This window comes from Talpa occidentalis, unplaced genomic scaffold (assembly GCF_014898055.3).
Source record: "Talpa occidentalis isolate TD23 unplaced genomic scaffold, MPIMG_talOcc4v2.1 talOcc4.14, whole genome shotgun sequence".
NCBI lineage: Eukaryota > Metazoa > Chordata > Mammalia > Eulipotyphla > Talpidae > Talpa > Talpa occidentalis.
In genome coordinates this window covers 59,336,927-60,309,538 of record NW_023601433.1, presented here as the reverse complement: position 1 = coordinate 60,309,538, position 972,612 = coordinate 59,336,927, and the positions used below count along the sequence as shown (strand labels likewise).

General features: G+C 39.0%; 1 protein-coding gene and 3 long non-coding RNA genes across 18 annotated transcripts; 2 read left to right on the top strand and 2 right to left on the bottom strand.

Annotated features, from left to right (window-relative positions):
* Positions 1-50,399: 50,399 nt before the first annotated feature.
* Positions 50,400-72,022, top strand: LOC119244678 (uncharacterized). Its single transcript, XR_005125105.2, has 5 exons — positions 50,400-50,525; positions 67,426-67,525; positions 69,271-69,390; positions 69,554-69,661; positions 71,989-72,022. It is a non-coding gene; the product is annotated as an uncharacterized LOC119244678 (long non-coding RNA).
* Positions 61,695-653,319, bottom strand: CELF2 (CUGBP Elav-like family member 2). 15 transcript variants are annotated; one of them, XM_054695080.1, is made up of 15 exons: positions 653,282-653,319; positions 446,342-446,377; positions 220,480-220,676; positions 170,832-170,914; positions 141,346-141,394; positions 132,070-132,204; positions 123,573-123,652; positions 119,403-119,561; positions 115,852-115,915; positions 105,326-105,460; positions 82,333-82,452; positions 75,158-75,355; positions 71,040-71,183; positions 67,680-67,851; positions 61,695-66,314 (listed from the first exon to the last, which is right to left on the bottom strand). In XM_054695080.1, exons 3-14 carry the CDS (start codon positions 220,655-220,657, stop codon positions 67,724-67,726), a joined length of 1,473 nt encoding a protein of 490 aa, XP_054551055.1. In that variant the 5' UTR covers positions 220,658-220,676; positions 446,342-446,377; positions 653,282-653,319; the 3' UTR covers positions 61,695-66,314; positions 67,680-67,723. The 15 variants fall into 15 exon arrangements, with proteins under 15 accessions (XP_054551055.1, XP_054551052.1, XP_054551054.1 ...); XM_054695077.1 differs by lacking the exon at positions 653,282-653,319 and adding an exon at positions 565,501-565,715; XM_054695079.1 differs by lacking the exon at positions 653,282-653,319 and adding an exon at positions 563,577-564,565.
* Positions 653,320-834,806: 181,487 nt separating this feature from the next.
* On the top strand, positions 834,807-954,098 carry LOC129145772 (uncharacterized). Its single transcript, XR_008551801.1, has 3 exons — positions 834,807-834,991; positions 936,061-936,218; positions 954,068-954,098. It is a non-coding gene; the product is annotated as an uncharacterized LOC129145772 (long non-coding RNA).
* On the bottom strand, positions 861,401-971,740 carry LOC129145771 (uncharacterized). Its single transcript, XR_008551800.1, has 4 exons — positions 971,649-971,740; positions 896,003-896,123; positions 888,544-888,628; positions 861,401-861,476 (listed from the first exon to the last, which is right to left on the bottom strand). It is a non-coding gene; the product is annotated as an uncharacterized LOC129145771 (long non-coding RNA).
* Positions 971,741-972,612: the final 872 nt, after the last annotated feature.

The following is a 972,612-nucleotide window of genomic DNA, read 5'->3' as shown; positions in this document are numbered from 1 at the left end:
CTTAACGACTCAAACCAACTTAACAACTCAAAAATTTCCGTGGGTCAGAAATTCAAGAGTATTTTAGTAGAATGATCTAATTTGGGTCGTCTTAAGAGGTTACAGTGAAAATCTCAGTGAAGGTGGCAGCTTTCTGAAGGAGCTGGAGGTTTGCTCCCTAAGAATATTTACTTACATGGTTGGTAAGTCAGTGCTCACTGTTAGCAGGAGGCCTCCATTTCTCTCGACAGACCTGCTTGAGTATCCTTATAATATGGCAGCTGGCTTATCCCAGGACAGGTGATAAGGGGAAGCTGCAATGTCTGCGAAAACCTCACCTTATAAGTCACATACTTAAGATCTGCAGTATCTATTGGTTACATGAATCAGTCCCATTCATTATGGAAGGCATTACACGCAGGCAAGCACACCAGAGTAAGGGTCACCGGGAGCCATCTGAGATGCTGGTTACCACAAACCTCCTTTGTCACCCAGTGATTCATGTCTTTCCCATACCCAAAATGTACTTAGTATCTCCCAAGTCCTCCCTCCTGCCAAATCTCATCCTGATATAGTATCAGTTTGAAGTTCAGAATCCAAACTTCATCCATATTGATGACACTCCTTGAGTGTGGTTCCTTGAGTCCTAAAATCCAGTCCTTTTTTATCTGAAATCTATGAACTAGAGAGACAACTTAGCTGCTTCCATTTCCACCCACCAATATGCAATGGCACAACAATGGCACAGGGTAATTGCTGTAGACCTTCTTGTTAAAAATTGTTGGAGATTGGGAATGCACAGAAGTCACTGGTTCATTGCAATTCTGAAATCTGGTTGAGTTCAAATGGACATTTCCCAGGAATAATTTTCCACAGCTCTTGGCTTCACTTTCTGGGCTTTTGGCTCCACCCCCTAAGCGATCTCTCTTTTCTTTTGTTTACATGGTTTTCTGAGACTGATTATCACCTGTAGGAATTTCAGGGTTTGAAAGTATCTTTTCAATTTGTGTTTTCTTTTCCTTCTGCCTAAGAAGGAAATTTTTCTTTCAATACAGAAAGAAAGCAATATTTCTTTCAATACAGTTGTCTTAAAAACTTAATTGGTACCCTATGATTCTTATGGGGGCTCACTCCTTTAGCTTCGGCTACAAATATCTTTAATATAAACCCTGAAAAGGACAGGGTTGTACAAGCCACCTTGTCTATGGTATTTGTTATTTGTCGTGGCAGCTCAAGCTGACTAAGACATAGTCACATTCATCTGTGGGCAGGTTTTCTTGGGAGTGCCCTGTGCTTGAATTTTGCCTGGGAACCCACTCTCAATTTTAGAATCATTTGCCATGTGGAAAGATTGAGAATTTTAAAAACTTGGGAGTTCCAACTTCCAATTATTTAACAAGACTTCCTTTAGCTCACCATTCTTGTTTCACTATTTACTAGAAGCAGCAAGAAAAAAATCAGATGGTACCTTCAACACTCCTGGACCATCTCCTAAGTGGGAATAACCCCATGAACAAGGTATATTTTCTCCTTTCCATATTATTTCAGACAACAATGTTAACTTTCTCTCACTATGAGCTGACTACTTCTAATAAGGTTTTTCCTCTTTTCTGGTAATACCGTACTTGGGGCCTCCTCAAAGAGGCATGCTTTTAAAATGATTTTTCGAAGATTTTCATGTTTAGGCTGACACTTTCCTCAAAGTCCTTCCAGTTTCTGCTCACCACCAGGTTCCAAAACTGCAAGGAAACTTTCCTGTAGTATCTGCAAACTTTGGGTACTTGTGTACAAAGAGGCAAGGGTCCCTTCTCGCAAAAGCCCCTCCTACTCTTTCTCTACAGCTTTATTCTTTCTATTTCTTTTCTGTCTCTTGCCCTACCTCCTACCCCCCATGAATATGTCAGGTACACTTTAGTTTTACCTTTGGAGAAATCATGGCTATGGAACTTTTGGCCAAGAATTGAAGTCACTGAGGATCCATATATGATGGAAGAGGTGGGAGCCTGGCCTCTGGTCATGCAGGAGCATTCATATCGCTGGTTACATCACACCATCATTTAGAGCCTGACTGTGCTACCTGCCATTCTAGTTGCTATTCTACTTCATTCCTTCAGTAGATTACCGGAAGTAGAAATTTCTGTTGGCCAAGCTCTGCTTCCTTCCAGTAGCTTCTGTCCATCCTCCTCTCAGTCCTGGTTTGCATGCATTTTTTTCAGCCCTGATAAATGTGTGTTTGGGCACTTGATTGGAAAGGTGTGCTTAAGGTGAAAAGAAGATAGAAAAAGGAAGACTCCCCCACTCCCCAACACCCACCCCCCCAAAAAAGCCCCTCAATGCCAATTCAATTGCAAATTATCCCCATAGCCTTGACTCTCAGTCCTGGGAAAGGAGCTAAGTGGATGCCAGCTGGGTTTCAAGTGTCCCGTGGAGATCCAGCAGGAAGAACGAGTCATTAATTCTGTCCGACTTCAAGCGCCTGGTTGTAATTCTTTATAGGACCTGCTCAGAGGTCTGCAGGGAAAAGAATGTTTTTTAATCTGAACAAAACTTGGTGCAAACAGGCTGTGGGGGCTCTGCAGCCAACACTCAATAGGAAAATCCGACGTTCAGCATCATGGAAAAGTCTTCTCCACACACATCACTCAACGCAGAGCCCAATAAGAACTTTGCTTGGTGGCTGAGTGTGAACTTGGTAACTCGGGATACTCTGCATCCCCAGACACCAATCCCTGAAAGAGGACTTTCGGCTTGGAAATCACTCTGTGAGGTCTCTGGTTGATCTATTAATGGCATCCGTTCGTGTTGCCCCCAATCCAGCTGGGTGGGAGCTGCTGACTTGGCTCAGTGCTTGTGGGGCCCTGGGTGTCCATGGGCAGTTGCCTGAGGCTCCTCTGAAATGCTGTCATCTGTGTTTCTTTCCCCTAAAAGCCTGTTGATCTCTGTCCTTCCAGACGCAGCTATGTCTCAGCGGCAACTTTGGGTTTTTATTTATTCATGTGTGTGTTCTCAGAGTCTTGTGCCATTGCCAAAGGGTTTACGGCCTCTTAAAGTTTCAGAGTTTCTGCTTTTATAGCCACTGTTTGTCGAACAGAAGTGCTGTTTGGGGAAATGATCGGTTTGCCTTCTGACTGGATGATGGATGAAGGATTAGCTTTTTCCTCTTTTAGTTAGAGCTCTAACACAACCTGGGCAAAGGCTTTTCAGCACTACCAGCTCTCTTGAATGTTCTATTATTTCTGCATGCTTTCTGCAGAAGCTGCTCTGTGCCAAATTCAGTGCTAGACACGTGCAAAATTCATATGAGCTTCCATGCTGAATCCAGGGGATCAGAAGTTACTCGGAGCTCCACTGCTGCACCGATGCACTTGGATGCAAATATGTTTTCTCTCCAAGCTTGATGCAGGCACTCTCAGCCTGGCCTCCTCGAAGGAGTGTTAGTCTCGAGGCTGGGTCTGTTGAAGGTGATTCTACTGAATGGCTGTGAGAGATATCAGGGCGATGAGCACCAGTGTCCTTAAGTGAAGGGAACTGCAGTCCCATCTCGGCCCTGCCCTCCTGCCCACTGAGTTGCGTTCACAAGAAGCAGGAGCAAATGGGAAAGCAAGTACCAAGTTCACATTAGTTGATCTAGTGGGTGCTCTCACAAAGCTAATTGGATGCTCTCTTCCTTGCAACCTCAATATCAAAATATAGGATGTTATTACCTTCTAACTTGGCACCAGTAAACCTGATCCAATCAGCGTCCTAGAACCTGGCTGCATAGGTGAGCCCCCCATTCCAGTAGCAGGAGTCTGAATGAATATGCAGATGAAGAAGACAGGCTTGGAAATAGGTGCCTTCCAGGGTGCGTGACACCCAGCAGACTCAGCTGAAAAAAGTCAGCATGCCCCTTCCACAGGTTATTATTTCAAAAACCATAATATTCACATATTATTGTGCTAAATAAATTCTAGGTCCTCACCTCTTAAAACTCTAAACATTGGTGAGAACTGGTGACAGGGAATTTCTTTCAAATAAATTGGCAGCCCCATTCAAATGTGTTCTATTACACAAAGCACCTTCTGACCTGTGAGAGCACCAAATAGATGCAGCAGGGGGTAGCTGAATGGCCTGACCATCCCTGTGAGGTGGATAATTGATGAGGAATACATTTCTGGGCCCTGGAGTTGGGGAGAGAGTCTGTCCCACCCAGGAGGCAGATGCCTTGGCCTTGGAATGGGCTGGTCTTTACATCTGTGATATGAAATCCAATGATTTTTCTTTGGGTATCAGCTGGCACCCACTTAACCTGTTAACAACGAAAACATCCAGGTAAAATTGGAGAAGTTCACATTCTCATGTATCCAGCTTGGGTTTTGTGCATTTGTCCTACACAGCAGAGGTGTGGAGAGTGAGGTGGGTGGGAATTCTGCTTCTGCTTTCGATCCCTTCAGAGACAGCAGAAGTAATGGAAGGGTGTTATGTCTCGCCTAGATTTATGTGAAGCTGCAAGTCATGAAATGCCGACTTAAATAGCTTGAACACATCCTGGGCGATTTCGCTTATATAACCAGATGTTCTCACAGCCATTTGGTGCCACTGATTTGGATCATCCATGACACTTACCCAAACTCTTTCTTTGCCTCATGGTTGCATTATAGCTGTATTCATGGCAGGAATAGAACCAGCCATATCTATTCCTTTAATAGGACAAGTAAAAGTTTTCCTAAAAGTGTTGTCATCCTACATTCATTTCGGTCCTATTGGTCAGAGTGGGTCACAAGGCCAGAGTGGTTCATGAGGCCACCCTATGTGCAAAAAACGATGAACTGAGGAACATGATTATCAGGATTCATTATCTGGTGCTGGACATGTGGCCACGACAGATAAGGAAGAAGAAAGGAAGGAAGAATGTAGTATAGGCAACTTATTTCTGAGAGTCCTGTCACCTTGCAGGATATTTTAGATTGAGTTATGATACCATCTTTAGAACAAACAGGGTCTCTTCACCAGCTGTCTTGTTTAGACAAAGCTGTTTCTATAAGTGAAATTATTAACATCCCAACTGAGTAGCCCTGTGGTTTGACCTTTGTTTGCTGGTTTAGAGGACACTGCTGCGTCCTGTATACCCTGCGTAGTTACTAGCTGTTTTGTTCAAAATGTTTGAGTATTTGGAAAGGAAAAAAAAAAACAGATTGATCTGAGATGTGAGGATGAGGATGAAGGTATGAAGGAGGGAAGTTCTTCTTTACAAAGAAAATCTTTCCAATCCCAGTGAAGCCTTTGAGAGAAAACTTTAGAGGAGAGGGAGGTCGTGGATGCCCATGATTACTACCGAGAACTTTGTTCCTAATTGGGTGGCAGTCAAGTAGAGGCTATGGAATTCTGCCTTCCATCCTTTTTCTTTTCTTTTGTTTTCTCTTTTCTTTTCCTTCCCTTCCCTTCCCTTCCCTTCCCTTCCCTTCCCTTCCCTTCCCTTCCCTTCCCTTCCCTTCCCTTCCCTTCCCTTCCCTTCCCTTCCCTTCCCTTCCCTTCCCTTTCCTTTCCTTTCCTTTCCTTTCCTTTCCTTAGATTTATTTATGCATCCAAGAACTGGGGTAAAGACCAGAGGTGTGGGGTGGGGGTGAGAGGATTCACCAGAGACGGAGTGGGGAACAGAACAGGCAGATGGACTGAAATACACTGCTGAGGGGAGCAGCGGGAGTGACAGGAGAGGTCTGCTGCGCCATGTGGGTAGCTTTCTGGCCAGCGATGGAACTCGTGCTGCAGTGGCTGCGGTCAGCTTCATAGGTTGCGTCTTAACCCCTTGTGCCACCAGAGAGGCCCTGGCTTCCATCCTTCTATGTAGATTTTTAAAAAATTATTACAGATAAAGAAAAAACAAAGGATGGGGATAAGAGCCCACTACAGAGGGGCTATTGGTTTCCTCTCAGGAAAGAGACTTAGAAAGTCTCCAGAGCAGTTCTGCTATTACTTGGGGAGGTAAGGAGGTGGTGGGGTCTTTCCCAGAAGGTTAGTGGAGGCGGCATCTAGTACAAAGTGACCTTGTTCCTGATATTTCTACCTCTAAATAATATTCAGATTTTTCAAACCAAGACAAAGTTAGCAGGTAATTTATAAGAGGTAGCATTTTTAGTGAATTGCCACTACATTGTTCTTCTAAATAAAACCTAGGGTAAGTTTAAAATAATATACAACTATATTTATATTGAAAATAAAAACATCAGGGCCTCCCCAGTGGTGCAGCAGTTGAGCGCTGGGTTGTGAAGCTGCCCGCAGCCGTTGCAGCGCCAGTTCGATCCCCGGCCCCTGGGCGAGGGTCCCACATGGCGCGCAGACCTCTCCTGCCATGCCCGCTGCTCCCCTCAGCAGTGTACTTCGTCAATCTGCCTGTTCTGCTCCCCGCCCTGGCTCTGGTGAATTATCTCACCCTCCCATGCTTCTGACTATACCCAGTGCTTATATGCATAAATAAATAAATCTTAAAAAAAAAAAAAAGAAAAGAAAAACATCAGCTGTTCATGGTTTTTCTGACAGAAGAGGCATGTTCTCTCAGGCGCCATGGGCCACCTAGCGGCCACTCCATGCACTGCAGGGTCCAGAGAACTAGTTGGTCCCCAGGGTGTGCTGGCTACATCCTGGGTTTTAAACTTTTTTGTGATAGAAAGACATGGAGGTTGACTTGCACCTAGGATTCTAACTTTTGTCTTTCTGATTTCATCCTCCTATCTTGACTGAGACTTTGATTTGCTCCTTCATAATCACTCAGCAGGAAGGATTTAAGCTTCTCTCTGTCAGTTGAGGTAATGGCGCTTCAGAAGATTGCTGGTAATTTGTAGTACCTGAAGCACCACTCACTTCCTCTAAGGGCTGGTGGAAAATGATTCTGAAGAAGGTAAAGCAAATTCCAGGAGTAACACATATGGGGCTGGATCAACATGAAAAACTCAGGAGCTACCGATAGCAGTTTGTAAAATGGCCGTGGGATAAACAAATCAGGTGTCACAGTGTGTAGGGTGGTGGGGAAGGGCTTGGTTGGGGAGCTCCAGTCCTTCTCCCAGAAAGGGGCAGGGACGCTGGAAGGGATCATGCTCAGCGAAATAAGCCAGAAAGAAAAAGAACAATACCGGATGGTCTCACTCATAGGAGTTTAGAAAACCTAAATAGGGGACCAGGAAAAAGACTAATTGCAATAAAGTAAAAATCAAAATCAACAAGCAACTATAGACCGGACACACACTACAGTGGGGAGTGGGGAAGAGGGATTAGGGTCAGAAAAAGGGGGTGGGAATTGTATGGGGAATATAACCAAGATGAAGGTGCATACATTGGGCAAAAATGAAAAATGATTTAAGAATTATATAAAATAAAATTTAAAAAAAGGCAGGGGCAGAGCCTTTTTTACGTATTTGTAAAGGAAAGAGAAGTTGGTCAGCATTTATTTCAAGGTAGTGGTGCTGGTATTTCAATAACCTGCATTGGATTTGTTTCTCTTACACCCAATTGGCCTTATTTTAGTACATAAGAAGAATCTCTGTTTTTACTGATGAATGTGAATGAAGTTGGATTTGCTTCCTTTGGCAGAATCACCTCAAAGTGACTGGAAGCTCTTCTAGGGTTCCACTGTCTGTTGTTTGGTTCATCCTGTTGCTGACTCAGGCCTACACCTCATCAGCTGTTAGGAGGCTGTGTGTGGTAGTGTTTCCTGTACTGCCCACTGAGCAGTGTGTGAATGTATTGTTACATCTATATAGAGTGTTTGCTGATATTAATAAAAAAGGAATCATAAGCAGGAGAGGGGAGAGAAGCTGGTTCTGTTAGGGCTGTCTGTGGGCAAGGTAAGAGCATTCCAGCCCCAGGCTGCCCCCAACAACCTTCCCTGGAGGGGAGGGAGCATAGGGCCAAGTGACATGGTGCCAAAACCCTCTATTCTAGATCATGGGAGTCTGGAATTTCCTACCCAGCTAGCCCCAAGCTCACATCGAGGGCCCGTGCAGCTCCATCTTTGGGTGCTTCTACCTGAGGGAGAGTGGTGCCCCAGGTGTGCGTTACCCCCGACCTGAGGGCTGACCAGGGCCTGGCACATCTCCATGTGTGTGGAGAAGAGGCATGCTCTCCCCATGACATTCTAGTTCCCCAGTGTGGAGCTCTGTGGAGCCCTGTGCCATGGTTCTCTAGTACAGAACACTCGGAAGCCTGATTCTAGAGGAGAACTGGCCTTCCATGTTGATGTGATGAAGTGTTTGACTAAGGCCAGGACATACTCTGACCTATTGAATTCACTTGCTCAACTTATGACTTCTAAATATATGTATATATCAAACAAACAAACAAAAACAAAAAACAAATAAATATATATTTGAGTTATGGGCCTCTGTGACTCTGTCCCAAAATGTTAGTGGCATTTTGGGTTTTCTAATTTTGATTTTGACACCATGTAAATACCTAATTTGAAATAAATAAAATTATAAGATATAATACCTCAATGTTAAGAGCAAAAGGAAACAAGTGAACTGAACTGGGCCATTTTTTTTCCCCCTCTTGAGAATAAACAGTTCATGGCTGGCAATGTAGGGTAGATTCTGCACTAGGTTTCTTTGCTACAGGGTTCTCAGGGAGTCTGTGAATCCCAGGTATCTCTATGTGGTCTGCTGCATACCCCAGATTTTATTTTAATTCATCTTTGAATTTTGTGGAAGTTGGTTTGGAAAATGCTGCTAGAGAGTAAATGAAAGATGTTGACATAATCTTTCAACACTTCAAGTATTAAAATGCCCTAGATCTCATAACATCTTTTCCTATACTGGTGGATGACTTGTGTTACAAACACAAATGTCTTCTCACTAAAATATCACTGCGTATGTGTACACAGGTACACGAGCTCCCAACATGCATGACACAATGACATACGTGTGCATGCAGACAGCGTTGACAAAGGCTGGAGAGCTCCATACCACAATGGCTGTAGCTCGTTAGCTCTTTGGGGTGAAATGAAGAACGATTTATTCCATCTGTGTATTTTTCTGAAATCTCCAAAATTTCTGAGGTTATTTAGTCCTTTTATATTAATGCAAAAATAACCGTGAAACGCCTCCGATTGTTCTCTTATTATGGCATTTAAAGCCATCTGCTGGTGCCACTCTCAAGACACATCACCCCCCCCCCTCAAGGTGACTGCACAGAGGATGTCAAATTTCTTGATAAGGCAGCAGTGACGAAAATGTCAGCTGGGGAAGGTTCTCTGACCCACTAATGGGCTGTGTCCTGATTCGGCAGGACCCGCTTGCCTTTCAAGGGTCTCTCTTGTGTTTTCTCAGCTGGTGAAGCCCTGACCCTCTCTGACAATTATTACTTCATGTCAAAAGGCTGCCGAGCTGAGCTGTCCAAATCTGACAGGAGAAGATAGAGCGGCCCTCATCAAACTGTGGGCCACAAGGCTCCAGCAGAAGGTTAAAGGTCCCGGAGTTTCTGTGGAAAGACATAACAGCCTCTTTCCTGTGCTCTCTCCTGGCGAGTCTCCTAAACAGCATCTCACAGGCCTGCAGTTTCTTTCTGTGTTGGAGGGAGACCCTCAGACGCGGGCACCATCTTGGGGGCTGGGTCTGCGCCAATGAAGTGTGACAGGAAAGATGGTCCCTGGGATGAGGGGGTGCTATCAATTGGGCCAGACAGCCTGAGGCTCCTTGTACACACAAACCTCCAACCCACCACTGGCAGAGTGCAAAGGGACCCCAGGGCCCTCCTTGCCCTCCCCCCTTCCAGCCACTGAAGGTCTCTGTGGCTCCCTCTGGCTCCCTGCAGGCCTGTACCTGTGTGCACACTGCAGGGTGCAGGGCTCCTCCCTGGGAGCACCACATCCCTCTACTCCTTTTGGTCACAAGGATGGGCCTGGGGCAGACAGACTCACCATGCAGATTTGGGGTACCCTCAGGAACCAGATCATAATCACCAGCTCTCCCTCTATCCCTTCTGACCACCCTGCCTTCTTCGACCTTCTGAGGCCCAGACATAGCTCTGGCAAAAAACACTGGAGAGAAGGCCAGGAATGGGGCCCTGAGGCACTGGGCCCAGGCCCCCACCCACCGCCCTTGGGATCACCCCAAGCTTTAAAATCCCTGATGCACAGCCCCGCCTCCCTGGGGTTAAAAAAAAAAAAAAAAACGCAGGAAATTATGCAGGTCTGCTGGGGCTGAGACCTCTGAGTCACAGCCTTGACCACAAATGTAACCAACTGGGGAGCTTTCAATACTGATGTCTGCACCATTATTTTAGTGTCCTTGGGCACTAGGGTTTCTGAAAGTTTCAGGATATCCCACAGTGCAGCCAGACTGTCAGCTCCCGCCACTGGCACGTCTGCCATGCCTGGAGCATCCGTTCCGCACAGCGATCTTTTCTGGGCCCCAGGACAATGACAATTCATTTTCACCTCTTTTAAAATCCAAAGAAAATTGAAATTTTAGGTTGAAGAAAATGTTGTCAATCATACTCTTTATATTCACCTTTGAACCAACACAGTCATAAAACATAATCTTTAAATATTTTGAAGGGAGGAAGAACCCCTGGAGGTCATCCCACCATCAGGTCCCTTCTGTGCCCAGCGCCCCATCTAGGGCTCTGCACCCAGTGAAAGCTGAGTAGATGAGGGGAGGGACCCACAGGCTTAAACAGCAATAAAGGAGACAAGATGAATTAGGATGGGGGTGCTAGTGGGCAGATTCATGGAGCTCATACCACCAGCAGAACTTGAAAGTTGTGGAGAGATCGGGCTAAAAAAAAGAAGGGAAGCTGAATTTAAGGAGACCACTGACTATGAAAAATAGTGTCAGGAAGAGTCTCTCTGTCTCAGTAAGTCTATCTCTGTCTTCCTTGTTGTCTCTCTCAACCTTACTCAATTTGAAGCAGAAGGATTGAACGTGGATGTTAGGGAAAACTTCCAGAACCTACGAATTATGTGACACGAGACAGGATTCTTTGCCAGCAGGGCGTGGTCTCTGGTGAGGCAGGCAAAGTGCTGTCTCAGACTAGGTACCTAAGGGTTTTGTCCCTCTAAGTTTGGCACTAGAGGCCTCACCTGCCTCAGGGAAGTCACTGCCTGGCCGCCAGGGGTCAGTGTGGCCCGTGGTGGTCAAGTGAGGTTTCAGACAAGTGATGTTCAGCCTGCTCTGGGGTGGAAGCTGGGAGCAGATGGGCAAGCAAGCTAGGCCTACCTGAGCCAGCAGAGAAGGTCCTGGCCTTTAGCTCATTTAAAGACAACCGAAATAAAAAGCAAGCTGACAATAAAGAGTTTCCTGGGAGCCCAGCAGGAGTGCCCTAAGCCTGAGCCAGGATTTCTGGGGCTCATGGTAGGGAGTGCAGCTTCAAGAATTGTGCGGTCAGAGAGTCCAGGAGGCCTCGCCCAGGGGCAGCCTGACGCTTTTAAGTGGCTGCAATGTCAGCTGGAAGAGCCTGTGTAAGGCCAGCATGGAGGAGAGCCTCACACGTGACCTGCTCCAAAAAGATGCACAAAGCACTTTCTATTTATACATCAGGAACAGAGAGCGGGGCTCGGGCTGTTTTAAAGGCACATGCAGTGGCTTCTGTTCAATCAGACTGTCCCTGGAGGAGGATCAGCGCAAACCTCCCGGTCCCAGGGGCTAGGGGCTGGGTGTGGGGCTCCATGAGGGCGCTGCAGGGGTGCTGGCAACAGGGGCAGGGCCGCATGTTCCCGCCCCCAGATGTTCCTGTGACAAGCCTGTGAAGGAAGTGGGGCTGGCATTTACAAGCTGCTGTTCGCATGCAACCTGGGGCTTTGTGCGCTGCTATTAGATGTTATTATGTGATGGCACGTGGTGATTAGCTGAGCTGCGTCCCTGGATGGAACCTCCTCCTCCTGCTTTCCACCCCCACAAAGCCCTGGAAGTGGGCTGAGATGAGAGGGGGCCACGCATCAGCTGTTCCACTGAGCCTTCACCCCAGGCAGCCTCCTTTAATCATTGCACCTGCAGCCCACACGTCTGCGCAGGGGTGTCCCCAGGGCCTCCAGGGTGACACCATTCCTTTACTGCTCTGTAAAATAACTTGAGATCCCACTTGCGCTCCTGGTAGAAAGGGTGCACTCTAACCCCACTCGTGCTACATTCCACGTTCCTGAATAATTGGGGGTTGTCTCACTTCTGCCCCAGTGACCCCATGCAGCCGCAGCCTGCTTTTTTGATGTCCCAGGGTGCAGGGCTGCCAGCTGGGGTTGCTCCCCCCTAATTGCCTCCCCTGCTGCACATTGGCCACATGGCACACAGCCATCCCTGTCCTGACGGGTCCTTGCCGGACCTCCTGGAGCTTCCTCCCTGGCCATCGGCCTTTGGGCGAGCATCGTAACCCCTCTCTTCATGCAGGGGCTACCCCTGAGCTCCAATCCCCAAGAGAAATTCCACTTTTATTGAATCAGTTATTCTGAACTCTGAACCCTTTGATTAAACCCCTTTTATCTGAGTGAGGCTTTTGAAAGAAGAAGCAGGTATTTCTTTTAAACCACAAAGACCCAAGAAAGCCCAACTAGGGAAATTCCCCCCCAAACCACAGATCCCCTACCTTGCTCACCTGTACAGCAGCCCCTCCCTTCCATACAGCAGTGCTGGAGACTGCTTGAGGACTCAGTCTTGAGGTGGCCTCTGGGATCCAGGGTGGGGCTGGGGTAGATATTGCTGTTATAGCTGCCTCTCTGACTTCGGGGCACTTTGCTGAGTTGCCATGCGGGATTCTCCTGTCCTGGGGAGCAGAGGCCATCCTACTGAGTGTTCTTCCTCATCGTGACTCGGTGTGGGGGTGCCTCTGTGGAAAAGTTCTGCGCTGACTTCATCTTTGTTTTCAGATTCAGCCACCAAATCTGGAGAGGAAGTCTTCCCTTGTCACGTAGGGCTCTCCTCTTTGTTCCAAACGGCAGTCACATCTACTTTATAAAACTGAGACCCTGCAAAGAGACTGTCCTCAGATCTCTGTGAAGATCAGGGTCAAGTTTTCCTCCCACAATCTAACTGAAACCTGAGGCTCAGGGGTCTCCTCTGTGATTCTGAGTCAGAGGGGACAGTTGGGAGACTAGCTTCCCACAGGGCCTGGTCACATATGCACAGACACACATGCATGCACGTGAAACACTCCTGCACACACACAGATAGATGCATACCCAAGTATGCATGTGTAAGTACAGCTAGCTGGCCCTGCTATCGTCGGTCACAGCTGAGGTGGGGTACCCACCAGCCCAGACTCTGAAATAGCAGATCCTGAAGTGTTTTCTATCTAAGTTGGTAGGTAGTAGGTGGCAATGACTATAATAGTGTGTAGCCCCTCAAACTGGCTGTTGTGGGCAGGTTTTATGGGGTGGGAAGAAAATGAGCTCTGAAGGGATGAGGGAAACACAAGGTCTGAGCTAGGTCTTCATGGATAGGTAGGATTTGAATAAAAGGAAGTGGGGCATTTCAGATAAAGGGGCAATGTAAGTACAGGTTGGGGAGGAAGTTAGTAACTTTGGTGAGGGCAGGCTGGTGGGTCCAGGGTGACAGGTGGATGAGGAGAAGAGTCACAGAAACAAAAGTGGGCGAATAAGGCATTAGACTAGGGGGGATTTGAAAGTTTGCTCAATGGGAGGGGTTCTGGGAGCCACCGATGTGCTTTGAGAAGATGAAGAAAAGGCATGGATGTTGATGTACACTCACTGTTGGCCGGATTCTAATCAAGGTGTATTACATTTATTTAATCTTTACTATGCTCTTTAAAACAAGATGTCAGCTTTATTCCTCGTTGTATAAATGAGGCAGCTTAAACTCAAAGAGATGGTCTAACCCACCCAGGGATTTTGCACAACTTATAATGGAAGCAGCCAGTTTCAAACTCATCTCTCCCCAGTTCCAAGGCTCCTGTTTGAGCCCTGTACCACTCTGCCTCCCAAGAAGAGAAACAGAGCTAAAATTAATTTAAAGATAGATTAATCAAGCTGCAGTGAAGACGCAGACAGATTGGAAGTTGGGATCAGGGGACTTGCTATTGAAATAAACAAGATTGAGATGAATGTCCAAGATGAGACTGGAACATCTTGTCACACCAGAAAGCAAGGAAACCGTGAGTGCAGGCACAAGAACCACAGTGATTCCTACTGGCCAAAAGCAAGGTCATTCCGCCATCAATTAAGATAATAACTATAAGGGATGGACAGCAATGGATTAAATACATCCAATCTGTTGAAATTCAAACCTTTATAATGATGCTTAAGAATAAAATGCTCACTGATCACTTTTTTTTTTAAATTTTATTTTTATATTCCCCATATGCAACCCCCTTATTTTGACCCCAATCCCTCCTTTCCCCGCCCTCCACCCACCATAGAGTGTCTCTGGTTCATAGTTGTTTGTTGATTTTGATTTTTTCTTTCTTATAGTTATTCTTTTTCCTGGTCCCTTATTTAGGTTTTCTAGATTCCTGCTATGAGTGAGACCATCTGGTATTTTTCTTTTTCTTTCTGGCTTATTTCGCTGAGCATGATCCCTTCCAGCTCCATCCATGTTGCTGCAAACTACATTTGTTTATCTTTTTTGAATGCTGAGTAATATTCCGTGGTGTATATGTACCACATCTTCTTGATCCAGTCATCTATTTTTGGGCATTTAGGTTGTTTCCAAAGCTTAGCTATTGTAAACAGTGCTGCTATAAACATAGGGGTGCAGGTGTTCTTTGGAATTAATGTTTCTGTGTCCTTTGGGAAAATACCTAGGGGTGGAATTGCTGGATCATATGGAAGCTCTATGTTTAGTAGGTCCAGAAATCTCCACACAGCTCTCCATAGTGGTTGGACCAGTTTGCACTCCCGCCAACAGTGCAGAAGAGTTCCTTTTTCTCCACACCCTCGCCAACATTTGCTGTTGCTAGTTTTTTTAATATGTGCCATTCTCACTGGTGTGAGATGGTATCTCATGGTAGTTTTGATTTGCATTTCCCTGATTGCAAGTGATGTTGAACATTCACTGATCACTTTTGAGAGTGTTAGAGTAGCAATTCATTGTTTGGAAAACTGGTGTAAGAAGCGACAGAATCACATTGGTTCTACTTTTTCCCCTGTGAAGTTTCTCTTTTTAAGAAGCAGTCTAGCTAACTCATGAAGAAGAAGCTACAGAATGAGAACATCTCCATGTGACAGCCTCTAAGATGGGAATGGATACGGCACTGCACACCAATGCCTACAAATGTCACTAAAGGAGCACACCAGAGGGCCTCCCTGGTGGCCTAGGGGTTAAGTCTCAGTGCTATCACCACTATGGCCTGAGTTCGATCCCCAGCCAGGGAGGTGACCCACATGGCACAGCAGACCTCTGCTGTCTCTGCTGCTCCCCTCAGTAGTGTATTTCAGAAAATCCACCTGTTCGGGTCCCCACTCTGTCTCTGGTAAATCCTCTCACTCCCCATACCTCCGGCCTGCACCCCAGTTCCTCTACGAAATAAATATTTTTTTAAAAAATGAAGTTTTTTTTTTTTAAAAAAGGAGCCCCACCAACACTATGTACCTCCTGTGGGGGGTCTCTGCCACCTCTGAAGCTTCCCTTGTCAAAAATAATCGTCCTTGAATTGTCTCTAGATCTAAGTATCATTATATAAGAAATCTAAGAGGAAAATATTACATTTCCTTGGGGATGCATGCAGCAAAATCTAGACTAGGATCACTGTCTGGATAGTTGGTAATATTCAGAAATTACTATTTTTTTTTTAAAGGAAGGATAAGGTGTTATGGATGTGTGTGAAGAAAATGCTGATATTTTTGAGATATTTTCTAAAATATTTTATAGATGGGATGTTATGATGTCTGGTAGAAGTTGGCATGGGAGAGGTTGTGGATGAAACAAGCTCAGTTAGCACTTGAAAACTGTTGAATTTAGGTGAAGGAGGGGCATTAAATAATCGTCTCTCCTTTTGTATCTGTTTAAAATGTGCCTCAGGTGGAATGATAATGATTGGCAGTGAGTTTGGAAAGGTAGTGCACGGAGAAAGCATTTTTAGAAGGAAAGACTAAAGAACCAAAGCTGGATCTGAGCATGAGGAACCTGAAATAATCTGGTTCAGTCTAAGCCCTTGACCCCTCATCAGTGTGCTGCCGAGGACGTGTCCCAGGCTCCAGGAGTCCGGTCCTGTCCTCAGACAAGTTCTTCTGCCTTGCAGGGCCTTGGGGAGGATGAGAAATACTCCCAGCCAGCTGGGAAAACTGTCTGCCAATTCTTAATGATCTGCTTAATATTCCCAGTTCTCATGTCATCTTTTCTGTGAAGATAACATCTGGGCATAAGCAGCCCTAGCCTCCTCTGGGCAACCCAAGCTCCAAACTTACACCTCCTGCCTGGATCAGAGTCCAGCTTGCACTTCAGTCTGTTGTGCTTGGTCTCTTCGTGCGCTGCCATGTGTGCACCCCACAGCAGGCTACACTGGGAGGCCAGATCCTTCACACGAGAGGCTTTAGAAACCTGCCTACCAGTGAGGAAGCAGAGGCCCTTCTTTCCTGGGCAGGCGGGGGTGGTCATGCATACACCATAAACTAAGAGCAGAGGGCAAAGGCTGCACAAGAAGAGAGAGCCTTGATCTTCACAATGTCAAACATTGCCTTCCTAACCATGACTGGGAAAGGCTGGGTGGGATCCAGACCCTCAGCTGCTGCACTGAGAACTTAAGACCAAAATGATCCAAGGAATTCCCATCAGTCATACTCTGGGTGGAGGGAGCCCATGAATCCCACACTCCAGTCTGTGGGTTCAGAACATGAGCACCTCCCTGACCTCCAAGAAGGGCAGCTGGCCAGGCTGTCTTGTCCTGGGATCCAAGAAGGTCCAGTAGTGGAGGGAGCTCTGGCTGACCTGGTGCAACCTGGAGGGGAGCATGAGAAAGAAAGCCCAGTGGCCCCCCTATCGCCTCTCTGCTTTGATTTTAGGGAGCTGGACTGTGGGCAGTGCCACCTGTGCTACTGTTGCCAAGGCCTACAGGCTCCGCGGAAACACCGATGTCTTGGATCCATTCCAGATTGTGTAATTACAATCCGCCCGTTAAACTCCCTCTGCAGTCTCAATTGGATACTGTTGTCATTGGATTTGCATTTTTAAATTAACTTTTAGAGTGACGTCTGCAGACAGCATGCTACTAGAAGCTGTCTCACCAGGTGGAGACACAGAGCAGAGCCCCAGGTCTCTGACAGCAACTCCAAGAGCTCTTAGCCATGTCTCTACTGCTGAGCAGTAGAGTCAACCTGTGTGGCTGTGGAATAATGGGCATGTTGGGGAGTCCACATCCCTATGCTCACGCATGTAACACTGTGCTCACCTAGAGAAAGAAGGCATCTGAATCCAGACCCACCAGGAGACAAGCAGGAAGAAGCTGGCTTAGCTGGAGCAATTCTCTGGAGTATCTCTGATGCCTGCAGGCACTTGGGACAGTGTCTGGAACTGAGGACAGCTAGTTCCTACTCACCCAGTGGGACTGTCATTTTCCTAGAAGGAATCCTAAACATCCCCTCCACCTTGTGTGTGCCAGGCCCTTGACAACACTTCCTGACTGTGGCAATACATTAAGCTGCTGTCCTTTATGGAAGCCTGCGGCCCACATGCAACAGGAGCTGCTCTTAGCTTTCTTGTTCCCAGAACCCCAGATCCCTTTATTACATATCACTTTTTTTTTAAAAAAAAAAGATTTATTTATTTATGCATAGAAGAACTGGGGTATAGGCCAGAGGTGCAGGGGGTGAGAAGATTCACCAGAGACAGAGTGGGGAGCAGAACAGGTAGATTGACTGAAATACTCTGCTTAGGGGAGCAGCGGGCAAGACAGGAGAGGTCTGCTGAGCCATGTGGGTAGCTCTCTGGCTGGGGATCGAACTCATGCCATGCTGCAGTGGCTGCAGATAGCTTCATAGTGCTGTGACTTAACCGCTTGTACCACCAGGGAGGCCCCACATATCGTTTTCTTCAGGTGATCTGATTCCTAAGTAAGTGGTTGTTATTGGAGGCAGGTGAGAGCTGAGGTTCAAACGGAATGGCAATAAGGGACACCCCCTTTTTTCCATGGTCCCTCCTGTGGCCCCTGAGGACTATGAGTTGCAGCCCAGGCCCAGGTAGTGCTCTGAGCCAGGATGTTTCCTGCTTTCCAGCAGCTGCATTTCCATGGGGGCCAGGCCTGCACAATGGCAGGGGGCTGGGAGTGTCTTGATAAATTTCAATATTTCTAGGTTTCTAGTCAGTCAAATTGCTCATGGGCACTGGTGGGGGTGTCCTTAGTTAGACCGTGTAATTCATGTGGGACACGTCAACACAAAGTGGGCTGCTCTCAGCAGATGCCTTGTTTCCAGACAAGCAGTCGCTATAGCCTCTAAAATCCTCCTCTGGCTCCAATGATCTCATACACCCCCTCCTACCAGTGAGATGAGCCATGGAAGTTTCTGGAATGAAAAGTTCCAGGCCTATGGACTTTAGGGTACACAAATGAATGTCTATTCTGTTTATTGCCACTGAATCCTGGTAAATTCATTCTTCATGCTCCAGATCTGCTGGTCAGGAAAAAGTTCTTCCAAAACACTAAAAACTTTGGGCTATAGAGTGACCTTTCCCTCTTGTTCCTCTTTAGTGAAGTAGCAAAGGGCTGGTTTCCCGCCTTCACTTGCTCATGGGCTGTTAGCTAGAGGAGACGTTCCATTATCTGAGCTCTAATGAGTGCAGTAACTGGAGAGGAAGGGCCTGTGGGGGTGATTTAATTTGAAATTCAATGGCCCAGTTACTCTAGTGGGCTTTATTTTGACCTCCACAGCCCACAGTGGGGGTGTCCTGTCACAGGCAGCTCCAGCACCCACAGTGGTGCGGAAGCCGGAGACCGGGAGGGAGGATGAGAAGAATCCCAGCTCACTGGATTCTGCCCCTTGTTTTTGCTCATAACAAGGACTTTGCAATTAGCCAGGCCCAGACAATAGTTCTTACATGCTCTGTGGTTTGCAGCGTTGGGGACTTAATCACACTCCTCCAGCTTTTACAGTCAATTCAGAATGTCCTGGCTTGCCTGTGGGCAGCTCAGTGGCCTATTTCGGTCTGGTAAAGGCAGACCTTCTCTCTGCTTCTTTAGATACCAAATGGCCCAGGGCAAAGGTGGGGCTATGAGGACAAAGCTTATGAAAAAGCAGCAGGCCTGATCAGGGTGTTTGTTGCCAAATGCATTGGGTATTCATTCTTCGGATCCTTCTTTATTCATCTACTCAACCTATGTCTTGAGCACCATGAAATCTCCCCCCACTGCAGACACTGCCCCACTGTCTCCACCTACCATGGTCTCCACTGCTCTGATGCTTGCTCTTCTTTCCTTGAATCATTTGTTAAGTGCAAAGGTTGTCCCTTTTCTTCTCAAGGCCAAGATTCTCTCTGCTTCCTCAGGCTCCCACAGTCCCTCTATTGCTCTTTTCCAACAACATTTGTGTTCAGAACTTTTCCCTCTCAAAAGTTCCCTTGGGACCCCTAACCTCGCTGGTGGTGACTCCTTCCCTCTCCTTCCATCCCCAGCCCCAGTGTGCCAGGAATGCCGCCCCCATTCTTCCTGTGGAGATACATTATCCACCCTATAGTCCTCTGGACTGCTCTAGATAGATGAATCCAGCAGCCGCTCTCCATGTTCCCTTGCTGGAATGCTCTGTCTGGTTGGTGCTCCCTCTGGGAACTTGTGGAACCAAGCATAAGTATTCTTAGCCATTGCTTTGTCATTTTGTGTGTAACTGCCATTTTAGAATTTCAGGTCTTGCTGTCTGGGGAACAGACTGTATTCCAGAGTTCGACCCCCGCCCCACTCTGGTCTTATCTCAGTCGGCTAGCCACAGCCGAGCCGAGCAATTCAGGCCACTAATAGGGTCAAACTAGCCATAAAATAGAGCTGCATCTTGATGGGACCAATCAGCTCAAAAACTGAAACTGTGCACCCACCGTGGTTAGGAAATGCACCTGTGTAACCAATGAATGTTTGCCAACATGATTTAATTTTTAGAGATCTGCTTGTAACCCTATATAAGATCCCTGTTCCCTTTGTTCAGGGCTCCCGACCTCCACCGTTACATCGGTGCGTGTCGTGGGCCCGGACTCGAGCCCGTAATAAACTCCTTTATGTTCTTGCAGCGGCTGTCTGTGTGTCCTTGGGGGCTGCACTGGTTGACTCTGGGCACAACAAACTCTGGTCCCAACTCTGGTGACCACACGGTCTTGGTTTCCTCTTGCCTCTCCGGTGGCTCTTTCCTGACTTGGCTTCTTAGTCTTTAGCACAGCTTCCCGAGGCTCTGCTCTGCCTCCCCACTGTGTCCACTCACATCCCAGGGACTCCCCATGCAGAGGGTCCTGGGAGTCACCTTCATCTGCTAGCTGGACTGCACTGGGTCCAGGCTTAACCAGGCCCACCCTCATGCCTCCAGTTCCTTTCCCACAGAAACCAGAGTGAACTTTCTGCCTTGCAGTTGCTCATGCTGCTCTTCTGGAGCCCTTTGGTGATCTCAGGCCTGTCTCTAAGAAAAAGACTCAGTATTTAGCCCAGCTTAGGAGACTTTTCAGGCTTGAGCTTGCTCTTCTTCAGCTTCGTTTTCTTCCTAAAATGCCCTCTCCAGGCCTGGGCACTAACTAGCAACTAATAGACTCATAGGCTGAGTTGTGGTGCCTCCCCCCAAGTTCATGTGTTGAAGTCTGAACCTCCAGTTCTTCAGACTATGCCTGTATTTGGAGATAGGGTCTTTAAAGAGATCGAGCTAAGACGAGATGGTTATAGTGTCTTTATAAGAAAAGGAGATGAGAACCCCCCCCCCCACCACACACACACGCACACACTCACACACACACACACAGCTATGTGAAAACACGGGGGAAAGGCGACTGACTATCTGCTAGTCAAGGAGAGAGACCTCAGAAGAAGCCAACTCTTCTGACATCCTGATCTCAAACTTCCAGGCTCCAGAACTGGGAGAGAAGTGGTTCTGATAGGGGGAAAAGGATGTCCTAAAGCTAATTCCATACAGGCTTCGCGACTCCACCCCCACCCCAGGCAAAAGCCAAAGACACTGGGAACTCCAAATCCCATCCCCACCAAAGGGAAGGTGGCTGGGACCTGAGGGTGGGGTTAAGCAGCCAGGTTGGTATAAAGCCAGACACGTGGGGCTTTGGAGGATCCCCATTTTGGCTCTCTGCCAGCTCGCAGCGTCTGGCCAGCTCGGAGAGTGACTTTGGGTTTCCAGGTCGGCGGGTCGGGTAGGACGCATTAAAGACTTTATTTCCCTATTTTCTCCCTGAGTTGTACATTTTCCTTATTTCCTTTTCCCTTGTAAATAAACCTTTTATTAACCTTTTGTGTGTGCCTGTAGTGGAGTATTAATAAGTCCCTTTCAAGCGCGCGGGTGAGGACCCACAGCCAGGCACCCCGTTCAATATCGGGGCTGCCCTATAACAGTTCAGTCACCCAGTCAGTGGTGCTTTGTTATAGCAGCCTGGTGAGCGGAACACAGCCTTTCAATGTTTAAATTTCTTTTATTATTTAAAAAAATTATTACCCTATATCGTTGTTCATTTTGGTACAGTATTTGGTAAATACTGTATTGACTCGCCCTCCTTAAATTCTTCTCATAGGCTTGCTTTCCCCTTTGTAGCACATCTCATGTGTTCTTGGCAAGTCCTTAGTTTCTAACAGAGCAGAAACTGTGTTTGTCTTGCTGATGCCTGCATGCAGTGCCCAGCACATCGTCTGGGCTCTAGAAGACATAGCAGTAAGCACTGGTTGCTTGACTGACTGAATAAGCAAGTGAACAAATTTTAATGTCTGTCTAGGAAAATCTTCTGAGTTGAAGACGACTTCATGCGAGCTGCCCTGACCACAGTTCAGAGTGTAGCTGTTGGATGCAAGGAGTACTATGGGAAGGCTTGATTCCTTGGTCTTGTCTATATCCTTTGCACTATTTAGGAATAAAGCGAAATGAAAGCAAAATTTGAAGATGCACTGACAGGGGAGAGTAGAATTGAAGGGAACAGCAGGGCCATAAAGGAAGGGAGGTTGTTGCAAGGAAGACTGTCTTCACCTGTGATTCATTTCCCCAGGGTCTTCCTAAAATGAGCAGGGGTCCAGCAGGCTGCTCCTGTAGCTATGGAGCGAGGCAAAGACATGGCAGGGAGGATTCCCGAAGGTTTCGTGGTGCACATCTCAGTGTATGTCTGTTAGGGTTTTCCTAGTTGTTGTCTTTTTCAGAGTTGGTGGGTTTGGAGTGTGGGGTCCCTGGGTTTACTCTGGGGAAGGTTTCACCAGAACTCCTGTTTCAGTGACTCATCGTGCATTTCCCCAACGAGTTTCTCCATGGACAGAGACGTTAGTTATATTTAAAGGGCAGGTTTATTAGGGAAGGGATAAAACAGTTAAAGACAGTTGCACAGACACAAGCGGGCAGGATGAGCTGCCCCAGAAGGGACAGGTTTGCTGAGAGAGGTCTGCATGGTTGCAGGTGGGCGGCCTTGACAGGGCACGGACAGGCAGGAGGCTGCTGCCCTGCAGAGGGTGAGTTGGTGAAAAGAGGCACCTGCATAGTCACAGGTGGGCAGTGGCAGTGCTGCCCCAGCCTGTGCAGAGACTGCACTGATATAGTCTTCTTCTGTTTGGGAGGGGTCACTCCTTGCGAGCTGTCAGTTGGTTGCTAATTTTGGATAACTATGTAGAATTTGAAAGGGAGGGAGATTCTACAATGGGCTCAATCTCCGTATCTTTACCTTTGGATGTGCCCTGGCCCTCGATACCTGATGTTATGCTTTGTAATCTAGGCCTCCAGGCCTAAGGATACTAGTCTGTGCCTAAGGATACTAGTTTCTACAACTATGTTGTCTGCGCCTAAGGATCTTGGTTTCCATAGTTGTGTCAATGGCTATGCTAATCTAGTCTACCCCCACCTCCTTGGGAGCCAGGTTTCTGATATTGTGGCCCACCTCTTTTTCAGTTTTTTCTTAAAGATTTATTTATTTATGCATACAAGGGCTGGGGCACAGTCCAGAGATGTAGGGGGAATGGAGGGGTAAGAGGATTCACCAGAGACAGAGTGATGGTGCAAGGAGTTAAGCACAACACTATGAAGCAATCCGCAGCCTCTGCAGCACGAGTTCGATCCCCAGCCGGCCAGGGAACAACCCACATGGCGCAGCAGACCTCTCCTGGCTCACCTTTTCAGTTTTTTTTCTATTCTTGTCCTCCATCACTAGTGACCACTGAGGGAGCCCAAACTTCTCAGAACAGGAAGATAGAGAGTCTCTCTGTTCCTCCCTCCTCCTCACCACACGTCCCCTTCCCCAAACCTCGTTGAGTGTCACAAGACCCTTCCTGCTGGTACTGGACTGGGGTGGGCATGTGGGTCAACCAGACTCTCACTTTGGAGAAATTGCTCTTGGGATGCAGAGAGAGCCTGCTGGCTTCTCTCCCTGGCTGGATGGTGGATGTAAGTGAAAGCTCTGAAGACCCATGGAGACTTCCTGTGCAGTTGCATGGCTGAGAAATGAGGGTGCTGGACTGCAAAGAGGAATGCAGCAGAGACAGTGTGCAGGGAGGTTTGGGGAGGGAGCAGGAAGAGACTGGGTGTGACCTGTTTTTCTGATTTCCTAGTTCCTTGTACCAGAACTTTCCTGAGACCCATCTGAGTGGATGTTCATGAATCACCTGCTCTGTCCTTACAGTACATTCCCCTTTTTCTCTTAAGCTGGTTTCTCTTATTTGTGACCAAAGTCACCCCACAAACTTTCCCTTCTCTCTTTACATTTCCTCTTTTTCTCTCTTGCCTCCCTCTAAATTTCCTCCTACTCTTCTCCCTCCCCTTGCTTTCCAGACATTGAGCTTCCAGGAGGGGGAAGTGTTGGAAATGGAAGGTTCTAGGTTGCAAAAAAAAAAAACAAAAACAAAAACAAAAAACCCACCAACTGTCCTTCTCTCCAGGTTTCTGCTAAGCTCTTGGGTCTACTTCCTTTCAGCTTCAGACATTTAAGAGACACCTCCCCTCCCATCCCCTGAATTGCCAGGGCTGATAAGGCTCTTTTCCCTGTCTTCCATAAGGAAGTCACATTCCAAAGGTGGCTCTGCTTCTTTGAGCTAGTACATATATTCTTCTTGTGTTCAAAGCAAGTTCAAAGCAATCACCTTTGCGATGGAAATAAGCATTTATTTCTATATGTATGTTTGTATATGAGGCCATTTAACATACATACATACATATACACTCACATGCATGCATACATGCACACATAGGACTTCCCCCGATAGATCCTAAAAGAGATATTAGTTTCTATGGCAGATCCTATTGTCCTCATTGGATAGAAGCAACACAGCATGCAAGTATGTATCTATATCATCTATAGAATAGAGTCACAGTAGCGCAATTTTAATGAAAGGAGGAAATGAAACCCTTTAAAATACTTTGCTTGATCAAAATTTCTAGACCCTCTACTTCATATTTGTTAATCCTCCTGCAAGAAAGTGCTACAGTAATGACTAAAGCCTGCTGAGTGTAGCCTCTCTTTATTGAAAATGTTTTTTTTAAGGAGTTTAATTTGAACATCAGCACCAGCCAGCCTCACTTTAATTACAGTCTTCCATTTCTGTGGCTAGCTGGATCAAGCTCGAGAGAGTCATAGGGTGAAGTGATGGCTGGGTACAAGCAGGGGAAGCCTTCTCTCTGGGAGGATTTGAATTGCTTTTATCTAGTTTGTTTTTTCTTTTTTAGCAAACGTACACTTAAAATACAGGGTGAACAGTTGGATTTCCAGAGCGGTGCTTGCTTGAAAACCTATAATTATTTATTTTTTTCCACAACAAAACTTCCTTTGAGTTTTTGTTGTGTTTGTTTCCTGCCTTCCCCTGCTGCCCTGTTGGACTGCTGAGGGGTGAGAATTCAAAAATCATTCCACAAACAGAAAGCAGGGATCCAAGCAGATGCTGGCTTGGGTGGGTCACACATCAACGTGTCCTTGGATTCTACCACTTGGCCACCAGGGATGCCCTCGTCCATCTCTACCTCTCCTGGCTCTGTCACGTCCTGAGGAATGGCTCTGGATCCCTGACACTATGTCCAAACTGATAACTCCATGGTTCACCTGGTGGGGCCGGATGTCAACTTTCCCTGCATCTGTGGAAAGAGGCTCTATTTCTATCCTCAGAAACCTGGAAACAGACCTCTAAAAGAATTCCCCAACACAATAGCTATAGTAAATGTGGGGAAGAGGGGAAAATGTCCCATCACCCTTCTTGGGGCCAGTGAAGTCCCAAGATAGGTTGGTAGGAAAAAAAAGAACAAATTTAATTATGTACTATCAAGTATCTACATAGATGTGAATCCTAAAGCCAATGTGGCAAAATGGGGCTATATATCCTGAGCTGAGGAATGGGATAGAGAGCTGGGACTTCAAGAAGAGAGGAGGGGACTCACATGATGAGGCAAGGGCGATCCATATGACAAGGACCAGATGTAATTAGATATAATTAGTTGTTAACCCTGCCATGTAGATAGGTTTCTCCCCTAGGAAGGTTGATCTCAGCTCAAAGTAATCCACATAGCAACGTGAAATGTCTTGGGAAGGCCTGTTCTGGGTATCTTGGGGACCTTATCTGAACATCTTGGGGAGACTTACCTATCATCCATCATGAGCAAAGTAAGATTTACAAAATATTTCATGGGGGAAGCAGATGTAGTAGTTTGTTACAGCAAACTTTTAAGGATCTATTTTAGACATTTTGTTTCTCTAAAATCTTTTCTTCAAATGTTTTTTTATCCACCCATTCCCAAGAGTGCTTGGCCTGGGTAGATGTGCACTCCCCTATTATACAGAGCAAAAGAGCTTGCCTTAACTTTCCCCAAACTTGCACAAAAACCCCACAAATCTTGCACAAAAACTTTTCTCAAACTTGCAGCAAAAAAAAGAGATAGGGTATTAACTAGACCCACTTTCCAAAGAGTTGGTTTTAGGATCATCTCCCTGGTAGTTATGTCACTCACCGTAAATGACTTATCAAAATATTTATTTCAAAGAGATTTCTCTGCCTAAGGGAAATAATTGCTTTTTTTTTCATTACTGAGTTTTTAATTGGCGGTTATAAATGTTATATCATATTTAGCACTCATTAGGTTGCCTCCTTTTGGATTTGCACAAATATTAGACAGTCCATTTATTTCCTCGGGAAATTCTTTTTATTACCCTTTCTGTACCAAGCACTGATCTGGGGAGTTGATTAGGGCAAGAACTAGGATGCAGATAAAGAATGGAAGAGAGGCCACTGGAGGAGTAAGAGGTAGCTACTGGCATACATCAGACTATAAATAATCCAACTGGCTCTGGTCTAATTTCTAAGTCTTCCATTGCTTACAAAAAATGTCCATGCGTCTCGGTGTACAAGACCTTCCATAGTCAAATGGAACTTTCAAATTGCACCTCCTACTCCTTTTTGCCAAGAAGCAAGAAATCAAGCATAGAGTTTCACAGAACTTTTTCCTACCACTGACCTGCTTCTTCATCCCAGAAGATATCTTTGCTTGAAAATTTTTGGGCAGAAGAGTGGAGCCACCTCTCCCAGGAGATTCCAGAACCAAGATTCCAATGGCCCACCCCAAGTCTTCTCACGCTGAGAAGCAATTCCAGTCTCCCTAACCCTCAGATACTCTAACAGTTCAGTAACATGGCAGAATCCGCCTCTGGCTCTGTGGGACCCCAGAAGTGTTTCAAGCACAGTCAGATTTTACATTAAAGTTCAGAATCCTTATATTTTCCCCAAGATTTGAGCTAAAAGTGTTAGGCAAGAGTTCAAAGAACTCTATGTTGTTTCTTCAGTCATTGAAAGTGACTCTAATTGCCTACCCTAAAGATGATGCTTGCCTAGGTTGATGGAGCTGGGGGTTGGGACACCACACCCTAGTTGCCAACCAATTTCAACACTACCCCGCTAAAGCAAACACTGGTGTGATCATAGGAGAGACAGATGTTCAGATAGGTACTGGTCAGAAATCTGAAACTCATAGGTGGAAACAGAGGAAAATTCAGGCAGTAGACATGCTGCCCCTCCAGTCATGGGCTAGCTATCATGAGTCCTTATGTCATCCCAAAGTGTCATTTTTAAATCAGATTTTGATTTACCATTCATTTACAAACTATATGATTTTAGGACTAGAGCTTCACACCTTGACATGTGCACAAAATGAGTGTCATCTGAAGTCCTTTGGGTGACCCCAAGTGGATGTCCCCTAGCCTGCTATTTGGCACTTCTCTGCTTTCCTAGAGATTTCTTTCCTTCCCACATAATTACTAGACACTTTAAACTTTTCCTACTTTCTCCAAGACTACTTCTCCACTTTCTCCATTCCCCTTCCCCAACCTCCAGCAAAACTAGAGAAGTTTCCATTTCTTCCCCTGTCTGTGAGGCTGCACTGCCTGTGGACACAGTAGTAAGTCAGTCCCACCATCCACACTGGTGCTTTGTGGAGCAAAAGAAGTAAAGGGAGGGGCTTATGATTTTCTGTTCTCATCTACTTACTACATTAGCAGCATGTTATAAAAGGTTATAACTCAGGAAGAGTCAGATGAACTCAAACATTTCCATGTGAATTAATGGGAATAGCATTCTCAGAGCCTAAAATTAACCTACCAAATCATACCCAATAAAAACACTCTACTTTTGGGCCTCCCTGATGGCCTGGGGGTTAAGTGTCAGTGCTATCACCACTACAGCCAGTTTGATCCCCGGCAAGGGAGCTAACCCACATGGCGCAGCAGACCTCGCCTTTCTCACCTGCTGCTCCCCTCAGCAGTGTTTTTCAATAAACCCACCTATTCTGCTCCCCACTCTGTCTCCAGTGAGTCCTCTCACCCCCTGCACCTCTGGCATACACTCCAGTTCTTTGCAAAAAAACAAAAAGCCCTCTACTTTTGGATGGTACAGGAAGCCTGCGTTGATCTTAATGTACAATCACATCACCCCCCTCCCACACCTCCACCCACACAGCTTCCTCACATTTATTTCTTTGCAAAGTCTTGTTTTGTTAATTTGTCTTGCAAGGGCCTGGTGCCCAGGCTCTATCTAGCAGCTAGATCACACTTAACATTGGAAATAATTCCGAGGTGTTCTATGCTGACCCCTGCCATTTAACAGACAGAAGCCTGAGGCTCAGAGAGGTCAGGCGACTTGCCAAATCCCCGTGTCAAAAGTTAGTGGCAGAATTAGGTGTGTTCCCTCTGAGTCTCTAGTGAATGCCCTTTGTACCTCTCCACACTGCAGACAGATATGCTTCCAAGGCCGGGCAGCACACAAAGGTGTCTGCAAGTAAGTTGGAATCAACCTTCCAGCCCCTCATTACTGTGGCTGGCCCCCTCTTTAACACCTTTGTCGGAGACATGCCATTCCAAGGGGTGGCCCACACATTCCTGTGCTGAACATTTTCTTCTCTGTATTGAGATGAAATTTGTCTTTCTGTTGTTTCCATGCGGAAGTCCTGGTTCTGCCTCTTGGGCTGGATATAGAATCATTGTGTTCCCTCCTACAGTTCTCCTGGGAAGCCGGTGTGGTCTGTGTCCCTTCTGTTTCCTCTTCTCCTGCTTCCTCCTAGGACACTGACAATTGTGATGTAGGTTTCTTTCCCCCACACCACCAATAACTCAATCCTGACACATCCACCTGGAGATGGTGACGGATCCCACAGGATCCCACAGGGCAATTCTCCTTCTTCCCATCCTCCCCGTGTGCCTGTCTCAAGTCCACGTTGTCACTTAAGCTTCTGAGCCACCAGCTATAGAGGAGACTGTGGCCCCTTCCTTAAAGTTCTATTCACTGAGCAGAGAAGCTCACAGAACTCAGTTTACCTACTAGACTAGCAGTGCATTCTAAAAGGATATAACTCAGGAAGAGTGGGATGGAAGAGATGTATAGGGTGAGGCAGGGGGGGAGTGGAGCACAAGACTCTTCCTAAATCTCCATGTATTTTCTTTTTTTTTAAATTGATTTATTTATTTATACAAGTACTGGGTACAGTCAGAAGCGCAGGAGGGTGAGAGAATTCACCAGAGCCAGAGCGGGGAACAGAACAGGCAGACTGACAAAGTACACTGCTGAGGGGAGCAGCGGGTGCGGCAGGAGAGGTCTGTGCGCCTTGTGGGACCCTCGCCGGTGGCCGGGGATTGAACCAGCGCTGCAGAGGCTGTGGGCAGCTTCACAGAGCAGCTCTCGACCACTGTGCCACCAGGGGAGGGCCATCCATGTATTTTCAAACCCAGAATCTCTCTGAACCCTGCCCGTATGGTGTATGGAGGTTTCACTACTTGTCACAATCGATTAAAGTGTTGACTGTTGATGATTGAGCCCAGTCTCAAGCCCTTCTCCCCTCCCAGGAGGTCTGGGAGTGGGGCTGAAGGCTCTAACCCTTCAATCACAAGGTCAATTCCTTTGGCAACCAGCCCCCATAATTAGGTGACCTGTGGACATTCCAAAAGTCACCTCATCAATGTTACATCACTTAGGGGATTGCAAGGTTCTGGGATCTTTGTGTCAAAGCTAGAAAAGAAGACCAGGTTTCTCTTTGTTACTATAAATACGAATGTCACCATCCTCTATTGCAGGATGCTTTGGCTCCAAGCTTCCCTTTCCCTGTCCCTGCGAGGCTAAGATCCAGCTGTTGTCTGGTGCGCCCAGAGTACCCAGGATCACATGGGTTCCCTGGTGGCCACACTGCTCTGCTTGCTCTCTGCTTTCAGACCACCCAAGTGCAGATGAGGGGGAGAGGAGGCCACTGCCTGGGGGGCAACTCCAGGAGCTGCCACTGCTGCTCCCCAAGCTGTTCCTCTGCTCTGCATGGCCAGGAGTGGAGCCAGCCAAGGAGGGGGACAGGAGCCAGACAGAGATCCAGATGCCACTGCTGGAAGCGGGAGAGGAGCTGAGGCCAGCACTTGGCATTTGGGATGGCAGTTCAGCCAGCCAGGCACCCGGGAGGCACACCGCGGAAGGGCTGCTCCTGAGGCAGGCAGAGAAAGAGGTCAAGAGTAGACACTCTCCACACGGCAATCACAGGCGGAGTGGACATTTCAGTCGCGTAGACGGGGGCACTTTGCCATCCAGGCCTTGGGCTCCATGGGGGCCCACAGCACAGTTCCCCAAAAAGGTTGAGCAGTTGGCATTTCTGGTTGAAAAGCCAGTTTTTGAAGGGTGATTTCTCGGTTCCTTTAATTACAAGGAGCTGAGATTTCAGATTGGCAAATCATGCTCCCTCTCACCAGTGTACATTTTCATGCCCTCTTGTTCCCTTGCTTTTCATGCCTTTAAAAGAGACCAAAATAACAACAATAACAATAAAAATAAGCCTTTGGCTAGGCTCAAATGTTGACACTTAATGGGAATGATGGGGCTGAATAAAAGCGTCTAAGAGGCCCCCGGACCCCATCCTTTGCCTTTGAAAAACACTGAGCCCACATCTGCTCCCCTGATTTCTCTGCGTACAATCATCAAGAAACACAGGGTGGATAGTTTTGGTGCTGTCAAAAATTCCTAAACAGTCCCTGGTTCCCTAGAGAGCAGAACTCACACTGGCACATGTGGAGCCCCCGCCCTCCTGCCCACCTCCTGGCCACTGGCCCATCTACTTTGGTCCTGGCTTATTCTTTGCCGTGGGCCCCAGAGTCACTGAATGTCACAACTAGAGCTAATGGCTCACTTTATAAAGGAGGAAGTGAGATCCAGAGAGGGCAAGGGATGCTCTCCAGGTCCCACAGCCACTTACTGCCTGAGCAGAGACTTGCAGGAATCAGAGCAGGGCCACAAGTCAACCTTTGCCTCTTAAATTCCTCTGGGCTTGCCTGCAAGGGAGCAGAGTGGTTACTCCTGGAAGTGCAACTTGGTTGATTAATTTCCTGTCCTCCTACCCCTTTGTCTCTTATAAGGAAAACGATCGAATCTTATTGGAAGAGAGACCCATGGAATGGGAAACAGTGGTTTTTTTCTCCATTTCCTGGTGGCCTTTGCCTGGGTTTTGATTCCAGAGTCCTTCCCATCACAGCCTGTCATGGTTGGATTGTGCGGGGCTGGCTGGGGAGGGCCAGTCTCCTCACCTCCATGCTCAACTACCATTCCTGGTGATCATAGGTGATTAACTAACCATAATCATGATGGACGGTAACCCAAAGCTGAGCACTTTGCACTCATTTGCAGCTCAGCTTTTCTCTGTGCTGTGATGCCGAGGAGAGGATCTTGGGGTGGGGGGGGTGGCATGCAGCCGGCCGTTTCTGGGATTCATGACTTTAATTACTTGTCTGCCAGGGGCTGAGTTTATTGTGTGCAGGACCAGTGGCTTCTATCTGCCCTTTCATGTGCTCACCCCAGAGGAGTTCTAATCAGCTGCTGATTTTCCAATCTTATTTCAAGCAGTACATGAGTGTTAACAGAACTGGGGATCAGGGACATCCTCAGCTCGGGTTTCTGGGTGAAAGCCCACAGACTGCATGGGGTCCCTAGGTGTGTGTGTTCTAATCCCAGATGGGTCCTGGTTGGATGTGATCTTGGGTGAGTCATTTGGCTTCTCTGAGTTTCAACTTTCTCCTTAACGAAGAGTCTGTGATCCTAGTGCAGGCTGCCCAGGACCTGGCGAAGTGAATGGGGGAGCACTTGGTCATAGCAGACTCTATACAGTCAGTGCTTGTGATGGGCCAGGCCCTTTAATGCTCACGAGACTTACTATTCCTTACTGAATGAAGCTCAGAGAAGTTCAGCAATCTGCCTGAGATCACACAGCAGCTATTGCAGAACCAGCACCAAGAACAGGCCTATCAGAGCCCACAGTCAACATTCCTAACCATTGAACTACCTTGCCTCCTAGAACTTCAACTTTAAGGCTTTAGTTGTCCAGATTGGTAAAATGGGGCTTGAATGGCACTCTCTCCTCCTGTGCCTCCCACATTATACAATGGCCTGAGACCAACAGGACTAGAAGACTCTGTGGAGGAAAATTCAAAAAGCCTCAGTTTTACCAACCTTCTGTAGCAATTATTTCTTTACTCCCATTTGTCTGACCTGGATGGAGCATGGCACTGAGTGAAGGTCACTGCATTGGATTCCTGGGTCGTCCTTATGACAATGGAGGAAAAATCCCTCAAAATCTCTAGCACTGATTCCTCATCTATAAAACCAGGAGCTTTTAAAATATGTCAATGTCCAGGACACTCCAGATCAATCAATTCAGCTCATGGAGTTTTCAGTCCCTGGGTGATTCTAATGGGCAGAGTGACTAAGACCCACATGCTCAAGTAACCTAGGATCCTATCCAGCTCTAAATGTCTGTGTTTTGATAATTTATGAAGTGCCTGCTATCATTTCACAGTCAAATTAATTTGATATATGATCTCGAATGGAATTAGCACCAGCATCTAGAGTGGGTGAATGGCAGGCGTAACCGTAGATGAGTCTGGGGCTTGGAATCAGGGCTGGTTGATTTTAATCTGGCCTGTGTTGGTTTGCTTTCTGTGAACACAGACATCAATTTCCCTTCATCACTCCTTTTCCTGTTCTGTCAAATTGGGTATTGCTCCTCAACAAAGTTTTCATGGATGTAAAACCTGAGTGGAACACTACCCGGGCCACCGGCTCTGGCTTAAACCTGCGAGGTTAGAGCTACCTCCTGGGCCCAGAACCTTCCTCACTCTCAGTTTCTTTAGCACTCAGGGTGCTATTATTTCAGTTTGAAATGTATGTCAACTGGGCATGAACATTTTTATTTATTTAAAGATTTATTTATTTATGCATACTGGGGTGTAAGCCAGAGGTCCAGGAAGGGAGTGAAAGGATTCACCAGAGACAGAGTGGGGCACAGAACAGGCAGATTCACTGAAATACACTGCTGAGGGGAGCAGAGGGTGAGACAAAAGAGGTCTGCTGCATCATGTGGGTTGCTCCCTGGCTGGCCAGGGATCAAACTCGTGCTGCAGTGGCTGGTGATAGCTTGATAACGCTGTCTTTAACCCCTGTGCCACCAGGGAGGCCCATGAGAATTTTTAAGAAGTAATTTGTGACACCTCATGAAGAGATTGCTGTGTCCCTGTCATGTCACCCATCCCTCTGTGTCTTTCCAAGAGCAGGGGGCCCTGGGCACATGCACACTAGCACGACGAGCATTTCACAGGTGGCAGAGCTGGGACAGATGAGAGCTGGGACAGACCAGGGCTCTCTGACTCATTAAGGTGACTCAAGGAAATAGCAATGCAGGCTCAGTGCGAGCACTAGGGGAACAAAACAGTGCTGCCTGTGGGCTTCCTTTCTCAGCGCCCAGAGACCATCAGAGCAGCTTCCTCTCTGTCCCAGAGAGTCCACAAGAAGGGAACGCAGGTGTCATGTCCCAGGCTCACCTTTCAGGCCAGCAAGATGGGTGGCATCTTGCTCTTTTAGCAGAATGGTAGGATTGTGGGGGGAAGCAGGATTAGAGGCAAAATGTCTCCATGTTGAATTTCCATGTGATATTCATTCATTCATAGATCCTTTTATTTATTCAGCGGATATTTAGTGAGAACCTACTTTGTGCCAACACACCTCTAAGTCTAGGGCAGTAAGCTTTTTCTATAAAGGGCTGTATAGTAAATATTTGTGGTCTCTGTCACAACACTTAACTCTGAGTTGTAATTTGAATGCAGCCACTGACAATAGGTAAACAAAAGAGTGTGGCTTTGCTCAATGAAACTTTGTTTACAAAAACAAATTTGTGTGTCAGCTTTGACCGGAGGAAAGTAATTTGCTGACTCCTGCTCAAGGTGCTTGGGGTATAGAAGAATATAAAAGAGAAAAAAAACAAAGGAACAAAGAACCCCTCTGCTGTGAAGTTTATATTCTGGGGGGGGGGGCAGATAGGCACAGTGAATATGATAAATGAATAGATTTTTAAAATATCTTAGAAGGTGAAATTGTGTTACCAAGAAACAAAGCTGGGTCCTGCCTGACGCCCTTGTCTCTCCCCAATGCTGCTTTCAGGGAACCACATGGGTCGCTGGAAAATGGCCGTGATGAGGGTTTGGCACCGTGGAAATCAGCTCTGCCTACAAATCAGGGCTCCCCCTTGGGAAATGGTTGTTAAACTTATACCAGCCACCACTTGGTGTGAGGGGATAGCACCACCACTTGGTGTGCTGGGCTTCAGTTTCTAAGCACTGAGTCTTCTTTGAGAAAGTAGCATCTAAGACAAGACACTAGAAGGAGGATAGGAATGAGGCTTGTGGCTTTCAGGAGAAAGTTCTACCATTTCCAGGCAGCAGTGATGAGGGGAGCATGTGACATATTGGAGGATCTGCAAGAGGGCAGATGAAGGGAGGGAGACCCAGTCCAGGGAGGGTGGAGGGTGGGGGCGGGGTGCACCGTGCAGAGCACTGTGAGGAGAGGAGGCGTGGAGACTGGCTACAGCCAAGGACTGAGCTGTACAAGCGGGAAGATGGCGGTGCTTCTCATGGGACTGGCAGTGTATTGTGGTAGAAATGGTCACACCAACATGATGTGCTCACTACTAGATGCTCAATGTAAGAAAAAGAAAGAAGGGACTTTAGTAGTCAGACTCTTGGGATGAATAACTGGAAGAATGAACTGTTCTTAACTGAAGGGAAGATCAGCAAGAGACTTTTGACCAAAGCTCTACTTGAATTCCTAGTGAAGACGTCAATGAGACAGTTGGATATTTGAGTGTGGAGTTCAGAAGGGAGAGCTTGGCAGAAGTTACGGAGCCAAGAGTTGTCGACATGCAGATGGTATTTAACTTGAGGTCATCAAAGGAATGTGTATGCAAGGAATATAGATGAGGTTCAGCAACCAAGCCTAGGGGCATAGCAATATGGGCAAGTTGAGGAGATACAACTCCTTTGAGTTGGCAAAGAAGACAGAATATGGGTGACCATTGAAGCAGAAAGGAATGCTTTCCTTTTCCTAATAAAAAACACTGAAAATCATAATTCAAAGTCCAGCTCTAATTCTCCCTGCTCTGGGCACTCTCCAGAACCTATACACACCACTCATCTGGCACCCATCACATTCCACCTTGCCATCTACCTGAAGTCTAAGTCCCTTGAGGACAATGACAATGAGGACAATGACCTTGAGGACAATGACCCTGCGCTGGACTTTCTGTGTCCCTACACAAACTGACAGGCAGCTTTGCAACCACACACATGCACACTGAATGATTGGCAAGTGGATTGAAGCTGGAGACAGTGTCTGGATTCATAGAGTCACTCATCGACATTTACTGAGTGTCTAACACCTGCAAGCCAATTGGCATGAACTCCTTAGAGCAGTTCTTGGAGAACAAAATTCTTTTGAAAGAGCCATCATATGTCAGATAACAGAAGGGTTCTAGAAGAAAAAGATCAAAAAAGAATGTCTTTGGATTCTAGAGGGGAGCCCCCTTCTCAGGAAGACACCCTAGGTTGACTTGCCCCAACTCTACCCAATACCTGAGTTACCTCTCAGATTCATGGAACTCACATTCATGGCTGTTTACTTGCTGGGCAAGCTCTTTCCCTCCCTTGGCTTCACTTTGTCCTTGGGAAATGAGGGAGTGGTGTCTGGCCCCCTCAAGACTCCTTGGCACTTTAGAAACGAAACTCAAAGAAAGGTCCTGCCTGGTGGCCCAGCCTGGTCTCTGTTGGAGGCCCTTCCCACTGGCTGCAATCTGGTGCTGCTTGGGCACCCCTCACATCCTTTCAGCTCTTCCCAGACCCATAACCCCTCATGACTCGGCCTCCAGATCAGTCATTTACAGGAACATTCTCTCTCCAGGCTGCAGTCATTGTGAGCCGCCTTGAAATCTTCCTTCCAGGAATGTGGGACTCCCCTTCAGAGCAAAACTTGGGGATTCAGATGAAGAAGAGAAGTACTTAAAAGCTGTCTGACACCTGCTACCAGATTTTTCTCTTGACCAGTTATGTCATTCCCACTTGTCCTTGAGTATTCACTCACATGGAGAGTTCTGGCCCAGTTTCACTGTTCTTCTGTCTGGTCACTGCAGCCAAGAGGCTCCCCCAGAATGGCCACTGCATGTTCATGGAGCATTTCCTTGTCAGTATCTCTGCAGGGGTTCTTAGAGGGCAGGATCAGTGTCTTCTATTTCTTTGTAAATCTGTGCTCTCTGCATGGCCACCAGATGACTGACACCCCCTCCCCTTTTAAAGCTCAAAGGGCCATGTGCTTAAAGCTTTTTCTGAAAACCAGGACTCAAAACAGCGCCCTGCATATGATTGAGTTCAATGATTGTTCCAATGAAGAGAAGAAATCTTTGAAAGTGCCCTTTGCCCACCTCTAGCTTCTACAGAGAAACAGACCTTTCTGACCACAGCCTTTCCCATGGATTTTATCCTACACTGGTAGCCAAGGACGTCTGACGTTTTGAGCTAGTTTCTGTGTGCTCGCTGCCTCTCCTTTATGCAGAAGTTTAAATGATATTCAGCAGGCGAGGCTGTGAGCCAGCCTGTTCCCCCCTCCGGCCGCCTCCAAATCACAGACCTGGGGAAGGTCCATGGCTGACAAAGTCAGGCAGAGATGGGCGATTTCCCCAGCTGGACCCTCTCCTGGGAAGAACGACATTTTCGGTACTGGTGTCAGCATAGGTGGCCTGGGGCCACTACTCAGACTCTGTCTCAGTTTTCTTATTGAATGTTGAGGATAAGAACTATGGCTCATCATCAGTGAGGTAATGGAGATGAACACCACCAAGATATCGACCCAACACTGCCATTATGGGCTGAGGAGTGTCCCCCTTAATTCATGTCCCCAGTTCTCCTTATTTGGCAGGAGTCTCTGCAGAGGTAACTAAGGTCAGGACAGAGATGCAATCATCTTGGAGTAGGGTGGGTCCTTGGTCCAAAGAGCGTGTCCTTAGAAGAGACAGGAAGGGATACGTGAGCACGGAGAAGAAGGCAGTGCGAAGACAGGGGGGAGGAGTCTGGGTGATGCGCCACAGCCCAAGGAGCACTGGGAGCCGCCTGAGGCTGGAAGAGGCAAGAGAAGATTTTTCTCTAGAGTCTTCAGAGACAGTGGCCCTGCTGTCCGCTTGATTGAGGATTTCTGGCCCCTACAACTACAAGAGTAGTTTTCTGGTGTTTTTGGCCACAGGATTGTAATGATTGCTAGCAGCAGCCCTAGGAAATGAATACGGTGTATTCTCCATCAGCTTCGTGTATTACCTTCTTTCATTCAAACAGAAGACTTGACTGTGTCTGTCGATTTCGGGGAGAGGGTGGAGGACAGGAGAGCCCAGAAAGCTAGATGGTAACTGGAGGGAGGAAGCGCCGGGAAGAGCCCCTGCGGTGGACAGGCTGAGCAGCCTGCGTGGGGTGTGCAGGGTGGGGGTGCGGGCATGAATGCTGCGGCAGAGTGAAGGTGCCCCTTCCTATCTTTTCCATGCCTACGCGCGCCACCGTATTACTTGGGGGTGGGGGACACCGAGTGGATTCCATGCACTCAGAAGCCAGTGGGCTTCCCAGACACTTCAGGCCCGCCAGAGGCAGGACGGAAAGACTTAGAGGTGCTTCCCTCAGTGTGGACCCGTCGCTCCTCAGGAACGGGAGAAAGCACCTGCAGGCTAGGAGGGGTGCGGCTGCCTCGTCTTGTGTAACGGGAGGTTGCAATGTGCATGTCCAGCCAGGAGTAACCTGCTTGACTGAACCCATAACCTTGGTCTATTTCATGAGCCCCCCAACTCAGGGCCAGAGATGGGGAGGGCTGGGGGGAAGCCAGTTGCTATGGGAATTGGGACTCAGAGTGGGAGAAGGCCTGGGGCGATGCGGCACTTGGCAAGAGCCTCCTACGTGTCTGAGCACCAGCTCTAGGCTCCTTGCTTGCTTAGCATGTGCGCAGCCTGCTGCCACCTGGGGGCTGGCAGTTTTCTCACCGACACCCTCACCAGAAGGGAGGCGGAGCTTTCCTCCTTCCTGCCATGTCGTGGATGCTGCCATGCTTGTCTCCTTCCTGCCATGTCGCAGATGCTCTATAAATAGTTGCTGAATGACTGACTGGACTCAGGCTGGTCTGTGGAGGGTCTGCGGGGGGTGGGGGGTGGGGGGTGTACCTGAGTGTGCTGGTGGTCGGGCAATGCCAGAAGAGTGAGCAATTTACTCCATCACTGCCTGTTCCTTGAACCCTCGGATCAAGATGCTTTGTGATCTTAGGACAACAAAGAAGGCAAGAGGGGGCAAGAAGAAGAGGAGAAGAGGAAGGAAAAGAGAATTGTGCTTGAAGCCTTGAATCATGTAGGGTGAGAACAGGGGGTGCGTGTTCCAGGCAGCATCTTGATCCAGTTCAAGGGGCTCGTAGGGCGGAGGCAGAGGATGTAGCCGTCAGTCCCTGGCGCGCAGCTGAGCAGGGCTTTTTAGGAAGTCCTGATTGCTGCAGCTGAAGGCTTGACGGCTGGGATAGGGGTGCAGGACTGGTCAGGACGGGGTGCTCAGTGGGCCCTGACTCCCTCTGCTGCCCTGGGCAACATGCCAACAGAGCAGACATTGATAGAAGTCTCGATGCAGTTTGCAGGGCTACCTAGATGTGGAGATCGCAAGTTACAGTCAACAGACAGGCAGCGTCACGTACCTGGCATTGCTCAGTGGTGCCCTTGGAGACTAACTTACTGACCTTCGGTTCTTTTCAATGGTGAAGACTTGCACTCTGATTTGGTCACAGCAGGAAAGCAGGTGTGTTCCCCCTTCCATCACTGCGGGGCCAGTTACATGCAGTTCATTCGTGCCAGTGTTTACAGGTCTCCGAAGCCTGTAATCCCTGTTACTCTCTCCATCTGCAAGAGTTTGGTTCTCAAACGCTTAGCCCGCCTGGAACAGAGGAGGCAGGAAGGCCGAGGTCTCCAGCCCCGGCTCTGCATCCTGTACCGTTCCTGTGGCCGCCAGGGGGCGAGACAGCGCCCTGGTGCAGGGGCGGTGATGGGCCACCAGGACCAGGGCCCAACCCAGCAGGCCCTCACCCGATGTACCCCAAGTCAGGAGGAGCCCGAGGGGCAGCAAGGCGCCCTGGCACTCCATAGAGGGCTCCACGTTTTCTTCTGAAGCCAGTAAGTCAGTGAAATTGGGCAGGGTTGAGTGGCATCGGATTTGCCTTTTTAAAAAGCTGTTGGAGTTGTGTGGTGAGTGGGGTGTCAGGGGAGGGGGTGGGGATGCAGGATTCAGATGGGACTGAGCAGACAGTGACCTCAGAGATGAAGATAAGTCTGGCATCTGGAGCGCCCCCACCCCCACCAAGTCAGCTCCCTCTAAGGCATTTTCCCCCACTTGAAAATACTGCAGATGTCATTGGTCTCCGCACAAGAACTGTGACTCTGTAACTCCACGTAATGTGTAATTACAGCAACACAAGCCTCAAATTACCAAGGACAAGTAGCTGTAAAGTAATTATATGATGCTTTGTTACTTGGAGGGTTGGGCTCCCCCCTTTAGACTGATTCCTTTAAAAGCACCAGTTTGCTGAGTGGGCGGGGAAAGCAGGTGGCAGATGGGCCAAAGGCCGAGAGAGAGCCAGTGAGGAAGGTCAGCATCCTCGGGTCTGCAAGGCAGGGGGAAGTGGTCTAGTTGAAGGGAGGAGACAAGTGCACCCCCTTTTGGTTGCTCCCTCCTCCAAGCCTGAGTGAATGGTATCACCACCCTTGCTGGGAGAAGGAACTGACCAGGGCTGGAGGTGCCCAAGGTGAGGACAACTCAGAGAGATGGGATAAGAGTTGGGACAGAGGAAAGAATGGGGTGATTATTTCTGGGGGCTCTGGAACTACCCTGAGGTAGTGCAGTACAGTGGCACCTTACACTATGTCCTCAACATATGCAACCTCAACCCCCAGACCACCCCGTCACATGCCTCCACGCACCTTTCAACCTCTATGAAAGTCCCACAAACTGACATGAGGAGGGGCCCCTGGTCTTGTCATCCGGCCTTAGCAACAGATGGGAGGATGTGCAGTCCTGCCTGGCCCATCTCCCCTCACCCCATGGGCACCTGCAGGAAAATAGGGCCGGTTCTATGCATAACCTTCTGCAGAGCCTAACAGTGTCATGCCTGTGCCATTCACATCCTCCTAACTCCCTAGCCTGGAAGCTGCTCTGCCAGGGAAAGCCCTTCCTGTGCTCCTGTGGGCCTCAGTGGTGCCCCTGCTGTGTGTTTCCCCAACCCCCACTGTGCTTCAAGCTGTCCTCTGCATATGCCCAGCTCGGGGCTGACTGATCCATGTGGAATGGCTGGAGCATTAGACTAAATAGGCCTCGTGGGGCTGTGAGAAACCCACTGGGGGAGGACCATAGGGTCCCCCTCGTTCTCCAGGTGGTGTCACGGGATGTTCACGGGAGACTGGCCCCAGGCCTCTGAATCCCACACAGGAGCCAAAGCCCTTGAATCTCATGCTCCTCCTGCAAGTCCTTGAGCCACCTTTGAAATGCAATGGTCGGCTCCACATCTCTCATTCACCTATTTGCATCATTATTAATTGGCTTTCACTTGACACATGCTTCTGAAGGGTTTGTTCGGCTCTCTGCATGAGTGTGCGTGTGGATCTTTCTCCTCACCCGACCCCGTGGTGTGCTCGCCGCCGTGGGACCTCCGTGCCCAGCGCTCTTCGCAGGAACTCATGTCCCGTGACCATCCTCAGACATGCAGTGCCGTCACTGTCGAGAAGGCTCTCTCCCTCATACCCATTATGGTTTAGATTACAGAGCAATTATCCCTATGAGCAGTTGTGTGATTCACAGGTCACATCCATTCAGCCTGCTAATGGCTTCAGGCGAACCCACACTTAGTGGAGCCCAGAAAGCCAGAGAAAGGCTAATGGCTTCGCACCAGGACAGTACTTGGGGCTGCAGAGAAGCGCTGGGCATCTGCTTGATTCAGACTCCCACGTCATTGAGAGGGGGTAGACTGGGGTTCAAGGAGAGGTTTCCTCCAGCCTCGTGGAGAAGCAGGCTGTGGGGGCCGGATTAACTTAGGCTTCAGAGGGTCCCCGGCCAGAAGGGCATTTTGGCTGGACTCAAGGCGGTGATTGAGGTGGAAGATTTCTATTTCTAGCTTTCTGGGGCACAGAAGCCCAGGGGTGATACCAGTCACCCGGCAATACAAGCGGGCTCCCGGTCCATGGAGCCGCCCCTCTCTCAGTGGTGGGAGGGCGAAGGGTGAGAAACGAACACTGTCTCCTCTTGAGAATTTGCCTGTGTCTGTGGGGGATTGGGGAGCAGGTATGGACGAGAACCTCTCTGCAGGCGTGCACGCCCATCTAACAGCCAGCTTGTGTCAGGTGATTCTGTCAGGTAACCTTACAGGAAGCTAGAAATTGGTTTCTTTTATAGGCTCAATTGCAGAGGAAGGCGAGGATTCGTGGCTGGAATGGCGTGTGAGCTGGTCTCGGGGTACATCTGCCCCAGGATATGCCTGTCTAGCTGCCTAGTCTTAGGCGAGAGTCCTTAAACTGCATGTTTTGTTTTAACTTCAAGCTGTTTCAGCAGGTGTTTACATCTCAAATCTGGTGCCTTATTTCATATTCTCTCCTCTCTGTCCCTCTGACAGTGCACTCATTGTCAGCTTCCAAATCCTAGAGTATCGTGTACTCTGTTGCACCCCTGTCTTGGACCCCAGTCTCCTGGAAGGGCTGCACTGCCCTGCTCCAGGTCCCATGCTCCTCTGAGGCTCAGTTCCATCGTCCGTCTTCCCTGAAGCATGCCCTGGCCAGCTCAGCTGGTCAAAGGCCTCCCTTTTCCCAAATGGAAAGTCTCTCTGTTTTTGCTCGGAGCCCTATGTTCCCAAGGGGCCTGTTTTCCTGCGGAATTAAGGAGAGAAAAGGATACAAAAGACCCGAGAGTCACCGCCAGGGGCTTGATTAGGAGACAGTGGCCACCACTTGAGGCCAGAGGGGTCTATTTTCAGTCAGTCTCATGGATTTGTACCCAAATTTTGGAGGATCGGGCTCCATGTGAAATGTGGGAGAGCAATTTCTTTGAGGTCTCTGCAGCATGCAGGGAGGCAAGCTAGCCCTTGAGGACCACAGGCTGCTTGTACCCCATGGACTCACTGCTCGGGGTCTGGGCATCGCCAGGGCAGTGAAGTGGCCGGGAATCGCCTGTGAGAGCCCTCGCCCCAGCACCAGTGGAGTGACGTGAGAGATATCGTGGGCAGAAGTGACCTTGGCGCATACTTTGGGACCCTTGGCAGGGACTGGAGCCCGCACAGGAGCCGGGAAGCGACCTGTGTATGGTGGCAGGAGGGTGGTGCTCATAACCATGCGTGAGAGGTCCGAGGGAGATTGGGGTGGCAACGTGTGTCAAGAGTTGCTAGGACAGGGCATCTCTGGTGGCGAGAGGGGTTAAGATGCAACCTATGAAGCTAACTGCAGCCGCTGCAGCACGAGTTTGATCCCTGGCCTGGGAGCTACCCACATGGCTCAGCAGACCTCTCCTGACTCGCCCGCTGCTCCCCTCAGCAGTGTATTTCAGTCAGTCTGCCTGTTCTGTTCCCCACTCTGTCTCTGGTGAATCCTTCACCCCCCCTACACCTCTTGCCTGTACCCCTGTTCTTGTATGCATAAATAAACAAATCTTTAAAAAAAAAAAGTTGCTAGGACCCTGGAATAGCAGATGGGGCTGGAGCCAGAAGAGCTCTGTTTTAAAACAGGTATGTTAATTCTTTCTTTTATAGCAGGAAACCTCAGTTCCATATGCAGATGTCCTTAGCTCCAGGTGGGGAGTCCCCAGTGGGCAGGCTCTCACCACCTTACCAACGCCTCCTCATGACGTGACTGCCTTCTTCCTTAACTTCAGCTACCTTTCACAGCAGCATTATTTGGGAAGGACAAATTTTAAAGGGTATGGTGGTAGCATTTCCCATGGCCAGCCAGCCTGCGGTGTTTGGATTTGCTATTTTGGAAGCTCTTTGATAATCTTTTGAGTAAATGTGATAATCTTTTGAGTAAATGTGCCAGCAAGATTTTCCAGGTTAACATTATTGTATTCCTGCTCTCTGGAGTGAGATTTTGGTTTTCCATGTTATATAAGATTCCACATTCTTTTCTAAGGAGAGTTGGCCTCTTTTTTTTCTCTTCCTGATAATTTTTCTTCCTTCTTGCCGTTGGCTGTGCTGTCTTCCTTCCACAGATAGCTGCTGAAGTTATAATCATTAAGATGGAACATGTCAGACTGGAATCAAATCCAGACTTCATCATTTATAATGACAATATGGAAAATCTCTTGCCTTCTCTGGTCCTTGGCTGTCTCTTCTGTTAGAGAGAGGGTGTAGGGGTCAGGAATGGTCACTGAGCAGGTTTTCTAGGATCCAGCAGACCAGGTAAAGGAGGAGTCAGAGTCCTCAGTGGTTTTTGCAGGTCTTTTATTGGGATTACCAGGTATATGGCAGGCAGGGGTGCTGGGGAGCCGGGAGGCTGGTAGGCCTCCCAGCCCCCAGCAAGTCTTTACTCTTTCTGGGCTCTCCGGCCTTCTCTCGGCTTCTGCTTCTCTAGTTTCTCTCTCAGCTTCTCTTTTGCCTTCTACTGGTGTCCCCGTGACACCGCCTAAAAAGCCCAGTCTCAGCCCAGGTGAATCCCATCTACCTATGCCCACACCCTATTCCAGGTGCCTGCCATCAGGCATGCATTCAGGACTGCAAGGATCCATCATCTGTCCTGATGGTGGGAGGGCAGAAAAGCCTGACATTTTTCTTACCCTACAGAGGGTAACAGTAGTATCTATGTGGATATTGTTAGGATCAAATGACAAATACATGTAAAATGCTTACAAAAGATGGACTGGCACAGAGTAAGACAAGTAAGAGATAAATAATAACAGCAGTTTATTTCAGTCACTCTGCCTGTTCTGTTCCCCACTCTGTCTCTGGTGTCATTAGCTATTATTATTCTTTGTGGCAGGCATTATTATTAGCAGGATTAGTATTCATTGTGGTCAGGGCTAAGTGAACATAATGGCCGTGATCCATCAGATGCTACAAGGCCCATCTTCCTCCTCCTCAGCTGATTGTGAAAATGAAAATTCCTGCTCTGCTGGGTATGGCACGTAGCTGAATCCTAGGAACTGTGATATAATTGACCATTGTTAAAGCGTCCACTAGTCCATTTCCATCCTACTCTCCTCCCTACTACTTTTTATTCTCTTTACTATTTCCTCCCCATTTAATACCACCTAACTAAATCAAGTATTCTGTATTGTGATTCTGCAGGTTTGTGGAAGATAAGTTACTTTCTTCTACCTGTTTTTTTCCCCTATCTTCCCATTATAATTAAATCACATTTTTTATTAGATCATTTTTCCATCTTTTCTATTGTGACTCTATGAATCTTTTTCAGTAGTGAGTCAAGTAATGTCCCATAACAATGTTTTATTTCAACTTCTATATTTCTTGGAGTTAATAACTGCATTACTTTGTCACATGTATAGATTTTTTTTTTTTAAATCTAGCCAAGAATATAATTTATAGTTTCCCTCCTAAGTTTTATTCTATTCCTTGAAATTTCTGTTTTCTGTAACTTTCATTTTTCTGTTCTGGTATCAAGTTGAAAACATTGCTTCAACACCTGTTGATCCTTCACCATTCATTCATATTTTCAAGTGAAAGATAAGTTGACTCTCAGTAGGTACAGGTGGGGCTTATTGGCTTGGGAGCTGTGCTGGGGGGAAATGGATGGTCAGCAGGCATTTTCCTTGGGGATCCTCAAGTGTCATTAACTGTGGGTTTTCTTGGGGGTGTTTCGGTTTCTCTAGAGAAGGATCCTGCTCTCCCCCTACTGGGTTATAAACTTGCTTGCTGGTGTTCTGGAGCTGGGAATGATCAAGGACTCACAGTCTCCCTGTCTTAACACGCAAGCCTTCACCTGCATTCCCCTGTGTTCAGTCTCGGCCCCCCCTCCCTCATCATTCTCAGCTGTGAGCAACTGTGAGCTTCCCTCTCTAGTTTCAGGTCTTACCTTGGGGGTGGGTGGGGAGGGATTGAATTGGTGTTCAGACTGGGTGGGGTTACAGCTGGGAATTTAAGCTTCTCTGACCCAAACCTGCCCTGATCTTTGGTCTCCCAGTCTTGGAGTTTACTCACTTTGAGATACAGAGTCCAGCATTTTCAAAGCTTTGGAGTCTATGGATTTTCATCATACTCTAAGTGTTGGTTTTCCACTTCCCAGACATCAACTCTGCCTTTCGATCCAATCTGGGCACATATATGGGATAAAGACCATATATATGGTCCCTGTAATAAAGAGGGGCCACAGGAAGATAGGATTCTCTTCCTATAGATGAGCACACCGAGATGTACCCAACCAGTGGCCATTCCCTGAATCCTACCCATGTGCTCAGCAACTAAAATGCACTGCAATACAAAATGCTGTTCTTGTAATGGAAGAAATCTTTGGAAACTGCTTTTCAAGGAATGCTGAGGGAGCTCAGATAGCAGCTCCCTAAATAAAGCAAAGCTTTTCTCTGGCCATCCAGGGAGTAGAAGGGCCTAGGGCCTTTTTACCATGAGCCATAGTTGGAGCAATTAGATCTGTGAGGTCTGAAAGGGTGTGATTGCCCCAATTTTCCAGGTGGTTTCAGTTCCTATGTTTTTCCCTAAGGGATGTCTGTACTGCTTTCATGTTGTCTGGTGTTGATAGTGTTTGCAGTGGGGTGAGGTTAGCCTCAGATTTGTAATTCACTGGCAATTTGGAGTTATCTTTGATTCCTTTCCCATCCGTCTGGTCCTCTCTTTCTCACAGAGACTTGTACCTTCAGCCGGGTACATCCCAAGCCTGCTCATCTTATTACCCATTAATACTCATTTGTATTGTATTTGGAGTCATTTGGATTATATTTATTTCCTGTTGCTACTGTAACAAATTACTGCAAACTTAGTGGCTTACACAACACAAAGATATTACTCAGTTTGGGAGGTGAAAATTCGTAAATAGGACTCACTGGGCTAAAATCAAGGTATTTACAGGGTTGCAATTCTTTTGTGAAGACTTTAAGGAGGTCTGCTTTCTTGCCTTTTTTTATTTTACAATGCACCTTTAAAATTTTTTTATATGATTAAACATTTTCTCATTTTGTCTTGTTTTGCCATTAAAAACTTTTTCCTTTAAAAAAAAAACTTTTTTCTTTTATATTTAAATAGTAAATAATAAGTACAGTACACCACCATCCCCACACCCACTCTGCGTCCCTTCCCCAGACCCTCCACTCTCTCCTCTATTTCTTCTGATAACCATTTTTTTGTCAAGGTCAAATTTTTATTTCTTCCATTGTTTGCATGTAATTGTTTTCTAGGTATTTATATTTCACAAATGAGTAAATATCTGAAATGTGTATTTTATCTTTTGGCTGATTTCACTCAACATAATTACCTCAATGTCCATCCATATTGTGTTTTCTTGCCTTTTCCAGCTTTCTGGAGGCTGTCTACATTTCTTGCCCACATACCATATGTTGCGTGGTATTTAAAAAATATTTAAACTCTATGTAAATAGTATCATGATGTATTTATCATGCTGCAGCTAGTGTTGATGCTCATGGTGTTTTTTAAATTTGTTTGTGTTGAAGATTTGTTTGTGTCTCCAGTTCATTTATTTTAAACATTAAATGGGAAGAGTATCCCATTTTATGATTCTATATGCATAATTCATCAGTTCTCTTGTGGATGGACATTTAGATTGGTTCTGATTTTTTTTTTTGTATAAGCAATCCTGGAATAAACAGTCTTATTAGACATGTGTCCATGAAGACATGGGAAAAAGCATCTTTAAGTTCCATACTCAAGAAGAGAATGCCTTCTTGAGTCCCAGGTGAGGAGAATAATCAGCTTTACTAGAAGTTGTCAAGTGTCTATCCAAGGAAGTTTCTACCAGTTTATTCTTCCACCTTAAATTTATAAGAGTCCTTTTTTCCCTCCACATAAAAGAATCAGAGCTTTGTTCGGAAAAGATCACTCTGGTTGCAAAGTAAAAAGTGACTTGAGTAGAAGGGAGCAAAGTAAAAAGTGAGTTGGGTAAAAGGGAGCAAAATTCTCATCAGCCAGGTTTCCTCAGCACCAAGCTCGTGCTAAAGAACTTTCCACACATCACCACGCTGTATCCTCAAGCCAGCAACAACAGAATTCGCTGATTCTCAGGTGTTACCAGTCAACCAGCAAATCCTGTGGGCAATTGAACTACTGTCCTTTGTAGAAAATTTATATTTCTCTTTTTAACAAGACTCAAGCCTGGGAGTGTGCTCCATGGTGCTCTTCTGCAGTTTTAGTGTTTTCGCAGCTTTGGCAAAGCCTGGGTTGTTTATTATGCATGTGTTGTATTGCAAATGTGGAACAAATGAAGCCGAGATATCAAATTAATACTGTGATCTGTTTTTCTGTTTTGTTGCCATAACAATCTGTGACTCTTGAAGCAAAGAGAAAATTAGAATTGTATTAAAGGTGTTTACACCATGTAACTCCATCCTGCATTATTATTTATTGCTATAATAAGTGTATTTAACATTTCCTTCAGGAGGGTTAAGTTTGGCTACTTTTTTGCCTTATGGTTTTCCCCCTCCACCTTTCAACCTGACTTTGCTTTTGACCTTTGCTTTGGTCAGATGCCTCAACACTCTCTGATTCCTTCTATTTATCCTTCCTCTTCACTCCCCAACCCTTGGAGCTCTTTAGAATCAAGAGTCTTGGTTAGAAACCCAAACAGGATGGAGTGAGTTTTCTTTTTTCTTGGTCCCATTTCTCCCCTCTAAATCTGAATAGGAAACCAACATCCTTTGGAAGAGCTGAAGAGGTGCTGGGCGGTGGGACAAAAGAGAATTGGAGAAATTGATGCCGCAGAAGAAGTGGTGTGGAAGTCGATATGGAAATAGAGAGACAGGGGGCGGGTACCTTGAGATGGAGATCATGTTATTCTATTTCCGATGTCAAATATTTAACTGCTCAGAGTCTTCTTTGAGTGAGACCCTTAATTCCCCCACCGTCATAGATTATTGTTCTATGTAGGCACCCAGGTGGTTGAAATGTGGGGCTGGTATGGCAGAAATCCTATCACTAGCTAGATATATGTGGATGTCTGTTTCTGATGGTCTATTGTTCTCAGCCTACATTTTCTAGAATTACACTGGGCACACATGAGGAACTCAAGAAGACTTAATTTGCTGATTATTTGAGTCACAGTGATGACAATCTTTGGTGAATTACACACACTTTAGAATATCTGTAGCTCCAGAGATAATAGAATGTGAAGAGGTATTTCTGATCCCTCTTATAAGAGTCATCCCAGTGTCTTCTTTTTATCAGAGAAGAACATGGTTGGGGGGTGGGATTGGGGAATCTGCATATTAATGACTATGCAAAAATATCAGGGTCACAGGGACCTTAAGTAAATAAATTAAAATGATGTCCTGCTATTGTTCTTTATTACCCAAGGGACCATGAGTCAAATTTAAAGCCCAGGGCTGGACTCTTGTGTTGAGTTTCTTTTTGAGCATAACAGACTCAAACCTGGGATGGTCCCTGGTCATGTCAGCAATAGAGATGAAAGAAAACCCATTGGTGCTAAGAAAAATCAACCTTCCTCTCAAGGCCAGACTTAGAGTCTTTCTCAAATTCCTACATGAGTGCACGCGTGCACACACATACACACACACCCCCGCCCCTGCGCTCACAAGTATGTGTGTGAGTGGTCATCGTATTGTCACACAGGAGGAAGATGCTTGTGACTATGGCAACTTCAGTCCCGATGGAGAGGTGTGAATTGGAAGGAATATTAATCAGGTTGTGGAGGGAAATACTGGGAGGCAGGATGAGAGTGGTAGAGGATGTAAGACTGTTGGGTAAGGCTGGCCCTCATTATATCTTTTAGATCTTGCTTACAGCTTCTCTTTTCTGAAGGGATACCCATCCCAAGTCTAAGGGAGAGGCCCCTTTCAAACCAGGGAAGTGGTAGGCAAAAGACAAATGGAGACCCAGTGTGGTCACCCCCAAACTCTGTCTTTTTATTTTTGTGAATAACCTATTTGAAATGTTCCCTCTCGGTGGTCACATTTTTCTCTCACTGAGCCAGTTCTGATCAAACTCCTTTGTCCATTGGATCTAAATTGCATGTAAAGTATCATATCCACTACTTATGTTCAGACACCAATTCCTACTCTAAGGGTTAATGTTATAGTGTGTTTATTGTCATGCCAGATCCTTACTGAGGTTTAGTGACATGAAGTAATTTGTTCAGGTTCACACAAAGCTTAAATACCTGGTTTCTGAGTATCTTGCAATTTTGTTTGCTTTAACAAGCCTCATTGTGTATGTATGTGATGAGAGACCTGGGGACTTTGTGGAATTTCGTTTGGTTCAAGTCCCTTGTGTTTACATGGTCTGAATGTCAGTGACTGACACATAGTTACAAGAGGACATGCTGCAGTACTTGCAGAAATATGTGCTTCTTACTTCACATAATATATGACAGTTTTATTTGTTTGAAATGAATTCCTGACAGTAGCTCCAACTCTGGATTCTGCAGATAAAAGACCCCTAGTAATGCTTCCCTTAAGACATTCATGAAATGTGTGCATTTTCATTTGTGTGGGAAGAAATGTTACATCATCTCCCAACTCACAGGGATACATATACCTTTTAAACCGATACACTATCCTGACTGAGGGTACCAGAAAAGAGGGCTTCATTCTTCCAAAGTAGGTTGCCAGATTTTGCAATTAAACATTCAGGATGCCCACTTAAATCCAAATGAGAAACACAAGAAATTTTTAGTACAGGTATATCCCATACAATATTTGGAATATACTATTAGTGAAAAGTTATTTGCTGCTTATATGAAGTTCAAATGTAACTACCTTCTGGTATTTTCTCTAGCAACCATTCCTAAAGGGAGTGTGAAATTCAAGAATAATAATAAATACTTCGTTTTTAAGTTTAAAAAATGTGGTTTAGTATAAAATAGAAATATAATAACACATTAGAAATGTGTCATTAGGTGTAAGGTGCTAATATCATAGAGTGTCCTTACATGAACTTAGCAGGTGTAGCCTATTGGGACCATTATGATATAGGCTGTTTGCCCTTCACTGAAATGTTCTAACTGAAGCACGCGGGACTGTGGGAAGATACTTGCTTAGTTTTTTTCTGCCTTTGGAGGGTGGGTGGGGAAACCCTCTGGCACCTAGAAGGGGTAGCGGGCTGGAGCCAAGGAAGAAAGAGACAATGATGCTGTAGCTGTCTCCCAAACCTCTCTTTGCTCCCCTGGTAGCGAGAGATTCCTGGGGCACCTCTCAAGACCCAGGAGCCTTCCCTGAGTGGGAACCAGGCTGCAGGTGTGGCCTGCAGCAGCCACCCCTACCCGCAGCCACGCCCACTCTCCTAGCCAGTCGGGTCCTCTGGCAGCCGGATGGCCTTGGGTTCCTGGAGGCCTCGCAGGTCTGCGGCGCTGCCTGGAGGTGCACACTGCCTCCAAGGGTCCCCCAGGTGTGGCGGCACTAGTACCGCTGTGCCCCTGCCTGGAGCCAAGCCAGGACACTGTCTCCACCCAGCGCACCTGAGAGTGGAACGTCCCTTCGGGCTCCCCCCAGGTAAGCCCGCGCGACAGTAGAGCCTGAGGAAAGCCATACAAAACCTAATATCGACCTTTACTCAGAAAACCTTAAATGGACTCGATTAAAGGAGGCTCAAATGAGTGGAAAAATACTGTTTTTGGAAACGTCAGGTCATGCTTAGAGACATCAGTGGCTGCTGCTTGAGACAGCTGTGCCAACCAGGCTGGGGTGAGGCCCCGGCATGTTCATGCAGGTCACCAAGGTTTCCTGTCTCAGGGGTGTTGCTGGCAGTGGTCAAGACTGGGGTCTAGTGACCCGGAGGCCAGGCCTAGCGGACACCTGGCCATGACCGGGGCCCTTGGCTTGCGCCCATGCAGGAGAGCGCGTCCTCTCCGCCCCCAAATGCGTGTGCACTCTCTTCCCATGGCCCTTCTCAGTGGGCTGTGCCCAAGGAGCATACCGGCCTCATCCGTGGGGAGTAGGAATGAACCCCACTTGACCTCCTGACCCAAGTTCTTAGCATCCATGGGCCAAGATGGTTACTAGGGAAACCACTGAACATTAACTGCTGTGCTTTTTATTGGTGGTTTGGCTTTAAATGCTTGACGTCTGAAATAGTTTGCTCACTTATAAAATGTAAAAAAGCGCCTGCATCCGTGCGTCTCTCAGAATTAAATGAGATAGTGTGTATAGAGCCAATATCGAACTATGCCTGGCACGAAGCAGAAGTATGGTTGTTGGGCACTGTTGGGTAGAAGCAGTTTGTTTTTGGGCAGCCTCCTGACCACAGTTCCCCTCCCCCCTGTCTGGCTTGTTGTGCTATCTTGTTTTATTGAAATCACCTTGCAAAGGAGGACCATTCAAGCTCCAGGTGGAACCTTTGTCGTTAAACTTCAGTATTATTGCGCTTTTGATCTCATTGTGAAATGCAAGGCTGTGATTTCTATGTGGCGCTTGTTAGGAAGGAATTATTTGGAGTAGGGAGATTCTGGGAATTATAGCACAGATGGCAGGTGCAGCCTGAGTGGAGTGAGGTGGCACAGCGCTAGGCATTGGTCTGGGCTCTGCCCCTGGCACATGGTAATCTTTGAGTTTCTCCAGTGGTTGGTGCAGGAGATGCCTGGGTGCTAGGAGCTAGTGGGCACAACTCCAAACTGTGACCCTCTGGATTTTGAGGGTAACACTGCAGCAGATGTCTGTTCTTGGATCCGGGAATTAGCCTCAAAGAGGAAAGTCAGCAGAATGAGACTAGGGCCTTCATGCACACAGGGCCATGACTAATGTGCGTTTACTGTAGTTTCCAACTGCAAGAGAGGAAAGGCTGCTAATTAGAGGAACTAATACTACCTGGAGAGTTTGGCTGATCCAGGTGGGGATAGAAAGAGTCTGATGCAGAAAATGTGGTGGCAGCCATTTTGATATGGCCATGACAAAGGAGAAAATAACAGGTGTGCTTTTTTTAACCAAGTAATGTGCACGTTAGATGATGCTGACCCTTAACCTGTTTGGACTTCATACTCACCCTGCTCTTAAGCCAAGGATGGGATAAGGGTGTGTAGGGTGTCTGGGGTAGGGTGAGTTTTTGAGCAATACAGGTAGTAATAAATGGTGAAAGTTTTTATAAGGTTAGCTCTGCCAATGCTTTCTTGTGTCAAGTGGCTATTTCATTCATAGAGTTTCATGGGTGAGCGTGGAGCTTGGCAATCCTCTGATCAGCATGGAAGAAGGAACTAAAACGTGATCTACCCGATAGAAACCCTAGGCTTCTGTTCCCAAGTGGGGGCAGTAGGAGAACCTCTGGGGCAAAGTGAACTCTTTTTTTTTTTTTTAACAATTTTTTTTTTAAGATTTATTTATTTTTATGCAAGAGCTGGGGTACAGGCAGGAGGCATGGGAGGGTGAGAGGCTTCACCAGAGACAGAGCGGGGAGCAGAACAGGCAGGCGGACCGAAAACACTGCTGAGGGGAGCAGTGGGTGAGACAGGAGAGGTCTGCTGTGCCATGTGGGTATCTCCCTGGCAGACCAGGAATCGAACCCGTGCTGCAGAGGCTGCAGACAGTGTCACAGCGCTGCGCTCAACCTGCTGTGCTGCTAGGGAGGCCCGCAACGTGGACTCTTGAATGGAATGTTACACCCCAGTGTCCCACAGTGCCTGTGCTCATGTCCTTTTGGGAAGGGGAGAAATAAAACTGCACCCTGCATCTTATTCAGTAAAGAACCTTTCTGTTGACACATTTGCAAGGTGAGCCCAACCATTCCCAGAACTTTAATGATGGTCCCTAACAGGTTTTCCACATCTCTTCTTGGCCCTGACCTCCTGAGATGGAGACCAGGAAAGAGTTGAACTTGACATGAACTCATGCCATTACCCACAACCCTCCCACTCCTTTGGCATCCATCTCAAGGATATTTACTACCACCTTTGGCTTTATCCACACCACACCTGCAGCTTTCCCCTGCTATCTGAAAGTAGACTGTTTTCTTTTCGGTATGAATTGATAGGTTATTTTAGGGAATCTGGGAATGTTATTAACTTACATGGAAAATATTTTGAGTACGCCCAGACACCCAAAATAACCTACCAGATCATACCAAATAGAAACATTGTACTTTAGGATAGGGGGTGGAGGAGACCTGTAATTCTTTGTACTTTTTTTCCCCCATGTCTGAATTTTCTATAAAATTGCTCTAATGCTTTAGAAGTATTTTGGAAATACCTCTAAACTTGTTTTGCCCTTCTCTGGTCTAATTGCACTTTTCTTCTTTGCTTACCTGAACTATTAAAATATCTTTGGGTCTGGTCTTTTGTTTATAATGTTTGTGCTCCTTAATTCCTGTAGGAAAAAAATCTCAGATCCCTGGTTTGGAATAGGTCTTGTAACAGCCTAATATCAACCTTGGTGTTCCCAGTAGTCACCCCCTCTTCCAACTTGCATTGCCTCCCAACCAAATCAGTTTTGCTGTGAATTCTTTCCTGAAAGCTTCACCTTTTTCTAGGTTCTAAAATCCTCACTCGCTTCGTGTTCAGGATTAACATATTGTGTCATAATTATTTATCCCTCTATCCAAGTAATCTTTTTTTTTTTAAAGTTTATTTATGCATATAAGAGCTGGGGTACAGGCCAGAGATGCAGGGGGTGACAGAATTCACCAGAGACAGAGTGGGGAACAGAACAGGTGGATCTACTGAAATACACTACTGAGGGGAGCAGTAGGGGAGACAGGAGAGGCCTACTGCACCATGTGAGTTGCTCCCTGGCCGGCTGGGGATTGAACTGGTGCTGTAGATGCTGCAGATTGCTTCATAGTGCTGTGCTTAACCCCTTGCGCCACCAGGGAGGCCCTATCCAAGTAATTTTATGCAGATAAAGAATCCCCAGAATTCTAAAGGGCTAGATTTTCCACCAGTATTTTCTAAAGTGTGTCTTAGAACACTGGTTCTGCTGGATGTTTATCCATACTTAATATAGTGCTTAAGGTATTATTACACTTATATGTAGGTATGTGTTGTTATTATTATCATATCCATTTTACAAATGAAGAAACAAATAGCTAATAAGTGGCAGACCAGACAGGATTCAAATGCAGGCAATATTGTTCCCAAGGCCATGCTTTTAACTGTCACACTATATTATCCTTCACTTAATAGCCATTACAGGTTTTCCCCCCAATTTTCAAAGTTCGTGGTTTGGAGAGAATGCAATACAATGCGGGACGGCGGCAGAGGAGCTGGCCCTGAGGTCTTCCCCAGTCCTGTATCTCTACCAAAGGCAGAGCTGAGCAAAGTGGCACTCTGTGTGCTCATGCTTCCCATCTGGGCAGCTATGGCACCCCCTATCAGCTCTACTTTGCTTTCATGAAAGGCCTGCATTAGCACCTGTTTTTGCTAACAGAAGGAAATCCAAAGAGGGTTTTCGCTTTTACAACTAAAGGCTATAAAGCAAAAATAGCATTCAGAGTTGGTTTTGTTGCAACCATTCTAGAGCAGCAAGAGTGGCACCTACGTTTCTTCCCCTGGAACTATTTCCCATATAGGTTCACATACGTTCCCATCTATCATTCCTGCTTTTACAGTATACTAGTGTACTTTAGGTTTTATGTAGTATTTGTGTGCGTATGTATCTCATTCTGTATATGACTTGGTTGTTTTTGGGTCTGGGAAGCTAGCTATTTTTTTCATATAAATTAATGCTAATTGCTTCTTTGCCATATGCCATTCTGGCTTATAGAAAGTCTTTATGGGAATATGCTACTTTTAGATAGCAGATAATGGGGAAAGGTGTATTTGATATAGAGTTTCAAGAACGAATGCCCTATTTAACCAACACTGGGTTCAATGGATCTTATTGACTGGGTGCAGAGACTTTGCAGAACTTTTCATGTTAGTACACGTTGTGAATTTCTAGAAGGATGATATAGCTAACATTTCTCACACTTTCTTGGCTACCAAGGCCTTTTCTCCCCCCATAGATTATCTCTCAGGTTAATTTTCTATGGACTATAATTTGGAAATACTGCTTTATATCAGTGTTTCTGAGTTCATATCAAATTGTAAGTTAATAAATCATCCAAAATTTAAAGTGGACAATAGTCCTTACATAGGTGTGTAATATATATTTATATTTGTCATATTTTTAAATGAGTCCCCAGTATTTCCTTTTTTGTTTATCCTAGCCTATCAGAGGAGGCTGCCTTCCTCATTTTAATCAAAGGAACAGGGACGTTGAATTGGGACTCTCCCCTGTTCTGCAGGGGGTGGGATACAGGTGAAAGCCAATAGGCGTCACCAACATTTTATGCAACTGTGCTGAAGTTGATGTTAGGAATATGGGTATGTCTAGGTCTGTCGGAGAAACTGAACAGGGTGCCTGGATGGTGGAACGTGTACTCACAGTAGGATGGGAACTGGACAGAGTGGGCTGGGTAGAGAGCAAGCTTGTGGGCTCTGGAGCCTGCAGTTGCAGGGGGATTGTGATGGTCCTATCAGCTCTGCTTCTCACGCCGGACCCCCATCTGTCATTCTGCCTCCTTTTACCCTGTTCCTTCCCTCTTGTTGTTCTCAATCAGAAGACTTCACTTTGCTTCAGATCATAGTTTTTTTTTTTAAATATACTATATGTTTTATTTCTTTTTTTTTTTATAGAGGCATGTTATTTATTTATTTATTTGTTTGTTTGTTTTGTTTATACATGCACTGGGTACAGTCAGAAGCGCAGGAGGGTGAGAGAATTCACCAGAGCCAGAGCGGGGAGCAGAGCAGGCAGAAGGACCGAAGTACACTGCTGAGGGGAGCAGCGGGCGGCAGGAGAGGTCTGCGCGCCACGTGGGACCCTCCTCTGGTGGCCGGGGAGCAGCTGGGGATCAAACCAGAGCCGAAGAGGCCGCAGGCAGCTTCGCAACCCAGTGCTCAACCACTGCGCCACCGGGGAGGCCCGCTTCAGATCATAGTTTTTAAAGAGTTGAAGTTGTTGGCTGGAACACATTTTGTAGCCTGGTAAGAATGTGCCATAGCTGCCCAGATGGGAAGCATGAGTACACAGAGTGCCACTTTGCTCAGCTCTGCCTTTGGTAGAGATAACAGGACTGGGGAAGACCTCAGGGCCAGCTCCTCTGCCGCCGTCCCGCATTGTATTGCATTCTCTCCAGCACCAGATCTTTAAGCTCTAGCCAGGGAGATACTGTTTCTGAGTAGCACTGAGCTTTGCCAGAGACTGGAAAGAGCTGCTATCTCTTTGTAACTCTTCAGGCCATAATCCTGTGTGGGCACCATGGTGATACAGTGCTTGTTGTGGGGAGCGTTTTGTCTGGATTCTCCACTCTTACAGGTTTGAGCGGTTTATATTCTAATTATGGCAGCCCCTTCGAGGCAGGGTATGTATTACCTCTCTTTGCACTCCCAGCGCCTACAGAGTGCCTTGCATGGGGAGGCTGCTTAATATATGTGTTTTGGACAAATGAATGGCTAGTGGTTCTTACATCATCCCCATGGTAACTATTGACAAGTTGGGGCACATTACATGCATTCAAGTACTTTTCCTGGAGGCCTGCCGCTAAATGGCATCCCAGCAGCAGCATGGACGTTTTGCCTTTTCAAGGCTGTTATGTTATACTGCTTATGTTCTACGGCTTATATTCTACTGCTTCGTGGCCTGGTTTGGGCCCCATCTTCCTCCAGATGCTAACCCGGCAGGTTGAACAGTAACTGCAACTGGGTGAGAAGGCAAAAGAGCGTTAACCTGATTTTCAGAAATGCCTTAGAAATCTGGAATCTGTTCATAAGTTTATATTGATTTGTGCTTAGGTCTGTGGCTTTTCTGGTCTCTTAGATGTTAAAATTTTATCTAAGGATATCTCTAGATAGAAAATATTCCTGAGAAGTTGCAAAATTTAGCCTGAAAGAGATGACAAATACACTCAAGGTAGCTTGACCCAATTGTAGGAATGTCCTTCATTCAGGACCCAGAAGCTGCTTAACTGTGGCAACAAGGCAGAACCTGAATATTTGGGACTCACCAACAGAGTGTCCGCTCTCAGCCCTATGTCCCAGGCCTCCCACCGTGACTCCGATTTATGCCAAGAGGCTTGTAGTTTTTATCCTCAACCCATATCATAATCAGGCCTCTCTCTACAGACCAGATATTTCCTGAATGATTGCCCATTTAATAAAGAATGCTTTTCTCCAGCCCCAGCAAGGTCATCTGCCACATTCATACATTCATCCATCTGCTCACCCATCCATCCATCCATTTTACTTTCCTGCTTTCCACCCACCCATCTATCCACCTATTTGCCCAGCATTTTTGAACACAGGCACTGTGTGAGATACTGGGGAATCAGTGATGAATGAGCACACAGTCAAGCTTGGGAGACACACATAAGCAACATGTAAACAAAACATGAGAGAGAGTGAATGTTATGATACATTACAGACAAAGAACTACGGGAATACGAAGGGAGAGAGAGAGTAGGAAAGAAGAGGGAAGGGCAGCATGACTCCAAAGACAGTATTTGTCACAGGTTCAGGTAATGGTGAGCTTCTCTGAGTTACTTTCTTCTTAAAGCAGTGGTTTTTAATGTTTGCGCTTCTAGTAGCAAAATGCTGCATAGAGTAGCAATAAATAAAACAAACAAAAGCAGAGTGTCTTTGGTTAAATTGGGGGTGGAGCAAGGTGGGGTGGTCTAGGGACAGCTCTGCTTTCTGAGCCAGTTACCTCTACTCTTCCAACGTGGTCAAAGATGTAGAGCCTCTGCTTGCTGCTGCGAACACAGTTCTGCCTCAGAAGGGCATAGAACCTCCACACTTAATTACAGCAACATTTCAGGTGATTTTGTCATTCCCACTGGGGATCCAAACTGGACAGCTAGGCTCTTCTTTGGGCAAAGAGATACTTAAAATGCTTTGAGGTAGGAAGATGGGAATGGAAGTGGGGTGGGAGGTGGACTAGAGTGAGGAATCAGTTCCCTTTCTGAGAATGGAGTCAGTTGTTGGTCGTCATAGTGTTGGGCAGGACTGGGTGGTCCTGCTCACCTATCGGTGGGGATGCCTTTAGTGGGAAATTTCTCAGGAGGGGAAAAAATCTGTCCAGAAACTTCTTAGTGCATAGATCTCTGCTGGAGGAGTTACAGTTTCTGGTCAGACCTTGTGCAGGGTTGCCTGAGAAACACAGGGAGAGCGGTGGGACTCTCTGGGGGCTGTAGTTTTTCTCCCATCTGGTGGGAAAAAGAGATTGTTTCCACAGACCACCATGGCGGTAGACTCACACTCCTGCTGACTGGGTCACCTTCCTGAGTGCTTATGGGATATCCCTGATCTCAGTGGTTTTGTATGCATTATTTTAGTTAATCCTCCTAACAGTGCCATGCGGCAGGTATTATTTTTATCTCCATTTTGCCAATGAGGTTACACGGGTAATTAGAGGTATAGCTAGTGTTCCCTGACTCCCCAGAGAACATTCTTAAGTGCTTTCTCTTTCATCCGCTTCGTGATAGGATCATTAAGTGTCTTAAAATTGGGAATTCTTATTTGGCGCTGTAACTGTAATTGACCAGCTACGAAACACAGGATATATACTTTATATATTTAATATATATGGTATGTTATGTATATCATTTTATTAATGATATACTAAATACTGTATCATTTTATATGATATACTAAATGTATATCATTTTATATATATATATATATATATATATATATATATATATGGTATGTGTTTTTAAAAACCTTGAATGTAGGCAGGTAGAAGTTGGTGTCAGACTGCTTTGCTGACATAGGAGGAAAGTTATAAGAAATGTATCATCCCGCCTAAAGCAACTCCTGTCTGCCAGGCCCTCAAGCCTTGACTCCTAGCTGGGTCTCCCAGCTAGTCAGTTCATTGAGTAGTGGGGGACTACTGAATTGGGGCTGCAGAGTTTGAGGGGACTATGTTGGTTTTTGTTCTTCCCTGACAGAAGCTCAGGGTTCAACTAACCATTATTGCCTAGATGTGTTCTTTATATAAAAGAGGATGCTTTCTGGCTATGTTTGAGCAAATGACTGTGATGCTCAAGGCAGAACTATAAAAAGCACACTTCCCAAGGCACCTGAATGTGCAACCAACTCTTCAACACTGGAGCCGGGTGCCTACAGGCTGATGCTTTCAAGAAGTTACTTAAAAAAAAAAAAAGACCAGAACATCTTCCCCCAACCCTAAACTACAAGGGTCCAGCAAGTATTGTCAATGTAGACCCTTTAATGTTGCTATCCTTGGCTACTTCTCTGATCTCTCACTTTCGCTGTAAGTTTTTGTTTGGGGTGACAGATTTAAGAGGAGGTGGTTTGGGATGAGAGAGGGCAGTGACTAGAATAAGAATTTTAGAAGGTTTTTGGAGTTTTATTAACTGTGCTCTTTCTGTCTGTCATTATCAGGGATCACTAAGATTTATAGAGGATTAGAATGCCTGTACCATTTTTGCAAATAGAAGTTTAGTTTTCCTTAGAATCAAACATTAAGAAAACCAAATCTAACATAAAACCCCAAAGCAAAAAAAAAAAAAAAAAAATCCAACAGAAAATACCGTTCTGTTCAGACATTATGGCCTGTAGGAAAAATTTCAAAAATATTTCTTCAAAGGGCCAAGCAGGAGGCTTCCCATTTAAGCCTTGTGACTGTTACAGGATGTTGTTGCGCTCACATGTTGCTTTGAAATTTGACCCTTCTCATCCTGAGTGATCAAATGCCTTCTCTTGCTTCCTCTCAGCCCTGAATAGAACCTCCATTGCTCTCCAGCCAGGTACAGCTTTAGGGTCACATCATTTTGGAAAAGCATTGATGCAAGCCAGCATTATTCTTGGATCTGCCCTTTTTTTTTGGTCCCCTTTCTTTGAGCCTAAAGAGATCACATTCAGAATGGCAGTTGGTTTTCTGGGTTAGAACAGAATCTGCACGCTTCCCAGTGGTCTTTTGGTGGTGAAGGGATTGCTTGCTTCTGCTACCCACAGCACCCTGGGGAGAGATTTGCCATAGTCATCATTGAGGGAATGGCTTTCCAGATGTCTCTTGCTAAAATGCACTCGGAAGAACTTCCCCCCACTCCATTTTGTTTCCAAAGTCAATTTATTGAATATTTAGTCATAAAGCCAGTGATATAATTTAATGAAAAATATCCTGTATCACTCAAGACTTAAAACAAAAATACCCCTTAGAAACACTGCTTTGAAAAATAATCACATTAACTTTACACACAACAGTCCTTTCTTAAGCTTTATTTAAGAAATCGAGTACTATATAGTTCAATATATATAAGACACATCCAGTATTGTGTTCCTGATAGCAAGTGCATAGATTTTGTTAAGATACCATTTTCACTCGATATAAACGTTTCATGGTCACATGAAGATAATATTCCCAGTGATTTTGCCCAAGCATGAGAGGAGAAAACAGAACACAGCAAAAATAGTGAACTACAACAGAGATGAAAAACAGAAACAGCGAATTAGCAGAACAGTCGATTCCTGATAAGTGAATAAGCTGATTGTTTGGTCACAATGTTTTATTCACTTATCAGGAACGATTCACATTTATGTTCACTGTGTTTCCTAGTCTGCCAGCTAAGAGTCCTGGCCCATGGATTCACCTGTGGCTTCTGTCAACAAGGTAAATGTTGACGGTTCTGTTATTTCCCAAGGTGGTCCGTGCGTGGCAAACCGAGAGGCCTTACTAACACTGCAACGGTCTATCACAGATCAAAATGATAAGGATGAATTTAAGCAGGGACCAACTTTACTCATAAGTGCTTAAGGGAACTAGCATTTTTGTCCCCTTCTTTGGAGAGTTGTTTTTGTTGTCTTCCCAGAATGAAAACAAAATACTGGCTCTCTTTCCCTTTTATTTAGCATGAGTCTTTTGCATTGTGCCTAATGGAGGATAGATATACTTAATGTTACTTACAGATTTAAAAAATAAACACATGCATCTTGGAAAGAATTGATCACCCTCTTTCCCCGCTTTGCCCCTCCCTCACACCCCCCCACCAAGAAGAAAAAAAAAGGCAAAGAAATCACACCCTTAGTCCTCTATTTCCACTAACATATGCTGTGGGTTTTCAGAGGTAAGCTGATGGCGGCTATGATGTTTTTAAAGCAGGAGTATTAGCAGGAAGTCAGCTCCTGTTTGCAGGGTGGAGCTGGTAGAAGTCACTTCACTGATGTGTATGGCCTGTGAGAGAAAGAACCTCCTTTCCTCCACCTTAGCAGGCCCCTCTGTTGTAGAACAGACTAGAAAATAGTCTAGGGGGTGAGTGAGGCTGCTGAAACCAGAGGGTGAAGGGCGTGAGCACCTGCAGGAAGATCTCATTGGCAGCCAGAGGAAGGTAGCCAGGTGCTGGGGGGGCCTGAGTCAGACAGAGCTTGTGCATCTGCAAAGTTGGAAGGAGAGAGAAGACACAGGGAGCAAACAGTAATGGAATCTTTTAAGAGCACTTGGAGAGCAATCAGATTCCTGAGCGTAAGAGATGGGCAGAAGTTAGGAGGGCCTGTGGCTTCAGTTTTAGAGGGCATATAAGAAATCATTTTTTCTTTATTCTTTTTGGTAAAGGATGTTGGGGACAAGCCTTTTAAAAATTTATTTGTTCATTCAGGAGGGCGCATGGATGCATATGGCACTCTCAGGTTTTTTTTGGAATGAAGATTTGAACATGAGAAACTTTATCTCTTCCCCTCCCAACCCACCCTATTGAGTGGGATTCCATTTGAGCACTTGGAAATTTCTTTTCTCTTCCATTAGTTTTAATAATTAAAGCTGCTCCTGGATTCAATTAGCTCTTAAAAATAAATAATTTAAATTACTTTCCTATACATATCTATTGATCGATGTCAACACATAGACGTCTATTCACCAGTAAGTTTAGTTTTTCTTCCCTCAAGAGCTCACCTCTTTTAAAAATGTGATTAGTTTCTAGGAAGTGTTTGTTATGCTAGGCCTTTGGACTTGTGGGTAGATAGAAGAAACCCTAGCTCTGCTGCTTCTCAAGTTTCCTAAGATTATGTAGCAAGGCAGCAGCAGTTTCTATTGAATGATAACAGGTAGCATACATACAGCATGAAGGGGGTGCCGGAGGAGAAGAGGTCAGAAGAGAAGGTGAAATTTACCATTATGGTCAAAGGATCACAAAATGTCCTGGTAAACCCAGCTCTGTAGGCGGTTATTTTGGTGACCCATCAGAAAAAAAGTGTCAATTTTGGAAGCAGTGGTTAAAATGGGTTGTGTACATAAATCAAAGGTGGCTGGTGTGCAGTTTTCCCTTTCCCCAAATCAGATATTCACTTAGGTGGAATCGACTGTATCTTTTTACACAACATAGAGAAAAAAACAGATACGTGAAACAGTGAGGTGTGTAGATGCATCACCAACATATAATGACTACCAACAATACAACACGCAGAGAGAGAAACAAGTATTAGGAAAATGGTTTAATATTGGAGACAGAAGCAAAAAATCGCATCACACAATAACATACGTTACAAAAATAAGTTTGACTGTTTCAACTACACGGTTATGTTCACAATGAGGACAGAAGAATCAGAAAAAACTTTGATCTAAACAGCAAAAAAGCAAACCTCTAAAGTTTTAACTAATACATTTATCCACTTAAAGTGACTGAGTACTTCTAAATCTAATTACCTTATTGTGTAACTGCACAATACAGAATAAAAAGTGAAACTTACCGCTGTATTTTTAAGACAAAATTCTAATGCTAGATATAAGCAAAGGGAAAAAAGAAATCAAGCCAAAGTTTTTAATTCTCAAAAGAAAAGCAACTTTCTTCCTGTCAACCAGAAATCAAACTTGAAATCAGTCATTGTCAGGGGGCCCACTTAGAGTAAGCCACAAAAATTTCCATTTTTTTTTAATCTCCAGTATAAAAAGTTCCACTGGTACAAAATGCATAAGTACAATCAGTTGTAGAAATAGGAAAGCCTGCGTATTTTTTTTTTTTTGGCTCAAATTCCATCAAACAACAAAATCCAAATGCATCAATAAAACAGAAACAATACTCAAATGGTCTTACAGTTTCCACTAGGTTGCATTAACTTTGGCTTTTCTCAGACAATATTTAAAAACTATTTTGTAATACTCTAAACAAAATGGTATTATTAATCTACAAACAACAATTCTCACAGCACAAAAAAACACAAATACATTTTTTGTATGACATTATTCAAAAAGGTAATGAAACTACAGGTTTTTTTAAAATTTTATTTCTTCTTGTTAATTAGCACTTAAGATAATAAAAACAGAAACAGTAAAATGATTCCAGAGTAGCACAAGCCAAAGAACTATAACCCCTATGGTGAAAGAAAGATGAACTTGTCACACCTTTGAGGACTGCCATTTTATCGCAATTCTCTAATTTAGTTTAAAAATGACTATTTTCTACACTTGATTTTAAAAAAAAAAAGCAGTTTCCCTGTGTGTTTTTCTTCTGGCACACGCCCCTTGCACCCTTGCAGCTTTTTCCTTTTGAGATTAAAGTGAATAAAAGGACAGCTTTCTTATCAATGAAACATGCAAAGAAAAAAAAAAATAAAAGGACTTTCCCCCTAAATGTATGGTCTTGGTTGCCTGTAAAATAAACACTCAGTTCAAAGTACCCACCCTTAGCCTCTGGTCAGCTGCATTCAGGTTCCTGGGGGGAGATATAGGTCGGGGAAAGGAAAAGAGGGGAGGGCAGTTTGCTTCAGTGAAGAAAGAGGAAACATTTTATTTGAGATTTATATGTAATTGGATAAATGAAGAGATTCTGAATGAAACTGAGATTCAAATGGTGCTCTCCTGTGTCTGTATGTATCTACACACCACCATGTAATATATATGAGAGACATGTGCGATAACTTTTGTTGCTAGGCTGATTGCTGCAGGAAGTACAAAATAGCCCTCAAAGGATGAAGGAAGGCCCCAGCAGTAGTAAACACTTGTGAGGATAATACAAATCATTTCATTTTAAGTGCATGTGCTATAAGAAGGAAACTTTTTTTTTTTTTTTTTTGCATCAGAGGCTAGTCCTTTCCATCCCAGGGCTATCACATCTAAATGCACATTAAACCAAACAGGGTGGTATACGGGGGGGAAAAGAGGAAGGAAAGGGAACCAGCAGTTTCTGAACTGCAGTGAAGTCAGGCTTCTGTCCAGGAAAGCAGGCAGGACTTGTGTTGTGGGAATGACATTGGGTTTTGTCAAGACAGCAAGAGATCTGTTTACATAAAGTGAAAGTCAAAGAATATGGCACTTTAAAAAGTGGCAGCAGGAACTGGTGGTAGATATTTGGTCAGTAATTGTGGTTAAGAACTGAATTTTACTTCTGTGGTCCGTTCTGTTTAAATGTGTTCTCAATTAAAACAACAACAACAACAACCAGGAAAGGACTATCAGCAATTAAACCTGGTGTTTGCTGGGATCAGAAAGTCCCCAGCACAGTGGCTGATTAGAAATATGATTTAGGAGTATTTTAAGAAATGAATGCAAAAAATCCTCAAGACTACCCAGTCGCAGTGTTGTTTAACTGGAAGTTATAGGCTGAATCTATCTACCATCCCCTCAGAAGGTTCATCCAGTAAACAGTTTTTCTTTAAAACTGAAGAAGGAATTCCAGCAGCATATTAAGAATTCTTAAAAAAGAATGATCAGAAAGAACCAAAAGTGAAAATAATAGTGTAGGAAAAAAAATGAGAGTTAAAGTATGTTTTTTCCTTCAGGTTTGCCTTGTGGAGATTTTTTGTTTTGGATTTCAGTCAAAGAATAAAAAGTAGTGAAAACAAAACTTATAGAGAAGAAAGATGTGGGGACAAGGAAGGGGGGCTTCCAAATGAGAAACGTCTCAAAACAAACTAAAATGATGACAATATATAAAAAGTTATCAACATTTCAGATAGCTCTGGGTAGAAAGGGTTAAAAGTTCAAAACTTTCTCACCTTAGAGGTTTCCATATATTATGAAGAAAATACATTGTGAGGTTGCTGTCACAGCATTGATGTGCAGAGTGGTTAAAAAAGTGAGACATGGGCACTTATACAATGTCTTACAAAAAACATTATAGAGAAATAACAAACAATAACAATTTCAGGCAACAAGACCACAGGATAGCAAGTTAACAAACTTTTTAACCTCTTTTTTTTTGTTTTTTAAATATTAGGGATTTATACAAAACACATAATAAAATACCCATGTTATCAAATTACTTCTCACAAGAAACACACTGAAGCTCTAGGAAGGAAGTACCTTTGGAATTTGGCACTATATATTTTCACTTTTTTTCTTTAAAAGAAAAAAAATCACATTTTGCTGAACACAAACACATCTAAATAGTCCACAATAATAAAAAAAAATGACATCAATGCTTTACAAGCCAACACAAAACTTATTCTGGAATAGGTTTTTTTTTTCCCTCACATGAAATTTTTTTAAGCAAACAACTTTTTTTTGAAATTCTTTTTTTTTGTTTTAAGTAAACCAATTCTAAACTTGTCTTATCAACAGTGAACATTAAGACCATAGACTCATGATGAAACCACAACTTAATTCACAGAAGCACCAACGTAACAGTTTACAGTAACCTTTCTCCTGTACATTGAAACAGTATAAAATATAGGTAATTTCATGTGCATTAAACCATGGATTGTCTAACTGTGAGTCAGTTCAGCAAAAGGTGACACAAATAGGTAGCATTTGCCCCAAAACAGGGTAAATATTTTTCTTATACTAATCTACAAAAAGTGGTTCTATATATATATCTTAATGAGAAAGTGAGCCACCTAAAATGGCCTTATCAAAAAACTTTACACTGCCTGAAAAATGTAAAAACTATTACAGACCTCTAGAGACTTAAAATCAGACAGTTTTTTTCTCAAACTGTTTTTGGAAGTAGTCTGTTAGAAACCAACATTCTGTGTCCCTGGACACATATTGCTATTGTTACCAGTGACCGGGAAGAATGCCAATCCCTGTATAATACTTTCAAGTCTGTTTTATGAAAAGAAAGAAAAAAAATAAGAAACGAAACATTTTTTTGCCACAGGTTGTTTTTCTATAATTAATTTGTCTAATAATAAATTTCAGTCTTGCATGAATGCAGCAATGTTTTTCACATTGACTTCCCAGAATTCATAGCTAGATGAGGTCACATGCAAATTTCAAAGGTCAAACTAGATCAAAGGTCAGTAGGAGAACCAAATATGATGTGAGGTCAGAAAGACATCAGAAACAATGACGGGACGATGAAACTTTTTTTTTGAGACGCCACAGGGACATGCTAGGCAAACGGTGAACTAACGGGCATGAAGATGTCTAGGGAAGAAAACAAGGGAGAGTAAAAAGTTACACAGAATCTACGCAGCAGCAACAAAATCACTCTTAAGGGTGCAGGAGAAAAAACTAATGCAAATCTTAGGTCATTAGGGAGTCTACGAGCCATCCATGTAATTTGCATTTCTTACAGTCTTTATCCACAGCACAATGGAACCCCAAGAGAATCCATCCAGAGAGGGAGAGGGGATGGATTCTGGGCATTTTGGGGTGAGGAGCTGGCAAGGGACAGGGGGTAGGATCCAGTTTCAACAAATGTAACATAAGGGGAAAGTCAGACGACTGAACTGTATACTAGATAATGGAAGTTACAACAAAATAATCAGACAGATACAAACAACAAGAGGATAAAGCATGAACTTTAGGCCTAGGGTTCAACGGTGGAAAAAAAGCCCATTCCTAGAACTATTCCTCTAGAGACTACTTCAAAAGGATCTAGCTAGCACAGAGAACTGCTCTTTAGGTACCCAATAAGTTAACAGTAGGCAATAAATAACTTCCATTATTTCTGAGGCAGTAAAAATTTTGTACAAAAATAGAAATGCTTTTTTTACAAATAAAATTTACAGGCCTGTGGCTTTCTTTTTTATTTATGTATTATTTATGTATTATTTATTTATTATTAAATTTATCTTTCAAGAAACATCAAGTATTTTCACTCATTTTTATTTTATTTTTAAACCCTGTAGCTTTAAGAAACAGATCTCTAAATCATTTTTACATTAATCCTTTCTAAAAACTAAAATAAAACAATAACAAAATAGACAACCAGTGTAATAATAATCTGACCAATAAATGTATGTTTCTTTGAACCCTTAAATAAAATCCTACTTATTTAAAACAAACCAAATGTAGTGGAAAGACTTTTTTTGTATTGTTTTAAGTGCTTCTCCTGGCTTTTCTCTTGCACTAGGCCCCCGCCTTAACCTCTTAAGGAGCTGGCATCCTCCTAGGGGTAGGTACCAGCAGGAGGGGTGGATTCTCCAGGCAGTGCTCTGGGACACCAAGGGTCTTAGAGTTAGAATTGCACATTAGCCTTTGTTTTCCTTTTATGTTCTCAAGATGTCATTTGTGTTTGCGTGTTTTTCCTTAGGAAAAGCAAAAAACGAAAACAAAACAAAAAGGAGATTCAAATTGCAAAACAAAGGAGATTACAGTGGCACAACTGGAGGAGTTTACTCGATAAAAACAAGGTAGCCCAAGTTTTAATTATGGCGAACTGGGTGTGGGACGGGGAGGGGGGAATGGAGGCCTTATTGTAAAAATAACTGTCTCTCTTGGTAAAAGTTGGCAATGTGGTCCTCCTCTGCCTCTCCTGTTGAGAACAGGCTGGCTCGTGGGACTTACCCTAAGAAAGCTAAAATAAGAGCAGGGAGCCTCTGGGGTTAGGATCAGTAAGGTTTGCTGTCGTTTTTGGAGCGCTTCAGCTGGACCTTCAAGCGTTTCATGCCAATCTGAAAGCCATTCATAGCCTGGATAGCAGCTTGTGCAGATACTGGATTGTCGTAGCTAACAAAACCTGCAAAACACAAGGGGAAGGAAGGCGGGAATCAAGATGGAGAGGCAGCAGAATAGAGAAGAGGACCAAGCCTTCATGGCGTAACTGGAGAGAGTGATTGCGCGGAGCCCATGGTCTCAGTTCGTCTCAATTCATTGTGTGGCTACCACAGACCTCCAGGACATGTTTTAAGAACAACACTGGAAATGTTCACTGAGAAACAGGGAAAAACTACCTGGACTGTAATTTGGCCTGAGAACAAAACCTCTCCCCCAAAAGCCAATATCCCAGACTCAGTTGTTGGTGTGAATTTAGCCTTTTTGTGTTAGTGATTTCCGTCAAATTTACTGGCGTTTAAAGTCCTTTTGAATCCCTCTAAAAGAACCCTAGGTATATAAGTCCTAAGTAAGTGCTACTCATATAAGCAGGGGTATAAATATTCCAGGGCAGGAAGTACCTCCAGAGCTCACTTCCCAACCAGGTGAGCTTTAAAGGCAGGTTAATTACGGGAATAGGTAACAGGTATAATGCTAAAGCCCCATTTATAGTCTCCGTTTATATTCCCAGAGCCTATACCTCCTTGGCTATTGGATGGAGTCAGCTTGAATTATAGTAGATAATTTATACTTGATTTTCAACATTTTGGAGTTATTTCTGAAAGAAAGCTAGGGACCCAGGGGGAAATGCTGGAAGTTTCTCCTTATCTTCCATTTTCAAAGTGCCACTGAATTAAACAGAATAGAAATTGCTACCTTGTATGCCCAGGAGTATTGGGGAATAAACAGTTCAAAACAGCTCAGGGCCTAGCAACTATTTTAACAGTTTCCAGTATTTTTCCTTGGACCAACACTCACCACCACAAAAGCAGAGAGGGCATGTTTTTTGAAAAAGAACTAATGGTAATCTCTTGGGCTGTTGGAAAAGTCATGACTTTTCCGACAACCCAATATAATGGACCCAGAAATAGAATTCTGATCCTCTAGTGTTCTAATACAAGGTGTCCAGGGGTTGGGATGGGGTGGAGGGATGATGGGGGTACACATCATAAACCTTTCTGTAGTTAATCCTGATCCAGAAGTGTTACACTTGTATAGTCCCTACTTTGGTTTTGAAAGGAAGTTATAATAGTGAATGAATTTCACTTCTGAAAATCAGCTATTCAGAAGGTTTTATTCTAAACTATTAATCCACGTTTAAAGCTAAAGAGAAAATTTCTTTACAAACTAGAGAGGCAGAAAAGGACATAAATGTACCTCTAGCAGAGTTCTCACTGCTGAGTTCTCAGCTGATAAAAATGAGCACATGGTAAAAGGCAGAAAAGCATCTCACAGACAGACAGTATTATAGAAATGGTGTCTTACATTTTTATTAAATCTAATTCCCTATATAAATATGATATTAAATTCAAGATTTTTACTATGATTTCTCCTTTCCTTTTAGGTCTTTATCCAGAAATATCAAGATGATTAAAAAATGGGTTAAGGGTGAAATGGATAACGAGACCTGGCCCAGAGGTTAGGATGAAAGAATGATGTACCACCTTCAGGCCAGGAAACCAAGGTAGGAGATGCTATAACTTTTATAAAAGTTAAAGACAATCCATAATGCTAGTACAGTTGTCAGCTGATACAACTAAAGCTTGCATTATTATGAACACACCGGATAAGTAGTTTGTGGGCTGATGCTATTTTTCCCAAGGCAGTAAATATTTTCTCAAAATCAGATCTCCGAGCACAATCCCATTCCAGTCTCCAAATGAGCCCAGGACATTGTTTAGCAATGAAGAATACAGAAGTCTGGCTCAAAACCTTGCCCAGGGATGCTCCCGAAGGTAAGTGTTTGGTGACCCGCACATACACTTTGCATCTTCTCTCTCGAATCATTATGAGGGGTTTTATATACTTGCAGCAATAGCGTTCCGTGTTCAGGGTGACAGTCTTTCCAATTGGGTAAAAACAGTGACTTTAAGTGGCTGACATACTAATTGCCCTAACAACAGATGCTTCAGACCTTCCTGGGTGATGGCACAGAAATTAGAAGGATGTTAGGATAATGGAAGTTTAGGAGCCAAAACATTCTTTGTAGATTGGTTATTTGAGAACCATTTTGATGTTTTTCTTTGCACTAAACAATTCTGTTTATATTCCCACTTAATCTTGTTTTGCACTATTCTTATTACCTAATAACAATATGAATTATTAATTTGGAGGAGTGGTTAAAGCAAGTGTTTATCTCAAAATGGGTCAGAATCTGCCAAGTAAGTAATGGATAGTCTGAACAGTCTTGCCTCTAAACTACTTTGAGACTAAAAGGGCTGAAAACTAAATATGAAATAGATTTAATGAATGCTGTTCCACTGGTGTCCAACATTTGTGCACACAGTGGGCTCGCCTTAGAGAGTGAGGTTCACCCTGGGAGGCAGTGTCAGCAGCTTGAGGAAGGAAGCTGTGAGAACTCCAGCCACTGCAAAGCTGGGTTTGCTGATGTTCTGAGAATACCTGCAAATACCTGTGCTCTCCATCTGCCCTCTACTACAGGGCAGCCCCTGGAGTCCTCTCATCCCAAGATCTGGCTCCTGAGTCCCAGCAGAATGCATTGCTTTATGGAAAATGTGATATATCAAGTAGCTATTCTGTGCTGTGGCACTGCAGGGTGATGGGCAGCCTGACCTCATCCTTACTGTGAAGGTACAGGCATCAAGATGCTGAATAGTAAGCTCCTGATACAGTGTGTTCTGAGTCATACTGAACCTGCAAGGATAAGGAATTAGTGGCACAGGGTTTGCAGTGCCATCCTGTATCAGGACAGCCTAAACTACACCTCAGTCTGTAAACTCTGTAGTCCCATCTGGTAAAGGTTGGGGTACAATCTATGAGACTTAAAGAAGCTGCTATTGCTCTACAATGACAGGTTATAAGATATCTGTAAAAAGATACTTGTAATGATACAGTATTAGGAGTGCAGTATACATTATTGAACATATGGGCATTTCAGTCCTCAGTCTGTCCTTTTGATAGAACCCTCTCCTTTGGTTTTTTTGAATGAAGCGACTCTGCCCAATCTGCTTTATGGATTCAGAGAACCAAAAAACACCACCACACAGGGAGGGTCCTATCCTGACTCCTGAATATCTGTCATTTACACTTTTCTTCCCATGACTCCTCATTGGGAATGCACTGTAAGACTCTAGCTTGGCTTCTTTTGCATACCAAAGCACTTGCTCAGATTGGTCTGTTTGTCAATGAAGACTTTAGCAGAGATAACATTTCCAAAAGGCATGAACATCTGTAGAATGTCCTGGTCTCCAAACTCCTGTGGAAGGTGGTAAATAAAGAGGTTTGCACCCTCTGGACCTAAAGAGGAAAAAAAAATCAGAGTAAGGTATTCTTCGCTTCTTAGTTCCCGAAGTCTCTTCTTAGGAATGCTTAAACAACAGATAGGCTAAGCATTTGGCTTTTTGTCCGACTAAAAGAGAATAAAATAGATGGAAAAATGGCAAGTGCTGGTATGTCTTTTAGGAAAGCAATCATCTTTCAGATTTTCCTGATTTCCAAAGAGACACAGGTTAGAAACAGCTCCCTTTTCACTGGTAACCTTCTGCAGACTGCATTTGCTTATTGCACTTAACATGGTGTCAGTTTCCTGTTCAGGGAGGTTGTGGTCATTTTGGAGCAGGAGAGTCAGGTGTGGATTTTTTCCTGGGCAGCTATGTTTTGTAGTCTTATGTATACGATCTCTTAGAGGAGAGTGGCCTGTGCCTTCTAAGCAAATTACAGCAATTTAGAATGGATACAGCAGTGATACTGCTTGGATTTCTCAATCATTTAGCTAATTATCCATCCAGTTTTGATTTGCCAAATCTCTTAATACACATTCTAACAATCATTTTTATTAGAAATGAGTCAATGCAGGAAAAAATAGGTTGCCAGCATTTCACAGCTATGATAGGAACTATACCACTGGGGTTTTGCTTTGGAAATGAATGGATGAGGTGTAGCTGCTAAACAAAGACTAAGCCAAGTTTTTCAGTCTTACGCATCACTTTCCAGAAAATACAAGGAACAAAGGCACAACAGGGAAGATATGCTCTGCTATATTCGAGAGAAAGCTCTCATGTTCCTGTACTTTTCATTCTCCCGTATCTCTACCCACCTGCAGGTGAAAAGAAGGGAATCCAGTGACTTGACAGAAGGTAATCATCTTCTAATAGTTAACAGGCAAGAATGCATTCCAGGTCAAAGGGTGCTAGGGGTAGGTGCGGATCCTTCCCCCAGATGGTTCCGGGTGGGAAGGGAGGTCATAAAAGTGAAGTAGCCTTTATAGGTGGTTCATGGACCCTTAATTGGCATTTGGGGGGGGGGGTGGGTAATATGTGCTTGGGTCAAAGTAAAGGCAAACCAAGTTTCTCCCCACAAAAACAACCCATAAAAGAAAAGTGTTGTAGTGACTGGGACTTTTCCCAAGGGAGTTTTCTTGGGGCAACTTTCTGAACCCGTAGAAATGAAGCATTCCTTCCTTAGTTAACTGTCAGTAGGACCATTTTAACTTTATCACTCACAATTTCCATGGACTTATCCACATTCCAAGTGTAAAGGAGGCATTCTGTATGTAAAGGGGCAGAGTTCAAGTCCCCAAGTATTTCCTGGTTTTTAAAAGAAACCTCTTAAGACATCAAAACACTATGAATACATGCAAAACCTGAGCACTAGAAAAGGATGTTCCGCATGCTCCCATGCCCTGTGCATCATTTGCAGTAAGTATATTGGTCAGATCTGGCACTACCCAGATTAAAATTCCTTCTAAATAAGAGATCTAAATGCACAAATAAGGATTATGTGCTATGAATTGTGAAGTACATCTCACCTCTTGAAGCCTGAGGAGAAAATGCAGTTTTAATGCACTTTGATAGGTTACTGACTATGTCTGGATAATCCTGGCATTCTAGAATGCCAGGATTATCCAGACATAGCCAGCCACAGGGGATCAAGAAAACAAGGAAGACAGGGAAACCCACAGAGGCTTGTCTTTCTATTCTTCCTTTTCACCAGAAAAAAATGCCACCAACATCTTCTCTTGTAGACCTCTCAGCCTTTTCATTAAGAAAGTTTGATTTTGTAAACCGCCAAAATTTACCAAAAAATTGGTTCTATCTGCATTTTCTCTTCACTTCTCCCTTTAGCAGAAGCCTGTTAACAGGTCACAGATTCCTCAATTTCTCTTACTACATGTTAACTTGTTAACATTTTATGTTATACTGCTGGCCCCAGCTGGAGGTGTGGGGGGGTCCATATTTTGTTTTTTCTCACAGGCATAAAGCACTGTGGGTGCCTGCTTCACACCACCTGTGCCTTCCAGCTTCTTTTTAGGTATCTGGAGGTTCTACCTACTGTTGTGTATAGAACTTGCCTCCTGCAAATAAAGGAAGATGAGAAGGTGGAGGAAGAGAACAAAGAATATTTAGGAATGGTGGCCAGTTTTTCTGGATTCTTCACAAGACTTAGCTGGGGAGAAGTTAAAACCACTTTCTTGACAAACCCAGACTGGCTCATTTTCCTGTGTGAAAATGGACACCAGGGTTATGACTAAATACATCAAGGTGACTTCCAACTCTTGAGTAGAAGAACTAAAAATCTAATCGAGTTCATGATTTTTTTCTTTCCTTCCCAGTATAACTTGCTTTCGTAAATTCTCTTGATCTATCTTCTCACACAGTTAACATGCACTCAAAAGAGAAATATGAGAAGGGAGGAGATGATTAAAAAAAACTAAACCATCCTACAGGTTTCCCACATCCCAAAATATGAATACTCAGGAGTTGGCAAGCCATTTTAAACTATTTTACATTATTAAAAAGTGCTATTATATAAATAATCCCTAAAACTAAAGGCATGGGAAGTGTGGGCTGGGGTGAAACAACTGAGAGATTTTGTTTCAGGGCTCAGACTGCCATTAAATCACTAAATGTCAAGTCTTTCAGTGCCTGGTGTTTTCTCAATGACATAGGCTAACTAGTTTGCTATAAGGCCTGCCAGATAATGAAGAATTGGGCCAACAGTCTCTAAAAGGCCTAAGGAGGGACCAGCTTTTAGTCTCTCCTGAGGACATTGCTATCTTATAGAGCCCCTCCAAGATACCCTTACTTGTCACCACAGTAGCCAGATCCCAGAAAGAAACCTCAGTAGAGGCTTTTCTTTGGAAGTCACAATGTTATGATACAGGTGTCCACACATCTGGGGAGATATAGTTGTCTGAGTAGTGGTATGTTTTATGAGAACCTATGTGACTATGTAATAGTCACAGCTAAGAGTAGGGAAACTTGAGATAATGAAAGATGATGTATTCCAACATAGCCTTCATTTTTCATGATTTATAAAGATGAATCTTTTTTTTTAAACACCTGGGTTTCTCTTAAGCTATGTCCCCTTTAAAATTTACAACTTCATGAAGTATATCTATTCTATTTCTTACAGCATGCCATGTTTAAAGTCAGTATTCAGACAAAAACAATTTAGAACTACGAGGTGAAGCTAAGGAAGGGCAGGACATTTTATAAACTTCAAATCCTCCCCTATTCTAGTTGCATCTCCCATATTCTAAACAAGTCAGAAAGAGATTAACATTTTGCAGATTTTGGTTTAAAGCAAGTTCAATAAAGAGGAAGAAACCAACAGAAGAGACCAGCTCTCCTTATTTGAACTAGCCCATTAACTGTTTTATAATTAGCTTCAATTTATTCCCAGCATTAACTTCCTGAAGTTTATTTTGCTTTATTGGCAGAGAAGCAAGGCAATCAATCATTTATTTGCTTCCCCTGAAGACCCCCAATTAAACAAAGATTGAGTCAATCTGAACCGTGGATTTTATCATTAACCTGGAAACCATCACCTACTAAGAGGCAAACTACACAATCACAGGGTGTATGCATTCTAGAAACCTGGGGAGTGCAGGAATGAGGGCTTCACCCGCAGATGCAGCCATTCGCCCCTTTCACTAACAAGCTGCTTATGTGTAAGGGGAGAATAGATAGCCCGTGCTTATTGGGGAGAGGGGTTCCTGGCAATAATGACAGCGATGATTAAGTAATTGTGTATAAGCACACAGAGGGTCAGAAATGCATTTTAAGAGGTAGACAAAAAAAATATATATAATACTGAACAGAGAAGATGAAACAAATGATTTAGGCTTGCCAGGCTTTAAAAATATTAGTAGAAAGGAAATATTTCTGTTATGATACTGGCTTCATCTAGTTTCTTTAAAAACATGCTTTAAAGGCAAATGTTGCCCTCTGGGCTGGCCACGCCAGGCCGTGCCCTGGGCAGGCACATACCTTCCTTCTGGCTGCCTGCAGCGCTCTGCTGTTGCAGCAAGCTCTGGCTGTACAGCGTGGGCAGTGCCGCTGCCGCGTACTGCTGAATCCCTGAGTAGGCCTGGGTGAGGGCGTCCATGGTGCCCGCCGTGCCATTCGTCAAGCCCGTGGCGCCAAGTCCTCCATTCAGAGCCGCCATACCTGAGAGCATTTGAGCAACTTTACAAAAAACCCAACAATAGAGAAGAGAAATAGCACTTTTCATTAGTGCTTTCCAAAGGAAGTTAGAGAATCATTTGACACAAGTACAACAGCAAGTGCATGCAGTTCACACACCAGTCAAACCAACATGAAATTGAAAACAAAACGATGAAGTGATAAATCACAATAATGGTGAAAATACAAATAACAACCAAAACACTCCTACACAGTGATAATCCTCACTCGCTAGGCCAGTGATCAGAATTCACTGAGAATTCACTGAGTTATATAAAAGACCTTAGTGCCACAGTGTGCTTCTGGCAAGTACTGTTGTTACTGTTTTGAAATAAAAGCCTGCTGCTTGGAGCTTACAAGCGTGCAGAAAAATAAAAAACAACCCACCATTAGTGGTAGAGGCCTATAACATCTGTACACTTAAATCCATTTACCAGGCTCTTTGAGGAGCTGTGGGATGGCTCAAGGGGTTGAGGAGGAAAGGATAAAACAAAACTTTTCTCCCTTAAGCTGTCTGATGAGGAAGTGGCAGAGCCAAGCTCTGAACTCAATAATAGGCAAATCGGCAGTCCCATTAACTGGCTTTCCTGAAGAGCTGAAGATGTTGGCAGGAAGTAGGACCTTAGGAATAGCCTAGCTGATTAAAAATTAAGGCATAGGATAAAATGGGGACCCTTCTCTTAATTGCAGAGAATTGAAGTTGCTTATTCAGTATGAAATGCTAGAAACAGATTTGGACAGTTTTCAACAGCAGGTAGACATAGACACATAGACACACACACACACACACACACATAAACACACAAACACAAATATTAATCAGGGTCCCTGTAACTGGGGTTTCTGCCAATGGAAGAGCTCCATGTAGTGTTTTTCAGTCAACTGAGGTGACACCCATGTCTGTAAGCTGGATCTTGGCTATTAATTGATGTGAACTGGATGCTGGCCAGTATACTTTGCTGCTTTTTTCCCTTGTACCCTGGCTGCTCTTTTGCCCTATTATTGTTGCTGACTGTGTCACATTTTCCCTGAATACTGAGTCAAAACAAGCAATACTTTATAGAGTGTTAACTTCCATATGAACTCAGGAAATGGAAGAGGTGATGTCATAATCACCTTTAGTTCCCTTTGTGATTGAAACATTTTTTTACAAATACCTGTTTCTGGGAAGAACTTACTGAAACATGAAAATATTGAAGGGATTAGGGCTATTGATTAGGGTTATTAAAAGAGCAAAGATGAGTAAGTGAAAAAAATCTGTGGGAAGTCTCATGAGAACAGAGGTTACTCAGAAATTATATAGAGAAATCAAATACCAGAATCACCTCAAGGCTCCCACCCATGCTTTTACTTGTCACTCATAGGAACTAGAGCTGGGAATGTTCTGTTTATTCCACATATGTACCTGTTATTTTGACAGTGTCCTCTTGTAGATTACAAGAACTTCTTAAAAGATACAAGTAGACTATAGCTTACCAGTTTCAGGCCTGGTATTCTTTCTGGGGGGCTTGAGGAGACAGAATTGAGCCTTGGGTGACACTACCAAATTTGATCTCCTTAGTACAGATACAGAGGGGTTGGGTGAAGTGGTGAGGAGAGTGAAGTACTGAGAATAGGATAAAAACTTACTGAAAAAGGAAATGATTTCAAGCAGATCTAGCAAATACAAAGCTGAAAAGGTGTTGGCCAGCAGAGGTCCTGCTCACTCTGTTTCTTATTACAAAGGAGTTCATTTTCTATACTTTTTTTCCCCCGGTCATGCAAATAAGTGCTGTTAAAGAGCTTGGAAATAGTTTGTCCTCCTAATTACTCTAAACAATCCCTCAGACACTAATTAATCACATTTACCTCACTGCCTTTTTCCTTTTCCATCCCTGTTATTCTTAGGGCTGCTGCAAGGGCGGGCATTTTTCCTTTCTCCTCTTGGTCTTATTTTATCCTCACCTCCCAGTCTTTGTGTGAATGCAAAGACACATCAGTGTTTCTTTTCTGAGAGAGGTGATAGGTGGGTGTAAAACAACTCAGGGAGCAGCTGGGCACAGTTGGTTAGGTGCCCTTGCTTTGCTAGGGATACAGACGATCAAGTCATGGGGCTCAGCTCTTTCTTTGGAAAGTAGATTCCTCTGTGGGAAGCAGCTCTAGTAGGAAAGTGACTTGTGACTTGCCACTCAGACCATTTTCAGGCCTTCCATTCAAGACCCTTAGGAATTTCTTCCTGTGACTTCTGACTTCCATGACCTGGCTCCTTTGGGGGTGGAGGATTCCTCTGTGCAAAAATACATATTAAAACGGTAATTTCACAATTCAAACAAAGGGTGACAAGCCACAGAAGTGATCTGGATACAGAGCTAGCTATTTAATTGCAGGGTGCCTCTGAAAGTCCCTTCTCTTCTGCTATATGACTTTTTTTTAAATTGTCTAGGTCTTTCCCTCTTTTTGCCATTTTTTTTCCCCTGCTCTTTAAGCATAGGAACAGAGTGAACTTCATGCTCCTGAAAGCTGTATGTCTTAGGACTAGAATTGTGAGGCTTGCAGCTCTGGCAATCGATATTTCAGCCACAATCCCCACACCATGCCTGCACTTTACAGTGACTGGCTGTGTTTTGTACTATATCTCAGGACAACTCTGCTGTGTGAAGGGGTCTGCTTGCTTCCCCTGATTCCATGCCTTTGAGAGACAGTCATGGCTGGCCTTCCTTGCATGCGATGGACAGGCAGATGGCAGAGACTGCACCAACTGAAAGGGGTGTTGATGCTAAGAGGGAACCAGTCAGACCCTCTCCAGCCCAGGCTTCTGGCCATTGTACAACCATCCTTTTGAACAAAAAGGGGAAGCATTCTAAGAAGTACCAGGGCAGTGAGAATATTTAAAAAAACAAATTATCTTGGAAAGCCACGACTGAATTGATAACCTAGTAGAATTTGAAGAACCATCAAATGATGATTTCAACTTTTGAGAATTACTCCTGTCAATTATCTAATGTTATTTGTATTAAATAATCATTACAATGAAGATAATATTTGTCAACTCAGCTGCTGGTTTTTGATGACATCTGAAAATTTTTGACAATAGAAACAGATTTGAAGGTTGAGTTGAAAAAAATGCTGTCCCTTTCTTTGAAAAGACCAAATGGATGGATCATTTCATCCTATTTAATCTAGATTCCCATGCGAGCTATTTGAATGAGGAAGGCTGGGACAAAGGAGCAGGTGTGACCGGCTGCAATGAGGGGAGGTCTTTGCAAATGGTCTATCAAAAAGTTAGTGGATATCCTGACTACTAAATGCTTAAACTGTAACTGTTCTCGAAAGTTCCTCAATTGGAGACTTGAGGACCTGTGAGATAACCAAGTAAATTTGTGAAAATGACAGTGAAGAACCCACCTATAAATACAAGCATCTTTTTGTGTCCACTATGAAGAGGGTACTGAAAATTAGAATCAAAAGCAGAATACCCTAAGCAAACTCAATTTATTTGCAAGTCACTCTGCTAGGCTTTATATCAAAAACAGAACAGAGTGAGAACTGTACTAATCTCACAGATTCGTAATCTATTTACTGGATAAATTTTTCTGGGTATAGATGAGGTATATCCTTCTAAGCTGCAAGTTGATAACGAGAACTTAAGTACAAAATTTTTAGAACTAGAATAGATGAATATGATTAAGTGCAATTAGTGTAATTTATAACTCTGCCTATGGTAATATGGTCACAAATGTATGTGAGGTTGTGTATCTAAAAAAATGTTCTCAAAATACATATTAAAATAGTAATTTCACAGTTCAAATAAAGGGCTGGCCAAACTACAGTAACATGCCCAAGGTATCTTCTCATTTCTCTCTCTTACGTAAAATATTTCCATAAATGCTTCACTGGATATTTATGGCTGGTTATAATTGGTCATCATTTCAAGCACTACAGGTAAGTCATTTGAAAGGATTAGGTCATTTAAATGAGAAAAACTAAGGATGCTATTTGACAGACATTTAAACACAAAATCAGATACAGACTCTTGGGTGGACATAGCTTCAAAAAATATTTTCTTCCTCTTAGTTCAGATAGTAATATACAGAACATGCCTGGAGGACCCTCCAATAATCCAGAGGTAAAAGCCTTGTTGGTGAATTACACACGTTCTTTATTTCTGATCTTGTCAATTTCTGCTTTTTCTCTAGGGCACTATACTTATTTTTAGCCCCTCAACTCATGAATGTATTAAGGAAAAAAAAGATTGAATGCAAACAATTTTAGCTACTTGTCTATTAACTAAAACTTTATCTTCTGGGGGAGGCAAGTGACTCTTCTGGTAGAGAGAGGGGTAAAATTTATAAGAAGATAAATTTGGGAATTTTGTATTCCTTTTACCCACTTTCTCCCCAGCTCCTCTGTCTATGGAAAAGAGGATCCATTCAGAAAACCAGAAAACTCTCCTCATTGTAGAAAGAAGCAGCAGAGATATGGAAGCTGTGGCCAGTTATTTGAGAAGCTATCTCTGTTTAGGTAACTCTTTCTTGGCTACCTTTGAGAATTACCCACTAGGGACAGGCAGTTTTATCAGGTCTATTGAGAAAGACTGGGTTGAAAAAGGACACTACATGAGAAGGTTTTCTTTTGGTACTTAAGAAGCAAATATTGGGCCTCCCCGGTGGTGCAGCGGGTTGAGCGCGGCACTATGAAGCTGTCCACAGCCTCTGCAGCATGGGTCCATTCCCGGCTGGCCAAGGAGCAACCCACATGGCAGAGCAGACCTCTGTTGTCTTGCCCGCTGCTTCCCTCAGCGGTGTACTTCAGTTGGTTTGCCTGTCCTGCTCCCCACTCTGGTGAATCCTCTCAGCCTCCCGTGCCTCTGGCCCATACCCCAGCTATTGTATAAGTAAAAAAAAAAAAAAAATCCTTAAATTAAAAAAAAAAAAGCAGCAAATATTAGCTCCAAGCCAGTGTTGGGATTATTACATAGCTTTGTGCCGGGAACATTCACTAAGTCAGAGGGAATGCATTTTTGTTTGTGCATGATTTCATTAAACATTTTCCTGGTTTGGGTTATTTCAAAGTAGAAACAGTCTTAATTTCCTATGAACTATACATACTATATTAACCCAGTTGCAAAAAACTTAAAAAACAAAAAAACTAACACAGTTTAAACCCATTATCCTTGCCAGAAGAAAAGTGTGTATGACAGACCCCACACAAGAACAAGTCATGGTTTGTCTGCCATTCGCCAAACTCCCTCCTTTGTCCCTCATGAAATGATGGGGAAATCCCAGCATAGTACAACAGACTAGGATGGACAGACACAGGACTACAAAGACAAGAGGACACAACACACAGCAGTCATGAGCACGTGCCGAGGAGGACAGCCATTCCCACTGGCCTGTTACTTTGAGATCAAGGACAGGCAGGTGATCAAATCAGAGTCCTTGTTTTAGGGGAACTAGGTCCTGGGGCAAGAGAAGCAGCATGAAGCAGTGTGTGCAAATACACACTTCTGCAGCCGAGGGGAGGGACAACAGGTGGATTGGCGTGTCTGCAGAACAAGGTCAGAAACAGGAGTCAAAGCAATGTGGGTTTCTCCCGCCTCTGGAAGGGGCGCTGAGGCAGTTTTAGCTGGGAGAAAACTAGGACTGTCACATGGTTCACACTTCATCCATTACTTGCTAATCAAGAGCCATCACCTCTGGAAGGGAAAATCTGTCTCTTATTTTGTCTATGGTGAGATAAAACTCAGTTCAAGTGTTTGCTTATTTTTTCCCCCATAGCATCTGAATATAAGGACGTAATAAAACCTGCAAACCACCTACCTCTAAATACGTGATTTATTTTCTTATTAGGATTATAAATCTTCACCTACACCTAAATAAGTTCTAAGTTCTATTTTATCAAATAAACTGCGAGGCATTCTTTTGGAGCTTTTAAAGTATAGAATTTTAGGGATTTTTGCCTAAAAACTGCATGTAAGTGATGACCCTTAAAAACAGTTCACTTATTGAATCATGGCTCAAAATAGGATAGCTTGTCTCGGGGCCCCTTCTTAAAACTTAAAAGCTTGCCTGGGCTGCATGGTGGGTAACTGGGCCACCAAATCAGAATCTTTTTGGCTGTCATGATCCTACTGGGCAGGCAATCAAGGGTACCAACGGAAGGAAAAGACAAATGAAGTCCCTTCTGGGCTGAGGATCAATTCCCCCTAGTGCAGGACCAGCACCAAACCATGAGTCCAAAATATGGCATCCTCTGGCCAGCTACCATTCTCCTCCCCATGAATGGAAATGGAAGGCTCATAGGACAGAACCTGGAGCTCTCTGTTGTCCATGTTTCAGAGCTAAGTAATTTTGTAAACTATTTGCTTTACTCTGCTCAGCCTGCTATGGAAACAGACTGTAGTGGAATGACCCCTGCCTACAGGGTCCTAGTCATGACTCCATGTCACAGCTCCACAGCAGCTCCTTTGAACTCAACATTATTTCATTCTTCTGAAGACCTCACTTTTCTCTTATATAACTGACATCATTCTTTGGGTTTTAGAGTTGGAGAGCACCTTTAAGATCATCTGATGCAGAACTTTCAATTTTCAAACAGGGACTCCCACAGGAGACTGATTTGCCTAAAATCCTGCAGATGCTAGTAGCAAACTCAGAGATGGACCCATGGTTTCTAGCCCATGTCTTTTTCTATTATAACACTGCCTCTAAGAATAGAATAAAAATCAAACCAAAACCAAACCCCTCCACACCTACAAGTATCTGTGTAGCACATAAATCAATGGATGAATACACATCCTACATATTAGGAAAACACCAAGGTAAGTAGTTGGGGTAATTTTTGACCCAAGAATTACCTATCAAACCATGTGCTCCTCCATCCCAAGTGTTAGTTCTCCTGTTTTGTACCCCTTTTAAAGTCATTTGTGGCTAAGCATTTTCTGTGGAAAATTTGGGGGAAGGCTGTCCACCAGAGCAGCAAATACTCACTGTTTATGGTACCTGCTAGTGCATTAATATTATTCAATCCAACAGTGGCTCCCGCCAATCCTTGCAGAGTCCCAAGAGAGGTCAAAGAATTCATAGCCGCACCAGCAGTGGAGTTGGGGGTTGAAGCAGCCACTAAAACAAAAAGAAGACAGGAAAACAGAAAAAGCACTAGATGAGTGTAAGTCCACTGGCTGGAAAAGGAATCTGTCCTCAACGCTGGACCTGGGGGTTTGCCTAACTGGCAGGAGTCAGTCTATCAGCCACACTTACTTTTTGGTGTAAAAAGACATGGGATTGTACAGTGGGGAGGCAGTTTGGCAGTCAGGCATGGTGATTTAAAAAAAAAATAGGGCCTCCCCTGGTGGCACAGCGGTTGAGCGCTGGGCTGCGAAGCTGCCCGCAGCCTCTGCAGCACCAGTTCGATCCCCGGCCACCGGCGAGGGTCCCACATGGTGCGACAGACCTCTCCTGCCGTGCCTGCTGCTCCCCTCAGCAGTGTATTTCGTCAGTCTGCCTGTTCTGTTCCCTGCTCTGGCTCTGGTGTATTCTCTCGCCCTCCTGCGCTTCTGACTGTACCCAGTGCTTGTATAAATAAATAAATAAATCTTAAAAAAAAAATCATCATAGCTCTATTTTGCCAGGATGGTGAATATGTACACTGCTGGTCAGTCAGGGGAAATTTGCAAATAGCCTCATGTTAGGAGAACCTCTGCCCTCTAAGCTGCCTCATCCAATTTAAAAAATTACCAACACAAAAAGGGTAGGTATGGGGGAATAAAATGACAATTCTTGGCTTTTTTACTGTTGCTGCTTCAGATGTGGCATTTCTCATTGAAGTTTGAAAAAAAAAAAGTCATACAGCTTCCTGAATGTGACAGATGCTGGGACCCAGGTGGTGGTGATAATAGAGGGGGTGAGTGATGAAGAGAAAACCATTTTGGTTCAAAAATCTCCTTATACTTTCATACTTCTCCCCATAAAAAAAAAATAGCAGCTTTGTCTACAAATCACATACCATAAAACTTGCCCCATTAAAATGTACAATTCAGTGGTTTTTAGTATATTCCCAGAGTTGTTTGATGGTCAGCACCACAATCTAATTTTAAAACATTTCTATTATCCTCTAAAAAAACCCATACCCATTAGTACTCATTTCACATTCTCTCCTTCCCTTTGACATTAGCAACCACCAATTTACTTTCTGTCACTATGAATTTGCCTAGTCTGGATAGTTCATATAAAACACAAATCATAAAATATAGGATCTTTTGTGACTGTGACTGCTTTTCACTTAGCAAAATGTTTTCAAGGTTCATTCATGTTGCAATATGTGCCAGTATTTTATTCCTTTCAATGGCTGAATATTACCCCATTGGCTAGAACACCACATTTTGTTTATCCATTCATCAGTTGTTGATTGTTCCCACTTTTGGGTGATTATGAGTAACGATGCTATGAACATTTGTGTACACAGTTTTGTGTAGACATGTTTTCAATTTTCTTGCATATACACCCAGGACTGGGACTGCTGGACCATGTCCTAAATCCACATGTACCATTTTGAAGAAATGAGAGACTGTTTTCCAAAGTACTATGCTCCCTATCCCTTTTACCCTTAAAGTTGCTTCTGTAATTAATATTTTAAGAACCTTACATTTGTAAGGTTTACAGTCTGCTTTTTTCCACATATACCATCTTTATCCTAGTGATGGAGAAAAGGCTTCACTAAACTCCACTGCTAAAGGCAGCAATTGATCCATTTCTATCTGTGAAGTCACTGTGAGTACACAAACTTCCAAGTAGCAATGGCCAGGAAGTTCGCCGTCTTCCTGGACTGTTCCCGCCCAGCTGGAGTTCATCCCTCTCTGCCTTCGGAGACCACATAGCATTGCTTGCAAAGTGCCTTGTGTGGATTCCATTTGGAAGAAGCCAAATCAAATCCAAAAAATAATGTTCCCACCTTGTCACATTTTTGTGACGTGTATGACCTTACCTTCTGATACCGATAAATATTTTCTTGTTTTAATAGAGAAGCATATACAATCAAAGCAATGTTTCTAGTCCTTTATGCATTATGAAACGTTTCAAGTTATGCAAAAGCAGAGACAATAATATGAACTCCCATAAATTATTGCCCAAATTTGAAAATAGCTGAGAACATTTTTCTAATGTATTTTCAAGTGAATCTTATACTTGATGTCATTTCCTACATACATGATTATATTTGGTGGTGGTTTACCAAAGGAGACTGATAGTTCTACAATAGTAGAAATGGTGGATCAACTAGAAGTTAACAGAGAAAACTAGAAAAATATACAGAATTGCCCTTCTGGACCCAAAACAAACTTCAAGAACTGGCCAAAAAGACTTCCTCTGCAAAGGGGTTTGATATTAACTGAATCCGATGCTCTGGACAGTTTATGACCCATAGCCAAAAACAATAGATCAAACAATTAGAAATTAGTGAAGGAATTAGACCAGCCAGAAACTTAATAGTGAGATGAGGCAGAGGCAAAGAAACATTTTGAAGAATTATGCCATTTGAAAAAGAAAATAGAAGGATTTATTTATGGCCTAAAGCAATGACATCAGAAGCATACTAGGAGAATAGACTTCACTGAATTATTCCAGCATGTCACTAAACAAATAAGCAAACAAGAAGTGGGTGTGGGGAGTAGAGTAGGTGAAGGGGGTCAGAATTGCCATGATGTATTATCTAAAATGTCCAGTTCAGTGGTCAAAAAACTTAGGAGATGTGCAAAGAAACAGTGTGAGCCACCTACAGCAAAAATGCAGGTAACAGATACTGCACTGGAGAGGGTCCAGAAATCGGACTTAGCACACAAAGACAGCAAAACCACAATTATAAGTATAGCCAAAGGATGAAAGGAAATTATACTTTAAAAACTAAGGGGAGGTGATAATGTTTCTTCAAATGAAGACTATCAATAGATAGAAACTATAACAATGAACAAAATGGAAGTTCTAGAGTTGAACAGTAAATTAACAAATGAAAAATTCACTCTAGGGGCTCAAATGTAGATTCCAGCAGGCAGAATGAGTAAACTTGAAGTAAACTGATAGAGATGATGCAATGTGAAGAACACAGAAGAATCAAAGAGTGAGTAAAAATGAATAGAACCTTAAAGAAACAGGAGACACCATTTAAGCATATCAACATATATCTAAAGTGAACAAGACTGGAGAGAGAAAAGAATATTCAAAGAGATGATGAATGAAAACCCCTAAGTTAATGACAAAAATGTAATCATTCAATAAAATCAACAACTTCAAAAGTATGACACCACAAAGAGACCCATATCCAGGCACATGATAGCGAAAATGTTGAAAGACGATTCTGAAAGAGGAACAAAAAATGACTCATGTGCTAGGGGATCCGCATAAGATTAACAGCTGACTTCTCTGGAGAAACAGTGGGCCAGAAGGCAGTGGGTTGACACAAAGTACTGAAAACAAAACTATGAACTAAGAATCTTGCATAAAAGGAAGGTGCAGTAATAACATTCTTAGATGAACAAAAATTGAATTTGTTGCTAATAGAGGTGCCTTATAAGAAATACTAAAGGATGTTCTTCAGGCTGAGAGCATGTGACCCTATCTCCCCATCCCTCAACACACACACAGAGTACCAATATTGGTCATTATAAAAGGCAATATAGTCACATGCTTTCCGCTTAACTGATTTAAAAATCACTTGCCTAAAACAGTATGTATGATGGTATTGACTCTGTAACATAAAGAAATGTGATATATTTGACAATAAAGCACAAAAGGAATTAGGGGGAGGTGGCAAGAAAAGTACACCAAATGGTAACCACTGAAAGAAATTAAGGTAACCAGAAATGGTAAATGTGAAGCTGTGTTACACACAAACACTGGAGATATATGCTTGTATTCTTTTCAGCTTCTTTAAAAGACATGACTGAATAAATAAGCACAGCAATATACTGTTTGGTTTGTAACATATAGAGAAAAGTGCTTATATCATCACAATGATGACAGAGATTAAAAAAAGGCATCATTAAATGAAGCATGACTATAAATTCAGACACACAAATAAGTTACATGTAAAGGGATGGAATAATACATATCAATAACAAACACAGGAGCTAGACAGGCTATGTTAATATGAGATAATATGCAACAATTTTAGAGACAAAGAAAATTGGGTCACCTTGCATTGCTGTACCCCAAGATGGGGACAGGGTGGAGAGTAGGAGGAAGAGCAATCAAACATGAAACTAAGAAAAGCAAACTAAGTTACTTGCCTTACTCCATGTATTCCATCTCTTTGGACAAAACTTTGAAAATTCACCTAAATTTGAGCCTCAGCTGGGAAAGAGACCTTGACTGCGTATCTAACTGGTCTTAAAAAATCTTTTCAATTCTAGCAAATAATCTAAAGCAAAAGAAAAACTGAAATCTGTCACACAGCCAATCTCAATCAAATACTTTGAAACTAAATATTCAACAGATGCACAAAAGAGAAAGAGACCCTAGATACAATAGACAGAGACAAATGCCACCGACACACATATTTTCCTATTTCTGTGTTGGCAGATTGGCAAGATGCTGCCTTGGGTAATTGCATTCTGCCCACCTAAAATTCCCTTCAGTCTCCATGAGAACTATATCCTTTGCTTTCTCAATTAAACTGTTTACAAAATGCCAAAGACACATTACAGGGAAAGGGTGGTGTAGAGACGTGGGATCATTATCGCCCACAGCAGCTCTCTTGTGCAAGGCTGCTCCATGGGAACCTGAGGCTGCACGGCAGAGCCCAGAGGGACACGAGGGGCAGACGACACTTGTCATAGGTTACACTGACCACTGCCCAACCAGCCCAAAGGTGTTATGAGCTGCTGCTGACCAGGACATAAAATGGTCATGCAATAAACGAAAGCCATGTTTCTATCATCTCGCATGGCAACACAGTTCTGTGCCTGGTTATGAAAACATGGAGGGGGGCAACAGTGGGGAGTGTTAAAGGGTGAGGGGAACTGGGGTTGGTGGTGGTAAAGGGCAACTGAAACTGGTGGTGAGGATGTGCCTGCTGTGGCCTGGTCATAAAATGTTTTTCTCATCTGATCAGCCTAGTTCATTGTGTGTATTTTTTTATATATATACATTTTTCTCTTTTTAAATTTATTTATTTATACAAGCACTGGGTACAGTCAGAAGCGCGGGAGGGTGAGAGAATTCACCAGAGCCAGAGCGGGGAACAGAACAGGCAGACTGATGAAGTACACTGCTGAGGGGAGCAGCGGGCGGCAGGAGAGGTCTGCGCGCCATGTGGGACCTTCGCCTGGTGGCCGGGGATCGAACAGGCACTGCAGAGGCTGCGGGCAGCTTCGCAACCCAGTGCTCAACCGCTGTGCCACTGGGGAGGCCCAGTTCATTGTTGAAATAAACTAAGCAGCGTGAACCCAAACACCTATCCCAATCCAGGGGATAAAATGGGTTCTTCCTCCTCACAGCTGTCAAGAATTTCATGACCCAGGTGGAAACTGCTGGTCACAGGAGGAGCACCTAAGTCATGAGGCAGGCAGGCCACGCAGGAAGGAAAGAGAATAGTGACAGAAGAGCCCTTGCAATAACTGTTGTCAAGTAGCTCAAACAACTGGACTTGCCCGCCCAACTTAAGGATTTGCTTCTTTTCCTTAAACCCCATGAACAGTAAGATTCTCACACAGTCTTTCATTACAGGATGGATCCTCCCCGGCCACACTTGTACTAGACAGGGAGTGTCTTCTCCACTTTGACAAAGAGCAAGTGGGGGATCAGCATGAAGGTTGTGCCCATGCACTCGGGGAGTGGGGGTTCAGGAGGGACCTGCACTTTTGCTGTGTGGGAGTCCCTGATGCAGAGGCCAACCCACCTCTGCTGTCTAGGCAGCTAGGTTGTGGAGAGAAGGGCCATTTAGAAAACATTCAAATTCCCTTATGGAAGGAACAGCGACTAATTTGATGGGGGAGACTGGGGAGTAGCTGACATCCATTGGGCAGGGCGAGGGACCACTGAGGTTAAGTCCCAGATACCAATGGGTGCTTGTGGAAGGTCTTCCTGTTCTAACATCTGTATTACTGGGTAGATAAATAAATTTATTTGGCTCCCTAGGGCCATGTTGTGAGAGGGAGGTAAGATTGTTACTGTATTCTCTCTGACAGGCAGAATGATGGCCCCCCTCTAAATATGTCCATGTCCTAACTCCTGGAACCTGTGAATGCCTTAGGTTACAAGACAGGAGAAATTAACAGCTCTTCTTCAGATGACCTAGAAACGAGGACTTTCCTGCATTACGAGGGTGGGCTGAATGGAACCACAACTGTTCTTATCAGAGGAAGAGGGAAGCTAAGACCAGAGAGAGGCAGCCCAAGGAGGTGACCAGACATTGCTGGGTGAGGGTGGAAGAAATAAGGGGGCATGAATCAAGGAAAGTCAGTGACCTCTAGAAACTGGGAAGCAAGGAAAATGCTTCTTTCTTAGAATTTCCAGGGAGGAACGTACCTTCCTGATGCCTTGCTCGTAGCCTAGTGAGGGTGCTGGACTTCTGACCTACAGAACTGTAAGATAATACATGTGTGCGGATTGATAGTCTGTCACAGCAGCAAACAAAACGGATCTGTTCTCCACTTTACTAGGAATAAGGTTAACAGTGATGGTAGAGTTTTAGCCCCTAGCACAGAGGAGGAGCTGGACTCTGTCCCGGGACATCTGGACACTGCCCAGGCAGGAGGGCTCGAGCCTCCATAGTGCCCTGGCCTGAACTCCACTCAGTATGTCTGAGTGCAGGGACTGTTGAGAAGGAGGTGAAGCTGAGCAGCCATATTGTAAGCCTTTAAAAAGAAGCAATGCATGTGGGCTTGCTCTTTTTCATCAGAGCCACTGTGGAAGGCAGCTGCCCCTGCAGCTGGCTGGGTGTGGACCTTCACCCTGCCCCCTGGTGGGAGCCAGTCTGCCAGCCCTCTGCAGCGCAGGCCTCTGCCACACCCTGCGGGTTGCTGTGGCTCCTTCTCCACCTGTCACCACTGACCCACAGCTGGACCTGCTGCTTCCTCCACCTTGCCCACTTCTTCCTTTCCTTCTGATCTGTTGTTTAGAACAAACTGTTCGTTTTCCCTTTTCTTCTGCTGCACCAAAGGCCCTTTTGTTTGCATTTGTGGTAGCAGGAGGCTGGAGCCAGAACCCAAACCAGTCAGGGAACTTCTGACCTGGTGATTTGTAGACCTGCTTTCTAGTAACCGCAGTTGGTATTTATTAAGTGGTTTTCACGTGCCAGTTTTTGTTCTAAGTGCTGTGGGTATATTAGCTCACTTAATTCTTGGTAATTATCCTGTGAGGTAAAGTAAAATGTGGATGGTCATACAACTGTCAGTGGATTTAACCGCGCTCTGCCACACCCTGCGGGTTGCTGTGGCTCTCCTATGCTGTCACAGGTGGCTCTCATGTCTGATACATACTGATGACTGATAAATATTTGTTCACTCTCTCTGAAGGATGAGAATCTGGTTATTCTGTCCTTGCAACACAGGAGATGAAGACTCAGCACTTCCCTAGAGAGACACAGCACGTGTGAGGACCAGTCGGTGGCCTTTCTCACCAGACTGGTCACGAGCAAGCAGTGCATGTATAGTGTGTCTGGAAAAGTCAAGGTGAATGAGAAATAGATGATAAAGTAAAATCTAGCCCAGAGAAGAAGACTAAGGGAAGAAAGCATCTTAGTTTGGGCATCACAGATATTCGTTTTGAGACCAATATTAGAATGAGGGCTGCAGGAGGCAGTCACTACAGAGGAGATCTTCGGATGAGAGCCTTCCAAAGTGAGCGGAGGGGCCTCAGAAGCACACTGCTCCCTGCTGGTGGGCATATGAAAGCAGCGACTGATACGGGGCCACATTATTGGGGGAGCTCTGCAGACTCAGGCTGGGTGTGATGGCCTCAGAGGGCCAAACCAACTAACCTTTGAAAGGCTCTTATTGTTTCTACTGATGCCAAACACACATTGACTACATCGCCTGGCAGTGAAAACGAGGACCCTTAGAAGGCAGAATTCTACAAGTGTAAGGCGGAACTTTGGTGATGGTGCCATTTTTCATTGCCCGCATACCACTGCAGAACGTGAAAACCCGGGGTCTCTAGAGACTGCAGGCCAAAGAGATCTCCGTGGACACAAGCCCATCTCGCTGAAGATACCATGTAGCGTTCGCCTCTGTTTCCCAGGAACATAAACAGTCCCTGCCCTGCTGCATACCCACCTCAATCCTAATGACTAAAGCATGGAGGGTCAGCGAAAGATGGGTCAGACTTCAGTGGTATAAACTCCCCTGACCCATGGTCCCCGGGGTGCTCTGCTGGCCATTTGGTTGTGACTGGTTGGCTGGGGGCAGAGACCACATGGGGGCATGGTAACCATGCACACTGACTGGAGAGAGCTTGCGTTTTAAGTTATAATTTAGGAACACCTAGATCAAAATCACCTGCAACCTATCTCAGATGTGTCCGCCTTCCCCTCACCCCCTACCTCAACCAAAACCTCAGGACTCTGATTTAACTTGCCCTCTTGGCGCACCTTTTGCTCACTGAAGTTTGAGGCATGAGAAAGTGAAAGGTGGTAGAGAGAGATGGTTTAGTTTGTGACAAGAACGGGGAACAGATGCTGGGAGGCAGGATACCAGAGTAAAAAACCAGGTAAGGATAGTAAGTTACAGTTCTGTTGTCTTCTACATGAAAACAAAATCCTACCAGGAGATAAGCCCATTACAGAGCAGGAGTTCTACTGTCTTATTTCTAGAACTTACAAGAGCAACTGACACATGGCAGGCTCTCAGAATCTGCTGAGGGAACAAATAGCTGAAAACTCTACTGGAGGCTGCAGCAGGTACACAGGACACCAGATCCAGTTGCTGTTGGCACGGGGCCAATCTGCAGGCTTTAATGAGCTGGAAAAAGGGCATCTCAGTCCACCTCAGCTGCATCCTCACGGGGGGTTTCCTCATGACATGAGGGGGCCTGCGGCTCAGTGCAAACTCCTGTCAAACCATTCCTTTATGCTTATATGCCACAGAAAGAGTGTGGGTAGTTTTAAAAATAGAATCAACCCAGCTGATTGTTGTCTTGTTGTCACCGCCAAGGCAGGACCAGAGGAAGCCTTCACTCTGGTGAATCGGATGCCCCCTCTCCGGTTCCCAAGTGCCGCTCTTGTGGCCTTCCTCCCTAGAGGCTGGACGCGCACAGGGTCAGCTTCCTAGTGAGCCTTGACAGCCTCACCCTCCCTTTCACTTTAGGCAGAATCAGGGACACGTAAAGGAAACGCCAGTGAGTAATGAGTAAACTTTTTCAGTCTTTATGGAATGAGATCCCCAGTCTGGGTGAGGCTTGACTACTGAAGGTGGGGCCTTGGCTATGGCTCCATCCTTTTATAGATTCCATATCCGCCAAGAAAAGTAGAGGAATAGCCATTCGGGGCTCTTGAGCCTCTCCCATTGAACTTTTCTCCATTTAAAACATTCTAACATGAATGTTGCCCCTGTCCTCCTGGGCTCTTGTCAATGTATTTGCAGGTCACGTCTAGCATAGGAATATCCCAGAATCTACCAGCTTTCTGGGAGCCAAATGCATTCCTTCTTGTTATACATCCTTCCTCCCACTTTCCTGGACAGCAAGAATTTTTTTTTTGGAGGGGGGGAAGCTACAGTGAAACAGCTTTAACAGAAGACAAGACTCTGCCTTCAGTGCATTTGCTAAACTTTATACAGAACAATTAGGTGGTGAAAGCATAGTGGCTTTGTGGCTTAGGAAATAAAAGAATTATAAACATAGAGAAAACTGCCTCCATTGACCAAACATACACAGGACCGTGGAGCCTGCGGTTGCCGATTTACCTCAAACAAGCCTGGGTGTTGTATTCCAGCGGCGCAGGGAAGACTGTAAGGAGACAGAATAACTGAGCAATGGCACAGGCACTATCGCCATTAGCCAATCACAACCCTAAGGCATTAACAAAATACAGTTTCTTCTCCTATGGGGTCTAATTATTCCACAATAACCACACCTCTCATTTTAACTTGTTACCTAAAAGATTTTTTGGGGGGGCTAGGAGGGGAGAGGAGGGATGATAGGATAGGAGGAGGTTGTTTATAATAGAAAATATTAAAAGATTCAGAGGTGTTGATCTCACCAGACAACAATCTATAACAGGCATATCTTCGGAATCTGGAAGCATTTATATTACTTCCCTCTTTCACTGAAATACTTCCAACTCACGAGGGCCCTGGTAAGCAGCCTGGCTTTGCTACAACACCACTGGCAAGCCCATTCTTGGTTTTCTAGAAGATGTGTAAGAGGAAGAGTCAGTCTACAAGAATAGGTAAAGAAAGTCCCTTGTTTGAACTCTGAATTACTTCTGAGGAATTATTTTCTGCTATAAATAATTTGGAAGGCGAGAAAGTGGTGTGGGCAACTTCTAATACCCAAAAGTCTGCTGTTTTCCTTAATATTCACTTCCAAAAGCTGTTGGAGCTCTCACTAGTTGGTATTTCTAAGAAAGAAACCACTTCATTTTTTCTCAGTAAACCTGGGCACCCTTTAGATCATCTTATTTTTTAGGATCCTCCCACCTGAAGACAGACTTAAAGAATGAAGTTGTCATTTGGGGCCATATCGGTTTTAAAAAGTCTCTATATATGGATTTAACAAGAATGCAGCTAAGGAAAGTGAAAACTGAACCTATTTTTTCCCTTCCGCTGATTAATTTGCTTATGATTTACCAAAATAAAACTACATATCTCCCCTTAGCTGACCCCAGGTGTTTGTTTATACAGATGGTCATGGACACAGATTGAGAAAAATGTTGGTGATTTCCTCACAAGGGTGAGAACATGTAAATGGAAAAATCCAGAAATAGAATATCAGCTCCCTAAGAATTCCTGACTTTTGAATGTTTCATAGTGTGGTACACCCAACTATCATCTCTTCTGTTGCTAATGACCTGTGTTCCCTTGGACAGCCCATTTCACCTTGCAGGCCTCTGTTGCCTCTTCTGGATCAGGAATGATTCAGAATGAGCCCCAGGAAATACTGTCTTGAAGACTCCTTGCCACTATAAAATTTGATTTGACCAACCTTTGGACTCTATAAAGAGTGAGGAAAAGGATCTTCTGCAGAAAGCAGGTGTGTGTCATTGAGAGATCATTAAACACCTGTCTGCACCTTAGTTTTAGAATGCCCTAGAAAGGGGGTAGTTTGACCAGATGGATAAAAAGCTTATTTCTAATTTTCTTTGAAGAATATGATGCCAAGGTTGCTAAGTGTCACAAGATCATCCAATTTAGTTCTACGTTTGGAAAGTTGTGAGCTGCATCCAAGCATGCCCTTTGGCAGGGCTATTTCCTTTGCAAGAGGCTGACCACAGAGCACAGATCCAGCATGTTGCCAGGAATAAAAGCAAATAGCTCTTCAAGGGTTTCAGTTTGTGCTTGACTCTAAGTGGTGATAGCTATAATGAAATCCTGCCTGGCCGTGCATGGGTGCTCTTGATCTAGTTAATCTAATAGAGCCATTTTGTTTTTTTTTTTTTTTTTTTTTTGTACTCAAGCAGTTTTTTTTTTTTTTTTTTTTTTATAATTTTATTGTTATATTCCCCATACAATTGCAGCCCCCCATTCTGACCCCAATCCCTCCCCTCCCGCCCCCGCCCCCCTAAAAGTGTCTCTGGTTCATAGTTTTTTGTTGATTTTGATTTTCACTTTCTTATAGTTTTTCATTTTCCTGGTCCATTATTTAAGTTTTCTAGATTCCTGCTATGAGTGAGACCATCCGGTATTTTTCTTTTTCTTTTTGGCTTATTTCGCTGAGCATGATCCCTTCCAGCGTCATCCATGTTGCAGCAAATTGCATGTGTTTATCTTTTTTGAATGCTGAGTAATATTCCATGGTATATATGTACCACATCTTCTTGATCCAGTCATCTATTTTTGGGCATTTGGGTTGTTTCCAAAGCTTAGCTATTGTAAACAGTGCTGCTATAAACATAGGGGTGCAGGTGTTCTTTGGAATTGATGTTTCTGTGTCCTTTGGGTAAATACCTAGGAGTGGAATTGCTGGGTCATATGGAAGCTCTATGTTTAGTAGGTCCAGAAATCTCCACACAGCTTTCCACAGTGGTTGGACCAGTTTGCACTCCCACCAACAGTGCAGAAGAGTTCCTTTTTCTCCACACCCTCGCCAACATTTGTTGTTGCTAGTTTTTTTAATATGTGCCATTCTCACTGGTGTAAGATGGTATCTCATGGTAGTTTTGATTTGCATTTCCCTGATGACAAGTGATGTTGAACATTTTTTCATATGCCTGTTGGCCATTTGCATTTCCTCTTCAGAGAAGTTTCTTTTAAGCTTAATAGAGCCATTTTGACTTTGGAAAGTAGGGTAGGTGGTTTCTATAACCTTAAGTCAAATTTGAGGTAGTGTGGGAAGTTCCCTGTCAACTTGGGCAATTAAGCCCCAAAGCAGAAAAAAGTGAGAAAAGGGTCTATTCTCTGTCTATTCTTTATTCTTCTGATATTTTCAGGAAATGTGGAAGATAGTCATTTTCCAAAGGCATGAGGTTGGGTGAAAAATATCACTCAAAAATATCAGCTTATTCTAGTTAAAACCTTAGTTTCCTGTTGTCTAGAGGAGAATTCAGTATCACTCTGAGATAATGAAATAAACTTTCCTATATAACGCTCACATGTTGTCTTAAAAAAAAGCAACTGTATACATTATATACACATGACCTCTGTATTTCAATTAGAAAGGCCAAAGTGAATAATTACATTTCACAACTGAGGAAAATAAAGAACTAAAGATTAAGTGACTTGTTTCAAAATCATAGTCTTTCAACTCTTGGCTAAGATCTTCTAGAAAGATCCACATACTCTAGAAAGAAAAGGAAACTGCAATTCCTCTATTACATTCCTCAGATTAACTATTTTTTAAATCTTTCCCCTTGGTATGAACTTTTTGTTTCTAGCCCTGGATATTTAAATTATTAACTTATATGTGATATAAATACCTTGTCTTAAATTCTTTACATCTACCAAATCTGACCTTGTTTGGCTCATGTCTCAGAACTAAACATGTTTTCTCTCTCTCTCAAGGCTACACTCTGTTTACATAGTATTTACTATGGGTTTATGTTCCATCACATACATTTCATGCTTATCTGGTGCTGAGGGAGAGGGGAAATAGTAAGGCAAGGGGTTTGCTGTTCGGGGAGCTCAGTGGCTGAGCCCTCCTCCCAGTGCTGGGCGTCAAGAGACAGACTGCCAGAAGAGGCCATCTGTGAAGGCTGGATTCCATTCCTTTCACCTCCTTCTGACTTTAGCCCATCAATTTCACCTCCTGTTGGTCTCTTTTGTCCTTTGTTCTGATTCCCTCTCTTTAGCCTAAGAATATGCTCAAGTTTTCTTCCTCTTAAACTTTCTTTTCCCTATTGACCCTGCTACTTTATACATTTTTTTAAACTAAGTTTCATTAAATATTACATATGTGATTCTCCAGTCTTCGGAGAACTTGCCTACAGAATTTCGACAATTACTCCATCATTGTAGCGAACTGGCCAGTCAAGGGGGAGCTATCTCACTGCTAAACTCAATACCTCTTTTCTGCTCATATGTCCTTTATCACCCTTCTGCTTGAAACACTTGTTTGGGTTCCCTGACACCGTACTATTTTGGCAGCTCTCTTCAACCTCCTAATTCTCCCATCTATCCCACCAATACAGTGATTGGCTAAAAATCTGCATCCAGTGCCCTTCTCTGCTTTGTTTGGTGACTTGAGGTTATGGATCTCATCAACCTCCATCTTAAAATAGCTTCCTCGCCTCTGTAGTTGGGTCTAATCAACTATTTTATCTCCAATCTCTGTGATAAACGTATCAAACAGTCAACTGTGTGTTGAACATATCTTAATGAAAGGCCTGTTCCCGTGTGCTTCAGCTCAATATATGCAAAATCAGATCACCTTCTACAATAAGCTTTTCCTTCCCTGACTCCCCTCTCTCTAATGGAAGCACTGCTCCACTGGTCCCCCAAACAAAATATTTTTCCATCTTCTGCCCTTTCTTTTTGTTTTCCCTCACCTCCAATAGGTATCCAAGTCCCATTATTGAAATTCTTGTGCTCAGAGCCCTTAAATAGCTCTTAACTGCCTGCAAGAGAAAGGCCTGGCTCCTGCCTGCCACTTTCAGGGCCCTCCATGGTTGCTATTTTCCATGTCTCCTGCTTGAGAAAATGAGATGACTTACAACTGCTGACTAAATTTTTTTTCTGTATTTTTTTCATATTTGACATGTCTACTATTGCTTCCCTTCCATTTCTACCTTTTAAGATCATACTTAAATTTTGGCTCAAATGTTGCCTCGTCTATTAAAAATTTACCCCTTTCCACAAGACAAAATCTCTCCTGTTACTTACCCCTAGTACCTTATTTGACTTTCTACTCTCCAACTAGATTGTCCAAGTTAGGGCGTTAGAAGTGCGTGCATGCATGCATGCATGTGTGTTTGTGTTTGTGCTCTGCATCTAGTCTATAACAGTACATGGGATTAAACCATCTATGAAAAAAATTTCTATTTTGTTGCTATCAAGTCTTACAACATGGACCTCAGATCATACATCTATGGAAAGTTGTGACTAGAATAAAATTGTGTTGCTTTTCCCATCTAATATGAAACATGCCTATGCAATGCATACATGCTTTGTGCCAGTGCTAGCAGTGAGAATATCGATAGCAACATCGATAGCTTAGTGGGGGAAAATTCTTGTGTGGTTGTGTTGTATAGAAAACATACTTCTGCGCCCTATGAACATCGCAAGTGTTCATGAGGATCTGGCCACATAATGTAGGAGTGTGCAGAGCGGTATGTAACCGTCATTCATCCTTGGCACAGCGCAGACTCCAAAGCCACTAAAAGCAAACGCATGAAGAACGAGAGGCGGTATCTCCAGGTATTAAGATGTGTACTCGAAACAAAACAAGAACAAAGTGCTCAGTGAATGACATCTCTGACAATGCGTGACAGGAGCCGCCTACCCAGGGGATGGGGGAGTCAGCTGGCATAAATCAGAGTGTGGGCTCTGCGGCGAAGTGGTCAACCACATATACCTCTACCTATACCAGCCAGGCAGCTATATTCAGTTTTAAATTATTTTCAGGACTATAAAGAGACCCCAGGGTACTCTAGGTCAGGGGCCTCTCCTCAACCACGTGGCTGTTCAGATCACATAACATTTGATGGCAGGGGCGAGAATCCCCAGACAGACCAGAAAACTAGAAGGGATTAGATAATCAACAGCAGCTCTGACTCTTTGGGTCACCAGACTTCTCATTTTCTTGACAATAAATGAAATTCAAAATGCCCAGCACATGCAGGGCCATCAAAACTACTCTGGTTGAGAAGTATTTGCACACTTTAGAGGCAGGGTGACCAATGCCAAATAAAGAACATACACATAAACATAAACACACACACACATATAAAATATGACCACTCACCCCCAATTTTTTTTTCAAAAATAGAATTTTTAAATGTGTAAGAACTTTTGAAATATTTGGTTTTCACAAGCTGTTGCTGTTAAAAAACCACTGAGCAGAAGTGTCAAGTATATTTTTTCTTTCTGTTCTTACCATTTACCAATCTCCTCTAATGGTGAAAACTATTCTCAAAGCTCTTTGTTGCATTTAATGCACAGAAATATTGTACGGTTTATGAAGAGGAAGGAGGAAAGAATATTCCCTTCTCTCCCAACTTTGGCCTAATTCACATTTTAAAGTAAGATACACTAAATACCGGCTATAAAACTTTTTATTAAGGGTGTAGAAGTTTAGTTTGTACTTAAAGGCTAACCAAATCATTTTACTACAGTGGAAATTTAATAATCCTTTTTAGAAAGCTAGAAATGCTAGAATATAAACTACAGGAGGACAGGCATTTCTGCCAACTTTGTATACTGATATGTTTCATATATGCCTAGGATGGTCCCAGTACTATAGTAGATGCAGTACATAGTAGATGCTCAATAAATATTTGTTGAATGGATGAAAAAATGTATCAGGAAATTATAATCACCATAATGAATTTTTTAATGGAACATTTTACATAATGTCTGACCCCATTCAAATTGCTGGTCCCATTCCAAAGAAAGCCAGCCCTGTGATGTCAAGAGCAAGTTATCATGTGGAAACCTTCTAGAGAGAGAGCACACAATGTTGAAACATGCAGGAAATGAGCAAAGAATGGAAATAAGTTCTTTCTGTAGCAATAAGGATGTAGAGTTGTTTGACTGATTTAACCCCACAAAAAAATGGCCAATGTTAATAACCAATTTGACTCTGTCTGATGAAAACAAAGAATAGCTAATAGAGGCGACTGCTCTGAAATTTACTTCTTTTCCCTGATAGTAAGCAATGGAAAAGATAGTAAGCAGAAAAATGAGAAGAACCAAGTAACCTTCATTTTTTTCTCCCTAGTAACCTTCAAATGAACACTGAATTAATAAAATGCTGAAGTACAGTGTAAGTACTTCAAAATATCTTTAAGGGTGTAGAAATTTAGTTTATACTTAAAGGCTAACCAAATCATTTTACAAAGTTAAATGGCTCTTGCTATATCTAAGTAGGTAGGCGTGTGGAGTGCGTGAACTCATGAATTAAGGAGTGTTTTTTTTTTTTTTTTTTAAGATTTATTTATTTATACAGTCAGAAGCATGGGAGGGTGAGAGAATTCACCAGAGTCAGAGTGGGGATCGGAACAGGCAGACCAATGAAATACACTGCTGAGGGGAGCGGCAGGAGAGGTCTGCGTGCCACGTGGGATCCTTGCCGGCAGACTGGGATCCAACTGGCACTGGCACTGCAGAGGCTGTGGGCAGCTTCGCAGCCCAGAGCTCAACTGCTGTGGCACGAGGGGAGGCCCTTAAGGAGTGCTTTTTAAAGATGATCTTTCAGAAGCCCACAACAGTGGATTAGATGTTTCTTTGGAAACACCAGAACATTGTGAAAGCCAATCTTCATAAAATGAATGGGAATAACCCCTGCCTTATATGAATCTGTTCTAATGTAAATTAGTATTGAATCATTCTTCAGAAATCTGCCAGACTTAAACATTCACCTCTGAGTTGTGGCTAATTTTGACCACTCAAGAATCAAATCATGATCTAAGTTGGGCTACTGACTGTCAAACGTCCTTGTTTGACTCTGGCTGGGCACTTTTCGAGGGTGAACAATTGTCTTGTACATATTCACCTTAGAACATTTCCACTTCAACCCCATTTGAGGGGTTCAGTGTGATGTCTTGTTCTAAATGCAAGGAGGGGTTGTAAGTAAATAAACTGTTCTTACTTTGTAAGAACTTCCTATTTAGGTGAGAGACAAGGCATACGCCAAAAAAACTATCTTGCAAAAAAACATATGTATGTTAAGTGTTTTAGCAGGTGTATGAAGGACATATTTCACAGTAGAGAAGGGTAGATATATGGCATTTATAGAGCGCCTTGTCCCTGCTCAGTATTTCAGTGTTCCCTCAGTCTCTGCCCTCAAGGAGTTCCCAACATACCTCCTTATAAAGGAGTCTGCATTTGATCCAGATTTAAAATTAATCAAGTATTTGAGTTAGAAATAAAATGTGGAAGTAATTCTTTTTCCTGGAAGGCTTCCTGGTGGAGGTGGTATTTGCATTCATTCTTGAAAGATGAGTATTAGAGTATTAACAACAATGCTTATGAATGACTATAAAACAGTTTTCACAGTGGCTTATTTTACAGATGTATTAAAAACTATACTTTATACATCAATTTTCCTAAGGTCCCACACTAGTAAATTAGTGGTGTAGAGGTTTTCATAGGAGGAAATGGGAGAAGGCATTTTAGGCGAAGATACGAGCAAGAATAAAGGCATAAAGACCACTGCAGGGGGGCTTAGAGTTTACCTGATTTGGCCACAGTGTGGGCTGCTAGAGGGGGCCAGTGATGGCATGAAAGAGGGGAGCAGATCAGGGAAGACCCTGAATGCCACAGTAAGGTGTTTGCTTTACTTTAGTCCAGACCACAGTGAGCCACATGGAAAGTACCTGAACAGAGCTGTTTTGTTTTGCCAACAATGTGCAAAATGGGCAGAGGGCAGGAGTGAACTGGAGGCAGTTCTGGTAGTACAAAAGAAATGAACACAAGGGCCTCATTCAGGGGACTGTTAAGTGGAAGGGGAAAAAGAACTGTTGCAGAAAGAGGACTGAATGGATGTGGTGACTGAGCTGTGCAGCTGAATTGGAAGCTGCTGTCAAATTCTTGAGGATGGCAGAGGAAAGGTAAGTGAGATGATGGTGACAGTGATGATGTGGTGATGGTGATGATGACACACTTAATAGGGGGCAGAAGGTGGGGAAGAACAGGTTAATGGAAGAAACGGTTTTAGATTTCCTGAGATGGAGTATCACCGCAGCAACCTCAGGGAGATGGCGTCTCCCTGAACCCTCTGTCTGTCCCTCTCTCTTGGCCACATCAGACTCTTCATGTTATAGTCGCTTGCAGGGATGGCCTGAAAGTGGCAGATCAGGGTCCAATTCATTTTCACATAGTTGTCCTGCACTGAGAAGGCTCTAGAATGTGGGTTAACTCTGCCTTTCAGCTATTGTGCTCACAAGATTTGAGTTCTCGTGGGATATACCTGCAGACCTACTTAGAGTGGGGACAAAACCCTCCTGTAATTCTGAAAGGCTCTGAGATGACTCTGGGATAATACCTGAGCTTCCACTGCCCATCCAGCTGTTCGCTTACTGTTCTCCATCACTGCCCTGGTGACATAGTGCGTGACATGGTGTCACGGTGGGGACATATTGGTCATTATATGAGGAGTACAGGAAAGGTCTGTGTATGTGAAAGCAGTGTCTGTTCCCCTTAATTAGTCCACAAGGAAGCTTCATCTTTTCCTTGGAACCCTGTGTCTGCCACAGCCTTCAAGGAGGCAGTGACCATCTTGAATATGGTGAAAAGTATTATCTGGAAGGTAAAGTGAAAATTCTTCGAAAAGCCAATGGTGGGAATGGAAACATTCCTAGCACTTTAGAAAATCTAACATTGTTGAAAGAAATTATCTATTATCCTGAAGTATGCACTTGACTGAGTACACTTTCAGAACAGTTGGAGAATTTTAATATATCTTTTTTAAAAAGGAAATAGAAGGTCAGTGGAATGATGTGGTACATGAACACAAATTTGTTTTATACAGAAAATGTCAAGGAAATGTTCCTATGTGGTAGTACTAATACTCTCTCGCAGACTCTCAAAACTACCAGACAAAAACAACAAATCAACAAGTTGGGTAGAAGATAAATAATATCATCCTTCTTTAAGACCTAGCTGCACGCCTTATAGACAGTTTGCCTCTCTGTAACAACACACACACAAACATGCCTCAAAAACAGGTTCAAAACTGGGTAAGAAGAACTGACCCAAGAATCAATTAACTAAATAGGAGAATGAAGTAAACAAAGGAAAAATTATCATATCAAAATAAAAGACAAGAAACACAATTAAATTAGGCTCCAAAAGACCCATGAGAAACTCATAAAAGGCATAATATGCATTTACCTGGTTTTTATTCTTTCATGATTTAATTTCTAATTTTATTCACTACCATCTGATAATTGCATGAAACCCTTATTCTAACCATGGGCAATTTAAACTATTTTAATTTTTATTTCAAGGCCATGAGACAAAGGAACCTATTTATTGCCTGAGGGGATTTTTTTTTTAACAAAAATTAAAGCTTAATCTTTCATGTTCTAAAGCATAGACTGTTTAAAATCATTTATAATAATGCTGTAGGGAGAGTGTTCCTGGGTATGCAAAATTGGAATGATAAATTTACAATTATTAAAAAAAATTAATAGTTTGGGGGATTGAGTTGTCCCTTTCCTTTCTAGATGGATTTGTCTGAAGCATAAGAGGTGAATGTAAAAACAGGGTACAACCAAGGCCTGAGCGGAGTGGTGGGAAGTTTGACAGGACTTGTCAATGACATGATAGTAAGCCCCGTTCTTACTATTTAAAAATAAATGATGGCATTGGTCCTGGGAACTGCTACCTATTGCTTGACTTTCATAGGAAATTTGTTCTGATGAACTAGAAAGCCATGAAATTCCACTACCCACATTTTCTGACTTTGAAAATGTCCCTGATGGAAATTAGACAAATACCTTTCATTTAAATGCCAGATTTTTTAGTTACACTTAAGAAAAATAATTGAAATGTAGATTTAAATCATTTCTGCTGCCACACTTCAGGATTCTAATGAAATACTTTCAGCTATTATGAGAAGCAGTCCTCAATAGAGAAGAGAAAAATCACTATCAATGATACCTCAGCTAGCAGGACTTACAAACAGGCAGAATGCTGTTCCCTTGGCTTAAGAGCCAAGGGAAGGACACTTTGCTAGAGATGGGTTTTGATGCGAGCATGAAGAAGAAAATCCATCATGGACCACATATTCCCTTTCAGTAAGGTCTTAGGAAAAACCTGAAAATGGCTAAATACATCTCAGGTTCCTTAAATGCTCTGATCATCTTCCTAGGCTGGTTGAGTCCTCTCATTTTAAGAAGGCCACCACACATTCACTGGATGGAATGAATGTGGCGCCATGGACACGGACCTCACCTCTCTTCTCACCTCTGCCAAGCACTCTGGCTTCCCCGGGTGGCCTGGCATCATGCCAAGCCCTCACACTTGCCTGTCCTCTGCCCAGGTGCCCTTTCTCTTTTCTCACTCCACCTTATTTTGTGCGATCCCTCCTCACAGCACTACCCGTCCATGTGTGGTACACACTCATTTGCTCGTTGTCTGAATTCCCTGCCAGGCTACAAGACTCCTGAGGGCAGGAGTATGTCGGCGACTTACCTGTGTGCCCAGCACCTGGGCTGCACATAACAAGAGCCAGCCACTAGTAACTATTGCTACCATTGTGTTATCCACACTGATCTGTGTGTATTTTCTTCTGCACTTGGCTTCTTAAACTGGCAATTTCTCTTTTAAAGAAGAATCAAATGTTCAAATATTAATTCTGATTCCCTAGAACCAAGACACAGTTTAGCCCAAATATCAATGGAATAATATAAATAATAAAGTCAGATAGTCACAGTCACATGCCCTTCATCGTAATATCCACTGATGATAATAGTCTGCCTTTGGAAGAGTAATTTTAGCCTATTGAGATATATATATATATATATATTAAATATATCAAAGTTAAATTCTTCAAGGCAAGGTCTAATAGCCCAAAACTACTGGCTACATGACTGCTTTTTTCTAGCTCGTTACGGATAATTTGGCTGTTTTCTGTTGATTGCTCTCAATAAGGGGAACAAAGATGAAGGCCAAGGCTGGAAAAGTTACAAGTTACTTTTGCCAAAATAGAGTTAACATTGATTTTGCTTTTAAAAAAAAAGCTAATCTTCTTCATTTTCATATAAGCAAAAAAGCATTCTGATTTTAAGTGATCTTTAGTTTTTTCTCCTTAATGAAAATATCAGCTTCTGACCAAACATACAATAAAATGTGTGTATAATGAATGCTCTGTGTGTGATCATTTCACAATCCTCATTGGGAGACAGAAAATCTTATTTAAGAGATTACTTCATAATCTACCTTATAAAACATATACATTAGAGAGGTGAAAATTTTAATTTGTATTTAAGAAATTATTTTTAAAAAGGGGAAATTTATGTTAAAATGTTATTTAAAAGGATCACCAGAGGATTTATTTAAATAACAACTCTTTAGACTGCATTAGAGCTATAACTTAATTTGTTGGAAAAAAATGAATTAAAGTTCAGTTTTCAGCAGCCCTATTATTGCATAAAATGTGGCCCACAAAGAGTTGGGGTGCATTTTAAAAGACATTTTAGAAAATGCAGTCAAGACACCTACGTGCCGTTGCTATGAGATTACAGCACATTAAGGATAAATTCCCAGTCTCATAAACATCTTTTAGGTTTCTCCCTCAAAACTGTACTCAGAGGCAAATGAATTAGATACACAATGTGTTAAAAACAGAACAGGGGCTACTGTTTGTGAGTGTGCCACAGGCTCAAGGAGCATATTTCCTTCCTCCCACAAGTCAAAAGCCATTAGAAAGTGGGTCTGTGGTGCACGGTAGATTTCATTTTGTGTTTTTCTGAACGAAAATACCCATATGATTACATAAGAGTTTTCTCAACACTTAGCTAATCTTTGGGCCTAGTTGGTAGAAAGTCATGGGATTTTTCAACGTTAGGAGGAAGCTTGGAGATGGCCCAGACTCACTCCTTCATGAACCAGAACAGGAGGTGAGATCATCTATCAAGGTCTAGAAGATTCTGAGAGGAAGGAAAAAAAAAAACCAACAAATCATGGTATCTAAGCAACCATGTTATATCTGGCTTGTATAAAAAAAAAAGTGGCACCTGCTTCTGAATAAGGCAACACAATTTCTGAGGAGAGACTTTAAATCACAAAGCCCAGAACGTGAACATGAAGGGACAACAAAGGTGCTCTACTCCAGGTCATGGATTTTAAAATCAAATGTGAAAGATGTAGATGGTATGAAATCTGACAATGGGATGGAAAGGAATGCTGAGATTTAACAGGAGATTCTGAAAGAACAGGAGAATAAAGAACAGGAGAATAAAGGCTGATTAAGAGACTGAGGTGCTTCACAATGGTGAAGACTTCATGAGGACTGAATGGACAACACTTTTTTACTGCCAGATGAAGGTATGAGAAACACCAGCATGGTGGGCTCTCTGGCAGAAAAGTTTTTCATTTACCCTTGGAAAATAAGACATACACACTCAAACTTAAAAAAATGAAATTAATAAGATCCCCTTGATATCCAGTGCAAGTTCCCTGGCTTTGTCCAGACATGCCAACCTTGCCCTGGGCACCGGACACAGGCCTTTCTCTTGTCACCCCCTTACCGGGACTTGTGAGGGCTCCCAGAGCGCTGCTCGTGGTGGAGAGAGGATTTGCATTGGTGGTGGTGGCTGAGGTTTGGGCTGCGGCTGCAGCTGCTGCCAGCGTTGCCAGGTTCTGTAACTGCAAAGCATTCATGCCTGTGGAGGAAAGAGAAGAGCCGCTTCAGCCATAGGCCTGCCTTGTGGGTTTCCATTCAGGAGAGGGCAGCAGGCCCTTTGTGCAACCTTGACCCAAGCTGCCTTGGGACACCTGTGCCTGTCCTCAGACAGGCTACTCTTCCCCACTGTCTCCTCTCAGGCCTGCAGTGCTAATTAGAAAGAGAAGTGATTTCTCTCTGTGCCCTTCTACCACGCAGCCATCAAGGAATGACGAGGGCCAGGCTTGGATAAAGGGAGGAAGCAATTCCAGGTCAACTGTCAACCCCTGAACTTGATAGGTAGAGACAGAAGTGATCATAGAGCAAATGGTAGTTTATTGGCTAAAAGCTCTTGCTCTGAAGTCGAACTGGTAAGTGCTGCCCTTTTCCCAGAAGTGTGACTGGGCAAATGACATCACCTATCCATTTCATGTCAGTTGAGGGGTCACAGTCATGGTACCTGACCTCAAAGGATTGTCGGGAGCCCTCAAAGATGAAGATCTCAGATTCTTAGTATTGTGCCTGGCACCCAATAAATGTTAGCGATTACTGCCATTGAGCTTCTCTCTCCAGATTTTAAATGTAAACACAAATATTTAATTAAAAAATGAATAAAAATGGGGTGTCATACACTTTCATTTGTAAAACATTTGTATTTTCAGTTCGAAAGTATAGAGGGACTACTTTGAACTAGAATGAATCTCTGGTTAATGAAAATTAACATTAAGAGAGAAAAATGAAACTTTGTGAGAACGTGAAGTTAGGATCATTTGGGCAGTTGGAGGGTGCTCAGTCACAGGGAGGCTGGCCAAGCCTGGGATGGGCCAGATTTGGTGCCTGTGCTATATATACACTTTTCTTCCTCCTTTCTTCTTCCATTTCTTAACCCAAAGGTGCTCTGAACAGCCAGCCAGCCTCTTGCCATGATTTATTTTGCACTGAAGTACATTTGAGAAGCTGGAACAACAGTTCTCTCTTTATATAGAGGGATTTTATATAGAAAGATATTGGAGTTAAGTCATGGACTTAATTTTACCTTCTCATGCCTCAATTACAGGTACCGAATAAATGGCTACTGAGCAAATTTAATTTCCAAATTTAAATTTTGGAAAAGGGTGGTAGATGGAAGGGTGAGAAAAAGTTATAGCAATGTATCTGTGAAAACTCCTAATCATTGGTGTGGATCTAAAAACAGCTCCGGGCATGGATGCTGAGTCTATCGAGGCCCTTACCTGCAACTCTGTCCTGACCACATCCATCAGGACTCACTGCATAAAAGAGTTCCTGGAGGCTTTGCTGGAAAATGGGCGCTTGCTTTGCTCAGAATGATCATTTCTCTTCTTCTATGAGGTGTCCATATCAGTTGGCTTAAGGTGAAAGCCAAACGCCTATTCTTCAAAACCCACTTACTTCCTGGGGCTGCTTAAAAGGAGAACGTTTGTGGAACCCTATGAATTTCTGCAAGGAAGCTGCCGACTTCTAGCAACTCTGCTCCATCAAGTTAACACAACAGGTACAGAGCACCCTTTTCTTCTGAAGAAGGGTAAGAGAGAGCCACATTTATGAGAATGTGGGAGCTGAGAAAACTCTGTTCTTATTCCAGGATCACTTGAGGAAAACAGAACTGGGGAACATTGGGAGCTTCCTGGCCACCATGCAGAGCCCCCTGGGCCTGGCAAGGGGCTCTGTTCCTGGCAGCAGCAGCAACGTACATCACACGTAGCAGGATGGGTGTGCAGGAGGGGGAGCAGCTGTATGATTCTCTGTTCTCTTACATTTTCATCATGCAAACCAGATGACGTGACCATATCACCAACAGGCGCTGTGCAGACAAGAGAGGGCTTAGCACAGACTCAAAACCCAGAAGGCACATCTGGCACCAATTAATGATAAGCAGAGCCGCTCTCCTAAGCCCAGGTCAGAAGGTCTCTTCTGGGAAATCTCTGACACGTAAGTGGGAACTGAGTTCCATGGCTGTAAGGGGATTAGCCCCTCATTTGGGTCAGAGATTCAGGTGCTTGGTCAAAGCCTCAGATCCCACGGCAGTAGAAACTCAAGTCCAGGACAGCACTCTCTGTCCACCTCCCAGCCTCCTTCTGAAGACTCATAGTTTGCATTTAATTCAAGCACTTTGCACGTGCTACCTGCAAACTCCCTTATCTTACAGTCTAACACTTGTGGGATTCATCATATCCTACTTTGACATTATTTGCATGTATTTCTTATCTTTACAATGAGACACTATGTTTCCTGAGGACAGAGATTTTGCCATTCATTTTCAAGTTCACGTCAACACACACAGCTGTAAGCATACTAGGTGGTGGACAAATCTACGTAGAATGACTGAGCAAGGTAACAGTGTGAAGTTTTCTTAAACTACTACAGACCTAACCAACCTTTTAGTTTTTTTCTCTACTCTCTGTTAGTTCTGCAGTATGCACAACATCATCAAATACTGACTGTGTCCCCAAACCATTTGTCAATCCATTCTGCAAACAGATAATAGAACCCCGTGTATTCCTCTCACCCACCGACACATGGCATAGGTCCTGCGGGCGAGCCACCAGCTCTCAGTTTCTCTGTTCCACTGCCCTCTCCCACAGGAAGTGGGGGGCTGAGGCCTTGTGTGTGCTCCTCAGTGGCCCCTCTACATTTCTCCTTCCTAAACTTTGCCACCTGAGAGCTTGTCATCCTGTCTGGCCTTACCCTGCCTCCATCTAAAAAGGCCAAAGGGACGGAAGCCCTGGAGTTGGGGGCTCACTCTGTTCCACCCCACACTGCAAGGAAAGGAAGAACGTGGGCCAGAGGAAGCAGAAAGGGAGCGTGGAAAGGAGAAGCCACAATGATCCTCAGCATCTGAGAGATTTATAGGGCAAGGAAGACAGGAAGGGGAAGGAGTAGACAGGAGGCAGGGGGCCCCACAGGTGCCTGTGTGCCCAATCCATTCATCCATCCGCCTGCCCAACCATTTGCCAACCCTTCCATTACTGGGTGGCCATGATGGGCCAGACCCTGGGCACCACTTTGAGGATTCAGCAGGAAATAGTCCCTGGCCTCCTGGAGGCTGCTATACATTGGAGCAGGGAAAAGACTTCTACTTCAGTTCCTGGAAACAGGCCCAGACTCAGAAACTCACTTTCACTAGTGCTTGGTTTGAGGGGGAGAGAGGGCAGCTCAGGGGAGTTCTGGGCAGCTGAAGCACCTGAAGGGGTGGGGGCTGCACCGTGGGGGATGATGCCTGCCTGGATCTGGTTCTTGAGCTGGAAGCTGCCAGCCCTGCTCCCAGACACCTGGGTCTGCCTCGCCTCCTGTCAACATGTGTCACCCTAAGCAGGCTGCCTTCACTTCCGATTTCTCAACTGTGGCTGAAAATGTGGGCCAAAGGAAGCAGAGAGACTGAAAGAACTTACCTAGAGGGTTAAGAAAGTAACTGTTCCGATGCACACAAGCTCTAAGAACATCAGTGCCTAGTGCCAAGGAAGCTCTATTAGCTGGATAATAACTGCAATAAAAGTAACTTAGATAATGACAGTGTTGCTCAGAGTAGAGTGTGCCAGGCATACCTCCCTCTCACACCCTGCACACAGTACACTACTCAGTATTGCTAACAAACCCACGTGACATAGGTGATGTTATTGCGCTGGTTGCAAACAGGATACTGAGGTATGGAGAGGCCCACCTTCTGGGTAACCGTCAGGGGAGTCTGCTTTCTCTCCCCTCCCAGCTGGCCTCCCTATTGTGCCCCTCTGTCTTTTTATTTGGAGTTCTCATCCCTCTTCCTCCTCACTGTCTTTGGGGGTGATGGGAGAGGGACTGACAGGGGAGGGACTGGCAGGACATAGTGTTTCAAAAAATATGCGGCTGGGGCCTCAGGGAACTTTCACCACTTTGGCTGCTTGTGAATGTCCAACAGGGGTTTGTGTCCAGCTGGCCCAGTGTTGGTCCTGCTTGTTGGAAACACTTGCCAGAGATCGCATCCACACTGGTGCTTTCTGCTTGGTTTATGGGCACCAGGCCCCATCATGGAGGGAACTGAATCCGCTACCTTGTCACAACCACATACTCCATGTTATAATTGTGGATTATGTAGTTGAGTCACTGAAATAATCCTTTAAGTTATTAAGGTGACTTCCTTTCCCATCAATTACCAGGATCCCAGACGTCCCAGATCACAGGGTTTGCTTCTTCAGTGAACAAACAGGTCTCTTTTTGACACTTTGCATCTATGTGGCTATTTCCCTTGGTTGTCACCTTAATTCAGGGATTCAGGGGGAACCCCCTATAATTTTGTGAAAAATCATGTGTGCAATGTGAACAAATACTTTTGGTGGTAGACCCTAAAATGTTTAAGAGCCTCTGATTTCTCTAGATAAGCTGAATGAGATTCAAATTCTCTCATCAGTGAGGCTTGGGTTGGGGCAGAGAAGTGACAAAAGGGAGGATTCAGATGAAAATAGAGCTGGACACAGATAGTCAGAGAAAAGAGAAAAAGAATTAAAGGAAACAGCTTTCTCCAGTTCAGAACGAAGCTGTGCTAACCAATAAGCCAACAAAAGACAAACGGCCAGGGAGTCTCCAAGAACATCTGAGCTACAGGTTGAAACTGAGGGAGGCTCCATGGCAGGGCCAGGAAACTGAGGCAGCAGAAACGTGGAGTCCCCAGGACAGCCTCCCTATGCCCCTTGCAGGTCTGTGCAAGGAGCTTCAGGCAACCAAGGCAAGAGTCCCCCTCAGAGTGCCTGGCTTGGCGGAGGCCTAAAGCTCCTTCAGACAGTCTCTCCCATGAGCAGCAAAGCCAGGCCTGGGCTGCTCTTGGGTTCTCTACATGCTGCTCCACTGTATCACAGGAATAACCCTGGGAAGCTTCCACAGGGCAGAAGGCCTCTGCACCTTCAGGGGAACAGTAGACACTTGGGGATTGAGGGCTTTTCTCCTGTCCCCCGTAACCCCACAGTAGGGAGTCCTTATCACTGAGGTTGGCCTCTTAGCACCACCTCTACCTACTGAGGGAGTATGGGGGACTCGATGCTTCTGGAAAATGCCCCAAGTAAGGAAACCACCTGGGAAGCTCTGTGAGGATGGATCTCTAGTTTTACCCCCAACCTGCTAACTGGACCACCCTTTCCCAGAACCCTATGCTGCTACTTCAGACCCAGCCTGCTCCCCAGGAATTCATTGCCTTCATTTTACCTCACTGGGGTCCACCAGGGCAGAGGACTCACAGGCTGGCTGAATGGGGGTGGGGTGGGGTGTCTCTGCTCCTGCTCACTTTGAAATCATATTTTAGGTTCTCTCTGTGTGTGTGTGTGTGTGTGTGTGTGTGTGTATGCACACGCCTGTCCTTTCCTGTTTCTCAACCCCCTCCTTTTCCACCCACCAGCTCCTCTTTCTCCTTCTCTCGACTCCCACTCGACAATCCTGAAAGGGCACCAGACGGAGAGCGGGCGGCGCCACCAGGGAGCTGGCTTGGGCTTGGCAAACAGGCTCTTTTCTGAGAAGAAAAACAATCACTTTGAAAGCCATAAGGGCTCTGCCTGGATGAGCCTCCCCCACCCAAAAAAAAACCAGGGGTGACGATCTGGGTGACCGGAAATTCAAAACATTTAACTAAGTTCTGTGAAATCCCACGGTGTGCCGAGATGAAGATGGGAAATGAAAGTTGGGAATTCAGGGATTCAACTTTTCATTCGTTACTCAGGAAGGGAAAATCTATCTCAAAACGAAGACGTATTTTGTACAAGACAGATGCACACGATGCCTACTGGAAACTTAAGATTTAAAAAAATTATTTATAAGGAGAAGGGCATGAAAATTTAATTTAATGTTCACCTTAGGTAATTTTGTGTCTTATTGTTCATAGCAATTACCATAAATCTGCATATCAATAAGCGAGAACAGATGTCAGTTGTTACAAGTGCTTGCCAATCAGGTCTGTTAAAAAGTGACAGATGGGAGGTTATAGAACATTCTCATAAGGCCTATTAGCACATTCGCAGGAAGTGTCTGTAGTACTGAGGGTGGGAGACTCAGCTCTGGGAAGAACTCGGGGTCTTTGTGGGTCCACTGTGCACACACCTCACAATTCTGGGAGGGTCTCTGATGTGACCCTCTCGGCCCACCAATGTGCTGTCTTTGCAAATAAATGTCTTCAGCCCCAGCCCTCTTCTCTGCTTGTCACCAACATTCTAACAGTCTTGAAAAGGGTTTCTAAGTGATGACAGGGTAGTTGTTTTGTTGTTTTCAGCAAATATTTGTAATCTACTGCTTTATTGCTACTTTCAAAATTGAGAGCAGATATTCTGAAAGGGAATTACTACCAACTGCACTGCATCCCAGAAGCAGCTTTATCACAGATACTTCTTTTCAGTCATCGCTTCATAACTTCCATAATTTCTTTAATAAAACCACCCCTCTGCGAAGAAGAAAAAAATGACCTTAACAAAAAGCAAACCATTCAATAAATTTGAAACGTTGTCCAGGGTGACAGGAGGCAGCGATGCCATTACTGAGTTTCCGATTAGTCTGAGCTGCTTCTTTTTGAACAGCGTTGGGGCTCACTCTGCATTGTTTATCTACTGCCAGAGCCTCCGTGTTATCTGGCCTGTTTGTATATAGCCGTGTCTTTGCAACGGGTGTTTACGAAAACAAATCTGAATCTGTCCACATGGGCAGCGCTGTTTTACAAGCTGGGGAGCCATTAAGAGCTCAGGGTTTGGCCCTGTTTGAGCTGGATCTGCCTTTTACTAGCTTAGAGATGGTGGGCCAGTTTGTTAACCTCTTTGAGTCTCAGTTGCCCCACCTGTAAAAATGGATTGCTTAACTCCTGAGATAGTGTGGTATTTGGGAACTCTGTGTCCTGATCCATATCATGCTACTTAGTTGTTTAATTTCTTCATACTTCAGTTTCTCAAATTGTAACATAGGAACAAAATGATGGTTTTGGCCTTGGCAGGCTGTGAGGATAAATAGCATGATTCCTTCTAGGGGCTCTGTTAAAGACAAAATGGAACTACTCTTGTTTTTTGAAATGTGATGCTCTTTTGAGATGACAATTGTTATAAAGAATTAATAGAAAAAGAGTCACTTTTCCCTTCTTCAGGAAATTCAGACTCTTAGTCTCAACTCATGCCCCAGCTTTCTAAGATTTCAGAAATTCATGGAAGAAATATCACAGCTGAATGAGATACAGACATGCTTTCATCAGAAGTTTTAAGAAGGAAAATAAAATCAATGAACTTCAAGGATGTGCAAAATATACACATAAAGGCATCCAGATTATAAAGATTCGGATCTTAATCTATTTCCTGCTTTTAAATTCCATGTTTAGTAAAGGTTTCCTTTTTATAAAATCATGAAATACATTTGAAGTTTGGTTTGAAAAGAAAATGGCAAGACTTTTTTCTGGGAAAAATACAGATGTCTCATTTGATTTTATTGATGTAAGTACTTAGCAACTTGTCATCTAGAATTTTTCTGTTTCTTTTTTGCTTTATTTTATTTTCTCCTCAAGCAGAAAGTGTTTTACTCATTGAAATGAGCCATTTTAGATGCTGGTAATAAACCTCAATCTCCTGAAGGGACAGACCATTATGTTTTGAGAGGTGCTCACAACAAAATATTATTGTTTCCGAAATGATATTTCACTCTGTTTGGTGGTAGAGTTCCAAGCTGGAGTGCTTGAATTTTATATGTGGAGTTATTATGTGGCACAGTGAGACGTAAAAGCTGGATTTGAATTGTGTAGGTGCCTACTCTCACCAGGCCACAATCTCAATCACTCAACAAGCAAGCCAACCTCAGGTGGAGCTGGGATGGATGACTGCTTAGTTCCTGCACATCACTTCCCTTGGATGTGTTATATGCCACATGCTCCATAACATGTTTGATACTGTACAAGTTCTTCATTTCCAAATCTTCCACAACTCACTTGTGAAGATAGTTGACTTGTTATGGGGCTTATAAGTAAGGCTAATGCCAAATTTCTTAATTTAATCACTGAGGATTCCATGTACAGTCCATTAGGAATGACTCCAAAACATAAATTTGCAGTCAAAAACAGTCACGAACACCGGTTAGAAACAGGAGGGCTGAGTCTATCAGTCCAGGCCAGGTCCTCTCAGAGCTCAGAGTATAGCAAGGAGCAGGAAGATTAAGGAATATTCAGAAGTAAAGGAAGAAGTTAAGATTAGAGAGCTTCAGGGGAACCTGGAAGAGGCACATCCTTCCCATATTGGAGGAGCTGGAGACACTTTCTGTAGGAAGAGACCTCTATTACCAACCTACCTTGTTTATTTGAAAATACTGGCTTAGCTTTCAGGCAGAGACAAAAGGCAGGCACTACTTTGAGGAGAAGACTAGTGCACAGGAGGCCAAATAGTTTTACTGAAGAAATAAATACCGAAACCATAATGCTTCCAATTTTCTGGAAGATGAGACTTGTTTATCTATAGGAATGAAAGTCAACCTTTCTAGAAACTGCCAAGCAGAGACTTGACATCTACCTCGTTATACTCTATTCAAGGTAATGGTAGATAAAAGACTGCTCCTCACTGGAACTTATAGCCTGTGCAGACTGGCGTGCTCAATTTAACATGTTGAAGGTTTGAGAAAGGGCCGTTTTGGAAAGCCCAGAGCATTTTGCAGAATGCCATCTGCTCCATGCACCCACTAAGGTGACTCCCGAATACCCATGGTTTCTCCGTACGCAGAGCATGTAAATACGAACACCCCGACCTGAAGCTGGTCAAGCAGAGGAACAGAGTCTAATGAAAACTGACAGGGTGCTCTGTCCATCAGGGAAGACACACTTGACAGTAGCCTCAAAACTCAGTGATCTTCTTTGCATAATTCCAATGTGGGAATGGGAAAGCCTAGGGCCTTCTCTCAGAAAAGAGCCTAATTTTGAATCTGTGTGGGCCCAGGCTCTTAGAAGAAAAAAAATTCCTGCCTTGGCTGAAAATGTGATAAACCTCAGCATTTATTTTAGTGCTTGCAATCTGGAGGCTTTTTCTTTTAAAAACACAGAAAACTCCCTGAATATTTTACTTATGTCTCCCAATTCCCTTCACAAAACTAAAAATAAACTAACCATCCAATGTGATTCTTAGCTTCAAGGCCAGCTTCCCAAACTGTATTCATAAAGGCAGCATGGATTGATTGAACTACTATCATTTGGAAATCTATTTTTTTCTAGTAACCCCCAACACACTATAACAGAACAAGCTGACAGAACCAGCAGATTTAAAGTGCAACGAATAATTCAGCAATATTTTTACTGCAGGCTGATGTGTCCAGTGAGACAAGTTACCATTAGCCTGTGAGGCCACACTGAAGGGCAGGCTGGCAAGCAGAGAACATGCGCAGAGAAACCTATGTTCGCTCATCAGAAGTCTTTCTGGATCCATTCAAAGTGAAACAAGGAAAAAAAAATCCAAAGATATGTATTTGGGGGAGAAAAGAAATGAGAATAATGGAGTTTTCATAAGGAGAGAAAGAGACGTCTTCCTTTAATTCCGCACATTCAGGTTTCCTTGCATTGACTCAGGGCGTCCTTGAATAAGACAAACTGCTTGATTCTAATATGCCTCAAATCTCTTCCTCCTCCTTGCCCTGTCTCTCCCATCTTTTTTGGATCAAACAAGGGAAAGGCTTCCTCCTGGCTCCTCGTAGCAGGCTGGCAGTACCTATGTTCTGTTTTATGGGACAGGCTGCTTCCCAGCCCATGGTAAGTTGGGGTACCAAGCAGTCTGGAAGGTGACACCCTATGAGTGACCTCTCACTAGATGCTGCACCTCAGCTACTGTGCACCCAGCTCATTATGAAAAGGACTCTTTCATGAGCCTGCTTTCAAATATAGTCACACTTTGATTTTTTCCAGAACAAAGATTTTACTTTCCCATGAAAGCTTCTGATGCACAATTCTCTCAACTGGGCTTCTAAAGTAAAAACGGAACCCTGTTAATTGTCTGTGGCTATCAAGGGAATACGAACGGTATCAAAGATAGGCCTGCAATCTTGGCTTTCATTACGGAGGTCAGAACATTTTTATTGACTTGCCATTATTAAAATTTTCGAAGGATGTCAATCATTTTAGCTGCCCTGGATAGAGTCTTGTTGGAAATTCCCTAGTAAATCAATCCCCCCCCCCTTTTTTTTAAGTAAACAACTCAAGTACACTGAATAGGAATTCAGATATAATTGCTGGGATGCCAAAGGTATAGGAGAGCAACTTCTGAGCTGCTGATTCTAATTTTAACACCTAAGACAGAAAGTGAAGGGGGCTGGTAATTACTTTCCTTCTTTTATTTCTGTGCTTCCTTTCTTTGCCCTCTGAGCCCACCCAACATGCAGACACCAGCAGGGTCAGAAGGGAAGGCATGTCTGAGGACTTACCTGCCATTTGCTGAATACCGCTGAATGCACCCAGGTTGCTGGAGGAGGTGGCCTGCTGGAGGAGCTGCAAACGGAAGGTAAAGGTATACCATCAAAACAAAGTGGAGAAGATGACAAAGTCACTTCCAGATGACACTGGGGGCACAACCAGTTTCCTTTACATTTCTATAGTTGGTCACTTTTGCCTATTAAAGGATTGAAGTTTGCTAGAGTTGGCTCTGTGATCCATATTAATGCCTAATTGCTATTAAGAAACACAGACACCGGGGAAACTCAATAACATTGCTGCCTTAAAACAATTAATCAATTTAGTCTCTTTAACAGCCAGGTGTTAAATCTATTGAAACCAACATGGCGTGACTAATGCTCGCTCTCCGCAGTCTAGCAGTTACCGTAACTCATCTCTGTCAATCAAAGTCTATCCCTTGGTCTCTTCTGCTTTCCTTTATAAGATCACATGGATTCACTGAGAGACATCAGGATAACTCCAGACATAAATGGACCGATTCACAGGCATGTTCTTTATGTCCAAGATAATGCTCACCCTCTTCATGGTGGTCTCAACTGGCACAGAGAAACATACAACCTGCCAAAACTCACAAGGCTCGCTGCTATTCTTCTGTATATCACAAGTCTTTATGTGTAGTAAGTATTATAAATATGTCAGTATCTTCTTCCAAAGAAATGAACATAGCTGTGAAGAGGTCTCTGCATTTTCCCCTAGAGCTTTGAAAAATACACTTCCCCCAATGTAGAAATAGTTGATGCCACAAGGTAAAGGCATGTCCTATAATGGTCCTGTATTTGTCCCGTTCACTTGAATTACAGGTCAACTCAGATGCTATAATAAAGGTTTATCTAGATTTACTGGTATTCTCTTTTTGGGAAAGCCCATCAATATGGGACATAGCTGGCATATGGGAGTAGGCATACAGTTCTCTCCTACAATGAGAGGTACAAAGAGACACAAAAGCATAGATTTACCTAACTTGCTACTGAAACAATGATGTGATACTATATGCTTAGGAGAATCAAGATGCATTTTGAAAACAGTTCTCAGAATGTATCTGGAGCTCTGCAAAACATTGTGTAGAACACACTGTCATTCCTCTGGTTACGTTGTAGACATCTTCAGTTTAATAAGAAGAAAATTCTACAATTGGATATGACTTAAAATGGACATTAATTAATTAACTTCAAAGCATTGAGTGGAGCAGAGTATCAGCGGCTGGTTAAACCTGAGTCTTAGGTACAAAGACATTATGGGGATTAACCTTGCCAGAAAAATGTCTGTAAGATTCACTCGCACCCTTGACTTGTAAGATTGTGTTACCTAGGTATTACCCACAGTTCTGAAGAGAGTGAGGAAGAGGGAGAGACAGAAGCTAGAGATTATCCAAATTTGATAGAGAGAAATCCCTTATTTTGATTTCTTGAGTTTCCCATTTCTGTGGCTGCAAATCCTTACTCCCTCCTATTAGATACTTTGCAAAATTAAAATTGAGATTGACATAGAGGATATATGTCCTAAAAATGAGGTAAGTGGAACCACAGGGAGTGTCATTAAACTGTTGCCAAGGATTCTTTACACTGATAACCATTCGCTGGTGAGCCAGGGTCAGAGGCCACCCCTCAACTGGGAGGGAGGAAAGGCTTTAAGGCCCAGGGTCCTTTCAGAGAGATAAGACTTTTAATTGAAGGGGGCAGAACTAACATGGCTGGGAAGGAATGAAAGCCCCTGTAGGAGAAAGCACCGCTAGGAGTGCATGAAAACCTGCTTTAATAAATGAGGCTGAGATAAATTCTCTTTCAGGGTAGAGAAATAATTTGCAGATGTGATCAAAGAAACATGTGGCAGGAATTTTTGTAAGCTGAGGGGCATGGGACATATGCCAGAAGACCGGGGACAGACATCTGTGTCTTGGTTTGCAGGAATGGGGGAGTGGGGAGCTGCATCCTTAGAAACTATGAAAGGTGTGTTTTACATCATCTCTGATATACATTCTGGCATGTGTGATTAAACAGATGCTCTTTGAGCCACTGGAAAACACAAGTGTGTGGGAAAAAATTTGTTAGACAAGACTCGTTTCTTTTTTCATAAAGTTTCTAGGTGGATAGAGCAAAACAAAGATAGGCTGAAACATACAGAGATTTTAGCAAGACATCTCAGGAAATCCTCTGTGCTGTCTTTGTGGAGATGAGAAGTGGTGAGATGACAGGAAACTCGGTCAGTGCTTTGAAGGATTCAGGTGGAGGTGGGAGAAGTGTGCTCCTCATTTCTTGAGTAAACGTGTAATGAACAGCTTTAGTAATAAGCCAGACCCCACTGGGCATGGGGTGGTGAAAAAGGAACAAGAGCCTTTTCTGCTCTCAGAGAAGCAGCGAGACAGGACAGTGAGAACAGGCAAGGTGGGAATCCCTGACTAGCAGTGGCAGCACAGTCCTGGGCAGACTCCTGCAACCTCCTTGAACCTTTCCTCACCTGTACAACCAGCCAGGTGAATGCCTCTTTCAAGGTCACAGGCAGGGCTATCTGACAGAACAGATAGGTTCTGCTACGTAAGGCTAATGGATGACTGGCTCCTCGGAGGGACAGTTACAGTGACAAAGAACAGGATTAGGGTCCCCTCTTGACCAACACACACATACAGTGATAGAGGTTGGAATAAAAGCCCAGTCCCACAATATAAAATTTTATTAATTTGTGTGAAGTCTAGCACTTAGGTTCCAAATTAGAAATATGGTTCTGCTTGTAGCATGGTTCAAATAAAAATCAGTGCTAACTTGGAATACTGGCTAGTCAGCTGCTTTCTAGTTCATGTCTGACATGGGGCTCACAGATGCAGCTCTATTCAATCTACAGTCAGATATTTTAAAGCTCACACTAGGGTGTGACTACTCTGCTGTTTCGATCTTAATAGGGAGTTATCTTAATTCTGGTCACTGTATTTTAATGAAGATGCTGACAGAGTGAACGAAATTGGTATCACAAAGGAAAAACTAGAAAATGAAAGCTTGGAAGTAATAAAATGTAAGGGATGGCTGAAAGAAAAAACTGGGTATATTAGGATTGAAAGAGGAACTATGGTTTGGGTTTCAAATAGATAAGGTGAGAAACACTTGATTTAGTTGACAAAGTCTCACAGGAGAGCTGAGGCTCATGGGATGGAAGTTCCCAGGGGATTTCATCCAAGGTCTCTCTCTGGATTGGAATCACCTGTGAGGTGGTACGTTCCCTACCATGGCTATCTCAGAATCCTTCAACAGTCACCTATAATAAGGCATGCTGCACCCCTTCAAATGCAGGATGTCGTGTCATTTTTGAAACTCAGGTTAGAAATTTGGCCTTGTGGGACTCAGCGCAGCCCACATTAGGCAAGAATTCAATTAGTCATGTCCTTCTGCTAATCAAGGTGACTCGGAAAATACTCTGCATCCATGCTGATCCCAATACTTTCCTGAGGTTCAAAATGTCCTGCAAGTGAATTCCTTAGCACACTGAGGGGGCAAGTCAATGCCTCTGCGTCCTGACTGGCTTGTCCAGCACTTACCGCCAGGTACTGCGGGGTGAGGCCGCCCAGGCCTGTCAGGTTCCCCCAGGTGGCAGTGTTGAGCTGTTGCATCTGCTGCGCGAGCTGCTGTTGCAGGCGCCTTTGCTCTTTGTCCTTCTGAGTGTCAGCGAACTTCACCACGATGGGTGAAGAGCAGCCCTGTGGTCAGACACATCGGAAAGTGAAGAAGGAGTTACAGCCTGGTTGAGTCCTCACGACACTCAGCATGGGATCTAGCTTTCTAAACTATCTTGGAGCACATGGAATAGTCTGGAATGTTTTTAAAGTGATTTGATAGTCCTTCTTCTTCTCTGAATAGTACCACCAACAGAATATTCCAGATACTGTCATTGATTTTGGGGGGATCTGGTGGTCAGTGAAGCCATTTGCTTTGTTGCTCTGATTATGAAACTGCCTTTCCTCCTCTTTCATGTGTTCCTTCAACCTTCCCAGCACTGTCAGAAAGACGAGAGGCCTTAGCAATGTCCCTTCACTAAGCTTCAGGGTTGCCCTGTCTGAAAGACTTGTCATTGCATGTGTGCCTGTCGCCACGTGTGATCAGGGGACAAAGGGGCAGAGCTGTAATGGGACTGGAAACCTCTCACATTTGTGTATTTTTGCTCATTCGTTCCAATTTACAGTTACGCATTTTGGAACCGTGAGAATTCAACAGATCCAGCAATATAACAGGGGGAAGTAGGTTTGTTTTTGGAACCTGGATGAAGGAGGGAGATATTTGGAGAACATGGGCATTGACCAACAGAAAGGTTGCCAGGTTTTCTGAAACTTTCCCTTCTGTGTGGCATCTACTCAATTGCCAGGGTAATTGCAAATGCAAAAAATCTGAAGTCTATTGTAGCCAAAGGAGCTAGACCTTACATGGCAGGGGGATGCCACTGGGCTCCTGTTCCTAATGAATCTCACTATTCTAGCAGCTTCTTCCAGGACCGATGGTGAGAAATGGCCAAGGGTTAGAAACGAGGCTGGATTTGTGTTTGAGAGAGTAAAATCATTAGGGAAAATAAGGCCTCAGACCTCAAGCATGAAAAGTCCCTTTCAAAAGCACCTTTAAGCATTTGCCTCTCGGTAAGCAGTCAGCAGAAACCTCTCTCCTCCCTTCCCACTCATTCTCTCTTAGCCTGTCTTGCCTACACATTTCAACACAATTATAACTGTTAAATTTTGCTGAGGTAATAAGAAGTAATTCTAGCCAAGCGATTAAAAAAAAAAAAAAACTTTTATTGAAACTCAGCGTGAGAATAGAACTCTCTCCTCTCAGAAATTTTGTATTTCTATTTAATGAATTTTCCTCTTCCCTTCCTTTTGGCTCATTTTTCCTTTTCCTGGAAAAGAAACTTACATTTTTTTTTCTTATCACCCTGGGTAGTTAGAGGGGTTGTAGCCATGAATATGTGAGGCCATCATGTGTGTTATTAGCAAAAAAATATGAGAAAAATGAGGAGGCCGCTGCAATGTTGAACTCCCAGCATACGGGTCTTCAGCTCTGGTAGCCAGTACAGTGCTGAATATTAGAATGTCAGTAAACTGCATAAAAAGAATATCTCCACCATTTAAAAAGGTCTATCATTCATTTTTCTTCATAGGCTCCATATTTCAGTAGTTTATCACTTGAAAAAAATGCAACCTACTCTGACGATGGAAATTTCTATGTTGTATGGAAAAGGGTGGTTGCATAAAATTTGCTCCATACCAAATCAGAGCATCTCCTCCTAACAGTACACGTACTGTGCTTGCTTCCTTCCTTAAATACCAAAAAGTGAAGTCAAAGCAGAAAATTAGGCCAATGACTCTAGTTCAAAAATGACTCGTTTTCAACCATGGAAGGGAAAAAGAAGAAGGGAAAAGATTGGAGAAATGGAAAGTACAATGTAAAAATTAGTTATTTTTAAAACATATTATCTTAAACTTTAACATCCCCTCATTTTCAATTCGAATCTCTTAGATAGTACATCTTGGTTAAAGATGTGAGACAGAGTCCTGAAAATAATGTAATTAATAAAAAAAAAACAACTTTAGTTGCACAGCTATCATGTGACCACATAATATATAATTTTTCATTTAGATGTCAATATTTTTGAAACAAGAAGTTTAAGTGATGGAGGACCCCTTTGCTAAAGCATGGATGTCCTGATTTAAAAACAAGTACACCAAATTTGATTTTTTATAAGAGATATTAATAACAAAGGACCAAGGATTTCTTAAGAATAAATATAACTCTTTCTCTCTAAGCAGATTCTTTTCATTATGAGAGCCTATTATTTTCTTGGTTGCGTTCATCCCTTGTTCTGCTTTATACACTTGATCTTTCCTTCCGTAGTAACACAGAAGAACACGGGCCCCCATCTCATTATTCTCTGTGGCTTTCCTGGGGTGGGTGGTGGTGAGTGAACGAATTAGGTGGCAGTGTTTCTAATGGAGCTAAAGAATTCAGGTTAAAAAATGATCTAAGCTGAGACCAGTTTAGGGAGAAATTACTAACTTATAGGAAATAAAAATAAGGATGAAACATATATGTGGAAGAAAATAAATACAGGTAAAATTTTTTTTTTCTAATGATGATTCCCTTTTAATCTCCAAACTGAAATGTGGCTGGAAATCAGACTGATCTGTCTTAACAGAGCAACCTCACAGAAGGTAGGGGTGGGAGGACAAAATCATCACATGTGTAATTGCAGGTTGTTGGAGATTCGACTCCTAGATATTTCAAATCCTGCTAAGTATCTCCTATCATGGCAGATTTTCACCTGAGCTTGCCTTCAGGTGGGGGTGTGAGTGTCTTAAAAATGCATTGCACTGAAAGGAAAAGACAGTGATTATATAAGATATGTTAAGAATATCAAAGTCAAAATGAAGTTCGAAAAAGACAATAGGCTTTGCAATGCTGATACCAAAACTCAGAAGAGTTACAGTAAACACTGAATGACAACGCCATGCACACTCCTCTCCCCCCTTTCCACCCACCTTTTTGGCTCACTATAAAAAAGTTGCCCACAAAACATGACGCGTAATGATCACTTAGCCCCCAGCATGCTTTGGGAGATGCAGCATTGCAAAAAACAAACAAAACAAACGAACAAAAAAATAAGCCCTCCCCCCAAATGGAGGTTAAAAAAAGCTCAAACAATCAAGAAAGAAATGTTTGCACATTAAATAAAATTGAAAATATTTTCTTTTTTTTTCAAAAGGTGAAAACGTAACTTCAGATAACACCACAAGGCCACCTCCAGAAAAGATCACCCATACACAAAGATACAGTGTACATAATACAGCAGAACATGCACTCCCAATGGCTCTATTAGACAATACAGAATAAGTAACAGCATATCACTCTTGGAATGCTTTTGTGCAAAATTCTGAAAGGCCATGACCCAAATCACAGACTAAAAGTACACAGCCATCTATCTACATCTGTGGGCGAACACCCACACCAGCAAATTCATCTTCCCCTAAAGCCACTATCTCTCATTAGGAGATCAAATTTGAGCCTTTATTGTTCTTTGTTGTTCATTTTTTTAGTAAGGAGACAAATCAAGGGATTCTCATACATGAACATTTTCACTGGGTGAATGAAGTGGGAGAAATCGGAACTTTCTCCAACATTCTTGATGCACAAACACAATTCTGTTTGACTAAAGATAACTTTACCCCACTTGGAAAAAAAAAAAAAGCGCCCTGTGATTTAGCACAGGGCAAGCTGCAATTTGGAGTGGGGGCTGTTTAATCTGTACCACACTGGGGCTGGGGATGGACTGGACCCTCTGGGTACAGAACGATGCTTGGCTTCAATTGCATCATGACTTTACATTGCAGGACCCGTGCCGCTGCAATCAAAGGCTCAAAAAATAATGCAGAGCAAGTGCAAGGTCTTACTAAATGCATTTCAAGTCATTAGGGGAAAAATTCAGAGAGAGAAGGAGAGAGAGGAGGAGAGAAGAGGAGGGTGAGAGAGGAGAGGGAGAAAAGAGGGCAGAGGGGAGGGAGAATGGGAGGGGCGGAGAGAGAGAATGAATATGGACAAATGAAAAAAAGAGAGATGGTGAAAGTTGAAATCTGTGATTGTCATGTGAACAATCCACACAGGAGAGAATTGCTTTACCATTCCCCATCATTTGCACAAAGAAAACAAAGAAAGGGCAGATGATACAGTACCTCCATGGTCTGAGACTGATGCATGGCTTTGATTGCATTCTGTGCCATTGCCCTTGTAGAAAATGTGACAAACGCACAGCCTGTGGGAAACAAGGGGACAGGGAGCAGGAAAGACAAAAAACAACAAGACAAAAGGGTTGGACGCTTGTTAAACCAACACAGTCTACGAGAACTGCCACAGGACGACACTGTTCTCAGTAGTACATAAAAATAAACAACTTCTCTCTTTGGTTTTATCTTATTTTGCTTTTTACTCACAGTGCTGACTTGCTAATCTGACCAAAGCAGAAAGATTTATTTATTTATTAGTTTATTTTTTAAAATGGAGACTAGGGGAAGGAAGTTGAGTACTTTTTTTTTTTTTTTAGCCACAGGGTTTGAAATTAGCAAGATCTAGTTTGCATTTTCTAAAATAAAAAGTTGCTCTTTTACATTTTCTCCTTGGCTGACTGTCTTTACTTCGGGCATCCATACATTAGGGCTTTATATTTCCAATCTCAGCGTTGATTTTTAGGCAGCACATAATAAAATTCTCACACCAAGGGCAAATTAGCAAATAAATTCCACAAGCTCAATATGTCAGCATATAAATATACCTACTCTCTTCTGGGTAGTTAAAAATATATATGTTTGTACAAATACACATCAATGCTATTCAAAGGCAAACAAAGGTACCCAAATCCTGTACAAACTATTTAATAATTACGATTTATGAACAAAAACAGTGCTGTTATTCTGAGAATATTCATAGGGCCTATAAAATCTAAAAATCTGCACTGGACTTTCTATTTGCATGAATTCTGCTTGACTTTTCAAAGTTGTGACTTTCTGGTACGGATCAGAGATCTGATCTGAAATCCAACATACACAAGACAATGCACATGTCTCTGGATGTCTCTCGTGACACCCACCGTGCTCCCCAGGGCTGTCCTGTTCTTGTGCTGTGAAATTACTGGACTCCCCCTGCCTGTCCCTGCTCCCGGAGCAGTGTCGCCACCATGCAGGTCACTGCTTCAACTACACGACTCACTGCCCTTTTCACTAATAAAAACACTGCCTTCTGAAATTTACATTTTATTCATCACACACCCTTGGGCTCCTCAGAGAAAAAGACTGTGAAATTAATGCAGATTTGGGCTGATTTTATAATAATACCACAGTGCACTAAAAGCTGAGCTAAAGCAACGCAGGCTTATTTCATTTATGATCTCTAATGACTTTAAAAGTGCATTGATTTTCAGCTTCTTTAGCCTTGCACAGTTTGAACTTAGGTATCAGAGAATAATTTAGTGTTCCACTCAATTTCCTCAAAACATTATTATTATTACTACTTAAAAGATTTCCAAATGAAGCAGATCTAAACACTGAGGGGCTGAAGCCTGTTGTCATCTCGGAGTGAGTTCAGGAAAACGGAATTCCGGCATCAACAATGTGATACTCGGGCCCCTGTGGCCACAAAACAGAACGTTCTATACCCAAATAACCAGCAGACTGCTTGGCTGGTGGAGATCAATAGATGAGGCATAAAATGTATTTTCTTCTTTTGCTCTGCATGTGTACCTGGTGAGATTATCAAGTCAATACTGTCTTAGCATTTTTTAATCAAACAGCAGTAAGAAAAGCAACGTCTACCCCTTTCCCCCAAAGCACACCAACATCCAGTCATGAAAATAAGTCAATGCATTTTTTTTTTGCATCATGCTATAATTTTTAATACGCAAAATCTCTCCACACGTGGGAGACTTATCTCACATTCACCTCCCAGGTGAGCTGGCCTCACGGGGTCTGAAGGCCAGCTTGCTGGGAAGGCTGGGCTGCCTTGTGGTTCCCTGACATTCTAGCAGCGGTGAGACTTACTATTTAAACATGACGCCTGTCTCTGTCCTGGCTACAGCTCTTGCCATCAATAACAGCAATTTAGCAGCCTTCTCTAAGGCATTTAGATGATGTGTGTGATAGAGTGTGAGGCAGATGACAGCCCCTCTACAGTTTCCATACTGGTGCTCAGCTCCAAAATGAGAGAGCCCCAAATTTATCATCTGTTACAAAGTAATATCTCTTCAGAAACATTGGGATTATTACCAACATCATTAACAGAGGAAATCACACTAAGATTTCTCTTTTCCCATTTCTTATCTTGAGACTATAATGGAAGCAAAGGCAAATACTCTAATGGAGATATATTTGAAAGCATGTGCAGCCTGGACTAACTCTGCTTTTAATAGTCAAGAAGATTGCTTCATTCACTTCATTTGCTCTTATTATCCAGGAACATGTGCCAAACTGACAGTTTCCAAATGGAGGGTAGGAATGCATAAAAAACATGTAAAATGTCAACAGAAATCAATAAGGCACAGTTTATGCATTTACCACAATTTCATAAGAAGCAGAACTTTGTAACTTCGTGAGAAAGATATAGCAATTAACAGGTCTCCAAAGAAAAGCATTAGCAATAGAACAATAAAATTCGCTATCAACTCCAACCACTGCCCTGTTGTCAATGAAGCCTGCAAGGAAAAGCTCACCTGTTGCTTCCAATTATATAATCCTGATCCCATCCCCCAAAATGACCTGACAGATCTGATGACTTCTTTAACCTTTTTATACAGCTGGCAGTGGTGCAGAGACGGCGTCTCCTTAGGGGCTCTGTCAAGTTCTGTCTTGTGTGTTGTGTTCACTTATTTAAGAGAGGAAATTATTGAGTCATTTATAAAGGGAGAGTTCATGTCGAAGTATTTCGCTAAGGCACTCTGCAGGAAGTTAAGCAACTTCAGAACCCAAAGTTTCTTGGATCAGTTAACCTTTGTAATTTCTCCAAATCGGGAGGTCATGGCAGTCCTAGGGCTAGATTTAACTTTTCTTCTCAACACCTCTGAGGATATTATTGTGGCTTTACGATTTAGGCTTCAAATCTTTGGCTTTACACTAACCCGGTCACATAAACTCCTGCCACTAAGACTGACTGCTGGCTTCTGCTACAAGTCAACAATGTGATTTGCCATTGGGCAGCAACAATTAGGTCTTAATTGTCCTCTTATTCTGTTAAAAGCTCTGGCTACAGAGGAGCTCAGAGTCTTCACAGGACAACTGTGCTGACTAGGGTCAGTCACGAGGGTCAACCCTAGTTTTGAGAACTAGGGTCGGTCCCTCACTGTTCTAAAATGCTGTATGTGCTGTGTCTGCAGTTAGTTCTTTGGCTACTCACCACAATGCAGGAGAAATCAGAATGGGGACAAAAGATACAGGTGACCAAATAATGAAGGAACTTAGTTGTCGTTAGACAAGGGAGCCTATGTATTACTGTCTTACAGCCTCCAAATACATAATAGCCCCACCCCCCACACACAAACACACAATCCACCTGTAAATGTGGCCAATTTGTAATTTACCTTGCAATTATTTTTAGGCTTCACTTTCAGAATGTCAGAGATTGCTAACAGAAATGAAAGGACTTGGATTTCTCTTATTTCGGTGAGGTTGCCTTCTTGCTGCTAAAACAGATAAATGATTGACTGGGGAAAGGTTTCTCAAAGTAATTTCCTCCTACAGACAGGATCTAAGGAAAGCACGTAGGCCTGTCACTGAGAAGATTTCGGAACACATCTATTACACTTGTCATTTCAATTGAAAGGATATCTTAACTCAGGTGTTCTACCTTTGCTGTTGGCTGCAGAATTTTGAGAACTAATGAATTCTTGCTCTGAACACCACCAACGAGAAAAAGTACAGGCATGTGTGAAAGCACGTACAATGCCAGGGCCTTTGCTTTCCTGCTACTTCTTGGAGAGAGCAAGGGCAACCTGCTATATTTCAACGGAAGGAGCATAATTTCATATAATTTGTGCAGCAGGAAGGAGATGTCAACCTATGGAAAACTTGTTGATAAATTCTTGATCCGCTCAAGAAAGCTCTAAATGCGGCCAGGTTTCCTCACTATCTTTTCAGCAGTGCCGGGGTTTATTAAACACAGGCTATCGAGGTAATATCAGGACATCAAACTCAACATTCTAATGTACCACCCCCGATGTCGGGTTAGTGAATTTAAAATTGGCCTAGAGACATCATTTGTGTACACTACCTGAGGTTGAGTGCATACTGGAACTTAATAGCTGGCAAAATCCCCGAGAGATTAGACTATTGTATTCGGAGCAAGATGGCAAAACACAGTTAATAACCCAGTGGGCATTTGACAAGCGTCTCCACAAATCTGAATGTTTAGGTACTATGTGGGCGAGACTGAAATGTCATGGTCAAAACTGAGTCCTCTCTGTGGACATATTATAAAAGTGAAAGCCCTATCCTAATACACTGATCAGATAAAACAAAACAAACGAGGATTTAATGACTAAATCCAGTCTGTCCTCGGCCAACATCCCTGAAAATATTGCCAGTTCATTTGTCAAAAGTTTTGGCAGGAGAATGTTGGTACATCATAAACACAGCTGGAATATTCTTAAACAAGCAGAAAGTTACCTTAAATGGCAGTGAGCATTTGACTACAGTTTATGGAAAAGAAAAATGAAATAAACTGCTTCACTGTCTCCCAGTTACAGATAATCTGTTGCCATAGTGCAGAAAACCCTGTAGACTGCACCCAATTCTGACTGTGGGACGGTCCATTCTGACTGTGGGATTTATGAGTAAGTGAGAATGTGTGTGTATTTTAGGAAATAATATGCTAAGGTCACCTAAACGCCCTTGCTAAGAATCCTCAGGCTTTGATTTGGAGAGAGAATGGCTCACTGGACTTGCCATGTGTGGGCTCATGGTGTCCTGTCTGCTTCTTAACAGAGGCACTGGCAGCACTTGAGCCTCAATGGAGGTCGTTCTGCCGCTGCAGAAGGGGCTAAAATCATGACGTGCTGGAGAGCATCTCAAACCAGGTTTACCAAATTAGAAAAGATGGAAGAATGGGTTTCCCCTTTAGGGAAATGCATGTTGGGATGTGGGCACAGAGCCTAAAGCGAGGCCGAGTCTGCTCAGCTGCTGAGGCTCAACATGCTTGGCCAGCGCAGGGTGTGCCAGGAAGGTCAGGGCATTTCTGGGGGGGGGGTGGGGGGGGGTGTGTGTATGTGTATGTGTGTGTGTGTGTGTGTGTTTGTGTCTCTCTCTCTCTCTCTCAGAACAGTGCAGAGCTGGCTGCTGGTGAGTAACGATGGGTAACAGAGTCTTTCTTCCCAATATGCAGAGCATGATGTTCTTTTTTAAAGGACAGTGATTCTAACTGCACTCACAGCAGGGCTGGATTGGTGCAAATGTAGGGCCCCGACAGCCCACTGCTCTGATTCAAGAGGGGGTGGGAAGGACTAAGTCAACAGGCCTGGAGAAACCTCAGCTTTGTACCTGTCAGAGAGGAATTCAAACTACTGAAGAGGCAGAGAAGAAATGATACTAAGAATCTGCGCAGGAGCCGGTGACATCAGCCCTGTCCTCAGTCTTCATCCTGTAGCAGCGCTGGGCAGAAGCAAGCAGGGAAACAGGCCCTCAACATACCTCTCCCTCAGCAGCATCAACTGGTTTGATTTTTGACCTTTTGATTCATTAGTTGATACCCTGCTTTGGTATTACAAGGTATTTTTCAGAACATCAAGCTTTCAATTCCCCTAATTTTTATTTACTTTTAAACGGCTGAGCCAGCAATAGGCACTGAGACCAGAAATGCTGAGCACCCTTTATCTGCAGTGCCACTAATGGGAGACACTTATTAATATTTGATTGGAAACTACAATTCTTTAATGAAAGCAAAATAGTAGCATGCAAGGGAATTGTTCTTTTAACAAATGCACTGATTCTGGAGCAGTCCCCTGTACCCAGGAGTCCCTGGGTCCCTACTAATTGAAAAACGTACCACTGTCTGTCTTTATATTTTAGAACAAATGGTTATAAATGAGCATTTTCCTTTTTTGCCATAGGGAATTCTCATCAGTTCACCAGAAATTACTTTTCCATTTTTAAAAAAAAAAAAGGTGGGCGGGGGGCAAGGAGAACTATTCTGCTCTTTTCATGGAGGCAGCCTTTGCATCAAGTACTGATGAGCACAAGCCCATAGCATGTTTCAGGAATGGGCTGCACCTGAAGTCCAAAGCTGGTCAGGGCCAAATGGTAGATCAAATTAGCCATGTTGTCTGTTAAGCACCATGTCTGGCTCTTTTCTATGAGAGTCTGGCTGCTTTAAAGCCTCACTTGAAGACAGAAGCAAGGTATGCTCAAGGACCTCAGGCTACGGCGGATACCACTGCTGTTCCTCTGCCCACCCTGGGCAGGTGGGGAAAGTGAGATGAAGAGATGGCACAGGAAGGCTGCCCAGCAGAGGGAGGAAGAAGCCAAGCACTCACACTTCACAGTCAAGATTGCTACTAAACCCGGTGGAGGGTTTGCTTCTACAGAAAACCCACCACTTCATTAACTAATGATGCCAATGGGACTAACAGGGCAGAGACTGACTCCTGCCCTTTACAGCTGGGAAAACTGAGGGATAGAGGGGACCATGAACTGACGATGGTGGCATTTCATCTCAGGATAAGTTTTGCGGTTGGAACTTGGGGTCACTGACCTAAAATCACTGTAAGTATGGTTGAGTAATTTGAGGGCCTTCTTTCCTGCCTCGTCTCCATGCTGTGGTGTGTCTTACCAAATGAAAAAAATGCAACGATAACGCAGAAATGGGGCTGAGAATAACATCAGGAATGTACAGTGGTTCTGATGACCAAGTTGGCAGCTAAGTTGACAGCAGGGAAGGGACTGCAAGCATGCATCCTGTTCTTCCCTCACTTGGCTATACTGCCTTTTCACGGAGTGTTGTCCTTACTGATTTGCTGCCTAAGTGGACACACGTCCATTCTGACTGCAGCAGAGCCCAATGGACAGATGTGACTTGGAGCTCTCGTGGCATGAATGTGCTACGTTGACAGAGGGAACCGGAATTCAAGTCCTAGCTTTCTCTGCTTGTGAAGCTGTATAGGAGCCAGAGATTGTGCAGATCACCAGCACAATGGGCTATCTAGTTGACAGCAGAAATGGTTTAGGGCTAAGCCACAGCTGAGTCTGAGGCACCTGTTGTTTGGGGATCACACTCAACATCATTCATGTCTTGTTCAACTTTTAGAGAATCACATCTTTCCGGGTGAGTGTTAATAGCAAGAGTTTCAGAATTGTTAGAGAATGCATAAACTGTGCTTTTCATGCCTCCTCCCCTCTTTTTTTTTCTTAAACCACCTTCAGAAGAAAATACAGGGATCAGAAGCTTGGAGTTGTTCCACCTCCTCCCAGCTTCCCTCTCAACTCCCTCCATTTTGGGGCTCCGGGGGTGGATGTAGGCGGAACTCTTTTGTTCTCTCTGTCTTCAATTCTAACAGCTGACGTTGTGAAGCGTTATGTCTAAAAGTCAAAAGAACAAATGTTCTTCCTCGGGTGGTGCTGAATTTAGGTGAAACTAGTGAGATGGGTGAAAATTAGTGCCTCAAGACTAAAGGCCCAGCCTTTGCTTTCCACATGTGGTTTGGGACAGCAGGGCTGCCTTGGAACCAGAAACTGGGTACCCTGGGGATGGAAAGCACTTTAATTGGCCTTGTGGAAACTGTGCTGATAAATACATTGACAGGATAAACTCTTCATGTTGCAAAATACAACTTCTTATGAGGACTGAACATTATCTTTTGCCTGTACACTTCCACTTTGGCCTCCTTGCATGTGACTCAGGAAGGTGTATTCGGATAAGATGACACACAGGGAAGACCCTTCTAGGTGGTTTAGGAAGGGGGTGTGTGACATTGTCAAAGTGGGAGGCAAACACGGCCAGGCAATGGTTATTTCCGATGACTTTTGTATAGCTGCATGCAAAAGTACTTGTTTTTATCACTGCTCTGAGCCACAGCTTCTGCTTCTATCAGGGTGACAAAGAAGAGCCTACAATCTTATTCTGGAAGAAGTCATTTCTCTGTCACTTAATGGACTCCTTGCAATCAGGACTCCAAGAGGTTTGCTCTTTGAAACCAAGCCCGATCTTCCAGGACGGGCCCAGCTAACTAAGTCCATCTAAGTCCATTGCTAGACTGCATGCTGTGGGAACTAGAATGTCTTCTCCTGGTTTGCATCACTGTCAAGAGGCCTGTGCGTTTCTCTCAGGCACAGGAGGAAAGCCAGAAGACTAAGATGAAAACAACAAATATTCTCTCATCCTCTGCACCGCTCCCTCACCCCCCAACATATCGACTTCAATTTGAGATAGAAAAGGGATGTGTAATGACAGGGCAGCCCATCGGCCTCCTGTCTGACAGTGATAACCTGAGCTAATATGTTGGCACCAAGACCTTCTCGACTTGAGAAATAAAAGGTGATCATTTCAGCTACGGTGAAAAGTTCAGGTTGGATAACTTTATCGCACGGGACATATTATTGGGTAACCTCTTGCTGTGCAGAGTGGCTACATCTACCTTGACTGTGACACAGGCTTCCAATTAGCACTTAAGGAAAGAGACTTTATAGACAGCACACTCACCTCGACTCAGCCCGTCGGGTCCCCGGAGGATCCGGCATTCTTCTATCTGGCCAAATGGAGAAAACATCACCCTGATATCGTTCTCATTACATTTCTTCGAAACCATTCCTATGAACAATTTTCTGTCTTCCACAGCTAGGAGATAAAAATAATGAATGAGCAAAGGCCATTTCATCTTTTTTCTTGTAATCAATGCTTCATTACCACATCAAACCCAATCCCAATCATGTGAGGCTGAGCTGGGGGTCCCAAGGCTTCCTCCTCAGACTCCCAGTCTGTCTGTCTCCCTTCCTCCCGAGTGAGCAGTCTTGCCTCTGCTCTTTCACCCTGACCTTCCTGAACATTCCATCTCTTTGTGAGCTTGTTCTTATTAATAAAACATCTTAATAGGAGATGAAACACTGTTGTTAAGTCCTTTCCTCCTTTTGGAAACTAACAGTAATGTGTTTACTGAAATGTTAAAGTGCTGTGTAATTGCTAAACACTACCATTCCATAGAGATATATTTGGATACTGATTTTAATATGGTCTTTTTTCGGGGGTGGTGGTGCCAATGTTTTTTTTTTTTAACTTGAGTGACAGGGAAAGGAAAAGGTCAGGAGAGGAAAAACCAGGAACGGATACAGTGGAATAGTAAGCAAAACTTTTAACATAGCATTCAATGGAAGAAAATAATTTTTCTCCCCCTGCTTCACAAACCTCCATTCCCCTCCTCCCCCACCATCCAGATAAAAAAGAGACGAGAGAGACGCTCACTTCTCTGGATAGCCAGTCAGTGACCTCCTCGCGGCAGCACAGGTCATGCACTCTAACTAGGGCACACACCTGGTCTGTAGGTAATGACCAAAGAGAAAGGCAATTCTAGTTAAAAGAATGAGTACAGGGCCTCCCTGGTGGCACAAGGGGTTAAGCACAGCATTGTGAAGCCGTCTGCAGTCTCTGCAGCAAGAGTTCGATCCCTGGCCAGCTGGGGAACTACCCACATGGCGCAGTAGACCTCTCCTGACTCGCCCGCTGCTCCCCTCAGCAGTGTATTTCAGTCAGTCTGCCTGTTCTGTTCCCCACTCTGTCTTGGTGAATCCTCTCGCCCCCCATACCTCTGGCCTGTACCCCACCTCTTGTATGCATAAATAAATCTTCAACAAAAAAAAGAGAACGGGTAGAGCTACTTGAGAATCACATAGGAGAGGGCCCTTGTTCAGGTGAAACCAGTAATAAATAAAGAGCAAGGAGGAAACAATATTATTCTCCCCACTTGGGGATAGGATTCATGATGAAAAGAGATATATTTGAGTCACGACACCAAAATGCTTGGAAATTCAAGAGGTAGAGAGAAGAGTCACCTGAGTTGACTTGGGAGATTTTCTTCGCCTGAGCTCAGGATAACTAGCCTAAACTCAGCCCCTAGGGCATGATTATATCTGATTTCAGGACAGTGCTTGCAGTCCTTTTTAGGAGAGAGCAAAATATTGTCACAGAAGCCCAAAGGGAGAAGTCTGGCTGATTTCCCACTGTTTCATTTCAATCCATTTCTTAGAATTAAAAAAGAGAATCAGAGTGCTGGCGCAACACTCTGGCTGGAACAGGGTCCTGCCAGGCATCACTTGTATGTGACTCTTCTTTTCCTACCTGTCTTGTAGTCCTGCCATCAATATCTAAATGGCTTTTATTTCTGTTTCTCATATTCTTTCCCTGGACAGTAAGTGTCTCATTTTCAGTTAGCCAACAAGAACATATTCTAGACTTTTTGGGGCTGGTTGTTTTTAGTTCCTAAGTGAAAATCCATGTCTCATGTCCCCCTGGACCTGGGACAGAATATCTGTTCATGAAGCAGAGATGTGACACAGGCAATTTACTCTGGAGCTGACCAATGCACTTTCGGCAGGCAGAGAAACTGTGATGTCCACTATGGTAGCTAAAGCCACACATAGCTACTAAGTCCTTAAAAAGTAGCTAGTGAGGTTGAGGAAGTGAATTTTTAATGTGATTTAATTAAACTAATTTGAATTTTAAAAGCCACATGTGAATGCTATCTGGAAAGTGCAGCTCTGAAGGGTCAAAATGAGACAGCTAAATACTCCGACTCAAAGAGTGCCAGATTGGAAGTGAGGGACACCAAAGATCTTCTACCTAACTCTAAGAGGGGGCCCTGAAGTCTGGCAGAGGGAAGGATTCGCTGGGGCCATTTAAGAGTAGGTGATAATCTGGACTAGGACCTGGTGGCTTCCTTTCCTGGCCCAGGGTTCTGCTGCATTAGCAGAAGAGGCAGGTGAGGCCTTCAGGGGAGAGCAATGGTGGTCCCATCCATCTCCAGTGTGGCACTGAGAGATGTGTGACCTTGGTGAATGAGCTCATCTGTGGACTTCACAATTGTCATTCCTGAAACGAAGGTTTAAATTCTCCTTCTGCTCCTCTTTTTCCTTTCTCCTTCCTTTCTCTGTAGTGGGGAGAGGGCTGCCCAGGCCACATGCTTGGATTAACTGAAGCTCATGGGTTACAGGATGTTTTCTTTTCTTTTTTTTTTTTTTTTAAAGATTTATTTTTATTTATTTATTTATACAAGCACTGGGTACAGTCAGAAGCGCGGGAGGGTGAGAGAATTCACCAGAGCCAGAGCGGGGAGCAGAGCAGGCAGAAGGACCGAAGTACACTGCTGAGGGGAGCAGCGGGCGGCAGGAGAGGTCTGCGCGCCATGTGGGACCCTCCTCCGGTGGAGGCCGGGGAGCAGCCGGGGATCGAACTGGCACTGCAGAGGCTGCGGGCAGCTTCGCAACCCAGCGCTCAACCGCTGCGCCACCGGGGAGGCCCGGTTACAGGATGTTTTCTACCCAACCTCTCTCCATACTTGTCACAGCTCCAAAGACAACACAGAGAAACTTGGGGTCCAAGGAAGACAGGTTGAAACCACAAGCCCTTGGAAAAACCCTTGGAAAAGTATGAGTGGTGCCCTGAAGGAGAAAGGCTTAGGGGAAGATGTAGGACTAAACGCTGGACTTTAGGAAGCATGGGCCAGTCCGGATAGATTGGTATTGGGGTGGGGGAGCAATGCACTAAGTGGACAGGAACCGTCAGGAGTTAGGGCCGGCTGTGGGGTGATGGAATAAGCAGCCTGACTTTAGCACAATCTACACCATTTTCTGCTTCATCTGTAGGGAAGGGTTCAAGGTAGAAAACAGATGGTGTAAACCACGACCTATGTCGAGACTCATCTAAATAGACGTGGCCAATGGGTGTTCTTGGCTTTGACTTCTGGGGGGAGGCTGCTGAGGATCTGACTTTATTTATGTAGATGGAAAATTTTACATTTAAGAAACCCTTCTTTCTCCCATCAGAGTAAGTGGACTACCAATGATCTACTACAGGGCAGTGGGGAAAGCAGAGTAAGTCAAGGCAGTGCTGGTGCAACAGAGATCTAAGCTTAGGAAGGGATCCCAGATGACCCGGGGAAGGAAGCTCCTTTTCCTATCGGCATCTCTTGTATTTGACACTGTGATGGGTGACTCCTAAAGGCAGCATCCCTGCGACCTTCCTTGTGTGGAAGGAGAAGGAATAATACATGATGGGGTAGAGGGGAGGACTTGCAGCTTACAGTTCTTGTCCGCTTCTTCCCTCATCTCTCAGACTCCCACCCCAAGGAAGCTTGGGTGATATGCTTATGAGAGTAAAAATAAACAAACAAAAAACAAGAATCAAAAAAACCTGCCTTACTTCTAGTGTTCGGAACAATCTGTTTTTATTTCTTTTAAGCAAAAGCAAATGATAAAGTCCCTGTCGATCCTTGGTTCTGCTGGTAAACCTGTAACTGTGGTATTTAGCTAAAATGATTTTCAGGTTTTGAGCTCCAGGATGATGCTGGAGTAAAGTCAACATGCAGCTCTAGTGTAAGCTCACAACTGATTTTTCCCCCTAAGATGCATATTAAGAAAATTGAGCACTTATGAAGAAATCCTGACTTCCTAGGCATCGTGAAGGGTGAACTCAGATGGGCAGAGAGATAAAAGACAATTCACATTTTTCACTAACAAGTATCACCTAAGGGGAAAAAGAAGGGACACTTAAACCAGCCATTTCCGTCTGTTTGTCTGTCTGTCTGTCTGTCTCTCTGTGTGTGTGTGTGTGTGCGCGCGCACGAGCGCTCGTGCACACATGTAAAGGCCACTGGATATTCACAATTTTTTGGAAGCCGAAGTTGCTTTGGTTTTAACAGTTGGCCCATGTTTGCTTTAATGGCAAAAGGGGGCTGACCACACACACCCAGCTTTCCTCTGCCTTGAGGTTTCCTGATTTTCCAGTGAAAATTTATTCATAAAATCTACTCCTAGGATATTCCCATCCTAGGGGTCCCTAAACAGCTTTGTTGGTGTTTTCAATAAATGTAGTTATCTTGAATTCATTAACTTTCTATCCATTTTTGATGAATTTCTTGGTGTATTTTCCTAGTACTCATAGGCATTAAGTAGTTTACTGATTCTTTCAATCCATAAGAAAGCTGATTGCTTTAATAAACCTATTATGTTCATAATATCATACTAGGTATTTTAAGAGAATTCAAAAAAATGAAAAGATAAGGACCCTGCATTATAGGGAAAAAGTCTGTTTTCCTTTAGGATAATAAGCAAATGAGGGAAAATACTTTCATATACAGAGAACTTCACAGATAGGTGTTCACCGCCACCAGCAAGGATAGCAGAGAGGCCTCCCTGGTGGCGCAAGGGATTAAGTCTCAGCACTATGAAGCTGTCCACAGCCACTGAAGCATGAGTTCAATCCCCGGCCAGGGAGCTAATCACATGGCACAGCAGACCTCTCCTGTCTTGCCCACTGCTCCCCTCAGCAGTATATTTCAGTCAGTCTGCCTGTTCTGCTCCCCTCTCTGTCTCTGGTGAATCCTCTCACCACCACCCCCTCCCCCCATACCTCTGACCTGTACTCTAGTTCTTGTGTGCATAAATAAACAAATCTTAAAAAAAAAAAAAAAAAGGATAGCAGAACTGAAAGGGCTTCCCTGTCAAAGTCCATTTAAAGTTCTCCTTCTATGGTATAAATGAGAAAGGGTTAACATTTTAAGTGTAAGTGGGACTTTTTTTAAGTTTGGGGAATAGAAACTTCATTTTTAAAAAATCCCTAATTGTAAGTCTTTGCTAACACCCTGGTGTACAATCTGTCAAAGTCACACCTGGATCCGGGGCAGCCTGAATTAATTAACAACTTTTCAATGTGTTAGTGCTAACATATGGCATTTAATTACTGCCTCCAAATCCGTGAGTCTCTCCACTTTGAATTTCAAAATTATTTCTTCATCTTCCATTAAATGAGAAAGTAAGCGGGTAGAACTCCCTGCGATTCCTGTGTCCACAGGAGGCTGGCAGGTCTTCACCCACCCGGACAATATTTAGTTATCTTGACTCTTGCTAGCTCTGAACTTGACGCATGGACACCAGAGGTTTCGAAGGCCTTGAGAAAAGAGACAGAGGCTTAAATGGCATTTCTGGATTTGAGGCCTTAAGGACCCAGACAACTTCTGAGGTCGGAGAGATAAAGCAGGATGGATTTATGTTCTGTCTACAGAGTAAAAAACAATCCCCCTCTCAACCCAGAGCACAACACAGAGTGAGTACTGGCTACAGCCGCTGAGACCCACCCACAAAACCGAAGGGAACTGCTATGCTGTTCTCGCTCCCTGCGAGACAACTTCAGATTCAGCAACTGTGCTTAAGTTTCAGCCCTGCACAGCTGGTGCATTTTCCTGCATCGCGGCAGAAGATTACAAGCTGGAAAACTGGCCTTTCGATGGCAGAAAGCAAAAAAGACAGTAACCATGTCTGTACCAGTTTATACTGATACCTCCAATCCACAGCTCCTCAAATGCCCTTCCTGTACTGTCGCCCAAACACATGCAATGGGAAAACAACAACAAAAAAGCTGGAATTTGTTGAAATCTGGGTATTTAATTCAGTGTGTTCTTCCTAAAGACTCTAACACGTTTTGCTAATCCTGAGTTGGATTTTTTTTTTTTTTTTTGGACCCCTTGCATAGTAGAAACAAGAGATAAGGAGCAAGATGTGATGAGCTTATATAAATTTGCTACAGGCTGCAGCTTAAATCAGAGCAGACTGAGAGGGCAAGACTCCAGGAAGCCTGGGAGATTCTGGAAGCATGTTCAGAACCAGGATGGACCTAAGAGCTGCCCAGCATTTCGAGGCTCACCACAGAAGGCTCCCTTTGATCAGAATCTCTAGATGGACGAAAGTTTAAAAGAATGATTGCTTTTCTGGAAATCTTTTGCCCATCACTAATTAATTTATGATTAGTAGTCCTTTCTTGCTCAACAAATACAAAGTTTTGGAAATCTGAACATACTGATAATGAAGACAGTAACTGTCTAACTCTGATGAGTCCTTTGTGTCATGCATAAATGTCAGCAAACTCAATAAAAGTGCAATTAGAGCTCGTTATACTTCTTTCACAACTATAGGAGCTATTTAGAGCATCTGAGTCGAAGAAATCTTTGTGCTCTTTGAGCTTTGGAAACTCTGCTTACCTGTCAAAAAATGCCATGTGAAATCAGAACAGGCTTGCAGCTTTTATCACTTGCTTTCAAAAATCATGCATTTCTCCTGATTCCTCAATCAGGTCCAAGGAGAATCTTGAAACCTGTTCCTGTCTAAGCAAGGTGAGGTTCCATTTTAGCCTCTGTAAAGAAGAGCGCTGTAAAAGCAGCTTTTAGTCCATTTACATTTTTTGACTTTTTTTAAAAAGTGAAAATTGGAAATAAAAAGGAAGGTCAATCCACAAAGTAAAGGGAGAACTGGCTCAAGAAGAAGGTCTGGGGTTTTCCTTTGGATCTAGGCTTTGGGACAGAGAGGTCAAGGCTGAAAGTGGCAGCCTCTGTTGCTCGGGATGCACTAGCCAGCAGCTGGCAAAGCACAGAGCTGAGACATACCAGGTATGATACCAGGTTCTTTATAGGTGTTCACTTACGTGCTCCTTGAATGGCTTGGTAAGGAAGGTGTTACAAGAAGAGCTCAGACTACACTACTGTCCCCTCTTCTTACGGTTAGCCACACAGAGGTGGGTGAGGTTGGAATGTGCCCAAGGACACAGCAAACAAGTGCAAGGTCCGGGGTTAGTATGGACTCCTCAGAATTGCACTGAACTGCGACCCCAAGTTGTTTCTTGAAAATAGCACTTTTAGGTATTCTCTCATCTTAGTAAAACAGTGCCCAGTGCTGTGGGGATGTGGAAAACGAGGTGCATCCACGGCAGATTTCTTCTCTTGTTGAGGTACTAGGCCCAAAGTCAATATAACTCTTCATGTCCAGAGTAGACGTGGGGCAGAAAGGGCACTGAACCTTCCTGAGAGCTCCCGGCAGCTCTCCTGCGGATAGGACCCCAAGCCAGGGGTCTCCCTGCACTGGAGAAAATGCAGAAGAAGAAATCCCTTCCTAGCAATATCATTTGGGGATTTTAGGTCAAACATTCCAAGTCAGTGCTCGAATTCATCTTGTTTTTATAACTTTCACCTAAGGCTCAAAACAGAAACAAACCTTTTCCTACAGATTTGATTCCCTGTTTCTCATCCTGACAGAGTTAACAGAATTATAGGGCCAAAGGACAGGGGGCATCTTGTGGTGGCTAAAGCTCCAAGATGACCTTCACAGGATCTACTCCCTCCTCCCCCAAATCTCTGATTCACCTCTCCTCTCTCCCACGAGGGACAGAACAGGCTGGAAGTCTCCACCCTGGGCTCCAGGCCTTGGCATGGGGATGCAGCCTCTGAGCGGGCGTGTTCAGAGCAGAACCACGTAAGGCCAGGGAAATGCAGGTAGTGGTTATAATCAACATTTTGGAGAAGCGATCTGACACTTACAAAATACTGTTACAAACATCTTTATGTATCAAAAAAAAACCCAAAAGCTATATACAGTAGCTACCATTAACCTGTTTTTATGACTGTGGAGATTAAATTTCAGTCTTTGTGACTATTGGACACTGAAGTCAGTAGACTGAATGTAAGGTCTATGGGGTCGGGGACAGTGTCTTCTGGAGACTGCTTTTAAAATTCACCTCTGTGGCCCCAGCCCCTGGCCATGTGCCTAGCGCACAGTGAGTTATCAACAAATAACCAGAGAACAAGGGATGAAGTGACTTGATAAAGGTCCTGCAACAAAACGGGACCAGATCTTAGACCCACTGGGACTGCCACATTCATGGTAGTGACATAAGAAGCAGAAGTTTAACTCTCAGAAAAGCATGTGGCTGATGACAGGATGGTGGCAGAAGCCCCAACATCTACTCCCTGACAGACAAGTCAAGTCCTGGCCTCACCATGATGGACTTAGAATATTCTTAAAACTTTCTAGTCTGTGAAGAAGCTAGAAAATGGGATGCACTACAATTAGCAAAAAAATACCTTGTGGAGAGATTTAGAGCCCAATCATAATTTACATTTGCAGATATGCAGATCTCTAAGTGCGTGGCTTCTGCCCTGATTACTAATTAATGAGGAGCAGAACTGCCTGTGGAAGGAAACAGTGCTGATTATGTCAGTCTAGTGGGACAGGGAAGCGCTAAGGTCTCAGAAGGTAGAAGATTCCTTTACCATCCATTTTAGTAAATTCAAAGAACAAAACAGAGACAGCAGGTCTGTATAAATGGAAGCAGAAACTTGAGAGAGAAAAATGTGGCCGTCAACCCTCTCATGTCTTGGAGAGGCAAATCTCCATTATTTCATGGACTTGATCAAATGCATATTTTTGCAGCGAGTGTACATTTATTTAATCAGCAGGCTGAATTCTGAATGAATTCGGATGCAAATGCATCTGTACAATTTAGAGAAGAGTGCAACGAGAGTCTCCAAGCCAAAAAGGAACAAATGGAAAAGAGAAAGGCAATAGCCTAATTCTTAGTGTGCACTTCCTCTCCATTCATCTTCTCTGCACAGTGTAAGGTCATCCCCCCCACCAGGTGTCTTGGGTAGCTCTGTAGGAAGAGATAAATAAGAGCCAAAGGCCACGGGGTCACCACACAGAGCAAGTCCCGAACAGAGGGACACAGAAAACCATTTTCCTAACATCTCCACAGAACTCCACAGCACATATAGATGAGGCAGGAGATTGAAGTGGCATTTCTCCAGACATACCAAGTGCAGTGGAAGTCTCCTGGTGTTTGCTCTGCCCATTTGGAGAGAAAAAGCCACTGGGGTTGGGCCTCCCTCCCCCACCTGACCTCTTAATTTAAAGAAACAAGACATTAAATGAGACAGTTACCACCTACCGTTTGACTTTTCACTATCTGCAGGTTTCATCTGAATGGGATGATGCATCTAAAAATACAAAAGTGAGAAAGTAAAGGCAGATTGAACAGCTGTAAAAACAGTCTCAGAAATTCCATGCTATTAAACTCCAGTACCGATAATATTATAAGGGCACATTCATAATAACAAGACCTCTCCCAGCTAAAATTACATTGAAATGCAACTCTGTGTTTGATCTTTAAGAATGGGTCCTTTTCAGTAAAAGACTCTGTGACACAGTATTTAAAAACTTGGGCTTTACACTCAGACTTGAGTTCAAAACCTGGTGGAACCAGGTTTGAGACAGTTTCTGCCTCTATCTGTTAGGTAATTCTGATCTGCCATTCATCATCACTACGGAATCTTGAGCAAGTGTTTTAACTTCTCTGGGTTTCAGTTTCTTCATCTGTGAAATGGAGGCGACACCTGCATAGTGGAGTTGTGACATTTTATATGAAGGACATAGGATGAGCTGAAGAAACAGCCCCTGTTATTTTGTGTTGTTACGAAATTAAGTGCAGATTGTCTGTTTTTCTTCTGGCCTTTCTGTGTCAGTTGCATGAATTTTTCTTAGGTTTCATAGTTAGGAGTAATTTGAAGGTCCAGCGGTTGACAGATTTAGGAGCCATTATCTAATTTGTATTAAACACAAAGGATGGAATAAAAATGCAGAGTCACTGAAATAATGGAAGAAGGAGACTCTTACTATCCAGTTCAGTGTGTATATAGGAGGAGAAAGAACCAGAGACAAAATGGTATCAAGATCCTGAATTGTGGCAAAACTGGGCCCTCTTTATAAATGCCCATCACACCACTGAGCACGATCGGCAGAGTTTAGTCCCAGGGCAGAATGCCACCACCATTTCCAATTAAAATAAATTCCTCAAACTCCTTTCAAAGGTCCTGTTGCTTCATATTTCATCATACCCTAAGGAACATTGAAGCCACAGGGTAGATGGAATCACTGACTGTGCAAATGCTTTTATTATAATGGGTCCCGTTCTCTCTGAACCTCTAATTTCCCCAGTGGACTTCCATCACCTGCAAGCCACAGCTCTGGGTTTTATCTAATTTAAATAAAAGGGGAATGGTACTTGGCTCTGGCACTCGAATGATGGGAAATTATTATCAGGCAGCCAGGACCATGTGCACCTAGTACCTGCGTGATCTTCCAAACACAAGAGGAAAGGGAAAGATGGAGCACAATCAAGGGGAAAAGAGGCTAAATAATTCAGAGCTGCTGCTTGATTCTAAAAGGCAAGAAGCTCCTACGCACAGGACATAGGCCTTGAGATGTGGGGTCTATCCCTACCCCCACTCCATTAATAGATTCAATTTGGGGTAGGAGAATGGAATGTTGTATGGGTGGGTCAGCAGGTAGATCAGTCTTTTTGGAAAAGCCTGAAATATATACCTAAAAAAGCAGGCAGACATAAACTGTGGAATCCCCTGATTTGGGCTAGAAAAAGTAGCCTCCATCCATAGACAATGGTGAGAACAACAATGTTTGGGGAAGATGGACTGAGTCTTTGATTAAGCTACCAGTATGCCTTTACCCTCTTGCTCAGCAAATATTTATGAAGTACCTCCCTAATGTGTCCCAGGCTGTGGGGTAAGATGTGGGGGAACAAAATTTAAGTGACAAAGTTTAGACCCTTCAGTAGCTCATGGGGTGGTGGTAGAGAGTGCCATGTAAACAATCCTCTAAGCAACACGGTCAGTGCTACCATGGGAATGGAAGCAAGGTATTATGGGAGCCCAGGGGAGAGGGCACTTTAGTCTGCTTGGCAAGGGGAGTGAAGCCTTTGTAGCAAAGGTGTTACTTGAGTCCTAAAGGCCAAGTCTTAAAGTCAGCAGAAGCGGGGGGCGGGGGGAAGTACCTTGGGAACCACTGGAATATCCCATGCCAGGATACAGTGATAAGAACACAGTCCTGCCCGAGCATATGTGGTAAGAGCACAGAAGGGATGCAAAGGTAGTCAGCTTCCATGTCCTAGGAGATCTGGCATGCAAAGGAATTAAGATTTTGTCTAGAGTCTATAGTCAGATAAAGAAGTAACAGAGGCAACAAGATCAAATTTGAATTCTAGAAGTTATATTTGGTCAAAGAATGGAGAAGGGATTGTGGGAGAGAGACACAGGAGGAGGCAGGAAGACAAATATCCAAGAAGAAGCTACTGCAAACATTCATGTGAAATTGATGGTCAAACCTTCAGAAGCATCTGGCCGGATGTGAGGATGAGACAGAGAGAGATGCCCAGATCTGAAACAAAGAGGAGTCCATGGAGGACAGAGCAAAGGGCCGTGAGAGGAGCAGGAGCAGGAATCCCCAGTCCCACAAGGGCCACACAGGGAAGGTTTCATGAACAAGACAGCAGTCAGAGCAAGCACTGCTAGAGGCTATGATGAAAATGCTTAAGAATCCTTTTGAGTTTGGCAAAAAAAAAAAACAAAACAAAACTATTTAGGAAATTTTTCTAAAGCAGTTTCTCTAAGTGGTGAGGGCCAGAGCACCAGAATGTAGGGAGTTGGGGAGTCACAAGGAAGACAAGAATGCATGTGACACATGTTGACAACTATTTTAAGAAGTTTAATGAAGGCAGAGGGCTGTTGGAGTGGGGAAAACAGGAAGCTTGGAGGAATATGGGTGGGGGATGGGAGGGGGAATCTTTCCTTTCCAGATAGGAGAGACTTGTACAGGTTAACATGCTGGCAAGACACAGTTGAGAGTCACAGGTTAAGGAAACAGGAGAGAGGAGGTAAGTGTGCCTACATTCCCCATGGAACTCAGAAACGAAATGAATGTAACTCTTGCCCTTGGGGAGCAGTGATATGCAAATACATAATGAAGAAAACATGGTGGCCAACATCAGAACGAGAGCACAGAGTGTTGTGAGCATTCAGATCAATCTGTGCCACATGTGGTGGTCTGGAAAAGGAAAGCTGGGTACTCTAGGACAGAATCATTCCACTCTAGAGCAGTAAAGGGTCCTGGGACTCATATAGTCCAAAATTCTTGATTTATAGGTCTGAGGGAATAAGCAGCTTCACTAGGGACACACAACTGGAAAAGACAAGTTGGGATCAGAAATCTAAGCTACCTACGCTTAATCCAGGCTGATGTTCCCATACGATGTGGCTTCTCCATAAAATGGCCAATATGGACCTTGGATATATGAGCCTATGATGAAGAACATAGGCTCCGTTCACTGAACACACCCCAGGTAGAAGGAGCCTGCAATATCCCTTCAGGTGAAAGTAATCTTCCCTTGGTCTAAAGTCCCAGAATGCTTTACCTAGTAGCTTTATGACTTATACCAAGACTTGATTCTTGTTTTTTTTTTTTTTTTCAGCTGTGAGAGAATTCATTCAGTTTCTAACCTAAGACTACCCAGAAGGCTCTAGAATACAATGGCGATAGTAATAAAGAAGCGCCTGCCACCTCAGACTTCAAGTTTCTTATGGTGTTTTCCAAGCCCCAAGGTGGGGCAGAAGAGAACTTTGCAGAGATCTAGAATGTGAAACCCTGGTGAATTCTAACTGGTGGTCGCCCTACTTCGGTATCTTCTGAAGACAATTTAGATTAATGTATGTAAAGCACTGTGACCTTCTTGGAGAGAGGTATTCAATCAAGACTGTATTAAGAATGGCTCATTATCATGAACAGTTCATTTGAGTTACAAATTTCTGATAAGATACAGGATGTAAATGTCAAGGAAGACAAAAAAATGGTTTGGAGGAGTCCTTCTTATAATGTTTTACTTCCTCAAATCCCATGACTCCATGAGAATTCTGAGTGGAGTCAGAAAGCTCCTGTAAAGGAGAAGGCACCCTATTTTAAAGTTTCCAGCTGTAATAAAGGGGTTCTGAGGGACTGGTTCCAAAGACTTGACCCAGCACCATGATGCTACAACAACTACCCATTCACCCACTCATTTCTGCTGTTACCAGAACCTCTAACATGCTGGGGCTACACAGAGAAGAGGCCCCTGATGGAGTTCGTCACGCAGTGGAACGTCCTCACATCCGGCCAGATGCTTCTGAAGGTTTGACCATCAATTTCACATGAATGTTTGCAGTAGCTTCTTCTTGGATATTTGTCTTCCACCAGTCACTTCTCACAGGAAGACCCAGGCCACACTAACACATGCAGTGGAGTAACTCGGAAGAGATGCCGACACAGAAAAGGAAGGGGTAGCTGGAGAAGGCTTCTCAGCGGCTAACCAGTAATGAGTGAAGGACATTTCAGGGAAGAGGACAACAGAATGGGAAGCCCAAAGAGAAAACAGCTCATGTTGTTACTAAAGAATAGCAATGTGACATTCTAACCAGTAGAGGAAGCAATGGAAGTTGCTAAAGCAGATCATTCACCACAAAATACCTAAAGCACAAGGCTAACAGTGAGGGACATGCTGGTGGGTAGGAAAATTTCACGTATGACGCAAACAATGCACATCTACTCAACCCTGAATTAAAACTGGCCTCGGGATTAAAATTGGCAGTCAGAAGTTACACCCTTACCACCTTCCTCAAGAACTCAAGATGAAGCACAAGGTATCACAATTGTAGCTTCTCAATACTGCTTCTTTATGACCCCAGAAGTGGAACATATCCACTGTGAGGGTTGGAGAGTGGCATTCCATGCTGTGCTTGGCACGGGGAGGTCCCAACTGACAGCATCAGACCAGGGGAAGGGCCAGGGAGGTTGGCAGTCACTCATCCAATCTCCTAACATCTGACCAGTTGTAAGGGAATCTCAGAGTCAAGGTTGTGGCTAGTTCCCCAGGGGGCTCCTTCATCCTCGTGTCTATGACAAATGAGCACATGATTGTCAGTCAGTTTTGTGAGGCATCTCCTAAGAGACAGGTGCTAATTAAATTGAAGCTCTGTCTCCATAACCACACTGGACTGCTTGTCTGAAGAAATCTTCAGTGGTCTGTATTGTCATGATTTGTCTAGAAAGCTGAAAGAATCTAGGGAGGTTATAACCTACAGCCTGTGACATGCATGGGGTAGCCTTCCTGAGGTAAGAGGAAACAGGAGAAGCAAGTCTATGACTTGGGTTCAAGTCAGCTGTTCTTGAAGCAAGCGCAGCAAGTAGGAGGTCTCCCTGTTGGCCCACGGCTTGTCCCACAGAAAAATGCAAGATCCATCCATTTGGAAATAGATCCTGGCTCATGGCAGTAAATTTGATTTCACATATTTCATCAAGTTTATGTTTCTATGAAGACAGCCTTCTAAATCCATTTCCTTGAAGATTTCTTCAACTGCATATGAATTGCTTTTTCGCTTTATGGTGGAACAACATTTTGCCTCAAGTCACACATTAAGGCACTGGTTACCTTCTCGGTCTCTATTTAGCCCTACCTGTTTAAAAACAAATGAAATCTAATGAAAGGGGAGATTTTAAGAGCTCCCTCCTCAGGGGGTGGGAAGGAGAAGGAGACTGGAGCCAAACATGTTTCTTAGAAACGGGAGGATTAATTTTGGGGACATCTGTGTATTAAGCATCGCATCAAGTGCACAGAAGGCACGCCTCTCACACAAGAGCTGTCTCCGCAGCTCATTCAAGGGCCATTTCCTCGGGGTCTGATTAGGCTTTCAGCGAGTTGGAGCTTCTTGAGGATAAGGGCTGCACCTCCCCATGTTTTTTGTGTCACAGCTAAGCACAGCATCCGTGACTGCATGCAGGTTGCTCCCCCTGGACACAGCATCCCTACCTCCCCTCCTGCCACCCGGCTGGACCTCTGCTGCGGGCGGCACATCCACCTTCCCACACGAAGCCTCCGCCTTTATCCTGTCTCCTAATGAGCAAGCGGGCTTGGCCTGCCTCCCTCTACCTCGCACATACAGAGCAGGGCTTTCCAGAACCCTGTTCCTCTGCACGACAGCTCTCTGATCGGACCCAATGCTCCTCCCTTCTGAAATGTGCTGACCTTCAATTTGTCACAGAAGAGCCCAGCTGCGGCTCATGAAAATGAAAATGAGGATTCAACTTTGGAGCAAAGCCATCACCCAACGTCTACAGGGGCAACTGCCTGGACTGGGAGCTGTACCCAACCCTGGCAGCAGCTGTCACCGCCTCCACAACGGGTCTCGGCATGTCATGGTGACAGCGATGAGGCTGGCCACAAACACCAGTGTCCACTGACTGCTCTCCAGACTTGCCATTATAAGCCACATCTGTCGGGGTGACTTCTCCAAACCTCCCTGCCTCAGTCCTGGGAGGAACAGGGGAGGCTCCTGAGTTTAAATAGCCAGCGATGACACAGGCCAGAGTCTGGGAGCGACAGGGCCCAGGAGAAGGCCGTGGGTCGAGCGGAAGGTGACGCCGCTGGCTTCTCACACACAGAGGAACTCATGTTGAAAGTTGTTTAACCCCAGCCATCACCAATGGATGAGTTAACCACCTTTAACACGAGATTCAATAAAACATGCCATTTTTTAACCTGAAATGGGTTTTACAGAGTCACTGTGATGCATCTCATTATTAAACCCATCCTGACCCTTGGAGAGAGCAGCCGTGATGGCACATATTATAAGCTTACTGCCCATAAAATATTTAAAGGTAGAAAGAGAGGGGATAGGAATTCACAAGAGAGCTACGCACCAAATGAGAAAATGGAAGGATTCCAACCAGCAGAGACAAGTTGGATTCTCCTTGCTCTCTGGCAACACAAACACAGCTCATGCAGAATTCTCCACATTCTGTTGTATAATGGATTGAGAAATGCCAGAACCCCTACACTTCCCGAGTTTCTCTCAGGAAGTTCAGTACCCCGAAAGCTCTGTGGGGATCCCTATCTCTCTGGGAAGGCATTTTTGCCATTTCAGTCACTGTTGCATTATGTTCTGCATAAGGGAAGTTGGGCAAACCCAGAAACTTTAAGAATGTTGACTAGTGAGTATTGGACAAGAACGTTTCAGTTTCTTCCCATTTTTGAATGGTAACTTTTGAATTTCTTCAATTTTTTGAATGGTAAACTTGCAAAGAGGTGGTCAATAGAATGACACCCCTGCCAGTAACTACAGGACAAGAAAATGTGCTGGGTCATTCACACCCAGATTTTCCCACTGAGCAAAAGCCCAAGTTGGACGTGCAGTGGTGAATTTTGGCTCCTTTTGTGGGGACTGAGGAAATCTTTCCTTCTTTCAATTTTCCTTCATCAAGCATTGCTGTAGGTTCTTTGTGTGTGTGTGTATATATATATATTTTTAAGGTTGATTTTATTTTTTTTTATACAAGACCGGGGTACAGGCCAGATGTGAGGGAGGGTGAGAGGATTCACCAAAGATGGAGTGGGGCACGGAACAGGCAGATTGACTGAAATGCATTGCTGAGGGGTGTGGCGGGCGAGACTGGAGAGGTCTGCCGTGCCATGCAGGTATCTCCACAGCCGGCCATGATCGAACCCACACTTCAGCGGCTGCGGACAGCTTCACAGTGCTGCGCTCAACTGCCTGTGCTACCAGGGAGGCCCAGTTCTTTGTATATTTTAACTAGTTTAATTCTCACTATAATCCTGAGATGGGCATGCATGGGGAACCAAGGGACAGAGGGGTTCACTTACTCAGCTAAGTCACATCAAGGTCAGCCACAGAGCAGGGGCCATGCTCAGGGTCCTGGGGGAAGTGGGGTGAGGTAGAAGCTCCCAACTACTCCTCCATATTGCCTTCAGCATATATCCTAACATGGACTGCAAGTGAGTTTGGGGTTTCTAAGAATATATAAAATTACCATCACTTTCCTCTTCCATACTAGACATGAAGACTGTTTCAATATGCAGGGTTTTCCCCAATTAGAAATCCACCGGGATTGTGCAGGCCTATGTGTGTGTATGTATGTATACGTGTGCATTTACCTCATATGCGCAGATAAAATAACCTGGTAGCCTCAGAATAATACTCACTGTATATGAGATTTTGCCATGAAATAGGTAGGAAAGAAAACTTTAAAAGCTATAATAAATGAAAGAATCCACCATGGCCTGTCAGCCACAATAGGAGTGTGTAGTCCCATCAATGTGCCACCGGCTGGTAGGAACTGCATGCTGTCATACAGAGCCTCGATGCTAGCTCAGCCCCCACGACCCCTGCAGGCCTTTCTAAATAAGACACACAACGGGATTAGTCTCAGGTTTGTTTCATGGGACAAGTGATCTGAAATGTTCTCTATGTTGATAAGAAGGAAACTGATAATCAGCAAGGTGAGCTTATCAATGGCTCTGTGAGAGGAAACTAATTTTGAATCACTGATACAAAGTGATCCTACGTTTTGTGGTTTCTTCACAAACTAAGAGCATAAGAAAGTAGACAGCAATCTAGAAAATGAATCAAAATGTGGCATACTTGTTCGATAAACCATCATTTCATCCAGAATGCTCTGGTATTTGGCTTTATGTTGACTGACTGGATGATACAATGCTTGTTTATTTCAACGCTGCTTTGGAAATTCTGGAGAACAGAGAGTACATAGTTAACCCCTGGGAGGAAAATCCTTGGTGGAAGCAGAGTGCATGGGGATCGTCTGTGTTGTGAGTCACGAGCTATTCCAAACCACTCCTTTGTGCCATGCCATTAACTGAGTTAACAGTAGGTGCATAGAAAACTCTGAACCAGTATTTACTGACATATATATTCTATACAGTGACCTAAGTTAAGGAAAGAAAAAAGTGACTTTGAGCACGATGACCACGAAGAAGCATAAACCATCCTCTCTCTTCTGATGGCAAATCACCACATTGGTGGTGGGGGAGGGAGAGGCAGAGTGGAAATAAATTACTACTTCTTCCTAGAAGCCATTGATACACATGAAGAGCTCAAAGCACTGGCTGCGGTCACAAGTGCTCAATGAAGTCATCATTGTCTTTGTCATTAAGACTGTATATAGTATGAGGGTTTCCCTGAGGGCAAAAGGCAAAGGTCCCGTGTGAAAGCTAAGAGAATATACTGGAAGAAATGGCTTTCTTAGTGCCCTAAGAAGCATACAGCTAGAGTTGCTCAACTCCCAGCTTTTTTCATATAGACTAATAATCCAGTGATGGAGAAAAACCTATAGAACCCAGGGTGTTATCAGCTTTTGGCTTATCAGGCTCCAAGGCAGTCTTTAGCTATCACAACACCACCTATTTATGTTTTGGTTACAACTATGTGGGATATTAGAGGAGAAAAAATATAAGCAGAGAAACCATTTAATATTGCCAAAGTAAAATAAAATAAAATACGTTAAATAAAATATTGCAGGAAAATTAGATTACTCTGGGAGGAATTCTATGAGGGGATTTGGAATCTGTTATGGTGATTAAGTCATCATTTCTGACAGATTACTCTAATCGGCTGTCAAATAACATTCCACAACCCCATCTGTAACTTGGCATCCTAGTGACTCAGGCTGTTACCTTCTGTATATAAAACACATACAAACAAGGGCAGCTACAGCCCAGCATTTATTATACTCATTAGCTATGATTAGGTTCTGTGTTTTCACACTAAATAATAACACAAGCTTCCATTTTGCTTTATTTATTCTTAAAATTAGAAGAAAAATGAATAGACTTAAAACAGGAGGTATGAAATGTGGATGAAAAATAATCGTTAGAACACAGTACAAGCGTGAGGCTTTTAGGAATGCTGTTATTTAAGAGCTACTATTACTTTGAGGTCAACCTATGACCTTTTTTCTGATCAGATTTGGTACCTGTTAGCTGTTATTTAAGATATTGTTGTTGTGTTTAGCATTGTTATTATGAACAGAAAGTGATTTCTTTGATGATTTTTTGTCCTTTTTTCTGAATCACTTCATCTTTGTGATGTAATAAGCAATTGGGCCATTCTGGTGAGGTCCCAATAAATGTGGTTAAAAGCAAAGCAAAAGTAGCTTAAACTATTAAAGGAATGTTTGTCTAGAATCCTCTGTTTATATCTATAAGTTTTAATGACAAAAAATGGGGGGTATAAAATAATTTTGGAAATGGAGATAAATGGAAAGAATTTAATCTTTTTTTTAAGATTTATTTATTTATGCATACAAGAGTTGGGGTACAGGCCAGAGATGCGGGGTGTGTGTGTGTGTGTGTGTGTGTGTGTGTGTGTGTGTGTTGTGTGTGAGAGGATTCACCAGAGACAGAGTAGGGAACAGAACAGACTGATTGAAATACACTGCCGAGGGGAGCAGCGGGCGAGAGAGGAGAGGTCTGCTGCACCATGTGGGTTGCTCCCTGGCTAGCCAGGGATCAAACTCATGCTGCAGAGGCTGAGGATTGCTTCATAGTGCAGTGCTTAACCCCTTGCGCCACCAGGGAGGCCTGAAAGATTTAATCTTAGGGAAAGGCTTATACCAAGCTTGTGTTATTATTTAGTGGGATTATAGTCCTGCTCAGGTAATACTATGACAGCTAAGTACAACAGAAGGCCAAGTACAGCAGAAGACTGCATGGGGATTTATGTGACGGTCACTGCTTAATGAGCCAAAATAAAGAGAGAGGTGATAATTTGCCCTTATCACTAAGCGGGAAGTATACAGATAGCCTTTCTAAATATGATTTCTTTTTGATTGTGGAATTGTCTTCCAAAATCAACGATGGATGCTCCAAGAGTCAATCTTCCAGATGTTACCCAGATGCTAAATTAGACACGCTGCCTAATTGAGCCATGCAAAATACACATTGAAATAATAATGCCTGACCAGGCCATTAAGGAGAAGTTTAACAGCCCAGCATTTCATTTACATTTCCAATAATACTCTGACTCTACATGCCACAAACTTGGTATAATTTTATATTATAAGACAATGAGCCTGGTTTAAAAATAAATTGTGCTTTTGATAGCCTCTGCCTATAATGACCACCTCTGGGCTGAGTTCTTGACACCCAGGGACCTGGAATGAACCCAACTGGGAGGTGGGGAACCACTGGCCCTTAGCTAACCTTCACTCAGTTTTGGGAGACTCTTTGTGTTGAATCTGTTACCTTGAGGCTGGGTCCACAGTGCCAGTTCATCCTGCTACCCACTTTGGAGTCCTAGCCACATCAGGAGCTGTGTCCTCACCTGGAACTTCTGGTAACCCCGGACACTACTATTAGGTGTGCTTTACTTAGACTTCATTAGCTTTGTCCCCATAAGAAATGTCTTAGAGACACAAAACCCATCCAGGTTGTGCTTGACATTTGGTCACTCACTGGCAACACACAGTGCCGGGCTGAGACTAGTTCTATGAAGATCATTTTGGGGTACAGGGTCACTGCTTGCTTTGTTTTCCCATAGCCTTCACATAACACTCTGACTTGGCTTGAAATTTGCTTGCTTTTCTTCCCTTTGGAATTCAGTTTGTACCCCTCTTTGCTAAGTTTCTCTTTAGTCTTATGTTCCTTTCCATTTCCACAGCTGCTACGCCAGGTAGTCCTCATCACTGCTCACTTAGATGGACTCTTCGCCACTTCTGGGCCTTGCCTTCCAAACCATCTTATCCACCACTATCTTTTAACAGGTCAAAAACTCAGTTCTAATCATTTCTCTCCCTGCTCAAAAATGTTCAATTATCTACCAAATTAAATTCCAATGCCTTGGCCTGTCTCTCAAGGAACTTCATGCTTTTACCCCACATCACTTTTATAGTTTTATTTCTCATGATTGATCTATATTCCTATTCCAGTCAAATGGGACAGCTCCCTATCACCAGAACTTCTGCCATAGATTAAACCCCCAAAAGGCATAAATACCCTTCCATCCATGTAACCACAGTATTTCCTTTGCCATTATAGATGTTGTATGTTTGCTACATTAGAAACATCTACAGGGCCTCCCCGGTGGCGCAACGGTTCAGCGCTGGGTTGCGAAGCTGCCCGCATCCTCTGCAGCACCAGTTCGATTCCCGGCCGCTGGGCGAGGGTCCCACATGGCGCACAGACCTCTCCTGACGCCCGCTGCTCCCCTCGGCAGTGTACTTTTTCGTCAGTCTGCCTGTTCTGCTCCCCGCTCTGGTGAATTCTCTCACCCTCCCGCGCTTCTGACTATGCCCAGTGCTTGTATAAATAAATAAATTAAAAAAAAAAGAAACATCTACACGTCAAGTTATTAGATTGAATCATATGAAAATGCCATTTTGTAGATCAAAAAATGGCTGAATAGTGACAATTTCAGATAGTACAAACTCATATACTGCATTCTTTTCAGAGACTCATAAAACACCCAATGTTGAATTCATATAGGCTGTCTCCATTGTGAGGTTTGGAAAGTTCTCTAGTCATTTATCCACAATATTTACAAGTTGCACGAGTTAAATTAAACATGAACTTGATGATGTAAAACACCACCACCTCTTCACCAACTGTGGAATCGATAGTGTTTTGGGTGCAACCCAAGCTACCCTTCATCTAGTCTTAGAGCTTCAATGCTGTTAAGTTTAGTGATGCTTTATCCAGTAATCTCCAGTTCCCTTTCAACTTTAAGGCAAACAAACGCCACCACAAGAATATTCCTCTAACAAGCAAATCTTTAAAACCTCCAGTTCAAAAAGAGCTTGGAAAATTTAAGCCAAATGCTTTTTTATCTTGAACCTTCTGACAGGACACAGGCATTTTATCAAATCAAAAAAAGCACCAGAAAAGCACCACTGTATTGTGAATCCTAATGATCTTTCTATAGCTTAGTTCTGAGTCCTAAGATATTTGAGTTGCTTTGCCAGCCACGTTAATTAATTAGTGTCTAACATTTCCATCTCTCTGCAAGTTGCAACCTCTCATAAAAAATGCATGATTTGATTGGCTTAGGAATGACAACTTCATTTACAACAGACAAACAAATACCATACCTCTACTCAACAGTCTTTTTTCATTTATTTATTTAACTACTTCCATGGCTTTTGGGATATTAACTAAATGAATGAAAGCAGATAACTAGCATAATTTTCCTTTTCTAATCATATTTAAGCAAAAATGATTAAGTACCTAGCTTTTTTTTTTTTTTTTTTAAACAAATGAGATTGGGTTAAAAAAATTACTCCCCACTAAAAATAGATGGCAAGTTTGAAAAAAAGGCTTAAGGGCTATTTCATATTACCCATGTTTAAAATGCAAATCCATTAAACATCTGAGCAAGACATCTGATATTGTTTTCAGCAGCTATATTTATTCATCTCATCTTCTCAGTAGTACTAAACTTTGGTTGATATTTTGCCAAATGAAGATCTCTTCTCTAGTGCTGCTAATTCTTTATGAGTTTGAGTTTAATTTCACTGTCTCATTTTGATTTCCACCTTCTACTCTAATGTGTGAGATAGTTTACCAACTTTGGAAATTACTTGTTGGCAGAGCTTAGGGAAATTATGATGATGGTTCAATTGTTTTATAAATACCCTATCCTGAAGTTTGGTCTTCTAAAGATCAAACTCCAGGCTTAGCCTCTAAATATATGGCATATAACCAAAATTCAAATGGTAAAGGTAAACTTAGAAAAGGACTCTATAAGATGAGCATATGGGAGAAATTTTATAGTCACAAAAAAGAGCCCTTCACTCTGCAATGGCAGAGCTTCTTAATTCTCTGGACATGCAGTACTGACTGAGGTCTTGGCAAACCTGTTTGTTTTGTATTGGAAAGGTTGTCACAGTTAGACGCATAAGGTCTATGTCTGAATCTTAACTCTGCCAATTGTACGTACCTGCAGTCAAGTCACTTGACCTCTCTAAGTTTTTATCGGTCTGAGAGCAAGGCTCATCTCAGAAAACTCACCGCAAGGTTGTGAGGATTAAATCAGAGAGTCAGTAAATGGTCAAGTACTATGTGATCATAGCTCCTATTTTCTTAATTCATTTAAGGGTTACAATTAGAGTAAAAAATACTTTGTAACTATACATGTCCAAGTCTCCCTTGTGCTTGTAGAGTAGGAATGCCACCTCACCAAAAGGATTGTGATGGAGAAAAAGTACTGAGACCACCTTCCCACCTTCCACTTCTGGTCCACCAGTTTCTAAAGAACTTTTGAGACTTTTTTTTTTTAATTGAGAGAGTATTTGTGAATAAAGGTTCCCCCTGAAAGTTCACTTATTTAGTAAGACTGGTTAAGCAGTTCTTAAAGGCTCTGAGAACAATTTCCTCAAGGAACTTGGGACTTAAAATATAGGAGAGACAGAGATGTACACAATCAGGGAGAATAAACTCCAGCAGGTGACAGAATGAATTTAAGCACAGGCTACAGTGGATTACAAGGAAGGACTATTATATTTTATCTTCCTAGAAGCATGAGGTGTCCTATGGCTGGAAAACTGTGTGTGAGCAAGAGTGTCTGAGAAGCTGAAGACAAGGGAAGGGACACAGAATGGAGTTTGCGTTTCACCCTGTGAACTTGGCAGTTGCATCCATTTTTTCCTATGATAAGACACAGCCCCACCATGTTCACACACTCCCACAGTGTGCTGAGAGTGATTGTAACTCCTGTGTCCTGACTGTGATTCTACCCATCCTCTTAAGAAAGCATTTGGAAGACTAATTAAATCCTTTAAACCTATCTATGCTTTTATTAGCTGTGATGACAAGTGATAAGTCCCAAATGATAGAGGTGGCAAAATTCTAAAGATGCTTCTGAGGTACAAAATAGGACTTCCTCACTAATTAAGGGTGGTATATCGAAAGGACAGGTACAGGAAGAGAAGCTGAGGATGATTTCTAGCTTTCTATCATGGTTGCCATACCCCCTGCGCCCCCTACCCCAATCCACTCAAACAGGCGTGTTTGTGGTGGGAAGATGACTTTAGGATTGCAATTTACTTGAATCACTTGATGGAACTTTTCAGTAACAGATACTGGATATTTGGGTTTGGGCTTTGACAGAAATATTTGATTTCAGGAGAATGATCTGGGAGTCAGCTGTGTACAGGAGGTCACGAGAGCCATTAGAACAAATGATAGAGACCTAGGAAATCTTACTGTATGAGAACGGGTAAAAACAGAACCCTAGGGCATATCAACTTTTTTAAGTGCTTTGCTTGAATCCTTATGAAAAGCATCAAATTCCTTTTTAATGGGACAAAGTGTGTTGTGTAACAGCAAAGAAGACACATGGCTGAGATGTCTTTATCTGTTCTCTTTTATACTCAGTTCTGATCCCACCCAGCTTCTTCAACCTTCCAAACTCAAGGCCAAATCTAGCTCTCCCTTTCACAAATCAATGTTGGGTCTAGCCAGCTACTGAATTTATTGTTTCATTGTTTAGAGTTTTATTTAAAGCATGAGCTAAATCTTCCCTTTTCCAATATAACTTCTAAAATTTATCATGGGAAGATTTAATATCTGCATTACCATAAAATTTGAAGAGCACATTATGTTTAGAGAAGAAAATCAAGATAAAAAATGTCTACAAACACATCCGAAGAACTCAAATGATAACATCTGTCCAACCAAATGCTGTCAAAGAGACTGAAGGTCACTGTTAGCATCTAAGATTCTGGAATGCTATTTTTGGAACAGGTACTGGGCACAGTTGACTTTGAGAGTCCTGGCTCCTGCTAGAGCCCTGACTTGTAGGCAAAGTATTCTTCCATATTCCTTTCCCATTGATGGATATGAGTAGCTATTTCACAGACAAGGACAGGGATGTGTCCTTATAGTCAGGACAGCCCACTTTCATTTGGTCACCATCATCAAGGCACCTTTTAGGTGGTGTTATCTAAAATCACTACGAGGACTAAAATTTCCTTAGCATCACACTTTCCATGGGGTAAGAAGAGCTGATGGCTAGTCAACTGGTTTGAGAGTCTAGAGCTAATTTTCACTAATGAGCTGACGTGATGACTGAGGTCACCAGCTCCTGTTGCCCATGTGAGTTACTGACTTTTGATTCTTCCCCAGATCAAGGGAGTGGGAACTTACCTCATGAATTCAGAGGTACAGTAAAGACTGATGAGAAAAACAGTAAGGTTTATACATCTCCAAAAATGCACAATTAAGGAGTAGAAGCTATTTTTTTTCAGCCCAAATCTATTAATTCTGCTTTTGTCTGATAGTGTAATATAGACATGGGTAGTAGAATGTGAGGATGAAAGATATTAAGTATATACAAACCCAGGAGACAGGATTCATTCCTCAAGAGTCAGTCATTAGATTGGTGATATGCAGAACACATACAAGGTGCTTGTGTCTGCAGGAAGCCTGCTGCTTTCCCTGATTCAATGGCCTTCTCTTTCTGTTTGGGCCTGATCAGCAGACCTTACTCCCCAAATTTTTTCTCTTCTTCAGATACACACTTTGGTCCTGTCCCACTTCACTTTCCTTTCTTGTCTGACTTCTCTGTTCACTTTCTGCTTATATGGTCAACTAGCTGCAGTTCATGCTTTGATGCTGGTGTGATAAGTAACAGCTGTGACTTGGCAAATGCTGCTGCATTTTAGGGTTATGTGGCAGCAAATGACTCTGCTACCAAGGACTTCTGCTGTGCTTTCAGTAATCAGGAACAACCCCAAATGTGGAAAGTGTCTTCAGAGATATGAGAAGGAAGGATGGAAGACAAGAGGGAAACACAATGGTGATGTAGGGTAGACAACATGCCTGTGAGCCTCCCAGATGGTGGACACACAGACACAGAGACACACACACAGCTTCCTTTACTAGCTAGTAGGTTCTAATCTAATATCCATGTTGATTTCTTTGATCATCAAGTGTCTCAACATGGCATAATATGTACATGGTTTCCCTGGCAAGGAATTTCAAATCCATGAATAGAGAAACATCAGGGACTTTACACGCCTATGGCTTCTGCAAGGTGCGACCAGGGCTGCCGAGCATTGCAGATTAACTCTTTGTGGCAGAAAAGTGCTCCGTATGCTTTCTAATGGTTATTTTGGCCAGAAAAACTGAGCTGAATACAGCACCCACTCCACCACTTTCTGATAGCCTGAGGTCTACTGCTTCTCTGTAAGTCTCCTTCATTTGAGATTTCTGGCAGGTCTCAGAGTATAGGCGGGAAAATAAGGTTGCCATTAGAAGGATGCTAGGAAACACAAGACCTTCTCATCTGCCCATTTCCCTCTTCACCCCCTTGCTGACCTGACTAGGATGAGCAGGTCACCCCAGTGCACCTTCAGAGTGTCTGTGAGGAAATCAGGGATGATGACAGGTACTCGGTTGAGGGAACATATCAACTTGATGGCTGCAAGAGGTATGCACACACATACCTTTACAGCCGTCTGACAGTGAACTGTGCTAGATCTCTAAATAACAGCACCGATTAGGCCAGTTCCTGAAGAACAATGCTTTTCTTTTTTTTTTTTTAATAATAAATTTTATTTTTATATTCCCCCATACAATTGCAAACGCCCCATTCTGTACAGATACATCATCCAGAGCACTAGTTTAAAGGAGCTCTAGGGCAGAGCCTGCAATTCAAGCACATTTCCAGGTGATGCCAATACTTCAGGTCCATGGAACACACTTTGAGTAGCAAGGCTATGCCTTCTTGTGGGGAGGTAATCAGCAGGAAAGAGGATGTCCCAGGCATTCAAATAAACAAACAGTGGAAGAAGAAAATAAGTTAATTCCCATCATTTAACTTTTGGGGCTGAGAATGACTCATCTTTGCAAAAATGGTTCTCAAACTTGCCTGAATTGGAATCACTTGGGCGCATTAAGATACAGTTGCTAGACTCACAACCTAATACACTCTTATTCAATTTGCCTGTGGTATGGCCTGGGCACATGCTGTTTCAAAACCACCCAAGGTGAGTCGACTGCGTAGCCAGAAGCAGTGCCCTAGGTGTAGATGCAAATGGACTTAAATATTAAGGGCCACTTTCCTTTCTCTTTATCCATTCTTTATACTGTCATCTAGTTCACATATCATTTAAGTAAATGACTAGAAAAAATATGATTCTCTCTCTCAGTCTTTCTCAGAGAATGGAAATGAGGAAAAGAACCACCATTTCACCCGCCTCACATCAGGGAGTGTAATGCCAGGAACAGATTGGTAAATCGGCTCTGAATTTCTGATTCTTTAAAATGACTTATTTGGCATAATCTTGGAGAGAGACCATGGAGGCATGATGCGCTGAAAAGAGCAAAGGGCTGATTGAGGAGACACAAGCTGACCCGCCTCCACTGCTGTGTGGCCATGACCCGCAGGTGCTACCCGGCCTATCTGGGCTTCAGTCCTGGGCCTTCTTTCCAGTCTCTGAAGTGCGAGGGTCAGACAGTATCATTTCTAAAAACAACTTCAGCTCCTATTGTCTGTGGTCCATGATGAGATCTGGCCTATTTTCCTCTCTGTGGCCTCTTTCCTTCTGGAGACCCAGAGAACTTTCAAACAAACAGAGAGCTACTAAAATTAGCCACAGGTTGCCTCTGCCTTTGACGCTTATTTTTACTTTCCTTTCTGATATTTAGATTTTATTAGTGACCTCCAGAGGTTTTATATCTGGCTCACTCTGACTCAGGAGTGATTTATGTAACTGAGTGATTGAGATCCTCCAATAAATGACTCCGTGGTACTTGTGAGTTCCTTTAGGAGTTGTGCTTATCGTCAGTGCCTCCCCGAGCTGCCAAAGAAATGGAACTGATAAAAATTTAGGCCACGGCAGCTCCTCCAATTTAAGTGATAGCTTGTAAATATTAGTAAGTCCTAAATCAGGTATGAGTGAAGGGGGAGGAAGGAAGGGCAAAGGCATTAACTGGAATTAACTGACAGTTGTCTTTCACATCCTATGTACATCTAGTTGGGAGTAGCTCAAGCATTAACTCCAAGAGACATTCCTTGATTTGTCAGAGAAATGTCCTCTAGTAGTTACAGCCACTTTAACTTTCTTGGGTTTAGAATAACAGACATCAAGTTGAAAAGGCAGCCAGAGGGGGAAAACAAATTCTCACTTAAAAACATTTGATTATTTACATGAGATCTGATATGCAGAAGCTCTTGGCACAGTGCCCGAGACCTAGTAAGCACTCAGTAATCACTATTACTGTTATTTTTATTAACGGAACACTTATTGTTATTTGCTTAAAATTATCTAAATTCTGAAAGCCTCTGAATAATATATCTTGTTGACAAGATGTTTGTAGAAGCAAAATTTGTTAGAAACATATTTTTGGACTTCTACAAATACTGGGCTGACCTTACAGTCAGCATTTAATGCACATACAAAAGCAACATTAATTTTATATTTCCTAATCTCTTTGACTTGATAATTCATCTACTGTACACTGGACCCCATATATCACTTCATACAAAACATTTGGCATAGGGTCCTGGTATATATTTAAATATATGCTATGCTAATATAGTGTAAGTGTGGGCAATCCTATAAAGCAGACTTTTATAGTCTAAAGTACACTCTCCTGATCTGCAGTCAGTTTAATCTTCCAGGGGTGGAGGTGAGTTTCCAGGGAACCTATTCTTTGCTCTCACCCATCTGTCCTGTCTCTGGTGGAGGACGGTGACACAGAGGCCACAGCACTCCTGGTCTAAGTCCATGCAGCAATAGACCTGAGGATCCAGCTCCTGCTCCCTCACCAGACAGTGGTGGAGGTGACATGTGACATAAGTCTAAACCCCACACAAAACATTCACTTACTGTCAGAATGCAGAAGTGACAACATGAGGATTAGACAGATTGAACCACATGACCTGTGATACTATCTCAGTCAATACTTTGGCCTGGAATCCACACACACCTCCTGATGGAAGGGGAAAGAGAGCAGATGACCAGAAGAGGTCAGAGAGAGAAGCACTTGCAGGAAGGCTCCTGACTTTGCTGTGGCAAGAGCGCAGCAGGGCTGTTTTGAGTGGCTGTGGGGGTGGTATATGAACCTGCTGTGGGGTTTGCTGTTTCCTTTGCCTTCCTTTGTGGTGGGGAGTCTGGTCTTGTTTTCAGAAGCAGAGGATTCAGACACTGTGATGGTTACACAGACATCACTGCCCGGGCCCAAATTCCTGGACCTTCTCACGGGCCAGGCCTCTTTAGGGCAGGCGGGAGAGATGATGGAGGGTGGGCTGGTACTCCCTACTTTTCCACAGCTACTGCCTGTTTTGAGTCCTGCTGCTTCAGGTTTCAGGTGATAAGTGATGGGGTTTATGTCTGAACATCCTAGATGAGCCTCAGTTCCCACTCTGCCCTTCCCCTGTGGCCATGGAGCCCAGAGAAGGGGGGCGGGGTGGAGGAGGCCAGCTGGATGCAGACAGGACATTAGAATGCAGATTGTGGATTGGGACTGAAAGCCTGTGGAGGCAGATAAAGAAAAGCATCCTAATAACATGAATGTTAATGAGACGATGTTGGTAAAGCTACACTCCTCTGAAGAAAGGTGTTGCATTTATAATCACTTTTGCGAAGAGTTCCCCTTACAGTAATGATGGCCTCTGATCTGTGGCTCCCTCTTAGAGGGCGCCGTGTCAGTAACCTCCTGTGCAGAGTTTGCACAAACCCCTTGCCTCACCCACCCATCACTTGTGCATGAGATCAGGAGTTCACATCTCTGGTGAAGCTGCAGCCCACAGTGCCCCATAGTGCCTCTCCTCCTGTGGGGTCCAGGCTGACTGGTGGGGTGCTGACTGGTGGATTGCCATGTACATGCAGGCCTACTTAGCAAAGCACCAGGGCCTGGATGCTTGGTCCCTTGGGTGAGCTCACTGAGAGGCACCGCTAGCCATAGTAGGTGGAGAGCTAAGGGCTTAGATTTGTTTTAGGATAGCTTCAAGGGAGTAAACATGGCCATTCTGAGTTTATCAGGAAAGCAGTGGAAGTACAAGGGAGCTACCTCCTGCTGGAGGAGACCTGAAACCGTGGGGCCTGGTGTGACCTAGGATGCGGAAGCCCCCACCCTGTGAGCAGTGGTGTGGACATTCTCAGAGGCCAGAGACACTGGCTTGAATCCTACTTTTGTCAATTCACAGATACCACCTGGTAACCTGGACATTTTCTTCAGTTTCAGCTTCCTCATCTGTGAATGAGGGGCTGTATGACACAGGCCTTGCTGAGTTGTTGTGACAATTCCAAGTAACATAGTCACAGGGTCTCACTAAGGGGCCTGAGACTCGAGCAATGAATAATAGTCTCTTTTACAGTGATCTTCATTGTTGTGCTGTTTGGCCTCTTCAATCACAGACCCTACTCCCCAAAATGTGGTGAACACGCAGAAATCCACCTTTCAGGGGGCCAAGCTATTGGGGAGTTTTAGCAACAGTGACTTCTAATTCTAGTTCTGTCACTGTTTTGCTAGGGGAGGTCAGAGAAGTTAATTTAATCTTCCAGAGCCTTAGTGTCCTCAGTATAACAAGGTGAATGTTATCAATACATCACCTGAAATATTTTTAGAAAGGATAACAAACAACAACTTAAAGCCATCTACAAACACAGGCAACTCACTTATCCATGTTAACTGGGGACAGGTATAAAACAGATAAAAGAAATCCACTGATAATCCTGAAACCTCATTAGGTTAAACACTCTTACTTGTCAAACCAATGCTGTAAGTGAGGAATTAAACTGACTTTGTAAATTTCACTATCTCTTTATTCTTTTCCTGTGTCCTAGTGGAAAGATTAGTAATGCTAGGCACCCTGCTGGTTCCATCCAGAGAGGAGAGGAAAAAAGATGCCCAGAGAATCTCAACATGGATAGTCAAACCTTCAATGATCCAGATTTGTCTACATAGAGGACTCTCGAATTACTAACAACTGAACCAAGAAAAGTCAATGCATGGACCTATCTAGAAGGGTCTACAGAGATCGATCTATCTAGATCTATTTACCCACCAACCCACCCACCTACCTGTCTAGATGCATTGCTCTCATTAACTAGGACATTACTATAGACAATGCATGGGAAGCAAACATTTGCAAGATCGGAAAGGGCTCTTAATCATTTAGTCCACCTACTTTGCTCTGTAGATGAAAGAAAGACGGGTTTCAAGTGCTGGTGGAGGAGGAGAAGACAGTGTGAGTATGTATTTTGAGTACTGATGGGAAGTAATGACAGTCAGGAACAATAAAGAGTATGAAAGAGAACATTTGTTACTGTGTCCCTATCCGCAATCTCCCACAGGTATTGTCTCTTGTTTATCCTTTCATCTCGATGACTTGTGGGTAGTGAGAGCAATGATGATTTGGCCCTGAAATATTGCTTTATTATCAAAACAACTTTAACAGTTTATGTCACAATATTAATGAGATGTTCTGAGCACCTGGGAACAATGACAGTGTATAGTCAAAATAATCAGAGAATGAGGAAGCTTCTGTGCCTGCATCCCTCCTTTCTAGTCTGCTTCCCCTGTACTCAACAGCTCCAACTGGGCCCAGTGGTGGGGTCTGAAGACTCCTTCTGATTCTGTCCTTAGCTTCCCTGACTCAGCCAATCTCTATTTCTCAGTAGATGGGGAAGAAAATTGGGGATCCTGAGACAACTCTCTCCATGCCTACCATGTCATTTACATCTTGTGGCTGACAGATGAGTGTCTGAACTGGCCAGTGCCTGGCAATTGGACATAGAGGTCCTGCGAGCCATGCCCAGTGCACATGTGAAAGACTCATCTCCTGTCCTGCACAACAGGGATTTTTACAGGTGATGAATTCTCACAGAGCCCATCCACTTGAAAGAATTTGGACAATTCTCAAGCTTTACCACTTAAAATTTCCCCTTTAATTTGACTGTCATAGTCCCTTCCTCTGCAATTCCATTCATATCTTTAATCAAATTCATGTTTTATTTTCCTCCACCATCTTCTTTGGAAATCTCATCAAACTCTTGGATCTGAGGTCTATTTAATCCCAGTTTAATCTTGAGATATCAAAGAGAAAGGAGAAATGGTTATTTCTGAAATCTGACTCATTTTTTCATTGTTCTACCTCACTATTGCTCACATGTTAACAAGGAGATACCAATATCCTGCCAATAATGACCCAAGGCAATTCTGCACATCTGTTTAGACACAGGGCCAGGTCATTGCACCTGGGCTCTCATAATCCCTCGCAACTGTCCTACTGCTTAGGTGTGTAATTGAGACTATGCTGTTTGCAAAACAAAACAGAAAGGGCCTCCACTGAGTTCTGTTTCCAGTTAGTGGTGTCGCTGTCTTCACCCTGTGCTGGCTGGGCTGCTCAGCACAATCATGTTCAATGTTTCTCCCCCAAGGACCCATCATTAATTTTCTCCAATGGACTTCCTTGTATTGAGTGGGCCATATTTAAAATATAATTAGTTTTTCATTTAATTAATGAGACACACATGAATAATTATCAATCGAAAATACTGAATCATGGTCAGCATAAAAGAACCCATACAACTTTATGGTGGGTGCATGGGTGAAAGAGAGAATGTTCTATGGCCTTTTATGAAGCAGTAAAATATAGTTCTGAGATGCCTTGGAATTGGCCTGCTGACTGGGAATCAGGGCCAAGGATTCTTACTGTCCCTAACTTTCTCTGAGGTCTAGTCCAAGTTGCTGGGCACAATCCTGCCACACTGGGGCTGGTTTGCACCTTGTGCTCATCTCCTTCCACTGGCAAGGCTCTGGAGTGGGCAGGGGCTTCTGAACTCCTCCCCCACCATGACAATCTACCTCAGGGTCCTTAAAAAAGTCATATTCACAAAGTCCATACCTCTTGTTAGCTTTTATTTCTAAAGGATTTACTGCCACAGTAAAATAGTGGAGAAGTCGCAGACCTATAGCTCAGAGACAGTCCTAAATAGTTCAGCCCAGGCCAAATTCTACAAATATAAACCTGAAGAACAGCCATCTGATGATGTAGGTACTGATTTATACTTTCCACATCAAATGTATTTGATGTGTAGAGTTGCTGCCCAAGAAAAATTCACACCTACAGAAGCTATCAAAGCAAAACAATGTCTTAAAGCACATTTCTTCAGGGGCTCAAAAAGCTTAACATACATTAGCTCATTCAGTCCCTACTCTTCTGCTAAGAAGGTGGAAGGCAGGATTATCATCATTAATGGCAGTTCTCAAGTACCTTCGCACATGTGCCATGAATTAGCCATGATCCTGATTCAAAGCAAAAGACTAACGGACAAACAAGCCTAAGAATTACAAAGCCCATGAATCCTAAAGTAAGAAAGTTGACTACAGAGTAAGAGTATGTTGGCAGATCAAAAAGGAAAGGGATTTTAAGCTATTATCTTCCTGTATTTACTTGGTTGAACTGATATCTACATGTGGATGTGTGTGATTGTGTATCTACAGCTGTAGAGACAGTCATAAATACCTCGTTCTGTGTATATGAAACCAATCATATAACTGTACATACATGTAATCACAAATCCATGTTCATCTTATATTTTGGAGCACTTGGAATACTGAGCGAAAGTATACTTTCTGGAAAAAAAACTTGACTTCTTGGGAAATATCTGATAAAACTAATCCATCCATGCACTAACTATCCAAGACTATGCGTTACACATTAACCATGTCTAGGCGCCATGGGTGACTGTATGTTTTGGTGATTTTGTGACAAACGGTACAATTGCTACTGTGTTCCCTTCCTGAAACAGTGCCTGGCAAATAAGGAAAATTCAATACTAGGGTGATATGTCTATGAACCTTCGGGAATCATGCATCTACGTGATATATGATTTTAAAGACTCAAACCTATTCAGAGAGATGTTTTGATGATTTTTTCTTTGCCAAAAAAAATTTTAAATAAAAAGAATTTGTGAAAAAAACCTTTAAACTGGCCTCGCTAGGTTTTGCAATGCGATGTTTTTCTGGAGAAATTTCCTTGATATGATGAGATGGGCTTGAGATTTTATGACAGATATAATAATGATAATAATGATGGTGATAATGATAAAATAATCATCGTGGCTCTGAGAACAAAGGCATTAAATACAAATTAATAATTAGAAAAGGTGGTTCAAAGAAAATGAGCACCTCCAACCGCATTACAATGGGCAAATTGAATTTGGTCCCAGGGAGAACCACACTGTTCCACTGAAAGAATATTAAACCCTAACATTCCAGTATGAAAGGACATAAAGGGACGAGTCTACGGAGAGCTGAGTTAAAGGTCATCTGGGAGGACAGTGCTACCCACACAGGAAAGCTCCCTGTTCCCGGGCAAGCCAGGGAGGGGCTCATTCACTTCATGAGGGTGAACACACTTGTCCTAAGAGGCCATTTTATCTACAGCTTCTTCCCACTGGATCAGGATCATTTGTTTTTATGTCTCAAGCCTATGTGTAGCCCTTGGTCACATGGCAGATGTTATTACAAACACCTTTTGGGATGCCACCACTAAAATGGAGTGCTCCACACAAATGTTCTCTCAGGGCAATAACTCCTTAATATAAACTGCATTTAATAAAACTGGTAGTGATTCTGAAAAAGAAAGGAGTAAGGCATATTCAGAGAAAATGTCTGGAAGAAATTTGCAATTAATATTTTACAAGACATTTAGATTCCACCAATTCCTCCTTGCTGTTAAAATTTAAGAGCTTTTTCAAAACTGTATTCCTCTCTGTTATTACATCCTTAATTAAATTAATTTATACAGTGAACGCTCTGATGATACTGCTGTAGATTTTCAATCTGAAAGCCTTCTTGCTAGAGACAATATGTAAGCCCTTGAAAGAAGAATGACATAAGGCCCAGGGATATTTGGCCCTGACATCTGATTACTGAAAAGACTGTAGTAGTTTTTCTGTGTCTCAATTAAGGTCTTTATTTTATTTTTTAATTAAGCTAAATTAGGTCCGTGAAAACAACATAAATCTTTTGAGTTGCGTTTACAAGGATTTCTTGCTGAGAAATAGAAAGGCAGATGACATTTCTATTAAATAATTCTATCAGCAAGGTTATGTCTACCTGAAACCCTAAACAAAGGAAGCTCTGCTAAGCCTGATTTGCCAGATCTTCAAAGCAGAAGTGACGAAAATTTGTTCAAGAGCATGATGGTTCAGCTGTGGAAAATGTCAGTCTAACAATTGTGTACTAAGCCTGGAGGCTTATTCCATGACCCTGCCTGTGCAGAGTCATGGGGGTTGCAAAGGGGGCAGTGCATGTGCGTGCTGCAGGTGTGTGTGTGCGTGTGCATGTGTGTGCGCATGTGTATGTGAAAGAGAGAGAGTGAGCTAGCATGAGAGAACGAGAGAGGCATAGCTTATTGCGTGCCTCCCACACAGTAGGGCACTCAACAATCATGTATGATTTGTTAATCTAATGCAAGGTTAGTCATTAGAAGGCACCATACCTAAGATTTGATCTGTTGCCTAAAAGCAAGCCACAATTTCTAGATGAGAACATCATCAAACCAGAGATGGATAATTGGCTCTCATTCCTTGCTCTCCGAGGTAAGCTGTTGAATTTGCTCCCTTTACTTCTAATAGTGTATTTCTAGGATGTATGTCGAACATTTCAGAGGATGTGACCCTGTGTCTTTCTAACATGCTGAGGTTGGAGAATTGTGTCCTTAATGACTTTACATTGTTTAGTGTTATCCTGACCTTTGACCCCAACCCACCACCAATGTAAGGGTCTCTATAATCAATACAAGACAGGAAAGGAAGGTTGTCTTTACATTAAAGTCTAAGAGTAGACATGTTCAGCTGCATAGCAGGCAGTCCCATACCAACTCGTCCTTGCTTCCTTCAAAAACAAAGATGGTCCCTAAACATTAATCGAGTTTGGTTGCATGATAAAAAAGTTTTGTATTGGTATAAAACATCAATTGCAAAGGGAAATAAATAGGAAAAAGCCCAAACAGGCAGCACTATTTGATCTTGTTTTAAATTGAAAGTTTTGGACACTTAAAAAAAAAAAAAAAGACAGCAAGTGCCTTTATAATGGATTTTATCTGCAGGAAAATGATTACAACCCGAAAAGCTTTAAAGTGTCAGCTGGTGATGCATTTTTCTTGATCCCTTTTATTTTTATTCAGAAGGAAATTGAAGGCATATGGCAAAGTGCATCATTAATTTCTTATTAATTTCATAATATGAAGGCAGCCAGTTAAAATAGTAGTGCTACAACTTTAAATTACCGAACTCACTTGGTATTTAATGAGAGATTTAGCACAGCAGGGTTTCTGTTAAATTAAGTTGTGCCTTCACATCACAGTGGGAAAACAGGTGTATATTGGTTTAGAATTATGGAAATGTTGACTAATTCCAAGGCTTGTAATCAAACAGCAAGGCACCCTGTAATATTTTTTCCCAAGAATATGCATTAATCTTTTATGTCTGGTCCCACTTCTTCCTGTCCACCAAAAGCTCACAGCTGAAAGGAAACTACTTTCATGTTCCTCCTGTAGCTGTTAAAGGTGATCTTTCTCAGATAAAGCTATACATAAATGTAAGCTATGGAACTCGGTTCCTATTCACCTAATTTGAAAAGGAAACTGTAGCAAAAGTGTGAGCACTGTGAAGGCTATGAGGCTACAAATCAAATCTGAATTCTTGATATGTTCATTTAACCTGCCTCAAGTAATTGGCATGTGAAATTGAACTGGATGAAAAGAAAACCAAAAACAATCCACAAACCATCTTTTCAACTCTAGAGTTATTGTCTTCAATAATGGGTCACTAAGATCACCATCCCTACCTATTGTTCTCAGAATTTTTAAGGGAAAGAAAAAAAGGGACGTGAAACTTTTTTTTTTTAATACATAAGATACTGTTTGTTTGTTAAGAAAAGGGTCACAGTAAGATGTCCCAATCAGAAGCATATTCATCAGTCACTTGTATATTTTCCAACATGGCCATTCATCATATTAACTTTGGGCTCCTTGAGAATGTTTTCACCTAGGAAGACTGTTTATTGGGAGCTGAGCTTCCGATGGAGAGAAAGAACCCAAATCAGCCATTCTTTGCATTAATTTAAGATAGAATGTAATGTGGCATCTTTACACTGTAAATGCAAAAAAATATGTAAACATATATAAGTGGAAAAACAAATTCATCATCTCAAATAAATATTGCAACATACCTGGAAGAATTTTGTGTGCTAATTTCTTTTTCAGAGAAGGAATAATAAAATGGATCTTTAGGTTTGATTAGGAAATGGGAAATAAAAACAATTTTATTCTATCATTGTTGGAACCAGGAAATATCTGCCCTGTTGCTTCACTTGAGAATGTCACCCTAACATTGTAGTCTCCTGGAATTCACATTGGAAAAATTTCATTTATATGGAGAATTGAAAAGCTGAAATGCTACTTTTTTAAGTTTCTGAGCAAAGCACTTATACCTATTAAAAGGAACCACCTTACTAAAAACCACCCCAGAAGTTTCTGGGAGACAGAGTTAAAGTGAATCGGGAGAGAAAATTCTGGCAGCACACTTGCTTTCGGAACCTCTTTGATTTGCTCACACAAAAAGGCAATAAAAAAGTTGTGTGATTCCAGATCAAGGTTCATATTAATTACTTTTGGGTGATTAAGATGTCCTAAGTGCTTTGAAAACCTTGGTTGAATTATCCTCCCACTACAAATACTGTAACATTTTTAATGGATCTAAGGTGAATTAAACAAATGCTGTCTTATCTGGATGGGGGTTGATGGGTTATAAAATGCATATATTAGTATGTACACACGGGGTTGGGGGGAGAGGTGGGTATGATTACAGACAGAGCTAAATGACACAAAGTTAGAATTAGACCCTGAACATATTAGGGACATTACGTTATCTTTCTTTTATTCTTCTCAAACCAGATTTCAATAAAATCATTATCACTGCACTGCTTACCCCAGGTTCTTCATTATAACCAATGCACATTGTTATGACATTAAATTAACTCATCACTGAGATTCAGGTCAATGGGGGAAATATCCAAACAGCATAAGAAAATTTATACTAGCAGGCACTATATAAAATTGCCACAAAACCCTTTAGAAATAATGTATTCTGATGAAGCAGCTATATGCAACCATCAGTTCATTTCCAGTGAATTGCACTAATCATCAAATATAACTGGGAAGGAAATGGGGGAAAAAATGGTAAGCTTTGTATTTGCTGTTCTATATCAACATGAAGTCACAAATTGGGCATTAAAACATTGCTTTTGTTAACCACCATTGACTGTTTAGAAACCATTAGGAGGTTTAATATTATGGCTGTACAGGGTACATTTTGTCCTTTCAAAAGAGAATCTAAAGACGAAATTTGAAAGGGGGCTCCTGGTGAGTAAAAGCTTTTCCTTTTCCATTTGCTACCCTCATGTGTGTTGCGTCCCCCCACCCCCACCCTTTTAAAATCTTAGCCCACCCAATACTCTGGCAGCCGCTGTTACCCAGTGGGGTCACTCTGATTCTCTAACCAGGGCACATGCTATTCTGGAGCTCTTTCCGTCTGCGTTAATGCCAGGGCTTCTTTATAGGCCTGCCAGCTGGTCTGGCTGCTGCAGGGGAAGTGAGGGGTCAGCATCATACTCCTCAAAAGACCAAAGTCATGTTTGGCACTAAGAGCCCATAACTAGAACTTTCAGATGAAAGGACCCATTTTCAAGCAATAAAGTGATTTTGGTACAAAAGTAAACCGACTCACCCCAGGTAAAGTTTTAATATTGTGCAGTGCATTCTGGGCCTCAAGTGCAGCTTTTCTTGTATAAAATGTTACGAAACAACAACCTACAGAGAGAAATGAAAAGGTTTTAGAAATTTCTGTGAATGCTTTGCTTAGATATAATGGAGACTGTGGCGAACAAATAATCTACTTAAAAAGGATGCACAATTTAAAAATAACAAAGTGTATGAGAACGGTAATAACAACATCTCAAACATTTACACAGTACCTTTCATCCTAAATCATATTTATTAGCTTTGCCTGCATTGGAAATCCATTCCTAACTTTGCACACCAACTACCTGGAATACAGCTCTTCAGGATGGTCACGAGGGGAGGGATGGGGGCGAGTTGTTAATGCAACTGATGGTGTAGCAACCACATAAAGAGTTTAATCACAATAACAACAGCAGAAACTTACATCAACTATAATTTTCTTAGAGAGCATCTCCAGAACAAGACACTTTTAGAACACTTCTAAACTCAAAGGTTTAAACAATCATAAAATGCTTAAGAGCTGGGAAGTGCTTTATTCTATCTCCACCATAGTGCATAATGCATTTTCATATAGGAGATACTCAATATTTGTTTGCCAAATGAACGACCATATTTAACCAGTTTAGAAATGAAGTGAATGTGGTGGGCACATGCCTACAATGCTGTCTACAGACTCTGTCTCACATATGAAACATACTGGTGGCACATCAATTGGCAAACTCTTGATCCCTTATTTCCAAGAGCCAATGGGAGCTCACAGTGGCTGGGCCTTGGAGATACCAGAGATCCTCTTTCCAACCAACTCCCTTCACCCAAGACAATGGGGTTGAGACCTTAGCCCATTCCCTTCTTTGTTCTGAAGGATGGGTGACCCCTTCTTCAACCTGTAGCTAAAGATACATCTGGTTAAACTGAATAAAGATACCAGCTAAAAATTTGTTAACTACATTACAGTTTCTTAGCACAACCAGGCTTGTGAAAAGAGGGTAGACAAAACTTTAGAAATTTATAGAAGAAAAATGGTGTGTCTGATCTGGGCTGTCTTAGAACAGAAGTGGAGAGATGTACCCACATGGTTATATGTACTGCACATAGTTCACCTTGACTATATTAAAGGACCCTAAAGCCTGGAGCCAGAGAAATGGAAAGGGTTTTGAGAAGCACTCAGTTGCTAAGAACAGCAAGTAGGATGAGTGAAATGCACAGCACTCAGACATCAACATAAGTTCTATTTAGGAGAATGATGTAAATAAGACCAGAGCTGGGAGACAGGAAGTTGGTAGCACATCATCAAAGGTTTAGAACCTTTGGAGTTCTTGAGCAAGAGGTTTTCTGGCCTTTCGAACACAGTAACTCATTCCAGTGAGTGGGGGGAAAGAAAGGACAGTACCTTCACAAAGCATTCCTAAATATATCTGAAATGCTTCCTCTCATCTGGAAGGGAAATTTGGAATCTTACTGCCATATACTTGATTTCATAGGAGTCTACCAAGATTAAATATGCAAGTGGACCAAGTGGAATATGACCATAGCTTCTTGGTATTAAAAAACTCCACACATCCAAAGATTAGAAACTCTTAAAATAAAGATTTGAATGGAGGGAACTAAAAATTATGAAATTGAGCTTTTCACTTCACTCATTTGACTTCTTTGACCAGAGTTCATTTGCCCATGCTGCCTGTTGGTAGAATTTTTTTATCCAAGCTGATCAAATGAAGTAGTGATCTTTATAAAAACCTCATTGGCATAACATAAGCTCTCTAAAAAGCTGTAGGAGTTTATTTAAAGCAAGCAATAATTGTTAACAGAAAAGGAAAGTCCCAGCTTCCAGTACCCTATGATAATCGCTCTACAAAGAAGATAAATACCAACCATGTTTCGCTAGGCTTGGTATAGAAAGAAAACCAGGAAGAGACATGATATTTGCCTTTAAAAGAGTTTTACAGATAGAGTAAATTTTTCCATCCCTCTCCTGGGCTTATGGGGTTTGCTTTAGATATGGAAGTAATGGGGGAACTTCTGAACTTCCACCTCAATGATCAAAGCTTCAAAACAGAGGCAGGGCCTGAGATTTTTAAACAGGTAGATTTGGGGGGCTATGACTTAAAGTAGTTTTGGCAATGGAGTAGAAGTTCTAAGGCAGTATGCCTGCCTGGGAAAAAGGTAAGCAGGGAAGAATAAGTTTGGTAGATGGAATGAAATGCCAGTATAACCATGTTCAGAGCTAGGAATGAACTATTTAGGTTGATCTAAAGAACCAAAAATGAAAAACTAAACACAGTAATAGATAATAGCAGCAAGGAACAAAGATGATGTCAACTTGACAGACAAGCATGAGTCTCAGGAATGAAGGAAACTCTCAGGAGTTTTTCCTCAGGACAAAATAAACTTTTTTGCCTTAAACACTCAAACATCCCCCGACTGCCCAACATGTGCTGAGAAGGTGCAGATGCTGTTCATTTCCTGGTTAGTGTTGAAGGGTCACCCTTGGAGAATGTAACTGTTCTAATTATTTATATATTAGTATGAATTTGATGACAAAACATTTTCCTCTTGAACAAGGGTGTTAGTAAACAGGTGGTTTTGCTTTGTCTTAGCAAGGGGAAGTTTGAAGCTGGTGTCTGAGCCATGTGGTGAATGGGGTGAAAGGGGACAAGAATCAAGAGAGGACTCTTTTGTAGAGAAAGGGAATATGAAGAGGGCTCAAATCCAAACTCTTCTTAATTTCATCCAGGGTCCCCTCTGTCTACACAAGTTATACAGTGAAATAAGCTGGAATTTCTCACTACAGCTCCTCTTCAAACTATGCAGAACTTGTAATGTGTACTCTTCTCCCATTGAAACAAAGATTTTTAAAGGTCATGCCGATGTAAGCTCCAGTTCCAGTCGTGTGACACAGCAGACTGTCCTGGACAACCTCAATGCTGTGCTTTCCTCCCTGAGTCTGACCCCCACCAACAGCTCAGTTCATGGTGTCAAGCTTGGCAAGAGAACCAGGAATCTTTCACCAGGTCTGACCTGCAGATGGCACAGTCCATGGCGTGGTGAGCAGGACTCAGGCTGAGTTTCTGCCCCTCTCTGTGGTTTCAACTGAGCAGTCTGCACAACCATGGGGTTCTGGGACTGCAGGCATGATCAGGAATATCACCCCAAACTCTTCTTTTGGTGTCATTCATTTGATTCTGACATGGGTATTCAGCCGAAGTGTTTTTGTCCGGGGTAGATTTCTTTAAAGTCACATTGTTCTTTACCTTTTTTGGGCTAAAAATGTCTTATGCTTTATTCAACATGTAAAGTAGTTCACTTACTAAATACAGGGTTTAATTAAGTTAGCTTAAAATTTGCAGGATACAGAAGCACCTTAGATTCAGCAACAAATGTTTTACCTCTTTGAGAGTTTGGTCTGCTCACTTTTGTAATAAGAGTGTTGGAGAGAATGTGGCTTGTGACTGCTCTCCCAGCTACCTCCCAGTCTTTCTTATCCAGCTACCCCTTGGTATGTTCATGTAAAACCTTACAGTCATTGACTTGCACAGATTATTTTGACAAAGGAGAAGGAAATATTGTTTGTCCTGACCTGGTTATTATCATGGAAAGGTCAGGGAGCTACTATGCATCCCAGAAAAACACTTGAAGGTTTAACAAGGATGAAATTTTCTTTCGTGCCTACCCTAACTGAACGTACATCTGTTAAGGGAACCACCTGTCTCTTAGATTTCCCCACGCCAGCTGCAGCTCAGGTCTGAAATGTACTGGATTCATTTTCAGGTCAGCTGCAACACCAGATGGCCCAGCAATCTGATTCGGGGGACAGACTCCCTGCTCTAGCAAGTTCTATTTCAAACATCATCATAAGGTGGGTGGTTAAGCATCGACAATATCCACAGGTGCTCTTCATTGGGCTGTGGTAGCAACATGCACCAGAGGAGACAGCCCCTTAGGTGCTGCTTTATTCCTGGAAAACCCCTTTCCTTGCCATTAATGGAGCGGAGAAAATGGGTCCGCTCCATCAAAGGTGGGCAGTGACTGGCCATGGGTCTCGGGGGAATTAGCAGAGGCCTGGAAAGTCAGGTGCCTCAACAAGGCTCAATCCTCTACTTTATGCTGAATTTTTGCTGCTTCACACTTTCCTGCTTTGCTCAAGTGACCCTGCATCATAAGCACTGACACAGCACAGTTCTGGTCACTGTCACACATTCAGGAGTTCAGGCTGGGGCACCAGCCAGCTCAGGAGAGGTGATAGGGACATGCCCCACCCAGATTACTTTATGGGCCCCACTTTCCAACAGCTTCAACAATTCATTGTATCAGTAAGAGTTTTGGACTTTGGAGTCAAACAAAAAATAAATCCATCTTTCCTGTGCCTATATCTCAACCTCACCCCCTTAGTCTTCTCCAGGGCTTTTTCAGTTCCCGGATGAAACAGGTTTGTTGGTAAAACTTGAGCGATGATCCCAGAGCCAAATAGTAAGTCTTAGGCCCACAGAGAGGCTAAGAGGTGCTCTACTGACCACCACTCACTGACCACCAAGAGTGACTCTGATGAGGCTGGAGCTACCTCGGGGAAGGGGGGCGGGAGACACAGTAAAGCTTCCTGGCTATTAATATCTCCTTGAGAATTAATTTTGATGCTTAACTATAAACATCTAACAGAATCCCTAAGAAGGCACAGCTGACCAGAGGCATATGCATTTCTTGATGATAGAAGAGGCTTGAAGAGAAACATTTTGGGGGCAGTATATTGGCCCCGAGGGAGCACAGAGGTCCAGACAGGCTTGTCTGCTTCCAGGTTGCCCTGTCTGTCACCCCTGTATCTGCTCCTCAAGCCCTTCACTGCCTAGATCTCCAAAAGTTGACACGCTGAGCAATCTAGTTGCATGTATTCATCCTGTAAGGCCATGTGTAATCAATATTACAACTGTGCAATATGATTAGATCCCCTTGTATCAGTAGTTGAGAGTGCCGATTCCCAGACAGGCTGAGAGCAACATACACCAACAGGATGGTGGGTATCTGGCTACATCTCTCACAAATAGTTTCTGCTGTCACAAAGTGTTCCCTCAGGTATTTCACTAGCTTGAATGCTGAATAATTTTCTACCCTGATATGAGGTTTTGTGCTGTTTCTAAAGAGAAAGCCCCCAAACATGAGGCCAATGGCATCAACACACACACACTCACTCTCTGTCTCTCTCTCTTTCTCTCCTATACACACACACACCCCCCAGTAGTGTATTTAAAATCATAAAGACTCTCAATGTCACTGAAAGACTTTAATTTTAAATGATCAAGTAGATTTATCCTCAAAGAAACCATCTGGATTATCACAACTCTTTTCAAACTACAGCTGTTTCTCTTGAAAAACTTTACTTGGAAACTCTTGGTAATAATATGCACAGAAAAAAAATTCAACAGTGCGTATATAAGTTTATATCATGGCTTGCCCTAGGCCAAAAAGCAATTTATTTATATTCTTCAGTTGGGAGGGCAGCGCAGCTACAACCTTGGAGAACAATACCAAAGATATGATTTTAAAATTAGTTCTTCTCTTAAGAAAACCAATACTGAGCTCATTAAAGAAACTTCCTGTGAGCTTTTCAAGCCTCATCATGTTGGGGCAAAGAGAAAGAAGGTTTGATGATCTTGAGACAACATTTTTAAAAGGTGGTTGTTTTTAAGGCTTTGACTCAACTCTGGACAACCCAGCAGCTTTTATTATATGTGTGGTTAAAGAATCCAGATGTAAAGAAGATCAGTGACTTGAGTGGTTTTCAACGATTGAGACAGTCAGTGGTAGAGTAGAAATTTCAGAGGCCAAACCACTAATTTACAGCACAGGAAGTCAGCTGTCTGGTGAAATACTCCTCATGGCTCCTGGAGCCACCAACCTGGATGGAGTTAAATTCTCCTGTGAAAGGGGCTCTCATATATGGCAGATAGGTCTTTGGGGAATGTTCTAGCTATAATGGCTAATTTTGTTTTCTGACACTACTGTCCGGTAATAATTTAATATGGAAAGTTGCAGAACAGCCTCTAAAATACAAATAAATTAACAATATAATTTGAGACTGGAGGTAAGAAGGGGACAACTTGATTTCCCACAACTCTGTGGCTAAGTTGGTAAAACAGTCTTTCAAGTTCAGACTGTGCGGCATTATACATGTGAACACCTGTCTCCCCAGTGGAGTCTGTCTGTAGGAAGGAGAGGGGGGCTGTCTGTGCTCCAGGCCAGTCAACATTTTCAACACTAGAAATCTATATTTCTTTCTAAATCTGAGCAAATAAACACTTGAAAACAGCCATCGTATGATCATCTGATGATTGGACCCTGTACTTATTTCTTTTAAAAACAAAGTGATAATCCTAACAGACAAATTCAAGTTATATTTGCATTCAGGACAGCCACAAAGTCATCATGTTGTGAATTGAAAATTCCTTTAAAGCCTGCCTCTGAATTCTAAGGGGCTGACAGATCAAGGGACCAAGGCCCTGGAAGGCTAAATTAGTGAACCAGCCACAGTTTTTTTCTTTCTGTGAATGAAGCTCTCTTTTGTATGCACATTTGCAAGCAAAGCAGGTGCCGGCTTTACACAAGTCGAATGGCAATCGGGATCTTGGCTTCTTGTCAAGTCAGTGGCACACAAGCCAGTTTAACTCAAAGGAGGACATACCCCTCATGCTCGATTCCCCTTGGAATCTATTTTCTCTCCCTCAATCGTAGCCACTATATAGAGAATTTAATACTTTTTCCCGAGTCCAAAGGTTGTTGATCTAAGTGGTACATTTTTGCTCAAGTGAATCTCCCCACTGCTAAGGTTCCGACTATCAATCATTGGCCTTTCCCCTGCCAAGACCCTCCACTTTCAGTTTCTACAAGGCAGTTAAAGGTTCAAAAACCCCCATCAAAAATCCCCTGAATCAAATTTTTAAAGAAAACCTAGCATTGACCTTAAACATAAGGAGCAGTTTTCCAGTGGTTAAGAAGGTGACACTCAGTATCTTGAGGAAAAAGACAATGACAAAATGCCATTCTTTGAGAGTACACAGATGCTTCAGGAGGCGAGCTGGTGGCCTGGAGCATCATGTGGCTGTCCCTTTCCTCAGCCCATGTCCACCCACTCACCCACCAAGAACAGACACTGCCAATTAAAAAACACATCGAATACACTGATAATTCCTGGGTCTCCTTCCTTCTACTTTGTCCTCAAGATATGCCTTGAGAGGAGCCAAGATAGGAGCCAAAAATGACATGACTTGTTTCACAGCTACACCTCTACTCACACCCCTTGCTGCTACCCCCTCACTGCATCTCTGTGTGTCCTTTCTTGCTGTGGCTCCCCTGAATGTGGCTGCTCTGTCAAGATGGCTGCAGAGCCAGGAGTAGTGAGCACAGCAGTGATTAGTTAGCTATGGGAAGAACCTGCAAGATGACAATTTTGGCCATGCGCCTCTCTCTCTCTCTTTTTTTTTTTCCTTTAAACTCAAAACTAAGAAAAGAAAATGAAGTTAATACGCCATTGCTTTCTTTTGGCTTCTGGGCTCCTTCCACAGGATTACAGAATTTTACAGCTGGCTAACTATCCCAACCTAACTCTTCCACCTCCCACAGGGAAGCAGACTGCCCACAACCACACAGTAGCTAAGCACTTGACAGTAACTTTTCAACATCATTGCCGGTCACAGGATGCTAGCCCATGCACCTGCCCGATATGGTCCACCTTACTCTCAAAGATCCTGAGAACTGCTTTAGCTCCCTTCATGTTACCCTCATTTGTCTTTTATGACCCACTCTCTCTTGTGTTAAATTTCTCTCCAACAGTCTCTTACGACCAACCTATTTTTCCCCCTCCTTCAAAAAGTGGACTTCCGGGGCCTCCCCAGTGGTGCAGCAGTTGAGCGCTGGACTGTGAAGCTGCCCGCAGCCTCTGCAGTGCCGGTTCCATCCCCGGCCGTCTGGTGAGGGTCCCACATGGCGTGCAGACCTCTCCTGCCACGCCCACTGCCCCCCTCAGCAGTGTATTTCGTCAGTCTGCCTGTTCTGCTCTCTGCTCTGGCTCTGGTGAATTCTCTCACCCTCCTGCGCTTCTGACTGTACCCAGTGCTTGCATAAATAAGTAATAAATAAATAAATAAATATCTTTAAAAAAAAAGTGGACTTCCATAGCTAGGATAATAACTGCCCATGACAAACACCACATCCTGTAGAAATCAACTTCTAATGAAACTGCATCTCATTAGCTTAGTTTTATAGAGTTTGCTATCACTGGCACCCTGATGTAATAAGTATTACCATCTGGCCACTAGCTGGGAAGCAGAGGCACACGGCTGCCACTCTGCTCACAGGGCTTGAATGATGTGGCCACCACATTTGCATGACCAAAATGTAACCCCAAAGGAATCCCCTGGGAATTTCTCTGCCAAAGCAGGAGCTGAATTTCTCACCTCTGGCTGCCTGGGCAGGGATCCTATGTTCTTCCCAGAATGCTGACTCACCTCCTGGCAGGATGACCCCGTACAGTGAATCTGTACCAATAGTCCCAGCCTGGAGGAAGCCATTCTCACCTGGTTCTCAGCAACCCCTTTCCTCAAACCAGCACCCTACATGTTCTGCGGTGACCACATTCTATTAATTGGCCATAGGGGCTAGGCCACTGCTGGCCTCCTGCTGCCCAGAGGATTGAGGATTTCCCATGGAGGAAACATCTCCTGTTACACCCATGGCCCTACAAAGACAGGCATTCTCTCTGCATCTTCTGCCAGAAAAATTGCCATTTTTTTTCTTTTTGACCTAGATTAAACCTATTGCTTTCAAGCCTTTTGGGAAAGCAACTGAGGACAAATGCGCATGGGCAAAGGGAGGTATGTGCCCTGCAACACTTCCTCACCCAAGATTATGTAAATCCAGTGAAAGTACAACACAGATAAAAAAGATATCAAGGGCCAAGTGGCTGGGATCTGTATTTCCCTTCCCGGGAACTCTGAAATAAGCCACTTATGTGAAACCATTTCCAACATCTAATAACTGCAAAGTGTCTGGAGAATTTTAATGTCACCTTTCCCCCCTAATAGGACAATTGCTGCATTTAGTTGTTTCTAGGACACTCTGACTCTGCTGTAAGGATGGAAAGGTGAGTTTATAGTGATGCACATTTTGTCAAGGAGCATGGAGGACAAGATGAAGCAAGCAGGCTCCTGCATCACAGAAAATGTCATTTGACTTTTAGAATGCAAGGTAATAAGCAAACTGGATTTGATTACATTTTTGTTTCTTAAATACTAATTCAAGAGTAGGAAGGACTACATTATTTTTTTCCCTATAACAGTAAGAAAAAAAAGAACTTTAAGTTGAACATGATTAGCTACTAGCAGCAGCCAACTGAGCAGTCTCCCTGAAGTGGGCGTGACTGGCCCAACGCCCTGGGCAGGAGTCCTGCAGGGGCACAGGTGGTGCCAGTGTGCCTGTTCCAGCACCCAGCAGCTTGAGCTGGTCTGAAATAACCGAGGGAAAGTCACGGTGTTCTAGGAAGGCACACTAGGGTTAAATGTGGTAGAGGAAGTCTTGTCTTGAATGCAATTAAAAAGGATTTAGTTTCGAGAGCACTGAGGGACCTCATTAAAAGAAGTTTCTAATATAAGGTTATTTCATAGGATGGATTCTCTTGAGGACAGTGTGGTATTATAATTAGAAGTCTAGTGGCAATGGGAGTAAGTTAAAATCGTGTCTGTCTTCTTAGGGTGCTCTTTAGCACGTGGGGCTGTGAGATGCATCCCAGCAGACCAGTCTCTCAAGAGTCAACTTTACCACCTTGCTTCATGTGATGAGGCAGCTTCTATTTCTTGAGACTGGAGTCACAGGGGCCTTCCTGTCAGCCGGATGAAAGGGCCACTCAGCTCCCTCAGCATCTACAGAGGCTTTACTGGGGTTATGACTTTTTACTGTTCCATGAGTGGCTGAATGATCCCAAGAACCATTTCCATCCAGAGTAGAACCACGGTACTTTTCTGGAAGTTGGGGTGAGGAAAGTCCTGTCTACTTCCCCCTTCCCCCACCCCCGCCCTGGTCTTTAGAGTCAAAGTGGAATGGAGAGGGAAATTCTGGCTACCAAAACCACATGCTAGATCCAAGTGAAGATGTGCAGTTGTTTTGGACTCTGCTGTGGTATTGTTAGGGGAAAAGGCTGCCCCAAAGCAAATTCCATACAGGCTTTGTGGACTCCACCCCCACCCCAGGTCAAAGCCAAAGACACTGGGAACTCCAAATCCCATCACCACCCAAGGGAAGGTGGCTGGGACCTGAGGGTGGGGTTAAGCAGACAGGTGGATACAAAAGGCAGACATGTGGGCTTTGGGGCTCTCTCTCCATTTTGGGGCCCTCGGCCAGCTCGCGGCGTCCGTCTAGCTCTGAGAGTGACTTTGGGTTTCCAGGTCGTCGGATCGGGTAGGACGCATTAAAGACTTTATTTCCCTATTTTCTCCCTGAGTTGTACATTTTCCTTATTTCTTTTTCTCTTGTAAATAAACCTTTTATTAACCCTTTTGCGTGTGTCTGTAGTGGAGTATTCATAAGTCCCTTTAAAGCGCGCGGGTGAGGACCCACAGCCAGGAACCCGTTTAATATCGGGGTTGCTCTATAACAGTATGTGATTGGAGAGAGCAGATATTATGACCATGGTACCTGCCTCAGCCACTCCCCTGATATCAGAGCTGTGCAGATGTCTGAAGGAGATGTTTTTTACAAACAGCTTGGAATGGCAGAATTCAGAGAAGAAAGGCACATTGGTAGCCAAGCACAAAGTGATGTTCCAGTGATAAGAGGTACATTTCCTTGGAGCCAGAGGCAGAGACTAGGAGAGTTTTCAGAATGACACTGGCTATTTCTTTCCTCCTTCATTCATGGAACTTCATAGTGAGTGAAGTTGTCACTCCTCATTAGTGCTTCAGATTGACCAGGTATTTGATAAATTTCTCAACCTCTTTAAGCCTCTGCTTCCTTGGAAATGAAATAAGGTTAGTATGAGCAGTTGTATCACAGGGTTATTGTATCAAACAAGATCATTCAGGAAAACATGTAATATAGCTCTTAGCATGTAAACCAATGGTAGAGGTTACTGTCCATTTTATTTTTTATTTTTATTTTTTAAGATTTATTTATTTGTGCATACAAGAACTGGGGTACAGGCCAGAGGTGTGGCAGGTGAGAGGATTCACCAGAGACAGAGTGGGGAACAGAACAGGCAGACTGACTGAAATACACTGCTGAGGGGAGCAGCAGGCGAGTCAGGAGAGGTCTGCTGTGCCATGTGGGTCTCCTCCCTGGCTGGGGATCGAACTTGTGCTGCAGTGGCTGCTGATAGCTTCATAGGTTGTGTCTTAACCCCTTGCGCCACCAGGGAGGCCCTACTGTCCATTTTTAATGAGGTCTGTTTCTCCATGAAGCCCTGTACCTGAGCATACCTATGTGGGCTCCCCAGGAGGCAGGTAAGGGACAGGCAGCTTGGCCCCCATGTTGTAGAGGTACACAGTGGCAGCTTCAACACACCTGCCATGACGCCGCACCATCCCCACCAGTCCCTGGATGGAGGGGGCCTCTTTTGTAAGTGATGACCACATGCTCTTTAATAGGGTTTGGAATTGATTTTGTTGTCTTGCTTTCGGGAGTAATTACTTAGAAGTAGCCAAGTTCACCCATTTGCATGGCCTTCAAGTCTCTGAACATCTATTTACATGGCCTCTAAACAGTCAATCAATTTTAATGGAATCATTTTGATGACTTTCCTAGTCAGGGTACGACGAAATTTTCCCCAACTGTGCACTTGATGGTCCTCCCCCAAGAGGCAAAAATTCCCTAAAACAGTTTGTTAACATATAAAAACCTGTTGCTATCTAATGAGCATACCCAGGTTTTACTACCATAAAAGGAGTCTAACCACAGCTTTGTCTGTCACTTCTTATTTCAGCAAATGCAGAGGTGGGGGAGACGCCACAGTGCTGAGCCTTGCATGCAGAGGCAATGCCCTAAACATCTGGATCAGGAGGGGAGAGGAAGGAAAACACATCAGCAGGAGGGCTGAGCACCAAGGTGTATTTAGGTGTCTCCTGAAAAAAAGAGGTTCCAAGCACCTGGATGTCACTTTCAGAGTCACAGGCACATAAGACACAGGGAAAGCATCACAGGCTGAGAAGTTGCTGTGTCTTAAGAGTTCTGTTGCTGTGTTATGTTATGACGACCTCAGATGCTCTTTGAGGGCACGGAACTCTGTTCAAAGGCACTGCCTGGTGGGGGCATCTAGGTGCTTTTTAAATACTTAAAGACTGACTATCCTGTGGGCATTTCCCCATCTACTCGCCCATGGCAACACTGTTTTGTTTTAAACTTCATGTTCCAGGAGACTTTCAGATTTGAACTACAAGTGGTAAAACAGTCTACGTGACACTCTTTATTCAGTGCCTGAATAATTACTGTGGTACAGTTGACCAATTTCTGACCTAAGATGGAAGTGGCTGATGGCTTGAGGAAGGCGATTTTGTTCCATCCATTTAGTAAGATACTGCACACGCAGAGCAAAGCTCGGAACCTGGCCACAGAGAACACTAAGGCTGGCGTCTGTTTTTCCTTCTGCTCTATGGCATAATTTGGGGGGAGGGGGCCATGAAGGCTTCCTCTATATCTAGGATGATAAATAACTCACCCAAGTAGGGGCCCTTTGGATATTAGGATTTATTCTGGAACAGTAGATGAAATCCAGGGCTCTCATAGACAAACCTGACATTTACACCCTTTTTCCTCATTTTCTTCCCCAGTCCTTTTTCTCCTCTGCTAAACATCATCTTTCTTTGTTTGGAGTTCAGATTTGTATTAAAATAAAAATTCCTCAGAAGAAACAACCTGATGATCTGTTTTTCCAATGACTTATACTTTGGTATAAATAGATTGATGACTACAGGCTTTGATTAGAGTTTATACAGTGGGAACAGGGGTGGGGGTGCTAAGGCCTTAAGCAATGTCATAAAAGAGGAAAAAGATCCCAAGGTGGAGTCACTAGGGATAAACAAATTTCATTCATACTGTAATTCTGGCAAGGGTTGGTCCAGATTCGGTGGTGACCCACTTTAAATGAAGAGAGTAAAGGAAATGCAGCAGCCATTTGATTTAAGTCCTATTTCCAGTTAAGGAAACTGAGGCACAGAGAGGCTGTATCTTGGCAGTCAACTGCCTGGCTGGGGACAAAGTCTGGGCCTGAATTTGATTACATAGACTACTCTCACCAAAGACTGTCCTGTGTCTTCATTCTAAACATCACTCCAGATATATATTGAGCATGGCTTCCATTTTTCAGGAAGCTAAGTATAACTGATCACCGATACAAGAAAAATATGATGCACGGCCCTTGTACTTGATGTGCTTAATATTTAGCTACAGAGTTAACTGTTCTTTCTTTAACAGGTGGAGACAAGATTCATCTTCTTTGCTACAGAAACTCTTCCTAGAAAACCTCAGAGGGGAAAGTGAAATATTTCCTTGATATCAAGATTACAGAAAACTCTACATGCCACACACTGATTAGCGGCCATTTGGTTTCACTCTGGGAAGAAGATGCCATCTATCAGCCTTCCCCACACCACACACAGACTGAAGCTGTATTTGATCTAAAAACTTTCATTTTTCTCAATCATTGCCAATGACACTTATTCTTCTGTTAAGCCCTCAAAAAAAAGAGAGAGAGAGAGAAAAGAAATATCCCACAGGCTCCTATTTTGCCCTCAGATGACTGGATGAAGATGGATTTCCAAGTCTTTAGCCCCTTTGGACTTAAAGAGCCACAGCTTGTTTGGATTTCAAACCAACATACGCACAATTATTGAGATGGGGGTAGGAAGAAAGGCATATTGTAAAACTCTCCACAATGAGTTTAAAAAGGCTGTAGGCAACAAAGATCACCTATAAGGCAAAGCCTCGGTTGTACACTATTGCTTCCTAATTGTGCAGATAACAAATGATAATAATACTTCTTTGTAGTTAAAAGAGATGTCCTCCTGTCTCTGAAGGTTTTACATTTAGTTCTAAATTATATTCTATCATAAGAGGATCAAAAGCTCAGGCAATCCCAAACAGTGGTTATTCCAAGTATCTTTTCAATATGTACTGGAATACTTTTTATGTTAATAAGAAGACTTACCTTCCTAAATATAATGATCTTAGGCTAACATTTAAGTTGGTTTGAATTCCCTGAACACACTGCAATCTGTTGGAAGAGATATGGTCCATGGACTCTGGGTAGCAGGGAGAACATAATCTAGGATCAAATGTGCTACTAAGAGCACACCCAAAAGAATTGTACACATATCATGTCATACTTCTGGAATGTTCAGAAAGTTTTATAGAATAGCTTTCTAGCCCTTGCTTTCTGAACAGAGATCACTAATAAATAATTCAACCACTACTTGTAGAAAATATTTATGCTTTTGAATTTCCTTGATGGTAGGTTTCTAAAAGATTCAATATTATGACAGATAGGAAAACTTCCTATGATTTCATTACTAGTCAGTCTTATACAATGACTTACATGTTAAAGAGCTGTCATAAAGTGATATATTCCAAGTACTGGATATAACTATACAACCACCACATGCGAGACAACCGCTGAACTCCATCAACTGAATGAAGCAATTGGTTAATCAAAGAAAAGTTCCAGTTGAAACAGCAATATTCATGTCATGTGGAAGAGTTGCAGGATCATCTTGTCTACACAATGAGGACAGTAGCCCAATTCTAAGGCTAAAGATAGCTAAACAGGGGTGCTAAGAGTTTGGTTTCATCTAGCTAGTCTCCTACAATTCTTTACAACACAGGATTCACAGCCTGAGATTGAAACAAATGTGCAAAATACCTTTCTACAATCCAACTACAGCTTAACTAGGTTTTTCAAACATTCCTGAATATAACTATCACCTGGAATGTTTACAATGTTTGTATCTTTCTGCCCAGCTCTCCACCCTGTCTGGGCCCCAGTCTCATTTGAGAACACTTAACAGGTAGGAGATGCAGTGGAGGAAGGACTGGGTGGGGGTAAGCCTGACTACTGCAAATCTTTAGGTCAGGATTTTCAAGGGGGAAGGCTGAGTAATCTATAAATATGTAATTCATAGAGATTCTTATCCTTTAGAAGTCTGAGAAACAGACAAAAAAGACCTCTGTGGCAGAGGCAATGCTGCCCACCCCAACCCACTCTCTTCTTCCTCAGAGCCAGGGCGGCAGCAGAGTTCATGGTGAAGTCACATTTGCTGGTTTCCTCCACAAGACTATACATGTTCTAAGAGAATCTGGTGTTAGTACCATTTGCTGCTTCAGGGTCGGGGTTTTAAACAGAGCAGCTGTGACTTTCATATTTCCTTTCCGTTTCTTCTAGTTGGATGCAAATGACAAAAAAGGACCCAGAGGATGGCAGAGTCTCAAGATGAAGAAGCTGGGTCCCTGTATCATCCTGTGGAATCAAGCCTACCAACCAGGACACCCAGAGAGGATACTGACAGGAGAAAGAAACTTCTACTAGATTTGAAGTCTGAAAACATTTTTGGGTCTGTTTGTTACATTTAGCCTACCCTGACTCCCCTAACACCTTGTGGTAAAATCTACACTAACTCTGAGCATGTCAGGGCTCCCTGCCTCACCATGCTAGATTAAAAACACACCTGAAAGATTGAAATGTGTTCTAGAACCTGGTTTCAGACAACTATAAATTGGCGAATGGCTATATAGGTAGATCGAGTGCTGCATTTAAATCTTAATTAACAGTTCAGTGGTAAAAAAAAAAAAAATTCTTTTTTTTTTTAAATCCTCTTTTTTGAACAAATCCTTGTAAAACTCACTAGATTGAAAGCAGGACTGATAAACGATTCCTAATTGCACTTGTTTGTACAATGAGATTTAGTCTGCAAACACAGAAGTTCCTTTGCTCCTCCTATTTGTCAGCATGTTTCAAAGCACAAATCCAGTATTTATTTCAGGCTTAAACCGCACCCCCTCTTCCTTCCTCTTCTGTTACTCCAACGTGTTAAGTGTTCTCAAATGAAACTGGGCCCAGACAGGGTATGGCCCTGGACAGATGGTATGAATAGCTGACCTAGAGAGGTCTCAGGGGTGTGGAGGTGGCAAAGGAGAGCAGTAGAATCCTGGACCATTTTCCTGGGTGAGTTAGGAGCTGCCAAGAAGTATTTTTTATGCCTTCTTGCTATACCTAGGTAGTTCTGCAATTGCTTTAACTCTCATCTCAAAATTCATGAAAATAATTGCCAAATATGACAGAGTATTCACCTATCAAGGTGTATGCTATGAAAATCTAGGGAATAGGTGGTTAAAAAATAAATTCACCTCTTTTCTTCATCCCCCTTGGTTGAAATTTCATGTAAATCTAAACAAGTGTAAAAAATACTATGTATCTATAAGAAGATACTGATAGTCTTTTAGTATTTAGTCTTTCAGAGGAACAAAGAAAGTGTAATATTTGGGGTAGAGGCAAGTGCGAGATTGACCCAGAGATATCTATATATAAGTGCGTCCCCTGAATGGTCTGCAAGCAGAATGGAAATCACATAGGCTGGCTGGCTCTTGCAAACTATTTATAAATCTCTCTAGAGGCTCCAAGAGTTAATATCCTTCCCTGGAGAACTCATTGGGTGAGTGAAGTGGTATTTGGAAAGTTTGGGTGAATTTTAACATTATTCATTCTCTTCAACCACAACTAGGAATCTGGTTGAACTGGATGACCTGCTTGAAGTTTCTCTCTGGAGCACACCTTCCCTCTCCCAGTTTTTTGACATCAGTGTTGGGGCATCTCTGAGCACTGGCTGCTCTGAAAAGCTCCCAGATGAGAAATTTAGGCCACACAACCAGGACACATCTAGGTTGTCTGAAGCCTGATATCTCATTGTTTTTCTCTCATTAGTCTTCATCATATTCCCTATTTGATGCTAAGCCTCTCCTCAGTACTTCTTTAGAGAAGCAATGAATAGACTGTGTAAAGAGTTAAAAAAAATTCTAAATTTCTAGCCATCAAGCCTAACTTCTTGCCTGTCAGTAGCTTTTAAAATATTGATGGGTTTTTCCTCATAACAGACAAGCAGAGTGTAGTCTGAAGAGCCTGCTCTTAACTGAGACTAGAAATGGACTCCATGTAATTAAATATATTTTTCAAGAGAAGGGAGACTCAGGAAGGAGGGGCAACATTCATCAAATTTCCCTCCCCCCCCCTCCAACTCCAGGTCCCGTCTATTGAATCCAGACTCTGGACAAGCACAATAATACATGGACTTGCTCTCCAGTGGGCTCGGCATCTCCTTCTGACACTTGAACTTGGGTAGGAATAGCAGGGCCCACATTCAAGTGGGTTAGGAGTCTATGTATTCAAGAGAGAAAGAAGGGGCAAAGCGATGACTGGCAACTGAATTAAGGAGAGCAAAATATTACAGAAAAAATAGAGAGTAGTTGGTACTATCATCTTAACCAAATGGCTTCCCACTAAGTCTCCAGTTAAAGTTGGTGGTGTCACATGAAAAAATGCTCATCATCACTTACCAGGGAAATGCAAATCAAAACCACAATGAGATATCACCTCACATATGTGAGAACTGTTCACATCAAAAGACCAAAAACAAGTGGGGGTGCGGGTGTAGAGAAAAAGATACACTTTTACATTGTTGTTGGGAACGTAGACTGGTCTAGTCCCGTAGAAAACAGTATGGAGTTTTTTCAAAAGACTAAAAAAGGGTCTGCCCTACAAGCCAGTAATTCCACTCCTGGGTATCTATCCAAAGAATATAAAAACACTAATTTGAGGGCCTCCCCGGTGGCGCGGCGGTTGAGCGCTGGGTTGCGAAGCTGCCTGCACCCTCTGCAGTGCCGATTCAATCCCCGGCCACCGGGCGAGGGTCCCACATGGCGCACAGACCTCTCCTGCCGCCCGCTGCTCCCCTCAGCAGTGTACTTTGTCAGTCTGCCTGCTCTGCTCTCCCCTCTGGCTCCGGTGAATTCTCTCACCCTCCCACACTTCTGACTGTACCCAGTGCTTGTATAAATAAATAAATCTTTTAAAAAAAAACAAAACACTAATTTGAAAGGAAACCTGCACTCCCATGTTTATAGCAGCACTATTTATAATAGCCAAGATATGGAAACACCCTAATTGCCCCAAAAGAGATGAGTGGCTCGAGAAGATATGGCATGTATATATAATTGAATGCTATTCAGCTATTAAAAAAAGATAAACTCATGCAATTTGTGGCATGGATGGAGCTGAACGGATTAGACTAAGTGAAGTAAGTCAGAAGGAGAAAGACAAGGACCAGATGGTGTCTGTTATATGTGGAATACAGAGGAACCAAACAAAGGGTCAGATAAGTCAAACTTAAAATCTAGCCCTTGAAAGCCAACCAGAGAACTGAGGGATGGGGGATGGGGCATGGCGAGAATGAGGAAGGAAGTGAGCACAGTGGACTATGGCTGCTTTGGTGGTGGGTGAGCTGTGGTGACTGCACCTGGGTTCGGGGGAGAGCCTATGCTTATACAACATATCAGCTATGGAAACCAATGTTATTTCAATAAAAAAAAAGTTTGTAGTGCTAGACATAATATTTTGGGGTTCTAATAAAACTATCATTTTATTGGTGATAATCTCTCACCTGAAGGCACTAACCAAACAGCTGTGCATCTTTCTACCCCCAGCTCAACCCTTCCGTGTCTCTGGTTTACCCGACAGGTAAACTACTCTCGATCCATGAGATGAGCATTGCCCCATAATACAATTTATTGTATTTTTCCCCCTCTGAACTGAAAAACTCACGCTCTACTTCCAGTTCAAAGACAGGCTATGTGATTTGATCAGCAGACTTTTATATAAAAGATTTTATTCTGGGTCTTGGGGCTTCCTTGAAACATCAATAAGTCATCCATGGATTACTGCTAACATCTTTGTAAACAGGAATAACTATCCTTAGAGACTACATAGTTTATGGGCGGGGGTGGGGGAGAAGAGAGATGTATGATGTTTTTCTTTCAAAGAGCTTTGCAGAAAATGCACATCTGAAGCAGACCAAATGCCCTCTCCCTTCCACGTCTCTTTCAATAACTGGCTGTGAAAGTAGAATGTTAAAAAGTAGATGCTGGTCTAGAGTTTGATTAAAAAGTTCCCATAACGTTAAATATCTGATTGCTTTCCACACGAGAGAAAACTCTTAACATCAGCATCCTTATGTCCAAGGGGCCTATGTCTAGGGAGTGAATGGAAGTCTAGTCTAATCGAGTTTATCTAAAAACAAAAGATCAAAGGTAGGAAAAGACATTGGCAATAGATTAATAAGTGTTCTGCCTCCCAAGGCCTTGCCCGATGTTTTCCAGTTCCTAGAGGTCTGACCATCACAGCCCATGTTTCCCTTGAAGAAGATAACAAAACACAACTATCCAATTCAGGAAAGGACTTGCTGATGCAGTTTTTATCAGTTGCTGCATTTGGCTCCCATGTTTTAACCACAGCAGAATAATTATTTTTGAGATTGTACCCTGCCATACAGAATGAGCTGTAACACTGAGAGATAACTGACTGATTACACCACCATCTTTTAAGCATTTCATCAGTCTTAGAACAGCAGATAAAACAACTATTTCATGTGTACCAGCAGGTTCCAGATTAACCCTGCAAAGTTAAAAACTGTGGAATCAAATATCAGCTGATTCCAATTTAAAGCAGTAAGTCACTAGTGAATGCTGACATAGTTATATGGGGTCTGGTTACCAGGTGACAGTTACTGTATGTTTTAATCCAACACTGGTATTAAAAAAAAAAAAGGGAATATTGCGACTACCTCAAAACTGTCACAATGACACATTTTCAAAAATGGTAATACCAACAAAAATAAATACCCTTCATAAACCTGTCTGCATCACAAAAGAGAGGAAATTCCTCATAAAGATATGAATTAAAATCAGCAGTAAATATACATCAGCAAATGGAGCATGAGAATGGGAACAGAATTTGTCTGCCTGTACCTACATACCAGATACGTATCTGGGAATAAAGATTTCCAAGTTGCTCCCCCACCCTGTGCCACTGACCTTGCAACAGAAGTGCACTTTCTCCAGTCCACAGGCCTGTCTGCACTATTCCCACTGAGGATTGTTGAACTGAAAAGTGGCTCACTGAGTGTCAGCCAGTAAATGCTGTGCTGCTTTCCTAGTCCTGTGTTCTGGAGACGACAGAAATGATTTTTGTTTTTGGTTTCATTTGTGACTTTGATAAGGGACCCTTTGCTACCTGAATGCTTGTTTATTTATTGGGAACTGAAACTTATGAAAATGGAGGACACAGGCCTTTTTGACACATGGGAATGACAGGAAAGGGGGTGTCCTCTGTGGCAATGGCAGGACCCTGGATCAAACGATCCACAGGGTGTAACAGAGAGAGTGCCCGCCTGTGACAGAGATGGTATCTTCAGTCCCAAGTGCCCCAGCTTAGGCATGGCACCCATCTCTGGATAGATACTGTGTAAAAGGAAGATGCCGACCCTGCCCTTCATACAGGGTTGCCTTGGGGAATACACGAGAGGAGAAGAGAAAAAGTTGCATAAACAGATGGCATCTGTACAGATGGAAGTTACTCGCAAACAGGGTATCCAAACTCTCTACTTCTTTATGAACCTGGATTGGCTGCAGCAAAGCTGAGCAGCTTTCAGCAAATTACTCTCCATTTCTTCTTGTCCTTTAAAAAGAGGCTCGCTCGGCTCACGTGCTTCCCAGGGTTACTGTGGGATGATTGGGCTAAATGACTCTAAATTACATATTCATGCATTTATATGATAATACAGCTGCTAGCCAATAAAAATAGCCCAATTATGAATTCAAACTATATGAAAATGTGAAGGATAAAGTCATTCTCAAGGGGCTAATCTTTTTCCCATGAGGTGCTGGTGCACCACAGACGTGGACGAGGGGGTTTAAGTGAAGAACGTTCTGCCATGTTGAAGAAAACTGTTAATATCATGTGTGACTGCATCTGTGAATGGAGACTTTCAAGAAGCCATTACGTCTTCAATGTAGGTTAATAATACGGCTATCTTTCCAGCCTTGCTTAGAGGCACAGCTGTTATGTTCTTGGCCTCAAGTGGAAGACAATGTGGAATAAGGAATATGAAGATAAATAGTAGAGGGCACACTTTCTAATAATATCAAGTATGGCCAGCTTGGAAATGGTTGCCTGTTGTCTCAGTGTCTGTGCCTCATTTTCCTTCTTTTCTAGCAAGTATGGAGGTGTGGTGCCCAGGTCTGCCGGCAGAGCTTGGCCAATAGTACCAAGGTAATGGCAGATTAAATATGTGCCCTAATTCCAATCAGGTGCCAGCCAGAACTTAAAACACAATTTATCTCCTCCTTGATTTCTTTGGTGACAGTGCTTTCCACAAACAAGGCCGTTTGGCTGCATGGACGTGGCAGGTGTGGAACCAGGTCAGAGGCTTTGGGAAGAATAATGGATACAAATAATTGATCCCCAAGGGTGGCGATCAGGACCTTGAGACCTGACATAGAAAAGGCACAGAAGCAAGGCTCAAGGAACGTCTAGCTTTACTCACTGCCTTTTGGAACAACCCACAGCACACTCAATCTCCTCGAGATGCCTGGTGTGTTTCTGTTCTCTGCTGCAGAAAAATGAGCCAAATAACAGTTAATACTCTCAGAAAGCACTTTGGGGCTATTCTAGGAAAAGGACAGTAGAAGTACCAAGTGTGACATTACTCTGTTGTAACAGAATGAGAAATATTATCACACCTAGAGGTGTGATAGGAGGTGAGTTTAAGTTCATAGTGGAACACTGACAATAAATATCATAGATTTCTAAGGCTTCCAAAAGGGCCCTTCCAAAGCTCCTTCTGAACTATGCAGGGAAAAGCATTACTATCCTCATTACATTGAGATGGGCCCAGTGCCACAAAATGCCTAAAAGTAGCCCACTGATGTTTATAATTCAGAGCAGAAGCCATTGAGCCCTAAACTCATCTCCACTCCTTCCAGAGATTATGGTTTGTCCAGAAAAGGGCCATGAATATTTCTGTAACCCAAATGGCACTGTAAAATAGGAGGGTTTATTGTTTTCTGTGAAATAGACAGCAAATAAAAACTGAGCTGAACTATGGTAAATCATAGCTATGAGTGTTTGCAAGATATGTCACTTTCTTCCAGATTCAGAAACTGCTATCTGACTCTGCATCTACGACAATTTAACATTCTATGCCTAGTAAAATAGCAGAACCTATTAACATGTTATTGGTCTTTGCTAACAACAACAAAAGAGGGAAGGTTAGAAAAGAGATTATTTCAAAGATCCAGGCAATTTTGCTAACTGCAGTTGCCTTACTTTTCTTCATTGATCAATACTCAGACCCTGATTGTTTCTGAGGATAAGGGTTAGATGAATACGAAGGTGTAAATGTATTTGGGTCACTAAGCAAAGGTCAATTTTTCATTTCAAAATTTTCTTTTTTTCATTTCAAACTGAAACCTCAATTTATAAGAAAAAAAAATAACCTACCACAGGAAAAAAAAAAATAACCCACCACTGCCAAAATGAGAGTTTTAAGATCTTGAGTCCAGTCTCCAAATGACCAAATTCCTAGCAATGAAACTTAAGCTGGGCAGGTAAGTCTCGGTTTTCATTCACAAAATAATGTCCAGACCCATCAGTGTCCTCAGAATTACACGAAGAATACAAATCTGTTCATGTGAAGCACATACAAGCACACGTGTTTCAAAATTTCTTAGAAAAATGATTCCATTACCCAAAGGATATAAACATGCATAAAATCAAATAGAATCTAAAAAGATCACATTCTTTCAGTGACACCTGCATTATTATTTTTTTCACAGCAAAAACCATATGGGACCCACAGAAGGTATATTCTCTTTTACTAAGAGTCCACCTCTGGGTAAGTTTGATTCCGTACCCCCAAGTCCTCGATGGAACAGACAGGAGTGATTTGCTCAAAGCTGCGCCAGCCCAGACAGAACTGGCAGGACACCGAACACAGATTCCAACGCTAATTCAATTACAGCCCATTGTAGAGAACCTTTTTTAGTTAATGCAGTTTGTGGTGAAATTTTCTTCCATGCTCATTTAAATATAATTACTGCACTTATCTTGTCACTGTGAAACTTTTGAATTGTTCTCTTCACATTCACATAAACCTGTGATTTCCAGGAGATCCTGGAGGTAAGATCTTCCGACTGAAATTGACTACCTTATCCATCAAGACTATTCTTTCTACTACCCTCCCATTTAGCACCTGTCTCACTGAAGGGAAAACCACCGGGGTTTTCCAACTAGGAAGCAATTGCTGCTGCTGAAGTCCAAACCCTAGTTTCTCACAGTCTATAAGAAAACCACCTTCTCCCAGGGAAAGGCTATGACGATATCTCACAGATACCATCAGCCAGAGGCTCCAGAATGGGGGAGGGAGGTGTGTGTCCTACGCCTAATTCTCACTAAAATGGCCTGGGGTAGGTGTTATAAGCAATGTTAAACACAAAACAAAGTCACAAATGATTACAAAATGTCATCCTGTTAGTAGGGTGAAAAGTCTTAGACATTATTTAGTGCCTTACACTTTCTCAAAGCATTCTTGCTGTGCCTGTCTGGGTCCTTCTGAACTCTGTCTGCATGTTAGAATTCCCTGAAATTCTTGAGAGGCTATCTGGGAGAAATGAAATCAGAGTTCCTGAGGGGGAGTCCAGGCACCAGTGGTTTTGTTTTCCAATTTCTCTAGGTGATTCTAAAGTACAGACATGGCTGCAAACCACTCTGTCTCATCTGAACCCGGGTCACATGGGAGATTAAGTCTAAGTCTGAAACAGAGCTGAAAGTCCCAGGGGCCTTGCCAAAATACCACTGCTGACATCCAACTGTTGTAAGAGGTTGTCTTTTGGGGGCGGCTGGGATGGGAACAGGGGGTGGTGTTAGAGTGGCGAACTTCCATGGGTTTCTGGCTCCCCCACAACCTAGTTGTTTGGCACATTAGTGGCTGACAGTCTCCCCTCTGTCAATGCACAGTGGCAGAGCCAGGCAGGACTATGGTGACATATTTTGCCTCAAGGCTACCAAGTACATGGTAAATGGTGTGCTGGGCAGCAAGGCCAGCTACTGCTACTGGAATAGGCATGCAGCTGGCACCCCTAACTGCCCTGCATTCTCTCACTGGCACCCTTGCTAGGCTGAAGGGGTGGTGTGTGCTCAGAGCCTAGAACGGGGGCATTTAGGAATCAAGATGCTAGAGCCCCATCCAAACCCAACTAGACTCTAGGCCCCCACTTAGTACGCCACGAGTCTGACAATATTACAGTCTGAGGCTGCACAGCTATATACACGGTGGCTCCTTAAAACTGATGGACATGCTTACATGAAGGCACATAGGGCCATGATGAGCCCTGCCCATCCCTCACTGCAAGTTGGCTCTTCAGGGCAAGCTGCAGTAGAATGATGCCAACGTGATACCTTCCCAGGAAGACTCCTGGACTGTTAAGTTTCTGAGGAGTCATGGGAATGACACATGGCCTGGGAATATGTATGTGAAGCAGCGAGTGAGTGCAACATAAGCCAGAGAAATAGAATCTACATGCAAATCCCCCATACCCTACAATATTTCTCTACACTCCAACTTGGATAATGGCTTTGCTCAGAAAGCATAACACTAAGAAATAACCATGAATGAATTTTTAGTCATCAAAGTATGATGATTTGGAAAAGACCTAGGCTTTGAAAATGGGCATGCTTAGGGGAGTGTGTATCATGGTGCATCCAGACTCTTAGTTTCCCCAATTGCTCAGTGACTTCAGAGGTTGAGACGACATCCCCATTTAGTGCCTCCTGATGGCTCACTTTCCTGAGACCACCAGGTTGGCAGCTGGTACTATGGCTGGTCCTGCTCCAGACACGTCTCCCCCACAGCGATACTAGGAGCAGCATGGCTTAAGGTGTCATCTTGTCCTGGGACACCCCCTCTGATTAGAGCCTCAGGGTTCTTACAGAGTGGGTCATCCTCTTACAAGCATGAGGGAAGTCTGTGATTAACTCACTCTGTCCTTTCCCAAGTCACCAAGCTTTGCCCTCTTCACTCCCTAAACCCACACCTGGGCAGAATTTTTAAGGAGGACGTTCACTGTAAAAGTGAAATGGAAAAGAACAAGATGAGACCTTGTGAGTGATCACTATGTCTTTGGCACTGGGGACCAGGAGCTTTTAAATATTTAGGTCCCACCTTATAAATGAGAAAAGATTCAGAAAGGATTAGCAGCTTATCCGACTTCACACAGCTAGTAAGTAATGGAACTGGAATTTGAACCTAGATTTAACTCAATCTCCCCAGAAACATGGCTAGGACGGTAATACATAAAAATCATAAATTTTACCATTTTGACTATAGGCTTCAGAGGCACTAGTGCATTCCTATTGTTATACAACCATCACCACCATCCAATCCTCTTTTCTTCATTCCCAAACTGAAACTCCTTCCCTGTCATATAACAACTTCCCTTTTTCCTAGCCCCGGGCAACCATGGTTTTGCTTTCTCTCCCTCAGAATCTGACTACCCGAGGTACCTATAAGCTCAATCGTTTCAATGGGTTTTTAAAAAGAGAAAAGCCGGGTGTCAAATTTTGTTTTGTGCTTTCTCTTCCCTTGAAAGCTCTTAGTATTTCAGACGGATTTTGGAAGATAAAAGCTCTTCCTACCACCTCCACGGTCCAGTCTAATTTGTGAATTTTTTTATTTTAAAGACATCTTTTGTGAGCACCTCCCATTGAGAGTTACTGCTGTGATTAAACAGCAATTTCTTGAACCAGGTATAGTATTGGGTTGTAGGAATACAAAGATAGCAATATAAAAATCCCTGCCTTCAGAGTCTTTCCTTCAAAAGGAAAAAGGCAATTTTTGTTTGCAGACCAGCACACACAGAGAAAGAGGAGATAGATCTAATAAGCTAGGTTAGGAGCACGATTGAAGTGTTCTCCAGACATCTGAATCTCCTGGGATACTTTTACCCTAAGACATTTATTATCATTGGGCTACGTTTTCATCACATTCAATGTTGACTCCCAATAAATGTGTGTTAAATGGACACATATATTTTACTTTAATATGTACACATTGTATGTTTGTAAGAGTAACTGAATGAGACATGAATACTGCCCTTGAGGGATTTACAGATGGAGGAGCTATGATGTGGTTGTGAGTAAGTTAATACATGCTAGAAGGTGTCAGGTACTGTTAAAGAGGTCCAGGCAAATCTTTATAGGAGTGTGGAGAAAGAAGAGATTATTTTCAACAACTCTATAGGAAATGGTGGGTCCTAAAGAGAGGCAGACTGTTGAAAGAGATGGGGAATAAGGATCCCAGCTTACAAAGAACACATTCATAGAATGGTGATTATGAGGGGAATCAGAAAAAAATACAGACTGTTTATGGAAGACTTGGATAACATGGTCAAGAAATATGGCTATTATTTATGAGGAAAAGTGGTGCCACTAAAGGTCCATGAACCACAGTAGCATGACTCCTCTGGGTAAATGGGAAGTTGCTATGAAAAAGGAACCAAAGGTAAGAAATATAATCCAGAAGAGCAGAATTCTGCTTCTGGGGTAAATGAATAATCTTCCAGATTGAAAACAGTTGATTTGCCTGAGTAGTTTCTAACCCACATTACAGAGAGGGGAAAGTCAGGTGGAACCTGAGAGACTCCCTAACTTGAGGATTTGAAATAGAGAATCTGGGAAGGTGAGACAGAATTGTAGGAACAAGTGCCAAAGAGAAGAAAGACATAGAGTAAACCCCAAAGATCTGGAAAGGATCCCCCTCAAGTATTCAGCAGAGTACTAATCAGTGCACATGAGTAAAAAAACTGAATTCCTGGGAAGGAGGGAATCCAAAAGGATTAGTGGCTAATAATAGCTCTGTATCCATCAATCAAAATAGAAAAACTCATAATTCATAGCACATTGAATAGAGAACTCAGGAAGACTTTGTCTTCATAGTAGGAAATTATTAGTCCCAGGCTGGGTACTGTTCCAGACCAACCTAATATATCAGAAGGCAAGACTCGAATGATCAAATCTGCAAGCAAGTAACTTAATTGCACTGCAGGATAGAGTTTAAACATTGTAGAGGGATAAAAAAATATCCAGTACTCAACAATACAAAAATTCATAATCTGTGCTCTCTCAGTAATTAAAAATTTCTAGGCACACACAGAAGCAAGAAAACATGATCTGTGAGAAAAATCAACTAACTGAAACCAACATAGAACTAATACCAAAGATAAAATTGGCATTGAAATAGTTGTTATCCCTGTATTTGGTATGTTTAAAAAGGTAAGGAGAAACTTGGAAGACATTAAAAAGAAAAGACCCAACAGATTAAAAACCATAATTTCTGAGATGAAATAGATACTGGGTAGGATTACTGACATACTAAACATTGCAGAAGATTAGTGAAGAGTGTTTCTAACAGAAACAGAAATAAATACAAATTCAAAAACAAGGAAAGCTTATGAGTGAGCCATAGGACAACTTCAAGTGACCAAATACATGCATAACTGGAGTCCTTAAAGGGGAGGTAAGAAAAGGGGGACTGAAAAAAATATATATCAGAACAAAGTAAGGACTGAAAAATTTCCAATTTTCATGAAAACTATAAGCTTACAGATCAATGACTATCAATGAAGCCCAAGTATAAAAAATATGAAAAAAAAAAAAAAACGGAGTCAAGACACTAAGACACTTTATAAAATATTCACACTCAGTAGTAAACAGAAAATCTTAAAAGCAGACAGGAAAAAATAGACTCACAAATGGAGAAACAAAGATAAGGATGACATCAAATTTCTCATTAGGAACACTACAAATGAGAAAGAGTGGATCTTTAAAATACTGAGAGAAATAAATACACGGATACAGAGAACAGATTGGTGGCTGCCAGTGGTGGGGGAAATGGGAAAAACGAAAATGTAAGCCTTAAAGTGCAAAAGTTTAGAAATAGAACAACTAAGTTTAGGAGACAAAATGCACAGTGCGAGGACTAAAGTTAACTATTGCATCATACATTTGACAGATGCTGGAAGAGTAAATCTTAGAAGTTCTTATCACAAGAAAAAATTGAACGATGTGAGGTAATAGATGTTAACATTATGGTCATCATTTTGTAATATATGCATATATTATACCATGTTGTACACCTAACACTATTGCAGTGTTACATGTAAAGTATACCTCAATAAATGTGGGGGAATATATACGTAAAGAAAAAACCTGTCAATTTAGAATTTATAAAAAGTCAGAATATATATTAAAAGCAAAGGCAAAATAAATGTTTTCAGACATATAAAAGGTAAAAGAATTTGCCAACAGATGATATGCCCTATATGAAATGTCAATGGAAGTCCTTCAAAGCAGAAAGAAAATGATACAAGAAAGAAATAGTAACGCTGTTGTAAACATGTAAGATAGTTTTCTTATCAAGTCTGTTCTTTAAATATTTAGTTATTTATACATGCAAGAACTGGGGTACAGGACAGAGGTGCGGGGGGTGGGAGGATTCACCAGAGACAGAGTGGGGAACACAACAGGCGGATCAATGGAAATACACTGCTGAGGGGAGCAGCGGGTGAGTCAGGAGAGGTCTGCTGTGCCATGTGGGTTGCTCCCTGGCTGGGGACCAAACTGGTGCTGCAGTGGCTGTGGATAGCTTCATAGGTTGTGCCTTAACCCCTTGCACCACCAGGTAGGCCCTTAAGTCTCTTTAAAAGAAATTTGACTACCTCAAAAAAAGGTTAATGATGTACTGTGGGGATTATAACATAGGTAATAGTAAAATGTATGACAATAGCACAGAGGTTAGGAGGAAAACATGGAATGACACTATCAGAAGATTCTTAAGCTACACATGAAATTGGGTACTATCATTTGGAGGTGTATACAGATATAAGATATAAACCATAAGGAAGTCCTAAAATAACATGCAAAGATTTATAGCTACTAAGTCAATAAAAGAGCTCAAAGGAAGTGCACAAAAGGTGGAGAGAGGAAAAGAGGGAAAATAAAACAACAAATGGGAGAAATAAAAAGCAAACAAAAATGAAATGATAGACCTAATTCAATTTTATCAACAATTATATAAAATGTTAATTATATAAATACTGCAATATAAAGATCGATCTTGTCAGAGAGATTAAAAAAGGATCTATGTATTTACTATATATAAGACATGCATTTTAAATAAAAAAATACAAATAGGCTAAAAGTGAAAGAATAGGAAGAAATATATCATTATAGCCCTAGCTAAAAGAAAACTGGAGTGGCTATATTAACATCAGTTAACAGATTTCAAAACAAAAGATAATACTGGAAATAAAGAAGACTATTTTGAAATAATAAAGGGGTGAACTCATCAAGAGCATACAAAAATTCTAAACACTTAGGCACTGGATAAAAGAACTTCAAAATACATAAAGTAAAAACATAAAACTGCAAAATAAATAGAAAAACCCACAATAGTATTTGAAGATTTCAATAGCCTTTTCCAATAATCAATAGAATATAGAAAATCAGTAAGACTGCATGAGATATGTACAACACTATTAACCAAATTTACATTTGTAGAACATTCATTCCAAGAACAGAAGTGTACATATTCTTTTCAAGCACATATAGAACATTTATCAAGATAGGTCATATTATAGGGCATCTAACAAGTTTCATTCAAGCCATTTAAGGTATTTGATGGTCCCTAATTATAATGAAATTAAATTAGAAATCAGTAATAGATTAATCTCTGAAATATCCTCAAGTATTTGGAAACTAAATGACAACTTTGAATAACCATGGGTCAAAGAAGAAGTCAAATGAGAAATTAGGAAGTATTTTGAATTGAATGAAAATGAAACCATAAGACATGAGAATTTATAGGATGTAGGTAAAAAGTACTCAGGGGGAGGTGCATAGGATTAAATACTCTTATTAGAGAAGGCAGATTTCAAATCAATGACCTCAGTCTCTACCTTAAAAAAAAACCTGGAATAATGAGGGCAAATGAAAACCAAAGTAAAAGAAAAGTAACAAAAATGAAAGTGGATATTAAATAAAAATAAATTAATAAAACCAAGCCTATTTCTTTAAGCAGACAAATAAAATTGAGAAAACATCTAGCCAGATTAAAAAAAAAAAGAGAAAATACAAATTATCAAGCACACATCAATGATAAGAGATAACATTATAGATTCTACAGATACTGAAGGGATAAAAGAGTATTATACATAGCTCTAGGCCAATAAATTTGACAACTTAGATGAAACAACATATTTATTCTCTGAAAGTGAGCACTCAAGAAGAAATGTATAATCTGAAGAGCCCTGTTATACTCAAGAAATTGAATTTGTATTTAAAAAGCATCCCACAAAGAAAACCCGATTCCCAGATGACTTCTGTGATGAATTCCACCAAATATTTAAGAAAATAATAGTACACTTCAATACAAACTTTTCTGGGAAAATAAAGAGGAGTGAATGCTTCATGAGCTCAATTATGCTAAACTAAAATCAAAGAAATTAGCAGAAAACTACATAATAATATTTCTCCTGAACACAGATGGAAAAATTCTGAATAAAATTTAATGTGATAAAGTGGGGTTTATCACCCAACAATGCAAGGGTGGTTCAACATAGACAATCAATGTAATTCACCAAATTTACAAACTAAAAAGAAAACCAAAAGATCATTGGAATAGATGCAGAAAAGGCATTTGACAAAATCCAACATCATTCCTGATAGTAATTCTCAGCAAAGCAGGAAAAGAAGGGACTATGCCCTCAATACTCTCAAAATGGCATCTCTCAGAAACCAACAGCTTGTCTCAGACTTTACAGCAAAAGACAGAACGATTTTCTTCTAAGATCAAGGGCATGATAATGAGATCCGCTCTCACCACTTCTATTCAACTCTATACTGGAGGTTTTAGTCAGTGTAAGCAAGAAGGAAAAATAAGGGTCTGTTTTGGAAAGGAAGTAAAACTGTCTCTTTTTATTGTGACTGTGAGTTAGGTTTCCTTTGATAACCAAAAGCATAATCATTAAAGGAACAAATGACATTTCATGTAAATTAAAAATTTCTGCTTTTTAAAAGACACTGTTCAGAGAATGATAAGAAAATATACAGACTGGCAACAAATATTTGTGAAACATAACTAATAAAGGACTTGCTTATATAGTATTATTAAAGAAACCTCAACATTGGGCCTCCCCTGGTGGCTCAGCGGTTGAGCGCTGGGCTGCGAGGCTGCCCACAGCCTCTGTGGTGCCAGTTCATTCCCTGGCTGCCGGCACGGGTCCCACCAAAAAAAAAAAAAAAGAAAAAGAAACCTCAACATTAAGAAAACAACCCAATTTAAAAAATAGCAGAGATTTGAACAGACATGGTCAAGATGATATGCAATTGTCAAATAAGCACACAAAAAGACTCTTGGAATCTTTTGTCATGTGAAAATTAAAGCCACAAAATCATACACCACTGCACACCTATTAGATTGGTTAAAATTAGAAATGCTTATTTTAACAAGTGTTGGTGAGGAAAAAAAATTCTACACTGTGTGCTGGTGGGAATGCAAAATGTTATAATCAATTAATGAGATAGTTTGGCCTTTTTGGGCAATCTTATACTTCAAAATCACATACAATCTTGCAACCAATGTTACCTCTTTAACTTTACAAAAGTTAAATATATACCTACTATATGATTCAGCCATTTCACTCTGAGATGTTTGGCCAAGAGAAAGAAAGGCATACAAATACTTGTACATGAATGCACATAGCAGCTTTGGTACGAGTCAAAAAACTGACAACTACTCAAATGCTCAGGAACAGGAGAATTGATAAACTGTGGTATATTTATTCAATGGAATGCCACCTAGCCATCAAAAGAAATGAATTGTTGCTACATAAGAATTATTCATACTGAATCTTAAAGTAATAATGCCGGATGAAAGAAGCCAGACTCCCTCCCACATATACCCGCAAAAGCACACACTATAAATTCTTAAAATTCTAGCGAACAGAAACTTACATACTGTGGCAGATGGTTGGCACAGTATGTAAGTTTCCATTCCCGAAGAAGGGGTTCCAAAGGAAGATGAGGAAGTTTTTAGGGATGATGGATATATTTGTTATTTTGATAGTGGTGGTGACTTCAGAGGTAGATACACATGTTAAAACTTAACAAATTTCACACTTCAAGCACATGAAGTTGACTGTCTATTCTGACATCTCAATATGGTGTTAAGAAGAAAAGACCAGTTGAAGGGCTACTAAATATATTCGAGGAAATAGGTAGAAACAGTAATGGTAGTAGGAATGGATTGTAAGAAGACAGAAGCCTCAAAGTCACAAGATTTGAATGTGAAAGTGAGGAGAGGCAGGGGTCAGGTGTAACTCCAAGATTTTTGAGACTGAGTAATAGGAAGGAAGGTGGCACCATTAAAAGCAGTAGGGATGAGCACAGGAAGAGCACAGGAAGTTCATGGACATGCTGTTCTGGCAGAGCACCTCATCCCAAGGGGACGAGAAACAAGAGACAGGGCCTTTGGAATATCCACACTTTCTTTGGCTCCACACCCTCATTCCCTTTGGGGATATAAATTTTCCTCTGTTATAATTTGAGTTCTTGAGGGAAGAAAAGCCAAGTCTGGAACAGTTCCATTCACCTACATGTGACCTTCAGGAAATTTCTAGGATCACAACCAGAGGTAAATTCTTTCAGGTCTTCATTTCACAGAGTTTCAAAAGTACACTCAGCTAAGTAGGGCTTTCATAGCCTCATAAAAAGGTTGCGTGTGTTGGCACCAAATGAACAAAGTGATGTATGAAGGCTCAAAGGGAAAAGCCAACACGCACCACAGGTTCTAAGAAACTAGAAATGGATAAGACCTATGAAGTCATTTCTCTGTTTGCTGCCCACTCCCTGTTACATCCGTCCCTGCCAGAATGGAATTCTTCCTGAGAACCGCAGTGTGGTTCTTCGCGCCAGAGCCAAAGGAAACATATGTAAGTCTGGCGGGGTTTCAGGTGAGCGCCTGCTGAGAGGGCGGGGAGCCTTTGCTGGCAAGAGATGCCAACTACAGAGTCAACTGTTTTTCTCCTTCCTTATTTCATTTTAAATGTCACATCTTTCACACTACATGGACACCTAAAATGATTCTCTTACTTCCGTTGCTTTAGTTGAAACAATATTTTTTCATGCTCCATGGAGCTCCCACCAGCTGATTCAAAACCAGCAGTGCAATGGGATGCTCTATTTCAACATGTCATGAAAAGAAACCAAAGGAAGAAAAAGTAGAATAAGCTGGTGGGAGAAAATAACCCTTTCTCTTGAAGGTTTGGCAATCACTCAAACAATGCTTCTTACAGTTTTTTATTAAGTTCTAGGAGGTTCTGTGAGGTAAACCGATTGACTGAAATAACCCTTGATTGTAAGAAACTTCCATTTTAATAAGACAAGCACAAACCTAACTGCAGCAGGACACAGAAGGCCTGTGTAGATGCAGGGGTGGTGGGGGTGGGAGGTGGGGTACAGACCAGGCAGTTGGAATTTCTATGAGTGACATTTCTCCGTGATGATAAGTGCAGAGGAGCCTTTATGGATGAAAAGGTAGACTTTCAAAGACCTGGATGTAACAATCAGGAGTGAAAAGGGGAAGGAGGCACTACCTCTAGTATTTCTAAGAAGAGGTATTTCTAGGTGGAGGTAATGGGTAGAATTCAAAAGGCAAGAGAACCAAAGTCCAAGGAGTGCTGAGGGAATAATTCAGTTCTACTTGACAAACTTTAGCAACTGGTGACCACACGTTTGCCACACACAGGGTGGGCTCACAGAGAGGTCAAGGATGACACATGCTTGGGAGTTTACATTCTGGAATGAAAGGTATAACTTCAGGGTAGTCATCACAGATACACGAATAGAGACAGATCCAGAAGCAGAACAGCTGTGGTCAGGGGCAGGAATTCCACACACAAGCTAGTTATTCAGATATGTCCACGTCATAAGCCTCAGTTGCTGGAGCTGTCCGATGGATGCAGTAAAGAGTATGTGCCCGAGAGGACAGCTGTGAGTGTGCGCCTTATCATGAGGTAATTGTCTTGGTATATATAGGTATAGGGCCTGGCACATAGCAAGTCATTCACACAGATATTAGGTGCTGCTAGCATCATCATTGTCAGTACTACTGAGCACTGATTCTGCTTTTACTGTTAGGCCAGCTTGTTTAGGGTGCAGGTGAGCACAGCAGTGTTGCTGGGAGACAATATTAGATTGCAAAGACCCACCTGACCCCCCTGTGCTGCAATTTTACATCTGGAGTAGACTCGGAACAATAACAGCTTCCAAGGACCTGATGCCATTCTGAGGGCTCTCCTCAGAATCTATATGATAACCCTACCCTTTTGCAGATGAGGAAACTGAGGCATGGAGGCAGCAGGTCACACAGAGTTGTTGGTAGGGGCGATCAGAAGCAGGGTGGCACATGTAGGGCCAAGGCCTTTTCACACAGTCTTTGGTTCTACCACTGTCCAATTCCACCAGTGTTTTGTTGGAAGGCATTTCATTAGGCAAAGAGAAAATTAAGCTAATCATGGCATGGAGATGAACCCAAACCAGGAGAAGCACACACCTGACTATCATACCCCATGCTTAGGTGGAGTTTCAAAATTGATAAAATGCTTGTATTCACTTGACCTATTTTTTTTTCCTTCCAGGCCTAAATTTGTGAGGCCCACAGACTGGCTGGTCACAAGGTCTCATGGAAGCAACACCTCAGTCCTGTATATTTGGGGATGCTGACAGAGATGACTTAGGGACTGGGGGACAGAGGGAAACTGGTTTTGGAGCAGTTCTGAGAGCTAAGGTGAATACAGCTTTTCTCAGTACTTCAAGCTTTTCTAGCTAAAGGCTTGATTTTTTTAGCAGGTGCCTGGTAGGACCCTGTGCACAGCTCAGATGTTCTTTTCCCCTACTTGTATTTTGCCATTGTTTTGAGACTTCAGTGTGTCAGAGAGCTTTCAGGGGAAAAAGGGAGAATGTTACAGATTGTCTCCCCAGCATACACTTACAACCCCAACAGACAATGAGTGCCTTGAGGCCCTGGACCACACCGTCTGGCTTTGTATCCCTGGCACACTGCACACTGCTTGAAGGCACAGGAGGTTCTCAAAACGTGTTCTAGGAATGAATAACATCCTCTCTCTGCTTCTCAGCAGTCACTGCAGAAACATCTAGTTTGGTGTTGGGTCTCACAGAGGTGGTATTCACTTCATTCAATCTGCAGCTAATTCTGAATGTCGCGTCCATGCCAGACACTGGGCTAGGCACAGGAGTTTCAGAGATGCAAAAACCACCACCTTCTTGCAAGACACTTAAGCCAGTTGCAGGATAGACACTTCTGCAAAGAAGTGTCATAAATTCAAAAAGATTTTCAATGTGTGCCTGGAGCTTTGATTTTTACAGTATGGTATTATGTGACTATTTTTATTTGAATGAAGGCCAGGAAAGAAAATGGGAGACTTAGTTGTCTTTTGAACTCCATCTACAATATAAAGGCTTAGATTTAAGGTCACATGGAACACACATGATTTAGGCAAAAGCGGCAGAAATATTAAAAACTACTCCAAAGGACGTCTTGGATCTCAGGCTAGATCAGCAATTTTCCCTGGCATTATCAGCCTTGCTTAAAATATTGCTTAATATTTGCCTCAGGTTCCTCTTCTTTAAAATGGGGGCAATCTTCCTGGGGTGTGAGGGAAGTGGCCAGAGGGCAAGGGAGGATGTGCTATGGCTTAACGGTTTCCTCACTTTGAAGTGTTCTAAAAATACTGCATTTTCATTGCAAACACGTGATGGAATATGTGTCAACACAGCACTTTGTGCTGCCAGGGCAGCCCGACCAATCGCTTTACATATCTTCATGCAGCTCCTCAGCAAATGCAGAGAAAGAGAAACCCATGGAGAGGCAGGCTCCTCTCTTATCTTCTGAGCGCTTTTGGCATGGTATCCTGAACATACCGATTAGTCTAGGTTCAGGCAACCCAAATCTCCATTTGACAGAGACTCTTCCTTTCGTCTCTTAAAGCATCACAACTATATTTGCCCTGGAATTTAATCTGTGGTGTAAAAGCCTGACATGCCCCACTTAAAAACTGTGCTCCGAGGTACAGATTAGAACACAACTGGGTAGCCAGGAAGACCCAGGCAACCTGATTAAAAATATTATTTTTTTAAGTTATATATTCATTTATTCATTACCTTTTCTTAAGTCTCTTTCTTCCTTCAAAGAGATCAGAGTAAAGGCCCTGGCTCTGGGAGGCATTTCCTTTGCAGGGATGTGGGCTTGGTGGAGGGACCCCAACAGTGTCCCAGGTCCCACCTCCAGTGGGAACACATCCCATATTGGACTTGCCAAGTAGCTGCAACCCATCACCATCCGGCAGCTGTATGGCTGCCTGTGTAAAATGAACTGGTGGTACAATCCAGTTCCTATTAGACAGATGTCCACTTCACAAAGAGAGCATCGCACTCAGCAGTCTGCTTGGCACAGAGCAGAGAGGACTGGACTTGGAAACTGCTCTCACTTGTTTTGGAACCTGGCTGCTTCCTCAATCAGGGTGATGGCAGGTAGTGTGGCAGCAGATCTGAGATTAGTATTTTGTGCTGACTGATCTAAGCCTTTAAAAAAAAAAAAAAAACACGACAAAGGACTTTGTAGATGTCGTGTCACTTATCCTACTGAGAAGCAATGTTTTTCAAAATTAGGTTTGGCTTATTGATGGAGACCTTAGGAGACCTAAGACCACCACCAGTTCATATTGACATTACTCAGGCCCGGATGAGGAGTTAGACGCTCGAGAGACTCGCCAAACAGCTTCTGTTACAGTACATGGGGGATGTTTGGGGCAAAGAAGACCTGGAAAGGTCCCCCTTAAACTTTACTGTGATAAGTAAATCAACATTTTCACCCAAAATTAACAAGTTGCTGTTGAATCCTAAAGAAAAAGGGCAGGAACAGTGGTCCTTGACTACAAAATAGCCTGTCCTCCTGGATACGTCATGTACGTGTGATACAGGATCTCAAAAATGAAATCCCTACTTACTGTCTGGCTGTGGAAGGACCTGACTCAGTCTAGAGAGTGAATGTACAAGAGTCTGCTTGCTCTCTGCCTAAGGGAGGTAGCAGGAAAGGTAGGTCTCCTGCACAGCAGGGGGATGGACAAATGAAACAGTGCTTTTTCACTAATTTTTCTTAACTCATGCAAATGTTTTGGTTCACATCCTTTTTGTAAACCTAAAAGCAAATTCATACACATAAACATAAGCCAAAAACAAACACTCAACTAAATAAACACCAATGAACCTGACATGAAGGAGAAATCTTGGGATGTGAAAAATAAGAATTTTACGTCCTTTACTAGTTGCATTCGCTATGTTAATTGCTAAGAAAACCTACTGAGAACTGGTATTGATTACAGCATGCTTCTCCTAAACAGGATATAAGTCCCATGTAGGGGATGCCTTAGTAATATGATGTTTTTTAGAGAGGGATGTTAATATCTATGAAAGTTGATGTTAAATGCTTATTTTTTTTTCAGAGTTGTGATTCTGCTACTAATTATCTTGATGAGACTGAGTCCAAACTGAGCTGTCCTGTATAAGCTTCTGAAATGAACAGTGCTTCTGGGTTGGGCATAAGGATAGGTTAAGAGCTACTTCTGTGTGAAAATGAGCTTCTTTTGGACAGTCTCAAGGAAGCCTAAAGACTCCTGCCGTGGAAGTCAGTAAACTTCACTCCCCTCCTGGTCACAGAAAGCTGTTCTTTTGCCCATCAATCAACCATATGCAAAATTGAGCGCAGCTGGCAACAAAAGCTGTCTGTGTAGAAGTATGAAGGAATTGGGATGAAAGGTGAAAAACAACCCAAAAGTAACAACTTGTGGATTGGAGGTTAGTCTCAGTATCAACTTTGCACAAATTGTACAAAAAAAGGTCTGCTTGCCAAAGACAAAACCAAACCAAACCTGAAAGCCCTCCAACAGAAAGCTCAGTGCAATATTAAACAGTGCAACGTGCCAAGCAATGTGGCGTAAGGCCTACGATTGTTATAGAATGTCCATGGCAGTCTGGGCCAAGATAATCAGACATACAATTATTCTGAAAGAGTCTTGGGCCAGGGGACATCAGAATCAAGAATTCTGAGTATTACTCAGGTTTGGAATCCAGAGAAGGTTCTCTGTACCCCCTGATTCTGAGTTTTAAATATTTGCTTTGCCAACTTAAATACGCTGTCCCTAGAGAGCTCTGTGTTTTTATGGACTACTCCTCTCTGCCTTTTTCCTCCCCCAAAATGGGATATATGTATATATATATATATACACATATAAGCTAACACATGCCTACCTATCTACATACATATATATGACACTGTACCAAACAGTGTCACCCTCGAAAGGGTAGCGAGGTGCTGGCCAGCACGTTGCCAATGTCTCAGCTATGCCAACAGGAGGGCAGCCAAGTGCATATTCTTAGATTTAATAGTGAACCATCAGAAAGTTACATTTAATAAAACTTTAGCCTCTTCTTGTCTTAAAAATCCTATACAGAGAAAGGAGAAGGAAAACCAAAAATGAAGAAAAAGAGGAAGAGGACATAACAGCAAGCTGACAAAACGTCATTCTCCTTCTATCACATGACTGCGGGTTCCTCTAACTCTTTCACTTCACCTTCATTTTACAAACAGCGCAGACTCTCTCTGCACACAGCTTCTTGAGCGTATTTGCCACATGAGAAGACACACACGCACACACAAAGTGTACGCTACTAAGCTGGGTCTACATTTTAAAAGGACTTGGGGCAACTCAGTCTTTCATACAATTCAATTTTCTGCTCCCTGTTGGTGCAAAGAACATGGTCATTCAACTTTATATTCTCAGTACTAAGTATAATATTTGGCACACAGTAGGTGCTAATACATATTTATACTACCATTTGACTGGCACTTTGGTAAATACTTTGAGTTTTCTGGGCCATGTCTTTCATCTTTTCTAACCTATATTAATTTCTATATAAAATTCAACATTAAATCGGGCCCAGGATCCTAAGCTCTGTTACAAAAGAGCTATGCACTAGATCTTGGGAGACCACTGGCAGAGGTCCCCCTGGGGCTGTGAGTTAGCTTCCCCAACTACCTCCTGAACTTTCATAATCTCTATAAGTTCACCACTTCTTCTGTATAAAAAGTTTTGCTCAAACTCTATACTTTCCCCTGCTGTTCCAACATTTTTAAGTATAAGCACCAGAAACCTGGGGTTTAGCATTAATTGAAAGAGCTTATCTATATATAGCCTCACTCTGCACTTTAGCATTCTTCAAAACTTCAATCATATTTTCTTCTAACTTTTTTTTTGAGAGCACAATTCCTCTTTTTATGTTTGCTTCAGCTTTTCCCCTTTTTCATTCTTGTGACTCAATGCTCTCAGGCCTTTTAAGTTAACCTTCTAGACCTTTCCATATGGGCTCACCTTCCTAGACCTTTCTGATTCATGCTGCTCTCCTTTGGAACACCTCCATCTCCTTGATATATCTTCAATAACATTTCCTAATATTGGGCACAGTGGCCTACATAGGAGCAAAAAAAGTTCTTCGTGAAAAGCAGCAGACCACCTGTTCCTTAATATTTGGTGTCTGGCATCTTCATTGATAATGTTTAGCATTTTGGGGACTGTTTTGACCATTAACTTGTGGGAGGCCTTGTTTCTTTATGCTCCTGCTCCTTCCTAATGTTATCACATCTCTGTATATGTCTATGACGAAATTTCCATTAATGATATTAGTTTGGGAAGCTTTTTTTTTTTCACCTACAACTAAAAAGAAAGCACCAAAAAAATAGCAAAACTCATGGACCTGACTGGTTAAAAACTTTGAACACTACAGATGACACCGAAGATGACCATGAAGAGACAGGTCTTGACCCCCTTGTGGGTTAGGATGCAGAGCTTGTCCTACAGTGACTAAGTAGGTCTAAAAAACCCCAAAATACTTCATAATGATCAGTCTCTGGATCAATGAAAGGGAGTGGTGAGTGAATACTCTCTTTCAACCCTTTAATTCATTTCTCTAATTTCAATTTATGATCTTCTGATGGAAATACAGAAATTATAGTCCTTTATTCTTCAAACTGATCATTGTCTGAAATATTCTCTAATTGGATCTCTCCAATTTGAATTAATGCCAGAATGTGGATACTGGATTAGGGACATCTTTCTCAGTCATTTACATAGAGAGTGAAAAAATATTGATCCTAATACCAATTGCTGTGGTTTTTCAATTGCCATCTCCATTCTCTCCAACCCATTAGTTTTTACCATTATAATCCGTCCCTGTTAGCTAACCAGCTCCCTCTACTATTTAGAGCAAAACGTACTTTTTTGATTGCTACCTATGTTTGTCTATGTGACTCAGTGAAAAAGAGGTCATTTGAAATCCATGTCCATCTTAATTTGGTCATTCCACACAAGTTCCTTCACAACATGTATTCTTCAAACCAGATATGAAAATATTGAGAAAGATGAAGTCTCTGATTCCTTAATATATTTAACTGGTCAAGTTGCCATGTACTTCTCTACTGTGAATCCCAAATGTACCTGATTTTCCATTAAATCTCACAATATGGGTTAAACATTTTCAATTCTCTTGACCAACTGTCCCGAAGGCCAAGGTATAGCATCAACTAGAACTCATCAACCCGTATCAATCTGTTGCTAAATCATATTTTTTTTTTAGCTTTGTTTCTACTTTTTCCCATCTGGCGGATTATCTTTTCATTCCTTCTCAGTTTCCAATGGTTTTGAAGGTCATAATGCTTGTTTTGCATTATTCATGGTGGTACATCCTGGCATGCTTATTTTTAACAGGAGGGAGAACAATATTTTAGTAAGTGGTTCTGGTGTTAAAAAACAATGCATGAGAATGGATGGTCTCAGGATTAGTGAAATTTGGACAAGGAACAAAGAACCTGACACCTCATGCCTAAATCTTGTTAGCATCTGCAGCCATATGTCCAACAATAAAAATTCTGTTTTTTTTTCCACAGTCTATAAACATAAGAAAACAACATTTTACATTTTACTACAGATAATAAACTACTTCATGAGGTGTGTTATATTTTTAATTTTAGGATTCTGAACATTTCTAACCTATAACTTAACTATGATTAAATTTTAATTAGAGAAAAGAAAGAGTAAGAAAGTAAATCTTGCTGTACCTGGGATCTTTGGTGTGAAAGTGAGTAAGGGAAGGTAGGCCTTGTTAAGCCAAGTCCCAGGTCATTGTGTTTCAGAGCAACTAACAGCATTGCCCTAGACAGCACTTACTTCTCCTTTGGGCTAAAAAACAGGATTTCTCATTTCTAAAGACTGGTTTCATAATGACCCACAGTATGGTAACTGATGGGACAATTGTGTAACTGATGGAAGAGCACCTCTAATGTGGAGAAATCTCACTGGCTACAACTAATAATTTTAAAAAAGCAAATAAGACCTCTAGGCAGGAAACTATAATTGTACTGGGAAATTCAAATTGAAAGATCACCCAGACATTCTTTTTTTCAATCAGCCTGGAACTTAGGGAGGGATTCAAACAGATAGAGGCCAAGAAGCCCTGGGTTTACTTTTCATGTCAAATTGCTACCAAAAAAAAAAAAAAATCTGTTCTTTTGATAAAAGCCTGCTTTCTACATCTTTTGCTATTCTCATTTTAGCAACACAAACCCACTGGGGACAACTGGGGACCAGTTCATCTCCCAGACAAAGGAGAAGAACACAAAATGGTTAGAAGGAGTCTAAAGTAATATCTTTTCTTCATTGGCACGGACTCTCTTTCACCTTCCCTTTCTTGCTCTTTTTCTCTCCAGAGATATAAAAATCAAGTTGTACCCAGGTTAGATGTTATCTTCTGGGGTAGAAGTTGCTGTCTGACAGATGTACTGGGAATTCAGTGCTGTGTGGGACAGACGTAAAAACTCCAGTCCCTCAGCATCAAATACAGGGCATTGGAAGGGATTCCTTCTAACTATGACTTAAAGGAGGTTTATTGAACATTTCTCTCATTTATCTCAATCAGTCTCGTGGGCTCAGAGTGTCTAAGTCAAAATAATTTAGAACTGCATTTCAAAAAAATGAACTATGAAATCTTTTGCTATAACCCCATGATGTAATTAGTGACCGACCTCTCGTGAGGATGTGCTAGGACCCCTGCCTGCATGAATATAACAATTCTGATGGCTTTTTATTTTTATCCCATAGGACTGTGGCTAGCCAAAAATGAAAGGATGTCACAATAAGTTACACTGCAATTTCTGTTAACATAACATTAATTCAGGATGAAAGCATCCTTCCTGTGGGCCATTGGGGCAGGGCTCATAAAAGTGGGCTGTCCCAGAAAATCTAGGGCAGCAACCCTGGTTTTCAAGAAATTTGGGGCAGAAGTCCTATCCCTTACCTGCATATATTAAAATGTAAAATTGGTTCATCTTCCTGCGTTCTGAATTCTTTCTCAATTACTGATTTTGAGGTGACATTGCTTAAATAAACTGGCTCCAAGTCCATTTCTATTACCTGAGGGAAGTTTCTGACAGTTTTTTTTAAGGCAGAAAGGCAAGGCACGAAATATAAAAATGAACCTTTCTGCTCCCACCCCAGTCCTCCAATATAATTCCTTTAATTAAAAGGTTGAAGTTGTTCTTCACAAACCTTTCACATTTTAAAGAAGGCAAGATTCAAGTTTATAAGACTATCAACTCTTTAGACTATGCTGGCAGCATTCACATTTGTTTTCTCACTGAATATGCAAAACCACCCTGAGGTAGGTATTACTGCTATGTAAGGATAAGGAAATTGAGGCCCTTCTTTCACCTAGGAAAGACTGTTTACTGTAGCAATAAATAGCAGTTACAGGTCTCCTCACTGACTGGAGGGTCTGCTCTCATTCTGTCACCACCCAGAAGAACCTTCTGGACTCAGAGTTGTCCTACCAAATTCTGAAATGAGTATAATTTGACCTTGGCCCTTCTTGTCATTGCTCCCTGTTCATTCCCTGGCCATCTAATCTCACTCTCTAGACCTTTTCATTGTGCTCAACTGGGAGGAGATTCAGACAAACTCATAATGGGCTCTTGAAGAATGAAGAAAAGGCTGTAACATGGAAACAAGGGACATCTATCATAGGCCGAGACGGTCTATTCTGTCATAGGCTACGATCAGCAGAGGAGGGAAGAAGGAGCCAATTACCCCAGGGGAGCTGCTGTCTAGACTAGTTCCCAGTATCACTCTAACTGCAGCTTGACCAGCAGGGAAGAGGAAATGGCCACAGCACCAGAACCACTCTACAAGCTGCTCTTCTGAAACCCAAAGGGAATGACCCTTCTCAGCGGAGGTCCGAGTTTCATTTCCCCACCCAGCACACACTGGGCTGGAAGCGCTGCAGCTGCAGCCAGTTACACCATGACCTCCCAACACATTTCAAGAAAAAAGGAAGTTTTGTTCTTCAGGCCTGTGGCACACACTGATAGTCAACACAAACCACTTCCTATTTCTAGTTCTCTTTTGCTGAGAAGTTAGCAAGAGAGAGGTAAAATATGATCACGGAGGCAATGGGTTTCTATGGACGGAAGGTCTGGTCCCACACCCCAGTCTCCAAAGCTAAATGATTTGATTCTAGTCACTTAGCACAGGCACCTCAGTGTTCCAGCTTGTTAGCTCAGAATAATAATACCTAATTATTTGGGCTTAGAAAGATGCACCTAGCATTCACTACACAGCATTCTTTCTCAGAGTGCTATAATTTTGATGACCAGGATTATCGTTCTGATAAAAACTGAAATATCCCCAAATTGATGATCCAAAACATACAATTCGCCCACTACTTGGAGGTTCCAAGTCCAGTTTCACAGAACCATTTCCATGCCTGCTGCCTCTTCCACGGTGATAACTCACACATGGTCTTCACCTTCAGTCCTTCCTTCTTCTCCCAGACCGAGAGACTCTTGTCCTTACCAGCTTCCCTACTTCAGACCTCAGAGAACATTCTTTCACTTCACTATCCTCCCTGACCTCCCACCATATCTGTCTCTGTCATCTCCAGCTCTGGTTCCCTCTGCTCACTCACTGCCACCAAACCACAGCCATCATGACTCCTCTGTGGGGACATCTACGAGCAACCTGACGCTCGTCCCTGCTCCATGGTCCTGAGGGCCTCTCCCCTTCAGAGTTTCCACCACAGTCATTTTATTTTATTTTTTTCTTTATTTATTTTTCAAAGATTTATTTATTTATGCATACAAAAGCTGGGGTACAGGCCAGAGATGAGAGGATTCACCAGAGACAGAGTAAGGAACAGAACAGGCAGACTGACTGAAATACACTGCTGAGGGGAGCAGTGGGCAAGACAGGAGAGGTCTGCTGCACCATGTGGGTTTCTTCCCGGCCTGTCAGGATTGAACCCGTGCTGCAGAGGCTGCGGAGAGCTTCACAGTGTGGCGCTCAACTGCCTGAGCCACCAGGGAGGCCCACACAGCAGTCATTTTAAACCGTTCCCTTAAGTCTTCAGTTCCACCCAACCTTCTCAGAAATGTACTATACGAGAAGACCCAGGGCCACAGTAATGAAGGTCTACTTCTCGCCATCAGACTAAAATGTCTGTGTTGTCACTTCCTCCTAACTGCCCTGCTGTCTCAAATGAAGAACATGTGCTCCCACTGGCAGTCCTTCTGTCTCTTTCAGGACCTGAATCCTGTCTTCCATACATCTTCACTATCATTTATTTCAAACAACTATATCTAAGCTTTCTTTTCTTTCATGACCGGACCACAAGAAAGGGTAGTCTCCACATGTAAACCCATATAATCCCTCTCCCGACCCTAACCTCCTTCCTTCTGAAGCACTTTCGAGTCCTTCCAACTACCAAGTCCAGCGGCTTTTCTTGGCCCAAAACCTCTTTGGCTCTCCTGAGAGCAGGTCAGAGTCAATGCAATCAAAACGAAACTTAATATTCTTCTCTTTCCCCATTCTCACCATGGCTGACTGCTTTCCTACTTCTCCTGGTTAAGCCAAAACCTCCGGGTCGCCACTGCCCCAATTTAGTTAGCAAATCCACTTCCTGCCATCACTGTCACGTCTGCAACACCCAACTCTTCCCTTTCTACTCCCCTGGCAGGCAGTGCAGGCGCCACGAACTTCAGTTAACACATTGTACCAGCCTGCAAACCATATTTTCCCTGTCTAAATATCCTTTACACACCCTGGATTGTCTAACAAATCAAAGTCAACTATTTTTGTCAGAGAATTAAGAAACTCTTAGGACTGACTGCCACCTACATTTCTAGGCATTGTGACCTTCCTCTCTTACATTTTCATTTCATATATTTCACAATTCCTCTGAACTCTGGGAAAGTTCATAGTTCCCAGAAGCCACCCCACATTTTCTCCCCTCTACGCCTGAATCAGGTCGGCCTATTTACCGGTAGTGTTCACACTGTCTTCACTTACTGAAAGTTTATTACTATTATTTTTTTAAAGATTTATTTATTTATTTATACAAGCACTGGGTACGGTCAGAAGCTCAGGAGGGTAAGAAGATTCACCAGAGCCAGAGCGGGAAACAGAACAGGCAGACCAACAAAATACACTACTGAGGGGAGCAGCAGGCGTGGCAGGAGAGGTCTGAGCACCATGTGGGACCCTTGCCGGCAGCTGGGGATGGAACCGGTGCTGCAGGGGCCGCGGGCAGCTTCTCAGCGCAGCGCTCAACCGCTGAGCCACCAGGGGAGGCCCTGAAAAGTTTATTAATTTTGGCAAGGATATCATCTTTCCCTATCTCCATAGCTGCAAGTTCTTCATTCTTTCTCTCATCTTCCAGAGTTCAGATATGCCCATCTTTTATTCTGATGTACATTTATATTATGTTACCTATGTACTTGCCTCATTGTCCCAATTAGATGTCAAGTTCGTAAGAACAGTGACGTTAAGAGCTACTATAATAACGACCACCACCATAAACAGCTCCTACCATATTTTAGGTCTGTTCAAAGCACACAACATCATCATCTCAGCAGTCCTGTGAGGGCTGTTTCTACTTTCAGATGTAGTTAGGTAACATGCCTATGGCCAACAGCTAGATTGCGGTAGAAGTTGAATTTACACTTGTTTGACTTCGAAAGCCATGCTCTTAACGACTGTGTGGTATTTCTCACCATCCACAGACTCTATCAACACTGCTGCATAAAACATCCTCTCCTTATGTCCTAGTAGGTGGGATAATTTATTCAGGTTCCCTAGGGTTGCTGAGTCTGCATGATCAATACACACATTTATAGGGAGAGGAAATGGATTGCTTAGATTAATTCCTAAAGGATGATTTCAAAAATACAAAAAAGTTTTCATAACTCAAGAGTAAACAGAATAGCAAATGCAAAGTGAGGGAAATACTGAATTCACCGGGATTAGGTAATACCCTGATTTTGTCTCTTTGGAACCATTATGTCAACGCCAATAAATCAGGGCCACTCCAAAGTCTTACTTAGATCATTTAAACCATGTTTAGAGACAACCTCCCAAATTCTCATTTCCGAGGCTCTGCCACCATCCTGGGAAAACAGAATATTGTGCTTTGGTGACAGCCAGCACCAAAGTAAATGTGTGGGCCTCCTTTCCATATGAACAGCCTAACAACATATGGCACATACAGGTATCCATGTAAAGAAGGGAGGTGCTTGTTTCTCACTGTAAGTAAGCAGCTGAGGGCTGTAATCCTTTGAGAAAAATGTCATCATACAGCTCAAATCCCATCACAACAAACACCGTTACAGCAGAGATGTCTGTATAACAAAAACCCTTTCAAGCTTTGGCTGACAGCCCATGTACTTTGAGAAATATTTGATGTGAGACTTGGAGTTCACAGTAATGGGAATTGACCTATATCTCCAAAGGTAAGATTTGAATGATTTCATCTGTAACTTCCATCCCATGATACCATGAGTTGGAGTGATGTACAATCTAAACCCAGGAGTAAAAAACTAAGCACAAAGACAGAAACAAAATCAGCCTGGCTCTTCAAGGACATATTGCTTCTTTTCACTTGGGGTGCACTCAGGTAATGGGGGCTTCTGACCAAGGCCTGAAAAGGAGCAGACCAAGGCTGTGGTCCATCTCACTAAGAAGTGGTGTGTTCAAATCTGTGCTGCTTATTAGCTGGGTAGACTGGGCTACATGTCTTAGCTTTTTCTGTACCTCAATTTCCTCATCTGTCAAATGTGACTAATACTCCTACTGTCAGGATTTCAGTAAGAATTAAATGAGATAATATGTAAAGCTCCTAACATGGGACCTGGTATACAGGCTGTGCTCAAAAATGTTAGCTCCCTTGTGGGGCCTTCCTTCTCCCTCCACAACTCCAGGCTAACACACTATTTTAATGAAGTCACACATGAGACCTAGTACAAGAAGTTAGCATAGACGTGTAGTCTCAAAGATAGCCTGGTAAAGACATTGCTCATAAGAACACCAGGAAAAAGAGAGAAAATGGAAGAAGAGCTAGGCCATGCACAAGTACTTACTTGCCTGAGAGGAAGGGCTTGTGGCTAAGGCAAGACACATGTCATCAAAAGTTAAAATGTAAGTAACCAAGCCTCATATTAACAAGGAGCTCTGATCATTACATCAGGAATCATTTTGCAGATGCTGAGCAAACTGAAATTTGGAGGCATGTTTTCTTAGTTAAGAATGTACTGTAGTCACTATTCTAAAGCACGAGCTAGCACCTCTGACCAAGTTTTCTGTGGATGTCACCCTATATGGTGGCAGAGCCAGGTCCAGTCCAAAGTATTGTGCTGTCTTTCTTTAGTACAACATTGTGAAATTTAAGTAGTAAAGCAAATTCTATTCTTCTCCATTTGGGAAATCTGTAGGTAAATTGTTTAGCAATGGGATCAATGAGGGTTCTCTAATTGTTCTAACTCATGATGTTTCCTACTGATTTTTAGGTATCTTATTTTGTATTTGTCAAATTAGAAGACAATCGAGTCTGTGGTGTCAAATTCTATATATGTTCCTTTGAAAATTCTCCTGGTGTTTTAGATAGATAGATAGATAGATAGATAGATAGATAGATAGATAGATAGATAGATCGATAGACAGACAGACAGAGAGACAGAAAGACAAGAGATATGATACAAGTATTATGAACATAATCTGAAAGCATGCCTGTTCCCTTTATAAAGTAATTATTGGTGGGGTCTTTTAAAATCCTTAAAAGGTTCCAAAAAGTCCTATCAGACCTCAGCAACTATGGGGGACAAAAGATGGCTCAACATATCCCAGAGTCTCAGAACATCAGTGTCCTATATTATTATCAATTATTTAGTCCTATCCCTTCACCTTGAAGGTAAGGAAATGTCTCAGAGACAAGGATGTGTTGATGTTCACATGCTAACTAAAGCCTATGTACATGCCAGACAATGAGCTTTTAGGCACTCTTCTGAGAAGCCGGAGCAAAATAAAAACCACAGGCTGGACAAAAATAACAAGGTCCGGAGAAAAAGAAGCCGAGAGAGCAACAGAAAGACAGAGGTACCCTGGGTAGAAAGACTAAGAGATCAAGAACAGAGAAAGAACAAAAGTACTAAATAAAGATGCCCTGATCACGTCTGACGAAGGTTAACTCATCGACAGAGACCAGGTAGCAGCAGAGGAGATATTTTAACTTCAGACTGTACAGGCTCACAAAGGATGATTCTCATACACAGAAGCTTTCACATGGCACAGAGGTTTCTGGTCTCTATTTTAATAACTGCAACCTCCCTCCCCCCAACCCCCCACCCCTCTCATCTGAAAATGGAAGCAGTAAATAGCACCGGATTGCACACTTGAAGCACAAGCATTTCTGAAGGTGTGCTAACTATTTCAGGCCACTAGGGTGACACTCCCACCACCCCCCAAGGCACACTTCACTTAATGATCCCCATCTAGACCCCAAGAATGGATGTCCCTCCTAAAAGTGTCCCCTTATTCCCATCTCAGTGGTATCACACGAACTGTTTATAACAGCCTTTCAGTGTCCCCACAGGCTACAGAAAAGTGAAATGCAATTCTAATTACATGGGCAAAAAATGTAAAGGCAGGCGTAGAGTTAGCTCCTGAAATGCAAGGCTGAGAAACACTATTCCACAGAGAGGCAGGCATTCCACCTAGAAAATCCTGCGCTGCTCAGAAAGTGACCTCAGGAGAACAATCACGCGCCTGGACAGAGGCGCGGCTGGCTCCCCCTCCGCGGCTCCTCCCTCCCGCGTGTCCCAGGCCTGCTGGTCCACCTGTCTGGGAAGCTGCTGGGGGCACGGGGAGGAGCCGGGCTTCCGGCTGGGGTGCAGGGCCAGCGGGCAGGCTCCCTCTCCAAGTCCTAGCTCCCCGCGGGCGGGCGCCAGGCAGCGCGCAATGCTCGGATGCCCACCACCCCGCGCCATCCCCGCGGTGCGCACCTTTACTCTGGGGAGGGTTCTGACTCCGGTCCCGGAGGACATTGATCTGGTAGACGGCTCCGTAAGGCTCAAAAAGTTCTTTCAGCTCCTTTTCCGACCAGGACCGGGGGATCTGTCCGACAAACATCTTAATGGCATCTGGGTCTGGTTGGTCTGAGTGATCCAAAGCGCCGTTCATCTTGTTGGCTGTGCCGTTACTGTCAAAAAAGGAACCGGGAGCCAGAGTTAGGGCTGCACGAGAGGGACAGGAAGAAAAAAAATAGGAGGGGTGGGGGGCGGGGAGGCGGAAGGAGGAGGAATCGGGGCACGGGGCAAAGTGCCTAATGAGTCGTGGAAATTTGATGAACTAAAACAAAGCACAGGCACCATTAGGTTGCTTCTCCGAGGCAGCGGCGGCTCTCACTGCAGGCTGCGGTTCAGCACCGCCGCCCGAGCACAGGGCAGCGCCCCGCCGGCTGTCACCCGGGGCGTGGACATCTTGAAACCCCGGCTCTGGAGGCAGCTGCAAGTTAAGTGCAGGTCTTGCTCTGCAAGGCTGCCATCAACACATCCGCAGCGTTATCAGCCCCACACTGGCTTTCGTGTGCAAAGAAAGGCAGGGCTGGATTTCTGCTGGATTTCCCCCCTCCCACCCCTACCCCTCTTGGAGGTTTTTGGAAGCGAGGAGAGAGGTGGTAATAATAAAGTCACATGAAAAGAAAATGAAACACTTGGCAGTTCGTCAGATGACTAATGCAAGATGCTGGTGATGAATTTGCAGAGTGCGCGAGGCATCCATGTGTGCATCAAATTAGTACGTTGTTGCTGCTCAGAATGGAAAGTGCTCCGGCAATGCGGATCGTGCAGCCCGATTGGCTGCCCACGACAGAGAAAAGGGCCAGGGCCGGGAGGGGGCTCCCGCTTAAAAAGCACATTGTTTATGGGACCCAGGCACAAAGGGTTTAATTCAGAGAGGCAAAGGCGATCTCAGAATTGCCTGCTTTGTGCTGGGGGGAAAAAAAATGCAGCCCTAGAAAGTTGAGTTCCCACTAAAGGACACTGAATATTTCAAATCTTTCACACTCCATAAATTGCTCTCTGTATATCTGACTTCCAGATGTTGCACTTGAGTTCTAAACAATCACACGTTTGGGAGAGAAAAGAGGCAAGTCTGCCTTCTCCTAGCTTCAGTAAATATTTGGAGCTGATACAAAGAACAAGAACATAAGCTTTTGCATATCACCCTCCCTTAATGTTGTTTTCCAAAAGCCTGGTTTGGAGGAGCGAATGCTTGCTGAGAGCATGCCTTCCTTTCTAGTCACTAGCATGTAATGTGATGATGAAGGTGTTCACTTTTAACTTGTAGACCATCTATTTGAGCTGTGGTAAATAGGAAAGCAAAATCACATAAGTTCTTCATTTATCTCCCCACCCCCCCTCCCAGGCATCCTGAATCCACCTATTCTGCCAAGTGACAAGGCTGAATGGCCCGAGAAACATTCATTTGCAGTATTGTGCTCTTAGCCTTAGCATCTCAGCCTGTGAAAATAAAATGCACCTAAATAAATGCAAACCTGGCTGTCATCATCTACAAGGCCATGTCTGCTACCACCCCTCGGCACCCAGTCATCAGCCCAGAAGCAGAAACATCAGAATGGGACACATGGATTAAATCTTTGCTATAAATGGCAGGTGTGTGATTTCACTGTAGACTTGGAGTTGTAGTAAGGAGGTATTCAAAGACCAAAGACCTTATGCAGGTTTCCTTATTTGGTTAAACAATCAATCAAAAAAACCCCAGAGTACATTAAACCTGCCGTGGACCTACCTAGGCTAGTCCTGAGCCCTGGAAAGGAAAGACTAGACAGGGATGGCTAGAAAACAAAGAAACTTAAGGAAAGGAGAAATTTTGAATTCAATTAAATCCAAAGAGGAAAATGATGGTAAATACTCTCCACTGGGTCCTGGCTTCAATTTCTGCTGCTTCTTATTCCCTATTTTACCACTTTATTTTTTTTAACCTTGAGATAAACAATCAGATGATCTAACTTGAAGCACTTTCAAAGCTTTCTCTAATCAACCTTATTGTTATAAAAATGTTCTGCTGAATAAAATATTGAGCACAAATTCTGCTTTCAACAATTTAGGTGTAATGTAATGCTTGTTTGTATTAGTGCTCCTTCGCGTGTCTGGTTCTTATGCACCTATACTCCCTTTCAAATCGTCCTTTGAGATTTAATAAACACTTTAACCCTCTGGAGCTGACTTAGCGGGTGGAGGTGGCAGAGCCCCACACAGAACAGAATGTGGTGTTCACAGCATGTTGATAGCTAAGAGTGTGGCAAGACTCATTTCTGGGACAGGAAAGACTTGTGGTTACTGCTGTTGACAATCAGCTAGAACGAAAAGAGGAAGGCATTGCACCAGGTCTCAGAGGCTCACAGAGAACGGAAGTTCAAAAAAATGGGGCTACTGCATCTTGTCTGAACAGAGCACAATTAACACAGTGGAGGAGTTACATGACAATCTATTAGTCCTAACATCTACACTTAGACTTCTAGAGCAAATGTCCCTGAATGTCTCTGCATATCTGGGGCCATTTTTTACTCCCCCCCTCCAAAAAAAATATTCACTGAGGGTACCAAAAGGAGAAACTGACAAGAGGACCTCAATCTTATACCTCTGGTCTTCACGTTGGTGAGTGCATATTTATAATCCCTCTCCCATCAATCATCTTTTATAGATGTTTGGAGACTTCATTCATCTCATTCTGAGGTGGTGGGATGTTTTGGGGCTAAGGGTTCTGAACCTGCCATCACCTCACTGCATCTTAGAGCCACATGTTTAGTACAGGACATGGCAGAGTGTCTACAAGTCTTACATGTCTACTGTTAATCCCTTCTACGCATTTGTGATGCAATCGAACTGAGTGACTGTCATGAGTCTACTTTTCAATCAAAATTTTTTTCACAGTGTAGACTTCAACACAATTCATATCCTAAAATAAAAATAATATTTATTTTAGTGAGCACTGTGGTAGGTACTTCACATACATTATTTTTCATTTGTAATACCACCCAATGAGAAAGTACTATTTCTAGATGCACATATCTGGTAAATAAACTCCTCTCCTGAGATTACCAACTTATAAAATGATAGGAGCAGAATTCAAACCCAGGCCCAGTGGGCTCCAAGGTAGAAAATGCTTATAATCTATCTTGTGGCTATATATTGTATCTGATTTGCCTTGGGCTGAGAGAACAGTTCTTTATGCACCAATCTATAAACAGACAAGGGTAAGAGCAAGACCTACTGTGTCCCCAGAATCCTACTGTCAAATCAAAGGCAGCACTAAAAGAAATATACACCTTTTCTCTTTCTATCTGGTGGAAGGAAAAGGCAAAATGTTCAATTTAATAACCTGTTAAGACTACTCTAAACCCCACATTTTCTCAATAGTCATATAAAGGTGTCTCCAACTCCACAGCTTTCCTTCCTTTCCAGTCCACATGGCCACATCCACGAGTGCCTCTCCTTCAGTATAACCTTTCTCGAGCACTTGTCACTAGAGAAATGACTGTTCCAAACATTTGCATCAAATGCTATGGACATGAAAATCCTTTAAGTGCATCCAACAATGTATAGTTGTGATACAAATCATCAACACAAAAGCACAGCTTCCCCATAAAGCTTCTGTGCAGGGCAGGTGGTCCCACCCCACTGACAGCCCTATGTCGTGGTATGGCCACAGTCCGTTTAACCCCAAACTAATGTGTAAAAGTTCCTCTTCCTCTGGACTCTCAACTTTATTCCTGGCTGATGCTCTTTTTTGAGTGGAGAATGGGACTGAGGTGCTGACACTTTTAAGGAAATCAGAAATATGCACCTATCAGTTAAACCTTTCGAAGTACTTGCCAGAAGCCAGAGAGCGAGCCAATGTGCTCTTCTCAGAGGAGTATTTATGGGGTATTACCCCAAATTTCAGAAAGACCGTCTATTTACTAGAATCTGATTGTGGGCTGAGAAAATGAGACAAGGTCACTTGTCTCCAGGGCACCTGCACTCTCCAGCCATTCTCAGCACCCACAGTGCAGGAATTAGATTCAAATGCTAATATTTATTGAGGCCCTACTCTTTGCCAGAAAACTTTGCCAGGAACTTGACGTACATAATCACAACAGCTCCAAAACAGTCCTGGGGACTCATGGTCTTTTGAGGCCTTAGGCACAAGCACATACATCTCTGCTGGAACCTCACCTACAAATGGCAACAAGATCCTCAGCGCCAGTTGTGCTTTGACTCTTGACAAGACGCCAGCTATAAGACTCCTCCAGGACAGATGCCACGTGGAATTGAACCACAAGTTAGAGAGCACCAAGCCAGCAGACGTTGGTGGCATCAATCTCTGAGCCAGATGAAAATATAATGACATTTGGGGGGGAAAAAAAAGAGTACTGACCTACTTCCCTACTCTATTTTCTAGTACAGAGAACTAGATCAAGAGAGGATATGCAAAATCTTCTGAGGCTCCTGTGAGCAGTACCGTATTATGAAAATTAAGAACTGATTTGATGCATTTGTATTATCATTATTAATTCTAGGGCAACAGCTTTTATAAAGCCCAGTGAATTGTAGCTTTCTTTTGGAGAATGGAAACAAGAATTGATGTTTTTATCCTTTCATTTTCTTCCTTGGATATCAACTTCTTGCACTATATTTCCTTTATATGAAAAGAATAATAAACTTACAAAATGGGTATGAGGAATGCCGAGTGGCTGTGAAACTTATATTAATGCTTAGAAAAAAAGACATAAAATGCCACCTTTTCAGCAGATATACCAATCAATGGCAGAATTACATAAAAAGATGCCTTGGCTTGGAAAAATTTTGTGTAAAGATAGGTAATCTCCCTGATAATTATCAGTAATTTTATTATTCTCACTTCTTTTCCATCTTACTTTTTTGGGTTCCTTTGAATATCCCATGTGAGTGCTAACAAACTTTGTTCAATGAGTGCAAATCTCTGTATAACCTGCCCCGTCCATTATGGTAGCCAACATCTGGCCACTGAACTCTTGAAGTGTGGCTTGTACAACTGAGAACTGAATTTTTTAACAATTTAAATAGCCCTAAATAAAACTCTCCTTGTCCTTTTCTTCTTTTTTTTTTTTATTAGAGTTGAGATTCATCAAAACAAATGATTTCATCAAGACTCTGTTTTGGAAAAATAGGAATGAGTGACCAGAAACTCAACAGCAAGTCAGTAGGACAGTGGGGCCACTGAGTCCTTACCTTGGGTAGACATAAACTTACTGGGATCCCAGGTCAATCAGGTACCCCTCTGCACCTCAGTTTCTGTACTCGTAAAACAAAGAGAAGAGTTTCCATCTGGCTCTTAATTTCTATAATTCTGCAGTTCTGGTTTGGATGAGGATGATGTATGGGGGAGGTGATTTAAACAATATAACCAGCTGCCTGAAGCCTTGGGGTGATTCCTGTCTATGTCCAGTGCAGTCCCCTGGGGCTCCCCAGTGATTAAGGCACGGGGCCTGAGAAGGTGTCACCTAGGCTCTGGAGAGCAGCCTGCAGACTCAGATGAAACAGCTGAGTGGCTGGTGGCTTGTTGCTGCCAGAGCATCATCTCTCTCAATTTGTGCCAATGCTCTTCCTAATGTCCTAAATGCAGTCCCATCATTTCAGTCAGCTGACAGGCCACTCTTTCAAAGGGCCCCAGAATCGTTTTTTAATATCACTTGTACTTAAGTAATAGCACATGAAGAAACAGGCTTTGTTGGTTATCACAGGAAACGGGCCAAGACTGAGCTGTGCGAGGCAAAGGCAGAAAGAACCTGGCTATGGGCCTGGTCCCTTCTGGCGGGCAACGGGATGGGCATGAAATTCATTAATATTAACAATCTCCTGCATTGTTCGTGTTGTTGTTGCTCATTATTTAAGAACATAATTCTCTCCTCGATGGACTGGCAGTGTGGCACCTGGAGCATGGCACCCGCTCCTTCCCACACGTCAGCGGACTAGCCCCGCTCGGGAGGTGCGCCCTTCCTCCCCACCCCATCCTCCCAACTCACCAGTCATCAGCTTAGGAAGGGGCATCAGTTATCACCTGACCTCAAGCTCCCAGGGAACTGCATCTCCTTTTGAAAATATGCCCCTTCATGCTCAGCGAAATAAGCCAGAAAGAAAAAGAAAAATAGCGGATGGTCTCACTCATAGCAGGAATTTAGAAAACTTAAATAAGGGACCAGGAAAATGAATAATTAATACAAAGTAAAAATCAAAATCAACAAGCAACTATAAACCAGAGACACACTACCGGGGGGGGGGGGGCGGCGAGGGGTGGAAGAGGAAGGATTAGGGTCAAAATAAGGGTGGGGTGCAATTGTATGGGGAATATAACCAAAATGAAAATGCATACATTGTGCAAAAATGAAAAATGATGTAAGAATTATATAAAATAAAATATTAAAAAAAAAAAGAAAGAAAATATGCCCCTTCAGGGTTTCCATGCAGAAAACCTCCACTTACTGTGACTGCCTTTACAGGGAACTGAACTAACACAGCTATGTCTTACTATTGCTGAATGATTTTGGTAAACTTAGGAACTCTCTACATGTCATTTTCCTCACCCAGAAGATGGTGATGCTAATGGCCTTCTTGTGTTTCCCTGGAAGCTCTTGTTACTGTAAATCATGTGTAGCCAGAGCTTTGTGAGTCATGGCCACACCAATTATGGAACAGGACCCCAAACCTGAGGTGAGATGTCTGGAGGTCAGCTGGTGAATCCTCACCGAAGATTAACTGGAGCAAAAAATACCCTTAGCAGCTAGAGGAGGCAAAGCCTTTCTCCCTACAGTTAAATTGAATATATATCAGCTTCCTCTCCTCTGAAGAAAAGATTCAAGTTTCCTGTAAGTGCCATATTTGTAGTATGTTCATCCTGTTGAGTTTGAAAAAGTCTGATTTATTTTTTTTAAAGATTTATTTATTTTTATTTTATACAATAACCGGGGTACAGGCCAGATGCACAAGAGAGTGAGAGGATTCACCAGAGACAGAGCAGGGAACAGAACAGGCAGACTGACTGAAATGCACTGCTGAGGGGAGCAGCCGGCGCGACAGGAGAGGTCTGCCGCAGCATGTGGGACCCTCGCCGGCCAGCCAGGATCGAACTGGCACTGCAGAGGCCGCAGACAGCTTCACAGCACTGTGCTTAACTGCCTGCGCCACCAGGGGAGGCCCAAGTCTATGATTTATTAAGGATGTACAGGACATGGATTCAGTCATGGATGGCTAGGGAAGAACACATTTGGAATGGGTGTTCTGCTGGGTTGCTGGAATTAACGATGGATTATGTTTGTTACAGGTCCAGAAATTACACATTTGCTTACCAGGGATGAGTTGGAAACTGTCCCTCCAAAAGAGGCCGCACAAACACAGATGTTTGGACTCTCCCAGTAAATGGAAAACCTTATTACCTTATCTCAACTTGACTGCTAGTAAAAAGCAGAAAGCTGGAAAACCCCTACAAAGAAGTCAATTTGGAGGCATCCAGGGGTACCTGGAGACTGAACATACAACAACCCTCGCTGGGCAGGCACTGAGGCATCTGTGCAGGATAGCCCTGCCCAGGGAACTCATTTCATTCAGTGATTTATCAGAAATAGTCCAGTGGACTTCAGAGCAGAGAGGAGGCATTTTCACAGGGAGAGGGATTTTAGATGAACTTTTAGAAATGGCAACAGGGAAATAATCATCACACAGAAAATTTATACTGGGCTTCACATTTTCAAAGTGCTCTAGGAGCTCACAGTGATTAATCTAGCACCCCCACCCCCTGCAAGGAGGAGTCGGTAGTACCCCACCTCCACCTTACAGTGGGAGGGGGCAGCCTGGCTCTGCAGGGACACCCTCCCCACCCCTGGTCTGATTTAACTGCCCATGGCTACAGGCTGCAGAATTCACCTGTTTGGCATGAATTTCCCCAACTGAACACTGACTTTTAACCAAAATTGTCTTCTGTATTCATGTGCTAGCAATGGATGATGAAAATTAGAGTCATAATTTAGAGAAGCAGACAACATGGACAGTGTCTGCTCTGCTGTGTCCTGGGTTTAGCAGCTGTGCTTCTCAAGGCAAATAACCCCTTTTTTCATGGCCGGTTAAAAAATTTTGCAGGACCTGTTTATGGAAAACAAGCAGGCTGGATTCACAGCAGTCTCCACTCACTGAAGAAATATTGGTGGTGAAAGCAGATGGTCCATCATTGTGGAAATTCAAACCCACCTAAGGTTTATTCTTACACAAAGTCCTTTTCTTTCCTTTGTATTACAAAAGGTATTATAGAGGTGCTGTATGTCAGGCACAGAACTAGATTTGAAGGGCAGATAGTTGAAATATATGTAATTTATATATACGCTTAAGCCTCTCAGAGTCAATTAGAAAAGATGTACAGACACAACACAGAACCCAAGTACAAGGTGATAAACAAAATAAAACAGCCTAAGGACCCACAATAAACCAGCAGTGAATGACTAATTTGGTCACTGGGATTAGGGATCCAGACTCCTAAGCCACGTCACAGAGCCACGGTCAATTTTTTAAATAGAATCTGAAAAAAATTAGAGGCAAAGGAGGATAAGCAGTGCTATTTCATGGAGCTGTAATGAGACAGGAAAAAGTGGCTCTAATGAGGGCACAGGGGCTTGAGGGGCAGCATTCTGAGGTGCCCTGTGCCCACGAATGAGCATCTGAGGCTGCACTGAAGTGGAGAGGTGTCGAGCACAGGCCCATGCACTGTGTGCATGCCTCAGTCCCCACCGATGCTCATGATGTCACCTTCTAGGAGCTTCCTGCAGGCGTGCAGTCCCTGCCAACCCCACTCTTCCCGCTGGCATCTGGTACCCTGGACTAATTTTCAAGGAGGTCACACACTCCTTAATGTCCCTGTCACATTATTTGTGTGAAAATAGATTCTGGTCTTGACTGTTCGACCCTCCAGTCTGATCTATGGTTACAGCTGAAAGGATGCTCTAGCACCACTAAAACTTAGCATGTTTAAAAATAATCTTTCCCTGTCTTCTTTTCCTCTAGTTAGGTTTCATGTTCAATTTCTCTGTTATTCTTACTGGCTCCAATTGTAACGCGACTCCAAATCCGAGAACAGGATGTATTGCACAGAAAACTGTATTGCACAGAAAACACACCTCTCTCTCTCTCTCTCTCTCTCTCTCTCTCTCTCTCCAGATTTACTGTAGTTTGGAACACTCCTTCCTCTGATATCTGAACCTACAGAAACAATGAACTGACCCCCCCAATCAGGTACAGAAACAATAATTCATGGAACTCCCCCACTCCCAATCACATATGTGGCAAGAATGCGAAATTCTGTATGCTAGGGATGTCTTTCTCAATCATTAATTCAGTAAATATTTATATGAAGTGACCTCTCGATGCAGGCATTGGTCAAGGTACAGCAGATATAGCAATGAATAAAATGGGTAAAAACTGCCTATATGTTCTAGAGGAGGGCATAAAATAAGTAAAATGAGTAAATCTTCTGGCACATTAGGGGGAGATCATTTCAATGGAAGAAAACTGAACAGGCAGGGGATCCAGGGAGCGTGGGATGCAGGGTTGCAATCTAAATAAGGAGCTTAGGGCAGGCTTCATCAGGATGGTGAGCTTGCCCCTTCAGTTCAGTCTCAGCATATTTGTATTTTCTGAATGAATGGATTTAATATACTGAGAAGTCTTAAAAGTTGTAGTCATAAAATCTCATGTTATGCAATTTGTCACCATGATTATAAGGAACCATGTTACTCCATCTGGAACTCTTCTACTGAATCTGAGGGTCAGTGCATCTATTACAAATGAGTTACTGAGTCATGTCTATTTTTCTGTAAATGCCTGCTGGGCACACTCGTCCCGGCACAGCCACTGTCCTAATTCTGGCGATCATCTTGTGCTGGAATCATTGCAAAACCATTCAGTGGGCAATCCTGCTTTGGACTAAAGGACAAAGACTTCACTGACCTTTGTGCTCGCCTGGCATTCAGAACTCTATCTACCCTTCTGTTAAATATTGATTATCTGTCCATTCATTATTCATTTTATCATTTATCAATGGGAAAATTTAATATCAGGCTGGTCATTCCTCAACCTGATTTTGGCCTACCTTTCTCAGCCATAAATGACATGTCATCAAGGAATACAACTTAAATTGAATGCCAGTCTGAGGGAGGCAGCCACCAGTATAAGGCTTGGCATAAAAGCATCTGAGATTAGGAATGCCACTGTTTCCTTCCACTGATCTGGAAAGTAAAAGGGAACTAATGACATCATATTAACAATAGTTGTTTAGCTCAGAAATAGAATTTGTATGCAAGGAAGATGTTCTTCTGTAGACTAACAAATGACTTTTTAGGTTTAGGTGTATTTCTTTTTTTCTGGTAATGCTATTAACTCATACATTTGGGAAATGCCAGCAACAGAATTAAATTAAAAAGGACCCTGGAATAGTCAAAATGCAGGTCACAAGGTTCCTGCCCTGAAGTCCCTGGCTTTCAAACCCTTTGGTGACTCCCTCAGAATCTATTCCTCAAAGATTTCTTATTTTATGTTGCTTTGTGATGGCCCTGATGAACTGCATTTCAAATCCACACAATATGAAAAATAGCAAATAGGAGAACGGGGTTGGGATAGTTGAGCCCATGGAGAGATGGCCGGCAGATATGAACACACTCAAGGGTCCAGCAGTAGAAAGCCCACGTGTGATGGGGAGCTGACTTATATTTGCCAGGAGTTCCAAGGACAGCCATGCAACAGAGTAATTATTCTGCATAGACAATCTTGTCTCATCTAAAGGTTCACATTATGTTCAATAAATTTTAAGAAGGCAGGGAAATATATAATTTATTGTTAGAATTCCTTCGAAATGAGACAATTAAGGGAACTGGTGCCTTAAAGGATAAGCTTCCAGTTCTCTTGCAAACTTAGCCAATTAGACTGACTCAGTCCCCAGGGGCTCCAGGTATTTGAGATTTGACTTTCTCATTCTAACACTACAGGGAGCATCACAATTCAAGATTTGTGTACTAGCTACTATGTTCTGCCAAGATGTTTCAGCTTTGGGGGTTAATTTCTACTAAATAAGCTACTCCATTTTTGCTTGCCTGCTATTATTTTTGTTGTGTGGTTTGGCTTGAAGAAGCGAAGGAGGTACATGGGTACCTGGGGAGGAATGAATTGTTCCCACTGGGAAATTGTTTTCCTAAAGCAAATAATTTAACATTGATCAAGAAGTAAACTTTATTCTTTCCTTTCAAGATATCATAAAAGATGACATTTGAGGTATGAAAAATGGAAATAAAAGGTCCATAATAGATAACAGTGATACCATTCAAGGAACTAATCATGAATTTTCTAGATTCTTTCTGTCCCAACATAAGAAAAGGCAATAGATATTTTACAGTGATTGCACTAAATTCCTAGACAGCAATCTAAAATATTTGCCTCTCTGATGGTCCGCTTAAAGAAATTGCTAAAGTAATGGAAAAAGAACACTACCAAGTTTGTATGAGTACTAAATGACTTTTAGAATTCTACACGTCAGCTTACCTTGTATATTTCCCCATGACGCATACAAACGTGCTAGTCTGTCATGCTAAAAACTACTATCAACAGGGAAAGTCCAAATGACATTAAACTTTGCTAGTTTTTAAATCCCTAAACCACATCTTAAGATGAAATCACTACCAAACACCATGTTTTGATTTGGAAACCTACAACCCTCCCCCCATCACCACCACATTCCCACACACAGGATGTCAAATTCCATTTAGCATCTTAAATCACCAATTAGGATAGATTTCAAAATTTAATTTACTTACTTCTTTCAAAACACACCAGTAGCTATAACCTTCTAAACAAATAAGAATAAAAATAAGATGATGTGCAAAATTATAATGGCTATTATTCTAAGAAGCAGAATATCATTATATCAAAATTCCCCATAGCTGATTTTTTTAAAGCCATTTCTTCATTTTTTGACACTACATCTGGCACAATGAATACAGATGATCATTTGTTTATATATCTGTCTAACTGCCTTTCCCAAACACAGCCAGATGGAGTCTTTCAGAATCAAATTAATTTCAGATTAATTCACTCTGGACCGACTCCAGTTTCATGACTCTTCACTTTGAGGCACCAACCAAATTGATGTGAAGTCCTGAGCTTAAAAGAGTACAGGTTCCTCGATATCAGGGGGAAAAGGTACAAGTCTGTGGCTGCTCCCCTTGCTTAGAAAGAAATTTATTCGGAACCCACAAGTTGCCAGTTTAAGGCCTGAACATTTCACACTGTGGAGATCACTCAGGAAGAATTTCCTTTTCGATCTAAATAGGATCACAGTTAATTTTACACCCAATATGCATAACTTCAGATCATTCCAGTAAAAATGAGTGACCTAATTACTAACATTAGAACCAATGAAGCTATGATAAACTTGGCTTGCATGCGGAGTCAGTGAGGATCTGTGAGGCGAGAGAGTTAATTCTAAACACCCAAAGTGCATATTCTCTCTCTCTAGCTGTAGCTACTGAAGGAACTATAAACAAATGTAACCAGGCTTTGCATGCTGTCAATCTCGGTGGATGCCTTTATTATCGTACTTGTTTCAATTGCAATTTGGGTTTCCATGGAGACACAACAGTCAGCTCTAGAAAATTATAAGATAAATGTCAGGCAGTGATAACGGTGTTAATGAAGCTTCGGTGACAAGCAGCTCTGTGCTTCAAATAATAAGCTTATTTCTATTAGCATATGTATAACCTGTCCAAAAAAAAAACTGAAAAAGAGTGTTAAAAATTAAATATCTTTGTATCTATATTTAAGAGAGAGGGGGAAGAGACCCCTTTACAGTGGCTTAAATTTGGAAGGTCAACCTGAATCAGAGAAATAAAAAAGCAATCACTGGTTTCTTGGGAAAAATTAGACACCAGCCATGGCTCTCAATGATGCCTTAGCTGTCTATTACTTCACTCAGTAGTAGACAGAATTTTTTCTTATAATGTGGCTAAGGTAACCACTTTCATTTCTGGAAGCAAAGAACCCAACGCACCAAGTCTGATCATGGCTGATTGGGAGCCTCAGAGAAATAAATGCCACAACCATCCTCATTGTAACTGCACTGATCCAACTCATGTCCTACAATCTCTAGATTGCTAGATAACTACAATTGGATTGCTAGAATCCAGAACCCACAACCACTCTTGACAAGTCTCCATATAACCTAGTAGCTACACGCATGCCACTGAAATTTTACCATGAAGTATCTGTCAGGTCAAAAAAATTGACAATGATAGGTGTGGATATGTTTGCTGTATTCCTAATATACAGGTTGAGAATTGGAATTGTGAACTACAACACAGTTCAAGGGAAGATTCTGCAAAAAGAAACTCAAGGAAAGGTAAGTTTCCTTCCGTTAGGAAAAGCTGATTTAGGAATGGAACAAAAACATTTTCTTCATGAACCACCTCTTAAGGATCCTGAAAAGTTAAAAGATGATAGTTCTGCAAATCAGTCTTTCCACAGAGGCTTGTACACACTGACTTCTCCTTCACAGACCAACCTATTTGACCTTGCCATGAGGTCCCTCATTAATCATTCTGCCATATTTTTTCTTCATTTAACTGTTTATTGAGTACCTACTCTGTGCCAGGCTCTGTGTTTAGAACACAGTGATGAATAAGACATTGTCACTGCTCTTCAATTTCTCATTGTTTAGTATCTTGTACAGCTGAATATTCAAGGTCGTAAATAAGGGGCCACATGTTCTTTTGTTTCTGTCCAAAGTTTGGCTCAGTTTTCTTCTGATGTGGTAGTGCTGACTGCAGCCATCATGTTGTAAGTTACCTCCCCAGCATCTACTTATCTTATAACGGAAGTTTGTATCTTTCGATCACCTTCCTCCAAGCCCTCTTCCCCATGCTCCTGCTTCTGATAACCACAAATATGATCTCTTTTTCTGTGAGTTTTAAGTGAAATCCTACAGTATTTGCCTTTGTCTGACTTAGCATGTCTCCAAGGTCCATCAGTGCTGTCACAAATGACAGGATTTTTTTTTTTTATGGCTGAATCGGTCCATTGTAAAGTGACTACATGATAGTGTTTTACTGGGGCGAGGGAGTTCTATTTTGCTGCAGCTCTACACTGGGTGCAGCTTGCTGCTTGGGTTCTCCTCTGCCCACCTTGTCTTAGTCAGCCTGGGCTGCTGTAAGAATACTATAAGCTGGGGGATGAACAAACAACAAACATTTATTTCTCACATTTCTGGAGCTGGGAACTCTAAGATCAAGGTGCTGGCAGATCTGGTATTTGGTGAGGTGGCTTCCTACATTTTTCTCTCTGTGTTATCAGGTGGCAGAAGGGGGAAGGGGGTGTTCTGGTGTCCCTTTCATAAAGGCACTAATCTATTCAAGAGGGCTCCACCCTCATGGCCTAATCACTCCCTAAGGCCCTACCTCCAAACATCAAACTGGGGATTAGCTGTCAATATATGAATTGGGGTTGGGGGTAGGGATACAAACATCCAGCTCACAGCACACCTGTTCTGCTCTTGACTCCATCTGTCCCCCCCACTCCACTCTTAAGCTGGAAAACCAAAGGAGTCAAACTCAAGGTGTAAGATTTAAGTGAGTCATGGTGCAGGGTAGGAAAATTTAAAAACAAAGCTCTCATTTTCCCCACAAAGTGTTTCTCTTTGGAATGCTCCACATCCATGTGGCTGGCACAATATTCTAGGGCTGCCTCCCACTCTGAGTGGTAGATGCCGCTCCAATGTCTGCAAGATCTGCCATGAGCAGAGGGAGATCCAGGGGGAGGTGGGAGAAGGATGATGACTTCTACCTGAGGCTTTGGTTCTGAAGAGCAAGGCTATACAACTTCCCCTCACATCCCTGATCTATATTCTTTCTTCCCTGGCTCAATTCACATGAATGTAAAGACCCAGGGATCCAAGTCAGGGTTTTATCCAGAAGAAACCCCCTTAGATATCCTTTGAGTCCTTTTAGTTGAAGGCCTAGCTCACCAGGCACAAAGATCTCCGGCTCTCTTGTGCCCCATCTGATTCTCCAGAGCCAGGAGCTGTACACCATGCTCAGCCACATACAGGGTCCCCGTATGTACACTGTAACTCCTACACAAAAGGGTAAAGCTGAGGAGGAAGGACTCCAGAGACCAAAATCCAATCCACCTCACTCAATTGCAAGGACTTAAAAAGATCCTTAAGGCAAAATAAAACAATAACAAACAACCAAGCAACCCCAAAACTATCGACAAAAGCAGCCTAGAATATGGTCACAACCCTCAAGCTCTCCGGTCTCTTTTCCTGTTATCAACCTATGGCAAAGACAAAGAAGGAAAGCATTCTTTGTGCAAAAATGAAAAATGATGTAAAAATATATAAAATTAAAAAAATAATAATAAAAACAAATTTTAAAAAATTTTAAAAAATTAAAAAAAATAAAAAGAAGGAAAAGCAATTCAAGAGCACGTACAGAATGTAAGGTACTAGCAATGTGGTTCTTTGCTAGGGCCTAACAGGTCATCTGAATCCAGGGGATACAAAGGAGAAGTTATGAGGTTTAAATTTAATCACACTGTTGGGACTTACACACTTGAGGTTAAGAACTTTCCAGCTGTAAATCAAGTCCGAATGCTATGTTACTAAAAACCAGGGGAGGAAACATGTGTGGTCATGGAACCAGAACAGCATGCCTTTGTCTAAGCAGTTAAATATCCCCATTTTAGGAGATTCTTTTTGATTACTACTCATTTACTTTTGTTCCCATTAAAACCTTCACGATTTCACATCATTCTTAAGAGGAGTGAGGACATCAAATATTAAAACTGGAAAATGCACCTGCAATTATTACCACTGGTATTTTTAAATTATTGAAATAATTACTGTTATCTTTAATAACAACACCACCACAAAGTATATTACGATAGTTCTTCAATTTTAAAATGACAGCTCTAAACTGGGGCAACCAAAATTACAATCATAATTTTCCTGAATTGACAATATTTGCTAAATAGACTCCTTGAAGAGAGGGGAGTTATACATGTGGGAAATAAATAGGAGATTATAATTTAAGTGTGGCACAGCTTTAATAGTGATTTCAAAACTGAAAGCTGAAAAAACAAATTGCTGCCTGGTTTTCTTGTTGTTGTTGTTTAATGTTGAGAGGTTTGACTACATTTAGACAGCACAGTTTTTGCTGATCTGAAAGCAGGGATAAGTGCAGACTAGGTTGTACAGAAATATAGAGACACCTCCTGCTCTGCAAGGTGTCAGAAGTGATCTTTTAGATTTTAGGTTTGTGTGCTAAAAGGGTAATCTAATTCAGTAATTTGAGAAGGAATTCCCATATCCAGGGAGTTGCTGAAATATTATGAAAGGAGCCAATCTGAATCAATGTGGAATAGACAGTAAGGACAGTAAGTGCCTCTAAGGCTTGGGATACCAGGGTTTACATTTGTGTAACAGTGGACATGCTAGCTATGCTGGAAAAAGTATCACAAACTTAGTGACTATGCCCATACCATAAAGTGTGGCACCAGCAATTTTGCCTTCAGCTCAGTGTTAATTTTGAAAATCATGATCTGTTTGTGTGTTTGTCTATACGACTGAGAGAAAGCAAGGCTACCCCGAAAGGCTTATGTTTCATGTTCCTGAAAATAACAACGAAACATACACTACCAAGGCAAACCCCCAACACTGAGCAAGGACAGGATGATACAGAAATGTGAAAAACAGTCAACCAAATCACTAGGAAAACTACTTCAATTCCCTTCCCAGGTCATAAGGCATCAATTCTGCAAACCCCATTCCCCTAGGAAATATAACTGTGTTAGGTTTTTCTGTGTCCACATTAATAGATTTTTGGAGATAAGCAGACCAGAGATACAACTGAGTAAAGGAAGACTTAGGAGAGAGCGTACTCATATCGGGGAACTCACGACGAGGAGATGACCTATAACTGTATCCCTATAACCACACACATGCCTTGATGTCATCTGGTTTTGAGATTCCCACACAGAGGTTTCATTAGCAACCCGCAGCACTGCGATCTCCATGGACAACTTGGCAACGTTCCACATCAGCACACAGGGACCAAGAGAGCAGAGCAGAACCTGGACAGATGTGGAAATAACAGGAGCACCAGATGTGTCCTGAAGCCACACTCGAAAGTGCAAAGCCTTGGCTATTTCGGATACTGCTTCTGGAAATCCCATGTCCTTTGGCCAAGGGATTCACATTCCTGCATATGTATTTATAGAGAGGATTTGTTCTTCAGGAATAATGATATAAAATCAAAGGCTGTGGCTTTAGCTGTGTGGTAAAATAAAATTGCATTACCTGATGAAGGCAAGGGATCTCCTTAATATTCAGGTTAATAATTTAGGTTCAGGAGGGAGGCACTGGGCACAATCAGAAGGCCCCTCTGATAGATGGGTTCCTCGTGATAAATGCATTCTAGCTAGGAGGAAGCTCATTCGTGAATCCAGTGATGAGATTTACTGAGGCAATTTTTAACTCACCAACTGACCGCTATTGACAGGTGAGTAGGGTTGTTTGGGGGCTTGTTTTTAAACACAACGATCAATAAACAACAAGGGCAACCGGCCTTCCTGGCTAGAGGGAGATACTGCTCTTTTTCCCCTTCTTAATTAACAATAACATTCAAAACCCTGACAGAGAATAATGGCGAAATAAATTATGGAACCACTTATGTATGAAACCATACATTATTAAAACTCCTCTAAATGGGTCCTTATCTAAATAAAGATGGCCACGTTAGGAAGCCAAGCATCTCAAGAATTAGAAAGGACACAATGTTATTCTGACCCAAGCTACAGAAGGTGTGTGACTCTGCCAGCCAGCCAAAGGATCAACTGTCCTTGACTTGTATTAAAATTCATATATGTCTCTCCTGCTGGATGAATCTCAGCTTCAATTATTTACAGCAGTATATTTCTGTTGGTTAAAGATAGGAGAAAGAAGCACACTGGGCAAAATTTGCTTCTAATATTTACACTTTGCCTATTCTTATCCACCAGCGAAAGCAATTCCATCCGTTCTGTACTGTGCAAATGAGGGCAGGATCACCTTTGGCAAAATCTGAATGTTGCAAGATGCATCACAGCTGAGGGTTCTCTCTGTCACTAAAAATATCCATTTTAATACAGTTGGGATACCTTTTACTCTGCTGGTTTTAATACAAGGAATCTTAATGAACAGTTAGCAAAAACACAGGCGTCCCTTCCTAATTAAACCAATGCTTAATCGCTTCCACTTTCACTACTATTAAACTTTTGCAAATAAACAAGAACATGGCTTTTGGTTTTGGGCAGCTGTGATGGTGCTAAATGCTAATCTGTCTTGATTGTTAAAATTTATTTTAACCTAATCTATCAGGCTGATCATCACCCTGAGGTGTGGCTTTCCACCAAGGTACAGTATCCTCTTTGCTGCCACTGTGACCAGTACCCTGTGGGGAGGAAGGAAATCTCACCACATGCATGAGCTGACATGGCTCTGCTTGGCAGTTTTACAATGCTTGTGCTCAGGTGTTCAAAAGAGTAAGTTTTCAAGTGACATAGTAACTTGAAATCTCCACTTTCTGCCATGGTGAAAATTATAATCAGAGCAATTTCCTTCTAATACAATCAGTAAACAATGATTATGTTTCTGTAACTTAGTCTATATTCAGTACAAGAGAAACCCACTTGTGTCACATCTCATGCCCTGCAATTAGAAAACCATGGAGCCAGATCATTCTAGCAGGTTTACCCCACTCAACAAAGCCATCCTGGTTTGTATGCATGGGGGGCCACACTCAAAAAGGCTTATGGGACAAGTTTGCCTCAAACATTTTTTAATGACTGCAGAAACTCTTGGGGCTCATCATATTAAAAGAAACAAAAAGGGAGGAAAGGAGCTTCGGTTTTTAATTACTCCTGTCTCTGAATCTAAAAATCTTAAAAGGAAGCTCTTTAAATATCAAGAAACAAATAAAAATTTGCTCGTGTTGACTTGGCCAGCCATTGGTTTTTGACGGTTCGACTATGCAGGCATCACAATGGCTTCTCAATGAGTGGACAAAGGCAGAGGTTACAGAAAAGTTATGAATCCTTTCCCCAAGGTATCATCCTTCACAAAAACACAAACTGAAAATCCCAAGTATTCAAGGAGCATCTTGAATGATCACCTCCTGTTCAGTTCTGTGTCATCATCCTAGAGTACCTTTGCACCAAAGCAAAGAAACGGGCACATACAAGAGGTGGGGGTGGGTGGGATGGATGGTTGGACTGATTAGGTAAGTAAATAGGATATATTAATCTGTCTCAGTTCAGGCACTGATCTAAATTCTAATAACGTCTAATAACTTTTATTAAGTCACCATTCAATCTGAATACTGATCTAGAAAATTACATTTATCTCTTGGCTCCATCTTTTTCAATAAACACATTTATTCTTTAGTTCTGTCTTCATGTGCCATAGCCTTGGGCGGGCTGCCAAACTCCCCTATTTTCCACCTCTGAGATAACAAGGAGATCAGGCAAAGATAACAGTATATGGGTAAACACAGAGATGTGGCTGTGGGTTGTAAATGGAAGATGGACTATCTGATAACAAGAGAGTCAAGGTGCCTCCGGCCTTGGAGAGAATCCTGGAAAGACCTTTTAGATTAAAGGAAAGATTCCATATTTAGGAATGTGACTGGCACCAATTCACAGAAAGAGCACGTGAGCAAGCAGACATCAGAGAATGATGGAATGTGGTTCAGTGATCCAATGATATTCTTCTCCAATCCACTTAGGGATTTCCTTCAGTCAGCTGAGAAGGATCAGGGGAGACACAGACCACACAGGGGCTAGATAAAGCATAAGGGGGAAACAAAGTACCCTGTTTAGATTGTAAGAGAAATGTTTCCTCTCACTCAATTGTGTGAGTAAAGTTGGAGAAAAAATAAAATTCAAATTAAAAAAGTCTGATATTCAGACCTGACAGTTACGTTTGTTCTTAATTGAGTTTTTTTTTTTTTTCTTCTTCTATAAGATGTGTAAAGCTACACTCATCTCTTATATTAAAGAAGATGCCCTGGTAAGAAGAGCTTGATCAATTATACTTTGAGTCCTTTTGGAAAACTTCATATGAATTTATGTAAAATACTACTGGTAAGGGTATTATTATTTAAATCATCCATCCTTTCATCCATTCAGTAGTTACTGAGTACCTGTAACATACTACAAAATACTTCTAAGAAATATAATCAAGGGAAAACAGGGTGGATTTTGATGTTAGCCACACCAATCTCAAGCCCACCCCTGCAGCTTTCTTGCTCTAACATCCTGGCCAGGTGATGCAGAGTCCCACATCCTCCTGCTAGAGAATGAACACAAAGAGGGAGGCCTATCTCTGGGTGCTTTGAGGATTAAATGAGTTATTTCACAATGTCTGACAGCACTAGGTAAAGTATAGAGGTTCTCACAATATTCTCTGATTTCTGTCAAGTATATCTGATAAATGGGAAAAATGCACAATTAAGGAGTAATTGTTTCTTGTACAAGGTAGGCAGAGTGCATAAAATCCATCTCTATGACCTAGCATGATGATCCCAGAATCCTAAATAAAGCTTAGCTTATATTAATAAAGATGCTAAAGGGGAAAAAAAAAATCAAGCAACTTCTATACCTTAGGAGCCTGGCTGGATTTTCTAACCTCTACTGGGTTGATCTGTGGTCATTCCACCTTGAGTTTCAAAGGAGTTTACTGTCAACCAATCTCTCTGTCTAGTCACCAAACATCTACCCACAGCTCACTTCCTCTCTCTACTTCCAGCCTCAGCAGCCCTACCCTCCTCAGTCGTTGATTTGAGAATATAGATTTCCCAGCACAATTCTACCCGTTAATATCTCCACCCCACCAATTGGTTCTGTGCGAACAATTTTACCTGATTCTCATATTAAATGTAATCACTCACCAGGCAATCATGTCTCCAAACGTGGGAGTTCTACATTCAACCTGCTATTATTTGCTTGGTCAGCACAAAACGCATTTCAGAGCAGCTTATGAATCCCGATGCCCCGAAAAACCCATCTGAAGCGCAGCCAGCTCTTTCAATGATACATAAAAGTATCTCTGCCACACAGATGCCTGAGACTCATTTATGGAGCAATTACAAGACCGGAGCAGCAGCAATGTTTTACATTTGTTCTGTTTTGTATTTTTAGCCCTGGCTTTTTCCTTTCGTGGATTATGGTAAATACAACATTTGCTTCCAGAATGTGGAACTTGCTGGGATCATAAAGGAAAGTGCCTAACAAGCAGATTACCTTTGGCTATTGCATTTTAGGGAGGCAGACAGTTACACTAAGTGGCTGGATTTAGTCATATTCAAATTCTATTAAGCTGCCTTGCCTTCAACATAGAAATAAACAAGGGCTCCTCCGAGCAGCGTATTTTCAACACTCTGGTCCTCGTCACTACATCCCTGTGCAGGTTTCCACTGTGGGGCAAAGCAGGTTAGGCTCTTGGTTAAAAACACACACAAATGTAATGTTTCTGTCAATGTGTTCTGAAGTTTGCTAGCTGTGTCACACAATGTAATCTGCTTTCTCAACATCAAACTAACAAAGGAGTCTGGAGAACAAAGTAAAATAATCACTGTAATTGCACCGGGAACTACCTACTACTGCCCATTTTTACAGAACCAAATATTAGAAATTCTGCATGTAGCACTCTGTTTTGTCCTGAGCAGATGACATAGCTTATGACTTTATATCCCAAGGCAAAAAATCTATTAATCCGGCATCAAACTACATTTTGTATATTTTACCTAATTGCCCAACACCACCAGTCATTGTGAGCAGGAGACACAGATTTTTTTCTTCCTCTCTTACTGGCAAGCCTGCTGCTTTTTTGACCTCGCCATAAATTAGCAAGATACTCAGTTGTAAACTTAGAGCTGTGAATGTCTTTCACAGGCAATTACAGTGAAACTTTGTTCCAACATTAGGAAATGTGGCATTTTCACTAGATAATGTCCATATTAAACACACCAACCAGAGGCCTTCAGAGTGAATCTGAAAATGAAAATGTATCATGCGCCGGGCACTAACTGCAGAAATGCTGTGAGTCACTCTCCCAGTCCTTACAGCCATGGCACTGACATTTGGCAGAACTATGGATACATTGTATAATTTAAAGAGCTCTCGTCTGCCATTCTGTGCATTTTATTTAATAAATTTTCTTTCTTTCTTTCTTTTTTTTTTGAAGAATAAAGATGTTACCATACTGTGAAAAAAATTTTTAACTCAGGCATAGCCTTTGAAATGTTTTAATAATAGATGATAATAAATGCAAAAATACATCTAGAGATGTCCTAATGTGAAGAGATGTTTGGTAGATCATTGAAAAAGTTAATGCAAGACCTACACTAAGACGGGTGCCCTCAGATAGGGATTCTGAAATGGGAATAAATAGCATGAAATAGTGAAGGGCATGTTGAACTGTGTGTGTGGGACTGAAGTAAGTGATGTGAGGTATACAGAGATCAGAAATAAGGAAGAAGAGGAAAACATGACATGCCTATTAGAATATTTCCAACAGATTCATCTAGGGTAAAAATCATTCAGAATGCATATATCTGAAGGGCTGACAAAGGCAGGAAGAAATAACAGCAAGACATGTCTAGTAAGACAGTTTTAAGTGAGATAGGCTAAAATACAACGTGCACTAAACAGAAAAGCAAGTACAGTTGACCCTTGACTAGCATGTGTTTGAACTTTGCAGGTCCAATTATTTTTTTTTTAATCTGTGAGTACTGCCTTCATAGATGCAACCAATTATAGAAGTCTGTTGGGTGAATCCATAGATAAGGAACCAGCAGATACTTATGTCGGCTATAAACTGCATTTAGAAATTTGATCAGGGGCAGGAGTGAGTCAACTGTTGTTCAAGCATCAACTCTACTGAGATTTAAGCTGCAGTGGTGGAGTCCTAGGATGTGGAGAGAAGTGGAAGTGTCCTTCTGAAAGTCTATAGCATTTCAAGGATTTGAAGATCTTCAACATTCCAGAATCATGATTATTAAAAAACAGCGAAAACATTTCACTGAACTGGATGTCAGGATCATGAAAAGGTGACCAAAGAAGACACCGAGGATTGGGTGGGTTAGATTGGGTGGGTTAGATTGGGTGGGTTTTACTATCTCAAATACCTGATGGGATGTGGAATGGAAGAGTAACACTTAGATGGAGGGTTGCAGAACAGGAAGACCTGAGGATGCACCAAGGGAAGGTGTTCCCAGTGGAGTGAGGTCATACCTGGGATTCACTATAATCTCTTAGTAACTGACTTGAACTTGTAGCTCAGCTGTCCATTCATTCCATGCACCAGTCCTGAGGTTTTGTGTTTGTTTTTTTTTTTTTCTCTAATTATGTATTTCTAAGCCTCTGTGGTCACCACTCTCTTCAGGATAACCTACATTCTTTTCACCTAATCATTTAAAGTTCTTTGCCACTGCATCCAAATGGTCATTCCAGTTCTTTCCCTATTTCCCCATCAAGAATCCTACCAGCTTTTATATCCCGTGTCTGCCTCTGCACATTTCTTCATTTACTTCCATACCCTAGAATTAGCTTCCTCCTTCATCAAGAAACAAATTACCATTCAAGATACAGAGAGTGATTAATTCCTCTCCAAACTCACCACATAGTTCTTGTCGATATAAGCCATCTGATGAGTAATCATACTTTATGTAATCTCATACAGTTTCATCTTATTCAGTTACATAATTGTTGTGTTATTGTTCAACATGTGCAACAGTTATGCTATAGTCATAAGAGCTCAAGCCTAAGAGTCTAAAGACTTTGGTTGGAGTCACAGCTCTATTACTTACAATAATTACAATAGGGCCACAGCCAAAAAAAATGGCTAAATTCAGCTATAATCTTTCATACATGAAATGTCAGCTGTGATGAAAAGACATATCATAGTTGTTTTAAGGATCATAACAGACATTATGTTTCATATACCTCTTTCACTCTGCAAACTATTAAAACACTATACTATACATTATGTTTTTATCTTTCTTTACAACTAGACTCTAAATGCCTTGAAGGCAGGAACCAGGTTCAACAGTTCTTTGAATTCCTGAGGAGCCAAGGCCTGTTGTTTTTCTATCCTACCACAGTCTGGGGTTGTCTGTCTAGAACACACTAATTCATTTTCCATATGGCTCCCACGGGAATCTTTCAAGAGCATAAATTTGCCTCTGTGATTCCAACTCCTTAATTTGTTTTTTAATTGAGGTAACATTGGTTTAAAATGTTGTTTGTGATATACCTCTAAGGTATATGATCTCTCCCTGGATCATCTTCAAAACCTTCAGAATGGGAATTGGTCTATGGCTAATTCCACAGTCTCCTTTCACCACTCAAACCTTCAAGTCTCTGTTGTGGACCCATGGGGCCCAGAATGGATGGAAGCCACCCCTTTATGGTCCTCCAGGGCGGGGCTGCCTCTCAGCATCACTGGTTTGGCCAAATCCTATTTGACTTTAAAACACTCCCCAGAAAATTCCTCTCCCAGCCCAGTCCTGAACCCCAGCACACTCAGGAAGTACAGCCACGTGCCATAGTACCGTTACACACTCAGATGGCAGGTTCCTGACAAAGGGGTCTTGCATGTAGTCATTCCAAAGGCTAGACAGAGCCTGACACAGAGTGAGTGTTTAAAACTTGTATTGAGGGCCTCCCTGGTGGCGCAGCAGTTGAGCACTGGGTTGCGAAGCTGCCCACAGCCTCTGCAGCGCCGGTTCGATCCCCGGCCACGGGGTGAGGGTCCCACACGGTGCGCAGACCTCTCCTGCCACCCGCTGCTCCCCTCAGCAGCGTACTTCCATCCCTCTGCCTGCTCTGTTCCCAGTTCTGGCTCTGGGGAATTCTCTCACACTCCCGCGCTTCTGACTGTACCCAGTGCTTGTATAAATAAATAAATCTTTAATAAATAAATAAATAAATAAATAAATAAAATTAATAAAACTTGTATTGAATGACTATGGATGAATTAAAGAAAATATCAATAGTTAGCAACTCTCAATGCAAATAAGTAATGGATGTTAAATCAGAAAATTAATATAATTTGACAAATGTGAAGGCATTAAATTTCAGGAAGATAAATGGATGTGCCAACACAAATAAACCCAGTATTCTGTACATTTTCCCAATACATCAAATTTTTTTTCATGATTGAAAATACGTTTTCATAAAATGAAGACTTGTCAAAGAGAACATAACCACTGAAAAAAGAGCTGCCTGAGGCTAAAAGGTGGACCAGGCAGAAAGGGAGACTATTCTATGTCCACAGTGTTTCATTCAGAAGCAAATTAGATCATTGAAATGAGCCACTTAAACACCAAAAGATGAAGCTGAAAATATAATCCCTGTTCTGTCCAGTACCTGTAACTGAGGAAGAGTAAAACCTATCAGTCAGATTTCTTTTATGGCCAGTTTAGTTACTGTTACGTATTTCTGATTAACTGAGAAAGCACTGAGGCAGTTTTCCAAGACAATGTTGGGCTCACTATCCCTCAAAAATTAGAAATATCCATTTTCAGCTGTTATATTTAGTGAAACTCCAGGAAATGGATTTTGACTTTAACCTCCTAGAAAATAATGCAGATGACAAATTGAAGGTAGCTGAGCATAGAGTGGTAACAGGGGCAATGAAGAGAAGTAAACTAATTAGAAAGGCAGAGTGGAAGGATTTACTGAATGACTGGTACATATGACTTGAGGGGGTGTTTGCTGAATGAAATGTTGAGGCCTAATTCAGAATGCTGAGTGGAAACAAGGGCTGGAGAATAGAACAAAAATTTACAGGATAAGGTAAATAACTGAATTGGAGGGGAGAGGTAAGTATTTGATAGGTTTCATGATTTAGAAGACTCAAGAGGATTCCTCTTAGCTCCCTCAGAGTTGTAGTACCTTAAAGAAACTACAAGAATAGTAATAGGAATGCATTTATATTAATCACACTGAAATAACTCAAAAGCTGGGGTGATAACTTCTTCCCTGAAGGTTTCAATTTTACATAAAAATCAGAAGCTGCATGTTTCATCCCAAAAAAATAACTGGAATATTTATAAGGAAATGTTAATATGGCCCCTTTTAGCACATAATGCCATTAATATTAATGCAAGATTTTGTAGTCATTTAAAAATATTACTCAAAAAGTAGATCAAGCGTTCAAAAATAATCCTGAATTTTAACAGTATTTTTTCTCTCTTTTAAAACTATTTTAAACTATGTTTTTGCAAAGATAATATTTCTTTGAAATGTGACTTTATAGCATTTTAAAATTATAACTAATGTTTGAAGATTAAAATATATAAAGGGATTTCATGGTAACAGCTAGCTATAAAATTTTGGTAACTTTTTTCATTTTTTAACAGCATAAACTCAGCATTTCTTGATTTCCTTTAAGAAGTAATATTCTCAGAAGCATTATTTTTTCTACAGATACTCTGTATGTGATGGTTGAAAAATCCTCAATGTGATGATGGTAATTCATTTTGATGACTTAAGTAATTGAGCCTATCTTTAAAGTTATTAATTATAATTACATTATACTGTGTTTCCAAAGGAAAATAGAACAAATAGGATATAATCACTATAGCCGTAGTGTAAAAAACAATAATTACATATTAACTCCCATCAGTTCAGCCACATACCATTGCGCTTAACGCTTTCAATATGTTCCAGGCTCGAGTTAAATGATAAGCACTGACTTTCTCTTATACTTGATAATTTATGTCCTTTTTCAATCACAGCACCCAAGGCTCCATCTGAAGCATTATAAATTATTTAGGAGGGAGATCATTGCTGTTTAACACTCTCAAGAGATAGTTTCCACCTGAACATTTTAGTATCTTGGTTTCCTCAAGGACAAAAACCAGGTTTGATATACATTAAACAAAGGCAGCTTGTGACACCTGCTCAAATGTTTATAAATTAGAAACCTCATGCATCTTTTCCATTAGATTATATATTCTTGGAGGGCTAGGCTGGTTTTGGTCACTGCCCAGTAAAAACCTGCATTTTATGTCTCGGAATGTGTACTTGGGGAGTGAACAAAATAATGCCTGCAAAGGAAGAGACACACAACTAACATGTGAGAGCAACGCTGCTTTTAGCAGCTTGGCTTCTGGGAAGTTCCCTGTGCTTCAGCCGACAGCTGGCGGTGGCTGAGAGCTCCAGGGGCTATGCCGAGGAAAAGTCCAGCACAGCCAGATGCCCCTGGGGCGCAGGCCTTAGTCTCAGGCAAAGGTAATTCTATTTTGTGTCTCAGATTATTTTTTAGAAATGTCCTAATAAATATAAACAGCTCTAAAATGCAGCAGCTGCTGGGAAGTGAAAATTTCATAATCATCACTGTCAAGATATCAAGGCCTCTTTTATGGGAAGGTTCCTCTTCTGCCGTGCTGTAGCTTCACATTGCGCTGACTTGGTTCAAATGACTTTACCACCCTGAGCTTATACTGGTTGGTGTCTGCCGCATGAGTTACTAAATACTACACCTGTAAAATCCATATCCTCCTATGGGTGTGTATTAATAAGGAAACACTTTGAACCTTGGTTCCTCAATTCCAGGATTTTGGATAACTAAAAGCATATGATTTATTTTAAAGAAGCTTATCTACTTGCTGAAATACAGGTAGAATGGGTTGTTTAAAGTCAGTAATTTTGTAGTAATTAATTTGTCTTACTTTTTAGGGGAAGGCCAATAAAAATACAGTGAACTCTCAATAATATATAATAATCAGTCCATACTTATTGAGAGTTTATTTTTTGCTCAACATCTTTTAACTTCCTTAGTAGCGTCTATATCCCTATTAGATAAGTACCAGCATTCAGTTCATATTATAGATGAGAAAACCGAGTTTAAAATTAAGTAACATGGCCACAAAAAGTGAATAGTCCCACAAGAACACAGGGTTGCCTGGTTCTGTGACATTGCTGCACTGATAAGTATCCAACTCTCTAAGAATGTGCCTTGAACTTGGAATACTTTGATCACAGACAGCAATCCTAGGAGATCTATTAAAGAGCATTACATAGAACATTTCTAATTCATTCTAATCTACTGACCTCTTTAAATTTCCCAAGAGAAGATATTCTAGTCCCTCCTGGAATGTCAACCTGTAGCAATTTCTGATGTCTCAAATGATTAAAGAAGTCTAAATATGGTAACTTTTAGTTGAATTAATGGTATGCTCGGGTTATATTGTATGTTCCAGGTATGCCTTCTTTCTCTGAATTTTCCACGTATGTAGTGTGTGTATATATATAGATATACATATATCTATACAGATATATACATATACAGGTATGTACAGGTATAGACCACATACCCTCTCATACACATATGCCATTATATATGTATCTATACACACACCAACACATATTCAAACTAGGGAGCATTTTGAGGACAAAAAAATGGTTTTATATGAATAGACCTCATCAGATATAACCTTTAATTAACCTTTGCTTTATGATTGGACAATGTTAAGTCAGCAAGAGGACATCCTATCTGAAGCAGAGGAGGTGACAGTTTCAAAATTTCCAAGCATTCTCTAGTGCAACATGGACTATTTTGTAATAGTGTATATTGTAAAAATTAAAAATACTAGAAGTAGGATGGACTTAGGGTGGGGAAAAATCTAGATGGAAGGACATGGACCAGGAGAAGAAAAACAAAAACCATGACACTGAGCTGATGTTAGTAGCATTCATTAAATTAATCACGCATTACATAGTGGTTTGTCTTATACTGAACCGTTCAACTCTGCTACTGTTGAACTTTTCATATGCTGTTTTCCCATCCAGACTATCAGATCCTCAGAGCTTAGGAACCATGTTACATTCTCTATCATCTCAAGTGCTTAACACGGTGTCTTTCTCTTAGGAACTGAGTAAATATTTGTTAACCGAGTGACTGATTGAAAGTGTCAGCTACAGGCTTCCAGGCATCCCTCTGAATCTCACCATCCAAGGCTGAGGCATATTTCTGCACAGCAGTAAGGTGGCACATTCAGCTCCACATTTTTTGTGTGTGTATCTCTACTCCCAGCATCTAGTGAAGTGCTTGGGACATTACAGACCATGATAAATATTGGCTGAATGAATGTGCTCTCAAAGAGCCAGGAATCACCTGCGAGCTTGGCAGAAGTGCAAAATCCCAGACCCCACCCCTGAAAGTCTGATTCTCTAACATAAGTCTTAGGAGAGATCCTGGGAGCTCACCACTGCCCCAAGAGAAGCTGGCACTTATGACCTCAAACCACACTTGGACAAGAACCAACCTTCTCTAGCTGTTCTGGGGAAGGCCTTTGGTCAGGGCAGCTCATGCTCTCTGACCACAATGCAAGGGAGCAGTAATGCAGAATTTAATGTTCTAAGCACACAATTGCTGGGAACTCCTCCCTCTGTTACCCAACATTTTATTACCTCTGAAAAAGGAGCACCAAATGACTGTGGATATTTAGAAAATTTCTTAGAAAGGCAAGGGTCTTTTTTTTTTGTATTATATTTCATGGGAATTGATAAAATTATTTTCCTTTTTAGAAAATATGTTTGCAAAACTGGGAGCTACAGTGCAGTGAAGAGGAAGAAATGCATTTTTAATAGCTGAGAGCAATTTTTTTTTGACGAACCAAAGGAAACATAATGTACAAGCCATGCCCTTGGTCTGGGCTTCTGACCTGCACTATTTCATGTCATGTTCAAAAAAGGAGACATGTCAGGGAAGGGAAAAATTACTAAAAAGAGGTGTACAGGTTAATATAAAAGCTGCACATAAATTTTTTTTTAAAACAAGTACTGAGACATCAGCAGCACTGTTGGAGAAAAATCAGGCAGTATTTTAAATTAAGAGAGGGCATCAAATAATGCACAGCATACTGGGCCCAAACTGGTTAGTGCAGGTGACCAGGACCAGGGAACCTAGTCTTCCCCTTGGTATCATCACCATCACTCAAAAGCATAACTCAATATAAATGCCTAACCTTTCAGTGAAGCTGCAGAAATTGGCATTTAAGGTCACGTGAGCACCTAAGATTACAAACAGTATTTAAGCCAAGCACTATGATCTGGGTTGGATTCTCTTGAGCCACTGGCCAGAGCTGCAATGTACAATTCTTCAAATCACAGACAAATGTCCTTCATAGTTTGACCAGCTCTTCCCCACCACCCTTTGACCACCCATTGCTGCAGTCAGGGTGGAGGCAGTGAGGAAGGTCTAGTCACTCAAGTATTCCTAATTGCCTCCTCTTGTCCTGCTTTCTAGACTCTACCCCAATGGTCCACTAATATTTAAGTAACAAGTGTTCATCCGTCAATCCTCAGCAGGTCCTGATGGACAGTCAGTGAGTTAGGGCCATGAGATACTTGTCTTCACAGAACAGCCCCGGCATGAGGCACTGTATGCCCACAGAGGAGGATGGCAGAAAGGAAAAGCAGTGATACCTTGGAAGTCCTACAGATATGCACCACCAGTCATACCCCTTGGCTCCTCTCAGGGAAGGACGAGCTGTAAAGCCTTCCTTGTGGAGATCTCAAATTCCCAGGGGGATGCATTTTCTGAGGAGACCCTTTACTGTCTGCTCTTTCATCACAGGTGATTCCAGGTACCCAACAGCATACCCCTTCACTACAAATAAGAAGGATCATGGGGCACAAACACAGCCCTCTGAATAGGAACATGAGTCACAGGAGAGGTAAATGCTGTCCGGACAGTGAAGCAGCTTTTCTTTAAATCTGATTGCATAGCTTCACTATATATTCCTTCAGTCTGGAGAGAGGGAAGGACAGGAGTGCCCATCTCTTTAGAAAAGAGTCATGAGGGCCTCCCTGGCTCTATGAAGCTATCTACAGCCCTGCATCATGAGTTCAATTCCTGGACTGCCAGGGAGCTACCCGCATGGCACAGCAGACAGCTCCTATCTCGCCTGCTGCTCCCCTCAGCAGTGTATTTCAGTCAGTCTGCCTGTTCTGTTCCCCACTCTGTCTCTGGTGAATCCTCTCACCCTCCCATACCTCTGGCCTGTACCCCAGTTCTTGTATGCATAAATAAATAAATCTTTTAAAAAATAATGACATCCATAATTAAGATAGATGCAAAGATTGCCATACTTCTAAATTCAACAGAAAATATCCATGGTAGAAAATTCTAACCAAAAAACACACTGAGAGCCTTTGTGACAGAGGAAAGACAACAGTGAAATGACTACAAAAGTTGTTACATAAGCATTGAGTTTTTTAGGCTCTGCTTGACACTTGCTGACTCAGGGAGGGGGCATTCTTTCAAGAGGTCAAAGTCCTTTGCAGGTTCAGTCCTAAGGAATTCTTCTTCTGTGGGTGAGAAAGTCAGACAAAAGATTTGACAGGTGTGACAGGTGCAACAGAATGGGGAAGAGTATCCAGCACAGAACTCATGTGGCCCTTTTAAGAATCAGAATTCCTCTACAAAGAAGGCTGATGATATTCACTGGACTGTTGTAAGGAAAAAGTGAAATGATATAGATGTATCTAGTGTAGCATAATATACATTATTTCTATTTTGTTTTTAATGGAAATGATGTCCCTTTGTTTAGACCTTCATAACATTCCATATCTTATACCTATACAACTTGTGCTGCACAGCAATCATTGGTACCATAAATAGCGATATACTGCAGAAAACTCTAAATTGTTAAATATGAAGAGTCCTGGATTTTTACTGTTCTTCTTAGTTGCCAAACAAAGAGACAGTAGCAAAAACAAAGAGAAACCCCAATGACTGGGAGAACATTTTTGCACACATTAATGATAAAGGACTGATCACAAAAATCTACAAAGAGCTGATGAGACTCAACAAAAACAAAGAAAATAATCCAGTCCAAAAATGGGCAGAAGAACTAAAAAGAAACTTCTCTGAAGAGGAAATGCAAATGGCCAACAGGCATATGAAAAAATGTTCAACATCACTTGTAATCAGGGAAATGCAAATCAAAACTACAATGAGGTACCATCTTACACCAGTGAGAATGGCACATATTTAAAAAACTAGCAACAACAAATGTTGGCGAGGTTGTGGAGAAAAACGAACTCTTCTGCACTGTTGGTGGGAGTGCAAACTGGTCCAACTACTATGGAGAGCTGTGTGGAGATTTCTTGACCTACTAAAGATAGAGCTTCCATATGATCCAGCAATTCTACTCCTAGGTATTTACCCAAAGGACACAGAAACATCCATTCTAAAGAGCACCTGCACCCCTATGTTTATAGCAGCACTATTTGCAATAGCTAAGCTTTGGAAACAACCCAAATGCCCAAAAATAGATGTCTGGATCAAGAAGATGTGGTACATATACACCATGGAATATTACTCAGCATTCAAAAAAGATAAACACATGCAATTTGCAGCAACATGGATGGCGCTGGAAGGGATCATGCTCAGCGAAATAAGCTAGAAAGAAAAAGAAAAATACCGGATGGTCTCACTCATAGCAGGAATCTAGAAAACTTAAATAAGGGACCAGGAAAAAGAATAACTATAAGAAAGAAAATAGCAAAATCAACAAACAACTATGAACCAGAGACACTCTATGGGGGGGGCGGGGAAAGGAGGGATTGGGGTCAAAAGAAGGGGGTTGTAATTGTATGGGGAATATAAAAATAAAATTTAAATTAAAAAAAACTCAATAATAAAAGAAAAAAACCAGAAACTGTCAGATCAAAGAATCAGTATTTTACGGGAGAAAGAGATTAACATTTAAATGGAGTATCAATAAAAGAATCAGGATAAACTTAATGGCTCTAGCTTTCTAGATTTTAATTGTTTGAAGAAGTCTGATCTTAAGAAAGAAATCTAGGTTCTTGACTAATGTCAACTTAGTCAAGAGTCCCAAAACCTATTATTCTAATAGGCCTCCTTTTTAATGATTCCTTCTACACTCATGGATCTCTTTAGGAGAAACTAGATGTGTTTGCCTTCTTCCCCAGATTTTACAAATAGGTTTTCTCACTTAATAATAGAGCCTCTCTGGAATTCCAGAGTAGAGGACACATATAGCCCAGCTATCGTCTTTAAGTTCCATACAGTTGTATACCTTCAAACACAACAGTACTGTTCAATTAGTATACCATATGTCATTTTTATCACCCATATTTGGTCCAGCATTTTTGCCATCCATTTCATAATATTTTAGTTTTTGGTATAAATAACCACCAGTACCATCTTGTAACTCATTCAGAATCCTTATTTGTCCTGTTTTGAGGCTCAAAAAACTCTAGCGGTGCTGGAGAAAAGCTAATTTCACAGCACAAATGACCAATATTCTGATGCATGATTAACGAAGGTCTAGGGGTCCATTTGGTTGCCCTGTTCTTCTGTGTTCTATGATACCCTTTGGACATGTGATTAGATAACACTGTGTCACTTTTTCTCCTAGGCAGGCATTTAGCATTGCTTTTCATTTAAGTTTTTTGCCGGTGGAGTGATTTTGCTGCTGTCAGACTACATTATGGATATTAGATCTTGAATGAGCGGTAACTTTCTGCAATTGAAAATTTATAACACAAAGACAATTTCACTGGGCCCTGTCAGTGTTTAATGCACAGTCCTTTGAGGATTCAGGATCACAAGGGTTTCTAAGAAGCCATACTTCGGCCTGCACTTGCTGAACTGGGGTGGGGGTGGGGGGCATTTTCATTCCTTGGCTGTGTTCTTGAACACACTCAGCCTTCATTGAGAGGACAGTATGTCTGTGTGTCCTTCTCTTGACAGTATACTGTCTTGTATATCAGGTTTGCCCTTTTAAAAACACAGCCTGCTTGTGAAAACTGATAGAGATGAAGAAATAAGATAAAAATTAAAATTGACTTGGAAGCCCATTATATTAGATCTTTAGCAAGATGTAAATCCTTTGCAAAAAGTGCCATGGAAGATCTTTTTTCTTTCTTCTTGACTATACAACCAGCGGACATGTATAATTTGCAGTGAAATTCTTAAAAACAAAGTAGGAAGATGTCAAGCATGGGACCTGGATAAAACAGGATAACCTGAGGATGACCGAGATGGACAAACATTAGTAAACATGTGAACTGAACCTTCTGCTGAGAAATGTCTCATTATAAGTGTTCTACTTTCTAAAAAATTATTTGAGCTTTATGCATGAATGTAAGACTTAAAACTCAGTATCAACCCAAAATATTATTCAAAATCTGTGGTGAGTTTTATTGTGAATTAGCAAAAAAAAAAAAAAAAAAAAAATCAAAACAACCAAACAACTCTTTGATTAAGAGCTGTAATTCAGGAGTGCTGGTTTTTATGCCAAACCAGGTGCAAAATTAGATCCTGGGCCAACCCTTGGAAATGATTGTCTCTGATTCACAGTGGAGCCCTCTCTTTTCCTGAAGAAATCAGCAGAGCCAAGTTACCAATGAGCCACCACTAGCGGTAAAGTACATCGTACACATACCATTTTTGTCACTTGTTTCCCCAACCCCTAGGGCTGCCACCATGACATGCCTGAAAACAGCTGTTCATGGCTCCACATCAACATCGCACATAGATGGTGTCGTGGAGGAGGCCTGAACCTGGAGAGTGGTAAAAGAATCAATTTCCACAAAATTGGTGGTGGTTATTATTTGACATCTTTGAACTTTACAAATCAGTGATGAAAACTGAGGTCAAAATCAGCTTAATAGGTCTGATAAGTCCAAGTTAACTCCCAGCCAACTATCTGGAATATCTTTCAGCTGGAATGGTGACTCTCACAGCCTAGAATTGGGAAGCAGATGATCTGCAAAAACATTATGGTCCTTTTTCTTTAGTTACTAAGTATACAAGGTCTATAATAAGCCCCAGGGGTTCCCACACTTCTTGGTATAGAGTACCCCCATGACAGTGCACACAGAAGAGCTAGTTTTCTTCAGGACACACTCAAAGGGACACACTGCGACCTCTGACAGTGTCTTCCTATCATTAGTCTCCTAGGACATCATGTCAACATTTCCTGTCACAATTACTCAATTACTGTCCTGCCATGTTTTTGAAGCAAAAAAATTTGTATTTTCAAGCTATTTTATTGCAAAATGTTTTCACTAGAATGCCACGTGGATGCAAGTTATTTAAATTTAGTTTACATTACTTTTTGGTTGAAAACCATGACTTAAAGGTAACAATAGCTGATTTCTTCTTGACTGTTCAAGGAATGTTTCTTTGTTAATGAGTAAAATGCACTAACATTTACTTTTGGGGTTCCTCATATTTCTAACATCAGGTGGGTCACCTTTCTCTGAGTTTCAACATCTAGTTGTGTATAAAGTAGTAGTGAAAAAGTCAAGCAGAAAAAGAAATCTGATATTTCGGGAATTAATAATAGAGTGGGTTTCAGTACATTCATTCATCCACCAATGACTTCATCAGCATTAAAAATACAAACATACACACAGAAAGGTAAAATATTAGGTGAGTGGTTTTACAGGGAATGAAAAACAAACCGAACAGATGACTGTCTCAACAATATGTTATCTGGTTCGAAATATAGAACACATTTATATTATTTCTTAATTTTTTTTTACATCATTGTTCATTTTTAAACAATATTTGCTTCCCCTCCACCCCTCAGGCGTAGTCCCCATAGAATTTCCTTCCCCAAGGCACCCGTGCACCATCACCTCAGTCCCCTGTGTTCCTCCCTCCCTCCCTCTGATCCCTCTCCCTCCTCCTCCCCTGCAGGATGTCTCTGATTTATAATTGTCCATTTTTGCTTTGTAGTATTTTGTACTGTTATTTTTTTCACACTGATGTCTTATTTGGTTCCTCTATATTCCTGCTATAAGTGAAACCATCTGATATTTTACTTTTTTCTTCTGGCTTAAGAAATATAGAAAACATTTATGCTTTAGAATTTAGGGCCAGCCTGTAATACAAATACATGGTACATGTATACATCTATACATACACACAGGCACATTTCAGATCTCAGTAGTGGTAACACAAAGTAGAGACTGATCAGTACCTGAGAATTATAAAGTACCTGGGGGATCAGAGTAAGAAAACAAAACTTGATTAATGCAAGCAAGAGAGGAGGGAGAGAGTCTATGCATCTGGATAAGAGAGGTGTGGCTCCTACCTCCTCAGTAGTCTCTTGAGACAATTTGACCCCTACTGCTTTCCTTCCAGCAAAACTTCAAGCTCTTACAATGCTGTCATAAAGCAAGCATTTGTTGAATGAATGGTTGGAAGTATGAATGAGCACAGATAAATAAAGAACAAGAATGCTCTTTGGGGTATGTAAGAAAGTATAAATTAAGTTGCCAAGGAAGACATCAAAAACAAGAATGCTCTTTGGGGTATGTAAGAAAGTGTGAAGGTTGCAGCAAATATAAAAGGCTAACCTAATAATAATGTGTACTTTGTAAAATTTGTCAAACCTTAAAAACTCACTCGGTGTGCACAGTTATAGACTGTTTTCTTCTATTCTCTTATAATACATTACATTTTGTGTCTCAACATCATTGATTTAGACAAAGCTCTCTGAATAGCAGCAACCGGTTGGCCAAGGGAAAAGCAATTTTTCAGTATAAACTTATGCAATATTTGCCTTTTCACAAAGTTGCTGAAAAGATGCTCCCTGATTCTGATCTTCTGCTATAACTACAAATATTTATATACACGCATCTATGTCTACTTGTAGGTACAATGCTATCCTGGACATTTCTGGAGACATGCCAAGCTCCTCTCTTACACCTAGTTGGCTTAACATTAGAACCCACTCTGCAAGGGCTGTACTGATATTTCTGTAAGTGTGCTGGTCCACTGCTGACATCTCGAACCGTCATAGTTGTCATGTATGAGAGAAAAAGCAAGCGTTTACCAGCTGCAGGGGTCACAGAAAAAGTTACGAGGGATGACGGAAGTAAACACAGAATGGAGAGCCGGAAACTTGGGGAGAGGCACAGTCCATCATCTTACACAGGCACTGTTTCCTAGACAGGACATCTGGCTACTGGGAGGAGGTGTAAAGTAGCTCATCCTCCAGAGTCACAGGATTGAATATTTTCTGTCAAGTGGACAGAAAGAGCTTATTCTGAGTGATGGAAAGAAAATTTGAGGAAATCCACTGAAAATTATAAGCGGGTGTTGACAGAGGGATGAGATGAATGGTTTACATTGGTAGAAGCCATACAAACCCAAAGGCTGTGATTTTAAAAACAGGAAATTAGAGTAAGCGCAGAGTATTACTCCGTTTGAAAAATAGCAGACATATAAATTAAGTTGCCAGGGAAGACATCAAAAACAAACAGTATAAATGAGTTTTAGGAGACAAGTCGACACTTTAATGGGGGCAGCAGGGATTTAAGGCTATGGTGACAAAGTAAGAAGGAGGGAAAGACAGACTGAGAGGTGACAGGGAGTGTGACAAAAACGTTACCCTCACTCTCTTAACAGCATCAACTCTGGGCCACTGTGCCATTTCAGAGTAACTTAAAATGAAGAAAGCACGTTATTACATAATAGATCACTGATTTATTAAAAAAAAAAAAAAGAAGAAGAAGAAGAAGGGAGTGACCGGAGGAACTCAATCTCTCCTAGGAGGAGCACTTTCAAAATTTAGTTGTGAAGGTTGAGCTATCCTCTTGGAGTTATTTGGTTGCTGTGTGGAACTCAAATGTTTTTTTAAACCAGATTTACCATCCTAAACCTGCCTGTCTCTATCCATGTATTATGCTCAGGGACCTGTCCCCTGTTTGCATTATGTACACCAGAGGTCACTGCATAATTCTGATTCCTGGCTCACAGAAGTTTAGATTTATGTGCAAACAAATTAATTTTACAGGCAACTGGAGAAATGACTATTCTTGCCCTCCCTGCGCCCTGTGGGTGCGGCTGCTCAGAGGCTGGTTCACCGGGCACCTGCTGTTTAACGATCTGCTCTCAGCTGGGGCCAGGAGGTCTGCATGCTGCATTTGTATATGTTCTTGACCATTTCCACCACTGATCAGGTCAATTTCAAGAGGGAGCCTGTTGAACCTGAAACCATCATCCTTAATGGTCCAGCTAAGTGGTTCCCATTAGAATGAAAATATTTAGAGTGAAGTAACTTGTTCAACAGTAGTATGTGCTAAGGGGGAAATTCTGCCCTATGCCTATTTGTGATCTATCCATTGTTAGGAGAATTTCACTCAGCATTTTCTTCTCTCCAATCTGGTCTACAGGAAACAACCTCATGCTTTTCTTTAAACTAGGCAAATCAGGGGAAAGTGTTATGATGTCTACAAATTACAGGAAATAATAATGGCAGAAGTGGTGAATTAATATCAAAGGGATTTTAAATCTGTTGAACATCTTTTGAAATTTCATAGAGGATGATAGACTGTAAGAGCTAGGAGAGGGTCAGGGACCAAGAATATCATATGAATCACTGTATTTCCACAACTTAGCTAGTGTCCAGCACACAGTACGCATAAACAAATACATGTTGAAGAGTTGAAGGAGTAAAATGAGTGACAATGAAATATTAGATTTCCTATTTACCTGACATGAATGATGACTAATTTTTTAGAAATCTTATATAGTATCATTCAACATTACATTTTCAAATGCTGAATCAGTTTCTGTGTTAGATACAAAAAAAAAAAGCGAATTACTCCACATTTGTAATGTAATATATTTTCAAAGGAGAGAACTTTATTCCAACCCATTTCCATCTTTATAGGAATAAAGAAGTTAAGTGATATTATCCTTTTCTCAAACAGGCATAAAAACAGTTGGAACCAATCTCATTTCACAGAAAAGTCATCAAGCATAACAAGCAGGACCACATTGTGTGTAGGTATGTGTGTGCTCATAAACCCATCATCTTTCAGTATTGGGGTGGGGGGAGCAAAAAAGAGGGAAGTGGACAGGAGAGAGAAAGGAGGGAGAGAAAACCCTGTCCTCATGTCTTTGTACCTACTAGTTTTGCCATGGTTCCTATGTTTTTCAGCTTTGTGAGAAATACATCACCAACAGTCCAAGCCAGGCAGATGCACCAGACTGTGATCTTCCAATGTCATCATTGAAGAAGGCTGGCCACAGGGCAAGACAGGAGTAGCCAGTTCTTCTCCCTATTAGGCACTGGTTTTCAGCACCAGAGACTCTACTATAGAGTAACATCACCAAGCCTCAATCCTTGTCTGCCTCAGAATGGGCCCTCCCAAACTTTCCTGGGTGTCTTTAAAAATTATGACTGAGTTTTTTCAGGCTCATTACTCTTAACTCTGTTTGCTTTTGCTTCTGAAGTATGCTGAATTTTACAGTGACTGTATGATAGGAAGAGGAACAGCATCAGCAATGATAATCAGAAAATGCTCGATGATAGAAAACACGGTTCCAGAAGCCTCAGCAACTTGTACAGCAGTGCTGGCCTTAGAAACTGCCTGCTTCATGGACCTGGAGGTGGCTGATAGACAGGAACACTTCTGAGACCAGGAGGTCTTCCTGGCTATGGGAGATGCCTCCTCTCTTTACATCTACGACTTACTGGAGATGGACTGAGAAGACCTGGGAAATTTCCAGAGGTCACATATTCTGCCCTGGCTTTCTTCCTTTTCTCTGCCACTTTAGGGAGCCTGATATTCAAAGCTATAATTTTCTGCCCCAGACACTGTACCTGTGCTGCTGAGGGCCAGATGCTGCCCCTCCCCAGTCCCCTCCAAATGTTGGCATCAGAGCCCTGCTCCCAGCTCCTAAAGATCAGTTACTTCCACACTAGTGACTGCAGACTCCAACATAACATCTTATATAGATGTTCCAGACTGGAACATTCCTGAGGACAAAAATTATATTTTGTTTGCCACGGAGATTGGGTTACTGATTATTACTGATTAGGCGCAAATAAAGCTGCCCCACCACTGCAGGGGATGAGGCCCAGTCCCCCTGGTTTTAAAGGATCACGTCTAAAAGGAAAGGAAAAGGGGCGCGCCATTCCCACCTACAAGTTCTAAGTGACAAAGGTTTGGGGAACACTATATGTTAAGGGATTACCTTCCAAGACATTTTGAATTACCACAAATCGGTGGCTTTCCGCAGTCACTGAAGGGTACAGCTGGTTGGAAACCAACACAAAGAGTCAATTGCTTTTACCATTAGGTTTTTTGACTTTGTCTAACAGGCAATTTCTGAACATCATAAAAGCCTTCCTAATTTGGCTCCGTATTGTGTAAAGCAGATGTCCTTGGTTACTAAACTGATTAGTAAGTGGTTTATATTATTCTAATGGTTGCCATCATTATTGCAAAAAAAAAAAAATAGTTGAGTCAGGCTGCAAAGCAAGGCAGCTTTGCACAGTATTGGGGATGACAGGATGTCATATTCAGAAAGGGTCAGGTATCCAAGATTGTGCTGCAGAGATCCGTTTTAAACTATCACTGTTCCATAGACTGAATCACGCTGTGTATTTAAAAAAATGAGTGTTCCGTTCAGTGGCTTCGTAAAAAGATGATGGAAGGAAGCTTCCTGCGGTGCCTTAAGCACCTGCAGTCTAGACCTGAGGTACACCCCATCTTTCAAAATGGACTCGTTCTGCCATTGTTCAGGGCGATTCCATTAGCAGGGAAATACGAAGAAGTTAAGCCCCCTCAGCAGTCTGGATGAGCCCTTCCTTGAGGAGTCAATTTCCCTAGTCAAAGACATAATGATTTCTATGAAATAAATCTATAAAGATTTATTTATTTATTTACACAAGAGCTGGGGCACAGGCCAGAGATGTGGGGGTGAGAAGATTCACCAGAGACAGAGTGGGAAGCAGAACAGGCAGATCGACTGAAATACACTGCTGAGGGGAGCAGCAGGCAAGACAGGAGAGGTCTGCTGAGCCTTGTGGGTAGCTTTCTGGCTGGCCAGGGATCGAACTCATGCTGCAGATTGCTTCATAGTGCGGTACTTAACCCCATTGTGCCACCAGGGAGGCCCTAGAGTTTGTAATTTTATGCTCATCTATGTCATGCTCTGGTTGGTGTCTGTCTCCAATTGACTATAAGTTTCATGAGTGTGTGAACCATTTTTGCTTTTGTTCATTATGTCCCCAACATAACACGGAGCCTGGCACTTACTAGGGCCTCAATATACATATCAAGAAAGGAAGAGATAAAGGAAAGGTGGGGGGGGAGAGAGGGAGAGAGGGAGAGAGGGAGAGAGAGAGAGAGAGAGAGAGAGAGAGAGAGAGAGAGAGAGAGATGGCAGTCGTGGTTTTGGCACAAGAAAAATTGGCTTAATGTCTTTCAGGCTTATGGTCCAAACCTATAAATACTCAAATATCTTACATGTGCTATATATATTCACAGGCCCCCAGAGAGTGGCTAGCCTCAGAAAACACTAAGATGGGTCTTAAAATTTTACATCAACCATGTAATTGGACCCATCAAGGGGGAAATTGGTTTTCTAGGCTTGGAAATTGGGGGGAATTGTATTATTTCTGAATTTGCAAAATAGTAGTTAGTTGAAAAATCCAATTGTGTGAACTTATCAACTTCTCAGGCCAGAGCTGAGTCTAAGTTGGTGATTTCCGTACTGGATAGGAATGTGCCTTGAGTTTAAGTCCTGGAAACTGAGCTCATTTACAAGCGACACATCAACCTGCAAGTTCTCGGCATGTCTGCAAGTGGACACGCTGAAAAGCTGTTGATTTGAGAGGCCCTGGTTAGCCAATCCCTGCACTGCTGGATCTGCACCTGCAGTAATTTTGCACTTCAAGGACTTCGGGCTTCAGATAGGAGCGCCAGTGAAGTATTTGTTAAGAGCCTCCGCGCTATCTCTAGTGCTACGGTGGGTCTCGCTATGGCCCTTCGCCTTTCCCAGACAGTAATCGAGGAAATCAAGGGCCCACACCACCAGAGTGGATAGAGGGGCTGGAAGAGATGGAGACAGGTGGGGGACTGGAGGGTGAATCAAGAGGGCCCAGATACAGGAGGGGTGAGTGCACAGTTTCTTGGCTCAGTGGATCGTTCCCCTTTCTCCAGGAATTTTTGAACAGCCAGCATGTTCCCTGTCTGGAGGCTGGTACTTGGAGGTGGTCTTTGGAGAAGCTTAGTATCTGCAGGAATTTCAATTTCAAAGATTTTGGTGATTAGGGTATGTCTTTTTGTAATGGGAAACAAACTTGAAGTCTGATTTTTTCCCTGGCAATTTCCCCCCTTTTCAACAATGATGGCAGTAGCAGAAATGACCTGTTAAAACACTGAAAACTTCAGAGAAAGACCCAAAGTTTTTCTTTATGCTTCTTGAAGGGAAGAAGCGTACAGTCTGCTGCATGACTCTACAGGACTCTTTACCCCCTGGCACTAATAAGTAGGTATCTTTTCCTTTAGCAATGTGGCAGTTAATAGCTAAATCTGCACACTGCTTATCCTTGCCTGCCTTTTGCCTGCACCTGCCTGTCCTTGCTGGTACTGAAACTTGCAGTCTACATCCATTGTATCTAACAAAGGAGCTGGACACCAAACAGGTACTTGGGAGTGTTTGCTGATTTGAAGGAACCTCTCCCTTCACCTGTACCTGCCCCCAAGCAAATTCAGCAGATGTCAGGAAAATTAACTGCTGGGAAACTGAAGCATGAAAAAAGGAATGGAGTGGACTGTCATGAGGTTATATGATTATATACATTGTCAAGATTCATCAAACTGCACACATAAAATGCTCAACTCTGCAGCATGTAATTAATACCCAATAAACAAGAAAGGGTGGGCGGAATCCAAGAGGCAAGGGTGGTGTGATCAGGATCTGAACCCACCCTCCTGACTATTCCAGCATCCCAGCTTCTGAGCACTGAAGAGTGAGGCCGACAATATTTGCATATATATACTAGTAGCAACTTGTATTTCTCCTTTTCTGAAAAGTCCATTTATATCCCTTACCCACTTTTATTAGGGTTTTGTATTTTCAAAAGTAATCTAGAAAAGATTTTAAAATAGTAAAACCTATTAACTTTGTGAATAAAAGGAAACCAAAGATTTATAGTACAAACATGACATTTTTGAACAAGACATTTCTCCTGAAATTGATGGAATAAGGTATTAATGGGTAGACTATGCTAGAGGGAACCATAAACTTGATAGGTGTAATAAAATAACTTTTTTCTCTTAAAAACTTTTTTTACAACACTATGAAAAGGTCCATGAGGAGAGTGCCCATCACACGCTTTCACAAGAAGTTATGTTTGCGATCTTGAGTCGGAGGAAATTCCTTAGCTTGTTCTGAGTTGACATCAACTCTTCCTCAAGAAAGATGGATGGTAGCAAAGTAAAATCTGACTTTTAGGAAGCAGAGTCTACTGAATTTCACCGACCTAATTTATTGCTCTATTTTATCAAACCCTCCAAAATTGACCTGTTCAAATTTACTGAAGAAATCTCCAGTTTCAGGGTGGAAAAATCATACCTCCGGAACATCACACCTTCATTAATACAGAGACAGAAGGTGACCAAGTCACCCTGCTTTCCCGGCACGTATTCTTGTTGAAAATTCATTTGTCCTCATCTAGCTTCAGCCTGTGAATATACTTGGTCCTTGGGAGGATGGCCCAGGAATGAGCTTCCAGCAGCCCGTTTTGGCTGAGCCTCTTGCTCACCTTTCCTTATGAAGTCATCCTCTGAGACAGGCAGGGGCCCAGAGCTCCTCCATCCTCATTCCAGAGAGTGACAGAGAGTTAAGTGACTTGGGAAAGGTCAAACAACCAGTCATTGGTCAAGCCCAAAATAGAATCGGGGTTTGGTGACCTCCCTGTCTGCTGTTCAAATGATTCAAGGACAAGAGAAGGGACTTCTGAGCTGTAAAATAACACTACAAGCATCTCGATTTCTTATCCTTGAACAGGACCAGCTCAGGCATTAATCTGCTTTAACATTTCTCTTGGACATACAAATGAAAGGCTGCTGAATTAGTGAGGAAAATCAAAGGCCAAGAATGCAGAAGTTAATAACTTCAGCATTTCTGCTGACCAGCTATAATATTATGCAAAAATCTCAGGCTGCTGTGCCTCAGTTTTTCACTCAATGAAATGGGGATTTTATGAACTATGTATTGAATGTACTACCCTTTAACAGAAGAACCCTATCTTCAAGTACTGTTATTCAAAGCTTTGGGAATGGAAGATAGGAGTATAATTTTTGAGCGTGCCATTTATGATGAAAACATGACATGGCGCCTGCAATGAAATGGCTTTACATATTATGCAATTGGGCAATGAGCCCTCAGCTTTGGCACTACTAAAGTATATCACCTTCACTGTGAAAATCAGGCTTGACATAGGGCCTTATTTAATTCACAGACATGCTTATACTTCTGAAAAACTGAACAAAAAAATAGCTTTTAATTACTATTTGTAGAGCATCTAAGACAATTAAATGCTTCTGATTACCCTTTTGTTTTTTAAAAACATAGAAGCAGAGAGTAAACATTTCCACACAGCCATTAGAGCAAAATGCCTTTTGAGACAGAATGCTTTGAATACATTCCGCCTTATAAAAAATGTATAAAAGGATAGCATAGAACAAGGCTGTGAGGCGTGACATGGCCTAGCGTGTTGTGCATGCATGAGTTGTTTGTATAAGATCAGAACCAGAAGCTAAGATGAATACTGTTTAACTTCAGCCTGAGTCGCAAGTTAGGTATTCCAGGGCCCAGGATAAGTGGCAGGGCCTCTCAAAGGTTACCCTTTGTGGAGAGCCACTCTTTCAGAAAATTCCTGAGCAAACGTGTTGTCATCTAGAACAGACTCTGTTTTCCATCACAGTGTGAACAGAAATCGTGTTCAAGTCATGGCTGCATCACATCGGTAGTCTTGTTTTATTGTGAATACTAAACCCCCATGCTGACGATGCAAATCTAAGGGTGGCCTCCAGAGCTACTGCAGGAATACCAGAGAAGCTGGAACTGCAGATAAAGGATCACCTTTGGGCTCTGTCCTCACTGGAGAAGCATTGGTCTTTGACTCCTAACCACCTTCTTCCACGTGCTTTACATTTTACAGAGCAATTTGATTTCCATGGTATCAAAAGGGTGATATCATTTCGCCCATTTGGGAAGTGAAGAAAGTGACTCAGGAAGGTGACTATATCACAGTCACACAGTGAATAAATATCAGATTTCAAAAGCAGGTCTTCTAAACCAATGTCCCTGACATTCAACAAAATCTTTGAAGGTTTTAAACAAAAGATGTCAGTGGAGAGAGATGATAAGCAGAATAAAATACTTGAGGCTAGATGGACTCTCTCCCTGGTGGTGAGTGGGATTTACAAAGCATATCTGGTATGGCTGCTTGGAGGACACATGCCACAGCAGTTTGAGCAGTGTCTTGAGTGAGGTGACCCAGGGTCTGGTCCAAGTTCTTCTAATACTAGCTGTGTGACTGTGTACCAGTTACTTAACTCTCTGTGCCTGAGTCTCCTTTCCTTTAAAATAAGGGTGACCATAGAACTCCTCTTGTGTGACTTCTAGGCAATTAAATGCATTAACATTTGTAAAGCAATTAGCATATGTTTCCAGACAATAAATGCTGAGAGATGAAAGAAAGAATGAATAAACCACTTCTTCTCCAGAAGAAGTGGAACTTTCTTTCTGATGACGGTTTACTAACTCTCACCTCACTGACAATGTGCTGTTTCTTTTGACTAATCCTGTTGCTTTTCTTAAACACCTGCTTCTTTCTTTTATCACTGATTTCAAAAACCAAAGCAACCACTACTCAACATTCAACCTATTTCCCAAACTCATCAGAGTCCTCCTTCTCTCCACACCTTGGAAAAACCACGGAGTGATTTTGCCAAATAGTTACATGATTGACCAAAGAAACTTGTTTAGCCAAAGTGCTCACACTCCCAGCTGCAGTGCACTGTGGCATGAGATTGGCAGCAACGTGGGCCAGGTGAATTCCTGGTTAGTCCCCAAACCTCTGAGGCCCTACATGTATGGTGTGTATTAAACAAGTCTTAATAGATTCATCAGAGGAATCTCGGCATCTTTAAGATCATTAGGTCTTAAAAATTAAGTCAAACAACAGAGTGCCAGCCAAGAGCTCCTTTGGATAAGACCTGGCCATTTACTGAAGGTTAAATTGCATGTGGCTTGGTCTTTTGATCTTCTAAAGGATGAGCAATAAACTCTGTGGTCAAGAGTTCTTACAGAGAAGCAATTCAATTACTTTATAGTATTAAATTAAAAGGATTTTATCTTAGAAATAACTAAGACCATCCACAGGAGTACAGCCGTTCAAAAAATTATTTGCTATTTTCCTGCATTTATCAAGATATACCAGCACCGTGCTGGCTGCTGCAGGGGGAAAGAGCCTTCCTGCTTTGTATTCACACACCAATTGTCAAAGCATAAATGTCAGATCTATTTCAAAGGAGGATGGAATAAGATGTGAAAAACTAACCTATTTTTCACTCAAGGATAGAATGAAGAGTCATACGTAAAATCAATTCTTGTGAAAATTATACTTTTAATACCACTGACAACTAACAGCACCAAACTGGATTAACAGTAGTGGTGAATAACTTGAATCTACCTATATTTTCATCACACATTTCAGTGTTTTGTTTCTTAGGTCTATTGTTTTATCTCTGCAGCTCAGTCAAGTGTCAGCTATGACTTTTTGAGTAGCTTTGAGTAATGGGACCAGCTAATGTTCTGTACATGAAGAAATTCCATAGCATTCGCTTCTCTAAAAATACTACTGCATGCCACCAGAGCCAATCAACAGTGATGAATAGCTAAAGGGACAAGTAGGTCTCTAAATTTACTTCCTATCTGACAGCCCTTCAGCAGATATGGATAATGGATCCCTATGACTCACAAATGCAACTCCCTCCTACTACAAGTCAGGCCTTTCTTTCCCACAAGAGAAAGGGCAAGGATTCTTAATGACCCAGCACATTCTTCCTTTCCTCTTTTCAACAACCCAACAAATATTAGTTAAATGCCGGTAGTATCAGGTTCTATGCAAAGGCTGAACTGTGTATAGCAAGCTGAATATGACTAATATCCTCTGAACCCATTAGAAATCTGTTAGTATGCAGCTTATGATTCTGTATTATTGTTCATTCAAAATGAAGCTGAAAAAACCTGATTTTGTGTGTCTTTATACACACACACACACACACACACGTTCTAGTTCACTGGCCTCCAGATAGTCAATATGTATAGGACCAATTTTATTCTCTGGGTGTGTAATTTGGATTCATCCATTCAAATATTTGGACTAAGTCCCTACTATGTACCAGACACTATATGCTATGTATTGAGAACCCAGTGGTGATAGAAAGTGAAAAGAAATACACACAAAAAGTCAGTTACCTACCAATTTTTTTTTGACCCACATACTGTTTCCTGCATTGGTTGCATGTTCTGGTCAATCAGAGCTTAAAATTTATGAAGTTCAGTAATAATCTTACTACTGAGGTTATTGCATTTTCTACAGCAAATGTTTGGATAAAGTATAAACATCTTTCTGAGGTCCAAGACTTTAAGATACAATTTCTCAAATCCAAAGAATTAAGGGGCCTTTGCTAACCCAATACAACTAGACAATCACCTAATAGGAACCTTTCCCTTCCAAAAGCCCCACCCACAGGTACTCACTCAACTTCACAAAAGAGCAAGGAGTGCATATAAACTCTATCCACGGGCTCTCCAAGTCCTCTTTAAATTTAGGAGTCTATGAGAGTATGGCCAAGTAAGTGTGTTGCCTAATTTTTAAATAGTCATGAGGGGTTATTGAAGGAATTGATATAACATCTACAATGTCAATTTTTTTCCAAAATGTTGTATATTCATTGATACTATCCATTTTTCTCACTGGTATCCCTTCATAGCTGTTTAATCCTGGCATTCTGCATAACATTACTGGCTTACTATGATTGTAAATATTAAAAAATATATATTTTGTGTTGACAACAATTTTAAAGGTTTTTCTGATCATTATTCACGCTTAATTTACTGTCTTTAACATTCAATATGTTCTGAGCACCAAGCCCTTTGCTAGGCACTAGAACTAGAAAGATAAATGAGAAGTGGGGAAACCTTAATTGAGCTATTATATCGCATTTTAAAAAATTAACCAGGAGAAATAGGGAGGAACATAATAATCAAAGCATAGAAGCATTTCCCAGAATTGGATTTGTTATGAGCTGTTTTTGCCCAATTACTACTTTAATTGAACCATCTATAATTCCTTCTACTTATATTCTTAGTCTAGAGAAAGCCAGACATAAGATGTTATACACAAAGCCAGAAGTCTATACATTTTCCCACACATTTTCTGACAGCATAGACTCTCTGAAGTCTAGCAAAGCCTTAGAAGAAAGAAGAAATCAAGCTCCCCCTACCCCGGTGGCACAGCAGGTTGAGTGCAGCACTGTGAAGATGTCTGCAGCCTCTGCAGCATGGGTTCGATTCCCAGCCGGCCAGGAAGCAACCCAGATGGCGCGGCAGGCCTCTCCTGTCTTGCACGCTGCTCTCCTCAGCAATGTATTTCAGTCAGTCTGCCTGTTCTGTTCCCCGCTCTGCCTCTGGTGAATCCTCTCACCCTCCCGTGTCTCTGGCCTGTAACCCTGTTCTTGTATAAATAAATATTTTTTTTTTTTAAAAAGAAGAAATCCTAGTCCTGAAAGTTGACATCTGTCAAATTCTGAACCCTGATATTGCTTCTCATGCTCCTGGGGGTGGCTGCTTGCCACGACCCTGGTGCAGGCAACTCTGTATACCGGGACCTGTGCAGGAGCCAGGTCAAGACAGGACAGACAAACATGTTTAATAAGCACTCTCAAGAACCCAGCACCATTGGAAAAGCAGGGACCCTTTCCAGTTTTAATCTAAGGAATACCTTCTCTGATATAGGGCATTCAGAACATCTAATCATCATTTATCTACTTTGTATTTCATGTATATTTACAGGTACAAACATGGAAGGCAGCCCCTCCTGCCGTGCCTGGCTCCAGCATAACTGTTTAATGAGTAAAGTCCATCGAATGTTATCATCCCCTTTCCTCTGCCTACTGATAATTTCTATATTCCCTTAACAGCCAATTAGTGATAGCATATAGGAGAGCGAATCCTATAACAGTCAGTGCCCCTAATTCCCCATGCACCATCTAGTGGTGATGATAATTATATTAATAGTAATGATGATGCTGATGATGGTATCCTCAATGAATATAAAACACCTAAAAAGGCCATTTTTAACAGTGAGTGAAAGAGAACCATGATTTTCCTTTTGGAAACATTTTCCAAGATCCATAAAGTGCTAATATTACCTTGACAAGAATCACCACGGCCTCTATGTTAGAATGCAAGTTAAAGCTATCTACATTATAAAATAAGAAGATATTGATTTACTGAGCAATTGAAAATTGCATTTCCCTGTTCATTAGCTTTCCAAATGCTGGTGGTAAGACAAAGTATTTCTGTAGTCGGGGCACAGGCTTCAGATAAGGGCTACACATGTGGAAATACAATGCTTTTACTTGTTATGACTCCACTTCAAAACTCTCTCCATCCTAATTTCATTTTCATTCACATCTTTGTTAATCATTTTTTGTTGCACACAATCCCCTTACCATTCATAGATACTTACATTGGAATTTATAGTCACCATTGCTTTCCCCAAATAAATATTGCTGCCCCATAGTGTATTTCAACTTCAGTTTCTTTCCCCTTAAAAATAAAAGCATCTCTGTGGCAATCCACAAAACCTACTTCTTCCTTTGCTATTAAAAGCATAAAATGCCACAAACATAGTCCATTTTGAATCCTACACTTCCATTGCAAGTTGAAAAATTGATGATCCAGTATTAACTCAACCTGCAGCTCTCGGCCCTTTCTTGTAAGTATGTAAAAAACCAGAGTTAGGGATACACACGTGTGCATGTGCATTATATGTCTATGTATAGCTCTAACGCTTCACTGGAAATGTCAATTTGGCTCATCCTTCTTCAACTCAGTTTCTGATTCTTTCCCATGTCATATAACTCATAATCTCAAATTTGTATTCATCCCTAGTTAATGAGCTCTTACTGATGCTTTCTACCTCCTGCTATACATCTTAAAAAGAACCTAAAATGCTTTCTATGCCTTTTCCCCATGATAGCTTTGTAGAATAATACAGAAGAACCTACAAAGCAAGATTCTCTTGAAAAGACGTTAGCATCCAACAAGTCACACAACAGGGAGTGTCAGCTAGAATCTGCACTGATGCAGGGATTTCTAAAATTCTGCTTTAGTAGTCCATATGCATTACAAGGTGCAAATAGGGAAAAGGTGTCCTTGAAGGCCAAAAATGAATACAGGAAATAATCAGGTAAGTAGACTTGAAAAAGGCTACTCTGAGATATGCCCAAGATACTTTTTACATTTGCTGTACAAAACCACGCCTGCCACATGGCTGCAATGTCCCTTCTTGTCAAAGAACAGGTCTCTCCTTGCCAAAACCTTTGATGATTCTAAGTTATCCAAATTCACATAATGCAACTTCCACTGCTTTATATGAGAAGACACTAAAATGTGCTACTGTCTGAGGAATTGATTTGCTCTCAATTGCTTGTAGAAACACACTGAGTTTCTACGTAGCCACAGTAAACTCAGGGCATTTTGCTGTTACTCCAGGCACAGCACAGGAAGATTCATTCAAAGGATTTTAATCATTTCTTCATCTATAACCTCTATGACATAAGGGCAAGTTGCTTAGTGAAAGAAAGAATGCTGTCACACCAGACAGACAAGCATTTAAAATCCTCTTCAATCCATAAACCAAAAAGTTTCCCATTTTAAAAAAAAATAAATCCTCTTTATAATTGAAAATAGTGTTTCTCTACAACTCTGTGAGGCTTTGTTGGGAAGAAAAAATTTCTTAGTTTATGCAGCAGATTTCATTGAATGCGATCAAAGAAAAACTAAGCTTATACTTCTGATGAATCAGTCTTGAGAACACTGACAAACATTCATCATTAATAAAAGCATCAAAATGCTGCCTCTCCTTTCAGTGGCTATTTTCTTTGTAAAGATCACTTGCTGATCTACCTAGCGGATAGGTAAGTTGTTCTGTGGTTTTCTGTGGTCATTTTGCTCATGTTTCACATGAAAATGTAAGAAATAAAGAAAACGCTCAGCAGGAAGATGAAGATTAACATTTTAGGAGGCCCAGAAGGCTTCTGAGACTGAGTAAAAAAAGTCATTCTATTAATAAATGTGACGTATTATTATTTCATCAAAGAAATTCAAATTACTTCCGAAAGACAGTGTCTGTATCAGATACAGACTACAGAAGAGGCATCTTCTCCAAATGTTACCCAGCGTGGGCACAGGTGGAGCCAAGGCCTTCTAAAGTGATAACCCCCCTCCCAGCATGCCCTGCCACACCCCCAGGTAATGACTCAATTTGAGAATAAGGATGGATTAACTCATGCAGTGTTTTTCTGCATCTGCCCTGGGTGTGTACGTGTTGTTGGGGGTGGGGGGCACAGAAGTCAATAGCTCAGACCTTAAACTACAAGGCACTTAAAGGTTAGGTTTGTGGATCCCAGTGGAAACGGCCATGAGACGGGACTGTCCCTTTGGCATGGCTTGCTCTGGTATTCTAGAAGTAGCCCTTTGTGGGTGCCCTGCTGAGAACAGCAATGACTTCAGAGAGCACCACCAATATCAGACAGCCTTCTCCTCCCTCACCTAATAGCAAAAAAAAGTCACCATGCCTCCTGCCCTCCTTCGCATCTGATTCTTTGCCTAATGATTCAAGGTTTTCTGGTTAACTCTTTTCCATGACACATTTTTTTCCTGAAAGAAAGAGAAAGTACATAATCCTTTGTTCACCGTTAGAGATGGCAAACATGTTCTGTCAATTTTTTCTATATATAGAAAAATTTGTATCTACTGAGATATACAGACAACTACATAGATATAGTAGCTATATATAGTATATATATCAATGTATGTGCATTGTGTGCATATATGATATATATATTGAATGTATCTATCATTATATATATATATATATATATATATATATATATATATATATATATATCTTTGCCTTATACCTAGGGGCAGCATGACTTTCTATTAGAGTGAAACCTGGATAAAGTGAAAAATCTTTCAAGAACAAAGTTTACAAGCTGGTGGATCAAGGGTCATATCCAACTTAGAACATGTTATTGAATTACCTTTGATATTTAGGTTCCACGTTAAATCTAATTCCTGACTTTCTTTTTTTTTTTAAAAAAAAATGATTTCTTTATTTATACAAGAACTGGGGACCAGGCCAGATGTGCGGGAGGGTGAGAAGATTCACTAGAGACAGAGTGAGGAACAGAATAGGCAGGAGGACTGAAAACACTGCTGAGGGGAGCAGGAGGCAAGACAGAAGAGGTCTGCCACACCATGCGGGTATCTCCCTGGCCAGCTGGGATCGAACCCGTGCTGCAGAGGCTGTAGACAGCTTCACAGGGCTGCGCTCAAGCTGCTATGCCACCAGGGAGGCCTAATTCCTTGCTTTCTTGGAAAACTGTAAAAATCTGGGGCAAGGGGCCAAATGTGTTTTTTGCCTGGAACTGCTTGAGAATTGTACCCTTGGGTTTGCCCTAGACCCTACCCATCCCTTGGTCACCTACCCCTCCTTTGTTCACACTGCCTGCCAGGCCTTATGGGCACCCTGAGCTGGCAATGTCACCTGTCACTCATTGCTGGCGGGACAACTTGCTTTAGCCTCAGCCACAAAAGAAACTGGTTGATGTAGCAGTCTTGGTCACTAATGAAAACTATTTGAGTCTTAGCCTAACACAGACATAAGTCCATCAAGTGGGACCTCTGGATGCAATTTACTCCCTCTGGAATCCACCAGAATTTGCAGGGGAAATGTGGCCGGCAAAGACAAGCACTCCAGTTATCCTTTATTAGGAAAAACTCAAACAGATGAGACTGTAGAACATCCCTTCTGCAGGGAGTTTTCAACAGGAAGCCAGAATTGCAAAGCAGCCTGCATGCTGGGTAATCACAATCCCCCAAGACTATTACCCCTTGTAAGCGATTATAACTATATCCGCAAATCCCAGTCCTGCTCCACTGAGATGATAAAAACACAAGCAATAGTTGTTTGCTCCATTCAGTATCCATTGTGTAATTTATATTAATTTTCTCATCCTTGCTTAAAACATTTTCAGATGCTCTGAGGATGTCAGGCACCTATCCCCAATTCCACAGTTCTAGGGAGTGAAGGTATTGTTCAAGGCCTAAGATTACTATTAAAAGTTCCAAGATGAGAAGTCTTGAGTTTAAATGTTCTTTTTTTTTTGGGGGGGGGGAGCTAATCTATCTTTAAAGTAGTCAGTGCCTTCTCAAAATTGTCAGGGCTTACCTGAGAAGGCATACATAATGGGATTGACAAGGACCTTATCTTAATTCTTTGAAATATGAAGGCCTGGTATCCAGTAACTATGTTCCAGCAAAAAACAGTTGAGGTAACGCATATGATTTGCTTAGATTTTCTTTCCATTAAAAAGAATCTATAAGTGATCAATAAACTGTACTGTCAGGTAATGGTAAGGGCTATGATGAAAACTCAAAAAGCGCAGAGTCTAGAGAGGGACTGGAGTGTAAGATTGAAGAGAGTTGTCATGAAAATGCCTCTGAGAAGAGAACATTAGAGCTTATGTCCAGGGGGGCATGTCCCTGCTCTGTGTACACCTGGAGAAGACCATGGTAGACAGTAGAAGCAAGTGCAAAGGTCCCGAGCCAGTGCTCCATTGTAGGTTTGAAGAACATACAGGTACCAGAGTGCTCAAGCAGAAAGGACTGGAGAGTGAGTAAACCGCCCACAAGGACGTGGGCAAGGAAGAACATGCAGAGTAGTCGGGGAATGACAAGATGGATCAGGACATGGACACACAGATGTTTGCAGAGACAAAGGAAGTAAAATGTCACCTTCTAGTGGGTAGCCGACCAAGACAAGTAGGTGTCAAAAAGAGCAGGGGCTCTAGAATCTTCAGGAGTCGTTGTTGCCTTGGAGGTACACAAAGTCAGGGCTGACTTATCCAGAAATGACAGCAACAGCACTCACGCTTCTTCCTCGGCACCAGGAACTGCTGTGCAGTTTTACTAGCAAATCAACTCACTTACATTCCACAATGGCTCTTTGAGACAGGTACATATTCCATTTTACTGATAAGGAAGCTGAGCCCCCAGGAGTGACCCAACTATTTCAAGTTACAACTAGGAAGTGGCAAAGCCAGACTATGTGGTTTTGGAAACTGTGTTCCTAATCACTATAGCTGATTATGAAAAAGCCTACTTTTATTGTTTCATCCAGTGGAAATTAGATGCCTGGATTTAAGAAAAGTTTTAATTCTCATCAAATACCCAACTAGGTATTAGGACCACTATTGTAACTATGGTAATTGTGAAAGCATATGGTTGGAAAGAGGATGTTTGACTCAATTACTTCTCAGTTGAAACCAGGGGTTTCATTCTTCAATTGTGGGTTTTCTGAGAAGGGGATAACACAACTGTAATTGGCAGTCAGTTCCAGTGCCTCCAATTCCACATTCCTCCCAGGTCACCTGAGCCTGCCACATCATCTGAGCCAGTCCACATGCAAGTTACATGCACTGATGTTGAGGCTCTGAACAGTCTCTGAACACTGATGTTGAGGTTTTCCCAGTACACTTAGAAAATGTTTTTCTTAATTCAAGGATATTTCTTTTTTTTTTTTTTTAAGATTTATTTATTTATACAAGAACTGGAGTACAGGCCAGATGTGTGGGAGGGTGAGAGGATTCACCAGAGACAGAGCAGGGGACAGGACAGGCAGATCTATCAAAACACACTGCTGAGGGGAGCAATGGGTGAGACAGCAGAGGTCTGCTGCACCATGTGGGCATCTCCCTGGCCAGTTGGGATAGAACCTGCACTGCAGAGGCTGTGGACAGCTTCACAGCGCTGCGCTCAACCGCCTGCGCCACCAGGGAGGCCCAAAGATATTTCTTATTTTTCTCTGTTGCCAGTAAATATGTTAAGCTCACAGGTAAACATCATCAAACCATTTTCCATGGTGTTTCCTAAAAGTGGAACCCCAATTTTTTTAATCTGAAAATTATGGAGCTTGATCATTTGACATGGTTGTAATAGTTTACAGCACATAAGAAAATGAAAGCAAATAAGCTAGAAATACTAGAAGAATGAAATCCTTTAAAAATACTTTCCTCCAAATCTGTGGAACTGTAGCTCTTGACATCATATGTGGCATATTAAGCATGGTATAACAGGGACCACAGTCAACATCAGTGATAATCAGACTAAATGTTTCAGACCAAATGCTAAGGGCCAGGGGGTGATACCAGTCTATGTCTCTGTTTAAATATTCCTCGGACTTCACTGAATGAAAAGAGAACGTCTGACCATAAATATAATAACAAATTTCAGGAAAAGATAAATTTAGGGGTGACAAAATTTCACCCTCTGAATTTTAAAATACTCAGTGATTTTAGCCTTTTCCTTTTTTTTAAATTTTATTTATTTTATACAAGAACTGGGGTATAGGCCAGATGTGCAGGAGGGTGAGAGGACTCACCAGAGACAGAGCAGGGGACAGAACAGGCAGACTGACTGAAATACACTGCTGAGGGGAGCAGTGGGAGAGACAGGAAAGGTCTGCTGTGCCATGTGGGTATCTCCCTGCCCAGGCAGGAATCAAACCAGCACTACCGAGGCTGTGGACAGCTTCACAGCACTGCACTCAACCTGCTGTGCCACTGGGGAGGCCTCGATTTTAGCCTTCTCATTCTAACAAAATCATATCTTAGAATGACTTTTAATTTGGAGAACTGCCAAACTACATTCAGAAGTGAATTCACCCATTTGTTATCTATTCATTTTATTTTGGGCTTTATACTTTAGAATTATTGAACTCTATAGTCTTGAAGGAAAGATAAACCTAGCTACCAGGTCTCTGACACAGTATTTAACTTAACATGCTTTATAGAGTTTATCTTGGTAACTATGATGATGCCTGGAGAAAGGTTCTGCTATGAAATCCATTTTCTAGGTAAGGAAAATGATCTTCAGAGTTAGTGCATGGTGAAATCAGTTTCAAACTCAGTCTGTGTTTTTTTAAGACTTACTAGGTTGTAAGGTTTCTTGTAACATGTTGATAAAAATACACACAAAAAATGTACTGACTCTAATTTAAGTTTATATAGAATCATGAGAATAGAGAAAAGGAAACATCTGACTTTGAATGTACAGGAAGTCACCAAGGCAACATTACATCTGATGGGCAGAAGCTCAGTGATGGACTTATGATATGGAGTTGGCCGTGACAAACCATGGATTTTTGTCAATGATAAATGTTTTTTTATAGTGGTGTGAAGAGTGGATTTAAGTTGCTATCTTGAAGGTTGGAAAGGGCAGCCACTTAGTGAGGTGCCCTTGGAACATGCTAAGAAGTTGAAACTTCAACAGTAGGCAAAGGGGAGGTAATGGAGAATCTTAAGTAAGGAATGACATGATTGGACCTGTAGAAAATCAGTGGCCTGCGTGTAGAGGCAGGGAGGGTGGTTGAAGCGATAACCACAATTGTCACAGGGACATATGGTCTACGCATGATGAAGGAAAGGGTACTACTTGTAAAAATGCATTTAGGTAGGAAAAAAACATGACCAAGGATTTATGAGTCATGGGGAGTGAGGGTAGAAAGGAACCTTGAACCAAAAGAATTATTTTGATGCGTTGCTGGGGTGACTTTTGTAAGATTTTTAGTGGAGTTGAATTTAGAGGGAGTTGTTATAAGTTCCATTTTACAAGGGATTTGGCTGCCTATGGGACACATAGAGGTTTCCATTAGAAAATCATTGGAATTTAAGAAAAAAAGTAGGGCTTGAGCTAAAGATCAGAAGTCACTCTGTAAAAACGATGTCTGAAATCACGAGTATGGCTGAACGTGGTTTGAGGGATAAGTGGGCCCAGAGTTTGAGACAACATGTCCTACACAAATCACAGACAACCACCTGCTGCTGACACTAGAGGAGAAGCCTGATTTTTAAGCTTGAAAACTGGTAAGAAGAGTCTGAAGACTCAGGGAGCAAGAGAAAGTCTCACTGGTTGAAAGACTCAACAAATGGCTTTGTTCTATCATCTTCAGTTACAGTAGAAATTGTTTTTAGGGAAAGTGAAGTTACTTCATGAACTGTTTAGATACTTAATTTCACTTTCTTACCACATAGCCTAAAAAAAAAAAACCAGTTATTGTTTCAATTGATGATTTTAAAACTGGTATACTGGGAAAAAATATCTTGCAGCCTAGCAAAGGCCTATTTTTGTCATGGACAGAAAAGCTTAAGTAAGCAGCAACTGCTATTTTTATGAAATAATTTCTGCTATACAACAGACCCACTAGATTACAGTGTTATCTAATGGTAAGTGTCAAACTTCGTAACTCTTAATTTTCAGTGTAATAAGTAACATTGAGGAGGACAAGTTCTCTGCTCCTCGACCCAACCACACTGAGCATTGCATTGAGCACTCTGCCATTATAATTAGTCTAAAAAAGGGCCGCCTCCCCACCCCCCGCTTCCATGCCACAGAAAAAAACACTTTTAAAAAAATATTGATTAAATTGGGACTATAACTTTATTATTGGAGTTTGTTATTTTCTCCTAGAACACAGCTTTAAAACAGGATACCTCAGCAATAATATTTTCCCATCATAACCCAGGTTGTCAACAAAGGGGCAATCATTATGATCCCACATAAGATAGAAAGAATGGAGCAATAAACTAGATATATTTCCCACAGGATGATATTAAAGCAAAATCATTCCCAACAACAATGATGCTTGGTGTGTAGCATATGGAAGTTTTTCTGTTGTGTCACATTTGTGAAAATACACCTGTTAGCCAATCAGAAAGCGTGGATCCTCCCTGTTTAGAAAGTGCAGCTGATTTTCCACAAAGAAGTTTAGATGGGGCCTTCCTGGTGGTACAAAGGTTAAGATGCAACCTATGCAGCTATCCGCAGCCACTGCAGCATGAGTTCGATCCCCGGCCAAGGAGATACTCACATGGCACAGCAGACCTCTCCTGACTTGTCTTCTGCTCCCCTCTGCAGTGTATTTCAGTCGATCTGCCTGTTCTGTTCCCCACTCTGTCTCTGGTGAATCCCCTCACCTCTCTGGCCTGTATCCCAGTTCTTGTATGCATAAATAAAAAAATCTTAAAAAAAAAAAAGTTTAGATGATGATGTTGTTAGCATCTTATGCCTTAATTAGTGGAGAAAGCCACACTTTTTATTTTCCAAGTTGTCCATTTCTCCCACTTTGCAATGCTCTGTGTCCTGGGTTCTATGAATCACGTGGTTCTGAAATTCTCCATGTCTTGGGCCGCTGCTCTACCCCTGTGCAGGCTCATCTTCCTCTGACCGGCTCATGGGCCATTAAGCGATCTCATCCACACTCATCAAGGACCCTACTCCTACATATACACAGTCATAGCTGACAAGGTTACCCAGCACTCCCCTGTATGGTCCACACCTGCACATCCAATTTCCTATGTGGCATCTCCACTTAGATATCTCAATATATCACAATTTGTTCCTCTCTCTAAATCCTTACCTTCTGATATTCCTCCAAGTCTGGTCTCCTCCCCATGACCAGTTCTCTAGCTACCAACCATCACCTTCACTCACAAATACACAAGAAAGCCTGGAGCATTCACAGATGCCTCTCTCTCACCCTCCGTGTATAACCCAACACAATATCCTATTGATTCCTTTTCTAAGTATCTCAAATGCCCACTTAAAAGAAATGAAGAACTGAGAAACAAACTATTTTAGGGACAATCCTCAATCCCAGTGTAATGAGGTACCACCAGGGATATTTACTGTAGTAAGTGTCCTCTTTGCCTGGTATTTCCACACTCATACCTGGCCCTCCACAAAGAAGGTTCCCTGTCACTTATGAGTAATATGAACTGACCTCCTGAGAAAGGAAAAGAGGACAGAAGCTCTACAGCAGCATCACCCTCAGCTGGTATTTCACACTGAACCTAGGCAATAATGCATTATAAATACAAACTGTGTTTTCTAAAAAAGTAGGAACAGGTTTCCAACTGATGCAGTTTTAATAACTGTGTGACATGGAATGAACTCAGAATTCTACCACTTCATAAGAAAGACAGTAATTTATATGGAGTGAGTAGAAGATACTCCACCCAAAAAAAGTCAAACACACAGGGACAATGACACAGGATTGTGTTAAGAAACCATTTTACCAGGTCATAAATAACAGTGACTACAAAATTTCTGTAGAATTTAATTGATTTCATCAGTGTTAATTCTATCAGTACTAATCAAGAGTGGAAACAAAAGTAAACCCAGAATTCTATGTCCATGCACTCATCACTTTTTAATCCGCCTCTAAGATGTCTTCGTCTTGGGCAGAAACCTAGTAAAAAGCCAAAGAACACACACACACACACACACACACACACACACACACACAAATCGACCCCAAGATAATTTTAAATGAGAAATAAAATCTAGAGGGAAGCCATGCCAGAATTTATTGAAAAACAGATTTTTCTCCTTCAAAAATGTTATTAAAAAATACGAATGTTTTTGTGACTTATTGCCAAGTATATTTTATAAGCTCCCTGCTACTCAGATGCACCACATTGTACAAGGTGATGGATGGGAGCTATTAATCATTTTTACTGAAGAGCAGAGCAGCCCATGCAACATACTGCCATTAGAATGGTGAGGGTATCTGAGAGTGTGTTCACTTCCTCGTAAGGTCACACTGCACAGAGTCCTTGGTCCTAACATGGTCCCTTCTGCCTGCCTCATATCACATGGATCCTGAAAGATGGGCTGGCCTGCAGTGAAGGATGGTAACATTGCCCTGGGAGGACCATTCACATCCTCTGGCCAAAGTTCCATTTAATGTCATCTCTGTGCTTCCTATAATACAACCTTATTTGTATTTCTGTCTGTTATCTGCATTTAAAGCAAATACAGCTCTTTACATGTTCTCTTCCTGGACTGTACTCAAACTGAGGAGCTGAAAGAAGTAGGGAGGACTTGTCTGCTTTCCCCTGGCCAACTGCCCAGCTAGTATTATCACCCTGGGCTGAGTCCAGCCTCAGTCAAATCAGCCACTGATCAGTTCAAAGAAATTAACCATACTGATCAGTACAGAGAGGCCATGAACAAGAGAAAAAAGAAAACGGATAGACACAGCAGGTTCTCAAATAACATTGTTTGGTTTCCTTACAATGTTGATGAGAAAAAAAATAATTCTAGTACAACACTGAAAAAAAAAAATGTTACTGTTGAATTTCCCGCTTTTGTTATTTACCATTTCACTTAAAGTTGCAATTTCTAAGAACCTACCAATGGGGTTAAATGAGCACTTACTCTACTTGAAGTAGGGCCTTTGTTATTTTTCGGAGAAAACTATATGTTCATATATATTTGCACATGGTGTGGATTATTTGTCTTAAGTATGAAAAAAATGAGAGGGACTCTATTATAAAGAATTACCTTCATTTAAGGAGAGAGGTGATAACTTCAGTATTTATAACATCTCCTTCTATATCCTCTTCCTTGCCCATTTCTCTCTCTTCTCCCTTATATTCCCCCTTTATAATTCCATCATTTCTCTCTAGTATGCTGCAGGTTGAGCACATATCTAGCTGCCCCAGGGAGAATGGGTCAAAGCAGAAATGAGAACCAGACTTATCTCCCTACTCACTAAGGCATGTCCACTGAGTCTGCTGCTCTTGGCTGAATCAGAGCCCACTGCGCACTGGATCCTGACCCTTTGCAGGAGTAAAGGGCACAGCTCCTAAGCCCCTATCTCTGTCTACGGAGAGAATATTCTACCAACCAGCTTCTTTATTCTAGTCTTAATCGGAAATTTGGACACAGATAAAAACACTGCATCCTTCAAAAAGACAAAACTCAAAACTTTCACCAATTATCTGACTTTCCTGGGAAAATAATCATGATTTGGCATTTATGATTAGTTCTTGGGATATGTGTGGTTCACTGACAGGGCTTCATTGCCTCAGTGAGCTTCCCTGCCTGGCAGCTTAAGACTGGATCACAGCACCAGCCTCATGTGACTCTCATCCCAGGAGGCCAGAGCTCAAGGCAGAGCCCAACCTCTGGCCAATCTGGGAAGACCCTGCTTATGGGTGGTTATAGAGCTTAGCAGTTAATGAGAGAGACCCAACATCTGGGGTGGGGTGGTCCTTATGAGTCCGAACAAAGTATTAGAAAACCCCATGGTAAACTGAGGTGCCCTGCAGGATCCTAACAGCAGGAATGGAAAAGCAGGACATGTCACATGGACATCTGATCACAAAGCAGAGCAAAGCAGTGATTTTAGAACTTAAGTGAAGGACAGGCTTCCCCTCCATGTTCACATAGGTCTTCCCAAGAACTGTTGCTTAGGCATGCAGGTTATTTTGAGCTTAAGGTCCACTCAAGCCTTCAGGCTCAAAAGAAACATCTACTATTCCCTTACCAAGCTAGAAGAAAGGAAATTGGGGGTATTGCCAAGAATAAGGGTTTTTACCCCAAATAAGATTTTTATTAAAGAAATCTATCTAAATGGCAGGGTAACCCTCTAACTACACAATGCCTGGTCTTCATCACCTGAGTCACGCTCTCTACACCATGTGTATCCCCCTTTCGTTCCTCCTCAAATTCTGGGCCCCTACCCCATTCCTTAAGTCTGGATATAAATCCCCTCATTTTGTCCCATTGGCTCTACTATCTATATAGTTATCCATACATTTGTAGCTAAATTTGTTCTTTTCTTCTACTATTCTCATGTTAATCTGATTGCTAGACCAGCCTGAGAAGAACCCAGAGGGGTAGGGAGACATTTCCTCTCTATGTCTATAGAAGTGGAAGTCCAAGGTGCAAGACAGAAAGTGAAGGTTGACTTGAAACCCATTTCCAAATCAGAACACTGGACTCCTTCAAAACTCCTGGCCCCAGAGTTCATGTAGACTGGAACTGTTTCAGTGGGAGTCAAGTGTTTCTAGATAAAGGAATAGAACTGAGATTTTTTTTTTTTTTTAGCACTTGAATTTTCCAAGACCAGATTTCCATCTTCAATCCACGGCTCTTCACCTAAACCTTCCCAACTCAGAATTTACTTTAAACCTTTCTTCATATATACCAAGATTAGACAGAGCACTTGAAAACAAATGGAAATACCTTGTGGATCTCTAGCCAAAGGGAAGGTATATAAACATGTTTAAAGACAAGTTTCTTGTATTAACAGCTCAATGAAATAATTCTTTGCTCTCTTAATTTTTACTATAATATGCACAGACCCACTGAGAAATGAATGGGAAGGTCAGCCCTACTGTTGTTGGGACACTTATGGGGAATATAAAATAAAAAAAGTGGACATTGCCAACCAAGTTCAGACAGGATTAGGAGAATTTTGTGAGGACAATGTATTCCTCAGACCACATGTTTTGAATCAATGATTAGAAACTTCATTCCATTGTTGCTTTTAACATTGAGCAGACCAGCCTGCTTTTGAAGACATAAGGAACTAGTAATAAAGAAATGTGAGCGGAGGAGGAGGATTTGGAGAGTAATAAGCTTATTTCAGACCTCTTCAGATTAAGGTCAAGTATAAAATTCTTATTAGTTTCCAGTTTATTTAAAGGACGGCTGCAGTGATTTGAAAGTCACTGCCATCAGCCTGGGCTAAGAAGGAAAAAGAGTGTGTGAGCAGGTCCAGAGTCCAAAAGAAAGGGTCAGCCGCCTATGGCTTCATCGCTTACCACAGACACAGCATTGTTAAGATGTAGGTTTCCTATTTGTGGAGGATTTTTAAAAATCGTTCTGGGTGAATTCTTTGAAAAGGGGTTCCATGGAGAAAAAACGTTGTCAACCCCCTTTTGACCAGCCTTCCAAACTTAGGTTGCCTTCAATTAGCACATGAAGTAGACTTAAGCTATGACAGCATTTTCCCTCTTTGATTGTTAACTGCTTTTATTTTCCATTTTATTTAAGATACTTAATTTGTTTTTAGTGATTTACTCTTCTTTGTAATTAGATGTAGAGATTAGCGAGCATCTTTTCCTTGGCAAAGCACTTTTCCTTGAACAGAAACGAGCTTAAGTCAACATTACTGTTGCCTCCACTAAGTACTAGGATTTGTGAAGGGGAAAACAACCAACTGGGTTGCCTCTCTTCCGCTTAAGTAATGCAAATTAGAGGTAAGACAAAGGAAGAAGTAATTAGCAGGAGGGAGGCAACAAAATGGATATTTGAAATGCAGAAACCATTCATAACATAACACTTCTCAAGAGGGCTGTTCTAATAGATTACCTTACTGAAATGCATTATTTAAGCCATCCTTGTTTAGAGCTAGAAGTAGATGCATCTCCTCTGCATTTGGTGCATAATGCCTTTCAAATAAATGCAGGTCAAGATGAGGTTACTTATTTGTCTTCGCAAAATCAGATCAGCTATCAGGACAAAAGCAGGTATTAAAAGGGGCTATTCATACCTAAGAATGTAAGGTTGATGTCCAAACACACTTTCATGACACCACGGGATAAATGCGATGAAAATGTTCAAACAAATTATGAACATTAAGGAAATTCTTCAAGAACAGGTTTACTCTAAAAGCCGGCTAAAATAAATGCACTCTTTTTCATAAGGGAGTTTCAAAAGTGGTGTTAGCACTTTCTTCCAGATTCTCAGAGTCAGTTTCAAATTTTGTAAGAATTACATTTCAAAGTGTTTCCCGTCACAATGGATGCTACTGCCCTACTTCTCCTCTTGGGAAGGATCGCCTGTCTGCTTCTGTCACGCTCTTGTTCTGGTCTCTAAACAAAAATTCTACCACCACCTCTTTCAAGTTGAAAGAAAATAAGGCATTTTCCCAAGCTAAGAGTCTATTTCCAAGTGACAACTTCTTGTCACAGTTAAAATGTAAGCAAAAGACATGGAGTTTACATGCCTCTGGTAAACCTCAGCTGCCCAGACCCTCTGCAGGTCATGGATTGAAATGTCCCTCAGTGCCATCCTCCTTATGTTAGGGGGGAAAGGATGTCCTAAAGCTAATTCCATACAGGCTTTGTGGACTCCACCCCCACCCCAGGCCAAAGCCAAAGACACTGGGAACTCCAAATCCCATCACCACCAAAGGGAAGGTGGCTGGGACCTGAGGGTGGGGTTAAGCAGCCAGGTTGATATAAGGCAGACACGTGGGCTTTGGAGGGGTCCCCCATTTTGGCTCTCCGCCAGCTCGCAGCATCCGGCCAGCTCAGAGAGTGCTTTTTGGGTTTCCAGGTCGGCGGATCGGGTAGGACACATTAAAGACTTTATTTCCCTATTTTCTCCCTGAGTTGTACATTTTCCTTATTTCCTTTTCCCTTGTAAATAAACCTTTTATTAACCTTTTGTGTGTGCCTGTAGTGGAGTATTAGTAAGTCCTTTTTAAGCGCGCGGGTGAGGACCCACAGCCAGGCACCCCGCTCAATATCGGGGCTGCCCTATAACACTTACAGGTAAACCCTTCCAAGCAAATGGAGAAAGTAAGCCAGATACTGGGAGCATGCAATCACAGACGGCAGCCCTGAGACTGGATCCAAATGGCATATTCTGGAATCATGCCACAAACAACCAGTTTGCTACTTTTACACAAAAGCAAGGATCCTTATTTGCATTAAATCACAAACTCAGTTGAAAGAAGTCTGTGTGTGTGAGTACAGCTGTGTGCACATGCACGCTTCTGTTATCGAAGAGACTCTCAAAGTATTTTACTAACAAGCACAGAAAGAAACTCCATTTTGTAAATCTTCTGTACAAAGTATCACAGGGCAATGTTTTAGGCTGGTGCTGATCTCCGTGCTTAATCAAAAATAAAAACAGAAAATGAACAGAAATACAATTAAAAAGGTTGAATGATTGATAGGAATAATAAATAACTTCCAAGATCAAAAACAAATCGAATTCAGTCATTACCAAAAATATCAAAATGTAATTATACTGTTTTCACACATCATTATTTGTCATTTGGGGAAATCAGAATGGACATATTAATTAATGTACAAAATGATATTCAATTAAAACAAGTGCAGTGTATCCTTCAAGGTTTCACATTCAAATTCTTGCCAATGACCCTACTCTCAGAGTTGAGACTAGAAAGTCTCACATATGTTTATCTGATGCTTGAGGTTTATCTGCCAGGGACATAGTCTTTCTCCTGAAGATTCAAAAACCAAATGACACTCTGGCATGGACACATCGTGGGCAGTTCTTTCTCATGGTGCTGGAAATGCTCTTATTTTTAGCTTTAAAAACAAATCAGCAAATGCATTTAACATAGAGACATGGCCCTTACTTTCCTCTTGCTTTTTTCCCCATCCAGAGAAAATGTTTTCAGGGACAAGCCGGTTGCTATGGAAGCTTTATTGTCAATCACTTCAGTATTAAAAGGTTGGAAAACATTCAACCATTTCAAGTCACCTGATCTACTGAACATTCCCAAGTTCATTATAATGAGGATGAAGAAGAGACAGACAAGGTGATTTCAAAAGCAACGTAGCTTTCTGCCCTCAAATGGACTACATAGCCTAGTAACTAGAATCTCAGTAACCACTGCTGATTCTGACACTTTCCTTGCAAAGCTATTGTTACAAATGATGGCATTTCAGAAAAATAACACAGATCTCAGATCTCTAAATAACACACAGTTCTCATCAGTGTTCTGTACTTAGTGTAAAGTTAATGCTCTGAAATTCAATTCAGTCAGGCAGTTAGGCCTCCAGCAAGTTAATTTTCTATAAAGACACATTTCCATAAACAAGAATACAAATAAAGCACTGGAATCCACAATAAGAAGTTTTCTAAACTGGCCTGAAAAAAGGGAATGGCTGTTCCAGTCTACTATTTGGATGGTCAGTCTCTGAGAACTCATGTGGACTGTCATGTGGTCGATAGGATCTCATCCTAATACCATTAGCAGAAATGAACTGTAACCAATTGTAAGTGGCTACTAATTGCCCGTGACAATGATGGAAAATACTGACTCAACCTCAGAAGAGTTAATTTAGCTTGAGTGGTGGAGATACAGTCTGAGGCTATCACAATCATGCCACAAGTTGACCTTATTAATTAGCCATTCTGGGGTTCTAGATATAAAACAGAGTTGAAGAAATGAGTGGTGGGCTGTGATCACACTGACAGTTTGAGCCATGTGAGCCAAATTGGCTGGTTCTGTTGAGTAAAGGGCAACAATATAGGAAGTAAAAAAAGAGTTGTTGGCCTGGTAAATTCAAAACTGCTCAAGTGTTTTGTGTATATAGATAATGATGATGATGATGATTATATTATCAAATTATAAAAGTTTGTTTGATCTATAGGAACAGTTTCACTAGGAAGCCCAATTTGATGACATTAAGATAGTGTTGTCCCATATTTATAAAGCTGGGATGTGTGTTGTGACTGCTGGCTTGATTTTGTAATATCTCATACTCTTCTTCCTCCTGTCTATTCTCGCTCCTCATCATGCTCCTAGTTTGTGGGGAATATATTTACTTGAAATACTGATCCTAGATGGAATTTCACAGCACCCCCTTTGTGAGGACAGGTACCTGGAGGTGCAAACAATGTCACTTGTCTGGACTTCAAGAGTGAGTTCCAAACCTCAGAACAGTTCCAAACTTTACCATATCATCAGTACCCTCTGTAGAAGAAATAGGCCAGCAAGTGCCCCATAAAAATTGTCCCATAAAATGAATGCCAGCAGCATTAACTCCTTCTTCAGCCCAGGAAATCAACATACTAAGGGATGCAAAAGAAAAAGGAAAAAAAGCTAGAGGAGACAGTTATAAGTGACCCTGCCATTTTGCATCTATTGGAATGCTAATTCCCTGACAGAATAGGAAATTAAGACTGATGCCAATCAGGAAGCCAGGCCTCCTGTCATACAAGCTGGAAGGAAAGGAACCACCCTGGACAGTATCCAACAAGCCAGGAAATGTATCTCTTTAATTGAGAAAGGCAAAGGCAAGTGAAGATGCAAAATCAGATAGTTACAAAATAAGAAATGTGGGTCCCACAAAGGGATGATAGGGGTGGATATTCCTTCAGTTGTGAGGGTGGGAATTTACTGATCATGAACTGCTATGCCTGAAATAAGGATGCAAGCCATATCCACCAGACCTTCAAGCAAGAGTCTGACTCTACTTTGGTCACCATTACCATTCTAATGAAGGGAGCTGAAAGTTATATTAAATTTTTTAACACTTGTTGAAAAGTTAAAATAAAAACCTTGAAAACTGTGTGGTGTTAACAAAAATTACCTAAAATTTACAAAGAAGTTAGATGGGGTAGCACAGTATGACCTCAGGTTTGGCCTTTCCAAGGATTGCTTAATTCTCTACAAAGTACCTTTGTCTGATTTGCTATTTAGTAGTTGATTAAAAGCTACAAACAGGTCAACTTCTAGATTTATATCAGTTGACAGGAGTATCCCAAAAGTCATGGTTGTGTTACTCTAGGACATCTATCAAGTTTACACATAACCAAGAAATTTTATTCTAATATTCTTTTCTAAATGCCAGATTCCTCAAATGCTCTTAAACCCACATCACTTAAGATGCCAATGAGACCACACCAGAGAGCCTCAGAACTGGTCTTCTCAAGACACCCCTCTCTGACATTCAGAGTATTCTGAACGAGGACCAATAAAATCCCTCGAAGCTGAGAAGAAGCTTCTGTTCTTGCCTAAATCATTCACCTTACACTCATTCATCTAAGAAGGGGTAATCACATTAAGCTTCTAACATTTACCTAATCAGAAAAGCAATCACTGCTCCCCTTGAATGTTGAAGAATGCAGTTGTGTGTGTTTGGGGGTGGTGTTTCTCACCCAGTTGTATGTTTATCAGTAAACATGTCCTAAAAATTTCATCTTGACAATCAGAGTAAGGATGAGGTAACCCCCGCTTATCTGTCATGTAAACTTCTCCCCCAGACCCCACCCCCCAGGTCCCTAAATGTAGGACAAATATCCCCGGTCTAGTCCAGTGTTGTTTAAATTTACAACATGTGAATTCTCCACACACATTATCAAATTGAGTGCTTTACCCTTCCTAACCCATCTGATACTCTTTTAATTACTTGTCTAGTCAGAAAAGAATGCAGGGGGGTATGGAGTGGGGGTAGGGGTTCACCCTGTGTCCCAACATCAAAGGGTTTCTCCACTGATAAGTTAAATAAACTTTTAACTTGTGTTCATTTTACATTTGTTTGAGGCTTACATTTTTAAGTGTTGCCAGTGGTCGGCTCACTTATAATAATTTCGGAGAATTATGGTGCTTCTTTTACCCTGAATTAAATTTTTCTACACAGTTCAGAAACTGATAGGCCGGAGGAAAAACATCTTTTGGGGGGCTCTGCTCCATCCTGATATAACCTTTCTTTTATTGTTTCCAAATCTGTAGAGAACATGCTCATTTCACTAGAGAAAGCTGCATTTTCTCCACAGTATTTTCTTACAACTATAGTTTAGCTATTTAAAAAAAAAAAACTGGGAAAGGCTTACAAGAAAAGATAGAGCGCATTAATTTTCTCTGAGGGGCTGTCTCACATGTCCATGGCCTCATTTCTTTTAGGTCCTAAGGATGTGGGTCAGTATTCTCTCAAGTCCGAAGGAGGCTGATTAACTTCCATAAAGGAGGCCATGTTTCTCACAAAAGTCTTTGTTTCTTTGTTGAAGTGTCCCCCAGGGACAACTGCCTTCCCTACCACCATCTCCTGAGAGGCAAGTGATTTCACGTAAATGCCCTCAATGAGCTGGCTCCACAGTAGCTTGCTCAAACGATGGAATTGGAATTGGGGTGGGTAGGGAGGGGAAGGCAAGTATCCTACTGTAATGTTATTTTAGGAAGCTAGTGGGACAAAAAGTAGAATCAAATGTTCATGCTGTAGGCTTATTGCTTTATATTTTTTTCCTTGAAATTTTCCTATTCAAAAGAAATTAAGTTTTACAAGGTGACTCAGATAATTCTTAAAAGCGTACATACGACCTTACACAGAACTAAGGTTATAAAACTAAGAATGATTAGGTGCAACAATAACGTCTTTTAAAGAAATACAACATTACAGAAAATTTCAGTAATAAAAGAAAACATACAGCCTCATTGTTCTAATATAACTACCATTAGTGATTTGATATATTTCCAGCATGTGTTTCATTAAAGTCTTTTTACACATACACACGCAACTTTTCACTTACAGACTATCTCAATTTCTCATCTGTATCTTCGTGATGGTGAAGTCTAACCCTCTGAGAACCTACTAGATTGCTTATACACACTAGCCAAGTTCTGGCAAAGAGAATATAGCCAAAAATATTAGCCATTTATCCTTAATTTTTATTTAATTTTCAAATGGTGGTAAAATATTCCATAAGCCGAGATGCCATAACTTCTTTAGTTGTTCTCTTATTGCTGAATAGCTAGGCTGTTTTTAATTTTTCACAATCACATATAACCTGTAACTTCATTACTTATATTTCTAAATTATAAATCAATCTCTCAGTAGTCTGTCAGATGATAAAATATCTAAATATCTAAACTATAAAAGATTCCATAGCAATTGATTTTTTTAATTGGGAGGAGGAGGATAAATAAATGACGGAAAATTTAGAACAGAACAAGCTCTAAGTCTACACACCAGAGATGGGGGATAACAATTCACTCTGGAATGAAATACTATTTATTATTTTAAATATATACATATAAAAAGTCTCTTGAATTTAAGGAATTTCTGAACTATCATTTGTCCTATTTTTCCTGACTTCATCAGTTAAAATGCTCCACAGGCCTAGATTCAACTGCTTTTCCTCTTCCACCACCCACTTACACCTAAGCTTTTGCCCTCTGGCTTCTGTCACCAAAAAATGCTCTTTTCTTTTTTTTTTAAGATTTATTTTTATTTATACAAGAGCTAGGGTACAGGCCAGAGGCACAGGAGGGTGAGAGGATTCACCAGAGACAGAGCGGGGAACAGAACAGGTAGACGGACCAAGCACACTAATGAGGGGAGCAGCAGGTGAGACAGGAGAGGTCTGCTGCGCCATGTAGGTATCTCCGTGGCCGGCCGGGGAATCGAATCCGCACTGCAGAGGCTGTGGATAGCTTCACAGCTCTGTGTTCAACCCTCTGCGCCACTGGGGAGGCCCCCAAAAACACTCTTTTCAAGATGACATATTACTACTCCATTACAAAACTTCCTTTGTTCATCTGTTACAACTATGTTATCAGGGTCCCTTGCTGCCCTCTGGCTCCTACTCCTGTCTGTCCAATGTTGTCCAATTTGGGGATGCATGAAGGGGTGATGCTTACCCTCAACCTTCTCCATACCTGCCCTCTTCCTTGAGACACTGCACTGGAGTCTAATTCCTGTATTTTCCATGACTCCAACCTTTCTGCCTCCAAAGTTCTGCAGGTACCTCAAACTCACCAAGCTTTGCTGCCGTCAATGGCCAACTTCACTGTTGGCAGACGGTGTTTCTCAGAGGTGGGTGTAATCTTCATCCTCATTCCACATTTGATTCCACAACGTGAACTTGACCTCCCACCCCTCTTTTGAAAGCAGGAGTCCAATTTTTTCCCCATGAATCTGGGCTGATCTTGATGTCTCCTTTGTAATCCATGGAATATGGCAGACGTGGCCCTGGAAGTTTCTCCAGGCAAAGTTGGAAAAGACAGAACTGCTCTTAGCCATCGACAGACTACTCCTACCACAGAAGTGCTCTGAAAACCAGCACAGGTTGTGAAAAATCCACTCATGGGCAAGTCCTGGATGTGCCAGCTGCTGAGTCATCCCACTCTCTGCATCAAAGATTCTTCCATTGACCATTCTATCCAGGCCCCTCTGAGCCTACATCTGTACAGGCCTTCCCTTGGGCCGGTGCAGACTTCCACAATTACTAACATGGTTTCTAGCCACTCCACCCATCGCTAGGATGAGCCTCCTCCTTTACCACCCTCATTAAAGCTCCTTCCAGAGAAAACTCGACGCTGTAAAAGAATTTACCATTTGTTCTAGACAATACCTGAAGATAGCATGTCTGTCTCACAGCCTCAGTGGGAGGGAAGGGGCCTAACTTCCACTAGTGCCACATACAAACCCAGAACCCAGACAGGCTTCCCATGGACCGAAACCTCCTTCCTGATCTTTGTAATTTTTCACTCCTCTGAGCCTCATTCAGTCCCTGCCAATTCCACTATCCTCCCTTTAAAATGCTCAGTTACCTCTGCACCAATCAGAGTTGAGTTCAGCTGGACTCTCTTCCTTATTACAATAATACATTACTGATTAGAACCTGTTCTGACCGCTTCAACCAGCATCTGGCATGATTCATCTCTGACACAGACCTGTGAGTGAAGAAGCTGCAGGTGGCATAGTCCTCAGCCTGTTGAGTCAATGCCAGTCATCTGAATCTTCCTAGGTGAGGCCCCAAACATCATGGAGCAGAGAGACAAGCGATCATAGTTGTACCCTGTCCAGGTGCCTGACTCATGGGGCCCATGGTGATGCAGTGGCTGTTTTATGCTATCAAGCATGGGATGATTCATTATGCAGCGATAGATAATCACCATTCCCAACAAAACCATCACTTCTGCCTTACTCTCCTGATGAGCAAGGCATTGTCATCCAAAGCCATTTATGAAGCTGAGGCATGATCATTTTAAGAGTCTAGGTGAGGGCTTCCCCGGTGGCGCAGCGGTTGAGCGCTGGGTTGCGAAGCTGCCCGCGGCCTCTGCAGCGCCGGTTGGATCCCCGGCCACCGGCAAGGGTCCCACATGGCGCGCAGACCTCTCCTGCCGCCCGCTGCTCCCCTCAGCAGTGTACTTCGGTCCTTCTGCCTGCTCTGCTCCCCGCTCTGGCTCTGGTGAATTCTCTCACCCTCCCGCGCTTCTGACTGTACCCAGTGCTTGTATAAAATAAATAAATAAATCTTTAAAAAAAAAAAAAGAGTCTAGGTGAGCAGCCAGATACACTCCAGCTCCACCTGACACTCTCCCTCTCTAATCCATCCAGTATATTGCTGAATTCATCCTTTTAAAACCACATCATTCCCCTGCTATAAAACCCTTTTCAATATGTACAGAGAAAAGCCCAAAGTTTACACTCTTTGCCTCATCTTTTTTTTGAAATGCATGTTCCAACCCAGCTGGATTCACCACTCTTCACTAGAGATGTCCAATTTTTTCCCCTGGCTTTGGCCTGTTCATGCTGTTAACTCTGCCTCAAGTGTCTTCTCTTAATGACCATGGTAGAAAGGTCTGCTCGGACACACAGCTCTGCATCACCCCAGTGGCCTCAGGCCTTCATCTGGTGGGCTTCCCCTTTGGTCTTATACAGATATTTGTTCTTGCATCCTTGTCTCCTGTTGCCCTGAAAATCTCCTGAAGAGTATACACCACGACTTACATGTCTCTCTACCTCAGTGCCTAACTTACTGCCAAGCACAAAAAGGACTTTCAGCTTTGCTGTCATTGCTAGGAATTTATCAGAGAGATGAACTTCATGGGCAGGAAAAATGTTTAATCATTTGGTTCTGCCTTCACATTTTATAAATATGAACAGAGGACACGCCAGAGGGATGACCATCCCACCTTCCTCCTTTGAAAGTTTGGAGGAGGCAAAACTACTTTAGGTAAAAAGAAATTTAGAGTGACATTTAAAGTTCAGGTGTCTGGAAAAGAGGTCTGTGGAAGGACAGACTCTCGCTTACTATACTGCCCTGTAATGGAGTTGATTTAAAAGGGACGTGTGGGGAGACCCCGTTTCTGTGAGTATGTGGTGTTATGATAGGCCAATTATTCCCACTGACTGAATAATATGGAGTCAAATCCCGTCATAAATGTGATGCATCTCATTCCAGGCCCTGCTGAAATGCACTGGCATTTTATAATAAAATGACGGACAGGTGCAGCTTGCTGTTGTATGATAACAAAACCATTCCCCATGTCAATCGCAATGTCTTCGAAAAGGCATCCTTCTGGAGGAGAAGCCTAATTTCCTTCACCTGGGCAACATTAGCTTATAGTTTTTCCAGAATTCATTTAGAGCCACATTTTTGCCTCTCTGAAAGAAGCTGGGGCTATTTAGGTTTACAAGAAGAAAAAAAAAAAACAAAAAAAAAAACAGGCTATCACCTACACACTCTCCAGATTTGTAGGAAACAGCTCCCATCACCTAGAGACTCTTTCACTGTTGTTGATTCAGCTTGGAAGCTGGTGTTTGAAGAGCATTCCTAAGGTAAACCACATTCCCCATGAAGATAATGAGTGCCCCAAATGCAGCAAAAATTCTGAAATCCAAAGACCACCTTTATAGATGCAAGATATCCCTGACATCCCAGGGCTTTCTATTTTCTCGTGGGGAACCTTCTTAAACTCCCAGAGAGTCGAACTGCACAATTCTGCTGTCTCCTGCAGCCCCAAAGTCTCCCAAACCCACCTCAAAGTGACACAGTGATACAAGCCAGTGAATGTCTCTGAGAAAATTAAAAATACCTAATTCTTTTTAAAAACCCAATCCTTGAGGACCAACGTCTCCTTCAGGGTTTGCTCCTGCACCTCTTCCTGCCCCTTTAAGGAAGCAGAAAACACCTTTCCCTGGAATTTGCAGGAATATATTCTTATATGAAATTTTATTTTGGTCATGCCATGCAGGAAGCTATTACCCATCCCCTTATCTTTATGTGTGTGATTAGGAATAATAGCTGATTGTGAAGTTATCTATTACGGGAAATAATCAAGATTAATGAGCCCTGTGGCACTTGCTGAATGCCTTGGGAGATTTATTGCTCAGGCTGTGCATTTCTCTTGTTGTGTTGTTGATGCTGTCAGGAGTTTTTTTACAAATGCAAATGGAGACATGGATTAATTGTGGAAGAGGAAAAAAGCTCTTTCAATGTTATCAAACATTTTGGATGACTCAGCCCCACCTCTCCCAATGACACTGCTTTATTTCATACAATGATGTTGGAGTCCAGCCCCATTCTGCTTTAGACCCAAGCAGGAGCTTGTAGCTCAGAGTCTCCATGGCACACGGACTTAAGAGTTCTCTCCCAGAAAAAGATTTAGCTTAGAGAGAAAGATAAATAGGATTGCTATTGCTGTAAATGCCAGGGGAGTTTCAATCACTGGCTCAAACAGTGCTGGTTTCTCCTCAGTGGGACTGTCCTATAGCTGGGAGGCCACTGCAGCTGGAAAAACAAAACAAAAAACCCACTGCTGCCATGCAGGTGTATCTTGGTTCTGAAGGTCTAGATTGATCTAGGACAGCTATGTACCTTCAGCATTTCTGGAAATGGAACAGTGATCCAGAATGTAAATGAAATTTCAGTAGTACTATCTGGTATTTTACCAACTGTATATTAATAGAACATGACAAAATTTGCTCTGACACAGGCAGATCGAGAGGTAGGGACAGAAAAATTCCTCAATGAGCAGATCCCAATTTGGGGAAGAAAAGAAGGCACTCAGTAAGGGCAAGAACGTCGAGCCAGACTGTCTGCGTCTGAGTCCCACGCTACGACATACTTTTTGCCTGTCCATAAGTATCATAGGAACTTTTGTCAAATTTTTGAGCCTCAATAGTCCATCTATAAACTGGGAAAATAACTACCAACACAACTATCGTTGTGGTGGATTAAACAAAGGAATATATGTACCAGAACTTACAAGAATGTCATAAATGTTATTATCATTATTTTGCAATAACCATTTGTCAGTAGAAACATACTTGGAATCTTCTGGACTCTTAACCCATGATGTTATAATGCAGTGGTTCAAATCTTAAGTTCCCCTTTTTTTAAATGAACAGAATGATAGTGGAATGGATGAACCCCAAATTAAGAGTTAGTCTGGTTTCCAGACTAGGTTAGTAACTAACCAAGGATATAATATTGGTCAAGACACTTTATATTGTTCAGAAAGTTCTCCCCAAGATGTCCAGAACAGGCGTCTACTAATGTGTTACCTTGATATGTATCACATAAACCTTTAAGATTTTACTGGTTCTTTTTGATAACTGAGAAGGAATAACAGTGTGAGGAAAAAATGCTAAAATCAATGCAATACTCCTGAAATTTTATATAAAGGGAAGGAAACCCTAACACGGGTACATCTGAATATTAAGAAGTTCACTGCATTACCAACTAATAAAGCCACAGGGTGTTTATTTGTAGAGATTTTAAAAAGTCAAACTCTCTAAAAACGTACTTTGTGAAATACAGGGATAGCAAAATTTCCCAATAGGATACTTTTAATGTGCTAGAGCCTGCATTTCCATAATGATATTACCAGGATCATTGGTTTTATTTAAAAGCATATATACTGATGACCTTAGCAGTTAGATGATAATGGCCTTTTTTGTTAAAGGGGTTTATACTCTTTAGACCATAATTTTCACATTCTCTTAGCAGAACTTAGAAAACAGTGCAGTTGTTTTTTTTTTTTTTTTTCTTTTCTCCCTTTTCCAAGGACCTGTTAATTATCAGGTAGAGCCTGAGAGTTCTACTCCAAATTGGATAGTTTTTATTAATTTAAAAGGAGAAATTACTGCTTGTGATTATGCCAACTGTGAATTCAAGAATGTGATTTCTTCATCTCCTTCTCCCAAACCTACCCTTGACTGATAAGGTACAATCCTCCTTTTTTAGGTCCATGTCAAATTACAATCAGTCATCTTCAGCCTTTCCAAATGACACTCACTGCTTCCTTCCTTGTGCTCCAGAGCCTTTTACACTAATGTAGCATTTTGCACATCACATTTAATTGTGAACTGACACATAGTGACATTCAGTCCAATAAGACCCTAAGCATAGGACCCCCACTGGGGTCTCTAGCACATACCATCAAGAAAAAGCTGCTGCTCAATAGAAGTGGAAAAACTACATAATTTCACTTTTGCTTTTCCTCAACTAGAAAAGTACAGAGTAGATTCTTTTGGATTTTCCCCCAGAGGGAAATGAATATACCAAGTGGCAGTTTCTTTTCTTTGCCAAAAAATTATTTCTAAGACCACGGACTATCAGCAGAGGCAGGATCTGCACTGTGGCTGGTTGGTAACTGCTCTAAATTACATGTCATGGTGTTCGCCCCCGGGACTGAAAGAGTAGTAGACAAAGCCTAGAGCAGTCTACATTTTGGTTGGTGAGACTGGTAATGGGAAACGTGACATGAAGATGTGGTTACTAAGTGATAGAATCTGTTTCAAAGTCTTCTCAATCCATTCTCTGAATCTTCCCTGTCTCTACATCAGAAGGGCAATGTTGCTCCCTTTTAGAGATAAAAACAAAACAAGAAAGACAGAGGGGCAGACGTTAGATGACTTACTCAAGTGATGGGAACCACAATTCCATTCCAAGCTATCGGACTCCAGAGTCCCTGCTCCTGACCATTAAACTTTGCTGGTGGGGTCAGCTGAGAAATGCATTTCTCACCCACCACAGGAAAAGGGGAATCTGGAATTTGGAAAGGAGACCATCAAAAATAGAAGGCTGAGGCCCTCCCCGGTGGCGCAGCGGTTGAGTGCTGGGTTGCGAGGCTGCCCACAGCCTCTGCAGCGCAGGTTCGATCCCTGGCCACCAGGCGACGGTTCCACATGGTGCGCAGACCTCTCCTGCCGCCCGCTGCTCCCCTCAGCAGTGTACTTCGTCAGTCTGCCTGCTCTGCTCTCTGCTCTGACTCTGGTGAATTCTCTCACCCTCCCACGCTTCTGACTGTACCCAGTGCTTGTATAAATAAATAAATATTTTTTAAAAAATAGAAGGCTGATCTGGGATTTCAGGGAGAGAGAGTGAGAGAGGTACAGAGAGAAGGTATTGATAATTACCTTTGTAAATGCTTTCAAGCGAAACTCAAGTCATTTTCCATCATTCTCAGAAAGGTTATTTGGCACATTCTCATTCATGTAGATGACAGAAAGAAACGCAGTTACCAAACTCCCTTGGGCACCAGTCTCCGCTGACTTCTCCATCCCCCTATTACCTAAATTCAATTACACTTTAGTTCAAGGGTTCCTATGAGCCATTCACAAAGCAGTCAAGATGTTGAACTGCACACTTGCTCTCCAATTATTAGGAATTTGCCAGTTGGCATAGCCCCCAATAATGGGCGTCTGTCAAAATGAAGCAGTACTTTCACCAGTTCCTTTTATTTTCCCAACAGAGGTGTCAACTGTCAACAGATTCTGTAGCATGAACAGAAGGGTCATTATGACCTATGACCTCACTGCCAGTCAGGACAGAATGAAAACCACAGTAAAGGAAATGATTCGTATTGGGATGGAACCATGAGTTAGGATGCATCCTCATAGGTGACTCTTCTATGCAGGGAGAACAGGAATACTTTTTCTTATTTATGTAGAATTTTTTATTTGGAGACATGAGTGTAGAATGCAAAACCTCAGCCTGTTCTACATAGTATTAAGACACTATGATTTCATAACCACTGGTTATCAAATGCAGAGAAGCTGATCAACACACACTATCTAAAGGATGGCAAAGCTTGTATTATAGTGAGTCTTCATTTAACTTCAGCGAGAGGACATGGAAATTTCCACTTTGAGCAAAACAAGGAAAAATGAAAGAAGGTACTCAAATAATATCATTTCATTCAACATTAGCTGAGGCTGGATTTTTTCTCATCAATGTTGTAAAGACATTGCATAAAGCAAAGTCATTCAAGGATCTGCTACATTGGCTTGAAGGTCTGGCTTCCTTCACCATCTACCACAACAATCTTCAGCTTGGTAGGTTTATTCTATCATGGATGAAACAACCAAGTCACAAACCAGGGAACTATTAATATCTTACCAATGCGTTTCATGCCAAGAGTGGAATTATTTTTCAGTGAAACACTGGTTGTAGAGATTTGTCATCAAAAAATCAAAGCAATTTTAGAACTGGAAGTTATCTCAGAGCTAATTGAAACAATCCCTTGATTTTACATATGAAAGAAGAGAGAGGCAGGAGTGACTTACACGTAGTTATTCAGTTATTCGTAGTTATACTTATAGCAAAGTGGAATCAGGAGCCCACACTTCACAATTCTTAGGCCACCATATTTTTCACTTTACAGAGAAACCTAAGCACATGCCTGCCCAAATCATCACCAAGCCAAACAGTGAACTAAACAGCAAAGTGACCTGGAAAACATAGAAAACCTGGTGGGAACAGAGCTTAGAGAGGGACAACACTACCTGGGCCAGATTATAGGCTCACCTCTCCCATTATGTCAGCAAAAGGCAAGAGCTTACCCACTAGTTGCAACTGGGCAGATTTTCTTAGGAACTTCTACAAGGAGAGGCTGGATCTCATTTTTTTTGGTGTGCTTTTGGAGAAGTAATTAGTTTTTAACCTTTGGAGGGTTAGTGGGGTAGGGGTGGGTAAAGGGACGGAGTCCCCAAACTGTGTTTCCATCTTTACTCCTCTACGCCACAGAACCCTGGTTCCAAACAGAAACATATAACCAGAGACCCAGACCTCTGTCCACTGTAATACTGACCATTCTGTGATAAACCAGCCAAATGACAAGGCAAATTATAAAGTCCTTCGAGAACTAAATCAGAGTGTTATGTTATTTTCCTCAGAATAAAGCCTGTTTTATTTTGCTTGCCCATGAGAGAAAAATGAATAGAAGACAGCAGTAATATAACAGGAAAATCAAAAAGCAGGAAAAACATATTTGTGAATGACTGATGTGCTCAGAAATTATTTCTTTCCTAAGAGGAGAATTTCAAGGGTACATAGCCAAGACACACAAAAACTCTTCAGCCATACTCATTTACCAGGATGGACAAGAGAATGTGTCAAATGCTTCAGAGAAAATCAATCCAAATAATCTTCCCAAATTTTCAACTGTTTATAAATGAATCCCCCATGAGGATGTTTTTAGAGGTTCTAACTTGTTTGGTTTTTTTTTTTTTTTTTTTTTTTTGTGGGACCCTTGCCAGCGGCCTGGGAACAAACTTGCAGCCCAGCACTCAACTGCTGTGCCACCAGGGGAAGCCCGCTAACTTGTCTGTTTAATGAGTTTTCTTATTTTTTTTTTTCCTACCTCAACCTTGCCATGTTGTAGCTGGCATTTGAATCTACAGTGCCCAAATAAGGAAGCAGGGTTCTCAAGTAGAATGTCCATCTCTGCTGGGAACAAATTCTATTAGGAATATAAATGCTCTTATCCTAACATAATTTACCCAAGTTTTCAAACTCAGATGGTCCCAGGTGTGACTTAAATTTAATGTAAATATGATAGTAAATTTGGATGACAACTGAATTTGAACTTGGAATTTTAAGAGGTACCCTTTCAATCATGAGCCCGAGGCTCCTATCCTCAAGATGTCTCCTTCCTTGCCCCTGTTGGTCTCCCTGCCAATTGAGTAAACAGGAAATCATTTGGTTAAGATGGCTTTTTGAGAGCATCTGACTTTCAACTGATGCTATTAACATGAGACCATGCCCTGCACATGAAAAACCTATTAAAAGAAATAAGAGAAGAAAAAAAGTTAATCCTTCACTTCACTAAAGAATTTATTACAAGGTTGAGGTTGCCTTCTCCTCCAACATAAATACCTTTAATTTAAAGATTTCTTTTGGAAAGCTTGATTTCTATGAAATGGATACTCGAGCAACCATTTCAGAAATTCAACAAACACCTATGTTTTCAAATGAATACTGCACTAACTCATCTAACAAAGCCAACTTAAAAAACTAAACCCAGAAGCACATTGAATCACAAAGATATAGCCCATCTTCAGGAGTTGGCAGCTGGCTAGACTTCATTCTAATGGATCAAATCACAGTTCACACAATTTTCCTTTCATCAAGTAAATGTTAGTATTCAGATTCAAATTCAAGACTATTCCAGCATGCTCCACCATGCTTCTCTACCTCCAGAACAGTACCTTCTCTTTAGCACATGCTTTAAATTAAGCATATAGAGGTTACCTCAAAGCATAATGAAAAGGTCCTTCAGTATCTGACACAGTGCCATGCAGAAATTATATTCTTAAAAAATATTTGAGAGATGAATGTAGTGGCATATATATATATATATATATATATACATATATATATATACACACACACACACACTTTCAAGGGTAGTACTGGTTCTGCCTGAAATTTACAAAGTCTCTACATTTCTAGACAAACGCATTTTCTGGGGAATCTTGTGAAAACTGCAAATGCTATATTCCTTGTCTAACAGAGAAAATAATAATAACCACATCCCACTAAATATATGCAATCATCCACTTGTTCCATGAACAGAGTTATGAGCAATAAAGATGGTAACAAACTTGTAAATATACATATTTATTTAAACCAAGAAAGGAAAAAACAAAGGGAACATTCATGCTGGAAACTTTTATATATTACTCCACTTAATTCTTATGAGCCGATACTATTTTCATTTTCTAGATGGACTCTCAAAAATTAAGATTGTGAATGGTTAAATGAGTTGCTTAACATGACACTCAGCAGAAAGTCAGGATATGAACTACAGTCTGACATGTTCAAAATTCTGTCCACTCTACCTTACAAGAGTTCCTAAAGCTAAAAGATGTAGAAATCAGGAAGAAATGAGAGCTAGCTTTTAATCTTGATTCTTCAGATTCATTTCTTTTTAGTGTTGTATGTCTTACAAATGGGTAGCAGCTAACAGATCCCAAGGTAATCTGTTTTTTATTACTAAATGCTATTGCTGTTTGCACTGCATTGTGGTAATTCTGATCACACACAATGATACCTTCAGGTGACAGCAACAGCTGACCCCAGGGAGAAGGGTGAGTGACAGCTTCTTCTTCTATTTTAAATAACTGAATTTCCATTGATCTGCATTTCCCCCATATTTTTGTTCAAGTAATAAGCTGAACATCAATCCCCAAAGCTGAGAATACGCTAAAACCAAGACCTACAGATGAAATATAAAGAAATCATGAAATAAGAGATCATTTAGGGAGCAGGATTTTACTTCAAGTATACCCTAAAAAAAATTCATGAAATTTACATGTTTTTCAGATGCCCTCCCCTTCCTGAGTCACTCTGAACAAGGATAAGAATGTTATCATTTTTGTATGAGGTCCAATAAATGCCAAAGAGTATTCTTAAAACCACAGAGCCAGCAAGAAGGCAAATAGAGGAGAGCTATGACTGGCACATGAAGACATGTACTGCCATCAATCACATCCCCACTTATGCAGGCAACACAAATCTCAGTGGAAAAGAGCAAGCAATCTGCTCAAGAGAATTAACCAATTAGGAAATAAAATCTCTTTTGGTTCAAAAGTATTTGCTCATTTAATTCTTTAATCCTGAAAGAAATGGACATGGCTAAGGGTATCATCACTCCCACACCTTATCTATTGAGCACACAAGGGGTTTCCAGTCTTTCCTGCCTAGGTCCAGAATACAGAATCGTGATTATGTAAGATGATGGGTAGTAATTAGATTTATTATGGTGATCGCTTTGCAATAAACATAAAACTATCCAGTCATTATGTTGAACACTTGAAACTGAAATAATGTTTATATCAATTACACTTCAAATAAGAGAATGCAGAATGGCTACCTTGAACTATTTTTATATCTTGTGTAGGCAGTGCAAAAAGAGAACCCCTCACACCTTTGTGATCTGCTATAATTACTCACTCATCCGGTTTTTCAGGGACATATAACATTGCAGTGTGACGGTACACTTTCTGAGTAGTCAAAATTAGCCAGTGATATGAAAGATGATCCATTTGAAAGATGGAGGATTTGGAAAGGAAGACAGTTTGGGATAAATGAAATGACTCTAGAAATGAGTGAAGCCCTAAAGTGAGATCAGCAAAAAATACATTTAGGGACTCTCGCTCCTCCAGTCTTCGGATGAGGTTATTCTCCACAGACACCTTTATTATGGGTAGAACTTGTTCAACTCTGAAAAAGCAATGAATTCATTCCCTTTATGGTCATTTTCTCTGAGCAAAGCATAAGTTTATGAAAGGTGAAATTTGCAGCACTCAAGAGAGAAATATTGTTCAACTGTTTCCCATTGTATACATTCCCTACAAACTCCTTTTAGGATAATATAAGGAAGAGCAATTGCACAGAAACTGGAAGAGGAAATTAAAAGAAAAACTAGGCTGAATGTCTTAAAGAAGCTCTCAAGTACCTGTACCTATTAGACTATGGAACTGCCCTCCAAGGGAATGCATTCAAAACTTAAATGAATGAATCATAAAATACTATGAGAGGGAATTTACCTTGAACTCACAAAAAATGGGCTGCTCTCGTCTACCCAAGAGGTCATTTCCCAAGACTGATTTCTGTTTTTCATTCCCTTTGGTACACTTTACTCAAGGATTATTTTGGGCTTTAGTGGCAAAACTCCTAATATGCTTTTATAAGTTTTATTTATGTGTGAATTCTAATGCAATGGTTTGAAAAGCAGATTCTTCCTCCTACAGATTTTTTTCCTACTCGCACAACAATTTCTGGAGCTATGGGGATAGAGTCCATAAAAGTGAAATTAATTTTGTTCATGTGTATTGTATGGTTAAGACTTTGGGTGAAATGCTCACAATTCATCCATCAAGAGGTTCACCCTTGTACATTAATTTATCTCAGAGGGCATCAAAATATTTAACACACTCAGCAATAAATAACTAGCTTGGAAACTAATGAATTTCTGGTTTCAGCTTTATATTTTACTTAATAGAATTAATACATATTTTAATATGGCTCAGAGGACTCGCATCATTTTCCATGAGACAAAAGAATACCTAATTTGGAAGAGAGAAGTTTCTGGGTGACCCAATTACTTTTGATATTTTGCTCACATTTATGGTTATAAGTCTCTACTTCCACAAGTCTTAAAAGAACATGTTAAAAAACTAGACTGGTCAGAAGCGACCCACTTGCAAGTAAGATTTTTTTCTAGTGTGGTATTTACTTACTTCTTCTGAGCTTAGCATTGAGCAGAAAGAAGGGATTAGCAAGCATAGTCATTACAAAACTTTTGGTCAAAACAAGCAAATGAAAAGCCTTGGCTGTGGTCTGTCATCTCCTCTTTTCATACAGTTTCGCTGCTACATTGCACACTGAAAATATGATACAATGATCATTTACAGTGATAACTCTAGGCATTGGATGAACTACAAAAGGTGGAGACATTAACTTGTTTCAATATTAATGGTTTTTAAAACTGCAAACGACTTGGGAAATTACCATTTTTAAGTGAGGAAACTGAGGGCCAGAAAAAATAAAGTGACTTGACTACGATTACTGAGCATTACATGACAGAGCTAGGATTCCAAGCCAGATTTTAACTACAAGTCCAATACTTCTTTCTCATGCCCTCTTGTTTACTATAACCCATTTTCTGTGAAACTACAGGCTATCAAAAAACAGGTTAGATTTGCAAGGCAAGTTCTCCTATGGGCCACTCCCCTTTGAGCCTGAAATTCTATGATCGACTACCAATATCTTGATTTGTAGAACTCAAATCAGTTCATTTAAATTTTCCTTGGGCTTAGGAAGCTGGAAACAGATAACGCCTTAAGAGCCAAGCACTGTTTCTTTCCCATCAACTTTTACTTAATGAAGCCACATCATTTTGGTCTACACTAAAAAAGTGGCTAGCTACTTTTCCAAGTAATGCCAGAGTTTGTTAAAAGAGAAAGCTATTGTAGGTGCTCTGTGTCACACTGCTAACTCAACTTCCTCGTTATCAATCACATTACTTAACTCTGGGTTGTAAAACACATTCCTAAAGCTCTCACCTAGGAAAACATCCAAGCAGTAAAAAGTAGCTGTGGATTAAGATCTGTCCACAGATATTAAAGCAAACAGTGCACATTGCAAGCCCTGAGGGCACATTTAGCCAGCCCCGGCTTTCTAATATATCAAGCCTACCTCCCTGCAAAGTAAATACACCCTCACAGCATCTGCCTTTTCTTTTCACTGTCCATAGGGAATTTTCTGTCCCCTTTTGCTTGTTGCTAAATTTAGGCTTGCCATCACTTAGGATTCTAAGATAAAGACCCAATTTAGCATTCTGTTTGTCCACCAATATTCCTCAAGCAGGCATCAAGTTTCCTTTTGTTAAGCTGGGACAATACTGCCAACAAACTTCCCCTCTCTCTTAAAATAAATATTCCATCCATTTAAAAAAAAAAAAAAACTTCTATCTGCTTTTTAACATCTACCAGCAATCTAACTTGACTTTTTTAGAACAAGGGATCATGACTTTTCTTTCTGAATAATTCAAGAGATTAAAAAAAACCCCTAATATTCTAAAACATCAATGTTTTCACCCGTGAAAAAAGTATGCTGACACATCATTTAAAAAATGCTTTTAGCAGATAAACTCATGCAATTTGCAGCAACATGGATGGAGCTGGAAGGGATCATGGTCAATGAAATAAGCCAGAAAGAAAAAGAAAAATATCAGATGGTCTCACTCATAGCAGGAATTTGGAAAACCTCAATAAGGGACCAGGGAAAAGACTAATTATAATAAAGTGAAAATCAAAATCAACAAGCAACTATAAACAAGAGACACACTATGGGGGTGGGGAGAGGAGAAAAGAGTAGGCTCAAAAACAAGGGTGGTGAGAATTGTATGGAAACTATAACCAAGATGAAAATGCATGCATTGTGCAAAAATGAAAAATGATGTAAAAAAATATAAAATAAAAATAAAAATGCTTGCAGCAAAAGAGGGAAGGATAATTTTTTTGTTTTGTTCATTCTGAGATGTTAACATGTAGCAGTACATTAAAGATTTGCAGTTAATTGAGATTTTGCTCTAGGTACTAGTAATTTTTCACTCCACTAAAATGTTTCCAGCCATCATTTTCCAGCATTAGTTTGCCCAGGTCCTTCACGTACACCACTCTTTGTTCCTAAAAACTGCTTACAGTTTCTTATTCCTTGTTGAATCCCTGTCAATGGATGCAAATATTTTATACCTCCAAAGACAGTCTGTAGTAAATGCTAAACCAAACTGAAACAAAGGAGAAAGAACACATATTCAAGCTCTATTCCATGGACATTTGAATCAATTCTGATATTCGTAGCATTAAGCTACTTTATTTACACAGCAACCTTCTTCTGAGGTTCTAAAAGGTCTTTGCAGGTTGACAAAATACCAATAGACTGGTTTGGAGAATCAAGGTACCATCCTCCACAGAAATTTCTTTTTTTTTTTTATAAGATTTATTTATTTTTGCATACAAGTGCTGGAGTACAGGCCAGAGATGCTGAGGGTGAGAGGACTCACCAGAGACAGAGTGAGGAACAGAACAGGCAGACTGACTGAAATACACTTCTGAGGGGAGCAGGGGGTGAGACAGGACAGATCTACTGTACCATGTGGGTTTCTCCCTGGCTGGCCGGGGATCGAACTCTGTGCTGCAGAGGCTGTGGATTGTTTCACAGAGCGGTGCTTAACCCCTTGCGCCACCAGGGAGGCCCCTCCACAGAAATTTCTTGATCACAGTTCTCATTTGTTCACACACTGGTACTCCGCACTCTTACTGCATCTTCGATCCTTGAATAAGGTGCTATATAATATAATCCATCTACTGGCCAATTACCACACTAACCTTCACTCGCATTTTTCAAGGTAGAGTAGGCATTATGCTTTCTTTTACCATTTTGTAAAAGCCAAATAAGCATGACTTCAGATGACTTATGAACATCCCAGATGAATGGAGTTCTACATGGTGAGGGCCCCTCCATGCCTCTGCCATGCAGAAGCAGATGCAAATACTTGCATTGTTGTACTCCTGGGGTGGGGGGTGGGAGAGATCCCTCTTTTAGGGTCAGCTGATTAAGACAAAGGAAAAGTTCTCCTGCTGCAATAGCAGCATAGCAGATTATTACCAAATATGCCTTTCAGTTTCCTTCTAAGCCAAAAAGTGTTGTTTGAAACCTACATGTAGACCACATCTGTGAGAAAATAATTTCCAAAGTTCAAATATATGACTTGAAATAAACTTTTGACTGATCGCTTTAGATATCCGAATACAAGAATCATCCATTGATCCTATAAGGAAATCAGTGCATCTACAGAAGTGGATGTTTCATTAGGCGTAGGTTCAAATAGAACTATGTGCATTTGATCATTCAGGTCTGTAATGCAAGATTTACAACTTTGGTGGCGTTGAGAACTGCCACCGTCCCACCAGCATTTGATGCATTTCTGTGCCACATGCTTTGTCTCTGCTTACACAAGTGTTGCCAATAACACTGGCTCATAGTGATTGCGGGGAACAGAGGGCATCTTTTTTGCTTGTTTCAAAGAATAGCAGGTAATTTATTTCACACTGAATATTAATTAGGAAAACCAAAGAACAGCAAGTAGACATGGGCTGGAAATCATTCCCGTTAATTCCACATTGCTTACAAGGCAGTGCTGAGATGTTTTGAGAATGGCGGTATTCATTTCAAATGATGAAATTTTACTTCAGAATAACTGACATACTTTCCAAGAATGAAGAACTAGGCTAGAGGCCAAAGCCACTAAGTAATTCCCACTTTTTGGCTATTTTTTTAAGCCTTCCTTGCACAGTAATTCCTACACTTTTCAAATACATTTTTAGAAATTTTTTAGCCCCACACAGTAACAGTTGAACTTTTGGTACCAAATGAGGGAGATTACATCAAAGATACAAAGTTACTTTGAATGTATGCTTCAAAATGATTTCTTTATTTTACTGATCAAAATAGCAGAAAAATAGACTGGACAAAATTTTATAACTCATACATACATACACTTCAGTCTACAGACAAGGCTTAATGTGTTCAGAGATTTTAGAACTTCTGGTAGTGACTCCAGCCCCCTTGGGGACTAGGGCACAGAGGCTGGAAATAATTTTGCTAAAATAATCTTTCAAATCCTAAGCATCCAAGTTCTATGACTCTTGGAAAATTATTCGCTCACTGATTTTACAATGAATTGCATAGTGATAATTTTAGTATTTTTAAATTAATCACCAAAATTCTGACTGTAAAGAAATTCTGAATTAGATCATAACCTGGCAAAATAAAACCACATAAAACACCAGAACCCTCTCATGGGTCTCCCTGTCACCACTCTGATTTATCATCCTCCCTTGCCACATACGGAAGAAAGCCTGTCTCTTCTGCAAGGTGGCTGTTACTAAGAGTAGCATGCTGGAGAGGCTCAAGGCCATTTTAATGCCATGATAATCCCTAACCAGAGAATCCCAGCTGAGTCAGATATAAAAACCATTCCACAAGAAACCAAATAGTCCACATATTAAAAAAAAGCATTTGGGCACCATACCTGCGATAGAGTAGGTATCAGCAAATTGGGCTATTGTAACCATGCGAACTAGTAACTCATTGGACCTGGATATATACTAACTGCTGGAGAATCTACTGTGCCAAAACATGTTGCAGAGCTTTCTAAAAGTTTACTGGAATACTTATTTCAGGTCCTAGGTAGTACTGCCATCCCTCTATTTTAAGTAGAAGTATAAATATTACTGAAAAAGTTATCTAAGACAAAATCCTGAGAATAGGAGGGGGCTAGGCTGCCCCCCTCCCTGAAAGAAACAAAGTCTCCCTAAAGGAAAATGCTACAGTAATTTGAGAGCAAATTATTGAAGTTTAAGGAAGGAATGGTTCCATCCACAGGGAGAGCATTCTTTGAGTCACATGACTGGGGGACATTATACTATATTCTAAGTTTTGAGATTTTAAAATGTTTTATAAAGTATGATTTTTGCATATTAATATTTCAGGGTAATTATATTATATTTATTAGATGAGATGAAGTAATTATATTTATGTACTTTGCATAATATATAATGTTAAATTACATTAATGTAATTATCACAGTAATATTAATGCTTTCCTCATTACTTTCAATATTTTCATTTTATCTACAGCTTTAAATGAATTTTTTTGCATTTCAGGGATATTCTTCCATCCTCAGTTAATCTACCTCTGATTTATAATGGTGAAAAAAAACTGGGAAAACAGAATTCACCTAAAAGATATTATATACCCAAAATGAGAATGAAATTTACTAATCCAAAGTGCTTTTTTTTTTTTTTTAAATTGAGGTAACACTAGTTTACAACACTGTGTGTGATTTAGGGGAACAGAGTCACATCTCCTCAGATGTATGTCACCACCCTACCTGCACCACCAAAGCACCCACAGTCCTTTATAAAAGCCCCTTGGGCCCCTGCTCACTTTGTTGCCACCACCACCCTCCCCTCTATTTTGCTCATATCCTTCTAGAGTTTGTTTTGGCTTAGTATTGCCATTTCCTCTGTTTTTCTATACTCCACTTATGGGTGAAATCATCCATTATTTGTACTTGTCTTTCTCCTGACTTATTTTGCTTAGCATAATCCCCTCCAGTTTTATCTGTGTTGTCATAAATGGCAAAAGATCATCTTTTTTTCACTTAGTAGTTATCATCTGTGAACTCTGTAGGGTAGAAAACTACTCTTGCGTATCTGTGGCAGGGGCCCTTTCTTTGCATACCTTGGTTTGTCACACAGCATGCAGCTCTGGCTCAGAGAATTAAATCAACATCATTGGGCCCAGGGCCCCCGAGTCTGAAATGTCACCCCATGGAGGTTCTCAATGCTCACATGTGTGTGCCTGAATGGGAGAGGACAGGAAGGAGGAAGTGGTCAAAGTCCAGCCTCTTCCAGTCAAGTGAGAGAAGGTATCGGAAGTTCACGCTGTGGTCACAGTCTGGGCAACCTGGGGAACAAATGTCTATGTCCTTCACACCATGATCTCAATCTAGTTAAAATAAAAGCAAACTTCAAAGACTTGATTCCGACAGTGTGACTCCTAACTCTTTCCCTCCCTGTAAAGGGACACCTTGTCATGTGCACTTAAGAGAGATGCTGGGAGTTAACTACTTGAGAGACTCAGAGAAGCACTGTAGTTCTAGGAAAGAAAAACTTATGATTCTTTCAAATTAGTGCCTTCGGTAGGCTAAGAATGTGTACTAAGCAGGGTCTGTGTTCCTGAAGTAAAACTGGTGAAAGAACAGAAAATATTATCACTGCACCTTGCCTCTGTCAACTTGCTTCTGTCCTACTAGGTAGTAGCGTTCCCCCTATCCAAAAACAATCTGCCAAATGGTATCAAAAGCAGTGCCCGATTTTCAGATGGCAAAGGAGACCGCAAATGCAGCAATCTTTGTAACGTGAGAGTGACAAAACTCTTAAAATTCTCGGTAGGCATCTGTCCTCTTAGGATCAAGACAAACATCCTTAGCAGTCCTGCAAAGCCAGCCTTACGAGTCCTCATTCCTCTCTCCAGGCTCATTTCAATGTCTGCTCTCCTGCCCTCTCTGCCTGAGAGCACCTTCCTTTGTGTCCTCAATGAATCATTCTCTCTCCTACCTCAGGGCAGTGGCATGTGCTTTTCCCTGTACCTTAAATTCTCATTCTTCACATTTGCCTGCTGAGTCCTCCAGTCCAAGAAAAAGAGTCATCACCATCTATCATCTGTGCCCAACAGGCCCTTTTAATTTTCTTAAGATATTTTTTGAATGAATTTAATGAATAATTTATTTAAGAGTAAAGAAGAGTAGAGACAAGTTTATTAGAAATGTTAATAAGGACTTGAACAGCAACCTTCCATCTTTATTTCTTATTTTCCTGGCTTTGAAGGTGCAGATACCCAAAAGGGCTACAGTCTTTGAGCACAACTAGCTGCTCATCATTTGTGTTCCATTAATCTGGAACAGACCCATTTTGCAAATGATGAAGCCAAGTTTCAAACACATCACTAATACATTCTAGCTTATCATTATTTCTGGGTCTTTCTCTTGCAGTGGCATCATGGAACAGTGGTATCTTTGGGTGTTTTAATGACTCACAATTTTACTGAAGAAAAGATGGCAATCTGCTTGGTTTCATAATTGCTAAACACATTTTTAGCAATAGTAATACCAATTAGAATGTCAATTCACTCATCCCCCCCCCCATTTCTACATCATCTATTTTGTCCAACTACCTTCATATCCACACCTACATTCATCCACTTATGAGTCATATGAAGGACATTTATGTTTAGGTGCATAAACATCTTAAAAGCTGAAAGAAAATTGTCACACATGTTTTTAGCTAAAGATGATGATCCAGGCTTTTGTTGCAAAATATACAATGAAGTACTTTCCACTGAATGACTGACTGGATAAGAATACCATGTTTCCTTCCTGTCCTATGATGTGTATTGTTGACTCATCCCTTCCTAAGTTGGGGAAAACTCATCTAGGCTCTCTTTATCTGAAGAATCAGTCTGAGAATTCACTTATTCACTCACTTTCACCATCATCATTAGAGGCTTAAGTGCTTCTATGTGTCATTTTTGCATTTATCTTCCAAATTGAGTTCTAGAAGTCTTCCTCTGTCAATTTTCTTCTCTTTGCTATCATCGTAGAAAATGTCAAAATCAGAACACTCAGAGATGTTCAGTTAAAGATTTTTTTTTTAATTGGTACAAAGAATGTCTCTAGACTTCTTGCACACCTCCTTGAAAGATGATGTAGAATTGTATTAATAAAGTAAGAAAAATCAAGGGCAATTTAATAGAGAACATTTATGTCATTACTGTGTCATCTTTACATATGATTCTATATCACTGTTTGCATTTGTTACTATTTTTACTTAGTCCTTTTTTAAAGCATGTTTGGGAATAGTTGATGAATAAGGATAAACCCATTCTTAGGTGAGGAAATAGCAAAATATTTTAACATAAGACTCTATGATCCCTCAAAGTATCTTAGATTTACAAGAGTCGTTGGGACCAGAGGTCGTGGTAAGGTAGAATGAGTTGTTTTACTCTTTGAAAGAAGAAATTTTCTCTTTGTTCCTTGAAAGAACGCTAAAAAAGATAAAATTTAGATATAGCAATCTGTAAAAATAACCAGTTAATACTGCTAAAAAAAAAAAAAAAAAAGACTCCAAAACTAAAATAGGGTTGAACTACTGAGGGTTAAAGACCCCATCTCACATTTAAGATACCAGTATTTTTTTTTCTCAAGGAAGGTTTGCTGGATCTCCCTAAATATGTCAAGTGTCCCTATCATGCATTTTTATATATTTTCTCTCTTTCATAGCACTAAGCAAAATTCAAATTTGACATTAGTCTGATTAGTATGAATATTTAATCAATGTCTGCTCTTTCACAAAACTGCAAAGATTATGAGGGCAGAGACATATATGTTTATATTTTTGATTTCAGTATATTCTCAGCACCCAAAATTAAGCATGACATATAGTAGGTTCTCAAGAAGGATCTAAAGGAACTGAATCCAAATTCAACTGTTTTTCAATCTCCACACTATGTGAAATTACTGTAATTGCTTGTTATTGCTTCATAATTTTCCTCTTTAAGGTTGTTTCCCAAGGTCACCAAACCAAAAAATAAGAAAAAAAAAAGATTCAAATTCATGGCTGATCTAACTTCTGTCCTCTCCATTCTACCCACTGAATCAGACACCAGGGGGGCCTGTCCTGTCTTTTTTGCAACCCTCCCCAAGGTAAGTTTCTAGTTTGGGGAAAAAAACTAGAACTAGGGCCTCCCCGGTGGCGCAGTGGTTGAGCGCTGGGTTGCGAAGCTGCCCGCAGCCTCTGCAGTGCCGGTTCGATCCCCGGCTGCTCCCCGGCCACCAGAGGAGGGTCCCACATGGCGCACAGACCTCTCCTGCCGCCCGCTGCTCCCCTCAGCAGTGTACTTCGGTCCTTCTGCCTGCTCTGCTCCCCGCTCTGGCTCTGGTGAATTCTCTCACCCTCCCGCACTTCTGACTGTACCCAGTGCTTGTATAAATAAATAATAAATAAATAAATAAATCTTTAAAATATATATATATATATTTCCACTGGCTATCATAACACTTGTTCTTATAAAATATAATGACTTCATGTTTTAAAATCTGTCAAATATGTACATATTTACACACTTTTGAATGGGGCTATAAAGGCTTCCGGCTCAGAACTGATTTCACTCTGCCATGTTTCTATTACACACTTAGGTGCCTCCTTCCCAAATACAGAAGCAAATTCACGAGACGACATCATCAATAGCCATAAAGAGGTTAGAGTGACATTAAGTGACTAATAACTGGATGTAGGAGGGAATTGAGGGTGAAGTCCAAGTCGTAAATTCAACTCCCTCATTATATGTTACACCTGTAGGCAAGAGGATCTATCACTCCACCTGCTAGTTACACAGCCCCCAGAAGAGTGACACCCTGACTGTTCTGTCTACAGCCCAGCAATAGCCTGGCAACAGTCTCAATGGGGGAAAGGGTTGCCTGAATTAGCTGGCGTTCTCTGTACACAATATATAACCACCAGGCTCTGCCCCCCACCCCTACTTTCTGACACATGGCAAACTGTTACAATTGGGATATTGTAACTTGATAAAATCCCACAGATGATTGTGACAAACAACTCTGGACCCCTGGCAGGACCCCTGGCAGGACCCCTGCAGGCACAGGTTGATCCCAACTCACAGCACGCCCAGGTTGATTTGAGAGCATCCCTTTGTCAACCACACATGGGAGTAGAAAGGTTAGGGAGCCTGAGGCAGATGAATCTGTGGTTGCTCAACAGGAGGAATAACTGGGGGGTGGGGGAGGGGACGGGAGGGGAGGCAGTTTTCTGTCACTGTGGTTAAGAGCCATGAATCTGGAGAAAACTGCCTGGGCTTGAATGTTGACTCTGCTACTTGTGTGGCCCAAGGTCCTTGGGAAGTCATTTATGCAATCTGAGCCTCAGTTTCCTCGCCTGTGAAACGGAGATGAGTAATAATTAACTGCTTAAACATGTTGTAAATGTCCCAGGGGTGGTTTAACACCATACAGTGATTGGCAGCAAACACGAGCCATTGTTTTCATTTTTTGGACAGAGAAAATGAAGGATGGAGTGTGTGGTTCTAGAAAAGAGATGAAATTTATGGGCAGGGGAAGTAGTTACCAAACATCTGATGGAGCCAAGATACAAAGTGAAACCAGATCAGTCATCCCCCTGTGCAAGCACTTCCAAGGGTTTTTTTTTTCCCCCACGTCACTGGGAGTAAAGACAAAGTCCTTACAAGGTCTGTGGGACCCTATGTGGCGTGGCGCCTCTCTGCCTGTGTGACCTGACCCCACCCTCCGCCCCGCCTGCCTCCTTACTCCAGGCCTCTGGTCACCTTGGCCTCTGGGTTTTCCTCCACCCTACAGGTCACACTCCTGGTTATTGTGTTGCTTTTACTTTCTGCCTGGATTGCTCAACCTAGGACCACAGGGCTAAATCCCTTATCTCCTTACTGGTTTTATTCCAATACTTCTTCCTTGATGAAGCCCACCCTGACATCTTATTTAAAATTGGACCCATTCCCTGACCCGATCAGCACTCCCCTCCCAATTCTCTCTATTCTGCTATATTTCCCCTTCATGGAACTTCTCACTTTCTAATGTAATTTGTTATACTTAACATCATTTTCTATTTCCCCTGCTGGCACTAGCTTGTAGGCTTCAAAAGGGTGAGTGTTGGGGGTATCTTGTCTTGTTGACTGAAGCCACATCAACATTGGTGGAGTGAATAAAGTGCAAGCTTAACATAGATTTCCTTTAAGGGTTTCTCTAGTGATTTGAAGAGAGAAACATCATCCTTGTTGTTTTTCCATTTTGACCTGGATACATCGGAAACAACTATCAAAACCCCTGATGATTCAAATGACCCAGGAAAACCTCTAAGCATCACATTAGACTATTCATCAGGTGTAAATAAACTTGTGTGTTAAATTTATTTTCCACTCATCTCTTTCCAAAAACAATCGGAGAATTTCCATGGTAAGGAATTTCCTGCCAGCAATAGAGATTCACAGTACTGGATTCTAGAACACTGAAGGGAACAAGTGAAAATCTCACATCTTTGCAAAAGGAATCATTATGATTAAGGAATAAATACTTGCATACACAGTACAGAGCATGAGGCATAGATGCCCCAGTAATGGCTGCCCAACTAGTGGGTACCCCAAATCCCAACATGCAAAAGTTCCTTCAAAGAGGAAACCCTCTTTAATGGAAGTTGCAATTCCAAAGTTTTGAAGAGAAAACCTTAAAATAAATTAATTGCTTAATTGCTCAATTCCTTAAGGCACTTCACACTAATAAAGATGTGCTTTAAAGGATTACCAGGGATAGTAAATGGTGACAAATTATACACACAACATGAGAAAGAAATATTCCTGGAATTGAGACCAGGTCTGCAATGCTTTTGCAGTGTTTTTCTGCCTCATATAATTTTAGATGATCCTCTGACCACAGAAGAAGAGCTTGCACTGTGCCAGGTTCACCCCAGCTCAAGCAACAGATTTCCATGTCTATGACTGCAGGTCACATTATCTCATGAATGAACTGCTATTTAGGTCAGTTAAGTGTCTCTGCCTAATTGAATGTACATTTTATCTCTGGTGTCCATGTTCTATAAATCAAGATTTTAGATAGGTATTGGGAGGTGGAAAGAGATAAGTATTAGTATCAAGATGCAGAAGGATCCATATACTTGGTTTGAAGAACAATTCAAAAACACCTCAATAATTTAGTTCTTTCATTCTTGCATGATGGGTTTTGTTTTAAACTGAATCATTATCATTTGATATTAACTGTTTACCTACTACTTCTTCCACAAGGTTAAACAATTTTTTAACCTAGAAATATTGCTGGATTTTACTTTGAAGCTGAGAAGTCTGGAAAAAGGAAAACATAATATTATTTTTTTCTTTATAACAAACAATGCCTCCTTAGTTAAATGGCCACAGAGCACTACAAGAGGCACACAGGAGAGAGCAACTTGCTGAAAACAATGAATTAGTCCAAATACTGAATGTGGTTGAGGAGAAATAAAATTCAAAAGTCAGAAAATGTCAAGCACTATGAAGGGATTGTGAACACCTACCCTCGACCCAAGCATTGGGTTAACTCTATTAATGGAATGAGATGATCTTGTTGCTCAATTATTTTTTGCCAAAACCAAGAAATGTAAACTCCAGAAGGAGGGGATAGAGTCTTTTCTCAACAGGTGCTGAAACAATGCCTGATACACAGTAGACCTTAAATTGTTTATTGAACAGACATGTGAAGTGCTCCCTATAGTTTAATCGGGTGAACACACATCTTGGATCTTTCAGAGCTACATTCGCTTATCTACACAAAATGCAAACAACAGCAGCAACAGCAAAGACATTCAGGCTCCACCTTTGAAGAGAGTGACAACCATTCAGAGTGGGACTCAAATCTCCATCCCAGTTTTCCAACAATCACTCAAGTGAATCCAATGTATGGCCAAAATTAAAAATCACTATATAACACTGAATTCTTAAATCAAAGTAATTGAAAATCACTAACCTATATAACACTGAATTCTTTAAGCATTTTTATATTATAATAATTAATCCACACTGATTAGCAAAAGAAGCAGTATCCTTTTCAGTTAAAGACATGTCACACTTATGAGACACTTTAAAAGAATCTGAATATTCTAGCTCTCTCTCTCTCTCTCTCTCTCTATATATATATATATATATATTCTATATATATATTCTAAGATCCTTTAATTTCATATCAAGGAATAAACCCTCTATGATGTTTTTACATAATATGAGATCCAAATTACTCTGAACAAGAAACACCATGCCCAGTGCCTACCACTGTGACGCTTTCAAATAAAAATTGATAAATCTCATAGTTTAAATGTTGCCTTTACATGTTTCTGTGGCTAGATTTTGTAGATAAGTCACAAGCATCGAAGCAGTTGCCTTAGCATCTCAAATCAGCATTTCACATTTAACACTTTGAAGAAATCAAATGGGGAACAGATTTCTAAAAGGCAGCCCCCTCTTTTATAATTGGAAAGTTCCTAGATATTCTCTCTCAAAGTACAAAGGAGGTTGACACTGGGAGTGTGAGAGAGACAGAAGAGAGCTAAGGGCAGTGGGTTTGGGCTATGACATGCAGGAATAGTATAACACCAAGAAATGCCATCATGGAAAATACTTCCAAGTTATACTTTTCCTGAGTGCATTTGATTTCACTGTCCAAATCTGCCCAAGCACACCTCAGGCGGGGCAAAACCCTTTTGGGTGTTGACAACACTATTTACTGTGGGAGGAACGTGGCACCAAAGGCTCCCCTACCTAGGAAGTTTTAATTGAGGTTCACTCAGAACTACTTAGGGGCTGAATTCAATTACAAGGTGTTGTTGGAGTTATCTTAGGTACTGGAAGAAAATAAAACTACTACAGGCACCTCTGAGGTCACAAAGCTATTCAGAGACTTGATGAGACAAACTGGAATTTGACTCTTCAATTACAGTGCTCTCCGTTCACAGGCAGCCAACACAACCAGCTTCAGAACTTGGCTAGATTTCTCCTCTTCCTCTTCCATTCTGAACACAAGCCTCTAATTTCAAAGATGAGAGTTTCAGATAAGCGTTTAAAGGAAGGGAATCCAACTATGGCCCATTCAACAGGCTCTGAGCATCTTCTCTGTGCCAAGCTTCTTGCATCTGAAAGCTGGAACCCCTACTTAATCAGATAAACTCAACTGAAGGCCACAGTTCTCTGGTTCTCTGCTCTGGCTCAGGCAGTCAAAAGATGGGAGCAATGAATATTTGAGGGGTTTCAGATGCACAGAAAATGGACTTGGGAGGCCTGAAAGAGTTAAATTTCCTTAAGTGAATGGACCACTCAGCTATGAGATCTCACAGGGCCTGAGGCCAAGCTTCCCTCTGGCTGCTCCAATTCGCTGCTTTTTCCCTCCTCAGCTCTGACAGCTGTTAAGCTGGAGTGTGTGGCTACATGCCCCTGAGGGTGCAGCTGCACAACTCTTTTCTTTGGACTCGAAGCCTTTCTCTCAAGGTCTGAAATCCTTGAAGCAGAGAAATGGAAGCAGGCCTATGGGATATGTTTTCACCATCTCACCTGAGTTCTTCAAAAGATCCCAGTATGAAAACAAAAAGGCTCCCCTCAAGTGGGGAAAGAGTCTACTTTCCAGCACTTTTTTTGTAAGACCCTTTAGTAATTTGCTTTCTCTTCTAGTAAAGTGGCTCAAATCTCTCCAAATTCCTGTCAAACCAGCCAAATTATAAATCCCACCATAAAGACAAATGAATCAGAATCTCCATTCTAAAATAGGCATTCGATTCAATAAAAATGTCAGGGAATAAGGCTCAGATTACATATTATTCTAGCTGCTTGTTAAAACAGCCTCATCAAAGAGTGAAGTCCTGTAATGTAACAGAAGCAGCAGCAGAGGATAGGGAGGAACAACTGTGTTCGCCAGGCTTTCCTGTTCACTAGTGCAGGGCCCTGAAGGAGTCCCTAAGCCTGTCTGGAACTCAGTTTCCCACCTAGGAAATACAGCAAGCAATGTTTCAACCAACTGGCTCATATGGGTTAATTTAAAAAATAATGCTTTACACTTTAATACAAAAAATTAAAGCAGAGCTCTTCAAGCAGTAGCAGAAAAGTGGGAAGGAAATAATTTTCCATCAACAGGAGAACAGTGGCAGCAGAATACATTCTACTTGTAAGACAACTTGCAGATAGGGTGTAGGCCAGAGATGTGGGGGGTGAGGGGATTCACCAGAGACACAGTGGGGAGCAGAACGTGTGGGTTTACTGCAATATACTGCTAAAGGGAGCAGCAGGTGAGACAGGAAAGGTCTGTTGAGCCATATGTGGTTTAGCTCCTTGGCCAGGGATCAAACTCAGGCTGTGGTGTGATAGCACTGAGACTTAACCCTTAGGGGGGTCCCAGACAGTTCTTAAGATGTGCTTACACAGCTGAGCTCAGGCTAAACTGGCCTCCTGATGTAGTTACCCCCTTCAGCATTGCATTTAAATACTCATGTGACTTCTCCAGAATACTTAATGTTAACATTAAATATTTTCCCTCTTGCTCATTTAAAACGCAAACCAAACATTTTTTACCCATCCAATTAATGTGTCTTTAGACAGTAAAAAGTAGAGTTAGTTTTGTTATACCTGGTTGTTCTTTGTGGTGGACTGCTAGGAAATGTCAGAATCTTGTGGGATGCAGCATCTCAAAATGCATCCTTTCAGATAATAAGGGTTAAAAAGTGCTGCTGGGTTTAGGGAACAGACTGTTAAGCTAAAACATTTTGTGGCTCCTGTATTCCTCCAAGAAATACTCTGATAATCATCTTCCCCAGTTAGTTCCTGTCACTTAAAAGCCTGCTTGAAGGACATCATCGGGGGGAAAAAAAGAGGAATAATATTTCAGCAGCGTTGAGTGTACCATCAGTGTTTGACTCCATAAAACCTAGCATTCTTGGATGAACACTTTTTCAGATGAAATCCACCCCCACAAGGCTCTGCTCTCTGGGGCAGGAGTTCCAAGGTGAGTAACCATTAACTTGCTTTTCCATTTTCTTCATTCTCTATATAGATTAACATTTAGCCACATGAAAATTTCCTTCAGATAATTACATGTCTGTATTTCAAGGCATTCATTAAAAAAAAAACAAAAAACAAAAAACTGTTCCCTCACGCAAGGGACAGGGCTCACAGAACACTAGAATGGGGGCCATGTCTTTGGGGGCTCCCTGGCTTCTCCCTTCCTAGACCTCCCCCACAGCCTGGCAGCCAGGACTGCTCTCACTGCTGCCCGCGTGACCCACAGGCTCATTAGTGCTGGTGGCATCTCACCAAAGTCAGGTCTGGGACCACTTATTCTTGCAGGGGCTGCCTTGCAAGATCGATTTTTCATCACAGCAGACTGCTTCCTTGTTCTACAGATGTACCTGAGCCTCCTGGCAGGGCTGCTTACTCATGGCGGGAGCACAGCCTCCCTGGGCAGCCGCCGTCTGAGTGCAGGTGACTGGACTTCTCACTTAGCTATTTGCCACCTCTCCTCCTCCCCCACAGAGGCACCTCCAGAATGCGTAGTTAGGGCCTTAGGGCCCCATTTTCCAGTTATGGGTCTTGCCCTCCTCTGTCTATAAACTCTTCCCCCCAACCCCCACCGACTTCTGGGGGGTTTGGGCATAAGTTTACAGAGTCATTTTTAATGTGTGTGCCCTTTCAGACTTTTTTTTTTTTTTTTTTTTTTTTTTTAGAGCAGATGCCCTGATCAATCAAAATGATTCACTTCTAGCACTGGCTTCTTAATGTCTTTCTCACCTCTCTTGAGATTAGCAGGCTACGAATTTAATGAAAATGAATCCTCCAACTTCGATTCCTCTTAGACATCTTGTGATGCTTCTATCTAGAAATAAATCAGTGCTCTTGAGAAACATTTCATTCTCACTGGTAAAAAGTATAACCCTTGACTCCCTTCCTGCTCAGCACTGTCCCTCCCGAGTAAGGGCTCCCCAAAGATCCAACTACATCCACTCTTTCTTGATCCTCTGTAGCTTGTCTCTCCCTTTCTTCCTCATTCCCTTCCTCCCTCCCTCCTACTCTCATTTTGCATCATGAGTGTATTCTATGGAATCTGTGCTTATAATCACATCTTGCACTTCTATTTATCTTATATAGAGACTGTCACAGTATTGGGAAGTTTGTACAAGTGCAATAAATCATTATTACCTGATAGGTTCCACACTACAGAGCATGCTATTAGTTCCTCTTCCAGCTATGCATTTTAGAAAAAAACAGAAGATCTAGCTATTCATTCTAATTGTTTAGATCCTATAGGAACAACCCAGCCCCATTTACAGAATAACCTTAAAATAACATGGAGTGTGTAAGGGCCTATGTGCCATATGCAAATGAATTATTGGTGTGATAATAAAATGCATTTTAAATGGTTTTAAGAACCATAGACTATAAGGTATTACGGTACACGTGGACTTCTACCTGTATCAAAAATCTCCAGTTCCTTTCAGAGATTTTTTTTTTTTAATCTACACAGGAGCTCAGTATTCTTCATTTTCAATGGACAAACATGCTGAAACCAATTCTGCTTAAAACAAACAAAAACTCTTTCTAAATGCATTTCTTGGATTTAGGCCATTGTCACAAAATCACTACTCTTCTGTGTGGCTCCCCTGGCTGCTTTTAAAGCTTTGTTTTCAAATACAAAAGCAGATTTGAGTATTGCTTGTAGTGAGTGCTGTAGATGGGATTTAAATAATACAGCAGTTGGGACTGAAAAGGAACCTTTAGAAATGGCCAGATAGGGGATACTCCAGATATGGAGAAGAAGAGGGAGAGGAAGCAAAAATTCACATGCAAGAGCTTTCAAGATGGCAGTTGGCTTGTGCATAGGGCTTATGAATCCACTGAGCTTTCTAAATGCTTTCAGGAGTGTGGGTGAGCAAGTGGGATCAAAACTAGGTCGCGCTTAGCAAAAAAGTTTTTTGTTTTTCCTCTTCAGAACCCATTCCACAGAATACTGAAGGTTAGAGAAGATCTTAAAAATTGCAAGACCAGCATACCTATCCCACTCACCCACTTAGGAGCAAATGGAATATGAGCAAATAGGGATGAAAATTTCTGAAAGGAGAAAATAATCTGTATGAATTTGTATTATCTGAATCTCTGCTAAAACTATTCCACAGAAAATGATATTTTGTCAGACAAATAATTTCCTTCATTTTTTTTCCAGATATTCCAATCCAGAAACAGGAATTTGTCCTACTTATAAAGTACCCTGATTATGATAACACTGAAATACTAACTATAGTAGAATAAAAATATGTATCAAGTTGGACATTTAAAGGCACTCTACACATGCAGTCTCCCTGCCTGTTTTGTGTGAATGTGTGTGAATCTGTCCTTCAGCTAGTGAAATATACAGAGAGAAAAGACAGATGAGATGAAAGGTAAACCTTTCCAATTAACATGCTTTTTCAGTTATTCATGGCAACTAGAAATTTACATAAATGACATGTAAATACAAGGAATATGGGGTTATGACCACTATGCTAGTATATATAATTCCATCATTTTCACCATCTACAAAAGCTAATGGATTTATATCTCATAGAACACATTTAAAAAAAAAAGGCAGCTATAGTCTTCTCTTGAGATATCTTAACTGTCTTGTCCTGACCTCCATTTGACCTTCATGTGTCACCTAATCTCAGACAATCCACACTTTCCTCCAGTCCATTGTGAAATAGAATCAATAAGGACAATGTAGTTGCATTTTCATAAATATAATCCTATTAACACACATTGAGACTGTTTCCTACTTATTTTAAGAATGATAAAAGCGTATGATAAATTGTTTTTAATGTCCTTTCTTGTCAAAATAAAATCCTAGCTCCTTATGCACGTCCCTCCCCACCTAAGTACCACTGCCCTGAATAAATATCAACCCCTTTTCCTAATGACACCGCAGTAACTGTGGATGGTAATGCATGAAAAGGGAAGATGAAAGATCAGGGCTCTGGGGGAGGAGAGACATGATGGACTGAAAGGGACAGCTGTGATCACCACCATGGAAATGTGCACCAGCATTTACAGGCACGGATCATCTCAGAGAGCACTTGCTGTGCACTTCCTATAGGCATGCTCTGTACTGTCTGATGTACATAATCTTAATACTCCTGACAACTAGTGCTGAGTTCAAGAACCTTTGGCTTTCTAAAGATATTAGCAATTATACCTGCAAATTAATTGCGGTGGTTTGGGCAGTATCAAAATGAGGTATTTAGTTTTCTTTATTTTGTATATTATCTAAATGTAGTTACATTATTACTATCACTAATGAAATCTATAAAGAAAATTGCCAAAAATATATTGAAGATGAGCTAACAGAGAAATCAGAGTATGTCTGTGAGATAAATCAGCTCAGTCTTTTTTACACATTTTCTTTTCTGAGTGAAAATGACAGAAATTTATTGATGCAAAAAAAAATTTATATTCTTCTAGCAAAAAGTAGGGAAGAAAAAAAGAAAATGATGACAACATATTTCCTCCAAATCCAGTCAACACAGAGCTGAAATTGATTTTTTAACGTGTTTGAATGCATTTTGTTCCTTGGATGCCTCTCAGGTAAAAGGACCAGTGGTGATTTTAAAGGAATACCCAGCAAAAATTGCTGAATAACACCAAATCATCTATTCATCTAACTGAAGAGATTGTCTACTATGGAAAAAGTAATTAGCAGTTGACCCAAGGAACAAAAGAATGCTCTTGTGTGATATTTTGTTGGAAAGTGACTACATAAATAATAATAAATGTCCAGAGAATGTGTCCCATAATTACAGTATTTATGTTGAGAATTTAAATGCATAGATGAATTGAATTCTTCTGAAGACCTTCAATCTGTGAGGACACAATTTACTGTTATGACCTTGGTTTTCCAAATATCTTTGAAACAAGAAATGCAGTGCACAATATTATAATGGAGATATTTTTATAAAAATACCTGGAGCACCAATAGGAAGAAAATTAAATAAAACATGGAATTCTGTGATTCAAAGGTATATCTTGAACCTAGAATATATCTGTTACATGACTTACTAGTTGAAATGCCTGAATCCACTTATTTCATCTTCCTGGCTAGTTTCCACCTGCAAATCCCACCGCAAGAACAGGACTATCTAATTCAAGGAGCTTTTGCTTGGATCAAAAAAGATACTATGTCTAAAAAAGCACCCTTTGTAAAGACTAACATCCTATCCTGTTGTCAGAGAAATTCATAAGGAGCTAGAAAAATGCCAACAAGACAATTAAACCATAAAGTGAATATTTTATCTACCAGCAGTTAGTTTTTCATTTTCAAATATACCAGTGCTGGGTTCTGAGTAGGGCTCTATTTGATAAACCCACAGGACAGCACCCAAGGCCTCACAGCAACAATCACCACCTAATGAAATGTCCATCAGCACTTTCCAGTCTGGTGATTTCCAAAATGAAACAACATAAGAGTTTTATAATAACATAAAGAAATAGCTATGGTGTCTGGATCAATCAAGGTCGGATCACGGCAACAAAAAACTGGATTATCTAAACTAAAATTTGCTATGTCCTTGCAAAAAGGTAACAGTCTCTACTGCTCAAGTTTCAGACTTCCCCTCAATGATCTACAGACCCAATTTACCCAAACATGGAACAACAAGTACACACAAACATACATAAATAGACTCAAGACACGAAAACAGAAAAACTGAAATTCCAGGATACGGTTAAGGTCATTAAATTGTACAGTAATCCTGTACTTTATGATAGACAACATGAAGATCTTTTATCTGAAGGTTAAACTTTTCATTCTGTTAATCAAATTCCTCATTTGTAACATTTTAAACAAGCTGATAATTATACACTTTGTGTGATTATTTGATCAATGTCTGTCTTTCTTTCACATGCAAAGTTTCATGAATCCTCTCACTCTCTCTGTCCTGAAACCCTAGCACACAGTGTGGCACCTTTCACTGAGTGGGTCATCAAAGAACAATAAGTCAAACGCATTATCTTGTTTGGGGAGGCATTGAGTTGAGTTTCATAAATGTGCATTGCTTTCTTAGGTGGTTACGTTTATCTAAGCTGGCTGAGCCAGGGAAGCAAACCTAAAAGAACAGCAGCTAGGACTATGTGGATTTAATATTTTTCCATAAATACATAAATGGATAATCAAAAGAGACCTGCATACGCTTCAGTTATTTGCAATATTCAAAATGTAAGTAAGCATTTCATGTGAAATGAAGTAGAAAGGATGTTTTCAAGATAGCATTCATATCACTATATGCCCCTATTCAACCCAATATAAGACGACTTCTAAAAGGTTATCCCTTTCAAGAGTTGTCTAAGAAATACTAGGAACCAAAGAGTAGAGAATGAGAATTAGTAGAGAATGAGAAGACCTCCTGCATTAAGAATGTCCCGTGCTTTAAAGAGAGTGACCCTTGGTACATGGTCAGCCCATTCCACTTCCACAGATCTAGATCTGGCCCTGAAAGCAGACAAGTCCTGGAAAACAGGGGCATTTCTCTCAGGGGTTGATTTTTTCAGCTCTCCTTCCCTCACAAATGGGAGCTTTACTCAGACGGTGGCAGGGCTGGGGCAGGGAGGAAAGCCAAGGGATGTGAGAGATGAGCTCACTGGCTCAGTTAGTAAGGTTGTCGCTGAGAGATAGGGTGATGGGTAGGGTGCTGGGCAGGGTGAGGATCACCACTGGAGTTGAGGATGGGCTTGGCCTTCAGATCACTGATCTGGACATGCTGGATGATAGAACTGGAGTTGGGCATAACAGTCAGGGGGGACAGACTGGGGATGCTGGGATGGAAGGCAAGAATGGGTAGGATATAGGCTGTACAGATTAAAATGCTCAACCCTGAAAAAAGGGAAAAAACCCAGTGGAATAAGAATATATCTGAAAAGTTTGCAGGTAGGTGTGTGTCCATGAGGACTGTTCCCCACCCCCAATCCAGCAGAAACAAGTCAGACCCACTGCCCAAAGCTCAAAAAAGGCCAAGTTCTGATAACATCAACGTCTCCTACCCATTACAATTTCTGCCTATTCCTAGCGTCAAGCATCTCATACATGTTCCAGAATTATCTGAAATCCAAGACTATTGTGATGCCTGAACAATGTGGTATAATGATCGTTACACGTGGCGTCTTCTTTTACCCTTCAAAACAAGCAGGTTGTTTTTAAGCCCCATTCACTGGATTTCTCTGAAAACTGCAGGCACAAAGAGTTTGGGACACAGACAACATTCTGTTCTTAGGGCTACATTTTCTGCTCCTATTGCCATCCATTCCCTGCCCTTAGCATGAGCCCAGTCAGGAAACAGGAAGAGAGTAAGAGCCACAATGCAACAGCTGTGTTGGGCCAGGGCCCCATGAGGCCATGGGTGTACAGCCTGCCTTTGTAGGCCCTGAGTGTCTGCCTGACAGCCACAGGTGGCAGACTGAGCCAGACAATGTTGAGCATACTTCTGAAGGAGGCCCTCTGCCCCTGGGGCGCAAAAGGACAGCAGCAGACCTTCACACTGGTCATGTCCTCCTGAGATTCCAGTGAGGATGTGCTGCTCACTCCTCCCAACTGTGAAAAGACATTCCGTGAAGGTTGCACATTTAGCTTGTTCTTCCCCATAATACCCAGATGGCATACACAACCCATTCAAAGAGAAATAACAATCACTCCAAAGAGACAGGCAAGACATCACAAGTAACAGGATCTCTTGGAGCTTTCTATTCAAAATTCTCTAAGTATGTACTAGAAGTGTGGGGTGGTGCATAAAATGAGATACAGAAACATGATAAAGAAGCTTTATTGTGAGGGCCTCCCCGGTAGCACAGCGGTTGAGCGCTGGGTTGCGAAGCTGCCCGCAACCTCTGCAGCGCTGGTTCGATCCCCGGCTGCTCCCCGGCCACCGGTGAGGGTCCCACATGGCGCGCAGACCTCTCCTGCTGCCCGCTGCTCCCCTCAGCAGTGTACTTCGGTCCTTCTGCCTGCTCTGCTCCCCGCTCTGGCTCTGGTGAATTCTCTCACCCTCCTGCGCTTCTGACTGTACTCAGTGCTTGTATAAATAAATAAATAAACCTTAAAAAAAAAAAAAGAAGCTTTATTGTTTTGGAAAGGAAGAAATAATGATGAGATCAGAACTCAAGCAAAGGACAGGCGAGATAAAGAAAAAAACAGGAAAAACAGGAAGGGGAATGAAAAGCACCAAATAAAGACACTTTATTGAGTGATTCAGACTAGGAACAATCAGAGGTAGTGTGTTCGCAGGCCATGTTCTTAACCTCTCCCCAGCTATTTTTGCCCTAAGATGATGAGACACAAGCAGAGCATCTAGATTAGCATAATCCTGTTGACATCAGAATGCAGCAGTAAAGCGATGATGGAATCCAGCACACACTGGCATCTTCCAAGTAATTCAGATGTTGCTAAAAGTCAAGCTGCTGGGGCTTTTGGTCCAGGCTCACACTTGCAATCCAACACTTGGAAAGTTGTGGGGTGAGGGAGCACACACAGAGGTGTGTGTGCATGCATGTGTGTTTAAAGACATACAAACTATAGCAAAAATAAGGCTGAAGTTTCATTTTTTTCACCAAGGGGAAAGAAAGACTTTTTTTTAACAGAACAGTCTGTTCAAGGTTACGTAAGAACATGCAGAAAACAAGAAGTGATTTGCTTCTTGCCAATTTTTTCATGGTAATAGGTTACACCCAAGATTTCACTCACTTCTGTCCATATTTTGAAGCTCCTCTGGCTTCTAATACATGAAGGCTGCATGCAGAGACAAAGAAAGGGTTGTAAAATACCTAATTTCTGTTTTCCTGACAATTTCAATGATGTTGTGCTCCCTGTCACTCATTTAAATTAGATATTCTGTACTGAGAACATTTACATGCAGCACGTTTACGTGTGTGTGCATTTTGGAGTTTTTAACCAACTAATTCATATACCTACACTTGTAATTACAGTCAGTGAATAAGACCCAGATTGGCTGAAACAGAAAATGACAGTGCTCTGCATTATGTCATGTTAAAAAGTTTGGATTGCCCCTGAAAAAGAGAGAGGAAGAAAGCCATGTTCTTCAAATTCTACCTTAGATGTTTTATGGATGTGTTTTTCACAGCTCAGCGGATCTTAACAAGCATAATATTGCTGTCAAATGAGGGTGATCTAACTCTTTCCAGATGCCAATATTCCTTACTCAGGGGGAGGGAGGGAGAGGCGGGGGGGGGGGGGGGGGGGGGGAGGGGGCATGAGAGCAAACAAAGATTGGGGGCACTGAAACATTCCCTGCCACACACAACCAACCACCCAAAATGTAAAGTTCAACAGCACAAAGCAACTAAGGATGCCCAGGGCTCTGCAATCCAGCCACCTCATCACAAAGGGCACACTTGGTGTCATCTCTCACCACGTTCATCCTTGCGCTACTGAAACAGCTGAAAATGCATATTATGACCATCGCCAATTTAAAAAAAGGAGAGCGCAAATGCAAGAGGGAAAAAAGTCTACTTTTCTATCATCAGCAGTGTTAATAACCTGCAGCTGCAAAACCCCACTCTTTTCCTTTGACAGTGTCTCAGAGATTAATAGCCCCCACAGTTCACACTCTACTTCCCTGACATTTTCGAGTGACTGAGAGACGCGCAGAATGTCACTAACTGGAACGCAGCCTTGGCGGGGGCGGGGTAGGGGGCGGTGCTGTGGGGCGCACAACGAAACTGAAGGAGTACATACAGGCAAGTAACGCGTCTTGCATTAAGATATATGGCTTGGCGGGCTTGTTTAATTCATGAACGATGAGCTTTCAATGAATATTAAGTTGAATTTTCCATAATCTTGAAAGTTGACATCTGAGCAGGGGAGAACACCAAAAGTAAACCTATGACTTCCCTGCTAGTTCACCCTGGAACTAACTACATCTGACAATAAACCCCGAGTAAACCAGGCAGTGAGAATTTGTCTGACTATAAACAGGAGAGAATGAAAATTTCTCTATCCCAGAAAAATTTAACTGGAAATCAGCATTCAGTACAGCCACTGTGGTCTTAGGTAGCATGGACTTACTGACAAACAGGATCTCTTTAGTACTTTAAATTTGCTAAAAAGAATTGATTTTTTGCTTCCAAAAGAAACCAAAATTGTGTCTACCATATCTGCTACATAGAAAAGAACAGCTTTCTATATACCTGAGTCTTCTTGAGGAATCAAAGATGAGTATATTATGCAGCTATTTCTCACAAAGGACTTCCCAGAGGCTGCCCTGCACCATGCCACAAGATGCTAAAACATCAGCAGCCTCCAGCTCATATGATGATGCCTCAGAGCCATAATGAAGACTTAGAGTCCTGAATTAAAGAATCAAAGATGACTGTTTAACTTACTTTAACCTGCATTTACTTTTCAATATTTTTGCTACAGAATCCTTTCCATTCATGTAACATCCTCCTGTGTTCCAAGGAACCTACTTTGGAAAATACCAATCTGAAAACTGAAATGTGTTGGTTGAGAGCAAAAAGTGAAAATGATACTCAGAACTTCAGTGGAAAAAAAGAATATTTAAAAAGACTTTAAAATCACTGCATAGAAGCCTTCCTTGGTAAGCAGGAATGGGTCGGTAGAAACAGAATACTTTTCTACTATAATGAAGGAAAATATCACTTTCCTTTAAAATGTGTTGATGCTTAATTACATAGGAAGAGTTCAAAGGATGTACTAAACAAACCCCTACAATTCTTTTCTGGTAAAGAAATACCCAAGTGCTCACACTCAGAAATACATGTGTGGAATAACTGAACGTGGCAATTGAATAATTCTAAACAATCCCTCCTCTACAAGTCCAATTTGTTTTTTATAACTTCACTGTAAATCTTTTTCTTCTCCCCAGTGACTCAATCAAATGTTAGCTTAATGGAGGCAATTCCAACCAAACTTAAAATTTTAGAAAATGAAGCAGCACACCAAGAGTTTACACTTTATATTAACAGGGTGGAGAGACAGTGAAATGAGATTAATGATAAGGGATTGATGAAAACTCTTTGGGAGGTGCAAGAGTTCTCATTCAGATATTCTTCCTTGGAGTTCTGTTGGCTATTATTCGTGTTTTATCTAAAATGAGTCTAGAAAGGAAAGGGTAAATGAGGAGAACCTAGGAGTAGATGGAAATGATAGTACATCAGGGACACAGAAGCCATGAAAATTAGTACCGAGCCCACATGCCCAGGACATAAAAGAAATCAGGACAGTCTTAATGAGAATCAGGCAGTGCGCCTAATGAGAACCTTAATATACTTTATCTTCCTTTTATATTTCATTTTGGTGTCATTAGACGCAGCCAACCAACAAGTATTTATTGAGTGCATACTCTGTGCGGGACTCAAGGGCCCAGTGCTCTGGGGACAACTCAAATTGCATGCAGCAGTGGTTCCTGATGTCTGATTTCCTGACCAGCAGCATTGGTATCACCTGGGAACTAATTAGAAATGCAAATTCTCAGCCCCACCTCATATCCACTGATTCAGAAAGTCTGGAGAAGGGCTGGGCAGTCAGCACTTCATACAAGCCCTGCAGTGTCTGTGATGTGCAGTAATGTTGGAGAACCGCTGGCTTAGGCCCTAGCAGAGGAGGCATGCAAACATTAAGCAGCAGCAGATAACCAAACAGAGCTGAAAGTTTAGGCACTCAAAGCCAGTTTCACTGAGCACACAAACATTTTATCATCAAGTCATGGCCTTTAAGAAACAAACCAAAGGCATTTTAAATTCTATTTTCTTTCTCTCACCTTCACCCCCAGAGGCTGAGATTAAAAAAAAAAAAAAAAAGGAAAAAATGTGAGCGCCCATAATAGCAACTAAATGTACACACAAGCTAATGGGTATTTTGAGTGTCTGGGCCAGATTCAGTGCTACAGCAAGATCAATTTTTGTTCTTTAAATAGGCTATAAACACATATATAGATGATACCTTAAGGGGGAGTCTATCACTGCTATATTTGTTATTTTCAACAAGCTGAATGAGATACAGTTCTGCAGGAAAAAAGGCAAAGGGAATACATTTGCATTTTACTGCTTTACTTAAAGCCCATTTACTACTTTTTACCTGACAGTCATTCTGGCATCACTTTGCTAAAGAGTATTTCATCGCGCATAGTGGGCAAATGTTTTAAGACAGTAATAGTAATAATAATTGCAGTCAACATTTATTGAGCATTTTATTATGTGCCAGGTACTTGATATGGATCCTCTCACTTAATTCATATACACTGGTATAAGGTAGTTACTGTTATTCATCCCATTTTGCAGGCAAAGAAACTAAAGATTAGAAAGATAGTGTCACTGGCACATAGTGCATTAAAGTATACAGATAAGACTCACACTTAGGTAAATCTGACTGCAGAGAGTAGATTCCTAACCAGTGCATCATATTCTCCTGAATTATTTAGTGTGCTGGAAGGCACTGGAACATTATCTTCCCCAAAGTTATTATTAGCCTCACTTATTTTTGGCAATTGTGTGAAATGGAATAAACAGACAACAGGAAAGCTGGAAGGCACTTGAACAATCTGGAGTTATAGGAACAACGTGCAACACAGCAAGAAGAAAGAAAGAAACTACAATGTACAACATAAATACGAGAGACTATACTTTGTCCATCTCTCTTGGTATTATGGTAGCTTATGCTTTAGATAAGAATCTTGATAAAAGAATCTTATACTTGGATATTTATTATAGAACTATTAGAGCTCCATGTGTATATAAGTGAGATCCTTATTAGTAGAACCACAGTAATAAGATAGTGAGTATTACGTTACGATATTATATCCTAGGGTATTATAATACAGGTCTATTATCATGTACTTGGCTAATAGGGTCCACAGTGTTACAATGTATTAAAACCAGATTGAGTAATAAAAATGACAATAATAGAATCATAATCTTTGGTACTTGGGGGAAAAGCCATTCTTCAGATGAGGGCTCAAAGCACCTGCCTGGCATTACTGCAAAATTATTTATGAAGGAATTGTGCTACAAAAAGGCTTACACAAATTTATACATAAGTATCTGGAAGTCTTTTGCAGATGTATAAAGACTAAAAGCTCACCCAATGGAGGGTGACAGCAAAAAACAAACAAAAACTGAGTGATGCCACGAGGTAGAATAAAAGAACCTACACAGTCACTCACCGAGTGCCCAGCAGCGGCTAAGTACTAGTCCAGGTTCCAAGGAGACAGAGCCAAGTGAAGACACAGCCCCTCTGCTGTCTTGGAGCTCACACTCCAGAAGATGAGAGAGAGCATAACCAAATAAGCAAATAAGTATATACTATTTTGTCAAATACTGAGAAATGCCATGTAGGGTGAGAGGCAGAAATGGGTGAGCTGCTGTTTTTAATAATGGGGTTCAGGGATAGACTTCTGATGAGGTGAAATTTTAAGTAGACACTTAAAGTGAGGGTGCAAACCAGTGGGTTCTGGAGGAGGGTCCGGGACATAGAGGCCAAGTACAAAGAACTTGTGTGGAGAGCATCTTCAGGGGAGGATAAATAAGCCAACGTGGCGAGGTCAAGTAAGCAGCAGCAGCAGGAATTGAGAGTAATCAGGAGTATTAGGACAGTGTAAGGACTTAAGATTTCTCCGTTGGTTTGAAAGGAAGCCCCTGGAGGGCTGGGAAAGGGCCTGACACTATCTTAAGTCCAGTTCAGAGATGAGACCAGTGTGGCTTGGTCGGTGCAGCGAGGAAGCAGCAGTGTGAACAGCAGGGGCTAGGTTATGAACTCAGGATGGTCAGCATTTGTTGATGAAGTGGATGTGGAAGATGAGAAAAAATGAAGATGACTCATGGGCTTTCACCTGAGTTACAGGGTACCCCTTTAGTGAGATGTGGACAGGAAGGAAGAGAGAAGAGATTGGACAAGTTTGAGCTGCCTGATACACATCCAAGGGAAGAATGTCAAGGAAGCAGTGAGCTATTCAAGTCTGGTCTTTAGGGAAGCTAGAGGGTAGAGAACTGGATGTCATCACAGGTTATTAAGAAAGAAAAGGTTCTGTTTTTATGATGGGAAGATAAAAATAGATCATTCCCAGAACAATGCATTTTTTTTTTCCTTACCTGGTTTTCCTACAACACACAGAGACAGAAAAAGCAGTGAAAATGAGTCAGGAGACAAGGACTCTAGCACTGGCCTTGCCTGTGACTGCTGAGGGCTCACTTCTTACCTTCCATAACCCACCCTTTTCATCTACAAAGCCAGCGTAAGAACGATGCTGCTGTTTCATTACGTGAGGATGTGAGACATGGGAACCTCACCCACTGCTGGTGGGATGGCAAAATTCACTCTGGAGACCAGTTTGGCAACTCCTCAAAAAGTTCAACATAGAATTACCATGGGGTCCAGCAATTCCACTCTTAAGCATGCACCTGGGAAACTAAAAACAAGTACTCACACAAAAACTTGTATACCATGTTCAAAGCACCATTATTCATAACAGCCAAAGAAACCTGAAGGTTTATCAACTAATGAACAAACAAACGGTGGCAGAGAGGCTAGAATAATATTCAGCCATAATAAGAAAGTACTGACACATGTTACAACACGAAGAATCTTGAAATCATTGAAAGTGAAGGAAGCCAGTGACAAAAGTTCACATATTTTAAGATTGCATTTATGTGAAGTGTGCAGAATAGGCAAATCCACAGACACAGAAAGCAGATGAGCAGTTGCCTAGGGCGAGGGGCATGGAAGGGGTGACGACTCAGGAGAGGTGTGTGGGGTTTCTTTTGGGGGTGATGAAAGCATCCTGAAAATAGTGATGGTGGTTGCACAATTTCCTGAATATGTGAAAAATGACTGAATTGTACACTTTCGAAGGATGACTATTATGATATGTAAATTGTATCTCGATTAAATAAAAAAAATAAACTGGAACGATATGGTAGAAAAAAGATGGCTAGGTACAGTTTCTCAGATAAAAAGAAAAGAAAACCCGGCTGAGTCTGTGGTAAAGAGAAGCATGACAGTGACTCCTGCAAGTCAAGGGGGACTGTCAGATCATTTGTATGCTGGGATGGCCAGGATGCCTGCCAGCTGTGTTCTCATTTCCACCTTGACTATGACCCCTGCTTCCAAGGAACCTGAACCCTCGAGTACCCAGTTTAAAGTCACTCAACTTAAAGCAATGCTGTCACGCTTTAAAAAATTCTGAATTAAACAGTGTCTGCTGTGGAATAGTAACAGAAAAATGAAAGGAATGGGTTTGAATATAAAATTTACTGTTTCCCCCTACAGATAACCAATCTCTTGGTAACTCCCTGATAGAGTGACACAGAGTTGAGGCCCCAGATTGCCTTTTCATTTCATTTTATTAATGAAATTCTGATCACGCAAAAACAGTTCAGCAAAATCCTTCTGGTCTCTCTTCACTCTACCCATTGCTATCCATGTATCCATCGTTGTACTCCCCACTATGAGTAAACCATACTGTAATTTTAGGAAAATCCAGCTACAGGTTAATGGAACTAATCACCCAAAGCTAGAGCTAGATGAGTACCAAATATAAGAAAACCCAAATAACCTTGATGGAATTCTTTTTATATGTAGTAACAGGACTGTGAACATCCAAACTATCAGTTTACAGACTGCAAACTCCCCAGGAAGCATTTAATTCCAAAGGGATTACAGTTGTGTCCTGATGGACGGGTGACAGAGTTCCCACCGAGTAAACATCACAGAAAAGGGGCCCAGAGAGATTGCTTTCCATCAGGTAATTTTCTCAAGAAAATGATCTGAAAAACCAGATGAGAAAAGTTCATGATTTGATGAGCAGAAATTAAATGTGTTCTAGTAACTAGGAAATACAAGTTGTATTTTTAATACGGTCCTCATCAGCCTGACCTAAAACTTAGTATCTCAACCTCATGAAATAAGAGAGCTTGGGACATTTCTCTGATATGGCTTTCCCAGTGCTCCTGCTCTAAGTTGGAAAGGGAAATCCCTAAGAATAAGTGTTTATAACAAACCACTATTCAGAGCTAGTGGGCCGTGATGATGCATTACCATGTTCCTAATTCAATCCCACCTGCAAGTGTAGACCGCAGTTCCTCCATCTCCTTCTTGGTGGGGGGAAAAGGTGGGTGTCTGCATCTATATCTTAGTAGTATTAGTATTTGTTATGGATAGATGTTTGTGCCCCCACCCCAAATTCTTATGTTGCAGCCTTAATTTCCATTGCAATGAGAGCTGGAGATGGGACTTTTGGCAAGTGATGAGGCATGAGCCCCAATGTCCTCATAGAAGAGGAAGAGTCATCAGAGTGTCTCTCTTTGCCAAGTAAGGACACACACAATTACTAAAGGTGCCCGCACCTTGACCTTAAACTTTCTGGCCTCCAGAAGTATGTACTATTATTGTCTGCCATATAAGCCACGCACCCCATGGTATTTTCAATAACAGCCTAAATAGACTTAAGATGCTATTAATGGCAGGAGGCCAGAAGAACAACAACTAAAACAATCTTTCATAGAGATTGGAGATGGTGGGGGATTCTGCTGGATCATAGAAAACCCTAAAAGGCAGTAGGTGAAACAGTTGGAAGAGAATTCACAACATGGGGGTGGGGGTGCATGGGGAGTAAAAAACTATCTTTTCTGTGAAGAGTGATACAGCTGAGGATGCAGGATTTCCCCCCACCTAAAATGGTAATTGGCACATAGATGGCATTGGGTGAATATTTGCTGAACCGGACATAACTAAAACTATCAAAAGGGAATGATCAACCACCCAGAACCACAGACAACTTCAATGACCAAAAAAATTACTACACAGGAAATACACAAAATAGGCATTTCCTGGTGACTCAGTTTTATTGCTCCATAATTAAAATTCCATACAAATTACATCTTTAAAGTTTTTATGAACTATTGTTACTTTTATTGTGTGATGCAGGTTATCAGATGTGAAAGTGTTAGTATAGCAGATTAAGAGCTTATCAAGCATTAAACCTAAGTCAGTGTGTTTACATTAACAGAGAACCTCTCTTATTTCTTCTCCACAACACTGTGTCTTAGTCTTGTGAATGCCTGTTTTGAATTATCTCCCTGTTGTCGGAGTCCATGAACACCCCCCTTCCTGCCCTGCACTGGCCTGGAACTCCTTGCACTGCCTTCTGTCCCGGCAGGACCAGGTGATCCCACTGTCAATGACGTGAAAATTAAAACTTTTTTTTTTTTTTTCAAAATTTACCATTTTCCTGAGAGACACTGGACTCCCTAAAAATGGGAAACTTCTATTACAAATCAATTTATAATAACCTCAGTACAGAATATCAGGCTGAGACCCATTTTTTTCTTCTCAATACCTGCAATGTTTTTGAAAATTCTTTCCACAGAGGTGACATCACAATATTAGGCAAAACATGAGAATACTGCTATCATTTCTACCCCAGCCTTCCAAAATACACTGTGTTCCAAACCACCTGGAAGTAAAAACTAGATCTATATACATATATGAATTGTTTGGGCCCATAGCCTCCTCCAAGAGGGCTGGTATGAATGTGTAAGATATAAAGTATATATAATTATCTTTTATCTTATAAGGAAAGTAGCCTGGAAAGCTGACATGTGAGTTCCAATGGCAAAAGTTATGAAGCACGCTTAATATTTAAAGCTTTAAGTAAAGCTTTAAAAATAAACTTGCGACTCAAAATATTTTTCAATTTTTTCCTGTATTTCAAAGGGTAGATACCCTAGGCAAGGAATAAAATGTGTAGGTAGGCAAATCTGGAACAAAACAGTAGTGCCTTTTGAAATAAGAAATCAAGAACTGAACTCCAGTTTTAAGGTCCTTTCCAGTCCACTCTGACGACAGAACTCCCTGTCCTAAGGGTGGGAATTTGACTTAAAACAGTGGTACTGGTGTTGGCGTCAATGGCTTCAATGCCAGGCAGAATTCTGTTGCAAGGTTCTACATGTGAGCATACCACAGATGCTCCAAGAGTCTTTGCTGGGTTCAGTTTAATACCAGCACTGTTCTCATGTCCCCCCACCCCCCACTTTGATCTGATGTGTTTGCACATCCTCTGTGCCTTACGGAGTGCTAGATGTTGGAGTTCTTAGGCTCACTGAGTCTTAGTTTCTGTGCTCAGGGTCCTCAGGTCTAATGGGAGCCACTGAACAGGATTCAAGCTGCCATTAGGTGGTACCTGCCTTGGAGAGTGGTGTGGTGCACACATACACCCATACAAGCTATCTGGGAGCACATGGGGCCCAGCTTAGAGTGCTGGGGAGGCTGAGCGGCAGAACTGCAATGAGAAGGCAAGTCTTCCCACCCCTCCCCCACTGCAAGAAATTTGTAAAGGTTTCCATTTTTAATTCCAAAATCATGTTTAATAAGTGAGTTTTATTGCTGCCAGAAATGTTTTAATAAAAATGAACCTAACCAGTATAATTTAAACTAATTATCATGATTTCAAGCCCATATATGGGGTTTGAAATATTAAAATCACTTTATGTGGGCTATTTATACAGTGGCTAGAGCACATTTTAAACCCATAATCCTTAAAAGAATATTATCCCCCTCCATTTGTGATTTATGTATGATATATACATTTATATGTGCAATATGTACAAAATCAGAACTGCAATGGACTTCCAAGTTTCACTCCAGAATTCATTTTTTATAGCTGTGTATGGCATAATATTTGATTGATCACAGAAACCTTGTCAGAATGCCTAGTGTCCCAGCACCATAACTACTACTCTTTTAATGCATTTTGGTAGAAGAGTAATCACTTTATAATAGGATTATCTTCACACCTGGCCTAAGTCGACAACCATCCTGTATCAATAACTTAATAAGCACTACAGTTTGAAAGACCATTCAATTTCACACACCACATACCTCCGCCAGCACAACTTGGCAATGTAATACAGTGGCAAGCACCCTAGATACCTTCTTTCTAAAAAGAGACGAATTTTTCTCTTAAGAATATAGGCAGAAGGCTGCATAAGACGACTCTACAGAGAGAAGCCTGGCTGCAGGCAGGAAAGAGGGAAGTGATTTCTCAAGTGAGGCTGAAGTGCTCCCTGCCTCCAATCTCCACAACCCTGATTAGTCATCCCTGCTGGTATGGCTTGGTCCTCCCAGGGGCAGCTACCTCCAGGGACAGACAGACACATAGTCCTCCTGAGGCAAGCTTTGTGCCTCTATTATTGTTATCAGACATGGTAGATCAACTGCCTACCTGGAGTTCAAGACACTGTAGAACATTTTTATAAAATCCAATAAAAACCTCAAGGTAAAATCATGCTGGTTTTTGCCATAAACCTTAGCTTTCCAAAAATGAAGAATTGAAAGCTTTTCACTTTTCCACTGCTTGTTCATTTAACCCGGATCCTGATTTCTTTCTTGTGCTCTACTTTATGATGTGATTTACATTAAAAAATTTGAGACTCCAGAACAGAAGCATATCATGACACTACAGCCAAGTGTCGCTGCAAACCCATTTCAAAGTTGAGACTGAACTGTCAATATGAAATGAAACATCCCAGACTAGGCTGGGAGGTAACTTCATTTTGTGAAATATCACAACTGATAAATTAATTAAGTAAATCTTACTGTCCTTTCAGTAAGTTCCAGAATCCTTCATGGGATCACACTGCTCTTAAATTGTTGAAATGGGACTGTGGTCGACCCAGAAGTACTAGGGAAGCCCCAGGCCCGAGCACATCGGCTCCATCTACCACGTCCTGTGACTAACAACAGTGAGCCCAGGCTGCAAAGGCACATCTAGAAATAATTGGTCAAACTTGAGAATAGCTTCTCTCTACCCTCATTAACATAGATATGGTCACTGAGGAGATATGTGCTTTCTAGAAAGAGAAGGTTTGATGCACTTAGAGACAGAAAATAATGCAAAGATGCCACAGTCAGGAGGCAGGAAGAAATGAATGCTGGGGGGAGCAGTGTGCGCAGGGGAATAGGGTGAGCTATGAAGCATCAGGAAAAGGAAAAGGGATCACAAGCTTAAGGATGGCCAAAACTGCCAGATATCAATGAATACCTAACCACATTAAAAAACACCACCACCATCACCACCACCACCATTCAGGTCATATTGATGCTTCTCTCAGCCACTGGTGAGGGAGGAGACTAATTTTTAATCCCAAAAATGACTGTGAGTAGCAGGAGCAAAGGAACAGACCACCTCTCCACGAAAGACTGGTTTAAAGAGGCTAAAAAAGTTAAGACACCACCAGATGGCAACACAGAGTCAAATATCATCCCCATTGATTTATCTAGGCTCTATGACAACATTGGATCATAGGAATGGCCAATATATCAATGGAACGCCTACTTTTATGTTTAATAAAAGATAAGATTAGAGGCATAAAAATCGGTCCCCACAGAAAGGTAAATATTGAGACTGAAGGAGTCTCTTTGTCATTGTAGAGAACAGACCCTCAATTAGTAACTGTACCTTTGCTGTGTAAATGGCAGGGGAAAGTAATTAACAATTAATAGAAGCTGCCCTCAATTTAAAGCCTCGAAGGGAAGTAATTAAATTTAGTAGAAGCTGTAGCCTCTAAACAAAGATACATCATACAAATACAAAAGGAAACACAGATCTGAATAATAAATGCAAATTAGATACAAGGTTTCACTATAGACTGAAGAGAAATGATCCCAAAATGATTCTTCCTAAGAAATGTTCTGTTCAAGAGAATGGTTTATGAACCTATTTTAATCTAGGCCAAGGTCTGGTCTAAATCCTAGCTGATGTTTCCTAAGGACAACCTTGCTTCTAGGATATTTATGCATGCAGATCAGACAGCTTCCTGCGGTTTGAATTAGCGGCACAAGTACCTTTCATATCAACACAGATATACTTGATATATACAGTGTCAACATTACTACCAGGGATGGAGATGGCAAACATTGCTCTGCTTGTTGGTCATGAAATAAAATTGCCAAGCAGAATTTGTGTAGCTCCAGAGGGTAAATTAATGCAGGCAACACGGTTATCAGCAGTCTTTAGCCTGCCTCTCTAAGCTTCTAACGGAAACATTTAGGGAGCAGAAGCGTTACATCTGGCTACAGCTGCACATTACATGGTCTGTTGAGACTCAGATGCTGATGGCTGAACTGAATAACAAACAGCTGGGTATAAATGTAAAAATCAGGAAATCGATTCTAAACACACATATTTCACAAATCCTCTGAAATTCTAGCACTGAATGGGAGAAATAGCAATTAGCATTGAAGAGTGCAGAAGTATCCAGGAGATTAAAATGCAAAAATGTACCTGGGTGCCCTGGTGTCATTACCCCTTGGCTGGGCTCTCCTGTTACTTTGACACAAAGGGCAATGTAAGAACAAAGGCAGTAGCCACAGATCAGCTTCGGTCCTGCTCATGCTCCAGTTGAAAGTTAACAGAATAACTGAGTTTCCTAGCTGAGCCTTCTAGTATGGAGGAAATGTTATTTCATGAATTGAACTGAACTGGATGGGGAGATTGCCCTAAGAGTCTCATCTCAAGGTCTCCCAACACTGAGTCCATAACCTGGGAAAAGGCTTTCACACAAAGCTGTAGATAGGAATTTCCAGCACAAGGGATTTTGGTTAGAAAAAAGTTAATGAGATAGCACATTCCAGAGTGCCCAGCAGGATGCTAACACTCCAGAAACACTGCATAAGTTTTTGTTAGATTTTGAAAAACTTTTCTATAAGGATCCCGGCAAGGAAAAGAGTCCAACAAAGATGTTAGAAATTGTCTTTTCCTGAACATTTAAAAACATGGATAACTTTTGCGTGAGGGGTTGGGTGAATCCTCTGCGTACTTTTGAAAGTTGGCAAGCATGTTTATATTTAAAAAACCTAATTACACTGGATCAGTTGTGAGAAGGGAGACACCATAATTTATCAGCAAAACTGGGACACTTGTTAGAGGAAAAGGGATTATTCATGACATCAGGAAGTTAGGTGTAAACTGGAAGTACCACAGCTAGCCAGGACACCAATTCACTACCTTTTTGAGTACCAAGAGCTTGAGTCACATTTATAATGCCAATTAAACATCTGCTAGTCCATCAGATTTTCACAGTCCAAGCCAATCTGTTCTCAAGATTCCAGATCTAATACAAATTAAAGAGTTCATCTAAAGGAAGCTCAGGGAGCAGGAGAATATTTGAGATAAAATCCAGAATTTTTTGCTTGCACAACTAATTCTGTGGATCATATCAAATCCAACCTGACCAAATGGAGTAAGTAATTACTACTGGCAACTGTTTTAGATGGACGTGAGCTGCAATATTACCAGTTTTGTTTAATATTGACTTCCCCATGCATCTCTCAAGCTATCTAGATTTTAAAATCCAAACTGCCAAGATCATGAAAGTGCTAAAGTACATGCACATTTCCACCAAGAATCTCCTTCCTCCACTGTGCTCTTCATAATCAAGAACACATGAACTGTTATTTTTAATGATGTTATGAAGGATCTAGCTAGATATAGCCCCCAAAAAAAGATGCATGAGGGAATTTTATAATATCCATTTGATCTGATCTGCAGGACGAAGAATTTAGTTCTTTAGAAAGGTGAAAGATGGAACAGTTATATACTTGTTTCCCAACAAGAAAATCCTTTATTAATCTAACATAACCTCCCCAACAACACAACAATGCAGATCCTTCTTCATGTTTTCCTGAAGAAACTGAGAAATACTGATAGGGTAAAGCTCAGAGTAAACAAATGTTTAAAGTAAAGTCGAACTACTTTTACATTTTATACCACTTTGTAACTCCTAGAATAGGCTATGGACAACCAATACATTACAGACGTTACATAGTTGTTTTGGAAATGATGCTTAAGATAAGCTGCAACTTATTCAATAGCAGAGTTAAAAAACAATAAAGAAAGAAAGAAAGAACCTGGGTTTCAGTACTGAAAATGTTTAGGTGGTTTCCACATGACAACAAAAGGATCGATTCAGCCAAGTAACAGATCAGTTGTGACTCATAAATCCTAAACTGCTCAGCTGTCCAACTTAATTTTAACTATTCAATCTGCGTACAAACTGTACAACAGTCATACATGTTCTGGCTAGCAGTGCTGTATTTACTACACCACAGTGGAATCAATTTGCTATTGTAGAGGCAAACAAGAAACCTGGAGAATTAGATAACTTTAAAAGCTAATTTACTTTGGTGCTAGGCTAATTACATTTCTTAAAGTAAGTTTTGCTGATTGGTTAAAAATCCAAGCTATGAAAAGCCAAGGCACTTAGAGGCATAAACATATAACCTGTCAAAAAAGTGCCCTGAACATAAGAGACTATTTGCTATCACAGAGGGAATTTATGAAATACACAAATTGAGTTGCCCTCATTTATATTGCCATTGGGCAATTATATTATGTTACTGAGACTGGCTGTATCTCAGAATTTTCACTGCAGAGGGCCTGCTTCCAATAATCCATTTACATTTTTTTAAATAAAGTAAAACAACTCTTATTGATGTGTCATATTACCAAGATGACTTTTTACTTGGATCCCAAAGTTACTAATATGCTCTGTGAATGTTAAAAATACTGAGTATTGTTGGTAACTTACATATCACAGTGTAAGTGGTCTGTCCAAAATCCCAAGTACATTTGAGTTTATATTTTACGTTAGAAAAGGTTAAACTATAGGGGGACATTCTATTCACCATATCTAACTGGATTTTGATCTCTACATTGCTTTAATTTTGACCATTTAAACACTTTCATTTGATGACCCATTTGTCCCACCTGGCATGGTGGGACTCAGCAGAATTATGAATGATCTGTGGGTTTTGAGCTATTTTAATCAAATATGTGATCTGCTTCTATTTTGGACTTTATTTTTTCAGATAGTTTGAACTCTACTAAGGCAAGTTTCAAAACTTGAACTGTCTATTTAGATGCCAAATTTAATACCATAATGTAAAGTAGAACTACTGCTAAATTTCATACTATTTTGTAACTCCTAGAATAGGCTTTGGACAACCAATACATTACAGACCTTAAGTAGTTGTTTTGGAAATGATGCTTAAGAGAAGCTGCAACTTACTCACCAGCAGACAGTTTAAAAAAGAAAGAAAAATTAGCTTTTTTGTCCAAAGCCAAGAAACATTTTATATTACAGTAAATGGTTCCTTGGGTTTTAAGATGTTAATTAGCAATGATACTAAGGTATGACAAGTCAAATTCTCTCTTTCAAAATTCCCTGTCGTTTAGGCTGTTACTGAGATTAGAAATATGATCTTATTTTGTATCTAAAGAGGGGAATTGGTCAGGAAGTTTTCTTGTCCCATGGCTAGGGTCTAAGCCCAAGAAGAGTTTATATCTTGTTGTAGGTCCCCACAGAAGCAATCTTTTTTTCAGCACCCCACATGTGAGGTGAGGTGGCATGAAGACATAATATAGGGCTAGAACAATCAGAAAGGCAACAGTGTCTTTCTTGGCTAGTGTCTCTCTCAATAGTGTCTAAGTCAACGCTGCCATCATGCTTGGATCTAAATCAAATTGTGGTTTCTTGTTTTACGTCTTGCAAATAGAGGAGTTGGGAAGGAGGTGTCACTGTGACTGAGTTGACAATGGAGCAAATGAAGCGCTTAGAAGAGTAATAACATTTTCCTCCAATTATATGATCATCGTGGGGAACCCCGCATTTTGACAAAGTGTTCAAACATCAGAGAATGGAGCTGGTATCATGTAGTTGAGAGTCATGGTATTGGGCCTTATAGTCTGATTTCTGAAAGTCTTATAATGAGGGTGGAGTGGCTATACATTCCATTCTTTGGCTGTATTTTTGTTCAACAAAGCCTGCAATTTTCAGTCACTTGAAAATGTAATTATAGATAATGTTTGCATCAGTAGCAAGAACACAATAAGCACACGGGGCATGAAAACTCCACTCAAATCACATCCTCTTAGGTTACGACGCTTGCCTCCTGCTAAGAGTAAAGGCATTTCGACAAGCTAATATTCCGTATGAAATGGTTTGTAGGTTTGACCAACCCATGCGTGAATTTGGCTCTAACTTTTCTATTATCCTGTCCTTTACATTGGGTCTCTACACATGAAACAGACATCTGCTGAAAACCCAGGACTCTAGCAAATGTTTATGCACTTGATCAAGCAAAAAAGGTATGATGAGGTCAAAATTCCACTGACACTGGAATTGGACCAGGTACCATACCCAAGTTGGTCATAATTATCAATCATCTAAATACATTTGTTATCTTGCTTAAAATTGACTTATTCTATTGCCTACTTATTTGGTGCACTTATTAAGGGTAAAAATGCATGTGATTATAGAAAGGATAGTGCACCCCACCAATAGCGGGGACTGAGAGCTTGTTTTTAACTCACAATAAAGCATACTGTGGGCTAGAAGCACCCCAGAGGAAGGCCACCTGTTTATCTAAATCAGAATAACAATGCAGAAAGGAGTTGGAGGGTGGCTATGGGAAGGGGGTATGTGTGTGGAGGGGGTGGCATGTGTGCCAGGTATCTAATGAGATCCTTAAAGGAAACCTCATATCTTTAAAGATGAATAAGGATCTATCTGAACTTTCAATATTAATCCCTTTCTTATCTCAGCAGTAAGTAGGAATCTGCCTCAGGCATCAAGTGATCTTGACATTGCTGTGGTGCCAATTCCAACATCTCTTATAACACCCTTGCCTCATAGAGTCAGAAATGGGTTGGGCTATAAAATGAAATCAAGGACAAGCAGTTTATGTTCAAGATCACCTACAGAGCAGACGCGCATCGGATGATAGCTAAGAAACTGTATTTCACACAGCTGCCAATTCAGCAACATATCTAGAATTTTAACCGTTTCATGGTCTCACATCTAAGAAGCCCTCAAAAGACTTACAAGCAACCTCCTGGACCAAACTGCAAAGTAGTAAAATATGAAGAACTTGACCTTTGGAAACTGACTGGTAGATACATTCATATTTTCAAACTTCCAGTGCTCCGTTTCATTTTCTTTCTTTTTTTTTTTTTAAGATTTATTTATTTATGCATGCAAGAACTGGGGTACAGGCCAGAGGTGTGGGGGGTGAGAGGATTCACCAGAGACAGAGTGGAGAACAGAACAGGCAGATTGACTGAAATATGCTGCTGAGGGGAGCAGCAGGCGAGACAGGAGAGGTCTGCATGTGGGTAGCTCCCTGGCCGGGGATCAAACTTATGCTTCAGTGGCTGTGTATAGCTTCATAGGTTGCATCTTAACCCCTGCACAACCAAGGAGGCCCCGTTTCTTCATTTTCAAAATAGGAATGCTACAATTTGCAAAATTTTGTTGAAGATTATTGACAATTTATAGAAATCTCTTAGTCTAATGGCCAACCAGAAAGCATACAAAATCAAGAACAGATATCATAAGATATTTCAGAAAACGTACCCACAGGAAGGCAGTATCCCTTAAATGTTAGTATCAGAATCAGGAGGAGCACACACAAAAAGGACAATTTAGCTTTCAAAAAATTACAGTTTGTTGACATGAGAATACTTTTGGCTTCTGGATATACATCCTCATTTTATTGAATAGAGAACTAGAAATCAATTTGAATCAAAAGAATCACGTTTTGAGTAGACCTGAACAAGATATAGTTAGAGGCAAGATAAAAGTATGGTCGAAAAGTGGCTTCTGAGGCTAAAAATAGTGTAATTTGGGTCACTTACTGTAACAGCTGGATACAGAATCTTGGCCCAATGTAAGTCTGTAATGATAATCAGACTCCTCTGACAATGAGAAGCCTGTGATTACAAAGTACCAATGAAGCAGTGCAGAAACATTTGTAGTATCTTTGTGGCAGGCCCCTACCCTAAAGATTTTGCCAGCTTTTGGCCACAGACCTACTTTTCCTTTTCCAGCTATTCTAGAAACATTGGTAATTTTGTTGCTCATTTCCCCTGCCTGCAGTGAGGACCCCAGTTCACCTAACGCAAAGTAGGCTGAGGTGAGGGATTCTTCATTTTGGACGTCACTTTCCCGGTTGGGAAAGTTTGGTGCTATCAATATCATTGAGAGTAGTGACACAAAGTAGGCATTGAGCACTCCCCTGATATGCATGGAGGACTTTCCTCAGCCAATGGATTCAGACAAGGCTTTAGGGTTCCCAACTCAAGCTGATCATGACCAACCTGAAGGGATCAAGTGACTTCTAACATTAGGAGCAAATCTCCCACACTAGCTATGGGAGATCTGGTCTCTCCCCATCAATTATATCAATTATATCAGGGCAAATATTGTTAAGTGTCTGCTTATTAAAGCACAACAGAAAAACTATGATGTATCTTGCAGCTGGCCACCACCTAGAAACACACCCTGTACTCCTGATTCCTTTGCTAAGTTGTTTCCTTCTTCAGAGACCCTTTATGTTCTAGGCATTTTGCTGCCTGAGCACCTAGTGAGGCTGTTAGGCAGTGGCCAGGTCTACAATATCCCCCTACTCATATTCATATCATCAAAACTGTTCTCTTGCCAGCTGGGTGTCTGCTAAGTGAGAACTAGTCTTCATATTGTGTGGCTGATTCTCTCCCATAAGCAAATCACCATCTATTTAAGTTGGTGTAGAGATAGGCTTTTCAGAAAATGCACATGGGGATACTGGATTGAGATATTGCTTTTTGCTTCACCCCACCCCAGAAGAGAAGGACTGACCACAAGCTCACAGTTGGAACATGAACTGCATTTTATTTCTCAATCATCATGCAGAAAGAAGAGAGAAAAAAAAATCAGTCTTCATAATGTTGTCCTGGGGACTAAGCATTTTCCGAAAGCTTATATGGGAACAATATTGCTTTATGGGTCTTTGGCTGAGAGTTTAAAGCAGGAATGTTCTGAAGGAGAAAATATTAACTGGTCAACTATAATGAAGTTTCACTGTATTTGATTCTCCCAGGAAATGTAGCTGAACTCGTGGTCACTTTTAAGTACCGTGAAGCTATAAAATATTTAGGCTGTCACTCCTTTTGCAACATTAGCTTCACAATAATACAGTGGGACAGGTAAGAAGCATATCTTATTATCCTTATTTTCTAGATGAGGAATCTTGACAAGTCACCTGAGACCTGAAGTGGGCATGGCATCAAAGACAAGGCAGGAGACTGCTATTTAGTAAAGAACGGAGCCTTGAAGAAACACCCTCCAAGTAATTGCTGGGGAGACCCTAAAGCAACGTGCCTCCCTCCTGCTCCACACAGCAGATCCCCACGTAGGGCAAGCATCCCTAACAAGCAGGCACAATCGAAGAGGAAGTTATTTCTATCTGAAAATTAAAACCCAGACACAGCCAACAGAATTAAAATGGTTTCTGTATTAAGAATGATGTTTTCTAAATTATTCCTAAGAGAAAAATCTGTGGCAAATGCTCAGTTAAGAGGGGTGAAACGCTTTGCTTCTTAGTCTCCTCGCCAGCATAGTGTTTTGCAAGGAACCTCTAAGTAAAAATGTGCTCAAAGTGTTCTTGTACGAGAGAAAGGGAAGAAATACTGCCCATTGTCAGATGCTCAAAGCAACTCTTTTATACTTAAGGGTAAGAGAAAAGGAAGAAAAAGGAATCAGGAAAATAGGGGCTTTTGCGAAATATAAAAACTACTTAATATTAAGAAATTGTTTTGAGATGGAGTCACCATTAACTGTGTTAATCAACATTCAAGGTTTTCAACGGTCTTACATGTTGCCTTTAAATCCTGACACCAAGGAAAGATGGCTGGATGGACAATGGGAGTCACGAGAAAAGATGTTACCAGCATGGACTGAAGGAAATAATTGCAGTGGGAGGCCTCCTGGTGACAATTTTGAGAAAGCAAACACAGCTGCAGCATCGCCAAATATAGCTGGCCAAGACAATGACATCCATAAAGTTAATCATTCTGAAATATGCTACCCTTATGCTCAACCAGAAAACTCAACACCCCTTCTATAATGTGGGAAGTCAAAATACAGTTTTATGCATAGAAACATGCAGCTGCTCCAGCAGAATTTACTACAAGTGATGACCGAGGTGTTTTGACACTGCTCTTTCTCACAGCTCCAAACCTGAGAACTGTACCATGGACAGACGTGGCCCTTCTCTTGAAATTTAGGAACCTATTAGAAAAGGGATAGTGAAATGGGCTTTAGAGGTGATTAAAAAAACTGAAGGAAAACAAACCAACCAACCCAGAAATTAGGGAAACATCAGAATTGTAAAAAAGACAACTTCAGAAAGTCAGAAAACTGCTTATGACCTACAGGAATCTAGGTTGGGGCAGAATCAGAAGTAGAGTAAAACGAAGAAATAAATATGTAGAGTAAAATACAGGGCCTCCCTGGTGGTGCAGGGGTTAAGTCAGCGCTATCAGCACCCAAGCTATCAGCAGCCACTGCAGCCTAAGTTTGATCCCCAGCCAGGGAGCTAACTCATATGGTACCACAGACCTCCACCATCTCTCCCGCTGCTCCCATCAGCAGTGCATTTCAGTGGATCTGCCTGTTCTGCTCCCCACTCTGTCTCTGGTGAATCCTCTCACCCTCTGCACCTGGCCTACACCCCAGTTCTTGTATGCATAATAAAAATTTTAAAAAGTAAAACACAGAAATATGCAAATAAATATGCATTTGTCTCCTATTAAATGTTTCTCTTCCCTATGCTTTTTCTGTCATCTTTTGCTTTTATCACCTCCATAAGATTTTTTAAGGAATAGATTAATGTCAGATTTCAACATGTACTTGCTTCACTTGCTCATTACCCAATGTCTTTCACTGGAGATGCAGAGCCTACAATTGGTTTTGAGAATGTATGCACGTGTTTAAGTTGGTTTCATCTATTTATTGTGTCCCTTCTAGGTCCATAAATCTCCTGAAACTGTAGCCTTTCCTAAATGTGTTGGACTCCTAGTAGGCACCATCAAAATTCCAAGGACTCCCTTTACCAGCACCAAGAGGCTATGGTATAAGGGTATGGATCACACAAAATGGCGGCAGCAGGAAAGTGACACAAAATAAGGAATTTAATTTGGGCAGGACCAGCCTATGTGCCTATGTAAGACAATAGTGGCTTGAGACACTGATTTCTCTATGAACTCTTTCTTTCTTCCTACTCTAAAAGTTTAAAAGAATTTGATAGTACAACATCTCAGTTACAACTGAGAAACAAAGTATCCCCAGTTTCCGGGTCTCTGCAGCAAGGACAGAGAGGACCACTAAGCTGCTGATAGTTTCAACTATCCATCCAACAAGGTCTGACAAGATTACCAGAGTGAACTTGCTTCACATGGCAGATACTTTAAGACAGTAAAGAATCATGCCCAATAAGATGGTTATACACACATATTCATATGGCATACATATGTGTAAACAAATGCCAAATGAGTAACAGAATATTTTGCTCTTTTAGCCTAAAGGACCGACTAATTTTGTCCAAACAATGTGGCACAACTTTCTTACCACAGCAGGAGACTAGGAAAGGATATTAAATACCACCTTAAAATTTGATGAGCCTATGTCTAGCTATGACCTTTCTTTAGAAAGACATGAAAATTAAGCTTTTGGGCATAAGACCATGGGATTTTAGATTTACTGTGGAATTTGAAGAACTAGTCACTCTTATGGTCCTCAAAAAAAATTTTTTTTAAGCTGTCCAAAAGTTATGTCAAAATGTCAAATCAGTTGAAATGAATTGCATTTTCTCCGAGCAGTGAGTCACCACCATCATCTGTGCAAGTAGGAAATCTTCAGTCCTGTTTGAGCCTATAAATGTCAGACAAAGCAGCTGGTGGGCAGGGAAACCTGATTTCTGTGGTTACGAAGAGACCAAGCTTTGGCTTAACTATTAAGACTGCAAATCAAAACATCTCACGGGCAGCATTTTTAAAGCACTGACTGTGAAAGGCGCCCCGTGGGTCGGTCTTCTGTGAGTCTTACCCTGCTGCTGGCCGGAAGGGAGCAGAGATCACGAAAACGGGGATCTCTTCAGAATAGATTTCCTTATTTAAAATCTGACCTTAAGTAAAAGGCCATAATATGCGGTTGGGAGAAAAGTTCAGAATAATAAGCTGAAATGATATTTTCGTCCAAATGCAGCCCAAACTTAATTTACATAAATCTTTAGGAGGCAAAAAAATGGGCCTAATAATTTGCTGGCAAGTTGGCTGTGAGGCATTCATTCAAATGGAGTAATTAAAATTTAACCAAAACCCGAATTTGTCCTCATCTGTCATCTTGAGAGCCATATGATTACATATTTATTAGCATTACATTTTAAATTATCAGCTGATTTTAAAGCATCACTCTCTGTGTGTGAACATAATATACAATCTGCAGTTCATAAAAGAGGACGTTCATAACACTCCGGCTGCAGCACTGTGCAAGTGTAAATCTCAAAGATGCTCGGAAGGCATTTCAGCCACAAAGCCGGAATTGTATTTCTATAACACTAGTTGGAGTAATCACTTTCTGTTGTGATTTAGAACAAATGGCAAGACGGAAGCTGTTCAAAACCTCCCTAAATGTTTCCCCCTTTCTGTGAAAAGTCCTTTAGGAGGAGTCTAAAGCTCACAGTAAATGAAAAAGAAATTCCCAGGAGGAGAAGCAGGTTTCCATCCCTTCACATCTAGATTCAGAGCGTGAGAATATTGGATGGCACAATTAAACAGTGATGATGCTAAAGGGGAATAATTATTTTACAATTACCTGAGAACATCACATTTACTGCGCTAATTAGTTTTTGTTTCCCACAAAGGTTTTTCCAGGAATGCACAGCTCCATTTCTCTTAGGTCTAGCAAGAGTTTTTTTTCCTAAGGAAAAATAAAAATGCATTTTCTGCACCGCTACACAAGTAGCACACCGTGCACACCACAGAGACTGGCTCTGTTATGTTACCCATACCTCCCTGATAGTGGAAACAAACAGGAGGGCAGGGGAACTTGTAGGTGCTAATGAACTGGAAATCATTAGAGTTTCCAATCCCTCCCTTCTACAGGTTTGTAAAACAAATATTGCACTGAGAAATGGCACACTCTTTGTGGTGGCTAATCCGCAAACAATAAGCAAAAATGTGAGCCTCCCCTGAAAAATAACCCAAACCCTCCAATATAAATACTCTAAATTGGAAATAAAGACTTTAAGTTTGGGTGAGGTTCAGCATAGAAAGTACAATATCCCAGTGACATTGACTTAGCTTCTTGAAACATGTTGAAAATAGAATGTTTTCCATTGAAATGCAAATCAGACAGAGATGCTTATAGTATTGCCTAACAGTTGTGAGGTTTGTTTATTTTTTAAAAAATTCTCTACAGTGATTATCAGATACCCTCCCACCCATACCCCCACTCCTGACTGATAGCTGCTCTACTGAGTTTACATATAAATATAAGCCTCAACAATTAGTACTATCTGAAGTCTTGGCACAATAGCTAGATCTGAGCTAGCTGTACTACAGTCAAGGTTATCAAAACATGTGGCATGCGAAATAGTTCCCGTGTTTTGATGAGAAGTGAATGAGTGTTTAACTAGCAAGAAAAAAAAAATCACAAAGAAGGGGTAAAGAGGAATGAAAAGTTTGGAAATTTATGGAAAATGAGGAAAGAAACTACTACAGCCTTTTATCAGAAGCCAAACATACTGTCAGGGGCAGAAAACACTGTAAATGATCCTATGAAATCTTAATTACTAGGTTTAGAACTGAAAATCCCATCTCCTTTTTAGCTTGATGCAAGGTTTGGCTCCCCCCAATTTATTGCATCTCCTCCACAGATGCCAAAGTAATCTCAATCCTGCAAATTACAATTAAATAGCAAGGCTTAAAATTAAAATAATACTGCTAATCCAGATCAGAGATAACATTAGTGTTCTAAAATGCCAATGTGGGATGAGTTTTTGCTTTCAGGAAGCAGTTGATACTAAAATATGTACTGCTAACTGAGAAATCCCACCTGAAAATATATTTTTAAATTTTTCTTTCAAGAGCCATATGCACAACCCTCTTTTAGAGTCTCCTCATTTTAATTTCCTCTCAGGACCATCTCAGAATCAGACAATAAATCTGTTATCTCTGTATTTTATTATTGGTAATGGCATTTTCTAAATATACTTTAAATGCCATCTGGGGAATAAAAAAAGGATCCCACTGCTTTTAGCCTTCATCTTGCTAGTACGTTTCGAAAATCAAAAAATATTTAATCAAAATATATTCTCTCTAGATAATTAACATAGGGACTACCAGTGTGAATTCAAATCAAATTAGAGAGCAATTGATTCATTAATTTAAATCAAATTACAGAGTCAATACTGAATAGCTGATATATATTTATTTCCTATAATGCTCAATCCTCATGTGGCACAGTTTTGGTTTTCTGACAAAAACCTACATGATACTTAATTCAGTTCTCTTTTCACTCCCCATCAAAATGTGAACCTCCATTTATATAACACAGACACACATACACAGCTTTCCCATTTACTGCCTAATTAGCATGGGGATGCAGGTGACCTCTTTAAGCACCATCTCTAAAATGGGTACAATATCCTCCCTGCAGATGTATTGTGAAGGCTGGAGACAGCGTATAAAAAAATGTCTTGGCACACAGTAGGCATTCAAGCAATTCAAGTACTGATTCATATTCTTGCCATTTTAGAGGGAAGCGGGAGATCATTGACATCACCTCCTTGGACCTATGACGATGCCCCTATCATCATTTCTTAATCTATAAAATGAGGTGGTCTAAGGAGATGGTCTCTAAAGCCCTTTTCAACTTTAGTAATGATGTAGCTAAACCACCTTCCACCTTAATAGCTTAATTAGACACTGACAGATACTTTTCCAGTTATCTGAACTTAGGAGGTTGTAATCAACAAAATGGTTCAGTTCACCAAGTTGATGAATTTATACTCAGGATCACTTTCCTCATTTCAACAGGGCTACTTATCAACTGGAGGATTTCATTTTAACTTATTGGTAGCTTCTTAGTACCTCATTTTAACATTACAAATCTGAAATACTATTAAAGCTGTATTTATAGATCTTCCCACCTATAATTTCTGGTTTCTAGGACATTATTTCTGAGATTACATTTTGTTTAAAAATTCAAAAACATTTAAAAACCCTACATGCACACACATGATTATTAAAAAGTGAAACAAAGGAGGAAACATTTCCCCCACTGCCTCAATTTCAAACAGAATTTTTAATATCAGTTCCTATTTTCCCTTCATTATGCTTTGTTGCAAATGACATTACACTAACATAAGACTTTAATAGTTAAGATTATTTAAAAGATCCATTTCCATTTACAGTTTTGATATTGAACACTTCAAACCCCAAGACTTTGAAGCACATGCCATAACAATTCTATACCATTATAGAGCCTTAAATGATCCAGGCTCTTTAAACACTGGATGGCTCTTGGGGCCATCAAGCATAATAATTCATCTCAAAAGCTATTTGTTCATCTGCCTTGAGGACTCAAACATATTACATCTTGCAAACTTATCTAATATATTCCTGTGGGAAAAAGCCATTGAAAATATGTTCTGCTGCTTTAGAAAATCAACACCAAAAAAAGCCCCTATGCTTTATTTAAGTTCCTTTTAGGAATAGGCCAATATCTAGCAGAATGCAATTTAGTCCAAATAGCAATATACCACATATGACAACCAGCCCAGCAAATAATAAATCTGTACAGCTATCTTCTCAACAGCGTGAATATGGCGTTATATTTTCAACTTGTCATATTCCCTCCTACACACCTCTGTGTCTCCAAAATAGTCTCTAGTGTGAATTAATTACAAATTATTTTGGAAAACATGTTGCAGTATTCTCAGGGATGAGGAGACGCAGAGTAGTTATCCTGGAAACAAAACTATCTCTATTTGTTTTTTGCACTTTTAAGTTCAGTTAAGCAATAGCTGACAAATACTGAAAGCAATTCAAGTTTGATTCCAAAGGATATCATTTGGAAATAACTAACATCTGGAAGAGAAGTGGGTAGAAGTTATATTAGGATTCATGTAGAAGACTCTGTGGCTATGATACAAAGGCTCTATTCAGAGCAAAGAGTTTGAACAAGTCACATTCATCCACCAAATGAAAAGGACAAATTAAACTTCCACAATTCATAATTTAACTGACAAGAGACAGCATCTTTCAGAGGACAGTAATACTTTAAATTCATACAGCATTCATTAGCTAGATACATTATGGTCACCTATGCACCAGGTGATCATAAATTGAAAATCATGATCAAGCCAATTATTTGGTTCAGTTCTTACTACTCTAGCAGAGAGAAAACACACAAAACATTCAAACTACCTTATGCGTAGATGTGTATTACGTCTATGAAGATATATATTTTAAGAGGGGATAAGCTAGAGAGCTTTTGAAACAAATATCATGGGAATGTTACTAATCAAGATTAATTTCTAAGAGAAAACTGCCAAAAGGAAATTCAATATTTTAATTTACATTATCTGATTATCTTAGTTGAGACAATGAACCTGATCGTGCACAGCCAAGTGAACATTCTTCATATCGACTGGTACAACAATTCACATTTAATAGATTCTATTTAATAGATTCTATCATTCCCCTCCCCCACTTTTTTTTTTTTTTTAATCTTAGGCCCTGGAATAATTGGCCACTGTGGAGTTTCTCAAGAATCTCTCAACTCATAACATTTAACATACTAGAAAAAGAATCTAGCCCCTTAGGGGGAAGTTAGTTGCCAGGGAAATGGATCATAAAGCTCAGAATGGCCTGTAATTGCAAAGGGTACAGTAAGGTGCCAGAACGAATATGGATGATAAGTGTTATAATATGTAGAACAGGAAACATTTTATATGTACTCTTACCAAGGATAGCAGATCTCCCCCCCTCCTTGATTAACCCTAGATTCACTATGAATTTCTCTCCTGGTACTCGGGAATTTTATATATTCCAAGTCTAAAATGCACAGACCTTTCAAGACTCACTCTTGGCAATCCTATCAGTGTTTTTCACAAGTCGCCTTAAAACCAGGCAGATCCTATTGACTTGACAGTGCCTGAGCTGATAAAGGAAACTTTCCTATCAAGATGAAAGAGCCAGATAAAAACTGGCATCCTTAACTCAGGAATCCAGTTTTCTCTTTCTCCCAATAAACTGTACCCTATCTAGACATGTAAAACAACCAGAATCACATTAATTATTAAATTATAGTCTGCATAACAAACCATCATGATTACATAAACATTACCTTAATTTCAGCAATAGACTACACCTGGATACTTCCCTGCTTTAAAAGCTCGTTTCCCCCTCCCCCCTTATTGCCCTTCCACATTCCCACCAAAAGGAAAAGCATCTCTGCAGATGCAAAGTCAGAGGAGTAGGCAATTTGATAGGAAGGGCTCTCTAAATGGGCCACAGCTCATTAAGCCCAGTATTCCAAATGACACGAGCGTGCACGCGCGCACCCCACCCCGGACCCCACGCCCAGACCGCCTGCGCCTCGCTCGCGGGTCCCCAAGCTCTGCACCCCGCTCGCGGGTCCCAAGCCCGGGACGCCGAGCCCAGCTCGCTGGCCCACGCCTAGCCCCAGCTGGCCAGACCCGGGTGCCCGCGCCCCTCTGGCTAGTCCCCACCCGGACCCCAGTCCCGCGCCCCGCTCCGGGCGCCCGAGCCTGCTCGCCGGCCACAGCACCGCTCGGCGCAGCACGGCCGGGCATTCTCCCGCCTCCCCGCGTCCAGCGCCGGCTCAGAAACCCAAGGGCGGCAGCAGCTCCGAAGTCCCCACCCGCGTTCCCAGCGGGGAGCGCCGCGCCCTCTCTCGCCCTCCGCGGCGCTCGGGGAAGGCGACTTGACAGCAGCCGCCCGGGTCGGGGGCGCGGGGACAGCGCCCGCGCGGCCACACGCACCCCCGGGGCGCCACTCACATTCTGTCGGGAACTAGCAAGCGGCCCTCGACCATCATGTCCGGGAGGAAATCCAGCTTGAAGGCAGAAGTCATGGTCTCGGCGCGCGCGCTGCGCTCGGGCGGGCGGGGGGCGGCGGTGCGCGCGTCCGAGCGGCCGCGGCGGCGCGAGACGGGCAGGGACAGGTGCGCGCGGCCTCCCCGCGGCGGCCGCCCTAGCCGGCACTTGTCACATTCTCTCCCCTCGCGCTCTCCGCCAATCCCCTCCGAAATCCAGTGCCCAGGCGCCCGAGTGCGGAGCGCCAGGTGCGGCGAGCGGAGGCGGAGCTCCGCGCCCGCCGCGCCGCCGCTTAACCCCTGCGGGCCCGCCGGCCCCCGCCCGGTCCCGGGAGGGAGGGAGCGGCCCGAGGCAGACGGCTGCTGGAGCTGAGCTCACCAGTTTTTAAAAATAGCCAGATTTTCTTAGGGTCTCCAAGCCTCCAGAAATGCAAACTAGTTCACCGCGCTGACTCTGTCCTTTCCGCTCCATTCTCGGTGTCTGGAGCGCATGGCACGAGGCCGGAATAACCGCTTGGAGTGGGTTTGGTGCCACTGTATTGCCAAAGCTTAATTCACTTCTAGAGCAACACCAAACTCCCGAAACCAAGTCGCCAGAGACGGAAACATCGTGTTTGTTTAAATGCAACTCCGGGTGATACCCTTGCCAGTGTATGAAGTGACAATAATTAATAAATGAAATTGCATTCGTGGTTTCACCAAAGTAACTATCAGGCAAATGGCCCAAGTGACATTTAGGGACTTGTATCTCAGAGCTAAGGAGAAAGATGAATCAATCTCTGCAGAGTTATATTTCCTTTTGTATCATCTTGAAAGCGCTAAGTGTAAGAGACTGAAAATAACAGTAATAAATCACATTTTCTTTTAAGAAGACAAATACTAGATAGGACCAATCAGTGATTTAACACGATGATTAAAAACCAAAAGTGACTTCATGAGTGTTAGGTGTATAATGTAATGACATGAAGGTTAGATCCCCACTTAAGGTTTGTGATACTCTAATAGGAATTGGGGAAAGTAACAACTCATGCACACGAATAGAAGCAGGTGAGTTTAATTTTCCCAACTGATTTGCTAAAACTCTCGAAAGATAAGTTTATTCGGTGACATTCTAATTTAACACTCTCATTCTTGTTTGGTTATTTGGGGAAGCCAAACTTCTCATAATGTCACAAATATATAAATCTTTCATGTGGCCTATTTCATACAATAAATCAACATCATAAATTGCATACCAGCAAGTTTATATTATGCATCTTTCAGTCATCTTTTTCTAGCAATCTTTTATTTCTTAATGACATCACATGTATGAGGATATAATCACAGAACCCAGAGGATAAACATCTAAGTCACTTGCAGTTAAATGTATCCAAATCCATAAAATGGAGAAAACGATTAATTTTTCTCATCAATTTCTTGTGATGAGAACTACATTATGAAGGAAAACAGATATTTAAATACCAATTTCACACCCACATACCAATATAAAATTCAGGTTTGATGCAGTGAACAATAAGAAGCACCAAGTCTAAGGTTTTCAATTAAATTCATACATACTTAATGGACCTGAAGTCCTTCTGTAACTCAACTATTTCTCTGGCTTTTGACCAAGATAGTTCTAATTCCAAGACAGATGTAGGGCTAGGCTAACCTTCATTTCAGAATAGTGTCTCTCATAAGGACCTAAGTCTAGGAATTGAAAAATAGATGAAGTAAAATGAATTTGAATATCCAAAATACCCAACCATTTCCTAGTAATACTAATCTACATTTACTCTCTACCCCAGCTACCACCAGTTATCATTGAAAGGAAGGATTTTTGTTGTCCTGTCAATAATCTTAATAAAATAATTAGCTGGATAAACGAAGACAAACGTTGACAGGTCTCGATTTTCCCGCTATTATTTACATAAATCCAAATGTATATAATGAACTGCCTACAAAATTTAAGGACAAGCTCCCAGAACTAGTCTCCACAGCAGAAGCAAAAAACCACATTAATCAAAAAGAAAAGTATTTTCAAATCAGTTCTGGAATAAAGCTCCACATACATCTACATACTGTAGGTAGAAAATGCTTCATTAACATGTACACTTCTGAAATATTTATTTCCTCTTTAATTGCATGTGAATTAGTTGGAAGAAGCTGTAGGGAAGCCCTCTTTACTGACTTAAGCCTTCTCAGCAGTTTGTTAAATTCTAGCCTGAAATCCCTGGAGGCAATAGTGGATTCAAAGCAGCTTTTAATCATACTATAAGGAGGGTGAAGTAGTATGTAAGTAGGTCATAGAGAAAGAATTACAAGTGCATAGGTTATTGCCTTATTTAACAACTACAGTGTAACAGAGTTTTCAAAGCACATTTGCTTGTGCCATTGCGAGTTAGAAGCAAAACCTGGGTCAAGAAAACTCAGTCTTACATGGGATACTGTGAAGACATGAACCAAGGAAAGCTTATGGACTGGAGCTGCGTTTAAATAATTTGGCTGCCAAATTCATAAATAATCTGGTGATTGCATAGGCACTTAATGTAGGTGCCAGAAAGAACCCCACCCCCAACACACACACACACACACACACACACACACACACGCGCGCGCACACAAGCACAGCTACCCAGGACCACAGGGCTTTGTTTCCATGATCACAGCACATACACAATAGTCTTTTTAAAAAAGGCAAATTTCTAAAGCTCTTGAGTTTGGAAATGAAAACAAAACAAAAACATCCAACCAAATACCACCTAATGAAAAGCTCAGATTTCTCCGTGTGCTGCTTTGGCAGAAGGAAAAAAAAAATCTGAAACAATTCAGTGGGGCCCCTTTTTTAATTTTCATGCAGTAATGAGCCATCAGGTATCATGTTTTGGCAGTTGGAGTTATTTGGCAGACACCTCCGCTGGGCCGCTGCTTTACACTCGGGTTCAATGAAACAGTTCTAGAGCCAAGGATCTTATCAACAACAGTGAAAGGGGCTGAGCCCATAGCGGGCCCCACTGGTGGACAAGACCTGGTTGGTGACATCACTGGGGACGAGGTGGTTGAGAACAATGAAGTTTCCTCATAGTTTTAGCTTCATTGTAAAAAAACTTCAAGCCCATCCCCCCACCTTCCCTAATTGTCTCTCTCTCTCTCTTTTTTTTTAATCAACTTGCTATTCATTTCCCAAACAAAAGGCAATTCAAGAATTGGAAGCACTTCAAGGGAAAGTTTCTGAATGACCTCATTTCTTATGAGGCCTTCCAAGGCAATCCCTGCACTGTGCTGTTTCAGCTCCCTGCTTCCCGCCTCATGCCTCATTTCAAACTGAGTCTTGTCTAATGGTCATTGTTTGGGCGCTGAATTATCACTGGCATTAAAAACACACAGAAAAAATATCTCTCAACAGAAACAGAGTGCTAACAAATGCAGTTTCCTCAGAACCCACACTGCCTGAATTGGAAGAATACTATTCTGGTCACCACACTCAATCAATGAAGCAGAATATAGTCCATTGACTATTGATCTTTCAACATTTTTGCACAAAGTTTATAACTTAAGTCTGGTGCCTGATATATACAGTCATTGTTTATAACCAACTAGTTCATTCTCTTCTGCAGACCACTTGTATATTTTATGACAATTTTTCTTTTTTTGAAAATTTATTCCTATACATATCTTCACACATCACTATAGCTTTAAAAGCAGTAAACCAGCTATGCAACTATAGAACAGAGCAGTGCAGAATGGTTCCAGACTCAGAAAAGTCACCTTCATACACACCCCCTCCCCCTCAATTCTGGCTCACTGTTACAAACTAGAATCCAAAACATCTTTCCCCAATCACATTTTCCAAATTCAAAGTTTATTAACATAGCTGTTTTGGTTTAAAAAAAAAAAAAAGCCCAATGTGTTCAGAGCCATTTGAAACAGGAATTACAGATCCTATAGGGGCATTTCCCATCATTTTCAGTCAATAAATTTGAAATCCACATGAATTTTAAGTACCTGAGAGACCATCTGACTTTGTAGCCATGTGTTTGTTCTTGGCTTACTCCTGCTTCATTAGCAACTTGCAAAAATAAACAATGTTGTTTTTTTTTTTTAAAGTGATTTAAAAAAAACAAACCCCAAACAGATCCCTTAGTGGTAAATTGTAAATATATCTCAGTTCCATAAACATATCACTTAAAAATAGTCCTATCTCCAATCATAAGTTTAAATGACCACCTTATTTCTGCTTCCCAATTTGAAAGCTTCTGGGGTGGAGGCTTTCACATTCCTAGAATAATTTAAGTAAAATTAAATGCCAGTAAAGATGAACTAGTTATTAAACTCTTATTTTACATTTTTAAGGGAATTTTAAGTAGTCACTCTCCCTTGAGAACAGCTGCTACTGGCTTTTTGCAATCTTGTGTTTTTCTGAATCTGTTTTTAATAGAGCAAAAATACATAATGGTGAATTTATCTTCCTACTAAAGAGGCCTTCAAATTGAAGATGGTTCTTTGTATACATACCTTCGTGCTCGGAAATGAGATGCCCCTCTGGAGTTCTCAGAAGCTTCCAAGCCAAGGGGATGAAATGTTAATGCGGTGTTTCTCTCAGACCCAGAGCTCAACCAGCTCCTCACTTCCTGCTCCAACTTGCCTTTTCCTTTTTCTCCTCTCTCCATTCTATTACTGCTGCCTTCTTTCCCCCTCTCTCAGCTTTCTCTTCTCCCTACTCCTTTTCTCTTTCAAATGGAAGTAAGACAACTCCAGAAGCTCTCCTCAGCTGCCTGCCTGAGGAGGCCTGAGACTCCACCAGCGAAACAAGTTATCTTGGTGGCTTATCTGCGGGAGAAATCAGGTTGGACTTGCCTCCTCCAAGACTGATTTCTGAACTAGGAACAGCTGTCTGGGGAGTGGGCCGTAGGATTCCTTTCTAAACATGACCAGGGGAAGGGAGGGGTAGGAAGCCAGAGTCTCCTGAAGTGAGTAAATAAGATGTGAATATTGGGAAGGAGGGGAGTAGGGCAAGGAGAGGGAGATGAAAAAGGTCTGCCTGTCTGGCAGGGAGATCTGCACATGAAGGCACTCAGAAAAACCCTCTGAGGAATGTTCTAGTGACCTCTTGAAGATCCTGAGATTTGTCAAACTATACCAGGTCCCCTTATCTGGTGCCAGTCTGGCGGTGGGAACAAAATTTATGCTTAACAGAATGAGGTTTTAGTTCCCTGGTACTGAGCCCTTAACACCCCTATCCCCACAAAATATTTTTCCCAATTGGCCTAAAGTTCTCATTTTACTGTCACATGTTAAATTAAGAAAAGGAGAAATGACTGCTTGATGAAATCCAACAGCTGAACAGCAACAGCTGGGTGGATACTAGAGTGGGCATGACACTGGGTCCAGATCGAGGAGCAGCAGGTGGGGCTGAGAGAAAGAAATGGAAGCTTTAAACCCTGGTTGGGGGTGGGGGGAGGCGATAGGGTGTCTGAGACAGATCTTGGCAAGAGTCAAAATCCTGACTTGAGAGGGAATCTCCCGAGGCATCCTGGCCCCATTTGCCTGAATGTCTCTGCCTTTTGAAAACAAATGCATCTTGAAGAAATTGAGGATTAAGGGAGCAAGAGCTTGGGTTTCTGTAAAACAAAACATGGAATCCACTTTGCTTACAATGGTGATGGATTCCCACTAAAGAGCTCAGGGTTACCAGGATCAGGAGTCATCTGATACGGTATATCCGTAACAGACTCTTCCAGGCAAACTGAGTGGAAAGATTTCAAGATTTAAGGGCCAAATCTGATAGATTCTGCATTTGATCCTGCAGAGGTGGCTAACACTGGGAACAGGCATTTAGTTTTCTGATTCCACCAGACCTTTGTATGTCTGTGGCTATTGTTTCCTAGTAGGGAGGAACAGCTGAAATATCAAAGTCCATCATGATCCTCAGATAAGAAGCACGATGTGTTAACCTAATTATTACTATAGCAATTATATAACCAAACTATTTAAGTGACATGTAGGTTGGAAATACATTAAGGTTTTGAGCACAGGAAATTTACTTTTTCCCTATAATATGGTTCAAATCTCTAAGCCATTTTTAGCTTACGATAGAGGTTTTTGGAAATCCCAAATGACTTTTCATTTAAATTTGCTTTTGATGCTAATTCCCATGAAGTCCACTAGGGAAAACATTTTTTTTTTTTTTCTTTTCTTAAAAGAACTACCCAAAATCTTCATGGAAAAGCTGTCAACTCAAGCAAAGTGAAATGAGTTAAATTTTGTCTTCTTTCTTGCTCAGTGTCGAGTTTTGTTACCCAACTGCTTAATCTCTCAATACTCCACACAGTCATAGCTATATATGCCCTGTTTCATAGGAGTATGGCGAAATTAGGGAGGACATGAGTGGTTTTGGCCTGAGGAAGGAAAATGATTGAGCTTAGGATTCCTTATTGCTTTAATGATGAAGATAAATCCAGATATCTTTCAATACCTTCCCTTTGCTCCTCACTTGTCTCTCCTTCAAGACCCAGTTGAACTCATTCTTCTTTGCATGACACTACCTGATACCTTTTCACCCATTATTTCTGCCTGTTTCATGACTACTGCAGGCTTCTTGATAGTTGAGACTATGTTTTACATTGAGTATGATGTATATTTGTTGCTTAATTGGTTCTGATTGCAGTATGACTTATTTTGGCACCTTATATACAAAACTTCACACTTCATTTTCATAATTCTTTAGCATTCTCCATGATTCCTTCCAACAGCTGTTCCCAATATACAGAGAAAAGCTTGAGAAAAGTGAAGCTACAGCTATTTAAATGCAAAGGTTTCAAGAACTCTAAGGTAAACAAGTCAACAGAGAGGAGTTGTTAGAAGTCAGAAGCAAAAATTGGTGCCATTTTTCCTTTCTTAGTTCTTATTTTTTTCCCTTTCTTATTGTACAGTTTTCTCAGTGGTTTAAAAAACAACAACAAAAACGAACCTAGGAGACATGAACAAATCAAAGTCCATGGTGGAAATGCTGCATTAGAGGAAGAGATGAATTCAAACTGTCAAATATTCCAGTTACTCTTTGAAGTTTCCCAGGGACAGAGTTTGATTGAGTCCTGAGTGAGAATCCCTTTTGATATGAGCTCTGTGTCTAAGGGTCTGTTTATCTCTCTGAGTCAGTCTCTCTCTCTCTCTCTCTCTCTCTCTCTCTCTCTCTCTCTCTCTCTCTCTCTCTCTCTCTCTCTCTCTCTCTCGCTTCATTTCTCTGGGTCTTTTTTTTTTTATAGCCAGCACTAAATTTTGCATAACTGTGAGGATTATGTAAGATCAAAGAAGCACCTAGTATAGTGTGAGGCACAGGGTAGATAGTAAATTTTGTTTTTATTCCTTACTTCTAATTGTAACACTCACCACCCCACCCCCAATTCATTTAATCCAGAAACTGGCAGGTGAGAAAAGAAAGCCAACCCTAATCTTATTGTTTTTGTAGCATTCAAGTGTTCACTGGTACATCTACTTCTATAGCCAGCAGCCTAACCTGGGGCAGGGGAGGGAGGTTATGGTATGGAGAGCAGGCAGTGAGCATTCTGTGGCTGGGAGGTTGCCACATGAGGTCACCATCCTTTTATTTATTTATTTTTTTTAATCAAGTCAGTTGTCAAAGAGGTCATAATGATCCTAACTGCTGCCTCCAGAAACTCATACCACCCACCACCAACTTAGTGATTTTTTCCCCCAGAGCTGATTCCTAAGGCATCTCCGAATAAACAGGTAAGTCATGTCATAGAGCTCCAACAAGGGCTGGGGTCCCAGACCAAGGTACTGGAAAAGCAAGACATGATAAAATCTATGATATTGCAGGTTTATAAGCCCCTGTGTTGCTGAGATGGGCTGTTTTATAGGAGAAGTGAGGAGTATTTGATTGATTTCTGAATAAAGGTACAACTTGTGCCCATTTTAGTTGATGCAAACACCAGCTAGTGCAATCCATAAATTTCAACAGTGTTTTTTTTTTTTTTTTAAACCAATTGCAGCTGTGACCTTTGTCAAGCTGGGAATTTAAAAAACCACAAATATTGCAGATTTATCAGCATTCTAACTTTAAACCTCAAGTTCTTCTTGGCCATGGCAACAAAGTTTGTTAAACTGAATAATTTTACAGAAAAATTCTGGTTTTTATTTTTCTCTGAGGGCATGCTGGCAAACCCTGCTTCATAAACTCCAGTGATTCATCACAATTCTAAGCAGCCAATCATGGGCAGGTCAACTTGGAATGGGCTGCATGGCAGCTCAAGCTGTCCTGGTAACACATGTCACCCTGGGCCAATGTTGTCCTCTCCCCACAGATGCCATTTCATGTTAACTGTGATGGTCTTGACATTCAGGAAAATGAGCTGGGATCAGCACGCAATCGGGAAAAAATTATGAAGCAGAGAAACATACCTGTAGATGACAATCCCTAACTACATTACATGAAGCAAAAACGCTGTGTTTAAGAGCAGAATGTCCCTCATATCACATCAGGGTTAACGTGCACATTTTGGAGTTGAGTAGAGGTACACACATAGACACACACACACACACACACACACTCACTCACTCACTTACACTCTTACATGTCCATGTAGCCTCCATCTCAGCATTACAAACTCTGAGAGTGGTACCATGTGATTAGAAAAGTGCTTCAGCTCCAGGACTCTTCATTTTAATTTCTAGTGGATGACAATATTAAAGCCTCACCTATGTTTCACTTCCTCTGACACTCTCTTCCCAATGTCAGTTAAGTAAAATGCCATGAATTTTAATCCTCTCTAAACCACTGCCTTGTCTTTCCTACAGAACAAGTCACTGGGAGTTCAGAAAAACACCCAAAGCCAATAACCATTAGAGAAGCAATCAATAATTGTATGAAAGGGGAAAGCCACCCTTCTCCCCAAGTACCCCAGGAATTACCAAAATGTAGAAAAAAATTCAGTGAAGGCTAATAAAGATAATCCCAGGCACTGCAACTGAATGGAATGCACTTGTTACTGTGGGAAGAGATGCAGACAGAGGCGATGGAGCTGCAGGAGATGCTGCTGAACACACTGCCTCCTAATAACTTTTACAGAAATCTCTGTATAAGAAATTGAGTTGGATATTTCTAATTTCCTCACTATCATGATTATACCAAATCAAGGTATGTCTTTCATCCAAAAATCCTGACACCTTAAATTTGGAGTGATCATTCCCACAGGACCTCCTTCCTTTTGCATTTCACCTTCTTTTCATCAACCTAGGTGTTTCCAGTACTGTGAGCAATGAACTTTCCATCAGCCACATTTTCACCTAATTAACCCCCCTGATTACAATAATTAGTATTGATTCCCTCTTTGAATGACTTCCTAGCTATTCAAGCACAATCTGCACTTGCTATAAAGTTCCAGATATGAATATTAATCAAATGCTCTTCTTTGTTTTTCAGCCCCACAGGGCTATTTTGCAATTGTATGCACTCATTTTAAAAAGAAAAACAGCGAGGTTTCGCTTGAACAAATACAAGAATATTAATATCTCGAGGTTGCAGATCTCAGTCTGAGGCCGGCTGAACACATCTTGGTGACTGTTCCTGAGGCTCCTGTGTGAAGGGACTTAGGGTGCAATTGTTAGTCTCTATTGAAAGAACTCGTTTTCACAGTTTGAATCTCTTACTGTTCCTTTTCTGCAAGTCTAGGTCTTACAATTAAAATTTACTTCGATAATTATTTAGGTCACTATGCAGGGGGATTATCACACATAGAGGCTTATGGCAGGATAGAGCAACAGATATCTTATTACTGTTGTCGAAATAGATAAAGACAAGTTTGCCAACTTCACATGATCTCACACCTTCCCCATCAGGCTAAAGGAAGAGGTATCTTTCTGTTGGACACCGGAATGGAGGGTCTCCAAATTCTGAAAGCTGGTAATGGATCAAACCATAGGAGATGTAAACCAAGTGAGAAGGGATTTCCCTTGTTGTTGGCTCTACCTGTGACCTCCCAGGAATTACAGTGACTAAGTAGCTCACAGGTAAATAATTGTAATTTAGTCAAAAATACAACATGATGGTTTCTAAGTTACTTCTTTATTTCACTATGCTACTGATAAGTAACTAGGTATACAGAAGGCTACTTTTCTCCCAAATCACAAAAAATTACTTTGCAACCTTCATTTTAGAATAGAAATTTCCCATGAAAGCAAAATCTCGGTATACTGGCTACGGTGGGCCAGCTTCAGTTATAAAGCTTCACCAATTGCCTTTTATGAGCTCATCCTAAAAGCAATTATTGGTATACCCGATGGAATGAGCAGTTCAGATCCCATTGGAAGTAAGACAACATAATAAGTATGCATTAAAAATCCACTCTATTCACAATGGATAACTTTAAAAATGCTATGCTGCAGATACATTTTGGGTCTATCCAAGCTCTGAACACAGTGTCAGAAAATCTATATTTCAAAGGCAATTGACTTAGCCTGTAACATTAATTTTATTAATTCTGAATTAAATATTTCATAATGTATCAAATTAAGTTAAAAACTGGAAATATATATCCAGACTAAAAAAAATGTGAAGCTAATGATTCATAACTGTATTTTTACATACACCTCATTCCTTATTTGTTGGGAATATCACTAATTCGAAACACAAAATAATCCAAGAGGAAATACTTGGAGCTAAATTCTTAAATTCTTGTCCTTTAAAATGATTTCCCTTCTGTTTTTAAATTTTAGACCCTAAATCTTTACACATATTTTTTTTTCACTGTATCGCTCTGGCACAAATAGCTTTATAACAAAAGCAAAACACCAAAGTGTTAGATAAGATATGTCATTTAAGGAAACCAACCTTAGTGAGATTATTTTTATGTAAATCGATTACAATTGAATATTCTAGGACTAGACCTTTTATATCTAGAGTAAGAATTAAAATACTTTCAATATTTGAGAAGTTTGAGACAGATTTTTCCAATTTTCTCTTTCGAAGTCTCACTATTTCCATTTTAGAATCCAATGCTTATGTTGTAAATTGGAAGATTTTGGAGGACGTGAGAAATGTTTGCCCTACATAGAAGTCATTTTATGAGCACATAACCATATATCAAAAATCAATATATCCCACAGAGACCTTTAACTTAAGAACTTAATAAGCTATAATAATAGTTTGTGACCAAATTTATAAAAGCAAAAGTTTTCATCTGTCCTTGAATTTCTGAACTGGATGTCTACAGAGAAGGCAGAAACTAGAAATTATAATTTACTTAAACATTAGAAATAATTTCTATTTTATGCTACATTTCATAAGTCCCCCAAATAGGTAAATTTTAAATCCTTAAACATTAAATACTGTAGAGACATGTCTGATAACAAGGTATTTGCCAGAATGATAATAGTATTACAAGCAGTCTCAATCAATAAGTTTCTTTCTGTAGTTAACAGAGAGGTAAGCAATAAATCTCTAACTTAATCCAACCAACATAGCTGCAAAATGCAGAAAGCCCTATGAACGGTAGATATTAAATTTTTTAAAGCACAAAACCACAAACAAGCAGTTCTAAAAGCTCTTCTTTCTGTATAGTCTATACAAACAAGATTATAGCAGATAAAAAGGGTGTTGAGAAAGAGAAAAAAAAAAAAAACCCAGACATGCATTAAGCTAGTTTGACAGCTCCATTGTTCAACCGGTCCCATTGTCAGACCCAAAGATGTATTCAGTGCTACAATGTCTGCTAGCAAATAAACAAAAGACTACATTTTTCAAAGCAGGATGCCAATTCTATCATAATTCTTTTTCTGCTTCCCAAAAGGTCAGCGGTGGCTCATTCTTGGTATGCGATAGAACCCTAACACAGATGCAGGAAATAAATATTTCCTTTCAATATATAGGGACCCAGGACGCCATGCATGAACAGAGGTCCTTAAACAGGTACACATTTTGGCAAACAGGATAAAGTGATCCAAACCTGGTAACACAGAAGGACTATTTAGGAAGGCTAAGTCCAGATTAGAGAGGTATTTGGAACGCAAGTCTAATATGGAGTCTCCTTAGCTCCTTTTTCGGTGATTATTCCATGCAGAGTGCATAATAATGAAAGAGGCTTAGACATTGCAAAGGAAAAGACAAACCGAGAGCCAGATTTGGAGGCTTTAAAATTACCCACTGGCCACTCACAAATAGCAGCAAGCAAATACATGCTATGCTCTCAAAGGCAACTAGTGCAAATATAACTCGCACACAGCAGTCCTTTTCCTTTCTCTCGCTGGCTCTCTTTCTCCCAATCTCTTGGTCTCTATTTGGTTTCCCTCGCTCTCTGTAGATTCTTTTTTTTTTTTTTTTCTTCTTCTAAGATAAGGAAGCTACTTGATTCAGAGCATGATTGCTGTCTTGGACAGCTCTAGAAACTAGAAAAGCATACATTAAAACAAAGGACATACAACATACCTTAAAAGCAGCTCCTCATTTCTCATAGTAACAGCGGATTTGGGACAGCGCATGCTTTCTACACTGATACACTGATAGTCTCAACAAAAGCCAGTTCAGAAGTGCGCTCAAACATCAATGCCACCGTAGCTGTTCGCTAATTCTCTCTCTCTCTCTCTCTCTCTCTCTCTCTCTCTCTCTCTTCTCTCTCTCCCCCGCTCTCTGCTCTAGTCAAATTCTGAATGGTGGAGCAAAGGGGCTCCTGCAGATTCACTAAGTAGAAATAATCCTCTCTGACAAGTTATGTTGTCTAGGCATATTTTTACATTAATACACTGTGCTGCCTATAGGGGTCTTGTTTGCATTCACTCAAGCCTGGCTGGTGTTAGTTCTCCTAATTACCATCTTAACAAATTGGAAAGAAAAAGAACTCCTTTACCTTTTTCTTATACACTTTGTGGCAAAACCAATTCACATTTTCTTATTGCTATGAACTCTCAGCAAGAATCACAGACAACTAGAGAAAGATATGGATAGGTCAGTGGGCTAAAAAGAATTTTTTGCTCTCTTTTCTGGGACACTGAATTCACAGTTGGATCCATCTATTCCTCTCTTCTTGTTCTGGAGAAGAGTGACAAAGTCAAGACCCTTAGTCCCATCCTTGGTCCTGGTAGCTGAGGATTGAGATTTGGATAAGTGGAAATACTTAAATTCAGTGCACACCAGAGTTCTTATAGATTAGGGTATAATCTTGTAGAAGCAGGACTTCTAAGGAGGTAGGTGATACAAAATATTGTTTAGTCATATTGAGGTCCTAATTGACACTGGAGCATCATCCTCGGAAGACCAATTAGATGCTCTTTTCCAAAATAAGAAAAATTAGCTCTCTTACTTTCTTGTACTAACCAAGTTCAGCATACATAGTTAACCAGGAAAATGTCTTCATACTTTTGTTTATTGGAATTAGAAAAATTACCCGCAGACTAGCCAAATGAAATGGGTTGTCAGAACAGTTTGATGCATTTTTGCTTAAAAAAACATAGAAAAAATACATAATGACTTTTCCAACAACCCAACTGCACATTAAACACTGGGAAAAAAACAAGATGCTATGGATAGAGTAGCCAGTCATCCACAAGTGCAAATCAAGGCCCCAATCCAGGAGGTGTGTGCTGACAGGAAGCCAAGAATGCTCTCAGCATGGATGGAACAATATGGAACACAGCCCAAAACAGACGTGGATGACTGATGTTTGGAGTCCTCACTCCCAGGCATAAAGTACTTCACCAGTCCTCCATCAGCACAACCATGCATCTCAGTAATAATCTGGAGTTATAACATTTGTGGGAATGTGTTTGGGAGGGTGATGATGACATAATGTTTCCCTCTTATTTGAAGATCTGGAATACATCCCAATATCCTGCATGATCTCTGACCTCTGCACTTAGTCTTAGTCTTACTTATAGAACTGAAATATTCAGGCGGGTAACAAAGATTCAGCAACCTCTATTGCATCGTAATCTTGCTTAGTTTATCAATTGAACTGAAGACAATAAGCAATGGTGACAGTGGGGAGCCACTATCCCTACTTCTGGATGGCAATGACAAGGTCAAGTAATAAAATGAGAGCCCTATCCCCCAAACAATCTGACTCTTACATTTCCTTCCTTCATAGAAGCATATGAAAATTACAAAGTGAATATATAAAAATAAATGACTTTGCCAGGGAAATATATTATATAAAATCTATGATGCTCTTTTGAAGCAAGATAAACATCATGTAAATGAGCTTGAAACCAGAGAGACCCTGGAGAGAGAGAAAGAACTGGAGGCATTCCTCCAGGGACTTGTGGTGAGTGCTGAGGCAGAAGCCACTAACCTCTCTGTAGCTCCCTTTGCCCCGGCAGTTAAATGGGGGTGACAAATGCTAATTTGTTTTAAAGCACCTAAAGAGCTTGCAATGAAATGGGCGTGTTCTGTCAGCGCAAATATTAATAAGAAGTGGAATGCATGGACTAACATTGGTCATGATTTTGTCTAGCAGAGAAAGCCAAAAATATGCTGCTCGGACACAAAGCCCTTTTCTTAACACTTCCATGCAACTTCTAATTGGGGCTAAACTCTAACATCTAATGATGATATATTTGCTTATCCATTACTAGTCTTAGCCTTGGATGCCAGAGATGTAGTATATGGGGCTATCCCTATAGCCAAATCCATTATGGATCTATACCAGAAATGACTGGAATTGAATCAAACCATTAATATTTTATATCCTCTCTACTTCTAATCTAGGGACATAAATAATGGGAAAGTTATAGAGGTAAGAGTTTAGTATTTATCCAAAGTCCACTATGATGACAGATTGAGGGTTTTACATTCACTAGTTGCATGGGCTGAATTTGGGGTTATAAAGATGATTGAACAGAAAAAAGAGGTATGTTATGTCTAGCATTTACATATTGTATAGTCAGTCTTTGACTTCAAATCCACATTAGATTGTTCTTTGTATTTCTTAGTCCACCCAAGAGAATACTTTCTCCTTAGCTGGCATCTAATAAATGTTTGTTAAATAAAGGAATGAGTTTATTTTAAACTATAAAGAGTTTGGAAAGAAGACAATTTTATGTTCAAAGTTCCTTTATATATTTTCTTTAACAAGTAGGAGGGGAAACCTCACATTTCATTTAATTCAGGCATTCAGTTGGCACAGCTCACAACACTGAGAATCCCTTAAATGCTGTTGTGTTTTAAATCTCAAGACCTTTCACATGCAGTGGGGTATTTAGTCCTCATGGTCACACTGCAGAGCAGGCAGAGTTGGTACTGTCACCTTCCCAGTAGGAAAAAATTCAAGTGCAGAAAGACTGAGTGACTTGCCCAAAGAAAGTACAATGATGACCAAGCTTTGGAACTTGTGGCTCCACCAACCCTAGGGCCTGTGTTCTTTCTACTGCACAATGTGATCTATTGCCCAGAAGTTCACAGACACATCCAGGGAAGGCAGTACTTTTAAGGAATGTTTAGTGGAAAAAATCTGTTCTAATCTGATAGTAAGAAACTTAGAGTATAGGTGGGGAGTGATTTAATGAAAACCTCAATAAAAAGTTTTTATTTAGTTATCAATTCCTCTCAAAATCTTATTTCAAATGAAATTGAACAGACAGACTAAGCACTTTGAGGGATGAATTTTTTTAGATGATCTTCAATAACACTTTATAACAATTGTGATTATTAAATTAGGTTTGGAGGGGAAACTTTCTAAAAGATTGTAGCAGTAATTTGCAAAAACAACAACAGAAATTTAGTTTATGTCAAGGCCACCATATATGATGTATTTAACTAAACAAATTAAATTATTAATAATGCAAGCTCGATGAGGTAAATACTGGGAAAGTACTACAGGTGAACATGTGGAGGTAAACTGAGAATCAGCCAGATTTCTTGATCTTTCCAGATTTGAACTTCCTAAAATATTTTTAAAAGATAAATTATATGAGATAGGTAATTAAAAAAATCCAAGTGTAACTTTAGTGACTCCAACTTTCCTCTGATTTCTATCCCTTTTGCATTTTGACATTTGCATGGCAAAAACAATGAACTGCACCATTTCAATGGATATGTGTAATATGAAGTGTGTAGAGATGCAAGGCCTGGCAGCACCGATGCCTTCTTTAATGAAGGATGGGACCCCCCCAAAATCTAGCCTGCCTCTCAGAGTCCCATCCTAAAAGAATAATTGTAGAACATGGAGGCACCAAAGATAGACATTAAATATATTTAGTTGCTAGTTTCAGACACTGTTTTAGTCCACTTAGGCTGCTATAACAAAATACCCCAGACTAGGGGTGCTTATAAGCAGCAAGCATTTGTTCCTCATAGGTCTGCAGACTGGGAAATCCAAGACCAAGATACCAGCACGGTCACATTCTAATGAGGACTCTCTTCCTGGTACAAGGTTGGCAACTTCTTGCTGTGTTTTCATACGGTGGAATCATATGAAAACATGCGGGAACTCTGTGGGGTCACTTACAAGGTCTGCTCCCATACATGAAGATACTGCTCTAAGACCTAATCATCTCTCAAAGGCCCTATCCCCTAATGCCATCTCATTGGGCATTAGGGCTTCAACATATGAATTTTGTCAATACCAAGAATTGCCAGATTTCATTAAGAAACCCACTACATTGTTATAAAGGATGGAAAGAGCACCCAGAGAATTGGAGAAATATGAATCAATGACTGAGGTCTGCAAGAAAGAGATTTCTAGCATACTCAATTTAGACACATGGTAGGTGCTCAATAAAGCTGACAGGTTTGTAAATGAGTGGATGAATTTCTACCCAGGGCTGATATTAAGCAGAAGACACAAAGTTCCTCTGACCTGTACAAGCCCAGAGCAGCACTATGGACAGAAGCCAGGAATGATGGAAATACAGAGCAAATCTGTTTTCCCAGACTCTCATCCTCTGCCTTGATGGGAAAGCCCTTCAAAGCCAAAAGGACATAGTTATCTCACATCACTACCTGAAACATAAAACTGATAGTTGGTTTAAAGTAAAACCTCAGCAGCACTAGTAAAGAAAAGTGTTTGATGGTAACTTGAGGATCTATGTAACATGAGTTCCTCTCGCTTGAGCACTCAAAAATTATCCCTATTAGAAGCAGGAGGAAGCTATCCCAGTTTTAAACCCAAGGGCCCTGCAGTCTAAATAGACTTTTCTTTTCCAAGACATGGGACTATTTACTTGTTTTTAAAATGGAAATGTTTATTAGGATGAGTGGGGTGTGGGAATGAGTAATTAGCAAGGATAATTGTAAAGCCCCTTAAAATGATAAAGTGTCAGATTTATCAATAAGTAGGCGTAAATAATAAACCTAGAAGTACTTAGAGCTCCAAGAAGTCACTTGAAAATAGACACTAGATGACTTTAAGAGGTATTATTATAAAAAGTAATAATTTAGACTACCTGCTATACATGAAAGGAGGAATGAAAGCAGACACCACGAAGTGGCTTTGGAGAAATATTTCTGTGGAGGTAGACAAAGGTTCATTGACGACAAAGAGAAGAAACTAAAGTACTTCCCATGAAGACCGATGACCAGAAATAGTCTAGTCAATAAAAATAAGAAACTTGGTTTGTGAACCCCTATGGCAAATGAATGCTCAATTTTGGCCATTAAGCCAAAATATTTGGCCAAGAGCTAGTTACTCATGGGCAGATAGGGCATCTTTAGAAGGTGCACAGACATAAATTGGCATTAACATTTGAATGGAAAATACAAATTCATTATTGCTAGTCTTTTTTTTAAAAAAGACTTATTTTTATTTATTTATACAAGCACTGGGTACAGTCAGAAGTGCGGGAGGGTGAGAGAATTCACCAGAGCCAGAGCAGGGAGCAGAGCAGGCAGAAGGACCGAAGTACACTGCTGAGGGGAGCAGCGGGCCGCAGGAGAGGTCTGCGCGCCATGTGGGACCCTCCTCTGGTGGCCAGGGAGCAGCCAGGGATCGAACCGACGCTGCGGACTGCGGGCAGCTTCACAACCCAGCGCCCAACCGCTGCGCCACAGGGGAGGCCCCATTATTGCTAGTCTTAACGCAGACACACGCTCAAGCATCCTCCTTTTTTTACCAACTCAGACTCCCATGTCAGAGTTTCTGTCACTTGACTGCAGTCTGTGAGTCCTAAATGGGCAGTGGATCCTTAAGGATTCCCCCTCAGTGGTTTCGATCCTAGGGAATCCTAAGACACAAACAACACTGTGTGATGGAGGCCATGAGTGGAGCAGCCTCATTTCCCTACAGGGAGGTGAGAACAAGATGTGTATTCATGTGATTATATGACAGATGAAAGAGAAACCCAGATGGTGGAGGAAAGCTGGTTTTGCAATAACACAGCCAAAGCTCTTTCAGAATAAGCAGGTGCTATAAATGTTATATTTATTTATATATTACTCTCTGAAATTAAATTATCTACATGTTTACTTGTTTATTATAGGTTTCTTCCACTGGAACCTAAGTTTCATGAAAGCAGGAACTTAGTTCATTTTTAAAGATTTATTTTATTTATACAGGAACTGGGGTACAGGCCAGAGGCAAGGGAGGGTGAGAGAATTCACCAGAGACAAAGCGGGGAGCAGAACAGGCAGACGAACTGAAAACACTGCTGAGGGGAGCAGCGGGCGAGACAGGAGAGGTCTGCCGCGCCATGTGGGTATGTCCCTGGCTGGCCAGGAATCGAACCCGCACTGCAGAGGCTGCGGACAGCTTCACAGTGCTGTGCTCAACCTGCTGTGCCACTGGGGAGGCCCAACTTAGTTCATTTTATCCCCACTCTAGACACATGTGCAATAGTTGGTAGACAGTGACATATGCTCACTGGCTGGCTTTCTTTGTGAAGCATTCTTCTTGTTAAGTGACCTAACCTCAGTGGCTTACAGCTATACAAGGTAATGTCTGAAATACTTTCCAAGCCCAACTGTGGGCAGTCATTTGGTAGAACCTGAGGACAGAGAGGTCCTGTTTAAGGAGGTCCTGTTCCTGACTTGAAGGACACTACAAATTCACTGAGATGGAATGATAAGCTTGTTGTTTTAACAAGTTTTTGAACTTAAAAGCACTATTTCTTGGGCACATAGTAAAAATAAAGTTATAAAGCAATATATTACTCTTAATACCCCCAAATGCTGATGTTTGGGAGTAGATAAACTGCAGGCAGGTAGGACTGAGCATTGAAGATGAGATGAGGGGACAAAACTTTCAGAAATAGGGGCAGTGGGAATTGGAGGTTGCTTTTTACTTGAAGAAAGTGGTACTTGAAGAAAGTACCATTGTGGGCAAGGAACCAGAATCAGAGCTCAGTCTAATGTTTGCTTCATTCATTTTCCGGACTGTGTTTGGTAACACACAATACTGTGTATCTGCCTTTTTAGTTCAGGTGCTACAACCCCAAATGGTAGCAAGTCCTCTTCTCCCAGTGAAACCCTGCACCACTTCCCTACCCAAGATCCCAAGGGATCTACAACAAGTTACTATCTTATTAGTTCCATCCCCTGCCTGCTATTAAAAACAAAACAAAACAAAATAAAACAAAACAAAACAAAACAAAACAAAACAGTAAAAGCTATTAAACCCCACACACATATCCTTAGGTCAGTTTCTAATGACATGGAGCCTCGCTTTTAAAAGTGCTTGAATTTGATTTTGTTTTACATTGCAGAGATAGACACTAAAGCATTGCTTTGACACCTCTATTCCAGTTATATAAGTCAATTTTGTTATGGTGTATATGATAAACACTGTAATGACACAATTAAGTCATGGTCTTTGAGGGAAAGTTCCTAGAGACTAAAGAGATGAGGTAGAAAGTAACTTGGAGCTGAGAAAGCACTTACTAAAGGTCCTTACTAAAGTCTGGCAATAGGGAGCCCATGAAAGATTGCACTACAGCTGTGGCTCTGGAAGGCTAACTCTTGTTTCAGTCTGAAGCATGACTGAGAATAGAGGAGTTCTGGGACCAAGGACAGTAGTTGGGAAGCCACTGGAGAGGGAAGAGATCATGTGAGCTACAGGGTAGATTGTTCTATTCTTGAACCACTACCAACTTATCAGACTTGTTCAAGATGCCTCACAGAAGCTGAAATCCCTCAGTTATCAGAGTAATCCAGTAAGTGGTTACCATGATCCAGGTGAAGATGTTGGGGGCCCAGGGGATGAAGACAGGCCCAAGGTGATGGATGTGGGAGGGCAGGAATGGGAGGGGGGCAGGCTTAGCTCTTTCACTATTGCACATTGTCTAGGCAGTAGCAAACTAGAGAGAGGAAGAGTGGTAAAAAGATATTTTCAGAGAGAGACTCATTTTATAGAAAACTGAATGGACAGAGTAGAGAAAGCAGAAGAGTTGATAATTCTGATGTATCTAACATGGACAGTTTGGCAAGTGATGACACTGATAACTCATGTGGAAATCAAAAAAAGCAAATCCAGGTAGATGAGGGAGAAGCTGAGCCTGACACGCCCGCTGGCAGGTCTTCTCTGGAGGAGGTGTCAGGACAAGGGTGGTGTGTGAACTCAGCCAGAAGGAGTGTTACAGTGAAAAACAAGAAATGGACCAAGACCAGAACCCCAGGACAAATAAAAAATTGAGTAGGAGGCAAAAAAAGATGCTCCAACAAAAGAGAGGGTCACACACATTACCAAGGGCTTAAACCTAGCTGGAGAGAGAAAATAGGCACCTGAAGTGTTGAGTTATGCTGTTGTATAAGATATCATGAATTATTTGTTTGGATGCTATATGAAAAAGCAGTACAGTACAAATAAGAGACAGAAACTCCCAGAAAGTCCCAGAAATCAGTTGGAAACTGGGGCAAAAACTAGTTTTCGAAAGGAAGCAGTTTACTTCTACACTGGCCTTCTCCCCCCAAAATGAAGATAGGTGGGAGTGGGGATAGATCAGAGAGTTCCAGATAAAAATACTTGTTTGCAGTAGCCTTGCTGTCTGAACATTTGATGACTTGCTTTGACTTCTGAGATATAAATGAGAGTTCTGCCTGGTTCTTCAACATGTCCTATAGTGTACAGCTAAAAAATCAAGGAGAGTAGGGGGCAGTTTTTTTATTTTCCCCCCAGGGGTGGTGGTGGTGGTTTCTGAATCCATTTTTCAAAACAGAAAAGCACCAACAAGCCCATTTGTTTCCAATAGGTTGGCTGTAGCCAATATACAATGGTTTAAAAAGTCAATAGCAAAAGTAGTTTTTGAAGGTATCTGTGAATTTTGTCACATCAGGATTCCACGAGTTATGAGGAACTATAAAGTGTAGACTTGGATGACATTTCCTGGGTCAAATTGTTTTCAATATTTTTAGTTAAGTATGAAATTCTGGGAGAAAAGCACAGGAGTGTTCAGCTCCCTGATAGTGAGTGAGTGAGCCCAGCCATGCCGGGCACACTCAGATCGATGAAACTTTGCATCATTTATAATTCCATAACTAAAGCATGATTTGATGGGTATAAATATACAGGATTGAGGATGCTTGTGAGAGAAAATTGCTAGGGAGACAAGGAGAGCCAGTTGAACAATACTTTCTCTAGCTCCTCCTTTTTTTCACCATCTACCTTGTCCTAATTCAGGTCACCATTCCTAAGGAGTCTATTCTTACTGGCTCTGATCCACACTATGTAATTCAGCAAAGTGATACTGAAATACACTCACAGTTGCTCCTGCTTAAAACCCCTCCCCTCAGAGATAACTCTTCTACCCTAAGCTAAAGTCCACGTCACTTAACGAGGCTCACAAGACTAGCCTGCATCTCCAACCGGCCCATGTGGGATTTCTCACCTGGCACTCTGTGCTCTCAGCATATGAAATTCTTTCCAGTCCCTACATGTGGGATTTCTTTTGCCTCTGTGCTTTTGTGCATGCTGGATCCCATGGCAAAGCTCTCCGAAGGTTCCCTCCTCCTCACCAGCTTTATTTCTGCATAGCCTCAGGACTCAGTATAAACATCGAAAGTGCACTCAAAAATAGGTGCTCAAAATACTTGCAAGCTAGTTATATACATCAAGGACGTCATCACAGTAGCAAAGGAAAGATGTCTATGGTCCCAGTTTTTAAATTAAAAACTGTGATGAAATGAACCTACCACATACGTTTTTTGAGGGACTACAAAGTGACCTAAAATTTATTTCAAAAGAGGTGCTAGGTCTCTCAAGAAGCATATCATCTTTTTGGAAAGACAGAACTTGCCTATATGAAAGAAAGAATAAAACAAAGTTTACTGCCTTGATATATTATGTGTCATAAGAGTTCCAAGGAAGGAGAGAAGGTAAGAGTTGGCTGGAATAATCTGAGAGTCTTTCATGGATGGGGGAAGGGAGAAGATGTGAAGGAATATTAAGGGGCACTTGTCTTTCAGTGGACATGGAAATTATGAGAATATCCCAAATCATGGCAACCAATCTGAGGATAGTTTATGCAGGAGACAGAGAAAAGAGTCTTAAAAGAATAGCACCAATACTGCCAATGTGGGGAAACAAAAGAAACTAAGAAGAGTGAGGCCAGACTATGAATCTTATAAATCAGGCAAAGGAATCTATATTCAACATAATAAGCAATTGGGCTCAATGTAATTTCTGCATCAGTCGATGAGATTCCTCTTCAACCAGGCCCATGAGGCAGTAAGAAAAGGCTCTGGCCAAAGCTGACAGGCAGTCACGAAGTTCCTAACTAAATACAACACTCAGGGAATACAAAAACAACCAGGCTTTGACATCATCCTAGAAGAAGAGAAAGACAAAGATAATTCAACCACAAAAATGATGATTGACCACCCCCCAACCCCCTGTATCTTCCAACTGCTGCTTTACCAATGACAACTCTAGCTCCGCTGTCTAAAAAAGACTTCCCAAAGTGCTGTTTGAGTTGGGCTCCATAACAAAATACTGTGGATTAGGGGTGGGGTTGGAATGGGCTTAAATGACAGAATATAAATGTTCTCACAGCTCTTGAGACTGGAAATCAAGATCAGTGTGTGGGCAGTTTGGCTTCTCCTGAGGTCTGGTGCCTTCACTGCAGACAGCTGCCTTCTCACTGTCTTCCCAAGGACTCTCCTCTAGGGACATGTATCTTTTCAGCTTCTTAAATGGACACCAGTTCTACTGGTTACAACCCATACGACCTCATTAATCTTAAACATCTCCTTTAAGACTCTATCTTCAAATACAGCTACACTGTGAAATAGTGGGGGATAGGTCTTCAGTCTATGAATTTTGGGGAAAAACAATTCAGTCTGTAACAATAACGAGTACTTTCTGAAGACACCCGGTCCAGGACTGCCTTCCCTTTCCTTATAACTTCCTTAGCAAGTGTGCAAGCCCTATTTTTATAAGTGCTGCACAACTTCCTTTTCCTAAAGTACTTCATCACACCCTTGGAGTGTGTCCTCTTCTTCCACACCAGGACACATCCAACTTTCACTATGGGTGTGTACCTGGAGGGATTGGCTGTGGAATTTCCACACCAGGAAGTCTGCATTCCTGAGCCTTAGCTATCCCACCTGATGTGCTTGCTAGGTTGCTATTTCTCCTTTCTGACCATCTTTAAAGATCACCTTCCCTGAAAGCATTTCCTAATTTATTCTTTCTACTAGTTGAGTTAGAGTTCCCTCTTGATGACCACGTAATGCGTCAACTTGATTTGGTTGAACTACATTTCCCAAAATCCACCTCTTTTTTGTGTGTGTGTTGTCTGGTGAGGATGAACCACCAAGAAGATTCTTAGGAGATGTGAATGACAGAAGGGAGCAACAATCATTGCATAGCACACGTTGTTGATGTGCTGGTTGGCCTCTTGGTATGAAGTGGCAGCTGGGCCGGTACCTGCTCTATCTTCCTCTCCTCCTCCCTGAGCACCTCTGATTTCTGGGTCAGTGTTTGTGTTTACCTCTGTCACCAAGGTAGATGCAACAGGAACTGACATGTGTTTCAGTCCATCTGATAATACAAACATTCACTCTATGTGATGTCTGGCTTGTCCCTTGTCTCCCCACATTGTATCCATCTTCTTCCTTGACTGTTAAGTCTGTGGATGTCAAATTTCAGCATCAAATGCAATATCAGTAGATTATAGAGAATGCTTAACCTACTGCCACCACTGTGCAAACTCAAATCTCTGTGCCATCCATCCACCCACCCACCCACCCATCCATCCATCCATCCATCCATCCATCCATCCATCCATCCATCCATCCATCCATCCTACTGATCTATTTCTCTGGTTGAACTATGGCTGATATACACCCCTTCTCTGAGATATATCTCTCTACTTTCTCTAAGTGCTAAATATACTTTCTCTCTCTCTCTCTCTCTCTCTCTCTCTCTCTCTCTCTCTCTCTCTCTTTCTCTCGCTCGCTCTGAATATGCTTCTCTCATACCATTTATCTTGTACTTTATTATTTTTAAAGTATTTATTTTTATTTATTTATGCATCCAAGAACTGGGGTACAGGCTACAGGTGTGGGGGGTGAGAGGACTCACCAGAGAGAGAGTGGGGAGCAGAACAGGGAGATCTACTGAAATACACTGCTGAGGGGAGCAGTGGGTGAGATAGGAGTGGTCTGCTGTGCCATGTGGGTAGCTCCCTGACTGGGGATCGAACTCATACTGCAGTGGCTGGTGATAGCTTGATAGCGCTGAAACTCAACCCCTAGCATCACCAGGGAGGCCATTATCTTGTATTTTATTGTCCCAATTTGTATGTCAGATTATTGCCAATTCTTTATGTGCTCCCCCCTACCTGCTTTGTGACCCTGTAATGTATTTCCCCACTCCACTGACATTGGCTTTGGCAATATGACATGTTTTAGTTGTTAAAGTAGTATCAGGCATTATGTTAAATGTGCTTGTGTGGTTTGGTTTGGGTTTTTATGCTCTGTGACCTGCCACAAAGAAGCATGCCCCAGAAAATCTGCCATCCCTTCTCCACCTGGGCCTCCAAACAAACACACATGGTGAAGATCTGAGCCCAACTCACAGTCTGGAGCTGAATTTGGCTGACTCACAGCCTGAAAGTGGGCTGCCCAACATAGATCTCCAAGTACAGTGACCTGCAGACTCATAGTGTAAGAATAAATGTGTGAGCCACAATACTGTGGAATCATTTGTTTACAACTATATGGAAGCAAATGACCTACAAACTACTTTTCTTTACTCTGCCCCAATTAGAGTGTTGGCTTCTTGAGATTAAGAACCATAATAACGTCCATATCTTACAAAGGTACCTGCTCAATGAATGTATGTTGCATAATAGAATAAAAAAAATGACCACATGATTAAAGAACCACAATGGAGTGCGGCATGGCACACGGGGTATTTTAGGAAGGAGAAAATAAGAGATGAGGAAGATGGAACTGAAGGTGATGAATGTGGAAGCAAGTGTAAATTTAATGTGTCCACACACAATCATGCACTAATTATCTGCTTTTAATTTTCAGATAATCAAAGCTTCAACAGGCCACAGAGCTTCCATGTGACCCCAGTAATCTTGGGAAAAAATATTTTTCTGGTCTTAACTCTCATAAGTTGTTCGAAGCAACTGGCAACACACGCTTCAGGGTCTGCCTGAGTCTATAGTAGGGAAGTGGACAAACAGGTCTTCACAGCAGGAATCCTTCCTTCCGACTGAGACCATGGTCACATTCCTTCAGCGCTTGTGTCATGGGCCTGTCATTAGACTTGCTTTGCAGGAGATATTATTTGAAAGTTGCCAAACTCATTAGTGTCTGCAACTGAGCTTTTCAAGCTTGCACTGAACAACCACGCACACTGACGCCGTGCACATACGCAAACCCAGCATCTCAGAGACAGACACACACACACATTCCTCTGAATTTTGGAGGACCAAGGGCTAGTCTGCATTTTATTTGGTGTTGATCATAACCTGAGAAAAAATATGTTTTTATATTCCAGATCTATGCCTACCAAACTTATTTTTTCTCTGCCTAAGCTCTGAACCTTAACATAGGAAAACATACACGCACATAGCCACATGCCCCTCAAAAAGATGCTATAAGCACTTAAATACACCTCATTTCCATTTCTATAAGTGAAGACTCCATCACAAATATCTGCAATGCTATGGAGATTACACAAAGTCACCTGGAATGCAAACTGCCCCAAATGATACCCACACTTTATTGACATAAGTAGAAAAGTGTGGCAGTTGGTGTGTTTGGGCAACTTACTGAATCTACTCCAGGCAGTTCAGGCAGACAAAAAACTTGGTTTGTAACCGTTATTCATCCAAAAATCTCTGGAAAATAATTTCCATTTTTGGTTTATATTTAGCAACTTGCTACAAATGAAACATCAATATAATATACTGAATTCCCACTGGGCATATAATATTATACTATTAAAACCTTACTATTAAAACGTTCTTAATTTAGATGCCATTAACACAGATTTAGTGATAATTTGGACACAGAATGCAATTCTTTTAAAAATAGTGCCTAATGTCTTTAATGATTATAAAAGCAATTCAGGTTCACAATATTTTTCAGAAATATAGATAAATATAAAGGAGAAAAATCATTATCACCTAATTCTGACTAGGAAAAAATAATCCTATAACTCATGGTACATTTATTTTCTTTTAGTTATTTTCAATGTATGTACTTCATCTTTTATATAAAAGTAGGGCTGTCTTTATCATATAGATTTTAATCCTTTTTTAAAATATTAGTCGGGCCTCCCCTGGTGGCACAGCGGTTGAGCGCTGGGCTGCGAAGCTGCCCACAGCCTCTGCTGCGCTGGTTCCATCCCCGGCCATCATTGAGGGTCCCGCATGGTGCGGCAGACCTCTCCAGCTGCGCCCGCTGCTCCCCTCAGCAGTGTATTTCGTCAGTCTGCCTGTTCTGTTCCCCACTCTGGCTCTGGTGAATTCTCTTACCCTCCCACGCTTCTGATTGTGCCCAGTGCTTGTATAAATAAATAAATCTTTAAAAAAATATTAATCATTTTTCTTCCCCAATAATTTCTGAAAATGTTTTCCAAGCAGTACACATTATTTCCTTTCACTGATGTCCCATGATTTATTTAACTCCCTCCCTAAGGTTAGATATTAGGGGTGTTTCTTACTTTCTCATTTCATATATAACATTGAGATGAAAATTTTCAGATATGAGTGTTTGTGGACATTTCTATTAAAGTCTTAACATATTTGCTACTTGACCCTTCTGACAGGACAGGATATATGACTCAAATACAGAAACTAGTATTTAATTTTTGATTTGCAAATGTATAGGATAAAACATGTTATCTCCCTATTTTATTTGCATAATGATAAATATTATCCCCATTTTTTTAGTCATTCATGAAATTATTAGTTTATAGATGCCTTAGTCATATGTTAGTTTATAGATGCCTGGTGATTTTTAAATTGAATTGTAGCAATTCTCAGTTTCTACATTTTAATGCTTAAAAAAAGCATTTAATTTCCACTCCCCCCAGGTTTTCATTTCAATTATTTTTTTTCTGGTAATGTATTTAAAACTATATATAACTAAATATCTCAATAACTTCTCTTATAATTTTAGGTTTTACATTAAAAAGTCCACCTTGAAAGTGGATTAATGATTTTTACACCTTTGTATTTTGTTGGTTTTTAGTATTACTATTTGATTCATTAAGAAAACCTGAATTTTCTATCTTTCACAGAGAGGCATTTTTATCTGTATCTTTATTATGTGATCCATTCTTTTTCCAGTAATTTTGAGTACTTTGTGTGTGTTGATACATGAGATTCATTGCTGCTCAATCTCTCTGTTATTTCTTCATTGTTTTAAGTATGAAAACTTGGTTTCTGTGTTTTATAACATCTGGCCTGTCAAGTTATCCTAATCATTATTCTTTCCTTTGAAAGGGAACACTAAGTTGAAGTTCAGAATTTGATTGCTAATTGAACCCTTAGATTTACTTGGGAAAATTTAACATCTTTAGTACTTGTTCATTCCATTTGGAAACATGAGTTAGCTCAAAATTTACTAAAATCTAAATTTATTTCTCTCTCAGAGGGCACTTAATGCTTTCTTCAAATAGTTTCCACGTCTTTTATTACTGATTTATAGTAAAGTTAGTGATTTAAAACATTATTATATTCTTCTTAAACTCTTCATGACTTATAGTTGATCATCATGATTTTTTAAAGATTTATTTATTTATGCATAGAAGTGCTGGGGTACAGGCCAGAGGTGTGGGGGTGGGGCGGGGTGAGAGGATTCACCAGAGACAGAACAGGGCACAGAACAGGCAGACTGAGTGAAATACACTGCTGAGGGGAGCAGCGAGCAAGACAGGAGAGACCTACTGAGCCATGTGGGTAGCTCCCTGGCCAGCCAGGGATTGAACTCGTGCTGCAAGGGCTGCGGACAGCTTCACAGGCTGCGTCTTAACCCCTTGCACCACCAAGGAGGCCCTGATCATCATGATCTTTAATGTTTATAAAATTTTATGTTTGTGTTTCTAATTAACATATTTGTTAACATATTTCTAATGTTAACATATTTCTAATTAACATATTTGTTAGCTCAGTTCTATGTCATATTGATATGACCAGTTTCTAGAATATTATGTAATGATGGATGATACTTTGCACTAGTGCTTATCTCTTGCTAATGGTTAGTTTAAAGCAGCTGTTCTTTTAATAAGTTTTAAAAGTTCCTTTGTAGTTCTGGTTTTCTAAGAGATTTTTTTTAACTTCTTAGAAATATAGACTTAATTTTATTGAATATCTCTTGAGAACTGATGCATAATAATAAAAGATTTTCTAAAATGAAAGTATCTTTCTATTTTGGTGCAAACCCTAACTGTCTATGGAGGCTGGTCCTTTCTTTATCTTTGTCCCTTTATTTTTCTCTATCTTTGAATTACGTCCAGGACCAGAGTTATCTTAACTAGAAATCCCACAGAATGTAATTCTTTTAAGTGTTAAAAACTAAATGATGTAATTTGAATTTTAGTAAACACATTTGATACAGCCTTATTGTGACATATTTGCTTTCTTTTAACATACTTTATTCAATTAAGTAGAATATATTTACCTTAGTTTAGTATAATATCTACCAAAATCATTCATATTTGGAAATTCTCCAATTTTAGGAAAGACAACTCTCACTTAGCGAAATTTTAATACATTAGCAGAAATGGAAAAAATATATCTTTGAAGAGAAATTATAATGTTTTCACAACTGACCAGATATTCTAAAGTTTTCAACGATTTTGCTCCCTGCTTTTTGCAATCATGCATCTCCAGAACCTTGACAACCTTAACTACTTTCATTAATACCTTGAAACAAATTTCAAGTAGCAGAATAGAGGTAAGCTGGCATGATCTGAAAATTAGAGATCACCCTGCCAAGAAGTCTATGCATGCCTGAGCTACAAAAACTCTATCGGTGACTTACAACTTCTTCCCATAAAAGAAATCATTGACACACTTCCACAGAATTCTCTTAACATTTCATGACTACCTCTGAACATCCTCGGGATAGGGGCCCCATTCTTAGGGCACAGAAGTCCTTGTTCTTACACTCATATACACCCATTGCCAATGCCATAGGAGTGCACCCTCACTGAAATTATGGCTTCTCATTCCTATGTCACATGCTCCTAGGGAGTCTGGTCACCCTACATCAGGTAGGCACGGAGGGATCCCAGAACTACCCATTGCAATAGGGAAATGGTCACTTTTTAAAAGTTATTTATTTTTAATTTTATTTTTATATTCCCCATACAATTGCAACCCCCTTATTTTGACCCCAATCCCTCCTTTCCCCGCCCCCCCATAGTGTGTCTCTGGTTCATAGTTGTTTGTTGATTTTGATTTTTTCTTTCTTATAGCTATTCTTTTTCCTGGTCCCTTATTTAGGTTTTCTAGATTCCTGTTATGAGTGAGACCATCCGGTATTTTTCTTTTTTTTCTGGCTTATTTTGCAGAGCATGATCCCTTCCAGCTCCATCCATGTTGCTGCAAATTGCATGTGTTTATCTTTTTTGAATGCTGAGTAATATTCCATGGTGTATATGTACCACATCTTCTTGATCCAGTCATCTATTTTGGGGCATTTCGGTTGTTTCCAAAGCTTAGCTATTGTAAATAGTGCTGCTATAAACATAGGGGTGCAGGTGCTTTTTGGAATTGATGTTTCTGTGTCCTTTGGGTAAATACCTAGGAGTGGAATTGCTGGATCATATGGAAGCTCTATCTTTAGTAGGTTGAGGAATCTCCACAAAGCTTTCCATAGTGGGTGGACCATTTTGAACTCCCACCAGCAGTGCAGGAGAGTTCCTTTTTCTCCACATCCTCGCCAACATTTGTTGTTGCTAGTTTTTTTTAATATGTGCCATTCTCACTGGTATGAGGTGGAATCTCATTGTAGTTTTGATTTTCATTTCCCTGATTGCAAGTGATGTTGAACATTTTTTCATATGACTCTTGGCCATTTGCATTTCCTCTTTGGAGAAGTTTCTGTTTAGCTCTTCTGCCCATTTTTTGACTGGATTATTTTCTTTGTTTTTGTTGAGTCTCATCAGCTCTTTGTAGATTTTTGTGATCAATCCTTTATCATTAGTGTTTTACGCAAAAATTTTTTCCCAGTCAGTGGGGTTTCTCTTTGTTTTGGTTATTGTCTCTTTTGCTGTGCAGAAGCGCTTTAATTTGATGTAGTCCCAGCTGTTTATCTTTGCCTTCACTATCACTGCTTTGGGTGATATGTCTGTAAAGATGTTTTTGAGGTGCATGTCAGGGACATGGTCACTTTAAGGGGGATCTGAGCCCCTTGAATTAACTCAGTCTAATTTTTTTTGAGTTCTGTTTTTATGAATTATTTTATTTTATATAATTCTTACATCATTTTTCATTTTTTGCATAATATATGCATTTTCATTTTGGTTATATTCCCCATACAATTCCCACCCCCTGTTTTTGACTCTAATCCCTCTTCTCCTCCCCCCACCCTCTAGTGTAGTGTGTCTCTGGTCTATGGTTGCATGTTGATTTTGATTTTTACTTTATTGCAATTAGTCTTTTTCCTGGTCCCTTTTTTAGGTTTTTTAAATTCCTGCTATGAGTGAGACCATCTGGTATTTTTCTTTTTCTTTCTGGCTTATTTCACTGAGTATGATCCCTTCCCGTTCCATCTGTGTTGCTGTAAATTGCATGAGTTTATCTTTTATGATTGCTGAGTAATATTCCATTGTGTATATGTATCACATCTTCTTGATCCAGTCATCTATTTTTCGGCATTTGGGTTGTTTCCATAGCTTAGCTATTGTAAATAGTGCTGCTATAAACATAGGGGTGCAGGTGCCCTTTTGAATTAATGTTTGTGTGTCCTTTGGGTAAATAGCTAGGAGTGGAGTTGCTGGATCATATGGAAGCTCTATCTTCAGTAGGTCAAGAAATCTCCACAGAGCTTTCCATAGTGGGTGGACAATTCTACACTCCCACCAGCAATGCAGGAGAGTTCCTTTTTCTCCACATCCTCACCAACATTTGTTGTTGCTAGTTTTTTTTTAATATGTGCCATTCTCAACTCAGTCTAATTTTTGAAAACTTAATGTGCAACTGTCACATGTGTGGAAATATAGAATACAGCTTGATTCTAGGAGATTATTTTCTCTTTATTTAAATTAAAATTTTAATTTCTCCTAATTGAGTGTTACTATCTCATTAATTTCAATATCTTAAGAAATATTGAAAAATTGTTATCATTCTTTCTCACTTTTTACATGATGCATTTCTCATACAAAACACATCAAATCTATAAATTAAATAACAGTAGGAAGATTTAGGAAAGCAGACAAATCTTTATGAGATTAATGTGACTCACAAAAATCTTGACAGTGTACATATTATAAAATGTTTTTCTTAGACAAGAGGAAAACTCTATTGACCTATCTTGAATTTATTGCTTTCTTCATAGTTTGAAATACAGAGAATGTTCTCTGTTTTTAAAATTTACACTCAAAAATGGATAAATTCCATTAGTATGGCATTGTGAAGGAAATTTAAAAAGTGGAAATTAGGGCCTCCCCGGTAGCGCATCGGTTGGGCACTGGGTTGCGAAGCTGCCCATAGCCTCTGCAGTGCCGGTTCAATCCCCGGCCATGGGGTGAGGGTCCCACATGGTGCGCAGACCTCTCCTGCCACCCACTGCTCCTCTCAGCAGTGTACTTTGTCACTCTGCCTGTTCTGCTCTCCGCTCTGGCTCTGGCTCTGGCTCAGTTGTATTCTCTCACCCTCCCACGCCTCTGACTGTACCCAGTGCTTGTATAAATAAATAAATAAATCTAAAAATAAATAAATAAATAAAATTTTAAAGAGTGGAAATTAATCAAATATTTATAAAATGTTTTAAGTTCTACCCAAACAAAAAATGAATGATTACAATTCCCTCTCAAGTACAGTTACATTTCTGAATTTTGGTCTCAATATTGAAACTATTTTAGCCAAAATTTCTAGATGGTAAATTTCCTAGGGGACAGAATGAATAGTACAAATTTTACAAACAGGCCCACATGCTGCTTCTATAATTTGTCAGGATAAGGTGGATGCTCATTGGCTGCCTTGGAATGCAGCCCAGCATCAGTGTGGCCATTGTCATGGTAATATGGAGACCCTGCCTCTTGAGCCCACATTCAAGGGTCTTTAGAGAGATGGAGGGAAAAGAGAGAAGAGAGGAGGAATCTGGGTTTTCAAAATTAAAGCTCTGATTATTCTATCTATTGCAACAATTGCAAGGATAAAGATTTAAATGTGGCTGCTGCTAATTCCAGATCTTACCAGGGACACTCTCTAGCATGAACCAAACTCCCACACTCATCATCAAAAACCTCACAAAAGGAAACTTGTAAAAGATGATTACCAAGCACATATATGGAGACAATGTGTTCTTTGTGATCAATTAAAATGCAAGAATAGTCTGTAGTGGGGTGTCTTACAAAGAGGCCCTTTCTTCTCAGTATTTTAAAAAAAGGCACATCTATCAAACTTATGATAATGCATTGCCATGCTGATTTAATTGTCAATTACAAATTACTTAAGTGTACTTTAATGATCTATATAAAGCCTTTTTTTTAACCTCTAATAGCTATTAATGGTTGTTAAAGAAAATGAAACCACTTTACTGAAATGTAATGTGGGGTCTATTAAGAATAAGTTTTCAAAATGATAAAATATTATCACAAAAGTATGAACCTCTGTACATTTTAATATTCCTGAGTAGGTCAATCTTCATTCCACCGAAAGAACATTCCCTTCAAATTGCATGTAATTACAGTTTAAACATCTTCATATGCATTATATACAGAATAAATTTTACCTAATCCCCAGTCAAAATGCTTCTTCAGAAATTGGGAAGGGTGTGAGGTAATATATTATTACATTTCCTCCCAAAGTTTTAGAAAATTTGAAATAATGATCATTAGAATAAACTTGGGTGACCACACTCACACCCATATTTCTCTTCATCTCTGGGCTGATCTCTGTTTTTGACATTATTAAAGTGATGAATGTGAGCCTATGAAGGAAGTGTTTTGTGATCTATATAAGGACAGCATTTAATCAATTCAAGGTATAGATCTATCTGGTTTAACAGGGCTGATATATTTCTAAAAGGATGTGTCATTCACATTCAGATATTAAAATAACATTTTAAATATACTAAGGGTTTTACTAATCAAACAAAATCTGTGGTGAATCCCTTTATGAGAGAAGAGTTGTTTTGTAGGAAAATCATTATTTTCTAGCATATATGTGGCGACACTTTGTGAATGGAGTTTATTTAGGGGGACATATTACTCCCCCACTCTAAGGACAACTGAGCACATAGAACCGAAGAACCCCTCAAAATGGACCTTTCTCTACCTTCTAGGATACACACTAGGCAAGGAGCTATGAGGAATATGAAATTAAATATAATTAGAGACAGAATAAAATAGCATCCGCCTTATGTCCACATAACCTCAAGTAATTTAGAGAGTTTACAATTATCTGCTTAACTTGTAACTATAGACAATTAAATAAGCCAAATAGTCAAAGCAAAATAGCTATCTTAGATTCTTAATTATTCTATTTGGCTGCCTGCATTGATCATATTAAACAGCTATCAAAACTTCATTTAATTAAATATTTTATGATTGGAGTGAAGTACACTGTAAAGAAGATAGGTTTTAGAGGATGATAAAGCTTAGAGTCAAATTCTGACTTATTTATTGATATGTGGGCATGTGTGGCATTTATGTAAAAATAAAGCACATAATTCAATGTCTCATGAATTTTATTTAATATTTTCATCTTCTACAGTCCATGTGCCTGAGTTTGCCTTCTGAAAAACTGGGAAAAATAGAATAAAAAAGGGCTTAAATCACTTCTGAAAATCAGTACGTCAGCTAACCTGCTAGGTTCAGATGTAGCCTTTAACTCACTAAAGGGTTAATAACCTCATTAATATAACAAAACTGCTGGGGTAAGGGAATTCTACAGCATTTAATTCTGATAATGTACTTTCTGACCATTTAAATGAATAAATCTAGGAGCACAGTATTTCCATAAAAGTTCATATATGTAAAAAAAATCAAGGAAGGCTCCAGTAGACCATAAGAAATGGAAGTAACTTCAAAACCATTTTGGAAATTGAAGACTTGGGGTAGTTATGATCAAGAATGGGAAAACTGGCAAGTACTTGACAAATTAATTAGCTTTAAAATGGCTGTGGGAAAAATGTAATACTCAAGTTGCCTAAGAGACCATGCCTCGGGTCCTAAAATAAATCCAGCCTGGAGTTGGAACCAACTTCTTCCTTTCAGATCAAAGCTGAAAGTGCAGAGTAATAAGAAGAAGGTGTTAGATACACTTTCTTAAAATTTTTGGCTTTGATGAGACGCTTTTCCTGGACCTCATTCCTTCTTCCTCTGGCCTCACCTCCTTCCTGCTGGGACTGCAGAGAAATATACTCCCATTTCTTCTCCAAGGGACCACGATGTGGCTAATTCACAATTGTGTTTCCAAGATAGTGAGCGTCATCAATATCTGTAGTAGCTAATGATTCATTCCCCAAATTAGTATGGAAGTTGGTCTTCTTTGGTCATTCATAGAAGTAGGACATTAAAGGCATGGGTGATTCTGGCTCATTTTAAGACCCCTAAACTTTTGCCTCTGATTTCTATGTGCCTCCAAGTACCAGATAATTTTAATTGCCAGGTTGCCAGGAAGTAGAAGAGGAGGTCTACAAAGCACCTAGGAGTAGAGGCTTAGAAATGTAACAGACCAGGGTTTGAATCCTGAGCAACTGTGTGGCCTCCCTAAGTCTCAGTTTTCTTATTTCTAAGATGAGAATAATATAATTTTAGCTGCCTAATTGAGTAGAAAGGATTAAATGAGGAAATATATGAAAAAGACTTGGCACAACGCCCGCTATGTAGAAAGTGCAGAAAAATGTTAGTTATTCTTATTATTTCTATAATATCTCAGTGGAAAGAGGTTGGTGAAAAATGTAGTAAAATTAGTGAAGTTCTATAAAGGGGAGTATTTATGGCCAGTGCTATTCAAAATACCCTTTTTTTCTGAGACTCTCAGTGAAAATAATGCATGCATGGACAACAGACCACTGAGTATATAGTTGTTTTTTTTTTAAATTTATAAAACAGGTGTAGAAACTCAGCATTTTGAAAATATAGATGCCAAACCTGTGAGCTAGTATAAACTACTGTAGGTGCAAATTCTTTACCCTTGAATATATTAATATTATAACCTGCATTTCCTCTAGTTATTAGTTGCTAGTGCTCTTAAAATATAGCGTCAACAGGTGTGGTAAAAGCTAATGAATGTTTTAAGAGGTGAGTACAGTTTACTGAACTCTTTCCCCACTCAGTAGTTCAACAAATCCCATCCTTCTAAAATATACAGTGAGGGCCTCCCTTGTAGTGCAAGGGGCTAAGACACACCCTAGGAAGCTATCCGCAGCCACAGCAGCTCGAACTCCATCCCCAGGCAGGGAGGTGACTTCTCCTGACTCGCCCCCGCTACTCCCCTCAGCAGTGTATTTCAGTCAATCTTGCCTGTTCTGTTCCCCACTCTGTCTCTAGTGAATCCTCTCACCACCCACACCTCTGGCCTGTACCCCAGTTCTTGTACGCATAAATAAATAAATCTTTAAAAAAATTTTTAAAAATAAAATATACACTGAAAAAGATAAAAGATCTTTGATTATAGGTATTTTACAGAAGCCTACATAATAAAGTGGCCTCCAAATGAGAAGAATAGAATTAAATAAAAGGGGGATATTCATTTTTTTCCAACAATATTTGCTGAGAATCTGACAAATGTATATATATACATACATGTATATATATACATTTCTGGGGATTTAGTTGACATGTTATGAGAGCATCCCTGGGGGAGGCCTCTATCGCATAGACCCCACTACAGTTCAGGATTTTGTGACAAACTTTGCTATAAAAACACATGTGTAAATATACACTAATTAGTATGTGATCATATGCCACGTAAAAATTAATGGAATTTAGGAAAAACAAAAGGAGGGCAAAGGTGTTGGAAGAGGGTGGGTGTGGGTTAAGGGATATTTTATACATGCTAAGAAAGGAAGGCCTTCCTTAGGAGGTGATATTAGATACTTGAATACCAAGTGTGTGTGTGTTTGTGTGTGTGTGTATTGTGTGTGTGTGTGTATTAGAGAGAGAGCAAACAAGTGAGCATATGAGCCATTGGTAAAAGGTTCTGCCTGGGAGGAGAGTAAGGGCAGACTCCCGAGGCTGGATTCTTGGGAACCAGCAGAAAGGCCAGCATCACTGAGCAGAATGAGCTAAACAGTGTGGTAGGTCAGAGAATGAGGCCACATAGAACGTGTGGTTTGTAGGCCACATTTCAAAAAGAGAATAACCAGAGGCTAAGATCCAAGAAGGTGTTTGAAGATAATATGCCTTATAAAATAAGATGGATGCCATTTTAGGAGGAAAAATAAAATGAAGTTATAGCTTTATTTAATTAAACAGGTACTACTGTAAAAAGAAACCTTTGTGATTTGCGTAGGGAAAATAGTAATGTGCAACAGATCACTAGCAGAGACACTGGAAAAAGGAGATAATAAAACTGAACTCAGGCTTGATGTAGCCCCACTTGTCTATTTTTGCTTTTGTTGTCTGTGTTTCGGTACCCTACCCACGACATCCTTGACCAGCCCAATGTCATGAAGCTTCCTCTCTATGAGTTTTACCTTTTATTTAAGTCTTTGGTCTATTTTGAGAAGACCGTCTGCGTGGTGTAAAATATGGGTCCAAAGGCTTCTGCACAGCTAAGGAAACTAAATATAGAGTGAAAAAGCACCTATGGAATGCGAGAAAATATATCCAAACTATATATCTGACAAGGAATTATTTTCCAAAGTATACAAGTAACTCATGCAACTCAATTGCAAAAAATTCAAATAACTGGATTAAAAATGAATTAAAGACTTGATGGTTCTCCAAAGAAGACACAGAAGTGGCCAAGAAATACAAGAAAAGGTGCTCCAAGTCACTAATCCTCAGGGAAATGCAAATCAAAACTACAATGAGATATCACTCATATTACTTTCAGGATGGCTATAAAAATAAGAAAACAAAATAACAACAAAAAAGACAAATAGTGGAAAGGATGTGGAGAAACTGAAATCCTGGTAACTTGTTGGTGTAGACACTATGGAGAACAGCAAGGAGGACCCTCAAAACAGAGAACTACCAGGTGATCTAACAATGCCGCTTTTCGATCCATATCAAAAGAACTGGAATCAAGATTTCAAAGAGATGTTAGCAAGCCCATGTTTATTGCAGCACAAGAGCCAAGATGTGGAAACGCACCTAAATGTCCATTTACAGAGGAATGCAAAAAGCAGATGTGCGTACACACACATGCACGCACGCGCACACACACACAGGAATATTATTCAGCCTTAAAAAGAAATCCTATAATATGCAATAATATGGATGTACTTTGAGAAGCATATGCTAAAAGAAACCAGTCACAGGGGACAAACACTGCATAATCCCATATACACTAGGAATCAGAAATAGTAAAATTCACAGAAGACAGTAGAATGGTTGTTGAGAACTGGGAGGAGGAAGAAATGGAGTTGCTTATCAAAGAGTACAAAGTTTCATTTATGCAAGATGAGTAACTTCAGGAGATCCACCATACAATGCTGCAGCTGCAGCTAGAGTTAACAGTACTATACTGCACACCTAAAAATCAGATTAGAGGATAGATGTCATGTGAAGTGTTCTTACCACAATAAAAAAATAAAAATTGAACCATGGCACGCTGCCCAAATGTGATTGCTTCTCTGTTGTTATTGTTCTTTGACATTTAAAGGCATTGCAATTTCTCTTCCTCTCTCCTTGTATTCTTTTTTTCTCTTTCCTGTTTTTAGCAACTCATTAGAAATAAGGACAGATGTCTTTTAGTTGAAGTATTAGAGTCCTGGCTTGTGGGATGTTTACTTTACCCTCCCTTGTTATCACCTTTCTCTTTGCGTCTATAAATGCAGTCAACATTCTCTCTAAAACAATGCCCTTTGACTTTTCAAACCATCATGCTCATGAAAAATAATCTCCTTTTATCAAAAGGGACAGGAGACTTAGTTACTATTAATAAAATCATTGCAATTGTGGTTTTCCTCTTGCAATATATTGTTATTAATATTCCATTTCCCCCCATTTCGGAAGTTTTACCAAGTCTGTTCAAATGTAGTTTTGACCAGCATCATAAACTTTTTTTTTTTGCTCTTTAGCTGAAGTACATTGCAAATTGTGAAGTTATAATTCAATGTGATTTTTATGCTAATTGCTATTCTTATTAGTGATTATTTAAGCAATTCTCAGGGCTGTCTCCTATCATGTCTACTTGGGCTTACAATATGAAACTTCCTCATCAGTGACTTTCCTGGCTTCATCTTATCCGGACAGCTGGAAGGCACACGCCTGGCACTAAGAGAATAGAAACAACACCCCCTCACCCTATGCAAAACCTGCTGTGCAGGAGGGACATTGAATCCACTTAATCTCTGTCTTTTCTTGCTCTCAGGCTGCTATGTTTCAGTCAACAGTGAAGAATAATTCCAAGGTTTTGGAAATTAGAAGCCTGGAATTTGGAAAATGGGCTACAAGTGAGGCATGAGCTGTGTCCTGCCTGGCAATAAAACTGCTCCCGATTTCTCCAAAGATATGAAATATGCTTACAAAAGGCTCTCCCTTGTTGCTGAGTATTTTTGCTAATATTCCTTATATCATCAGTAATAGTGATATTGTTTGGATTCTGGGTGCTTAATACTGTGTCTATTTCCTAATTATTTTTCCTTTCTTCATACTTAGTTTTGAGACTGAGGATAATAGCCTACAACATAATTGGTAGCTGTGAGGTCTTGCCAATTGCTTCCTGCCTCCCTGGCTTTCTAGGCAATTGTAAAGCATGGCTCCGTGTTCCCTTCAGAAGCTACTGTAATATTGCAAATTGTTTTTATTGCATTCTTGGCATGTTTGGTACAACTTTGAGTTCTAATTCAGTCAATTGGACATGAGTGAACATCTTACTGCCAATCCCCCAACATCTTTGCCTTGAAAATAAACATAGCTCCTCAGAGGCCTAGGTGCTACAAGCAACAATTCTGTTTTTGTTCTTGCCTTATTAATTTGCCACCAGTCAAGGCAATCAATAAAAACATAAGTGTAAACAAAAAATCTTGATCTAGCCTACTCTGTAACATAACTTTAAAAAAGAAGCAAATCATGTTTGACCAACACTTAATGTTAAGTCTTGGGGAAAACAATCATCAGAAATGCAAAAAGGCAATGAAATGGTTAAAGTATGATAGAGGTGGATTTTGCAAAGCATTAGGCTAAAATTGGATATTCATTTTCTGAATAATTGAACAATGGTGTGAAACCACTGTCTTGGGAAGTCTGAAAATGTTTCAAGAGCAATTGCTCTGTTTTGATTTTGAATCATTTAATTTCAAGATGAGTCAAGTACGGTGATTTCATGGAAACATCTTGCCAATCTATTACCAACTTCAAAAAAGAATCATCTAAAGTTAATCACCTTTCTTTGGGAAAAAAGCCCCACACCTTCTTTCGTATATTCATTTCCATTTAGTATATTCATTCCCCATACCTTCTTTAGTATATCCATTTTATTCCACGTAATTAAAAAAATAGCTAACATTTACCGAGCATTTATTCCGCCACACACTGGTTTTAGTTCTTTGTAGGAAAGCCATTTATTTCCTCAAAATCCTAGGAGATGAGGGTTCATTAATATCCCCACTTTATAAAGGAAGAATTTGAACTTTGAAGAGTTAGAGTAGTCAGAAACTGAGCCTCATTCAGTTCTAGGATGCAGGACAGTGAACTGCCCAGAAGCAGTGATGTACCTGAATCAGTTCAGTGATGGCAATATGCAAAATTCTTCATTATCTTTTAAAAAAAAATTTAGAAGGGGATGACATTCAGAAAAATACTTTCTTTTCACTTGTGTGCTTTGCAATATCTAAATCAACTCACTCCTAATCTTTAAAATTTGTACATTTCACACCAGGAAAGACAGTCAGAGAAGGGAACATTTTATTCCCAAGTGACATTCTGGGTTTAAATATCCTTTGCAACAGTTTTGTTTTGAAAAGATCTCAGTGGTTGCATATGAACCAGCCAGATGTCAACGATGAGTCTACCATGTACACTATTCTCCAGAGACTGAAAATACTTCTTTCTGATATAGTATTTGGAAATACAACGCAAACACCATTGGACCTGCCGCATCACTGAGTGTCTGTGTAAACGTGTCTGAAACAACAGATGTTCTGGGCTCTTGCTGTTCCCTTTGAATAAAAAGCTGACTTGTGGGGAGCTGAGGTTCCCCTCAATTCTTCACAACAGTCTCAGGGAGAGTCAATGAGTTTTTCACTACTCATCAGCTTCTGGAAGGGGCATGAGGCCTATGCAGGTCCTGTAATCCACCTGTGGTATCTGACAGGTTTCTGCAGGTGTTTGCCTGTGGGAAGCTGTCAAGAGTTGGGCCAAACCAGGGCACTGCAACTGACAGAGGAAATTAACGGGTGGGAACATTTTGAGGTGCCAGAATATCTTTCCGGGATACAGATATGTAGGTGGATTCTGCACTCAAAAATAACTCAGTGATATAGGGACAGCAGCAAAGACTGTGGCTGAGCAGTGTAGGCAGAAGAATGGTTACCAGGAAAATGCACAGTGAATGATGACAAATGACGCAGATATGATGGGGGCTGAGAGAGTCAGGGTTGCAAATGAGCAGCATTTCACTTCCCTTAAGGAAAGAGAAGGGAAACTTCTAGAAGCAGGTCCTAAAAGGTGAGGGAAAATGACATTCAATACAAATGAATATGGAATTGTGGTTTGAATTGCATGGTTAGTCATAAAGCTGATGATCATCAAATAGTTTGCAATTTCCCAAGCCTCATTAGGTGCATTTCACTGATTAGAAACCTGGAAGTAGAAAGTGGAACCAGGTTCTTGAACTGAGAAAAGGGAATAAAAGAAAAAGGAAATAAAATTAAAGGTAATTTCCAGTTTTCCTCTCTACAACTAAACTCATGACAAAGGAGAAGAGTAAAATGTCTTAAAGAAAAGCAATCACAAAGGCTGGCATGAGATAATACATGTTCATTTCATGAACACAAATGTAAGATATAAACCCTACCTGAAGCACAGTCTTGCAATGCTTGGAAGAAGCAATAGATTCCAGTAAGAAGACCCACGTTCTAGATTTGGATCAGTAAGTTACCAACTGTGTTACCTGGGCATGTCATTTCTAGTATCTCAGCCCAAGTTTTCTTGTCTACATAAGGAGTACTGGGATCTGCATTCCTCTATATATATCCATGCATTTTGGGTATTTCTTGACCTACTAAACATAGAGCTTCCATATGATCCAGCAATTCCACTCCTAGGTATTTACCCAAAGGACACAGAAACATCAATTCCAAAGAGCACCTGCACCCCTATGTTTATAGCAGCACTATTTACAATAGCTAAGCTTTGGAAACAGCCCAAATGCCCCAAAATAGATGTCTGGATCAAGAAGATGTGGTACATATACACCATGGAATATTACTCAGCATTCAAAAAAGATAAACACATGCAATTTTCAGCAACCTGGATGGAGCTGGAAGGGATCATGCTCAGCGAAATAAGCCAGAAAGAAAAAGAAAAATACCGGATGATCTCACTCATAGCAGGAATCTAGGAAACTTAAATAAGGGACCAGGAAAAAGAATAACTATAAGAAAGTGAAAATCAAAATCAACAAACAACTATGAACCAGAGACACTCTATGGGGGGTGGGGGGCGGGGAAAGGAGAGAGGGGGTCAAAATAACGGGGTTGCAATTGTATGGGAATATAAAAATAAAATTAAAAAAAAAGAAGTTATAATAGTTCTTTGAACTTCTGACCCCTAGATCTTTTTCACTGGGAAAAAATAAATCATTTAAATAATGTGTCCTGAACACACAGCTAAAAAGGTAGAGACAAAAATTTGATGACAGAACCATTCAATTCTATACATTTTACTACCCATGAAAACAAAAATTTGCTTTCTTCTTCATTCTCTATTATTGATTACAAATGACTATTACTCATTTTCAGATAAATATCTACTGTTCTGCTGATAAGAGATAGTACATTTTTGAGTCAGAACATTGTAAAGTCCTTATAAACTTTGTCTTCATGACAAAAAAGACATTTGCCTCTACATTGAAACTGAAAAATTAATTTCAGTCCTAGTTCATGAGAATTTAACTAGGCAGTGCCCAAATATTTCTTTAGAATGGTATTTTCAATTTACTTACTAAGGTTGAATGGTAGAACTAGGGAAAATAGTAATATAGCCAGAATTTCTTCTCCTTTCACTGACAGTAAATTGCTATATATATAATCACATAGCCAGAGGGCATAGCTTAGTGTGCTAAGCTTGAGGTTTGCTATACCTAGGCTGTTTAAAGCCTCAAGTTCAAATCCCAGTAGACTCTGTATGACTCTTCATCTCCTTGAGTTTGATCAATTACATTTCATAGATTTTTATTATGTGAGAGACTCAAAAAAGGCTTTATAACTCAAATCCGGTTTATCTTATGGAGACTCTAAATACCTTCTACTTTTTATTTATCTAAGTATTGAATTTCAGGCTTACTGTCTTAAATACCTCTGCAGCACTTGGAGAGGAAATTATGTGAAAACTTTTAATTAAGATGAGAAAATTTTGGTGGAATCTTGATCTATATTATTTATCTGTGGCCAGTCAGTACTGATGAAAGAATGGATATAGAAGAGATCCAGTTTACAAAGCAAAGACAAATCCAACATAAAAAGTGACAGTATCCTCCATTTATTGAATGACTACTAAGTGGTTGACAATGTGAATGTGGTTGACAATGTGAACTATCTCATCGGCTTCCCTGAAAGATAGATATTTTTACGCTCAATTTACAGAGAATTCTAGCCAAAGACACATGAGCTGAAATGGGAGAGGTGGGATTTAAACATGAGTCTGATACCAAGTCCATGTTGTTCCATTTATCTATACTATCTATAATCACTGTAAGTTTAATTGGAAAATCAGAAAGTGTGGAGAAGATACCCCTAAATGTAGTTATAAAATGAGAGCCTAAATTAGGAAGATAGCAGGACCCAGGGACTCAAGAAAAAAACCTGGGGTCAAACTCAGAGTTGTATATCAAGACTGACTTTAAAGAGTTGGTGACTGATCTCCCCATCATGTCATGCCTCATCCACATGGTGAGTGGGAAGGCTCATAGGATGGGCTCTAGAAGAGCCCAGTGTGGGAGGGTGCCGGGATATAACACCCTTTAGAAATGTCACAGGCATAGTTCTTGACTCAGTGTGATGCATACTCTGCTGAGATGGCATATCATGGAGAGTGGGGCCCCGGATGTCAGATCCCCATGTAGAAGTATGTTCTGTTGTCTCCTGCTTTGTCTAACCATCAACCTAGGTGCCTGTATTCTTTGCCATAAAAGAAACTCTCCATCCTCTGTTCACAGCCTTCCAACACATGATTATCCTCTTGTAATGGTGTTGTAGTGCTGACTGAATTTGGAGTGAAGCCAGAGACACAATCTACTGTTGCCCCCTTGTTTCCTGGGAGGGTGACTTGGCTTGACTCATTGACTGATACCATATATTTAGGAATAATAACATGTAGAAAATAAGGGGTGGGAGTGGAAATAATTGTGTCAATTTGAGACATACTGCATTTGAATTGCCTGGGAAGCATGCAGGTAAAGAAAGTATTTGGAAGCACCCAGGCGGAGACTCAAAGTAGGTAACTGGATATGAGAATCTAGCATACAAGAAGCTCAGTTGGGAATCATCAATATTTAGGAGAGACTAGAAACCATGAGAGGATGAGCTCACCCAAGGAGAGGATATATAGAGTGAAGAGTATTGGGTCAAAGCTTTACAGAGGCATCTCCATAAAAGTGAGAGGTGCTATTCTCCCTGCCCCCATTTTTATGCAGCTGTTATGGACTAGCTACTGGGAATGAGGGGTGAAGCTATGTAACACAGAAGCCAGGTGGGATCTAAAGAAAGGCTTGCTTCTACAGTGCTGCTTTCAGCCAGGAACTTAGAGGAAAGACATGCAGAGATATTTGGAGGAGACATGTGGGTCTCACTTGGGGAGGCTGATGATGGCAGCTGTCATCCTGATATGGTATCTTCTTTTGGCCCAGCTTTCTGGGACCTTTCCTATGGTTCCCCACCAGCAGTTTCTTTATAGTTGTGGCAAGATTTTGGGCCTCAGTGGCCCTATGTTGGGCCAATCCTGTTTGGGTATTTGCCTATGAAAGAATGGGTAACTTTGGGGGTTTTATAGGAAAACTAATATCCTTTCTTTTCTCTCTCTGCACATTAATTCTATTAAAGATCTTTCACACTAAGAGTCTGATTCCTTTGTTTTTATATGGTAGATGGCGGGACCCTGTATTAGAGCAATACCCTATTTGTTTGGGGCCCCTGGATAATCCTTGATTGCATGCTAACAAAAGCAGAACTCTGGAAAATATCAAAGAGACATAGAGGTCAGAGAACCAGGAGAGAACAGTGATGGGGAATCAGTTTTGAAGAGCAGCCATTCCCAAAAGATATTCTTAGTTTTATAACAAGATCAGTTGCACATGTTGAAGTAAAACTGGCTCGCCTGTTTGTGTTGTGAATCTTTAAAGGGGATTAGAGTACGCAGATCTTTCTGACATTCTTTGACCTCAGAACTCTTCATTTTACATAAGACCTATAAACATTCCTAAAAAAAAGAAATAGCATTTTTTGGAGCATACTTTAGTAAAACCTAGAGTTTTCCTAAACAAGAACTTGTCAGTGATACCAGTACCACAGCGAGATCCAATATATGAGGATTGAATAGGGCTAAATTTGGACAACTAGCGAGTTCTTGGTTCCCTTTACAGAGCAGTTTTAGGGGAGCTGTAAGGACAAAGACAAGGTGGCAAAGGGTAGACTAATAAATAATAAACAAGGTGAAAATAGCGCATGTTGACCACTCTTTCAAGAGAGACTGGAAAGAAAAGACACCCAGGCTAGGAACTAGAGAGGATATAACACCAACAGGACATTTTAGGATGAGAGAGCTTTCTACACAGTTATAAGCTGAAACCAAAAAAAAAAAAAAAAAAAAAAACCCAAAAAAAAAAACCCAGAAAAAGTGAAAAACAAGTAGGGTGGAGTAGAGGGATTAGAGTTGGAGCAATGCCTGGAGAGATGGAAAGGAACCAGATGTAAGATGGACCATGGGGAGAGCTCACATGAAAATAATCATCTATGAGAATTGAGGAAGAAGAGCTCAGTACTGGCTGGGAGGTTGGGTGAGGCTCCTTAACAGAGGTAGCTCTTGACTTGGTATAGAAGGAGGAGGCAGTGAAGCAAAGAAGTCACACAGGAATTGAAACTCGTTCCAATAACAACAACAATGAGGTGTGAGGTGTGAGGTGTGGAGGTGTGCAAACACAATATGTGCTCAGAGAAGGACATTTGGGATGAGACTCTTAGCACTTTTCATTTTTAGCTAATTCTCTTTTGATTGCATGTCATTGTTCCATGGGCTAGGATGTGTAATTGACTATGGATCCTTTAACAACTACATGCTTCATCCATCTGTTCATTTTCCATTTGGGGTTCTATTTCATTATTTGACTTCTGATAGCTGAAATTACACAACCAAAATTTTCTATTAAAATGAAAAGAAAAGTAAAGAAACATAATTTACTTTTGGTGAATTGAAGAGTATAATTAGAGAAGACAAACCAAAATCTTGGGAGTAAAAAAAAATTACATGTTATTCATCTTGCTAATCTGGAACTAAGAGTTGAGTCAAACAATTTTATGCAAAGCCGCAATCTGAAAACAAAAGTGTATAAGAAATCTAAATAAGATGATATGTTCCACCTTCTTGGAATATATTTTCTTCTAGACAAGAAAATGGGAGTTGTTCTTAGTGATTACTGTTTACCACTTAAACATATGAAATAATCAGTATTTTTGGTAACAGTTTTAAAAACAATTATTTAAGAGGTTTTCTTGTCTGTGCAATTCAAAGCAAGAACTCACTAGTTATCTCCTGTTTTTGGAGAAAGTAGGAATACTGGGGTTTGTACATATTCAGAAGACATTTCTTCAAAATATTTTTTTTGCAAATAGATTGCATAAACAGAAGTTTTTAGCTGTTTTCCTCTATAACATTATGCTTCAATTCTTTGGCTAAAATCATATTAAAAATAGTAACAGGAGTGGAAATTATTCATTCTAAAATTGTTATCACCAAAAGACTACCTCAATCAGTTGCTTGATGAAATCTCACTGTTAGTTTATGCCTGCGGCTGGGGAAAACTGTTCCCCACCCCACAAATGTATTTCAGTGATTATCAGGTAGTGAGTATACTGACACCAGCATCAGTCAATGTCCAACTGAAAACAGGACCACACTCAAAGCACATATCTTTAGTTGCTGGAGACAATATACTGATATAAGGGTAAGCATCTGCATTTATGTAGAATGAGCTTCCAAAGAGACCTCAAGTAGCTACAATTACTTCAGATGCAAAACTAGGAAATGCACTTATATTTGATGTATTTTCAACAGCAAAATATAGAGATGGTGTAGAGACCATTCTTTCTTTTTTAAATGGTAGGTGAATAAATGAATGAGTGTATGAGTCTCATTTGAGAGATAGAGAATATGAAATCATTCATGTGTTTTTGTATATGCAACAATAGAAATGATTGTAGTTTGTTGTTCATTATAATTATGATGATGATGATGATGTTACAAAGGAGAGAGACTGGTTGATCTACAGGCAATTAATTGCTCTGCTTAATGGCTCACTCTCCATTTCACATAAGAAAATGTTCCTTCTTGAAATACCAAAGCCGCTCTTGTCATGTTGTTGGAGACACCTCACTGTTTCTGTTCTCCCTCATTGCCCACCCCTAGCCTGTGACATGTTGGAATTCATTCCTAGTCAGTTGTGTGTTATTAGAGCTGGCTAATGTATTTTCATTCTGAACAAGATCAATAAAAGTCTTTTGTTCTTAGAATCATTGTCTTATTTTAAATTTGACTCTACTCATTGGAAGTGCATCTCCCTAACCATCACAAATAATGACTTTATCAGTAACCATCATGGTCTGACTGTTAGTCTATGTCTTTAACCAAAAGACTAATATTAAACATCAAGCAAATGTCCCTCTCTGATATCTGAATATCTTTCATCACTTTCTAGTAAAATCCATTTTTATTTAAATCTTTGTTGCTCTTTATTTTAAGCCTAAAAGAATACAGAGTGAAGTGTGATGCAATTAGAATACAATATACATATATCACGGGAACATTTGCATTAATTAAGCTTTTCAAAGTTATCTAAAAGATATCATGCTCCCTTCCTGTGCACTCACCTCTTACAAACAGTATCAAATATATAATACCCATTGGGTTTTGGAAAACATAACCCCTCATTTCTCCATTTCGGCATGAGAAGACACAGAAAGCAAATTATTTACATACTTAAAAATACCACATGATATATGTGTATATAACTTTATGAACATCGCTAGGTGGCAGCTGGTATTCTAAATATCATTATGCCTTCCACTTAGTGGAATGGAACACAGATTATTTATAAAATGAAAAATTAGGTGCTCCACATTTAAAGGCCAAGATATTTTTCCTAGGTCAAAAGAATGAATGCTTTAGCAATAAGGAAAAAGATGCACTGTCAATTCTTAATTATTTAGCAGCAATTATTAAGTTGATGCTTTTTTCCAGCCCCCACCCCACCCTGCTGCCAACTCGATGACATTTTATTGCCCTTTCATTAAGCACCAAGAGAAAAGTGAGGCCAAGGCAGTTCATTTTGCTCCTTCTTACCAGCTCTTCATACCAGTCTGGAGGGACATATCAGCTGCAACTGTGGGCTTAAGTAAAATTTTCAGATCATGGTGGATTTTAAGGACATGACCGCCATTCTCTACTTTTAAATTACTAATGATAATGAAGCATTTCCGCTCTTTTCGAATTTAATTACCAATATCCCACCACTTTCACTGCAGAGCACAGCTTTCAAATGTACCCAAGGCATACTGACGACAGGGCTGTGTGGAGGAAATGTGCCTCCCGGTTCCAACTATGGGAGGTGTAGTTGACCAAGGGCCCAGCCTTGGTACTAGAGAGCCCATCAACATATTTGCTCCAGGTCACGCTTCCCACTGCTGTGCCCAGCCACTGGCTGAGCAGGGAAGGAATAAGGCAGGCTTGTTTCTGCGCGACATGAAGGCTTGGTTTGCGGACACCCAGAATTGTCCTTAGACTGTCCTTGTGGGGTCTGGGATGCTTTCACTCAAGCTTTTTTCCCTCAAGGCCAGATGTGCACTGCAATCTGAATACTCTGCCTTTTCTGGCTCCTTCTCCATTTGCTCTCACAGGCATTTCCCTAATAAAATCCTGGCATGTTCATTTCCCTCTTGGTATTTCCTTCTTGAATACCCAGACTAATCATATAGTCTATAATTCTGTGTGAAAACCAGGAAAGTGTGAATCAGTGATGAAAAGCCATTCAGGCATTACACACAAGTGTGAGTGCACTGGTATGTTGACTTCGCTTTGGCTCACAAATGGTCAATCTGTAATAGCTTTTCTGGTTCTCCCCAAACAGGACTAGTTGGGTGGCTATTGGAGTTCCTTTTCTTTCTGATTTACCAATAATGATTCTTTCTTCTATTCTTTTCCCTTACTCTCAAATGATATAAACCTCAGTTACGTGGGATACAGTGCGGGTTCTGAGGCAGTTCATGTAATAATTTGGGCCTGCAGGGCGGATGCTAATTTACTGATCCGGAACCCATCCAGGTCCTGTCTTTAGTTACCTGGTCCTGTCATCTGTCCATTTCATCAATTCCCTGTTACCACTCTTCTCTTTTAATGTAGAACATTTACTTAGCTCCAGGTGATTTAGGTTGTCACTTGAAAGGTGGGTAAGGGGATATGCCTCCAAAATCTTTGTCTAGTGTAATTCCTTTGAAATCTGAATAAAGAGAGGAAAGGGAAGGACTGGGGGTGTGGTTAGCAGCCTATAGAAGAAAGTAAGAGAAAGGAAAGCTATCACTGAAGGTGGCTGAAATACCCAAGGATGCCTGTCCATTTTCAGATGTTCACAAGCAAAGACAGGGATTATGAGAAAGATCAGAAGTATCCTCAGTGGCTCATGCCACCTGACATGCAGCCTCCCCAATCTCTTCAGCTTACCATGCTTGCCACTGACTTGGCCACAAAAAAAAAAAAGACACCCATCAGTCTTTCCCACCAGTAGCTGACAGTGGATGTGGCCAGGAAAATGCAAACTTACATGCAAAACTTATATACCTCTCCTTAATTCTTGCTCTTCTATTTAGGCACCCATTTAGTTGGTGGTGACATAAGGCTATAAATCCTGAAGCTTTCCCTTTAGAAACCCAGTATCAGTGCCCGTGGTACTATTAGAATTATCTCTGAGTGAAGTATGAGTTAGACACTTTTCATGATTGCTTATCATAATTCTTCTACAGCAAAATGCATTTTGAGTTCAAACAACAGATTCCAAATAAACTATGGAATATGATCCATTCATAAGTTGGGTAATAGCTGTGCTAATGAAGTGGGATATATCCTCATTTAGAAAATTATTATTATCATTAATCAGTTAGAGTTATTCATTCATAGCCTGATATATTTGGAGCTCAGCTTGATTTCCTTTAAGTCTTTTAACTTGTGGATTTAGCAGTAAGTTCCTTGACTACATTTGGTCCTATGAATAATGTTGCTTTATATTTTGAAATCCCAATTAAAAATAGGTACTGATATTAAATATCATCAAATAAACTTGAAGGCAACATTAAACACGACAGCAATGTAATGATTCTCTAAGTGTGGGCTGGTGATCAGTACTTTCAGCAATGTTTGGATCTCATTAGATATGGCATTGTCAGCTGCACTCCATATCCTATAAATCAGAAAGTCTGAGGATGAAGCTTAGAATTGCAGCCCAACAGCCTCCTGGGTGATCCATGCTCAACTTTGGGAACCACTGGTCTCACATAGTTATTATCTGTAGGCCAGGGATTAATCAGTCATAGATCAATGAAAGCTGTTTTATATGCTCTGTATGTAATAATGCCTGTTGACAACATAAAAATAGCTCCAAGGAGGAATCTTGTCTTTTAAGAGTTTTCAATCTAGTTGGGAAAACTCACATATATAAAACTAACAGAAAATGGATAGGACAATAAATAATTAAATTTGTGCAATCCAATTGTACCACAGGATATTCAAGGAAGGAGACTATATTCATTGTACTATATAACTATTTGGATATGATTCAACATTTGCCTTCCAAATATATAATTAATGTTGATGGCTGGGGAAGATGTTCTTCTAGTAAATGAGAAAGAAGAGGTTAAAGCCTTTTTTCCTGGATTCCAAGAATTGGATTGGGGAGAATTTAATCATATCACTAAATGTGCTTTGTTCTTATCATCAAAGACAATGACTCCATGCAGCCTTTCTTGGCAACCCATGTCAGAATTTTACCACAGCAAGAGCAAAGAGAGCTTTTGCAGGTCCAGCTGAAAATTTTTATTATTGTCCAGAAAAAAAGTTCTTCCTAGCTAATTTATAACTGACACTGCAGGAGAGTAGGATGTGAAAGCATTTTGCAAAGTTTGAAGCATTATACAAAAGTCAGCTATTTTTATTATTGTTATTATTACTGTTTGATTTAAAGAGAGGTTTAATGATTTTGTTGTTTCTATAATGATACGAGGGAGGACAGTTTGGTTCACATTCAGCTTAAAATTTAAAAAAGTCTATTTTCTTATTCCTTCTGTAGATGTGTCTGAAAATGTACAATAGACAAATCAAAAGCCCCAGGCTTTCTTTTGCTCTCAAGATGATATATTTTTTAAGTTGCTGAAATGACATAAAATCAAACCCACTTGAAAGGTGGACCGCTTCACAAAGACCTGATCCTGAAACTAAAAAAGTAATAATTTGCTCACTTTTGATGGTCATTAATTCTTTTAAGTTACAAGAGTACCATTTAGTAAATTACCTTTCCTAAGGCACTAAATGACATCCTAAAAAGGTCTGAAAGTGTTAGACCACCTCCAAAATATGTTGAGGTTATATGGAAATCATTGATAAGATCAGCCCAAATTTCTTTAATGTTAGATTCTCATAAACATAGACATATCAAGTTTACCCTGAACACTGTTGTTAGAGTGGGGGTGGGGAACCTGAAAAAGAAAAGTTATTTTTTTTTTTTTGATGATTTATTTATTTATTTATACAAGCACTGGGTACAATCAGAAGCGTGGGAGGGTGAGAGAATTCACCAGAGACAGAGCGGGGAACAGAACAGGCAGACTGACGAAGTACACTGCTGAGGGGAGCAGTGGGCGCGGCAGGAGAGATCTGCGCACCATGTGGGACCCTCACCTGGGGCAGGGGATCGAACTAGTGCTGCAGAGGCTGCGGGCAGCTTCGCAGCCCAGTGCCCAACCACTTTGCCACCAAGGGAGGCCCAAGTTTGTTTTTTTTTTAAGATTTATTTATTTATTTATACAAGGGTGAGAGAATTCACCAGAGCCAGAGCAGGGAACAGAACAGGCAGACTGACAAAATACACTGCTGAAGGGAGCAGGGGGTGCCACAGGAGAGGCCTGTCGCGCCATGTGGGACCCTCCCTGGCAGCCGGGGATTGAACCAGCGCGGCAGAGGCCGCGAGCAGCCTCAAAGCCCAGTGCTCAACTGCTGTGCCACCAGGGGAGGCCCCAAAAGAAAAGAGTTTTGAATTTCCCCAGTAAGATAGTGATTTCCAAAGATTTTATTTATTTATTTATTTATTTATTTATTTAATTTTTTGGTGGGACCCTCGCTGGTGGCCGGGGATCGAACTGGCGCTACAGGGGCTGCGGGCAGCCTTGCAACCCAGCGCTCAACTGCTGTGCCACCAGGGGAGGCCCCCCAAAGATTTTAATTATAAATTTGTACAACAATGGCAAAATAATATTCCCCAAATGTTGCTATTTCTTATTTGCCATGCTTTATGTTAATTAAAATACTTAGTTGGTTCTAATGTCTAAGATGTCTAAATTAGTTCTAATTTATATTTTTAGGCTAAGTGGCAGTATATGGTCTTAGAATTTAGAGTTTGACTTGCATTAAAATTTAGATTTTTATTAACAGCATTGTTCTGAATTTTTTCAGACAACTGAAAATTTGGTGGGAATTCAATAATCTCATCACATGGAATCTCCAGGAGGTTGGTGTTTGTCTAGAATGGGGAGGGGTAAGAGTTCATTGTGGCATTTAGACACGGGTCAAAATGATCATTGGGGCAACTTCAGGAGGATAACCCCCTTTACATAGTCCTCTGTATTTCATTCTGACTTCAGTTTGGCACTTTTACCCAAAAAGTCATGAATTGAGTCCTGTTCACCAGCTACTTTCCTAGTTTTCAATAATTCGATGACTAAAATCTTTCTCAAGAGTAATAATTCATCATTAAAAATATGTAGAGTATACAACGGTCCTAGAAATAGCAGTGCTATGTAAAGATTTCACACTATCAGACAAAAGCAAACCTGTATGTGCGCTCTGATTCTTCACTTAAGTTTCTCCAGATTTCAGCTTCATGGATTGCTTATATAAATATTTCTGACAAATTTCAAGGAAAAGCTATAACCTTCACGGTGAGAAATGTTAAAGACTCCATTCAGCAAACAAAGTTAAAGATGACTTGGTTAAATATGGAATAGAAGGAAAACACTTTTTTTTAGTGTAAACTAAAGCAGTTTTCTTATAGAGAACATTAATCCATTTGACTTACCAAGAAGGGATTTCACATTTGATTAAGACATGACACTTGGAACACAGGCATCAGAAGGCCATGCAACAAAATAGAACCTACTTCAGTGTTAACCAAGGGTTTGAATGACCCTTGGAAGGTTTGGAAGAAATATTAAATTTTGTCTCCTACTTTTTCCCCTCTTATCTTTCCACTTCCCTTCATTTCTTCACTTTGGCTGTTGGAAAAGAATTCTTGTTAAGGTACATTTCCTCTGTTACTTGAAGCATGAAAGCCTCTTATGGCAGAATTTTGGTCTTATCCTATAACAAGTAGTGGTTCCAAGAGCTCTTCAAGGCTTTGTGTATAACTGCAGAGAAGGAGAAAGAGCAGGGCTATAGGATTGGTACCCAGCTTCCCATTTTGTTTCTTCTGAGGTCTCTACAATGGGGCTTAAATGGGAGAGAAGAGTCTTTTCTAACTTTAGATTTTTGTTTTTCATCCATACATGGATTGGAAAAAATATCCGAGGGGGAGAAAAATATGTAAAAGGACATTCAGGAAATCTGAAAGATTACTTTTATAAGATCAAATGAGATAAAAAGGAGACAATTTCATTAAAAAAAAAAAAAAAAAAACAACAACAGGGCCTCCCCTGGTGGTGCAGCAGTTGATCGCTGGGCTGTGAAGCTGCCCGCAGCCTCTGCAGCGCCAGTTTGATCCCCGGCCGCCGGCGAGGGTCCCAGATGGCGCTACAGACCTCTCCTGCCGTGCCCACTGCTCCCCTCAGCAGTGCATTTCATCAGTCTGTCTATTCTGTTCCCGCTCTGGCTCTGGTGAATTCTCTTACCCTCCTGCACTTCTGACTGTACCCAGTGCTTATATAAATAAACAAACAAACAAACAAATAAATAAATAAATTAAAAAAACCCAAAAAACCCCACTAAGTCACTGGAGTCACTGCCCCCAGTGCTTAATTAGCCAAATGAAGAAATTTACCTGGATGGGAATGTCACACATTTTTCTTTAATATGGTAGCATTTCACAATATATTTTTAGTTTTTCTCTTCAGGAAGTCAATATCACAAACTATAAATACACAGTGCAATCTTCTGCCAATAAAATGAGGTCAGCTTTCTGTTGGGTCTTCTCTAAAAATTGAGATGACTATCTCCCTATTCCAAAACCCCTCACCAACTCAAAGAACTTAGCTCTTCCATTTTGGGGAGAAAAAACCCAGAAAACTTTCAAGTCCAAATTAACTCTTTGGCCTTCCTGAGACCTAAAAAAAAACTACTTGTAAGAGGATCATATTGGAATTTAAAGTACATTGAATAGCTGGGGACTGTACTAAAGAAATAGAGATATTAGAGCAATGAAAGAGGTTCCATCGTTGTTATGTTCTCTTTAATCCCATTAGCCAAAGAGGATGTTATACTTTGAGAAATTTAGGAGCAGTAAGTTGTCTAGCTAGGGGCACAACTAGTTACAGTACCTCCCTGTAAAATGTGCTTACTGTATTTAAATCTATAAAGCTAATGCCCAATTAAAAAGAAAAAGGAGGCAGATTCTAACTCATACCTATTAGGTTTGCCATAAAAAAGAAGAATGACCTACGGCTGCCTTGAGCAGAACAACCAGCCAAATATAATAAGAAGTCTCTGCTACCCAGCTCTGTTAGGAAATGGGATGTTGTGTCAAATCAAACACTCTGTTTAATAGAGTATTATCACAAATACCAGGTATGCATTACCAATTTGCAAGATATGGAATACAATAAAATACACTTAACACTAAAACAACACTGAGAATATTTTAATCTTTCTCTGATGATTCAAGACATTTCAGAATATTTCATTGCCTCCAGGTCACCATTATGAACCTCAATTTTCACTATGCCCAGTGAAGCATGGTTATATCAATTAATAGAGGTTTCCATTTGACCGAATATTATAACAACTAGCTTCAACAGTATATTGTTTCTACTGGATGGATACTCGACAAAACATGAATACCAATCAGTTGGATTTTTTTTTGCATAGGATGGCAGTCCATTGGTTCAGGGCCTCAAAGACTGCTGGCCTCAAGTGGTTTGAATGATAAAGATTTGGAGAAGGTAGACTCTCTGCCATTAAAAGTGGGTGGGAATGAAGAGAGAAGTGCAGTTGCTTCAGTTCCTCCACTGTTGTTCTTACAGCACAATTCAAGAAAGCTTTCCAACTGTCCTCATCTCAGGCCTCTAGAACTCTAGTATCCCCAAGAAGGAGTATGCCACAGGCTGAAAAATCTGCTAAGGAGTTTATGATCTGGCTGTAAAATCCAAACTTCAGCTTAAAGTCATCCTGAGTAGTTGACAGCCTCAGGTGTGTGTTGATAACATTGCTCATAGGTGAATCAATTCATCCTTTTATATTCAAAAAACTGTGTGTTGATGCAGACCCTTTCCAGTTCAGGTCAAACAGGGTGACAGCTACTGATGCTAATTGAAAGGAAAACAATAGTTCAAAGCTATAACACTTGGCATCTACCTCATTTTTTTTTTTCATTCAGAAGACTAAAAAAATTTATTTTTTATACAAAGGAAAATAATCTAAAGTAGCTTCCTCTGGGTTATTGGCTCATTCTCTGTCTCCAAAAAGATTAAGCAATATCTAAGTGATTGCAACAACTTCTGCAATGGACCAGAAACAACCAAGGAGGACAAATGTAATCTTTAGTCTTAGGAAGACAGTAGAACTACATGGAATGTCGTGGGCTGCAAATGTAAGGACATTTTTATAATCCCATCTTGGTTCTACATGTTGGACAAATCACTTGATGGGAACCTTTTTGGTTTCCTCTGTAACATGCATGGAACGCAAAGTATTTAAATGCTTGGTAAATACGGAAAATGAGCATAGTCTCCCATGCCATCTAGAAACTGCTGGGCTGTAGTAAAACTATCTACTTTGATGACCGGTATGGAGAAGATCATAGTAATGAAGTGCCATAAAAAAGTAGCTATTTTAGTCAGTTTGGGTTTCCATAACAAAAATACCACAGGGTGGGTCTCTTAAACCACAGACACTCATTTTTCACAGTCCTGGAGGCTCGAAGTCTGAGATCAGGGTGGCAGCTTGGCTGGATTCTTAGTGAGGGCTTTCCTCCAGGCTTGCAGCCACGTTCTTACTGTGTCATCACATGTCTGAAAGAGGTCATCTCTCTGGGATCACTTTCATAAAGACACTAGTCCCTTTGATGAGCATGCTACTCTCCTAAGTTGATCACTTCCCACAGGCTCCATTTCTAAACACCATCACATTGTGAGTTTGGCTTCAGCCTATGAAGCTGGGGAAGGGGAGACACAAACATTTAGTCCACAGCAGTGTTAAACTGGATGTGGAACTTCTTGGAACTGGAGCAATGTGTGGGCCTAATTTTGTGACAAGCCAATCAAACACAGTCCATGCGGACACAGTGGTGTCCTAGTCTTTGTATTCCAACAAGTCTTAAGTATAGAACAATGAGTTGCCATGTCAAAATGGAGGGCAGGACAGTTTCAAAACACAGGCCTTCTGTCACAGTGTCACAGGAATGCTCTAAGTTCCCAGTGTTTACTCACAAGAACCTCAGGTTGGGGTGCAAAATATCTTGGGCAGATGGCTGGGCTTTTCACTTCCATCTCCATGGCTCTACAGTTTGTTCTATTTTCCCCTTTAAAATGTGGTTCCTTTAGAAGCAGATGAATCGGTACACGTAGCACTTCTGAGGATAAATTCCCAAGAATTCAGCTGCAAAGCCCATGAGAAGTCCTATCTCTGGGAAGAAGCCAAGCACAGATTTCTGCGAAACATCTCCCTCATGCTTGAACAAGTTTCCCTTTCTTGTTGAAATTCCCTCTATACAACCTGCTATCTAGACAGATGGACAGACAAACAAAGAGACAGGTACACGCTTATTTTCTTCTAAACATTTCAGTGAGGTTCAGTGACTGACTCCTAAAGGATCACTCACCTTGACTCTACTTCACCCCAGCCTGCTGAACACTTTGTGAACATTCCTTAAGTCCTAATTCTTCTCTGAAAATGAAAATAGCAACACTAACAAAACCTCATAAAATGATTTTCTTCTGAACAATATGAGGCAGTTCTAGTGTTTAGTTTCATTTAATATCATAACCCTGGTGCAGTTTGAAAAAGATGCATTTGAGAATATGGTCTTTTTTTTTTTTTAAAGAACTGGGGTACAGTCAGAGGCATGGGAAGGTGAGAGAATTCACCAGAGATAGAGCAGGGAGCAGAACAATGGACCAAAGACACTGCTGAGGGGAGCTGTGGGTGAGACAGGAGAGGTCTGCCGCGCATGTGGTCTCTCCCTGGCTGGCTGGGGATCAAACCGCGCTGCAGAGGCTGCGGACAGCTTCACAGCACGGTGCTCAACCCACTGTGCCACTGGGGAGGCCCAAGAATATGATCTTAATGAGGATGATGGGGCAAGGGGGTTGGAAGGAAAGTAGGTTTGTGAATAAAGGGTTTGAGGGTCTGTTCTGAGCTCCCTGGCAGTTTCTATCCATCAGTTATTAAGTTTTTGGAAGAGTCACAACAATGCGAACAGTGAAAAGCTGGAGAGTTTGGTCAATTATCAGTCTTTTTACTCTGAGGCAAGGAGAGTAGAAGACATCGCTTAAAGTATTTTTTAGATAAGGGGTCACTCACTGACCTTGACCTGTCTGTTTCTTTTTAGGAAGAAGAAAGGGAGAGAGAGAGTGAGGGCAAAGGGACTGAGAGGAGGCTACTGGGCTATTGCTCAGTGCACTAGGCAAATGCCAGAATGGTTGTTTAAAGCACAATCTGATTAATTCCCGTGGATTTCTTCTGACCTTTGCCCACATTGCTCACAGGTGAATCAATTCATCCTTTTACATTCAAACAAAAGGCATTTTGGGATAATCCTTCTGAAATGAATGACTCTCTGAGGAAACATATGCACAAAAAGAACATTAATTCTATCATGGCACTAATGTACCATTACTAGTAATATACTTCTCTCAATAAACTAACCGGCACTTTAAGGTCATATCTAAATACATAAATGAGTTTAAGCGAATGAATGGAAAATGGTTAAATGATAAGGAGATGAAGAATTATCATACGCAGAAAAGTCAGAAACTCTAGAGTGTTGTAGCAAAGAAGGATTTGGGGGAGAAGTTGGCTGCTTTAAACTACGCTGACGTTTCTCTGTGGCAGATTCTATTCTGGAGCCTGAGTGTTGAGAATAGGGCTGGGACTGCTCATTGAGGTTGGATGGAGGCTGAGTTTGGCTCTTTATCAGAGGACCAAAGACTTATGGGGCACCTATAATACATAAGCCATGGGGGAGGTGTTTTTACAAATGGCAGCTAACTGAATGGCCTGCCTCATAATCCTGTCCAGTAGGTGGTATTTAATCCCATGGTGGAGACATTACTAACAGAGACTCAGAAAAGTTAAGACACTTGATTCAGATCACACTGCTTCTAAGTGGCAGAAATAGGATTCAATCCAAAACTACTCCGAAGTTTGTGCCCATTTAATAGCAACCACCCTGAAGAAATGAACTGCTAAACATGGAGGGAAATATGCAACAGGATACCTGGAACATTTTCCACTCATGACAGCAAAAGAGTCTTTCTAAAAAGAATTTTAAAACTCTAAAACCTTGATTATGGGCTTCTCTGGGAGGAACAGAGTGAAGAAACCATAAGCTTTCCTTCTTTCTTTCACTTCTTATTAAGTGCAGTTCTGTGGCAGCAATAAAGTAAAATAACTCAGTATTGATGTTCAGTAAGCTCCCCATCACACACAGAGAAAAAAGGATAAAGGATGTTGCTATAAAAATATCTGTAAACGGATCCATCCACATAAGACAACTTTAAAAGCCAGGGCAAATGCATTCTCAGATGCCCTTTCTTTCCCATTTCTTTCTAACAAGTGTAATCTTTCCTAACTTCAGTCTGAACAATTCCAAATGATGACTTGATTTGCAGAGATGAACTTGGAAGGAAGCATGGAGCTCTGTTAAGTGTTTCAGCTGTCCTTATCCTTTGCCTCCCTGAGCTTTGGTTTCCTCAGAGTAAGTGGAAGGGGCTTCTCGGGTCCCCTCACCTCCTCCTGAAAGAACACACCCCTCTTGTCTCTACTATATTATCCCATGCCCTGTACTGATATCCCAGTGTCCATATTTTATCACTGTCATCACTGTTCATGAGCACATGAACGTAGTATGTGTCTGAGAATACAGTATAATGGATTACAGTCCTGAAGGCAGACTGCTTGGGTTTATATCTCAGCCCTCACCCCATTACTAGCTTGTAGGCAACTTATTTAACCTCTTTCTAAGCCCAAGCTTCCAATGGGAATATTAACAGTACTCACTTTACCTGGTTGTCTGACAACTAAAGGAGGAACTACCCAGGGGTGTGTGCTGGTGGTACTATAATTGAGAGGTGGTGGTTTCGAACCTCTGTGTAGCAAGATCTTCTGGGGAGCTCTGAGAAGCCTACATGCACGAGCCCTATTCCAGAGGGTTGGACTCAGTAGATTTGGGGGGTGGTGGAGCCTAGTCCCAAAATCCATGGGGGAGCCTGATGCACAATTCCATTTCATCAGTTCACCCAAGGCCTCGAGGGGCAGGTATGGTTGAGTAAGGAGCACACAGCTTTAAAACCAGACAGAGATGGGTTCAAAGGCCGGCTCTGCAATTTCTTAGCCATGTGGCCTTGAGCAAGTTACTTATCTTTTCTGAGTCTCAGTTTTCTCATCTGTAAAATGGAGAGAAGAACATCTTTTTGAAAGTGTTATCAAAGTTCTAGCAGGCAATCCATAAATGATGCTTTAAAAAATGTATAATTATCATTACATAGATTATACAAACTGGAAGAAATGATAACAGAAATGGGAGAAGTGCTGGGCTATTTGGAGCTTTTGGAACAACTAGTTTATAAGTCACAGCTAATAACTGTGATTAATGATTTATCTTTTTTTTTTTTTAAGATTTATTTTTTATATACAATAGCTGGGGTACAGGCCAGAGGCATGGGAGAGTGAGAAGATTCACCAGAGACAAAGTGGGGAGCAGAACAGGCAGGCAGACCAAAAGCACTGCTGAGGTGAGGTCTGCTATGCCATGTGGGACTCTCCCTGGCTGGCCAGGAATCGAACCCGCTCTGCAAAGTCTGCAGACAGCTTCATCACGCTGTTCTCAACCTGCTGTGCCACAAGGGAGGCCCTGATTTATCTTTTAACAACAATGAATATATCTATACTTTTTTTTCTCTTTTGAACAAAACATTTATGTAATCTTTACTATGTATTTCCACTTAACAATGTATCTTGTAGATTTTTACAAATCAGTACATAAGGGATCTTGATTTTATTTTACAGAAACAGTCCACTAATTGATGGCTCATAATTTAACCAGTTCCCTCATTAGGGCCTTTCAGCATTTTCTTTTACAAACAATGCAGGAATGGATAACTTTTCAAAAAATTGTATCTGTAGGATAAAGTCCTATAAGTAGAATTTCTGGGTCAGAAGCTTTGTACCTGCCATTTTGTTAGAAATTGCTAAATGTCCCCCATAGATTTTTTTTTTTTTTTTTTTTTGGCCAATTTATACTCCTACCAGCAATGGGAGAGAGACTGTTTCTTAAAACTTCACCAACACAATCTCTTGTCAGACTCTCTGATCTTTGTTAATCTGATAATCAAAAAGTGGTATCTCAATGTAGTTTAATTTGCATTTACCTTACTAGGCAGATAGTCATGGACATTTAGTATGTTTTAGAACAATTTGAATACCCTTTTCTGTAAATGATTATTCATATCCTTTGCCTATTTCTCTGTTGGTTTGCTGGACTATGTCATTTTGATTTATAGCAGATCTTTATATATTTGAGATAGCAGGTCTAGGTCTGTGATATGAATTGCTAATTTTTTCTAGCTTGTAATAAATTCTTTTGACTTTGCTTATTGCTGTTTTGTTCTATATTTGTTAGTTTCCATGCTGAATTATTTTTTATGGAGTTGAATTTATTTAATACTTTTTTTTATGACTTTTGGGTTTTGCATCATAGTTTTTAAAAAGACTTTCTTACTCTGATAATATCAAAGAATTCTCCTGTGGTTTCTTCTGATGAATATATTGTTTTATATTTTGCCTTTAGTTCTTTGATCAATTTGCAATGTATCCTGGCACAAAGTATTTTTTATTGGCCTAATCCCATTTGTTATATTTAAGGAAGAACAATCTACAGGAAATTATATGTAGGCTAAGGAAAAATAAAGCCCTGAAGATTTCAAGCAAAGAGAAACTGAACAATTATTTTTGAGATAACTTCAACAGCCTACTTTCTTTAGTTTTCCTGGTGTGAAAGCATACTCAATATTCTTCTCCCTCTTTTCAACAGTTGTCACTCACTTGCTATTGCTAAAAATATTAATCTTAACAGTGCATTGAATTAAAAATTACAGATGGTAACAGTGAGTGAAAATTTCTGGAGATGACATGGGTGATGGGCATTACTTCCCCCATTTCAAATAATTCTTTTTTTTTTTTCTTGTGGGCCTCCTATTGCCTTTATCTCCAATGCTTTAAATGCCTCAGTGCAATAACAATATAATCATAAAAGCTAATTAGTAAAGATTTTGTGTCTTGTTAATGATGTTCAATTGATTATGGCTCGAGGACAGAACGAGACTAACCATTCATCCATGATGAGCATTGCATTTTATCTTCCTACAATATGTAGGTGATGGCAGTTTTATTACTGTTTTTCTATTATGTAGACATCTGAACCAACTCACCAATCTGTTTTTCTCTAGCATCATTTTTTACAACTATACCAAACCTGAGCCCTTAAGATGCAGAGACCATTCTGGATGCCTGATTACATGAAGAATGAGGAAAATTAATTACACATGGACCAAATGGTTAGCAACAATCAGGCCATCACTTATCCACTCCATCCTTGCTTAATTTTTTAAACTATACTTTTCTCCCACAAAGCCATCGGCCATAATTATAACACGCAAATGCCTGATTAAAAATAACTTTAGAGCAGCCACTTAAATAACTATAATCCTTTTTCTAGACCTTCTCATACTCATTAATTCTTTATAAATAAATAGATGTAACTATACAGATGTAGATAAATGGTAAAAATATGTATGTAGAGAAGGGAGCAATGTGCAGAAACTCAGGGACTCCAAGTTAAGGTTACTAGTGAGTTGGGGGGGGGGGTCTTGCCCTGCCCCCATTGCACCAAGTCCATTTCTGTCTTTTGCCTCACTGTCTTCCTTCTCTTAATGGTGTTGCTTCCACACTGAAGCTTTAAGTCTGAAGCCATGTGCCACTGTAGCTCCTCCTCTGGGGTATAGTCCATCATCTACATTTTTCAAAGGGATGGGAGTTGGCTCTTTTCTGAGTTGGTCAGGATCACACAGTTCTGATGAGAAAAGTGTATAATGGGTGCAAACTTTCCACAGGTAAGGATTTAAAAGTTTGTTATGTCATGGCTCTTTCCTCAGAACATATAACCAAGACAGTCATTCCAGCATGGTGATTCCCCATTACTATTTTCTGACATTTGAAAACGTCCAAAGACACTCTCCTTGGAAGCCTGCAGAACGGCTTGGGGCTTCTTCCCATGACTGACGGCAGCCACACACTGCACGGCGCTCAGAGCTCGGCCTGCTTGGTGCCATCTTGACTGCTCTCCTTCCTTGCCTCAAACAAGGGAGCTCAGTGGCCTTGTGGCCACTGAGACGAATCTATAAGTTCCAAGTGAATAAGACTAAGGGGAAACTGTCATTGAAAGAACATTGAAAGAACAGTGCCTCTTCCTCCTACTGTTATTTTGCTGGCTTGGCTATGGCTACAATACATCTGATCCTCTTGGGTCCCCAAGGGGAAAGGCAGAGGGTGTGGGGGTGAGGGGACATAGAACAGAAAACCACCTCTTTATTTTCTCCCCCTTTCTGTCTTTAAACTACTAGAGTGTGATTTAAGTGGAATAGCATGAGCAGCTTTTGCACAAGGGTAGAAGGGCTGCCTTTAAGGGGGAGACACTAGCTGATTGGGAAGACTGGACAGCAAGCATGGAATTGGGGATGGTTACAATTTTTAACCTTCAAAACTGGTGTCCTTGATGAATAAAACAGCGTGGACCCTCCTCACCCACCTACTCATCCTTCTCCTTTGTTGGTGGCTAGTCACTGAACAGAAACTTATTAAAAGGAGGAGGGTACTGAAGGTAAGTTCCCAGCAGACTTGATGAATCTGCTCGGATGGCTTCAGGAGCTGGCTTTGTGAGGCACCCAGTGAGCATGACAAAGCAGAACATGGCAGAGAGGTCACCGGTGGTGCATGAGCTATGACTTAATCAGAAACTATGGAAGGAAAATGAGGGTAGCTTGTTTTCTGCTGCTGTGTTATCCATCCCACAAGGCTAAAACCTGACAATTCTCAAATTCACTTACAAGGTGCTTTTCACAAAAATTCTGCTTTTGTTTATCACAGGTCTGGATGTTGGGGCCTTCAAAATAGGCATTTAGCAGGAGATGGTTTAATATGTGCCGCTCGCAGCTGCTCTCCCATCTTACATACTTTAACTGAACTTTCATGTTTTATTCTTGTGCCAGAGGCAATTTAATGATGGAAGTTGCAATTTTATATGCAAAATGACAAATAAGTGGTATGCAATTTTTGAAAGGGAGGGCAGGAGGGGAAAATCATTGACATAGCCACTCTTTATTTCTCCCTGGAGAAATCCTTGCAGCTCTTCCATGTTTCCCTGAGTAGGGCAGTCCCTCCATAACAATCTGTTAGTAAAGAAATCATACAACCCTTCCTCACCCTGAAAAAATGAGTAGAACATGAAGGTCCATACCCAGCTCCCACTACATTTACTACTATTTACAAAAACAATGCACAGTTCTGTTGCCTTTTGTCCAGTCCCATCTGAAAATCCTTTAAGCCTCTTGCCACACTGTCTCAGATCCAGTGTTTGCTGGGACCATGGGCAGACTCAGATGTTACTGAAGGGCTTTGAGTCACTAGTCTCTCACTTGCAACATTTTTCCTCTGTACACTCAAAGGAATGTTCTCTAGGCCTCCAGCAACCCAAAGACACAGAACCTTTACAGAACTGCCTTTTGATCATGGTTCTCTTCCCAGCTAAGCTTTCTCACTCTGTTCAAGAACACAAAAGGCAGGCAAAGGCACACAGAGGCTGCAATCCAACTAGGATGCAAATTTGTGGCCAAGGATCCATCCTGGCCCTCCTCTGAGTCCCTTCCTATAGCCAGGAGATAAACTCAGGAACCAGGAGAGGGAGGCATGATGATACAGTTTTCCCTGCTTGTGCAGGAAACCAGAAACCTTCAAGCAGTCCAGGGTCAGAAAGGGGACAAATGTTCTTTTGGCATAAAAACGTCAAAGTTCTGTTAATCCAAAGACTCTGAATCTCTATTATACAAGATAAGGTTTTTAGGCAGAAGCTGATCCTTGTAATATAAACTGAGTCTAAATTTCTAGGTGGGATTTAAAACAACACAAGCTATCTGCTCCCCTGAATAAGAACCCCTCTTTCCATGCCGCCTCCATGCACCATTATGTGCATTTGGTGTCCCTGCTCTTGTCTGTGCAGTGAAGCAAGGCTGGAAGAGAATCCCCAGAGGCCTGACCCTCTTAATAAACCATACAGTGAACCGCCCAAGCAGGCTGTGGGGACATTTTAGACCTCACGGACTTTGGGAGTAGGTCAGAGATGAAGGGAGAGAGAAGAGACATAGGAGGAGAGGACATTGGAGAGGGCTGGACAAGGTAGCTTTAGGAAAGGAGGGAGCACCCGAATGGTAACTCCTCAAAGGCTGCAGGGGAGAGTTAGTGTGCTGTCTTAGTGCGTTCGGGCTGCTGTGACAAAACATCATTGAGTGCATGGCTTATAAACAACAGGAATTTATTTCTAACAGTTCTGAAGGTAGCAGTCCCATGCCAGCACAGTCATGTTCTAGTAAGGGTCCTCTTTACCATCTTGCTGTGCCCTTACATGGTAGATGGGTTTATGACTTCTATTCATCTTAATGACAAAGTAAACAAACCCGATACAAAAATGAGAAAAGAGAGAAAAACAGTATTGATCTATTCAGCAAATATTTATTGAGCATCTACTATTGGGTTTTTGGAAAAGTCATGATGTATTTTTCTAATTTTTTCAAGAAAAAATGTGTCATGACTTTTCTGACAACCCCCATATAGTCCAGGTCCATTCTAAGTCCTGGAGATATGGTAGTGAATAGAAGAGGCAGAAATCCTTGTTATTAGCTGAGTTACCATTCTAGTGGGAAGAGATAGGCTGCAAACAAATAAACTAGTAAATATAAAGTATGTTCATTGGTAGCAAATGCCTTGGAAGAGTAGTTGCTGACTCTTAATAGAGAATGTCTATGTGCCAGGCTGCGTTCTGGCACTTTATACAGGTGGACTGATTCTGTCTTCAGTACAATCCTGTTATTATTACACCCCCATTTTATGGATGAGAAAACTAAGACCTGGAGGGGTTGATGCAACCCACCTAAGGTCATGCATTTGACCACAGAATCATTGGACTCAGCCATCTCTATACAGTGTTGCAGATTGCTGGGGCAGGTGTGGGTGGGAGGGATGATTTTAAATGTTGATATCATGAACAGTTGCACTGAGGTGACAGCTGAGCAAAACTCTGAAAATAGGTGAGTACAGAGATAGAGTCTTTCTTGGGAAAGAACATGCAATAGCCCACATGCGGAGCAAACTAAGACGGGTAGAAGAGCTGGCCTATCTGAAGTGGGGTCACAAAGGGAAAGGGGAGGACCCCTACTGATGAAGAAGAGCTTCCTGACCAGATTGAAGAGGGCCCCACTATCCTCAGAAGGAAGGTGACTTTTAGTCTGTAAGTCTGAGGGGAGGAGAGGCATGGTTTGATTTTATATTAAAAACATAATTCTTGCTGCAGTTGGGACAGGAGTTCAGGAGTACAAGTAGAGAAACCAGCTAAGGATTGTTGGATTCCAGCATCACAACAATGGCCTCTATTGTCAGTAGGCAATGGTGCTCAGCAGGCCTGACTGTCTTCCCCAAGGGATGATCCTGAAATCTACAGGGACATGCTCACTGTACTGGCTGCAGCAGATTAGGACTGACTGGTACCAATGAAGACATGAGCTACTAATCTTGGCCATACTGTGCTCACAAAATATTAATAACCAGTATTCTGACTGACTTCTGTACAAGCTGTCGGTATATGCCTCGTGTTATTTATTTTCTTATAGGGTTCTGATTCACTGTCCTTTCTGTCACTGTAACTTCCATGGGGCTAACTTTGAACTCGATCACTCCCGCCCATACCTCTCTAATTTGTAAGAGGACAGTTAGTGATTCCCATTTCCTGTCCCATTCAACTTCTCTTTCCAACCTGCTCTGCCTCTATTCCACCTTATTTATTGACCATCAGTTACCCTTTTTCTGATTTTTGGTCATAACTCAATCCTTTGTCTTCTGCTTTCCTCGAAATAATTCCAATTCCTATATAATATGTCCCTGAGACATCTTTCCATTCCTGCTGCCACCATCTTCATTTTTTTTTCCAGTTTCCCTCCCTCTGGACTCTTCTAATAGCCTCCTAATTGGTCACTCTGCTTCCAGATTCAATCTCCACTCTTTTTTTTTTTAAAGATTTATTTTATTTTATTTATTTATTTATACAAGCACTGGGTATAGTCAGAAGCGCGGGAGGGTGAGAGAATTCACCAGAGCCAGAGCAGGGAGCAGAGCAGGCAGAGGGACCGAAGCACACTGATGAGGGGGGCAGAGGGCGGCAGGAGAGGTCTGCGCACCATGCGGGACCCTCCTCTGGTGGCCGGGGAGCAGCTGGGGATCGAACCGGCACTGCAGAGGCTGCGGGCAGCTTCACAACCCAGCGCTCAACCACTGCACCACCGGGGAGGCCCTCAATCTCCACTCTTAGCCTTGCCAAAGGTGAGCTTTGGTGTTTGCTTCAAAATCCTCAGCCATTCCTCATTGCTGGGTGACCAGATATGAATACCCCTGAACAGCATTCAACATCCCCATAACTTGCAAAAATGTTGTTATTCCAGTATAACCTGTACACAGCTAACACCCCACAGCAGACTATTCATCAGTTTGCTCCCACATCCTGTGTGTTCCTACCTCATTCCCTTCGAGTCCCGCCCACCCTCCACCAGCTTCTCTAGTCATGAAAACTTTATTATACCCCAAACTGGAAGCATTCTCTCTTCTAAAATGTGCATTTGTGGAACAGATGTGTTTATTCCTCCCACTATGTTACTTAGTGAATGCAGAAAGTTGGAGGCAACCTTGAATCTTTTGGAGTGTCTTGCAGGCAGTGTTTTCTGGATCCCAGGTGCTAAATGCTAAATACTCATTCATCCATACATTTATTTCACAAACATCAAAATCCGGCAGTGTTCTAGGCATCGAGGACATAGAGGTAAAAAGACACGAGTCCCCTCTTCAGTATGCTTGTTAGGTATCTGACACAACATGAAATCACTCCCAAATTCCGGAGTGGTAAGCCCACCAACCTCAGTTAACGATTATGTTGCTCGCTGCCTTCTACTCCTGCTCTCATAAATCAAGGTAATTACTTGGCAATCTGGCTAGACCTTGTAAGGCAAAAGAGCTGCTCATGTCTTGTGTCAAATGGTGAACCGGGAGGGGGAGGAAAAGGGTAAATTACCTTGCCTCCCATCTGTGTCCAATCAGCTCTAAATCTCCAGAAAAAAAGTGCTCCTCCAGGATTGCCCAAGAAAGAGCCTTCAACGGTGCATCTCAAGCCAGGTCTGTGCAGTAGGGAAGGGGCTGGTGATATAAGAGTGGGAGCCTACCGGAAACCAGGGTTGACCTTTTTTTTCATGTTTGAGAGAGTGCCTGTGCATTCCTAGCGGATTTCAGAGGTTACCTTCCCTCCCTGCGTTATACACAGAGCAAGCGGAACAGGGATCTGGGGGGCCAATGTGATGTGTGCTGCACATTTTAAAGATGTCCCCTGAAAACAAAACTACCACTGTCTGCTAAAGCTCAAGTGTGATTCTGGTATTTGCCAACTGTCATGCAGTAATGTTTAATATGCTGAGATTTTAAAATGTGTCCTTAGCAGAAGAGACTCAAACATGGGATAGGTGAATAATTTAAATGCCCCTTAAACCTGAAAACAAACAAAATGTTCCTACTGTATTGCGGCGGTGAGGAGCATAACCTCTGTAGCAAGTCTGCCTAGGTTGGGACTCCAACTGCACAGCTTACAGGCTGTGACTCTGGAGGAGACACTTAACCTCTCTATGTCTCTCCCTCTAAATAGTGACAGTCCTTGGATGAGTTACTGTCAGCATTAAATTTACGAAGTGCTCAGAAACAGTGCCTGGCAATAATTAGACAATACAGTGCTTTTAAAATTACTTTTTAACTTTTTTTTTAGCTGTTTCTTTTTAAGAAAGGTGGGAAAAAAGGCCTATGGGCCTAGCAGGAAACTCATATAGCACGGGGAACCTCTTTATGCCCCCAGCACTATTTGGAGCCAACTCCAGATTTCCAGCAGTCCATGGAGGAGTCCACATTATTTGTAGGAAAAGGAAAAGGGTAGGTTTTGTCATAGACAGTAAATTTTTATACTTACTACTCTCTCGCACTCAAGAAAAACATCCAAAGAGGAAAAAAAAAATCTTTCCCAAATGATACTTGAATAAACCTGACGAAATGAAAGCTCTGTAGGTAATGTAACCCTCTGGATAGAGTGACACAGAGCCTGCACCATTAATGATTGTCACGTGCGGTCCTGTGGGGAGAGAAATTCCCTTAATTGGCCCTCTTTATGCCTTGTTTCCTCCTTTATGTGCAATTTCATCTTTCTGGGGCCTATATAAATCTCTCTCAGCCTGTATTATCTTCCCATTATGAGCGAGCGGCCATAATGACAGCCACCTGTTTTAATGACAGAGCCAGGATGTCATCATTTTCAGCGGAGGGCTGTTAATCTAAGTAACCTTTCCCTTCAGGAATGCCATCCCCACCCTCATGCAGTTACGAGCCATTTCCAGAACACCTGTTCCCCCTCTAGTTTTAAAAGGTAAATTCCTCCCAAAGGGGGACCCCTGCTCATACCCCAGTCTCCTGCTACGCTATCTGTATAAATCTTGCACTTTTGGTCGCTATGGTTTTCTCAATCAAAGCAGCAGGGGAAAAAAGTGGAAGATGGAAACATATTGTTGGAGAATGCACATTAGCATACTGTAATAGCCCAGTCAGAAATTTGTCAACATAGTTAACTACCACCTTTCCTGGGCTTCTAGCCTGGAACAGCTGCCGTTGCTGCCGACAGGCCTTGGCCTTCGCCTCCTCCTGGACATCAGGTATGTGGCATCAAAAGCTCTGGGGATTTAATGCCAGCAACTTCCATGGACACCCACTGCAGGAGCTTTCTGCCACCTCCGTTTAGCCTGAGCCACATCCCAGGCTCACCAAGATGGTCTCATCAGCAAGACATAGATTTCACCAGTATCAAAGCAGTCGGGCAAAGCCACCTGTCAAGCCCATGAGGCTCTTGACTTGCTTGGCCTCTATGAGATGCAATGTGGTATAAACTAGAGACCACACAGGCCTCAGGTCAGTGACTGGTTTTTTGCCCTCCCAATCGAAAGACCTAGGCAAGTCCTGTCACTTCTCTGATTGCAAGTTGTGGGGAGGGAGCATGTTCTCAATCCACATCACCTGCTTTCCTCTCTACCCTGAACATCTAAGACCTGACAACCCTCCAAGGACCAGGCTGAGTGTCACCTCCTCCATAAAGTCATTCTTGATTCTCAGCTCTGACTTCTCTCTTCCCAGCTATCCCGAGACCCCTTTGCTTCTTCCTCTTTTCCTGTCTGTGTTGCCTACAAACACCTCATCATGCTGCCCAAGTGCAGATATGTGAAGGGGGGTATGCCGGCAGCTGTCCCACCCACAACCCCTTGACCTTGTTCTTCCTGCCAATTTGCAGTAGCCCTGGCTCCTAAGACTGCACTCTACTGCTTTAGTCTATTCTTTTTTTTTTTTAATTTTTAAAAAAGATTTATTTATTTATTTATTTATACAAGCACTGGGCACAGTCAGAAGCACGGGAGGGTGAGAGAATTCACCAGAGCCAGAGTGGGGAACAGAACAGGCAGACAGACGAAGCACACTGCTGAGGGGAGCAGCGGATGCAGCAGGAGAGGTCTGCGCGCCATGTGGGACCCTCGCCTGCTGTCTGGGATTGAACCGGCGCTGCAGAGGCTGCGGGCAGCTTCGCAGTCCAGCGCTGAACTGCTGCACCACCAGGGGAGGCCCTCTAGTCTATTCTTGGGTCAATGTCAGGAGACATATTGGTGCCACCAGTCCCATAAATTGACCTGAATCCATACATGGGTCAATTTATGGTAGAATCTTCTTTCCACTCTATTTAAATAGAAACACTGGCTGCTGTCTTAGGCTAGTCCACCAGGACTCTGCATAACATACCCTCTTACCCTTTCAGGGACATCCTTTTTCCCCCCAACTCCTCTACTCCTACAAAATTAAGCATGTGTGAGTTTCTCTTATCTTTAAGAAACGTCTCACCTTAATGTCCATTATTTCCTACCAGCTACATTTACCTTTCTCTTATCCCCTTTGCAGCTGAGCTTCTTCAATAAACCTTCTAGACTTGATCTCTTCTAAATCTACTCTAATATGGATATCATCTTACCACTTAGGTAAGATACATCTGATGGGTAGACCTTCTCTACCTGTTCTTAGTGCATGTAATTCCAGAGATGCTAGTCTGGGACCCCTGCTTTTTGCATGCAAAATTCTTTCCCAGATCAAATACGTCAAATACGACAATCTGTTTGGTGTTGACTATTGAAATTATATCTGCACAAAGGAACAGTGTTTCAGGAAGAAGGGAGTGAGTGGTCAGTGGTATCAAATAATGCCAAGATAGTTACGAGCCATGGAGTAACTTTTGGACTGGCAACCCCTGTAAGGTTTGTTGGTGGGAGGTGGGGCAAAGCCCTCATTTTGCAGATCAGCTTCCTAAACCCAGTGAAGCAAAAATGACTTAAGAGGCTCAAAGCACATATTAGGTAGACCCAGCACTAGAACAAGAAGAGCTGACTTCTAGTTCAATATGCACCCTAGACACACTGACTATGTCATTTCATAGTGAGTATGGACTGAGCTTTCCTTCTGGAGTCTAGGTCATTAGCCTTGACATCATGGCCAGTCCATTCTCAGATGGTCAAGTTATAGAGTCAACACATTAAGGAAACACCCTGGGCAGGTGACAGAACTACTTCTTTGAGAATAGGGTTTTGCTCAAGGCTTTAGAGTCCTTTCAGAGCATCCTGGTCTTCCCTAATTTAGTCTTATATCAGTTATTTCTTTGCTTTCTATCACAATCTACTCATTCCAGTAAGAACAACACACACACATTTCTGGTCCTCCCATCTTATCTAGGTCCCAGATCCACATGTCCTATTCCTCGAATTCAACCAATTCTTGCTTCAACCAATTCTTCCCAAACAGGCAGCCATTTGATGACAATGTCTCTTCATCCACTAGAGCAGACATATGGAGCCTGCACTAAGCCCATTCTGGACTTGAACTCAGGTGACTTCTTGGCCACAGAGAGTCAATTTTCAGTTTTTCTTCACTCTATGATTTCTTTGTCAACTTTAAGGTATTAATCTTATCACCAGAGATAACTGAGAACTTGTCTTAGACTACAAAATTCAACTGCGACAAATATTACACCAGAATCCATCAGTTTGGAATTTGAAATCCTATCTGTGTAAGCAGCCTCTGCAATGACACACAATGATCTGTACCTCCTGGCACTCACATCCTTGTACAATACCTCTTTGGGTATGGGCTAGATCTTGCAATTCATTTATAATGAAGAGAACATAGTAACAGTGATAGGAAGTCATTTCTGACTTCACAGAAAGACTGACTTCCATCTAGCTGAGCCTGTCTTTTTCTTGCTCTCATTTGCTGCAATGAAAGCCAGCTATCTTTTGGAGAGGTCACATGGCAAGGAAGTGGAGGAACGCCCATCTACAGAAAAATCAGAAACTGAAGCCCTCAGTTTAGCAGCCTGCAAAAAACATAATCCTTGCAACAATCATGTGAATGAGTTTGAAAGTTGCTCCTTCCTCCATTGAGTTTTCATAGGATATTGCAGCCCCAGTCAAAACCTTGACTACAGCTTTGTAAGCACTCTTGAAACACCAGCCCTCAGCTATTCCATGCTTAGCTGCCTGACCCAGAATTTGATATAAGAAATGTTTGTTGCCTTAAGTGGAAAAGTTTTGGAATAATTTGTCACCCAAAAACAGGTTTAAGGAAAAAAATCACATCCAAGACTATTTCTTTTTCTGAGTACTAAATCAAAATGAAGAAAGAGAAACACACTGCTGAAAATCAAACATGAGGACAAACGTGGTCTTAACAAGAGTTATTTGACTTTCGATTTCCAAGGTTAACTATTATGAGAAAACAACACTCCTATCTTTTGATTCCCACCATCCCCACAGAATAAATGGAGGAGACAATTAGTTGTCGCTTCCTTGGTGTCACTTGCTTGTTTTCTGTAGCTGTTTTGGGCAGATAGAAAGTGAGTCTAGCATCCAAGTGCAGTGACAGCATTAATGAATTCCCCAAATATCTTTTTTTTCTGGGGTAAATGTACTTTACAACTACCACCACTGCCAACCAAAAATTAAATCAATAAATCAGTATGAGGAAATTGTCGGGAGGAGCTAGGCATCCCCCTAGAATGAAGCAAGTGTTTATGGATTGAATTCCCACGCTCTGTAACTGGCCTGCCACCCACTTCCAGGGTCCTGGGAGGCTTGAGAGAGAGGCAGGAGCAGGTTCCCGGGGCCATGAAGACCCTGCAGTACTCTGGGTCCACACTGGCCCAGTGTCAGGGTAGCACGTTTCTCTACTCCCTCAGGGGAAAAAAATAATCACACAACATTCTTTCTGCTCATGTTTCTGGCAAAGGATAAATATCGCTAGTTTATTAACCCTTTGTTGGCACTGTCAGATTCGGTATGTATGATAATGTGTTCCCCTGTACCCTTTCCCCTCTGGTGTGATTACTCTAGAATAACATTACTTAGCCCCCAGAAAAAGAGACAGAAAGAGCACCCTAAGTAAGACATGAAGTTAGCACAGTAGTCATAGAGAGAGAAGGTTGTTTGGTAGAGAAATGGCCTTTTGAGGTTTTTTATTTTTTAAAGATTTATTTATTTATACAAGAAGAACCAAGGTACAGGCCAGATGCACAGGAGGGTGAGAGGATTCACCAGAGACAGAGCGGGGAACAGAACAGCAGACTGACGAAATACACTGCTGAGGGGAGCAGCGGGGGAGACAGGAGAAGTCCACCATGCCATGTGGGATTCTCGCTGGCCTGCTGGGATCGAACCCGTGCTGCAGAGGCTATGGACGGCTTCACAGTGCGGTGCTCAACCGCCTGCACCACCAGGGAGGCCCCTTTTGAAGTTTTGACATTGACTGAGTCAAGAAACAAACCATGAATGCTATAAAAGTTACAGATGACCAAAACCAGTAAAAAAGTAAAAAAAAAAAAATTTTGAAGCAGTCTCTCTCACACACTTACACAACACACACACATATAAACACACGCAGATCCATACTGATGAAAGAGAAATGCTCTCAGATGATAACTATTTATCTACTTAATGAGAACTACCAGAGTAATAAGTACAGGTAATCACAAGCAATTCCTAGATATTCCTATGCTAGTGTCATGTATCTGAAAATTTGTGTGACTTATTGAATGTTATACTGTTCATTAGAATATGTTAGTAGAAAGTAACAAACCCATGACATTCCTGCACACTTTGCTGTCTCTAAACATCCAGATAACCAAAATAATGTTCCCGTTTTTGTTGAGATGCTGATGCCGGACATTTGTTGACCTTACCTCACCCCTACAATCCCCAGTTCACGTCTCCCCCACCACCCATAACCAAGAAGTAAGTCATTTCCCCTGTTTTCTAAATCTAAGACTTAGAGAGATCATCTACATAGCTCTTCAATGATTCATCCTTAACAGAAATCAGCTGGAATATTGGGAACACAAAGGTACCAAATAAAGAAATATCAATGAACTGTTGATCTTTTAAATAATTAAGTGGAGGTAATAAAACTCTTGATGTCAAAAGTTGACATACCTATGCTACCCTTTAGAACTGAGGTAGCTGATGCATTTACTTGTTCTCTCATGCCTTCCTTTTCTTTTTTTTCTTTTCCCATCACCTTATGTTTAATAAATCTGACAAGCATAACATTTAGATATCAGCTTGGGGACCTCAGTCAAAAGTGAAAATGGTATCTAATCTTTGATCTATCTATGTTGTTGGTGGACATAGAACCAATGCTGGCTTTTCTTTTTTTTTTTTTTAAGATTTTTTTTTATTTATACAAGAACTGGGGTACAGGCCAGAGGTGAGGGGGCTTAGAGGATTCACCAGAGACAGAGTGGGGAACAGAACAGGCAGACTGAATGAAATACACTGCGAGGGGAGCAGTGGGTGAGTCAGGAGAGGTCTGCTGCACCATGTGGGTAGCTCCCTGGCCAGGGATTGTGCTTGTGCTTCAGTGGCTACAGATAGCTTCATAGGTTGTGTCTTAACCCCTTGCGCCACCAGGGAGGGCCCAATGCTGGCTTTTCTAATTCTGTTCAAGTCATGGATTTTTCTCCCTCCCACCTTCCCTGCCTGAAAGGGATTTCATTACTGATAAATATCGATTAAGCATCTGCTAGATACCAGACACCATAACAAATGCTGTGAATATAACAGTGACCACAATGATAACACAGATACTGTCAATTCCCTGTGTTGATGCCTTTAGTTTGCCCTGAGGGTCAGCTGCAGAGCCTTCCCTTGAGACCTATGAAATTCTGTCTCTCTCTGCTCTTCAGGGAGGGCTTTCTCCTATTCCAAGAGTGTTTGGTCTGAGCATGGGGAAAACAGAAGTGTCAAGAACAAATGTCTTCAGGGTAATGTCAACCATTCAAAGACAAGGCATCATGAAAATACTACAGCTTTCTTGCTCTTCAGTGGTCCTGTTTACCCATAACCCATTCATTAATTTATTTTGCACTAACTTTCTGCCCTCATGTCCTAGCACACCAGCACTCATCTCAGGGGAAAACTCAGAGAACTTACAAACTCATTGGACAGAAAATGAAAAGTAACTGAATTGTTACACAACTTTTTTTTCCCCTTCAGAATGCTATAATAAGTTAAATTGAATAGTATTTAAACCTAAACCTGGTATGTTTGCAATAGTATTTTAATATATCTCTAAGTACCACAAAAATGCATAAAGCATTCATTCAAATGAAATTTGAAGGACATAGAAAACACAGGCATATTCTCTGAAAGAATTATCATGTAATGCTTTACATATAATGCACTAGCATTTTTCATTCTCTAAATTTAAAGATAATCCTCTGGTATTTGGGTCTTTGGACTGACTGTACTGTTCAGCTTTTTTGTTAAACCTAAATAATATTTCCTATTCTGCAAAACAGCATAATACCCTGAATCAAACCAATTCTACTTAGTAAACTTTACATGAATGCTATTTTTCATCAACATCACATGCCTATCAGAAAACAAAGAACAGCTGGCTTTCCACTAAAGTGATTATTTTTCATTATTGAATTGTGAATATTCAGTGTTACCTATCTCTCTATCTCTCGAGTCATTCCAAATTAGATTACTATATCCAAGACACCTCAGTTTACTTTAGTAGAGGGGATAGGATGAATGGGAATAGAGGTAAAAAGAGAGTAGTAATATTGTTTCAATAAAACTTCTCAGTTTGGATGGAATAAATAATAAAACAAAGACAATTTTAACATCTGTGCAGTCAATAAATGTCAGTTTCCAGAAATCAGCTCTATAGCTGTGAATTGACTACTGTTTTGAAGCCGATTCCTAAATATGACTATATATCACACTGCCATATACCTACACTTATACTATCTACAGTCACTGATTCAGAATGAGAACATCTGGGAATTCAATTACTTGCCATAAATAGTACTTCATACTTGTAAAACAAAAACTTTCTAATAGCCAAACTTCTGGTTTCTCCTTCAATGATAGCTACTCATCATAAACTCGGAACTTAAAGTCAACTTTTGATTGATATTGTATCTGAAACTCATATGGGCTAGATTACATAGTATTGCCTTTATATTGTTCTCTTCAATCAACAGACTTCTACGGTGGTTTCGTAGTAATTCAGAGTTTGCAAAGAAATTACTCCTGCAGTGGCAGTTTCCAAAATGCTTTGTAACATCTGCTCAAAAAGTAAATAGTAAGAAACCAACCAAAGATAAGGTAAAATAATAGAAATGAAGGCACCATATACCCAAAAATATGGTTGTAGAACTTGGAAAGTGACTGTCACTTCTTTCAAGCAAGATGTGGTTCTGTAGTCCCTTGCTACTCATAGGGTGGTAGTAAAGTCAGAATCATCAGAGCTCCTTTGGGAACTTGTCAGAAGTGCAGAATTTCAGGTCTCACACTTGACCAACTGAATTGGAATATGCATTTCAATAAAACCCTCAGCTGATTTACATGCATGTTAAGTTTTGAGAAGCACACTGCACATGTGTCAGAGAAGAGAGAGGATGCAATGAGCGCAGAAGAGGAAAGTGAGCACATCAGCAATCTCTGTAGTCTCTGGGCAACGACTCTTCACAACAATGGCAATGACCTCCTCCTTCTCTCCTGTCCTCAGCTCCTTTCACCAGTCCTCAATTTCTAATTCTAAAGACCACTGTTCTTCACTGTGGTAGTGACCAGAGCACAACTTTTCACTCTCACAAGCATCCCTGTGTGCTCTTCAAATGTCTACACACAATAAGCAAAATTTTAAGCTGACATAGCTCATAACTACAGATCTGAGACATATAGGGGAGGAAAGAGCACAAGGGACTGTGGTGATGGATCACGGGTGATGTGGTGGTGGGTGAACTACAGGGATGTCAATGAGGGGAGAAATAAAATGCTGCACAAAATTAACAATGAATTAAGAAAATAAATTAATTAGTAAATAAATTTTAAAAATTGACATAGCTTAACAACCTCTCTCGATTTACACGTTGTCTAAGCTACCAGGTATCAGCCTTATGACCTATATTCCCTTAAATGTAATACCTAAAGTTGTCCTGAAGCATCCTCAAATGAATTGCTACTCTTTTATAGGAAATTTTAATTTATAATATTTAGGCAATACTAGAATTGGGTTGCAAAATAAATAGTTAAAATGTTGCATTAAACTTGGGCTTCATTTCACACTGTTATTAAAGAGAAACTTGCATCATGGAAGTTGAACTTGGATAAGACTTTCTCAATTGAATGTTGTCAATGCCAGAGCTTCAGGCAAGAACCTAGAAAAGAAACTCCATACTAATTCCATGATGGAATTAGTCGAGATGTACAGGCCAAGATGAAAAAGGCCAGATGAGAACAGGCAGCATACACCATGTTGCCAGCAGATGCCCTCAACAGAGTTACAGACATGTTTTCACAGGGCACGCCTGGGAAAAGATGGCATTGGAGGTGGCCATCGAAAAGGAAAGCATAGTTCACATGTAAGTTGCCCTGGACAACTCCCTTTTCTATAGATAAAATTGAATTAGAAGACATTGGGTATTATATTGATCCAGCTTCAATATTATTTGTATTCAAAGACTTCCTATCAGATTTGCATCTTGCCTAATTTGGCAAGGAATGCCACCATGAAAGACAGGAAAACCCATTTGTGTATACAAAGTGAGTTCAACTAAATTTCCATGGAAACAGCTCCTAAGAGGCACCTTTCACCCCTCACCAGGATTGTGTATTTAGTTATCTAGGCTTTATCTCAAATTCATCATAAAACAACTGTATTTTTAACCCCGTACTTTTCAACAAGCTCTTTCCCCAGCTCGCCCAGGATTTTGAGGGTGACACCGTGACATTCCCATACTGGAAACTTGACAATCATTTTGTCCATTCTCTCCTTCATCACCTGAATTTAAGCAAGTATTATCGACTTATTTTCTCCAACATTTTCCATAATCAACCATCACTTTTTCCTTTGTTCATGACAAGTCCTGTCTATCCACTTAACCTCATTTGAACTATTTTGAAAAATCATCTCCCATTTACTCATTAAATCATGTGGTGCATATTTGAGCACCTACTATGTGCTAGAGACACTGTGCTAGGTGGTAAAGCTATGAAGGCAGCAAAATGAACTTGGCCCTAGTCCTCAGGGAAATTATGGGTTGGTGGAGCCCTTCCCATTCTATTACATTTTGCAGGACACCAGCGAATTAACCTTGTGAACATACTCTGAATTACAAATTCATCTTGTTTCAATGCATTCAATGGCCTCCTAAAAACAAAACGAAACAAACCAAAAGCAAAAGGCTTCTATCATTTCAAAGCTTACAAGCTGGCTTCAACCTACTTCTCCAATCTCATATTTCATTATTCTCTCAACAAACCATCTGGTTGAAACCAGCTGGCTGAAGTTCCATTTCAGGACACTCCATGTCCCTTGTTTTTTGCTTTATTTTTCTGTTTTCTTCCCAGAAGGTCTATAGCTCCACTGTGGTATTTTTCTTATTTCCGTACGAGAAAATGGTTTTTTTTTTTTTTCCTCTGAGAAATTTATATGGTACTTAATGTATTTAATAAAAGTGTTTTCACCTTGCCAAGTGACAGATTTTGTGCTCGGAGTAGGGAGCTAAGGAGGAGTGTTTTTTTCTTACTATAATTCAGTTTCCACCTTTATACTCTTTTGGTTCTTAAAGGCAGGGGTTGTCATAGGAGGTATTCTGGGATCTCATATATTTCCATCATGTTATTGTCAATATTAAGAAATTCATTTTAAGCATCTTCATTCCTCATGAAATAATTATTTAATTGCAAAGTATCCATAGAAACCTATTTCACTGAAAGTCTAATTTGGGAATGATTTCCCTTCACTTTGAAAGGGAAACATGGTATACTACTGTGACTTACAAGCCACCAGGTGTCACCCTCTTAGATGCTAGCCTGGGTCCCACAGGCCTGCAGCTGGGTGGGGAAGGGCCTCCCATGCTGTATTGGGATGATAAGGCAGGATTCCGACCTATCTACTGGGAAGTCATGCTCCCAGTCTAGATTTCTCTTTAAGATCCTTGATAGCTGCATGATTCCTTGCTGTTAGACATTCTCCCCCAAAAGCATGACAAGCAGAAGGTTAAGGATGAATAGTGGGCTAAATGGTGAGTTTATTTTCTCTGCTGGCTTGTGCCACTGCCTCATTTTGGTTTTATATAGTGTTATGTGAGTTTAATGTTGCTTATTTGAAAAATGAAAACAACACAGTATGCTTGAGTGGTTTGGGCCCCAAAAGAAATCTGTATATTTGCCAGAAAGAAGGAAAAGGGAAATATATAATGGGAACATTTATAATACCTAATCCAAAAGAAAGGTTTACAAGTTTTTTTTTTTTAATGTATATATAAATAAGAAAACATCATATTAACTTCTATGATCTTAGTAGCTTGAAAATTCCAAATATCAATGGAGGCAAATATTTAAGAAGGTAGAAAGACCAAACCAACCCCAAATGGAGACAGACAGAAACTCTTCCATGTGGGGGTTTGTCAAAGCTCAGAGGACGGAAAATCTGAAGCTCTTCAGAGAAACCACACAGGCCTCCCTCGTAACACACATATGTTTTATCCAACAATGTGGTATTAAGTGAATAGAGGAAAATTATATTTACATATAATTTTTTTCTTGGCAGTATTCCCCTTAAAACACAGAAGAAAATGAATGAAAGAAGTTCATAAAATAAAATAATTTATCCAAGAGACTGCAATGGCTGATGGGAGGCTCAAGCCAGGAAATTTCCTTTATTCTACATTGGCTTTTCTTCCTGAAGAGTCAGTATCTCTGTCTCTCTCTCAATTTCTTCCTTCAGTTCTCAGAAGAAATGCAACTTTTACATAGTAAATAAGAAATTCTAATTGCAAAATTATATCTTCCACAGAAACCATTTTCTACCCCCTTTGCTCTAGAAGCTCTGAAGATATGAATGCTTCCACAAACAGAATGAATAAAGTTCCAATTCTCTATGGTGACAGATTCAGGAAATGGCAGGTTTTATCTTAAAGGAGTTCAACTGCTACACAAAAGCTCTCATGCGCAAATAATGGAATTCTCAAATTGGGATAAATGTGCTTTTAAGAATTTTTATTTTGATCATTTATTTCAGGTAACACTTGTGGATATTATAACATAGCTTTGAATTACTGAGCAGATAAGGAAAATCTAAAAGGAAAAAAAAAATTAGGGCAGGCCTTTATTAAATTTTAAAGTATGCCTTTGCTATACTTTTATAAAGAGCCAAATAGGGTATCAAAATCTCTGGAGATCACCAGTATAATTTCTTTATCATGTTCCATTTAAAATTTAATTATGCAGTCTACAACAAGAAGAATCCGAACAGCTTAAATAGGTCATGCAGTGAGTAACTTAACAACATTCTAAAGTTTTCCTTGTAAAGATCATTCCTTTGATAGTCTGTTACACATCAGAACACTATATTATAAAACAAGTGTAATTTAATTCAGTCACTATGGACTCTTACGTACATCTATAAAGAGTGAAATGTTTTGATTTAGGTAATTTAGAGAATTAATGAAAACCATGTTTCTAGTAGAACTGTCCACGATAGATGGGCCGCATTTGCATCTACACTTTCTTTGGGTGGTCATTATGTTCATGTATGATAGCAAGGTCAAGGGAATTTTATAATTAATGTTTGGGGTATTTTGTTTAAATCTATAACCATGCATAGCAAGGTAAAAATATAGCCACTGAATAATGAATATTTGAAGAAGAGGTTTATATAGCCTATGGCTTGGTACTCTTACATTTCCCACCTCAAATTTCAACTAGCTTGCAAATTTAATTTTCTTCTAATAAAACAACAATGTCAACACTATTTCAAGCACTTTACATGCATCACTTAATTTTATTCTCAGAACCTCTATGCTAACATATACTCAATTGTAATGACCCCAAATAGTTGGGAAACAGATTAAAGTTAATAACTTTCCAGTCAATAAGATAAATTTTTGTGGGCATCCAGAATATAAAGAAATAAGCAGAATGCCAATGCTAATAGAAGGCAGATATCATACATCTGGTCTACCACTGGTGATTTTTTTTTTTTTGGGGGGGGGGAGTTTTCTTCAATGTTTCCCCTCTCTCTCTCTTTTTCCTATGGATGGCAAATCCATACGCTGAAATACTGTCCTCTGATGTGATGGAATAGGAGGTAGGGGCCACAGGGACATAATTAGATTTAGAAGAGGTCGTGAGGATGGGGCCTTCATGACAGGACTAGAGTCTTTATAAGGAGAGACCAGAGAGTGATTGATTGTCCCTCACCCACAACCCTTACAATCTTGTGTTTCTCCTTTTATACCAGGCGAGGAAAGAAAAAGAGGGCTGCTGTCTGCAAACCAGGAACTAGATTCTCACCCAGACACCGAATGGCTACCACTTCCATCTTGGATATTCCAGTTTCCAGAACTGTGAGAAATGTTCATTGTTTAAGCCACCCAATCTATGGAATTTTGTTAAAGCAACCCAAGTATTCTGTTTCCTAATTCAAAAAAATATCATTAATTTGAACATCTACTCACTCAAATTGTCAAACTCTTACACAAATATTTATTCAGGGTCTACTATGTTCCAGACACTGCAAGGCATTGAGGATAAACAATGAATGATAATGGCATCTCAACACATTTCCAACTTAGTGGAGAAGGTTTAAAATGCCTCTGTTAAACTACATTACCAGGTTATATAAGTGCTAGGCTAAGGATTGGCACCAGGGGCTTTGGAAACAGATGAAACCTAAAACTCTTCAGAGCAGAGGTGGCTTCAAAGAAGAAATGACATCTCGATGTGTCTAGGGCAGGGGTCAGCAAGCCTTTCCATGAAGTTAAATAGTAAATATTTTTAACTTGCCAGGCAATACAGTCTACGCCACAACTACTTAGCTCTGACAACCTAACACAGAAACAGACCCGGGAAATATGTAAGCAAACGGGCATGGCTGTGTTCAATAAAATTTTATTTACAAGTATAGGTTATAGTCTGGATTTGATATATAGGCTGGAGTTTGTCAACCCTGGTTTAGAAGAAAATGTGAGAGATAGCTAGGGAAGGAGGAAAAACAGGTGGGGGACTTCCAAGTAGAAGGAGGAAAAAGCTCAAGGACCTGGAGAGCAGACCTCACTTTTCTTATCTCTAAAATGGTGCTCACACATTCAACAGATATCTGCTGGCCGTCAGCAATGTTCTGTGTCCTGCAAATGGAGGAGTAAATAAGACAGGCAAGGGATACATTTATTCTGGGGACTAAAAGAGGAGGGCAGATAATAGATAAATGGACAATAGATGATCAAATAATTAGAAGCACTGTGTGAACAACAAATATGGTGATGTGACAGTGAATAACAGTGCAGAGAGACCTACTTCAGAGAGGGTGGCCAAAGGGGGGCTCCCTGAGAAAATAAGAGGGAGTCAGGAACAAAGCAAACAAAAGGAAAAGTTGGAGGTGATGAGGTTGGAGAGGTAAACAGAGGCAGGCCATGGAAGCCCAGCAGCACTGATTTGATTAAAATCAAACAATAGGAAACTGTTGCTTGGCTTGAAACTAAAACAAATTTAGAAAATATAAAATATAAAACCAAACAAGCAAACAACCCAGTAAACTTCCTGAGGGCTCCAAGGTTAACAGGGAAGCAGCAGGGAAATGGACAAAGGAACGGAAGTGATGCTGGTGGAGAAAATAAGTAAAAAACTACATAAAAAACAACTGTTATGATTAATGACTTTTTAAAGATCACTGGGCCTGCCATGAGAAGAATGAATTGCGAAAGAAGATGTGGGAAGACTGGTGGAGAGACTATTTTCATAGTGCAGGTGGAAGTTAATGCTGGCTCTGAAAAAGGTGGAGAAAGTGGACAAATGAAAGATAAATTTTGGAGGTTGAACCAAATAGGCTTTGCTGCTAAATATGAGAAAATGAAAGGCAATAGAATAATCTCTAGGTTTTGCATTTGAGGGTTGTTGGTGGTGGCAGGTGGATGTGGGCAGGATTCAAGAATTCTTTTCTGGCCAAATCAACTTTGTGGTCATATATCGAAAGAGAGATGTTAAGTTGACAGCTGGGTATTCAGATTAAAAACTCAAAGTTAGGGCTGGAGAATAAAAAAGGGGGGTTGGGGAGAGGCTAGCTGCATAAAATTAAATGAATTTTAAAACGATGGAACTGAACGAAAACCTCTCTACCATGTAAGAGAGAAATGCTCAAGGAAACCCTGCACCTGGACATATGGAGCCAAGCAGAGGAGAAGAGCAGGCAGGAAGACTGTGAAGGGGGAGGAAGACCCAGAGCCGAGGGCCCTAGGAACTAAGAGAGCACTTCATCGAAGAGGAAGTTGTCCCTACCTTGAGCAGAGCCAAGAATAGAGGAATGGCATTGGATTTCATTAGTTAGAGGCTGCTGACATCTACCAAGTAATTTCCCTCTACTTTGACTCCTATCTTCCTCCTAAATAGCCTAATATGCCTTCCATCATAAATACATGAGAAGAAATTCCTTCTTTACTGGTTGTGGGTATGTTTCCATGTGATAACTGGAGCTTCTGCGATCTTACTTTGAAAATGAAGTACACCATCCCCTACACACTGAGGGTGGCGGAGGAGAAAGAGAGAATGTACCAGGGCAATGAATTAACCCTGGACTTTCTCCCTCTTCTTGAATTATAATTACAAAGTCAATCTACATTTTCTAGCCCAATATAGCCAGTGCCTTTTAAGTGGGTTCAGTCACAAACTATAAAGGGGGATGGACTGTAAAAAGTTAGGAGGCAGGGGCATCTCCTGGTGGCACAGCAGTTGAGTGCTGGGCTGCGAAACTGCCCACAGCCTCTGCAGCGCCGGTTCTATCCCTGGCCGCTGGCGAGGGTCCCACATGGCACGCAGACCTCTCTTGCTGCCTGCTCCCCTCAGCAGTGTGTTTCGTCAGTCTGCCTGTTCTATTCCCTGCTCTGGCTCTGGTGAATTCTCTCACCCTCCCATGCTTCTGACTGTACCCAGTGCTTGTATAAATAAATAAATAAATCTTAAAAGAAAAAAAAAAGTTAGGAGGCAGGACAGGAAGGAAGAGAGAATACATCTTATGGATTGCAACTAAAGACTTGGAGTTAGTATGCAGTACAATGCTTCGTTGCTGGAAGCAAGAAATTGGGCAGTGCAATGTTTGGAAACCAGGTACCCAGGTACCTATGCCAGAGGTTTTTTTGTTTGTTTGTTTGTTTGTTTGTTTGTTTGTTTTTTAATTAGCTAAGTAGATAATCTTAGAGAGGGAGGCTGTGGAAAGTGTAAGGTCATAACTCCTCAGTCCTGGTGTCTTAACCATTTTTTTTTTAAAGATTCATTTATTCATTCATTCATTCATTCATTTGGAAGCACTGGGTACAGTCAGAAGCGCGGGAGGGTGCGAGAATTCACCAGAGCCAGAGCGGGGAGCAGAGCAGGCAGAAGGACCGAAGTACACTGCTGAGGGGAGCAGCGGGCGGCAGGAGAGGTCTGCGCGCCATGTGGGACCCTCTTCCGGTGGCCGGGGAGCAGCCAGGGATCGAACCGCCGCTGCAGAGGCTGCGGGCAGCTTCACAACCCAGCACTCAACCGCTGCGCCACTGGGGAGGCCCCTGTCTTAACCATTTGCATAAAGCAGTTATCTCCCAAGTTCTGCTTTCTTCCTCTGTAATCCATCCAACAGGATGGCACCACTTCATGTTTGCTGCACATCTCCCCTGGGCCTCAATGAGGATGACCCGTCTGTGCAGAGTGCACAACTCCCCCTCTACTGCCACATGCTTCATACAGTCTTACTCATCTGCTCAAATCCTGCTCAAAACGTTGGTTTATAATGCTGTCCTGGCTTCCTCCCATCAGAAGCGGCCCATCTCACTGCTGACGGACTTTTTGTTTACTTATATGTCTTTGTACCTTTCCTATGGCATTAAGCTTTCCACCTTGTTCTTGATTATCTGTATCTGCTACAGTAGACTAGGGGAAGAAAAGATATTCTGTTTGCTTTTTACCACAACACCTTTACCTTTCCTTTAGTGTTCATACCTTTAGTGTTCCTTTAGTGGCATACCTTTAGTGTTCAAAGTGCCTTTGCTGAATTAATGGATCAGTATTGGATATATAAATACTGAATTATACCAGGCTTGGGTCCCAGGAAAATTGGAGGAATTACTCTTTTTTGAGGATGAAGGAAATTTTCATTAATTCTAGATAACTTCGAATGAGGTTAGGCCTTTATGTACCAATATGCCCCTCCCCACCTTCACTCCCCACCCATCCCCAACTTCAACCCCTGGCAACCACTTTCCTACTCTGATTCCATGATTTCTTTTTAGACTCCAAGTATGTGATACCATGTGGTCAAAATCCATTTATTTGAAAGTGTAATTTATTATATAATTCTGTCATTAAAGAGCAACTTATTTCAGTGCAAAATTTAAAAGAAATTTGAAAAAGTTAGGTTTATGAGTGTTCATTAAAATAAGGTATGTATGTGAGTTTCTTTCTTTTTTCTATACCTAATTCTGATTAAATAATATTACAGTTGTTGGACTCATAACTAGAGAAAATCCCTCAAAAGACGGAAGAGTAGTTTCCTTCACAATCCCACAAAATAATGTCTAGGCTATTTTTCCATTAGTTTTTGAGCTTGGACCAGACCTGAGTAGGGAAATTGGCAGAAGCTTTGAAAACAGATACCGTGGGGTGTTTGTCTTTCTCGGTGTGGCTATTTCCCTTAATATAATGCCCTGGAGATTCTTCCATGTTATTGCAAATGGCAAGATTTCCTCTCTTTTGATGATTAAATAATGTTCTATAATTCATACAGCAAACTCTCATAATTATTATATAATTATATATAACTCTCATAACCCAGTACCAAAATGCAAGTGAGCCAATTATCGTGTTTATGTGTCACATTTTCTTCATCTTTTCCAGTTAGTGGTTTTTTTTCCTTCCCTTTTGGGATAAATACCCAGTGGGATTGCTGGATCATAAAGTAGTTCAATTTTTAATTTTTTGTGTTCTATAGTGGTTGCATCAATTCACATCCCCAGTAATTCCTGAAGGTTTCATGTTCTCCACATCCTCACCAACACTTGTTGTCTCCTGTCTTTTTGATAATAACCCTTCTAACAAATAGGTTTGACTTGCAGTTCCCTGATGATGAGTGATGCTCAGCATGTTTTCATGGACCTGCTGCCCATCTGTATGTCTTCTTTGGGGAAATGTCTATTCAGGCCTCTGTCATATTTTTAATTGGCTTACTTGCATTTTGCTATTGAATTATGAGGGTTTTTTTCTATTTCACAAATTACTTCCTTATTAGAGATGCGATTTGCAAATATTTTCTCACATTCCATGGGTTGCCTTTTCATTTTCTTGATGGTGGCCTTTGTTGTGCGTAACCTTTTTAGTTTGATGTAGCCCCACATGTTTACTTTTGCTTTTGTTGACTTTGGATGTCATCAATATTCTTCTGATTTTTCAAGGTCTTTCAGAAGCCAGCATTGTGCATGGAAGACAATGAGAAATGTGAGATTCTCTTATCTACCAAAGACTTCTACAGAGGATTACACATCTTACTTAAGCCTCACAAGTGGTGAGCTGAGCCTGCAGAGCTTACTCTGATGTCTTTCCTGTAACTTTCTCTTTTGCTGCTGTAGCCCTGTCATTCCAATGACTGACAAATGGGATCCAGCAGAAAGTTCAGTCTTGCCCTCTGCTAAGTGAAATCTGTTCAGTTAAAATTTAAGATAAGGTCAATAATTTAAGATCAAATTCCATTTGTGAAGCTGCAATGTAATGATTTTTATTTCTGACATTCACACATACCAAGCACTTCTAGCTTCTTGATAGAGGATCTCAAATAATGCTGTGGCAGCTATAGTGGTGTTCTAGGACTTGGGTTCCATTGTAATACATTGACTACTTATGTTCCCTAAAATCCTCACGAAAGGAATAGAAAATAGTTCAAGTTATCTGATTAAAATGCCAAAAAAAGTTTACATTTTTCTTTCACAACTTTAACCTTTGGCTCTTGACTCTATTTTTTGATACTAAAATCTAGTAAAAAGATGACATTAATTTATATAGTTAATTATTTCAATCTTCATTTCCTGATACACATGTTAATCAAAGTGCTTCCTAACCTCTGGGTGTTGTGCTTTAAAAACGAGACCTACTTTAGAATATTTAAGAAACTCTACTTTAGTATAAGATACTTCTATTAGGGTCTATTAAATTGCTTTATTTTCCATAAAGTTTAGTATATGTTGGGAAACAGTGGCTTGTGTTAATAAGGAATTAAAATGTTCTCTTTTTTCAAAAACAGTCATTAATATTGCATGATTATAGTAAAAGCTCTGTTACTATAAACCTTGTTTATACTTTTACTCTGCAATCCAAAGGAAAGCTATCACACATAACTTAGAGTCTCCATTCCATTTGAACAAACGGGGCTTTACCATGATTTAAAACATACCTACCTAAAATAAACACCCTTCACCATTAAAAAGGATCTTGAGATCTCAAGCTAAGTTCTTACCACATTTATTAAATTAAGAAATTTAATTAAGAAAAGGATTATGCTGTGGGAGTCATGAGGATTTGGGGGGAGAATGAGTACAGGGCCAGGAAAAGTAGTATATTTTTATGACAAAAACTATTTAGGTTAGTTGGTTGAAAACTGAATTAATTATCATTATGTTGGGAGGTATTTGCATTTGTAAAAAAAAAGATATTTTAACAGGCTTGTTACAGAAATAAACAACTCTTCAGATTGCTAGATTGTCCTATGCTACAGCAAAATAAAAATGAGGAATTGCATGTTAGATTGATCATCTTCACAGTTGAAGACGTGGAACCACACATTCCATTCCCACACATGTAAAGATGAAGAGGGCAGCATGAGGAATAGGTGTGGCCAGTTTAAATATTTGTTTTAATCCAATAAGATCATTGGTTTAGTATTTTAATATAATTACAAAGTCTAAAATAAAAAAAAATAAAATAAAAATCATTAAAAAAAGAGAGAAATAGAAAAAAAATACAATTACAAAGTGTAGTGCATGTTGCTCATATCACCTGATTATTTTTCTGGTGACATTATTACTAGGTTTTAAATACAGAAATGGCAAGAATTCAGAAACATATTAAGGTTATCATTAATAATAAAAAGCAAACCTGGTGCCCATTCGAGTACCTTATGCACATATCTCATTTCAACCTCAAAGCATTTTTAACCATCAAGACACAATCCTCTGCTATATGATTTGCACATTTTCAGAGAATATTATCAACTAGTGGCCAGCTACTTTGAATTAATGCCATGTAAGGCAATTAAAGTTGAAATACTCCACCCTTGTGCAATATTTGTAAATGGCTTTTCTGAACATTTCACGACAGTCAAAGCCAATGAAAACTGAACCATAAAACTGTTATAAATCGCCACGGTCTTCCTTCCCAGCCACATATCACTAGTTAGCAGTTGCCTGAATCGCAATTTTCCATTTTTCCTAGATGTCACAGCATAAACATGCTTTTATGACTAAAAGGATAAAAAAATTCAAAGTGTCATGTTCTACTAATCATAAGCTGACAAACAAACAAAATAACTACAGGTGCCTTGTTCTAAATAGCACCAAGGTTTTCCAGGGCTCATTTGCACTTTCCCAGTGACAGGTTGAAGAAATTTGAAGAAAGGCTGGTAACTGAACAATTGATTGAATTTTACAAGAATGTTTAAAAAAAAAAATACCAGCAAAGGAACAGTCTGGACACCAAGAGTATTCATCATCAACTAATTACACTATTTAATGTTAATGTGAATTGAAATGATTTTCAGTGGCTATGTCCTAAACTACCCATGGGGAAAGTCAAAAGAGTACCTAAAGCTGCATTAGAAGAATAATTGACAAAGATATGATATATCATTTGTCACACATTATTACCATGCATTACAATGACTGTGAATTGCAGTTCAAATGGGATTGTTCTGTTTATTTCAAAACCATGCAATATTAGAATAACAAAACTTCATTAAAAAAAAATAAGTGGGCTTATTACTAAAATACCTCCCACCAAACTCAAGAAGAAACCAGCTCTAAAGAAGATCGTTTGCAGCAAATACAGAAATTGCTGCTTGGTATTCACAATATAACACAACTTAATAGAATTCAGGGTGTGCACCAGATTTCTCAGACATCTGAGTAATTTTTATCTGCATGATTACAGCTCTGTGTGGGTCTCATCTGACAATACGGGGGTGTCTGCTTCTTAGCCTTTCTAGAAAAGTTTGAAAGTCATTCCTCATTCCATTATTTTGGGATTAACTTCTTCACCACAAACACAGGCAGATACACGACTCTCTCTCTCCCTGAAAATGACAGCACGCACAGGTCTTTACAGTGGACCTTCTCCAGAGTGAAAGCACAATGACAAACAAACAGTGGGGATACATACACCAGAACACACGTATGCTTTTAACCCTGTAAACCGGCACATAGTTGAAATGTTTCTTTGGGATGTTTTCCAAAGAATTAAGACATATAGCAATTTAAATATTTGGATCACAGTAAACAGTTTTTTGGCAATATTAATCATGATCCTACAAGCAAAGATTTTCTTTACATAAAAAAAGCAACCAAATGTGCTTATCTCCTATAACAGATGGTGACGATATGTACTTTCCCCCATTCCCTGGTGTGTTCATTATCACATTCTGTTCTCTCATCTTTTTCTTGTTTTGAGATTCTCCTGATTTCCATTTCCAACAGTTCCCAGGCAATACCCTATGCCCTATTCATTCATTCACAAATGGTTATTGAGTACCTTCAAAGACTAAGGCATGATGCCGGGGGCTGTCTGCAATACCCAGTAAAATAGTGCTTAAAATATTGCCACTCCCTATCTATTTTTTTCTTTCTTCTAATAAATACTCATATTTGATGGCTAGTTGTCTGTCACTTACATACTTTTCATATTTTACTTCATCTTGTGACATAAAGTACCAAAGACATTAAAAGACATTGATTAATTTCTGTTGATCAATCTTTTCCTGATCACATAATATTACTAAATATTCATTTATGGGACAACAAGAAATATAGATATATTTATGTCACCAACAATGATGTAAGCTTTAGGGAAACCTCAGGATTCTTTCACAAACCTATAAATCCTTAAACATAATAACAATAATGGATACTAATACTTGAAAGAAACCAATTCAGTCTATCTTTAGAGTACCAATTCCTGTGAATATAATAAAGGAAGCAGCATGTTTATGATTTTGTGGTGAATATAGCTTATTCATACATCACAGATACATAATATAACTTCAAAGGAATGAGAATGATTTCTCTAAGTCGTACATAGATATTCTCCTCATTACTTCTTGGTTACATCACTTATATGTGACTCAGACACAATTTTTTGGCACTTATATAGTGAAATATGAGGCCTTCAAATCGGATATGAGGAAGAAAAAATGAAGAAGGCCTATTGAAGAAGATACAGCACTTGTTTCAGGCTGTATCAGAAATCATGTATAGAATAAGCAAAGCCAGTCAACTCACCTTGGTAGATTTCCAGCTAATTCTGTAGTTGTCTCTCTAGAAGAGAAAAAGAAGTATGATTAGCTCACTTTGGAAAATTATAAAAAATTCCTTCACAAACCACAATATAACACACTAAGACATAACACATATTTGCGAAGACATCGTATATGCAGCTGTATAGAAATTTACTGTTGACCAATCACATTTTGGTTAATTCTCGTAAACATTTCAAAAGTTACTTTCAAAAAGGTTTCCTAAGTGTGCAAAATATCTGCCTCTACTTTCTGTTGGTAGAACTTAACATTTTTAAACATTTAAATTAAAAATGTTTAAAACATTTAAATTAAAAATGTTTAAAACATTTAAATTAAAAATGTTTATGCAGAAGGAAAATGGGAAAGAAAAATCTCAAACCATTTTTTAGATATTTTCTAGTTAAACAAAACATTTATATTTTCTAAGAATGATTTAGGAACAAATTGCTTTGAAGATGTATTTTTGGTGTAGATGATCTTTGTTGCCTGAGGTTTAGGAAGGGCCACATGCAACATAAATTCAACTATTTTAGCAGAAAATGGCTGCTTTTCATTTCTTTGTTATAATGTCCTACCAGTCCCAACTGAAGGCAGATACTCTGATAATTTAAATGGCACAAAAAACAAGTCACAAATGAAAGGACCTATTGCACATTAATAAAAGTGACCAGAGATGAATTTCACAATTAACTTGTTTTTTTCAATCATAGCTGCTCTTGGGAGCAAGGCATAGGAGTAGGAAATAGTAGGCATTATGTTGAGACAGTTTAAGGGTGCAGGTGGGCTCAATTTTAGACTGAGGTATTAAAGCTGCAATTCTTAAGAACAATGACATAATCTTCTTCTGGTCCTATAATCCCATTAAGAATGCTATGAAAGGTACAACTGCCTTATGTAGAAAAATAATAACTCTATAACTCTCTCTCTCTCTCTCTCTCTCTCTCTCTCTCTCTCTCTCTAGATTCACACCACACTTGGTATAGTGTGGTGAGAATCTATAGATAGTTCATGGACCTCCTAAACCAACATATCAACCCTGGATTTTATTTTATTTTTTTAAAAGATTTATTTATTTATGCATACAAGAGTTGGAGTACAGGCCAGAGGTGTGGGGGTGGCATGAGAGGATTCATCAGAGACAGAGTGGGGAAAGAACAGGCAGATCGACTGAAATACACTGCTGAGGGGAGCAGTGGGCGAGACAGGAGAGGTCTGCTGCACCATGTGGGTAGCTCCCTCACTGGCTGGGAGATTGAACTTGTGCTGCAGAGGTGCAGAGAGCTTTATAGATTGCGTCTTAACCCCTTGCGCCACCAGGGAGGCCCTCAACCCTGGATTTTAAAATCACATTTTCTTCTTTTTTTTTTTTGAATCATTTTGTCAATCTAAATAAAGGATTTCCTCCTCCACACACTGTCACTGCTCTACCCACCTCACCCCTCTTGTCCCAGCTTCTAGCAGTTTTTCCTTCCACCTTTTACCTCTGACAGAACTGGCCACTGTAAGGACTTGATGATTCCATAGAGCTATACTGCCTTTTAAAATGAGTGATCACAAATTCAGCTCCTATAGAAATACCTTTCCTAAATAACTACATGATTTGATTTTTTATTGAAGTAACATTGCATTATAACATTGTATAACTTTCAGGTGAGCATCATTGAAATTCAACATGTGTATATACTACATTAAGTTCACCACTAAAAGTCCAATTCTATCCCTTTCCATACAATCACATAATTTAAAACCTTCAGCTTTTATTGCTACAGAAATGGACTTTGAAAGAATATTTCCATTTCTTCAGTAAAACTACGGTTGAAAAGCTTTGTCTACCACACTGCTGAATGTTGCACATATATTCATATCTTCTAAAAATTGAGTGGCTGCATGAGAAATTTCTCTTTCCAGGCAGTATCTGGACATACCTTTCTTTTTGCTTTTCCTTTATATTTATCAGAACAGAAAGATCTTTCAAATGTTTTCTTATTATTTTTCATTTTGCCACTCGAGACCAACACATGAGTACTAACTCAGTATCTGTTCATTTTGTAAGGAATAAAGTAATGAACTTTTCTGATTTTCTTGTTGCTCTTGAATACTAGATCTATGCTTAGAGTCTGCTCATAGTAATAAGAGCACCACAGGGTTAAGGTCCAATAACTTTTCCTTTTTTAAATCTTTTAACTTTCCATTATTGCTTCCTAGATTATATGTCTTTTACTATGATGAGTCACCTTGGTATGTTTTAAAATGATGTTGGACATATATTAAATCAATGCATTTAAATTGAAGTAGAACAGGTTTTCTCAACCTTAGCATTATAATGATATTTTGAGCCAGATAATCCTTTGCTGTGGGAACTGTCCTGGGTACTGTTGAATACCTAGCAATGTCCCTTTCTTCCACCCACTAAATGCCAGTAATGTGTATCCCCTCAAGTTGTGATAGTTTAAATGTCTCCAGATATGGGCCTCCCCTGGTGGCGCAGTGGTTGAGAGCTGGACTGAGAAGCTGCCAGTAGCCTCTGCAGTGCCAGTTCGATCCCCAGTTGCTGGCGAAGGTCCCACATGGTGCTCAGACCTCTCCTGCCGTGTCTGCTGCTCCCCTCAGCAGTGTATTTCGTCAATCTGCCTGTTCTGTTCCCTGCTCTGGCTCTGGTGAATTCTCTCACCCTCCCGCACTTCTGACTGTACCCAGTGCTTGCATAAACAAACAAACAAACAAACAAATAAATAAATAAATCTCAAATAAAATAAAATAAAATGTCTCCAGATATTGTCAAATGTTCCCTTAGGGGCAAAACTGCCCTTAATGGAGTTAACTACATTAGAGCAATAGAGTTGAAGTGTCTGTAACTGACTTCTGTTTCAAAACCTTATTGGAGTAACCAACATTCTCCATTCCCATGGACACGCACTAGGAAAAAGAGTGACAGCTCTCAAGAAGGCCCATCTCACTGTAGCTCCTGCTATCTATGTCTCCAAGCTTAATAGAGAGTAAACTGTGTTTGGTCCTCAACCTGTCTTTATAAGTGGCAACCATTCTAACTTTCAAATTTATTTAAACATGATGTAAAGTGGATGGATATGAATGTGGAAAAGTTCTTATTTCTATGAAAATGAAGTTGGAGCCCTTGAAAGATCAAATACATAGTAGCTTAAGAAAAACTGATGTTGAATTAGGCATAGGGGCACAACAACTATGAATATTGGGGAGAAAAAGCATAATATTCACAAGGGTCCTTAAGGTTCTTGTCCCTCTTAAAAATTAGAACTGCAAATCCAAACCACAGTGAGATGCCCACATGTATCTGTGAGAATGGCCCTTATCAACAAAGCTTCCCAGAAATCTAAATTCAAGTAAAAATTTGATAGTCTGTCATTTGGTTGATAGAAGGAAAATTGTGGAACCTTTGTAGAGCTCCTGAGACACTCCACAAGATTTCTCCCTTTCCTCTTGGGAAAGGCATTAGATAAATTTGTCCTATTTGGCTTACCTAGTAAAGTAAAACTAGCAGGGAAGCATTGTCACTTGGGAAAAGGGTAACACTTTGACATGTACAGAAATGTTCACATTGATTTTCTAAAACATATATACAAACTCTCAATATCTGATATGTATGTAAATTGTCAATGGTGATTGTTGCCTTGCAATACTGTATAGTACAGAAATTGTTTCTGGAGAAAATAGGGAGAAAAGGCCTCAGCAGATTCCTATTGATGGAACTGTTGAGAGTGAAAATTTCCTACAAAGAACTGAATAGACCTGGAAATATACCTGATTTTTATTAAGTTTTCTTTGATATAATACTGGTAATTTTTTTTTTGCATTTTGTTCTGAATTCATAAAGTTTTCTTGTTTTGAGTGACCAGGATCTGCAGCAATGTTGTATTTTTTTTCCAGCAAAGCTAACTTGTGTTCATTTTCTCTCCCCTTGATACCAACACAGCATGAAAATAGTGGTAGTGTTTTTTTTACTACTTATCTCAGAGTCTATTTTTGCATAACTTCCATAGGGATTTTGTCTGCTTAAATGAAAATAATTGGACATGAGTGTCATTGTGTGGCTTTGAATGGAATCTTCCAGGAAGTTGAAATAGATCTGAACCAAGAAGAGGAGAACCTGTTGCTTTGTCCGTAGGTTCCAGGGACCTCCAAGGGAGGTGAGGAAGCTGCCTCCATGGGCAGGACTGGACAACCCGGAAAAAGAAAAAGCCCTGGTACCCTCAAGAAGAGGAAGCTGGGCCTCCTGGTGGCGCAGCAGGTTGAGCGCCGCTGTGTCCACAGCCTCCGCAGCGCCGGTTCTATTCCCGGCCGCCGGCCAGAGAGAATCCCACATGGTGAGGCAGACCTCTCGTGTCTCGCCCACTGCTCCCCTCAGCAGCGTCTTCGGTCCATCTACCTGTCCTGCTCCCTGCTCTGTCTCTGGCGAATCCTCTCACCCTCCAGCAACTCTGGCCTGTACCCCAGCTCTTGTACAAATAAAAAAAAATAAAAGAGGAAGCCCAGGTGGAGTCTGATGAGACCAACTTTGTTCTTGAAGCCTACATGAACTGGATGTCAAGAGTTCGCTCTGATTCTTTATGGAGTATTCCAACAAAGCCAGCTAAAATTGCTGTTTAGTTATTCTGCCCTGTGATTTTATGCAAAAATAGGTAATATGGTTTAAAAGTAGATTTGGTTTGCAAACTATTGCTACGCTGTTGAAACAATTTGGGATCAAGGTTGAGAGAAACTGTTTTTGCATAAGTTGAATCAATTTTAATATTTTTCCTGTGATTTTGTACTTTGCTGTTTTGTTTTGGCTAATGCCTCCAGATATTTGGGTGTTTTTTTTTTTTGGCTTGGACTGATAAACTATTTCCCAGAAATGGAGGACTTTTGCTTTCCACAATGGATAATACCTGGAGAGACTGGTTTGCTTTCCAATGGGAACCCTGAGAAAAAATTTCATCTGAAACTGTACCCCAGCATCCATACATTTGATCTTCAAAACCATGAGGATGGTGGCAAAATGTGTAAGGGGGAATTGTTAGGGGGAGAGGATGTCCTGAGCTAATTCCATACAGGCTTTGTGGATGCACCCCCACTCCATCAAGACACCAGGAACTACAAATCCCAGGATCCCTAAAGGGAAGTTGTGAGGACCTAAGGGCAGAGTTAAGCAGCCATTTTCTCTGTTTGTAAATAAAAACTAGCCATGTTAGTGAGGGAAAAATAAAAAGAATGGCCCATATCAAAAAGACCAGAAATAACAAGTGTTGGTGAGGATATGGAAAAAAGAAACCCTCATATATTGTTGGTGGGTATGTAGACTAATTCTACAGGCCCTGTAGAAAACAGTAAGGAGGTTTTCTCAAAATATTAAAAATATATCTAATATATGATCCAGCAATTCCACTCCTACATAGCTACCCAAAAATGCAAAATCACTAATTTGAAGGGATATATACACTTCTATGTTCATTACAGCACTATTTATAATAGCTAACTTATGGAAACAACCTAAGTGTCCAGTGACAAATGAGTGGATTAAGAAGCTTTGTGTGTGTGTGTGTGTGTGTGTGTATATTATATAATGGAATACTATTCATCTATAAAAAAAAGATGAAATATTGCCCTTTGTGACAATATGGATAAAATTGGAGGGGACTATGCTAAGCAAAAGAAAGCAGAAGGAGAAAGACAAATACCAGATGGTTTCACTCACATGTGGAATATAGAGAAATAAAACAAAGGAACACATAAAACCAACCAAAACAAGTCCCAGAAATATGACAGTAGAGTTGAGGCTTCCAAAGGGATAGGGGAGGATGAGGAGCAAAGTGTAGAGTGGGCCTGATGGACTCTGGTGAAGGACTATGGCGTGGGTGCCTTGGTGGTGGGGATAGTGTGGTAATCTACATCTGAGAAGGTATGAACCTATATTTCTTTATAATTTAGGGTGCTGTATACCGACATCACCTCACTAAGAAATAATACACTTTAAAAATAAATAAAATTGAAAGCAATTATATTTCCCTTCCCCACATCCATTTTTTTCATTAAAAAAATAAATTATAAATTCCTAGATTGTGAATTATGGGTACGATTTATGCATGAAAGACAATGCAGAACTCCACTCAGTGAATCCAAACAGCAAAAAACAAACTCTGGGGGGAAAGTTATGTTCTCCATATGGTAAGTACTAGCAGGGGAGAATTATGTTTTAAACAACCATGTACTCAAAAATTTTACACTAGAATTATAGAATTACTTCATAGGAAAAGTTATTTTTGATGAAGATAAATTAATGGATGACCACAGGTTGAATGATAAGATATTACTAACCCTACAAACGTCACTGGAGCTTGTAGACCCATGATTTATAAAAACACAGAGAAAGAACTATTGTATCTCACTGCAGCAAAGTATCTAGGACTCACTAACAATCACCATTTTTGAGATCAGCAAAACACTAGAGCTTTTAAATAACGATTTTTTCATTTTTACCTGTTTACTATTGCTATCAATCTGAATTATTCATGTTTTATGAATTTATGCTTCTGGTAAAGCAACTTTTGAGGAAAATAAATTCAGTAGAATAAGTTATTCTTTCTCTAGATAAGTTTCCCTCATAACCCAATTGAGAAAACTTAAAGAGGATGCTATGTAGAAGAATTTCAGCACAGCAAAACTACTCTTTATGATACAGGTTATTATACTTTTGTCCAAATTCATAGAAAATTCAACATTAAGAGTGAACCCTAAGTCAACTAGGGCCTTTGCATCAATGTAGGCTTATCACTTGTAACAAAATATTACATCTGGTGGGGCTGATGATGATCAGGAGGCTGTGTAAGAATGGGGGAAGGGAATAGGTGGGGAAATCTCTGCACCTTCCCCATAATTTTGCTGTGAACATAAAACTGATATAGAAAACAAAGCCTATTTTAAAAAATAGTACCATGTTTTTGTCAATAAACTTTTATAAGTTGTAATGTCCATTATTAACATTACTGTCTAAGCATAGATCATCTTCATCACTAATATTTATTCATCCAACACATTCAACTCAACACTTAGAATATGTTCAATACACACTGTGATGGAGATTTTCAAATGCATCAGGATTAATTAGATCCCGATCTTTCCTTCTTGGTGTCTATATGTCAGTAAAGAATATTAGATAAGCATAAAGTGTCTGATATTTATAATTTTCCATTACTGAAAACTCCTCTAAGTCAAAGACCAGGTCTTACTCAAAATATTGAATACTCAGTGCACACCACACAGCAGACAGTGAATATTAGTGCAATAGAGCCATGAAACATTTTCAACTTGCAGTTAATTCTGGTCTCTTATGTCACTTAAATTCTTTTTTTTTTTTTTTCAGTTTTTTTAATTTTGTAGTAATAGTAGCCTTTGGAGTTTAACTGCACTAATTTCTTTTCCTTTGTTATCATTACCAATATAATCTGATTTCAAAGATCGCAGAATGCTAAAAATGAAAACCTTGATGAGAAAATGACTGATGGAAGTTGTATGTTTTGAGAAACAGAGTTGTCCTGGGGTCTAAGAAGCAGCTTGAAATGATGGAGGGTGTACCCTCCTGCTAGGTGGCATATCCTGGGGCAATCCCTTTTTACCTCTTGAGGTCTTAAAGTCACAGAATGTAATAATAATGCTTCCTTTTGCTGTAGGGCTGCTGGATCAATCACCAATTTTAACAAACAGGGACATTCTCTGCAAATTTGAAGTTGTGCTACAGATTCAACTTTATCAAAGGAAAAAAAACCCCAGAAGTGACAAGTACATTTCAAAAGCAGACAAGTGTCCCATGTGTATTACACAGTTTTTGTAGAATATTTAAAATCCCTTAAAAACACTTTAATTTTAAATGTGTAGAACATTCGCCAGTACAGAATGGGACCAGCTTTTATTTGCTGTCTGAAATAGTTCTTCCTCATCCCCTAGCCTTTCCCATTCCTGAACCATGCAAACAGTTCTTTTTTTAGGAAGTGTGGAAGCAAGAGCACACCATCTATTTCTGTGCAGTTGCCAGTTTCCAAAATTAGCTGACAACTATGAAACAGAGGACCTGAGCCCCCATGCTAATTGTGTGTCGGCATGATAAATATTTTTAAGACCTGGAATGTTTCTCTCCAATAATACCTTTGATTCTTCCAGAAATTCAAAGACTTAAAGAAATGTTGAGATACATTTAATTTGTGTTGCCTGTCGTGCCAATGATTTAATGTTCTAGTCATAGAAGAAGTGAGGCTTTCTATATTTTAATTAAAAGTATTACAACCAAGTAGATTACTCTCTCTCACACTCTTTCTCTCTCTCTCTCTCTGCCTTGTGGGAAACTGTGGGCCTTTAAAGTTATGTCTGATTCTAAATAATACAGAGACAGGAAGATTAGCTTAAAGGTATCTTTAAAAACCCATATATTAATTTAAAGTAGTTAACTTTTTTCTTTAGACAGTGAACCGTAGCTCTGGGAAATTCAAAACACCTTATAGACAAAAATTTCTTCTCTGATAAAGAAAACCCAAAGACACTGCTCCTTCTTGTTCCAACTTGCTCTCTGACCATTTATCTATGTGTTCTCTTGATTTCTTGTATTTCTCTATTTCTTTTCTGCCACTTTTCTCCCTATTCAATTTTCACTCACATGATTAAAATATCAATGTATGAGTGTCTGTTTATTAACACGAGCAATATTATTGTCATATGTTGACTTTCTCTCTCTCTCCTCTCTCATTTTATTGGTCTCTAATTTTATATCAGGCAGAATTCCAGGATATTTATGTGTGTTCACTCACTTAATTTTATTCCCATCTCATGAAATTGTCACCATGATTAAACCATAACAGAGATGAGGACAAGACCCAAAAATGGTAAGTTGCATCCCAAGTCCACAGAGCCTATAAGAGATGGAGTGAAGATTTGCACCTAGGTATCTGGTCTCAGAGTCCATGCTTTGAACTAGTGTGCTAGACAGTATGCACAAGCCACAGATATATTATCTACAGTATACATTCATTCCTTTGGGTTGTGTGCTTGAGCAGTGAACAACAAAACCAAAATGGATCTGCTATTGGGAACCACCTTTTGCTATAAGGGGGAGCTGGACAAAACAAACCAATGAGGAAATGGATATTTACTACTACCTTACATAGTCTATGTTATAAAGAAAATGAAGCAAGGGAGGGGGATAGAAGGTAACAATAGGGGCTGTTGAGGGAACTATCATTTTCTCTAGGGAGGGCGGGTAAGGATTCTCTGAGTGAATAGGTGAATGCCTGAGACACAACCACTTCCACCGCTGTCTGAACCTCTTATGTCTATTTCTTTCCTTTGAACTGTTGTATGTCACTCTTTAGCAAATATTCCCAGAGTAACCACTGTCTGGTGCAGACAATACTAGGTGTTGCTGTGGTTTAAAAAGTGATGGGTGGTTTGGGTCTATGCATTCAGACTGCTGACAAACTAAAATTGCAGACAAGATGCTCAGATAAACTCAGTCAGTTACTGAGAACACGGCAGGCTTTGACAAGAGATACTTCACATCACTACAGAGGCTGAAATCCACTCCTGCATGGAAGTGAATGAGGTATCAGCCAGCAATGCGCACAAAAGTGGGCCTGCCTGCAGACTGATTCACAAGTGCTACACTCCAGCTTCCTTCTGCCTGGCCTGCCTGCACAGGGATTAACCCTTCCATACCACTTGGTTTAAAAAATTAAGTCTACAGATTAGAGTTTCACTTTAAACCACTTCTGGTATGTGGCTCTGATCAGGCCTGGGCTCAGGTGGAACAGTGCCACACCGGGACACAAAGCATTCTCTTACCTAATCCGTGAGCAAGCTCAGAGAAACTATGGGGTGTCCAGAACCCACCACTTGCATTTGGCAAAAGACATCATGGAATTTGTGTTATCAGAAGATTGACTGAATTAAGATTAATCTAATCACTGATCTACCCAGCCTCCTTCTAAAGAGCAAGTCCTATTCAGAGTCCTTGCTAGAGTTTTATTTGGCTCAAGATTTTTTGAGATTATTCCTCATATATAATAGCCACAAATGTGTACCTTTGTTGTGTTCTGGTGTTCAAGTGTTTTGAAAATAAAATTGCCCAATGTTTCTCTTTATAAACTCAACCACACACATTCCATTGGGCTCCAACTGTCACCTGCCGTCTGTGAGCAGTGGTGCTACTGTGAAATGGGACTGCCATCCCTTCTGTCATTTCCAGAGAAAGCTAAGGACTTTTGTGTTCTTTACTTTCAAAAATATCATCTTCACACTTAGCTCAGAATGCACCTGAGAAAAGCAGACCTGTCCTCAACGCTGCTGGTGGAATTAGGAGTCAGTCTCCTCCTAATTATTAGTCTTATTATAAGATGATTAGTATTCCTACTAATCATCACACTCTTCATGTTCTGAGAATCTACCAAGGTTAAGTAATAGGATCAGTTAGGAAGTGAATTGGCCATTAGTAACAATGCCTGCTTCTTAAAACTTAGACTTTTGCAATGGCAAATGTAACAAATCCTGGAGGACAGAGCTAGAAATGACACATAACATTTCATTTAGCCACCTCTACCCTTAGAAACAAAAAGGAAAAGCAAAAAACAAACAAATAAACAAAAGCCCATGCAGAACCCCACGCAGAACCTCTGTAAGTCTGTCTATGTGTGGCTTAAAGCTTTGTTAACAAGGTGACTTCTCCAAAAAAAAGGGTATGTTTTCTTTAAATATTCTACTTCTGCAAGGGGAGCTTACTAAAAGATCTCTGAAATTACTTACCTGTACTATAAGTCATAAGTAGGCTTCCTGTTTAAAAAATATATATCAAAACTAAAAATGTTTTCTCTGATAAATCAGTTCAAAAGGATGACCATTTTGCAATATTATCTGTTCTTTTCTCTACTAGCTCCCAGAGACAGAATACTACCAATAAGTCCTTCTAATGAGAGAAAATCATCAGTACTCCTGAAAATTTCTGGACAAGGAGGGCTTTGCAAAATACCAGCATGCATTGTAATGTTTGACTAATGGCATAATCCATTAACCAACAAGTATTGATATTGAATTCCATAGCATTTATTATTAATATTTATTCATTTGTTCAACAAATATTTCTACAACTCCTACTATGTGCTAAAAATAGAGCAGGGAATAAAGCAACAAGGACATCTCTCTTACGTGGTTGGACAACTAGTAGGAGAAATAATCAGAACAAGTGCTTAAACAAGTCAATGACCAGTTGTAAGAAACAGGAAGAGATTTTATGATTTTATCCACTTCTATCCATGATCCATCCTTTTCTGGGGAGGTTTCTGGGAGCCAAAATGCCCAGAGACCTCATTAGCATAACACCACTAAAGTCTAGAATACCACAGACTTTCCCAAGAGGATGGATATTGTTATAGATGCTGCCACTGCCCAGTCCGAGATGGATGTGAGAACTTCCAGGACCTTGTATACATTTTTGGGATGGGGTCTGGTAGACACCTGTAGGATGGGGTGTAGGAAAGAGGATGGCAGCTCCTAACAACCATAGTAAACTCCATATGGGATGAAATGACTTAATGGAAAAATAGAGAGATAGTTACACTAGCTGCTGGACTCCTGGTCTGTTCCAGGTTGGTTAAGGGTCTGATGACTTCCTTCCCTTCACAGATATGGCCTGCAGGTTTGACCTGGTATTGAATAATGGAAGCTTTGAGGAACACAGCTGGAGCTGAGGACTCTTGGTTTTGTTTGTTTTCACCCAACGTCTGGCAGTAAGTAACAGATATGCTCCTATTTGAGATAAAGCCATGACCTCTTCCAAAAGACAACCCCACAGAGAGCTTCCTCCCACCTAAGCTTGGTCTTTTGGTCTTCAGTCTGTGGTTGGGAATGGGGCTCAAGCTAGGTATGGAGCCTCTTCCCTTTTATTTAAATTAAAACAATGCTCCAAAGTTCATCATATCATTGTAAATGGCAAGATACCTACACACACACACACACACACACGTGTTCCATTGCACATATACACCCTGAGGATATTATGCTAAGTGAAACAGATCACATGGAGAAAGACAAATACCATATGATTCACTGATGTGTGAAAGATAAAGAAATACGACCAAAAAGAAAACAAAAAACATAAACTCTTAGACTCTAAGAACAAAATGGCAGTTTCTGGAAAGGAAGGGAGGAAGACAATGGAAAGTGGGTAAATCAGGTAAAAGGGCCCAACTGTGCAGCAGGGGATGGAAACTAGATTCTGGTGGGAATCATAATGTAATACCGACATGTGTCAAGTTATAGTGTTGTACACCTGAAACCTGTATGATGTTATAAGCCAATATTACTGCAATAAAAATGGAAAAAAAAAAGCACCAGATTTTGTGTCAAAGTTGACTCTGACTATAGGGTTGAAAGGTCTTAGCACTCATCCGTGTAAATTGAAAAGTGGTAAAGGTTGTTCTGATGTTTGCTCTTAATTTTTCAGAACAGTGGCCATAAACATAATGAAATGACTCTTTCTCCAAAACCTAAAAACCTCACTTCTTTTCTCCAACTGTGTATTAATTTTTTAAAAAAAATTTACCCTTTGTACAGTGCTCCATGAAAAACAGGATGGTGATATTGCCCCTCATTTTGCACTTGTGTAAGGTGGGGGTCCAACAGGTTCAAGAGTTTGTGATAAAACAATCAACTCAGGGGCTCAGGCCCAGTCTTGCCTATAAAGGTATAGGCAGAAACACAAAACTGGATCTGGGTTATGAGCACAAAGCAGGAAGGAAGATGAAAATGCTCCCATTCACAGGACACCTTTACCCTTCTTAAATTTACCCATTTGCAATAACACAACTCTGAGAGCTCTCTGCAGTGGGGTAGTTTAATGCTATTTTAGATCTTTCACATTTTCCAGGTTGCTCTTGGACCCTGCTGGGTAAATTAAATGTGGCATTCATCACTTCCTCTGAAAATTCAAATCTGTGTATTCAACCATGGTGGGCTATGTCCAAATCTCTCATTTAACAATCGCCAATATATCTTTTTTGTGGAAATGAGAATTCTGAACCAACCCCAGATGAAATGTCCAACCTTCAGCACATTCACAGATGATGACAATTATATTTCTACAATCACTAAAAATAAATAAATAAAATGCAACCAATAGAAATGGAATCAACAGTAAAAGAGCTAAATTATAGATAACAGAATATTCATAAAACTATACCTCATCGCATGAATGTGGGTGCACTGTCTGTATGCCAGGATTTCTTTAGCCATTGGTGATATTCAGCATATTGCAATTGAGTGCAATTACAGTTAGCTATAATTAAGAACAATTACAGCTTTTATTTCTCTACTTGTTCTTTAAAAGCACATTTGTAATAAAACTTTTTTTTTAAAGGTGAAGAATATAATTATACATCCTTATAACGTCTCAAATAATTAGTTTGACTAAAGTTTTTTCTGGAACAATTTTCATTTTAACTGTCAGATCTGCCATTTATAGTCAATGGAACATTTAAAAAAATTCCATCATTAACCTTTTTCACCCCATATAGTTGTATATGAATTATTGGTACAAATTGAAGGTTTTAGTATTTAAATCTCTGAGGCCTACTGTAAGCTATAAAAAAATTTCCCTGTGAGTTGTGTATGTATGTATGTGAAAACATACATGCATGTATGTGTGTGCATTTTAATAAAAAAAAGAAATGCTATATTTGTATGGTATGCTTTCTTGCACGTGATTTTGGGGAAAAATTACTTGCTTTAGAGAGTTGTGTTCTCTAGTTCTATATTACAGACAAGTCCTCTTTGATTATTTAGTGCATACTTATTTAATGCTCAAACTATGTTGTGCCACAACTAAGAAGTCCTGGATTGTGGCAAATCTGTTTCTTGCTTTAGTAACTCAGCATATGGTCAATATCAGCCTGATAGGATCAGCGAAATGCTACCTTCTCATAAATCTAGACTCTAACTCAACCCACCCATCACTGTCTCTCTGCCAGACTGTAAAGTCCATGAGGGCAGGGATCTGTAATGTTCATCTTTATCCCCAACAACCAGAACAGAGAGTGGCTGCCATCAAGTGCTCAATAAATTGAATAATGTTGAAGCACCAAAAAGGGCTTTTTTCAGCTCTTTCCCATTCATGTTGGGAATAATTGAAAATTAATCACCTGAATAACTTTGAAGATAGAAGAAAATCAGATAGTACAAACTCCGGAAATTAAGGACATTTTCACCACTTATCTGCTTGAATTAGCTGTCCTGGGAAATGAACTTCTAGACAAAGTCTATACACCTTGGCAATGAGGATTTGGAACAGATCATCGTTTAAGGTCCTTTATAATCTTGAGACAGCTCATCAAACTTAGACCAAAGCTTAAAGGCAAATAACATAAACCTGAAAGGAGTATGTGGAGTTGTTTGGGGGGATGGGGGCATGGATAAATAGCACTCCCGTCTGCAGGACAGACCATTAATATTAAAGATATTAACTCACTGAGAAATCTCTGGTTAAAAATACCTTCGATATTCAAAATATTGAAATAGATTTGGAAAGAAACTTATATTATAAAACTTAATTTTCCACAACAGCCTTCAGTTACTATGTACTATGTTTCAACCACTTTGCTTAGCATTTGACATAAATTCTCTTATTCTCTACAACTGTTAGATAGTTCTGATAAGGTCTATTTTTTAGATAAGGAAAGTTAGGTTCATGGAAGTCAAGCAAATTGGAATGCAGGCTTTTTTGACTTTAAAATAGATGGTTAAAACAAGAAGACAAAACAAAACATAGCTAATCATGGCCAAAGACCCCAGAAATAGGATGATAACCTGGGTGGATCTGTAACTATAAGCAATCTAATAACCAAATCAGAGAAACAGGGATGGAAGAAAAACATGTCACTCTCTCGTCTTAGTTATAGATCTATAAACTTTTACCTTACTGGTTCTCAGACTTACTTTCTGTAAAAAAGGCTGTATGTATTGGAGGTTTTGCAAGCAGATAGGAGGGTCAAAAGTTATTTCTCAGGGTCAGGTCTAGGGTCAAGGGTAAGTTTAAACAACTTCTGGGTATCAACCCTTGCCCAAAGGCACAAGAAGACATTGACATGATCATTCATCACAGCACTGTCTGTAACTGAAACTACCTAAATGCCCACGAATAAGGTAATAGCAACAAAAACTGTGCTATATCTACACTGTGGAAAATATACAGAAGGGATAATGTAGTCTTTTATTGTCTAAAATGGGTAACGTTCCAAGGCATTTTGAAGGACAAAAAAAAGCAGCTACAGAATGATAGGATGGATTTAACACTGTTGATATTAAACACTAAACACACCCACATGCACATACACCATGAAACAGAATGTTCTGTGGGCACACTGAAGTATGGAAACACAGAAACAGGCCTGATAAGAGGTAGGTTCTGCAGAAAGACGAGTGATGGGCAGAGAAAATTTAAGTTACAAAGCTTGCTTTTTTTTTTTAAAGTATGGGCCCAGAGGGTGAGGTGTCATTATCAGGGCAGCGCTAAGGCTTCCTGCTCTCCCAGGAGAGAAGGCCCAGGCCCTTCAGATCTCAAGAGCTGATTGCCCCCTCTCCTAAAAGGCAGTAGGAACTAAGCATGATGCTCTGTGCCTGCTCCCAGGGAGGGTTGTGGGCTCATGTGTTACATGAAACAGGGGCACAAGGTGCTCTGTGCCCATAACCTGAGGCCTACCTCTGACCTGTGACCCCACTCTCCAGCCTGCAGAGGGCGCAGTTCCTGCACCCGGGCAGGTCCAGCCACATTGCCAGGGGTCACTCATCTTGTCTGGGGATGCACAGGCCTGGGGTTCAGCCAGCTAGGAAAGGACATCAATGAGCTCAGGCTGTCTCCCCAGCATCTGCACTGCTGGCCTCCTGGCCACAGAGGGCACTATGGAAGATCCCTGTCCCCTGCACACCCTGCACACACTGGCATTTTGGGAGGTTATAGGTAGGTACCTATGACATAGAGGTCCATCTAAAGAAAGGGCAGCTCATTCAAAATCTCTATTTGGTTTGGTCAGGCTGGTCTAAGAGTATGTAGATAGATTCCTGAAATGTGTGTAAAGCCAATTTTTTTAATGTACTGAATAAATTTTAGATGCCCTCAAGAAGCTTTCCTATTTCAAGAAGCTCTTTGGGGAATCTCTTCTTGCAGGGAATGCAATCAATCTCATTTGTTTTCAAATTTTCTATTGTCATAAATCAGATTTGTTTATTGGAAAGTTTCATAATTAACAGAATTCTCTGTGGTCAGAGTTAAGTGGAAAGTAAGGAGGTATTTCTGTTAATAAGATAATAAAGCCCAGATGATACATGTGGCCTAGATTCTACATGTAGCCATGCACATTTTTATCTAACTTTCTGGGAGTAGACAGGGTAATTTTTTTTTTTTTTGAGATAATGGATTGGTAGAAACTTGATGTTCCACAAGTTTCACAGAAAAGTTATAAAAATAAATGCAAATGGCACCGTTTAAGCAAACATTTCAATGGAAAATGTCACTTAGTTTATATGTCAATCAGGGCTGGTCTCGCTCTGATTAGAAAATTATACTGGGGAGCTTCAAGGAAACTCTCACTTTTCTTTCATTAACCTAACCTTCCAGGCCTTCTCTGGGAGAAGCAATTTCCTTCTCTTCCTCATTTCTTCTTTCTTTCGGTATTCGTCTCTCATTCCTTGCTTCCTCCCTTCTATTATATCTCTTGCGCTCCTCCTCCTTTGCAAAAAATTCCTCTCAGCTTTATGAAGGGATAGTTGGGATACAATAAACTGCATATACTTACAGACTGGGATTTGGTATATTTTGACATATGTATAAACCCATGAAATTATTGCCACCATCAGTTCAAGATGTATGAACATACCACTGCTTATTATTTTCTTGATGGACACATGGGTTGTTTCCATCTTTTGACTATTGCAAATAAAGGTGCTATAAGCACTCAGATCTAGGTCTTTATATGAGCATTGTATGACTGCTTCTGTCTCAGGTAAACATCTAGGAGTAGAGTGGCTGCGCCATACGGCAGGTGTATAGTTAACTTTGTAAGAAACTGACAAACTGTCTTCTAAAGTGATTCTAACATTTTATATCCCCTCCCATCATGATATGGCATGATCAGTCTTTTTAATTCTAAATGATATATAATGGTAGCTATTGGTAGATTTAATTTAGATTTCTCTAATTACTAACAAAGTTGACAGACTTCTCATATGCTTATTTAACATTTGTATATATTCTTTGGAGAGTGCCTATTCAAATATTTTACCCAATTAAAACAAACTGTGTTGTTTATTATCCTTATTTTCAGGGTTCCTTACCAGATACATAATTTACAAGTATTTCCTCTTAGTTTGTGACTTGTATTTTCACTCTCGTAATGATTTCTCTCAAAGAGAATACTTTTTTTATGAAGTTCAATTTACTAACATTTTATTTTATACTTCTAGTTTTGTATCTAAGAAATCTTTTCCTACTTACAGCCACAAAGATTTTTTTCCAAGATGTTTTATCATGTTAAGTTTTATTTAGTTCTGTGACAATACTGAGTATTTTTCATATGTACAAGGATCAAGTTTTGTCTAACTAGTCCAACATCATATGTGGAAATCAATCATTTCCCCACTGAATTGTTTTCATGCCTTTGTTGAAAATCAGTTATCCAAACATTGAAAGCTGACCATAAATCTGAGGCATACAGGATGGGAGGAAGAGGAGAAGGAAAATGAGGGAAAAAACAGCAGGGGAAGGGGCACAATAGATTTTTAAAAAAGATTTATTTATTTATGCATACAAGAACTGGGGTACAGGCCAGAGGTGTGGGGGGTGAGAGGATTCACCAGAGACAGAGTGGGGAACAGAGCAGGCAGAAGGACCGAAGTACACTGCTGAAGGGAGCAGCAGGCGAGTCAGGCGAGGTCTGGAGCAGTGGGAGAGTCAGGAGAGGTCTGCTGCACCATGTGGGTATCTCCCTGGCCAGGGATTGAACTCGTACTGCAGTGGCTGCAGATTGCTTCAGAGGTTGACTTTGCACCACCAGGGAGGCCCTGGAGGAGCACAATAGATTATGGATGGTTTGGTGATGAGAGAACTATGGTGATCACACTGAGGGGAAATCCTTTATTGTCAAAAAACTCACAAGGAGGTAAGAAAAAGGTGCTTCACTAAAGATTTTTTTAAAAATCAGTATTCCGTATATTTATAGGTCTCTTTCTGTGCTCCCTATCCTGTTCCCTTTACCTACTCTAGTGTCAGTATCACTGTTTTGATTACTGTGTGTGATAATAAGTCTGGAAATCATATAGTGGGAACTTTCCAACTTTGTTCTTTCTCAAAGTAATTTAGGTTATTTTAGACCCTTTATATTTCCACATGAATTTTAGTCAATTTATACCAAAAGCAGCCTGCTGGGATTTTGATTGGTATAACATTAAATCTATAGATCCATTTGGAGAGAATTGACATCTTAACAATATTGAATCCTCTGACCCATGAATTGGTGTTCTCTATTTATTTAGGTCTTCTCTAAATATATCTTCTCTTTCCACAATGTTTTGTGGTTTTCAATGTATGGATTTTCACCTCTTTATTGTTAGATTCATCCTAAGCAGTTAATATTTTTGATGGTATTATAAATGGTGTAGCAGATAGACACAATTTACTTTTATATATAGATCTTATATGCTGCCAACTTGCCAAGCTTATTTATTAGATCTAGCAGTTATTCTTTTGTAGATTCCATAGGATTTTCTATATAGACAACACAGGTTTTACTGAATAGACAGTTTCATTTCTTCATTTTTCAGTATAGCTGTCTTTTATATTGCTGTTTTCCTTGTGCAGTTAGAGCCTCCAGTATAATACTGAATAAAAGTATTCCTTTTTTTAGATGAAAATCATTGTCTTTCACTACTAAGTATAATAATAGCCATGAACTTTTCATATCAGATCCAGAAAGTTTCTGTCTATTCCTAGTTTGCTGAGCATTTTAATTTTTTTCACAAATGGATGTTGAATCTTATCGAATTGTTTTCTGTGTCTATTAGATGATCATGTAGTTTTTCAGTTTGCTAATATGGTGAATTACATTGACTGATTTTCAAATATTGCAACAAGTTTATATTACTGGCATAAAACACAAATGGTTACTATGAATTTTTCTTTTTATATATTATTGGATTCCATATAATACATTTTATTTAGCAATTTTAAATCCATGTTCATAATGGATACTGATCTGCAGTGTTCTTGTAGTGCTTTTGATTTGGATAACAGGGTGATCCTGGTCTCATAGAATAAGTTGGGAAGTAGTCCCTCCTTCTAAATTTTCTGGAAAAGTTTTGGTAGGATTGTAATTTTATTTTATTTTATTTTTTTATTTTTTTTTTTTTTGGGATGCCATTTTTTTAATTATTAAATGTTACTTCTTTTTTTTTTTTTTTTTTTTTTTAATATTAAATTTTATTTTTATATTCCCCCATACAATTGCAAACGCCCCATTCTGACCCCAATCCTTCCCTCCCGCCCCCCACCCCCCAACAAGTGTCTCTGGTTCATAGTTTTTTGTTGATTTTGATTTTCACTTTCTTATATTCATTTTCCTGGTCCCTTATTTAAGTTTTCTAGATTCCTGCTATGAGTGAGACCATCCGGTATTTTTCTTTTTCTTTTTGGCTTATTTCGCTGAGCATGATCCCTTCCAGTGCCATCCATGTTGCTGCAAATTGCATGTGTTTATCTTTTTTGAATGCTGAGTAATATTCCATGGTATATATGTACCACATCTTCTTGATCCAGTCATCTATTTTTGGGCATTTGGGTTGTTTCCAAAGCTTAGCTATTGTAAACAGTGCTGCTATAAACATAGGAGTGCAGGTGTTCTTTGGAATTGATGTTTCTGTGTCCTTTGGGTAAATACCTAGGAGTGGAATTGCTGGATCATATGGAAGCTCTATGTTTAGTAGGTCCAGAAATCTCCACACAGCTCTCCATAGTGGTTGGACCAGTTTGCACTCCCACCAACAGTGCACAAGAGTTCCTTTTTCTCCACATCCTCGCCAACATTTGTTGTTGCTAGTTTTTTTAATATGTGCCATTCTCACTGGTGTGAGATGGTATCTCATGGTAGTTTTGATTTGCATTTCCCTGATTACAAGTGATGTTGAACATTTTTTCATATGTCTGTTGGCCATTTGCATTTCCTCTTCAGAGAAGTTTCTTTTTAGCTCTTCTGCCCATTTTTTGACTGGATTATTTTCTTTGTTGTTGCTCAGTCTCATCAGCTCTTTGCAGATTTTTGTGATCAGTCCTTTATCATTAGTGTTGGGTGCAAAAATGTTCTCCCAGTTGGTGGGGTTTCTCTTTGTTTTTGTTATTGTCTCTTTTGCTGTGCAGAAGCTCTTTAATTTGATGTAGTCCCAGCTGTTTATCTTTCTCTTCACTATCACCGCTTTGGGTGATGTGTCTGTAAAGATGTCTTTGATGTGCAAATCCCGTAGTGTTTCGCCTATATTTCCTTCTATGTATTTTATGGTTTCAGGTCTTATGTCTAGTTCTTTAATCCATTTTGAGTTGATTTTTGTGTATGGTGTGAGGTAGTGGTCAAGCTTCATTCTTTTGCATGTAGCGACCCAGTTTTCCCAGCACCATTTATTGAACAAACTTTCTTTGCTCCAATGCATAGTCTTTGCTCCTTTGTCAAAGATTAGTTGACCATAAATCTGTGGGTTTATTTCTGGATTTTCTATTCGATTCCATTGGTCTGTATGTCTGTTCTTGTTCCAATACCATGCAGTTTTGATGATTATGGCTTTGTAGTATAGTTTGAAGTCTGGGAGTGTGATGCCTCCATTTCCTTCTTTTTTTTTCAGTAGAGCTTTGGCTATTCGGGGTTTTTGGTGATTCCATATGAATTTCATCAATAATTGTTCTATTTCTTTGAAGAATGCCATTGAGATTTTGATTGGAATAGCATTGAATCTGTATATTGCTTTTGGTAGGATGGCCATTTTAATAATGTTTATTCTTCCAATCCATGAGCAGGGGATGTCTTTCCATTTCTTTGTGTCTTCTTCTATTTCTTTTAACAGTGTTTTATAGTTTTCTTTGTATAGGTCCTTTACCTCTTTTGTTAGATTTATTCCCAAATATTTGATTTTTTTTGTTTCGATAATAAAAGGGTGGTTTTTTTGATTTCTTCTTCTTCAGATTTATTGTTTGTGTATAGGAAGGCTACTGACTTTTGCGTGTTGATTTTGTATCCTGCCACTTTACTGAATTGATTGATGAGTTGAATTAGTTTTTCTGTGGAGATTTTGGGGTTCTCTATGTATATTATCATATCATCTGCAAATAGTGATAGTTTGACTTCTTCTTTTCCTATTTGGATTCCTTGGATGTCTTTCTCTTGTCTTATTGCTCTGGCTAGGACTTCCAGTATTATATTGAAAAGCAGTGGTGAGAGTGGACATCCTTGTCTTGTTCCAGATCTTAATGGAATTGCTTTCAGCTTTTCACCATTGAGAATGATACTGGCTGTTGGCTTGTCATAGATGGCCTTTATGATGTTGAGGTATGTTCCTTGTATCCCAAGAATTTCAAGGGCTTTTATCATGAATGGGTGTTGCACTTTGTCGAAAGCTTTCTCAGCATCTATTGATATTATCATATGGTTTTTATATTTCTTTTTGTTGATGTGTTGGATAACGTTGATTGATTTTCGGATGTTAAACCATCCTTGTGCCCCTGGAATGAATCCAACTTGGTCGTGGTGAATTATCTTATGGATACATTGTTGGATTCTGATAGCTAAAATTTTATTGAGGATTTTTGCATCAGTGTTCATTAGGGAGATTGGCCTATAGTTTTCCTTTTTTGTGTTGTCCTTATTCGGTTTTGGTATTAGTGTAATATTGGCTTCATAGAACGTGTTTGGTATTGTCCCTTCCTTCTCAATTTTTTGGAAGAGTTTGTGAAGGATAGGCACTAATTCGTCTCTGAATGTTTGGTAGAATTCATTTGTAAATCCATCAGGTCCTGGGCTTTTGTTTTTGGGGAGGTTTTTAATTACCATTTCAATTTCGCTGCTTGTAATTGGTCTGTTTAGGTGTTCTATTTCTTCTTTATCTAGCTTTGGGTGATTGTAGAGTTGTAGGAATTTGTCCATCTCCTCTAGATTGTTGAACTTGTTTCCATATAACTGTTCATAGTAGTTACTGATTATTCTTTTGATTTCTGCTGTGTCCGTTGTGATTTCTCCTCTTTCATTTATGATTCTGTGTATTTGTGCTTTCTCCCTTTTTTCCTTTGTGAGCCTGGCTAGGGGTTTGTCTATTTTATTGATTTTTTCAAAGAACCAGCTCTTGGTTTCATTGATCTTTTGGATTGTTTTTTTAGTTTCAATTTCATTTATTTCTGCTTTGGTTTTTATATTTCTTTTTTCTACTGGTTCTGGGGTTTTTTGTTGTTCTTTTTCTAGATCTTTGAGCTTCGAGATTAGGTTGTTTCTTTGAGTTCTTTCTTGTTTTTGATGTGAGCTTCTATTGCTATATATTTTCCTCTTATTACTGCTTTTGCTGCATCCCATACATTTAGGATATTGGTGTCCTCCTTGTCATTCAATTCAAAGAATTTTTTAATTTCTTCTTTGATCTCCTCGTTAGTCCAGTGGTCTTCCAGTAGTGTGGCTTTTAATCTCCATGAGGTAGGATAGTTCCTTGCCTTCTTTTTATGATTTATTTCTAGTTTGATGCCTTCGTGGTCAGAAAAGATGGTTGGTATGATTTCAATCTTGGTGTATCTGTTGATGCCCCAGTATGTGATCGATCCTGGAGAATGATCCGTGTGCGCTTGAGAAAAATGTGTACTCCATTTTTTTTGGGTTTAGTGTTCTATAGATGTCTGTTAAGCCCAAATGCTCTAGGTCCTTATTTAGAGCTTTAGTTTCTTTACTTATTTTTTGTCTTGTTGATCTATCCATTGTTGATAGTGGTGTGTTGAAGTCTCCCACTACATATGTGTTTTCTCTGATGTCTGTTTTCAGAGAGGACAACAGTTGTCTGATATATTTTGGTGCTCTTTCGTTTGGTGAGTATATGTTAATGAGTGTTATTTCTTCTTGAAGTATTGTCCCCTTAATCATAATGTAGTGACCATTGGGGTCTCTTTTTATTTTTTTGAGTTTGAAGTCTGTTTTATCTGATATAAGTATAGCTGTTCCTGCTTTCTTTTTTGGCCCATTTGCTTGTAGGATTGTTTTCCATCCTTTGACTTTGAGCCTATTTTTATCTTTTGTAGCTAAATGTGTTTCCTGGAGACAGCAAAAGGTTGGGTTTTGTTTCTTAATCCAGGCTGCAACTCTGTGTCTTTTTATTGAAGAGTTTAGTCCATTTACATTTAGAGTTAATATTGATATGTTAGCATCTGTATTTGCCATTATGTTTGTCTTTCCTTTGATTTTATTTATTTATTCTTTTAATAACTTTTTTTTTTTTTTGGTCTTCTTTCGTTGTTATTCGTCCCTCTGAGGTTCTGGCTTTAGGATTCCTTGTAGTATTTTTTGGAGTGGGGGTTTAGTCGCAATGAAATTCCGGAGTTTCTCTTTGTCTGGGAAGGTCCATATTCTTTCTTCATGGAGGAAAGAGAGCTTTGCGGGATAGAGTATTCTTGGTTGGCATCTGTTTTCTTGGAGTCTGTTGACTATGTCCCTCCACTCTCTCCTTGCCCGTAGTGTTTCTTCAGAGAAGTCTGATGTCAGCCTGATTGGTTTTCCTTTGAATGTTATCTGTTTCTTCCCTCTTGTCAGCTTCATTATTTTTTCCTTGTCCTGGATTCTTGGGAGCTTTACTATTATGTGTCTTGCTGTGTTTTTCCTTTCGTCGTGGAAGTTTGGTGTTCTTCTTGCTTCTTGTATATCAATTTTCAGCTCCTTCTTCTCATTTGGGAAGTTCTCTTCAATTATATCCATGAATATTTTCTCTGTTCCTACATCTCTCTCCTCTCCTTCTGGAATTCCTATAACTCTTATATTTCCTTTCCTCATGGAGTCAGATAGTTCCCGAAGTCTTTCTTCATTCTTTTTCCTTCGTACTTCTCTTTCCTTTGTTTGGTTTTGGTTCTTTTTATTTCTGTGTCTTCAAGATTACTTATTCGTTCTTCCATTTCATCTATTCTGCTTTCATTGCTTTTCCCAGAGTTCTTTAGTTCCTCCATTAATTCTTTGATCTCCTGCATTTCTCTTACTTCCCTCTTTAGGGACTCAATTTCCTTCTTCTGATCTATCACTTTTTTAATCATGGCAATTTTAAATTCTCTTTCTGGAAGGCTCAGAAGTTCTTCCAAGTTGCTGTCGTTGCAATCTGGGGAGTGGTTTTCTTTTTGTGGTGTGCTTCTTTCCTGAGGAGTTTTTAGGTTGCGTGTGGTTCTTCTACTCCCTACTGTCTGTTTTCTAATTTGTCGTATGCGTTGGGACACTGTGTTGCTCGGACTGACTGACATCTTGGGTGAACTTCTCCGCTCCCCTCTGGCTCTTCCAGGAGCCATCTCTGTCTTCTGGGGAGCTTTCTGCTGGTTTTAGGCAGTTTTTACTGAAGAAATGTCCCTGTTCTCAAATGGCGAAGCGGGATGCAGTCCCTGCGCCTCCGGTTTCAGGCACACTCTTCTGCGCCCCCGGTCTGCCCCGGACGTGGGTGCCTGCTCCCTTTGTGGGCTCAGACTGCTGGTCGGAAGGGGCCTGGCGTGGAATAACTTCCCGGCTGGCCACTGCAGAAGCCTTCTGCCCTTTTCAAGCAGTCTTAAGAAATTTCCTGTTCTATGGGGTGTTAGTGACTTTTTTTTTTCCTGGTCACTAGGTGGCGCCAGAGATCTCTCCTATTGTCCTTGGGGGGCTGTTTTTCGTCCCCCCCACCCCGTGGGAACAGAGCGGGAATGGTAGGGTACACCTCAACAGCTTTGGGGTGCTGTGTCTGTCTTGTGCCCCACCGTCGTGGAGAACCCACGCCCCGAATTTTCGTGCCCCGGGTCTCAGTTCAAAGCCCTCAGTTCCAGGACGCGGGCTGTAGCCCAGTTCAGTGGCGCGGGAATGGCGCCTTTTGCACAGCTCCCGTGCCTGGACGCCTGGTTCCTGCTCACTCAGGGAGGGACCTTCACCTCAGTGAGGACCTCCGCGCGTCTCCCCGCAAGCCTAGGTCGTCTCCCCGCAAGCCTAGGTCACAGGCGCGGGTACCTGGGCAGCCGCGATTCCGGTCTGCACTTGCTTTTCAAGCTCCCCGAGCGCGCCGCGTTTCCGCGCCAGCTTACCGGCAGCCCGGGCTGTGTGCGCGTCTCCCGGAGTCTTTGTTCTTCTCTAAAGGCGCCCGGAGCCGTTCCCTCACCGCCGGGGCGGATCCTGCAGGGTTCGCCTCAGCTCCCGTTCACGGGGTGTGGTGGCTGCAATAGTTCCTTTCCACTCACAGTCCCGCTTGCTGCGTCGTTTGTTCTTGTTGGTTGTTTTAGTGTGTTGTTTTTCTCCCTCTCTGCCGGTCAGAGAGTGCCGCCTCTGTGGGCGGGGGAGGGGAGCAGGGTTCTGCGCTTCCCTCCCTTCTAGTCCTCTTTTATGGCCACTTTCTTCTTCGGGTAGTTCGCTGGAGTCACCAGTTTATCTTCCGTGTCCCAGTTCTCACTGGGACCTGCCGCTTTTCCTCCCTATTCACTTTTTTTAATGGGAGATCTTACTCGCAGCGTCTCCTCGCCGCCATGTTGCTCCGCCCCCTCGGATTGTAATTTTAAATTTAAATATTTGGCAGAATTACCAGTGAACACCTCTGGGTCTGGAGTTTTCTTTCTGAGAAATTTTAAACTACAAATTCAATTCTTACTAGTTATAGGGTTATTCAGGTTATTTATTTCTTCTTGAGTGAGCTTTAGTAATTTGCATCTTAAAGGAATTTGTCCATTTCATCTAAGTGCAGTTGACCCATAACTTCTAAGCTAAGAATGTTCTTTTACATTTTCAAAAATTGAAAAAAAAATGTGATATAAGTCATATGTGGTCTTCAAAGACTAAAAATTTTACTTTTGCATTTATAGAAAAAATTTGTTGACCTCTAATCTAATACTCTAATATATTGACATAAAGTTGTTCAGAATATCCTGATTACCCTTTTTAGTATCTGTAGAATCATATTATACTTTTTAATATCTGTAGCATCACTAATGATGTCACACTTGTCATTCTTGAATTAGTAAATTATATTTTCTTTCTACCCGAAATTGGTTTAGCAATTATATTAATTTCAAAGAACCATATTTTGGTTTCATTAATTTTCTCTATTGTTTTTCTATTTTCTTTCCACTCTCACCTGTATCATTTCCTTTATTCTAAATATTTGTGCTTAATTAGCTCTTATTTTTGTAGTTTCTTAATGTGGAAATTGAGGTCATTGATTTGAGACATCTCTTTATCTTTAATACGGGAATTTAGTTCCAAAAAAGTCCTCATTAATAATACTGCTTTGTGGCAAGCCACAAATACTGGTATGCTATGTTTCTATTTTTATTAAGTTGAGAATAATTTCCAATTTTCCATTTGATTTGATGCATTGGTTATTTATTTAGAAGTATGTTATTTTAATTTAAAATATTTTTATATTTTCTGTTATTGATTTATAATTCAATTCTATCTCATCAAAGTGTATGCTTTGTATCACTTGAATACTTAAGACACTTTGAGACCTGTTTCATGGTTCAGAGTGTGGTTCATTTTGTAAAATGTTCCATATGCACTTGAAAAGAATATAAATTCTTTTGTTGGATGTAATGTTCTATAAATGTCAACTAAGTCAAGTTGGTTCAAGTGTTGCTCAAATCTTTTATACTCCTACTGATTTCCTGTCTATGTGTTCTATCAAATATTGAGAGAACAGTATTGAATGGCACTGTCTACTTCTCCTATTAGCTTTACTTCATGTGTTTTGAATCTATGTTATTAAATTCATAAAAGTTTAAGATTTCTATATCCTCTTTTTTTTTCTCTCTCTCTCTTTTTTAAGATTTATTTATTTATACAAGAACCAGGGTACATGCCAGGTGTGCGGGAGGGTGAGAGGATTCACCAGAGACAGAGTGGGAAACAGAATAGGCAGACTGATGAAATACACTGCTGAGGGGAGCAGCGGGCAAGACAGGAGAGGTCTGCGCACCATGTGAGACCCTCACCGGTCAGCCAGGATCGAACCTGTGCTGCGGAGGCTGCAGACAACTTTACAGTGCTGAACTCAACCGCCTGTTCCACTAGGGAGGCCCCGATTTCTGTATCCTCTTAATAAATTCATTATTAGATATACTCTTTTATCATTATCAAATGATTATTTACCCCAGCTTATATTCTTACTATTAATTAGAGCCACTCTAGCTTTCCTTTGATTAGTGTTACTGTATTCATTTTCTGGGGTGCTATAACAAAATGCCAGAAAATATGTGGCTTAAAACAACAGAGATTTAGGGCCTTCCCTTTCTCTGGTGACTCCTCTCACCCTCCCACGCATCTGGCCTGTATCCTGGTTCTTAAATAAATAAATCTGGAAAAAAAAAAAACACAACAGAGATCTACTCTCTCACAATTCTGGGGGCTAGAAATAAAAAATGCAAGGCCATACTCTCTCTGAAGACTCAAGGGAAAAACCCCTTTTTCCCTCTTTCTAGCTTCTGATTATTGCCAACCATGCTCAGTGCATCTTGCCTGCATCATTCCATTTTCTACCTCTGTTGTCATGTGTCTATCTTCCCTTTTTTGTCTAAGTGCCTGATCTCTTTTTATTATAAGGACACCATTCATAATTGGATTTAGGGGCCATACAAAGTTAGCCAGTATGCTCTCATCTTAACTGGTTACATCTGCAAACATTCTACTTCCAAATAGGGTCACATTCTGAGATTCTGGAGATTTAAGAGGAAGGGAGATGTGATTTAAGGAGGGGGTCGATTCAACCTTTGGAGGCCCAATTCATCCACAGCACATGCAAACACAACCTTATTTCAACATGCTTAAAAGTCCTAACCTATTCCAGCATAAACTTTACATCCAAAATCTTATCTAAATATCATCAACTAAGGAAGTTCCCTATGGTATCATACAAATCATCTGAAGTAGGTGTAGGTGGGATTTTGTGTATGATCTATCCTGGGAAAATGTCTCTCTGTGTGCAGAACTGTGATAGCAGAAAATAAGTTATCTGCTTCCAAAGTACAGTTGTGGGTAAGGCATAAGATAGGCATTTCTGAGAGGGGACTGGGGGAAGAGAATAGAAGGAATAAAGGGGTCACTGGTCTAAATAAGTGTGCAACCTAGCAGGGCCTGATAGTAATTATCTGAGGGTTGATGCAGCCTGTGGCCCATGAAGGCTGAGCCAGATCCCATCTGGACTGACATGATCCCATCAATTTCTGCCTCTGAGCCCATGAAGGCCCCCACTGACTCTTCTCTGGGTCAGCCTCTCTGATCTCTGCATTGACAGCTCCATCCTCAGCCATTCTTCCATAGTCTTGAAGAGTAGAACCTATTTATAGTTGAGTGTTTCTATCAGTCTATTTTGCCTGCAGAATCCCAGAAGTCTGTAGCCTTCATTCATTTCATCCCATCTTCGTTCTCTTTAGTCCAATCTGTCAGCTTTTCTGTCAATACAATATTCTCAAAAACCTTACAGGTTTTCTGTGTTTGTCATGGGCAACTAAACAATTAACTATAGGAGAGAATTCTCTGCAGATGCTTCTTATATCCCCACCTCTATTCCCAGCTTCTGCTAAGATGGTTGATTAGATCTATAATCTAGTCTCCAGCAAAAGTTTGTCCAACTACACCCTTGGCCTTGTTTCTAGAGTGAATAGACAGAGAATCTTCCCATTAATCAAGTGCTGGTACTTTTTCCCTTAACATTCCTTCATTAATTTTTCCTCTCTTATTTTACTATTAAGAAATGAGGAGGAACCCAGCCACACTTGGTTGAAAATCTCCTTAGCTAAATATCCAAGTTCATTGTTCACAAATTCTACTTTTTACTAAACATTAGAATGCAGTTCAGCTAAGCTTCCTGCCACTTCATATTAAGAATTGCCTTTTCTCAATCATCCAATAATAGATTTGCTTAGGCCTCACCAGAAGCACTGAATATTCCTATTTCTACCAACATTCTGTTTATGATGATGCACATGTTCTCCAAGATGATAGAGCTTCCCCTGTTGTGGCCTTCTCCTTCTGAGCCTTTGCCAGAATCTCCTTTTTAATGTTCAGAATCCTTCAGCAATCTCTTTAAGGCATGCTAGCTGTTTCTACCATCTACTGCAAAAGTCTTCTACTGCAAAAGTCTTCCAGCTGCTCTTCATTAATTCCAAAATCACTTCCACTTTATTAGATATTTGTGCTCCATTTCCCAGTACCAAGGGGCTGGCATAAGTAACTACCAGAAACTAGGTAACTTAAAATAACAGAAATTTATTCTCCCACATTTCTGGAGCTCAGGAAATCTGAGATCAAGGCAGGGCCCTGTTTCCTCTGAAGGCTCTATAGAAGAACCTCTTGCTCCTTCCTAAATTCTGGTGATTGGCAGCAATCTGACATTCCATGACTTGCAACAACATCGTTCCAATCTCTGTCTCTCTGGTCACACACCATTCTTCCCTGTGTGTTTCTGTGTTTCTGTGTCTTCTCGCCTGTCTTTCTAAGGACACCAGCCATGCATGCTGGATTTAGGGTCCACCTTAATACTGTATGCTATCAGCTTAATTGGCTATATATATATATATAGGCAAAGACCCTATCTACCAATACAACTATATTGTGAGATTTTGGGTACTTGAGTTTTGGTGGGGCACTATTCAACCCAGCATACATGGTGTATCTTTTTATTTTTAACCTACTTTGTTTTTAGCCATTTTGTTTTTAACCTATTCATAATTTTATATTGGTGGTCTATTTCCAGCAGGCAGCATATACTTGGCTTTTGCTTGATTTATGGCTTATAATTTCACATTATTAAGAGAAGACCCTTCTATGTACTGTACTCATTGCTTTATGACTCTTGAGGCTTTCCAGTGCAGCTGATAGGAACAGGCACTATTTTCAGTACTATGTAAGTGCCAGTTGCTATTACCTCTAATTCTTCCTCCAGCCTTTAGTGAGTTTTTAACATGCATTAGCTGATCAATACTCGGCACTCAGTTGAGTATTCAGAAGGACATCTGGAGATGTCTGAAGTTTTTCTCTATGTACCACTCTGCTCCCTGGTATTCACAGAAATTCTGGCTACTCTGGTTTTCCTGGACACTCAGCTTTATCTCCTCCATCCAGGGACCCACCAGGTTCCTCCTACCCCCTTTCCACCTGACTTCAGACACTGAGTCATGGTTGCACTCTTCAGACAGTAAGTTGAGGGCAATTTAGAGCTCACCCTGCTTCCTATTACTTAAAGATCACTGTTTTTCATTGTTTGGTGACTACTGCCTTGTAAACTTTTCTTTTTGTAAAAACTTTTAATTTCTTACTAAATATAAAATATATTTTGTCCTTTAAAAGTTGTTTTTCATGAGACAGGAAGGTAGATCCAGTTCCTATTACTGTCTTAGTCAGAGGGAAAATTCCCCAGATGACTTCTCTTGGAAAATAAGCTTTTAGTTTCACAATTAAGCTGTGTAGGGTGGATAACAGATTAAGCTGTGTAGGGTGGTAACACTGTCAAACTCACATAGAGATGACTAATATCTGTTTTTTTGAACAATAGCTTTATAGATAAGTTCATGAAGGACTTTAGGAAGTGACATGATAATATGGGTAGAGTTTGACTAGCTGGGGTCAAATCTTGCTTCTGTCCTCTATCAACTACATGGTCTTGGGCCTCAGAGACCTCATCTGGAAAATGTAGATCAATCTGTATGCTTGTGAGAATTTAATTCAATATTAGGTGTCAATACAATCAGCATAGTGCCAGGCACGTAGCAACCAGCATACAAGTCTTGATAAACATTAGTTGTTACAGCTACTGCTACTTCCACTCCTTGATATTGCCTGAGACTATAGATAAGAGCAATGTAGGAGAAATTCCTAGAAAACTAAACTTTTGGATTTCTCAATGGACATTTTCTAGTTTATAAATAGAGAGTATGAAATCATATTAATATTTCCAGTGGATTTATCATCAGAGTGGATTCACCATGGGGTAGGATGGGGGATTTACCATGGGATCCTGTACAGAAGAGGTTGCCTGTTTTTAAATACTTTTTTTTTTTTCAGGTGCACCTTTTATACTTGATCATAGTAGATTACTCTTTCTAGTTCATCATCCTTTCCCTAATTTGAAACAAACTTTTACAACCAACTACCTATAAACCAGACCTATAGGTATGATTGAAAGTTGATGACATAAACTGATAACTGTGCAGTCTCTTTGTTAGAGGAATTTCACATTATCTTTTAAACTTCCCCATGTATCTGTGACTTTGATAAAGAGGATTTCACTTTAGAACAATACCAGCAAAATCAAGTTATGCTTAGAATCTCACTATATGTTTAGGCTACTTACAATATCAAAGCTTAGCAATTTTAGACATTACATTAAAACCACCATGTTGGTGCTATTGAACAGGTCACATGATTCATCCCAGGAAATCCAGTAACATGTTCCTGACTCTTATACACAGACCCCACTTTTATTCTATTTGACTCTTTAAAATCCATTTTAAAGCTTACATTATACCTCCTCTTTGAGCTGCAAGCTTTGGCCTCTGGCCCAAAGAGGTAAACCTCTGAGATTACCGCCAATTCTTTTTGACCCCAAATGAAAAATCTATCACCTGGACTTTTTTTGCCCTCCGTCAATCAGGTTAAAACATTTTTTTTTTCTTTTTTAAAAAAATTATCTTTAAAGTTCTGACTCAACATTCATTATTGTTAAGGTTCACACAGTCATTCTGGTGTAAGAACTCTGATCCCAGAAACCATAAATAGCATATGCTTATGTTTCTGGGCTCTGTATGCTCTGGGTACCTTGTACAGTAGCTCCAGATCAGGGTTTTAGGTCCTGCAGCTGTGTACAAGGATGTATTGGTGACTCTGTAGCCTCATAAATCTTCATTCTGCTCCTGCCTGACTCCTGGATTTAAGCTGGTGGCTCCCGACCTCATGGCAGTTGATATGGTAACCACTGGGGCTGCAGATAACTGTTGGATGCCTCAGATATCACAACACTTCTATCATCTTAAGGCTCAAATAATTAAGATCTTTTTATATGTGTAATTGCTTCCAAGACGCTCAGTAACTTGCTGTGTGGCCTTGAGCAAGTAATTTACCCTCTCTTGTGTCTCTGTGTGAAATGCCCTGCATCTGTGAAATAAGAAGAATTTTACTGACCTCTCTCCTTGGGATTTGGGCTGGATTAATTTGTTGCTGTATTTAAAGGGCAGTTAATTCTAATCCTTGCTTCAAAGAAAAATGTTAGAAAGCTCCCTTCTCACACTATCCAAAATGCCCCAAAGGAGCTAGTGTTAGAAAGGAAACAATCAAGAGGAAATAGCCAAGAGAAAAGAAAGAAAAGAGACCCCCATTTTACTTTTTAGCACTTCATCTTTTTTTCCAAGTACTATTACCTTCACCTCAAAGTAAGGAACTACCAGACCTCACCTTCCTCTTCAAACACAACATTTTCCTGTGTTTGCCTTACACAAGAACAATAAAGACATCATTACGTGCTTTTTATTTTTTATCTTGCAACACAATTCCTTCATTTATGAGGGATACATGAGACCTTGGAATCAGATTGGCAGTTTCACAGTGAATTTAAACAATATGCAGAATCCAACAGTGGGTCAGGGAATAATCCCACAGTGGGTCAGTTCAAGGTATGTGACCCAGATAGTCAAAGTCATAAGGTGAACTTCTTCCGCCATTATTTTATTAGACAAACAACAAAAACAAAACTTAATGAGACTATTTGGGTGAAGAGGTATTTTGATAATTTGAAATTCCTATTTCTAGTCTTTGTGTTTGAAACTTAATTTCCAGGTTTATTAAGAATTAATAGGAGCCTACCTGGTTAAACACAGAACTGTGAAGGTACCTGCAGAATCCAGCCAGGGAGCTACTCACATGGTACAACAGACCTCTCCTGACTTGCCCACTGTTCCCCTCATCAGTATTTTAGTCAGTCTCCTGTTCTGTTCCCCACTCTGTCTCTGGTGAATCCTCTCACCCACCACACCTCTGGTCTGTACCCCAGTTCTTATTTGCATAAATAAATAAATCTTAAGAAAAGAATTAACAGAATAGTCAAAAAGAATTAGTAGATTACACATTAAAAATAAGTTTAAGGTATACAGCACAATGGTTTGATTTACATATACTATGAAATGATTACCACAATAGGTTCAGCTAACATCAATCTTCTCATAAATAAAAAGGAAAGAAAAGAAAAAAAAGGGAGAAAATTTCTATTAGTCAAGAGAACTCTTAGGATTTACTCTCTTAACATCTCCCTACTAGCATTCAGGAGTGTTCGCTGTAGTCATCATGTGGTACTTTGCATCCTTGACATTTACCTCATACTTGGAAGTTTTCCTCTTTGATCATCTTCCTTCAATTCCCCCTCCCCCCTCTTAGATAACCACAAATCTGACCTCTTTTTCTCTGATGTTTTTCTTTTCTTTAAAGATTCTATATGCAAGTTAAGATCATACGGATTCATCTTCTGACTTATTTTACTTAGCATTTTGCCCTTAGGTTTCATCCATGCTGCTGAAAATGTTAGAATTTATTTTTTTTTAAGATGTATTTATTTATTTACACAAGAACTGGGGTATAGGCCAGATGCGCGGGAGGGTGAAAGGATTCACCAGAGACAGAGTGGGGAACAGAACAGGCAGACTGACGAAATACACTGCTAAGGGGAGCAGCGGGCGAGACAGGAGAGGTCTGCAGGGCCATGTGGGACCCTCACTGGCCGGCCGGGATTGCACCCACGCTGCAGAGGCTGCGGACAGCTCCATAGCGCGGTGCTCAACTGCCTGCGCCACGAGGGGAGGCCCAGAATTTGTTTTTTATGGCTGAATAAATTGCATGCCCACATAAATTCTTTATTCATTAATCTGTTGATGGATAGTTAGTTTGTCCTCGCTAGTTTACATGATGTTGCTTAGTTATATAAATAATACTGCTATGAACTCTAGTTAATATTTTCATTTCTTTTGTGTGTATTTCCAGAAGTGGAATTGCTGGATCATATGGTAGCTGTATATTAATTTTTTGAGGATTCTCCACAGTTGCTTTTTCCCATAGCAGCTGTGCCAATTTGCAACCCCATCAACAGTGCACAGGATTCCCTTTTCTCTGCAACCACACCAGTATCTGGTACCTCTGGTTTTTCTGGTGATAGCCTTTCTAACAGATATGAGGTGATCTCTCACTGAGGTTTTGACTTACATTTCCCTAATGACCAATGATATTGAACACCTCTTCATGTGCCTGTCAACTATTTGTGTATATTCTTTGGAGAAATGTCTATTCAGGTTTTGGAAATCTTCTAAAAATGTATCAATTCACTGTGAGTAAACACAGTCTACAGGAACAGAAAAGTGTGCCTTCCCATGTGGATGGAAGAGCTGAAGGATTCTCACTCTAAAGATCAGTGTGTGCTCCCTATTAAGCCAACGTAATGAGGTACAGATAGAAATATAGGGGGGGTGTCATAGAGCACAGGAACCTGGGTTTCAGGCTGCCAGCTGGGTATGTGAGTCTGGACCAGTAATTGACATTTGTGTCTCCAGGGAAACTTTCTGAGTTAACAGTAGCTGATTGTTACCCTAGATATACCTTAGAAACTGTTTGGGTTTTACCAAATTAACGCTATTCATCTATTTTCTTACTATTTTTGCATTTGCACTCAGAAGAGGAGTTCAAGGAAACAACACAAAATGTAAACAATTAAAAGTTTCTACTATTTGGACTCTAAATAAAAGTTTATTGAGTATAGCTTATACACTGAACAAATGTCTTTTTCTTAGAATAAAAAACCTTTGAGAAATAACATTTTTAAGAAAAAGGCTTGCTAACAATACCACTCAAGAGGAAAGAGTCATAAGAAGACTTTTTATCTGTCTAGTACTCAGTATGCATTATGTCAGATGCACCCCAAGGATCCTACGAGGATTGAAGGCCCAATGTCAACAACGCTTTCAGATGAAATAACAGGCTCAGAGTGATTAACAGACTCTTCCAAGACCACAGAGGTAATAAGTGACAGAATGAGACATGGAGCCAGAGGTTATTTGACCTTAAGGCCTGTAGCTCTGTAAATCCATCCATCCAGCTCATCTAGCTAATAAACACCGAAGTAGCAGAATAAAGTAATGGAATGAGCTGAAGCCTGAAGTCAGATGTTGGTCAAAGTCCCAGCTGTGCTCCTAAAAGCTGTCCAGGTTATGTCAACAATCTGAGCTGTTGTGTGTTCATTTGAAAAATGGGAAGTATGATACATCCCTTTCAGGATTGTTGTAAGGATGATATTACAGTAGTTAATGTATGTAAGTATTTGGCATTGCACCTGGCACATAAGAAATTCAGTGAAAGTTGCCTATAGTTCCATTGTCATTCCAGATGATGAAAGATAGAGCTTTTGGATTTTGTCATTTCCAATGCTAACAGCTATTCTCTCAAACTCCAGAAAAAGCAATTCTTCATGGAGTATGACTACTAGGGTTAGTTAAGTTCTGCTTGCTCCATACTCAAACAACCTGGTCTGCAAAGGGTTTACATCTGACAGGGTTAACCACACAGTCATTTTCCCAGTTGTTTACACTAATGTAAAGGAAAAGCAGTATGAATAATCCTGAGCACATCGTCCAAAAAATTATTTACATTTGTTCTGACTTATAGTATGTATGTCTAATCTTCTGGAAATAATTTTAAACAGAAGAGAAAATCACTCTGAGCATCGAGTTTCCCCACTAAGCTCTTTTCTTTAATTGCTTTTCTCTCTCTTCTTTGTTTGGAAATGGAGATACCACCTTGCACACTGATGTGGAGAGCAACCCAAATCACAGCTCACCTCTCTAGATAAGCATCCTTCCCTCCACGGCAGAGAGGTATTTAGTGCTTCAGAACACACTTCCTTTCAACTCATGGACAAACAGTAAACAAAATCACGTTCAAGTTAATCAAATTGACTGGAAAATTCAGTAAAATTATAAAACAACATTTTCACGGATTTGTTGTAGTAGTGAACATCTGAATGCAATAGTATGCTTTTGTTTACAAAGCATCTTTCCATGACATTTTTGGAGCTGAGCTACTCTAGTAAGTTGGCTTTCTTAACGTAATGAGCCTAGTGAGTGGCAGAGAGGAGATGTGGGTCCATGTCCTCAACCTCTGATCTGTAGTCTTTTCTTCCATTCCTTACTCTCTGGATGTAATTACTTACCCTTAAGTCCTCCAGACCTAATGAAAAGTTATCTGGAAATACCACTGATTTCTAGAAATTTGAATAATAGTTCATTGGATGCTCTTCGATCTTGGGTATGTTATTATCTTGTTTTGAAATGGAAGGGTAAAACGCCACAAGAACTAACCATATCAAAAAGTCATCACAAATCAATTAATTGGTATTTGGAAAGAACAATTCTTTTTCTCAATGACTTTGACCTCATTCTTTAAATTGCAGGAATCTGCATACTTTCGATTTTAGACCAGAAGATCAAGTTTAAAGTTGATTAACATTCATGTAGGACTCTTCTACTTATAACTTCTTAAGATCTACACTCTCCAGGGAATTACTGAGGATTACAGGTGAGCTATTTACTTTTCTCAGAATTAGAACCAGGGTTTAAACCAGATTACGTAGGAGGGCTCGCCTATGTTACACTGTTCTGTTGTGAGTTCCAGAGGAGGGAGTTGCTTTATGCTTTCTTGGCCAACAGATATATGTGTTTGGAGGTGACAGAAGTGAGTTCTTAATATTCCTGACTAAGTGCAGCTCCATCTTGCCATTAACCTAATACTTTTATTGGAAAGTTAAGGTTAGATGGACACAGGCCAGAGACCACTGGTGGCCTTTTGAAATTAAATTTATCTCCTGGACCGTGCATGTTTCTGGTTATCTGAGAGTCTCCATTTCTGTCAAAAAATGTACAAATCCTTAAAGTTTAATGTGGAAACTATCTCCAATACACACTTGCTTTGGGAATAGTGGGGGGAGAAGGGGGAAGGGTATTACCTGCAGTGATAAACGTTAGTTTGTTTATCACTGTTTTGTACTATGCTGCCTAGAAAAGAAAAACCCCAGGGCCCTGTAAGTAGAGTACAGTATATGATTTCTTTGAAACTTCATTACGTGTAGATTAACCCCTGCAAAATGCCTCCATCACATGGAATTACTGGGAAGAGGTGAAAACAACAAGAAAGCAAATCCATGGATTTCAGAGTGAAAATCCCCGTGGCTTAGTTTCTTCTCTGTTGGATCTACCCACATGAACATTTTATATTAGAAGATTTTAAGTTCTACAACCTTTTCCTGCTTTCTTCATCAGAGCATATTTTACATTAAGAGTTTTACATTCTTAGACTAGATGAGAAATACAAGGAGAGGGATGGGCTCCCAAATAGCGTCTGACTAGTGAGTCTCTTCTCTGGACATAGAATCATTTAATCATTGAATCAGCACTTACTGAGAATCTGTAATTTGCTTGGGCACAGAAAGATCACAAAGGTGAAAGTCATAGGATCACCCCCCAAGAGGCTCACAATTTATGGGGGGAGGAGCGGAAAGAGCATGCTAAAGATACAGAATATGAACTGGTTATAGAAAAAAGTGTGGGGCCTCCCTGGTGGTGCAGTGGTTGAGCGCTGGGCTGTGAAGCTGCCCACAGCCTCTGCAGTGCTGTTCGATCCCCGGCCACCGGGAGAGGGTCCCACATGGCACGCTGACCTCTCCTGCCGTGCCCACTGCTACCCTCAGCAGTGTCCTCCATCTGTCTGCCTGTTCTGCTCCCTGCTCTGGCTCTGGTAAATTCCCTCGCCCTCCCACACTTCTGACTGTACCCAGTGCTTGCATAAATACATACATACATAAATAAATAAATAAATAAATCTTTTAAGAAAAAGGAAAAAAGAAAAAAGTGTGTACAAGGTGCTCTTGGATTTCAAAAAGACACTAATTTTGATGATGGGTGGTGATAACTGTTTGTTGGTCCAGAAGGGGGAAAAAGTGTTTTAAGTAGAGGAACAGCTCAAGCAAAGGCATAGAGGCATGAAGATATTCAAATTTGGGTGACACAGCCTTTCCGGTAAGATTTCATTCATGAGTTTATGGGACACAGATGAAAGGTGCTGGGAGAGGCTAGTCTAGGTGAGTTTTGTTTTTCTGTTTACCCCCAAAATACTTTTGTATATTTTTTTAAAATAAAATGAATAAATGCATAGATTTATAACTGTTGCCAGCTCTTTCATTGAATGCAAGAATATCAATGAGAGAATTTTCACTCATTCTCTGAACTATTAGTTACTTTTTAAATTTATATATGTATTTTTTACAAAACAGCTCCTCTCAGGTGTAATCCCCATAAAATTCCCCCCACCAAGTCATCCATGAACTGTCACCACAGTCTCTTGTGCTTTTCCCTCCCCTGTTCTGATCCCTCTCCCTCCACCTCCCCTGCTAAAATGTCTCCAATTTATCTTCTGCCTGCTAGTTTTTTTTCCTGATCCCTTGTTTGGTTCCCCTATATTCTTCCTATAAGTGAAACCATCCGATATTTTTCTTTTTCCTTTTGATTATTTCACTGAATGTAATCCCTTCCAGTTCCATCCATGTTGCTACAAATGGCATGAGTTTATCTTTTCTGACTGCTGAATAGTATTCCATTGTATATGTATGTATGTATGTACATACATATATATCTCCACATCTTTTTTTATACAATCATCTGTTTTTGGGCTGTTGTTTCCATAGTTTAGCTATTGTAAACAGTGCTGCAATAAATATAGGCATGCAGGTTTCCTTTCAAATTAATGTTTTTGTGTCTTTACTCCCAAAGTACTTTTCTTTAAAATTAAAGGCTCTGGGCCTCCCTGGTGGCTCAGGCAGTTGAGCACAGTGCTGTGAAGCTGTCCGCAGCCTCTGCAGCACTGGTTCGATCCCGGCCAGCTGGCGAGGGTCCCACATGGCGCAGCAGACCTCTCCTGTTGCACCCACTGCTCACCTCAGCAGTGTATTTCATCAGTCTGCCTGTTCTGTTTCCTGCTCTGTCTCTGGTGAATCCTCTCACTGCCCACCCCCCCCCCGGCTCCCCACACATCTGGCCTGTACCCCCGTTCTTGTATGAATAAATAAATCTTAAATTAATAAAATTAAAGGCTCTGCTTTCCACTTTTTAGAGTAATAAAAATCAATATTCAGCCATCCACTTATTCCTTATAACTGCAAGCTGCTCTATACCTGAAGAACAATTTTTAGTTTTACTAAAAGTTATACCTTGAGCTAAAACTGCTCCCATAACTTTGCCCTCCAAAGACTTCAATCTCAGGTTAGCCTACTCTCTGCCCTGAATACCCTATGTGCACAATTAAATTTCCACCAGAATGTTTCCACTAAGCAAGTCATGCCTTGAAGGCATATTTTCTAAGCTTCCATCAAACCTGAGTTTTTTTTCATCCTTTAAATCTTTAGTCATTTAGAAATTTAGTAGCCTAAATAACTTCCATTTCACTCATAAATCTTTTTTTTTAAGATTTATTTATTTATTTATACAAGCACTGGGTACAGTCAGAAGTGCGGGAGGGTGAGAGAATTCACCAGAGCCACAGCAGTCAGCAGAACAGGAAGATTGACTAAGTACACTGCTGAGGGGAGCAGCAGGTACAGCAGGAGAGGTCTGCATGCCATGTGGGACCCTTGAGGGTGGTCGGGGATCGAACTGGTGCTGCAGAGGCTGCGGGCAGCTTCACAGCCCAGCACTCAACCACTGTGCCACCGAAGAGGCCCTTCACCCATAAATCTTACACATATATACAACTTGACATGCTGAACAGTCTCCCACATGCACATCTCGAGCACCACAGCTGAAATAGAACTCGGCCCTTCTGCCTCTGCTTCAGGGACCTTCCCAGACAACTTCTAATGTTTCAAATTAGTGTTCAAATTAGTGTTGATGTATTCATTTCTAAGAAAAAAATATAAGGACACCTAAAATCCTTTTCAAAGTGTGTATAATACTCTGGATGTGGTCTCTCTCTCTCTCTCTCTCACACACACCTCACACACATACACACACACACGTGCACACACACATGGCTAGTCTAATCTCTATCAAGTGCATATGGGTTTTAGCACTATAAATATTTGTTATTCTCACTCTACAAAAGCCCTAGTAAAATCAATGGAACAAGAGGCCCCGTCTATTCAATTGAACTTTGCAAGCTACCCCTGTCACAATAAGATGTGCTGAGATGCCTGCCCACACTGCTTACATAACAAGCCTGTTATCACACGAGATTTATCAGCAGCCACATTTTTCTTGGTAGGCTGGATCCCAGTGAAGTCAATGGTGAGAGAGACCTATTAATCACAGTTGAACTTAGAGTGCTATCTGCGATACCTTGTAAAAAGGAGAGTGATAAAAAAGATACATAGTGACACTGACTGTCAGAAATGCTTACCAGATGATGCGCTCATATGAAGATGGCTTTGCAAGTTGGATTGGCATTAAACATTCCACAAGTGGAGTTCAGAGAAAATAACAATGCTACAATGGGGAAGGACTGGCTCTAGGCTTCTGCCCAGTTATTTGAGAACTGGTGACTGGGAGTTAAGGATTAGGACAGGCTGCCAAAGTGTCCATTCTAAGCTGCAATTTCAGAAAGCTGTGACACCCAGACTGAAATCTGTGTCCCTCTCCCCTGCACCCAAATCCCACCCTGTCAAGAAATGCAATTCCTGTGACAGTTCCTTGCTTGGTATGCCACACACAGCTTATAAATAATGTCAACATGTTACTCATTTACTTTTTTAATGCACAGAAATATTAGGCACTTGTTCAGTTGTCAGACTCTTTCTTGTACATCTCTTTGTAACAGTCTCATCTGTCAAAAAGTGTAAGTATCAGGAGGGTAGCCCCTCTGTCAGCACTTTGCTCAATAAATGTTCTAAAATAATGATGCTAAAAGTGTTTATGGAAGGCTCATACAAGGACTGACAGACAAACCCCAATATAGAACAGTCAAAGCAGAGAAGGATGGTTAAGTGACTTCTGTTAGTACCAAAGTAGGCTGAAAATAGTGTCTGACACTCAGCAGATTCTCAATAAACTACAGAAAGGTGTGTGTGGAGGTGGGGAGGAGAGGGGGTAGAAGAAAGTAGGAAAGGAGTGGAGGAAAGTGATCCTATACAGAACACTGATTTACCAACATAAAAGACCATGGGTCCAGATCATTATCATACCAGTAAGACTGAATTTTCCAAAGATAACTATGTCAAATCCCTGGAATCTGGGGATGTTACTTTATAGGGCAAATGGGACTTTGCAGATGTGATTAAGATAAGGATCTTAGGTGGGAGAATACCCTGATTATCCAGGCGGACACAAGGTTCCTTGTGAAAGAAACAGGGAGGCAGGACATTCAGAGCCAGAGGGGATGTGATGATGAAACCCAGGTTGGAAAAAGATTTGAAACGGAGGCTCTGCTGGTTTTGAAGACAGAAGGTGGGGAGAAAACTCTCTGTACATGTTCACACATGAACAAGAATGAACCGATAAATGCAGGTGGCCTCCAGAACTGGAAAAGACAGGGATCAGATCTCTCCTAGCATCTCCAGAGGAATTTTGACCTTCACAACTGTACAATAATAAATTTGTGTTATTTTAAGCCACTGTTTATGTTTACTTGCTATAGTAATAATAGAAATAAGATTTCTATTTTTCTTGCCAGGGACATAGGGAATATTTTAGTTGATTTTAAAAAACTTGTTTTTTGACATGGTTTTCTTCTTTTACATAATTATTTTTCTATATTTCAGAAAGTCAGATGAGGTTCATTATAAAGTTCACAATAAAATTCTTGCCTTCTGCTTGTTTCCAGTCACCTTAAAGCCTAGTTTCTAAATTCAGACTGAAACTGTACTTCTGACATTTCTCATATAATTTTTAGCAAAAACTACCATTGACAACTTTGCTTTTGTTTCACTTTTAGCAATCCTAGAAAACATTTCCCCTTGAATATCAATACATGCCTTGTATGAAGCATCTGTAAAGATTATTAAAGCATCTTGTACTTGCATCTGTAAAGATTATTAATGTTCAAAATAACTTAGCACCATGTGCCAGATACTGTCCCATGGCCAGAGAATGTAACAATTAACAAACTATAGATAGCTGTGCATACACACTTAATCACTTGATTAAAAAAAAAAGAACGAGACCCAATACACAGATAGTTCTCTGTCTTTGCAGGTTTTGTATGTGTGGATTCAAACAGCAGATTGAAAATTCATACTCTGTAGTTAGGTCAATGGTTATGTCTGTGTGAATATGTATAGAGTTTTCTTCTTGTCATTATTCCCTAAACAATAGAATATAACAACTATCTACATAACATTTACATTCCATTAGGCATTATGAGTGATTTAGAGTTGATCTGAGGTATATAGACTGACCGTGTAGGTTACATAAAAATACTATGCCATTTTACATAAGAAACTTGAGCACTGGGCCACCCGGTGGTGCAGCGGGTTGAGCGCAGCACTGTAAAGCTGTCCGCAGCCTCTGCAGCACGGGTTTGATTCCCGGCCGGCCAGGGAGATACCCTCATGGCGCAGCAGACCTCTCCTGTCTCGCCTGCTGCTCACCTCAGCAGTGTTTTCGGTCGTCTGCCTGTTCTGCTCCCTGCTCTGTCTCTGTTGAATTCTCTCACCCTCCCATGCCTCTGGCCTGTACTCCATCTCTTGTATAAACAAACAAATCTTAAAAAACAAAACAAAACAAAAAAAAAAAACAAGCAAACTTGAGCACTGGAAGATTTCAGTATCTTCAGGGTCCTGGAACCAAACACCTGTGGGTACTAGGGACGACAAGACCCAGGGGTAGATGTGTAAGTGCAGAGGCATAGAGGGCATGGATTTTTGGGAAAGTCTTCACAAGGAAGACGGAACTTCAGTTGAGCCCTAATTTATTTAGATTTTTTTCAAGTTCAGAGAACATTATTCAAAACATTATGAGTAAGAGATTGTGGTTACTTAAATACAAGGTATGTTGCAGAAACGGCAGTGTCAGGAGATGGCCAGAGCACGTGCGTGGTGTGCAGATGTGTGTTTTGAGTGTGGATAGGTGAAAGAGCAGAATGTATGAAATACTTTAGAATGGGTAGAATAAATTCTGTTCATAATCATAAAAGTCATGCTAAAGTAGGTGGAATTCACTTTGTATATAATAAAATTAAAAAATAAGGGCGTTATGAGAACATAGTATCATTCAGATTTATGTAAACTAAGAACCCAACTTTGGACATTTACTAGCACTGGAGTGTTAGCAATAGGCTGCAGTTATGTTCAGAAATGGGGTTACAAACATTGCTTGGCACCATCTGGGTTGATGAGATAAATTCTGCCAGCAGTTTTGCCATGCGTGGGTTCAATTATACTTCCCCAAAGCCAAGCACAGGGATAGGAAGAGCATCAGTCCTCAGTAAAATCAATTGAGTTTTTGTTATTTTTCATGGAGTCTGTTAGTTTTCAGACAAGAAGGGGACCTTTGCAATGGTTGTTTACTCAGCCTGCACCATTTTTTCAATGTTTTAATTTTTTTCCAAATAGAAAAGGAAGAAAGACAGGCGGGTTCTTTGCAATTACTAAATCATATTCCCAAACAATTACTGACAAGAAGAAGAGAAGTAGGATGGGAGGAGAGGAAGAAGGAGCAAGTGAAAAGGAAAAGGAAGGGGAGGAGGGGAGGAGATAAATCATAGTGAGAGCTTAGCCCATATCACCTCTTTAATAGGAACAGAAGGTGATGTTTCATGTGTGCACTGGTGGAGGAAACTCTATGGGGACTATGCCTGGGGGTGGGGGGAAGCAAATATTGTTTAAAAATGAACAATGATGGGGCCTCCCTGGTGGCGCAGCGGTTGAGGGCTGGGCTGTGAAGCTGCCTGCAGCCTCTGCAGCGCCGGTTCGATCCCCAGCCACCAGCGAGGGTCCCACATGGCATGCAGACCTCTCCTGCCACGCCCGCTGCTCCCCTCAGCAGTGTACTTCATTGGTCTGCCTGTTCTGTTCCCCGCTCTGGCTCTGGTGAATTCTCTCACCCTCCTGTGCTTCTGACTGTACCCAGTGCTTGTATAAATAAATAAATCTTTAAAAAGAAATGAACAATGATGTAAAAAACAAAAAAAATAAATATTAATAAAAAGTAACAGTAACAGCAGGAAGGAAATACACTAGGTTAACACACATTAAACAGTCATTTTTTTTTTAAGGCAGAAAAGCAAGAAGTTTATTGTCAGATAAGAGAAGGACAGGAAACAGAGAGAGATCCTGAGTGGATAGCCCTTAAATAGTCATTTTTGTAGATAGAATGGGCAAACAAACACCTAAAATTTGATAAGGTTTAACATATCCTTCTCCTTCACTTGCCCTTTAGAAGTCTCCCCTAAACATCTCTGGGCTCAGCATGATCTCAATTTCAAATTGACCCCAACTTCTGCAGATGGGCCAGTGCTAACACCCACAGTGAGGGAGCATGAGCTGGCCTTGTCACGCTGTCGTGCTAGCCTGCTTGGACTCTTGTGAATGGTGCAAACTAAGGAGCACACAGCTCATTTCAGAAGAGTCAAAGTACTATTCTTGACAGCAACACCCATGATGACTAAAGTGACATAAGAAAGACCAAAGAGTGCCACTTTATACACAGAATCTTCTTAGAGATGCTAAGCAATCTCAACATCATCACTTGAATAAAACATTTTTCCCCTTTATAATGCAGGATATGAAATTTTGGAACATGAAAAATGCTGTACTTTTCAATTTTTATTTTTTAAGTGCTCAATTTCTATGAGAAATTGTAAAGCCAGAAATAAACACACTGAAGCTCAGTGAACATAGGTCTTATTTATGGTTCCACAGTCTTGTCTTTTTTATATATGTTTGCTCCTCGAATCAGTATTGAAATTTGCAAAGCTTTCTGAAGCTCTTCCTTAACAAGGTGACATAGATATGCATGCTATCTGTGCAAGGGTAGAGTGTCTGCTACTCAGAAAAATGAGAGTACTGAGGGACTGTTTTATTATGGTCTGTTAAAATATAATAAACATGAAAGTAAACTATATCTTACTCCCAGTGTTATCTTAATTAAAAATTGTCAAACTAATATTTCAAGAGAGAAGAAGAATGACAATAAGGACTTTTGCCATCCTCCAATAGCCAGGGCTTATAATTAGGGGGAAACTGAGTTTTACTAAAAAGTCATGACAAGGTCATCTGTTACAGTATACTTAACCTGAGTTTCAGTGAAGAACAAGCAAAGGGGCAAAAACTTAGTAATGAACCAAGAGCATGGTAATTGTTATTCAATATTATATAATTTGGAATAACAGAATAATAATATAATGGAGTAGAATAATAAAATTCATTTATGCATTTGTCAAGGGTCCATATCCAAAGAGAATCTTCAGGGAGAAAATTCACATGGGGCTTTCTTGTCATTAAGTATCATATTTTTCCTCTTAGTATATTATAGAGTTTCTCTCATTGATGAAAGAATTGTTTTTTAGAGCAATAAAGCCCAATGGAATAATTCAATTTGTTCATATTAGCAGTGGGATTTTCCAATAATGAATTGAATTTCATGAGAAGAGATGGCATATTTTCATAGCCATGACTGAGGATTATACTAATATATAAACCTCCTCCCTTGTTTGGGGAAGTAATTTAGTGACAACAGAACAATTTTCCTTTGTGGTCAAGCAATGACAGAGGAGATGAATTTAAGACAAGAAGTTATGTCAAAAATAAACATCTGACTGAAACATCTGACTGAAAAACTGATGCAACCAGACGGGGAGAGCAGTGGGGTGAGTGGGGGAGGGTCCAGTGATAACATGGTGGAAGATTGCTGGGGTACTGATGGTGGACCAGGTGTGAACTTACACATTTGTACAGGTTTGAATCTATAAATCCCAGAGCAGATACAAATATATAAACCTACTTTACCTCAATAAACATAATTTGGAGGGGGAAAAAAAGAAAGGAGGAAATGAAGACATTTGTATTATAACTGACAATCTCACATTTGTATTCCTAGTAATGTATGAATTTAGTGATTTGAATCCATGTCTCCTAAATAGGAGATCAGGTTTGTTTTGAATTGCTCTTATTAAAATGTTAACAAATCTTCTAGAAAAGAGAAAAAGCTATGAGGGAAGCCACATTTTCAATTCTGCCATTCTATGTCCATTTCAGCAGCACTAGTATAACTCCAGGGATTCTGTGCTTTCATTCTTTTTTCCCCGCCCTTCCACAGTGAGTTTTTTAACTTCTTCCTTGCTAATGGCTTCATTTTATAAGACTGGAAGCATGAGTAATAACATGCAAATCAAACACAGTTTAAATGATGTTGGTCATTCTGGGGGATTTGGGAAATTCAGCCAAGTAAATGGAGATGGTAACAATAACTCTATTCTTCTAAGTTATATGGGGGATCTATGAGCTATGCAAGAACCATTTTCTACATACTTTTTCTGCAATGTCCTTCAAAACATGTAAAATCTGGATGGTGGATTTAAAAGTACAGCAACACTAGCAAAGAAAGTTATCAATGGAAAATATCACTAAGGTTTCGGAGAAATTGTTCCCAACTGCAAAATAGGTGGATCATACTGAAGAAGGATGATATCCAGACCTAGACTTCTGAAACAAAATAAAGTAGAATCACACTAGATAAATGACTGCTAGGCATCAGTGATGTTGTGTGGCATGTATCCAACAACTTGCTATGATCTGAGAAAGGGATTTTTAGCAACACCAGGTAGACTCTATGAGAAGAATCTGTCAGCAGTCAAGTACTGAGTATAGGAAAATCTTTGTTTGAGAATTAATATAAAAATATTTATTGAGAAGCAGTGGCATGAAAGAAAGGCTCTGTTGTTGCAGGGAGGCAATGGACATATACCTTGCACAGCATAGCATCCATAGTATAGTTTTGTGGTTGAGAAGCCAAGCTTCTGCCAAATCAAAATCTTAGCTTTTCCATCTATTTAGTTAATTCCTTGGGAGTCAGATGCCTCAGCTACAAAATGGAGAGTATAATAGTGTCATGTGTGTGAAGATTAAATTAATCAGCACACGTAAAACTTTTGACAAAGGAAGTGCCCAATGTTTGCTGCCACTGTCATTACAACCATCATCGTCACAATATGGAACTCGGTCTTCTCTTAAAATGTCAAGGAAACATGGATCTTATGAAATGGGGAGCAGATCCTGCCAAGACAAGAAAAGGCAACTGACAGATTCCGACCTTAATGTAGTAAAATCAGAAATTATTAATGAAAATTTAAGCAAATATACTGAATCACTCAGAAATCTAAAGCAAAATAAAATGAAGCAAAACAAAAAATAAATCTCTGCTAAGTGTTTTAAAGAGAAAAAAGATTTTATAAAGCACTAGAAGATACAAATATTAAAATCCAGCATCTGAAAATTTAAAAATGGGGTGAATTTAGTTAGACATTGAGTAAAAATAAATTAAGATCACTCTTATGAGAGAAAGAGAAAAGTGAGAGGAATGTGATCTGTACCTCTGAATTGTACAGTGCTGTTTTTTTAAAAATTAACTAATTTAAATATATTTTACATCACTGTTCATTTTTGTACAATGTTTGTTTTCTCCTCTCAGCTGTAGTCCCCGTAAAATTCCCACCAATTCACCCATGCACCATTACCATAGTCCCTTGTGCTCTTCTCTCCCCTGTTTCGATCCCTTTCCTTCTCCCTCCCCTGCAGAATGTCTCTGATTTATAGTTCCCTGTTAATTTTGTTTTATTTATTTATTCTTATTAATTTCCTGATCCCTTATTTGGTTCTCCTATATTCCTCTGATAAGTGAAACCATCCTATATTTTTCTTTTTCCTTCTGGCTTATTTCAGTGAGCTTTATCCTTTCCAGCTCCATCTATGTAGCTGCAAATGTCATGAATCATGTATAATGTTGTAAACCAATACCACATACACACACACAAAAGATAATACCAGAAACTATAGAAAAAGAAAACAGAAATTGCAGAAATCAATAAATGTCTGGTTATTTTGGCAGAGGGGGAAAGTAAACCATACCAAGAAAATGAAAAAACAAAGGCAATAAAACAAAAATAAACAGATGGACTGTATAAAACTAAAAATTTTCAGCAAAGCAAAGAAAACCATGAGTCACAGACAAAAGGATAAAATTGGACCCCTATTTAACATCACTTGCAAACATCAACTAAAAATGTATTAGACTTAAATTTAACCTTGAATCTGTAAAACTGCTAGAAGAAAACATAGGTATTAAGCTCCTTGACATCAGTTGTAGGAATGATTTTTTTTTTTTTGGATTTGACATCAAAAGCAAAGCAACAGAAGCAAAAAAATAAGTAAGTGGGATGACACCAAACTAGGAAGTTTCTGCAAAGCAAAGGAAACCATCAACAAAATCAAAAGGCAACCTACTGAATGGGGAGAAAATATTTGCAAACCACTTGCCAGGTAGGGGTTAATACCCAAAATATAGAAGGAATACAGACAACTCTATAGTTTAAAAAAAAGTCTAATTAAAAAATAGCAAAGGATCTAAATAGACATTTTTTCTGAAGATCTACAAATGGCAGCATATATTAAAAATAAAGGTGTTCAATATTTCTAATCATCAGGAGACACAAATCAAAGCCACATGAAATATTAACTTATACTTGGTATGATATTTATCATCAAAAAGACAACACATAACAAATGCTGGCAAGAATGTAGAGAAAAGTGACACTGTGTACTACTGATGGGAATGTAAATTGGTACAATCACTATGAAAAAAGTACAGAAGCTCCTCACAGAATTCAAAAGAGAACTAGCATATGATTCAGCTCTTCCACTTCTGATTATACATCCAAAGGAAACAAAATTATTATCTCAGATATCTGTACTCATGTTCACTGCAACATTATTTATAATAGCAAAGGAATGGAAACAACATAAGTGTCCATCAAGGGATGAATGGATAGAGAAATTGCTATATATACATACCAGGGAATATTATTTAGCCTTAAAGAAGAAGGAAATTCTATCATTTGTGATAGCATGGAGAGGCTATGTGAAATAAACCAAATAGAGACAGACTGTATGATATCACTTAGGTAGGCAGGATAAAAAAGAAAAAATGAAAAAAGAAAGTAAAATTCATAGAAAGGGAAAAAGAGTGGTTTCCAGGGGCTGTGAAGTTGGGAGAAACAGGGAGATGTTGGTAAAGGGTGCACATTTTCAGTTATAAGATGAATAAGATTTGATGTTTTAACATATAATATGGTGACTGTACTTGGTAAGAGTGTATTATATATTTGGAATTTGCTGAGGAACTAAACTTTCTCACACACACACAAAAAAAAAGAAAGAAAAAAATGTAAGGTAACAGATGTGGGGAAATTCTTTTACAATGTATATGTATATCAAGTCATCATGTTGTAGGTTAAATATCTCACAATTTTATTTTTCAGTTTTACTTCCTTAAAGTCAAAAAAGGGCAAGAAAATTCAAAAAGAATTAGGAAAATGATTCTTTTCATAGGATCCCATATCAGTTTTACTAATGTGATTTCCCTTTTTGTTTTAAATCTTCTACTCTTTAAAAAAAAATCAACATATTTTTAAGAACTGATTAGTTCTTATTATGTGATTTGTTTCAGAGTATAGAAAAATGAAAGCCTAACCAGTATATCTGGTGGAAGCAGTAAAACTCTACTATCAAAATCTGAAAGAGATGGAAAAAAATTAAAATAAAGGTGTGTTTGTGTGTGTGTGTGTGTATGAAAAGATTCTAAATGAAATCTTAGGAAATAGCATTTGATATATATTTGAAAAATCAGAAGTCAATAACCAATAGGTTCTGTCACCAAGAGGTAAAGATACTTTTGTATTGAGTAATCTACAAATTAGTATACTATAAACAAGTGTAAAAGAAAAAGCTTTTGGTAAAATGGGGTCAAAACTAATCTCTCCTGGGCCTCCCCAGTGGCACAGTGGTTGAGTGCTGGGCTGTGAAGCTGCCCGCAGCTGCTGCAGTGCCGGTTCCGATCCCCAGCCGCCTGCAAGGGTCCCACATGGTGCGCAGACCTCTCCTGTCGTGCCCACTGCTCCCCTCAGCAGTGTACTTCATAGTCTGCCTGTTCTGTTCCCCGCTCTGGCTCTGGGGAATCCTCTCACCCTCCTGCACTTCTGACTGTACCTGGTGCTTGTATAAATAAATAAATAAAAATCTTTAAAAACAAAGAAACGAAAAACTAATCTCTCTTAACACAATATCCCTTAACAAGATCTTTAAACCAATGATCATTATCCAGTTTAGTTGAAAACATCAGAAACACTGCAATTAAAATCAGTATCATGTGAGAATTCTCTCTTAGTCCTGAAAAGCACACAATGCTCTCATGAGCCCAAACAATTTTGCTTTGCCACATTTCTTCCCTGGCAGTCACCTTTTGGACAGGAGGTAATAACATTCAGATCTGTGTTTGGGGGGTAAAGAACATATGTCATTTCCCTGCCTTCCAAGGCATTTGTTTCTTCAATGCCCTCACAGAACAGAGACCAAGTGAGGTTAGCTTTTGCCTTTGCCTGGATGCAGCTCTCCTGAAGAAGGTAATGCTGGTAATATACATTAGAGGTATTCTTTTACTTTTCTTCTGAGCCTGCTCTTCATGCTTCAGAAATTATGTCACCTGCTATAAAAATGCTTTATTTTATTTTATTTTTTTAATAAATATTTATTTATTTATGCATACAAGAGCTGGGGTACAGGCCAGAGACATACAGGGTGAGAGGATTCACCAGAGACAGAGCGGGAAACAGAACAGGCAGACTGTCTGAATACATTGCTGAGGGGAGCAGTGGGTGTGGCAGGAGAGGTCTGCTGCACCATGTGGGTTGCTCCGTGGCTGGCGGGGGATCAAATTCGTGCTGCAGAGGCTTTGGATTGCTTCATAGTGCGGTGCTTATCCCCTTGTGCCACCAGGAAGGCCCAACTTTACATAATTTAGTTATAGAAACTGTAGTCAGTGTCTTTCTAACCCAAATCTCATTTGAAGGATCATTATTTAAAAGGATTTGGATAAGTAGATGTGCCCCTTAGCATCCTTCTTAATTTGACCATCCTGAGAAATGAGGTACGTTTATTACCCTATTGTCTCCCTGCTTTAAATATTTACTTCTAAAATGTAAGTGCACTTATCTTGTCAAATCGCTTGTAAGTTAAAGAAGACAGCAGAAACTACAACTTAAGCCCCATTAAGAGTAGACTTGGAAGAAAAGCTAACTCTTTCCAAATCCAAATCCCATGTTTATCCTCCTGGTGTCCTCAACCTCTTACCATCTCTATAGAACTTACAGGGACCAATCCTCTCTCAATGAATAAGGAACTGCCTTCCCTGGTGCTACCCCTTGACTCATTACCACACTCTTTTATTTAGCTATTCACAGGCTTAAGATTTATGGTCTTTGAAGATAGAAACCTTATCTTAGCCTTCCTGACTCCCATTAGATTGAGCACATTTTCTTCTACTTAGCCGGCTGAATAAATATTTGCTAAATGGATTTAAAAATGAAAATTAAACTACTTGAGTTCACCCGGTGTCAGAATTCTCAGGAGGTTAGATGTCAGGTTTTCTAATTAGGGAGATGGTGATCTCTGTGGCGCCATTACTGAAGGACTCAACAGGCAAACCCACAACTGTGTGTGTGGCAAGGTAGTGGGTGGTCAGGCTGCAAAACTATTTGAAAATACTGAAATTATTCGACGTGGTGATGAGAAAGCTTAGACACAGGATTACAGGTTATAAAGAAAAGCTGGAGAGAGGTGGTATTTATTTCCATATTTCCATGTAGAGATAATGGGATTATCTTCCACTGGGAAGAATTCATATCAGGCAGGAGAGATTCCTGAACTCAGTGTCAAGGATTTAAACAATTGCCGTATAGATTCTTTTCCTAGAAAGCTTTTAAAATAGAGTTTCCATGTATCCATTGAAAGTGGTTTTAATGCAGGGCTTCCTGGGTGGGTATCAGTAAATTCCTTTATTTATAATTCTGAGACTCTAGGATATGAACAATGATAAGCATGAGTTTGATAGCAACCAGCTCTAAACAATTTAATGTTCTTTTTAAATGCATAGGCTGGAGTGAAGTTCTAAATTGGTTTCTAGTCTAAACAGGTTGCATTTAAAAATGTTAGCCAGAGTGTGGCACTGGTTCTTCTGTACATTTAGCAAGTGTTGGAGTGTGGGTACTTGGACAGGAGTAGCCGGCATCGTTTTCCCATCCCTGTTAGATGCATAGAGTAGGATTCCCCAGGCCTCCTCTTTAAATGTTCAGCTGTGTTAGGAAAGTGACACAGTGTTTACTTTCCATTATGAAGGAAGTACATTGCTGTGCAGGCTTGGAATTAACTGTTTTTATTTGATTATCTAAAGGATAACTACCTGTGGGTACAATCATGCCAGGTATTCCCCTAGATATAAAGAGACAAGTAATTAATGGCCCCTTGTGCATCCTTGCAAAAACAAAATGGATGTGGGCTAACCCTGAGAGGCAGGCATGTAAAAAGAAAAGGATAAAATCTTCGTTTGTTTTTCTAGACAATGCATTTGAGGGCAGTGGGAGGGATCAACAGCAAACCAGTCATAGCTTTTCATTTCCCCTGACCCTGATCTTCACCCAGAACATGACGAGGCAAGGAGATGCTGGGATAAAGCTCTAATAAGTACAGCTGCTTTCATCTGTGTATTTGTGGAAAAGAAAATCATGTTTTCTGTCATAAACAATTATGTGATCTCAATTCTAATTGGAAACAAACACCCTCTTCTCCACAAGTAGTTATGTGTTACTACTCAGAAAGCCCTCCCCTTACCCGAAAGGCAGAGAGTCTTGTCCGTACACACTACCATCTTCAGAGAACGCAGGCAGGACTGAGGGTCTTTGTACAATGGCAGAAGGTGCCTTCAAGGGCAGAGCAGCTGGTAGGCCTGCCCATTTGGATATTTGTGTGTAAGGTCTTTATGTCCACTCCTTCTTAAATAAAAGACACAAGTCCAAATCTCCAGCTTGCAGAGGTGAGCAGACAACAGTGTAGCATAGAAGTTCAAGATCAAGCTGAGGTCTCATTAAAGGGAACTGGTTCACACACAGAAAGTGTTTGCTCAGTGTTCTTTCCCTTCAGGATTAAAACTAGTGGTCCTCAGAGACTCATAGAAAGTCTTTGGTTTATAATCCATCCGTGGTTGTCTACCAGATTAGCCCTAGACAACAAACACTCAATGCAGCAAAAGAAAGGGCAGCTCTTGAACCCATGATAATTGACACTGACACTGAAATTCATATTCTTCCCTCCAATTTAGGGGTCAAGGAAACAAACATAACCTTACAGGGGAGACTTTTGGGCTCATACCCTCAGAAGGTATAGGGGGTAGTGACCATTTGTGTGTACAGATGGAAAATTCCTGCTGGCATGCCAGCAATCTCAAGCCTTTGGGGTGCCTCACTTCTTTGTGAAGGCTGGTAAGCCATTGTGCATCTTTTCTACATCCATCATCCCCTTAATCTATGAATTTTCTATCTCAGGAGAATATATTTTCATTGGCATGATGTTATCCAGGTTGCTAGAAAATGAGGTTCTTTCTGATTGAATGAATAAAAGAGATGCAAATGGTCAACTAGGGGAGGTCAGAGGCCAGGCCTGTTGAATAACATAGACGTAATGTAGGCTTGATGAGTGAATGAATGGAGAATGCATTAAGGATGGACGGTAACTGGCTCCCTCATAGCCAACCCTTTTATTACCCTCATTATCTGAGTTTTACCAACTCTGTTCCCTCAAATTCCAGATAACTGAGAGGTTCTTCCATGCATTCAAAAGCTTTCATTTATTAAAGGTTAGGATAAAGGAAGACTGAGTTACAGCTTACCTAGAGTGTAAAGTAGGCCCCACTTTGCTGATTCACAGTCTGTATTCATTGCTCACCTTTATGGAGCCTTACCTGAGACTTCTCAGATGTACACTGGATTAGGACTCTTCTAAAAGGAATGTAAGACTGCTAACAGATAAGAGTAGTACAAATAAACTTTCCAGATGCCATTCAGCTGAGGAAATGTGAGTGAAGGAATTTCATTAAGGGCTTTTATCTCTATCTGCACACATGTCACCAAACCAAACCTCTAAACACCACATACACACACACACACACACACACACACACACACACATGCACTGACTAAACATCATGATATTTTCAAAAAGGTCTCTGAATTTATATCTGAAATTTCACTTTCATACAAAGGAATGCAGGATGATGATTCTTTCTGGGCAGCTAGTTTTAGGAGGAAGTAAGCAGAGAAGAATGTAAGTGAATCACTCCTTTGGTGTGGAACCCTGACTTCCATAGGAGGGCTGGGGTCAGTGAAGAGCAGTTTCCATAGTCTACAAGTTTGTCTTTCTGATATGAAATACATCAGAAAATGGAATGGTTAGACTGCACTGACACTCCATGGCCTCCTCAAAAGCAGTACTTTTTGCCACATCTCATTTGTGGTAGAAATTCTTGTCCAGGCGTGTGAGTCTCCACTAAGTGACAAGAAAGAGACAAAGAAGGCACCTACATTCTGGTCAGCTTGGGACTCTGTCTCTGAGCATTTGACTGCAAGGGTTCAAGGAAATCTCACCAGACTGCTCCACAGTAAGAGATTCCATCCTGCTTCTTAAGACTTGACATTTCTCCTACCATATTATAAGAGGTGTTTTCTCCAGTTGGGATCCAAATGGAAAGTGACATTTGGTTCACATCTAAGAGACTGATACATGTGAGGGTTTTTTTTTTTTTTAATATGACCCTTTGGTCAAACCCAGAGATGAAAATGAACCACAACATAAACCATAGGGAAGAAGTGTAAAATGATTTTAAAGCTCACCTAGGCCCAGCTGATACCTGTACAGCACAAATTGTGTTTTAATGATAACACTTTGGAATGGCACAGGTAAATATAATGCCATATGCAAAGCTTTCAGATGCCCACAAATGCCACCAGTACTTATGATCCCTGTAGGTAGGTTTTCTCTTGCTGTGTTCAAGTCTGAATGGAATATAAATGCACCATTAAATCTGCCCTAGAAGTACAGAGAGCGGCTGTTGCATAGTTAAGTGAAAAAGGCAGCATTTTAATGTCTGATAGAATAGTCATCTTGTAAAGAGAAAATTGGTGGAGAGAGGCAGGGGAAAGAGGTGTGTGGAGAGTGGCCGCCACAGGATAGGCAGATGAAAGTCTGAAATCTTTTATAATTTCCTTTTAAATAACAGATTTTATGGAGCTTTTAGAAGAAAAATGCAGATTCTCTCCTAGGCTTTGAAAAGCGTGTCCATTCCCTGACCTCCACTCCAAAACACACATATATGAAAGTCACTATGATCACCACCACCATTGTTAGTAAGAAGAGGTAAGGAATAAAAACAAGGATAAAAGTCATCTTTCACTACAGTAAACAAAGCGAGTTTAGCTTGTCACAGTGAATGATGAATGGCTACCTATCACTTTCCCAAGGAGAGAGAAACCAAAGATTGTGTATCAATTTTTATAATTTTAAGGCTGAAAGATAATAACTCTGCAGAAATGGAGCAGACTATATAAAAATCCCCTCTGAAAATGTGATTACACATAAAAATCCATAAAAATGTACACAGTGATAGATGAACAAAAACTAAACAAATACAGTTTTTTATCCTTTTGGAACTGGGCAGAAATAGCATATGTAGAAAGAATGATTTTATTTTGTATTTTTAAAAGAAATATTTGGAACTTAATTGAATTATACTTCTGGTGGGAATTGAAATTTTCAGATGGAATATTGGGTTTTATTTTAAATTGAATTCTACATTGAAGAAATGAAGAACCAACCATCAGTGAAATATTAGCAATAAAGTTGACACATTTCAATAAACAAATAAAAAAACTGAGCACAACATAAGCTAGCACACTTTCTTCCCGCTTTCTCCTAATCTCAAAGGGTCTATACGAACAATTGTTGATAATTCAGAAAAGGAAATCATTTTTGGTGTATTCTAATTAAATCAGTGTAAATATGATATTTATTCTTTGGGGTGCTTAGAACAAATAAAAATTGAATCCTTTTTTTCGTGACTACCCTACAAAATCTGCGTTCCTTTCATCTTCAATTTATTATTATTAATGAATCTGGAATATGTATCAAGATGCATGTTTGCTTTGCTCATCCCTTAGAAGTAATCAAGTTGTAGATCTACAGGCCACAACTTACCCATGTATATTATTTTCTATTTATTTCAGATTGTTATATTCATTTCAGGGAATTTATGATCTTTTCATGAGGTAAACTTAACCAACAGTCATGCATAATATGCATTTTAATATATTTTGCATCTAGAAATTATACTATCAATTTATATTTCTTTCATAATTATAGTCAATAGGTAAAAAAAGCCTTTTTCCTCTTGTAAATCTCAAAAGTTAGTGTTAGAAGTCCTTAGCAGCCTGCTTATGTTTTTCGACTTTTAGTTAACAACCAGTATGAAGATCAGTGTGTAAGATTGTTAAGGTATTTTCTTTTCTCTGCAGTCTGGGAATGTGTATCATAAGTGCAAGGGTATGATTTTTAATGGAAAATTCCAATGTATCACTTACATCAACAAGATTTAGGGAATGGACAGAGGCTAGGTTAACATCATGTCAATCAAACCAGTAGTATAAATAGCTGTAAGGAAATAGAATATACCACCTGCACAGGTAAACCTAGCTTCTAGCAAACTGTTTCCTGCATACATGGAGAAGGAAACTGGTCAGAGGAACGATGGTCTGAAAATCAGCAATGATGATTTGGGGTGAGAAGAACTGGATAGAGACAACTAGTGAATTTCAGTATAACGTAGATAAGGAGAGGTTAACAAACCTTGGTTTACTGTTAATTCTGTTAACATACGATGACTCTAAAACCTTGGTTAGAAACCCACTTATGCTGTGTTAACTTACACTCCTCTGATGCCCCAAATCCTAATAAAGAGACCTGGTGAGAACAGAGTAGATGTAAGGAGCATGGATGTACCTGTTATAAAACAGTATCAACTGCAATTCATCTTACTAAACTCCTTGGACAGCTTCCAGCTTGAGCATCATAAAACACCTTGGAATACAAGATGTTGTCACTGAAGAAACCCTGTTTGCTTATCAAAGAAAAGGCAACCAATTAATAGTCTTATTACTAATGCCATTACCCCAAGGGCTGAAATTAGGTTTACTTATTTATTTTAAGTTCAACCTACTAAATTCTATGCTAACACACAACAAGGTACAGCTCGTATTACAAATGAATAACTTAATTAAAAAACATTGATTTTGCTCATTGACTGCTGCAAATTTTATTAAATATTAATGACAACATTTTGTATTTTTTATACGAGTCATGAAAGTTTTATGTGCTCTCTCCCCTACAGCAGCCTTAGATTTTATGACAAAATCTTAGGCAGCTCAAAGTACGAACATAAATATTGCATTGGCCAGCTTGGTACAAGTTATGTGTGGATATAAGCCAATGAGTGGATGTGTGTACATTTACCCAAAGTTGCTCTGAGTTAGGAAAGATGACTCAAAGAAAGTGTGAGAGAAACTTGAATGGTTTAAATTTGTATTTTAACTATCATGAAGGGTCACCTAGAAACATTGAGAGCAAGCATCTTATGAAGCAGGACCTCAGAACTCTAGAAGCAAAGATATTTCCTTATGAATTTTATATGGGTAACACAAAGCACAAGATACTGCTCCAGAAACCTCTTAATAGAAATCATGTAATTTTATGTTACAAGTCTTTCGTGGCAAGAAATTTCACCAAAGGGACAAAATTTTTTACTTTTTTCACCCTATGTATCCCCAAAGCCAAAAGGCCACCAACCTATGGGAGGGTCTTTGCAATTTTGTTTTTTTCCCCTTCTATGGGCTAATTTTACATATTTATATTAGATTCGGCACAGCCTTAGACTTTTATCAGTCTAGAAGGGCCAGAAGTAATCTTTATCTTGTTCCTCCAAGTTCTTAATGGGAACCATAAATGTTTGGAGTCTGCTGACAGTTGTGTGAAATGAATCAGATGACACATTATTTGGAACGCTTTTCCACTATTTGGAAATTTTTACTTAAAAATTTGTAAAACGTTAGCAGAACATCATTACTTTGAACTCTTTCAGTGACTTTATTCTCAAAGTCATTTAGAAACAATCGAGAAGTTAATTTGTTTTTGTCACTTCCTCATATCACCTCCAAGGTCAGAGGGACAGGTCAAACTTCTGAGTTCTATAGTCTTTCCAAAACTTAACCAACTTCCTTAGGAATACAATCATAGCAACCCAGACTTGAAAACAAAGCTTGAGTATTATTAAGTACTTGCCAGAAAGGCCTCAGTCAAAGTCTACATAGTTAGCAAATGCCCTCATAGTGAAAGGTGAGAGAGGGAGTGGGTAGGAAGGGTGCTTTCCAAAAGGAAATACTTCTCTTGGAAAACAATGAACATTTTCTAGAAAAAGGACTCAAAAGGCAGACCAGAATACCTTTAAAACAGATCCTTCTCTGAAATGCAAAATACAAGTTTTTGTAAAACACCCAATGGAAGGTGATATAAGGAAATCAGCCAATGTTGTAGTTGGTAGTGACACAAGTATGTTTGGGTCTCTCATCTGTGCATCTGTTATCTGTTTGTACTGCCCTTTAATCTGCAAACCCCCCCCCTCCATCCCAACTGTCCTTCTGGCTCTGGACTCTGGCTGGTTGAACCCTCCAACTGCTTCATACAGTGCCCTGAAAAGCTGCCTTCCTGTGGGGCTGGGCCCAGGAGAGCATCAGGAGATCCAAGGGTAGAAGAGGGGTCAGGGCGTTTTTTCCCTGCTGCTCTCTGCTCTGGGTTGAGTTATCAAGTTCCTGGCATGTTTGTCTCTCTGGAAAGACTGTTTCTTCTCCTTGCTCTGGAACCTCCTTCAGTTTCTGGTCTCTGAGCTCCTCCTCCACCTGCTTTACTGGCTGCGAACCCAACAATCCTTCCTTAGAAATTTTTTGCATCCTCTGAATTAAAATTTCTTTCATTTTTCTTTTTCCCTGCTGGGACTAAGACTAACACACAAAAAAGAAGTGGTAGCTCCTACTGGGTGTCTGTTTCTCCTTGTGTTATGTTAAGCAACAGATGCAGATATCAGGTCATAGGTGGGTGAAAAAAAAAAAAAAGGAAGCCTAATAAAGTAAAAAAGATGACACAATCACCAAACAACATTAAAATTTGTGTTTACATTCTTCACTTATAGATATGCCAGATGCCCCATCATTAGTAACATCAGTATCATTTTCCTTTCTGTTGTGAAGTTTCTTTCCCTAATGGAAGGTCCTCAGGAAAAAAAAAAAAAAAAATGAAATAAAGCCAAAGAAAAGCCCAATCTTGCCTTGCAAGGGAGGGTGGCAGCAGACCCCAAGGCATGTGCTCTGTAAGTTTGACACATTTTGAAAGGAACTAGTGTCCCCAGCTCAGCTTGACTGTGAACTGGGTCTATATAACCACCTTTAGTCCTCCCAGGGAATAAATTAAATCTGCATCTTGACTGTGTTGCCTGGAAGAGATTGTTAAATTATTTATGGTGCAATCGCAGGGAGTTGCTCTTCTTGGCAAGGTGGGGGTGGGGTGAGTACATTCTGCCTCTTGTCTACTCCAGGCCACTGTGTTAGTGAGTCCAGTAATGTCTAGAGAAAAATAACAAGGCTGGAGGCAACAAAGATATATTAACAAAAAGGAGGCAGTAAATCATTCCACCGTTTGGAAACTGCTTTCACACAGCAAGACTGCCACTTTGCTCTGGTTCTGTCCGGGATATGGCAGATCCATGCTGATGTCTGTCTGGGGAAGGCTGGGCAGGTGGTGGACTAACAACCACAAGGATTTAAGGTTGAGGTTTACAAATAGCAATAAGAAGAATCTCAAGAATTTGTAGATGGGATTTTGATAATTGGAGTCTTCTGTTTTCAAGTTTTGCTCTCACTTCAGATGTGTGCTCAGTGTCCTAAGAGCTCTTTGTCGAGAATCAGAAGACTGGTTGACTTAGGACTGGTTCAAGGATGAAGTCCTTGAAGTTTCTCAGAGGTTTACTAGTGTTTCAGAAATCATAGAAGCACAGAATCGGGTGGGGATCTTCAGTGGCATTTGCTATTAGGGTGAGTCCTATGAACACATATCCTCTGTGTCCTGATGCCCAAATTGTTTTAATGTTGGGGCAAAAAACCACAAAGCACTTATAATTATAGAGAGGATTTAAACTCACATACTCTGAGACAGTTAATACACATCCTGGTGAAATTATCTCAATGACTAAGAGCTGATATTTTAAAAGATCTATGATGTAATAAGGCATGGTGAAAGAGAAAGGGAACGTACACAGAAAGATGGAGGATGCCAAAGACCATCTGTTCTGTAATTTTTTCTAAAACTAGGGCTTAAAAATGCTTTGGCCTAGTTGCTTGGACAGAGAGAAATTCTATCTTAAAATGTACATATAAGCAGGACCATCTTCAAGGGCTAATACTTTAACTTCTTTGGAACTATGACAGTAATCAGATATTTTATATTTACATGGACTTTCCCTGAACCTCAATCTTAAAATCCTTTCTACACCTTATCTAATCCCCCTGTATCAAAGTTAAGAGGCCAGCTTATTATATCATTTCACTATTAAAGAATGTAAGGCATGGAAAAGTTGAAAATTTTTGTTTTCCTACCTAGATGATAGATACAGATACAGGGATGTATGGAGCTTTATTTATTTTGATATTAGTATTTGTTACTCTAACATTCTGACCCTTATATGTGTAGAAAATATTAACTAGTTTTCTAATATAGAAAGAAAAGGGCTAAAAAGTATGGGGCTATACCTAGCATTCAAGTTAGTACCAAAAATACATATTATAAAGATTCATTTATTTGTTAGCAGTGAGTTACATATTCTTTCCTTTTATTCTACTGTGCTCTAACTTTTTATGGAAGGAACATATGCAGAGAAAAGTATATAAGTGATGAATTACTTGATTTCTATACGTGTTTTTAACAACATGGAAATAAGAGCTTGCTTATAGGTTAAGGCAGGAAAAGAGCCAAGAGGAAGGAAGCAGATGAAAACAAGGAGAGTTTTAGTACTGTGGCAGATTGTAAGTCCCAAAGATGGCTGCAATATCCTCTCCCTTCCCATATGCTCTTCTGCAATGTGACTTTGCTATTCTCCCATTAAGAGGTAGAGTTTATTTCTTCACCCACTTGCCCACTGCTTTAACCAGTAGAATCCAGTACACATGATACTGTGCCAACCTTTAACTGGTTTGGGAAGTCACTGAAGGACAGTTACATGGGAAACTTCAACTCCCTGCCTTTTGCAATATTTGCCCTTGGTATCTCTTTCAGAACCCAGTGGTGGGCTGTAAGAAGCCTAACCCACATGGAGGGGCCACATGGAAGAGCTCTAGCCACATCCCAGCTGACCTCCCAGCAACACCCAGCATCATCTGCCAGTCATGCTACTGTGCCATCCTGGAAATCTTGTTCAATCAACACCTTGGGTGACTGTCACTCCAGACAATATCTGATTTCAATTGCATGAGAGATACCAGTGAAAATTGCCCTGCTGAGTACAGTCTGTCCACAGAACCATGAGAAATAACAGAAAGTTGTTTTAAAGCCACTAAATTGGGGGTAGTAAGCTGACTGGGAACAGAACTGCAACAGGTACCAAAATACATATACAGGAATTTGGTTTTGTCAGGAAGAAAGTAGAAAGAGTCAAGAACAAGCAACATTATGGATACATTCACAAACTGAATGAGTAAGAAATGGGAGGTGAGAATCTGAAAGCAATGTCACTGATTAGAAGGAGAAAAAGATGAGATAGTGGCTTTAAGAAGAAGGTAGATACGTGGATTATCAGATATGTGACAGATATCAGCAAAAGAGTCATGGGAACTTTATTTAAAGGCCATGCTGATGTGTAAGCTATAAATTTGAAGAATACCATCTGCAAGGGCCTGCAATTTTCTCCATCTATGCTCAGTGGATCAGGTTAGGAGAAGAGAAATCATGAGACTGGATTGATCTTGGGAAGCAATTTTAAAGAGCAATTTTAAAGGGGTCTGATAAGTAGTAGTTGAGGTAATGGCCCATGGATTTTAGGCTGTGTAGGGAGAGGAAATGTAGCTGGGAGAGACAAGATAATAGAAGTGAAAGAAAAGAAGATGTAGAAATTTGAGGTAAAATAAATTAGCATGTGAGAGAAGGCTTTGAGAAAGCTGGAGAGATAGTCTCATCCAAAAATAGAATTTTTCTGAATTCTTTTATATGTTTGTACTTTTTAATAATCTCACTAGTAATTAAGAGTTTTACTTATAAAATATTTAAAGACTAACAATTTCAAAAAACTCCAAACCAGCTAATATTTCTACTTGTCAGTAATTTGTAAAAGTACCTGCACGGGAAGATGATTGACCATGGAGGAAGAGACGAGAGGTGATTTGCCCACGCCCAGTGCTGTGTGACAGCAGGCCCTGCTTTCCACTATGAGAGGTGAAGATGCACCTCTCTGCCTATGTCTGTGGGCAGAGATGCCACACTGGTAGCCTGAAATCAGCTTTGGTGGAATATTTACAACACAGACCTTCACAGACACTATAAATCTGGGCTTTTATTAAAAAGTGGGATGCTCTAGATTTTTCAGCACACCAATACCCATACCCTTCCTTTAAACCCCTTTACCACAAAAAAGAGAATTTAATTTTGTATGTTTTCTGTAAATGTATATATATATTAACTTATGCCTTGCTTTGCATAATTGCATCCAAAGGACATAGTAGAAGATTATTTCACCATACTTTTATTAGCTGCATGAAGCACAACTGCTGGAGTCAAGATTAAGTGATTTATTACACGTGAAAATGCACTTCTCCCTCTTCCCCATGCCAGAACATTCTGAGCCTGAGGAAAAAGGCAACAAAACAAGCTGAAGTAAGCAAAGTTCAGTCATGTGAAGATGCAGGTCCTATAACAGTTATGGAATTGAAAAAGGGATTAACTGTGAAATGATTATTTTAAGAGGGAGAAAATGGGGCACTTCAGTCTCTCAGTGAGTTAGTGGTGAAGGGGAATTTAAGTCAGCGTAAGCATTCCATTTGGTCTGTGCGAATACACACACCTGTGCTCTTTGCAAGTCACAGGACACCCCGAAATGTCCATGTTCTTCCTGCTTTTAGTTGGCAGACATCATAATACAGAAGCTGAAAAGGGCGCTAAATTTTTTTTTTAAGATTTATTTATTTATTTATACAAGAGCCAGGGTACAGGCCAGATGTGCTGGAGGGTGAGAGGATTCACCAGAGACAGAATGGGGAACAGAACAGGCAGATTGACGAAGTACACTGCTAAGGGGAGCAGCTGGTGCGACAGGAGAGGTCTGCAGCACCATGTGGGACCCTCGCCAGCCGGCCAGGATGGGTGTGGTGCCACCAGGGGAGGTCCAAAGCCTGCTAAATTAACCAATCACTTAACAAAATGATTAACTTCCCCTATCACCCAATGGAGTAGCTGGTATGTTATAATCTGGGGCCTGAACAAGGTTAGCTCCCACTTGATCTTTTTTTTTTTTTTTTTCCAGTTCAGTTTTCAAATATGTCTGTGCTTTTCTTTCTCCCTCATTTTGTTTTAGGATCATCACATTTAATGAATGAGCCCAACAGAAAGAAAAGGTTACTGGGAATATGAATGAAAACATAATCCTCAGAGGATTTCAACCTAGTACATTTGAAATAAGACAAAAATTTCATCTGCTAGGCAAAGTAAACCTGGGAATTTTGAGCTCTTACTTAGTATACTAAACTATATTAATATTTTTTCCATTCATGCAATAAAAACGTATTGAGAATGACTTAGATGTGAATATAAAGGTAATAAAGCTCCTTGTGACTCACTCTCAAAATTGCAATATAGACAAGAAAGGTTTCATTAAAATTAGAAGCATTTTAGCTTGTTCTATTTCTATTAAAATGGGAGCACATTAGAGTATTTTATTTTGGGGAGTATTAGAAGAGATGAATATGTAATAACTGGTGTGAAATGCAAGGTGATATTTTGAGACAGAAGAAAAGCACTAACAAAACCTCCATACAACTTGAACCCTGTACTGTGACATTCTTTATCCAGGTGGCTTCAGTGATAACACCATTAGGCATCTGCAGGTGTTATCTTTGTCACAAGAAGGCTTCCTTCCATATTTTTCCTTGAATACAGTAGGAAATAGTCTACAGTAGGAAATACAGTCTTATTTCCTAGTGGGAACAAATGAAAAGTGAAGCACATGGTAAATTCTGTTTAATGGTTACCCTGTTTAGTGAAAGAAAATTATCTAACAGGGAAAAATAATTTTCCTCATTTTTCCTTCCAAGGGCACTTATTAAAATGGATTTTTAAAATGAATATGAAATGATACAGCAAATTAAGCTTGCTTTATCAAAACAACAGCATACTATGTGATTTTGAAAATACCCCAGTTTCTTTTATTTTATATAAGGGGGAACTACAATATTGTGGATATATATTTTTTCATTACTTCTCGATGATAGAATTTGAAGACAAGAAGGAGCTTTAAAATTTCAGAAAGTTTTCCCCTTAGAGAAAAATGACATGTGAAGGATTGAGGACATGGAGATTAAAGCTAGTCTGTTACAGACTGAATGTGTGTATCTTCCCAAAATCCATACATGGAAGACCTCACCACCACATGGTGCTATTATGAAATGGGGCCTTAGTGAGATAATTAGGGCTAGTGAGGTCATGAGATCATGCGGTCATGACTGTATTACTGCCCTTACAAGGGACACCAGAGAGCTTGCCGACCCTATTTTCCAGCCGCGTGAGGACACCATCTACAAGTTGGGAAGACAGTCCTCACCAGTACCTGACCTGGCAGATGCTGATCTAGAACATCCAGCCTCCAGAACTATGGAAACAAAAATTTCTGTTGTTTCATCTAATCTGTGGTATTTTGTCTTGGCAGCAAAAACCTTCAAATTGCCCAGTCTAGAGGGGAAAAGAAAACCAATTATTTCACAAGATGTATGTGAGTTAGAGGAATACATTTTTAAACCCCTGAACTAAGTGGATTTTTATTGAGCCCTTACTGTGTTCTACTTATTATAACAAATGCCTCTGTGAATATCTAATTTTATTGCCACAACCAGCCTCATTTGACAGATAAGAAGACTGAGATTGAGAGACATTTGCTAACTTGCCAAAGGTCACATAACTTGTAAAATCAGAGTTGGTCTTTGAACCCAGATACTTGAAGTATCAATATGTTTAGAAGGTAAGGAATGCACTTGGAAGAAATTAAATTGTAAATAAATGCAATCAGATGCTCCCTTTTATTCCATATGGCCTAGCTGAGAAAAAACCTGGGCTTCTTTGAGACATGCAGTCTCTGGCCACACCAGCCTCTCACTAAGCTGGTACCATTGTTTCTTGGTATTGTCACCCATCAAGTTAAGGAATAACAAAGACATGTAGATGACATATCCAGCACCCTGCCTCTCAGGTCTGTCTGATCACCTCTTTTGCTGCCCTATCCCCATCCCAACATCACATCCTTGACTCTGCAATCGCAAGTTCATACACCCAATTCTCCAATCACAACCTCCTCTTTCTGTTTTCTTGTTTAATAAGCCCCATTAAAATGGTCCTTTCAAGTAGATGGAGACTCCTTCCCTATACACAGGAGGCTTTGTCTGTCAGCCACTTGTCCTCACTCTCCTGTTTATCCAACTTAGATTCCATGGTCCCCCAATTGCATCATTCTGTATTTCCCTCCTTCCTTCTCATCTACATGGCATATTATAAAATTTCCTACTTAGAAAATTCCTTGTCTAGGAGATATCAAAATGGAATATTGTTCTTTATCTCAACTGATTCTAACAGCTATAACTGATAGAGAACTTGGGGCACCGCTGTTTGCTGGACTCTCTTGAAATCTCTTTCCTGGCTCATAAACAATGAACTTTTCAAAATTAACCTTATCCAGATTCCCAACACAAAATGACCTCTAACTTTTCTTTTTTAAAAAAAAAAAAGATTTATTTATTTATTTATTTATTTATACAAGCACTGGGCACAGTCAGAAGCGCAGGAGGGCGAGAGAATTCACCAGAGCCAGAGTGGGGAGAAGAACAGGCAGATGATGAAGTACACTGCTGAGGGGAGCAGCGGGTGCAGCAGGAGAGGTCTGCGCGCCATGTTGGACCCTCGCCGGTGGCCAGGGATCGAACTGGCACTGCAGAAGCTGTAGGCAGCTTCGCAGCTCAGTGCTCAACCACTGCGCCACCAGGGGAGGCCCCTCTAACTTTTTCTTTCAACTAACTACTCAGTGTATTTCTGCACTGTATATATTGCCTGGAAGGTTAATGAAATTGGTTTTGCATCTTTTTAAAGTTTTGGTGATATTTGTTTTGTTCTTTGACAATAGAAAAACCTCAATGTAGATAAGTTTAGTCACTTTCCTTCCCCAGGTCTTGATCAGAACAGCTGAAAAACACAGAATAATTCTAATTCATATACTGTTGTCATTACAACATATATTAACCCTACCTCAAATGGATAGTTTCAGGATATGGTTCTACTGAAATTGTCTCAAACTCCAAGGATAACTTTCCACTTGCTTAATTACCAAATCAGTAGCCTATTCTTGCCACCACCACCACCACCCCCAATTCAAGCACAGAAAAGCTTGACACAATTGCCTAGTCACTACTACTTCTACAAATTAATATCACCGTTGGCTGCCATGATTCTCTCTGTTTCTTCTGAAATGTCCTTATATTATTTTTTCTCTACTAAATCCCTAAACTAGAACTCATTCTCAAGGTTTCACCTAATTTTTCTCTTTTAATTATGTCCTTTATCCTTGGACCTCATAAAAATAATTCTTACAACTTTCAAGTCTAGATGTCTATATATGAATTATCTACTTGAGCTTTAGACTCAAATTTCTAATGGTCAGATAAACCCATTAGTGCATTCTCTAAAGGTGGAAATGGAGTGAGCTGAGAGTGCTTGTGCAGGTACAGGGATGAGACAGTGGGTGAGTAGGTTGAGGAGGCAAGTGGTGGTAGTAGTGGCAATACACCCAGAATATGCTCAAGATAAAAGTTTAATTTTTCTGCTCAAGATAAAAGTATGGAACATAGTTAGGAGGAACTAGCAATAACCTACCAAAATCCAGGTAAAGGTCTAATTTTTATCTAAAATTCATATGGGAATTTGTTTATAAGTCTTTTATTGTGACATATAAAATTTCTGCACCTAAAATAAAAGATAGTTCTCATATTATTTCTATAAATTATTATGAATTTCAACTTAATTTAACTTTGTTCTAATTCTCCGTCTTAGAGTGTTTATCACTCTACATTCTGTCTTTGCAGTTAATCTGTCCTGGATCTGGTTCAGCCTTGGATGTTAGGCCAACTTGGTGTGCAAAGCCCTTACCATTTTTTTTTTTTTCAGCTTGTAGGTAATAGATATTTTTAGCTTTAGGAATCAGGCTTATTGCCTACCTCATTTATTGTCTGTTATTGATACACTTATAACCTATTCCACATAGGTTTCTTTTCAAGTTTCTTCTCTTTCCCTTTTTATTCCATCTAGAAGAAGAAGTTATATTAGTTGGCCCTTTACAGAGAATATACAAACCTTTCCTTTATATTAATGTCTTTATCAATCAGATAAAGAAAAGTGAAACAACCCTCTGAGCAATCCTTAGCCAAACATTTCTAATATAACAATATGTAATAGTAATTCTAGCAATGGCTTAGGAATATGTTGCTTTTAGCAAATTAACTTTAAAAGAATTCTTCAGAATTTGTTTTCTGAAAAAGGTTGCTTCCTTTACATGGACTGAAATACTTTTAATAATATTAAAATAAGATTTCCGAACACATTGTTTTCATGTGATCATGTATATTTTTAGAGTAACGACATAGGGCTTCCTTGGTGGCCTAGCTGTTAAGTCTCAGCATTAACACACCTACAGCTAGGGAGCTAGCAGATCTCTCCTCTCTCGCCTGCTGCTCCCCTTAGCAGTGTGGTTCAATAAGTCTGCCTGTTCTGCTCCCCACTCTGTCTCCAGTGAATCCTCTCACCACCTGCTCCTCTGGCCTATACCCTAGTTTTTCTATGCTACAAAAAAAAGAATAAATACATAGTAAATTTTAATAATAGTATAAAGGCTTAATCAGAAATATTTTTTTCCATTTGAAAATATTAAAGCAGGGCCTCCCCTGGTGGTGCAGCAGTTAAGCACTGGGCTGTGAAGCTGCCCGCAGCCTCTGCAGTGCCGGTTCGATCCCCAGCTGCCAGCGAGGGTCCCACATGGCGCGCAGACCTCTCCTGCCACACCTGCTGCTCCCCTCAGTAGTGTATTTCATCAGTCTGCCTGTTCTGTTCCCTGCTCTGGCTCTGGTGAATTTTTTTACCCTCCCACGCTTCTGACTGTACCCAGTGATTGTATAAATATAATAAATAAATCTTTAAAAAAATTGTTTAAGAAAAAAAGAAAATATTAAAGCAGATATTGTTAAATTTATATAGCATATTGATTTTAAAAGACTTCAGCAAATTACTGAACATTCCTCCCACAGAAAGGTAGGCTCCATGTGCTCTCCTCTTAAATATAGGCTTACCTATATACTCTTTTGTAGCCAACAGAATACAATGGCATTGATATTGAGACTTCTGAGGCTAGATCATAAAAGGTCAAGCAACTTTTGCCTAGTTCTCTTAAGATGTTTGTTTTGGTGCAATGTAAGAAGTTTGAAACTATCAAACTATAAAGGTCACATATAGGCATTGTGATTGACAGTCCAACTAAGTTTCAGTTAACAACCAGCATCAACCTTCAGGCAGATGAAGAAGTCAAGTTGCATAGTTACCCCAAGCGAGCCTTCAGATTGTGTTGCAGCCTAGCTATCACGACAGGCCCTAAATGTAAACTGCTCAGCTCACTCTTTGAATTTCCAGCCTACAAAACTAAGAGCCAAATAAAATGATTGTTTAAAGCTGCTAAGCTTGGTGATAATTTGTTCACAATTAGTAACCAGAAACCATGCTCATTAGAGCCTTTGCATGCTTTAATGTCCTTATCCATTGCTATCTAATTTACCACCCTGCTAACTATATATTTATAGTTCCGAAGAAGTATACTTTCACAGATAAAAGTCATATTATGAAGAGCTAGCCTCATTTTCATTTATATGTCCCCAGAACTTTATCTATAAACATTCTGGAGAAGGGGACATCATGAGAAAAAAAAAAAAAAAAGAACAAAAAAGGTTGACTCTGCCCATTACTTATATTTGACCTATTACTCTTTAATAGGTGATTATTTCTAATTATATAATAGTTAGGTTATCATTGTCTAACTTTGAGCATATTAATTATCTTCAGTCTTAATTTCACAAACTCAAGGATATGAGTAATTTTTATCTGCTGTGATCATATATTCTGGAAGAGTCAGAATTTTAAAGAGGAACTTAATATTTTTCACTTTAAAAGAAAACACTTTTTTATAATTTGTGAAGTAGGAAGTTCTAATTTTTTGCAAGATGTTGGGAACTTACAGCTTAAGGCAAGGGACTGAAAAAGCACAGAACTGGTGATTGGGGGTTAAAGTGTTTGAAGGCTAAATCTTCTGATGGAGTTACCCATAGCACCCTTAAAAACTGAAAAACAGTCTGGGAATCATTGACTCTTATAAGTGTTTGCAAATATATTTTTTTATTTTATAAAAATTATGTGTTTTTAATAAAATTGTATCTATTGAATTAAAATTGAGTTTTGCCATAGAAACCAAAGGAATAAAATTGACTTTTTTCTTGTATAACTTTGATAATCTTTCATGCCTTTTTATGAGTAACGAAGAGACTCTAGTCAGAGAGAAAATTTCTTTCAACTGGTCAGGACAGATATTCTCAAAATGTGGTCTGGGAATGCCTCTGAGTCCCAGAGACCATTTCAGGAGGTCTGTAAAGTCAGAACTATTTTCATAATATTAAGACTTTATTTGCCATTTTTCATCTCATTCTCTCATGAGTGTGTGGCGGCATTTTCTAGAAGCTACGTGGTGTGTGATATTAAAAGAGGGGGTATCAATGCAAACTATGCATGAGAACCCAGCTGTTTTACTGTGTAAGCTATTAAGAAGGCTTGAAAAAATATAAAATAATGCTACTCTTATAATCATATTATTTTATTAAGGATAACTACTTGATAACAAATAATAAATATATGTAATATGTTTTATAGTGAATGGTTTAAACTTTTCTGTTTTAACTTCTCTAGTAACTATTGCTATACATTCACACACATATATACACACACAAACACTCTCTGAGATCCTCAAATTTAAAATAAAATATAAAGGACTGAGACAAAAATGTTTCAGAACTGCTGGGTTAGGGATTTATCTGAGAAAATAAACATTTACTGACTCTAACTGTACTGTACTCTATTGTAATATACATAACATCTGTACTGACATTAGTAGACACTTCTAGGTAACTGAAGAATCAAAATTTTAAATTTGTGTTTTGCTGCAAATTAAAACTTTCTAGTAAGAATCAGAAGCATTGGTGCATGATGTATGGACAAATAGACAGACCTTGGCACAAGATAGTTGGAGCTCTCTCAAAATTTCTGGCTAGTATAATGTGTGTGTGTGAGAGAGAGAGAGAGAGAGAGAGAGAAAGAATCTATGAGTGATTATTTAATAGGATATCGGATTAGCCAGAAGAAATGGCCATGTATGAAATACTAATTGAAGATTAGATTATCTTCTACCTACATCTCTCGCTTCTTTTCAGACCAGATAATGGAGTCAGACTGTGGAGATTATTTATCATTTCCTTGTTTGCTTAGTAAAGTAGGTAATATGAAAAATGGTCAGATTCTTCTGTTCCAAAGGATTGTTAACACTCACTCCATTTAGCCTCTTACCTCTTAACCAACAAAATGAGAATATTGAATCACTTTTAATTAAGAAATCTTGAAATTACATTCTAATTAGGGCAATAAAAATTAACCACCCTGACCAACCTGAGCCTTCAACCAAGCTTTGTTCTGATTAAGTTTAAGGGAATGTGCAATTTGTTTTTTATTGTTTAATGACTTGCTTTCAGGTCTTTAAAGTCACATTTGTAGCCAACGCCAAGTGGTAAGAAAAAAAAGAAAGAAAGAAAACCCCCACCCCACATAATTCTCATTTTCTTAGAAAAAGTCCAGTTCTTACAGAGCCTGGTCATGATTTTTAATTTGCTCTCTGAAAGTTAATTCTTCAACAAAAAGAACTTATTTATTGCTATCTGGGAATTTCTGCAGACCTTGTGGCTACATAAAAATTGTACAACAGATAAGGAGACCACAGTGTCCTAACCAAACTTGCATATACAGTACTTTATCCAGCATCTTGAGCCAAAATTACATTTTCTCTTATTTTATATACTCTCCTGGCTTTCAGAATTTTCTATATTAACACAGACATGTCACTTACATGTCTAATGAAGGGGGCTATATGTGTTTTGTACTTTTTATAAGATATATGTAGTCCTGCATTCTTTGATTCATTCAGCAACTATTCATTGACCAACTACTATGTGTCTATACTAGAAAAAATGTATTACAAGGAGAGAATGTCTATGGAGTTTATGTTTGAATGCAGCAAATTGATGCTTAATATAATTTTGAATATTTATAAATGATAGTCAGAAAAAAGTATATAAAGTGTAATGGGAGGTAGAAGAGGACATATTTAGACCAGATGGTTAGGAAGGCTACTCTGAAAAGAGAACCCCTTTGTCCTGGCAAAGAACACAAATTCTTCCTATCTTATTATTATCTTGAATTTTGACTGTGCTGTTTTTTTCTTACTGAAAGAGAGACTACACTTTGAATTTAGTCCAGGTCAAGTAACTTGCTATACCAATGGTGCATTAGATATTGAAAAAGTCAGGATAACAAAGTACAAATTAATATGTAATGGAAAGGTTATCTCCATTATTTATTGTCTCATTAAATGATTTGTGTAAGCAAGACAGCAAATATGTTAAAATATTTGTTTTTTATCTTTGGTCAAATTGAAGTCATTATTCTCCCCCACCTCCAATTATGACCCTTTAAACATTTAATCCCTCTGTTCTACTATGCAGAGACTCTTTTTCAGCATCCGTGCATCCAGAGGGAGCAAATAAAAGACTAAAAGTACTACATGTGCATGACTTAATTGGAAATTAATTTTGGACTTTGGTGCTGGTCTGTTAGTTACTTTCAAAAACAGCATTTCATTCTATCTTTTTCTTTTTTTTTAAATAAATTTTATTTTTATATTCCCCATACAATTACAATCCCCTTATTTTGACCCCAATCCCTCCCCTCCTCGCCCCTCACCCCCCATAAAGTGTCTCTGGTTCATAGTTTTTGTTGATTTTGATTATCACTTTCTTATAGTTATTCGTTTTCCTGGTCCCTTATTTAAGTTTTCTAGATTCCTGCTATGAGTGAGACCATCCGGTATTTTTCTTTTTCTTTCTGGCTTATTATCTGTCTTTTTCTAGTTAGGAAACCAATACAATCTTGTACTTAAAATGGGTTAATAGTAGTAATAAAATATAATTAATGCCCCATCAATAGCTAGTAATGAAATACCAACACCCTTCTTTTCTCTCTGTAGGTAGTAGACATCCTGGCTCTCATAATTTTGTCTTGCTTATAAAAATTTAAGTTTTCTGGGAAGTATAACTAAAAAGATAATATCAGATACCATCCATATACCATGTAACAAAGAGGCACAATGGATTTAGTTCTTTTCCCCCAAACAGCCTTACATCCTACTTAGTTCTAGTTTCTCCAATCTAAAATTGCCTATCTTTTCTACTTTTCTGTCTCTGTTAGTCATTGATGGGTCTCCTGGGCCTACAGCATGGCTCGCACACAGTTGGAACCTGGTATATTCTATGGTGCATTTTGTGAACTGCTGTCATGGGGAGTGATTCAGTTTAAGTTAACCACCCTGGTTCTTTTTCTCTCTGTGGAGACCTTCTGTGGTACAATGAATAGGAAGCTTTCTTTCTTTGTCTGTGTCAGAAACAGGCTGTATGCCGAGTCTGGTAGCTAAAACTTTGAAAATCACAATCTGTGTGGGATTTATGTGCCAGGGATATTGAAAGGATTAAATCTTGCTATGCTCTGCTAGTCTTTGGCGACAAGGCACTGCATTTCCTGTTATCAGAGCCCCTGTCCTCAGCTCTCACCCTGGTGCCCATGGATTCCAAGGAGCAGGCTAAGCCCTGCTGCTCTGTGTACATGTGTCAGCGGCAGGAAGTCCATCCTAGGTGACAGCAGTGTCACTTTGGTATCACATCCTCATTTACACCTGATCACACTTGCAGATGGGCCTGCCAAGAGCACCTCTGAGCTACAGGCTGGAGGAAGTGACTGGGAGAATAGATGCCAAAAGGACATGTTGACATGCAGAGGGGTCTGAAGACCCTTGTCAGGAACGCTGAGAAAGCACAAAGCTTGTGCAGCATGCACAGGTCCCCCTGTGACTGGCATGTCATTGCACCAAGTGGTAACAATTCAATTCAGCAACCAGGGAGAGGCAGAAGAGCCTGTACTTATGACCCAAAATGAAGGCTCTTAGCAGGTGAAGATAGATTTTGACTGATTTTTGTCTCCTTGACAGAGTTAGACCCTGTTGGTGTGTTGGTGACATGAACTTATTCATCTCAGCATGACAGGAAAACTCTGGCCCTGATATCACCTGAAATCACCCTGAATCACCTGAAATCCACTTTCTGCCTACTCATGTATGATTCAATCTTTGGGTAACAGGGTCAAAATTTATAAGTTAAAAAAAATATTTTCTTCATGTCCCCCAAAGCCCTAAAACCTGGAGCTGCTCAAGTCAACCAGCTGGGGCACAGGGGTAGGGATGAGGAGAGGAGTAGTGATAGCTGATTAACGAGCAGGTATTTTCATATTTATACAGAAAACAGAGAAAATCAGTTGATAGAAAGAAACAGGGGTGACTATGTTTATAGCAGCACTGTTTACAATAGCTAAGCTTTGGAAACAGCCCAAATGCCCAAAAATAGATGAGTGGATCAAGAAGATGTGGTACATATACACCATGGAATATTACTCAGCATTCAAAAAAGATAAACACATGCAATTTGCAGCAACATGGATGGCGCTGGAAGGGATCATGCTTAGCAAAATAAGCCAGAAAGAAAAAGAAAAACACCGGATGGTCTCACTCATAGCAGGAATCTAGAAAACTTAAATAAGGGACCGGGAAAATGAATAACTATAAGAAAGTGAAAATCAAAATCAACAAAAAACTATGAACCAGAGACACTTTTTTGGGGGTGGGGGGCGGGAGGGGAGGGATTGGGGTCAGAATGGGGGGGTTGCAATTGTATGGGGAATATAAAAATAAAATTTATTATTAAAAAAAAAAAACAGGGGTGAGAATGAGTTTTGGACTAAGAGCTGAAGAGGAAGATAGTCTTCATGTTTTCTGTATAATGGAGACAGAGTAATGAGGAAAGAGGGGTTTTAGGAAATGTGGGTCATGAATTATACACAATTAATTTAACTGGGGGAGGAGAAATCCAACTAAAACTGGGAGTCATTTTTGCTAGTTATTATTCTTAGTTCCAGGATGTGCTACAATATGAGTTATTTTCCAAGAACTAGCCATGTGCAAATGGGTTCTGTTCTGACAGAATCACATTTGTACCTATGGATTTTTTTTTTAAGATTTATTTATTTATACAAGCACTGGGCACAGTCAGAAGCGCGGGAGGGTGAGAGAATTCACCAGAGCCAAAGTGGGGAACAGAACAGGCAGACCGACAAAATACACTGCTGAGGGGAGCAGTGGGCACAGCAGGAGAGGTCTGTCGTGCCATGTGGGATCCTCGCTGGTGGCCAGGGATCAAACCGGTGCTGCAGAGGCTGCAGGCTGCTTTGCAGCCCAGCGCTCAACCGCTGCACCACCAGGGGAGGCCCTGTACCTATGGATTTTTTCTTGACAGGTACCTGGGCACTCATTTCCAGAGGAAATGGCCATTCAGAGGGAGCCATTTGCAGGTTTGGCAAAATATCATGCTAATCACAGCACATACATTATCTTGACTCCTGATCCTGCCACTTCTGCTTTTCATAGCCTGGGGCTGCCCTAAGTCATTCCTGAGGCTGGGCCAGTCTGGACAACACTGGTGCAGTGCAGCCCTTTCCAGCTTCCACATTCCAGGTGCTTATCATATTGACTCAGAGCCCTATGAAGTGTCCCCAGACAAATCTGATAATGATTAGGTATTTGTGACTTGGTACTTTGTCTCTAACTGGAGAATGCATATTCGAACTATTTTAAATAGACTATCAAATGAGGTTAATGATTAACATGAAAATATTCCAAATGATGGAATTTGGAATCTATAGTAAGAAGGTTATTTTGAGGGTAGAAATGTTTCCTTCCTAGTCCTCTTCCAATACCACACTTCTTGACTTGTACATGTGTAAGTCCTGTTCCTGCTACAGATATCCCCATTGAGAAGTACACTCATCATCATCCTCTGGTCAGCCAAAATCATTTCTCCTTCCCAATGGCTTCTCCAATCTACTTTAGGGCTTCCCCTGATTGGCACAATGGGAAATTTAGTGCAATGCTAAATCCTGGAGTCTTATCCTCACTGAGGAGACCAAGAAGGTGAAATCCTTGCTCCTGTGATCTCCACATAACCAGAAATAAGGCACATGATGTAAATACTGCAGCGAGATGCCTTTTTTACTGGACCTCACTCCAAGAACATGTGATGTTATGATTGGAAAATTCTTGGATCAAGTTTATTTTTTCACATGCCGATGTCCAATTGCTACATCATCATTTATTGTTTAGGGTGGGAGGACAAGTCTGACACCAAAAAGCCACTATGAAGATTTGTTGTGTGAATTTCAACTTTCATTTCTCTGGGACAGATGCCCAAAAATGCAATTGCTTTGTTTTATTTAAAAACAAACAAACAAAAATCCTGCACAACTATTTTTTAGTATGTGTTTGGAAAAGGAAGATACAAAGGTTGAGGACTAGAATGAATTGTTTCTTCCTAATGGTAGTCTTAAATAACTTACTAAATGCCCCTGTACATCATTTTCCCTTTTTATAAACTAAGGATAATATTATTTCCCACCCCATTGGGTTGATACAAGGATTCAATGCATTAAGAAGCAAAGTATGGAAAAGTATTGAAAATTCCTAGCATGTAAGGCATGATAAGGAATATTAGCTGTTCGTGTTTGCAGCTAGTGCTGCCACAATTGTCTTTTGAGGTTGTCCAATGTCTTCGGACACCCTTTCTACATTTTGTTATTTCCTACACTATGGATGCTGGGAAGAAGCCTAAAAGTTACATTCCCAGATTTCTTTGCAACTTGGATAAAGGCAAATGAGTTAGGTTCTATCATGCAGGCATCACTATGAAGACCTTGGATTCAGAAGTGAACAAATTGTGAGCAAGTGACTCTTCCAAAGAACTTCTAGGGTTGTAGAAACAGAGATCTAGAATTCAATTACAAGTTACTCATTTACCAAGCATTGCAGCATTTGGTTTTCTTCTTGGAGAGTGTCCTGTCTTGTGTTTGAGATTTTTTTCTTCTCATTGTATCCATTTAGAGTGAGGCAGTTTTGGTGATTATCAGACTATTTAATATTACTTAACACTTTCTCTTGCCACTTAAATTAGACAATTTTAAAAAGCCATGTGTGTATAACTTGAACAGCTCAATTTTGTTGTTTGTAATAATATACTCTAATACAGAAGAATAATGAGAGAAACAAGAACAGAATGTCTTACTCTACTTGGACTGCTATAAACCTAAACAAGGTGGTATATAAACAACAGAAGTTTATTTGTTATAGCTTTGGAAACTGGGAGTTCAAGATCAAGACACAGGCAGATTCTGTGTCTGGTGAGTTTGCAGATGGCTGCCTTCTCACATGCACTCATATGTTCCAGAGAAAGAGAGCAAGTTCTTGTCTCTTCCTTTCCCTATAATGGCACAAATCCTATCATAAGGACCCCACCTTCATGACTACATTTAAATCTAGTCACCCCCCAAATATCATCTTAGAGGAGATGAGAGCACTACATAAGCCTTGGGGAAGGAGAGCACAAATATTCAGTCTAGAGCAGAGAGGGAATTAGTTCTCATAGCTTTTCTCCTGAATACACACATCTGGCTAATCTCTCTGAGACCCTGTGAGAGCAGTCAATAGTCATGGACTGAGAAGGGATGCACTCCTTAAACATGGAGCTCAGATACCCCCTAAAACATTGTGGAATCCCCTATCCGATTGTGCCTCAGGTCCCATGCTATAATCACCAGTTTCTAAATGGCTGAAGAAACTTGATAGAGACAAATGAAATGGCTTTTTCAATTTACTTGACTGATAGAGGCTGGAATGAAATCTGTTCTTTGATATCCCTTCTCCATCTTTCCTGCTAGTCTGGGAAGATGACTCAAACAAGCACGTTCCTTCCTACTTTGATGGGATAAGACAAGAAAAAAATCCTACAATACTGTAAGATCTTTCTAGCAGGACAAAACACAACTTTTGTCATAACTAGCTTTTGATTATACTTTGCTCTGAACTGATTTAATTAAAGGCTCCTGATTTACTCTCATTCATAAATTTAAGCCAAACTTTTTTTCCCATGAAGCAACTTTTGGTGAAAAGCAAAATTCTTAATCTTGATCAGTTTTTAAGCTTCACAGGTAATGCTTTAAAAAAATCAAGATACACAGAAGGATTCTACCTCAACATTCAAGACACTGTCGCTACTTTAAAGCTTGCTATGCTATACAGAAAGAGGAAGAGTCAGTAGAAAGTTTAGATGTACAAAATGGTTTCACCCCTCTGCCCCCCTAACTCAAGAGCATTCAAACTTATTCAAGAATACACTATTTTTATTGCAATAAAGAGGTACTGAACAGATCAAATAAAACAGCTTTTACCTAAAATGTTCTTGTTTGAAGGAGCAATTTCATATAGGAAAAGGAAATGAAATTTTTTTCTAAAGGATTTAATCTGAACTGATATGCACAATATAGCAGGAAATTGTAATCTCCAGTTATCTGATGGATTTGTATACCTTGAGGGCTAGAGAAGAGAGAGAGAGAGAGAGAGAGAGAGAGAGAGAGAGAGAGAGAGAGAGAGAGAGAGAGAGAGATCATCTTATATTTGTACTGTGATTGTCTGCTTCTAGCTAAATTCAATGCTTACAGTCTTTATGTGCATGTAGACATTTCAACATTGTCACTTTTCCTGAACGTGTATTAAAATATTATATCTTCAAATTCAGGGATAATATTATAAAAATCTGGTTGCCCATTAGAATTTCTAAGAAGCTTAAAACTAACCCACACCTTAGTCTCAGCCGAGAGTTACTGAATCAGAATTGCTAGGGGTGAGGCCCAGATAATCCTGTTGAACACTGCTTTAAAATACCCCCTCTGCTTTACACAATAGACATGTTCCTGAAAATGGAAGCCTTTTAAAATTCACTGAAATTGGATATTGAAAGTCACTTGATAATGATGCTTTTTCAATATGAAAGCCATCCTTCCTTTAAGAAATATGAATTTGAATTTTTAACATTGTATTTGCTTCAAATCATGCGAATGTTTACAGAGAGGTGCCAGGAGTGGAATGAGGTGCATTTCTTCACATGTGTGCAGCAGAGATACCACTTGGACTTCACATTTACATTTTTTCCCTGAGAACATTTTCTCATTTGAGTCTATAAAATAAGTAGGTCAGGTGGTATCATCACTATTCCACAGATTGATGAGGAATCAGGGAGAACTGAAATGACATTTAAAATTATCTTTGTGACAGGACTAGCACAATTTTCTTTAACTTAATGCAGCATTTCTCTTTCTAATATGTATAAAGACATAAAGACATACATACATAAATTGATAAAAAGAGCTACTTTAAATGATATGTAATGCTATATAATAACATGTAATATAGAATTATATCTTTAACATACTATTACACATTACTGTATCTCTATTTTGATTTATATTTGTATATATATAAGATACATATGCATATATGTACCTCCTGCAAATAAAAATATTAAGGTATTGCTTAGCTTTAGGCCACCTCTTTGAGGTTAATAATGGACTTGCTATCAAAATTGTACATCAAATATGTAGGTAATAAAAGAAATTATATCAGATGTAGCTTTCTTAACCTTAGGGGAGCAGGTATGGGGAAATTGCAGGAGGGAATTACAAACAAAAGCCCAAAACCTGCAATCACTTGAAAGTGCTCAAATCTTATTTAAACAGCATGTACAATAGTTTGGTGCCTAAACTCAATTTTTATTTTAGGAAAACATAACTTGTCCTTAGATTGTTTTCAAACCTCATTTCAGCAAAATAGAACTTGATCTCAAGATTCATCTACACAGCACTCTGCTTGCAGGCATACTTGCATGAATGTCTTTTGGTTTTACGTTAAATATAACTCAGGGTAAAGGCTTCCATTACAGATCTGGACAGTTCAGGGTTTCACATTGGCTTTGCATGTTGCACTCAACTTGGAAGGCAATTACTGCTTTCTCTTGCAATTTATGAGTCCCTTCTAAATCTTTATCCCTGGTGATAAAAACATTAAAAACAAAGACAAGTTCCTGAAAAGAAAGTGACAGGGAAACTATCACATATGTAGATTCTTCCGGGATTTTTTGAAATTTATTTGCTTATTTGGATGATATTTGCCAAGATAAAAAGATACCAGCAGATTCCTCAGACTCTGACTGGCCAGCTGCAGCTGTAACTGTTGACACAGCAACATCTATGAAAGTTTCTGGGCAGAGAGTGCAAAGATTTCAATGTCAGTAAGAAAAAAAAAAATCAACTCTAGGAACAAGTAGGTCCTGGAAAGCACGAAGAAGCTGGAAAAAGCACTGAAATTCTGGAACAGAAGTCAGGGTCTATAAAGTTAATCATAAAAATTCAGGGTCCTTAGCAGAAGAGGAGGAGGGAGTGGATTCCTTGCTGTGAATAGTCCCAAGACTGTCAAAGAAATGCCTGCTCCTATTTGAATTTAGTGAGTGGAAAAGGATCTGTCCAAATCACAGAAGCCTACACTAAAAGGGTTCTCACAAGTCAACGAACTATTTTACAGTTGAGGATATTGACATACATAAGCTTACACTTTGACTCCATGGAATTAATGATTTGCTCATCCCAGAATTAAATGGTTAGATGATATCCAGTTTTGTTTTTTGCTTTTTGAACCCCTTTTTTTTAAAGATTAATTTATTTATGCATACAAGAGTTGGGGTACAGGCCAAAGATGCAGGGGGTGAGAGGATCCACCAGAGACAGAGCAGGGAGAAGAACAGGTAGACTGACTGTTCTTCTGAGGGGAAGAAGAGGTCAGGAGAGGTCTGCTGCACCATGTGGGTTTCCTCCTGGCTGGCCAGGGATCGCACTCAGAGGTGCAGCAGAGGCTGTGGATTGCTTCATAGTGTAATGCTTAACCCCTTGCGCTACCAGGGAGGCCCTAGAACCCCTCTTTGATCTCAGGCTCTGTTTTCCACTTGGAAGAAATAGCTCAGAAATGCCTGATAGGTCTTTTAACTATTACACTGTGTCTGTATCTGTCTGTGTGTATGTCTGTGTGTATATGTGTATGTTTTGTTTTATTGTATCATTTTACCTTGTTTCAAAGTTTTAGGGAGTTTCCAGAGTTATCACAATAACAGGGTTATTTGCAAAAACAACTTCCATTTTCTTTGGAGCAATGAGCTGAGGGCTAATGAACAGGAAACTGGGACTGTTTTCTTATCTCCCTTTAAGAAAGTTAATTTGTATTTGGAAATATGGTTAAGACAGATTTCTTATTGGAGGTCCCCGAAGAGTAAGTCTACCCTCTCAGAGACACTGGTTATCCAAGCAAGAAAATGGCCAAAGCTATTTCACATCTATGATGGCAAAAGTCACTCATCATTAAATAAAACATTTAAGCAGTAATTTAAATATTACAGGCTATGGAACTGCTTAGGCAATGAACAGGAACTGGAATTAGAAGACTAGTCCTGTCCTTGAGCAAATAATTAAAACCTTGCTGTTTCTCACTCTTGTCTACAAAAGTAGAATGAAAATTCTGGTCATTCATCCATCTAACATGAACTCTGAGAACTAATGAATAGTTACAAGGCTCTTTCTCAAAAGGAAGTCCTTGTGGGAGAGATGAGCAAGAAATAGCCGCAGAATTATCCTGAATTTCCAAGACAATTTTGATAGCAAATTTTATATCCCCTTGCCAGGTCAAACATCAGATTTTGTACCAGAATTTTCTGCTAACCTCCTCCAAACTCCCCTTTCTAAAGTCAGAGAATCCCAAGAAAACTCAGTAGAAAAGAAAGGCTTTGCTTTTTTTTCTTTTTTTTTTTTTTTTTGATAAGACATATGTTAATTTTCAGGGTTAATTTAGAGACATCATGGAAAAGTCATTTGTCAAAGTTTCCCCAGGCTCTCTTTTTGTGGGGAAAAAAGTACAAATAGCAGTACAGCAAGATCTCTCTGGACTATCTTTCTGCACTTAGAATCTCCTGTAATATCCATTTTCAGGTGTCTCCAAGTTCAGATTTCTTAGAGAGTGCCCTTTTTTAAAAACAATTTTATTCCAGCAGAAGGCAGTAAGAGAATTTTCTTTGGGGCCAGAAATGTTGAAAAGGGGTACCTATTTTTCTTCAACTTTTTCAAACTTGCCACTTTGTCTGACTCACAGGGTGAGGGTCTAGGTTGCTTTATCCTTGTTTTAAGTGTTTTAAGATAAACACTTCATATTAAAGGATGATTTAGGGAAAACTATAAAAATATTTGACCCACTATTTCACCCAACAACTGTATTCTTATATATGAGACTGAGGTCGCAGATTAGGTTTTATTTAACAGATAACTTCTATTACAAAAATAGCAGGATTGGGAAGCAGGATTAGAATGAGAGCAAAGAAATAGAGCAATCTAAATAAATATATCATTAGGGGAATCTGGAATCTCAGAGTTACAAGGTTCTTAGAAATCAACTAATTCAACTTTGTCCTTATTCATGATTCCCTTCCACAAGTGGCTGTTCAATATATTTTTCTTATCTCTAATGCTAAGGAATTTGCTATTATCACTTTTCCAGTATATTCATTTTCATAATTCATGGAAAAATAGCTGGCATAGATCCATAGAGAACTTGCCTTTGCAGTATGGGAGGGTGATTTTGTTTCAAAGATCAAAACATGGTCAATGCTTCATATCCTTATGTCAGTAATTGATTGACCAAGCAGGCAGAAAACCAATAAAAATAGAGATGATTTGAACAGCGCCATCAATCAACTTGATCTAATTGACATTTATAAAATACTTCACCTAACAACAACAGAATATACTTTTCTTCTAAGGCTCACATGGATCGTCCACCAAGTTAGAACCTACTCTGGACATAAAACATACCTTAACATTTAGATGAACAGAAGTCACAAAAAGTATGTTTTCAACATCATTAAACTAAATCAACAATTGAATGATGGTCATAAAATCTCCAGATATATGGAAATTAAGGAAATTAAGGCATAGACTGAATAAGAAGTCTCAAGAGTGCTTTAAAATAAAAACAAAAACACAACTTAAGAAAATTGTGGTCTGCAGTAAAAGCAGTGTTTAAAGGGAGATTGACGGTATTAAATGTATATATTTAGAAAGAGGAAAAGATTTAAAATCTTCCAATAATTGGTTTCTGCCTATGAAACTACACAAAGAAGAGCAATGTAAACTGAAAGCACTAGGGAAAAAGGAAATAATAAAAGAATTAGACCAGAGATCAATGATTGAATTTGGGAAGGTAATGAGGAAAATCAATTGAACCAAAAGCTGTTTCATTGAAAAGATTAGTTTCAATAAAACTGATAAACCTTTAGTTAGGTAATAATAAAAATGAGAGAACACCAATTGGCAATATCAGATACACAAGATGGGTCTTCATTACCAATACTGAGGACATTGAAAAGATATTAAAGTACTACTACAAACAACTATTTGGCTACAGATCAGATTACTTAGATGAAATGGTCCAATTCTTTGAGAGACACAAACTATAAAATCTCCTGGGAGAAATAGATAATCTAAACAGATAAACAGCACCTAAAGAAACTTAATCAATAAATAATAATCTGAAACAAAAAGAATTAGGTGACTTTTATCAAACATTTATGAAGGGAATAATACTAATTCTTCATATTATCTTTACGAAAAAAAACAGAAGCAGAAGGAGGACTTCCTGATTTATTCTAGGTCAGCATTATCCAATTATCAAAGCCAGATAAATACATTATAAGAAAGAAAAACTGCAGATTAATAACTTTCATGAACATAAATACAAAAAACTTCAACAAAATACTAGCAAGTTAAATGCAACAACTTACATTTATCAGAATATATTAAAAATTTTAGATCACGACACAGTGTATTTATTCCAGTTGTGCAAGGCTGATTCAAGATCAAAAAAAACTAATCAGGGGCCTCCCCGGTGGCGCAGCGGTTGAGCGCTGGCTTGCGAAGCTGCCTGCAGCCTCTGCAGCACAGGTTCAATCCCCGGCTGCTCCCAGGCCACTGGAGGAGGGTCCCACATGGCGCACAGACCTCTCCTGCTGCCCGCTGCTCCCCTCAGCAGTGTACTTCGGTCCTTCTGCCTGCTCTGCTCCCCACTCTGGCTCTGGTGAATTCTCTCACCCTCCCACGCTTCTGACTGTACCCAGTGCTTGTATAAATAAAATAAATAAATCTTTAAAAAAAAAAAAACTAATCAATGTATATTACCATATCAATAGGCTATAGCTGAAAATTCCTATAATAATATCATTTGATGCAGGAGAAGCACTTCAAAATTCTAATAACAATTCATGATTTAAAAAAATCTCATCTTTGGGCCTCCTCAGTGCCGTGGTGGGTTGAGCACAGCCCTGTGAAGCTGTCCGCAGCCTCTGCAGCACAGGTTCAATTCCCGGCTGGCCAGGGAGATTCCCACATGGCGCAGCAGACCTCTCACTGCTGTTCCCCTCAGCAGTGCTTTCAGTCTGTCTGCCTGTTTGTTCCCTACTCTGTCTCTGGTGAATCCTCTCACCCTTCCGCACCTCTGGCCTGTACCCCAGCTCTTGTATAAATAAAAACATTAATCTTAAAAAAAATCTCATCTCAAAAATTAGGAATACAGGAAAATTTCTTCAAAATGGTAAAGAACATCTACAAAAATCACTGTTGCTAACATCATCAATAATAATGAAATACTAGAAATGTTCCCCTAAATATCAGGAACAACGCAAGACTATCCTCTTTCACAGTTCCAATTCAACATTATACTGCATGGAAAAAGGAAATAAGAGGCATGCAGATTAAAAAAGAAATAAAAATGTACTCATTCACAGGTGACATCATTCTCTAGAAAAACACAAAGACTCTACAAAAGCATGTAGGGTGATGTAAGAGTAGGTCTGTTCTCTTTGACACTGACTCCAAACTTAGGAAACAAATGAGTGAAGTCATGACCAGTCAGACTAATATGTGCACTAATATGTATAAGATTTTGTGTTTGGAAAATGCTGAGCAATGTTCATTGAGCCCCTAATCCACTGGTGAGAAAAGCCTTAAGAGGTAACATGATGAAAGCAGTATTTGATGCATGTCACAGTGGGGGTTATAGACAGAATGTGCTATAAAAATTCAGAGGATGAAAAGATCAGGGCAGTCATGAAGGATTCCATGTAGGAGCTGGGACACAAAAGTTGGAGGGAATTCTTGGGGTAGGGGCTTACAAAGGCAGAGCTGGAGAGGAATCGAAGTACCGATGATGCTTGGACAACAATGGTTTAAACTGTGTGGATGTGCACTTTCAAGGGTAGGTTCCACACCAGAGGGGTGAACAGAAGATGACTTAATGGAGATGAATGATGATGAAAACATAAAAGAAGCACAGGCAGGAAACAAACAGTATCTGACAAGTGAGCAGAAGAGTTCCAATTTTCAAGAATGCTTTTGACTTTTTCTTAGGACATGGAGACTTCTACAACATAGACATGGAAACTTAACAGTGAAAGAAGGATTGGTATTCCATAGAAACATTTAGAGAAATGAAAAAGTAAAAATATCAAACAAATCACAGATATATCTCCCTAAGTAACAGTGAGGAGGTTGCCTCTCCTGCCTCCCTTTCCTCTGCCTCCACCTCTTCCACCTCTGCTGTCCCTGAGACAGAAGACCTCCACTTCATCCCCCTCTTCACCCTACTCTGTGTGAAGGTGTTGACAATGGAGACCTTTACAGGCACTTTCATTTAATGAATAGTAAATACAAAACATGTTAATCAAATGTTTATGCTAACAGCAAGCTAGCAGTAGTTAAGTTTGGGTGGAGTCAAAAACCATACTTGGATTTTTGGTTTTTTTTTTAAAGATTTATTTATTTATGCATACACAAGCTGGGGTACAGGCCAGAAATGCGGGGGATGAGAGGATTCACCAGAGACAGAGCGGGGAACAGAACAGGCAGACTGACTGAAATACACTGCTGAGGGGAGCAGTGGGCAAGACAGGAGAGGTATGCTGCGCAGATCCCTGGCTGGCCGGGGATCGAACTCATGCTGCAGAGGCTGCGGATTGCTTCACAGTGCAGTGCTCAACCCTTTGCGCCACCAGGGAGGCCTCTCATACCCGGATTTTTTACTGTGATGGGCGTGCATGCCCTTTTCAAGGGTCAACTGTAATAGGAATAGTTCAGTTTGACCACATTGAAGAATTCATCTGGAAGTTAAAAAGAGTTCAGGAAATTTGGATTTGATGTCATGGGCAATAAATAGTGAGTCATCTACAGTTTTTCAACAAAGTAACAGAATCAAACAAGGAATTATCCAAATTATGTCCCTCTCCTCTTCCCCCAGAGTGGCTTCTGTCTATCCCCACTACATGAGTCTTCATCTACCTCGTGTTTACAGTCACATTTCTAGTTTAAGCTCCAGTTTCTTAGCAGCATTTAACTCTGTTATTGATGTCTCTCCCTTGAAACAATGCTTTTAATTTGCTTCTGTAACCACTTGTGGCTGATTTTCTCCTCGTTTCTCTGACCCCTCTATTTTGCTATCCAACCGCTTAAGTGATGGGGTTCTTCTTCTATTCCATCCCCTTTCTTTTCTTCATTCTCTAGACATCTTCCTGGAGACTTCATTTATTCCCATGGGGTGGTACATTTCCATCTGTTTGGTTTTTATTCCACAATTTATATCTCTAGCCCAAAATTCTTTCAGTTCCACTCTTATAGATAGATACAGCTGTCTACGTGACATCTTTTTCTGAATGCTTGTTATGTAAGAGCAATCTCAAATTTAACATGTCCAAAATTGTTCTCTTGATCTTCACTTCGTCCTCCTAAAATTGTACTCCTATCACGCACATTTTATAAGTGGCACAACACTCTGAGTCCTACACAGAAACCTGGGGGTCATTCTTAGTTCTGCCCTTTGCTTTACCACCCTCAGCCTTGACCCACCCAAGCCATTAGCCTGTCCCATCATAGTTTTACTTTTTAATTTCACCTTAAAGAAAACATGGTATACACCTACAACAGAACATTACTTAATCTTAAAAAAAGAAGGAAATCCTGATGGTTGCAACAACATGGATGTACCTGGAGGACATTATACTAAGTGAAATAAGCCAGAAACAGGCAAATACTGCATGATTTTACTTATGTAAGGAAACTAAAATAGTCACTCATAGAACCAGAGAGTAGAATGGTGGCTGCGTGGGGCTGGGAGTAGGGAAAACAGGGAGGTATCTGTCAAAAAACCACAAAATTTCAATTGTGCAGATAAACAAGTTTTAGAGATCTACTGCATAACCCAGGACCTATATCACATAATACTGCATTGTACACGTAAAAGTTTTTTAAGGAGGTACATATTATCACAGTGGTGTTCTACAAAAGATTAAAAATAAACAATAAGTTCCCTTAAAATTGTCTACTTTTTCCATGTCCCAGTCCAAGCCATTCTTATCTCTTGTTTGAACCCATTGAAGCAGACACCTCCTGCTTGGTCTGCGTAGTTCCTCTCTTGTTCAGCTCAGTCCTTTTTCTCTACCATAACACCCCCAATTGAAAATACTTTAGTAGCTTCCTGTGGCTGTTATGTAGGAAAAAATATTTAACATAATTTGCCTATTCTTGCCCTTTCTTCATCTATGGTCTCACCTCGTTTAACCATTTCCCTTGCTCATTACACCTTGGCCATAAGAGACTTCTCTCGGAATTTAAAATATAAATCTTATCATAACAGTCTTACTGGCAATGGCCTCTGCTTCACATGGAACAAAAGCACAAACTTTGATGCGAACTATAGGGCTTTGTATGACTGGACCCAAGCTCAGTTATCTGTCTTATGTCATAATACATCCCCTCTCATCCAGCATAATGCAACCACACAAGCTTATTTTTGTCTTGAGGCTTTTCACTCACACACACACACACACACACACACACACACACACACATATATAGTTGCCTTTGCCTGGCAATCTCACCCTTTGCCTTTTATAAGATCAGCTCCCATCACTTCTTTAGGAGACCTTCCCTGACCACCTTCTTTAAATAGGATGTTCCTCTCTCTGCTCTATCCTAGCACCCTGGAATCCTGTGGTCTCAGAATTATGAATTTATTTATATGCCTTTGTCTATTTTCCACACTAGATCCTATGCTCTAAGAGAGTGGGACTTCCTGTTTCCTAGCATGGCATACACATTCATGATTTGATGCATGCTAAGCACTCACATATTTAAAAATTAATCTGGTCACAAGGTATGGTTAGTTTCAAGATGCAAAGCAAAGCTAGGATTCCAATGATATGTTCCAGCCATCATATCCCTGACTTATTCCCTAGTCTCCTGTATAAAGGTCAAAGTGGGGTGGAGGGAGGGACACAGTCATGAGAAACACTAAGAAGGTATAAGAGAAAAATTTGCTACTAATTTGATATGGTTGGAGAAGAGAGAGAAGAAAGATGATTCTGAGGTGTAAAAATTGGGTAGACGTAATAGCTAATTACCAAGTTGATTCTGGAGAGGAAGCAGGATGGAAGCACGTTAGGATGTTAGCCTAGTAAGAATCTGCACCATCGGGTACCACCTTTGTGCTGTTAATGGATCCTATTAATTTATCATATATCACAAAAAAATACTAAATTTCTCTCTTAAGTGTAATGCTTAAGAAATCTAGTGAATTTCCTAGTTCTTATGGAAAGAGGAAAAGTTTTGGGGTCAAGGATTTTATTGGGTACAGCTCCCAGATCTGCCACTCCTTGGTATGTCATTTAACCGCTTCAATTCTTATAAGCTATGAAATGATGATGACCAATCATTGTGAGAATTCAAATTAGGTCACACACATGGCCTGGAGTGGGCAGGGGATCTGCTAAATGGCATTGTAGAGCACAACTTACTCTCATCACCCTTTCTGATACAGGTCTGTTCCCAAATTTTCCTTATCTTCCCAATGCAAAATACTTGATTACATTACTACAGAATTCCAAGAGACAGTACATGAATATATGAGAATGCTGTCTGCTCCTAATTACTCACATTGTAGGTTTAATAGCAAGTTCTTACTCTTAGTTTGGCCTTAGCCTGGCCCTAGGAGATCTCTTAGGAGCTTTTTTATATGGTCAGTTCCTGTGTGCTATGAGAACAGAGTTCAAATTGAACATCAATCTAATAAGCAAAACTGGTAAGGAAAAATACCATATACATCCCAAAATCAAGCATAAATGCCTTTCAAAATTATTTGTGGTTTTGAATTATGTCTGTTATTGCTTTGTTTACTTTCACCAGGTTGATTAGAATGGGCTACATGCCACAATTCTAAAAAGACTTAATGCTTTTTTGGAGAGAAGACAAACCATAAACACAAAGCATTATCACAAAGGCTTTGTGCATGAAAATGGATCCTTGAAAGTATGAAGGGTAAGAAGTAGCTTTTTTTTTTTCTTTTTTTTTTTTGCTTTGCAGAACTCACATTAAAAAATATGTATCTACTTGTGTAAGGTGGTATCTCAATGTGATTTTAATTTGCATTTCCCAGATTAAACGGGATGTTGAACATTTTTTCACATGCAGATTGGCCATTTGTATTTCCTCCTTGGAGAAATGTCTTTTCAGTTCTTCTGCCCATTTCTTGACTGGATTGTTTATTTTGTTTTTGTTGAGTCCTGTGAGTTCTTTGTATATCTTTGTGATCAGTCCCTTATCAGCTGACTGGATTGCAAAGATTTTTTCCCAATCAGTGGGGTGTATCTCTGTTTTGGTTAATGTCTCTTTGCTGTGTAGAAGCTTTTCAGTTTGATGTAATCCCAGGTATTTATCTTTTCCTTGACTTTCTTTGCTTTGGGTGATGAGTCTTTAAAGATGTTATTGCGATGTATGTCTTGTAGTGTTTTACCTATATTTTCTTCTATATATTTTATGGATTCAGTTCTTATGCCCAGTTCTTTTATCCATTTTGAGTTGATTTTTGTGCATGGTGAAAGGTAGTGGTCTAGTTTCATTTTTTTTTTTTTGCATGTGGTGGTCGTTTTCCCAGCACCATTTATTGAACAAACTGTCCATATTCCATTGCATATTCTTTGCTACTTTGTCAAAGATCAATTGTCCATATAAGTGTGGCTTTATTTCTGGGCTCTCTATTTGGTTCCATTGGTCTATGTGTCTGTTTTTGTTCCAATACCAAACTGTTTTATTTATTATGGCTTTGTAGTATAGCTTGAAGTTTGGAAGTGTGATACCTCATTTTTCCTTTGTTTTCATCAGTAGGTCTTTGGCTATTCATGGTTTTTTGTGGTTCTATATGAATTTCATCAGTATTTGTTCTATTTCTTTGAAGAATGCCATTGAGATTTTTATTGGAACGGTGTTGAATCTGTATATTGCTTTTGGTAGGACTGACATTTTAATAATGGCACATATCAAGAAAATAAGCAACAACAAATGTTGGCGAGGATGTGGTGAAAAAGGAACTCTTCTACATTGCTGGTGGGAGTGCAAACTGGTCCAACCACTATGGAAAGCTATCTGGAGGTTCCTCAGTCTACTAAAAATGGAGCTATATACAGCCCAGCAATTCCACTACTAGGGATCTACCCAAAGGACACAAAAACATTGATTCAAAAGAACACCTTACCCCTATGTTTATTGCAGCACTATTTACAATGGATAAAACCTGGAAACAACCCAAATGCCCCCAAATAGATGACTGGATCAAGAAGATGTGGTACATGTACATGATGGAATATTACTCAGCAATCAAAAAAGATAAACTCATGCCATTCATGGCAATGTGGATGGAACCAGAAGGAATTATGCTCAGTGAAATAAGCCAGAAGGAAAAAGAAAAATATCAGATGATTTCACTTATAACAGGAATATAGGGGACCAAATAAGACATCAGTGTAAAAAAATAATAACAGTACAATACACAACACAAAGTGAAAATGGACAATTATAAATCAGAGACATCCTGCAGTGGAGGAGGCAGAAGAAGGATCAGAGGGAGGAGGGAGGAGCATAGGGGGCTATGGTAATGGTGCAAGGGTACATTGGTAAAGGAAACTCTATGGGGACTACACCTGAGGGGGTGGGGGGGAGCAAATATTGTTCAAAAATGAAAAATGATGTAAAAAATAAAAAATAATATAAAAAATAAAAATAAAAGTTGGAAAATAAAAAAGTAAATAATCTGTATCTATACCCTTCTGTGTATGTATTTAACTCAAAATTTCCAAATGTTGCCAGTTGATATACTTGGCATGAAGAACTCTAAAATGTTGTCCTTGGGTGATTCTGGGATAGTTGAGAAAGCTCTCCCATTTTTATAAGAGAGGCATTTCAGTCTTTACTGTTTTTAGTAAAAAAATGTAAAAAAATGAATTTGCATTTCATTTTCTCCTTTCTAATTCTAGTGCAATTAATGCAAGTTCTCAGAGGCTATTTATAGTGTTTTACTTTGAAAACAAGGCACTGGGGAGAGAAGAAGTATGTTTGGGACTATATTTAAGGACCATAGAGGAAAATCCTGAAATCAGGATGGGTCTTTAACCCTGAATCATGAACTACGGTGTGAACTCACTGGTCATCAATGCATTGTTGAACTGATTGACCTGCACACACATCACTCAGCTCTATACTCCAGTAAAGCCCTATTCGCGCCTTTGTTCTACTTTTTGGGATGGCTTTTGTCAAGAAGGTCAGGTTCAATGTGGGGGAAAAAAAGTAGAACCAGGATTATTTGCCCAGTTTTGAAATAACTGTTGTATTTCCCACTTGTCTTCGTGTCTGAGACCTTACAAGGAACGCCCAAGGACTATAGGCACATAGCTCTAGAATTCTTGTGCTGAATCCATTGCTATGAAGTTCCCCAGAGTGTTTTTCTTCAAGGAAATATTAAATGTCTGCCATGTGCTAGGCACTGTCCTAAATTTCCTTGGAGAACATTGATACAGGACAGGTTCCATAGGTAGAGTTCAGGCTTTGTGTATGAAATCAGGGATCCCAAACACCCCTTTGCAATTTGGGCCTCTCTGGGACACGGTAAAATAAAGAGTTGTCCCTTTTCTCTACCCCAAAGACAGAAAGATCCAAGAAAACTGAGTCTGTTATTACACTCATCCTTCTTTCAACACCTTTCTTTAGGACTTACTGGATTATCTCTTCAGGGCAAGGGCTTTATAGGAAGCTGGTTCATGTCAGCCTGTGCTGGGTATGGCACTGGGAAGACAGAAATGGCTCCGTAAACTCTGTTCCAGAAGTGCCTTTTCTACCCTTTATGTTAGCCATGACCCTCAGTCAACCCTAAGGAGGTAAACACCAGGGAATCTGGGATCGTATTCAAGTATCTCAGAATACTCATTACACCATCAGAAGTCAACACTGGAGCAATTTGTTCTAGAATAATGCTAACATACTTGAAATTTGCAATTGGGAATTTAATTCATCTCAGCATATAAGAACATTTCTTTCTTTGTTCTATTGACTTAAAAAAAAAGTTCTTCCAAGTTACCACCGCTGCTCATTTCCAGCATTTTTAGTTTATTTGTAGGCAATTCTCACACAGCCTCAGACAAACCTACATTTAAGCTATATTGAGGGTCAATCGTAGAGTTAAACAGGGCTGGAGTAATCAGAAATTTGGAATTTGATATGGTGACGTCTATTGTTTTTAACACATTAAAAAACAAGTTAGGGGAGTGAATTCATTGACAGATGTGTACAATGGTGATGAAAAAAGTTTTGCAATTTATTTGTGTTTTGTAGCTAGGCAACTGAAAATGACTAACACACAGGAAGTATGTTCTGGTGTGCTTCTTCTAGCCAAATAATGGGAATTATAAATCTCTTTTTTTCTTTATGTGAATATTCTCCATGTAAAAGAAAAAAATTAAAAGAAAGCCCCTTGAGTGCAGAGAGCTTGTTTTTGACTGACTTCTCTCCCACAGTCCTTTCATTTTCTTTCCTTAGTCTTTCCCTGAGGGCGTCAGGAGTGGGAAGTTATGTAAAAGGAAAAGAAGGGAGTGGATTGTAAACTATTAATTAAAAAAAAAAAAGTCCTTTAAGAACCCAAGGAAGAATAATATAAAATGAGGAGTCAATTTTGGCTTCATTATGGAATGATATCTTATATGAACAGTTACCTTTTTTTTAAACTTTCAGGAAATAGACTGGCTGGCATTAAAGGACAGACTTGCTATAAAATAGCTATGATTACATTGTAACTCAGACTCCAACAATCTGCTATAAATGCTGTTTGTATTATTACTGTAATTCTAGAATATCTTCCTGTTGATTTAAAAAAAAATCCATGGCATTTAATAGCCCACAATTTGTATTGCCCTTTGGAAATATTTTCACAGTCTAATCTAAACAATTGCTTTTATGTATCGAAGTAGGGAAACTTCCATTACTGTACTTCACCCATACACTGTTAAGAATGGAGTCTAATAAAACTTTCAACAGAAATTGCTGTATCTTGACCCTTGGCTGAATATAGTTCAATAATATTACTAACCTTTGCCTAGTAGGCAAAGGAGTAAATTTGATAGACAATCATATAAATGATGGTGGGAGAAACAAATAGAAGTTGGCCAACAGGCTACAGGTTTCTTCTGATGGATTTTAGAAGATGCAATTATGTGTTAAATTATATACTAACCATCTAACTATACTAACCATCTAACCATCTAAATTATATACTAACCATCTAATTATATACTAACCAAAAATTAACCATCTACTTGGGATGTTGAGGGACTTCATTAGGAGAACTGCATTATCTCCACAGAAGTTCACTTCTGCAAAGGCCAACAAGTCAACCATTTCAGCTCTGCCAGCACTGTGTGTCCCAATTACCCCAGTCTCTCTGCTAAGGCCTAAAGGCAGAAATACATTTTAAAAGTTTTCAACAGAAAGATACCCAGAAGAAATGCTTGTGTCTTACACCCCAAAGTCTGTTGTTCCTCCACAGAGGAATTCCTTTGGGTTGACTTTTGATTAAAAACATCAAGATATTTAAATTCAAAATTGAAAAATGTTTGTGTGTGTGTGTGTATCACAAATTGATTAGAATCTATTAATATTTCAAATTATATATTCATAGAAAGTCTTGTCTGGAAAGAAAGTTGTCCAGAAGCTTAAGGATTTTATGGATCTTAAAAGGAATCTTTGAGAGAAGGTGATGTAATCAAGGTCTACAGTGTGTTAATTATTGAGAAAGGACAAAGATGTAGGTTTCTGGAATTCTGCAATAGTGATTAACTTCCAGTTAAAAGTAATTTTGAACAACACTGCTTTTAATAAGCAAACAAATAAGACTATTTAGCACATCATTATTTGCTTACTTGTTTTAGTTTTCATAAAAAATGAGTCAAGTATGGATAGCATGGACAGATTTGAAAGTCATTAAAGATAAATATTAGTCCATATTACATTGGTTAAGATAACAAATGTAAGAATATGAGGTTGATAACTATTCTTCAACACAAGAGATCATCTTTATGGTTTATTCTGTACATTAGCTATTAATTTACATAACAATTTGTTTCTTTTCATTTGGATCTCCTTCTCTAGATTTCAACTTTTTGGGAAGCATGGGTGACCTTTCATTTTGTGACTCAGTAGATGGTGGCAGAAGTCAAATAAGTAATTGGTGCTACTACTTCTTCAACCTCATCCTTCTCCCATGATAAATATTACTAATCGGCATCAGTCTCAGTGAGTGAATCCATGTTTATTCATTAATTTCATTTAAAAAACATTGAGTATCCACTAAAGTACCTTAGAATATCAGTTTTTTGGTGAACATAGGTCTAGCAAATTGGAACACAATAGATGTTCACTAATTACTGGCTTAATAGGTGAGTAAATGACCAAATTAGTTTTAATTAATTAACTTAGTTTAAAAATTATGGTAGAACACACAAAACAAAATTTACCATCTTAGCTTACTTTTCATTCAGCAGTATTAGGGACATGCATATTATTGTACAACAAATCTCCAGAACACTTTGCTCTTGCAGAACTGAAACTCTATCCATTAAAAAACAACTCCTATTCACTCTCCATGCAGCTGCTGGAAACCAAACTCTACTTTCTGTCTCTATGAATTTGGCTAATCTAGATATCTCAAATAGCTAGATTCATACAGTGTTTATCTTTTTTTGACTGGCTTATTTCATTTAGTACAATGTCTTCAAGGTACATCCCTGAAGGCAGCAGGTTGTCAAAATTTTCTTCATTTTTAGGACTGAATAATATTCCATTGTGTGAATATACATTCTCTTGATTGATCACTTGAGTTTTCTCCCAACTTTTGATTATTGTTAATAAGGCTGCTATAAACTTGGGAATACAAATATCTCTTTAAGACCCACCATGCTTTCAATTCTGCTGAGTATGTACTGAGAGGTGGAATAGCTGGATCTTTCGGTAATTCTGTTTTAATTTTTGAAAGAACCTCCACACTGTTTTCCTTTGTAGTTATTACATCCTTAGCAACACTGGCCAAGGATTCCAACTTCTCCACACTCTCACCAACACTTGTTATATTCCGTTTTCTTGATAGTGCCATCCTAATAGGTGTGAGGTAATATCTTGTGGTTTTTATTTGCATTATCCTAATCAAAATTAACTTTATTTTTAAAGAACGTATTTTATTTTACTCTGTAGAGACATTTACACCAATGAAAAATGAGGTTTGTATCTCATACTTTTCCACTCATGATTTGCATCCTTGCTTCATTATTTCATTTTTGTAATAAACACATTCTCATGTATTTATGTACACATACACTTTTGTTTAAGAATATTCTCTATGATCATTAAAGTGAAATAAGTGTATATTTTACACAAGTACACTTTACAATTGTTTTAATTAGTAACTATGGATCCCAAGCAAAATCCAGCTTTACTGTGATGCTCTAGAGAACATGAATAATTTCCATGTCTAGAGGAAGGGTTAACATAGCCACAGTCTAGTTTAAATCATCCTGAATGGTTAGAGTCAAGGACATGTTGGATTAGTGAAATCTATGGATTAAATGTTCAGTTATTTATTTAAGCATTTTTTTTATAGAGGCATGTTTTATTTATTTGTTTGTTTGTTTATAAAAGCACTGGGTATAGTCAGAAGAGTGGGAGGGCGAGAGAATTCACCAGAGCCAGAGCGGGGAGCAGAGCAGGCAGAAGGACCAAAGTACACTGCTGAGGGGAGCAGCGGGCGGCAGGAGAGGTCTGCGCGCCATGTGGGACCCTCCTCTGGTGGCCGGGGAGCAGCCGGGGATCGAACCGGCGCTGCAGAGGCTGCGGGCAGCTTCGCAACCCAGCGCTCAACCGCTGCGCCACCGGGGAGGCCCTAAGCATTTTCTTCCATGACATTTTCCAGTGTAGTTTTCTCTTAGATTGTAAAGATAAATGGTTTATATTTTATTATATATATGTTTTTCTTTTTTTCCTATCTTCAGAAGGAGACGTTATAGAAGAGGTTAGAGTGTTAGCTATTAAATAATTTTAGAAAGTTAGTAAAATGAGAGAAAAAGGCAAAAACCTCTGGGTAATGATCTATTTAGATATTTAGCTCACGAAACATGCATATTTGGACAATAGCATATGTTCATGAGACTATGAAAATATTTGTAAAATGTACAAAAACGTGACCCTCTTTGGCCCAGAGTTTTGGGCTGGGATGGTAGAATTTCCTACTTAACAACCTACAAAACGTTTGGTCAAGGGGCCTCCCTGACGGCCTAGGGCACTGCCATGGCCTGAGTTCCATCCAGATCAGAGAGTTGATCAGCACGTGGAGCAGCCACAGACCTCTCCTGTCCTCCCTACCGTTCACCTTAGGAGTATACTTCAGTAAATCTGCCTGTTCTGCTCCCCACTCTGTCTCTGGTGAACTCTCTCACCTCCTATACCTCTGGCCTACACCTCAGTTCTTCCATGCAAAAAAAGAAAGTTTGATCACGACAAAATTTCTAGGAAGTCAGAGAATTATTTAGTTCTACTCAATTAGTTCTATGCCACCTGGAATATTCCTTCATCTAAATATATGGATTCTTCCCAATAGTGACATTTGATTACTTTTCACAAACTACTCTGGTACCTACAACAGTGCAAATTCTAGATTCAAAGACAAAAGACCCAAACAGAACCCCTCCAGTAAAACAAGTACTCATTGTTTTCTAAACAAGACAAGTGCTCCTTGTGGATTCTTCCATTTTCATGCTTTTTGTTGTTTCAATGTCATCATCTGCATTTCAGCCTTCTCAGAGTTGGCATCCTGCTAATTCCAATCATCTACCAAAGCATGGCCATACAGATTCCATCATAGGATTCTGTCATAGACAGAGGTGCCTGATAAAGCACAGGATGCCCAGTTAAATTTAAATTTCAGATGAGGGCCTCCCCGGTGGCACAGCAGTTGAGCGCTGGGTTGCGAAGCTGCCCGCAGCCTCTGCAGCGCTGGTTTGATCCCCAGCCGCCGGTGAGGATCCCACATGGCGCGCAGACCTCTCCTGCCGCCCACTGTTCCCCTCAGCAGTGTACTTCGGTCCTTCTGCCTGTTCTGCTCCCTGCTCTGGTGAATTCTCTCACCCTTCCACGCTTCTGACTGTACCCGGTGCTTGTATAAATAAATAAAAATCTTAAAAAAAATAAATTTCAGATGAACAGCAAATAATTTTTAACATAAGTATGGTCAAGGCAATGTTTGAGGCACATTTATACTAAAAAATTATTTGTTGCTTATCTGAAATTTACTTTTAACTTGATGCCATGTATCTCCAACCCTGAGACTGAGTTGTGTGGGTGTGAAATACAATTCCGTCACATGTAGAAGATTAATTGCCTAGGTTATGCAACATCCATGCTCTTTGGTTTCCTCACCTGTTGATTGTGAATAATAATTATCTTCCTTAAAGGAGAACCAGCTCAAGATAAATGAATATTTGCATGATTTTTATTCGGTGAAAGTGGGAGTAAGCTGTTTCATTTTAATAATAAATTAATGTTCAAATGAGAGGTTTGAATTTATTAGAAACCAAACCACTTAGGGTTTGATTACCCAGGAATCTGTGGCTATTCAGCCCCATAATTTGAATTTGTAAAGATTAATATCAGAGACTATATTTCAAGTTCTTAGTCTGGCTCCTGGCACAGAGTATGTACTCACTAGATATATACAATTTACTGCATTCTTAAAGTGACTTGTGTGAAACCCTCCCTCACAATCTGAAGATGGATTAGAGATGGATTTATATAGGCCTTGTAACTGGAACTTCAGATCTCAGAGGTGATCTGGTCTAAATTTATCATTTTCCACATAAGGAAACTAATGCCTAGGAAGATTAATTGACTAAAATTCTTCTATCTAGGTAGGTACATAGCCTGGTGTCTTCAGTGCTCTTTGCCGTTACGTCATGTGATTTTTTGATAGCTGAAAAAATTAAAAAAGGAGTTACCCCTCCACAGCGAAAACACCAGGCATATTTAAACACATGTACAAATGTTAACTCTACCATTATGAGAGTTTGTAGGAATACAGAAAATTTACTATCCCCACTGGAAGCTTAAAGCACTGGAATCTTTCCCAAAAACGACCCATTCTCAAATCATACAGGGGAACACCAGGGAGGCTAAATCTAATGATCCTACTAGAGCCATCTCCAAACAAACTCCAATTGTGAAACAGCTCAAATGAATATCCAAGTTTCTTTTGGAAACTATTAAGATGCTTGTACAGATTAAAATTACAAATGCTTATTGAAACAGTATGCCTAAGAAAGCTGAGAGCACAAACAACGACAAACAGAAAGGTCACTGCCTGATGAAATATTTCTTTAGATGGCCCAGTTCCATGCTCTTTCCTCGATTTTCCCTCTTAATCAGAGGCTGAAAGAGGTGTGAGTGAGTGCTGGAGAGTTAACTTTGCAGGAGAGTTAAAGCCTTCAACTTACAATTCATTGTTCTAAACATTTTCTTATGTTTTTTGGCAGCTTGAACGTGCAGGCACATATCTGAGCTGACCTCCTTTGGCTGAAGTTCACTCACAGTCTGTTCCGCAACAGAGACTAAATATTCCTGACATTGCATAAGAGAGAAGTCATTTTAAGTGGGTTTGCACTTTGCATTCTTATTAAAAGTATGGCTTAACATTAATGGTGCTAATGCTGCAGTTAGAGACCATGCATAATTATTAATCCCAAAGTCACGAGGGCCTAAGGCAATGAGGATATCTGTGATATGCACTGAAGGCTGTTTTGATGGAGGTTTCAAATACCTTCGAGGTTAGTTCATTTTATTCTTTCCTCTTCAGAGTTTTAGTGGAATATCTCAGGTTCTGGACATGTGTTTGAACTTTTGGGGTTTGGTGAATAGAACTGGGAGGTCAGAAAAATTGTGAGATGAGACAAATGGAGAATTCCAGGAAGCCCTGTCTTTGCTGGCCAAATAAATAAGTAACAACCATACACTATTAATAGCATTCCCTAGTGTGGCTGACCCATATAACATAGCTCATTATGTAGATGATAAAACAAAGAGTTTTCACAAAGTTCTTACATAGATTTTGATATGCTAAACTTTCTACTTCTAAACTTTAATAACTATTTGCATAGGAAGAACAAATTCTAAGTGGCATTTAATCAACTTTTATCTCTCAGTTGTGGGGAACTTCAGACCTACCAGTCATATAACTATCTATACACACATATAGAGAGCTGTATATGTTATATAGTTGCACAGTTTTACATAGTTATATACTAGATGGTTAGATATAAAATATATGAATGTGTATTTTTTTGCCTTATGCGGTTATTGTTCATTTGCCAAAGGATCTCAGTGAGCATATATGTTAATGGTATAAATTTGGCAAGTGTTGTACCTTGTTATTTTCACCTATACAATGGGAATGAAAACAGCACCTGCTTCACAAGGTTATTTCAGGGATGAAATGAAAGAATAGATGTTTAGGTCATGTCTACAAGAGGGCATGGCAAATGCTTATTATTCCAGTAACAGCTGATACTGTATTTATAAAGGATTAATTATTAATAATATAATCTCCATCACACTTAAATTGGCATTTTTTTAAATGAACAAAATTTTTTTTTATATACATTTAACATAACTCAGTCATTCCACTTTCTTATCCATAGGAAAATGCATACATGAATATGTATACAGACAATTGGTTACTTAAACAAAAAAAAAAGTTTATACACACATATAGGTTGTTCAGATAACAAATCCCTTACTTTATTTTTCTTCCCTGTTTAAGGAGTGGGAAATCTAAATCTGACAAGTCATGGCAAGAGATGAATCATGACTTCCAGGCCAATACTGCAGATGGGGTGCAGTCTTGTAATCCAGTTCTTTTCCTGCAAGTGCTCAGATACATACTCTTCCCCACTCATTTCATAAGACTGCTGTGAAGGTCCGTAAATGCAGAATTAGTAAAACTTAAAGGCTTGGAGACACCGCTCTAATATTGGATTTTGACTTAATATGTAATTTCAACTATAGAATCATTATACATTGCTTTTTAACTAAAACTCTTGAGAGCACAGGCCAAACCTATACATTTTTCCTTCTATGTCTATGCCCTAAAAAATGCTTAAAAAGTGTTCTGATTGTGATCTCCCGCCCCCCCGAAGGAAATAACAGAACATAATAACAGGGACCCTCGCTGGTGGCCAGGGAACGAACCGGTGCTGCAGAGGCTGCGGGCAGCCTCGCAGCCCAGCACTCAACCGCTGCGCCATCAGGGGAGGCCCCAGATATGCCATTTTTTAAGGGCTCTTTTGTTACATTAAAAACAAACTCCATTTAAAAGAGCCCACGTACATCTTGGCTCATATCAAAATAAGTAAATAATTTTTTAAAATTCCATTTGGATTTATCTATATACATCATTGCTGCATAAGATGTACAGAAATTTTCTTTATATTTAGATTCCTTGGAATGCATCAATTCTACACAAGCTATTAGGGTCAACCAACTGCTTTCCAATCAAGATGAAAAATAAAAATCTGTAATAAATAAATAACTTTCTTTATTACAATTGACAGGGTTTCAAAGCTTATTCAAAAACATGCTCTCATGCTCTTTCTCTTTCATATAAAAGTAGGTGGTGAAAGAATCTAAGTTGGAGAAAAACAGTAAATCAGGTCCACATATAAGATATACAGTTAATAGCTTAAAAATACACCCTTTCCGACTGTAGTGATGGTGCACGGGTGCCTTGGGGAAGGAAATTCTATGGGACTCAATCTGAGGGGCTAAGGGAGAAGCAAATATTGTCTTAAAAAATGTGTAAGATGATAAATGTCAAAATAAAAAAAAAATTTAAAAAATACAATCCTTGGGCCTCCCCTGTGGCGCAGTAGTTGAGCACTGAGCTGTGAAGCTGCCCGCACGCAGCCTCTGCAGCACCAGTTCGATCCCTGGCCGCCAGCGAGGGTCCACATGGCGCGCAGACCTCTCCTGCCGCCTGCTGCTCCCCTCAGCAGTGTACTTCGGTCCTTCTGCCTGTTCTGCTCCCCGCTCTGGCTCTGGTGAATTCTCTCACCCTCCCATGTTTCTGACTGTACTCAATGCCTGCATAAATAAATAAATAAATCTTTAAAAAAATACACCCTTTTCCCTGAGCATCTTCAAATTGAAGTTTGAACTTTTCCTCACTGTTCACATATAATTAATCTGTGGAGGTTAATCCACTGGGGGATTTGAGGGCATTTTATTTTGAATAAAAATAATGTCATGCCTAAATCAGTAAAAGAGATTTGACTATTAACTTTACAAATACATGACTGCATATGTATTACTATTATTTCTCTTAAGCGTTGTTTATCTCACTCCTTTCCTTTCAGGCAGGGAGATGCCTACACTTGCAACAAAATGTGCCTTTGAGTTAAGAGGCAAAGAGCTGCATCTACACAGGGAAATGAAGGCAAATGGAAACAAGAGGATTTGATTTGGTAAAGGTTAGAGGTCAGCAGAGTTCCTATCAGCACATCCCTTCTAGATGCCAAATGCCTTCATGGGCTTTGGAAATGCAAAGTGGACGCAGTTCAGCCAGTGGATGACGTTCAGTCCCTGTTTATTGCATTCCAGTCAGGAAGGAAACAAAGACTCTTGAATTAGTAGCTACACACAATGTGATTGGTGTGAGGGAGATAAATAGTGTGCTACTAGAGGGCAGAACCCCCAGAAACCTTTGAGTAGAGGAGAACCAATACCACACTTTTCAGACACTACCTGCAATGTCAAACTGGGAAGCTCTGGAGTCAGGAAGCAAAGTAGCAGAAACTTGTGTCAGAACATTTGAAAGAAACAGTGAAGGTGGGGCCTATGGCAGGAACAGTAAGGAAGATAAGAAGGGTCTTAAATGAAGAGGCACTTCCAAAGAGAAAGTGAAAGAATTTAAAGACAAACCTATGTGATGAGGGACAGGAGTTAAGCCTTTGATGACCTGTTTTTTTTTCCAACCTGAATCCTAGATTCTCTTCTCTTTCTATACCAATATCACACAAATGCATTCAGCCACCACAAATGCATTCAATTATCTCCTCTACACAATGAGTTCTACACAGATTCCTCCAGATATATGTTTGGAATTCCAGAGCCAAACGTCAATTCACTGCTTAAAAAGTTTTCTTAGTTATAAAATTGGTTTTCTATTTATGATGGTTTGATGAATTTTTCAACTTTACAAGTGTAAAGGCAATGTGCATTCAGTAAAACCCATACTTGCAGTATTGACCTTCCCCACGGTAGTGACATGAGCCAGGATACTCTCCTATGATGCTGGGCAGCCTCAGCTGCCAGTCAGCCACAAGTTCAACAGGGAAACAAGTGATGCTCTGCTATATACTGTGTTGTAAACCAACCCAAATCTGATTTTTTTGCAGGATTTAATCTCAGCAAATGATGCATCCACCAGGTAGAAATCATGAGCCGTTTTTGATACTTTCTTTTGCCTCAACTCCATATTCAACATCACTCCAAATCCCTTGATTTTACTTTGTAGATATCATTTGCATCGGTTCATTTGTCTGTCATCTCACTGCTGTTGTCCCTGCCCAAATTATTGTCAGCTCTTGCCTGAACATCTGTAGTAGCTTTCCAAATCCACACTCATTCTGACTACTGCTCTCATAATATGAGATGGTTTAAGGCACTTAGCTTGTTGAAAAATGTGAGTAACTTCAATTATCTTTAGGATGAAAGAACATAATCCTCAGTGTGACCTAGAATGTGTCTTAACAACTTCTCCTGGTGTCTGTGCTAGTTAACCTTTACATCCTGATCTGATCTTAGCCTAATTAGTCTATGGGAGCACCTTTTCTGATGTCCCTAACTAGGCCAGAGACTCCTGAGTGATTCTCACAAGCCCTGTGTACCTCTCTAGCACAGGTACAATTTTGCATTTATTTTTTGTTTTATCTCAATTAGGGTTCTTCTTTTTGACCAGGCAGTAAACTGCATGAAGCAAGGGTGGGATCTGTTCACGTGTATCACTGAATTCCCCTCTCTAGAACAAAACCAGACACAGATTACATAATAAAATTTCAATAAAAATAAACTAAATGAATAAAGAGTAAGTATATGGTTTCTAACATGAAAGAAAAGGGAAATGGATGATGTCATTGATAAAAGTTGAGAATAGAACAGGACAAATGTATACAGTTGAGTCAGATGAATTCAGTGTAGGAGAAGTTATAGACTTTTAAAATAGATCTTCATAGGACATTCAGTGGTGAAAATACAAAATACTTTCAAGAGCATAGATCACTGTGTGTATAAACCTGAAATTCGCAGTGCTAAGGGGGAGATAAAAAGAGGAGTTGTGAGCCCAAATGCCTCCAGGGACCACCCAGAAAAGTCTCCTATCTACAGTGAAGTGGAGACAAGTAGTGGTAGGTATGACCTGGAGAAAGTACCAAAATCAGAGGAAAACAAAACATTCCATCAGTAAAACCAAACGCTTTTTCAAAGTTCCATTCAGTCTTTTTGGTGGGCTGTTTGACATCTTGGAGAGTGAGGAAAAAGAATATAAAAGATAAATTTCTAAATATACAGAGGAGCCAGACAGAAGATGGAGAATACTGATCATAAAGGAGAGAACCAGTAGGTATGATTTCTTGGAAACCAAGAGAGAAAACTTCTCAGAGAAAATGTCATGAGTCAACAATGTGCATGATTTTGAGAGTCCAAATACAATGAGGATTAAAATTAGGCCATTGGTTTGGCTATTAGGACCTGGCATCAGAACCTTAGCAAAAGCAGTTTCATGCCAAAGGCGTACTAAAATTCACAGTTTCCAACTCTCCAGCCAGGTTGACTTTAGCACTTTCTCTACAAACGGGTTTGCCTTACAGGACTGCTTCTGACCTTACTTAACTCAGCTTCCCTTTTGCTGCACATAACTATCTCACATACACCTTGAATGTTATTTTTAAAAATCAAAATAAAACTAAAACCAATCAAAGCAAGAGTGATTTTGAATATGCTTTATATTATCACCATCTAAAGATCCAACAACATTGAAAGGTGTTGAACAGCTATTCTTAAAAGATGCAATTAATAGGACAGATATCACATCCATTTAGATATCATACTCATTTTGTATCTGATCATACAGATAATATATCTGATAACATATGTGGGCATAGAAAATGAAGGATTTGTCAGAGATCAATCACACAACCAGTTAAATGCCCTAATCATGGCAAATCTGAATATGGGCTATTCCCATGTTGCTATGCTGGACCCTTCCTGGTTAGTTTACTTGGTGATATGCTATTAACAGTAGGAGTCAAACACTCTTCCACCATAGGAAACACACACAGAGATACACGAGTGAACAAGTCAAACTGACAGTGGTTCAGAAGTTCAATCTTCCACATGGAAGATGCTAAGCTGCTGACTGGAGTTATGAAACACTGGGACTTAATCAGACTCCAGGAATGAGGTTGCCTGCTTTCTCTGACCCTGTAGGGTAAGCAGCTTCTATCTTACGTCTTACGGGAAGATAAATCTCATTTCTAGTTAGAAACCATTTCTTCTGGATGTGTGGTTTTGGTGGTGGGGAAGTTGGATCTGCTCAAGTCCTCTGCTCTTGGCACCTGGCACACGGTTTTCATATTCCCAGCCACTTGGCTCTCTCATCCTGGCAGAATAGATGGAGGGTCCCTGAAGTGATTCTCCGGGTCTCAAGGATGTTTATTAACACAAAACTAATGACAAGTGATTATCTTTTACATTGTTGCTTAAAAGCCTTAAAACATAGTTTCTGAATAGCTGCTGCCCAAATAAGTTTATTTGTCCCAAAGGGAATCCCAGTAAGATCAGAAGTGTTTGGTTTTATGTATAAGTGATATTTTAACAATACTAGTTTATTCAGCAAGTGAGAACTATGTGCAAGCTTAATAGTGGCCTCCAAGGTAAGCTACCTCAGAGACTCAACACTTGTCTATTCGACACAGCCATTAAGAGGCAGGCTAGATGGAAATTCAGATTTAACTGCTTTAATATAGATGTGGCCATTCCTTCTCTTCTAACTCTGATTCATGTGAAGCATCCCCTTTCACTGCCTACCATGTTTGTTGTGGAAAGTTTGAACAATCCAGTTGTTTCCAAGTCACCTGTCTGAATTGCTGATACCACATAATTCCAATTTCCTTATATAACTCCCAATGTTCTTCCTGAGTAAGGGCCAGAGTGGTGCATGTGAACAAACATTTCCTGCACTAGAAGTTTTCATGTTGAAAACTCTACAACAACCTCTGGTTACATGCTGTCTTCTTGAAAGAATACATGCTTAACTTTAATCCATTACCTGAATCTAAACCCAACACTAAACCCAATTGTTATAAGGAATCGCCTGTGGAGAGTTTAGTAAGGCAGCAAATTAGTACCATATGATTAACTTGAGTAATACTAAGTTTGTTTAGCCAAGGTTTCTCAGAAGACTAGACTGTATTTTTAAGATGACTTGTTTTCCATATCTGCATAGAGGTTTGTTGCTCCTTAACTGGACATTTAATTTTCCACTTATTCATTCCCTCCTAACAAATAGCTGTTGGGCTATTCAGTCTGTTCATAATGCAGAGAAAAATAATTATAGGCAAAGGGACATAGAGAATATCATAATTAAACTGAGCATTTGGAAAATACATTCAATATATCTGAAACATCTTGATTGCTATAATCAGGTAGATTAGGTTTTCAGCAAATACTTTTTAAAGTAGAGGTTTATCTACAGTCAGAAACAGAAAGGAAGATTTCAGAATCACCTTAGAGCAAAAAATTAATTAAATTTGCCTTCGATTTTTTTTTTTAAATCAGACATAAAGAGGAATCAAAATGTAAATGAATGGATTTGTGAAAAAGTAAGGCATTTTCCTCAGCCTTCTGGATCAGGCTCACAAACAAAGCCTCTCTGTGCACCCAATGGCAAACTCTGAAACTAATTGCCTCAAGAAGTGGTTTAAACTTATTTCATAGTTCAGAGATTCAAGTTTAGAACAAATACAATTTCAGGGGTTAATGAAAGTAAAACAACAACAACAACAAAGAAAACTATGTGGGTGCCTGGTGTTAGCAAAAGTTAAAAATATTCCGGTTTTTTTAAAGAAAAAACATTGTCTGCCAAAAAATAAGAAATGACGATCAAAAGGGATTTAAACCAATTACCAGGGCGGAAAAATCCAAGCTATGAAATATAGAGTCAAGGACTCCAAATCCTCTTACTCTCTCTTTGTGGTGTTTGAAGTTTATATGCAAAATATTTCCTTCTGATCCCCATCTAACTAATGGGATCATTGGGAGTGCCAGTGATTTTGCTGATTTACTGAATGGCAACCTGCAGAGAATAAGCAAAAGACAAGGAAACCAAATTTATGGAAACAAACAAAAAATTAACTAGAGAATTAAAGTTTAATATAGCTTTATCCTCTAGAGAGCTCTGCTTGATTGCAGACAGAGCTTAAAACCGGGATTCAAAACCACAACACACTAGTTCCTTTATGAGAGCTTTGCCCAAGATAGGTTCAATAAATGGAAAATCACCTTTGCAGCCTGCCTTTTGTAATGAGAGAAAACATAAAGCAAATAGTAGTCTGGAAACCAGGGAAGCAGGTTTTATACTAACTCAGTTGCTGGTTTTTAATGAAACAAAATCCAAGTTTTCAGGAGACGTTTTCCTCAAACACATTCACTCCTCTTTCAACGACCTTTCTCTCCTTTTCCTATAGAAATATTAATTGAGCAAATTACACCTTATGCAGCACTGATCCCTCCTGCCACTTTCTGTCTGTCATCACCATCCTTGCCAGTTGCCTAGAGGTAAAATCTGCCCCTTGCTCCATGAGGGAAGAGAAGGGGAGAGAGAAGGACAAAGAAAGCAAGCCAGGAGGGAACCTGATTAGAATCCAGGGCAGGGCAGGTGCATGAGAGGGTTTTTTGCCCTTTGGGAAGAAATTATAAATGAAATTAAAGTCTTTAAGAAATAAATTCTGCCTTAAACCATTTCTCTTCCCAATGGTCTTCTCTAAGCCTTATTCTTCTGTAATTCCAGTTCTTTGACAAGGGGAACGGACACTTTTGATCTAGTAATTTAAGAGCAATTTACTGTGAAGTAGTAATTTATTAAATAAGAATCAAGAGTGGAGAGAGCTCTCATAACCAGAAGGGAGATCAACTCATATTCGAGTGTCCCTGAGACAGGTCTCCCAGACAGAAATCCGTGGGGCTTAATTTCAGAGATACAGAAAGCCTCACCAAACATCTTTTAATTCTTGACTTTTCTTCCCCACCCCCATCCTATGTTGCATAATTGGAAATAAGTCTTAAAATTTAAATCCCTTAGTGTTGTATTAGGTTGATTTAAATTCACAGGAAGCTATAACTGATCTCAGTGAAGAGTCTTACAATGCAGGGGAAAGCTGGGAAAGTCCTCTTACTTCATTTGGCCCAGGGCCAGTTCTTAATCCTAATCTCCTTCAAAATTTTTTGTTTTGTTTTGTATTAATTGTGATGAATGGTCCATCACATTGGGGGTGAAGAGGCACTTTTTATAAACAGGAAATGTGGAATTTAGGAGGTGCCAAGTCTCGGCTTGCTACAATTGCACGGATTGAATCTAGCATTCAATCCATGAATGAGTTTGATTTTTATTTAATAATGAAATGTATGGCCACATACCAAAGAAAAGGTCAATTTTGTGGTGGTGAAGACAGCAATAGCAGATACAGGCCTAAGGTACTGAGAGTTATATTTCTTTACAAGTCATTTCCTGAATCTCATGGGCTCTTCACACAAAAGGACCCCATGGTCTATAACCAGGACCCAAACGTTCCTGGCTTCCTTGAGAATAATAGCCCCTAATTCATCTTCCCATCTGCTTGTAAAAGAACTACACTTGCTATGTCACTCAAATGTGTATATTTTATGAATACCCATCATGTGGGCCTTTAGTGGGGACATGGTTTCTGCTCTCGTGGAAGTCAATCTGTTATCCAAAGGAATCAATAAGTAAATGAAAAACACATTCCAAATAGTCATTTAAACTACAGTTCTTTGTACAGTGATAACTAACTTTTGAGGGCTTTCTAGAGGCAAGCAGCTGATTTGGATAGGATTATCAGGAACACGGGAGTGCAAGTTAAAACATGTTTTTAAACATGTGTTTTCATGGAGAAGGGAGAAACATTCTAGCCTTTGGGTACTCAGCAACAGTTGTTACAGTCAGTGATGAAGATAATGATGGTGGAAAAGGAATGTCATGTGCAAAGACTCAGAAAAAAACATTAAGTTCCATTTGTAAACACTAAACTTAAAAGAGGGCAACATTTTTCCAGTTTACAGTCTTTCACTTACCCACCAGGAAACATGATAAAATATATAAAACTGCTGTTTCCACGGGCTTCTAACAATTCTTTCTGGCTTAGACATTTGTGTCTCTATAAGAATGAAAAACTAGTGCAATGAAAAACAAAATGGAGTTCTCAAGCCATGGTTAACTGAAACACCTGCAACCGGGATTGATTGCAATATTCAGCCCCGCAGGACTAGTCATATGATTGCTAATGTCAGTACGTGTCAGCAAAACTCATCCCCAGAACAGCTGATTTACATTATAGCCTTAGTTCAGAGACAGAACATCTGAAAACAGGTTTGTAGTTTAGTCCATCAACTCCACAGAAGGATTGGGAATAAAAGAGCCTTGAAAGAAAATGAGGATCAATATAAAGAGAATTGCTTTGCTATGAGAAAAACTTGGCAGCATAGGAAATGGATGCCTGGCAAGGCTCAGGGGTGAAACTCAGGACCCTGTGGGAGGGAGCTTCTTTGTTCTCTCCCACATTGATCATATAATTTTATAGATGGGGTTCCTTGGCTATAATCTGCTTCAATCTTTCATTTTACAAATGAGAATGTGCTGGGTGCATTCAAATACTGGGTCTGCAAAATGCCAAGTCTGGTGACATAAAGGATGTAAGTGGGCGCAACGATGAATTGGGCAGGGATCTTATCTATCTTCCAGAACTTTATAGCTTACCAACAGCACTAGAATCTACATGAACATTACAGAGCAGAAAATACAGATTTGTCTTTTAGGACTGAGGTTTAGAGTCAGTGTTTCCAACTTTCAGGGGAGAAAATCTTGATTGGGAGGTGATATGGGGTAGGCTGGCAGGGAGGGAGGTTTAGGGAGAAGTCCACAGTGAAATTAAGAAGTATCAAATCTGGGCACAGAAGATAAGAATGAGGCCTTGCTGGAGATACAATGGAAAGCAACATACTCCCCTGTCCTTGGAATTAATAGGTGTTTGGGGATTGCACAGTTTTCTAATGTAGATTTGAAGAAGGGGCAGTGATGAGTTGATCTCTTGAGGTACCTTCTCCTGTCCCACCAGTAAGGAGAAGAGAGGTAACCACAGGATGAGGTAACCTCAGGATGAGGACAGGAAACCTGCACATCACTTCTCTTAATAACTTACTCTAGAGTATATGAGCTCAGCATTCGGAGACTGAACACATGGGTAGGGGGAGTAAGTGGCATATTTTGCTTTTGTTCCCAAGTGGTGAAATAAAAGGAGCAGCTGATTCTCTTCTATTTTAGGAAAATAGTTTCACTGTGTTCTCTGACCTTTGGGAGACATTACCTGATTGAGGAATCTTGTGTTTCTCCAAGCAGAGATTTCAAATGATCTGGACTTGTTGGTTTTACCCTAGAAATTCAGCCCACTTGGGAAACAGCCCCCTTCAGAAGGGGTTAAAAATAATTTTCAAATGAATATTTTTCTACTGATTATTTGCCAATGGAGTAGAAACAATGGATGAGGGGTTTTTTGGAATGCTGGAATGAAGTGAAAATGTAATGGCAGTAGCATCCCAACCTCATAAATGATAGGAATTTTCTACTTTGCATTTTTATGTGATCTTATAATAACCTTTGTCATTAATGGTTATGTCATGCTCTGTGAAAAACAGTAGATTATTCATCAATGTAATACATTATTTAAAAGACCCATGGCTTGTATTCACTTTCATATAAATATAATTCATTCTATCTAGAGAATTATTACTGAATGTTCTTTATATTTCCCACATTCTCCCCTGCTTTGCAAAGGCTTTTTAAAGTAACCAGTAGTAGCTGAGCCATGATTCTTCAAACACTCCTATAGCAAAGGAAAAGTGATGTGGTACAAATTTCTCTCATGTGAGGCATAACTAAGGCAACACACTTTGTCAAATCCAACAACACAGCAAGGACAGGTACTATGTCAGAAAAGGATATGGCATCATATTTTTAATGCTCTGGCTCAGAGTTGTGGAAAGTGGAAGCAATAATACCACCACATACTTCATAGGGTCATTGCAAAATTAAATGAGATGTTACCTATAAGCATACAATAACTGGCACAATGAATGTATTAACAATTCTTCTATCATCCTCTAAGAAGACTAGCCCCTGAGCCTCCCCTGGTGGCGCAGGCGGTTGAGCATTGCGCTGTGAAGCTGTCCGCAGTCTCTGCAGCGCAGGTTCGATCCCGGCTGGCCGGCTAGGGTCCCACATGGTGCGGCAGACCTCTCCTGTCATGCCCGCTGCTCCCCTCAGCAGTGTATTTTGTCAGTCTGCCTGTTCTGTTCTCTGCTATGTCTCTCACCCTCCCGTGCCTCTGGCCTGTACCCGGTTCTTGTATAAATAAATAAATCTTTAAAAAAAAAAGAGAGAGAGAGAAAGTGTTTAAGAAGACTAGCCCTTGATCTTCAGATTGACTGTCTGCTCTCAGTGGACACCAACAGAGCTTCCACGTAAACTATCCCCTCTCCATGCATTTTTAGATGTCCTGTAATCTGAGCCAAAGAGTATCTACGCCTGGCATTCATTCAAAATTACATAGCATGCTTCCCTCCGTGAATTTGGAATCCATCTTGGGAGATTTATCAAGCACGTGAAAGGGAAATGTCTACTAAATGAGCTGGAGAAAGCAATGAAAAGAAAAGAAATGAGGCCACGCAGGACTTAAAACATGTCAGGGGCTGGTCTGTTTTTTCCATCAACATGTGCTGTTCTCATTAATAGGAGTTTCTCACACACTTAGGGAACAGGCAGAAGTATATTTTCTTAGAGAATTAAGGCGCATCCAAACATTTAAGGGATGTGGTAAGCCATAAATTTTCTCTAGCCCATAATCGTCTTTGTGAGATCAAGAGCTTATGACCTAAAATATCTCTGACCTTTGAAACATCACCAAAGCTCCTTTTAATGTTTTTCTCTATAATGAGGAGAGTTTATGATATGTGCTTTGTCATACAGATTTGAAAATAACTCTACAACTATCTGTCAAAACTACGTCTATTTTCTTGTTTGTCAAGTCATTAGCCTAAATAATAGATGAGAGGTAGACTATGGTCGACCGGCCAAATGCAGCCCCTGCTTGTTTTTGTACATAAAGTTTTATTGGGTTGCACCCAAGTTTAGTTGTTTACATATTGCCTACAACTGCTCTCAATTAGAGTTGCAACAGAGACTGTGTGACCTACAAAACCTAAAGTATTTATGATCTTGTTCTTTACAGCAAAAGTCTGCCAACTCTTGATCTTAATCATTATCTTGTGTAGACAGAATGAATTCCACTTAAATAATAGGTATCTATGAGATTCTCAAAGAATTAAAAATTTTCATTGTTATCAAATTTAGATACTTTGCTAACTTGAAGCAATGAAGGACTAAAGACAGGAATACTAAACTGGGAATTAGAAGTCATTCATTAATTCCTTCATTTATCCCACATAATACAACACCAGCACTAATACTGGAGTTACAGTATGAGCAAAACACTCAGAACCTCTGGGCTCATGGAGTGTAAAGTCTGATGAGGGTGACAACCAAGGACCACTTCATTCACCATTCTTTCTCACTTATGTTTCAGGAAATATTTCAGATATTAGGTACACACCAATTACAAACCATATTTGCTAATGGAGAAGAGAAAAAAATAAATACATGCGAAAACAGCATGTATCCATTAAGTACCGTGATAATAATATGGTACTTACACTTTCATATGGTTGAACCATGTGAAATTGACCATGTGAAATTGTATAGGTCAAACTGGTTGAATATTGAGAATTCCATGTGACTCAACTATCAAGGAGATGTGCTAGAGGATAGACTTTCAGATGAGTTCACTTTGGGGGGTCAGGGATGCCTTTCCTGAGGAGGTGAGATTTGAGTTAAGATTTGAATGATAAGCAGCATCCTACCTTGAAAATAGCTAAGGAAAAGGTTTCCAGATAGGGAGAAGAGGTCGCTAATACAAATATTTTAAGGGCCAAATCAGTTCATCATGTTTGAGGAAGAAAAAGAAGATTAGAGTACAATTTGAGCCACATGGCTGTGGGGAAAGAGGAAGATAAAATTGGAGAGATTTTCAGGGGTTAGGTCAGAAGGGGTCTTGTAGGTTAGGATAAGGATATTGGTTTTATTCCATGAGCAAATGGGAGGTTTTTAAAGGGGATTGTCACCTGCCTGATCTAATTTATGACTTTTGATAGGTTTTTACTCTGCTTACATGAAAATTAGACTAAAAGAGTAAGAATTGAAGCAGTAAGACCAGTAGGTCATACAAAACAAGCTAATGACAAAGAAGGGGGATGCCTAGTTTTCCAATTTGTGTACCTGGGTATATAGCTGTGTGATTCATAAGCCTGCAAGCAGCAGAGAACCAGTTTTGGGGGAAATTATAGGTATCGTTTGCAACATTTTGATCTGGAGACATCTTGAAGACACCTCATTGGCTATGCTAAGTCTAGGAGTACTGAAGAGAGGTCTGGTCCGAGCTGTCATAAATCATGAGAGGAGAGATGAGAATAGAAGTGAAGGTGGTGAATACCCCTCAGAAAAGAAGATAGAGTTAGAAGAGAAGGTTAGTGGGAGTAACTTGTCTGATCGATGAGTTCTGATCTCACCTAGTCACTTCATTTTCTGCATTCAATTCCCTTATCTCTGTATGGGATGGTTAAACTTGTCTGGTGATTTTCTGTACTCTTCCACAGAGGTGGTGCAGGGCTGGGGCATGAATAGAGGGGAGGTCGGGTATTAGAATTTCACTCTGTTAATTCCTGTTCACTGTCAACTTGATTTTCCCTTCACATAATATCAATGTACATGAAATCTTTTATTAATCATATTACCATGTTTGTTGCATTCTTTTAGTCATAGGTCACCTACATGGTTGTTTCTTCTTCTGTGTACAATATCCTCTCTTATCCATGGAGGTTATGGGGGATATGTGCCAAGACCCCCTGAAACCACAGAGTAATGAACAATATAAATACTGTGGTCTTTTCCTATACCACATACCTATGATACAGCTTAACTTATAAATTATTTACAGCAAGAAATTAACAACTAATAATAAATAGAATAATAAACAGTAGTAACAGGTTGATGTATTCTCTCTTTCAAAGTATCTGGTTTGTAATATTTTTAGAGCTTGGTTGAACATGGGCAACTGAAACTTTGGGATGCAAAACTATGGCTAGGGGGATTACTACTGTACTAAGAATATATTTTTCCTGATTTAGATGATTTTCATTCTTTTCTTGGAGTGAAGTTTTTGTGTTGGTGCTTTTTCCAATGGTCAAGAAGGGAGTCCTACTGATGAAATTATGTGGCATGTCTTTTTGGTGAAAGTTAGTTTTCTTTTGTGCAGCTTGAGGTAGAGAGTAATTAAAACAAGCCAACAGCACCAGCCCAGTCCTTACTTTTCCAACTGACAAAATGGACCTACGATGGAGTGATGTCAGATATATCCTCTTTGAGAAAGATTTGTGATCTCAACTTGTATTCCACCAGTAGATCATATCTGAAAAACTAAATGTTGGCATAAGCAGACTAAAAATTGTGTCTTCCCATCACTTTTCAGGAGCAACAAGTCTAGCAGAACTCCAACCTGCACACTTTGACAAACGGCTGAGAAGATTCCAAGACATGCAAGTTTGAAAGACTTTCTGCTATTATATACGAAGCATTCTGCTCATGTGCTCATGGGATTAGGGCAGCATAACAGTATCTCTTTTCTTTACTGTAATGGGTTCTCTCACCTCTGAATTTCTTTTTTTTTTTTTTAGATTTATTTATTCATGCATACAAGAACCAGGGTACAGGCCAGATGTGCGGGAGGGTGAGAAGATTCACCAGAGACAGAACAGAGAACAGAAGAGAGAACAGAACAGGCAGATTGACTGAAATACACTGCTGAGGGGAACAGCAGGCAAGACAGGAGAAGTCCACCGTGACTTGTGGGTATCTCTCTGGCTGGCTGGGAATTGAACAGGTGCTGCAGAGGCTATGGCAGCTTCACAGTGCTGCACTCAACTGCCTGTGCCACCAGGGGAGACCCTCACCTCTGAATTTCTAAAACATTTTATTGATATAACTCATATCATGTACAATCCTGTAAGGCATTAGAATAATACACATTTTTACTCGTCAACTGGATTATCCTATTTATAAGGTCATGCTATATTTTTGCTTCTTCCACATATGATAAGCAGAGCTTATTGTTGCTAAGTGAATGAATGGTACAATGAATCAGAATTAGCCAAAAGGATATCTCATTGTAAACAATTAAGGAATTTTAAATGCAATGCATAACCATTATCCCCTTTATAATTCCTTACCTCAGGAAAGGATTACTCCTAAAAGCTGATTGGATAATGCTTGCCAGGAAAAGATAAGGACAGAATGAACTTGGTGTAGCCTAATTGGTCCATGTAAAAGTATTTATCTTTCTCAGGTCTCACCAGTTCAATTCTGTAAAGGTTTATTTTAGCAATAAAATAAACCTCACTATGTGTGGGACTCATTTATGGGAAAGGTAACAATATTAGTGATTTTTAAAAGGGTTAAGACTAAGGATCATCATATTAAAAGTTCTTTGGAGGGCTATATTTTCAAAATTTGTTATTATAGTCACACATATTCTTAGAGTTAGGGCCAGCCTTATCCCCTTGTGCAATAATAAGTTAATCACTCAAAAATGTTTTTCAAAAGCACTCTCAATTTTAGAAATAGTTTACAAATCCATTTAGAGAAAAGGATATTGAAATTTATTCTAAAAGCTATATCATCAGAACATATACAGAAGTACTTTGCCAGCTTTTAATTAAAAATAAAACTTAAACCTAGCAACAGAAGAAAATATCACTGACCTGTAACAGGGTTTGGGCTGCCCCTCTCCCTGTCCTATAACAGACCCACAAAGATCCATAAAGATGTTTGACCCTTTTCATTATTCAGTGAAAGCAACAATTGTGTTGTTAATACAAAACAAGAACTGGAAACCACCAAAATGTTCAATAAGCAGGGTAATGGTATTAACTAAATATCAACATTATGATTCTTTATTTAGCCATTAAAATTATGGTTATGAAGAGCAGGTAAGAACATGGAAATACTTTGATATTTAACTTGATTATACAGTGGCATACCCTATGTAGTGTACAACATGTTTACAAATGAAATTATAGAAAGCAGGGATTTTTTTTTAAGGAATTAGTTAAATGGATATTAGCTATGGTTTCTTTTATTTGCTCTTTTCTATGTTAGTTTAAAAATAATAAAATCACATACATGCTAAGGAAGAACTCATAAAAGGGAAATAATGAATAGCTAATTAATACAAGATACATCTTAGGAAAAAGATGCCTGTATTGTACAAGCTCTACTTCTGTTTCTTGAGTCCTGGTTTAGTTCTAATGAAATGATGCTTTGAGGTAGGTATTTGGGAAAATATGACATTGTTTAGATCCCTTTCAGTGAGAATCCCTCAATTTAATGGCCAAAAATGCTTTTAGCTAGAAAATACATTTAGAGTTAGGTTGAATCTACTAATTCATAATGAACTCCACCAGAGGAGGCAGCTCAGACTCAAGTGGAGAAATATGGGACCTTTGCCATTTTGAGCTTCTGGGGTGCTAACATTTGGGGACCTCTGAACGATAAAGAGGTCAGAGTTCACCTTTTGGGAAGCTTTCAAGGAAAGACCTCATTTCATAAATTCTACCCCTTCAGTTTTAAGGTCAGCTGAGTTTTTATATGACTAGTTTTTCCAAAGTAGACCTCAGGAAAAGGAGAGGCCATAAGCAGTTCCACCAATGCTCTTAAGAGGAGCAGGTCTAATGTTTTCAGACAAGTTCTCATTTTTATCTTAAGTCCCAGAAAGTTTGTCACAACCCCTTTCGTCTCTTCAGTGCCCCCCCTAAAATACAATAATAAATATGAGAACTAGATCCTGTGAGAGAGTCAGGAATCATTTCAACAAGGCTGTACATTCTCATTAAAAAGGTACCCCGTTCCTCTCTCTCAGTGAAATGAAGGATTCCCCGCTTCTCTTCACACATCAGCTGGAAGTTGTTTGCCTGTCAAACTGGAGTATTCCTATAGGCAGATCTGGTTGTCACTTAAACCCACCGCAGGCATTTCACTCACTTCCAGCACTCCTTATTTGGGTTGGGGGTGGGGTGGGGAACGAATTTGGCCCTGAACTGAAACAGCGATGAGAGTAAAAGAAAAACAGGCCTACCTTAAAACTTTCCAGTCTTTCAGTGGATCCAAGTCAGAGATTAAGGAAACCATTGTCTAAAAGGAGGCTGAAGGCAAATCCGGGCTGGAGAGAAAGGGTGAGGGGCTGAGGAGACTGGATGGAGACTTCTTGGTTCAGGCCAGGAGCGGCTGGGTGCCCAGCACGGCTCTTCCTACTTCTAGGATTGATAAGCACTTGTCCTGGCTTTTCTCCACCCCCCAAATCAATCTTGTGCTATATTACTTCCCAGACCCGGCTCATTTCTTCACACCACCTTTTAAAGCCCTTGTAATCTGCTCCAACTGATCAAATTTGACCTTTTTGTAGCCCACTTTATTCCAAGCACAGCTCTCAGTTAAATCTCTCTTTATTAACACCGTCCTCCTCGGCTTTCTTTTGGAACAAACACAGATCAAGCCTGAAGCCTCCAGACTTTACCAGCAATCATTTACAGATTACTGCAAGCTGCAGTCTTCTCCTCCTTGGGGGCATTTCTCCTGCCTCAGAGATTTTGCTTTCATATTCCTTCAGAAGACTGGTTAGGTTTCTTTCTTCCTTTTTTTTTTTTTTTTTTGTGGCTTGGGTTCTGGGACACTAACATCAGGCTTAGAGCTTTCCTCAGAGGCTGGAACTACATGACTGTTAGGATTTGTTTTTAAAAAATAATTTGGAACCAGGCTGCTAACAAGCTAGAATTTACTGTGTTTTCTGGCAGAGATTTTTGCTACACTGCTCCCCCACCCTCCTTTCTCTCCTTTCTTTTCTGTGTTTTAAATAACATGAGGGGGAGGGGGGGAATGTAAAATTTAAACCTTCAGAGGAAAGGGTGTGGGTCTTCACTCTGCATTTGTATATCTTTTGTCTTTTACTTAAAGCTGAACATCCTTTCAATAATTATCTGAAACCCTTGCACAGCAGATGTTAAATGTTAGAGCCTCTTAAAGGCAGGGCTGTTTTCCTCCCTTGTCCAGTCTTCCTGCCTGTGCTAATGCAGGTTCTTGGTGCGGGTGCAGTTTTGTATATTCATCAGCGCTGCCTCCGCGCTCTGCGTTCCAAAAACATGCTCCCCCCCCAACCCCCGCCAGAGTCCTGGTTCTAGTAAATACTCTACACCTGAAGCTCTTCTAGCCTCACAATAGGCTGCAACAGGAAGACCAGGAAACCTTCCAGAACGGCCACCCAGGTGATGGGCATTCAGGTTGTCAAGATTCTCATTATGCCTGCATGCCTCAAAAGCTTACTGGACAGCCCCTCTTTTTTTTTTTTTAATTAAATCCCTCTTTTTCTTACAGTTATTTAAAAAGGAAATTTTAAGGTCATTACCATAAATGGAAAAGCAGCTTCACTGGTCTAAACAAAACTGCACCTACATACAAGGTTCAGGTTAAGGCAGTGATTAGGTTGCTTTTTTTTTCCTCTTGGTTGGAAAGAGTTAATTGAGTGTTAGGGGGTGTTACGGACAGGTGTGCACTGTCCAGCGACTGTCACCACCAGGAAGAGAAGAAAGAGTAAGGGTTTAGAGCAAGCATACTGTGACGCAATGTTTTGCAATGACCTTGCTGCCTAAAATCGTCAGCAGGAGGAAGGGTCCCAATTTCTCACCTCTAGGCAGAAACAACCAAGGAAGAGAATCTATTCTTTCCTGAGAGTCTCCAGAGGGAAGGATGTGGTGACAGCTTTTGGGAACATGCTGCTTTTATCGTCAGAAAGTTCTAGTCAACTCCAAATGCCGCTCAAAGTATTTTAAATCCGTTCCGTTTCCCTTGTCTCTCTGGACCCTGGAGTCGATCTTAAAATATGCAGCAAACTCTCAGTTAAGATTTCCTTTCACTTTTACAGTCATATATACTCTCCTTAATGGCTGTAAATGACTCTCTTCAGAAGTGCAACTACCTTTATGTTAAAATGAAAGAGAATTTCATACCTTTTACAAAAATCATTGCCTCTCTGGGGCTTCATGCTTCTTCCTGGGCTGTCTTTGCTGTCCCACTGTGGATCTTGGGTCACAGCGTAATAATGTGTAAACATTTACATAACACTTTTAATCCCCAAGTACTTCACCAAATGGGGGTGATAATAATAGCATATGTGTGGAGTGTACCTCAAAGGGCTCTGAATACTAAGATAATTAACAAAACGTTACTTCCATTAGAAAGGTAGCAAAGAAAAACAAAAGATTATAATGAAATAGTTTCTGTGATTATAATGACATCATCTTTTTATCTTTAACCCACCACGCTGCTGAATTCAGAGCTGGAGAAGGGAGGAAGATGCTTTCTTAACCCTTGGAGTTCAGGGTTAATGGGTGGGAGGGGGAAGGAGTTGTCTTTCAGCCAAAGGACAAAAGGATACAACCAAGCTCATAAATTATGAAATAATGTTTCAAAGCAGTGGTTCTTTCAAAATCTTTTTTAAAAGGTAGTAGAAAACTTCCTTCGAAGAAAACCTTGAATCAAGTCCAGGTATAAGAAACACATAATAGCTGAAGTTTATTATCAGGTACTAGGAACTGTTCCACTTTCTTTAGGTGTGTTAACTCATTCATTGCTCATAAAAAACTCCTTGATGAGGTAAGTTACCAGTAGCAACACCATTTTGTTCATGTCAATGAGAACATTGGGTATCTGCGAAGTAAGCAACAGGCCTGAGTTCACAGAGTTTACCATTGCAGGAAGAGGTGGAGGCCCAGAAGAGTAAGCCAACTGACCTGACCTTGGGAGCACCCACTGCAAGCCACCCCATGGGCCCAATGGAGGACTAGAGCTACTAGATGACAAGAAGAGTGCTTCTTTTCAGGGAAAGAACTGGGTTTGGGATCAAGTTGGGGAGGGTAAGATAGATGCTAGCTCTACGGCTTTAACTCCTAGGGCATCCTGGAGAAACTCTAGCACTTACAAGGACACACTTTGAAACCCAACTCCTCAAAGTATTTGGTGATGGAGATAAATGATCTTTAAAAGTTGCGTTGTATATATTCAAGAACTGAATATTTTGCTCTTCTCTTTAATTTTGAGTACTAAGATTAATTCCACGCTTTATATATTGCAAATTTCCTTTCCCATTCCTGATTCTGAGTAGCTTCACATGAAATGGATCCTTTTCCTCCTAATAGGACACTGGAAGGATTAGGTTACTTTCAGCTAAGATGATGCTCATAAAAAACAAACAAAAGTATTGCCCTGTTCAAAACTGGGTCTACTATTCAGATGATACTTAAACCTTCATTTGATAAATCAGATAACTTAGAGAGAGCAATAATAAACTCCCTAAACATAAACTCAAAGGTTAGGTTAGCCTCGAGAAACTTGGGCCAAAGAGCACATTTTTTTTTTTCTCCAAGTCACTGTATGATTTACAAGATTTCATTTCATTTGTCTTCTTTTTCTTACATTTTGATAAATCTATCCATTTAAGGGATAAAAAAATTATTTTCTTGTTGCTTATAATGGCTCTTCCAAGTTGGCTCTTCTGGATGGCTCTATGTGTCAAACATGAAATCAATTCATACAAAGTAACATGGACTATTCTACTATAACTAGCAACAAGGTCTATAATTCTGCTTTTCATCAATAAAAATTTCTGTAACGTCACTCCCTGTTCCTAGGTACAGAAAATGAAACCAAATCTAAACAAAAGCAATCCTATTCTGTGTATCTCTTCCACCTAAATGAGCAAAACTACAAACCCCACGTCCAGGAGCCTATGGTTTCCACAAGCACTGGTTTCAGGGTCATAGGGACACAGCAGACAACCCCAGGAGCCAAGGAATCTGTATTTCCCATCAGACCAAGCCCTCACACAACACCACCCTGGGAAAACTGGTAAGACTCAGCTAGCAGGACTTGTATCTGGCCATATAGCATTCGTGGTGAGTTTTATGTGGTTGTGGATGGTACTGTTGAAGCCAAAGATACAGACTGTTGAAGATCATTATATGTGAAAAAGCAAAAATTGCCTGAAGGTGTGAATTAACCAAAGGAGGAAAGAAAACATGCCTGCACCATCAGAAATTAGACCAAGTATTGATCAGCGCTTCAGAAAGACAGGTATGATGTCTCAGGAAATTTCTCTCCCACAAAATGTCTGATTTCCTGATAATCAGGAATTAAAACACACACACACAACACACACACACACACACCACCCAAGCAGTTAATTTTCTTCATAATCTTTTTTTCATTCTGTCTTCAATTTCTGATTCCTAGGGATCTGATTATCCAAAATATTTTTTCTTTTAGAAAGTTACTTGGAACTTATTTGTTCCCAAATTCTGTGACTTCCTGATAAAGATTCTTTCTCCTGCTGTCCTAGGTTTTTCTGTTTCTTATTTGGCAGCCTTTAACTTCTCAAGTGGTCTCTCCCTTTAAGAAGCTGAAATGACTAATTGGAAATGCATTCTACTTCGTAAAAGAAGCTTTCCTGGTCTTGTTGATGTGCCAGAGTTTTAAAGTTGGCAGATGGAGTGAGCTCAGAAACTCCCGCACTTGTTCTTGACCCTGGAAAGGGGATCGAGCCATGCATGCTTTTCATAGCAATCCACAGTGTGGCCAGGATGATAGACAAGGGTTGCCAGATAAATAGAGCACACTCTAAATTGGATTCCAGAGTAACAATGGGTAAGTTCTTAGTATACGTACACCCTCAAATATTGCCTAGGACATGCTAACACTAAAAAAATTACGTGACTTTTAATCTGAAATTTCAACTTTAATTATGTGTCCCTGTGTTATTATTTGCTAAATAAATAACCCTGTGCTTTTCCATAAAAATACCAACAACATTATGATTATTCTCCATCTTTTATGAAGAGCTGCAAAAGTCCCCTGACATCACTGATTAGGTTTCAAAATGCACTCATTTAAATATTCTTAAAACTTTTTATTGTATTAATCCTTATAAAACCAAACATTAAAAAAAAGGAACCCATTTGAGGTTGTTTTTTCAACAGAGCAAGGATATGATTAAAGTGTGCCTATAGCTTCAAATATTGGAAATTAGGAAATGCTATGCTGCCTTCTCATCTTCAGATTGGCTAGCAGAATGCGTTTTTAAGCGCTGTAACAATATGTTCGGAAGCACGGAAGCTGCTGTTTTGTAAAATTTAGGAGCATCTCTATATTATATTTATTTTATACAGAATGACTTGGCAGTTAACACAGCTGCTGTGTTTTCTTGTTTCTGCACTGAGCATCAGTTCCTCCTGTAAGAAATCTGCATCTGAATAGTTAACCATTAATCTTCAGTTATAGAAAATTCGAACTGTACATATTCTCACTTTAATGATGTCTATAGAGACAAACTTCTCTCTATAGATGGCGATTTTTTTCTTTTTTCTTTTAAAGAAGTGAATGTAACTTTAATGGAATTTCAAGTGCTTTCATGTTTGGCTCACAACACCCAATACAATGAAAAGCCCATGAACAAAGATATGTTTTTTGGTGCTTTGTCAATGACTTGAGAATTGCTATTATGGGAGGTGGAAAAAAAATTGCTATTATGGAAACTAAGAAATTCTAAAGGGTCTCTGAGGAGATAACTACAAAACCTGCTAAGTATAGGGGGAAACTAAATGAGTTATTCAGGGTCTACATATGTACTGTGCATTTTCTACTGGTGCTGAGTCCCTCGTAACAATCGGGAAGGAATGCTTTATCATTTGGAGTCTTAGTCAGCTGAACAGGAGGGCAAAATGGATAGAAGCTGGGGGTGGGGAGCATTGGGTCTTTGCCAGGCATATTTTAAAAGTGAGAATGGAAGAAAGGGGGAAGAGACTCACACCCAGCCTGCTGCTTTTCATGCCATTCAAAGGAATCACGGGCCAACTTTTGTACACAGAGTGAGGCGTGATCAGAACTTTAACTCCTGTACTGCCATGGAAGATGAGATATTTCGAGGTCTATAAGGTCTTTCTTTTAATTTCCAGTCAGCTGTTGTTGGCACACACAGATTAATCAAGAGGGACAGTCCCCAGCCCAGCAGGGAATAAACCTGCAGCATGATCTTCCTTGTTTTATTTTTTTGTTTTTAATGACAGTTTCAGATGACTCTGCTGTTCTTGTGCTTAAAGACAGGATTCCTGTCTGGTTTTCAGGAGGGAAATCCAAGTTTTAGAGGAAAGTCAAACACAATAGCCAAGTTTCCAGTTAGTGAAACAATGTCAACATCTGCTCATGGAAGACCGCCTAACCAGGAATACTGCCCTTGAATCACTAAGAGAAAAAGGCAAGATTTTCATTATTACCCATGAATAAAAACCTACCAGACCTAAGTGGAATTAAAATGTGCAACAAATTCACTTGAACCCACAGATGTAAGTACTCAACATCTTGACATTTGGAAAGTTGACCACAATAAACACAAATATTGAATGGTTATTAATTGATTGTATAAAGTGTTTATTTAGCCATCATATGCTCTAGTACTGTGCCAAAGCATTTCCCATGAGTAGCCTTTGTCTATTGGGTAAGACTGTGGTTCTCACCATGGTGAAGGATCACATTTCTTTCTTTCCTTTTTTAGTTTTCAAAGTGTTGTAAATCAATACTTGGGTAAAATACAATAAAAGTGAACTATTTGGGAGAAAATAAAGTAAATTTATTCAAAGTGTAAACCCCCATTTTAAAAAAAATGACTGGATTTAGCAAACATAAAAATGTCTGAAAAACATCTATGTGTTTCCAAACTCTTACCTGTAGCTGTTATACAGGGCTATCTACCAATCCCCCTTGATCTGCTTTCCACATTCTGAACAGTACTGATGGGAGGTCTTCAACAACAACAACAACAACAACAACAAAAAAAAAAAAAACAGTTTCTAGAGACATTTAAAGAATTGTTTAAAGATACCCATTTAACTAATCACTCTGTAACCTAAGGTGAAAAATCTTTCCTCTTTATCTGCAGAGGGACTAGTCCAGAACCCAGAAGAATACCAAAATCCAAGGATACTCAAGTCCCTTACATAAAATGGTATAGTATTTGCATATAACCTTTGTAATACTATATACTTTGAATTATCTCTGGATTACATGTAATATCTAATACAAGGTAAATGCAATATAAATAGTTGTTATACTGTATTGTTTAGGGACTAAAAAGAAGAACAAAAAGTCTGTACATATTCAATACAGAGACCTCACTACATGGTGCAAGTTTGTTGTGCTAATGCAACATTAGCAATATTACATTTGGGGGCCATGATGAACAAAACAACATGAGGTTAAATCATGCACAAGGGAAAATGATGCTGTCAAATGATGTGGTAAACACAGCTGTATGAAGCTTTTGCCCCTTATAAATGTTACAACATTTTGACAGCTCTGATATGACCAGGCAAAAGGAATTTTAGGACCACTGTAGTATATGCAGTCTTTCATTAATCAAATTATCATTATGTGACACATGAGTGTATTGTCATTTATACTGTTGATCAAAAGAAAATAATAAAAGAAACTCTTCTAGTTAAACATGAAAAATTAAAATTAACTACTCTCCTGATGCTAAACATTCCTAAAGTCACCATGTAGTGGAAAAATTTTAAATCATTTATAGTTGTATTAATAATTTAAAAATTGAGGCTCAAGTTCATCAAAAATACTTCTCTGTTGAAAATTATTAACTGCCTGTTACATAACTTGTTCCTATAATTCCTACTGATCTTATATTAGGGAGTGAAAAATGAAACACAGCTGCCATCTTGTCATAATTTAAGATATATCAATAGATAAAAACCCAAACATCCAAAGATCACTTAGACTGCAAAGTCCTTTGTAGAGTTCCCAACACATTAAATTTCTGTTACTGTAGTTAAGCATTTTTTTTGCAGATCACTAAACAACTGAGACACAATTACAAGTAGAAAGACCTAAAAGTGAAACTATTATTGATTCAAAAATCACTAACAATTACTATGTCCAAGACACTAAACTAAAGGCTGTATAGAAATTAACTCACTAAACCCTCAAAACAATTTATGAGACAAACTTTACTTTCATCATCATTATACAGGTGAGGACACGAAACCACTGAGGGTAAATGATTATCTTAGTTTGTACGTAGCAGAGGCAAAATCTGAGACCAAGCATTCTAGCTTTGGTGACACACTTGAATTTCATACATAAGGGGCATCTTCTGATAGACAATCAGAATGAAGGGTAAAATTTTTTTCAAATCATAAATGTAATTCAATTGGACTATTCAATTACTGAGTTCTGTAATTTTAATAAAACTTTCCTATGAACATATTTAATTCACAGATCAAGGCAGCAGGCAGAAACCCTAGGCTTATTCTTTTTAGATCACTAATTCATTGATCAGCCACTCACACAGTTTAAAAGTCATTTCTCAGTTTCCTGTCAATATATAGTAAATATAAAGAACACTCACTTGCCTTCATGCTTTCCTTTGTAAATGTCTATCTCTTATTGGTCCTTCATAGGAGAAAATAATCCTTGTATGTAGGATATTCACAGTAATAATTATATCAATGAGCTATTAAAGGCAATTTAAATATCCAACAATTCATGGTACAATAAAATATACAAGCATAAAACGTTGTAACTATAAAATGGGATATTATTAAGCCATTAAAATCATGTTTCTTGGAATAACTTTGAAAGATGTTTAAAATAAGATCAGTGAAAAAGAACAAGGTATAACATGTTCTATATAATATATGATTGATACTTTGTATTGCTGCCAGGGATTGTAAACTCAATTGCCAACAGTTCACAGAGCTATCATAGTGAGTAAAGCAGGCAGTGAAGACACCCATTAAAATGAAACAATCTTCCTTTTTTTCTAGAAACATTCAACCTTCTTGGTCTCATTTCCTCTTTTACAATTGTCTTTCCTCACCCCCAGAGATGTGTATCTTTCCTCTTTCATATTCATATTGAAGCTTGATTATATAGAGAGATATGTAAATGTATTTCCACTATAAAAATGTGCAGTTACTGCCAATGGAAATTCAGCATTACATTAAGGAATAACTTTGGAGACAGTAACTCACAGAGGACAGGAGTCCTACCCAGCTGCAAACTATACTTGTTATGGAAGATTGGAACTCAAATGTTGCCAGATTTTGCACTTTATTCAGTGATGAATATTTTTTAAAATTTTTAAATTGAATTCTGATTTAATTGGTGACTTGAAATTTTATACACATGTAAAAATAAAATAAATAAATATATATATATATATATAGACAATGTTTAGGACCAAACAAAACACATTGAGAGACTTCAAGTTCTCACTTCCAATATTCACACCTATGTGCATGAGTACAAAAATGACTGGAAAGAAATACACAAAAATAATACAGTTATTGGCATAATTTCAATCTTTCTAAATTTTATTTTCTTTATGCCTTTTCTATTTTAAAAGTTCTAGAAAGTTTCTATTAAATATATATATATTATAACCAGAAAACTATGAGTTTCTCATATTATTTTGTAATCTTTTTAGAAAATAGGCTTTTTAAAAAATGAAGTATCTTACTTTGAAGTTTGTCTCTGATCTTAGATTTGAAAACATGTCTGCACATCCATATTGTTATAGATTGTCATATTATTTATGAAATCATTATCTGTAAACCCGAGGAAGCTTCTTTGGAAAACAGGACTCTAAAACTTTGCCTCATTTTTTTTCTCCCTTATGGCTTAGCCTAGTCATTTTTCGGCATGATTTCAGCTGCATTTTCTTTTTTCCTTTAAATTACATCCACCCTTCTCAGTGATAGTTAGGTGATGTTAAGCAATTTTCTCATCTAGTATTAGGGCCTATTGATGGCACAGTTTTGGCAGCTCACTGGCCAAAGTGTCTTTTATTATTTAAAATATTAGGACATTCCATAACTGTTTGGACTGGCATGGCTTTTGAAACAGAAAAGAAAGCTTTAAGGTTTAAGCTAGCACTGCCATGCCATGGCTCAGACACATGCTGCTCTGGATCATCACCTTGCAAAAGGCGATTTAAGAAAGAGGAAAGTCGCCAAGAAGTACAGCATTCAATCTAGGAGAAAAGAATATAGCAGGCTTAGCCGATTGAGGGTTATGATAAAATAACTGGCGGAAACTACAAAGTCTTCTCTTTATGTCAGGACAAAGAGTACTTTTCACAAAGTTCAAAACAAATTAATTAATGAATCACTGCTGCACACATACAATCATCTTTATACACCTCCCCCACTGGGTGTCTTATGTGTACAGGGTGAGGTCTTTTGGAAACATGCTTATTTGACCATTTCTCTTGTTTATAAAGCTTGTAGTTTATGAAAATTTGAAAAACAGAGAGAAAAATCTGGATTTCATTTTTAACCAGTCATTGTTTTTTTTCCCTCTAATTCCTCTATTTTTTCTGGAAGCATATTTGTTTTTAAAAGTATTAAATAAAAAGAGAAAATGAAAATTTTTCATATTTTTATTGCCCAAATACTAGTGTATACTTGCTATTAGGCTGACATTATTGGACCAGAAAATAGTGTAAATCATTTTCAAAGAAAAGCTTGATATAACCTTTAAAATGAGAAATGTTTTTTTTAGTGTGTGATATCAAACCTTAAGGGCTTTCTTCCCACTGAAGCATTAAAAAGTGAGAATTCTGATTTCTTGTTGACAGTGTTTAAATGAATATGTCAGTTTATAATTATAAATGCAAAGGGGAACTTTTTATAACTGAATATTTAACACATATTAAAGTTATAACACATACCACATAATCTAATTCTTGCCCTGTTTTGTCCATGCTTTCTCTATATAAATTAGGTCTCTTAAATCACTCACTTGAACACTTGAAAATAGTTTTCTGAGATCATGAGTTTGCTATGAAAATGGGGGTATATTGATCTATAGACTTTCCTTTAATGTGTGTGTGTTTTAGTAACATATTCCTTATAGGCAAATAAAGATAGAAAGCAGTGAAAGGTAAATATTTCTTGTAGGGCTAGTGGGTGGAGAGGGGTTAAATTCACTGAGTTTATGGTTTTTTATTTTGCTTAATTATAGAATCCTTCTTATTCCTACAGTAGCTTTCAAGTGAGATGGTTGACTCACCGATGAGTATGGAAATATATTGCCTCAATCCTTTCCTTACTTCCCTGTGACCTCCTGCAAATAAGGTTAGGCCAGTTATTTTCTGCTAACTTGATTTCTATTTTTGAGTTGAATCACAGATTACAGAAAACTTGTTCTTGCAGATTGAGAAATATTCCAAGGGTTTCTGTTCTGTAACTTTTAAAAGAATTAAACCTTTTCAGGGACTTTTATCATATGGGTCACATATATGAATGGAAACTTTTCATCATCCAGATCTAAGTTTTATATCTAGATAGCTGTGACTCTGTGACATGATAGTTTAGGGTCATTGCCTGCTCTCAACACCCACATAACTAGAAATCCCTAAATCGACATTCCAAAGGAAATTTTTATTCCCGATGGCACTTCACGTGGATCAAGCATTTTACATGTATTATTTCTTTGAATGTGCATGTGAACACTACGAGGTAAGTAGTAGTGTTAGGGGGAAAGGATGTCCTGAGATAATCTCATACAGGCTTTGTGGACTCCACCCCCACTCCAGACTAAAGCCATCAGGACATTGGGAAAGACAAATCCCATCACCACCAAGGGGAGGGTGGCTGGGACCTGAGGGTGGAGTTGGGCAGCCAGGTTGGATATAAAAACCAAACACGTGGGCCTTGCTCGCTCTCTGGCTCGCGATCGCTCGCCTCTTGGCTTCACCGCTCCTGGCTGGCGGCCAGCTCTCAGAGCGCCATTTTGGGATTCCTGATCGGCTGATCGGGTAGGACTCATTTAAAACTTTGTCTCCCACTTTTCTCCCAGAGCTGTACATTTCCTCATTTCCCTTTCCCTTGTAAATAAACCTTTTATTAACCTTTCACGTGTGCCTGCAGGAGAGCATTGATAAGTCCTTTTAAGCGCGCGGGTGAGGACCCACAGTCAGGCACCCCGTTTTGTATCGGGGTTGCTCTACAACAGTTGTACTGTCGTCATTTCACAAATGAGGAAATGGAGGAAGCCCAAACTAGTGTCTGTAGCACAGGGATTCAAGCTCACTTGTGAGTGACTTTGGAACGTAGGCTTGCTTACTTGTGGTTCTCAAAATTGGCTGGAAACTTAAATCTGGAAGCCTAACACACCTTCCAGAGGAAATGGAAATGGAATTTCTAAGGGTGGGTTTGCCCACCTTGGTAGTTTTTGAAACTTCTAGGTGGAAAATGGGCAGAGTGAATTGATACCACCGAACTGCATGGACTTCTTTAGTGATAACCAGGTAGAATCAAGACAAGGGTTGATTATAATTCAAATTTAAATCAAATGAATCTTCATTTTATTTTTGACAGTAATCCTTGGTTTCACTGTGCAAATGCAGCAGAATTTGACTTGAATAAGTTAAAGTTCTATAATTAAACACTTTCAATTTAGGTTCTAAGTATTCATGGATGTTAACCTGCCAACATAAAACCTGGCAGGAAAGGTGAGGTTATATGGAGGGCAGATACCCAAATAGAGCTTCCCATAGGTTGAGAGGGATCCAAGGGTATTTGGTTAAATAGTTCAAGCCACCTAAACCCAGAAACATTGACCCAAGGGCAGCAAATTTGAAGTTATGACCTCCCTTTCTTATTTTGCTTTAGAACAGCCCTGCTGGAGACTGAAGGATTGTTACTTAGAACTTTAGCTGCAGGGCATTCCAGGTCTCCCGGAAATAATAATGCATTAGTTTCCCGGGGCTGCCATAACAAAATACCACCAACTGAGTAGCGTTTTTTAAACATCAGGGATTTACTGTCTCACAATTCTGGAGGCTAGGAGTCTGAGATAAAAATTTGCAATGTTGGTTCCTTCTGAGGGCTGTGAAGGGCAATCTGTCCCAGACTTCTCTCCTAGCTTCTGGTAGCCTCTGGCATTTCTTGGCTTGTAAATGACTGTCCTTTCCCTGTGTCCTTGCAAGTCTTTGTCTCTATGTTCAAATCTCCTCCTTTATATAAGGACACAGTTTTATTGGATTAGGGCTTATACTAATGACTTTATCTTAACTTGATCACCTACAATGACCCTGTTTTCACAGGCACAGGTAACAGGATTTCAATATCTCTTAGGAGGATGCAATTGTCCCATAACAAATACTTTCTGCCAAGTCAAAAAAATTATTGCTAGTCAGAAATTCACTAGTGAGAGAACATTTCTTAATTTTTCTGAAAAAGTTTAAGAAACATACCTTAAATGGATAGAGAATTTTAAAACTTACAAAGTATATTCATAGACACTAGAAAGCATGACCCTCACAGTGACCCTTTAGATTTACTAAATAAAATTAAATCAGTGAGTTTAACTAAACACTTGAAGTGCCACAAACCAATCAGGGATATGTGAATCTGTGACTGAAGTTCAATCACCCAAGTTCACCATGTCTATTGCAATCCCTTAATAAATTAGGGGTACAACTGGATCCATGACAGACTATGAAGCACAAAAACTGGGAAATCTCTGGTTTGCTGAGCTGGCAAAGGAAAGTGAATATATTCTCCCTCACAAAGTATAATATTCAAGATGAAACACCCAGGAAAAAGAACACAATGCTTATCACTTGATGGGCTTCCCATAAATAATTTCTATTGGCAAGCGAGAGAAGGACACTTAAGACAAGCTTTGTTGGTGAGCTCATTTTCACAAATGCTTTCTTTGATAGAATTACTTGATTTCTTAGTATTACCCTGATGACCCAAGAAAGTGGAATGTTTTATCAACAGAGCATATTGCTTCTTGAAACCTGCTGAGCAACAAGTCAGTACTTACTCAGAGTCTATAAGATCCTCAACTTAATACCCACTGACAAGTGAAATTAATTAGAGTTGACATGTAGGATTATAGATAATGACATATAGAACCCCTTGCAGATACAAGAGGCCACAGATATATGAGCTCCTTGGCTTTCCAAATGTTTCTCTAGGTTATCAAACCACTTTCTCAGGTCAGGAGGGACGAGATCTCTAGAATAAACAAACTGTACTACCAATCTGGCAACACCGAGAAGTATCAGGTATCTATCCTCTTGTTAAAAATGTCCAGAGAAATGCCTCCAAGAATACTTCATTCTATTATAGCCAGATCTTGACCTGCATAGAAGTTTGGTGGGATTGGGGAACTCCACAGATGACCATTAGGCACTAGACTTTATATTAAAACAGAAAAAAAAAATCCAGAGTATTTTTATCACATGAGATGTACAAATATATGACTTAATAAGCACTTTCCTCTAAGGACAGATAGGTTAACCCTCTTGAGAAAAGCAAAATAAAGCAAAATGACACAGAAGCACAAACCCCTCTACCAGTAGTCATATCAGGGCTTAGAGTGAACAGAAAAGTTATTAGAACCCACCTCCTCTCTCCCTTCCTTCCTATCTTAACTTCACCCTCTCATCCTCTGGTCCTAATCTTTTTTTTTTTTTTTAAGATTTATTTATTTATGCATACACAAGCTGGGGTACAGGCCAGAGATGTGGGGGGTGAGAGGATCCACCAGAGACAGAGTGGAGAACAGAACAGGCAGACTGACTGAAATACACTGCTGAGGGGAGCAGCAGGCGAGACAGGAGAGATCTGCCTTGCCATGTGGGTATCTCCCTGGCCGGCTGCAATTGAACTCGTGCTGCAGAGGCTGAGGATAGCTTCATAGAGCAGTGCTTAACCCCTTGCACCCCCAGGGAGGCCCTCTGGTTCTAATCTTGACCAAACCTTTCCCTGGTATCCACCAGTATGGACCTCTGAGAGGGACATCATACACTATAAAGTTGGGAGTTTTCTTAAATATTATTCAGGATAATGAGGCATTTTACCAAAAAAGAAATTAAGCTCTAGAGGGATAGCATAGAGAGTGACTCTCAACCCTGACTGAACTTTAGAATCTCTTGGGGAAGCATCTAAAAATACCAATGCCTGGGTCTCTTCCCAGAATATTTAAATTTAAAGCTCTTGAGATGAGGCTTTGAGCATTTCTTCAAAGTCTCTTGAGATGGATGTGATAAAGACTCAAGCATAAGAATCACTAAGCTAGATGGCCATGATTAAGCCTGTAATAGCAGAGCTGTGACCAATACCTGCTACCAGAAAGGTTCATGCTGCCACATAAGGCAAGGGTGGCAGACGCTAGAGAATGGACATGAGGAAGAGGAAGGAGAGAGCAAAATAGGAAGAAAGAAGAGATTGGAAGATTTGCAAAGGTAGAATGGAAGAAGCCAAAGAATAAAGGACTCTGATGTTTCTTAAGTCAGGTGATGCAAAACACTTGATCCTATTATTTTCTTTATTGCACACTAACTGATTTTATAGGGAAAGACAGAGAAATGACAGAGAAAATAAGCCAAAACTAGCCTGATATTTTCTTTTTTTTTTTTTAGCCTGATATTTTCTGACTTATTCCTTAAGTCTTTGTAATATCCCATAACATCAGAGGGTCAAAGGGACACAGTTTGTGAACAATAACTTATGATACCATTGTAAGTTATTGAGAGATGACACAATGTAGACAGGTGAAAAACAAAAAGATGAATGGAGATGGTAAAATGCCAATTATCTTGATAGGATCTTTCCAAAGGCCTCTTTCTGTTGTCCCTACTCAGTATTCTTCTTGATCCATCTTTTCCCCTCAGTGGAGATAGTGTGTATCCGAAGTATGAATGGAAAATAATTCATTTATTAGGCCTGATTTAAGAACCAATTGCTTATCAAGACCTGTTGTTTACTGTTACATGTAAGCTCAAATGCCATCTTTTCTGTGAAGCCTTCCTGGACTCCCAGTAAGAATTTTAGTAGTTCCCTCCACTTCCCAGTTGCTATATACATGTATCTCCTTTAGAACCCACTTATCTATAGTTACCAGTTACCAGTGTCCTTGTCTCTCTCCTCCATACACTGAGATTTTCAGAGTTTGTAATAATGACTCATCTTTGAATATGTATAAATGTATATATTTATATATGTATAAATATGTATATATAAACAAACATGTATTCATTCACATATTTTTATTGATCATATACTTAGCCATATCCTAGCCTCTGGACAGGGCAGGGAACATAATATTTATGGTCTAATAAAACAAACAAGCAAACAAATCATTATTATTCACAATAATTCATGAATTAGAGATAATAAGAGAGGAATCAGTCATCACATCTTTGATTCTCATTTGTTAGATGTGGTGGTATCCTCTAGGACAGGATGCTTAGAAAGAGGAATTGCATTGCATTGGAGAATGATGACAATGAATTCTATTTAGGACACAGTGAACTTGTCCTACCCAGGGACATCCATGTATTGAGTCCCAGGATCCAACTGTATATACAGAGCTTGGGAAAGAAATCTGGGCCAGAGCTACAATCTGGGTATTATTCACATAGAGATGTATTTGAAGCCCATAGAATAGAAGAAATTTTCTTGGTCACATGTGGTATACCTGGGAGGTATTAGGACTCAACACAATACAAGTTCTAGAAGAGCATTGTTTTGCTTATCATCACTTCATTTATTACTCTCATGGAAAACAACAACCCAGGAGATGTTGAATGAAACATGATTCAAGGGCTTTCTTTCCTTATATGTTGTTTTGTTTAAATCAGTTTCCCAGAGTTTATCAATGAGAACTCAACTGTACTGAGGGATACTATTAAGGGTAAAGTGAAAAGAGAATTCAACATAAGTGACTCGGAAGTTGAGGAGTGGGTAGAGCGTAGGAACTCAATTCTAGAAAGAAGGATATTATGGAACACAAGGGAAGAGAAGTTTTCAAGAAACTTTAAGAAGAGTGTTTTGGGTGTTTGGGTCAAATGTCCTGGAGTAATGTGGAGAGGATGCAATGGACTTAGCCTCAAGGAGGATACAGTGAGCTTTGTGAGACAGTGGTCAAAAGGCAAATGGAGCCAGAGGTCAGAGGCCAAGGAGTAAATGGGACATGAAGGTGATATTATCATGTCATGTGGAGCCCCTGCTTCAAATTGCTCACTGATCTCTATCATAGTTAGAATAAACAGACATCTACTTCAAGACCTAAAAATGGAGGCTCTGTTCCCTTCCTTAGCCTTGTCACTCCATTTCTCCTAATTTGTCTTTCCACCCAGATGGCCTTATAGATCTCTTTCTTGTCCTTCAAACATACCAAGCTCATTCCTATTCCAGGGCTTTTGTGTTTGATTCATCTTTGTCTCAAAATACTCTTCTCCAAGTATTTTGAGGCCTGTCTCCTCATTTCTCAATTTCAATTCAAAAGTCAATTTACCTGAGAGTTCTTTCCTGAGCCTTCTGGAGAATGCACTATCATTACCCAATCCACTGTCAACCTCTTACCACATGATCCCATTTTAGCTTTTTCAGTGTGTATTAGTTCTCCACATTTGCATATTCATTTATTTGTCTTTATTACTGTGTTTCCCTTCATGAAATGGGAGCTCCTTGAAGTCAGGAGCTGACTATCTATCACGTTTGAAATTTTATTTCCAGCACCTAAAAGATAACTGAGCAAGTGTCCAAAGAACATTTTTTGACTGATTGAAAATTAGAAGCAAAACATAAAGATGCTTTTAAAAAGTTACGAGGCAGTATGGAAGGCCAGGGGCAGATTTATGACTATGAATCTTTAATAGCATCAGTCTTGCCTAATTCTCTTCATGAGAGTAGAATACAGTGTGTGGGGGCCAGAACTGGTGTTTTGTCATGAATCTTGGGAGGAAAATGATGGAAAAGATGGGCAGTGGTGTCTGGGTGATGCGGAAAAGGAAGTGAAATGAGGCGAGCACTCACAAGTGGGAAAGTCAAACCAAAGGATGAAGAATCAGAATGGGAGGATGGGTCTAAAAAATATTGATGTGGGCCTCCCGGTGGTGCAGCAGTTAAGTGCTGGGTCATGAAGTGCCCGCAGCCTCTGCAGTGCTGGTTTGATCCCTGGCCACTGGGCAAGGGTCCCACATGGTGCGCAGACCTCTCCTGCCACCCACTGCTCCCCTCAGCAGTATATTTCGTCAGTCTGCCTGCTCTGCTCTCTGCTCTGACTCTGGTGAATTCTCTCACCCTCCCGCGCTTCTGACTGTACCCAGTGCTTGTATAAATAAATAAATAAATCTTAAAAAATAAAAAATACTGTCGTCTGCACCCCACTCATTCTATTATACAACAATACAGTTGAGAACAAATGTAGTAAGATTAATCAAGTTAAAGCTCAACTTGCTGCTCAAATAGTGAGCCTTAAATTGTTCCAATGGCTTATTTTTACTGATGGGACATACTGAGCTTTAAATCAAAGGAATAAGCCCATATAAGTTTAAATGTCTATCAAAACTTTCTATGTCCTAATTAAATCAGACCAACCAAAATAATGTTGAAAGCTGAAATACAAAATGAAGCAAAAGGTTTTCAGTTGAAGTGCTTCAGTTTGAAAAACTATAGGAGAATTTCTAACTTTCAGGTTTTATTCATTTATTTGTACCTGAAGTGATGATCTCCTCAGAGATACTTGCTTTAGCACACACAGTATCACAAGCCCCTCATTAGAATAGTTTTTAAAGATGGGTGATTATAAAAGGTGTGGGTTATTTTTCCCTCCCTTGCTTCATTTTCCTTTGAAATTGATGCCATATTTACCTTTGAAGAGATATTATATATATTTTTACAGCAAGTGGTAGATCCTGTTTACTGAATCAATGCTAAATTAGCATGTCTCAGACAGTTTAAACTACCATACAACGTCTCCTCATTTCAAATTTAATAATATAAATGTTTAAAGGTATATATTTTAATGAAATGTTATTCATGCACTAAATTTTCTTCTACTGTCTAGAAATTAAAAGCAACATTTCTCTGGCCTAGAGCTAACTTTTTATGACTCCCTTGGTACTCTCCTTTTTATCTTGATTTTTAAGATGTTCAAATAAGTGAGTTTTCTTTTTACTTGACACATTTTCACATATGTTGCCTTGATCTTTCACATCTTTTACCCATATGGGAGACTTCCTAGGAAATAAAGAATCTGTGTTTAATTATCTCATGGGGACAATTTAAAGGGAATCCAGAGTTTCTTCTCTATAGCTCTGCCTTAAGGATGAATAGGAAGAAATTATGAGTTTACAGATTTTGGCTGTTGATAGAGATTTCTCACAGTTCCCCCTGGTGATAATATGAATTCCACCTGTTAGTTTGGGCATTTCCTAAACTCATGGATTCTGACCCTAATTTATAAACATTCAGATCAGGACTAGGCTGAATCATATAGATAGCATGTGATCAAATTAATTATCAAATTGATAATTATAATTGATAATTATCAAATTGATTGTCAAATTAATAAGATATAAAATGATAAAAGAGAAAGCCTTTGAATTGAAGCTAACCCAATTTTATGCAACTTTGAACATTTAAAAATTACTTATATCATTTATATTTCAGAATCAAACATCAATTTTCAAAAATAAATCTATGTAATTTAGATTTTACATCTCAGACTGGATTTAGAAAGCTCAAAAGGAGTACCCAAGATCTGGCAAGTGGAGAGTGGCAAAATCAATATTAGAAGGCAAATTGTTCAACTCATGACCTTCCTATTTATTCAATGAAAACAGGTCCGTGGGGCCTCCCTGGTGGCACAGCGGTTGAGCACTAGGTTGCGAGGCTGCCTGAAGCCTCTGCAGCGCCAGTTCGATCCCCGACCACCGGCGAGGGTCCCACACGGCGCTCAGACCTCGCCTGCCGCCCACTGCTCCCCTCAGCAGTGTACTTCATCACTCTGCCTGTTCTACTCTCTGCTCTGGCTCTGGTGAATTCTCTCACCCTCCCGCGCCTCTGACTGTACCCAGTGCTTGTATAAATAAATAAATAAATCTTTAAAAAAAAAAAAAGAAACAAAACAGGTCCTTAGGAAACTCTCTTGCTAGTTCAGTTGTTTTGTTCTTCAATGTAATAATGCTTCTCACAGTTTCCATTCTACAATTTAGATCTTTCTCCTGATATCCCTTCCTCTTAGTCATATTAATGAGGGTACCCTATTCTTCTCTACTATATGACATGAAATTGTAAAAATTTTTTATACATGCAGATAAATGAAACCCAGAGAAATGAATGACAGGTTGACATGCTTCGGAAGAATTTACCATACGTATGGGTGTTAATCAGGACTTTTTCAGTTGTAAGGGACTGAAATTGCTATTTTGGGCTTATATAGCTAGGAAGGACATGAAAGTAGCACACAGGATTGAAAAGGAGAGCTTCAGGAGTCTGAATTAGGGACAGTAATAGGGACTCAGATGTACTTTTGTTTACTTTAGCTAGTTCTGTGGACAGACTCTACTAATATTTGGGAAGATGGCCATCCACACCATCATAAACAATGACTTACATAACTATTTCTGAATCTTGAAAAAGTCTCTGATTGACTCTATTTAAGTCATGTGTCTTGTATCCATCCAGAGCAAAAGGATAACACCTAGGAGACCACAAGGTAGATCAGGGGAGGATATAAAACTAGAAGATGGGATATGGAACAGCTTCATGGAAAGACATCACAGTGAACTTAATGTGATGTATATACATATTGATTTTCATGATGCACACCTGACACATGGCACTTCATTTAAAAAAATTCTACTTCAATAGAAAAAATAAAAGGTAACAACGACTAAGTCAATTACATAAAGAAGTTGTTGATTTGAGCAGCTGGAAGAAGGCTCACCTACTGCCTGGTTGCTCTTCCATTGACCTGATACTTTAATGGAAGTGTTTGCAAAAATCCATATGCCTAGTTCTCATCCCAGAGGAACTGAATCAGAATTTCTTAGGATGCAGTCCAACAGGGTTTATTATTGAAACAGCATCACAAAGTGACATTGCTATATCCCTAGCTATAAAGCACTGTTTTAAATCATCATCAGGAGTCTGTTTTCTGGGATGGCTACCATATCAAGTATTCATCAGCAATCAATATCTTACCACGAATTAGTTCAACAGATTAGCCTAAATCATTTAGCTGCATTTCAAAAGCATGACATGCAGAATACAATTTAGGAAGAAATAAATAATTTGGGTTGCAATGATGGGGCCTGGGTGGGTGGCAGAGAGATGCTATGTGGTAGGCATTACAGTAGGGTCCTCTCCAGTTAAGAATGATTTTAAACGCACTGTCCATTTTCTAAACACAGTTTATGATTTCATTTATTTCACATCCTCATTCCCACTACAACTTCTCTTCAGCCTGAGACATCTAAATTCACGCTGGCCTCAATCCATCCCACTCACCTGGAGCATACTGCTGCTTCAAGTACTTTGTATCTCATTCTTCTAGTGCCTCCAGCCCATCAGACTTCAGCCTTTGATCATTCCCATATTTCACTTCACTTTCTCTTATTTGCCAGTTGCTCTTCACTATTGAGGGAACTATACAAGAACACTCTAAAGTATGGTGTATAACATCAGCTTGGCCCTCTAAGTTGTCTGTCAACTTGCGATTTATCATTCTACCTCTTTATTATCATCAGAGATTGGTCCATAGCTCTCATCAAGCTATCCACTCTACCCTTTTGCCCTCTATAACCCTTACTTTCCACTTCACTAAGAAAATTAGAGCCATTCAGACCACCAATCTGATATTAGGTTTACCTACAACCAGAGACCCTACCTCTCTCTATATGTCAGATAAAAAGTGTTCCTCTTCTCTACATAGTCAGCATCTCTCCTTTTTCTTTTTTTTTAATTTTTTTATTAGAGGCATGCTTTATTTATTTATTTTATTTGTTTGTCTGTTTTGTTTATACATGCACTGGGTACAGTCAGAAGCGCGGGAGGGTGAGAGAATTCACCAGAGCCAGAGCGGGGAGCACAACAGGCAGAAGGACCGAAGAACACTGCTGAGGGGAGCAGCGGGCGGCAGGAGAGGTCTGCGCGCCATGTGGGACCCTCCTCCGGTGGCCGGGGAGCAGCCGGGGATCGAACCGGCGCTGCAGAGGCTGCGCGCAGCTTCGTAACCCAGCACTCAACCGCTGCGCCACCGGGGAAGCCCTCTCCTTTTTCTTAACCTTGAAAACTCTTTCCTGGCTGTCTTATCTCTCCCCATATTCCTTCTCTTTTTGTAGGTTATGTTTCTTTCTTGTCCATTCCTAATATACTAATTAAGAATATATTTATGGTCCTTCAATCTTCCTCCTTTAGGTATTACCTCATGTGATCTCATATATTCTTATATTTTTGCTCACCAATATTTAGATGTTGTCTAAATATTTCAAGTTGTAGCTTCCTTCTAGAATTTCTCTCTTTGAAGTTGCACAGGCAGGTCAGTGTTAACATATCCAATGGAACTGATTACGTTGTTTTTTTTTTTTTTTTTTAAGATTATTTATACAAGCACTGGGTACAGTCAGAAGCGCGGGAGGGTGAGAGAATTCACCAGAGCCAGAGCGGGGAACAGAACAGGCAGACTAACGAAACACACTGCTGAGCAGAGCAGCGGGTAGCAGGAGAGGTCTGTGCGCCATGTGGGACCCTCGCCAGAGGCTGGGGATCGAACCGGTGCTGCAGAGGCTGTGGGCAACTTTGCAACCCAGTGCTCAACTGCTGCACCACCAGGGGAGGCCCTGATTACACTGTCTTTTATGTAATACTTTTATCTCTCCTTGCATTCTCAACCCAGGCTAATTGTACCACATCCTTTTAGAACCTCAAGTCAAAAATCTTCAAGGTAGCGAAAAGATCTCTATCTTAGTCTCTAATTGGTTATGAAATCTTGCTGATGTTACCATTAAATCTATCTGTGACTTATTTCTTTCTCTTAACCTTTGCAATCACATTGCTAGTCAGACCATAATCATCTTTTGCTTGGTCAACAATAGCAATACTTATCTCCCAGTTGCTATAAAGTTATCATCTACTCTTCCGTCAGTAATATATCTAAGAGGTAATTCTGATTATTCTTAAAATTTTAAATAACTGCATTACTTAAATAAAGACCTGGTCTCTTATTATGATTGAATGATTTCCCCAGGATCTACTAGCCAGTAGCCACATAACATTTTATGGAAAAGTAATGCAGAATTGATCTCAATTCTCTCCATATCCTGTGATAGCCTTTGCGCCTTGATAGGGCAAATCTCTCCTTGTGATGCCTTTCCCATCATTCTTTGCTGGACCCATTCCTCTTTATCCTTTATGACTCAGCTTGGAGGTTCATCTTTTCCAGGTAATCTTGGTTATCCTTCAGGTTAGAAGAAGTACACTACTTTGTATTATCTCTCCTGCTAGATTCTAAGCTTGTCTAGACAAAGGTCACATCTTTAATCTCTGCATTCTTATTCCATAACACAGCCCTAGATCATAATAAGCTTATATTAAATAGCTGTTGTAATGAACTGAAGGATGTGTTGGGGACAAAATGCCAAAAGTATGAAGAGAATATGAAATAATGAGGAGTGAAAAGAAAGCCAAAAACTTCCTTTGCTTATTTTATAATTTTATAGTAGAGAATGTTTACTGAACAGAAGAAAGGATGGAGATGAGTGTACATTACTATCATTGCAGATGATTGTACTTGGTAGATTTTCTAGTTGAAAATCAGGAAAGAAAAAATGGAATCTGGAGAAGGGAAATAAGAGGTATAAAGAATCTATGTCAATAGACACCTTCAAATCCTCTTGCCCTTACCTGTTTCCAGGGCCTTTGAACATGTGTTCCTGCCCAAGCGTTGCTTCAATAAACGGCTCTTCATGAGCTCCAAGCTAATGCATGGAGACTCGACCTGCCAGCACTCTGCCTCATGCTCCTGCTGCCTTGTGGCAAGTGACTTACCCCAGACCCTTCCATCCCGATGGAGATAGTAGTTTTCCCTTGTCAGAACCCATATTCTCCATACATGGTTCACCTACCCTCTTCAAACTATTGATCTCCTTTCACAAGTTCATCTCAGACACATTTTAGAGAAAGGAAGTACAACAGCAGCCATACTGAAAGAGAATTATCTCATTATTTTATGAGACTTATCACCCAGAAAAGAGCTGGCCTTATATGACAATGGACTGACCTATTAAAGGCTCAGCCAAGGCATCATGTTTTGTTAAATTTTCTATGTGCCAGGTGTGATCATATGTCTACTAGTATACATGAAGCACATATCAACCAGTGTCTGATGTGCGATGTTCTCATTGCTAGAATACATAAGCCTGGGAACAAAAGGGATGGAAATAAGATTGATTCCTCTCATGACCACACAATGATTAAATTACAGAATTTAATTCCTTATTCTTATCATCTTACTGCCTACTAGGCTGGAGGTTCTGGGTTCCAGGATTTGTGGTTGGGATATTTCTATAAGACAGTGAGCAGAGACCTGTAAGGCAGTTATTGTAGATGGTAGCCTGGTCCTCTCATGAGTTTCTGGGAGGCTGCTGCAGAGTGAGCCAGGGAGAGTATGTCTGGAATTCAGGGAATTCACTGGAGGATCTCTTGGTTCTTTGGTGTTGACTGATGATGATGAGAAACAGGCAATTTCAGTAATTGTATCCCCACCAGGAAAAGTCAACCAGTCACTCAGGGATGAAGATTTGAATCAGCCCTCTATGTAAGCAACACAGAGAAGTCATAGTGTTGGCTGAGTGCAGGGGTATCTAGAATGCTTGGTGGAGGATGAATATCATCCATGACTTCAAGACCAACTGTAGGCTAGGGATTATAATTTGGTGTGCCTCCCTTTTATCTGTAAGTGCTTCTCAGAAATTGAAGTTGGTTGTTAACTAGAAGGAGACTATGAGACTGATTACTTTTATATTCCCTCTCAGAGCATCTTACAGCAACAAAGCCCAAGTTGTAAAGGGAGTTAATGAAATGGAAGGGCATGGGTGAGTATCCATGAAGCCTCCCCTATCTCCAAGCCACAGACACTGGCTCTGTCCTAGCCACCAGCCCTGATTGATTCTGGTCAATTTTACACAAACACAACCCAACAGTAGCTTCTATCACTGTACCAAGGACCCTTGCCTGTGCCCTGGGCCTTCTATCTTTGTAAGAACTGAGATGAGAAGTCTTGAGACTGGCTTAATGAAACTCAGAAGTTAGCCCATGAAGTGGATTTTGACCAGTGAACAATTAGAGCCGGCAGATAAATGTTTCCTTCCTTCTCCACCAGTTACAAGATCTGAAGTTGTTCATATGGCTCCGTGGATGTTAGTCCTACAAAATCAAGCAATCAGTGACACTTGATCCTCAAAGGTGGTCAACCCGGGAGTGATGACCTGCCTTTGCAGTGGGTGTCCCTTCTCTCCTGTGTCACTCTTCTCTTCCTGTAATCCTGCTTTTCTGGGATTGCACTTCCTAACAAAATACTACATGTAAGGGTTTGCCTCAGGCTTTGCTTTCTGGGGAGCCTAGCCAAGGCAGAATTGAAATACGAATTCAGTGATTTGAAGCAGAGGGAGTTCATTTGTATAGAAGCTCTAGAAGCAGATGTTTAGCCCAGCAGTGAGGCAGACATGCCTGAAAGTGGCATGGGAGGGGTGCTTTTCCTTCTTGACTATTTTACAATTTAAGAAATTTTTAAGTATTGGCATGATGATTTATAATATTATTAAAAAGACATTAGAAGAAGTGGAAAAGTAAGATTATGAGACATGTCAAGAAAGGGGGCCATTTGACATGTGCTTTCTCTGACTTTAATACCTGGCCTGGCACTTTCCCTCCAAAGACACTGACCTCCAGGGTCATTCCTCTTCCAGGAGCACATGGCCTTGCCTTTTCTCAGGAGACTGGTGCAGTGCACAGTGCCCTTCCATTGCTTGAATTGCACTTGTGCTGGATCTGTGAAATATTCTTCACAAGCATATTTGCTTATATTTCTTGTGTACGCAGATGCCCAGGTTAGACAGGTAGAAATGGCTAAGTGTGAGGCACATTATGGGATCCATGCCAATTCGCCAAATGGAAAATTTGTGGAAAAGCATGCCTTTTTAAAAAAAAAAAAAATTCAAGGCAGCTTTGATTTGGAATTTTTCAAGAATACTCGATTTCCCTTTCAAATGTGAACTATTGGGGTTTTGTTGTCAATGTACATAATAAAGCGTATCATAAACAGCCTCTCAGCAAAACATGTTAATCTTCCCAAGGTTCCCACTGACATTGCTCTCCTTTTCTTCCTTTCTGAATTTTTACATGACCCCAGAGCTGCTCTGTTACTAATAGGAACGGATGGCTGAATGAACACTAAAAGCATGGGGCGCTGCTAGTCTGTGGGTTACCATTTAAAACTCTTTCAGACAGCAGCACAGCGTGAAATACTAATTCATTACATCTACAATACCATATCCATTAGCGCTTTCTCATCCTGGAATTTAAATAGTCCAAAGCTCAGAGAGTCACTAAAGAGAGTAATTAATACAATAGCACAATTCTCCATGGTTCAGGTGATATGATGGACTGACTTACCTGTCACAAATAAATATCAAAAGAGACAGTCTCCTTCTGTTTTGCATTTTTAATCTCCTCCTCCCTCTCCTTGTTCCAACATTCTCTTTTCAGCTGGATTTTATATTTTTGTCTACTGAATATACATTGACCCCTGTTCCTATGCTCAAGCTTCATTCTATTTTAAACAGTTTAAACACAGCTTGAATAACTGCACAATTGCAAACAACTCGGCACAACAGGAAAATAATTTATATGTTTGAGTTTCCTGTGTCATTATCTACCTTTCTGCCTCCTCTTCCTCTTTGCCTTGTTGCATAGCCAGAGCAGTTTTACCAAAGGTACAAGACTCCTTGTGAAAGGGCTATTCAGAGCTAAGACCATTTGGAGAGATTTTCCTGACCTGGGAAGCCTGCCCAGGTTGCATGAGCTGGAGGCTTCCATCTTATAATTACAGACTATCAGGCTCTTAGGGATCTCAATTTTGAAGTCCATTATCAAATATATCTCATAAGCAACTTCACAAGGCTTACTATAAGGGATATGGCTGCTTTTGTGTACAGTAAATGGAAGGTTAAAAAGCTTTTGTAAAATGTTGCAACTGTTCAAATGACTGCTTTTTCACAGGAGGAAAGCAGTTGCTCCATAAATACAAATTTGACCAGCATTTTATACGTAGCAACATACCTTCCCTTGCCTTCTTACTCAATTCCCACAACTACTTTATAAGTTCAACAGGGTAAGTATCATCATGCATATTTTTTAAATGGGCAAACTGAAGTTCAGAGAGGCTAAGAAGAGATTGTATATGGAAAAGAGTTCCAACATCATGTTCTAGTAATAACAACAAAATTTTTTTAAAAGATTTTATACAAGATCCGGGATATAGGCCAGATATGTGGGAGAGTGAGAGGATTTACCAGAGACAGAGCGGAGAACAGAACAGGCAGACTGACCAAAGTATACTGCTGAGGAGAGCAGCGGGCGAGACAGGAGAGGTCTGCGGCTCAATGTGGTTATCTCCCCGGCATCGAACCCACACTACAGAGGCTGCGGACAGCCTCACAGGGCTGTGTTCCACCACCTGCACCACCAGGGAGGCCCAATAACTAGAAATTTCAATTCTAGAAATGTGGTTGTTTTTGCAAATATATCTTTGCTTTATCCTTCTGAAATTATTTGTTTCAGAGGGTCAATGGTTATATAAAAGTCTAGTGGCATGAATATTGGGTGTGAAGATAATATTTCTAAGACAAGAGAACTTGCCCCAAAAGTTAGAGGTTAGGCTAGCCCAGAGCATTATGGAATGCTGTCTCTGTTCCTGAGCAACACTTGGAACTATTGGAATATAACAATAATAGCACTGGTGATCCTCTTAAATGGCAGCGCTTGGACTTGACCAAGGCAGTCTACATTGAGAGATCTAATACCTAATCATCCTCCTGTGCCTGCCCGTGCACTGGCAATTCTTTTCCAGGACTCCAAACATCTCTATAACTACAGTCTCTCATGCCAATTTTTCAAAAGATCCCATACTTAATATGTCTATGTCCTCATTTCTAAGTCATGCTTCAAATTACCTCCATTTGCCTTCAGAGTGGAATTCAAAATTAGAAAAAGTTACAACCACTGATTTTTGTATCATTCAACTCAATAAATGCCCTCAACTCACCTCCTTGAAGTCATGGGGGTCTACACCCACTTACTACCTCCTTGCATCATTCCCCTACTCTCCACAAAGCCTCAGTCTCCTAGTTTGCCTTCTACTTCTCCAGTATTCTTTCGCTGTCTTATTTGCCAAGTTGTTTTTCTTTACCTTTCTCTAATATTGGAATGCCTTAAATCCATATCGCTACTTTTGTATTATTCAGGGATCTGTGGAGAAATAGAACCAATAAGATACATATATATATATATATATATATATACACACACACACACACAGGAAATATATTCAATCGTATTTATCCTATTGGTATCTGTCTTTTTTTTTTTTTTAAGATCTATCTATCTATGCATACAAGAACTGGGGCACAGGCTGGAGGTGCGGGGTCGGCAGGGCTGAGAGGACTCACCAGAGACAGAGTGGGGAACAGAGCAGACAGACCAACTGAAATACACTGCTGAGGGGAACAGTGGATGAGCCAGGAGAGGTCTGCTGCGCCATGTGGGTTGCTCCCTGGCTGGCTGGGGATTGAACTCGTGCTGTAGTGGCTGCTGACAGCCTCATAGGTTGTGTCCCAACCCTTGCGCCACCAGGGTGTCCCCTGGTATCTGTCTTATTGGTCCTGTTTCTCTAGAGAATTCTGTCACATACACACACAGAGGATACATACGTGTGTGTGTGTGTGTGTGTATGTATATATATATATATATATATATATATGTGTGTGTGTGTGTGTGTATGTATATATACTCATATATAGAACACACACATTCATATAGACATCTTATATTTGGATTGTATTTGAAAATGATTCATATGATTGTGGAGTCTGAGAAAGCCCATGATCTGCACCAAAGAGAGCAGTTTGGAGGCTGGAGACCCAGGAGAGATGATGGTGTGGTTCCACACCCAATCTGAAGGCCTGAGAACCTGGAGAGCAGATGGTGTAAGTTTTAGTTTAAAAGCTAGTAGGCTTGAAGATAAACTCATGCAATTTGCAGCAACACGGATGGAGCTGGAAGGGATCATGCTCAGCGAAATAAGCCAGAAAGAAAAAGAAAAATATCGATGGTCTCACTCATAGCAGAAATTTAGAAAACCTAAATAAGGGACTAGGAAAAAGACTAATTATAATAAAGAAAAAATCAAAACCAACAAGCAACTATAAATCAGAGACACACTGGGGGAGGGGTAGAGGAGGAGGGATTAAGGTCAAAATAAGGGGGGGGGTGGGAATTGTATGGGGAATATAACCAGGATGAAAATGCATACATTGTGCAAAAATGAAAAATGGTGTTAAAAAAAAAAGCTGATAGGCTTAAGACAAAAGAAATTCTGATGTTTTCATTCAAGACCAAAGGCCGGAAAAGACCAGTGTCTCTCTTATCATGGGAAAGTCAGCCTTTTTGTTCTATTCAGACCTTCAACTGATAAGATGAGGCCCAATCACAATAGGGAAGGCAATCTACTTTATTAGTTTCAGATCTAAATGTTAATTTCACCCCAAACATCCTTATTGACACATGCAAAGTAATGTTTGTCCAAAAAGTCTGGTTACCACATGTCCTTGTCAAATCGACACATAAAAAACTGCCATAACGTTTAAGAAACATGTACCTTTAATTGCTTACTTATCATGTCTATTTTGATTTTACACTGTTCCCTCAAGTTCATGTCAAAAAATTTTATCCATCTGAATTATTTGCATTTTGTTAGTTGAGCGGAGCTCATACAAAATACAATTATCAAAAAATATTTTTCTTCAAATTATTCCTCCTCAAGGCCTCCCTTATGGCTCAGGGGTTAAAGACACAGTGCTATCAAGCTATCACCAGCCACTGCAGAATGAGTTTGATCCCAGGCCTGCCAGGGAGCAACCCACATGGTGCAGCAGACCTCTTCTGTGTTGCTGGCTATTCCCCTCAGCAGTGTATTTCAGTAGATCTTCCTTTCTGCGCCCCAATCTCTCTGGTGAATCCTCTCACTTCCTGCACTTCTGTCTACACCCCAGTTCTTTTATGCATAAATAAAATAAATCTTTCTAAAAAAAAATTTAAAAAAATTATTCCTCCTCAAACATTCCTAAAAACTAAAAATGACACCACCACCCATTCAACCACTTATGTCAGAACCTGAGAACCATCTTGTATGTCTCCTTTTCCCACATTCCTCTAAATCACCAATTTCAGCCAATTCTAATTCTTAAGTATTTGTTGAACCTGTGTGTCTCCTTCCTTCCATTTCTACTGTTTCTTAATTTAGGTCATTAAAATAATAAGTCATCGACTGAACTTATCTTAAGTCTTTTGATTTTCACTACCCAAACTTACTCTCCATAAATCACTGAGTGATCTTTTAAAAAGATCAGTATATCATGTTACCACCCAGTTTAAAATTCTTCTATAGCTTCACATTGCTCTTAAGATAAATCCAAACTCTTTAACAAGCCCTACAAAGTCTTGCATGATGTGACCTTTGCCAACATCATTAGCTTTATCTTGTCGATCTTTCTCACTCACTATGCCTGCAAACTGTCAGCCGGGAGAGTGTCTCAGTTCTTCCCACATATAGAGCTCTTTCCCTCCTCAACACTTTTAAAAATACTGTTCTTTTTGTTAGAAACACTCTTGGCCTTTTACTGATTTTGCCTGGACAAGTTCTTTACAGCTTATATGTCATTTGCCCTAAGAACTCTTTGTGAGCCCTCTGGTTAGAAGTATGTGGCCTCACTACGCTCTCTACTCCCCCATTATGGTTCTAATGTCACAGACATCCCTATTTCACTGTTTTTGCAATTATATTTCATGGCCCCCTTCCATCCTGACTGTTATGTTTTATCCATCTGAATTATTTGCATTTTGTTAGTTAAGCAAAGCTCATACAAAATACAAGTCCAATAAGTCAATAAGTGAATTATGATTTAGTGAACAAATAAATGATGCAATGAATGAATCAGTGAGATGACTGACTGTTCTTACAACCAGACACCAAACCAAGAAACAATAGCAGAGTCTTTTCTCCATCCAAATGGCCATGTGGATCAGCTGGGCAGTAGCAGAAGACTCCTACCAGACTCCATGTTATTAAAGATATAGAGGAGGGATGTGTCAGGATGGAGAGGTGCCAGGAGAGAGAGGCTAAGTCAGCAGAACAGTGGTAAAAATGATTTTAAAAAATGGCTATTGTAGTTACAATTTCTATTATAGCACTCTCTTTTCAAGAATATAATTTGTCTTCTCTGTATGGTTTTCTAACAGACATCTATATCTGTGAAAAACAAGGAATCTGATGGTGATTTGCTAAATTTTTGGAGTGAAGGGGAATAATCTTCTGTGACAATGGTGACTCTTCTATGCATTGCTAGGGCCATATGACTCTAATAGGGGTGTGAACTGTGGTTGGCAGCCAACTGACATCACTGTTTCTTGTATTCTCACTGACACCTGTGTTATGTCGCGTGGGTGTATTAGGCTTGGTATCTCTGTATCTTCTTATTTCATTTTGGTTTAAAGGGATTTGGCATTTGGCTTCAACAATGAATTTGTATGTTGTGCACAGACTCAAAGAGTAGATGGCAGGAACTGTGTTATGATGCAATCAACACAGATATTTCATTTCACTGTGAAGCCAAGATCCAAGGCAACTAAAGGAGATCTTTTTTTATGGTAAGGTTAAAAAAATTCAGAAAAATGTCTGATAATTAGGAGATCGGGAAAGCTATCTGAGTGCTTTGTTCACCAAAAGCAGTTTTAATTAGAAGACAAATGAAGTTAGAAGACACATCTTACTGACCTCAGGGAAACTGAGCAAGACATGTATGATGGGTATAAGAAATGTATGAAATAAAGGAAGGAAAAGGGGAGAAATGTTTTGGATTGGGTGGCTTATTTCACTCCACATTCTTAGAGCACACTCAAGTCTGACAATTATGCAATGGATGCGCATTATAACTCTTTGTTTATAGCCATGCAATGTCTGAACTATCTTTTCCCATTAAGGCACCAAGGTCAATGATACAGATAATTAACCAACTGATTTAGTGCATTAATTTTCCCTGAAGTTCTAGCAAGGATCTTAGTATCCAGCCTTGCAATTCCTACTCCATGTAGACACTGGGACAAGAGCTGGCTCCATATGGGACACTGATGTAATCCATGGCAGAGGTTTTGTCTGGCAGCATCCTGTGTCTACTTAAATGATGATGAATGCTATCTTTGTTCCAGGCAGGAAGATGTCATTACACTGGCTCATATTGCTGACCTCCCAGGGTTTCCCACTAAGTGTTGCCAAAGGGCTGTGGTGCCGATAATTCCTTATAGAGTTCTGAAGAGAATAAAGCAGAGAGGAAAACCTGATGAAAAGTAGATAAAGAGCCTAAGGTGAATTGAAGCTTAATATACCAAACAGAATAGAGCACGGCTGGTTTCTTCTCCCTCTTGTTTTTTCCTTCCACAATTGTAGTCAGCGGTCCACTTGTTATTTCTGCCCTCTCAAAGCTTTCTTCAGTCACTCATCTCTAGTTCTGTACTTCACCTATCAATAAAAAGAATTTGAAATCTTTCCACACAGAGATATTATTTCTGCTTCAACTTATTTCAGGATGCCACAGTTCAAAATGAAAATCTGCAGATTGCTGATGGCTCTGTCAATATCATTCAACTGCAAACAACACTTTATTTGTGGTACCTATAGACAGAGTGGAGGCATCTGAACCCATCAATAAATGAAGGGAAAGTCCTGGGGCTCAAACAATTTGGTTCTACAAGAGGCCGAGTTTACAAACTTTGCTTCTTCATTACTGAAGAATTCTTTACAAGTTTTATACTGTATAAAATGCAATTGCCTTGTAACAAATTCACAGGCAGCATAACAAGGGCAAGACTAGCACCAATTTCTCTGCACTTTGATTTTATGTTAAAAAAGAAGAGTATTTACTGTCATCTATTATGGTTTTATACCGCCATTCAGTATCTTCAAACTCTGTATTTAAAGATTAGCAGCATATTTTTGCATTTTTATAAAATGGTTCACAATTGATTTCAATGGTATTTGTTTTTATTGTTAGGGCATTGTTTCTTAATAATTTCTTTCTTTTCTAGTCATTTGTCTACATTTTACCTTTCCTTCCATAAACATGTGCATATATGTATGTGCATTTGCTACTGTTACTGTTGAATTCAATGAATTCATTGAAGTTTTATTTTTTATTATGTATATTGATCTTTTCTCTAGTGATTAACAAAAACTATTGATTCTTTAAGTCAATCTGATTTATAGGGCCTTGATATTTACCCTGTTCTAGGACAATGATTACTAGAAAATTATTAATCATAAATGAATTTTAATAAAGTGGTAATTCAAGAAAAGAAAAATGAAGCACTCAATAAAAATATCATTATTGTCACCAGTTAATTTAATTGAATCAATATAGCTGAGCCATTAAAAGTCAACATATCAGGGAGACATACTCAATAGGAATCTACTTCCTTTGAGGTGCCTCTGATGTTCAGTGAGAAATTACCAAACAAATATGAAATAAGTCTATCTGGCAAGGGACATAGTTTATAAATAAAGATTTAATATAATAACACTTTATGAAAAGTAAAAATAAAATCTCTAGTGAAAAATTATGGATGTGCTTTTGTATTCAGGAGGAACAAACCTCTGTTCTCAACATGATGACTCTACTCCAAAGTTCTAATAGTGGCACTTTAACTTATAAGCAGAGGCACTTTTTTAAATTGTACTTCTTATGAATGAAATGATGAAAATTAAATTTCCTTATTACCAAAAACTATGATGGCAATAGTGAGAAAAACTATCATCATTAGTAATCAGTGAATTAAATTTTCTTAAACATTTGAAAATGACACACCACTGAAAGGTTTGTTGCATCAGAATGTTAAATGACCTCCAAACGAAAAAAAATGTAGAAATGGGAAGAAATAGCATCGGTATTTTTGGTGACTCATCATATACTTTGAACTGTTTTAGGTGTGCAGAATGCAGAGGGAACTTATTCTTGATACTACATTCAATGGACTTTACCCCAAATAATTAAATATTTACTAGTTTTATCTATTAATATAGCCATGGAATTATTGTAGGAGACATAGACTCTTTGCCCAGGCAGCATTTTACATTTAATAAATCCAACACATTAATAATATACAGCAGAGTGATGATTATTAGTATTGTATGCTTTGGATCTAATTGGGAAGAAAATGTTTGTTTTTTTTTTTTTAATTGGGTAGGGGTTGCTTTTGGTTGCCTACCTAGGCATCTTTTATCTCATTTCTTCTTCCCCAGAGAACCCCAATTTTGTTAAAGTATCTTATTTTCCACTAGTTTGGGTGTCTCAGATGAGTCTAAACCTATCAATAATTCCAAGAATGAGTGTGGTTGGTCTGGGTAAGTTCATAGGCAGAGTCACTAGATGTAACTTGGCACATGGGCGTCATGTGTAGGACTATCCCAGAGAAGTTCTCCCCTGTTCATTTGGGAAAAGTTAAGAAAATATCCCCTTTTTCTTTTCCCTTTGGACAATTTGTCCTATGCAAACATTGGGCATGAAACAATTACCGCCCTCTCAAGATCTATTTGAGGAGGAAGCCAGTAGACCCAAGAAGGTGGAGTCAAATGAATGGTAGGAAAATGGAGCAGAATCAGAACACGAAGGCAAATATGATGCCTATCCTGCTCCTGAATCTCCAGTGTGTTAAGTCTATACATTTCCTAATGTTGGAGAGAATTTGAGCTGAGTTTTCTGCTATTTGCAGCCAGAGTCACCCTAAGTAACAGCATTCGAACATTTTGTAACTGTGACTACGTGGCAATAGAAGAAATATGAAAACGGAAGAAACACATGTGCTCGTTCTAACTGCAAGTATCTGGTATGAAATGATAAAAGGTTATATTGATTACCTATTTATTCTTCCTATATCCTAATACAAAGGTTTTTTTAATGACATTTTGATATTACAGGCCTAAAGTTTATCATTCTTTATATTTTCTTCATTTCTCTTTTGTCTTCATCCCAGCATTGGTCTTTTGTTACTATGATCTTTTACTACACTTAAAGTTACTGATTAGTAACATCTTTGAACCTAGTTAAGATGATTTCTGCTCAGGGACCTCCATGGTGGCCTAGGGGTTAAGTCTCGGAGCTATCACCCTGGAGGCCTGGGTTTGATCCCCAGCCAGAGAGCTAACCCACATATGGTGCAGCAGACTTTTCATGTCTTGCTCAATGCTCCCTGGAGGAGTGTGTTTCAGTAACTCCACCTGTTCTTCTCCCTACTCTGTCTCTGGTGAATCCTCTCACCCCCTGCATCTATAGTCTACACCCCAGTTCTTTTATGCGAAAATAAACAAATAAAATCTGAAAAAAAAAAAAAAAAAAAAACAAAAACAGATTGTCTCTGCTCACAGGAAGCAAATAATATATTTAGGGAAAGCAAATCTGAATTTTTAAAAACAGTAATAACTAACATAATAGTCTATTCTTATTGTCTATGGATTGAAGCAGATAGTTTATGGTTTAGAAATTAAAGAGAGTACTGTAATTTAAAGGTTTGGTAACATTTAGAGGTTTTGGAATAGTAGAAAGACTTGTTTTGGCTACCAAAACAATCCCACAGAATTCAAATCTGCAAAGAAGGCTTGTGCTGGAACACAGACTAAGTTTGGTAAGAATGACTGAAGCCTAAGAAAAGAGGTGCAGAGGCTCTGAACTGAAACCCATGAACAACAAAAATAAGACCAAACTAAGCACTTAAAATCATCAAATTCTGGGCCTCCCCTGATGGCGCAGGCAGTTGAGCGCAGCGCTGTGAAGCTGTCTGCAGCCTCTGCAGCGCCAGTTCTCACATGGCACTGCAGACCTCTCCTGTTGTGCCTGCTGCTCCCCTCAGCAGTGTATTTCGTCAGTCTGCCTGTTCTGTTCCCTGCTCTGTCTCCGGTGAATCCTCTCACCCTCCCACACATCTGGCCTGTACCATGGTTCTTGTATAAATAAATAAATAAATCTTTAAAAAAAATCATCAAATTCTATGAAAGCAGAGTTCACTTTGAAGCCATTTCTTTCTGACCATGCTTACTCATATTTATCACTTGAAGTTGGTCTTCTGTCTTCATTTCTCCTCTACTATTGTAACAGAAATAAGAGTTCTACATCATTGAAACGGTTAATTTCAAATGTCTTCTAGTCAAATGTTAAAACAGGCACAAATCTCCAAACAATGTTTATTTACATTTACTTTTAATAAGAGCTGTAAAACATGTTCCAACAAGTAGCAATTTAATTTACATTAATGCTTCTGATCTGATGAACGTCCTGTTCATTATAAACCCTTACTTATAAATATACATTGAAAATACACACTAAGCATCCATGTAAATCAATGTAACCTGTTTTCTAGAAGTCACAAATTTTGCTCTGGAATTATCTGTATAACCTCAGGAAGGTCTTTGTTCACTAAGTAGTTCATTGTGTAAACTTAATTTTAATTTGGGAAGTCAAGCGCATGTGATGACACCCCTAATACAGGGAAATCTCAGAGAATTTTTAGTTTCAATATCCACTGCTCTTCCTTGTAAAGTTGTTTATTTATATTATTCATTTGTCCAGAAAAAAAAGCTACTATGGTCGTGTGTTTCCCTACACTGGACAACACTGCTTTCATGGAAGTGGCTTCCCTTTTAATAAGACACTGTTCTTTAGCAAATTTGCCTGCAGTACCCAGTGAGCAAGAGAAGATGATGTTCTACTACTTCTAAGTGGATAGATTTCCTGGTGATGGTGGACACTATTGTAATTCTGCAGTAATTTTTTTTGTGAATCACTTTTTTGTTGCAGAATCACACATAAACACACACAAAAATAGATAAAAAGCTCACACATGCTCTTCTTCCTTGCACATGTGCATGTACACACACTGAGAGCTTTGGAAATTAGAATTATTTGGAGAGGAATTTAAAATGTGTGACCCCCAGTGAGAATGGCACATATTGAAAAAAACTAGCAACAACAAATGTTGGCGAGGGTGTGGAGAAAAAGGAACTCTTCTGCACTGTTGGTGGGAGTGCAAACTGGTCCAACCACTATGGAGAGCTGTGTGGAGATTTCTGGACCTACTAAACATAGAGCTTCCATATGATCCAGCAATTCCACTCCTAGGTATTTACCCAAAGGACACAGAAACATCAATTCCAAAGGGCACCTGCACCCCTATGTTTATAGCAGCACTATTTACAATAGCTAAGCTTTGGAAACAACCCAAATGCCCAAAAATAGATGACTGGATCAAGAAGATGTGGTAGATATACACCATGGAATATTACTCAGCATTCAAAAAAGATAAACACATGCAATTTGCAGCAACTTGGATGGCGCTGGAAGGGATCATGCTCAGCGAAATAAGCCAGAAAGAGAAAGAAAAATACCGGATGGTCTCACTCATAGCAGGAATCTAGAAAACTTAAATAAGGGACCAGGAAAATGAATAACTATAAGAAAGAAAAAATCAAAATCAACAAAAAACTATGAACCAGACACTCTATGGGGGGTAGGGGGCAGGAGGGGAGGGATTGGGGTCAAAATAAGGGGGTTGCAATTGTATGGGGAATATAAAAATAAAATTTATTATAAAAAAAGGAATATGAATGTATATGCATGCATAGATGTATTTACATATGCATAATGGAAATTTGATAGGTTGAATTGTTTAATATTTCAATGTGGTCAGGCTTACTTATATTGAAATAATATACCATGCTAAGTTACTGAGTCTAAAAGCTGTATTAAAATAAAGTAACACAGTGTATGTATAGCTTTGGGTATTTGCCCATTGTCATACCCAAAACCTGACCAATAATAAAGTTTTCAATAAATGCTTGTTGAAATGAAAAAAAAAAAAATAAAATAAAATGTGTGACCCTGTATTACCAAAAGGATGTAGATTTCCTGTGACATTGGTTTTGAATTTTATATCATGTTATGCCATAAAATACAAACCCAGCAAAAACACAGAAACAGACACAAATGTTTCATTAAGCTATACTTGCTTTTGTATAGATGAGATGCACTCAGAGTGTTTTTTTTACTCTATAATATCTTTCATTGCAAAATGAAAACGGTGGGGGTGATGTACTAACATATATCTAAGAAGGTGTGAAGCTATTCCCTTAAATCATACACAATGTTGTAAACCAATGCTATAGAAAATTGAAAAGTAAAAATAAATAGATAATAAGGGAAAGGTGCAACGTACAACATTGATTTCACAACTCCTAATGGGTTCCTCAGTTGAAAAACACTGTCTTTAATACTTTATGCAAAGTATGCAGGCAATTGTAATGTATGTAAACATATTTACATATTCACAAATTTGTTTGTGAATATGTAAACTAGGATTTTCCTGAACCAGGGATTACTCCTAGAATAACTCAGACTCTGTATTTCATTTTTAATGCCTATCAAGGTAGAAATTTCTTACTACCAGCACTTTCAGTCCCTCCCTCTACTCCCCAGGTAATTATTATTTATTTAGCCCAAATTCTTTTAGACCTACAGACATATATTGAAACATAGAGAATTAGAATTATTGTCTTTCACTTTCCAGAACGTTCACTTTGCCACCTCTAGACTAGAGTTGTTACTGAGCAGCCCCAATATAAAACAGGTTGCCTGGCTGTGGGTCCTCACCTCCGCGCTTAAAAGGGACTTATTAATACTCACTGCAGGCACACACAAAAGGTTAATAAAAGGTTTATTTACAAGGGAAAAGGAAATGAGGAAATGTACAACTCAGGGAGAAAATAGGGAAATAAAGTCTTAAATGCATCCTACCCGATCCGCCGACCTGGAAACCCAATGGCACTCTGAGAGCTGGCCGGGTGCCGCGAGCTGGCGGAGAACCAAAAGGGGCCCCGCCAAAGCCCATGTGTCTGGTTTTATACCAAACTTGGCTGCTTAACCCCACCCTCAGGTTCCAGCCAACTTCCCTTTGGTGGTGATGGGATTTGTCTTTCCCAATGTCCTGATGGCTTTGGTCTGGAGTGGGGGTGGTGTCTACAAAGCCTGTATGGAATTAGCTTTAGGACATCCTTTTCCCCCTAACAGAGTCAGCAGATTCTTTTGTTAAAGCAAATGTCCTCTGAGAACATAGTAGATAGTCTCTCCTTTTGGTGCGATGGCTTGTAAGGCAGTGATATTAATGTTTAAACAAAAGTACTTAAAGGGAGAGAGGCTAACAGAAAAATATGATTTATGAATTTACCCCCAAAACCAAGATTATAGAAAGATTTCCCACAGGCTCCATATTCCAATATTTCCCAGAGAAGGTCATATATTGCTAGCACAATATCGTCTTAAAGCTTGTTGAGCACAAGGAATATTGGGGGATTTCTAGACATCTCTTAAACATCTTTGAAATCCTGAAACAATTGTATGGACGAGTGATGTTATTTTTGTAGTTCTTCACATCTGCCTTAACAAAGGGGTTTGGATTCTATAGATGTTAGTGTCGAAGTTGGAATAAGAATGGAATGGAATTGGCAACTCAAGGGACCTCACAATCTGTGTCCATGGCAACTATGTTGGAGCAGTGTCTCACCAATTGACTTTCAAGGACATCTTTACCAGCTGAGCTTTAATTAATGATAAGTCAACAGACAGGTGACGACCATTCTATTCTTCCACCTAATCACTGGGGTTAGAATTAGTGGCCAAAAATTTAATGACCTTGAGGGCCTTATTTATTTATTTTTTTTAAGATTTATTTATTTATTTATACAAACACTGGGTACAGTCAGAAGCGCGGGAGGGTGAGAGAATTCACCAGAGCCAGAGTGGGGAACAGAACAGGCAGAAGGACCCAAGTACTCTGCTGAGGGGAGCAGTGGGCGGCACGTGAGATCTGCACACCATGTGGGACCCTCACCCGGTGGCCGGGGATCGAACCGGCGCTGGGGAGGCTGCAAGCAGCTTCGCAACCCAGCGCTCAACCGCTGCGCCACTGGGGAGGAGGGTCTTATTTTTACTTACACATTTTAACCATTATCTCATGCCATTAAATATTCTTCAAAATTATTATTTACAATGGTCACTTAACATCTTTTTATACACATCTTTTTATACAGCCTATTTAATCTTTTCTTTTTAATATACTGAGATATTTAGATTATATTAATACTTTGCTATTATAAATGCATGGTCATATTTTTTATACATTATTAGGAAACAGAGTTGACTGATTCCTATCACTCAGTCACAATTTAATGGATATGATATAAAGCTATAATTTGGCTCCTTTTTTTAGGAATACTTGATAATCCTCAGTTTGTGAGCACATAGTCTAGTAAAGGGGCAGTAGGAGTGGGTATGCTGCTCTAATGAAGCTAGTGCTTATAGGTTCTCTATGTTGATTTTATATCCAGCCCAATCTTCTCTTGGATCCAGAATGACTTACCTTCTATCATAATAGAGCATCATGACACATAGCAGGTATTAAATAAATATTTGCAATCTGAACATCCAGGTGTCTATTTGACATTTTATATGATTGTCTTACAGGCACTTCACACTTAACACACTTATATGCTCACTTCTTAATAACTGCCATGAACCTGTCATAAAATAAACAAAAAAATCACTATATCTCTCCCCTTTTCTCACTTCTACAAATTGGGCTGTAATTCACAAGTATGATCAACCACAAAGCAGGAAATCATCCTTAATGCTCTTATATCCATCATTCCACACAGAAACCCTTCCTTTACAGAACCACTTCCACTTCATCACTTCCATTACTGCAGCCACCACTGACTGGTCCAGGCCACCCTCCGCTCAGGCAAACCCTTCCTTCTTTTATTTATTTATTTATTATTATTTTTTTAATAGTTTTTTTTTTAAGTTCTGTGTTTATTTATTTATTTATTTATTTATTTATTTATTTATTTATTTATTTATTTTACACAAGCACTGGGTACAGTCAGAAGCGTGGGAGGGTGAGAGAATTCACCAGAGCCAGAGCGGGGAGCAGAGCAGGCAGAAGGACCGAAGTACACTGCTGAGGGGAGCAGCGGGTGGCAGGAGCAGTCTGCGCGCCAGGTGGGACCCTCCTCCAGTGGCCGGGGAGCAGCCGGGGATCGAACTGATGCTGCAGAGGCTGCGGGCAGCTTCACAACCCAGCGCTCAACCGCTGCGCCACCAGGGAGGCCCCTAACCCTTCCTTCTGATCTTTCCATTTTTACTAATGACCTTTTCCAGAAAGATTTTGTTTTTAACCACTTTTGGAGATCACACCCCTTGTCCTTTGAAAACAATAAAACTCTGCCCTTTGCACATAGTACTTTAATAAAATATAAACTCAGATTCCTTACCATGGTGTGCAGGGCGCTACCTACTTTCCTACCATGGTGACAATTCCAGTGTTTTTCATTCTTAAAATATCCACCTAGACTGTCTTTTTTTGTTGTTGTTGTTCTGTGTTTCTCCCCCTTCCCTGATGTGTTTCACAAAATTGGATCCTTTTCACACTTTAGGTCTAAGCAAATGTCACCTTCTGTAACAACAATACTCTATCAATATTACCTTTTCCATATCCTTCTTTACATGTACCATAATTTGTTAATACATTTCTTTATTGATTTATTTGTTTATTTGCCTCCCTAATTAGACTGAAATCTTCATAAAAGCAAGGACCAGGCACTATTTTACTTATAGAATTTTAATCAATACCTACCACAGCACCAGCACATAGTAAAGCTTTCTGGAATATTAGCTGAAAAAGATATAACCTTAGACCTATCACCTGAGAGTGATGTAGAGATAACTTAGAACAATCTCCAGCTTCAGGTTCACCAGCTTACAGGATCTCATACTATGGATCTTTTCCTACCTGGGCTACACAAAATATCATTTTAGTATTCCTTTTTTCAAAGCTTTCTGAAAGAATTCTATCCTTGAAAAAACCTTGATTAGTTTTTAACAAATTCAAAAATAGTCTCCAAGCACTTACTTCAAGGTGGCATAAGTTGTGAAGGTGCTGCATTCTGATGCCACCCAGCTCTCATCTAGAAGTCAGAGTATCTACTTAGTTCTGTCATATCTTTCCATCTCACATCTCACATGAGAGATCTTTCCATCTCTCAATACCATCACACAAAGCCTATACTTTGTAAAACTTTTAAGGAACACAATTCAGTGGCAATGTGGCAGATACCTATTTCTGATGCATTTCGGATATTTATTATTTTAATAAAGCAATTATTTAATTTTATAAATTCTTATTAAGAATAGCAACCCTGAGCCTCCCCTGGTGGTGCAGTGGTTGAGCACTGGGCTGCAAAGCTGCCCGCAGCCTCTGCAGCGCCAGTTTGATTCCCGGCCGCCGGGCGGGGGTCCCACATGACACACAGACCTCTCCTGCCGTGCCCGCTGCTCCCCTGAGCAGTGTCAGTGTATTCCGTCAGTCTGCCTATTCTGTTCCCCGCTCTGGCTCTGGTGAATTCTCTCACCCTCCCGTGCTTCTGACTGTACCCAGTGGTTGTATAAATAAATAAATAAATCTTAAAAAAAAAAATAGCAACCCTAAAACCATTATTATCTAAAGCTACAGTTTTGTGGTCTCAGAGATTTAGTAATAGGTTTTAAAAAATAATCAAGAAACTGCTTTACAATAACAGCTTATGCTTGGTTTTTAGCAGAAAGAGCTGAGAAAGATAACAAGAATTCTCTTTTACAACAATCACTAACTTAAGAATGAGGGCTTGGTCTCATTTAGAATTTAAAGCTAAGCTAATTCATTTAAGCTTTAAACATTTTTGAATTAGCGCTTTCTATAAGATGCTTATCATTTCCAAATATAGGTGTTTTTTTGGGGGGGCTAAGACTATTTGACATGGAGGCTGCAACCATAAGTCAAATTCTTATATTCTCCAAGTGCAAACAGAATGATTATAACACATTTTGCCAAATAAATATATAATTGACTAACAAACCTCTGATTTTTAAAGTCGGTGTTGATATTCTTCATTTCTGTTATTCTAGTTTGCAAATTTACTTGTTGTCTTCAAAGAACATAGGCTATATACACTATCTTCATAATAACAAATTCTGCTGTGAGATTTGAAAGTAAGAGACAGAGAAAGACGGCACTGAAAGGCAAGGCAGCTGATTTGCCTTAGATGAATGGTTAAGATCTAGGCATCTCAGGATTCATGCCTTGAATGGGCCATCTAATTAAAATGAGAAATGGCACAGTCAGAAGCTAAGCAGTTTGGGGAATTAATAATCAAGCAAAAATGCAAAATAATGATACCATCCTTTAGAATGTTCATTTTCATTTCTAAGTCATCTAATGCAAATGACAAGCAGGAAATAATATCACATAATGCAACATTAAAAAATGTATTGCCCTACCATAGCACAAAAATCCATGGGGAGACCTGTTTATCATCCCTGTTCAAGAACAGAAATACTAAGAAATTACCAGGGGTGTGTGACTTACCCAAAGATACCTACTTCAGAGTTAAGGATGGAGAGTATCGGTGGTCAGCTAGCTCCATGATTCTTTCAGAGGGGTCATCATCCATTAGAGCGAAACTGACAGAAAAAAATCCATGAATAGTGAGGCAGAACAGAGATGGTGGTCTTTGTAGGGATAGATATACCCACCGGAAAGAAATGGAACTGTTTTAAAATACTAACTACTGGCAAGCAGGCCAGTTAGGAGGAGGTTAAACACAACACACAACTCAAACCCCCAGGAGGAAGCATGCTGCTTTGCTAGGAAGGATCTGCCAAGTTCTCCACTTCAAAGAGATCTCAGTAGGGGTGCAGACGAAGAGAAGAATTTGGATGAACATGTGAAAATGTTTACATGGATCTAGGAGAAGAGATTGCACAAATTCTCATGGACCAGAAAATTGCCTTGAAAACTATAAACCGAGATATAAGAAAGGAAAATAATTTAACAAGAAATTGAGGTGATGAGGAGCAGCTTTGAGCAACAGAATGTTATTCTGTACATGAGTTCTAACCCCAGTTCTGTATCTTTTCTGCTTGCTTGCTGAGTGATGATGAAAAAAAATCACAAGTAGTCTATGTCCATAAAAAAGGTCTCTTTGCAAATGTCTTTTCAGTTTTATCAGAGAATTTTTTTATTCTTATAGCTTTACATGGAATAGTTTTGATGGATTTGACAGCAAGTACATTCCACATGTCTTTTATGGAAGAAGTTTTTCCCAGTGGAATAAACTAGTATTCGTGTCTCTGAGTTGGATTTCCTGAACCTTGATGCTCTGGTGGTATACTGCAAGTCTGGCTGTAAGTGGGCTGTTGTGAGAACCGCATGTGTTAACCCCATACTCCAGGCAGGTGGGTAAAGTGGAACAGGAAAGGTTGGTAATTGATTTTCCATTTAGGGAGAGAATGGATTTAGGTGGGAAAAGATCCCTTCTCCTTACAGAAAGACTCTCTGACTCACAGATCTTGCTCATGTAATCAGAGTATGAAGGAAAAAGAAAATGAATGGCAGCTATTGGCCAAATAATAGCAGATCAGAAAACATCCAACTCATTGTAGGTACTCAAATGCTTGCTGACAAAAATAGTAGAATCATTTTTACTAGCAAAAATAGGCACAGATATAAATGCATATTTTGAAGTTAAAAGAGATGCAATGTCTTCTCATCACATAGGATTTTGGGAATTGACTTTGAGGGTGGAATATGCATGGTTGGATTGGATGAGGTGGGTGTACCACCCACAGTGGTGTTCAGTGGTTAAGAGGTATCTTACAGTGCTTGGGAAAAGGATAATCACATACCAACTCCTCCTTGCTTGGGAACAAGTAAATGTCATAAGGAATTGCTTTGAAAAGTACTCTTTAAACACTTTGGAAATGCACTAATATAAATAAGTACTAAATTGCGTGTACTATTACTGCTAATTTATGACCAAAAGATTTCTTCTTGTTTCTTGCAAATGTGAATAATTACATCTAACATCTCCAGGCACTGAAATTATGTGCATCTGAATGATCTAGAATGCAAAATAACACTGATCTTTTTTAAATTGAGAGGCAAAAAGATACATGTTTAGGAAAGGGCGTGGCTTCAAATGCTTTTCTCATATATAGGTGGTGGGGTGAGTTGATAACAGTTGTACTTATTTATGGGGGCTCGAGATTTTAAGGTTTTTTTGAGCGACAGGATGATTTTCATTGTTTCAGATATTTATCAGCCTTTTGTGAATTATTTGGAGAAAAAATATATTTACAAAAGAAACATTTAAAAAAAATAGTTTAGAACACAAAGTAAAGAAGTAAAAAGAGTTACAAAAAATTACCTCCATATTTCACATCCTGGAATTATCAGAGATAACCAAGGAGGCAGAACCAGAATGATTTCACATATGTCAATATATTTATGCCACCAGAAATCTATTTTCTGCCTAATTTCTCACTGAAACATTTTCTTTAAGTAGTGTCTGTAAGAGTTTTTTATTAGGTCTGGATGGTACCCAACTAAAGGTAAAAATCCTTTGTGTGTGACATTCTAATAATTTCCATAGCAACCACTTACAGGTTAAGATGTCACAAAGAGGCTTATGAGTTTAAATGTGGAATAAACAACAGGAATGAAACATCACTAACACAAAGATGCTGCCTGTGCCCCAAATAAATGAGTAGGGAGCACAAAATGGAATAGTATTTTACAATTAAAAAAATTCATGTACTGGTAAGTTGCCTGTCACTGAAGGAATCCTCAAATGTGAGTTTGGGCAGATGGCATCTTCTCATCAGGGGTGATAATGGTGATAATGGCTCAACTGTATCTAGTCATTTAGAGATTAGAGTTATTCTCAGTTTCTCAAAGGGCAGTCCTTTATGTGGCTACATAGCATGAAAACACCTTGCAGAAAAACTGTATTATTATGTGTACCTGTAACTTGTCATTTTGTTTTTCATCAAAAATACTTCAATTTCTTCCTGTCCAAAGAAGTTTGCTTTGCTTCTAAAGACCCCTTCTAATTCCACTGGAGACGGTCAACTGCCTTCACACCCTAAATCACAATGGGCACCCTTAGGTGCCTTCTGATTTTGGAGGGACTTTTTTTAAGGATTTATTTATTTATGCATACAAGAACTGGGGTACTTGCCAGAGGTGGGGGTGGTGAGAGGAGACAGAGGTCACCAGAGACAGAGTAGGGAGCAGAACAGTCAGATTCACTGAAATACACTGCTAAGGGAAGCAGCAGGCGAGACCGGAGATGTCTGCTTTGCCATCTGGTCACCTCCCTGGCTGGGGATTGAACTCATGCTGCAGTGGCTGCAGATAGCTTCATAGTGCTGTGCCTTAAGCCCTTGCACCACCTGGGAGGCCCATGGAGGGACTTTTTTTGGGTAAAGGCTAAAACTACTAGGGGGTCAGTGGTATCTATGAACTGTGGAAACACATTCTAAACTAGGAAGTAAACTCCTTGGGTGCCAAAACTCCCTTGCCACCTTCACCCAGAAATGGGCAGTCCTGGGTACATAGTAGGTGCTCAAAAAGTATTAAGTCAGTGAATAAATGAAAATATTATTAGGTACCATGAGAGCAAAGACAGAAATGCCTATTATGTAATTTTCGGAATGCTTTACCATAAAGCTAAAAGTTCTTAGATCAGAAAACACTACATTTGTAGGAAACTATCACTTTTTTTTTTCAAATGGAGATCATAAATCTTAATTTATATTTCCAGTGAGGTGCTAGTGTAAGGGCAAATCCCTGAGTTGTGGACAGATAAAGTTAGGAGGAGGTAGGGTACAACTATACTTATGCCATCATAAGCATTGGCTTTGCCTCTAACAACTTCAAGGTGAAAGCTTTTCTCTTCATAGCTAACATAATGCTACACATTTCTCCTAACATAATGCTACACATTTCTCCTAACCTAATTTATCCACATTGATTTCATCTCAGTGAAAATGTTCTTGTAAAGAGATGGTGAATAAAGGCATGTGTGGACACACATAGGAAAAAACCTTAACTTGATAAAGCATCTAAATGTAAGAATAAAATAATGTGAACATTGAGAAGAAAGAAGGGTAAATTCATTTTTAGGCTTGAGATTGGGAAAGGTTTTTTAAACTATATCTTAAAATCAGAGGCAATAAAAGATTGATACATTTGGCAATAACACAATTAAAATATTTTGCATGCCAAACCATCCATAAACAATATTAAAAGACAACCAATGAGCTGCAGCCAATATTTGTAACATTTATCACAAAAGGTTCATATTCCTAGTGTATAAAGAATGCTTAAAAAATTTAGAGAAAAAAGATTAAAAATCTTCAGTATTGACTAACCAAAGCATTCCTTATTAAAAAGAAGGAGAATGGAGGTATCATACTCCCAGACTTCAAACTATACTACAAAGCCATAGTAATCAACACAGTATGGTACTGGAACAAAAATAGGCACATCGAACAATGGAATAGAATTGAAAACACAGACATATAAAGCCACATATATATGGACAACCAATCTATAACAAAGGAGCAAAGAGTATGCAATGGAACAAGGATAGCCTGTTCAATAAATGGTACTGGGAAAACTGGACAACCACATGCAAAAGAATGAAACTAGACTATTAACTCACACCATACACTAAAATCAACTCAAAATGGATAAAATAATTGAATATATGACCTGAAACCATAAAATATATAGAAGAAAACATGGGCAAAACACTCCATGACATGCATCTCAGAAATATCTTCAAAGATTCATCCACCAAAGCAAAGAAAGTGAGGGAAAAGATAAACAGCTGAAACTACATCAAACTAAAAAGCTTCTATACAGTAAAAAAAGACAACAACCAAAACAAAGAGTCGCCACACTGAATGGGAGAAAATATTTGCACTCCATGCAACTGATAAGGGATTGATTAAAAAGATCTACAAAGAGCTCACATGACTCAACAAAAACAAAGCAAACAATCCAGTCAAAAAATGGGCAGAAGAGGTGAAATGACATTGTTCCAAATAGGAAATGCAAGTGGCCAACAGTATATGAAAAGAAAGTTCATCACTTATAATAAGGGAAATGCAAATTAAAACCACAATGAGATACCACCTCACACCAGTGAGAATGGCCCATATTAAAAATAAAAACTGGCAACAACAAATGCTGGCAAGGATGTGGAGAAAAAGGAACACTTTTACACTGCTGCTGTAATGCAAAATGGTCCAACCATTATGGAAAATAGTGTGGAGGACCCTCAAACTACTAAAAATGGAGCTACCATATGCTCCAATAGTTCTACTCACAGGAATTGACCCAACAGACACAAAGACATTAATTAAAAAGAAAACCTGCACTCCTATATTTGTGACATCACCATTTGCAATAGCTAAGATATGGTAAACAACCTGAATGCCCAAAAACACATTACTGGACCAAGATGTGGTGTATATACCCAATGAAATACTATTCAGCAGTCAAAAAAGATAAATTCATGATATTTGCAGCAACGTGGATGGAGCTGGAAGGGATTATGCTCAGTGAAATAAGTCAGAAGGAAAAAGAAAAATATTGGATGGTTTCACTTAAAGGAGGACTATAGAGGAACCAAACAAGGGATCAGGAAAAAACAAAACAAAAACCAAACTAGCAGGTAAAAGATAAACTGGAGACATTCAGCAGGGGAGGGAGTGGAGAGGGGTCAAGAACAAGGAAGGGAGGCTATGGTGAAGGTTCATGGATGATTTGGTGGTGGGGATTCTATGGGGATTACACCTGAGAGGAACAATGATGTAAAAAAAATACATATATTAATTAAAAAATCCATTGATGGGCCTCCCCGGTGGCACAGCGGTTAAGCGTTGGGTTGCGAAGATGCCCGCGTCCTCTGCGGCGCTGGTTCGATCCCCAGCTGCTCCCTGGCCACCGGAGGAGGGTCCCACATGGCGCACAGACCTCTCCTGCCATCTGCTGCTCCCCTCAGCAGTGTACTTTGGTCCTTCTGCCTGCTCTGCTCCCCGCTCTGGCTCTGGTGAATTCTCTCACCCTCCCGCGCTTCTGACTGTACCCAGTGCATGTATAAACAAAAACCAAATAAATTAATCAATTAAAAAAAATCCATTGAAAAGATTCAAACAGGAAATTCATGAAGCATAGAAGAAGGACTTTTACACAAATGAAAAATCAATAATAAGGTTTGAGATCATCTTAAATTTTAAATCATATTTGAATTTAAAAATAAGCCTTAGGTTTTTATCACCTATAAGATTAGCAAAGTTTTAACAAGGTAATAACACATTCTATTTTCATAATTACTGGTACGAATGCTAACTGACTTTATAGATTATTGAGGGAAATTTTACAATACCAATAAGATTTACATGCACATCTGTTTTGACCTAGCAGTCCAACTTTTTAGGAATTTACTCTGGAGGTACATCTACAAAAATGTGAAAACACATTTGCATATGATTATTCCGTAGAGTGTATGTAATTCGGAAATATTGGGAACAACCTAAATATCCATATACAAGATATTAGTTGAATAATGTACAGCCACAACAGAGTACTATACTTCATTAGCTATAAAAAATGGTGGGGGGATTTCTGTGAACTGGTATGAGGAAACTTCCAGAATTTACTATTAGGTGAAAAGAGCAAAGTACGAAAGAGGATATATTGTATGCTACCTTCATGTAAGGAAGAGGGAGATATAAGAAAATACATGAGTAATATTTGTGCAAAAGAAATACAGGGAAAAAACTACTCAGACTTTTCTTATTTTCAATGACTTTGACAGTTTTGAGAAGTACTAATCAGGTATTTTGTAGGATGCCCCTTACTAGAATTTCATGTTTCTCTCAAGATAAGATTGAATTATGGAGTTCTGGGGGAAAGAACAGAGAAGTAAAATGTTATTCTCCTAACATCATATCAAAGACACATACATCAACATGACATCACTGTGGACAATATTGACACTCATCATTTGATTGGGCATTTCTCCACTCGAAAGTTATCTTTTCCCCACTCTCTATATGGTACCTGTTGGAAGATGGTCATTATGCATATCCCACATTATAGATACAGTTTAATGTTATGTATGTATGTATCATAGAATGTATTTCTTTTTGGTAGAGGTAAGGAAGGTTTTCAAACTTTTAATTACTCTGAAAAACCTTGCAATGTATCCTAACCTAGAACATTTATCTCTCCTCGTGTCCTCGGTTATTTCTTGAAGATGAAAAACGAGAGATGAAATTGTTGGGTAAAAGTATATGTTCAGCAAGCTTTTGACATAGTGCAAAATGGATCTTTGGAATATGTGTGACAACTCACAGTCCCACTAACATGAATCAGCAAGAGCATGCCATTTCTTTATATCACTTGTGTGTAGCTGGAGGGAGCAAACATGATGTAAGATGCTGCTGGACTGGTGGGTGGGCAGAAATCTACTTGTGCAGGGTGTGCAAAGGTTTGTTTGTCTTTTGTTCACACTGTAATGGGAGGCCATGGGAGCTTATTAGCAGGGGAGAGATATGATCTGCTTAATGTGCTATGTGCATGTCTTCATTTCTTAAAGTGATTATCATATTATGGTAGGATATTTTTCTCTTGACTTTTGTTTATTGTCAAAATAAAAAGGCCACGTAACAGGAGACTCAGCTTTCTTTCTTGCGCCAATCTAACTTGCCATCAAGTGGGAAAAATCCAGCAACTGGAGTTGGAAAGAGCAGAAGGAGAGCCAAGATGATTTATTCAGGAGGAGATGTATTGGGTGGTAGGATAGGAAGGGGAAGAGAACAGGAAAAACCTTCCCAGTCCTGAAGGCTTTCTGAATGACTTTGGTAATGAATTCAACCTTGCTTGCTGTAGTGTACTGCATCGAAATGAAGGGTAGTAGGGAGATGAAAGTAACAACTCCCAGACAGCTGACAGTTTTCTGCTAGATTTGAATCCTGGCAACAAATACATTACTCAGGATAAGGAGAACATAAGGTAGCATCGGAAAGAGCTGTTCAGAGATAATTCTGTGTGAGATACTAGATCTATCTTTTGGTGTGACTTAGTAATTCTTCATACAAAGATGTTTATCACACTTGGGATGACAAAGGGCTGATATAAAGCACCAGAATCTCCTAAATCTTCATAGCTTTTCAAAAATGAGGATTAAAAAGAATTATAGAAACAGTTTATGAGCCATTAAACAGACCCATTGGAAAACTCTTTGAACATTTAGGGAATAGTTAGACAGGAACAATAAACACATTAAGGGATAAAATGCTAAAACTTCTTGCATCTTTTTTTTTTTTATTTTCTAAAAGGTCTTGCCATTGATTAGGACATATAAGTTCCAGGGTTCTTTAAACATCTCAGGAAAAACCAGATGGCCCATCATTCATAGGGCCTACTGAGATTTAGAATTAATTTTTAATTACTTATTTATAATTTATAATTACACAGATAGGGCCAGCTCATGCCACATGAGTAATTTTCTCTGTGGGATTAAGGTTGCCATTCGGAAGGTACATTGACTCTTTCAATCCCTAGAGTAATGGAAACTTGTATGTCAGGGTACCCCATCATCAGGATCACAATGATTAATATTCATATGGAACCACTGAACAGGTTGGTCATGGAGGTCTTGTAAAAGTTTTAAACAATCTTCCTAACTGAATCCTGTAAAGTTGAAAATCAGCATTTTGGCCACTAAGAGGATTGAAAAGACTGAAGCTGAAATTTTTCTTTTTTTCCCTCCCTAACTGAATCATCTTTCCATGTATGCATGGCTTTGTGAATCAGAACAAACAAGCAAACAAAACCCCAATATATTTCTTAGTAGCATTATTTATAACTATGGGGTATTTTATCAGGTGTTGATCTATACATAGTCAAATATTGGCAATCTGACATACTTATCTCTGTAACCAGGTGAGCAAAACCTGTTAGAAGGACAAAAATGAATAAAAATAATCTTAGTAGCAAGAAATTCTGAGCTTGTGAGTGGACTTTATTCTCAGCATCTTTATTTTAAAATCAAGCAGGTTTAACTAGCACTTACAGAAAAATAGCAATAGGGGCAACATCAAGTCCTGGCCATATATTAGATATTAGACCAGATCTTTTGTTAGGGTTTTGTATCTTGTTTTGGGTGCTCAGAAAGAATCTAGGAGACATGAAAAACAGATTCTAAGATGGCAGTTTTCAGGATTGGACTGTGTGAAACAATCTAATGCACTTTCCTTATTTTAAAGATGAGAATTATGAACTCCATTGAGGTTGATCACATACAAATTCACCTATTGAGTTCTGGCAGGTTTATTTATTTAGAGGTATTAATTGTTTATGTATTGTACACATATTGAATGTTACTGAATTTTAGGCACCAAAAAAGAGAGTGGCAAGTAAGTAGTGGTGCTCCTTACATTCAGACCAACACACTGTTTCTCTCATAAATAAGATACAATATTGTTTAACTTAGACCAGGAAAGGCTAAGGTACTATAATTGTCCACCAGGATAGGAAATATTCTAAGAAAGATGTTGACCATTTATTATCACCATAGGGATGCTAATAAGGCAAATGGGTTTATGTTACAGCAGAACAGAGTTCAGTTACAAATAAGAAACAACTTCTTGGATGTCATGGTGAGAAAGCATTGAAATTACAGAGAGGATGTGTTGCTGGTATAAAACGGATATCTAGTCACCAGTCTTTAAGCATAGTTTACATACAAAATTATTCATTCTGTTTTTCAAGAGGTCCCTTTTCAAACTACTAACTTTATGTATGTTAGTTACAAATTATTTTTGGTATAAAGTGTATCATGATTGCTATCTGTGAGATGCTAATATTCATAAAATCTTAATTTAGTTGTTATAATTTTGTGTTTACATTGACATTATTTTACCACAACATACTGTTACATAGATGTAGCCCAGGGAATGTCACATGGATGGGATTCTGAAAAGTTGATTGTAAAGCTAAATAAAAAATTTAAACACTTTAATTTTTATTTTTTTTTAAAGATTTATTTATTTATTTATACAAGCACTGGATACAGTCAGAAGCGCAGGAGGGTGAGAGAATTCACCAAGAGCCATAGCGGGGAGCAGAACAGGCAGACTTATGAAATACACTGCTGAGGGGAGCAGTGGGCACAGCAGGAGAGGTCTGTCGCGCCATGTGGGACCCTCACCGGCGGCCGGGGATTGAATCGGTGCTGCAGAGGCTGCGGGCAGCTTTGCAGCACAGTGCTCAACCACTGCGCCACCAGGAGAGGCCCACACTTCAATTTTTTAAAAAGAAAACAGCATCCAGCATAAAAGATACTTCTTTCTCAAATGACATGATTTCTTTTCACTTAAAAAAAGAAAAATATTGGGCCTCCCCGGCGGTGCAGCAGTTGAGCACTGGGCTGCGAAGCTGCCTGCAGCCTCTGCAGAGCTGGTTCAATCCCCAGCTGCTGGCGAGGGTCCCACATGGCCCGCAGACCTCTCCTGCTGCCCGCTGCTCCCCTCAGCAGTATATTTCGTTAGTCTGCCTGTTCTGTTCCCTGCTCTGGCTCTGGTGAATTCTCTCACCCTCCTGCGCTTCTGACTGTTCCCAGTGCTTGTATAAATAAATAAATAAATCTTAAAAAAAATTTCACTCTTAAAAAAAAAAAAAGAAAAATATTGAACATTTTAATTTTTTATCACTGCCTTCACTTAAAAATATCGAAGCCACATGTGTACCCGTGGAAATCATTTGGGTCTCTCCACTAATAAAGTCTATAATAATTCCCAAGGAAGGGTTGAATTTCCATATTGTGCAAGAGACTTTACAAGTATAAATTCATAAAATCTTCTCAAGCAAATTTGTGTTAAAACATAAGGAATTTCAGGAGGTAAAGTATATTACCAAAGTGTTAGTCAAATAACTTGCAGAAAAGGGCAAGGTTTGGAATCAGAGATAGAATGGCCCTGAGGTTGGTGAAGTCTGAACTTTGTTTCTCCTTGCTCAAGGTCCTGTGGGGTGCCCTAGAATTGTGTTTACTGGACAGGTAACTGACCTGTTTAGTCTGGAACTGGAGAGAGTATCAGGATGGAGGGCTTTTAGTGTTAAAACTGGGACTGTCCCAGCAAACTGGGATGGTTGGCCACTCTACTATAAACGGTCATATGTTTGTAAAAAATTTACCAAGTGGTATATGATGATCACAATAAATGAAAAGAGCTTGCTTTTCCTACTCTTATTTTCTCCACTGTTTTTCTTATATCCCCTCCTTTTATTGGAATAGACCAATGCATTTTTGGGTTCCAGCTGAGAGGAGGTTGAGTTGCAATTAGATATATTTACTTGGTTCACAGTCACTTCTGTGGACAATAATTTTTTGCCAGCAATTTTGCATTAGGAATGGCTTTCTGTTGTTTCTCCCAGGTACACTTTCCACTTCTTTACATGCTTAAAGTTTGTTCCTTTGATGATGAGATTTGCTACATGTAGACCCAAAAAAGAATAGCAAACTGACAGGTGATCTACGCCTAGGCATAGACTACTTGTGCACAAGTAGAAGGCAGGTGCTGAAACATGCTTCTGGAATTCTCCCCCTGCTCCTCACTGGCTTGCTAGTAGAATGCACGCTAATGCTGCCTTTCAAAATGAAGAAAACAGTCCTTCAGTTAATTTCAGGAGATCACTGCTCTATGCTTTATCCCCCTCCTTACTGCTTGATGCTTCCTTCTTAATTGCCAGTTAATTAACCCCTTATCATAACTTCTTTCCCTTCATAGGGAGTTTAGTTTATTGCTTTAAGGATTTATTTATTTATGGATACAAGAACTGGGGTATAGGCCAGAGGTGTGGTGGGGTGAGAGGATTCACCAGAGACAGAGTGGGGAACAGAACAGGCAGACTGACTGAAACACACTGCTGAGGGGAGCAGCAGGAGAGACAGGAGAGGTCTGCTGTGCCGTGTGGGTAGCTCCCTTGGCGGCCAGGGATCGAACTTGTGCTGCAGTGACTGTGGATTGCTTCATAGTGCTGTGCTTAACCCCTTGAGCCACCAGGGAGGCCCTTCATAGGGAGTTTGGATGTGGGTGCCCCAATCCTGAACTGCCTGCTGAGCCACGGATCCTATCGCACAGTCTGGAGGTTACTTGTAACTGGAAGTACCTGTAACTTCCCTCCTCTCTTCTTTCTGGGTGGTCTTGGGGGTTCTGGTTTGTAGTGTTGAATGTTGTACAGATACAACAAATAAACCATTTATTGAAAGTAGCACTGTTGGTGGCAATATTCTGAGGGGTACCCTTTCTAAATGATTTTCTTTTTGAAAGTGTTATTTTGACAAGCAAGGATTCTTGAATATGGACTAACCACATTTCATCTCTTATTTTACATTTCACACTGCATTTAAAAATACCAGTTTCCAAATTTCCATAACAGATGCTGAAGTTTTCTATCCATAACTTTCAGAATGGAATGTCATTTATTTTAGTTCCTCATTTCTTCCTACTTCATATAATTATGTCATTTTAAAAATTATGTTGCATACAGAATAATGGAGCTGTCAATTCAATAACATCAGACATGAAATTCAAGAAAATAATACTCAACCTGAATGACCATGGGAATACAGCTATTTATATCAAGTAACATTTTTCTATATTGCTAAGTAGAGAATAAAATTACTTAGGGGTGTGTGTGTAATTTTCGGCAGTCATCCTTATCTCCTTAGCATATAAGCCCACCTTGGAAAAGGTTTTTACACTGGAGCAAAAGCTTCAGGTGCATACAATTGTAATATTTATGTGCAATCAAATTTTCATCTTTGGGAATGGGATGATGATTGGGAGAGAGGTTAAGATACTTGCAAAAATATATAAACCCTGTGTCATTTTAATAGGAGAAATGTTTCTTGGGAAATATTAGTAGCCATTCTATCTTTGCCTGTTGTACCATCCTGGATAATCGCAGGGATTTAGAACAACAAAAGGTTATTTCTCACTCATGTATTATGTCTGTAAGTTAGCAGGGAACTCTGCTCTTTGTAATTAACCTGGGACTCAGGCTGACAAAGCAGCTGGCATGAACATTGAGAGGGAAAACCCAACACTGCTGGGTCTTACACCAGCAACAAGATGGTCCAGCCTGAAAATGACCGGGTCACTTCCCCTTACAACTGATTATCATAAGTACTACCCATGTAATTCTGGCTCTACCCAAACACATGGGAGCTGGAGTTACAAACCTCTCAAATGCTGAGACTGTGCACAGTCACTATTATTTATGAACAAAGTCGATGTTTTTCACATGGCAATTATTTTAACCTTTTTCTTTCATCTTTGAATCCATCCATCTGTGTGCATTATTTTACTATGATTTTATTTACTAACTAGGAGGTGCAAGTTACTGTGCTAAATGCAAGGGAAGAGTGTGTTGAAAAGATCTATTCTTGTTCACAAAATTGGTGGGGTACTGAAGGAAGAAAACGGAGGACTCAGATGAAGTTCCTTCATAAATGTCACTAATGTTGATATCTTCCAATATTTCTATAATCTCAGTATGTGCCTTTTCCTGTCTTAATCTATAGGTGATGCTGAAGATTTCAAAAGTCCATCACCCATTATTTCTACTGCTTCTAGTCTCTATTTCTTGGTACCAGACTTCAGTGTTGAGAAGAGTTTGGGTCGATCTACTTTTCCAAGTACAGATGAAATAATTTTGAGACTTTCTATGAATTACTTATCATACTTATCTGTAAGACTCATATAATTTCACAAAGCTATTAATCTAAGGAATAATCAACAATAGCTAGAAATATCTTGGAGTTTGTGCTTTTTTTTTTTTTTTTTCATGTTGCTTTCTGGGGAGAGAAATACAAGACAAATCCATTTGAAGAAACCCTGGTGAGGAAGGACATGCTTTACCAATTCTAACCTAATCTATTACACTACACCCCTTCAAATCAGAGACAGGTATTAAATATCTTATTGGCTTTATTTCTTTTATCATCACTAACCCACTTTGTTTGGATTTGAGAAAGTTAGGAACTTGCCAGTATATGCATCTGTAAATAAAGGGCACAGCTAAGGTCTTAGAACATCTGGTCAGAAGACTGAATCTTTCTCTCCCATGGAGACTGGTATTTTTGTCTGGTACCCTCTGTTTGTCTGCATATTTTTTCCCCACAAATTGGTATTTAAACCTCAAAACCTTTAGCTAACTACATCTGTCATTGATATTTTATTGTTTAATTTTCTTTTTATGGAGCCAAATTACATCTCTCCCACATACAGCCGGCACTTTACATGTCTAATTTGTCGACATGCTCTATAATGATAATTTCATTGATTTAGAAAGTGACATTATGAGCAACATATGTTCAGTTTAGCAGTAGACCTTGTTATGGCAATCAATTTTTTTCCCCTCCAGAACTCAACTATATTCCGCATTTAGAGGCGGCAAAATAATTTAACCAATTCATGTTCTTATGGTTAACAGAAGAGAAACTGATTCATGGTATGATTTCGATGGAGAACGAATTCTCACATTCGCAGTGCGCATATATTATCACTTTATACCAGAGGCAGGTGAAAAGAAATAGAGTGGTAAAGGCATTTAATAAAATAGAAAATGACATAGAAGAAATGTTTCACAAAAGTCCTTTGACTTTCTCCTATTTGCTTCTCTTCCCCATGCAACCTTAATCAACAACTCTGCAAAGATCTGCGTCCCTTGCCTCCCAAAAGCAGGCACTGTGCTAAGCTCTGCACTTCTCTTTAATGCCCCTGTGCTCTTCCCCATCCCTATGATTTTCTGAAACAAAAAATATTTCTCATTTTTCAACATTCTCCTCAAAAGTCAACTCTATGTCTACTTGTTCCCTATCCTCCTCCCAACCAAGTGAGCATTAGCATGTGTGTCTTTCTCCTCACCCTCCTGTAAGCAACTCTGGGAGGATCTTATTAGTATCTGGCTTGTTGGAGTGCTTAATAAAAATGAATTGGATTAAACAGAAAGTATTTTATACTTGACAAAGTTATTGTATACCATAAAGGCATCTTTAAGATGGCACTCTGTTTTCCTTTATAAACCAAGGGCAGGTGTCCAGTGTTATTGCTGATGAGGATTTATAAAGCCAGCTTGGAGTTTAGTTCAATATCAATACAAATTGTAGTGGTTTAGAAATGATGTGGGAAATAGTGGGAAGGAGTTACAAAGTTCAGTTCCTGTAATAAAGTTAGAAGAGCTAGCTGCATAAAAATAAGGGCATAGGAAAGTTAAAGCAAAAACAATTAACTATTACAGGGGTCTTAATCTTGTTTGAAAGTCACTTTTAAGATTGGACTTTAGTGGGGACTAATCTCCTAAATAATCTATGCCCACTATACTACATAGCTATGGTAGTTAACATAAGCAGTATTTTAAATTGTAAGTGATTAAATTATGTCATATCAAGGCAAATACTCTTTCAGAAATAAATGTTAAAACAGAAAATCTGCTTCTTAGTTCATCACCAAGATGGTGTAGATCCAGTTCTCTCCCTTCCTCCTTCTAAGTATGGCTAATAAAAACTTAGGGAATTATTTAATATGAAGTTACATAAGTAATATATATATATAAAACGATTGAAAGGCAGAGACACAAAAGCACCCCTGCTGGTCATCTTGGGACCTGATGAACAAAATAGTGGTGTATCCCTGTTTTTGTTTTTTTTTTTTTTTTAAAGATTTATTTATTTATTTATCAAGCACTGGGTACAGTCAGAAGCGCAGGAGGGTGAGAGAATTCACCAGAGCGAGAGCAGGGAGCAGAACAGGCAGAAGGACCAAAGTACACTGCTGAGGGGAGCAGCGGGTAGCAGGAGAGGTCTGTGCACCATGTGGGACCCTCGCCAGTGGCCAGGGATCCAACTGGCACTGCAGAGGCTGCAGGCAGCTTCGCAATCCAGCGCTCAACCGCTGCGCCACCAGGGGAGGCCCAACCCTGAGGTTCTCTTTATGTCTCAAATATTCCCAGTTGGAGATTATAAAATGTGACAATGAAAAAATTCCAAAGGCAGTAGGCAAAAAATGTCAGAAGTTTGTTCTCCTGTGCCAGAACACTAGGAAAGGTGCAAACTAGCAAGAAAACCAACTTGTAGACAATAACTAGCTAAACAACTTGAAAGAAAACCAACTACAGTCTGCTCTCAGCCCTTGATGCCAAACTTAAACTTTCTGAGAAATTACCAAGTGTGGAACATGGAAGTCTAGACTAGGAAACCTGGAAATTATGACCACTGAAAGGTCATAACATTGTGCCCAGAGAGTCATCATCATATTACTCATTCTCCACATTAGGACAGTGTTGCTCACAGAAGTTGTATTATTGGCTCAATTTGATAAACTCATAAGCAGAAGAAATGGGATTAGAGAACAGGTCCATTTAGCTCTAAGCTCATGCTTATTCTGTTTCAACACAATGTCTTTTAAGTTTTTATTGAAATTACACTGGGTATAAATTTCAGTTATATAAATTTCAGGCATACCTTATAATTCAATCTCTGTCTACATGACACCATAATTACACCAAAAGTCTAGTTTCCATCCCACCATACAACTAAACCCCATTTAACAGTTTCATTCTTTACCCAACCCTCATTCCCTCTGGTGACTGCCATTCTGTTCTCTGCATCAAGAGTTTGTTTCTGTTTTGCTTGTTCATTTACCTTTCACACACTGTCTTCATGATGCATCCAAGAAGGGAACACAGGTTGCTAGAAGTGAAATTTATTACAAACAAATTGGGTAGTTTAAGGAGGACCACAAGCAGTGGGTGTACATTCCATAGGCAATAAATAATAATTAAAAAAAACCCCTCTTTTTTGTTCTTCACCCTTCAATCCTGTACTGCTGCGGACTATTTAATAGCTACTACATTTTACCTCAGGGGATTGAATCGATCAGTTTGATTCAGTTTGTTTATCACCTTGTCAAACTGGAGAACTATTCTATCCTCCTTTGATAGAAAGAATATCCTATACAAATGTAAGCACTTACTAATGTAGTTATTATTATTATTCCTGTTAGTTGCAGCTAATTAGAGTCACTTTTCAATTCATATCCAGAAACAAAAAATTGATTTTTCAGTAAAACAGAAAGAAATCCACCCTTAGGAAAATTACAGTCAATAATTGAGCTGTGAATTGGAGTTCTGGTAAAGGCAAAAGTAAACACAAGAATAATGCACAAAAGTTAGTGCTGAAATTGAAAATGTTTTCAAAGTAGCATAAAATAGGGGGTTGAAAAGTAGTTACACTAATCAGGATGAGATGATTTAACCTGCATTTTCTAGATTTTAGTACTAAACCAAATATCATATACCTTTCAGAGCTTTCTGAATTTATATCAAAATCACTGTCATTTATAAATATCCCAACAGACATAACCATTAACTTAATTCTATAGGGTCATTTCTATTTATATAGAAACCCGTGGGCTAAAAATATTTATAGGAATCAAGAACTTGAGAGAAAGATATGAACAAAAGTATCTTTTGTCCTTTTTTTGATGTGAATGCTATGCTGAAGAGTATAACTGACAAAATTCACATAACCAGGTTGCAGTGGAAACTTGCACTTTTATAATAAAGCACAAAGGAGTCAAACAATTCATGACTAAGCTATAAATTCAATTTATAGTTAAGGAAACTGAGGCCAAGAGAGAAATATGACTCCCTTCAAATTTATTCATCCTAGAATATATGGTACTGAGATGAAAATGTGTCATGATTACTATCCAGACATTTTTATTTTTGTTTTTGATTTGTATCTACTCAAAATAAAAAGGAATAGAACTTTTGTGGAAAATACACAGAGATGAGGTGATTTACCAGGGTTATAGAGTTCAAGGGTGTGGCTTGGTTTCTCTGCAGATCTGTCAGCCATCACAGGGCTGAACTAAAGACACAAAAGTGAGAAGCTCAAATTTTCATTTACTGAATATATCAATACATTGATTATAGATTGTGTTGAATTGAAAGACTGATATGTGGTATCACTGATCCTTTAATAATTAAATATTTTGTTTGCTCAAAAATGAACACCCTCGTCTATTTACAGACTTACAAAGATATTTAGAAAAACTTTTCAATGAAGAATACTGCCAATGAGATGTGATTTTAAATAAATCTAAGAATCATTATCGAATGCATTGGCTCTTTCTGGAAAATTTAAAAAACTGCTCTCATTTTTCACCTCTTCTAAAAATGCTCTTCTTTTCTCTCAGAATGACATACTGGTTGCTTCCAGGTACTCTCTATTCTCTATACTTTATACCTATATCTTTCCTAACATCATCATTTTCTCTTCCATATACATAGTGTGACAGTTTTGTGCTTTAATAAATGATTGGCTCTGTAAGATGAAGGGCATTTTAAGATGGTTTAAACAAGTTTCAAAAACTGACTCATGCTTCAAGGTAAATGTTAATTAGTGAATTATTAAGAATTTCTAGAAGAATTTCCAGCAACTCAAGCATCATTCAAATGATAAATAACTAAGAATTGAAAATATATCTGCAAAACACTGAAGAGTCTAGAGGTTTCTGATAGAGATTCTTTCTCTTACTGGATCTGTTTTAGTAGCCACTGAGAATGTCCCTTCCAGGGTGCTAGGGGCATTGCTGAGAAAATCATTTAAACCAAAATCTCTCTTATTTCAACCTACCAAAAGTCAAGAAATAGTTGAGCTTTTGTGAGAAAGCTATACTAATTTTTATATTCTTATCATGCACTACTTCCCTTGAAACAACAACAAAAACAAATGTCCAAGCATTTAATCACATTAAAAAGTGATGAGTTTAGGAAATATTTAGTATTTCCTATTGACTACAACAGGGTCAAAAGTCCTGCTCTTCATAGATATCATTGAATTAAAATTCAGAGAAAAGATAAAATGAATATCATAGCACATAAAGATTTATGAGGAAGGGGTCAATTTTTCATTGACGACGTCAGCATTTCCTTTTAGAAGAACCAAAGTAAAATTAAACTCAACATCCACAACTGCAGAAGAGAAGTACCAATTCTCTGGCAGGGCAGAAAGGACCTTCTTTTACTATCTTAGTCTTTCCAGTCCTTTAATTTCTCTGTTGCTCAATTGAAGAAAATTAAGGTGAATATTGTAAAAGCAAATGCTAAAGTTGGCTTCTGGAAATGCCATGACAACTTTAAATTCACTCATAAATGTTAGCCTTATTTTTTTTAAGATTTATTTATGCATGCAAGAGCTGGGTGTAGGCCAGAGATGCAGGGGGGTGAGAGGATTCACCAGAGACAGAGCTGGGAGCAAAACAGGCAGACTGACTGAAACACACTGCTGAGGGGAGCAGTGGGTGAGTCAGGAGAGGTCTGCCGTGCCATGTGGGTAGCTCCCTGGCTGGGGATGGAACCCGTGCTGCAGTGACTGCCAATAGCTTCGTAGTGCTGAGACTTAACCTCTTGCGCCACCAAGGAGGCCCCCACGTTAGTCTTAATCTTTCTAATCATCACTGGATGGCTGGTCATACCACATCAACTGTCATTAATGGTACATCCACACACAAAATGGAAACTTGTATGATGATAACTTTTAAGCACTAAGCTAGAAAATTCTGTTCCTGAAAACCGAATTTTTAATTACAAAAATAATTTTGTTATGAGAACATGGCTCTGAGTCAGAGTTAAGAGGAGAAAAGAAAAGGGCATTACTTTGTTTTCAATTTTTCAATTCAGGCTTTAAGGAAACTGCACTAACTTAATTTATTTTAGGGAACAAGGTTATTTTAGCTATGCAAATTTTTATAAGCCTACAGGTATTTCTTACCCTTCAACTTCTTTTGAATATTTCTTACCATGCACTATTCAACAGCCTGCAATTTTAATAAGACTGTGTGTTTAGACATCATTTCATAATTTTTAAAAATGTTTTCCTAGACTATGCCTTGTTTAATCACTGAACCACCCTGTTCAATGGGCAGGATGGACTCCACTACATTCAATATACAGGTAAGGATGCTTATTAATTCATTTATCAAATCCTGAACCTATAGCAAGAATTAGTCCCTGTGGTGCCCTCTGAGATTATCGTATTCACCTGAAATAATGCAGGGAGGAGTCAACCAGGAAGGAAGGAGTGCAGCTTTTTGCTATAGCTACTGTGCTTAGTGATCCTGAAGAAAAAGCAAGTAGTGAGAAATAGGTTAACATATTAGTTTATCTAGAGTGAATGCTGAAAAGGAGGCATATCTGTTGTTTAGGGGAAATGCAAATTCTTTACAGAAATTAAAATTTATTTCATGAAAATATTCATTTGTTTCATTTTCAAAGGACAAGGCAAAGAAGGTCCAGAAGGAGATATGGCATTGATAAGCATAGGCAGCAACAGCAAGTGTGGAACACTGATGTATTATTTTGTTCCAAAACTTCCACTTGGTAAACATTAATCAAACAGAACAAATAGTAGCTTTGAGTTCTAGCGATTACTTTTCCTAAACAGACACTAAATATTTGATGGTTGGGTATAGATTGCTGTTAAATTCCAAGTGAGATTTCAGTGTAGATTAACAGGGGTAAGACGCATTAAGTATGGGTAAACAAATGATTAATATTTCAAGCTAGATCTACTTGGCTACTTTTAAAGATTGACTTTACCCTACTTCAAAACCTCTGCCCAAATCCCGTACTTGGTTTCTCTTCTCAAATGGAACAGGGATTACTTTTCATCAAATGCATTTCTATGTGACATTAAGGTTTTGAATTTAAAATAAGATATGCTTTTAAAAACCCATAAAATGCAAATGTTTATAGTCTCTGAGCAGAAGTTGCAATATGTGCAAGAGTGCTTTACCACATGAAATTGACTAAAACATTACCTGTCTAACACAGCTTAATTATTTTATTAATCTGTTGGACCAGGCAGAACATTTTGTTTTACATCCGGTGGGGTTTTAAATGGTAGTTTTAGGATTTGCATTCATTTTTTCCCCAGCTGGCTTTCTGAAGATTTTATTTCTGCTTACTTTTTGTGTATTAGATCCTGAATTCAAAGGTGGAGCAGGAGGGTAAAAGTAGGTTTGCAACCTGATTGCAGGCAAGAATCCAGCCAGGTTACATGTCATTGTTGCTCATCGGATTACTTGAGTCCAACACCTACTGTTCCACAGTAGGGTCTTTGTGGTGTAGGGGAAGAGTTTGGGTTTTCAAATCTAAGTTTTGAATTGAGATTTGTGACTCACCACCTGGTGAACTTGGGTGTAAATGAGCTGTCCAAGTCATGATGAAACTCTTAATTTCCTCATCTATAGGCCAGAAACAATATATAATCCGAAGTGCAGTTGTAAGATGAGAAATAATATACCTACAAAAGGTGTGTGGTAGGCTGTAAATAAATTGTAACTAGAAAAAACCACAAAGATCACTTGAGTCCAGATCAAATGAATGGAGTCAAGATGAACAGGGGTTACTTTGGATCAAGAGGTTTAAATCAACAGACCTCAATGGTACACTTGAGCTTCTCAAATTCTGCCTAATCTCTCATTTTTTTTTAACCAAGACCATCCAGTCAACACTCACTACATGCTATGCATATTTCATCCTTGGCATGACCCCTTGCATCTCAAAATCCTTATACTCCAAATTCTATAACATTGGCTTTCCCATGTAGAAAAACAGGTACAGATGGAGAGATGAATTAGACAGTTTTCGGGCAAGGAATGCAATGTCTAAAGAAAATTAAACAGCCAACTATAGCCAGGACCCTAGGAAACACTTGCCAAAGCTGATAAAGCCTGGGGAGAGCCAAGAAACACCTAGAAGGGAGAAAGACAGTTTCTAACCCCTACAGGCATGCTGATAAAGCCCAAAGAGAGCACAAATTACCTAGAAAGAGTGGGGCTGTTCTCAAAATTGGCCTGTTTCTGGACAATATAAGACAATTCCCTTAAATAGATTAAGCAATTCCCTGAAAAACACAAAATGCTCTCTCCCCTTCCAAGGGAAGGGTGAAGCTGGTATCACCCTTCCAACTCCATTGCTCTCTCCTGCCCCAACCTGCTGCAGGGGTTGGTAGAATGACCCCCCTGAAGTACAGTAGAAGGGGGAGTTATTTACAAACTGTTGCGGAGATACCCTGGGAGCCTCTGAGCAGTGCAGCCCAGGAACAGAACCTTAACTACATTTAAACAGGAGTGGTCCCCCTCTCCTGTATGTCTGTCCAGGCACACTTTCATTCTGTCTGCAATAAACTTTGCTTTACCTAGACATGGCTTTGAATTCTTTCATGTCATAGTCAAGTACCAAGGAACCCCCAAGTCCAGGAACTTCTAGGGACCTCAAAATCCAACCTTGAGGAAGCCGTCCTACTGTTTATAGCTGCTTTACATAAGAGAGCTATGACATCATTTATACTACTAGTTTGTGGGGTTTCCAAGAGCTGGTGCTGGCAAGGAGGGCTATCTCAAGGCATTGGGTGTTGACAGCGGTTTCAAAAGCAAGGACGAAACAAGCAATTTATGGGTTAGGAACATGCTATTGGCAATAATAATGGTCTTTTCCATTTGCCTAGTATTTTATAGTTAATATAATCATGTTCTTAATAAAATTTTAAAGCAGTAGACCTATGAGTTAAGTAGCTATTTTTATTCTTTTTATAAACTTGTTACTTGTCATATGTTCTACCCAGAATTTAAGCCAAAGTCCCAGGGCCTCTGACTACAGTCCAATGCTCCCCATCACGTTTTCCTGTCTCACTTAATGAAAAGAAGCTGACTGGATCCACTCATTGTGCTAAGTCACATCCTCTTAGGATTGAATGTGTTACTGAGTAATAATGAAAACCAGATACATGAAGGGGTTAATAACACATCTGTCACCTGTGATTAATTGGATGACTGTCATTGGGCTGGAAACAAGTGCTTTTGTGCCTTTCAAATTAGGTTATAGATTATTGTAATCCCCACCACCAAAATCAGAATCGATACCTCACATATTTGGAGTACTTACTGTGTGCTGCAAGCTATGTTAACTGTTTTCTCTCTATCAATTTATATTATCGCCCTATAGAACAGGCACAGCTCTAATTCCTACTTTGCACATTAGATGAGGAACAGGGAGACTAAATCACACAGCTAGATAATAAATGTGCAGGTTGGGAAAGGACCCCCTAATCTGACTTGAGCCCTTTTACGCAATTCGCAGAATTGAAGAGAATACTTGGACACAGTCATATACTCCATAGAAGAGTAATATAAAGCTTCCAGAAATTAATCATTCCAGAAAAGAAGTTAATCTGGATTCCTCCGAATCAATAGGAATAGTTCAATAATTATTTATCTTTGCTTCTTAAAATGCTTAAGCTAAGAAATCTGGGATGTTGGTGCAGAGTGTGACAAATTTAGGGGAAACCTGCTGGTTTGGCTCTTCCCCTTGGTGAGAGGACACAAAGCTGCAGGGGGCATGGGACTTGGTTGCCTAACTGATCTGCTTCCTGGAGGAGGTAACCTCTGAGTGACACCCAGGTTTCAGCCAAATTGTTCAGCAGGAGGACGGTAACCTCCCATCTGGTTGTTCTCTCATTCTGTGAATTACGGGAAGGAAAACAAGATCAACTGTTTCCCCTGAGCAAGGAGCCACTGAACTTTTGTGTGACAATGACTGTGTTTGCAGTGGCGTGTTGTCTGCACTCCAGTTCTGTTAATATATTTAACATTGAGTTAATTGTGCAAACACAGTAAGCAGAGCGGCCCCTACTCTGCCTCCGAGGGCCTGCAAACACCGCTAGCTGAAGTGCAGGGATTTCCGCATTGCTCCGATCCCCTTGGCCTGACTGGGTGTGTGTGGTAAATTTCTGTGTCACCAGCCCTGTGAAAGTGGGGAGAAATGTCAAAGGAATGGAGACAAGACAAGCAGAAGGGCTCAACAAGAACAGAAAAGAATATTGATTAGTGCTACACAATGCAATGCAGTTGGATGGGGGTGTCTTTATGGTCTCTGCAGCTGGGCACTTAAAGCTTTTCTAACACATAAGAACCAAAAGGGCAAGTCACTGAAAGGGCAGAAGAGCAGACAGAATAGATGTGTCTTTGGTTCAAATTTACTAGCTTTTTTTTTTTTTTTTTTTTGCTTCCCATTAAGAACAAGTATGGCACTCAGCAGTGTTTATTTAAAAATCTTAGAGATTTAAAGAAAATTATATTGGTTTGTTAGACAAAAAAGCATTTACAAGTAGCTTCTCTTCCCTTCGAGATTTAATTTCCCATATTCTAGAGATAATAATTATCTTCTCTCCCTGTCTTTTAATATCAAATAGGAGCTCATATAATTTAAATGAATGCATCTTATCATTGGAGTAGAATAATCATAGCCCATAAATTTGGTAGTATAGCCTCACTAGGAAACATGACTGTCATTATTTTAATTATAATTTAGGAACCCTGGAGTAAGGTGAGGGTGAAAAAACTTTTACTAGAAAATTAATATATACAAGGATACTAACAGAAACCTATAGAATAATGTTCTTTTTTGAGAAGATTGAGGATGATTTTTTATCTAGAACATACATTGAAGGATCTACTAAAATAGCACATCTCCCCTTAGAAGACCCTGGGTTCCTGTTCCTCTGTTGGTTACTTTTTCCCCATTTAAATCATCAAGTAAAATGATGTTCATTCTTCCTGTGTTTTACATCCTATAGGTCAAAATATGACTTAAAACGTAGTGAAAGTTCTTAATTTGGGAGGCATGAGGTTAACCATTTTACACATAAAATGGTTCATTCCCATTTGCATGAAAGGAGAGAACTAAATATAAATTTATTTTTCACATAATGTGCTGAAATTTTCCTTCATGAATAAAAGTAATGGCCTATAAAGTAGTTTAAAAAGCCATTCAAGAGGCTGTTTTGATTAGGTGTCTATATTTGACTAAGATACATTATTTTCTTAATAAGTTTCATTGCCTTTGGTGACTCCTTTCTCAAAGGGAAGAAAAAAACCAGTGAATTAAAGGTACATGCTAGCACATTAAAAAAAGTTCCAATGGCAGGACACAAATTATTTTATTATCACACCAACTGAGCCACTGATACTTCACAATTCATGAACAAATTTTCCATTACTATAGCGTCATGCTTTTATTGACTGTTATAAAATCACCATTTGTATCTTTTTTATCCTGCTGTGTTTCTATTTTATTGGAAAAGTCCTGTAACAGGTATAACATCAGCTCAGATTACCAAGAAATCTATAAAATAGCTTCCTGCTACTACCTTGGTACAGATTGAAAGAATACATTATGATCCCACTGAGTCTCTGATAAAAACTGTGGTTCACATGCCCACAAGATTTATCCTTTTCTGTTAGACATCTAGGCTTTATCTGCTCTATTAAATTATGTGAACATTTCACTAGTATTGATTAGTTATGTCAGGCATAATTAAAGCATCTGGGTCATAAAATTTAGGTACCAAAATAAAAAAAAAAGCCAAAAATGTTGCAGTGAATAGGAATGTTTAAGCAACAGATTATCTTTGCCAGTACTTCTGTGATCTCTGATACTCAGAGATGTTGACCACCTGGGGATAAAATGAAAATGGAATAAAGTAGAATACTCAACAAACTAGCAATGATTCAACAAAAAAGAATTAATCTTTAAGTGAACAGTATAAATAATTTTTACAAATAGTATGTATAATGTAACAGATATTTCATGAACTATTTGACCTGTACCTTTTTTTTGATGTTAATAGGATATCATTGATGAAAATTGCTCTAGTGTCAGTGGTGATGGAATTTCTATCCAAGATCACATCCATGGGCTAGCAGGGAAATTAACCTAGATACATTCTTATTTCCTTCTGTATGGTTTCTGCTGATGTTCAAATAGAATTTTTCTAATTAATGGGGAATGATGTTTATCTGTAAAATACAGAATAATCCATATCTGGACTATGTCAAAGGATCAGGTCACATGACAGAGGGAGTGACATTTCACTTTGAATAAGAACATGCCAAGGTTCAATCTTTCATGGATACCATAAAATAAATCATAGATTATTTGTTGCTTATAAATGTAAATGATATACTAGTGTTAAATATCACTACTAGCTTTGGGTATATCTGTTTATGCTTTGCAGAGAATTTTCAGAGATGAGCTCAGCTCATCTTATCCTTATAGCAACCCTAGAAGGCAAGTCCATGAGTTCTTTTGCTGCTGAAGACAATGATGGTTATATAATGGAACCAGAACTCAATCCCAGGTCATCAACTCTTCTACCAAACAGATTTTAGCTAATGTGTCAGGGGTGATTTCATAAAACAATACTATAGTGATTTATACCTACTATCTGCACCAACAATGTTATGCACTGTAGATTAATAAAGGGAACTGTGATTTAAACCTTTTAATTATAAAGGTACAAAGCACTGAATATTGAAAAAAATGCTTTCATAAAAGAATGGAAACTAACCTTTGACAAAGAGCAAAATTGAGTAACTTGAATGTAAAAGATTGCTGAACATTGAACAAGTGTTTTGATATATCAAAACTATTTTATATATCCAACTTGATTTTCTAGCTTATGGGATGGAGGCTGGAGTGCTGAAAATTCCACGGAGATAAAGCAGAACAAGAATATTTTTGTTCCATCTAATGAAAAAGCAAAGGGTCCATTTTATCTTCATTGTGGCTTTTGATTTAACTATCCATGTCCTGCCATATCATATTTTTTGTTCTTTAAAATGATCTATGAAGTTTTTAAAATGTTAACTCACTTTCCTATTGACACATTTAATGAATCCAGAGATGCTTTATTTTCATTTTTGATAGCTCTATAGTTGCTTATGGTTTTCTAGAATGTGAACTTTAAATTTCCTTCTTTCTGTCATCTAGGTCTAATAAAAATCTCTAAGCAAACACTTAAAAACATAGGAGCACTCTTTATAAAGTCATCCAGTGATGAATCTTTTATATGGTAGAAATAAAACCCCTTTGTAATATAAACTATTTTCAACAAGTTGAATTTTTTTGAGTATATGACTTTTTATATATTTGCTTATATAGTGTGAGGATGAGTGGAGGATGAATACATTGTAGATCTGAGCCAACACAATTATTTGTCAATTAAAATACAAGCTTGTGGATGCAAAGGAAGCATTTCAATATGCCCACTTTTATATTTTGGAGAAATTATTTTTCCCTATGATTAAAAGACATCTCTTATAAGGAACTCATCAAAAATTCCCAGTCCTTCTAACTCTGAAATGATTGTAATTCTGTCAACATGTTGAAGGGGCATATAGAACTTTCTTTTATTGTGTCAGCCTCCAGACATCCTTGATCTCAATTGGTGTGAATTTCATTTAATTGCTGAACTGTGGAAAGATGCAAGGTAGATTCTATTACTTCCTAGAATTCACACTTTCTTTTCTCTTGAAGCAGAACATGTCTATCCAGCAGAGTTCCCTAGTCCTAGTGGGTAGTCTCTCATTAGTTATAATACAGCGACCACCCTGTTTTATATTGCAGGTCAATATTGGTAATTGTCTTGCATGATTTCTTTATTTTTCCAGATGGAAATTTCATTTACCAATGATAATGCTGATGATGTTGGCCACAACAAAGTAATTAAAGACAAATGACAATGGCATAAAATTGAGCTTCTGAAAGCAATGTCAATTTAAAGGGTGCTCTTGAGGGAAAGATATTTCCTAGTGGTTGAAAGATATTTCATATTTTGGGGGTTACATTTTTAATCACTATCTATATTGTGCTGGAAAGTAGTCTTTTACTAATCTCATTGCTCTAAAAGCATCTACACCATATTTCCTTTTGGTGTTAGTTCTATTAATTCACAATGACTCATCCTGTCCTTGATTAAACTGCCTAAGAATATGGGTATCACCATGTCTTAGAGGAAACCAAAAATTGATTGCAGAACTACCCAACACCCCAGAATTTGAAACAAGCTTTTTGGAAACAAAAGTTCCCTGATTAGTTCATATATAGATGTTAAATTCACTAAAAGGCTAACTTGGGATTACTGGCAGACATTGAGATGGATAAATGTACCTTGTGTTTAGGCAGACACAGGAGAGAGCCATGCTTACTAGACACCGTTTAACTTACATGTGTTCTCCCACTACTTTGATTACACAGATAGCCCACAAGTGTTTATTTAGCTTTTCTACATACCAGGAACTGTACTAGACTCTGGGGATGCAGGAATGAACAAAATATAGTCACCACTATACAGGAGCATGTATTTTAGTTATGAAATCAGACAACAGACATGTGGCAATTAAATGAAATAATGTCAGAAATAGACTCTATGAATGAGGTAGAAAAGGTAAATGTTCTACTCAAGTGGAGCCAGGCTGCTATCACAGCTTACAAAGGTCTCTTGTGGAAGAGCCATTGGAATTGGGGCTTTAATGGTGAGAAGATGGCACTCACAAAGATTTGGAGAATGAGTGACACAAACACAAGGAACAGCAGACAAAAAGACCCGGCATAAGCCACAAACCAATATGGTATGTGACAGAAGTATGTAACAATTGTGCTGTGAGTGAGGTAAAGATGGCAGGAAGTTAGGGTCAGAAATTTTAAGGTCATAGATTTTCATAAGGGTTGGGCTTCACCTCCAAGTATAATAAGAAGTTGAGGATTTTAAACTTTAGAAACACTCGTTGGGCATGCAACTGTTGGAAGACTGTTACATTGATCCATGGAAGAAATGCTGGTGGTTTGTATTAGGGTGTAAAAGGAGGAAGGTGAGAATATGTTTGGAGGAATGGATAAGAATACGAAAGAAAGAAATGCTGACTCATATATTTAGTGCAGGGTTGGGAATGTGAATAGACTATTGGATAAAAGTGAATATGGAAAATCAATAGTTGTACCTTGGCTATGTTAAGCATGAGACTAAGTAAGACACCATAAGGTATCCAGATAAAGAAGCCAAATAGGATTTGGATATATGAAGAAAGAATTTGGAGTGGTCTAGGTTGTGGAAATCAATCATTGTTCCATGAAATTACATTTGAAATAGGGCAACTGGATGAGATTACACAGAAAGAGGGAGTATAATGACAGATCCTGAACTATTTATTGGTTTGGTAAAAAGAAGGATCCAGTAAAAACTGATGGAAAAAAAAGGAGCCTGTGATGTAATAGAAAAACCAGGAAAACGTAGATCACAGGAGTCAATAGAATAAAAGGATCAGGGAAGGAGACTTTACTCAATCATGACAACTGCTACTGAAATGTTAACTAGGAACTGTCCAGTGTGCAATTCCTATATCTTAAGATGAGTACATCTTATCTGATGGATTCATTTGGGTGATCTATAGCATAAGCCTGAACTGATGTGCTATTAAAACACAAGATTTCCCTGTTCTGAGAAATTCCAGTTCTCTTTATTTATATCTTACCAAACTCCCAGGACTTCATAAAACTACAGATATATGCTAACATCTTTTGAGATGAGAAAAATCAGAGAAAAGGGACCCCCAAACTGTTTTATAAACAGGGAAATGAAGGACTTATAAAGCTGAGAATTGCTTCCTCTCAGTACTCCTATGGGAGCCTCTCTCTTGCAAATCCAGAGGTAAACAGTTTGCTCTTCTCCCATGAGGTCATACTGGTAGTAGAATAAATACATTTGCCTTCCCTTCCGTTCTCATGGTGCACATGCTTAGTCATTATAACTAACCCTCAGGTGTGTAAATTGGAGCAGATGCTCCTGGTTGTCTCTGCTCAGTTAAGTTTAGGAGTAGACTTGGGATACCAGGTGGCAGATGCTACACTGTGACTCAGAAAGGCAACCCTGGGACCAGAACATCATAATGGCTTTCATTTTTTAAAGAAAAGAACCCATGAGTCATAGAACAAAATTTTAAGTTCCATAATGTCATAGTTCCAGGCTTGTGTGATTTCTTGGTTTAATGTCGCGCAACCTTGATACTCTTTTTTTTAATATTTTATTTTATATAATTATTACATCATTTTCATCTTTGCACAATGTGTGCATTTTCATTATGGTTATATTCCCCATGCAATTGCACTCCCCCCTTATTTTGACTCTAGTCCTTCCTCTCCCACCTCCCCCCCAGTAGAGTATCTCTGGTTTATAGTTCCTTGTTGATTTTGATTTTTACTTTGTATTGATTAGTCTTTTTCCTGGTCTCTTATTTAAGTTTTCTAAATTCCTGCTATGAGTGAGACCATCGGTATTTTTCTTTTTATTTCTGACTTATTTCACTGAGCATGATCCCTTCTAGCTCCATCCATGTTGCTGCAAACTGCATGTGTTTATCTTTTTTGATTGCTGAGTAATATTCCATTGTGTATATGTACATCTTCTTGATCCAGTCATCTATTTTTGGGCATTTGGGTTGTTTCCATAGCTTAGTTATTGTAAATAGTGCTGCTATAAACATAGGCGTGCAGGTGCCCTTTGAAATTAATGTTTCTGTGTCATTTAGGTAAATATCTAGGAGTGGAATTGCTGGATCATATGGAAGCTCTATGTTTAGTAGGTCAAGAAATCTCCACACAGCTCTCCATAGTGGTTGGACCAGTTTGCACTCCCACCAACAGTGCAGGAGAGTTCCTTTTTCTCCACAACCTCGCCAACATTTGTTGTTGCTAGTTTTTTTTTAATATGTGCCATTCGTCACCCAAAGCAGTGATAGTGAAGGCAAAGATCAATAGCTGGGACTACATCAAATTAAAGAGTTTCTGCACAGCAAAAGAGACAATAACCAAAACAAAGAGAAACACCACCGACTGAGAGAAATTTTTTGCACACAACACTAATAATAAAGGACTTATCACAAAAATCTACAAAGAGCTGATGAGCAACAAAAACAAAGAAAATAATCCAGTCAAAAAATGGGCAGAAGAGTTAAAAAGAAACTTCTCTGAAGAGGAAATGCAAATGGCCAACAGGCATATGAAAAAATGTTCAACATCACTTACAATCAGGGAAATGCAAATCAAAACTACAATGAGATACCATCTTACACCAGTGAGAATGGCACATATTAAAAAAACCAACCTTGATACTCTTAATTCAAAATTTGCTCTTATGGCCAACAGAGACTCACACAACTTGTTCCTTAGGCATCCACAAGCAGCAGGGGTTCTCAGTGATGAGGATGATGATTATGTCCCACCCCCTCCCAAGGGGCATTTGGAAATGTCTTGACACTGGAGTTTTGGAACTCACACTGGAGAGCTTCTCTCCCTCTGGTGGGTGGAGGTCAGGACTTTGACTAAATAGGGAATCCACAGCTCACAGGACAGCCCTACAGTATACAATTACTCACCCCAAATGTTAGTCTTACGCAGATTGAAAAATGCCAATACAAAATTCTAAAAAGCATAGTTGATTCTCTTCAATAGCTTTAATTTTAAAATGGATGTCAAGCACAATCTTGTTATTTTTCTGACTCTCACATCCTTATTTAACAATATCAATGTCTTGAATTTATGCCATTTGTTTCACTTTTGAAGAAAGAAAATGAGAAAGGTATTCCATTAGAAGTACACAAAAATGCCCATATTTTCCTGATTCTATTAATGCATTTTAGCATTCCTTGTGAGGTTTTTGTGATTTGATAGTGCAAATGAAATCCCTACTATTTCTGAGACAAAAATCTGACATTTTAAAGTCATTCCAATGGAGGAAGAAATTGAATAAAAAATTCAGATTTTAAGTTCACCAGGCAGTGGGTATGCAGTGCAATTGATTGTCAACCAAATGATTCTTTCCTTAATCATATCAGATCAAAAACATACTTCTGCTGGACTCAGTTTGCTTAAAAATAAGCAATTAGCACTAGCACATGCTTAGTGTATGCTTCTTGAATAAGTGACACCCAATGATTAAGCTGTGCTTCCCATTTCTCTGTAATTATGTCTATTTGGAGATATGAAATCCTGGTCTTAGCAAAATTTATCCAGGACAGTAATTATCCCCAGTGTTGTATTTCAAATCCATTTCTACCCTCCACTTTGGGATTATAACAACTTCAACCTGCCTGAAGTTTTTACTTTGAGAAATGCATTTTTTCCTCCCACTTTTCTGTTTCAAATGTACTGTTTCTATGCCCCATACCTTAGAGTGGAAAACTTTTCCATTTGCTATTTAAAGCATTCTTTTAGTGCCACAGGCGTTTGAATTGTTGCAAAGTGGCAGGCGGGGCTCTGTGAGTTTTCGTGACTGCATTATGGAATCCACAGTCAAAACATCTTTACAGAGGAGGAAGAGTCCAGCATAGAACAGGAAGCTAGGAGGGAAGGAATGGACAATACCAATATTTTTATCCATATTATTCACCCAAGTATCAAGTCATAAGCTTCCCCTAAGGAGACAGATTTTCCTTCTAGAACATTGTCACTTGAAGGGAAAATGCAGGGCATTCTAACACATATCAAGAAATCACATTCCAAACCAGTAAAAGGAGTAACAGATCACAAATTGATTCCAACTGATGGGAATTAAAAAACAACAACTTGAGTGCTTGATTAAAAAAATTATTATAATAACTATTATGTATTTCTTGATGGAGGTAACTGAATCAATTGGCTTCCTTTGGATGAGATGTTTGGCAATTTTTGCCCCTTTCCTGTAATACAAGGATCAGATGTGACAAAAGGAAATGGCTCACTTCCTGTTGGATAAAGAAATGTTTGGACAGTAAGAGCTATTTTTAAAACTGCGTATCTTATAGAACTTTCCACATTCTTGTCATCAAAACTCACATTGTTCCTGGTTGGGCCATTACATCCTATTTCACTTTCATGGAAACGAAGTATCATTCTTTAAGCCTAGGAATTTTGCTAACTTCAAATTGGGAACAAAAGTTAAAAGGGAAGGGAAGGAGCTGTGAGAAATAAAAATAAACAAAACAGAATTTTGAGAGCAAAAAATGCTAAGAAATTCGGCAAAGATTTGGAAGAAGGACAGAGGAAACTGGTGATTTCTTTTCAAAAGAGTTCCTACACTCTGGGCCTACATTCCTTCTGAATGTTAATTACAGTCTTTACCTTGGCATTTTGCTCTCATATCAGGGAAGCAATTACTGGCCTAATTCAAATTCATAGCAGCCATTAACAATGAACAAACAGATACATTATTTTAATTCCATTTGCTGCTTGCTTTCTGCTGATGTATTGACCCATGAAGCTTTGACTGGATGTCCTGTAATTGGCATTTGGCAAAGGTTGTTATCATCATCGTCCTTTTCATATATGAGTATTTATTAAGCATATATTGCATATATAACACCTTGCAAGGAGAGACAGCTTAAAGACCACAGGCCAGAAATAGTCTTTGCCTTTATAGAGTTTATGTAAGGATGCCTTCATTTTTTAGACAAAAATTTAGCCTCTGTGCGTGTGTGTGTTTGGCAGGGTCAAGGTGAATACCAGTATGCGTATAGGATTATTATTTCTTAAATATCACTTTAAATATTCTCAGTATATTATTTCAAATCAATATGTTAGACTTAATACTTGACTGAGTAATACAATTTATATCAGACTCCAAGGCAAGATCTCACCATGAGATACAGTTCATGAAAGAGCAGAAAACAAGTAGCTTTAAAATGGAATCATCTATAACCCTTTACCTATGATTTCCTCTGCTTTCTTAAGTAATGAATTTTCTTATCATGAAATCCTATAATTTTCTCTTTCCTATTAGTTTTGCATACTGGCATGATTTTTGTTATGATTGAATTTGGAGGTATTTTATATATGTCAAGCCATTTGTTTGCTTTCCTTCTTCAGGATCATCTAACATCATTGTCTTGTGTCCAAAGACATTAGCCCTCACACAAGTATGGACAGAAAGAGCATCCAGATTCCTTAGCACCTCAGCACCACGACAAACCCACACACTGTAGGCAAGTCATTCACCTTCTTGGATCTCTTTCCTCATCTGTAAAGCAAGATGATGGGGTTGTAGAATGTTTTCTGTGTCTGTGATTTTATTTATATATTTACTTGAACAACGTTCATTACAGTATCTAAACATGATCTTGTGTTTCTCAGTTTGTGGACTAGGCCAGTGCTAGGAAATATCTTTCAATAGGAAAATGTTATTTAACAATACACAAATGTTTCCTGTTTTATGTCCTCTGATTTTGGTTTCCACTTCAAATATTGTGTTTTCATGATTTTGTTCCCTCAAGTTAGCTCCAAAAGCATAAAAGGTAAAATTATATCTATACCCTTATTTATGAGCATGTATTTAGATTTCTAAAGATTAGGTCTAACCCTGAAGTTTGCTAGGGTCTAACAAGTAAAAATTTTGATGCTTAATAATACCAGTTGATTTAAACTAATAATCCAAGCCTTATTTAAATCAATGCATCAATCTGCATTGCACAATGTTTACTATTAGGAGGAAATAATTGAGAGGCATCATTTTGTTTAATAGTATCATCCAATGCAGGGATTCATGTATACCAGCCTTGATAGATGGTTATCCAGTTTGCTTCTGCTTCACCATGACCAGATGATGACAGATTCTTGTGGTGGGTCATCTATAAAGGTGACAAGCTCTGACAGTGAAGAATTGTTTTCTCTACATGAATCAAAAGTCCTATCTCTTGTGCTACACTTTATTCCTTAATTTTATCTCTAGATGAACAGGGATATATTTAACATTATCACCATTCAAGTATTTAATGATAGCTCTCATTTCCCCATTATCCGACATTAACTTCATTTGATTGATCATCTTTTCGTATCTTAAATAAAGGAAATAAACCTATTTCCTCCTGCCTGACAAAATCAAAAGCTAGTAGTATCAGATGCTGAGGCTTTTGCTGACACTTAGCAAAGTGTCTGGAGATTGAGGGTGTACCTCAATTAAACTAAGGGAATTTAAAAGAGTTAAAAGTGGTTCATCCTGATTTCAGAAGGGGAATAGGAGGGGAAATCCAATGCATTTTTAGAAGAGAATATGAGAATCCCAAACTAACTCTTTTGATCTCTTTAATGCTAAGTAAGTAAATGAGAAGTTTGTGGCTCCACTTTGGATTATTGTGCATAATTGAGGTGGAGTTTCTTCCTCCTGTAACACTGTAGCCCCTACCCCCCTCCAAAATACACACCTTAAATCAGTCTTTTATTTCATAACAGGAAGTTAATGTTCTAAATGCAGAAATTTCAGAGAATTATCCCCATTGCTAAGGAAAAGTCTGACATTGAACTTTCGAGATTTTCCAGGTTCACACAGAGGAAGCAGACTCCTGTTCTATAAAGAGTTCTGTTCTATATAGTGCTGAGGGACAGGAGAAAGAAAAAAATGGGTCTCCCACATGCACACAGCTTGAGAGTGTCACAAATTTAATCTGACTTAATGTTCATTCATGTAAGAGTCTGGAAAGGAATTGGGGTTGAATGGATAGAAGGGCAAAGAGAAGGGAAAAATATTATATATAGCTTCTTCATGACAACTGGGATGGTCGGGAGGGGTCATTTCCATGGGAATGCTGACACTGTTTTACCATTAAATATTATGAACATCATTAAGGGAATGTGCTGGTTTCCAATATACATGATGTACCAGGGTGGACAGAGAGCAGGTTGCGGAAGAAAGCAGTGTGCCTGCCTGGAAGTTAAGTCAGTCAGGACTATTCAGCAAGAGTCTTGCAGAGAAACTGGAGACTTCTCCACTGACATGGATGCTGATCATCAGCCATTTAACTTTTCAGCTTGAAATAAAGTACCCCTTGATGTATGTTTGATTATTAATTATTATGTTATTGTTCATAATTTCTGAATAGTAATAACATGTTTAATAAAAATCTGAGTTACAATAATGAAAATCATTTGGATAATTTCAAGTATTTCAACCTCCTGAGGACTTCAATTTGATTTCTAAAATACAGTAAAAACTTACTAATTCAGATTAATGACAGAAAGCCCCATTGTGAATTACCAGGTTTTGCAGATGAGTGGGTATGCAAACAGACAGGGAAAAATCAAGGAACGTAAATCGCACAATATGCTATATCCATTTGTTTTGACAATGGTGGTTCAGACTTAATAGTCCCTGATAAAACTTTCCTGTATATCAGTAAATGTATTGTCGCTTGTTTCATAAAGATAATGAAGTCTTGGTAATCAGAAATCTCACTATAGAACTCAGACATTAAATCTTTGCTTGGAGATAGCTTTGGGACTGCAGGGGGTTTCAAATAATTGTCTGGCTTACAGAGTACTGAAGTGAGAACGATGGAAGTTCTTCTATAAATGCACAGTGAGGAACAGAGGTAAAAGGATATTTTAATCCATCTTTGGGTTGCCATTTAGTGTTGCTATAATATTTTTTCCTCCACAATCACAGATATTTCAAGGCAGAGAGATCTCATCCATGTTGTCTTACCCAATCCCCTGTCTACTATTTACTGGATTAAGATTTTATGATTTTTCCTTTAAGAAAGAAGGTCCAACTTAATTAATTGCATGCAATTCTTTCTTGTCTGAGAAAGGGTTTTTTTGTGCTGAGTGGGACCCAGCCTCAGGGGTAATGGTGGGATTCAGAATCTAATGCATCTGAAATTTTATTACCCATCATTTTCTATTATCTCCTTCTTTTTTCCCTTCTATTAATCTTGATGAATGGTTCTCAACCCTGGCTGTCCACTGAACCACCTGGGGAGCTATTTGAAAACATCATTCCCCATCTGCAGACATTCTGCCTTAATTGATGATTGAGAGCCATTGAGAGACCACTGATAGTTGAAAGGACCCACACAAGGCTACTTTTTTGTGCTCAATCTTTGGTATTGTATCCTATGTCCTAATAGTGCCACAACAGTGAGAATCAGTCTAGATTCTGGGGTAGGAAAATTTCTACTCCTGGTCTGGAGTAGAAACGTGAGCCTTGGAATCAGCATGCTGGGTTTAAATTCTTACTCTACCACCTAGTAGCTGTGTTATGAACTGAAATTTACTTAATGCCTCTGTGCTCAGGTTTCCTTACCTGTAAAATATGGATAATGAAAGTTGATACACATGAACTATTCAGAAAAATTCTCAGCACATGACAAGAACTGTACATGTGTTAGTTTTTATTCCAAGGGATCTGGAAGCAGGGAGAGAGGAGCAAAAAGTATCATATTTTAATACTTGTAAGTTCTGAAAAGATTCAGCTGGGGCCCCCTAGCCGACAGCGAAATTGCTGAAAACTGTCAGGCAGGACTGGAAGAACATCTACCCTTTTGGTAGATGGCAGAAATGGTCTGGATACAGAGTGAGTTTTTATAGGATCTTTCATTTTGTACCTGTTTCGGGGAAGAAAACTTAGATAAGGGCCAGGGAAATTAAGTTACTTTAAAGAGAGCTATACCAAGTTCGAACATTTTCTCCTTCTCTACCAAAATGAGATAGTTTACAGCGGTTAAAACAAGTTCTTAAAAATCCTTGCTTATCTGCGAATAGAACTATTATAGAGATGGATGTTTGGTTTAAGATGTTCTATCGACACAACTACAGTAGTCTCCCCTTTCCCCTGGGGGATATAGACACTACAAGACCCCTAGTGGATGCTTGAAACAGCACATAAGTAGAATAATTATAATAATATACTATAATACAAGTTATAGGAATGTGGTCTCACTACTTTTCTTTCAAAGTATCTTACTGTAGGTGATATTTTGGACTTCAACTAGCCATGGGTAACTGAAGCTACAAAAATCAAAATTTTGATTAAGGGGAGATTATAATATAGTGATTCATTTGGGCTAATGGCTATGGAAGGGGGGATCCTCAGCAAGGTTAACCTCAGAGATTCATAGATGATGATACAAAAGATACCAGGAAAGTATAAAGGAAATTTCTGACAAGAATAAAAAATTATGCATACCACTATCATTCTTCTTTCTTAAGTTAAACCTAAATTTATTGAGAATTTGTAAATTGCCCATTTTGTGAAATTTCCCCTTTTAGTGGCAAAACTTACATTTGGGGTCTCTCCTTCCTATTTCATATCTTTATGTTTCAAGCCAGGCAGGACTCAAGGAATAGAATACAAGTTTAATACTAGGCTAAGCAAAAACCAATTAGAAAAGCAAATCTGCTGCTCCCCTCAAAATTCAAACATTGTCTATTCCTAAATTCAAGTCCAATGACTTTTAGATTGTCTGTTATTTGAGATATCTGTACAGAATGTCCTTCAATTACCAAGTCTAATTTGGAGTTGACTGCAAATTTAAGCACTTTTAGGCAAAGTTCATGAGTTATTCAGACTAAATTTGATTCATTTATACAGTATTTCTCAGGTGAAAGTGGATAGCTAGGGACGCACCTAAGTTTAGAGCAGAGGAAAATTACAGTGTGAGGGATTTTGCAGAGGTCCCTAAGTGGACCTCAGTCAAAATGGAAATCGGGATGTGGCGTTTCTCACCTCTTGCCTGTCCTGCCTCTTGCCTTGCCTCCTTGCTGCTTGTATCTGCTCCTGCCCTTACTCCCTTTCTCTTCTGCAGGAACACAGAGGAGGGAGGGTGAGCTGGTTATAGCAATGTTTACACATATTATGTCTGTGTGCAAACCCATATTGTGCACATCCTGTGAATGCCAGGAGATCCTGGTATTTGAACATAATTGAAAGAGTGCATGCTAATTTGGACCTGTGACAGCACCGTAACCAAGATTTACTGTTGTGAATGGTTGACAACTTAGCTATTGGGTGAAAAGAGGGTGATGGGAATCTGATTTGATAGGATGACCCTTTCTGACATGTGAACAAAGAAACCTGCATATCTATTTTTAACCAGACTCTGGAGACTTCCAGTAATTGACATTTGGAGCTGAGACTCAGACTTGTCCCAGTTCCTGGGGATATTTGCATCTTTTTTTCTATTTGGGATTTGTCTGTCTAATCCTTCTGAGTAGGTTAGGAAAGATGCATAAGTCTCTGCATAGGCAGAGGCTCAGAGAAGAAGTGTTCCTGCTGCAGACTCTCACTGCAGCTGCCTGCCTGTTCTCGGGAAGGAGTTTCAAATCTGGAACCTCACGTTTGCCATTCCAGAAAAAAGCAAAAACTGTTTTGAGCTTTTTATTTATTTATTTTTTGGAGCTTTTTATAAGTTGCTATACCTGTGTGCTACTGATAAATCTAAGTCTCCCTATTGTGACTTTTTAGGAAAAAGGGAGACACTAATATTAGATCCTTGAGTTGAGGAACAACAGAAGGAATAATAAAGCCACAATTTGGTGTTTGGAGCTTCGTGCAATCTTTCCTCACACACGATAGTGCTCAGAATATATTATAAAGTCTGAATTTAGCTTTGGTGTCATCCCTTTGTTTCCCTAGTCCTTCCTCATGGTGTCCACTTTGTCCATGCATATTCCTATATTGGGGTTTCATTCTGTCCTTCCTAAACAAGCCTCTTCCCATGAAAAGATTCAATGACTGATCCACACTGACACAAAGCAATAGATGGGGTTCGTGTGCTACTTCATAGAATTTTTTTTCTTTTTCTTTTTCCCTTTCTTTTACTTTTTTTCTGCTTTTGCTTTATATTTAATCATTTTACTAGGGGCAAAGTCTTTAAGTCTTTGTTTCATTACTTTAGATAGTTAGTAGGACCCATAGCTTCCATTTAAGGTGGAGGTCGGATTTTTTTTCTAGAACTATTGAAATGTAAGCATTTAAGGTATTGAGATGTCATTTCTATAGTATATTAGGACAAGTCTCCCCTAAGATGAAGGTGAGGGTGTAAAATGTAGAAAATATTTTGAAGATACCATTCTATTCTTCACAATCAATTGCCAGAGAGGTCATTTAGAAAACATAAATCTCTTCACTTCAGCTGGAAGCCAGAAGCAGTTTATCATGGCTTTTAGAATAAGAACCCAAATCCTTAAGATGGTCAGCAAAGCGCCAAGAGATTACAGCCGTCCCTGGCCACCCAGCTCCCTCTTGCTTTCTGAGCTCCAAAGACAGGGGCTTTTTTCTAGCTCTTCAAACTTGCAAGCCCTTCTGCCTCAGGCACAACCAGTGTGCCTGCTACTCCTCTGCCCTGCCTCCCACTTCCTCTAGAACCCCCAACCTGTCAATCTATCATGAGTGCTGCAAACAGTCTTCAGCCATTGGAGTAAATATCCTTTCCTCAGGGAATGCTTTGATGGTTAGTTCCTATCCCTTGTTACTTACTCTCTTCTAATCCAGGAGACAATGTGTAATTTGTATTTGGGCTGCTCACCACTGATATCCCCTTTCTAGCACACTGCCTGGCTCCTAGGGTGAAATAAAAAGTGGTTATCCTTAGGGCTAATACCTAGATTACAAAGCATGACATCCAAGCAGGTGCCCATCCAAAGGTAAAGATATGGAGATTGAGCCCATTGTGGAATCTCCAGTTCCTTTCAGATTCTACATAGTTATCCCAAATCAGCAACTACCCCCGAAGGCTCACATGTAGTGAGCCCCTCCCAAACAGAGGGAGACTATATCTGTGAAGTCTCTGCACAGGCTCAAGCCTGCACTCCCTCTGCTCACCTGTGACTATGCAGGTGCTTCTTTCACCAACTCTCTCCTCTGCAGGGCAGCAGCCTCCTGCCTGCCTGTGACCCGTACCATGCCGAGGCTTCTCTTCACTGACCTCCCTCAGCAGAGGCTGTTCTCAAGGCCGCCCACCTGCAACCATGTAGTCCTCTCTTAACAAACCTGTCCCGTGGGGGCAGCTCTTCCTGCCCGCTTGTTTCTATGCAATTGTCTTTTCCTCTTCTGTCCCTTTCCCAACCTGCTCTTTAAATATTAAAAAAAGGGGAGGGTTATCATGTGAATGAGTGTATCTATGGGACTAACAAATTATAGTGAAACCCTGAAGTTTTGTAAAACTCCTATCCTGACTGAATAGTGATTATTATGATAGTTAATTTAGTAATCAGAAAGAAAATAGCTGAGATGAAGTTGTCTTCATAATGTACTATTTGCTTTGGTAAGCTGGATATGTTTGTGTGCATATTTACATGTAAATGAATGTGCAGCATAATTGGGCTAATACTTCATCTCCCAAAATGTTTTGCATCTTCTAGGTTACTTGCTCTTCAAAAAATCTCTATAAACTGGTTACCAGAGTGGACTGAAGGGGAGGAAGATGGTGGTAGGGTGAGGAAGGTGATAGGTTTGTGGTCTTGGAGAAGTGGTGGGGGAGGAGAGTAGCAAGCCTACTTGTGGAGGAGGAAGAAGTTGTACCCCCCAAATTATAGTTATATAAATGAAAGGCAAACCAATAGAACTTGAAGAAAAAGTTCTCTATTTTTTGATGACATTATAAGTTTGCAAAGCTGTTTTGTGTTGGTGGGTTCCTGTGATAACAAGCAAGAACCTTTCCACTTGGAAAGTCCAAGTGGAAGAGAAAATGAAAGTGGTGTATGCGGTGATGCTAGGGCATGAGAGGTTGAACAGGTCTAGCAGACACGCCCATCCCATCAGTGGTTACTGTGAGTAATTTAAGGATGGAATGAAAATATTAATTTTTCATGCAAAAAATATCTATGAGAAAAGTAAGACATTTTATATAAGTATATTATGTGTAGAATAGTAAGATATCTTACTATATACCTTATAGTATATGTATATATATTAGTAGGTATATGTATTAGTATATAATAGACAGTTTAATATAGCAAATATCCACTATAGCATATATTAGTAGATAGGAACATTAGTAGATAAGAGTGCATATATTACATATATACTAGTTTATTAATATATAATTTTAGTATGCAAACTTGATAGATTTTATGTATACAAATTAACCATCATATCATATATGTGATTTAAGTACATTATATGATTTAGAAAAAACAAATGCAAAGGGTTTACATGCTTGAATCACAAGTTAGAATGGAAGAAATGATTTTGCTATATGACTCTCTGAGAAGGCCTATTGCTCCTTTTAGCAGTTAGCAGAAATTCCCATATATTCTAACTTCTGTGATCATTTTTTTCCCTCTCTCCTGCTTCAGGTAACAAATTGACAGTGGATTGGGGAGTGTAAATGTTGGGGCAATAGAAATTATGTAAATGTTGCATTCCAGCAAGACAAATTTCTGCCCCTTGAGGTCTTTTAAACAGCATTAATTCTAGAAATTAGATATAAAATTTAACTTTTTCATACTAATAATGATTTCATAAAGAAAAACTCATTAGTAAAGGTGACAAATATGAAGTTCTATTGAACATTTAAATTCAAGAATCTCAGTGAATGCCCCAGGGAGATATTTACCCAGCCAATGACTCTCTGATGTTATTAAGAAGTAATTTATTCAAGAAAGTCTCCATTCATGAGTTTACATAAGAACAATATCTACTTTACAAAGGCTTGTGTTCTCAGTATAGCACATACCTAATTTACAATGACTTTTGGTTAAAATTTTCATTAGGTTGGTTCAATAGTATTTGATAATTTTAATTCAGTTTTATGAGATCCCAGGTTCCCATTTATAGGAAGAGAAAATGAATGCAGAGGAAATAAATTTTTAAAGAGCAAATTTATCTCTCAAATGAGCTCTGCTAATTTCAGTAGCAAATCAGAGGTGGAGGAAAGTTAACCTTTAGTATTTCTTTGGCAGTCCTTTTGGGTATAGCTCAGGTCCAGAGCATCAGTGCTTTGCAACTATGCCAATCTGTATTATGACTCTACAAGAGACTCTTAGGAAATACTGAAATGAAAAAGGGACCCAAGGATTTAAAAATAGGATGTTTTCATGGACTTGAGGAGAGGAAAGACGCAGTGGTTGTCAGGCCACATAAATCAAGACAGGAAAGCAGAATCCAGACAGCTTCAGCTTCTGGAAACAAGGGTTTCAGCTACAGCTTCCTGAAACAAGGGTTAAGGAGCAGACCATTACCAAAGGTCAGGAAGTTAGGTAGGAAAAACATTATTCAAGCTTTAATCAAGATTATGATGTAAGGGATGATTCAGAGTCCAAACACTACAGGAAGAAAAGAGGGCCACATCACTGGACTGGTCATTGCAAGGTAGAGTGGCCCTCAGGATGTGATGGAGAGGGAGTATGACCTGCTTGATTGGAGAAGGGATGAGTTACCAAGTCTCTCTCTCTCTCTCTTCCTCTCTTTGTCTCTCTCTCTCTCTCTCTCTCTCTCTCACTCACACACACACACACACACACACACAGTTAATGTTCCTTTCAGCTACTAATTTTCCTCTTAAAGTTACCCTGATTTACCCCCCACAGTGATAACTTCAAATTTTTACCATCTAATCTGCAAATAGCATTCTAGCATAAAAACTTGCAAAGTAAAGTACTCTCCCATCTTATCAATCAATTGAAAAAACCTAATACTATTTCTTAGCAAGAAGTCCAGATTCTCACAACATCACCACCATGTTGGCAGAACTGTAAATAAAATTCCCTGGAGCAGGGGCCTGGACATTTAGCTTTTGTTCACAAAGATATGGATGAAGAGACCACAGAAAGCAATTTTTCCAGGTACACTGTTAACTTTTGAACTGGCCTCTTCTGACTCTTCAAGTAAGGGAAGAGGATTACTAAGCAATTATTCAGTGAATTTGATCAATGTAGAAAACCAAACTGAATTATCTTCCTAAATGTCAGTGTTTATTTACTAAAGTCTTGTATTTATTCTCTTCAGCTAGCTCATGCTAGTGACCTTGGTCTATCTGGAAATAGATTGCTTCACACCCAGATCTGGAGCAGTCTTTATCCATAGGAGTTCTGGGCTATAAAAGTGAGTCTCATATTTAGTTGGGATTCAAATTAACATCTGATTTTTTTTAGGTCTTGATCCCTGAGACATCATATAAATATCTTTAAAACCGAAGTCAAGAGCCCTATGTGTAAATTGTATGTGAACTATATAGTTTGTCTAAAATACATTCTGCTGGTATTAGAAGTGAATCTATACAATATATTGTGTGTGATTGTCATTGTCATAAGTTACAGTTCTATATTTTACAGTGTATAATGAAATGAGATGATAAAAGTGACATCGAGCTTTGTGTCGATTTCAGTGTCTAAATCACCCATATTATTCATCATTTGTCAGCTAAATGTCTCTTAAGTACTGTGCAAAGTTTTATGATTTAATGTTTGCCTAAAGAACTGGAAGAAATGTGTTAAGCTGCATTACTAAGAGTCAGGCTATGCTGCATAAAACCATCAGAAAGCAGATATTTGAACCAGTTTCCTGTGCATTCTGAGAATGGAAGAGGGGGTTGTGGAGTCAAAATTTGAGCTAATCTATCTACCTCTGTATCCCCCATTCCCAGAGGCTCATTAAATCCACCCTACACATGGAGCAAATTAAGAACTTACCTGCTTCCCACTATTACATTTAACTTGCTCTGACAACCCTTTCAAGCTCTTCTTTTCTCTTAAGAAATTGATATTTAGGTCTCTGTTGGCCATTTTTGTTTAGCCTCCTGTCTTAGCTTTTCTGTGACCAAAGAGAATTCATCATTATGTAGGAATCTTAACTCACAGCTGTTAAAAGCTCAGGAAAGTAGCTACCAGTGCTGTGAATATTCTATGCCTGTTAGTTTTCTTGGAGACTTGGTGGCCTATGAATATTATTTAGCTAATTTAGGAGCTTCAAAACAGGACAATCTATTCTTGTGATGGAAGGTGGCTTAATGTGGCAAAGCTCTAGTTGTTAGTTCTGATTTTTAAGCTTTCTTTTACTGAACACCCTGCCAATGGAAAGTCTTTCCAACCCTGTTGCACACACTTATCACTCACAGAACAGGTAAGAATGGACCCTCAAAAATGTGGCATCACTTTGTTTTGACTCTGCCTCCAAAAGCAGTCAGCCCTCACACTAATAGAGGAATAGGCCACTTTGTAGTATGATCCCCATGATCTCAGGAGATTGCTGAAGATCTCTTGAGGATATTTGCTGGATCACAGTTCTCCATCATCAATACTTCTCTTATTTCAAGGAATGAATACCATGCAAGATGTGAAGGTCATTACTCAGATAGTGCCCCAAGAAATTATTAATCATATCCCAAAGTGCAGGAAGTGTGCGAATATTTTTTTCTGGGAGTAGGATGCAATGAAGGTAGAAAATCTAAAAAGGTATGGAGAAAGAAGACCGAAAAATAAGGAAAAGGATAAGAAATTGAAATTCCAGTGATCCTGGAGGCACTAGTACTTAAACACCTTTGCCTTTGGCCCTCTTAACAAACTCTAAGACTTTATAGGATCTAAAATGCTTTTTGTCACCCTCTCAATTGAGTAAGGTAATACTAATATTAATAAACTCTCTTTAGTAATACGATGTACAAAAGATTTCCTTTCTCATAACCAAGAGCTACATATATGACACAAATCAGAAATACTATCCATGCGATACATATGTATTTTAGGATTAAGCAACTTTTCCTTTTTCATCTGTGCTCTAAATCTGTACCATAAGCCCCTAACAAGGTATTTTCCATTATTCTTTTATTCAGTTCATTGTATTTTGTTCCACTTGTCCCTTGAAAATTTGTCTGTCTGTAATCAGAAATCACTTCCACTCACAGTTCAGTGCACCTACTGTAGATGTGGCAAATGCTTGTTTACAGAACTGGTAATTGGATTAAAACAGTGAAAAGAAACAGAAAAGTGGAATGTTTTGAAAAAATGAAAAACACAAGCATGAAAATCAACAAAACAAAAAAGAATTATAAAGCTCTAACGAATGTAATTATAATTAATAGGAATCATTTATCAGTAATAACATTCTAGAGTCTGAGTCCTCCATATTCTACTGCAACCATATTTAAAAACTTAAGTGAAGGAGAAAAAGCATTTTCAATAGCATTTCTATGAGGATGACTTCAAAGTGCTTGATTAGTTTCTGTGTCTCTCCTGGGCTGTCTTGAAAAATAGACAGTTCATAAATCTTTACTAGAATGGGATGCAGAAATACTATAGTATGGGAAATGCCACAGTGTTGAATTATTTACAAAGGAGAATGAATTATTCTTTCAAATTTGGGTATTATTATTATGAACGCAAAATCACAGAAAAAAAAGTAAGTATGATCTCTTTCCAGAGTCTTACTGTGTGGTATGAACAAATGATATTGACACTGAGAATACATTTGTCATTGGGCATGCCACATTTTGTCAATTTGGAATGGTGGAGTTGGTTTACAGTCCATGTTTCCAACCTCAAAACTGTACCCAAGCCATAACTTTTCAAATATTTTTCCAATAACCTTATTCAAAATATTTTTGTTAAAGAAACCAACGTTTAAAAAAAAAACACTTTCCAATAAGCAAAAGCAATAGTAGTATATATAAAAATGTGAATCAAATTATCATACAGAAACACTGATACCCACAACAGGTATCTGCGACATAAATGTGATCGAAAGAAGCCGCCTATCAGACTCAATAGTAAGCCAACAAATCCAGAAGAGAAAAATCCAAAGAAAAATAGCAAAATATTTACAGACCAGAAAGCAGAAAAAGCAAAATATCAGATTAAATTCATGTGAGTAAATCAACATCACTACCTTTAAACAGGTATCATTAAGCAGTCCATTTTTAATCTGCAAAAAGAGGCGATCTCTTACCTGCCTGGCTGGATCACTCCTTCTTTAGTGCTGTGGGTCTAAGGATGAGAAAAATAGGAAGAAGTCATGAAGCACAGTCCTTTAATTTGAGAAAGATAGTCTATGCTAACATATAATTTTTAAAAATGGCTTATTTGTTTTTGTTAAAGAAAAGTTGGAATGAAAGCAATTAAGTTGGAATGAAACAATTATGGAAGTGAGATGAATATTGTGGTATTTTCTCTCATAAATTTCTCATTGTGCTCACTACCTCAAGTAAAGGCAGAAGTGAAATTTAGTTGTGGGGGACCTTTTCCGTCATCTACAGAATAAAAGGCTAGTGCTGTATTAAGTGATTTCTGATTTCTGCCACATTCATGGCAATAAGATTTTTATTAGACTTTGTCTATTATCTTGGGGATTTTAATATCTGAGGTCAACCTTTTATTTTATCCATATTGGTTGAATTGGGGGAGAGAAGAAAAATTAAGGCCTTTCTGACACAGAAATTCTATCTAGGAATTTCATGCCAGAGGATCATTATGGGAATCTGCTTGGTCTGTTTTACTTAAGTTTAAAATCTAGAACATTAACTAGTTGTGTTCCAATGCTTACTGAAACTCGTTTGTCATGTGTCACATTTTTAAGTTTTAGTCAAGCAGTAAAGCTGAGTTCTAAAACATTTTAACTGAATTTACAATTCATTTTCATGGCTACCAGTAGCGCACACTGATGAATTAGGAATAGTCTATTCTAAACAGAAAACTGAAACCCAGTTCCATAACCCCTGAATCCAGTGACCTATCTATGGGTTGGCAAACTATATACAGTCTGTGAGCCAATTCCAGCCAGTTACCTGATTTTATATGACTCATGAACTAAGAAAAATGTTAACCATTGTAAATGGTTAAAAGAAGAAGAATTAGGGCCTCCCTGGTGGCGCAGCGGTTGAGCGCTGGGCTGCGAAGCTGCGAGTGGCCTCTGCAGTTCCGGTTCGATCCCCGGCTGCTCCCCGGCCACCAGAGGAGGGTCTCACAAGGCGTGCAGACCTCTCCTGCCGCCCGCTGCTCCCCTCAGCGGTGTACTTCGGTCCTTCTGCCTGCTCTGCTCCCCACTCTGGCTCTGGTGAATTCTCTCACCCTCCTGCGCTTCTGACTACCCAGTGCTTGTATAAATAAATAAATAAATCTTAAAAAAAAAGAATTAAAATTAAGAGAATAATACTTATATAATGACTTTGATGAATTCTGTAAGTCCCTGAAGCAAATTATAGAACATAAGGATGGATTTGGAACCCCCTCCAAACTTGTAACTGGTGTCAGAAATGAGGGTAGTCTTGGGGACCCCTGGAAAAATGAAGTATAAATACATTTTTATTTTGATATACACATGCAAACACATATGCCACAAAAATAATGGTACCATTCCCTAGGACTGGGCGGTTGGTTTTTAGGATGCCAGCAAGATTGAATTTCTTGATCTGATGGTGGTTTGATGGGTACTAGCATCTAATTATTTTTTAAGCTGAGCATATACCTTTTGTGTACTCTCTTGCATTTATATTTTCCTAATATTACATTATTTTCCTAATAATATATTTTCCTAATAGTAAGGAAAAAACTCCCTACAGTGTATATCACTATAAATACACACATATACACATGTAGTGGCCAGTGTAGCAACTAAAGCATTTGGCTACACAAAACACTGCCATTCTGTCTTTAGCCTTGCTACTCAGCACTGTTACTTGTTTTTAATGAAGAAATCAGTCACTAACAGTCATTCAAGTGGTAGATTCACTTTCCTGTCTTTTCTTCCTCCAGCTATTCGCTTGACATACATAGCTACCACTTTATTAACAAGTGTTATTTTAGCTGTTTACTACAATTTGCTTGAGCGGCGGAGGGAGGAACAAAACATCTCCAGATCTCTCTGTATTTTAGCTTAGTTTTATGATGATCATAGCCATGTGATAGAATATTGGTTTCAATTTACTGTACTTTCTGAAGTCTTGGCAACTTTGCTCTACTTACATATGTATCTTGGAGTAGGAATATGTGATTTTTCCTGTTTGGATTTAGTTGTAAAATGAACCATTTTGTATATTGTTGTTTGTAGATCCAAAAGCTTTAAAATCCCAGCTATCTAGTAGAGCTACTGATGACCCTAATAGTGAAGTATAATTTCTTCTATGGGTGGGAAGTAGCATTTCTTTTCCTTCTTTAGCATTTTTCCTTGTTCTAGAACTAAGGTGTGCTTAGGTAAATAATTTAAAATTGATTGACCACAGAGGATTTGAACACATCAGCAGTCAGTCACTTGTACCCACAGAGAAACTTTCAGGTCCAGTTTCTATCCTTTTTTGCTGTCATTGCACATCTACACAGCATATGCAGTTATGAGTGTTGTTACATAGAAAGACACCATCAAGAAGAGCAGCCTGAAAAAGGCTCATGATTTCTTACAAGCGGATCATGAACTTCTGGAGTGATTGTCAGTGCTTGTGTCTGACAAAGTTCATGTCATCCAGAAAATAGAGATGTTGTAATATTGACACAGTAAGTGAAACAATTTTAAGTATTCATTTAGTTTCTTAAGATACCAGATATAATTTATGACCTTTAGCAATAACCTAAACATCAACACAGTCTGGAAATATTTTTGCTAGATGTTGGGAGCATGGATATCTCCTATCAAGAAATACTATTATAGGTCACAAAGGGGAAATTATTACAAATATGACTATTAACTAGTTGACTATTAACTAATAGAATAGTCAAAGCATACCAAAGAAGCAGAGGTTGCTACAGACCTCTTCACTGGTCTGCTCAGACAGATACTGAAGACAGAAACTCACTGGGTCATCTTATAAAGTGACTACTTATTTTAAGTCACCCAGATTGACTGTCACAAGTCAATGCCCTGTAATTGCATTACCAGACTTCAACTGATTCCATTGTTCCATGGCCCTAAATAATCAGGCCACTCTCATTGATTAGTGGCTTGTTCTGACCAACTGAACAACTCAATCAAATTGACCCTGTGGCAACTTGTTGCATTTTTAGCAGACAGCAGTTAGTATTTCCCCAAAGTTTGACTCAGTCATATTTGGACCATTTAAAGCACTAACATTAAGACAGTTGTGAGGCAAAGAACATAGTTTCAGAAAAGAAACCACTGGGTGGCACTACCACATGTTGCAGGCAAAGCATGATATGGGAATGGCAGTTCTCAAAATTTTTATTCTGTGTAACAGCCATTTATTGCAATTGGTTTGGAAACTCTTTTTCCTAGGTTCCATTCCAGAGACAATGATTCAATATTCTGCATTTACAGTCCCAAAATACACTTTCAAGAACTAGACAAGGCGTTTGTATACTGACAGTTTCAGAGAATCTTAGAGAAACATTCAGTTTCTCTTAGCTCTGTAGCCTATTCCTAAGCAGTCAGAAATGCTTTTAGGTTTCAAAAGGGGCAGTTGGTTCCAGTTGGACTGTTGGTTTGTTACCATATAATCATGAGCTACATGCAAAGACCTTTTGGGAGCCACACATTCTATGCTCTATCAGAAAAAGTTGCATCCAATGACCCTGTCTACAAGCCACAAGATTAATTTGACCACTACAAAAATGTTAATTGGTTTCTATATAATTTTGAGGCTTTAAATTATGTGACCCTCCAAAGTATTTTATTAAATAATGTGAATATGTATTCTAATATCCCCTGAGAATATTCTGCACAGATTTCTTTCCCAAGGCCATGCATTGCTTTAGTCTGATATCCTTAGAGCTGTCAAATAAAAATGAGCAGCTGGACTGGTCTGCTTTTTTAAAACATTGGACTATATTAAGACTTCATATTGTTATTGAATATAGGCAATTGAAGGTTAAGTATTTAATGCATCTAGCTCTTAAAAGAATGAATGATTAGAAATCAAGCTCAATTCAATTCCCCAAATTTAAATTTGGCATTCATAGTTATTGAAAATTCAAGAGTTAAATAAACAAACTTTTACATCTATGTTGATTTTTCATCAGATTTTGTCAATTTGTAAGTGATCTATTTTGTCTAATGGTTATAACTGGGTGGACCAATTAGTAAAGATAACATTACTTTCATTGGAAACTCTGTCTCTGGTCCAAAGTTTAATGTAATTCAACAAATATATGTTGATTGGTGCTGGGTTGAATGTACATATGTGACTCAGGTCTTGCCTACAAGAGGCATTCAATCTTAAATAACTACTGATAATAGTGTGAAAAATGCATAAGATCTCTATATGGGATTCTAGTTAAATTGTCTAACATTCAGAGGGAAAGAAAATTATATCTCTTGAAGATAAATAAAGATGTTAGCCATAGCAGTTAAGTATAGGTTGTGTTTATAGCAGCACTATTTACAACAATGCCCCAAAACAGATCAGTGTATCAAGAAGATGTCGTTATTTATACACAATAGAATATAACTCAACAATCATAAAAGAAAAACTCATACCATTTTTGGTAACATGGATGGAGCTGGAAGGTATTATGTTAAACGAAATAAGACAGAAGGAAGAAAGACAAATACTAGATGTGTCACTTAAAAGTGGAATATAAAGAAACTAAACAAAGGAGCAGATAAAGTCAAATTTAAAAATTATGCCTGAAAACTTGATTTTAGAACTCAACAACCCAGAGGGGGAGAGGTGGAGGATGCATGAAAGCAAGGTGGAGAAACAACATAATGGTGTAAGGTGGTGGATTCTGGGTGCTTGGCTGGTGGTGCACTATGGCATTAACACTGAAAAGGGGGGTTTGTATATTCCCCAAATAACAGTGTAAAACCAATGATGTGAACCAACATTATTTCAATAAAAAATAATTTAAAAAATAAAGTATATGCAACAAATAGTTTGGAAATAAAACAAGATCATTAAGCTTTTGATATTGTAGTCAGGTCGGGAGCCAACAAGATGATGTTCTGTTCCTGAGCTTTATAAAGTCACTTTTTGTCTCAATTTCTTCAAGTGAGCAATATAATCTTTAGGATTCCTTTTTATCTCAAAAAACATGAGCATAATAAAAACTTTTATTTGATTAGACCCTCATGCTTTACTATATATATACATATATATATACACACACACACATACACACACACACAGTGTCTTTAACCCAACTAATATTCATGTCCAGATTGAAAGGTTTTCTTTGCTTAAAACTTAAAAAATAGACTTAAAAAATTCATTAAAAGTAAAGTATAACAGGGCCTCCCCGGTGGCGCAGTGGATTGAGTGCAACGTTGTGAAGCTGTCCGCAGCCTCTGCAGCGCAGATTCAATTCCCAGCCGGCCAGGGAGATTCCCACATTGCACGGCGGACCTCTCCTGTCTCTCCCACTTCTTCCCTCGCAGTTCCTCTGCCTGTTCTGCTCCCCACTCTGTCTCTGGTGAATCCTCTCACCCTCCCGCACCTCTGGCCTGTACCCCAGCTATTGTATAAATAAAAAATAAATCTTTTTTTAAAAAAGTAAAGTATAACAAAACTATAATAAATAAAACCAGTATCAGAAAAAATGAAATAGAAATATTTGGGTCAATCAACCAGATATTAGGTATCTTTGATGTTATATACATTGTTTTTAGCCAAAAATGTTTAACATGAACCAATAGGAGAGATAGAGAAATAAGCTAAATAGCACCAATGGGAAGTAACCAGTCAAATCTGGAAGGTGGGGCATTCTGGTGGGCCAACTGGCTTGGCTTTCCTGTCAGGTCAAGGTCATAAATTAATGACTACAGGGTATTGATGACTACAGGGAGAAACAGGGGGCTGCGGGGGAGGGAGATGGAATTTAAAGGAAATCCAAGGAGAAAGTTTGGAGCTAACTTGATTGTGGTGATGACCTCATCAATGATTACACATGATAAAACTTACCAAATGGGACATTTTAACTATGTCAGCTTATTTTATGTCAGTTTTACTGAAAAAAAAAAAAAAAAAAAACTTTTAAAAAAGTAATGGTGAAAGCAATTTGGAAAACTATAGAAACACTATTTCTAAGTCCTGGATCACCCAGTCTCTTCCTCTAGGCTGACTTTTTACCTGAATTGTTGATTTCATCCTTTCAAACAGCAGAGAAAACTAAAGGACTGGCATGGCTGAGTTTGTATATTTGTGCCTCTTTGGGGCACATCATTTGAGTAGTTAATCTAGCTGAAAGTGTTGTGCTAGTAGCAGGGAGGCACAGGGTTAGTTCTAAGGGTAAAAAGCTAAACTGAACTGCCACTCTCAGATGGTCAGCTGAATCCTGACTGGAAAATGGTATGAGCTATGTCCCTACTGAGGAGAAAAGTTCAATTTTATTGTGATCTGGCCTTTCTCTGATGCCATTTTTTGCATTTGTCCCAGGTGTTTCAGAGGATTGGGGCTAATGAGTGTGCTTTCACAGAGACACCTCTGAAAAATTTAATTTGCATTAGCCCACATACTGCAGAGTGTTTAAAAGATCCATCAATATGCATAATATTGCTCTTGCAGATAATGATAAAAACCTCCTTGAAATTTGGGGAATGTATTCAATAACTCCCACTAACATGCTCTTTAAGTTATAGGAAATATTTCAACACTGAATTATAGTTGTGGCCAGTTTGGCAACTATTCCTGTGGCCTCTGAACTTAAATAACATCTCCATTTCAATATGTCAACACTGAAAACACTAGCCCTCAGTCATTAATACTTATGTTTTCATTTATTGGGAAGGAGCTAAGTGCAGGAATACATTTTGAATATATTATTTTTTCCTAAAATAAATGCTTTGTCCATTTTCATAACATTTACTGATAAAGGCAGTCATTAAAATAGGAAGCTGACCCCAGACATTTTTTTCCTAATTCTATTATATAACTTCAAAAAGCAGCTGTTTTGAGTAATAATAACTATAATCACCATTGCCTTAACACCAGCGGATCAATTCATTTATTCAAATAACTTAGTGTTTTTCCACCTGACACCTCAAAACATTTTCAAATGAACAGGGAACCCTTTGATTGCCCAAAATGCATATTCATTTTCCTAATATGATTCACCATTCCATTATGTTACCATCTGATTTATTTTGGAAAGCCTTTGGCTTATAATTGTATGCTGTGTATCTGGGCAGAAAATAAACAAAAATCTCTGAAATAGGCTAAAAGTTGAACTAGCCTCTTTCTTGTTGGTTCACACATTTCCTCTCCAGGTGGGAATATTGGCTTTCCTAAGACAAGTCATTTTGAGGTTTCCCTTCCTTGCTTACCTGCTACACCAGCTACTTCCTTGAGACTTGTCTGTGTTTCTTCTGCTATACTCAAAGCGTGGATTGCTGGAGTTCACATGTAGGGTGGAGGTTGGGCCTCCACATGTTGGGTGGAGGTTTGGCTATCTGGGGCTGTGCTGCATGTTGACCACTGAACTGCTTCTCTCTGGGAAAACACTGAGCCCAAGTAGACCCTTCAAACTTGAACTGGTTTGACCAGTGGAATCTATCAAAGTCACACACTCCGTCTTAGGTGCTTGGCTGGCACTTTTTTTACCTGGTATAGGGAAAGTAAAGGGGCCATGGAATGCAAAGAATGGATGTTCACTCTTGGATTGAGGAGTGAATTTGGAAACCTGGGAAATAACACCAAAGAAAGAAGAGTTAAGACACTTGAGAACCCAGCGTGAGCAGCAACAAAGCCAACGGAAATACTTTTTCTCCTTTGCAAGCAAGGAGAAAGATGGAGTCTACTGAGAAAGGCCCTAAGTATTAGAAGCACCTGGCTCTGGTAAGATAGATGAAATTCTCTTACAGGTTTCATGGATCTTGGCTTCATTTATGAACCTTCAATTACTGGTGGTTGTGGCATAAACTTACACAAGTCATTTTGGAAGAATCTTTTATTTCCCCTTATAATATTATGACTTTTTTCTACACATGAGCTATTGAGAACCTTATATGTAGGCATAATGTACAATATTTTGATGTATTCAACATCCTAGAGATATTTTAAACACCTGAGCAATTCTAATTCCTAGCATTTACTAATAAATGATTTTAAGAAATTATAGTGTCACTCTTCTTTTAAAATTTGTGATGCATTGAGTGGGGATAAAAGAAATAACTAGAATCATGTTTTCCTTATTATATCCATGTTAGTTTATTTTCAACAAAAAGTACGTGCTTGTCAGATATCAAAATTTTAATGTTACTGGTAGGTTAGTAGGGTGTGTGCACATAGGCCTTGCTCCCCATCTTCTTGAGAATAGCTAATTAAATAGCTAATTAAAGGTTTTTGGATTACAAGAAAAAATAGAAATTTATCCCTTGCTTATCCAGTGTTAACATAAATCCATTATGTATTTGTATGCACATTATGTGTTCGTAATGCAGAGACCATCAAAAACTGACTTGCAAACCATTTTTCTACTTCCACAAATTTGTGGGCATCAGCTTGCTAGTTAATTTTGATTTCCGTGGTCTTTTCCACAGGCAGTCATATTTCCTGGCCCTAGGAACAAGTTTTGACCTTTTCAGCTCCTTTATTCAGTTTGACATTAATTTTTATTCTTTATTCTTAACAGATTTTCATTGTACTTAGTGAACAATACAGGGGCCCTGGGGGCCAAAATAAACCCATAAAGTGCCCATGAATTTTAAGCAAAGACTGCAGCACTACATGATTAAAAGCTTTAAATTCTCAAAGAGCAACACGAATAATCCAGTACCACAGTGCTGAGTGGCTTCACGCTGGCTTCATTTGTTGGTATTGTTATTTTCCTTGGTTATATTTGACTTGTTGGAATGATGATGATTTTAGTTTGTGCAGTTCATGTGAATCTCTCTTTGCAATTGCAAAAATGTCATAACTATTCCAATAATTTTTTAAACTACTCATATCCAACTTTGTGAGGAGAAAAATGAAGCCCAAGATTTGCAAATGAAGACAGATTCATCTAAACCACACACCTGAAGCTACTACCTTGAAGGCGAACTTAAGAATCCTCTTCAGTCTATTGTATATTTAGCAGAATTGAAGGCAGATGGTTCAGATGGTTTTCTATCCCGGTTTGTTTTCTATCTAGCTATTTTAAAATATCTCTAGGATACCAAACTTTTTCTTGACAGCCCATCTCGGTGTTAAAATAAAAAAGTACTTGTGGCAATTTCTAGCTAAATTCTACTTCTGCACTTTTTCTTTTGCTTGTTCTTTAGCAAAAATAGAGAAAATCCACTTTGCATCTTTTTGGTAATAATGCTTCAAATACCCAAGGGTTGTATGAGGGTACTTTTTTATCTCTACATTCCTATGTTAAAGCATCTCTACTATCATTAATCTTTCATCTCAGAACTTGCTTTATGTCACATTGTGTTTTATTTCTATACTTATTTTAAAAAAATGGACCTCAAACAGAATGCAATGAACATTACCAATGAATATTGAAATTGAATAGAGGTTTCATTTCTTGCTTCATCTCATTATGAAGAGATAACTTATAGTCTTATTGGTATCACAATCAATATGTCCACCATTTTCAGCTGCTGAAAATTTCTCTTCAGCCTGCTATCAGCTAAGACCACCAACTACTGAGTTTTTCTGCTTTTGCTTACTTCTTATTATGCCAAATTTTGAATGGCTTCATAATTGCTTGGACTCTGAAGAAGTTAACATGCATCTATCTTCAATGGCTTTTATCCTTAATCTAATTTGTTTTGAGAGTGCAAAGTTCCTTGAGATAAACTCTAGAAGTCTAAATAAATGAAAGTTTTCAAAGTCATTATCTCTTTCAACATGTGACTTGTAACAAAATGGATTTCTTTTGTTCCAATAGTTTAACTAATGGCAGCAAACTGAAGATGACATGAGAACAAATCTATTTGTGCTCTAATTACATAACATGTATTACTGTTGTTGAATTGGAGATATGAAAATACTTCTGCTACATGCTGTGATTTATCTCTGAGGGAAAGATAGATATTCAGGACCAGGGACTTGAGTCTCTGTATCAGCAGTAAGTCGTTTCAAACACAAAGTCAGTTTTAAGATACTTTTCAATGGGTCAGTCAACTGCAACTTTTCTTATCATCTTACCATATAATTTCCTGTATCCACAAACTGTCTTATTCACTTTCTTGACAAGGGGACATTACGTGAGAAATAACAGACTTCAGGCATTTCTGTTTCCCTGCTGACTCAACTGGTGACACAATGTTTTTTGAGCCATCTCTAGAAACATGTTGGAGAGTATTAGTATCTAAAATCAGTGTCATAGTACTTTAAGAATCATCAAAATTTAAAGTTATGAGTCGATTCTTAAAGATCACTCTTTTTTAATCAGTGTATCAATACTCTAGACTTTTCTTAGTTTTTTATTCTTTTGGGAAAAGGAGTGGAGTTAGAACTTATGAGACTATTGCACTTGAATGACCCTAAATATTAACTTGTGGCTGCTTGCTATTGAACAACCACAGAGAAATAACCAAAGATTAATAAATGTTGCTCAATTTCATGGTTGTGTTCTTGGGCAAGTTCTTCCTCACGGTATTTTGAGTGTACACAGCAGCTGCAAGTTTAAAATGAAAGGTTTTTCAAGTTCACCCCTTAGCCCGTGTAATATTTCAGCTATGTCTGCCTGAGGACTTCCTTCCTTTCTTTGAAGGAAATAATAAACTGTGATGAGTTTGCAATAACAGCTCTTGTACCCACCTCCATCTTATTTCTAAGAAGTGGAACAACAGCTTCTTATATTGCCAAGAATAAGACACTCCAGAGCAGTGAAGATCATATGAAAAGAGGGAATGGGGTTTCTTCCTACAAAGTGCCATGAGGGTCATGGAGAGACATCTTTACATTGAGTCATGGATGCAGTATGATGTAGTGACATTCATTTCAGCAGTGGTTTACTCACATACCAATGAACACATCAGAAAGCAAAACAACAGCAAAACATGACGTGGCCATTACCCACCATCCCTCCACCACTGCTGATTGAATTGGAAAGGAGATAACATTATTTTCTTGCTACTTTGTGACCTTTCCTTTTTCAATTTTATATCTATTTCTATCAGTTTGGGATTAAAATATCCCTCAAAGATACTATTTACTCCAAAGGCCAGATCTTTGAATAAGGGGGTCAATTTTTTTGTATAAAATGAGACTTCTCTGGCACAGGAATTTACCTCAGGTCAAAGCACACATCCTCCCACACACAGACACCAAGCACGACAAGTTTACAAATATACCATATTAAGTGGTGGCTGAAACATCAGGATACGTGGATGAGCAGCTGCCCTGAGGAGGTAAGTCAACTCTGAAAGATCTCAGGAAGCAGCCACACCATTCCTGAAGTGCAAGGTCACCAGGGGAAGGTTCAAGGTGGCAGTCACTGTTGGGTGTTTGCTTCTTGAAAAATACAAGTTTTCAGACTTATATGAGGCCTGGGCAAATATCTATCCCCTATAGTCATCTGATCTGGGCCACGGAGCTGAGTCTTTCCTAGTATTTCTATGTTCTATGTATGGTCTATGGAATAAATTTTGTATCCTTAAAGAATGCTAGAGAAAAACGTTATTTTGTAAATCATAAAAGAAAATAATTTTACAGTACTGGGCTATTTTTATCAATACTGTGGTTTACATTGTCTGTTTATAAGAAAATCTGTCTTCATGTGGACTGGTGCAGTTCAATCCTGTGTCATCAGGATTAGCTATAACACCTAGAATGCATTTCTTTGTATGGATTGTTCTGTCTTGAACAAATGCAGCAAATTTTGGTATGGAGAGGATTTATGCATTCTAGTGCCTAACTGGGTAGAGTGGACACTGTTAGAGCCCCACCCAAATTCCCCCTCCAAGGCTTTTGCTCCCAGCCCCCAGCTGCTGTGAGTGCTGGCTGTTAATGGCTTACAGCTGCTCTCTTCTCCAGTGAGTTGCTCTTGGCCCCCAATGGATTAACCGCACCCAAGAGATGCCTATGAGGTTACTTCCCACATGAAAACTCCACTTACTTGGAGCGTTGGTTCCCAGCAAATGACCTGACGAAGTGTGAGTAAAAAGGCCTAGATCTCTGAGATCAAGATGAGATGCTTCAGAGCTTTCTGTGGGAGAGGATGAAGCTGGGCTTCAGCTGAAACCAGCTCTGTGCTTTATTTTTTCTCTATCTACCCGTCTTCCCTTACTGTCCAATAGTTTTCTCCCATAAGCATGCTTTTGTGACTTCCTGTCATGGCCTCCATTGCAAGAGAACATGATGTAAGACACAAGGTAACCAAATCAACTATTGCAGTTCTAATACTCATGTGATAGTTATGATAATTTATGTTTCTTGAACATTATAATAATATATTGTTACATATAATCTATATCTATAGATATATAGATATATGGAGATATATAGGTATATCTCCATCTGGTAAAATACATATTAACAATGTAAACCAACAAGTCTACTCCTAGGTATTTGTCTAAGCGAACTGAAAACATATGTTCATACAAAGTCTTGGACAAAAATGTTCATAGCAGATTTATTCATAAAAGTCAAAACATGGAAACAACCCAGCTGTCCATCAACAGAAGAATGGAAATATAAATTATGGTATGTTTCTAAAGTGGAATCCAATTTAGCAGTAAAGAGAAAGAACTACCAATAATGTAACAACGTAGGTGAATCTCAAAAGTATTACGCAGAGTGAAAGAGTCAAACACTAGAAAGTATACACTACATGATTCAATTTAAATGAAAGTCTAGAGTAGACAAAACTAAACCATTATGATGAAAATCCAATCAGTAATTACTTTGGAAGCAGGCATAGAAGTTACTGGAAAGGGATAAAAGGAATTTCTGGAGTGATAGAAATGTTTTGCCTTCATTTGCATTCATCAAAACTGATTGAATATATTGAAGATTTCTGGATTTCACTGTATGGAAATTATACCTCAATTTAAAAAAGCAGATGTGAGACTCATTCTTTTCTAAGTTTTGTTTATTTTGATCACATACTTATAGCAAATGGGGACAAAGTTAGCTCAGAGATGGATCAAAGTGAATGGTTGCAATATTTTAGTAGCTCTGAGCATCTGTTCTGTAGAGCATTCCATTGGGCTCAATTCATTTCAGGTTTACTTTATATTAAAAAATAGAGGAGAGGGGGCAGGGGAGAAGGGGGGAGGAGGAGGAGGAGGGATGGAGAAACCCATCTGGGGACACTAGAACAAGCTCTGTAAAGGAAAAGATGCTTGAAGTAAGACATCCAAAGCTTGAGTAAACCATAAAAGAGCATGGTCCTGCCACTGAAGTGCAAGGACTCTGGATTTAGGCAAGCTTCAGGTAATTCCTTTGCTCCAACATTCTTATTTTGGGTTATTTGTTTATCTTTCTTGATGTTCCACCTCATTATTTCTAAATTTGGAATAACAATAACTTAGCTTAAAGTGTTGCTATAATAGCATATCTCATAATTATCATTATTATCTGGGAAAGGTGATCAATTTAAGTCATGATTATGCACCAATTCTTTGCCTTGTAAGATTAGCAAACCAATTTAAAAGCAAACAACTATCGCTGGTGAAATTTGATTTGGGGACGGTCAAAGATCAAATTTGTTTCCTAGTTTTTTCAGCTTCAAGAGGTTGCCCACATTCCTTTTTTCACAAACCCTTCCCCTTCCTTCATCATCAAAGCCAGCAGCACAGCATCTGACCACTACTTCCACTGTCACATCTACTTTCTCTCTGCTTTCGTCATCACATTGTCTTCTCCCCATGCCCTCTGACTTCCCTCTCATAAAGATCCTTGCCATAACACTGAGGACACTCAGGGAACCCAGAAAAATCTCCCCACCTAAGACCCCTTACTTTATCATCAATACAAACTACCATTTTACAGGGAAAGTAAGATATGCCACATTCTAGGATTGGATGTGGTCATTTTGGGGGCAGGGTATTATTCACCCTACCTCAGAATATATGTGAGTTATCCTCAGATCATTCTGGCAAATCTGAGAAGTTAAAAGACAGAACTGGTGGGACTTTTTGAGGCCAGAGAAAAGTCTTTCATGTCACAGAGTAAGGCTAAAGCCTGAGGCATGGAAGAAATCTCACACTGACAAGCTTAGGTCTGTGCTTCAAGGCATCATTTCCCATCAGGGCAGAGGATGGGTTGGAAGGCTCTGGGAATTGGAGGCAGGCCATAACCTTGGAAGTCAATGCAATGGGCCAGGGGAGGTATGAGCTAGAGTTTCCCTGTTACTTAATCTTGCCCAAGTAGAATTTCATCCTCAGTCACCATAATGAGAGGGAGAAGATTTGAAGAGAAGGAAAAGAGAAGTATGGAATTCTTATTTTCAAAGTTTTGACAGAATAGGTAATCATGAAATGAAAATAACTTTCATGGCACTAATTTTTAATGACTCTCTGAAATTCCTTTAAATATTGCAACACTGAGGGCATTTCAGACTTAGCAACATAAATATTTTATTAAAGAGCAAACAATTCACTGACTAACCTGATTGGAAGAAGTTTCCCTCATTATGAAAACAGTGACAAATTATTTGTATACAGGGCACGATCTCCCTAATGTGCTCCTGTTTTCTTTATGAATTGAGGGATTAGATGGGTCAAGAAGATCTTAAAGAACAAAAACCCTTGTTATCAAGCTCTTGAGTTTGTTTCATATTCTTTATTGAATTATCATAATTTGAACAGCATTTTTTACAAGGGTTTAGGTAGATTATGCTTGCTTCTTCTAATAAACAGAAGTCAAACATAATCTTTAAGCATTCTTCTGGTGAACATTCATTACTTTAAGCCCTTCAAATAGTCATGCAGATTGATTTATGAGTTCAAACATCACCTCTAAGAGATACTATAGAGGCCCCTCAAGCCATAGAAAATGTTCCCTCATCTTACTTGGAGATTCTATAATTGTCAAAATGACCATGGCATTTTCTCTGTATTATCAAGGCAAAATGTACAAAATTCTAGAGTATTACAAGTTCTGGATAATAACCATCTAGACTCTGTGAAGAGCAAAATCTATTACATCACTTAAAATCCTAAGTACTTGACTTGGGGAAGGAAAGAATCTACATGGAATACACACAAATTGAGAAAATGTAACACTATAGTATGTGTTTGGGAAGGGTATTATTTTTCCACTGCAGAAAACTTGAAGGACATACAGGAAAATAGGTTTATAATAACACAAAATGATAAAAACATTTATAAAAATTGGCAAGTGGCCAAGAGTTAGGTTTCCTATTTGAATATTGCACAAAGTTGTTTAGTCTGTAGAAGAGCTGGTCCTTGATTCAGCAGATTTTTGTCTTGATTTTCTTATTAAAGAACAAAGCACATGCATTAAATAGTTTAATGAATGGTAGACATTATAAAAATGTCAATATTACCTTGGAGTCTAGATTTGAAATTTAAGATAATCTCAAAAAGTAGAGATGTGGTTAAAAGAGATTTAATTATTATTTGGCAACCTATGATGGAACATGTTTTTAATATTCAGTGCTCTAAGAAGCAGAAGATAGGGCTAAGTAGATGAGTAGAATGAGGTCACAATTATCCTAGTATTCCACAAGCAAACCATGTATTTGGTTTGTTTTTAAGACCTAATATTTGCATTCTAGAAAAACATCATCACATAGGAATTTCTCAGTAATTATTTTCAATAGGGAAGAGCCTTGACATTTTATTGGGCAAATGTGAAAATATATTGCTAATTTCCTCAAAGTTTTACAATGGTATGTTAAGGTTGCAACCAAACATAGCAAGAAATTTAACTTTTCTTTGATTTCACAACTCAGTCTAAGCCTGAAAAAGACAAAGCTATAATAGGGCAAAACACATTCTCATAAAATTCAGTTGACCTTTCTAGATGGATTTGCTTTTTTGGTAATTATTATTGTTTTTGTTACAAAATTGCTCAAAAATTTAAAAAGACAGAAAGGATATTGTAACGAATATCTTTTATCTTCAAATAAACTTAGAAACAAGATATTAAAGCTATCCTGAACACTTTCTCTTTTATCCTCATCTTATCTATACTTTATCACATGTAAATACATATTTATTATGAAAGCAGTATTTTTTGATATATAATAAAACTTTATATAATTTGAATCACGGTAGATGAATACCTTTGGTTTTCTTGCTAAACATTATGCTGAGGGAATGATTGGTAATATTGCCTCTTCTCAATTTTTCCTTAGTATTTTTAATTAAAAACAGCTTTACTGAGATATAACATACCATACAATTTGCCCACTTATAATATACAATCAAACTTTTTGAATATTCACAAGGTTGTGAAACAACCGCAACAATATAATTTTAGAACATTTCACTACCCCCTCCCCAAAAGAAACCCTGTACCCAATAGCAATCACTCCTCCTGCCCCCAGCCCCTACAACCAGAAGCAACCACTAATATACTTTTGCTCTGTTTAGATTTGCCTATTCAGGAAATTTCAGATAATTGGACTTATAGATTATTGGTCTTTTATCATACCTTTGTCTGTCTTCTTGCATTTAGTATAACCTTTTCAAATTTCATCCTTACTTTGTTCCTTTTTATGATTGAATAATATTCCATGATGTGGATAAACCACATTTGTTCACCTAATCATCAGTTAATGGATATTTCAATGGCCATTATGAATAATGTTGCTATGAATATTCATGTAAAAGTTTTTCTGTCTGTGGACACATGTTTTAATTTCTCTTGGATATATACCTAGGAGTAGAATTCCTGGGTCAAATGGTCAGTCTATGTTAAACATTTTGAGGAACTCCCAAACCATTTTCCAATGATTGTACTATTTTTTTTTTTTTTGTGGGACCCTCGCCAGCAGCTGGGGAATGAACCGGCACTGCAGAGGCTGCAGGCAGCCTCGCAGTCCAGTGCTCAACCGCTGCACCACCAGGGGAGGCCCGATTGTACTATTCTTATCAGCAATGTATAACTATTCCAATATTTCCACATCCTTGCCAACATTGATTCTTTCTCCTCTCTTTTTTTTATTATAGTCTGCCTAGAAAATGTGAAGTGGTGTCTTTCAATTTCCATTTCATTTTTAAAGCTGCATAGAATTTCATTTTGTTAAAAATACTCATTTTCCTGTTAATGGAGGCTGAAGTTGTTCTCTCTCTCTTTCCCCCTTTTGCTCTTATAAATAACACTATTTATTATTTATGATATGCATATTATTATTAACTTAATATTTTATGTATTTATTAATTGCAGCGATACATATTAATACATATGCATGTATGTACATTTTTTCTATGGACCACTTGGTGCACCTTTAGGCATATATTCAGGATTGAAGTTTCTGGGTCACAGAGCATATGTATCTTTTACTTTGAGAAATGATAGTAATTATATCTTAAGTAAGTGTTTGAATAAAATGAGTATATTTAATACTTTGGAAGTAAGATGGATAGCAGAATTTGAATGTACTCAATGAAAATAATTTTGATTCTTTTAATGATGTCTTGCTCTCTGCATGCTATTTCCACACAAGGGAATGCTTTGAATGCTCACAAAGCTTTAACAGGGAGCTTTTTGTTTTGCTTTGTTTGTTTATTTTATTTTTATTTTCAATTTCCTTTTATTGCATCAAATTGAGGCTTTAATAAAATACTACTATGGGACAAAGCTGTACTCTGCATTGTTCTTTATTATTCCTTGGATTCAAGAACAGCTTTTGCAGAGCATTAAACAGTCTAAAAGTTTTTGACAGATTGCAATGCAATTCAAGTTCTTGGAGCTAAGCCCATGTCTATGCACACAGAATGAGCAGATTATGGCAGCGTGGGTATCTTTGTTGGGCTGTCTCAGGAACTGATGTAAATGGCCACTTAAGTCATTCCCTGGCAGAGCTCAATGTGGAGGTGGCGGAAGCCAGCAGATGGACCCTGCAAACAGGGTGACTTAAATACAGACTCTCAGGTGGTAGAGCATCCCTGAAAGCAAGTGGGCCCGATCAGATATTTTCAGTTTATCTACACCATACACTAGGTCTTTTTCAGCACTGGGAAATATATGGTCGGGACTCAGTTTTCTGACAACTCTGGAGTGAGCTCAGGTTATGGGAATCTACTCATTTCTTTTATAGGATCGTGAGAGAAACTTACCCTTTCGATTCAACTTCCAACCCTCTCTACAACGCTATTATTACACAGAGGTCATGTTCATGAGTCTAAACTATTATCTAAGACAAGTGGTGCAGTATCTGATGCTGTATCTCTCTGTATAGGATGTGTTTGTATAGGAAACAAATAAAAACAATCTTGGGGATGGTCCTGCTCATTTTTCCCCTCAGAGAAAATAGTAAATAAAAGATGAGTAAATAAAAGATGCATATTGCTATCTATTACAACAATTTCCAATCTTCCCGGTAGAAAAACGCCCCCCTCCATGATTATGACAGCAAGCATATTCAGAAAATGTAGTTACCTTTTATTTATGTTTATTTTAAATACGGAAGTCAACCATTCTTGGCAATGAAGAGTGTGTACAAGGCAAGTGTGTGTAGGATTATCTATGAGGAACCCTGGTTTCTCCAGAGTGCAAATATCAGAGGATAATGGTTTCTTTAGACATAGTACCTCTTTCAAAGAGGAATGGATGGGAAAGCAGTTTTAGCCTAGCAGCTGAAAATCCAGGATTGAAACCTCAAGCCTTGAGAAGTTACAATATATCATAAGAAAAGGTGAGGAACATGTAACATTTCAATTCTGTGGCTCTCAGGGGGAGAGACATAGAGAAATAGGAAAGAGCATTGCCTCTAAGCAGTCTGCCCCTGGAGCCCCTCCACCCCCCGCCCCACCTTATTTCAGTCATTGAATCAAATGGAAAGCAGCTATAGTAATACTTCTGAGATCAAATTTCAAATATGATTGTTCTAATATTTTGGGATAAATAATCATGACATTTAAGGATGTCTTCCTTCAGGCTGCTAGATGGGATGGTCAATCATCTTGGATATTAAGAAACAAAATTACAAAACTGTAAAAAAATTTTCAACAGGCAGTAAGAGGAAATCAGACTGCACACCTGACCCATTTAAACTGCAGACCATTACATCCAGAACACTATATGTCATTACAGAGTAGAGAGGAAAGGCGTAGACAGGCATGGTTCAGCATTGTTATATATTTGTTGTTACAGTTATTCTTTAGCTCTGGCTTTTGGGGAAATGTTCCTTTTTTTTTTTTTTTTTTTTTTTTAACCCACTCCAATCCTTTCTGACAGTCTCAGGGAACTAGGAAGCAAGTGCATTTGTTCATTTATCTGATTAATATGTACAGAGGAGCACATACCAGAGGCCAGACACTGAACTGAGTGAGGGGACACACCAAGATGCAGACAGAGGCTTGACAGTATCAGAGCAATAAAGTGATCCAGGCAGCCATGATGTACAGTATGAAGGGAAACTAGTGAGGGCTCTCTGGGTCTACACTGACTGCTGGATGTGGCTGTAGAAGGGGCCAGAGATGAGGGGTGGGTGCACACTGCAGGGAGTAAGTCAACATGGAGATCATTTTGTGGGGGACACAGGGACCTATGGTGCTTGGGAAGTGAGTGTTTTCTTTCACTGCTTTGAAGCAAAGGTGATAAATAAAAGACACACTCATATAAGACACCTCCACTGTAGCTGGAACCTTCCTGAAAAGCAAAGGAATTTTTACAGGAGGTTTGTTTCCTGGATCTCTCACTAATCTTTAACCCAGGTAAGCGAACCAAACTAGGGGTCGATTTTCTCTCCTAGATAATGAATTACTAACAAACGTCTCACTTCTTATACATAGTAGTGAAAAGGATCAAGTTTTTCAAATTGGCATCATAAGCCCATGGGATCTTTCTGGACTGGCATTTTTACCTAATGGTGAATAATTTAAAACATTTTAAAATAGAAAATGAGTAGGAATATAATAGAGGAATAAAAATTCCACAAAATAAAACAAGATACTTAAATTATTGGATGCTCGCCTGCCTTTCAGGGGCCATATCCCCATGCTGTTAGAATATACATCTATTGAGTCAGGGGGAAAAATTTGTAAAGTGCTGTTCATATAGGGCACTGTCCAAGTGGTGGTCTTAATGATTTGTAATTGTTATTTATGGCTAGGGCATTGAAATCCTCCCCAAGCAAGAACTACTTCGGCTATAGAAACTTGGATTTGGAATTTGATAACTCATCTTATCCACATTTATGTGTGCATGTACAAATAGTTCTTAATTGGCTAAAGACGCACAGAAGAGGTGAGATCAAATTGAAAGCAGCTTTTAGGTAAAGAGTGATAATGTGCATATCCTCACATGCAGGTGAGGTCAGTAGCGGGTTCAAAGAATAGAAAACCTCAGGGACCAGAGTGAGTGAGCAAGCAAATATTGCAGCAGATGATACTTCAGCAAAGTCCTGAAGGGGCTAAGGGCTTAGGTTGGAGGAGAAATGAGGGCAAGAGGAGTTGGGCATGAGAGGTATGAAGGGGCAAGGAGCCAGACTGTGGGAAGGAAGGGTCAGGAGGTCAAACTCAGAAATCAGGATTAAATTCAAGAAGGAGGAAGAGTTGGGGCCTCCCTGGTGGTGCAAGGGTTAAAGACAGCACTATCAAGCTATAGCCAGTCACTGTAGCATGAGTTCGATTCCCCAGCTGGCCAGGGAGCCTAGCAGACCTCTCCTGTCTCTCCCACTGCTCCCCTCAGAAATGTGTTTCAGTCATTCCTACTGTTCTGCTCCCCACTCTGTCTCAGGTGAATCCTCTTACCCCAGCACCTCTGGCCTACACCCTAGATTTTATATGCATAAATAAATAAATATTTAAAAAAAGGAGGGAGAGTCATCATGTCCCTGTGATCTTATTAAAAAAGTCAAGGGGAGAGAGGGCAGGAAGTGTGATGTGTTCTTTAGTTTATTCTTGCTGACACCAATGTGGAGCCTGAAGAGCTCCTAGCTCATGGAAGAGCAGGGAGAAATCATGAACGTGGGACATTTACCCTTCTGGACTCCATTTCTTTTCTATTAGCACTGACAGGGCAGCACTGACTGTGCAAATGCAAAGCAAAACTGAAGTATTAGAGAGGCTCTTGGCAAACCAGGGCCCAGCAAGTTCCACATAATGATGTGGCACCTTGATGGCACCTGTTTCTAGTCAGAACATCCTGGTTCAATATTTTATCACAGCTTGTCATAAATATTCCATGAAACAAAACTCAGGAAGTAATACTGGTTTTGGATAATTTTTCTAGCCTTGGAAGTCGTAGCACTGATTTTCATTTTCAAAGCATCTAATCCATTTCTTAATTATGCATGAAGATGGATGTGACTGCTATAATATTTAACATTATCAAGTATTGTAGCAATGGAAGAGTCTTGGCTAAATAGTGAGAGAGCACGCAATGGCATGTAGGAAACGAAGCACTCTTTGTGGAGGTGACAGATGACAGGTCCATGTTTTATGGAAAAATTGTGAAATTAGCATCAATTAGACATGGCTTTTATTTGCCTGGGTTTGTTGGTTTTCATTATGCCTAGGAACAAACTTTGCCTTTATTCTTGGGATTTTATTGGGAGAATTGTGAAGTAGGTGAATTTTGATTTTGGTGATTTCCTACTTCCTTTTTGTCCTTAGTGATGACCCCATTCTTTGAAGCTTTTTATCTATAGGTGCTTAGAACACAGGTATCCTCAGATGCCCTGTCACAGAGGGAAAATGGGACCAACATTAACCTAATAAACTGTTAGTATCCTTAGCCATTAACCCTTACTGAAAATTTGTATATTTAAAGAGAAATATAGGTCAAGCTCCCTAGGATTTTATCAAGGGATTAAGGATATTAGGAAAGGCCTGAGTGCCCATTCCTCATGATGCAGGATAACCTGATGCTCCAGGCAACTAGTGTCCTGAGGTTGGTGCCATTCAGCAAGACACAAAGCCAGAACCCAGACTCTGTCAACCAACAAGGGGCTCTAATACCATCTCAGGCTGGAGTTGCTTCAGTTGGGGAAAGTTTTAGACATGAACATCTTTGTATACATTCACTCATCCACTCAAAAAGTGATGTATTAAATGTCTGCTGTCACTCAGGCAACTGCTAGACACAGGAGAGACCCAGTGAGCAAGACACCCTCCTGGCACTCTGGTAGTTATCCACTGGCAAACAAAATACTTCTTTTTAAAATTTTTTACAACTTATTTTTGTGTAGAAGAACTGGGGTGTAGGTCAGAGGTGTCAGGGGGTGGTGAGAGAATTCATCAGAGACAGAGTGGGGAGCAGAACAGTTGGATCTACTGAAATACACTGCTAAGGGGAGCAGCAAGCAAGACAGGAGAAGTCAGCTATGCAGTATGTGGGTTAGCTCCATGGCCTGGGATTGAACTGAGGCTGTGGGGGTGATAGTGCTGAGACTTAAACTTTCAGCCATGAGGGAGGCCCACAAAACACTTGATCACAATCATGATCACTAGTGGAGATGCTTCATTCTAAGGCTCGTGCGTAGACTTGTCCCTCAAACATACATTCAATAAGAGGGGATTCAACAGATTCATGGAAGGGGGATTCAACCCATGTCAGCCAATAATAACCCATATCTGCTTAACAAGTGAGTTACATGGTATCTGATGGTCTTGAGAGAATCACTGTACTTTCAAAATAGACTACTCTCCCCAGGAGAGCATGCACGATCTTCTCAGGATATTTTCATTTTTAGTTTGTTTTCCCAGCTGCTGGTGGAGGAGAGCTCTTTCTCAGAGTATCTGAAAAATTTACTAAACAGTGCCCTGATGTACAGTTGCCCCACTTCATCCACCTGTCACTGGGATTTCTGAAATGATGTGAAAAGTTGAATTCAATCTGACACACTCTAAATCATTGCTGATTTGTTGACATTCTCCCAGTTGTCGTGGTGGCAACTGTGAGATGTTCAAAGCACGCTTGACAAGAGAGCCTGCTGCCTGAAAGGGGGCCGAGGACACAGAAAGGAGCCCTTTGGAAGCTTGTGGATCTGAAAAGGGCACTTGTTTGGTTTTTGAAACAAACCATCTCTGAAAAGAAATCTACAAACATCCCTCAAGATGAAGGTGGCTTCCTGCTTCCTTCACCTTACTCAGATTCATCTTGTCTCCTACAAAACCCTGGAACCAGATGATGGCTAGTTAATGAGCCTGCCTTCACAGAATTGGATGCCGGGTCTAGCGTGTGCTCACTGATGGGCTGTGGCTTCCATCTGTGGTGAACTAGGGCCTGTAAGGTTAAAACTGACACTGCACTGTCTCAAAGCAGAAGCTCTGAAGTGCAAACACACACACACATATACACACACACACTGCAGTTGCCTAATTGAATCTTAAATGTAAGTGCTATGCTGTTTAAAAGCACCTTGCTATCTTGATAAGAAAAACTAATGAGATGCCCTTTGCAGAGTTGGTCACACAATAGCCCTAGTGACAAGGACCTCTATCAAGAAATAAAGCAGAAGATAAATGAGATTTTTCTAATATCCATTTTACCCATTGTTCACAAGTGTCAGGCAGTACAGATTCTATTTATCATGAGGTGGTAGAGAGGAGACATGATTTTGTAACAAAATCTTAAATTGCAGCATCAGATTTTCAGCCATAGGTAAACCTCTTTTGTCACCTGGTAGAAAACAAAGTAAGGCTTGAGTTGGGTCGGGGGCGCGGGGGGGGTTGGTGGTGAAAGAGGAGTATGTCCATAATCTTGCATTTTTACCTCAGGGCTAAGATGATATCTGAGAAATGATCTTTTGGAAGACAGGGAAAAGAAGATTATTTCTGACTCTGGATTATAGGAGCTTACTATTTATACCCCATTAAATCTTTTTTTTTTTTTTTTAAAGAATCATGAGATTTTTTTTTTTTTTTAATAGAGGTGTGTTTTATTTATTTATTTGTTTGTTTCTTTGTTTATACAAGCACTGGGTACAGTCAGAAGAAGCTCGGGAGGGTGAGAGAATTCACCAGAGCCAGAGCTGGGAGCAGAGCAGGCAGAAGGACTGAAGTACACTGCTGAGGGGAGCAGCGGGCTGCAGGAGAGGTCTGTCGCACCATGTGGGACCCTCCTCCGGTGGCCGGGGAGCAGCTGGGGATCGAACGGGCACCGGAGAGGCCGCGGGCAGCTTCGCAACCCAGCACTCAACTGCTGCGCCACCAGGGAGGCCCACCCCATTAAATCTTAACTGTGTCAACTGTTCAAAATGCAAGTGGTGGCTAAGAAATTTGCCACTTAAGACTGATGTGGTGTAGAATTTTCAGAAGGTACATCAAGATATAAAGTAGTCAGTTTAATTTCCAGGTTGAGAAGAGAAGGCGGAGGTTTATAGGAAAATGCTGGTCTGTTTTCTATAAGAAGGGAGTCATTCCATAAGAAGTGAATGAGACTTGGATAATATTTCATTAATCCCATGATTAATAAAAGAGAGTATTAAACAAAAGGATCAGGTAGAAGCCAAGAAAATGCTTTAAACTCTATGGTGCAATTCATCAAAAATTCACAATGACAAGAATTATGTAATTATCAGAAATTTGACCCTGCAAAGGGCTTACTCATGTGAGATGTCAAAATGCATGCACATCTTCTAGCCTTGCCCGGCATTACAGTGGATGTAGACTTGTGATGGTTAAAAGTTTTTAATATTTTACATTTCAAGAGAATTTTCATATCTGCAGAACTCAAAGGTCTGTGCCAGCAACAATTCTCAGGACAACTGCTGTTTACCATGGATACAGATGAAGAGTGTCCTTATTTCTGAAAAGGGGGAGCTGCCGTCAGCTGACTGAGAGGCAATTCATGTGTGGTGACAGCATCGGGACAGGTGATGGCAGGCCAGGGGGTGGGAAGGGTATCTCAGCACACACCCTGCCATTGGCTCTCCATCCAACCCAGAAAGAGGCAAGGCTCTAGGAGAGGCCCTGCTGCCCATGGACCACTGGGAAAAAGAATGATCTTGCCCCAGTGTTAATTTAGCCTTCTGCAAACTTTTACTATTCATTTTGCTATTTTTAGAAGAAGTATGCACTTTAAAAATAGGTATTTCCTCTCTAAAATTCTTATGTATTTTCATATTGTTAATGTCTCACAGTATTGTAGAGATGGGGGGGGGGCTTGACAACACGAATGCTGTTATCTTCTAACAGATTTTCTTTTTCAAAAGAACTAAAGAACATGCACAAAAGATTCATTTGCATTTCAATAAACATTTTCTTTTCCTAGTTGTTTCATTTTCCTATTGCTCTTTGCTAGAAAGACACCCTCAGTCTCCCTGTGACATCATTATTTCATGCAGGCAATTATGCAACTCTCTGGTGTACCGTGTAATGCAAATTTTAAGGTAATCTGAGTTTGGATTTGGGAATTTGCTGAAGTAATAATTAATAGAGTAGGATGATTGCTATGACCTGTCCAAAATCCTTTTCTTCCTCACTACAGTGACAAGATACTGGGCAATAATGGTGTGAGAGGGAGAAACTTGCTGCAGATAAAATTAATAGGAAAACCAGTAATTTTAGGACTTGCATAGAGCAAAGGGAATCATCCCTTTCTACTCCTCAGTCTATGTCTAGCACGATTCTTATTTTACTTTTTCCATTGCAGGATGATGTTAATTGACTATTGAACAAATGAATGAATTAACCAACCATTTACTGTCCATCTACTCTCCAGTCTTTTCTAAGGACTCAGAATCAGAAATAAAAGCAGTGTTCTTCCTCTTGAGGGGTTTCTGATCTAATCTGAAAGCTTATTAAAACAAACAGCATGAGAAATTATATGATATCATAAAATACAAGATATTGGGTTATTGAGTTGAATCTTGATATTTATTTTAACCCACTTTTATCTATAAATGATAATAGGAGGTTGGAGTGAGGGATATGAGGACAAACTGAGATAATGAGAAATTTGCTTTTAAAAAATCTCTTTAGTATTATAACAATGGGAGGATGGAAAAGAGTATGTAGTATGTTCTAGGCACTGTGCCATGTTTAGACAAGTGTTATGACATTCACTTCCTGTGAACAACATGACCAAGTATCATATTCTTCCACTTTGCTGATGAAGAAACCAAGGCTAAATAACTTGCTTAACGTAATGCATGGAAGTGGAGTTATACAATTGAAACCTTGGTCTGCCTGTATAAAGAGTCTATAATTTTTTCTATTACCGCATAATGACTTCCAAATAAAAATATTATTGTTGTCAATGAGCTCAGGCTATAGGAAGTAGGTGGAATTTTATGTTTATCTGGAATGCCCAGCAAGGCGCGAATAAAATAGTGCTACAAATTCTCAATAGCACAGTCTGTATTCTATTCAGAGATCCTTCAACTTCTCTTTTTCCTTGAAGAAGGTATATCACACTCATATCAGAATTTCTTTGCGTCTCAAAGCTAACTGTATGGTAATAGACAGCAGGCAAAGAGTAGAAGAAAATAAAGATGGCTGATAGGTAGACCATCTCTTGCCATAATTGGAGCAATAAAATTATAGAATATATGGTGGAGCTGGAAAGAATATGAAGTCATGGATTTTGTAATATTCTAAATCAATTAAGTATTATTTTCTTTTTCAGAAAGTAAGAATGATAGCCAGATACATTGATTTACCTCCAGAATTTTATTTTAATATCCATCTATCCCTTCATTCTGCAAATATTTATTGAGTGTCTCCTATGCTGGTCATAGAAATGCAGAGGCACAGGAGTGATTTCTGCATGGAACTTACAAGACTAATGAGTAAGACATCTATGGGAATCATGCAATCCCTGCATCTCCTGGAGGAGATGACATTTGAAAGGAGGTTTGAAAATGAGCAAGCTTTTGTCAACAGGACAGCATCAGATGAAGGTGTCACAAGCAACAAGAAGAACATGCACAATGACAGTAAGTGTGACCTATTCCAAGAATGGAAGCTACTCCTGTGGGCTGAAGCATGGTGTACACTCCAGGAATAATAAGATTGTCTTCCTTTCATTGACTGCACCTAGCAAATCTCATTTGCTTGTAAGACAACAGGAAAGCCTTTACACTTGGAAGTTCACTCCAGGAAAACTGATTCTTAAAATATTTATTTTAAAATTTTGCACTTATTTGCCCCAACAAAAATCTGTACTACACTAAATAGAGTCAAATGTTTACTGAGAGCTGGTTAGAGCTCTTTCATCATTTCAATAATGTCTTCTGAAGGATTTTAATGATATATGTTAAGGCAATTAAAAGCTATCCATTCTAGACTTAAAACAAATTAAATGACTGAATTACCATTGAATAAAATAATAAAAATAAAAAAGTGAACCTACTATTTTGATCAGTGCTTTGTGAGAACTGATATCTTCTCTAACATTTATAAAACTTCTTTATGCTTTTCATTTTATACTTAATTTTATAAAGATGGGAACATTTTCAAAAGGGCACAAGTTCTGTAAATTGCAATCATTACCATGGTATCCAAAGAGGGAAACACCCAAAAGATATAATGCAGTTTTCAGAAATGTCCAGATCTGAAAATTTTTTTCTTTATAATTAGCAACACCATGTGCCAAAAGTAACAATGATATTAGCTATTAAAAATACTCAAGAAGTTTAGGGTATTCAACTACTTGGAAAGAATTTCACAGTGTCCCACTGTTCACACAATCCAGAATAAATGCCCATTTTTCTGGGCTCTATCTTAGTTTGTTCCCTTGTGATCATCAAGTGGTGGCCAGAGTCTGATATGAATAGCTGTCTTTTAAATTTTCTAAAGGTAGAGTAAAAGCATGAACAGAAGTGAATCTTAGAGAAGGACATGTTAATAGAATGTACATGACAATCCCAACTCTGGAGGTGAGCAAATAGGAGGTGCTTCTCTGATTGCAGGTCTGCTGAAACATTTTTTTTTTTTTTATTTTTCCATAATGGGATTTCTACTTTGCTAGTCAATATGAGGTTGAAAACTCTGATGGTAAATGACATTTAGCTTCAATCCTTCTATGAACCAACTCTTCATGGTCTTGAAGAGTGTGCTGCATTTGGAGAAAATGTTTGGTCTGCAAGAGTGGGAAATTTGGTCCTTTGCCAGTAGATCTTGACTTGCTCAGAGGCAAATGCTACATAATTTAGTCACCTATGCTCTTCCTCAGACATTTTTAATAGAATGTTCTTCAGTGAACACCTACTTCCAGAACCTATGTGTCATAACAGTGGTAGATGCCTTCCAAAGCAAGTTGGATGCAATGATGATCAATCTCTGGCCAGATGTCTTGTTTTTGCTATGTTTCTTTTCCATTAATATGTCAACCAGAGCCTTTGGAACTAATCTTATTCATAACCCTCCAGTACATATTGTACAGATTATTTCATAGTTTTAAGGTTACTTATTATACCACAATATATCCATTTCCCCCTCACTCATAAATGAATGAATGGATGGATGGGTGAGTGAATGAATGGGTTTATGCAGGAATTTGTTAATGAATGAAGCATTTCTTATGGTAAGGTTAACTAACTGTAGGCTTGGAGCAGAGGATATGTACAGTGACTCTTTGGATACAGAAACTGAAATGATCCATGGATTTATATAAGCCCTTGGTAATAAGAGTGTCAGAGGTGCTTAACTGGTTGCATTAAATTATATGAATGAAAGAAAACAGCAAGAAGGATGTTGTTTTATTCTATGTGCTAGAGAAATTCTGCCAATACTGCCTTCAAATATCTGAAGATACTCCACTCTTCCCATGTCAGTGCCATTAATTAAACTGAGTATTTGTCAAGATTCTGTTTTTGATGAACTATTCACCAGTTGAACTAAAGAGAAACTGTATATCACACTAACCTCATGATTTTTTCTTTTTTTTTTTTTAAAGAAAGTAGTAGAATTTTTAACTATTATTGAACCTAATGAAGATGATGCTTATTTTTAGGTTCTCAGGTATTCTACTTAACGCTTATTTAGGATATGATATTTAGTGTAGTGGCAACAGGGAGGTTTCTGATGTGGTGAACCAAAAAAAAGGACAAACAATGTTCTGTTTAGCTTAATTTGAGCAGAGCAGAGGTTCCACAAAAACTCCAAATAATTTGAGACTCAATTGAAAGGTAGATTTGGAATGTTTCAGGTAACAATTGGGATCATGTGCTCTCCAAGGAAGATCACAGTTTTCCCACTGTTTCTTTGCCGGGGAAGTATTTTATTTGCTTTGAAGTATTGAAGTGACAATGGATTGGAGTTCTGAAAGCATTGTTTTCTCTAAATTGTGAGTGATGGCTACTACCAGGTTATTTTCTGGCTGTCCCTTATCAAGAGCCCTTGCTGATCTGGAATGCTTCCAAACTCAAATGAGATGGGTATCATATATTCTTTCTCTGGTGGTATTGGAGATAGTACAGTGCTGGGGATATTACACCAGTCTGGGTTCTTGTCCCAATGCTCACTGGATAAAAATGTGATATTCAGTTAAATGTCTCTATGTCTGGGATTCTCGGACAATACAGTATGTTTTGAGGGTATACAGGTTTTACACCAACATGTATAGTTTTCTCCAAATAATTTACCAGGGATTGATGACTCATGTGGTGCAATGGAGAAAAGTGGTCCAGGACAGTGGGTTCTAATCTAAGTACCTGTGTGCTGCATGACTAATGGGGGACTCTAAGCTCCTGGTCCCTCATTTATACACTTTTGTGATACAATAATTAACTTTCTAACTTGAAAATCTTTTTTATTTCTACATTTTGTTGTTCTATTTCACCTATATAATTTTGAGGAAGAGATACATTTTAAAACTTAAATACCAGTTGCTTCTCTTTATCCTCAAAATTTCATGACCACATATGTAAATGTCTCAAACATCTAGTTTCCAGAATTTGACCATCCCCTTCATAATATCCTTTACAGATTATCTTCACATGGAGGGTCTTTTTTGACAGCTGACATATTTAAGTTATTGTCCCGTGATGTTGGGATAAATACTTTCCAACAATGTGGACTTTTACTTTCTTAGCAATCATAGAGAAACTGACAGTTGAACACTCATCTAATGAATTATTGCAAGTTGGTTTGGATATGACTTCTATGTTTGTACTTGGTGATTGTAGGGGTGATGAGGATGCCACATTTTTATAGCTTTTTGTTTCTGTTTAAATTACGAATGCAGTAAACACACAATTATTGTAATGCAGCTCATTGACTCCCTCTAAAATGATGTATTCTGCTCTAGCATGGGACTATTAACATAACAGAAATGCGACTCTGATTTTATTACTGAACTCAAGGCTACTTTAAAAAGTAGAAAGAAAAATGTTAATATATGCAGCAGAAGGTATTTTAAATAAATATCTGTCATATATAGTTAAACTTGTGCTTCCCTGGTGTTAATTATGGCACAATCAGAAGAGAATAGAGAGGAAGGTATTTATTGCAGGTTGAAAAGCCAAATATTAGCTCTGTTAGAAACTAAGTCAAGTGAAGTAGCAATTATATATTGTTTTGATCATGTAGGGAATTTTTAAAACAGATAGTTCTTATGAATATATTATTGATCAGAAGGGAATAATCCAAATAAAAACTTTGACTAATTGGCCATTAAAGCTGTATTTTGGAAGTATTAAAATTTTTTCTTTTATGTTCCTTGATGTATTTCTTATGTAAAAGTTTTGTGCCCAAGAATCCTGTTCTCAGGATATTTGTCCCATTTAGATAGACCCAAGTAGATCTGGAAAAAAGGAAAAAAAAAAACCAAACCACCCTTCAAATAGATTATAGGCGTTCTTAAGAAATTATGCCTTGTCAGAAGACATGTTATCATAGTTATCCCACTATGTTAACCACTAGTTATCCCATTTCATTAAACACTAAGAAGGACTGATCTGGAGTCTGTTTACCGATCAACTCTTTACCTTGTTTTTGGATAGATTTGAAGAAAATAATGTTGAAAAAAAATTTCATAGGGATATAATATCTCTCTCATCCTATGTCAATACTTTTCATTTTGCTAATTATTTAGAGACAACTTATTTTTGATGGAAAAAATCCATCCATTCCCCTTACATGTGCATCTTTTAAAAATAAGGATTTTATATAACACAAAGTGTTAAAAGGAAGAAAGCCTCTCTGCTCTTCCAAGAGATAGTTAATCCAGATTTTTTTTTTAAAGATTTATTTATTCATGCATACAAGAACTGGGGTAAAGGCCAGATGCAGGGGAGGGTGAGAGGATTCACCAGAGACAGAGTGGGGAACAGAACAGGCAGACTGACTGAAATACACTGCTGAGGGGAGCATGGGGTGAGACAAGAGAGATGTGGGATTCTCGCCATGTGGGATTCTTGCCGGACAGTCAGGATCGAACCTGTGCTGCAGAGGTTGCAGACAGCTTCACAGGACTGCACTCAACCGCCTGCACCATCAAGGGAGGCCCATTAATCCAGAATTAAAGAAATAAAACATGGGAGAAAAATTTAAGATATAAACCCTACAGTGAGATATAATTAGAATGTAGAAAGATCTCCTGAAAGAAACATTGATAAACTGGTACATGGGTTCTTTCACAAAGAAAGGGGAATGGACTAGTCATCATTCTTCAGATATGTTTGAGATATGTTACCAAAAACAAAAGGTAAATAATTTAATAAGGATTCCTTTTAGCAAGATTTGAAATGATTATTTTTAACCATTCATATGTATACTTTTTCAAACTTACAAGGCAATAAATAACGAACTAATTTTCTGGGGGCAACTGGACCAATGATATGCTAACCTGGCCAAGGGACTTAAGGGATAAGATACATTGCATTGCTTTGGAATTGGTAGGATTCTGGGGAGGCAGTAGGATTATCCTTCCCTGCTCTTGGATTTTGAAGATAGCTGTGTCACTTGCTTTGAATAATGAAATATAAACAGAAATGACAGATGCATCTTCTGGAGTTCAATGGCTGATATTTTGCTTCTTGTCCATATCTCCTATTGCATGACTTCCATGGAAGCATGTAGGAATATGAAGGTACTATAAAGGTCATGCTACTGGATTGTCAAGCCAACGCATGGAGGGTTGCTATCCTAGATGATCACCTACACCCACAGCAGACTTTGGTTGGGCAAGAAGTGAATATGTTGTGTTGAACCTCTAAGAATCTGAGGATGTTTAGTGTTGCAGCATAGCCTACCTTATTCTGACTAATGGAAGCTAATAATCAAACTAGGAAGAGATAGTTACAGTGGGTGTGCTATTTACTTGCAAAACACAAGGAAAATTAGCAGACAAATGACTACAAACAGTATGATGTCAGTAAGATATCCAATGAAAAATTAATTACAAAATGAATAGCCTTATATATAATCAACAATAAATATTAAAGTATGACAGATGAAAAATCACTATTCACAGTTTTAACACCAAATTGAGAAAATATCTAGGGATAAAATTAAGGAGGCATGTGTATAATATATATATAAATAAAAATGTAAAACATAAACAAAGAACCAAAAAGAAAAAAGGAAAGTTGAATAGATATGATATCATGTCATATTCTTGGATAGAAGACAAGGCATCACAAAGATTTAAGAAACTTCTTAGGTCAACCTATAACATTCATATAATCCAATTAAAATATCATGACAAGCTTATTCTAGAATACATGTGATAAGATAAAAAGCAAGAAATTTAGAAAAGCAGAGAAATGGGAGAGAATGCTACCTTAGCACTTAACTAGAATGTACTATAAAGATATAATGATTTAAATCTGGTGATTCTGATGGCTGAACAGTCAGATAATTGGAAAAGAGTAAAAATGTGTAAATAGACCCAAATATATATAAGGATTTCATATATGATAAAATGGTATTTAATATTCATTAGATAGAAAATGTATAGGTATCATGAAAATATTATCTATCTCACTTCTTACACAAAAATATAGGCTAGAAGAGTCAAAATTTTGAATGTTAAAAAAACTAATATACCATTGATATACCAGAAAAAACAATAATCTGGGAGTAGGAAATGTCTTTCCAAAGTGACACATAGTCCAAAATATATAAATGAAATAAAACTTTTAGTTACATACAAATAAAACATTTTCTATGTGACAAAAAAACACAAATACAAAAATAAATGGCAAATTATAAAACTATTTCCAACTCATATGCCAAAGAGTTATTATCTTTAACATAAAAACTTATAAATAGATATAATGGTTGACAATTCAGTGGACATAAACAATGGATATAAAAGAAGGTATGTACAAGGAAACAGAAACATACAAAAAGATACCAAGCCAGAGAAATGGAAGCAGACACTATACTGATATAATCATAGCAGATCGGCAAAGGGTCAAATAGTCTACAAAGAATGTCCATGTAAATGATTAGGAACTTGCTTACATTTTGATGGTATAACTGATAAAACCTCTAGGGGAGGAATTTGGCAATGTCTATCTACCTTTAAAAAAATTCCCATAGCCTTTAAACAATTAATTTCCATAAATTTGTCTTACAAATTACTCACACAAGTGTGAAATGAGTTAGGCCCAAGTATAGTACACAAAATAATTTCTGTAACAATGAATAATTGTAAATATTGAAGAATGGCTGCATAGCCCACAAAGAATTAGTTTCAAGAAAATTACGTATACCCAAACAGTGAAATATTATGCAGCCTTTAAAAAAAAATGAGGCCTTGCTCTTATACTAATATGGAGTGAGATAAATGGCAAATTGTTAAGAGAAAAATGCAGGGTTCAGCAGTAGAATTGTATATGCCTTATACTGTGTTGGTATTTGTGTTATGCTTATGTGTATGTATATAGTACTGCTCTGGGAAAATATCCTAGAACCTTGGCTTTATGTTTGCCTCTAAGGAAAGAAATTAGAAAGCTCAGTTTAGAAGTAGGAGGGAGACCTACATTTCTACCTTAGGAATGTCATATTGCATGTTTTTATCAACTCCAAAAATAATTAAAGTAATTTTTAAAATATTAGCAAATGCAAATAAATGAATAAAAAGGTTTAGAGGTTTTATGGAATACGCAGTTTCACTAAGCATTAGCAATTCCAACAGAACTGTAAAAGACAGATTGCTCTTGAGGGTTGTTTACAATGAGCTAATCATCAGCTGACAATCACACCTTCACCTTTTCCAGTAGGTCTACATTATTCACTCTTCCACACAGTAGAAACTTGTATGATTTTTACAGGAAAATTGGAAGCAGAGTTGTGCGTGCACATTTGTAAGATGTTTTGAAATAGTTGTGATCATGGAAAAAAACCACTGCTTGAGCCAGATGATTACTTACAAGTTTAGAGGATCAGTGTAAAATCTATCCCATTCCTTCTGCACTCGGTTTTGTATCTCTCACTCTCTAAGAATGAGGAGTGTTTGGAAGGTATGATCAGATTTATGTCTTGAAATAAATGATGAAATAATAACCTCCACTTTGTTTTTAGTTATGAGAACCTAGCCTAAAACATTCTGGCATATGAAAAAGAAGCAGAAGGGAGGAACTGAAATGAGAATGGGTTGGTGTGTGGGAGAGAACTGACAGGAACACCTGCTGTGTGGTGGGCATTGTGTTAAGTATTTCACATAGACACTCCATCTCTTCCTGACAGCAATACTAAAAGGTGTAGATTGCCAACATCATTTCATGCGTCAAGGGAAGTGCAGCCTTACAGTTGGTAAGAAGCAATCCAAGTGCCTAACCTACTTCCTGCCACCTTTCCTGCACTAGAAGTTTGACCAGTATCTGGTATCTTTGTACTGTACTTTCCATTTTCTTATCTCACATACTGTGGAACATCATTCTTCCTCCATGAATAAATTTCATTTTTGATAGGTAAAATTTTCATGCTAAGAACACAGAAGAGTAGCAAAAAGTCAAATGTGGATGCTTTTCCAAAAAAGAAAAAAAATATATAGTGATTCATAAGCCTTGATTCACTCAATTTTTCTGAATTTCCCTCATCTTTTCCTTAAGGAATATTTTATTATTCTTCTTTCTTAAGTACCTCAAGTAAGTTTATGGTTAAGTTTTGAGTCATTTCTCAACAGAATGGTTGGTGTTTGATGCCTACTTTTTATCCTTCTTTCTGAGAGCTTCTAGTATTTTCTAAGCTAATATTCATCAGACTGGCCTGACCTCTATAGTCAGATGCGAATTATGTATCTGTCTTGGAAATGTTAAATGAACCCAAACCCTTTGGCTCACTGCTCTGCATACGCAGAAAAACATCAGGTCCAAGTTACAATTTCCAAATTCATGTATGTACTTTTGAGCTAGCTATTTCTTTAGTCTTCCTCTAGTTTGTTCAAACTCACCATGAGTTGGCTTTGTTCCTAATGAGGAAAGGTGCCTTTGTTAACTCTAAAGTCTTCCATTAAGAAACAAAGTTCCAAATGTCAGGCTGAATCTGGGAGTGATTACTCATAGGAATAAAACATGATAAGTACATATTTGAATGAATGCTCACAGCTGTGTTTTTTATTAAAGAGATTCAGTGAGAAGAGTTTTAATGCTGCGTTAAAGCTGAGAATCTTAAGGTGCATAACATTGGCAATTCCAAATTAGAGCTCCCCTGGCAACTGTCACTCTGTGACATCACATTTTATCTAATGAGGCATAAAAATGTACACTTGTGCATTCCACAGCAAATTCATGCGTGTGGGAATAAGAGTTAAAGGGGAGAGTGGGAGCTATCTCTTTGATATCTTCGCTACAGTGTTTCGTGTATGCAGTTTCTTTATATACTACCATGTTTTTACAGATCTTATAATTCAGTAATTCTAATGCATTACATATTCTTTAAATATTACAGATGTATCAGTCAATTCCTTTTCCTATTCCATTTATTCCAATCATTAATTTCCCTTCCAATCCATATGATCTTCTGGAGCTATTAACAGGTTCTATATTTACGCTTGTCCAAATCTCACTCATTTTATGAGCTGTTGGTTTAATGACTACAAAATGTTTTATGGCATCTAGTGACAATTCCTACCCAGTGGATCTAATTCCAACTAGTCACAAGAGCCCTGTCACATTCACTCATGATTTTGGCTTCTGTCTTTCTACAGCTGTGGGACCAGTTACTATTGAGTAGAGATCTGAGTAACCTTCAATCCAGATGGTGGATATAGGGATTATCTCTCTTCCCAGAAACACACAATTCTTCCCTCATATTTAGAACAATCTCTACTGAAAAAAAATAAAAAGAAGTTGGTGAGGATTGCAGGCTGTCAGATAGTCTTTACAATACCAACTCTGAGTTTTAAAAGACAACTGCGCTTGCAAATGCCCTTACATTCAAAATGTGAATTGAACAAACATTAATTCCTCAATCCCTTCCCCAAGACAGAGCCACACAGATGGACTGATTAAAATCATAGGTCTGTGTTAAAGGAAAATCATTGAGTTAGAGGAAGCATTTGGGGAAAGTAGGCGATGGGCTGGGGAAAAAAATAATAAACAAAAGCAGATGGAGTGTCTTTCTTGGCAAGATATTATTCCATTATTCTTTTATTATTTATCTTCTGAAAAAGGAGAACATAGAATAATAGGAGGTACAGATTTGCCAGTAATAAAACAGGTAGAACTCTTGTCAGGGCCAACACAACTAATGGGCTATTGTTTGATAGCTTTACAAAAACTTGAATATTTTTTTCTTCATTTGTTCTTTGCAATGGTTTGCTTATGCAAAGAGCTACTGCAAAACAAGACATCATGTTGCAATGTGTTCAGATTCTTCAAACAAATGCCTCCAATTAGTGTTTTGAAATGGAGTACATGGGACACTCCAACACTCTCACTAGAAAACATTTCATTGGAAGAGTTCTGCTGTCTGTAAGGGTACTGGATCTTTTGTTGGAGAGGGTGTTATTACTGAAGTATCTTGGATTATGCAACCTAGAATGAATTTAATTCAATTTTAAAAAAGATTTTATTTATTTTTGTGTAGAAGAACTGGCGTGTAGACCAGAGGTACAGGGGAAGAGAGGATTTACCAGAGACAGAGTCGGGAGCAGAACAGGTGGATTTGCTGAGATACACTGCTAAGGGGAGCAGTAGGCAAGACAGGAGAGGTTTGCTGCACATGCCATTTGTGGGTTAGCTCCCTGACTGGGGACAGAAGTCAGGTGGCAGCGGTCATAGTGTGATAGGCTGAGCCTTAACTCCTAGGCCACTTGGATGTCTCAGAATGTAATTCAATTGTAATGATTTTGAAGTTTATGTTGTAGAAAGTCTGACCATTAGATATTTATGTAAGACAATGCAATGGAAGCCATAATTAAACAAGGAAATCAAATATTTAAAAGTTTTAAAATAGCTTGCAGATTTTGTAAGAAATATAATGACCCTAATATTAAAAAGCAAATGCATCTCTATTAGTCCAATGATTTGTGAGCTGGATTCTAGAACGGGAGTGACTTTCATGCAGTTTCCTTCTACAGCTATAGGGCAAAGTTCTTGACTTAAAACCACTTTCAGGAGATGGGAAAACCTGGGGGAGAGGACAACAAAAAGTTTCAGGGCAGAGGTCCAAGGGCAGGGCACTGGAGAAGTTTGGGGCAAATACTTCACAGAGTCCAGGAACCAGGAGATTTACCATTAAACAACACTCTGGGGGGAATGGAATACCCTGTTTTTCCATCATAGTCTATTAATACCATTAGATTAAAACAGTGGCTTTGTCTCATCAGAAGCTTTGGATACTAAAATTAGAAAATGTGCTATATTTATAGTAATGATTTTTTTTCTGGAGGTCCTCTTCTATATAGCCATGGATTTACAGGAAGGCAGCCTGGTAAAGCAGGAAGTTTCATAATCAGAGAATATTTGTGTCTGTAACTTTTAGCTCAGGGACTGCAGATAAGCTTAATATCCCTGAGATTTGATTTATCCATCTCCAAATGGAGAGTATGCTCCTTACTTCATACATTTTGGGGTGGGATTGGTAAAACATGAGCAGAGAAGAGAACTAGTAGAGTGGCTGGCATATGGTAGTTACTCCATAATTGAGTTTCTTTCCTCCCTTCTGTTTCCTTTTCTGGAATGGGAACAGCTTAATCTACATGATAATACAATATTTGGTTCTATAGACACAAAGATCCTGATAAGAGTTTTTAACTGCCACGAAGATTTTGCTGCACTGAAGAGAGTTTGATAAGAATCAGGTATCCACATCACCCCAAAGAGTAGGTTAAATGCTAGGAATAGAGTAGTGAAAAATCATACATACATGGTTCTACCATCCTGTAGTTTATCTTCTGGTGGAAAGTGAAACAGATTTCCATTTTTTAAGAGGTTATGTAAAAATTTTCCTTAAAAGGTAGAAGTTGAAAAGCTTTGAGACCTCAAACGACCTGGGAGGATAGGGAGAGTATTAGGGCTGTTGAGTTCTGGGGGGAATGTGAGTTATGCCATATAACTTCCTCTCCTCATCATGCTACCCCATCCTCTTGAGCAGCTACCTCAAGTGTCAGTATCTACCAGGATCTCCGAGTGCCTGGAGGCAGGTGGTACAGCTCAAATGAGAACACATCTGTGAAAGAGTTGGAATTTATAAGGTGCTAGACAGAAGCAGGGCACCTAAGTTATTTAGGGCTCTGCCTCAGCTCTGCAGGACTACACTTGGGGGGTAGGGGGCGCTTTGACCTTCTGCAGTGCCCCTCCCAGGCCTCAGATGTCAACTAAATGAGTCAGTGGGGACTCCAGGTGGCAGCTCTGAGACCATGCATTCATTAGCCCACAAGAAGCAAAAAAAGCCAGTGACATGAAAAAATTGCTACCTTAAGTTTAATCATTCCTAAGGACCCCCCCACACCACCAAATCTACACTTTACTCCTCTACTATGAAGGCAAATGCATTTATTCAGAGGTTTTGTTAGAAAATGTGAGGTCCTCAGAGGTGAATTTTTATGGACCTAACTTGCTATAAAAGTAAGTTCATCTTTTTTCAGGCATAAAATGAGGATCTGCCTGCATATTTATTGGGTTATCCTGGCACTTGGATTTCTCTAACAAATTCTTAAAAAAAAAAAAAAACCCAAAACACAAAATCAAATTATTTATTTCGTTACAACAGTCACTTGGTTGTGGTTTCTTAAATGCCAGAGATCTAGACTTTACAATTAGAGGGACTCCTCCAGCTACTTGTGCTATGTATTTCACAAAGTACCAAGCTAGGTTTTAGGGGATGTTAAAAAAAATAGTTCTCTGAACCCTGTTACACTACTATGACATAGGACATCAGTAGTTTAGTATATTGGCAGAGAAAAATACTCAGCATCTTAAAATTCCGTTGCCAATAGGTTATTAAAGGTTGATTTTTCAGGATTTGAGGAGTCCAAAATTAACATACAAGAGAAAGCACATTTCAATAAGCTATCAATAAAGGCCACCAGAGAGACAATATCCTGCTGCCTGCTATCAGAGCTAGTCAGAGGAAAAATTATTCTGCTTCAACTCAATAATATAAATATTAAGTTCTAGAAAAAGGGAAAAAGCATAAAAATCTAGCAAAAGGACACAAACCCCAGAGGATTAATTCAAGAAAATCTGTTTATTTGTAATTTATTTTTTTTGCTGTTCCCTTATGAAAGATTTGTCAGTAGCATAGAACTGTTAATCACATTTAGGAAATTTACATGCTGTTAACTGTATATGGAACTCACTTAAGTCAGGCAGATTTACTACCTTACCTCAGTCTTATTTCATTTATTCTCTACCTATTGCTATTACAAATTCACTACAATGTGAACACATGCATCTTGACTTAACAATAACCCTTTCCTTTCATATGAATGACAACCCTGATGTGATTCCCTAGCTGTTTGGAAAAGGTGTGATTCTGCAGCTCCAAACCAGAATATCCTATAAACCAATAAGGCAGCTAACATGCTTCTCAATTGGGTCCAGGTACACAAGAATGCCAGCTCAACAAAAGGAAATACAAGGTGAGAAAAAGTGCACACTAGCTTTTTATTTTGGTTCAAATTGGGAGCAGATGCCGAAATGTTACTCTCCTGGGTAAAAGCAGGACTCCAGTGGCAGGCGAAATCAGATATAACTGCATTGTCCTAGGTTCGAATCTTTTTAGGAGACAACTTGGGATTTTCAGAGAAGAAAAAATCATGTGAATTAGATACAGTGGCTCAAACTTCCAAAAAATAAACTGAAGAAAATCACACTAGCTCAGCGACACCAGAACACTTACATCTACCACGTCCCTTTGGGTTTTAGGATGATGCTGTGTGTGCCTTGAACCTTTTGCACCTCTTAAATCAAGAATGGGTAAGTAGTTCAAACAGAGAACTTACGCTAAGGATCGAAGGAGAAGGATGCAATGAAGAAAGGGCAGCTCAAGGAATTTGGTCCCGCAAGAATTCTTTCTAATCCCAGTATAAGAGATAGATGATCAAAGTAAGGGGTTTTCTCTTTGGCCCTGAGGCTATTTCATTATGGAGAAAACCTTGCTGTTCAGAACTTCAAAATCTAAAGTTACACTGCATTCCTAGTTGATCCAGCATAGCATGATGCTTCTTGCCCCACAAAACTATAAGCCATTATTACTGTGTCCCGACCATATACAGTGTGGCCTCCTGTGTATAATGGGATTAATATTAGTACCTACTAAAGTATTTTATGAAAAGTTGCCGTGAGTGTTAATGAATGAATTCATAACGGTAACCTCACATAGTAAAGGTCAATGACCTTTAGCTGCTGCTGCTTCTGTCCTTGTGGTTCTTATGACCATATTTCCATTATAAAAATTGCCCTCAGCTGTGACACTTAGGTGGCAGAGAAATGACAGAACAGCAAGTGGAGTAAAGACCAAATAGAGTAAAGTTTTAATTTGTTTCTTCTACCAATACTATATCTACAGGGTTAGGGGGAATCTCCTCCCTTCCCTACATTTTTAGTCAGTTGCTATCTAAATAAACTGAAAAATAATTGTGGAAAACTTTAAGGGATAAAGTAATCACATAAGGCAAGCCTGAAGATTAAAATTTTTAGTTGTTTATTTTATATCTTTTTTGGTAATTTGAAATAGTCTTATTTAGACTTGGCAGTGGTGCTACTGGTTAAGGGCATTATCAGCATAGATGCACATGCTTATGTGACATCTATTTTATTATTAACAACAAAAGGTCAGATTGAGGACCTTCCCTCTGTGTGTCCCTGAACCTGCTCCTTGTCTCCTCATTCCCTGGAGCGAGATGATTATCCACTGGTTATTTCAGTGGTAAAGAATGCAGAATTTCTCTTCAAAATCCTAGTGCCCAGGATGATTGTCTTCATTTGTCAAACTCCAGGAAAACATCTGAGTTTAGTATGTTATTCTCTGATATCTAGATCTATTGGGATTTCAGAATATTCCCCAGGGTTTTCTGCAATCAACATATATAATAGCATCAGACTAGGTTTATGTGCTGAAAACATGGTACAGCATTAATTTGGGACTTTTTTTTACAATCCATTATGCATCAATTGACCAAATTAGCTGAATGTGACGTGAATTGATTAAGGTAGCAAGATTTACTAATTGATTGTACTGAAACGAAAATTGTTTTGATTGTATAGATGTAGACCAAATCTTTCAAGTGAATAGAATAATGCAAAGCATTACTGGGAGCTATTTTGTATGTGCAGTGACTTAATATGTGTCCACATGTACTGGAACAAAGTTGAGAGGTCAGATCTTTCTGGCTTAGGATTATAGATAATGATATGGAACATATTTCTGGTATCGTTTGTCAAAATTTGTACATAAGCTCAGTTATGATCCATGTCAACTGTCAATTAAAGCAGAGGAGACAGTAAAATGAAGCAAAGGCTCTGGAATAAGGGATCTGTTGGCTGCCCTTGGGAATATTTTTCCTAGTTCATGCTGCCTAGTACATACTGTTCTTTTTCATTCCAAGTCACAGTGATAAGTTAAAAAAAAACGAGTGGATAGTCAATAGAAATGCAGAGACAAGGGTGCATCAGAAAGACTGGCTGAGTCCAGTTTTTATCAGGATCTTATCAGTTGGTAACCCACTTTTTTTGGGTTAAGCACATGGCTCTGCAGTCAAACTCCCTGGGTTTTGGGCCAGGTTGGCCACTTCCCTTCATTGACTGACATCCAATAGTTCACCTAACTTCTCTGCGTTTCAACTACCTGATCAGTAAATTGGGTATAACTGACCCCATCTCACAGGTTTGTGTTAAGCAATCAGTAAGCTGAAATTCTGTAAGACACTCAGTATGGTGTCCAGCTATATGTCTTCGGAAGTCTAAGTGCTATTTTACCTTCTTCATGGTCATTATTTCAACATGCTTTTTCCCTTCATCATCTCTAGCTTTGTCTTGACTCTAACTGCTGCTTAATACATAGGCCCAGGACTGCTTTCTCTGAGATCCAGCAGCCACTGGTGCTGGTATGCTATTTCCTTTGCAGTGGCTTTGGGTTGTGTTGTGGTCAGAGAAAATGGAGTGATTGCCACCTCTGAGAGAAAGTGACTTGCTGCCATTAAAATACTGTCAGAACGACACAATTTCCCAGTGCTAAGAGTAGCTTCTTTGCAAAATCAGAATGCAGTATTAGTAAAGATAACTCAGAGTAAATGTAATGATTACTCTGCAATCAACTTGCAAACTGCCCTTTTACTTTTAGTAAAACAGAGATCTTTTCTGATGTGTGTTTATGACACACATTGTCCACAGTTGCTGCCCTCTGGAGAACGAGAGGAGCCTCTGCAGACAGGTTTAGAAATCTGGCCAATACAGAGAGCCACACTATTGTTCACAGGAGCAGATTCCATAGGCCACATCTCCATGTGAGTAAAAGCACTTCATCAAATTTTCCTGCTGTTTGGACCTCCCCTGGTGGCGCAGCGGTTGAGCGCTGGGCTGGAAGCTGCCTGCAGCCTCGGAAGTGCTGGTTCAATCCCCAGCCCCTGGCATGGGTCCCACATAGTGGGACAGACCTCTCCTGCTGCGCCTGCTGCTCCCCTCAGCAGTGTATTTCGTCAGTCTGCCTGTTCTGTTCCCCGCTCTGACTCTGGTGAATTCTCTCACTCTCCCGCACTTCTGACAGTACCCAGTGCTTGTATAAAAATAAATAAATAAATAAATCTTTAAAAAAAAATTCCTGCTGTTTAAAGTAAGTTTGCTTATGATCATGAAGAAGACTGCCATCACCACTTTGAAACTATGAACTCAAGTACATATCCTGCCTGGTTCCACTCCTTTACGCCATTATTAAGCTTTATCTCTACTTTTAAACACCTCCCATTCCACAGCAATAACCTTGGCATTTTTCAAGACTCTACTCACCCTTTCAAGGGGCTTAATCCTCCATTGAGTCACATTAAACATTTACACTGACTAATAAATCTTTAAACCAAAAATATACTCATTTGAAGTTAGTTTCTGTAGATATCTAAATCAAAAAATACACTAACTTAGTGATGCTTAGACCTGGCCACATCTCAGAATCACCCCTGGTTGTTTTATGGGGATGTCTCATCCTTGGTCCTAGAAATTGGCTCTAGGTGGGGGCAAAGCCTAGGAATGGGTATTGCAGGAAACCTCAACAGGGTTTACCATGTACAGGCAGCTTGTGAATCACTTTACTTTTTACTTTGCTGAGTAGCCTCAAGGTCTAATGTGAAAAATTCCTATAAGAATTTAGGGCTGAGAAAACATTTCTTTCTGAGAATGACATATATTTATACACACACATACACTTTATTTCTTGTTATACTTGGTTTAAGGGAGCTTAAGAGTACATCTAGTGTTCAATATCAAAGCTGTCTTAGCTCTCATGCCAAATATATGTAATGACCTCTTTTTGATTGAATTTTAATATCTCATAAATGTATTTGTTATATATTTCATTGAGAATTTCTTCAAATCCTTAAGAGTTTCTTATTTCTTGTCTTCAGTTTTCTCATCTATAAAGGTAAGATGGGCCAAATAATAATAACAATAATTGTAGTAATTCCTGCTGTTTCTTGAATGCCCTATGTATCAAGTAACTGTGTTAGGGGACTAATATATGTAACCTTTGTCAGTTGCCCCTTCCTCCCCCAGTAAGGGGACTAAATTTGGATTTTATACTCTGACACCACAACCTACATTCTAATCAAATTTGGATCATTAAATCCCTCTCAGGGATTTCTATGCATTATGAGCAGGAATCTGGCCTTTCCCAATCATATAAACAATTACCTCCTTCTATAAGAACATGGACCTTTGCTGTTGATATGAAACCCAGTTTTTGTTGAAATATACTGTTTGCTTAAAAAAAGCTTCTTGAACAAATTTGCTCCTCCCAATGAATTAAGGAGGGTGAGGATGTTTATAATGTATGTGCAATTGCATATTAGACCTTTTTTTTTTTTTTTTTTTTTTTTTTTTTATTAAATTTTATTTTTATATTCCCCCATACAATTGCAAACGCCCCATTCTGACCCCAATCCTTCCCCTCCCGCCCCCCAACCCCCAAAAAGTGTCTCTGGTTCATAGTTTTTTTGTTGATTTTGATTTTCACTTTCTTATATTCATTTTCCTGGTCCCTTATTTAAGTTTTCTAGATAATATTAGACCTTTTTGATCTGAAAACTTCTGTTCACTCTAGCAAAGGAAGGGTGGTACCCTTGGCTATTTCCCTAGATCAGGGATTAGCAAACATCACTACATGGTCAGAGAGTGACTATTTTGGTATTTGTGGGTCATATGGTCCTCATCACTCTTACTCAACTCTGCCCTTGTCATGTGAAAGTTGCCATAGATGGTAGGTAAACAAATGAGTGTGGCTGTATTCCAATATAACTTTATTTACAAAAGCAGGTGGTAGACTAAATTTGACTTGGAGTTAAAAAAAAAAAAAAAACAACCCTGATATGTTTTTATGTAGATTGCCCAAATTATCTTTTGATATCTTTTGGTTTCTTTCTCCTTTTTTTGTTTGTCTCTTCATCAATCCTGTTCCAATCTTTGTCATCCTCAACAACCCCAAATTACCTTATTTTTCCATATAGAGTATGTCTTTTTCTTCAGAACTTTGTCATTAGATAGTCCTTAAACTCCTGTGTTGCCCAAAACCCCAAACTTTTTTGAAGATATTTTCCCAACTGAAGAGAGTTCTCCTATTGAAAGGGATTCTGGTACTACCTTTTACATAATGCAATGTTGTCTACCTCATATATTCCTATCCCCTCACAACAATACTATAAATAATTGATCAAAATCTCTATTACCTTCAAGATTAGGTAGTAGACAGGAAGGTGAGACCACACAAAACAGAAAAACAAAAGATGAAATTACACCCAAGAAATTCACATCAATCTTTAGAAATGATGATGTGTTCATCAACAAAACAAATCCATGAACATGAGTCTAGTACATACCAGGGTGTGAGTTATTCTATAAGACTTTCAGGTATTATTTCTAAATATTTGAAGCTGAGACTCAAAATCTATATAGTTTTTCCATACTTAGTAAGTCACCGAGCACTTTAACAAATGTTTATTACAATCCTTATTATATGTCACATCTTGTTTTTGGCTTTGGGGATACTGTGACAGATAAGGGGGAAGTTCCTGTCCACAGGAAACTTGCAGTATACTGGGGATGGGTGCCATTACAGTGCAGACGAGAAGGACATGATGTGTACTTTGCAGTCACCTGGTAGAGTCAACAAAAATCATATGTGGTGGTAGCTTCTGGGATGATGTGATAATTCGCTTGATCTGCCAAATACAGGTGGGATTTTATTTAGGCAAATTTTACTTCAAAGTACGAAGTCCCTAGGGTGAAAAGGAGCATGACCATTTTAAGGGAAAACATCAAAAATTGGGCAAAATGGAAGGGTAATGGGAGAACCTGTATAGAAAGAAAAGTCCAGATCATCATGCAGCTTAAAATTGGTTGATACCTAGGTCACTAGGGCACCATCAAATGACTTTAAGGATTAAATCCTTTAAGATGGATAATAGTGGATTGGAAAGAGGAAATCCCAGGAGCCAGAGTGACCTGTGGCAGTGATCCAAGCATGAGATGTTGGTGGGCTTACTGAAGTTCTGGGATGCAGAGAATTAGTTAGAGTCAAGGATTATTGAGACAGTGAGACAGTGTGTTGAAGACTTCTTTGATGTAAATGAAATGAGGAAAGTAAGAAGTCAAGAATGATGTCTGAGGGTCCTTTCTAAGTCTCATGCTTTCTCCTTTCAGCACACAAATTTAGTACCAATTAGAAAAGTAATGGGGTGTTTTGGAATTGGAATACTGATGTGAATTAGATGCCCACCTTTTTTGGGTATGTCACTGCATTCGGGTGCTTGGCTACTTAGTCCAAGCAAAGCTTTGTGCTTTGGATCACTCTTGGACTTTACTTTTCCGAGCTTTTTTCTCTCCTTTGGACCTACTTTCACCTTTCCAAAACCAAGGGACTGTTGAGTCCCTGGTGATTTCATGCTTTTTAAGAGGGACCTAGTGGGGGTTACTGTATCCAGTGATAAGGTTAGGAATCTGTGTTTGTAAGACCTGGTTCAAAACACAGTTTAGCCACTTACTAGCTTTGTGACCTTTGCAAATTACTAGACTCCTTTGTGCCTCACCTGCTTCACTCTAAAATGGGGTTAACAATAGTCTATTCCCCATCATATTGTTGACAGTATTAAATGAGTTAATACATACAAAAGAGCCCAGCAGAGAGTGAGTGATCCACAGAGATGGACTATTATTTTGGCATTCCACAGAAGCCTGGATTTTTCCCATCCCCATTTTGTAAACCGATACTCCCAAAGTTATTATATCATCCTATCATCACTAAAATTCTCAATTTTTTTTTAAAGATATAGCTGCCCAGGTTTTGAAAAACTATTTGATGGATGTGAATTGATATTGGCAAATTCAGGATTTTTCCAATTTTAAAAAGAGAACTTTGGAGAGGAAGATGTATTATTATCATCCTAATTTTCTTGGATGATACTGGTTAAATAATGGCCTTTTTCTGCCTAAAGGGTGAATGACTTGGCTGAATTATTCTGTGATCAGTGTGGCGTATTTTCTCATGCTAGGATTACTGTAGAATCCCGTGCATTCACTCAACAGATATTTATTAAGCCTTTATACAGAATCTGACACCTGGAAGCAAACTTTATGTTGCCCATTTATTTTATTTACCAAGCTATGTCCAGAAAGATTGAGAAATGAACAAGGGACCAACATCTATTTATGACAAAGTCATTTCTATGATAGGAGACCATAGAATCCTCTCATTTCTTGTAAGCAATAGCTCTGAATTTGCTCTGCAGCAGAATTTTTACAAAAAGGGAAAACAGACTATGATACAACATAGGGCTGTACTGTTCAAAACACATTTGTTGCTTATTTGTGTTATGTTCTATAAAAGTGACTGCAGACACTGAACTAGTGAATATTAAATCATTGCTCAAAGGGGAACTACAGGGTTAGGTTCCTGCAAGACTCTGGTCATAATATTTTCATCAATCTATACCTAGCCTTGTGTTATAAGTTTGAAGTTTAAAGACACCTCCGTTTGAGACACCTAATTTTCTATATACCGTTGATTCATTAACATGAATTTATGGTCAACAGAACTAATGCCCATAGGACTATAACTCAGGCCATATTTTCCCTACAAGTCATGTTACAACAATCCATCTTAGGAACCCTTGAAAGAACCTCAACTCTCTATTTGGGGACCATTTTAAATAGTTAAATCATTAACCAAAAAACACACAAAAATGCAGAAAATGTGGCACAAAACATTTACAGTATGGAGGTTAAAACAAAAAGATTTGGGTTCAGCTGTGAACATAAATATCCAGTGATTCAAGTTTTCTTGCAGCTCTATAGAGGTCCATAAATGATTGCAAAAGTGCTGCAAGTATTGACTTTGGGGATACAAATAAATTTTAGTGAGTAGGCCAATTGACAAGTATGGAATCAATGAATAATAAGGATTGACTGTGTACATATGCATATACACATATAATGACCCCAATAATTGCATTAAATATTAAATATTTTATCTCCACTTCATGATTCTATAAATTACAGCAGAATAGTGAAGAGATCACAAATTATGTAACAGGAAGGAGAATACACTCAACCTCGTTTATTTATGGGAAAATGATTCCCAGAGCCTAGGCTTCAAGATCCAGGCTGAACAAATCAAATCCTCATTAAACTGAGTTTATAGATAGATACCACCAAGCTCTTCAGAGATTCCTTCTTCATCACTTCCCACCACTGGATCACTACCCACCATTTTATGGTACAAATTCTTTCTGTCTAATAGTACTTTGGTTTGTTCCTGATGTCTTTTTCCTAAGCAGTAAATTTTTCATTTACCAACTCACCTTTGTGCTCTGGCCAATACTTGTAGAGAAAAATCCTGAATTCACTATCCAGCTTCCAATCAGTGGCTTATAAACCTGGGTAACCTACTTTATCTTAATAGTGTGATAGTAACTGGCAAGAGCAATAACATGGAGATAAGGGTGGACTCATATCTCTCCCTGTCAACAGGCCTGGCACACTGTTCGTTTTTATTCTCGAATAAGTGACTCAATCAATTCTCCCTTGCTGAGTTCCTTGTGGCAGCCTCTGTGAAGCTGTGGAAAATGTTAATCACTCACTATCAGTTCTGAGACAGTAGAATTTTATAACTTTTGCTTTGTTTTGTTTAAATGGGACCATTTGCCAGATGATAAATCTGCTTTTAAAATCAGCAAAACAACTTCTGTGGAGACTGCCTTATGGAAGTTGCTGCTGGGGCAGAGACATATTTTACATTGGCTTCATAATAGGGGCCTATGTCCTAGAGATGGGGACAATTACTTTTGTGGAAGAATATACAGAGGGGGTCATTCTTCTACTATTTTAGCAGAATAGGACTGCTAATAGATACCTAACTGCTTTAAATTCAAGGGCATGAGAAGCAATAGATAAAATTTCCAAAAGAGCAATAAGGGAGAAAGAAGACATCTGGTCAACCTAATCAACCCTAGAGCTCAGTTAACCCAGATCTTCAAATCTAAATTACCCTAGAAACAAAAGCTCTGTCTTCTTTTCACAAACATTACTCTGGGTTATAGCCTGTGATCATGAATTGTATATTAGCTGGAGAGAGGACCAAGACATTTGTTTATTCCTTCTTTCTGACTTACCCTCACTCTACATTTGCTAGCCCAAATATTGTAATTAAAAATTACAGACACCGAGTATAACAACAACAAAAAAAAATCAGCCCTCATTTCCAAACATGCTGATCACCTTACAGGAAGGAGCAATAAATCTAAGGGACATCGGCAAGATGAATAATCATTTCAGTGAGGTTATAGTACTCCAAAGCCTCGTTTCCATTTTGTACTGTGATTATCTCACCATAATCATACCCTGGTGCTACATTATTGCTCATAATAAAAGTCCACATATTGGAGAGGAAAAGCTTTTTTCTAAAAGTCATTTTCAGGGAGAATTAGAAATTATTTGAAATCCAAGCAGTGGCAAGCCTAACAGGAGACTGACTTATATCTTTCTGCTTTCAATAGTTTGAGAGCAGACTAATAGTAATTAGGGGAGAAAAGTTAGAAATCTGTTACATTCTGCCATCTCCATAATTAAAAAATAAAAACTACTATATCATTTCACAGAGACATTGTAAATACTAAATTAAGAAGCTCCGATGAAATGTCAGAAGCATTTTCTTATGAGTTTATATCAGCCATGTGATTATCATATTGATTCTGCATGCCAATGAGATAACATTCCACTGTGTTTATTTTCTCCCAATTGCCTTCCAGAAAGTAATAAAATTAAATCCAATATGATATTAAATGTAAATATGCATTGATATTATATGTAAATACCCATTTAAACTCTCTTTGCGTTTTGATATTTCCAGAGCATGATGCTGTCAAGCAACTGTAATATTCCTTTCCCCTCATGGCCCACCTTCACTTCCAGTACTGAGAGAAAACCCCCTTTATAATTCCACTTGACATTTGTTTCACAATTGTGGAAAAGAAAATACCAAAAAAATAATAATTCTGCTTTTAAAAGATATCAAGCTAAGAGTATAAGAGTTTAAAAGTCAATATTTTTGATTCGTGACACTGATGCCTTGAATGGGTGTTAGGTGTACTAACATTGCTTTACTTACTCCCATGTTAATTTTATTTCCCTCTAAATCTGTTGCTTCACGCTAATTGGATAATTAAAGCTATTGCATGCATCTGATTATTGATTGAAATGTCCAGTTAGGACTCTGTCCTTGCAATTCAATCAAGAAGACCTTTCTTTTTGCAGAAAATAAGACTTTTTTTAACCAGGTTGAAGTGACCAGTTCATTCAGATAGGAGGACCCTATACAAAAATATGGCTCTGAAAGTTTATACTAACTGGTCAGATGGGTTGACCCAAATGAAATTAACAAAGGGTCTCACAAAATTAGCAGAAGGGCATTGGTACAAATCCATTATTTTTAAGATGCAATTGAAGCCTAGAGAATTAAGAGATTGGCTCATAATGGCTCAACCTCATCTGTCCCTATGTCAGAATTTTTTGCTGCAGAACATCTGTATCTTGTACGTGTTGGTCTTTCTAGTCTAGAAGAATAACTCACTTGCTTCTATCAGAGATATGTATCTGTTAATCAGAATGATTTATTTGCCCCTTTCTTTCTCTGGTTTGTATATCCTTGAACCTAACAGACTTTTTGGCACATTGTATTCTTCCTGATTCTTTGGCAATAGGATGCTTACGGTTCCGTAGCTAATTAGTGCCAGATTCAAGGTTACAACTCATATTTGTGTGTGCATTTTTTCTTTATTACATCATGTTTCCTTCTCTTCACACAATCTATAGAAAATTTGCCCTTTCATTATTTCCTTGGGAAATTAACCAAGATGTGAGAGATGAAATGTGCAATTGGATTTGACTTGTCCATAAAGCAAAGTGGTGTTTATTTATTTATTTATGCCAATAGGGCCACTTGAAAATATAGATTTTTCCAGAGTAGTCTTAGGTTCATAGCAAATTTGAGCAGAAGGTCAAAGGATTCCTATATACTACCTGTCTCCCCCAAACAACCTCCCCATTATCAACAGCCCCTAACAGAGCTGTACCTTTTTATATTTGAGGAATCTAAATCATCATCGACCGAGAGTCCTTAGTATACATTAGGGTTTACTCTAAGGTTATACTTTTTCTGAATTTGAACAAATGTATAAAGCTTTATATCCACACTACAGTATCATACAGAGTCATTTCACTGACCTATATATCCTCTGTGCCCACTTATTCATTCCACCCTCCCTCCTAGCCCTTGGCAGCCACAGATTCTTTTTTTACTATCTCAATAGTTTTGCCTTTCTCAGAATGTCATACAGGTAGAACCACACCCTATATATAATGGGTTTTTTTAAAGATTTATTTAATAAATAAACATGCAACAGCTGGCGTACAGGCCAGAAGTTTGAGGGGTGAGAAGATTCACCAGAGACAGAGTGGGGAACAGAACAAGCAGACTGACTGAAATACACTGCTGAGGGGAGCAGTGAGCGAGACAGGAGAGGTCTGCTATGCCATGTGGGTAGCTCCCTGGCCTGCCAGGGATTGAACTTGTGCTGCAGAGGCTGTGGATTGCTTCAAAGTGCTGTGCTTAACTCCTTGCACCACCAGGGAGGGCCCATAATGGGAACTTTTTTGCAGTTTTTTTTTTTAAATGGAAACATCACTGACCATACTTTGGATAAAGCCACTGTCACATTTTTATGGGTGAGTCTACCAAATAATGCAATAACTAGACTTGAAGAGAAACATTCATTTTGTTGTCTCTGCTACACAGTGCCACAGCAAGTAGATATTCTGTATCCCCCTCAAATTAACTACACATTAGTTTTAAATAATAGATCTTTTTGGAGTGATGTTTAATATCTAGAGAATGCTAAAGATACATACAGAATCCCTGCTTCCTTTCTTCTCTCAGTTATAATGGACTATGCTAAATTTGTTCCCTGTCTGCCTCTGACATATAGCTTACTGGTCATAAAGCAGGAACATAAAAAGACATTATATGTATATATGCACACACACATCTACACAAACACATATGTCTAGGTCTATCTGTCTGTCTGTCTGTCTGTCCATCTATCTATCTATCTATCGATCAATCGAGACGGAGGGGGAGAGAGAGAAAAAGAAAAAGAGAGAAGAGAGAGCATGTGTGTGTGTGCATAAGAGAGCTCTTTGTAGATAATTAAAGGGCCTCATGTGTCTCTGGCCTCATTGTCATTAATCTCTAATCAAACCAGGAAATCAAGTTAGACATGGGCAGAGATTACATTAATTTTCAGTATCCTTTCAGGAAAAGGACTTTTCAATCATGTTAGATTTTCGGGGAAGTGACATGGAGTGATCTTAGTTATTTTTTGTTACAATTGTGGTTTATTACAACTGTATCTTCAATTCAAGTGTTTGTGACTTATCATTTCTGAAGATGTTACTAATGCAACAATAATGGCACTCTTTCAAGTGCTTTGCCAAGGTAAAGATTATTGAGGGGACATCCATGCAGCTCAAAGAGGAAAAGTCAAATGAGATGACATGGAGGCATGCAAAGTTTCTTTAAGGAACTCCATGAAGGAAGTTAGGATGAGTAAATGTGCTTGGTGTATTGCTTTTCAAAGGATCTCTATGTTTGACCATAGGATCAAACTTCCAACCACTCCCTTCATGAATGAAGGACTTTCAGGCTGTAGAGACAACCTAATAACTCCTGGAGTAAAGTGGGTACACAGGCATCTGTCTTTTGGATTCTGGCCATGGCTACTGAGACCAGTGGTGGTGCCTTCTTCCTACACCCACACTCACACTCTTAGGTCCAGAGCAATACACCTGACTTGATCCACTCCAGGGTATTTCCAATGTCTCCTTTCTCCCTTGCATCATGGTTGGGTCATAGTGACTATAAGGAAGGCTTCTGAAGTTCTCCAAATGTAATCACCTTTTTCTCAATTTTCCATTTCTGACAGAAAGCAATGTAGGTCCAAGGTGCTCTGGAGTCATTTTGGGTCTTTTTTTATTTATTTCTACCAATCGTGATTTACAAATATGTCTATGTTAACTTTGTCATCAACTCCATCTCTCTATCTTTTCTTAACCCAGAATAGTATCAGTGACTCCTTGCAAACACTAACTTATTTTCTTCATACTGACCCAAATTCAAGTTTAGCATTTTTTTTATTGACCTTTCTGAATCTATTGTTGGCTTCTTTGGGCCTTGTATAGACAAACACCTTTATTAGTATGGAAGAAGAGTTTCAGGCAAGTTAAGTGGAATTGAATCTTTAAAGTATCAACTTCTATCTCAATTACTGTGTATGCCTGTTTAAAGAAGAAATTAACATTTTAAAGTTATCTCACATTAGCAAACACAACTTGGAGCAATAATCTTTTAAATGAACCATCAAAAAATGTCAGCTTAGAAAAATTATTACCAGTCACCCATAGAATAAATTTATATTCATGCATGTTCCAACACTTAGAATGTAAAATTTTATTTGGCACCATATCTAGGAAGCATGAAGGAGAAGCAATGTGAACTTGTATCTTTGCTTGTGTAAGAACATTTTCATTTTTTAAAACCTGGAATATCGTAAAGATCCATCTCTAGTAATGCTTGGTGTTGTGGCCTATTCAATGATGCTCATAACATATTAATTTTTATAAATCTTATTTATCTGGCTAAAGAAAAAAAGGTTCATATTGTTGCTGCCTTTTAGTTCTGATCAAATATCAAAGTGTATTTGTGCATGAACTAGCTATCTTAATTGACATGATGAGCAGAAAAATATATTGAGCCACATGAAATAGTCCTAGATCAAGAGTCCTTTTGAAAATAATGTTTACATATGGAAAGGACCTCAGAAACCCATCAAACCCAAAGGTTAAAATTAATTTGCACTTAACAGTGATTTGTTAGTTTCCTTGAATCTGGAATTGTTTTGTTTTTAATTAATCCAAAGTAAGAGAGACTTTGCATACTATTCCTCAAAGCATATCTGTGAGGAAGTAGGTGCAGAAGATGGTGAGCCCATCATTTTAGCACATTAGCAGATGGAGAGAACTGAGTCAACAAGCCAGTTGGGTGATTTGGCTAAAACCATAGCATCTAAAGTGATTACTGCAATCCCAGAATAGAGTTCTCAACTCCCACCTCCCATCTGTTCTTCAAAAAGACTTTGGGAGCCAATGATCTGTTCTTTTGTAAGAAGAATCTATTGATTCTATTAGGAGTAGAGCAAGGCTAGCAAAGTTTGCCTGACTTCCCCACTTCTGCACTTATTCTTGCTGTGCACCTATTCCTCTTGCTCACCCTCTTGGCTTCCAACCACAACCTTTGCATCAGTTATTTAAAGTTTTCTGCTGTGATACTCCCAGGGAAGTCTATGTGTACATGGGTGATAAAAGGGGGGGACCTTTATAAAGGAAACATTTACTAACAATTTTCTATGTTCCAAACTTAAGAATGCTGAACTATTTATCATTTCAGCCTCACTAGAACCTCCTGGAGAGGGACCATTTCTCACAACATACCTGCTAGTTGCTAAATAAACAAGTTGATACTGGTGGTAGCAAAGTAGAATATTTATTGAATCAGAAGTAAAATACCTGAATTTTGTCTTAGCAGTTGCTACTAAATCTGTGTGACCTTGGTTGATTCAACCACACATTTGTGTGTGTATGTGTATGTGTGTGTGTGTGTGTGTATGTGTGTGTTTTCCTCTCTTGGCTTAGTATTTTCACCTGGAATATAGGCAGGGCACAGTAGGGTGAGGAACACTCAGACTATGCCCACTCTAAAATTATAGGAAGGGGCCTCCCCAGTGGTGCAGCAGTTGAGCGCTGGGCTGTGAAGCTGCCTGCAGCCTCTGCAGCACTGGTTTGATCCCTGGCTACCAGTGAGCATCCCACATGACACGCAGATCTCTCCTGCCGCACCCGCTGCTCCCCTCAGCAGTGTACTTCATCAGTCTGCCTATTCTGTTCCCCGCTCTGGCTCTGGTGAATTCTCTCACCCTCCCGCACTTCTGACTGTACCCAGTGCTTGTATAAATAAATAAATAAACAAACAAACAAACAAACAAATAAATAAATAAATCTAAAAAAATAAAATTACAGGAAAATGTGATTGAAGTTTTTCAAGAAGTTTGGAAAGATCACTTCTTTCTCAGGTGAGATCACATTTGCAAAAACTTATTTTCTATCCAGGTCCACTTTGGCCAGTATTTTCAATTCTGGCTATATCTCACAGTCATTCCACAGGTGCAGAGTATTGATATTTTTAATTCTAGGCCTGTGTGACTCAAGGGACTTCCTAGTACTTCCAGATAGGTTGTTCTAGGAAAGAGTCACTATTGTGAGTCCTCAGAAAATAGTGGAAGATATGTGGCAGAAACAAAACTTTTCTGAGTCCTTGGCCTTAGTGTGATTCTACACCTACCTATTAGTCAAGTGGTTGGGCAGAGAAAATGTTGATTATAGGACACAAAGGTCAGTATTTTGAGGTCAGGTCTCATTTGCTTTTATTTCATCCAGGATATTTTTTCCTTGCTTTCATCTCAACCTGGATAGAATTTTGAAACTTTCTGTAAAGAACACCCACTAAAGATGATGAAACGGTCTGGCTCCTAGATCCACTCAACCCCTCAAGCTCTAAGATGAAATAACAGAGGCATCAGCAGTGTCTAATTTTGTCTTTGCAGCTAATTAAATATCCTGTGGGATGCACTAAGTCCAGGATGTTATTTTGCCTAAAGTAATGGACAGTCACTAAAGACGAATGATTTTGGGTCCCCAGGCCAGTATTAATTTGGTTGTCTCAAGGTAAATACATCTGGTGTTCAAAAATGCTCTCATCTAAATCAAACAGTTAGAAATCCCCAAACCAAATATTTTCTGTGCAGTTTCATGGTTTTCTAAGATGTAACAAAGGTTATAGCAAATGTGTTTCTGTATTCAACTAATATTTAGACATTTCTTTGTTGGTATCCAAGAAAATAGAATCTTACGTTGTTTTGAAGAAATGACTGGTCTCTAATTTTCAGTGTTCTTAGGCAAGTAGTTGACACTTAAAATGAGCTTTTCTTAGTTTCAAAGATTCCAGCTTTTGTATTCCCCCCCACCCAATGTCTAGCTCCCAAGGAAGAAAATTTACCTAGTGGTCTTGTTCTAAAATTATCAGAGAAATGGTTATTAATATTTTCCTTACCTTTCTTCACAATATTTTGCTTTTGATACTTTTGTGTTTTGGAGGCTCCAAATCAAGATGAATGGGAAACACCTGCTGCTTTTCAGAACAGGTTTCTACCCATGCTTGGCTTTGAGATCTATCAAAGAATAAACCTGTAATTTCAATACTTGTAGTTTGAACCTACAAGTTACAAATGGAAGTCACAATTCCTGTGGCAGGCATTTTGTTAGGCTGTCAGGTAGCTCATTTTGCTGCCGTTTCCTATTTTTAACATTCTCTTTACATAAATAAAATGTAACACTGTGAAAAATGAAACATCCGAAATAAAACACATGATGAGGTGCACCAAAGAGCACTTACATTATTCATTTCAAGCGGGTGGTTGACGTGAGATCTCCGTTGAATATTTCAGTGTTAGGAGATTACTAAGGTTATAAACTGAGTAAGGAAATAAAATTGCTCTTGGTCAAGGATCATCTTTCAGCATTAAATTGCTTTTAAATATTTATGGGCAACATGTAATAACACAATGGCATTTAAAAAAGATCTCAGTAATGCTCCCCACTCCCTACCTCGTTTCTCCTTTGATTAAAATAACTGTGGAATTCAAGTCTAGAAAGAACTTCAGAATCAGGTGAGGGTAACCTTTCCCTAGTTTACACAATTGATTCTTTACAGACCTAGTCTAAAATCCTAACCTATTCATCCTTCCTTAAAGCTATGCATCTCTAGATAAGAACCAGAATTTCCTTGTCTTTCCAATACTTAGCCCATACCAATTTTATCAAGCAAATTATTATTTTAATATTCTAATTTTGTGACTCCAGAGAGGTTTAAGGTACAGCTCAAAAAGGGACCAATATGATATTTCATAAAAAATGTAGTTGGTTAGAACATGATACAAGGAACCCAGTGTGTTGATCTGAGCCCCATACAATATTAATTAATTTTCTGTTTTTGAGTTAATTTTTCTATTTGTTTTCACCATAACATATACCTATAACTTGGGAAAATATGTGCTTTCAGCCCCAAGAACATCCATGAAGTCTGCTTCTACTCAATTTATTATGGTAAAACATGTTCAATTCAAAGCTTATTTTGAAAAAAATAACATTGGTCAGTAGAACTATGTTGACTTACAAGAGACAGCCGGGCTCAAAAATTTATATAGTTTCCTTTATTTTTAGGCCTGGGAATAAAACTTAGGTCTTTTATTCTCTGTCCAGTAAATTTTCCATCACAGTTGAAAATGCTGGTACAGACTCCACAAGGAGTGAATCCAGCCAAGTCGTCTCAATCACTTTTTTTTTTTTACAAAAACAGATATCTCAATGGTGCTGATAGTCCATAAATGTGTTCTAACTTGCAAACCCAACACAGCTGGTAAATCCTAGTAGGCCCTTAGTTTACCTCTGGAAACCAAGGCCAAATCTACCTAGTTTAAAGGAGGGAGAAGGGTTGAGAGAGAATGGCAAGGGAAGGGAACAGAAAGGAGTATTCAACACAAAGAATCACCAGTGCTTTCCAACTCTGAGTCACCCACAGGGTTGTAAAATGACTTATAGCCCTGAAAACATTGGCAGAACACTCAGCATAGATCATGCATTTTAGGCACATGATGTAAATGCTTTCTGGCTCATGATTACAGGCTAGTGATTTCCGAGGTTCCAGTGCACTTCCAAATAATTCATTGTATTTACTTTCTGTACTAAGTCCCATGGGCTGACTAAAGGAAATCTTCCCAAAACATGTCTTCCATTCACTTTATACATGACTTTGCTCCTTCTCACAGGGCTGAAGTAACCCTATGTTCTTCATGAATTTTCAAAGAACATTTGTGTGAATGCACGTGGTCTCCATTTCCTGGATTCCTCTGAGTAAGCATGCTTATATGATATGTACAAATCACCAGTGAGGCCCCATGAATGCTTTCAACTGATTTTCATGTAAGACTATTTGGTAAACTACAGGATCAACCATGCACACTGATTTGACCAATAAGTCAAAGGGTAATCATATGAGGGGTGATTCCGTTGTAATGTAACTTTCTAAGAATCACGTAGAAAACCCAAAGCTTCATTCTATAATTGGAATTAATAATTTTTACTTGTAACAACATTCTTAGGGAAATAATAATGGAATAGCAACATAAAATATCTATACTCAAAGGATAGACATCAGGAAGATGTCCATCATTTATACAAAGATAAAGGTATCTTCATCAGCAAATATTCATTTGAATAAAAATGTATCAACAATGAAAGAAGTAGAATGCTTACTTGACTATGTTTTTCTATTTTCTGATCAAGACTTCTGTGCTGCTAACTTATTGAAAGATGGCTAGAACTGTGTCGATAATTCTAGCCAACCCTATTGGAGTAGTTCTTTGTAGAAAGAACTGTTGAGTTAATTCAATACATACTTTGTCCCTTAGCACTTAGGTTTGTTTCTTGGCTTATGAGCAGCTTACACAATGATTTAATGAATTATTACTACTACTACTATTATGAAAAATATTACAGGGCATTTTATTCTCTCTAGAAGAGGTAAACCCTCTGAATCTAATACTTTCACCATTTTTAAAATCCATTTGGTGAACTATTTGTATCCATTAAGCTTCTTTTTTTTTTTTTAACAAGAACATTTGTTTCATTAATTTCTAGGGAACCACAGCAAAAACACTAAATATATATAGAACCTTAAGCTGATTAGTTTTACTTCATGATTTAGTTTTGGTTTGTAACCCTTTGAAACAACATTTTAGTTTTTAGTTTTGTCCCTTTTTGATGTGTTCCAAACTTTATTATTTATAATGAACAATTTTATAAGATTTCTTTTTAAGGATGGTTATGTGTGTGTGTGTGTGTGTGTGTGTGTAAATATTGCTTATAAGAATATTAGAGAAAATATTTTCTATTTTATTCAAAGAATGGATTTCTTATAGTCAGATATTCTCTGTTTTTATTTAAATTAGTGATTCAGTTTTGGTGATACAGTTAGCATTGAGTTTACTTTTGTGATTATTAACCCCTTTCTTCCTCACTCTCCCCCAATAAGAAGACAGTTTAGATTGAAATAAATCCCAAGAGGCAGAGAAGAGAGGCCCTGGGGGGAAGCAATCAGAACCTTCATCTCAGGCTTCCCCTTTAGCCATTCATGCATTTTGTGACTTGAATGGAGAATGCATCGCCTAGATTTGCAAAATATATGGAAAATAATTCTACTTCCAGTTCATTGTCCTCTTGGCTATTTTTCTCATTTTGGAGCTGCATGGAACTATTTTGGGCCTTCCCAGTACACTTAACATTGCTTTAAAACAAATTTAAGTCTTCCTACAAGACTGAATTTCCAATTCTCCATCCAGCAGAGCAGCTCACTATTAAAGCTCTACCAGGTGTTTCAATACGCACACATTTATCTGACTTTTTAGTTAGAAATAGTAGAAAATGAAATTGAAGATTTATGGTTATAGTGTGATTTGATGAAAATACTGGTCTAAGAGTAGATTTATGACTACTTGGCAAAGATACAAATGAGATCTAACATATTTTAAATGAAAATATATATTCCCTCTCTGTGTACCTTCTTGCTATGTCTCATGTTTTAGGGAAAACTACAGATCCTCTGAACAATATCACATAGGAAAAGACAGAAGAATTATCTGTGAGTTATCCACTTGTGATTTAGCCATTTTGTGAATCATTTATGATGAGCTGTTGAATACAAAAGACCAGTTCCCTGATGCCACAAATACTTATGAGACATGGGGGCAAGTTAGGGTAATTAGGCAGTTTTAGGGACATTGCAGGAAGGGACCTCTGAAGAGTTTAGGAAGGCTTCAGAGATAAGGACAACTAGAGGAATATAACTAATTCCCCTGGGAAAAACAAACATCCCAGGACCAAGGACAACATTGTTAATGCTGGCCTTGGTTTCCCTCAGGTGATAAAGGGAGGTGGAGTTTGGGGAAATGGAGAGTGGTTCAATTTATGGACAAATTAGAAGGGCAGCTGTTTAACTTCAATGCAGGGATGCTCATCCGGAGGACCGGGCCATAAAGATAAAGATGCAACAAATGGGGAGAGAGAAAGCTGTTAAATAAGGAATGTGAAGATCCCCTGCTCAATAGCAGATTAAGTGAGACAGCTGAGAACTAACCAATCACAAAGAGACTGGTGGAGCTTTAGAATAATGAGGGAAAGAAGGTATATATTCCCTGAGACATGACTCCACTTTGGCTTCCTTGCCCCTCCCTGGCCTGGTTTCATGGCCTGGGAATCCCACTTTATTTCTGTTCCTTTTCTTCTCAATAAATTTTTTCTTTCTCTAAATAAACCTGCCTCTTCTCGTTTGCTTGCCTGAGCATCTGCGAAGTTCCTGCTGTGGCTTTGTGAGACACCAACCTGTGGTGGTCTAGTGGCTGGGGCTCAGTGCTGCACCTGCAGCCTGGGATCTGTTCCTGGCTGGGAGACTAGGTCTGACAATTCTGGTATCACTTACATGATGCCTGCCTATTTTTAATGAATGGATCTATGCTCACCACATGTCAGTTGATTTAAAAAAAAAAGTAAACAGCTGAAAATCACGTAAGAGAATAAAATTCTCTTATCACTCTCCAACATTGAGGGAAGGCATGCAAATATAGGAGCTAAGTGTGTTTTTGCTTGTAAGGGGAGGGAGAGTACAGATGGGCCATTCCTCAGATTTACAATTCAGTAAATTAGATTTTTAAAAGGTTAGAGACAGAATGTTTTGAATAGCAACCAACTGCAGTTTAAATGATCTCATTTCAGTATGGGCTTTCCTGGTCCAAAGTTGAAGGAGTGGTCTGTTTTCTACTTAAACATATATAGTTTTTTTGTGTTGTACAGATTTTGGCTATTGAAGGCTATTTATGTTTCCTAATGAATTCCTATCACCTTGACTGGGGATTCACTACAATATTTACAGCACCATTAAAGTCTTCCTCTCATCAACTTTGTTTGTTTCCTTTTCCTACCCTCTTTGCCAAAGCAGCAAGGACTTGAAGTGACTTATACTCTGTACCCCCTCTAAAACTGAGGTTAATTTGACCATAGATACCTAGACCACAAAAATCTTACCTAACTTCCCTTTTAAACATTGTTTTCATAGAAGCAACAGAGTTTAACACTTAAGTGCAGGTTATACAGCCACAACATGCAAACAAAAATAATTAACCTTCAGCTAAACTCCAAACCAAAAATAAAGCAAAGAAGGAACAACCTAGACTACATTCAAAAGTGAAGGGTCCATCAACAAGACATGCCATCTGTATAAATATCTCCATTTATGGGCTGATTTGTGACTAACCAATCAAGCTCTGCCATTCCATAACTTGCTCACATCCAGTTATTTTTTTCCTTCCTCCAGTCACATAAAACCAATCCATAGGATCTGGTTGCTACCCTGGCTTCATTAATGCTAATTCCTCTTCCTCCAAGATATCTTCCCAGATTTTTCTAATCCTGAAGTCCAGTTTTTCTGGACCTACTCCTTAATGGTTGTGTAGCCTTGGACAAATTACTTCACCTCTGTGTAGATCGGTTTGCGTATCTGTAAAAATAAGGGAGTAATTACAAGTCTCCATAACACTTAAATAAGCGATTATATATAGAGTGCTAAAAAAAATGTTACATAGCACATTCTGCTGGTTTGTTCTTTTTAGTTTATTTATTGAAATTCATGTAAAATCTTTCAAGAAGAAGGATCTATGTTTAAAATAAGTTTGAAAATCCCTGCTCAAATTTTCCTCCTCCCTTGCTTATGTGTCAAATTAATATATTGGTTTTTCTCTCTCTCTCAGACAATTAGGTTTGTCCCCTCTTCCGTTATCCATCATCTGAACAAAGGCTTTTCCCTAAGGTCTGCACCCAGATTTCATGCTTTTTCTTCCACTTTGGGATTTTATTTGTTTCCATGGCTACAAATATCATCACCATGCAGGCAACTTCCACATCTGTTTTTATCCAAATTACTTCTTTTAAAAATACTTTAAGCAAAAATACATTTAATCCTTCCAATTAAAAGAATATAGAGTAGAATAACAACTGCACAAGTTACAAACAGTGCAGTGGTCTTCAAAACAACTTCAGAGATAGACCAGGCTCCAATGAAGAAGTTTTAAAAATAGATTTTGGTAATTGACTCCCTGTGAATACCAGTTGAGAAAATAACTTTTAAATGAAAGCTTACTATGCAAAATCTACATCTTCAAATCATAAACCAGTTTTTTCTTTCCTTGCATCCCCCTCCTGGGAGACATGAATTACCCTGTTTTATTTATTTATTTTTTTCCTGATGACAGAGTTGCAAGTGTTCATTAGCTCCCATCACATTAGCTGGTAATAACTGCTAAGGATTTAATAGTGCATTTGTGCAGGAGGTCAGCATTAAGGCATACAAAGAATGGGGGCAGAGACTAAACAATAAAGACAACAATGGAAAAAAAAAACATGTCACAGGTGGTTTGGCAGCAAAGAGCACAGTGATAATCTTTTCACCCTTTTAAAGCATGTTTTTCATTTTTCCTTTTGTATGCCTACCAGCTTCAAAGCTAATGTTTCTGATACTGTCAACTCCTCATATTTTACAGTGTTGATGGGCACACTGAATGGTATCAACTAGAATTCAGAAACAGAATAAATCTTTTATAATGACTTAGTCTACTGCTGGTAACCATAAAGATAGCCAGTTTTCATTGAGTACATACTCAGAAGCAAGATTATGCTAAGTCCTTTTAATGAATCAACTCATTGAATCTTCTCAGTAACTCCAAAGTGATATGCTACTTTGATCTCCATTTCACAGGTAAGGAACCTGAATCTCAGAGAAGTTGAGGAGGAGATTCTGGTCACAGTTTATAAGGGTGGAACCAACAATTCAATTCAAGTCTAATCAAAAGTCATAGCTTTTAATGATTTCTCTTTACCATCATTTTAGTTCATTGGGGTTGTTATGGCAAAATATCAGAGACTGGTTATCATATAGCAGACATTCATTACTTATGGTTCTGCAATTTGCAAAACAAGACCAAGGTTAAGTTTTGGTGAAAGTCCCCTTCTGGATTGCAGACTGCCAACTTCTCACCGTAATCTCACATGCAGAAGGGATTTCTTTAATGAGGGCATTCATTCGATTCATGAGGGTTCTAATTCATAACCTAGTCACACCCCCATCCCCCAAAAAATCCCTACCTTTAAAAAGGTGGAAGTTTAGAATTTCAACATATGAATTTGGGGGAGAGCACAAATATTCAGACCACAGCAACTGTTCTTCCAATTTGTATTAGTTAATGATTTTCACTAATATACAATCTGCTTAAAAATTCAGGCCCCAAAGTGGGTCCAGGGAAGGAAAAGAAGCCAAACATTGAATTCACAAATTAGAAAATCTGTCCTTGATTTCTGAAAGTTGTCAAATGTTTACAAAATCCACAGATTGTTCGACATGCCTAAATCCTCTAGGTTAAGCTAAATTATCAGTCTAAGTGTATTTTGAATATCTGTACACATTCACAATAATACACACATGTGAATAGCCATAACTTCACGCATACTATAACTGGACCCACGTGGCCCCTGACCAGTGTGCCCTCGGGTCAGCGAGCGGGCCAACACTATAATCCCAATCTTGTGAGGTGAGCCATTGGCTGCAGTGTCTGGTTTCATGTTTCAATATTGATTATTACAGCTGTCCAACATGAGTCACAGCCAGGGTACATAATCCACGGCCAGGTCCCTGAAGAACTGTGGTAAAAGTAAAAATGCTCCTCTGAAAGAATGATAAGCAACATAAATCTATAAAAGGTCTTTCCTGGGTAGCAACTGAAGCCAGATGTAATAAATATGTTTATATTTTATTCATGTCTATTTGAGGTTCCAGAACACACTCTTTGGCCAAATCAGTATCTCATATTAAATAGTATGGTGGAATATAAGATTAAAAAAAAATGCTCTAGGAGTGCTCTGTTTATTAGGACTCATTCTCTCTCTTGACACAAGGTTTCTATCTGTTTAGCAGAGTATTGTTTGAAATGCTTTTTAGTCCAGGGACCAAGGGGTTCCCTTTTAAAAAGAAAATTCTGCACTGTATTGATAAATGATGGTCCCTTTGCATAAAAAGCTAGCCTCCTTAGACTAGATTCATTAAAATAAAATAAAGGGCTTATGCTTGGGTTTTATTGATAGGTAATATTTATGTGTTAATCCTGGGCATCATTTTCTTTTGGAATGCACTGGGGAATATTTAATACAAAATATTTAATTGGACAAATGTATTGCTTTATCTATAGTCAAGTGTCAGAGTCATTAAAACAAGTACTTGACAAAGATTGGAAAACACTGAACATTGTGATAGAGGAGACCGAAGGATCAGAGCATTTGAAATGTGATTTTTTTGTTACTATGGCTGCACTTCATTGCATTAATTTGTCCAATCTCACCATTAACTTGGAATCACCAACAAGGATTTTTTTTTTTTAGAGAGCTGTGCATCACACAGTGGTCCTTTAAAGTTAATTATAATTACTATGGAATATCAAAAGGTTATTACACAAAATGCTCTCTTGGTCATTAGAGTTGATTTTGTCTTTGTCACATTTGTGCATGCTGGAAAGGATTTGGAATTATGTTTTATCATTATTACTTAATAAATTCAAAGCTTTGAATATACTTTTTCATTGCATGCTTAAGTTGGCTGCATGATTTTACTCTCTAGGAGCTTTTGGTAAGTGAAACAGAAATAAACTATATTCTTAGGGTTTATTTTAAAATGTTTCTATTGTTCTGAATGATATTTACAAATGTCATTTTGTTCTGAGTTCAGTGTAGACAATTACAAGTTACTGAGTTTCTACATGTTAAATTCTCTAGCTCACCACACCCTCATTTTCATAGGTTGAATTATCCGTCTCCTTCCAAACTTTAAGTTATTAAAGACAGGTCTCTTTCTAGCTTTAATACACTCAGGAAGCTCATATTCAGTTTAAAGGAGGGAAGCAGGGGGATCAAGTATTGTATTATCCTAATCTAAAAGAAGGATGTTCTGGGGTAGCATGGTTAGGCTTGGGGCATGGTTCAGTGTTTTGGTATTAGTTGATATCTGGGAGGAGTGGTTCTTGCATGAACTTTGAAACAGCACTTAGGGCCTCCCCGGGGGCGCAGCGGTTGAGCGCTGGGTTGCGAAGCTGCCCGCAGCCTCTGCGGCGCCCGTTCGATCCCCGGCTGCTTCCCGGCCACCAGAGGAGGGTCCCACATGGCGCGCAGACCTCTCCTGCCGCCCGCTGCTCCCCTCAGCAGTGTACTTCGGTCCTTCTGCCTGCTCTGCTCCCCGCTCTGGCTCTGGTGAATTCTCTCACCCTCCCGCGCTTCTGACTGTACCCAGTGCATGTATAAACAAAAACAAACAAAGAAAGAAAGAAAGAAAGAAAACATGCCTCTATAAAAAAAAAAAAAAAAGAAACAGCACTTAGTTCAGTAGGTTGAGAAGAAAGAAATACTGTGGTAAGAATCTGAAAGAAGTTAAGAGAGCTGGCATAGGAGATCTGCTGAAACCCCTTGCCTCAATTTCTTGCCACCTCCACACCTTTCCATTACATACTTTAAACTGAAGAGACAAAAAGTTGGGGACTACTCAAGAGTAGGAAGAAAGGATAACTGAGAACTTGGCTTTCTTCACCTCTGAGAGCTATGGAAAGAATAAACTGACAAATGCATGGATATGGGGGTGCTGAGCTGCAGCCCAGGCCAGACAAACCTAAACTCTTTAACGCAGCAAGCTGTGAGGTAATCTGAGAGGATTGACACTTCAGCCCTTGTGTTCCCAAATGCTGTGTAACACAACACTGTCTGACCCCATTGGGCACCCGCACATTTTGCAGTAGCAACTGGGTCTCCTGCACATATTGCTGCCAACCCACCACAGCAAAGTAGACCACGTCTCATGCACACAATGTTCCCTGAAAGGACTGCAAGACACATGTCCAATTCCAAGACAAAAGCAAAGAGTGAGTGACGTACTCTGGAATGATGCTCTAAATACAAGAAAGTGAAAACGAAATTTCATACATATCTCTTTCAAAGAAAATGTTAGAGTGAAGACTTGTAGTTAGTATTGCTAGTTTGCTAGTTTTATGGGTGGAAGTTGGTATCTCTACTCAAATTCTCAAATTCTATTATGTTGAAGTGCTTCAAGATGCTTTATCTCATGTCATCCTCACTATAACATATTAGGGTAGGGATTGGCATTTGCATCCCCACTTGAAATACAGGAATAATGAAGTATATTGAGTTCAAGAAACTTGCCCAAAGGCATATATTTAGAATGTGGTAGATTCAATATACAAATACATGTGGATCTGTCATCAGAGAATGAGTTTTATCATAGAATCTATGATTTCTCTGAAATGTCAGTTGCCTGGGTAAATACTTAAAGAGGAGGTAAACTATGCTTTCTCTATTAATTTAAAACAAGATTTATTTATTTATTTATACAAGCACTGGGTACAGTCAGAAGCACGGGAAGGTGAGAGGATTCACCAGAGCCAGAGCAAGGAGCAGAACAGGCAGACTGACAAAATACACTGCTGAGGGGAGCAGCGGGCGAGACAGGAGATGTCTGTCGCGCTATGTGGGACCCTCTCCAGTGGCCAGGGATCATACCGGCGCTGCAGAGGCTGCAGGCAGCTTCTCAGCCCAGTGCCCAAACGCTGCACCACCAGGGAAACCCTGCTTTCTCTGTTTAAACATCTTAACTGGTCTCCCCTGTCTTAACATGTCACTCAGTCTGTCATCTTTCAGCTTACCATATTGTGCTGAATTATTAAAGTACTGGCCTATAGTATATAATACCTCCCTGTATCTATGCTCTTGACTGTTTGCTTGGTCATGGGAACATTAGCAAATACAGGGCAAGCAGAGTCTTCAAAATACTTATACTTTGGGACTTGAACTCTTTCCTGCTCTCTAGAAGTAGTGGCCTCTGAAGAATCTGAAGCTGGAAGTTACTCCAGAATAAAAGACCACATGAAGTCATCCCAGGAGAGGACTCAGATGTATGAACAAGGCTGTCTAAGGTCACTCATCTTCAACCAACCTGTCCCAGGTCAGACAAACCACCAGGTGACCCACAGACTCATGAATTGATAAATGGTGGTGATCTGAAGCCACTAAACTTTCAAGTGGCTTGTTACATAGCAAAGGCCAATTGATATGCCTAACTACTCCTTCTCTTTCAGCTCTACCACCCTTTGCCTGCCACTTCATTATGCTACAATGGCATTCTACTTGTTGACTTGACTCTTGCCTTTACCTCACTCAGGCTGAGTTCCCTCTGCTGAGAATGTGCTTCCTTTTAGCTGGTTACCTTTGCTCATGCTTTACTACTTAGCTGTGATTTTGTCTAATTTCTTAACTTGAGACTTCTCTCCTAACACTTTCCTGTGGCTCTTCAGGCTAGATTGAGCAGGGATCACTTCTAAACATTCTCAAAAATCCCTACTACCATGATACCAAGTCAGTTTTTAATGATCTATTTATGATTCTACCCCTCTGATAGACACTGATGTTTTTGAAGACATAGCTTATGGTTTTTTCTCTATTTTCCCTCCTAGCAGAGTAGCTGATACTTAGTAGTAGGCAATAAAATTTAATGAATGAGTGAAGGACTGAAGGAATTCAGGAGGTAGTTTGTAGACAATTAAGGAAATGACCCTGAATCAGTAGATATTGGTTTGTGTTGATATTTTTTAATTTAACTTTTATTTATCTCTTTATTACTCCAATATGGTTGAACTCAGCAGGAAAAATCCAGATGAATTTTAGCAAAGGAAGTTGTGTGAAGCCAACAAAGCTGGTATCTCAGAGACTTCAAATATTTGGCTTAGATGATGGTGCAGGCGAGTGGAAGGTAGCTAAATTAAACCCAGAAAGTAGGTTTTGAGGTATATGATTTAGCTCATTCAAGTGCTCAAAATAGACATCTGAATCCATTTTCCAACATGTTTTCAATAACTGGGTAGTAAAAAGATTTTTTCATTCCTTTTTCCATCCCAAACCTCCCAGCGCTATCATAAAACTCACCCTGAGACAGAGTTGATAAACTGACAGATAGTATCAAATGTCAGCCAGGGCTTGGTTTCCATCCTGAGGCTCTTGGGAACAGCATATGAACAGATTGTTCCTGCCAGAGTATCTCATTATTTTAAGCAAATTGAATTTCTCATTGACTATGTTGAAAGGTTGTACGCTAGTTATAATTACCAGTTTTACTTAATTTCCTTTTATAAATAGGTTGGTACTCTGTTCTTGAAAGTAGTATGTTGATTACTGATTTTTTTTTTTTTCTTTTGGCCTCAGGGACTGTTTAGAGGAGAAACTGCTGAGTGAGTGAATTTAATGTAACAAATACATGTCCAATTACAAGAGGGGGTGTGCGTGTGTGCGTGCGTGCGTGTGTGTGTGTGTGTGTGTGTGTGTGAAAGAGAGCCCACATAGGTAGCAAAGACATAATAACAAAGAATCATATGTCTGATGGTGAGTGCAGAAGAAAATTTGTTTCAAAGGCTGGATTAGGCACATGGGAACTGCTGGAAGCAGGAAGCAAGTCTGGCAGTGGGGAAATGGCTGGGAAATGCGCCCTCTGCAGAAATATCTCATGTATCTCAACTGCCACAGATTTCTATTCAAAGGAAACCCTATGTCCTAATGAATGCCAGGTTCCTGTAAAAGTGCAAATATGTTGTCTGTGAAGGGCAAATATTAAAATTCCAATTCTACAACAATTCCTAAAAAATAATGCATTTTTAATTTTTCCTATTTTAAAAGTAATGCATTATTTTTGTTGGACTATATAGAAAGTGAAGAAATATAAGAGAGAAAACAATAAATATTATCTATAATCATACTACTCATAGATAATCACTCAAAATTTCATGTTTTCTTTAAATTTACATGTAGTATATGCATACATATATATGCTTGCACACATATATATACCTTGTTTTTCTCTCACTAATATTAATATATGGAAAGCACATGCATTTTTAAATGTAACTTTTAATATTTAGATATTATTGCATAATATAGATTGATATCATTTACTACTCCATTATCATGATTTAATGCTTCATTTCATTTATTTATAATTTCAGATTTTATGAATAACACAATCTTTAACATTTACAGAATTAATCATTATGCATACCTTTTATTATATTTTCTTTGGTAAATTAAATAGCAAAATTTATGCATCAGGAGTTTTGAACTCTTTTAGATCTTAATACATACAATGAAATGGATTTTTTTAAGAAGTGTTATATCAGTTTATATTCTCTAAACAGTTTATAAGGCTGCACATTTACCATATACTTGTGAAAACTATGAATGAAATATTCTAAAATATTGTCAATGTGATAAGATTAAAGGTCTGCTCATTGTTTAAATTTGCATTTCTTTTGCTCTCCTAAGGATAAATAATTTTCTTTATCTCCCACAGCAATTTAACATATGCCTTTTTCCCAAAGAATAGGACAGAAATAAATTGTTATAGAAAAAGGCAAGAAAAGAAAGAAATGTCCAGAGGGTAGTGTATAAGTGTGCAAAAGAATCTGTTGAGAAATTTATGAAAATTTTGACTTACCTGATTATTGAGGGGACAGGATATCTAATGCGGAACAAGGGTTAGGACAGACTTTTCCTAGGACTAGCAGGCCTGTTTGGGCTATCACAGTGGGATCCCCAGAAAGGTCAGGGTAGAATGTGAGGACAGTGGACTCCTTCAGGGCTGGTGGTGTTAACAGCACAAGCAAGTCACCAGAAGAAAATCAGATGAAATTACCTTGCACCATTCTGCCTTTAATTATACCACTTACTCTTGGTTTGGGACTGATAACACCTTTCATTATATTCTCAATTTGGCGGATAATTCTTTCTTTTATTATATTACTCACTCTCCAGTTGGGGCTGGTAATTCAGTTTGTGAATTATTCTGGTTCCTGATTTGTTCTTCAGGGTGAGTTTTAGGCATGTTTATGCTCATAAGCAATTCTGTGAAATGTTAAAAACTATGCTTAAAATGAAGGGTTGGGGATTATCTGTGGGTTACAAATAACCATTTTTTTCTTGACCTCTATTGCCAAAAAAGCAAGTAATATTCAGCAGCTTTTTTCTCCCTATCCCTACTTTTAGGCTTTGAAGTATACTGCTCCTGGTGTTTCAGGGAGGTCTAAGATCTTTGATGTAGGTAGAAAAATCTGCTTGGTGTAGAAAAGAGAATAAAAATTTCTCAATCAGGAGACCTGGACTGTAATCTTGCTTTCTGCTATTGGCAAGCTAGGTGACTTTTGGGAACTCACCTAATTTCTCTGGGTCTTTTGTTTTTCTCCCATGATGACAGTAACTCATGTCCTCTAGCATAATGGAAAAGCACATTACTATCCTCACCTGGAGGGATCTATGAGCTTCCATGACCTTTAATTTTATAATCTATCAAGTGGGGTTAATAGTATCAGCTGCGACTACCTAACATAAATGGCAGAAAGGAAGGGATTGAGGAAGTTAAAGTGTATAAAAATACCAGGGTTAATGTGAATTAATGAATTTAATAGATTTGGAGTTTTAGTTATTATCTTAATGTGGTACAAACAAATGTTTACTTAGAGTGATGCACACCTGAAATGTCATTCGAATGCAGTGATACTTTAATGAAATATTTAAAAAATCAAGCAAGCAAGTAAGCTCTAGTGAGAGCCAATTGCCATTTAAGTATAAGGAGGCAGTGCTCTGTTAATTTAGGTTTCCACACCAGAATGGAGTGGGGGCTCTGTTCAGAATCAGGTGATCAAAGTCTGGCATCCTCTGGGAATATCAGAGGGTTGAAGCTTCCATAATAGCTGTGAGACAGTATTGCTCTGCCTTTTTAACTTATGACCATTTTTGATTAAAAATGTGTCTCAAGTACTTCTTTCAAATGGTTGAAAATGTCAAAATATATTAACTATCAAGACGAAACATAAATCATCTACAAGCCACAGAGTCAGGCAAGATGGCAGCAGTATGAAGATGCTGGGATTGTCTCCTCTATAGTCACAACTTAATTGAGAAGAGCAAATTCAATAACCCCTGAAAGAAAAATAGACAACTGCAGAATACAACAGGAGCAACTGCCCTACAGAGACCTCCCTATACCTTTTGACTTAGGGACATACCCATACCGGAGACTTGGAAGTCCTGGTTCTGTGCTAGAGAAAGGAGTGCACAGATTTGGTGTCCAGGACAGAGGGTGCACTACTAGAGAACTATAGGAGCAGGGGTGCAGAGTGGTGATGAGTGACTTGAGCCTGAGGTTCCCAGTATAGCAGAACTGGAAGCTGAACTGGCAGGAGAAGCCAGGTCAGATCACCTGTATCTCCTCATAGAAGATGTGATTAAGCAGTATGAGAATATGATATTCTAAGTGCCTGCTTCCTTCCCCACCTACTCAAAGTCGAAACCAGATAACAACTAAATGCTTCTACTAATCAGATTTTAAGCACTGGGTTGTAACATCAGGAGAAAGCACCCCAAAGTAAGACTCTGCACTAGAAAGGGAAAGAGAGCAATGTTTAGCTTGTGATATGATCTCAGCTACAATCCATGCCCGGTCCTACATCTAGTGCTCAAACATAGACTAGAGGTTAAGGCTAGTACAAGACTGTAGTGATATATTGGCTGAGGAGCTAGCCTAGAGTAGGGAATTGCTGTGAAACTCCACCACACAACTCCGGTAACCACAACACATAAATATGCTTGAACCCCATCATTGGAAAATGAAAGTAGTGTAAGAAACCTTTGGGATAACCTGAAGAGAAATAACATCTGTATCAGGGAGTTTCAAGAAGGAGAAGAGAAAGACAAAGACATAGAAAATGTTTTTAATGAAATAATTGCTGAGAACTTTCTCAATTTGGGAGCCTTATTTCCATCCTACTGAAATTATTTCTAAAAAATCCAAGATAAAGGATTCCTTTCTAATATTTTTTTAAAATACCAATATTAACTTAATGCTGAAACAAGACAAAGAGAGTACAGGAAACAAAATTATAGACCAATAGCTCTGATGAATATTGACCCAAAATCTTCAACAAAATATGAGCAAATCAAAATCACATTATGTCACAAGGGTTATATGGTAAATGAGATTTAGCCCAGGGATGCAGGGTGGTTTAACATATGCAAAGCAATCAATGTGAAACAATATATCAACAAAGGACAGATAAATATCATCAACTGATGCAGAGAAAATGACTTCTTATAAAAATTCTAAACAAGATGGGAACAGAGGTAACCTGTATCAATATAAGAAAGGTCATCTGCTATTAACCAGAAGTCAATATAATACTTAATGGTGAAAAACTGAAACTTTCACTTTATGATCAGGAATAAGATAAGGATGTCCACTGCCACTACCTTTGTTTAATTTTGTACCTAAGTTTTTGGCTAGAGCAATCACTACACAGGAACAAAGGAAATTATGTAGGAAAAGAAGTGAAACTATTATTATTTGCAGATGACATATTATTTATAGAAATCTCATCAAAAGCTATTAGAAACAATACTGAAATTTGTATGCACCAAAAGAAATCTCAAAAAGCAAAAACCAATCTTGAGAAGAAAGGAGAGAAATAGAGATATCTTATTATCTGACTCTATATTACAAAGAATCAGTACTAAAGATAATAATAGTGTTGGCATAAAAATGGGTACATGAGTCAATGGAACAGAATTAAAATTCCAGGAGTATATCAACATACATATCTATATTTAATTTACATAAAGTAACCACAATCATACAATGGGGAAAGGAGAGACTTTAATAAATGGTGCTGGGAAGTGCACATAGAAAAGAATGACTCTGGGTCATTCTCTAACTCCATGTGTAAAAATAAATTCCAAATGGAATAAATACCTAGATATAAGAACTACAACAATGAAAGAAATAGAAGAAAACACTGGTGATATGTTCCATATCATCAATGATTAAGATGTCTTTGGAGACTTGAGCCCTATGGCAAAGGAAATAAAAGCCAAAATAAACAATTGGAATGATCTCAAATTAAAAAGCTTTTATACAGCAAAAGACTATATAAGTCAATTAAAAAGACATTCTGTCACTGAATTGGCAAAAATATTTCCATATTACACAACCAATAAGGGGTTATTATTTAAGATTTATAAAACTTATCCAGTTCAACAAGAGAAAAACAAACAGCCCAATTAATTGGGCAGCAGATCTGAACAGACAATTCACCAGAGAGGCTATCCAGAATATTGATAGATACATGGAAAAATGTTCAACATCACGCCCAATAAGAGAGATACAGTTTCAACCTACAATGAGATATCATCTCACACATGTGAGAAAGGCCCCCAGAACAAGTGCTAGAAAGAATGAGGCAAAAGAGAAACCCTACTGTACTGTTGGTGGGAATCTAAACTGGAGTCACTGTGGAACGATCTGGATTTACCTTAAGAAACCATAAATAGAAATACTGGATGAACCAGAAATTCCAATTTGGGATATCTATCCAAAGAACATGAAACAATAAAAACAAACAAACAAACAAAACAAAACCCCAAAACAATGTTTATTGCAGTATTTACAATAGCTAGAATATTAAAACAACTTATGTGTCCACTGATAGGGGACTGGATCAAGAAGATGCAGTATACTCACATGATAGAACACTTTACATCTATAAGGAAATATGAAATGTTGCCATTTATAGCAGAATGAAGGCGTTCAAGGAAATTTTGTGTAGTGGAGGAAGTCAGAATGACAGCAACAGGTATCGGGCATTTGCATAGTAGGTGATTTGACAAAGTAAAATACTAACAAAAATAGTGGACATTAATAAATGAAGTAAGGTATCTAAGGTTAAGAGGGAGGAGGAAGAAGAAAGGGTGAATGGGATATAAAAGATAGTGGTGGAAAAATAAAAAAAATAGTAAAAATATCAACTCCAACCCCTCAAAGAGCTGTCCTTTATATCCCACCACTGTGCTAGGTACTGCTCTCAGGTAAATCTTAAAATGACAGTTCCCCTCTGGAAACTAGTGTCTAGAATATCTAGATAGATAATCCCCTCTAGTATCTAGAATATCTAGATACTTCTAGATATTCTAGAATGGTGTAATGTGTATTTAGATCAACCTCACAAACACAGAATTGCAGAGATGCCAGGTTCACATGAGGCTTGGAGGAGTAATCACAAGCATAGGGTCCCTCCCGACCCTTGCCAGGGCATTTAGGGACGAGGTTGGAAATAGGGTCATTTGTCTTACTGACCTGTTCTTTCCCTTTAGTGGAAAGATTTCAAGGTTGAAGCAATTTCCCTCCCATAGCTCAAAGTTGTAATAGTAATCCTCTGGAGATTTCAGGCTGTCTCAAGCTTCCACAGGATTTGGCAGAACGAATGGGTCAAGGACGAGACTGCCAGTTGCAAAACATGCAGTTTCAGTCTTGCTGGCAGAAACATTTTATGTTTCCTTAACATGTGATTGGTTAGGAGGGGACCACTTCCTTATCCTGGACACTTAAATTTTTATGTTAAGTAGAAACAAAGAATTGGGTCTGTAATTTTCCTTCTCATTCCTCCTCTTGGGCTGAGAGGGGGCCAGTTAACATGCACTCAGGTTAGGACATCTTGTAAACTTTTTCTCAGGGGTGCAGATATCTATGCATAAACATACCCTTGGGCTCTCCCCCGAATACTCAGAATGTTATGAGCTAGTTTTCCATATCAGTCAGGTCTTTATTTTCATTCCTGAATTTAGTCAAGTCAAGATCTACAGTAAGAAAATGATGAGAGGATAAACAAAAACAAAAAAAGTTCAAGAAAATAATTGAGCTGGAAATCTTAGAATGCACAACCAGGAGGATTTTTGAGTGCTCAGGAACTTGAAAGGAAACAAGGAAATAAATTACGAGAATTTGCTTGTTTTTCTGTTGTTTTAAATTTCATTTTAAAGTTTAAAATATATTTTTTGCATGTGTCACTTTAGTTAAAATAATTTGGATTTTGAAAACCTTTGGTTGAATAGACAAGGATTCACCTTCCACTATCCCCTTGCACTTGTTTGGTTAGGGTTCGTATACCCTACTTAGTTGCACTGATAATGATCCCTTTTTGGGGTCAGGCAGAGACATATGTGAGTAAAATGAGCATAGAAGATTGGTTAAAAGAAAAGAGACTAACGAGACTGGAACAACTGTTATGTGCATGTCCTACACACAGCTGTCACATTGAATCTTCAAAAATCCCACATAGGCCACACATTTTTCCCTAGGTGGAGTTGGTTGTCATCTCATTCTCCTTGGTGATATGTAATCTGTTAAACTTCCGCCCTTCTCTTCTACCCCTCTATTCCCCTTCTTCCAAACTATAGCAGAACAGAGGTTAAAAACATGGATCCCAGGACACCAATTATTAACTGTGTAACTGGCGAGGTTCATCACCTCTTTGTGCCTCAGTTTTATTAATCTTTAAAGGGACAAATGCAAAGAATAAACAAGTCTTTTAAGTGCTTATTTACAGAGAGGAGGACGGGGGAGGGAGACTCGGAGGCACACAAGAAGGGAAACATGTGAAACAGAGAGAGCTAGGGAGAAAAGTGTGTGACTGCTTCTCAGGCTTGGACTTGCACCAGGGACTTGGGGGTCAGGGAAGGAGACACATGGAGTGGGGACATGTACAGTCACTTGGAAGAGACATGGGTGAGCGATCTGGGGAGAGACTACAATGGCAGCCGTTACCTTGATTTGTTCTTTGATTTTGCTTCTTTGCTCCTTCATCCCAGTCATGCTCAGCAACTTTAGTCCCTTTTCTATGGTGCCCCTGAGAGGGTTTCTAGGACTGGTGGCAAGTTTTCATTTCTCAGTGCCCCTGCTTTAGGCCAACCCTGTTTGGCTGGGTATTTACCCATGAGGGGATGTGTGATTTGGGGTGTTTTATTAGAAAACTGTTATTCTTTCTTTTCTCTTTATGCACACTAATCCTACTAAGTTTATTTCACACTAAGAGTATGCTTTGTTTTTATGCAGTATATGGCAGAATCCTTTTAGAGTGTACCAGATTGGTGGCCCAGGGTACCCCTCAATTTGCACACTAACACTTAGGTCGGTGCCAGTATGCATAAAGCATTATACAGGTGGTTTCATTTCTTATTCATTCAATGTATGTTATACTACTTTAATTGGGGGGCTGTTGAACCAAATAGGAGTCTTTTGCTTGACTGAAGTGAGGCAATGAAAACCTGAAATTTCTGCCTTTTAAGTGCTAGGTATGTCATAAGCCTTTCCAACATTTATCTACCTACTTTCAGCATACTTCATAAGACAAATTTTTATCATGCCCATTTTTTAAAAAGATTTATTTATTTATGCATACAAGAACTGGGTTACAGGCCAGAGAAGCGGGGAGGGAGAGGATTCACCAGAGACAGAGTGGGGAACAGAACAGACAGATCTACTGAAATACACTGCTAAGGGGAGCAGCAAGTGAGACAGGAGAGGTCTGCTGTGCTGTGTGGGTAGATCACTGGCCGGCCAGGGATTGAACTCCTGTTGCAGAGGCTGTGGATTGCTTCATAGTGCTGTACTTAACCCATTGCACCACCAGGGATGCCCATGCCCATTTTTAAACAGAACATGCAGATAGAAACAGCCTTTCTCAAGATAGCATGATTGTAAATGGTAGCTCTTTGTCAGTTGGCACTAGACTTGGCCTTGTTGTCCTTCTTAAATAGGGTTCCAGTTTCCACCACCAGTTTGGCTCATGTGAAAGAGGGAAACTATTCTCAACCTGGGACTGTACAGATAACAAATAGCCTTGAGTGAATAGGAAAGACCCAGCACACCTCTGGTTCTGCTCACATTCTGTATTATATTTGCCTAATTCAGGCTAATAACACCTTTCTCCATAGGTCTCCTTCCTGTCCTCTGCATCAATTCTTGTAAACATTTCAATCACAGACATTTAGAACAGAGAGTAACAGTAAAGACCAATGAGGTTACTAGTCAGCACATACAATATACCTGGTTCCTTTGGCTAACTAAAAAACAAAACAAAACAAAACAAAACAAAACATTAGAGGAACTTAAAAAAAATAGATCCATGGACCCTACTTTTTGGAAATTCTGACTTAGTGCTAGAGAGGGTCAAGGAATCTATATTTTAGTAGGTTATAATATGTACACAGATTAGGAATCAGATCATACTGACCCTCTTAATTTCAGAGAAAAGGAAATTATGTGATTTGCCCAAGTTTACACAGTTTGCTGATATAAGTTAGACTAGGACTGAGCTTTGTGGACTTCCAACTGAACAGTTTTCCCATTATACTGCACTGTTTCTTTTCTTTTCTTTTTTAAGATTTATTTTTATTTATTTATGCATACAAGAACTGGGGTGTAGGCCAGGGGTGCAAGGGGTGAGAGGATTCACCAGAGACAGAGTGGGGAGCAGAAAAGGTTGACCTACTGAAATATACTACTGAGGGGAGCAGTAGGTGAGACAGGAAATGTCTGCTGTACCATGTGGGTTAGCTCCCTGGCTGGGGTCGAACTCATGCCATAGTGTCTGGTGATAGCTTTACTGAGGCTTTAACCCCTAAACCACCAGGGAGGCCATATACTTCACCCTTTCTAAAAGGGGAAATTGACAGTCTTTGTGACAAACATTTTCCTAATTTGTGACTGACATTAAAGTGTAGGATTTAACTCTCAGATTGAAGGAATACAGCATTGTTTAATATCAACCCATGTAGAAGATTACTCAGACACAAGCATGATGATTTCACCTGGAAACACATTTATGTAGATTTTACTTGATCTGAATTAGAGCAATATGGGGTGGGGAGGAAGATGAGGGGGGAAACATCGCCTTTTGTTATCCCAGGGTATTTCAGAGAAAAAAAGAAGAAAAAATTAAAAATAGATGGTAACTAGATTTTAAGAATAGAAAACCTATTTTCCCTGTTGCAAGGTTATGGTCTCAAGGGAGAGATGGAATAAGTGTAAAGCATGCCTATTTCAGGAAAAGATTAAACAAAGACCTTGCCTCTGAGTTGTTAGAGTGAAAACATTTGCAGTGGAGAAACTTAAAAGCATGTTTTATTTTTATTAGCACTCACTTCTTTTCTGAAAAGCTAATTGTAAAATTTATAGAACTAATTATCTCTCTAGATTAATATTTATGAACATACAATAGCAAATGTGAGTTCCAAGTGTGTGTGAAGCATTGGCTTTTCTCTCTTCACACATACAAGCAAACAACAGATAGCTCAAGGTGATGTTAATATTCTCTCTACAATGTATGTAAACAGTCATGCTAAATTTTTCTTCCCAATTGCTGTAAATTGGTATTTACCCGGCAACTGAAAACTATTTTTAACAGTTAATACTCCTGAAATGTATGGGGACCTTTCTGCAGTATGACTAAGAGCTTGGAAAATCAATTGCATAAAGGTTCCCCTAATCAAACACCAAGGAGCAAGACTTCTCTTTATTGACTCATTTTAACCACATGTTATTCTTATAAGAGAAAGGAAAGATAATCAAAAGTGCTTTGTTGTTCTTCCTGCGCTTGAAATACTAAGCTAATGGTAACTTCAATTCCAAAACAGGAGAACGAGGTTAAGTGTTGCAAAAAAACACTGCACTTCCAAATAAACTCAATATGTTTATCCAACACACCCAGCTGAACACCCAACTTTATTGCATAAATATTAGCTAGCTCTGCTATTCATATAAAACATGAAGTTTACATGAACCAGGCTAAAGAAAGATTTACAGAGGATAGGAGGGGGAAACATAGAAACCAATCTTGATGATAAATAAATGGCTTTGGGCAATCCTAAAACTCAGTGTTTAATTTTCTTGTCTATAGACTAACTGAAAGGTTTTAAAAGGGGAAAGTGGTTATGTTTTAGGGTTTCTCCAACTTTCCTGTCTAAGAACGCATATAAATCAATCACATGCATTAGTAATGAGCACATCACAAACTGTGAAAACTAAATGCTTTCAACAATTCTCAAAGGGTATAGAACCTCAAAAAGGCCATGAAGTATTATACTAGATGATTACTAACATCTTTCCTGTTATCATTCTCTTTAATTTTTTGCTGTATCCCTGCTTCAATCTCATGCTTTTTCCCCCTATTCCCTACTTGTACTGTGCATTGCTTCCTTCTTCTGAGACTTTAGAAGGACACTGTTCAATACATAGCCTCTAGCCTCACATGGATATTTAAATTTAAATTGATTAAAGTTAACTAAACCTAAAAATTCAGTGCCTTAGTTATGCCATTTGAAATACTTATTTGATTGTGGTTACCATAGTGGACAACACAGATACGAACATTTCCATTATTGCAGAAAGTTCTATTGGATATAACATTGTTTTAAAGATAGTGGTTTTGGAGCATTAATCCCAAGAAGATAAAGTTTTATTAAGGTTTCCAGGTAATTCTGATGGAGAGTGTCTATACATCTCACTTTGAGAAAAAGCACCAAAGATAACACATAGATGACCTAATGATTTCCTGATTCATTGTTTTCAGATCCACAGTGATAACCCTATCACCAACATCTTAGTTCACTGTCCAAGGTGAGTAGAGCGCTTTAGATACCCACAGTCTTGGTGTTGGAAGGAATCTTTAAGACTTATCTAGTAGAAATATTCATTAGATCCTTAAATCTTCTTTAGACCACTTTCCAACAAGATCACATGAATATAAACTTGAACAGGAAAAGAGATGGGGGAAAATCCTCAAGGTACACATATAATCTGATTAAAGCCTCAACTATTTACCAGTTTACCCTTACATTGAAGCATCTCATGGTAACTTTCTCTGATTGGTACTAGCTTTCTCCATTCAGAGCTCAATCCTAAATTTGGGTGTATAAGTTTGAGGCTAGGCCCAGTTCCTCTTCACTGGGAATCTGGTCTCCAGTTTTATAAAAGCTAAAATGTCTCATATGGAAGAGGGGATCATCTCTTTTGAGCAACACAGAAGCAAATTCAGGTAAGCTCAAATAGACTGCATTTAAATGGTTTTGAAGTTTAGGGCAGAGAGAGATCATATCTTTGGCACAGAAATAGTGTTTCCACCAGAAAAACTGGTAGATATGAAGTACTTTCATCAAAGGGCTTATGCACAATGAATCTGAGGGCCAAAAATATGAGGGAATAAACTGCAAGACTTTGATATGTGTATATATACATATGTGTATATATACATATGTGTAAATATACATATATGTATATATGTATACATGTATGCATGTATATATACTTCTTTCACACTATTGCATGGTGATACCTTCAAATATTTGAAAAGAGCTTTCATTTCCCCCATACCCTTTCTTCTGAGGTTAAAGTCTGTATCACTCAAAATCTTTCTTGGAATTTTTCATTAGCCTCTAAACACAATCTAGCTAGTGTAATTCCTATTAAATTGATGACTCCAGGACTGAATATTTTATCTCAGATGTAGTATGATCAGCTTTGAATATAATGAAGTCAGCACTTCTTTCTTTCCAAATCTTATGCTTTTTTTCCCCATGGTGTGTGATCTATATATATTATTATTAAATTTATTTTATATATTTTTATATCATTTTTAATTTTTATACAATGTATGCATTTTCATCTTGGTTATAGTCCCCATAAAATTGATCCTACTCCCTTGTTTTGATCCTACTCCCTTCTGCTCCTCTGTAGTGTGTCTCTGGTTTATAGTTGCCTGTTGATTTTGATGTTTATTGCAGCACTGTTTACAATAGGTAAGCTATGGAAACAACCCAAATGCCCAAAAATAGATTACTGGATCAAGAAGATGTGGTACATATACACAATGGAATATTACTCAGCAATCAAAAAAGATAAACTCATGCCATTTGCAGCAACATGCATGGAGCTAGAGGGAATGATGCTCAGTGAAATAAACCAGAAAGAAGAAGAAAAACACTAATGGTCTCACTCATAGCAGGAATTTAGAAAACCTAAATAAGGGACCAGGAAAAAGACTAATTTAATAGAGTAAAAACCAAATCTTATGCTTTTTATTAACACAAATCTTTGAAGCCACCACCACTTTTTGTTGAAGGCAGAGCTGGAAAGGATTGACATTTATGACCCAGTTGTCATTTATTTAATTTACTCCATTTTCTCAGATTTTGTGATTTTAGGGAAAATATTATACTATAAATAGTTCTGCATTTCCCAAATCAAATGGCATAGCTAAGAGAGTATGATGAGTACTCAACAAAAAGCTTATTGATTACTTGACTGTCTAAGAGAGACTATACTGAGAGGAAATTACAAAATAAATGCAATGACCAGGTTGTTAACTGTTATTGGAAAGGATTAGGAAAGCTGGTTGGCAAAAAAAAAAAAAAAAATTAGATAATAAAGACTTGTCTACTCATTTATAAAATGAGAAGCCTGGACTTCATAATTAATACTGCACATGCCTGCCTATACCAAATTTAAATGTTTCTATGAAAAAATTTGTATCCCAGAAAGCTTCCTTGGGTATTAGCAAAAATACCAACAACATTTCTAATAAGCTGTTTATCTAGGAATGATCAAGAGCCCCACCAAAGACTATAAACCAAGAGGTATCTGACAATGGGTTTCATCAATATATTGTAATTTTGATAAAACATTTAAAGTATTGTAAAGGGATTTTCTGCAGAATCCATTTACACCAACTAGTTAAAATTCTTTAATGTATAAACCAGGATTCCCACGCACAGGGTAGTATGCAAGAAAATTAGGTCAAGTAGAAATGAAATTTGATTGGAAAAGTACTTTCATATTCACAAGAATAAGTTAATCTTGCTCCTACTGGTTGGAATATGTGACTCTTATCCTTAACACAAATACATGAGGACATCTTAATAATCTTTAGGATAGATATTTTCTTGATTTTCAAAAGGACTTGTAGATGCCTTTGTAGAATTAGTTTCTGAGATGCTCATGGCAGCTGTTGCCAACTTTCTGTCTCCATCTCAATCCTTCTTATTGAAGCCTCATGTGACTAAAATACCCGTTTGCCTGAATGTGGGAGGTAGAGAGAGTGGTCTTTTTCTGTTACTTTTGTCAATGTGTCAGCTTTTCTGACTACTATTGACACAATTTCCACCCCTGCCAAAGTCTTCTCATCATCTCTCATCTTGACTGTCATCTCCTATTTGCAATGGTCAATCCAACTCCCTGCACTTCAGGCCTCTCTATCAAGGTACCCTTTTGACACTAAATGAATCTAAGTCGGCATTAGTGCTCACTGATTATTCTTGACTCAAAAAACAAACTATTTTAAATACACAATCCAGCTAAAGAATATACTTAAACTAATATCTGGGGAGCAACTATTAGCAAATTGCGTGAATAGGGCTGTATAATTTTTCAGTTTGGGAGCTTATAAACTCCCCATCTCTTCCACAAGAATCATTATATGCAGATACTGACATCTTATCTTTGTCAGGAAGAGTCAAAGTGTAATTCATTAATATTTAAAAAATAAAGACGTGCAATGATGACGACATTAGGCCAAGAGGACAAAGTGTTATAACTATGGAACTGCAGTTTTGACCTGAAAAAATCATCTGTTTCTATAAGATTATAACCCTCCCATTAACATCAGCAAAAAGAAGAGGGATTTATAAATGAAAATTGCTCCCCACTACTCCCACTGTATTTCTAGATAATTTTATTGGCTTCTATTGGCTTTATGCAGTCACTTTGAGGTAAATTCACCTGACAACGCAATTATACAGTAAATATTTACCAATTCAGTGGAACACAGTTTGTTAAATCATTTCCATGTATCTGATTCTCAGAAGACAGAATTGCTAAGAGAAAGCTTGAAACTGGGGAAAACAATGACCTAGATTCTATTTTCTCACATGTATTATGATCTCAGTCATGTGTTAAATAATTAAAATAAGAGTTGTAGAACTGCAGGGAACTTTGAAAATTAAATGTTAGTTTCATTCCCTTTTTTTTAAAAATGAAGAAATGGAGGGACCAGAGCAGTTAAGGAGTTTGCCTAAAGTCACACAGTTGGTTAATAAGAAGGTGAAAATACCCAAACTTTTTGACTTCTTAGTAAATTATATTACCATTAAAGTAGCAAAACACATTATCTTGGTAATAAGTGGAAAAGATTAGAAAAAAGAATTTGCTAAAACCATTCCTGAGTGAATCCCTGGAAGAAACGGGACCTTCTATAGTTAAGATTATAATTTTGATTATGATTAACAAAAAAGTAAACTAACCCTTGTAAAATACATAGATGAATCCAGGAAAGCATAGGTAGATCCTTACCCCTGTCCTTTATCTCTGCATAATGTTAACTCTGTACTGATTAATCCAACAGCAGTTTTTTTTCCTTGATTTTTTTTTTTTTTTTTTTTAATTCAAGCACTGGGCATAGTCAGAAGCTCTGGAGGGTGAGAGGATTCACCAGAGCCAGAGCGGGGAACAGAACAGACAGACTGACGAAGTACACTGCTGAGGGGAGCAGCAGGCGGCAGGAGAGGTCTGCGCATCATGTGGGACCCTCGCCAACGGAGGCATGGGATCGAACCTGTGCTGCAGAGGCTGCAGGCAGCTTCGCAGGCCAGCGGTCAACCGCTGCGCCACCAGGGGAGGCCCTAATCCAACAGCAATTATAGGCCTTTTAAATGGTTTGACTTTGCCCATTCCATCTTTCATTTTAAAGTTCATATGAAAACATGTTCTGTATTGCAGTATTTTTAAGAGACAAAAAATTATTTAAATACTACTTTTGTAGCAACTATTATTGCTGTTAGAAGAACATAATTTATAGTAACCTTTTCCAATATGTTCTTGAGTCCCCAGATGTCAATTCATATCTCACATCCTTACATGTAAGATATGAGGATTCATATCTCACATCCACACATCATATCTCACATGTAATTCAAGTCTCTCTTTCTTTCCATCAGTATTCTATTTATAAGCCATTCCATCAATACCTCATTGTGTTTTGGGCATAACTTCTTTACTCTGCAGCTCCCACTCTAAAACAATTTTCTTTCTTTTCCAAATACTTGGAACTTTTAAGTATTCTATAGGATCAGAAAGCTACTATTTCCCAGAGGAGATTAAAAATTCCTTCAATGTATTCTGAAGGGAACGTTATGGAACCAAAGGATGAATATTATTATTCTGGGGCAGCCCTGCCTCTGTGAAGAGACTGCCTGTGTTACCCTCTTAGAGATGCTGCCCCTTTAAGTGGGGGAGAGGGAAGGGAGAAGAGTTTATTCTAGGCTTTATGTTTTCTTGCTATCATAATTCCAAGGCTATTCAACAGCCAGAGGCTCTAAGGTCAATAGCACGTGCAACACAAGGAAAAATTAATCTTATGTAACAATGACAACTTATAGTAACCCTTGACCATCTATTCAGGCCACCAAAGTGAAGCTTCTGCTTTCTGTTTACCCATGTCTCCATCCCATGGAGAAAGGTGGTGACATGAATAACATAGGCAATAAATAAAACACCGCCTGTGTATTTCCTTATGAGTTTAAATCACATACTCTTAGCTTTCTTGAACCTCAACCTCCAAATCTATAACATTCCCTGAAGCATTTTGTTGAGATTTTAATTTTTCTAGGTTTCCAGTTTGATTTTCCAAGAAACCAGGACCCAGAAGAAAGTTGTTATCCTCTTACATCACTTATTGTTGTTTCTTCATTTATTAAACAAAACATATATTCTACTATGTGTAGAGATTTAGAAAATGTTTTGAAATTTTCAGAAGTAGGAAATAAGTTTCTATGTTCTAGACCAAGAGTCTATAATGTCATTAAAGTGCCAAGACAAGACATGCATAAGGTAAATAGCATATGAATTTGATTACTCTTAACTTTAACAACTTAGAAAAATACTGAATATTTGGATGATTGGTAGAACCACTGATAGATTAGTCTTACTCATTATAGGAAGTTTTCACAGGAAGAATTAGTATAAAGGTTTGATTACTTGAAGAGTGTTTGAATCATGGAAGGACCAGGTAAATACGTCATGGAAGGACCAGGTAAATACATCATGGAAGGACCAGGTAAATGAAACATGAGCAACCTATGTCACCCTAGTGAAAGGTATAAATGCAATGACAGAATACCCAGAGAGAAGCGTATTTGGTTAAGACAACCATATTTTGTGGCTGGAGTATGTTCATACGATACATGGCCCATTTTGTTAATCAATATTTTGCCTGAAACAGTTTTGTAGGGTAATCCCCGGATATCTGTCTATATTAGGTTCCTTATTTGATGTAAGATAATTGAAGACCTCAATGAAAAATTATAAATTGATTTGATGAGAAAAACTGAACTCAAAATTCACAGTATGAAATACATACATATTTTGACTCCTATTGAAAACACCTGAAAATTTGATCAAATGATTTCTGTGCACCTCCAATTCCTCTCTAAACAGTAAAGAATAGCCCATGGCCAGGGGGAGCCTCAGTGACTAGATCTAGTCCAGTCTAGATATTCCTCGATGGGCTGCAATATTCTCATCATTTGCTTTTGGCCCAAGGCAATTTGCTTTTTGCTTCAGGGCCCCTATTTTAGTTTTTGCTTGTGTAGTTGCTCAAAGTACAGTATTCTGCATCTAAGTTTCTCTCTGTTGTGATCTGAGACTTTTGTTTTGGCATCTGCCTTCTTTTTGTGTGGTTTTCCTTCTTGCTGTGGTAATGGGAATAGATTTGTAAACACCTTTGATGATAGAATAGCCTCTTTCTGTTTGGTTTATATAATAAAAATGAATCTCTCACTCACATATACAAAAAGTAGCATTATATTTCCTGTACAACACAGTTAAACATCCCACTGGAAAGAATGATTTTGGTGTTAGTTTCTTTACTTTATGTAGGTTTTTTAACATACATCTCCTGAGTTACTGTTATATAAATGAGGAATGAGAGAAAGGATCAGAGGAGATAGAACTGAATGATACAGAGAAGTCATATTGAAGGAGATGAATTTTGTGCTAAGTTTTATAGTTTGGCAGAATGATGGTTAATGGATGTTCCAAAGGCGGGAAATAGGATGACCAAAGCACAATGGTGAGCAAACACAAGTCATCTCAGAAAAAAAGTGAGGCAATTGCATAAAAGTAGAGTGCTTCTGTGCCACTCACTATCTAGAGTTTATTGTGAGTTAAAGTAGACTCACAAGTAACAGCTGATATTTATTGAGCACTTAGTAGGTGAGAACCACCAGCCTCAGATACGGCATTTTGTGCATTATGCATTATATGTATGAGCTCATTTCACCTTCATATCTCTTTGGAGGGATTACTATAGTTATTTATGTTGTACAGATGAGGCACTGTGGTCTGTGGTGTTTAAATAATTTACTCAAGTTCACACATTCATAAGTAGCAGACCCAGGTTAAAAATCCAAGCATATTGACTCAAAGGAGGCCAAGTGCTTGTTTTGAAGACACATCGCCTCTCCTTACCTGCCCCGTGATGAATTGGTAGTTGATACATGGATGATATTTAAGAGCATCAGAAGCCTTTTTTAGGGTTTATTCCTTCTTTTGTAAGTGCATAAAATGTCAAAACATGAGCCTGAGAAAGCATGTGCTCATCGTGCTCTATCTTGCTAAAGAAGGTTTCTATTTCTATTTAGGGATAACGTAAAGCCGTTGGCGTTCTGGCCATGTGAAAAACAACAGTTCTGGGGTTAGGCAGCTAAAGAAGCTGCTGGATGCCTGTAAATGTTGTAATCTGTATTTTTGGCAAAGGATTAAAATGCAGTGGCTTTTATATTAGTTCATGAGAATGATAAAATGTACAATTTGATTTAGTTTAAAATTTACTTTGATATGATTCACTCTTCAAAATTTGGAGATAATGCCTGGTCATAATTTTTGACCTTCCTAGGGGATCACAGAATTCTTTTGATGCTATCTTGAAGATCTTTTTATGGTCACTGAATTTTCTGTACAGTGTCTAACACTGCCAGCACAAGCCAATAGTAAGTTTTCATCACCCCTCCCACTCCTGCCTTATTTATGTAACTTAAGACAAGTGAATATCTTGTCCTTTGTATGTCTTCCAGCTCTTATTTTCTATTTGGTACTGAAATTGTTTTAATTGGAAGTGTTGACCTAAAAAATTAATCACATGACCTTAGTAGCCAGAGGAAAACTAGACTTTCAGGTTTTGGAACAGACTATAATTATTTGATGTTAGGTCAAACAATCACATAGAGTATATTTCTTTTGCATGGTGGTAGAAAAAAAATCATGACATTGTGCATAAAACACATTCAACAAAAGAAAACCCTGTCTGGATCAGATATGCAGGAAATGCAAAATTTTTTTTTTACATTTCCACAATAATTCTCCAACATGAAGCAAGTTTGGTTAGTACTTTAATCTTTATGAAACACTAGTCAGTCAATCAGCCAGGGCTAATCACTTTTTGTCAATAAAACAAAATAAGAGAGGTATAATCTACACACAAACTATGGATATACTAAGTAGCATTTCTTCCATGAGGACCTCTTTATACATTGGAATATTTATATATTGTCATTTACTCAGCGGCCAATGCCCATCAAGGATGAGTTAATGAGTAATAAGTATACTCTTATGTTTGTTTATTCATGTTTTTGTTGCCATTATGAGGAGCAACTTGCTCTGTGAACCACTGTATGCCCAGCATAGTGATCAATTGAGCTTCTATTTATTCTTCCACTGTTAAAGCTTAAAAAGATTATTAGATATACTTAGCATTTCTAATAAGAACAACACAATAGAAATCCATTTGCTTGAGAAAAAAACATTAACACACACTGCTAGCTAACAACGTTTGCATTATTTGTACACATTATTCTTTACAAATACAGGAATGCTTAGTTCTAGCTAACCAGTGTTTTTTCCTACTTTCTACTATTTTCATGAAAATATCATAATTTTCTTAATTAAATTGTACTTTATTTGCACCCTTTTAAATCCCTAATTTATTCCTTGCTATTACCTCACTGCTAATAATTAGTAACACACTCTACTGGTTGATCATGTCTTTCTTATTCAATCCTTTATTCTTCACTTCCCTCTTTATCTCCGAAGTAGACTTATAGTTTCTTTATGTCTAGTACTGCAATACTCTGCTCACAGAGTCCCACGTGTCCAATGTTGCTCTAATACAGTTGGTCTTATAGCTTGTCATCAGCTGATCTTACTCTGCCATCTCCATAGTATAAGTTATGTGCTCCAAAGCCTTCTATTTACCTCAAATGCCTGTGGGTCAGTGCCCTTGATGTTAAAAGCCCTTCACCATATAATCTTTATTTCCCATTATTCCCTTACAAAAACCCTTTAAGAAAGTTGGTTCTATGAAATGTATCTTCTGTATTTTTTTAAATTTGTATTCAAGCTATTTTTAACTCTCTAATTTCTTTTTAAAATATAGAATCTCTCTCAGGTTCTCTTTGACCATATCAGACCACATTGATCCTTTTATACACTGAACATCTGGAAACATTTTAAAAATAATCTCAGTAATACTTCTATTTGGCATTTCACATGTCTTGACCTTTATAAAATATTTTTTATATACATATAAATATATAAACTAATTATGGTAAGCAGGGACATTTTCTTCTACTTCTACAGTGAACACATCATCCTAAATGTGCAAGATGTGCAAGGAGGTCAATATATACTTTTATTTTGCTATTTTTTATCACACAAATTCTAAAATACTTGACGAATTAGAATATTTTATTTCTTTGTAATATGGGTCTTACAAATTTAAATGTATATTATAGATTGATTTTATCTACATACCTTGGTATATTTGCATACTTTATTATCTATAATCAAAATCTATATTCAATAAATAAATCAAAAAAATAAAAATTAATCTGTAATCTATTAACACAATGAAAAACAAAAGTCCGCATACTGAGGATGGTATATTTCCTTCTTCAATCATTGGATTGCAGATTCTTTGATAAAGAGAATTCTGTAAATCTTTGGTACAGATCATTTCCAAAGAATAATATATAGCTCTGTACAAATTTGGGGCAGTCATAGAACCGTAAGACAATGAAAACAAGGTGTAGAAACCCTTTCAAGAATCCAGGAATTTAGTCATAAAATTTAATATAGAGAAATTGAGAGAGAATAACAGGCCTTACCAGATATTAAGATGTCTTTAATGTTAAAAAGTGCATTTCTATATTCCCTATACACACAATCTGAGTCTTACAAATAGGAACTCTTAAAAAACTCATTCTGAAGTGTAGTTCATTGGCCCAGACTCTTTCTCAGGAACTCACACTATACTTGTCATTATTTAAGTATAAAACAGAACATTACTGCTTTTCACACTCACACTCATGTTCTTTCAAGATACCTCCTTCTAACCAGCTGTTCTACCTCGTTCTCCTCATATTGCTGTCATTTACAAATCACATTGTTATTTTCTTCATGAATGAAGACTTGGATTCCTGACCCTCTGCTTTCTCTTCCATTCCTATTCCTACATCATTCTGAAGAATGACAGAATTCTGTCCCTTCCAACATCTCACTTCTAGATATTTCTCATTGTCCTCACCTCATACTCATACCCAAGATTACCTCATCAGAACAATACATCTGAATCTATTGCAAGGATTCACTCAGACACAGTCTAATAGCCTAACTATTGGCACCCTACCTACATTTCCTTGAGGTCACTGAGACCACCTGATGATCCCCCATTTTGTACTATGTATCAGTGTTCAGAAACCTTCACTTTCTTTATAACTACATTTACAACCCATAGTCCACCATTATTTTTTTTTCCTTGCTGTACACTCTTGCCAACCTTGATTCTTTCTCCCTGCTTTGAATCATGCGGTAAGAGCTCAACTACTGGTATTCTTTATGTCAACATCTGTAGTTTAACAGGTCTAGGGTTTGAAAAAAATATTTTGGGGTGGCTGAATTTATTATATTACTGTCAAGAGTGATAGTAAAAAACATTTTAATCAATGTCTTACTTTTTTTTCATTGCATGCCAACTGAACTTGTTCACTTTTGTATTCTTGCTGAAGAACATTCTTTGATAATAGTTTCAGTAAAGGTCTGTGGGTGGTAAACATTCCATGTCTTTGAGTGTCTGAATATTTTGTTTTGCTGCCATCAAAAAAAATTCTAGTTAATCTCAGCATAGAATTCTTGTTGCCATTTATGTTTTTTTCATCCTCTGAAACTAGCATGACATTTACTTCTGTAAATATTTTACTATTGCTGAGGAGAATGCTGATGGTAGTGTACTTGTCTGTTTCTTTCAAGTCATCTTTCTTTTCTCTCTAGAAGCTCTTAAGATTTTAACATTATACTTGATGTGCTTTTATTTAATTACAACTCACCACAGTGTGGGTTTACTTTTATTTGAGCTTCTTAGTATTCAAAGTATGCTTTCAATGAAAGTATAAAACACTGCTTATTTTTTCTTTTTGTAAAAATCTCAAAAGTCTCCTAATACTGTTTTTCCACCATTGTTTCTGCATTTTCTTCAGAAAAATTCTGTAAAGGTATTTCAAAGCATCTCAAGCTATTCTCCATATCTAACTTTTTATATTCATTTTTAAAACCTCTATCAGTATTCCAGGTGAAATTTTTAGCACTATCTTCTAATTTACTAATTCTCTCCTTAACTATGCTAATTCTGCATTTACAGAAACCACTGATTAAAAAATAAAAACCCCATATTTTTAATTCATTAATTTTATGTGTATCTCTTTCATACCTACCTATGCTTAGCAGTTTTTCTTTCACAAATTGTTACTCTTTCCAAATTGACATTATTCTTTGATATATCTCTTTGAATATCCTAAACATAAGTATAAAATAAATTTTACTTGGAACAATGTGTGTTCTAATGGTTGATTTTGTTAACAACTCTCTTAGGATAAATTGAAGGTGCTAGTTTCATTATGAGTTGAATTTTTGTTTTCTCTGCCTTTCTTGTTCTCTTCACTTGTTCCAACAACATTACAGTTGCCTTCAGCCTGCTTCCTGGATGCAAAATGTATAGTCAAGTCTTACAATGATGTTTTGACATTCACCAGACCACTCAGTGATCCAGGAGGTAATCTGACTCAGTTTCTGACCTTGACGCCTTTGTCCAACCCCTTCTCATCCCAATAGTCTTACAATTCTGAAAGCTCCTAGACCTGACATCAGTGGCCTTTTTATGATACCTCAAAGTAAAAGGTACTAGATTGGCTTCTCACCTGGCATTTCTTCTTTCTTTAACTGGAGATTTTGGAAAACTATAATAGACTCTTCCTCAAATATGATTTAGATTCTGCCAAAAAGTTCATCCATGCTAGGTTTGGCAAATGTAAGTGAGGTAGAAGCAATTTTTTCTGAAGCCTGCATTTGTCTCTTCTGTGCAGCAGGAGCATAGCTGTCCAGAAGCAGTTTATGGTGAATGTCTGACATCCAGAGTTTGCTGCAGCTATTGGTATAAGAAAACTTCCAAAGTTGCTGAAGTTGTAGCCTGGTACCATGGTGTTCTGGAAGTCATTCTAAGAACTATCTCTAGCATAGAATCTTTTTTTGTCAAATACCCCAGTAGTTTTTTTTTTCTTAAGATTTATTTATTTATACAAGAACCGGGGTACAGGCTAGGTGTGCGGGAGGGTGAGAGGATTCACCAGAGACAGAGTGGGAAACAGAACAGGTAGACTGACGAAACACACTGCTTAGGGGACCAGCGGGCGAGACGGGAGAGGTCTGCTTTGCCATGTGGGACTTTCACCAGCCAGCGGGGATCGAACCAGTGCTGCAGAGGCTGCAGACAGCTTCACAGCATGGAGCTCAACCGCCGCGTCACCAGGGGAGGCCCAACCCTAGTAGTTTTGTATACATGTTGTTTTCGGTCTTTTTGATACAGACCATTTTCTCCAGTATGAGGTAATATCTCATTGAAGTTTAGATTTGAATTTTCCTAATAATAAGTAAAGTTCAACATTTTTCAAATGCCTATTGGCCATCTGTATATCTTTGAAGAAGTGCCTATTCAAGTCTTCTGTCCATGTTTTAATTGGATTGTTTGTTTTTTAATTGTTGAGTTGTGCGGATTTTTAAATATATTTTGGACATTAACCCTTTTCATATATATATTATGCAGAAATATCTTTTCCTAATCAGTAGATTGCCTTTTTTTAAAGATTTATTTATTTACGCATACAAGAGCTGGGGTGTAGGCCAGAGGTGCAGAGAGGCGAGAGGATTTACCAGAGACAGAGTGGAGAGTAGAACAGGCAGATCTACTGAAATACACTGCTGAGGGGAACAGTGGGCGAGACAGGAAAAGTCTGCTGCATCATGTGTGTCAGTGCCCTGGCCAGGGATCGACCTCATGCTGCAGTAGCTGCTGATAACTTCATAGTGCTGAGACTTTAACCCTTGCGCGGCCGGGGAGGCCCCCACCTTTTGATTTTTATGGTGGTTTCCTTCACTGTACAAAAACTTTTTCATTCAATGTAGTCTTATTTATTTTTGCTTTTGTTTCCTTTGCTATCGGAATTGAGACTTCTATTATCTCTATCATCAATGTCCAGGAGTGTTTTGCCTATGCTTTCATCTATGTGTTTTATGGTTTTAGGTCTTATATCCAACATTTTAATTCATTTTGAGCTAAATCTGTATATGATATTAAATAATAACTAAACCATTATTTAATACCATGTAGAAAATTAACTCTCTTCACTCTCTTAAATTGTCATTGAGAAACTAAAAGTCATTCAATGGAACCATATCCACAGACCTACCTGTTTTTCTGTGGCTCTTCTTTGCAAAGAAGGACACCTACTCTGTTGAAAGGCTAGCCTCTTCACATCTGCGCTGGATCCTATTCCATTTGTATCCTCTAAACCAATGATAGATTTTTGGGTAAAGGTCTACATCTACATAGTAAATACATTAGACCTTGTGGGCCATTGTTCTGTATCATAACTACTCAAAGCTGATGTTACAGCAACAGAGCAGCCATAAACAATAAGTAATCCACTAGATGTGAATATGTAAAACTTTATAAAAGCAGATGCTGGGTTGAATGTTAGTTTGCTAATCCCTGATCTGGCACTTTGCTTTTTTAGGTATCCTTTCTCTGCTGACTCTAGCCTTCCCTCATTTCCACTCATTGGCATTGTAAACAATCTTAAGAAAACATCAGTGGGGCCTCCCCGATGGCACAGCGGTTGAGCGCTGGGTTGCGAAGCTGCCCGCAGCCTCTGCAGCGCGGGTTCAATCCTTGGCGGCAGGGCGAGGGTCCCACATGGCGCGCAGACCTCTCCTGCCACCCGCTGCTCCCCTCAGCAGTGTGCTTCGGTCCTTCTGCCTGCTCTGCTCCCCGCTCTGGCTCTGGTGAATTCTCTCACCCTCCCGCGCTTCTGACTTGTACCCAGTGCTTGTATAAATAAATACAATAAAATAAAATAAAATAAAATAAATCTTAAAAAAAAAGAAAACATCAATGACCTTTTTTTTGACACTATGTTCTACTGCAGTCACCATCCCATTTCTCTTTACTGATTTTCTAATTAATTTTTCTATCATTCTCTCCATTCCCTCATTTTACAACCATATTCCCATCCATTCTATTTGAAAAGTTTTTATTTAAATTGGGTTCTGCCTGCTATTAACTCCTATCTTATCACTCCATTTTTGCTATATGAATAAAATTCCAAAGTTATGTTATTATTTTGTCTTCTTATTTTATAACCACTTTCTTGTTCTTGAGAGAAAACATATTACAAGACCAAGAAACCAGTCTGCTTCATTTTTCACTTGATCAGTGGGCAGCCTAATTGTAGACAGTAGGAGTTTTACAAATAAAACTGTTGGATAAATGCCTGAATGGATATAAGGTGCTGTTTCAGACAATGTAACATGCGCCCAGGTCTCCTTCTCCAAAAGGTATTTCCTCTGAAGTTGAGAGTGTTGCTGGAAGGATTCATCAGCATCTCTGAGAAAGGGAGTCATCTTTTCCTGTTCTTGGGGTGATCCCATCAGTAATAATGGCATGGGAATCCAAGGCCCCTCTCTTGAATTCAGGACTATTATGAAGAGTTATCTACATTTAGATCTCCTTGTAGAGCCAGCAGAAGTCTCTGCTTGGATTGCAGAAGACTTCTATCTCTGCTCAATCCTGCTTCCTCCTCTCTTCCCTTCCTTCCTTTTCTGGGTATAGATACTAAGTGCACTCCCCAGATAAATCTCACATATGTCAGTCTCTATTTTGGAATCCACTTCCTCAGAGAACTCAACTAGTGACACTGAAATTTAATTGATCTATACATGGCAATGTGGTATATAAACCAATTTCCACAGAATTTTCAAGTCAATAAATATAGTATTCCTCATCTGTTTGTTGGAAATATAATTCTGTTGCTTTAAGATAAACTCCCTTCCCTACTTTTCCTTCTGAAGTTCTCTTTACCGATTAAAATTGACTTAGTAATAGAGGTAATGTTTATTTTACTTGCCAAGTCTATTTGCATCTATTATTTAGAATACTTAGAAATATAATATACTTAGAAATTTTACTCTTTGGTATATCATTAAGATGATCTTTTCTTAAGTGACCACCGTGCTTCTTTTTATAAAGATCCCCCTCATTTTTATGTTAGTAGCAGATGTGACCAATACTTAAATATATATATATTTATGCATATGTATATTTATATATGGATATCTTAGAAAGTTAAATGCTACATGTGTTCTTTGGTTATAGTTTATATAATCTGAGTAAAGCTAAAAATTTAAGTAACTATGTGTAGAAGAGACATATTCTAGAAGAATTATTTGCAAGAAGCTAAATCAATTTTTAGGAGTGTTTTTTAAAAAAAAATTTCAAAATAATAACCTTGAAAATCTAAAGTCTGCTGGCTCAAAACAGAATTCATCTACAATCCACTTATTAGGTTATAGACAAAATTGACTAACCTAAAGTTTTAAAAAATTATTTCTTAATCTTTTTGTCCTAAATTATTAGTTGCCTTTAATTTATATTGCCACGAATGGTCCACAGAAGAGTCTCATATAGTCAATGGCACTTGGGCAACATTTTTCCCACAATTTTCTGCATAAGTAACTAGGAAGCCCTACAAAATTCTCAGGTCCTTGGACCTTAGCTTCACCACCATTATATGGATTAGAGTTCAGATTTTCCCTGGAGCCTTCTCTTTGAACGATATTTGTTAAAGTCTTACATGGTTATGCCCATACTCTGAGTTCCTTGAGGACACGAACCACACGCAATCTTAGTTTGTATCTTCATGTACTGAATAAATGCTTGTCACATAAATATCTGGGTAAGTACATGTCCGGACACAGTTAGGTATTATTTCCAAAGTTCGCTTTTAGACAACTCTTAGTTCTGTCTAAAAGAGAACTATGGAAATGTGGGAGAAGGAGAAAATGACAGAAAATGACCATGCTACCTCAACTACTGGTTAAATTGCTGACCCTTAATTAATGGCATTATACTTCATTAAGGACTGAGCCCAAGTAAATGCAAAATTAGATAAGCATAGCTATTACCCTAATATAAAGTAAATGTAGCTCCTTCTATAATTATTAGACAAACCAGGTCTCAGGTTGAAGACAACTGGTATTTTGCATTGTTATGATGCTTGTTAAAAGGAAACCTTGAAATCCAGAATTCTTCCTTGTGCAGAAATTAACACAGAGACCCATTTCTTATGGGCTAGAAATGGTTAGGAATGACCCAGATAGCCTGCTCATGGGGGTCTTTTACACCTCTGGAACCAGGTCTTGCAGAAGTTTCTATCAGGAGCTGCATTTCTCATCCAAAAGATCTGCTGAGGGCTTGACAGAATGAGGATAATTGGCTTGTACCCTCCATTCTTTTTTGGGTAAGCCCCTCTCCCTATTCATTTTAAGACATTCTTGTTATGTAGCTTCCCCTCTGTCTTCCCTTTGCATATGTCTACCCCTGTTGGTTACTGTTACCACCATTAGTGCTCAGCACTTCAAAACTCTCATCTATTGTTTATTTTAGTTCCTTGTTTCATAACCCAGGGAAGCAGGTCAATATGGCTATTAATATTTACTAGAAAAATGCAGAAATGAGGTGGCAGAGGATTGTTTAGTATTGTCCCAGCCTATACATAGGGACTCCAGAGCTCAGATGACAGTTTCCACCTCTTGACTACACTTCTCCTCCCACTCTATTCTCTCTCAACCTCAGAAAATACAGCCTTCTATCAATTAATGCAAGAGCATGAACTCTGGAGTCAGACTGATTTGGGTGAAAAATCCCAATTCTGACACATTTGGTTGCATGATCTTAAGCAAATTTCCTTATCTCTCTGAACATGCTTTCTTAATTTGTGCAATGGTGAAAACACTGATCTCACTGGATCATGATGAAATAAGTAATTCAAAGTTCCTAGCAGGGTACCTGCACATTGCTGACACTCGTTCAGGGATGCTCCTGATCTGTGTATTCATTAAATGAGGCACTTTTTTTTTGTGGAAGTATTTTGAGTGCACCTTCTGTTTGTATGTTTTCATGTTAGGTAGGAAGGGCAGACAGATTGTGTAGAATGTGACACTCTGTCCAGTCTGGTTTTCTGCTTTGACATTCTACTTATTCTTTCAGAATTTATGTCTGTCTGAGAAGGGGAAAGGGCAATGTGTAATGACTAAAGAGTCAGAAACAGATGAAAGGGGTATAGGGGTGATAGAAATTATAGCCAGTACTTTGTCTTCATTCCTGATCACTTGCACATGAATGCAATTGAAATGATTTGTATAAGATATTATATCTTCACAGGTATGATGGGTTGAAATAAAAGAGGAAGAAAATCAATATTGCACAAAGAAATCAAGACAAGTGATTGCGGGTTTTTTTTTTAAATTATTAATTTCTTACGACTTGTGCCAGTGGAGATGGAGACCCGCCTAGCCCAGCTTTTCCAGATGAATGTGTTGATGTGTAGCCATTTCTGCTGGTGCATTTTTAAGCAGAGCTGCAGGGGATGTCATGTGTTGCAGTAATTGCCATGGTAACCATTGTTGTTGAATGAATAGAGAGGTTTTAAATCCTTGGTAATGAGCCTGAGAAACTAAGTAGGTCTTCAAGTTTAACTTGTTTGGAAGTGGTTCATATTTCACACAGAGATACTGGAAGCAAAAGGTGGGGAGCAGAGGATGGGAGAGAGGAAGCTTTTTTTAAGGAATTCAAATAAACTAGCCTAATATCCTGTTACACGTCTACTTGCACATTTTAATGAGAAAATACTAAGGATGCATAGATAGCAGCAAGCCCCCAACCTTGAATAACACTTGTGTCTATTGAACAAAGAATAATTTTGATACACTTGCACTGAAATCAACACTTTCAACTCACCTCTCAGCAACCTCATGAAGTGAGAATGCTAAATATTTTTAAGTCAATTATTAGGTTTATCAGGATTGTGAGATTCTTGAGGAGGAGGGTTGAGTTTTATGACATTGTCTAACTCCAAGTTGATACAAAACATATTCCACTGAATGTTCATTCATACACTATAGCCCAATTTGTGTCTAATATTTGAATGGTGATCTAGGAATGACCAGTAAGCAAGGAATCACACTTGTCATCAGCAGTTTCTTAGGATATGTTTTCTCCTTTTATTTTTATAAATCTGTGATCCTGGAGACTCATCTCTCACTGAGGACCATTTCAGACTGGGTGCCCTCTAGGAAGACTAGCGATAGCAGGTGAAAGAGACAAAGAAGATGGAATGATAGGTCAGTAGAATGTCTTCTCTCTCCCAATGACCAAAAGACTCTCAGCAGCTTCCTATAAATTTACTTTGTGAAAGAGATCAGGATTTACCACCCAAAATATATATACCACTTTGGCATAAGGATGATTTTGAGCTGAAGGAAGTGAGTTTATAAAATCCCATATCTGCTTAAAAGCTGAACCTCACCAAAGAACTCAAGTGTCATAAATTTCCTCACCAGGCAACTCTAGTCTTCTCACTGGCCCCACACCCAGATATTTTCCCAACTAACACTTTTCCTATCACTTCTTCTCAGGGCCAACTTTCCAGAAGTCATTAACTTTTCCCATAAGTGCCTTTTTGCCCCTTTCCACCTCACTCAGTGGGCACTTAAGCATATGCAAGACACACATGCTGATAAACAGTTCTTCTCTTGTGGCTCTGTCAGATCAGTGGATAGGGTCTTAGCCAGAAGGTTTCGGTGGGTAGAAGGCGGGTACCCCATCAGTGGTAACTCTGTCATTCTTGCAAGATTTAGGAGACAAAAGAGAAAGTGATAAGGCAGAAGGGTCCTAGAAAGAAGTCTGCTTTCTGACTGTCTTTGCTACTAGCTGCTAGTAAAGGAAAGAAAAAAACTCCCTAAAGGTTCTGTGCTACCTAGAGATAGCTACTGATTTATGAAGAATCTGAGAAGGAGGAAGGCATCCATGGCTAGGAGGAACAGGATGGCAGTGGAGGGCAGAGATGTAAAGCCAACATCTGATCCAAATGAAAGGAAAATAAATGGAAAGGGAAGATAAAATGAGAAAAGGGCACAAGGTAACACGAACCTTCAGGTATTAATGCTTTTGGGGTTACCAAACCAATAAGCAGCTTTCCTTTTATGTCTCTACCTTTCTGAATTTCAAGGAAAATACTCCATGGCCTCTAAAATGAATGGTCTGGAGAGCTAGATGCCCCAAGTTGTAGGTTTTTTATGTGCCCATGATAGCTGCAGGTTACATAACTCAACTTATTTATACTTCATCTCCTCAAATGTAAGAAGTGGATAATTACACATAGTCACAGGAAATTATTGTGATGATTAAGTAAGGTTGTGTGCTATGTGTGTGTGTGTTTGTATGTGTGCGTGTATAAATATTCTAGAGGAGTCCTAAAAGAGCCAATGATCAAGAAAAGTGATTATGATTATTCGTCTATAATTGTGCAGAACTGCTTCTTTTTATTTTTCACTGAACTAGAAACTCAGGCTTGGCTAGAGAAGCCATCACGCAGTTTTGTACTGAGAATCCGCTCTCCTTCCCTATCTCATAAGAGGCTTAGGGAAGAGAGGGAGAAAAATGTGCCAGAGGTGGAGTGCTGTTTCAGAGCAATTTCAGCCAGAAATCTAGTAATTCTAAAAATCCTGCCCTACTAATAACCTCTACATGTGGGGAAATTCCCAAGGAAATTCTAAGCAACAAACAACAGCATGGATTGGTCAAGTTGGCAGACTGCAAACCATTTACCAAAGGGCTGGTAAATGCTGGAATTAAAACATGTAGCTTAGGTTTTTCCTGCAGAATTAAATCTGGAGATGGTATCATTTTCTAGTCACATGAAGAAATGAAGTCAATGCAGCAAGATGGCAGCCTCTGCAGCCAAATTCCAGGTCACAATGCTGCCTTTTAGATCATGTGTTATCACCTGTTCTGTATTAAAAATGCACCTACAATGTCCCCATTTATCTACTTAATTTATGTTCTTAGTGCTTATCAGCTGAGGGTCTCAAATTTTAATTTTTATCTTGTTGCCAATCACTTGGGACTAATGCGCAAATTCCATGTAAAAGGGAATTTGATCTGTTTTACTCACTGCTTTATCTGAGCAACTAAACAGTGCCTGATACAGAGAAGGCACTCAACGTATATGTGTTAAATGGATGAAGTGGAAGAGGGAAATGGAGCATGTCTGTGTACATTTTAATACATGCAAGTAGGGAACTCTAGTCCTATAAATCTCCTGAATGCTAACTTATCCTATCAGCAAGCCTGCTATTGTGATTGGGTTGCAGTGTAGCTGGAAATGGGAGACAGTAAGCAGACATGAGGGTTAGAGAGAGAGAGGTCTCATAATTTATTTACAAATGGAGATAACAAACGATAGAACCAAAGGCATGGATGAGAGGTAACATTCTCCCCATTCCCATGAGGGAAGGAAGAGTTTACAGAGGACTGCAGTTAGTTTCTGGACTGACTTCCCCATGGAAACAAATGCTTGGGGTGTCTGTGAGTAATAGTTCAATGTGTTTTAGAAGCACACATCATATTGTGGAACTGTGGAAACAAAAATTCTATGTTTCAAATACAATCAACATGTCTATTTTAGCATTTTTGTATTTGACTTATGCCTAGATATTGTTCTTTCAGGAAAAGAAAAAGGAGGTGAAGAGCTACATACCTTAGCAAGAACAGATTCAGAATAAAATTTCTTTTTAGACAGGCTATAGGATACTATTAAGGGGCAGCGATTCTTAGGAAGTAGGTCTGTGTTTTGAAAAACTTCTTTAAAGTTATAATAAATAGACATCAGATTGTGAATTTCGTGCAATTGGGCTCTCACTCAAGATTTCCTCCTTTATGTGGTTAATTGGTTAGTTAGCCAAACCTAAAGCAGGTTGGCTTTGTAGTGTATTTTTTGAATTACAGAAAGTTCTCAGAGACTTCCAAAGTGTCATCAAATGTTAAATTTGTGTTCATAGCTATTTTGGCACAAATCTTTATACTCCTAGAACTGTTTTTCAAACATCATGGCTAAGATTGTGGTGACCTTAGTGACAAGGGGCAATGTGGCAGTTGACAGAGATGATCCTCATGTGGGTAAAGGAACTTGTATCTTGCTCATTTCTCTTACTATTCCAAGTGCATAAATGCCATCAAGGGATTTATTTATTTTTAAAAGATTTATTTATTTATACAAGAACCGGGGTACAGTCAGATGTGCGGGAGGGTGAGAGGACTCTCCAGAGACAGAACGGGGAACAGAACAGGCAGACTGACAAAATACATTGCTGAGGGGAGCAGCGGATGCAACAGGAGAGGTCTGCAGCGCCATGTGGGACCCTTGCCTGGCAGGCTGGGATCGAACCAGCACTACAGAGGCTGCAGACAGCTTCACAGCACCATGCTCAATCACCTGCACCACCAGGGGAGGCCCCCCATAGTAGGCATTTTAAATGGGTTGAAGATTTGTAAGTTTTGTAACTGACCAAAGATTAAGAGAATCATTACCAAATAATACTTTGCTGGTGGCACTCTTTCTTCAAACCGCATCAATGCATTATGACCACAGATGCTGCAAAATCAATCCTGTATTATCCACCTATTCCCATTTATATATGAATAAAAACACATCACATACATTCAAATCATTGATATTATTTTTAAGCATTTAATGTATGTCAACTCTGAGCTAGATACACTACATTCACTATTGTAATCCTTCAAACATTTTGTGGGGTATTTAACTAATGGGAAAAAAAAAAAAAACACTAAGATGTAGTGAGTCTTAAAAGTTGTCCTGGGCCACAGGGATAGTGAATACTAGCCAGATTTCTCTGGCTACCATTATCATTTCATTTTGCTACATTTCAGCATTGACTTTCTCAAATCACCAGTAATGTGGGTTAGTCACGCTTACTTTAGTGGTCAAGGGGATTTGTCTTTTACGGTACTTATTACGATTAGTCAGTAGGTGGAGGGTTTTTCATTTAACTGCTCTCAACAAAATATATACCTTTAAATTTCCTAGTAGCCACATTAAAAAAGTATAAACAGTTAAAATTAATTTTGGAATTAAATGTAATATATTTAATGATTATTCTTTCAACATGTAGTCAACACCAAAATTGTTAATGAGGTATTTTATATAATTTTTGTAATAAGTTTTGGAAATCCAGCATGTATTTTACACATAGCATATCTCAGCTCAGACTAGACACATTTAAAATGCTCAGAAGCCACATCTGGGATGTCACAGATACAGATCATAAATGCAATGAAGATCAGGTCTAGAACTGAGCAGAATCACCCAGCACATGCCATCTTTGGCATGTAAATAACTTATGAATTGAGTAAATGAGAATAAAAACATACAAAAATTGGGGCCTCCCTGGTGGCACAGTGGTTGAGCGCTGGGCTGCAAAGCTGCCCACTGCCTCTGCAGCGCCGTTTCGATCCCTGGCCATGGGGCGAGGGTCCCGTGGCACGCAGACCTCTCCTGCTGCCCACTGCTCCCCTCAGCAGTGTACTTTGTCAATCTTCCTGCTCTGCTCCCCGCTTTGGCTCTGGTGAATCCTCTCACCCTCCCGCGCTTCTGACTGTACCCAGTGCTTGCATAAATAAATAAATAAATAAATAAATAAATAAATAAATAAATAAATATTTTTTAAAAAATACAAAAATTAACATATGGAAACTTACATTACTGCAGCTGTGGTAGTTAACTGAACTTTGTTTTAAAATCTTAATAGTGTTTGCAAACATTAGGCATGAATGCCAACAATATGTAGACAATGCAGACACAATTAAAAAACTGATATTCCACATAGAATAGAGATGGATGGATATCATAGCTTGGTATATACTTCAGGTGAAAATTATTATTACTTTGCCATAGATAAATGAAAAACAGGAAAGAATTTTTGGTCTTCCAGGTTTCTCTTTGCTAGTACAGCTTTATATTCCTCTTGAGATTCCAGTTATAGTTGTATAATTGTTAATAACCCTTTGAGATAACCTGCCTAACTTTTGGCCAACATTATCTCTCATATTTCTCATCCCCTCGTGAGTAAAAGTCCATCCATATGGGATCGGTCCAGAACAAGGCCCCAAAGCCTGCCCCAAGTCTAAAGCATCTTCCAGTGGGGACCCACAGAAAAGGGTCACAAACAACCGGACAAGCCCGGAAGGAAAAGAGCAAAATCAACATCAAGATAAAAGCTGCCATGGTCACCTCCCCACGGGTCTCACCCACATCTGTGTCACCCAGTCCACGACCAAAAGACAAGTGCAGTTTCTTCACGTGTCTCTAGGCTCCATGCGCCTCCTCCAGGTCTCCTGGCTCCATCCTGCTTCCTACCTCAGTCTCTTCTTCCGCTTCTCCTCTTCCTGCTCAGCTTCACCCTTCCTTGGGTGGGGCAGGGAACCTCCCCCTTTCCTGGGGACCACCCTGTTACAATATCTGTACAACAATCGTGTCACACTACAGCTTGCTCTTGGCAATTTATGAAGTAAGTCAATTTTTAGCTTGTTTCATATTCTTCTTCTAACGCCTTCATTTACTTGACCTTCTTCCTGTTATTCTTTTTCGTGCTTTTCTACTGCCACTCCACTGTATCCTGTTCTTTTCTTGTTCCAAATGTATACAACCTGCTCTCAGGGGCAAATGACTTTCCTAAATAGATTATATCTCTCTCATCCTGATCTTTAAAAACAGAGTCCATTTTCCCTTCTCCTTCTTCTCTCTACGACATGGAAGGTGCTATGAATGAATTGTCTCCCACCAAATTCTTTTGTTCAAGTTCTAATCTCCTTACCAACCCCCACCAGTGTGGTGACATTTGGAGATGGGTGCACTTGGGAGTGATTAAGTTTAGATGAAGGTGCGACCCTCGTGATGTGATTGGTCCCCTTATAAGAAGAGACACTAGAACACTTGCTTCCTCTGTCTCTTCACCATACAACAGCAAGAAGGTTACCCTCTGAGGATGTAGACTCTCACCAAGGAATTGAATTTTCTGATGCCTTGATCTTAGATTTCACAGCATCCAAAACTTTGAGAAATAAATGTCTGGTTTTTTAGTCAGTAAAGGGGCAGGGTCTCTCAGAACGTTAGGGATGATTCTGCCACCTCAGTAGACCTGAAAGGCAGGATGTTGAGTAAAAGAAGATTATTTTTGAGCCTTAAGATACAATGAAATTTGTCTTAGTGGGTTTTGGACTTGTTTGGGACCTGCCATCGCGTCCTTTCTGATTTAACTCTTTTGGAGTGAAAATGTCTATCCTATGCCTGTTCCCACCATTGCATTTTGGAAGCTGAGAATTTGTCTAGTTTCACAGCTGGAAAAGAATTTTGCCTCAGGATGAATCATATGTCAAATCTCACCCACATCTGATTTAGATGATATTTAGATGAGACTTTATACTTAAGAGTTGATGCTGGAATGATTTAGGACTGTGGGGATGTTTGAAAGGAATGAAAGTGTTTTTGATGTAGGAAGGGCTTGAGCCTGGGGGCGGGGGGCAGAAATCAATGGACTAAATTGTATTCATTCAAAATTGATATGTTGCATTTCTAACTCCTCAATGTTATGGTATTAAAATGCGGGCCTTTGGGAAGCAATTGAGTTCAGAGGAAGTCATGGGAGTGGGGCTCTCGCGAGAGATTAATGCACTTATTAAAAAGAGACACCAGAGAGATTGCTCTCACTGTCTCTACCATGTGAAGATCCAGTGAGAAGGCCACTGTCTCTAAATCAGAAAACTGCCCTTATCTGGAAATTGAACCTGCTGACTTCTCTGATCTCAGAGTTTCAGTCTTTGGAGCTAAGAGATAAATGTTCATGGTGTAAGCACCCAGTCTATGATATTTTATTATAGCAGTCTGAGTTGACTTAAACAGAAGATGATCAGTAAATGAAGAATGAATGGAAGAAAAATGTCAGAAGGAAATAACCGCCCAATAAGCCAAATGTTCCCTTTGGGCTCTGTCTCTGATCTCTGATTCACTTCATGTATGAAATGGCCTTTTTTCCTCTCTGTCTGTTATGCAGGGTGAGAATCTCTTCCAGCTAACCCACAAAACACTCAGAAAGCTCATTTAAGGTCAGTGTTTTATTTCATGGCCTAAAGCATTTTGTTTCTTTATCTGTCCTTACATGGTGGGTGTGTTTTATACCTGAAAATGGGATCTACCTCCAGGCGGTGTTGAAGGCCAGGCTATGAGAAGTTTTGCTCTTGGGAGAGAAAACACATCAGGCAAATTCCCATTTATTTAATGTTAGTATCCATTAGGAAAAGCTGCAGACAAGAGGATGTTATATATTTCTTTCACTTCCACACATTGCCTTTCTTGACTTAAAATTCTTTATTTCCTCCCATCCATTCATTGCTAGGTTACATTTTCTCTAACAATGGGCTGCCATTTAGTTTTTCTCTCTGAGCCTAATTGTTCTGCAACCCAAGGACTCACTGCCATGAAGTATTATTTTACAGTTTGAAGAGGCACATGGCTCTCCCAAACGGACTTTCATTTGCACTGATCAACAACAGCAGTCACAAAAGCCTTGTGTCAGAGATACAAGGCAAGCTCTTTGTCTGAAACCACCCACTCCTCTTTTGTTTTCTTCCAGTGCTCACTGTGCATTATGTGCCACATGCTCTCCTCAGAGGATCTGCAGATGTGAAACTTTAAATGCAGGGTATTTAAAAATAATAAGGAGGAAAAAAATCATCCTGAAAATCACAGAGCTTTGTAATAGAACAGCATGTAGCTCCCTAAAGAGCTCTGTTTATCAAGAGTTCAGAGGGTTTATATATTGTTGATTAGAGCTATCTGGATGACAGAATGAAGGGGGTCAAAGGGGAGGGAAGTTAAATATCAACACTGGAAAGTACCTGAATACTAGCTTTCCCAGGACCTGGTTCCTAGTCAATGGAAACACATTAAGCAGAGCTGTATTGGGAGGCCACGTTCTCATATGCCACATTCTCATATGGGCCTTGCTGTTAGGGGAGGGCCCTGTGGGTATGACAGGCTGGGGGCATTAAAGGGAATTAAAACCGACAGAGAGCATCCACTGGTGGCCCAGGTGGTTAAACGCCGCACTGTGAAGCTGTCCGCAGCCTCTGCAGCACTGGTTTGAACCGGGCCAACCGGCGAGGGTCCCACATGGTATGGCAGACCTGTCCTGATGCGCCCGCTGCTCCCCTCAGCAGTGTATTTCATCAGTCTGCCTGTTTTATTCCCTACTCTATCTCTGGTGAATCCTCTCACCCTCTAGTGCATCTGGCCTGTACCTCGGTTCTTGTATAAATAAATAAATCTTAAAAAAAAAAAAAAAAAAAAAACAAGAGGCCCCTACTCAATTCCATGTACTATGTATTAATATACATGCTTGTCTTAGTCTCTATTAAATTCTTATAACATGGTGAAATTTACATTTGCTTTTTCAGTGGGTGCTATGGCACCACTCTGTACCCTACTTCAGGACTAACTCTTTTAACCCCTTCAAGACTTGCTTGAATGATGTTCCATTACAAAAAGTCTCTTGCCTAAAGACACACTTCCTTCCCTTTCTTGGGGGCATACTTTTCCTGAGGGCATCCAGTCAGTGTCAGGGTATAGAGATCCAGCCCCACCCCCAGCCTCAATTTGGGACACCCTCGTTCCAGAGCTCTTCGTGGGCTCAGTTGGGGCCGCTGTTATTTTATCAGTGCTCAACTTCTTCCACTGCACAATATTGCTTCCTTGACACCTTTTGTCCCCTCCCCTCCAAAACAGCTGCATGCAAGTAACCATGTCAGAATCAGTTTGCCAGGGATCCTACATTTTATGAATTGTGCCACCCATTCATACACTGAAGTCCTAATCCCTCAGAATGGGACCGTACTTGGAAATAGGTCTTTAAAAATGTGCTTACATTAAAATGAGGTTTTTAAGATGGGCCTTCACCCAATATAATTGGTGTCCCTATAGGAAGAGGAAATTTGAACACACAGAGAAACGACTATAAGGACACAGAGAGAGAGCCCACTGCAAACTAAGGACGAGGCCTCAGAAGAAATCAAACTTTCTAACACCTTGATCTCAGACTTCCTGCCTCTAGAAATCTCTGTATTCAAGCCATTCAATCTGTGATATCTTGTTTGTCAACTCTAGCAAATTCATATACCAACTAAGATATCCCTAACTCTCCATTATATAAATGAGTACCTGAGGGTCAGAGAAATTAAATAATTAGCCTAAGGTCAGGGAGCCTGAAAGCAAAAGCATTCTGATGCAAAACTCCACATCTTTCTGTTAAGGAGATGAAATCTAAACTTCACAATGCCACTTGCTTATCTCTTCATAACCACTATTTACCCCTTTTATAGATACAAAGAACTAAGTTAACACTCAATTTCATTTAACCCTATATAGAATGAAGGCTCCTTTTAGTTTAAGTTGATCAAAAGGAAAAACACAAAGTGCTATTTACTCACCTTATTAATCATTAAAAATGCATCCTTCCATCCAAGCATACTTAATAAAATTCAAGGCAATGCGCAGCATGAGAAATAGTTATGGGAGGGCTTTCCTAGTGGTGCAGGGGTTAAAGACACAGAGCTGTCTTTGCACAATATATGCATTTTCATCTTGGTTATAGTCCCCATACAATCCCCACCAAATTAAAAATGATGTAAAAAAAATATAAAATAGAGGAGGAAACAACAAACCAAAACGGCCAACAAGAATAAACGACGCAGCAAGCGGGACTGTGAGCGGAAAGGAACTATTGCAGCCACCACACCCCGTGAACGGGAGCTGAGGCGAACCCTGCAGGATCCGCCGCGGCGGTGAGCGAACGGCTCCGGGAGCCATTAGAGAAGAACAAAGACCCCGGGAGACGCGCACACAGCCCGGGCTGCCCGTAAGCCTGCGCGGAAACGCGGCGCGCCTGGCGCGCTTGAAAAGCAAGTGCAGACCGGAATCGCGGCTGCCCAGGTCCCCGCGCCTGCGACCTAGGCTTGCGGGGAGACGACCTAGGCTTGCGGGGAGACGCACGGAGGTCCTCACTGAGGTGAAGGTCCCTCCCTGAGTAAGCAGGAACCAGGCGCCCAGGCACGGGAGCCGGGTGCAAAAGGCGCCATTCCCGCGCCACTGAACTGGGCTACAGCCCGCGTCCTGGACCTGAGGGCTTTGAACTGAGACCCGGGGCACGAAAATTCGGGGCGTGGTTTCTCCACGACGGTGGGGCACAAGGCAGACACAGCACCCCAAAGCTGTTGAGGTGTACCCCTACCATTCCCGCTCTGTTCTCTGTCCCACGGGGTGGGGGGAGGCGAAAAACAGCCCCCCAAGGACAATAGGTGAGATCTCTGGCGCCACCTAGCGACCAGGAAAAAAAAAAGTCACTAACACCCTATAAAACAGGACATTTCTTAAGTCTGCTTGAAAAGGGCAGAAGGGTTTCTGGAGGACCCAGTGGGCCAGCCGGGAAGTTATTCCACGCCAGGCCGCTTCCGACCAGCAGTCTGAGCCCACAGAGGGAGCAGGCACCCACGTCCGGGGCAGACCTGGTGCGCAGAAGAGTGGCCTGAACCGGAGGCGCAGGGACTGCATCCCGCTTCGCCATTTGAGAACAGGGACATTTCTTCAGTAAAAACTGCCTAAAACCAGCAGAAAGCTCCCCCAGAAGACAGAGATGGCTCCTGGAAGAGCCAGAGGGAGCGGAGAAGTTCACCCAAGATGTCAGTCAGTCCGAGCAACACAGTGTCCCAACGCATACGACAAATTAGAAAACAGACAGTAGGGAGTAGAAAACCACACGCAACCTAAAAACTCCTCAGGAAAGAAGCACACCACAAAAAAGAAAACCACTCCCCAGATTGCAACGACAGCAACTTGGAAGAACTTCTGAGCCTTCCAGAAAGAGAATTTAAAATTGCCATGATTAAAAAAGTGATAGATCAGAAGAAGGAAATTGAGTCCCTAAAGAGGGAAGTAAGAGAAATGCAGGAGATCAAAGAATTAATGGAGGAACTAAAGAACTCTGGGAAAGCAATGAAAGCAGAATAGATGAAATGGAAGAACGAATAAGTAATCTTGAAGACACACGATAAAAAGAACCAAAACAGAAAAGGAAAGAGAAGTACGAAGGAAAAGAATGAAGAAAGACTTCGGGAACTATCTGACTCCATGAGGAAAGGAAATATAAGAGTTATAGGAATTCCAGAAGGAGAGGAGAGAGATGTAGGAACAGAGAAAATATTCATGGATATAATTGAAGAGAACTTCCCAAATGAGAAGAAGGAGCTGAAAATTGATATACAAGAAGCAAGAAGAACACCAAACTTCCACGACGAAAGGAAAAACACAGCAAGACACATAATAGTAAAAGCTCCCAAGAATCCAGGACAAGGAAGAAATAATCTGAAGCTGACAAGAGGAAAACAGATAACATCAAAGGAAAACCAATCAGGCTGACATCAGACTTCTCTGAAGAAACACTACGGGCAAGGAGAGAGTGGAGGGACATAGTCAACAGACTCCAAGAAAACAGATGCCAACCAAGAATACTCTATCCGCAAAGCTCTCTTTCCTCCATGAAGAAAGAATGGACCTTCCCAGACAAAGAGAAACTCCGGAATTTCATTGCGACTAAACCCCACTCCAAAAAATACTACAAGGAATCCTAAAGCAGAACCTCAGAGGACGAATATACAACGAAGAAGACCAAAAAAAAAAAAAAAGTTATTAAATGAATAAATAAATAAAATCAAAGGAAAGACAAACATAATGGCAAATACAGATGCTAACATATCAATATTAACTCTAAATGTAAATGGACTAAACTCTTCAATAAAAAGACACAGAGTTGCAGCCTGGATTTAAGAAACAAAACCCAACCTTTTGCTGTCTCCAGGAAACACATTTAGCTACAAAAGATAAAAATAGGCTCAAAGTCAAAGGATGGAAAACAATCCTACAAGCAAATGGGCCAAAAAAGAAAGCAGGAACAGCTATACTTATATCAGATAAAACAGACTTCAAACTCAAAAAAATAAAAAGAGACTCCAAATGGTCACTACATTATGATTAAGGACAATACTTCAAGAGAAATAACACTCATTAACATATACTCACCAAACGAAAGAGCACCAAAATATATCAGACAACTGTTGTCCTCTCTGAAAACAGACATCAGAGAAAACACATATGTAGTGGGAGACTTCAACACACACTATCAACAATGGATAGATCAACAAGACAAAAAATAAGTAAAGAAACTAAAGCTCTAAATAAGGACCTAGAGCATTTGGGCTTAACAGACATCTATAGAACACTAAACCCCAAAAAACGGAGTACACATTTTCTCAAGCGCACACGGATCATTCTCCAGGATCGATCACATACTGGGGCACAAGACAAACATCAACAGATACACCAAGATTGAAATCATACCAACCATCTTTTCTGACCACGAAGGCATCAAACTAGAAATAAATCATAAAAAGAAGGCAAGGAACTATCCTACCTCATGGAGATTAAAAGCCACACTACTGGAAGACCACTGGACTAACGAGGAGATCAAAGAAGAAATTAAAAATTCTTTGAATTGAATGACAAGGAGGACACCAATATCCTAAATGTATGGGATGCAGCAAAGCAGTAATAAGAGGAAATATATAGCAATAGAAGCTCACATCAAAAACAAGAAAGAACTCAAAGAAACAACCTAATCTCGAAGCTCAAAGATCTAGAAAAGAACAACAAAAAAACCCCAGAACCAGTAGAAGAAAAGAATAATAAAAAACAAGCAGAAATAAATGAAATTGAAACTAAAAACAATCCAAAAGATCAATGAACCAAGAGCTGGTTCTTTGAAAAAATAAATAAAATAACACCCCTAGCCAGGCTCACAAAGGAAAAAAGGGAGAAAGCACAAATAACAGAATCATAAATGAAAGAGGAGAAATCACAACGGACACAGCAGAAATCAAAAAAGAATAATCAGTAACTACTATGAACAGTTATATGGAAACAAGTTCAACAATCTAGAGGAGATGGACAAATTCCTACAACTCTACAATCACCCAACGCTAGATAAAGAAGAAATAGAACACCTAAACAGACCAATTACAATTAGCGAAATTGAAATGGTAATTAAAAACCTCCCCAAAACAAAAGCCCAGGACCTGATGGATTTACAAATGAATTCTACCAAACATTCAGAGACGAATTAGTGCCTATCCTTCACAAACTCTTCCAAAAAATTGAGAAGGAAGGGACAATACCAAACACGTTATGAAGCCAATATTACACTAATACAAAACCGAATAAGGACAACACAAAAAAGGAAAACTATAGGCCAATCTCCCTAATGAACACTGATGCAAAAATCCTCAATAAAATTTTAGCTATCAGAATCCAACAATGTATCCATAAGATAATTCACCACGACCAAGTTGGATTCATTCCAGGGGCACAAGGATGGTTTAACATCCGAAAATCAATCAACGTTATCCAACACATCAACAAAAAGAAATATAAAAACCATATGATAATATCAATAGATGCTGAGAAAGCTTTCGACAAAGTGCAACACCCATTCATGATAAAAGCCCTTGAAATTCTTGGGATACAAGGAACATACCTCAACATCATAAGGCCATCTATGACAAGCCAACAGCCAGTATCATTCTCAATGGTGAAAAGCTGAAAGCAATTCCATTAAGATCTGGAACAAGACAAGGATGTCCACTCTCACCACTGCTTTTCAATATAATACTGGAAGTCCTAGCCAGAGCAATAAGACAAGAGAAAGACATCCAAGGAATCCAAATAGGAAAAGAAGAAGTCAAACTATCACTATTTGCAGATGATATGATAATATACATAGAGAACCCCAAAATCTCCACAGAAAAACTAATTCAACTCATCAATCAATTCAGTAAAGTGGCAGGATACAAAATCAACATGCAAAGTCAGTAGCCTTCCTATACACAAACAATAAATCTGAAGAAGAAGAAATCAAAAAAAACCACCCTTTTATTATCGAAACAAAAAAAATCAAATATTTGGGAATAAATCTAACAAAAGAGGTAAAGGACCTATACAAAGAAAACTATAAAACACTGTTAAAAGAAATAGAAGAAGACACAAAGAAATGGAAAGACATCCCCTGCTCATGGATTGGAAGAATAAACATTATTAAAATGGCCATCCTACCAAAAGCAATATACAGATTCAATGCTATTCCAATCAAAATCTCAATGGCATTCTTCAAAGAAATAGAACAATTATTGATGAAATTCATATGGAATCACCAAAAACCCCGAATAGCCAAAGCTCTACTGAAAAAAAAAGAAGGAAATGGAGGCATCACACTCCCAGACTTCAAACTATACTACAAAGCCATAATCATCAAAACTGCATGGTATTGGAACAAGAACAGACATACAGACCAATGGAATCGAATAGAAAATCCAGAAATAAACCCACAGATTTATGCTCAACTAATCTTTGACAAAGGAGCAAAGACTATGCATTGGAGCAAAGAAAGTTTGTTCAATAAATGGTGCTGGGAAAACTGGGTCGCTACATGCAAAAGAATGAAGCTTGACCACTACCTCACACCATACACAAAAATCAACTCAAAATGGATTAAAGAACTAGACATAAGACCTGAAACCATAAAATACATAGAAGGAAATATAGGCGAAACACTACGGGATTTGCACATCAAAGACATCTTTACAGACACATCACCCAAAGCAGTGATAGTGAAGAGAAAGATAAACAGCTGGGACTACATCAAATTAAAGAGCTTCTGCACAGCAAAAGAGACAATAACAAAAACAAAGAGAAACCCCACCAACTGGGAGAACATTTTTGCACCCAACACTAATGATAAAGGACTGATCACAAAAATCTGCAAAGAGCTGATGAGACTCAGCAACAACAAAGAAAATAATCCAGTCAAAAAATGGGCAGAAGAGCTAAAAAGAAACTTCTCTGAAGAGGAAATGCAAATGGCCAACAGACATATGAAAAAATGTTCAACATCACTTGTAATCAGGGAAATGCAAATCAAAACTACCATGAGATACCATCTCACACCAGTGAGAATGGCACATATTAAAAAAACTAGCAACAACAAATGTTGGCGAGGATGTGGAGAAAAAGGAACTCTTGTGCACTGTTGGTGGGAGTGCAAACTGGTCCAACCACTATGGAGAGCTGTGTGGAGATTTCTGGACCTACTAAACATAGAGCTTCCATATGATCCAGCAATTCCACTCCTAGGTATTTACCCAAAGGACACAGAAACATCAATTCCAAAGAGCACCTGCACTCCTATGTTTATAGCAGCACTGTTTACAATAGCTAAGCTTTGGAAACAACCCAAATGCCCAAAAATAGATGACTGGATCAAGAAGATGTGGTACATATATACCATGGAATATTACTCAGCATTCAAAAAAGATAAACACATGCAATTTGCAGCAACATGGATGGCACTGGAAGGGATCATGCTCAGCGAAATAAGCCAAAAAGAAAAAGAAAAATACCGGATGGTCTCACTCATAGCAGGAATCTAGAAAACTTAAATAAGGGACCAGGAAAATGAATATAAGAAAGTGAAAATCAAAATCAACAAAAAAACTATGAACCAGAGACACTTTTTGGGGGTGGGGGCGGGAGGGGAAGGATTGGGGTCAGAATGGGGCATTTGCAATTGTATGGGGGAATATAAAAATAAAATTTAATATTTAAAAAAAAAAAAAATAAAAAAAAAAAAAGATGTTTGGTATATAACAAACATTGAACAGTTATCAAATGACTGAATGAATGAGCGATAGATCCATGGTGTCTAGTCTTTGAAAGTATTCCTTAGCTAGTTTTTGAATCTTTATCTATAATGCTACTGCATCCTAAGATTTCATTAAAGTAGTTTCTGTGGTCTAAAAAAAAAAAAAAAAAAAAAAAAAAATAAAAATTTAAATAACACAAAAAAAAAAAATATAAAATAAAAATAAATTAAAAAATAATTCATCAATAGGTAAAAAATAAATAAATAAAAAGAAAATGCTTTGTTAAAAAAAAAGACACATCACTATAAAGTTCTCTCACCAGCCAGTGCTGCACAAATACCATCCCCAGCAGGCCAGGAAGCAAACCACATGGCGCCACAGACCTCTCCTGTCTTACCCACTCTACCCCTCAGTAGTGTATTTCAGTAGATCTGCCTATTCTGCTCCCTACTCTCACTGGTGATCCTCTCACCACCACCCCCGTTACCTCTGCCCTATGCCCCAGTTCTTGTATGCATAAATAAATAAATCTATTTTATAAAATAAATAGTTATGGGATAGAAAATAAACTATAATAAATTTAAGCTAAGATGGTGAATTTTCTAAGACATATGAAGTCATGATATTCATCAAGTGAATATTATTGATCCACTTGGAAGATAAAATTATGTATATTTAATTGTGTAAATACTATGATTTCTATAACCATAAAATAAAAAACTGAGACTGCAAAATTAAAAGATGTTAAACTTACCAAATTATATCTAAGTACAATATTTATTACAGTATGTATTCATAATAAATAAAAATAAAACATTATTAGAATGTCTTCCAGCTTTTCTCTCTGTACTTGCAGAGGCAAAATGGTTTGCTTGGGGTTTAGTGGGTATAAGGTTGACATCTGAAGCTGAGACTATGACAAATGCCCTTCAGGAGGACACAACTACCAAATGCATTGTTGCAGTAGTAATTATAAGTAGGAAGGTTGACAATGAATGATTTAGGATTGTACATCAGACTGGCTGGGACCTTGGAGACACACTAGTCCATTTAATAGATAAGGGACTAGGACATAGAAAGATTAAATGTTGTGTCCACTGTCAGATGTTCATTAATGCTGGAGTCAGGATGTGAACCAATGGCCCCTGGCTGTTAATGAGTGTTTTCTCCCTTACAACTTGCTGCCTTTTATTTCTATAGAAGGGTGAATTTAAAATTAAAAGGTAACTACATTAAATGAGATATACAAAAAATCTTTAAAATCCAGCCATGACTTACTTTTATGAATGGTATTCATCACTGCATCTTTTAAATGGGATTAATTACACATTATGCTTGTATTCTATGTTACATAATAAAATATTAGCTCTCTGAAGGTAAAATAATAGATGTTTTACATAAACAAAGCAAAGCTTGATCAATAATAAAGTGTAGAGAAAACAGACCTGATAATTTCACCTATTTAGTGAATCAGACATTTAGAAAAATGGACATTAAAAGAACTTTATATGCTGAGGTGAAAAAAAATCATTGCACTATAAGACTTCTTGCACTTGTTGATATTTTAAGAACAAAGACAGTGGTATTTCATGGGAGAAGGGACTAGCAGTGGTGAGACTCCTGCAGAGAACAAGTGGCTCACATGTGGGTAAGTGATTCCTGGAGATAAAAGAGGTAACTGCTTTACACAATTGAAAGACAAATTGTATATTGAACATATACTGAGACATGAGGCTCAGGGCTTTCTTTCTTTGTGCTTTGCTTTTGCATACCCAGCAATATCCATTTGTGAGGCAATACACCATTTATCTCTTGTTAACACTTTCACTGGAAAAATCAGAGGAAATAAAGTGCCCTGTTGTTCAAACATATTTCTGACAGTTATAAAACCAATTAAGGTCATTATTGGGTGGTGTAGTTACCCCAGTATTTAGTTTGGCTGGTAGATAGTCTCAGGTGGGTTGGTGACTTTGGTAAAATGATTACAAACTTTTAATTGATGTTTCTTTATAGGTCAGGAATCAAATTACATGTTTCTTCAGATCCCCCCTTCCATATACACACACAAAGTATTTTTATTCACAGGTGGTTCCTTGAAAATGACATTTGTCAAGTTTCAAGGAATCATTAAGGAAAAAAATTGTCTATTCTTTCTATTCACTTTCTTTGGGAGATTATATCAAGTATTCTTAACACATAAGGAAATAAAAAGATGGATTGGAAAAATAAACATAGTTAAAAACATCCATCTTACCTGAAGTAATATGTAGATTTAATCCCTATTAAAATTTTAATGAAATTATTCAAAGAAACAGAGCAAGTATTACTGAAATTTATATGAAACAACAAAGGAACCCACATAGCCAAAGCAAACTTGACAATAAAAGAAGAGGAACAGAGGTATCACACACCCAGATTTCAAACTGTACTACAAAGTTATAATAGCTAAAATAGTACGATACTGGAATAAAAATAGACACAGGGATCAATGAAATAGAATTGAGAGTCCAGAAATAAATCCACATTTATATGTACAGCTAAAGTACAACAAAAAATACTGAGAGCATACAATGGAGAAAGGAAAATCTCTTCAACAAATGGTGTTGGGAAACTGAATAGCCACATCTAGAAAAATGAAACTAGACCACTCTCTCATACCATTTCATAAAAATTAACTGAAAATGAACTGAAGGTTTAGGTGTAGAGCCAGAAACCATAAAATACATAGAAGAAAAGAAAGGCAAAACAATCCACAACACTGGCTTCAGTGATATATCTGGAGACTCAACATTAGTGGAAAGGGAAATAAAAGCAAAAATAAACAAATTGTATTACTTCAAACTAAAAAAAAAAATTGCACAGTGAAAGAAATTATCATAAAATGCAAAGAGATCCTACTGAATAGGATAAAATAGTTAGGACATCATATGTCTGACAAGGGGCTAATAACCAATATCTAAAAAGAATTCATATAACTCAGCAAAAACAAAACAGAGTACCCAGTCAAAAAGTGGACATAAGACCTAAATAGACACTACTACAAGAAGACATACAGATAGCCTACAGGCACATGAAAAAATTGCTTATAATCACTTATGGTCAGGGAAATGCAAATCAAAACCATAATGTGATATCACCTCATTCCATTTAGAATGGCCTATAAATATTGTGTGTTTATGTGTGTGTGCATGTGTGTGTATCTATATATAGGCAATTCTATGACAACAAAAATTCCAGAAACAAGAAGTGTTAGCAGAGGTATGGAGAAAATGGAACCCTTACACTCTATTGGTAGGATGTAGCCTCCATGGAAAATATGGAGTTTCCTCAAAATGATAAAAATAGATTTACCACAATATGAAGCAATTCCACGTCTAGATATCTATTCAAGGAATAAAAAACATGAACTTAAGGGGATATATATACTGCTTTGTTCATTGTAGCACCATTTACAATAGCCAAATTATGGAAACAACTTAAGTGCCCAATGACAGGTAAGTAGATTAAGAATATGTGGCATGTGTATAAAAAAAAGATGAACCTTGTCATTTAGCAACAACATGGATGGACCTTGACAGGATTATACTTAATGAATAAGTCAGAGGAAGAAGACAAATACTGGACGATTTTTTGCTCTATATTTCTTGTGCGAAATATAGAGAAATAAAACAAAGGAATTGACAAAAGAAAATCAAATCAAATGCTAGAAAATTGACTATAGAATTGAGGTTACTGGAGAGGGAGGTTATTAGGGTGTAGACCAAGTGGGGAGTGGTGGGTCCAATGGTCTATGGTAAAGGGATAAGGGTACTTTGGTGTCGGTGTGGTGTAGTGCCATGTATCTGAGGAGGTGGGAGCTTATTCCCTTAAAGCATGTACAAAATTACATCAATAGTAAAAGATATAAGAATTAAAGGTATCAGGAAAATAATTTATCTATGATATATAAATCTATTCCAACATCTTGTGTTCTTGATCTGAGAGAATTATGGCTAATAAATGTCTGGATGAGCCAGCTCATTACACTATAGTACATGTCTACATAGAGTATACATGGCATGTGATTTGGCTCACTCAAAGAGTTAGAGCCATTTTACTTATGATCGGTTTGCCATTAAATACAGCGTTCATCCCCTTAAGTGTCAATGACCATGAAACTCTGTCCTTGCAACCTCCACAGACAAGTCTAAATAAACCACAATCAGAAAGAGTTCTTGTAAAAGAGATATACACTACCTGAACTTTGTGAACAGAAACACCTGTTATGTTATTGATAGACACTTTATCAACATTCCGTGAGTATAATTCACAATATAGAGATTATTTATTTATTCACAATATAGAGATTATTATTATAGATGACTGCTGCATTATCCTACTTTGTGTAAATTTGCAGAACACTTACTACCTGACAGTCTGTCGAGGATAGTTTAGTGTATGGTAGTGATTTCTTAGGTAACTGCCATTAGGAATATAGCCCTATTGCTTCTAAGGCTATTGATATTTTGAAAGAAAAAAATCTATTTTGAATGGACTATTAGTGCCCAGTAACTTAGATATGAAAAAAATTTTTAAGTGTTTGTCAGATTTCTTTCCCTGATTGGTATCAGTGTCATCCTATATCCTAAGGGGTTTTCAACATGAGATCTGTTCTCTGAACCTCTCAGTGGATTGTTACCTTTTCCCAGGAACATAGCCAAAATTACACACCACCTCCGCAGGCATATTCCCACTTGTCTCAGTGCTTTTATCCATAGACATGGCTTTATTTTGATATGCTCTTCATTTAAAGCTGCTTCTGCCAGAGCACATGCATCTGCTGCTATTATTTCTCAGTGCACTGTAAAATATCTCTTGGAGTGGCTTTGCCACCTTGCTCAATTTAAAAGTATTGAGCTTCTCTTTTTCTTTTTTAAAAATTGCCTTCTATTTGAAGGCTTTCTCTTAACATTATTGTATTACATATAGGCCTGTATGTCTATATAATGAGGATAATAACGAGCCAATAAGAAATTATGATGATAAAAATTAGAGGTCAAAAAATGTAACAAAAGCTTCATTTTATTGATGGCTTTGTGTATTTGTGTTTGTGTGTGTGTGCGTCTTTAATTAGGCTCATTGCTGAGAACAATACAATGGATGATCAACTGATTGTTAATATGATGAAACAATTTTTTTTTTCATAATTAAACACCCTTTTTCTTGTTTAGAGTAATGAACTTGGTGTCTTTTCTTTTGTAATGGGTCTTTTTTGGGTTTCTTTTCATTACAGGCAGGAATTCAGTTAACCCACTTGTAGGATTACTGAAGAACAACTGCTGTAACCTAGGTAGGTATATATGATTGCTTCCCTTTATAAGCACACACATATGTACACATGCATGTCTACATGTGTCTTCATAAATTATACCTGGCTTTCAAAATAAATCACAAAATTTTTTAAAGTTGAAAGGGCACCCTGACATTAAAAATAGAAAACATAATCTTACAGGTTTTATTGCGGTCTCTCATTGCGGTCTCTCATTTTATTCATCAAGTGTTCAAGAAGAGCTGAGGAGTTGCACAGGCTGATTGCTTAGTTCTTTGTGTGTATCAAAGAGAAACAGAAAACCCATTGAGATGTGTGTATTACAGTGATTAAGAATCCAGGCACTTCAGGCTTAAGAATCTTAAAGATGACTTTGGACAAAATATTTTCTTTTAGATGTAGAAACCCAGACATTCATTTAAGGGTCCCAGAAAGACTATTGAGTTTATTTTGCAACTTTTCACCAATAGAATAACAAATTAGGGAATTATTTTACATAAGCTATTGAAAGGTTGCTTGGATAGGTTTCAGTGATGGTTGGTGAACAATCTCTTACACTTCCTTTTATTTTATTCATGACATCTTAAAAGAGAAAATGCTTCTCTCTCATCTCTATCATCATAGATTATGGGTTAGTGATAATACTAACATGTCTCCTGACAAAATTCTAGACTTGTTTTTGCCTTTTTCTTTTAATCTTCCACTCACTTATCTTCAGTTCAGTCATCATTTTAGTGCATAATATTTGTATATTAATAGTCTTCTGCATGGAATATTTTCACTATACTTTAATGAATGTTATAGAGCTATACACAAATCCATGTAAAAATATCACATGTAACACCAATGTAGCACTGTCACTCACACAGTCAACTGAAACCCAGAGAGGGATGCAATTTACTCAGTCATTCCTCTGAGTTGTCAGTAAGTCAAGTTAGAATCCAGGCTCATCATTTGCACACTGTCCCTGCTGTGCTGCATGTAACAGGCTATTCCTCACATTCATCTCCTGTGACCCCCTCAAGGTATTCCTTTCAGGAGGAATAAATAAGATCATGGTCTTGGCAAAACACTCTCTATTTTCATTAGCACTGCACCTAAATCAATGGAGAGTATGTTTTGGATTTGTGACCACTTGGTAATTTGAAGGAGCCATTGCTTGATTTTGTATCAGATTCCAGTTTTAACACTGGCCATTGGCATTTGCTGTATCAGAACATTAATAGGTAGAATGATGCCATTTCCTTAATCCAGTGTTTTACTTCTTTAATGTCTTTAGAACAAACATCTATAGTTGTTGTGGGTTCATAATTGATTCAAGTCCCCAAATACAAGCATTTTCATATTAACTTTGTGTTAGAAAGACGCAATAAGATTACAGGTAGAGTCATCTAATTAGGGGCTTGTGTAGTTTTCAAGACAAAACTCACTGAATGCTTAAGTGTTGAATTTGTTTATCATTCATTCAAGTTAATAAAAAATGGTATCTCACAAAAGACTGTAGGATATGCTGAACAAAGGGGTATTTTATTCTATTTTTTCTCATAAGGCACACAGAGGCAATTTGCAGGAAAATTTTTTTGTCTGTGTTGTTTATATATGAGAGTCTTTGGGCTGTTCTTGGTCCTCTTGAAAACAGAGCCCTCTGTTAACATAACAGAAAGACGAAGCTATTACACAGTTCCTGAAAAGGGCCTCGATCTTCAAGAAAGTTAACTGGGTTGGTTAACCTGATTCAGTTCTTTTGTGTGTTAAACTTGAGATCTGAGTTTTAACTTAGATATAGGAAATTGGGAGAGAACATTCTTCCCTCTCCTTTACCAGCTAAGACCTTGGCCAATCTTGACATTTATCCTGGGGGTGTGATTATGGGTAAGACCAAAAGTTTCTCTGCTTCTTGGCTCTTCACCACATATATAACGAGTACAGGATTGCTCAGCACCAGGGAACACAACAGACAGCTGTTTGCCAGAAATCAAACAATGAGGGAGGCCGCCTTACATACTGTGGGGGGAAGGGGACATATGAATGATTCCAAAAGATTATTCTGACTGAGAAATTGAATAGACAAACTGACAATGGTCAGACCATGTACATAAATAGAACTGTGACCCTCTATCTACAGCAGGCCATTAACTATAGCAACCAACCAACTCAGGAAGCCAGCTATCTAATGTCAGACTTATGGGAAGTCAGGCCACTATTTTTAACTAACAGTCCAGAAAAACAAGCAATAATCCATATAATAATTGGCCTAAAATGTCCAGGACTAGCTGATAGAATTACTAATTCTTTTTTTCCACTTATAGTTTAAGATCAAATAAGAAAACCAACTACGCACATCTAATCACAACTGATGTTCTATTTCTAGTTAGACCAACTATAGCTTCTCCATGCCAACCACTTCCAATCCAGGATTAATAAAGTCTCCCTCTTTCTTCCAAAAGGTTTTCCCCTTCATTTTCCTGTTTTTGAGGCTCTGCCAAATCCCAAGAAATGGTGGTTGACTCTTTTGCTGTGACAAACTGTAAGTAAATAGCCTTTGCTGTTTCTTATTGTTTGGCCTTCACTTATTTCCAAATATTCTCTTTTCCCATTGTGTCATATAGTGGTTGGGATTCTAGAACCCCACTTACCTTTGTTTGAATACAGGGATCAATACTTGTTAGCTGTGTGAGCATTGGTAAGTTACTTAATCTTCTGTCACTCAGTTTCCTCATATGTAATGGGAATGATAACTGGATTTGTTGCATGAGGTGCATGCAAGTTAGAAGATTTGTGGCTCACCAAAGTACGTAGATCACAGTTCATTCTAAGTGATAGCAAAAATTATTTTTATCAGTCCAGTTACAATAAGTTCACTGTTTCATTACCCCTTCCTTAGGCCTGCATTATCTGGTATAAATCCTAAAAAATGTAAGTCCTATCTGAGAAAGGTAGCACTTGAAACCACTGACATGCATTCAAAAATTAACTTGTATTAGTATATAATATTTACTAGTCAAGAAAAGTCTTAGAAATTTGATGTCAGACTTTACATATGTATGTACTTTTGAGTAGAGAGGTGGGTAGAAACGTCAGTAGGCACTGGAGGCTTGAACTCTAAGAGGATACTATATGTTTGTGGCTGTTGGAGAGGATGAATAGGGATGTGCACAGACACCATGGAATCCATCTATTTAATGTGGTCAGGGTTTACATAGTGGATGAGGTCTTTGTAGCCTAATCTGTTATAATTACTGGTAGAGCAGAAGGACTCCTGCCCCAGAAGGAATCCAGTGCTCCCTGTGCAGATTGTTTCTGTTCATCAGGAGAACTTATCTGAAGAATTTATCCCTTGAAACATTAACCAATTTGGATTAGAAAATAAACCTTTTCTTCTGTGCTGTTCTGCTACCTCCTGTTTAATCATGAATCACTGTGTGGGTAGGCAGGACTTCTAGAATTTAGGAATTAAAAAAGCCCTTTTGCCTGTCAAAAAGCAAACAGAGCTTAGACATCTTGCTAAAAACAGGCAAGTAATGATATTTTTCTTGATGGCTATTGTGAACAGCCCCCAAAGCAAAAAGTTACTGAGAGGATCTCAGTTTCAAAGACTTGAACCTGGGAACTGTGTGTAGGCGATAAGGATAAGACAGGTGTTAAAAGCCAGGTTGGGGGTGCAGTCCTTTGTCTCACATTAAATTGAACCCATTCCTTGGGATTTTGGTTTGGGGGTGGATGTATTGTGCTGTGTGTGCTGTCATGCGTGCTTCCGGACTCTGCAATGAGACAGCCTGGAATGTAACACAATTAAAATTCTACCTTGAAGTCCTTCTGTACCTAACGGAGGAAGGTGGCCTCCAGCAAGATAAGTTGCAGGGTTCTTAACACCACCTCTACTTTTCAAAATTGAGACACTGGCAAAAGAGGAATTATTAGCTGCCTCCAGTGTTTTTTGGAAAGATTTGAAATATAAATATACATATTAACAAAACAAAACAAAACAAAACAGGTAGGCAGAGAAGTCATTCTCCTTTTACCTCCATTGAAATCTATTTCTGAAAATTTGCTAGAATTATCCCTGGCAGTCTTCCCCGAGTAACTGAGAGTAAAGAAATAAAAATCTAGAAAAGAATCTCTCATTGAGTCTGGCTTATTTTCTTACTTTCTGCTTCAAGTCATTTACTTTGAAAGCTTCTGTAACTGAACATGTGTATTTGCTGAACTACTTGAAATCTGTTCTATTATGCCTCAGCTTTTCTCGGTGATGGACTTTACACATAGTTCTAATGCCTGGTGGTACAATTTCTGGGGGGTGTTCCCAATGTAAGATGAGAAGCATTGGTGCAATACAGGAATCAAAATACTCTCTTAAGAGGTGGAGATCCAGAATTTCCTTATAAGCTTCAGGATTTGGGAAAAATTAACAAAAGGATGTCATTCAAACAAAAAGGATAAGAAAAAAAATATTAATGAAAATCAGAACTAATGTACAGACACCAAGAGATCCAGAGGACAATGTGGGGGTTACAGAGTGCAGTGGTATATGGGCAGCATGATCTACCACCTTCAGTAATTGCTCCATGCTTAGCACACATCACTGGAGGGGATTTAACCACAGACATCTGGGATCAAGCATGAGAAGAAACTAATTTAGAGAGACAGTTCTACTAGGTGAATTGTAAGGTCTCCACTGGCCTAAGAGATCCACTCTCTGTCCTTCTTCATCTTCTTCTATTCCCATGAGGTTGAGCTCTGCAGGTTGCTTCATTTGGATTTTATTGACCTTTGGGTTCCAGTTGGGTTCCATCAACTGGGGATGATAATAGAAGATCAGAAGGGGGAGGAAGATGAGATGGGTTATTTGTATTCTGTTCACTTTCCTTCTAAGCAAAGGATTGGTTGGCAGCATTCCTCCATTGAAGGTCACAGTCTCTGTCAGATCAACTTCTCCAATTACTCCCTTATTTTCTGATGACTACTTTCCTTCCTTATATATATATATATATTTTTTTTTTTGCCTAGGAGTTATAACGGTTCCTATCTTGATCTTAATGAAAGGCTGTGTTTTGCCCCTCATGGTTATATTGTAAAAGAGGCAGAACTATTGTAAAAGAGGCAGAACTAAACAGCAAGGTGAAGCTATATAATAAGGAAGAAAGGGCCTTCCTGGTGGTGCAAGTGGTTAAGCCATAGCACTATGATGCTACCCACAGCCACTGCAGCATGAGTTTGATCCCCAGCCAGGGAGGTGACCCACATGGCGCAGCAGAACTCTCCTGTCTTGCCTGCTGCTCCCCTCAGCAGTGTATTTCAGTAGATCTGTCTGTTCTGCTCCCCATTTTGTCTCTGGTGAATCCTCTCACCTGCTGCATCTTTGGCCTGCACCCCAGCTCTTGGATGCATGAATAAATAAATCTTTTAAAAAAAACAAACAAGGAAGGCAGGTGGGCTCAGAGTGAGACAAAAGGAGAAGAAAGGTGTGCTTGTTTCTTAGCTTTGGACTTACACAGGAATTTCAGGGACTTGGAAGAGACACATGGACTTGAGACATGTAGAGACATTTGGAAGAAATACATGGTTTAGAGACACGTGGGGAAACTAACAATGACAGCCATTACATTGATTTGCACTCTGATTTTCTCCTTTGGTCCCAGCTTTATGGGACCTGTTTCAGAACCCCTTTCCTATGGTTCCCTGGCAGAACATACCTAAGACTTGTGGCAAGCATTTGGGCTTCATTGCCCCACTTTGGATCTACCCTGTTTAGTTGGGCATTTACCCATAAGGGGATGGATAATTAGGGTATCATTAGAATACAAATATCCTTTCTTGTCTTCTCTTTCTTTTCACACTAATTCTATCAAACTTCTTTCACATTAAGAGAGTGTTCTGTCTTTGTACATATGGATGGCTGGACCCCTTTACAGTGTGCAAGTTTGTGGGCTCCGGGGTTGCCCCTGGTGCATGCTAACAATATGTCTCCTCATTCCATGAAGAGCCTTGGGGACAATGAGCCACTTGGAGCCAGTACTGTTCCCCTCTCAATCAGGCCCTAAGCAAGAGGGACCTTAAATTCTTCTGCACAAATGTTTCCAATCCTTGTGTCAGGTTCTTCTAGGTTCAGTTTATGGTCAGCTAGAGCCTCAGGAGGTGGCTAAGGGTTAGTTGCTTGTAGGGAAAGTGAATAGAGTTACAATATGGGGGCTACAATGTCTAGATTCATCTATGTAGAACCTTTCATGGCACAGTATAGAGCTGGATGGTAGGGAGACAAGTAAGAACCTGGGCTGATGGAGGAGGGGCAAGGATTGTTGCTTTCCCTAAATCACAAATTACCATGAGAAATCCAAGGAGTCCTAGAATAATAAAAGATCAAAGCCAGTTCCCATGTAGTCATGAAATGATATTTGTTAAGGTAAGAGGATGGGATATATTTTATTTCAGTTTGTTTACTTACTATATAGCTTTTAAATTTTGGACAGATGGTAGGTGGGACTCCATTTACATTCTAACCCTGGGCATCACAGATGTTAATGGGTGGCCCTAATGACTCTTTCATTGTTGCTACCCCTGGGGTTTTTCAAAATGCCTTGTTAGTTTCCCTGAGTGTTTTCCCCACCTTTATAAATATTCTTTATGTTGGTTATAAAGCTATTGACTCTTAACTTTAAAACTCAACTTCCTATATTTGTGACACAGGGCCTGATTACATCTCTGCTTGGCCAATTTGCTCGTGGTTAGGCAAGCCTGGAAGGAAGACCACATGCTTGAGGAAGAAGGAATTTTCTCCCCCTTGTTTGCTTCTTGTTCCTATCAGTATCATGGCAGCTTTGCTTTTTCACCCTGACAGTGACATTTTGTTCCAATAGTAGCAACAATTGAACCTAGATGGTTTAATTTTTTTATTTTTTTAAAACTTGCAGAAAGAGCCATGTCATGTCCTCTCAAGAGCCATCAGTCATAGCCAGTAGAGGCCCTTCTGCTGAAGTCTGTTTCCTGCCCTACACAGTCCCTTCTTTAATCTTCCATGTTTTAATAACTCCAGGTCCCTCCCATATTTCCTCCAGCCCAAGCTTATAAAGCTCATTTTTCCTCTGTAATTATTTGGTGTTTTCTTCTTACCCTTTCAGTTACCAATAAGCACATTCTTATCTTAAGTTCTCTCTGTTCAAATAACTGGAGTGATTTCTGTCTCCAATGACATCCACCATCAAGCACTTTTCAATAGTTGTGCTTGACTATGCCATGTGTCACCTCTGGGGACCCTGAATGAAACTCTTAGCAAAGAGTTATACTAGGCATCCTGCTTCTGGAATCAAAATCAGAGCAAATTGTGAGTGTCACTAGATACAAAAGTGTCTTAATATTTAACCAGGAGCTTAGGAGTCCTAAAATTCTCCTCAGTGAGGAATACTTCACTTAGAGAAAGACTCTATACTTACAGAGCAGATACAATGACCAACACCAAAGTGGCCAATTAATTTATGTGGTCAACTTATGTGACCAATTCATTTTGGTGGTTCACTCAAATCATTTACATAGAAAGTACATAAAGTATCATTCATATGAATCACTTAAATAAGACCCCAAAAGTATTCCTGAATCTCCCCCTCCTATGCCAAAACTGATAAATTGCATGTACTGCTGCAAATTCCAACATGTTCCCAAGATAACATGACTACTTACTACATGGATTTCCTTGTGTTGTGGGTATGATGTATAGTATAAAAGGCTCAATATTGTGTGTTGCTTTGACATTTGATAAACTTGTGAGAGCACCAAATGGACTAAACGTGATTTCCCCTTCCTGTTCTCTCCTGTGGATGAAGTCCCCTAGCCAAACAATCTTCTTTATTGAAGGGATCAGGCAAAATTCCTGCACATCCCTGAGTAGTGTGTTTCAGTTGCCTGCAGGCTTGCAGACTTATTCAGACTAGGCAATCACATCTTTCCATGGGAACCAGAAGGGCATCTTACAGTCCTTAGCTTTGGGATCACTGCCCTGATTGGCACACAGCGTCTTCCTACAGGCCCTAAGCATATGTGACTAATAAACTGCAACTGATGTCATCTGTCCTGTGTTTTGTATTAAGAGTTACCATAAATGTAGGTAGGGCAGAGGCCCTTTCCTCATCAAGAAGTGAGCAGCAGATGATTGAAAAGTGGATAAAACAGGAACTTTCCAAAAGTATACGAGGGCTAATGTAATGGGATTTGGTTTACAGAAAATAACTCTCTCTCCTTTTAACAACTTTTGTTAGAAAGAAAATTTGTGAATTAATCTAATTAGTTTATTGTATGTGCATATATAGTCACAGATTTGTTTTAACTTTGTGCTATTTATGAAGGAGATCCTTATAGGTCTCTTCAAGTACCACATGTTTTAAATTATGCCTAGTTCCACTAGGGGAAAGTATTAACTTGCCCCCTTTTTCAAAATGCATTAATTCTTTTACACCACAGTGTAGTATCAGGATAACCTCTTGACTCACTCTTAGACTGCCTCAACTCTCTGAAGTCAATCATTTCTTACAAATAAACACATTATTTTCTTCTCAAAGATAGTATTTTATCAATACTGGATACCTGGCATGTGGTAGGAGGGACAGGCATAGAACAATAGATACATGAGCAAAGAGAAATTGAGTTGGATTATGAAGTCTTTACTTTCAATTTAAGGAATTGTCATAAAATTTACCTCCTTTATTCTGTCTTCCTCTGGCTCAGAAAAAGAACATTCTCTGTTCTCCAAGGTTAACCTAATTCTGTGTCCTTCACCTTATTTCCTTTTCGGTTCATCGGAAACTCTCTTTCCGAAATTTGTCTTTCTCTCTGAACTCTTTGCCCCATCAACAAAACACACTCTGGTCTCCCAACTTTATTTATTTATTTATCTTTAAAGATTTATTTATTTATTTATATAAGCACTGGGTATAGTCAGAAGCGCGGGAGGGTGAGAGAATTCACCAGAGCCAGAGCAGGGAGCAGAGCAGGCAAAAGGACTGAAGTACACTGCTGAGGGGAGCAGCAGGAGATGTCTGTGTGCCATGTGGGACCCTCCTCTGGTGGCCGGGGAGCAGCTGGGGATAGAACTGGTGCTGCAGAGGCTGCGGGCAGCTTTTCAACCCAGTGCTCAACTGCTGCACCACTGGGAAGGCCCTGATCTCCCAACTTTAAAGGAAGTTTTCTGGCATGCCTCAAATTATTGGCAATTTTTTACTTCTCCTTTTACCCTAAAGTTTTTAAAACCGTATCTATACTGAGTGCTTGCTTTTTCTTACTGCGCTTTCTCTAACCTCTTGGTTTTTTTTTTTTTTTCCCTACTCCGGATCTTTTTGACCACTCTAAAGCATTTGATCTTGTGGTTTACTTTCTCCTATGCAAATGCATGGTAGTATCTGATTTTCTTCCTAATTTCAGATTATCCTTTCTTGGTTTCTTTTTTGTCACTGATGTTTAAATTTTCCAACGACATCCCTAGAGTTATTCTTCCTTTTTTACAATATGCATTCCTTTAATGATCTGATTCACTTTCACAAATTTGAATGTTATCTGTCAGTGACTTCCAATAATATATCTGAATACTTTAGTTCTCTCCTGGACTCCAGTTCCCTACTATTACCATGTAATTTTCCCTGGAGGGCCCACTAGCCTCTTATATTTAACACATTTAGACTCTAACTTACTACCCCCAAAGAGATTTCTCTGTCTGGGCATAGTCTTTGTCCTATTAGCTCTAATTCTATTTCTCCCTCATTTGTGAATCCTCCCTCTCTATTAGAGTGATTAAGTCATTTGTCCAAGGTCACACAGTTATGGAGTCAAAATTCAAACCAGATTTGACTCTACCGCATTGTGCTTTTTCCCTATAATACTCTGAGATAAAGAGATCAATGAGACCCGTTTCAGTTTCTGAAGGACCTGTAATAAAGTCAAAGGAGTAGTTTTATAAGAAATTAATGACCCTTACTAGTAATTAGAAACTGTTAGGGTATCTTTCTTCCTCCCTATAATCAGTAAAGGTTTATAGAACGATTATGAGATAATTTTGATCTTGTTTTTCCAAAATTTGTATGTTCTGAATATTGAACACTATGCCCCTTAAATAATCTTCATTAAAAGACAAAACAAAGTCTGTTTGATCAATATTTAGGGCTAAAATTATAAATGATAACCTGAAATCAAAACACGTCTCAGTATTTAAGACCATACTGTAAATCATACTCTCCACATTCAAATGTACTGTCTCTAATTAATTTCAGGTGTTTAAAGCTGTATTATGGTAAGTTGTCATGGTTTCAAACAAGTGAGGCTAATTTAGCCATCTGCACTATTTCTTCTCAGTTACAAACCCAGCATTCTGAAAGAAGATGGGTTTAAATCTGCAGAGACAGCATTCAGAGAAAGAACAAAGCCAGAAATGCAAAGTTCATGAAAATTCCCATCAGCCCAAATCTCCCATCAATATTTGGAGGGTGTCTGCTTGAGTGTGGCTGTTTTACATTGTGTTTTATTTTGAATGATTTCTTTTTTCAAGGGAATGATAACTCCTTTTTTTATTTCTTTCCTCTTGTATCACTGTAGCATCTGATCCCCCATGATAAACCAAGATAACCCACAAAGTTCCCACATCTCAAGTGACTAAATGATTATTTTTAAATATGAATATGTGATCATTACAGGAGATAAAGAATTTGCTAACAGGCAAGGACCAACATTTCACAAAGGATGTCGAAGAACAACCTTAGTGTTGACTGTTCCCTATTTAGGTATCAAGGCTGCAGCAACTGCGGCAACACTGTGATATTTAATTTGCATTGTGCTTTCAATATTAGTTTGTCTAATCACAGAAAACTTTGTCACAGGAGACTGCACTTTTCTCCCTTAACTTGTGACTTCCACTTAAACTTTTAGGATTCCAACTGTGCAAATAAAAGTGCTGTTTTGGTAACAGCTTGTTGAGAGAACTCCATGTTTCCCCAGAATGTACTTGAAGAAGATTAATGAGTCCTACATATATGCCAAGTCAATCTGTTCCTCCCTGTCAATCACCATCCCAAGAATAAGCCTCTCTATCTCTGCTGCTATGTTTTCAAACAGATGTGGGATTAAATTTTAATTAAATCATTGGAACAAATGATTACTAAAGACTTTCCAAATTTATGACTATGGAGTTTTACAGTAGAATCTAGTGGACTTTATTGAGAAGACTGTGTCTACTCCAGCACTTCTAACCATAGTTATGACAGTAATGATTGAAAAAATATTACAGGTCTTTTATGAAATTTGAGTTCCTTATATTGCATTGGGTAGTAGGCATATTCAGAATACATAAATCTTAAAATGTTGTTCTTCAGTCTTTGGGATCTTCATCCAAGCATCTCCAAACACTCAGCCAATTTTCTACTTGCCTGCTTTTCTCATAAGATTGAGTAGAAGCCGATAATAAAACAGCTGCAATTCCACCAGAAGGCTTGGAGGGCCTACAGGGAGCCTACAGTTAATATCAGTGGTCCTAGCTGACCGTGGGACTAAAGGATACTAATTATCATCCCAGTTGATTCCTTCTTTTGACTCTAAAATTTCCAATTAAGCAATGTCTAAGAAGAAATTTTAGTACAGGTGATTAATTCTGATTCAAAATTTTATTAGGAAAGAAGAAAAGAAGTTGAATTTTGAGAACTTAAATACTAGCCTTCTATTCCTGCAGAATTCAGAGTTAAGGACATCTCAACCACAAGTAAAGATCAGTTCTTGCCTGTGTCCCCCGGGCAGAACTGACTCAGGTGGGAGATTCAGGAGTGTCTGATATGAGAGTCTAAAGCCAGCTGAAGAAGAACCTGAAAGAGTGATTCAAAATATAATCTGGAGCATGTGGTCATGTATCCAAGCCTCCATAGACATTACTTTCATTTCATTAATTTTTGTTGGTTATTGTATCATCATAAAGGCATACAAGACCTTGGTCAACTTCTTGTTTTAGAGAATGATTCTTAAAAATGGTGTCTATCAAAATCTGGAGGGTGGGGGTGGGTGAGATTGGTATGAATACAGATTCTTAGAACTTGACTCAATAGGTCCTGAATGAGGTCAAGGAAGCCATATCTTAAAAGGTATCCCCATTTCATTCTGATATCTGTGATTCTCACATCCTATTTGGAGAGATAATTGTTCAAAGACATACCAGTTTATACTGAAGTGACAGATAGATGCTCAGAGGTGAATGCAAACTCAAAAGCAAATGCAACTAGTTTAGTTTGGAAGATCTGATGTTGAAATTAACCATTAGTTTTCAGCTTACTGATACTGTACAGGGTAAAAGCCTATAAAAGCACAACCATGATTTTCCGTGCTAATATAGGCAGAAAACTACCACTTGACCATCATCTTAATGAGCTATTTTGCATTATAAATACAGTGAACAGTCATCAGCTGCAGGTGTAGGTCCACCCTGTGGTTTACTCCTATGTAATTTGAAGACTCGACATTAAAGAGAGCATTCTATTCTGCATCAGGAATAAAAGAAGAGTACCAATTCAATACTGAAAATAGTTTTTAATAGGATCAGTGAATAGCTTGCTGTCTCTACTGCTTCAGAAACTTTTCCTCATTCAATATACCCAACCCATCTCAGCACTTACTGTTTTCAAACAACTTTGTAGGTAACTAGGTATCAAATGTGATTGTATAGCAACTGAGAATGGTCCCTACCCATTATACCCTAATCTTTTCTCCATTCACAACCTGCAGGGTAGTGGAGAGGGTTTCAAGATACCCAAAGAAAGAGTTCCCCTATATTATATGTGTGTATTTGTGTGTGCACATGCACATGCATGTGCATGTGTTTGGGAAGGTGGCAGTAGGGAAAGTAAATAAACACTTTCTCCCACCCCAATCTTTTGCATAGGAAGCAGAGAATCATTAGAAATTGTTCAGCTTCTACAAAACTTTGACATTGCCTTGAGAATGAAGAACAGTACTTAAATACTAGTGTTAAGCTACAGATTGGAGATACTGGCATTGCTTTGGAGTCTGGTTCAGAGTCAATGGTAATGTCATTCTTGTTTTGGGATACTTTAGCTTTCCAACTAGGGTAGATGCCATTTATATTAATCTCACCCACAGTATAGTTATAAAGGTGGCTGCAATATTTGTCCATAAACATAAGTTGTCTCCAAAATATGCCTTGTAAATAAGTCACTAATTTTTGAGACTGCAACACAAAAAGAGAATTACAACTGCTTTATATTTTATGAACTAAGTTCTTATATGGGGTGGCATAGTAGACGGACTGTTGAATGAGTAACATGCTAATCCTCAGTTCCAAAATCTCCTAATTTGGGGGTTATGTTTTTTATGTCATCATCATCATCTGCTTGCACAGAGTTTGGTGAATTCACTTACCTTTTCCCAGGTCTTATGCTTTGTGACCACAAGGAAAAAAAAAAAAAACAGGAGGGGGCAGGTGAAATGGGTGAATGGATTTAAAAGTGTAAATCCTAAAAGTTAACTTTTGATAATGGATGGTAACTAGACTTATAGTGGTAACTGTTTCATAAAGTATATAAATACTGAATTATTCTATTGCATACCTGGCTTCATTATATCAATTGGGACTCAAAAAAAAAGACAGAAATATATCTCAAATTTTGGAAATGCAAGCACCTATGAATTAAAATCAAACCCACATGGAAGTGGTTTGGCTAAGGACATTACACAAGGAGCACTTCTAAAACCTGGGTTCTTGAGTCATCACTAACACCCCTGTTTGATCTCAGATAAGTCATTTAACTTCTCTGAGGACTGAATAAGATAGGTGTATGAAAACGTCCTGTCAAAACAAAATGAAAAATCTCTGACTACATGTTTTCTGCTTTCCCTGGACTTCCTTGAGTGAGAATTTATAGAAATAAGTCAAAGAACTGTCTGCCACTGAGAATTCTCATACTGACTCATGGTAATCTGGCCTTGTGCACACACTTACTCCTGAGGGCATCAAAACCCCAGAAGAGAACAACTATGACAGCTACAGTAATTTTCTTTCTGTAAAGAACTATTGTCATGCATTGGAAGCAATAATTGGTTCCTCAATCACTGTTAGAGATTCTTTGGATTTTAGCCAAAATACACTCTGGGGTCCTAGCCACGTAGCAGTTAAAGACTTACAAAAGAAATACAAGCATCATTTAGGGAAACTAAAGTATTGGAGTCCCCTGGAAAAGTCAAATAAATTCCATATACTGCATGGTAGTTTATCTTTGAATGAAACATTATACCTTAACATACTTTTCTAACCTGTAGCTGGTTAATGAAGAGTAGGCCAGTTTCAAGGTCTCAATCATCATTTGAATGTGACATCATTTGTGTACCACAGTAGTGGAAGATGGTCACCCAAATATTATCCAACTAGTTTTTCTTTTGTGTGTGTATGCAAAGAAACACATCTGGATCTTTTTTTACTTGTAATGGAATTATTAACATTTTGCTTGGATGGTTGAAAAGAATATGCCACAGATGGTTTACAAACAACTGTGGTACAAGTTTAATACACCACCATTTTGTTCATACTCTAGAATTTGCTTCACTACTCATAGGACCAGGAATCCAGCTATCAATTTCTTGTCTAGCCTGTAATTTCCAGAAAGAGTAGAAAAAACAACTCTGCTTAGAAAGGATTCATTCAATTTAAGTCTCATAGAAATTCTTGCCTTCTATATAAGATTTGTTTTATACCAATTATTGAAAATGATTCATTAATTTATTCAAAAATTTTATTATGTAAAAAAAGAATTAAAATTGGCAAATAAAGAGTGGGGTTGGTAGGTGATAAATTCAGAATGTACTTGAGCAGTTTGAGTTATCTGTTGGGAATCCAAATGGAAATTTCTAGCAAGAAGTTGGATATTTGTATCTGAACTTAAGGATTGGTTTATAAACCATCAGTATCTGTTGCGTTTGAAGACATCCTGAAAAATTACGTGGGGTGGCAAATAATGATGAAAGAAGGGAACCTATCAAAGAGCAAACACTTCCAACAGCAGAAGGAAATTACTAAGATGTCATCAGAAAGGTAAGATCAGTTCCATTTATTCTTTTGTATCACAGTCACCAGAATACTCACAATATAACTTATGATACTCCATATCATATCTGAATTTTTATTTCTAGAAAAAATAACTTCAGGAAAAATTTTATGTATTGAATGAAGGTGATTTTTGGATTAGAAAATTGTTTTGCATGTGGTGACCCATTATTTTTGATTCTATAATGTCTTTGCAGTGACACTTGGAGAAGAAAGGGATCTCTAATTGGTTAAAAACCAAGTAAGTCCACTAAGCAAATCTCTAAAAAACTTTTTCAAACAATTAAGCACCTTAGAAATATAGTATCATCTCAAAACCCTCTATATTAGAGGTAGGACAATGATAGTATCTGAAACATAAGCACACACAGATATATTAGGTACACGAGGACTTAAACATTCACAGTCCATATGAGATTTTTCTGGTCTCCGGACACTAAAATAAGTAAAAGAATAAACCAATACAATTTTAATGGGGAAAAATGTCTCTTCAGTTTACCCACTATGCTTTGCCCCTCTAGTTCTTTATTATCAATAGTTTTCCATTTTAATTTATTTTAGTCATTCCACCTTTCTTATTTCAAGTACCACCTGCCTATAGATAACTTTACTCACTGAATGCCTTTCCTGATAAATAGAAATAGTCATATAATACACATCTGTGTGCAACTTTTATTTGCATTTGCTAAATTGAAGCTAAATCTGTTTTTTTTTTTTTTATTTATAGAGGCATGTTTTATTTATTTATTTGTTTGTTTATACATGCACTGGGTACAGTCAGAAGCACGGGAGGGTGAGAGAATTCACCAGCGGGGAGCAGAGCAGGCAGAAGGACCCAAGTACACTGCTGAGGGGAGCAGCAGGTGGCAGGAGAGGTCTGCGCACCATTTGGGACCCTCCTTTGGTGGCCAGGGAGCAGCCGGGGATCAAACCGGCTCTGCAGAGGCTGCGGGCAGCTTTGCAACCCAGCGCTCAACCTCTGCGCCACCAGGGAGGCCCGAAGCTAAATCTGTTTTAAGCATTAATTTGTGTAACTTATTTATAGGAATTCAGGGTTGTAGCAACTTTGCTGGCTTTGTACTAGAAGTTGCATGGTGCCTTTTAAAAGCTTCAAATGCTTCTGTTGTCCTTTTTTTGTGGCCAATCAGAGTGAAGTGTGAAGTCTTTTCATTTTCCAAATGGAAACTGTGGGTAATTCCTGGGATATAGCATTGGAGACTTTGACTTCACTCCTGCATAACTTCTATGTTCTGAGATTTCACCTAGACTATCAGCTGTATGGACAGAGGTTATGCAATATATGCTTTGATTTTTTCATCCCTAATAATAATAAAGAATTGCATTCAATAATTATTTAGTAAGTGAATTAGTGCTGAATGGAAATTGAATGGATGCATGATGTCCATGGAACAAGAATCTTATTTGACTTTAGGAAATGGTAGATTTAATGGTAGAGGCTAAGGTGGTAAGTCCTACACTGGTTTTATGCTAAGTTACCAAGATTTCACCAATTTTCCCAGCAACATATAATTAAGTTTCTATAGTACTATAATAAGTTGTGTCCAAATTCTAGGTGCCAGTCATCTTTTTATTGTCAAATTAATTAAACATTGAAGTACAATAAATATAAATGGTCATCTATAGACTAACCAACTCTTAAAAGTGGTTTACATGCATTGACTGATATATGTACAGCGAAGCTTGGAGTGTTATAAAGAATGTCATAACCTAGCAAATTGCATTGCAACCCAGTGGTGTGAAGTAACTGCATGATGCATATAAAAACAGAACTGGACAATAGGAATCTGTCAGCTTTATCATCTGTCAGTTTACTCTTGACTGCCAGCTCTTCTCTGCATCATGTCTCAATGGTGGACTTGTTTGACCGTCCATGAGGAGCACCATTCTGCATAAGACCCTAGAATTGATCCTTACTCCCCACAAGGGGGAAAGAAAGAGCTCTAATCTATAGTCTGGACCTCAACATTGAGCATCTTTTCTGTTTGCCTGGTTTTGTACTAAATTTAATCCATGTCTACTGAGATAATGCAATCCAACAAGAAACATACTATGTATTACTAATGATTCTTCTGGTTTTCTAACAGGAGTATGTTATTGAACTTTTAAAAACAAGTACTGTGGAGTGACCTATAGGATGTTCATATTCTGGAAGAAGATGATTTCAATGATTCTCAAGTTTGGGAAATGCTATATATTATAGGCAATTAATATACTTATAATTCAAATCAGCTGTTCAAGGATTGAGAAATGAGAAGATAAGTAGGTTTTAACTCTTTGAGTTAACATGTCTCAATGTTTTTTAGATGAAAGAATTTTTAGAAATCAAACCAGGAATTTCTACTTCCTATGTGTTTGTTCTCCAAGCATCCCACTGATAGCTGATTTGATGCCACAGGCACTTTAACACCAAGAAGAATTTTCTATAGAGTCTTGGTAAGTATTTTGTAAAATAGGATCTTGGCTTGTATGCAGAGAAGCACTCTTGGGACCCATGTTGGACCCAAGAGAATAATTGCTGGGATTATTTAGCAATATTTGCTAATTATGCAACAAATATGAGGGCTTTGCCAATTTTTGTCATCCTTGCCCCAGATAAAGGTGACCTTACTAAGATGCTGCCACTTTGCCAGACCCTGGCTGGACTGTGGCCATTTTATTTCATTAACTGCAGCCCAATGTGAATACCCACTGCCCAGTTACCACTATCCACTCCTTCTTTGTTATCTAGTAGTTACAGAGAAGTGTGATTAGTATGAAGAGCTTCATGGTTTTTATTTGTTAAAGTAACAATGTGCTTATGACTAAAAAAAAAAAAAGCATGGATATTTTGGTAGAACCCTGGCAGTTACATGAGATGACAAAGTCATATGACACATTATATTTTAAGTCCTTTGCTTCAAGCTAGGAATCAAAGAGGTTGTAAAGCTTAGGGTGAATAAATAAACAGGTAAATGCAGCCACTTCTCTTTCTTTTAGTATTCTAATTCTGCCTCCTTTTATCAGTTATATGAAGGATCTGAGGCCCAAGGAAGCTTACAGTTTATGAAATATAGATCATAGTAATACCTATTTTATAAGGTTGTTGAGAATATTAAATTTATTTATTTATTTATTTATTTATTTTTAATAGAGGCATGTTTTATTTATTTGTTTGTTTGTTTGTTTGTTTGTTTTGTTTATACATGCACTGGGTACAGTCAGAAGTGCGGGAGGGTGAGAGAATTCACCAGAGCCAGAGTGGGGAGCAGAGCAGGCAGAAGGACGGAAGTACACTGCTGAGGGGAGCAGCGGGTGGCAGGAGAGGTCTGCGCGCCATGTGGGACCCTCCTCTGGTGGCCGGGGAGCAGCCGGGGATCGAACTGGTGCCGCAGAGGCTGCGCGCAGCTTCGCAACCCAACGCTCAACCACTGCGCCACCGGGGAGGCCCCTGAGAATATTAAATTTAAAGACTGCATACAAAGTACTAGCATAGGGCATGACACAGGGTAGGTATGCAAACTATTTTTGCTATTATTAGTTAAAGGTACAGAACCTTAAATAAGCTTCCAGACCTTGACCTCCCATATTACATGCTCCAACCACAAGTTCTCATGCTTAGGCACTTTTGTTTTCTCTTATCAAGTTCCTGGCATTTTTTGTGGAGATATGGCAGCTCTATTTTGGAATGGAATACTTCCAGGACCTCAGCCCCAGCTCATGCTCACCAGAAGTACAATTGCCAGTTGAGTCTCCCTTATTCTGCTCTTGGTCTGGGGCTAATGACTATAACTTAGCCTGTCATGCAATGGGGGCATGGGTGCTCCCCTTCTAAGGTCAATGTCCATGTTTCCAGTTATCACTTTCCATTTGCCCTGTGCTGACCCTACATTTGATTTAGATACAGACATCTGAAATCTTCCCATTCCTTCAACAGAATTTTTAACAGAAACTTGCTTTTCAGAAGCTACTTTTGCTACTATAGCTCCGTGGCTTTTGTCAAGGCCTGATTTGAAACCATCTAGCTTGACTAAGTAGTTACTAATCTGTTTGGTTTCCATTTAAACTCCCCCCACCCCATGTGCTCATTAATGTGGTTTATATTCAGCTTCTGATGATAGCTAACCATTTTTGTGAAGCCTAGAGCATAATAGGTATTAAAAGCTCAAGCTTTCTGATGCATCTGCTATTTGTTTTCCCTCCCTACTAATTAGCGGGTCTACATTCTCCTTTGTCTTGTTCCTAATGTATTTGTGAAATATTGTCTGGCCGTCCTTTGTTTCTTTTGCTAGTTGCTTTTCATATTGTGCTTTGGCTGTTCCCATATTACACATGCCCTATTCTCTTACCCTTGCCTTCAGCACTGTGCCCTCATTTTCCCTTTGCATGTCATTCTATCCTGGCAGCTTAAAACTCAGCGTGGGTTTTGCCTTCCATAGAACTGCTAGCTGAGTGAAAATTTGGGGACAGTTTCTTAAGCACTGGAGAATGGGGATATTTGGCTCTGTGATATCTAGTGCTTAGCACAAAATATTAAATATTCCAGCATATTCTGAAATGTCTACCTACACTGACCCAACAGACTGGACAGCTTGCCATGGTGCTGGTTCATGGTCTGGACAGTCTAAGGCATTCAATAGTTGCTTTATTTACCCAATGAAAGCTGGACAAACTGTTAGGTATGAAATGACCTTTTGAGCCATCTCTCCTACTTCTTCCTACTCCCAGGAAAATTAAAAGAAATTTCCTTTTTCTCCATAAGCCTTTAAACAAATGCTAACAAAGTGGTCTGGGACTGTCTGATTTTGTCATGTTATCTTTAAAATGTAAAGCAGACTTAAATACTTTGTCCACTTTCTAGCCTGGAATAATGAAGATTCAGTAGGTCCAATTATGAAGTGAAAAATGGAATAATGAAGGTAGCCACTGTGGGGCAGATCTCATCAGCTGGTAATAAGAGGGAGTGCCCACAAGGATAGCCATGAACCCAGTCTGGTTTAAACTTCTTTCATGCAGGAACCAGCCATAGGTTCTGGACTTAACATGAGTGAAGGACTTTTTACTTCCTATGGGTTATGAAGACTACGTCTGGCACTCTGGAATATCTAGGGCAGAGAGCGCTCACCTACTTATCCATATCTCATGTATGTCTCTTGAACTGAATGTTTGCTGGTTTAATAGTAAATATAAGTAAAAGCAACCTAACTGGGTTCAACACATCATTCTCATTAATCTTTGATGCTGAGACTGGTCGTCTGGTCTGGCTTACCTCAACACATAGGAGGTGGCTTTTATAAATGGAACAACCTGGAAGTGTTTACCTGTATGAGGGCTCTTGTGAGGAGAATGGAACCTGACAGGAACATTGCAGGCATTCTTAAATTTTAGTACTCTGCTTTCTTGGGATCTACCTATCAGCTTGATTTTTCTTTTCATTCTCTACCACCAGAAAGTGAAATGAGCTGTTGATTTGTGAAGTTTCCAAGCTTCTATGTTATCCCAAATGACAGTAATGTAGATGCAACTTCTTTGCCATAACAAAGGCTGTCAGAAGTAATGCCATGGATCATTTCCTTTATTATAATTTTTACTCATTTACTCTATGGAATGAATTTTCTTTTACTTAGCCTATTATTAGGTTACAATAATTTCTTAGATTTATCCATAGGACTCTCACACCTCCCTATTTTTAGTGGGGTTTCCAGAGGCTGACCCATTAAAAACAATTGTTACAGTGATCAAAAGTGATTCTGCTTCAAACACATAGAAACTATCCACCTCTTCTACCCACCCCAACAATAAACAAATACAAATAATTTACTCAATTTGTATCTTGACTCTTTAGCAAATTTTGCTTTGGTATATTCTGTTCTTAACTTGCTGTTTGGCCTACCTTCCTCAAAGCCCATACCAGGTTGCTCTCAGATTAGCATTTGTGTCAAACCTTAAATAATCCTATTTACGTTATTTTATTTTTGAATGATTTCCTGGAATTCTGCTTATTTTTCCTAAGACTTGGCTCTTATTCATTTCCTTCTTTACTCTTTTTGGATTGAAACTACTGACAAATTTTTGTCTACTTAGAAAGCCCCCCTGGGCTCACCTCAGGTGTCTCGCTGCCAGTCATAGGCTTCTACATTTACATGGAGAAATTTCTTATTATTTTTTCACTGAGAGACTACTGGCATCTAATATTGAGTAAGTTTAAGATGTACAACATGTTGACTTGATACATTTATAATTTACAATATGATTACTACCATAGCAATATTAGCTAACACCTCTACTGAGTCATATGATTATCTTTTTTGTGGTAATAACACTTAGGATCTAATCTCATAGCAGCTTTGAAATAAATAAGCATTGTTAACTATAATTATCTGGTTGTACATTGGCTCTTGAGAAACTGATTGTCTTAGATGGGGCCTCTTAGCCAACTTGTCTTCTATACTTTTGGAACCTGAATCACCAAGAGCAAGGTCCTTAAACACAACCTCTTCTTGTCTGTGTTTGTCTCTTACCATTCTGTGGTGTGCCATATCTACTTCAATGTACACCAGATAAAAGAACATGCCCATGTTAGGTAAAAACATTTAGTTTCTTCCAGATTCTGTGCATCTTCACTTAGCATCTAACTAAGTAATTTACTGTGTCTTGGTTAATACTGTGCGGCTCAAAATAATAAGAGAGTATTCCTACTCTTGTAGTGTTTGGAACTACGGAATCATTATAATAAAAGAGCCCATAAACATACTCCAGTACAATCCTCTCTAACTTAGTTATAAGGAGGCTGAAGCCCAGATAGGTTAAGTAACTTCTTTGAGTTTACAGAGTGTCAGACCAAGAAGAGGAAACACCATCTGCTTTTTGTTGTATTTTTTCTTTATATAGTTTCAGTTTTAGTCAGACAACAAATAAAGGACACAGATGTCTGTGTGAAATCTGGTCTGGAAAATGTCTGATAGGCTCCTTTATCTTAGGATCATTTCTAGGTATAGTACTGGGTCTAGGATGCAAGTTAGATTTGCATTACATTTTCAGTTTGATTAGCAAAGAAATTAAAGAATCTAAATAGAAGCATCATGTGAGGGTCACTGGGAAAGCCTTAGTGGCACTGCTGAGAGACCTCCCTGGTGTGCTAGTGAAATTAGGAAAATGTGTGATTTTGGTGTCCAGAAAGCTGGGTGGATTTCAAGGAAATAGTGGGTGGTTGTGACTTGGTTTGTCACCTTTTCAATGGAAATGAAATACAACAGTGCCTATGAGGCCATTGTATTTCTACAAAAACTGGCACACCCCAGTTGTGGGCAGCCAAAAAGCCAGAAGAGGAGAGTCATTTTTAAAGGATTTTCTAGCACATTAACCACATAATTCCTCAGCAGGATCTCAAGCCCCGCTCTCAGTGCAAAGCTCTCCCACATAACTGCCATAGCGGGATTGCTTTTGGAAAAACTTCAAAGCTCTTGCCGAGAGTGAAGGCAGCATTTCAGCACCTCCTGAGACAACACCCTCATCACTACTGTCTTCACCTATTTTTGTAAATGCTGCCAATCAAAATCACTTCCTCAAACTGGGTTAATTTCCTGAGACAATCTGGCATTAGTCCTTTCTGATGTCTTCCATGCATTTGACTAAGGGATTCAGGCTTGAAGTGGAAGCTACAAGCTCTGAGTGTCAGCCTGTGCTCCAGGAGGGAGTCACATGTCAAAATACCATATTTCTCATTATATGAGCTGATCTGACCAAGGTCAGGACTGTGAAGGACTGAGAGCCTTCCTGTTTCTTACCATACCCTCCTCTCCTCCTTCATGCTCAGAATTCTCATGCCAGGAGAGTAAAAAGGAGTAAGTTAGTTAAAAGTGTGGATGCAAAGGTCCGACAGTGTACATGTGGATAGAAACTGGCCCCACCTCTTCTTCTTTTAGGCCATTTGCCTCTCAGCCTGGGATGTCCCATATCAAAGTACAAACTGTCACTGAATTAGGGATACTCCCAGTAATGCCTCCCTACAACCACAGTGATTGTGAGACTTGGATGAGATCAATGCACAAAGTAAACTCCTGATAACTGCTAGATATCATTGTATTCTTGGTCCCTGTTTCATAGCAAAATTTCATTGACTTATACCTGAATTAATTCAGGAATGTCTCCATGCATTTCTCTTAGTTTTAACATTAAATATGGGTGAGCAATTTACTGTATAAGACCATGGGGCTCTTGCAAAGGGTAGAAATGTCCTTGCTGTGGTAGATGAATGAAGAAACAGCAGCCTTCTAAGGCTGGGCTTCACTGCTCATCATGGTCAATGAAGATACAGAAGTCCCCAAATAAAGTCATTTAATTATAACATTGCTGAGAAAACAAAAAAGACCCTAATCAACACTGAACTAAAGATTTGACTCAAGGATCAGCTTTTTATTGTATGGCATTTCACTTAAAGACTCAGTGATAGGTTCCGAGACCCTAAGGATGATGCTAAATGAAAACTAAAGTGTATGAGGTTGAGCAAGATGCTTCTGAGATGAGCAGGGTAGAGCAGAACTCAAGATTTACCCAAGATTAGGAGGGGATGTGTCCCCCTCCAAACTTACCAGGAGTTATGGGAGAAAACACAAACTCAGCAGAGGTGAATTTTTAATGTTTTTTTACGCTGCTGAATATTTATTTTCTGCATCTTTTTTCTCCAGATCTATGGACATAATTTACACAGGACCCCCGAGGGTAATTAAGCCAGCAATTCCTTTGCCAGTAAAATGAGAAAAGCCAGCTCTCAGTAAATTCTGAATTCCACTATGGATGTTGCAGAAACAGAACTAAAAACAGCTGCAGTTTATCTGTGCTGCCGAGTTGACTATAATTTGCTGCTACCCTCACCCTTACCACACAGCAATCAGTGTATAGAAGTACAGAATTTTAAGATGATGAATGTTTTATTTCTTAAAATAAACAGTAGCAATTTAGCAGCTCATTTATGTATTTTACATTTATTTTCTTATATAGTAAAAGTATATTGGAAACTTCCTTAGTGTCAAAATCCTAACATGCACTTGTCAAAAATTTCAAGATGACAAGCTAATATGGAATACAAATCTAAATAACAGACTTTTCAGATATATTCCATAGAACTTCTGATTCTTTTGTTGGTACTGACTAAGCAATGCCTACACCTTACTAGTGGATAGGTGTGTTTAGGGTGTCAGATTTAATATTCATGAGTTCCAAAAGTCAGACCAGACCAAGATGTGATGTATTTTTTCAGTTAGCTTTTCATCAACCTAACAAATTCCAGTCACTGAATGAGTTTCTCTGGTTGGAGTGACTTCCCCAGACTAATAACTGCATGCATATATTTAACATTTTGTAACCCTCTCACATAATTCTCATGAGAACTGGTTATTATGATGGTTGTACTAAATCTAAAATCCATGGATTTTAAGACACAATATTACTCATTTACCCCTAAGAAAGAACAAAAAATACTTTATATTTAGCTAAGTGCCACTCTCCATTGTTAGGATGCTTCCCCATTTCAGAGATGGTGAATGAGGAAAAGATGTAATTTCAGAATCCATGAAATACAGCATCTCCACTGTTGCATAAAAGTTCACACAACTATAAAGGGTGAAAGGAGACATGAACCTCCTGTTTCTGACTCCAGAGAGCTTTCCACCTTAGTTTGTCTAGTAGTGTGACCCTGAATAGACACAAATTCTCTCTGTGCTACATTTCCCCCTCTTTGTTTAAAGTGAAGTTAGCAATGATAATAATAGAGTGCTAGGGAGACACAGTGGGATGCTGCACTAAAAAGGATTCTTTGAATTCAAATGGTCTTCTTTGCTACCTTCAAGGTCACTTGATTTCTCTCTTACCACACTGAAAGATGTTCTTTCCCCCCTAATTATTAAATATGATTATTCAACTATTATATATTAGTGTTTGAATATTGTACAGCAGTAGATATAATACCTCAAATGAATGACCTTTAGTCAAAACAATTGAGATAATAAATGATATTAACTCCATTTGAAGATTTGGGAAGATCTCATTATATAAATATGACTGCTTTTAGTATATTTCATAATTGTGTAATTTTTATGAGTTTACACAGCTAGCATATGTCAGCTTTGTTTTATATATATAGGGAAATGATCGTGAAATCTCGGCACAATGTTTAAAAAATGTGATCAGTTGCTATTGTAGAGTTCAGTGTCCCTATAGATAGCTTAGTAGGGGCCTCTATCTTTCTTAGCTTTTACCATATTTGATGTTTTCTTTTTTAAGTTTTGTATTTTCAGAGCTCCTTTACAAGTGAAAATGCCACAGGCAAAGCATTTTGGTCCTTGCCACTATTACACACTTACATAAACTGTTATAGAACTCCTTGTTGATGAAAAATGTTAATTAGCTGGGCTTTGCAAGGCATCCAGAGGTTATCCTGATTTTCCTGATGAGGGAATGGTGGGTAAGAATTATTTGGGAGCAATAATTTTAACCATACCAATGAGATATAAAGGCAGTTTCAGGAATTTGCACTCGTGTTCTTGATTTGTTAGTTTTCTATTTAAGCTGCAAAACAATCTTTTGCAATTTGTTTTCTTTGAAACAGGGCCCCAAAAGGATATTTCTTATCATTTTAGCTCTCTGGCTTACCCAACTATTCCCAAACATAGCAGCTGCTCTCCTTACCATGTGGTGACTCTATAAGCTCATCCTACTTGCTCCTCTGGCTCATCTTAGGCTTCTGCTGTCAGCCAGGTCTCAAGACACTGCTCTTGGGAAGATTTCTGGGCCAGCACTAATCATCCTCTCTGCCTTGCACTTTTTGCTTCCTGTTAACTTTCTTTAATAAAGTTCTCAAGGAGTAGGGACCACTGTGTCTTTTGATTTTCTTTATCCTCTGCCTTACTTGGATTATTCTAAATGTGAAGATGATCCTCAGTAAGTATTAATTCATAAGAAAATGTATATTTTAACATCATCTAAAGTATGTCAGTTGTATACTTGCTCAACTAATTGAATACCAATTTCATGAATAAACGGATCAGTCTATTGCTCCAGCCTATGGTCAATTCTTTCCATAAACTTCTCATTTTCCCTTAATCCAAATTGAATTCCATCATGTCTCATTCCAGAATACTTGAAATCAAGAAATTCATATCTGCATATATCCCCTGAAGGATCTAGGGATAACATCTTCTAAGGCCCTATGGGGCTCTGTGTGTTTGGCAAAGAATATGAATGAGCCTGTCAGTATAGCAACCATCAGGAGTAGATGGCTTTAGGGTGTTTGATTAGGTGATGGAAAATGGGAACCCTTCTTGCAAGAAAAGGAATCTAGACTTTGTTTAGAGAAGGGATCTAGGGTCTGTTTACATGCACAATTTTTGCCCCTTAGACAGAGCTAAATGAGAATGTGGCAGGATATATGGTAGAGTGGAATTTGAGTGTTTACATTTAACAGTATTAAATGTCTTTAAACAAATTAAATACTTTATAATTTAGATTGATCATATATCTTTCAGATTAAAGGATACTATCGTATTGGCTGCAATTTGAACTTTCTAGTATGTGTAGGTATCTCTGTTCAAACAATCTTGAAACCATTGGATAAATAGAGGTTTCTATATATAGGGGAACACAATTTGTCACTTCAAAATATGTGATTGGAATAAAAATTATTCTGAGCTGATTATTTTTTGGAAAACATAGACAAAGGTAATGCACTGAAAACTGCATAGAAGTTACGCTTTTGTTAAGAGATACTTTATAGGGATAAGGGAAATCTCAATTTCTGAGGGTATCTTCCCAGGCTTTAGGGAAGAAGGTGATCAAACTTCCTTGTCACTCAGCCTCCCAGAAGGCAGAAACTTAAATCTGCATAACAATCATACCCTTGTCACTGTGCCTTTCCTGATAATCTCCCTTTTTTTCAATGTCCATTTCCACCCTTCTTCAGTATCCTTTAACTTTAATGGATGATGTTATTTGGGGCCATTTTGGTGAGTTACACAGTTTTCCTGGACTCTCCCATGTATATGTGAGATATAACTTTTGTATGTTTGTCTCCTTTTAATCTTTTACTACAAGAAGTGTCTTAGTCAAGAATTTAGAAGGATACAGGAACAATTATTTCCCCCTCCCACACATATTACTCTTAGCATTCTGTGTTTTTTCCCCCTCTCCTACTACATAATAAAGATTACATTTAAATGGAAAAAGTATTTGCTTTCATGGATGTGATAAAGTTCACCTTTCCTGTAATTAAGCTTTGAAATAAAAGTAGAAACTGAAAATCTTCTGGCCCTACTAAGTTGATTATGTCACAATGAAGGAAATGTTTTTCAACAAATTAGGACTAGTAACACTAGTCTTGAGGATGTTCTACTTGCGTCATCCATTACACTTCCATTATTAGAGTTGTAAGGACAATATCATATCTTAAGTATATCACAGGAAATTCATGAGAAAAACAAAAAGAAACAAAATCGGCAGTACCTACTGAACTGTTAAGGTACATAGCATCTGGTCCATTATTAATGCTTAGCTTGAATCTTTTAATGAAAACTTTATTCTCAATGTGTCATACTCAGAAAGAAAAACAAATGAAAGAGTGGGTGTCCCAGATGACCTTATGCATTTCAGAGAAAGCAAGCACCTTCACAGTCTTTTCATTGTGCCACATGAAATTACTGAAATGTTGGACCTCAACTTTAGGCATCAAGCAGCTTCTAATAAAGGAGTAGGCTAAAATCATGAGGAGAATATTTCTTTCAAGCCTGAGATAAAGGCCAGAGTATTTATTTGTCCACCCACTAAAACTAATAGCTTATCTTTCCATCTTCTGGTGCCAAGGAAATTCAAAAAAGGAACTCAAGTGGTGACTGTGGTATAACAAGAGGGTAAGAACTGCCAAACAGCTGAAACCAAAGTGTCTTTAACTGGTTCTGTTAAGAATTCTGAAGATATCTATACTGAACCAATCAGAAGAAGGGAGTTCTTGTGTTAAATGTGCACTGGCCGTGGAGAAATCATTCTTTGCTATTACCCTGGTAGGGAATTATTGACACTTGGTGTCATGCATTCCAAATCCTGTCACTATAGATGCTGCCATCAGCATCACAAATATTTACTGAGTTCCTACTGTAGGAATAGAGAATGAAGAGGAGGCATGTGGTTCATTCCCTGAAACTTCTTAAATGGATTGTTTCATTTATACCCTGGAGCAAGGGGCTTGTTAGTTTATAAAATATTAAATCATCAGAAAGAAGAATGAGGGTAACTTTGTCATATTCCCATGATCCTTCAGGAATATATCCTTTTCGATATCCTATGGTTGGGAGTTAGTCATTCTATTTGTCAGCTATTTATCTATTGAAGGCCTAGCATTTACAACCTCTTATTGGCTATATAAAAATTTGTCAGAAAGAAAAGCCACGGTTCTTGCATTTTAAATCTTTTAATCAATTTGAAAAGATAAAGCATGAGTGTAAATATCAATATTAGTCTCAATAAAGAAAAATGTAATTGGAAACCTTTATGTGGTTCTGAATGTGTGCTGTAGACTGTTCTAAGTGATTTGCTTATATTTACTCATTTGATTCTGCTTAAAAAACGAAACAAAACAAAACAGAACAACAGGACCAAAATGGAGGTCATTTTGTTGTAGAGCAACCCCGATACAAAACGGGGTGCCTGACTGTGGGTCCTCACCCGCGCGCTTAAAAGGACTTATCAATGCTCTACTGCAGGCACACGTGAAAGTGTTAGGGGGAAAGGATGTCCTGAGATAATCTCATACAGGCTTTGTGGACTCCACCCCCACTCCAGACTAAAGCCATCAGGACATTGGGAAAGACAAATCCCATCACCACCAAGGGGAGGGTGGCTGGGACCTGAGGGTGGAGTTGGGCAGCCAGGTTGGATATAAAAACCAAACACGTGGGCCTTGCTCGCTCTCTTGCTCGCGATCGCTCGCCTCCTGGCTTCACCGCTCCTGGCTGGCGGCCAACTCTGAGAGCGCCATTTTGGGATTCCTGATCGGCGGATCGGGTAGGACGCATTTAAAACTTTGTCTCCCACTTTTCTCCCAGAGCTGTACATTTCCTCATTTCCCTTTCCGTTGTAAATAAACCTTTTATTAACCTTTCACGTGTGCCTGCAGTAGAGCATTGATAAGTCCTTTTAAGCGCGCGGGTGAGGACCCACAGTCAGGCACCCCGTTTTGTATCGGGGTTGCTCTACAACAAAAGGTTAATAAAAGGTTTATTTACAAAGGGAAGGGGAAATGAGGAAATGTACAGCTCTGGGAGAAAAGTGGGAGACAAAGTTTTAAATGAGTCCTACCCGATCCGCCGATTAGGAATCCCAAAATGGCGCTCTGAGAGCTGGCCGCCAGCCAGGAGCGGTGAAGCCAGGAGGCGAACGATCGCGAGCCAGGAGCCCAAGGCCCATGTGTTTTGTTTTTTATATCCAACCTGGCTGCCCAACTCCACCCTCAGGTCCCAGCCACCCTCCCTTGGTGGTGATGGGATTTGTCTTTCCCAGAGTCTTGATGGCTTTAGTCTGGAGTGGGGGTGGAGTCCACAAAGCCTGTATGGGATTAACTCAGGACATCACTTCCCCCTAACAATTTTAGCCACCGTCCCCGCCCCCCCCCCCAAAAAAACAACTTAATTCCTGACCTAAATGCAGTTTGAACCTCTCCCCATAGTGGGATTTTAAACCAATCAATCTGGAGTTACCCTGGTCTACACTAGTGAGGTCATCTGCACACTCCCTCCTGCCATCCCCCAGGGAAGGTGACTTTGCTGGAAATAATCTTTCTTTTCTTGTCCCACCCTCTTTCCTGACTACAAAATCTTTTCATTTCCTAAGACTCCATTCAGGGTCTTTCTACTTGGGATGCTGCCCAATTCATGAATCATTTAATAAAGTCAATTAAGTCTCTAAATTTACTCAGATGAATTTTGTTTCTTAATAGTTCTTACAAAAAAGATTAAAGTAAAACATTCACATTTTTATAGACGAAGGAACTGAGACACAGCTAGTTTGAAATAACTTATCCAAGGTCTCCAGATAAAGGCAGGGTCCCTGTGGGTATTACAGTGATACTGACAACCAAACATTCTGCCCCTAGGCAAAAAAGCCCATGCCACAGGGGACTTCAAATGCTGAGTTTATCTACATGATTATTAGAGTCTTTCTTTAATGGAAGGAGTAATCTGTATACATATTTTATTATTTTTAATCAAGGTACCATTGTTTTTATAATATTATATAAGTTTCAGTTGTACAACATTATAATTTAATATCTATATATACTAAGGTTTACCACTACATGCTCAAAACACTTTTATTGATGCCCATTTCTTACAGAACCTAATTCAAATAATCTTGCAGGTCTTAGGGCCTCCATGTTCTACTGTTGCCTTCCTGAGACTCTTCTCATCCCTTTCCCACCTTATCCATCTCCACTTAATGCCACTGGTCTTCTGTTCTGGGAAGGTCCGGGCACATGCTGTCCTCAGTCCCTTTGAATTAGTCAGATCTTCTATCTAGCAGATTCTTCCCCACCTTGTGCTTGGCTTACTCTTTTTTTTTTTTTTTTTTCCAATTCAGATCTCACCTCCGTGGATATAATCCACCACAATGGTCTTCCTTCCATCTAGCTCTCTACACTCCTTTAATGATTTCTATTTTTATAACACTTAGCACTGTTGGACAATTCATAAGTTATATAATTGTTATTGTCTGTCACTGCTACTAGAATATGAGTCCCAAGAGGGGAGGAATTACATACTTTCTGTTCACTGCTGCAATACCATTGACAAGAACACAGTCCAGCACATTATCAGGGCTGATAAGCATTTGGTAAATGCATGAATGAATAAATGAACAAGTTGATAAAGATTTACCATGGGAAAGATAAACTTTTTGTTAAGGTAAAAGCAAATTCAAAAAGATTTTGGTATTTTATCTCAGTCCCTTCATTCTGATGTTTTTCAGCAATGCATCTCTAAACAGCACAACCTAAAAGGAACACTGCTAAGAATTCTTTTACTAGATAAATAGTTGCCAAGGGACTAGAAGCCATTGCCTTTCTAAATCAAGTATTAAAGGATGACTTTTCATCACTGAAAATATCTAATTTTCATTCAGAATAATAGCACTTAGAGGTTTGGAATAGGAAGAGAATATCTGATGAAATGTACATCCGGAGGGATCATAACTAAAATGAAGCCTCAATGAAAAAAAAAAAAAAGATCTAATAAATTAATATTAAAGACAATTAGAGTTCAGATAAGTGTAATTTCTTTTCCAGAAAAGGGAAGAAAATACCCAGTAGTGTAATGCACAGACAAGGAGAGGTTCAGAAGGCAGATTCTCCTTTGATCATGTAAAAATACCTCTGCAGATATACACTTTGGTTATAGGAATAGCACAAATCAAGTTCATTGGCAAGATCAATGCAAGGTCACTAGTGTTCCTTTCAAACTCTTATCTCACTATCTGGCCTGCTGGTGGGAAAACAATACTTAATTCTTTGAAAACTCTATAAAAGTGTCCTTTAGATATAATGGAGATTTTCTGTCATGGACCTGCAGACTTCCTGTTCCACTCTCATCAGACCACACCAAAGTAGAAATAGTGGCTTAGAAATATTCATGGCTAATCACAAAGGGACTCTGTCGAAGAATGGCAGGGGGGTCTCAAAGAATGACTGTTCACTGGAGTTAAGTTTTCCCCCTGGAGCAGGCTGGTAATTACTCTGTAGCAGAACATCATAAACATGATGGAGCCCAAACATTTGTTTCCACAAGAAAGAAGAGTGAATGACACTCAATGTTTTCCACCTGATAACAACCACCTCCTGCCTCTTCCAGTATCTGAGGTTATTTATGGAAAGGAAAATAAAAAAGTAGAACAAGAAGTAAAATATAAAATTAAACATAGCCACCAATCCTTGAGTATGCCCATTTCTGAGGAAATACTTCTTTCTTGGTAAATGAATGTTTCAGGCTTACTCAACTGTATAACCATCTTTGCATTCAAGACATTTGATGATTATCATTAATTAAATGAAAATATGCTTTTCTTTCTTTTCAGAAGCCTGAGTAAAGGAAATACTGAAAATATAAGCAATTAGTTCTAGTTACAACCAATATCTACAATGGACATTTCTGCATGTGGAATATTGGGAAAGCACCCTGGAAAATTGCTAATTCAAGCCATGGTTCATATAAACAGGGCAAGACATTAAATATGGCTTGGGCAGTTCAAGAGCATGCTGAGGCTTTCTGATCTAGGTTGTTTTGCTTAAGGATTTTAGGAAGCAAATAGAAGCAGCTGCACTAAGGATTTTCTGCAATTAGGTTCATGCAGATTCTGGAAGTTGCTTATTAGGTCTGTCACTTTCAATCCATCTGGTATTTCCATGTTCAAGTAGTACTGTGTGTTTCTCAGTGGGGTCAGTGGTTTTTCTTTTACCTGCTAGACAGCATTGCACAACCATCAAGGCTTATCTGCTAGAGGCAGGATGCAAAATTTGGCTGCCTATTGCAAAGCGCATGAATTTTTGATTTGTCTGTGTGAGACAGCACAAATGCCTCCTAGGAGTTCCAGTTTGGACCAGTTCAAGACTTAGGTAGTGCTCTCAAGTTGCTCTGGGCTTATTCATTTTTAATGTTAATTTTTATATTTTGCAAGTGTTGTTTCACCTGATGCCTTCTTATGTAACACATAAAACCAAAGGTAAAAGGTATAGATAGCTAGTTATTTCCATTTTACTTCATTACCTGTCTAATATTGATTTAGAACGCTATAGACTGAATTCAGTGGTATCCATGGAACAGGTTTCAGTTTCTTTAAATATGAAGACTCTTAGTAGTAAAGATCATATGTGATCTCTTAGAATGTGTTAATTTTTAGCACAATTTTTCCTTCTACCTTTCTCCCCAAAGTGTTATTTTATACTGCCAGCCTTCACTTGAATGGAGGAAAATTGAGTTCAAGGACAGGCAGAAGAATTCCACACTGATTATTACATAATCTTCTCTTCCCACAATTTCCTCTTTCCATCCTAGTCTCCCAGTTTGCCATAAATTTGCAATGCAGATTTGGGGATGCACTTATTTGGAAATTTTATAACTCTTCTTCCTCCCTACCTGCTGGGATTATGCTAAGGCATATGATATATCCAGGTAATGGATAAGGCAGTAATGACAACTTCCATCTAGCAGGTCTAATCCTAATATTTTATGTGTGGTTTTTTGTTTGTTGTGGGTTTTTTTTTTTTGTTGTTTGTTTTTCTTGCATTTGCTTCTAACCTCTTGAGACTTTGAGAACAGTATTTCCCAATTAGGCATAGATGGGACCTGGGCCAGAGTTTATTGTTTTTCTCCAGCTTGTCTTATTTATGTTCTCATTTATACTAATAGTTTAAATTTGCCAGAAGATAATGTCAATGCAGGGACAGGGATTGATTTAGGAAGATGAAGTGGCTGCTTATTCTCTTTCCTTTTAGTAATTGTGAAGTGGGTACTGTGAAACATAATGTCTGGCTGTGGGTTTTGCTGAATGGTTTCCATGCTCTCCTTCCCAATTTAGGAAAGGGTGCAGGGGTGGTTGCACAATGCTGCTTGCAAGGAAAAAAACAAAACAAGCAAACAAAAAGCCTGCAGAATTGGTAGTGACATCAATGAAAAGTTGGTGAATATTTGATTCTCAAAATTATGGTTTCCCTGAATTATTTCTGCATGTAAGTAGGAGATAAGCTTAGATGTGGCTTTTCATATTTATTACTTTAGAATGCTATGGAATCAGGAAATAACTATGACCAGTTTACTGAAAACAGGAAAGGATTCATTTTAATGTAATGCTGACTTCCTTGAAACGTGAGGTAGAAGCAAGTGAAGTGAGGAACTGAATTGCTTTGGGCCCAACTCATGCATGAATTGAAATGCAGATATCAAAAAACGTCCATCACCCAGTTTACAAAACACCTCCATGGTCTGGATTTCCACCATGGAATATGATTTTAATTTGCATAGGATGTGGGGTAGTGTTATGAATTATGTGTGCACAATATTTGCATTCTTCCAGAGAATAGGATTAGAACTCATGCTTCCCAGGGTTAAATTCTTTCAAGTTCTGGAGACTTCTCTCTACCTAAGCTGAAATACAGTAAGTAGGGAATAGGCGGGTGAGTGGATGAATATCTCTGAAATTCAAGTTCTACCAAGTAAAGTCTGGTAGCTATTTTGGTATTATTTGAAAGCGATAAAATATTAGGATTTCACTCTTGGGAAAGATCCAGTTGTTCATATGGGTGGGGGCATTTAAAGGAGCAGGAAGGGAAATTAGGTCTTTATTTGACTTCTCCCTTTTGGATTAATGAAAGAGAATAAGGCAGGGCCAGCAAAATGCCAACGTATGTAATTTTCCTGCCCTTTCTTCTTTCTCCAGTTCTCTTCTACTTCCCTATGGTCCTTTTCTAATTTGTGAGTAAATATTTTAATGAGACCATTAGTTGCATTACATTATTTTGTGTGTAAATGTCCTTTTTAATGAAATGAGTTCATTAATTTTTAGTTGCAAATTCCCACCTCCTAATTTTTCATGGATTTAATGCTCTTACTTGCATAACTTGTTACATGGTACTTTCCAGCAGCCTACTTCTACACTAGCTATCAGCTCCATAAGACACTGGGTAGAGGAAAGTAAAAATTGACTATGCTTTGCAAAATAACACTTGCCCAAAAGGCGTTAGACCTTGGAAGGCACTATGCATTATTTTTAGGTAGTCCCTTTAATCTAACTGTGGTCATTTTATGCTTTGCTTTTTTCCCTACCTCTTACTCTCTCGTAAACCACTGGCAATTAGAGTCCTGACCCTAGGAACTGAGCTCAAGTTAGTCTCTCTTGATGTAATCCAAGAGAATTAGTCCACTTCACTATTAGACCATCCACCTCCATATTTTTTATTCTCTCTTTCCTGAATTTTGTGAGTGCTGCCCTCCCCCCTGCTACTACTTAATCTGGGGCTATAAAATGTCTATTCATAATTAGCATTTGGGTAGTTCATTGACACTGCAAACTTATTGTATCCATACCTGAGCTGCTATTCTCACAACCTGCTCCTTCATCTTTCCCTATTTCAGTGTGGTATAAACCTTGATTTCGCTTTCTCGCTCTCCTTACAACTATCCATAAACAAACAGTACTGGCATTTCCTCAAAATGTATCTTGAGTTTAAGCACCTCTCACCATTTTTTTCATCACTACCTCCATGTGAGCTACTTATACCCTTGCATGGACTATTGCAAGTTTCCTTTTATTATGCTTCTGTCCTCATCCCTCATCTGTTTATTAACAGAAGAGCCAGATTAATTTTGTGACACGTGAGGCAGGTAAAGTCACTTCTCAGATTGATCGCTTCAGCACCTGCCTATCTCACTTATATTAAAAACCAGTATCCTATGGAAACAACCCAAATGCCCCAAAATAGATGACTGGATCAAGAAGATGTGGTAATATACACAATGGAATATTACTCATCAATCAAAAAAGATAAACTCATGTCATTTGCAGCAACATGGATGGAACTGGAAGGGATCATGCTCAGTGAAATAAACCAGAAAGAAAAAGAAAAATATCAGATAGTCTCACTTATAGCAGGAATGTAGAGGACCCAAGTAAGGGATCAGGAAAAAAACTAATTATAATAGAATAAAAATCAAAATCAAGAGGCAACTATAAACCAGGTACATACTACCAAGGCGGGAGAAGGGAGTTGGATCAAAAGAAGGGTGGTGGGAATTTTATCGGGACTATAACCAAGATAAAAAATGCATACAAAGATAAAAAATGATGTAAAAATATATATAAAATAAATTAAAAAAAAAAAAGGAAAAAAAAAGAGTCCTTAAGGTGGCTTGGATCTCCCACATTCATCCCAGTCATCTTCCCTCTGTCCATCCGCACCAGCATCCACGCTCCTCCAGGGCATGCCAGCAGACTCCTGCTCCAGGACTCCCTATTGCCACAGATGCCCTGTCTGAAATGCTCTTTCACAGAGTGGTATGGCTGACCTCTCCCTGTTACCTCAGCAAATTACCTGAGATCTTCCCTGCCACCAAAGTAGAAGATGCAAACCTTCACTCCTGATATGATTCCTCTCCCATTCCTGCCTTATTATTTTTAGTATCAGTAGCATTTTCTACTACTTCCTATAGTGTATGTTTGGATTTGTTTGTTTGTTTGTTTGTTTATTTATTTATTTATACATACAAGCACTTGGTACAGTCAGAAGAGTGGGAGGGTGAGAGAATTCACCAGAGTCAGAGCAGAGACCTGAGCAGGCAGAGTGATGAAGTACACTGCTGAGGGGAGCAGCTGGCGGCAGGAGAGGTCTGCGTGCCATGTGGGACTGGATCAAACCGGCCCTACAGAGGCTGCGGGCAGCTTCGCAACCCAGCCCTCAACTGCTGCGCCACCGGGGAGGCCCCTACAGTGCATGTTTGACTTACTCTTGTTTACTGTTTCTCTCCCCCACTAGACTGTAAATTCAATGAACAGATATTTTTTGCTTTTGTTTTATTATTGCTGGATTTTCAGCACCAAGAATAGTGCCTGGCATACAGCACACTTGCAGAAAATATTTTCATATGGCTTGAAAAATGGATTATTCTATTTTCCTGTCTCTCCATTTCTGTCCCTCTATCCCTTTGTTATGTCCTCTCCCCCTCTGCTTTATTAATGTCAGTATGTCCTAAGAGTTTCTCCTTGGTGCTTTCATCTTTTCTGTACTAAATTCCTGTTTCATTTCTTTCTTTGCCATTGGCCTTTTCCTTCAATGCTCATTCATCCCCCTTCCCTCTTGCACTATCAGAAGCCACTGACTGTCACTGGGGGGAGGGAGGGCTACACATATGGATCTTGCAGGACAAGAGGATCAAGGGAGCAGATGATACTCACACACAGAGGAAACATTGCATTGTTTATCATCAAGACCTTTAGCTTCTCTGTTGTGTTTTAGGAATACAAGTATTTGTTCTCTTTCTTTTTTGTCTGGTAACCTTCATAGGGGCAACATACATAATGTAATTATACATTATTCATATTTGCATCCATCTGTCCTTTTCCCCACCCACCCAAGCAAGCATGCACTCATCAACAGGCATTTGTTGAGTACCCACTATTGAATTTCATGTGAAATTCAGGTAAAAACCGAGATGGCATTAGGAGCAACCAGAAGACACTGAAGATTTCAAGTCATGAAGTTTGGGGACACAGTTACAATGACACCAATTAGGCACTACTATCATAACACAAGCAAGACGTTGAGACAGTTTCTATAGCAGGGGTAGTATGGATAGAAATAAGTAGACAGATGTGGGAGATATCTAATAAAAGTTTGCATGCATAGTCTTTCAATAGTATTTATTGAATGAATAAACCAACTTGATTTATCCTAGAAAGGAGTGGTTTATAAGTGTTCAAGATTTGGAATTATATAGATCAGAGTTTGACTCCCTCCAAGTTCTCTTGTTTATTATCTGTATAGCCTTGAAAAAATTACTTAAAATGTCCAAGTCTTGTTTTCCTTAGTTATAAATTAGAGTTATGAGTAAAATTGACTTCATAGGGTTTTTTCAAGGACTGAATGAGGAAATTCATATAAAGTAATTATTACAGGGTCTGACACAGACTAAGTAATCAATATTTCTATTGTTATTGTAATCAACAAGTTGCTATTTATATTACAATAAGTGTTAAATGACACTACGTAAAGATTGACAAATGAATATTTCCAGCAGGTTAAATATCACTCTATTACATAGAAATAAATAGAAACATTTTATTTCATTTAATTATGTCTGCTGCTTTTGGTACCTGTGGATAGAAGAAGAAAATGCCTATAGTTCTCAAAAGTGGATCAAGTATAGTGAGTTTGTCCTGCTGGCAAAGAAGGGACAAGTCTCTCTCTCTCCTTTCCCTTCTCTCTGTCTCTCTGTCTTCCTCCTTCTTAAAGTCCATGCTGCTTTAATAGTGAACAATAAATGTCATTTACAGTCATTTTAATTGTGGTATCACAACTAGCAGAAAAATATTTCTTATATAAATGTTTATGTAGAAATGATCATATGAGCATATATGCAACAGCAAACTTAAAAAATGATTAAGATATAGAATTCACAACTTATGATTCAACTTGAGATTTTCTAAAAAAAATTACAATGGTGCAAAAATGATATGCATTTAGTACAAACTGTACTTTGAATTTTGATCTTTTCCCTTGTTGCTGATAGGAGGTAGGACACTCTCTTGTGATGTTGGGCAGTGGCAGAGAAGTCCAGCTCCCAGTTAGTCACATGATCAGAGGGCAAACAACCAATAAAATATGGTATTCAATAAATTATATGAGGTATTTATTATAAAATAGGTTTTTTTTAGATGACTTTGCCAGTTATAGGCTAGTGTAAGTGTTCTGAGTACATTTAAGGTAGGTTGAGCTAATCTACATTTTTGGAAAGTGTAGGGTAAGGTAAAAAGTATCAGGCTTGGGCCTCCCCCAGTGGCACAGTGGTTGAGCGCTGGGCTGCAAAGCTACTCGCAGCCTCTGCAGCACCAGTTCGATCCCCGGCCACCAGCAAGGGTCCCACATGGCGCACAGACCTCTCCTGCCACACCCACTGCTCCCCTCAGCACTGTGTTTTGTCAGTCTGCCTGTTCTGTTCCCCGCTCTGGCTCTGGTGAATTCTCTCGCCCTCCTGCGCTTCTAACTGTACCCAGGTTCTTGTATAAATAATAAATAAATAAATATTTTAAAAAAAAGTATCAGTTTATTGTCCTCCTGCCATTAGGATAGATGACGGATCTGTGGTCATGAATGCATGCCTGATGGCGGGCACCTGGAATAGGGTGTGGGCATGTTAGATGGGATTCACCTGGGCTAACACTAGGTTTTTAAGGGCAGCGTCATGGGGATGCCAGGACAATCCAAGAGTGTAGAAGCAGAAGCAGGAGAGCAGGGAAGCAGAGAGAATGTGAGAAAACGCGGAGAGCCCAGATAGAGTGAAGACTTGCTGGGGGCTGGGAGGCCTGCCAGCCTGCTGGCACCACTGCCGGCCGTGTGCCTGGTAAATCCCAATCAAAGCCTGCAAAAACCACTGAGGGCTCCAGGACTTCTCCTTTACCTGGTCTGCTGGATCAGAAAACCTGCACTGTGTCCACTCCTGCCCACTACAGATAGCCAAGATATATTTTCCACTTACAATATATTCACCTTACCGTGGGCTTATTGAGATGTATTCCCTTTGTAAGTAGAGCAAGATCTGTGCTTGAGAAGTGGCGGATATAATGAGACAGGGGAGGTATACATGCTTCTCCAATTAGAATAAGGTAGTTAAAGGAGGCCCAGCTAGTTCAATCACTTATTGTAGCTTAAGCGAATTGCCTATTTAACTAAGTAAGAAGATCACACAGGTTTTATGTGTGAATGTAAAACACAATTTTATTTCAGAGATTAGAAATAGGAATTCATTTTCCAAAGGAGTTCACAAATACACCATCATGAATATAAGAAAATCAACATAAGCAGTTTGGGGCAATAGACTTCTTGCCGTTACTGAGAAAAATCTTAAGATTAGAAATACAGTTGAGTTGCTACCCATATTCAGGGAAACTTAGGACCATCAGCTAATGTTTTTAAGAGTGATTAGAATGAAGATTATCTTCCTGAAGATATTGAAGAACAAGAGCAAAGGAGCACCAAATGAATTCAAAACTATTTCTAGTGCAGACGCTGCTGGAAACCTCATTTAGCCATATTTTAGAATGGATATGCTATGCAAACAAGTATAATTCTGTGGAAGACAATTCTGCATTTATTGAATGTGTCTGGATGAAGTTTCTGAAACACACTGAATAAAATATATTGAATAGATTTTAATGTTAGTGAAAGAGCCTAGATTGAAGTACCTAGACATATTTGTTTGCTCTGCTGGGGAAGCTTTGTTGCCAAGCAAGTTCCTCTAACCTTGACCTTGGGATATAAACTGTCTCAGAGAAGGAGGAATCAAGTGGTTTTCTAGCTATGTGGAGATTTAAAATTTCTTCATCCCCCACAGACATTTAAATTGTATTGATTTTCTTACATAGTCATCAAGGAGCAGATATTGATTAATTTTGTGAAAACTTCATACCACCTGTTTAAGTAATAATGTATTTTATATAATACTGTATATGACCTCATATTCAATTGTGGGGGACCATCTTTTGGAAGTGAAATATCTCAAGTTCTGAGATTCCTCCATTTGTATCAAAGTTTATCTTCACTCCTAAGTACCCTTTCTATGTTAATCCCCATGGGTGAGTTGTGTCAATTTCATGCTTCTTATCTACATGATAAAAAGCCTGATTGTTAGGGAGGTACCATGTTCTCCACCCCAATTTATATGCCACCTTGGACTACTTACTGGAGCTAGCAGTGGAGCTAAGTGTCTAGGGAAGATGTATAACATAGAAGGGAGGTGGACTTGAAAAGGGCTCCTGCTTCACTGGCTTTGACTTGTACCCAGCTACTTGGAGGAGAAACATGGAAGGAGACACTCAGAGGAGAGACAGAGACACTTGGAAAAGACATGTGGGTGACAGACATGGATTCTGATGATGATGATCTTTATCTTGTTGTGGTATCTATCTTTGTCCCAGCTTTCTGGAAACTGCCTTACCCTTTTCTTGCTGTTCCCTACCAGAAGGTGCCCTAGATTTGTCACAAGTATTTGGAACCCAGTGGCCCCATTTTGGGTCAATCCTGTTTGTCTGGGCATTTATCCACAAGAGGATGGGAATTTTGGAGGTTTTATTCGCAAGCTATTATTAGGGATATCCTCACTTCTCTTTCCTCTCTCTGCACACTAATTTTATTAAAGATTGCTCACAGTAAAAGTCCGCTTCCTTTGCCTTTATGAAGATGTCAGGACCGCATTTTTGAGACTACACCCCTTAAATTTGAGGCCCCTGGGTACACTTTGCTCATGCACTAACATCTTTACCATGCAGGACTGTTCAGTGATGGGAAAGCAATGGCCATTCTCAGCCTTAAACTAATTTGTGACCAACCCACCTACTCCTATGATCTTCCTTTTCTTCTTTTTATCACATGTAATTTGTGTTTTTCAACATTAATGTGTACGCATGTGTGTGTTGAGTGTGTGTGTGTGTGTGTGAATAATTGCCAGTTATTATGTATATGTTCCCTCCCTGGCTAGATAGACTATAGATTATAATCTCTCAGTGTCAAGGAAGGCACTTTTATTTCTTTAAAAATGCTTTTCTTTTTCAAAATCATCAAAGACAGGTTTGACTCCCCAGTGAATACCCATTAGTGCACCTGATTGAATGAAGTCCAAAAAAGTAACCATAGTGAAACTTTCTGATATAGACAAGGACATATTCCAGAGAATAATCAAGTTAGAATAACTGGCAGATGTCATGTGATAAAGGATACAACTTATTTTCTGCTCATGGCAATTTTGTAAGTCTTAAAACTCAAATTTCCAACTATAGCTCCCCCTCCCATATCTTTTAATGATAGGACTTTTTCCAATTTAAACAAAATTGCCCTACTTTACTATGTGGTAATTAGGTAATCCAAAAGTTTAATGTTACTCATGTCAATATCAAATGAGCATCAGCCTGAGAAATTATGAACTATTTATTTAAATTCAAGTGTATTAATAGTTTTGGTAGTTTTGATAATATGGCAGGAGTGATTTTTCCCCATGACATGCCAGAGAATTGTACAGGAGAATAATCAAATCTGCTTTTTCAGTTAAGTGATAAAGCCTTATAAAACGTTAATCATGCCATATAACACTCTGCTCCTCCCTGGTATCTGAATCCCTGCATTAAGTAGATACAAAAATGATTGTTCCTTCTAAATATATGGCAAATGTCAACTAAATATGACACCTCCCCTCCATCTGGGATGTATTCATGTAAATTAAGATATTTTAATTAAGGAAGATAAGTGATAATAGGAGTTATTCTGCTGAAATACTAGAGGTCATGAGTTTATATAATTGAAATTGTCAACTTTGCTCCTGAAATCTTGCCATTTTTCTGACTTTCCCAACATTTTGTTTTTAAAGTCAATCCACAGAAAAAATTATTAGTACCAAATACTCTCAAATGATTCATGAGCTATTTTATGATAAATTTTCCTCAGAATATTGAAAATTTCAAGCATTGCCAAAAAGCTGAAGAAAATTTTGGTCTCTCATGTTTAGATAATAATCAGCTAGGGTCATTATTTTTCCTTGACTGGTTCATGTAAGAATCAGAATTTAATTAAATTGAGAGCATTTCTAATAGTTGAGGTATACAGTTTGAATTACGTGAAAATTTGTACATTCCTAATAAAAATGATTAAATCATGGAAATATAAGAAGAGTGAAGAAATATGAACAATCCAATAGGATTGGACACTGTCAAAACAATAAATGCTAGCATGATCTGACACTGAAAATAGTGTCTAATTTTTTAAATGATCGTGGTGAGGATTCTCAGTATACTAAAAGTATATTATACTTATATATATATATATATATATATACACACACATATGTTAAATATTTATGTATGCATAGAAGAGCTAGGATGTAGGCAGAGGTGCAGGGGATGAGAGAATTCACCGCAGAGAGTGGGGAGCAGAACAGGTGGATTGACTGAAATATACTGTTGAAGGGAGCAGTGGGCAAGACAGGAGAGGTCTGCTGCACCATGTGGGTAGCTCCCTGATTGAACAAAGGCCACAGGGGTGATAGCACTGAGACTTAATCTCTAGGCCATGAGGGAGGACATAACTAGATTATATTAATTAAAATCCTGAAATTCTAGGGACATTGTCATTGAATAAAGAATGTGGCAGAATTAACATGTTTGGACTCTGTAAAACAGATTATCTATAGAGCTATTAATTTTATTAGGCTGAATTACTATCATATTTCAATATCCAAGTTTTGTAGAGTATAGGTTCTGTGAAGGGGTTTTTGGCAAAAAATTGATTTGAAAATAATCATATCAATGAGATGTTGTGGAACATCCAAAAGGCATGTGATAGGGCTGTGTATTTGGCACATATCAGAATCATGTTCTTTGATAATTAAATATTTGTCAGTATAATTTCCCATAGTATTGCCTGAAAGTGAAGTTGACTATCATCCATTCCCTCCTCATCACTTAACCACTTTCAGTAGGTAAGGGGGTTTAAATGTATCATCTCTGTATCTTTCTTGGGGATTTTGACTCAAAAGTCCTTTTCTCTCTACTAAGCAATTTTCCAAGCCTTGAAGGAAAAGAATTAAAAGATTTGATATTAAATACAAGCCTTACTTTAATATCTATATTAATTTGCTAATTCAAATTAATTTTATCTATTTCTAAGAATCTATTAAGTTTCTTAAACTACATTCCCCATATGTTGAAAGCGGAAAAAAAATAATGAACGTACAGGAATACAATAATACCTATAATGTATCGAACAATTAATCTCTTGTGCTTTAATTTCATCTCTATAAAATATTAGTAACTATGTGATGATTAAATGAGAAAACACATATGAAGTGTATACATAGCACATAATATATGGCCAGGTACTTAATAAATGTTCAGTAAAATTAGATACAAGGCACCAGCAGAAGCATTTCACCTAACTCATCTCATTTGCTCCTGAATGGAAGCCTAGTAGATAATTTCCTACCTCTAAAAACTGAGGTACTGGGGGTAAATAATCTGGTTAGGTCACAGAGAGAATGAATGACTACCCTTGGATCTGTAGCACCATTTTTCTGACTTGAGGTCCATGACTGCTACTATTTCTCTAGTTTAGTCATTTTTTTTTGTGGTCATGAAGTTCTTCCAGAATGAGGAATAATATTCCATTTCATTGTGTTAATAGGCAATATAATAAGAAAATGTTCCTGTCAAATACTTATAAAAATTAATGATATAAGGCCTCCCCTGTGGTGCAGCGGTTGAGCACTGGACTGTGAAGCTGCCTGCAGCCTCTGCCGCGCCGGTTTGATCCCTGGCTGCCGGGCGAGGGTCCCACATGGCACACAAATCTCTCCTGCTGCCTGCTGCTCCCCTCAGCAGTGTACTTTGGTCCATCTGCCTGTTCTGCTCCCCACTCTGGCTCTGGTGAATTCTCTCACCCTCCCGCGCTTCTGACTGTATCCAGTGCTTGTATAAATAAATAAATCTTAAAAAAAAATAATGATATATCAAGTTGATTTGCCATACTGAATATTCCCTAATAGTAGAATACAACAGTTTTATTTCCTCTTTTGTGGTTTTTGCCTCCTTCAAAACTATTTATTGGAATTTATCTAGTTAATAAGAAACTGGCTTTCATTGTGGCATAAAATAGGTCAGGTAATAAAAATTTGTAAGCAAAAGTAGAGCCCTAAAAAGATTGTAAATAAAAGTTTGCATTCTTTGTATTAGAAATACAACTTACTTAACATCCTCATTCTTATGTTGAAAATTGCCACAAATATACTTTTGTATAATTTAAAGGGCTATGCTGAAAGACCATTGTGACAAATTCATTTGCATTCATTATAAGATGTTTAATCATAATGCATTAATTTGGTGTATATGTGGACATAATATGTAATTTTAAAATAATTCCATTATAATTTACCATTAAATAGACTATTGTTATTTTGATATCTCCTCAAATATTCATTAAGGCATAATGTTTTGTTTCTTTATGAAAAATCCAAAGGGAATTTTAAGGAAAACACCAAAGCATTTTCCTTTTTTCAGAGAGTAGATGTAGTAGCTTATCAGTAGAAAGATGGAATGAAGGAAATCATGAAAAAGCCTGTCTACAATTACCTACAGTTAATAACACAAACATGCTAAGGAATGTTTGACTAGAAACTTATGGAAGTTAATGTACAAAACTTCAGAACAACTCCAACCCACTAGAGACAAAATCAACCAAGTTTCTGTTATTCAGCTTTAAAAATAGCTGGGTTATAACTTATTGGAGGGAAGCATTTGACTCTAAATAACCACCCAGGCTTAACATGGATCTGACTTCTGACAATCACTTGGCATTCTACAATTTAGATTTCACATCTGTGCTGTAAGTGAGGTGCTGACAACTCATCTATAATAGTAATAAATTGAATATTCAAACCAACTAGTGTTATCTTGAAAGGGCAAGACATGGCAGCACAGCACATGAGGCTCTCAGAGTCCTTCAGAAAGCACAAGCACAATCACCTGTATTTCCAAAACAGTCTTGCTCATGGCCCTAAGTATAAAATGCTTATTCATTCTCTAGTCACATGAAAACATCACTAGCCATATAGTGGGGGTCAATGAGGAGATAGAGACAAAAAATACAGGTGATTTGGGCCTCCCTGGTGTTGCAAGGGATTAAGCACACCACTGCAAAGCTATTCACAGCCTCTGCAGCATGAGTTCGATTCCCTGCCAGCCAGGGAGCTACCCACATGGCACAGCAGACCTCTTCTGTCTCGCCTGCTGCTCCCCTCAGCAGTGTATTTCAGTCAGTCTGCCTGTTCTGCTTCCCACTCTGTCTCTGGTGAATCATCCCACCTCCTGCACCTCTGGCTTGCACCCCAGTTCTTGTATACATAAATAAATAAAACTTTAAAATATATATATAGGTGATTTATTTACTAACTTGTTTTCAGTTCCTTAGTTATTCCTCTCTGCTGCCTTTTTACTTTTCCTAACCTTCATCTGACTAATTCTTCCCCATCATTGTTGGATCCTTCTCCTTTTTTTTTTATTTTTTTATTTTTTTTATTTTTTTTTGGATCCTTCTTTTAACCTTCTGGCAATAGCTTCCACAATTAATGTTCAAGCTCTAGACAACAAATATATCAATATCTAGGTTAATTTTTAAAGTAGAATAGTATAAAAATAGTAAACAATAGAATATACAATGGTTGTGAAATGTGTAACCCATTTTTATACAGAAGGCAGAAAATATAATTTATTATGAAACTCACTTAAGCTTTGAATTTTAGCAGTTGCTCTAAGTCACACATTTTAAATCATGGCATCAAAAGACCCATCATCATTAGGTTCAGTATCTCTCACTCTCTCTCCCCCCACACCCACAAATGGTGTGTGTGTGTTTGTGTGTTCAATCAGTGAAAAAGGAAAAGGCCTGGGTTCTTTGTCTTTGTGTTCATATTATCTGCTCTTTGCTTTCCTTATTGCTTTGTCTAACTCTCAATTCCCCACTACCACCTCTTCCACACACTTTTGGAATCTTTTTGACATTTCCTGTAGAACAGAGACTAATCTTGGAGAAGCGATAAGATTTCTTCCATTTTCAGAAGCTGTCATTCTATATTTCTATGATTCTAATTCTAGTCCATACTCTAATGGATGCAATTAACTCATTTTGAAATGGTGTCTTTTTTCATAAGACTGCCAAGTACAGAATTGAAAAGTTTCTGATCATACATACTGATGATTATCTGGGTGACTTCACTTCTTCTCCTATATTTCTCTATTTTGGAATCTTTTGATAATTTTTTTTACACAAATAAGCTTGGAAATTTCAAACCATTTTTTTTTTAAACATAAACAAGCTTTCTATTTATCTGGATTATGCTGGGGATCTGGAGTACAGCTTTACATTTCCATGCCTTTTTTGGAGATGGATAGCAAAGAGAGGGTTAATTTCAGTAACAATCACTGCCCCACTCCTGGGGGGCATTCTGAGAAGAAGAGATGATACATTAATACCTAGCACTCTGCAGAGACAGCTGTATTCATACTCATAACACCTCATGAGGTGGATGTACTGTGAATGCTGCTAAATACAAAGCTGCCAGTACCACAAATAGAACAGAGCTGATTTTTCTCTCACTGCATGAGGAATGACAACTTTTCTTCACATTTATGAAGGAGAATTATCCATTGGATTGCTTACTGAATGCCAGTCGATATGTATTTGTCTGATCACTCACAAATGTAATGCAAAGTCTGATTTGGAAGAAAAGCAATACCACAAGCTTAGAAGTTTATACATATGCAGATACTTCCCATGGTAAACCAAATTGGAAATGGTTAACATAGTGTACTGAAGTAGAAATGTGTCAAACTGTTTACACAGAAAAACATCTGTTCAATGAGAAATTGAATACATGTCACCTCTGGACATTATTCACACCTTACAAATGCAGGACCTCGGCATTACTCATCTTTGCTTTTAACATTTTAATCAAAATTATACTGTAACAACATGAATTTTATCTTAGAAATAAGGCTTGGAAATGACTGTCCGTGTAATTAAATCTATTACCAAGGACTGAATAAGGAGTTGACTCTTAGGTGAGACCAATCCCCTCAGCAGTTCACATAAAAAATATATTCAAATTTCCCCAGTGAAATGTCACAGTGACCCTAAAGGACACTTCCTGATAGAAAGAAACATAAGAGATATAAAGAGAACAAAGAGAGATAATGTACAAGCTTCCCACAAAAAATTAACAAGAAGATATTTGAAAAGAAAAATTTCACAAGGGGGATCATATTTACATCCTCAAGTCTGATTTAGAATGCAGGATTTTAAAGCAAAGCCCATGTTTAGAAAAGCAGAATATTGTCTGGCAAACTATAAGATGTAACAATTAAGAATGATATCATATGGTTTATGGTAGTATTTTACTGGGTATATTTAAATTTTAATTTCTTCACCTATTGAAAGTTGAGTTAAAACTTGTGATTATTAAAATATTCAAATATGGCTAGTTGCACATATAAGAGAACGACTTGTATTCTCTCTCACCAAAAAATAACATACACATTCACTGGAAGCTGAATTAAGATGAATAAAATTTGCAACTTGTGGGAATGAGGAGGAAACACTTTTTTTATGGAATACTTTGAATTGTTTAATTTGCTGCATTTTGGGACTCCTTTCATTTTCTCATTGGACAAATGCAAGTCTGGCTACTAGCCTGAGAGATAACAGTATGAAAAAATGAAACTGATTTCAGAAGACTGACTTCTGTTTTCATTTCTCTACCATGCTATGGTTCAACAAAACCACAGACACAGATAACAATATTAAAATTGTCTTTATCAGGGCCTCCCCTGGTGGCGCAGCAGTTGAGTGCTGGGCTGCGAAGCTGCCCACAGCCTCTGCAGCAGCGGTTTGATCCCTGGCAGCCGGTGAGGGCCCCACATGGTGCACAGACCTTTCCTGCTGTGCCCGCTGCTCCCCTCAGCAGTGTATTTTGTCAGTCTGCCTGTCCTGTTTCCTGTTCTGGCTCTGGTGGGTTCTCTTACTCTCCCATGCTTCTGACTGTACCCAGTGCTTGTATAAATAAATAAATAATAATCTTTTAAAAAATTATCTTTATCAGACTGGTTGATTTTATTTATCGGCAAATACATAACGACTTCTTCATATGCTGAGGATAATAACTGGTTAATATAAAACTTCACTCACTCTTGATATGTGCATCCTTCTATACATGTACATTAATGCGAAAACATAGGCAATAAATTGCATTTCATATAAAACCTATCCTATTAAATCTTCCAAATATTCTGAGGGATTAACAGATTAATATTATCCTCTTCATTTTACAAATGCGGAGTAGATACTTGGAGAAATTATCCTTTAATATTTTAAGTAGAAAGAAACTTAAATTTCTTTTTTTTTTAAAGATTTTATCTATTTATGCATACAAGAACTGGGGTACAGGCCAGAGGTGTGGGGGTGAGAGGATTCACCAGAGACAGACTGGGGAACAGAACAGGCAGACTGACTGAAACACACTGCCGAGAGGAACAGCAGGCAAGACAGGAGAGGTCCACTGAGCCATGTGGGTAGCTCCCTAGCTTTGGATTGAACTCGTGCTACAGTAGCTGCTGACAGCCTCATAGGTTGCTTCTTAACCCCTTGCGCCACCAGGGTGGCCCTAGAAACTTAAATTTCTTTGAATCCAAGTTTGACTCCAAAGCCTATAGTCTTTTTATTCAACCAGAGTTGATCAAACTGGTACCAAATTGTTTGTCTTGACTGTATAAATTTTAATTTATAGAAGTGATTGATTACAAATAGAGGTCAACAACCTTGGAAGGAAGTTTTTATAACTTAGAGTTTCCAAGGGGAGGGGGACATACCAGCTCATGCAGACTACATGGGGAAGTACCAGTTCCGGTCAGGAGACAGAAGGGTGAGGGGAATATGTGGACCACAGCCTTTATCCTTTATTGTGTTTTCTTTCTGTAGAAAGGAGGTGTGAGACAGCTTAAAGAGAGGCACAGCTTTAGGACTGAATAATTTAAATAATTTCAGTGGCCTTGGGGTGATTTGGGTGGGGAGGAAATATTGGCCTATCATGTGACTGTTAGAAAAAGGAGGTGATTGAGGGTATGGACTCAGGATTGGTTGGTTTCCACATGAAATGTATGCTTGCAGGTACTATGGCCTGAATGTTTGTGTTTCCTTCCACTATGTTGAAATCCTAACCCCCAAGGTGATGGTATGAGGAGATGGAGTCTTTGGGAGGTGTTTAGGTGATGAGAGTAGAGCCCATATAAATGGGGTTAGTGTTTTTATAAAGGAGACCCCGCAGAGTACTCTTGTCCCATCCACTAGGTAAGGACACAGAAAGAAACCTCACCAAAACTTCACCATGTTGGCACCTTAATCTTGAAAATTTCGGCCTTCAGAAATATGAGCAATAAATTTCTGTTTATAAGCTACCCAGGCTGTGATATTTTGTTACAGTAGCCTAAACTAATACAGCTAGCAAGTTTTTACCTTTAGGAATTAGTGTTACATATCCTCAGGAAATGTAGTCTATCCAGAATTAGTAAGGTCCCCCAAGATGTCAAAGCATCATAAAATACATAGAAAAAATGATACCATTGTCTTTGGTGTTAATCTGGTAGATCTTGTAAACTTTATTATTGACTTGAATATTCACAAAGCCTATTAGCATATTTAAGGTTGCATGAAGTCCTACAGTAAAGTAACCTTTTTAACACTGTTTAACCCAGAGTTTCTTAAATTGATTTGACCCTTTGTGGCTAATACCTATTAACATTTAGCAGAACATAAATGTTAGGAAGTCACAGATTTTTAATCAACTTTTAATATATTTTAAATTGGGTGAGTTTTACGAATCTGTTGATTAATCGTGACATACACTTCATATACTTTGTGCATTGATAATTTATAATGTTCTTAAGTTACCATGTGCAAGAGGGTGTTTTGGAACTATTAACCTTCTAAACAAAACTTATCTTCATACAATGAAAGTATGAACATAACCAACAATTTCCAAAATGGAATACTTTCTTCAAAACATTCACTATGCAAACCATTCACAATGTATTTTTCACAAACTCTGAGTATATGTGCAAATCTGTATCATTCCCATATTTAGAATGATTTCTATATTGATAACTCCTATGCCTGCCTAAAAAGAGGAAAAATGATTATCATTAATAACTAAGAACATTCAATACATGGCCATTGAGGATTCAGAATCATGCATTGCTAGAAATAACTTTTGTCTAAATTGGACCTTCTACATATGCAATGAGACCTGATTCTGTATTATTTCATGTACTGCTAAGACCATGTTTCTGCCAGTGAATAATTATTTTGAATTATTAGAAGGAAAAAGAAGCAACATTTGCATGATTTTCCCCATACTATCAAATTGAGTTGACAATTTACAATTAAAAGGGGGAAAAATTATCACCCAAAATAACAAACTCTGAAAACAAAGGAATGATATTATTTTCCTCCCTCTTCTCTTTCCAAATGTTTCTAATCCAGTAGTATCCAATATCATATGTAACCCACATGGAAAAGGAACTGGTGAAACTTTTATTACTTTCAGAATATCTTTGAATCTAAAATGACCTAATTCAAAAGTGGGGAAAAGGCAAGTTAGAAAAGTGATTACCTCAATTTTGGAGTAAAATTGTTGCTGAGAGAATTTTTTCCCTTTATTATGCCTTCTTACAGCAAATAATTCTCTTTCTGGTGGTTAAAACCAAGTGTTCACTTAACTAGTTCATTCATTCATTTTTCATTCAATAAATACTTAATATAGCCAAAATGCATAGGCATATGATAGGACACTTAGCTCCTATGCTCATGGAACAAATTCTAGAAATGGAAACAACTAGAAAACTGAACTATGCAGTAGAAAAAGAGTCTGGATTCTATTTCCATAGAAAAGTCAAGGTCTAGAATCCCAGAGAGTAGGTATGAGAGACTACAGTGAAATCCTGGGAACCACGCCAATGTATAGGTCAAGATTAATAATGCTTGGTTAAGACGTTTAATGGACAGTTATGTTTTCTTTCCATAGAAAGAAAGAAAAAGGGTTAAACTGTGAACAATACTACTTTATACTTATTAAGGATCTACTAAATTCTTTAATAACAAACAAGATTTGAATACTTTGTCATTTACTCCACATAAGAAATTGCTGATGAAGGTATTAATATTTCAATTTTCAAGATAAATAAGCTGAAGCTTGGAGATATTAAATATTTTTTCCAAGGTCCCCCAGTATATCTAGAATTTAAAATTAGATCTGTTTGGTTCTATAGATAATGTTCTTAGCCACAACATTCAACCAGATCATATCTTAGAACAAGGAGGGATATGCTTGTTTTTAGTGGTAAGAATTATAGACAAGTTGTTGAAAAAGTAGTAATACTAATCACATTCCCATCATGACTGTTATGTAGTTTGGAAATCAATCTAGATGAACCATTTCTAATAAAGTCTAGGGAAACGTAATAAGGGTGTACCTCTTTGCTTCTCTGTTTCAGATTGTGAGAGGCAATCCCTCCTTGAGGAGAAAGGAAGCTACATAATTGACTTGCCGATGAACTAATGGAGGGTCTGTGGTCTTAGGGCAGGGAGCACAAACAAAAGTAAAACTAAGGGTCCTCCCTGGTGGTGCAAAGGGTAAAGCACAGCATTGTGAAGCTATCTACAGCCTCTGCAGAAGGAGTTCGATCTCTGGCTGGCCAGGGAGCTACCCACATGGCGCAGCAGACCTCTCCTGTCTCACCTGCTGCTCCCCTCAGCAGTGTATTTTAGTCAGTCTGCCTGTTCTGCTCCCCACTCTTTTTGGTGAATCCTCTCACACTTGCACTTCTGGCATGTACCCCAGTTCTTGTATGTATAATTTCTTTTTTTTCTGGAGGGTGAGAGAATTCACCAGAGCAAGAGCAGAGAGATAGAGCAGGCAGACTGACGAAGTACACTGCTGAGGGGAGCAGCGGGCGCGGCAGGAGAGGTCTGTCGCACCATGTGGGACCCTCACCTGGTGGCTGGGGATTGAACTGGCGCTGCAGAGGCTGCAGGCAGCTTCGCAACCCAGCGCTCAACTGCTGTGCCACTGGGGAGGCCCTGTATGTATAATTTTTTTAAAAAACAACAGCAAAGTAAAACTAAGAAATCTTCCAGTTTTACCAAACCAAACAAAGCCGCCAAGTACTTTAACTTATTCTTCGTGCTTTTTAACCCTTTTACTGATACCAATCACATAAAATATTAATTTGCTGCCAGTAATTTACTTACTGTAATTGCTTTTAAAACTGAAATTGTCCCAACCAGAAATGAAAGCGGTTTGTTTCGACCAAGGAAAGACATGGTCAGTTGTTTGCATGAGTTGCTGACTTCATTTGGCTACTGTTCCTGAATAGTAATCACTCTGGCATTGTGATTTAATAAGTTGTTTAGAATTTTCTCTCATTTACTATACTCATGGTGAGTTCAAATAAGACAACAAAAATAAGTTTCCACTAGTGAATATATAATTCTATTTTCATATTGGGAAGAGGGTTTTTATTTACTATGATTTTTTTCTAATCTACAATTAGATAAAATGACAATGCCCCAGTAGCATTAAACTCTGTAACAGAAATGTATACATTAGGTTTGCCCCTCTGAATTAGAAATTGTCTGGTGAATGTTTGAATCTCAATAGGTACAAATCAAATGTACAAAATATATAATATACTCTATGATGTATGTATGGGATTGTAAGCTTCAATAAATAAAAACAGCCTAACATTGGCCAGATTTCAGCTTTTGGTGGATGAAAACCCATAATATAATTGAAAACAAAATAGTATTGGGTCTATAATTTTTCTTATCCAAATCTTGACTTACCTGCTGACAAAAGCAATTTATGTGCTACACAATGTAATCTTCTATAGTTCAGACAAAGGGAAGAAAAGTCGATAGCCATCTTTTTTCCTTGGAGGTTACATAAAAAAATTGCTCATATAAAAACTGATATCTGAATAATATTTTTAATTGATGCTTGGGAATGACTCAACCACAATAGGATAAAATCAAAACAACTTTTGAAAGATTCTTATGACTATAGCATTAAAGTATGTTATGGATATTCTCAGGACAGAAGTAAATAATTTCCTATGTTATAGGCAGGATCACTTTTCCTTGGAGAGCAGTTATTAATATTTTTACTAAAACAATATGAAGAATGTAAAGATTCTTTGCCATGGAGTTTAAAATACTGCAAATCCTATAGTTTAGGGGTAGGCAAACTTTTCCTATCAAAGGCCAAATAATTGTTTTAGGTGTTGTGGGACATACACAATTTCTGTCACATACTTTCTCTATTTCTCTTCTCTTTTGAGCCTCCTTCCCTCCAACCCTTCTTGACTCCATCCTTCTACCATAGGAGACAGAAAAGCAAATCCCTAATCTTTAGAACCTGTACATATGTGATCTTAGATGGAAATGTGATTAATGTTATGGACTTTGATATGGGGAGATTATTCTGTAATATCTAGGTGGATCCGTTCTAATCACCTGGGTCTCTAAAAGTGGAAACTTTTCCAGGAGGATTAAACAGAAGGATGGAAGCTTTGTTTGTTTTTATTTTTATATTTTTGCATAGATGAACTGGGGTGCAGGCCAGAGGTGTAGGGGGGACAGGTGAGATGATTCACCAGAGACAGTGTGGGGAGCATAACAGGTGGATCTACTGAAATATGCTGCTAAGGGGAGCAGCAGCCAAGGCAGGAGAGTTATACTGTGGGTTAGATCTCAGGTCATAGCAGTGATAGCACTGAGCACATAGCACATAGCACTGAGACTTAAATATTAGGTCATCAGGAAGGCCCTGGCTGGAAAATTTGAAGTGTAAAAGGGACTTGACCCACCATTGCTGTCTTTAAAAACTGAGGAATGTGTCTGCAAATCAAGGAGTGTGCATGGCTTCTAGAAGCTGTGAACACCCCTCAGTTGATAGCCAGCAAAGAAACAAAGAAATTGAATCTCAGTCCTACAACAGCAAAAATCTGAATTTTGTCAATAATCCAAATGAATGAGGAATGGTTCCTCCTTTAGAACCTCCTGAAAATGAATGATTCTGCTAATACATGACATCTGAATTTATCCTAGTGACATCTGTATTGGACTGCTGATATGAAGAACTGTAAAATAATGAACTTGTATAGTAAGCCACTGAGTTTGTGGCAATTTGTTATAACAGACATGGATAACAAAAATTGATTAAAAAAGAGAAAGCATATGAACTACTAATATTAAAAAATAGAGGAGTTACTACTACAGGTCCTACAACATTCAGAGGCTAAGGGAACATTATGAAAATTTTATGGCAATAAGTATTATAACTCAGATAAGATACAAATTTCCTGAATAACATATATAACCAAAGTAAAAATAAGTTGAAATAAAAAAATTAAATAGCTTAATCTCCACAAATGAAATTGAATTTTCAACTAAAAGTCTTTCACAAAGCAAACCCCAGGCCCATGTAGCTTATTAGTGAGACAAAACATCATTCCTACACAAAATATTTCAGAAAATAAAGGAGGAAGGAATGCCTACCACCCTATTTTATTAGAACTGTATTGCTACAATAGATCAGATAAAGACAATACAAGGAAGGTGCCAACCAATATCCCCCTTGGACAGAATCAAAACTCCTTAGTGAAATATTAGTAAGTCAAATTATAAGTATATAAAATTTTTCTCCTTTCATTGGTAAAATTCTTAGCCAACTTGGAATAGAAGGGGACTTCTTTATATGACAAAGGAAGACTTTCATGAAAAAAACCATCAACTAAAAATCATATTCTATTTCAATTAGTTAAGCTATTTCAATAGGCTAAGAAAAGGATAAAGGAAGTATGGACTGGAAAAGAATGAAGTGTTTTTATCAGAGTTGATGGTATATTTAGAAAATCCTAAGAAATATATGCATTTAAATATACCCACCAGAATAAATAAATTTGTCAAGATAGCACTAGAGGAAGCCAATACAAACACTTCAGTAGTATTTATATGTAATAGTAACAAAAGTTGGAAAATGAAATAAAAATATAACTCCAATTTAATAACATCCAATAACTTAAAGTACTTAGGATTAAGTTCAATAAAAATGGTGAAATACTTGTGTACTCAAAGCTACAATCCATTGCTAAAACTAAAGAACAACTAAATAAATGGAAAACAAGTAAATGAATGTTTATAGATGGAAGACTCAGTGTAAAGTGTCAGTTCTATAAATTGAACTATTATACAATAAAACACAAAAATTTCAGCAGTTTTTTATTTGGGTAAAACTGTACAAAGTCATCTAAATTTTACATGAAAATGAGAACAATTTGTAACAACCATAGCAATTTTTAAAATAAGTCAGAAGCAGAAAAACAAACACTGGATGATTTAACTCATGTAGAATATAAAGAAACAAAACAACGGAACAGGCAAAACTAAACAAAACAAATGCAATATAATGGATGCTATTAGAGGGAGAGGGTGAGGAGTGGGGATTGAAAGGAGAAGAGGCCCAGGTTCTCCGGTGGGGAACTGTGGGTACGACCTAGTTCCCTACATCAGCTATAATAGTGCTGTAAACCAATGTTACCACAAGAAAAGAAAAACTTAGGAAAAAAAGAGAAAAAGTTGGATAACTTATACTACTTTAAGATTTACTATAAAGCTAAAGTAATCAGTACAGTATGGAATCAGTGAAATTACAATAACTCAATGGTACAGAGTAGATACTCCAGAAAATGACTAACACATATATAGACATTTGACTTTTGGCAAATGATCCAGGGTACTTAAATGCAGAAAAGAGTGTTTCAGGGGCCTCCCTGGTGGTGCACGGGGTTAAGACGCAACCTACGAAGATGTCCGCAGTCTCTACAACAGGAGTTTGATCCCCTGTCAGACAGGAGCAATCCACATGGTGCAGCAGACCTCTCCTGCCTCGCCCACTGCACCCTTCAGCAGTGTAATTTGGTCAATCTGCCTGTACTGTTCCCCACTCTGTCTCTGGTGAATGCTCTCACCCCCCACACCTCTGTCCTATACCCCAGCTCTTGTATGCATAAATAAATAAATCTTTAAAAAGAAAAGAGTATTTCAGTAATGGTGCTGGAACAACTGGATATCTGCACACACAAAAAATTGAACCTTGATTTTTTTACCTCATACCAAATAAAAATTAAAATGAATCTAGATGTGAAAATTAAAATTATAAAATGTTTAGAGAATGCAGAAGAAAAACCTTTTCCATCTTTTCCTTATAAAGTTAAGCATACATTTAAACAAAGAGCCATCATTGCTATATATCTGACGAAAATGAATAACTATGGCCACGTAAAGACTTTTATATGATGTTTATGCAACTTCACTATTAATAGCTCCCAAGTGAAAACTACCCAAATATCTATCAACAGGTGAATGGATATGCAAAATGTGGTATATTCATACAATGAAATGCCATTCCGCAATAAAAAAAATCATACCAGTTATGTATGAATCTCAAAGGAATTAGGGCTGAGTAAAAGAAACCAGATATAAAATTATATATACTAAATTATTTCATATACATAAAATTTCATAAAATATAAATAAATCTGCAGTGACAGAAAGCAAATTAGTGGTTGCCTAAAGAGTAGATGTGGAGAACAGTATTGACTGTTAGGGGATTTATGCGGATGGAAGAAAGATTGCTATGTTGGTTTCACAGATATATGCACTGGTGAAAACTCAGCATCATACCACTAAAATCTATTTTATAAGTAAATCTACTATACATAAGTTATATATCAACTTAGTTGATTAAAGATCCCTACAAGGTAACTTTCAAAATAAGGGCAGAATTTTTGGAATCTACCCCCCAAACTTTCAATTAAACAGACCAGCTAGGTAATAGGCCAACCATAATAAAATATTCACAAAGCAATATAGCTTCAAAATATCTACTAGTTAGAAAAGCATGGCATCACACCCTTATTTTCTTGATAATAACCTTTAAAAAGATGAATATTCAGAGAACATTATTTCCCTATACCTCATCTTCAGAACACAGGGCTATTTAATATACAAATATGATTGAATAAAAGATGAACAACAGAACTTGTTTTGTCCATTTCTCTATGACCTACTTACACATTCCTATACCTTGTAGATTCTCAGATATACTATTTGAGCTATTCAGTGCTGCTTTAAAAAGTACACAGAAAATGTCACATTGCATGCTGTTATAAACAACTTTGCCGATATCTTCAGACTTTGCAATGAGTCTCTATTAGATCCACTCATTAATACTCAGGTCAACTAGAGTTCTTTACAAAAGTCTTCTAGAGAGCTGAGGAAGGTCATAATTATAAGATCTAACTTACAATACATAATTCAATCCACATTCCACTAGATTCTGCACATATGTATAGAACATCTGAAATCTTTCCATTACGCCATCATTTGCCATTTGGTCATAAGCAACCCATTTCTTGCATTTTATGGCCTCTTACTGTATCTAATATCTCTATTTCTTGTTTTTCATCTGCACTCTTGGAATTGATACTTATTTGGATCTTCTATTTCAGTTTTGACCTCAGTCTCTAAAACTTTCTGAGCCCCTCTGATTCCATTCCTCACATCTCTGAGACAGCCTGCATTTTTTTACACCTCTGTACTCAGCCCTATTTCCTAGATGTTAGACAAGAACACAGCCCTAAATCTACCAATTAGAATGATATTTGTATTTTTTTAATAACACCCACCATCCACTAAGCAAATATTTACTGAGTACCTGCTATGTGCTAGATAAATCTACATACTAGAAATTCTGTAGGTGACAAAATGATTATCTGCTATAATAAAACATTTATTTTAATGGAGAGAGTCCAACAATAAACAAATTATAAATAGATGATAGACTGTATTAGGAAGTGACACGTTCCTAGAAGAGAATGCAGTAAAAGAGGAGGTTTGGGTGAGTTGTAGCTATTAATAAGATAGTCAGAGAAGGTGAAATGAAGGAGGTGAGCAATTGATATGAATATGTAGAATGGTCCTGGCCTAGAGAAGAGCAAATATTAAGGTCCTGAGGTGGGGAAATACCAGGTGTGCTCAATGAGTAAGTCCATGATTGTGGTTGGAAGACGGGGAACAACAGAAATACAGAGAATCAGGGGGATTAAGGACATCTTTACTGGCCCTGGGCAGTACCACTTTATGCATGGTAATTTGTTTCTTGGTTTTCATTATTGTAGTGCTTTGAGCACTGATGTGACATGATCTGACCATATTTATAAGACAGCACTCAGATTACTGTATTAAGAAGGTGCAATGTAGAAGCACTATAGGTTTTTCAGGTAGGAAAATACTAAAAACATCTAGAATCCAGGTGAACAAAGCTCTTCTGCCACTCAAAGACATAAGGAAATTTTCTGTGTGTGTATGTGTCTGTGTGTAAACTTAACAGAGTTAATATCTATACCTTTGGTTACAACAGTTTTCTCTGGGCCCATCAGTCTTATTCTCCTTAATAATCACTATTAGAACACTTGAACTTTTTCCTTCATAGCACTTACCACCACTTGTAATTATATTCATTGTGTTCATTTGTTTAAAAATGTCTTACTTTTTAAGCTTCTTGGGGACAGGCATCACAACTGTTTGTTTAAGCAGGGTGTCTCAATGCCTTTTACAGAGCAGAGGTTTAAGAACAAATTGAATGCATAAAAATGAATAAAGAAATCACAGGTCCTTTGATCTTGCTACTCTTACAACAGAAATGTTTAAAGAACAACTAGTCTTCTTCGTGTCTCTTTCCATCAACTTAGGTTTCTAAGAGATAACACTTGGATGGAAATAAAGAAAAAAAATTAAACTGTGTTCTCAAATATGCCATGTATTTCCCATCTTCTATTTTGTAAAATAACAGCAAGTGAAATCAGGGAGGTGGGAAGGAAAAAAGGATTATGAAATTTAGTATAACTAAGTATTTATATATTTATTCAGGAAATATATGAAGACTATATTAGAAAATTCATGGAAATAGACATTAGAAAATATTTTAGCTTTGAATTTATATTTTACACAGTTAATGTATAGGTTGTAAAGTATAACTTTTGAATTATTTCATTACTCAAAAGTATTGATTCAAAGAGGTCAGAAATGATATAATTTTTCTTTATCTAGGGAATCTAACAAATGCTAAGCTAGTCAAAGGCTAATTAATCAAATGACATTTCCTAGTCTACCAGTTAAACTTCTACTACATTGTAATTGCCTTGCTAAACAAGATGTAGCTTTTCCATGATTCAGTTTCCCATAGATCCTGACACAGTTGATACTCAGTAAATATTGATAATGAACTGAGCAAATGTCAATACCATATTTTCAGAAAATATTACTTATACTCTCATATCACCTTTACATTTCCATTTTGGCATCACATATAAATTTTTATGTCTATACATAAAATGACCGTGATTACTTTCTTCATAGGTATTTTTGATTTCAACACCTGTTCAATTAAAAGATGAAAACTATATGACATGAGACCTAAATGACAAATGCAGAACAATTGTTAAAGAATTTTTGCTCTTGAAATTGTAATGTCATAGCACTGTAGTGAGGGAAGAAGAAAAGACATTTGATAATATGTATGCTTAGATATTGAGATTTGTATTTTTATTGGTTCTTTTCTATTGAAAAAAAATGGGCAGGGTAAAAATCTAACTAAAGTAACTTCAGCATTATTCAATATCTTATTAATGGGGGAAGCATCAGTTTAACTGCGGCAATCTATAGAATTACGGACTGATTACTAGTTCAAATGACAGAGTTCTACAGTGAAACCCATAATTTCACATTATGATCTGCAAGAGATGATAGCAGTTCTTCACATATAATGGTATTGCTTGCCCAGAATCTTGTTAACACTCATAGTCTGAGAGATTGTGCTTATCCTCTCTCATTCTTATTTTGAATCAGAAAGAAAAAAATTTAAGGTGTATTGGCTTTTATTATTCACATATGGAATTCTGGTCAATTAGAAATATTCAAAGAAGAGGCATCTTGTGCCAAAAATTTAAGAATCTTAAGTACCATGGTAAAATTTTAAAGAATTGAATATATACTTTTTTCCATAATTAAAAAGATACAAGTGTTGAGACTTGACTTGCACTTAGCTCTTTGTAGCTATTTCTAGACACTGATGCTATGGGAAGTAGCTACAGAGTTAGTTGCTTGTTACTGGGCAACAATTTATTCCAATTATAACTGAAATGTTCCTAATAGACAGTTACTGGTGGATAAAACAGATTTAAAAAATGAATTATTAAATTCATAGTATTTTCTCTTGGTGAAAGAGGCAGAAATTATTTTAACAATTGACATTTCCTAATGTTCCGAGGTCTTTTTAGACATTTTAAGTGAACTGGGAGCACTGGTGAGGACCCAAGGGGCTGCATAGTTCAGAGCTGTTAAATGTAGAAATGACACTTAGATAAAATAGCTACAGAGACTAGGGACCAAATGTTACCAGCGTATGGAATGCTATATTCTCTATGAGATGTAAATGGCATACAGTCTTCAAACTTCCAGAGGAGTTTGTCTTTAGAAAAAGTTCTTAATGGACATTTGGTAATTACATTCTCTTTTCTGACACTATTACTTATTTATTAAAACACAAAGACAAAAAAAAATAAAAAGAAGAAGAATTTGCAAGCAAGAATGAAGAGCAGAAAAGAACAATCACTTGGTGTTTTAGATGTGTTTTTAAACGCAAAACTGTCTTTATTCCTTTGCTCCTTAACCCCCTTTGAAGCAGACTCATCAACAATCCTTTGCCTTTCCACGTGTTTTCCAGCTTCTGAGGTTAGAATCTGGAAAAGTGCGAATAAAGTTTGCCATGTGAATATATTGTCAAATGAAAAGTTCTGTTTGCAAGAAAGATAAGATTTCTGTTTTTTTTCTCTTTTTTGTAACATTAATATGCATTCTAAACCAAATTGGCCATTGTTCAAAATTGATTAAATAAAATTTGAATCATGAAAGGAATAGAAGTACAATGATTGTAAGAAATTCAACCTTGAGAACTTTTTCTTATAGACCACAGGTATGCATTTTTAAGTGTGTCCTAAAGGTCCTCATTAGTTGTAATGATAGTGAGAACAGCTGGTTGCTGTTTCTTCCCATATCAGAATAACAGACAAGAACATTCTCAAGTACCAGTCTCCCAGTCAGAGTATTCAGGAATACTTGTTGAATTAATTGAGGTGAATTAAATTTGTTCTTTTAAAGAATAAATCTTGCATCTTAAGTTCAAGGTCCCCAAGTGATCTAGGTTCTCCACAGTTGATTATCTAATGAAGTCCTGACTAGTCACAGATGAAAGGGATTAAAATAACTACTCAGCACCATTTGAGTCTGCCTCATTATCTGGACTATGGATGTCTGGGATAATTACAGTGTTCCTTAAAAAAGTTTCATCACTGTACTTCCTGTTTGGTGAATAAACAACGAAACAGTTATGGTCTGTAAGGAACCTACTAAAACCCATAGCACCTCTGGGAGTGAGTGACTGGTAGAACTCAAGTATTCTCTGTGACAGGACACTGAAATGCCAACACTAAACAATCAACAACTCATTGCCATTGCCATAGTGCAACAATCTTAGCCCTGTTGCAACTGGACGACTAGTCGATTGGCAGAGAAAAGCATCATCGGTGTACATAGGAATGCTGTTATTACTCATTATAAGTAAGACGCGAAGGTCACATATCAGGCAATTACACCTTTTCATTACATGCTAACCCCTCACGGCAGGGAAGCCACGCTTATGACTGCTTTAGACAGACAAAGCCTTCAGCTTTAAAAAAAAAAAAAAAAGAAAAGCCAAAAAAGATAAAAAAATTAAATTCGTTTTCTTACCAGCACGTTGCAGCACCAACTCGCTCACAGGAATGTTGCCTTTACAGGTTTCTCTTTTAATTATCCTGGAAGCAGGGAGACAAAAAAAAAAAAAAAGGCAAAGAAGAAGAAGCAGGGTGGTTAAATTAGCGTGCTGGAATCTTTTCAGTTTGTCGCAGAGTAGAAAAATAAAAAAGGAAAAAAAAAGGCTCAGTAATTTAAATTTGCTCTCAGTTCAGGCTGCATCGTTGGGTCCCGCCCCTTCTTCCCGCTGGGTTCCACTACCTGCAAGGCTGGAATTGACAGCTACTGTGCAAACAAAAAAAGGCAACAAGCATGCTGGGACCTTTCTGTCTGCTGTTTGGGTCTCACTTGTCCTGACAACAAAAATCATCAGTGGAAAGGTATTCTACATTTTTTATTTGAAGCATTTGCATGTAATTCCCTTCCATTTTAATTGATACACCAGAACTCATGATAATGGGGTATGATTACTGTTTGGATATTTTTTGTTCTTTTTCTTTTTCTAAAATTGTATAATAATAATACTTCTTATTAATTCTCTTTTTGCTATTATTATCTGTTCACTGCCATGCTTTGCATTACTTACAGTCCAGTTTTCTCCAAGACACATTCCAATTTTCTCTTTCACTAATAAACATTGAAATTTCTAGAAATACCAAGATAGAAATATCAAGACTATCAAGATTTTCAATTCTCATTTGATACTTTTTTTTTAGCATGTAGTATTGAGATAATTCAAGAGACAGAAGGGCCTAGGAAGAAGGTTCTGTATGCACTGGTAATTTCTAAGAAGGATAAAATAAAGCAAAAAGTCTCCATGACCATATCCAAAAAGTTTATTTTCATATTTATGAACTGGAAAAATAACTAGAAGACACAAATAAATTTGTTCTAAGCTGCAGTTTCACTTATGATGTCTCCTTTAGAAAACTAATATTGACAACAAAAAAATGTTACTTAATGTGCAGTGTGTTGTCAGTTTTTAGCCAAAAAATTATGAAAGATAATAAAAGCTGTCCTGTCAGAATGTAAATAACTTACTCAGAATTTACAACAAGATTTTTTTTGTTGTTGTTTTCTAAGTGTCCTTTTTAGATGAGGTTGTTATAGACTACTTTGGTTTTGAAGCTATTACTTGTCTGAATGTATAGAATATCTACAGGTTTGCTACTTGATGTAATGCATTGCTTCACGTGTGTGTGTGTGTATTTCACTTTGGTCCTATTAAAGGATGGATTTTTCTTAGACCATCCTACTGTGTTAATGTAAGAGTACCATACTGATTGATTTGTCATGTCGTAAAGTAGTGCATAGGGTGGTTAAGGAGTAAAAGATAAAATGTACATGGTTCTTTGCCAGTGGCTGAAAACATGAAAGAAAGTTACACTTAATAGCATGGCAGCTGTTAATCTACTTTTGCTTGTTAGTCTTTGTAATTTTTAAAACTTTCCTGTTATCCCTACCTCAAGCCATTTAAATGGATTTCACCATTTCCGCATAATTTGTAGAATCCCTGAAAGCCAAAAATGTGCTTCAGTTAATAGATTTTAGTGAATTTCACTTTTGAAGGCAGGGTTTTAGAAAAGAAGTGGTTAACAATATAAATTAAATAAACAATTTATCTTGCCAAATTGTTAAGAAATTTGTTGTCTTCGAGTATCTCTTCTGTCACTTGAGTACTCATCATAAAACTAGACCAATTAAAAATGAAAATGACTAAGGAGGCAAAGAGCAAAACTATACATTTTCCTTGTATTATAACCTTTATCAGAATTATTTTTCAGTCAGTGATGAATGACTTTGCTCATTTCCCATGAATAGACAGAGCAACAAAAATAAGGCAGGTCAAGTACTCATGAAGCCATGTTAACTTCCCAGGCAATCAGCTTTAATGAAACAGTGGTAAATTATACCAACGTGCTAATTATGATACTTTGTCACAGCATAAAATGCAATAAAACCAACCTATACCTTGTCTTGGGAAGTATTATGCATAGGTTTTTCAAAAGCTGTAATTGAAGAAACATTGTGTTTTCTTGACACTTCTATAATTTCAAGTGTATTCCCTCAATGATTTTCTATTAAAGAAGAGTTCTAGAAAGCTATGTAAAACTGAAAATAGTAGAAGAAAAGAAATATGTAGAAGAAAAGGGATGGGATATATGTAGGAAAAAAAAGCTCTTAGGACTAATACAAAAAGTGGGCCTCCCTGGTGGCACAGGCAGTTGAGCATCGCACTGTGAAGCTGTCCGCAGCCTCTACAGTCCGGGTTTGATCCTGGCCAGTTGGCAAAAATCCCACATGGTGCAGCAGACCTCTCCTGTCTCACCCGCTGCTCCCTTCAGCAGTGTATTTCGTCAGTCTGCCTGTTCTGTTCCCCACTCTGTCTCTGGTGAATTCTCTCACCCTCCCGTGCATCTGGCCTGTACCCTGGGTCTTGTATAAAAAAATAAATAAATCTTGAAAAAAAAAGAACTAATACAAAAAGCAATGATACTGGATTTTTAAATTTAGCATTTTTAAAGTAGCAATTTTTTATGACTGATCTGCTAATGGTAATTACTTTGATATCATTGTTAATAACATAACACACTTAGACCATGTTAGGTAACATATAAATGTTACTTGTACAGAATTTACAGAGCAGGACGTGTTGGCTTATATTCTGAACATCTGTATTTAAATTAAGAATGAATATTTTTATATTTGTCAATGCTGACTGAGTCCAATTAGTAGAATATTATCTTTAATCAAATAAAAAAATCCTGACACTGAGCTTTAGAGAAGGACCGGGATTTAGCAATTTCATGAGTCAAGTGATTCCACTAGACACTTAACTTGTTACTTCAGAAATTTCTACTTTGTGTTAGGGGATCAGATACTATCTCATTGAATATCTCATAGTCACCCTGGAAATGTACTCTAAAAATAAATATCTGACTATAAGGGAATTTTGTGTAGGGACCTACATTTTTACGGGTTTCAAATCATGGTACCATGTTCTTTAAAAAATGTGATGAGCAGGTTTATTGGATATCATTTTTAAAGATATTCTTTGAGTAGTTTTAATGCTATATACACTCTTTAAATCTTCATGCTCTGAAAAAACTCAATGTCAGAGTGGGAAATGTTAGTTCATGTATATAAAGTATATCAAATTAATATATTCCCAGTTACAATTGAAAAAATATTCTGAGAAATGTTCACATTTATTATAACACTTAGCTATCATAATTAACCCTTAAACCTGAATAACCAGAAAATACCTCACTTCTGTCAGATAAATGACCTCCTACTCTTGGGTTATATTTTGAACCATGTTTTCATTGTTAAATTCATTTTACATTTATTAAAAGTAAGTTTGAGTATTTAAATATGTACACCTAGACCTAGAAGTCATGATTTGAAGGAGATTTTCACAATCCTTTCTTTGGAATCAAGTGTACACAGAGTTGTGGGTAATATAGCTTATATTCCCTATGGCTAATACAGCTCCATGGTGCATTTAAAAATTTCATTTTTTGTAATGTATCTGGCTTTCTAAATTATTTTCAATGTGAAAATACCTACCCTTTCCAAATTGTATTTTAATTTTGCTTATTTTGAGCTTTTAATACATGATATAATGATGTAGTTGATCTTCTGAAAATTGTTACACTTGGATTTGTAATAAGCATGTAGATGTTGTAGCTACTGATAATGACTATTTATTTACAGAGAATACTCCATTGTTAGTATAACATAATTAACTTTTCCATTCTTCCATTGAAAGGCATTTGGGTTACTTCTAGACTTTTTTTTATTGTTTTGGGTTACCGCAAAACGTGCATATAATTATATACAATTTGTCACACATTTCTAGGTATTTTGTTAAGAATATTACATACTCTTTATTTCACTTTTTTAATTTAAAATAGTATACAACTAGAATTACATAGTTGATTTATGGGATACAAGTCACATAAATATTTCTTTTCATGCTCACAATCCAGTAAACAAGCAATTGCAATGCCATAGCAAGGCAAGAGCAAGGCAGTGAAAGCCCCAGATCCATCAGGAATGAAAGATTTGTTATCCATTACCTCACTAGTAACCTAGGTCAGCTGAAATATTGTATGATGATAGGGAACTTAAACATATAGATCTTAAGAGTTCCAGAAGGTAAGAATAGAGAAATCAATGAAGGACAATGTTTGGAGAGAACATACGTAAAAAATTCCTAGTTACTTATCTAAGGGAAATGAGTAAAAAGAAACCTACAAAGATACCTAAGAAGACAAAAAGAGAAGCCACTGTTAAGGTTTTACCTTCCATTGGTGATGCCAAGAATTAATTTTTGGACTTAACTTCCTGTCATGGAAAATTACAAAACTGGGTAAGATCTATGTAAGAATTGTGTTCAGATAGCTCAGGACTATCACCCCTGAGAGAAAGGGAACACATGAGAAAAACCCTATAACCCTCCCATCTTTCTAAGTAATGAAAAATCAAAAGAAAATAGCTTTACATCAAATTTCTCAGTGTTATCATTTATGGTATAGAAAATATAATAAGAATAAAAAGCAAAAATTGATAAAGTATTAAAAATGGCATTTAGCATCACTATGGCATTTTGATGAAACATTAAAATTTGTATAACATAACAAAATGAAAATGTTCAATGCTAAAAAGCAGAGAATGAAATAAGACAAAATATTACATGTTTTATAATATTATTATCCCTGAGTAATAAAGATTAAGAAATTAAATCTGCTTCCCCCTCAAAAAAACAAACCCTATAATCACCCCACTCCTCTACCTAGGGAGAGATTCTCACATGCATTAAAGAGAAGTGAGGCTAAAGCAGACCAACATGGGGAGGACAGAAATAAGTTTAAGAATATAAAATTTGCAAGACAGATTGCCAAAAAGGAGGAGGTAATGAAGAGATCCCTAAGTATGTGTTTTCCTTGCTGAAGCTTAAAGTCCAGCAGACAGTGGAACCAAGAAATTAAACAGTTCTAGGAAATGCTGATGTTCTGTTCAAATATAATGGAAGGACCTTGTTAACATCCTGGGCATTCAGCTGATATACCAGCAAAATTATCACTCAGGAGTAAAACCATCCCAAAATGTTAATGTAACTTTCTTTAACAAATCTTAAAAGTAAGGCTTGCCAAATCAAGGCTTTAAAGAAAATTAATCCAGGCTTTAAATTCAGACTTCTTACAGCTAACCATTCACAAAAGCCAACTTTCTTGCATATCTTGAAACACTGAAATAAGCAATATGTATGTGTGTGTGTGTGTGTAACATGTGTATATGTATATGCATACATGTATCTGTCTATATATGTAAGTGTGTGTGTATTCATATTCCAGAAGATGTTGGGACAAGATGGAAGAGACAGAAAACAAATAGAAAATTGGCAGAATTAAACCCAATATGGAAATAACTACAGTGTCTATATATAAATGAATCAAAGTCTTCAAAAAAGCAGATATTAACAGACTTTACAAAAGAACCAACTAAATGCAATTTATAAGAGATTCACTTTAAAATATAAGACAAAAACAGATTTACAGTAAAAGGATGACAAAGGTATACATATAAACATTAACCATATAAAAACCATGAAAGATATGAAAGCATGTGAAAGGCTAAATTCACAAGTAAACTAGGCAGGTTTCAAGAAAGGTATTAGAAGAGTTCAGATCTGCTAATGAGTAAATTCAACAGGAAAACACAATCCTACATATATAAAGTAACAGAACTTCAGAAAATATGAAGCAAAATTGAAGAACTAAAAGGAAAAGAGGAATAAATTCAGGGTTAGAGTTGGAGATTTTGACACCTCTCTCAGAAACAGATTGTTCAAATAGATAAGAAATCAATAAGGCTATTACAAATCTGACCTCAAAAACATGATACCAGTATCTAAAGAACAAACTTTGTTTTCAAGTGCACCAGGAGTAGTTACAATATTCTGGGCCATAAAAAAAAGTGTTGCTATTTTATTTTTAAAATATGAAGAAGTAGGAAAAATTTTCAAGATTGAAACAATAAAGGAGATACCACTGTATAACCTCTAGACCTTCTAAAATAAGGGATTAAGGTGCAACACTCATGTCAGTAACACAGATAAAAGTGTAGTAATTTTTTGAAGAATTGTATTTAGCTGACACTAGAAAAAATAGAAAAATTGAAAACTACTTATTAAATAAGATTTATAATAATGTATCTTCCTGCAGAGAGAATTCCAAGTCTAGGAAAAAATGGTGCATTCTGTTAAATTAATGGTGTCTTTTTTTTTTTTTTTTTTGTGGGACCCTTGCCTGCAGCCAGGGAATGAACTGGCGCTGCAGAGGCTGCGTGCAGCCTTGCAGCCCAGCACTCAACCTCTGCACCACCAGGGGAGGCCCAATGGTGTCTATTTTTATACAAACTGTTTTGAAAATGGTGGTATCAAAATTGTAATAACAAGCCTGACATGGCCATTTAAAGAAATGAATTGTAAAATGTAAAGTGTCTTATAACTTAAAGTTATGCCTGCCTAATTGATCTATAATTCAAATTGCAGGAAATTAATCAAGAGAAAAGAAAAATATATTTCTCCTCAAATTGCACTTGATGTTAACAACGGATTTTTTAACAATAACTGGAAACTAGAAATAAGAATATGTTGTGCAGATGGATGGACAAATGTTGGTGGTTTGTACAATGAAACACCTCTTAGCAGTAAAAACATGTAAACTCAAAATACACTGAATATCATAGATGATTTTTTAGGTATTATATGTAATGAAAGGAGTTAGATTTAAGATAGTTAATAAAGTCTAATTCTATTAATATTAATTTATATAACAGATCAAACTAACTGTAAGTCAGAGTAATGGTTACATAGTTCTGGGATGGAGAACCTGAATACAGATATGTTAAGCTTTCTGGGGAAAAATGAATATTGTGGGTGGTTGTACATGAAGATATATATATATATAATTATATATAAATATAATTATATATTTGTGTACAAATATTGACCTTATGTGGAACACTATGAACATTAGTGTATGTTTTATATGTAAACTTTTCAGTAAAGTTGTAGAAAACAGGCAGGGAGAATAGGTGGAATACTTACAAAATAGGGGCAATTCGGATAACTGATATATTTTAATATAAGTCAGAATAAAATGGAGTATTGACTTTAAAACACAAAAAGGAAGTTCTAAGAAAATACGCAAATGTAAATTATGTGAAAAATATTAATGTACATTTTGTGAGATTTTCATAAAAGGAGATAATTGAAATATTAGATACATAATTTCATAATGTTAAGTAACAAATTCAAAGCTAGGTATTTTTTTTTATAAAACCCATACTTGGAATGAATATACTATTCTCCCCAAAAAATGTGCAGGAAAGGTAAATTAAAAAGAGCTATAACATAAAAAAAATCAAAATAATGACAATTAGAGTAACTGTGAAAGAACTAAAGCTACTGGTTAAAAGTATAGCTTTTCAAGATTATTTCAAAAGTTACAGCTCTGAGATATTATGAGTGCTATGTGAAGAAAGTAAAAAAGATGGGAAAATATACATAAAACACAGAAATCACAGTGAGTATTAGATTGCCATATTTACATAAGTTGAATTTAAGATAAAAAAAATTGAGGCCAGGGAGAATTGCTTCATAATAAAAAGATTCTATTCATTTGGATATCATAATCTTCCAAACATGTATGCATTTTATAAAATAGTACAAAAAACAGAAAGCTGGGTTTTGTTTTCTGATCCAAATAGCCACTTTGTTTCTGCTGGCTCAGGACAACAACCGAGCTCTAAAGATAAACATTGACTCAAAGTAAATGATTAGAAAATAATTTAAGCAAATGGAACCCCAAAGAATCCAACAGCAGCCAAAACTGTATCAGATAAAACAGACTTCCAACTAAAAAGGTAGCAAGATGGACATTACATAATGATTAAAGGAACAATACAGGAAGACATAATACATCAATATATAAGAACCAAATGAAGAAACATCAATATACAAAAGCAACTATTAACAAATCTGAAAGCAGAAATTAACAGCAACACAATAGTTGTAGGGGACTTCAACACACCACTATAATCAGTGAACAGATGAACCAGAATAAATAAACAAGGAAACAATGGTCTTAAACAAGGAATTATTCTACATGTGCCTAATAGATATTTTTAGGGCACTGCACCACACACACACACACACACACACACACACACAACACACAAACACACAGCCTACACATTATTTGCAAGTGCACAGGGAACATCCTCCAGGAGGGGCCACATGTTAGGTCACAAACAAAGTGTCAATGAATTCACAATGACTGAAATTCCATCAAGTATCTTCTCTGATGACAATAATCAAACTAGAATCAGAAAAAGAAAGCAGTCTAAGCAAGTCTAATATGTGGAGATTGAACAAAACACTAATGAATGACTATTGGGTTGATGAGGAAATCAAAGAAGAATTTTAAATATATATATGGAGATGAACAAAAATGAAGATACCAACTACCAGAAACTATGGGACTCAGAAATAAGTGAAATATATAGCAATAAAAGCCTATATCAAGAAATAAGAAAGAGCACAATTTAACATTTTACTATAAGAAAAAGAAAAAAGATAAACAAAATCAAATGATAGTAGAAGGGAGGCAATTATAAAAACTTGAGCAAAAATAGATGAAATTGAAATTTGAAAGACAATCCAAAAGATCAATGAACTGCCAAAATGGCTCTTTGACAAAAATAAGCAAAATAGACAAACCTCTAGCTAGGCTCACAAAGAAAAAAAGGGAGGAAACAAAATCAGAAATGAAAGAACTGTAACACCAGACATCTCAGAAATACAGAGGATCATAACATCTTCATACTGTGAACATCTATTTCGATAAATTGAATAACCTAGAAGAAATGAACACTATCCATACTTCCATAGAAGTATACTACCTTCTGTGAATGAATCAGGAAGAATTAGAAAACCTGAATGGACCAATTATGAGCAAGAAAATTGAAACAGTAATCAAAAGTGATCCAAAAGACAAAAGCCCAGGACCTTATGATTTCACTAGTAGACTCTGAGCAAACTTTGAAACACAAACCAATACCTATCCTTCTCAAACCCTTCCAAATAATTGGGGAACAGGGAATTGAGAAGTATTTCCAGGAAGTGTAATATAGAGTGGAAAAAAAAAGAGATAAGTAAGGGATTAAATTAATGAAGTGTACTTTACCTATTACCATGGGCAGCTGTGGTTCAATACTTCTGGAAACTTTATGAGAAACCATGTATAACACACAAAATTATCATATAGATTATCCCTGGGAGCATTTATGCCCCCACATTTTAGGGTTTTGGTTTTTTGTAGTTGAGGAGACTTTTGTGACTTTGGTGGAAGGTTTCAGTTTGCCAATTAAAGACACTATAGCAAGGTCCTTGGGTGGAAAACTGGCAACACATGCCAAAATGATTCAGGCACAGTTATGTGGAGATACTGTGGGTTGAATGGCACTGGCATGATAAATTATAAGCATTTAAAATACTTGCAAATGTATACAGATATTTTTTGTGTAAGGGTTTCCTAGGATCTTAGTTCACTATACCGCCTAGATGCAACCACAGTTGTAGTTGTCACAAAATTGGTCACAAATATTCTGGATCTTTTCTCCATCTAGACACAGAATACAATTAGACTTCCTTACCTTTCAGAAGCAAGGCAAATTATCTGACTTGCTTAGGTCAGTGACATGTGAATGACAGTTTCAGGCATCACACAACTTTGAGTCAGTGTGCTGATAGACATTCTTGCTTCTGATAGTCGTGGAGATAGAGAAATTATTGATGTGGAGTCTGCCCATGAGCAAACTCTGGTCTACCTAACTTATATTGGTCATATGCATTTGAGAAAGAGATATGCCTGGTTAAGTTATTGAGATTTGGGGGTTATATGAAACCTTAATATATCCACAGATTGGCAAACAATGGATCACAGGTCAACTCTGGCCCCCATTGCCTGTTTTGATGAAGTTTTATTAGTATTCAACCACACTATTTTATATATGTATTTAATATTATCTCTGGTTGCTATAAGGCTACAACAGAAAAACTGAGAATGGACCATATGACTCCCCCAGTCTAAATTATTTGCTATATGATCCTTTATAGGAAAAGTTTGTTGACTGAGGTATAATATAGTCTAATGTGTTAGATTAATGAACAAAATTGTCTAAATCCAAATACAGTCCCAAATTCATAATGAGAATAATTACTGTTCTAAGCCACTGAATTTTGGGCTGATTCTTTAAGCAACATCTTTGTTGCAATTACTTATGGATACACTCTATGATCTTAATAAAGCTCAAACATAGACAAAACTCAACTACAGTATTTGAAATCATAGTGGTGATAACCCATTTTGTGGGTAGTGATTATAATATGCCACAAAGAGGGCTCCTTGGTTGCTGTTATGTTCTTTTTATTGATTTATGTGCTTATTTGATGGGAGTATTCACTTTTGAAATTGTATTAACTAGTTTATGATTTTCTTATGCATGTTATCTGTAAACTGTAAAAGAACAATGAGTAATAGTTATATGCATTTATATTGAATGATTTTCAAGGGATATTGTTAGGAAGAAGAGCAATCTGTAATATAGTCAACATGAATGGTTTGTCATCATTTGTATAAAGGTCAAAGGATGGATATGCATACATGTACTCTGATATGTAAATAAAATTACTTTGAAATGACAAATGTTGCCTCTAGAGGATAATTGGGAGGAAAGAGTGAAAATAATTTTTACTGTGAAAACACTTCCCCTTGGGGTATTTTTTTCATTGCTTTACTTTTTTTATACTATATGCATATGATGATTTCAAAATATTAAAAAATATCAAAATTTCCTTCTATTATATTTAATATTTTCTAAATTTTCTTATTATTACTATTTAAATATCAATGTGATTAATATCCTTGCTTATAAATCTTGTAAAATTTACTATTATAATCACATTCTTTGGATGACTTATAATTGTTTTGATTTGTATCATTATTTAATTTGGTTTTAAAATTCTTTCTCATTGGTGTATAATCTTGCTACTCAAAGTTAAGAGCATTATTTCTTTATGTGTAAGCCTGAAGGGTGATTTTCATAATGGGACCATAAATGAGGGTTATTAGCTCACCATTTTTTAATCTGTTTTAGGAAACACCACATATAATCATACATACAAACACACACAGATTATATGAGTGTTTGGTACAATTTTACCTACCCTGAAATATATGTTAAAAAATATATATAATATATATATGCCTATTGTAATTTGGAGTCCACAGGAGGCAAAGTGAATTAATTATGTATTTTACCTAAATATTATCTTCATTTTTTATATATATATGGAGGAAAAAGAAGACCTGATCATAACTTTTGTAATTCCCATTTCTGAGAGTTTCTTTTCTCTTATATCATCTTCTCTCCTCTATTAACAATTTCTCTTGGCAGAGAAAGATACTCCTGTCATGTTAGAGATGAAAAACTGAGATTATAAATCTTAATTCTGTTCCAGTGTTTTGCCACTGAAGTAATTTATTGTTGTCATGCATGCGGTCATCCACCAAGGAATGCCATGCATTGCCTACATCATCAAAATATCTGGCATGAAATTCAATGCAGATTTTTTCATTGAAAAATAAATATTCTCCATATTTTAGTGCATTAGCACTGCAGTACATCTTTGTTTACTTTAAAAAAAAAAAGATTGGAAATGCAATCAAGATGAAGAAGGCACAAGTCACAATTCTCCTTAGGATAATGTTGTTAGGAATTTGGTATCTTTTACTTTCAAAAACTAAGTATTTTTCTCTCTATAATTATGAGCCTTCAGTGTAAAATGTGACATCAGTTCTCAAACACACTCCTATTTAAAGCTTTTCTGTGTGAACGACTAAGACACAAGTATCTACTGTCCCCTCTAACTTTAGAAACTAAGTACGGGCATAGAATCAAGAATTCGAGGTGTCAATACCAATTCCACCCCTAGGGAATTCTTTTGTGTATGTCACCCATTTCTCATAGTGTGTGTATTAGAGAGAAGTGGCAGAATTTCTCCCATTATTCTTGTGATGCTGTTAATATTTTTCTTGGTTGTAAAATGGGTATGATATTCATGTTTTTACATTATTCACAGGAATATCTGGTGGTGAACAAAGTTATATTTTCCTATAACAGTTCAGAAGACTGTAAGAAATAAACTCACCTATATAAAGCTTATATCCTTAGAAAAGATCTGTGTTGGGTGTACTTAAGACTCTTATATACATAAATCAGTAGAAGATATCAGTTTAGGATAAAAAGAGAGAAAAGATAACTGAAAGAATGCATGGATTTGTGATGAATTCAATTTGGATACCGTGTTTCTTAGTTGAAAAATCTCCTATTTTCTAGATTTTTCACATAAAAGTAAGGGGTCTCAGAACTTTTAAGCCACTTATTAACTAAGAAAAGTTAAAAAAAAAAGTATAGTTGGGTTTCTCCTATGTAAAATGATGGAATTGGGTAGAGAGTTGTTTACAGTACTGTTCTGATATGATATTCTGTGTGCCTTTTACTCTATTAACACCTACCCCTCCAGACTGTGTTCTACTCATTGTGGTATTTTAGTGATTTGGTCATCTTCTTTGAGATTTTCTAGTTGGTACAAACAAATTAAGCTCTTTTGGCCTTGAAGGTGATGACTTAGAGAAACATGTTAGAAACCAAGCTTATGTAATTCCCAGTTGTTCTTTAGAATCTCGCTCTAATATTATTCTTTGACTCAAGTCATGATATCCAATTTTAAGTCATTATTTTAGCACAAAACTGTATTTTGTTATATGAAGAAGCAGATCAGCTCTGAACTTTGAAAGACATTCTGGTGAAACCTAAAGCTGACTCAAGCCTGTAATTCCTGCATGTTATGCATTTCTAATAGATCTACTTCATTTAAATATATCACTTTAGGAACATGACCTACTATCATGCATTTTCAGACTTATCCAACAAGGCAGCTGCATATCTTTTTAAAGATATATTTTATTTAGTTATGCATATAAGAACTGGGGTGTAGGCCAGAGGTGCAGGGTTGACAGAGTGGGGGCAGAACAGGAGAATCTATTGAAATACACTGCCAAGGGAAGCAGTAGGCCAGGCAGGAGAGATCTGCGCCATGTGGGTTAGCACCCTGGCCGGGGATCGGACTCATGCAGCAGTGGTTGGTGATAGCTTGATAGCACTGAAACTTAACCCCTGCACCACTAGGGAGGCCCAAGAGATTGTTGATTGTATTAACTGCAGTAATTTTAGTTGTTGTAACCAATAATTCCCAAGCTTTTGGTCGATCAACCCTATTGAGTTTTATTTTTTACTCAAAGGACAGTGTATTGTGTACATTCTTGCACTATGGAAATATTCCTTTGTATTTATCCTCTTCACTTCCTTTCTATTTTTATTGCCCTCATCCTTCAGGGACACAGGGTTTTCTGGTATAGCCAAATCAGAGAAAAGAGTTTGGAGAAAACACCATTTCTTAAACTACCTTGATCTGGAGGCATCACACACCTCACCTCTGCTCTCATTCTGGGCTCAAAACAAGGGCAAGTGGGAAATGCAATTCCTAACTGGGCAGGTTCTTCTCAGGAAGACTATACTATGAGAGGGGAGAGCACAGTTGTTCACAACTATATTTTCCTCATCTAGTAAATAAGTTAATATTAGGAGACTTATGTTACTTCAGTCCTTTAACCCTCAGATCACTGTGTTTATTTATTAAGTGACTGTGTACACATGAGTTTTACCAACTTCATTTAACCATAAATTGAATTGATGACTGAATTCTGTCCCAAGATTGACAATTGTAGTCTTCTACTTATGCCTGAATAACTCTCATTACATTCTTTACTAAAATAGAAAGGCATGCCAGAAGCAAAGTGGTTACAAGTGAAAGTAGTTCAGGGTAAGTTTATTTGAAGATACTGTTTCCCAGCAGGTTATTTCCCTATTTGATTATTAACTCCAAGTTCCTGTTTAATAATGGAAAGCAAGACACTCTAGAAAACGGCAACAAAATGCTTCCCTCTTTTGACCCGTTTCCTCACCATCAAAATGAAGAATTTAGATGGAATGATCTCCAAGTTCTCTTTATGCTCTAAAAACTTCTATGGAGCTTAATGGAAATTTATATATTGCTTGCTTACCTTAGTCCTTTTGAAATTCTGCTCAATTGTGTGGTCATTACACTGTTCATGTCTGGTTCTTTTTGCCAGAAGGAGGTGTCAACCGCTTCCTAACCCCAAGAAGCTCTGACATAGAATTTCTAACAAGAACACAACTTTTCATGCCACTATTTCAATATCTGGTATCTGGCTATGTGCTCTAATTCATGATCAGTTTCTTGAAATGTTATGCCTGCGCTATTGTCACTGAACAATTTAACCCTTTAAAACACTCCCTATATAGCTATCACTCTCTTCTTTTTAAACCTAATAAATGTCCATGAACGTGATCTATTTGATGGGACCATCTGCTTATTTCTTCTGCCAAATACACTTTGCACATTTTGGCAATTTCCCTAAGTGTACTCAATAACTCATGCCAAGTACAGTTAGAATCCCTCATGAGATCAAACTCTAAAAACAAGCAGTAAACTTAATGCTGATTTGTGAGGAGTCAATTAATGCTGGCCTGTACAAAATAAGGTGTGGAGGAACAGAAAGTTTAGTATGATAAGTACCTCTTCTGGACACCATAGAAGTTATTTAAGTTTATAGAATAGTGAAATTGAGGAGATTTTCTTCCCTGAAGTCTACTCCCCATTTTGGGAAATTGCAACCCCAATCCACCTAAGCACAGTGTTATCCCTCTGTGAAGATAACCATGGGCACACCAAGATACAGCTGATCGGTTCAGAAGAGGATACCTCATTAATTGGCTTAAACTCAGCTCTTCCAAGAGAAAAACAGGATTTGGGGCCCAAATAGGCAAGGTATAACCAAAGTAAAACAGCTTGGGTGTTGCAGGCCAGTTTGAGTCTTGCTATATGGAATAGAAGAAGAAAGGTAACTAACATTTCTTCAATGAAATAGAGAGAAGGGGCTAGGAGGGAGTGAGAGAGTAAAGAAAAAATAGGAAGGAATAGAAGTTATTGACTGAAGGCAAAGAGTTCTGTTATGATTTGTGCACCTGCTTCTGGCTGTTCCTGAGCCCACTTGTATTTCTCTACTTAAATACCATAGGATGTCAGATTATTTTAAGTCTTTCCTCCCTTTTTATTGCACAATCAAGTCATGTCACTTGCAAACTAAATATTAATGTGTATATATACAGGGAAAATTAATTTAAATAACTTTCCAGTCAATATGAGGCTGACTTATATAATTGTGGCCATATAACTCAGGTTAACAAATAAAATTAGACTCATCTGGAGGTTTGCTGTTATTAAGGATCAATTATTCAAATAGCAGAGAAGTTTTCATAATTTACCTGTTATCAAAACAATCCATATTTTCCTTCCGTACATATATATGAGGGTTACTCATGGTAAGTATCTGTACCTTTAAACTGGACTATTAATATTTATAATTGGATAAAAGAGTGGGATGCAATTGACTTTTTTGATATTAAACTTTCTTTAAAGATTCTTATAAGGATACTAGAATTGTATTTTGTATGACAGAAAAATACACCACAGAATCAGAAATGCAAAGAATGTTTTGAGAAGTAAGCTTAAAATAAAGCTTAGTGATTTTTAATGCTTTTAATCAATCTGTTCACAGTGTGGAAAAGAATAAGTTAGTCAAAGAAGCAAGCATAATTACTGATTTTTATCATCAAAAATCCACATCATATCAGTGACACTGTTAAAATTGAATTATAGGGGCCTCCCCGGTGGCGCAGCGGTTGAGCGCTGGGTTGCGAAGCTGCGCGCGGCCTCTGCGGCGCCGGTTCGATCCCCGGCTGCTCCCCGGCCACCGGAGGAGGGTCCCACATGGCGCGCAGACCTCTCCTGCCGCCCGCTGCTCCCCTCAGCAGTGTACTTCGGTCCTTCTGCCTGCTCTGCTCCCCGCTCTGGCTCTGGTGAATTCTCTCGCCCTCCCGCGCTTCTGACTGTACCCAGTGCATGTATAAACAAAACAAACAAAGAAACCAGCAAACAAATAAATAAAGCATGCCTCTATAAAAAAAAAAAAAATAAAAAAATAAAATTGAATTATATATTATGTGACACTATACTATATTATGCTGTTATATTGTATATTATATAATGCCATATTATATTGTCATATATTACATATATATAGCAGGGTTTTGATGTTTTTTGAAAAAGTGAACGGTAAACATCAAATTAAATTAATCATTATTTCTAAACTCCTGGCAGTGATTTTATGAAGACGTGTATATGCATATATAAAAAGTTCAGGTTTTAGAGAATCTGTTAATATTACTTTTTTCTTCTGTTTTTTGTTTTATCACATTTGCTCTGTTTTACATTTTATAGCCTTTTTCGAGAACATGACCTCTGCCAGATGAGTTGATCTAGGATCCCAACCATGAGGGTAGGCAAAGTCTTTCCATTTTTTGAGCTGGAGCTCTGTATTGTAATTGTGCTTCAGAAATTTCTAATTGTTTATCTTTGGGCATATCATTTAACCTCCCCAAACCTTATTTTGTTTATCTCTAATATGATGATAATAAAATTTGACTTGAAAAATAATTACAAAATTAAAGACAAGGGCATGAGATACTAGATACAGTGGGCAGTAAATAAGCAGTTGCAGTTACAATTCACTGGTATCCTCGACCAGAATAGCAATTCTGTTTGGTCCCCCCAAAGTTTTCATAAATGAATTGGTTTGTTTCTTTTTTGACACCCAAAAGCACTACTTCTTTAGTGCAAAAAAGAAAAAAAAGTTTTTCTCCTTTCCTAAGTATTTCTGGAGAATTAGTGATTTGAATATGAGCACAAATCTCGTTTTGCTTATAATTCATTTTGAGAACAGAAGAGGTCAAAGAGAAAGTCCTGCTCAAATCTTTGACACCAAAGTAGGCTTAATCAAAAAAGCCCCACTTTCTGGTTTCCTGTGAAGATTTGCTGAAAATTAGTCAATACTTGGCATTCTTTTAATAACATACTTTTCAGGGTTGAAATATTCTATTTATCTTTTGTTTTGACCATTAATTACTACACAGATATATAAGGAAGGATCTTGGTCCATCCAAGCTACTCTAACAGTAAACAACAGAAATTCATTTCTCACATTTCAAGAGAATAAGAGGTTTAAATTCAAGGCCGTGGAATATTCCATGCCTGATGAGGACCCACCTCCTGGTTCATAGATTACAAATTTTTATGTAAATTTATTTTATTTTATTTTAGATAATTAATTTTTAACTGAGGTAACATTGGAGTATCCCTATCAAGTATTACCACCATAGTGCATCCACCACCAAATTGTTCATTCTCCACCATCACAGACCATTATGCTTCCCTCTCTCTCTGTCCTTTCCCTCCCCAATACACTCTATCCTTGGTGCCTCAGTTCTTTGGTCAGCTACCAAGGGTTAGTTTTTCAGCTTGTCTTTATCTGTCCATTAATTAATTAATTAATTTTTAAAGATTTATTTATTTATTTATACAAGCACTGGGTACAGTCAGAAGCGCAGGGGGGTGAGAGAATTCACCAGAGCCAGAGCAGGGAACAGAACAGGCAGACTGATGAAATACACTGCTGAGGGGAGCAGCGTGTGCCGCAGGAGAGGTCTGCGTGCCATGTGGGACCCTTGCCGGCAGCCAGGGATCGAACCGGCACTGCAGAGGCTGCGGGTAGCTTCACAGCCCAGCGCTCAACCACCCGGGGAGGCCCTGTCCATTAATTTAGTTATATCATCCAGTACTGCTGATGGGAGTGCAAACTGGTCCAGCTTTTACAGAAAGCAATATAGAGGTGTCTCAAAACATTAAACATGGATCTGCCAATCAACCCAGTAATTCTACTCCTAGCTATCCAAAAAATTCAAAAACACTATTTTTTTTAATTCTTCATAATTTATCACCTTTCTTTATTTAAATTTTATTTTATATATATTTTACATCATTTTGCATTTTTGCACAATGTATGCATTTTCATCTTGGTTATAGTCCCCATCCAATTCCCACCTCCCTTGTTTTGATCCTACTCCCTCCTCTCCCCCCGTAGTGTAATAAAATCAAAATCAAAATCAACAAGCAACTATAAATCAAAAACACTAATTCTATAGGAAACTTGCAACCCCAGGTTTATTGCAGCATTATTTACTATAAACTATGGATCAAGAAGATGTAGTATATATGCATGGTGGAATACTACTCAGCAATCAAAAAAGATAAACTCATGCCATTTGCAGGAACATGGATGGAATTTGAAATGATAATGCTAAGTGAAATAAGCCAGGGAAAGAAACATATATTGCCATTTTTTCACTTCCCTTTCATAGTAAGGGGATTTCCTGGGTCTTTTTTATAAGGTACTAATACTCTTCACTGTAGCTCTACCCTGTGGCCTACTCACCTCCCAAAGACTCCAACTTTTTTTTTTTTAAGACTCCAACTCTTAATAACATCATATAGGGGGTTAGAATTTTAACATGGATTTTGAGGGGATGCAAACATTTGGTTCATAGTAGGAAGAAAACAAGATTAAAGTATTTAATCTTTTTCCATCTCAAAAATGAAAGATATAAAACATTGCATTTTTATTTGGTTAAATAACCAGAAAGTAGAAAAATACATGTGCAATTTTAAAGATTTTTCTATTCTTTGTCTTACCAAGTAAAAGCAACATTAAAAAGAAAAGTACATTCCAAGTTGATGAATGAACATAGCCTTTGAATGATGGATTAGAAGATGTATTGCTTTCGTTGCGCTAAAAAATCTCATGGTAGAAAATAAATTTACTCAATACCAAGGTTTTCAATTATTATCAAATAAACCCTATGAGTCATGTCTTTCACTATTAAAGTCAAGGAAGGAAGGGATAAGTGTCCTGTTTGCTGTAACTCATAGTAAGTTTAGCAGATTCATGATGGCTGGCCTTATTCAAATTTATCAATGAACATTAAAAAGTTTTTTGAAAACAATTTTTCTGTTATTATATAAATTGATACAAACCAACTATGATTTCTAAAGGCTCAAATATTCATTAAAATATCCATTCTGCACATATTTTAATATTAATATTCCTTGGAGAATTGACCCTTACTTTATTTACAAAGGAGCATGCCAGTCTTACTATGTGACTGACACATAGTAAGCACTCAACACTATTTCTTGAATTAAACTTATTTTTACAGAAATGGGTGTTGTGACCTCCGGTATTTGAAAACATGTCACATCTCTACATTGTCTGTTTTACTAAGTGCTCGTCAAGAGGGCATTGCCCTGATGTTAGATGCAACCAAGGGATGGAGAGGAGAGTATTAATAAGTTTGTGTATCATTTTATAAAGTAAATACAATGATCATGAAATGCCATGAAGCTATATCCATTCTACTCATTTAACATGCCAAATTTTATGACATGTGAATTATTTCCTGGAATTTTGAAAATTAGTGCCAAATAAATTTTGAGATTGTACAATATATATATATTTCAATAATTTCTTCCTTATATACCCTATAAACAAATTTTCCTACTTTATTGCACTTTAACTTTCTTTTTTACTTAACATTGGAACATATTTCATTTAGTTTAAGAAAACCTCTTTCTATTATAACAATTTAAAGACCTTGTAGATATCAACTTATTGCATTAAGCTTTCCCAATAGTTGATTTACTTACCATTGGTAATTAAATAGTGTATGGTTATAACAACATGGAGGCAAGAAAAAAGTAAAATATTTTAAAGGTATTTTTTAGTTATTATGAGAAGAGCTTTTCAAACATATATTCACATGGCTATTTTGTCCTTTGCTTCCTTTCATGGAGGTTAGGGGAATTTGAAAAAAAAATAGATAAAAAGAATAGAGATAAATATATGTGGCTTCCAGGGGAGAGGCACTTCATAGAGGCACTGTCCTTGAAAGTTATCAAGTGCACCAGAACAGGGTAATTAGTTCTTTCCAGTCTATGACAGCAGAGGCACAACTGACATGTGAGGTTGTGATGGTCATAGTAAGGGATAATGAAGCTACATTGCTCAGTGTTGTGGTTCTTAACTTACAGGTTTAACAGCAACCAACCACTTAATCAGAGAATCTTGGTACCACCATGATATAAGCAAAGCTTTTTTTTTTTTTTTCAAAATAACATTAACATAATTGTATTTTTATGTGACTTTGTTAATGACTCAATAATAAGTATATGTACCCTGCTATGACTAGTTTAGTTATATGGATGATTAACAGTTCATGTTCCATAGTTGGAGAATCAGCATCAAGAGATAGGTACAGGGGTCTCCCTGGTAGCACACGGATTAAGACACAGCACTATGAATCTATCTGCAGCTTCTGCAGCATGATTTCGATCCCCAGCCAGGAGGTGACCCACATGGCACAGCAGACCTCTCCTGCCTTGCCCACTGCTCCCCTTAGCAGTGTATTTCAGTAGATCCACCTGTTCTGTTCCCCACTGTCTCTGGTGAACCCTCTCACCCCCCACCTCTGGCCTGCACCCCAGTTCTTGTATGCATAAATAAATCTTTAAAAAAGAGATAAGTACAGCCACAAGAACTTATTTTTCTCACCTCCACTTTGACTAGCACACATAATCAAACAGCAAATAAAGCTTTGAGAATAATTTAAATGGGACCCTGAAAAACATTAAGCGAAAGTGAGGAAATGGGGGCATCACAGATTAATGTGTGCCAAAAGCAAATTGTGAAAGATTAAAAGAATAATTTGTGAAAGATTAAAAGAATAATTTACTGTATTTGTAACTTTTAAAGCAGAAAGTCCTAGACATTATGAAACTGCAGCAATAAGGGCTGAGTGTCTTGGTACATCTATAGCCAGGATGTTTTCAGAAACCCTCTGGGAAGAAGACAGCTGACAGGATGGAGGGAGACAGGATCAGAATAAAGACAAAGACTTTCTCTCTCACTATGACGTATTTTATGAAGATTTCGAATGTGTAACAGCAAGTTTAATGAGATTCATATTTGAGAATTTCTTTTGAGTTCATATTTACTTTTTAGTAAAACTATACACACTTCCATAGTATTGAATTTTTTTGTCTTATCCATGTCTTTCCAAGTAATACTTCTCCATTTATGAGCTAGAATAGAATTCAGCAAAATAGAACTCAGATGGATTCAACTGGTCACACAGTGATGATTTATGAACATTGGCAGGTGTGGCTTTGTTTCAATCTTCAGGCCAACAGTTATGGACACGTGGCAGAGCTAGAACAGGACCTTTTGGGGGCCTACTCCTTGATATGTCTCTTGCCTTATGCTGCTGGGGATGCATGCATGCAGAGCAGTTTTGTAAGTCTATGTTTTGGCATAAATTATTATTTCATGGGAGAATCACTGTGTGCTTGTGATTGCACGTGCACAAACACACAAATTGTCTACATCACTACTCAATGAAAGCATTTATTCTCCCTCTTCATTTATGTTCCTCTTCATAAGAGAAAAAAGAAATTATGCAGGATATGGTAACATTGTTTGTCAATGTCTCTCTAAATTTGGAATCAGTCCAGAAAACCCAGGAGGAAGTTCAACTCAGCAGCAGTTAATCTGCAGAAAATCCACTCCATATGACTTCCCCCACCCCATCACTGCTGATCTTTTCATGTATTCTTTATAAAGAATCCATTGAACTTTAATTAATATGAAAAATTCAGGTTTTCATCTGATTTAAATGTGACTGACATCATGCTGTTGCTAAAAGCAGAACAAAGTACAAGCATAGTGAAAATAAAACTGAAAACCTGGTGCCTGCCACAGTTTTATTTTCCCAGGGCCAAATAATTTACAGCCTTTCTGGGACACATGAGAGACACACATCAGTGGCATTTTTCAGGATTCTTGGTGTCCATACCTATAATCAGCACATACTTGAAGGAGTCCACCCTCAACAAAGAACATGATTCAATACCTGTCAAATGAATCAGTTGTCTTTAGGTCCAAATGTCCAAGTTAAAAGTGACTGAAGTTATACAGTTAGTGGTAAATGATTTCAAAGGATTAATGGGACAAAAAGGAGGAGAGATTCTCTGGAAGTGAAAACACACACACCCACATACACACACAAATTTGCCTCTGTAACCAGATCCCCATGGCCCCAGAGGCCACAAGGCAAAGTGGCTTTGTTGAGGAGAGTCGGGACATTGCAGACACACACTATCTGGGTGAGACAGCTGACCACTCATGGTCTTAAAATCTTTCCTTTTGCCCAATGTCCTGCTTGTCAAATAAACCCTGCTATTGTTGGGCCCTGAGCCTGAATGGCCTTGCAATTGTGTGCATGGGTCAGAACCCCCTGACAGTGACCTGTCCCTTACCTTGATCACTGTCCCTTGTCACTCTTTGAGCTCTAAGCACACTTTTGCACTGTTTCACATCCACCTGCCATTTACATACATGCTCTTTTCTCCTTGTATTCAGTGAACTGTTCAAAGTAGCTGTAAATGTATTTTTGGAAGGGAATTAAGTAGAAGAGAATAACTTCCTTTGAACTCTAAGCTGTTAGCATTCTGCTTGCCATGGCCAGACTGCTCTCATGCTCAGGTATTCTTATACATGTAGATGGTACATGTGCCCTGATGTTGCACATTTTTAATTCACTAAAACATCTTGGGCATTGCATTTCCAAATTTACAGTCATGTGTTAAAAATGATTTAACCTTTCTCTCCTTTTCTCTGCCGTCTTGGTGTGTGTGGTTGGCTTCCCTCCACACCCTGTCTTCTCACAAGATTTTTGCTGTCAAGCAATTTCTGGATACAAAACACAAGCAGAATCCTCCCATTCCCTGAAAACTGCTAATAACATCAAATACAACTCCAAAGGAGACATTAGTGAAGAACCCAGTTGGGCCTACATGGAATTGCATGTGTGATGGCACATGGATTTATGCTATATCAAGGTCATTACCATATAAGTTTGATTACACATAATTTAAGTCTTGGAAAATATAAATTAAAACATTTTGAAAGGAGGGTGAGTCTCATAAAAGCATCTAAAATTCCAGTGAGTTAATTTAAAATTTGAAGCCTCTCAACTTATTTTAAGTTCATTATCAAATTTTTCTTTTCCCTGTAACTGCTGAGTAAACAAAGGACATTTTTCCCATACAGGGCACCAACATACAAGCATGTACAAAGTATGCACATATAAATCTCTTTAAAATCACAGTATAAATAAAAAGCATTGACATAGTGATCTTTTTTAAATGTAGTCCTATTTAAAGGAATATAGTTTCAGAGATAGTCCTAAAGAGAACTGATATCTTTGTTATTGACTAATTGTTATCTTTAAAAGGTACAGAGTGCTTTCTGCCCACTTACTATATTTTTCATACCTATTTTGGGTAATTTTGTGGCCATTTTAAATGTGTTTGGTTTAACTCTGTATTACTATCAAAGTATTTAAGACCTGTAAGGATACAACGATAGTTTGTGAGGCTAGCCATTAGTAGACTATTCTGTTAGTCTCTAGCATTTCTGCACATCTTGCAGAGAAAGGCACTATCTGCTTTTGTTCTGGAGTATCTATTCAAGGATGTTTGTATAGTGAACAGCCTTGAAAAATAAAGATGGTGTCTCTCTCCAGAGCAAAGGGCAGTCATACTTGTTGTCTAGTACAATAAAGTTAATGTCTCTCACTGGGACGGGTGTCTGGCAAGCTGATTGTCCATTATAAATGATTTGTGTTTTCCAAACTTGGGGTTTTTCCTATAATGCAATGCACTCTGTGTGCAGTTATTACCTAACTCTCTTTGTATTGCCCTAAGGGAATTAGGACTTGGGGAATTGGCACAAGAAATGCTGATACACTGACTCTGTTATTACCATGAGTAACAAATTTTCCTTTGTCTCAGACCCAGGAATCTTGTGCCTTATGCCAACATCCTTGAAACTGTGTCAGGCTAATTTATTTGCTTCCAAGTATAGTAAAATCCCAGGTTCTTTACTGTTCTTAATAGCTGAGTGTTTGAGCTAGTAGGGATGATGGTTATCTACTTGTTATGGCAAAATTTCTATGAATATCAGCAGAAATGTTTTCTTTGGATGGATACATTGGTAAACCTATGCTACAGAATAGGGATTAGCAATCTACACTTATACAATCTGGTTCGCTGCCTGTTTTTATAAACAAAGTATTATTCCAACAGTAATGCACATCACTTACATGCTACAACAGCAGAGTTGATTAGTTGTAGCAGACACTGTATGGTCTGAAAAGATTATTATATTTGTTATCTGACTCTTTAAAGGAAAAGCTTGCAGACACTTGTTACAGTCCAAAGAAGGCAACCAAAAATTCAGATCATCATGAGCTGATTTATGAATATTTGGATAGTGAGATTAAAACAAAATAGATACTGCATAACAGGATAAAAGATATTTCATTGTTAACTATGGATAAAATCACTGCAATGCCACAGGTCTGCTTGGTGAGCCACAATTATATATTCAAATCCTTCAATATTCAGCTTATTTCCTCACTAATAAACTGACCTTACATCTGTATTGGGGAATTTAATTTTTCTACTCAGAGCTCCCATAGCACTTTATCTAAACACACTTTTGATAACTAATTTTCTACCTCACATTCTAATTACACGAACATGACTTTTTCTGCTAGACTATAAATTATTTAGGATGGGATCTGTAAACAGATTAACAAACTGTTATTTCCATGATCCATGTTAAGAACATAGAAAGTGATCTGAACAAACTATTTTTTAAGTAGGGATCATTAAGATAGATTTTTTTCCTCTCCTACAAGTCTAAATAGCAAACTATGCCCTTAAATTAAAAAAAAATGTTCTAATGTACTGCCTTTACAGACAATTTCCTTTTATAATTATACTTCCTAAACTTTAATTGCATTTCCTTAGTTGATTTCGACTTAATAAAGAATGAGTGTGACATAGAATAGAATTGTTCCCACTGGCAGGGGAAAGCATGTGTACATATTGATTCTTCTTGAGAAGGAGATATTGGAGAAGATAAGAAGATGTTGCTATAAGAAGCAAATCTTAGAGAGAAAGAAAGTGAGTCAATCAGTTTCTCATGAATTCACACAGAGGTATAGCAAAGGACTGTGGGGTCAACACACAGAAACAGATTCTTTTAGAAGGGAGATTCATCCAGGTGTCAAGGGGTTGCTGAGCTGAATTATTTTGGAAGTATTTCAGAAGAGACATCTGAGCACCCTACGAGAAATTTAGGAAGTGTAACAACAGCTGCAACATTATAGAGGGCCTGCTAAGAGCCAAGTACTTAAAATATATTATCTCATTTAAATGTCACAAAAACCAATAAAGGATGGCTGATTATTACCCTTATTTTAAGGATGAGGACAATATGGCTTAAACAGGTTAAACAAGGTTGCACGTCTAGTATGTGACAAGTGAAGCTTGTTTCAAATTTATACCTTCTCACTCCAAAGCATTAATATAGTAATGGTGTTCCATGGACTTCAGGTAGAAGCTCCCTCCCACTAGAACACACTACTCCTAGGGAGAAAAACCTGAACTTCTATGGTTCTACTCAAAAGACCTCATTAAGATGAGTGTTGAACCTTTTGGTGGTCATCTCAGATGTTCAAGTACAATGCTGTATACCTGAAACTTTAATAATGCAATAAACCAAAGTTTCTTCAATATTTTTTTTTAAAGATGTAATATTGAAGTGAAGGGGTCCATCTCACAGTTTCAGGGATAATTTGTATATGAAGCTCATTTCATTCCCTGAGCATGTCCCTCTATTCTCTGTTAAACCATCAGGAAGTGGTCGTCAAACTTCCCAACCAACTCGATTTGCTGATAATGGCACTGCATAAATTCACAGCTCAGATGTTCTTACTTCCAGCAATCTATTTCTGTGCCATTCACACTTGCAGGAAGAGTATTCTATTCTTATTGCAGGTCCTACCATTAACATATTTAACACTTTAGAACAGGGAGAGGCAAACCTTGATGTAAATCTTTAAGATGTGCTAATAATAATTTTTCAGGCAAATCTCATTATTTCTTAATACTCTCAGAATAGTCCAGCTCTAAAGTAATTATGACACATGCCAGCTGCTGGTTCAGAGCTCTAGGGTTTCAAACAAAGGCTGGAACCTCTTCAGAGAAACAAGCTGCTTGAAGAAGGACAAAAGGCATGGTGGGGGGAGAGTTCTCAGACAGATACTCACTCTGGATTTATCTTTTCATTTTGAATCATTGATTTTCACTCTGACCTTAAAAAAAATCTAGCTGAAAGAAAAGTAAAACTTTTATAGCCAACAGGGTAAGAAGGTGAAAAAGTTTGAGTGAACAGAGAGACAACCTGAAGAAGAAATTCAAGAATATGTCTTTCTAAACAGAAACAGAATTTTGGGTGGAGTGCACAGGCCAAGTCTTAGGAGTTTGCGTAGACATAAACTCGAGAGAAATCAGGCACCAGAGGGGTTCATATTGGATAACTGTAGAGACTGAATATATACCCATAGGCTGAAACTTGATTTTTATATACTGGCATCCAAAGGTTACCATCAACTTCATGGAATAACAGCTGTAATGGAGAGAGAGCAAGACTGTATACTTTTCTTCATATTCCATAGTGACAGGTCTAATTTTGACTTTTCCGCTTATCTTTTACCAGCCTCTAAATTCTAATGGAACAAAAGAAGGAGAAAGAGAATTGGTTGGGAGAGAAATAGACTTAGCTAAAAGCTAAATATGAAAAACATTTTGACTGAGAGGCAATATGCTGCTGATTTAGAAATCTACGATTTAGAAGTCAAAGTACCTGGCCTATATATCCACTTGTTTGCCAAGCAACCTCTAGATTCATTATCAGATCTTTCTAAAAATTATAATTATCATTCCTGGGTTTATTATTTTATCTACTAGCCTAGAGATATTGGGAAATAAAATAAAGCTTTTAATGCCCTACTGGCTTTGGACTTAGAAAATAGTATAAAATAAGGACTGCAGGAAACACTAATCCTCAGTACAATGTGGGTCATGGAAAATGTAGTGTTGCATAGTGATAATAAATATCTTGGAAATTAAACTGTATTTGAGGCAAAAATTAAGGTGTCTATTTTTTTCTGTTTTTCCTAAAGTTTGATTTTTATTTAAACAATATATTTGAAAAATCAATGGGATTTTTAAATTTATTCTTAAAGATAACAGTAAGTCAGGTGTTTTTCAAGGGTTTCCAACTTTTAACACTTCAAAATCAATATCACATTTATGTTCAGGGTTATCAGATTTTAGAAATTCATTTGCAAATAAAATAAAAAAAATCTGTGTACCTTTTTCTTAATTAGCATTTAGGACATTTTTATCAGTCTCTTACCATTTTCTGATTATACTATTTCACAAAAATAAAAATGACTATAATTTAAAATAAAACAAATGGGTACATTTACCAAAAAGGACTTTTTTTTTTTAAGGAGAGAGCATATTTTTCATTTATGTTTAGATAAATAATATTTTTTTCATTAGGAAGTAAGTGATTGCATTTATTTCTGAAAAGCTTAATTTACCATTTACTTGAAAAATCAGGTGATATTATGATTTTTTCTCTATAATAACCACAAGACATATAACTGTATTTTTATTGACTTTTTACATGATTTGAGTACCCCAGTGGGAATTCAACACCAGGCCAGTAAATAAATTTCAGCTCAACCTGGAAATTATCACTGGGCTGAAGCTAATGCTCTTGTGAAAACTAACTATAGTGTTATAAATTATGTTAGGAAGCTGGCATAATTTATTTTGTGTTAGTCAAACCATTCAGGTTCAAACCCAAATATCACCTTCCTCCTGAAACTGTTGTGTTATATATTTCTGCACAATATCCCACTTTGCAAGTGTGAAATCTCTGTATCATTGAAGACATCAGCTTCTCTTTTGCCTTTCATTTCTATCCTATTCTGAATTCTATGAATTTCACCTTCATTAAGCTTGCTGAGCCTATTACTTTATGTTTTGTTCCCTCTACCATTACTGATTTAGATAATCTTTAGTTTTGATTTGAGCCATTATAATACATTTCCAGTTGGCCTTCTTGAGTCTAGATACTGTCCTCTCTAGCACAACAGTTCTGACAGACACATCTTCTATAAATGCCCTTCTCCAAAAACAATTTAATGACTTTCAATTTCCTAATAAACTATTCACATATTTTTAAGAAAGTCTTTCTGAAAATTAGCCTTATTTTATACAGCAACAAGCCCAGTGATTATGATGAAGACCCATTGACTGAGTCAAAATTGTCCTTTTTTTTTTTTTTTGGATTACCAGTTGTTGACTTTTTATCTTAACCACTGATAGAGTGAAATGTACATTGCATATTAATCTACTCAATTTTCTTGCTATTTTCAGAATATGATCTACACCAGAGGGTTCCCTTTATGACATTTTGATATAAACTGGGGACACTTCCCAAAGGGAAACTGCACATAGAATTTCATAGAGTGGGTAGTTAGACTCCCTGAAAGTCTATGGAAGTACTCTATTCTTTGCTGTGCGACATCATTTTTTCTCAGGCCATTCTATGATTACGTTTTCTAACATGTTCCAAGTAATTCTTTGAGACCTATTCAAATATGACATCCTCCACTGTCCTCTTTAATTTTATGAATTGGACATAATTGCTCCATTCTGTATTCACCCATAGTATTTTGTGCATACCTTTCTCAATGTACATATAGCAACCTGTCTCATTTAATTATTTTGTTTTCTACTATAATTCTCTCTACTATGTTGCAAGAACACTGCATATAGGATTGGTGTCTTGCTCCTTTGTGGTTCCTCCTGAACTATCCAGCCCACTCTCATCACCCTGGTCAAGATTGTGAACTTCAAAAATATTCAGCAATTATCCGTTTAATCTGTGACTAAAGGAAGAATGATGATAGCAGTTAAAATGCACTAACCTGGGGCCTCTCTGGTGGTGCAAGGAGTTAAGATGCAGCACAATTAAGCTATGTGCAGCCACTGCAGTATGAGTAAGATCCAGCCAGGGAGGTGACCTACATGGCACAGCAGACCTCTCCTGACTCGCCCGCTGCTCCCCTCAGCAGTGTATTTGAGTCAATTCACCTATTCTGTTCCCCACTCTGCCTCTGATGAATCCTCTCACCACCCATACCTCTGGCCTGTACCCCAGTTCTTATATGCATAAATAAAAATAAATCTTTAAAAATGCACTAACCTAAATTTTTATTTTTTCTTTAACAAAAGCAACTTGTAAAATAACTTAACAATAAATAACTGGAAATAAAAGGTGAAATTGAGCCATATGGGAGTAGGTATCTGTAGTGTTTCATGTTACACTTCCATGGATCACTTGATTTTGTCCAGATTTTATGGTAAAATAATGTTACTCAATGATAACCAAGTCAACTTTTACCATGGGTTCACATTTGCAATGCAAATTGTTAAACCTTGGAGAACCTATTTTTTTTAAGCTTGGAGAAAATAAAAGCATGCCTCAAAATGATGCTTTGAAGCTGATAAAGTATTCATAGAGCTCAGGAAAAAAAGCGCCATTTGCTTACTAAAATAGTGGCTTGTGTCCTGATTACAGATACCTTTTCATACAATGCATTACTGCCCCAAAGAAAATAGTTCCAACACATTTCCATTACATACTTACTCCATGTAGTCACCTTAGAGTTAAGCTCTCTAATTAAATGGCAATAATGTTTCTGACTTCCTAATCCATATACCATCCCTCTATTTGGAAACAGGGTACATCTTACCTTAGATGCTTTGTACATCTTACAAAGATGCTATTCTGAGTTATCTAAATTAGCTGGTCCATATGCCCAAGATAATATGAACTCAACATTCCATACTAAGTAGGAGTTTTAGCTAAAACTCCCAATCCTAATGGCTTTTAACAGGTATTCACTAGGTTACTCATGCATGAGATCACAAGTATATTCACGCTCTGTATATATATATATATATATATATATATATATATATATATATACACACATTAAACAGACATACTAATAGAAGCTTTAGAAAATACATATTTGTATTAAATTAATGTAGTAAAATAACCTGGAAACATTTTCCCCTTCAACTGGGGAAGGAGTAGGAGTGGAGGTAAGTCATATTTGGAATAGAAATAATTTAATCAGAGCTCATGCTTCCAATTCTGGTGTTATGGAATAAAACACTGTCAGCTATGTGTTGATTCTTTCAAGGAAAAGTACACCCGGAAAAGAATCAATGCGCTTTAGAACAATTCTGGTTTTTGTTTTAAAGATGCTGGAATAATAATAACACAAGGATAGATCTTGCTCAAAGGAGACCAACTGCTCTGCCTCTAGAGAAATATATAATGAACCTTGCTGAGGTCGACTAGCTCCCTACATAAACTAAACAGTTAAAAAAAGCACCAACCTTGCTGAACTGAAACTTAAATTGAATTTGGAAAGCCCAAAGAAGAACTCTGATGGGAGGGAAACAAGAGTCTTGATAACCAAGAGGAACCTTGATGAACATCTATCTTTTATGTAAGAAGGGAAAATCTTAGAAAACCTAACCCTGTACAGTTCCCTTCTGCTGACTTGTACAAGGGAATACATAAATGACTTTAAAATATAAAAATAACTATTATTATGGATGGACCATAGCCCTCCAACTCCAATTCATATGCTGAAGTGTTAACCCCAATGGTGGTAATATTAGGTAGGAGGGAGGAGCTGACATGAATGGGATTCATTAGCTTACAAAAGATGACAGACTCCCTAGCTGTCTTTCCATTGTCATGTGAGGACAGAATGAAAAGATGTCTGTCTGCAAAGAAGGTGCCCCATGAGAACCTGACCATATTAGCACCCTGATTTCACACTTCCAGAAGGAGAAATATAATAACTAGAAAAATAAATTTCTATTGTTTTTGAATACCCAGTCTAAGCTACTTTGTTATAGCAGACTGAACTCAGACGACTATATATGCATATAAGTATTATATAAATTATATATATAGCTTACCTTGTATTACACTTTCGAGATCTACTTGAATGTTGACTAGAAAACATTACATCCTTCCACTAACTTTGTTCTGTGTCTAGTCTGAGAAAAACTGAAACAGCAAGATATATTTGGGTACAGGATGGTGACCATTTCCTTTTTTCATCATCTGTGGGGACCTGACAGATAGGAAAATCCATTGTCCCTGCTGCAGTAAATAATTGCTAACAGGATCATGCAGGTGTTAGCAGCAATACAAAGAAGATCCTCAGTCCCTGCTCTGGTGAGGACTACAAGATCAAATCACCTGACAGAAAAGGAAAGCACTTTCCAGGACGTGGTTACACAGTAGCTTTTTGGAATAATGCAATGTAATTTTTCAGAGAGGAGAAAATATCCTTAATAAACTAGTATGCCCAGAGTCTGCGACTGTTCTACATTCAAGTTTTATGCAACTCACATATACTTCATACAACAGGTGCTGCTGCTCCTACACTGCATTTCTTTTGCAGAATGTAGCTGTTAGGACTCAGGAAAGAATGAACATTTCAGGCTCTGTGCGAGAAAAGCTGTTTTTTTTTTTTTTTTTTTTTTTTGAAGAAGAAAAAGTTTATTGAGGAGAAAAAGAGCAGAAATAAAGTGGGACTCCCAGGCCAGGGAACCAGTTTCTATGAGGAAAGTCTAACTCAGAATGACAATGGCTTAATTTTTTAACAGTCTTGGTGCAAGGCTGCTGGCAGTCCTTGGTCCTCTGAGGTGTTGGGGGATAAAATGGGAGGATGGTCAAGCCTGAATTCTCCTCTCCAGAAAAGGTGAGATGAGGACCAGACTCTAGAGCTGCCTCACAAGGGCTTGTGTTGTATGGCCTTTTCTAACAGTGACAACTTCCTGTCTTGAAATGTTCACATTCTCCTACCTCTTCTCTCTGCCTCTTGGAGCACAGCCCTGCTTTGAAGACCTCTCCTCAGCGGTGGTCACATGTTTGTTTATCAAAAAGCACTTAGGGGGTGTAGCTAGTATTGCCCAAGCCAATTATTAATTGTAGGATCGGATCGCCCCAAATTCATGTATTGAAATCCTAACTTCCAATGTGATGATATTAGGAGATGTGCTCCTTGGGAGGTGATTTGGTAATGAGAGTGGAACTGTTGTGAATGGGGCTAATGACTTTATGAAAGAGACTGCAGGGATCTACCTTGCCCCTTTGGCCATGTCAGGACCCAGAAGATGTTTAAGACCCAGAAAATGTGTTCTCGCCAGACAAAGAATCTGCCAGCACCTTAATCTTGGACTTTCAATCTTCAGAATTGTGAGAAATAAATGTCTGTTGTTTAAGCCACTTTGTCTATGGCATTTTGTTATAGCAGCATGAATATGTTGTACCCTGGTGAATGTCAGTGCCATCCACAAAGGAATAAAAGAGGAAGCAGAAAAGCTTTATGGATAGAGAAGATAAGAGGTTAATTCTGGACCTTTTTTTTTTTTTAAAGAAATTATTTTTTTTTTCATATTTATTTATTTATTTATACAAGCACTGGGTACAGTCAGAAGCGCGGAAGGGTGAGAGAATTCACCAGAGCCAGAGCAGGGAGCAGAGCAGGCAGAAGGACCGAAGTACACTGCTGAGGGGAGCAGCGGGCGGCAGGAGAGGTCTGCGCGCCATGTGGGACCCTCCTCCGGTGGCCGGGGAGCAGCTGGGGATGGAACCGGCACTGCAGAGGCTGCGGGCAGCTTTACAACCCAGTGCTCAACCGCTGCGCCACCGGGGAGGCCCAATTCTGGACCTTTTTAAGGAAAGTTTTGCACATTCTTACTCATGGGGCAATCCATGGCAAACACCCAGCAGGAATCAGAAGCGCAGTCCTGGAGTTCTGGGAGGAACGTTGGGTGTGTCTCATTTTCTGTGTGTCCCTTTGTGGGCTACCTGGTCCTGTTACTGCAGCTATTTATCCTACGTCTTTGATGATGGTTGCAATTATGGGGATCGTGATCATGAATCTTTAATCAGATATGTACTATTTCAGCAAATGACATAGTTAAAAGAAGGTTGAGGGGGTGTGTGTGTATGCGTGTATGTGTGTGTGTGTGTGCGCGCGTGTGTGCGTGCATACATTCTAATACTTGTGTGGTATCCAACTAACTTAGAATGAAATCCAAACTCATTACTTGATGGAATCCATGGGGTATGGTCAACTCATCTCATTCTCCTCTGTACTTTCTCCTTTTTGGTTATACTTTCTGTAAAACATCAAGATAGAGGAAGGTTGAGTTTTTTCTGAGGTTGGGCTTAAAACAATTTGGATTGCTCCATTAAGTTATTCGTCCTTTCTGTTATGTCATTTTCTTTGATGTGTCCTTTGTTTGTAGCCTGAGAAACTAGTCTCTCCTGGGAAACACAAGAACCACAAAGTGTTCTGATGCTGCCCACAGGGTGCCACAGCTCCAGCTGTTGCCATGAGATAAACAGCTGTCTCCAGAGTGTTAGAACGGAGTACTCTCCCAAGATTGAGAGGGAAAAATATTGCTTTAAGCAGCATCACCCACTAACATTAATCAGACTTTTGCCTGAGGCATGCTACAAGTTGCTGTGTTACTTTTTTCTGTATTCCAAAGAACAGTTGCCCATCCAGTTAAAAAAAAAAAAAAAAACTTCCAAAATATATTTATTTATATGTGCTGAAAATGTTTTAGTCTATTGTACTAAACCTAAGGACATTGATTCATAGCTTGGCTTGCTCAATTGTATTTCAGAGAGTTTGTCTATTGGTAAATAATCAGTTGAGATCTCCAAATTAGATAGCTTCCTCAGGTGATAATGTGGTAACTGGAATTGTTTTTCTGTTGATTGGCTATCAAAAATAAACTTAATAATTTTCCAAATTATATTTATTGAAGTAAAGTAGGTTTATCTCTTTGTATCTTCTCTGGTGGTTATACAAATATATAAAGGTGCCTCACTGAAGATAGCCAAGAAATGTCTTTTGTCTCATAACACAAATATGAGGAACTCATGGAGCTAATGTTGACTAAACTTTATGACAGATGAGGTGGGGACAAATGATTAAAGCTTTAATATTCAGAGCCCTGGCCATGGCCAGAGTCAGATTTAACTCAGACCTAGCATCACTATCAACCAGGGACAAGGAAATAATGAGTAGACAAATAACAGAGTGAAAGGTGAAAGCCAAAAAAGGAAAACCAGAAATGCAGGAGAAATTGGAAGAGCTGCATTTAGTGAGAAAAAGTGCTATAAAAATTAACTTCCTTTAAATTATCAAAGTCCTTAGCTGCTTTTGCTGACTATTTATTTTGCTGTTGGGAACTTTTGTTTATTGTTTTTATCCTACCTAGTCCCTGGTTTCTTTGGTTAATTTTCATTCTCTAAAAAACGATGATTGAAACTTAAAGAGTGAGTAAATTTTCTCTAACTTGTTAAGTGCTTTTGTAATGCATGTCAGGTTTTGGGTTGCTGTGTGATTGGTACTGAGGGGATTCAAATAGTGTGTGTTTTTTCTATTCCAGATGGGATTTGTAATTTACTGTGGAGGACAGGACACACACATAAGTAACTACATTGTAAAGCAGAATGGAAATAGCTAAATATCTTCAAAGTACAATGCAAGCTCAGAAGCAGAAGGGACTACTTCTGGAGGAGAGGCAAGAGGAGATTTTAAAGGGTTGGCAGCATTTTCAGCTGGCCAGTGAATTATAGTTAGTATTGTAGTACGGGGACTCCGTGAGCAAATCAGCAGTTACAAGGCAAACAGAAGTTCCAAAGAGAGGCTGACAAAGTTGTCTGAATAGAAACTGATAATAGAATTGTTCAGTTTGTTTATATATTTACTTTTGTATAATAATTTAAATTTATCACCTCCATTTCTCAGAAAAAGAAAGACCCTCAAAGACCTATATACATTTAGCTATAATATGAATCTCAGTAAATATTAATTTCAAACATTTTCTAAGCTCTATAAGTAAAATAAGGGCTCAGGTGATATTAGATGGATTTGGGGTAATTTTTAATCCCACATTTATTTTTATTCTGTGATGTAAGTTGGTGACTTATTAGGCACAACTACTGCAGCACAAGTTAGATCCCAGGCCAGGGAGGTGACCCACATGGGGCAGCAGACCTCTCCTGTCTCACCTGCTGCTCCCTTCAACAGCATATTTCAGTAGATCTGCCTGGTTGCTCCCTGCTCTGTCTCTGGTGAATCCTCTCACCCCCCCACACCTCTGACCTGTACCCCAGTTCTTGTATGCATAAATAATCTTTAAAAAATATATGGTACTTGTTTATAGAATGAATGCTGTTCGAAAAGGAATCTTGTTTATAGAATGAATGGTGAACCAAAAAGGCAGAATGTAGCTTTTCTAGATCTCAACTGGGAGCATGTATTGGGTGATTCCAATATTTTGCTGTGTTAGCAAAAAGTCTGCAAATGACTGTGAAAGGACTATAGGTATAGACTTTGGAATTACAAATACATTTTAGTGTTAAGCAATTTCACAAACATTGCTTAACACCAATCAAGAAGATCAACTCTATTTCACTCACTCTGGAGTTTGCTATTTTGCTCTCTTATTGCTATTTTTATATCAACAGAAGCTTTTAATTCTAATATCATCCAATTTATAAAAAAAATTCCGTTCATGATTAATGCTTTATGTCTCCTGTTTAAGATATCTTTGCCTGCTGTTGATCATGAAGAGTTTTTCCCATGTTTCCTTCTAGAATTTTAATATTTTACCTTTCACATTTAGATATGTAAATCATCTGGAAATGATTTCTTTATGTATGGTTGGAGTAGGGATCATAACCTTTTCCCCACAGGGACACCTAGTTGATCTACACACTTTATTAAAGAATCCCATTTTCCCATCACACTGCAGTGTCATGGATTTGACCTGTGAAAAGTGAAATGATTAACTTTTGTTGTATAAGAGCACCTACGTTTGTGCCAAATTGTTATTCAGGGATAGAAGACTAACACTTGTGCCGAATTGTTATTCAGGGATAAAAGACTAATACATTTTGTGATTGTATTAGAACAATTAATGCATTTCTTTTCTCATATTTTAAAATTAATTGACACATTTATCCTTAACAAATTATTACAACTTTAATACTTTTGAAGCTTCTAATAAGTTCAAGTCTACTTGTGCTTTAAGACATTGTGGTTTTCATGGTTGTATTGCCAATGCTCATTTAGACTTACTTGCTATCATTTTCTTTATTTTTTATTCAATTTGTTAATTTATTCCATATTTCTTATTTCATTCACCTAGAACACATCACTTCCTATTAGTATATATACTTTAGAATTTTCTTTTAACAATTTTATCCAGTGAATGTAACACTTTTTGCTTTCCTAAAAATCTCATTTCTTTATCATTCATTTTAAAGCTATTTTTGTCTGGTATAGACTTTTAGATGGTCTTTTTATAGAACATTGCAATATAAACCAAGAATGTCTGATTTTCATTGTTGCTATTGTGAAGTTAGCTAGTAATCTGCCTTTTAAATCTTTTTGGTATTAATTCATGTTCTCTTTCTTTGCTACTGATTTTTTCTCTTTTAAGGGCTCAACTCATTGCCTCAGCCTCCTTTCCTTCTAGGATAAACTCCCTTTTGAGTCACTTAAAAGTCAAATGCTAAGAAACCTACTTTACATCTGCAAGTCCCTTCTGCCACATGAGGTAACCAACATGGGAGCCATATTCACAAACCCAGCCACAGTCAAGGGCGGGGGGTTATTCAAAGACATGAGTGCCAGGGTCATCTGAGAACTCTGCCTGTAACACTAAAATGAACAGAAAAAAAAAAAAAAAAAAGGTTGGTTCCTTAAAAAGGAAGTGTGAAATCTTTCATCTAGTACATATTGAAGAGAGGGAGAAAATGAACAAAGTTTTCAATAGTAAAATGAATGCAAAAAAATGGAAACATATTGAAGATAACAGAGGACAATACAAAGCACAGATAAACACCCCAATACTAATTATATTAAATAGAAGTGGTTTGAATGCCTTAAAGAGAACCAAATTTTTTTCAGAGTGGGAGAAGGAAACAAACAACAAATAAAACCTGAGTACATGTTTCTTACCAAAGACATATCTAAAATACACAAAAAAGTTGCATACTGCACCAACACTTTACAAAAGAAACTTGAAGCAAAAGCATTATTAGAGATAAAATGATTTATTCATGGTAACCAAGTCTATTTCCCCAGAAAAATATGCCTTTAAATTTGTAAGCACCAAATACATGGTCTAAATACGTGAAACAACAAAAAAGGACAGCACTACACAAATAAAAGGAGAAATTCAGTCACAAATTGCAGATTTTGATAGAATTCTCTTAGAAATTGACCAAAGTTGACAAAAAATAAGAATGTACAAATGTTTAAGATCATAAGTGCCAAGCTTGATCTAGTAGTTTAGAAATATATATCCTAAAACTACAGAATAGACTTTGTTTTTAAGTAGACATAAAACTGTATACAATTTTATTATATGCTAGGTTATAAAGTACATTTCAACAAACTTTAAGGAAATTAAAATAAGATAGAGCATATTTTCTGAACTTAAGTGGAATGGAATAGAGCTCTAAGATTAATAAAAGACCTTTATAATTTGAAAATAGAGAAACCCATGAGTAAAAAAAAAAATTATGGGAATTAGAAAATATTTTGAAATTAGCAGTAATAAAATGCCACATAACATGTTTAAATATATAATTTATTAGAGAAAATGATTTTAAATGACTGATTTAAGTCTCAATCTAAAGAAGGTAAAAAAACAATCAAAAAAACAAAAACAACCAGCAAAAATGAGTCCAAAGAAAGTAAAAATAATGGTAGCAAGATCAGAAACTTACGAAAGATCAACAAAGAAAAGTATTAATTCTGTGAAAAGGGAAAATAACAAAAACCCAGAAGAGACAAAGTGAAAATAAAAGACAAAATCACTCCCTACATATACTGGAAACAAAAAAGATTATCAGATACAATAACACAAAATTATATACCACTATTTTGAAAAATAATTAAATAAACAATTTCCTAGAAAAACAGATATTCAATTGTGTTTTGTAATATAGAGGGTATTGGTCATGTTGACATGAGCAGTTTTAGTGAAGTGGCAAGAAATCCTGACTCAAAGTTGTTTAAGGGAAATTAGAAGTTGAGGAATGGTAATGAAAAATACTTAGTTTTTTTAGCATTGGGAAATAGGGAAAGAGAGAGGAAAGAGAAATGAGGTCAAGAGAGGGTCTATTTTTTTAAGATGCAGAAGTATAATCATACATGTATAACAATGGGCATAAGCTGGTAGACATGTATGAAACAAGGACAGAATTGCTAGAGATTTGCTGGATAATGTAAAAGAATGCAAGTAGGAAGGGTTTGGTTTCAGAGGGAACATGGATTATTCATGTTCCATGAATACATGATTCATGGAACAAAATACAATATTTGGAGGAAGATATCAGTAGCTGAACAGTTTATGCTATGTAGAGTCTTTGGAAGTTTTTTTTCTGATCCTATATTAATGGATAGGAAAACTAAGTAATATATAGATATAAGCTTATCCCAAATTATTCTATCATATAAATATAATCTCTGTAGTATTTTAGTAGAATCTGACCATCTGATCCTAAACTTGCTTGAGAAACAAACAGGTTAATTTTAAAGAGTAAGGTGTGTATTCATATTTATGAGCATGTGTGCGTGTATGCTACCATCAAGTACCAGCATTTATTTTCAAGCTTAGAATTAAGATAGCCTTGGTAGTAGCATAGGAGTAGACAGACAGACAAATGACACTCAGTGGAAATCTGAGAATGTACCCAAGCATATTTAGGAACTTACACTAGTGTTCATTTCTGAGAAAAGGAAGACAGTTAATAAATAATTTGGAATAAACAGTTATATATATAAAAATTTTAAATGGGATTCCTATGCCACACCATCCACAAGAATAATTGCCACATGTATTAAATATCCAAATATGAAATATTAAAATTTAAGACTTACAGAAGAAATAGAGATATAACTATAATCCAAAGTCTTCATATGGATTGTCTTCCAACCAATATCTCACTCTATGAGCTTTCATTACTTTGGCCTCAAATACATTTGACTAATGTGGTATTTCTTACTATGGTCTTACTGATGAGAAATAGTAATTATTGGCTAAATGGTAAAAAAAAAAAAGATTTATGATTGCATTTTCTAAGATCCTTACAGCTTCTATCTAAGCTTCCCTCATGTGAAATTTTTTGAAAAGAACATGTTTTAAAATTTATTCCACATATTGCTAAATACTTGTGTATATCTCTGTCTTCTATATGACACAGTATCTACTATAAACAAGTTTTATAAATATAGGATGGATGCATCTATCTGCTGTATTAGCACTTAATGTGGATCACCAAAAAGGGTCACTTTTTTGTACTAAAAACTCATCCACAGATGAATTTTCTTTTTCTCGATCCAGCATATCTCTCATCTTGTCACTGGTCCTTTTCTCACCTGGGTGCATGCCCCACAGAGCTGATACAAGCCTGGCAAGTCTTTGAAATCAATGGGAACTCTGAAGGGGATTAGGAGAAACTGAGAAACGGCGTCTTTGTAATTCTTGCCTCTGCATCTGGCTGCATTTGTCAAAGTTTTTCAAATAGACATCCCAACATTTTGCTCTGAATTTTGTGAGCTCCTTAGATCTTGACCACAGATATTCTTCCTAAAGTATTTCCAGAAGGATAATGATCTCCTGAAATACCCACTTCTCCAGGATCACCCATGACTCAGTGGACTTGGGAGGTGCTGTGGGCTTGATCTTTATTTTCAGACTTACATTCTTCTAGCAAAGAAATATTAAGGGCATCTCTTCAACATGAAAAAGTGACATCATCTTCCACAATTTGCTATTTTCTTCTACATTGGTTACAAATTTGATATTTTTCTTATTCCTTCTAACATATTTCACTGAGCATAATCCCTTCTAGTTTCATCTATGTTGCTGCTAATGGCCTGAGTTTTTCTTTTTTGATTGTTAAGTAGTGTTCCATTGTGTATATATATGCCACATCTTCTTTATCCATTCATCTGTTTTGGGGGTAATCCAAATAGAGTCAAAAAAAGAGAGAAAACTTGCAGATAAACTAGAGATCTGAAGCACACATCATGGGAGGGAGAGAGAAATGAGTCAAAATAAGGTTGAGAAGAGCACAATGGTCCATGGTGATAGTTCAAAGGTGAGGTGGTGATGGGAGACTTCTGGGGACTACACATGAGCAGAGAAACCAACTATTGTGTATAAATAAGTACATAAATGAAATGAAGAAAAGAAAGTGAGACTGTGCTTTCTGTCTTGACTCATCTTTAGCTGGTGCCATCTAGTTCATGGATGTATTAGCTTTCTGTGGCTGATGTAACAAATTATACCAAATCTTGTGGCTTATAACCAGAAAAGTTTTGTTCACTATTCTGAAGGCCAAAGTCTAAAATCCGGGTGTCAGAAGTGACACACTCCCTCCATTAAGATCTGGGGACATCCTATTCCTTGACTTTTCCAGCTGCTGGGGGTTACTGGCATTTCTTGGCTTGTGCTGCAATCTCTGCTTCCATTGTTACATTGCTTCCTCCTCTTCTGTATGGTCCTTATAGAGGACACTTGTCATTGGATTTAGGGTCCAATGGATTAGTCTGGGATGATCTTATTTGTTTCAAGATCCTTAACTTAATTACATCTGCAAAGACCTTTTCTCCAAATTAGATAACATTCATAGCTTCTGGGGATTAGAACATGATATATCTTTTAGGAGGCTGCTGCTGAATCTATTGAATGGGGTTGTGAGGATTGAATGAGTAAATACAGACAAAATGCTTACAGCCTGTTCTTGCACTGAGTAAAGGATGCTTAAAGCCTTTTTTCCCCTTCCTCTTCCTCTCCTATTCTATTCTATTTTTCATTCCCTTTTTCCTACTTTTTTTTCTTACATCTCCCCTTCCCCTTCCCAGCTTTAACATAATCATTAAATTTCCATATCTGGTTAAGATTCAGTTTACACAGAGTTTCTTTGCTTCCAAGTCAAATCTAACCCTCAGTATTGATGCTATAGTTTCCAGAGCAGAATTCAACTATAACCATTTGAGTTCAAATGAGTCCTTGTCCACGTTCTACAGAATCTGTTGGATAATCTGCCCATGAACACCTGTTGTCTTACACTTTTAGTCTACAGGTCCTAGAAAGATAACCCTGAACCACACGAGATATACTTCTGAATGTTCCCAGTAATGATTATAATTTGAAATAATTGCATGATTTGGATTATACACTTATCTTCTAGTTCCTTTTGCAAGAATCCAGCTTCCAGATGTTTATGCTTGCCTGACATCATCAATCCTGATGATGATGATATATTTTGAGAGAAATGTATGCCATTATTTATTTTGCCCCTCTAGCTCCTCTGCTGTCAGTTCATGACTTAACCCAGTAGGCAAAACCTGGGGAATTCTTGTTTCTCTGCCCTTACTTTACATCTAAGGACATAAAGTTGACTGGCACTGTATAGTCTTATATGTATCAAAGTATGAGCACCTAGACTAATTTGCAAGTAGTTGAGCATTTTGAATAGTTCAACATTTTAACATTTGGGGGTATATTGGTAAATGAGAAAAAGAAGAAAATGGTTTCTGAGAATATTTGAATTTCCAAATTAGAGTCATCCATGAGTTAAATTAGTAAGCATGCTGATTTTTGAAGCAAGTTAAATTTGAAAACTCCCAAATTAAAACAATATAAAGAACCCTGCCCTCTAATTAAAATAGACCTTATTTTTCAAATAAATGGAAAATATATACATTGCTTTATTTGAGAATGCTCACAGCATTGAATGCATTATTTACTAATCTACTATAGTTTTATGCTTTCATTATTTCTTGATTTTATGCACTGAAAATCCACTGTGGATGAATTATGAGTTTTCTGTGGTTATCTAGATATGTCACCTGACTTCCATTTTGCTTTAAATAAAATAGAGACTTGAGATCAAGTTTTCTCAATGGATCATTTCATACTCTACAGAAGTTACTTTAAAACAAAAGTCACATTACATGAGGAGCCCAATGCATTAAAGGAATTTTAGAAACAAGAAAAACCTGCTAGGTTTAACTTACATTGCATAATATGCTCAACTTTAGTTATATGATACCACATTGAACTTCTGAGTTTATTGATTTTCTGTACATTCTTGTCAGTATGGTATTTTTTTTTTGTGGGACCCTTGCTGGCGGCCAGGGAACAAACTGGCACTGCAGAGGCTGTGGGCAGCCTCTCAGCCCAGTGCTCAACCGCTGCGCCACCAGGGGAGGCCCAGCATGGTATTCTTAAGAAAAGAAAAGCTCCAAATTGAAAAAATGAAAGCTAGAAAAGTAACTTAAATTTCCACTAATTAAATGTCTTTTCACTGGGATGTAGGTTCTTTCAACCTGTATTAATTTTCTGGTCTTTTAGGAAGTAAATGTAACTTGTTCAATGACCAGAGAGGTTTGAGTCACTTTCCACATCTGTAAGATAGCTTATAAAGGGCCTTTCAAACTTATAATGTCATGATATTAGTAGGATATTTCCCCCCTGCAAATAGTAATAGAATCCACAGAGTCCTGCCAGGACTTCAGAAATTACCAAAGATTGTTTATTCTCTCCCCCTACAGTCATATCCTAGTTGTGATCTCTTTAATTTATTATAATCACACCACTATTGTTCTCCTAAGAGCCAAGATTTGAAATAAGGTCATTATTCCTCATCATTGTAACATTTCAGATATGGTTCAGCAGCTAATGACCCAAATCCCCAAAAACAACATTCAAAAATATGTAAAGTTCACTTTTCCCTCATGTTTTAGAACTTAGATTCAGGAAATAGAGGGGTAGTTATTAGGAACTAAGACTCCTTATAATTTTTATATCTTATCTATCCTCAGCATATGGCATTTGTTTCATTATGTCAGTTGCTCATGCTCCATTAATCAAATCTGCATTGCTAGAAAAAAGGAAGAGACAAAAAAGACATGTTTCAGTTTCCCCTTTCCAATTCTATGTAAGGGATTTGGAAGTAACCACTCCATCATACCAACAAATTAAAACCTGGTAGACTGAAAAATCAACAACTCATTTAACAACAGAGGAGGACACAAAGCAAACAGCTGATGCCAAGACGTTAAAAACCGAGAGGGAGTCCAGGCTTACCCAAGCAGAGAGTCATGAGCAGAAACTGCTATGGGAAATGATACTAGGGGTAGGAAAACCTGAATTATAATTGGCAGTGTGGGCAAATCAGAGAGTTAAAAAATTCCTGGGGACACAGTCATTATGAGATTTAACTCCAGGAGCTTAACCAGGTTCTCACAGAAGTATTGGAGGAAAAAAAAAATCTTCTTGAGTCCAACAGGGGGAGGTGAAAAAGAACAATTTTGGAGTATATAAGGTATTCCATTATTCTTAATAACCCTGCCCTCCAGTGAAACCAGTTAACCAGAGCCTAACCTGATGGGCTATTACCAGAGCCCAATGGACTTAGGCAAGGGAAATACCCAACTTCAGCCTATAACTGTCATCCTATTCCACCAAAGTGGGGACAGGGGGAGAAAAAAACTGATAGACACTTGTAAAGCTCACAATCAAGAGACACAAATTCACTAAAAGAATAGGACCTAATTCTAGGACTGTAGAATTCTTCCTCCTCCCATCCATGCCACCATAGCATTCTTGAAGTCCTATTTACAGCAGTTCCTTTAACAGGGGATATCATGTCTAGCTTGAAAAATGCACAAGGCATGTCAGAAAAAAAATGAAAACTGAAGAGATAGAGCAAGCTCTAGAACTAGACCTGACAGAATATTGAAATGATCAAACTAGGATTTAAAACAACTCTAATTCCTGGTCCCTTATTTAGGTTTTCTAAATTCCTGCCATGAGTGAGACCACCTGGTATTTTTCTTTTTCTCTCTGGCTTATTTCACTGAGCATGATCCCTTCCAGCTCCATCTATGTTGCTGCAAATTGCTTGAGTTTATCTTTTTTGATTGCTGAGTATATGTACCACATCTTCATAATCCAGTCATCTGTTTTTGAGCACTTGGGTTGTTTATAGCTTAGCTATTGTAAATAGTGTTGTTATAAACATAGGGGTGCAGGTGCCCTTTTGAATTAATAATTCTGTGTCCTTTGGGTAAATACCTAGGAGTTGAATTGCTGGATCACATAGATGATCCATCTTTAGCAGGCTGAGGAATCTCCACACAGCTTTCCATAGTGGTTTATGCTGATGGCTTTAAAAGATAAAGTAAGTAGCATTCAAGAACTGGTGAGAAATGTAAGCAGAGAGATGGAAAGCCCAAAAAAGAACAACTAAGAGAAATAATAAATGAATATAGTAAAGTGGCAGGATACAAAATCAATACACAAAAATCCCATCCATCTATAATGCAAGCAATGAATTAGGAAAGAAATAAATGAAGACAGCAGATTTTTTGGTCAGTGAAAATACTTTTTATGACACAATAATGATGGATATATGTTATTATATATTTGTTGAAACTCAAAGAAAGTACAGGACCAAAATTGAGCCATAATGTAAACTATGGACTTTGGGTGATAATAATGTGTTGATACAAGTTCATCATTTCATTAATTCTAACAAATTTACCACTCTGGTGGAGGAGACTGATACTGGGTGAGGTTATGCATGGAGGATGTTGATAATGGGAGCAAGATGTTAATGGCAATGCACTGTACTCTTTTTTTTTCAATTTTTCCATGAACCTAAAACTGTCCTAAAAAATAATGTCTTAATTTTTAAAAACAGGACAGGAAAGAAGGCAGGCAGGCAAGTGGAGGGAGAGAGGAGGGAGGAAGGAAGGAAAAGTAAGCCACTATCCCTTTATATACACTCAGCAGAGAGTGTTTCTGACACATCTTTTACATTTCTTTGACAAGAGATTGGTAACATGATGATAATTCTTTGTAAATGGATTAGGAAATGTCTTTATTTTTGCAACCATATACTCAGTTTATCCTTACCCATTTTTAGATCATTTTTAATGTATTCTTAATAGTTGTATTGTGTTTTCAATGCAATAGAAGTTGAATAAAAATTTTTCAAGATAGGAAAAATAATAACTAGAATTCTAAGATTTTCTTAATACAGGTGAGTATTGTTTTCAATTATGTATGTAATATACACAATTGTGTACAAGTTATTTGTTAACTTGTTAAAATATACTGGATTTCTCACCCCCCTCCCCATGTCAGTAGAGTACATAAGCACCATATTGATAATATTATCTATTGTTGGTGTCAGTGTATAGCAGGAGAAGAAATTAAAACAGTTCTTCCTTTTGAAACTTAGTTATACCTTAAGAAACATTTCATAAGGGATATCTCATAAGGAAGATGAAACCAAAAATATAGCTTGTGAAATATATTGTAAGGTATATTCAAATTTATCATCATCATAGATATATTTTCTTATCTTTCTTTACTTTCTTATTTTCTTATCTCTGTTTTCATAAGACTGATAATAAAAGTTACATGTAAAATAATTTATTCCTGAGTTTGCCGAACTAATGAAGAGTTAAGATTTAGATATTTTTCCTCTTTCTTATTCCACCCAAATATTTCAGATCACAAATGTATTCTTCTCTCCTCTCCTACACCATACTCATAAATAAATTTTCAAAAGCTTGTTGAATTTTTTCTTCTATAGAACCTGAAATTTCTGTAACTCAAACATTTATTTCTTTGGAATAATTTGTACTTCTACAGAACTCACATATTGTAGGAAGGTTTTTCTTTCTTTCCTTCCTTTCCCTCTCAATGAACTATGGGAGTTGTCTTTTTTCATCTTTATATGGCCATGGCAAAGAAATCTCATAGGATTTACTTCTTACCTGAGATGCATGGGGTTCTTCTAAAGTAGTGGTTCTAAGTGTGGTGCCTGGACCAGAAGCAAATTCATCTCCTGGGAACTTGTTTGAAATGCAAATTCTTGACCTAGAGATTCAGAAACTCTGTGTGTGAGGCCCAGTAATCTTAGTTTTAACAAGCCTTCTAGGTGTTTTAAAGCATATCAACCTTTGAGAACCACTCTCTAAATCAGAGGATCTTGACCCTGTTGACCCATTGAAATTACCCAGGGAGTTTTAAAAAATATTGATGTCTGGGTCTTAACCCCAGAAATTCTGAATTAATTAGTCTGGGGTGAGGCCAGGGAGTTGGGAATTTTACGAGCTCCCCAGGAGATTGTAAAGTGCAACCAAGGTTGAGAACCACTGCTCTAAATCATTTGTAACTTCACATTATATTTGCCAACTCCAGGTTGTTTTAGCATTTTTCTTTCCCTAAGGAGCTATGCCATGTGAGTGTACAGAAACTATAGTGAATTAGATATTACCTTGTTGTGAGTAGATTTAGATATTAAATGAAATGTGACACTGAATCTTATCATTTCCTTTGGTTTTGTTTATCATACATGATGAGTCTTTGAACTTGAAGTTGAATTAATTTAATGCAATGTTTCCTTTTGAATCTATTGGAATTTGTGCGCAATGGAGTGACACATAAAATGAACATCTAAATGCTCTTCCTGTGATCTTTGGGAAAGGCAGCAGAGGAGAAAGAGTGCCCATGGTACATTAACCATGTAAAGTGAGTTTAATCAGATGGAATTGATTTGTTTAAGTTACACTTACATGTACAAAAAGAAATGTTCTGGACTAAATATATTCAGTTTTAAAACTGCCTCACACTCCATACCTAACCAATTTTATCACCATATATGCTACCAGTTAGATACTACCTGGGAAAGAAAAGAAGATTCTTCACCTCACAAATGAAGAAAGATAGTAAGAAATAGCTCTTCATAGTTTTAGTGGGGAGGACTATGTTAAGAACCTTTCTTTTCCTTATATGAGACATGAATAAGCACTCCCAACTCATTTTACAAATAGACAATGAATAGCTTTCTCCACACTCAGTCAAGTGCTTTAATCTTGTCTCTGTAAAACAAACATGAGTCAGCAATGTACCTGTTGTTTGCAATCTCATTTCACATGTGGAGCAAGCTCAGTGATTGAAAGTTGACCAGAAACTCAGGTGAGGGTTGATAGTTGGAAAGGTTGCTTTGACACTGGACTTGCTAGTGTCTGATATGAAAGAATTCTACAGTATTCAAGGTATAGTGATAGCATTTAACCATCAGAGGCAAGAATGATATAACTGGTGGCAAAGACAGAATAGCAACCAGGGAGTCCTGACTTTTAAAGACCTGTGGTGTGAAATAGATGGGCCACCAACTAGGGCACTACTTGATTTGTAAGAATAACAAGATATCAAGAACAAGGAAGTAGAAAGCAGATGCAAACAGTTACAAAGGAAAATTATGATCCCTTTTTCCCAGACCTGAGCAAAATCTCAGACCCAGAGTGTTGGAAGTAGGAGCCACTCAATGTCATCATTAATTTTAATGAAATCACTTTTTGCCATAAATGAAACTCTAGATTTTCCTGGATTAGAGTAGAGATACTGGTTCTGATAGGAGGAGGTCACTTCTTTTAGGAGACACAAAAAATGATTCCATTAAACCTAAATCAATGACTGCCACATAGTCATTTTGGCCAACACATCCACTAGTCCAAAAGGCAAAATTGTTATTAATGGACTCTATGTAATGGGGGATGGGAAGAACAAGCTATTTAGAAACCATAGATGTTACTGGAGTACTTCCAGTTGCTTCCATACCTGGTGACATCTGTGGATGATCAGTTGAAAAAACCATTAACTTAAGAATTGCCTAGTGAGAGGATGGTTTAATGGTAGAAAGGGTTAATTTGGAAGTGTAATGACACTAGAACATCATGGTAGATGAATGAAATACACGCATATATCAAGGTATGAATCTGCCTTCTTGAAATTATATAGTTTTGTAAAGGAATATTAAATTAAAAAAAATGATTAAAAACCCAATGTACTGTGGTGGAGGAGTATTGGGATTTTGGTGGTCGACATGGTAAGGTAACACACATCTGAAGAGGTCTGAATCTCTTCCCCTTAATTATATCTTGTGTTATAAACCAATGTAACAGCATAAAAATGATAGAGAATAAAAGAACTGCACAGTAAGCTCAGATATCCCAGATTTGACAGTGTAGGCTGCCCCATAGGACAAAATACCTAAACCAGCAGAAATACAGCTGAAAGTGAGAGAAAATTCAGATGAGTACTAGTGGAGGAAGAATACAAACATTATTTATGTCCTTCTAGTGTCATAGCTTGTCCCATGAACTCTCTGTACATGTCTACATGCTATGGTTTAATAATACTAGTGATTAAAAGTTAAGGTTGGATACAATTTTAAATCTTAGATTCTACCGAAATTCCTCTTATTGTAAGCTACTCTAGCTCAAAAATTGGTATGTTTTATTTCACTCTATTGGTGTAGACACCATTTCTAAACTGTCATCTACAGTAAATAATCTCATTTATTAAGCAAAAAGAAAAAGTAGATTTTGTTCTAGAATTTTCAAGTCTCTGTTTTCATTACCTATCTAAGTTACTTTTGGAGCTGAGAACTTGGAACCTTAAAATTATTTATTAAAATGTTTCAAATATATCTTTTTAGAGTTAGAATGTGACAGTAAACCCCAGTAGCTTGTTTTATTGACCTGAGTTTCACTTGTTTTAAGCCTAGTCTTTGTGTTTCTCACAGAGTGTACTCTTATGTTGGAAGTCTTACGATACTAGTTTTCTGTTATAAACTTTCAGAGGCTTCCCAATCATTACATAACTTCCTCGATGTTTTAACTTCTCAAACACCTGACCAGCTTCACCTGCTGCTGCAATTTGCTGCTATTTTGTCTAAAAATGTACTAAAATGTATTGAAAAGTTTCATTTCTGGGCTACATCCCTACATGACAACTATGTTGTGATTAATTAACCTATCTCTTACACGTACTTTCCAAGGGCAGTTCCCTCATTTCTGATGAACAGTAGCTTGTACACTGCATAGGGCCATATATTGGAAAGATGCCAGTTGCATAACATTCTTGATACTTACAGAAATCAGAAGAGAGGCCTCAGATGAGAACAGTCAAAATACAATTGTAAAGAATGGATTTGGGACTACTTGAATAACTGAATAACTCATACCATAATAGATTTAATAAATTAGGGTTAAGAAGAGCAAATATGATTTTATTAACTGGATGGTATAAAGACGTAATGAGCCCATGGATGGGAATGGACATGAGAAAGGGTGTTTACTAATCCACTCCTAAAAGAGGAATTCTTATGATTCCTTATCTACTCTTTTCTAATGTAAGAATGTATAAGATCTCATACCAGTGCTGGGGAGAGTCAGAAAAAGGAGCAATGAGGAAAGCGAGGAGGCATGTGTCCCTAAGATGCCTGAGGTCACACTAACGAGACCAAATCACATTTTGAAAGTCAAGAATATTCAACAAAATCCTCTAAAAGATCCTCAGAAATCAATCAGCACATTAGGTAAAGGCAGTTCTGATGTATTTTTGGAGTCTGGTATATTAGATGAAAATTCACCTGATGTTTTTCACTAGTTGATATGATCACTGACTTTGATTTTTTGTTAAGAGATAAAAATGCTGAGAGCACCAGCTGTTCCTTGGCCAAAAGACACTGTAGGGTCCCCAGTCCTGTAATAAATGACCAACATCCCTGGATGGGTTCAGTCACCTGCAGTCCACCATGTCATCACAGTTGGCCATTTATAAACCAGTGGGGGGTTATTACAAGTTTGTTTATCTTTCAACAGAACCACCTGCCTGGAGTTGAATTCTCTTGGCTATAAATGGAGAAATAGTACACAGGATAGTTTTACTTAAAGATGAGACAAATATTACATTTGGGCAAAAATTAATTCCCATCTCGCTGCATTATAGGAATTTTGGTAGGGTCTCAGGAATTTTTATCCAATTAGCTTTGTACCTGGAAAAAAATTAGTAACATCTAATCTGTTCAGCATCTTTTTATAATCTGTTAAGGTCAGGGAAAATAATCATAGTGGGATATCAGCCTTGTCAACCCTAATGGAAGATTGATAATCCGTAAAGGAAATGACTGTATTAACCTCCTGAGGTTACTAGCAAACGTAACTTTTCCAGTTCTGCAAAACCCAGTTGCAAACAGTTCACAACACCATAAACTTGTTCAAATTACACATTGTATTATTAGCAGGGCCAAAAAGTGTCTCAATCACTGCACATTCCTACTTCAAGACCAAATTCTTAGCCTATTTGTGCCTGAAATAAGCAGAAAGATTAGGAACTTTCAGACTTAACTTAAATCTACTTTACCAAAGATATTTATTAAATTACTGAATCAAGCCAGATTAGCTTTGTGTTCTTCTATATAGCATAAAGAGAAATTCATATGGATTTATTATTTTGTATTTTTTAAATTTATATTTCTAATATTTTTTTTAGATTTTGGAATTTTATTATTTTTAATAATGACTTTAAATATTAAAAAACATTGTGGTAAAATACACATAACATAGCATTTATTTTCTTTAACTATTTTTAACAGCTCAGTGGTAGTGTATATATTCATAATGTTGTATAACCATCACCACCATCTATCTTCATAACACTTTTAGTCTTGCAAAACTGAAACTCTGTGCCCATTAAAAAATAGTTCCCTATCCTTCCCTCTTCCCAGAGTGTAGCAAACACCATTCAACTTCTGTCCCATCTAGATTTATTTATTTATTTATTTATCTATTTATCTATTTATTTTTTTAAAAAAATATTTATTTATACAAGAACTGGGGAGAGGCCAGATGTGCAGGAAGGTGAAACAATTGACCAGAGACAGAGTGGGGAACAGAACAGGCAGACTGACTGAAATACATTGCTGAGGGAGCAGCAGGCGCGACAGGAGAGGTCTGCAGCACCATGTGGGACCCTTGCTGGCTGGCTGGGATCGAACCCGCGCTGCAGAGGCTGTGGACAGCTTCACAGCTTGGCGCTCAACCCGCTGCGCCACAAGGGAGGCCCTAAAACTCTTTTTCAAGGTTTGTTTCACTTCTGAATCTAGCCAAGTATCTGATATTTAATAAAAGTTCAATAAATTCAGTAGAGTTGAAAAGAATTCATTGCCCAATCATATAGCTGTTTCGATTTTTTCCCCACTGCATGCCCACACAAACACACACACACAGAGGTTTGTAGGTACACAGTAAATATTCTTTGTTGTACTTGTTAAATGTTAGCTCAATTGTCTATGTAAGTATTATTTTTTTTCAGGTATATGTGAAACTCATTCTTTTTGATTCAGGTATCACCACACTCCCCAATCCTCCTTCCCACCCTAAATCTTCCTTGATCCTTCAGGTTTAGTTGACCCTTCTCTGTTCCTATGATAACTTGTTCACATATCTGTCCTGACAGTTTTCATTTGCACAATTATTTGGTATGCAACTGTCACCTCCACTAGATTATTAATCTAGCACTGATTGTAAATTGAGAAAAGTTGTCATAAATATGTGTTAATTAATATATATGTGCAATGTGCTTGGTTTGGAACCAATCTGGGCCTCAGGAAGATAGGTGATTTACCAATGATTTTCAGATTTCCAATCTATTTTAAAATACATAGATATTTATAGAACTTAATAAACAGTTGAAGCATAAAAATTCTGTTAGGAATGTTTTCCAATCTTCTTTCAAAATAACAGTAATTAATTCCTTTCTTGTATAATGTGTACAGTCCATGCCCATCAAACTAAACACAAGAACTAAGTCTAATGGCATGTCTTTATGTAAGGCTGATTGTACAGAATAGCTACAAGAAGAGTGCTTCTCTCAGTCTCCTGGACTTAAAGTCACCCTATGTCTGTAGTCTTGTATATATTGAGACATATATCATAAGGATAGAAATACATTTAGAAACGTTCATGTTCTTTCTCAATATATAAAATATGTTAGTTACCATAGCAACAATAGATATAGATTCATTTATTCTCTTTTTATGATAAGAAAAATAAGAAGAAGCTGAAATATTTTACAATAAAGTTTTCCATAGATGTCTAGAAAAATATTTTCGCAATCATCTAAGATATTTGAAAGAAATGTTAAAATGGGAATGGAAGATTCTTTCTTAATACAAAGTCATTGAACTATTCACAAAAAAACCATCAAATGCTATATACCTCCAAATAATATGAGACCTTCAATGTAGAGTGAATAATATTTTGGTTTTGCTACTTAGATATGAAAGACAGTCAGATTTACTTTAAGTAAACAATATCTGATACTTAGGAATATGAATATATTGAGTGCTGAGAGCTTTCTCTTTTTTTTTTGGTCATATAATGCACTATTATAAATGAGCATATTTTACATTTTTTACAAATAAATTAATGACCAAAAGTTACTTCATTGCAAAAAGTGTCAGTCTTTGAAGAACATAAGAAAGAAACCTTCAAAGAAACATAAGAATTACTATTATAATGATAATCATACCACTATCACATAAGTTAGCTTGGGGAATTTAAGTTGCTTCTTTAATATTTAATTGAAGCATAAAGATCATAAATTAGGATAGTTGCCAAGTAATAATATATTTAAACATATCCTAAAATTGTATCTATGATTTTCTCCTGAACTTTATACATATAACGTCACCAAAATGCTCAGTTACATTTGAATATTTCATAGGTGCTGTAGGCTCCAAACAGAATTTAAGTTCTCAAACCACCCCTAATTATTTTTCTTCCTGGTCTCATTAATCTCATACATTGCAATACCATTACAGATACCGCTCCATGAAGGAGAGGTGCCATTATCCCTTCCCTACTTAGATGCAGCTACCTTGGATTACATGTTCCATGTTATGAATGGGAGTTCCTGAATGGGCATATCTAGGAAGGAGTGGGTTAGATATATAAAGCGAATTGAAACAAAAGAGGAGAGGCATGTAGAGACTCTTGAAAAAAAATACTTGGAAGAGCCCAGGGGTGAGAGACATGTGGAGAGGCTGCTTCTGGTCCCTGGCAAATATAATAGCACTAGAATCTTGACTTCATGTTGGATATATGGTGCATTTTGAATTTTTTAATATCTCTTTCAGTTGAGGCTCTCTAGACCTGCCCAACACCATTATTGTAGTTTCTGCCAAAAGGTACCTTAGATCAGTAGCAAGGTTTGGTCCTTTTAGCTTTGTTTCAGGCCAACCCTATTTACAGGTATATTTGCCCACAAGAAGATGGGTAATTTAGGGAGTTTTCTGGGAATGTATTATTTGAAATCCTTTTATCTCATTCTCTATGCATACTAATTATTAAAAAGCTTTCACACTAAGTATCTGCTTCCTTTGCCTTTGTGTGCATGGATGGCAGGACCCCTTTTAGAGTTGCACACCTTAATAGTTTGTGGTCCCTGGCTAACCCTCAGTTGTAGGTGAACATTACTAACCCACCCAGGGACTTAAACTAGAAACATCAACACCATCTTACACCATCTTACAACATCTTACATCTTACACATCTCATACTGCTTCAGGACTCCTTTCTTATTCTTTCAAACCCATCCAATAAACTTCCCACTCATTGATTCAGAATTAATTCCATGAATTGGTTGGCTCATCTTCTTTCTGATATAGTTTTCCTAGATAAATTCTCACCCCGCTCTTACCTGTGTGACTGTGGTAGTTTCCTCACTGGTGTCTGTTTCTGTTTATGTGACTTTTTACTTCTGATGTTGGCTCCTTACCTTCATCCTGATCAAAGTGAAAGCAGAACACTGATTTTAACAACAAATCCCCATTCTTTCATTTCCTCATCCAAAACCCTTAAATGACACCCCTGGCAAAAGATAAAGTCAAAACTCTTGCACATGACATTTACTTGACCCCACTTCCTTCTCCACTCTCATTTTCCTTTATTCTTCAAAGGACATTTATCCTCGAGTAGTTTCAAGGTGTTGGTCATTTGCTGTACATAAAGGTTCTTTATGTTTGCACCTTGTGCAAGTTCTCTGTCCGAGAATTTTCATTTGATGTATTTATATTCATTCTTAAAATGCACAGGAAACATCTTTTCCAGAAAACTTCCCTGGAACCTCGAGGTGGTTCACTTTTTCTCTGCTTTTGCAGACATTGTTTCTAAACTCTATGCCAGTGCCCAGTACCTTGGTGAATCTAACCTTTGTTTTTACTCTACTGTCACTATTCTAAAGCCAGGAACCATCATTCCCACCTTTGAATCCTCAGTGCCTGCCTTCTAACTTCTCTCAGGGAGAAGGCTAAGCTTCTGATAGACTTAAATATTAGGTGGTGCAATTGAAAGTTATTAATAAGATATTATAACTTTTGGTGTAATTGTCTGTCAATTCTTTTAATGAAGAGGATATATTTTTCAAACATTCTTATTATACATCATTGTGGAGCCAAACTTAAAAAAAATTCTCTGGAATGAGAAGCAGTATAAAATTTGTAGAAGGGAGGACGGATGTCATCAGGAGAAGCTATCAGCCTGTTCTCTGCAGAACAGATGAGAGCAGTTTCAGAATGGTATTCTGTAGACACCAGCATTGCTAAGTGAAAGAAGCACATGATGGCTGGGCACATGGAGCCCCAGAACCACATGGTGTTAACTAGAAAACGCTGCTCTTCAGTATTAAGGAAAGAGGCAAAGACAACCATTAGGCTCTGTTATCTCCAGTGATGAACTCACTATTTGCTAATCTGTTCTCAGCTCAGGGAAATAGCTTTCTATCACTCCTCCATTCCACTGGGCATCATTTAGTGTTTGAGCAGACATGGCCAGATGTGCAGGTTACATTCTATTCCAGAAGTAGAAGGCACTAAATTGAATTCTAATGGCTCAGACAAGTAAATATGCCCCACAAAATACCTCCCTTACCACTAGGAAATGACTTATGCACTGGGGATCACTCTGTTCATTAACCAATATTGGTTAAGGGCTTGTATGGGCACCTGTGGGTTGATATGTTCAGTGTCTATTCAGATAATGGCCTCCCAAATGACATACATCTTACTTAACCTTTGAAAACAGAGAGGCAACCAGATTCTGAATCTGAGGAGTTGTTAAAATTATCTGTTACAGCCGTCCATATGCTTGCTTGAAAATATATTGCTGTGTATTCAGGCAGGAAGCATGAATGGCTATCCTATGCAGTGACTCTTCATGCTTTGCAATGGCAACTTGAAAAGAGGCATTTAAAAGATTTGGCTGTTGTCAATGATAATCTTGTAAATATCAAGGATGCTATTTCCATTAAAATTCATCCAAATACTTTCATTGTATTTAAAAAACCTCAGACTACAGAAAAAGAACTGGAATGACTTCCTGTATGCTTAATTGTCCGACCACTGCTGTCAAAGGCAAAGAACCAAATGGTTACAAGCTGGGATCCTATTCTACAGATGACAACTGGTGATTACATATAAAAATGTAATACTCTTTATACCAAAACTTTGTTACTGCCTGAAAATGAGTGTATATTTTCCTGTGTATTAGTATATTGCTGGGTTTCAGGAACATTCAGTATAATGAATTATCCTGGCCAATGATAATAAAAATAAGTTATGTATTTGAAAATTGCCAGGGTGGCAGATCTTAAGTTCTCACAAGAAAAAAATTGCAACCATGTGTAGTGCTGGATCTTAACTAGATTTATTGTGGTGATCAATTTACAGTATATACAAAATTCAAATCATAAAGTTATATACATGAGACTAACATGTTATATCTCAATTATATCTTAATAAAAATTATTTATAGTTGCATAGCATCTTATACTTTTGAAAGCACTTTCTTACCTCTAATTTGATCCTTTCAAAAACTCTGTGAAATAAAGCAATGACTACCACCTTTCTGTTAGTCTCAGAAGAGGAAGTTATAGAGGAGAGTAATTAAGTGGAACATACTAAATCTTCTCTTTTAACAAACCTGTCCCTTTCAGGGCCAGTTCTCGCTGCCCACTTACATCTGTGCAAGCATGCTTTATTCTCTTCCTTTTTTTTAAAAGATTTATTTATTTATACAAGAACTGGAGTACAATTCAGAGGCGCGGGAGGGTGAGAGAATTCACCAGAGACAGAGCAGGGAACAGAACAGGTAGACAGATCGAAGACACTGCTGAGGGGAACAGCAGGTGAGACAGGGGAGGTTTGCTGCGCTATGTTGGTATCTCCCTGGCTGGCCGGGGATCAAACTCTTGCTGCAGAGGCTGTGGACAGCTTCTCAGTGCAGTGCTCTACACGCTGTACCCTTTTTATAATAAACTTGCCCTTTTGGATATATATATGTGTGTGTATGTGCACCATATATATGTTGGTGTGTATATATTATATAATATATATACACATAACTGAATAGGGAAGATGTATTGTGTATAAAGTTGGCAGAAGCACTAAATATGCACTTCTCCAAAGAAGACATACTGACAGCCAATGGGCACACAAAGAAATGTTCAAAATCACTTATTGTCTGAGACATACAAATCAAAACCACAATGAAATACCACCTTGTACCTGTGAGAATGGCCCATTTCAAAAAGACCAGAAACAAAAAGTGCTGGTAAGGGTGTGGAGGAAAAGGGACTCTCATGTACTGTTGGAATAAACTGGTCAAGCCCCTGTGGAAAACAGTATGGAGGATTCTCACAAGATTAAAAATGGATCTACCATGCAGCCCGGCAATTCCACTGTTAGGACTCTGCCCAAAGAACATAAAAACAGTGCTTCACAGGGAAACATCCACTCTCATGTTCATTTCAGCACTCTTTACAATAGTCAAGTGGAAGAAATAACCTAAGTTCCCCAAAACAGATGAGATCAGGGAAATGTGTTACATTGATGGAGCAGCATACTATTTAGCTATCAAAATATAAAATCTTGCCATTTGCAGCAACATGGATAGAGATAGAGGAGACTGTACCAAGTGAAGTAAGTCAGAAGGAGAAAGACAATTACTGGATGGTGTCACCTCTATCTGGAATATCATGAGACCAAAGAAAGGGTCAGATAAAGACAAACTAAGAACTAACGTTAGAAATCTAGATAAAACTTAGGGAGAAAGGGAAGCAGAGAGGTGAGAGCAAGGTGTGGAGGGAGTATAATGGCTTGTGGTGACAGAATACAGGTGTCTTGGTGACAGATTACAGTGGGCTCAGTGTTGTAATAATACCTCATGGGGGAGATCCTATACTTCTAATACACAATGTTATTACAATGAAAAATAAACCCACTACTCACACACCATTATAATCCATAACAGAGAAGAATAAATATAAGTTGTTGACAAAGAGGTTGCAAAACTGTGAATTAAAACATCTTTCTGAAATGCAAAATGAGGATTCAAGATTTAACCAGTATTTCCTGAGTTAAAATTCTCATTCACTATGGAGATAGTTGATCAGAATATTTCATCTCCTGTTTTGATTTGGTAAAATACCAGTGCTGGCAGTGGCACAGCCCCAAGCCTTTGTGTGGGAGTGCTCTCACCTGAACTCTAACCCTCTCAACCCCAACTACCAGCCCAACTTTTGTTTTAAGATCTGAGATTTTAAAAAGTTATTATTTACAGATGATCCTCATTGTTGCAGATTCTGTATTTACAAATTGACCTACTTGATAAAATTGACTTGAACCCCAAATCAATAGTCCCAATGTTTTTATAGTTATTTGAGGACATGAGCAGAGCAGCAAAATATTTCAGTCCCCCAATGCACATATCCCTGCTGAGGTCAAACAAGGTGACACTGTCATCTTGTTTTAGCTTGAATACTATAATCAAGTATCCTTTTGTAGGTTCACTTAGTACCATTTTTTTATGTTTGAGTTTTGGGTGGTTTTTGCAGTTGAAAATGGCTCCCAAATAGTGCTGAATGTTCATAAGTGCAAGAAGGATGGGATTTACCTCATAGCAAAACACATGTACCAGGTGAACGTCCTTCAGGTAAATTACAGTGTTGTTGATTGTTAGTTCAATATTAACGAATCAACAATATATACTAAGTGAGGTGTCTTGAAACAGAACACATAAAACAGGGTTGATGGAAATGTGAGCAGAGGTTTTGCAGGAACCCAAGGCTGCATTTCCCCTAGGAGCAATGGTTCAATTGCTAATTTAGTGTTCAAAAGGACTTTACAGAACCTACCCACTGCAAATAATGAGACTTGACAATAGCTGTATATATTACAAACAAGTAATTTATGATTAAACATGTGGACTGTAGAACAAAATACTCCATTCCATCACTTAGCACCTGAGAGGGCTTAGCCTTCAATTTCCTCATTTGTAATAGAACTCCATTCTTAATATTGTGGTGAGGTTTAAGAGAATTGTTGTACCTGTGGATGCTCACACACCATACTTAGAATACTATGCAGTAGACAGCAAGCATTCATTAATATTAGTTTATTATTTTATAAGGCATGAAACATTGGAAAGTTCCAGTAAAGTGTATAATATCATACAGTAAGTTGCCATGCTGAGAGAGGAATGTAGTTCTTCTGAGTCTAACACCAAACTCACAGGGGAAGCTATCCAAGAGAAGAGAGAGAAGTGTTTGGCGCCTGCATATATGGTTGGTCACTGCCCTAAATATAGAGTTGTAGGCTGTGTACTGAAAGGCACAATGGGAAAGGGTCAATCAGCAAGAGATAGGAAAAGGGGTGCCTTTGAGTGATTGCAGCCATTTCAGGTCTCAGATATCAGATCCCTTGGTTTTGCAGCTTTTTATAGAATGCCTGTGGAAACATAATGGCAGACAGGGGTGACTGCAGTTCAGCATTTCAGACATATCATCTTTTCTCTATAGTGCTGCAGGGGTTATGCTACAAATTGAAAGATCCAGCTACATGAAAAGGAACTGACACATGGAGCCAGGAAGTCTTTTCTTGTGCAGAAAGCTCTGATCTTCGAGTTAGCCAATCTGGAAGGGGCAGATTTGACAAGAAAAATTTCAAATTTTGCACTTACAGAGACTGTGAGCTTAACAAGGGAATTAGGACCACATCCGGGATGGATGAAATTAAAAAAAATTCCAAAAGTGAAACTGGGATAAAGATGCCAAAAACTGAGCAAAAGTCAGCCCAGTGCTTCACACCCCTACTAACAGGATAGTTTCACATTTCAAGTGGAGAGTGGCTTCCTTGGGGTAGGGGTGCTCAAAGGCCATAGTGTCTTAATCTCCACCCCCTGCAATGCTAATACGTACTGTCTTCATGACTCTCCATCCTATGGTCAGTGCATAGAAATGCTCCCTTGCTTTTAGAAACAGCCTCTTAAAAATATTCATTCATCTTTGTAAAGTGGAAGGAACTGGAAGACAGATTGCTTGCCTTCTGGTATGGTAAAATTTGTGGCACTGAAGAAACAAATTTCCCTAAGCATGAGAGAGGAAAGAGATCATATGTAAGAAAGCAGATAGTAAGATGGAGGGAGATTATGAGTTACTATTTTAGGCACACATGAAAATTACACATGGAAAGAATAATGAATTAATGCTCTAGAAAATCAACTAAGACGGAAGGAGAAAAAACTATTATTTTTGTGAGGTGAGCATTGTGCTGGATGCCACAAATCCCCCTGCTGGGTTAACGCCCCTGAAAGTCCTAAGAGGCAGTTCTGACTTTCCTCACTGAAACAGGCTCAGTGAATTTATACAATCGACTCAAGGTCACATAGGCAGTAAGTAGCAGAAAAGAGATTCAAACACGTTTATTTGTGTAATTGTAAAGCTTGAACTTTATGCAACAAAAAGCTCCCCAAGAACAGTATGATAAATTTTTATTTCTGGAGTGATTTCTGAAGTTCACGTGCTGTTCTGCAGACTTTACTTGTACTATCTAAATGTTCACAGCAATGATTTATATACAACTATGTCCATTTCATAGATGCAGAAACTGAAGCTTAGTTAAGGTAATCTGCCTGAGATTCAGTTAATAATTCTTAGAGCTCTAAAATAAGACACAACAGAGGAAGGCTTGCTAAGGCTAAAGAGAAAATCTTACTAACAACTGAAATGGCGCTAAGCAAATGTGTGTGTCTGTGTGTGTGTGTGTGTGTGTGTGTGTGTGAAAGATGTCATGACCTGAATTACAGGGAATGGACACTGACAGGTTATTAGGGTTCCTGCATCTGTCATGGTATCTCAGAAAAAATGAAGAACAAATTAATTAAGTGAAAGACCTGGGGAAATAGCATTAAATAAAGGAAGCAAGGAACATCAGGATAGGATAATGGGGGTGAAGGCAATGAGCTGGAGAGGTACGAAAGAAGGAAAAACTTATTTTATTCCATCAATAGCCTCAGTTCAGTAGCACTAAGTAGGATATTTGCCATCATTAGAGAAATGATAGGAGCTAGATAGGTAAGGAAAAGATGTGGGGGGATTTGTCTTATCATAAAGCCAAAGAAGTGTATCTGAGCTCCACCCAGAAAATGACTCAATTTTTATAGGCACTAATGTTCCAAAGGATTAGAGTTCAACCTAACCGGGAGACAGCTAGTACATTTAGCAGGAGTTATGGCCTCAAGGACTGGGCATAAGCACTTTTTAAATTCAAGGACAACAAGGAGGATCAGGAAGAGTTCATCTGCTGAATTCAAACTTGTATCAGTTGAGGAGTAGCATGAGGCATGAGCACGCCTCTCAACTATTCTTCTCTGCCCCATGAGTGGTGGGTGCCCAGCCTAGCCATGTGCTGGACTGAAGGGAACTAGTGGGTGAAAGTCACCTTCATGGGCAGAAAAGAAGGTGGAGAGAAGCTGTGATCCAAGGTATGAACCCTGACGGCAGAGGATGACTTCCTTTGCTTGGAGTAGTGGCAGCCAAACTTTAATCCTTGCCACTCCCCAAAGTGAGCTGCTTCAATTTCATTATTTTACCCAGAATGGCTCAAGTTTCAAGTGTCACAGAATGACTAGGAATGCTCTCGATCAAACACTCCAGCCTTTGATGCATCTACACAGTTTAATATATTTCTGTAACTAAGCAAGTCCATTGCTATCCAGATGTTCAGAACCTCACTTTTCTCTAGCTCTGCTCCTGGGAACAGGTGCATCTTCTGACAGAGTCATGCAACTCCAAGTACAATTTATTTTAAGAGAAAATTGCCCACCTTTTAGAGTAAATAAACTTGAGAGCAGAGCTGAGTGACTTCATTTCCACTTCCTGGTATAGCAACTGAGGAGTGAGCTTCCTTCAGCTTCAATTGCTCCTCTCAGAAAGTTTTTATTTAGCTTAATAGAAGAAAGCACAGTTACCAGAACAAAGAGGAAAAAAAATAAGGCAAGGTAAGACAAGTAAGTAAAAGACATTTCAGTTTTGACTTTCTTAAAAAAGAACTCTCTTAGTCTGTTAGTCTCAATCTCTTTCTCTCTCTCTCTCTCTCTCCCCCCACTTCCCTACCTTCCCACCATCCCTAATTTCTTTCTTTCTTTATCCTACTCTGTTTTATTTATATTTTTGCTAACGATCAATTGTACTATATAGCATGAAGCATCAATACAATAGGTTAAAAAGCAAGGTATGCAAATGACGAGAGGGATGGAGTGAAATGATCTGAAATATGCTTTCAAAACCATTGTTGTAAATAATATATCTTATAAGAAATGTCCACAGGGGAGCTGTATATAAATAGAAGCACAGTGTGAAATAAGAACTATGCCTTATTTTCTGTAGAAGCTGCTGTTTCTGTGCCAATGAGCAAAGATGCTAACAAAAGAACGCACTAAGTCATACCCCTTAGATGTCTGTCCGTGTGGCATATATTGTATGTTATGTAAGGAGCAGAGGCATGTGCGCCCACTTTTCCCACCTACATGCTTTTTTTTTGAGGATTAAAAGACACCATCCTACGTGGAGCTGTCAGACATCAGTCAATGTGGGTTGAAATGAACCATAGTGAGCGACACCCAAGTGGGTTTGATCTGAAGGGAAAATGAAGATACTGTACTCCCAAGAAGTTTAAATAATAGCATATACATTATTTATTTCCCAGGCTTTAATTCAAATAACCAACAGGACAGGAAAAATACAAGAATGAAAGGTTGTGTATTGTATTTCATGCAGTATAGGTGTCTCAACCTAATGAGTCTCCCGGATCTTAGTTTGCTTCTGAATATCACCAGGGGTGATTATAGCTTGCAAAAGGAGACCAGAAAAAGGCATGCCTTCCTATGTCTTGGGCTGTAATTAAAGCCACAAGCCATCAGATAACGAAGAGGCCAGCTGCAGCCCTTCAAACCTTTAGTACCCTGGCATTAAAAATAGATTACAGCACAAAATATGTACCAAAAATAATCCCAATAAAAAATTTGCACATTTGATTACTATAATTGATTTTTCTTCTAGATATGAATAAATGACCCAGGCTAAATGCCAGTTCCTTGCAAAGAATTTCATTTAAGCTTCACTGAATTGAAAAGGCTCAACCAGACTCAACATTTCCAACTTCCTAGCAAGTAGCAGAAAATCTACCTGACAGTTGCTATGGAAACACGAACAGGAAGAGTGAACCACCAGCCTATAAATCCACAGAGAAACCTTTCTTAATTGGAAGGCCTTTAACCCACACATTTTTCTCATAGCTGCAGAGCTTATTTCTAAAGAGATTATTAAATTCCTCAATTGACTTATGAAGGATGCTTCCCACTATATTACTGTGCTTTGGGTTGCTCGTTCTTTATATCTGTTTCCAAAATTACGAAGCAGACCAGGGATAATAAAAGTTAACACAGATGTTTCGATGAAAAATCCATATGATGTTCCGAAAATAACTTTAGTGGCAATGCTGAACAAAAAGGATTCCAATATAAAAACCAAGATGGTGCAGACATTTTTGTTTCAATGCTATGTCTAAGCCACCAAACTTTTTCACCACACCCCCACCGGCAAATCCAATAGATTAACATTGGTAGGAAATCCTGACAGCATTTCTTAATGTTGAAGAACAGTAGCCAAATCCAAAAATGAATAAATGAGGTGGTGGGATATGTTCATTTTATACTATTTAAAAAAAATGTCCTTTATAATGAAAATTAAATACTAATTGGTTTGTGATTAAACAAGAGGTAAGTAGACACAAGGCAATGTCTCTGTGAATGTCTATGTATTAGAGTAGATTTGGTTGATTAAGTCATCAGATTGAATTTTATAATAAAATCTACATGGGGACTAAAGTTGAAATAGAGAATGTTGGTATATAAGCCTGTCCATATTCATAGGCAACCTTCTCCCCTTTCCTCCTACTGTATTAAAGAAATGTACCTCCTCTGGTTCAAGCTATTGCCCTCCTTGGATTCAATTCACACCCTCTTCAGCTTCCCTAGACACCTTTCTATAGGTGTCATGCCTACAAATCCACAAAGACCCTCAAGCTCCATGTGCCACTTTTGTATAGCTATCTTTCCCTCTCCTTTCAGTGTGGTATTTGAATGAATTTTAGTCACCTTACTACCTCTCCCTCCTTACAGTCTGCCCTTTTTTCAGCTCCCTAAAACCTGGTGCCCACTCCATTTCATCTTCCTCAGTTGTGGTCCTGACTTCTCTAGCTTGTTGGACCACTTCCATCTTCTTTATGCAAATCTTCCTGTTTCTATTATATGACAGTTTCATGACATCCATCTTTTCAGTTTTTCATTCTCTGTCTACTCTCTGAAATTCTGCAGAATCATTTATTAACATTCTTTCATTTTCTATTTCTCTTGGGCAACTTCAGGCCTTTCAATCACCATCAACGAGCTAATGACTCACAAACATTTATGTCAACCTGTTTGTAAAACAATGGGTAGAATATATATCTGCCTCATCAGGTTACTGAGAGCACTAGAGAGAATATTTAAAACTTGTCCAACCCATTGTAAGCACTCAGTGGAAATGTTAGGTATTAGTAGCTTGCATTTGAGATGGATTAAAGATAGTATGTGCAAAGATGAACACTCTTTTCCTCATAGCATTTCATCCCATTGGTTCCTTCTCAGCAAATCCTCCACTTATTCTTTAGATGTATTTGCATCACCAATTCTACCAAAAAGTTCCTTAATCTTTTCAAGTGAGGGCTATCAAAATGTGCTGTATTATTAGCAGTCATATTCTACTGCAGTGTAATTGCCTATTGACTACTCATTTTGAGTGCAAAACTATATAGTTTTATTCATTATTTTATCCCTAACAAGTATTTATTGTCATGAATAAATGCATAACCAAAAGTGGATAAAATAAAGCATTAACTAGAAATCCTTAACTTATACCTTCGTGATTATCCTGTGAAATTTTGACAGTTTCCTGTTTTTTTCATCCCAACCACCTTGGATGAAGTTCTAATTGTGCTAATTAACCTTATAGAGGTGCCCAGTACTATTTTGGTCTGAAAATTAAATCGGATAACTTGAAATTTTCAAAGTATGAATAAAAAACATGCAAACATATTCATCTGCACAGTTGGTATTATCCCACTATTCAGACTGAAATTCCTCCTTCCTCTCACAAACTGATCTGTTTATTTTGACTATTAATTGCCTGTAGAAAAATAGTTGTTTTCTTTTTATTTTTTGTAAATTTTTTAAGATTTATTTTTCATACAAGATCTGGGGTACAGGCCAGATGCGTGGGGGATGAGAGGATTCACGAGAGACAGCGTGGGAAACAGAACAGGCAGACTGACAAAATGCACTGCTGAGGGGAGCAGCGGACAAGACAGAAGAGGTCTGCTTCACCATGTGGGATACTCGCTGGCCGGCTGGGATGGAACCCGCACTGCAGAGGCTGTGGACAGCTTCACAGTATGGCGCTCAATTACCTGAGCCACCAGGGAGGCCCCTGTTTTCTTTTTAAATCATTGTTAATTGATGTGGACAAACCTTTCTCCGGTTAACGAACTTGAGAAATATTCTTGAACCATGTGCTTTGAAGACTTTCACACTGCTAACTTTGTGAAGTTGGACAGAGACAGTTTATAATCAATGTGTTCATGAATTAAGGAAAAAGAATTTGGGGGACAGGTAAACATGGTTTTCATCTAATTGTTGCCACAGAAACAAGCACCAGAGATCAGTACATATACAATTATTTTACAATGCACATAACCAAAGGGCAATTACTGGCAGCCCTCATGACTTAGATGACCACATATGCACATACATATTCACTCACACACTCATGAGGTTGTGCCTTGTGGCTCCTTTTCCCATTTTATATACCACTGATTTTTAAAAACATTTGAAAGGACCAATGCAAGGCAACTGGGAACACAATGTGTATTACACTGATTTCAATTCCCAATAGAAGCCATAGAGATTTCTATGACCATTCACTTGGGAAGGGTGTATGAAAAGGTAGAGCTTTGGTGTACAAGAGGTCTGATTCTGAATGCAACGCTACCTCTTCCTGACCATGAGATTTTTGAAAACTGGCTCAACCTCAGATGCCTATCTTGTGAGGAAAAGAAACTATCATCCTTAGAGGACTGTTGACAAGTTATATGCAATTATATGGATCAGATCATTCAGGCCAATAAATGAGATCAGTTAAATGTAGCTAAAGAAAGGGTGAGCCATGTAGCTCCAGTCTACATGAGGTTATTTCAAGGGAACATCACTGTTTAACCTTCCAGGTCTCTGATCTAAGGAATGGGCACATGAATTAGTTCATGCATTATTTTACCACCTGAGACATCTCTAAGGATTTGAACATAATAAATAAAGTAGTTATGTCTTTAGCCCTCATCCTTATTGGAACACAAAATTTTAAAAATATATTTTGTGGCAGTAGGTTATAAACCTGCTCTTTAAAATTTAGAAATAGAAATTTTAATTTGTTTTTTGAAAAACACAAAATGCTAAAATAAATTCTGTGATATGTCTGTATTGTGCAGGATAATTATACATTGGACAAAAAGACAATTCTACACAGACAGTAGAGTCAAACCTTTTAATGGTTCTGCTTTTTATTTCATTTTAAAAAGAAGGAAAAGCACCAAAAGCATATGTCTAAGCAGACTGAATTTGAAAGTTTGGCTCACTGATGTGATTCACTCACCTGCATTTTATCTACTGCTATTCTACCATATGATATCATCTCACATATTTTCACATCAGTTCACTAATTTAATCTTCCAAAGAACATTGAAATATATGTAGGTTTTGCATATTATTGCCATTTTTTACAGATGACTAAAACTCAGAAAAGAAATGAAATAATTTCCCTAATTATACCAAGTATTAAGAAGAATCAAGATTCAAACCCAGCTGTCTGATAACAAAGGCTATTGTTTTCTTTAACATAACCTTGTCTCATGATATAATGTCACTTCACCTTCTTGTCATTACAGCAGTTATATAACACCAGTGTTCTGTATTCATGATTCCTTTCCCTTCCTCCCCCACCACCTCCTTCCTTCCTGACCTTTTCTTTTTCTTCCCTCTCTCCCTCCCTCCCTCCCTCCCTCCAAGTCTATCTTTTTGCACATGTAAATTTTTCCTGCCTGAAATATTTTCCTTTTCACCAATATGTAGTCATTTGTTTAATATGGTCATTTATCAGCCTCCCCTGTGGTGCAAGGGATTAAGCACCGCACTATGAGGCAGCCCACAGCCTCTACAGCACGAGTTCAATCCCCAGCCACCCAGGGTAAGACCCATATGGCACAGCAGACCTCTCCTATCTGGCCCTCTGCTCCCCTCAGCAGTGTATTTCAGTCAGTGTGCCTGTTCTGCTCCCCTCACTGTCTCTAGTGGATCCTCTCACCCCCTGCACCTCTGACCTGTACCCCAGCTCTTGTATGCATAAATAAATAAATCTTTAAAAAAATATGGTCACTTACCTAGACAGATCTTTGAGAAGCACCATTTCTGTTCTTTTTAATAAAAAGGGGGGGGGTAATCCTCCTGTAGTCCAGTAGTATCATTACTCAGGACTCCCTGTGAAATTCCCTTAATTCTTCCTGCCTACACTTAAGCATAAATCCTAAATGTATGTGTGGGGTGGGAACTTACAAATATGTTTTATTATGACTTTCTTTTCCTATTTCAGTTTCTGTCTACTAAGAGATCTCAAGGTTTTAGGAATGTGAATTTTATCATACATTCAAATTCTGGTTTATGAGCTTCAAAATCCAATAGTTAATGAATAGAACTGTGATACTGTTAAAACTTTTATATACTAGATGACTGCACAGCTAATTCAAGAAAACAAGTTAAAATGACTGAAAATTACTACAATACACAGGTTGTGAAACACTTTTTGAGCAAACGAAGCATCACAAGGCATACTCACCTGCCTTCATTCACTTGCCTATCCTTTTCCATGTTATAGCCAAATGAGAAAATAATTGTACTTTCTATAAAACCTCTCAGTCATAATTTTATTTGTGACTTCAATTGTCACTACTATAAAAATTCTACATCATAATTATCTTTTTTTTTTTTTTTTTTTTAATAGAGGCATGTTTTTTTTATTTATTTGTTTGTTTGTTTTGTTTATACATGCACTGGGTACAGTCAGAAGCACAGGAGGGTGAGAGAATTCACCAGAGCCAGAGCGGGGAGCAGAGCAGGCAGAAGGACCGAAGTACACTGCTGAGGGGAGCAGCGGGCGGCAGGAGAGGTCTGCGCGCCATGTGGGACCCTCCTCTGGTGGCCGGGGAGCAGCAGGGGATCAAACCGGCGCCGCAGAGGCCGCGGGCAGCTTCGCAACCCAGCGCTCAACCGCTGTGCCACTGGGGAGGCCCTACATCATAATTATCTTTGTGACTTATGCTTTCCCCAAACCTACCACTTTCTATTTTTCTAACTTACTTTGATATGAGATAAACCACCAGCATCATCTTTACTTACTGTTAAAATAATTGGAGAAGGCAACTTTTACCTTGATCTCTTCATTCCCTTCCCTGCCCATAAAAGAGGCAATGTCAAGATAAAGGAAGAGAAATGGTAAAGTGATGCAGTGTTATTTATAGAACTAAATGAATCAGATTCTTACAAAACATACACATCTCTCACTTATACTAGAGAGCCTGGGATGCAATATTAACTCTTAGAGCTTTCCTCTCCCCAGTAGTGTCTATATTACTTCAGAATGTTAAATTCAGTCTTTTTCATTTGTCTTCAACAGTGAGGGGGGTAAGGTACTAATGTTTTTTGAGAATCATAGCACTCCAAGGAAGAGAGCCATTTTTAGAGAGGAGGAAAATGAAGCTTACAGATGAGACAACCTGTCTGCAGTCACATATGTAATCCAAGTTAGAACAGTAATTCAAAGCCAGATCTTCCACTCTATCATTATACTTTTGTTACCTCACAAATAGATAATTATTTTAGATGAAAATGAATTGATGTTTGAAAAATATGTTTTAAAATACAAACTTGGGTACCGATTTTCAGTAATTGTAGAGTAGCTTCTATTGGGCTAGTTTTCCTGCTGATAGTAATTATTTTTTTTAAAGTATTTGAAGGCACTGGAGAGTGACAATTTAAGTAAAAACTGGAGGAGGTTCAACTCTTGATAGAGGGAAATCATAGTAGGTAAAAGTTAGTTAACATATCTAGGGATGGGTTATACTAGCCAGGGATGCATAAGATGAGGCAGGAAGACATATTTTGATTAGCTTGATGTACAAAATAATAAAAGTCTGGAAATACTGGGGATTGAAAGTTAGGGGAAAATCCATACCCAAATGAAACCAGAGGAAGAAACCCCACAGGTGGCGTATAATCTCCCCTCAAATACTTCAAAATTTGTGTACCTATGATGTAAAACAAAGGAGTTCAGGAGGATAGCAGTAATTTAAATCTGAGAGAGCTGACAGGGATTTCAAAAGCATAAAAATTTCATAGCACATAGAAGACTATATTAGGAATTTGGGTCTTATCAAGTTAGAGGAACTTGGAAAATATTTTAGGATTTTCACTCAAACTTCAAAAGCACTATTCAAGAACTCAGGTAGTCATAATAGTATTAAAGACAAAGTTAAAACAGAACACTCTTAACAAATTAAAACCAAGCTTCTACTAGTCAAGTTGATGTGAAGCAATTTAATTGCATTCTAGAGTTAATCTATTTAAACTTTTCAGAGAGAAATAACAGAATCCAGAGTCTCAACAAGATATACTGCAGTTATTCTAAAGGGCATATACAATGAGAAATATCAGCCTATAAAAACTGACCTACAGAAGAATTATATGCACACATTAACAGGCAGGGATTTATTCAAATTGTCATAAATACATTAAATAATCCATAGGAATGATACATGTGTATTACATATGATACATTACATATGTAATGATACATATATATAAGATTATAAAGGAAGGCATATATAATATTTGTGGAATAATACTATTGTAAAATTCTTATATTAATTAGTAAGTGATATCATTTACTGTCAATATTAAATGTCAATGCATATGTAGTACTCTCAAGAGAAACTACATGGCAAATACACAAAGCAGTTTGGATAAAAAGTCAGTAGAGGAATTTAAATGAATTAGCAGGAGATATTTAATTAAGGCCAAAAATGAGAACTAGGGAACAAATTTAAGAGGGGACAATGAGAAAACAAGATGATAGTGGATTTAAATTCCACTATCATAAATAGACTAAACATAAGCATAAATAGACTAAATTATGCCCTTTAGTTACCAATTTGATTTATTGATAGTATTACTCTAGGGACATGTCAACGAATCCTTTATCATCACTATGGGTAAGAACAACAGTCAAATCTAAAAAGATGGAGTAAATTAAAGAGTGGGATAGACGTGGATTAACAGTAATTCATATGAAAAAGTCTATAAGGTGGATCCTTTTTTAATAAGAACTACATAAGATAAAAATATCAAATGCCAACTCAGGTTTTTAGAAACACAATTGGATGTGGGATTCCAGGTCAATGAATAAAACAGCCTCTGGATTACAGTACTGCTTTCAATTTTGGGTTGTTTGGAGATAATCCTATATGACAAGAAAACAATTAAGTTGGAGAAGAAAGGCAACAGGGAGATGAAGTATCATCATGAAGAAAACACATTTCTGTGTAGCTCCCAATTTCTCTTCCCTCCTCCTCTCTTTTCATAACATCATGCACACACAGTGTGTCATGTGGTGTCACTATGTGTGAGCACCCTGAACGAGGAAAGATTCTCATCAAGCATCAGTGAGCAAGATGTGCACCTTACTTGATCTGCGCTCTCTGTGTTTCAGAATCTCCATTAATAGTAAATATTAGTCATTTTATGCTGCTCCCTCCTCTCTTTCTCTCTGACAGATGCATATACACCCTATTTGGTTTCCAGAAATCATTTCACACTAACACTTGATGAATGTGACTGTGGTAATTATCTGAGGTCTGGTCTGTCTGGAGTTACTTCTTCCCTCAATTGGACTGTATTTCAGCTAATCTTCTTACATTGAGGATAGTATTATATGGTTAATATTTACATTGAGGAAAGTATTATAAGGTTAAACATAGTTTGAATAAAAAACCAACAAAGGAAATGGAATGAATTAGTAAGAGGTATTTAATAGACTAAAACCACTCAAAACATCTGCAAATGCCAGAGAAACTGTCTTTATCTAGTTGTTCAAACTTCTAACATAAAGAATTTGTATTTATTTAGTTTTAAATATTGTTTTTCTACTTTGCTTTTGCCTATATAAGAACAGAATTCAAGAAATTACATTTCCATTTTAGGAAACTCCTATGGGAATGAACTTCGATCTTGTAGTGTGACATTGTGGCTAAGAGAGCAAATTTAAGCACCAGTCTGTCACCATGGAAATCCTATCCCTGCAGCATGCCAGCTGCAGGACCTTGGGCATGTTCTTAGCCTCTCTGTGTCCTAGTACAACCTCTCCATGTTATATCAGTATTAAATGATTCAGTATTATAAATTGCTAAGATTAGGGCCTTGTATATGACACTTATTTTTATTCCTCTGTCATACATCTGGAATGCCATCTGGTAAATATTTCTACATAATGTACGAGTCATCACTCAGTGTGCCACTGGAAATAATATATTTGAGTAACCTCTTGGTCTCACAGCAAAGACCTTCCTTTTTTAATCATATCATGCTTGGTAATATAAATGTTATAATTGCTTGTCTTCACATCTGTTTTTCTCTACTAACTTTAAGAGCTTCTTGAAGTCAAGGACAAGGTCTTATGTTAACTAGAACAGAACTAAAATGTGGTTAATAAAATCTTCTTGGAAATATTTTTTGAAGTTAGAGACAGACATCATTTAATCAAAGGAAGAATTAACAATAAAATTGTGCAAGCATGTGGACATTCCATTTTATTAAATATAAAAGCCTTGAATTCATATATCAAGAATATTATACAGAGAGATTCCATCACAGAATCAGAAAGTTAAAAATTACTCCCTATCAGTTTTAAGATTCTAGTTTTCTTTTACTTGAGAATCATTTATTGGACATTTACAATTAAGCAAGCATTGTATTAAGAAGTGGGGGAAATAGCTTATAATCACATGGGACTTTCTAGACTATATATAAAGAAGAAACAATTAAAACAGGTTCAACTAATATAGAGATAATTGAAGTTTGTTCTATGAGATCAGTTTAGATGGGAAGTGACCTGAAGAACTGAATATTGAACTCAGTAATAAAGGATGAGTGGCAAACTGTTTAAATGGACAATTTGAAGGCGGTATTGCAGGCAGAAGGATTAGAGATTTCACTACATCTCACATGATGAAAACTATGGCTGTACCCCCATTTCTCAGAAAACTAAGATATGGAAAAGTAAAGGGAAAGTCTAGTTGTTAGGTAGCTGTTAGTGATGGAATCAGGAATAATATTCAAACTTTTTAAGTTCCATGTCCATTCTACACAGTCGTGACTTTCCATAAGCACATGACAACTTTAGCTTTGATTCTGTACTAAGATTAACTCTTTTATATTAAAGAGTACTCATCATAGTAAAAAGTAACTTATACTATAATTAACATTCTTAATAAAAACAATTTGCATAACCCTTCAGGCAAACAGAAACATTTTAAAGTTCTCCATCTAACCTATATCCACTTCTTAGAATTTGAACATTTTCCCAAAGGAAAGTAATTTGAATGCCAAGACATGGGATTATAGCTTTTCCTTTCCTTTCTTCTTTTGGTTTAGCTTAGTGAATATTAATCTTAGGCTTCCCAAGAGCTATATTCTAGGTCTACATACAAATGAATATTCTACACACTATTCTATACTTTATAGGTGATTTGAAAAGATTTAGTTATTTGATTACTCATAATTTTTACTTATGAGCTAATTTTAGAATGCAACCCCACATATTTCTCTAGTGGACCTCCCTGGTGGTGCAGGAATTAAAGTCTCAGTGCTATCAATCTATCATGAGCCACTGTGGCATGAGTTTGATCCCAGGTCAGGAAGAAAACCTACATGGTGCAGCAGACCTCTCCTGTCTTGCCTGCTTCTCCCCTTAGCAATGTACTTCAGTAGATCCACCTGTCCTGCTTCCCACTCTGTCTCTGGTGAATCTTCTCATCCCCTGCACCTCTGGCCTAAACCCAGTTCTTAAATTCATAAGTAAATCAATCTCTTTGTAAAAAGATATTTCTCTCCTATTCTGTTGTAAATATTAGCTATTCTTATTGTATTCACCAAGCTTACTTGATACTTTAGTTTTTATTTTATTAAGGTATAATTGACATAGGGCATTATATTAGTTTCAGGTATTCAACATAATGATTCAATATTTGTATATATTGTAAAATTATCACCACAATAAGTCGAGTTAACATTCATCACTATACATATTCACAAATCTCTTTCTTACTATGAGGACTTTTAAGATCTACTCTCAGCAACTTCCAAAAGTGCAAGACAGTGTTATTAAGTGCAACTACCATGCTGTATATTACATCCCAATGACTTACTTATTTTGCAACTGGAAATTTATACCTTTGATCCCTTTAAACATTTTGTCGACTCCCTACCCCTTGCCTCTGACAAACGCCAAACTATTTCCTTATCTCTGTAGCTCTTTATTTCTATTACAATAAAGTTTATTTTCTTATAATGTCCAAGCAGATCTTTTTAAAAGTTATGTGGTTACAGTGCTTATTCTTTTTTTTTTTTTTTAAAGATTTATTTATTTATTTATACAAGCACTGGGAACAGTCAGAAGCACGGGAGGGTGAGAGAATTCACCAGAGCCAGAGCAGGGAGCAGAGCAGGCAGAAGGACCGAAGTACACTGCTGAGGGGAGCAGCGGGTGGCAGGAGAGGTCTGCGCGCCATGTGGGACCCTCCTCTGGTGGCGGGGATGCAGCCGGGGATAGAACCACTGCTGAAGAGGCTGCGGGCAGCTTCACAACCCAGTGCTCAACTGCTGCGTCACCGGGGAGGCCCATACAGTGCTTATTCTTTTTTTTTTTTTTTTTTTTAAGAGGCATGTTTTATTTATTTATTTATTTGTTTGTTTGTTTGTTTTGTTTATACATGCACTGGGTACAGTCAGAAGCACGGGAGGGCGAGAGAATTCACCAGAGCCAGAGCGGGGAGCAGAGCAGGCAGAAGGACCGAAGTACACTGCTGAGGGGAGCAGGGGGCGGCAGGAGAGGTCTGCGCGCCATGTGGGACCCTCCTCTGGTGGCCGGGGAGCAGCCGGGGATTGAACAGGCGCCGCAGAGGCCGCGGGCAGCTTCGCAACCCAGTGCTCAACTGCTGCGTCACCGGGGAGGCCCTACAGTGCTTATTCTTAATGGCTTTTTTTTTTGCCCTTTCTTTCTGTTCCCAAATGTCCTTTCGTCCAAATATCTCTGAAAAAATAATTTATAAAGACTGCTTTCTCAATACTGGCAAACCAAGAAAATCATTATTAAAGATGCCAGTTAAATTCATTTTTTTCTCAGCCATGACAAACACTCAAATACCATCAACAAATTGGTAATAGGACAAACTCAAAGAGTACTATCTAAAGACTAACAGGAAGTAATAATTGCAAAACAAAAGGAATGATTTCTGAGCTATACCTCATAACCCATATGTGGAAAGATAGCTGCCATCACATGTGGATGGGTCTAATTTCCCCTCACCATTTCCTTTCCCCAAGAGATGTTAGTTTCACTCACTTATTTGTGTCTTGGAATCATACTCTGTAAGATCAGGACCGTCTGGGATTTTCAATGACAGTTTGGCAGATACTACGAATTGCTCATTCAATACACACTGTGATGACCTTCTAGGACACAGATCCTGACAAGTTAAACATTACTTTGGACACTCTCTTATAGCTAGGGTTCCCAGGTGTGCTGTCGGTCCTGCCACTCAGACTTCCTTCTGTGAAGCCTGGATTTGAAGCAGTCAAATGAGAAAAGAGGCAGGACATGGAGTTTGCATTCAGCACAGACTATACAGAGAAGGTGTCATCATGAATCCCGATTTTTTTCTAACATTTTCCTGATTTTACAAGTGTTCTGACAGTGGCAGAAGCAATAGCATTCCAGTGACCCAGTTCTGCAATGTGGTTTTGGAAGTCATTACAGGAAACTCAGCTGAGATTTTGTCTCTTTACCCTATGGAGTAGTTTCAGGTCTAGTACCACTTCTGCTAAAACCTCATTAAGTAAATTTCTTTTTGCTTAAATTATCTAAAATGGATTCTTAGAAAATGAACCCTTCTTAATATACTCAGAGGGGCATTAAAGCAGACCCTTAAACTGAAAATTCCTGAAGGGGTTCTGAAAAAAAATCTCTGTGCTATTGATTGTAAATTTAGCAGATGATTTTTTGAGTGTCATATACCTTTATTTTGGTGTGAATTCCTGTATTACCAAGGTGGTTCCTACGTTTGGTGAAAAGTCATGTTACTGGAAAAGTCAGTGTTTTCATTTCTGTTAGGTACAGTGAAATATCATTTCACTGTTATCTCTTGCTTCCAACTCTGCAGGTTTTGGGGTAGAAAGGTAACCTCTGCTCCTCAAGACTCATTCTAGAGAAGACAAAAATCTCCTTTTGTAATCCAGAACTTACTTTAGCAAATTTACCACTGGTTAATATTCTGAAAGGTTTCTTGTTCACACAGATAGCTCAGATGTAAAACGCATTAGAGGATGAATATATTTTTAAAACAATTGAAGATGTGAAATATTTAAAAAATCTTCCCATAGCTTCCATTTATAATTTACATCATTATTCTTTCTGTTGGGCAGTTATTCCGAAATACCCTTGATGCAATTTTATGTTCACTCTTTCTTTTCTAGATCTCATTAGTATAACCTAAGGTGATTTGGGTTGTGCATAAGTCATTTAAATTTTCATAATGAGCCCCAGTGCTTCTCTGGCATGACCTAAGAAGTAAGGAAAAAAATTGACGGCCTTGAGAAAGAAAATAAAAAATGGTTCTTGGGGTGGGGGATCCTTTTAAAATATTTAATCAGATGTTGAAAGCAATACATTCAAAGTGGCAGGTACTACCAAGTTGATGACCCTAGATTAGGTATTGCATAAAAGTTAATCCCAGGAGAGACAAGATGTTACCTTTGTAGTGAAAACAGGTCCTTTTTTAAAAGTGATCTTTGAGAAGATATGATACATTCCCTATAAAACTCTAAGGAACACTATTTCTAGGGAAGTCTCCACAAAGAAAATAAAACTGTTGTAAAACCTAGGGCATTGCCTAAAGAGAAGACATTCCTTTTCAGGCAAATTGTTACAAGAATTTAAGGCTTTGATGGAATAGCTGAATGTATACTTTTTCTTTTATCCCCCATAACTAACATACAGTGACCATGGTGCCCTGTACAAATTACATTCATTACCCTGTTTGACATTCACATAATCCTACAGAGTTGATTGTTTATTGCCATCATCTTACACATCATGAGACAGAGGATTACAAATATTTAGTAATTTATCTAATGTTATACATATTACAACATAAGCCCCTAATATCAGTGCATGTGCATAAAATTTTGACAAGTACATTACACTTAAGTCCCATCATCTAGGGTGCTAGCAGAACTCTATATGAATAGTTTGGATTATTGACGATATACTCATCAGTCATTATTCTTTCTTTCAATTACATTTCCTCTAATAGATTATGGCCATATTGATTTAAAGTCTGCTAAAACTAATAAAAATATATTTCCTAGCTTCTTATTCTGAGATTTAATCAAAATAAATCTAAAATATTCATTCATTTTTTTTTAATTGAGATAACACTGGTTTACAAGACTGTATATAATTTAGGGGTATAGGATTACACTCTTTAAATGTTTGTTACCATACCACACCCACCACCACATCCAAATCCTCCACCATAGTCATTGGTGCCCTTCCATACCCTGCTCTCCAGCCTCCTCTGCCAATCTGGTAGCCTCAATTCTACAGTTAGACATTTATTGCTATAGTTCTGACAACTTGTTTTGTTTTTCTCTATTACACATATAAGTGAAAACAGCCTGGATTCATTTTTCTCCTGACTCTGTTTCATTCAGCATTATTGCCTTCAGTTCTATTCATGTGTTTAAAAATGGCAAGAACTATCTTTATTTTGGAACAGAGTAGTATACCATCAGGCATATAGGTTGTTTCTATATTTTGGCTATCGTAAATAGTGCTGCAATGAACATAGGAGTGCAGGTTTCCTTTTGAATTAATATTTTTGTGTCCTCTGGATAGATACCTATGAGTGGAATAACTGGGACATATTATAGATCCATTTTTAAAATTTGAGGATCCTCCATACGGCTTTCTATAGTGATTGGACCAGTTTGCACTCCCACCAGCAATGTAAAATGATTCCTTTTTCTCTACATCCTCACCAGTATTTGTTGTTGTTAGTTTTTTTAATGTGGATCATTCTTACTGGTGTGAGGTGATATCTCATTGTGGTTTTGATTTGCATTTGCCTGTGAATCTCTATATATTTTGAGATGTCTGTTGGAAGGTATAATCTGTTTGCCCACCACCAAAAATTTGTAACTTTTTTTTTTTAGTTACAAGGTCTTTCCATTCAAATAGTTACAGCCAACTTGTTGCTGACAGTCCAAAAACAGATTAGCAGTTACCCTCCATCCAGATTTTTGGTGAAAAAAAAAGTCTAAACTATAAGGTAAATGTGGGCCAACAGTCAGAAGAGATAATTTGGAGAACATTCCTTGACAAGGTTTTATCAGTTCTAATAAAAAACAGGTTTTGTGAGTGTACTGGGGTGACTGAATTTCAGAAATGTACAATACACTGAGTCACTGGAAGCAACAGTCTATTGGGAGAGGACTTGCTCAGAACACCAAAGCCCAAGAGGCAACTGGCACTGCTGCTCCATGCAGTAAGATAAAAGTTGGCAACGCAGACACAGCCCTCACCCTGTCAATATAAACTCAACATTCTTGTTTAAACAATAGAAGGAATTAAGACACCTTGATAATGACAAAGATAGCTTTTTTCTCAGCCACAAGGCTAGAGTCTCAAAACAGGAAAAAAAAAAAAATGTTATATTCTTCAGCTTGTGTTGCAGGAAAGCTTTTTCTAATTATTATAGCACCTATAGAACCACTGCCTAGCATTTGTAGTTTTAAGGATGCATAATTTATTTTTAAATTCTTAACATTGAATACTCATTCTTTAGTGTTATTCTATGCCCCTTTTAAGAGTAAAGAATAAAGGTTTTATTTGTTACGAAAAATTGAAAAGGAGAGGATAAGGAATTGAAATTTGAATAGTACAGACAAGATTTCAGTTGGCAGGACTGGAGGTTTCAACTATTAGATATTGAGGCAGGGAGAAAAGTAGGAAATAGGGAAGAAAAATAGCCATTGAATACCTTACCATGTGCTTGGTACTCTGCTGTATTAAGGAACATGGATATTATGACCTTCCCTTTTATAGATTTGGCAAGTCTCATAGGGTTTTTAAAATTTGTCTATATTCATATAGTTCCTAAGCAACAAAGATGAGATTCTATGACATTACCTCCTAAAAACTGTTGCTGTTTTTGCCATAACTCATTGTCTTCCTAAAGTATCTAGTGCTCCCTCTAGGTGGGCAGGTTGGAATGACAAGGCGAGTCTGAGATCCCTCAAAGGAGCTTATTGAAATTTTATGCCTCCTGCCTTTTAGGAAGGAAACTCATTTAAAATAGGCTGAAGACTGGATGGTCTCACTAGCAGGAATCTAGAACTTTCTAGCAGGAATCTGGAAAACCTAAATAAGGGAGCAGGAAAAAGAATAACTATAAGAAAGAAAAAATCAAAATCAACAAACAACTATGAACCAGAGACACACTATGGGGAGCGGGTAAAGGAGGGATTGGGGGACAAAATAAGGGGGTTGCAATTGTATGGGGAATATAAAAATAAAAAAAAAAGAAGAAGAGGGGAGAGTTATAGAAGTGTAAACCAGGAAAGAGCTCTGTGAAAGAAGGCAATAAATGGATAATACAATAAAAATATACTAGTTCTAAAAAAATAAAAAATAAAATAGTCTGAAGAAATTTTTCAAAACATACATTTTGAGCTATGAGACTAAACTTTTGAGCACAGGACACATGAGTAATTAGAAGTAGGGGTCATCGGAAAAAGCCTCTGTGAGCCTGACATGCTCCATGCCCTGGAGCAAAATGTCTTGGGAAATAGACTTGCTGAGGTTTAGATTTTTCAGCTTGGCCTCTCAGTTTCCCTCATCATCCTGTTCACACCTGTGATTGTGGGCAAGGCTCCTCCCTTTCTTTTTTTTTTTTTTTAAGATTTATTTATTATTTATACAAGCACTGGGTACAGTCAGAAGCGCGGGAGGGTGAGAGAATTCACCAGAGCCAGAGCGGGGAGCAGAGCAGGCAGAAGGACCGAAGGACACTGCTGAGGGGAGCAGCGGGCGGCAGGAGAGGTCTGCACGCCATGTGGGACCCTCGCCGGTGGCCGGGGATCGAACCGGTGCTGCAAAGGCTGTGGGCAGCTTCGCAACCTGGTGCTCAACCGCTGCGCCACCGGGGAGGCCCAAGGCTCCTCTCTTCTCCTTCATTTGGGTGATAGAAAAAAGGCTTTAATTTGTTGGGGCAAGGGTAAATTACAGGACAATCCAGCTGCAATAAATTATACATCTTCCCTCTAACTTGTTTTCTCACTACACCAACATAGACGTAGAAATAGGAAGTCCTATTCTCTCTCTTCATCAAAAGTTTCTTTTATTTTTCTCAAAAGTAGAAACTGTGCCAAATCAACCACTAGACATGCTGTTCTCTGTAAGGGACTTCAACCAAAGAGTACATTGTAACCGAGCATTTCACTAGTGGGTCAGGAAACAGGGCACATACTTGCCATGAAGATTTTTTTATAACATTTCACACATTAAGAAAAACAGCAGGGCCTCCCCTGGTGGCTCAGCGATTGAGAGCTGGGCTGTGAAGCTGCCCACAGCCTCCGCAACACCAGTTCGATCCCCGGCCACCGAGCGAGGGTCCCACATGGCATCAGACCTCTCCTGCCGCCCGCTGCTCCCCTCAGCAGTGTACTTCGGTCCTTCTGCCTGCTCTGCTCCCTGCTCTGGCTCTGGTGAATTCTCTCACCCTCCCGCGCTTCTGACTGTACCCAGTGCTTGTATAAATAAATAAATAAATCTTAAAAAAAAAAAAAAAAGGAAAAAGAAAAAAAAACAGAACAAATGCAAATGTGAAAAATGCTGGCAAGATAACTCTAGCAGTTCTTGAAATACCCAGAGAGGCTCGGTAAAAATTCAGAATGCATATTTTGAAGAAGCAAGGCAGCAGTGCTAATTTTAGAGTTAAAAGTCTCTTTTCTTTGTCCTATCCCCAAATCTCAGTAAGCAGTATTTTCAGCAAGCAAGTCAAGCACAAATAATACACAAGCAGATGAAATAAATGAGATGAAATGGACGATTTGGACTTTGGAGGACAGCAATATCCCCATTCAAAAATTCCCAGCTATTTTGTGCAGCATCCAGAGTATAAGACAAAGACTAGTAAGATGTGTAAGCAAGCAAGATCAGTACTTCTGTAAAGAGACAGATGACTGAGAAACCAGATGTAAAGGACATCCTGAAAGTCCACCATCATTCCTCCTTTTTTCTTTTAAAGTGTAAGATCTTCCTGAATCAGTAGATACTACAGAATATTTATTAGCTTAAAATATCTTTGTGACATGCTCATCTTTTTGTTTCATTCTGATTTTCTCTTTATTTCTCTTTTCATAAAAAAATAGATCTCAGGGACTTTAAGCTGAGATTATATGAGTAAATAATATTTCACATCTCAACTTGATTATCACATCACCTTTTGTTAGATTTTATTTCCCTTTATTTCTCAATTACTTTCATTATCTCCTTCTCCCTCCCAAAGTTATCTACTCCCATGTTTTAACTATATACATATATGCATATACACACATACCTATATATTAACATAGGAAAACATGTTTGTACAAACATAAACATGAATACATATTTTAAACATGTGTATCTATTCCTATATATATCTTTCAAAATATGTATGATTTCCTTTTGGTGTATATGTATATTCTTTTAGTTTACATAAGCAGTATAGTGTCATGTATATCACTTTTTCTTATTTTTTCCAGTCAATATTTTTTTTTTAATCCATCTATGTGCTTTAGCATTAATTCTCCTAAAGGAAAGCCTTGGTATTGGAGGACAAAAAGAATGAAGACAGAAAGAAAGAAGAACAAAACATGTATGTATATGTTATTGGCTTATCTCCATTTCTACTAAAGATAAGGCCTTTATCCCTCAGACCTCTCTTTGAAGTTGGAAGAAACAATTTCAGAAATCTCTCTCCAGGGAATCAAAGTGGAGAACATTTCTTTTTTTATTATTTTATATATTTTTACATCTTTTTCATTTTTGCACAATGTTTGCATTTTCATCTTGGTTATATTCCCCATATAATTCCCACCACCCTTATTTTGACCCTACTTGCTCCCCCCTTGCCCCGTAGTGTGTCTCTGGTTTATACTTGCTTGTTGGTTTTGATTTCTGCTTTATTAAAATTACTCTTTTTTAGGTTTTCTAAATTCCTGCTATGAGTGAGACCATCTGGTATTTTTCTTTTTCCTCCTGGCTTATTTCGCTGAGCATGATCCTTTCTAACTCCATCCATGTTGCTGAAAATTGCATGAGTTTATCTTTTTGGATTGCTCACTAATATTCCATTGTGTATATGTACCACATCTTCTTGATTCAGTCATCTATTGTTGGGCATTTGGGTTGTTTCCATAGCTTACCTATTGTAAATAGTGCTGCTATAAACACGGGGTGCAGGTGCCCTTTTGAATTAATGATTCTGTGTCATTTGGGTAAATACCTAGGAGTGGAATTGCTGGATCATATGGAAGCTCCATTGTTAGCAGATTGAGGAATCTCCACAGAGCTCTCCATAGTGGTTGGACCAGTTTGCACTCCCACCAGCAGTGCAGGAGAGTTCCTTTTTCTCCATATCCTTGCCAACATTTGTTGTTGCTAGTTTTTTTTTAATATGTGCCATTCTCACTGGTGTAAGATGGTATTTCATGGTAGTTTTGATTTGCATTTCCCTGATTACAAGTGATGTTGAACATTTTTTCATATGCATGTTGGCCATTTGTATTTCCTCTTTCCTCTTTTGCCCATTTTTTGACTGGATTATTTTCTTTGTGTTTGTTGAGTCTCATCAGCTCTTTGTAGATTTTTGTGATCAGTCCTTTATCATTAGTGTTGTGTGCAAAAATTTTCTCTCAGTTGGTGGGGTTTATCTTTGTCTTGGTTACTGTCTTTTTTTGCTATACAGAAGCTCTTTAATTTGATGTAGTCCTTGCCGTTTATCTTTGCCTTTGCTATCACTGCTTTGGGTGATGAGTCTTTAAAGATGTTGCTGAGGTATATGTCATGTAGTGTTTTACCTATGTTTCCTTCTATATATTTTATGGTTTCAGGTCTTATGTCTAGTTCTTTAATCCATTTTGAGTTGTTTTTTGTGCATGGTGTGAGGTATGAGTCAAGCTTCTTTCTTTTGCATGTAGCAACCCAGTTTTCTAAAGTGGGGGACCTTTCCCTATTCACCAGTTTTTATCCTCCACTGGCCAAGTGCTGTCTAGGAAGCACTGATTTCTTGTACCTGTCAGCTGGCCTGCCTGTGTGCTGGGAGGATGTGCACAGGCAGCTCATACCACAGCTTCAGAGAAGCACCAGGGACAGAGACAACAGCTTTCTATGTGGACCAAGCTCAGAAACTGTCAGATTTCATCTGATAAATTTGACATGCAAAAATGGTTGCCACAGCAGTGACTGGAGTTTTTCAGGTAAAATGTATGAAACAGGGAGTGAGCCATAGGTGTCTGAAACATTAGGAATCTGTTACTATTTGAACAACTTAATACTCTTTTGCACCTACCACACTAACTTATAGAATCTCCTCTAACTTTCTAAAACTATTATGTTATGGATGGTTTTTTATGGACATTGGAAGGTTACCATCCTCACATATATTAATGTCTTCAGATAGAGGTACAGGGACTCCCAATTCTCTCCCCCCAAATCCTTCTTAGACTGAAATTTTTAGACTCAAATTCTTAAATCATTATCTTCTTTATATTTATGCCATCACATTCTCTTGAAACTTTATGCCTTTTGCCTTCAAGTGTCTAAGAAGTCTACTCATCCAACCAAACCATTAAATGAATGGGGTCAGGGGCCTCCCTGGGTGCACAAGGGATTATGTCTCAGCACTATCAAGCTATCACCAGCCACTCCCTCATATTGATCTCTGGCCAGGGAGCTACCCACATGGTGCAGCAGACAGCTCCTGTCTCTCCCACTCCACCCCTCAGTATTGTAATTCAGTAGATCTTCCTGTTCTTCTCCCCACTTTGTCTCTGGTGAATCCTCTTACCCCTTGCACCTCTGGCCTATACCCCAGTTCTTATATGCATAAATAAATCTTAGAAAAACGATTGGGTCATAAATCCTCTTTCAGTCTTACTGTGCATTCCACTGATAAGTGTCATCATCCATAGCCATTGCTGCAATTACCATCATGGTTTACCATTTCACCAACTCCATACCCCCAGACCTCTCTTTTGGACTCCATACCCAAGTAGCTTTCTACCTAGTTAACATTTTTACCTAAATAGCTCATAGGAACTTAAAATCAACAAATCCAAAACAGAACTGATGATTACTCCCTTAAACTTCTGCATATTTGCTGACTTGGTAATTAACATCATCTTCTACTAGCATCTTAAGACAGAGATTGATAGACACACATTTAACCACTCATAAAGTCCTTTTGCTTCTACTTCTTTTTTTTTTTTAAAGATTTATTTATTTATTTATTCATACAAGCACTGGGTACAGTCAGAAGCGCGGGAGGGTGAGAGAATTCACCAGAGCCAGAGCGGGGAGCAGAGCAGGCAGAAGGACCGAAGGACACTGCTGAGGGGAGCAGCGGGCGGCAGGAGAGGTCTGCGCGCCATGCGGGACCCTCCTCCAGTGGCCGGGGAGCAGCCGGGGATCGAACCGGCGCTGCAGAGGCTGCGGGCAGCTTCGCAACCCAGCGCTCAACCGCTGCGCCACCAGGGAGGCCCTGCTTCTACTTCTTAAGTATCTTTCTAAGCAGTTGGATTTTCTCATTTTAATTTTCTTACCACAATCCAAGAAACTAATACTTCTTTCCCATATTACCACAGCAGTTTATGGAATGGTCTTTCTACCTCCAGTCCTGCCCCCTATCACTTCCATTCCAACCAATATGGCCTTTTAAAATGGAAAATCTATTCATTTAACCTCCCTATATAAAGTCATTGAATGGCCTCTATCCATATAATTTATAATCAAGTCCCATAGCTTCAATAAGTTATGTAAGATCATGGATTTTTTGGAGTAAGCCTCATTTATGTTGCATTTTCCCTCACCTTCTGCACCTCAGATCTCAAGCACAATGTGCTTCTTCCTTCCTTAGAATCTAGGTAAACAATCAAAGTTCTACAGAACTTCAATGTCTATTATGGGTAAAGACATAGCCATGCTTTCTCTTTCTTTCTTTCTAGAGGCAGAATTTATTTTTTCTCTTGGAAATGGTAATGGTATATAATTGCTTTAATCAATCTGAGGAAGTTCAGGTCACTTGAAAAGAAAATTTGGTAACTTTTTCTTTTTGTGTTTTTATGCACCTTTATGGAGAGATCACATGAAAGGCTGCATGAATCTGAGTGAGAAGTCCACCTATTCCAACTTACCCCAACCTTTAAAGCATCCACACCTAGTGACAGACATCCTAGATACCCAAGTTTTGTTGAGATGGCTGACATCAGCAGTATCAAGTCACAGTACATTACTCAAGTGAGCAGTATGATAATCATGAAAGGAAATAAATACATAATCATGAAATAAATACATAATAAATACATAGTCATGAAAGGAAATAAAATTATTATTTTAAATCTCAAAATGTTGCAGTGGTTTGTGAGGTAGCAATAGCCTTTCCTGTCAGAAGCAAGGGATACTATGGTAATGATGAAGGCATGCTATAAATTCAAAGATGGTGATTTTCACATAAAATTTACTGAAGCTAAGGCAAATCCTAGAGTAAATGACTATCCTGTGAGAATAAAGAATTTTCCCTTTCATGATAGAAGCAACTGAAAGTAATCCTTATCCCACAGGTGGCAGGCTGGTGAGCCCAGGGAACAGTGGTAGTCCCTGCTGTTGGTGAGTTAGACACTCAGAAGTAACTCTGCCTGGATCATTCCTGGAGAGTAAAATTCCATATTTTGGGAGCTTACCTAAAATGATGGGCATTTTATTCATGAGTACTTTGGGCAAGGACAGGGGAGACTGGCAAAAGGTTGGCTTTCAAGAAGTAGTTGGCTTGTTACTACATAATGGGGACAGAGGATGTTTGGGATCGAGAATATTATATGGAATGCCTAAATTATTTCAAACTCAGTATAATCTTAGGAAATGTGCAGGTACTCGTCTTCTTGATTGTGCTGCTAATCCATGTTTTAAACATGATTGAGACATGTTTCCATTGAGAATAAAGACTACTATTAGACCTCAAAGGACTAATATCTCGAGAGCTTTTGTTTTTGAGAACAAAATTAGACATGAAAATTGAGTTCTGTATAACTACATAGTAACTGCATTGGTTATAATTCATTTTTAATTGGTTAATTATTTTTATTGATAAAGGAAAATGTGGATAGTGCACTAAATTTAGAGGCACTGCATAGGATTTAAAAGAAATGAAACACCTGAACTGATGTGAAACTACCTAGTAGACAAACCAAGGATAAACAATGCAAACTGATCATAAATCAAACAATAGGGGGTCCTTTGGGGGTTACCAAATAGAGGTCTTTGCAATAGGGAGTTCTGCTGCAAAAATATATACAAGATTAGTGACGTGGTTTAATATGCATTCCTTTTTCTTCTGACTTCATTTTCCATTGCTATCACTCTCTTTTCCATATTATGGAGCAACTGAAGGTATAAAATTAACGTAAGATGACAATGAGCGTATTTATAAGGATGAAACCTCAGAATGCATCATCCAAACAATAAAAGAAGTTGTTGGGACCATGTCATATTGTAATTCCTTCCTTATTCTTGCAAGTCGTCAGATAAATAGTGGAGACAACTTTAAAATATTTCAATTTCTACATTGTAAACATAATCCTAACAAAGCAATGGTTGCCAAAATAAGACAGTCCTGGGAATTTTGAAACTATGAGCAACTTTATTTCTCAAGTCTATTTTTTTTAACATGGAATATTAGGGTTATATTGATTTTACAGTCAAGTGGTGAAGAGTAAATAATATATGTTTAAATGGCATCTAATATATGTTTAAATGACAAGGCTTTTAAAAATATTAAAGAAATTAAATGTATTTATTGAGCACTTATTGTGAAAATAGAACAGACTCCTGTCTCTTTAAATTTGCAAAACTACTTATAAATACATTTATCCATGGACTCAGCTTGCTAAATAATAACCATATGCTGGTAAAAGAAGATTCTGTGAGCTGGTTAAGATATTCTTATGTAAACATATTGACTGAATTTATGTATCTACTGTAAAATATGTAAAATGGGAAATGTAAATACCCTTGGAACATGATGTTTTAAAAGTAGAAGTTAAATCTAGTAGATTTTTCTAAAGCCTGAACATCTCATTTAAATAAAGCAAACATTTAACCTCCACATTAGACATTTAAACAGGTCCCGAATGAATCAATTAATTTCCTAATTTGCTTGGACATCATTAAAGTGTTCAGCTATAATCTAGCATACATACATTTGGGATGCTTAGTTATAGAAAATTCCTAACTGTTAAAAACTTAAGAGGGTCAATTCATGTTCTAAATTCAGGCTTTCAGAATTCTTTTATTTTTATTTCCAGAGTTTTGCCTGGGCAGGAAATGCTTTTACCCCCTTTCATATGGAAATTATTTCCACAACCGCACCATCAATATTCATCAAGTATCACACCAATTAACAAACCGTGAATAATTTGGAACAAAAATTTAATGCATGAAAACCCACAAACATCTAGGTGGCTGTTAATAAGGCTGTGTTTGAGGTAATCACACACAAATTTAATTTTAAATATGCTTCCCTTAAGGAAGGGGTATCAATGTTAATTTAAGAATTTAATTTGTATGATATTTGAATAAAATGTCTTTCAAGGAATCTGCAAAAACATTATGCCAGGAACTTTGCTTATCAACCAAACATTTAACTTTCTTTAATGGATTGGAAAAAGATTATTCCATTATATTTATATAACTCTATATGACTCCTGTCTGGAATTAGAATAATCCTGCAGTATTTTAGTGTATAGTAAATAATAAAAATTCTGTGCATATATATTTCATAAAACAAATTTGGCATTAGTGCTAAAAGCAAACTTCCCCAAAAATTCAAAAAACTTTAGTCAAGCTAATTTGAGGTTATTTCTATCAATAAGCTTACACTGATTTTAAATTTACATATGTTCTTAATTGGTTTTCCAAACAGAGTTTTAAATTGGTAATTATTAGCCCCAGATAAGTTCAAACATTTCCCTTTTTTTTCATCTAAACTTGATGACATATAACAAACAACTATGAACCAGAGACACACTGGGGCAGGGGGAAGGAGGGTTTGGGGTCAAAATAAGGGGGGTGCAATTGTATGGGGAATATAAAAATAAATAAAAAATAAATTTGATGACAAACGAAGAAGGGATGGCAACCTCCCCTATTCAGTGAGAATACCAAGGTCCAGAAGATTCATGTAACTTTTCCCAATGACCAGTGAGTGGCATTCTTTAGGACAACATTATGCTTTACTAACAGTACGAAGATTTTCCCCCCCCACTCACTCAGTTAAAGAATCAAACCAATAAAAGTTGAGAAAAAATTTTAAATATAAAAGTTGAAATTAATTATGTTTAAAATAAAGAGGGAATAGGAAGGCCACAAGAAGTAAGCTAATTCTTACTACAAAGGTTAAAAAAGTAGAAACATCTTTGGCATGACAAATCAAGTATCAAAAAACAGCACAGAAAAAGTATATTAAAGATGGAAAGGATGATTAAGTATAGCTAGGATTAAATATACAAGGTTTTTAAAAATTGAAGAAAAATAAATTCCCATTTCCTAGAAAATATCAATTATCAAAGGTTTCTATATCAAAGATACAGAAAACCTGAACAAATATATCACAATTATTAACAAATCTATAAAATCATTACAGGTCCTATGACTTTAGGTATCATCTACCAAATATTCAAAGGAAAAGAGATTGCAACATTATGCTTACAGCTATGAACAGGGAAAAGGGAATCATGCGCCTTTTCCATGAAATACAACATTTTTAGCAAAATCAGATAAGTAGAGTCTGAAGAAAAAATCTACAGAAATAACAGTCTACTATTATTTTTCATGAACATACATAACTCCCACATATCAGCAAACCAAATCCCGCAATATGTATTTGGAGATATCAATAAACTTTTATTTCTTTACCCTTTCAGAAAATCTTTGTGTTTTACCTAGAACATTTAATCCATTTTCATATATTCATATATTTTATTTCTTCCATTATATTAAATAAGCCCTTATTTCAAGCCTCTCTTGTGATGTCCTCAGGGATTTTGATCCATCAGTGTCTTTGTTTTTCAGTGCAATTTTGACTTTATCTTCTTAAATGCAAATTATCACCTAACATTTTACTGAGATTTTGGTGCATAAGGGAGATAGGTGTTTCAGTTCACTTACCTATTACAAACTCATTCTCTGGACTTTTTTGCTACTTCTATTCTCAGATTTGTTTAAAAATTATTCCAACAATAGCATTTTATAAAGTACTATACCATGCTTTATCTAAATATTCCCTACAATTTGATACCTCAACTGTGGACATACTTAGATTTAATTTTTACATACACATTCACTACTACTACAGAATTATGTGGAAAATAAAATTACTATCTAATAAACTTAATTGAGAAGTTTGGTTGTATAATGGCCACTGTATATAAAATCTGAAATTAACATCATACTATAGAATGTTACTTAGTCTCCTCTCCTCTAAAGAGATACAGAAGGTTCAAGTTGGGGTGTTTTTGCTGTCAGCCTATCTGTAATGCTGATTAGGAACAAATGACTGATTTCACTATGTGCTAAGTCTAAGTTTCACACAAGAAGAAAAAGTAACACTTCTGCCAGCTGTTTCAAAAACAGTTTGTGTGCTATATATAAGTAAAGAGTGAAAGGAGATGTCATCACTTCTATTTTTATACTGATTTTACTAAAGCTATTTCTGCATCTATAGTTAGAGAAAATATGTAGTTATATAATATATATACATTATATTACATATAGTATATATATACATACATCCATTTACATGTGTACATCTATATATGCATATTGATCTATATAAATAATGTTTGAGTGTCCCCAATATATATATGTGCATATGTTGAAGCCTTGACCTTCAATGTGGTAGTATTTAGAAATGGAATTTGGAGGTGATTAGGTTTGGATGAGGTCATAAAAGTGGGATTCTCATTATGGGATTAGTGTCCTTGTAAAGAGAGACTCCATTCTTTTCACCATGTGGCACTCTGATCTTGTTCTTCCAGCCGCCAAAACTGTGACATAAAGCTCTGTTGCTTCAACCACCTAGTCTATGATATTTTGTTATGGCAGCACAAGTTAAATTAGATTTTGGTACTGAGACATGGGAGGCTGCTGTAATGAAGGCCTAAATATTTGAAAATGGCTTTGGAGCTTAGTAGTGGGTAGAAGTTGGAAGAATTTTGAGGAACACACCATAAATAGGAATGTTAAAGGAGATTCTGCTGAGATTTCAGATATAAATGAGGAACATGTTATTGAAAAACAGAGGGAAGCTGATCCTTGTTATAAATGGCAAGGGACCTGATTGAACTGTGTTCTAATGTTAATGGAAAGTAAAATTTACACATAATGGAACTGTATATCTAGATGGAGATTTCTAAGCTAAGTATTGAGAGAGTATCTAGGTTCCACCTGATAATTTACAGTAAAATATAAGAAAAGAGAGATGAATTGAAGAAGGAATTGTTAGGTAAAAAGGAATCAGAACTTGAAGATTTAGAAAACTCTCATTTGATTCATTTTGTGAGAAATAAACAAAGAGAAAGTTTGTTCTGAAGAAATACCAAGGGTGTACATGACTGAATAAAGATTTGATATTGTGACTCAGGAAATAAATCAGTCATCTCCACAGAATTTAGGAGCAGAGATGGGATTATACAAGCAGAGATACTGCCAGACTGAATTAAAGGGGACAAGAGTGTGGGTCAGATGGATGGAAAGCTGTCAGGCTTCTTGGTTTTTAAAAGATAGGATGGTAGACTTATATAGCAGTGAATTTGAACTGCCTTCAAAAAGGTAATAAAGACCCCCAAAGGTGATTCAAAAATCATCAGGGCTATCCTTCTCACCATAAACACTGAGTTCACAGGCCCTCTTACCATAAACACTGAGTTCACAGGTTTGGGGAGCAATTCTGCCTTACTCAATTTTAGGTATGTAACAATGTTCTCTAGAAGGCCAAGGTGGACTGATCTCTGCCTCCCACTGGCCCCAGAGAGCATCAAACCAATGGGAATTGTTCTCCAGTCTTAGCGCTGCATGGAATTTGCCTTGATAAGTTTTAGGATTGTGTAGGGCCAATCATCCCTTCCTTCTCTCTTATGTCTTTTTTGGAATGGGAATTTCTATTTTGTGCCTGCTACTTGTATTGTGGAAGCACAGCTATGGTCTGGTTTCACAGGGCAACAGCTGGACAGGAATTTCAAGATGAATTACATCTTGAGTCTCACCCATTTTGTATTAGATGACATATAGATGGAACTTTGGAATCTAAAGTTGAAAGTGGAAAGAGCTGAGACTTTTGGGGCTGAGAGATGATATTAATGTGTACTACATGTAAAAAAATGTGAATGTGGGGATTTAGGTGCAGAATGTTATGAACTAAATGTTGTGCACCCCAAAAAGCAGCATAATTTTGAAGACCTAACCCTCATTGTGATGGTATTTGGAAGTGGGACCATTGGGAAGTAATAAGGGTTAGAGGACTTTTTTTTTTTTTTTTTTTTTTTTTTTAGGGCAGAACACTGATAACATGAGACTGTAGAAAGCTTTCTTTTGAGAGTGCTCAGAGGAGGCCATGTGAGTATATGGAATGATGGCAGCCATATACAAGTCAAGAGAAATGAACTTACAGTGAAACCTAATTTGCTGGTACTGTGATTTTGGACTTTGAAGTTTTTGAAACTGTAGGAAATAAATGTTGGTTATTTAAGTCACATATATTTCGCTGTGATAAAATGAGCAAATTACTATAGTACACACACACACACACAACATTACCACCTGCTGAGAGATTTTTGCCTTATGTGAAAGATCCCCAAACTTGTGGACAGCCCATCTCCACAATATTCTGAACTTTGTTTTTTGGTAAACTAAAATGAATATGATGACTAGGTATGTAAAGATAATGATATCTACAATTATCAGGCTGGATATATGTCACCTTACACTAAGAATAAAAAAAAAAAACTAATACAGCAAGCATATTTTCTGAGATGAGAGTGTAGGTAGAGAAGAAATGTAGCTTATAATGAGGCAAAATATTATGTATAGAATAAGGAGCCCAGGTCTCAGTGAAGACTCCTCCTTCTATGAAGTACTAGTTACGTAACTTTGAATAGGATACCTTATTTTCTGACTCTAGCTTTGTGACCATTCTTTAGGGTCAATAGGAAGATTAAAAATACTTTATGTAAAGTTCATAGGCTGATTCTTGACTCATAATTGTTCTAACAGGCAATACTGTAGAGGCTATTATTACTGTCATTGCTTCTGCTACTACTTTCAATATTGATTTCTTCTATACCTTCAACCTTTGCAAAATAGGGACTAATTCTTATACTTACTATTCACAAACTCTTATGTCAATAATTGTATTAGGTTTTCAGTCATATATAAATGGGCTATTTTCTCAGTTCTTTCATCCTCTGGCCATATGAAAAAAACTGTTTTGCCTCTCTGTGTCTCAGTTTCTTCATCTGTGAAAATGGGAATAACCATTTTTCTTCTATGTAACTGTGAGGATTATATATAATAATCTATGAATTCAAATACATATAAAATACCAAAAATATATCTTCAAAGTAAAGACTTACAATATATGATAGTTTCTATTTGCAATATTTAACACTATTAATTTTTTTAAGATTTATTTTTATTTATACAAAAACTGGGGTGCAGGCCAGAGTCGTGGGAGGGTGAGAGGATTCACCAGAGACAGAGCGGGGAGCAGAACAGGCAGAAAGACCGAAAGCACAGGAGCAGCAGGCGAGGCAGGAGAGGTCTGCCTTGCCATATGGGATTCTTCCTGGCCGGCTGGGAATCCAACTGGCTCTGAGGAGGCTGTGGATAGCTTCACAGTGCTGTGCTCAACCCACTGTGTCACTGGTGAGGCCCAATACTATTAATTTTATGATAAATTCAAAAAGAAAAAAAGGTAATATTCCTGGCAAAACCCATTTAAAATACTTAAAACTTCTCCCATATCCATTCATACCACAAGGTTCTGTTACATCCAAAGCCAAAATTATTTTCTTTGTTTTCTTTATAAGGGAGCGATGTTACAGGGAGGAAATCAAGCAAATAATGCAACTAGAAAAGGCTGTTAAAATGCACACCCCAAACACATTTTAAAAAGAGATACTAAATAACCCATTGTCCCCAAAGAAAAGAAAAGCAAACAGATAAGATCACAACATACACCATGAAAAAAACCTCAAAGTGAAAAGGTAGTTATATAAAGAGCTAGTGAACAATATAAGTACTATAAATACATACATAATTTCATCATCTGCTGTTTCACTGTTAGATGTACTCCCTTTCAGATTGTCTTCATGCATCTGTTCAAGACAAAGCTACTTGAGCCTCTTAAATTACTCACAGCTCTTAAAAACATACACTTTGGGTTGCAATTTTTAAAGTATTTAAATTTTATTTAAATGCATTTAAAGATGGTTTTATGTCCCTGGATTTGGAAGGAGATAACATATTTCCCATAATCAAACTACTCTTGAACATTTAAGGACTTTACTGAATGCTAATTAAACTCAGGAAATCTGTTAGAAAAAAATTTAAAATTCCAAGCTCATTTAAACTATACTTTGTAAAATATTTTAAAAGATAGCCCATCCTTGCCACCTTAGCCTGGACACTATACAATAAGAAGAGTGAACTTTTGTCCTGTCTTCACAATGGAGCACTCAGGAAAGCTCCCAGAAGGAAGAAGTTCGCTTCTGGAAAGATCTGACTATCACTATAGGCAAGCAGAACTCAGAGAATTCCAGTAGGGAAGCTGAGAATATTAAGCTGAATTAGAGATGCCGCTGCAATAAATTAAAACTAGGACTAGGGACCTCCTGTCAAAAAACAACCTCCTTCACCTGGATGTGGAAACCATTAAGGAGAAGTTTAGAACACAGTATTCTAAAGGCCTCCAGCAGATCTCAGGATGGCCTGGCCCAGACAAAAGCCATCAAAGACCAACTACAGAAATACATTAGAGAGCTGGAACAAGGCAATGAGGACTTAGAACAGGCCAAATGGGCCACAACCATGTGTCCGGAAGACTTTGAGTGGAATATATTACTAAGTAATAATGCTTATGAATTGCAAGTCTGTTCTAGATTTTTCTCAGTGCCATCCTACCTCAAAACATTATAATTTTCCATTAAAAAGAAAATAATTCTATTATTTTGTGTATGTTAATTATTAAATAAAATAATTTAAAATATTTAAGGGAGATGACTGGTCCTGACTTTTGGCTAGAAATTTGGCTAATAGAATAAAACTATTTGGAGTTCATAGAGTACATTATATATTCTTTAGCAACTGATGTAAAAGTGACATCAATGAGGATCATAAATTTTGAAGAATCATCTTTTTTGTAGACTAGTTTGCCAAAGTAACTATTGATTGCAATTGACAACCATAAAAATAGTCAACAATTAAGCAATCTTATATTTCTTTATCTCTTAGCAAGAAAAAAAAAAGGGGGGGATACAATGACTTTTTTCTCACCAACATATAGAAAGAAAAAAGGAGTGGGATTTAGGAAAATTTACTAGAAGCAGGAAACCAGTCTTATATCCCTTGTCAAATAATAATGGAGAATGACTCCAGAGATAATTTAAAATGCCAAAGATGAAAATTAATGTCTTCTTTCTAGTAAAACTGTTTATAATCTCTTGAAGCTTTAAATTGGCCAGAATAGAAAGAACCTGATAGTGTAAAACAAAAGGCACAGAAAGCTCAGACCTGGGGAATCATTGTAAGGAAGTGTCTAATGATCCTGGAGGATGTTAAAAAGGGTAAAAGTTGCATTTGTTTAAACTTTCTTTTTCTGCCACACGTGATATTTCTCTAAAAATAACAGCATGTTTTTAATTAATACATCATAATCAGAAGATAAGAAAGTTAATTCTATGTTTTTTGGGCTTTGTCTGACACTCACATTTAGCTGTTTTGCAACCATTCCAGGCCGGGTAGGTTCACAGTCAGTTGTAGTAAATTGAAGGAGAATTCTGGAGCCCTTGGCATCATTTTCACAAGTACTAATTGTAAGCAGGAGATACAAGCCAGCGGAGAGACAGCAACTTGAATCCCCCACCAGGAATCTCTCTATGTTCTTTTGTCTGGACTTTCTCTGGCATTCTGCTGTGGCCTCTTCCTCTCCTAGCCTTTGCCCATCATTTTGCAGTCGCACCATCTCTGAGTAATGCTGCTGTTATACCCCTGACCTCTAGGCGCAGGTGTGCACACTTGCACATGCGCACACACCCATGCTCAAGTGTCCATAGTCAGGCACGTGTACCCCACACCCACAGCACCTAAGTTAACAAGATCAAGGCTGCAGGTGATAGCCACAGAGGCCAATGGCGTAAAAGCCTGATCAACTTCATTTACCCTACAGTTGTATAATTTCCACTGAGCCTCTTCAAAGCTTATGGCTCATTGTTTGACGGTGTAGGGTAAATAGAAGTGATCAGGTTTTTCCACCCTCCCACCATTAGCATCAATGATCAACACCTGATGATGGATACCTGGCGCATGGTGTGGGCGTGAGTAAGTGGGCACATAAGAGCCTGGAGGCTGAGGATATAAGGGCAGCAATGCAGAGTGCAAAGAAATGGTGTAGAAAGATCATTAAAAGCCTGAAAAGCCATTGAGGGCTCCAGGACTTCTCCTCTACCAGTCTGCCCGGGGTCCATAGAGAATCTGCTCTGTGCCTCGCTAGCACTACAATGGCAAAAGCTAAATTTTAAGCAAGGAGTCTAAGAAAAAAATTACTTTTGAAACTCAATACTGAGGTCACTCCTGGGAAGAAAACATAGCATTTATTTCATTACTTTAATGTCTTAGCAAAACCTCCTGTAATGTTCACACAATGGAACGTTTAAAAAATAAGACATAAACCCCAAGTCCTGCCTGATGTACCTATCAAAGTGAAGGTAAATTATATTAGGATGGGGATATTGCTGTTCGTACTACAGAGCATACTAAACTATTTTTTTATTGCATTGAGTGGTAGACTGAAAATAAACACCTCCAGCGTCTTAAGAGAATACTGGGAAGCATTTTCTACAATTATCACAAAAATATCTCTTCTAGATCTAAGCTATGATTCAAGTTGATTATCACCTTTATCATTTTTTAATGTGACTGTTAGGGCAGTGATAGAAAATAATGGAGCCCTGAGAATTGGAATGAATATAGTTGGGTGGATTCACATGAATATGATTATCCCAACATCCCTTTAAATCCAGCAGGTACTGTTTTTCTTCCTCTTTCTGAGGAAGCTAGCATCTCCTAGCATGAGAAGACTGTAATGACTTTACTTTGCAATGGGTTGCTTACTTCCAGAAGTTTTGCGCTCACTATCCCTTAGGGCCTCCAGAATCTCCAGACCCTTCCTACCCAAGAAAACAAATACCAAGCCGCTTCTGGGAGGCGTCAACTTATGTAGTAAAAAAAAAACAAATAAAAATGTGATTAATTTAAATAAGCAAAACTTAATGTGTATGTGCAGAAATGGAATACAAATGTATTGAGGGGAGTAGGAAAATAACATTGGAATAGCCAAATATAACAATATGGATACTCTTAACAAGGGATTATGGACAACATGTGTTAGCTTGAGCAACTGGGAAAGGCTTTCACAATTTGCTCACATAGTTGGTTGAAACCTGTATGTCGTATTGCTCTACACTGAATAAAGTTGAAATGTGCAATATCCTTCCTATAATATGAAAGAATAAAACTAAAGACTTAGGGAAACAATGTTGGAGTTGATTTCTGTATGTGAGTGACTCACATCTCCTGGGAGGGCACCAAGGACACACTTCTCACAGGGTGTGGACAAATCCTTGGGTGAGGGGAGTGCTACCATCGTTGGAAAGCACTGCAGACACCTTCGGCCAAAGGGGATGGTGGCAGGTCCTATTGTATTGTCACTAATATAGATTTTCAATCCTTGTTCTTTCTGTACTCAAGGGGACCTGGAGCCATTAGCTCGAGAGTGGCTTTCAGAAAGGGGAAGTAGGAATATGTGGGGTTCCTGGAATCTGGCAGTGAGCTAGCACTAAACCTGAGGAAGTCTAACACATGAGGTGGGTAATTTGAGGGTTGGTTGATAAATAGGCTTCTGGCCTTGTTCTGTTTCCTGGTGTATCTAGTGGGTACACACATTTATCTGGGGTTTATTTCCCATTTCTAAATATGCAGTTAGAACAGATATAATTAACAAGTTGGATAATATAATCTCTGAAAAGTATCTATGTTCACAGTCACCTTCCTTCCTCTTTTTAAAAGGAAAGCGTGCTTTTTTTTTTTTTTTGTGGGACCCTCGCCAGCGGCCGGGGAACGAACTGGCGCTGCAGAGGCTGCGGGCAGCCTTGCAGCCCAGCGCTCAACCGCTGCGCCACCAGGGGAGGCCCAGAAAGCATACTCTTGACTCATACTTAATGTTAGTGATAGTACACTTAGCAGGGCCATCAAATTTCTAAGTATAGGTTCAGGGGGAAATTGTCCTAATCCTGTAGGTCTGTTTTCTCTCATCTTTACATATTCTTGTAGGTATGAAAATAAGTATATGATACACATTCTGAATTTGGAAAAACTGATACAGTACAGTGATACTTTTTTCCTCAACATAATTAGAATGTTTTCATGGACTATAACTTTTTTTTTTTTAATATCTTCACATTGGGTAAAATCAACAAACATGAATTTATGTGATTTTTTTCAAATTGGGTGTACAAGATTCAACATATGGTTAAAATATTGTTGACAGGTGTTTAACAAAATATTCCAATTACTAATACATCTCAATCTTACATAATAGTTATTATGCACTATATCTTAACAAACAATAATGTGCAATTATATATTTGAAAAATATAAATATGCATGAGTGTACAGTTTTTCAGAATTCCAGTAATGAGTATGCAAGCAAAACTTTTCTAATTTTGAATCATATAATAAAGTATCATTATATAGAAGGTTGAAATGTAAGCAGAGATGGGCCACAAGTACTGAGAATCAGTTATCAATTTGGTAATTGTTTATTAATTATGTTGGTACATCACTGGCACTCATATCAAATGGCTACGATGTGTTAAAATATTAAGTTGTTTTTTTATTTAACCTTTTCCCCTCCACCTAATTATAAATGAGATGATTTAGAAAGCAGGGAAGGAACTGAAAATGGGAAAAGGAAGGTGGAGAAAAGGGCAAGAGTGAGCATGTTGGCAGTGAGCAGTCATTTCGATGTGTCAGCTTTAATGTGGATGTAATTGACTAAATGACAGAGTGCCCAGAGGCTGTTTTTGGACAGGATAGTTTTTCAGCTTTCTCTAAAGCTTGAGGAAAGAGCAAAGGTTAGTCAGAGGATTATGAGGTGGTGATACCCATTTAAGATTTTCTGACATAATCTGAGTTTAAATCAAACGGGTATACGCAGAAGATGAACAGGATTTCTTAGTATATCAGAATATCCATTACCATCAATTGTAAATGAACGAAGTATATTAAGGATCAATAATACAAGATATTAAATTATTTTAGTCAGTATGCATAATGTATTGTCCCTCTGCTGAGAGCAGGAGTTGCAAAAGGATCATAAAAAGGCTTTGAGGAAAGGTTAATTTTTTTAGTAGATTGAAAAAAAATGTTGTGTGGTAATAGGGATCTATAGAAAGCTTCTCTGCTATATGGATGTAAAAACCATGCTTACCTTGAGTATGTTTCTGTAAGACACAATGCTGTAGCACACTTAAGAAAATGTGTTAAAAGTGTAGATTTCACATTATATTCCTACCAGAATCAAAATAAGTAAAATACATACAGAAGAACATGAAAATATGTTCAGCACCATTAGTCATTAGGGAAATGAAATGAAACTACAATGAGACACTGGTACACACATATCAGAATGGTAAAAAGCTAAAAAACAAAAAACAAAAACAAAAACAAAACCAATCTTCCCAAGTGTTTGTAGAATGTGAAGAAATTGGGACTCATACACTTCAAGTGAGAATATAAAATAGTACCTTTGAAAAACAGTGTGACTATTATAAAGTTAAGTGTACAGCTATTAGATGTACTAGATATTTTTTCCTAAATATGTACCCAAAATAAATTAAAACAAATGTCCACTAAGACTTACTTGCACATGTTTATAACTTCAAACTTTTAAATATTATTGTAAAAGGCATTTTAAAATAATTCTACTCTTGAATATTCATAGCTCTATCATAAAATATGATTGATTTTTACATAATAACTTTGTATTTACACCCTTACTAAACAAACTTAAAAGTTTTGGGATTCTGGCAATTTGGAAGATCCCAGCTTTCCTGTCCCCCAACAAACATCGACCATTGGAATATACACAAAATGAATTAACTTCCTAAAACCTCTAGAATCCACTTAGGAAGTTTTAAGAAAACTATGGAATGACAACTAAAGAAAAACCTAGAAAATTCACACATGAAGAGTAAGATGACAACTTCATTTTTGTTGCATAATCCCATTGCCAGCTGGCATCATTCAGGGATAGAAAGGAACTTCCCAGCTAGTAAGAATTCCTCTCTCCAGGGAAGGAAGGGTAGAGTGAGCTACCAGCTTCTCTATCTCATTCATCACCAAGAGGTCCCACTTCAGTTTCTCCCTGACCAGACTGGCAAAGATAGTCAACTAGGGACAAAGTGGAAAAAGAAAGGCAGTAAGGGAACACACAGTAGAAGTGATCGTGGCTCACATATACCTACCCTACAGACAAACTCTGTAGATTCTGCCACTGACAAGTCACTGACTGCACAGATCTTACCAGCTGCCCCACAGGAATTTACTTTTCATTAATAGCCGCCTCAGTTCTTCCTTGTTCCTTCCCACCATTACTCCCAATCCAGCCAGCCTAAACCTACACCAGTAGCCATCAAGGACCTCAGTCACCTAAGTCCATTTTCACCCAACCAGAGTCAGGAGCTATGCATACCACCAGCTCAGTCCTCAGCCACTACAAAATTTACATATTGCAAACTGAACAAATCTCAAGGTTAAAGTTTGAATTACATAATCTTAGACTAAATCAAAAGACAAGAGTGCTTTCATTATTGTGGAGTAATAATATCCTTTCCGATCAATCCCTTTACACCAACAATCACTGTTAATGATTTCTTTCTCCATATATTGGATTTACCCACTTTGTGAATTTCCTATAAAAGGAAACATGCAATTATCACTTTTTTTGATTGCCATGCTTTGGTGATTTCTCCATGTCACTGAATGTATCAATATTTCATCCCATCATTGCTGCTGAGTGATATTCCATTTTATGAATATAACACAAAGAATTAGTGATGGACATTTGGGTTGTTTCTATTTTTTTATTTTATATAAAGGTGCCATGCATATTATTATATAAATCTTTTTGTGTGTATATGAATTTAATTCTCTTTGGGATATAGACCTAGGTATGGAACTGCTGGGTAATAGAATAGGTGTCTTGTCAACTTTACTAGAAACTTCCTAACAGTTTTTCTAAGGGATTATGCCATTTTACATTCACACCAGCAATGTATGAGTGTTATAGTTGTTCTACATCCTTGCTAACATGTAATATTGTCTATTTTTATAGTTGTACCAATTTTCATAGGTGTGGGGTGGTGTTAGGTTGGGTCTTAGTTTGCATTTCCTTGTTAATAAGATTGACCACCTTAGAAATTATTATTTTGAAGTATGTGTTCAAATAGTTTGCCATTAAGATTTTTTTTAATTGATTGATTTCTATTAAGTGACTTTGTATTATGACTTTGTATTTTCTCTGTGACTGACTTGATTCCTTAATGGTGCCCACATTACAATTTCAATATTTATATTACATTCATAATATTCCATTTCATGTATGTACCATCATTTACTTAAATAGCTAAAGCGTTTGTAACTTTAAATAATATTATAATAAATATCCTTTGCATAATATTGTCACAGAAATTATTTTACATATATTTTCTTAGGATATAATTTATAAGAGATTAAATTTCTGAGTCAGAACATAATATTATATATACATAAAATATATATACTATAGATACAGTTTTTTAATTTCTTTTTATTTTTATGATTCTCTTTATATATATCCTAGTTCAGATATTCTCCATCTTAGGCATTCTCTATTTCTGTTATGGTGTTTTTGATATTCTCCTGTCTCACTGCAGGTCCTATATAAAAAACTTTTGACAGATCTTTGGAGACTTGGGTTATAATTTTACTTTCTACTGATTGTCCTTTTCTGACACAAACAATTATTTTCCACATTCTTTCTATATCTTAGCAATATTTCTCATCTGTTGAAAGAAAGCCCTCCAAAATATAATGTGGAAGGAAAGGAATATTTGTTAAAAATCTGCTATATGAAACTCTTAGAGAAAATGTAGGGGGAATCACATAGTATTATGCACAAGTGATAAAAATAAAAATAAATTGGACTAAATCAAAATTAAAAATATGTGCAGTAAAGGACATAACAGTGAGAATCTATGGAATAAGAGAAAATGTTTGCAAATCACATAACCTATGTGGAGTTTATTTTTAGAATACATAAAGAACAAGTCAACAACAAAAGATTCAAATAGCCCAGTTAAAAGTGGGGAAAGGATTTGAACATTTTCTGATATATATAGTATGCAGTCAATATAAAAAGATGTTCAATGTAACTTATTATTATAGAAATGGAAATTAAAATCATAATCAGATATCACCTCATACCTATTCAATGAAGATGCAGAGAAATAGGGACTCTTGTGCTGTTGTGAAAATACAAAAATGATGCAGTTACTATGGAAAACAGCTACAGTTCTTAAAAATTTAAAAATAGAATTACCATATGATATGGCATTTTCACTTCTCTTATATATCAAAAATAATTGAAGTCAGAATCTCAAAGAGATATTTGCACACATCTTCACAGCAGTATTATTCATATTTCAATGGTTTACAGCAAATTATAATTTTGTTTCATTATTAGACATTTATCACTGGTTCTTTTACTTTTCATTCTAGGGCCCAATTTAGGATGAAACAGCATTTCCAGGAGCAGAAAAATCAGTGGATGGAGATGCAGCATGATGGGGCTTAAATCCTCTCAAAATGGTACATATTACCTTCAACCATATTAAATTGGACAAAACCAGTCACATGGCCAAATATGACTCCATGAGGTGAGAAATATAACCACAGGTTTGTGACTGGCAGGGAAAGACAATGAATATTTTTACAACGATAAACCCTCCCCCAAGAAAGATTGCCTAATGTCTGACTCCACAAACCACGGTGGTACGCTGACTAGCTTTAAATTTTGTCTCTAAATAGATGACTACAGGCAAATTACTGAACCACTCTCTGTATTAGTTAAGTCATTTGTAAGACTAGAATAATTATATTAGCTACTTTTTAGGCTTCTGAGGATTAACTGAAATAATACATATAAAACATTCGGCAACATTTAGTCACTATTCTCTCTCTCTATATATATATATTCATACACACACACGCATATATATATATATATATATATATATATATATTCACTATATTTTCACAATTATTATCTTGGGGTAATATCCAAGTGAAGGTGACAGGTTTTGGCCAACCATTCATTCCTTAAATATATGCTTAGTGCCTCCCACTGGGAAGATGATTTTGCCTAAACTATTTTTCTCTCCTTTTCTCTTTAAAGTATATTTTAAGTATACTTAAAAATAAGATTTATCCTTAATTACAGATGTGTGGCATATTCATAAAAAGCAATGAAGGGAAGGCATGTTAATGGGGCCATTTTTTTATTGCAAATAATTTCATAATTTATTCCACTGCCTATTAATTCAACTTTCCTAAATTGACAATGGCAATTTTAATTTAATCAAAGACTCTTTGAATATCTTCTCTCCAATAGACTGAGGATATGAAGAGTGAAATACTATTGCCTTTGAAATTTTTATTGTTTAGTGAGGGAGACAAAATATTTACAAGAAATACAAGATAATCTACATGTGGGCAAGGGGAGGAGAGAGGGAAGAAGAGTAGTGGTAAATTAGATTTGGGAAGATATATAGAATTATGACTCAAAATGAAACCTAATGTGTTACGACAACCTAGGAAGACCACTTTTTAATCAATGGAATGAACTATCTAGTGCAATGAAAATGATTTTGAAGCTACAGTTAGTAATAATTTTTATGGAGTTGAAAACAATGAAGGAACTATGCTAAATGTTTTGATTACATTAAAAGTAAAATGTTCATTAACTTATGATTTAAAGGTGATTATTTTAATTCACCTCTGTTATTCTTCAACTAGCCACACTGATTACTGGTGGCTGCTGAGTTGGCAGTTTGATTACTATGGAGAACAGCAGGGAGTAGTGATACTGTACTTACTAACTACAGAACTTAAATAAATCATGTAATGCTGGGGCCCCTGAGAAGACTTGTGCTTATTTTTGTAGGCCTTGGGTATTCCAAGTGCAAGATAGATTTTACTTATTTCCCTTCCTTTACTTCTTTCCGTTTGGTTAGAAATACCAAAGTTGAAGTGGGTTTATATATACTACCTATCAAACTTGAAATTTCCTGCTCTCTCTGGAAGAATTTAGTTAGCATCCTTATATGGAAATGATTCTGGAGTTGCTGGACACTAGAAGACGGAATGCTTTCAAAGTTGAAGAAGTCTCAGGTTCTCTAGAAAATTCAGCACCAGGCAATAAAAATTATAATACCAAATCATACCGAACAACCTAACCTGTGGGGCCAGCACATTTAAAAATGCAGTGTCTCTCATTCAGAAATTATTGAGAACTTCAAATTGGCAGAGCATTAAACCATTCATGGACTCCCCTGAAGATAGGGCACTGTATCTTTTTTTTTTTTTTAAGATTTATTTACTTACTTACTTACTTACTTACTTATTTATACAAGCACTGGGTATAGTCAGGAGTGCGGGAGGGTGAGACAATTCACTAGTGCCAGAGCGGGGAACAGAACAGGCAGACTAATGAAATACACTGCTGAGGGGAGCAGCGGGCGAGACAGGAGAGGTCTGTTGCAACATGTGGGACCCTCCCCAGTGGCCAGGGATCAAACCGGTGCTGCAGAGGCTGCTGGCAGCTTTGCAGCCCAGCACTCAACCACTGCGCCACCAGGGGAGGCCCAGGGCACTGTATCTTGACACAGGTGAGACCCCCTCATAAAGCCAGCCATGCTTGAGTTCTCTGCCTGAAGGAGGGACTTCTCAATTATCTGTATGGTTTCGAGCCCACTGAAAAAACTTCTCTTGGAGAATGGAGGTAAATAGCAGAAATGCTCATGTTTTACAGAAATTTCTATGGTTCAGTCAAACCACTATTTGAAACCTGGGCCACAGGGAAGCACTGGGGACCTTTTGTAAGAATGCAAAGAAATAAGCAAATGTAATTTCTAAAAAGACTTAGTTGGAAAAAATTTATATTTTTTTCTTTTCTTCCTTCTATTGTTAATATTGTCTTGTTTATATTGACAAAAATTTCATGCTTTACTTAAACAATAATTAAAAATATTGATTTCATATTGTTGTAATGGGAAGAAAAAAACAGTTTAATGATGATGTATTAGTCAGTATAGGCAGCATTATGCTATAGACACCAACAGTCCCCACACTTACTAGCAAAAGTTTACTTCTCTTTTACTTATTATGATGACGTTTGACTCTAGGCAACTGTGCTTATTGTGGTAACTCAGTTTAGTATCTCACACATGTATACACAGGAAATCCATACAATCATCATTGGAGTGGGAAGTAGATACATTTGAGTTTCTTGCACTGAAAACACATGTTCATGCTTTCCATCGTGGTAAGCTAGGTGTGAACGAACCATTTAGTATTATAATTCAGTTCACACCTTTTACAATTGTATTTTTTCATCACAAACACTAGCAAACTACCCTACCAAGTCTTTAGAGGAAAGCACAATTACATTTCTCATGGCAACAGGCAGTAAAATTTGGCATTAGAAAAAGTGTAATTATATCTCATATGCTTTTGTAGCCTGAAGAATCTACTTACTTCCTTTGCTCAAGCAAATCAACACAGAAACCAAATGATACATTTCATTTCAATCAAGAGTTTCAGAGGCTCAAAGACACAAGCAAGATTTAGGACTCTTTAAAAGCTATAGTGTATAAAAACAAAATTACCTCAAAAACTCTATTTTCTTAAAGTTAAATGCAAATCAAATAGGCCCTAATCTATTCAGCACTTATCTAGTGTTACTTCCTAAAGTGCTTAGAAATTCAATATGATTAGTTAGCATTTATATGGGTACTTTGCATTTTCTGTTTTTAAAAACCACTCTGCTCAATTATTTCAATCTGCTTTATGAACTTTGACAGCCAGTGGGTCCCATTTTATAGCTGAGGATACTGTGAATATTTGCAGCTCCTGGGTATCATATGGGTCACAATCTTGTTCTTGGATATGGATGGTCTTAAAATATGAGGCTTCTGCATTTCCTGACAATGCCAGTAAGTAGATTTGGGTGGGAATTTAAACCTTGTAATGCCTCCAGGTTTCTTTAGGCTATCTACTTGGTATCAGTCTCTCTCAACCCTTTTTCTGTTTACTGATACCTGCTTGTAATAATTTATATGTACTGGTGACACACCTCCACCAGTTATGTAGGATTTATGACTTTTCTGAGCAGATAAAATAATCTGCAAATTATATATAATTCACAAAGACACGCCATGTTGCTGTTCCTTCTCCCCCACTGGTGAGGATTCACTACTATGGCATGGTACTGTAATGTAGATTCCTTGAGAACAAGGTCATAGGATTCCAGCATGGAAACATTCCATTACTGTATTTCTTACCCATTGCACACATGGTCACAGATACTCAATTTATAAATGTATGATATTTTTACAGTTTGTCCTGGACACGTGTGGATCAGAACAATCCATCACTGGAACAGTTCTGTTAGGATGGTAGAGAAAACAATTCATAGTATTATATAGAACAGAAATTCTCACTTCCTCTAAGAAACTTTTGAGGTTCTTTTTGATAGACATTTTACTCATTCTATCACCAGCTTAAGGTGCACTTGTACTTGTACATAACTGCTCTCACAGATTTTTTTTTTTTGATACAGACTTTATTCCTGTGTATGTACATTCCCCTTGTTCAAATATACAGTAGCCTGGGGTCAAGTTCTTTGCTTTTGTACATTTAAATATATACACACTTTCTAATATAGAATTTTTGCACATAAGCTTTGATTTATGTCTGGTTAATATGACTTAATAAAATCAACTTTTATTTCTAAGTTTCTTAAGATGTGCCCATTTTCTGTTGGTAGACCTGTGCCAAGTCAATTATTTATATTAAAATTTCTTTTGAAGTAATTTTCTCACCTACTTCTTTTTAAAACTGCAAATTAGAATTTTTACCAGTACACAAGAGATACAAGAGACTCCGACGTGAGCTTAGAATTAAATAGAGACTAAAATCTGTGCTTTATTCAAGTTCTCCAGGACTCAAATTGTGTCATCTCATTCAAGAAGCTTCTGCACATATTCCTAGATAGAGTCAGACACTTCCTGCTTTGTTTCCCTCCTGGAGTACTTTGAACTCGGCTGGAATTATAGCATGAAGCACTCTGTGTGACATTTATTTATTTACATTACTGCTTCTAAAAACAGCATGTAAACTCCTTGACAGGAGAGACTGTGTTTTATCTCTGTAACCCTTGTGCCTTGAATAAAGCAGTGTTTCCAATGATGCTAAATATATTTTTTATTAAACATAAGTTACTTACATTTGGGTATTGCAGATCGACACAGATAACTTCTATTTAAAATCTATGACAAACTGTTTACATTAAGTGGACTAAAATAGATTTTATGTAAGGCAACTACAAAACCAGTTAGTTTCCCAATATCTGGAACAGGATAAGGAAGCCTGATTAAGAGACTAGAATTAACATCAACCTCCCCATTTCCGACTAGATTTCAGAGTAATGTCTCTAGCAAATATATACCAATTGCAACAATGTCCATATGGACTGAGTTCCTTTAGCAAAATTTCTTTGTATTTCTAAGAGATGGCCTGACTGAGTCACATGGAGTTGCTAAAAACTGTTGGGTTATGTTTTATGGATATTATGGCAGTGTATGGTGACGGCATAAATGTGATTGTGATCTTAAAGTTGCCACCGGAGTATCTTTAGTGAACTATTCTTCATCTTCTTTTCCTCATCTCTCATTTGGGCTGGAAGTGATAAATTGAAAAAGAAGCTAAGCTGCTTCTTAATGTTTTTCCTCATCTCATTGGTTATAACATAGTTTTGTTCCTGGTTTATGAGAACTCTAAGTGATTGGACTGATGTTTAAGTCTTAATTTAATTAAATTTTAAATGGCAATCTGCTAACTCCATCTTCCTTTCAATTTGCATCAATAAGCACCTGCCAAAAGAATATTCAGAAGCATTTTGATTGAAAGTTTGTTTTAGTAATTATTATGTCAACCTCAGCCTTTCTTGTTTCTATTTTTCTATAGCTACTTCACTACAATGCTTCCTATACGTTAGTGTCTTTGATTTTAAGAATTAGCATAAATATAAAAACTGCATTTTGGAATAAGAAAAAAAAAGAAACATTACTTCCATTGTGAGACACATTTGATTAAAAAACATAGTGTTCTTACAGCAATACTCAAAGTATCATTTGCAATTTACCTGGCGTGTTTTGATGACCTCATACTATAGTTGACTTTACTTTTTCTTCCAGATAATTTAAGAAATTTGCCAGTCAAGTTAAATGATATTTCTAGGCCTAGCAGACCATTGCTATTTCCAAGTTCTAACAATAAAGAAAATAAAAATGTTGGTCCTCTTGAACTTGAATACTTCTCCCTAGAAGACTATAAAGCTATGGTCTGAGTTATTCAAGATTAATTCACAGACTGGATTACCTTGTCTCCTACTTAAATCCTACTGCTTTTTTACACTCCCCTTCTCCCCCCACCCCCCACACACCCTAGACACTGGGAAATTGAACCATTTATTTATTGTTTCTGTTTCAAGGCTGTTAAATTCTGATCCTGAAAAGAACATTGCATTTTTTCTTGTTGGTGCTCCTTAGAGATCCACTCTACCCATCTCTGTAGGTCAGAAGCCAAACTTCTATGGGTTTGATCACCTAGTCTCACTGTGTGTCAAGGAACATAGCTTCTGTTTAATGGCTCACTTTAAAGCAATAGCTCTCAATGCATTTATTAATTTTTCTTTTACCTATTCAGGCCTCCTGCTTTCCCCAGCCTATGGCTAGCTCTAGATTACTTCATCCCTAGATCTCTCCAGTTCTTCTGACTGTTCTTTGCCCTAGGAACATCTTTGCAATGAACCTTTTATTAAACTCTCTTTGATTACCTCATTTAGATAGGGAATCATCTCCTTCCTGCTATAATCATAATATACAATATCTGTTACAAACATATACACACATACGTAAATTGATAGGTATATAGATATAAAGATATATCAACACATAAGATCATTTATTTTTAGTATTACAGTCTTTCAGATATTTTCATGGGGAACATCTTACTTTTGTAAAAACAAAAAGATCAATATGCGTAATAAAACACAATGAAGTCAAGTGATTCAACTTCAATTTTGCTCTAGATGCTATGAGCCAATATTTCTTTTCAACCCAGTAACTATTTAGTCCATTTTACCATATGAATATTTCCTAATTTTCTTTTTTTTTCCTTAAAGATTTTTATTTATTTATGCATATAAGAACTGAGTTGTAGGCCAGAGGTGCGGCGGGGGGGGGGGGGTAGGGGGGAGGGGAGGTGAGAGAAAAGAATGGGAAGCAGAACAGGCAGATCTATTGAAATACACTGTTGAGGGGAGCAGCAGGCAAGACAGGAGATGTCTGCTGTGCCATGTGGGTTAGCTCCCTGGGTAGGGGTCGAACTCATGCCACAGTGGCTGGTGATAGCTTGATAGCGCTGAGACTTTAACATCTGCACCGCCAGGGAGGCCCAGAATATTTTCTAATTTTCCTTGCAAGCAAAACCACTCTGCTCTCACTCATCCACTTTCAATGAAGAAAAATAAATACAACTGATGTGACTATCCCGTTTCTTTCATCATTACTTCAAAACTCTGTAGCTTCAATAATATTTATTTCCTAATCTCTAAGATTTACACCCCACCTTAATTCTTAAAACTAGTCACATTCGGGCCTCCCCTGGTGGCGCAGCAGTTGAGTGCTGGGCTGTGAAGCTGCCAGCAGCCTCTGCAGTGCCGGTTCAATCCCTGGCCTCCAGGCGAGGGTCCCACATGGCACGCAGACCTCTCCTGCCATGCCCTCTGCTCCCCTCAGCAGTGTAGTTTGTCAGTCTGTCTGTTCTGCTCCCTGCTCTGGCTTTGGTGAATTCTCTCACCCTCCTGCGCTTCTGACTGTACCCAGTGCTTGTATAAATAAATAAACAAATCTTTAAAATAAAAAAAACAAAAAAATAAAAACTAGTCACATTCCTTAGGACTGGTCTACATAAACTATCTTTTTGATTTTTTCAATATCTACTTTTACCTTTTTTTAAAAGGTAAAGTTTCACCATTCTTTGCCCTTATTTTTAAGAGATAAATGCTTATTCTCTCTATGGCACTTATATTGAATCCCTTACTGATTTATCTGCTCTCTGTTGTCTATTTTGTCTTCTCGTATCTCTTCTCTGAAATTGTGGTTTCAAAGGTCATCATATGTCTTTATCAAATAGAAATGTCCTGCTATTCATCTGTGGCATCTGAAAGTTCTGAAAATATTGTTTGCCCCAAATTATTATCTTTTGTTCTAGGCTTTAGTAACACTGATGTCACCTTCTTGTTATGGTCCTCTGGAGCGTACTTCTGAGGTTCCTTCACTGAACTCTTTTCTACTTCCCATTTACTTTTTTTTAGTTTACCCTCAATCCCTTCTTTCCTGATTTTACACAGTTTTGAGAATTAAACAATATTCTTTAGTTTAATGAACAGAAGTTAATTTTAACTCCATTTATATCTATACAAACAAGTTCTCAATTATTTCTCCATGTCTCAATGCTGGAAACACGAGGTTTGAATGTTGTTATTTTAATGGCTGCTTTGATATAGTCTTAAAAGAAGATCATTAAACTCTACCAAATTAAGTATGGAATAGGTATTCTTGCTCTTTGCTCATCCACAACTTTCACACTAGCCCCAAACCATTCTTCATCTTTGAGGCCATTCTCTGGACTCATCCTGAAACTCTTCCAAAATTACATATCTTATTTCATAATGTCCCTTCTAAAATATCCAGACTTTCTCATTTTCTTCAGAATAAATTCTAAACTTCATAGCATGGGACCCAAATCAAGTCCATGTCACATACTGTATTTTCCAAAGTTGCCTTGATTTGCTTATAATTTTTGATACTTTATTAGCCAACTATGGTGAACTATTTAGCAGTTTCTGTATACATCACACACATGCATTCTTCTTATGCTGTCCCTTCTGGTTGTTCTTTTCCCCCATCTATAATAAAGAAATTCGATTCATTTCTGAAGTCCAACTTAACTGCTGTAGTGAGAATTAAATGCTAAATTTTACATACTGCATGACATGTTGTTTGCAAGCATGCTCACTGAAAGTTTATAGGTAGTCCTCCTTCATTATGTGAATCATGATTACTTCATATTTTAATGAAAAATGGAAACACAATTTTGAGACCATTATAGCTAAATTTTAAAATAGATATGGGAAAGAGGAAGCAAACCAATCGATGTCTAGGACTAATATGCTATCATATTAATTTATTTCATATAAAGAATGATCTCCTTAAGGTATAGTTGTACCATTAGATGGTTGTTTAATTTAGAAATCTCTCATCCATCATTTTAAAATAATTACCCAAGAACTGTAATTACATATATTTCTTAGGTATAATTCATCTAATGATACTGTTTACCCTTTCAATTTTCCTAGCAAACTACTTCTTCCCATATAGCACAAATGTACCTTTGAAAACGTATCTTTCTATATTGTGCCAAAATTCTAAATTAAAATTTTCTAGATCAATAAGGATTTATTATAATCTAATACATTTTATTCTCACTTTTATAATATTGCAATGCTAAGTTCTTCATAACCATGAATTACTTTTATGCTGACGATATTGCTATGAGGCAAGGAGGGAGAGAAACATTATTTTCCCTTGGTGAAAGTAGAAACAAACAAAGGGACAGACAGTTTAACTAATTTTTGTTAAAATCACCAAGGAGATGGAGATAAGTCAAGAATCTAGTTTTCCAACCTGGGTTATAGTACTTTGCCTTACAAGGGTTGCTTTTATGTGGTGGCCCCACTCCACCAAAAAGACTTAAGTTTGAAAATTATCCCAATTTAAACATAAATTGTACTGGTCTTTGCCAATATTTCAAACAAACAATTAAACCAAGGTATAAAACTGCTGAACTCATGTTCTTTCTGAGTTGTATGAGGATTGTTTTTCTCAGGTGGTAAATTTTCATAAAACAGGACCCTCTATTTGGTCCAAAAGTGAAGGATTTATTCTTCCAAGTTTGCTTTTTATTTACAAGGAAAGCATATGTGAACCAAGAAAAGCTAAAACTGTGAGCAGCACACCCTTAATTGAGGTTATTCCTACAGGCCTGAGTATCTGTTAGTAGTATTTTGAAACCTGGAAAACCTTAAGCAATAATCTTCATTCCACCCCTCAGCATGGATTTATATTTTTTTTCCAAGAAATGGAAAGCTGCCCATTCATCACTCTCTATTGCTCTGATTTTGCAGAGTCTGATTTGTCTTGACTGAACAGACTTTTAGGATGAGAGTAAATCCTTTAAAGTCAAGGGTTCAATAGAGCAAGCCAGTGGGGATAGCCAAGTAAATTTCAATACTCTGAGAATGACAAGGAGATTGCCAAGAAAACATAATCCCCTGTAGGTTCTCTTACTTGAAAGAGCAGCCCAAAATTTGAATCCTTCCCAGTTGGTGGCAACAAGCCCAGAAAAAGAGAGGCACCTGACTCTCCTAAGCCAAGAATCTCTGGAATGGCAGAGACAGGTAAGCGATGAAAAAGGGCCTCGTTCTAATAGCACAGATGGCCACTGCCATCCCCGCCAAATGGCTCACTGAGTATGACAAAGGGGGCAGGTGATCAAATAGACTAAGGCTGAAATGACTGTTCTAAATAGTACTGGAAAGTGTGACAGGGATGGGGGAAGTGGAAGGAAGCAAAAATAGTCAATTTATGGAAAAAATTATTGCCTTCTCCACCTGGCAGCATGTATGCTTGACATCTGCCTTCCTAGGGCTCTTGGATTTTTTCATCCTTGGCAAGTGAAGATCAGGTGGTTGGGCAGATGATATACTTAGTTCCTGCTGGGATGGAAGCTGAGTCGCTGTGCTTTGTCAGTTCCACCTTGATGATTGATGGGGTGGTGGGAAAGTCACCACTCCTTTGACCCAACGGAGTTCTCTTCCTCCCATCAGAGAACAAGTCCCACAAACAAAAGTGGATGGCATTCATGAATTACAGAGAGGTGGATCAAGAAGAGAAGTCACTGAAACTATTGGTGACAATTTGCAATATAGGACTTCGCCATAAAAAAGATATCAACATATGCTAGTTCTCAATGCTTTCCCTTTCAATCACACTATTTGAGTAAGGTTATATGTACACTAATTTCTTTTTTTGAATTCAAACCTCATATTATCTTAATGATCTTCACATTTTTATATATAGCAAATGTATCAGGCAGTTCTTCTTAGAAATATAATCATGTTTCTAACAGAAGATACCAGATTCTGACAACCTCCTTATGCCTTGATAGCAAGGCACTATTTTTCACTTGTGTCTCCCAAGCACCTAACATAAAAGGATATTTCAAAGAATGCCAATAATTTCAATCAAAAGAACAATATGGTAGCTTCAGATATGGTATTCTCCCTGAATTCAAGTGTATTAGTTTTCAAGCACTGCCATAACAATGTAGCACACACTGGGTAGCTTAAATAATAGAAATTCATTTTCTCACAATTCTGGAGACTAGAAGGCTGAGTTCAAAATGTCAGCAAGTTTAGTGCCATCCTCAGATGGCACCTTTCTCCTTTATTTGTAGCTGGTTGGCTGTCTTCTCACTTTGTCCTCACAAGGTCTTTTCTCTGTGAAAGTCTGTGTCCTAACGCCATCTTTTTAAAAGCATGTCAGTCCTAGGGTATTAGTATACACCTTAATACACGTTCCTCCTGTTATCTGAAAGTGGAACATTCCTTTTGGTATATTTGGTAGGGTTTTGGGGGTCTGGGAATGCTAAAACAATTATTTCATATAAATTAATGGTAACAACATTCCAAGGTCTCAAAAGAAACATACCAAATCACACCCAATAGAAGCACTCTACTTTCAGATAGCAGGAAAAATTTATCCCCATTTTAACTACCTCTTTAAAGAGTCAATCCCCAAATATAGTCACATGAGATAGTGGAGATTGGGACATCAACACAAAAATTTGGAGGGGAAGGGAGCAGATACAATTCAGTCTATAACATCAGGATTATTCTGTCACTGTTTACTGACAATTAAGGAGCTTCTATTATTTTTTTAAATTAATATCTAAGAGAGAAGATGTTGTCCAGTAGAGCTAAGTGTTATTTGGTCTGGCATTAAATGTCATTCTTGGAGACCAAAATCTTGGGAAAATGAAAAATAGATATATATGTATATTTAAATTTGTAGACGCATTTTGCAAGTTCATTCTGTAAGAGATCTATTTGCATGCCATTGATCTTCCCTTGCTTCTCCTTCAACACAGCATTATGTACAAGGTAGAAGCATCCAAGAGAATGGCAATTTACCTCATTCCCTGCTGTAACACACAGCAGGTGTTAATTACTTTGTTATTTCAATTGATCAAAATGCCCCTAATACCACAATGACTCTGGGCACACTTAGCAATGCTTTTCCCCCCATTTATTTAAAAAGCCTGCCTCAAATGTCTATTTGTTCAGCCAAAATTCTGTGTTCCAAATTGTCACTGGCTCATTCTTATCAGAATATGAAATGAATTCCCCAAGTTGACCCTGAGACATGGATTTCTGACACTAGCTGCAATGAAACCATAAGGAGGAGTTAATGTTTATTCTATCGCAAGACAAAAATCACATCATAGCAGCCGCTAGAATGTGCCCCCAGACAAATTTGTGTGATTTTACCAGTTCTTTTTTTTAGTAGTTTCTTTTTTTTCCTTTTATTTATTTATGCATGCAAGAACTGAGGTCTAGGCCAGAGGTGTGGAGGGTGACTCACCAGAGACAAAGTGGGGAGCAGAACGTGTGGATCTACTGGAGCACACTGCTGAGGGAGTTGTGGGTGAGGCAGGAGAGGTCTGCTGCACCATGTGGGCCAGCTCCCTGGCCAGGGATCCAACTCGTGCCACAGTACTTCACTACATAGACTGCGATAGCACTGAGACTTAACCCCTGCACCACTGGTGAGGCCCAATTTTACCAGTTCTTGAGAAAATATGCAAGAACTTCAATTTTTCTGAATTGTGTGTGTGTTTCCTATTCAAGTGCTTATCAAATAAAGCTAAGCTGGGGTCTCTAGAGATTTTGTGATTTAAATGCACAGCCTATGGTTTCACTACAGTAGGGGAGGCCATTGCTGCTGCTACCTTTATCAATAAAGTGAATAAAGTTTTCTGGATTGATTTTTTAATCCAATTTAATCTTAGGAAAGATTAAAAAAGGATCAAATTCTGTTCAATTATTTTGAATGTAAGGTAATTAAAATTCAAGTAAAAAAAAAAAAGAAAGGTGGTCTTAGAAGCAAAGACTCTAAGTTTACACAACCTCCAACCTGACTCTGTGACACCTATTAAGTCCTTTTGTCACTCTGAACTTCAATTGTCTCACGTGTCCAATGATGATCAAATGCCACCTGATATTTACAGGGCACTTTATAGCTTAGAAAACACAGTGATGCTTATACTAATCAGCACCCAACACAGAGAAGGTTTATTACTCTTATCATTTACCATAAGAAGATCTTCACACTCAGAAACATGACTTGTTTTTTGTTATATAGGTCTTGGTTAGGGAAGCAATGCTGGATTCCTGAAGGTAGAGGGATAAGCCAGATGTTCTTTTGATATCTCCTTCTTTCTATGATCTATGGCTTTATTAAAAAATAAAGCCAACTTTTGGAAAGTTTGCAATAACCTGGCAAAGTAATACTGAAGCCAAATGTAATTTACCCATATTAAAGAGATCCAAGGATAACATAAATAATTTACATCTCCAGACAATACAAATTCTATTTGCTTCTACCTAACTTCATTAGAAAAACAAAATAATACCTATGAAATCATCTGCAATGTCTAGTTTCTATTAGGTACTCAATATATGTTGGTGGAATCTACTACTATTAAACTTACTTTCTTCTTCATAAGGATTTTATTTGTTGTGTTTTTTTTTTTTTTCCCTCCAGAAATATTCTCCTGTTAACACTCTGTGAATAACTACTTGAGGATATATCAGATCCCAGAAATGGAAACAGTTTTTGGTGGAACACACTTTCCACATCAGGACAAGATATAGCTTCCAGAGCTATGTTTAGAACATTTTCTATTTCTAAGAAATCTTACTGAATACTTAGACACAAAACCCAGGTTTCAGGTGTAGTAAATTCTGTATGAGTTGTAACCTTACATGAACTATCATTAAAATATTAGATTGTATTTGTTTGTATACTGCTTTGTAATTGTGCCTAAGTAGTTATACATATTCACTTTCTTATAAGTAATGTTAAGACAAGATTTATTAATTCCTGTTTTCCTTTCTTTCCCAACAAGTTGTAAGGGGAGTGCAGAGACCACTTAAAGACAGAAGTAAAAATGTGTTTGGGAGTTAGATGTGAATCTGAGCAGTATATCCCTAACTTACCCAGAATGTGGTCATGGGACAATCATTCAGCCATTTAACCTCTGTTCCTATTTCCAAAAACAAGGATGATGATGAAAATAATTTCCAAGATTGTTTGCAATCCAGTGAGTCAGAACAGATGAAAGAGAGATGTAATGGTACAAGAACTATACAAATATAAGTTCCTATGTCAAACAAATATTTAGTAGCTCATCTTTAAAACTATTATCCTTCTGGGTGTACAAATATGTTGTATTTCAAACCATCCTTTGAAGTTTGATGTGGCTATGTGACTGCGTTATGACCAATGGAATGGACAGAAAATGTCAGTACTTTTAGATCCAACTCATAAAAATATCCTTTACCAAACTCTATGCCAGCTGATTAGATGGTAATGTGCAGTAGAAACTTGGAAGTCATGTATTAAAAAACTTTAAGGTCTTCGATAGAGTCCCCTCCCTTTCTTGTGTGTCTGCTACTCCTAGGCAGCCTATTCAGCCACCATTTTGTCACCTAAACAAGGTCAAAGTGGTCTGGCCAGTTAGGAACAGGAGCCCAACCCTTCAGCCCTTCAAATCAATCAAAGAGCACAAAGCTGGACCACACTGGGAAGGTTGTGCATCAGGAGGTATGTTTGGCACCCCTGCGGGGGCTGAGGACCCATGTATAACATGTACCTCACAAGGTATGTCCGGAATGCCCAGGGGGCTGAGGACAGATGTATAACACATACTCCCGACTTATACATCATGAGGTATGACTGGGAAGGCCAGGGGGGCCGAGAACCGATGTATGACAAGGGACCCCAGAAGCTGATCAGTGGAGTGCCTTGTTGATAAGATTAGAACCATGGGGGGGGGCATAAGGTGTGTCATCAAGTAGATAAGAAGTACCTGGAGGGCAGACTCACAATCCCTAATCTTCTACACCCTTCCCCTTTCTTTAAACTCCTAATCTCCTTACAACCAATTATGTGTGTCAATAAAAGGGCCAGGATCTTGCTCTTCAGCAGTATCCTGCATTATGTAGCCTGCTCCAGGACTCCCGTTTTTTTAATCAATGTGGTGTTGCAACACTTTCTGCTACCAATGAATCACACATAAGTAGGACTAAACCTCTAATATGTTAACAAAATTATTATTTTTTTTGTTTTTAATTTATCTGGTCCAGCAGCCAGCACAATGCTAACCAATAATATATTATTATAATTAAATATTTGATAATATAATTTTCTTCCCCAATTTGTGTTGAATTTCAGCTTTTGTGTTGGCAACACACTTTGAAATACTAGAACGTTTAGTAGCACCCTTGCAAGAATTAAGTACCCAATAAAGACACAAGTGAATAGTAATTGCAGTGCAATCACTCCTGCAGTATAACAGTGCCCCAGCAACTATAAAGTTGCCCTACATTGACTGTACTGCTTAGATGGTAAAACTTCAACCCTGTGTGGTTATTTGTGACATCCTAACTATTGCTCTGATTTTTCTTTCACATATTTTCTCCTGAGTCAAAGCTACTGCACATTCTGGTGGCCGTGTTAACTGTCTTTTCATTCATAGGCAGAGCAAGTTGTATTGCACACATTGCAATGCCATATGATGTCTGTAACTCCATGGATGTTGAAAGATTTATTATAAATATATGAACTGTCAGCTACAGCAAAAATATAGTTTTCATATTAATAAAAATAAGCATTACACCTGTTGCTATGATACTTATTAAAGGTCCAGGGTTTGAGTCCTTAAGGAAACTCTTATGGACTTTGTGAAACCCAAGGTACACTCAGAGGGAATCTGCTGTGGGATTGGTGACTCCAGCAGGGTTGGTTATTTTAAGGCATGAACCACAAGCTTCAGCATAGCTGATCGGTTAGACTCCATAATGATCAAAAGATTATTTCTTAGCACCCTCTCAGCTCTGCCAAGCTGTTTTAGTTTGCTGTTGCTTTCATATTTCCTTTGAGCCTTTATCTTTTATCTTTTATCATATTTTGTGCCTGTTTCTTTTATCTTGGACACTTAACTTATGGCTTCTAATTCATGTTTATCATTCTATAGTGTCTTGTACAGAACCTGAAAAATTAGGAGCTCAACAAAGATCTATTATCTTCTGATGTGTGAATATAACAAGGATTGCTAACCCTTGGCTCCTGAGCCACAGTTTTCAAAGCACACTTACCTGCCTTACCCACCATAACTCTGAAATCTGAGGGGTAAGGCTCAATTTACAGATGAGGGGACATAAGATAAGAGAGATAAATCACTTTCTTGTTTCCATGACAAATAAGTGGCAGACTGGAAAATAGCTGCACTCTTTCCTACTGCTAATCTAGTATTTATTCTATTGACTCACACACAGCAATGAGCGCATTCAAGGTATTTTGGTGAGGATAAAAACACAAATTAAGTGAGATTTCATATATATCTGCAGGCAGGTATTTGGAATTTATCTAAACCTGATTAAGATGGAAACGAAAAATATTGGATGGAGAGGAAAATATGATGGAAAGGAAAAAAATATTGAAGACATTACAAAGAAATTATACATGATTTGGCAGAGACTATTAACTAATAACCTAATGCTAAACTCTATATCCATGTCTTCTGTTCAATTAGGTGTATGAATTAGGACCCTCAAATAAAATGTAAGAAATAAGTCATATGAGTTACTTTTAGGTCTAACCTCACAGATTGTGAACCACAGTGAATTTTTCCATCTTTGTTGCCATAGCCACAAGATGCAAGGAAGTAAAATCCCTGTATGATCACATGGAGAAAATTTCTATCAATCTGACTATTTCCAAGTATGGGCTTGTTTATTACTTCACCAAAACTTTTTCTAACTCATACAAGTGAGCAACAATATTCTCTCTCTCTCTTTCTCTCTCTCTCTCTTCATATTACTTATCTAACCATGCACTTATACCTACTTACCTACCTGTTATGAACTGAAGTGTGAATACCTGTGCAAATTCCAGCCCTGTCACTCACTAACTATGTGACTTTGGAAACATTATGCAAACTTAATGTTTTTTATCTGTTGTGAGATTAAGGAATTTATGCCTAAGGTAAGTATAAAAATGCACTTCTCTCATTGCAGAAAGCATTAATTGGCTGATGACCTTAGCTGGTAACCCCTTGAATCTGCCCCATAGTTCAACAAAGGTACTAATGCAGACCCCATGCTTTCAAGACAACATCTTTAATGGGTAACTTTGACATAGAGACACCCCTCATCCTGGCTGGAACTACCCTATAATTTGAGGCGCTTCCTGCCCATTTTCCCTGCATCACTGTTGAATGTTTCTTCTCTTCTTTGGTTCTCTTCTCTTTATCCTTCCCAACTATTTTCTCAATAAAACTCTTGCTATCTAACTCCATCTTGGAAATCCTAGAACAACATAGTGAATGTGAAGGGCTTAGCACAGAGTAAGTACTTAATTCATAGTGACTGTTTTTAAGTCATAAAATAGGAGATTCCATTGGCACAATGATACATAAAGTGGCAACCTTAGGGCTAGAGAGAATTCAGACTGTGATTTCAAGATTAGGAAAAAAACATGTACAACTTTGGGAAATCTCATGTCAGAGTGAATGTTATAACAAATGGAAAAAGGATAGAAGATGAAAACAGTATGAATGAAAAAAAATTCTTCCTGTAAGAAACAAGGAAAATGGACTGTGATTTTCCATTTGTCATTGTTGCTTAAAATTAATATGGAATATAAAAGTTTAAAAACATAATAAGGGTTGATTTATGATCTATGACTTGGATGAATTTTTTAAAAAATTAATATGTCAGTTTAAAATCCGAATTTTGTCACAAATAGTGTGGTACGGTAGACTTCACTGGAAGAGGTGGGATCCCTTATTTCCGAATCATAGTCAGTACTGTAAACCAGTTACGTTAATAAAAGGTATATAAAATAAAACACAAACCTAATTTTGAAATGTGTGTAAAAAGGTTGCTGTTTTAAAGAAAATGGAAGTTTGACTTATGTGTTGAATATTTGAATTTCATAAAGTATACACATCAGTTTTTTCCCCATTCTTTTTGCAGGTTTTGAGAAAAAGGAGAGAAGATGAAAACAGTATGAATGAAAAAAAAAATTCTTCCTGTAAGAAACAAAGAAAATGGACTGTGATTTTCCATTTGTCAATTCTTAATAGCACATAGACAGCCATTCTAATATCTACAGGATGTTGACATCAACCCCTTGTTTTATTTGATTTAAGGTTAGCAAATCTCCATATATGACTACTTTATTTAAACATCATAATAAAATATAACTTATATATAGAGAAGCTGTAAAACTTGGAAAAGAATTCTAAGAAAAAAAAATGTATTAAGTACTATTTCTTAATTATGTGTGAGGCATCTTATATAAGTCATCTCATTCAAACCTCTCAACAGTACTGTGAAGCCTTCTCTATTTTATGGATGAGAAAACTGAAGCATTGGTCTAAGTCATATACTTAGAATTTTGACCTGAGTCAGGACCTTTGTTTGAAACCATTGGGGCACTGGGAGTCCACAATGGATGCAGCCTATATAATACAATCAAAATATTTGTTAGGAAAGATAATTTTAAAGGAGTCACAGTTTGAGTTGTTAGTGTATGCTGTAGCTTTCACTTCAGGCACTAGAGAAGCAAGCATGGCATATAGAAGCAAGAGCAAAGATACACAATGGGAAGATAGAAAGAGATAAAAGTAGACTGGCCTATCCGAGTTAGGACCTCTGTAAGGTAACTAGGGAGCAAGTGAGGGAGAGGCAGTGGCAGTGGAGGGGATTGGATAATTGAGAACAGCCGGAAATGCAGAGGAGGCAGCTCTCACACCTGCTGTTTATGAAACTGTTCTGGCAGTTGTGGCTCTTGGTTTAGTGCATTTTCTAGACCTGGAATCCTGGCATGAGGGCCTGTTTTTTTGGGGGGGAGGGGGAAGTATGGAAATGGGAAGCATAGAGTAAATCAGGAAAAACATCCAGTTTGCAAAGGAAGCGATGGCCATGATATCATGTAAAGGACACGTTAGGAAATATGTTACTATCTGTACACATCAGGTACTGGCTCCAAGTCAGACAGGGATATTGCAATATTGGGAAATCAAGAGATGTTGTCTCTGGACAGAAGCAGTTAACAATAATTCAGCAGCCCTGTTTTCCATGTTTGTGAAAGACTTCAAGTAGTTTACATGGAGTATTGCCTAGGGACAGAAGTATGGCAGGGATGGTCTCAGAGGACCCCATCAGATATAGAACTGCCTGCCTCAGTGAGTACATCAAACAAAGGGATCTTCAGTCAAATCAGAGCTGACCAGGGTGTGACCTTGGTAGACTTGTGTCTACCAAGTCTGTCAGAGGAATATTGCCATTGCTCCCACTGTGTCATTTGCCAGAGCAATACTTACTCCCCACAAAAACACTAGAGTGGCAGCCACCTCTCCCAGACACCATTGTGTTTTTCCACAGTTCAAGTCAGCCCCAGCACTCACAGCTAACAGTCGGTGGCAAGCAAACTGCTGCCACACCACAAGGCTAGCTAATCAGTGCCTATTATGCTGTAGAAAGCTGCACTGATGTGTCTCTTAAAATTTACCACTGACACACCTACCATCTGACACCGTAAAATTAGCCCTGAGCTCCTGGAGGCCATGGCGACGACAATATTACTACATCAGAGACATTGTTATTTGAGATTCAGAGCAGCCTGTATACATGCAGATCTTCTATGGCCTTCCAGCACAACGGATTGAAGGTGTTATTCTTTATATTGTCAAAAAGTGTTAATTTTTCCAGAGCTTTCTCTCTTAAGAAAACCACTGTGCTATACTGTCATCTGATCCATTATGATTTACCCCACGGTCAGCTGCCTCTGATGAAGAATCCAGTGCAGGAGAAGACCTTCTCTGAAGAAGCCCAGAGGTCTCGTTGTGCATTAATGTTGAGCATCGGTTCAAAGAAACTGTTCGTTGCAGATCTTGATTGGTACCGGTGAGTCTGTGATTTTGCAACTTGTCTTTTCACATTTAAAAAAATTATCATGTAAAATTTCCATTTTTCTATAAAAATAAGTGCAATAATAATCAAAGTTTTAATGTCCTGAGTCTTCATCTTGGAGAATTACCTTATTCTGTGTAAACTTAACATTTTATGTACTAACATTTAAAGGGCCACATTTTGATAACTGCAGTAACATTAAGTATGTATAAAACCCTAAAGCCCTAGACCTGTTAATGGCTAAAGTTTAAAAAAAAAAAAAATTGTGACCTCCTTACTCTTGAACTGAAATCTTTTGTTTTTGTTTTTCTCTTGCTTGGGCCTTACATCATCAATGCCTTCATCGAGGTCATTTCTCGCCTGGAGACCATCGAACTAGGAAGCCTCCACTGTCCTTTTGAGGTCCCTTAGATCATCGCCCTGCGGTGGAGCCCTGACTGTTTCCCCTCATCGCCCACTTTCAGCAGGAAGCAGTTACTGATCAGAACGACGCCCCTTTTCCTAACTGCAGTTAGGGGCTCCATTCGCAGAAGGGAAGAAATAAGACATAGGGCAAGTTAGGGTAATTAGGCAGTGTTAGGGACAGTGCAGGAGGGGACCTCTGAAGAGTTTAGGAAGGCTTCAGAGATAACAACTAAAGAAATGTGTTAACGTTGGCCTTGGTTTCCTTCAAGTGATAACAGAGAGTGTTTTAATTGGAGCAGCAGACTCATTTATGCAAGGAGGAAATGAAAAGGGGTTAGTATTAAAACTGGTGGGCAGCAACCTGTTTTATTCAATAGTTGATGTTTAGTGACCAAATGAATAACTCTGTGACTGGCTAACTGGAGAGATATCCCTTGTTTGAGCAGAGTAATTCTCATTTGTTACTGAAGATAATACCTCTTGCTGACTAGATAAATGGTTTAGAGTCTGATTTTCAGAGGTCGTGGTCTGAGATGACCCAGAAAAAGTCAGTGTTTTGTATAAGAATGGCAATTTTAAATTTTCCTGTACTTATAAACCTGTGAACACATTATGTGGCTGAACTTAACCATAATTCTGAGACTGACTAACAGATAAAAGGCTTGGTAGCTGTTGTTTTCTGAGCTGACTAGCCGTTTTTCAGAAAAAAAAAAAAAAAAAAAAAAATGGGGGAATGTGGAACCAAGCTTAGCCGAGGTTTCGCCATTTTGTATATCCTCCACCTTGATATGTTAGTCCTTGTCCAGCCGCATTCCGGAGATAGTTTCAGCAGTCACAACCCTCACTCCACTTGGTGACGAAAAAGCAGACCACCCCAGCCGCCAATGAGGGCAGTCCTGTCCATAAATGGGACAGCATCTCTAACCATCCAATCAGTTTGAAACTGTAACCGCGCGCGCCAAAATGCCTTTGTAGTAGCCAGTGAGTAATTGCCAGCTTCTTGCAAAGTTCGCGCCACTCACGACCCTATAAGATACCCCTGCTACCTCTGTTCGGGGCTCTCGACCTCTGCCGTTGCATCGGTGTGTGTCGAGGGCCCGGTCTCGAGCCCGTAATAAACTCCCTTTTGCATTTGCATCAGCTGTCTTTGGATTCTTGGAGGCTATGCTCGCCGAGTCTGCTGATCTTGGGCACAACAGACAGCACAATATTACAAATGTAAACCTCTAGAGAAAAATGATTGTTGAAGGAACTGGGTATAAGTACTATGAATGGAATTCTAGTATTAAAAAAAATCAGGCCTTATGAAATATCATGTATAAATAAAATTTTAAACAATCAGGATAGAGCATTCAATGCCTGGGTTCTTAGAATATTCCAGATATATAATTGTCAGGGGGCACAGAAAACAGCCAGTGGTCAGAAGGCTGGGACAAGAGCTTTTCTGAACTGTAAACTAATCCACCGTGCTTCCTCTGGCATGAATGTGGAGGAGGAGGAAAAGGTTTGGGGAGTCGCATTTTCACACCACCTATTCTGAATGGCAATGCAAATTCAATGGGGAAGGCCATTGTGAGAGGCATGGGTAGGGAATTAAAGGCTTTAGGAGAATGTAAAATGTTCCCTGGTGCTGCTTTTATAACTGGGAATAGGGAATTTTCCACCTTTCTCCAAAGCTATTTTAATCCATCCGTATGTAGTCTCAGGGATTGAGATGGCTCTTCAGCTGCAACTTAAATTAAAAAACAAGTAGAATAAATGCTGAAACTTCGATATTAAGACACTTCCATAACTGTTTTTTGTTATTGTTGTTTGGGTCACAGTCCCCTGTTTTTTATTTTTTTTTTTCCTACTTCAGCTCCTGTTCTGAAATCTGCAGTGCTTCCTGGGAAGTGCCAAGAGAACAGTTTCTGTTGAATTTCTAGCTGGAACTTTTAGGATTTAAAATGTCCCAGTATGCCATTACTCATGCTATTTCAAGTTGTGTTTTGAATCAAATTTGACTAAAAATAAGGGCTTTCAGATTCTGGCGAAAAGGAAGAAATGAAGAGAGAGAGAGAGAGAGAGAGAGAGAGAGAGAGAGAGAGAGAGAGAGAGAGAGAGAGAGAGAGAAAGGAGGAATCGCCCGAGGAGCAGGAGGAGGGAGGGAAGGGAAAGAGTACCTTTACCTTTAAATACTTTGGAGATTTTTCAAATACCTATTTACTTGGTGTGAGGAGATGGCCATTGGCCAAGTAAAGCCTATTGGATATTTTGCATTTAGTATACTTTTAAAATAAATTCATTCTGGATTTAAGCACTTTGTCTAAGTCACACCTCCCCTTATCCCTGGATATCAGTGGTTCATATTTACATATTATAGTGTCTGAAAGGACAGGAGTTCGCTTTTACTTTTATTGCATCAGAGATTCTCTCAATGTATAGGTAAACAATCTCGAAGAAAATAATTGAATGTGAAGACCTGAAATCAATATTAGCACATCTTCTGAGGAGATATAGCCAGGGTGAACTGCTATTTCGATAAGACCACCGGCTCCAAGGAGACAGATGGAGGCCCTATGGGGGTCATGGCTCCCCTTGTAAAGAAAGCTGGAGTCACATACGTGCACAGTTTTGGCAGGAAAAAAAGACCAAGGCATCAACACTTCACAGGAGATAGCAGTGACTTTGTTGAAGAAATGTCAGCACTCAGCTTCCTAACATTCTCTATCCCCAAACATTCTATGTCCTTTCTTAAAGCACAGTTCACTAAGAAGAATGGGATGGGAAATTAGCATTCTCTGAGGTGCAGGCAATCATGCAGATGGAATAGGCTGACTACATTGGGTAACAAAATAAAATACAGAGCAGTGCTTCTCTCTCCTAATAGCAACCATGTAGTAGTATGAAATTTTAGATGACTGAAGATAGCACTAAGGGTGGGTGTGTATATGTGTGTGGTGGGGGAAGGCGTGACATAGAGAAAGAAGTTAGAGAGCAAAGAAAGAGGACTGGATAGGAATTCTATTTTTAGGGTAGTGTATATACTATGACAAGATTCTTAGGGATGATTCTTAAAGAAGAAAATGTGTAATTTTAAATGATTAAGAATATAATATCTTCTAGTAAATAAATTAATAAAATTCACATTAAAACAGGAGTATAGACAATTTTAAAGTCATACACAAAGTATTCCTTAATTTTTGTATTAGTGTTGAAGTTTAACAACTTTTAAAATCCTTTTTCATTTATACTGGAAACGATGTTTTCCATTATTAGAAAAAATGTGATTTCATGAATTGTATAAAACAGTGGTAAGGTAAATTCATCCATCCATTCATTCAATTCATTTCTTCACTGTAGAATGCTATTGTGCAGGGTATTTAGAATTACTGCTCATCATCAACTAAATGCCAATTTATTCAACCAATGAAGGAAATACACACAAAAAAATCCTCCACTCGTTTTCAAACATTTTGGAGGGGAAGGAACAACTTCTTCCCTTTTCTAGGTTGAGAAGTTTTAAAAGACACAGTGGATATAAACTATAAAATATTTATATAAAATATAAAATGTCCATTCCAAGGAACGGACATTCTGGTGGGGAAATAGGTAAGTATATCCATTTTATTGTATGTATCATCACTCAGTAAAGTTATCTTTAAAACTCCTAGTAGTAATGAATTTAGAGCCCAGCTTTTCTCTTTCCTTAGCTTAGCCTGGAGCTGTGTTCCCAGAGCCTCGACTGGGATATGTGCCAGATATCTGGGGAGGCAGAGACCCCTTATGTCATTGACTTTACAGGTTCCATCTGGTGCTGATGGCCTCTATTGCAAAAACTGTTTCCATGTAGGAGGAGAGTATTTGTGTGAATTTGGGGGATCTGTTCAATTTGTTCTATATCTCTATTGCTAAGGAATACTTCTTCCATGAGGCAGCACTGACTGGCATCAGCTCTGCCAGCAGCTCATAGTCTAATCCATATGCAGACTGGGCTGGGGCTTCTATGGGCTGGGCTTCTATGCCTCCCTAAATCTCATTCTCTTCTCGTTCTCTGGATTATGACTCGTATCCACAAGGTCCTGTTATATCTCCTCTCAGGACCAAAGTGCACTGGGATAGAGTGAGTTGTCTCCATACCTTCTCAGATCAAAATATACAAGTTCCTTCAACCTTATTGTCATGGGACGCTAAAGTAGATCTCCTGGAGGCCTCCCTGGTGGTGCAAGGGGTTAAAATGCAACCTATGAAGCTGTCCACAGCCACTGCAGCATGAGTTCCATCCCTGGCCAGGGAGCTACCCATATGACGCAGCAGACCTCTCCTGACTTTCCCACTGCTCCCCTCAGCAGTGTATTTCAGTCAGTCTGCCTGTTCTGTTCCCCCCTTTGCCTCTGGTGAATTCTTTCACCCTCCACATTTCTGTATTTATTTATATACATAAATAAATAAATCTTTTTTAAAAAGTAGATCTCCTACATTCAGAAGTCTATAGATCAGAAAGTATGTACAAGTACACTCCCCAACTTTTGCACACTTATGTCAAGCATCAGAGTGTGATAAATATGCCTAAGACATTAGACATACTCCTGGCTCCTCAAATGTTCTCTCTGACTAAGCCCTGCTCTGAAAGTAGCATTGAGGTGAGTCTGCGCCTTCTATAACTCAGCAAGCACCCCTCCAGAGTAAAAGTGCTCTCTCTCTCTCTACATTGACTAAAATAATCAGAAAATCTCACTTGCAATGATTCTAACATTTATTTTTTCCATAACAGGACATCCAGAGGCTGGCAGATACAAAATACCATCAACACTCTACATGGGTCTTATCCATTTTTTTCTTTCATATTTTGTTTTTGTATTTGTGATTATCACTCCATGGTTGTAAGACCTAGAAGGAAGCACTATGCTTTCATACAAAATCAACCATTTGAAACAGTCAGAAAGGGAAGGAGATGAAAAAGCCTTTTCTTGTGTGGTGTTCACTTTTGTCAGGGAGGCTCCTGACTCCAATAGAGAACTTAAACAAGTCACTTGTTTAAGTCACGTGGCCACACCTAGTCCAATCACTGATAAAATGATAGGAAATGACAAACTGGCCTAGATCTATAACAATTTTACTTAGGGGATGAACACATTGCTATATAATCTTAATTAAGACAAGGGCAGAATACTCTTAGGAAGAATGGGAACAACTCTGGGAAAGCCTCATAGGAGAAGTCAGTCACTCTTTCCTCTTTTAAGTATTCCTGAATAACATGAAGGGGTCTTCTGGAATGCTCTCAACTTGGCTTCAGGAAAGGGGGAAAGGAAGAAATAAAACACTGCTGTATTATCTAATAATTCCATTGGCCTCCTCTTCTCTGGTTCTTCTTCAAGTGATTGGGAAGTTAGTAATGGGTTATGGGGCTGCCCTGGAAACTTTGAGCAACATCTAAGGGAAAATTCCTCATCTTGATTGCTAACAAATATTCACAGGTTCTTTTTGTTTGTAATGCAGGGCATCTTGGTCCTTATTTTTTTTAAGGTTTATTTATTTATGCATAAAAGAACTGGGGTATGGCCAGAGGTGTGGGGGGTGAGAGGATTCACTAGAGACAGAGTGGGGAACAGAACAGGCAGATTGACTGAAATACACTGCTGAGGGGAGTAGCGGGTGAGTCAGGAGAGGTCTGCTGTGCCATTTGGGTAGCTCCCAGGGTGGGGATCAAATTCGTGCTGCAGTGGCTGCAGATAGCTTCATAGGTTGTGTCTTAACCCCTTGCACCACCAGGGAGGCACATTGATCCTTATATTTTATAGTAGAAATTATCTGCATGATGGAAGAAAATTCTGCCAGAATATACTATTAAACTTGAAAATATCATGACAAATTGTTAATTGTTATTGTGGGAACACTTATGAATTTAAGTGTGGCACAAACAAATAGTATATATGAATTCTGAGATACAATGATACAATTTGGAATAAAAAATTCAAGGGCTAAATTTCATTCCCCAATAAAATTAAGCAATACTTTTTAGCAAAAAGAATGCTTCTAGGGCTAGGGTAGGAAACACACAAGTTGAACCTAGAGCATCTTCTCATGCCAAAAAGAATACCAGAAAATCTACAGGATGGAGGTATGTCAAAGGATCATCTTAGCCATCCAAAAAAGAACTCCAAATGGCCAAATTTGGAACAAGTTGGTTAACAAAATATGTAACATCATACTGGATTATAACCCAAAGTATACAACAAATAAATATGAGCTTATGGTAATACAACTAAAATGAGAATTCTAAATAGAGCCTTCCTGGTGGCACAAGGTTAAGTCTCAGCACTATGAAGCTGTTGGCAGCCACTGCAGCATGAGTTTGATTCCAGGCCAGAGAGCTAATCCACACAGTGCAGCAGACCTCTCCTGTCTTGCCCGCTGCTCCCCTCAGCAATGTATTTCGGTCAATCCACCTGTTCTGCTCCCCACTCTGTCTCTGGTGATACCTTTCATCCCACCTCCTGCGCCTCTAGTCTACACCCTAGGTCTTGCATGCATGCACAAATAAAAATAATAAAAAATATTTAAAAAAGAATTCGAAATAATTGTAGTTATTTCTCCCTCTAGGAGGTAGACTTTAATAAACTATCTCCTCAACTCAATGAATTTAGGCAGATTTGCTTTCAAAGAATAGAGTATGGAAAGAGAAAACTGGTAACTTGGTAGTAGTCTGACAAACAGGACCTTGACTAAGTCACCAAGGTTGATACTAATTTATTACCAGTAATAAATCATGTTGGTATCACATATCTCCAGTATGTTGTGATGAGAGAGACACTTTCTGTCTGTGCTATTCTTCTCTCAAATCTATAACCTTAACCTGCTCATAAGGAAAACATCAGATAATCCCACATCAATGGGATTCTACAAAGTACCTGACTAGTACTCAATGCTATCAAGGTCAAAACAAGTAAAGCCTGAGGAACTATCACAGTGCAGAGTGACTAAGGAGATGTGATGACAAACTGCAGTGTAGTATCTTGGATTGAATCCTGTCACAGAAATATGACATTAGGTAAAAAAAAAACTGGCACAATCTGAATAAACACTGGAACAAAGATTGGCTCAAAAGCAAAGCAATGGAAGGAATGATAGGGTGTTGGAGCATAAGGCAAGAAGAATGGTGTGATGAGGCTTTTCTGCCCTCCCACCATTAGGATTGCCCTGCCTGATGGGGGACCTGCAGTTGTTACATTCTTGCAAGCTGTCTTTCTTACTTCTGTGGGCCATGGGAGGAGTATCGAGATAGTCACCAAGAGATGCAGAAGCAGGAGAGAGGGCAGGAGAGAGAAGCCAGAGAAGCCCAGTGTGAAGACTTGCTATGGGCTTGGAGGCCTGTTGGTCTCCTGGCCCCCCGCCCCCTGGCACCCCTGCTGAGAAAGGCAGTATAATAAAAATAAAAAACAAAATAATATTTTATAATAAAAACAAAACACCAAAACTTCTATCATCGTCTCTTGTTTGGTTGTGTTAGCTTTATAGGATCCTTTCAGTTGTTTTAGTGCTCTTTTAAGAATCAAAGGACACAGCATTGTCTGATATAAAAATAACATTGCAGATTTGGCATGAAAATTCTAGAACCTGGTCCTCTATCAGCTATTAGCTATTTAGTCTTAGTCTAATCACTCTAGTATAACCATTTTTTTTCCATTTCTAAATCAAGGAGATTGAAATAGATATTTAAGATAGCTCTGAGAGCTATTACAATGAAATTACTTTATTTGGAAAATTATTGGATTAGACAATGATTAATCAGTTTCCTCCTAGTCCTAAAAGGAAAATATTTGTTGAGTGCTTACTATTCTAAAGACATTTTTTATTATTAATGATATTTTCTCTTCTGAAAGTAATACTGTCCAAAACAACATAAAATTACTTCACTCACAGGAATTCATTTCAAAATTTGCTGTCTTACAAAATTTCTGTGAATTTCAAAATGAAGATCCATGACTTCAGCATTTCCAAGCAATGAAACTTGTTTGTAATTATGGAAATGTTTGCAGTTTTAGGATTGTTAATAAAAACAATTTTAATGCTTTAAAGTGCTAAAAAAGAAATCAACCATGAAAAAATTACACAACCTGTTCTGCATTGGATGTTCACTGATTAAAAACAGCCAACATTTTGACAAACCTTTGTTAAGTCTGCATTAAGGTTTTTGGTGAACTTTTACTAATGCAACGGAGCCATTTATTCTGATAAGGCAAAAAGGAACAATTTAGCACAATGGAGAAAATTTCCAAGCTGAGAAATTTGATATGACTTCATTAGGACAGGACACCAATAAAAATAAAAATTATCAATCAAGGCCTCCCCTGGTGGCGCAGCGGTTGAGCACTGGGCTGCGAAGCTCCCTGCAGCCTCTGCAGTGCTGGTTTGATCCCCAGCTGCTGGCGAGGGTCCCACATGGTGCAACAGACCTCTCCTGTCTTGCCCGCTGCTCCCCTCAGCAGTATATTTCTTCAGTCTGCCTGTCCTGTTCCCTGCTCTGACTCTGGTGAATTCTCTCACCCACCCGCGCTTCTGACTGTACCCAGTGCTTGTATAAATAAATAAATAAATCTTTAAAAAATTATCAATCAATTAATTATACCCCCTTTTTTTTTTTCCTGAAGGAGGCTAAAGCAAACATGCTAACCACAGCAGTTACACTTCTACAACCTATTTATTTCCTACCACTTCTAGATCCTAAGTTGTTCAGATTAGAGCTACTTTTGAGATACAGCATAACTTCTTTTAGAATTAAAAAAAAAAGGCTGGGCTATATAAATATTGTACTTTTTAAAAACACATAATGTTATACTAAAGCAGTTTTTATTGGCAATATATATCATATCTACACAATAGAACTCTTCTCCACTATGTACAACACTTGAGGGAACACCAAAAGTCTTACTGTGGACAAGACTTAGAAATGTGTGAGATGACTTTGAAAGATACACTTTGTCTAGAATAAAAAGACAGTGATGACATTCTAATTTATCTTGTAACCACATTCCTTAAATCTGAGGTCCATTACTTTCATATCATTGATAAGCTACACAAAACCACACTATACAGCTGGTAAAGCATAAAAAGAGAGAGCTGATTTCAAAAATCATAAAATTCCTGATCTGATTGCTATACATAAACTGAGTGCAAAAGAAACTTTAATTTCAAAATGAATGCATGAGGGATTCAGAAGATTTTCAAATGAATGTGAATGAATGTAAAATTGTGAATACACACAAATGAAAATTTAACCTAAAACAATAGTACTGGTATATAGTTATTTTTAATATATTCAAAGAAATTTGGCAAATACGGGCAGGTGTTTTAGCCTTTCCTCTGACATCGTAGAAATTTTGGTTTATACTTCTTTAATAGAATGAAGTATAAAGAATGTTAACAATTAGACATTGTGGTTTCCCTGAGTTTGAAATGAAGAACTCTCTCCTTAGAGTTTCGAAGAGTACAGCAATGAGACTTATACACCTATAAATTCTCGATAAAGCAAGACAAACTCTTTTAGTTTCAACTTTCTTATCAAAGTCAGATATAATTGTTTACTACCTCCAAAGCAAAGTACTCATGACATATCCTGACACTAGAACATAAGTGTTCAGATCTGATTTTGTGGGAAAATAAATGACATTCATTCCATAAAGGTTTTGATAATATATTTCTGGTAAATGTATACCTAAACTAAATTTTATATTTATTTTCAAAATCTATAATGGTATAAAATGTAAGTTTATAAAATTTCTGGAAGAAATACATTATTTATACTTCAAATACATATATTGCTACCAATAAGCTTGTGATTGATTTTCTTTTGCTTTTTTGCCTGATAATGGTATTTTAAGTATCAATCATGTATCTTTTACATAAGTAACATCAAAACTAGATTTCTGTTAATCAAATTGACCCCTAGAAGTTTGGAAATATTATTTTAAAATTTGACACATCTCTTTTTTTCTACTACTGCCCAAAGATTACAATATTCTACAATGAGAACGTGCTTTGGTAATTTTTTTACAAAGATTTATTTATTTATGTGTGCAAGAACTGGGGTACAGGGCAGAGGTGCAGAAGGTGAGAGGATTCACCAGAGACAGAGCAGGAAGCAGAACAGGCAAATCTACTGAAATACACTGCTGAGAGTAGCAGTGGGCGAGATAGGAGAGGTCTGCTGTGTCATGTGGGTTAGCTCCTTGTCTGGGGATGGAGCTAATGCTGCAGTGACTGGTGACAGTTTGATAGCACTGTGTCTTTAACACCTGCACCACCAGGGAGGCCCAGCTTTGGTAACTTTTGATGTTTTGTGATAGTGCAAACTAAACACATTACAGGGAAATTTTCCTTTTAATGTTCAGGATACTTTTTCTCTGTGTGTTCCATTAAGTAGGCTGCTTTACTACTTCATCTTGGACATTCAAATATGAAAAATAATGGTAAGAATTATAAGCAGAGTCACTCAAGTGTGATTAATAAAATTTAAAATTTTATTCAGAAACACTGCGGAAAAAATAAATAGTAATTTTATTCAGATGTCATTGCTAGAAGAAACAAAATCACTTCAGTTGAAAACACACATTGAGATACAATATGTTAAATATCATATAAATAATAAGTTTATTTATATGATGTTGGTTTGAGGGTGTCTAGATCACTTTTGAAAATTAATGAGCTCATAGAATCATAAATAACATAATTTTGGAGGTAATTCTACTGTACTTCATAAGACAATTTTAGGCTAATGAACCTAAATTGACTATTATTGATGTATCAAATAGTTTCACAGATGTCTCAATGGTATTATCTATCAAGTGACTATCATTTTCCATATTTGTTGTAACATCAAAAATGGAATATTGTCAGATGTTCCCATTTATGATAAAAACTCAAAACAAGATGGGAATAGAAGGAAACTTCCTCAAAACAGAAAAACTGAAAATGACTCCTTAAGAGAAAAACAAGACAAGGATGTGCAGTCAACACTTCTGTTAAATACAATATTAGAGGGTTTTTTTGTTGTTTTTTAATTTTTTTATTTTATATAATTATTACATCATTTTTCATTTTTGCACAATGTATGCGTTTTCATTTTGGTTATATTCCCCATAAAATTGCACCCCACCTTATTTTGACCCTAATCCTTCCTCTCCCCAACCCTCCCCCCTGTAGTATGTCTCTGGTTTATAGTTGCTTCTTGATTTTGATTTTTACTTTGTATTGATTAGCCTTTTTCCTGGTCCTTATTTAGGTTTTTTAAATTCTTGCTATGAGTGAGACCATCGGTATTTTTCTTTTTCTTTCTGACTTATTTCGCTGAGCATAATCCCTTCTAGCTCCATCCATGTTGCTACAAACTGCATGTGTTTATCTTTTTTGATTGCTGAGTAATATTCCATTGTGTATATGTACCACATCTTCTTGATCCAGTCATCTATTTTTGGGCATTTGGGTTGTTTCCATAGCTTAGCTATTGTAAATAGTGCTGCTATAAACACAGGGAAGCAGGTGCCCTTTGGAATTACTGTTTCTGTGTCATTTGGGTAAATACCTAGGAGTGGAATTGCTGGATCATTCGGAAGCTCTATGTTTAGTAGGTCAAGAAATCTCCACACAGCTTTCCATAGTGGTTGGACCAGTTTGCACTCCCACCAGCAGTGCAGGAGAGTTCCTTTTTCTCCACAACCTCGCAAACATTTGTTGTTGCTAGATTTTTTAAACAATATTAGAGGTTTTAACAACAAGAAATTTATGAAATCCAGGTTAGAAAAGAAGTAAAACTACCATTTTTTATATATATATCTCCTTTATATATAATATATATAACATATATAGATTATATATAATATAATATAGTATAATAGTATAGTATAGTATAGTACTACACTATACTATAGTATACTCATCTAATTATAGTATAATTATAACAGTCATTTAATTATACTATACTATACTATAGTATAATAATATATATAGTATAATATATAACATATATATATTATATATATATATATATAGTGGGGACACACACACACACATATATATATATATTAAAAATATAATGGATACCAGACTCATCAAGAAGTTATTAGAAACTATATAAATACTGCAAAGTGTTAGGTCACAAAATCAACATGCATGGGGCCTCCCTGGTGGCACAAGGGGTTAAATCTCAGCACTATAAAACTGTTGGCAGCCACTGCAGCATGAGTTCGATTCCAGGCCAGGGAGTTAACCCACATGGTGCAGCAGACCTCTCCTGTCTTGCCTGCTGCTCCCCTCAGCGGTGTATTTCACGCAGTCTGCCTGTTCTGCTCCCCACTCTGTCCTTGGTGAATCCTCTCATCCCCTACACTTCTGGCCTATACCCCAGTTCTTGTATGCATAAACAAATAAGGCTTTAAAAAAAACAAAATCAACATGCAAAAATCATTTATATTTTTATATACATGTAATAAACAAGTAGGAAAAGAATGTCAATTCCATCCACAATTGTACAATTATATCAAAAAGGATCAAATACCTAAAAACTATTCAAGGCATGGGGGACAATCTGGAAATGATGGAGGAGAAGATTTTGTAGATATCACCTCTCCTTTTGTATGGAAAAGATTGAACATCTGTGGTGGGGAGAGGGGTATCTAATAATCCCTTTAATATCCTCCAATAAATCGCCCTTTCAAAAGTGAGATAAAAGGATATATTTTCCAAAAAACTGAGTGCCCCTACCATTTACAAATTAATTTCTAAAACTCACGTTATAAAAGAGGAAAATAAGGTTATGATATTGGATCAAGAAGGCATAAGAGGAGGTACCTTGCTTCACTCCCAGAGGATAGTCTGAGAAGATTAGCGAAAGGAATCATGGCCAGAATTTGACTTTAAGTTTGCTAAAATAAACCTAAATTAGTGAATTTTGAAAAGTGATCACCAGGACAGCAGTATCGTATCAACTGCGAATTTGTTAGAAATTCAAGTTCTTGGGTCCCACCTCAAATTCACTGAAGTAGAAACTCTCAGTCTTGAATTCAGAAATCTGTGTGTCAGCATATTTCTTCAGGTGACTCTGATGCCAATTCAAGTTCCGAAACCATTTGTCTCAGTTTATCTGGTGTGACTGGGTTGTGAATACTGAGATCTCTTGATTTATTTGGGCTTGTGAAAGGGACACAGAGCGATAGTCTAGAAGATGGAACTGCTGCAGCAGGTCAGGGAACAAAACAGTGGATTTCCTTATGATCTTCAAGCAGAATGCATTAAAATGTATTACAAAATATCATCTACATTAAACAGCTGACATCCACAATTTTGTTCAGCGGTATATCGACACACTCATCTAATTAAGATATTACTGTCAACTTGAAGGGTTGATAGCTGTGGTACACAAAACACTTCAGGTTGACACAGAAATGATTCATTCATTTATTCAAAATAAATTTGAACACACACTACATGTCATATATTATAGGCAGTGAGCACTAGAAATTTAACAATATGTAAATAAAAACCTGTAAGTTTTAAGGTACAAAATAGTTATAAACAATGACTACAGTGCAGCAGCAGGGTTAACCAGTAGTTTCAAAAAGAATGCCATATGTATAATAAAAAGAGAGCAATGTAAGGTGTCTAGTGGTAGCACAAACATTTTTCTGTGGTAGGTTACCGCTAGAACTTTAATGAGCAAAAGTTTTCTAAACAGAAAGATTGAGTGAAATCAGGTAAAACTAAGTGCAAAACCAAAGTGGTATTATATGATTGTGATGTAGGTTGCAGAGTAGGATAAAAGTAAATTGAAAATTATATGTGCCTAACACATACTTTAGATTCACTCAAAACCTCTTCTTTTTTCACTTCTACATATTTTAGCTTTATTTTCTATGAACAAGGATAGTCTCCTGAAAATACAACTAGAACAATCATGAAATTAACAACACATTCTAAAATCCAGTCCTCAGAATCCATTCAAATTTTGTCAATGTCCTTTACAATAAACAGAACAAGTCCAGCATTATATGCTAACTTAGCAGTCATTTCTTTTTAGAGTCCTTAAATATTGAATAATCCCTTCATTTCCTTGACATTAAAACTTTTGATGAATATCAATATCAATCAGCTTTTGTGCAGAACATGTCTCATCTGGGTTCTCCCTGAATGTTCTTTTTGACTATAGTCAGATTATGCATCTTTGATGGGGATTTCACTTTTTCTCATTATATCTTATCAAGTGGCATACATAATTTTAATATGCCCCCAAATTTTCAATTGAAAATTTGACCACCTATTAGGTAGTAACTTTCTAGCTTTTCTACTAAAAAAAAAAAAAAAAAAAAAAAAAAAAAACGCTTCTTCATTTTATGTAATCAAATGTTTTGTAGGAAGGTGTATACGTAAACACGTATATTTGCCATTCTTTGCCAAATTTTAATATGTCGCTAGAGTCCTATTTTATATTATGCAGCTTTATTACATGGGTTACACCTTATTACTTATTTTGACATTCAGTTTGTCCTATATTTTATCAGAGGGATCCCCTACAATCTGGTGCATTTGTCCTTTAAGTCTTTTTCTGCCACCGTTTGAGTATACATAGTTTTAGAAACTGGATAATCTGAGATTATTTTACAATTTATCTGTTCCATATATGGATCAAAGAGGTTCTTCTCAGGGGATAATACTTATTAACTAAAATCTGAGTACTAGTTCTGCTCATTGTTATTGGAGGTTGCCATTCTCATACTCTAGAAGCAGGCAGGAAACGTGTGAACATAACTGCATATGTATACATGTATATACTCTTGCTTACATATATTTACTTCTCTATTCTGACTCAATATACAATATATGTTGGATTCACACCAACATTTATAATTCCAATTTAGCACCAAAGGGCTCATTCTGTTTTTTTTTTTTTGTTCTTTTCTTTTTCCTTTCTCTCTATAATTATTTTTTCTGAGGTTGATAAGCATGACATCCTTATTTACATATTGTATTAAATTTTCTTTATGTGATAATGTGCTTTTGGCATCAAACTTCCCCCAGAAACTCCACCAATATCCTGTTAACCCTGATTTACCTCCAACATTCAACCTGGACCACTGCTTCCAAGAGCTGAAGTCTTTCTCACCTTGCCCAGGCTCAGAAACATTTGAAGAGATAAGAAGCCTCTGTCACCATTCTTGGCTTCAGATACCTGTGGTGGGAAACCTTCCCTGGATTACATCCATACCTGTTCAACACTGGCACAGAATCAGAACACCCCTCCTCACTTTGGTGTGATGCTCTCATCTCACCCCTGCTCATCCCCCTTCTCACTGTAAGGACACCTTTCTCAACTCACTGGGCTTGGCTCTGACAGCCCACAGCAGTCTGTCCCACAGCACCACCAATACCCTCACCTGTTCAGTCACAAACACCCTCTTGGGCCACAGAGGGACCCACCCATCTTTAGTGTCCTTTCAGGCCTTATGCATTTTTGTCTTTTGTGGTTTCTCCAAATGGTTTTAGGAGTGAATTTCCAAGAAAGGAAACATTGGTAACCAGGAAATGAAAAAGAGGAAAAGGAGGATAGAGAGCTATCAATATCTGTAAGTGGTAGAAATTATATTTTGGATTTGAAATTTGGAGAGACATACTTTTAAACAACAATGAATCTGGTTCCTAAGCCATAAGGCTAGTGAGATCAGTTATGGGAAATCTGAATCACTCTCATAATTCAGATGATGTTGATATTAGTCTGGGGTGTGACTGTGACAGCAGGATTTTAAAAATGGGAAATTGAAATATTATTAAAATTGAAAGAAATTGGTGAATAATTAAATAATATGAAGTTAAGGGAAATAAAGGGGTCATCCTAATACTGAGTTTTAATTCCAGTTTGAGATTGTATGCAATCTTTTCTTTCCTCTTTTTATGTAATCTTTTTTTCCTCTTTCTATGTAATCTTTTCTTCTATGTAATCTTTTCTCTTTCTCCAGTGAATAGATGGTCTTAACACTGTTCCTTTAGAACTGTGCTTACTTTTTAGATTGACATCATTAGGTATTACCTCTTAAATTTTATTATATCCTTTAAATTTCTTACTATACCTCTCTCAGTTAATATTCTTCAGATATCTATATTCTTAAATGATCTAATTTTATAAAACAATTCAAACTCTTATCCTTAGGGATAAAGGACTTCCTTATAGATAT

Bases quoted from the DNA above. Each gene is read 5' to 3' on its own strand.
- CELF2 (XM_054695075.1), bottom strand. From the start codon at position 359,712: ATGGAGAGAGGAGAAAAAGGAAAAGGCAAGTTGGAGCAGGAAGTGAGG. The intron at 220,677-359,557 runs GTATGTATACAA...CTTTTTTGACAG, and splicing joins TCTCATTTCCGAGCACGAAG to TAACGGCACAGCCAACAAGA. The intron at 123,653-132,069 runs GTGAGTGTGCTG...TGTTTCCCACAG, and splicing joins ACCCGACGGGCTGAGTCGAG to GCTGTGCGTTTGTCACATTT.